Source organism: Chionomys nivalis, chromosome 15 (assembly GCF_950005125.1).
Source record: "Chionomys nivalis chromosome 15, mChiNiv1.1, whole genome shotgun sequence".
NCBI lineage: Eukaryota > Metazoa > Chordata > Mammalia > Rodentia > Cricetidae > Chionomys > Chionomys nivalis.
The window spans coordinates 12,875,970-14,029,402 of NC_080100.1; the positions used below are offsets into that span (position 1 = coordinate 12,875,970).

The 1,153,433-nt window shown below is 34.9% G+C and overlaps 1 protein-coding gene across 9 annotated transcripts; it reads right to left on the reverse strand.

Moving 5' to 3' along the window:
* Positions 1-137,232: 137,232 nt before the first annotated feature.
* Positions 137,233-873,294, reverse strand: Cdh18 (cadherin 18). 9 transcript variants are annotated; one of them, XM_057789879.1, is made up of 14 exons: positions 873,117-873,291; positions 671,587-671,656; positions 559,735-559,806; positions 363,920-364,399; positions 322,570-322,864; positions 301,198-301,317; positions 220,345-220,512; positions 210,335-210,522; positions 195,475-195,728; positions 186,181-186,317; positions 161,798-161,919; positions 157,476-157,593; positions 144,144-144,395; positions 137,233-139,589 (listed from the first exon to the last, which is right to left on the reverse strand). In XM_057789879.1, the coding sequence occupies exons 4-14, from the start codon at positions 364,145-364,147 to the stop codon at positions 139,099-139,101; spliced, it is 2,373 nt and encodes a 790-aa protein (XP_057645862.1). In that variant the 5' UTR covers positions 364,148-364,399; positions 559,735-559,806; positions 671,587-671,656; positions 873,117-873,291; the 3' UTR covers positions 137,233-139,098. The 9 variants fall into 9 exon arrangements, with proteins under 9 accessions (XP_057645862.1, XP_057645861.1, XP_057645857.1 ...); XM_057789878.1 differs by lacking the exon at positions 559,735-559,806 and having other exon boundaries at positions 671,587-671,651; XM_057789874.1 differs by lacking the exon at positions 559,735-559,806.
* Positions 873,295-1,153,433: the final 280,139 nt, after the last annotated feature.

Here is a 1,153,433-nt window from a genome sequence, read left to right on the forward strand (position 1 = left end):
ACTGGCAAACCAAATTCAAGAACACATCAAAAAAATCAGTCACCATGATCAAATCAGCTTCATCCCAGAGATGCAGAGCTGGTTCAACATACGAAAATCTATCACTGTCATCCATCATATAAATAAACTGAAAGAAAAAAATATGATCATTTCATTAGATGCTGAAAAAGCATTTGACAAAATCCAATGCCTCTTCGTGATAAAGGTCTTGGAGAGATCAGGGATACAAGGAACATATCTAAATATAATAAAAGCAACATACAGCAAGCCGACAGCCAGCATCCAATTACTATCTCAAATAAAACTGAAATTCTATGAGTATACAGGTAGTTCAGCTTCTAATTCGTCAACAACATAAGGCATTACCTGCAGAGAATCGCTGCACAGGGAACTGCAGAATATAGGTTCATGCTGACTCATAGTGAGTTAATTTTCTTTGGAAAAAGGTTTCTCCTTAAAATTTCATTTGGGTTTTGGAATTGCTAGAGCCAACCATCAATCATTCTTGAGTGTAGAGAAATCCCAAGCCTACCCTTATAAGGTGCATATCTCATACTCATTCCCATACTTTATAATGTAAACTGTTGCGGCTTGCCAGGACTTTCTCTTCATGTTGGCTCAAGTAAACCCTCTCACAAAAGCCTTGCAGTTTCTCATGGGTTAGATTATTGCAGCTGCTTTTCAGGGCTTGTTTTGTCTACTTATGTTACCAACTCTGTTGGGGGAAGAATAGGAAGAATCACAAAGTAAGAAGATTCAAAACTGAACACTGAGATTGCTATAACCTGCCTAGTTCTTGACAACACCGATTTTATTAGGGAAACTGGTGCCATTTTAAGCATGAAAGTTAATAATTGCTTTATAATTTATACTGTGATCGTAACTCCTCCTTTACTGCCTTTTGGCTACATTTTCTGTTGCTTTTGATAAAATTATACGTAGCATGAAATCACTCTTCTTTAGCCTCCATCTTACAAGATATATGATTTTTTTACACACCATTGTAAGTGTGGGGTCCAGGGCAGCCTGGCCACACATATAAGGCCCAGGAAGCACAGCTACCGTGACAGGCTTATAGAAATCAGCTAAAGAGTAAAATATATAAAAGTTTGGGATATAAGAGCTTATAACGTTTTAAGGTCACAGAAAACTATTTCAGATGTAAATGACAAGTTATTAAGATATGGAAAATATTTCAGATTTTTCCCTTTTTATGGTATAGTCCTGATAAGCTGGTAGAGCAATGACTACTTAGTGTTTGTGTTACAAGCTGAAGATTTTGATTTATTTTGGTTGCCATCTAGGACTAGACTTTAAGGTACATTTCTGTCCAATCCATACCTGTTTCTCTGGACAGAAGAAAAAAATGTATATGCTTCTAACATAAATTTGTAGTTGTTGCTAGGACTCAAATTATGAGTGTATCTGATGTTTTATATATACCTGCTATCTGCTATTTCTGTGACATCGATTTCATTATGGGCCTGAATGTTTTAAATGTAACATTTTCCTTTAAGTTCATAAAATTTAACTTATGTTTCTTGTCTCAACAAATTTGCATTTGGTTGTAGGCGACATCCAAGCATCCATTGCTAACTGCAACCTGTTCTGAATGACTGAGAGTCCTGGACTTACTGAGAACTGATGTGGACCAGTCCAGCTGATGTGAATGCTTCCTGTCTCTTCAGCAGAGTCAGTGAACCAGATGTTTCTGATAAATAAAACATTTCCTAAATTCCCTCCTTACCTTTGACTAGCTTTGCAACCTTCATGGGCGCTGATATCACACAGGACAACAGCCAAAGAGCATTTTATATTCTCCCAAGCACATTTTGATGTGTTTACCATGAAAAATTTTGAAATTAAAATTCTAAATCTAGAATCCTTGTACTTAAAAACTTGTAAGGGCATGTTAAATTTCACTTTTATCAATCACCTGTCTAAAATTACTTGATGTGGTTTGCTATAAATATTTGATATTCATAAGTAGCAGCATATGGAGCAATACAACTGTAAGTCAATAAATTCTGTACGTGTTCTCACGGACTCGCCTATACATCGGCACACAGTCATTTCAATGCTTCTCTTCTGTAACAGCAGCACAGAAACTGGAAAGGGTGCCTATGACTGTAATGAGCACATTATAGAACAAAGCTCTTCAAACAGCATATGGCATTTTAATTTAAATTCACTTCAGGGTAAGAAAAGTACTTCACAATGGAGTGTAATGGAAAATAAATAGCTGTCTAGGGTCCTTTAAGTACAGAAAAAGGGTTTTGGATAAGAAGATAATGCTATCTTTAAACACAGGAGGCATGCTGCATATCTTTTCCCTGCTGGGAAGAAAATCCTGGCAATATTTTAGTTTTATCAATTACACATTTTACAATTTTTTCTTTCTTTTTCTCTCATTTCTTTTGTCTTTCAAATCTTTATCATTTTATTCTTTGCATCACCTTCTTTTCATCAAGTACACCTTTCTTCTAAAATCGCTTTCATGAAATTTTGACTCCATTGATCACTCACACCATAATTTGTGTAAAGCCAAAAATTCGAGATAGGAAACCTCTCTATTCTTTAAACAGCTTAATAGTCTATGTGAAAATTATGTTCTCTGTTTTTCCAGGCAGATCAACTTTCTCTAAGTTTCACTTCTGAAGAACCCATTGTAATCCCATTAAGGGTAAGTTTGAAAAAGAGAAGTTATCCATCTCAGTCTTCAATAGTTTAATAGCACACATATCTAAGAAAATTATCTGAGAAGTCCTTAGAAATGCAGCAATGGGCTGAAAAATCCTTGGGTTAAGAAAGAAAACATGAAGCTGAGAGGGAAAGTGGTGGGGTTATGGAGGGAGCAGAAGGGTGGGAGTAAGAGATGGACATGACCAAAACATAATATAATTGTATAGATGATTGAAACAAAAAATAAAAAATTAAGAATGTAAATTTTGTAACAAAAACAATAAATATACTAACTATCCACAACTAGTGTGGTCACAGACCTGAGAGGATAACCTTGTACCATCCCTTCCCCACACCGATATAATCCCAAACTCAAGTCCTAATACTGATCTGTATACTCACAGATAAGAGTAGCTCTCATCAAACATCTAAAAAACATCTTTTGCAGCAGAGACAATGACAGAAAACCACAACTGGTCAAAATGCAGTTAAAATATGACATAGGGATGTTTCACTGCACCTGGTTCAGGTTCCTCACATCTCTTACAGCTGAGACTCAGGAAGCAGTATATGAGATGGGGCAGAAAATTCTTGTGAGCCAGAGGAACAGTATATTTTCCATGTGATTCTGTCTTCTTTATACAGCACAGAAGGTGCACCCGTGGAATATCCAAAAATATGGCTGCCTAAACAATATCTAAACAATGACCACATGAGTTGATATGCTATCAGATGGGGGAAGACTCATGGAGCCTCACCACTAGATAAAAAAGTAGGTAATTATTGATGACTGAGAGAAGCAGAATTAGTCTTCCCCAAATTGAGTTCCTTAAACTTTTATATAATAAGAGGTTATCAACCTAAAAATATATACATATAATTAACAGTAAAAACCTCATCAGCATCACATTGTACTTATATTTTATTAATATACAAAACAATAATAAGCCGGGCGGTGGTGGCGTACGCCTTTAATCCCAGCACTTGGGAGGCAGAGGCAGGCGGATCTCTGTGAGTTCGAGACCAGCCTGGTCTACAAGAGCTAGTTCCAGGACGGGCTCCAAAACCACAGAGTAACCCTGTCTCGAAAAACCAAAATAATAATAATAATAAAAATAATAATTTAAGCAAAGAAGACCATAATTTGAGAAGGAATGTGGGTTATTTTAGTAATATGAACTTATATTCTACTTGGCAAAGTAAAAACATCAGAAAAAAACTAACCAAGTGGATATTTTCATAAAAATGTTTCCATAAAATTCTGTGTGGTAGCAATCTTAACAGATGTCTCCTCAATACCTTCATCCATTATGGGACCCTATAAAACACAGTCAACTCACTTTCATAGAAAACAAACCAGTTAGGATTTTTATCTTCAAGCACTACGATGATATTAAATGTTAAAGATAAAATGTTCTCTTCAATACCCTATTTCACTCTAGCGCCTGTCGCTGACATGCTATCACCAGATCTCATCTGACAGAATATCCTACTGTGATTCTATCTCCAGCCAAGGCACCGTCTGCATCCTGACCATCCTCTCTGTCTTGTCTCTATAGACTTTCTCTCTCTCATCATAATCTGTCCATGTCTGTTATTACCTCCTTGCTAACTCTGTTTTCTACCATCTCTGTCTGTTCCTATCCCTCTTTATATGAGTCACAAGACAGTTGCATGCTGGGCTTAGTTTAGAGTGTAACAGAGATAGTCTATCATCCACTGTATTTGAAAGGAAAGCTTCAGTGTAAAATGAGTGTATTATTTGAAATAAGTTTTTAAGCATGAAAGATCAATCCATGTGGTCATGCCTAATATGAATTTTACTCATGTTTTCCATTACTCTGTATGCACAGAAGTGTGTACACACACACACACACACACACACACGTGTGCACTATAATGCCTGTCTACACTCTCCCAGCCCATTATTGTGATGAAGTTCAGTTAACTGACATAACAGCCACCTAGTCAATAACTCCCTTTCATTTTATTGACACTGCTGAAACAACGGCCAGCATTCTAGGCTAAAATTGCACTAATGGAAAGAACACGCACACATTAAATTTGAGGAAGAAACACTTCAGAGAAGAAATCACCAGGGAAGCTGTGAACTGAGTTCTGAGAGACAAGGCAAAGGAAGGAAGAAGGCAGGAATAGAGCAGATGACAGTAAAGAGTTTTAAAGACGATCATGACAACTACAACAAGCAGGTCAGGGACACTTGATTTACTTCTAGTATAAGCACATATTAACATATAAAAATTTGAGCAATTACTGACAATTATCATGGTAACAATCATTTTTCTCTCTTTTCTCTAAGTGTTCATAGTGTTTCCCTCTATGGGATAATGTTATTAAATTTTTCTCATCGGATCCTGTTACACAAATTATGAAGAAAGAAGTCTATTAACTACTTTCCTTGTATTCATTGCTTTCTCATCATGGTATTGCAAGAAAAACCTCTCCCTATTTCTTTGACCAATTTTGTACCATTTTAGATATATTTCTGTCTTTCTATATCCAGGGTTTGACCACAAGCCCTAAAAACCTTCCTGACACTAGAGAGCATAGCACAAGTAGCTTATTGGAGATGTCACATCTCCTCGTCATCCCTGCCTTTAAATGTTCATTCCCATAGCACAGGAACCTTATGAGGAAAATGAGCTCCTGGGAGGGAGGGATTGTCACCCCTCCCATACTGTGGGTTTTAAGGAATTTCCCCCAGTTCTTTCACTGGAATAAATCCTAGTGAGTTCTAGTTAGAGGTATTACAACCTCTGATGACAGTAGATTCTGACACTCCATTTTTTTGTGTGTTTGCTTTTGCTTTTGTTATTGTTTTTTTTTCAAGACAGGGTTTCTCTGTAGCTTGGTGCCTGTTCTGGAACTAGCTCTTGAAGACCAAGCTGGTCTCGAATTCACAGAGATCCGCCTGCTGTTCCCTTTCTAGTGCTGAAATTAAAGGAGTGCACCACTACCGCCCAACCCTACAGCCTTTTTCAAATAGGAAGGTGGAGCTTACAGGAATAAAAGAAAGCCATGAAAAGGAGCAAGCACAGACCAACAGTGAGTTGACTAAAAGTCCTCTAATATATAGCACTGTAAGACACAGAGCACGTCAGTCTAATTGGCAGGATAGTGTCTCAAGGAAAAATTTGTTTAAACGGGTGTACATTTTAAGTCTGATCTCATCTAGATGGCTTCAAGAAGAAAATATGTGGATGAAGCAACCATGAAACCGAAGCATGAAAAAGAGTTTTCTAAATAATAAAATATTTTTAGTATTTACTAATATTCAAAAATGCCTAGAAAACATGATATTACAAGAATGGTTGTTTGTAAAATAGCAACTTTTGTTCTCTTGTAAATTTTTTTCTTTTGTTTGTGTCTGAGGATTTGGCTGATGTATATATGAACAGCACAAAAATACCTGCTGCCCATGAGGGCTATATCAGGGCATCAAACTTCCTGGAACTGGAGTTTCTTATCGTTGTAAACTACCATGAAGATGACATCTGAATCCCAGGTGTTTGCAAGAGCAGCAAGTGCTCCAAATGCTACACCATCTTTCCAGATCTTTGTGCCCTTCTAAAACATAATATTCATTGCTAGCATTGCTTATCTATCACTAATTGAAAGGAATATTAATAGTTTTTAATTTTAAGTAATTTGCTATCATTTTATGAGATAAGTCTGACATCTAATTATAATTTCTTTAATAAATATTGTGCTTCAAACTAGGCAGATGAAATGTACCATAATAATTATATCATAACCTATTATCCTCATTATATGATATTCAATTAACATATCATCATATAACATCAACTATTAAATACATGGAGGTATACATATACCGCATTTTTCTAAATGCAAATATATGAGTACCTCTATTTTGATATGTTATAATGGGAACAGCTTAGAGTCAATCAAAGAAAATTATTCACTCTATTTGAAGATCAGCTTAGGAGGCAGTAGCACTGGCCGTGTGAGGACATGAGAAGGAGTCTTGTTGGACAGCCAGATAATAGTGGTTGTGTATCCTCCAGTGGCTTGTATGATCTGATTCTTGAGATAATAACTTATAGTAGCTTTATGAAGAATCATCATTAATAATTGAAAAGAACAAGTTACCATAAAAGTCAAACGTGCATTAAAAGTGGAGGATATTTTTCCTAAAGAGAAGTATTTCTGTATCAAATAAACACAATGTATGAATATTCATGTTTGTGCTTTTCTCCTTAATAAAGAAAACTGACTTTAAAAATTAGTAGCCACAGAAAAAAGTGGAAGAAGAAAACCTTACTCTCGTCATAGCTTGCAGGGAAAGCCACTGTTCCAAATGCATCGATATGGTACTCCATGAGTCTCAGACTGTAAATGAGGATACAGGCGGCTATTTTATGATAGAATGGCACTTCAAGTTTAACTCTAAAACTTAATATGAATAGGATGGTAAAACAGTTACACTTTTTCTGCTACTTAAAGGGTCTGTGTATCAACAGCCAGCCTTACACTTTCTGTTTCTGATTGACAGAACATTCACTTGACAAAGGATCTCTAAATTATGAATCGGTTGACGAAATAAATATTCTGGCTTTAGAAAGAAATGACTTGCAAACAGCCTATCAACTTTAATGAAGAGCTCACTATAGAAGCGAATAAGTACTTGGAAACAGAGCAATATAAAGCCTATGCACACTAGTGCACATAAAGTGATAATACGCCTTCAATGACACATTCCTAAGGCTTTTATTTTTAATATTTCTCTCCTTGGCTCCAGGAGACCCCACATCTCATAGGTTCAACATTGCCATGACCGGTAAATGGTCCTTTTTATTGCTATAATCATTGTGCCTATGCCACATGCTTTCTAAGGGATGAACATGAAAAAAAGTCAAACCAATCATTTAAATTAGTTTCAGGGATACTGTTCTTGGCATAGAATAGACTCCATGAATCTTTTGCAGCTGTTTCAACTTACAGCAAAGCAGCTTCTGTAGATTTAACTATGAACCTCTCTTGTATTTTCTTGACCTTGGACACTTATTAACATTTATGATTCTGAAACAGTACTTACTCTATAATGACCATACTCTTTTTATGATCTATTATAATAATAGATTACACAATTATTTTATAGGATAATATATTAAAATCCTCTGAATTTTTAAAAAGCCTTTGAGCAAAATGTGAATAGGTCTAACAAGGTGAAAGAAATGACCTAATTCTATTTGCTTAAACTCTGTTCTTCCCCATCAAAAGAGAGGCCTCACTTAGCAAAATTCATGATCATTGAGAGGAATTTTCTTAAGCCAGAAAATAAATGTCCATTCTCAATCTCGAGTGACACACCAGGAATTAGTAACTCAAAAAAAAAAAAAAAAAAAAAAAAAAAAAAAAAAAAAAAACTTGTTATTCCTATGACTAACATCTTAATGTGATTAAATTCTTAAGTCTCATTCATTTTGACTATAAAATATATCTCATAACAAAGAGCACAACCTCATAGATAATCATAGCTTAGTCAGATTGTATGTCAGTACTAATACTGGCTTTTCTTAATTCCTGAAAATGAACATAAACTATAGAAGACATGTCATATGTGATTTTTTCCTAAAGTCCTTGGTTTGTTGAAGTAAAGGATTCTCAGAACTTTCTCTGGATGATATGCAGCAATGTTCCTGTTAAACATGCTTGCGGCAAACAGAAATGTAAAGTCTCTGAAATTTCTTTAAGACTGGTGTCTAAATGAGCATGAAGTTGAAACAGAAAGATGTGCACAAAAGATCGCAAGGACTCTTTACTATTACGTGTTTAATAGGGTTCCACCTTAAACCATTCTTTATTGCCTAGAAATTCATTTCATTTGCATTTTAACAGGGTTTAAGTCAAGTTAATCCCCTTTCCTCCTTTAATAAGAAACTATTGTGCACATACAGCAGGAGAGGGAATAACATGAAAATGTCATCTTGTAGTCAAAACTAAATTTGTGGAGTGTGGGAGTGGTGTGGAGGATAACGCGATTTCCATTGAGAGAATGAGGATAAAGGTTTGCAGCTACAGAATTCACACAAAAGCCAGGTAGACCATATTGGTGGTGGTTAGGAATCTGAGCACTCTGGAGGCAGAGGCATACATCCTGGATCTTAAGATCACTACATCAAAAAGCAAGAGCTGGAAAGCCAAGAGTTCAGTAAGAGACAATGATTCGATTAATATGGAATGGAAAGCAATTGAAGAAGACACCCAGTATTAACTTTTAACCTTGGCAAAATGTACATGTATACACAACCACAGAAAGATATATGCATAAGTAATATATACACATAGGCACATACACATAAGCACATACATATACACATAAACTCACACACATATATGAACATATAAGCACATGTATCAGGTATACCAAAGTTCTTTGGATTTGCTGCAACTTATTAAAGAACATACACGTCTTTATATAGCTCTTTTTTTATCATTTCTTTCAACACCAAACATCACCTTATGGGTTCTAGCAAGCTTTACAATGAAGATGAACAATTTGGGTAATTTATGTTAAATGTTATCTAGGGAAGCTGTAGTAAAAATATCTACTTTTTGTGATTGTTGACAATAGATAAATTATAGACCTGTAATAACTGAATACATTTTCACAACGTGCTTATGCACGTGATAGCTTGTATGAGTGCAGCACCTTTGTATGTGAATATTTTTAGCTAGACTTTTAAATATGAACATTCAGGTGGGTTGTTTGTTAGCAAAATGGAAAAATAACATTGTTGACAGAAAGGACCATGCTCATGATTTTAATTTCAATGCTTTATAGACTACTATTTAGAGATATAGTAATTCTTTAGAGAATTACGACAAAGACATGTAGTTTGCAGGAGCAGAGCAATAGTTCCACTCAGAGAATCAAATTATCAGGGAAAGAGAGGAGAGACTAAGCAAAGATCAACAGACCAGGCCAGTCAACCTCCTTTAAAACTGGAATCATATATATATATATATATATATATATATATATATATATATATATATACTCACATTGTGTTTGAGCATATTTTCCTCATAATTAGGCAATCATTTCTAGTTTTCTTTTAAATTTACTTAGTTGTATAATGCATGATTTCATATTTAATTGTGAAAATAATTTTATTTTTTTATCTTTCCAAGCCTATCATATTTTCAAATTGTACTTGGACCTGCTTTCTTAGCAGCTCAGCATTTGCTACAAAGAATGTTATCTTGTGCCTCCATATATGTTTTCGTGTTGAACACTGAATTTAAACCTCTATGGTTTCCTAAATGGAGCAGAGAAAGGCTCTATTGCTGAAAACAGCACACACTAGAGGCATAGAACGTGGAGAAATCAAGCTAATATCGACTCCATGTTTCAGCTGTACTAGCTAGCTTTCATTATGTTGGAAGGCATGAGGAATACCATTAGAGAAGGAAATTCATCAGTCTTACCCAGAGGAGAACGTTGTGTGCTACAGTAATAACTGTCATGGCAGGAAAGTAAAGGGAGTCACCAAGTACTTTCTAGTTAAATTTAAGGTCCACTCCAGAAAATGAAACCTATACTTGGCATCATTATCAAGGCGAAGAACTTTTGGCTATGTAGTTCAAAGTCTTTAAGGAAGAAGCTTCGTTATTATTCTTCTAAATTGACACAGCACTAAACCAGCTTTTAATGATCTATTACTATATGGGTATATTGGTAAATCTCTCAACCCCCATTAGAGAAACATTTTACAGTACACAGTATTTAACATATGTATCCACATTTGATTAATATGCAGATATTGAGGTCCTGTGGCCTCCAAGAGTCATGGATTTTGGTGAAGAGAAAGCTAAAAGACTTTAAGATCCAAAGGTCATGGATGACTACAGTTAAACAATATTTTCTGACACAACAGAGTACTTACATATATGAAATCGGTGGCTATGACAATATGCACAACGCTTGCTCAAGCTCAAGTCAGAAAACAACCCATAGGAGTAGGAGGTAGGCATAAAGTACCACCAATAGGTGAGGAGCTACTGGCAATTGATACCTGCTGGGAGAGAAAACAGTTTTCTTATGAGTATAACATCCTGGTAGGTTGACCACATTATAAGAGATAACCCCAACAGCATTTAAACAACAGAACTTGGACTCAATCTACTTTTAACAAAAAGATGACTTGAAGTTCAGTGGGTAGCACTAGGAAAATTTCCAGGAATCCACAAGGAGACCCAAACTACATCTCTAAGCAATAGTGGAGAGAGTGCCTGAACAAGGCTTCCCCTGTAATTAGATCGATGACTACCTTAATTGTCATCATAGAACCTTCATCCAGGAACTGATATGTGCTGATGCAGAGATCCACAACTAAACACTGGGTGGAGCTGCCATAGACTAGTCAAAGAGAGGGAAGAGTGATAATATGAACAAAAGGATCAAGAACTTGATGGGGATACCACAGAAACAGCTGACCTGATCTAGTTGGAGTTCAATGACTCCAGACAGAGAACAGGGAAATCTGAATAGGACGAAACTAGGTCCTCTGAATGTGGTGACAGTTGTATGGCCTGGGCAGTCTGTGGGATCAGTGGCAGTGGGACCAGGATTTATTCCTAGTGCTTGAAATGGTTTTTGGAGCCCATTCTTTTTTAGGAATACCTTGATCAACCGAAGGGTCTTGGATCTGCCTCAAATTGATGTGTCAGACTTTGTTGACTCCCCAAAGGAAGGTTTACCCTCTCTGAGGAGTAGATGGAGGGTGGATTGGGGAAAGGTTGGGGAGTAGGGGGAGGGGAAGAAGTGGAAACTGGGATAGGTATGTAAAATGAGAAGAGATCATTTTAGAAAAAAAAATAAATAAAAAGAAAAATATGTGGTATGAAATTGTCAATGAAATAAGAAAAACATTATTTAATTAAATATTTCTATATATACACCATGAATATGCACTATGGATATATACCATGGTATATATGTCACAATAAAAGAAAAATATATGGTAATATATGGTAATATTTCTTTACAATGAGCATTTGAATATATCTATATGATGATAGGAAGTTTCACTGTAGTGTGCTTTAGCATGGGAACAAGACATGTTCATTTAAAGACTTGTAGAAGATATTAGAAATTCCCTGTGTGTAAGTCAATGAAGGAGACACACAGAATGAAAGAAAAAAAAAGAAAGGAGCTTGGAATATTATAAAGGAAATCAAATGTATCCGACCAGAACAGGGAAAAAATGTCAGAACTGAGAAGGGAGTCCTAACTTTCCTTAGCCCTGCAGTTCCTTGGGATTGAACTTTATAGAACAGACAGACCGCTAAGAACATCACCCAAAAGAGGGATCCAAGACAACATATGCAAAAGTTACAATACACAAACATGGTAAATATGAACCTGACCATCTAACCACAGAGAGAGAGAGAGAGAGAGAGAGAGAGAGAGAGAGAGAGAGAGAGAGAGAGAGAGAGAACAATACAAGAATACTGATATAGAAATAAGGACATTTTTATTTTTTTAAACAATCTTACCTTATACGCCAATTCCAGTTCCCTCTGCCTCCTGTCCTGCTGTTCCCACAACCTCCCCATCCCGCCTCCATCAACTTTTCAGAGAGGGTGAGGTCTCCCATGGGGAGTCAACAAAGTCTGTCGCATCACTTGGGGCAGGACCAAGCCCCCCCACCCCTGCCCTTTATTTAGACTAAGCAAGGTATCCCTCCATAGGGAAAGGGCTCCAAAGAACCAGTTCCTGGAAGCAGGTGCAGAGATCCACAACCAAGCAGGGACCAAACTACTGCAATCCAGTCAAAGAGGTAGAAGCGATAATATGAGCAAAAGGGGTCAAGACTATGATGGGAAAGTAACAGAAACAGCTCACCCAAGCAAGGGGGAGCTCACTGACTCTATACTGACAGCTGGGGAACATGCACAGGTCCTTTGAATGTAGATGACAGTTGAATGGCTTGGGACGTTTGTGGGACCACTAGCAGTGGGGCCAGTATTTATCTATAGTGCATGAAACAAAGACATTTGAGTAAAAAAACAAACAAAAAAAGGTAAATCCATGGCATCTTAATCTGCACTGCAAATATTCCTTTTTAATTTTTAATAAAAATATGATTACTTTATTTCCCCTTGACTTTCCTCCCTCTAAATTCTTCCTTTATCTCCCTATTTACTCCTCAAATATTCTCAAAGAATACTTACTAATCGAGGGAGATAGTGTGATCATGAAAATGGTTTTCGCAGGGTCAATCTCATCCATTCTATTCTAGATGTGCTGATTCCTGCAGTTTCCTCAAATGTGAGAAACTTGACTATTAGCATGTTGTAGTGGGTATTGTACTTTTTTGCTCTTGGCTATTAGCAATTCATTTTTCACATCTAAGAAGCACTTTATAGAGATTCCAAAGTCCAAAAACCTGTCCTTGCACAATGCACAAGCCTTTCTAAGATGTACTGATTCAAAAAAAAAATTGTGGGTACCCAAAGTGCTCAATGATGAGTAATTAAATAAATATATGAGAAATGTTGCTACTTAAATTCTGTTGTAGAATAGTGACTAATGGCATGGGAAGAAATTTAAGGTATATTATGTTTTAAGTTTTAGAAATATTTCAACTGAAAAAGAGTTACATGATTTCTCCACTATTTCCTCTCCCTCCAAACTCACTCATCCCCCTTTCTCTTCACACACACACACACACACACACACACACACACACACACACACACACTCCAATACATAAATCCAACTGAATATCTATTTACTATTGCTTATATGTGTATGATTTTAGAGTTCTCCACCTGGTGTTGAGCAATCAACTGAAAATATTTTGAAAAATTCTTGAGGTCATAACTGAGAAAGGGAAAGACAAAAAGGATATATCATATCCAATGCAGTAATCTAGACATTGCACTAAATGGGGAAGAACTGAGAACATTTCATATAAACTCTGGAACAAGGCTCTCAAATTCAATACAGTGCTCAAAGTCATCAAGTAAAGGCTGTTGAATGACCGATGTCCACAGAAAATTAACCAACTCATATATGAAAAAGAAAGACATGGTGATGAGTTATGCTGCTGACATTTGATTTTGCATTATAATTTGATCTCTCTAGAGTAATCAAATGAGTCAATGATATGATTTATTTTTGTCTCATATTTTTCTGGCACACTTGTGGCCTTCATTTTGTTGAGATTTAATATACTGCAGCAGCATTAATTTTCTGGCTGGATACTGTATTGCAGAGCCATAGCTGCCACGAAGGTCAGTCCTTGTCAAGGACAGTGTTTATGATGGAATAATCGCAACAAATTACAGACTACCACGAAGTTGTTTTCAGGTCTGTTGCCATTCCTGAACTTACTAAGCTGTAATATATGCTGAATCCTTGAAAAGAGCATCCTTCTCCATTGGGAATTTATCATGAGAGTTTCCGATCATTAATCATGAAAGACAGCTCTGGGGACTGCAACTAGTATGGGGACTTTAGAGATGTGGAACATACAAACCACATAACATACAATAGTAAATGATTTAAAAGATCATTACATTTGTAAAGTTTGTTACAGGGTTTATATTTATCTTCTCTTCTTCTGACTTGATCTCTTGAAGCACTGCTATGAATCATTTGTATTACACTGGACCCATAGTTAGCCCTTTTCTAGCCCTGGTAGACATTGCTTGGTGCCTAAGAAGAGGGCCTTTGATTTTTAGCCATTAGTGAAAATCCATACAAATCAAAATTGACACTGACAAATAAGCTTTGAGGGAGCCTACTGTTTTAGAAAAAAAAAAATCAGTAACTTTTAAACTAGATTTTAAAAAGTGAGCTACACTTATTTGGCAGTGAATGCATTTTCAAATTTTGGGGGATTCTACAGAAAACTTGCATCTCTAATAGGGACATAATTTAAGGTTTGTGGGCTGGAGGGTGTCATAGCCACGTGTTGGAGCTCTGAAGAGTGGATACGCCATACAACTTTATCCAATCTCTTAAATGTCCCACGTGCATTGTGGATGGGAACATTCCCTTTTACTCAATGTAGAATTATTTGTGATTATTTATATTTCCAGAAAACTGCAATTTAGCAAATGCAGATAAATGTAGTTAAAGCAAAAGTAGGTTTCTCTCTGATTATTTTAAAGGAATGAATGATATAAGCACATATGGTGTGAATCTTCAGTGTCACGAATCCTTGTGAGTCAGAAGTCTAGGGCATATGAGAATTTCTGGAATGTTTCAACATCAGAAATGTTGAGAACAACTGAAAAATGCAGAGAAGTTAGGCTTCATCAATAATAATGGCATTCTAGATTCAAATTAATGCACTTCCAGGATGTTTCCAGACCCCTGTTGAAAATAATCACATTCATACCAGAGACACACAAGGAAATTTTAATACCAGAATCTCCTTTCTTAAACAACTGCACCATTGGTGGAATCATTTGCCTTCACAGGAAATGTGATTCAGAGAATAAAATGGTGCTGAGCTGAAGGGCAAAGGAAATGGTAACAAATCATGAAATACTCAAATGGTATATTGAGTAGACATTAAGGATTGTTGGGATAACTTTTAAAAGAGTCTGGGAGCTATGTTTCCTGTAAACTTTCTTTTTGTTATTTAATCTAAAAGAAACCAGACTAAGCAGAAATTGCACCCATGACAGCTGGAAGTAATTTTAGAAGATGACATCCCTCTCCCAACAAAGTTTGTCCTCAGGATTAGGGACATAATTTAGGGGTTGGTTATAATTGGTATAGGGTTGAAGGATGGGGGGGAATTTTGTAGGCTCAGGGATCTAATTAAATAAAAAAATAAAAATAAAAAGAGAAATAAAAAAGAGAAAATTGGATGGGATAATAGATTAGTGTGAGCTTACTTACACTAATAATAATAGTGAGTAATAGGGTGAATGCTTGTGAGCTATTATTTATAGGTAATTATATTGGTATAGATTCATGTATATTGATGTAAAGTTAAATTATATTGAATATTGTATGCATGCATGCTTCTACCTCTGCTTAAATTATTTTTATATATTGATATATATATAAAATATTTCAATGTATATTTCTACCTCTGATCAAGATACTTATACATTGTTTATATTTTGAGGTCATTTTCCTCCCTTGTACAGTTATTCATTGTATAATATTCTAATATGACGTCTTAGTCTTTAAGTTCTATAGTTATTAGGATTATAGTTCAATAGTTATCTATGTTTGTCATAGACTAATCCAGATTTTTTAGATACATAGAGATTATATACTGCATAGATAGGTAATCTTCAACCACTTCAAAGAGCTGTGGAATATGGCATTTAAATAATTTAGGGTTTTGTTGAGACACAATTGCTCCTGGCAGCACCAGTCTATTCCTGAGAGAATGTTGAACACTGGAGACACTCCACTTGGAGCTTGTTTTCTTCTTGGCACAACTGGCCTTTAGACAAAGAACTGCCCATGCCTCATCAACTGACAAGGTGCTTGGTATCTGGAAATGGATAAGCAGAATTGTCACATCTTGCCAAAACAGGGTAAGGCAGTTTTGAAAAATTTGCTAGCTCTGAAAATGGTCCGTCAGTTATTCTAGGCCTTAATCAACGTTGGTTGCTTTAACATTGCAAATGAGACTTTGGATGATTGTCCAGGAAGCCATTTGTCTCTGTCATTTGTTGTACATTTTTGAAGTTGTTTGATTGCACTTCCTGCTTTCTCAAGTAATATTATTTCCCTTCTTGGATTTTCAATGGGGTTGACTAGATAGTTGTAGTTACTTTTCTCTCATGACTTGTCCAAGTTATTTATTATACAAGATTTAAACTAGTTAGGATAAGATAATTATTGAATGTATTTGTGCTTATTGTATAAAATTTTGTATTCGGCTTAGAACTCTCTTATTTAAACAAAAGGGGAAGGTGCTGGAGAAAACACTACAGCCAGTAGTTACCTGTCCACTGGGGCATGGCCTCTTATACTAGTTATGCCAATGTAGAGCATGTGTCCGGCCTCTTTTCTGGCTTAGAGATTCAGTTTCTGATCTCCACTGCAGCAGAGGATTCTGATTTGTGAGTCTACCCCTAAACAAATAACTGTCTGCTTCTAAGCTAGTATGGAATTTCTTTTTTTAATATTTATTTATTTATTATGAATACAATATTCTGTCTGTGTGTATGCCTGCAGGTTAGAAGAGGGCACCAGACCCCTTTACAGATGGTTGTGAGCCACCATGTGGTTGCTGGGAATTGAACTCAGGACCTTTAGAAGAGGAGGCAATGCTCTTAACCGATGAGCCACCTCTCCAGCCCCTTTGTCCTGTGGAATTTCTTTTAAGCATCCTTCTTCACCCAAATATTAAAAGCACATGGTAGAAGTGTCTTGTTATTTGTTGGTCTGAAATCTGTCACTTCTTGTCTATATCTTGGGAGGCTATGTCTTCCCAGTTGCCACCATTGGTAGTAACATGAAGCTTCTCAGATTGAGCCTGGGAGCCAATTTTATATAAGAGTCGTAGCAGAGGTATTCAGAAGGCAGTTTGCTACTGTGCTAGATTAGTTGATCATCTCCTCATCACAACTCCCTTTTTCTTCTTCTTCTTCTTCTTCTTCTTCTTCTTCTTCTTCTTCTTCTTCTTCTTCTTCTTCTTCTTCTTCTTCTTTTTTGTTTGTTTGTTTTTGTTTTTTGTTTTTCGAGACAGGGTTTCTCTGTGGTTTTGGAGCCTGTCCTGGAACTAGCTCTTGTAGACCAGGCTGGTCTCAAACTCACAGAGATCTGCCTGCCTCTGCCTCCCAAGTGCTGGGATTAAAGGCGTGCGCCACCACCGCCCGGCTTCCCTCTTTATTCTTCTCTGCCACTGAAGCCTGTCTTTCTACCACCTCCTCTCCTTATATTTATGGCCTTTTGCATGCTAGTACAAGTGAGTATGGGTGGGCAGCTATTACTAAAGGCAGCTTATCAAAGCAACACTATTGAACAAGACACACCTTTACACAAAGACCATTGATTAAAAACAATCCATCATCTTTCTTCCAACTGGTTTCCAATGTTGTCCTATAAGTTCCAATGAAACTGTTACCTGGAAGGAATGATGGGATTGTTGCCAGAAATGCTAGTTTGTGGATGCCTCACTTTCTCTCAGCCTCTGAGAGTATTCATGTTGCTGTGTGGATTGGGTTGCAAATCCAGTATTAAGTATGCTGCATCATACATTACTTTTTAAAAGATATGTTCAAAGAAATGTAAAAGCATATGATCCATTCAGACCCAGCCTCAGAAAAATTTCAACATCACTTCAGGTACTATGTGGTATGAAAGCTGTCACAATTACTGGTCAATGTCAAAAGACAAGAGAACCTGGATTCACCTTTGAATGAAAGAAAACACTTATAAAACTGATTTTTTTTATTTATTTATTTAATTTTTTTTTTTACTTTTTTTTGGTTTTTCGAGACAGGGTTTCTCTGTGGTTTTGGAGCCTGTCCTGGAACTAGCTCTTGTAGACCAGGCTGGTCTCGAACTCACAGAGATCCGCCTGCCTCTGCCTCCTGAGTGCTGGGATTAAAGGCATGCATCACCACCGTCCGGCTTAAAACTGATTTTTCAAATTCAAAGTAAGAAGCTGAAGTTCATGCAGCTTAATAATAAACCTCTTGTATTAAAACGATTCAAACAATTTATTTGCAAGGTCACTTTCAGAGAGATATGCAAATAATTCTGAAGACTACTTTCCTTTTCTTGACTTCTTTTTTATTCTAAATACGGAACACAAATTCACAGAAAATAGGTCTTTCCGCAGTGACTTACCCAGTTGATTTATTTAAGTTTCTTAGAAAATATAAGTGAACAATTAAACCCACATCTTTAAAGTATGACTTCACAATAAAAATATTTAAGCTCTACATTAATATTTCCAAAGATTTATTTGACAATATAAGTTTATTAGAGAATAATGCTAACTTAAGAATTGGTACCAACTAGGAAGTTCAAAGAAAAGCATCACCATTTTGTAGTCTAGATGGTATAAAACATGATGGGAGACAAAAATAGCAAGGAAAAATAGACATGATATAAAATAAAAAGCATAATATTCAAATTTTTGTTAAATTTCTAAAAGTGTTTTTCCACTACAGATTTCTGTGATTCACTTTGAAAATGTTATGTGTGATTTCCTTATTCATTATAATATTGGTGCTCACAATAGTGAAATGGATTCTTAACTATACTCCCTTTTCTATTTTAAAATAGTAAAGGAAATCCCCAACATTGTTAGTAAATTGTATGCTCTTTTGCTAGAAATTACTTTTGTGCTACCTAACACATCAAAGATTCTATTAATTAATGTAGGCACTTATCCCTTGATATTAGATTCTCTACTCAAGAAATCATGGTGTTCCATTTGTTCTGTGAAGCATAATTCATTTGCTAGTGACACAACTTAAAATATGGCATGAAAATGCCCACATAAACACAGATGTGTCTGCTTTGTTTATGTCTGCAGACATGTGTGTGTGTGTGTTTGTGTGTGTGTGTGTGTGTGACTATTGCTGTTTGTGAACATAATTAGCAAGCTCTTCAGGGATGCTGCTAAAGAATTCAAGAATGTTATGAGAGGAAAAGGAATAATTGTAGACAAACACAAAGCACTAGCTCCACAGTCCTTTTGTTTTCTGTGTCTAACAAAGCACTTGGAGACAATATTGTGGGCTGAGAAAACAGGCAATTGGGTGCACAGTAAAAGCACCCCATACTCAGGAAACACTGGGTATTTATAATAAGACACTGACACGGCTGTATATTTCTGACTGGAAAGAGCGTTCACGTTATTTAATGAACACATGTGATCTCTGCTCTTGAAAAACACACTGTGATGATGACCTTACCAGACCGAATGTTATACATAAACCTATAAAAGATAGTCCAGAGAAGGCTATCGCTGTTTCTGTTTCTGCTATATGCCAAAATGAGTGAGGCACATGATGTATTTTCTCACATAAAATTATAGTCTTTTCACTGTTCATTCTAAAATATGATATGTGTATCTACATATTTTGGCTCATGAATTAAACATTAAAGAAAATTATTTGATGAAATAACAATATCAGTAAAGCATCAATTTGAATGCAACACTAGTGATAAAAGGTTTTAAATTTATAGATATGTCAGCAATATTACAATATCAATTTTGTTTTGAAATATGTGCTTGTTCTATTTTCTTGGTATTTTTCTAATGTTTTTTTGTTTTCTTCATTAAAGATTATGGATTTTATGTTATGGCTATGAGTCTATGAGTTAAGTAAGTCTTTGACTTGAGACTTCTGTGGATATTAGGTTGATAATAATGACAATTCTAAAATAATTAACAGACAGTTATCAAAGTGTACTTCCTGAGATCATTGTCAAAAATGAATTATTTTGTTTATTTCTAAAGGTAAATTAGTCTTTGCATTTATATTTTTATCTCTTATTCTGTGTTAGACATGAATGTAAAGTTACATATAGTTTTGATAAATATAGATCTGATTTCTCCCTTATATGCAGACCTTCAATTTTATAACACTTTATTCTACAGCATATCCCTTCCCAATAGTGTGATATTTACAACATCATGAACAACCAACTCAGTATTAATGTGTGGAGTGAATTCTGGGCTATCTTTTCCATTCCCTTTCAACTGTGGGTCTGATATTCTATTAATGTCTTGCTGTTTTCTGTACAAAGACTTTGTAGTAGATTTCAAGTAGTGTGATATTTCTGTCTTCACTGCTTTTTAAAGAATGCTCTATACATATAAATTACATGAACTGCTATTTATAGCATATATGGATTTTTTTAATTGGGTGAAATTTTTCTGTGGTTTATAAGATTTTGTAATAAACAAATTTGCAGTTGATTACACTAGTAAATAAGATTAACATATTCACCATTTTACACTTTGCCTCTCTGTCTCTATCTCTCACTGTATATATACACACATATATATACTCAATAATATCTTGTGCCGTGCACCATCCCCCCCCCCCCCCCCCCCCCCCGTCTGTTTTCTATGAGCTAGAACCTAGTTTGCGAGCTTCGGGCAAGGGGCTGGAGGTTGAGGAATCACACACAGAGACAGACCAACACATGGACCTCCAATCACTGGTACAAAAGATAGAAGACCTTCGTCTTCCCGCAGGGCAGAGAATTTGGACTGCTCTTCAGTATCGAGAGGGAGGGGGAATGGTGTGGGAGGAGGAGAAGAGGAGTGGGGATAGGGGGAGGGGACTGGGGGGAGGGGACAATATTTGGGAGGAGGGGAGGGAAATGGGAAACGGGGAGCAGGTGGAAATTTTAATTAAAAAAGAATAAAAAAAAAAAGCCCTTCTTTAATAGCACCATGAAGGCTTAAATACCCTGCAGTCAATGGCCAACAGGTGAAAATCCCATCCTCTGATCCTCTAGGCAAAGCACAGCTTTTAGTAACTTCAATTAGAAGGCTCTAGTAAGGAAGAGCAGCTGAAGGCCAAGACTTACTTGATCCCAACAATCTTGTAGTAAATATCAAATATGCACAATAAAATTATTAAAATTTATATTTTTAAAAATATACATAGACACACAAAATAAAGTAAGCAAAGAAAATTATTAGAAATATTTGATTATTTTATCTAATTATATATATTACATATAATGTTTCCAATTAATATGAGTATGTCATTTGTTGCCTAAATGAGATGTTAATGAAGCTATTAATTATTACATCATGACAGGTATAAATTTTAATGCTATTGAACAACCAATTATACTTGCCCTGCTCCTAACCCTGTTTTATCATCTTCATGATATGTAATTTTGCTCTCAAGAATCCCAACTTATTTGGGCTCATATTTAAAACATTTTAAAATATTTTTCTGTAAATCATAAAACTTCCAATGAATATTTCTTAGTATATATTAGATAATTAGGCAGATTCACTATTTTGTATTTCTTTATTTCTAGCTTCAACCTAATTAGATTTTAACATTCACAGCATAATTCATAAAGTTCTACATATGATGTATATGTTGCTGTACTTAGCACTATGCTATAAATGCATCATAAATTGACTTATCTTCATCCTGTGCTGTGGTGGAAGGTCTATTTGTTAATCTTAGCACGTCACAGGTAAGAAAATAAGATTAAGGGTCTGAGAGCTGTACACAGTGTCTCACAGTCATTATATAGTAGAACTTTATAAGGAGTCCATTCAGTCCTGTTCTAGAATATTTGTTTTAATGCTCATATGGATTTAATGTCTTGCAGTCAGTCTTGACACTCACCAATGTGGTAAAGTTGACTTAGATGACAACCTAGTCAAGACAATAATGCTATTAGTTTTTCTTTTTCTTTAAAATGACAGTTGGAAAATAGTTGAGTTTTTTTGTTCATTTTTCACAAAACTAGTACTGATTAAGATGATTCCAAACTGACTTCTGATGAGCACAGAAGCTGGAGTGATTAGAGTTTAATTCTGATACCTCACACAGTTTCCCCCAGGTCCCAAGTTATCATTCTCATCACATAGAGTTACCTTTTTAAACCACAGTTGAACAATGAATTTAGAAAATGTAGCCTGCAATAAATGAATACATACTACCCTTGGGAAAGATAAAACTAGAATCCATTTGAAATCATCCATCAGCTCCCTACTTGCTCAGTTATACTGATTTATACTTTAGCTGCTGAAAGTTGAGACCATAAAACTGGGAACTCACAAAACTGAATCAGCAAGAAAAGCATTTAATGTATCTGTCTCCTAATCATTAAGGAAACGTCTTCTAAAAGTTTAGTATTCTTTAGAGCTTTCAAACACAGAAAAAGAAAGTACCAGAACTCAGTCCAGATGTACTAATGGTCTATGATACAAATACCAACATAGGCACTAACTAATGAAAAAAACGTCTTTGATTTTAAAATCACTTAAGAGTTGGAGCTAACAGAAAAGAAAAAAAAAAAACCTTTAGATTCTCAAATTAAAGTCTGTTCAATATAGGTTCACAATAAGACATCTTTCTTAATCTTCTTAATCTTTGGTTAAAACATAAGATAAGTTCAGGAAATGAACAGATGAAGGAGTAGAAAGATTTTAAGAGCCGGAAAACCAGAGAACATGCTGTGAAGCTGTTTCTCTTCAAAATGTCTACACAAACAAATCTACTGTGAGAGATCTAGGAAGAATCAATAAAATTTGCAATCAGTTAATCTAGACAGAACAATTCTCCAGAGTGAAAACAAAAATTTTTAAAGGGTTATTTTTAATTAAAATGTAGTCCCATCACTTTATCCTTTTCTTTTCTCCCTCCATCATTGCCCAGGTTTCATTCCTCCAATCCCTTCCTTGTATCATATCCCCATTCTTAAATTTACAGTCTTTTAAAAATACACATACATATATACACACATACCAGGTAGGAGAAATCACATTTAGACGGGTTAATCAAGATAGTCCAGGTCTCCCTAAATTTAGTCTCCCTAAATGGTATATGTTATTAATATAACCCTTGATTACTTCTCAGAAATTGACAATAAGTCCTATTGCTGAAGACACCACATACTCAGGGTATATAACTCAGATGATTTGAGCTGAATATGACCTGAAAACCTCCTTCCTTAAATTTGTTCTTTTAACCACAGGGAAATGTAGTCCTCAACTTTTCCTTGAAGGCAGATATGGAGAAGGAATATAGAAATACTCAATAAATCGAAACAGTTTTACAAATGTTCTATTCTTATTTGGGGCATATTCCATATGAAAAACAAACCCCATGGAAAGCAGATGTTTTGCTTTGTATCTTTACAGTTAATGTTGTAATGTAGTAAAAATACTATGGAAATGAAAGAATGCATAATTCTGTCCATTCTAAAGCTTTGTAGAGCCACGAAAACTGCTGTCTTGATAATCAGGATGGCACAATTGTTTATAGTGTATACTTTATCATGTCTAGCAAACTCTCACTAAGATGAAATAGTGTAGCCAATTCTATTTTCTAGCAGTAATAAGTTTTTGTTTTATCCCCAGGGTTCTTGGGCCAATTCTCTCAACTGGAGATTGAAATGAACTCAAGGTCCTAAGTTTCTTAGACCATGCTACTAAAATCATTTCCTGTATTTAATACGGTGGGTCTTTTTCCTTTCTTTTCTCATTTTCTGTACTTTATACTCTTATATCATACATGTTCAAAATTTAAAAGGCTTGTTATTTATCTTAGGGACATAAATTACTGCTGGAATAAAGGTGGCGTCTAGCATATTTTTCTCATTTTACGTCATTTGTGTGGTATTATACTACAAAACTAAACTGTGAGAAGACAGATTAGTGGGAGCTGGTCTTCACAACACGCATTGCATGAGAAAGGGCACTAAGTGCTCACATTCAAGGCTCAGTGTGTTTTCACTGCAGGCTATAAAGCCAAGGTGATTTAGCTTTCACTTCATTTTTAAAACCTCTAAAAATGTCACAACATTCAAAAGCAATGTGTTATTCTGTAGTTTATAGAAACAATGATCCTACTATTTCTGTTGTTTATAAATTTTATTTTCAGTCCACTTTATTCTCATCTCTTACTTTCAGTGATTTATTTTTGGGGGACAAGAAAAAGAAGCAATATCGTTTATTCATTGTTTTATGGTTTGATATGGGATTCTCCTCTGTATGCTGTGAATACCACTGATTAATAAGAAACTCCCTTTGCCTTGATAGGGCAGAACTTAGATAAGCAGGGAAAACTGAACCGAATGCTAGGAGAAAGGAGGCAGAGGCAGAGAAAAGCCATGTATCCCCACCAGAGACAGACGCCAAAGCTTTAGTGGGTAAGTCACAGCCACGTGGTGATACACAGATTAATGGAGATGGGTTAAATTAAGATGTAAGAGTTAGCCAATAAGAAGACAGAGTTAGCCGGGCAGTGGTGGCGCACGCCTTTAATCCCAGCACTCGGGAGGCAGAGACAGGCGGATCTCTGTGAGTTCGAGACCAGCCTGGTCTACAAGAGCTAGTTCCAGGACAGGCTCCAAAACCACAGAGAAACCCTGTCTCAAAAAACCAAAAAAAAAAAAAAAAAAAAAAAAAGAAGACAGAGTTAATGTGCCAAGCATTGGTTTAAATATTATGGTTTCTGTGTGATTATTTTGAGTCTGAGCTGCTGGGAAACAGCAACAAGTACCCTCTTACTACAATGGTTAGCTTGTATAAATCATCATGAGAAAATAGGAGGTCTGAAGAATGGATATAATCAAAGTAAATTGAACATGTACGAAATGATAAGGAAATAAATAAGTTTTAAAAGCAATGTAACACTAACATAAAATTAAGTATATTTCTGGCTTTGCAGAGCAGGTTCAGAAACAGTACTTTCTATTTGTCCTCATAATTTCTTTAAACATATGGTATATTTTATTGAGTTCTTTATTTAGGATGTTTTAAAAATAATTCAATGAATTAATTTTAAGTATAATAATTTTTTAATTTAAAAATATTTAATGTATGTTGTCTTACCCCAAATATTTATTTATTTTATTTATTTATTTTTTTTTTGGTTTTTCGAGACAGGGTTTCTCTGTGGTTTTGGAGCCTGTCCTGGAACTAGCTCTTGTAGACCAGGCTGGTCTCGAACTCACAGAGATCCGCCTGCCTCTGCCTCCCAAGTGCTGGGATTAAAGGCGTGCGCCACCACCGCCCGGCCCCCAAATATTTATTATGTTCAAATGAAGAGAATAGTATACAAATAACATTTGTAATCGTGCCTGATTGAAATCACAGTTATTTATATTAAATATTATGCTTTGTTTTCCTGGTTCCTTAAAATGATTTTCACTCAATGGTCAAGAAAATTAAATTGAGTTGTGCAAATATTATTTTTTTATTGTTGTTTGGCAAATGTTTAGACTAGATTAAGATCTAAAAGTATTCTGGTAATCATGTACTGACCATAGCCCATAGACAGTGACTATAGCTCAAGAATATCCATGAGGATTATTACACACTGCTTTGATTACTTGTTGTTTTAAAAGATTTTGAACTCCTGCCCTTACATTTGAGGCACAAATTTTGCAGCAGATTATCATTTGTGCATAATTTGGGTCTGCTTACTTTAAATGTTATTCCTGGGGAATTCTGATCATTGTACTTGGGATGTGTGACCTAATTTTACATTCAAACCAAGAAACGAAAGTAATAATAAAGTTCAGAACAAAGTTTCTAATGTAAGAAAAACCATATGACTACCAAAATATAAAACATATCATATTAGTTATTTTATTGCAAAACAGATTTTTAAAATGAATTTAATAATATGATCGCATTAGAAAGAATAAAATAAAGGATGATACAGATAAATATAATGTTATTTTAATGTCACAATTCACAAAAAACTGCCTTTGGATTTTACAGTCTTTTCATCTCATCTTTGATGATTATCTCTGAGCCTTGAATCGGAGACTTCTGTTGTAGATGTAATCATTTTGACTAATGTCTACAAAATGCCTTTATCTCTACAACATGATTTCTTGTGGCTTTCTGTAATGGTCTTTGTTTGCTCTAGAAAGAATTATCGTTTAAGAGGGATAAAAGCTACACTTATTTGAGTAAAAGGATAACCTTTAGGAAACAGGTATAATGGTGGTCTAGTTGGCTGATGGTAAGCTGTTTTCTTCTAAGACAAAGCCTTACAAGGCCCAGACTCAATAAAATGTGATTACACAAGATACCAGAGATACCACATAAGAGAAAAATCTCACAGGAACCACAACTAGACAAAGAAGTTCAGGTAAACAGTAACTACTGAAAGAGGGAGACTTGGCCTAATTCAGGCATGAGTCTCCTAAGTAATTACCAAATAAAAGTGGTTAGACCTGAAATAATGCATATATAAACCACACTAAAGGGTATCAACTGGTTGTATTTCTGTATGTATTTCTATACATTTATATCAATAATAATCAAATGAGGTCATCAATTTAATAGGAAATAAGGAGGGCATATGGAAGCTTAGAGAGGAGATGGGAAGAAGAAAATGGTATAATCACATCTCAATAAAATTTTTATTTTTTTGGATTTCTTGAGAAAGGACTTTTAATAAAAAAGTAACAAAATTTTAATATCTACTCTGACTAATTGTCATTTTTCAATCTTGAGCAAATCTTAACCAAACTGGGTAAGCACATGTATATAATTTTAGTTGATATACATGTAATATATTCTATATATCATGTCTTTACAGCACATGTATATATGTTTTAGTATATATATATATGTGTGTGTGTGTGTGTCTATGTCTGTGTATGTATTTTGAACTTATCCTTCCCATTATCATCTAATACCCCATTTCATTCCTCACAACCACTGAAACACTCTTCCCAATATGTCTTCCTTATTTTCATGTCACAATACCACTTTATTGAATCAGGGTTCCCTAAATGCGCAAGAGTGTGAGGTTATTAATTAAGCAATAATACTTTATCAGTGGCTGCCACTGATGTGCCTTTTTATGTTTCCATTTTAAGATCTCATGTTCTATATTCTTTCCCCCACATTTTCCTTTTAATTTACAATTTAAGTGTAATAGCGGTTGGTTGGGGGTAACCATATATTTTCTAGAACCAAGAGTGGCAAATTCTCTCTTTATGGTATTATGAATTATAACTTTACTGAATTTAGACAGTTTCAATAAAAGGGAAGCAATAAAGGGAGATAATTTAAGGGGATTATATTTTTTCAAATGTCAGAGGCCAAATTATAATCAAGTTTTCATACATTTTGTTAATTAACATTTGGAGTTAGGTTTAATTTATGTGGAATTTAGAGAGCTCTTAATAGGTTAGACACATGTAATTGCCTTTAGTACCTGTAATCATCTTAGTACATAATTTGCATGGATTAGTATGAAGATAAATGATCTTGAAAGTAAAAAGCTCCAAGATTAAAAGAAGTCTTTTAAAGCATCCAAGTCAATGCTCAAGTCTCATGAAGAACACTCCAGTCTGTCCCTTCATTTTAATAACCATGTAGCTATTTATCAATAAGACAAAATAAATGTCTCCTTATAATTGATATCAACATGCTATCAAAAAGCAGTAATCTGCTTCTAATTCATATAACAAATTATAGAGATAAAAATAAATTGCTTTTCAGAAGGCTTAAATTGTCCTCTTCTGTTCAATAAAGCATTTTATCTCTACTGCTTATACTGGCTTTTTGGGAATCTATACTCTTTGGAGGGATACCTTACTTAGCCTAGATTTAGTAGAGAGGGCCTTGGACCTGCCCCAAAGCAATGTGCCTTACCCTCTCTAAGGAGTGGAAGGTGTTATGGCCCAATCTGCAAAGTCCCCCAAAAAACAACAAGGAGACCGAGTCCCAAATCTAAAAGAAAAGAGACTTTATTTTATGCAAGTTTGCAAACTTGGTCTCTATGCATGCCCAATGTATTGGTATAATTGCAGAGTCTGAAGCTCAATTACAATGTTTTTATTTTTTGTTTTGTTTTCTGTTTTTTTGTTTTTGTTTTTGTTTTTAATATAGTAGTAAAGGTGGGAGTGAGAGGTTTCTGAGTTCAAGACCCCTGAATTGCTGACATTAGTCTAAGGGTGTCCTGGTGAGTCTGGTGGCAGGTGATCCTATCTTCAATGGCATTTCCTTTGAATGGTCTGTTCTGTTGAAGGAGGCCTCTTGGTTATTCCCAACTGCTCAGGCCCAAAATAATAACACAGATACTCTATTAATAAAATCACTGCTTGGTCCATTAGCTTTAAATTCTTATTGGCTAACTCTTACATCTTAATTTAATCTAATTCAAGGAATCTGTGCCTCATCATGAGGTCATGGCCTAACAGCACATCTTTCTCCTGCAGCTCCATAGCCTCTCTCTGACTCGTCCTTCTTTCTCATAGCATTCAGACTAGCTTTCCCTTCCTACCTAAGTTCTGCCTTTCTATAGGTTCAAAGCAGTTTCTTTATTCATTAATGGTAATCACAGCACACAGAGGGGACTCTCACATGATTTTCTGTTTAAATAAAAAGGAAAGTTTTAACTTTAACATAGTAACATTACATATAACAAAATAGGTATCCAACAAGAATTACAGTTACAATATTTATATCTACTTTTTTATCATAACAAAGAAAAACTATAACTATAAATTCTTCAACTCCACCAAAGACTCCAGAAGGATATAATATTACCTAAGTAAACAAGAAGTACATTGTAAGCAACTTCTAAAATTTTAGAATTGACAAAGACATCTCCCTACCTAGACAGTCACCCAAAGTTTTCTGTACCATTGGGGCATCCATCTTCAGCCTATTGGCTCAGAGTATCCAACAGACTTTTCCATGAAGCAGGAAATTTCAAAGACAGTTCCACCTATATTGGCAGTTTGTCAGTCACTTTTTTTTTGTATCCTGCAGATATACCAGGAAACTCGAAGGATCATGTTTTACCTTTAGACAAGTTCAGCAGTAATTTCTTTGTGAATTCTGCATGTCCAGTTAAGCAGTAAAGGCAAGAGCAGTTTCTTGCCCAAATGGCTAGCAGACTCCATATGAAACCTCTTGAATGTCCGTCATCCTCTTGAAGTAGCTTGGTGCAGCCAGGAGCAAATTTACTGAATGTTGACTAAATTCCAAAGTTGCCATACAAGTATGACCCAACTTGAGGACAATCATTGATTCATTCACCAATTATATGTGGCAAAAACTACTCTGGTGTTCTGCTTTATGGATTTACATGATCTTATGATTTGTGGAAATAATAGTTGTGAAGAAGATTATTTGTCAACGTTAGATTTCTAGATATATTTGCTAATTTTATGCATCATTTGTTGAATGTTTTGATAAATACTTATTTCTACAAACTTAAACGGGATTCTCTGAAAATTGGAAGAAACTGGACAATAATACTTAAAGGTTGCCTGTCACCAAGCATATGGAATTATATGTGTGGAGGCACTGGGAGCTTTTTCTATGACTCTAAAGTCTTTTTAAACTCTAAAATCAAATTAACCAGCTTTGGGAATGTCATCCTCACATTTGTTTCCAGTAAAGACAAAAACTAGTATTTTGAAATTAAGTAGTGCCAATGTTTGAAAAGCTGCATATAATAATGAAACACTCAGAAGCTAATGAAATATAGCCTTTTGAACCTTAGATGTTCTTGTCAATTTTGTTTAGTTGTCTGTTTTTTGAGAGTGAATATCTGGCATTGTACAATCTTCAAACTTGGTTGTTTTTATTGTATCAGCATAATCAGGAAACTGTGTTCTCACCAATAACCTTTGAATAAGTGTTCTCAGCAAGCAATATTTTCAGTTAATAAGGTACCAAAAAATCATGTCAGTGCGGAGTTAAACTTGATGAATTTAAACCTCAAGTCACCGCAGTTTTAGAAATCACTTATTGTGCTATTAGTTTAGATGCTAGCATTGTTGTACAAAACCTGTCAAAATGTCAAGAAAAATAAAGGAATGAACTGCAGGAAAGACTACCTGTTAGAATTTCATGTTACCGATTATCCAATGAGGGAAACAGGCAAATAGTATAACAAAAAAAATTAAAAACAAGTTTAAAAATCCCAAAAAAGTATAAGGAATATACTTCACAAATTTACAAGTAAATGGAAAAAATATTTATTTTTATATTTATGTAGTTTGTGTATGTGTTTACCTGTGTGCTTATGTTTATAAGTGGACTTGTGTGAGGGTACATGTGGAAGCCAGAGGATATCTTGTGGGAGTCATTCTCTCTTTCTACTATGTTGGAGCCATGAATCAAACACAAATTTCCAGGCTTGGTGGCTAGCAACTTTACGTGCTGAACCTCCATGTCGACCAAACAACCGGTTTAGTTAGAAGTATTAGAAGGAACAGGACTTCACATTTTCCTCAGAATTTACATGTCCTCATACAGGAAATATAAAATACTGATTTGACTAATGTATACTGTCTAGAGTTTCAATGTATCACACATACGTGAAAGGATAGAAATTGTTAATTTGGGGGTCCATTAGGAAATTACACATTTGTGTCCATTTTTGTCTATAATTCTTAAGTATGAAATTAGAAAACAAGTTTTAACGTTCATTATTTTCAAAAATATATGAGCATATGCTCATAAATCTGAAATTCTAATCTATTTAAGATGTCTTTCAAGTGGTCAGAACAATACACTTCCATGTCTTGGTCTAATTTAAAATTTAATCAGTTATTTCCCTGATTATTCTTTGATTATTTCCATGAAAACATAGAGAGTCTGAAAGGGAAATGTTGATGATAATACACTTAGAGATCTAGGAGTCATATCACTGCTTTGCTTTCAGGAGGGAGCATACACTCGCCTGTATAGGTATGTGTTTATAATGAGTAGAAAAGGTTGAAATCTTACTGCAGAAGCATTGTGTCTAATTCAAAATATAGACTCATAACTAATGCAAATGTAGTTTTACATCTTAAATTGCTTCCTTTCACAATAATGTGCATGAATTTTTAAAGTATTGGAACTAGAAATTATGCAGTATGCAGCTTATACGTCTATGACAACATAAAAAAAAACATATAAAAGGCTCTTAGAACTTATTGTTTAACTGCCGAGAATCCACATAGGAAAAATGAAAAATAAAGATTTTCAAGCTGGGTTAAAAATCCTGAAAGAAATGGTTTTTACCCCCCTGTGAGGTTTTAGTTCAGAGAAAGAAAGGATTATAATATTGAATCTATATCTGACTGAGTGAATACCTCAATTGGAATCTCTAAAAACCTTCAGAGGAACACAGACACAAAATAATGATGGGCTTTTGATATGGCCTAAGAAACCACTGAAAAAAGTACCTCTCATGTGACTCTCAAGAGCTTTCCTTTCAGTCTTTTGTGACTGCATTCTGTCTGACATGGGGGGCCAAGTTTTCCATCTCCTCACAAGCCCACCTGCACCTTACTGATTCATTCTTTAATACAGTTCTTGATGGCTGTTATCTTTTCATTCCCATTTCACTGAGAACTCAGCTACAGGGTCCATAAGCCCTGGGGGAACTGCCTTGGAACTAAAGTCATACCAAATCTCTTGCGAACCATTCAGAGGGGATTTCCAAGCAGGAGAAGATTCCTACTCTTACGCCATCATGTATTTCATTTATTCCCGTGGCTTTAAGTGTGTCTCTCTGTAATTGAAGGCCTCCTGGGGAGTAATGGGAATTGTCCACAGAAAGAGTCCCTGATGGTTTGCTCAAATCATCGCATTATGTCTCCTCAAATCACAAAATAACCCTTCCCATAATTCCTGCCTGGCACAAAAATATCCTGATTTCACAACAACAAAAAAGTATTCCGTAGGAAGTAAACTTCTGAGAATATTCTGGTATTTCTATTCTGGTTCTGCAAGACTCTTTTCCTGTAAATGTGTATAAGAGATTGGGAGAAGCATGCAAAAGAACCCGAGAATGAGTGCATTGTCTTTTTGTGTAGAATATTTGATTAAAGAAAAAGCCTTAACCAAACATAGTTATACATACAATTTATTTCCTTTATAGATGCAATAGATCTGTCTTTGAAGTATATTTCACTTCTTCATGAAGGGATGGAAGAATAACCTTGTTTTTGCTCAGGTTGATCTTGAACTCATGGGCACAAGGGCCCCTCTGAATCCCTAGAGTAGGAATACAACCATATCTGGCTATTTCTATAATTTTACAATACTTCTTTCCAAATGCATATAATTTTTTTATAAATATCTCTTTGAAAACAAAAGTGTATTACCCAGAATGGTAGCATGGTTTTAAAGAACACTGACACTCTGACTCAGAATGAACTTCAAATCCTATAAAACATCACTTTTTTAAAAGAGAGATAAAGCTTGGCATTGTAGCAAGTTGATTTTCAGAATGTAATCTGATTTAATGGGATTTTATTGTGGCATTGATATGAGTTCCTCTAAAATGACAGCAAAGAATACTTTATTTTATCAATAATACTATTGGCAATAAAAATAGATTTATCCTCTGGTGTCTATGTTGAAAGACAAGTAGTCAATCTTTCTACTCTGTAAAATTGTGATTAATGAGGTAGTGATAGATTATTTATAAAGTCTTTGTGTTCTATTCATTACAACATAGAAAATTGATTTTTTTATAAATCATTCTTATTAAATTCAATAAGGTGATATTTATTTAATCTGTGTTTTAACCTTTCTCCAGCTTTATTATTTATATTTTTCTTTAATGTTCATTTTTAAAATTACCATGATACATAGAGTGAAATATAGCATATTATATGTTCATAAAATAGATCATGTAGCCAACTATATGATGGACAGTTGTGTGAAATAAGTGATTATCAAAATTTGCTTTCGATAGCAATGCGACAATACAGTGTCATTCCATGTTGAATGTTTAAAAAACATTAAGTTACTTCCTGAAAAACTGTAAGTCAATATCATCTACTGCACAAAACAAAAACTATAAAAAAGGACTCAAAATGGGAGCTATTAAACAGTGTCATTAAAATAAAGTTAATGAAACATGTGTTCCCCTCCAATTTCAAATGTCTGGTATTTGTCAGATTGTAGAGGTGACTCTCTTCGGAATTATCCTATATAGAGATGACTTGCCTTTCAAGTTTCTACAGATAACGGGAGAAGACACTTGGCAGAAAGAAAATGGGGACACTGCAAGAGGAGCATATTTATCTAACAAGAAAATCCAAAACCTGGAGCTTTTGGGGGAACTGTAGAAAACACGCTTATATTAGCGGTTGCACATGCAGATGTAAAAAACATGCACTTTCTATCTATTTCCCTAAAACCCACAAAAGTGCATGGAGTTTTGTTTATCACAGACTGTAGCAAAACACTACTTTCTTACTATCAAATTGTTTTTTTTTTCTTTTAGTTTTTCTATATACTGGCTTTTGCTACGTGATGTTCATTTTGACTTTTTGCAAGCACCACTTTCTTCTGTGACATGTAGTAAAAAGACTGTTGAGTCACCAGTAAGTGGCAACTGAATAAGAAAATCATCAGGTTAAAGTGAGATCTATACAATTCAAACTGCTTAGCCTGAAGGCCAGCAACATCCATATCAATGTATCATGTTATATCAAGTGTCATGGTTCTGCTTCAGAGGTTGATTTGGGGGCAGTTATTGCTTTCTTTTCCTTTGTAGTTATCAGGTCAGTTGTATCAGCGACTGATAAGAATGCCTAGGAAACATCCTTGTCGCGGACTGTGAAATAGTAGGTTTCTAATGGGAGCTCTCCAAATCCCGCTGGACAGGGTCTGAATGAGCATGTGATCAAACCGGACTCTCTGACTGTGGCTGACAATGGGAGCTGACTGAGAAGCCATTGGTAAAGGCACTGAGGCTTGTTTTTACGGCATGTTCTGGCTTTTTGGGACCCTAGTCTATATGGATGCACAGCTCCCTAGGCCTGGATATGGGGTGGAGCCTTGAACTTCCCACAGGGCAGGATTCCCTGCCCTCTCTCAAGCAGGGTGGGAGAGGGAGGAGGGGTATGGGGAGCAGGACGGGATTGGGAGGAGGGAAGGAAGTGTAAATAATTGAATGGAAAAATAAAAAAAAAACTCTTATTGCATCAAAAAATATGTAAGGCAATAAACGTTCTATAAATAATATTATCACAACAATTAAATTAGGAAAGAATAAGATGAATAAATTTTTGTAAAATGAATGTTAACAAGTGAAAGATTAAAGATGAGCTCACCATAAACATGGATATACCTATGACCCTCTCTTATTTTATGTGTATGGTATATTGATATTTTGCCTATTTTGTTCTTGGCTATTGTCTGTGCCAGCTAGAAGAGGACATCAGATTTCCTGCAATGGGAGATGTTACGAGCTGCACTTGTGGGTGGTGGAAACGAAAAGCAAGTGTTCTGCAAGGGCATCAGCTTCTTTTATGTACTAGGCGTATTTCCATCCCCTAAATACAGTTATCTCTTATGTACAAATCACATCCTCAACTCTTATCTCTTCAGCATCAATTTGGAAGGCGAAACTTCTGATTTTGTGATGAATCCTGCTTAATATATAAAGATAGTCTCTTAGTACAAAATTCAGACCGAAATATGCTTCTGGAACCTTTATGTTATTTCCAAGCATGTTTTAGAGATGACACCATCAATTTTACAGGATTATTCACCAAAGAGTTAAGACATTTTTTAATCATGCATGTTACAAGAGACACTGTACCAGTGCTTGTGACCACAGGGAACAAGATCTACAAATGTCCTTGTCTATAGAATCTGAACTCAATTTAGCAGATCCGAGAGTTAAAAAGGAATTATAAAGCTGATTTCTACTAGAAGAATAAATCAGGTGGCACTGCTGAAGGGCTGTTAGGTTAGGTGAGATGAATTAGGAATTGTCTCAAAATAAATCAGCTATAATTTGGAAGCTAACACAATCTCTTAATGAAAGGGCCTGGGAGCCGTGTTATTGTTATTGGGGATTGCCAAAAGGTAAGGAAGCATTGCATAGTGGAGGAGATTGAAACTGGGCTATTGCTGTTATCATTTATAATTCTATGCCACAATCAGGCAGATAAAATTGTCTTTGGGAGGGGGTATGCTAACCTAGCTATTAGATGTTGTTCAAAGAATGTGGCTCTTCTCGAGACACCTGTTTACAGTAGAACTGTCATTGCTACAGATGTACTTGGAATGTTCCCCAGCAAATTATACGATGACTGCTGTGGTCAAGAAATCCCTAGTAGAAATACAAGATGGGAATTATGCTTTGGGGACTGAATGTGAGAAGCACGCTGTGGCAAACATGTCAAAGTGTCACATTTCCCTAGAGAGTGAAGCTCTCCTATAAGCCCAAAACACAGAGGGAAAGAATTTGGAGTCTTCCCAGGGATCAAGACCCTATTCTCATTTTTTTCATCCTTAATTATACTCATTTTCATGACGTGTCTTCTGCCATGAAAATATACGCAATAATTGGCATCCAACTAAGTCACTAGTTTCAATCCCAGGCAAACACAGTTTACTGGATCCAGTGAAATGTTTCTGCAGATGTATTCGAAAAATTTATAGTTTTTAATAATTAATAGCCATCTAATGTTTGACTATTTTTTAAAATATACCTAGATAGCAGCTGCTTAAACCTTGAAAAATCTGCACAGGATAGCACATCTTTGCCTACTTATTCACCTTACTATGATGATACAAAAATATAACGCGGAATTCATAAGTGTACCATTGGGTTTACAAACATAAGAAGAGCGTTTGACATTTATACTGCTGTTTGGTTATTTTAACTCATGTTATGCCACAAGTTATTTCATATTTAGGGAATAGCCTCTAAACTAATATGTGGGTATGTGTGCATGTGTGTGTATGTACATGCATGCATACTATAGTTAGCATAAGAGTTATTTTTCATTGGCACCTAAAAGTGAGGGCTATCCTTTTACATGTATAATATTACTTATATTTGGGGGCATAAAAATACATTTCCATAGGTAGTCAGTAATTTATATTGAGGCACTTTAATATTTACTTTCTTTGTTTCTTTAAGCAGGACAGAATTTGGTTTTCTGGTACCTCTGTCTAGTTACTGTCTCACAGTTCTCTGTGCCCTCTACTCCAGGTGGCTCTGATGACATCTTTAGGCGTTACCTGATCCTGAGTTAACATTCACAAACCCACACTCAACCACATAACCATACACTTAATTAAGACAATTAAAAAAGCACAATAGATCATCAACTCTAGCCACTGTGTCGAGCACAATAAGTTTTGTACCTTTCCTCTTAGCCATATGTTGTTTTACATCCTTCAGAAGATTCTCTCCAACCAATAAATATATTAGCATTGTTTTGCTGTGTCTGCTTTAATTTTGTTAACACGAGTCTTCCAGTTTCAACTATATTGCCACAAATAACAGGGATTTGTTTTGTGTTATAGGTGGACAATATAAAACTGCATACACGTGCCATATTTTCTTTGTTCCTTGGTAAGTTGGGAGACGCAGATTGTTACCATTCTTAGCTATGGTGTGTAATGCTGACCTCTTATCCACATACTATCTTCATTTCTTTGGAACATTAAATTTGTTAGTCATAGTTCAATCGTGACACAGATTTATGTTGAGTATATGCTATATTACATTCTAAGTACAGGGAATACAAAATCATATGTTAATACAAGCTAATAAAGCTAATCAGATGAGGAACAATGCAGTAGAGGTGAACATATGGTAATTCTAATAAAAGATCTGATTGCAACATCAATCTAAGACAGTTCTTGTTCCCTTGATTTTCCAAGGTCCCTGAGAACCTGTCTCCTGCCTTCTCATTCCCAGCTCTGTGTGCATAAGTGTCTGGGGGTGTATATGCTCTTTGTGTATACCAATGGAAGCTCCACAGATTGAAATCTATTGTCCTCTATTACTTCCCACCTTATTTTTCGAACAAAGTTCCTCTTTAAACCTGGTAATAGCAGTTTTGACAGGACAGTGGCTGGCCAGTGACACGCATGCATCCTGCTATCTCTGGTTCCTGCAGTCCTGGAGCTATAGCGCAGTGGTACTTCACCTGGTTTTCACACATATGTGGGGAAGCTGACCTCAGGACATCATGATGCATTACCAGCAGATAGATAGAGTCATTCCTGCAGCAAACTATGTGACTCATTTTTAACATTCCCTTGTAAACATGTGTATACACACACACACACACATATATTATAGCAGACTTCTAGTCATTTAAATACAGTATCACTAAGATGTAACTAATTGCAGTGATCAAGTCACAACAAATGCAAAGGAAGGGCAAAAGAGAAAGACTCTAGACACTTCCTCACATGTGATACCATACTTAAGTAATTTGCCTAATTAAGAAAGAAAGTTCATACATATGCATTTTCTATTTTACATATTGTAAAATAGAATCAAGCCCCAGAGGTTTCTTTCTGTTCATGTTGCTACAACAAAGTACCATAAATATCATGAATAATAAAAAAAGAAATATATTTTAAAGCATTTTCTAGTATGGGAAATACAAGATGAATGTGCTTCCTTGCTGGTATCTAATAAGAGGTGTTGCAATGTGCACAGAGGATCACTTACATCCATGTGGTCATAAACACAAAAGGAATGTGGAGACTTGATCCACCTTTTAAGATGCTGTATTGAGGACTCTGCCCTAATTATCTCATCATCTCTCAGAAGTTCTATCTCTTAGTATTATCAGTTGTTGAAGAAGAGACATCATTGGAGTTTACAAGAACAAATACTTAGTCTAAAGCAGCCCATGAAGTTTTTGAAAACAGGTACAATGTGGTAAATCTAATGGAGGAAAGGAGCTGCAATAACAAACACTGTTAAAGGTTTGCTATTCCCATACAGTACTCGACTTCCTGAATTGTTTCATAACAATATCTGGTTTTACATAAAACAATGATAACTCAGTAGTGATAACTATAAGTGGTGATGGCTCAGAAGGTAAGTATTTTTAAGTTAAAAGGTAGCAGATACTGAGTACATTACACAGTATAATTTTTTCGGCTACTGGATGCTAAAAATCTGAGATCAAAGTGACAGGAAAGCTTTATTCTATGTTTCTGGTTTGTAGGTGGCTGTGTTTTCTCTTTATTTTTCTGTATTTGTGTCAAATATTATTCTTGGTGAAAATAAATCAGCAATATTGTATTAGGCATTAAATTAACACATTTTAATTTTAATTATTCCCTTAATGATGTGATGTCCAAATAGAGTCAAACTCTGGCACTGTAGTATCAAGTTACAGCTGTACCTATCTCCAGGTATGAAATCTCACTGTGAGGAGGACACCAAATACCATGGCAGTATTATCAGCCTAAGCAAAAACTAGATGTTTTTCAATGTACCTCATGATTTGTGGGTGGAGAGATTAGTGGACAAATCAACACTTTGTTCAGATAAAGCAGAGACACCAAAATCAGTATCCATGCTGAGCATTGCCTTCCCCACAGGCAGGCAGCATTAGGAGAAGGTTCAGATGAGATCCTCTTACACTGTACTTGCAGAACCTATTTTTATCCCACAGGGATAGCTATAGTAGTATGCTTGGCAGGTGTCATACAGTTCACACCAGCCGAGCAGAACGAAACAATGAACAAAACAAAACTAAACAACAACAATAACAAACGTGCACACCAATGAGACATAAAAAACTTACATTCCAAGTGGTTATGCCCAGTTCACTTGTGAGGTCACTTTATTGCCGTTTCCTGAGTCTATCATACAGTGAACACTACAACATACTGATCAACATGTGGGTAAATAACTCATCTGATAACATACTACAAATATTATAATATGAATTGACAATTCTTCTCCATACTCCATGTTGTCCTTCCTAAGGTTTGATCATATTATAATGTGGCAATAAATTACACTCAGCTGTAATATGCTACATTCCACATCATAGACTTTTGGTTCCCTTTGGTCCTATCTCACTCTTGAAATTTTGGTGTGTATCATTATTAGTGCATTTTATATCAGGTTTCATTCTGCATGCATTGTGGCAAGAAATGATATGTAGCTACCAGTCAATAAGAATCAAAGTAACTTGTCTGTTTTCCTAAGTGGCACCAAGATTTACCTTACTGCATATACTGGCTTTTTGGGATTGTATTCTCTTTGGATGTATATCTTGCTCAGCCTAGATATAGTAGAGAGGGCCTGGTACCTTCTACAAAGCAATGCGACTTACCCTCTCTGAGGATTATATCAGGTTACGGTGGAAGGCTGTGAGGAGGGAATGGGAGGAGAGAAGGAAGTTGGAACTTGGATTGATATTTTTTTTTTAAAAAAAATCTAGTAAATTAAAAAAAAACTAAAAATAATAATATTAGGACTTCATGCATTCGAATGACCAACTTCTCAATAAAATGAAATAAGAAAATATGAAAAAATGTAATCATATGCTTAGAATAACCCCTTTTAATATGTGAGATTGGAACAATGATCAATTGAATTTCACAGGATGAGAGTGCAAGGAACAAAGATATTGTCTCTTGAATTCTGAGAATTTCCAGACATCCGTCATCATACAGTTAGAAGTGAATGATAAATTGATAGTAATCATCTAGAAAACATTTCTTTTCAAGTTGAGTTTTATTATATAAAGACAGATCAATCTGGACTGTCAAGATAAGAAAAAAAATGTCTTGATATTTCAAAACGTAGGCACTACATAATGTGCCACACAAATTTCCTTTCTTTCCTTTCAAATGCAGCCAAGTAGATAAACAGAAAGGAGTGACATCTGGAAGACAGAGGGAAGAGACAAAAAAAAAGAACAAACAAACAAACAAACAAAAAAGACACAAAGCAACAGGCCATGGAACTTCTAGATCAAGCAAGGTCAAATAGCGTTTGTTTTCTCACAAACAAGAAAATGTATCAAGAATTGTGAAAAGTTTGCTTCAACTGCTCATAATCTTTTTATATACTAATGTATTTCTTATGAAAAATATCTGTAAGAAGATTTGCCAGAAGGTAATAATAAATCAGTTTTCACTACTTGTTTTAGAATCTCAGGGAAATCATTTGGGTTTGAGTTTATACAAAGATAGTAAGAAGCCAAAATTTCTTATGAAATGCTTTGATTATGAAAATGTGAAATGTCTATCTAGGATATCCCGCATATGTAAGGATAATCCAACCATGTGCAATTCAAGTATAAGAAGATTTATATAATATACTTTTAATTAAATAGGTAAACAAGTAATAATTAATGAAGTGTGTTATATAGTGTGGGTTTGAGATATGCATTAAAAGAAAGACCAAAGCAGCAAGATTAAGATACATGGACAGAATAGAAGAGTCTGGGGTTAATGGAGCCTTTCCATGACTGCTTGATACTACCAGTAGTTTGGGGAGAGGGAGGTCTATATAAGGTTAGAAATCTACAGCCCATCAGGACACAGCTCACCACGTGTTTGGACATATTAAGTTGGCAAGTGAATGACCTAGAAATTGAGCACGGCCTTTTTGTTAGCAGCTAGGAATCTGTGTATCCATAAGCATTGAACTCATAGGAAATACAAGCATATTACAGTTTCTGCAAGAAATGATCCTGATGCATTAACCTCATGTTAAATAGAACTAGACACATGAGCAATATGTGGCCGATGATGGGTGGCTGCAGTGTTGCAATTGGAATGAGCAAGATTGTCATAGAATAAAAATAAAATAATATGTCATAGTAAATACATCCCTTAAAAATATGAATGGATGGTAGAGTGTCTATGTGTATGTACAAATAGAAAATACCCTTCCTAGCCAATTGTACCTTCTTTCTGTTTATTACTTTATATTAATAAATTGCTTGGTGAAGCAAAAGCATACTAAAGTAGTTTTATACATTAAAACAATTTTTTCTATTAACCCGACTACGTTACAAGAAGATTTAGGAAAATTGATTATATTGAAACTTCTATATCTTTCAAACTAGTCACTAGATATTATTTATTATGGCTGCATTTTAATATTCATAAGGTAGTGCCATGAAAATATTAAAGTTTGAATAATTTAGAATAAAAATGTTCTGGAACAAGACTTACTGTTATGAGAAGTTAATATTTATTTTCAATATTTTTTGTTAAAATGTTTTACTATTCAGCAGAATTATTAAGAAGCTTTAATCTTTGGAATATATATACATACTCATTTTAAATATATTTTAACTAGCTTTATTAAGACATAATTTATATAAGATTTGTCTACTAGAGGAATGTAATCCAACGCTTTAAAGTTATTTACAGAGTTGCACAATCATTAGCATAATGTAATTTAAAACATTTCCTTTATGGCAAAAGTAACCTAGTGTCTATTAATAATTCTTTATTTATCAACCTAATCCAAATTTCTTGCAGCTTTAAATTTAAGTTCTGTCAATGTAAGTTTGTCAATTTGGGGATTTTGAGTAAAAAGAATCATATAGGGTATAAGCTTTAGATGAGTATGCCTTTTATACACTTATAATATTTTAGTTTTAGAATGTACAGGTTTTAATTCACTTTTGTGATCAAATAATATACTATATATATATATATTAAAATGTATATATATATATTTGTATTGCTGATAAATTAAAAATATTTTCATTTATTGACCATTGGGAATATTGTTGTTATAGACATTTATATACCAAATTTAAGTAGCTATTTGTTTCGTTTATGTTGATTAGACATACAAGGAGAATTTAGCACATATTTTATTTGTGAATTTGTTCTCGAATAAACTACAGGACAATAAAACTACACTCATTAAAGTTTGCAGATGAATACACACACACACACGAGTGTAATGTAAAATTTTAGTTGTGCCTAGCTACCATTAGCTACTTCTGAAATTTACAAACTAAAATAAGAGAAGAAATGAATCAACTTGGAGGCTCTGTGTTTCAAATTTTAGATGGTAGTGTCTGCCAAGCTCATATTTTTGTCAAAATAGCTTTTATTCTTACTGCAGATTCTCTGAAAACCTAAATGACAAAAATGATCACATAGGTAGTAATTTTGTAATTTTTTGGCTGAGTGGTCCAGAGTCTATTGGCACCCAACAGTGAGGAAAATGATTTATAAACAACCACATCACCTGATGTTCCAAAACTCCCCAGCTCTCAGACTTGAAAAGTATTGCAAAACATTATTGCGGCAAAGATTTTACATGTTTGATTGACTCTTACTAAATTCAGTTTCCAATGACATTTTATCACATATAAGTATTTCAAATTTTAAATTTGTTTATTTGTTCTGCTATTCATTTCTTAGGAAGTCAACTGAAGTAATATACAAACACAAACTTCCTAAACATACTTCAAAATTTTGTAATCTTAAATGTGTTTTAAGGAAAAATATCTAATTGCTGGAAACTAAATAATTATTCTATTTTATAAATATGTTATTCTATTATAAAATTAATTCTTTCAGGTCAATTTTCAGTGTTCATAATCTTAAAGACATTGGAGATTGGTTCTGATTACATTACCTAATCTATATTGTTAGATTAATTATTTCCTTATTTAATCTAAATTAATATTGTAAGAGTCAAAACCAACCTTCCACATTGCTTCTCATATTCCAGGAAATGCTGGGGCTGTACCACAGTCATTGAACACTGGTCTTACTTTCACAAGTTCAAAACAGATATTTTTTTTAATGGCCAAAACACTATTAAGAGAAAAATGGGGTTATTTCATTCCCTTTTTCTACCATAATTTAGATATCACTGATATACCAAAATCTGTTATACTGATTAGTAAAATAATTCCACACAACTATATTTAAAGTTAGCTTTTTTTTTTCAGTTTTTAGGTAAAGATAATCTCCCACAGACCTGCTCCACAATAAGTTGAAACTTGAACCCATGAAGATCTAAATTCAAAGCACCCATGTTCTTCTCACTCAAGGATTTCTCTCCTTTCAGTTCCTTTATATTAAATTACCAAGATTCAATAGGACATGATTACAAAATAGATGCCCATACCACAGACAATTGGAGAAGTGGAGACAGTTACTACATGTCATTATAAAGAAGATGGAAAGCTTAGTACTTTTACATATTGTCCTATTTGGGGTTATTACTGTTGCTGTGATTATACACTGTGACCCAAATGATTGCTGTAGATAAAAATGATCTTGAATGCCAAAGTGTGTCAACAGTTAAGTGATGCATGATTAATAAACCTCAGAGAAAGATATTGCGGTTCAACCTGAAGACAGAAAAGCAAACAGCCCTCCACTGGCTCTTACCTCGAACTCAATCCAAAAATGGCATTCCTGCCTCTAGGAATCCGAGAATGAGGCTGAGACTGAGAGCTGTCTCCTCTTGTTTTATAATCCTCTCTAGTGCTGGGATTAAGGGAGGTGCACCATTACTGCATGGATTCTATGGAGAGCTACTGTGGCTCCTGGGATTAAAGATTTGTATAATTGCTGCCTGTTTTTTTTTTTAAGGCTGACCAGTGTCTGTTTTACTTTTCTCATCTTCAGGCAATCTTTATTTTTAAAATACAAATGAAATGCCACTACAGTTAAACATTTGATTATATACAAAAGGGCCATTTGTCTTAGTCAGGGTTTCTATTGTGGCGACAAAACATCGTTATCAAAAAGCAAGATGGAGAGAAAAAAGTTTATCTTACACTTCCACATTGTTGTCCATCATTGAAAGAAGTAAAGACAGGATCCCAAACAGAGCAGATGCTGGAGACAGGAGCTGATTTAGAGCACATGGAAGGGTGCTTCTTAGTGAATTGTTTCCCATGATTTGTTCAGCCTGATGTCTTACAAAACGCAGAACCACCAGTCGAGGGATGTCACCACCCTCCATAATCTGGGGCCTCTGCTATCAATTGTAAAATAAGGATATGTCCTATTTTATGGAAGTGGTTTTTCAAGTGAGGTTTAATCCTTTCAGCTAATTTTCTGTATTAAGTTGAAATAAAACTAGGCACCACACACACACACACAAGAAAGAAAAAACCACCAGAAAAATAGGAAAGCATTCAAAAGATGTAAAAAAGGACCATTAGCAAATTTTTTTTTTTGTTTGTTTGCTTGTTTGCTTGCTTTCTGGTAAAAGTCTTAACAACTTTTTTTTTTTTTTTTTGAAAGTGGTAGAAGTTCTTAAAATTGTTACTATAATATTGTAAGACAAAGCAGCTTTCTGGGAGTCTTGTAGAACAGAAACCTGCTATGTAGGGGGCAGTGTTGTAACTGCAGGATCTAGACCACGCAATAGCATGGTACAGCACTGCCAGGGGTTACTCCAGAGTAGCCTGTCACTTCAATTGAAGAAACTCTGTTTTGTACTGAAGACATTTTAGTTTTCGTAAAGAATTTGGGTTATAGGATTGTCTAATGACAATTGAGATAAATAAACTTGGCAAGCCATGAGTTTGAGATATTTACCAGAAGATTTTGAAAATAAAGCATAATTTGTCCTGAAATCCATGTATTTGTATTGGACTAGATGCATGGTTTTCTTTGAATTCCTGAAGTTTTAAAATAAGATGGAGAATCTAGAGAGACTCTTCAGTGTTTATGAGTACTGCCTGCTATTTCTTAAGGACCCAGGTTTGATTTTCTCGGTCCAGATGGGGTTCCCAACTACATGCAACTCCAGTTTCAGAAGACTGACATTCTCTTTTAGCCTTTGAACTCAACAAGCATGTGTGTTGTGCATGGGCATACATGGAGACAAATATTCATGCACATAAAAATAAATTTAAAATGTTAAATATAAAATGGAAAATTATATTTTTCAAAGTGCAGGAGTAAATTTAAGTGATTTAAAACTACATGTTTTGTGGGATTTAATGAAGACAATTTAAAAAGAATTCAGCTAGTAGGTAGCCAGGGAAGGTCCATGACAAAGATGTCACTAGTTACTAAGATGCAGGGGGTAAGGAAAATAATGCAATAAGAGAAGAAATAAATATGATAAAGGTCTTCACTAATCACAAGCATAAGAATAAAATAGTCCTTGTCAACATCAGATATTAAGTGTTCTGTCAAAAGCAATTTCTGATGGGCTTAAAAGCATTTCTTAAACCCATGCTGTCTTTTCTCTCTAATATGTGAATTACTTATCTTGTGTTGCACAGCGCTGTGTCTCTTTGTAGAATTTTACTTACATCTGCTATCAAACTTTTAGGAATATTCTGTAGCATATTCTTTTCCAGAGGTATTTGCAATAATTATGAGCCACAAGTTGTACTACATAAGAAATATATTTGACTCTAGAACTGAAAATAAACGTGTTTCCATTTGCCTAAAAGCTCTTAGTCAACTCAGATTTGTATAACTAGGTAATTTCAAATTAAATATCAATAGCAATTAAAGCTGTTATGCTATTTCTACTCTTATTTTACATTCCTATTTCTTAAAGGTTATATAATAAAAGTAAAGCCTGGGGCTAAACAAATACTTACTCAATAAAATGCTTCCCTCAAAAGCCTTACCCCCAAATCTATGTCAAAATGCCAGGTTTAAATGTGCAAATTGTGCAGCGTAGAGGTGCAAACCTGCTGTTTAGAAGCCAAAATGGGCAGGAACGTCCTGGTTCCAAGCCAAGCCAACCTTGCTGAGCTGGAGAGCTGCAGGTTCATGAAATCACATATCTTAAGTGATGAGGACATCCAATGTTGTTCTAGCTTACACATATTTGTGCACATACATGCACAAACTAACATACATCCTTGTGCATGTATGGCACACATTAAAATAGCTGAACACTATAACAAATACTAACATATGCATAAGCAAGAATAGGGACATCGGAATGGGTTAATCACTTGTATTGACCACAGTAAACATCCATGTTGATATAATATATCAGAATGGGTTAATTATTTCTCTTGGTTTTCTCAACATGGATGGCATTTCATTAGGAAATGGTGCTTATGATTTCCAAGATAACTCGAGATGCAGCCTCTCTCAGTTTATTTTGAGCAATTCTTGATGATGTGTTGGAACATTTATTTATCCACTCAGATGCATTTCTATTTATTTAGATGGCAAAATCCACAAATATTTTTAACCTTAAACATTTTTCATCAATATAGCTTAAAAGATTTTAGTACATCTTTACATGCTTTCAACGATTATCCAGATAAGTTTAAATGTTAAGATTATAAAGAGTTCATGAAAAATTCAGATTTTTCTTTTATAGTAATAAAGGATTTGCTTTAGTGGGCACTAAACTCTCCCAGCTTGCTATTTCTCTCTCTCTCTCTCTCTCTCTCTCTCTCTCTCTCTCTCTCTCTCTCTCTCTCTCTCTCTCTCTCTCTCTCTCTCTCTCTCTCTCTCTCGGAACCTGGCACTTCCATTCCAATGTCATGAAGACTGCTGCAAGTCTCCTTCCTTTATTGTGGCCCAGCTGTTCCTGGTGAGCAGATCCTTTGACAGGAGCAGGGGAGGCAACAGCACAGCTGTTGTAATAGCATTCCTGTTATGTCAAAAGGCTTCATTATTATTGGTTTTGATCCTACAAAACAAAATAAAGCCTGCATACGCTTCTAGTAAAATAGAGCTTTCCTCTGTCCCTGAGAACCTCTCACTGTCATACAGTAGCGCGGCTACAGTTTGACACGTAGTTATTCGTTGTCATGACACTAATCTGCGAGGTTTTATTTGTATACATAACAATCGCTGCTGACTGATTTCATTATGATGCGGAGCACAGTTGACTGAACAACACAGGCAGAGCTCCCTGAACTGTTGTCATTTGTAGAGGACAGGTTTTCCCAGAATCATTCTTCATGACTCATTCTCTAATTATTTTCTTGTTCCCTATAAACAAAATAGTAAAAAAAAAAAAATCCTAAAATCCAATACCTTTTTCAGTACCTACCCAGTTTCCAAATTGGCTGTTATTTTTTTCAGTGCTAAGATGAATGAGAACTGCTAAATTAGAGCTGTTTTTATTAAGAGTCCCACAAATGACTATCTCTACATAAAAATACTAGTGGCTGTTTCAAAGCAGATCATGCCCAGCCTATGCCAGCTAATGAAGCCCGATTTTGTCATTAGGATTGCTAAATTAATTGAATTGACTTTGCAATTTTCTGGTTATTTCCGTCTTAACCAGTGACTCAGATCCAATCTATATTGCCTCATTCAATTTGTGACAAGTAGCTATTACTATAGCTAAGAGAACAATTTTAAGTCTATTAAGGAAGGGTTACTTTTATTATCTAAAAATAGCTTTAACAATGCAGTACCAGATTAACACAAAGGAAAGTGCCCCACAACACACAGCTGATACTTCAATTGACCATTGGCTGCATCTTTGAAGACATTTGCCTCGCAGTCTACCTGGACTTGGGTTTTATTAGGCTGTGTTTTTAAAAAATGTTTATTCTATGATATTTATACAAACACAAAAATACCTAATGCTACACATCTCAGAATACATCTTCAAATAAGTTACAAGTGGTTCTATTTGTTCATGTAATATAAAGAGGATATAGACACATAATTATTTTCTCTTGAAATGGAAACTAATAGGCACAAATGGGTCACACATGTGGTTATTTCACTTGATTAAAACATTCCAACATTAGTCATTTTGACAATAACAATAAGAGCACTTTGGAAGAAAGCATTGGGTGTTTCCATGAGAAAATTGCTCAAGTAGATCAAGTTATGGAGGCATGAGAATGAAGGCACAACAGTACATTGCCTGAAGGTATTCCAAAACCTTGACCGCATTATTTGTTATATATTTGGAGTATATACCACTTGTATTATTTTGTTGTAAAACAATTCTCTTAGGGATTACTTGTTATAGATACTCAAATTTCAGCTTGTTTACTTTTAGTCTCCTGGGATTTTAAGAGAGACAAGCGTCTTTGTTTGTGAAGTTATATGGTACAGGTAATTACTGCCAACTCTCTGAGAAGAGAGGAGACTCGGAAAAATTGGAATAAAAGAAAATTCTGTATATACATATACAAAATGGACTCAAATTATTGGAATCATCAGCTTTATTTACCTTGAATAGATTGCCAATAGTTCCTCTCATACTACCTTCATTGCCAACACTATCACTAAAACCACAAACACTACCACTAATGCTATCACTACCACTAGTAAATCATTTGATATCTGCACTAACTGAGAGCAATATTTGGATTAATCAGTTTTCAACTGTATTATTAATTTTAAATAGTTTATTTCTCATAAAGTTTAATCTATATTTATGTTTAATTCTTAGTCATCTCAGATAGCTAAGGTATGAAACCTTGCTAAAAGATAATATAACATCACATGAGAATTTACAAATTTGTCCAGAATAACTTTTGTCATTATAAAAAAGATTCTCAACTTACATTCTTGGAGCAAATGTTATCATGGAGTACTTGACTAGACTTCAAAAGGCAAAGCTACATCATTAGTGTCGTAGAGTAATGCTATCAAAGCATAGCGGCCATTACCAGCTTCATCAGAGCAATTATAACAACCTGCAAACTACCCTCAAACCTGTTTAAGAGGGCACAAGGGCTAATTCCACAACTCCCTGAGATATACTTACTACTTCCTCCCAATTCTTCTACTCATATGCAATTGTGATCAGGCTGCATGTCATCTCCTAGACTATGGAGGTACAAAAGTAGAGTATAGAACTTGGGGGGAGTTGTCATCCATACTGAGGTGACAGGAAATGATGAGGTTACTTTGGAGGGTAACCATATTGAATATTATTTCCCGTTGGATGTGGATGGCATTGTTACATTGATAGGTTCTTTGTATGTTATATATGGTGAAAAGATGTAAAAAGGAGACGACTAGTTAGTTCCCAGCTGCTTACCCTGAAGTAATCACACAGAAACTGTATTATTTAAATAACTGCTTGGTGAATTAGCTCTAACTTCTTATTGGCTAACTCTTACATCTTAATTCAACCCATCTTCATTAATCTGTGTATCACCATGAGGTCATGGCTTACCAGCAAAATTTCAGCATGTCTGTCTCCTGAGGTGGTTGCATGGCTTCTCCCCTGACTCTGCCTCTTTTCTCCCTGTATTCAACTTAGCTTTCTGTTCCCCTATAGCTTTGCTATAGGCCCAAAGCAGTTTCTTTATTCATCAATGATAATCACAGCATACAGAAGGAAATCCCACATCAAAAAGATGTTTGTTCATGATATACAAGAAAAAGCTCATACAAGAATAATCTCAAAGGTAGCTTTTTGCAAAGAGAGAGAAGTGTCTTCTTTTAGGACTAGAACATTCATTAACTTAGGGAGTTTTGGACCTTCTTCAATCCAAGTACATATCTAGGAACCAGGTTTGCAATCTCCTTACTGATTATTATAACGAACTGTTTATTCTGTGGATGTCATTCCACACCATCTCTGAGGCTGAAAGGATATTTATTAAATTTATTTTAGGGTTTTTGTGAAAGGGTATGAAGAGAACACGGAGATTCTAGGAGACTCTCACTCTATGTGAATGAAGGCAAGGAAAGCTTTGTGAAATAGCCGAGACTAAGAAGGCTTTCATGTCTTCTAGGAATGGTTCTCGGATGACACTGCTCCTGTCTCAGTAGCCAACTGTGACAGAACATAGAGGAAGCAAGTTTCTTTGATGCAGAAGCCAAGGTTGCATCAGAGCTCAACAGCCATTACTCGCTCAGTTAACTGCATTATGTTTTGTGTTTTATAGTTGGAAACCCATTGCATGCTTTTACATTTTTACTACAAGGTAAATGCAATCTCTATTCTTACATTAAGTATCTTTCATTCTGGTGATTTTGCTTCCTGCTATATTCCTTAAGAAATAGCACCCCTACCTTATATTTAGCACTCTCCTAATGAAGACAAAGGATCATTATAGAATATTTAAAATCAATCTAAAATATAATAATGACTAAAAATTCACCATTGACATTGATTTAAATTGTCCCATCTCATTGTTTTGATTATTGATATATCTCTCAGAAATATTGCCACCCACACATTATTTTAACTTGTGAACCTACCATTGATCTTTCTGTCCATCACCATTTGAATTCACTTCCTATTATGTATGATTTTGCTCAACATTTTATGGAAAATGTTATTCCTCTCACTTCATTTTTTTAAAAGTTAAAAATTTGATATACTCAACTACTCATTCTTTTTCCGATAATATTGCACATCCCTTGCAGGAAGCTCTTCAGTTTTCCACTGGTATGCTTGTTCATCACTTTACCAGGTTCTCCCCATTTTCGTACCTCACAGGAATGCAGCTGGCCTATTGTTTATTTCTGTTCTTACCCCTGCCAGTCCCACACTGCTTTCATTTGTACATGGATGCTGACTTTGATAATAATCTCTCCCCCCCCTCTCCCTTTTTCTTCCCCATCTGGTACTCTTTTCTTTCTTTCTTTGATATCTTCTGAGTTTCAATATCATTTATCTCAATTCCTATTTGATACCTGTCTATTGATGTCTTTCACCAGCTATAAACACTTACTAGGCCAACATATTTATTTCTCCCCCCAAATCTGTTACTCCTTTAAGTTAGTTATCAGAAAAACAGTGTGAATTACAATCCAATTTTTGAGGAAAGAGTATTAGAGGACATTTTGCACTCTAAGTATGCTCCACTGCATACACCCATGCTTTTCTATCTACAAGCATCTATGCTTTCTGCTTCACATCGTCCCCTTGATGGTTATTATCTCATATGGGAAATGGCATCTTAATTTCTCCTTTCTTTTTATTTTTTAAGACAGGGTTTATCTGTGTAACAGCCCTAGCTGTCCTGGAACTAGCTTTTGTAGATCCGCTGGTCTCAAACTCACAAGGATCCTCCTGATTTGAGTCAAGAGTGTTGGAATTAGAGGCATGTGCCACTGCTTGGCAAATGATAGTTTGTTTTACAAATGTTTTTCTGTTTTATAATTTAATTCCTTACTTAGCTTCCTTCCTACAAATATTTAAAATATCTTATATTTCATAAAGCAAAAACCCGACTCAATGTTAAATATTTCTTTCACATAATGCTAGGAAAGGAACAATTTTACCCAATGATGATATGACCTTTTGTTACTAATCATGATTTTTATTTTTGATTAAATACTACTTTTGAATTATCATATTCTTCATCTATCTATCTATCTATCTATCATCTATCATCTATCTATTATCTATCTGTCATTTGTTTATATATCATCTATCTACCTACTCTTTGTATAGCTGTAGATTTATCAAAAATAGTTGAAGTTTCTTGAATTTCTTTTGTATCCAAAGTTAAATTTTCCAAGTATTTAATTTTTTGTCACTGTAATATTGCTATTCACCATGCCAACAGTTTTCCTGCATATATTAAGGGATTTGGTAAATACAGAGAAGGAACAGAAGCTTTCTTTGAAAGTCTGCTTTTCAATTGTTTCTTAGATTTGAAGCAAGCATTTCGTGAAGATTTTGCAAGTTTTGGTATTATCACTTTTCTAATCTCAAAAGGTTTGAGATTTCCCTTCTGTCTACGACCACTGCCAAATGCTCTGTGTACTGAAATATCAACATGGAGAGCCTTCTAGGTCTAACCCATACAGTACAAGCTGAGCACATTCCTTAATTATTCATTCTTCATTTTGTGCCAGTACAGCTACCTCCTCACTTCTGGATTTGTAAGACTGAGCCATTTCAGCCTGTGCCTTCTAGCTTCAGGCCCTGTTGATGCCTCTTTTCCTTATTGGTAAGTTGAAGTAGAACAACTTTTCCCTGACTTCATTTATTTTATTTAGGTGAATAGCTGCGGACGTGCCTTTGATTTTATTTTTCCCAAAGGATCCGGATTTCTTGTCAAAAGAAACAGCTAATCGACTGCTCTGATGATGTGTAAAGCCTGAGTCTCATGGATGCAGGCAGACCATGACAATTATCTCTATAAAAGAAAGCTGAAGCTTGGGGTATAAAAATGGAAATTTCCTATTAATCCGGTAGTGTTTGCTGAGCTCAGATAGTGTAATATATAAATATGATTATAATATATGAAAAATAATATATAATTTAGAATTGTCTGATAAAAGGACTCCTCTGTTAACATTACACTGGCAAAACTTGCATCTGAAAAGACTTGTCCCTGGTTTTCTCAAAGAACCAGGAGTCAATACTACACCCCACCTAATCTCAGCATTAGTTCTTTTGTACTCTCGCGTGTAGAAAAGAGGACAACCCAGTGTTCTGGGCTCTTCTGATAAATACACGAATCCCCTAACATGTTCAGTTCATTGTAAACATACAATGAAAATCTGAATCATAATTTAAAATATTATATTTATTGCTCCGCTCTACATGTATGCATATGTGTGTTGAACTGTGTGTATATGCATGCATATTTGTGTATAAAGATCAGAGTACAGCTTCTTGGGATGGGTTTTCTCATTCCACCTTGCCAGAGCCAGCTACCAAACTAAATATGTAAGGCTTAGCAGCAAGGGTCTCGACTCTCTGGCCAATCTTTGACCCTTGAAATAGAGGAGTCACCAACCACTTTCTGACTGGATCTAAAACCCATTCCACAGGATAAGACCTATACCTGGAATCACTATCTGCTTAATATCCTGAGGTTCGGCAGATCATAGGCTGAAAGGAATAACTACTACTACTATGTGGCTAAATGGTCACCCTATAAACTGACTCGTAATGAGAGCATTACACCTTCATGTCAGTGCATCTGTCATCTGAGAAACTCCTATGGCAGTAGGTTGTGATAATCACAGTGAACTGCAAATGGCCAAGTTGTAGAGATTAAAGGATTCAAAAATTTATCCCTAAAAGGAACATATACACCATATACGCCCTCCTTTTGGAACATGGGAAAATTAGGATAGCCTCTCACAGCCTGAGCTGGTGAGGAAATATTCTCTTCTCTGCACATCAGAGGAGTCACACACCCATGAACTAAGAGCAATTGCAACAGCATGCACAACCAATGTAATCAAGGAGATGGGTGCACAATCCCACTCCAAGATGTGGGCTTATTGACAATTGTTAGCTACTAGGAGAATGGGTTATTTTCTCTGGGCATATATCCCTTGGGTGTTGATTATTCTCCTGTAAATGACTACACATCCAAGAATATTTGGACAGCATAAAACTGGTCTTGAAGCATTAAAAAAAAAATGAATACAACTTGTGTGGGTGGAAAAAGGACATGGATTGGAAAAGAGTTGGATGAGGGCAGGGGAAAATGTTCAAAACATACAATAAAGTCTTTAAAACTACAAAATAGATAATGTTATAGTATAGTTCTTATACATGATACTTCTATAATCTGTCCCTTAGTGCCGTCAGTCTCAAAGAATCTAGTCAAATTCTAAATTCTATAAGCAAACTAAGATTGCATGATTTTTTTTCAAGAAAAGTTTTGTCATTGCTATATTTCTCTTTCTATTTAAAACTCCAGAAGTTTGTAGGCATTGTTTTTTTTTTTTTTTTTTAAAGAATGGCAGTTCTAATTTTATAACCTATGAGGACTGGTGAATGCTCACACAAGGATGTGTTTTGTTGTGTGCTTAAAGATACATCTTCTCTCACCTCACATAAAAGAAACGGCAGGGTTTTACCCTGCCAATGTTACAGCTGTTTCGAATTCCCTTCCTTAGTCATTTCCAGCTTTTATAGCCTATGCAGCTGTCAGTAGCAATGACTCTTTCTTTGTGAGGTAGAGAATGTCTAAACTTATAATTAGACCTCAGTTATGAAAATGTAACTAGTTAATCATAGCCTTCATTAGGGCTTTTTGCATTCCAAAGGGATTTGCACAAAGCCAAGAATGGTGGAACGCATCAAACAAAGAGGTTGGATTACTTCAGCACTGATTTTCTACTTTCCATACAAACACTCATCTTCAACACCTCACCTACGATTATCATTTGAACTGTAATTCAGCATCTTTAAGTCATGTAAAATGTTTACACACTTGTAACACCTTTATTTGAAGGATGTACCCTCTTCTTGATGAAATTACTTTTGTTACAAAACTGACATATACACAAACAAAACAATGACAAAACCCATCAGAGGTTTAAAATGCTAAAATACACAAGAGCATAAATATGAATAAAACTATGAAATGATGAATTTATTTAATGCCTTTTGACTTTTTCAGATTAAATTTTATTACCTCATTTTCTCTTTCCCTTTTCTACCTTCTTGCTCTGTTTTAAATTTGTGGACCCCCCCTTTTTTTTGCCTCAAATGTTGTTATATTCAACTACACGCATGTGTATAAACATATCCCAATAATTATCCCAGATTCATAAGAACAACCCGTACAGTCTGGATAATGTTACTGGGTTTGGGGTACAGGATAACCAATTGATGTTGTTTTCCTTGGGGAAGACTGTTTCTCCCACCGTCTGCATTCCTCATTGGTCTGTAATTCTCATGGACAGCAGAGTCTCCCTGGGCTTTCTCAAGCATATTAGTATGTCTATTGTTTGCTTGTTCATGTCGTGATACGGCAATTAATTTTAAATTAAATCTGTAAGTTACTAGCTCACCATATATTAAAAATAGATCACTAATAAGATTCAGATTAGGATGAGTTTATTGAGCCTGGTCTTATTGGCTCTTCTCAATTTTTATTTACCTTTATTAAAAATTCTTTAAGCTCCAATTATTTTAGCAGAACATCATACAATTTTGAATATTAATATTTCTTTATTTTGAGAATTTCTTATGTGAATTCAGTAAAAAAAAAAACCATCATAACCACCCCCAATTTCTTCCCTCAATCCAAACACAAACTCTTCCAAATTTCAGGCCTTTTTTTAAAAAATAACCTACTAAGTCCAACTAGTACTATCCATCCATGTATGGGAGTAATGAATCCATTGAAGCTTACAAAGGCTACCTGCTGCCACATATTTAAAAAATAATATTCTCTCTTTCTAGTATATATCAACTGCCTATATCTATCTATACCTCTCACAAGAAATAAAAAGACTGACTTTTCCTTTGAGCTCTGTTTTTCATAGTGTGTCAATATAACCTATAGCACTTATCTAAGAAAATATAACTTAATAATATTTGCTTAAAATGTAGTTCTTTAAATCACATAGAAACTAGTCCGAGAAAATTTATTCTTCACATATAAGAATTAAATTGCTTGCAGATTACTACATGCCTTTTAGAACCTTGGGAATTTCTCTAGAAACCACAGCTCTGTTCCTTTTACCTGATTTAATATGAGGAACACTCTCCCCTCTCCTAGGAACCGTAAACCCATGACATTCTACCCTCCCTAATGCAATACTGTATTCATTGCTTCTTTACATTTCTAAATTAGATTTCACAGATCATCAACCTCTTATCCCTATTGAAGATCCTTGTATGCTCCTTTGTTACCTCAATTCTTAAAATACTTGCTAAAAATTTCCTAAATATTGTTTCTATTTTTGTCAGGTGAGAGACTAGAGCTTTACAGAGCATAAAAAAAAAGTTGCCTACAAAAGCTTGCATGTCTTTCAATCACACCAAAATATTCTATTAGTTTTCTGAAATCTATTTAGAATCTGAAATTACTGTAAGAAATATGCTGTTGTTTCAAATCATTCCTCCAAATGCCATTCTTCCAAAATTACCATGTTTATTTCACAAAATGGAGGCATGGAAAGTGACCTCTGGCTGCAGCGAGGGCAGTCTTGGCCCACTGATGCTGATTCACTAAAGCAAGGGTTTAAAGTTGTAATCACTGACCCACAAAGAGCTAGTAGGTTATTGCTAGAAAAAGTGAGAGAAGAGAGTGAGGAAAGCAAAGGAAAGAAGAAAGTGATGAAAGAAGACTGGGAAGGAGAGAAAAAAAAAGAACACTATTAGCAAATTTGAATTCTGAGTGAGGGAATCAGTCATGTAGGTTACTTATCAATTTACCATAGAGTAATGAAACAATAAACATATAGGAAACTCAGCATACATGTAGATGCTATTGATTAGAAGAAAGGCTCAAGCCCAGTGGTGGTGGCACATGCTTTTAATCCCAGCACTTGGGTGGAAGACGCAGGCAGATCTCTGTGAGTTCAAAGCCAGCCTGGTCTACAAGAGCTAGTTCCAGGACAGCTAGGACTGTTACACAGAGAAATCCTATCTTGAACAGAACCCCCTTGCCCCCCCAAAAATAGTAAGCCACAAGTCAGGCTCACTCACAGTGAGGGAGAGAGATTTACAAAACAATGTATGAAAAATATAGATTAAAATCTTGATGGATTACCATAGTATCTGAAAGTTACATTCTGATAATCTTAAACCGTTTCAGGATCATCAGAATTTACTATGAGGTCTAACTATCTCTTGGAATAGGTTGGAGTCCATTTGACAGTCATTACAGTGTAAGACACTGCTTGAAAACTTAACCATTTCTCCGCAAGTACATCCACCATTCCAACTTTACAATGGATGGGGGAATGGTCTCAATGGAGGTGGGTGACCATGAAAACAGGAAGGATGTGGTATGAGAGGAGGGAGGAAGAGAGTACTGGGAGAGACAACTGAACCGGAATCACGAGTCCTCACTGGGAAGAGCTACAAATGTAGTACAATATAAACTCCCTGGAATCCATGAGGGTGACGCTTTATAACATTCAGAGCCGGGCAGTGTTGGCGCACACCTTTAATCCCAGCACTCAGGAGGAAGGGTCAAGTGAATCTCAGTGAGTTCGAGGCCAGCCTGGACTATAGAGCAAGTTTCATGAAGGCTGCATAGTGTCTCGAAAACAACAAAACAAAACAAAACAAAAAATACTCATAGCAATGGGTGATATGGAGCCCGAACGAGTCATCTCCTCTAACCAGGCAAGACTTCCGCTGGACCTCAGAGAATCCTGTGGAAGTGAAAGAAGGATTGTAGAAGCCACAGGGGTCAAGGGAATCCCAAGAAATCCCACAGAATCAACTAACCTGGTTCCTAGGGACTCACAGAGACTGAACCTACAACCAGGGAGCCTGCTGGGGCTGACCTAGGCCCAATGCATAGTGTTACAGTTATTTATCTTGGTCTTTGGGACTCCTGAGAGTGGGAGCAGGAGCTGTCTTTGACTTTGTCCCCTGCTGTGGGTTGCTTTGTTCATCCTTAATAAGAGAGGAGGGGCCTCGCCTCTCTGCAACTCCATATTCAAGGCCTGGCTGATATCCATGGGGGTCTGGCTTTTTCTGAAGGAAAAAAAAAGAAAGAATTGGTGGATGGGGGGAACGCAGGGGAAGAGAGATTGGAATAACAGCAGGGAAAGAAGGGGAACTATTTTGCTGGGGAAAGTTAATTGATTAATTGATTATTTTACAAAAACAAACAAACAAAAAAAGGAACAACAACAAAACACCCAGAAAAGGAAGTAAGCCACAACTAAAGGATTCTTACTTCTTGGCAACCTTGCTCTGTGTCATTATTTCCATTCTACAATGATGGACTAAAATTTCTAGTACCTGAAACATGATAAATTCCTTGTTTCTTTCCTCAGAAATTTTGTTACTTTAAAAAAATCTAATACCACTCCAAATTTAAATTTCCAAATTTAAATTTTAAGTGACAGATTGAAAGCTAGAATGTGTATAGTTTACTAACACAATAGTGGTCAATGATTTCATGTCTTGTCACTGTTATTTGACATAGAGAATACATTTGGATATTCCCTATCAATCTGCTGAATAAAGTAACTAAAGATTATTGATACAGTAATACTGTTTTTAGTAGTGTTATTATTACTTTGCCATATATTTATAAAATCTTCTAATAGTGACTTCACTGTGTCATTATTTTACAAGTCAGGGGAAAAGCATTTATAATAATAAATTACATTTATTAAGAACAACTAGTTCTCATCGATTTAGTCTTTAAATGTTAATTCTAAAAAATAAATATAAATAAGTTAGAAGCATATTATTTTGGCAAGTACTGGCAAATATAAAGAAAAATAATTGATTTGGTAATATTTCATCTCATGGTTTCTAGTCAGTTTAAAGAAAAGAAGGTCCTAACTGAGCTCTTCTGTTTGTTTTACCATAGTTGGAGACTTTAGTAACAATGGAGCTACCTCTGCAGTCTTTAGCAGCTGATACCAAACAGCACAAATGAGGTTCTATGGGGTTCAGCAGTGCTTATTACAATATTCATATAAAGACTTGAAGGGCCCAGCTGCTGTTTTTTTTTTTTTACTTAATTGTGCACTATATTCCTAAATGAGCTATTGCTTCATTTTCTGCAAAATGTCAATTTTCAGAGCAATGCCCTGGGACATCAACTACCATGCAGCAAATCCCATTAGTCCTCAGGCTTCCATTTGTCACACACAGACCAAATCAGAGGAAAAGAAAGGTTCTACTCATTAAAAAAAATGCAATGTTCACAAGGAATTTGTACTTAATGATGTTGAGATATGTATAAGTATGAAAATACCATAATGAGACACATTACTAACCTAAAATTTGTTAGAAAATCCTGAATTTAATATTTTGTTTCAATTATCAAGAATTATTAGTGTTCACATATTCTGAGGAAATTAAAGAATGTTTCTATAGCTAGTACCATGAATTTCTCTGTTCTGCTAGGAAATGTACAAGAGTAACCAACCAAAAGGCATGCATACGTACTTTGAAAACAAACTTTTTTCTATGTATCGATTTACTTATTTATTTTTAAAAAGAAAACAAGCTATCTTTTTCATTTTGCATATCAATCCCACTCCCCACTCTCTTTGATCCTACCATTCCCTCTACCTACCCTTCAACCCACCCCAATCCACTCCTCAGAGAGAGTAAGGCACATAGCTTTGGGGAAGGTCTAAGGCCCTACCTACTATATCTAGGCTGAGCAAGGGATCTTTCCAAAGGCAATAGGTTCCAAAACAGCCAACACAAGCAGTAGGGATAAATCCTGGTGCCACTGCCAGTAGCCCTGCATTCTGTCCCAGCCATGCAACTGTCACCCATAATCAGAGGGACTAATCTGGACCTATGCTGTTTCCTTCCCTGTCTGGCTGGATTTGATGAGCTCCCATAGTTCAGATAAACATGTCCCCATCATGGCCATGACCTCCTTGCTCATATTTTTACTCCTCCTAGTCTTCAACTGGACTTTAGGAGCTCAGTCCAGTGTTCTGATGCAGGTCTCAATATAAATCCTACCACACTGAAGCTGATAAAAGAAATAGTGGGAATTAATCTTCAATGCATGGGCACATGAGACAACTTCCTAAATATAACACCAATAGCACAGACATAGAGAGCAATAGTAAATAAATGGGACCTTCTGAAACTGAGAAGCTTCTGTAAAGCAAAGGACACAGTCAATAAGACAAAACGGCAGCCTACTGAATGGGAAAAGACTTCACCAACCCCACAGCAGTGAGAAAACTGACCTCCAAAATAAATTTAGACATCAAAACCAAATAACCCAATTAAAAAATAGGGTATACAGAACTAAACAGAGAATTCTCAAAAGAAGAATCTCAAATGGACAAAAAACCCCAACAACAACAACAACAACAAAACCCACTTAGGGATATGTTCATATTTTTAGCCATCAGGGAACTGCAAATCAAAACAACTGTGAGAAAACAAACTTCATAAAGGTATCCACAGATGTAGGATTTCTTACTTTTATGTAGTTTATGTGTCTGTGATATGTTTGTTCATTCTGAACCTGGGGAAATGAAATGTGCATTTTTATAACTATATGTTCACATTCTTTTCAAGCATTCATCTCATATAATTCTAAGAACCATGCAAACACAAAGAATGCACCCTGGGTATGTCTCTTTTTCTGCCTCCACTCTTCTACCTTCCCCTTCTTAACTCATGATAATAGAGGTTGCTGTTGGCATATACCACAACCATATCCTTCAGAGTCTCCAACCAGTGATTTTTTTTATGACCTTGGACATGAGGGTTCAGAATCATAGACCAAAATTAATCACTATTCATTCATTAGAAAGAAAATATCAGCTACTATTTCCCTTTGTGTTCATAAAAGTTAACTCAAATACATACACACAGGTGTAGAATCACAAACAATTCACATGAAATCGTGGAGTGAATAATATTGAAATGTGGTATTTATTCTCAAGATTAATTTTGATTCTCACACAATAAGCCTATTGATAGATTAAAGGGATTTCCAGAAATTTTTGTTGTTGTTAATAATTAAAATTTTATGTTTTTTTTTAGAATTTATCATTTTGTTATGCTAAATATTCATGTCAGATTGTTAAATTATATAAGAGAGAAACACTACATGTAGCTACACAAATCTTTGTTGTTCGTTTATGGAGAATGAACCTCACTATGTTGCTATGGCTGGCTTGGAATTAACTTTATAGGCCAAGCTGGCATCAAACTCATAGAGATACACTTGCCTCTGTTTTCCAAGTTCTAGAATTAAAAAAAAAATGTGCTATACCACATCAGAACACATTTTTAAGTATGAAAATAGTGACTCTTACATTGAGTTGACAGCTATGCTATTTGTATCCCCCAGCTGTTGGGAATAGGGCATCAATACATATAGAAAAGCAAGGATCCATGTAAGGTACTCTGGGTATACAAGCAAAATATGTATAGTTAGATCAGGTGGTAGATATATTTCCTGCTTTTGATGAATAAATACAAGAATGTGAAAACATATACTGAAATGTTATTCAGCTATAACATAAAGCAAAGCAATGAAATATTCAGGCATAAGGAAGCAACTGGAAATAATCATTTTGAAGGAGGTAACACACACAAGGTCATCATGTTTTCTCTCATATGTGGATATTATTTTCCTAACACAACAGAGTAGATGGACATATGAACTCATTGCAGTTTTGACATCATAAAGGTACTGGGTAAGCTCAAACCAGAGTCCTATCATGAGGAATATAAGCAGGTAATCTAACCCTAAAATGAGGAGCTCTTGGCATGGGATTGCTGCTGAGAAGGGTTAGGTCAGTTTTCTGGAATGATGTAACCTCTAATATGTGGGCTGCAAACTAAGGTAGGGCTTCACCCCAAAACATTTGGCTAATTCAGTGATTTTTTAAAAGCTCAAAATGACAAAAGTAATCATAAGGTTGGGTGGTTAGGAAGTTGGGGTGTATTTATTTGGTCAGAGCTGTGGAAGAAGAGGGTAAACGTGATCAAAATATACAACAAAAAACTCTCAAAATATTAAGATTGTCATTTAAAAATACTAATGTATTTCAAAACATTCTTTGAAAATTGAACTCTTTGTTTGTTTCTCATGATAATTTTGCTCCTTTCTTATTTATTTATTTTTAGTTTTTGTTCTTTTCATTTTGAGTTAAATCATTGCAATGAGTGATAAAACAAGCGTGTATAATTTTATGTTCTCTCATCCAGTAGCCTCCAATGACCTGTACTAACTCACTGACCTTGGTAAGGCAACCTGACCTCTATTTCGGAAAGCAAATATGAGAGATGCAGCAGTAGTTCTTTCTGAAATTGTTCCTGAAAATAAGCAATTGAATATTAATGCAATTGAAAGCTACTATAAAATTAGTCCTTTAAAACTAGAGAAGCAGAGGAAATAATCAATAGTTATGTCTTTCTAATTAAAGTCAATGTAAAGTGACAAATTTGGTGGTATCAATATCACTTAAGAGAAGTCTTTTTGATATAATTACTTTACTTTGCTGTGATTATATTGCATTTATAATCTTGCCTGATTATATGCACTGTAAAATGGGTCTGTCAAAACTTTAATGCAATGTGCTTCTTTACTTTGGTTTTGAAGACTTGGGCATCAGCAATTGATGTAGAATGTAATGATCTTAGAATAGGGCTTCTAGGATCGGTGAACCTGTCAGAGAGGTTTTGAAAGCATGCCAGCATTACAACTGTATCTCACAGCTGAAGGGAAAGAAAGCTTTAGCTATATTTACATCAGCAATATACAGTTATTGAAGCTGAAAAGCAAACAGAAATTTTCAATTGTGATAAAACTATAGAATAATGATATTTGTATTGATAGTATAGTTTGTGTCTTTCACATTGTTGTTGCTAATTGTATTTCAAGTGCATGCACTTATGACTTGTTTTCCCGACTATCTGAGAAACTCAAAATATGACATCTGATCCCTTGGAACTGGAGTTCTGGCTGTGTATGGCCCACCAAATAGTTGCTGCTCTGGCATGGCAGCTAGGGATCTTAACAGATAAGATACATGCTCAAGCCTTGTTTTTCTATTTTTAAACTACTGAGTTCTTAAATATGAATTTATCTTTAACATTGATTAATAAGCAGATTTGAATAAGTAATTTGAATAAGTAATAATATGAAAGAAATCTGTGTATTCATGATAATTTATTCTCACCTTTCTCTTTATACAATTAGAACTCAAAGTACTTATGATCTGATAAATTCCATTTCAATCTCTATCACAACTTTCAGTTTCATTAAAATTATAAATAAAAATTAGGAATATCATGTTAGCAATTTTGTGACTTGGTTTTCTTGGGCTATCTTCTCAACCAAGAAAATAAGATTGACTTTTATCATGAAGCTAAAAGCAACTGGAAACGAAACTTAATTGTATACCAGGTTATATTACTGTCTCCATCTACTGCACTAGTTTTCTAATTTTTAAATTATTTAAATCAGACCCTAAAGCACATTTTATGCATCTTTATTTAAAAAGTCTAAATCCTTCCAGTAGCTATCTTTGTTAATACTGATTTATAATTCATTACTCTGTTGATAAAAGCATATGTATAACATTTTCCCTACGCTTCCCTTCCTCCAAAGCCTTCCATATACATTTCCCCACTTTCTTTCCAGTTCTGGGCCTTTTTCTCACTAATTGCTATTGCTTGCATAATGTATAGTTGGACACAAATATATCCCTAAATATAATCTGATCAACCCAGAAATGTAACTTTCATGCAATTTTCAGGACTGACCATTTGGCACTGAACAACAGATTGGCATGCTTTTTCCCTGGTAAGATCACCTATCCTGTTCCCAGCTTTCCTCAGCCGCAGATAATTTGTTGGATAGTGTTGAAGTGAAGCCTCAAGAACTTTTTTCCATCATTTTGATGTATCCATTGGTGTATCCATTAGAATGAGACTCTGCAACTCTGTATTTTGATTGGTTGTGGTTTTCTGTTATACATGTAACTTTCCAGGATGAGGGGTGAAGACTATATAAATCTGTGCATATAAGAACTAATACTGATAGAATATTGGTAGGGATTATGCTGTTTTGGTGAATTTGTAGTTGTAGATTCTCCTCCAATAACTATGACTTCATTAGCACTGAGGGTTTAGTTAGGTTTCTAGTACCAACTAATGGTTTCCCATTAGTTGAACAGGGGTTTAGTTCAATTAGACACGTGATAGTTACCACCAATTTATGTGTGCACACACTGTATCTTTTAGGTTGCTCTGCTTTACTGGTTGTTATGCTGCTTACAGGCATAATAGATGGCTAAGACTCAGTAAAATTTCAGGTAAATGTAGTAAAATATTTATTCACTTTCACCTCAAGAGCATTGAGCCAAATTCTGTAAGACATTCAGACAGTAGAATTATATATTGAATACTTAAAAAAAATCAAAAGCCAAAACTGGGTAATAATTTATTTTTAAAAAGGTGTAAAAATGAAGAAAAATTTCAAAAATATCAAAGTATATATTAATGTAAATATTTCATAATCTAGAAAATTATGGACTATTTCAGAATTATTTCATAGCTATGTATTACTATAGATATGTGTTTAGCATCTTGAGAGATGTATATATTTTCTTATTTTCTTTTAACATTTGGAATGTGGACACAGTTTAAATATGGCCCTGTAAGGACATAATAACTGTATGTATTTAGTGCCCCGGTCTACAGTATCATGTGGAAGTTCAGTTATTGAGGGCTCCGTTTTTGTTTGTTTAGTGATAGAAAACAACTCCTATTTTCAATAGCTTTTGCACACTCCACCTTAGATGTAAATTATTCTTGCTGTTGGTAGATTTCCCAGGTTTAGTTCATTTCCATGACAGTCTTGAAAGGAGATGTTATTTACAAAGAAATTCAGTTGGCTGTCATTTCTGGAAACATGGAGGCCTAGGACTAACAGCGCCTCCCATATGGATGAAGGTTCTCTAGCTGGATCAAGTCATGAGAAATTGCAAAGTGCAATAAGAGATCACACTACCAAGAACGAAATCAGAGAACTTATGACTTAGACTCACTTTGACAAGTACTAGTTCCTGTAGGAGCTGAGTGTGGGGTGACCATGAAAACATAAAGTTCTTTAGATGGGAAATTTTTCTGAAGACATATCAGTAGAACAATGCTACGCTTCTTAAGGCTATATCCTTACAAGCACTGGCAAACTGGGAGCCATGTTCCTAAGGTATGAAGCTGAAAGATGGTGGAAGTGTCCTGGGAACCACAGATAAATAGACCACCTGTCTTAGCTAATTTTTTACTAGTGTGATGAAATTTAAAGTTGTCTGGAAAGAGTAATTTCAATTGAAAAAAATGACTTCATCCAATTTTCTGTAGGCAAGTCTTAGGTCATTATCTTGGTCAATGGTTGTTGTGGGAGGACACAGACCACTGGGAGTGTTTCCAAATCTGGGAATATAGTCCTGAGTTATATGAGAAAGCAAGTTGAGAAAGGCATGAGGAGTGAGGAAAATGATAAGCTGTAGTCTTCCCTGGCCAATGCTTCATTTTTACCTCCAAGTTTCTGCCTTGAATTCCTACCCTAATGTCACCTCAGTTTCTCAGGCAACTATGAGGACTCAATCTTCCTAAGGCCATTTCCTCGGTGCTACAATTTGAATACATGTCTTTAAAGGTACATGCTCTTTCCGGTCATGATACCTCTCCTGTAAATGACTGCAGCATTGTGTAAGGCTTTCTTTCATTCCTCAAGATTTTATACTTACGTGACAGCGTGAACCTTAATGAGGATCCCACAGACTTCTCTGTGCCTCACTTCTCTTACAACGTCCACTTTAGTCCATCTCTTTTCTGTAGTTTTCACTTTGAAGTTCATAACAAAGGATGTGAAAGCATCGAATCTGAGATACTGCCTAGGATTTTCTTTCAAGTATTTTTTTTATCTAGTCATCTCCTACTGTTTAATTTAAAAATGGCCCTCTAGATATTTTTGTTTGCTACTCACTTTTTTATCCTCTGTTCATATTTCATGTTGACTTACCGAGGTTTTGGCAATGTATACTCTTTTAAGGGAGACATTGTTTATGTGATCTCCTGCCACAAGGCAGCATTGACTGCTTGTCACATGCTGTTGGTGCTTTGGATGATGCCCCTTTTGTTAGCGAGCCTTCACACTTCCTTATTTGGCAGAGCCCTATAGAAAAATCACTGACTTTGTTTAGGGCTTGAGCCAATGCATGGAGGGTTAGAGCCATCATAATCTCACAAGAACTTCCTACTTTCACTATTCCTATTCTTCCTTGGACTCCAGCACAGAACTTGAAATGCTTATTTGTGCTAAACAGCTTGGAAATATAAATATCAAATTTCGCCTCTTCAATATTGTGGAAATCATGAAATGTCATTGTTAAGTGTCAGAATTTTGTCCTCTTCTGGCATTCTTTTCCCCCAGCTTTTAAATTTAAAATATAAAATAAGAAAAAAAAAAAAAGGTCGTCATTCACATTTGTTTAAAAAGTTTCCCTTCTTACTTAAAGCTTGAGCATCTGGTGCTTAGTGTTGTCTCCCATCTAAGCTGTATCTATCGGGGCTGCTTTTATGCCTTCCAGTAGTGGACCTTGGCCCTCACTGTTGATCCTCCACTTTGTGCTAAGTCTGGCAGGTGTCCTGGGAGAATTTGAATCTTTAAGAGGTTAGATCTCTTTCTGCCATTTTCTATTTTCCAATCTTTCCAATCTCTCTTACTGTTTGCTTTGTTAATTATCTGCTCTGTCCTAAAATTGTTCTTTTCTTGATTATTTATTTGTTTTTGTTTTTAGTTATTGATCTTTTCATTAGCTCTTCATGTAAGTGTTGGTTTTCAGACCATTTCAGCAACCAAACTTTGTGTCTGCATGCAAGTCTTAAGGGGCCTGTTGCCTGAGGAATATTCATTAGAAAAAAAACCCTGACGATTGTAAGAGGACCCATAGGGGTAGACTCGGAACACACCCACATACCACTTTCTCAGCACAAAGAAGATTTATTACCCAAGAAGGACAAGCATGGGGCAGGGAGGGAGACCTCTGCATCCTTCAAAAGCAGACAGCAAGGAAAGGTGTTATTCTTTTTTATCTTTTTTTTTCCCTCAGGAGTGGGATTTTAAGGAGAAAATGAAGAAGTTGTGTTAGTGTGAGTTGGTAAGGCTGATTGGATGGAATAGCAATGCAGCCAAATAAGGGCTTTTAATTTTTCAAACTTAGTGTTTAATCTCAGCAATAAGTCAAAGGACCAATAAGGAAAGAGACTTTGGGATCTAAATTTAGGAATGTAATCTAATGGTTTAACAAGTAAGAGGGAAGGGGAAGGGCAAAACCTGTTGGCACATGTTTGCCATGCTTGGGCCTGTTACAGAGTCTTTCACAAATTAGAAATGAATAAACAATATCAATACCTTAACAATAAACATCACCAATATACATTTTCTTTCCTTTTTTTTACAGTGTTTATAAAGTTATTGACTATATGAAATATTCCATCTCTTGAGGCAGATTTGAGGAGAGAATGACAGCGAACTCAGTCTTGGCGGAGTCTTTCTTCAGACATAAATGAAAGAACTACAAACAGTAAAAAGACATGCTTTTTGTGACCTGATATGAGTAGAATAAGCTGTTGTGGTATTAGAACAAGGTGGCTCTTGTAGATATTTGTATTAAATGTAATTAATCCCAGCTATCCCTGCCTGAGAGCTTGCAGTTGATTCTCAGAGCTTGAGGACAAGCTTATGTTGATAAATGCATAGCATGCTTAGGGAACGAGACTCGAATAATTCAAGTATGCCTGATTTGAAAGACTCTTCCTATAATCTATCGTCCATGGTACCAAGAAATATAATGTGAGCTGCCAAGAGTGGGAAGCAAATAAATAGTTCTACCCCATCAAAACCCTTATGAACCATGAGAATTAAAAGAATGACAAAATATCTTTAAATGTGTGAGAAGAGCCATCCACATCTCAGTAGTAACAAACAGTGGTCCAATTGCATTAAACAAAGTCAACAAAGGAAAGAAATCATATGTACTGCTGAAAACTTGGTGAGCTTCCTGGGTCTAGCTTCCATGGCCATTATAGGAGACTCTTCTCTGTCACTCTGATAGATCAGTACCTTTTAAAATGTAATACCACAGATAAATGAAGCTAAGAACCCTCATCAAAGAAGCCTATCTTTACAATAAAGGGAGACCATCGCAGAAATCCACAAATGGGCGCAATGAAGAGATCAATAGATAGTTAGGAGCCCAGCCCCAGTGGATACCTCTATATCACATTTATGTTATCTATGCCTCAGGAGACATCAGGGAAGAAGGGACAGAAAAACAATGTAATAACTAGAATACTGAGACGTTTGGAGTGAAACCCAAATTTTCTGAACAGGTGATATTTTTCTCCTCACATTTTCCCTCCATGCATCATAAAACATCTCGTTCTGAATACCTCTGGATTAAACTGCAATATTGTTTCTCATTCTTCACTTCAAGCTGGAAGGGAATTGTTCATTTCTATTTTTGCCAGCTCTTTTAAGGTACTCTGGAGTGATGGAAAAGCCTGCCACCAACTTTACGGCTTATAAGCAACAGATGTGTATTTCTCACAGCTTCTAAGACTTGAGCTTGGAGGTCACAGTGCCAACACAATTATGTTCTTGTGAAAGCTTCTTCTGAGTGGCAGAGAAGAGGATACTTATGATATTCTCACAGAACAAAATTAGAAAAAAGAAATTATCAAGGCTTTTGTGAAGATGGGAATTTTGTATACAAGGATTTGTTTCTGTTTTTAAGATACCCCCCAAAGCTCACAATAATCAGTTTCAAAGACCATCTCATTCATCATAAGAATTCTTACATATTAAGTTCTGGGAAAAGTAAACATTATGGCCTTTGTTCCTCATCCTCAGCAAAATACATCTCTATGCAAGACATTAGGCTTTTCATTTGGTTCATTTTATTCAGATGAGATTTGGTGCATTCTGTGTAATATGGATTGATATTTGATTTACCTTATTCAGTGGAGTGGGTTTGGGCATATTAAATTAATTGTCTAAATATGTTGATTCAATTGTTTCTGTCTACTGCCGTAAACCAGTGTTGAATCCATCAACCTTGGTTGAGCATGAAAAGATTTGCATAGACAAGCAGCAACCTTGAAAGTACTAGAGAGCCACATATAATCAGGTAGAACTTATAATTTACAGGTCACAGTTTGCAGTTAATATTTTGACTGTAAAGAATCATGTGCCCTTGTAGTTCCTGTCTAAACCTTGACTAAGAGAAATATCTTTCAGTAGTGGAAATTGTGGGAATACCAAAATTCGCCATATATATGAGGATTGGAAATGAGAATGACAATGGATTTGTTACATATTCTACATTATTAATGCAATGCTATAAAAATCGAGGAGCTTGAAACACAATGACTGATTTAATTGCAAGGAAGGATAGAAAGAAAGGTAAGGTGCCAGAGATTATGTTGTCTGATTAGGAAAACAAGCCATTTCTCGGGAATAATGTTCAAAACATTTGGAAATTACTGATATCTACATGATGATATTAGGCTCAGAACAATTAATACTGACCAGGACGAGGACCAATCTCAAAGAATACTATTCACTTTTACACACATTACCTAGTTAAATTATTGATTTCCTCAACATAACTTTTATAAATAGTGTAGCAGTGTAAAATAATTCAGTTAAATGAGAAAGAGGCCATAGTTTCAACAAGTTAGAGAGATTCAACACACCTGATGTTACAAGCTGAGGAAAGAGGAGAGGGGAAATTTTTTTAAAAGTGAAGTGTAGAAGTGAAAGAATCCAAGGTGACCGACTACATTTTCTTATTTTAAAAATCAATATAACAGTGAGCAATGCTTTGTTTTCCTCTCTGCCTAGATTCATGGTGTCAGAATAATCGTGTCATTGAATAACTGTGTCAGAGAAATGATCATGTTTATTTCAACTAATAAAGGTCTTCCCCGTGTCTAGAGATGATGCCATCTCCAAACTTCAGTTACAGCGAAGAAGTTGAATGGAAAAGAGAATTCCTCATCCAAGAGAGGGCCAGGAGTCAAAGATAATGTTTGTGCTCTCAGGACGAATGACAGTCTAATAGATGAACAATTGTTTCCCACATGGAGAACATTGCTAACCCTACTAGAATGTTCTAGTGGCTGAGAATCATTAGCTACTATAGGCTTTTTACTGAATGAGTTTGTTTCTGTTGGGGTGCCTGTTATATTTGGTAACAACTAAATACCTTGTATTTTGTCTACCTCTGACAAGCATGTCTGTGTCTACAACTAAAAGTACTACAAGTCTCTACACTTTGAACCTCACATCATGTCTGAGTGAAATTGGGATTTTTTTTTTTTTATTTTGGAGAAATGAGTATATATCCAGTGATGATGAAATGGATATGCACAGCAGAATCAGAAGAATGGTTTGATTTCCACATATTCTCTTTTCCTTTTGCTTCATGTACCGTTTCCTCCCCACCTAAGCCATATTTTGTCTTTGACTTGGCAGTACTCTTTTTCCCACCAGAGGATTAACCATACATATATCTCAAGCTTTGATAGGCTTCTGTGAACAGAGTGATCCTTTTTTTTTTTTTTTTTTTTAGTTTTTCGAGACAGGGTTTCTCTGTGGCTTTGGAGCCTGTCCTGGAACTAGCTCTTTTTATTCATGGCTCTGACATAAGAACACCGTGTACCAGCTGGGGTAAGCTTTTTCTTGTCTTCAAGGATATGAAGATGTAACGATCACTGCCAAGTCTAGTCACTGCCAATTTGAAGACTCCTGAGTGAGATATAAGTGATTGTGATTGAATCCAGAGAAACCCTTGCTATTGAGAGAAAAGTGTTGGTATATGGGCTCCTGGTTTTTGTTTTAGCTTGCACTCATATTATCTTGAATCTTCATGACTGTTTTGGGTGTAGGTCTTATTCAGATTTAAAATTGTTTTCTTCATTTTTCTTGTTCTCGTATTAACTATACCATCCATTAGCCTGGATACACAAGGCCTCCATGCCTTGTTTGTCTCATTGTGTGCCTAAAATCTATTTATTATACCATGACTAACAAATGTAATATGTGCAAAGATATTTCTAGAAAAATAAGTGATATAAAGTATCCTCATTTATATGGATATTTCTAACATATAAACATAGAGTGTGTATACTTGAGCATGTAGAAATTAATAATAATTTATTAAAAATATTCACCATTTTCAATTTCTGTTTGATTTAAAATTAGGCATATTTACACCCCATTATACCTAAAGTCAGTTTTCTCCTGAAGGTGTCTGTGATTCAATTATTATATGAGTATTTCACATACTCAAAATTTATTTTAAAAGTTTAAAATTTTATTTCCTTTCCGTTATCATGGTATAAAGCTAGAGAATGACTTCTTTGTCTCTGTGCCTCCAAATGCTTTTTAAAGACCTTTTTTTCAGGTTATCAACCCACGAATTTCTGCTGGTATGGAAGGGATGCATCTTTCTGAGGTTATTATCCCCTGACATGAAGAAAATATTATATCTATTCTCTGCAATGCTTTCTTCAATGCTCCAGGTGTTTCCTTGTCTTATATCATTCAGTATCTCTCTCAGTCATTTGGGTTTCCAATAACTCCATAACAGAATTAGGAATATTTCTTTCACTAGAATTTTTTAGCCTCTGTAGAAAAGCAACAATCAAATAAGGACTTGTTATACTCTCTTATGACATAAAGAAATCAGTTACAGACCACATCACGTGTACATTGCGCATTTCTGCTAAAAAAGTAAATTTAATTATGCTTCATTTTGTGATAAGATTCAATTAACTCTCCCGATGTGTATTAAATTAGCCTCAAGATTTACATATGTATAAATCAATAAACACATTATCAGAATAGCAAAACGTACTGTCTTTTGATAGATCTTTAGGGTTTCTATCCTCACAGATATTTTTTCAGGTAGTATTTCTTACAACTTTCTGAGATGAATTAAAAAAAAAAAAAAACACCACTTCAGAAGTAAGAATGTCTAGGACCTGAACTGGAGTGATGACTCGGTGCGTCAAGGGTCTTGCCTTCTCAAACTGATTACCTGAGATCTAGAAGTCATCTACAAAGTCAGATTCAGTGGTGTATGTGTGCAAATTCTGAAACCCCAGAGGGAGTTGAGAAGTGAGGACAGGATGGCTGAGAAGCTCAGTGATCAGTTGGACTATAATCCACAACAGAGCAACAACTAGACAGGGAAAATCCACCTCAATCATGTATAAGAGTGGACTCACAAAATCTTTCCTCTGAAAAACGCACACACATTCACATATACAAATATACACAGAAATAAATATTTTTAAATAATGACAATGACTGTAGAATGAGAAAGAACGGAGAAATTTATGTGAAACTTTATGATGGCTTATTCTACTATGCAGATGTATTAACATTCATCCTATAGATTAATATCCTTCAAAGTTATTATAGTAATCTTTTTTCAGTGGGGGGAAAAGGAGACTTGCTTAGATTTAAGTAGAGGAAGTTGAAAACTTCCTCAACTGATTTGTCTTTCAGACTCTGCTTCTATTTAAAATCTTAAACACTTCTATAAATTCCTCCTTAGGGAAGTGTATTCTTCCTCACCTCCTTAACCATATGTCTTGATTTAGTCAATAACACATGTGTGGTGGTAGAAGATACTACTTTAGGGAAGAACTCTAAATTGCCAGCTGTGATTTCCTGTGTCTTCCTCTCACTTCTTGTCATGGGAAATGTGTGTCTACATGCACTCCTCTCATCTAAGTGCTTCGCTAGGGTAGGTCATCAGGACCCCATTTGGTCCTTCCTAGGCAAGGAGAAGAGATACTATGTAAGACTTGGGGATCATCAATCTAAGTTAGATTACTTTGTTTTCACATGAAAACTCATAAGTCATGAGTAACAAATATAGTATTTCAAAAAGTAATTAAATATTATTTGAACTTATAGTCTTCAGATAAAGTCTATTCTTCTAATGTAAAACCTTCATTACATATAGATAGTTTTGGTTTATTTGCTTGAATCTTTTATTTCTGATTCCTTCATAGGATGATAAATAATAAAAGTTTCTCATTTGAAGTTTTAAAATTTTCCTTTTCACATATTTCTATTACATATGATCACATATATATTATGTAATATATATATATATACATGTGATAGATACTATATTCTAAGTGGTAAGTATTCTAAGTGGTACGTATACATGTGATAGATACTATATTCTAAGTGGTAAGTATTTATCTTAAGAATGTTGATATTGTACCAGTTAATAAAATGACCAAATCTCATTTTTTACATACACAATACATTTCTGTGAATACTTTTAAATCATAAATTTAGAAATAGTTCTGAAGAAATTAAATAGGAATATGTATTAATAATGCCATTGAATTAATTTCACACTTATGAAATGGTTTGAAAAAAGTTTATTTAATAATACAAAGTGTACCTATTTCAGCTTACACCAAGTATATTTAGATAGATGTGGTATGAATTTGAATGAATTAGCTAGTTTTCTTGTCTTCAATAACTATTAATTATGTAAGGTTTAATTAAAAGTAAATTAGTACCATTACAAAAAGCCAAAATATTCTTAAATCACAAATCTGTTTTATAAAATATACATAACTTCTGTTTGTTAAATGAATTCACTTATCTTGTAAATGTACAATAATCACTTCACCAGTCTTTATCTTTGTGAGTGTTCCCAAATGAGCTCAGTCAAATGAGAAATGGTGAGCTATGTATTTTTAAGTGACTCAGACTGACAAAGCCAATCTAACACTCTAATGAAAATAATTACAAGAAAAGAAACTTTCGGTCAAATCAACTATAGTATCTTCAATCACTAACCTACAGTGGCCAGAAGCAAATAAACAAGTTATTGACATGTGACTAGAGAATTTTTAAGATGGAAACATCATTATTAAATTGTACTCTAAATATAAAAATAGGATAAAATGTTAAGTGACTTTTTATTCATAAGATACAATTTTACTCTCTAACAGCCTTTTTGTAATAAACAGGTAAATTCAGAAAAGAAATCTATAGTTTAGGTAGTTGTTCTTAATAACTACAAAGCACCATTAATACGGGTCATGACAACATTGATTTTAGAGAGCTTTCAAGTAGTCATGTTGTCTGTTTATCAAGATAAATCCTTTGTTAATGTCTGTCTTGACCTGTGTTTATCCCGGAAAGTAAGTAATCTCCTTCTTGGATGAGTACTTTATACTTGTGAAGTACTTTCATTTTGCTTTCCGAGATTCCTTGTGACCTTTAAGTCAGTAAGTCAGTTCCTTCTGTTATAAATACAGATTCCCTCCCTCCCTCCCTCCCTCCCTCCCTCCCTCCCTCCCTCCCTCCCTCCCTCCCTCCCTCCCTCTCTCTCTCCCTCCTCCCTCCTCTCCCTTCTTGAAGCGCTCCTGGAAGTTTAGCGATTTCCTCAGAAATATAAAGTATTAACACCTGCCTATATACATGTGCATGCAATTTCAGCGAGTTCAACGGAACATTCCACGTATCCCTTTGTGTACCATTAGATCAAGTTTAGAAGTAATGGTTTTATTTATTTATTTTATTAATTTTGCATACCTACCAAAGTTCCTCTTCCCTCCTCTTCTCCCTCTCCCTCTCTCTCCACAACCTACTCCTATCCTCTCCCCAGAAAGGATAAGGCTTCCCATGGGGAATCAACAAATCCTGGCATATTCAGTTGAGACAGGACTAAGCCTCCTTCTTCTCCTGCATCAAGTCTGAGAAAGATATCTGACCATGTGGAATGGGCTTGAAATAGTCAGCTCATGCGCTAGGGATAGATCTTGGTTCCAGTGCCAGGGATCCCACAGTCAGAGAAGGCTACAAAACTGCCGCCCATTTGCAGAGGGCCTGGTTCGGTCACATGCAGAAGATTCTCACCTATTGATCTAGAGTCCCTGAACTCCGGTGAGTTTAGAGTTAACTATCTCTGTGGGTATCCCCATAATGATCTTCAGTCCCCACCTTGCTCATATAATACCCCCTCCGTTTCTTTGACTGGACTTCCATAACTAGTGCTTGGATGTGGATCTCTGCATCTGCTTCTATCAGTTACTGGGTGAAGATTCTTTGATGACAGTCAGGGTAGCCACCAATCTGATTAGATGGGAAGGTCGTTTAGACACCCTCTCCACTATGTTAGGGTTTTTAGCTGACATCATTCTTGTGGATTCCTAGGAAATTCTCTAGCATCCGGTTAGATAAAGGCTAGCCCCATAATGTTTCCCTCTATACAGATGTTTCTTTTCTTGCTCTCCCACCCCTGGTCTGAGCATTTGAAACCCTAAAGCTCACCTCCAGGGACACACTCCCTTTAATGAGGCCACTCCTTTCCCCCAACAAGTCCAGCCCTCCTAATCCCTGTCCAGTACCATCACTCCCTAATGACCAAGCATTCAAATCTATGAGTCTCTTGGAGTCATTCTTTTCAAACCAGCAAACACCATATCATTTTATAATGGTGTATTTATTAGTTACATTTCACATAGACATATTCCATTTTTACTAACAACTGCTTGGTCTATAAGCCTCCTGTTTTATTGAAAGAGGTAGGCTTGTTTTAAGGTAGAAAAAAACAAGACTGTATTTCTGAATTTTGATCTATGAGACAAGAAGCATATTTTCTACTAGTGATAGACAGAATAGATTCATCATGGTAGCTATCAAGCTATCATGATAAATACAAGTGCCTTCAGGTTGTCCTTGGGAAGAAGTGCTGACTACAACTGGTATGGAAAGTTAATGAGTAGGCAGCAAAGTGTAGTTTAGAGAGAAACTTACATTTTAACCAACACATCTTATATTCATGAGCAAAATAATTATGCAAACAAGAATGAGGGATTAGCTTTATCCCAGGGGTACCATTCTCTTTCATGACTTTGAAATTTTTTTTTTCATTTACTTATTAAAAGTTTGGTTTTTTAATGTAATGTTGCCCAAATCAGTGCTTGTAATTGAGTAGAGAAATAGAATAAAATGAGCCCTTTATTAAGAATGTTGTGAGTTTTATTAGTTTCTTAGAATCAAAAACTGAGAGTGACAACTTATTAAAATATTTTCAGAATAATAAGTGCTATTGTGATCAACATTCTGATAACACACATAATTTTTTTCCATGTTAACAAAGAGATATGTCAATTGTTTTGTATTTTTTTCTGTTAAAACCTTGGTCTCAATTAGAATGAATATATTTTATTATTATTCTTGGTGAGACTAATTTATTGATTATCGAACGCTGTAATTATTTGATTATTTCACCCTTTTGAAAAATTGATGATATTTTTTTCCATGGTCAATATAAATTTATTCATTTCACTATACATAGAATTACCACATATTCTGTGTAAAAGTAGGTGTTTATTTACTGAATCCTGAGTGAATAAATTATATGTTCTCTTTATAAGTTTATAGGTGTATTATTATATATGTATATATTACTATTAAGAGTTTCATTTCAAAAATTTGCAAATAGAAAACAAAATTTGTTAGCATTGATGTATTTGCAAATGAAAGATATTAAACAAGAAAGAAAATATACATACTAAGAAATGACTTTTGTGCACAACATACAATGAAGTTTCAACAATTACACATTTTCTTCATCACAGAAGAATATTTATGCACATATCTATATATATCCATCTGTTTATGCACCTGTATACACATCAGTGTTGCTTATGTTAATATGTCAATTACTTGCTTTATAAATATTAATAAAGTAGTTTTAATTCATATAAAATAGTAAAACAATATTCTGTTATTCAATAACACTTTTGAAATTTGATATCTATAGTCATGTATATTTCTTGTCTTTATTAGAACATAAAATAATCAATCACTTAGGAGTTAGAGGTCATTTTGAAGCAGTGAATGAAAAACGATTCCATATATTAAGGTCATCTCCAAGTAAATAATTTGCATCTTCCAAGTGGAAAACAAGAAGTGCCTCTGATATCTAGCAATACAGGTTTGAGCAGGTTTATGAAAATGTTGCTTTGTTTGCTCATTTCAGTACAGAAAAATAAATAAAATAAAAATTCATGACATGTTTTAAATGAAAATCTAAATGTAATTTTGAAAAGAAGAAAACTGATCTATACAACACATTAATAAAATATGATATTATACTATGTGAAACTTTATGTTCATGTTTATTATTTTAAGGATTCTACAGGTTATCTACTATTCTGTTCTGTTCAATGATCTATGTTTATGGCAAAGTTATGGGCATCATTGTCTTCCCATTTATTAAGTGAACCTTTTTGTTGCTATTTTTGCTTTGTTTTTTCAGATAATAGTGATTAGCACAGAGGCCCACAGCTGATAAAGGTGCTAAGTATCAGGGACTGCAAAGTGCTCATCATATTCTTTGCTCCCATTGATCAGGGGTCATTTTCTAAGAATGGGTAGAAAGACTGTGAGAGCCAGAACCAGGAAAGTTGTTAGTATGAATTCACAAGTTTATGGCAAGATGCACAGGAAGTATGTAAAATAGATAAATCCGAACCAATTCCCAACATAGAAAATGGGTACAGGACACATAGTTCCAGTGCAGCCTGAAAAACATTTGTTAATTAATAGCAGATATGAGATGGAGAATCAGTTTCCTTTAAGTCAACATAATAGGCTGACAGTGCTCCAATGACTGGTCACATTGAACAAAATATGAGAAAACCAAATTTGACTTCTGAGGTTTCAGGAAAGAAAGAAAGAAAGAAAGAAAGAAAGAAAGAAAGAAAGAAAGAAAGAAAGGAAGGAAGGAAGGAAGGAAGGAAGGAAGGAAGGAAGGAAGGAAGGAAGAGGGGGGGAGGGATGGACGGAGGGAGGGAAGAAGACATAAAGTTAGGTAAGAAAGGATGAACTGGAGGTATTTTGGCTAGTATGATCAAAATATATTATATGAAACTCTCAAAAACGAAAAGTTTTATATCAAAGTCTGTTCATCTTTAAGAGTACAATATACACAGCAGTCTACTATATATTTCTGAATATGTAATCACATGACTTCTTAAAATCTTGAAACAGGTTTGTTTTGTTTTGGCTCTGTTTTAACCCTAGGCTTTAGAAAAAAGCAATAATCTCCCTTTTCTGCAGGTTTTACCTTACTGCACTCATTTTCTTCTGCTTAACTTTAAGATAGGAGTGTGGACTTGGATGTAAATAGTCTCCTCAAGTATTATGGTTTATTTTATCTTTAATTTCAAGCTCTGATGTAATACTTTTTTTCTTAAAGTGCCTCAGACTAGGCTGCTGGATATTTTAGACCCTGTAAGGACCTCATTTACAAATAGAAAGCTAGTTGATTTTGTAAAAATCAGGCATATGTCTCTATATTACTTTAGCATTGAGGTAGGAAATTATTCTCTTAATACATTTTTGTTATTAGAGATTTTATAGGGTTTATCCATTTTTTCAAATATGTATGACAAGTTGTCTGGTAATTTATCTTATTTATGCCTTCTTACAGACTGCTACAATTAAATCAAACCCAATAGATAGCATCGGTAAGAGGAGATGGGCAGACGCCAAGGCAAGAATTCACCCAACAATCTGAAAAACAACATGAAAACACCAGAACCCAATGATCTTACAACACAAGGACTTGAACACCCTATCACTGGAGAAGAGGAAAAAACTGACTTTTTGAAAGCAATAGAGTCCCTTAAACAACATGTAAAAAACGCCCTCATAGAAATGGATGAGAAGTATAACAAAAAGTTTGAAGAAATGAGTAAATACGTAAATGATACCCTGGGAAGCCAAGAAAAAACGATCAAACAGGTAATGGAAACAGTCCAAGAATTGAAAACTGAAATGGAAGCAAGGAAGAAAACACAAACTGAGGACCAGCTGGATATGGCAAATATAGGTCAACGAGCAGAGACTACAGAAACAAGCATAATCAATAGAATACAAGAGATAGAAGAAAGAATCTCAGATTCTGAAGACAACATAGAGAAAATAAACGGACTGATCAAAGAAAACACCAAAACCAACAAATTCTCATCACAAAACATTCAGGAAATATGGGACACAATAAAAAGACCAAACCTAAGAATAATAGGGATAGAAGAAGGAGAAGAGGCACAGCTCAAAGGTCCAGAAAACATTTTTAACAAAATTATGGAAGAAAACTTCCCCAACATAAAGAAAGATATTCCTTTGAATATTCAAGAAGCATACAGAACACCAAACAGACTGGATCAAAAAAAAACGTCCCCTCGCCATATAATAATCAAAACACAAAATATACAGATTAAAGAAAGAATATTAAGAGCTTCAAAGGAAAAAGGCCAAGTAACTTATAAAGGTAAACCGATCAGACTTACACCTGACTTCTCTATGGAAACCATGAAAGCCAGAAGGTCCTGGATAGAGGTACTACAGAAACTAAGAGACCATGGATGCAAACCCAAACTACTATACCCAGCCAAGCTATCGTTCACTATCAATGGAGAAAACAAGACATTCCAGGATAAGAACAAATTTAAACAATACGTTGCCACAAATCCAGCCCTACAGAAAGTAATAGAAGGAAAATCACAACCCAAGGAATCCAACATTGCCAACACTGCCTACAATAACCCAGGCATCTAGCGACCCTTCAACAGCACAACTCAAAGAAGGGAGACACACAAACTCTTCTACCAAAAGCAGTAAGAATAACCGGAGTTAACAACCACTGGTCATTAATATCACTTAATATTAATGGTCTCAATTCACCAATAAAAAGGCACAGGCTAAGAGATTGGATACGAAAACAGGATCCAACAGTCTGCTGTTTGCAAGAAACTCATCTCAACCACAAAGACAGGCATCTACTCAGAGTAAAGGGTTGGGAAAAGGTTTTTCAAGCAAATGGTCCTAAGAAAAAAGCAGGTGTGGCCATACTAATTTCTAACAAAACTGACTTCAAACTAAAATCAATCAGAAGAGATCGACAGGGACACTTTATACTCATAACAGGAACGATTCAGCAGGATGAAGTCTCAATCCTGAATATCTATGCCCCTAATATAAAAGCACCCACTTATGTAAAAGAAATATTGCTAAAACTCAAGGCAGACATCAAATCACACACACTAGTAGTAGGAGACTTCAACACACCTCTCTCACCATTGGACAGGCCAATCAGACAGAAATCTAATAGAGAATTAAGAGAATTGTTGGAGGTAATGAAGCAAATGGACTTAACAGACATCTATAGAACACTCCACCCAAATAGGAAAGAATACACCTTCTTCTCTGCAGCTCATGGAACCTTCTCGAAAATTGACCACATACTTGGAAACAAAGGAAACCTCCACAGATACAAAAAAATATCAGTGTCCACCTGTGTCTTATCAGATCACCACGGATTAAAGTTAGAAGCCACCAACAAAGCTACCCCCAGAAAGCTGACAAACTCATGGAAACTGAACAGTCAACTACTGAACCATACCTGGGTCAAGGAAGAAATTAAGAAAGAAATTAAAGTCTTCCTTGAATTTAATGAAAACAAAGAGACAACATACTCAAACCTATGGGACACGATGAAAGCAGTGCTAAGAGGAAAGTTCATAGCACTAAGTGCCCACTTAAAGAAAACGGAGAAAGCATACATTGGGGACTTAACAGCACACCTGAAAGCTCTAGAAAAAAAAGAAGCAGACGCGCCCAGGAGGAGTAGAAGACTGGAAATAATCAAACTGAGGGCAGAAATCAACAAAATAGAAACACAGAAAACAGTCCAAAGAATCAATGAAACAAAAAGTTGGTTCTTGGAGAAAATCAACAAGATTGACAAACCCCTATCCAAACTAATTAAACGACAGAGAGAGAACACGCAAATAAATAAGATCAGAAATGAAAAGGGGGACATAACCACAGACACAGAGGAAATTCAGAGAATCATTAGATCTTACTACAAAAGCCTGTATGCCACAAAACTGGAAAATGCAAAAGAAATGGACACTTTTTTAGATAAGTACCATATACCAAACCTAAACCAAGACCAGGTGAACGATCTAAATAGACCTGTTAGTCGCGAAGAATTAGAAACAGTTATCAAAAATCTCCCTTCCAAAAAAAGCCCAGGGCCAGATGGTTTCAATGCAGAATTCTACCAGAACTTCCAAGAAGAGCTAATACCTATACTTCTTAATGTATTTCACAATATAGAAACAGAAGAGTCATTGCCAAATTCCTTTTATGAAGCTACAGTTACCCTGATACCAAAACCACACAAAGACCCAACCAAGAAAGAGAATTACAGGCCTATCTCACTCATGAACATCGACGCAAAAATTCTCAATAAAATACTGGCAAACCGAATCCAAGAACACATTAGAAAAGTTATCCATTATGATCAAGTAGGCTTCATTCCAGAGATGCAGGGCTGGTTCAACATACGCAAATCTATCAATGTAATCAACCATATAAATAAACTGAAAGAAAAAAACCATATGATCATTTCATTAGATGCTGAAAAAGCATTCGACAAAATTCAACACTCCTTTATGATAAAGGTCTTGGAGAGATTAGGGATACAAGGGGCATACCTAAATATAATAAAAGCTATTTACAGCAAGCCGACAGCTAACATTAAATTAAATGGAGAAAAACTCAAAGCCATCCCACTAAAATCAGGAACACGACAAGGATGTCCACTCTCTCCATACCTCTTCAATATAGTGCTTGAAGTTCTAGCAATAGCAATAAGACAACATAAGGGGATCAAGGGGATCCATATTGGAAAGGAAGAAGTTAAGCTTTCATTATTTGCAGATGATATGATAGTATACATAAGCGACCCCAAAAACTCTACCAAAGAACTCCTACAGCTGATAAACACCTTTGGTAATGTGGCAGGATACAAAATCAACTCCAAAAAATCAGTTGCCTTCCTATACACTAAGGATAAGGAAGCAGAGAGGGAAATCAGAGAAGCATCACCTTTCACGATAGCCACAAATAGCATAAAATACCTTGGGGTAACTCTGACCAAGGAAGTGAAAGATCTATTTGGCAAGAACTTTAAGTCGTTGAAGAAAGAAATTGAAGAGGACACCAGAAAATGGAAGGACCTCCCTTGCTCTTGGATTGGGAGGATCAACATAGTAAAAATGGCAATTCTACCAAAAGCAATCTATAGATTCAATGCAATCCCCATCAAAATCCCATCAAAATTCTTCACAGATCTGGAGAAGACAATAATCAACTTTATATGGAAAAACAAAAAACCCAGGATAGCCAAAACAATCTTATACAATAAAGGATTGTCTGGAGGCATTACCATCCCTGACTTCAAACTCTATTACAGAGCTACAGTACTGAAAACGGCTTGGTACTGGCATAAAAACAGAGAAGTCGACCAATGGAATAGAATAGAAGACCCTGACTTTAGCCCACAAACCTATGAACACCTGATTTTCGATAAAGGAGCTAAAAGTATACAATGGAAAAAAGAGAGCATCTTCAACAAATTGTGCTGGCAAAACTGGAAGTCAATCTGTAGAAGAATGAAAATAGATCCATATCTATCGCCATGCACAAAACTCAAGTCCAAATGGATTAAAGACCTCAATATCAGTCCAAACACACTGAACCTGATAGAAGAGAAAGTGGGAAGTACTCTACAACACATGGGCACAGGAGAACACTTCCTACGTATAACCCCAGCAGCACAAACACTAAGGACATCATTGAATAAATGGGACCTCCTGAGACTGAGAAGCTTCTGTAAAGCAAAGGACACTGTCACTAAGACAGAAAGGCAACCCACTGACTGGGAGAAGATCTTCACCAACCCCGCAACTGACAAAGGTCTGATATCCAAAATATACAAAGAACTCAAGAAATTAGACCGTAAAAGGTTAATCAATCCAATTATAAAATGGGGCACTGAGCTGAACAGAGACTTTTCAACAGAAGAAGTTCAAATGGCCAAAAGACACTTAAGATCATGCTCAACTTCCTTAGCAATCAGGGAAATGCAAATCAAGACAACATTAAGATACCATCTTACACCGGTCAGAATGGCTAAAATCAAAAACACCAATGATAGCCTCTGCTGGAGAGGTTGTGGAGAAAGGGGCACTCTCATCCATTGCTGGTGGGAATGCAAACTTGTGCAACCACTTTGGAAAGCAGTGTGGCGGTTTCTCAGGAAAGTCGGGTTCAACCTACCTCTTGACCCAGCAATACCACTATTGGGAATATACCCAAGAGATGCCCAAACATACAACAAAAGTATATGCTCAACTATGTTCATAGCAGCAGTGTTTGTAATAGCCAGAACCTGGAAACAACCTAGATGTCCTTCAATGGAAGAATGGATGAAGAAAGTATGGAATATATACATATTAGAGTACTACTCAGCAGTAAAAAACAATGACTTCTTGAATTTTGCATACAAATGGACGGAAATTGAAAACACTATCCTGAGTGAGGTAAGCCAGACCCAAAAAGAGGAACATGGGATGTACTCACTCATATTTGGTTTCTAGCCATAAATAAAGGACATTGAGACTATAATTCGTGACTCTAGAGAAGCTAAATAAGAAGGTGAACCCAAAGAAAAACATATAAGCATCCCCCTGAATATTAACCTTCATCAGGCGATGAAAGAAGACAGAGACAGAGACCAACATTGGAGCACTGGACTGAAGTCTCACGATCCAAAGGAGGAGCAGAAGGAGAGTGAGCACGAGCAAGGAACTCAGGACGGCGAGGGGTGCACCCACACACTGAGGCAATGGGTACGATCTATCGGGAACTCACCAAGGCCAGCTGGCCGGGGACTGAAAAAGCATGGGACAAAACCGGTCTCGCTGAACATAATGGACAATGAGGACTACTGAGAACTGAAGAACAATGGCAATGGGTTCTTGATCCTATTGCACGTAATGGCTTTGTGGGAGCCCAGGTAGTTTGGATGCTCACCTTAATAGACCTGGATGGAGGTGGGTGGTCCTTGGACCTCCCACAGGGCAGAGAAACCTGCTTGCTCTTTGGGCTGAGGAGGAAGGAAGACTTGATTGGGGGAGGGGGAGGGAATGGGAGGTGGTGGCGGGGAAGAGGCAGAAATCTTTAATAATTAAATTAATTAATTAATAAAAAAAAAAATAAAAAAAAAAATAAATAAATAAATGAACTGCAAGAAAGTTGTTTTGTCTTTCGTGTAGTTTTAATATGTCAGATGTCTAAAAAATATGCTGTACTCCTCTGACATCTGATTCTGATGGTCCAATGGGATAAAATGCAGATAAGGAAAAGGGTTTTGTTCTTGCCAGTGGCCCCCTGGCTAAGGCTCAATTAGAGGTCTATTTTTAGCCACCTAGTCATATGACTCTGACACAATGAGATGGTATTTGTTCTAGTCTCTTCTGATCTCAGCATGTTCATTCTATCATCCTTACAGCTCTATAAAGATTGTAATTTCTTATATTATTAATAAATATATTAATACTAATCATTATTCCTACATACATATAGAAATAGGGCTCTAGAATGTGATTGTGACTTGTTTATATAATTAAACAATCTGTTTTATAATTTAACAAAAGAAATAAGAGCCAAATATTTGACTAAAGAGGAAAAAAATTACCTTAATGGCACTAAGTAATATTCATTCTTAATTTTTCTAAGATTTCTCTTTTTCTAAAAATTTTAAGTAAATTTAGCTTACTAAAAGGAAATAATTGATACTCAAACATTATTTAAATCTTTTTTTAATTTTAAAAATAACAGGTCTCTTATGCCTCTAGATAAAATTATTGTTTAGAATATAGATGCTATAGACATATTTGATAATTTTTATCTGATATAGGCACATATTTATTAGGGAATTTTACCATACTGCTATTTTTACATAAGAATTAACATTAATTTATAGATGTATACTGAGACCATTTGCTACTAGACATCTAGCTTTCTGAATCTTGTCTTAATTCAAAGTTTCCATGCATTCTATAAATTTTTTGAATTGGTATTGATAGAGTAAGTAAGCCTGAGACAAATAAATGTCCCAATCCCATGTCTGGAGTAAAAGTTCCCTTTTCAGCTGGCATATATGGAAGGCAATCTTTGTTTTATGAAATGGTGCCAACTTGCTGAATTTTCCTCAAGCTACAATTTTGAAATTTATTTCCTGACATTTGTCACTTTATAAATATATACTGTGAACAATTTCTGGAGTGAAGCTGGCTAGCGGTAAGATTTTTTGCTTTCTATATCCATGACCTATCCTAGAATATCAAAAAACACTTTCTACTTTCTATGTAAACTGTTCTAGGAACTAAAGTTTCCATTCAGAATAAAATGTCCCTGGCATTAAGTTTTCCTAAATGTAGACTTTAGATTTTCAGTGTACTTCCTTCATTTCCTGGAAAATTCATCATAGAAAAATTATTAATGTATTCTAAAACTCTTTATAGTGTGTCAAAAAACAAAAAACAAACAAACAAACAAACAAAAAAACCACCGAGTCTCTTTCTAATGACAAGGAAGATTGAGCCAAATGCACACATAAAGTGAATGAGTGTGCTGATTCATTCCTGGTGTTAGGGGAATAAGCAGCTGTGCTATCATGCATCTTTCTGTCCTTACGACAAATTATCTGGAACAAATAACTTAAGAGGAGGATTGCTTATTTTCTTTTTTTTTTTTTTTTTTTTTGGTTTTTTGAGACAGGGTTTCTCTGTGGTTTTGGAACCTGTCCTGGAACTAGCTCTTGTAGACCAGGCTGGTCTCGAACTCACAGAGATCCGCCTGCTTCTGCCTTCCAAGTGCTGGGATTAAAGGCGTGTGCCACCACCGCCCGGCTGAGGATTGCTAATTTTTGATCATGTTCTTAGAGGTTTCGTTCCATAATCAATTGGCTCACAACTGACAAGGACTAAAGCAGCAGACTGTGGTTGTGAGTGCCTGACGGTGACAGCTGTACACCTGTGTGAGGTGACATGCGGTGTCGGAGAAAGAAAGAAAACTCCCTAGTCTCACTATGACCTAAAGAGAAGGTCCTGATATGCCACGTGTTTTGTATTTCAAAGGTACAGAACTCCCGATCTGCAATTTCTGTCTCTGCTCTCTGAAAGTGAGAATTAATTGCTTTTACCAGTAAGAAATCAACAAAACCACAGACAGATGTTTTCAAGGTTGTTGAACATTAAATATTCTACATTGTTTCTGTTGAAATTTTATCTGTATCTGAAAATGGGTCAGTTTGATAGATGGTAAGCCTAAACCTCCCTCATAAAATCAGTTGACTTCAGGGTCTAAGAAAACGGTTTGGAGGCTAAGAGTGTTGTTGTTCCTCAAGAAGATACTTGGTGGAATCCTGGCTGCCATAACATGTGGATCATAAATGCTTATAAGTCCAGTTCCAAAGCATCCAATATCTTCTAGTACTCATACATATGTTACACACACACACACACACACACACACAAACAAATGAAAGTTTTTAGACAGTACAATGTATGTAAATAATTAGAAGGTTGGAAGGATGCTGGACAGAAATTAGCTATTATCACCAGAACTAAAAAGTATGAATAGTGAATAGAGCAATCCTACATAACCCTTTATTTTGTGGAGGGTGAAGAGGGGATAAGTATACCTTTGGGGCACAAGAAGGGAGAAGAGATGGCTTGGGACTGTGGAGCAGAGTAAAGGAAGAACAGAGATATACAAGGATCAGTATTCATTGCGTTCTTGCCTGTGCCATCTTGGGCAAGGTCTTGCTCATAGTATAAAAACAAGCACTGTCTGACTCATTCCTTTACATTCCTGTAAATGCCACACTGTCCCACACAGATGAATAGTATGAAATAACTCAATTACTAAGTGTCTTTCAATAACAAGCAAGCAAACAAAAACAAGAGCAAAACAAAATTAAGAGCTTTTCACAATTTTGTTCATGTGCCAATCCCATTTGTCAAAATCTCCTACTTAGAGAAAGCAGTATTTTTCACAGAACAACCAGAAGAATAGAAGCAGGATTCTAACTCATGGATTATAATTTTCACATTTGTATGATTTGCAAAGTTCTGACTTCTTCTTGTGTCACGAAATTACATAAAATTCATACATATATGTAACCATTATACACAGTTTTGAAAAAATTACTAGTTAGCAGACTGTAGCAACTGAAGTAGAGGGATTAATATGGTTTTCATATTTGTCTTTCAAAACAGTTATTCAAACTCTAGATAAGCATGTCATAAGAAATTGGAATGCATTTTTAGATTTTTCAACATCAAATTGCCAAATGTTTTAATTTTTTTCTCTGTCTCAGTTCTTGAACCAAAAGGCTGACTTTCGGCGCTGTACAAAGGAGGGACAGATTTTCACTGGGGCCACGGTCTGAGAAAGTGGAGTGATAATATTAAAATGAGTTATAAATATAGTTAAGTAGTATAAAAAATGTTAGAGGCAGCCCAATGAATCACAGAAAATTTCAATGGTTTCCTGAAACTTTCCAGTATAGAATGATCCATCTTAGCACAGTCAGAGTGAAATAGTAAATACAAGTCACAGGCTATCTATTAGGAGTCAGAATCAAACTGGCATTGATTCATAGTCCCTCTGGTGCTTTACGAATAATGCAGAACTTTTAAGATACATTTGATTTCCTCAGCATGCAAAGTTCAGAGTGTGTTCAAAGGAAAATAGATGATCAAACCAATCTCGATAGACTACACTCGGAGAAGTGCTGCCCCCAGTTATAGCTCAGAAGAACCTGTGAGTAATTCATCACTTGTTCTACAACTGCAGAAGGAAGGGCTTGAGGGTAAAGTAAGAGCACCAAGAAAAGTAGGTTTATGAGTAAGGGCAGCAGTGCACATTTCTTTTCATATTTTCACTAATTAATTATCAGCAGGTAAGTAGGGTAATTTTACACACTGAAAGTTTGGACCAGTGGGAGTAGGAATATAGTTCATGATGAATTTATAAAAATTTTTAAACTTTGTAGTTAGATCTGAAATAAAACTGTGCAAAAGAAAAATTAAAGCATGCTTAAAAGAACATATTTTAGAATATTATTTGTATTAAGTTGATAAAAATCATGCTATTTGCTTCCAAATATCTTCATTTACCTCTGTTTTTGTAATTATAATCTCTGTACTTTTAGAAAAATCTCCATTGTGTAAGAGATAAAATACTTTGATTGGAAGGAAATTCAGAATTATTAAAGGTCATGGCAAAAAATAATATAACACATAAGATAAACCAACTATAAAATCAATATAATGCCTGGATTCCAGCAGATTTGGGGAGAAATTTAATCTCAGTCAATGTGGGAATTTTCTTTCCATCTCAGTGCTATGTAAATATCAAAGCTGAGACATAAAATGCAAACATAATAAACAATGTTGAGGCAGACATGACCTTTGCTGAGAACCCCAAAGGCTACCTTTGAGGGCTTTGATGAATTCTGTCATGTGTTTTATGTCGTGGATTCTCCTTCACTTTCATAAGAATGTTATACTCCTTTTATTTAGTTGGCTTTTTTTTTTATCAACATTGAAGATGTCTTGTTATTCAGATGTATTGCGGATATTCTATTTGCATTCTCTGTGAGAAGAACACAGCTCTGTTAAGCTCACTGTCTTCCCTCAGAGTATCTAGCTTTTGATCTTTCATAAACATTAGAAGTTCCTTGAGACAGTTTCATCTCTTTTTGTGTGTGTGTGTGTGTGTGTGTTTCATTGAAAATGATTATGTGTCTGGGGAACTAACAAACAGAATTTAAATTAATATCTAAATAAATTATTCTTCCACAACTGAAAACCATTGTATCATGTGCACATAATCAAACACAGATAGCAGTGCAAGTAACCCTTGGTGGATACCTTACGTTTGTTAAGAAAAATAAATTTCCTTCAAACTTGAGAGATTAGAGGCAAAAATCCAATCATAAGTAAGGGTAGGAATACACTATATAGCACTATTTACTTGACAATTGAAAAATGTTTTAATGGAAAAACATAAAACTATTTTTTTTATTGCAAAACACTAGAAAGTTTTATGAAACAGTCTGCACCTTATACATTTTATTATCCATGACAAACTGTAGTTAGATGATGGACTTCAGTAAAATTTAATTAATTAAATACTTTAATTATTGTGACGGATTTATTTATAATGGGCTCCAGTGGTATTGGTATCCTGAAATTCACACCCTGTGGTCATAGTCATGGCTTCAGTATAGAAGGAAATCCTTTGACTCACATTTAGGGACTAACGCTATGATGATGAAGTAGATTTCAAATATAGTTGCTTTTATTTTACATTTTGTTACTTGTATGGGAATGAAAAACAGAGAACAGTAAGAGGGAACATTTAAAATCATATGAAGGATTCCCCCTATATTTAAGACAAAAACAAATCTTGGAAAAGATATACATGTATATTCACATGAAAACGTTTTAACAAAACTTTATTTAAAGGTAACATAAAACATTTAATTTGAACAGTGAAAACAAAAAAAAAAGTTGGAAGTTGGATAAAGCAACTAATATCATAAAAAAGAGACAAAAGCTAAGTTTGGTAAATGAATGTTTCAATGATAGAACAACATTCACAATAGAATCAAGAAGCAAAGTGAATAATTTGTTCATTATCAGAAATATATATTAGAGGTATATGAGTATGTTTTCATGTGTTTAAACAGTAAACTATAGATAAAGAATGTGAAATAATTTTAAAAGGGATTGATATTATTGACTTAAAATAATAATCTCACTAATTCTTATTATTTAAAGTTTTCATTCAGAAACTAAAAATGTTTATTCATAATTTATATAGAAGATTATTCTGTTTACTGCATGATCACTACATACTTTGAGAAAAAGATAACAATAAATTTGAAATATCCTAAATTCCTCAAATAAAATAATTACCAAACTTTTATAAGTTTTAAATAGAATCATGACACATTAATCAAAAGCATGTATTTATAGCAAAACTGAGAAAAATTTCCAAAATCATCTTAAATTGGTGTTGAATGGTAATGCATAACTCCTTTAAATCTACAGCTCCAACCAAAAAAACAAGTGTATATGAGTGTTTTATTTGTTCTCCTGATCTACATGTGTGTGTTTGTTTAATACCTGTTGTTTTCATGGCTATAGCTCTGTACTACAGCTTGAAACTGGTATGGCAATATGTCTTGCACTATTCAATTTATTTGAGGTTTCCTTGGCTACCAAGGGTCTTTTGTGCTTCCATGTGCACTTTGGGAATTTTCTTCTACATCTGTGAATACTGTTCTATGAATTTTGACTGAGATTCAATCAAATGATCAATGTGTATATTATTTTCGGTAGGATAGGAATTACCCCAAGCTTAACTTTATCAATCCTTGAGCACTGGAAATACTTTTATCTTCTAGTGACTTTTTCAATCAAGGATTTTACTGTTTTCATTGTTAAAGATGTTTTTATGTCTTTAGATATATTTATGCATGGATATTTTCTAGTCTATTGTGAATAGATGTATTTCTGTAATATCTTCCTCAATATAATTGCTATTGGTATGTAGAAAATATACTATTTTTTTCTAAGTTGATCATGTTTGCAGTCATTTTGAAGAAAGGAATAATCATTTCTGAAAAGTTTTGGTATAATTTTCTGGATTTTTCATGTATAGCGTCACATTTGCCCATACGTATAATTTGACCTTACACAAGTTGATAGCTCTCATATCATAATGTGCTATGCAAGCTGTCAAGAGAGAAAAATAGTCAACAATCTTGAACAGCTATTAAGATTGTGAACCATAATAATGACAGGAGACCTAAGATATTCCCAGGCCTCTGATTGCAGAAATCATATCTTGTGGGTAACTGACAGCTGTCTAATTAGACTTAAAACTTTTTCAGTATATATTCATGACTCACGTATGCAAGTATTCCTACAACTCATGCTCAAGAAACATCACAAAAGTGGCTAGAGATTTTAAGAGCCTGAGAACCAACATAGCAGGTATTTTACAAGTATAAATCTTATGAATCCTGATGCCTAAACATGATCTTAATGACCACATAAGTCAATGTACCAATGAGGACAGAGGTCTCACTCTTAAGGAGCCACAGGCATTGAGTATCTTTTGGGAGATTTACACAAGAATGAATAATCTCATATCTCATATGAATGTAAAACCAAATATCCAGACCCAAACACTCATAAACACCAGTAATTCTAATTAGCTGCATGTGTGTCTGTGTGCATGGGTGTTTGTATTTTAGTTGTGTGAGACATGTGTATGTGCACACTAGTGACAATAATTGTAGAATAAGCCATGAGTATGAAAGGGAGGAGGTGGGATACTGGGATATGGAAAGTTTAGAGCATTATAGAAAGGATGTACATGCAGTATAAATGATGTAAACGCAGTGTAATAAACTTCTCAAAATAATTAAAAGAAAAATAGTATTAATGGATTATAAGACACCCCAAACAGATAATTAATATGTTAGACATATATTATACTGGGATTGAGTTGGAGGTTAAAGAGTATATTTAGAAAGTCATTGTGAGTTATTTTAGCTATTTGTCAAATGTCTTGTTGAATTAATTTTCTGTTCTTAATTTAATGTCCTTAATTAGATTTTAATGTATCTATAAACCTCAAGAAATTTTATCCAAGCTTTTGCTTATGTATGTAATTTCCTGATGGACAGATATACAACATCATTGAATTGACAATGAGTCCTTAATTGCACAGAATAAAAAAAAGTACTCTAGTGACTTAATAAATATTTCAGGGAATTAAATTGGTATTACTGAGTAAAAGGGAAAATAGTGTTGGGGAGAGATGACTAACTGGGTAAATGCTTGATACACAAGGAGAGGATAACTTTGGATCCTGTACATCCATACAAAAATTTGGGCTTTGTGGCTCACATCTGTAACTTCAGCACTGTGAAAGAGCATTCAGGCAAATTTCTAACTAGGGTTGTCGATCAGCTGTACATTTGATTTGGTTAACCAAAGTTTCAAGGAGAGACTCTGTTGCAATAATAAGGTGGAAAGTGTCTGATAAGAGACCACCATCATCAAGCTCATATATATATATATATATATATATATATATATATATATATCTCACCATATTTCCCATATATAAAATAAATAGAAATAGCATAGTCTCCATGACGATAAGCAGAAAATTTACATGGGAGTACATTCTGTTAAGGGCTTTTAAGGATTAGAATGATGACCTAAGATGATAGGAGCATACTATAAAATATTCATTTATAAAGGCAGTGTAAATAAAATTACGATGTAAAGGGAAAAATAGAACCTCAACTAGACATCTTTGTCACCAAATAAATCTTCCATTAGAAAGAACTGGTTAAGTATAATTGAGTTGTTGGCCAAAGGGGTCCCAATGGGAACCTCCAAATACCTCAGGTTGTTGCCATGCCAAGACTATATGTTGTTTACCACAAATTAATGATAAGGCCCTCTAGATCAAGATAATCCCTAAATAACACGCTGAACATGAAGAAAATTTCTAGTGCCTACAACAGCTATTTTTAGTGCCATTGGTGTGGGAAAGTACTCTGCAAACTACTAAAGGAGAATTTTAAAAACCGACCTAGTCACGAATGCTTTGATCTACAATAGTGCCTTCAAGATATGCTAGGACAATAGTGGCTCAAAACTTGTGGGAGAGCCAGGCGGTGGTGCCGCACGCCTTTAATCCCAGCACTCAGGAGGCAGAGGCAGGCGGATCTCTGTGAGTTCGAGGCCAGCCTGGTCTACAAGAGCTAGTTCCAGGACAGGAACCAAAAGCTACGGAGAAACCCTGAACCCTGTCTCGAAAAATCCAAAAAAAAAAAAAAAAAAACTTGTGGGAGTAAACAATTAGTGTATGATTTGAATTAAAGTCCAGTCCACAAGATTAAAACCATGCCTTGTTTTGCTAGGGTGACCAAGAAAGAAGCAGAGACTGGATGGCCCAGGGATATACAGTAATCCCAAATACTATTGTTTTTCTAAAAGAATGATAAATTTAAATGACTCCTGGTGGTATTCTTTTTTTCTTTTTGGAAGTAAAAAGTCGCAGATGGCTCTTCCATTTTAATTTGAGAGTAGGTCGACTATAAGAGATACAATGTGTTATAAAGACACAATGAATTTGCACTCTGTTGGAGTATTTACACATACATGTATATTTGGGAGAATACTTTCATTTTTATTCTTCTTTGGAACAAAGTGGAAGATATTCAGAACTTTATTTTTTTATTTATTTTTTCTTTATTTTATTCTTTTTTACTTAAAATTTCTGCCTCCTCCCCGTTTCCCATTTCCCTCCCCCTCCTTGAGGGGAGTGGGGGGAGGGGGCGATGCCTGGTGGTATTCTTATGCAGTCATACATCAGTGTTTTGGTCAGCCATCGTCAGAGAAACTTCCTCCTTCAGCAGATGGGAACAAATACAGCTACTAACAGCCATCATACAAAGTAAGATACCTTGCAACATTCAGCCCTAAATTAGATGTTTCCATCAAACCTCCTCGGGGTTCAAGGATCTATCCAGAAGAGGAAGTGGGAAGAGTTTAAGAGTCAGAGGAGATGGAGGATAGGAAGGAAACAAGACCCTCCAAAAGATCAGGAAGAATGCACACATGAACTCACAGAGACTGAGGCAGCAGGCACAGAAAGATGGGGTCTGACTGAAAGAAGTGGTCATGCGCCTGCAACTCCTAACCCAGAAGTTATCACCAATTGATGACTGCTTGAAAATGAAATTTAGTTTTCTTTTAGGGAGTCACCGTGGGGGAAGAACCTACTTCTTAAGTGTAGGCTGCACGCCCAGCGGTAGACGTTCAACAGAAAAAAAAAAAATACTCAAAGGCACCTTTGAATGGTTCTTGCCTCATAAATAATGTCAGGGCTTTCCTTCCTTGCTCCCTCCCTTCCATTGTTCTTTCATTTCCTTCTTTATTTATTTCCTCCCTCCTTCCCTGTATCCCTCTTTCCCTTCTTCCCCCCCTTTCTCCTTCCCTCTCTCCTTTTTTTCTTCCATCCTTTCTTTCTTTTAATGTTATCTTATTTTTAATTTCCATTCATATATATCTTTTTACCCTACAGGTCCTTTCATATATTCCATGATGTCTATTATACTATTTTGATGGAATCCTGAGTGTTTTAAAGAGTGGGTCTCTGAGTCTTCATCTGAGTTTTGCACCTTTGCTTGGGCTCTCTTCTGCTTGTTTGTATATTTGTTTGTTTGTTTTTACCAATTCAGTGCTATTAGATTTGTTTATTCTGCTTTATTATTACTATTATTATTATTATTAATCTCAGAAACCTGTTTGTTTTCTAGTGAGATATTTCTGTCTTTTTTCACATAAAGAGGGTTGGCTTCAGATGGATGGGTAAGTTGGGTCGTATGGAAGCAATAGAGGGTGGAAAAGCCATAATCATGATATACTATGTGAGAAATAATATTTTCAATAAAAGAAAAAATTATCAACATGCAGCTGTAGATAATTAATGACTGCTGAAAGAAATAGAATTAGTCTTTCCCAGAAAAAAAGTCCTCTAATTTGTTATCAATGCAAAGTTGTCAGGCTAAAGTCATATATACATAAACACCAACAATGCAGTCTTAAAGTTATTTCAATTTAAAGTAATTTAAAAAATTATGCATACTTATAAAGATAAGTATATAAAAATAATAATCAAAGAAGAATAGTCTATTAACTTGACACTGGGGGAATAGAAGTAGCTGGAAAGTGAAACTTGAAAGAAGTTAAAAAGGGAAAGGGAAAATGAGACAATTATATTTTAAATAAAATATATACACATAAATTACAAAAATTATAACATATTAAAATATTTTGGAATACCCCAAATAATAAATGAAAATTCTTATTGTTCTTCAAAATTATCTGTGTGTGTTCACGTACAGCATGATAGTAGAATAGGGACTCATATGAGAGGAAGCACAAAGGAAAACAGACAGAAAGATAGATGTAAAAATAATTTTGGTATTAAATTTTTTCAAATTGTTCTGAAGTGAAACCAAGAAGGAATACATAAAAGAGAAAACTGAGAAAACCAGTGTGAGTGAGAAATTGTTATTTATGAATACAATCGCTATAAAGTTCAGTAGCTAGTCAAGAAAATACTCAAGATCTTTCCTGGTGATCGAAATTTACAATTTCTCTAAGAGTCCATTGAGCTTTCAGTTCCAAATGTTGTGGGATTTAATAAGATAACAAAGGTAATTTGCAAAGTTGGTTGAATTTCTCACACTCTACTCATAAACATTTTTAAATAGCAGTAATTGAAAGACATAATTAGATTTCTATTTACATATCTGTAACAGGAGATTAGAAGATTGCAGGCTTCTTAAAGATGCAGTGTTTACTTCAGTAAACCTTCTCAGACCCTCTTGTATGGATTTTACCCTCCTTACACAATTAACTTAGAGAGAATGCAGGACTGGAAATGAGTTTGCTCAGGTGGGCGCTGCCCGTCAGAGTTGAAATATTATCAGTCAGAAGACGTCTGCACAACTTCTCATTTACTGCATCGCTTTCAGTTAATTTGGTTTATGGTTAGGCTTTAGAGAAATGACAGTCTTCAAATAGAGATTAGATGTAGTTTATTAAGTTCTTTACTCTCATTTAATACTTTCCAGGGGAATTTGTTTCCTCTTTTGGTTTATATCCTGGTTCTGTTTATCAAACTTATGCATAATATTTGCAAATTTTTCAGACACTCCCACTGAATGAATGTTAATGGAGAAATTTATAAGAATATTTATAGATTCATAAATGTGAAGGACATAGCATCCACTTTCCACACATTCTCTTAGCAGAAATAGTAAAATATCTTAAATTATTATATACTTTAAGAAGATGAGTTATACTCTTCGTTGGGTCATTTTTAACTCCAAATAGTAAGATCATTTTTGGACAGAGCTATAAAAGTTCAATTTTGAAGAAGTTGAAATAGTGTCATATTTCAACACTTCAAAACTTTCAAAGCTTGATGTTTAAACACAACACCTGCTTGAAGACACCCAGGATGGGAGAACTTGAACCTGTTTTATCTATTAGGCTTCATTACATTTCCAGGATTTGCTTAGCCTGGGCTAACCTTTGTTGAAATTAGCTATGTCATTTTTTCATGCTCAAATATATTTTCTGTCTTCGTAAGACACGAAATGACACTAAAAACTTTTGACAACCACAAAAAGAAAGTCAGTGCTGACCTATGACAGAAAATGTAGTCAAAAATTCTCACCAACATCATTAACTACCCACGATCCGAACAAGGACAAAAGCAGCAGGCACACTCAAGTAAATATGTAAAAGTCCAAGAGATCTCAACAATGTTGACAGTGGGAGAAACATTCTTTCTTACGTAAGACCAACTAGTTGATTATTCTACTGATATTGATACTAACTGGTCAGCCCTGGACACATGCATGTGATTAACATTGTACTAACTAGTCAGGTTGACTTAGGAACATATGTGTATATACATGCATATATAAATACAAATAACTATATATATGCATATAGTGACACATGGTAAAAGAGGCCACCAATTTGTAAGAGAAAGAAGGGATATATGGGAGGGTTTAGAGTTAGTAAATGAATGGCAGAAATTATATGACTATATTATAATCTCAAAATAAAAAAGTAATAATAAAATAATTATGTATTGATAATATCTGCTGGGAGCTGATGATTTAAACTCAGGACAACTTTACTGTCTTCTCCTGTTTGTTTCAATGTTTCCAAGTAACCTAAGGTCACATATTTTGACAGTTTCAAGATTTCATATAAAGTATATAGTTGCTACTTAAAAGGAAACTTGAAGGTTTATTCCTGGCATTTATTTAGTTGTTCTACCTATTAGAGCATCTAAGCTGAGATGATGACTTGAACCCAGGAGCTATACAGTGGCCTGAAAAACTAGTGGGACTTTGTCTTATATATATGGTATAAAAGACTTACATAGAAACTGTTTCCCTTTAAAATATAAAAATAAAATGAGACAGAATGGAAGCTAAATGTGGTAATAAAAAGAAGAAAAGACTTAATTGAGTTTGTTGGGTAGAGGCAAGTACTTGTCATAGTTTAATACAAGAGCTAGTTCCAGGACAGGCTCGAAAGCCACAGAGAAACCCTGTCTCAAAAAAATGCTTGCTCTAAAGTTTAACAACCTGACTTCAATCCAAAGTCACAACATAGACAGAGAGTAAGTTTCCTCTGAGCTCATTATTCACACTGTGTCATAGACACAAACTGATGCTCACACCAGTGCATGCACATGTAAGTATGCAAACACAAGCACACCCATTGACTTAATGATAAAAACTAAAGTGAAATAAACAGAGATTTTTGTAAAGAAGACAAGAAAAGATAGAGAAGATTATATGATATGATAAATATAGCAGGAACCAAAAGTAAAAGGTATTCTATTTTTATCATTGTATAATTAAGATAAATTATCATTCTGTACTTGATTAAATAAGTGTGGCATTGTTATAAAATTTTATTGTTCATGGTCCCCTTCTGCATATTGTTTTGAATGAATGAATGGGTATGGTTGAGTTGGGACTCATGTGCAAAGAATGGGGGCCACTGGCAAATGACTTTTCTAGGTAGTATATTCATTAATTTGAATATAGGTAACAGTAGTCCTAACCTTTCCTCCTTAAACAATATCATCTTTCTGTCTTCTAGGTAATGGCTATGGGAAATCCATAGGAACTGAGATCTATAATGACACTGTGTACTGATTTTCCTGTCTCACCAGAACAAAAGGGACTCGTGATTAATGACCACAGGCTATAATCTCTTGATCCTCCAAACTGAAGTCTCAGTGTGCCTGTGTATTAGCATTAAGATGGTTACAAAATTGAACTCCTAGAATTAGTGTTTAATGAATAATCTCTCAGGGCCCATTGAGGTTCCTTTCTAGCTCCTATTTCCAGGTGGTGCTAAGCACTTATTTGTAGCTAATGATACTGCGGAGTCCTTACGATTGGCTTAATGTTCTAGAATCTGTTACTTGGCACTTGGATGCAAGTTAGATTAAGTTCTGACATTTACTGCCCATTTTACTTTGCCTTAAATATGATTCATTTTTAATAACATGCCAAGTATGTGGTTCAACTGATTTCATTTATACAAGATGTAGAAAGTTAATAGTTTATTATATGGGAACAAAAGATCCCAAATTTAGCTAGAAAAATAATATTTATTAATTAATGATAATAGACCTAATTATTTTTAATATCTTGAAATTAGTGGTTTATTTTGATGCCATTCATTATTTTATGAATTTCTTTTATAGAAATATTTTGGCATTGCAACCTTCTCCCTTCTCTTTGCTCCATCCAAATCCACCAATATACCACTTGCCACTATTTTTAAAATTAACAGCTTCCTTTTTTACTAATTTGTATTGCATGTGATGCATAAATGTGTGTCTATATATACATATTTATAAATATAATCTAATCAATCCATATAGTGTTACTTGAATGTATGTCAGATATATTAAAAGAAATTATTATCTATAATACCTGAGAAATATCAAGACTTCTTCGTCTTTTGATTCTCTTTGCAACATCATTAGTTACTCTTTCATAAGTGGCAATTTGCATGACATACGGGGTTTCTTTATGCTCATGATCTTCAACTTGATGACGCAAGCATCAGTGAAGAAGAATATAGCCTGAAATTCCTTCCCTTTTTGACAATTGCTGTCTATAATTCCATCTAGAGATTTAATTATATACAGAAACATGAACTTCCTATAATCTTCTTTCTAGCCATCATCTAGGTTCCCATCACATAGCCATCCGGAGTCACAAGAATTTTCAGAAAACTAAATATAAAAGAATAAATAAAATTCACTAAATATTCACCAACAACTCAGGAAATACCTAGAAAGTGCTATAATTTATGGAAAATGATAGTAGCAATCAATCTATAGTAATATAATTCTCTGGGTTGTGCCTGCTTCTGTGTCCTGTTGTCAATCCAAATTAAACCAAAAGTAATAGTTATTTTTGTGCTCTAGAAAAAATAAACACACACTACAAAGTTGGAGGTATAGTCATACAGAAAACATTAGGTAATGAAATAACTGATGAGTTTGTTCAATCCCCAAGAATGGAAAAAAAATCTAATATCTTGTCCTTTTAGAGATGTCATATTGACAAGCATGTCAGTACTGAGAAAACAAGAATTTTACAAACATTTTCTGAGTCTTTACTTTTAATAAGGAATGATTGAAAAATAAGCAAACAATATAAGAAAATAACTTGCCATATCAAAAGTAGAATTTTCTAAGAATGTGATTAGTTTCTGTGCTTTTCTATAATTTCATGACATGTTTTCTTCCTAGTGGGACCAAATGTCATACAATTCTTAAATCAACTTATTTCTTATCTTGACATTTTTATGAGCAATACATACATTTTTAAACTGGAAAATATTCAGTTGGATCTCTTTTTTGAAAAGTGCATAAATGACATAGAACTGAACCTCCATTGTACTAGTTTACTCAAAAATTCATGCAAAATAGCCCACTGTTGACAAGGCTGAATTATGAACTTCCCTGTTTTCTTTGTGAAGAAAGTGGGGGAAATGTTTATTGAATGACTAAGGTTAAGCTGAACATAAAGCTTTCGAAAACACATTCCTGTAAGCTATCTCTCACAAGATAATAATGTGATAGACATGGCTGTTCTTTCGAAAAACTCCAGCTTCTCTTAGTAGTGAGCATAGTAGCAATCTACTCACAGTACAGAAGATGTTTTCCAAGCATCCTGTACATGGTTTGAAACTGTCTCCACCAAATTTATCAGTCCTTATACAGAAATATCAAGAGTCAGAAGTTCTGAAATCAGTGAGTTTCTTATTCCTAAGTCCTCCTTTTGATGCCTATGAAAAAATTTTGGCAGCTGTTTTCTGTTAGATGCCTTTTCCTCCTTGTTTAGTCATTCAACAACACACTTCTAGTTCTGTGAGAGGATAGCAATTTTGTTTGGCTCAAATGATAATATTTCTTTATCTCCCACAAGAATATTGTCCTGATAAAGCTGAAACGTGATGTTTTAAAGACATCATATTCTCACATTAGGGGTCATGCCGGTTAAACTTCTTTGAATATTTGTGTTTTGGAAATCACTTGATTTTGTTGGCTAAATGTCAAATTACCAGCTGACTTTTGCAGATCTTGTCTGTTGGACCTGGACTCTGAGAACTGGGAAGGATGGGGCAGACTACAGGCTAATGCTGTAGACAACCTTACTTCAATTTCAGTGTACTTTTATACATCAATCTAACAAAGAAAGCAATGATCTAAAAAAGATTGTTTGAGTTCTAAGAAACATGGTCAGAAAAACATACAAAAAATAAACATGTAAATAAACTTCCGTAAGCTCATACAATATATTAACAGATCAACATTTTCTCAGAATTTTCTCAGGATAGAGTAATCGAAACACAATTGCCTGACATATTGCATAGATTATATTTGGGAAACCATGAAGGCAAAGCCGAAGGCTACACCCAGATTTTTGGTACATTGACTAGATTTGGTTCTATAATTATGCCCTGAAATCTAATACGAATAAGCATGTCTTAAAATTGAATGTACATGTATATTACAGAGGACAAAAATTCAAACCCAAAAACAATCCAGTGAACAAAACGTACCTGAAAAAAAAGGTGACATGCATTTCTTTTCTCCTGGAGCCTCTCTCACAGTTCCTCAAAATATTGTTCACCATGAACCATCCTTTTGGCCATAACCTGACAGTGAAAGAATAATTTTACTATCTGTGAAACACAGACATTTTACTTTATTGGTGTTTTTGGTAATATGGCATATGCTCTATTTTTTTCTTTTTATTTTCAAGAAAGGTCTTGTAAATAAACCTGCACTATCTAATGAAGAACACAAACATTGTATATAAAATACTCCAGTGTTAGCTGTGATGGTTTAATGTGCACCTTAGACGGTAAAAGAGAATATTAGATTGGAGTATTTAGTATAATTGAGCTTCTGTTTGGGATGAGAATATCTATGGATTCTTAGAACCTAAATGAGAGTCATTATAGTTAGAAAAAATGTCATGCATCAGTATCTCTTTGATTTGATCGCTGACATTTCAGCGGCCATCCTTCCTTTGAAAGGGCTTAGTCACCTGCAGGTATAATATAAAGAGTCACACAGTGTAATGTTAAGGAGCATTTGAATCCTAATATGGAGCCATTAGCTCTTTAAATTCTGTCCATCTGTTCTCAGTCATTTCTTGAAAAATATTCAATGTTTACCTCTCACTGTACATTTTTTCTCATGACCCATGATTCATAGTATAATATCAAATCCAGTGGTAATTTATCTTCATTTTCCAGTATTCTATGGTTTTCTCAGAATATGTTGCTCTAGTTTGGAAATGGGATGTCTGTGTCAGTAGAGGAGGGAACTGATGCATATATGAAAAATTAAAAGTTTCTTAAAATTACAATAAAATCCTAGGACCTCTTCATTTCACTTACCACGGAATGAATAAAATACTTTTTAGATCATGATGCTAAAATTTTGTGATGCGGCGGTTATAATTCATCACCCAGGAAAGCCTTATCTGAAACCCTGCATCGATGAGATAGATTCATATTTATACAGAGTAGAAGAGAAAGTCATCTATAAGATCAGAAGGAGATTGACAAGAACACAGCCTTCCTTTGGGGCTTGCTAAAATATGCAAGCCTTATTTTTGAAATTATTTACTGAAGCCAGAACTCTCTGTACTCTGAATTTGATCTTTTTTTTAGAGAGAATTTCAAGAACAGCAGTTACATTAAGGGAGAAATTATGGCGAATCCTAAAGTGAGTGGTACACTTAGAAGAACAGGGTTTAACATACAAGGAAAGAAACAGTAATAAATGAATGCTCAATGTTTAAGCAACGTGAAGAAATGCGAGAAGTCATCTAAAGGCTCATGAAGAAACGACATCTCTCTCAGAGGTAACCACTCTTGCCATTTCATTTATTTTGCCTTAACTGATAACAGTCCTAAAACAACTGTAGAATGCTGTTTCAGTAACTCACCATGTAGACAGATGTTACAGCATCAGTAGCTGACTTATACACATTGGCTTTGAAAGCAGAAAAAAGTAATAGATAGCCAAAGAATACATAAAGGTATTTTCAGTATTGGAACTAAGAAGCCACATGCCTTCCTATGTCCTCTGAGAGTCTGCTCTTCTATTTCCAACACCTTGAGTTGTGCTCAGTGAATTTGTGAAGCTGTGAGAGAATAAATTTCTGCACTTTTAAAATGTCAAGGTTATGGTCACTGATTTAATCAGCCAGAAAAAGCTACAATATTCTATGTGACAGAGGAGATGGTGGGAAACTCTGAAAGGAAAATAGACTCTGAAAAACATATTTCATGGTAAAACAGTAATAGGTAAAATTACAATTATAAGTTCAGTGTTGCTAACATCAACTTAGTAGTTGAATAGATGTCACTGGTTGCAAAGAGTTTAATTTCAAATTTAAATATCTTGTAAAAGGGAAGATAACTTATTAATATAATAATTTAATTTGACATAATTTAAAGTGACTCTCAAGCATGATGCCAAGTCTCAAGATGGAGGACAATGACTTCTAGAAAGAAATCTACTAGTGCTTCTCAGATATCTAAGACCACAGGTTCAGACTAGGATGGCTGGGGGGTGATTCTGTGCCCCAAGCTTGTAGGCATAACAAAACACTAATTTACGAAAGAGCCTTCTCAGAAAAAGCACAGTATTGAGAGTTTTTCTCTTATTTTGTTTTTTTAAATTTTTGTTGTTTTTTAAATAATACCATTCAAAATTTCCACTTCCTCTACTCCTCCCATTTCCCTCTCCCCTCTTCCCCTCCAGTCCTAAGACAGGGTAAGGTACCCTTCCCTGTGGGAAGTCCAAGGCTCTCCCTCCTCCATCCAGGACTAGGAAGGTGTGCATTCAAACAGTCTAACATCCTAAAAAGCAAGTACATGTAGTAGAGACAAATTCCAGTGCCATTATCATTGGCTTCTCAGTCAGCCCCCATTGTCAGCCACATTCAGAGAGTCAGGTTGGATCACATGCTTGTTCAGTCCCTGTCCAGCGGGCTTTGGTGAGCTCCCATTACTGGAAGCAGACAAGATCACCTGGCAAAAGTTGGGAGCATGGGAGTGGGGGTGACAGGGAGAGAGGGGAGAAGGGGAGGATTGGGGACAGTTTGGGGGAGTGGGATGGTTGAGATGGAGGAAGGGCAGATATGGGAGCAGGGAAGAAGATATCTTAATTAAGGGAACCATTTTAAGGTTGGCAAGAGACTTGGCTCTAGAAGGGTTCCCAGGGGTCCAAGGGGATGTCCCCAGTTAGGTCGTTGGGCAGTAGAGGAGAGGGTGCCTCAACCGGCCTTGTTCCATAGTCACACTGATGAATATCTTGAATATCACCATAGAACCTTCATCTGGCGAAGGATGGCGATAGAGACAGAGACCCACATTGGAGCACTGGACTGAGCTCCCCAGTTCCAGTTTCAATGCTGAAGGAGGGAGAATATGAGCAAGGAAGTCAGGACCACGACAGGTTGGTCCACCCACTTTGACAGTGTTCCTAATCTAAGAGTTTTTCAACTCTATGTTTTAATTTACAAAAATAAGTACATATAGGGCCTCCCAATTAAGAGTTTATCTCCCTTATTCTGCTCCTCATTTGGACCTTGGGACAAATGAGGAGCAAAAGGAGGGAGAACATGAGCAAGGAAGTCAGGACCGCGAGGGGTGCACCTACCCACTGAGATGGTGGGGCTGATCTATTGGGAGCTCACCAAGGCCAGCTGGATTGGGAATGGGAAAGCTTGGGATAAATCTGAACTCTCTGAACATGGCAGACAATGAGGGCTGCTGAGAAGCCAAAGACAATGGCACTGGGTTTTGATCCTACTGCATGTACTGGCTTTGTGGGAGCCTAGCCTGTTTGGCTGCTCACCTTCCCAGACCTAGATGGAGGGGGCAGGACCTTGAACTTCCCACAGGGCAGGGAACCCTGACTGCGCTTTGGACTGAAGAGGGAGAGGGAGAAGAGAGGAGGGAGGGGGAGAGGAGTGGGGAAGGGGGAGGGAAATGGGAGGCAGGGAGGAGGCGGAAATTTTTCAATAATATATATATATAAATATATATATAAATATATAAATTAAGCCGGGCGGTGGTGGCGCACGCCTTTAATCCCAGCACTTGGGAGGCAGAGGCAGGCGGATCTCTGTGAGTTCGAGACCAGCCTGGTCTACAAAGGGAGTTCCAGGACAGGCTCCAAAGCTACAGAGAAACCCTGTCTCGAAAAACCAAATATATATATATATATATATATATATATATATATATATATATATATATTAAATAAAGTTTATCTCACTGAATTTTTATCCAAAGGTGTGGTGTGTTGATTAAGAAACTCAGATACAGGTGATTCCAAGGGAGAACTCAGGTTACACAGGCTAACAGAGACTGGCGGCAGTTATGACAGCAATGAGAACACATGGCCATGAAATTTCATCATAACAACCTATACACACAAGCAAAAGGCATGGACGATACTCAATGTCCCCCAGTGCTTAGGTTTAGAAAAGTTTGTTTACACTGTTAACAAAGTGTGCCTCACATATACATGTATGTTTAGATAGTTAAATGATTCAATAATCATTACCTTACAAATCCCTTAGTATCTTCAGCACCTTTTTGATTCTACAGTTTTCCTGCGAATTGTTTCCATTTCTCTTTTAAAATTTGGTGTGATTGTGTGAGTTGCCCTTTATGTAATGAGTTGTGAGAGATGACTATTGTGTTTTCTATGTAGCCACTTTCCATGTGACTGATTAATTTTCATATGTCTATTTTCCAATATAACATTGAAAACATGTGTGTATAAAATCCAAGCTACTTAGAGGTATACATGGACAAACAGATTTAATAGGACAGACACTCAGATTATATATGGGTACATGTTAATAAAGAAAAAATTCACACAGAGAAACATACATATATACATATATTATCATGTACATATATACCTACATGTACATAATAACCTACTGTGATAGTAAGACTATTTACTACAGCAAATAAAATTAAACTATTTAAACTATATATTAAAATAGCTTTTTCTGACCAAGCCTGGTGGCACATGCTTTTAATCCCAACATTTAGGAGGCAGAGAAGGGCAGATCTTGGTGAGTCCAGACCAGCCTGTTCTACAAAGCAAGTTCTAGTACAGCTAAAGCTGTTACACAGAGAAATCCTGTCTACAAAATCCAAACCCCCAAATTATAAATAAATAAAATAGATATATCCTACAAATTCCAGATACAAAATTATTTTACCTTTAATCATAGGATAGTGAATTACTTGGCTGTAAACAATGTCATATTTCATACACACTTTTCACCACAAACATTTCTTTTAATGAATGTACACTGAAGTATGTCTTAGTTTACAATGCAAAATAGAGGCTATAAACATATCATAATCATATTTTATATGCTCACTGAAAATGGAAGGGGGAACGTGACTTTATTAAACTCGGTAGACTTACACATAGAATAGCTCTTGCAGATTCATGTTCCATAGTAGAAAAAATAATACCTTCATCCAATGCAGCCTGCTTTTATTTGGAGATAAGGACTTACTGAAATTACTTTTTACATTATGTGTGATAGCATACAAAAAGAAAATCAAAGTCAAAAGTCAATAATCTCTTATCCTCAAATCTCCCCACTTTCTCTATGTTAGTTTCCTCACAAGTAGACATATGATTGTGTTTGTACAGACAGACAGGTACGTTATGATATTGAGCATGTTATCTGTATAATGTGGTAAAAGGTAGCCATAAGATGAGGTTGCCTGGAATCGTACTCATTATTTATTTCCAGGGTATCAGTTAGCGTGTGTAATGTGGCAAGAATAAAGGACAGCTAGGAGGAAAGGAGATGGGAAAGGACTGTGAGGGCATAACGAGAAAACTAGAGTGAGTTTCAAGAAAGCAGAACACAGCAGAGAGGGGAGCCTGGAATGGCTAGCTCTGATGGCTTCATTAGACACACAGATATAGTTTTCCAGAATATCTTACTACTTTCTTCAAGGTTATTCAACTGTAGTTGAATGCAAATTATACAGCCTCTTAACTGACATTGAAGTCTCTGAATTGGTGTTTCAGCGAGTCTGTAAATTGGATTTTATGAATAACTTAATCCTTTTTGATTCTGTCATATTAACACAGGTTTGAATGAAGGGATATTACAAAAAGGCCATCCTATCAAATTTTGCCTCTGTATAAGCTCAAGTATTAAATCTCAAAGAGACCGAAGGAAGGACATTGACCGAACACTAAAGAGACTGAACTATTTCGTGATCCTGAGTCCTTTTGATCTTCACGATTCTTAACTCATAAATAAATATGTTAGCAGCTTTGGCTTTTGGCTCAAGAGAATAAATACTAAGAGTTTGAAGAGCTCAATGGCAATACTAGCAGTAAATTGTATCATTACTTACTCAACTTTTACATTAAAATGTCATAATTTAGGGAGATTAAATACATACTTAAAAAGTAAAGTTACCTTTTTCTCCCTTAAGAAAATTTACTTTACAACTCATAACTTCAAATAAATAAGTTACTTCTGAATGTCCGGCCCTTAAAGGAACATCTTTATTGCTACCTCCCAAAAGGAAGAATAGTGAATGGTGCCTCTGGCAGGAAGACCTTTATTTCTCAAATCCTTTTTATTTATTTGATTTTTCTTTCTTTTTCTCTCTCTCTATTTTCTTAAATTAAATTAATTTATTATACATCCTTACCACAGTTTCTCCTTCATTTTCACATTCCATTCCCTCCCAACAGGTACCTTTCCCACGCATCTCCAATCCACTCATTCTCTGTATCTGCTCAGCAAGGGGCAGGTCTCCCGTGGGTTTCCACAAAACAAACTTATGGAGCTGCCAGAACACTAAGCACCGCCCCCTTCTTAATCGAGCAAACAAACTTGCTCAGGTAAATAAGGTCCTGCGAGTGCTCATGCAGGCAGGATGCAGTGGACCACAAACCGGTCATGAAAGCAGGAGAGGATGTAGTTGAACTAAGGATTCTTACAGGAAGTGTTGGTTGATGAGAGTGTAAAAGGAGAGATGATCAGAACATACATTTTTAATAATCTTTTATGTATTACACATATTAGAAGTACTAAGTGATATTCTTAAATATATTAATTTTAATTTAAATATAAATATGATAAGTTATAATACTAACATTAAAATTAATGGGAAATATTACATTTATACTAAACTAAGAATATTATGCTGAATTTATTAACTTTAAAAATATAATCTACCGTACACACAGATATTTAACATTTTTTACTTAAAATTATATTTGGGAGTTACTTCTAATGTTGGCAGAGATATTGATGTGTTGTGTAAAACTAAGTGCAATTAAGTCCATTGTTAGAATTTGCTCTAGAAATAAGTGCTAAAGATCTTTCTTGTCTTATTCAAGGATTTATGGCTTTCAGACAACACGCTGATGTTTATAATGCTATTTATTATTTTTTTAAGGCTCTTTTTTCTCAAATGTAACTTGTTTCATATATAATGTAGCATTGCTCATGATTATTTCAGTTTTTTGTACTCAGTTTGGGGCAGTAGTCCCTTTTATACAAGGCAATGGTTTCAGGTTTTACATTTTATTATATCTGATATTAAATTTAAATGTGCAATTTGAAAGTTTCCAGCAAATTTTCTTTTTATTCAGATTTATTATTTTTATATTGGTGTGAGAGGGGGGGAGGTGAGTGTGGACATGTCCTGGAATCCCAGAGTAGTTACAGGATTTCTAAAGATAGGGCTATAAACGTATAAAAGTAGGAAAGTGAAGTGCTCCACCTGGGGGCTGTGAACTGAACTGAGATCCTTAAAAAGCAGTAAGTGCTTTGAACGTCTGAGTTTTCACTACAGCCCCTCTACTCTGTCTCCTTGTCTAGCATAAACCCCTTTGTAAGATAGGTGAAACATCAGGGAGATAGTAAGTGGAATCAATGACCTCATAAATAATAGTTAAGGTGAAGGTAAGCAAGTGGTTTTCTGAGAACATCTACATGCTCAGTAAATGGACCTCAACAGACCTCAAATCTGACATCAGTTTGATTTCTGATCTGCCATTTCCTACAAATATGTAGACAAAATGTATCATATTAAAGATTTGCCCAATATGTAACTTTGTATGCTGACAGCAAGAATTGATAGACAACAGGTGAGCCTATTTTTGTACGTCTATTGTTGCTGTCATTGTCCATTTCATGTTTTGGGTGTCATGTTGATGACACTTTGTGGGTGTAGCTTCTGACATTACTGGCATACACATTCTCAGAGCCAATGTCCTGGTCCTCCAGATGTTAATATCTTTCCACTCCCTCTTCTTTAATGATCCATGAGCATTTGGGGCAGGAGGCTCATGGATTTTCTTTTTAGTTAATTTTATCTGTGTATTGAACTCTATTTTCGTATCTTGTTTTTCCAAGAGATTTGCCCTTGAGGCTGTGACTAGCTACTTAGTAGCTTGTGTGGGGATATGTTGCTATGGTTTTTCCTGTTCCATTTGTTTCTACTCTTTGACTTGGGGGTCTGCAGCCTTTCTTGGTTTCATTTCTCTTTCTTAGTTTTTCAAATAGCCTTTTATCTTTCAAAACAAGTGTATATATTATCCCAGAGAGGACTGCTTTGTTTGGTGGCTGAGATATTGATTGTTTTTTTCTCCCCTGTGGCTTTGTTGAAGATTGCCTTGTTGTGTTGAGCTATGTTCTCTGTATTCCTAGATTCTCCAGTACTTTTTTTTATTATTACAAATGGATGTTGGATTTTTTCAAAGGCCATTCCTGTGTCCAGTGAGATACATATTATGATGATCTACATACATCATCATAAAAAGCATATGTTACTGTATTTTGTGGCATATATGTCATTGGAAATCAGAATTGTCATTGCTTTTGCTATTCATTTCATCCGTGGCCCATTCAAGTTTGAATAATCCATTTCACTTTTTTCTGTGTATGCTTCTGAAATAATTTAAAATCAAGCATAAATAGCAATAACACACAAACACAGACACAAACACACACACTCACTCACACACACACACACACACACACACACACACACACACAGACACATGCACACACTTTTATCCCAGAAACACATAAGAGTTACTGCTTGTGGAAACAGTAAGAGGCATAATAAGAACTCATAATCACTATGAAGTATTCTGAGAAAGTTAAGCTTTAACTGCATCCAAAAAGAGGGCTAGCTTGTGAATCAGTGAGTTAGATGCAAAGCAGAAATGGTATAAATGAGTTCATTTACTTAAAAAGAAAGAGGGAAAAAGACTAGATAGATTTCACTCAATTGCTCTGCCTGAAGAAAATGTCAGGGAAATACTTAAACTTGGATCTCTCCTTGAAATGGGCAATTAGTAACATTATGCTGACTGGGGATATGCATTAATCAGTGATTTAGACTTTAACATGAATTAAGCATTTATAACCAAAATGTCCAAAATGATCTTATTAAGCTATCAACCAAGTTTTGAAATGTGTAATTCGTATTATCTGCTCCTTCTTGTGAGACTTTACAAGTACGAGAAATCCATTAGTCTGTTTTTATTTCATCTTTAAGAGGTGAAATGTCAGATGATAAAATCTTATTTGAAGATAAAAAGGAAGATGGAAATGGTGAAGGCCATTTTATTTAGAAATTATAGATAAATGTCATCTTTTGTTGTGAAACATGGGATTATCGCTTCACTCTGGAAACATTTGATTCACATGGAAGGTTCTCACACTTTTGGAAAGCATAAATCAATATCAAAATATTGTTTACAAAATTTGCATTATACAATCCATACTATGTTTTTATGTTTTACACTCAGGTCAGGTCACGTTAATTTTTATGTTTTACACTCAGGTTAGGTCAGGTTAATAACGACAGAGTCACCTTTCCTCTGGGAAAATAGGTGGGATTTTCCTCTTAAACAACTTATTTCCCTCAGTCCAGAATGCCTCATCTAAGACATGATGTCACTATGTGCCCACTATTCAGCTGACAAGGAAATTGAGCCTGGGGGAGAGAGGCTTGAGGAGTTCATGAAGATGACACTAACTCTTGTGAGCAGTAGAGAGTAGGAACTTTGACCTAGGTCTCCTGTGCTTTCTTTTGTCTCTTGTGAAACCCGGGAAAGTTAATTTATTAGCTTACAAGTAGGAAATGACTCCAAACTTATCTATTCCTCCTTTCAAGACTGGTAGGATTTCCTTTGACTCTCACTATGCATGTTGATAGATCTCAGGGAAGAGCACTGGGCACAGCTTTCCATTTTTACCATGATGCCAAGAGTCCCACAGCCACCAATAGACCCTTGGAATCACTAAGAATTCAACCTTTCTAATTTCGGAAGCGTCACTTTCTTACAGGAAAATTTGCATAATGCTTTTCAGCTAGAAAAGCCATTTATCCTAAATCTTCCAGCTTAATATTCTCAAAAGCCATTAAGAACAGAAGTACACATAAGTTCTCAGAAAGAAACCATGAGGCTCAAAACTGTAATAACAACCAGTACATGCCATTAAAAGTAATATCTTCTCACACTGACACTTTGAATACTATAACCAATGCTTTCTTTTTCAAATCTTTATTGTCTACATTTAATAAAACAGAATATTGTCTGATTAGCCCTACAAACATGCTTTGAAAGTCTAAATGTTTATTACAGGAAATTTTATATTTATTTATCATCATTAGAATTCATCAGGAGTACTCTCCTGTAAATACTCAAGATTTAAAAATTGTAAAAAGTAAAAGTAGGTTACAAATATAAATTATGTTAAATAAGAATAAATAAAATTTGGGGATAAAATATTTATTTAACCTTACAATTTTTAATCTAGTCAAGTTCACTGAGTAAAGTCAAGGATATTTACATGTTTCCAAAAATAACAACACATATGTCAATATTATTTGGTGAATTCTCACAAGGTCAAATTAGTAAATGAAGAACTATAAGCAATTAATGGAGCATGTTCGTACAAGAAAGAAACATGGAGGGAGGGAGAGAGGGGGGAAAAGGAGGGAGGAAGGGAGGGAGGAAGGAAGAAAGGGAGAGAGAGATTCATTCCATCCCAGGCATGAGCCCTATGATAGGTTTCCACACAAGCAGCACTGTATGGACTCAGTAGGTAATGTACATATGTACTCAGACAATGTAGTGTGTGTCTCTTTGTGTGTGTAAATAATGGTGAGTAAACAGAGGGAGGTTATGAATTTGAGATGGAATGGAGGATATCAGAAGCATTGGAGGGGGTAGAAATTCTGCAGATAGAGTACTCAACAACTCAGATTCTCGCGTTTTTTAGAAAGCACACTTTCAGATTTCTATTATTGGATGAAACTCCAGTTAGCAAAAGAGCAAGCTGGAAGGAAAGCGTTTATTCAGCTTACATGTTCACAGCGTTTTCACCATTGAAGGAAATCAGGATAGAAACTCAAACAGGGCAGAATCCTGTGTGCAGGAGCTGTTGCAGAAGCCATGGAGGCATGTTGCTTACTGGCTTGCTCATCCTGCTTTCTTACAGTGCCCACGACCTACCAGTCCAGTACTACTAGCACCATCCACAATAGATTGGAACCTCCCTCACTGAGCACTAATTGAGAAAATGCCTTACATCTGGATCTCAAGGAGGCTTTTCCTTAATTGATGGTTGTCTTTCTCTCTGATGACTCTAGTTTGAGTCAATTGGATGCAAAACCAGCCAGTACACACAATTACAAACTGAGACATCTCTCTGCTGCCCCTGTACTATTTCAATTGATAAACTGGTTAAACTGAGTTACGTCTATATAACTTAGGCTGTTTGATACCAATTATCATCATTATAAATCTATCCATGCAAATTTATCAACAGTATTAGTAAACAAAAACTTGAAGTAACTGCAGAAACCAGGAAAATAAATGGAGATTATGGCTCAGCTGAGGGTTGGGTTGATATAGATCTGAATATAAAATGTAAGTTTATAACTGGAAAAGAAAAAAAAACAAAAGGAGGATATCAAATTAGCCAGTCATCAGGGGGAGATCAGTATAGATGAAGAGGGTAAAATAACAGTAAGAATCTCTGAAAACATTAGAAGGAATTATACTATTAACTATCTAGTTAGGTATGCTCATCATTGCTAATAATGTATACGTTTTGCAAAGAAATTTTGAGCTTTTGTAAAGAAAAGTAGTTCGCCATAGTCAGCAGAAACAGTTCCCTCAACAAACTGTGAAATGTGATGACATCATACGATAGAGAGAAATTGTTTCCCTTCGAGAGACATGGTCAGAGTCACAAGCGTACACTGACTTACCAGCCTTCTAGGGGTTCTTGCAACACTGCAGCAGTACATCAGACTAATCAACCCTACACTCCTGAACACTGCTTACTATAGCCAACCTGAAGATGTAGAAATCAAATATAGAGATTGCTTCTCTCCTGCCCTATCTAAATCGTGCTGTAAGGGGAATGCATTTCTGTTGGGGGGTAAAAATAGCCATTTCATAATTGCCAGGTTGTGCAAACTGGTGATTTTGTATATTCTCTAGAAGCACATATCATAAAGTGTGTCTTTTGGCATCTTCTACAATATTTAAAAATGGTGATTGTAGCAGCTTTCCAATCTACCTTTTGTAGTGGCATTTGTTTTGCAGAATTCTTTTTTATGTCACAGTTCAACTACCATGAATTACAAGTAGAACTAACAAATGGTTGAGTTATTCTCCTTAATGGGGGAAATCAGAGGTATAATTTAATGCTTTTCCTTGTGGAGCTGACCCACAATTATTTGCTGAGGAACCCTTTTGTATGTGCTGATAAGTAGTCCCTTGGCCCACTTCTGGTATATGGTTGAACAGCTATCTACTCAGGAAGAAGTAATGGTTAGCTCCTTCAACTCTCAGCAGAGGATTCAATCGTTCAGGCAACAAATTTTTATTGAGTGCCAGCCATATGCCAAAAGCACTGTTCAGGTCACTTGGATTGTGAATAAAAAATAAATAAAAAATATTTGCCCTTGTGCAGCAGATCAGTATGGGCAGAAATCTGAAAAACAAAACAAAACAAAACAAAAAAAAAACAAAACAAAAAAAAAAAAAAAAAAAAAAACTAGGCCTGCAATTGTCTTCCAAGCCAGAGCAATCATCTTCAAGCACTCCTGAAAGCCTTTATCCTCAGAAGCTCGGTGACACATTTATCAAAAGAATGGCAAGGAGAAATCACGTTTGCTTTGATTTGTGCTGGCTGCTTGCACAAAGTACCACAACAAGGGTGCTGTAAACTAAAGCATTTATTGTCTCACTGATCTGGAGACTTCATTAATGTTCTTCCAGGGTGCAGTACTTAGCTACCTTCATCCTTACTTGGCATTTTCCTATGTCTTGTTTCATCATCTTCCTCTTCTAATCATATTAAAACCAATGATATTCGACTACTACAAACCTTAATGCCATTTTATCTAGAATACATCAGCACTGACTTGCTGTTTGGGAAGACATTCACATTTTGAGGAGCTGAGGATTAGGGTATCAATATATGACTGTGGAAGGTCCCAAATGAACCTGTCACAAAGCTTCTAAAAGATGCTGTAATAGGAAGAGCATCATGACAACAGGTCAGGTCAGTGTGTATGAACCTCATAAATTGACATTGTCAGTCCCTTTCGCTGCAATCATAGAGAATATTTTCTAGAAAACATTTCTAATTTGTAGCACTGTGATACATTGGGCTATAAAACATTCGATCAATTTTGTCTCATGAATGCAATAAATTACTCATCAACTATTAATTATAGAATAGTATTTATTAAGTGTCTAATCAAGAAAAATTTTAAAGTCTTAGCATAAAGAATATTATGGACTTAAACTGGGTTACCAATTCACATTTTTATTAATAAAGATATTATTTATATAGTCACCAATAATATTATTTTTATTTTATCTTTTGGGAAATATACTCATATAATAAACTAGAGAATTAATATTTATAAAGTTATAGTATGTATAAACTTAAATTTCTGTTTTTTCCATACTATCTTAAATTGAAATTTAATTACCACCTTTTTTTTTTGTTTTGTTTTGTTTTTTTGTTTTTTTTTTTTTTGAGAAAAGATTTCTTTGTGCTATAGTCTTAGCTGTCCTGGTACTATAGCTTGTAAATCAAGCTGGCCTCGAACTCACAGAAATCCGCCCACCTCTGCCTTCCAAGTTCTGGGATTAAAGGCGTGCGCCACCACCATCTGACTTAATTACCACCTTTAAAAACTAAGCATCAGGTATATTTTTTAACATGTATTAGGCACTATTTAGAAACAAATGGAGTTTATAAATAGATCAATAAACAGTTCATATAGAATAACTAAATCTGTATTATATAAGAACACAGTTTATTTTATTACAGTAAACATTAACTTATCATACATTTGGAAATTATGCCAAGAGTCAAAATCATGTGACTATTTCATTCATTCTAAAGTAAGTATATATTTTTTCTCTTTTAAGTGTTTATTCTCCTGTGGCAAAAATGTTCCCACAGAGGTCTAAAAGTGTTCACAGCACAACTCAAACATTTACATATATTAAGCGTAACTCAAAAAGGTTAAGGAGAAAGCGTGTTTAAAGAGTCTATGAAATCTGCCCAGTAGTGCTTTGTCTAATAGTCTTCACTGTATTTGTTTCATTTGGAACCAAGCAACTGCAATGATTATCCATGCAAAGACTTGACACATGTAAAACTGTACTTAGAAGGTTTAAGTACATGATGGGAGAGAATTCATCAAGTATCAAGAAGTAGCTGAAACATCACAGAGGCCTTCTACTTAAATTCTATTTCTGACTTAAGATTATATCAGACAAAACTGAAATGACATCATCACAGACAGAGCAACTCTTCTTATTAGATACTTGTAAGGTCCTAAAAAAATCTCTAAAATGAAAAACGTAACATCTCTATGCATATTTGATTTGTATATTAAGGTGATGTAAATACATCTAAAGTAAAACTAATACCTTGCATTGCCCATGTAAGCTTCTGTAACTGGGGATATGTACCTTTTGCCTTCGTACTTCTCGATTAAATTAATGTATACACTGTTATTTAAAGTTCATATGTCAGAAATTATCTTAAAACATTTATGAATAATTTCATACTGAACATCAACTAATTGCTTTTTTCAAATAGTTAGGTAGTCTTACTATGTTAAAAATACCTGCGTTCATTATTTCATGACTGTTTTCCCTCACTGACTTTTTTAGTTAACTAGGTTTTATTTAAGCAAAACCTTTTGTGTGAATATGTATTACTGCATGTGTATTTCTCTATGCATGTGCACTCAACAATGTATTCAAATATGAATGTCAGTGGTGATGTTCAGTCGATTATATTTTCTTATTGCTCTAACTTTTAGTTTTTTCAGTGTCTGTCATTGACCCTGGAACTCACAGTTCAGCTAGGCTCACTGAACAGCAAGTCCTTGGGATCCACCTGCCTCTTCCCCTCCAGCACTGATGTTACAGACACAGTACCAACTTCCTTGGCTTTTCATGTGAGTGCCGTACATCTGAACAAAAGAACTTCACTCCCTACGTCATCTTTCCTGATTAAATAGCTTCTACCTTTGTTCTATTTCCTTAGTGTTCTTTGTCGTTCAAGCAAACTGAAGTTCCATTATCAGTATCATTTGTCTCTCTGCCCCAAGAATTTTTAAATTTTATATTTATTGCATGACTACTACATAATATGCATTCATTGCAGTTACTACCCTGTTTTATTTATGCCCTTAATATATCAAATCAGTTAATCAATTCTACATTTTTATTTATTTTCAAATGTAGATAGCTTTCAATATATTGTAATCAAATGTCATTTCCTAGCCATGCCTTTCAAGGCAAAGTCTTCAGCAACTATTATTTCTTTTTTTCCAGTTTACATTCTTATATGTTTGGGTAGAATGATTATGTATTGTATTTTTAAACTGAAATTCTTTTTTTTCATCTGCCTTGTTTTAGTTAGTCCTTACCTTTCAATGAATACTTAGCTTTAATTAAATCTTTACTAATTGATAAGCTATTTTTACTTTTTCCTTTTTTATTGATTTTTCTGTTCTTTTCTCACCTTTTCCTGATTTTTTATTATGTCAATTATGCTTTTCCATATATTTTCTCTCTGACTCAGGTGCCTTCTGCATGCCCCATTTAAAATGTTTTCTTCCCCTTCTCAATCATGATATCTCTATGGGCTGTTTTTCCTTACTAAAATTAAAAGGATAACCTTTTAAAATAAATTCATTGAATAAAAGTAAGAAAACTATCCATGTGAAAAACAGGAATAAAATGAATTAATAGAGCATGCAATTCAGACTGAAACATGGCCCACTGTGCTTGCACAGCAAATTGCTAAGAGATTAAGACAAAACTGAACAAAAATGAGAGACTACAGACAAGAGGTGGGCCTAATCCATACCAGTTTTTTTTTTCTCTTCCACTTTCCCCCATCTCCATAGCTGGTTAGAAAAATAAGTCTCTGCAGATTTCAGGTAAAAGCACTCTGAGTTATTGAAAAAATTACCTGCATGTATTCAAGTCTATTTTATGCCCACTGAACCTAACCTAAGATGATCAGTTACTCTGTTTTCAGATATGAAGAACAGATGTTCCAAACTATTCAACAGCTATCACCAACTCACACAGGGGAGTGGCAACACATTTATTCAAAGAAATACCCCCTTTGTAGAAAAATGTTATTCATTATAACACTCAACTCCCCATGGTCATATAATACTGTTTCAAGCAATCATTGACTTCCATCTATTGTTAGAGCAAAGACCACCTGTGAAGGATGTTCTCTCATGGCACCCGGTGGCAACAGTAATTTTTCTCAGAAGTGAAAATTTTGAGAAAATTCTTACAGCTAAGGGAGTGCCCAGATATCCATGTAATACCAAGTTAACATGTAAAGGACCAATTGAAACACCTCTCTTCAAGGTGTGAAAACTCAGTGGGACTACACCTGTGGACGGAAGAACTACTTGAGGAAGTAAATGATGAAAACAGTCGCATTGTCATCTCTCTTGGTTCATATTTTCAAGAAAGTTTCCATGAGCTCAAACTGAAGATAGGTTTTTATTTTTTAATTTTTTTAATTTTTTTATTATATTCTTTTTTAATTAAAATTTCCGCCTCCTCCCCGTTTCCCATTTCCCTACTCCTCCTTCCACACATTGCCCCCTCCCCCACTTGCCTCCCCCTCTCCCCACTCCTCTCCCCCTCCCCCTACTCCATTCCCCCTCCCTCTCTACACTGAAGAGCAGTCCAAATTCCCTGCCCTGCGGGAAGACCAAGGTCCTCCCACTTCTATCTAGGTCCAGGAAGGTGAGCATCCAAACAGGCTAGGCTCACACAAAGCCAGTTCATGTATTAGGATCGAAACCTAGTGCCATTGTCCTTGGCTTCTCATCAGCCTTCATTGTCCTCCATATTCAGAGAGTCCGGTTTCATCTCATGCTTATTCAGTCCCAGTCCAGCTGGCCTTGGTGGGCTCCCAATAGATCAGTTCCACTGTCACAGTGGGTGGGTGCACCCCTCGTGGTCCTGACTTCCTTGCTCATGATAGGTTTTTAAAGCAGAGCTTGCAAGCAGACTGTGGATGCCCTTGGATGTAGTTCCTTTTTCCCTTCATGTATTTTCCTTCAAAGTTCCTTTGTGATTGAGAGGAAGGAAAGCTGGGGAGCATCACAGCAAAAGGCTTCAAATGTCAATGCAATAGCTATTCTATGATATTGACTGCATCTTACCAGTTTTACTGGAGTAGAGGCTAAATCGTGAATCAATAAATTGGTTCACCATATAATAAACCATGTCATAAGCAGTTTCCTCCTGGTTAGAGAATCTGTAGATGCTATCTGTAATAAAATTTGGCTTTTATAACTAATAAATGATCAGCTTATATTGCTGTTGTAGACCTAATGATCTTGAGGAAAAACTACACATTAAAATTCTGACACATTAAAATTCTGAATTTAGAGATGTGTCCTTTGAATAAGGGTTGTTGAGGAGGGGATCTCATGTCAAAATAGGAGTTAAAATTTCACCTCTTCTTCTATTTTTTTCTTTAGCCTTGCTTTTAATTAGGTCAGGCTTATTGAAACAATGTATTTATTTCTGCAAAAGAAAGAACTAACCTGTTCTGTAATTCAGTAAAGTTTAGAGAGGACATTGAATTGAAAAAAGAATGAGGGATGACATTCAGTAAGAACCTCCAGAGAAATAAAACTTCTATTTTATTTTCCCTTTTTTCCCAGAAAATGAGCTGTCTATTTTGCAGAACAGGGTGTCTTAAATGCCAGGGCTTCAATATATAGAAAGTGCTAATAAAAATGCAGTGTTTTGAACGTTATGCACGTAAGCATTGGAATTCTTTGGTGAGCGGAGCCTGTGATCCTGACATTCAATTGAAGTGGCCTTTCTACAGGAGATCACAACTGGTGGAGAATATTAGAGGCACAAGCTGATCAATGACCAAAAGCAGAGAAAAAGAAAGAAAAGAAAATCCTCATGGATTCATATTTGGTTGAGGCTTATAGGATTATTTTTTTTCTAAACCTCTACATAAGGGCTGAAAAATTAAAATGAAACAATTTTCATATGCCTAATATGTATGTAGTTTTGTGTGTGCGTATTTGTGAGTGTATGTGTGTGTGTCTCTCTGAGTGTATGTGTGTATGTTTTCGAGTGTATGTATGTGTTCTTGCATGTACATGCATTAATCACCATACTATGATTATCTTTTATTTTTCAGTATCTATTTTTGTCAATATGAAGCATCTTCAATACTTTATTTTATACACAATTCCTGAACATTTATCAGGGGTGAAGCATTATGATAAAGTCTGTACAGAGTTCTAACTCATGTAATACTTTTGTTAAGATTCTAGCTCCCAGAGCAGAGAGAGAAAATCCCCAGTGTTCCAAAGGCCTGTATTTTAATCCTCACACACCTGTCATATTTACGGCATCAGAAAAATAGTTTTTGAATGAATTATGGATTGATTTTCTTTCAAATTATGTAGCCAAGAAATTTAACTAAATCTCAGCACCAGGCCTAGAGTAACGGTAATGAATGAACTCTTAATACATCCTAAATCCCCAAATCAGTGCTTGCGAGAGGCTTCTCTGAAGACATTTGAAAAGGACAGTTCTGGTGCTGCCACCTCTTCCTCTTCTATAATCCTGCAGACAAGCAAAGTGTTGCCAACATCCTAACAGGAGAAAACCTGCACTAAATTAGCCTGTACTTGGTTTTAAAATGAAAAGAAAGCACATTAATCTCTAATATGAATTTTTCATCAGTGTTCCACAACCTGAGCTGTAACTGATCTTCTGATATAATGCACGGGTTTCATCAGCATCAAGAAAACATGTTCTAAAAGGACACTCCTTTTAAAAATCACTAACCATCAGAAATAAAGGTGCAGTCATAAGCAAGCTATTGTTGTCTAAACCATGGGCTCTTAGTTGCAGTTAGGCCAATGGAATCTTTAGTGGTATATTGTTTGTGTTTTTAATAAAGCTTGCCGGAAGATCAGAGGGCAAAGTAACCATAATATCCAGCCGGTCAAGCCAGAGAACGGCGGCATGCTCCTTTGATCCCAGGACTTGGAAGACAGATTTCTATTCGTTCAAGGCTTACACAAAATCTCTCCAGGAACAGATCCAGGTGGTGGTGGTTCACACCTTTAATTCCAGTGTTTAGTAGTCACACATTTTTAATCCAAACATTAGGAAGATGGATACAGGAGTGATATGGCTGGACAGACAGAGAATATAAAGGGAGAAAGATGAACTCAGTGCAGTGTGAAGTCTGAGGATTCCTGGAGAGGGGATCACACCCTTTTGGCCTGAAGATTTGGTAGAGGTAAAAGGTTACTCTAGTGGTTGACTGCTTTGTTTTTCTGATCTTCGGTTTGAACCCCAATGCCTGTCTCTGGGTTTTTATTATTTGTGCTACAGGAAACAAATTCTAGAGCAATATGTGTGTGGCTATTGTCAGAAGAGCTCCATACAGATATAGCAGAGAATGTGTGAGCTTCTACAAATCAAGTTCTGTAGAGCAAAGAAAGGAACAGAGAGTTGATGACATGGGAGAATATCATTACTGACTTATATAGAACATTTTGTACTCATGATCCCGACTTTGGCTGATATCATTATTTTCTCTGTGGACTAGAGTTTTCCTATGCAAGAAGTTATGAAAATAAATGACCATTACTGAGTATGCAGCCAGTTAATCTTTAAAACAGCTTATTCATCCAAATAGAAACATAAGTAGCCTGCAGCTAAATTATGTAGTAAAAGGAGTTTCCATTGACCAGACAAAACCAAGTCTGCTTACTATACAACTATATGTGTCATTGCTAATTGTAGGCAATGAACATATCTTTAAAAACTTGTCAAAATTTACATCATCAACTTAGAAACATTCCTCTCTTCTTAGAGGTGTAAGCTCTGACTTTTCGGTTATTTTTGGAATGACAGAGATTTGTGCTAAATTAGGGAGGTCTTATGGCTTGATAGGAAAACACATTTATTTATTTAACATGAGCATAAGACTCATGTTAAAGGACCAGAGAGGGATGTGTGCACTTGTAAACACATCAATGTAGAGATAGTGGAGATGGGATCTCAAGATTTCCATGACTTATAACAACACCCCAAACTGCAAACTGCACAAGAGACCTTGTTTCAAGTAAATAAGGCAAAGTGATGTCTTGCATCTTGCTCTGGGCTCTATGCAAGATGCACATATTCACATTCATTAGTATGTACCATACTCACACAGACACACACACACACTCACTCCATGAATAATTTAGATATTAAATAAAGTTCCTATAAACATTTTCTGGCTTGCTCATTTTCTTACCAGATACATCATTAGAGGAGATGTTATTTTGTAGCAACTGTAATCTGTAGACCCTAACCACTAAATTCAGCAGATTTGCTGAAAAAATGTTCCCAAATTCAAAATTTTTTTGGTGATACAATTATAACTCAACACTGTAAGAACCATTTATGATTTGTTTGAGAATTCTTCTCACATTAACTTGTGGCAATTTGTTCCAAACAAGATGCCTATACAAGTTTATTCTTACATATTATAATATTATAAAGTTTTATGCTTGTTTTGACAATAGATAGATAGATAGATAGATAGATAGATAGATAGATAGATAGATGGCTTAAATGTTCCATAGCATTGTGTGGAAGTTAATAAACAATTCACAGGAGTTGGTTATCTGTGGAAGTTAAAAAACAACTCACAGGAGTTGCTTATCTTGTTCTACCATGTTGATTCCAGGTATTTAACAAAAGCTATCAGGCTTCATAGAAAATCCCTTTAGCCAAATCCTTACCACAAAATTCCAAATACTGATGTCTTGTAACACAATAGACAGTTGCAGTTGTTATTCTACCAAAGTCCCTGAAGTTAACAAAACACTACTTGGGACTCATTAATTATGAACTTCTCTATGTTCACATGTGATGCTCATAAAATAGTTAGACCTTCGGAGTGAAAGAGATAATTATATCTAACAATATAATGGTGAACAGTTCTTTTTTCTGTATACATGTAATTTTTCACTGCCAAAGTATTTTTTTTTTTGTCTTTGTACACTCTCAAAGTCCCTTGTAATTCTGATAGGAAACAAAACATGATGAGTTTGATTCTATATAGATTAAAATGTATAACTCTAGTGAGTATCAAACTGCTTTGAAAATATCAATTAAATAACTACTTCCATAAGTTTTCCTTAATTACATAGGAACAAGATGCAGGAACTAATCATACTAATTTGAATAGCTCTAAGAGTCTAGTACAAGGAAGAACAGAAGGAAGATGAATATCTATTGGATAATTATGATGCAAAACAAAGTAAAAAAACCCTTTACAATGTTACTAAAAATTAGAAGAATAAAGCGCAGAAGCATTAATGTACAAATGATATAGGACCCTAATGTTTTTCTTTGCTAGTGATCATAGCTATGTAACATAAACAAACAAAAATAATATTAAAACAGATGATTCATATTCTTTCCTATAGACAGTGAAACTGACATCTCAGATGCCAATCACCTAATGTCCCATATCGCATCAAAGGTAAAGAAAGCAATTGGAAGCTTTGTTAATAAGGATACATATTGTTTTTCTCTTCTCTTGAACATATAGACTTTTCATTTATCCTGTTTATACAATTATAAAATGTTCATTGTAGCAAATAGTAAAGTGGACATCTGCTGATGGTCTAGCATGCCCTATATGCTTGTTGCAAAAATAGAGCAAAGTGCATTACTGAGTGTCATGTGTACCTTGCACAAAGGTGATGAATTGAAATAGAAACTTTTCCATGGGATACGTGTTCATTCTTCAAAATGAAATGAGGGCTTTCAGAAATAGATTCTTAGAAAAAGCAAAAGCCGAGTATACCAACCAAATCCTTGATATCAGTTTCTGAACTTCATCAAGCATTCAGGCAGTTGCTCAAAATCATTTATTCAAATCTCCTCATCACCCAAGTGAGAGGTTTTGTTTCTTATTGGTTTCTTTTATCTAAAATCAAATAACATACTGTTTTATTGTATCAAAGAAACAGTAAAAATATTTTGATCTACCTTGGTGGAATACAAAGCTTTAAAACCAATGAAAATCAATTATATCAGATCACATTTTTAGTTTAAAATGAAATGAAAAGTTTATAACTAACACAATACAGCACAACAAAAAATAGTAGATGGTATTGCTGAAAAGCTATAAAATAATTTGGAATTTAGACTAATATTCTCTAATATTTTTAAGATCTATATGTAGAAATGTTTGAGTTTATGAACATAACACTTATTATGATATATTCCCATATGTGTGAGTGTGTTATTACCAACAAAGCTAATTCAAGTTTTTGCTACATAGAATATGCCCGTGGATTTTATTAGCTAATTTATGTATGTATGTATGGTTTACAAATGTGTGTATATCAGGGTAAAACTCTACAATAAATATAGAAGAGGATGTTGGAATCCTGGGACTAGAATTACAGAGAGTTGTGAGCCATCATATGGATGCTAGTCATCAATCCTGGATCTTCAGGAAGAGAAGTCATCCCTTAACCACTCACCCCTCTGATTCATCATTTTTAATGTGCTCATTAGTCTTCAATAATATGTGAAGAAAACAGCCTGATTCTCAGACTTAAAGAACAAGGTGTGTTACCCTGTGGCTTCATTTGTCTACCACCCATCACATCTTCACTGCTATTACTGTAATAAATATATTTTTTGGTGCTTTTTAGGGATAAACCCAGGGATTTCTTCCAATCCTGGGAAATTGTCCAAGAAACTGTCTTTGTCAAATCAGCATGCCAGTTACTTTTGCCATTTCTTGATGTTGGAGTCTTTTATTTCATAATCACTTATTTAACTGCTTCATTTTCAGTTGTCTCTTTAGCTTGGTACCATCTTATTTCCAACGTTGTTAAACCAAAACATTTCACTAAAACATTCAGCAACAGTTGTCAAATCACTCAAAAAAGAATATATATATATATATATATATGGACAAAATTGTAAATTTAAAAGAAGGAAAAGAATGTTATGTATGTAATTGTGGTTATCTCTACATATTCTACCAAAAAAATCCCTGAAACACATAGATGATACTCCTCAATAGAATAAATCTTTTCATGTATTACTTAATTTATTACTTAATTTATTTAGAATTATTAATTGTCAAAATATGTCAATTACTTACAATAATAAACAGTAGTTAATTCATAAAAGATTTAATACTTGGGGCTGGAGAGATGGCTCAGCGGTTAAGAGCATTGCCTGCTCTTCCAAAGGTCCTGAGTTCAATTCCCAGCAACCACATGGTGGCTCACAACCATCTGTAGTGAGGTCTGGTGGCCTCTTCTGGTCTTTGGGCATATATACAGATAGCATATTGTATACATAATAAATAAATATTTAAAAAAAAGATTTAATACTTTTTATAACAATGTTCTCCCATATGCTAGAGCATAATGATGTGAATCTCTATGTCACAGATACATGGGTTGCCAGTGTGTATACGATTCATAGTACTTAATTCACTTTATATAGAATTTAAACGTAATTCTACATAGCTACCTTCAATGTTTTTTATTATTTTTTTCTTTTTTTATTATTATTAATTTATTTATTTAATTATTAAAGATTTCTGCCTCTTCCCCGCCACCACCTCCCATTCCCCCCCTCCCCCAATCAAGTCTTCCTCCCTCCTCAGCCCAAAGAGCAAGCAGGTTTCCCTGCCCTGTGGGAGGTCCAAGGACCACCCACCTCCATCCAGGTCTATTAAGGTGAGCATCTAAACTACCTGGGCTCCCACAAAGCCATTACATGCAATAGGATCAAGAACCCATTGCCATTGTTCTTCAGTTCTCAGTAGTCCTCGTTGTCCATTATGTTCAGCAAGACCGGTTTTGTCCCATGCTTCAGACCCCGGCCAGCTGGCCTTGGTGAGTTCCCGATAGAACATCCCCATTGCCTCAGTCTGTGGGTACACCCCTCGCGGTCCTGAGTTCCTTGCTCGTGCTCTCTCTCCTTCTGCTCCTGGGTTCAACCTACCTCTCGACCCAGCAATACCACTATTGGGAATATACCCAAGAGATGCCCTAACATACAACAAAAGTATATGCTCAACTATGTTCATAGCAGCATTGTTTGTAATAGCCAGAACCTGGAAACAACCTAGATGCCCTTCAATGGAAGAATGGATGAAGAAAGTATGGAATATATACATATTAGAGTACTACTCAGCAGTAAAAAACAATGACTTCTTGAATTTTGCATACAAATGGACGGAAATAGAAAACACTATCCTGAGTGAGTTAAGCCAGACCCAAAAAGAGGAACATGGGATGTACTCACTCATATTTGGTTTCTAGCCATAAATAAAGGACATTGAGACTATAATTTGTGATTCTAGAGAAGCTAAATAAGAAGGTGAACCCAAAGAAAAACATATAAGCATCTTCCTGAATATTAACCTTCATCAGGCGATGGAAGAAGACAGAGACAGAGACCAACATTGGGGCACTGGACTGAAGTCTCACGATCCAAAGCTACCTTCAATGTTATTTTTGGTGAGGAATAGTCATTTTCTGTGGGTGTAATGAGGAAGCTATTAATTAATTACTTTCAGAATTCCTATTGTAAAGGTACTTTGTGTACTTATCCAATCCAAATTTTCAGACTATATTAGAAATAATTTGTCTTTGGGGACCCTATTTGAAAATAAGATTTCATATACCTAGTACCTGTCTGAAGCATCAAGGATAATTATTTAAACATTTTACTTATAGATAAATGACTACTGACAGAATGTTAAAACTGTATATGTCCTATTGCTATAAAGTTAATTTTATATCCCATTCAAGAATTTGTTAAATTCCACTGAGAACTATATCAGAAAAGTTTAAATTTTCATCATAATTTCATTTTTCACAATAACTTCCATAAGTACCTTCAGACAAATATCAAAATTAAAAGAAGTGGATATTTGATGAAAAAGCGTTTGCCGTTCTCCTAAGTACAACAAAGCAAAATTCACTAGTGATGGAAAAGACAATATATAGTGTGTTTCACTAGTATGATTCTGAAATGCCCCCATCATAATGCATACATGACTCTGAAAAGCACTAGTTCATGATTTGCTTCCAAGTGAGTAATAATTAATTGATTTGCTTTGCTGTGCTTGAGGAAGTCTGACAGACCTGTGACATAAAAATTTGTGAAACTCAATCTAAACTTGTTGTGGTGGTTAGAATGACAGTGACCCCCATCGGCTTCTATGTTTGACTAGTGGGTCCCCAGCTGGGTTTGACTGGGGTGAGCAGGTGTGGCCTTGTAGGACAGGGTATGTCACTGATGACAGGTAATGAAGTTAATAAAATGTATGTCATACTATTCCCACTGTGCTCTCTGCCCCAGGCTTGGGCGTCAAGGTGTGAGCTCTCGGGTGCATCCCCATCGGCATCCCTCCAAGCTTTTCTTCTGCCACTGTAGACCCTAATCCTCAAAGACCAGTTAAACACTGTACGTTTTTAAGTTGCCTTAGTCATGGTGTTCTAGCATAACAGCAGAAAAATGAACATATTTCTTTATTAAAAATCAGTGAGATATTTGTTTATTTTTGCCTTTCTAAGATCCAAAATAAAATACCCATTTATAGGCTGTTTTTATAAATAAAGTTCTTAGGAGAGGTAATATGTGACAGGAAAGTAAGTTTATAATGCAGCTCTGTATTACTTAGTAAAATCATGCTCAGTCTATACACTAAAGAAATTGAAAGAAACTCAGAAAATATGTATTTTTAGTTACTATTCTCAGGTTGATGAAAGAAATGGATTAAATAAGCTCAATAAAATGGATTTTTGTCTTTGCATGTTGTAACAAAAAATACTTAGTTTGTGTAGAAATTGTTTAAAGCTTCTGCTACTTATATAGAACCCAGAATACAATTTTCTCATTTCAGATATTGGAAAGGCTAAGGAGATAATAAAGAATTTATACTAATAAAGCTATACATCATCAAGGGATATATGCTGTTTTGCAAAGGAAAAGTGTATGTTCTGTTTGTATTCATGAAAGACAACGGGAATATAGTGTTTTTTACATTAAATTCAAGGGATATTTAAATGAGCTTTAAATTGTTATGTAAACAGACAAATTATATCATCAACATGATTTGAGACTTCATGCTCTAAAGCACAGACTAAAACCTTCCAGTCTAATAATTCAGAAGCAAATGTTTTCTATTAATTTTGTTCCAGATTCATGTTTTTATTCAAGACACTAATTGAGAAGTAATAAAGCTTTGGCTTTAGGTAGCATTTTACAATAATGCCGCAGTAAAGAAATTTCACTTGCACTGGCAGTCTGAGACTGATAATAAAGGAAAGACTTGAACCAAGAAGTGGAATACATGTCTGGTTGACTGGGATGAGCCATAGTGATTTTTTGAGAAATATATAGAGAGGTACAGGATGAGATAAGAGGGGGCTTACGGAGAGCCCCTGATTTTTTACAATCTGGGAAGGTGGAGAGAGAGTCAGCCCATCATTTCTTCACTGCTTTCTTGATATATCAGGTTCACATCCCAATATCTGCCTCCCGAGTTTTTGTTGATAAAAGAATGACTTAGATAAGCACATCACACTTCCCTGCTTTTATATGTTGTCTCACACTGAAGCTCAGACACACTTGGCTGAATTCAGTTAAGCCATTTGGAAGAAAAGCATGATGGACGGTCACTCAAGAGGCAAGGTTGAATTTCTATTTCTTTACTTCCCAATCCATGGGTTGAATAGAATTCTTCAAAACTGATAACACAATTTAAAAAAGATGTATCAAATACTTCATCTTAAATTAGAAGATGTGATTAGTAGAACTTTTAAACTCTGGTATTTTATTAGACTAGTAGACATTTATTTTAATTGTGTTTCCAAATGTGTAAAATTTATGTTCAATTGAAAAGAATAAAACTATAAACTTTTATAATCTTGGAGTATTTGTTTATTTTATAATATTATCGTGGGAAAATCTATCTTCCAGGTTATTTCTCAATATGAAGAAGGATATACATAAAATTAGGCTTTTAAATTTGTAATTATATCTTTAGCTTTTAAACTATAGTATTGAAAAAAAAAATCTCTGCAGAGCAATGTTGTAGGGAAGGGGACCGCTTGTTCGTCCCAGCGTCCAGCTAGCTTAGCCCTGAAATAACCACACAGAAATGGAAATTGTATTAATTAAATCACTGTTTGGCCCATTAGCTCTGGTTTCTTATTGGCTAATTCTTACATCTTAATTTAACCCATTTCTATTAATCTGTGTATTGCCAGGTGGCAGTGGCTTACCGGATAAAATCAGCATCTGTTTCTGGCAGATCCATGGCATATCTCTCTCTCTCCACCTTTCTTCCTCCCAGCATTCACTTCTGCCTTCCCTGCCTACCTATGTTCTGCCCTATCAGCTAGGCCAAGGCAGTTTCTTTATTCATTAACCAATGAAAGCAACACACAAACAGAAGGAACTCCTACATCAGAGTAAAGCAACTCCCCCAGGGAAGAAAGCAAACACAGCAAAATTCTCTTTTAATTTTATATGCAATTTTAACAGTTTGTGAAATTGATCATCTTGGGCATTTGAAATGAAAAATAAAAGCATTCATGTTGTTTATCTTTTGAGGATTTTTTTTTAAAAAAGTCTTCTAGAATATTCAATATATAAACTGTAGCAAGTGCACAGAACCAAAACACATTATCACTAATATACTTAGTGAGCTCCAGGTCAGTGAACAGCTCTACCTTCATAAATGGTACCTAAAGAATTGCTTCCAAAGTCAACCTCTGGTCTCCACACACACATGAACACAAGCATATACAAACTTGTGTATAAAGTAGCAGAAGCAGTTATAACAAAGCATCAGTTTAGTATTTGGTTTATTATGTTTTTAGTTAAAATTATGCTTTTGTTCAGAACAATCATTGTTGAATTATTTTCATCTAGTGAAGAAATAATATGTGAGTGGTTGTGTTCTTAAAGTTATCTTTATATTTTTATCACTATACTGACAATAATAAATGGATAAACTATCTATCTTAATAGTCATATGTGAAATATTTGATAATATTTTATAAATTCTAGAAGTTTTATTCATAATGTAGGTATTTTGATTTTGGAAACATTCAAAATTGTCTAATAATTTCTGTGTAGGTACATACACCTGTATTATTCCTAGGTACAGATTAAATAGTTGATAGCTTATTAAGAGAGATGTAGCTTTCCACAGTCTACCTGTGTATATTCTCTGGGTGAGAGTAAAACCTACTCAGCCACACTGTTGTTGAGTAAGTCATTCAGTGACCTGAAGTTTGCTTGGTCCTTTTTAAATTTCACTTGATTATTATTGCTCTGTCTTCTTCCTCTAACTCACATGGAATAACTGTCTACCTTCTCACTGACTCCCTCTTCTGCTTTTTATCCTGTCCCACAATTCTTAATGTCAAAAGTGAGATGCAATTTTCCTTTCTTCCAAAGATGCTTCATAACCTAGCTTCTAACTCCCCAGGAGCACCTCTAAAGCTCTGCTTTTATTTATTTATTTATTTATTTATTTATTTATTTTTGACAGTGCTTTTATAATATATAGTTCCTAAGAGCTTTTTTTTAATGGAGAGTTCCAAATTCTTAAAAGACACTCTGATAATACTAATGCTAACTAATGTCACCAGGATGCATTTGTTAGCATCTTTTAGAACTCAGAATGTGATTTTTTTTACAAGGTGAGTGCTAAATATAAGGAATTTAACTTTCTTTTAATTCCTACTATAATTGCATCATTTCCTTCATGTTCCTTCCCTACCTCCAAATCCTCCCATGCTCCCTATTGCTTTTGCTAATTTCATTGCCTTTTTACTTTTAGTTGTTGATACATATGTAAACATATATGTTAAATATCATAATTTATGAGTTGTTACATATAATACATGTTATAGATTATGTGTAATATATAATGGAACCTTCTCAGTTGATACATTTCTTGCTAATTAATATATCTTCAGATATATGAATTTCTCTTGGAAACTTATTCATTTGACTTGACACTTTAAAAATTACAATAGATTCATTAAGGTTAGAAGTTGATCATTTTTGTTTGTTTTCATTTGACACAGTTTCTTCTTGATACCCAGCAAGGCCTCTAAATTACTTCCAGGGTAAGTTGACATTAAAACCAAAGTCTCATCCTTGAGCCTTTTTGGTCTATTATAAGAATCAGGCAACATTATCAAATATGCATTTATGTGGTTAATTTTCTCCAAATAAAACTTTTAATCCTTCTTATTTCCCTTATTATTTATTGTAAATATTTTCTACTTTTTGTTGTATTTATTATTGCTTTTTTAAAAAAACACACTGCCTAATTTCTAAATATTTATTTTTCTATATTTATTTTATATGACTTTTACATGCATCTTTTGTTATTTATTTCATTCATAATTTATTTTACCATTTTAAAATCATTTTACTTTGCTATGCAGCATAGTCTGGGGTCAAATTATAGAAAGTATTATGTTGTCTGTGGTTTTCTGTCCTGCCCAGTCCTTGCAGTTGTTAAGTCTCAAAGATCACACAGAGATCTACATTAATCATAAACTGATTGGCCCATTAGCTCAGGGTTCTTATAACTCTTATAACTTACGGTAGCCCATTATTCTTATCTGTGTTAGCCACATGGCTCAGTACCTTTTGCAGTGGCGGAGTCACATCTTGCTTCTTCTGTGTCTGGACAAGGCTGCAGAGGGAGTTTCCCTCTTCCCAGAATTCTCCTGTTCTAAATGACCCACCTCTACTTCCAGTATGGTTGTCCCACCTATACTTCCTGCCTGGCTACTAGCCAATCATCATTTATTTAAAACATAATTGACAAAATATAGACAATTGTCCTGCACCAGTATTAAGAGGGTTTAGAGAAATAATTCAGGCCTTGAACACACATGTAAAATGCTGGGCAGGGCTGTATGTGCTTTTAACCCCAGCAACATAGGCCAAGACAGACAGATCACGAGATCCAGCTGAAGGGGCTGGAACAGCAAGCTTCTGATTTAAGCAAATATGCATTACATCTTAGTTCAATGGAGCAAAGAGGGATAGAGAATGACTCTTAGGTCAAGCTCTTGCTTCTAAAAGCTTTCACCTGTGCATATTCAACTGCCCATCCACACAAATACTTAGCAGAAAGATGGGGAGGGAGGGAGAGAGAGAGAGAAAGAGAGAGAGGGAAGGAGAGAGAGAGAAATAGAGAGAGAGAAATAGAGAGAGAAAGGACAAGAGGGGGCAGAGAAAGAGAGCAAGAAATTCCAAACTTTTTAACACAAAAATAGGTAAACAAACAACATCTTAAGAGATGTCTCAGGTCATTGTGTTCCAAAGCAAGGGCTCTTTTCCACTGAGCCATCTACCCAGCCCTGAGATACTTTTTTTTTTTTTATTATTAAAGATTTCTGCCTCCTCCCCGCCACCGCCTCCCATTTCCCTCCCCCATCCCCAATCAACTCCCCCTCCCTTAGCAGCCCGAAGAGCAGTCAGGGTTCCCTGCCTTGTGGGAAGTCCAAGGATCTCCCACCTCCTTCCAGGTCTAGTAAGGTGAGCATCCAAACAGCCTAGGCTCCCACAAAGCCAGTACGTGCAGTAGGATCAAAACCCGGCTTTGTGGGAGCTTAGCCTGTTTTGATGCTCACCTTCCTGGGCCTGGATGGAAGTGGGAGGACCTTGGTCTTCCTGTAGGGCAGGGAATTTGGACTGCTCTTCAGTATCGAGAGGGAGGGGGAATGGACTGGGGGGAGGAGAAGAGGAGTGGGGATGGGGGAGGGGAGTGGGGGGAGGGGGCAATGTGTGGGAGGAGGGGAGGGAAATGGGAAACGGGGAGCAGTTGGAAATTTTAATTAAAAAAGAATAAAAAAAAAAAAAACCCAGTGCCACGGACTGAAATCCCAAGGCCCAAATGAGGAGCAGAAGGAGACAGAACATGAGCAAGGAACTCAGGACGGCGGCGAGGGGTGCACCCACACACTGAGACAATGGGGATGTTCTATTGGGAACTCACCAAGGCCAGCTGGACTGGGTCTAAAAAAAAAAAAGCATGGGATAAAACCGGACTCGCTGAACATAGCGGACAATGAGGGCTGCTCAGAATTCCTGAGATACTTTTTTATTTCTTTTAGAAACCAGGGGTTCAGGATTATGCTGCTAGTTTCTTTGTAATGTTTTAGTTCTCCTTTCTTAACATTGTTGACCTTCAAATTCATTACTTTGTGCTTGAAAAAGGTATCTGAAATTCTTTTTGTCTTGAATTTGTTAAGGATTGCTTTGGGACCTCATATTTGCTTGTACTGTAGAATGTTCTGTATGTATTTGAAGAATGTATATTCATCCTGATTTTGGTTGGAAAGTTTGTATATGTCTATAGCATTTACTTAGTCTGTAGTTTTATTTAATCTAGTTTATGGGTTTTCTTTGAGTTCTCTATGAGCTAAACTGGAATATTGAAGTCTATTTAAACAACTGCATCCATATTAGCTTCTTTTTTTAGATTGTCAATGTTTGCTTTCTATATTTAAGGGTTCTCAAGTGGTTTGAATATGTTTATAATTTTATTTTTTCTGTGAGATGACTTTGTATCACCATATTTTCCTACAGTTTTTAGTAAGTTGCAACAAAGCATGTTATATAAATTTAATCTATACTAAAAATAAAGAATAATATATAAAACAATGGTTGGGGATATTGTCCTGTTGTGCTTATTAACCCAGGATTTAACCTCTATCCTTACTAACTGCTCCACTTCTACAGGGAGAACTGACAAAGATATCTTCATCTGTCTCGGAGTTTATTTCCCTCTCCTTCAATTTTGTTAATTTATTCTTGATTTGGGTGTCTACGTTAGTAAGTAATTATTGGTATGAAATTTTAACCGTATGAAAATAAAATGAGTCACCATCACAGTCATTGATGTCTTCTGGTACACAAAAAATTACTTAGGGCAGAGGAGATGACTTAGTGGTTCAAAGCACACTACACAAACGTGAAGACCAAAGTTAGGACACTGAAGATACATTTAAGGGTGAGGTATGTATAACAGTCTGCACTCATTCCAGTCCTCATGGCAAACACACATTGTAGAAGGACCAGCAGGCCACTTCCCGCCACCGAGCTCCCAGCCATCGGCTAGCTTTACCCAAAATAATTACACAGAAACTGTATAACTGTATTTTTTTTTTTTTTCGAGACAGGGTTTCTCTGTAGCTTTGGTGCCCGTCCTGGAACTAGCTCTTGTAGACCAGGCTGGCCTCTGAGATCCGCCTGCCTCTGCCTCCCGAGTGCTGGGATTAAAGGCGTGCGCCACCACTGCCCGGCTGAAACTGTATTCTTTTAAACACTGTTTGGATCATTAGTTCTAACCTCCTCCCGGCCAATTCTCACATCTTGACTAACCCATTTCTATTAAAGAGTGTAGCACCACAAGGTGATAGCTTACCAGGAAGGATCTTAATCTGTGTCCATCTTGGAGAGGAGAGCTACAGCATCTGCCTCACCGCCTTCTTCCTCCCAGCATTCAGTGCTGTTTACTCCACCTACCTAATTTTCTGTCCTATCAAAGGGCCAAGCAGTTTAACCAATAAAACATCAGATAGATAAAAGACTCACCTCCATCAACACATGATCCCTGACCCAATGAATAAGATAGAAGAGCAACTGCGGGTTGTTCCCACCATTATTGATGATTCTTAATGTGCATATGTATGAACAAGCATGCAGACACACATGCACAAAAATATTAAAAAGGAAAACATTTCTTGATAAATTTACTGGACAAGATTATTAGAGTCTTTTTTCTCCCAGAGATTGAGTTTGTGTAAATGTTTGTGCAAGTGTGTGTGCCCACGTGCAAGTGCATGTGTATATCCTTGTGTGCAATTGTTATGTGTGTGTGTGTGTTTATTTGTGTATGTGAATGTGGAGGTCCTAGATCAACTTGTAGTGTCTACTTTAATTGCTCTCTACCTTAATTTATGAAGCAACATCTCAAACAGATGATGATACTTAACCACTTAGCTTAATAGGCTAGCCAGTGAGCTTCAGGATTTTGCCTGATTCTCCTGTGCTCTCAGTCCTGAAATTACATGCATCGCCATAAGGGAAACCAGAGGTTTTTTTTAGATGCAATGGTCCCATCCTCAGGTCCTTGTGCTCATGTGCAAGCATTTCCACAAGCATGGTCACCTCCCAAACACCAATGTTTGTGCTTTCTTCCATCAGATGAAAACATCTGATAAAACCTGTAACATGTATTAAGGTTTGCATTCCTGAGAAGATATGATATTATGAGATTCTGAATGTGCATTTTCTTGCTTGTCTTACAGCTCACATCTTTTTAAAAGCAAAGGATCTTCATTAGAATTTTAGAAGAATAAACCAGTAAATGAAGAGCTACATGGAGTCAACGACCTATTAAACAGGGAGCATCAGTCTTCTCCAGAAAAGACCCGTGGTATATTATCCAATCCCAAAATGATCTCCAAATATGTACATGCGAACAACCTTAGAAGAACCCAGTAAGCTACACGCATGCGAGCGCGCGCACACACACACACACACACAAATAGTAAATAAAGAAGAAATAATAAACTTGAGAGTAAGCTGGAGGATAAGTGCCTTGGAGAGTTTGAGTAGGGAGAGAACAAGGTAGAAATGATTTAACAACAGTACTTCCACATTCAATGCTTAAATTTTTAAACGCAAAAGTTAAAAAAATAAAATCATGATGTTTCTTTCATGCAGAAAAGCAAAATTCCCTCATTTCCCTGAACATAGAGAAGTAGTAGCCAACCTTCAGGACAATGCAAGTTTTTTTTTTTAATAATTTTCCTTCATTAGTCATAAAACACCCCACTCTTCTCTGATTTCTTTCACAATCAGAAATAACTGCCTCACATCGTTTACCATTCCATAGTTCACAGGGGGTGCTGTTTTGAGATAATAGAACGCACCTTATTTAATGCTTTCATTTTAAAATTATGTATTCAGAATGTTTGATATACTTACTGTCTTTGGCTTTAGTTGTTTTGAAGAGCTGCTGGTCTTTTTTGTTTATGAAATTTCTAATCTTATGTTGAAGACAAGATTTAGGTGTTTTGGGGGAGATAAGGTAAAATAAATGCTAAGATGATTTTTGCTTTTAGAGAGGAAGATTTCATTTGAAAATAATCCATAAAGTTCCCAAGTCATATTTTAGTAAATTTATTCTGTTCTTGAAATTCAGATAGAAGTAAGAATAGAATATCATAGCTTGAAGTTAAGCACAGTTGATCCTAGATCATGGATCTCTTAACTTTTCAAGAACATAAGCACTGGAGTTCAAACAGAGTCTGAAGAATCTGGCAAAGCCTGTTCTCACTCTCAGATAAAAGCCTACTGCAGTGTGCTGGATCCAGCACGGTCCTTTCTCTTGATTATAAAACAAGTGGTTTTTCTTGGATCTGATATAAGTCCAGATTGGAGGTTGGTTTCAGCTGAACTGAAAACCAGACCCCAAATCAGCCTACTGGGTACAGGTCTATAAGAAAGCAGTCACAAATATTTTAGAGCAAGGGCACTTAGGATTTTCTCTTATCTTGTAAATGGTTGACTCACGCTGAAACTGTCGTGGGTGTATATATTCAGTTAAATGTCAGAGTACTGAGTATCAAAGCCCTCATTAGGATTTAACTGACCTGAACATATACATCTAGTTAAATGTTGGAGTACTGAGTATCAAAGCCCTCTTTAGGATGTAGTATGTGTGCTGTGTCCGTTACAGCACCAGTTCTAAAATTCTGATTAATACCTATGTGATAATTCAGCCACTTTTGAACATTCATGAGTTTCCTTTATAATACCTGTGATACATCCTCAAACTGACAGCAATGAAAACTGTATAGTAGGCTCGATAAAGTCAAACAATTCCATTTTGAATCTAATATTCATAGTGAAACCTCTGCTATGGTTTTGTTTTGGGAATACATGTCCACATTAGCATTCAAGTCTTTGTTCTGAATTATATCTTCACCTCAAACTACTCTTCAAAAAGATATTAGCATATGTGTGTTTACCCATGTGGTTAAGTTTTGGCAATTGATTTCATGGCCATCTCTTTTCTGTGCTATATCATAGGTATTTGTAATTTATTTCTATATAGAGTTTTGCCTGAGGCACCATTTCCTCTTTAATTCCTTCAAAACACATTACTTTAAGAGATTTGCAATAGAATACATTTGTGACATAACTCTTAGTTTTCTAAAAACATGCTAATTTTTCAAACTTTGAGGAATATTAATAATACTGTGACAGACTCAATGCTACAAAACACCTAAGATAAATTTTTGTCACTTAATATTTTCCTCAATTATAGAAATACTCCTTTTGATAGAGTCTGTCTAAAAAATAAGTCGTCCATAGTTATTGAATCTACACTATATGTATGTAAAGAAGTATTAACTGATCTGCAAAACATGCAGCGAGGCATCGTTGCTGTGAGAATCTGTGGCTATTCATTGCCGTGAAAGAAAGTAAACAGCTCTCTGAATTCTTGGAAAACTTTTTTTTTGGAGACACACACAGATGTAATCCTGTTCCACCTTGTCTGAAGGTCAGAGAGTTTGAGCTTATTTGATCTCTTTCACAGTTGTTGACAACAGGTGTGGCTACAAAACAAGATATCCTGACCTAGGATGTGGTTACTTGGTGTTTTGGACTTTTAAGATGGTTCACAGAGATGAAGCCGCTCCACCTGACCAAAGGCCAGAGAAATCAAGCATACTCCGGTGCTCCTTCATTTAAAATAGAAGGCTTGATATAGGAAGTAGCTGCCTACAGGATACTTGGTCTAGGGTGAGTTCATTGCACCTTCCTGCCCAAACCATCAGCTGCTTTACTCAGGAAATAATGGTTTGATGTCTCAAGTATTGAAGCAAGTAACTGTTCTGCTTGTCTTTTGTGTCATGATAAAGTCTTTTGCCTTCTCCCCCACCCCTTTTCTATTAGGGTATAAAAGTGTATGTAAAGAAAGAAGGGCAAATTCATGATTCAGTATTCACTGAATGTCCCTCCCGATCTGTTCTGTGTTTCTGTCTCTCATTTCTTCTATTTATTTCTCTGTTCTTTTTGCTTAATAACTCTAATCCTCACTCACCTACCCTGGAATTTTGTTGAAGATCTTTGCTATTGGTAAAACTGTAGATTTTAAATATAATGTATTGAGGGTGAGTAGCCAATTTATATGGCATGGTTTCCCATTACTACTTTGATTTAAATAATAGAATTGGAACTATGAAACCTGCTTTCTACTTACAATAACTAAACAAGTTTTTACTTTCAGAGTCTATATCAGATGCAGGACCTAGAATGACTGTTAACTATTATTATTATTTTTATGGCAAATAAAAGTACTTCCAAATATAATAGAACCATATGTATCTTCATATTTAGATTAACATCAGGGACTTAGATGCAACATATCTTTATAATTAATAAGTAGCTAGAATTAAGTAGCAGTGCATCATTTCATTCTACAAAATCAGGGAAATATTTTAGTGCTTGCAACCACTTAGAAGTCATTGGCGTTGTTACAGAGTTGAAAGGATACACACATTTTCATTCCTCAGACCCTCATCTGTGAAATAACCTGTTGAATATATGAATATATTCAAAATACTGGTAATTTTACAATCATAATCAAAAACTGAGGATCATACCTGGACCCTGCTGGTCCTATCAGAGTCAGGAGAGGTAACATGTAGACACACTGTATTCCCCAAGAAGTACACTCTTCTCAGTAGAGGATGCTTCCTTACTAGCATAACAAGACCTTGGGTATCCTGAAGCTGTTGTTTCCCCAGCCCTTTGTGTGTTTGATTTAACCTTACATTGGAACACACCCCATTATGATGTTTAAAGAACTGATAAAGCAGCATCTGGGAAGCTGGGAGGTTGTAAAAAGCTTAAATTTCATTTTATTCCTCAGGCTTAGAACACAAACTGAGAATTATTCAAATTAAACTCAGTTCCCAAACCTCAAAACTGGAACATGACAACACAAGGCAGATTCAAACAGAGGCACAGTCCCAAAGTTTGCACAAGGGTGGAATCAGAAAATGTCATATAACTTTTGGGGACATTATACTCTAATAAATTTAAAGGTTAAATGAAAAACATCTATTCCTTCAAATACTTTATATCTCATATGTTTAAAAATTCTGATTTACTAGGAATACATAGATGAGGTAATTTTGAAGAGTAGTACCTTAATGCTCTATATTTTTTACATAAAGCCCCCAAAACAAAAGAAAGGAATATTCTTTTAAAAAATTTAAAAAGCCCCAAGAAGTTATAAAGAAAATGAGATTATTTGGAAAATATTAAAATTATTAGATTTGTTATTACATATTTATGTTAACAAAAGCTTGACTCTTGAAGGTTTCATAAAATTTTCTCATCATAAATCATTATCTAGTAAAATGTATGCAAATATATATTTGGAAACTAATGGGTATTGATAAATTAGCTGTGTGCAAGTTTTCAGATAGCAGGATACGTTCGTTGCACTTGGTGAAGTGGCTCTCCAATGCCTAATTTGTCCTCACAACAGCCCTGTGAGGTAGGCAGGAACGTCATTGCCTTGTCTACACTGCACTTTAGGATCCCGACATTCAGAGACTCTGGGAGATCTGTTCAGGGGTCATCTGCACGATTCCTCGATTTCTTTGGCCTGTTCCTACACATTTTCCTGTAAACACCACATGTGCAATTACTATGCAGGGGACATGAGAAAATCTGAACCCACATGAAGGACGAAGGTGGCTAAACAATAGGATAAACCACAAAGTGATCCGACAAACCATGCGACTAACATTGATGAATACCTATGATGGAATTACGTGAACTATGCGGAAGTGTAAACGAGTCTACAAAAATTATGATAATCGATTTCAGATATAAATGTAGTGAAGTGAACAGGGATCAAAAGAGCGAGAGAAAAGCAATGGAACATTTTCAATGTTTTATAGAGGACAAGGTTTGCAACTCATTTTTAAGTCAAAACTTCCCTGACATATCTGATTACTGGAGTCTATTCATTCCATCGATTTAAAATCAGAGCGCCCCCTGTTAACATAGAGAATGATTGACAGGACAGAGACCTCGGTCTCCTTGCTGAGAACAGTGCGTAACCAGTGCACTGAAGTTGCATATGTTAGAGTGCAGGCAGCAAATCCCCGTGCTCCATCAGCTTTGTATGGAGAAAACAAGTGGGGAGGGCAGAGGAAAATGAAATAGTCAACTCCATGACAGAGTTGCCTGGTTGGCTGGGAATATCCTGTGTAATTAAAGGAAAGGACAATAATGGGATTTCTCACACTGACAGACTATTGGTCTCAAAGGTCCACCCGGAAAAGTAGCAAGGGAGGCTGTGACTACCTCTGTATGCGTCCACGGGCAGCGTATTACATACACTGTAGGGATTTGACAGCGATATTAAGTCCCCTTTCTAAATTTTGTTTTAGGAAAATGAAATCACAACATAGTGAAATAAATATTCATTGTTTGGCTTCGTTCAGATATTCTTAATTAAACAGTACGATAGACTTTATTGAGCATTTGAAAATATACACAAGGAACAATAGTTTTTTTTTCTCTGTATTTTTTATATTTGACTTTCTTCCAATCCAATAACCCACATTTGATCATAAAAAGGGCACTTGTTTCTACAGGAGCTGTGTACAGCTTGCTCAGTTCCAAGTACTGTTTCCGCTTGACTTCCTTGTCATATTGAGGTCATGTCTCCACTTGGTCAGGAAACAAATACTACAAAGCTCCAAAAAAAGATCGACTGCCTAATTTGTTCTTTCAGTTTCCATCTCTCCATAGAGTTCTGCTAACTTTTTAAACTCCGGCCCCCAGTCACCAAGGTAGTGATAATCTTGGTCTGATTGTGTGGTAGCTGAGTCCAGGGAGCTGATAGACCCAGCTTCTGACCTCTGACCCTCATAGGCATAAGTCTGAAGAGAGTCATAAGGGGGCACGCTGGGATCCAGGTCTGCCTCGGCCAGTCTTTGCTTAATAAACTCCTGAACATCTATACTCTCCAGAGTGGATAACGTCTGGTGTCTAGGATTGAGCTTCACTTCAGGCCGAATGTCTCTGCGGTATTTGAACTCTTCTGCAGCGGAAGGATTCCTCAACGCTGTGATGTCGAAAGCCTCAGTGTCTTCTTCCCCACCTCCCTCATCATCGTAGGTGACCACATTCTCCCGCACATCCTCCTCGGAAATGATCAAGGGCTCCTTTTTGCTGCGCCTCAGGGTGATGAAAAGGACGACAATGGCTGAAGAAAAATGGAAACAGATGAAGTTAGAAGAGAGAAGACAATTCTTGGATATTAGGTATTTTTTTTCAGTCTATATCTACTACACCTTCTTGAGGTAAGATTGCATTGCAATGCAGCTTTGATCTGCAGACTACTGAGTGAGGATGAATGAAGACATTTGAATACTTCAGAGAACGTCTAAACTGGTAACCTAAATGAACCATTGTAGATTTGCTAATCTGTGTGACGTTGTGATGTTCTCTTTTGCCAAGTTTGCATCTTGACACTCATTGCAGTATAAACAATAACTATTTTGGTGTAATGGAAAGACATCTTATGACTGGAAAATATCTGCATTTATAATTCACAAATAATTATTTTCTATAGATATGCAGATGGCAGGAAGTATTTTATAAAATGGTCAATCCTGTTATATCCCAAAAAAGCTGCAAGATATTTTTACTTTATTTATGCACAATTTATGCTATGTAGGAATTGTCCACTTTGCAATATTATTCTTATAACTTATGTATTCCTCATAGCAGAGCTTTGGTTCTACACATTTATAAAATGAAGAAGCAGAGAATAAGAAAGGAGAAAAATAATGCAACAACCAAGAGAATTACTTAGGAGGATACTAAATAGAAGAACTGAGAGCTGGGTAATGATGTCAACCCCTAAAGATAATGGTATTTGTAGCAAAATTTCCCACTCGATGATACATTGTATACACATACATGTATTAATGTATATGCACAGGTCTTCAAGCAAATGAACAACTAGACTGTGTCTTAAGGCCTCTCACCAAAAGCTGTTACTAATGTTGCTAGCACTGGATAAAGTCATAGAAAGAGGTCTTTCCTCTTGGCTTTTGGTTATTTTTCAGGATTCTTTGCCTTTATAGTTCAGCAAATAGAAAAAGGTTTTCAGTTAAACTTTGTTACAGAAAGTATGCATATAAAAAAGGAACAAGTAACCAACCCTATTACAGACTAAGAGAGACCATTTGTATTCTTCACAAAGAAAACTCTTCAAATTTTCTGTGTACCACATGTACATAATAAAATGTTTATTATGCAAAAGTTTAAAATATATTCATGGTAAGGCTGATTTAGATTTACTTATTTTGAATTTATGTGTATAAGTTGGGGTGAACAAGAGAAATTTTTTTGAAAGCAGTGGCAGACTAGGTGAATGGAGACTCTTTATGGTATAAATAGTCTTTCTAAGAAAATTACTTTCTTACTCCCTCTCTGGACTAATGAGATTCCAGACGTGTTCTTCCATGCCTGCTTTATATGGTGCTAGTAGCTGAACTCAGTACGTTGTGAATATCAGACATCCTCTCTACACATGCTGCAGCATTTGGACCCTAGTATTATAGCACTTAAATTATTTATCTATTTAGTATCATTTCACGAGTACAGATCTTTTAAAAGAATGTATATATTACACCACTTATATGCAATGCTCTAAGAGGCCATAAGAAGGTGTTAGATCTTCCAGAACTAGAGACTGCTAAGACAGGTTCCCATCTCCCTGACACTATATTGTCATAGACAAAGATTCAAACAAATTGCTCGGCTTCATTTATTAATTTTACTCCCAGGGAAATGTAAGTTAATGTAGCTACATTTCGCACTGGTTTTTCAGATTATTTTTCCTGTCAATTGTTTATCACCCCATATTTGGACTGCACAGGGGCTTCCATATTCATACATACCCTTTGTGTGGCTTGTATTTGCTTCCATTGTCTATTGAATCACAATACACTGCCTGCAAACAAACATCATCACAGATGTGTTTACCTCAAATATCTGTTGATTCTTTTAGATGCCAAAATACCTTGGTATTAAATGTGGTAGAAATGAAGTAACACAATCACAGTGATTATTTTGATTAGCTCTACAAATGCTATTGGCAGCCTCTGGTCGTAGCAGTTTTCACTATAAAATTTCCAACCTGGATACTGAGAATCTCTCGAGATTGTTTAATTGACAACAGACTGGCTCAGCCTTTCTCTTTTCTCTCTTCCTTCTTTTCCCTCTCCCTCCACTTCTGCAATCGCCACTCTGTCTTTCTCCGTTAATCGCACTTCTCACATCTCTTAATCTAGCCTAATATCAGTTTATTCATATTCGAGATAATGGAGCAATCTGAATAGTGCTCACACCAAAGTCTTGTGCTTTTATGTGATCTTGCAAACACTAATAGTGTCAGAAGTTTTTGCCAGGTCTTTGAATTGGTCACTATTTGTGACAAAAAAGCAGCCTAGCAACACTTTCGTGGTGTGTCTGGCAAATGAGAAGATGAGATTAAAAATTTAATGTCAGGCACCTGAGTGGGATTGAAAAACCAAAACTTAGGTATTGAAATCTAATTAAGGTCTAACTCCAAATGGTCTTCCATGTATTACATAAAATATGTCATAAAATATTACATAAAATAACTGTGCCCATTTTGTGTGTGGGGGGGGGTGGGTGAGAGAGAGAGAGAGAGAGAGAGAGAGAGAGAGAGAGAGAGGCAGAGCAACTGATACAGAGATAAATCATGAAGTTGGATGTATAGGAGGAGGAGAGAACCTGAGAGGAATTTAGGGATGGGAAAGATAATGATCCAGAAACACTATATGAAAAAATAACTAAATTTATTCATTTAAAAATAATTAAAATTTTAAAATTTGGTTGCAACAGAAAGTGACATGCCCACAAAACCTGTTTGTGCATCACTGAAAGATGGGCTCTATTGATGACAAACACCATTTTATGCTAATCAATACATATGTAAATAGAATATAAACAGTTGTTGAAGCCAGTTAGCTTATAACCCCACAGATGCATGTAGCATGATATTTAGCAGGTCACATTAATATCCTTTAAATTGACATTTCATTTTCATGTGTTCACTCATAGAGAGTAGAAACTGAAAGGAAAGAAACCGTAAGCTCGTAATTATTGATCAGACTGGGACTGGGCTTATATAGCTGCTTACATTCCCATCAGCATAAAAACACAATTTTCAGTATTAGGATATTAATTTCACAGCTAAATTGACCCTCAAGTTTGACCATTAGAATTTTGGATTATAGACTAAAGCTTCACTTTACAAAGGTATTACTCATTTCTATGAAAATTGAGAGTAATTAGAAATTAAATTATAGATGACTAAAGTCTGTCTAGTGACCTATATTTTCTGAATAGCAATAGCACCATAAAAGATAGAATTTAAAACTGATGATTATTTAAAGAAAGCATGAATTCTTTAATATTTACCAAAAAGTTTGATAACATTTTATTATATATATAAACATTTCAAATGATTTCTTTCATTTTCTTGAACATAGTGCAAATTTTGCAAATGTACAATTAGTTATCTTAGAAACTAAAATATGTTAATACAGTGTGATTAAAATATTTTTATGAAATAAGAGATTATTTAAAGTAATCTAAAAGACAAGAAAATATAATTTACTTCAAAATTACCTGAATATCAAAATACTCCTAACACTATAAAAAAGGTTGTCTTAAGATGTGTTCATAATTAGATGACAATAAATAAAAATTAAACTGAAGAAAACATGACTCTCCCAGAAGAATTTATCTTACTATTGCAAATTTGATTATCTTAAAGCACTAAAGTGGGTTCACAGCCTCTATTTATGCCATCATGTTTTCTCCTATTTTCTCTTTGTGTTTGTGTGCTTTTTTAAAAAAAATTAAAAGACAAGTCAAATCCTAAAGAAATGAGCAATTGTATGATGTAGATAGGAACACAATCCTAAAGGCCTGACTTTTCCTCTCCCTTCTCTTCTATGTTTTACTATTAAAGGCTAAATGGAAAAGCTAATGCAGCAGGTGTTGCTACAATGAATAAAGCAGATATTGCTCTCCAGCTACAGTGAATCCTGTCTTGCTATAACACACTAAAACTCCAGGTGCCAGGTGGCTGAATCTGTCAATAATTTTTAATAAAGTAATTGCGCACTAAGTTGCTCCTGACATTATCAGTATTCCTGTTGTATAATACATTTGTCAGTTTTCTCTACCACCATTTTCACTTTTGACTTTCGTGACACTATGTGTTACTGATTTCCTTTATCTCCTGCTCCGTCTCTTTCATTATATTTCTCCTGACTTCTTTACTTTTCTCGGCTCACACATTTCTTTCTGTTCCAATCTCAATTTACCTTTACCCAGGTCAGTTATGGTATCACCTACCTGAGCATGTTCTTTCGCTATGTCCCTTGCCCAAAGTATTTCCCTAGTGTGCAAACTCACAAAGACTCAGCGTATCCTCCCCAAGATGTAGTCTTCCTTGAGACCAGTTAAACTCATGCAAATATCTACGTACCAAAGGTTATTTGACTGTTATCCAAAGTATTCTGTTGTGGATTTTTCTTTTGCTTAACTCAAATTATGCTGATAAATTCCATATCAAAGAACTCCTAGTATTAGCATGGTAAAGGTTCATCACAAAAATCTGTGAGGTTTTGTTGCATAGCCGTGTATGCATTCATTACTCATCAACCTCCTTCTCTGAGCTGACATACTTATCTGAACTGTAGTCACTTACCAAGGAGAATGACAACACAGAGAAGAATAGCGATTAGGGCTCCTGTGCTCAAACCAGCGGAGGACAGGAAGGCTTCTGCATGGCAGGTCCGCACACGCCCATCTCTCTCGCATGCACAAACCCTGATGGTGAGGGTGCTGCTGCTGCTGAGAGAGGGGATTCCACCATCAGAGATCATAATGGGCAGATAATACACATCCTGCATAGTTCGACTAAATCTCCTCCGCCTTGTCAGAATGCTGGCTGTGTTATCTATGACAGACATAAGCAAAACAAAATATACTTAGTAAATCTGCCATGAAAGAGTCACATTTCCTTCAATGGATACAATAGTTATATGCAATTTTCTCAGCTTATGAAATTGGCATTGCAGCACGAAGGGACAGTTATCAAAGGAATAGCAAATATTGGTTCTCCAATTGAGAAACATACATGAAAGATAACAGACTTAACTTCAGGAAAAGGAATGGAGTGGCATAACAGAAAAGAAGATAAAACGGTAAATATTTTGGACATAGACAGAGTCTCTGAAACATTTAAAAGGTGAAAATGGCATGAAGCCAGTAGAGAGCCATAGGAAACTTCCCAAACAGAAAGACTGTAGTAGCATGCTTCTATTCTTTCAGCAAACGATTCGGGTCACTTTATTTCCATTGATCTTGAATGTACAAGGAAACAAGATAGTAAGGTTCTTGGTGAAGAGACCACATCTTTATAGAGAATACAAAGAGACTACGCTGAAATTAAACGGTGAACACCTTCTGCTGTGTTGTCTAGATGGAAGACATTGTGCATGCTGTAACCAGTACATGCTAATGATTTTATCTAGTGGTGGACTCTGTGTGCCACAACACTGAGTGCCTTGTAGTTTGCACTTTTGATGAAGATAAACACTAGGTTTGCATTAAAATGTGATTAGTAATAATAAAGTATGTTTTGCTATTGTATTTTGAATTTTTAATAGAAGTTTTATGAAATGGTAACATAAAACTTTTATTTTTTTTCAGCCAAGGGTCTGAGTTTTGAAAAGAAAGGAGAATTTAAAAAGTCATAGCCTCTCACCCAGACAGGCTTAACAGAAAAGAATAGCAAGCTCCTGACAAAAGGTATTCTATACTTCACTGGAACCACAAAAGATACTTGGTGGAACACTCACTGAACTTGAACAAGAAACACTGAACATCAGGAATGAACATCAAAGTTGGGGGAAAAAAAGCATGCAACCTCACATATAAAAGATAGGTGGTAATAAATGCACACATAGATGGATAATATACAGACAGACATAGATTATAGGTGGACAGATAGATGAATAAAGTGGAATACATACAGAAAAATATAGAACTCTCAAATAATGTAAAATAAACTTAAAAGCATTCACATTATTTATAATTTGACCAATCTCTTCATTTAAAACACTAAAATAGACACACAATTTTTTGCCTACTATTTAAAGTGTGGCATTTCAACCCAATAGAGTGTAGAGTAACCCACCTAATATGATGATAAAATTAGGAAACAATATGACAAAGAATTTTGAGATAACAAGGAGGCAACATGTCAGGTACAGAGTTAGATAAGCAGAGGGTCTCTAAGTAATTCCAGAAACTAGTAAATTTCTTTCAGCACATAATTAAGGCAATTGTGTTTGCAGTACCTGCACTATCAGTTCAGTGCAGAAATACCAACACATCTGCTTTACTTCTTTAAAATGGTATAGTCCTTATTCATTCTACAAACCAATTTCTTGTTCAGAAATGAATATGGAAGCCTATTGAAGGAATAAGCCCAGAGATCATATTTAATGTGTAAAGTTTAAAATAATATTGTGATGACATAGAAATACTGAAAATCAGTCTTTGAAATGCAACAATATTAAATATAGTAGTTTATTTATGAAACCTTGTAATGCCAGGAATATTTTAATGGATAATTTTGTGGGATTTTCTTAAATATATTTATAGTAGAATATATTGGTGAATGGAAGACTCTTTCAGTAATGATAGAAGACTACAGAATAGGAATAGTACAATGAAAATTGCTATTGGTCATAGAGTTTGACATAATTTACTGAATTAATCTTATGAATAGTATGTTTTTATACATCTAAAAGGAATCTCACATAGTGAATTCTATCACTTGACTACTTCTTGAGAATTGACTTACAGTTAAAATAAGTCATGTATTAAAATATTTTCACTGCCTAATAAAAATCCATTTTACAGTCCATCATATCTTAGAAAGTATGTAAATCTTATGTTTCAGAAGGTGAAAAGCAATACATACAGACTCCTAGCCATTTCAATGGATCAGTTGATTTTTAATGATGTTTGGAAGACATATTGTATACATAGGACAGTAAAACAGACAATAGAAACAATCCTCTTCACTCCACCAGCAGCAGAAATATGTGAGATCCTGGGCTGTGTGCCTCTAACAAGAGCAAGTGTTTAGGCTTTCTTTGTAGGTATCTGAAGACAGCTGAGAAATACTCCTTCATCCAGAAAGTCAAACAGGCGGGGTTTTACCTTCTTTGGTATTCACCTGTTCTCAGGCAGCTGTAGGAGTCATTCATAATTTAACTCCTAGAGCTCACACATGAAACAGTTTTGTCTGGGTTTTCTGTAAGGCTTCCCTTACATAATATGTTCTGATATGAACTTTACTCAGCAGGAGCTTGTCTTCTGCTAGGTTTTTTTTTTTTTTTTTTGCTGCAATGTCTGGATTACAAAAAAATCCAAAATGAACTAAGCTAAGGCACACACTCCTTCCACAGCAAAATCTGCTAGACTACCTAGTGAAGATTCACTCCTCCTTTTTCTCTTGCTTTGCCATCAAAACACCCCAAGAAAGTCTACAACCTCGGTGTTGCAACTCTCGGTGTTTCAACTCTGGATTCTGTCTGCTCATTTAGATTTGCAAACATCGTTGGCCCCACTTGTCTGGTAGCCAAAACCCTGAGCTACTATCCAGCATCTCAATATGTTTTCACCCCATAATGGCACCCCTTAGACCATCTACCACCCTTCTTCTGCATACACCTTCATATTACAAATAAATAAAACAATCTGACAATTCTGGTTTCAGACTCATGAATAATTGTGGAAAATTATGTAGTAATCACTATATTTTACTCATGTGTTTTATAGATAGACAAAGCTTTCAGAGGGACCTAGAAATAATTAAAATTTATAATTATAAAATGTAGCCAAGTAACATTTCTGTGTTTGTTTGTTTTTTTCTATTTTTGTCTGACTGATTTATAACTCTCATGAAGAAAACAACTTTCTTGAAAAGAAGGTGGGAGATTTTATCAACACTTTGATAATGCTCTTTGAAAACTCTTTAGTCCATTTTCATAATTAATTATACAGAAAGGTTATATGGATATACCGTGTGGAATACAAAACATGAGTAAAAAATTTAAGTAGATATGAATCAAAGATGGATATCATGTGTTCAGCAAATCTGCTAATGAAAAACATGAGTGTTAATTGAGGAGGCAGGTAAAATAAGAAAGCATTCGCAGGCAGGCGAGTGAATGCCAGTTTATACCGGCACTCAGGAGGCAGAAAGAGAAATGTGGAGGTTAATCGCCAGCTTGGGTCATGACCAGGTCACAATCTCCCTGAATTATCTTGACAGAAATGTCCCAAAAGGAAAAGACGGGAAAGAAAAGACGGTGGTTAAGTATGGGGCTGTTGGGTGTTCAAATTTAAATCCCAAACTCTGAATACTAAATAACCCACAAATATGACATAATAATATATTGGTAGAATTAAGGGTAAATGTAAGTGGTAAAGGAATCTGAACTCTAAGGAAACCTCTGCTTATTATTATTATTATTATTATTATTATTATTATCTGTTTATTATACACATACCTGCTAAAGTTCCTTATTTTTAGCATTAAAATGATGACTAAGAAGAGATACTATAGAATAAAAACATGTTTAGTCCATGGATGTTTAATCCCCGAAGAAAGTCTTTAGTCAGTTTTGATGAATACATATTTTTACTATTTATATTTGTTGAAACGCTCACTGCCATTTATGTAGATGTTGGATCCCATTAATCCTACAGTGTCATGGTCCTGTGCAATGAGTATAATGAGGTAAAAATGAGGCTGACTATGTCATCAGAAGAAAACAGAGCAATATATCTGGAATGGAAAAAACAGAATTTTTATTTTTTGGTAATTTTTTAAATTTTGTTTTTATGGAGCATATGAGTCAGCTTTCCTTTTGTTCTCAGTGTGTGTGGGAGGAAACAGGGTGAGAGACAGCGTGGGTTAGTAAACCAAGGAGGGGGGAAATGGGTTAAAATGACTGCATAAACACAACACAAGAAATCAGCAAGGCTTGAAACATTCAGAGAGGCCAAAAGCACATTTTCTATCTATACTGAAATGTCTACTAAAACTCGTTGCTCCAGTAGAAATTCGCACATTTCTACTTTGGGGTCAGACAGTGCACACAGTTGTTTAACTTTGCAGCGTTTGTGCTCTGAAAGTCTCCAGCGAGAGGACGTCACAGCTCTGTCAGGTGAAGCCAGATAAATGTTAGGAGCTGGTGACCCTGAGACTTGACTGCTAGGGCAAGGAGAACCACAGTAGAATAAAAACATGTCCCAGCTCCTTGTTGACAGGAGTTAAGTGACTCAGCAGGGCACAGTGGCTGCCACATCCATTAGAGGATGTCTGAGGCTTGCTTTGTAACTTAGGGGCGATTATGTGTGCACTATTTTGTTTAGGAATGGGAGAAATCGCTAAATGTTTTCTTGAAACCCTGTGGATAAAAACAGAATTTTAAATGTTTATGCTCGACGGAGAAATTAAGCGCATTACAGCACCAGCTGCGAGTTCTTATTCGAAGGCCAAAAATAAAACTATGGGGAGATTGACTGCTATGCAGCTGACGATGCTAAAGAAATATAAAATAGGCACGGAAAGCTCCCCAGGTTTCTGATGTGTCTCAAAGTGACTTTATTGCAATGCCAGTGCGCTCTGAAATTTGAAAGAAAGAGCATCAGAAGCATCAGAGTCATACAGAAATCATTCCACCTGCAATGTCTGCTTAGAGTTTTGATTTAATACACTTTAATATGTCCGCAAAAAACATTAGTCTCCTTTTCATTTAATATGATTAAAAAATTTTTACCATAAGCAATTCATTGTATATTTTCTGAAGGGAAATTAGTATTGTAAAGAAACGATTAAAGATAAAAAATGAAGACAAAAGTAATATATAAAATAAATTTAATACATATTTTATAAATATAAAATATTTTATATTCTTTAATTTTTTTGACATTAAAATATAATCACATCATTTTTCTCTTCAACGCATCCATCCAAACCCTTTTAGGTACTATGTACCAGCTCCCTTGCTCTTGTTTCCTTTTAAATGCTTGGTTTCTTTTTCTATCATTTGCTTTATGTGTGTATATGTGTGTGTATGTAATGAAAATCATATATATAATATATTTTTTTATTTTGTGATCTATATCACTAACAAATACCTATATTTGCATATCTTCCTAAGTATATTTAATCTGTGCAAATGCTACTTGTCTAGATATATTTTCAGAGCTCACTAATTGGCATTGAAAAACAAATCAGAATATGCGTTTTTGGGGAAGACATTTATATTTTAAAAAAATAAAATTAAATATTTACCTGGAAAATTCATATTCAATAAGAAATATAGTATAGATGAATCAGGTATTTATGTAAATGAATTATTATCATTCCTCATAAGAATAATACTATTGTACATCTTATTTGGTGCAGCATTTACAATCAGCAATGGTAAACGGACTGAGAAACTTACATGTTCTAAATTATAACATTTTCACTGCAGCATGACCTATAGCAATGAAACTGAAAGTACAGTAAATTTACAACAATAGGAATTTATAAAATGTGATGTAAAATATATATTCATAAACATATCCACAAAATAGAATACTATTTAAAATTTAAAGACACATTGTGCATTAGCACCCTGTAAACAGCTTAGATATCACTGTACAAAGGTATTGGAGATCTCTTTCACTGCTAAAATCTATAGGATTTAGGAATACACTTTACAGTTAGAATTAAGCCTACAACTTAGTCTGGAAAATCTCTTTACATTAAATAATGTCTAGTCCCTAAAGACCCAATAGGAAGTTTATGAAATAAGTCAGGTCCATCCAGCTGAGTAAGGTTGATTTCACATTAGAGGAGCAGGCTGTTGTTACACATTAGTCAAGGCATGGACAAAGCTGAACTAAAAACAGATCCCTGACAAATTCCGTTACTTATTTGTTGACTGATATTATGACTACAGCTCAATTACTATAGCTAGCAAAGTAAGAAGCTAAACTTATTTAATGGAGAATTTTGGTGCTAAATTTAAAATTTTACAAATTACAAGCGAAGGTCACCAAAGACAAAACTGGATATCAGTTAACAAATGCTTCACACATTTCTTGCTACAATTTTACAATTAATTTCTTTACCATGGTTTAAATTTTTACTGGGTTTATTTATTTCATTTTATGTGAGTTTTTGTTGCATATATACATGCATATATATGTATGTGTGTGTACCACAACTACATCCATAGATGTCAAAAAGGGCATAAAATTTCATGTCATTAAAGCTATGGATGATTATGAACCAACTAAATGTGATTTGCCAAAGACCATATCTAGTGACTCTGAAAGAGTTTTAAGTGCTCTTATTCCTAAAACATTTCTCAAGCCATTAACTGTGATCCAAGTTTTCAATACGATTACAATACTAAGAAAATGTTATTTAAAGCAAATAAAGCTCATTAAACCAAATTAAACATTCATATTCTTCTCCGTACTATGTCTTATAAAATAATTATCTGGTTTTATTATTTTAATATATATGATTAATATTAATTTAATGATCTAGGGAAACAACTGTTCTGATAAATATTGATAATTTTTGTTTAGCACAGCATAAGTTTTCTAATAAAATAAATTTGACTGTATCTGCCCAGGAGATGGATGGTAAATTCATTTAGTTATTTTTGAGGAAAGACAACTTTTATCATATTCATGAATTGTATTTCAAGAACTAGAATGAGATCAAGTCTTTGTAGTATTCTGCTTGCTAGATGAATCTAAACAAAGCATAATCTAGTTTATCTGTCACCTGTATAAATCTTGTTCAAAAGTTTCTGTGTCACTCTCTCTGGTCAAGTCACATTCCTAATACTTGATAAGTGCAACATGGATACTCTCTCTACATTCACCTTACTGCCTTGCATTGCAAATCACATCTCATGCAGTTCTTGCTTCTTGAACCACACAAGGACTTTGGGAGCAGGACTGGCAGGTGATTTAGTCCTTTGGATTCCAGACAGCTTACACCACTGTCTGACACACTGTAGACTACATACCACTTTAAAGACTAAGGAGCAGGAGTGAAACAGGGTTGGTCTAAGAACTGACAACAGAATTTTCAGAGAGGAAAGAAAGTGTTCCAAGAAGGGAAGGAAAGAGAAGTACTGCACTGCGACACAGTGTGAACTTGAGTGGTGCTTGCTGAAGAAGCATCTGAACTGTCAGTTGGAGGGAGGAGGATAGGAGTGTGCACACTGCATTATTTTTAGAGAAGAGTATTTTTTTCTTTTTGTCAAAAATAAACATACTGAAAATTTCTAAAGCATATCCAGTATTTAACAAGTCTTCTATTTTCATCTCTGCTATTCTTGATTGATAGGTATCTTCCATACCCAATTCATTGTTTCTGGGAGCAGGATAATTACATATTGGGTATTTCTTAGTTTGTCTTTTAACATGTGAGATCTTTATCATATTTTAAATTGGTCTTGATGTCTCCATATATCTTCATAATGAAATTTTATGAGAGATCATGCATAGTTTTTAGATTCTCTGAACATTCACTTGGGGAATTGTGGCCTCTCCTCAGTGGTAAGAAGCTGATAATTTAGGTAGCAAAGTGATTTGTTTTTATTCAAGTCCTACCTCTAAGACTACTAGTAATTATTTGCTTCTAATTTTCATAAGACTATTATAACTCCATTAACTTGTTAATTTGATTTCACTATCTGTAAATTATAAACTATTTTCTTATCTGTACTTTACAAATGAGTTTCTTATCTATAAAGTATTTATTCACATCTTTTTCAAAAGTCTCTTTTATATTTTTGATTTATAATGTGATTACAACATTATAAACTTTCATTTTCTCCATCCATCCTCTTCCCTGCTCAGTCTTTTTTTTTTTTTCAAATTCATGGTCTCTCATTTATTTCTAAATATATAAAGTACAACTTGTTCAATGTGTATAATGCTACATGTTTGTATGTTTTTAGGGCTGTCCATCTGGTGTGAGAAAACCAGTTAGTGTGGTCTTCCCCTGAAGAAGATGAGTTTTCTGTTCTCAAGCACATTTTTTTTTTTTTTTTTGGTACTTGTGCTTCTTTATGGAGCATTGAGGACTCCTGGATTTCCTCTGCTCGCATTTCCATGTTTATTGTTGTTTTCCTTGTTTAAGATTTTTTTCTCTTTTAAAAACGTTGATAGATTATTTTTTCTGAGTATTTTAATAGAAAATGCTCTCTGGTATATGCAATGAACTTCAGGATTCCAATTTACTTAACCCTTACTACTTTGGTTACTTTTCTGTTCCTGTGACAAAATATCAACAGAAGTATAAAGAAGAGATATTTTATTTTTGATTGCATATCTAGAGAGATAGAGCTCATCATGGGTACAGAGGAAAGACAAGGAAGCAATGGAAGCAGTAGCTAGAAGCTGGATGATGACATTTTTATCCACACAAGAGCAGATTGAGAGAACTTGAAGGTGGGCAAGTCTTTAAACTCCCAGATCCAACCCTAATGAGATACTGCTTCTCAAAGGTTCTATAATATGCTAAAGGGCACCACTAGCTGAACACCATGTGTTCGAATACTATGGAGGATCATGTCTCACTCTAACTGCAAACCTGTTATGTTGTGTTACTTCCGCTTAAACAGAGAATAGATTCCCATAGATCCTAGACTTGAACCAACACCTAAATATCTTCCTGCAAACTTCACTGTTGCTGTTTGGATATATCCACATGACATTTTTATGTAGTCATCCATGTTTTCAAGCAAACTTATGGGAGATGAACCAAGACAGTAATATTAGTGCAGTCGTCTCTCAGCATTTTTAGGTGTTTACTCAGCTCCTGGGAACTAGTCTTCTAGTATAGTCTGCCATGGGTACCTTAAGATACAGTAAACCAATTGAGGACTCTGTACTCTGATGAGGGGGAAACTATGGCAGGTTTATAAAGGTGACAATAGTAATAGGAACCATAGAAACAAAGAAAGGAAGAATGTGGGCGACAGGTGACAAACAGCAAGGAGCAATTTGGTCTACCTCCACTTGCTTCTTGTAGGAGCCTCTAAGCATTCCTGATTACCCAGTGTAGGCAGTGCAACTCTGAGAACTCTTGGAACTTGTCAGGGTTGGTATTCAACCTTAAAATGACAAGACCTCAACTAGGTGTGACTGTTTTCCCCTGAAGAATTTTGCGAACATGAAAGGTCTAGTTGGAAATTACTTTTAAAAGTCTAGCAGAGATCTAAAGCCCTACGCTGAAGTCCTGAAAAGTCAGAGAAAGACCAACAAGAGCTCAGTGGGCCTATCGTCGTGTTGAGCATGCCATGATTCTAGAACAGTTAAGCACATGCAAATCCTCTCTAAGATGCCCCAGATATACCAGATCTACTCAATTCACCTTCACATTCATGTGAAGCAGTTTCGAAGACTTTTGGAGGAAATATTCTCTATTGGAGTGTGTTAACACAGAAGTATCTTCTATTGTTGCAGTTTGAAATTTTCAATCCCTTCCACAGTGTGGGTTGGTAATTTAATCAAAAGTACATTATTGTTGAGAGTTAGGTCCTACTCAGTAGTTTATAGATATTTTTGTCTTGAGTGGATTTATGGTACACTGCAAAAAGCTCTTTTTTTGTGAATTCTTTCCTCTGTTTCTCTATCATGTGAAACACAGTGTCCCTCTATTCTATACAATAACAACATTTCATGTAGAAAACAGAAAACATTCTCTCAACCTTTCAAATGATCTTTGGGTTTGTGACATTGGAAATTGTGAGAAAAAAATTACTTTTTTCTAAGTTTACATCCTCGAGAGTGTTATTAAAGAAACTTGCAAGAAAAAGAGCTGTGTAGTTTCCCGAGTAAGTGCTCACAAATATGTCACTAGACACATGAGGAATTATGTTCAATTCTCATTAAGAAAACAAATCAAAAGCATGTTAACAAAGAATACAACCAGAGTCTGCTCATGCAATTAGATTAGGTTGATATCTAATATAGCTCTTAAGACAGACATGCTCATGAAAATACATGAAAATTAACAGATACACCAGTATCTTTCACGTCTATCATAAAAATAAACGGCCACAAACCAAAACAGTGAGTGCTTGGCAGATATCTTCTTTGACAGACCTCCTACCTCCCCAGCAGGTCATGTGTCCCATGCCGGTGTTTCCTTTCAGTATATTCCCAGCATTCCCAGCATATGTCACAGATAGTAGTGAAAACTAAGTAAACCCAAATAACCCTTAGTAATTAAATCAAACATTCTTGATGATACATGTTCTTCAATTTCCTGATAGTTAGTAGATTCTTAATTAATGAGGAAATATAATGAGTAAGAAAACACACAAAGAAGAATGACAACATGAGTATTGCATTAAATCATGTTATTCAGAGTGCAGTTGATAACAGAATGCAGATGAAGGAACATACTTTTAACTGATACAAGGAGCCTAGTTACCTCTTATTAATTAATCTAAGCCAAAGCACTAATGTAGTGTCCGTCTAAGATGAATTTCATGTTATACACATTAATTCTTCTTAATAAAGAGGTACTTTACAAGTACATTATGGAATTTTTACAGGATTAATTCAAGTGCCATATAGGTTCTTATAGGATTTAGTTCAATGATGAATTCATTATTGCTGTGGATTTTGTCTACATAATCTTTTAACCTGTTAACATGCCATCATGTATAAATACTCAAAGTTAGCACAGCGCTCCTCAACAAAGATGTTTTACTGAGCAGCACACATTCTGACAGCTTTTCCTGTTATTGAGGGGTGACTAAGGGTGTTGCGCAACAGACTAAGTGTGTGAGGAAAATGCAGTGCGTAGCATCCTTGGAAGATGGCCTTCTCAGGCATACATCTTGGGCAGGAGGTAGCATTTGCTTATTTGTTTGTTTGTTTTGTTTATATAGTATCCTGCCTACAGGCCAGAAGAGGGCGCCAGATCTCATTACAGGTGGTTGTGAGTCACCATGTGGTGGCTGGGAATTGAACTCAAGACTTCTGAAAGAGCAGTCAGTGCTCTTATCAGCTGAGCCATCTCTCCAACCCCAGGAGGTAGTATTTTAAAGGGAAAGCCCTGGTATCACTGATTAAAAGAAGATACACAATTCTGGAATCTTAAGGTTATTACATAATTATTTTAAATCAAAATCATTTCCTTCCCACAAAAACATTTTCTGTGAAAAAATAGAAGCAACTATTCATAAATCTTGATACACTAATTGTCTTAAATTGTTAGTTTCTATATCTTCCTTTTAAGACAAGAAATGGAAGTCTACTTATCATAAGCTAAGATTCTGATTACTACAATATAGCTTTACTGCCTATTCTTAATGACTTCCACCTTTCATAGATGCTGACATCATAAGGATGTTATCTGCTTTGTTGTTCTCATTCTGGTGCATTAGCACCCTAAGGCATTTAAGACACATTTAATTTCCTGTCTAAATCTTTGAACGAATCTCCTTGTCTGATGCTAAATTTTTATCATCTTTAAGTTGATTTAAACCTAATGAAGAGTTGATTCTAAATCTTTTTCTTTTCCACGAACAGCCCTATGTGTCCTGGAACTAGCTCTGTATACCTGCTTGACCTAGAACTTACAGAGAAACCCCTGTCTGTCTCCTTAGTGCTGTGATTAAAGTCAAGTGCCACCACTATCACCCGGCTTGATTCTAACTCTTTATTACAGGACAAGAAACATCCTACGCCAAACACTCACTGTGCTTATTATTGCTGCCATTCAACTAGTGGTGATAGGTAGGAATTGAAAAGAGCATGAAATTTGGATTCTCGTTGTTCTCCTAAAAAATGCTCACCTGTCATAGAAACTGACATGGAGAGTTTCCAATCTGTACTCAATACGTTAGATATTTTTTTATCTACACTGTAAAACTTATCAGACTTATTCTGGTGAACTATTTCATTTGTGTGGAAGTTAAAAGCAAATGTCACTGCTGAACTTTTATAATATTGCTATGCCATTTTGTATAAATATATGTTTTGCTTTAAGTAAACAGAATATGTACTCACTTTACTATGATAATGATCCTACATCTCAATTTTTCCCAGAGCTAACTATGTGTTTTTTCTGTATTCCAAGTATGCAGAGAAGAATACATGCTCCTTATAAGACTGGTATACTGTTGTCTCCCATTAATATTCTATGTCAAGTGGCAAATCTTAGACCACAGCATATTCAAATAAACAACATAAACGTTTGGATGAGATGTTGGTGCTAATTAGAAAATTACATATACTAGTTATCTTAATAGTCCTGCTCCACCAATCAAAAAGGGCCTTACATACAACTATGAGGTCTAAATAATGGTACATTTCCCATAATTACTAATTAAAGTAGGTTACTTTTCTCCATATAAGACAGAAGATTAAAGAAAGGTAATTTTAAAAATGTAGTGATTAAACTATGTTTTTTAAAACATAGTATCCTATATTTGTGCATACTTTTCTTTTTAGAATACATTTACAGTAACAAGAGGAATTAAAATTTGTGCAGCACTTCACGATAGTTTTCCTAATGCAGGATGATTTCAAATATTGCATCTGATCTCGGGACTCTCTTAGGGACATATTTTTCACTTTTCCTAATTTAATATATATTGCCTTCTAGCAGTTGCAGCAGTGCACATAAACACATTTATCAGCAAAAATTTCTCTTAAAATTTGCCCAAGATCAAGCTCTATGTACATTTCTTCAAAGAAATACTTCTGAGAAAAATCAATGAATGGTATTTGTACATATGGCTCAATTTTAAATACAAGCTAGTCTCAGATCATAACACGCTAACATCAGATTGAGTTTGAATGTCAATTTGCCAGCTGTTCCTGGGTATAGAAGAATGAGGCAAAACTAGTAATGCCTGTACCTTGCCGATCAAAATAGAAAACACACAGGTCAACAAAACTTATTTATGTTCACCTTCATTATCCTTGAGTGTGAAGTTTGGGTTCATGGGTAGGCGCTCATCAAGGAAAAAACTAAACCTTGGTCCATTGGCAAAGTCATCTTTATCAGTGGCAGCGATGGTGTGAATAACCTAAAGAAAAGACAGACACTAAAAGTAAGTTAATTTGTTTATCCCTTTGACTTTAATTATACTGTCATTTTAGTTGTAGTAATTAATGAATTTTAAAGATCTATTTTCCTACTCAAGTGTTTAAAATTAAACACATCAAAGAACCAATTAACTTGTTTACCATCCAAGATTTTAGGAAAAGAGTTTTAGTTTAATTTTAAATACCCACCCTGTATTTTACGTAAGGATATACAAACATTTTGAATTAATTTTCTTTCTGAACTACAATACTTTTGCACTTATTTTCTTGGGACTCACAATATCTGGGGCTAAGTGGTCATCAAATTATGGTCGATTTTTATTAATCAGGAAGCATTTTGCATAAATATAACATTCTAGTGTCCAGGTAGAGTCCCCTTCTTAAGGATTCAAAAGAAGCAAGAAATGGCATTGTAGGCCCTAAATTTCATAGGAGATATTGGGTTTCATGAACTGCGATATGTTCATTCTCTAAACAGAGGTGCAAGCAACCACAGAACTCTCAGGATCTTTCTGATTAATTTTGATCTTTCTGGTGGATTAGATACAAGATTTTCAATTCATATCAATGAATATTCAGAAGCAGAATGAGGTAAAATATAGGGAAAAAGAACTCTGGTGGCAAAAGAGAGAATGCAAGTTCTAATTACGTTGCTCAAAACTGCCTTTAAAATTGGTCCCCAAACAAACAAATGGCAATGCAGGGTGTATCCTATTTTAAAAATTGTTGTTCTAAATATGCTGATTATCTCCTTTTACTTTTTAAACAAGAAAGAGAAAACACTAATCTAGTTTTAATTGATGATATTTTTTGCAAAGTGCAAAACTAATAGTTTCTAGGAACACCCAATGTTAATGTTTACAAGGGAAACAACACATATAAAGAATAGTACAGTTGATTTTATTGTTTAATGAATAAAGAAAAATGGCTTGGCTTATTGCATGGGAAGAGGAAGACAGAGTTAGGGAGAAGCCATGGAGCTGCTGAAGATAGATGCTGAAAACTTTACCCGGTAAGCCACTGCCACGTGGTGATGCACAGATTCACATAAATGGGTTAAATTAATATAAGGGTTAGCCAATAAGAAGCTAGAGCAAATAGACAAGCGGTGATTTAATAAAAAGGAAAAAAGAAAGAATAATACAGTGAAAACTCTAAATCTCTCACTTTGTACTGAGAATATTGGTTGATACATTTAACTAAGAGAAACCAGAAAAAAAAATATAGAACTCAAACAATAGGAACAGCATGCCCTTTTGTCATGAGACACGGGCAAAATTTATAGAATTGAAGTGGTAGTTGTCTTCCATGCATTAGCAGGTATCACTGCATACCCCTGCCATCTGTCTTTAACCTTTGAGATCTCTCTGGCAAAGTATTCCTCAGCCCCCATACTGATTTGTAGAGAAAGATGTCTCTGTTGTGATATTTTTAATTTCTTGCTCTCAAGAGTATTTACTTTAGAGATGAAAGTTCTCCCTGAAGTTTTCCTCTTCTATTTTAAATACAACTGCATCACCACATCCATGTTTTTCTCATTTGACTTTTGATTCCAAACAGATGAAGGCACTGACGAGGAATCAAAAGCAATCTAGTGTTTTTCTCAACAGCACAGAAAGCTTCAAATAGAGTTCAAAATGTTGTGTCAACTGAGCAATATATTTGTATTTTCTATGTGCCAGTTCTTAGAATAATCCAAGTGAAAATCACGTTTTATTTTCAAATTTGTTTTTAAGGTTAAATACACTCAGACATCACACCTTATGTATCAGTGCCCAACATACACACAGGCAACGACAGGCACACATACACTCACACACTCACTGACATACACACACACTCATGCAGTCTTTCACACACCAACACATTTATTGTTCTCACATGGACATTACACAAAATATATTTATTTTAAAATGATTTAAAAGTAATAATGAATCCATAATGTTCATTCATTATGAATTCATTAGTTTTAATATTACTTTCCCTGAAATATTTTATAACATTATGATGTATTTAAAATTCAATTATTAATACAGTGTAGAATTAAGACTGGGAAAGAACAATTTATCTGGACACACTGAGATTTTTATCTTAAGTTTACAGTATCATTTTCTTTGCTTCTCATTTCATAGTGAACTTATAAATAAATATAATACTTTCTAAGTCATAGAATCATGAGCTTATATGCAGTAATTCTGAGTTATCTACTCTTATATTTTGTTATCTGTTTTGTTTTGTTTTTTAATCTTTCTAAAGCATTCTTTCTATTTTGCACAAATAATTTCAGATTTGAATTAACAAAGAGTTCATTGGTGACATCTGTTTGTTTGAAACAACCTCCAGTCTTATTCACAGGACAAACTGAATTTTGCATTCTGATGCAAGTATCCTGTGTTCCTGATACTCTTGCAATTTTGATACTCAAGAACAATTTCATTTCCACTTGTATTTACTTAATTTTATAGCCATCATTCTCCTCCTTTGTATGTATTGCTTCTTTTCATTCGTTCTTCTGTGTATTACTTCATTACGCCTTTATTAAAACTATATGAATAATCCATGTTATTCATTTAAAAGATGATTTAAAAGTGTAGCACATGTTTATACAACTGACAGTTCTCCCTAATAAATATTTTCAGAATTGGCATTTGATTTACTGTTATGAAGAATCTCTATTTTTGTAACTGTTGGGTAATATGTAATATCCAACAACAATTCTGATGTTTCCTGATTTCACACAAGTGTTCTCAGTCAAGAAACCAAATTCTGATTAATGCCTAATATATTTGGTTATTTTGTCAGATCTGACAGAGAGAAAACCATGAAGATGCTTCACCTTTTAAAAGTAAAGGAAGAATCAACTTGCTATTCACAAACTGCAAATAAATAAACACTGAGAAAATTTTGACAATATCTGAAAATGAATGTTACTGCTTTAAAAATGTTATTGACCATAATGTATTGATATGAGGATACATTCCTGGTAAAAGCTAAATCTAACATGTTCAAGTTATTACTAATTTTCTACTTAGAAAGACACTTTTATATTTCCTTTAGTTACTTTATTTGATTTTTATATTTAAGCAGCACTAGGAACAGATCTTTGAATCTGGCCCTTGGTGTGATAAGAAAGCCATCCACCATGGAACTGCATTGCTTGATGGCGTAGTGTTTTCTAAATGTAAAACCCCCAGCCCTCACATTAGATATGAAGTCCTAAGGAACACTTAACAGGTTGTTTAATTTAAATCATGATTTTTCTCAATGTCAAATACTATATGAGATCACATAAACTTATTTTATAATGATATCAACTTCTGTAGATTAAATGGATTGAAGTATAATAAACTATAATTTTGTATAAAACTTGTTATATTTTCATATGAAGTTATGTAATCGATAATATCTATGTGATATAACAGAGGCTACATTAAGTAATAAAATGATATTTTTATTTTGTTATATGTTCTTATATAGTCTAGGCTATACTGGACTTCTAGCCATACATTAGTGAGGGTGAGTTACAGGAAGTGAGAAAATACGTGCACTTTTATTTTGGCTGTGGTTTTCATATATTTTGTCAGGCAGCACATAAGATTAATTTACATTCCCCACTTAAATATTTTTTTGGCCTCAACCACTCCTGCTTTCCTTCTTGTGTGTTAATTCTAATGGGTGGCACACTGGATCCAATCTCCTTTCCTCTCTATGTTTTCTTTACTTTCCCCATCTCATAATGCATAGGTTCTCTTAACAGTGTATGCAAACTCAAATGTGTGCATACATACACCCCTTTCATAATATTTCACCATCATGTGTTTAGTCCCAGAAGTATATAATCCAGACTCTCCTCACAGATACTGTCTCCAGGCTTCATCAGGCCAAGAGAGGAGTCTGCTACTCACTGAATACAAAGCTGGATCTAGACCATTCAATGCACTTTAATTGTCATGATGAATAGATTGAACCTAAATGAGCTCATTGTTCTGAATTGCATTGGGATGCATGGAAAATTCATTTTCTATGATGTTCAAAAGTCTATTGGTACTTAAAACCTTATAAAATTATCATCACTGAGCATAAAAATGACACAGAGGGATTTGGGGGATGAAACCTAAGAATAATAGAAATAAAGCTGCTTATTTTTCTTCCATTCAGAGGGTAGGAAGAAAAGAATTAGCTTACCTGACCAGGCTTAGAATTCTCACAGACAACAATATCATATTCCCTGGCAAGTTCGGGTGGGTTGTCATTGACATCGAGAACTCTAATGCCCACGGAGACATGGCTCAGCAAATCAGGATTGTCTGCAAAACACACAGGGATGTATTTAGTATTTCAACACACACTTTAAAGGCTTGGCTTACAGCAAATCTCCTTAACGCTGTGGCTTGCCTCTAGCTCAGTATGCTGTAGTGTGACTTTTGCCAAAAGACAACTGCATGAAGTCTCTCTCTGCTAGCACTCATTAGCTCACAGAGAAGAAAGAAAAATGCAAGCCATGTCTTGACATGAATACCAAAACCACGGCTCTCTTCACATCAAGGAATTGCATATTATTAACAAACCGGAGTGAAAGAAAGCTATCAGAATTCATGGTAAGCTGTTAGAACCTAAGAGATGAACAATTGAATGTGGAAAATCCCAAGAAGAGCACAGAAGCTGCTAAAAAGCAAAGCAAAACAAAACCAAAAACATACAATCTGTAACATTCAAGGTTTGTAAATAAACTTGGAGAAAATAGTAGGTGAGGTTTTTATAACATATATGTTTGCTATCATCTTATGTGAGACTGTATGCAGTTTGTAATAATAATGTTTGATTTCAATAAAAATTTAGCAAGGAATTTACATATACAGAATTTATTTGAAAATATATTCAATATTATAAAATATGTTGTTATATATAAAATTATTTTATATTATAATATAAAACTAAATAGTATTATATTATGTATGATATTAAACATGGTCTCTACATTTTCCAGAAAGTTTATTAACTCTAAGTTTCAGGATAAAAAAATACTTGTTTTTTTTTTCTCTTTTGTTTCAAAGTATAAAACTTAAAAATCATTGCAGGAAAACTAAATTTTCAACTCATTCTAGCTGCCTTGGTTTTGATCTATCTTTATTTGTCATTTTCTTTGTTATTGATGCCATGTCCTTATAAGATTCACAACAATAGGTCCCTGATCCCCAAATTATACAAAGAACGCAAGAAATTGGTCATCAAAAGAACACATATTACAATAAAGAAAAATGGAATACAGACCTAATCAGAGAACTCTCAACAGAGAAATCTAAAATGGCTGAAAGACACTAAAGGAAATGTTCAACATCCTTAGTCATCAAAGAAACCTGCTTGCTCTTTGGGCTGAGGAGGAAGGAAGACTTGATTGGGGGAGGGGGAGGGAATGGGAGGTGGTGGCGGGGAAGAGGCAGAAATCTTTAATAATTAAATAAATTAATAAAAAAAAGAAATGCAAATCAAAACATCTCTAAGATTCGATCTTACACCTGTAAGAATGACCAAGATCAAAAACACTGATGACAACTTAAGCTGGAGAGGTTGTGGGGTAAATGGAACACTTCTGCATTGCTGGTAAGAATGGAAGCTGGTACAGTCCCTTTGGATGTCAGTGTGGCGATTTCTCAGAAAATTAGAAAACAACCTTCCTCAAGACCCAGTAATACCACTTTTGGGTATATATTCAAAGGATGCTCAACTGTGCCACAAGGATATGTGCTTGGCTATATTCATTGAATCATTGTTTGTGATAGCCAGAAACTGTAAACAACCTAAATGCCCCTTGACCAAATAATGGATAAGGAAAATGTGGTACAGTTACAAAATGGAGTATTACACAGCAGAAAAAAATAACATTTGCAGGAAAATGGATGGAGCTAGAAAACATCATTTTGAGTTTTGTAACCCAGACCCAGAAAGAAAATTATCACATGTTTCACTAATAGGTGTTTTTTAAACATAAAGCAAAGAAAACCAACCTACAAACCACAAACTCAGAGAACTTAGACAACAATGCAGACACTAAGAGAGACATACATAGATTCAATCTACATCGGAAGTAGAAAAAGACAAGATCTCCTGAGTAAATTGGGAGCGTGGGGACCTTGGGAGAGGATTGACAGGGGAAGCGAAGAGGTAGGGAGGAGAGCAGAGAATAATGTAGAGCTCAATAAAATCAATAAAAAAGCAATGCTATTCTACAAAAGTAACCACTCAAAATTTATATTAAGCAGTCAATTTACAGTGTTGTTTTGGGTTGTAATTATAGGTATATATGGCCACATGCAGCTCACAAGATAAGAGGGCAAAACATCAACAAGAAAATGGACAATCTGTATAAAACTAAGAATATTTTTGGGAAAATTTCAGAAAGAATATATTTGGCATATTATTATTGATATTTAATAAAACTAATAAATTCACACATGTGTAATTTACTCTAAAAAATTTGTCCATGAAAAATGTGTCCTAGGTGTGTTGATGCACATCTTTAATTCCAGAACTTGGAAAATAGAGGCAGGTGAATCTCTGTATGTTTGAGGCCAGCCTGGTCTACAGTGTGAGTTCTAGAGCAGCCAGGGCTACACAGTAAAATCCTATCTCGATAAACCAAAATAAATAAATAACAAAATAAAGTGTCCCAAATTATTTTCTATCATTTAAAAAACTCTGAACTAATACAACACAATCTTCCTACAGATATTACACATCAGTAGAATAAATAAAATAATAGTGAACCACTCCCCTACCTTACTGAAATGAAATCTGCTGTGGTGAATATAAATATATACCCATGCATACATATATGCACACATACACACATACTACATACACAAACACATGCCAACATAAATATAAATATATATGCATACATACATACACACACATACATAAATGAGACCTGTGTAGAGAACTACATAGGGAGAGAAGGGAGAGGAAGTAGAGAGGGAAGGGAGCGTACCTTAGTAGGTTTTTATTGGTGTTCTATAACCACATGATCAGAAACACCTTGTGGAAGAGGGATTTAATTGGCTTAGACTTCTGCATCACAGTCCTACATCAAAGGGAGTCAGGGCAAGATATGAAAGCAGGGACTAAAACAGAGCCCATGGAGGGATGCTCCTCCTCATCGTATCCCCATGTGTTCTCAGTTTGCTTTACATTCAACCCAGGAACACCTGCACATAGATAGACCTGCCACACATGACTGATGCCTTCCAAATCAATCAGGGAAAAAATATTCTACCAATTTGCCTCCACATCAGTCTGGTGGAAGCATTTTTGCTGGGTAGGGCATTTCTTCCAAGATAACTGTAACTTGTGTCAAGGAGGTAAAAAGTAACCAGAACAAAGATGAATATTCTTAAATAAGTAGAAGCTATCATTATAGCAAATTAATTACAGAACACATGGAACCACTGAACATAGAAACAGAAAACAAGAAATAAAGCACAGCACCCACTCATTCTAATGAAAAATCAGAAAAATATTGAACATAAAATGTTTTTAATTATGAAAACTAACAAGTCTTATTAACCAAAGATAAAAGAACTTAAGAATAAGTCTAATAAATTATGCATGAGATCTAAATCCAGAAGGTTTTATTGGATTGTATTAAAGAAGAGCTAACACAATTAAGATCTGTATTATGTCTGTGGTTAAGGAGACAAAATAACATAAGCAAGACTGCATTCTGCAGATCGATGTGCGGCTTCACTATAATTAAATACTAACCCCTGGAAACTTCTCATAAAAACTGAAATTTGATTCTAAGTTTTACAAACACAAAGGTTATTTGAACTTTCAGGGGAAATACACAGGAAAGAGACTGGATCCATGCTCCATTGAAGGTTCTTTACCATATTAAAAGTACTGTGACAGCATCAGGGAGACAGCCAAAGAGAAACAGAAACAGAATTTGGGATGGCAGAGGACCCTGATAGTGCTCTGTAATAATCCAGGAAATGAAGATCAGTTGAGGGCAATCATTATATCAAGGCAAGATTTTCACTCTACTCGGTGTCCACATAGCAAGGAGAAATAAAGTGTTAATGCTGATAAGTATTACAGTAATAAATTATTATTTTATTCTGAAAAAGTTTACACTGAACCTTAAAATGTATATTGAGGGACATAAATGTATATCCCAAACTACACATAAATTTTGAAAAGATATTAACATGAATATAGGACTAAGAGGAAAATTTATAAAAGCCAGAATATCAGAGACATAAATGGAAATGTGTCAAGCTTGAAGTCTGGGATTTTAGCCCCCTCTGAGTTGTTCCCATATATGATAAAAGAGCAGTTTCTCAGAATTCCACTATCGAAGAGATATTGGCACCACAGGAAACTGACGATAGATTTTTTTCTAGAATAAATAATAAAAAATATTACATGGAAAGGGGCAAAATACAAGCACCATGTAAAGTTAGACTGACAAATTAAAGTATGAAAAATCCAATATCATTAAAGAAATGAAAGTTAGTCAATTGAGTTGCCATTCTATGCCAAATAGATTGACATAACATTATACTGTTGATAACATTAACACAAGAATAATATTGGCCAACATATAATATTTGGTTCTGTATTTTTGTGACAAATATCCAGCCACTTCTATGCATTTCTGGGTAGTCAATTTATAGCATAGCCTGAATCATTTTCTCAATAATGTCAAAAGAGCAACTCTAATAAAGTTATGTAATATAGGAAAGCCAAATAATATAAAATTAAGTAACAGTGTTAAAGGCCGTTTCCTCTAGGATAACGTTCTTAGCAGCAACACTAATTATTACTTTAAAAAGATTAAAGACATTATTTGTATGTAGGTATACATGTTTGTGGGTATGCATGTTTGCACATGTGTGCTGCTTGCGTGCAACAGCATATGTGAGGAGGTCAGACTAAAATTTACAGGCATCAGTTCTGTTCTTCCGCCTTATCGAACTGGAGATCAAACTCTAGTTATCAGTCCTGGAAGCAGGCACCTGTACTGGCTTAGCCATCTGATTGGCTCTGCCAACACTAATTCTTAGAAGAAGACATTTATTTAAAATCTGCCTATTATTATCCCATGAATGGCTTTTTTTCAGTTATTAAATGCGTCAAAAGTAATACAAATAATAGTTTCCTATAATTCACCATGTAATTACCAAAAACTATTATTTTATCATCTATGTATAGTAAAAGATAATGTGATACCTGTAGATTTTTCTAAGTATGTTATACAGATAAAATAAATACATATTTGCTCATGCTATTTAAATACTGACTTAAGTGTGTGTGTGTGTGTGTGTGTGTGTTTCAGGAGGTAAAGTGGAGTCAAAATGCTGTCCTGTAGTCAGGCTACACTTATATTTTCAATGGAAGCTAGTTTGGTGATCTTCAGTGTTTCTTCCTCTGCCTTCCAAGACTATTACAGCCATGTGCTCTGCTCAGTTCATATAATAAACCCTTATAGTCAGCGTAGTTCAATGTTATGGTCTTTGTTTGAAATACATTTGACATGTGAATCTTTGCTAATTCTTTTAATTAGTATGTTAAGTTTTTTGTTTTGAATTAATATAATAATAATTGGAATGATCTAGTTTACACAAAGCACCTTGGCAAAGCCAGTATTTTTAGCATTTGTTAGTATCCCTATTTCCGGTCTTGAATTGACAAGTATTTGCATTTATTTACTATCCTAGAATTGCCTATACTTTTCATGTTTCTATATCTCACATTTTGTGCAAAGAAAACTATCCCAGAAGCCATTAAGCATATCATGGTACCATGGCCTTCATATGTCCTGGGTAGATGGGTAGATTAATCTTCTCCTATGCTTGACAGTCAGGGTTGAAAGCAGCACCAATGGAAACAGAAAACTAGCTTTTGTAAAAGGATTCTTCAGAGATGACATCTCTGGTAAGAACTTACAGAAAAGAGAGAACAAGTCTTGAATACAAAACGCTCTGTGCTTCCATACCTGCCTGTCCAGTTTGTATTTTGTTTGGCAATTGGCATGCACTTGAATCCAGTCCATGTAAACTCAACTACTCAAGACTGAGACCTGACACTGTCCACATGAGATGCTGCTTTTACGTTCCCAATGCTGAATAACTAGGCCACGTTATGATCACTAAAATATAATCATTTAGGATCAGACAAGCAAGTTTTTATTAACTCCTACTGCCATCCTGTATTGCTGGGAAAATAAGCTGTGAGCCTAAGCTAAGCACACTGAGGAAGCGTACAAGCACAGTATTTACCCGACAACACTGTGTGAGACACTGAGTAAGAATAATTTAGAAGAGAACCATGAATAATAGAAAAAGTTTAATTTACTTCCAAACTCAAATTATTTAGAGTTCCATATTATTTTAACTAAACATAATTTTAATTAACAATGTATTTGAGAACTGGACACTTTTGATTCCTTTTTTCATTGGTTCCTAAGCTAGTACCACATTTTGACTGTCAAATGTGTTAGCTGCAAGTTCGTTTGTAGATGCTGTAACATATTTGTGAGACTAATTTTGAGATTTTTTTAAAAACCACTAATACAATATTTGTTCTTTTTATATCTTATTACTAGAAATAAGACTTTGGATATTTCTTATAATTTTTTTTATTTATTTATTTTTATTCTTTTTTAATTAAAATTTCCAACTGCTCCCCGTTTCCCATTCCCCTCCCCCTCCTCCCACACATTGCCCCCTCCCCCAACTCCCCTCCCCCATCCCCACTCCTCTTCTCCTCCCCCCCAGTCCATTCCCCCTCCCTCTCGATACTGAAGAGCAGTCCAAATTCCCTGCCCTACAGGAAGACCAAGGTCCTCCCACTTCCATCCAGGCCCAGGAAGGTGAGCATCCAAACAGGCTAAGCTCCCACAAAGCCAGTTCATGTATTAGGATCGAAACCTAGTGCCATTGTCCTTGGCTTCTCATCAGCCTTCATTGTCCGCCATGTTCAGAGAGTCCAGTTTCAACCCATGCTTATTCAGTCCCAGTCCAGCTGGCCTTGGAGAGCTCCCAATAGATCAGTTCCACTGTCACAGTGAGTGGGTGCACGCCTCGTGGTCCTGATTTCCTTGCTCATGTTCTCCCTCCTTCTGCTCCTCATTTGGACCTTAAGAGCTCAGACCGTTGTTGCCGGTAGTGGTGGCGCACGCCGGTAGGATTTGCTGAAGGAGGCAGAGGCAGGAGGATCACGAGTTCTTATAATATTTTAAACAAGGTGCATTGTCATCAGTGACAATTAAATACTACTTCAAGCACCTGCAAACTGGGAAACATGCAAATTTGCTATGTTTAGGCCTTAATTAGTGTAATATTTAGCTCTCTGTTTCTTGTAAGAGGCAATTAGAACATCATACAAATATTGTAACAGTGACCATGGGAGAAAGTTGAATGCAAAGATTAATCATATCAAAACAAAAATTATAAAAGAACAAAAGGTATGTGATGTCAGTTCTCTAGTTGTTCCTTTAATATGTACTTAAATATGCAAAAGATTCCTTCCTTACAGACCATCAGTGTGGCAAGAACTATCATAAGGCAGGTGGGTCTCTGTGAACTCCAGGCTAGTATGGTTTACAAAGTGAGTTCCAGAACAGCTAGGACTGTTTCACAAGAAATCCTGCCTTGAAAAAAAATATAGTTTACAGCCTTTCTTGTCTTTCCAATCATTTGAATCTTAGTGCTGAAGAACTGTTTTTTTTTATTATTTATTTATTTTTATTCTTTTTTAATTAAAATTTCCACCTGCTTCCCGTTTCCCATTTCCCTCCCCCTCCTCCCAAATATTGCACCCTCCCCCCATTCCCCTCCCCCTATCCCCACTCCTCTTCTATTCATTGAGTTAGTGCTTAGCTTTGCATGCTACCTCCTTGCCTGCAGATTCCTCTCTGGGAAAACTTTTACAAGTGTTTTACCTTCAATTCTGTAAAATTCACATACTTTTTCTTATAGGATTCTGGCAGAGAAGAAACCTTCTTTTTCCTATTTATATGTCCCTGTGATTTGTTCTCACCTATAAGAGTAACTATAGCAGTTATTTTTGTTCATTTAAAAAATGCTTTTCAACATTCCCTTTAATTTCCCATTTAAAAAAATCATTTGGCAAGCAAAAAATTTTAATCTTTATTTTTCCTGTCACAAGGTTTTGTGAATCAATAGTCAATTCTCTCCTCCCATCTTGGCTTCTGAAATTTTTACACAAGTGTCAGCCCTTTGTTCAAAGTACTTTTATTTGCTGACCAAACTGTATGTATCGTAAAAAGTTTTATTAATAAAACTACCTCATTATTTATGAACGGCCCATAATATAAACATTTCCTCACTTTTTCTCTCTCACTTCTACTTTATCTGACCTTGTTTTAATATAATGAAATCAAATATTACTTTAAATAATGCATTACTGATAATTAATATGATTTTTTGATATCTGAAAATTTATCAAGCTTAGCTTTATAACAGTGAATCATTGAATGAAATTTATATAACTGAAAATTAACTAACTAAATATGTCAAAAATAATTGATTTCACACAATGAAAAATAATATTTTACACATTAAATATGTGTGGGTATGTGGTTTAAAATTACAAAAAGAGGGAACTTAGAATTAAATCATCAAAATACATCTCATGCATCCATCTTTTTTTTTTCAGTGAGCATAATTTAAGCTTTTTTATTTCATAGTCGTTGTTCCAAGTCCCAGAATGAAATGAATTACTTAAGGAAAAACCATTCTCTTCAGGACGTGGTTTTGTCCACTGTACACACAAATACCACTGTTCCCAACAGGTCTGCGGCAATAACACAAGTTTGAGCCTTCAAATTTAAGTGGTGCCTTTGATCTTAAAGAAACGAAAACTGTCTTTGTTCTGTGGAGCATAACTCCAGCGTCAAAATAATCTACTCTTATTTGAAATTAAGACATATAACTGCTCACATTGATTATGAAATAAATTAGAAACTGTCCTTTCTTTAGCTATGCAAAAAGGACGTGACAGGTCAGTTCAGTTAGACTACGAAGACCTAGCAGAAATTTGTCCTCTGATGTTTCTAATATTTCTGAATCCCAATATTTATTTCCCGTCTTAGTATCCTTACTTATAATGACCGTGAAGACTATTTGAGCTTTCATCTTTATAGACTATAAAAATTCATTACATGATCAACTCTTATGCTCTCCTTTGAACTTGCATTTACATCTATGCTTCTGTGAGGCCTAGAACATTATCAACAGAATGGGGAAAAATTTATTTCTGAAGAAAAAGTCCAATACATCATTAACAGGAGAAATATGACCTTTTTGTTATTTTCATTTTTCAGAGGAAGTAATATAAATATAATAAAATTTTCATTCAGCATCATCAATTACAGATGGTCATTTGGTTATTTTTAGGAGAAATGGAAATTAGAGGAAATATCTTAGGAAATAATCACATACGTTTTAAAATATTCAAAAAATATATATTCATAGTATTTGTAAGCTTGATTATTCGCCAAGACCCAATTTCTCTGTGAACTGACAAAATTTATATTTTAGGATAGTGGTTGCCAACTAATATAGGAACAAAACCCAAATTAGTTTCTTCTATGTGTGAATTTTATATATTATATATCAAAAAATTGTGAGTTAACTACTTTAAAATTTGTTCTTTTCATGTACGTATATTCATGCAGATGCCCCAATAAATATAATATTATAAGAATATTAATTTAAGAAAAATAGCATACAAGGAATTGAAAAGGCAGTCTACCCTGGAAAATATGTGCACCTCAATTTACTGTCAAAATAATTTGTAATAGAAGCAACAAGTATAGTAGTTACCTGAGTCTGGAAATGTAAGTGGAGAAAGAATTTCCACTCAGAAAACTCAAAATATCTTCTTCCTGATTAAGTGGTTGTTGTTATAATTAATGTTATTTGAGTTAATTAGCGCTTAGAATCATGATAAATTTTTGAGGGGATAGATATTTAGTTTCCATGAAAAGATCATGATATTATATACAAAGTTTATGTCCATAACCCTAAGCTTATGGGTGAACTCAGTTATTTTCTGAAATGAGTCAAAAATTCTAGAGAACACTGAAATCCAGCTTAAAACAAACACACATGCACACACATACATACACACCAAATTATATATATATATATACATACATACATATATGACATGTATAAATACATACACTCACACAGAAATATATTGCACATATATACTCACACTACATATAAACCCATATGTGTATATAGATATTTGCATATGCATATATGTGTGTATACATGTAGATAGATAAATGGAGAGATAGATGTGTCTGAGTGTGTATGTGTGTGTAAATTACTGTTATAAGGATGCATAAACAACCAAAGAAAGCAAGTAATGAACAGAAATCAGAAAGGAATGTCTTATTGTAAAATAAAAATAGTTTATCTGAACATAAACATGTGTTACTTTATAAATACAATTACAGTCAGAGAAATAGCTCAGTTGTCAATGTATCCTGCTGCCAGGCATAAGTATCCTATCTCGAATGCAAACTTGTGCAACCACTTTGGAAATCAGTGTGGTGATTTCTCAGGAAATTTGGGATCAATCTACCCCAAGATCCAGTAATACCACTCTTGGGAATATACCCAAGAGATGCCCTATCATATGACAAAAGTATCTGTTCAACTATGTTCATAGCAGCATTGTTTGTAATAGCCAGAACCTGGAAACAACCTAGATGTCCTTCAATGGAGAAATGGATGAAGAAAGTGTGGAATATATACATATTAGAGTACTACTCAGCGGTAAAAAACAATGACTTCTCGAATTTTGCATGCAAATGGATGGAAATAGAAAACACTATCCTGAGTGAGGTATCCCAGACCCAAAAAGAGGAACATGGGATGTACTCACTCATAATTGGTTTCTAGCCATAAATAAAGGACATTGAGCCTATAATACGTGATCCTAGAAAAGCTAAATAAGAAAGTGAAGCCAAAAAAAAAAAAAAAACCGTATAGTCATTCGCCTGGATAGGGGAAGTAGACAAGATTGCCGGACAAACACTGGGAACTTACAGGTGAGGTGGCATGGGGCTAAGGGAAAATGGGGTGAGAAATGTGAGAAGGGGAGGATGGGAGGAGCTCGGGGGATTGGGATGGTTGGGGTATAGGAAGGGTGGATACGGGAGCAGCGAAGTATATATCCTAACTAAGGGAGCCATTTTAGGGTTGGCAAGAGACTTGACTCTAGAGGGGCTTGCAGGTGTCCAGGGAGATGTCCCCAGCTGGTACCTTGGGCAACTGAGGAGAGGGAACCTGAAATGACCCTATCCTATACTGATGAATATCTTGCATAACACCTGAGAACCTTCATCTGGCGATGGATCGAGACAGAGACAGAGACTCAATTTGGAGCAAGGGTCTGAGCTCTTAAGGTCCAAATGAGGAGCAGAAGGAGGGAGAACATGAGCAAGGAAGTCAGGACCACGAGGAGTGCACCCACCCACTGTGACAGTGGAACTGATCTATTGGGAGCCCACCAAGGCCAGCTGGTCTGGGACTGAATAAGCATGAGTTGAAACTGGACTCTCTGAGCATGGCGGACAATGAAGGCTGATGAGAAGCCAAGGACAATGGCACTAGGTTTCGATCCTAAGACATGAACTGGCTTTGTGGGAGCTTAGCCTGTTTGGATGCTCAGCTTCCTGAACCTAGATAGAAGTGGGAGGACCTTCGTCTTCCCGCAGGGCAGGAAATTTGGACTGCTCTTCAGTATCGAGAGGGAGGGGGAATGGAGTGGGGGGAGGAGAAGAGGAGTGGGAATAAGGGGAGGGGTGTGGAGGGAGGGGACAATATTTGGGAGGAGGGGGAGGGAAATGGGAAACTGGGAGCAGGTGGAAATTTTAATTAAAAAAGAATAAAAATAAATAAATAAATAAATAAATAAATAAATAAATAAAAAAAAACCTTAATGGTAGAAGGAGAAAAATGTTCCCGCAAAGGATTTTCTGACCTCCACACAGAGTCTGCCAAGTACTTCCACTGCCAATTAATCAATCACTTATGAGTAATATAAAAATTGTTAAATATAATAAAAGAGCCTTGATATGAAATACAAATATAAGAAAGATGTGTCTGAATGGCACAATTGACAATGTTGTTGAGTTATAAAGGCGACTCTAGCATACTTTTGTGTGAACTATATTAGAGAGAAGATGGCACATAGATAAAGGATAACATAAATTTTGAAAAATAGGTAATTTGTTCACAAAAGATTTTGTGCATACAACTATGAGAACATAGAAATACCTTCTAAAATATTTTATATTCACAATATCATATCAAAATTAGACTGGAATTCTAAGTCTAATCAGACATAAAAAACTAAGTGAAGTATCATTTCCCAATGATAAAAAAATAAAAATTTTCAGTGTTGTAAATATTACAGTAAATTTAAAACTAAGTTTATTTCTCTTAAATGTAGACACACATACATTTATTTTGTTATAAAAATAGTCAGTCATTGATTCATGTGCAGAATACTAAAAGTTGGGCCCAAGTATTATGTCAACTTTGAAAAAAAAAGTATCAATCGCTAATGTATCAAATATTAATTAACAGGAAAATAGTTCAGTATTTTTTTGATGTCCAAAATCAAATCATTTTACATTGATAACAAATAAGAATTAAATGCATGCCATCATAAACATGGATAAATATATACATACTATGCAGTTTTACAGCAATAGAGAGTTTATAAACAATACCCAGAATTTCTTACAAACTTCCTTTCTGTTTATTTCTGGAAGTGGCAGAGATTGAAACAAAATAAATGATAGCTGGGCAGGAAGGCATGAGGATCAATGCTAAATGGAAATGCCAGAGAATTTCAATGAAGTTTATTTTGTATGTAGGGTAGAAGTCAGTTGTGATTTCAAATGGCTGTGCATTTTTATCTCACTGAAACAGAAACATCTGTCCATTTCATTATATGTCAAAATTATCTGATCAAAGAGAAAGCACAGGAAAAACAAATCAAATCCACATGCATTCTGACTAAGACCCTACTAGTCACCCTATAAATTAGTTCAAGGATTGACTTTTAGGGAAATAAATGGCAAAGAGTGAGATCAATTAATTCACTTTTCATGTGTCATGCTTCAATTATAACATTATTTTCTATATGTCCATATATAAGCTTGTCTTTTTTTATAAATAATGATCTAGAAAAGTTTAGTTTCAATTTTTCATATATTTTTTGCAAAGCACAATGATATTCTTACGATATATTTAGTAATCATTTGTATTACTTTAACATGATTTTCAAACAAGTTACGACAATAATAGGCACTTGCATTTATTATTTCATTACATGCAAGGTATCATGTTAAGTTGAAATTCTTTGGTGATCCTCACTACAATACCCTCATAGAGACAAGGAAATACGGTATATTTTTGTTAAAAAAAAATCTCTCCAATTCCCAAAAGCTTGCAATGACTAGAAGTTAAACTTACATGGAAGCAGTATTATTCAAGATTCTGTAACCTTAAATATTATGCATAACTTCCTGCTAAGGTAATTTAAAGACTTCATTCACAAGAAAATGATAGCTAATATATAAAGTATGCAGACTTGTTACAATGAAGATTGAAAATTATATATGGTTAAATAAAAGAAGCCCATACAATTATCACTTCACAATTCCTAAACTCCTTGATGACGCCTACAGATAACGGAAAACAGTTTTATAATCCTTAATTTTTCTAAAATTTTAGGTTACATAGGATTGTTTTCAAACCAATTTGGAACTAAATAGAACAGGTCTTTTAAAGTACATTTTTTTATGAACTATGTTAAGAGATTTAATTAACATTAGCATAAACTGATATTTAGCTAAATTTCATATAAATACACATTTACTGAAACTTAAGTGAATAATAATATTTGATAAAACAATCTAGAATGTTTCCAACAATATGTCACTGGCTCTGTAATGCAGACTCAGAATATATGACAAGAAATGCTTTCTACAATATGCATACATGTTCAAAGCACAGTCAAGTATATTCAAAGCGTAGGATATCGCTACTGCCTCTAATACTAAGACTATACAATACTGAAAACAACACAAACACCATTGTTGGTTGCATATGTAAACTAATGTGAAGTTATCAAAACTTCAAAGGAATTGAGTAAATACATAGCTTTTTATTTAAATCTACGAACTTGTTCTAAATTCTTATAGACATCACCATAAAACCTCAAGATCATCAATATATTAATTAAACATAAAAATAAAATTTAATATATATTATAATTAACCAATAAATAAGGATGAATATATGGACGTTAATACTTAGTAGTCAATAAGTTAAGCTCCATATCATTGATTGCAATAGTTCCTGCAATTATGGACATACATTTATTATTAAATAAGATATAATGGCAGCAAATATGAATTATCCTACAAAATATCTCAGAGTAGCAGGATTTCCCAGTACTACAGGAAGTGATCTGTCTTTCTAGGTTTTTAAGGAGGATGATTGTACTCCAGCCTATAATGACACCATCAAGTTATCGTGCACACATGTAACATAGAAATTGGTAAAGAGCATTTACTATAATGCAATAAGCACCAAAGCAATGAACAACATAGATACAAACTAGAGAATTCATTAAAAATTGGGACATAGATTAGATCAAATAAAATTTGAAATCTATTTCCATAAAAAAATTTATAAATCAATGGATGTCTTCTAAATCAAGAGTTAGCTAAATAATACATTCTGTTTTTTTCTTTTTTAATAACTGAAAACATTCTAAGGATTTTTGTTAAATATCTCTAAAATGTTAAGAACATTCTCACCCCAATACTTTGGTTACTAGAAAATGCTTTTCTCCCTGTTAAACTTAATCTTCATAGTCCTCTTCACAGGATATAGAATTATTTAAAACATACTGATTGGTGTGTGAGAGAGAGAGCATTATAGAAAGGGTTAACTTAAAAGTAAGACAGAAAAACATTGCCTTGAATTTCAGGTTCTACACTCCCATGGCCTGTAATTCTCTGCTGAATAAATCATCATAGTCAAAACTTCATGGACTACCTTTAATCTGAACCATTCACTAAAACTGTTCCTATTTTAGTCATCTAACATCAGGTATGAATAATACTCTTTAACAAGATTTAAACTCAGTATTTGGAGTACAGATTTTTCCTGCTACTCCTCGGGCTAGACACTGATATTTTTATACATAGAATTCCAGATGAGCAATTTATTTCTCTTGACTATCAGTGAAAGCAATACCACTTTCATTGCTGTTACTCCCTTTGTGTGCCAAGGGAAGAAACCGTGCCAATTAGAATGGAGATGTGTGCTAAGTAAAACTGATAATATAACACATTTGTGGAAGACAGATGACATATATCAAAATATCATAGTGACTGTAACAAAATGATGTGCAGAAGCTTTGGGAACTTGAAACCACTTGTTCTCCACTAATAGATTTTTGAATTATTAGATGCACCTGCATAAAAAATAATTTCAGGTTAAAGTCAACTGGGACTATATTCATTTCACCTAAATTTAATTTGTACCACTTGAAATTACCAGTTGAATTAAATTTAAAAAATGTGGCTTTGTTCTTTAAATATAGTTGCATGAGAAAAAAAAGAGTGAATTAATAGAGACGATACAAAAAATGACTTTTCAAATGAGTTAGGCATGCAATAAGATAAAAAAATGTTAGTGAACTGAAATTATGTATCCTCATCACTGCAAGTCATGTCCCATTGTTTTCTTTACCGTCATTTAATTCAGGAACCACTAAACCTCTCTGATTCCATAAATCACTAGAATCATATTTGTAATAACCATTTACTCATGCAGGCAAAAGAATCACAGGTAAGGCACAAAAACAACTGGATATGTTTGTTCAGTACCATAGTTTCTGAATTTTTAAATTCAGGATGGAAACCAAAGAACAGTATTGTTATGGTTTGAAATACTACAATTTGAGAAGCATTAGTTTAGATTTAAATATTCTGAGTCACAAAAATTCTGTACAGTATGAGATCAACTTGATTTGGTAGAAGCAATAAAAAACAGATTCTCAATTTGGTAAATTGATGAGGTAAAATAAATTCTAATATTTAACACATGCAGGAAGGAAGAGCAAACTATGAAGGCAAAGTGGGATCATTGTAAGTCGGCAGACTCATGTACAGACACAAATGAAGTTGGTGGTACAACAATGTCTAACATTTACAAGGCATAGGGAAGGAGGAATCGAGAAGTCACAAAGAAAGGCAAGAAAGAGGGAGAGGTGGATGGAAGTATAGGTGTGAATAGTCTTGTGAGCAACACAATTGGTAGAGGAAGAAATGAGAAATAAACAATATTCATATATTTAATAAAATTTTACTAAACAATTACCTGTGCCAATTATTTTACTATTTTTTTTTAAAAAAAATAACTTGGTTAACAAGATTAAAATAGAGGTGGAGCTTACATTTGAAATGGTAACAATATACCCAATAACATATAGCAAAATGAAATGTGATAAGATTTGCCTATACTTAACCAGTACAGAATTTAGACTGTGGAGGCAGAAGTTGTAAAAATTTCTAACAAGTTGAGAAGAATTTCCTAGATGTTACTTCATTTGAAGAGCTATAAAGATAAAAAAAACATGAAATTTGCAAAGCAAAACATAGAACTGAAAAATGAAAATAGCAACAAATAGTATAAAAGCACGGCATAGTTGGGTGCTATGAATAAAACCATGATGCATATATTTCACACTAACCTGACAATATTCTCATGTGAGTCATGTTAAGAAAATCTTTACCTTTCTATATGGACTTTCTTTTGTAGGCTGTCGATGTGTGTGCTTATGGCTGTATGTGTGTGTTCCTGTGTGTACATGCATGTGTGTGTGTGAGTGTATGTGTGTGTGCATGTATCTCTTTCTGAGATAAATAACAGTTCAGTGATTTTTAACTGAGTTATAACTGGAAAAAACTCTTTTTAAGTTCAGATAGAATCTCATTTGCAGTTAACTATTTGACTTATACACACAAAAGAAAACCAGAACGAAAGCACAGTCAAGGGTGAACATCCATATAGATTCCTAATTATTAATTCAGAATGAAGACAGAGCTCTGCATTTCTATTTTTCATAATACAGCAGAAATTGAGAATCTTTTATACAGAAATGAAAGCACATTAAAATCTCAATATATTGGAATGACAAGTGATAGCATATCACTTACAAGATGACTCAAATGCAGAATACATAGAGCCACACACTAGGAGAGTGGTTTTGAAATACAATTTCCATGGTGAAATCAATCAGGATATCACTGAAAGTGTAATTGTCACGTTGTACGCACAAAACAGTAACAACAGTCAAAAATGGATGGAGAAGACAAGGATTTCTTTAATGCCTAACTGTCTGCTATGGACAGTTTCTGGGATCAGAAAATCATTGCCTTCACCTGTTTACACACTGCTGACTTCACCTGACTTGTGTGAATTGTGACAATCCAATGATCATCAATCAGATGGCCTTGGATAACCCAAAAGGGTCACAGAACCAAACCTGAAGTCTCGAATCAGAGAAAAGTTCTAGTAGTGAGATAAGGGTAAAATTTGGTGAGATGAAAGAAGATAAATGATTGTATGTATGACAGAACTCAGAATATAATGTTTCTGTATGAAAATGTCAAAGAACACAATCAATACAAATAACACAAGTAGTCTTGACTTAGATTCAGAAACTGCAAAATTCAAACAGCATGAATGAGAAATCTTATGCAACTCTGAAGTGAATTTCTGAGTCGCTGTGATTGCATTATGGGTTTCCAATGCATGTGGTCACAGTTTATTCTGTAAGTTTATAGGACGTTGTTTTATTTGAGATTAAAATTTAAATTGACAAACCAAACAGCTTGCATGCTGCACCTGTGCCTAATTCAAAAAAAAATCCTGAGAACATCTGACTCTTAAACAATGAAATTCATTCCTCATTTGGTTTACCCTGAAGAATCTGCATTATACGTCAGCTTGTTTGCCAGCCTTCCTTCATCAGCTACGCTATGCTGCATTTTAAAGTTCTTGACTACTGCACTACTGTGAGCCAATACATTGAAATAAATCAGACTCTCCGTTGTTTGCTTTCTCTCTCTCTCTCTCTCTCTCTCTCTCTCTCACTCTCTCTCTCTCTAACTCTCTCTCTCTCCCTCTCTCTCCATATATATATATATATATATATATATATATATATATACATGCATTTCTCTCTCCTTCCTCCTTCCAGAGATCATATGTACACTATATGCACAGCCCCTCCTTCAATTTCTCAAAAATACTTACAAATTCATGCTTTTGAGTGCATCTATAATTTGGACAAGGGGCCCAATGCAGCTTCTCATCCTTCTCCAGTCAACTAAATGTATTAATAAGCCTCTTTATGAAGCTCTCACTGTGAGATTAAACTTCTCAGTTTATTTATTATCTTGAGTATCAAATACAATTTTACTACAATCTGGATTATTAGTGTAACTTTCTGCTTATTTTGCCCCCCAAAATAAACACATTCACAGTCAAAATAATACATCTGTTGTGTTTGCCACCTAAATCCACTATCTTCAAAATATCATTCATTAAAAATTTCACAGTGTGTTATTTAATACATTTCTTACTGTGGAGATTTCAAGGCATACCGAACCAAAGACTAGCCTTTTTCAATTGGTTGCTGAAGAGACTGAAAAATTCAATAAACAGAAAGACCCACTCTGAGTGTTGAAGGTTTAGAGCAATATAAGTTGAAATTCAAGCTGCCTACACAGGAAGGTGAAACCTCAGTTGATAATAGGAAGAAAGTAAAAGCTCACTTCAGTATTCTCAAAGTAGTAGGTTTTGCCAAAGAGAATGAGTTTGAAATCAAATTTTATCAAAGAGCCATCAGAAAGTCCATCCAATTGACATATCACTTTAGTATTTTTGAGCCATAGCTATAACTGAATAAAGTCTGTTTCTTGACATGTTGTTTCTTCTTCCTCTTCTTCTTTTTTATAATCTCCTCTCTGAGACTGAAAGAATCTGTCTCTGTAGCCCCAAACTGGCCTAGAATTTATCATCTGTTCATCGTCATTCCTCTGAGTCCTGGAATTCCAGGAGGAATATCCTCTATTTTACAGAAATCTTTAAAATATATGCTACACTACAATTAATAGTTATGATTTACCAATGAAAGTTCCCAAATCCAAGCTCTAGAAGACATATTAAAAACAAACATACCTATAAAGGTCAGAAATTGACTGAATTGGTAAGTACTTTCAAGGGAAGTGAGGTAGAACATACTGGCTATAAAGAATCAAAAGTAAATACTGCAACAGAATGGGTATAACTAGGTGAGGAAACTAAAGGTAGGGTAAAGAAGGAGTATGGCAAATAACACTACAGTTGTTTTGAGGAAGACCTATAAATCCTACAAGATTAAATACCTATACACAAATAGCTAACGCAGATAATAAGACAACTATGCACGTGCTAAATACCATAAGAAATTTTCAGTCTCTACGACAAGTAGAGAGAGGTTTCTCTGGATCATGGCACATAGTTAAGTTGAGCTATCTCTAGTGAATGATTCCACATCTAAAAAAAAATGGATACCGTAAATGATAGGTGTTAAACTATTAGGGGAAATGAACATAAAATCTAATAGTGATAAAAATGAGCAAGATCTGGAAGGATCTTGAGTAAATATGACTAAAGTGTGTTGTATGATACATTCAAAGAACTAGCAATAAAATATGCACACACACATAACACACACTCACATCACACACACACACACACACATACACACACTGCTACCTACAATGGAATATTTCCACAGATGGCTTCTTACAAAATAGTAGGTCCCTAAGAACTTTGAAAAATGATATAATAAAATTTTCAGTCTCAACTCATGGGGAAATTTTAAAATATAAATTGAAAAATAAGACTATTCCACAATTTGAATAAATGGGGTTCACAAACTTTAAGTCAAGTAAGTTAAAATGATTGTTGTCAATAGTACTGACTTAGCTAATGCCCAGGATTTAATACAGAGTCATTGAATATTCAAATATATATATTTTGCTGTGCTTCCATTCCTTTGTCTGTGTGATGGTTATAGCTTTTATCTGTGTTTCACAGAAGATTTTTTTTATTAATATAACATATTTGGTAAAGTGTTGCTATCCTGGGTAAAATCCAGATGTTCAATAATCTGGGAGGTATGGCAGTCCTTATGCTCAGAGATAAGCTCTAGGGTAACAAGGAATGCTAAACAGAGAGTTGTCTCCTCAAGGAAAGAGATGCATAGCCTGTTTTCTACCTTGGAATGCTGGGAGTAGACATGGTTTATAGACCAGTGACTTTTGCGCTGCTCGTGTAGCTGAGACCACACTTCTTCCTTCTTGATATCCTTATGATGAGCCCATTTTGCTCACTGAATCTATAGAGCCATTTTATAAAAAGAGAGTGGATTTCATCATGTTTTAAGCTTTGTTGTGTACATGGAATCAAGTTAATTATCACCAAGAAATTTTTTTCAACAAATTATTCTGTACTTAAATTCGCCTAAAATAAACTACTTAGGCTCAGAATTTCTAAGTTGAGCCAATGCCTGCTACTTAGTCATCCTAAATAAAACTACCTTCCTAGCTTCCACAGATCACTACTCTGCTAGCCATGGTGACCAAGAGATGTTTTTACAATACTTAATTTTGACCACAGCAGAAAATGACATCATAGTCCAGGCACATTGCTATGGCTTTTACTATGTACTTGTGTAGTGGAAATCTCACAGTCAACAGGGCAAAAGAATGGAAGAAGGAACTCAGATTCACAGTCTATGCAGCTAATGTCTCTGTTATTACTTTTGAGCTCTTGCTGAATGTGCACAGACACCCTGGTTGAATTCTTCATTGTCATGCTGTATCGTAGAAATAAGGATGTTCAGTGGAGAGAATGCCCAGCTTTCTTATTCCCTAGGCATGTTCCACATGAAAAGCCCAGGCTAGCCATAGGCTCCCTACTCACATTTGAAGGCATAAGATTCCATGTGCTCTGTATACCCTGTGCCAGAGTATTCTTGTCTCCTAAATCTGATACATTTCCTTTTCTGCACAGACAGGGCTCTTCTCTTATTTGCATAATTCCCACAGTAGAAAAAAATTAAAGTGCTTTAAATATTAACCAGGAAAAGCAATTGCATGGGACAATCTACTCTGTAGAAACTACTACATTAAGAAGAATTTTAAAGAGCATTTGATAAAATAGCAACAGCATTCCTAAGCAGACCATGCTTTTCCCATGTGGCTAATAATGAAGCTGAGGCTACAATTATGGGATGCCTTCTGTCTCTACTAAGGGACAGTTAGGCTAGGCATTAGGTGCTGGAGATGTACTTCTCTAAAAGCAATCTCCCAGCATGGTTATAAAATCTTAACTATTGCTTATTCGTTCTGTACACCTGTTTATGATTGGGATTAAATTATATTTCAGTAATGTTCATTGAATGGGTCTCTACGGCTTTTTTATTACCAACTATAAAATCCAGGAAATTACAATTTAGTATACTGTTTTACTTAGTAGATATGTATTAACTCTTTTCCCACAAGAAGGAATAGCAAATAGAAAAGAAAACTCAAATAAATAATTAAAATTTTACTCTTACAAAAACAGGACTTTCCTTTGGCAATGACTGCAAATGATAGTTTATTTTATATGCAAGTATTTATGTCTATTTGTTAGTTTGTTTCTACTTGATGCAAATATTATTGAGGTTTAAGTGATGGTTCAGAATTAAATAACACCTTTTTTTTTCTTTTTCTTTTCGTTTTTTTGGTTTTATGAGACAGGGTTTCACTACAGTTTTGGAGCCTGTTTTGGAACTAGCTCTTGTAGACCAGGCTAGCCTCAAAATCACAGAAATCTTGCCTCTGCCTCCCAAGTGCTGGAATTAAAGGCATGTACCACCATCACTTGGCAGCACCTTCTTCTATACATCCTGAGAAGTGTTTTATCTTCTACAAGATCTGCTTAATATTTTCAACATTCGTTTGCAAATATTTTCAAATATTAATTCAAGTTTTTCACCCGATTCTTAATATTATTTGTTATTTTAAATCTGGGGATTTAGTAAATGAAAACTAGCCAGAATGATATGAAATTAGCCTATTCATGTCTGCTTTATCTATTCTCTAGTAATATGATGAAAATACAATTTAAATAACTCTAGAGGCATAAACATTATAAAACGTAGAAGTTGAAAGGAACACAGTGATACAGTGTCTTCGGGCAAAGACAGGACAAAGTGTCAGGACACACACGGATGTGAGCCTGTTCCATCTTGTCTGAAGGTCAGCGAGTTTGAGCTTATTTTTGGTCTTTCATAGTCGTTGAAAACAGATGTGGCTACAAAATAAAATATTCTCCTAGGGTGTGGCTACTTGGTGTTTTGGTCTTTAAGATGGCCAGTAGAGGTTAATCTGCTCACCCCTCATCAGAGGTTAGAGAATTCAAGCACATTCTTGTGCTCATTCATTTAAAATAGGAGGTTTGACATAGGGAGTTGCTGCCTACAGGAAACTAGGTCTAGGGTGTTCACTGCACATTCCTGCCCAAACCATCAAATACTTTACTCAGGAAATAATGGTTTGATGTCAAGTACTGAAGCAAGTAACTGTTCTGATTGTCCTTTGTGTCATGTTAAAGCAGTCTTCTGCCTTCTCCCCCCTTTTGTATAGAAGCATAAAGACGTAGAAGATAAATGCGGGCAAATTCAGTATTCATGATCCTCTGAGTTGCCTTGCAGGTATTATCTTATCCTATGTCTCTCTGTAACTTTCTTATCTCTGTTCCTCCTACCCAACATTTCTAATCCTAAAGCCCCTACCCTAAAATGTATGAAACCCCCTTGCAAAACCACAGCAGAAGTTACCCCAAAAGGTGACTTATGACACACACACAAAAAAATATGAACTCACAGTAGTGACTGCCAGAACAAGATTAAGATTAAGCAAGATTTCAACATGAATGGAGGAGCTCATGATGATCCCACCCATGGCTGGAAAGCTATAGAGAGTTAATGGCATCTTTACGGAGGTGCCTTCTGGTAGGCTGACCATGCTCTAGTGAATGGCCCCATATTTCTGAGTGTGTGTAATTGGAATTGGTATATAAAACAGCAATTCCACATTTAAGGAAACACTCAAAGAAATGGTGTGGAAACATTCTTACCCTTGCATTTCCTGGCAAATATGAACGAAAATATTATTAATAACCTAAATGTAAGACAGCACTGAAATATAACAGAAAGGAGAGTTAAATAAAAGATGCTAGATTCACACAATATAGGAAGCTGTATTTTCACATGGATCTGCTAGTACAAAATAAAAATATTCTAAGTGAAACAGTTTAGTTAGAAGTTATCACATACTCTTTAATTGTGCTGGAAGAATTACCAGAAGAATCTATTCTAGAGAGATAGGATGCATATCTGTGGTTTTCCTTACCTTTCAGGAAAAATGACAATGTTTCAACATCCATTTGTAATAATGGGATGAAAACTGTAGTACATACTTTAGAAGGAAAGACATATACCATGCCAATATTATCTAAATGAATGTCTTTAAACATTTTTATATTCTGTTTCATCTACAAAAATAAAGAACATGATTTCTGTTTACATAGCTATATTTTTCACTCGGAATATACATTTAATTATATTTATTTTTGTCATGTGTATTGAAATATTTCTTAAATATTTATGTCATTTTTGTCTAAAATTCTAAACTGAGGTGCTTTTAATATTTCCTAAAATATTAAGACACCATTATCAAGATAACAGATTTCTTTCTTTATAGATATCTTGTTTTGATTTAAGTAATATTTGCTTTTTTCAACATCAAAAAAATACTTTGTGTGCATGTGAAGGTGTGTGTTTTTGTGTTCTTTTTGTTGGTTTTGTTGTTTTCTGTATACTTGGGTGTTTATGCATTGCCCTGGATATGTGTACAGTTTCTCAGATTTGTCTTGTATAATTTGCTCAAAGAGATGTTAGATACACAGTTGAGATTTTCCAACAAATTCTTTCAGTGTAAATGCTATAAGTGCTAATTCAAGTAAGTGTAGTTGAATGATATCTAGGGCCTGAACTGCCTGATAGTAAGTACCCTTGCTGATAAGACTTGGTAGCATAAGTGAAGTATAAGTACATGAAACAGGAAATTAGCACAATTAAGAGGAAAATCAGACACTCTTGACTCAAGGATGAGGACTAATCATTCCATCATATCAATTTCTAACTTCATGCTGGATGAAATTGAAGGAAAAACAATAAAACTCATTACATTATGGATATGAAAATGGCTTCATGCATACATTCTGCAAAATCCTGACAAAAAAGAAATGGGTTGTGCCTGGCTGGCTAGAAAATCTCTGCCTGTGATCCTATGTACAATGATATTGTTCCCTGAGATACATAATGCAGGTTACCGTTCTCTGATGCAGTCACTGTGATATTGTACCATGGTGTTTCTTCTCTATCAAGAACTTTTGAAGTCTTAATGGTTCCAGTATTGGCATCAATATTGAAAACTCTGTCCTCTTCAGCATTGTGATTGATGAAATACCTGGAAGAAAGAAGATAAAAGTTTTCCATGTAAGGAATGGTAAATAAGAACAATATAACATAATAATGGAGTTATTAAATAAAGTGCATTAAAATGCAGCTACATTTTAATGTCTATATTTGACCTAAGAATTGTTTAAGAATTGTATTTTATATAACCTCTAACAGTTGTTTTTAATAGTTAAATCATATATTAACATATCGAAGAAAAACTAATGAATTCTATGAATAAAAATAAGCAGTAGATTTTGGTCTAGAGAGGTGCCTCAGTAGTTAAGATAAAATACTTCTCTTATAAATAACCCATGTCAATTCTAAACACCTGTTTCGTGTTGCTCTCAGCTGAATCCAACCAGTCAACATTTCAGGAGGAAGAACTATGTTCCACTAGATGACCCCAGACCAACTCTATATGTGTATATATATATGGAGAGAGAGACAGAGAGAGAGAGAGAGAGAGAGAGAGAGAGAGAGAGAGAGAGAGAGAGAGAGAGAGAGAGAGAGAGAGAGAGAGAGAGAGAATAGATGGGTTGGGTTGTGGATCTGGGAAGAGTTGTAAGGAAATTGGAGGGTGGCTATTTTCAAAATATACTGTCCATATGTATGAAGTTCTGAACTAATTAGCAATAAGTATGGATTTAAAAAAGTTTTGTTCTCATACAGACAATGAGAAGAACTTTAGATAAATGAAGAGACACATTACTACATGAGGGAAGATGCTGATTATTTCTTTTTTATTTATTGATATTTTATTGAGCTCTACATTTTTCTCTGCTCCCCTTCCTGCCTCTCTCTTCCCCTTCAACCCTCTCCCAAGATCCCTGTGCTCCCAATTTCCTCAGGAGATCTTCTATTTTACTGTTATCCATGTAGATTAAATCTATATATGTCCCTCTTAGGGTCCTCATTGTTATCTAGGTTCTCTGGGATTGGGATTTATGGGCTGATTTTCTCTCCTTATGTTTAAAAACCACTTATGAGTGAGTAAATGTGATAATTTCCTTTCTGGGTCTGTGTTATATCACTCAAAATGATGTCTTCTAGCTCTATCCACTTGCCTGAAAATTCAAGATGTAGTTACTTTTTCCTGGTGTGTAGTACTCCATTTTATAAATTTGCTACATTTTCCTTATTCTTTCTTTGGTTTAAGGACATTTAGGTTGTTTCCAGGTGCTGGCTGTGACAAACAATGCTGCTTGAACATAGTTGAGCGCATGTCCTTGTGTCACAATTGGGCATCCTTTGGAAATATAGCAAAAAGTGGTATTACTAGGTCTTGAGGAAAGTTGTTTCCTAATTTTCTGAGAAATCGCCACACTGACATCCAAAGGGGACTGAACCTGCTTGCATTCTCACCAGCCATGCAGGAGTGTTCCCTTTACCCACGACCTCTCCAGCATAAGTTGTCATCAGTGTTTTTGATCTTGGGCATACACAGAGCTAACGTACTGAAAACAGCCTGGTATTGGCATAAAAACAGACAGTAGGACCAATGAAACCAAATCAAAGACCCAGATATTAATCTACACACCTTCAAACATCTGATTTTTGAAAATGAAGCAAAAAACTTCAAATGGAAAAAAGAAAGCATATTTAACAAATGGTGCTGGCATAATTGGATATCAACATGTAGAAGAATGAAAACAAACCCATATCTATAACCATGCACAAAACTCAAGTCCAAATGGATCAAAGACCTCAACATAAAGCCAGGCACACTTAACCTTATAGACGAGAAAGTGGGAATTACACTTGAACGCATTGGGACAGGAGACCATTTCCTAAATATAAACCCAGTAGCACAGACACTGAAACAATTAATAAGTGGGACTTCCTGAAACTGAAAAGTTTCTGTAAAGCAAAGGACATGATCAATATGACAAAATGACAGCCTACAGAATGGAAAAAGATCTTCACTAGCCCCACATCAGACAGAGGCCTGATCTCCAAAATATACAAAGAACTCCAGAAATTGGTCATCAAAAGAACAAATAATCCAATAAAAAAAATTGGAGTACAGACCTAAACAGAGAACTCTCAACAGAGGAATCTAAAATGGCTGAAAGACACTGAAGGAAATGCTCAATATCCTTATTCATCAGAGAAATGCAACTCAAAACAACTCTGAGATTCCATCTTAAACCTGTAAGAATGAACAAGGTGCTGATGGTTTCTTGTCACCTGTGCATCTGTTCTGTGTCAGTTGTGCTCTGCTACACAACTGAGAAACCCACTGACGGATCTGGATAAAAGATGAGGGATTGCCAGAATGCAGCAATGATTTCACACTCAGATGTAAAAAATGGAAGGAAGGATGAAACTTTGTGTGGATTTCTAATATGCTATCTAAACATGTGGATTCACAATAAATCAGCATAAAGTCTCTCACTGGGATAGTGGCATCCAATTTAGAAGAATATTAAGAGAGAAAAAGAAATAAGGAAGCATGGAGCCAATATTTTAAAAAGCCTTTAGAGACCAAAAGCAGTACGATCTTTTAATGAGTACAGGTGGTAGAACAAGCCCAGTGGGGGATAAAGTATGAACACGGAGGCAAAAGAACCAAGAATGCAGTATCTCAAGCAAGGTTTGGAAACATAGGAAGAAATGAACACAAATAGCCAATAATTACATGAGTAAAAAAAAATTAATCTCCCAGAGAAACCCTGTCTCAAAAAAAAATAGAATTTCATCCCCTTAGCCTACGGTGAGATGTAAAGTCAAGCTATTTTCAGATTGCAGACGGATGACAACCACTCAAAAGTTAAAAGAAATGCTGCTGAGGATTCAGGGAATCAAGGAACCCTTATGTAGGAAGTTCAGGTCTACCAGGCCAAAAGGAGCCAATCTTGCGTCTGCCAGGAGCTGGCAGAGGTCCTGACCTGCCTATCCAGTGAAAGATGAGCCTGAGATGACGTGTCAATGATCATAATGCCTGGGTCCTGGATGGTTTATATGTGTTTCCTTCTAGTTAAATAAAAGTCTCCTGCAAGCCTTTTACATGATTCCCTGCGTCTGTGTTTACTGATGTTGCACTTTTTCACTCCCTCCCCCTAGGAAGACGTTAGGTCTCAGTAACACCCTTATACACGGATACTGTGACTATAAAGTAAGCCATTCATTGTGAACAGGTAGTATGATTGCTATCATGTGAAACAACTGTGTCACTTCTGGGTTTATACTAGGGCATCGGACGCTCAGTACACTACAGAAGTATTTGCACAGAAGATGTGGTGCAGCACTATTTACAGGGACCATATTAGAGAATTAGCTTAGGGGTCTGTCAATAATGAATAGATACATAAAATATACAATAGCCAAATATAGGAGTTCATCCAATCATATGGAATAAAATTATGCTGCTTATATGAAAATAGTTATAACTGGATATTGCACACATGTTGGTATACTTTATTTCATAGACACACACATGCACATGCATATGGGAAATTGAGAGGAGTGGGGGGCATAATATCTAAGGAAGATTACCTGAGATATGATATTGAGCTAATGGAAGGTGGAGAGGATGGAGAGTGTAGGAGGTGAATACTGTCAAAGTATATGAAATTCTTGAATGGGAATGCACTTATGCTCTTATCACTGTATATAATATATGTCAGTAATAATTATGTACAAAATTATAGCTTTGTCACAGTTATATAATCACTATATTACATGTGAAATAGCCATCGCAATACCATCTATACATGATGTAAAATCTTCAATGTCTGTGCTCAGAAATACCTATTAAATAGTGGAACACAACTTTGGGTGCATATATGAGTATTCTCATGAGAAAGTTAGGCAGCGAAGCTTTTGATACAATCAGTGGATTAATGTTTAGATGGACTCATAGTACGAAGTGATTAGTGGGAGATAGTGAAAATTGGAAGGTATGGTTTAAGTAGGGGAAGTAGGTCCCACGCACATGAATTTGAAGCTTTGTCTAACCTGGCTTCTCCTGTAGCAATTTCCCTGCTCATGTTCACCATAATGTTCCTCTAACCATGCTCTTACCATGTGTTTCTCTACCTCCATGTGTTCAGAACACTGGGCCAAAGAGCAAATGAGTGAACGTTTCTATAACTGTTAAACAAAATACATAGTTTTTCATGGTATTTCTTTTCTGTCAGGCAGATGCTTGTTAACCAATGAAAATACTAATACAATCCACTGAAAGCTCCTTATAATATATGACCATTAATCAAGTGAGATATTCATAATGTTGTAGACTTAGACTACAGGAAGTCCAATTGACTTGTTGCTAATTTCTATTTGCCCAGTAGTCCCTAAAAACCCTCTAATTGGACCTGTCTCCAGTGTAATCATTAATAATTTAACACCAGCATATAATGCTGCATTTGCACCTTATCTAGTAATACATTTTTGTCAGTTTCTAGTTTTATACAGAATTATAATATTATAATTATTATATTATAATAAATTATAATATGATTATCTATTTTACCACTTCCTACTATGACATAAAACATTTGCATCTGTTAATCCAGTATGTATATTTCAAACAGTGTGAAAAATGAAAGAACTTAAGTTTATCAAAATAAGCTGAAATTTATTATTCAAATTAGCATTTTACTGACCAAGAAACAGGCAGAAAGCTATGCATGCTTGCCTACCCATTGGCCATTCAGCTTTAACTGCACCAGTCAAAGCAATACTTCTGCACACAGTTTACAAATACCTCATAACAATTTAGAAGTCTCTATGCAGCAATAAAACATCAATTAAGTATATATGTAGAATATGGATGGGAGAAAATGTTTGTTAATTATCCATTGTGGAGAAGATTACTTTTACACTATATAAAAAATTCAGGCTGGGGATAGAGTTCAGTCCTGTCAATCTCTCAATCAACTGAACACTACAATCAGAAAAAGTTTTAACACACACCTCAGAAAGTAAATGCGAAGAGGAATCAATTCAACTGATAAATGGGATAATGAACGTATATTTTTTTATAAATGAGATACATATGGACAATTTGAGAAATTGTTTTTTAATTAATCTACTTATTATACTATCATTACATCATTTCTCTCTTCCCTTTGTTCCCTCTTAATCTTCCACAAACTCCCATGTGTTTTCTTCATGACATATTTTGTCTTTAATTGTTCCATATATGTATATACATGCATCAATATCATAAGGTACTGCCTTCAATCAAATATTTCCTTTCAACAAATGCTATGATAAACAAATCACTTAGTTCTTCACTTGGTACTCTAATTTCTCTTTGATAGTGTAGGCATAGGGCAACTCATTTTAAAGTGTGTTGGAAGAGTTCTTTTTCATTTCAAGACTCTCATAATCTCATTCCTTATAAGGGTTTGCTCTTTGTTATTCTGTTTCTTTCATCCAAAACTTAATTTCAAGCTTGTATCAAAAATACATTTCTAGATTGTTTTGCTCTAATAGTATTAGATTAAAGTATAGATTATTTCTCTGTTATTATTCTTTATATACTTGCAAATTCAGTATGTGGGTGGAAAAGGAAATTCACAGATATTTCTTTGATATGTAGCAGTTTTGTAAGATTATGAATAATAGTTTGAATAAGTTTAATAATCTTTAATTATCTCACAAGACATGGCATATCATGGAAGCTTGGCTTTCTCTGCAGCTTAACTAAAGGTCACAGATCTGTAGTATGGCTGTATTTCATATTTTAAAACTTCCTTTCAAAAGGTTAAGGTAAGAAATGCCTGAACAATATAAATATCTGGAAAGTAATCATTCTAAGTAAATAAACCAAAAGTACCATTTGTCATTTGGTAAATCTGATGTTATACTTCAGTATAACATTCTAATAAAATTCCATGCAGACAATGCATAAACTATATTAAGCAGAATACATGTTATATATCAGATGCCTGTAATATCTTGAGAGAACTTTTATATTGTTAGCTGTATAGCAGGTATGTGTGTAGAGTGTTTAACTACTACAGTTTGTTATTTGACACTCCATCATTCAGAATTTCTATCTAAACATCATCATCAGTGAAAAAGTCATGACTGCTCTAGTTATCTGTTGGCCCCTTTCATCTAATCTGTCATATGTGCATTGTGTTTTATTTATTTATTTATTTATTTATTTATTTATTTATATTCTTTTTTAATTAAAATTTCCACCTGCTCCCCGTTTCCCATTTCCCTCCCCCTCCTCCCACATATTGCCCCCTCCCTCACTCCCCTCCCCCATCCCCACTCCTCTTCTCCTCCCCCCACTCCATTCCCCCTCCCTCTCGATACTGAAGAGCAGTCCAAATTCCCTGCCCTGTGGGAAGACCAAGGTCCTCCCACTTCTATCTAGGTCTAGGAAGGTTAGAGTCCAAACAGGCTAAGCTCCCACAAAGCCAGTTCATATGGGTTCAGGAGATCACTTCCTATGCATTGTGTTTTACAGTCTTAATCTGTGTGTATGTTTTTATTAGCAGTATGTAATTGTTACTAATGAAACACAAGTAAAGGGCAGAGGCACCTAGTTTTACACAAGACCCTACTTTCTCTATCTCTATTCATTTCTTATTAAATCATTCTGGGGAATCATCACCATTATATTTGGAGTCTTTGATACTCTTGATTAATGCATACTTATGATTGAATTAAAAACAGTATAAATTACTCAATAAGCTAAATTTTATATTAATTTGTCTATTTAAAATATGAAACATTATTTTAAAATATATTTCATGGTATTTCATCTTTCCTTTAAAAATTAATTTCAGTTATGTTTTTCTTTCCGTTTATCTTTTTCAATGCTGCCAATGTAACCATACCAATATTTTCCAATTTTACTTTTCCATGAGATTGTAACATCCACAAATAGTGGAACACTCAGCACTTGTATTCCTTTATAGATAATATGAATATTTCTGGGGAGCATAAGAAAGTCATTATACCAGAAAAGATGTGGTGAATATGGTAGCCACATTTAACTTCCCAGATTCTAATACATCTCAGCTGTTACAATCTCATGAAAAAGTAAAATCATGCTTCAAATCACAGTGAAGGAAGTAAAGTTACAGGCAGGTTTTGTAAATTTAGCTCTAAAGTTCTTCATTAGATTGGATTTCCAATAATTTTCCTTTTATGTACTAAATATTTAATGGATGCTATTAATTTTCCTATATGGAAAGACTTATATATGGGACCAATTTTATCCTTCAGACATTGTGGTCACTATAACCCATTCTCAGTGGCTATATCCATCTGTATAATCAATATATCCTAGTTACGATCATTAATCATTGGCTTTTAGATCATTTGAAACAGTCCTTTTCTTGCAATTAAGTAACAAGTTTCAAAAATGGACTTTTATAGAAAAAATGAAAGAGAAGACAGTTTGTTCTCTCTTAATCAAAGTATCTGAGAGGCATCATGTGGTGCCTGAAAGGTATTCCCACTTTCTGTTCCAAAACTAAAATTTTACATTTTTTAAAAAAAAATATTCATTTTAAATACTAACCACAGTACATTCTCCCACTCTTCCTTCTGTACCCTACACTACCTCCCCTCAACTCACCCCTCATCCACTCCTTCTAGAGGTCAAGGCCTCCCAAGGGGGGTCAACAAAGTATGGCACATTAAGTTGAGGCAGTATCATGCCTCTCCCCACTTGACCAAGGTTGAGCAAGGTGTTCAATCACAGGGAATGGGCTCTAAAAAGCCAGGTCATGCACCAGTAATAGATCCTAGAATACAGTGTTTTATTGAATATGTTAAAATTGTATCCATTAAATGTAAACTCCAATCATTAGCAGACTATTTCACAAATTTCCCAAGGTTTGGAGTGGGGAGGTATCTGTTCAACTGGTAGTAAAAGGCTCACATTTCTGTGATCTCATATCAGAAAGAGGATTTTGTGTTTCTCAATACTTTCTATGTGAAGTTTTAACTCTATTAAGGCAGAGAGTAAATCCAGATTCTTTAAACTAATCAGCTTTTAGTGACTGTAGGTGCAACCCACTAATTTTACTTTTTATCAACAAAAGTTAATAATTATATTTCAGATAATTGCATGTTATTTTGAATTAAACAAATAAACAGAAAACACGCAACATAGTAGTTTAGAACACTGAAATATAAAATAAGAATAAAGTGTAGCAGATTTTCACAATTGCCTGTTAAACTACAACTTATTACTTTTATTATCAGTTCTACAAGTAGGAAATTAATTGAATTTCCTTACGCAGTGTAAGGTGCATCTCTTATGAGGAATGTTCTTTAATTTTTAAACATTTGACTCTCATAAAAGGAAGATATGGGGCATGTTTGTATTTTTGTTATATTTTCTTTTCCTCTTTTTTCTCATTGTTTGTACCTTGAATCTTATGTGAATGACACATTTTTATTAAGATCAAGAATGAATGTTATGTAAATTATACACTAATAGCAGCTTTTGAGTTTCTAATTATTTCAAGGCTACTGAAGTAAATTCATTTTATTTTTTTGAATCCAAGCAAAGCATAAAATAATGTTTATGCTAATAAACCTATTAGTATGTGAAGACTATGTGTCAATCATCCCTCTCCAGCAACATCTAATGCTATGAATGTTCATCTCCGTTTCCAGTACTTGAGGAAGTACTGAATCAATGAGAATTATCACAGGATGATAAATTAGTCACAGAACTAACCATTTTTTCTCATTAATATATGATCGTGGGAACACTCACATGGCCATATAACACATAGCTTCCAGGTAATGACAAAATCTTCTAGAAAGATCTTGTAAATTTGTTTATATGAGTTTAGTTCCTATAACAGTTCTTGTGTCTTCTGATGGATCAGGGTTTCTCACCTTTAGCCATATGGGTATTTGGGGACAGAGAATTCTTCATCATGCGAAGTGTTTTATTGACTAGAGTTTGGGTGTCCTGAGTTCTTTACTGTGTCTCTTTCAGTTAGCAACCCACTACTGCTATAATCTAGACATACTTATCAACAAAACACATAGGTAGGGCTTTGGTCAGTGTAAGGCTATAAATGTGGAACTCTCCCAATGGTAGAGGACAAAAACCAACTAGCTCCTTTTCAAGCATGTGAAGATTGAGGATATGTGTTTAACTAAATTGAATCACATTAATTGAAACATAAACCACATCATCAAGTGCCTGTGAGATCAAGTGTATACCATACCTTACTAAGCTGTTAGCACTGTCTGGATCTTGTGCCAAGACGGTGCCAACAATTGTTCCAATCTTGGCATTTTCATAGACGTCCATGATGTAGGAAGGCATAGAAAAGAGTGGTGGTTCATCCACATCCCCAACAATGATCTTCAGCATTGTAGCATCTTTAAATGGACCAAGGTGTGAAAAGCGGAAGTCCAGGTGTGTATTTGCTCCTTCAATGTTGAGTGTGTAAGACTTCTTTTTTTCATAGTTGAGTGGCTGCAGAAGAGCAATATGATAGCCATCATTAGAACTTCCACATTTTCAACAATGCAGTTAGTTTTCTACAAACCAGAGCAGAAAGAAGTAAAATTTCTTTTATTTTTAAAAAAAAGCTATAATGTTTTTCTGAATTATGATATCAAAAGGGAACTCAAGGCAACTCCAGACTTAATCCATAGGGATTTTATATAGCCTTAGAATGTGTTTACACCACATGCAGAAGTAAATTCCCCGCCAGGAAAACAATATTCATTCTCAGAGACATTGTCTAGTTCTCTCCATCCCCATGAACCAGGAATTATCAGACGGAAAATCGAAAAATATCTGCAGCTAACTTGTCTGAAATTTGAAAAACGTAACTATTAACATTTATGTAATTTACTTCACATTATTTCATAATATTTTTCTTCTTTTAAATAGGATGTTTGGTGATTTTCCTTTTTGACTTCAGTTCCTTCTAGAATTGTGCTCCTCACTCCTTATCAGATACATCATTTGATACATCAATGTATCAAATAAGTTGACAATATTTTCTCCTTTCCTTTCTTTTAGAAATTTTTTATTGATTTTTATTGAGCTCTACATTTCTATTTGCTCCCCTCTCTGCTTCTTCCCTCCCCCCTTAAGTCCTCCCCCAAGGTTATTTTTTTGTTTATTTTCTCTTCATTCTAATATTTATGTTATTTGCTACATAGAAATTATGTAGTTTATGTTTGTTCTTTGTTTTACTTCTTGTTCTATTTACTCTACTTTCTTTCTTATATTTTTATTATATTATGATATTTAGATCAAAGTTTTAAAAGCTGCCTTTTTTTTTTCTTTGCTTGGTTAAAACTTTTAGCGTTGACCCTGTATTAATTGGTCATTATATTTCCTTCAGTTTCTTCCTTAATTTTCCATTTTCCAATTGCAGCTTTTATTGTTTTGGGGGGAATGAACCTTTAGCCTGATGCATTAAGTAATCATTCTATAACTTAATAGCACAACCAGTCCTTGAGCTAATATCTGCCTTCCTTAAACTATATGATGGGCATCATGAATTGACTTTATGTGCAATGATATCAACCAATGCTCTGTCTTAAAAAAAAGACATTCTATTATTATAGGAAAATATAGCAAATGAGTATTTTATATTAATGTTGCATGTAATATTGAATATTATGAATATTAGCAGTGATGCAAACTGATGCAGGTATGCATGTCAATAGGCAAATTGACTTTTTGAGAACTAAAAGCTTGAAAAAAACTAACCATGCTGCACATTTATATTTGCATTTGGTTTGGGAACCAAAATTATCTCAGATTTAGTTATAATTATAAGAAAGTTTGGATAATGTAAATCGTTTAGATTTACACATTTTTAGTGGTGAGTTAATTAAATCTTCAGTATAAAACCTACTAATTAGAAGTTGTTTTCTTGCAAAAGAACTGAAACTGAAAATAATTAATAACTCTCTTCAAGAAGATTTAAGTTCTGAGCCAGACCACGGTGACACATGCCTTTAAACCCAGCACTAGAGTGGCAGAGGCAGATGGATCTCTGTGAGCCTGAGGCCAGCCTGGTTTACCAGAGCTAGTTCCAGGGCATGCTCCAAAGCAACAGTGAAACCCTGTCTTGAAAAACAATACAAACAAACAAACAAACAAAAAACTAAGATCTAAGTTCTGTCAGGATGTACACATTGATACCTTAAATTTCTAGATCCCACTATGCTTTAAAGAAAGAATCTGTCTCTCACTCCTTTAAAAACCTCAGTCTAGTTTAAATAAGATATTCTAAAGTTTGTGAACATTTGTTGCCCCTCAGGGACCTGAGGGTGCTGGATAGATGCTTATTGTGTTATGAACACTGCTTTCAGAGCACGACCTGATGCTTCCTAGCACCCACATGGAAATTCACAGCTGTCTGTAACTCCAGTTGCAGCGGACCTCACACTCCTTCCCTCCCACCAGGAGCACCAGGCTTTTACATGGTTTACGTATCTGTTATTTTAAATTTTAATTTATCTTATTTTATATTTTGGTATGTGTTCCACAACAACACTGTCCTCTCTCTCTCTCTCTCTCTCTCTCTCTATATATATATATATATATATATATATATATATATATATATATATGCCACACTATTCATAACTGTATATGTCACTGATAGGAAGCAGAAGGCAAGTGGTCTCTTATTGCTTAAGATCAATGTTTATAATATTAGTTATTAAATTTACTTTGGTATATAACTTCCTGACCAATGTTCTAATCATTCTACAGTTTGGGTCATATTTGCTTTGATATAGTTAGTGATTAGCACGTCTTTTCTCACAGCACTGGATTATAAAACATCCATCTTCATTCATTCACTTTTACAGAATTTCACTCCCTTCGATTCAGAAAAATCAGTGAAGGAAAATTTTGGCCATATTAAGTTTATTTTGATGTTATTATCAGGCTGTGCAACAGAGAGGCTAGACCACACATTTTCTAGCAGGTCCCTTTGGCAAAAAAGATGTCACATGTTTTAATGCCGCCCACCTAATGCTAAGGTAGAGGCTGTTTGTGTGGACACATGGTTTCGTGATGATGATCATCTAATATAAGTTTAACTACCTCCAAGCAGAGATAATCATCCTGGGGAACTTGTTTGCCAAGACTGGCAGATGGATGGATAGGGACCATCTGTAGCCACGAAGGAAGGAGAGAATAAATTCAGGTTGGGTCAGAAATTTGAAGAAAAATTTGCTACCACAAATAGGAATATTTTAGTAGTGTCATTTCTGAACAAAAACTGGTGATATTGAATTACACATACAGAAAAATTGGGAGGAAATATAATCATTCATTTATTCTGTATATTTCAGAATTATGTTTTCAATACAAAGCAAATTAGTCTTTGTATTATAATCACAGAAGTATATAAATTGGGCAATATATTATTTCCCTATACTGTAACTGTGGCAAACATGTACAACTACTTATCATTTATAAATCAAAAAATAATTCTAAAAATCTTTAGACTTTGGAATTTGTATTAAATTCTGTCTGCAGGGCTTAAATTCTTTAGGTGCAAGCAAATTTTAGCCTAACTATAATCTAACAAATACAGTTTATTAGAAACAATAAAATCTATTTACAAAATCACATAAGTGAAAAGTCACATTGAAAAGAAAGAACAGGGAAAATTCACCCTGACTACTGAAGTATCATGAAAGGGAAATAGAATGAAATTTCTAGGAATTCATAAACTGAAAACATAGCATTTTCTGCTTAAACAAAAGAAGCCTCACTGAACAAGGGTAACATGATAAAGACATATCAGCGTATTGTAAAACCACAGATTGTTCATGGTAAAGTAGAGCTTTATCATAACTCTATTTTATAATATCAAATACTTAGGTTCATAGATGTTTCTAGGTAAATCCTGATGATCATTAAAATTGAGTATCTATGAAGTGCTCAAACTAAAATAGGAATTATGTAAAAAGTGTTTCTCCTTTAAATGATAGGGATCTACATGAAAATGATGGGTTCTACTCCTTGGCACTCTGTGCACTAGCATTTACAGATTGTTTCATTCATATTTTTGTCAGTAGATGGGTCTGATTATTTGAATCAAATTAATTTTAGTTTACAAAACGGTAGAGCTGGGATGAATCTCCAGGGTGGAGCACCATGAGTCTGCATAATGAGTTTGTATTTATAATGAGAGACAGCAAAGTTCATGATGGTTCTGCATGGAAAATCATGAACATAAGTCAACGCTTGGGGAAACCAATTACAGGAATAAGAACAAATCATTGCTCAGTTTTGTTTTAGGCTTTTTGCTTTGTTTAGTTTTTGGTTTAATAGGATTTGCTTTAGGTTTAATTCTTGGGATAAAATTTTATAGCAGTCCAAACTCCATTGACTTTGTTTGTATATTTATTGTGATAATGGGTATTGAACTGCACAAATCAAGGAACTACTCCATCACTGATCTATTTGATATAATTAAAATGAATGAATTATAAATTAAATAGCTACACTAAAAACCATCTACTTGAAGAAGCATCTTTTCTGATGAGTGATTATTAAGGTACTGATCTATGAGTATAGCAATATGTTATGTTAACATAGGCCATTCTTTTGGTATGTTCATTTAGCAGTATAGCAATAATAGGTTTTCCCCTATGGTTCACAACCTCAAGTTGTTGGCCTCCTTTAAATTAACAGATATGGTTTCCTTTAATGGAGTGGCCTCAGATCCAACCACATGTGGTTGTTTAATCCAATAACATTTGGGGATATGTTTCAGAATATTTTGGAAGCAGGTTCAGTTATCTCTGTGGCAGGTATGTAGTAGGGTTTATTACTAGGTAAGATTGATGATAAATTCCCTGCCTAATAACGTATATAGTATCTTTTAATAGGAGTGTTACTAGGTAGGAATGAAGCTTCTTGTTGGGTACCATAGAACTTCTACATGTACAGTGACATAAGTAAAAGCTGTCTTTATCATATGTGTGTGCATGCATATGTTTCAAAAATCATCTGGTTGTTATTACTCAATATATTTCCTACTTCAGTCTCCCCTTCCTTCTCCTCCCAATTTAAAACCTCAGAACTGGAGAGTGTGGAAAGAGATGGAGACTTGGGTCACTCTGCCTTAAAAATGGTATGATATTATCAAATTCCTCCCATCAGGACTCAGATAATAATAAAGAAGATGAATTGGGAGAGGAGAAAGAATATGATCAAATTATATCATATGAGAATATTTAGAAATAATTACAATTTTAGGAACAACTACTCTAAACTAGATTACAAAATATTAGGACCAATGGAGTGAGATTGCTCAACTAGCGAAGCTGTTGCTGCCATACCTGATGGCCTCCTTTTGATCCTTGTGACCAACAAGGTAGAAGGCATCAACTGACTCCGGAAAGATGTCCTCTGACATCCAAACACACACCTTGGCATGCAAATGCAAGCGCGCGCACGCACACACACACACACACACATTGGAAAGAAAACCACAGGCACCTAGTAAGTCAAAGGATTCCCTACTCATTTTAGGGATCTTAATAGAAACGGTGTTTCCTGGCTTTTTTAGGTTATATAAATGCTCAGGCACTGTTGGGGTGTAAACCACCACTTGATGTCTAGGCATTCCAATTGCACTGAAATTCAACAACCAGCTAGAGATGCCCAGGATTTTGTTCGAAAATCTCAGCTTTGCTGCTATGGTTAATAAAGATCCCTTTCAAAGCAAACAAGACGATGTAAGCACTGAGTTGAGACAGTTGGCTGCAGAGCAGTAGGCTTAGAAAACAAACTTGAACCACAAAGCATTATCCTCAGGACTTGAAATCAAATGAAATGTGCCTTGCTGGATTTTAAACTTGTTTTCGATTAGAAACTTCTTAGCCTTCCATTTTCTCCGTGTCAGGATGTCAGGCGTGCTAACTATCTTCTTGCCTCTCCTAACGCTCGCATTTGGCAACAAATGGTTTATTTTCTAAGCTCATATGTCCACAGACAAAGTTGCTTGCTATAGGATCAAACATACACAGAATTTCACCACTATTAGGTTTAGATAGAAGGATTTGGGACTTTGTACTGATTTTGTTTAGCACTGAGGTTTATGAATGTTTCCAGGCAGGGTTTTCTATGCATCGGGCAGACAAGAAGTTTGGAGGACCAGAAGTAGATAAATAGCAACCAAATTATAAAGACAGAGAGAGAGAGAGAGAGAGAGAGAGAGAGAGAGAGAGAGAGAGAGAGAGAGGGAGGGAGGGAGGGAGGGAGGGAGGGAGGGAGGGAGGGAGGGAGAGAGAGAGAGAGAGAGAGAGAGAGAGGAAGAGAGAGAGAGAGAGAGGAAGAGAGAGAGAGAGAGAGAGAGAGAGAGAGAGAGAGAGAGAGAGAGAGAATATGTAATAGGGAGGTATGCTTGGATGTGCAAGTAGGTGCCAAATTAAATTATAATAATCCTTAAAGTTGAGAGATATTAATATTGTCAAATATTGCCATCACATACACAGATCTTGTTATAAGCCAAGTTATTCTGAGAACTTCTAGAACAGTGCTTGCTTAACTTAAAGTTTGTTTGTTTTTATCTGAGGGGCACGGAATAAACTCACACATGTGCTGCTTTGGTCGTGTTCATTATTGTTCTGTTTATTCTTCTGTCCCCTAATTTTATTCTAAATGTTTAATCTTTTCCAGTTTTCCTTTGTTTCAATTCTCTTTATAAATTCTCTTCTGCTTCTCTGTTTACCTAGCTTAAATACATTTTTTCCCCCAGGAGGCTAGGGGAAATACGAAAAAAATTACAAGAATTTCATCTCATTGGCCGTAGTACATTCCACAGGTAAATGATAATGCAGTTTTCCTCAAGAAAAACCATATTGTATCACTCATATTCATATTTCATGTATCTGAAGTATGTTTTAGTTCATAGAAAGTGACTGAGTCCTTCATCACACTCAAGTATACCTGTGTTTGACATGGTACTTAGCTGAAACATGCCAAATTCCATATTAATTCAGAAATCTGAATTGTCAACAGCTACATGTACCCCAAATGTTTACTATAAACCGATGAACTGATTCACTTAACACTGAAATATAATTAATTGCTCATTTTTTTCTCTCTTCAAATGAGGAGCTAGAAATCAGAAAACCTGATAATTTCCAAGTGGAATCTAGCTATAATTGATGTGAATGTGTTTTTAAAAGTGTGATGCCATATTGTTGGAAAAATAACACCATGGCAAAACATAGTTGAATGAGTACAAAGAATTTGTCCCTGCATCTGGTTCCATCGGTTACTGGATAAAGGCTCTATGATGGTATTGCTGTATTCATCAATCTGATTGCAGGAGAAGGCCAGCAACAGCCAAACAATGGGAACCCAATTGAAGCAACGGAGGGAGAAATATATGAGCAAGGGAGGTCAAGATCATGATGGAGAAATCTACAGAGCTTAACGAAGCTTGTGGAAAACAATAAGCACTAGATCGACAACTGTGGAGTCTCCATGGGGCTGAATTAGGGCCTCCATATATGAGAGACAGTGGTGAAGCTTGGACTATCTGAGAGGCTTCTGGAAATAGGAGCGGACCTATCTCTGGTACATGAGCCAGCTTGTTGGACCCCAATCCCTATGGGGGTTTGATATGCTCACCCTTAATGCAGAGGGGAGATATTTGGTACTGCCCCCAACGTAATGTGTCTGACTTTCTGGACTCTGCATGGTAGCCCTTACCTGTTGGGAAGAGTGGATGAGGGAGTTGGTGGGCTGAGATGTGAGGCAAAGGGTATGAGAGGAAGGAAGGGAGAAAAAACTGAGGTTGTAATGTAAAGTGAAATTTTAAAGTAAAAAAAAAAATTAAAAATTGATCTTTGTGCATATATTGTATAAAGTAATAAAATAATTCATCCATTATCTTTTCTAGTATTTAGAGGTAAATTTAAAATGAGTCAATAATTCTCCAATTATAACTACAAATGACCAAGTAATTTTGTAATTTTTTATTTAAAATAATTATATAGCCAGGAAGCTAACATTATTTGGGCAAATTTCTTTATCTCCTTGGTCTCTGCAAGAAGTGCTTACCCAGTGACAATTTTAATTTCCTTGGGCAATTGGATTTCTCTTACTTCTTTTTAGTTACTGCTCAACTTTCTAATTTAGCACCTCATTATCAATGAGCTAAGTGTGATTTTCATAGATTTTAGTTTCTTAATTTTATCTTATTTTTCTCAGTAATTGTCTTCGCACATCATTGCTCTTTCTCACATATAATGCAGTACTTGTGCTCTTTAATATTAATCTACTTCATATTAATCTAGATAGTTGTCATCTGTCACATCAATCTAGTTCCATCCAGTTATACATATTTAGAATATTTTAATAGTTTCTCGTTTATCTCTTCTACTGTCCCTTCAATCACCCCTGTGTGTTTCTCCTCTGTAAGTATATTACCATGAAGAAAGTATGAATACTGAAACTACATCTAGCCAACAAGTCCTATTAAGTAAATTTTCATTGAATACAGGAGGACTAATGGTACTGGTTTCCTAGGGAACCGGAGAAAAACTCATTAGAACTTTTCCTTTACAGAACTCACGTGTTGTTCTTTCATTTGACTTGGGACTTCACAGTGAGTAGATAATTATTCTGCTTCATTCATATTTTTATACATTAAAATTTGATTTTAATTCTGGAAAACTACTAAATTATAAGTAGTAAACAATATTATCATCATGCGTAATTTTCTTAAAAGTGTACATTTTAAATTATGGTATACAAACATAGGCAAGATAGGATTAATTTACCTAATGATCCTCTCTGAACTTTCTTCTAAGCCTACTTTGTAATTCTTGTTGTGGTTTTCCCAGGTGGTGGACATTCTATGGAGACTAGAATTTTTTTTTTTTTTTTGGTTTTTCGAGACAGGGTTTCTCTGTGGTTTTGGAGCCTGTCCTGGAACTAGCTCTTGTAGACCAGGCTGGTCTCGAACTCACAGAGATCCACCTGCCTCTGCCTCCCAAGTGCTGGGATTAAAGGCGTGCACCACCACTGCCCGGCTGAGACTAGAATTCTTGTATGAGCTTTCTTGTTATTGATTTTGCTCAACAGAAGAGTGGCCATTGATTTATTTATAATTCCAATGTGAATAAAATAATTAGGTGTTTTACTATTTTCACTTCTACATGTGAAACAAATGAAAATATATTTTATCTCAACCATTGTATACATAATTAGACACAACTTTTTATGTATATGAATGTAAGTATATGTGTCCATATATACTGTATGTGTAATTATATGGTATCTGTATAAGGACATGAATAAAGAAACCAAAAATATCAAAATTTATCAGTATTAATAAATGAATAGAGCTTAGCTAATCACAATATCTTATCAGAAAACCTGTTTCCCAATAGTTTACAGTGTTATACTATGAATCATTATATGTGATTGAGACTATAGTAAACATTTCAAGAAATTTCCAATGACTGTTATTTAATGCTCATGATAATGCCTAAATGTAAACATCTAGAATAGAATCTGTCCAATAGCAGTCCTCTATCTAATATATTAAAAATGCAGCAATCAGGTTGATTAAATTAAAATCCTGACTCTTCTTTTATTGTTTCTAGAAGACCAAAATAAATTCCCAGACAGTAGAGCCTTCAAGAATCAAATATTCTTGTTTAATTTTTAAAATTAGAATAGCAAACAATTGTTCAAAATGAATAGTGTATTAGAATTACAGTGTAGAAAGATGATTAATCTTTGTGCATGTATTCAAAGATACTTGTTTGGTCTTATTTGTTTTTCTTTGTGGTTCAGCAAGCATTAAAGTTCCATGGAGAAGTAGAAAAGAACAGAATAGTATTTACTCTCCTTGTAAAAGCAAGAGGATAATCATATGAATCTCAATAAGTATAATTTACTAAACACCAAAAATATGTTATCTGGCATAATACTAATATGATTAGCATAGAAAATATAACATAAAATTTTCTTAGAATTGTCTGCAGTGCCTCTTATGGGTACTGCACACATATAGTGCACAGTGTTATATGAAGCCTGTATATACATATCAATAAAATAATAATAAATATTTTATAAATGAGTTTATGTACTAACAGAACAAATATTGATTTCTTTTTCTATTGAATTCCATAGACCTCTTCTCCTAAACATGACATACTGTTACCAATGTTATTGATTATGCTACACGACCTGACCGTTAGGCCCTTTGGCTAAAGATGTCGCGTGTGTAGTTGAATACAGAGAAATAAAGTTGGTGGCCAACTGGAAACTTTTCCACTGCTGACAAGCTAGAAGGTACCATGCGTTATACCAGACAAAATGTAGCTATTAGTATCAACTAGATACAAACACTCTGACTTACACCAGCAATCTGCCTTGTGATATACTAGCACAAAAATGTTACGTGCTAACCAACCACTTAAAAATAGATTTAAGGTTGACTCACTTTGGTGGAAGCATATGAGACACTGTTAATCAGGCCAAACACCTGAGACTAGATAAGTCATGGGCTCTGGGCGGAAACCTTACTCTATTATTCTTTTAGGGGAGTATAGAATAACATGATTCCAAAGGACATATTGCACTGATTGACCCCTATTTGAGACGCTTCTTTTTGTAGTGATGGTAATAAACACAGACTTATAACTGGATACTCTACAGTGAAAGACATTGGAGTACTCAGTCCTACTTGGATGTATTGACCATACTTATACTGCCCTCTTGAAGATTCAGGGATCTTTTCAGAAAAAGAGATGAAAAGATTATAAAAGCCAGAGGTAGTGGATGGCTCTGAGGAACCTGTGCCTTCTAGACATGACAGGACTGAGGGAAATATAGCTCACAGAAACAGAGACAGCACATGGAAGGCTTACATGGTCAAGACAAACAAAATTTTAACAGGGAGAAAAAAAATCCCAGTGATAACATAGAGGCTATGTGAAATTTGTATCTAATGAGAGAGGGAAAATCAGTTTCTCCAGGGGAGTGACAGTGGGTGTGTCAATCATCGTCAAGGACAGGCTTTATGTCTAGAAGCCGTTGTCTAACACAAAATGTGATACATATTTTTGTGTGATTTTAATTTCGTTTTGTTAATGTTTATTATTTTATTGTTTTTAACTGTTTGCTTTGATTATAAAGTTGGGTGGGTTGAGAGTCAGGGGCAATTATTAGAGAGGATGGGAAGGAATGTAATAAAAATATATTGTACGAATTCGTATTTTAAAGCATTCATATGCACACAAAGAGCTATACACAGTGACCTACAACAATAAGTCTAATATGACCCAGATGATGAACTGATAATATTAATTCATGATAGTGTAGAAGTTTCCATAGGAAGGAGTAGTAAAGCTCAAATAGATAAGGTGCATTCATACCAAATATTTGTCTGATAAATAATAAGCACAAACTAAGTTGAACTTGTCTTTTATTTATGTGAAGACAAAGAATGAATAAAATGTCATGAATTATTTAAAAGAAAACAATAGCTTATGTCTTCAGCTAATTGATTTATAGAAAGCAAAATAAGATAGAAAATGATAAATAGGTATAAAAATAGTAGTTGATAAAAGAATTAAGATAACAACTACAATTGAAATCTTATACTTAAAATGACAGATGCTGGAGAAATGACGTCATTGTGAAGAGCAGTTGTTTTGCAAAAGACATGGATTTGATGCCCAGATCTCATATGCTACTCTAAAACCATATATAAGTAAATTTCCAAGGGATCCTAGGTGTTTCAATCACCTCTACAGGCACCAAAAACGCAAGTAGAATTTATAACTACATTCAAGCAAAACAGTCACCCAAATAAATAAAATAAGTAAATCTAAATACATTAACAGAAATAAGAACTAGAACAACTTCTGTAAAGGTACTTATTTACATAGTGACCATAAGAAGGGGTTCTAAGAGAGATTCCTGGACAGAAGTCAATTCTCAATCTTCAGAGGATTTTTTTTTCTTTTTCGGAGGAATGGATGGAACTTACATTCATCCTTATCTTTTTCACCTTTCCTCCTAGTCAGGCTCCATTAAGCTATGAATGAAACTTATCAAAGTGTATTTACAATGTACCACGCAATGCATCAGTGAATTCAACCTGGCAATTTCCTGATGGAGCGATGATATGGACTGGGATGAGCAGCTGTGTCTGCAGCTGATTTGCAGAGCAGCACTGACTTTGATCGCTGAGGAGATTGGCTTTTCTGCCCTGCTGACTAAGGTGAGCTGCCTTACAGATTAAATGAGAAACACTTTTTCAAGGACTGTTTCATCCGTGTCTTGCCACTTGAACCAGTATCTTTGGAAGGTTAAAATACACTAAAGAACAGAGTTCATTTTCAAATTACAATTCCTTATAAATAATTGTGAAATTGATGATATTAATCTGAAGATATAACAATTTTTTTATAAGTGCTAACATTAATTCAACTCTGGGGAAGTATACCTAGAAAAGCTAGTTAGCACTTCAAATTGGAGCCAATTAGAACTAATTGTCAAGACTATTTTCAGTATACTCTCATTTACATTTAGCCAATAGAAATAATTCTTTCAGAACACCCACTTGATTCATAGAAAATAAAACAAAATCAATCAAATGCGTAAACATATATTCATCAGTTTCTTATTGTGGAAAATTAGCTATGATCATGCAGATGGTAAGAGCTCTTCATTGTCCTCAATGTCATTAAAAGTTCTTGTATCTTACTGGTACAGAAAAACTGGCCTCTATAAGATTTTTTTCCCCTGAAAATCTAATATTGTCTCAAATTGTATGAACTTCATAAGGTTCAGTACTGTAGTGACCTCAATAGAAGAATGCTGTAAGTAGATTGTTGTAAATGTATCAGTAATATTATTTAATCCCTGCCCTTCATTTTTCTCAATGGAGCATGTACGATGCACTCTATCATAAAATATCATATTCTTCTATTCTATTGGTTCCTTTCAAGACAGTCTTTTCCTTCAATACCTCTCTTAAAATCAATCCTCTTGAATTATCGCTTGCACTTATTCCATACTGAGCTTTGGTCCTTCTGTATGGGAACACATTTCTCCTTAAAATTACCTCATACCATCATACTAATATTCTCTTGCTTTATGAGCTTTCCTACATTATTATATAACTTACCAAACAAGGTGACGTGCTTCCCTAATTTTTATTTTATTTTATTCTTTTTTAATTAAAATTTCTGCCTCCTCCCCATTTCCCATTTCCCTCCCCCTCCTCCCACATATTGCCCCCCCAGTCCCCTCCCCCTATCACAATCTTCTTTATTCCTGTTCTTTCAAGACAGCAACTCACTATTCATGTTATATCAATATAAATCATTAGGAGAAGGATAGAAGAGATCATATACTTTTCAAATAAAAAAGTATCTGTGACATACATTGTCAGATAAGCAGTCAGATGGACAAATTCACTTCAACATCTTTAGCTTAGAATACATTTTATCTCAACTCACTTCTGGGCATTTATTTTCCTGCTGAAGTATTACCTGAGTGATTGCTGAAACGGCAAATACCCAATGCCATTGTTGTTTATCTTGAAAATACGCATTAGCTCAGACACTAGGAATCTGAACTTGCCTTCTTTCCAAGAGCAAATCTGAACCTATTTAAAGATTTGGAATCCTTCTATGGTAATTGTCTGTGTTCTTATTGAATTATAAAATTGAGTGTGTTTTGATCTTAAGAACAAAATGTAATAGTTAAATTCATAAGGCTGTTTATAGTTAAGAAATTTAAAAAATAAAGAACATGTGAGTAATAAATGGTTTCACAAACCTGATCTAAAGGCTCTATTGCTATAAAATTATTTGTACTTCCTAATAAATGTAAAACAAGACTGTTGTATTGGAAGTCTATGGATGTTATATAAATCAGTATAATAACGCTAATGGCAGTAACTAAACTTGCATTTATTATAAATCTATCATGCCGAAATCCAAAATCCTTTTGCACAAATGTAAGTATTTTGAAAAACTGTTATTTTAATCTTTCAGAATTCATTTTATATGCATTTGGAGCAAAAATAAAAGAAATGGTATTCATCACATGAAGGCAGATAAAATTCAATGAGCTATATTCTAAAAATGCTGGACATATGAAGAAAGGTGAGGCAAAGGGCAAAACTGAAGAATCAAATGAACCTGAACACTAGGGGTGCAACATGGGTGAGTGAAAGATAAGGTATTACTAAACACAGCTGACGAGAGAAGGCTGATCTCCAGCAAGGAAGAGATCACAGCATAGAATGGCAAGAGCAGTTGAAAGCTGAGACTTATATCTACTTTTTGAGATTAAGGTTCTCAGGTATTTTTGTGTTGCCTAGCAGTTGCATCGAAAATACCGTTAACATTTTTATACAATAAGATTTATTATCTTTTAAAATATTTCTTTAAATTTTTATCATTTTTTTCTCTAAGAGATTATAAGTCCAAAATTTCTCCTTTCTCTTTCTTCTGTCAAGCCCTCCTATATACCCCTACTCACTCTCTTCCAAATTCATATCTTCTTTATTTCTTCGTTAATTGTTTTTATATGTGTGTATATTTATATAAATATAAATATACACACAAATATATTCCTAAGAATAATGTAATTAATCAGTATAATGTTACATCTATGAATGTTCTCAACATGGACCATTTAGTATTTGATAATCAATTGCTGTGCTCTTCCCCGAGGAAGACTGTTCCCACTTTTCTGCATGCCTTAGTTGCCTATAGACTTTTTTTCATAAGGTTAAGTAAGGAATCACGTGCTTTCTCCCATTAACTTAAGCATGGTTATTGATGTTGGCATTGCTCAGCTCATGTGTAGGCAGTCACATTGGTCAGACCATATGTGAGAGCTCTGACATGACTATAAGATGCAATCTCACAGCAAGCCACTGATTTTATGTCTCTCTCAATAATTCTGCTCCTTCTTATATAATCTTACCTAAATACCTTTCCTTTTAGTCAATAAAAAACAGGGTTATTCATATTTCTGCCAAATTTTGATAGTTTGAGATATTGATGGATAATTTGAATCAACAATTTTTGTTTGCTTACCTTCTTTAGGGAGAGTATTCCTTCCCTGGTGTCTTTGTCTGTGGAGATAGAGAATATCCCAATCCCATCTCCATTCGTGATAGAATAAGTCATATCTGCATTTGAGCCTGTGTCTGCATCATTTGCCTTTATTTTTCCAACAGCTGAACCAACTTGAGCAGACTCAGGAACATACAGCTGATAGTGTTCTGGAAAAAATTTCATATTAAAGTCACTTACAATAGCTTTTATGGAGTACATATCTCATAAGAAAACAATGACTAGTATCTCATCAACATCGTCAAATGATACTGCATAGAAAAAACTCATGGGTTTCTCTTAATCTTTTAAAGTATTTTATTAGGTTTTTTCAATATGACAGTATATATAAAATAATTTGAGTACTAGAATATGAATTATTTCATTATTTGTACAAAACTAAGGAGAAAAATAATAGGGAATATATTATATGGAATAAGTTTTGAGTTAGTCAATCATAAATTTAATCCCACTTTATTTTCTCTTCCCTTTGGTGTGAGGTTCAAATATGCATTGATATGAATATATGTATATGTATTTATGAGTGTGTGAGAGAGTAGATGCTTTAAATTTAAGAAGGAAAAGGAAAAAAATGATACCACAAAACATAGGCTATCAATTTATGAAAAATTTACTTACTAAAATACATAAGCAATAGCAATGAAAATTATGAAATATATTTAGAAATGTATCAAATATTTCTAATTTTACCTGTAAATTTGTTGACACTGTATAATGGTGAAAAGAAAATTTTATTTTCACAACTAAAACAAATTAGTAGGCCAGCTGAATAATGGACATAGTGATGTATAATACACATAGTGATGTAGAAGTTGTGTGTGACTTCAATTTTGACTGTTTATCTCAAGTGTAAAACATCTTCACCCTATAACTATCATTGCTAAAGATTTGGAAATAATGTCAAAAAGAGAACTGATGCTTTACTGATATAAAAATTGAGTTGGTGTTACTTTAAATAATCAAATTAATAATGATAAGCAAACAATATGTACTTTATTAAACATAAGGTTTGGAATGAAGATACTCTGAAAGGCTAACAACAGCTTCATCTAGAAGGCATTTTTTCAAGGAAGGGAAGAAGCTTTCTTTTGACTTGTGGATCATGGAGATCATAGATGCTGCTCAGTTTAGGTTTCTGCCGTTTCTATTGGTTCCCCACCAGAACATAGACAATGAGAACCTATTGTTAAAGATGGATGCTTTTGGTATCATATAGAAAAATGAGATTGCAATCAAGCAGGACATTTCACATCCAGCATCCATGAGTACTCCTCACTTTCCAGGTTTTTTGGAGCTTAAGATAACATACAGTTTCCTAGAGAAGAAAAGGCACCAAACATATCACCCGGTTACAAAACCCACTAGGTAGAATACTAAGCAGCCATATAAGATGTGTCTGTTGTGAAATAGGAGTGTGCCTATTACAGAAGAAGCTGAGTTTTCCCTAAATCTGAGTCTCCACAGGACAGCATCCACATCTGGCACTGCAACTCAATTAAAAGCCTATAACAGGGAGGACACCCAGAGGAAGCAGCTGAATTGGGTCATTTATCCAAATTGACGTATTTTCTAATCACATTCTGCATATACAAAAAAGTCATAGTCAATTACTATTCTCAGCCTTAGTCAGAGAAACCGCTCTTTCCAGTGAAATGTGGTGCCTGAAAAGGGCTTCTGGTTGTACTCAATTGGTGTTGAGAAAGAGTAAGTTAAGTGCTCAATCCCAAACAAGACAAGTATACCATTATCACCTGGGCATAGTGAACATTATGTCAGAGAGAGTTGGAAAAATTAGGCATCAGAATATAGGTAAAAGGACTGTAAAATAACCATCTTCAGGGCAGTACACAACCACTTCAACCAATCACGGATTCATAGTACCTTCAGATGCCGGTAAGGGCTTGGATAAGAATGGTCCAGCAATAATCAGACATGGAGACATGAGAGACTTAGATAGCTCTAGCCATAACTGAGAAATTATTTTTTTTTGATAATAGATTAAAGCGAGTGGAAAACTGTCTTCACTTTTGTTCTCCCTATGGTAAACACACCTTGCTCCAATGGATAATTACCATCTAAGGGTAAGACACATGACACTGGTAAAACTAAACTGGTTACACATCAAAATGTAATGAATCTAGAGAGAGATCCAGGAGTGAGGAGGAAGGGTTGTGAGACTGAAAATGAGATATAAGCCAGAAAGAAAAAATAGAAATTCTCATATCTCAACCACACTAACAAAAAGTAAGAGAGAGAATATCCATATACAAAAATTAAAGATGAAAAGGAGGGAGCTTACAATAGCTACCAGTGGGCATTAATGTTTCACCCTGCATTCCAAAAAGGTTACTTCATGAATTTCTAATGCATGTGACCTACCACAAGCATCACCACTGTCAACACCATCACCACTGCCACCAATACATCCACAACTAGTGATGAATTTGAAGCATTAACTAAAAAGTTTCTTAGCTAAAATCATCTGAATCCAGAAACACCAATATGTCCATTGGTGATTTCCAGCAGCTCTTCATGGAATAACTGAAATCACTCTTTCTCATGTTATTCTTTTTTTAATTTATTAAGTATTTAATTTTAGGAAAAAAAACAGTACAAAGTCAACTGAACATGTAGGAGTGGGCAGGTTCATTGCCCTAATTTTTTGCCTGCCTTTACATCAAGATTATTCTACTTATTTGAAAACGAAGAAACACTACTAAGATCCATTTATCAAGTCAGCATTATTTTTGTGCAAAACCAAAAAAAAGTCATGAGGAAAACAACCAAAAATAAAACATTAGATCAATATAGCTGGTGATCATGCACACATTTTTGTCACTAAAATGCTTACAACCAGATTCTTATGAACACTTCAAAACATATTCACCACAATCAAACTGGTTTTATTATAGATATGGAAGTCATATATGTCAGTATATGACAACAGGTAGCTTAACTACATCACAAAGGTGGACTCAAAAATTAGTGTATAAGATAAAATCAATAGATTTTATATGACAAAATAAAGCAACCTATAATGAAGTTTCCAAAAGATAGAAAAAGAAATGAAATGTCTCATTGTAATAGATACAATATCCAATATTGTACTAAATGGGGAAAGACTGAAAACATATCATTAATACTATGAAGAAGATCAAGATCTCTAATTTATTGTCTTATGAAATATAGTGCTTGAAAATATATACCAAGAAAGAGAAATATCAAAGAAATAAAGGAGGAAATTGAAGTACACAAAGTTCTCAAAGGAATAAAAGTGGCTAAGAAATATCTTTGAAAAATGACCATCATTCCTAGCAATTAAGGAAATACAATAAAAACATTTCTGACATTTCATTTTACAGCAGTCAGTGCTGCAACGATGAGCATAGTCACCGAAACAAAATCCTGGGGACATTGTAAGGAAAATGGAAAGCTTATTTTCTCTAAGTGGAATTATAGACACTCTAGACAGCAGTGTGGAGAATTCTGAGGATGCTAGAAATTAATCTACCGCATGGCCAAAAAACACCACTAATTGACATATGCCCTAAGAACTTTAAACCAAATTTCTTAGATATTTTCTCAGTCATGTTTATTGCTGCACTGCTCAAAATAGGTAGAAAATAAAAACACCTAAATGTGCTTCTGTCAATGAATTGCCAATGAGATGTAGAATATGTACACTATGAAGTACTATTCAGCTCTAAAGCAAATGGAAATCATAAACCTTAATTTATTTAAATGCATGCAGCAAGAAATAGGTTCTATTGAGTGAGATTACACTGTCACATGTTCTGTCTCACCAGGGGATCAGAAAAAACAATATTTTATACCTTCTAAATTAAAATTATCATTGTTAAAATAATACCTGATATTCTAATAATTTTGGAATATTTCCAAAGGAATTTAAAGGGAAAGAAGTGTCTGTAATCATTTCTCTGAGGTAGCATTCCCCTATGGCCAGTCCAAAGACATGAACTACTGCATTCCTTGGGACATGACTCATTTCTTTCCTGAATACCACATTTAGGTGGATTTCTCAATAAAGTAAGCCACACATTCTTTCTATCACACAAAAAGTTATTTTATGATATTATAGAATCTGTTGAATACGCAGTTATATATTGAATCAAACATTCTTTATTTTGAAGTCTGGAAAAGCCATCCCTCCAGTGTACTTCTTCAAGCTCAAGTTTGCTTTGTTTATGTACGGTCTTTTCTGTTCTGATATAAGGTTTACATATGTTTATCCATTTTAGTGAGGAATGGTATACTTAATTGTATTTCTTTAGATTTTTGAAGTTTTCATTCCATTGACGTTTTCCTCTCCTTGATTAGATTTATACAAAGACATTCTATTATTGTTGATATTACTGTAGATGGGAGTGCATCCACAATCTTTTCTCAGGGTGTTTCATGCTGGTGTACAGAAACACTATTGATTCATAAGTTGATTTTGTGCCTCACCATTTGGCTGAAACTATCAATTGTTTCTAAACATTTTATGATGGAATAGATTAAGGATATTTATAATATCACCCGCAGGTGAGTGCACAATAGCACCCACAGGTCAGTGGCAACTATCAGCTGTTTAATTAGACTTAAGGCCCATTCAATGAATTAAAGCTATGCCGGTACTGGAACCTAGTCAGTTTCTTTTGACTAGGATATTTGTGAACTGTAGAAAAGAATCTGTTCTTACTAATGTGTCACACCAGAAAAAAAAAACGTTATTACATTCTAAATATTACACTTATTCTCATTGGTAATTTGATGCTTTTCTTTACATCAAACAGAAAGATATAACTGAGCTGAATGGCCTGTAGCAAGGCAAGAGAAAGGATAGACAGAGCTGGCACGCAGAGAAATAAATAGGAGGAGAAAGCTGGGCTAAAAAGACGAAGGAGCTAGAAATAAGGGTCAAGCCATCAAGTCACACAGCCAGACACAGAATAAGAAGGAAAGGAAAGATATAGAAATAGATTAAGGTAAGCCCAGAGGCAAAAGTAGTTGCAATAATTTAAATTAAGAAAAGTGAGCTAGAGCCTGGCCATGATGGCTCACTCCTTTAATCCCAACACCCAGGAGGCAAAGTCATGCCATCTCTGTGAGTTTGAGACCAGCCTGGGCTACAAAAACTAGATCCAGGACAGATTCCAAAGCTACAGAGAAACCCTGTCTCAAAAACTCAAATAATTAGACTATTTGGGAACTGAGTGCCAAGTCACCAAAGACCAAAAGGAACAAAGGGTAAAGAGTGCTGTAAACAGTTGCCCTGTGATCTGGGCTTTTCTGCTTCAACTTGTGCGGCAGCTTCAGTACAACATGACAGATCCTGGGATTTCTATGTAAATTAGAACTGGTTTCCATCCAGGGTCAAAGCTGTATTAACCATGACAATCTATCCTCTTAAGATTTTAAATCAAGAATTGGTATTCCATAAGCATCAAATCTAAGATGGAATGGTTTTGTTGTTACTGTTGTTGGTAAATAAAGGACTAACCTTCTGCATTGAAAATCTGTTGTCCAGAATAACATCTTTCATTACTTGTCTAACATCTTTTATTTTAATATGTTAACTTATTGTGTCAGTGTGTGTGTGTGTGTGTGTGTGTGTGTGTGTGTGCGCGCGTGCGCGCGCTTGTGCTTGCACATAAGTGTAGATGCCTGGAAAGGTCAGAAGAGGACCTCAGGTCTTTAGTGATAGAATTACAGATGGTCGATAAGGTTCAGGTTATACCTGAACTCAGGAAACCTTATAAAGAACACAATTCCTAGTCACTTAATATTTGTTAACTCACCATGTAAGATCTTTGGATAATCTGCTATAATTTCCTCAACACCTGATACCTGACCTTGATTTTCAGTTGATGTATATTAGGTGTCTGCATTTAAAATTCATGAAACAAACACAGCTAGCTCTGCTTCTATCCTCTTAAACTTCATCATAGAATTCAGTCATTCTGCTCTCCTCTAGGCTTCTGTTTAATGGAATAGTGTGGGACTGTGTCTCTTTTCCAGATCATCACAGTTATTTGATAATCAGCAATATGGCTTCTTCCCATTCTGATATATCACAATTTTGTTGGAAAGGGATTTTGACTTCCTTTGTGATCCATTGAAGCTACAGCTTAACTAATCTTAGTTTCATAACTAATCTGTATTTGAGAACATGTCATCCTTCCTGAATGTAATTGTTCCTTTTTAACCCAACATAAATATATATATATATATATGACTTTCCTTCACTAGGGAAATCAGAAGCGATTGGAGTATTATCAGTTGGTTTAATTTCAATATTGTAAATCAGAAAAGATAAAATATCAAGGAGAGAGATATACATGCTGGTGTGACTAGTATCTGAGCACTCACAAGGTACAGAGTATTTATTGGATAAGCATGCTTTCTTGTGACAATATGCATTGTGATGATCCAGAACAGTTACAGGTGTAACGATCAGGACCTCAGATCACAGAGCACTGCAACAGACACTGAGAGGGAGAATTTGTTTAAATACCGTGAGGATTGGTGAAACAAGAGAGCATAACATTACTCAGAAAATTGCTTGAAATATTCTTGCATATGTCTGTCATAAAATTAAATTGCCAAAAGATACAATATTTATTAACTGGAATAAAATTAAGAGATTATGATGAGTCATACTTACAAAATAAGATTAAACTAAATACAATATCCATTAGAAATATTAAACTTTCTTTCAAATGGAAAAAATAAGAATAAAAAAACACTTATGAGTGAGTACATGTGACAATTGTCTTTGTGGGTCTGGGTTACCTCACTCAAAATGATGTTTTCTAGCTCCATCCATTTGCCTGTGAAATTCAAGATGCCATTATTTTTTCTACAGTGTAGTACTCCATAGGATAAACGTACCACATTTTCCTTATCCACTCTGCAGTCAAGGGGCATTTAGGTTGTAAACATAAAGCAAAGAAAAGCAGTCCACGATTCACAATCCTAGAGAACCTAGTCGACAATGAGTACTCTAAGAGAAACATACATGGATATAATCTACATGGAAAGTAGAAAAAGACAGGATCTCCTGAGTAAATTGGGAGCATGGGGACCATGGGAGAGTGTTGAAGGGGAGGGAAGAGGCAAGGAGGGGAGCAGAGAAAAATGTACAGCTCAATAAAAATCAATAAAATTAAGGATAAAAGCTACAAAAACAAGGGATTCAGATGATAAGAATTAGATTCCTAAAGTGAAAGTAACATAACTACTTGTACGAAAATCTTAGTTTTGTTGTGAATGAAGCTTAGGCCTCTGAGACATGCTGTGAGGCAACTACATGGGCTTTCAGCGTTAGCTATATAGCACGTTAACAAAATTCTGTCCCATTTTGGAATTCATTTGTTATATTGTACCATATCAGCACATTTTTCTTTGATGTCTTCCATGCTTCCAGAATTTTAGCACGATAGCCAAACCAACCTCATTATTCCCCATTTTTGTTTCTGAATGGGCTATAATTTCATGCACCATATGAGATCTTTTCTCATGATTTCTTTGACTGCACTGTGAACTGGTAATACTTTTCTAAAGCACACTTCAGAAATACAATCCTGATGGGTAATGAAAAGGTATTTAGCTCACCAGCCCTTGACCACTTTAATATATATATATATATATATATATATATATATATATATATATATATCCCTTCCCCAGGCAGTGATAACTCTAATTGCTTTTATGTTGTCAAGAACTAGAAAGAAGAAAAAAAGTTCAATACAATGACTTTTAAATTGGAAGTATTAGGAAAAGGTTATAAATTAAGTCTGCTCGTTACATTTAAATAAAAGGGAGGAGATCTTTATCTTGAACCAAGTATGAAAGTATGAACACAGCAGAGTATTACTGAAATTCCATTACTGAAATTTGTGCTTAGTTGATGTGGCTGCTAAGTTCACTTGGGAATTGAAAAAGCAGAGAGGTAGATTTATCTATTGAGAATACAGATAGCATAAAATATCCAGCTTAAATAACACTGATAAAAAATATATCTACAAAATAAAGGGCAATAGACTAATGATGTACATGCAACAGGCACAGTATTATAACGACTGGCACATAAGTAAGAAACTTGAATAGATTGTGACAGCATTTTCTCACTGGTCAATACAGAACTTCAAAAAGGGATTACGTGGGGAAGTGCCTATGTGCATCACAACTTAACTACATAAAATAGAAGAGAATACATTATAAAAGAGAATTCTGTTAAATCTAAGTTAAAAGAAAAATGTGTATAGGATAATATTGCAATCCGATGTTTCAAATAAAGACAGGGTTTATTTACTCTAAGATGGAATGATTACAAAAATTTTATTTTCTTGCCATACATATTAGATTAATGGAAAAAGAAATTACTTGAGGTCCTAATTTAGAGTGATGTGAAGAAAGCATTGACACTAAAGTCAATTGCAATGGTCTGTTAGGAAATATTTTGAGTTCTGTAAAGAAAGATGAAAATTGCAAGCATATAGACTAAAGAAATGGAAAGCTCTTACATGTTGGATCTATCTCACAATGAGGTAAGGATCTGCATACACTTTCAATTACTGAGAGATTCCTGAACAACCTGGTGCTCTGTGAAAATGTAGCTTTATTATTGATCCTTTTTCTCAAGTAGCCTATCATGATATCCCACTATGTAAATAGCTATTTGATAATTATGTATCTATATATCAACAGAGTTATTCAACTTAACCTTCAGTTTTAATCAAAATCAAAACCATTTTTTTGACAAGACAGAATAAAAGATTCTGGTTACATACTTCTTTCATCTGAAACCTCTAAGTACATTTCTGAGTTTGACGGGGTCTCAATCGTTTCTATCTGTTCAAAATGCTGGAAGTGGAAGAAAGCCACAGTACACTCAGTTAGAGTAAAAATCTAATGCTTCCTTGTCAGAGAGAGAAATTACCCCTTTTTTATAAACTAATGTTCTCACACCAACATTGTTATCTAACAAAATAATTAAATTACAACTGCATGTGTCTCCTATCTAGATTCATCTATATAAACCATATTATCCACATGTGACAAAATTTCATTATTATTTAAACATCTTTTAAAATCTTAACTGACTTATAAATGCAGTAGTTTTTAGAGATAGAAATAAGGATAGAAAAATGCAATTTTACTTTAAGTAGATCTTCATTCAGCCCCTATCATGTATACCCTGAGTTTAGGGGCTATTTAGAACTTCAATGTTAAAATATTTTTGACAAAAAGATACTGAAATGTATGAGATGATGGGTAGGGTGATAGTAGGAAAAATGGGACTGGGTATGTTTAAAATACAGTAAGTGAAATTCTCAGAAAACTAATAAATATATTCCTATAAAGGTGCTCTAATGGTAATACAAAGTACAGAAACTTTCATGTTACAAGCTGAAAAAATTATATTCAGTTACTCTGCCATGATCTCCCATTACTTAAAATTTAATTGTCTTAACTGACATGATGTTTATACTTATCAGTGCAATATGAGGTTTCAATACATTTACACCTTGTATAATATTCAAGTAAGAGAATTAATATGTCTATCACTTTAAAAATCTGCCATTGCATTTTTATTTTTAGAATATCTAAAGTACTCTATGCTAACCTAAACATTCAATATATTATTAAACCAAAGACAATGCTAAAACATACCTCCTTGGTAATAAGTAAGATATCATTACTTTTAAGACCACATAATTTTTACTAAGACTTATGCCTTTAACACTATACTAGATGTGTCTCAGAATTTCAAGGCCTTAGGTCAAGTGATATATTTGCACATCACTAATGAAAAGACACAAGCACAAAGACAAGCAACAGACATGGGAATATTTTAATATTCTCACTTCATAAAACAGTATATTCTATACTCAATCATTTCATTTGTTTTGCATAAATGAATAATAATTGCTCAATAAAAGATATAGGGAAAAGGTACGTACTCTGTGGGAACCGTGGTGGGTTGTCGTTGACATCAGTCAAGGTTATATTGACAGTTGTGGATCCTGAGAGTCCGCCAACTTGCCCAGCCATGTCTTTGGCTTGAATGACCACTGAGTAATGCTCTCTGGCTTCTCTATCCATGTTGTGTAAAGCTGTTCTAATGACTCCTGGAATGTAAGTTTAAAAATCAATCAGTACAAGTTTTACATTGAACAAGTAATATTTTTGAGAAACATGAACAGTGTTCTCAATATTGACTTTGAAATAGCACAATTTTAAATGAGAGCATTTTTTTAGAAAAAATATGTTACTAATATTGAAAAACTGAGTCATTTACACATTTGTTTGTATACACATATTTTAAAGCAGTCATTTTTCTCAAAATAAGAAATCATTCATCATGTGCTTCCTGGGTTAGGTGGCTCTCCAAAGCAGTCTTCACTAGACACACACATTGATGTCACAGGACAACATATGAATATGTATTCCCTCTTCCTACTATGTTGGAAATGGAGAATAAAATCAGGCCATTAGGATTGGTGGCAGCCATATTTACCAATTGACTGATTTCACTGATGTTACAGACATTTATAAAATCATCCTCATTAGCATATCTGACCTTTCTGACAAATACCAGCAATATCTATATAATTGACATTAAAATAGTTTTCATTGCATCTGATTAGAAGTTTCCCAACTTCTAATTAGACTCCCTGGTTCTAGAATTACTAAACATTTATATACAATATCTTTTATATGAGAGAATTAATTTTTATAGCCAGGTTAAAAGTAAAAAGAAGATAAATTATAATAGTAGAAAGAATTATTGAATCTATCCACGCTTTGCAATATAAGATATTATTATAATTCTTTCTGCTTTTTGTCTAATTTGTTTTTTGCAACCTAATTGATTGAAAATATAGTGACTTATATTGGAAAACCTTAGGACCAGGAAAAATGATAGAAACCACAATTTCAAATATATCAAACAAATAATTAAGGACATTTGATAGAGGCTTTTCTGAAGGTAAACAGAGACGAAAATGATCACTATCAAAATAAATCTGACACCACAATAGTAAATGATATACCTAATTCATGCATATGCAAAATCCCCTTGCATTTCTCTTACAAAGAACAGTGCTTCATCAAATATCTAAATTATAAAAGTAGGAAATTGAATCATATAGTAATTAACATTCATAGGATGTAGAGAACAAATTGATAAATGGTAGAACCATTTGGTAAATTTGGTAAAACCAAAGTTCCCAGAGGATAATAAGTAGTACTTTGGCTTGCTATTTTTCTGTTGTATTATCACTTTAATTAACATAGAAAAAACAAAAAATATCACATAAGACATTGACATTGTATACTTAAAAGGAAACCATATTTTCACTTAAAGCTATTATTCATTGAGCAAAGATGTATTGACAATGATATAGTCAGTAGAAAAGAAATTGAACATTGCTTTCTGAAAGCAGGATGACAGGACTCAACCTTCAGTTTGGGAGTGATGGTGACAGAATTGTTCATGGTAATTTTGAAAAAAAATTACTTTTATATCCCAGAACAGTAAGGACTCAAATTACCACCTGTTTTAAAATAAAGGGAGTGCCAAACCTGAAAATGAGAAAATTGTCCAAAGATAGATACGTTTGATTAAAAGTCATGTTAGCTCTCATACTAATTTCACAAATAAATGGATAAATTTAACATTTGGCCTCAGTCTCCACCTCAAAGCTTCCTATTCATTGGAAATCACTGAAGATTATCTGTACTCATAACCAAATATGAAGTACTGAACCATATTGTGTTTTAGGGCCTCAATGCATGTTTGTTTCCTTTTATTTGCTGCATGCTGATGAGATATAAAGACAGTATTTTAACTTCTGATGTTAAAATGCATAATTATAATACCTGGTGATATAAAACTCATTCACGTATCCTGCAGTCTGATAGATTTTCTAAACAAATCAAGGTGAGTTATCTCAGATATATACTTAGAAACTACTGTCAAATCACCTTAGTTTATTTTTGCATATTAATGAGATATATGTGCTTTTATTTATTTTATTTTTACATTGTAATTACATCCTATACACATGTGTGCACAGATGTGCGTAACAACAATTAATGATAGAAAAGTACCTATTAGTTTGAAGGAAAAACAAAAAGCATGTATGAAAAATTTGGAGTGAGATAAGGGAAAAGGAAAATGATGTAATTACATATTACAATCTTACAAAAAAGAAGGGATACTTTTCAAAACAGAGAGAAGAGGTACTCAAAGAAAGATAATACTATGTAAACAATCCAGATTTGGAAAAGAAAACTGCCTGAGAAAAGATGGCAATGGAAAATGACATTTGTTTGTGTGTACTCTAAGACTAAACACTCTTAAGAGTACAGTGGTTCAAAGTAGTCTTGTAATCCTTTGGTCCAACACTTTATTGATTATAGCACTCAATAGACACTCCATGCTCTACTTGAGTCTTACAAACAGCGCTCTTCACAGGAAGCTTACACTCATGATAGGGGAAAACATTAAGAAAGATAATTAAGGACATTGTACAAAAGAAATGGAGTGGTATCAAATACTAAGGAGAAATAAAAGCATTGGCTTTGTGCACAGTTGTCAGGACGGTTAAGAGGCAGCATGTTTAGAGTGGTGCACTTATCTGTTGACTTACATGTTATGCTTCTAAAACCTGCAGGAACTTAGGCACTGTTTACAGGCAAATTATAAGAACATATAGGAAATTATTATGTCTTAAAAACTTATGTGTGATTTTTGTCTTGAACTAATGCATTACTGTGATTTTACATCATCTGTGCTCTCAATGATATTTGTGCAGATCTCTGACTGTATGTTAGACTTGCCACAAGGTGTAATGCTATCATTCAACTATTCTCAACTTCATATTCAATAATCTCCATGAGATAACTTGGAGTATTTTCTCCACTGGCATAATAAAACAACACTAAACCAGAACTAAATATACAAATCTGATTATCTAAATTCAAGAAAGTGATATACCATTAAGTAGAGCTGAAAACTCAAACTTGTAGCCATTTCATTAAAAGAAATATAGAATGAAGAGATAATATTAAAAATAAGGGTATCTTTAACATTCCAAAACACTAGTTCATATTAGTAATGAGTGGCTGGTGGCCATTTAAACATTAATTATCTCCACATACATTAATGTAAACCAAAATAATCACAGCCAAAGGAGAATGATGTGCTTTTGTCAGATAATAATCACAATTTATTTAAATCATGAGACTATCAGTAATATATGCAGAAAAAGTATTAGATATGAATGCTAAACCATGACAAAAATCAACACAAGTATGTTGACAAAATCAAACAGCTTCGTGTTTTAGAATTATTGGCATACTTTGTGCTGCAGAAAGTTTATCACTAAAATATGTATATGCGTACAATTAAATATATGCACATGAATGTCTGCTTGTTAGGTAGGATTCCATCTTATTGCCCATGATTAATATGTTAGAAAGATGGGAAAAAAGAGCTTTAGATGAAAGAACTCATTCATTAACCAAACCCTTTCAAGTGGTATTTCTCAAACAGAGAGAGAAAAAAAAAAAAAAAAAAAAACCAATGATGTCATCTCACCTAAAACCTAAATGAAATGCTGAGATACGATAAATCAGAGTGAAGATACTGAATTAGCTCTGGATATAAGGGCCTGCAAACTTCAAGGCTTTTGAATTTGCCTGCAAATAAGATGAAAAGTCATCAACATTCTTTATTCAAGGAAACAACATCATCTTATATTTTAGCAAAATGGATTTGGGTGTTGTACAGGGAATAGATAGTGTAGGACAAGTCAGAAATCAGGAAACAAGTTCACAGATGATTACAATGAAGGTAAGTAAAATAGACTGCAGGGCAGTATCAGGTGTTGAACCTTTGCTGATGGAAGAGCTGAATGGCATAAAAGGAAAGGAATGGGATAAAGGATGATTTAAAATATTTTACCTTAGAGCAGATTGTACGTGTTATTTGTGGGGACATTTTATATACCAGTGCTTGTGGGTTGCATTGTCCGTGCATGTATGTGTGTATGTGTGTTTGTGTGATGCTGCAAAACTGGGTTTGAACATATTCTGTAGCAGACATCTTAGTAATTCCCAAGAGATATTCTGAGAGCTCATAGTATACCAGAGGATCAGTTAAACCACACTTTAAACCTATCATAAATATAAGATTTAAACCCTTTAACCTGATGACATTCACAAAGGAAGAAGTATATAAAGATGTTCAAATATTGCATCCTCGCCCAGAAGAGACAAAAATGCACACCAAAGAACAGGGACAAAAGATGAAAAGCATGGAGGTGTGGCATGCTGGAAGCAAAGAAGTTTGCAGAGAATAGCAACTGTTCAAGTGTGTCAAATGCTGCTGCGAAGTCAAGTATGATCCAGTCAGAGCAGGCTGTGGGATGAATGGATGGCATGGGCATAATGACGGGAAATGTTGCAGCCTGACATAAAGTTTAACAGTGAATATGAGGTGAAAGAAATGTTACATGGGGTATTTTGAAGTGCATCTGTAAGGACAAGTAGACAGGGCAAGATGTCTGATTATAAGTGGACTGTGAAAAGGGCCATGATACTAATGGCACTCCAGGACAAGCTTAAGGGCCCACAGCAGTGGGGAGTCTCTTGAGAGAATGAGGAGTACCAGCTGAAGATCACTGAAGAACGCTAGCTCCTGACTACATTGACCTCAATGTACTTGAGGGGTACCCGTGAAAAAGAATGAAGAGTATTTGAACCCAGGGCACTCTCTAGAAAGGTCCTGGAATGAAAAATAAAGATAATCATTACAATTTCAAAGAGAAAGAGGAAGCGGCTCTCACTCCTGTAACACCGAAGAATATGCCAATTATGGACAATAAATGATCAAAATTGCTCTTGATTGAAACTTCATCTTTTGAATTATATGTATAAAGGCTACAAAAGTTAGATTTTTAAGAAAAGTGCATGAGATAAAAAATTGGTCTGTCTGATCTTACTAAATATGAAGCAAAATTGTTCATTTTCACCAAATTAAACATATATATTTATTTATTAATATTAGTACTGAACTTATAAATTAGCTTAACCATCTCTAGGAAGGCAAGTCAATTCAGAATATGCAAGAAGTCACTATGCTTAATTTCCCTCAACTAAATTTGGAGGATCCATAGCCTTTTATAGTTTGTTTTTAGACATTTGGAAAGACATACAGGATATTCCAGTAATAAAGATTAATGTAACTAAAAAGAAAAATATATATACTAATTTAAATGTAAGGGTGATTTAAAAATGATGGTACCTATTTAAATGTTTTCATATATCATTTCTGGCACCTGTTTATTTGCTGTTTGTATGGCCAAGTTTGCAATTCTGTATGCTACAATATATCTGGCAAGAAGAGGCAATAGTTTATGAAAATAATTCCATATGGTTGCTTTGTATTACAACTGTTTTGTCTGATCTAATGTAGCATATAAATTGAATGTACATTTTCTTTTTTTTTCCACTTTGATTTTGCACCTGTAAGGTTTGTATTTTGTGAGGTATCCCTAAATACTGCAGAGTGAGAGTGACTGATCTCCCCCTCATTCACATTCCAAGGAATGGTGACCCTCTCACACTAGCCATTGTGTCCTTTTCTATACAGAATTGACAGGAACGGAATCACGCATTTCCAGCAGCCCTATACATCAAGCACAACAACACTGAACGAATGAAGCAATATACCAGAAATGCCTGCAGGTCCTGATTCCCTGCGCATACCCAAGAATTCTTTGCAAAGAATTATTTAAGGTTTTATGAATGATCTGTATTAGAAAACAAGAAAATAAATAACTGCAAAGGACTATGAAACAAAGCCTGAAATAGAAAGAAAATTAGCACAGCATAAATGGCTGAGGGAAAAGTAAATGAGCCATTGATTTTGGTTTCAATGACTTTTGTTTTCTATTAATATAAACCTAAAAGTCACACTATGTTTTGTTGATTTAGCACCTTTCATGTTTATTTTTGTACTATTCATTCTTGAGATTCCAAAGTACCTATAAATATCGTTCTACTGATCAAGTGCCATCCCTCGAGGTTCCTTGACTAAGGTCTTACCAAGACAGTGTTTTGGCCTCATCTTTTCCAAACTTTCCCTTCACAAATATTTCTAAAGGGAGATATCTAATGAGATAATATCAAATGCAAACAGACAGTAGCCAGAAATCCAGGATGCTTTACCATATGGATGGTTATGACTTAGAACTGTTATTACACTTTCCACTGTCGACCAGAAGGAACACCACAATGTCCCGTCACGTATATTTTCACGTTTATACGTCATACCATTTGAGATTTAACAGAATCTCCAACTATCACATCTTCTTCTTTATTCACTAAAGACTGCAATTTAAGAATTCTGTTTTTCGCTTCTTTTTGTGTGTTCATGATAAAGTCATGGGACAAGTTATTTCTCAAATTCTAAAACTCCTTTCAAAAATATATGGACCACGATAAGAATCTCTATATACCACACTAGCATTCAGAGCATTGTGTAATGTAAAGAAAGTATATTGATACTGAGACCATTGTGTTGGAGTATACCTCAAATTGACAAGTATGAGAGAGCACTGGATAGCATGGGTTTGAGCTCTTGCATCATTAGGAAAGATAAGGCAAACTAAAATTAGTTCATAAGAATTGGAAGTAATGTGATATGCAAGATATTCATCAGTATAGGATAGGGTCATTTCAGGTTCCCTCTCCTTAGTTGCCCAAGGTACCAGCTGGGGACATATTCCTGGACACCTGCGAACCCCTCAAGTGTCAAGTCTCTTGCCAACCCTAAGATGGCTCCCTTAGATAGGATATATACTTCGCTGCTCCCGTATCCATCCTTCCTATATCCCAACCATCCCAATCCTCCGAGCTCCTCCCATCCTCCCCTTCTCATATTTCTCATCCCATTTCCCCTTTGCCCCATGCCACCTCACCCGCAAGTTCCCAGTTTTTGCCCTGGAATCTTGTATACTTCCCCCTCTCCATGCGGATGACTATATGATTTTCTTTGGGTTCACTTTCTTATTTAGCTTCTATAGGATCACACATTATATGCTTAATGTCATTTATTTTATGGCTAGAAACCGATTATGAGTGAGTACATCCCATGTTCCTCTTTTTGAGTCTGGGATACCTCACTCAGGATAGTGTTTTCTATTTCCATCCATTTGCACGCAAAATTCGAGAAGTCATTGTTTTTTACTGCTGAGTAGTACTCTAATATGTATATATTCCACACTTTCTTCATCCATTCCTCCATTGAAGGGCATCTAGGTTGTTTCCAGGTTTTGGCTATTACAAACAATGCTGCTATGAACATAGTTGAACAGATACTTTTGTCATTTGATGTGGCATCTCTTGGGTATATTCCCAATAGTGGTATTACTGGATCTTGGGGTAGGTTGATCCCAAATTTCCTGAGAAATCGCCACACTGATTTCCAAAGTGGTTGCACAAGTTTGCATTCCCACCAGCAATGAATGAGTGTGCCTCTTTCTCCACAACCTCTCCAGCAAAGGCTATCATTGGTGTTCTTGATTTTAGCCATTCTGACAGGTGTAAGATGGTATCTCAAAGTTGTTTTAATTTGCATTTCCCTTATCGCTAAGGAGGTTGAGCATGACCTTAGGTGTCTTTTGGCCATTTGAATTTCTTCTGTTGAGAATTCTCTGTTCAGATCAGTGCCCCATTTTTTTATTGGGTTCATTAGCATTTTAAAGTTTAGTTTCTTGAGTTCTTTATATATTTTGGTGATCAGACCTTTGTCTGTTGCAGGGTTGGTGAAGATCTTCTCCCAGTCAGTGGGTTGATCTGGCGATGGATCGAGGTAGAGTCTCAATTTGGAGCAACGGTCTGAGCTCTTAAGGTCCAAATGAGGAGCAGAAGGAGGGAGAACATGAGCAAAAAATCAGGACCACGAGGGATGCACCCACCCACTGTGACACTGGAACTGATTTATTGGGAGCCCACCAAGGCCAGCTGGTCTGGGACTGAATAAGCATGGGTTGATTCCGGACTCTCTGAGCATGGCGGTCAATGAAGACTGATGAGAAGCCAAGGACAATGGCACTAGGTTTCGATCCTAATACATGAACTGGCTTTGTGGGAGCTTAGCCTGTTTGGATGCTCACCTTTCTGGACGTAGATAGAAGGACCTTGGTCTTCCCGCAGGGCAGGGAATTTGGACTGCTCTTCAGTATCGAGAGGGAGGGGGAATGGAGTGGGGGGAGGAGAAGAGGAGTGGGGATAGGGGGAGGGAAGTGGGGGGAGGGCAATATTTGGGAGGAGGGGAGGGAAATGGGAAATGGGGAGCAGGTGGAAATTTTAATTAAAAAAGAATAAAAAAAAAAAAAAGAATTGGAAGTAATGTATAAAACAAGATAAAAGTAACTACAATCTAATAATTTTTAAAAATTATTCAGATATAATATCTTTCAAATCTTGTGTGTGTGTATGTGTGTGTGTGTGCGCGTGTGTGTGTATGTGTGTGTATGAATGTGTGTGGTCCTGCAGGTAAAAAACAAGGCCTTGCATTCTACCATTCAGCTATATTCCCAGACCCAAAATTTGTGGTTTTCATAAACCATTTAAAATTATGTATTACATTCATTCAAACTTTTTGAAATATTTTTGCCTCTTATTCTTGTAATTCTGTTTTCATCATCAGTTGCCTGTTTTAGCAGCTGGGGGTTCCCTTGGTCATGTAGTTATTTGACTATGCATCATACTCGGCAATGTGGAAAAACCTATTAAGATGTTAAGGAACCACATTTTAACTTTTCTGCTTCTGTTGCCTGGCATGTTTTCTCCTCAACCATAAGCAGAAACATATTGTGGGTTTATTTGGTTAATACAAGGTGATATTGATCAGTTCATAGACACTATCAAAGGACTGAATAGCACATGACAAACTCTCCATCGAGTTATAGTGCACTCATAAGAGACTTTGTTACAATTTTGTTCAAAAATGTGCATGTTATTTTTTAAAACGGCAATAAAATTTCTTTGTTTAGAAACAGAACTAAAAATACATCACAATTAAATGTCAGTAAAGGTTTGAAGATAGAGAAAGATTTAGGAATGCTTGTGTTCTACAGCATCTTCCAAACAGGAGGCATTCCAAAAAAAAAAAAAAAAAAAAAAAACCAAAAAACAAAAAACCCTCATTGAATGAGTAAACAATTACTATTTACCAAAATATTTAATTACTATTTACCAAAATACTTAATATTAGCTAGAAAGGAAAGCAGAATTACTTTTATAATTTAGAGATTTGAGCCTTTAGCTTCTCTACACGTATTATGATGACAGCAATGTTTTGATTGTCATGATAGATCAAGAAAGAAAGTAGGGGGTAGAGTATGTCATTTTTCCTTATCTAGACCAACTAAAAGTCTTAAAATTTAAAGTTCAAAATTAAATTGAATAGCAGATATTCAACTACTCAAGGGACCATATAAAAAGCTTGAGGAATGATGTGCACACAGGAAAGAGACTGACAAGTATACACTAAAGTACAGTAATTAAACTTTCTAAAGAACATGACTTAAGCAGCATGAAAATTTCAGATATTTGAATCTTTTCAGAAAAGTCGGAGAGGCTTAGGCACTTAAATGCATTTCCCCAAGAAATGACACATCAGAAAACCACCTCTTTAATATCAAATTTAGGTTAAAATCATGCTTCTGTGTAGTGTGTGTAAATGAGACAATATACATATGTGGTCTTTCCCAGGGGTTAGGTATACAGTTATCACTTATTCTGTTGTATTTATTTTCTGACAAATGTTCTATATCTTCATTTATATTAATGGATTTTCCCTGTCATCCTTCTCCTTTTCTTTTCTTTCTTTTTTTTTTTTTTTGATTTTATTCAGCTATATACTTTTCTCCACTCCCCTCCTTTTTTCTTCCCTTCCCTTCAAACCTCTCCCATGGCCCCCATGCTCTCACTTTACTCAGGAGATCTTGCTTTTTCAACTTTCTATGTAGATTAGATCCATGCATGTCTCCCTTAGGGTCCTCATTGATGTCTAGGTTCTCTGAGATTATGGTTTGTAGGCTGGTTTTCTTTGCTTTATGTTTAAAAACCACTTATGAGTGAGTACATATGATAATTGTCTTTTGGGGTCTAGATTACCTCACTCAATATGATGTTTTCTAGATCCATTCATTTTCCTGCAAATTTCAAAATATCGTATTTAAGGCTATGTAGTACTCCATTGCATAAATGTATCACATTTTCCTTATCCATTCTTCGGTCGAGAGGCATTTAGGTTGTTTCTAGGTTCTGGCTATGACAAACAATGCTTCTATGAGCAAAGTTGAGCACACCTTTTTGTGGTATGATTGAGCATCCTTCACATACATACCCAAAAGTGGTATTGCTGGGTCTTGAGGAAGGTTGTTTTATAATTTTCTGAAAAATCGCCATACTGATATCCAAAGGGGTTGTAACAGCTTGCACTCCCATCAGCAATGTATGAGTGTTCCATTTACCCCACATCCTCTCCAGCATTAGTTTTTCATCACTGTTTTTAATATTGGCCATTCTTACAGGTGAAGATTGCATCTCAGAGTTGTTTTGATTTGCATTTCTCTGACAACTAAGAATGCTGAGCATTTCCTTAAGTGTCTTTCAGTCATTTTAGATTTCTCTGTTGAGAGTTCTTTGTTTCGGTCTATATTCCATTTTTTATTGGATTATTTGTTCTTTTGAAAACCAATTTCTTGAGTTCTTTGTATATTTTGGAGATCAGATCTCTGTCTGATGTGGGATTAATAAAGATCTTTTACCATCCTGCAGACTGCCGTTTTGTCTTGTTGACTGTGTCCTTTGCTTTACAGAAGCTTTTCAGTTTCAAGAGGTCCCATTTATTAATTATTTTCTCAGTGTCTGTGCTTCTAGGGTTATATTTAGGCATGGTCTCCTTTGCCAATATGTTCTTGTGTTCTTCCCACTTTCTCTTCTATGAGGTTCAGTGTGGCTAGTCTTATGTTAAGTTCTTTGATCCATTTTGACTATAGTTTTGTGCATAGTGATAGATATGGATCTATTTTCATTCTTCTACATGTTGATATCGAGTTATTCCAGCACCATTTATTAAATAATGAACATAATTTTTGAAGACAGTAAATGTTAATGACTTAGTCTTTAGGGTTCTTATTTATTTTTATGTCTGCATGAGTATTTGCCGCAGGTGCACATGTTGAAGCCATGAGAGGGCACAGCATCCATGGAGCTGGAGTTACAGGGAAATTGTGAGCTACCTAGCATTAGACTAGGAGGTCTTACTGTCCTTGGATAGCAGCAAGTGATCCCAACATCTAAGCCATGATGCTGGAATAATGAGTCAGTTTATTACCCTAAGATCTGTGAATAGAAGCCTAGCTAGGGTGCATTTAACATACCATGTGCTGTGATCGATATAATTCTTACAACTATTTAATTATCCTCTTCCTAAACAGAGCTACTCCTTACTAATACTTATAAGTATAGACTATTTAAAAGTCCAGTGGTTCCCTACATTTTTTTCTTTAACTTGGGTGTTATGGCCCAGATGAAAACACCCTTATTGCTTGTGTTCTGTGTACACATACCCTTTGTTGAAACATCACACAGACTCCTTTGTGGTGACTCTTCATTTGGCTGGTATCTCAGTCTCACAGCTGGTTACAAAGATTGTTCTCAGACTGTTGGAGTCCTCTGAGCACAGAACACAGTGTGCTGTCCTCTGTAGGCTAGTGTGCTGTATTCACTCACAGTGCATCAATTGGCCTCCGATGTGTTTGCTGGTTTCTTGTTGAATATGAAGGAAATATGAAAATTCTCACAGGTCCTTGTCTCTTTGATGTATTTTTCTACCTCAAGGTTTGTGTTCCCTTTATGCTTTCAAACAGAATTTTAAAATGAAGCAAATATATCAGCCTAATATGCCAACGAATGTTAAACATAAACTGTTTTCTCCAATTGCATTTTGTATGTTAAAACTACAAAAATTCTATCAAATTGGAAATCATCAAATGATTCAGCGGCAACCTAATGATGTCATTAATTCAGTTGACATTGATTGCATTATGAGGTATCAAGTGCTCAGAATAGAAATCACCTCAGAAAACATTTTTATTCAATTCAATGTGCTCATTGACTAGAGTATGATAATCTCATATTTTAAAATCAAATTACTTCAAAGTGGATTATTAAAAGTAGCAAAACTTTCACTTCTTCTTTTCCCCCTTTTCTTAACACTCTTTGTAAAATAGAGCAAGATTTAACAGTTGGGGGAGTAATTGCCTATCTACACACATCTTTAAATTGTTTCACAGACATTTAATCACATGATGTGCTTCCCAGAGTAAGCAATTATAAAACACTTTGTGTGACTGTGCAAATATCATTGGTTTTCACGTGTACTTTGGGAACTTTGTCTATCAAATATCTGAACAATAGGAGGTCTCAATGATCAGTTTTAAGCTATATCTATCCCCTTTCCCTCAGAAAAGCAGGCATCAGCTTGCAGAACTGTAAGCTAAGAGAAGATTTTATCTTTATTTCTAACATATTATTACATTGCTTTATTTCCTCTAAGTTATTTACAATATATGAAATATAATAATTTGAAATAATCATGTCATATTTATGATTTGCAACTTAATGTGTAGACATTATATTTTCTTTCTGTTGTGCATTAAATGTGTCTACAACAGTGAATGCACTGTAACAATTTAAGACATGGACTTGCCAAGTAGACTTACAGGATCTGAAAACTAATCTCATTGGCTGGTTGGTTCTGCATTTTAATGAAGTTATTGTTCTATAGGTAGGTTTCTTATTTAAAGAAATATAGCTCATGAATTATCATTTGGCTGTAAGGATACTACATCAAATAACAGATCATGCTGAAAAATCCATAGAAAATTGGTCATACAAACATATATGAAATAAAAATAAGAGTTAAAAGTATTCCTACTTTGTGATAACATCAAGGAACCTCTGGGCCACATGCTCTCAAGATTGACAGCACACACAAGACCTACAGGGATCAGCACCACATGCGTCCCTGCTTCTCCCATGAGAGGAAGAGCAGAGATATGTCCACATCCCTAATCCAGAAACTGTCTCGGATAGACAACTCTTTTCAAACAAAGAATTAGTTTTCACCATCAGAGTCTCACTTGGGAAACAAAACCCATGGGGTAAATCACATGTCCCACAATACATGGGCAACAGAAAACAAACTCAGAAGCATCGTTGGGAGGTATTTGTCATGATATTAAACCTTTATTTGTTTGTTTTTCTTTGTTAGAGGTCCTTTCTTGATATATTACAGCTCCCAAGTTTCTTGTTTATGGAAGATTCCTTAGTCTGCAAGTATGTTGGTTTCTACATCTATATACTCTTCATGTGCTTTTCCTTTTGGCTTCTTCTTATTTGGTTGTTTAGTCATAATCATATTGACTTGTCTTGATTTATTTAATTATCATTTCTTAAATGTCTGTTATTTTCCTAATGAACAACACAGGGTCTGGATCCAGACATAAGAGTAGATGCGAAAACATTTGAAAAGGTAGAGGAAGGGAAAACCACAATTAGATTATGTTGTATGGGGAAAATTCTATTTTCTTGAGAGTTTTGTTTATCAAATAAAAGGGAGAAGTAACCCTAAAGAATTTATGTGAATGAATATTGCACTAACAGTTTTACAATATTTAAATTCAGCACATTTTATAAATTAAAAAATTAATTTTCAATTCAAAGTAGTCTATGAAGTAAAGAGTAGAGGCATGTATATATTAGAAGACCAGAAATGTGTTTGATAATTTTCCAATGATCATTAATGCCAGTTTCACCTTTCCATTTGGAGGAGTACAAGGCAACATTCACATTCCAATAAATAATTTTCCCTCTTCATATTTGCTTAGGCCGTACTGACTGCCTTTTTGAAACACATATATTTGATGTGCTAAACAACATTTTATATTCACATAACTCTCCTAAAATCATGGAGGGTGAAACACCATGGAAATATTTATGATAATTCCAAATATTATATTCCCATTGTTGGATTCTCAGAATAGCAGTCATACTGTCCTGCTGTTGATATCATAATCGCACCTGAAAAAAAAATCTGAAGAGATTGCATCTTTACAACCCCTTATACACAAGAGCTTTCATCTCTGGAAGTTACATTAAGTGCTTAGAAATATAGGTAGAAATTTTAAACCAAAGATGATGAATATAAGATTGAGCCAGGTGAGTAGCCCGCATTTGTATCAAACTAACAACAAGGCAAGAATCAACATCCTGAGAAGGGGATGTCTGTGATCACTCTTCTTCACCGCCTCCCCGTCACTTGTCAGCCTCACCATCTGCCTAGTCAACAATTGTTACACTTTTTTCTTCTTCCTCCACCTTGCAAATTATCTCTGAACATATTTTTGAAAGGAGAAGTAAGAGACATTATCAAGCTCTATAGAGTTATATGGAATATAATTCTTGACATGATTGCCTTAAAAGGTAGAACACTTTATAGGCTTTTGGGGAGAAAAGCTAAGACATTGCCATTTATTTTAGTGAAAATGTGTATTTATTATAGGTAATAAAAATGATGAAAAAGTTTCATGAAAGTAGAAAAGGATTTTTGCTTAGTAAAGTGCCAATAAATTGTGAAATGTTACCCATAAAACCACTCTTTGCTGAAACAGGCTTGACTCAATCGAGTTTCAATTACTAACTTACAATGTCCACTCTTGACTTTAATTTAGTTGGATTCAGTTAAGACAATAAATTCTATAGCGAAACATTATGAACACTGTATTTATAAGGATACTTAGTAAGCTTAATTACTGAAAATTAATTATTTCTTTTTATTACTGCTTTTTAAAAATTGCCACAAACTGTTTCTCATTCAGACTGAGAGTTTCAGGAACAAATATGTTGCAGAAAACATCCTCTGAGCATCAAAGCTACTCCCTTTGTGAGTATTTGCAATATACTTTAAATATAAAGACTATTGTCATTTCCTCAAGAAAGAAGAAACTTTTGACTTCTTTGAAATCCCAATGACACTTTTTTTTGGGGGGGGCGGATTTTTCGAGACAGGGTTTCTCCGTAGCTTTTGGTTCCTGTCCTGGAACTAGCTCTTGTAGAGGAGGCTGGCCTCGAACTCACAGAAATCCGCCTGCCTCTGCCTCCCGAGTGCTGGGATTAAAGGCGTGCGCCACCACCGCCCGGCTTCCAATGACACTTATTATACATTTCTTCCAGCTGTATGTGATTCTTTTCACATTGTTTATGGTCTCCTAACCTCAGGTGTTAGAGCACTTAGAGTGTGAAAGGTACGTTTATGTACCTGTGGGGGAAACCATTATCATCCATGCAGGGAGGAGGCTTGTATGGTTTGCAGTTCCTCTGGTGTTACACACTATCCTATAGTAAGCCTCATCTATGCTCTGTGCGAAGGCCCGTATGTCACCAGCTGTTCTGGGACATGATGCAAACCAGCAGATGGCAATTGATAGTTCAGATGTCCAGCCTTCAGATGGATAATTCTCTGATGGAGAAGAACCTTGTTCAAGCAATGTTTACTGGACCACAGACCCTGGAAACCAGCTGCTTCTGTCTTTAAATTCACATGTACTAAAAATAGCTCTGGAATCTCCCAAATAATGTGCATTTTCATGTAATTTGTACATACAATATCATGATTCCTTATTAATGTTATGGGCAAATATATTTGTGGATAGTGAGGAAAACGACTTCTCATTAATTTGTATAGTTTTGATGAACAGAAATATACCAGAATATGCTTTTTAACTAGATCTATTGTTTCACAAGGACTGTAAGACATTTAGATGCCTGTTTGATTTCTTTACCCAGACTAATGTAAGAAAATAACAAGTCTCTAACAAGCTACATACATTTAGCTGATTTAAAACCTCAGAACAATTCCCAACTTGACTGTCTCTGTAAATGGATCCTAAATTAAAATTTTACAGATATGCACAAGGACAGTGTTCAGGTGTCTAGACCAGGGTTATTAGCACAAAGCAACTGAAAATACAATGGGAGTTTCTCTGAGTCTGGCTGACAACGAACAACTCTTTGTGCAAATTCCTCAACCACTTGTCTCGCCGTGCACTATTCCCCTTGCTTCTGGAACAGTCTGTACACCAAGAACCTTGAAGCCAGGCATTGACAGCTACCCACTCCCCTCAGATGTAGCTTTTGTAACCTTTTTTAATGAAAAAAGTTTGTTGTTGAATGTATAAATGTAAGCTAGGTGAACAGAGAAGCTAGAGGGAATTGGAACTGGAGAATACAAGCAGCAAATAAAGAAAGAATGTATGTGTAACTTTCCTTCTCAGAAAGATAAAAACTTATCCCTAAAACCTAAGAGAAGAAGTTTCCTAAGCCCTACTGTTTTGAAGGCATTATTTCTATACCCTGGGTAAAGTCCTGAGATTTGGACTCCTGGGATATGGTGTTCATCAAACTCAGGTTCAACAGGATGGAGTTGCATGAGATCACTACTTTGGTCAGGAATTGGTGCTCCATTTGGCCCAATCTGGTGATCCTCATTCATCAGGAAATGTTCACTATATATGTGTGTGTGTTTGTGTGTGTGTTCACATACATACGTATGTATGTAATATATATATATATATATAAACCTTTAGTATTTAGCATGTTTTTTCCACATAAAAATGCATAGAATGATTCTATTCAAATGCTATTTTTATTATATTTGTATTTGCATTATAAATTTTATATGCATATTCTTTGTGTCAAGTGTGTTATGAAATGTATTTGGCATTTAAATTTTAATTGTTCATCTTTAAAACTTTGACTATCAAGTTTCATTGACACTGCCACCAGTAATATCAAGGGTATAAAATTGGTAAAGATAAATTTTAAAATATTTCAGTCTATAAATCAAATTATTTATATAAAGTTGGAAAGCATTCTATAGTGACTTTAAATAGCTATACTTGATAGTCCATTTTCAAAAATGGCTGACATTTTCTCCCAACATGCTTAAATGTACAAATTAATAATCATATTATAAATTAATAATAATTTTGGCATTAAATAGTAAAAGTAAGGAGAGAGGGAAACTGAAGTGCAATGATCTATTTTCCTAACTCTATTAGTAATGTATGGGCCTTTTGTAGTTAGAAATTCACAATGATATCATATTTACATAAAAAGCCACTTCAGCTCTGTAAGTAGCATGACTCAGACATGACAGCATACATTCTGTCTTCTCTCAAGCAAATTGAGAGAAAAGGCATGAGTCTATGCCATCTGTCCTTTTCCTCTAATGAGATTTTGTTCCGTGGGGGAAAATCAAAGAAGAGCTTCGGAAGTCTCCAGACTGCAGGTAGAGATTTGTTTCCTTGTTTTCCTTTCAAGCTTATCCTCTTTATTTCTTTCACAGATTTCAGTTTGCAAATAAGGTTATTTTCTGTGTTGGCTTCATACCACACTGTGATGCCATTTAAACTTTACAAGATGGAAATTCTGCCTTTTGCATTAAGACAGATAAACCTGGAAACATTGTGCTGTGTGTAATTAGCCAAATTTAGAAAATACAATACTAAATATACCTGCTTACATGTGTAATCCAAAACTTCTAGATCATGTACAAGTAGAATAATGTTTCCCAGGAGTATACAGAGAGCAGTATAAGGGAAATGCTAGCCACCACCCAAACTTGTGGAATTATAATGTTTAGCAATGTGACATCTGATAAAATAGTTTCTACAATGATAAAATTAAGAGGCTATATCCCTCTAATAGTTCTTCCACAAAATAAAACTACTACCAAATATGCGAGATTATAGATATATTAATTGCATTGACAGTGAATATTTTATGTTGGAGACCAGCCTTTATAAGGATACCACTTACCAGGTTAGGGGCATGGGGATTAGAAAAACAAGTACAGAGAACAAAAACACAAGTGAAAATAATGAAACAGAAATTTTGGATAGTACCTGTAGGGAATTCTAGTGAGTACCGAAATCCCGAGTTTAATTTTCCATACACTTTCTACTCCAATATAACAGGGGAAAGAAGGAAAAGACTGCTTTAACATGATACAAAGGACAGCTAGAACAGTTATTTGCTTCAATACTTGAGATATCAAAGTATTATCATGAGAAAAGCATTCTGTTGTTTTGGCACAACCTATCCTAGACCAAGTATCCTGAAGGCAGTCACTTCCTAGATCAAACCTCTTAATTCAAAGGAAGGAGTAGAAAGAAGTATGCTTGCATTTTCTGACCTTTTGGTCTGGGTGAAGACGATCCACCTGTATAGGCTATTTTAATGCCAAAAACACCAAGTAACCACACCCCAGGTCAGGGCGTGCAACTATAATTGTTGAGAACTTCAAGCACGTTGAAACTCTCTGAACTTCAAACAAAGAAGACACAGGCTCACAATTTATTTGGATATGTATTTTAAAGTATTTTATTACATGATTTAAATATAATAAAAAATTGAATTTGCACATATACTCTAGTGATGTTGTGAGGAAGAAAATGACACAGTGTTTACTTGTAATTTAAAGAAAAGGTGACAACGTATCTATACAAATATCCTATTTAGTGTTATGATCTGCTGCTGGCATATCCTGTAACCTGGGTATCCTGCCTCTTTAAGAGACAAGACCCACCCATTCCTGCCCCTTCCTCCAAGTCAAAAGGATCTTCAACTTCTTCCAGCCTGTGCACACTCTCTTCCTGTACTTCTTTGGTACTTCCTGCAGCTCTCTCTCTCTCTCTCTCTCTCTCTCTCTCTCTCTCCTTTTCTCTCTCTTTTCTCTCCCTCCCTCCCTCCCTCCCTCCCTCCCTCCCTCCCTCCCTCCCTCCCTCTCTCTCTCTCTCTCTCTCTCTCTCTCCCTCACCGTCTTCCCCTTCCCCTTTCCTTCCAAAATCCACTAAATAATCTCTATACCCAAACTCTCTCTGCATGGCTTATCTGTCTGGGTCTCCCACCTGCCTGGGACTTGTCAAAACCTAAGTTGGTGGGACCATCTGCTCCTTGTAACCCTCTGCTGGTACTCAGGTAATAGTTGCCCCTTGGGTCATCTGCCACCATGGTCTCCCAACTGCTGCTGCCCTGCTTGGAATACTGGCCATTTTTTAATTGATTTTATTGAGCTATACATTTTTCTCTGATCTCCTCACTTCCTCTCCCCTCCCCTTCAACCCTCTCCCATGGTCCCCATGCTCCCAGTTTACTGAGGAGACCTTGTCTGTTTCTACTTCCCATGTAGATTATCTCTATGTGTGTCTCTCTTAGACATAAAGCAACAAAAACCATCCTACAAATCACAATCCCAGAGAACCCAGACAACAATGAGGACCACCATTTATTTTTAGAGAATAACAATCAGAACAAAAGCTATTGACATTAAGAGAAAATAATATATATCAAACCATACACCTAGAATTTAATGACACTCTCTAATAAAAGACACATGCTCTGCACTCTAAATTTGCTTTCCAAGAAACAGAAACCTCCAGCATTTGCAGCTTTGATGAAAATAGAAAATGAAAAAAAGACAAAACCATCTGAGGTCTGAAGTGACAGCATTCCTCAGCTTTGTAAATGCTACAAGAGGCAACACGTTTCCTATATAATTATACTTTAGTAACGTACTTCAGTAAGTAAGGACCGCACTGCAGAGGAAAGCAAAATGCCAAAGTCTGTCTAAAACATTCTGGAGCAAATGGCCTGGAGGCCCAGAACAAGTCAAGGAACTGGAAAGGAGGCAGAACATGCAAAGAGTTTTGCTTAGTCCTCACTTCTACAGAGAAATGCTTCTTGTATCTAGTTTAAGGCTAGGATGGAGTTTTGATGAGATTGTTTAAAGGAATTTGTGGTTAAACTATATATTGAAATGGAGATTCTCAAGAGTGGATTAAATAAATAAATAAGAAAAAGAACACGATGGGTTTTTTTTTCTTTGATTGCTGTAGCCCTTTTAGAGTTTATGGGTCTCTGAAATGGTAATACTAGTTTCCAACAAACTAGCTTTCAACTTCCCATGTGGAAAAATTCGACAAATTTCATATGAACCATGTGTGTTCAAGTAACAGCTATTCAATGCACTTGAGAAATTTTATTTGTTTACGGTAGCAGCTAACAATACATTCCTTAAGATTAGAATACTCAGATTTATATTGGGTTCATTCACTTAATCCTTAGTGAAGATAAACGGCTGAATTCCTTCACCTCCTTCCTGAGCTGGAACCATGGATACTCATGAATATAACAGTGGCATCTTTTATTATTTATTACCGACAAAATAACATGAGACTGGAAGAAACACAGTGGACCCTTGAGAAGCACTACAACTTCCAGTGCCAGAGCTACAAATTCTGTTTCATGTGGCTTTGCGAAGTCAGGGGAGTTCCAGCCAACTTGCTGCTAGCTTTGGAACATTTCTGTATGGGACACCACAACTCTTTGACTCACCAGATATCCCTGGTCATCTATATTTACTCTTAGTCTGCTGGGAGGGGTTGCTTGCTTCTGTGACTAGACAAATGCTTCTGACAGGTGTCATGCGCAGCCTATAATTTCTCAGTATGTGAAGGCTATGACTGCTCTAGAGACGACAGTGATCAGGGGAATTGGAAGCTGGTAGCAATTCAAGCTAATTACCTGCATGTCATGCTTTCTTTTTTATTAATTAATTAATTAGTTAATTAATTAAATTATTAAAGATTTCTGCCTCTTCCCCGCCACCACCTCCCATTTCCCCCCCTCCCCCAATCAAGTCTTCCTCCCTCCTCAGCCCAAAGAGCAATCAGGTTTCCCTGCCCTGTGGGAGGTCCAAGGACCACCCACCTCTATCCAGGTCTATTAAGGTGAGCATCCAAACTACCTAGGCTCCCACAAAGCCATTACGTGCAATAGGATCAAAAACCCATTGCCATTGTTCTTCAGTTCTCAGTAGTCCTCATTGTCCGCTATGTTCAGCGAGTCCGGTTTTGTCCCATGCTTTTTCAGACCCCGGCCAGCTGGCCTTGGTGAGTTCCCGATAGAACATCCCCATTGCCTCAGTGTGTGGGTGCACCCCTCGCGGTCCTGAGTTCCTTGCTCGTGCTCTCTCTCCTTCTGCTCCTCCTTTGGATCGTGAGACTTCAGTCCAGTGCTCCAATGTTGGTCTCTGTCTCTGTCTTCTTTCATCGCCTGATGAAGGTTAATATTCAGGAGGATGCTTATATGCTTTTCTTTGGGTTCACCTTCTTATTTAGCTTCTCTAGAATCACGAATTATAGTCTCAATGTCCTTTATTTATGGCTAGAAACCAAATATGAGTGAGTACATCCCATGTTCCTCTTTTTGGGTCTGGCTTAACTCACTCAGGATAGTGTTTTCCATTTCCGTCCATTTGTATGCAAAATTCAGGAAGTCATTGTTTTTTACTGCTGAGTAGTACTCTAATATGTATATATTCCATACTTTCTTCATCCATTCTTCCATTGAAGGACATCTAGGTTGTTTCCAGGTTCTGGCTATTACAAACAATGCTGCTATGAACATAGTTGAGCATATACTTTTGTTGTATGTTAGGGCATCTCTTGGTTTCTTTTAGTTACAGCACCAGACTGCTTTCCATTCTTTCCAGGCTAGTCCTGCAGTCTCTGTTATGTGCTGTCATCCAATGTTTATGCTTTATAAAAAAAGAGTCTCCTTTCAGAACGTTTGCTTAATTATGGTTATGAAAAGATGGGGAAATCAATGGGACAGAGACCCATGATGTGAAAGACACCACATGTAAATAAAAGGAAGGAGAAAAAAAAAGTTGTGTTCTTAAGGAGAAGCAGGCAAGCTCTAGAAGTCACTGTAGGCTATGGCTCTGCCTTCTACTGTAAGAATCAATACGTGTTATTTTTATGTTTGTTTTTGTTTTGTTTTGCTTTTTAAAAAGAAAATAGGTCGTTTATTTCTAAGGCCAATATGAGTATTCATGACTCAGAAATAAATTTAGTTTACTCTGAACTTTGTGTTTGAACGTGAAAGCAGTTTTGTGAAGTTTTTTATAGTAACAGAACAAAGAAAAGTATAAATCAAGATCCTGTTCTGATACAGCTGATCAGTAGTCGAAGACAACGTGACCCATACACAGAATGAAACATTGGTCAGGCACATATCATCGAGTCATCTCTTTGAGAAAGTACCAAGGGAATCGGAGGTCAGTGCATCAATTGGAATAAAGCAGTCAGATAAATACGATTATCACAAGGTCAACATCATGTTGCACTCTAAACAAAGGAGGAGCTCATATTTGGTTGATAACACTATGGTTACATCTGGCAGGTAAGAAGAGCCAGGTGTGAGAAGTGTTAAAATTTTAATGGAATCCCAGCACCTGGAAGGATGATAGATGATGATAACGTATGACAGATAGCATACTAATTTATAACCCTTTACAATACAGCTAAACTCTTTACCTGACGTGTCGTAACTTATTTTACTTGAGAGTCTGAGGCAGGAGGACTACAAATATGAGTCTAGCCTAGTACACATGAGCAAATCCTATCTCAAAGAATAAGCTCACATTCACAAACACACACACACACACCAACACACACACAAAAACAACATATTTTTAAACACTAAACTAAAATTAGCATGTATAAAGAAAAATCATGGAATCCCAAATAATTAAAAACAGCAATTGTAGAACTTATATTATGGAATTCTTATGATTTAGGAAAGTAATCTATTAAAAAGGACCATGGAAGCCCACAAGCATCTGAGTTAGGTAAGCATTAAAAATTGTAACATGGTAACATATGCTGATTGATAAGATTGAGAATAACCTTAGTCCTTCTTTTGCGTGGTTCAAGGCCCAAAGCAAAAAAGAAAAAAAAAAATCCTATTACCATATTTAAGTCAGTATTTCTTTCTGCAAGCATTTAGGAAACCAACTTCCTGCATATCGCCTATATACAGGCTCTGAAAATCGAACACATTCTGCTAATGAAGTGTCGCCTTGGATATCACTTCCCAGCTTCCCTCCTGCATGTTTGAAACAAACCTTCAGACTGCAGGGAAAGTGACAACAAGCCCCAAAGCAATGCTCAGTGTTTTAGAGAATCAGTTATCCCAGTGTCTCCGGCAGCAAAATCAATTCATGTGCTCTGTCACTCTTAGAACTCTCTAACATGCTGTCAGCAGTAAATTCTACAGGATATCCCCAAAGTCAATTGCTTCTTCTATTCAGGATTAAGATAAAAGCAAATTGATTCTTCTCATACATAGAGGGAGCACGAGAGAAGATACGGTTTCAGTCTCCTCGTTTCTTCCCCCCACTGACAGATTTCTCTTGCCTTGCTAATGTAAAGTCCTCGGTAATTGAAATTCTTGCTATGACATATACTTAGGCATAACCAACAGGAATGCAATTTCCATTCTCACTACCTTTCATGATAGTAAATCAGGAATTTATTTATGAGCAAATTATTCTGGGCATATTAAAAAATGAATAAGGTAATTCTTTGCAATGTTTTAACTGACATGTCAGCTAGGTTACTGAGACAGTCATGGTTTTGCCATATTTTCCAAACACCAGTGATAATAGTAATTTGTGTTCATTTTACTGGAATTGAGAAAATTCTTAATTAGTTTAAAATTTTCTTCATAAATCTTTTTGTAAACTATAATCACTTAAGAACCACAGAATTTGCTTTAAAATTCAAACAGATTACTGGACAGTAAGTAAAGGGTGACACTCACATACAAAAGGTTTTATTGTCTTCTTACCCAACAAAACACATTAACAGAATGTATAACATTCATAATAGTTTTTAATTTTTTAAAATATCTTTAATAGATAGATTCTTTTAAGACAGTTATTATAAGTAATTAGTATTTTTGATGTATAGACTATATAAAATATCAGGCAGAAAAGTCAAATATTTCTAAAGAAGCTAATACTCATATAAGGAAAATAGAACCAGATAAATATTAGTTTTTACAAGTCTTGTTATCATTGATAAATACATATTAAATTATAATAAGCATTTTGTCATTTATAAAAAGTTAACATACTTTAGTGAGATATTATTCAGTCCCCAGTAAATTTTATATGCAAGGTATATGTACATTTGAGAGAGAGAGAGAGAGAGAGAGAGAGAGAGAGAGAGAGAGAAAATTTGTTGGGATGGAGGAAGTCAAAGAAGGACCATTTGGGACAATGGGACACTACACTTCTCTGGCAAGGAGAGCTGATACCTAAATACAAAGAGCATGTTATGAAGATGAAAATATTGATAATTAAATATATTCTGAGGATGGTGGGAAATCTATTATTCTTCCTTTTTTACTTATTATTTTTAATAAATTGGCTTTCTATTTTATTAATTTTTTTTTCATTTATTTTACACATCAACCACATTTTTCCCTCCCTCCTCTCGTCTGGATCCCTCCCTCCCACCCATCTAGATCCTTTCCTACCCACTCCTCCTCAAGAACAGAAAGGGACAGGCCTCCCATGGGTGTCAACAAAGCATGGTACATCAAATGAGGAAAGACAAAGCTCCTCTCCCTGCATCAAGACTGGTTGAAGCATCGTAGCATGGTGCTTCACATGAATATATATTATTCTTCAGTCTTCACAGAATATATAACATTTTATTTGTGAATATGAGGGCAGCACTAAACCTTGTTTGATTGTTAGCTTGTTTAATTATAATTTTGAAACTGAATATCAGAATTTTAGGGAAGAGAGCAATGATGGTTTCTTCAGTTCCAAAATGAATTAAATATTTATTAATGCTTTTAAAACTTTTTTGAGATACATGCAAACTAGTCAGAATCTAGATTAATCCAATGTCTACTCAAAGCATCTATAAGATGATTGAAATCTAGCTATTTCAAAGTATGCTATAGAATTTGTCACTGTAAGTAAGTAATCATCTTAAATTATTCTGAATTAGATATTATGGAAGAAAGAAGATATAAGATTTCTAATAACATCAAAGCTTTCCAAATTACGCCTAAAAAAATGAATCCCTCTATCAAAATTGAGCAGGATAAATGTTTTCATAAAAACATCATGAGATATTCATATATTACAAGAACTTCTGTTTATAAAGTAGAATTTGAATAAACTGTTAACTTTATAATTTAATTTACTAACTGATTTTTAATTGATAAGTTTAAATATTTGCTATTCCTGGAAAATATTAATTTGAAAAAATGAAGTTTTTAAATTTGTTTTAATGGTTATAAATTTGAAAATGGTAAAACTGACTATAGTCACTAAACCCTACATATGACAAATTGCTCCTAATATCCTCATATAAATCTAAATGATTTTCTTAAGTTTGTTAATACAGCTTTAAATCTATCTTCCCAAGTGAAAAACACAATAGCATTTATTTCAACAGAACAGTTTTCCTACAGGACAACAACCTCGAAACATGAAAATGATTAACTATTTTCATCACTCTGAGATGTTTTTGGACTAGTCCAGTTTTTGGACTTGGTGAGGAACCGTGATTTTCCCTGGAGGTGTTTGCCTCACCTCATTTTGAGATTCTGAAAAGCGTCCAAAGGAAATGTTTGCAAGGCAGGCAGTTGAGATTTTGAGCAGGAACGGCGCTTGCTGGGAACATACTGCTCTTGTCATCCGTGTGAATCCAATCTGATAAATGACACTGGATGGAACGTTTTAGCTGCAATTTCATCTGTGAGATCTCTAAATAAGTTTTATCTTTAAAATAGCTACTGATTCTTCAAACCTTGCTTAATATGTGCTCAGAATTCTAAATTAAAAGGATTTCTTTCTACTGCTTTATCAATATTTGATTATGAAACTCAACAATTTAGCACTTGAGTTTTCATTGGTATTTGTGAATATATATATGACATTAGAAGTCATTTACTTGTGATACATTTGCCTTTGCAAGTCAATGGACCCTGCCCATCTTACGCCAATATGTAGGAAAGTTATCCTTTGCACTCACTGTTAATAGGATGAGTAGCAGGGTGGGGCTGGGACTCAGCAGTAGAGAGCTTGGCTCACATTTATGAAGAATTATGTTCATTCTCCTGTATTGGCAAAGAAGGTGACTTGATGAAACACTGCTGATCTAAGCTCCTTGAAAACTCTACTGAACTCATCATCTTTGTGTTTCTGAGCAAGTTCTCTAATAAACTTTAAGTGCAAGGAAAAGTGAACTAAGAGTTCTTTTTGTACACCTTTCTAATATTTAATTATGTATGAAAGTAACTTTGAAATTACAAAATACTTGAGGCATCAAGTATGTTATTTACTATTACTTATATATATAAAAGGATGCCATCAAAAAGGTATGAAGTGATACCTTCATACCGTATTTTTCTCATTCCATCTCTACCTCTTATGTGAGCACACAGTCCTGAAGACTAGAGAGTACAGTCTCTCACCAGATACCATTATCACCATCAACTTGATTTTGGACTTCCTGAAACTGTGATTTATTAATTTTGTTAAATTATTTTCTTCTATTCAATTCCAGAAAATTTGTAATAGCAATACACATGAATTAAGCTGTGCACCACACTGGTTTCCCTCAAATTTCCTTCTCAATTTGTTGATGCTGCTGTAGTATAGTTATAGATACACTAGTGTGTCTGAACAAACTATAACTTGCAATGTTATATATTTGTATATATGTAAAAACCAACATAAAGATTGGTTTTTCAAACGTTTGAGTCATTTTCTGATTGCTTTCAATTCCTGAAAATATTCCCACTAATAATGATGCTAAAGTTTCCTGGCTTCCATTTAGGGTTAGTATGTTAAAAAGGATATAGATGTTACCAAAACAACAAATTAAGGCAAGGAAAAAAGCTGGATAAACAACAACAACAAAACTAATAATATTTGGCATCAGACAAGAAAGTGTGGATGGTAAAAGCATGATCAGAATTGTCATATGAATGTATGAAATTGCCAAAGATAAAAACTGAAATAAAGTAATTAAATTACTATAAATTTAAAAATTGTCCTTAATTAATAAACTAAATGATAAACATCAGTTCTGCTTCCTAACAGTACATAGTGACTGAATTTCAGAGGCAAAACCGAAGATCCATCTTAGTTTGAATGTAGGTCCTTAAGGGAAATGGGATGTCAACAGGCAGCTGTGGTTGGAAGTGGGGCACTGTACCCTGACTCAGCTACTGCTTCCAAGACTGGTTCAATTGTGGCAATCCTTTGCAAAGTGCTTTTTTTTTTTTTTTTTTTTTTTTTAAAAAAAAATACTGTCTATCAATTTGGCTAAAGTATAAAGACCAATAGTCTTAAAAATTACCTTTACTAAAAGTTTATATATACAATTTTACGTATTTTCTAAGTACTTTCTTTTCAATAAAGGAAGAGTTTATTTAGTTGGGTTAAAGGAGCACAAATATAATACAAGGCAGATACATGAAAGCGACAAAAGAGACTGAAGTTGGGGAACTGAAGGTAACCACTGCGCTTCTATGATTTTAGGATTGGACAGGTGATTTGCAGAGTCTCTGCAGCCGTAATTGAGGCTTGTAATCATTTGACCTTCAGATGGGGCAATTACCTAGGTTAATCTAACCTTTCAGAGATCACTTTAAACGCTGAGTTTTCTTCTGGTAGCTGCAAGTGAATTAAAAAAGATTTCAAATACAGGAAGCATAAACCACAGAAAGGCTTTCTGTTGTTGGTATGAAAAAGAGGGAGTCCTTGCCAGAGAGAGGAACCTGCGAGGAGCCTTTCAGAAGAGCCAATTCTCCATGCTCAGTTCCAGGAAGCTACTTTGGCACCAGAGGTCTGTAACTGTATGGTGCTGACATTACGGCTCCAAGAACTTCCCCGCAAAAACCTAGCCAGAATAACATATGAACTTCATCTGTGTGAAAACCTACATAACAAATTCAGGATGCATTTCATGACCTTCTGAACATCTGTCTACACTGGATGATATTGTTATTGCTCCAATAACCTCAAAATTTGAAGAAATCTACTAGAATAGATATTATTGAGATAGTAACACCAAGAAAAGTGTGACATAGCCTGCCTGAAATCCCAGCCATAGAGAGGTGGATGTAAGATGATACATTCATGTCCTATCTACACTAAACATGTGCAGCCTGCTCAAAATAAAGAGACAAACAAGGAAAAAAAAAGACAAATATACAAACAAGCTTCTAATATAATACAGTGTTGGTGACAAAAGGAATGGGGATATGTGGGGCAAAGGAAAATTGTGGATGCAAAGATAATTTCCAGTAAGAGATATTATGCACAATGCACACATAAACAGGTAAATCAACCACAGCATTTTCAAGAAGTATATTGAAAATATAATTATCTTCTAAAGCTGTTAGTACATATTTAATTAAATGAGTACTTAATTTCTGATGAACATAGTCTCTCTTTAGTTATTAATTTTTATGAAACATTGAAAACCACATCAAACTCATATTATTACTAGTTCATACTGAGATTGAAGATGTTGAGGTGGACTGTGTCAACAAAATTGATTCCCAGGTAAAGGTGATCTGGTGACCCCAGTTCAATCCCTGCAACCCACATAAAAGAAAACAACTAACTCCCAAAATTTATCTTCTGCCTTCCGTTTGTACATACTGACAAACACACATAAATAACTAAAAACGTAATCTAACAAAATGTGAAGCTGTATAGGAGGCACAATTGTGCCGCAATGACAGAGGATCATAGTCGAGGGGACCTGATCGTGCAATCATTCAAGTTCAGAAGGAGAAATGAACAGTGACTTACTTCCTTCAGAGGTCTACCTGAATTTGGTGTCCATATGATTCTTTATTACAAGTTCAGGGGCTAATCTTGGTAGATTTCAGCTTCCCAAAAGAGACACCATGGAGAGGAATGGGCAAAGACTACATTTTCTATTGACTTCTTGGTAGAAAACTGCAACCCAATAATCATGTCTAAACTTAAATCCAGATTCATCACTCTTGAGAGATAGTACATGGAATTTAATATCAAACTCATTAGTCTGAACTACTCATTCCCTTCCTTTTGCTGTTTCTGAAATCTTTGAAATTTTGTGTGTGTTTTTAATATTCACTATATGTACAGTTTTGGGGTGGAGAAGGGAGCTAGAAACCAATGCCAGAGCCTCATGCACACTGTACTCCTGCCCTCCCAATGAGCTAGATCTTCTGTTCTCTTATACATATTATAACTATCATAAAAAGATGCATACATATTTCACATTTGGTCACCATTCTCTCCCAACTGAGGGACAGGAACTCCTTCTGAAAGCCCAAGACTTGATTATCTTATCCTTAAGTTCTATTTTAATACATTTACATTTATTTTAAACAAGCATGTACTCCTTGGGAACAGTGAGATTGATGAAATATCACATAGATATTTTCGGGGAGAAAAAGAACAAATGGATCATCTAGTCCCCAGAAATGCTATTTCTTGCTGGGAAAATAGTGGCAACTATTATCCTGTGAGAACTCTTGTTGTGACAAAATACTTCAGTGACATACATCTGAACTTGAGAAGAAGGTAATTGGACAATTTGTTATCGCTGCCAACTTTTAGGTCTGGTAGGTTTAGACACCTGTTCACTTTAGCTATGGTAGTTAACAATGTCTTGTAACTACCTTTTCTAACCATATTACATCACTCATAACAATGAGATGAACAATACAGTTGAAGGAAGGCATGTGTCATACTCTGTCTTATTTTCTTGACGGATGTATTAATTATGAGGTTTTTTTTATATGTGACCTGTATTGTATGTGAAGTTATAAAAACATAAAATAATGAAGAGCTGGATTGCACATTATAAAAATCTGCAAAGATAAAGTACTACTGATGTATACTATAGAAAGTCATAAGAAGGTAGGGCTAAGTTTCCAGTTTATTTTTAGAGATGATCCCAAGTGAGTAAGGCATGCTCAAGTGTTATAAAATGTTTAGAATGTATCAATGTGTTTCCTATTTTGTTGGAGCTGAGGGAATAAGTCACATCAAATGGAGTAGCTTGAGATTATACAAAACCCATATTAAATAGTTGGAAATTTTCTACTTAACTGTTGCAATCATGCAAGAATTATTTAAAGTCAGCAAAGTAAAGCTTTCATTGTGTTTCCTTATATTGCAAATGGCCATTTGAGTATTGAGTACTGTTTTGAATTAATGGCAGAATATGATCAGAGGGCTGTGTCTAAGTGAAAACAGAACTGTTTAAATCCTCTTTTAAAAGGTATAATTTAAAAAATATTTTAATGCATGTTCAGAAAACATAAATGCTGGTGCTACATGCTATTTACAACTGTTTCAGAAAATACCCATACCTAATGCTTTCAAATTTTCTTGTTCTTGCATTAAAAAGAGTTTAAGCGTATGAGAATATCTACCCCATGTGCTTACATGGTGCCCTTTGTAGCCAGAGAGATTGTTGGAAACTGTGGCACTAAAGTTACTGATGATGGTCTACCCAATCCCAGTTCTCTGCAAGAGCAGCAAGTGTTCTTCACCATTGTGCTATAGTTACATTCCCAACTCCTACTGTTTAACAATTCAATTGCTCATAATTATGTGCACAGCATTATAAATCCCTGCATGTTTAGAATGTGTAGTGATAAGATTTGTTATAATTTATGATATATACATATGAACTCTAGTTTGATACTATCTAAATATAAAATATTGCAATGGAGTCTACCTATAATGTTATATAATTTGGTGTGATCCCTTCTAATTAAAAATGTTTTGAGAACTATAATACAATCCTTTGCTGTAATCTTGCTGGTATCCTGTAATCCCCTGAGATCAGTTTTCCTAATTAAAACATGAAAACTCATGCTACTTGTGTGTTTGTCTTTTTTTCACTGAATTGTCTCTAATATCGTTAAGCTTTCTGTGAATCATAAGACTTCATTTATATTTTTCAGATCTTAGAAAACTTATCTAGTCCTTTCAGACACGATGAAGAAGATTTGAGAACATTTTAAAGTTAAAACACTGTTAAACCTGAATTTCTTGAAGGAAATGGGGAAGTGTAATATCACGGTACCATGAGAAATATTCTCTGGAAAAAAAGAATTATTCCTAGGTTTAGGAAACAAAAGGAAATTATTTCCTGCTGGAAATAGTGAAATGTCCATACGTACTGTGAAGGACTCTACAGACAAGTAAATTCTTTCTTTTCCTACAACCCTAAATTTAAAACTTACTTGTTCAATTAACACACTTGCTTTTCAAAGTTTATTACCATTCAATATGAAGTATATTGATAATAAACTAACTGCGTGCAGTTCTTTACTGGAATGTTATTTTACTGTTTAGCAGGAATTCAATATAAAATCATAAAAATTACTAAGTACACTTTTAACAAATTAAGCATGTAATTCTGGAACTGTTTCAAAACAGATTATAATAAAAATAAGAACAGGGACTGGGTCTATGATACACAGCAGAATAAATCATTATTATATGCTGTTATTTTGTAGATATCCATTAAACATTGTCAAGTAACTTAACTTCAAGCATGAGTCATGGCATGGTAACATAATCACATTATATGCTAAAATATTTTTAAAGTATGTCCTTGAATTTAAAGATGTATTTAGCAATGTCCATCATTCATTACATTTTTTATCAACATAAGGATATTTTATGGAATAAAATAATAGATGTATTGCATCTTCCATGATCAAAATTGTGAAAGAGAACAGTAATTTTATCTGAAAATATATTTTTTTGCTATGCAACCTAGATGATCAAAGTGGTATGAATTCAGTTTGATCTTAGTCTAGTAAGAAAGTCAAGTAAAATGTGCTAACAAATTTTAATAAGACTAAAACAATGATCCATTACATATAAAATACATTCCATATTACACAGCCTTCCTGAAAAATGAGCAACCAGAACAATATCAGCCCCAGCATTCTCCCTTGGAGAATAACAAAATATTATACTATCAGTAAATAAAGAATATATAACTAAAACAGCTTTAAGATAGAGTTTTGTTATTGCTTTTGAATACATTCAATTTATGGTCCTTTTTTATAAAATCAGGAAAATTGTTGTGAATCAGATGGAAAGCAACTCTCAGTCACTTCTTAAAAAGAATTTTGCTCAAACCAATGTTTCCTAAGGAAATTAATTTTTGGCAAAATGTTCTTATCCAAGGAGAGACAAGACATTTCAGTGTTATAGAAACTGTGACTAGGGTCAGAGGAGAGGAAGAAGTGCGCTCATGGTCATGGAAAAGGATGGGACGCATGCTCTCAGACACGTGATGACAGTTTCATTAGTGGCCTTGTGTTAGTTTCTTTGCAATGAGAGCACAAGATAAGCAGAGAAAAGCAAAGGAAAAACTTAAAGAAGTCTACACAGTCTTACTCTTTGATTTAAAGAGCTGCCATTTACATGTAGTTTTATTTTTATATTGAAATCAATAATAATGAAATTTTCAAAAAAGTAACTTTACCACCTATTTGTTGTCTTCTAGTAAACATATGTTTCTATTTTAAAATATTTCAGAAAACAAAATCATTCCATTCCCCAAGACTAAGTAGATCAGTAACAAAATGGATGAGCGCTCTTATTACAACAATCCTATATAAAAATTTAAGATTAGCAAATATATATTCACATATACATTTATCCAAATATATATATATATATAATATCCCATATTTTGTTTCTTTGAAATTGGTAAAAGTATATAATATTATAGTAATTTAAAGTTTAATATAAATTAAAGGTATCTTTGTTATAAATTACCTATAAACTTAGGACTTGCGTATCAGATTCAGGAAGGCTGTCAAAAGTTTGAGTCACCATTTTCTATATCGTGAACACATTGTTGGTCCAAGCTATTGCAAGAACTTGTCTCAAATGTCCATATAATATGAGCAGTTAAGGATTTTTTCAATAACTACAGATTATATTATTAGTATTAATTGATACCTATTAATAGCAATGAATGAATACAAGCTTTAGATTTTTGCTTTTCTAATAATTTATACATTGTTTTCTCCATAAAACATAAAGGAAATCTGTGAATTACCATGATCCTTTCTCCTACAATCTGAGATTACACTGTAACTTTTATTGGGCCTTATAGCCAGAATGAATAAAATATGGTGTTGTTATTTAAGACTATATTCCTACTGTGTACTCAGAGTGTTTCATTAAATTATGAAGAAAATATTGTGACAATCAATTGCTCTTATTATGGATTTTCCATGTAATCAATGTTTACAGCCTAAATAAATAAAGAGTTGTAACCTTAAGTGATGTACATTCCCATGCCCCTGACACAGAACAATGCATGTGTGTTTGTCATATGATATGGTAATCATTTGTTTAAAACAGAAAATACAAGTTGAAAAGAATATTATGAAATAAATGGCTACCATAAATGTTGAACACAACAACATACAGATATAGCTTGACAGACAAGGATATTTGTAATACTGCTTGCTAACTGGGTCAGTGGAAATAATTTATTATACTTCCTATAAAACTCTGTCAAGTATCAGCCACTCCGTGTCTAGATTATGATCCCTATGTTTTTCAAAAAAGGAGAGAGGAAAGTCAACAGACATAGGGACACTCACAGGACAACCTTCAGAAACCACACATTTGGATTCATACAACAGACAGGGATAATGGCAGACTCAAGGAAGGAGAAGTGAAGAATTCAAGTCATGACTAATTCTCTTAAACAACACCAAGGGGATGTGCTGATTTATTTTCTGGACACTAATACATCATGGGTGACTCTGAATATATTATTAACGAATTAAAACTAAAAAAAAATTACCTTGGTTTCTAAAACCTAGTTCATTCCATGAGATTTAACAATAACAACATAAGCATATATGAATTTGAAAGACTTATCAGTGTTTACTAATACTTAATAGTAAAGTCACATAAGTAGTCAAAAGAAAGTAAGTAATACTATGTATGAACCATATATGCATGGGAAGTATAATTTGTAAATAAACTTTAAATAAGGAATACATTCTCTGTCTGAGCTAGAGTTTTACTTGCTGTGAGGAAACACCATGCTAAGCAACTCTTATAAAGTAAAACATTTCAATGTGACTGGTTTACAGGTTGAGAGGTTTAGTACATTATCATCATGGCAGGAAGCTTGGTAACATGAAGGCAGACATGGTATCAGAGAGGTATCTAAGGGTCTACATCTGGATCAGCAAGAAACAGGAAGAAAGAGTAAATCTCTGGGTCTGACTTGAGCTTCTGAAACTCAAACACCATTCCCAGTTAAAGAAAAAAATTCCTACAATAAGGCCACCTATACTCCAACAAAACCATATGTCCTAATCCTTGAAATAATGACAATCTCTATGAGCCTATCAGGACCACTTTTATTCAATCCATGAAACATTGTGTGTGTGTGTGTAAAGAAATATATTATATATATTTAATATATATAAAGAGATTAAGTAAGGCATGAATTTATACATTGCAAAAGCAAAAGACCTGGTGTCTTTTTATACAATTGCTTCCCTGTATGTAAGTTCAAATATGATAATTTTCCCATGGTGTGAATTCTTTACTCCTAAGTTAAAATCTAGTCTAATGTTTATCTCATCTTCTGATGGAATGAACAGGCTATAGGAGCACAAATTACCACAGGAATTCGTGAACTATGATAAACAATGTGTTGATGGTTCTCCTCAGTCTCTATACATGTGCAAAGAAAAAATGCTCACTCATATATACAGATACTTAATTTTTTAAATATTAATAAAATGAATAAGAAACAATAGTTCCTTTTTTTAGGTATTTAGAGTTATCTGATAACAGTATAAAGTATCTTTAAATGCAAAAACATAATGGTTTCCTTAAGAAGGACATAAATTATCTGACATGATCATGTGGGTACAGAAAACTAAATATCTCTATGATTTGGATGTTCTATTTGTTTTTACTTTAAATTTTGTAAGACAGTGTTCAGACGTTCTCTGTTTTTCTGCCCATGTGTAGTATCGAAAAGGTTTTGTGAATCTATTAATCGTCTTATAGTTTCCAGAAATATCATTATCATTGTAAATAAAACACATAAGATTTTATTCACCCATAAAACATGCTTCTCTATTCTTTTAGGGCATGTGACCAGTACACCAAAAATTATCATTGTAATTTAAAATGTAAATTCTGTTCAATATATAAAAAACATATAAAAGAATCTCAAGAAGGAGTGCCAAAGATTTCAGAGTCAGTTTGCTGTAGGTTAATGAAAAGATGATAGCTTATTCCTTCTAAGTGGCAGTTAAAGGCTCTCAGCATGGCTTCAAGGATTTATGAAAGGCTTCTTCTTTGGTAATTTAACATAGTCCTGTAATGAATGGTGTTTCTTAATTAATTGCCAAAAATAAGAAATGAAGGTGACTGTAGAGTGTGCTATCACTGCCTAGATGGCATGCCAACAGTGAAGAAATATTCCGTGCCAGCATTTCTTTCTTTCTTAATGGGTTTAGGTGAGTTTCATGAATATTAACTGAACAGGCTGATAATGCCATTTGATATAAACCTAAGCTCCCAATTTTGTGTTGCAATATTTAGATAAATAGTGGAACAATAAGGCAGACACCTAAATCCTAAATATTTTTGGTTTTTGTGTCCTTTGCCACATTTCCATTCCATGACTTTAATCTATACTCTCTGTCTACAGAATTCATGCCATAAATCAAATGGATGTGCAGAACATTATACTTGTGCATTTAAGAGTATTGTTTCACAATCCCACTTATGTTGAAGATCACTAGCTAATAAATAAAAAGGATATATTTTTGTTACTCAAAATTCACTGATTTATTAGCAGATCTACAGATTTGTCTCTCTCTTGAAAAATCTGTATAGAGAAGAATTTGGGCCAAAACAGTAGTGACTTCCTCTGCCTACTTATTACTAAATAACTTTTTTCTGACTTACCTTTCTATAATGAGACTTACATAAGTGCAGTAATTAATGCAATTAACAATAACAATAATAAATGAAAATAAAACAGAACCGAAAGGTTTATCTTACATATCCACTGCTTTGTGAGGATTATCCATTACTTTTATTCAGATACCTTATCAAGGATTGAGAGACAAACCCTAGCACATTTTGAATTCACATTAGAATGTGGCCTACACAGACAGAAAGATGGTTCGGTGGCTAAAAGTGCTTGTTGCTAAGCCTTATGACCAGAGTTCCATTCCTGTTACCCACACAATGAATACAAATATACTCCTGCAAGCTGGACTTTGACCTCTACAAGTATATAATGACCCCTTACATACACACACACACACACACACACACACACACGCTTGCACTCACAGAAAGCAATGAACTGTGATGTATAGAAATAGATCTGAGGGATAAGACTCTATAGAATTTATTCTACACAAAGACATTTTTAGCTAAGAACTGAAAGAAGCTCCTATTGGTAAAGTTCATGAAGAAATAACCTAATTCATTTTGCCCCCTTTTAGATGAAAGATAGAAAGGATTCATTTTCTTCTATGTAACTGAGTAAAAGATACAAATGAGGTTTTCACAAAAAATAATAAACCACTTCAGTCTATGGGGTAAGCAAGGGAAGTGTATGTTAAAATAAGCACTATATTTGTGGAGATTATGAGCAACGCTCAGAGTTTAAGCAGCATTGAAATAACAGTTTGTGTGAGTGCTCTGAGTGGTTGAATGGACTGTGAATAAGGTTTTTTTTTTTGCCATACTGAATCAATTTTACTTTAATTTGTAATGGCTGGGGAGTATTAAGAGCGCTTCATCTTACACCCATTAGCACACTATAATAGCTAAGATCAATAACTCAAGGGGCAGCTCACGCTGGAAAGTATGTGGAATAAGGGAAACATTTACTCATTGTTGGTGGGAGTGCAAACCTGTAAAGTCACTATGGAAATCAATGTGTTGGGCTATTTTCCTCAGAAAGATGGGAACTGATCTACCTCAATATCCAGCTATTCCATTCTTTGGTATATTCCCAAAAGGTGCCTCATCTGGCCTCAGAGATACTTGCTCAACCATGTTTGTTGCTGTGCTACCAATAATAACCTGAAATTGAAAATAACCTAGAAGTCCCTCGACTTTCGATAAAGAAAATGTGGCATATTTACACAGTGGACTAAATATTATTAAAATTTTAAAAATGAACCTTGCAGGTAAATGAATATACAAACGAATAATCATCCTGACAGGGGTGGTTCAGACCCAGAAAGACAAATAGGGCATTATGAGCTGTTAAATCAGTGATAAACAAATTATTATTGGCAGAACGACAGGAATTACATATAAAGTAGAATGACAGGCAGATAATTTTTTTTTAAGAAAGAGAAATGCAATAGATAGTTACAGATAGATGGGTTGATGGGTGGAGAATACAATCCAAGGATCAAGTGGGAATGGGAGCAAAGTGGGGGTTGAGGGTGAAAATACAGGGAGAGACAGCTAACTTTAAGAGGTATTTGAAGGGTAATATGGTAACCAAGACACGAACAAAGTTAATGTAAATGAAATTTCCAAATAATGAGGGGACAGATCCCCAGCTGGACTGGTCTTGTTGCCAAATGAGGCTTCCAGTAACAGGAATGGGTTACTTAGTATGAAGTCGAGAGTATCCATGGGAACACTATAGGCTATTGTCAAAACTATAGATTAGATTTTACAATCTATTAGCTATGTCCCGTTGCTAAATACGACATCACACAACTTACTAAAAATGGAGAAGTTGTGCTGTTGCTATATAGAGCCTTTATGCCAATAAGCTATCTGCTTTAGTACAATATGTCACTTTGCATGCTACCAAAGGAGAAATGCAAACACCAACACATTCCAACTCCTTTGATCTACGATGGTGTCCTGCCTGCAAGAATTATTGACATAAACCTTGTGGCATAATCAACCAATAAATAAATCATGAGCTCACAGAGACTGAGGCATCATACATAGGCCAAGCATAGGTCTGCACCAGATGTGGTCCTAGAGTTGGCAGGAGAATTAGACATGCCCCATCCCCAATCCAGGAGCTATTATCAAAGGATAAAAACAGGCAAGGGAAAATTTAGTTTTCTTCAAGAGAATCTCACTGGAGAAAGATTACTCTTTAGCATAGGCTACATGCCTAACAGTGGACAGCCAATAAAAAACACACTGAATGGCATCTTTGAGTGTTTCTCATCATTGAGTGTCATGTCATTTCACTTATTGTTTATCTTTTTTAATTTTTATTTTATGTTTTATATATATAATTAAGTTATATATAATGTATTTATTTGTTTTCTCTTTTACATATATATTATGGCATCTAATTTACTGTTTTTATGGAAAACGTGTGAAGAAGCTTATCTTTATACTTATATGTGTTTTTTGTATAATTTTTGAAATCATTTCCCTTTCTTTGTTTGTTTTGTATTGTAATTTTTAAATATGTTAGCTTTTGTTTCATCTTATTATATTACATTATATTTATCATTTTATCATCCCTTAGACGCCTGTTTCTTTACTAATGAGAGAGAGAAGGGGGTGGATCCTGATAGTAGGGGAGCTAGGGAGACTCTGATTGAAGTAAAAGGAGGGAAAATTGTAATTAGGATACATCATATGAGAAAAATGTCTATTTTTATTAAAAATTAAAAAGAAAGAAAATGGGTTTAATTCTTACCATTCATTGTTACAAAGGAAAAAAAACCTCTTTGCAACATACAGAGATCATTACAGAAAACCACAACCAATCAAAATCCAGAATTGTGTAGATCTACAAAGCTAGTAATGCACCTATGGAACAGGATTCATCATGGAAGAAAAGATAGAACTATTATAAAAGGCAAAAACTTGAAAAATGTTCTGTGAGAATCTATACCCATAACATGACTGTCTAATACATGAGCGAATCAAGGACTACAACAGTCATGTTAACATGGATAGGGGAAAAACCTATGAGGCCTGAACCCTGCACAAAAAACTAGAGGCAATTAAAAAAGGTTGAGAGAGGGCATCTTTCCCTGTAAGAGCACGTGTAATGATCGTCCCTTAAAACAAACATAGAAGTAATAATTTACAGAGTGAGCAGATTGTATTATATATTTACGTATGTGTATGTGTAGTGTAATAACACTAATGAAAATGAGAAGAATTTGAAAGAAAGCAAAGAGGGTTGTATGAAAGCATTGGAAGGGAGGAAAGGGAGGGTGAAATGAAAGTATAGTCAAAAAGAAAAATAAATTACTAAAGAGAGTAAGTTGTAAAGAGGTACCTAATACCATATACTCAAATTAGAAAGTTCCATTTTGAAACAAATGTAAAGAAGGATGTGAGTGTAGGAGAATAACTATATTTACTAAAGTATCAAGACATTCATATGCATTGTTTCATAAAATAATTCATCATCATTAATTTTTTTACTCTGGAATACAATATATAACTCGGACAAGGTCTTGAATTTCTGACTCATCCTTGTCCTCTGAGTGCTGGAATGTGGTTAGTATACTACTGCACCTGGACAAAATGCTTGCATCCTGTGAAAGCACTAAAACATCTCTGCTCTGTGTCGTGTACAATGTTTGACTGCAAATGGGGAACAGAAGTCAAACTGGGGTATTTTACCACACTTGCAAAGCAGAATAACAAAATAGCAATCAACTATTAAAAATTATAAAGAGAAAGAATCAGTATAATTGCAAAGAAAATGCCAAGATTCTATGATAGACTAAATATGAAGCATGGAAACAAAATGAATTATTTAAAATAATGTCTATGCTATTATCTATCTAGAACAATTGTATGAAGATAAATAAATGCATGAAGGATTGTGTGATTATTTTGCTTTATATTCATGTTAAAGAGTGCCATTGATTACTGAGTGCATATTATAAAGGTAGGACTAACTGATAGGGCTTAGATATATTCATCAGAAGTTAGATATTTACAGCAAATGTTTTGTTTTAAAACTTTGTTATTGAAGTAATTGAGAAAAGTGAGATGGGGTAAATTCAGTTAAAGAGATAAATGGTGAATATTTATGGGCTCTCTGGTCTCAACATTTGTACTGTTGTTTCATCAAATATAAGTCTACTTGAATGAAATTAACACAACCAGTTAAAAGAGAAACAGATTAATAAAAATCAATGTAAGTAATTGTAAGGATAAAAAATTGAATATATATATGTACCATTTATATCTAGGTTATCACATCTAATTTCTTATAAGAAGGTTTAATGTATTGTTATAACTTGAATTATTGTAGTTCTACATCCATCTTTCTGTACTTTCTTCATTTTTATCCTCTGATGCCCCATTCAAAATTGTGAAATTGCAAACGATCATGTAGTGAGGGCTGATTGCTCAAGGTTAAATTATAAAATTTGATGTGAGCATATACCAAATATAATTTCCAAATGTATCAATTTAAGGATTGAGATTAAACACAAGGATGCAGCACTAGCATACCAAGTAAAAAAACTGGGTTAAATAGCATCACCAAAGGTGGGGGCAAAAGGAGTAAATGAAAAAGTAGGTATGGAATGAAGGATGGAAGGAAAAAAAGAAGGAAGGAAGGAAGAAAGAAAGGAAGAGAGGGAGTATAGGAAAGAGAGAGGGATGGAGGGAGAGAAGGAGAATAGGACAGAGAGAGGGAGAGAGGGAGGAAGCGAGAACAAGAAAGAAAAGAAAACTCCATAATATTATTTCTAGATTTGATGTTTCTGTTTCAATCCCCAGTATTTATAAACTTATAATCCTAGTATTAAGGAGTAGAGGATGCAGAATCAGAAGGTGAATACCATCTTCCACTACATGATATATAATACATTGTTCCAAAACAACCAAACCAAGAACAAACATAAAACATACAGGAGAAACACATGTAATGTAGATTATCAATGTATAAGGCCGAATGTCTTTAGGAAGAATGGTGTATCCATAGAGCTCAGTTGAAAATACAGGTGAAGAACATCTTTTGAAATAACAGTCACATGCTTCGCATAATGACTTCTGTGCATGGCTGTCTATCAGCAGAACTTCATTAATGACACGTAGAGCTAATAGATATTTTTAATCAAGTACATGGCGATGGTTTGTTTGTCTCCTTTTAGTCTCATGGATTCATTCTGTCTTAGTTTCTCTTCTGGTTGCTGTGATAAAATACTCAGATGAATGCTACAGAAGAATAAAGGATTTATTTTACTTCACAGTTCACAGCGCAGTCAACCATGGTGGGGAATTAAAGAAAGGATGTGCCTGAAGCCAATGGTCATATGACTTCCACAGTTAAGAAATAGATGGGTGAATTCAGGCTTACAAGCTCTCTATTGACTTTCTTCATTTTATATTGTTGGAAATTCCTGCTTAGGAAGTATCCTAATAAAAAATTAAGATGGAACTTCTGACATCAGTTAATGTATTCCAGAGATGTGCAGGCACACCAAGGGCCCATCTCCAGGTCATTCAAGATTCCATACAGCTGACAACTCTAACCATTCCTGACCTCAACTCCCCGTATCTTATAAAAGGGTCTTTGCAGGCTTGAGAAGCTTTATGCATTGAGCCAGGCATCTTTGCTAGGAGCATTGTTTGCAGTGCTGTGGTACATAATCTGCATTCAGCACTGTGGAGGAGGAAGAACATCACTCAGGTGGGGTCTTGTATAGAGTAGCTCTCTGGGCCAGTCGCGAAGCTCTTCAGTCCCTTTTGAACTTTGCATCCACTCTCACTGAGGCAAGTAATGTTTAAAGACGATTTTTACTCCTTTACATTAGTCAACCATAAAATCAAGATAATTGCATCATAGCCATCTTGAGAGTTTAATTTCATGGAAAGGCACTTATTAAATAAGCGATAATTAGCTTTTTATTAAAGAGAGTGCTAACTCCTCTCAAAGACTCCCATCGCTGCCTTTTGAACTGAGAAGTGTCATCCTTTCAATTCATCCTACCTCTCACTTTTTCTAGAACAAATCAATCTCGTTTTAATTTTTTATATAACTCTGCAAGCAGTTGAATGTTCTGAAATTATACTGAAAGACTGAACAATTTGATGTAATTTTTAAATTGATCATTGGTTTTGACCTAAGAATTCTTTGCAAACACAGGAATATTTTAAAAAGTCGGATTCCACGGCCAGGTGGTGGTGGTTCACACCTTTAATCCCAGCACTTGGGAGGCTTAGGCAGGGAGATCTCTGTGAGTTCAAGACCAGCCTAGTCAGCAAGAACTAGTTCCAGGACAGTTAGGGCTGTTTAACAGAGAAACCCTGTTTAGAAAAACTGGAAAAAAGATGATAAAATATGAATTCCAAAGAAACAGTGATTTCAGGGGCAATATAGTAATAATGAAGTCATTAACTGACAGAACTATAAGAAGTTCTAAGAAAATTCCCTCATAACTCTATTAAAAATAATGTAAAGATATTAATAACAATGAGACATTTGTTCATGGAAAAGTCTGATGTCAGTCTTCATGAAAGGGTCAAAGCTATCTAAGTGCTGAATTTTACTCTATATAGCCTATTGTTTTGAACAATAATAAAGGTTTTCCATCACAGTGACTTCCAAAGGAAATGTCTGTTTCCTAACTGAAATATTTCAGAGTATGTTTGAATCAGACATATCTTTAGCTGATGTCCTAACTTTTGTTTACCTGGGGGTCACAATTTATTTCATTCAACAGCAGACAATGTCTTGCCACATTAATGAATCAGTTGTTCGTCATTTGTGCTACTGTGGAGATGAGAGGTAGTTCTGGGAAAGTCTTTTCATTTAGTTTCCTGGGTACTGTTTAGTTTCTTTTTAGAATTGACAGGAATTACCTCTGACAGTCAAGTTAAGTGCCATCTGATAGAATGTGACCTGGAAAAACATTATTTAACACCAATTTATGTTTTTTAGCTTATGAAATATTTAGAAGCCATAAAAGACCACAAACCAAGGTTTTTCATAATTTTAGATATCTTGATAATAAGCTCTTCTTCATTTGTAAGCCTAGGTGTTTATAGGTATAAATGTTGGTATACATCTGATCTATATTCAGTTTTAATAAATTGTAGCTTTCTTAACTCATGTCTGGGTAAATAGGAATTTTAGTATAATTATAAATTATCAGTCGGATCGTATTGTCTTTCTTTAAGGTACTGAATTCAAACATCTCTATAAAATATAGTTGAATATTTTAATGGACTCAAAAAAGTTTCAGTTTTTTAAAAATATTTTATGCTTAAATTCTACAAATATGTTTTATTTCTGCGACCAGAATGATGATAAAATATGTAGCTCTTTTACCATTCCATAAACTCAAACTCTCTACTTCAGTACACATACACCATTTTCACAACATTATAAACCTGTTGCTGCTCTCTTCTCCTTTTTCTTAAAGTGCTTTATTGTTTGGGCAGGCTGGATAATGTCATCCCAATATTACAAGCCAGAAAGTATGAAGCCAGCCAAGGTCCCAAGCCTGACCTGACAAATATTATACCACTTGCATTATTACGTTGATGCGCAATTAAACTGGACAAACTTTAAAGATCTTTACAAGCTGAAAGAAAATGAAGAAGGACCAGGCAGAAAATTCTCCTATTTCCATTTTAAATTTAATCTAATTTTCCCCTAATGTTAAAGGAGAGACAACGTTCTATTGAAAAGATGATCACTTAGCATCATGTGAATTTAAAAAGGAACACAGAACTCCATTTAATCGAAGAGAAATAACAAAGGTTTGCTCAGTGATATGCAAGTCTGAGCTCAGAAAATTTAAGCCTGGCTGAAAAATAAAGGGACTGTATTAAAACTGATTGCCAATTAAGAATTTAATGAAGACCAATTAGAAGTCGCCACAAAAACAAACTGAAAAGAGGTAAATAAAACTATTTGGTGCTCATCCAAATTATGTCTAAAATCTGGTTTCTGACAGAAACTGTTTGGCTTCTCGCTATTATTGTTTCAAAAGTGTTTAGATTTCTTTGCAAAATTGTTAGCTAGAGACTTAGGTCATTATATATACTTGAGTGTTTCAATTTTAAATACATTGACTTTATGGGTTGCCAGTTCCACATCTCTTGTTTGTTAACTATAAAAGTATAAAAGCCACATGTTGTCTACCAGCTCAGTCCGAATCATGTATCTGTTACCTATATCTGCATGCATAGATGTATATACAGATATAAAGCTCCTCTCTTTCTCTCCCCCCCACCGTGTTTGTGTGTTGTGTGCATGTGTGTGTGCACGCATGCCTGTGTGCTTTGCGTCATGGGATAGAAATAGTAAGAAAAAATGTTACTATTAATATGTAAAGTGCATAAAGCTTTCTTTTTTAAAATTGATTTTTATTGAGCTCTACATTTTTCTCTACTCCCCTCCCTTAATAGTGTATTTATCAGCAAATACATATATTTAGAATATACAATCTTCATGCTGCCAGGTAATTTGGTACACAAATTACTTGTGAAAAACGCCAGTGAGTTGAAGAGTTTTGCTCTAGTGATAACCTGTCTCATTACCATTTATCTTGAGCTTTGTAACTCACTTCCTTATATTCATGCTTTGTCTTTATTTGATTGTGTTTGTTGTTTTGTAAGACAAGGACTCGTGTATCCCAGGCTGTCTATGAAGATCCTCGCAGCCCAGCATCACATTGTACTTCTCATGCTTCTACTGCTGACTGCCAGCTTGCTGGGAGTAAACGCATGAGCCACCTTCCACATGAGGGTGCAATTTTAAAAGCAATTTAAAGGCTAGTTTCTTTTCCAAAATGTTGACATCGGTCAGTTGTCTACATCTGAAATACAGACCAGAAAATGACATTTCTTACTTTCAAACTGTTCTTCATTTACCATTTCATTTTCAAAAAAATAAGTGAACAAGAAAGCAAATAAATAAATGTTGACTAGAGAGATGTCTTAGTGAGAAAGAACACTTATTGTTCTTGAAGGTGACCCAGGTTTAGCTCCCAACCCCCATAGAGTGGTTCATAAACATAAAAATTTTCTTCCTCTTCCTCTTCCTCTTCCTCTTCCTCTTCCTCTTCCTCTTCCTCTTCCTCTTCCTCTTCCTCTTCCTCTTCCTCTTCCTCTTCTTCTTCTTCTTCTTCTTCTTCTTCTTCTTCTTCTTCTTCTTTTTCGATTTTTTGAGAAAGGGTTTCTCTGTAGCTTTGAAGTCTGTCCTAGAACTAGCTCTTGTAGACCAGGCTAGCCTCGAACTCACAGAGATCTGCCTGCCTCTGCATTTTTAGTGCTGAAATTAAAGGCGTGCGCCACCAATGCCCAGGTCACAATCATTCTTATTTCCACTTCCAGGCTATTCAATTTCTTTTTCTGACCATCATAGCAACAGGCACACAAGTGGTGCATGCACATACAAGAAGACAAAAACACACATAGGCATAAAATAAAATAAATAAATTTAAACAATTACAACCTTATTTAAATTTTCATTCTTGATTTTAAGGTTTGGATTCGGCCAAAAATACTTCTCATGCAATGCATCCCCATCCTTTCTGTGCATGAGCACCCAGTAGGGCAGAGAGCCAGAGAGAAGACTATGCATGGACCATTGTGCTGGCTGTAAGACTGTGTTTCCTATCTCTATTTTTATCTTTATTTTCCATGACGAGAACCAGCTTCTCTTCCACTCAGAGACATCATGCAGCACTGCAGTGCAGGGTCTTAGAGTACACATGACCACTCCATGAGCTCATGGGTGTAATATTTGGAACACATTCACCAAAAGGACAAGCTGACCAGTGTACATCCTCAGGGAATTCTCTCATAATCACTGGGTTCACACTGCTTCTCTAAACTATCATTCCTAATGGATTTTCTTCTAATTTGCTTGAGAGCCATGAGAAGAACCCAGTGCAAGAAAGGGAACTGCTGTCTGCTACTTCTCTCTGTTTTAAACAGTGTTTATGGTCTTAATCCTTACCATTGTCTAAGACACCTCTGACAAATTTCTCAGATTATTTTCTCTGCAATAAGTAAAAGGACCACATTTTTTTTTCTGACAAGGTGCTGATTGATCCTACTGAACTCTTTAAGAAAGCAGAACATGAAGTGAGAGTTTTCTCAAGCCACCACAAGCAGTGACCCGTTAACTATGTTGACACAGGAAATGATCATAATTGCTAAGGTGAAAAAACTGTCACCAAGTAGAAAAATGCCTTTCTAACACTGTTAACATTAGGAAAAACCAGAACATTTTGTATATTTACTGTTTGCCATTCCATGCAGCACTCTACCACTTATAAAGCCATTTATCTTTTAGATATTTGTGCTATATCAAATTACTTCCTTATTTTTACAGAATTCTGTTCAGACCAACCTTGCTCTTAGATGTTCTGACGTTGGCACCATATAACTGATCAGTAAATTCCCACCTGACAAGAGGTACCACAGTCCATTCTCACCTTGTTGTTTCGAAAACTTTCTTCTGACCAGTTATATCAGGATTTGATATGATCAAATGTTGTACTGTGATGTTGGAAAGTTTTCATGGTGTATTATTTTCCCACTCTTTGTGGATATCTGATTGCCATTTTCACCCATATCATTTGTAGAAATACAAGATTAATTGATAGTTTTTAAATTTTAAACAAAAATCTACAATTTATACCTTATTGAAGGGTCAATCAACCCCCCCATCTTAGTGTACCTAACAGCATTATTTTGATTAACATTATTTCAAGGAGATTTTATGAATATTTATATTTAGTGCTAAAGTAGATACCTATTAAGGCCAGGCATGAGTTTACAGCTTGAACTCATTCATCTCACCCTCAGATTTGCATTTGAATGTCATATCTGAGAAGTTTCCTGGTCCATAGTTATTAAACCATTTTAGATGGAGGGGGGAGGACCTTGGACTTCCCACAGGGCAGGGAACCCTGACTGCTCTTCGGACTAGGGAGGGAGGGGGAGAGGAGTGGGGGGTGGGGAGTGGATGGAAGGGGAGGGAAAAGGGAGGCAGGGAAGAGGCCGAAATTTTTAATTAAAAAAAAAGCAAAAAATATGCTTACATACATATCCCAAGCTTCTATGATGGAGTGGAAGTTCCTTGCCTCTTTGCATCCTGTATTATCTAGCAAATATGGGCTGCTAAGCTAAACTGACATTTATATTTTAAAAGTATCCTGTCATTAAAATTTGGGTCTATGGATTTGTTGCTTTGGAAAAAAGGTTCTTTTGTTTCCACAAAAGATGAGAACTTATGTAATCTTTTCATACTAATGTGGTTTGATGGACCAAGACTACTGAAAGAATATCTGTGAACCCCCTCCCCAAATACTTCACCCAACGAGAACCAGGAAGCAGTCTGGAACTACGCTTAAATTTCCCAAATGCTTTTTACAAATTGTTTATAAATTTTAGTTTACATTTAAAGGAGAATATGCATAGAGATAAATAGTTTGCATTGGTATGAATTTTGGTTTATACAAATTTTACATCATTTTTGTTATGTGTATATTTCTACTCTTGATTAAGGTATTATTTTTGTGCAACTCATTAAAAAATGTAATGTACAATTAGAAAATACAGGTTAATAGTCATCTAGAGTAGTCAAGCTTGTAGTCATGTTAGGTTTTCAAGATATACAGAGATATATTTCAGATGGATGATTATTTTTTAAACCTTACGAAGACCTTCAGAATATGTCATTTAAAATGTTTTAGGAAATTACGACTTTTTTTCAACAATGAAACATATTTGGTCCTGGCAGTGCCAATCTACTTCAAGAGGATAATGGGCAACAAAGAGACTCCTTATGGAGTTTGTTAACCATTTGGGCAAGAATCTGCTCCTGCCTGGACTGCCTGATGAACTGGACATGCAGGGCTACAGAGAAATGACTGCCATAATTGCCTAAAGGTAAGAGGGTTCTTCAGAGTTCCTGCCAGTCATTCTGCAGGACACAGAAAAAAGTGACTGACAAACTACCAATATAGGTGGAACTGTCCTTGAAATTTCCTGCTTTCCTGGATACTGTGGGCCTCTGAGCTTCAATAATACAGAAGAACTTTGGGTGACTGTCCAGGCAGCAAGATGTCCCTGTCAATTCTAAAGTTTTTGAAGTTGCCTACAATGCACTTCCTGTTTACTTAGATAATATATTCTTCCAGGGTCTTTCATGGAGTTAAAGAATGGATAGTTATAATAAAAGATAAAGTAGATATAAATATTGTAACTGTAATTCTTGCTTGATACCTGTCTTGTTATAAGTAATTTTACTATGCTAAAGTTAAAAATTCCTTTTTATTTAAACAGAAAAGAGGAAATGGTGTGGTAAGTCCTTCTGTATATGTGTTGCTTTTATTGGTAATGAATAAATCTGTTTCGACTTAGCAGAATAGAGCTAGGTGTTGGAAAACTAAACTTAATGCTGGGAGGAAGAAGATGGAATCAGAGAGAAGCCATGTAGCCCTGCCCAAAACAGATGCTAGAAGGAACTAGAAGGTTTCTACCTAGAAACCCACAGCCACATGGCAATACACAGATTAATGGAGATGGGATTGTTTAGGATATATGTAGTAGGGGCTGCGGGCCTCTTCCCACAGCCGTGCTCATGGTTGCCTGGCTAGCTTATGCCCCAAAATAACGACACACAAACTCTATTCTTTTAAACACTGCTTGGCCCATTTCTGTTCATGTATGTAGCACCCCAGGTGCGCTTACCGGGAAGATTCTAGCCTACGTCCATCCTGGGTTGGAGTTTCATCGCGTCTGCTCTGGAGAGGAGAGCATGGCGTCTGTCCCAGAGAGCAGAGCTGTCGAGTCTGAGTTCACTTCCTCTTCCTCCCAGCATTCTATTCTGTCTACTCCACCCACCTAAGGGGTAGCCTATCAAATGGGCCAAGGCAGTTTGTTTATTGACAAATGACCTTCCTCCATCATTTCCCTTTTTTCTGTTTAAACAAAAAAAAAAAAGGAAGGCTTTAACTTTAACATAGCAAAATTACATATAACAAAACAGTTATCAAGTAAAAATTACAATATTTACATCTATTTTATCTTTATCATAACTAAGGAAAACTATAACTATAACTATCTATCTATTATTCAACTCCATCAAAGACTCCAGAAGAATACAATATTACCTAAGCAAACAAAAAGTAAGCAACTTCTAAACTCTAGAAATGACAGAGACATCTCACTGCCTGGACAGTCACCCAAAGTTCCTCTGTACCGTTGGGGCATCCATCTTTGGCCTAAAGGTCCATAGTATCCAGAGACGTTTCCATGAAGCAGGAAATTTAAAGGCAGTTCAGTCACTTATCTGCTGTGTCCTGCAGAATGTCTCCCAGACTCTTTCATGAATCAGGAACCCCGAAAGATCATCTCACCTTTAGGCAAGTTCAGCAGTCCTCTCTCTGCGGGTTCTTTGTGTCCAGTTTATAAAATAGTCCAGGCAAGAGCAGTTTCTTGCCCAAATGGCTATCAAACTCCATAAGGATCCTCTTCGATGCCCATCTTCTTCTTGAAGTAGATTGGTGCTGCCAGGAGCAGAATGTCTCATTGTCATGAAAAACCCTAAGTTATTAAAACATTTAAAATACCATATTCTCTAGCCTTTGAAAGATATGATGAATGCCTATCTGAAATATATGCATGCACATCTAGAAAATCTAACTAACATGACTACAAACTTGACTATTATTGATAATTATCCATTAACAACTTATAGACATTACATTTTTAAGTGAACTACACAATCACAATACCTTAATCAATATCAGAAATACATATACATATAATAAAATTGACCTTAAATTAATATCAGTAAACCAAGATTCATATCAATGCAAATTATTCACATCTATATCATCTCCCCCTTTAAATGTAAAAGAACATTTATAAACAATATATGGGAACATGGGCGCAGTTTTTTCTCTCCAAACTGCTTCCTGCTGAATGGGGGCGCTGTTATTCGGGTCTTTTATGGGATAACCTGTCTGCTAGGTTCATCTCAGTTGGCAGTTGAGCGAAGCAATTTTTTAAGGGTGTTCACAGCAACCCTTCAGGAGGGCGTGGTCTATCATACCATATTGGGATCGAAGAAGCAATCCAAAGAGTCTCATCCTCTGTGAAAACAAAAGAAGAAACTCTTTTCCAAAGTATCATATCCTTAGATCCAAATTCTGAAGTCAAGGTATTTTGAAAATATCTATCTTGGATTAGTTCAGCAACATTTATAAACAAATATCTTTTAGCAGCTGTTGCTCCTTCCTCAGCATTCAAACAATTCAAAGAGAGCATAATAGCATACAGTATCAAGATTCTCTGTGTATTTTCCATCTTTGTGCAGCTTTATTTTAACTCTATTTTGTTTACTTTTACTTTTATTTTTTCTGTATATCTTCGTCCTGGAATAACTCTTTAGACCAGGCTGTCCTTGAACTCTCAGAGATCAGTTTGTCTCTACCTTCTAGGCACTGGGATTAAAGGCGTGTGCTACCACACCTTGAAGTCTCAGAGGTCAATCTCCCTCTGCCTTCCAAGTGTTGGGGATTAAAGGTGTGTACTACCACACCCAACTACTCTCTTTCTTCCTTATTTTACTTTTAGGAACTTTAACTTTCAGCCTGCATATATTTTTAAACACACTGTAAATCATTTAAAGTTTTCTTTGTCTTTGAATCTCTCTTTACTGTATATCTCTCTTTTTCTGACCACATGAGTCTTTAATTTACCAAGCAATATCAGTAGGACGAAAGCCGTGCCATTCCTTAGCTTTCCAGCCTCATGGCGGAGATACCAGCTGTAGCCATGTTTATCACAACTCTGTGGCGTTTCAAGGTCTTTGCCAACAAGCAAACTGCAGCATTACATCCACAGACAACAATCAAGTCCTCTCTCTGTAGTCGGCCCTCCTGCCTCAAACAGTCAAGAGTTTGCCCTGGCAGGATGGCCCAGAAAGCCGGCATTTTAAAACAGCACAACTTTTTTCCTGCTACGGCTGAAAACCGAAAAGCATGCCTTCAGCTTTTCACCAACACCGTTTTAAGTATTTCGTGGCAGGACCTCTTAAATGAGCTGCAAGGTTTCACAGCTGAAGCTGAGTCAGGAAGCCTCTCTTAGATGAGAGCACTTGCTTGCCTCTAGCAAGCAGAGCAGACCTGAGAAATTGCTGCTACCAAGAAAACACGCTTTACTCTATTCTTTCCCAAGCTTTCTCAGGCTTTCTGTGGATGCAGTTATCCACGTGGGCGCCATCTGTAGTAGGGAGCTGCGGGCCTCTTCCCACAGCCCGGCTCATGGTTGCCTGGCTAGCTTATGCCCCAAAATAACGACACACAAACTCTATTCTTTCAAACACTGCTTGAGATATAAGAGTTAGCCAGAAATACTCTCTAGCTATTGGCCAAAGAGTGTTGTAATAATATAGTTTCTCAGTGATTACTTTGTGGTCTGGCTAGCCATGAACAAACAAGCAGCCTCCTACTACACTCTGTGCCTTGGTAATTAGTGACCACATTGACTGCATAAAAACCGTAAGTCTGTGAGAGCTTTAGGTCTTGCAAGAGTCAGCATGTGGGGAAAGGTCACTAAGCTACTCTGAGCATCTTGTCTCCATAGAGATTTTCTCCTTGCCCCCCCCCCCCCCGTCTATAGGCCAACCACAGTGTATTTGGATTTCTAGTCTATCCTCTAAGTTCTACTAGTTTCTTTTCTTTCTTTCTTTTTCTTTCTTTTTCTTTTTTTTTTTTTGTAGGTAAGAAAGAATCATATTCATACAAAATTAGATTGTGACTGGTCTCCTACATTTCCTAGAGTTTAGCAGATATCATTCTAGAAAAGACCAGCATGTACACAGACACCAGCTTACTATCTGCAAGACTATGAAATGTATGACTACATTTTAAAACAGCATTTTTGCAAACACGTGTGCTTATTAGGGAAAGAGGTTTGTTTAGAAGCATGCTTCACATTTCAATTAATAAGCAACGTTCAGTATTAGTGGTTTGTGCAGCATGTTACTTAAAGTCACATGAGGAGAAAAGGCAAGTGTCATTAAAAGAGTAATTTTTACAACCTAACAGAATAAATCTATACATCCTAGCAAAATAAATTGTTTCTTTTTATAATTAATATTATTGATATATACTCAAGTATCTGAATGAATAATTAATTAACAGTTTTCCTGATGAGTATGTAGCTTTATATGAAGAGTATACTGTTCTTTCCAGGTTTGGATTACTAAGATTTAATACAAATTTAAGAGTAGTTTTGCAAAGATTACATGTTTTAAATGTGAATATTGTGATATTTCATGCAACAAGAAATAAAGAATGAACTAAAGGAAGAAGAAATATTACCTGAAGACTAGATATTTATTGAATTTCATACATACACATCCATACACACATATTTACACACACACACACATCAAAAATAAAACATTGAGTCTATTCTTTTTTTGACCATACTCTAGGGAATGCATTTTCCTTGGTTAGTCATTGATGTACTCAATACCCAGTGAAATTTCATTGATTGGTAGGATTAATATTGTGAAGATGTCCGTCTTTCTGAAAGCAAACTATAGATTCAATAAAATGCTAATCAAAATCCCAGTTCAACTGTTCACAGAAATTGAAAAACCTACCTTCACCTTCATATGGAAACAACAACTACAAAAAAACAGGATCGCTAAAGCAATCCCTGAGTACTGATACTAAAAATAATAATAATAAATAATAATAAGTAAGCTGCTGAAGGTATCTCCATCTCCCTTTGTTTTAAAGGTTTATTCAGTTGCCACTGATTCATTTAAATAGACTTCTGTGAATGAGACTACCTTTGAAGCTTTATTTATATAGCTGAACTGATGTCAGTATCATATCTGAAGGAGATCTTTTACAAAGGCACAAAACAGAAACATTTTTAAAAGTATTTTAATAATTAACAATAGTTGTAGCTCTGTGTCTATTCATAGTGTATTTTTTTTGTGGATACCAACCTGGGCAAACCTTTCCAGTTTTTCAGGGCCACTATATTCCTTTATTGAATAACTGTGTCATCCAGGATAGTCTGTCCAGTGTTAACTTGTGCAAATCAATTCTTGCTTTTTTCTCTCCATATCCTATTTTTCTCTGCTTTATCTTGTTGGGCTTCATGAGACTGGGGTGTGAGGCCCAATGTAACTTCCTGAGCCTAACTCAGTTTGGTGACCTATCTATCTCTGGCTATAGGTTCCACATATGAAGTGACTCAGCACAATCCAACCTAAACCTGCATCTGCCCAGCCACTGCTGACGTGGCAGAACATTATTGGCCCTTATTCCTTGCTCCACCTCACCCCATCCCAAGACTCCTGCCTCATATCTCAGCCCTATATAATTTCCTGCCTGATGCAATAAAGAGAGATCCTGCTTCGACAGACTTGGACAGACTCCCGACTCAGTGTGTGTTTCTCTCCAAGTGACCTGGGGGGAGGTCTAGGTTGTGCACACTCACCATACTATTCAACTCCAGGGAGAGACCTGCAGGATAAACTCTGTCTCAGCCCTATCTCAAAAGAACCCGGTAGTACCTTCTGTAAAATTAATTTCCCTTTATGCTCCTCTTTTCATATGACTTCTGGATATTTTTCATATAATCCTGACTCCTCAAGGTTTGGTTTCCATTGTTCTCTTTTCAGTGGTACCATTCAGTTTTACAGTGGTTTTACAGGTCTACAACCAGCACACTTTCAACATCTCTGCTGTATAGGCTCTAAGAACACATCTTCTGCCTCTCTGTGAGATTCATTTCTCTCTCTTGCATAAATGCTACCCGGTTGGTTTTTATGCTGTTATATCATCTTTGAAATCAATTTCCTAGTACTCAGAAAAAGATATTCACTGTCTGGACACTGACAAATCACAGTGCAGGAAGAGTTGTCTTCAAAATCACACAGGGGATTTTGAAGTCATTTTTATAGAAGATAAATATATCATTTTTATACTCTCTATTTATAACACAGATAAAAATGGCAGGTAAAGAGAATGGGACATTTTATACACACTAGAAAGAAGAAAATAGTATCCTAGGCATATAGCATATTTGGACAAAGAATGGGATACCCCATTAATTGTTTGAAGTGCAATTATCTCTAACTTCACCCTTACATCAATCATGCTGAGATACATTTTTGTTTCAAACATCCACATCAGAGTGCATTGTGCTCTTTTCATGGATGAATTAATAATTCTCACATATCCAGTTAAATAAAGTACATTTAACTATAGTGAGACATACTATAATCTGACTTTCTTGTTAAAAGAGCAACCAGAGATATTTCTCAGGTTAAGAATGAGAATTTGGAATAAAACTTTAAAACAGAGTCTCTAGAGTATACATCTACTACATATAAAGTCTACAGAAGAAAATGTTATAGTTTTATTCTCTTGAATATGTGATTTATTTATGTGAAATAAGTATGGTACTTTTATTTACAATCATAAATTAACAAATGAAATTATTTGAATTTATTTGGAAAAAGAAAATGTCAGTCTTAAATTAGGTATATCCCTGAAAAATAAAAACAGCTAAGTATGCACAAGAGTTTTTATAAACTTTTTAAAGACAAGTGGTTGAAGGTGAGATGCTGTGACCCGAAAGTTGAAGGGAAATTTGATTATATGATCATAAAGATTACATTTTAAATTACAGATCATACAGATAGCTGTTATTTATTGCTCACATTTTTTGGTGCTAGAGACAAGACTCCAATTATTTGAAAATATGAAGGACATTTAGTCAAAACCAGTGCTTTTTTAAACATTTGGGTTATCTTTACATATCAGAATTCTCCTTACATAAACAAGATTTAACACCTCAAGAATGAGGGGTGGGGGTTGAACAGATGACTCTGTGGTTAAGAGTAATGCCTGTTCTTGCAGAGGACCTGGGTTTGATTCCTAGTAGCCACACAGTAGTTTACTTCTGTTCCAGGGGACCTAATATCTTCTTCTGACCTTCACAGAGACCATGCAGAGACATGGCTAACAGACATACTTGAAGGCAAAACATTCATAGAATAAAATGCAACAAACATATATATGTGCATAACAAAACATCTATAAAAAAGGTAAAGACAAGCACAAAATTTTTAAAGAGTTAATCAAGACTGAACTTTGAAATATGATTCTGAGAATCTGTGCTATAAGGTTTTGATTTTTGAATCTGCTAATATACAATTACTAAAAATAGATATATTTGAATTTATGACAGTAAATTTATTTAGAAATTGTGTGAACAAATATAAATCATTGTGATGTTAAATGTTATTATTGCTAATTGTTATTGCTAATACAATTTACTAAAGAGCATCTACTGAACATAGCAATTAAGTGAAGACTTTATTGTTTCTTTATAATCATAAATCTGTGCTTTTGTCCATATCACTGTGTGACAATTCTACACAGAGTAATGGATCTTGACACCAGGCAACAGACATATTAGCGAAAACCTATACCATTGAACTTCACTTCTCTGCTTACTTATCGTTTTAAGGCTAAGTCTCACAAAGTTGCCCAGGCAGGCTTTGAACTCACTCTGTGACTCAGGCAGTCTAGAAACTTAGCCCCTTTCCCACAGTATTGTATATAGCAGTGGTTACAGGCATACAATGCCAATGCTAGTTTTGACATCTTATATTAATCTTTTCTAAATCATATGTACAGTTGACTTTCAAAACAAAACTCTGTGAGCAATGAAGGACCGATAGGAGGATTCTTCTAGGAAATGAAATCTGAACAATGTTGCTGAGTCTATCTGCTCTATCACAGAGCTGGGTCCTGCTCTTATCCTTCTTTTTATGTATCAAGTCTGTGAGGACATTTTTGCAGCGAAGACAAATACGGTCTCCAGTAATGGAGACTTTTGCTTTCTATGGAAGATTAAATGTTTCTTTAATGTTAAGCAAAATTTGATGAATAGGAAAACTGGATTAGCTAGTAAAGGACTTGTGGTGCAAGCGTGGGGCTGGAGTTTTGACCACCAAAACATGCACCCACATGTACACATGCACCCAGACACATGTGAATAGGCATATTCATGTGCACACATCATACAAACATATGCAAAAACACCCTATAAATATTGGTGACCAGGTGAATGAAAAGTAAAACTAACGGATCACTTATTTCACGAAGGAAAGATACCGCAGGAAAGTTTTCTAAAGTTAACTGGCATTGAAAGAAAAGGAGGTCTGAGAATAGCTGGAGAACTATGAATGATAATAATACAGATGCTGCCCAAAGCAGTGGGTTACAGTAATTAGTGTGAAAAATGCAGGGATTTGCTATTTTTTAAGATTATTTTATTTGTAATTATGTGCGCATGTCTGTTTCTTTGTGATTATGTGCATTTGAGAGCAGGTGCCCTAGAGGAATGAGACATCAGATTCTCTGGAACTAGAGTCACAGGCAGTTGTGAGTCAAGGGCTATGCCTGCTAGGAAGTAAAATGATTCTGGGCAAGAGCAGTGAAAGCTCTTAACTCTTGAGGCATCTCTCCGGCAGCATGTTTATTTCACTTGTTTGTTTGGAATAAAACATAAAACTCTTTTCCTGGAACAAGATTAAGGACAGTGGGTAAGTGAGTGATTCTGTGTGAAAATGAGAAGTAGAAATGCAGTTACAGCTGTGGGCATCTCTGTATGCACAGATAGAAATCCACAGTTTGCCAGCTTGCTGAGAGGATACAGGCATGACCTCTTCTTCTGCTTCTTTTTATTTCAGTACAGAATTGTCTCAAAACTGAAGTTTTGCTTGTTGAACAAATATGTATTAGGAATAAAAATTGTAATTCTATCTTCTTTTTTGCAAATAATAACTTTTTTAAATGCCACTGTAAGAAATCTTTCCCATAAGGACTCAGAATTCTTGAATGCTAAATTTAGTTATTAGAGAATACCTCATTGATGTTTGTCTTCCTTATACAACAGAAACAACACTTCTAGGAGACTCAAAATTTAGAAGATAGTAACAGCCTGATAAGTGTTTATTATTTTTTTAATTCATCATAGTTTTATATCCACAAATATTGTTTTAGAATTCCCTGACAATAACCTTGGGACCTGCTCCTCTCACAGGTTTCTCCTGTGCAATCAGTGGATAGAGGGTTGTAATCAGGAACCAGGTGGAATATGTGAGCTCACTCTTTAGCGCTCCCAGACCAATCAGAATGTATTGCTTTCCAATCACACAGCCACCTTTGTTTCCATAAAGGGTGTATTACTCTGTTCTACTGGACCAGTGTCTAAAACTGTAGCAGATTTCCATGGTAATTCACTTAACATATATTTTATACTATAACATCTCTTTGTTGTAATTACGTTATATGTTAGTCCATTACTTTATATACAGCTTTATATATGTTCTTTTGTATATATGTTTATATGTTTTCTGTTCTAATACATAAGTTTTAAAATTATCCTTGTCAACTTCATTTGGAATTAGGACATTTATGTATTGTTTGTTTATTATTTGGTTTTAAGGAACGTACCTATTGCCTTTCCCATGTGCTTCTGCTAAGTACCAGGGAAGAGTTTTTCATTTTCATTTTATTTGGGTCAGAACTGAGTGAGTTAATTTCATTGGACTGTGCTAATTATTTTGCATCCAAGACCAGAAGGAATACAATGGGTCCACCCAATAATATTTCTGAATTATTTTATTCTGAATTTCTGCTTCTCAGGACGTACAAGCTATCTCCTTCATTTTTTTTTTTGCCTTTCTCTCTTCTTTCCCTCATTCTTACCCCTTCCCCTTCCCTATCTCTTTCCTGCTCACTCTTCACTTCGCTTCCCTCTTTTCTTGTCTCTCTCTGTAGTTCTGATCTGAATTTCAAATGAGTGCTCTTATTGTAGATTGTCTATTAGAGCTCATTGTTGTAACTGTTTATGCCCGTGATTAACTACACTCCTCATAGTAGGAGCACATTTGGAAGGAATAGGAATTCTCAGCTCTTCATTTTATTGTTATGATATAAAAATGTTATATTAGCCTATCATGACTATAGCTTCACAGGATTTAATTAATTTTTAATTGAACCATTGGCTTAAATATAAATATTTTAAATCGATTAAATTTTTCATGTAGATAAATTTTCCAAACAACACTATTAACAATCTTCTGTTCTGAATGGATGTTAAAAATATCATCATGGTAAGTCTTGAAGAAATCATGTCAAGCCGGGCGGTGGTGGCGCAAGCCTTTAATCCCAGCACTCAGGAGGCAGAGGCAGGCAGATCTCTGGGAGTTTGAGGCCAGCCTGGTCTACAAGAGCTAGTTCCGGGACGGGCACCAAAGCTACAGAGAAACTCTGTCTCGAAAAACCAAAAAAAAAAAAAAAAAAAAAAAAACCAAAAAAAAAACAAAAAACAAAAAAAAAGAAATCATGTCAAGTTGCCTTATTCTCAAGAATGTGCTGCAGAGTTGATGGGGATTTTGTGTAATCAACATATACTTTAGTGACAGAAGGCTGGTTGCCTGCAGGCAGTCCTTACTAAAACTATTTTTAACTGAATCTCATTGTGAGCATGGTATATCATCCATATAGATATCATTGCTATGGCCCTGTTGTTATCAATAAAACTGGATAGATTTGTCATTTATAAAACTTATTTCTACGAGAATCAGCACTTCTTTCATATTCAAGAAGTCTAGTCCCTCTTAGTTTCAGCAATGAGATTACAAGTTTTGCTGGTCAGCATTTGTTATTTGGAAAATCTAAAAGTTCTAAGAAGTAGCATACTATCAGGAATGCAATTCCTTGTTTTATCCTACTTAGTCAGAGGCTGCTTGTTTGTTCCCAGTCGCCCAGACCTGAAATAACCAAACAGAAACTGTATGAATGCAAAACTTGTTTTGCCAATGACTCTAGAGTATCCCTAGTTAGTTCTTACATTTTAAATTAACCCATTTCTATTAATCTATCTATCACCACATGATGTGGCCTATTGGTAAAGTTCTGTCCAGTGTTTGTCTCCTGTAGCAGCTACATGGTATCTCTCTGATTCCATCTACTTTCTCCTCTCTGTTTGAAATTTCTCTTTTTGAAATTCCAGTGTTGCTCTGTTTTGCCCTGCCATAGACCAAAGAAGCATTATTCATTAACCAATAAAAGCAACACATACAGAAAGACCTCCTACATCAATCCTATTAACTGGATGATTTTAACATTTAATAGAGCATAGTGGACATCCTGGGTAAGCACCAAATATGGTTTAAGTGAATAAATCAGCTAACATTAGTCTTATATAAATGACTTGACTTATATGGTTATACACGGTTGAATAAAAACAGAAACAACTGCTTAACTATCTGATAACATGCTTATTTTTCTAAATAAAATCAGAAAATATGTAGAGTGATGTAACGTGTCCTCTCTTATGATTACAACTTGTCATGCATCTCATTTACATCCATTGTATTTAGCAGTTGCTACAAGTGGCATACTGATTCTTCAATGCAAAATGAAGCTAAATCACCTCATCTATTTTTAATGATGACAATTATCTATAGATCAATTTATGTACCATATTTCACATAATTGATGTTAGTAGACTTACATAAAACAAATGAATTATTTAAATAGTACTTCAGATTCAGAATTGTGTATTAAATATGCATTCCTTTTTATTGTAGGCATATTGATTATTATAAGTTTGTGTTTGAACACTCAATGTGTGATTCAAAGAATTCCATTACATTATCCAAGGCACTATCAAAGCTGCAAAAAGTGCATTTTTATGCAAGATTTACTCATTATCTGATTAGTATCTTGTCATTAGAAAAATATTTTACTCTGTAGCTTTGTTCAGTTCTCTAGCAACAGGAGTCTTGGTTTTTATACAAGGAAGATGATCTAAGAATAAAAGTTCATTTTCTGTTAGTTTCAGATAGCATTAGGGTAATTTATAAGCCTTTCACCAAGCCATGGGAATAATGAGATTTGATCAAGATCATGTTGACAACCAAAACATTAGAATAAGCCTAGAATTTTAGCTATTATGGGGGATTAAGGAAAGATAGGCTCAAGATCTTAGTCAGTCTGAGCAATTTAGTGAAATCCCATCTCCAATTTACACAAAAGAAAACAAAAAATAAAGATAAGTGGTAAAATAGTTTGGAGAAAGATCATGTGTTTGACATGTGGGAGATCCTAGGTACATTCTCAGTACAGGAGGAGGAGAAACAGAAGTCAGGTAGACCACCTTAATTATACAGAATGAGCTCACATAGAAAATAATTATAGTGTGTTCCTTTGTGTTCACTGTGCCATCTCAGTGACACTCCTCTGTATCCAAAGATGAGTGTTGCCTTCTTTTTGCAGAACTGTTTTTATTGACTGAGTCCAGTTTTTTTGTCACATATGTGTCATATATGTGCATATGTAATCTACTTTCTGCTCCTGGAAGGTAAAACACCATTTAAATACCATACATGCTACACTGAGTTCTATGTATATCTTGAGAAGAGTGGGTCATTTTTTTCCATTTCTACACACAGCCATATTCATTTGGGGAAGCAGAAATGGTATCTTGTGTTATAGTCCTCACCATGACATTCTTATTGTTTTATAATTTCAACATTGTGATCAAATATGTGTTATTTTGCCAAGACTATATGCCACAATAAATATGTTTAGCATATGTGCAATAAAAGAAAAGATAAATGTGCTGTAACTATTGTTGTAGTCCTTCTAATCTATAGGTCTACTTTTTTTTCATTTGACATAGATTTTAAATTAATGGGAGGCTAAATTGGCCCGATAAAGCAACAACATATGCTCACAATTGGATAAGGATCTGTAAAATAACTTTGCCTGGATGATAACAAAAAGTTAAAACGTGCAATATATTCAAAGTCATGATGTGCATAGATAGAATGTTGTAAATTGGAAAATATTCCAATAAAAATAAAAAAGTTACAGGATGATTCATTTTCATTCAACTTATTTTTATTTTCTCATTGTTTTAATGTAGTTCCATTATACGTACTTGAAAAGAAAAATAAAGTAAATGTCAGTTCCTGTCCATAACAAAAATAAAAAAGGCATAATTTCTATTCATCAAAAGTTGAAGTTTAAGTTTCTATACAGAAAATTAAATTTAATAGCACATCTACAGAAATTAAAAGTTGTATGGAAGTTGAGGGAGGTAAAGAGATTGTTCACTCTAATCTCAGTTGACATGTCTTGAAGGGTCATGATTGATGATTACATTTTTACTTCAGGGATGATTAACATTCTTCCTTTATTTCACATTGGGCTGGGAACTATAAGCTGTCAGCACAAATTAATAGGGACTCTTCTTTATCAATATTCCTCAGGATCCCCATTTATTTATATTTCACTTCTCTACAGAGCCTCAAACATAACTCTGAACTCTCTTTATTTTTTATCAGTAGAAGGATGAAAAACTATCTTAAACCTACCAGAACATTCTTTAAACTCAGATATTATATCTCATATTGCATGTTTTCTGAAAGTTTTATAGTAATGAATGTGTTTATTTAAAAGGCTTTTCCAACACTTACTCCATACAAATTAATATAAGCTTGCAAACTGAATATATGGCCATCTTTTTATCACTACTTATATTCATATTGGCACCTATGTTCTCATGTATGTTGTTTATATAGTGCTCACTGCAATTGAAACAGTTTTCAAACTAAATGTAATAAAACAACTCAGAATCTGGAAAGTGTTCAGACTACATATATTAATTCTTTACAGCACAAAGTTAATAGGTTGAAGATGGTCTTTATATCCTATTAAATGCATGTTTATGTCCTCTAGAAATTTAATTGTCATATTGATCCCATTGATAAAGGATCTTGTGGAAGTTCAGTAGTGGATAGAAGAGGATCGCAGGGAATTTCTAATATAAAACACAAATGAAATGTCTTCCCTATGCTACTGAGAGCTACTGGTGGGGGAATGTGGGGGTGTAGAGTGTAGCTAAATGTAGCTCCAGAAGGGAATGCTAGAGGATCCAATGATCTTAGGACCTTGATTCTCTGCCTCCTTAACTCTGAAAATATATGTTTGTTGCTTTATCTATACACCCTACTGTCTAGTGTAGATGTGCAAACCAAGAAACTATCACAAGTGTTTGTTCCTTCTATTAATTTGGGATAGAATTCAATTTACTTCTAAAAACTGCATACATGTGTGCAGGTGTATGAGCATGTGTGAAGAAGAGAGGCCAATGTTGGTTGCCTTGCTTGTTTACTTTCTACCTTATCTTATTAGGAAATGTCTTTACTGAACCTATAGTTAATTAATTCAGTATGTCTGGATATCCACCGAGTTCCAGAGATATGCATATCACTGTCATTGAAGTACAGATGTTACAGACACATCACACGGAGTTACTCTTTACATGGCTCCTGGGAATCTGAACTCAACCCTCAACCAAGCACTTTAAATTTTTTTCTGCCCTGTTTCACTTTCTAAAGAAGAAACATAAAACCATTTTACAGGCCTTTTCCTATTCCTATGTCTCATCAAAATTATTTTCCTCTCAATTGCACATAAATCTGTATAACTTCCTGTTAAAAAGCATCTGTCAGTGAATTTTCCTTTACTCTGATAAAACACCAGATGCCATCAACTTCCAAGAATGCAGTTTTTATTTTGCTTTTTTAATTTCAAAGGTTAAATCTGTGGGCAACAGAATTATCATCACGGTCTTTGGAGAGACAGATGTCATGATGGGAATGTGACAAAGCAAAGCTCTTCACTTCAGAGCATCCAGGATGCAGAGTTGTCACAAAACAGGTTTTCTTCAAAGCTCAATGTGCTCTTTAGTCAGGCCTTTGATTCCAGCACTCAGGAAGCAGAGGCAGAAGAATCTCTAAGTTCGAGGCCAGCATGGTCTAAAGAGTGAGTTACAGGATAGCAGAAGCTAAACTCAGAAATCATGTCTTGGGGGGGTGGAGTCATATAAGTAAACAAAGAAACAAGCAAAATAATGCTCACTAATTCCTCAAGTTTACAATTAAGTAAATACACACAGTATGTTTAAGCTCATGTTTCAGTCATCTTGTTAAGGGCACCTCTGAACGTCTGTGCCTTGTAGTCCTGTCTTGTGAAATTGTAGCTTGTCTAAATAAGATGCCAAAGACAGAAACTTCCAACTCAACCTGTGCTAATTTTCTCTGGATCCTGTGGCTGTGTCTACGTGGAACAAAGAGCAGCAATATGTTCAGAAGGACACACACACATAATTGGAGACTCAGTTCCAAAATTGAGCAAAGTTTTGTGGAGGTGAGAAATTTAAACGTAGAGCAACAAACTTATTTCCACTCATAGTTTTTATGTTGAGGAAAACACACAGTACGATGATAGTGCCTTTCCCTCTACTTATCCTCATCTAGCATGGTAGACTAAAAGTTAAGGATAAACGAAGGCAAAATATTCATGTTCAGCCTTCAGAAAAATTCAATTTATTCATGTTGAGAGTTTAAAGATATAAATGTCAGTCCGCATGAGTATGTAAATAATGATTGTAAAGCAAATGTCAGACACTATCCTGAGCATTTTTGAAATATTATATTTAATCTCTAAAGTAATCATATAAGAAGTTTACTTTTCCCTCATTTTATAGGAGATGACACACAAAAAGAATGGCATGTCTTATGTAATGAATATGTATTTTTATGTAAGCCATGTTTAAATAAATTAGTTAACAAGGCCTATTATTTGGACAAGAGACATAATTAATATAACAGAATAGTTGACTGAGATAAGGATGAAAAGATGATGTCCTCGCTGCACATTTCAGGGCACACCTCCGGGTCCCCTGTGTTCAGTTTCCAGTGTGATCTCTCTTGTCCATAGAGAACCAACAATTGCAGCCTTTCTGGGAAGAGTGAATTGCTAGTGAGGATATTAAAGTAACTTCAGGCAAATTGGAGATTGATAGTTAAAGACATATAAGATACCATGTATTAAAGAATTAACAAAGAGAAAATAATTCGCTGTAAAAGTTAAACATCAGACCAATATCACTTTCTGCTTCCTTGGATTTAACTGAGCATGGAACAGCCAAATAGTTAAGATCCTTGAGTGTTTTCTTGTAGCCAGCTAGCAAGGAAAAACAAAACAAAATGCCCGTTTGGGTTTGAAATGCCTATCAATCACCTACTCCTGGTAGTCAATCAAGCAGTCACCTGGAGAGCAGCACTGACCTGTTTGGCAGGCCCGAGAGGGATGTGAGCAGCAATGAGCCATGCTGACAGTTGTATGATCGCTGCTCAATTTGTTTCCGAAGGATAGTATCAGAACTCATGGAGCACTGTGAATGTGTAGAGGCTGCATCAGTAAAACAGCACCATAAACCTTCAGCTCTCAGAGGGAATGCCACTTACAAAGCATCATAAATATGTGGTCAAGGAATAAATGCATGAATAAATGCCTTAAGAATGTAGAGCAGAAGCCAAGTACAGCCAATAACCTTGTTATAAAACTTCTATGCAACGTATATCTACATTCAAGAGAACATGTATCTAGATGTTAGATACCTATAACCCAGGATTTCAGGAGTTATTTTAATGTTTAACTCACTTTTCTTCATTTTTTTTCTTTCTTTTTTCTCCTTTTTTTGGTTTGCAGGTACACTGTCTATACAGCGAAGCTTTGGGACCACAAAGCCCTCATCACTTAATACATAAGTTATTCCTGCCTCGGATGAATGCTCCACAAACTAAGAGTGACAGTCTCCTGCGGGTGTTTTGAAAGCATGAGAATACCAAAAGAAAAGCTTGCCTGTTATTAAACTTCAGGAAATACCAGTGCTAAGCATGATGGTGTGTGTTAAGGAGTCCCAATAAGGGTTTTATTTTCTCAAAAGACTATGCCATGGGCCTTTGTAGCTATGTGAAAATTTTCCTTACAACTGCTATCTAGTGAAGATTGTAGTCATTTTAAGCAGAGAAAACATAAAACAGGTATGAAAAAAATTGTATTCAGGTGACAGGATGGATTGTAGGGTTTTGCGTTTGCTAGGTAGATATTCTATATTTCTATATGCTGGTATGATGATGTATGAATATGTGTGTGTATGTATGTGATCTATCTTAATAATGATATTAATTGACCACAATAGGCAAGGAGCAAAATTAAAATATGCAAACAATCTTATGGACACACATAGTGATTATAATCAGTAAATGATTTTAAATAAGAACATGTTTCTTTGTCATGTCTGGCAAGCTTTAATTGTTCTAGAAGGTTCTATGCATGCTATTGAGGAGAAAAGTAATCAACAATCATTCCTGGCTGCAAATCTTATGACCAACATTAACCACTGCCCTTCTGAGAGATGTCTATTGGTACAATAATGACTCAAAAGACATGGGTATAACCAAATCGTTTATGGTTGGATTAAGGACTTAATGGAGCCTCTACCAGGCAAAGCTATCAGAATCTGTGGATAGATAGGGCAGAGCCCCTGGAGGGGAGTCTACTACTATTATTCTAATAAACAGACGTAGTATAAAGATGAGCCTTAATGTCTCATTGTCAGACCCATGGAAAAATACATCTCTTGGTTCTCAAAAGACAAATTTTATCTTGCAAAAGATGTAATAACAGAGAAACTCACAACTGTTCAATTTGCATGGAAAGGTACTGTTCAATGTTGAGCAATAAATAGGTCATCTATATCACAGCCTTTGCAAAAAGTTCAGACATCATTGTAAAAGAGGGTTCAGAATGAGTATAGGAACCATCTGTTTTAAGAAAAAAAAATGAAATAATAAAATTTACATGGAAATGGATGAAGCTAGGAAAAAATCAAGCAGGGTGAGGTAATCTAGAATCAAGAAGAAAAATACAGTATGTAATTGCCTCTATATAAAGGTTAGAAGTTTTTGATAAGCAGGTTGCAAACTATATACCCACAGAATAAGGGACTAGATGGAGAGATTGGATCTCTTCTGGTAGGAGAAGTAGAATAGATAGTTATGAGTGGACAGGATAAGAGGACTGGAAATGGTGGATCAACTGTGGAAGGGGAGAGAAAATGGAGGTGTACAGGGAATACGGGAAAGGTTAGCTAAAATAAAAGTCATTTGAGGGATCATACAGAAACCTAACATGGTAGAAGCTTCCTAAAATACATACATATATGAAAGTGATATATATGGAATCACAAATTAATGTGGGAGACCTAGCCCTACCTAGACATTTAGAGTCATCAAATGAAGCCACCAGCTCTAGTAATGGATTTTAGCTAATTGAGTAAGGACCCAGTTGGAACCATTATCATTCAAGGCTATTACCAGGGCTATTAATTGCTGTCCACAAACAAAGAGTAGAGTTGTAGTGCTAAAAACTTAAAAAATTCATTGAACATGAAAAAGTTGACCAGGTGCCTTCATATAACCTTCACCCCCATTGACTGGTGCTCAAGGTACCAAAAGAGTTCAAAAGATAAGAGTAAACACAAACCCAGTAACAAAACCCTACAATCTATAATGGTGTCAGCTTTCAAGATGTTCTACAATGGTGGTACAACACTTACGCATCAATCATGCTGGTGGGTTTTAGTCAACTTGACATAAGCTATAGTAATCAGAAAGAGAGAAATAATGATTAGTAAAATGTCTATTAAGATCAGGCAGTAGGCAAGTGTGCATAACATTTTATAAATAAGTAATTGATATTGATGAGGAAGGTCCAACCCCTGGTAGATTTTGTCATCTCTGTGCTGGTTATCCTGAGTTCTATAAGAAAGCAGACTTTATAGAATTTGAAGAGAAATCCAATAATAGCTCTGAGCTATAGCCCCAGTTCTTATAGTTTCAGTTCTTGCATCCAGGAACCAGTCATATTTGAGTCTGTCTTGACTTCCTTCAATGATTGCCTACAGTGTGAAAGTATAAGCCAAGTAAACCCTTTCTTGCCCAACTTAGTTTTGGTCATTGTGTTTCATTCTAGGATTAATAACCATAACTAAGAGAGCAACAAAAATACCTGGTTAAATTTAAGGTCTAACCCATTAGTTGGAATCCATTTCCAAAACTATTTAATTGACTGAATACCTGAGACCAAAAGGCTAGGGGCCTATGGGAAAATCAAATACAACAATTTTGCTAGAGAATGAGCCATAAATTTACTCATACTGATCCTTTACTATATTCAAATGTTAGAGATATCCTCTGTAATCATCAGAGATGCTTCATCCTCTGGCAGTAGTTGGGAACAAATACAGAGACCTACAGCTGGACAATGTTCAGAGGAATAAGAAACCTTTGAACATTCAATACTAATTGAGGTGTCTTCATGAAATGCCTCCCCATAGGACTCAGAAAACTGTGCACAGGACATGTTCTCAACCATTTTGATAGCAGCATTATTTGTAATAGCCAGAACCTGGAAACAACCTAAATAACCCTCGACTGAAGAATGGATAAATAAAATGTAGGAATTTACACAATGGAGTAATAGACATTGGGAAAAAATGATGACATCTTGAAATTTGCAGGCAAAAGAATGGATCTAGAAAACATCCTATTGAGTGAGGTAACCCAGACTCAGAAAGAAAAATATAATATATAATTCACAAGTGGCTTTTAGACATAAATCAAAGTAAAAACCAGCCTACAATTCACTACCCTAGAGGACCCTAAGAGGGACATACATGGATCTAATACATGGGAAGTAGAAAAAGTCAAGATATCCTAAGTAAATTGGGAGTAAGTTTTATCTCATTTTCATTTCTATTATGATTATCATTATAATTTTATATGACTTCTTGTATTCTAATGAGAAAAAATATGTACATTTGGGTGGGTGGAAAAATGAGGAGGATCTGGGAAGAATTGGAAAACTAATAAATATACTAAATGAAAAAAATCTATTTTCAGTTAAAGAAAGATAAGGCTGTAGGCAGCCCTGTAGGCCTTTTTTGAATTAGCAATTTAATCAGGGAAGGCCCAGATTGTTATGGGAGGTGGTACCCCTGGGCTAGTGGTTCTGAGCTGAGCAAGCCATGAGGATCAAGAAAGGGAGCAGCCCTCCACCAAGATCTGTGCATTTGCTCCTGCCTCCAGGATCCTACTAGCCTGAGTTTCTGCCTTGACTTCCCTCAGTGGACTTGACTCCAGGTGTGTAAGCCAAATAACACAGTCCCAGACCCTATCAATTCCCCAAAAAAGACATGGGGGTATTAGATTACTACAAAGAAAAAGTGTTTTCTAGCTATATCTATGAACTCAAAGATACTGTGGCAGTATGTACAAGGTCAAGTTGTAAAAATCCCAGCATAGAATTGGGGGCTGGGCGGGATCATGAAGTCCTATCGCTAGCACAGGAGTTACTGGTAATTGATTGCTACTGGAGAAAGGAGAATCGGTTTTCTACAAGGGTGTGTGCTCTGGGAGGGGAACCATTGTTCAAGACAGACCCCACAGCCATAAGTATTTGAATGAATTTGGGCCACACAGATAAAGCTTATTGTGTTAAGAGACAGATAATGGAGGGAGGGAAAGAAGGAGGAGAGAAGGAGATAGAATGAAAGAGAGGGATTTGCAGATTTCATGGGAATGAAGGTAGTGGTGGGTCTGGGAGAAGTGGGAGGGATGAATTTGATCAAAGTCTGTTGTATAATATTTCCAAATAAGCAATACTATGAAGTAAGAAATGGTGGTGATGGGGATACAGAAGGCTTTTGTAACATGAATGTAAGTGCAATAGGGTAGTGAAATCTTTAGTTAGCAAAGTGAGAAATACACTGCTTGAAGCAGTTGCTTGTATTTTCTCTGGGATAGCTCTGTGCAAAGAGAATGATAGCTGTTCTGAGAATAATCATCTTTACTATCTTTTCGATATTAGGCTAATGATTCTTAGATATAGCGATGAAAAATTCTGACGCCCAAGAAAATTGTTTTGTCTCTATGTACTTACACCAGAGTTTCCGTGGAGCCCTTGGAATAAATTTACAATATAAAGACAATAAAATGCAGCCCACAGAGTGAGGGAGAAGGAACCTTTGTGAAGTGGAAGGGAACAGTTCAGTTCTGTAACACTATGAAAAAAATCACACTGAAGAATTTAACTTCTATTCCAAGAAAATTCTGTTTCGTGTACACAACATTATATCCAGCATTGTTTCAACTTCCAGTGAACCAAATAAACAAGCTCCCTATTGCCTGTGTTGTTATCAGTGCAAAGGGACATTAAACAGAAGTGACTTTTGTCCAGCAGGAGGTGAGAGAAGAGCCCTTAAAGCTAAGCTTAATGTTGACAGCCTAACAACAGGACAAAAATTCTTTCTAGACCCCAAATATTCAGACCCACAGAGAATTTTATCTTTCTCACCCCATACATCTTGCAGTGGGAATCTAAAGCATTTTAACATTCTTCTACTGTTAAAGGGAGTTTTATTTTATAAAAATAAATGATAGAGTTCTTTTTTTCTCTTTTTTGGGGGGTTTTCGATACTGGGTTTCTCTGTAGCTTTGGAGCCTGTCCTGGAATTCGCTTTTGTAGACCAGGCTGGCCTCGAACTCACAGAGATCCTCCTGCTTCTGCCTCACAAGTGCTGGGATTAAAGGCATGTGCCACCACCACCCAGCTCAGTAGAGTTGTTTGTAAAAAAGAAAAGGGAGATGAAATTTAAGAAACAGGGGGAAAAAGGATGTTTTCACTATTTCTTCTTTTCGTAGCTATCTGAAAAGCTGAAGAAACATTTTGAAACATGATGTAATTACAATAGAAACTCAATGTGGTCACTAAAAGAGATGAATAATATGCTATATTCAAAGTGGACTGCCATCTTTTATATGTTAGCAATGCATTAATCATCTTATACAGTATGAAAATGAGTAAGGACGGTCCTTGGGGAGTTTGTAACCTAGGAATTTATTGTTTAATCAAGAATGTACAAGACATACGGTTCTATCAGTAACAGTTTACATAGTGATCTATGACTCACAACAATTTAGTTCATTTGTTTTCTAACAGCTTTTCAGCACAAATTTTTTGGCAATCATTAGATCCTATATTTTAAACTTATGTAGTTAAAAAATACCAATTAAAAACAGGTGCTTATGGGAGACGAAAGAAAAGGAAGATATTATAATATACCGGTGATATAAAAATAATTTTTAAAGAAAATTTCAAAGATAATCGGTGCATTTTTTCTGAAGAACTATAGATAGTTTCAGCAATTTAAGCAAACAATGTGAAAATAAGAATCTTTGTTTTGTACAGCAACAGTCTTGAAAATGTTCATTGAGTCTTCAGAAATAGAGAACACCACTCTTTTTCTTTTCATAGGCATAGGCTAGAGAAGATGAATCCAGATTTATGATGTCTGCCTTATATCTACCCAAAACAGTGAATTTCACAGTGAAAGTGAGTTATCAGATTACATGGGTTTCACTATTGTCTCTGGCTTTAGTCACATTTATCAACAAATGAAACTAGTACAATGTAAATTAATTGAAATATATTTGTTTACTCACATTTGAATAGTGTATATTGTCATAGGACTGTATCGTGACTGCTACTCTTGCAATGACTGAATCTGTGCTTAATCACAGGCATTAAGGTAAAGGAAGTTGTGTTGTCTAGTTTTATGTCACTTTGACCCAGGCTAGAGTCATTTTGGAAAAGTGAATCACAGTTGAGAATATCACCCCACCATATTAGACTGCTGGCAATCCTATGATCCATTTTCTTAATTTATGGTTGTGTGGGTGGAAGGGCAATTGACAGTGAGTCTTGTCACCCTGGGCAGTTGGTTCTGATTGCTATAGAAAACCAGACTGCTTCAGTCAAGCTATCTCCGTCCTTCCTCAATCTTGACTATCCCTTTCCCTCAAGTTCTCCTCCCCACCCCTACCTTTTCCCCTCCTTTTCCCCTTTCATCCTCCCTTCTCTCCCCACCCCCATGTTCAATTTTGTCAGGTGATTTTGTCTATTTCGACTTTCCAGGTGGATCTTTATGTGTTTTTCTTAAGGTTCAACTTGTTACTTAGCTTTTCTAGGATCATGAACTATAGTCTAAATAGTGATTGAGGGATCCATTATGGGGCTAGGAAGAAACCTGACTCTAGAGAAATTCCCAGGAATGCACAAGGATGACCCCAGCTAAGACCCTAAGCAATAGAGGAGAGGGTGTCCAAACTGCCCTTGCCCAGTAGTCAGACTGATGAATATCTTAAATATCACCACAGAAACTTCATCCAGCAACTGATGGAAACAGAGGCAGAGACCCTGTATCAGAGCACTGGACTGAGCTTTCAAAGTCCAGTTGAAGAGTGGGAGGAGTGAGAAAATGAGCAAAGAGTTCAAGACCATGATGGGGACACCCACTCAAACAGTCTACCTGAGCTATGGGGAGCTCACCAACTCCAGCTAGATTCAGAAAGAACAAGCATAGGTCCAAACTAGTTCCTCTGAAAGTGGATGACAGTTGCATTGTTGGGCCGACTGTGGGGCCACTGGCAGTGGAACCAGGATTTATCCCTATTGCTTGTACTGGCGTTTTGGGAACTTACTCTTTTTGGATGGATACTTTGCTCAGCCTAGATGTAGAAGGGAGGGCTTTGGACCGTCACCAAAGCAATGTGCATTATCCTCTGTTTGGACTGGACAGGGGCTGGTATATGAGGTTAAATGAAGGAAATAGGTGGAGGGGAGGGAGTGGGAACTTGGATTGGTAGTACAATGAAAAGAAAAGATAGCTTGCTTTCTTTATTTAAAAAAATAAAATAAAAAGGAGACTAAGCAAACAAAGAGAAGCAATCCAATAAGCAGCTCTTCTCAGTGACCTCAGCACCAGCTCCTGCCTCCGTGTTCCTGCCCCGCTTCAGTTCCTATACTGATTTTCTTCAGAGATAATCTGCAATATAAGTTGATATAAATCTTTCCCTTCACAAGTTGTTTTTGGTCATGGTGTTTTATCTCAGCAATAGAAACTCTAAGACAGGATTCAACGGTGCCATCCAAACAATGATGCTCTAACTTTGATAAAACCATCCTGTTTTTGTTGCATGCTACTACTGTAACAACATGGAAGCCAGCAGATCTGTTGAACGGAGCTTCACACAGTAATATCAGAACAACAATGGAATCTGCAGAGTGAGTCACTAACAGGGAGTAGACAACAAGGACTAATACGTGCTAATGGCTCTTTACCTTTTCATGTTTTAAATACTTAACAAGCAGTATCTCTTTTTGTCTTGCTTTGCCCTGTAGTGTCTTTTGAGAACAACTTTCCTTCAAATCTTTTTTGAATATGTAAAAGTGAGATAATGTTCTTTTGGTAAACCCATTCTGAGGTACTGCACTGCATTCACCTACAAGAGAATAACCTTTAGCATTATGGGCTGAGAAGTAACTGAATTTGCAAATTATGTATTATGTTTATTATGTATCAACTGTTACTATTTTAATAAATGTAATGATAATTATTAAGTCAAGCAAGCATTAGTCTTACTATCTTATGAATTCTCATAAATATTTTTATAGATGGTGTAAAGTTAGTAATAGAATCTACAGGACTTTTATGAATACATTACATATTTTCTATACATTCATATCAGAATTCTTCATATTTTTAGCAATTTTTGAAATGAAATAAGCTTTTATTGATTAAACACAACAGAAAATACTGATGAACTACCTTATGTGAACAAGCAAAAATGTTGAAACTAACATTAGTTCTTATAATTGTGTATTTCTTGTGCTTATGATTTATGTAAGAGATTTTTTAATATTAAAAATAAGCTGAAAAATTATTTTGAGTCCCAAATCCCCTTTAATCTTTGTTAAATTAAGTTATAGAGTATTAGCTTTACATATGGGATGTTCATACATATTTTATTTTCATCTCGTTCGCCCCGGTTTTCTGCTCTATCTGCCATCCCCAGTTTTTCACCTCTGTTTTGTTCTGTTTTCTCCACTCTAAGCCTGTTCTGTCTTGTTTTAAGATCCCCTTTCTAGTTCTTTGTCGTTAACCATGTTTACTCCTATCTGACTGCAGAGTTAAAAGATAGATTCAGCTGGGATATTGAGAGTGAATAAGTTACTTGTTTTTTAACGCAAAGAATTAACTTGGTGGATAAGTTGTGGCTGAACAAAATTCCATTGAGTGAACATGTCATATGTTACTTTCCTCCCATGTGGTGCTGAACAGCCAGACCGGTTCTCTTGTCTTCCTACTAGAGAAAACCTGCTACAACTAGAAGTGTGTCAGGGTCCCTGTAAAATATCACACATCACATTGCCCAGGAATTGTACTGCTTGGTTAGATGGTACTATGCTTTCTGTTGTTTCAGAAACATTCACATCAATTTCCTGAGTGCCTCTCCTAGTTTCCACTTCATCCAGCAGTGGGTATGGTTCTTCTCTGCTCATATCCACACCAGTGAACGTTACTTGTTTTCTTGATGCTTGCCATTCTGACTGAGGTGGGATGGAACCTCAAAATAAGTTATAATAAATTTCTTTAATGGCTAAGGATACTAATCATAAAATATTCATAGGCCAATTTTATTTCTTTGTTAAAGACTCATTTTATTATTTTCAATTATGTGTATGTGTAGGTACCCTTCTGTGAGTATGTATTCAAGTGTTCTTTAGGCCAGAGGTGACAGACAGCCTAGAAGCTGAAGTTACAGGTGATTGTGAGTCACCTCAAATGGGCATTTGATACTAAACTCAGGTCTTTTGGAAGAGCAGTTTGTGCTGTGTTCCTAACTGGTGAGCCATCTTTCTGGACTCCTCTTTTTATTATTTTTATAACCATGTGTTTACTTCATTGGCAAATTCACAGACTAATACGGTTTTTTGTGTGTATGTGTGTGTGTGTGTCTATGTATGTGTTTATCAGTTTGTCTGCATATTTTATTTGTTATTTTTATTATTTGTAGTACTTTATAGATTCTGAACATAAAATCCTTGGCTGAAATACAGCAGGAAAAGATTTTCTGCCATTTAGTAGCCTATCTGTTCATTCCTTTGATCATTTATTTTTCTGTGTTTAAGCTTTTAAGTTCTTATAATTCCATCTGTCTCTACCGTCTGTGCTATTGTGGTTCTATTAAGAAATTTGTTGCCTCTGTCTATATCATGAATTGATTTCCCTATACTCCGTTAGCAGTTGCCGTGTTTACAGTTTAAATGGATGTTTTTGATCAACTCAAAGTTATTCTATTCTCAATATAGAACATATACTACACCTAAAATTCTCTGAATCTAATAAGCACTTTCAGTAAACTAGCAGGGTACAATATCAATGTATAGAAATTGGTAGTTTCTAGAGGCACTGAAAATCACATTTCTGATAAAAAAAAAAAAGACCAGGAAAAATATGCTATTCACAGATGCCTCAACATGTGTTAGAATAAATCCAAAGAAAGGGTTGGAAGACCTCTATAAGGGAAACTTTATGGTGATAAAAACTAAATCGAAGAAGCCACCAGATGGTGAAATTCCCTCCCATGCTTTTTGAATTGGCAGGATTTATATCACAGCAAGGGCTGCATTGAAAGCTGCAGAGATTCAAAGCAATCCCTCTCAAACTTCCAAAGACATTATTTACAGAACTGCAAAAAAAATCTAGAATTCTTAAGGAAAGAAGAATAATGCAGAACAAACCAATATATCATTTAATTAAAAAATATACTTACCATAGTGATAAAGAGTGAAACACAGAAACATACCTGTAAACCATTGTGAGTTCTAAACAGCCACAGGTAAATCCACACAGCTATACACACTTAACATTTGACTAAATCATCAAATACATGTATTAGAAAAGTGGGAGCAAGGAAATCGATATCTTGATTGAGGGAGCCATTATGGAGCAAGCAAAGAAACTGACTCTAGAGAAATTCCCAGGAATCCTCAAGAACGGCCCCTGCTAAGATCCTAAGTAATAGAGGAGAGAGTGCTCAAAGTGGCCTTGCCTAGTAGTCAGACTGATGAATATCTTAAATATTGCCATAGAAACTTTCCCAAAGCAATGTGCTTTCCCCTTTCTGAGGAGTGGGTGGGGGTTTGGATGTGGGGGAGGTAAGTGGAGAGAATGGGAGGAGGGAACGAAGGGGAATCTTGGTTTGGTATGTATAATGAAAGATGATTGTTTTTCTTTTAAAAAAAATAAATAAAGCAAAAAACGGACAAAAAAGAAAAATGGGTAAACTTTTTAATAAATAATGCTATGAAATGTGGATATCCACCTCCCACACTGCTCAAAATTCAGTTGAACTGGCACCTTCCTTACTTAGGGGAAAAAGATGTATTAATCTATTCTAAATACTTCTTTCATACAATGAAATCATTTTTTTTGTTCATTTTAGATAACACTACTCCAAAGGCCTGTATGACTATCCATCACTCAATGGTAATAAAATCGTATTTATTTTACAGGATAGAATAAAGAGGACACAGAACATTTCTGGACACTTGCATTTTTCCTGATACATGGCTAAGAGAATTTCACTAATTTATCAAGATAATTAGATAAACACCCTCATTACAAATTTAGATTCACTTGAATTGTAATGAAAATTTTCTGGAATATGACCAATTTAGTAAATATTAAGTTGCATATTTGTATCAAAGCATAAAGTATCTACAAAGTAATTTTCAATAAAGAATATCATTTTTGTAAAATATAAATCTAACTAGTTCTATATAGATGTCACAATAAACTTTAAATGTAATTATGAGTCTATTACCTGTCAATTATTGTTATAAGAAGACACATATATAATATTTCATACATAAATGACCAGTGATATGATTCAAACCTTTGGAACTATATGTTACCATTAAGTAGAAAGTTCTGTATTGTACGTGAGGCGATTTCTGTACTGTGAAGTAGATGTAATTCCTATATAATTGAATGATTAACAAGAAATTTGGTGTTCAGTGTCTGATTTTTAATACCAAACAGCAAACAACACTGAAGTGCTAAACCATACTAGGAGTGCTGAATTCAAGTGTGAGTAGTGGTGAATATAAAACTAAAGTCAATCATTTAAACTCTATTATTTTTATATACCTGAAAATTAGGCATACTATTTATATGTGCAATATTTTCAGATGCTTACATGTTTATTTACAGCATTAATATATTTGTTCATATACACACTGTATTATTACAGAAATGAATATATATACATATATATTGCATGTATTACAAACAACTAAAATTCAATTTCATAAAATAAATATAAAATTAAAAAAAAGACTCAACTTTTTATTGTGTGTATCAAAAGCTAACTCTGTGGCATGTGTATGCATTACTAACATCATTGTACACTGACATACAAGATATCACATTTTAACACAGTATAAGTAGATCTGACCCTGCATGTGGTAAGTCCGTATAGAATCCTTACTTCATAATTTATCTCTGGCTTCTGCTTTTATCTAGAGTTTCAAATTTCCTGAAGTGATCATCAGGAGACTTGAACAAATTTATGGCACAGACATTCCTTGTGTGCCTTAGCAGAAGAAATATGGAGTGCCTTCTTTTAAGGGAGCCATCAAGTCACTATCAGAGGCAGTACCATTAACCAGTTTCCGTTCCTAATTCAAGACTGCTTGCTTGTTTTTTGTTTGTTTGTTTGTTTTGTTTTGCTTTTGGATTTTTGAAACAGGGTTTCTCCGTAGCTTTTTGGTTCCTGTCCTGGAACTAGCTCTTCTAGACCAGGCTGGCCTCGAACTCACAGAGATCCTCCTGCCTCTGCCTCCTGAGTGCTGGGATTAAAGGCGTGTGCCACCACCGCCCGGCTATGCTTGTTTTGTATATAATATCTATTTTCTGCTCTTAAGACACTGGGAAGGAATCTCCTTGAACTCTGCTCCTTGGACGTAGGTGAGAAAACTAGATTCTATGAAAAGCCAATGAATTATTCAGCTACTGCCTTCGCCCCTCAGAGAAGCGCAGAAGTCTTCAATATAATCACTTATTTCTAATGATGTTTACAGTAAAATAACAGCATTGGAATGAGCTATGTGTTATGTTAAAAATAATGAGCCTCAGCCAGGCAGTGATGGGGCATACCTTTAATTTCAGCATTGGGATGCAGAGGCAGGTAGATCTCTGTGAGTTCTAGGCCAACCTGGTCTACAACCTTCCTCAAATAGCTAAGTGTTTCTGTTTTAGATATTAGTAAAAATTGTTATTTGCTCATTCTACACGAATGCTTCATTCATAATCTGCCATAAATAGTGTATCTTTAATATTCATTCCTATAAATTTTTCTACTTGTCAAGTGTTAATTTTAAAATAATATTTTAGTGGGTACTCTTTGGTTGTCTTATATACTGAGGAACATCACATTGACTAAAACAAAGGTTGCACAATTTACAAACTATTTGGTTCACAGTACTAATTAAGGAATTTCACATATTATTAAATGATATCTATTTAATATGCTGAACCAATAATCTCATCATTGCTATCTTTGGATACTGGTTGTAACATATGGTTTATACAACAGAGAAACACAGTCTCTTTGAGAACTCATTATTATAAAATCAAAGTGAATAACAAAATGTTCTTTTACCATAATGGAAATAAGGTAATACAAGTACAAATTTTTAATGATAAGCACTGAAATCTCATTGTTATTTTGGGAGAAACGTTAAGTTATGCATTATAATAATAGGTCTTCAATAAAAGTAATTGGAAATGTGTTAGGCTGGATCATTCAATTAGGAGAATGGAATTAAGTTATACTATAAAAATGCACCTTTGCAAATGTCTAGTGTTCCCATGCTTCCTATATAACACCCTATCATAGCAACTGATTCTCTTCTTTTCACTATGTCTGTTTAGATTATATTCTGGGCATTTGGAAGCACAGTTGCAACTAGATTCATTAGTTTTAAGCATGTTTAATTGCATGGTAATAAGGTTTTTAATCACAAGTAGCCAAAATGTGGAAGCTTTGCAGAAAATAATGAGTGTTTGTCTTAGAACTCATCTTAGCATTTTCCTCAATAACTGTTTAGCACATTACTGGTTTAATGCAACTTTAAAAATATTTTCTTTCATTACTGGTGTGATAAATAGGAAATAGACGCACAGGTCCCATGATGCTTTGGCCAGTGAAATACTGATATTAGCCAGATACCTGTGGAAGCATGTATTTCATTTAATACACTATGCATTTGGAAGAGAAGGAAAAAAAAAGAGGTCCAAGAACTAATAGAGTTTAATGCATTAGAAACTGTGGGAGAGTCTCTTTATACCTGAGATAAAATTCTGTGTTAATCATTACTTGATCTACCTGTAAGATTTATAACTATACCCAAATGTTAATTGCATTTAAATGGTAAGCCACCATTAGCATGCTGATAAGAACAGATAACAGATATAAAACACAAACAATAACAGCATACAGAGGCAGACAGGCAGACAATTATCCTTAAAAATCTGTTTAGCTCACACAAGTTCCTTCTCACACCTGCCTACATTTACATTCAAAACATAGACACCAATTCAGATACTATGATATATATAGAAAACTGATTTTTTAAACTGATATGAGGCATAATTAGAATACTAAAGTTTAAAACATATTTCATGCAGGATGCCTTTATTTCAACTTATTGTTAATTAAATATGGCATTTTCTTATATGAAAACATTTGAGTAATATACAGTGTATTAATGGACTGCAGATTTATTTGGGTACGTGTATGGTTTATACATGGGTATATGTGTGTTCATAGTAAAAATAGCAATGCTACATTTTCCTGCTTATTTCTTTCATAATACACTTGTGCAAAGCAGAAATCTACTTCTATTTTGTTTAATGCAAACTTGATTTAGAGGCAAGAATAAAAAGAAGATCACTTATATCAAATAGTGAGGTAATTCAGTTGTCAATAAATTTTCAGTTGAGCACTAACAGAGATAACAATTCACAGGCATTTTGATTATTAGGCTTATAAGAATTTTCCCCTCTATAAATATCTCAAAACTAAATTGGCTGGAGTGTCACATAATAATGTATAACACATTACTGACACTTGTTTTACAGTATTTATTTTTACATCATCAATGAAGTATTTCAGTCTATATTACAATTAATATGTATAAAATGTGTGGATACATGAAGGATTTTCTATGAGTTTATCCTCCACTTATAACTCCTTCTTTGTGTATTGGTTCTACATTGTATCATCTAGGGAAACAGAAATACAGGTCTGTTTCTAGCAGTGAACCTAAATGCTGGAACCTCTTATCAAAGTAAGGAAGATTACTTAGTCAAATCCTCTTTAAAACAAGATAATAAAACACCACTAACAGTAATCTAGTCCTATTAGGTTCTGAAAGTGTGCTTAAGACTCAAACTTCTTACTGTTGTGTACTTCGTAGTATAAGACGATTTGAAACTAGGACAGATTTGAAACCACAGGACGAATGTAGAACTCCTTGCACAAATAAAATACCTAGCACCAGCCAAGAGAAACCTTCCTCTGCAGGGCAGTCCAATAGACTCTCTAAACAATATAGACTATTGATGCGGTGCTTGCCTAGGTACCATAGGTTGAAGGTGAACCCCAATTCCTGAACACACTGCACATAAAAAATGCAGAACTCTGTTGATCCCAACTACATCAGACATGAACACCTCCTTTCTGCAGGGTGCCTTCCAAGGTGCCAAAAAACAGTATGCATACTGTCAAAAGCTGCCTTTCCAGCTGTTAAAGTCATGAACCACATCTACGACCAGCACAGCAAGATATCTAAGTGACACTTTCTTGTTGATGATGACTAGTAGCAGTCTTTTGAGACATTTTTCCTTCCAACAGGAAGGAAACTGTACCTAGTGCTTGAAATAAAAGTACTTCCCAGGGCTAATAAGGTCAAGGACTTTAGAAAAGTTCTGCAACCAACAATTTGCTAGACTAGCATAGCTCATTATTGCATTCTTACACTTATCCTCGTAGACACGGAAAAGTGAAACTCCCCTCACCAGTACAAAGAAGCTTCCCTCTACAGAAAATAGAGACAATCACAGAAATCATAAGTGAATACAAATGCATAGATCACGTGATCTTGGAGAACCCAGCCCCAATGAATGCATCTAAAAATCCTAGCTTCTGTGTCAATGACTCAGGAAACATCTCATTAAACAGGGCAAAAGATTATCGGCGACAAAATATCAGAAAGTGTGCTGTGAAAGTCTCTCCTGGAAGTGACTGCATAAACAATAAGCACGCTATGGTTGAACAGGAAACTTTCATGGGTTCCTACATTTAGACCAAATCCATAGACAAGTAATGACTGCTGGGAGAGCGGGGGATTAGACTCTCTTGGGAATGACCCCCCTTAACTAGTTAACCAATGCAACATTTTCAGACATGAAAGTATTAGAAACACCCACCAGAGAGAGAGAGAGAGAGCACAAGAGCATGCAATCAATTCAGCAAAATGTATTAATATATTTGTGCATACATTATTCATATACATATATATGTACATGTACATATGTACATGTGTCTGTAGCAATAAGAGTAAAAAGAGAGGCTATCAGTTTGATATTGAGGCACCAAGCATGGGAGGGTTGCTACATGGTACCTAGGAGTATCTGGAAGGAGGTAAGGTAAGGGGGAAAGATGTAATTATATTTTAATTTAGAAATGGGTTGAATAGAGAAGAGTATTTCTTATAGGCCATGAGAAACAGTAAAAAGAAAATAGCATCGTTTGTGTTATTGATGGAAATACTTTCATAATAACATACGTAAATTTGCTAACCTGTTTTAGGATCCACAGAGAAATAAGGTTGTCCTTGCAGGATGCTGTAAACAACACGAGCGCTGTTTCCATAGGTGGGGTCATCTGCATCTGTAGCTGTCACCTGTAGAACAGAGGTACCTGTGCATTCAGAAAACAAATTTTAGTGTGATGTCATTTAGTGTGTGACTCATTTGAACACAGTAATAGTGTTTGTTTCAGTTTCAAAGCATCACTAAGATGACTATGACCTATTAAATTTAATTCTCTTAAGATTTATTTCTGAATTTATTTGCATTTATGTGTATGTGGGTATATTCATGTATAAGCAGAGGTGCCCAGAAAGCCAGAAAATGCCATGGGATATGCCAGCACTGGAGTCACAGGCAGATTTGAATTACCCAATATGGGCATTGGCAACTGACCACAAGACTTTTGGAAGAGGAGTCAATGCTGTTGACAATTGCGGGAGCTATCCAGCCTCCCATAAATTACTTCTTAAGTTTGTGTACTATATATATATTGTTTACTTTATCTCCATAATATTAGTATCATAGAAGCTCAAATATACAACATGCTAGATATTGTATTATAATTTCTTATATGACAACATTGAAATGTTCTTACTGATATGTTCTTAACAAGAATGGGCTTTTATTACTGCCCATAAATAAAGCAATATTGCATGTTTTGATAAATCAAGAGTACAATGAGGCTATACAGTTCATGTATTAAGAACATCCTTAGTAGCAAAGATGAGATAAAGTGTGATTAAAGTGAGAAGATGGACAAATGATATTACCAGTGACATTCAACCACTCAATCTATATTACATCGTATATTTATCTATTTGTTTTATATACCTTGTCTGGACTACTGAGTCTCAAACTACTATGCTTGTTTCAAACATCACTTATTTTGAGGCTTCTTTACAATATGGACATAATTGTCTTTTTAAAACAAATATTACAATAAGTTTTTGAATAGTAGAAACTTTAAAGTAATTAATAAACATTAACATGCATATTTGGAGTGCTAAAATTCGAGATGTATCATCCTGATTTTTTTCCTTATACTTTGTGGATTACTTATTTCAATACATACATCTACTTTACATGGGAATTATTCTTAAATTAAAATTAGTCCCTACTATAACATCCAACTATTGAGGGTTGTTCAACTTTATGATAAGTGGGTAAATGCTCTCCTCTGTTAACCAACTGTTCTGTTGTGAATTTTGTTGTAAATTTTGCAAAAATTTATTTTCTAATATTAACTCACTTCAAAAGTTTTATTTCTACTTTGAAACTCAGACACAGCCTTAACCAAACCTTATTCCATGTCTTTGAAAGATTCTAGAACACCAGAATCAGTAAATTCACTTTTGCAACAAAAAAATGCACATATGTGTCTAATAACATAATGAAATTCTAAGACACATATTTTAGTTTATACAATAAGCACCTGAAATAAATACGAATGATGAGGACTATGTCACATCTACATTTAAGCTGTAGATTAGTGTAACACACTGGGAACTAAATCCTGACAGCAGTTCAGTGAAACAGATGATACAAACACTGATGTAAAAACATGGGAGAATGAAGCTGCCATTTTTAAAACAAAATTCACAATTGTAGTATGACCCAAAAAATTGTGATAATACCTCTATGCCAAATAGAAAATTTTATTAATATAAAAGCATTTTATAAATATTTGTCAAACAAAATTTTTTCTCATAGTCTCAGAAAGAGAGGAAGTGTCTTTTAATGGAACAATCATTAAACTATATCACATTATAATATAGCTTGTTACTCAATAAAGAAGGGAAGATTAATTGGGTACTCATGCATGCATTGACTTGAAGAGGTCTAAGTTTACACTGTAAATCATGCATACTTTTACTTTGTATTATTCTGCTGATAGGATATTGAAATGTATATTAGGATCCTATAGTCAGAAGATTGAAACATTGGAAAGCAAGTTTGATTTAAACCTCTAAGAAGGGCAAACTTAACAATGATGAAAAGGTTAAATATTCTTTATAATGATGATTCATTGCATGATGGACTTATAGCCCCCAACAACACTCAGGGGGCAATAGAATGACAGGGAGAATCTGTGAGGAAGCAGCAGAAAATACATGAGAACACTGGACACCCTTAGTGTACTGAGATAGAGTGTGGCCGTGAAAACACAGTTCTATTTGTACTTTCTGCAGCTGTGAGACAGAATGCTTCTGTTGAGTGAATCACCTTCTTTACATATGTGTGAAACACGGAAATGAAATAAATGGTACCTGTTCTCAACACTGACTGTTAAATCCTACCAATTGTCTAAAAATTGGAAGCCAACAAGCAAACAGTGAAAAATCCGGTATGGTATTGGTCCCATGTACATTGCTGAGTGAAGTAAACAAACAACATGCTCATATGTTGGTTGAATTTCATACAGGTTAATATTTTTGGAGACTCAGATATTTCTAGTTTTCCACTTGTTTCCGTTTTAAATTAAATCAATGGCTGAGTTATATTTGTCATTTTAATGATTAACCTTATGTTCCTTTAAAAGTTTATATGAAAAAAACAGCATTTATTTTGTTTTACATATTTTATTGTTATTGTATTGCTATATGTACATGCGTACAGAGTGATTGGAGTGAGAAGATTGTGTGATAGGTTTTTCCCTCAACACAACATTATCAATAAAGATCCTCTCACAGCGGAGTGTGCAATTCTTTTCCTCATAGTATGTGGTAAAATAGTGTCCTTGGTAAAAAAAGAAAAAGATAAATTTCCCAAGAAAGTTATATAGAATAAGGTCTATAGCCGGGTGGTGGTGGCGCATGCCTTTAATCCCAGCACTTGGGAGGCAGAGGCGGGCGGATATCTGTGAGTTCAAGACCAGCCTGGTCTACAAGAGCTAGTTCCAGGACAGGCTCCCAAACCACAGAGAAACCCTGTCTCGAAAAAACCCAAAATAAATAAATAAATAAATAAATAAATAAATAAATAAGGTCTATAATTGCACTAATCTGTCAGAATGTTAATGTGGGGTATAACATTTGCTGGGAATTATTTTGCTTTGATTAATACTTATCAAGACTACATCACATCCCCTGCCTAACTGGCCTTTCTTGTGAGAAATCCTGCATACGTGGATGGAAACATTTTCTGACTGCAAAAGCATTTCTATTGTAAATGGCAACCCTGGCGATGCTGGATTCTGAAGCACATAAACCATTTCCCAAGCGGTGTTTTATTCCGAGTATTTCCTGTGACACACACTTGCTGTTCAAAGCCTAGGGATTAGTTCCTCTCAGCTGATGTTTTATACAAATCTGAAAAGATTTAAATGCATGAAAAAAAAGCTTTCCAAATATCTTTACAATGTAACTTAAGTCTATTTCCCCCTCTGGAGAATCCACCTTGTCACTCACTTCACTTCGTTTTTCTTTGTTCTGATGCTTTTTAAATAGCGCACATTTTGTCAAGTTGCATATCAACAAGAAGCATATGAGCGGCCTTCTTTGAAAGTCCCTAAAGACCAATTTGAAATATTTAACAAGACTTTTTTAATACCAAGCAAATACTCTCTGAGGTTGCCAATTACTACACGTGACTTGTCAGAGTTCACAATTGTGTTAAAGTCCCATGAGAATCGAAGCTAAGCAAAACATTTGGATAAAAATAAGCGAAAGATTTCTGCAGGCTGAAAGGCTTTACTGAAGGAAGCTCTTGAGGCATACTTCTCAAAAGACTTCCTTAGGATTTCGAGATAAAACAAGACTCATCAACACTCTGTGAATTTTGTACTACACAGGGAGACTAGACTTTCACTAACAGATGAATAACAGTGGACTTTAGTTTTTGTGGGATTTTCTCACACATTATTCACCCAAAAGTTATAATATTTTCAAAAATTATGTCTGAGATAACCCTTAAACAGCATCTCTGCTGAGTAACAACAGAAAAGTCACTATTTTAGGATCTGACAGATGGCTCAGATGGACATCTTTCTCACTGCCAAGTTTAATGACTTGACATCTATTCTCCTAACTGACATGGTGGAAATAGTGAGAATTAAATGCCATACATTGTCTTATAAATTTCTTACGATGCTCCATGTTCACATGCATGCGAAACACACACATGTGCATGCACACACACACACACACATTCAATTCTACCCTGTATGTAAATTATGGCTACTGTTTATTTTTAAACTTCATTTACATACTTATTTAATTATCCAATGTGGAAGTTTTATAGCGTCTTCTTTAAATGAAAAATATATCAATGGCATGATATACATGTCTTTAAAAGGATGTCGAAAAGCCATTCCTATAAGCTACTTAATTTAATGATAAAATCAATATGGAAAAGGTTATATTAAATTATATTTATAAACATATGATATTGAGAGTTATAAAGTTATACAGCTCAAACACATCAATCTATTCTGAAAAATCTATATATTCAGTTTCTCTGCCCAGTCATAATTTCCTGCCTCTGCTCTTTTCTTACGATTTTCTCTTATAGAATCCTTTGATAGAACACAATCCCAATTCAGATGCATCTCTATGAATAAAGGCACCTTTATTATCTAACTCTACAGACAAAAGACAATTTTATAAATAGATTTTTACAAACGAATCTCTGGAATTGCATATCAAGAGGAAGTATTGACTGTAGATATGGCTTGGTACTTCTTGTTCTTCCAATGGCCCTGGGTTCAATTTTCAGTATCAATGTCAGACGATTCACAAGCTGCTTTACCTCTGTCTCCTGAGGAATCTAATAACTGTGTCCTTTCAGAATATCTGCACTCATATACACACAGATACACATATCCATGATTTAAAATAATAAAAATTCATCTTAAAATCAGGTAGATGACATTGCAGAACATTGATCTTCCCTGCAGCATTGAACAATGTGTATGATTTCCTTCTTCCTAAAGAGTAAGTGACGCTGGGCTGCGGTGGCGCACGCCTTTAATCCCAGCACTCGGGAGGCAGAGGCAGGTGGATCTCTGTGAGTTCGAGACCAGCTACAGAGAAACCCTGTCTCGAAAAACCAAAAAAAAAAAAAAAAAAAAGAAAAGAAAAGAAAAAAAGAGTAAGTGACTGTAGTAAAGATAGGTAGACTAATCATATGCTTGTCAGCCTTATTGATTCTATAAGTAACATTTTTAGGGCTTTCAGATAAGTCAGACTTTCTTCCTAAGAACGTAACTCCTATTACTGGTGTCCATTGTCATTCCTGACCAACTGAAGAAAGAAAAATTATAATGCAAGAGAATGTCCACACACATACTGTGTGAGTCTATCTCTCTCTCTAATTCCTTCTCCTCCTTTCCTTATAAAAGACTTTTCTAGAAATATTAGTTTTTTAATGGTTCTATCTACTTATTAATGATATTTTTCAAATTTCTACCATCTGGGGATCATCTCTTGAGGTCATATTATAATACATCATCTAGAACCAGAAGTGTCCACGGAGAGACTATCTTCATTAGTATGCTCACAGTTTTTCTGGATTTTTATACTCTACATTTTCTATATTTGTGTCTCAAGCTCTGTATTCCATCACTCTCACTGATAACAAGTTTATTTTTTCTATTGAACATTGATTGGTGCAGAAATTATTAGCATATATATCCCTAATTCTTCAGTTACTCTCTTGTGTGAATGACTATGCTGTACCAACTGTGTAATTATAGAATACAACCCACAGAAAAGTTGTGTTCTACACACCAGGTTGATATGCTGAGAGATTTAAAATATAAATCTGATTTTTTCACTTTCAAAAAACTAATTTATTCAGTGTATTAGGTTCTGGCTGATGTTTTATTCTGGAGAACTTATCAGTATATGTAAGAAAAACAATGAAACTTTATGAAAGGATATTTTATGGTTCAAGAAAATATATTTAAAGTTAAAAAATACATAAAATTGTCCATCAAGTATTTCCATTTTCAGGAAATCTGCAGTGTTTTAGAAATTACCTTTGAGAGAATATTTTAGTAATTTAATAAAGATATAATTTATTAACTTCACCGTCGAGAATAATGTATCATGATTTCAGTATATTATGACAAAACAGTATCAAAAGAATAAATTAGGTGCTCTTCAGGTCAGTGTGGGAGAGAGCCCCTCAGTGTTATTGTCCACTGGTGAATCATGAATGCAGCAATCCCATCAAACTACAGCTTTCTGATGGGCTCTTAGGCCCGCTCCAGTTGGACTTTTGAGTAAAAACTCATCAATGTCTATATTTCTGGAGCTTACAGTACTTCTACTGCAGTCTTGCTAAATCACCATGTTTTCAAACTCCCTGATAAATACTTATGTTTATACCTATCGGTTAGTTCTGCCCTTAGCTTTGCTTCTGCTGTACCAGCAATCATAATTTATTTTTCTCTATTTATATAAACACATATCACACCATAAGGTGTACTACATTGTTACTACATAGCCTTCTACGAAGTAATGAATGTACTTTTTCTAAGGTTAAATTTGAGAGACTCAATGCACAAAGGACAATGGCCAGACAATAGGTATATATAAAATATAAAATCATAATGGGCAGTAATTAGCAAAGATAACTAATTCATTATCTCCCATTATGTGAACAAGATCCACCTGTAAAACAGACTCAGGAGAGTTTGGATACTCATTATTAGCTTTGTTCTGAGAAACAATGAATCATTATCCTCCTGTCAATGGCCAAGAAATGATCAATAATTGGTTAATAAAATTTTGCTTGTTTTTAATCTCAATTTCTAATTTAGACTAAGCTAAGAAAGTCAAAAATTAATCTCTAATAAGACTTATGGGATGATGAAGTTTTATATAATTGTTCTTGCATGTTCCTCATGCCAAGAGCTTCTAAAAGAAATGTATTAGTAGGTCTTGGCCTTTGCATGGTAACTAAATCTGAAACATCATGTATTTGTGCCTATGCAGAAGAGGAAATGAAAATGGCTGATTCCCAGGCTTGCTTAAGAATTTAGTATATCGTTTTTATTTGCTAGATTTTAACTAAAAATATAACTTATATTAGGGAATACAAAATCTATTTTCTCAAATCAACTAATGTTTCCAATAAACTTAAAATGATACACATGCCAATTATTCTACATTTTGCACCAAAGTAAAAACATTCAAATAACTCAAAATTTTGCTTACATTAAGATCAAAATTAACACCCAGATAACTGTAAGTATTCTATCAGTCAATGTTTATAAAAACTTACAAATCTTTTTGTGTGTATATATATATATCCTGTCTACTGTAATGTATTTTTATCTCCTATGTATATATTTCATATAACATGTATGTATATATAATGTTTTGCATTAATACAGTCTTTTAAAAGAGTAAATTATAACTAATATGATACATTTGCATAATTGGCATAGAGATATTTACAGCAGATTATTAAGTGTATACAAAAGTGAATATTTGTTTATGGAAGGAGCTCGATCACACTATAACACTTTAGGTCCTTCCTGAGAGTAGAACTTTTTGCTGGTCTCTAACTCAGTGGAGACCACATTGGTCTTGAACTCATAGACAACTGCCTGTTTCAACATGCAGAGTGTTGGCATTTAAAAGCCTGTGTCACTATAACCAGGGCAATTATAGAGCTTTGAATGAACACAGATATTCTTATTTTAATGTAGATAGGATATTTGTTTCTGTGAAGAGATATGACACTCAATTTGTGTTTATCTTCCTTGTTTTTTTTCTACTTCCATGAAATTATCCAATATAACCAGTAGAGTTAACACAATTACAAAAGGAGAATGAATAGCAATGTATTTCATTGTCTTCCAACAGACAGCAACAACCTGAACACTTGCCATAGAACTACATTATTGGTAAACTGTTACTACCACCAAAGTCTTTCTACTGGTTTCCAGTGACAATTGCCTTCTCATGACTTGTCTTCTTCCCTCTGGGACTCACCAGATTTCAGCTTGATCACCACCAGGGATCCTATAGAAGTCATCACACAATATCCAGTCTTCAACACCGTCACTGATCTGACTGGGATCCTCTAGCTGGCCTATTGCATCTTGAGACCCTGGGCTAGTCCACATCAACAGAGGAATTTTGTTTCAGTCTTCTTGAACAAATAGTTCAAGACATAAGGAAAACAGAACACTTTGAAACAAGTGTGTCACCAAATGCCATACCAACATAGGAAGTTGAATTTCTACCCTGATGTACATAAGTCTTATCCTGAATATTGTGAACACCCATGCTTAAAGAAGTATGATTTGAATACAATTGAAAGAAAAACTCAACCAACAAACGAACTCCATTTGAAAATGTAAAACCCTTAAGAAAAATTCAAAATAACATGCCAGCTCCAAAGTACAAATCCCATAATAATTGCCCCTGATGAAAACATGGACAAATTTACAAATTCAAAATAATTATAACTATGGAAAAACAACTGATAAAAGACAAACACAAAGAGAAAAACAAAACAATGAAGGAAATACAACACGCAAAAGGAGAACGTGATTTCATTTTTAAAAAATCTAAACTAAAATAGTATAGGAAATGGAGCTTGTAAGAAGCCAATTACAAAACTCAGTAGAAAATTATCAACCAAGCATAAGCATTGACCTAAATCCTACAAAGTTATGTGGGCAAAGATAAAGCTAAATTTAAAACCACTGAAATTCCGTGGAGACTAAAATTATTTTAATATAAAAACTAAACATTGGGTGGGGATAGGCTTCATGGTCCTGAGTTTTCAGTGGACAATGATAAGGATCAAAGTAACCAGTAGTCATAAAAAAGGCCGGGCATGATGCCAAATACACATGGAACTCAGGTAATTTGGGGCATGGCATAAAGAAAGGAGGAATGATGGGGTTTGCTGAATTCCAATGAGCTTCAGGTTAATCAGAGGTCCTTTTTCCTTTTTTTTTTTTTTCAAATAATAAAGCAAATAGTAACAGAAACGATACCCAGGATTTTCCTCTGGCCCACCCACACACATCCAAGGCTGTTGTAATACACACATACACACACACACATCCATACTCTCTCTCTCTTTCTCTTTCTTTATCTCTTTCACACACACACACACATATGCACACAATTTAAAATAAATAAAAAGAAAAGAAAATTAAATATATAAAAGCCAAAACTTTGTTCTGTAAATGAATATATTGAATAGATCTCTCCACTGCCATCAAATTAATATGTAATTTGCCTTGGGTTATTTCATTCTTTATTTTCTCTCTTATTGTAATGTTTTTTTTTTGTGTGTGTGTGTGTATTTCAGTTTCCTACAAAGAAGACTAAAAATATGACAATAATCCTTTGTCACACATAGAAATACCAAATATAAGTTTAATTTGAGCTAGTTATGACCCAGAAAAAGGACAAAAATATTTATTCCTGTTAAGTATTTGTTATCATGAGCTTTTCAGTTCCATACAGGAATTCTAAGGTTTGTCTGTCTCTGAAATTTGCATATACAAAAAATTACAATAAGAGTGTAAATAAATAAAGTATGAAATAATCCAAGGCAAGCTTAATTTGATGGCAGTGGAAAGAAAGATCTACACAATATGTTTGTTTACTGGACAAAAGACAAATGGAAAAATAAAAATTCATGTGTGCCATAAAATTCAAACCACTGACTTACCTCAGCCTTTTAATGAAAGTGAAAAGGTAGTGTGAATTATTTGAGACTTCTTAAATTTAGAATTTAAAAATGAATTCATAAATAGGAAAAGATAAAATATACTAGTGCCCAAGTATTTACCACACATTTTGCTCAGATGTTCAAACAATGTGTTGTACTTAATATGGGTCTGTATACCTACAAAATTCTTTCCCTGAATGGAAGTATTTGTGGAATGGGTGGCCATACATTAATACAACATACACTGAGAGAATATTTGCCTCAAGTGAGGAGGTTGCACAAATTATCAGACTAAAATGAAACAATAGTAGAACTCCCAAGGCTCCTTTTCAAATATTTCCTTCCATTCTGGGCTAGGCCTTTTCTTTCTGTCAAATGTCTTTCTAACGCTAACACTTTATAATTAAAATCAGAATCTCCAAAGCTTCTCTCTCAGGCTCTGGAAACACTGCCCAGCATGTACAAGTTAATAAGGACCTACACCACCTAACTGAGCTGAGAAAAATGTGGGAGTTATTGTCAAGACACCTGCTGAAACTTGACACAAGAGTCACAGGGCAGCATTCACAAGCAAAGCATCAGTTTGAGCTTTGAGAAGTTGTAAGCCAATTGTCTGTGAACCCACATAATAATATTCTGGCTACTGAGAAAAGCTTAAATGCAATGGATACTGCATTGGACTTCCGTCTTCTATTTCTTTTTTTTTTTTTTTGAATTTGAAATATTATCTTCTAGGCTCGTGTGTTTAGAAACTTGATCCTTCACTGTTGGTGGTGCTAAAAAAGTTGTCCAAACATTGGGAAACTATAAAGTTATCCTGGACAAAGCAGATCACTGAAGACCAGCCTTGAAGATTGACATTCAGACTCACATCCCAACTATGCCAGGGCAATAGACAATACTTTCTGATTTTGATCATGGTGTTCGCAGCTCTCTTCTGGCACGAACAACATGCCCTCTTTTCCATAAAGGACTGTATATCCTGAAACTGTGAGACCAAAAAAAAAAAAAATCCTTCGTAAATTTTTATAGGGTATTTGGTCACATCAAAAGTAACTCACTCAGTCACTAATTTCTGAATGACATTTTGTATAAGATGAAAGCTAACTAACATTTAAGAAAAGTTATCAGAATAAAGAAACAAAGGAAAGAAGGAAGTTTCATAACTTGGAGATTTTTGTTCAATGGACTATTCCACATCCACCATTTAAAACCTCACGTATAAACCAGCTATCATGTGAATTGTAATACAACCCATGTGTTATTAAAACCATGTCATCGACAAGATTATGTCTCCAGGGTGAATGTTTGGATATGGAATCTTGAATCCTGGCAGGTGTCCAAAATGAAGCTCCCAAGGTGTTTGGTCTGATCTAAATCAAGGACCCAGCAAGCCGTGCGGTAAAACCATCACCCATCTGATGCCTTTTGTTGCTGTGCAACAGGGAACACACACACAAAGCCTCTTGGCTTTTAAGACTATAGGGGTAATAAAAAGAGGAATAAGAATGCTTAAGTATATCACACAGAACAAGGAACCTAGTAGATTAAGGATTAGAAGCAAAGCAAATGGCAGTTTAATACCTGAAAAGTTTTCAGTGTTCCATTGAAACTAAAGTTTGTAAATGATTATACTTGCAATTATTTATATTGTATATAACAGACTAATAATCAATATCTCTGTCAAGTGTTCTAATGTCTAAATATCTTAATCATTTCAGAGACACTCTTCCAGTGAGAACAGTAACGTCGTTTATAAATACTGCTCTATTCATCCTTTTTAATTTCTCTTCTGTCATATTTTACTAACCTCTGACTCAGGAGACATATAGTGTTCTGTGTAATGATGTGTACGTAATTGGACTATGGTAAAGCATATAAGGAATTATATCACATTTTGTATTATTTGCAAAATGACTTGACAGTTATACAATTATCAAAATAATTTGGAACATAATAAAAGCTTACCCTTTTACTTGGTGAAAAAATTAGAAACAGTATTAGAAGGAAGAAGAGATGGTTTCCATGATTCCTCCCCAATTAGAGGCTATCCTCCAGAGGTTCATGTTCTGGAAGCTTGGTCCCCATGAGGTGATGCTGAGACATGGGTTGACTTTCAGGAATAGAAGTGTAGTGTGATGACAATAAGTCACTGGGGTAGTCACTGTCTTTAAGGAACCAAAGTGGCTCTTGTGGGACCATAGTTCATTCCCTGAGAGACTTGATATTTAAAAATATGCTCATTCCTCCACCCCACAACCTCTCCATCATTGTACAACAATTTACAGGTAGTGCTTAGCAGACCCAAATAATCTTGTACATTCAACCTCAAAATCATAAGACCATTCCTTTTCTTGTTATGAGGGCTCAGTAATTTGATGTGATATAAATGGACCAAGATGGTACCATCAGCATGATGATGCATTGCAATTATAAACAAAAGGAAAGAATCCTACATTTCAATTAATATAATTTATAAAAGTTTATTTGGGGTAGATAGAGGAAATAGTTGACTTCAATAGTGTTAAAATATGTTCATTTTCAAATACTCTTACTCTACAGAAAATTATTAAATATGTATATAAATATAAATGTGCCATATTCACTGATGTATATGCAAGTATATGGCTATCACTAGATTGATTTACTGCAAATAATCTAAATAAAGATTATAAAACTAAATTTTTTGAAGCTTGTGATTTCTAAATCTCAACTACCCAAACCACTGCTATTTGTTCTAGAGCCAAAATACACTAATCTCATCTGTAAGGTTGCTTTTCTTATATATTTTATGAAATTTAATATAATTAATATTTCAATGCAGAATTGCATGTAGAATAATTTGGGTAATAAAATAGATAATAAACATTCTAGCACGATGAATTTCACTTTGTATGGAATTGTAAATTATACAATATATTATTTTTTCATTCCATTTTCTTGCATGTTCCCTATGCTATTAATTCTCAAGTGATAATTGAGAATAACTCAAATTTTCCTTCAAAATCATTTATTAATATGTGAAAACACTAGGTTTGAGTGTAGCAAGAGAGATGGTACTGATACTGTGGATTAGTGGCCAGGAAGGATGTTAACTATTCTCCTATGAGCAAGGCAACTATAAAAGGTCAAGGCTGGGAATTATGTTGATGTCAAATATGATATCAGGTTAAATTGTACTGTGTAACAAATGAGAAGAAACATTATACAAGAACATTTTCCTAGAATATCTTGATTTATTTTTGCATCTGTATTAAATGATCCATAATACCACAAATTTTTTATGTTGATTATTACCCATTGTTAAGAAACCTACAAATACACTAGACTTCTACTACTGAGAATTTGTAGTTACAAAAAAAAAAAACCTAACAAAATCATACATGTAAAACTAGTTTTAGATCCTATTCTTTGTGTTCTCATTACATATTTTACAAAGACATAAAGACAATATTAGCACAATTCTTTCATAACATAGCAATGCACATGTATACACACACACATACACTCAGAGTACTAAGTCGACTAATATCCAGTAGAGGAAAAAGGAATATTTCTCACTACTTTTCTACTTGAAATGAAGCATCTACTTAATTTAATCCTCTTTCCCTATAAACATTATGCATTGTGAATAATCCATTGTTGCAGTTCTTCTAATCCACAAGCTGAGCTTCCCCTTAACTCTAAACAATTCCTCTAGGCACAAACCCTCATAACAAGGCTGAGAAGGGCAATGTAGTAAGGGAAAAAGGGTCCTAAGAGCAGACAAAAGAGTCAAAGATACTGCTATTCCCAGTATTAGAACATTTGCTAGTATTTTATAAACAATATATTTATACAGTCTTTAATAAGAATGATAGCCTTCCATTCAAAATAAAATAATAACTACTTTGAAGAAGAAATTAATATGATCAGTATATACATATGTTTTTTTCTCCTTCAGATATTTTTCTGTTCATGTTGTGAATATTCTAAAATACAAACTCATTTTACAGTATAAAATATTGTTTTATGTTTAGTTATGGAAATTTGTGTATAAGAATATGTGTGTGTTCTGATTCCTATTTTCACAGTGTAAGTAGTGTAGTAAGGACTATTAATGCAGATATAGTTTTACACGTGTGAAAGCACTTATGAAGTATCTCTGTAAAATGTTGACCATTTCATTTCAGGACAGAAAAAATTACCAAAATGACAAGTAAATTTTTAAAAAAATCATTGAATTCTAATATTTCATAAGCCAATTAAAATGTTTTTGGGTAGGGATTAGATAGAATATATCCAATATGGCAGAATATTGCTATTGCCAAAAGCCAATGTCATTGATCAATTATCCATATGCCAAATAAAGATCATCTTTTTATGAGTAATTGATCAGGAAAACCCCATTGTCATCTGTAAAAACAAAATAGCTTCTTCTCAATGCTCTTGGATGCACATCAGAACTAAGTGCTAAGAGTCTGTTGCTGATGACAGCGCATATTGTTGAGGGATATTAGATCACAATGTAACCCCTGAATTGTGTTAATTAAGTAAACTTAACCTTGAGTCTGGAGACGGCATTAAATACTAGTGACAGAAAGTAATCATTAGAAGATCAGAGGGAATCTGGAAAAGATATATAGAGAGACACAGGAAGTAGTAAGGTATGGTTTGGAGTGGCACAGCCTTTTGTGGTTTGGCAAAGTAGAAGCATGGGTCTTCCATGGGTGCTAGCAGGAAAAGAAGTTTAGCTAGTTGTTACTTAGCTTCTCTGAGCTCACAGGTTTTCACCCCAGCCTTGGAGTCTCAGGTCATAATTAGAATGGCAGAGATACTACTATTTTAGCAGGTAATATATTTTTTTACGCCCTTGTAAATTCCTGAAAATATATTTTGATCATAACAACCCCCAATTCCTCCTCCTAACTCAGTATGGACATATTAGTGTTGTTAGAATTATTTCTTTTTCAAAATCATGTGGCCATATGATTCCATTGGTATTATTTTTTTATTTTTATTTATTCTTCTCTCATATATTATATTCCCACTGCAGTTTCCCTCCTCTCTTGCATTTCTCACCAACTTTCCCTTATTCTTCCCCATATTCACTTACTTTCCATTTCCTCTCAGGAAAGAACAAGACTTCTAGAGATATCGACTAAATATGGAAAGAAAAAAAAAAAAGCTGCAATAAGAGCGGGCACATATTCTCCCATCAAGGTTGGATAAGGCAACCAAGTAGGAGGAAAACAGTCCCATTTGCAGGAAAAAGAGTCAGACCCTGCTCCTCATTACCACTGTTAGGAATCCCACAAGAGCACCAAACTACCCAACTATAAAATATATGCAAAGTACTCCTATCTGTGAGGGCACTTAAGTGTCAGTCAGTGATTCTGTAGGCCTTGTTCTCCTGCTGTCCTTGATCTTTCTGGCTCCAGACTCTTCTTCCCCTTCCTCCACATCAGGACTCCCCAAGCTCCACCTAATATGTGGCTGTGAGATTCTGTATCTGCTACCATCGTTTATTGAATGAAATTTCTCTTGTCTCTCTAATGTCAATGATGCTATGCTCCAATCCCAGCCTTTCTTGCAGCAAGGGAACTCTGAATTGAAGGTTTTGTGGACAGGTTAGTGCCCAGTTCCTCCACTTGAGGTCTTGCCTGATTACTGAAGATTACCAGTTTAGGCTCCATGTCCCCTTTACAAGGAGTCTTAGATAGGGTCACTCTTATAGGTTTCATGCCGTTTCCAGTGCACTAGGTTTTTACTTCAATCCCCATACAACCCCAATTCCAGTCATCTCTCCCAATATTCTCTCCATCCACCTCCCCATCTTACTCCTCCTGTTCCCATCCCTACCCAGTCCGAGTCCACCGAAGATGTCTATTATATTCCCTTCACAGGGAGATTCATGTGCCCCCGTTAGCCCTCCTTTTTACTTATCCTGAATCTGTGTACCATAGCATGATTATCATTAACTTTACAGCTGACATTCAATTACAAGTGAGTACTATAGCATGCTTGTCTTTTTTGGGTGGGGTTATGACGCTCAAACTGGCTTTTTGCTATTCCCATCCTTTGCCAGCAAATTTTATAATGCCAACTTTTAAACAGTTAAATAATACTCCATTGTTTAAGTGCACCACACTTTGTCCATTCTTTGGTGAGGGTAAATCTATGTTGTTTCCGGTTTCTGGATATTACAAATAGTGCTGCTATAAACATAGGTGAGCATGTGCTCTTGGAGTATGATGGAACATTCTTTGGGTGTATGCCCAGGAATTGTTATAGAATATTATCTTAAGATTTGTTACTTTTTTATGTGGTTGAACAGTGGTTTAATGATGAGAACATGTGTTGCATTGTTTTATATTGCATTTGTTTAACTCTGTGAACCTGTATTACTTTGCCTCTCTAAAACATCCAAAGGTCTAATAAGGAGCTGAATGGCCAATAGCTAGAAAGGACAAAAGATAGACGAGGCTGGCAGACAGCAAGAATAAAATCAAATATTTTAATTTAATAACAATATTTATTTAATTTAATAGAATATTTAATTTAATAAAAAATAGAAGGCAAAATCTTGCAGGAACAAGGGAACATGGGAAGGAGGATGCTAGGGGCCAGCTATGCACCTAAGCTGCAGAGTAAGTGTGAAAGATTATAGAAGTAAAGAAAGGAAAAAGCTAAGAGGCAAGAGGTAGATGGCATAATTTAAGTTAAGAAAAACTAGTTAGAAACAAGCCAAGCTAAGGCTGGGCATTTATAAGAAATAATAAGCAAAATAAGATTTGGGATCTGGGTAGCAGGTCCCCGGAAAGTAAAGATTCCAAAGAGAGAAAAACAACCAACAACAGGAATTGGTACGGCTGAATCTTGAGATAAATCAAATCCCAATTTTCTGAGAAATTGCCTTATGATTTCCAGAGTGGAGGTACACATTTGCACTCCCACCAGCAAGAAGGAGTTTTCCCCTTACACCACATCCTGGTCAGCATGAGCTGTCATTTGTGGTTTTGATCTTAGCCATTCTGACAGGTGTAAGATCAAATCTCAATGGGAAAAAGATTTTCACCACATTCGACAGAAAGTCAACATGCAAAATATGTATAAAGTATTCAAGAATCTATATATCAACAAACTAACTAATCCAACTAAAAAATAGAGTGCAAGTAATAAATCAATAGTCTATATTGTTTAGAAAGTCTTCTGGACTCCCCTGACCAATAATTTAAAGAAAGGTTTCTCCTCGATGGTGCTAGGGGTTTTATTTGTGAAAGGAATTTTTAATAACCATGGTATTTTAGACAAATAATACAATTCCATATTTCATTTTTATCCTCAGAACACAAGTATAATCTTCATGTTGACACTGTGATGACAATTTTGACAAATACACGACATTATTGTAAATACATGAGATGCCTGACACTTAGCAAGTGTTTAACAAGTGTTCCTTGTAGTTGTCTGTTGAATCATTTTCACAGTTGCTATGGTGACCAGTAGTCACAGGCTCAGAAAAATTTTTGTACAATTTTTGATGAAAAAAACTCTCGCTATATTTTTTTTTCAGAACAGAGAGCATGCATTCAAAGGAGCAAATCTCATTAATCTATTAATTAGTACTTCTATGGGCACAAATAGTTTTGATGGCAAGCATGATTTGAATATTTAAAATAGCTGCTAGCTGCACTCAAGCAGAAAGGACGTTTTCTATCACAACAAGTCATCTGACATCATAATTAGTCTGTAGGTCAGTGAAAGAAAAAGGAAGTGAGAATTTCATGTTTCAGCCCCAAATCAACTTCCTTAAAAGAAAGCAGGATCGCTGTTTCTAAAGAGTAGTGAGCATCACTTTCCTTTGGATTCAGTGTTAGATTCGTTTCTTTATGAGAATCTCCCCAATGAAACCTTAAATGCTGTAAGTGAAGTGCTCGCTATGGATGGATGAAGACAGGAGTTCTATCTGTAGCAGCCACATGAAAATGGCACAATGCTGGAAAATCAGAAACAGGCAGAGAGTAGGGACCTGCTGGCCTGCAACCATGGTATAATTGGCAAGCATCAGGTTAGTGAGAGACCTGGACTCAAGTTAACATGTGAATAACGCTTTGGTAAATTTGAAAGAAAAAAAAGCTGCCCACTGGCTAGATAGATGGCAGCATGTTTTATAAAGGAAGGTGGCCATTTATTTACGCCACAGGCTGTCCTTCTATGAAGTGTCAAGTACTAAGGCAAGACTTGCAGAAAACTTCCTGGCTGAATCAGCAGACACCTTGTTACTCAGGACCACAGCACAACTCTCCAGTTGTTCTGCCTCAGGTCTTGGTCCCTGAAATCTCTTGCAATGCAACTGACAAACTTTCTTTTCTAAAAATAATCAAATTTTAAGCAACTGCGCAACTCTTCTTCTTTCATGTTTAAACTATGTAAAATGTTTTTCACGTGAGTGATTGATTGTGCTTCAAGAAACGATCTGTAGAGTCAGCCAACAGGGAGATTGTCTCTGCTGCAACTGCTTGATGGTCCCTTATCTTCAGTATATTAATATTTTTTTCTACATTCATAGTGGGAACAACATCTTCTGTTATTAAGCTCAATATGTAAAAGAAGTTGCACATACTGTGATTTTATCATCAGCTTCCATACGATCAAAGTACAACGTGAACTATTTGTTATGATAACACAAACGCACACAAACATACACATGTTGCCACAATAATGAGCTCCCATTAATTCAAAACCAATAATAACATGTAATATCCATAATTTGGCATCTGGCCTCCAATAAATTACTATCATAAAAATGTTCTTTCCTGGAATCACAGCAGTATGGAGATAGCACTTAACTCTCTTAATTATTTTACTATTTTTATGAATTAAAGTTGTATTCTAAAACCACATTCTTGTCACTCTGAGAGTGTAAGTGTTAGCTATTCCTTATTCTCTCAATGCTTCACATTTTAGGAAATGTCTTGGAAGTTATTTTGTTGAACCCACAGCCTTTACTATGATAATGCCACCTTTCATTTTGGCTTTGATTTGGATTAGCAAACATCAAATTAGTGCTTGAAAAACGTAGCAGTTTGCATATACATTTCTGTTTGTCTGTATGCACATGTGTGCTTTAGGGTTGCCATGTTATCTTTGCCATCTCTTTACTGATTTGACTTAGACCTCTGTTCACCTTCAATCATTTTCAATTTCTCATCCTCCCTATCAGTCATTAGAGCTTGCTTTTTGTATTCAGTCTTTGGAGCATTGCCAATATTTGCCTATACGCAGTCTACCAATGTTATCCTCAAAATTAGTAGCTTCATGAAGCTTGTAAATCAGGGAACTCCTCATCTGAGATGGGAAAATACAATTTATCTCTTCCTCTGTGTATATTTTCTCTGTTATTGGGGATATACCTTGTTTCCCTGATGCTTAAAGAATAAGATTTCTCTTTTATTATTTTTTTTATTTTTTTCTTCTTTATTTATTTATTTATTAAAGATTTCTGCCTCCTCCCCGCCACCACCTCCCATTTCCCTCCCTTCCCTCCCCTCCCCCGATCAAGTCCCCCTCCCTCATCAGCCCTAAGAGCAATCAGGTTTCCCTGCCCTGTGGGAAGTTCAAGGACCACCCACCTCCATCCAGGTCTAGTAAGGTGAGCATCCAAACTGCCTAGGCTCCCACAAAGCCAGTACGTGCAGTAGGATCAAAAACCCATTGCCATTGTTCTTGAGTTCTCAGTAGTCCTCATTGTCCGCTATGTTCAGCGAGTCCGGTTTTATCCCATGCTTTTTCAGACCCAGGCCAGCTGGCCTTGATGAGTTCCCGATAGAACATCCCCATTGTCTCAGTGTGTGGGTATACATATTAGAGTAGTACTCAGCAGTAAAAAACAACGACTTCCTGAATTTTGCATGCAAATAGACGTAAATAGAAAACACTATCCTGAGTGAGGTGAGCCAGACCCAAAAAGAGGAACAGGGGATGTACTTACTCATATTTGGTTTCTAGCCATAAATAAAGGACATTGAGACTATAATTCGTGATCCTAGAGAAGCTAAATAAGAAGGTGAACCCAAAGAAAAACATATAGGCATCCTCCTGAATATTAACCTTCATCAGGCGATGAAAGGAGACAGAGACAGAGACCCACATTGGAGCAACGGACTGAAATCTCAAGGTCCAAATCAGGAGCAGAAGGAGAGAGAGCACGAGCAAGAATAAGATTTCTTAAGAACTCGTCTTCTCTTATACAAGGATACCAGTCAAGCTGAATTAATGACCATTCATTATTTCAGGACATTATGTACACTTTTCTCATGATTTACTTTTAAATATAAAACATTATAACCCTGCACCCCCTCAATCTCCCTGTTGTATTTGCTAAAATCCTCCAGTTCTCTTCTATAATTTGTCATTTAGAAACTGCCTTTGACTAATGAGGAGTCTGACTATTTTATTGTCTCTACTGTCGTTTCTTTCTGACACTAATGGTTTCATGTTTGCCCTTGCCTTGTATCACACAGTGGGAGCCTACCAGCACATTTTTTATAAGCAATGGTGTACTAAAACTTGTTGCATTTATAAATTAGAAGGGGCTTAGAAAACATGATATTGCCCTGCCTGTCCTAGACAGGCACGGGGTTTATTTTCGGGTTTTGCTTATAAGCTCTTGCCCATCTTGAATAACAGTGCCTAGTCCACCATTTTTTCCCTTAAATGTCCTTAGAGACCAATAAGCTTGAATATAGTCTGAGAATATACCAAGGACTGCTATGGCTAGTCCCCGAATTCCGCTGCAGACGAAAAAATGTTGGGAAATTGTTTTTCCCCAGAGGCTCTGGCTGAGAGCATCTCTCTCTTGATTTCTACCCTTTCTCCATGAGCTAAAGAGCCACCTGGCTCTCAGGAGAACTAAAATGGGCTGCAATTCTAAAACGAAACAGAGGTTCACTGCTAGCAAGGAAGCTTTATGTGAACATTCACGGGCTGATTAAAGGATATTATCAACATATGTAATATCATTATTCAGAAAAAGAGTGACATAGATATTTAAGTAAAATACAAAAATAATCATTAAAACCTGTTTCCTGAAAGCAAGTGGAATCTTAAAAAGTTGCCAAAAATGCAACTATTTAAGTTCATTTTAATTACTTTCAGGAAATTTATTTATGGAATAAAAATAAAAATAGGCTAGCAGCAAAAATCAATGAGTAGAGAAAGTATCTCACTAATTCATAGACCTTAAGAACTGTATGAAGATATGTCAATTTCAGTACAGTCATGAAATGAGATAAATCTTAAATTAATTACTAGTTGATTATTTTCTAAAAACAAGCATGTATACTTCACGAAGTTCAAGATGTCATACACTCTGTCTTCAAAGCAGTTACTATCAAATGTGTTGGCATTTCATATTACTCAATAATATGAAAGAAAAATTTACAGAATCAAAAATAATGCCAATTAAGAAAGAATTACATATGTTACCCAACTTATGAATTTTTCCTTGACATGTCCAAATAATTATCTGGACATACAAGCTCAATTAATAATATATGATTAAATAATCAATAAGTCTTTATGTAATAAAAATAGCCTAACATTTTAGAAGTTTCTCAAATTTCTACAAATATACACATATATATTTTTTAAAAGTTCTTCAGAAAATAATCTTTTATATTATCAATAACATACATTAATTTCTACATATTCTATAAAAAAATAGCTTCCTTACCCATATCTGACATCTCAGGCACAGTAACAATGTATGGCCCATCTGTGAACTTGGGAGCATTGTCATTGATATCTTGCACTTTGATGATGAACTCGGATTCAGGTTCAAGAGGCTTGTTTGTCCTTCTGTCAATGGCCTGGGCATGAAGAACATAGTGTGTTTTCTGCTCTCTGTCCAGGCTTTTGGTTGAGTGGATGTCACCCGTCGTGTCGTCAATGATAAATATAGTCCCAGCGCCTTCCCCAGTAAGGATGTACTTGACAGACCCGTCACCTTTGTCGGAGTTGGAGTGCAGCTGAAAAACAGACATGGACAAAATCAGCTTGATTTATATTCTGATGACATCTGAAGATTATCAAGAGATTAAGATTTCAGTTTTCTTTTACACTGTGAACTTCATGCTACAACAGCCATTTCCTTCTTTATAGTTTTCTTTACTTGGCATTAAATGGATACTTTGCCTTGATTTCTCCAAGTTTCAATAACTGTTTTAGAAACTGATAAATAGTATACATTCTAATTTTAGTATTTTTCATAATTACTGTTGTCTTTCTTCTTAATCAAGATTACACTATGTATCCTATGTATACAAAAATAAAAGTGATTTTGGTCAAAAAAATATAAAAAAAGATTACACTGTGTAATATGAAGTTAGGAAAAGATATTTCCACCACTCAATCATTACTTTACATGTCTGTGAAAATTTTCATGAGAAAATTCATATAAAATTTAATCAACATTGATTGTTGACATTAGATCTTGAAAGAGTAGGAGCAACTGAAATTCAAACTTTCATCAATTTTTCAAAAGCCAAAACATATATCACCAAAGTACTAATTTCATAATTTGTAGAATAAAAAGTGTAATATTTCCAATAAATGTTTCTATGTAGAAATTAAACATTTCGTTGCTATCTTATTTACTTAAGGGACTTGAAAATATTATGACTAATCTAGTTAGTGGAAAAATATTAATCAGTTGGTAATATTGACTGATGATTATATTTTTCATTTCTTCAAATGATAAAATATATAATGTTAATTTACAAATACTATCTCACTAGAAAATACCTTCTGTAAGAAAGATGATTTTAGAATATAAATACATAAATCTGACTAACATGTAAAGATAAAATAGCTTCTATATGTCATTTAAATCTAAGTGAATGAAATTTATATGACATAGCTTACTGTACAGGTAACTCACAATTAAGATTCTACTTCAATTTAATTTGTGACACCAAAGTAAATAAGATTCACTGCCAGGAGAAGACAAGGAATTTTGTGAAATCAGTGATGTTTATTTTTTGATAAACTGTCTCCCCCTCTGAAGAAATCTGAGTGGTTTCTTCTGCATGAATTTTTTTTATGAGTTTTTATGAATTTAGATTTTTAAGCACAAATTTAGTTCAACAAATATATCTTCACAATTTGTAAAGCACTGTACATGGACATGCCAGAAGTTGTGATTAAATTAAACATAGTTTATCACTGATAATTTAGAAATATTTATAAAACTGGAAAACATTACTAATAGTTACACCAAAATACTACAAAATATAATGGGAATAACATACCAGTTGCTCATAAAACATAGCTTTAGTATTTAAGTAACGAAGGTGATTATCTCATTAAAGAAATTTTTAATCTTTTAGGAAGCTTGATTAACTTTTAAAATCATTATTTTAATGTAGCAATGATAAAATAATCAATTTTATTAGGATTTAGTTCACTGATTAATAGTTATATAATTTTGATGACAACTGATGCTGAGAGCAAAGTGATTAATTGAGAATTTTCCTTCCCTGTTCTAGCCTTTCTCAGTTCAGTTATCCATTTCTACTTTCCAGGTTTATTCTGCAATAAAGTTTGAGCCTGAGAAAACAATACTTGTTCTACTGTGGATTTTTGCTTAATAAGAGATTTGTAAGTACCCAGAGGAATCACAGTATGTATATTAGGTTTTAAGAAACAAGGAATGAGAATACAGGGGGAGGAATGTATAAGAGTCTTGGAACTAAGAGAAAAGAAAGGATACACACACGTGGGTGTGTGTTGCTTTGAAGGATGAGACATAAAACAGAACACAGAAAATTTTGGAAACAAATATATGTTTTATTACCTAGGTCTAGGCAATGGTAACAGAAATGTTTTAGTTTGTCTACGGTTCACAATCAAACATAACTGAAAAGAATTAGGAGTAGAGCATGAAAATTATAAATATTCAATACACAGAACACTGATTTTATAGGTACTAAAATGTTATTCATTTGTCTAAAATTTTCAAAGTATGTCAGGAAAAAATATTTGGAAAATAGCAAAATGTTTTGTTGAAAAAAATTCCAACTTACACTGAGTTATTTTTCTGAAAATAACTCTTGATTCCACAATGACTGAACTTTCTCTGGGCCCTGCAGCCAGATTAAAACTATGCTTTGAGAACATTGTAGTGACCTGCTATCCAATGTGTAATTAGCGTGATAATGTTTAATATGCCATTAAGAATAATAAACAATATAATCAACCTTGCTATCCTTGGATTTCTCATGCAATTATCTTTTAAAACTTCAGCTAAAAGCCTAATTTTTAAATGTCTAAGTACTCTCCCATGCTCTTAACCCCAAATTTGTGTGTGTGTGTGTGTGTGTGTTATGGTAATCATTTGATAAAAGTTTTCAATATGTGGAAAACATCCTTAAACAAACTATCATAAATGTCAGAAATACTGGGTGGATAAAATCATTTTGTAGCTTCAGGTGCTTTTTTGGGTCAGAGGGTGTCTATTAGGGTTTCTATTGCTGTGTCAAAACACCATGACACAAAGGCAAGTTGAGGAGGATAGGATTTAATTTGGCTTACAGTTCTAGATCATAGACCATCACTGGAGAAGGTCAGAATAGGAACTGAAGCAGAGCTGGAATCAAGAGAAAGGAGCAGATGCAGGGGCCACAGAGGGGAGCTGATTACTTACTTGCTTCCGCTGGCTTGCTCAGCCTACTTCTTTTTTCCCTTTTTTTTTCCTTTTTTAATTGATTTTTTTTGAGCTCTACATTTTTCTCTGCTCCCCTCCGTGTCTTTCCCCTCCCCTTCAACCCTTTCTCAAGGTCCTCATGCTTCTAATTTACTCAGGAGATCTTGTCTTTTTCTACTACCCATGTAGATTAGAACTATGTATGTCTCTTTTAGTGTCCTCATTGTTGTCTAGGTTCTTTGGAATTGTGAATTGTAAGCTGGTTTTCTTTGCTTTATGTTTAAAAACCATTTATCAGCCTACTTTCTTAAAGAGCCCAGGATACCAGCCTAGGAATGAACCACCCACAATAGGCTGTGCTCTCCACCACTGATCACTAATTGAGAAAATGCCTTACGGCTGGATCTCATGGAGGCATTTCCTTACCTGAGGCTCCTTCCTCTGTGGTGACTATAGTCTGTTGACACACAAAAACAGCCAGTATATTTGGGTTTAGGAAAGAAACGTTTTTCTTTCTATAACTCTGTAAAGCATTCTGCCATTCCTTTCTCAGTCCCTGTTTTACATGTCGTTTAACAAATATAGATCACAATCCCTTTATTACAGATACAGACTTATACAGAGCACAACACACAGGCAACATGTAAAGACAGAACAGACACATAATTGATAGGCCACAGACAGCATTAATCACAAACTAGAGACTAACAGGAAATATAAGTTAAAAAGTGGTGGAATCAAATTTGGGTTCAGGCTTTTTCACGTTGATCCAAGAGACTATTTCTATCTAATTTTTTGATATTGCACTGAAACATTATGGTTCCTTCTCTAAGTTTTCTTTATTAAATTAACCAACATACTTATTAAAATAACAATAACAAGATGTTACACAGGATGAAAAATAAATGATTAGACTTTTGAAATTTTGTGAATGAGGTTATATTGTCATTCTTGTAGTTTACTAGGAGTGCAGAAGCTTCTTGTATGTCGGATCGCATAATAAACAATGGTAATCAGTTCTTCTTTAGCAGAGAAAAGAGAACAAAGGGCAAAGAAGAAAAGCAGGAAGGTAGTCACCCAGAAAATAGCATGAACAATTTTTCTGCATTACCTTCATAGAGTGTCTTTTTCTTGGTGTTAAATAGAAACATATGGGCCTCACAAAGCTAATGTGGCACACATGAATTCACCGCGAAAACTCTTTATGCACACTAGACCACATTAGGATCATGACCTAAAAATGTATCGTTTTCACTCCAATGCACAGTTGCTCTCTGGGATAATATGTGATTCCTTAGGGATGAATAATTTTAAAAGGTTAAGGACATGGTGGCAGAGTCATTAATTTTGAAAGTTGCTTTGAATTAGGACTTCAAGCTGTATTACAAATGTGGGCCATTGAGTTAAAAATGCAATATAGTATGTTGTATAATATTTGTATAGGGGAAATGCTTGTCTTTATATTTCAGAGAAGAAGAAAAAAAGGGCAAATATCCAATGTTAACAATCCATCATTATCAATCCAACACTGTTTTTATAAAAAGTACTGGTGAAACAATGTGGGATATAAAAATCACAGTAATTTGAGTCCTTGACAATTACTAAATATAGCTTTAAACTGTTATATTTTTAATTAAAATTTTTGCATGCAAAGTAATATATCGTTGATATATTAATGAAATTATGTTGTCCCAAACACTTCAAATACTAGCAATATCTTGTTACCTCTATACCAGTTTCTCTGTGAAAAAAGATACAATAATTATTTCTTAAAATTAATTATCAAATTTTATTATTGAATATATTTATTCAATAGAAAAATAAGTAACATAATAAGTCAAAACCTAAAGATATTTTTAAAAAGAATTGGAGGATAAACAATTAGCTTGATAACATCAATATGAAAAGGTATTTTGGGTAAATATTTATCATTTAAGTTTCATCAAATTTACATTTATTCCTCAAGAAGTAAACTAATAAATAAGAAAAAGAAGGGCAGAGAAACCAAAGGGAAATTATATAGAATATTAATCTTGTAGGACAATGTTTTTGTACCCTGTAAAGATTTGTTACTTGTATTTCTTTAATAAAATGCTGATTTCCAGTAGCCAGACAGAAAGTACAGGTGGGGAAAAGAAAGCAGGAGTATTCTAGAAAGAGGAAAGGCTTGGTCTGCAGTCATCACCCAGATGCAGAGGAAACAAGATTAGAATGCCTCACTGATAAAAGTTACTGTTGTAATACGAGCGGCAGGGCTAGGTCCCCGGCACCCGGCCGCCCACATGGCTTATGCCCCGAAATAATTCCATGGAAACTGTATTCTTTTAATCACTGCCTGGCCCATTAGTTCCGGCCTCTTATTGGCTAGCTCTTACATATTGATCTAACCCATTTCTAATATTCTGTGTAGTACCACGAGCTGGCTTACCAGGGAGGATCTTAACCTGCGTCTGTCTGGAGTGGGAGAATCATGGCGACTCCCTGACTCGGCTTCTTTCTCCCAGCATTCTCTCTGTTTACTCCACCCACCTAAGGGCTGGCCTATAAATGGGCCAAGGCAGTTTCTTTATTAAATGAAAGTAATTCCTCCATCAAGTTACTAAGCCATATGGCTAACACAGATAAGAATTATGCTTAATGTAAGTTTAAGAGTCAATAAGAAAACATGTGCTAAGAGGCCAAACAGATTATAATTAATGTAAGCCTCTGTATGTTTCTTTGGGACTAATTGGCTGCAGGACTGGGTGGTAGAGAAACCTCTATCAACAGAAATCTAAATACAAGATTGGGAAATCTTACTTTACAATATGAGAAGTCCCATGTCTCTATATTTTGAGTGGTCATATGACATACTCCCCACCGGAATTTTGGAATGCCCCATCTAGTTGTTCTCAGTGTTTGGGGACTATAGAATACAAAGAGTGGTTAATAATTTCTTTTTCACTTGTTGGGAAAACTCAAAACCTGATCAAAAGGTTGGAATTGGAATAACATTCATAGCATATATATCTACCTAAGACATAGTGACTTTTTTTTGTCTCCATCAGAGTCTACTGATGGAAGAAAGAAGTGGCAAGTAGTAGGAAAAAAGAATAATAATCTCAGAGAACATTAAACTTGATTTCAAATCCCATAAAATATTGACCCATATTCACTGACCAAACATTAGGGTCCAGGAGAGTTAGTAATGTCTCTGATTCAAATGAAGAAATGCTGTTTATGCTAGCTTGTTTTGTTTTCAACGGAAAACAGTGCTGACATACAGGAGAGGAAAGAGACAGGAATTAGATGTATTCTCAAATATCCATGTGAAAATAAAGTAAAAAAAAAAGTTATTTAATACAATCAACACTTTTAGTTCTTTTAACTGTGTTTGGGTACCAACAGTGTTTATTGCTTGCTTTGTTCTTTTTACCAAAAACTTGGTTACAACTCTGAGAAAATCATCAGAATGACATTCTGACTAGAGTCTACAAGTATATCAAAGATGGGAACAGGACAGTTGCCAGAAAAGCATAACAGATATGCACTCTTCTGAGAGGTCACAACAATTCAGTAAAGGAAGAGAGAAAGAGAAGGGTTGGAATAAAGAATGAATATCAGATACTGTTGGAGTATTATAGGAACACTGTGATTTTAACACAGGCTCTGTTATGCTCAACACTCTGCACACAGATCTTTATCTTACAAAGATAGTTCATAGAAATGAAGATTCAAAGAGAAGTCTCTTGAAACTGACAAAGAAGCCTCAATGGATTATTTTCTTGATACTAGGAATATTACTGAAGATCTGTTCATTTCTTATTCTAATCCAGGAAGAATTATCTAAAACTTATGGTCAGTTAAAGTTACTGAAAAACATTTTCATGTTTCAAGTAATCAAGTTTGGATGATTTGTTGTAGAACTTGTAAGGGTCTAATTTATCATTCTGATACATTTCAGATCGACAACAATGCTTAATAAATGAATATCTTAGGGGACAGTGTTGACAAAATAAAAGAATCATTTAGAAATATTACTAGCAGACTTCAAAAATAAGATGCAAATGTGTTCAGAGGAGCATTGGGAATAGGAAAGGCTTGCTTGGTATTGACATAAAAACAGAAGTCTAGCCGGGCAGTGGTGGCGCATGCCTTTAATCCCAGCGCTCTGGAGGCAGAGGCAGGCAGATCTCTGTCCGTTCAAGGCCAGCCTGGTCTAGAAGAGCTAGTTCCAGGACAGGAACCAAAAAAGCTATGGAGAAACCCTGTCTCAAAAATACAAAAAGAAAAAAAAAACAAACAAACAAACAAAAAAACAGAGAAGTCTACCAATGGAATCGAATAGAAGACCCGGATTTTAACTCTGCTTCTCTTTCTTAAAGAACATCAAGGTACTGAGTTTTTAAATTTGTCTTCACATTTTCCATAGATCTTTAACTTCTTTAGCAACTTATTTTAATGTATGAATAGATTTAATATCATAAATAATTGATAGTTATTAGATGACATAGATTTTAAAAGCAAGGGGAAACCTAGGAAACATCTTAAACTAATTCAAAAAAGAAATCAAAACACAACATTCCAACATAATGATTTTGGATCCTAGAAATAATAGCAAAAATAGGGAAAAATATATGAACTAAAGCATAAAACAGATGTCTTCAGGCTCCCTCACCAAGTTTCTTAGCCTTGTGGAAGTTACTCAACTCATGTAAAAGTCCTCATGAATTTTCATGCTAAAAAAAATTCTACAAAATCTGTTATTGTATTTCTCCTTAGTTTAGTTAATTAAAGTGAAAATGGTATTCTGAATTTTTAAATTGAGTCCAAGTTGTTCAATTCAACACCTGAAAATATTCTTTATTCTTTCTATTCTTTTGCATTTATTTCTTCCTTCTTTACATGCATGCCAGTTTGAATCAGGATAAAAAACCAGAGCTGTCTGACTCTGCCATATTTTTACTGAGATTAGTAATTTATGTTTTGATGTGCATTTGTCTCAGATTTTCTGCTTATTATTTTTCAATTGTTTTCTGATTCTGTTTTCTTTAGGAAATCTGCCAAATCCACTCCTTTCACCAGCTGCCGTTGATTGATTCACTCCTTATACTTTCTCCCTTAGAATATTTAGTGTTTCCTCACCTGTAGAATAAACTCTATTTCCCTTCTCCCCACACCAAGACATTCACTCTAAACCTTTGTGAGTTTCAAAACTTTGAATCTGATTATTATCCAGGGGAAACACATGGAAATGTTCCCAATGTCTACAATTGAATAATGCCTTATTTTTTGTTATCTCTGTTTATGCTCTCATCTTGTGGATGCTCATTATTCATGCTAAATTAAGAACAGAATAAATTTGTTGCTTAATTGGTAATAATTTAAAACTAATTATTTCAAACAAGTATTGTCTATTTGTCTGCCTGAATTTAAGCGAATACCTTTCAATTTTAGTTTATTTTAAATATTGCATTTTGTTGCTTAATATGGTCAAATTGATAAAATTTAGAATCAACCCAGGAGAAAAAGAGACATGATCATACAAAAAGTTTGTTGCTCCATAATGTACTCACAGAACTCCATATCAGCGTATCACTCATCACTGTGTAGATGGTAGAGCGTCACCGATATAGTGTCCCATCTCTCCACAGTTACTTTACTCTCGCTGAGAGCAGAACCAAAATTCCATTCCACTTTGTTCCATATCATGAAAAATTCTGATTGTTAAAAAGTACCATTTTAAAATAACATGATTCAAACTTTAATAACTAATTCTTTTACCACTGTTAAGGATCAACCTAAAAATTTTTACACACATACAGTACTGTGGTCCACAAAATTCCCCAATGACTCAGTCTATTGTTATTGCTCTTAGTGGGCCACAGAGATTGAAAGTGTCTACTGCTGAAAGTACATGTACTTCAGAAAGAGAGCCCAGGGAGCCTTGAGGTGAAACTGACCTATTTCGAGTATATTGAAAATTAGTAAATTATAAATGTGCAAATGTAAATGCTATATTTTAATATTATACTATGTTACATTTAAGTTGTACAATACTTGATATATGTTTGTATCTAATAAAACTGTACATGTATTAATAATATAAAATAAAGGCAGAAGCTTTTGGGCTTTGTTAAAAATAAATATACATATTGCCTATGTTCATGTCCTGTACACTAATTTATATGAGAAATTTGAAGGATGAAGATGACCTGGGACTCTTGCCATAAGCATCGTCAAGCGTGGTTTGTGCTCGGTATGAGGGTACACATCTACAATGCTAGCAACTCTGGAGCTCAGAAGAGTATGAGGGTCCAAACTAGTGCAGAAAACATAGAGAAATAAATATCTCTTTTAAAAATATAAAGTACAGTTTTGAATATAAATCATAAACAGTATGAAACATAAAGAGAATAGGAAAAAAAAACATAAAGCTCTAAGTCTTCTAAGCCATATTCAGAAAAATTCCAAAGCTTGACTCGAGCTTCCTCATGAAAAATTATTTGTGGAGATCATGAGGAAAGCATAAATCATAATTATTCAACATTGGATCAAAAGTCCTACACATTTAGAGAGACTGAAAAAGAAATTCTCAAGAAGCAATGCCACACTCAGGATGGACAGACAAGGAAAAAACAAGATTTCTCCTTTTGAAGAAACAATTAAACATCACTATATGCTAAAAAATGTGTACACAATGCACATGAAATTCTAGTTAGCTAAACTTTCGAAGTGAGAGGGTTCATGGACAAAAGGTGTCTAATAATAACTGCAACGCAAATAGCCCAAAATAATTTGGGTAGTTACTGAACATCAGCATTTATATTACTCCGTGTAGGTCTCATGAGAAAACTGTTAGTGGAACTGGAAATGAATAGATTAGACAGAGAGAGTAGAGGACAAAATATAGCACCTAGGCACATGAGAATTTCAGGTAATATCTAATAAAATATAATAGATTCATTTGTTGCTACCCAGAGCATAGAGTCAAGGAAAATTTTGTATACATTGTTAAAACAAATTTATATTTGTATGTATGAATTTCAGAATTGTTGTGGAACAAGAACTCCATTGTGTAACCCATTAAACCTTCTGAAAGAAAAACTTGTTAGTTTTGCTATGCTTGTTTCATGAAGCATGCTTTGTGTATGAAGGGCAAAAAAAGTGTCTATTTTGCTATACTAAGAACCAAGAGAAGATTGTTTTCTATCTGTATACACCATGGACATCATATATAGCTAGATTTAAATCAAATAATAAATTAGATAATTTATTAGATAAATGTATTATTTGTTGGATAATAAATTAGATGATTTATTCGATAATTTAAATTAGATAATATATTTAAATTAGACAATTTAAACTAGATAATGGATTAAATTTCTTTAAGAAATTTGAGTGGAAATTATTCTAATCTGAAGAAAGAAAGGAATCATGAGGATTTTAAATGGAAGTTGTCGGCAATGTCTGCTTTGACCAAAACTGAGGTACCTACTCTGATGAATTTGCATGTTGTGTTCCTTTCCTTTTGCTGGGCGAGACTCATGGAGACTATGTAACAAGGTGAACGTGGTGTTACTACATTTTGACAATTTGTTTTTAAAATGCTGCTGTCTGTATTGCTTCCCTCCATTTGCTATCCGTCATCCTTGATCTCACTGTATCCTACTGACTCCAATCTAAAGAAAGGGAATTGTGTGTTGTAGCCATAAGGAGAGAGAAGCTGATACCAGAGAGCAATGCAGTCACCAAAACCCAGTACGAACTGCAAACCTGAAAGTAGACTCGTGAGTGAGCGTGAAGAAGGATTTTCTGTAAAATTGAGCCCTGAGATAACAGCAGTTCCAGCTGCCACCATGATCGCTGTGTGGTGAGAGACGTGCTATCACAGAAACCCAGCTAAGTCACGCCTAAATCTCTGATTCTCATTAACTAGGATGACAAACACTGCATGTGAAAAATGAGACGTAAAGGCTCCTTTTGTGTTACTTGTACAAATTTGATGGATTTGCCTAATGCCTTTAATGTCTGAACTAAGTTAATCCCACATCTCAACATAATTGGAAGTTTTGCTGCTGTGTGTAATTTATTCAGCTGGTTGCTTCTGCACGTTGTAGTTAGAACTTTTTCCTCCGTGGATAGACCAAAGAAAGGATCTGTCTTAGTGTTAAATCCATTTTTCACTATTTTATAAAGTATTTGTTTTACACAACTGATACTTTGGGGGAGAGAGGATAAGGATTTGATCTTTAATACAAACAGATGTGTTAAAAAATTAATGCATATAACAAAGAAGCCAGTATATACAAAACATTTGTAAATTGCCTTTTAAAATGCATGAAAGGAATAGATAAAACAGAGTCACGTTAAAGGACACAAAACAAATAGGTCATTTCAAATATCTTCAAATCTGATGTGTTTGTGTGTGAGTGTGTGTGTGTGAGTGTGTGTGTGTGTGTGTGTAGTATAAAGCACTAAAGGAGTAAATCTATCAATTTGGGCCTTATCACTATATTAGAGGTTTATGATAATTGTTTAGGTTACTAAAAAAATACAAATTTTCTTTTATTCTATAAGGAACCAAGAAGTTTTCATTAAATACTAGAACACATTTATTTATCAATGTCCTCATTTATAATTAAGTTCTGCGTAGAACTTGAAAATGAGCATGCTAAAATTCATATTTAAGTTCTAAAGAGCATGAGTCACAAATATAATATTCAGTGGAAAAGGCAGCATTGGAATTTCCAAAGAGCCATATCTCAAATTACGTTGTAGGACCCTAGTAACATAAGTAGCATGGCGCTGGAACAACAAGAAAAAAATGGATGGATTAATGAAGCATAGAACTGAGATGTAAATCCACAGAATCCTAACCTAACACTAGACAGAAGTCAAACATATGCATTGGGAAAAAAAAAAAAACATGGCATATTTAACAAATGGTAATGGGAAAGTTTGATTTCTCCATGTAGACCGATAAAAAAAGTTCCAATTCCCATACTCTGTACAGAAAACAAATCAAAATTCGTCAGTTTTTTTGTTTGTTTGTTTTTTTCTTTATGCGAAAGGGTTTCTCTGTAATTTGGGAGCCTATCCTGAAACTAGCTCTCGTAGACCAGGTTGGCTTCAAACTCACAGAGATCCACCCGACTCTGCCTCTGGAGTGCTGGGATTAAAGTTGTGTGTCACCACCACCCGGTAATTGCAGCATTTAATATAAGCAGAATCTTTGCAAATTACCAAGAAATCCCGAAAAAACACTTTAAGATGTATGAATAGGCAAGGTCTTAAAAGGATTATAAAAGCAGAATTCATAAAACTAGTAACTAACCAACAGAGTTCCATGAAATTTTACTACAGTGTAACAAATTAAACAATCCTTAAGAGTAAATAAATGCCTTTCAGAAAGGAAAAAGAAATTCTGTCCAGGACACATATATTCTTCTTAATTTTAATGATTAACTTGATAAAATCTAGAGTCACCTGAGAAAGGAAATTCAAATGAGAAATTATGTGGTACAGATTGGCCTGTGTGAGTGTCTGTGTGAGTGTGATTGCATTGGTTATTCACTGATATAGAAAGTCTAGCCCCAGGTGGGCAGCACAATACCTGTGTGGGTAGTAATGAAGTATCCAGTAAGTCTAGCTAAGCATGATCCTGTGAGCAAGTCAGCTCCTGGCATTCTTTCGTGGTTCCTCTATATGTCTGCCACACTTTCCCTCGAAAATGGACTATGAACAGGAAGCACAAGCCAAATAAATTTCCTTTTAGCTAATTTTTTATTACGGGACCACAAAGAATACTAAGAGAATATCAGACAAGTTATTCATATAATATATATATATATATATATATATATATATAGAGAGAGAGAGAGAGAGAGAGAGAGAGAGAGAAAGAGAGAGAGAATATAGTCATGGCTTAAAAACAAATCATCTTATCAATCAATCTCTTAGTAAATGAAAGAGACAACATTCACAAGAAAACAACAAATAACCAACGAATGGTTGAAAAATTACTTGACTTCTTTTACAGTCAGAAAAACATAAAAATTAAAATTGCCTTTGGTTCTAGTTCATTACATATAGAATGGCTATATACAAGGAAACAAATAACAAGACTGGCAAAGGGCATAGCAAAACACAAACCGCTATTTATAATTTATGGGAATGTAAACTTTCATAGCAACTAGAGAAAAGAAAAATATTATAGAAATAGAGCTACTATATCACCCATCTGAAAAACTCTCAGTATGTATCAGAAGGACAGAAAGGAAGTTGGTGTAGTACAGAGGCAATTGCTGACTATTGCTGCTCTATTCACTATAGGAAATTAAGCCAACATAGACATTCATCAATTGATGAGTGCAGAAAGAATACGCAACAAATCCATTATTCAACCACAAAGAAAAATGAAATAATGGAATTTGCAGGAAATTTGATTGAAGTGGAATTCATCATGTCAGTTTTTTTTTTTTGAACATGGAAAGGCAAATACTGCTTGCTTTTTGGCATAAGGAGAAAAAAATCTAGCAGTTCAAATGTCACCAATTCCTGTCTCCATTTTTGAATTTCCGAGCTTGATACCTAGGTTTCTATCACCTTTGTCGGGACAGAAATATCCAAGTGTCAGGATTAAAATGTAGAAGTCTAAATATTTGTGTCTCCCTCAAATTCATGTTTAAATATCAAAGTCCAGTATGCTTGTACTAAAGGCTGGATCTTGAGCAACAAGACATGAAGCAAGAGACTTCGGGGATGGACCAAACACGACTGTTAAAGTGACCCCAGGATGACACCCACCTCTCTTTTCCATGAAGGAATAGAAGAGATCTACAGTGAATTAGATTATGTTGGCAACACCATCTAAAACTTATAGGCTCTAAAAATAGAAACAAATTACTTGTTTATAGACCACCCTGTCTGTGGTAATTTATTGCCAAGACAAAGCAAATGTAATGGTGCAGCTTACGAGAGTCGGGGCAGGAAGAGAAGTGCAGAGAAAAATAACAGTTGAAAAGAAAGAGCCAAATTGAAATAAGTGCTCCCTCACCATGAAAAGTCCCAGTGAAGACAAGGAGACAATGTCTACTCCATCACCGTGACAGGCCCCTGTGAAGATGAGTAGTGACTGTCGGTATTCATTTCCTTCCACAATAATACAGAGGAGAGCTAAAGTGGATCAGAAATAAGATCTTATCCTGTTTCCAGCTGAGGCATATTAACATCCACAATGGATGAATATGAGGCTTACATATGAAAAATAAGCATATGTTCACAATAAAACATTTTGCAACATGAACAAGTGTGGCTTCACAATTGAGATCAGCAGACACACATTAAGATTAAGAAATCATTATACTGCACACAAAATGAAAGCAGAATAAAGGATGCAATTACAAAGATGCTCAAACAATAAGAAGCTATCAAGAATGAGGAATCAATTGAAAAAAATACCATCTGGAACAGTAAAATATGAGAATTAAAATGTTAGTGGGTGTCTTAAACAGTGGATAGGACAGAATAAAGACTACATGCATGAGAAAAATAGTTAAAATTTCAATGTATAACATCATAGACCAGAAAATCCAAAAGGTCTTTACGGTTAAATTTGTGTGTAGGTGTGTTATATGTACATGTTTCTGCATGTGTGTGCATTGGTATGTGCATATATGTATATATATGTGTGTATATATATATATATCTGTGTTTGTGTGTGAATGTGGAGATCAGGAATCAATATCAAATGTTTTCTCTGATAGCTCTTCATACTGCTATATGACCTCTCACTAAACAGGTTGCTGATCAAAGGTTCAGATAAATTGGCTTGCGAATGAGCTACAGGGATCTACCCATCAACATACTTTCTATCGTTATCTTTTATTTCCTTATGGAAGGGGTTACTTTATCCTCTGAATAGAACCAAAGCTTCCCCTGAAAGCATGCACTTGGCTTTGCTCTTCTTTCTACTTCTTATACAACAGAATTGTAGAGAATGAATTTCTTTTCTCTATAGCTGGATTAATATCTTTTAATCTTTTATACTGTCAAAAAACATAGTAGACTAATAATATTTTCTCCTCAATTATAAACTGAGAAGTAAAAATCAATAAGGAAAAGGTTCACACAGTAATTAGTATCATGGAAGATGTGTGTGTGTGCGCATGCGTCCCTGTCTTTTCAATCTAAAAGCTTAATTTTGTATAGAGAAACTTCTGACACACAGGAAAGTTCCTGACAGATTCTAGAATCATATCAGAAATCCTTTGACTTTTGCATACTCTGTTTGTTTTTTGCTATTTTAATTTTTAAATCTATCATACTACTTTTTTAATTTTAGTACAATAATTTTGCATTATTTTAAAGTTATAATATAGGTATTTAGAATGATTCAAAACTGTAAAGATTACTCAAATATTATTTGTAAAATATTATAATTTTATTACATGTATTATTACATAATTAAAAATATAATACATATTTTTAGTTCAAAATGATTTTAGCTTGATTTAGGCATTAAAAACATAAGTTTAGCTCCAAATGACTTCCTATATTTAAGCAAATACATAATGTTTATTTTCAATGGATATAATTTGCCATTATTTTATTTCAATCGAAGGCTAAGCAATATTTGAAACATCATTAACATTTACTCATTATAAACAGTTACATTACATATAAACACCACTATCCATTTCAGAACATTCCATATGTTTCTGTTTAATCATGAGGCTATAATTTAAAGCAACGGTTTTCCCAGGTGACAGAAAAATGCCAACACTGCCTGGTGACAGATGAAATAAGTAAAAGGATTTTGTGAGGAAAATGAGTTTATTGTCAACCAAACATATATGTGAGAGCAAGTTAAAAATACATGATTAAAGTTCATGGTAACATGTTTTTAATATTTTTATTGAGCTATATAAATAAGTCACTAATGAGTGTGTACATATGATATTTATCTTTCACAGTTTGGGTATCTCACTCAATATGATCTATCCACTTGCCTGTAAATTTCAAGATGCCACTGTTTTTTCTTCTGTGTAGTATTCCATTGTGTAAATATACCACATTTTTATTATCTATTAATTGTTTGAGGGGCATTTAGGTTGTTTCCACGTTCTGGCTATGACAACCAAGGCTGCTATGAACATAGTTGAGTACATGCCCTTGTGGGACGATTGAGCATCCTTTGTGTATTGAGGAAGGTTGCTTCCTAATTTTCTGAGAAATTGCCACACTAATAATCAAAAGAGCTGTACCAGTTTGCACTCCCCCAGCAATGCAGGAGTGTTCCCTTTACTCCATAACCTCTCCAGCATAAGTTGTTATCTATGTTATTGATCTTGGCCATTCTTATATTTGTAAGATGAAGTCTCAAAGTTGCTTTGATTTGCATTTCTCTGATGGCTAAGGATGTTGAACATTTCCTTAAGTGTCTTTCAGCCATTTTAGATTCCTCTGTGAAGAGTTCTCTGTTTAAGTCTGTACCTCATTTTTTAATTGGAGTATTTGTTCTTTTGATTACCAACTCCCTGAGTGTTTTTGTATATTTTGGAGATCAGCCCTTTGTCCAATGTGGGGTTGGTGAAGATCTTTTCCCATTCTATAACTGATGTTTTGTCTTATTTACTGTGTCCTTTGCTTTACAGAAGCTTCTCCGTTTCAGGAGGTCCCATTTATTAATTGTTTCTCTCAGTGTCTGTGCTATTGGGGTTATTTTTAGGTAGTGGTCTCCTGTGCCAATGTGTTCAAGTGTACTTCAGACTTTTTCATCCATGAGGTTCAGTGTTGTGAGCTTTATGTTGAGGTCTTTGATCCATTTGGACTTGAGTTTTATGCATGGTGATAGATATGGATCTATTTTCATTCTTCTACATTTGGTATCCAGTTATGCCAGCACCATTTGTTGAAGATGCTATCTCTTTTCCATTTTAAACTTTTTGCTTCTAGACAAGGCTTTCTACTCTCTCTGTTACCTATTCAACACTGTTTTTCAGGTTCTAGCTAGAGCAATAAGACAGCAAAAGGCGATATAAATCAGAAAAGAAGAAGTCAAACTGTCACTATTTGCTCATGATATGATAGCTTACATAAGTGATCCCAAAAATTCTACCAAGGAACTTCTACAACTAATAAACACCTTCAGTAATGTAACAGGATACAAGATTAACTCAAAATAATCAGTAGCCCTCTGCTGTGGGACAATAGTCTTGTATTGTTTTACTAAAATGCTGATTAGCTAGTAGCCAGGTAGGACGTATAGGCAGGATGACCAGGCAGGAAGTAGAGGCAGAGCAATAAGAACAAGAGAATTCTGGGAAGAGGAAAGGTGCAGTCTGCAGTCACCCAGATACATAGAAAGCAACTTGAGAACACCTCACTTTTAAAAGGTATCAAGCCATGTGGCTAACACAGACAAGAATTATGGACTAATTTAAGATGTAAGAATTAATTAATAAGAAGCCTGAGCTAATAGGTCAATCCGTTTATAGTTAATATAGACCTTTTTGTATTTTATTAAGACTGAATGGCTTTGGGACCTGTTGGGACAGAAATCTAAGTCAACAAAGGACACCAACATGGATTAAGTACCATGCCTAAGTGTGCTATTATCTTAAAAGCTATTGGTCAAAGAAGTTCCCACAGCAGCCTTCCTTTATAAAGATAATAAATGGGCTGAGGAAGAAATCAGAGAAGCATCACCCTTCAAAATAGCCTCAAATAGAATAAAATATATAGTTGGGCAAACTATATGAATGGTGGTGTGGCTACTGAAAAGAAGCTGAAAAACACCAGGTTGTAGCGAAAAGGAGCCATCTTAAACACTGTGTTGGTACTGGGTTAGATTCAATGCAGAGCCTTGTGAGTGCCATGTAGCCACTAAGTTACATTTGAAGACTACCACTTTTTAAATTGCGCGACAACACTTAGATAAGTGATCCCTAAAGCTGTGTCACAAATAGCTAGGTTGTAGATCTACACCTCCAAGCCTGTCCTTTGGTTTCATCATAACTTTGAAAAAATAATTAAATGCATGTAAACATGCATAATATATCAAGTATGTGACCCACTTTCAAATAAAATTAATTTGAATTAAAAAATATAAAGAGGCTCAGATTCCACATTTCTTTCTGTGCTTAATTTTGAGATAGCAGCAAATAATTCAAGATTACATATTAACATCATATTACCTGCAGGTGACTAAAGCTCAAAAAAGTTTCATACTATGAATATAAATATCTAAATTTCCACCAGATAGAATATGACTAAAGAGTCATTTTGCCTATTTGAAAATGAAGGAAACACTGCATGTAATTTTTTAAAATGTGAGGAATTCTGGGCACAAAACACTGAACAGGTTTTTACAGCACAATGTGTAAGCTATGTAGGGAACCAGCAATGTTCCAACACTTCCAAATACACACCTACTCTCCTCTCTCTCTCTCTTTCTCTCTCTCTCTCTCTCTCTCTCTCTGAATCTCTCTCTGTCTCTGTCTCTCTGTCTCTCTGTCTCTCTGTCACACACACACACAGACACACACACACACAGGACTGTTATCTAACCAAGGATTTCCTGAAATGTATTTCTTTTAATAAGCATTGAATAATTGTACTTTGTATTCAAAATCAGAAATGTATTATATATCTATCTTACCTTAGGATATTTTAACTTTCTGGAATCATCATTATTTTGACATTCTTCATCATGTCTAAGCATAGGAGGTGGTTACTCCTTCTCACTAGATGGAAAGGTAACGTCCATCAGCATCCTGCAGCTGCGTATCTCAGCTTTTCTGTTCACCAGGAACAGAAACAGCTCCTATCCCATCTGGCTTTCAGTTACAGAATTCTGAAAATAATTATCTGATGCAGCAGAAGCCTAACAATACTCTGCTTTTATTTTTCCATCTCAGACTTCAAATGTGAATCAAATTCTTGTCAAGAAATGTGACAAGCCTAGAAAGAAATAGATGTACTCATTTATTTACCTTAGCCTAAGCTCATGTGAACTCTAAAACCTTCTGAAGGGTACTGTTCACTCTTTAACAGCTGACACTCCATTCTCACTTATTTTGTGGTGTTCCACAATCTTTTTGAACAGTGGTAAGTCGTGTGAAGATTATTTATTTCCTTTCACTCTCAATGATGAATATGCCATAACATATCTGGATCCTGAGTTTTAGTTAGTGTATGTAAAATGTTATGTGTCAACTTGTCTGACTCTATGGATGCCCAGACAACTGAAAAACTAATATTTTGTGGCATGTTTTTGAGTGATTCCTGAAGGGGCCAGTGTTGCATTAGAGAGCAGAGTTAGGAATATCACTGTGGATCATCTGTGAAGGCGCCATCCTGTCCTCTGTCAGCCCAGTGAGAATTCCACAGCCCATGGAGAGTGGGGTTGCAGTCCAGAGATGAGAGGTCTATGTTCCTCTGGCCTCAGCTGTCAGATCTTCCCCATAATAAAGTACCACTAGTCTCAGACTTTAAGTCAAGGTTTGAGTTACCTAATCAGTTTTATTCGTCTTTTGGATTAACGATCTCAGATAGAGTGGCTGCTGAACCTTTGCTTTTTATAATGTAAGTAAATCAGTGTGAGGTGTTTGTCTGTTTGTACTTTTAACTATAATTAATCTATCAGTTTATCTATGTTCTGTTATTTCTGCTTCTTTGTAAATCTTTAACCAGAATCACTTATAGTTAATGTTTTTGTAACACAGTCTTTCTTACTTTAAATAAAGCTTAGTCTTTATAAGTATTCTGGTTTACTGTAGATGTCTCCTCTTCTGTGGTTGTGATCTCAGTAAATCAGCTGCTTTCTCAGTACCTGTTTGAACTTTCTCAAGACCTGATATTTTTTTTTTTTTTTTTTTTTGCTGAACTGAGTCTTATTATTGTGGCATGCCAGTATGAAGTCAGATTCTTCACCTTTATAATGTGGAAAACAACGCCTAATTGCTGAAAATATCAGGCACTTCAAACACAGTACTTAGAGGTCTCTGCATAGGCACTGACCTGAAAACTTCCTTCCTGGGGATGAACTTTCATGGTACCAGATGTGCATGCAATCTTACCAAGGATAGAAATAACCAACAATCCTATCTGTGATAGCTATAAATGACAAAAACTACCAGTTTGCCTCAATAAACTTAAAGGTAAAATAGCAGTTCATGTTCCTTGGAGGTAAACAATAACTCTCTGTTTGAACCTAAAACCCACAAAACACAAACAAAGTCATGCCTGGTGCTGGAAACCTTGGCAACCACCTGGGGCAAGTAAAATCACGGGTTTGGAGAACATTCAACCATCTTACTAAACCAGAGGAACTACACTCTAAATATATGTCAGTATACCCACATGTAAATGTAACCCTCGGTGTTCTTCAAGGCAACTTTTCTTTGCAGCTGATACAGATCATTACAGAAAATTATAATCAATCAAAATGCAAAGTTGTGAAGCCAAATTACAGGGATAGATCTATAAAAACCTTCTCTCACCTTTGGCTCAGGGACAGTTGTGGAAGAGGATCAAGAGGATCAGCAAGTTTGCTGTGAAACTGTGTTTTCTAGTAATGTGAGAAGCTATACCCAGAAAGTCTCATCAACATGACTGCCTAAATATGAACCAACCAAGGAAAACAACTATAGACATGCTAAATGTATGGGGGCAGGATTCCATAAGACGTCAACCCTACATAAAGCACCATGGGCAGCTAAGGAATGCTAAGATTTTGAGAAATATTTTTCCCCACGGAAAAGCGCACTGATTGGTTATCCAATAATAAATGATCAATCATAAAAACATACATACAAGTAACATTATACAGACTTACATATTTAAGAAACACACACACATATGTGCGTGTGTGTGTGTGTGTATATATATGTGTATATATATATATATATATATATATATATATATATATATGTACATCTGTTTTTTCAAGACAAAGTTTCTCTATGTAACAACCCTTACTGTCCTGGAACCAACTCTTATAGACCAGGCTGGCCTTGAACTTACAAAGATCTACTGGCCTCTGCCTCCTGAGTGCTGGAATTAAAGGATTGCACAACCACTGCATGGATATATATATATATGTGTGTGTGTGTGTGTGTGTATTTGTATATGTGTATATATATATGTGTATATACATATATATTCTTATATAATATATGTATGTAACAACAATTAATAAAAGAGAGAGAACATGAATTTGAAAGAAAGCCAAGAGAGGTAAGAAATCATTTGGAGGGGAAAAGAAGGAAGAAATTATGTAAAGATATTAATCTAAAAAAATAAAGAAATAATTTAAAGAGCTCCACCTGCACCAGTTAGAAGAAGAGGTATATGACTGGCCTCCTGCTTAGACTGCCTCATCTCTAGGCTACAGACAATGGGACAGATTGCACCTCTCCACCCATCCCAGCCCGAGTCATGGTCAGTCAGTATGTAGAGTCCTGCAGGCAGACACCTCCACTACCCCCTCCACCCGTTCCCCAGGTCAGTCAACCCCTGAGATATCAGAGTCCCATAATGCACAGGCTCCACCTGTTCCCTTTAGAAGATAAGCCACAGCAGCATGTCAGCAGCGGTCCCCAGAGGCACAGAAACCACTTAAAAAATCAACACCGGAACCTATAATTTCCTCAAACCTAGATGGGTAGATGGCAGTCTAAGAACACATTCAACTGACAGCATAGTGATTCTACAACAGCAAGGTCTGAACATTCCAACGCAGATGAAACAGGAGAAAATGATCTTAAATAACTTTATAAGCTAAATAAGAAGGTGAACCCAAAGAAAAACATATAGGCATCCTCCTGAACAGTAACCTTCATCAGGCGATGAAAGGAGACAGATACAAAGACCCACATTGGAGCACCGGACTGAAATCTCAAGGTCCAAATCAGGAGCAGAAGGAGAGAGAGCACAAGCAAGGAACTCAGGACCTCGAGGGGGGCACCCACACACTGAGACAATGGGGATGTTCTATCAGGAACTCACCAAGGCCAGCTGGCCTGGGTCAGAAAAAGCTTGGGATAAAACCGGTCTCGCTGAACATAGCGGACAATGAGGACTACTGAGAACTCAAGAACAATGGCAATGGGTTTTTGATCCTACTGCACGTACTGGCTTTGTGGGAGCCTAGGCAGTTTGGATACTCCTCTTACTAGACCGGGATGGAGGTGGATGGTCTTTGGACTTCCCACAGGGCAGGGAACCCTGATTGCTCTTAGGGCTGACGAGGGAGGGGGACTTGATTGGGGGAGGGAAATGGGAGGTGGTGGTGGGGAGGAGGCAGAAATCTTTAATAAATAAATAAATAAATAAAATAAATTAATAGTGTAATTTAAAAAAATGAGAGCGGCCCTTAAAAAGGAAATGAAAAATTTCCATAAAGAAATCAAGGAAAAGACAAACAAACAAACAAAAAAAATCAAACAGGCGTAGGAAACAGTTGAAGACTAGGCAATAAAGAAAACACAAACTAAGAGAATTCTGGAGATGGAAAATCTGTGAACGAACAGTAACTACCGATGCAAGCATAACCAACAGAATGCAAGAAATGCAAGAAAGAATCTCAGGCACTGAAGACATGATAGAGGAAGTGGATCCATTGGTCAAAGAAAAAAAATTAAATTCAACAAAGTCTTCAACACAAAACATTCAGGAAATGTGGGACAGCATGAGAAGACCAAACCTAAGAATGTTAGGGATAGAAAAAGGTGATTACTAGCTTAAGGGCACAGAAATTCCAGAAGGCTCAAAATAATAGAAGCACACTTTCTAAATCTAAAGAAGGACATGGCTAAAAAGGTACAAGAAGCTTACAGAACAAAAAAATATATTGTATCAAACTAAAAAAAAATCCAGCTGCCATAATATAATCAAAACACTAAACATACAGAATAAAGAGCTGCAAAGGAAAAAAGGCAAAGTAACATAAAGACAGACCTATCAGAAAAAATACCCGAGTTCTCAGTGGAGACATTAAAAGCCAGAAGGTCCTGGACAGATATTTTATAGATACTAAGATACCATAGATGTCAGCTCAGACTGCTATACCCAGCAAACTTTTCAATCACCATAAGAAGAAAACAATATATTCAATGACAAAACTACATTTAAACATTACCTATTCACAGATCCCGCCCTGAAGAAAGTATTAGAAGGAAAAGAGCAACCCAAGGGGGTTTGCTCTCAGGGAAATACAGACAATAGATAATCCTACATAGGAAATCCCAAAACACTATCACCACCACCACCAAAACCAAAAAAAAAAAAAAAAAAGAACAGAGATTTATAATCACTGATCATTAATACCCCTTAACATCATTGAAATCAATTTACCTATAAAAAGGCACAGGCTAACATAATGGATACAATAACAGGATCTGTCCTTTTGCTGCATACAAAAAACACACTTAAATTCAAAGACTGATATTACCTGAAAGTAAAGGGTTGGGATAGATGTTCCAATCAAATGGACCTAAAAACAAGCTGGCACATTTGTACTAGTATCTAATAAAATAGATTCCTAACTAATATTGATCAACATAGATGGAGAAAGACATATCATATTCATGAGAGGTAAATCTATCAAGATGAAGTCTCAATTTAGAAAATTTATGCCCCAAATAAAATGGCATTGTTAAAGTTTAAACATTACTAAAGTTTAACTCATACATATAACCCCACAGAATAATAGGCAGCCTTCAGCTATCCACTCTCACCAATGTATAGGTCCCCCAGACAGAAAATTAGCAGAGAAATAAGGAAAATAACAGATGTTAAGAACACGAATGAGTTTAACAGACATCTATAGAACATTTCACCCAAACACAAAAGAATATAACTTCTTCTCAGAACCTCATGGAACTTTCTCTAAAATTTGCCACATACTTAGTCACAAATGCCAATAGATATAATAAAATTGGAACATCTCTTTGTATCTTATCAGATCATATTGGCTTAAGGTTAAAATACAACAGCACACAAATTGCAGAATTCCTAGAAACTCATGGAAACTGAATAATGCTCAACTGAATCGCCACTCAGTAAAGAAGAAATAAAGGAAGAAATTAAAGACTTCCTAGAATTCAATGGAAATGAATGCACAATGTACCCAAAGTTATGGGAAACTGTGAATGCAGTGCTAAAAGGAAAGTTAAGAGCACTAGGAGCATAAATGAAGAAATGAAAAAAAAAATCTCACACAATGAATTAACAGCACACCTGAAATCTCTAGAATAAAGAAAAACAAACTAACCCAGGAGGACTAGATGCCAGGAAATAATCAAGTTGAGAACTGAAATCAATAAAACAAAAGCAAAGGAAACAATATAAAGAATCAATGAAATAAAGAGCTTGTTCTTCCAGAAAATTAGCAAGATAGGCAAGCCATTATGCAAACTAACCAAAAGATGGAGAGAGAATATCCAAATTGACAAAATCAGAAAAGAAAGGGTGATATAACAATAGATACTGAAGGAATTCAGAGAATCACTAAGTTATACTTCAAAAACATGTACTCAATGAAGTTGGAAAACCTAAAAGAAATAGACAAGTTTCTGGATAGGTAGTACATACAAATATTAAATCAAGAACAGAAAAGCAACTTAAATAGGCATACAACTCTCAAGGAAAAAGAAGCAGTCGTTAAAAATCTCCCAACAAAACAAGCCCAGAGTCAGGTGATTTCAGCACAGAATTCTACCAGAATTTCAAAAGAGAGCTAATACTAATACTTCTCAAATTGTTCCACACAATATAAACAGAAGGAACATGGCCAAACTCTTTTTATGAGACAATAGTAAGCCTGATACCCAAACCACAAAAAGAGGTAACAAAGAAAAAGAATTGTAAACCAATCTCTCTCATGAACATTGATGGAAAAATACTCAGTAAAATACTGACAAACTGATTCCAAGAGCACATCAAAAAAAAAAAAAAATCACCCAAATTGTCCACTCTATCCATATTTATCCAATATAGTAGTCATGTTCTAGCTGGAACAATAAGACAACAAACAGATTTCAAGGAAATACAAATTGGAAAAAAAGTCAAATTTTACCATTTACAGATGGTGATCGCAACAATTCTACCAGGGAACTCTTGCAGTTGATGAACATTTTCAGTAATGTGGCAAAATAAAATATTAACTAAAAAATAAACAATCAGTAGCCCTCCTATATATAAATGATAAATGAACTGAGAAGGAAACCAGAAAAACATCACATTTATAATAGCCACAAATAATATAAAATATCTTTGGATATTTGGGTAACTCTAACTACACAAGTGAGAGATATTAACAAGAACTTTAAGTCTTTAAAGAAAGAAATTGAAAAAGATACCAGAAAATGAAAAATCTCCCATGCTCTTAGTTAGGTAGGATTAATGTAATAAATATGGCAATCGTACCAAAGCAATCTACAGATTCAGTGCAATCCCCATAAAAATCCCTACATAATTTTTACAGACTTCAAAAGAAAAATACTCATTATTATATGGAAAAATAAAAGCTCAGGCTAGATAATATAATCCTGTACAATAAAGGATCTCCCAGAGGCATTACCATCTCTGACCTCAAGCTCCATTATAGAGATACAGTAATAAAAACTGACATAAAAACAGACATGTGGATCAATGGAATTGAAATGAAGACCCTGACATTAATCCATACACGTATGAACACCTGAATTTGACAAAGAACTCAAATTAGTACAATGGGAAAAGAAAGCATCTTCAACAAATGGTGCTGATAACGGGAAGATAACGTAGAAAACTGTAGGTAGGTCTCATATATATCCATATTTATTCTCTTGCATAAAACTCAAGTCTAGGTGGATCAAAGACCACAACATAATCCAGGTACACTGAACCTGATAGAAGAGAAACTGGGAAGTAGCCGTGAACACATTGGCATAGGTGACCACTTCCTAAATATAACATCAGTAGCACAAACACTGAGAGTCACAATACATAAATGAGAAACTTCTGTAAGGCAAAGGAGACTGCAAATAATATAAAATGGCCATTTACAAAATAGGAAAAAAATCTTCGTGAACCTGACATCTGAGGGAGTGCTGTTCTCCACTCAAGAACCTAAACATCAAAATACCAAATAATTCCATTGAAATATGGGGTACAAATCTAAACACATAATTTTCAACAGAAGAATCTCAAATGACTAAAAGACATTTAAGGACTTGCTCAACATGCTTAGTCATAAGGAAAATACAAATCAAAATGATACTGTGACACCATCTTACAACTCTCAGAATGGCTAAGATCAAAAACACTTATGTCATCTTATGCTCTAGAAAATGTGGAGTAAGAGAACACTGTTTCTCTTCTGGTGAAAGCACACAATTGTACAGCCACTTTGGAAATAAGTATGGCGGTCTCTCAGAAAATTGGGAATAAACCTTCTTCAAGACCCAGCGATACTACTCTTGGACATATACCCTAAGGATGCACAATCATACCACAATGACATTTGCTCAGCTATGTTCATAGCAGCTTTATTTGTAGTAGTCTGAACATGGAAACAATCTAGATGTTCATCAACTAAAAAATGCTTAAGAAAAAAGCAAAACTGTAGTACATTTATACAATGGAGTATTACTCAGTGGTTAAAAAATAATGACATCATAAAATTTGCAGGCCAATGGATAGAACAAGGAAAAAAATCATATTGAGTGAGGTAACCCAGACTCAGAAAGACAAACTGGTATGTAATCACTAATAAATGAATATTAAATGTAAAGCAAAGGATAACCAGGCTATAATCCGCAACCCCAGAGAAGCTAGATAACAAGGATGACCCTAAGAGGGACCTGTATTAATCAACCTAGAAAGCGGAAATAGATTAGATCTCCTTAGGAAACTGGATAAGAGAGGAGGAAAAGGAGGATAAGAACATGAGGAAACAGGGTGATCAAGTTGGGGGAGGGATGCAAGAGAGGGAGATCAGTGAAAGAGATACCATGATAGATTGAGCCATCTGGGGGTTAGGGAGAAATCTGAGGCTAGGGAAACACCCAGAAATCCACAAAGATGACTCCAGATAAGATTCTGAGCAAGAGTGCAACAGGTGCCTGATTGGCCTTCTCCTGTAATCAGATTGATGACTCCCTTACTTGTCAACATAGAACCTGTTTGGTTGGAAGCATCACCTCACCCTTAACATCCTTATTCAAAAAGGTCTGGAATGTTGGGTTGGATGTGTCACCTTAGCCCCTGATATATTTTAAATTTGAGTGGAAAATTCCATTTCAAGTACACTCCCTTGGAAGGTGCCTCAGTGCAGACTCCACCTCTGGGAAAGCTTGCCAAAAGGTGACTCCTTCCCAGAAAGAGTCAAGACCACTCCCAAAGGCTATTTAAATTGCCCCTCAGAGAATGAATATAAGGTCTCTCCTTTTCTCCTTCCGCTTCTCCATATTTTTCTGGAGGGCCTCCCAGGAATTCTGCCATCCATTAAACCTGGGCTGATTCTAATTCAGTTTGATTTGATCTGATTTGGATTATTGCGTTGGTGGAGAGGCTTACCAGGCTGGAAAAACTTTACACAACCTTCATCCACTAACTGATGGAAGCAAATGCAGAGATCCGCAGCCAACCACTCAGTGGAGCTCCTGGAGTTCAGTTAAAGAGAGGGAGGAGGGATTTTATGAACAATTAGGATCAAGATAATTATGGGGTAACCTACAGAGACAGCTGATAAGAGCTGGTGATAGTTCATAGACTCTGGACTGACACCTGAGGAGCCTGCCGGGGACTGATCTAGGCCTGCTGAATGTTGCTGACAATTGTGTGGCTTTGTCTTTTTGTGGGGCTCCTGGCAATGGGACCAGGATTTGTCCCTGATGCATGAACTGACCTTTTGTAGCCCATTTTGTAGTTTAAGTTGGGATACTGTAATCAGCCTCCATGCAGGGGAGCCGGACTTGGCCCTCCATCAACTTCATATGTCAGGCTTTGCTGAGCCAGTGGGTGGCATTACCCTCTCTGAGGAGTAAATGAGAAGTGTGGTGGTGGTGGTGCAGGGGAGTGGATGAAGAGGGAACTGTAGTTGATATATAAAATGCAATAATTTAAATATACATCCTTAAATGGAGACTGACAAACCTTACTCTTCATATAAAGGAATGGCAATGGTTTATCAGAATACAAATGAAGAGAAAGAAAGGGATATGCTATGAAGGTTGTATAGAGCCACCATTTCATTTGTGATATATAGAAAAATGAATATAAAATGAACCAAAATTGTAACAGTGTACAAGATCTACAACCAATGTATTTGAACATTTGGAATAGAAAATGTTTGGAAAACTATAACCATTTCACTCAGAGTTATCAAATATTAACACCAAAAGAACATTATAAAGCCATACAAGTGTGAAGTTTTCCACAGAGAAATCATGAAACAGAAAACAAAACCCAGGACATAGCATATCATGGCACAATGGCAGGAATAAAAGAAGAAAATGAAATGTTGACAGTCCCTATGACTCGGAGAGCTTATGGGGAGTCCCAACTCTCTCTCTCTCTCTCTCTCTCTCTCTCTCTCTCTCTCTCTCTCTCTCTCTCTCTTCTCTCTCAGCTGGTAAAAGACCTGACTGAAAAATAATCTTGCTTGTTTACATGGTTTATCTATAAAGGTATCTGGGCTATGTATGTAAGTGTGTTCTTTGGATATTTTTTTAACCTGTCACATGTAAAATGTTTAATCATGTAAGGACTATGCAAAACTCTCTCTCTCTCTCCTTCCCTCCCTCTCTCATTCTCTTTCCAATTTTGTCTTCCATATTATACGAGAAGGTGTTCAATCTATTTCAAATAGTAGGTTTCAACTCTATCCTCCTGTTTAATGTCTCCAGAATAACTGTAAAACAGACATGCATACCACACTCTCTTCTATTTCTATTGATTTCCTTGTTCATTAGTGTTGTTTAGCTTATTCTGTATTTTCACTTTTTATTTCTCTCCTCTTTGCTGTTGGTGCTATGGTAATTACTGTCAGCTGGTTAGTGCTATAGTTGTTTTTTCTTGTCTGTTTACATTTTGTGTTGTTGAAACTATTAAATTTATTCTTTATAAATGAGATCATGGATTGATCACAGTCCTGCCTGTAATCTTATTAGCTGAATGTGTTTCTTCTAAACCACATAATTTACAGCTAGAAAAATGTGACTCAGTCTCACCCGGGTTTAACTCTGTCTCAACCCTGAACAATAATTAACGAACAGATGAGAAGAAAAGACCTTCTATATGGTAGCTTAACCCCCACAGGTATGACTGAAGGTTCCATTTGCTGACTTCACTCAATCGCAAGCAGAACACAGAAACAAGTGATTATGGCTGTGTCAGAGGAGCAGCAGGCGGGAACTGAATTTCAAGGTGTCAGCCCACCTGGAGGAAACTGATGGGCAAGTCTCGGAAAGCTAAGAGCCCTAGACCTCAGACCCTGGGATGTCTTTTGTTTCTGCTGTGCCCTTTCGTATTTGTTGCTGCTAGCTTTCTCTGGTATCTGGCATGGTATGAATGAGTGTGGGGAGATCCTCACTGCCTGTAATGTAGTGTGCTTATCTCATAAAAACATTCCATTCTACTGGGCATTTTTACCTGTGGATTACCATAAAGATGATTTCTTCTCATGCTTTACTGTCTAATTGATAATAATAATAATAATAGATTTAAGTAGAGTTTTGATGATTAATATTAAAACAAAGAAGTGTCACACTGCTACAACACTTGAGTTTTTATTGAAGAGCTCTATAGACTGTGGCTTAGGTTAATGATTAAGAGGAACAATTGAGTCCCTGTTTGACCAACTAGCTTAAGTTCTTTTAACCTTAATTTTGGAGGATGTGTTCACAGGTTTCAGAGTGCATCACTACTGAAATAAAGCTTTGAAAATAACTTTGACTAAGATATTTTTGTCAAATAGCTTTGAGGAAAAAAGAAAACCCAAGGAGACCATCTACAGTTTTAGAAGGGCAAATAGTTGAATGCAGTACTTGTTAAGGTCAGGAAAAAGAACAAAGCAGCCCCATTATTACTAGTTGAGGCACTTTTCTTGCTAGAATTAGTTGAGAAAGGTGATGATTAGTTACTTGTACCCATCGATTTCCTGTTATAAAAACTATTGATGAGTAGGTATGTATTGTAAAGATTTAAAGTAGAGCCAATTAATTCTTTTTCATATATAAAAGGTTTGGTTTGGGATTCCTTTAAGATTCCTTATAAGATTACTTTTCAAGATAAGTAGTAAAGTGATTAGCCCTTTCTGTGTAACTCCAAAATGCAACCAGCCAGTAAAAGACCTGACTGAAAAAGAAAAAAAATCTTGTTTGCCTACATGGTTTATCTATAACAGGTATCTGGGGGGATGTATGTATGTGTGTTCCTTGGATAGTTTTTTTTTTTTAACCTGTCATGTGTAAAATGCTTAATCATGTAAGGGCTATGCAAAATCTGTTTGTTTTGTATTCATTGTACTCATTCACTTGAAAATCAAAATGCAAGCACACTGCAATGACTATATTGCCTGAATATATTGTTTGAGTACATAACCTATAGAAAGAAAGTATACACTAGAAAAAATCCAGAAGAACATAGAATAAAGATGAAAACAAATATGATTTACATTGTGCATGTCATGGTTAACAGGAAACCCTCCTTCAAAGCGATAAGACTGAGAACATCACACGAATGCACTTGTCCTTCTCTGGCCTCCCCATTCCTGAACACAGGTCCATATACCTGCACATTCACATGTATTACGTACATTCCCCACGTATATAACACATATATACAAAATACCTAAATGAATAAACCTGTAAAAACATTTCCCAATCAAAAATACACAAGAAAACTCAACATAATAAAACCAGGTTTTCAACAAAAACCTATTGCCATGGAATGTCAATACAAAATAAATAAGTAAATAAATGAATATTAGTACACCACCCAGAGTTATTTTTAATACTTGCTAGAGAACTAAGGACTTTAGAATAGTATAGTAAATCATAAATCTAAGAGAATGTTGGGCAAGTAGATAATAATCAGGAAAGAACTAAACAGTAGAAATTCTATGTTATGGTGTGAACTAGTATATAAGATTTGAAGACCTTCCTGAATTTAAAAATGCTTTTAATTCTCCAATGCGTAGACTATGGGTAGACAAATGACTAAGAAATTAGAGATAACAGCTACCTATAGGAAACTTACTGCTTTGGTAAAGACATGCACAGACAGAAGTTGGAAGAATAGAAAATAATATTTTCAAGCTAATAAAATCTAAAAGGAAAAGGACATAGTTTCATCAATGTCTAACATATTACACTTTATGAGAAAATTAATCAAAATTAGGCAAGATTTTTCTGGTACACATTGACATAGCTCAGACTTTCCTCAAGGCCTGGAAAGCATCCTCACAAGTCACCTATTTGTTGGCTATCATATGTGAAACACCACAGCTGCCAGTACACAACTTCATGAAGCAAACACCACAGCATTTAAAAGATCAGTTGGATCCGCAGACAATATATTGGACCTCTAACTAGTTATTCTCAACAGTAGAGAGGCCACTTAAACAAACATAATCAAAGAAGAAGGCCCAGAGTCTAATTGCACTATGAAGCATATTGATATAACAAACAATTACATATTATTCCACCCAACAGTTACAGAATACAAGTATTTTTCTAAAGTAGAGATAATTTTATTATACTTTACCTTTATCATATTTTAGTTCATTAAAATTTCCAAGTCAAATGCAATGAATAGAAAACCTCTTCTATCTTATCAGACTGTAATGGAATAAAGCTGGAGAGGATGAGAAAGAACCAGCCCCAAATCATTTAGAAATACATAGAGAACAAAGAGGTTGAAGAAGAGTGGGTCATCAAAGAAATAAGGGGGAACAGTTTAAACTTACTAGAATAAAGAAGAAATATGTTATAGAGCTAAAATTTAAAAAAACAGAATATGGCACCGTTGCTTAGAGTATTCATTAGCATAGTAATTGCTGAAATAACTATAAACTTTCCATATAAACTATAAATAAATAAAATGTTATATTATGTTTTCAATTTTGTGTTTAATGAGATTTATATGTGTGCAAATGTGTGTGTGTGCATCTCTATATGTTTCTTATGCCTTCTCTCTCTCTCTCTCTCTCTCTCTCTCTCTCTCTGTCCTATTCTGGTTTGTTTGTCTGTTATTCCATTTTGTTCTAATTTTCAGATGTTTGTTTGTTCTCTGAGAGAAAGAAAGGGTATGGATTTGCATGGGTATGGAAGTAGAGAGGACCTGGGAGGCATTGAACAAGGGGAAAACAACATCCCTACAGCTCATTAAACATAGAGAAATGAACCTGGTACCTCTTGGAGCCATCACCAAACATTCTAGTCACTTTGGTATAGGAAGACAATCTTCAGGTTACAGAAAGAAAAGCCTGGACATCAATGCTGCCACAAAATCCTCCATCTACAATCTTTCCTGCCTACACGATATCCTGGGCAACGATGGCAAGGCACTTGTGGGAGCGACCAATAGTGGTCAGATTTATCTTGAGACCAACAGAATGAAAGAAAGCCCATGCCCTACTCTTCCTGGATAGTCAGAAACCTGAGACTGGATAGTCAAAACACCTTTGAATAGAACCAAATAAAATAGGCAAAGCCAAAGGGGGAGAGAGAGAGAGAGAGAGAGAGAGAGAGAGAGAGAGAGAGAGAGAAATGAAATGTGTGATATTCTTGCTATACGTGTAGACCTGTACCTTCTCCATACATTATCAGATGGAAGCAGGTACAGAGACTCCCAAGAAAGGGGCGTGGTTTGGTATTCCTGAATGTGCTATGGCTATTGGCTTGGGTTATTTTGGTACTCCTAACAGTGGGAGAGGAGGTGCCTCTTGTAGTGGAATATCACTTTGTACTATGTGAAAATGCGTCATTGTGATTGGTTTAATGAAAAGCTAAACAGCCAATAGAAAGGCAGGATTTTCAGGGCATACGAAATACTGGGAAGAAGGCAAAGTCATGAGTCAGCTGCTGCGGAAAACAATGTACAGCGGGGTACCACATACATTAACTGAAAAAGGTTAATTTAAGTTATAAAAGCCAGCTAGTGCAAAGCCTAAGCTATTAGTCAAACTTTAGTAATTAATAATAAGTTTCCATATGGTTATTTGGAAGCTGGCTGGTGGGGCACAAAAATCCACCCAGAGTCTCTGACTCTTGCCTGCTCTTGGAACTCTTTCCTCCCACTGGGCTGCCTTGTCCCACCTTGATAAAAAAGCTTTTGCTTTGTCTTATTGTATCCTGCTTTGACAGATTTGGTTGTTATTGCTTGGAAGCATGCTGCTTTCTGAAGGGAAGCAGAGGAGAACAGTGGCTCTGGGTGAGAGGTGAGGTGGCAGGGGTCAGGGAAAAGTGAACAGGAATAAAATGCAGCTAGGATGCATTCTATGAGAAAAGATTTGATTTTCAATAAAAATATCAGAAAATATATTGTATAAAAACTATTTTCAATTTAATAATATTGCATACTTCAGATACGCTGTTATTAGGTATGTGCTCAGATAAAAGAAAATAGAAGAACAGGTAGAGGAGAACCTGCATTACTATACTGTGGCATTTCTCACATTAGCCAGACCATGAAATTGGTGTAGTTCTTTTCAACAGACAAATATATAAGAAAAATATGCCATGGATAGATAAGAGAATTATTTATGATGAGAATATGAAGGGAATATTGATATGTTTTATTACATATTACCATATTACTCAAGTAGACTTTCAGCTTCAGCATAAATTGTAAAATTCAACCTACTGCGCTGAGAGAGCAGTACATTTATCCCCCCCCCCATTCTTGGATTCCTGCATTCTATTTCAAGGTTATAGAAAGAAGGAGAGAACATATAGAAAACAAAAATGATAGTTTTGAGCATAAAAATGAATTTAGAGATCACTGAAGTAGACAATTAATCTAGACACTAACAAACATTCATGTTTTCTCTCATGTGAAAACTAGAGAAAGAAGGGAAGGAAGGAAGGAAGGAAGGAAGGAAGGAAGGAAGGAAGGAGGGAGGGAGGGAGGGAGGGAGGGAGGGAGGGAGGGAGGGAGGGAGGGAGGGAGGGAGGGAGGGGGGAGGGAGGGAGGGAAGGAGGGGGGAGGGAGGGAGGGAGGGAAGGAAGGAAGAAAGGAAGGAAGGAAGGAAGGAAGGGAGAGAAAGTTTTAAGTAAGTTTCAGATCTAAGATTTAACTTATTCAACATGTATCTGAGAATATATGACTATCATTGACTTGTGATATTTCAAATAAATAGTTTATAAATGTGATTATGTTTACTCTCTGCTTAGTTAGACTCTACACTCTCCAATACGGTTCGTGACAACAAGCAGTGACCATATAAATTTCAAATTACTCAGGTGTAATTTTTTTGGTATGGGAAGTAACACATTATTCTGATTACTAAAATAGTTTGATGTAGTTCTTTCACTAGCCAATTAGAAATAGCCAATTATAAATGGATATATATGTATTTATTTCTTATTTGCACTGAGCACCAAATATATTTCAAATGTTCAGTAAATTTCTGTACTTAGTAAATATGATACAGGGCAATGAACACAATTATCTGTGTGATGTGTATGTATGTGGGTGTCCAAAGAGAATAGAATAGAGTATCAGATCACCTGATGGTAGACTTATAAGCAATTGTGAGTATCTTGACATAGGTGCTTGGAAGCCCAAACAGAAAGTGTTCTCAACTGCTAAGACATTTCTCCAGCCTAAAGTATAATGTGCAGTCAAATACATAAAGTGTTTTTATACTGCAATGGCCGTAACTCATGGAAGTAATTGAGTTACCTTGCAGTAATTAATTCAGAATTGCCAAGCTGTTGCTTGCCATTCTGTGGCAATGGCCGGTGCCAGGTTTGGCTTGCAGAGTACTTGAATAATAGCATTTGGTATTCAATTCCTGAAATTCTACTGGAGCCAACTACTCCCTTTCCCACACACGCAAATTGACAGTCTTGTTTCCTATCAATTCATGAGTCTTTGAACACAAAGATTTATCCATCATTTTAATGGTAACTTTTAAAAAGTAGTCCTAGGAATTGCCTTTTTTAATATACCTTTATTTTTGTGCATAGTCAATTCTGTTCAATGGAGTCACAAAGACCAACCTCTTAAGTAGTAGAGAAATCAAGAATGCCAGCTTACGGTTGCTTCCTAGTCTTTTCTAATTTATAACAGAAAACTGAACATGTATTACAAAAACATGTGAAGCTGTCATCCCAGACCACATTATACCACACAGTTTATAAAATACTATGCTTAAAAAATTAAGTTGTTAATTAACTGTCTTTATTACAAGAGGTCCAATATATTTATTCAAATACTCACTTCATCAAAAAGAATAAAATAAGGTAGGCGTGAGTTTATATTTGTAATACCAGCTTTTGGTCAATACAGGCATTAGACTTTCTGGAGAGATATGATTTCTATGCAAAAAAACTTTGTGTTTGTTTGATGTGGAGGTCCCTGCAAGGATCAGGACCTATGGGAAGCAAACCACAAGAGACAAAAAAGCAAAACTTGTTTCAGCCCAAATTAGTTGGTGCTGGTTCACACTTCTAGAGAAGTCTGACATCAGGCAAGTTATTGTAAGCATATATAAATAAGTAGAATTTTGCAGAAAAGAAAAACATAAAAAAATACTTCTTTGTGCAATGCAATCCTTGATGCAGGAGAAGTCATAATTACATCAAACTGAAAGTAGATATCCTCATGTATATAGCATAAGGGCCTAGGATCTCATGTGGTCTTTGACTAAGATAGCACAGGGGTCAGCAGGTCAGCAGTCAATAAAGTACATGTGACTTCTTCCCTAAGGATGGGTTCTATTTACTGAGAAAAACAAAGCTAAAAATAAATGTCTAAGGAGAGAGTCTTGGATAAACATTGCAGGGCAATTGGTGAAGACTGGCTGTACAGATAACAAAGGTTACTACATTATTTAAAAACATCCATTCCCATACTTCTGGGATGTCTCTTGGGAGACAATCCTTCATGATTAACATTTCAGGATTCTCTGGTGATCTGTAGGTACGAGGACCTTTGTGTTCCCAACTCTTGAGACAACATCAAATGAAGCCCAAGGTTATTAAATGCAATATACAGAACACCTAGCTTCCTATCATTACAATCCAAGTGTTTGATTTAAATGTAAGTACCACCATCCTCTTTCTGAATGCCAAACATTAAAATGATGTACCAAAATTGCATTCTCCAAATTACTGTGAAAGTATTGGATTCCAGTAAAAACTTCCACTATTTATCCTTAGAAGATGTACTTTAACATATATATTGTTTAAAGAAAACACTGATGCCAGATGTGATCATTAAAATAGAAAATAATGTTAATAAATACAGAAGATGATACTTTTATCATAAAAATGTCATATGATCTGAGAATATTTCAATATTTGGCTAAAATTCATAGCACCTATGTGGTGGTTTGAAAGAAAATGGCCCCCATTGGGAGGGACACTATTAAGAGGTGTGGGCTTGTCAGAGGAAGGATGTCACTGTGGGGGTGGGCTTTGAGGTCTATGCCCGGTGTCACAGATTCCTGCCACTGCCAAGGGATCAATATTTACAACTCCCAGGTTCTTTTCAGCACCATGTAAACATGCATGCCACCTGCCATGATGATAATGGACAAATCCTCTGAAATGTAAGCTGGCTCCAATTAAGGTTTTCTCCCTTAAAACAGTTTCCTTGGTCATGGTGTCTCTCACAGCAATAAAACCCTAAGGAAGACAACCTGTCTTCCATATCAAACAAATATGATTTAGTGAATTTTGCTATAATTTAAATAAGAGTTAAAATTGTTTGTGACATATCTGTTAATATTGGTGGTAAATTAATATCACATCAACAACCTAAATTTTCTTCTCTAATGAATATTTGTTTTTTTTCAGTAGGGTTGCTTTTTATATTAAACTTTAAAAAAACAGAACATATTAAAATGTTTGATTATATGTATCAAAAATGTGTTTGTTGAGATAAAAAGATGAGTCATTCTTTGCATTTCTTAGAAAAACAAAACTTTAGAGTTGTGCAGCTATCAAATCTAGAAAAAGAGAGAGAAGATGCATAAGAAATATGACAATGGAACTGCCAAGGAAAATAAATAAATTTGAAAAATCAAACTTGACAATCAAATGCATGATTTAAAATAATTCAGCAAAAAATAAATCAAAAGTAGTACAAATTACATTATAAGTGATCATGGATAAGAGAAAGGGCAAACAAAAGCAGATGGAATTTTAAAAATGTATCCTTTTGTATTTAATCCAGAAAATGAAAGGAACAGTTTAACTCTAGTTCTCATCATGAAACTAGAAATAAATCACGTAAATTATGTTGAAAGGAACTTTCAGCAGATGTGCTAGCACACACCTTTATTCCCTGCATTTGGGAGGCATAAGCTAGTTGTTTTGAAAACCCAAAGCGGGAAAAAGAACCTCATAAGTCTCCAAACAACACAGGCTATTTGACCTTGATTACCAACAATAACATTATTGTAAGACCTTAATGCTCAAAATACCGTGTCTTTGGATATATGGCTTAGAAACTTTAACTTCAATTGATGAGAAAAAAATACATCTTTAAGAACTATCTCTCAAGCTGATGTACATGCTAAGAAGAGAAAAGAAAAAAGAAAGAAAGAAAAGAACAATGGTCCGATTCCAAACTAGACTATCCGTGCTACAAAACTTACCAGTCTGGCAAGATATGGTCATTTGTGCAATAATGGCAGGACTGTTATGGGAAAGATAAGAGCTTTCACACTGTATTTGACGCCTGTTACACAAGAAGAAATTTCAATCCTGGTACTCCAATAATGGTTAAACTCCATGACAGGAGGTCATAGTCTTTTGGACAGTATTTGATAATATTATTTTGCTAAATAGTGATAGACTCAAGTTTTCTTTTAAATATTGTACTCATGCCATTGACCTGGGATTCTCTGTAGTTCAGTCAGATAGGCTTCTTTTTTTTTTTTTTTTTTTTTTTTTTTGCAGTGGGCAGGGGTCAATGGAGAGATGTTTAAGAATGAAAGACTGAATGCACAGCATTAAACTGGATAGCGTCGCCACACCTGGAAGACTCAGGAACAATTAGGAACACAAGAGCAACAGAAGGACAAGGAACACTATGAAATGCTATCCCTGGACATGGCAGGGCTGCCACAGTCATGAACTCACAGCTTCTGTGGTTTCCTGAATAAGACCTATCCAAGAAAAAGACAACTATATTCCATCTAGAATATTTGCCAGTCTCAATCCCTAACTGAAATCGAAAAAAGCTATACTGGAAGGTGATTGCTGCTCATGAAGGAAGGATCATTCTTACTTTTAAAGAATTAGCTAGCTTCCCCATGATCATGTGGATGGCTCCAGATCAATATATATATCACCTATAATTAAACCAACTGTTAGCACTGCTAATATGAGATGGAGGAGCAGTAGGTGGATTCAGAGGATCATGATGGAAGAAGTATATGAGAAGGAGGAGAAGGAAAAATTAAGTTGGTAGGAGGGTTTTGTGAGGGTGATATAGGATAGGTGAGTGAGGCAAAAGCGGAGGTGGATGATACAGGAATATATATATATATATATATATATATATATATATATGAAATTTTAAAGTATTTTATAATATAAGGCCTCAATATATGTATTATATAGATGATAACATATATAAATGAGCTTAATGAATTGGCTTTTATTTTATCTCATTATATTTTATTTTTTTATTATTCCTTAGAATTCTGATTGTTTTCTAATGAGAGACAGAAAGTGGATGGATCAGGATGGGAAAGGAAAGGAGGAAATGAATGTAGTAAACGTAAAACAAAAACAGAATACATTATGCTAAAAATACTCTGTTATAAAAAAATGGGAGGGAACATAAAAAAAAGAAAAAATACTAAGTTAAGAAATAAAGTCACTAAAAATGATACTATCATCTAAATACAGTATGTGAAATTAAAAATAACACAGAAGTTCCCATCTAAAATATTAATGCATTTTAAAAATTTCACACCCTGTAACTTTATCTGTGGTATACCTATTCAGACAGCCACTTCTATTTATTACTATTTAAGGTTAACATATTCTACCCCCTAAGCCAGAAGATCTACAGTTATACAAAATTTGGTATATTCATGAATCAAAATTCTACTTCAGAAAGATATTTGTGCATACAAATATTGAATTGCATCTACATATAATATTTATTCCATAATTGCATTCAATAGTAGTAAAACAGACAACTCCAGTTACTTAGTACTTAACAAATTAATATGAAAATTTTAGGGACAGCATTGAAAAAGGCAATGACCTTTCAAAGTCTCTCTTATTGAAAAATACAGCCATTCACTAAAGATATTGTTGTTTTCATCTATTGTATTAGTTATCCTACCTACTAACATTGTTACAAAGTCCTGGGATATATCCCTCATGTAAGAAGTAATATCTAAGAACTCTCTTCTGTGCAATGAAGGCACCTAAAACCTGACTCAGAAAGATTTTCCGTAATGGCAACACTGAACATTTTCAAATTGGTTCCTTTTTCATTCTACAGCTACTCAATTTTGCCATAATTGCATCCAAGTAGCCATAGATAATATGCAACTAAATAAATGTGTTTGAGTATCTAAATGGACGCATCTTTTGGGGTCATCCTTTATCCGGGGTATTTTTTCATTAATACACCAAAAATTAGTAGGTAGCACCATGATTGTTCAACTCTCCTTAACAGTTAGAAGATTTCACCTTTAAATCAGGGAGCACTATATTTGAGAAAGTAGCTTAGAACCAATCCTTTCATTAAGGCATCATCTTTGTTCAGCCTAATTATGCACGAGAGGAAGCAAAAATAAATGACCTATTCTCTGTTCACCTCTTCTAGAAAATTTTATTGATTTTGCAACATCAGATATTCATAGAATGTATAGTAAAATGCATGTTAATTATGTACCTTTATATTGTTGTATCATCAAAGAATGATTTTTTTCTATTTCTCTTGTTTTAATATCTATTTCAAAAACTAAAAGATTATTAAAAGGATATAGACGTTTGTAATAAATAAATTATTTGCAATGTACTATGCTATGTTTTAATGTTCATGCACTTATCATTCCTTAGAACACATTGAATGGTAAGAACACACGATGCATGCAGATGAATCATTTGTTTCATTTTGATATGTGAATGTGAATATCACGGAATTATTTCAGATCTTTCTCGGTGTTCTGTATACAGACTCAACTTCTACATACTACAGATAACACAGCTGCATCCCAATCTCTGATGGGCCACATTATTGATTGCTTGGGATCCTGCACAGTCTGCATATGAGGTAAGTACCATGGTTTGGATCAAGAACTATTTTTTTTTTTTTAAATCAGTAGTGATAAAACAAGAGTAAATAGCCACTCGGGGAAAAGCAAGGTGCTGAGCCTGCAGTCATTGCTCTGAATTCTATGCGAGCTGTTGGTCTGAAGGGTGTTAAACAGATGAAAGTGCAGCTGCTTTCACAAATCAGGAATTAATCAGAATTAAGCTTTCCCACTGCATTTATATTTGTTCTAAAAATGAGGTGGTGTATGGCTAATCTAGCTCATATAATGAATACATGGTTTCCTCACAATGTTGTCATGACACTCTGTTTTTAAGAAAAAGGAAGTTGATTTGACATTATTAATAATTTGCTAACTACATTCTTTTGTGTTTTTTATCAACATCTCAATCACTTTTAAGCTACATCAAATATATAGCAACATAAAAATTATTCATAGATATTAGGCAATATGTTCATGTAATTTAGCAAGCTAATTTAAGAATACACCTTAACAAGTGAAATAATTATTAAATGTTTAGAGGTAAAGTATTATTTAAGATCATGTCCATGAGCCAGAAGAAAAATCAAATAAGATAGCAATCAATATCAATAGACCAATCAGAACAATTGTGAATTTTGATACAATTTTATGATATCAAGGACAAAGGTATTTGATTGCATGCCCAATAAAAACTTCCAGTACAGGGAAAAGACAGCATTAATGCAGATGCATAATTCAGTATGTATGAAACACTTTTTAAAATATATGTAACCTGAGATGTTCCTGTTTTTCACAATAATTTTGATTTTTCCAGTTTAAGGAATGGCTTTCTATAATAGATGCCACATGATATTTTCCCTTCATTTGCCAGCTCCACCTTCATTTCACCACAGAGTTTCTCAAAAGAAGAAAAAATAACAAGAAATTCCAAAGGAATCAAAACAAACTTACTTTTCCAACATACTGTGGATCTGGTCCCATATGTTCTTCTAAAACAAAGAACTGGTTCCATACCCATCCCCTCTTGGGACGATGGTGGACTTCCGTCTCCCCTTCAATGTGTTTGGTTTGGTTTCTGGTAACCTTGATGGAGCTGTGGTGAGCTGTTCCATAACACCTCTGCACGAAACAGAGACACACGAGGACTGGGCAGATGCAAGATGTGCTCGTAACTTTCATTGTAAAGATCACTTCCCGTTCACACTCCTTCTTGTCTTTGTGGACTGCAAAGGCTCAGTGTGCATTCAGGAGGAAAGCCGAAGCATCTTTTGGAAGGACAGTCCAAAGTAGGTCATTTAGTCTGTCCATGATTTAACTGCCCATCAGCAGAGGTCAGACCATATCTACATCCTTGTTCATGGCTGGAATCTCAGGGGCAGCCATTAGATCCCAAGTTGTCTCTGTAGGTGAACCCAGCTCATCATTTTCTACCTAATGGGAAGAGAGAATTTGTACATGTTACTAAACATCTGAATTTTAATACATGTTCTGAAGACAAATGATTTTTCACTAAGGCATGTAGAGGATGGTTGTGGATTTGCCTAGAAGACACTCTTCTGTGCTTTGCTGTGAAGGTATTTTTGAGAGATTTGACTGAGGCTAGAAAATACTGAATGTGGATCTTCACACTCCATGGATCAGGATTCTAGACAGAATGAAAGAAGGAAGAGGATAAAAATATAAAGCTGAACTCACATGTATCTCTTGTTGCTCCCTGACTGTGGATACAATGAAATCACAGACCTCACACTCCCTTGGCTAGCCTTCATTGCCATGAAAGACTACACCTATGCAAACCCTAAGTCAAAACAAATCTTTCCTACCTTAAGTTACATCTTCTATGGTATTTGGTTCCAGCACTGAGAAAAGTAACCAATGAAGCTATAAAATGATAATGTGCAAATGTTTTCAAAAATACACATGAACACTCATGCTTGAATGTATTTTATATGTAATTTCCTACCTTTAATTGTTATACTTAATTACAAATGTACTTATATATGTAATCCTATACTTATACTTTTGGTAGATATAAGAAAAATTAATGTCTATATTACAAATTACTACTGGAGGGAAATCTTCAACTACTAATTTACTACCATCTATAAACATTGGTCATTATATACAGAGAAGTGTGATCTTCACACCCATCAACAAAAGTTCTTACAACATACCAGGACACTACAGAAAACCATAGTTATTCAAACTCCAGAATTATGGAGGACAGTCCTAATGGATACATTTATGAAACACTCCCCTAATGTTCAGATATCGTTGTGGAAGACAGGATGGAAAGACTGTAAGATCCAGAGAAACAGGGAGTTTGCTGGGAAATAGATAGTGTCTCCTAGTAACAAAAGAAGCCATGGTCTTAAATTCACACCTACATGGCCACCAAAAACTGAGCTGAACAAGGGTGATAGCAACGAACATACCATACTGGAATGTGGAATTAGAGTCCATGAGGCATCAACCTTATACAAAGACTGAAAGCAACTTGGTAAATATGGGAATGGAAAGAGAGCCTTCTTAGGAAAGAGCATACCAAATTGCTGTACAGCGACAAATGAAGAGCCCTGGAAACAGCTCCACAGCTGGTGGAACTGTAAACTCTTACATCCACTTTGAATATCAGTATGACAGTTTCTCAGAAAATTGGGAATCAATGTGCCTCAAGACCCAGGAAATGCACTGTTGAGCATATTCCCAAAGATGCTAAATCATACTGCAAGGACATTTGTTCAACTATGTCCATAGTAGCATTATTTGTAATTACCAGAATGTCAAAACATCCCAAATGGCCCTCAACCAAATAATGGATAACGAGCCTATAGTCCATAACCCCAGAGAAGCTAAATAACAAGGAGAATCATAACAGAAACATATATACCCCTGGGAAGGGGGAATAGACAAAATCTCCTGAGAAAATTGGTAGCATGGGGTTGGGTGAAGGGAGTGCTGAATGGAAGCAGGAGGGGACAAGGGGAGAGGGAGGAGAACTTGAGGGAAAGGCACAGTTGAGAAGGCAGAAGGACAGGGATGGAGAGCAAGGAAAGATGTATCTTGATTGAGTGAGTCATTATGGGGCTAGCAAGAAACCTGGCACTAGAGAAATTCCCAGGAATTCACAAGGATGACCCCAGTTAAGACTCTAAGTAATAGTAGAGAGGGTGCTTGAACTGGTCTTTCCCTGTATTCAAATTGATGACTATCTTAAATGTTACCATGAACCTTAAAACAGCAATTAAAATAATCAGAGGCAGAGATCCACAGCAGAGCACTAGGCTGAGCTTCCAAAGTCTACACTAAAAGAGGGAGGAGTGAGAATACGAGCAAAGAGATCATGACCATGATGCAGATGCCCACTAAAACAGCTTACCTGAGCTCATGGGAGCTCACCAACTCTGGCCTGATGGCAAAGAAACCATCACAGGACCAAATTGGGCCCTCTGAATGTGAGTGACAGTTGTATGGCAAGGGCAGACTGTGTGGCCACTGGCAGTGACAGTAGGATTTATCCCTACTGCTTGTACTGACATTTTGGAACCCAATCTCTTAGGAAGGATAATTTGTTCAGCCTAGATATAGTGGGGAGTTCCTTGGTTCTGCCTCACATCAATGTGCTCTACTTTCTTGACTCCCATGGGAAGCCTTATCCTTTCTGAGGAATGGATGGGAGGGTGGGGTCTAAGGGTTAAGGTGGAGAGAAAGGGATAAGAGGCCAGCATGGGAACTGGGTTGGAATATTAATTGAGAAAAGATTGGTTTTCTATATATGTGTGTGTGTGTAGTGTGTGTGTGTCTGTGTGTGTGTAATGTGTGTGTGGGGGTCATATGGGAACTGGGTTCATATGTTAATTGAGAAAAGACACACACACACACTACATTTTTCTATCGGTTCCATCACAAAAGTCAAATGGCACATAAAGTGCTTAGTTATTAAGAAAATAAAATGTTGTGGAACAGATGAAGCTCATTGAGACATTATATGCAGCTGAAAATCATACCAGGCTTGAGAAACAGGTTCACAGAATAAAGTATAAATGAGAACGCCATCTGGGCTCATCCGTGGCTTCATACATTTTCTCGGGTACTTTTCATGTTTCTCTAAAGTGTGGACTTTATTTCCAGGCAAAAGTCAAATATCCAAGCTGGGGGATTACTTCAATAAAGATTTGATTTTACTACACATTTTTTTATGCTGCTGTATCAAGAAAAGCTTTCAGGAAAAACAGTGCTAACATTTCCAACAGTAAAAAGTTTTTATTGGTTCATATAAAAAAATATCCAGGATCTCAACTTTGATTTTGTTATATTTAAAGACAGTGTGACTTGTTTACTTGATAAGGAACATGAATGTTTTATGTACTTCTGTATTAAAGTCTACTCCACATTTAAAGATAAATATACTATTATGTATAGATAAATGAATTATATGGAGGTAGGCATAGCATTATGCTTAATTATTTTTTAAAAAAACTAAATCATCATTCACAGCCTTATTTTTATGTATAGTTGGAAAAATGACATTATGTGGTTCGTGATTACAGTGCTTCAGACCATCCATAGACCTTCTTTATCTATAAGGAACTTTTCTAATAAATTAGATTTGATGTTTATGACATTTTATTTCTGGTATAAGATTTGTGTAGAAGTAAAACTGGGGTCATATTTCAATCATCTAACAAATGTGCTATTCACATTTTGCACTATTTTGTGAGAGCAGAGTTAGATATATGTTTCACTGGTTTTATTTTAAATGATTCAAAATTTCCTGTAGTTTATAAGATAAAAAGAGTATTATTCTAGGTCCAAGTTGCACAGGCACTGGAAAGAGAGTCAAAACTCACCAAATTTAAAAATAATTTAAAAAAATTTTTAAAAACAATTCCCCAGCATTCCCATTTGTATGACCCAAGCACTTCAAGTCTCAATAATCACATCTACTTAAACTATTTTTTTTTCCTTTTTTGATTTTTCGAAACAGGGTTTCTCCGTAGCTTTTTGGTTCCTGTCCTGGAACTAGCTCTTCTAGACCAGGCTGGCCTCGAACTCACAGGGATCCGCCTGCCTCTGTCTCCTGAGTGCTGGGATTAAAGGCGTGCGCCACCACCGCCCGGCTCTACTTAAACTTTTGACTGAAGTCATTGCCTTCAATGTTCATTTCACTTTACTTAATACCAAATTATTTTAGTGATATATTTTTAATTCCTCATGGACTTTTGTCAACTAATGAATTTCAAGGAAAGATATTTTAGTAACACTTCTTAGACTCCAAAGTGAGAAATATATAGAAGGTGATATTACCTTAATGCTTTCTCACCATTTGGTGTGATTTTTCAAACGAAATCAATATCATTGCTCTTTATAAATAACTTAACAAAGCATAATTCAAGAGTGCAATGTGATTAAAGTTACTTTTGAAATGCTTTACACATAATATGAATGAGTGATCTTCTTTACAATGTTGATCCTGTGTATCATTGTAAAAATATGTAAGTGCATTTTCAACAGCCTGCCTGTTAAAAGTTGTAAGCTTTTGTGACAGTTATGAAAAGTAATAAACATATTGAAGAAATGAAGAAATGAGAGAAATAAACATAAGTATTGAGTTTTTTTTTTTTTTTTTTTTTTTTTTTTGATTTTCGAGACCGGGTTTCTCCGTAGCTTTTTTTTTTTTTTTTTTTGTTCCTCTCCTGGAACTAGCTCTTGTAGACCAGGCTGGCCTCGAACTCACAGAGATCCGCCTGCCTCTGCCTCCCAAGTGCTGGGATTAAAGGCGTGCGCCACCACCGCCCGGCCTAACTATTGAGTTTTTTAACGTAATTTCCTAACTCAGCCGATATGTCATAGTCCAACAGTGACTGTAAGTGTTGAAGCCACCTCCAGTGGCAAACACACGATTGTTTCTCTGTCTTACCCACATTATTTCCTACTTCTCTCTAAACGCAGTTCTTAACGAGTCTCCTCACTTCAGATAGCAATAAAATAGTCCTTAAAACTCGCATTTGTAAAACCCAAAGAAAATCTAGGTATGTGCTAAAAAAAAATAGAATTTCTAGTATGAGTGTGATTGTAATAATGCCCCCCAAAATGTACTATCTGAAGAAGAGAATATATGAAGAGCATAAAGGACATTTCTCTCCCTTGTGTTCTGTGTTCTGCCTGAGTTATCTGACATTGCTTGCAGACTTTCATCACTGGCACATGAAAAAAACACTTTTCAGAAAAGGAGGTAATAAACCAGTGTCATCAGGAGACCTGGGCTGCAATGTTCATTTTAAAGAGTAATATGCAATTTATATTGGTATTTTTTCTGAGATTCATATCTCTTTCTTACACTCCAAGTATCATTTCCTATAAATAAGACCTTTGACTAGAACCACTTTTTAATTTAAATTTATAAATCTTAGATTTAAAAAAAAAAGTCTAGGGAGACTTTTCTATTAAAAAAAAATTCTTAAAGCACAAAGGTAAAAACCAGGCTGGTCATGAATTTATGGACCTTCTGATTCTGTTTCTTCAGTATATAATATCAATGTACATCTTCACAAATGGGAATTAAAATGGAATGTGGCGTTGAGGAGATATTTCTCGAAAGAAGAAATACAAATGAATAAAAATACTTTAAGAAGTGTTCAACATCCTTAGCTATTAGGAAATAAAAATTGAAAACCTCCCCAAACGAAAAAAATCCTGAAATTAAGAAAACAAATGACAGAAAATTCTGGTGGAAAAAAGGCCCATGCACTGTTATTGGGATGCAAACTGATGCAGCTATTCTCAAATCAGTGTGATGTTTTTACCAAAAATTCTCTTTAGATTTATCATTTGACCTACTATACCACTTCATTTCCCACTACAGATACACACGCCTTTCATGATCATCTTATCTATTCCCAATGTCTGTGCATGGTAACAGTCTCTATTTTCATTAGCTAATAAATGAAAATATTTATATACCATGTACCCATATGCCATGAAATTTTATTTAACTGAAAAAAATAATTTGCAAGTCAATATACAGAAGCAGAGAAATTGTGCTGTATGAGGTAACCTGGATTCAGTTATACAAATGGCAAATGTTCGAGCTCACTATGGATCTTAAGAGAGAAAGTTTAGATTATGTGTTTACCTTAGACTTTATGGTGGAAGGAGCCAAGAAACAAGTAAGAGGCTAATGTGGGCGGGGGACTTCACAGGGGACTTGACAAGTGATATGAAGGGGGAAAGTAGGGATAAAAACGAGAGTGTTTTTAAAAGGGGAGAAGTGGGATGAGACTGTAGGACACAGGAGGTGTAGGATGGGGGGCAAAATTCTGTCGATGTGTAAAAAAGTATATATTATATACTATACAAGGAGGTCAATTGGAGTTATTATATAGGGAAGGTAATAATGCTCCTTCCAGAAACCATAGGCTGTCAATTAAATAAATCAGTGTCAGATATCAAATACTTCTACTGGGTTGTTGGCCAGGAACATTCCAAAGACTACTACTAAAGATAACAACATCTTGGTAACAGAGAATACAGAAATCAAGTTCATACTGGAAGGTGCCACCAGATTGCTGAGGGTGAAAACTGCTTGAGACATTGTATGTCATAACGATTTGCTTGGCAAGTTGTAGTCATGGGTGCAAACAGAATATAAATGTTATGACGGTAATCACCTTCTTTCTGATTGGATTTAAGAAATGATCTACAAGAGGAAACACATGCCCAGTACTCTAAATCTATCAGGGAAGCCACAGCTCAGGGACTCATATACTACAGGCTAGATCCTCCTGTTATTATTTTGTCAAATGGATACACTATCAAATTGCTTTCTCATCCATATCAAAAGTTTATTTATGCAGTGGACACAGATAATCCCAAATGGTAAGGTGCAGAGAGTAAGTATGCATTGCTCAGATTTAAATGAGGCATTTATATTACATCCCCTCCCTGAGAGGTTTAGGATTATAGAATATTGAAGAAAAGTACATGCAGGGAACATTATAATAGCTACAGTTGATGTGGGAGTCCCCTGTGTGTGTTGTGATTGCCATTAATTAATAAAGAAACTGCCTTGGCCTGTTGATAGGGCAGAACATAGGTAGGCAGAGAGGACTGGATTGAATGCTGGGGAAAAGAAAGACAGATTTAGGGAGACACTATGGAGCCAGCGCCAGAGTCAGACATATCGGAACTTTGCTGGTAGGCCACAACTTCGGGGTAATATACAGATTTATAGAAATGGGTTAAATTAAGATATAAGAGTTAACCAAAAAGAAGCTAGAGCTAATGGGACAAGCCGTGAATTAATCCAGTTTCTGCGTGGTTATTTTGGTACTAAGCTAGCCAGGCAGCCGAGACAAACATACAGGTTAGGGAAAACAGAGCAAAATTATTTCTTCTGAACATTATCTAACTGTTATAAACTCGGAGAAGCTCAAGTTAGCAGCCAAAATTCACACCATGCTACAATTCAGACTGAAGAGTGAGAGCAAGATCCCAACCAATCTGAGCTGACGAGTTCTAGGCAGGTAATATCTATTGGAAGAGCAAGAGTCAATTTTTGTTAAGACAAGGGTCTCTGCTTAGTTAATGATTACACAGTGAGTGGTCCAATATCCATGTGTATAAGCAGCACATCTTGGACTCTGCATATATATTTTTAAAAAGGGCATAATGTTGAAAAAATATGGGACAAATCTAGAAGAATTATTAATAAAAGTGTGGAATAAATCTGATCAAAATGTGTTTGTTATATGCACATTTAAAATTCTCAGATAATTAATAAATAGAATAGCATGTTACACTTTCTATTTCATGTTTTGAAAATTATTTTTATAAAAGTTTGATGATTTTTTTCTAAATGACCCTTCCACTATTTGTATAAATAACAGGACAAATAGTATTGCATATTTTCATAAAACATAATTACCTTGAACTTTAAAGTCTTGCATTATGTATTATTGGTATAGCTTATTCATTTTATCTAAAGCAATAGTACCTTAAATAAATGAGATACTATAGACCATATTGGATGTAACTTACTTAGGAATTAGTTTTATTTGGTGATCAGTAATGACCTTTTTATGAATAAACAGCAGGAGCATTGTTATCCAGTGTTGTATATACTTAGAAAAAACACCCATAGGAAAAGTTTCAATATATTTACTAAGTGAATATATGTAAATGTGAATCCACTCTGAGCAAGTATATTTTATAATAAACAATGTTAGCAAATCTTGAGGAGATAAGGCAATCTTAGAACTGTTAAAATGTAATTTCAATGCAAATATCAGACCTAGACTAGAATGGATATTTGAATCAGCATTCTACAGTTCAGTCTGTCTGATCAACAGACTTCCTTTTTGAGAATGACTCATTCTGAAAACAGAGCAACTTTACTCTTCCCATGACAGGTTCTTTAGCAATCCTGAGACTGCCAGGCATACTAAATATGAAATGGTTGTATTTGGATATCTTAATTGCAGTCATTAGCTATGAAAATTACAGATCTGGAATAAAAGATCATTATCTTTTCCTTAGTTGTGATTCTTTATGTATGCTACATGGTGATATTCTAAACTAAGACACGTAACACCTAGAGGATTTTAGTATTTAGCTTTTGTCACAGAGCCCAAGGTTACTCACTGGCCTGTGATACATAGACTTTATGAGCTGGACATGTCTTCAGACACTTGTTTGATCCTGGAATTACAGCTTTCGCAGACTCCTGTATCCACTCACAATTATGTGTGTACAATTCTTACTCCAAGTCTCTTTCTTCAGTTTATGATGGTATCTGTATCTTAGCTTTTAATTACATTATTTCATTCCTTAGCACCCCATTTAACTCTTTTCTCTGAAACTTGTGGCAGCTTTTATTTCACAATATACAATTTGCGAGTTGAATAATTAAATTCACTCCTCCATCTGCCAATTAGTATAAATAGTTTTGCTTAAAGTCCAAATGCAAATTTGTATACACCATATACTCATCAAAAGGCTTCCTCAGTCCTATGTGTCCGACTCAGAGTACCTTGCCTCCTGCCATAATTAGCACAACTGTGCCAGGTCAAGCTGTTTGCTTGCAGGAAGGGTAAAACATCATTCTCCTCCCTCACACAGTGGCACATGTGTGGAATCACAGCATCTGAAAGACTAAAGCAGAATGAGGCTGGATGATGCGTGCTTGGGCTGCACAGTGAGATTTAGGCAAGCTTGCATTACATAAAAGACCTCTGAAAATGAACAAATGAAAAGGAAAAATTTATTATAATTCCCTTACCCTTCACTTGAAAATTCAGACATCAAAGTTCATTGTGGTAGCCTTGTCTCTAAGTGTCTATACTCTGATCTGATTTATTCTAGAGAAGTCTGCTATTTGTCTTGTTTTGTCAAAATCTTTGACAAAAGCAGTTTAAAGGCGTAAGGGTGCATTTTGGCTCACACTTTGGGGATATAGTCTTCCTCAGGGAAGGAAGATTTGTGAATACAACCCCATTTTATAGTCAATCACAAAGCAGAAAGTGACCCATGACTATACTGAGCTCACTTTATCTTTTTAATTTTTGTTGAACTCCAAATGGTGCACAGTGTCATGATTAAGGTAAACCTTTCTAACTCAAGTGACATCATCTCTAAAATCTCTTTTAGGATTTTGTAGAATCTTATCTCTTTGTTAATTCTAGATCTTGTGAAGTGAACACTGATGACCATCACACCTCTGTATCCGAGATGTAGTAGTCTCTTCACATTTAATGGACTTTTTTGCTCCTGTACTAACTGGTTTAGTTTGTTTCATTATTGTAGCCAGTGAGTAAACATTTGTAGAGTGAGGAAGAAAATAAATAAAAATGTGAACAAATTAATCCTGACTCTGGCAGTACTTCTATTTTTAAGATAGTTAGCTTTAATTTGTGTCAATTAAAACTGTGCTGTAGAATCAAAAGAATTTAAAACATGTGTTGACGCAGTTAAGACACCCTGCCTTTGACTTTAAATTGTGTTACAATCAACTTTCAAGTTACCAGATAATAAATTTCCATTTTAATAATAAAATCTTGCTTTTAATAAGTTCTTTTATATAGAGAGAAAATTAAGCAATTGGAAGATCGATAGAAAATCAGTCTCGTTTTCATGTTGTCCTTATCTCCAAAGCTCCGATTCTCCACATGGGTTTGGTTAGTGAAGGCTTTCTGGCATGTGTTCCTGTTGCACTGCAGCAGATACGCCCCAGAAGGCACCTGGCCTTGGCTATGTGCCTAAGGAGCAACAGGACCAGTATGTAAAGCTTCTAAGGATATTCTGATTTTGGAAGATATATCAAAACTAGGAAACTCCTCCCTGACATAAGATGCTCAATCCCAAGGATTGATAGAAATAGGGTTGTGTATGGTTGTTTAAGTAAACTCCTTGTCCTCTTTTTAATCTCTTTTCCTTCTGGGGTCAAATAATGGATATATTGGTTTGTTCGATGGTGCCCATAAATTACTTAGACTTTAGTCTCTGTTTCAGAGACAATATCCAGTGAACTGTCTTTATAGTTCCTGGTTCGCTTTCAGCTTACAAAACCCACTGGAGAACTCTTATAGTGAATAAGTCCCAATTCAACAATTGTACTGTTCATTTCTGAGATCTATGAACTTTAAAAACCCAGTTCACTATTGAAACACCCATATATTTCAGGTATTATTTTTTGAGCTTCCTGGGCATATATTTTCAATAATTTTAATTCATTAAGTCACATTTGCATTTTATTTTTAAGGCAGTATGGATTAAATAAACATGAATTTGATTCTTAAGGCTTCCGTTTGCTTACCTTTTGTCTTTGAGCTATGAGTTGCTAACACCAAATGGTTTCAGAGCCCAGGAGATTGAAAGCACTTGCTCCAGTGTCGGTTGTACTTATTATCATGTGAACTAATTGAAAATAGTATAACTAAGAATTCTTCCTGCTCCATGGTAAGAATACTAGTGAGCAAAGTTAATTACGTTTTCAAAAAAGAGCAGGCATCCAAGAAACAACAACAAACTTGTCACAATTAGGTACAATAAGACAAGGCAAAAGTCCTCATATTGGAGATGGACAAAGAAACCCAATAAAAGGAAAAGATTAAGAAGGAGGAATTCATCTGGGAGGTAGGGGAGGCGTGGGGTTGGGGAGCTGGAGGAGTGAAGGGAGAGGGAATTGTGGTTGTGGTCTGAATGTACTGTAGGAGAGAAGAATCTATTTTCAATAAAATATATTTAAAAACACCTTTCCGAACTGAACTTAAAGTTTTCTTTCTTATTTAAGAATTATTTATTGTTTTATATTTTGCATTTGATCATATGTGTGGGTAGAGGAACATGTGTACATATTTGTGTCTGTATCTCTATAAATGTGTGTAGGCAAGAAAGCAAGCCTTAGTGTGTGTTTTTTTGTTTGTTTGTTTGTTTTTTTTTTTTCAGGAGTCATTTAGCAGTGGTTGTTTCACTATATGAAATGCAACTTTCATGAGGATCAGGACTTGCCAGTTAGGCTAGGCTACTTGGTTCATCAGCCCTGCGTTTGCAGGTGTGCACCACCACAACAGGATTAAAGATGGCTGAGTCATATTGCCTCCGGGACTCATGTTTGAATGGGAAATGTTGCAGAATGACCTGTCTGCAAGATACCACATCCTTATCATTTACCAGATTATTTAAAAAACTTTTGTGATTTAATTGTGTATTTATGTGTATGTGGGCATGTGCATAAATGAGCGCAGGTTCCCTCATAATCCGGAAGAGAGTGCTCAATTTTTGGTGCGACACTTCCATGTGATAGGGAGTTGTGTCATGTGGGTGCTGTGTTCCAAACTTAGGTCTTCTCCATCACAGCATTGTGTGAGCTTCAGGAACTGAACCATCTCTGCAGCCCACATTTTTTACCTATACACATAGTTTAAGGATTGCATACCCACTTCTGTTATTATGTGGTTTATCCTATCATAAATTAAAAAAAAAACTACCGTGTCATGGTAATTAACTACAAATAGTGTGGAAGGGACATATGATTTTTTTCTCAAATTATTTTCTCCATACAAGCTTAGAGAAGTCAGCCATGCATACTTAATAGAGAATTTAAATGAGATAAAGATCTTACACATTATAAATGGGAAAAAATTCACTGTCTCTGAGAAAACTAACTTAGACTCATAAACAATCTATGCATAGGTTGTGTTACATCAAGCGGCAGGGATGGGTTGACTGTGAATTAGTGGTAGAGATTACACAGGAAGACTGCAGAACCTCTTTGATACAGTCACTAAGCCCTATTAGAGGAGTTACTAAACTTTGAGTTATTAATAATACAATATCCATTAAACACCTCATTTTTTAGAACAAGCACTGAAAGTCTAAGATTTTGGCTTTTACTATCTGAAAACTCATTGAGATTTTATTAGCAATTCGGTGTACATATCTCTAGCTTGTGTATTATCCTGTTTATATAGCTTTATAGCTTATGGCAATTAGGAAATAAAACAGGGGAAATGCTGCATAACACAACCATCCAAAAGACTGAATATAAGGAAGCAGTTCCTGGTTGTATTAATGTCCCTGTGGATAGTATCGTTAACTGCTCTTGGCTACTGAATTGAAAATTTGTTTGAGTATTGAAGAAAAAAATTTGTACCATGAAAATAAAACTGCAATGGAATCCTGTACAATCCTCTGATATATTACTAGATATACTGCAGATAGGGTTTCCTGGGGAATTTGCAACATTTTAAACACACTTGCTAAAATGCAGTCTTATAAAATAAAGGCTTTTAAATTGATGTCTTTATGGGAAATATTTCAGAACCTTTTATAACTCTAAAATTCCCCCCCCCCGTAATTATGACTACATTCTACATGTAATAATTGTTATCATGAAAATATTTGTTTTTGTGCTTCTGTTATTTGATCTACGATTGATTTGTCTACTATAAGTGGGGAAATTAGCAAATGTACCAACAAAACTGGGTATGAATTGGATAAGAAAAAGATTCCTTGAACACTTTTATGTGCACGTATAAAGGACAGGTAGTTTTTCTTGGCTGGGGTAAGGAAGTAGGCTGAACTAGCCATGGAAAACAATTCAGTAGGCATTGTTCCTCCTCCATGACCTCTACTTCAGTTCCTGCCTTCAGGTTCCTGCCATAAGGACTTCTCATCATGGGGGATTTTAAACTGTAAGATTAAGTAAACATGTTCCTCCTAAGTTGCTTCTGGTCACAGTATGTATAAAAACAGACACCAGACTAATGTTGTGCTCACTGGAAATATTATAATAAGCACAAGTTTATATGCTGAGGTTGAACTCTAGGTAACTGTGTGGAAGTGTTATGCCATGCCCATGCAGTAGATGAAGGAAAGGTAATAGTTTGATGTCTGAGGTCCAACATGTTTCCGAATAATGCAAAGGGCACTGTCAAGATATTTTTAAAAAGTGATGAAAGGAGCAAATGTTTACATAACAATGTTTTATTATAGACTTTTTATAGAATGATTGAAGAAGTTATGTTATCTCTCATCTATAGAAAATTAGAAAACTGTCAGAGAAATATGGTTCAAGAAAAAAGTGTCCCCAGGAGTCTTAGTTATTTGAAAGCATAGTCCCCAACTGCGGTGCTGTTTGGGGAGATTTAGTAGGTATGACTTCCACAAGGGATTTCTTAGTGGCAGTGGGCTTACACTAAGAATAAAAAGCCTCCCCTGCTTCTAGTTTGTTCTCTGTTTAGTTGTTATTATTTAAGGTGAAAGCACTTAGCTTTCTGTTCTTGGATTGAGCCTGCTGCTTGTTACAAAACCTCTGTTCTGCCAGCACGCACTGATATACTTACTAAACAAGCACAGTCCTGAACTACAATCTAAATATTTCTTCTTCACTTCATAAGTGAAGTCCTCAAGGGACTTTCTCCTTCCAACAGATGGAGACCCCAGAAGACCACCACCAATTAAAATGAATAGATGTGGAGATCAGTCCCAGTGAATATATCTAAAAATCAACCCCTGTCGGTAAGGCTCAGTGGATATGAAAGAAGAGGAGGTAAGAATTATAGGAATAGAAAGTTATGTTGTGAGATTGTATCACCTAATAATATCAGGAGTTACATCTGCAAAGTCTCACCAGCATGGCTCCCTACACATGACCTGGACTTGGTAAACAACAAGAGCCATGCCAAGAGAAGTATCATGAGGTCTCAACCCTACACACAGAACTCCAAGCATGTAAGGAATTCTGAGAGTAGAAGAAACAGTATTCCTCAGGAAGAGCATACCAACTGCTTATTCAGAACTAAATGGAAAGACCTGAAAACATACATACAAATAACATACATACTAAACAGGTGTAATTTTGATATATATATGTAATATATATGTTATATATATTATATCCATAATACATTATAGATATATGGATATAACAACAATTAGTGAAAAAAAGAAACCATGAATTTGAATGAGAGTAAGTAGGAGTATAAAAGAGTGAAGAATTTGAAGGGAGAAATGATACAATTATATTAATATATCAAAAATAAAATAAATAAGAAAACAGTAAATAAAAAGTGTTTAATAAAAGAAAAAAGGTAACAACTTACAATAAAAAGACTGGTGCCTCTTCATCTTTCTGCTCATTCATGCATATGTTTAAATAATTCTAAACAAATGACAAAAACTGAGCATCTGGTGCTTGAGGTAGTGTTCCTCTTCCAACTGTGCTTCATTCTCAAACACAATATGTTTTTCAGTTGTAATGTTTTAATAATTACAATCCTTTAGTTAAAAGAGATAAACCTGAGTGGAGACTTAACACTACTAAAACAAATAAGATCATATCATCCATTATGTATAGTGAGACTGTACTGTATTTGAAGAGTTCTGCTTGAAAAAAATTATAAACATATCTTCTGAATTGATAATACATTTTTTGATATTTTCAAGCTGGTTTTTAGAAAAAAAAGATGTATTGTGTAATGGCAGAACAAGAAACATTATGTTCTTTATAGAGAGGAATTGCATTCATTTAAAGTCAAGTGTATATTTGTAGCAAGTCTTCTCTCAACAATTGTTGAGGCCTCCCTTTTATCTCTGAGAATTTTAAATCAAATTATGATATTTTGCAGAAGAAAAGGCCATAAAGCACAGGGTACGTTGGTGTGCATTCTTTTGAACTCTGCTACTTAACATGTGCTGGAAACAGCAGCTTCAGCTTCAACCAAAGCTTATTTTAGATTAAAATTCCCAGATGCCTTTGTTGAAAGTATTATATTCTTTGAACAGAAGATGTGCATGAATCAACCTGGAACTGACCTGGTACCCTTCTTCGTGAAAACTACATCTCAGAGTGTCTGATGGAGCTGTGCAGGCTGCCAAGGGAGAAAAACAATCAATACAACTATTCAACTAGAATGTCTGCAAACCACAAATATACCAAAACCAGTAAGATATACTGGAAGGTACAATGGTGATGCTTATATTCTGGCAGTACCCAACATCACCTACTTGAACTTTGGGCCTATACAACAGGAGTGAAATCTTGATTGGAACTATAAATGTTGCCAAATTCCTGAGGAAGGTTGTGCCATAGAATCTATAGGCGAGATTAACACTGCCATTTTTCCAACCTATATTTGTTATGGGAGGTCTTTCTGTCTATGTGTTGATTTTATTGGTTAATGAATAAAGAAACTGTCTTGGCCCATAGCAAGGTAGAAGGAAGGCAGAGTCAGAGAGAAGCCAGGTAGCTCCCGCTGGAAACAGATGCAGGGCAGAACTTTACTGGGTAAGCCACAGCCACATGGTGATACACAGATTACTAGAAATGGGTTAAATTAAGGTGTAAGAGTTAGAAAATAAGAAGCTAGAGCTAATGGTCCAAGTAATGATTTAAATAATATGGTTTCTGTGTGATTATTTCGGGGCTAAGTGGCTTGGAACTAACAGCAGCCTCCCCCTAACATATATTATTTATCAATTCTTCTAAAAACTTATCCTGATGCCTACAGACAGATGTAACCTTTACTCTCATCAAAGAAGCTTTGTTCTTTGGCAAGAAATGGAGATCATAGCAAAGACAACAACACTTCAACACGTACTGGACAAATGTCATTGGGTCTCATATACGCAATTAATAATTTTATGTTCCAAGACAAAATACTTTAAGAATCAGATGAACAGGATATCTGCTGCATGATAGTTTTTTCTAAAACAGAACTAAGAACATAAAAATGAGGACAAACAGGAAGCAGAAGGAAAAGAGAGCAGAGGGTGAATCAAGGTGGAGTTGTGAGAATATTATTAAAATGCACTCTTAATATTTTAGGGAATTAACAAAGTATTGTGTTAGTTATATCATGTTTGTAGAAGTCTCAGAAGTAAGCTAGTCTTGAAGAAATGAAAACTTACTTTGTGTCAGATGCCATAACAAGGTGTGTAGAAAAAAACTAAAAAAATAAATAAAATCATTACTCCAGGATCCTGAAAAAAAAAAAAAAAGAAAAAAAAAAAAACTAACAAGCAGTATTATACCCAGTCTTAGCAAAAGTTCCAGGAAAACATGAAGATGCTTTGCCATTGTATATTTGTCTCCTGAAATTATTCACAAGCTCACATATACAAGAAATCAATTTTCATCTATCAGAGATGTTGGTAATGTACATTAAAAATTAAGCCTTTTATTAGTTAATTTCTTGTCACAGACTTTACAGAGCAGTGCCCTGTGCAACTGAAGCCAGGCCTTGAACCATGGGTCAAGTTTCACCTCATATCGGACAATCTCCAAGTCTAAATTGGATAACCCTTGTATGCTAATCAGTTGCGCTCTAATGTAACTTATGCTGCACATTGCTCAGATGACGAGAACATTCTAATTCTGTATCTTACAATTACTTTGCCACTCATACTTGTAATCCAGTGGGAATCAGTTCAGACATTCTGAACCGAGCACGCGTTGAGAAACGGAATGGAAGAGGCAACCAATGGAAAATTAAGACTTGTCAGCTGCTGGAAAGAAATGCCTTCTGGGGGATCCAGGAGAGATGAGTGTGTAGGGGTCTCTCCACCATCAATCATAACTACTAAATAAAGCAACAGCTTTCAACCAGGACCATTCACACAACATGCCACTGATTGTCTTTCCTCTGCATCTGGGGGTCTTTCCAATTATCACCCTTTGTCAATCTTTAAGATCATTTCACAGAAAAAAGATTTTTTTCACATGAATATGAATAAACCCACCACTTTTCCATGCACATCAAATACTGCTCTAAGTTTGTCATGTGGAAGGATGCATGAACTAAGGAAGTCAATTCTATTTCCAATACTGAGCCTAACCAAACACAGGTATTTTCCACCTGAAAACTGTAATGGTCACCTTTGCACAGTGATGCACCTTTGCACACACAGGGATTCATTTTTTTCCCCAGTGCAGAACAAAACATTCCTGTTTATTTCCACTGGAAATCTCCCATCTCCAGTACATTGTTGTGTAAGTTTTGTTGGAGAAGATGTTGTATGCCTATATGTCTGTATTCATCATTAAGACTCCTCTCTACCTCTTTCAGGGAATGGAGTGGTTTTATACATGCCTGCCTGCTAGCACCTGTAAGAAATTTAAGGGCAGAGCAATTTAACTTTAGCTTTGTGGCTCTTCAAGTAATGTGATTATGATCATTTTCCTACCACCATGGGGTAACAGGACTTCATGGATTGAGCTTCTTGTTTACCCAGGGTATGGCTAGAAAGTTCATTGAGTCTCTTCGCTTTTGATTCTCTGAATGTATCATTTATTTCAGATTCATTTTCAAAGATTATGTGCAGGACAGAGATAAGAAACATGATTTCAGAAGTTCTTCTGATTTCATACTTTATGTTTCCCCTTCTGTTTTGAGTTTTAGTTAGTGACAAATCTGCACTTCATTGAAAATACAGAGCAAAACAGAAAAAAAAACAAAAAAAATACAAAAATACTCATACAAACCAAAATCTTTCTTATTCTTTAAAATATAAACTTTGGATTAGAGGTCTTTAGTTCTGCATTTGAACACAGAAACCAAGTCTCTTAAAACGCATAAAGCATTTCTCTCTGCAAAACTAACCATGCCTTGAGGCGTTTCTATAATAAAACGGAGAGCAATCAGCCAGGAATGGAGATTGTGCCTGGAGAACACATAATCAGTATAATCAAATTATTATTCTGTCAGGAAAGAAATGTGTCCTTACAAAACCCAGCATCTAGGATAACCAGCAGGCTCCTAGTGACGGCTCCACTTAGCGTCAGCAGCGAATGATAGGCTTGTAGACTTAGACATAGAAAAGGGAAGATTTAAGGAAGGGATTTGGCAATAGAAATCATTTATTATTGGGGGTAAGAAAGATGGAAAAGAGACATTCTGTGGCCCACAAATGCAGGACCAGTAATGACTAAAAGGTGCTGAACTGGAGGCAGGATTTCACTGGCGGGAACTGTACACTAGTTTCCAGCATTCTCATTTACCATGGCAGGAGATTATGATTATTCTATATCGTTTTTATCTTGAAAACAATGTAGATTTGGTCAAAGAGTTTCTCCACAAAGTCAACCCATATAAGTTCGTAGGGTGTGAAACTATTAAATTTTATGGAGTACCTACTCATTGCCCCAGTGGCAATTCTTTGACAATATTTTATTGACATCTAATAATTTTAAAAATGGGGTCTTGAGACATACCTCGGTGGCTCAGAGCAATTGCCATTTTTGCAGATGTAAGTTGGTTCCCTACATCCACATGGTATATCACAACCCCATTTTCAAATGATCTGGTTCCGTTTCCTGGCCTCCTTAGTCACCAGGTATGCACACGATACACATAAATAAATGCAAGAAAAACTCCTACAGAGACTGTATGAGTAAATAAATATTTAAAGTAATTATAAAAGATGTGAATCTTAATATCATGAGAAAAAATATTACTTAACTTCCATTTTATTTAAAAGGTTATTAATTTTATATACTAGCCACAGTTCCTCCTCCCTCCCCTTTTCCCTGCCCCTCCACATACCCCCATCCCACCCCCATCCACTCCTAAGAGAATGTAATGCCTCCCTTGAAGAATCAACAAAGTCTGGAATACCAAACCTCTCTCCCTGTATTATGGCTGAGCAAGGTATCCCACCATAGGGAATGGGCTCCACAAAGTCATGGACCCAGGATAAGTCCTGGTCATACTGCCATTCCCCTACACACACACACACACACACACACACACACACACACACCAGAACAAGCCACATAACCATCAACCACATTCAGAGGGCTTAGTTCAGTTTCAATCAGGATTCCCAAGTGTGGGCCCAGAGTCTGTGAGCTCCCACTGGTTTGGGTCAGCTGTCTCTGTGGTTTTCCCAATCATGATCTTGACCCTCTTTGTTCATTCATATGATTTCTCCTCCCTTTCTTCCACTATGTTCCAGGAGCTTAGTTAGCCCAGTGTTTGACTGTGGATCACTGAATCTGCTTCCATCAGTTACTGGATGTAGGTTCTATGATGACAACTACGGTAGTCACTTATCTGATTTTAGGGCGAGATCAGTTCAGGCACCTTCTCAACTATTGCTAGGGGTTTTAGCTGGGGTCATTCTTGTGAATTCTTGGGATTCTTTTCTAACAACTGATTTCTCCCTGACTCCATAATGGATCCCTCTACCAAGCTATGCCTTTTCTTGCTGTATCCCCCAACTTGGCTATTACAAACCCTCATATTTCCAGCTACCATTCCTTCCTCCTATTCCCCTTCCAGGTTAATCAAAGAGAACTTAATTATTTCCCTTTCCTGGAGACTTTCATCTAGGTCTCTCTTAGGATCTTCCTTTATAAATAGCTTCTCTGGGGCTGTGGATTGTAGTTTGGTTATCTTTTGCTCTATGTCTAATATCCACTTATGAGTGAGTACATACTGTGTTTGTCTTCCTGGGTCTGGATTACTTCATTCGGATAATTTGAATATTTTTTTCTAGTTCCATCCATATGACTGAAAATCTCAAAATATCATTGCTTTTTTTTTTTTACCGCTGAGCAATACTTCATTGTTAAATGTACATTTTTTTTGTCACATGGCACTTTAAAAAATAAATTAATACATGGATTTAGTTAAGAGAAATGCAATTTTTCTAATTTCATAATCTTAGCAACCTAAATCATCTTTTCATACTTTGTTTTTAATCCCCTTGAATAACAACAGACTATGTAGCTTGTTTGTATCCAAGGTTATGAGAAATATTGATTTATATAATAATAATAATAATTTGCTAGTTCAAATTATATGACATTAAATTATCCTTCATAGACTTCATTTATCAGATAAAAATTCTCTCTGTTTCATACAAAAATGTATCAGGATGAGTCCTACATCCAGAAGACCATTTGGTCAGTAAACCCAATGAGCTTCAAAATAATTTTTCTGACACTCCCTGAAGAGGAAGAAAAAAAAACAGACAGGCTGGGAACTTGAACCTAGCCTTTGGAGACCTAGAGTAGAGGCTCAGATAAGTCACTGTTATCTCCTGCTACACAAGAACTGAGAAACCAACGTATTTTAAGTATATATATATATATATATATATATATATATATATATATATATTTGTTTAAATATTGTTTACAGAGTTTCGAAGAACAAACAAAAATTGAGGGGATCATTTTGCCTGGGAATTAAAATCAGAACATGTGTATGCGAGTGTGCGCGCACACACACACATATACACACACTGATTTAAAGGAGTGATTATCATGTTAAACAGATCATAAATAGTTGATGATCCCATCTAGTTATCATTCAAACCATTTAGTAATCTCAGGAGAAAATTGCATGGAAATGTTTAAGCATGTCTGAGTAAATGGCTCAGTATACACTAAGCCTATAAACCTGAAGACAAAGTAACAAACGCACTGTAGTCTTAAGGGAAATATAATCTATATGAACATAGTCTTTTGGGAGAATGAAGAATTTCTATATAGCACCTAGGAACAAAGGTTACCTTGGTGTGACTCTAAAGCTTTTCAACTTTACTTAAATGCAGCTCTGTTAGTGCTGACTATGATAAACCTTACAGAAAATTCTGTTCATTTGTCTTCTTGTGGAACACAGAAATATGGAGATATCCACAAAATATTTATAATATAATTCTCTCTAAATTCTAAAACCGATTTTCAAGGTATGGATTGAGGTTTTATAATTGTTTCTATAAACTAATTTTACACATAATTTTAGATGACAGAAGTATGTTTGTGCTAAATATAACACAGTGATTTGTTAAAATTAAAAGGCAATGATTTAAGTGTAGAATAGATAAATAAAAGATTGAAAACCAGTGGTCACATGAAATTGAATCCTTGATGGCTGATATATCATTTCATTGTTGACCAAAACTTGAAGCCCCAGCTAAGACACTAAGCAATAGAGGAGAGATGGCCCGATCTTGACTTGCCCTGTAGTCAGGCTGATGAATATCTTAAATATCACTGTAGAACCTTCATCCAGCAACTGACGGAAACAGAAGCAGAGACCTGCATCGGAGCACTGGACTGAGCTCCCAAACTCTAAATGAAGAGTAGAAGGAATGAGAATATGAGCAAAGCGGTCAAGACCATGACGGGTACACCAACTGAAACAGTCTACATGAGCTAATGGGAGCTCACCAACTCCAGTCGGATTGGGCAGGACCAAACTAGTCAGTCCCTCTGAATGTGGTTGACAGTTAGTTCCATGGCTGGGGCAGATTGAGGGACCACTGGCAGTGACACCAGGATTTATTACTACTGATTGTATAGGCTTTTTGGAACCTATTCTCTTTTCACTCAGCCTGGATATAGTAGGGAGGGCCTTGGACCTTCCCCAAAGCAATGCACCTTACTTTCTCTGAGGATTGCATGGGAATGGAGTGGGAGGATGCGAAGAGGGAATGGGAGGAGGGGAGGAAGTGGGAATTTGAATTGATATTTTTTTAAAATCTAATAAATAAAAGAAAAAAATTTAAAAAATACCCGAAGCCTGGAGTTTAAGCTTTCAGTACTAAAATTGATTATTCTTATGTCTGTGTTTTATAGTATCTAAAAACAAGCAGACATGGGGGGAGGGCAACAAAGACCTAGTTTTTGATAACACAAAAATGATGAAGCAACAAGAATTTGAGCATTAGAAATGGGATAACCCAAAACTTTTTACACTGTGAGTCTTGATGCCATATGGAGTCATGTAGTTAAATTTGAGACTTGTGGAAAACTTGGCAATAATAAGGGATATTGGAATATACATGGAGTAAACAGATATTTTTAAAAAAACAAGTGATTGATACATCTGAAGATGCCTTGGCAGCTGGTCTCTAGAGTTAGTTTATTGAACTTCACTGTAGCTTTGATACAGAACACTACCACTTCCTACTTTGCATTGCTAATGCCACACAAGATGGAAAAGCAATGAATGCTTCCTGAAACTCCTCAACTTCGATCCAACAATTCAATTTTGCACAAAGAATCTAAGAGTTATTGCTGGGCATGCAACACTTTTTATTTTTATGAACATAATGTTATAATACAAAACAATTTTTTTCATGTTTTCAGGACATCGTTTCTCAAATTGTATATTCTTGAATTGTATTGTTTTAAAGTATTTAATTAACTTAATCACTGAATTTGCATTTAGAAGTGTATTAAATGAATTTTGGATTGGGTTAGGACAGAATTTCTAACCTGAGCCTGAATATATTTCTGCCATGTTGTACTACAATGTATATGAGGTTTTATTCTCAGCATGAAAAATTATATGTCCAAAATAATTATATATGATGACCAATATTGAAAATATTCTATATCCTAAATATTAAAAGTGGATCCATGGTTTAATTCTTTTTTTTTTAAACTTTTTTTTTAAATAATTATTTATTATGTATACAATATTCTGTCTGTGTATGCCTGAAGGCCAGAAGAGGGCGCGAGACCTCTTTACAGATGGTTGTGAGCCACCATGTGGTTGCTGGGAATTGAACTCAGGACCTTTGGAAGAGCAGGCAATGCTCTTAACCGCTGAGCCATCTCTCCAGCCCCCCATGGTTTAATTCTTTATGTACATTATAAATAATGACATTTATTTCACTAGTTTTAAATTTATTTTAGTTTGTAATAAATGTTAAAATAATAAATAATTTAAATATTTTTATTTATGTCTTATTGACAATAATTACCTCATAATGCATGCTGACTTCATACACTTAAATGCCAACTGTCATATACATTCTTCTCTAGTGAGGGTCTAGAACGGAAAAAAGTTAAGCAACTCCAGTCTATGGGCATATTCTTATTTGAATATATGAAACTTATCCATATAAAGGTATAAAATGGAAATTATCTTTATACATTATAGTACGTGGTGATCAAAGTTTTTTTTACCCCTCGAGATTATTAGCATTATCACCTTGAAAATAAGCCTTATTAAGCTGACTAAAAATTTTTGGTGAGAAAACCCACATGAACAAGATGGGTGGCAACATTCTGTGGAATGAGTATAAGCATTCCGAGATGCAATATGGCCAACTGCCTCCAGTGCCTGCCTTTCTGACATCTTTGTCTCTCTGGATTGTGGCACCAAACTGTGAAGAAAAGCGAATTATTCTTTTCATAAGCTACCTTTGTAGGGCTTTATGTCATAGCTACAAGATGCATGGCAAATGCATTCACCTTAAACCGTTAGAAGATCTAGTCTCTAGTCGGTTTGGCAATGGTTCCATGGATTTTCAAAGTCATTTTCTTGTGGCCTTCTCCTAGTCAGAGTCAGCCCTCCACATTTTATTAACCCAGGCCTCGGTGTTGAAGTAATTTATCAGTATCCTCCAAGTATGTGAATTTGAGAACTTTGAACAGTTTTTCTTTCAAACCACCACACCACCCCCATAAAATCTGCAACTATTTTTAATAATGTCTTCCACAACACATTTATGACAATAGAGCAAAGCATTACACATGTTTCTATAGCAACCATTTCAACATCACTAAACTTGCTTCTCTTTTAGACTTTACTAAAAAGAAAACTAATTATCTATCATATATGCATTTTATGATACATAACAAGGTTCTTTTCTATCTTTCAATGTACTTCTACTTGAAAGTTATTAATTTATAAATATTGTAAAATCTTACATAATATGTATCTAATTCACTTTGGGCTAAAATAAATATATAATACACATAAAAAGAAAGAAAATAGTGTTTAACTCATTCATTCTTTACTACATTTTTAATTTATTAATTTTTTATTAAATATCCACAAGACCTACTTAACGGTGATTTATTCATGGGAGGGATACTGGTATTTGCAAAAATTATTGAATACAATATGCTAACAGAGGTTTCTGTCCCACCTTTCCTACAGCCATGCAGTCCCAAAGAAACACACAGAGGTCTACATTAATTATAAAATGGTTGGCCTATTAGCTCAGGCTTCTTATTAACTCTTACAACTTACATTAATCCATAATTCTTGTCTGTGTAGGCCACATGGCTTGGGACCTTTGATAAGTGAAGCATTCTCATCTTGCTTCTTCTGTGTCTGGCTTCCTCTATGAGGACTGCAGACGGAGCCTTTTCTCTTCCCAAAATTCACCTGTTCTGGTTGCTCCACCTTTACTCCCTGCCTGGCTACTGACCAATCAGCATTTTATGAAACCAGAACAACTGACAAAACTTTATAGGGTATAAGACCATTGTGCCATAGCAACAGTGGAAGTAAACAAAATAAAAATTGCTGTGGTAAATTTCTAACATATTAAAATATTGTTATTGTATTATAAACAATGCTCATGGGAGGATAATCGTAGGGGCACTTGTACCTGCTCCTAGCCATTATCCTTATTCATGTGATCATCAGCTTTGCTTGCCCCAAAATACGAAGGGTTTTATAAATAAATCTCTTGAATTCTTGCGTGTTTAATGAGTTCAAAGGTGATAGTAATTCTGTCCATTTGAAGCAGCATTTATTACTCATTCTAACCAACTGTAATCTGTTTTACTTACTTTTGAATCCTCATTAAATTTCACTGACTCTCAAAGGACAGATGCTTAATACATAACTATTGAGAGGTCAATCAAGGGATTCGAATTTCCACACACCAGTGTTTAATGAACTCTTTAACGAGGTCCAAATGAATGAAAAGGTCTCAAAAAGAAGTTTTACTTTCAATTTTGGCCTTTATGTAATTGGGGAACCCAAATTATCCATAAAAAGTATTCCTTTCACTACATGGAGAGAGGTTTTTATTTATTTACATTAACATAGATAAACACATGACTCTTTCTTTGTGAACTATGTATAGCCTACATGCAATTAGATATTTTTCAAATTGTTAGAGTGAGAACCTTTTCTCTCACCTGAACTAATATTCTTTATGTAGGCTGGCAAATTTCATCAAAATCTAAACCTTTTTGTCAAGCTTATTTTTCTTCCATAAATATAGCAACACAGGGACAGTGTCTCTTAGAATTTCTCCTTTCCATCACAATGATCCAACTGTTACAAGACTTCCTCCTTCTTGTAGATTTGACTGTAACCACTGAGTTCTTAATGAATATACATAACTGAAATAGAAAATTATGACTTTCATGTGTTACATATAAAAGACTCTCAAACTTTTTGCCTCTAATTTTCCCATTTACAGGTACTTTGCTGAAGACATTTGAGCCTTTGATCTATCTGGACAAACACACAAGAGAATTATAGACTTACTTTTGAATAAGGACAGTAATCAAAATTCCCATGGCTTCCAAGTAATCTCTGATTTTAAGTAAACTAAAACTGTGCTGTTTGTCAAGTATGCCTTCCAGTTTCCTTCCAACTCAAGTCTGAATTAGAGCCTTGAAAGGGAACCCTTTCGTCATATTCTAGGCTCTTAAATCTTGTTGAAGTAATCATAACTTGCAGTCATTTAGATGATATATAAGGCAGATGACCTGCTGACTGACACTGATGATCAGAAGCCCTTAATCACAGAGTCTTCTGGAAGCAGGGGCTGTTTGTGCTGCCGCCCCAACAATAATGAGTTTTCTCTGTGACTGTCTATTGATGTTTACCTAGAGATCAAAATAATGGAGCCTGCGAATTTTGTTTATAAACACAAACTGTATTGTGAAGTCCAACAAGAGAAAGGAAAACAGATTTTACTGAAATTAAAATATGAAGTCTTACAATGTGTCAAAAAATTGGATTGTCTATGAAAACAATCAAAAATAAGTATTTTAGAATTGTAGAGATGGCTGGAGGGTTAAAAGCACTGGTTGCTCTGAAGGAGGACCTTGGTGAAATTTTCAAAGCCCACATGGCATTGCAGAACCATCTATAAGTGCAGTACTGTAGAAAGCATTGCCCTCTTATAGCCTGTATAAATGTACATCAGGAAAAATGTCAATACACCTTTTTAAAGGGTATTGTGCATTCACACTCAAGTCTAGCTCTAGAACAGCTCAGCAGGCAGTGTTTCTCAGAGAATAAAAAGGGAAATAGAGATAACATATGAGAATACAAATAAGAGTAGACTCAGTCCTTGTGGGAAGACTAGTTAACATTAATGCCAATTAAAATTTTTATGATTATATATTACACTTTTAATGTTTTCATAATTGTTAAAATTTATGATGTGTGAATGCAGTCAACAAACATGGCCAATTTAATTTTTGAAAGTAAATAAGAATCTTTTGGCTTCTGTTAGGTCCTGCCTTATTTTCAGGCACTCATAGGAAGGACCTGCAGCATCACCTCACACCCCAAGCCCTTACCCAGACTTCTCATTCCCTCCTCCAGGCTCCAACTTAATGATGAGTGGAGGTTTTTGTCACTCTTCATAAAAACTTTTACTTGCAACAGATAGAGGTCACTACAGAAAAACAAGATCAATTTGCAGGGCTGTGGAGCCCAGTCCAGTAGACACATCTACAAAACACTCCTGCACCTATGGCTCAGCAGACATTGAAGAAGAGTGGACAAGTAGACTGTAAGAGCCAGAGGATTGGGGAGTTTGTGTTGAGACTGTGTTATACCCATAAAGTCTTACTAGCATGCCTTCCCAAAACTTAACTGAACAAGAATGTAGCAGAGAACATGCCAAAGTAGATGGGAAAAGATCATGAGGCCTTAACATGACATAGAAAACTATAGTCAACTAAATAGAGTTTGGAATGCGAGAAGTACACACCAACTGATTGGTCAGTATAAACAATCAACCCTGAAAATATACATACAATAATACTAAAAGCACACAGCAGATCATGATTATATTTAGGAATATATACATGCAATAGCATTTAATGAAAAGTGAGGTCATGAATTTGTAGGAGAGCAGGAGGGAGATACTGGAGAGTTTGGAGGGAGGAAAAGGAAGGGGAAATACTGTAATAAAATTAAAATCTCAAATATAAACAACAAAGCCTTGTTTGAAGAAATGTTATGAACAAAGAAACAATGACTTCAAACTAAGAATCTGTTGAAATTTTTGTGATTCAGGTCCCAATCAGCACCATAATATATGGCTATGTAGAAAGTACTGGAGTTGATTCTCAGTAGGTTTTGAGGGGAAAGAGCCCATGATGAAAACTTCAAGTTTCTCACATATTTTATAATGAAAATTAGACATAGGTCAAAGGGAAAATCAGAAGCTGAAATGTAAAGGCTGGAACAATGAAGAAGGTAAATGAAAGGCTTTTAGTGGGGAGTGAGATAACCAGCTGACCAGATAAAAGGAGGGACAGAGTGCTGGGACAGTAACAGCAGGCCAACTACCCCACCTCTCTGAAGTTTTAAAGTTGTGTTTCTCAACCTGTGGGACGCAATCCCCTTTGGGAGGAGGGTCACATATCTCTACTGCATTCATAATAACATTCACAAAATTGCAGTTATGAAGTAGCAATGAAATAATATTAAGGTAGGGGTCATGAGGAACTCTATTAAAGATTCTCAGCCTTAGAAATGATAAGAACTGCTGTCTTAAAGAACATACAGAAGGCAGTACTGTTATTATATTTTTTGTATTTTATTACTTTTTATGAAGTTTGTTTTTTGATTTCTATTTTCTGTTTTTGTTTTTGTTTTATATTTTTGGACTAGACTGTAGGTGAAAATGGCTTCCAGTAAGAATATTTCTGCATCTACTTCAGGAAAGACTCGAGACCATCCCATGGGAAAGGTGTTAACTAGGGTCAAATGTAGCTTCTCGGTAGCTCTGGAAAGTAATGCAGCTCATTATAATTAATAGCACTAGAGATGCCTACAAGGTGGGAGAGCGGTAATACTGACTCAGTGATTAAGAGGCAAGAACAATAAGTACCAATGACAGAGTCAGTGATAGGCTGAAGGGAGCTTCAGTCACCCCTAAATGGGTAGGCAGTATATGAGCAGTGAGTTCATCAGTAGCGCTTTGATTTGGACAGGGAAAAACCTTAGGGCATGCATGCTTTCCTTTGGCTCAACATTTGATACTCCCGGAACCAACTATTCCCAATGAAATTATATTAACCTCTGTCCCACATCTGTCACAACCCTATAAATCTCTAGACAAGGCATTTCAGTGTTTTTTCTCTCTTTTAGAATCCCCTTCCACTATCTGTATTTTCTCTGTTTTCTTTACTTTTTCAGTTCGCTTAAACAAAGTTTTAACACTCTTTACATATTCACAAAAGACCATGGTGTGGTGGTTTCAATAAGAATGGGTATCCATAAGCCTATTTGAATTATAGTCCGCCAGGGTGTGGCACTACCAGGCAGAGCCTTGTTGGAGAAAATGTGCCCTTGCTGGAGGAAGGGAGTCAGTGGGGATGGACTTACGGGGGTATCAAAAGCTCAAACCAGGCCTAATGTCTCTCTCTTATTTCTACTCAAATATCTGGGCACTGAACTCTCAGCTCCCCTGTCTTCCTGTGTTCTGCTATGCTCCCCTCTTTAAGAATAATTGACTAAACCTCTGAAACTGTAAGCAAGCTCCAGTTAAACATTTTCCTTTCTAGGAGTTGCCATGGTCATGATGTCTCTTCACAACAATAGAACACTTGCAAAGACAGATGCTATTCTGCTCTATTTTTTTAATTAAAAGTAATTTGCTCAATATAGTCGGTGATTTAATCTAAGAAGGATTAAGTAGCAGAAGGAAGTGTGATGTTGTAAAAAATGAGATCGAAAGGGTGATAAGAATACTCTAAGTGAATAGAAAATTTGTGTTACGATCTAAGGATATAGCAAGGGACATAACAGCCTACAAAGTGACTGCTGATTGTTTTATAAAGCCAGAGTTGACACTTTGAACACAAACTGAGCTTAGTAATTTTTTTTTTATTTGTGAAGCAATGTGAAAATGACTGGGAAGTGGAGCAAACATTGAATATGCTGTTTAACACTTGGTTGTGACATTTATTACATATAGTACTGGTTAAATTTCCAGAAATGTGTTCTTAATTACTTTCATGGATATGAAGTAAACATAAATATGTAACTGGGGTTATTATGGGGCTAATGAAAAGAACATATATAAACAGTAACTGAAATGCAGCAAATGATGTTTTAGTTTTAGTAAACATGGGCGTCATTAGGAAAACATGGAAATACTAAAGCACTAAGCTGCAATACAGAGAAATTGAGAAGATTTAAAGCTATTAATGCATACATTTGATTTGTTTGATGAGGTTACTGTAAAAGTCAAACACAGATTTTTTTTTCCCCAGGTTGAATCTAATGATTTTAAATTATTACACCATGGCTTCTTTTCAGTGTTTCATTTTATGCCTGCCTACTTATAGCTTACAAAATGAATAATATCTTTCAGAAGTGCTAGTGAAGTGTTTTCTGGAGACATATGTCTCAACTGGATGAGTGAAAGAATAGAATTTATATGATACTGAGCTCTCTTGAATGGTTTTGGAGACACATTAAATGACTAAGAGTTCATATATTTAAATAGTCAACTATATTTTCCTAATGTACCATGAGCTAAGGCACGGTTGTACGAATTTGATCTCACTAATTCTCATTTTAAGGTTAACCCTTATATATATATATATATATATATATATATATTCTATTTTCTTTTGCATCTTCTAAGCGAGCCCATGAAGAACATATTTAAATACAATTAGGTGGAAAAGAGAAATGAAGTAACTCTGAGGTTGCAAGAAATGTCAAAGCTCCACCTAGGAGTCGTGGCTGTATCAGACACTAAAATTTATTAAATTGGATTCTGTTTAAATTGGGCTTCTGAACAACAAATGCCATTCACACATACTAAGGTGAATGCAAATTGAGTAATTTAAAACAAGAAGAATCATTTTTAGAAGACCTAAAATGAGGAGTAATTATACTCATTTAGATTACCATCAAATCTATAGGATTCAAATTTCAAGTGAATTAAGCATTAAAGAAGGATGGATTTATCTGACAGTTTTGTAAAGAGCTCCCCTGATTTGCAATAGTTTTGGTTGATATGCATGTGTACAAGACGAACTACTTTGAAAATGAAGTGCAGGGAATAATGTCAAGAGATCAATTTGGTGTAATCACTGCTCTGGACTTGGCATTGCGCAATGAGCTACAGTAAATTACTGAAGCGTCTCATTTTGAAGGTCACATTAAATAGCATTTAATTATATCTGTTCAAAACATGAAGGGATTTTAATGTAACACCCAAAATATCTAAAATTAGGTTGAAGAATATGTTGGAAACTTTTGCATGCTCACAGAGAATCACGAAAAATCTTCCTTATAAAGATAAAGATGCCATTTACTCTCAAAAAGAATCTGGGGTGGGTGTTAGTGGCTTATCTATTGCTAATCTTACTCTTATTGACTCTGCTCTAATTGTTGACATCTCAAACAATTTCTATTTACTCTTGCTTAGCATGATGCCTATAGCCCTGCAGGGAGCCCCTTTGAATTCACACACTTAATTACTTACATCTCTCTAGGGAAGTGTTAACTCTGCCAGAAGGAGAGGGGAAAGAGTTTATTAAATGGTGCCACAAAATAGACAGTAATATTGTAGAAGGGCTGTGTGTGGATGAAGGCAGCATGGATAGCCTTTAAAAATACTCTGAAGAGGAAACAGAATGTCCACTCAGTGCCTTTTCTTCATACACTAGCTGAAGGTTATCTAAATATGTAGAGAAATAAATACCACATCATTTTATGCTTTATTTATTATTGATTAAAGGTCAATGTACAAGTTGTAGTCTAAAGCTTTTTTAAAGGTCAGGCCAACTACGAAAAGTTCTAATCTGAACAAATCTGGCATCACATCTTCTGATCACACTAGTCTGGTTAGACTCAGTAGTCATATAAAAATCATATCTGACTTTTCTTCACATGCCCTCTGAATCGCTTTTAGTCTTCTCTCGTTCCCTTCCTGATGAATGCTACGTTTCATACACGCTTATTCTCTGTGATATTAAAGTCACAATAGATTTCACCCTGGCAAGCAGAGGTAGGTGTATAAACACCTATGTGATCAAAAACACTTGTGTGCCACGTCACTCTATATAAGTCTTAAAATATCAATTCATTTATTTAGCTTTGAGAAAAATATTTCATACACAAAAGCATAATGTTGCTAACAATTTCCTATAGTTTTTGTTCTTTTTGAAACTGTATCTCATTATTTTTACAACAAAATAGTCTGAGTAGAGGGATAATGTTGCTTTAAGTTCTTATTGGTGTGAAGTTATAGGATAAACTTTATATATATATATATATATATATATATATATATATATATATATATATATAAATCTTAATTATTTGTGTAGCCAGAGTACTGACAGTAGTATTAGTATTTTCTGCATTTAGCCCTTTTAATAGAAACACATGCTTTGACTTTTTAGGAACATGTAACCTTTTAATAAAAAAATAAATAAAACTGTCAAAGACACTCTCAGATGACATAAGATAAAATTAAACAGCAATCAACCCCCTCCCCCTGCAGATAAGAACTTGACATGGTTTGAAAAATATACTTAAAACTGTTTGCATGATTTTCAGGGTTGTGTTCTAAGATTTGAAAACTTATATTAAATTGGTGGACTAGAGTCATGAAAATAAGTTTGACAAGAAACTGTGAAAGCCCCACTACCCATTAACATGAAGTTAAATGCACCTTAAAAAACACAGAAAACAAGTAGTTGATGCCCTAAAAATAAATCACAGGTATACAATTCCAACACAATGACTATCAAATGATGCTATCTTACAGGATTTCATTTAAACATTTCTGATTTGGTTACTGATTATAGGTTTGTATCATTTCAAATGATTAATATGAAAAAGAATTCTATTTCTTTCTATCTAATACAAAAATTTCAAGGTTGTTTCTTATTCCATAGTCATATAAATGTAATAACTACAATGAGAACAGGGGTCTGAGTTTGTGAGAAAATCCATTTATTATTCAGTATGGCTTTGGAACTGGTTATTTTGTGTCTTTCAAAATTTTCAGTGATTGAAAGATTATGTTTTGTGTATTCAGTGCTATATCTTAAATATAACAATTGTATTTTTGACATCAACTGTGGTTTAAAATTTCTTATAAACTTGAGACGAGAAAAAAATTGAAAAGGTTTACTCTTCTGTTTTAGTTTCAAATATATATTCTTGTTGAGCTGTTTCTTAAATGCAAAAAGATATTTCAGCTTATGAGTACATAAGAATAGAATGGGGTTTACTGGAGAAAAATACTTATTTTTTTTAAATATTAAACTAACATCAATGCTTTATGTTATGTCACATTATTATGTAATTTTCAGCTACTATATGTGGCATCTTTGTTTAAATTTCATTTGGCTTTTTGAAACATAACTTAAGGAACAACATTTGTTCTACGTGTTTTCTGGTCCCTAAAGTGTTTTTTTTTCTCAATGTGTGATTATTTTTATGCAAGGTAAAGCAGGGGTTGTCAAGTCAATATGCCTAAGTGTATAATCTTTACACCTTTTATGGAGAGCTCCACAAATAGCACATCGTTTCCTTATACTTTCAGCTGACAGGCTAGGGGAAGCTGAAATCACCGCTACTTTGGGAACCTGTAGTCTGCTAAAACATCTGAAAGCCAATTCCTCATCAAGCTGCTTGACTTGAGATCACCCACTGCTGGAAAGGACTGTTAACAGAATTATACTCACTCAAGCTTTGAAAATTCAGGCAGTTGGATCTCTGAGGTGAGCTTAAGCTTGCTGAATGCAAAGAGATGAGAACACTAAATGGAAAGCTAGACAATCCTCAAGGAGGTTAGATCTGTGCGGAAATCGAGGAATCCTGCCAAACACAATAGAATATTCCTCTGGGGGTAAGTTCTCCTGTTGACTTGAAACAGATCATTTAGTTTCATACTAATAAAAGTTCTATAAAAAAGTTACATTATTTAAAACCATCATCAAAGGAGAAAATGATAGTTTGCCTCATTATTCTTAATATATAAATTATAAAAATGAAAAAAGATCAAAATTGAAAAATCTATATGAAAATCCAGCTATATAGTTTTCGAAGTAGCAATAAAAATGTTTCATAATATTTTGAGTGTGAACAAAAGTAACTTACAGAAGAAAAGCAGTAGATTCTTGTCTTATGGTTCTAGAGGGATAGTCAATAATGAATGCATGCAGGTATCATGGCAGCAGGCCGACAGAGATCCTGACAGCTATATACATCCGTGGGCAAGAAGCAGAGAGCAAACTGGAAATGGGTGAAATCTATACATTCTCAAATCTCAACACCCCCCCAGAAATATGTATTTCCTCTAATAAGTCTTATGTCCTAATTGTCCATAATCTCTCCAAGTTGCAGCACCAACTGCTTGAAAACATGAGTTCGGGGGCGGGCGGACATTTTTCACTCAAAGTGTCCAAGGGCTGGAGAAGCTACTCGGTGATTAAAAGCACTTGCATTTCTTACACGGGAGATGGATCTCTTCTCCAGCACACATGGTAGCCCACAATTGTTTGCAATTCTAATTCTAGGAGATCTGATGCTCCTATGGGACTCATGGGCACTGAGAAAACACATGGTAAATATACATATATGTAGGGGGAGATGTCAAATGCATAAATAAAAAGGTCTTTTAATGATAGTGTTTGTATGAATGACCTTATATACTTTTTTACTTCTATTTATTTATATATTTTTAACTTATTGTGCATGGCAGAAGTGTTTTTCTATGGATCATGTATAGGGATCACATTACAATTTGGGAGGGGGCTCTATTTTTTCTTTTTCTACCATATGGCTTCTAGGGATTGAACTCAAGTTACCAAGCTAGGCAGCAAAAGTTTTTACCCACTGAGATAACTCACTGATACGGTTGTTGTGTGTTTATATTTATCTCCGTGTGTAGTGTGGGCTGCTGTATGAGTGTGTCTATGTAGTGTATGTCTCTGTGTGTGGTGTGTGCACAGCTGTGTTGTATGCCTTTGTGTGTCTGCATTCATCTGTGCCAGTGTGTGTGGAAGCCAGAGGTTGACATTGGGTGTCGGCATATCTTCATCACTCTCTGTGTTGCTTAAAACAAAGCCTTTGATTCTGAAGCTCACCATTTTTTCTAGGTTGACTGGCCGACAAGTCTCTAGTATTTTTTTGTCTCTGCCCACACAGTGCTGGATTTATAAGCCTTGTTGTTAGACGGTATGAGGACTTGAACTAAGTTCCTTGTATTTAGAAAGCAAATATTTATCTACTGAGCTATCTCCCCAGGACCCTTCTTACCCTACAAAAGGAGGTTACTTTTCCTAATAACTTTTAACATTCTAAGATTTTATATTTCTTAAAAACTCGGTTTTGACCATATCACTTTCCTAAAGGTTTGTAAAAATTCAAATCCATATGATCAAAGTATTCCATTTTAGCCTTTAAAAAATTCTGAAAATTAAGTGACTATTGATAAAAGAAATCATACATTATAATTTATTAACTAATGATGAATAATATTTAGGAATATCAAGACATGATGCATTTTATGCTATTTTGGCAAAGATGAAATAGGAGATTAAATAAAATAGCAAAATATCACTGTAGAGCTGTAAATGCAGTTTGACCAAATTTTTGTTCTCTAACATATTACATATAACCACAGAATATTTCAGAATTGTGCCTTTTTGGTTATGGAAATACATCTCACTCCTAGATTCTGAACCAGACCTTCTCCATCCAGCTTCTCTGGATCTGGACAAGTGGGTTGTTCGTTGTTCTCGACTTAATTCACCTTGACTAGAGACAGGTGTACTGAAAACCTTGCGTTTGGAAGGTTGTTGAGAACACTTATTGCAATAAAAGCTCACCCCAAGAAGTTAATGTTATCCAGATGATAGTTTTCATAAAGAAAATCAGATTTGTATAGATTATGATTCCTTTATACAAGGTGGTTAATCCATCATATAACATCATATCTTTTTAAGAGTACCAAATTTATTTTGTGAAAGAATAAAAATCTTGGCTCAGAAATGAATTAGTATTTGTTGCTTACATATTTATTATAAAATAGTTACCATGTTGGCGCCAGGTATCTGCATACCTTATTTTAGCTGTTTATGAAATTAATAAAAATAAACCATTTGCTACTCACATACGTTTTTCTATCCAGGAGCAATACGAGAAGCTTCCAATAAAAACTAACTCTTTGTATTTCTTTATAAGTAGCTAATGTTTGTGATATAGACATCAGCGATATTTTTAACTTTAAATTTGTATTTTTTAGCTAGTCTGCTGCAAAAATCAATAAGCATGCTGTACAGATAGTATAAAATTTAATAAAAATCAATCTTTGTTCTTATGAGTGGATTCTTTTGAATAGTTTATGTGAGTATTCAACAATAACTTCAATAATATTTTTTCTTTGGTAGTCTTTAAATTCAGTTTCATTTTTTGTACGGGAAAAATTCTAAGGATTATTTTGAGTCTCAGTAACCTGCAGATTTAACATCTTTATTTCTAAGGAAATACTGTACTTATTTCATCAAACATCTTATTTGAATATTCTTCATTTAGTGAAATTACTGTTACATATATATTTGGCTACAAATACTATTAATATATGTTAATTTTTATAATATTTTTATTATTTTTTGAAAAACACACAATATTTATTTTTTATGTTGTACTTTAAGTATTTTAAAAACATTATTGCTACAAACAACCATATTGTTTTGAAAGCATGGCAATTTTTGAATTTATGGTGATGACAACACTGAATCCTTCCCTTCTTTGTCATCTATCTATCTATCTATCTATCTATCTATCTATCTACTTATCTATCTCTCTACCTACCCACCACTTTATTATAGTATTTAGTTATACCACATCATACATTTATTATATAAATTTATATTTTATCACTCAATTAACTATTTTCCCCTGTTCATATTCATTAGATGTTTCTCTAAAAGTATTATTTTTACATATTTAAATATTTTCATGACAAGACAGTACATATCTTTCAAGTCTATGGTTTATTTCAGCATAATTTTTTTTACTTAACATGATATTTTGTATTAGTTCCTTGAGACTTTTACATATGTATACAATGCAATTTTGATCATGTTCATACCACACTCCATCCCAGTTCCTTCTAGATTCACAAAGCTGTTGCCTTCTCATTTTATATCCGCTTTGGTTTTATAACGCACTAAATCCAGATTCCAATTTGGAATCAAATGTGTGTGGCCAGCTACGGGAGCACACTCAGCCTTTCAGAGCTCACGACCTTAAAGGAAACTGCTTCTTTTCCCCACAGAAACCATCAGCTATCAACAAATCCCATGTCAGGGGCGGGGTTCTTGAGTACTTCCCACTAATCCTGGGATTTTCACTGGCTTCCCCTGTGAAAGTCTTCTGCATGCAACCACAGATCCTAATGCTCAAGAGTACAACTACCAGGTACTATTCAAAAGGGTCTGTTTCCTCCAAGTCCACCCTGGCCACTTCCTCTTACACTTTCCTCACACCTCCAGAGTGGTCCTTAAGCTTAGGTGAAGAAGGATGTGGAACAAGTGTTATACATGTAGAGGGCAATCTACAGATGCTTAGTCTCTGTGCTTCAACATACATAAGTTTTTGTTACATCCACCAAGTTAGAAAATTGTCAAATGAGATCTGGCAGCTGCATTAATATATGTGTATAGGAATACACATATAGGATACAGTCAGAGTATATAAAGATAGAACTATACATAGAACTACAAGTATATTGTATACTTCTATTTTTATATAATATATATATTCCAACCCCTAAAAATAAGCAGTTTAAAATAATCCTTGATAAATCACAAAATTTATAGCATTTCAGGCATGTGGAAAACATGAAAAGAAACTGCTACAATGGCACATTCTTCATTTGTTTTCACTGAGCAGTAGACCCTAAGGCAAATTATTGGTATAAGGAAGACTTATTGAAGCTACTACCATTTTTAATGAATGTTGGTGCTTGCCTGACTCAGATCAATTCTCTGCAGCCTGCGATAATACTGTTCAAAGAGATAGAGGTGACTCTAGTGTTAATAAAGTTAGCCTCTTTATACTCCACACTTTATGCTCATTCCTTTATTTTGAAGACCTTCTATTGCAAAAGGAAGGAAAATAGTAACAAGCAAATATATTTCACTGTATTTCCCGGCAGTAAATTTAGCAGTCTTGACCTTATTGTGATAGCTTTATATACTATCATTTTGTTTAGCTTCCAATTTTAAAAGTATATATGTATTCTAAATAAATAATTTTATTGATTGTATTTCTGGATGTGGATATGCTATACCTTATCTCTTATGATAAATGTATTTCTAATGATATTCACTAAGGATTATAATTATTTCATGATATGTAGAATAATAAGTACACGTTTAAAATAAGGTCATGGTGAATGACAATGTGTAAGACATGTGATTTTTACACATGACTGGAAAAATTTGAAATTTGAAACCTGCTTTAATTGAAAAATATGCACATGTTCTCATGGTTCCATAATGTTAAATTATTGTTGCTCTCTATGAAGATGTCATTTATTTTCAAGAAACCTTAGAACTATATGCATTGTGTGCTGAAGAAAACCGTGATTGACATTGTTTTTGTTACCCTACCCCTTTTTTCCCAAGCTAATCCTCATTTATCTTCACAACTGTTTTTATAGCATTTGGAGGCTTGAACGTTAGCAACATTTGACCCTGGAACATTTCTATCTTCTCTCAGACTTGTCCAATATTAGTGAACAACAAAGGGTCATCTATCACTGTGTCACACTTGCCTGGAGAATTTCTTAAGGGTTTGGGAAGAATGATGAGGTTAGTCTTTAAGTCCTCAGATTCCTGAAGATGAATTTTCTGCTTTTTTTCAGAGATCATTTTGTCATTTCTGAGAGTGTACTCTGTACCTGAGTCATCTACGTAATTTTCTTCTGTGAAGAGAACATAAGCAATAATCTGTTTTGAAAATATTTCTGCATAAACCTAGATTACTATCACTGCTAGGTAGGATTATGTGGCCTGGAATTGTAGGCTATATCCAGTGGAAACCTGATACTGTAGTGGTGGTGGTAGAAGCAATTTTTTTCGTGTGTAAGTTTGCGTGTGTGTGTGTGTGTGTGCGTGCGTGCGTGCGTTTGGAACTGCAATGGATAGATTTTTTTATGTGATATCTCAAAACCTAGAAGTCTTCTAGGAAGTCTGATTTCAGTGTTTGGAAAGAAGCCAGAAGCTGAGCTGGATCTTGTGTTGAGCCATAATTTTTTTAAAGAGTAGCTTTCCTCAGTAAAGCATCAGACATACTATAATTTGTCTTTGTTCTGAAATACCGAGACTTAAAGAGCAAGGTGCTCTGGACTTAAAAACGACAGAGTTCTGAACCTTGCAGCCCTTCCAAATGACCCAGCAATTGCACTGCTGGGCACTGATCCCAGAGAAATGAAAACTTATGTTTCCACCAATACCTGTACACAACTGTTGATGACAGAGTTATTAGTTATAGCCTGGATGTGGACATAGATCATGTGTCCTTTCCAAGGTATAGTTAACCAACAGTGGTTTGCTCACATCACAGAATGCTGCTCAGTATGGGAATCTGGGTTATTGGTGAGTAGAAGGATACCAAAATAAAAATGCCAGATTAGGAGATCTGCAACCTAAATTTTCTGCATATCTTTTAAGTTTGGCTTATTGATTTTGGAAAAAAAGAGTTTGCATTTGAAAATTATTTTGTCATATGTAACAATTACAGTTATTCACATGACTTATGATTACATTATTATATCCAAATTTCTATATACAGAGACATATTCTATGCATATGTTTGGGACTTCAATATTTATAACTTTAAATAAGAGAGTAGTATCTGGAGCAGTGATAATGAAGCAATCATATTTACTATAATACACAACTCACTCAAAAGTAATGTGAAATTAAAAGATGTAAAGAATAGTTTACAGTGAAAATTCAATATTTTTGCAGCAAAAATATTGCTTAATTAGTCTGTGGAGGTAGAGCCTGCTTACTATGTTGGATGATAGACACAGATATCCAGAGCCATTACACAATATTCTGGTGTAATTCTGTTTGTTCATCTAGGGGAAAAGAATATGAGTCACCAATTAAAATTTCATCAGTTTCATACTTAATATTTGTGTTCTTTATGTGTGGCACACATCAGTTAAATTATGCTTTGGGTGCAATTTTTCTGAATACTCGCTCCTCATATCGACAGAAATCAAATAGGAATTTTACTCAGCTTCTCAACTTGGGAATTATGTCACACTTACTAATTTTCATGTCAATAACCAGGAATTCTTCATCTTTATATTTACTCACATATGAGAAAATGATAGTACTTTCTTCTTTCTTAATTGTTCATAAAAGGTAGGCAAGAGAAGTGGCTCAGGACTTGATGTACTTCTAGAGGATCTGAGTTTGATTCCCAGCAACCATGTAGTAGTCTCTAAACAGTAGTCTGTAATTACATGTTCAGAGGATCCAACACCTCTAGGCTCCAAGTGCTCCAGAACTCATATGCACATAGCCACATGTAAATATATTATTTACATTTAAATATATGTATATATATGAATTTTAAATATTATAAATAAACATTTGAAAATATTTTGAAAACAGAATAAAAATAGAATTTTAATAGTTATTAAAAGATTTATGGCAACATAGCTTTATTTGAGCCACACTTATCATGTAAAGAGAAACATCACATTTTCTAATTAATTAATAAGTAGAGAATCAATTTTAAGTTTCAGAATACATTCTAGTTAGATAATACTGGATATGCACAAATACATAGCTCTACAGGGATTAAGCTTGTTCTTCCTTCTGAAAATATATCAAACCATTACTAAAACTCGATTAGAAAACAGGCTGTAATCAAGTAAAAAAAGTATAGAGTAAATATAAAAGCTAATTACCATTCAACTAAATAGAAAATGAAGATAACACATTGCACTTGAAATGACATATTATAAGTAAACCAGAAAAAAAATGTCAAGGGAAAAGTTTAGCTATTATTTTGGTAAAGATTTCCTTGATATGACACCAATATCAAAACAAGAAAACAAAAATTAGACAAGCAGAAGCATAGCCTATGTAAAATCTGCATATGAAGGAATGACTCACAGAGTGAAAACAGGCCCTGTGGACATGAAGAAAATATTTTAAAACATAAATATCATAAGGACTACTTCCCAAAGTATATTAGAAACTCTTTTGTTGTTGTTGTTTTTGTTTTTCGAAGTAGGGTTTCTCAGTGTAGCTTTGGTACCTGCCTTGGAACAAGCTTTTGTAGACCAGGCTAGCCGCAAACTCACAGAGATCAGACTGCCTCCGCCTTCTGAGTTCTGGGATTAAAGGTGTGTACCACCACTGCCTGACTAGAAACTCTTATAATTCAGTAGCACACTTACAAATTTCTTGAAACAAATCAAGGGGCCAAGAACTTGAATATGCACTTTTAGATAACCTTCTTTCCTTAAAAATGTCACTGATAAGTACAATACAGCGTAACCTTTATACAACTCTTTACTCCCTGCGGTCCCTCTGGGGCCCTCCCAAATATATTTCCCTTCTAGACTCAAGTTATCTGGTATTTTTTCTTTCTTAATATTGTTTATTCTTTTCCCACTGAAACCAATCAATGAAGCCCATATTAATATGGGCACTGTGTTATCCACTGTATATGAATATTGAATATAACCTTTTCAAAGAATATATAATATGGCAACTGATATAAAAATATATGTTCTGCTATCACTAATCATTAGTGAGAATAAAAGCAAATCCATGTGATACCATCTATTATAGTGGATAGGTTAGCCTCACTCACAATAAAGAAATCTCTAAAATACATTTGTGAAAAGAAAAGTCAGTGTATCTGAGCACTTCCTGCCAATTCTGATGACCTGTGTTCAAATCCAGAACTCTGCATGGTAGAAAGAGGAAATAACTCCCCCAATATGTTCTCTGACATTGTATGTGTGCTATAGCCCACACAGACACACACAATGGCAAATAAATGTAATTTATTTTTTTAAATCATAAGAAGATTTTTTTTATTGTGCTTTACAGTTCCAATTTACCAGGCCGTAATTGGGAAGGATACTGGCTTTTAGATCAGAATAGTTAAAGTGAGGAATATGCATAGTATCATAGAATAATCTGGCCCCCAAAATGAATTTTTGCTGTACATAACAGCATAAAAATGAGAATGTTATGGTAAGCAAAATAAGACAATAATGCAAAAACATGTGCAGCATGCTTATATATATGCATATATCTATATACATATATGATTTTAAATACTATATATATACATATGGTTATGAAAATAAAACACATGAAAATGCAAATACAAATGGTGATTCAAAGATCTGGAAAAAGAATACAAAATTAATGGTTAATGAGAATGAAGTGTCAGTTATGTATAGAATTAAACTTTCAGGTCAACGATTCAATACAATATCACAATTATAATCTTGTAATGAGTAGACAAATCTTATCCAAGCACTCTTTCAATTTTTTGAAAAAGAAATGATAAATCAGATGGAACCATTCTTCAAACATCTTCTAATGATCTGAGACCATTACACATGATTGAAAAATATTAATACACATGTTAATTTTTAATAGTTCTCAAACTTTCATGTTTTATCTGTAGTTTGCTCTCTTCTTTTCTTGTGTCTGTTCTCTTGAAATTTTTGTGAGAGTATTCAAGCCATTACATCTATACTGAAAATCAATACTGTTCTTTTTCAGAACAGTACATAAGTACTACTCAATATCATTATTGATGTTTTATAAGTAGAGTGATGTGGGATGTCTTTTTGCATATGTGTTGCTTTTATTGGTTGATGAATAAAGTCGTTTGGGCCAATGGCTTAGCAGCATGTAGCCAGGCTGGAAGAGATATATAGAGAGAGTAGGCAGAGTCAGAGAGTCGCCATGTAACTGCCAAATGGGACAGATACGGGAACTTCGCCCAGTAAGACACAGCCTCATGGTAATAATAGAAATGGGTTAATTTAACATGTAAGCATTAATTAGTTAATAAAAAGCCTAAGCTAATAAGCCAAACAGTGTCATAATTAATGTTTCTGTGTGATTATTCGGGTCTTGCTAGCTGGGAAATAAAAGTGCAGTCTCTGTTTACAAAATGGCAGTAGAATGTCCTTCTGATTATGTGTTGCTTTTATTGGTTGATGAATAAACTGTTTGGTCCAATGATTTAGCAGAATATAGCCAAGATGGAAAAGATTATAAGAGAGTAGGCAGACTCAGGGAGATGCCACATAGCTGCCGAAGGAGGAAGAAGTCAGACAGAACCTTACCTGGTAAGCCACAGTCTCTTGGTAACAAACAGATTAATAGAAATGAGTTAATTGAAGAGATAAGACTTACTTAATAAGAAGCCTGAGCTAATAGACCAAGTAGTGCTGTAATAAATATAGCTTCTATATGATTATTTGTAAATCAGTTAATTGAAGAGATAAGACATAGTTAATAAGAAGCCTGAGCTAATAGACCAAGTAGTGTTGTAATAAATATAGCTTCTGTGTGATTATTTGTCTGGGTGGCCAGGAAACGAAAGAGAACAGATTCCCACAATGAAACCTGTGTCTCCTCTCCACATGTGGCATGCACCCACTCCCAAACTCACATATGGGGAAAAATAAATAACTTATTTAATAAGTAAAACAAACAAACAAACAAAAAGTAGGTATAAAACATTTCTATCTTGAAAGTCATGGGAGGTCATGACCCTCTAAGATCATGATTAACTCAGAACCAGAACTCCTAATAACAGATTGAAATTTTGTTATGAGGGTAATTTTTCCTTCACTAATAGATATAGCAATGTTTCTCTACACCTCTTCCAAATAACGCTTTGAAGAATTTGCATTTTATTATTGTCTCAATTCTATGCAAATTTGAGAAAATGTATAAAAGGAAATGTTTCACTGTTTATAAAGCGTCATGCAACACCTTTGACTTCTTACACTCTAATAATATAATCTAATAGGAATATTTCTGAGAACCCATTCTCTAGCCTTTTTATTCTCTATCTCTAAACTCAAAATGTTTTTTGAATCCCATTTTACAGTATGCAGAAAGAACTTTATCCAGCATCTGAAGAGACAAATGCAATAACCCTCATCCTTCTCAGTGTCAAGGACACAGTGGGAGCCTGCTGGAGTCTGTGCTGACAAAATAGACTATGCCTTAAATAGTTCCCATCTCCCCGAGCATCTTTTTTGAGTCTCTGCTGAATAAGACAATTGAAACTGATGACACTGGAATTTTGCTTGTGCATAATGATTTAATGGGTCTACCTTATCAGAAGACAAGGCCAAGAAAAGCATGAGACATAACAGAATAAGAAAGTAGAGGGAATATATATATATATATATATATATATATATATATATATATATGTATATATGAATGAAACATAAATTGTAAAATCTATGAGGGCTAGGAATCTGCATAGATTCTTGAGCACCATAAAGTATAAGTATAGAATATTCTGCTATACTAGAAAAGTATCTTAGAAAAATCAAGACCTTGTGAATTTCTTTCTATGTAACTATTCAAACATATGAAAAATTACACTACTCTGCTTTTAAACCCAGTGCTATTAATTATCTAAATATGTAGCTTGGATAAATAATACTAGCTTGAGGACTGCTTTCTATATCTGACAAAAAACATACATTTGATTTTCAGTATTATTAACTTCATGTAATCAAGATTTGCATGTTTACAAGATTTATTATGTTAATCTTGATAATGATAATATTTACCAATAACATAACGATCATATCAATGTTTTTGTGAAGAGAGAACAATGCTTTACTATATTGAGAAATCAGGGAGAACTGTGGATTTATTTCTTGAAAAAATGCAGATATAGTAAAATAATCTCATAATTTGGTTCACTATAAAAACTTGTCTGAGGGAAGTCATTACAGTTTGAGATACCTATATTTCTGCCAAAGCTTTCTATTTGCTGTTTTCTTGACAGATGTTTTTAAATATTGATTAAGGTCCTCAGTTCACATTATTAAAGAATGAGTTTCCAAATGTAAATCCTGGAGAACTCTGAAGAATTTGAGATGTGGAAGGAAAAAAAAGCAAAAATAATACAAACAAAAACACATTAAAGTATTCCAATTTGCAAATTTGAAACCAGAAGCTGTTTTACAAAGATGTAGTTGGGTAAATAGTAGCCAGGATCTAGAATGATCATGGTGCTTCATTTAATTCTATTTGCTCTGGGCAGAATTGCACAGGTTGGTTTGGTTTTCTAAATATATTAATCACAAAGGTTGTACAAAGAAATAAGTTTCAGACTCTAACAGAGGCTTACAAATGAATTTGCATAATACAACCTGCCTGTAAATCAAGAATTCCCTCATATCTTTATTTTCACAGATATTGTTCTACAGTATCAAAAAGACAGATTAATGAGTTATAATTGCTTTAGAATTCATCAGATTTGTACAAAGTACACCTGATTTTATACGCCTATTTGTGATTTGTAGTTACAGCTTTCACACTTCTTTGTACGTTCATTCATGACAAAGAATGGATGAACAGTAGCTACAGGTACAATAAAAGGTGATTGTGCCTTGAATTTTATACTAACTCTTACCACTTGTACTAACATCTGTGGGGAAAGGGGAAGATCAGTTGGGAATAATAGCATAGAACCCTTGAGTAACAGGCCATGACATAACCGTTTCAATTCCACAGTCCCAGAGAATTTCCTAAAACAGTAACTAGTGGAGAATAAAGGAAAACCTCACAATCTGCAGCTATATTTTCAAAATATAGCTGATAATAGTCAGAAATGTTTGGTAAATGTAAATCATCTGCTGTAAGCATTCAGACTCCTTTAGATAATTGCATTCTCCAGACAATACTCTTTAAGAGTTAGTGATCCATATCTTGTGAGCATTAAAATACTCTTCAACCATGTGTATCTAAGCAAACTAAATTCTAAGTGTGCTATCCTTAGAGATCATGTGAGAGAGAAATTATCCATTAATGATCAGTTAAACACATGAAAACTAGATGTTGGTAATTCCTGTATTTAGTGACAAGCCTTATAAAAATTCATGAAGAATGCTGTAAACTTGCTGAGAGCAAGGCGATCATGGGATTTGTAAATGTAATTTGTAGGCATTAACGGCATAGTACTCATATTTTTAAAGCTTTTAAACAAATATTTTCAATCCTTTGATCATTCCATTAATACTAATTTGAAATGTATAATATGCTAAAAAAGTTCCATGTCAAAATTAATTTCAGTTTATAATTTATTATAGTAAATAAATTTGCATCAAGACTTATAATTTCTTCAAATGCAAAGAATAATGGGTTATAATGCTAAGCATTTGTTTCATTAACCTAAACAGGACCAAACTGCCAAAAATGAGACCACAATGGATCAATCCTTTCAGCCCTTTTATTTCAAGGGTCTGTCAGTTGCACACCTCAAAACCAAAGTGCGGCAGTCACAGTGTATAAGACTCCAGATTTTCATGTAAAATACATCATTCTTAGTAATGTTTAAAAAACAAATTTGTTTATCCCCCTTTTAAGCCACGGGAAGTCCTTAAAAAATGAAAGCGTTTTTCTAGATGACTTGTTAGTAATATTTTTGGAAGCATAAATGAATCTAGAAATAGATCTAGATAATAAAAAATCCTTGTCCACTACAAATCAAAGAGACATCAATTAACTAGTTCTGAATAACACTCTTTCTGTCAGAGATTTCACAAACAGCAGCTTAGAGTTTCTGGAGAGATGAAGGAATACAGCCTTGAACCCATGGTGATGTCCACATTCATAGAGTGATAAACAAGAGAGTTTTTAATTTGTGTCTAAAACAGAATATCAAACCTTTAAGTAATATATTGAAATTTTAAAAAATCATTATTCTTATATATATTATATAAATATGTACTATTTTTTATTTTAGTTTCCAATCATTTTCCTGATTTGTTTTTCATACGTTTTGATTCTGGTTTTGGTTTTGAGACAGGTTCTGTACATTGAGTCCTGTTTGTCCTGCAATTTACTCACTCTGTAGACAAGACCGGCCTTGAAACTTCAAAAATTTTGCCCGCCTCTGCCTCTAAAGGATTAGGATTAAATGTATGTTTTTTTTTTAATTCCTAAATCACAAAAAGAAAACAAATGTATTCATTAGTTAAGTTACTATAAATATTATATTGTTATTACATGATGGTGTATTTACTTTGTGAATTTAGTAATTTCAAAATTGAATAAATTGAAGACTACTATAGTTTTTAATTGACCATTAATGTAGTACTAATAAACAATATGGAAGTTATACTATTTTAGTGATGTTTCTTATCAACATTAAGTTTTTAAAATTGCATTCTACTTTTCTTTGAAATGAAAAAAATGTCTATTTCAGAAAGCTTATTAATTCTCATTATAAAAATGTTCTGATTATCTGACCACTCATTTAACATATATGATATACAGGAAAGGCCAATAGAACTAAGAAACTTGAGTAGGTAATGAAAGTGATTTTTGGATATTTCTAACAATATTACTTTGATGAAACTATACCACTCACAATGATGATTTGAATATTTTGGTGCATAGATTTGAAAATTCTCATTTAATTAAAATTATTTGAGGAAGCAAATAATTTAGCTAATATGTTTTCTATATGCTATGAATAAAATGAAAGAAAAACTAGGATTAAAAATAAATGTGTAGAACATGACAATCTATCATCAATACTTTATGCATAATTTCCATATATTTACTAACTTGACTTCAGTAAGTTGCAAGATGTTGGAACGCTTAAGAGAGTTTTTAGAATGAATCATATTTCTTGTTTTGAAAGCTCTTTTTTTACAGAGTGTACTGTCCACAAATACAGAAGATATTGCCTAGCAATGATCATCCATATGGCCTGTGTTTATCTTAGCCCTGGTTTCTATTTCTTCCAAGTACACAGTGGTAAAAGCATGATCATTTGTAGTAGTGATTTTCACTCTGTTTTAGCAAGCATTAATCCCAACATAAAATCTAATTTTGAAATCTGACTGTGAAAGTTCATATTTCCCTAAATCCAAACTCATTAAAAATATTGTCTGATGAAGAGCTTGACTGTTTGTACAGTGCATCCATCGCTTCAGCACATAGATGAGAGCCAAGTATTAGGGTTAGGTTGTCTGGAATACACTGTAACCTGGTTCCATCTCTTATTAGGTGTACATTGCCCCATGATCTGCAGAATGTCTGCCATCCTCAGATGCATCAACGAGTAAAGAAGAGGACTTTCTCTATATTCTTTGAAGGAAATGCATTATAACACAATCTTTCTTTTTGAACTGAAACTCAAATGAAACACAGATTCTAAAATCTTTGTTTCTAAATATCTCATCTATGAAAAAAAAAGTCTGTATAGTTGAGAAACTGAAACAATGTATGTCTGGTATATGGGTTTCCTACACTTCTGTTTCACAGGACTCTTCTAGTAAATAAGATATTTGTATTTGTTTCCTTCATTCTTCAAATTTTTGTTTGTTTGTCTGTTTGATATGTTGGTTATCTTGGAGACAGGGTTTCTCTATGTAGATTCGTCTGTCCTGGAACTCACTACGTAGAGCAGGCTGGCCTTGAACTCACAGAGATCCACATGGCGCTCGCTCCCCAGTGCTGGGATCAAAGGCTTTCCTACTACAGTCACTTATTTTTAGTATGTTCCTAAGCACGACTGTGTGAGTGATTGGAGAGATGTCTGATAGGTGAAGCACTAGGAACATGTATGCGTCGATTTCTTTCTGTGATGACATGTTTTTATTCATTCGCATTCAGTGCGGGAAAAATCATAATACTAAAGGAAAAGATTTATAGTGTTTTTAGCATAATGTTTTCGCTTTACATTCAGTTAAAATTATATTGATTACATACCCTTTCTTACACATTAATGGTAAGTCAATATATAATTCAATTTGATAAGTGAAATAAATTACAAATGTAAGTACCACGGCTTAAACTTCAAACTATGCATGCTGAATTTCATCCCCTTTTCCTGCTTGACATATGAGCATGAGATGATTTCGGTTTTTCCTGTGAGTTTCTTCTTGTTCTGTCTTGAGAAGCATCCTTCATGGTCCAACTAAGTAGGTTTTCCTCTGCTAATGTATTGGTTAACCTTCATAAAATGGGTAGTTTATCTTCTACTCAGGAAATATCAGCCCCAGTATCATTCAATAGCTGTGGCCCAAATAGGATGTAAAGGGGGAAACGTGAAAAGAATTGCTTGAAAATTGATGTTATTTACGACTATTAAAGGATTATGACATGCTATGAAACCCACCCTAGTGAACTGAAACACAAATTAGTCGGCAATGCCACAATCCTTCTTCTTAAGTGCCTCTGCTACCTAAATAAATACAGTGCTATACAATTGTAGGTCACCCCAGGGCAGATGGCGTGCATTGTCCTTAATAACACGGGAGTAGTGGCCTGTATACCATTAAGCCCTGCATTATGAATTCCTGTGGGGATTATATGCTTTCTATCTTCAGAACTTGATTCTTAAGTTACACCCTTTATATGAGTTTCCTTTTGATGGATTCACAAATGGAATTGGTCAGAGATATTTCTAGGCAATCAAATCAATATTTCTTTCTTATATTAATAATGAATGAAGTTTATAGGCACTATGTGAGAGTAACTGAGAAACAAAATGAGTACTCCAAGAAAATATTGTAGTGGAGAAGTGAAACATGGGTACAATGATATCTAAAAGTAATGTGTGACCTAAGCTGATATTCATGATCATTTTGCCAAGGCTGAGTAGTCTCCTAGGTACTGGTCATGACAGATGTGCCGCCTGCTAGGTAAAGACCTAGCTCCCTTGCATCGTATGATCTAAGCATCAGACAAGAATAGATAGCATTTGAGTGACCATTTAATTATTTTTAATAGTCTAAAATGTATAAAAGGATGTGGACTTTGAAAAAGAGGAGTTGCTCTCCTTATGAGGAGACCTCCAACCCAAACTAATGTCAGAGCTGAAATGTGAATGAAAAGTACATTACAGGGTGGAGTCTGGTGAAATTCCACACAGAAGGCAAAGCACCCTGAAACACCTGGGCATATAGCTAGCAGCATTGTTACAGAAGGAGCAAGATAGAGGCAGGGGGTCACTTAAACATAAATCGAAGATCTTGGTGCCTGCCAGCGCAGGAACCTAATTTGTACTGAGTTTTTAATTTTTAAAGAGTAAAAAGTGGTGGTGTGTGGTGCCTAATGTCATTATTAGACCCCTGGTTTAAATAAAGCTCACCCTTGTTCCTGTGTGATAAGCCAGAGGGGAGGTTTGATAACTGCAGCTAAAAAATAAGTGATTGAAAGAGATTGTTGATACTGGATGTAGACAGAGAGGGGACCATTTTTCACATAGGAATTTGGTGGAAGAACTGGTGTGGAATGAGTTTTCATGCTGTCTACTCCCTAATGTAGATTTTAAAGCCATATATCATTCATTCATGACATTTGGGGTTGAGGCCCTTAGAAGGCAATACAGTTTGGTGAGTCCTGATGGGGCTAGCTTTATGGTGTAAGCCCTATAAGAGCTGTCCACGCCCTTCCCTGAAATAAGAGGTATAGAGACACAGGAGTCCCTAAAAGGAACCAGATCTGTTTGCATGTTTACATAGTTTCCAGCCAAGAAGGACTACAGAGAAATAACTGTCTGAGCCCTGTCTAAGCGAGAGCTGACTCGGTTATATTAACAGCTGATGGAACTGAATACAAGAGTAGGGAGGGAGCTGCCAAAGATTATGTTGAAGATCTTTCCTGAGTCATGGATGGCACCGGGAAATGGAGACAGCCGTGAAGAGCCTGCACTAGGTCTGGTGGGTGGGAAGTCTAATCACATATCCACGCGTGGTCAAGTGGAACTGGAGCCGTCGCGGGAGAGATTTTAAGTAAGGATGTCAGCAAGGTGGCTGGATTTACAGCTCTGGAAATTAGAGCAGGCACCTGAGCTCAAGCTGTTCCTGGAGGGTGATCGATGCCGGAGAATAATGAAACAAGTGTGAGAGCACAGAGGAAGAAAGCGGAGTAGGAGGAGAAAAAAAAAAAAAAGCCCAAGATTCTCTAGCTTTGACTGGCTAGCAGCTTGCAATTTAACAAGCGTTGCTGAAACAAAGGAAATTACAACAGAGCAGTCTGAGGAGGGACAGAGGTGCAGAGTGAGTTTCACATACGTCAGGGCTGGCTTTCTAGAAGAGAGTGTGCGAATTACCCAGTGCTCCAGGTTCTGAGAGGCAGGGAAATGGCTCTAAAGAGCTCTGGATTTTATGATCCTGGAAACATTGCCATCTCAAATAAATGGTTGTGTTTCATCAATGAGGCCAAACATTAGACTAGAGAGGGGAACACTGTCATACTTAAAATCCAACAAACAAAGTAAGTATAGGGACAGAAACTAGTCATTTTCTTCATGTTGAATCTGTTCTTTTACTCCATAAACGTTACCTGACCTGCACGTGAGTTAAGAAGAGGGGGAATTATTTTACTATTAATCAATTATGGGTTATGAATTGGTTGGCAGCAAACGCCATGAGAGAAATGGCTTGTGTGGAGGAGAAACTGCCAAGGCAAGAAGCATCGGTGGTCAGTGTGAAGGTCAAATGTATCCTGTGGGAAAGCTCAAAGGGCCCATTAAGTGACAACGAGGCTGGGTGGAAGCCAGGAGCAAGAAGATCCCGAAACATAAGGAAACATAGGAAGATTTTGCATATTGATATTAGCAGGCAGCAGACTCTAGAAGATTCTCTGGGGTCCTGAGAGCCAACTAGGGAAGTTAACATCTCTGGAGAGTGTGAGGGTCTTGGAGGTAGTTAGTCACATTGGAAAAATCAGGATATCCAGGGCCTTTAATCATGCACTATGACAAACAATAAAGTTATAAAAAACTGTACTTTTTTTTCTTTTTTTACATAGTAATAAAAATATTGGGTCCCCATAAATGTGATGCTTACAAATTGACTTAATTGAGATATTAAATTTAGTCAGCATTTTAATAACATTTCTAGTTCAAGAAACAAAAAAGATACATAGATAAAATGTATCTCTGGGGTGAAAGACTGTGTTTGGGCTTTTGAGAATTTCCAGGAAGGTAGAAGGAGGAGAAAAAGATATAAAATGCATTAGTAAAAAAGAATTAGAAACATTCAAACTCGTCATTTTATTACAATGAGTGATAGATTACCAGGAATCAGAATTTTCTGTGCCTTTCTATTTTATGAATCCATTTGAAACATAATCTATTAACTACCACAGTTATAATGCAAGGCTGAAATCGGACAGCTGAAAGCAATGGTCACGCACAGATATATCCAGACTCTTACAAGCAAGTCTCAATAAGAGCAGAAGATAGATTCCCCAAGGGCATTTCTGCTTGGATGAGCCAGATGACTGAGAAATGCTTAGATAACACAGAGAAATCTCAAAAACAGATACTGCAGAGATGCTCCTGAGGCATCACAGACAGAAAGTCCCTACTTAGACTACAAAGCATTCATGCCTTCGCTTATGCCCCATCTCCCCATGATCAGTAAGAAGAGCTTGTAGGTTTAGAGAATGAAGAAAGATCAGAGCATTGCTGAGAAAACACACACATATCCACACACATGCGAATGCGTGTTCATGACCGCAAGCACAGAGCACCTTCATGATCAATGACAGAAAATTACAAGAGGACAATTTCTTTACGTTTTTGTTCTAACAAATATAACTTTCAAAATACTGAGAATACTAATATCCTGTCATTGATAGCCAACTTGTGCCTAAATTTCATATCAGCAAGCAAGTCAAACAAACATGTAAGCTAGATCAGGCTACAAAAACAAAAAATGACCTGGAATTGCAAAATCACGACGGGACAACAAGGTTAGATAGATTTGTTTTGTTACATACAAACACTGCCTGTGTTTATATGCAGCAGGGAAAAGGGATCACAATTTTCAACATCTTTTACTGACCATGCAAAAACAAAACTGAAAGAAAATTAAACTATATCATTATATCTGTTTTATAGTAACATAAAGTACCTGGACATAGATCATTTATATAACATTCTATACTTCCTTGAAATGCATGTAATCCCCTGAGATAAACATTGCAACTATAATAACATTAATAGGTAATTTAATCAAATGTTTGTAGATTTTGTTAAGAAGACTGACCTACATACATATATAGATACAAGAAGATATAAATACATATACATGACTGAATATTAATTCTGCATATACATATCCATGCTTGACAGTTGTTTGCGTATAGTTACAATATATATATATTGTGTTTCTTGTTGTTGTTCAGTTTTGCTCTGTACAATTTGGGGAGCCTGCCACATAGAGGCTTACTTAAAAATGCCTGACCTTAACTTGTCTTGATTCTTGCCAGCTTTTCTTAAATTATCCCTATCTTTCATCTTTGGGCTTTTACCTTTCTCTATTTCTATATAACTTTCATTATTTCTTACTCTGCTACTTGCTGTGTAGCTGATTGGCTGGCCCTTGATGTCCTGCTCCTCTTCCCTTCGTTTCTTCCTCCCTTTCAGATTTCTTTCTCCCTGCTAGTCCCACGTATTTCTCTCTCCTGCTTTGTTATTGGCCTTTCAACTATTATTAGACCATCAGGTGTTTTAGACATGCCAAGAATCATACATAGATATGCATATAGATATACACACATATGATAATTCCCCTACCAACTATGAGTTACAGTAGCAGCAATAGGAACTTATGTGACAGTTTTTCATTGTCATATCAGTAAATTCAGCTTGTCGCCAGCCTGTATTTCATCATCTTTGACCTAACAAGTCCTGGGATGTAGCTCCTTGTTGGAGAGATTACCTAGGATTCTCAAGGCCTTAACTTTAATCTGCAGCACTAGAAAACAAACAAACAAACAAAACACTACTACTTTTTTTCTACCTGGAGGAAATGAGGAAAACCTCAGTGTGATAGCATCCTTTAAGAGAAAGATGCATTTGTCCTTGGTAGACAAACAGTAAATGCCTTTGGAAAACAAGGGTGTGAGCCATCTATCTTTCATGTACAAAAGCACACTGTTTCCTTTTAAGGGGCATATAAAAGTGGCATTTTTGTCTGAGTTTGCTTTTGATTCCCTGTCCCTTTTACAAACTTCTCTGGTCATTTTCTTTTCTCAAGATATCATGTCTTGAGATGATTTTCCTGAGTCATTTATCAGTTACCTTTTTTAATGTCTTTTTCTCATCAGTATATTCTGTTCATCATCAGCTTGCAGTTTTGAGATCTCAGATTTTTCTTTTAGCTTTCTGGACTTGTAATCAATCCAGCTGCCCTCTTTTATTTTTATCTATCAACGACTCAGACCTTTTGAAAACTCGAGGGTTTGAAGTATTGTTTTGATGTCATTCCCTCTAACTCCCCCAAATTGCTCCTGAGTATTGCAAAAGGAAAACCACTCAGTCACTGTAATTTAAAAAATTATATATCCAAATTAAAGTTCAAAATTTTGTTCTCTATGAAAAATACAACATTTCACACATGCGATGCTGGTTATCATGGGTGAACTGCATGCATTGTGGGCATATGGCAGTTCTACCTGGCACTGCACACAAGAATTGCATTGTTCAGTTACACCAATTGTAGAAGGAGAAGGCAAAAATTTTGAGATGGTCTGTATACAGTGAAACTTTATTTTAAAAATAGTATTGCCACTTTGTTTGCCAAATCCTTAAGGACACAGAGTGAGAAAGCCTTATTATTAAAAAATCTTTCTAAATTCTAGAAGACTGCAGTGTCTACTATGCCTCCCAGCCAGGGTTAATCATACACCTTGAAGTCATTTAAGACTTAAAATTACATCCTACTATGTACTCAAACCTGTTTGTTTATCCTGATATTAAGGGAATAATGCAATAACAAACCTAACTTGTATTGGATTTCCCATGTGATCAACTTTTACAGCCTAAGCTAATGCATAGCTATAATCTAATTTGGTTCACTTCCATTGCCCTAACTCAAGAGTAATGCATGTGAGTTTGTACATGGGTTATAATAATCACTTGCTCAAAGCAGTGAATATAGAATGGAAGAGGCCTGTGAAATGGTTATCCACAATAAATGTTTGACACAACTTATAAGTATTGCTTAAAAACAATCTTGGTGGTAATATTGTTATATTTATCAGTTGGGTTTAGTGACTTAATTCTATATAAATGTCAGTTACAGCTCTCTCTCTCCCTGTTCAACATTAGGTACACACATGGACACATACACAGGTACAGACAGACTCACAAGACAGCAATCAGGCAAGCACAAATTCAGACTCTTACAATAGACAGAAAACAGTGGAAGACACAGGGAAAGAGGAGCAGAGAATACAACTCTGAGCTCATTCTTCATAAAAATATACCCAAAGCAAGTGCTTTAAATGTCCTTATCTTACTGAGGCACCTATACTTGTTGGAGACTCTGTACTTATAGATGATTTCTTCTTGAGACACCATATAATTCATTGAATATCATGGTAGAAATAATCTTACAGATATAGTAAAAGAAATTAAAAAAAAAATAACTTCTTTTCAAACAAAATCATGTGTAACACTCCAGAGAGTAGACCTTATGGAGCAACAGGTTTTTGTTTGCACTTGGAAATGAAGGCATGATCCTTCTCTTGGGATGTCACTCCATGATACACTCTTTTATAACAAATACTGCTGGTGAGAAAAATATCACATCGTAAAACATTAAACTACTGTTAATTTTTACAGGACTAGGCAACCTCTTTACTTGTAAACCGATGCATAAGTGGAGGGAGAAAAACAGAGGGAAAAGAGAGAAAGAGAAGAGAGAGAGGGAGGGAGAGAGAGAGGAAGAGAGAGAGAGAAGAGAAGGAGGGAGTAAGGAAGAGGGAGAGAGAGAGAGAGAGAGAGAGAGAGAGAGAGAGAGAGAGAGAGAGGGAGAACAGCATCAGGAGCCACTCAATTCAGGTTCTGATCATGAATGCAGTGTGCAGGATTTTCCTTCAAGGACCTTGTGCCTCCATGCCACTTCCCCGCCAGATGGACTTGAAATGTGAGCTAAAGTTACCCCATTTCCTCTTAGGTTGCTCTTGTCAGGAAAGGAGACTACAGCTCACGATTGTTAACCTCAATGTCAGTGATATTGTCCAAGTTCTTAAATCAGTTCTGATCACAATAGAGCTTACTATTTAAATGATTATTGATTGGAGGCATTTTTGGTTAAGTTATACCAATCATCATGAGTTTGTGAAGAACCTTTATCTTTTAAGATTGTCATCTAATCTATAAAATAATTCTAGTGACTGGGTAACATTTTTGATGTTTATTTATTTTTGATATTTCAATATAATTAGATCCTTTTTCCTTCCCTCTTTTCCCAACCAAACCTCCCCTAAAATATCCCCCTGGGAATGGTTCTGCAGACTCCAACCTGTGGGATTTTCACAACACAGGACAACATCAGGATAACCAATAGGAGTTCCACTGAGGGTCCAGCATAGATAGTGTAACAGAAACCAGAGGCTTCAAATTAGACCAATGACTATCTGCAATGAACACTTGCAAGTAAAGATATATGGATAACCTCACTGAAATAGATTATTAAAAATTGCTGCAGATCCCCGAGCAGTGGCAGGCAGTGGGCCATGTGGTGGCAGGCAGGGGGCAATGTGTCTCTAGAGCAGCCAGCCCCAGGCAGGAAGGGCACACAAGACCATGGGGTATGTCTCCAAAGGTGGCTGGTCTCCGGTGGGGAGTGAGACAGATGGATAGGCACACCATGCAGAGTGAGGTTGGATATTTATTTACTGGTTATGGAAGGGAAGGGAGAAGGGGAGAAGAACAGAGAGGCAGAGAGAGATAGGGGAGGGAGGGAGGGAGGGAGGGAGAAAGACACACACACACACAGAGAGAGAGAGAGAGAGAGAGAGAGAGAGAGAAGAGAGAAGAGAAAAGCAAAAAAGAGACCTTCCAGTTCTGAGCTTCAGAATTGCTGTGTTACACTGCAAAAAGTCCTCTTTCTGTTTCCTACAGATCTTGATGTAGAATTTTCAAGCATCATCTTTGCCTACAAGCTGTCATGTTCCCCACCCCATGATGATAATGCACTAAATCTCTGAAGTGTAAACCAGCTTCAATTAAATGTTTTTCCATATAAAAGTTGTTAGTCAGGCTGGAGAGATGGCTCAGTGGTTAAGAGCATTGCCTGCTCTGCCAAAGGTCCTGAGTTCAATTCCCAGCAACCACATGGTGGCTCACAACCATCTGTAATGAGGTCTGGTGCCCTCTTCTGGCCTGCAGGCATACACACAGACAGAATATTGTATACATAATAAATAAATAAATATTTTTTTTAAAAAAAGAGTTGTTAGTCATTGTACCTCTTCACAGTAATAAAAACACTATCTAAGACACTTTCTTAAAATCACACACAAACACACACACACCTATTTCCTCCATGTGCCTGGAGGAAATAGAAACTTTGGCAAAAGAGGAAGGAACAAAGATTTTGGAGAAATGTCTGAAGTTTTAAGGAAAGTATGCATAGAAAAGAGAAATAAAAACTGTGTTTTAATAATTCAAAGATAAAGAAAAGGTCAGATTCAAACTCAACTTTGCTGTGGTATGTAAGTTTCTACACTAGGGACATGGATTTAGGGGGTGTTATAGTTCCAGCCACACAGCACTAGTGGGCATTGCTGGATTCCAGAGCCATGTTTGTGCACACAAGCACTCAGGCAAAATATTTAGCCAGCACATGACCTTTAAAGGCCCTGTGTGAGCTACATGTGGCATGTGGCATCACCTGCTTATGACACAACTACGTAGGCCCTTGAGTGTGCCTGAGTTCTATCATCTGCATATGTCGTGGGTTCCATTATCACTTGTGCCAGGTAATTTCAGGGGCAGAAAACAAACAAAGTAAAATATAACAACAACAAAAGCTACAGTATGTTATTAAACAATTGGTGATTCTAGCTGTCATTTTCACTTGGGTTATGAAAACCCACCTGCCCAGCATAGTCCTTAACCATTGTGATTGAAGTATTGTCTCCACCGGTTGAAAGGTTTCATTCTCTTCACCATGAGTTTCCTCTACTCTACAACCTTCATATTTAAAAATAAGCTCAGTATGAGACAATTGATTCATGATGGAGTCTAAAGCACACTGTTTCTTTGCTAGAATCCACAAATTAGTTGGAGATCGAAGCTTTTGTTATATATTAATAATATCCATAACATTACACAATTTAAATTTTGTTTAGAGTACTATTTTAGAATGTTATTCTGTACATTTCCACGTTGTCCAATATTCTAGCTTTTTCTATTGGACAAAAATTTTAATCTATACTGTACATTATTTTAAAATCAGGAGCCCAAAGACTACTGTTACATTTTAGCATTCAAGGCCAAAGTTTCCCAAGACCTTAGATTTATAAACAGGCATTAGCTTAACAATAAAAGATTCCTGATTGTGCATTCTTGTGCCCTCATTTAATAGCCCTGTATCTTGGTGAATACTGCTTCCTCTGTTTGAGTTTGAACTCTACTCTATAATGGCAGCAAATGATATCTATTCAGTTAGCATCTCCTGGGTCACAAGAGCTAATGGATGAATGCACAGCCACGTTAATGCACACCATGTCCTGGCATGGCATTATTGCAAGCCTTTGAAAGAGAGAATACTACATAATTTATTTCTATATTTCCTAAGTAACTAAGACAGGATTTTACCAGTTAATACTCTGGAAATATGTGCTTAATTGGTTTTTACCACATAATGCAGTCAAAACTTCCATTTATATTATCCATGATGTTATTTTACTATATTATTTAGCCCTTTGAGGCAATTCAACTGTTTTAAATTAAGCCTCTAAAATGGGCTCATTCTAATGACAAGTAACATCAATTTTCTAGATAGTTGAAAGGGAAAGTTTAAATGTGGAGAAAAGATTCATAAGGCAGGCCCTGTTTTCAGGAGCCCACAGTTCTCAAGGAAAGTGAGCAGTGTTATAATATTCTAAAATGATGTGTGTTGTTAATGTTCCCCTATCATTTTTCAAGTCAATTCAATTTTATGTGATGGTGAAAATTTTTACATGTTTGAAGGCAGAGCTGTACTCTGTCATGTTTGGTCAGCATCACCCTTAATCTCTGACTTTAAATGAGACTTTCATGAAAATGAATTAACTCCCAGTATGACAGCCATTTTGTCACTGCAGACTAATGTTCTAGAATAGTATGAATACTATTTTTCTATAAAGGATAATTTTCAAATAGATTTTATTGTACTTTGTCATTATTATTAATTCTGTTTTTTATATAGATGACTTTAGAGTTTAAATAAATATGGGCTATATCACATCGGTTTGGTGGGGAATTGCCAATCTATAACATGCTGCAATACTTTCTCTGAAAAACGTTGAAGAGAATCTCTTATGACATTGTGACATGGCATGTGTTAAGGTCACATGTGATTTATCAAGACTAACAGGCTCAGACAAATGCAGTGATAACAATAACTGAACCACACAATAATAGCTGTGCCTTTTAATGCCTGCAGATAAAAATAATTTTAGATATTTTTAAAAATTTCTTATGCACATGTTATCGTCCTTTAATAGCATTTACAAGCACTTAATCAGAATTAGAAAACTCCCTTAGAAAGTAATAGCATCTCAAAAGCATAGAGTAAATAAAACCACAGCAAAAAGTAGCCATGACAACTGCAATCTGACAATAATATATATATATATATATATATATATATATATATATTATATATATATGGTCTTCATTTGTGGTTCATGGCTTGAGTTACTACAACCCTTAAAATTTCCTGAGAAATAAAGGATCTACTACTATTTCTTGCTATCCATGACCGACTCTTAGGACACACCTGAGTTTGAGAGAATTAAATTACTGGCAGATGGAAATACTGTAGCTTAGTTACTTCTCTACTGCTGTAGTAAGACACCACTCAGAAGAAAGTTTCCTTAGGACTTACAGTTTCAGAGAATGACCATGATGATCACTGTGGGGATCATGGCAGCCAGCAGGCAGGCAGGCATAGTGCTAGAGCAGTGTCTGAGAGCTTGCTTATTGAGAAACCCAAAAAGAGCAAACTGAAATAGTGGGAGCCTTTGAATCCTCAAAGCCTAACTCCTAGTGAAATATCCTCCAAAAAGGTCACATCTTCTAATGCTTTCCAAAAGTTCTACCTACTCGTGACCAAATGTTCAAGCATAAGAGCACACGGTAACAATCGTCATTAAAACAACCAAACTCTGCAATAATCTCAGGTTGCAGATGGTTCATGAGAGCAAGTCCTAATGTGAGAGATTTTTCTCTTTCTCATTGTTTTCATATAACCCAGACTTGGATCACCAACCACAAAATTCTAAAGAAATGCTACATGCTGAAGCAAAGTTTATTATCGGTGATTAATGGTTTAATCTAATACATCTGTATAGCAGATGTAGCTTCCAAAAAAGAATTAGGTAGAATGTCCTGGTTGATGACTGCAGCAGTATGGCAGAAGGATGTAAACGTCCTTAAATATAAGGTCAGAGGAGTTTCTGAACTTCTTGGTCTTCCAAATTCACTCTCTCTAAGTCTTCAAATGTTTGCACCTTTGCATCCCTTGTCACATCTTTTACAATGAGCAAATAAAATCTTATGCGACTTCTGTGAACCTTAAAGCAAGTTATTGAACAGGAAAGCGAGATTGTCAAAAATTTTCATTTGTAGCTAAATGAAAGAGACACATGAATACTTGGGTTATTCAAAATTTGAAGTAGATACCTTAGTGAAGATTAATTTGGGGGAAAAATAAGCATTCTTTTTTCATTTTCCCATTTATTGTAAATATTATTTTCTCAAATAATATATCCTGAGTTTCCCACCTCTCCTCTTCTGCAGATACTATGTTTCTATCTCCTATTAAGAGAACAGAAAAATGGATACAGATCTAAACAGAAAGTGCTCAATAGACAAAATAAGCATTTTGAATTATGGGGTTCTATTCTAACTTTGAATAATTATTTTCTGTATTAAAATAAGTTATAGGAGACTTTGTTGATATGCATAAATAGTTACAAAAATGCTTTGGATGGAAAATCCATATTTTATATCACATGTATTGTGACTAGAAACATCTTATAACAAAATCACATAACAATTGTTTCTTTTTTGTTTGTTTGTTTGTTTTTTGTTTTTTTTCTTTTGGATTTTTCGAGACAGGGTTTCTCCATAGCTTTTGGTTCCTGTCCTGGAACTAGCTCTTGTAGACCAGGCTGGCCTCGAACTCACAGAGATCAGCCTGCCTCTGCCTGGGATTAAAGGCGTGCGCCACCACGGCCCAGCCAACAATTGGTTCTTAAAGGAACAGACCAGATCTTTTACCAATGTCAATTGACATACAGTAACTTATATAGTTCAATTCTTTTTTTTATTATTTATTTATTAAAGATTTCTGCCTTCTCCCCGCCATCGCCTCCCATTTCCCTCCCCCAACCAACTCTCCCTCCCTCAGCAGCCCAAAGAGCACTCAGGGTTCCCTGCCCTGTGTGAAGACCAAGGACCACCCACCTCCATCCAGGTCTAGTAAGGTGAGCATCCAAACTGCCTAGGCTCCCACAAAGCCAGTACGTGCAGTAGGATCAAAACCCATTGCCATTGTTCTTGAGTTCTCAGTAGTCCTCATTGTCTGCTATGTTCAGCGAGTCCGGTTTTATCCCATGCTTTTTCAGACCCAGGCCAGCTGGCCTTGGTGAGTTCCTGATAGAACATCCTCATTATCTCAGTGTGTGGGTGCCCCCCTCGCGGTCCTGAGTTCCTTGCTCGTGCTCTCTCTCCTTCTGCTCCTGATTTGGACCTTGAGATTTCAGTCCGGTGCTCCAATATGGGTTTCTGTCTCTGTCTCCTTTCATCGCCTGATGAAGGTTAATATCCAGGAAAATGACTATATGTTTTTCTTGGGTTCACCTTCTTATTTTGCTTCTCGTTTTCTAGCCATAAATAAAGGACATTGAGCCTATAATTCGTGATCCTAGAGAAGCTAAATATAGTTCAATTCTTATTTGAAGATATGATTGAAATTCTGATTCAAAGTGAACAGAAAATAGTCATCAAAGTTTTATCCTTTGAGAAATACCTAAAAACTTCTCAGTTATGTTTTTCCTTATAGGACTGGAAAGAGATAAGTATGAAAAATAAATAAGAATATAAATAAGGAAAAAGTTACAGTGGCTCTATGTTAATTTCCTTTGTTTTTTATAGTGAAATGGTAGCTCTTATGTCAGGATGAAAAGAATTCAATCCTAGCAGTTGTTGATTTCCATATAAACAGACTGACGCTCTAATCTTATCCCTTCAAAGACTATAAAGGAAATGGCAGACAAATTAGAAAATACAATTTTCAGGACTAGCATATATTTAGTACCATAAAATTAGTTTCTGAAACACTTTAGCTAAAATGGTTCTTCATTTAAACATAGATAATGATATTCTACAGGATATTTATTTTTCCTTTGATTATTTTTACATAATTTATATTAAAAATTATAATTTGTGCATGGTAACACATGCAGGTAGTTCTCAGCCTTCAGAGTATTTGCAAGGAAGACACATATTTTAAACACAACCAATTTGCCTAGAAGAACCTATTCCACAAAATATATTTCTTTAATTTTTAAGGTGAGAAATTTTAGTACACACATTATGGAGAAAAATATGGAGGTTTATAAACTAACCTGATATAGTTAAGCAAATATCTAAAACAGTTCTACCATTTATTCTTCCTATTATACCAAAATTAATGAACTCAGTATATCATCACCAAGACACCTGCATTCTTTTTTTTTTTTTTTTTCACGCAAGCCCTACTAACAACACCTAAAATATAGCGGGCAGCCTAGGTATTCTTTACAAGATGAATGGATAAAAAGCAATGTCATAAATAAGGCAGTGGTCACAAACATCAAGTCAACTTGAAAGTAAAATAGTGGCCATTAGGGACTGACAAGCATGGAAATTATGTTGGGAAAAAAGGACTATATTAGATCAATGCAAGCAATATATATGTTTGAAAGTTCCACACAGAATTTTGTACATAAAACTTAAATGTTCCAATAAAAGCGTTAAATATGTATTTCAAAAAACAACATTTACTTTTTCACCAGTGTGAATTTCTGATTCTTTATCAAATAGGTGGTCCTGTGTGTGAACTTATATTTGGTTCTTCAATTCTATTCCACAGATAAATTCAAAATATCTGTTCTTATGCTATTACCATGCTCCTTTATTGCTATAGCTTTGGAAATGCTTTATTCACAATACTCATAAATTAGAAACAAACTATATATCAATGATCAAATATATGGATAAAAATTGTGGTATATTTGCATAGTGGAATGTTACTAAATGGATAAAAACTGAAACCAACAAATTCACAGATAACTGGATGGATCTAGGAAAAAATCATCTTGAGTGAGGTAATTTAGACACAGAAAGACAGATTGGTATGAATTCATTTATATGTGGATGCTAGCTCTTAAGTTATTGATAACCAAGCTACAATCCATATATCTATAGAATTTACATACAGAGAAAGGACTAGGAGTAGGGATGAATCACCCAAGAAGGAGAAATGGAATAAGTAGGGTAGGGGACCGAACAAGGAGAAAGGAAAAAGAGTTGAGGAAAGGAATATGGGGGAGTGATAGCTAAAAATAAGGGCCAAATGGAAACCTCATACAGTAGACATTTCCTAAAATATGTACATATATGCTTTGAATAGAAACGAAATCACCAAATAGTGGATCTTAACTGGATGTCTCTGCTAAACAAGTGAGCCTTCCTACACTAGAAATACTTCAGCAACTAAATGAGATCTTGCAAAATGGATTCCAGGCTAAACTCAAAACAACCTAGGCTATTCCCAAGGTTATTGGTTGCTCTCTACCAGTGGACAGTAAGGCCCCATTACTGAAGACAACACCTGCAATAAATAATTATTTTGTTTGAAATATATTGTTATTGGCACATTTAGTTTTTATTTATGAATCATAGGAAACAACCTAGGTTATTTTCAAGACTATTGATTGCTTTCTCCTGAGTAATGGTAAGGCCATTGCTGAAGACAACACCTGCCCAATTCACTGAACATGGAGTAAACAAGCTGGTGGCTACCTAGAACTTTCAGCAATATGAACTAGTGATACTACCGAAAGGTGCTCTGAACACTGGCAAAGGAAAATAAAAGTATCTCCAACCCAGCTACAAGTCTTCTTATCTACAACGGTGATCTGCCTAAACGTAACACTGGGGCAAAAATGTCACAAACTTTTTTGATTAACAACCAATATCTGTTTGAATTTGACGACCACCACATGAAGTTGAACCCATTTCTACCTCTGCTTAGGTGACCACAAATCTGACACTGAGGGACCCAAAGTAGAACCAAATGCCACTGTCCTGCCAAAGAAACATAGCCACACAATAACACCTAATGACATTCTGCTATACTTATAAGTCAATGCCTTATTCAGCTGCCCTCAGAGAAAGTTCCTTCTCCTGTTGAGGGACATATACAGAGACCCACATCTGGACAACGTGCAGAGAATAACAGACCTTATCACATTCACCCTAAATGGCATGTATCCATCAAATTCTTTCCGTCAGGGCGCACAGAACTCTGTGGAAGAGGAAGCAGAAAATGCAGGGGCCAGAACAGATGGAAAACATCAAGGAATCAAGGCCTTAACAACACAGCACTTCCAATATACTATGGAACTCAGCACGTACAGGGCCTACATCGGTCAGAGCCTCATGGGGTACTTAGAACTAAGAGAAATGGAATCTGTTCCCATGCCTAACTTAGAAGTTAGGCTCAATTGATAACCAACCTCAAATGCAAAATTAGTTTCCCCATGGGCATTTCACTGGTGATACAACCAATCTTAATGGTTGGTCTCATGTCGAACCATAAATACTCAACACAAAATGAATTCAATTTCCCCATAATGTAACAGGTATTTAGTTTGCTTGTCTGTTTTGTTTCATTTCTCCTCCTCCTCCTCCTCCTCCTCCTCCTCCTCCTCCTCCTCCTTCTCGTTCTCTTACTTCGTCTTCTGATTTGCTTTTGCTTTGCAGGTTCTTTGAATGTATATTTTAACTTCCAGTTTGAGGATTTAAAGGATTTGTGTGTGAGAGAATGTGTGTATATCTCCTAGTCTATGTGTTTATAATGATTTTTCCCTATGGCTCTTTTTTCTTTATTAGATTTGACTTAGTATGTTGTTCTTCTTTATTGCTATTTTATTATTATTCTTTAGATGCTTGTTTGTTTTCTAATGAGAGAGAGAAGCTGTGTGGATAAGAGGGAGATAGGGAAGAAACTAGGAGCTATTGTGGGAAGGGAAACAATAATCAAAATATATTGAATAAAAAATATTCTATTTTCAATAACAGAAAAAATAACAGTTTTAAATCACAATGGATATTCAGTTGGCAAGAACAAATTTTCATTTGTGAATGACTATCGGTTGGAGATAGCTTCTGGGTTTGGAATGGGGGCACGTGCCCACTTCTGCCCTCAGTGCTGGGCTCCATCTGACACAGACTCATGCAGTTCCTGTATGCAAGGCCATAGTCTCTTGAGTTTGTAGGGACACTGTTCCTGCTGTAATTGTAGGGCCTTGTTTTTGTGGTGTCTTCTATCACCTATGCCTCTCACTTTTTGCCCCTGCCTCGTCTGCTTCAGGAATCCCTAAGCCCTAAGGGGGTGTGTGGTGGGGGGGGGGTTGATGGATATACCTGATTTAGTAATGACTTTTCCAAATGTTTTCACTCTCTGCATGTTTTCTGCCTGGGGGTCTCTTTCTCCATCTGTTGCATGAGGAATCTTCTCTGATAATGGCCTAGCAAATCACTGATTTATGACTATAGCAGAGTTCTGTTAGGAGTCATTTTATTATTACGTTCCTTTAGCATAATAATAGTATTTGAACTTCCCCAGTTCCTTAGATTTCGTTGTCTCAGGCAGACTCTTGGCCACTGGAGCAGTGTTGGTGATGGCTTCCAACTCATAGAGTGGGCTTTGAATCCAATCTGATATTGGTTGGTTACTTGTACAAATTTTGTGCCACCATTACACAAAGGTACCTTGCAGGCAGGGCATCATTGTGGACTGAAGAGATGGAAACTGGAAAGGTGTTTGCTTTTCTCCCTTGGTGACAGTCATAGTAACTTGAAATGACATGAACAATGTCTGTAGTGGTAAAGACCCTGCTTCTGGAGTGAGCTGTCATTTAAATTCATCATTGTCACAGGTAACACATTCTCTAAAACCAGACATTTGACAGAAAATAAAGGCAGATTATTTAAGAGGTGCCACCTTATTTGTCCATTTTGTGTAGATTAAGGAATAGAAAAATATAGTAAACACCAACATATTTGTCACACAGAGAGAGAGAGAGAGAAAGGGAGAGAGAGAGAGAGAACACCAAAGAAGGTATTAATATAACATTAAAATTACATTAATCAATGAAGAAAGATAAATTATCTCTCAAATATTGTAACATAGAACACTAAGAAATGATATTTCTTGAAGCTCAATACAAAAAGGAATTCAGAAGAGATCAAAATTAAATAAATGCAATAGTGCATATAGGAAGCAAAACAAATACAAACAAACAAAAAGCCAAGAACAAACGCTTTGTGACAATACCAGAAAGAGCATTATAATTATCAACTTGGAATGAAATACAAAAAATGATATATCCCATTATATAACACTAAAAACATTTACATCAGAAATAGTATTAACAAAACAAAGTAAAAAATCAAAAGCCAAAAGGATGAAGATATCCTGCCCATACAAATACTAGTTAATACTTCATATTATAAAAAATCCATAAAATCAAGGAAGAATAAAGTCAAGAGAATAATATGAATAATTTAACCTTCAGCACTGAAAATTTTGTGAAGAAGTTACAAGGTGATTAGAAATAAAAATAAATTCTATTTAACTTATAAGCAATTACTTCCTTTAAGATATGTATACAATAATGTATAATGAGTATTTTATATAAAATTTCCTTAAGCACTAAATTTACATACAAACAATGACATTAAATAATGGTTTTTTTATTTGCCTTCTTAAAATTTAGGAAAATCAATAAATTTTAAACATTTAGGTATATTTAAACATATGATATACTGAAAGTATGTAACATTTCCTTGGGTCTTAGCGACATAAATCATCCCAAGGTCAGGTTATTTTTCAGGTTAATTTTGAAAAATTAACAGTTTTAGAATCATTTCTTTCAGTAAATTGTCAGATCCAGTCATTGTAAAGAGAGTGTTGTTTTCCATTCAAGGCAATTAATCCCTTCTGTTTGATATAAAATAAGTCTCCCGTAGAAATAATTTAAGAAGGGGATAGAAACATAAAAGCATCTTTTGCTCTGTGAGTGTTGTACATATACACTGGTATGGTTAGGTGCAATGAAGAATGTTTACATTTCTTTCCATCAGTTTGTGATACAGTTATAAAAACTTGAATTTATTGCAAAATGGAATCTTTAAAATGATCAAGATGTTCACAACTGTCAAATTTAGAACATGATTTTTTTTCAGTGAACAGAATTTTATAGACATTACAGGAGATAAGATGTCATATACGCATCAAATGCTAGCATATGATGTAACAGTATATCTTTGATCCTGTCAGATCTATGATTTTGACATGAAAATCATCTCCAACCTCCAATATCTGATGTTAACAAGACTCTTGTTGCTGTGACAAAAAGATTTAAAATCACTGAGCTGATGGGTACCTCCCTGAATTCATCTTATAATCTCTTTTACTAGGGAGTTGTGCTTTCATCCTTGTAAATTTATTTTAACTCTGTGTTGTATCGTGTCAGCCTTTGAGATATTAATTGTTCCATTGTAATCTGAATGAATAAAAGAAAACTTATGAAGTATCAAAGAATTAAAAGAAGAATGATACATCTTAGTAACATGCTTGAGGTGTTACTGAATGCTGAGCACTTATTTCAGAAATCATATGTGTATATATATATATATATATATATATATATAAAACATTATTTTATTTTATTTGTTGCTCTGCGATGTGGTTCATTTAGATGAGACTTCCAGTAAAACAGTATAACCTCAGTTGATTTCTCAAGATCCACATTGTAAAATCAGTGAACTGATTACTATAATTTGAATGCCCCTGACTTTCAAATCTGCTGCATGAAACTCACATATAAGAAAACAATAGTGACAAAAAGAACTAAACAATAGCAACAAAAAAACAAAACCCACCAACTTCCCATCGTTTCCTAACACCTTCTACTTAGATATGGCCAATATCATGGAAAAATTGTGTCCAATAGAAATGATTCCATCTTGCAAGACTAAAATATATAAGTCTATGCAACTTTGCTTCTGTATTTGATCTTATACATAAATCAGAGAAGTTTCTTTCTAGTATTTGAGCTCTGTGAAACCATGGCAATCCAGGAACTATCAGGGTAAATGGAGATCCAAGTAACAGCTGAAGGTCATGTAAGCTTTCAATTGAAAGTACTGCTGCTTTATTTGTAATAGCCAGAATCTGTAAATAACCTAGATGTCCCTTAACTGAAAAATGGATGAGAAAATTGTGACATATTTACACAATGGAGTTTTACTCATCTGTCAAAAAGACATCATGAAATTCACAGGCAAATTGAGAGAACTAGAAACAAACATCCTGAGTTCGTTAACCCAGACCTAGAAAAAAACATGTGAAATGTATTCACTTAGAAATGGATATTAGGTGTAAAGTAAAGGATAAAGAGGCTACAAGCCACGGTCCCAGCAAAGTTAGGAAACAAGAAGAGCCCAAGGCAGGAAGATACATAGATCTTTCTGGGTGGGGAAATAGAAGACATTGTGGGTGGACTGGAGGCTGGCAGAGATAGGAACATGAGCGGTAGGCAGGAAGGGTGTGGGGGAGAGGACTGAAAGAGATGACAAAAAAAAGGGAGAATTTCAGGGTCAGGAATCTACAAGGATGAACCCAGCTAAGTCTCTTAGCAATCTGCGATACATAGCCTGAACTGAGCATCTCCTTCAGCAGGCAAGACTTCAACACAGCCTCATACACATCATCGATCTACAGTATGTACTGCCTATGGATTGCGCTGGGGTAAGATGGTACAGAGATTGTGGGAATGGCCAACTAATGACTAATCCAGTCTAAGACCCAATGCCATGAGAGTGAGCCCTCCCATGACACTGTCTGGAATGCCAGGACCCACAGATTGGATGGTCCAGAGACAGGCTACAAACATGGCTGGAGAAAAACTATCAATGCCATGATGCTTAAGGATATTCTGCTAAACTCATATTGTCATCAAAAAAGTTTCATCCAGTAACTGGTAGAAGCAGATGCAGAGACCCATAGCAAACATTAGCCTGAGCACAGGGAATCCTGTAGAAGAGATGGAGGATGGATTGGAGGACCTTGAGGGGTCAAGAACATCACAATAAAATCCTCAGAATCAGCTAACTTGGCTTCATAGGGGCACACAGAGACTAAAATGGCAACCAGAATGTCTGCATGGGACTGATTTAAACCCTCTGCACATATGTGACAGTTGTGTAGCTTGTTCCTTTTGTGAGACTCCTAACAGTGAAGTATGGACTATCTCTGAGTCTGTTGTTGTCTTTTGGGACCCTATTCCTAATATTGGGTTGCCTTGACCAGCCGTAATACAGCAGAGGTAACTAGTCCCACTGCAAATTGACATGCCCTTATTTGTAGATATCTATGGGAGGCCTCACAGTTTCTAAATAAACATGCAGGAGGAGTGGAAGGTAGTAGGCAGAAGGGGTAGGAGGAATGGACTGGGAAGAGGGAGGGGAAAATGTGACTGGGCTGTAAAATAACTAATTTATAGATAGATAGATAGATAGATAGATAGATAGATAGATAGATAGATAGGTAGATAGATAGATAGACAGATAGATAAATGTTTTTAAAAAGTACTGCTGAACTAGATTTCAAATGATTTCAATTGCAACCTCACAATCATATGAGTGAAGAAATCCCAAGATCATTTTACTGGCCAGCCAGGTAGATAGACATAAAGCCTCCTTACCTCCATCATGGGGTTTCAGACAACAAAACGGAAATTATCCATATGTGTGCTACAAGGTTTCTGAGACAAAGTTAACACCCAGAGAAGATTAAATTCTCTAACTAATTAATTTCTCTAACTAGACTTCTATATTAGGCGGGTCCATTTCCTTTCCCTGGTATTTCTCTAAGTTCACATTTATAACAGAAAAAAAACAACAAAAATGTAATTCTAGATATCAGATCTTTTGAGCATTTAAGAATATATTTTTATAGAGAAAGTTCTAAAATAGCGAGAAAGGCTTTACTCCCTATGTCTTATCGCTGTCTGACAACTCAAGCCAAGAACTGAACTGGATAATATATAAACTGACAGTGCAGTTATTTATAAAATCCTAAATATCAGCTCAAAGGTCTTTAAAACATCTGCAGCCATACTTAAAGGCACTCCTATTATATCACCATGTAATCTTCTGAAAAGGATAGCATTTGAAGACTCATATTTAAGCTGTAGATTCTGACAACTGCCTAAAGCTGTTGTTCACCTCTAGGTAAAAAAGAAAGTTGCAGACCAAGTGCTATGCCATCATCAGTGAGAAACAGTACTTACAGGAACTGTGCTGTGAACAAAAGAGGCAAGAAAATTGTGCTCTGCGCTAAAATATGTATATACTTTGTTTCTATGCTGTCACTGCTGGCTTACATTTGATGTTGGTTAATATAACTTTCCTACAGTGAAAAGCATAACAATATAATAGTTTCCAATCATAAATTTAGAACTTATCTATATTGAACATATTAATATTCACTTGATGAATAAAAAACATTACAGAAGATCGAAGCTTTGAAAAGTATGTTCCTTTGGCCATACTTCAGACCAATAAAAATCCTATCCCCTCTTCCAGAAGAAATTATTTCACAACATGTTGACTCTTTATATATGTATTTACATAGAGATGCATATGTAAGTAAAAGTCCTCATTATGTTATTGGTGTCAAAAACAGAGATTTGTTGCTGCATAAGTAGCTGAGAACAAGTGCACAAATGAGTGCTCAACCCTAAATCAATTATTCATGCCATCCTTGTAAGTCTCAGTGGACTTTGTAGAAAGGGATGGAAAAAACCTAAGCCAGAAATTAAGAAAAAGATATGTAAAATAATGCTTTGAGGGCAACAGCTATTCAAATCATAAACTCTCAGTAGTAGTTGTAAATACCCGTACTATGAGTTACAAGAACGGTCCAATGGATACATGTCTTAGGTAGGGTTTTTATTGCTGTGAAGAGAAACCATGATCACAGCAACTCTTAAAAAGGAAAATCTTTAATTGAGGTGACAGCTTAGAGTTTCAGAGGTTTAGTCCATTCTCTTTATAGCGGGGAACAGGTAGCATGTAGGAAGACATGCTGCTGGCTACAGCTTGAGAAGGCAAAAGGAAGTGGACTGTAACAGTGGGAGTAGCTTGAGCATAAGAGACCTCAAAACCTTGTTTGAACTAAATGAGCCAAAGTTTTATTAATCTAGAAAAGGCCAATGCTTGAGATCAATCAGAGAGTGGTTAAAGGGGAGGTAGGAACAAAAATGGTTGTGTAAATGAAATGCATTATATACATGTGAGAAACTGTCAAATAAAATTACTCAAAATTTGAAAAATATTTATTACAAAAAGTAGAGATGTAATTTAATTTTTGACAATGGGGTACATGCAATGGAACCCAGTGGTAATGTCAGAGCAAAGAATCAAGTTTGTGAAGCATTTAAAAGCATGTCTTCCTATAATAAATGGAATACACTCTTGCTTCTGCCTCTGTTCTGCAAAGTACATTTTGAACTTGTTAAAGACTATGAGTCTTAAAAGATTATCAATTTAATTTTATCTATAATGTAATTTAAATACATTTAAACTTACTAAGAATTTATATCACTTGTGCTGATATTGCAATTTGAGATTTAATAGATGGGTAATTATCAATTCCTAGTATTACCCATAAACTCACGTTTTACTGTCTTCAGCATAAAGCTATCTATGCCATCCATAATTTAATTAAAAATACTGTGAAACTGCTCAGTGACATCTGAAAACTCTGACTATATACCACTGTTCATCTGTGCTGGGTAATTTTATGTCAACTTGACACAAGTTAGAGTCATTAGAGAGGAGAAATTTCCAGTTAAGAAAATGCCTCAGTAAGATAGGCTATAGACAGGATTATGTGGTGTTTTTTAAGTTAGTGATTGATACAGGAGAGTGAAGCCTAATGTAGGTAGGGCCACCCTTCAGCTAGTGTTTCTGAGTTCTAAAGGAAAGTAGAGTGAACAAGCTATGGGGAGAAATCCCATAAGCAGCACTACTCCATGGCATTGGCTCCTGCCACCGGGTTCCTGACCTGTTTTGTTCTTTTCCTGACTTTCTTTGATCATGAACTGTGAAGTAGAAATGAAAGCTGAAAAAATTCTTTCCTCCGCATGTTCCTTTTGTCATGGTGTTTCATCGAAGCAACAGGAACTCCAAGATACAAGTTTTTAAAAAAATTAAATTTTTACAAAACTTTGTAAGTGAAAATAAAGCAATAAAAAACTAGAAAGGATATAATATAAGTATACTATGCATTGCAATTTCTAGTACTCAGTTTTTATGTCAATGGAAATACAATATAGTTAATTTTATATAAAATATGAACAGCTATTCTGCTTATCAAGAATGAATTTAGAGCATTCATAAATCTGGAATAAAATAATTTCTATGTGTTGAATCTAAATAATGAGGTAAGGCATAAAGTTTTATTCTACCGTAGAGTGGAAGTCTCTGGTTCAGTTTTAAATTTATTTTTTCTTTCTTTCAGAATAACTTTAGTTAAGTAATCAGAATATCATGCTTATAAATGGCATCGTTCAATCAAAAGGTAATTATATATTTATATATAATTGACTTTATATTTAGTTTCATTATGGAAATATTTTGTAAACCATTCTTAAGGAGACAAATTGCTGAGTTCTAGTGCAATGATTCAAAATTCTATGTAATTCATAAAAATGTAAAGTGAAACAACACTTACATTGATTTCTATCAGACTGTTTTAATAAATTTACTACAGATGTGTCAGTACTGGAGATTTTACATTCAAGTATAGACTGCTATCACCAGGTAAAAGGATTTAATCTAAGCTGCTTTATATTCTATTAAAAACTCTACCAAGGGTGAGCTCTTTTCATTTTAAAATAATCACTTCACACCTTAAATTCATCGACAACACAAGATTGGGGAAATGTAAACATAGATAATTTAGATGGTATACTATGGCCACATGTTCGTGACCCTGAAAATTGCAATGGATTATATTCTAAATCAGATAATGTGATAGCAGCCTTTTTAAAACACATTTATTAATATAACATGCTGCCATTAGAATATAGCACGATGGGCATTGAAAAGATTGTGTACAGACACTAGACAGTTGAAAAACAGAGTAAGGTGAGCATCTAAACTGGCTAGGCTCCCAGAAAGCCAGAACATGAAGTAGGATCAAAACCCAGTGCCATTGTCCTTGGCTTCTCATCAGCCCTCATTGCCTGGCATGTTCAGAAAGTCCGGTTTTATTCCATTCTTTTTCAGTCACAATCCAGCTGGTCTTGGTGAGCTCCCAATAGATCAGCTCCACTGTCTCAGTGGGTGGGGGCACCCCTCATGGTCCTGACTTCCTTGCTCAGTTTGGATGCTCACCTTCCTAGACCTGGATGGAGGGGGGAGGACCTTGGACTTTCCACAGGGCAGGGAACCCTGACTGCTCTTTGGACTGGAGAGGGAGAGGGAGAGGAGTGGGGGGAGGGAGAGAGGAGGGGGAGGAGGGGGAGGGAAAAGGGAGTCTGGGAGGCGGCGGAATTTTTTTTTTTCAATAAAAAAGAAAAAAGAAGAAAAACATAGTAAAGAACTATTAAAAAAAGAAGAAATAGCTGTTCTTTTTAAATCAGGTAAAGAACACCACTATGTAAAAAACAAATCAGAATAACCTCTAGCTCATGAAATGTGGACAATGATAAAGAGGTGTTCTCTATATTTTAAACAACAGCATTTTGTGTTCCACAATGATTTAATTCAGATTGGGATCATTGATCAGATGGCTAATAACTGAGAGGCCACATAAATCTCGCAGGGATAGCTCTCCATGAGAAGGTAAATAGGAATGAAATTAGAACTGAAAAAACTTCAGATCAGCTCAGTCAAGAGGCAAAGAATGCCAAATGAAACTAGGTCACCTTTAAGTGGACACCACACACTTCCTTGCCTTATGTAGATATGTTCATTCCAGAAGATTATGAGTTTCACTTTTTATGCCATAAAAACCAATGGCCACAGCTGCTTTCACACCTAAACGATAGAAACATAAATCAAACATGATACAGGCCTGGGGAGATGGCTCAGTATAGACCATCTGCTCTGTAAGCACGAGGCAGAGACAAGTGAATCTGAGTGGCTATTTATCAATCTAGCAAAATCAGTGAGTTCCATCTTTTGTGAGACTCTTCCTTAAAGAAAAAAAATTCCAGTAAAGGGTAAAAGCCGAAGATATATCAGTCTCTGATCTTCACAGATGAAAGCATTAGTGTACATATCCTGTGTGCATGTACACACAAACCACACATGCACACACACGCACACAGAGGTCTTCAACCATACATAAGATTAGTGGCTGGAGAAACAGTTCAACAACTAACGCACTTGCCGTGAACATTAAGTTGTGAGTTTGAATTCCCTAAGCCCATCTACAAACAGTGCTGTAACAATTGCTAAACATTGTCTAACATTGCTAAGTCTACTTGGTGTACACAGCAATATATATCAAATAGACCCTGTTTCTTTTTTTCTTTTTTTTTTTATACATTACATTTATTTTATTTTTTTTTGTATGTTAGCACAAGAGGATTTTTTTTATTAATTAATTTATTTAATTATTAAAGATTTCTACCTGTTCCCCGCCACCACCTCCCATTCCCTCCCCCTCCCCCAATCAAGTCTTCCTTCCTCCTCAGCCCAAAGAGCAAGCAGGTTTCTCTGCCCTGTGGGAGGTCCAAGGACCACCCACCTCCATCCAGGTCTATTAAGGTGAGCATCCAAACTACCTGGGCTCCCACAAAGCCATTACGTGCAATAGGATCAAGAACCCATTGCCATTGTTCTTCAGTTCTCAGTAGTCTTCATTGTCCATTATGTTCAGCGAGACCGGTTTTGTCCCATGCTTTTTCAGTCCCCGGCCAGCTGGCCTTGGTGAGTTCCCGATAGAACATCCCCATTGCCTCAGTGTGTGGGTGCACCCCTCGCAGTCCTGAGTTCCTTGTTCGTGCTCAGGTTCTCCTCCAACACCACCAGCACCATTGTACATGAGCATCCCTGCACACAAAAAATGCTCACACACAGGCAAACAGGAACACACACATGCAAACACACATACATACAAAAATTTCTTTTATAATACACTAGGACTAAATTCATGTACTTGTTACTTGATGAATCCAAGAATGGAAAATGGATTTAGTTTTAGTTGTGCATCAGATCTTGGGAGTTATAATTTAGAAACAAGCTATGTAGGCGTGGCAGTTAATAGTGAACTCAAATTAGAAAATGAGATAAAATCTACTGTTATGGTTCAATGCCAGCTCATATCACCTATAATATTTTAATATATATGTATATATATATATCACATTTTTTCATTGCTAAAGATTACTTAGCTCCATCATAGCTCTTATATTTAATTAGCAAAATTGCTCCTTTGGGTTAAAATTTCACATTCATCAATGATAATTTTAGGCCTTTTCAATCTAATCTCAGTTGTGATTTAATTTGTCATAACATCATCAGCTTAGCTAAAATCTTAATTAATTATGGCCCATTTTCTCTGTTTTACTGTTCTCAAACAGAGACATCATTTGTGATTCCAAATTCACTTTCTTGAATTAACATGATTTTTAAAATTTAGAACGAATGATTTTCTCATAACTGTGTTTTGTAGTTAAATCTGGATGCCAGTGAAAACCTTGGTATCTTATCTGTTTTTTTCCTCACGTGTGGGTAATGATGGCTTAAATTTATGGGAATATTATCACTTAAGTAGACATCCTAAAGTCTGCTGACATTGTCAGCTACAAATTAGATAAATAAGTTGCCACGCTAATTTGCCCTTAAGAGGAAATTCTTGATGTTTTATATAGTTTTCAACTGTTGTATACATGGGAAACCTAACAGGGTTACCATCCCAAATAAGCATTAGTATTTATTTTCTTTGAATCATTTTCTCATTCTTCAAGTTTTTAACAATCTCTTCTCATTTTTTATTTGCCCTGAATCCCTCCTCTTTGGAAGTGTACCTCTGCTGTCTGTTATGTACATCTATGCTTTCTTGTTTATTGTTATACCTTATTTTCTATCTTTCCCTCATTCACAATGTGACTATGACATTTTCTTTCTTTTTGTTTTTCTTTTGTTTCTTGAAACAAGGTTTCTCTGTAGCTTTGGACCCTGTCTTGGAATCAGGCTGGCCTCAGACTCACAAAGATCTGCCTGTCTCTGCCCCCCAAGTGCTGGGACTAAAGGAGTATGCTACCACCGCCTGGCAACATTTTCTTGATATTTAATCAAAGATGGTTCCACCTTCCTGTGTCTCTTATTTTTAGCATAATGTCTAATGTTTTTCTTTTGGAAGTTGATACAATAGTTTAAAATTAAGTGCAGAAAGGGAAGGAAAGGCATTCAGCTTTAGAGCCAGTAAGACTGTGTGTAGATTCTGTATTTGGAGCTCTTAGTTTTTTTTTTTTTGAACAATAATGAAGAGGCACTTAGAGTAAAGAAACACATCAGGATCCTGCCAGTGAAAACACAGTGATAGAAAAGGAAATTTCTGAATCTTCATGGCAGCTATTTCATTCTACTTCAAATTCCTAGACCCAACCAATCCTCTAGGAGAAATGATATCAATAACAAGTTTCCAGGTCCTCTGTCCATGAACGGTTCTTACACATTCATGCCTCAAACTTAAATTTCAAACAAGTGTTAAAGACCCCTGTTCTAAACTAGAAGGCAGAAGTGATATAGGATATCCTTCAGTATATGTGTTGCTTTTCTTGGTTGATACATAAAAATTCTTTTGGCTAATAACTTAGCAGAGTAAAGTCAGGTGGGAAGTCTGAACAGAGAGAGAGTAGGCAGAGTCAAGGGGACATCTTGCAGTTGCCATAGGAGACAAATACTACAGACTGAACGTGCTACGTAGATTAATAGAAATGGATTAATTTAAGACATAAGGGCTAGCTAGAAATAGTCCTGAGTCACTGACCAAACAGTTTTGTATTTAATATTGCTTCTATGTGATTATTTGGGCCTGGGTGGCCAAGAACAAGAGCAGTCTCCCTTTTACAAAGAATTACAAGCACAGCAGAGGGAGGAAAAGGATCTCATAAATAAATACAGAATTGCTTCCCCATTGGGAGATGGGTATATTCAGTAGAATTAGATAAAATGTACCTTTAATGTGAGCGCAGCCTTCATAATACTCTGTGACTACATCCTAGATTCCTTTTATTTATTGGTATCTTATTTGTGAAAATGCTAACATTAGGTTTTCATTTCATTACTATAGCCTTAATTTTGTACAAAATAATAAATGAGGCCAGAAAGCTGTTTTCATCAGAGTAGCATTAGCTCAGGAATTTTCTACTGTATTGCATCGGAAGTCCAAATCTGTAAGGTGCAGAATGAATTCCACAAGAACATTTTATCTATCATAGTTTATCATGCATAAAAACTTAAAGTATTATAATTTGTTTTCTTCACTTGTGATTATGTTTTTATCTCCAAGATATTTAGTTTTGAGAGAGAAAGAAATTAAATTGGTATTACATTGTGTTTGTTCTGTATAATGTACTTTTGGAAGGAAAAGTCCTTCAAAACCCTTTAAATTTCCCTCTTCTCCTGTGATAGGGTGTTCAAGTCCTTGTGTTGTAAGATCATTGGGTTCTGGTGTTTTCATGTTGTTTTTCAGATTGTTGGGTGAATTCTTGCCTTGGCGTCTGCCCATCTCCTCTTACCGATGCTATCTATTGGGTTTGATTTAATTGTAGCGGGGCAATCTGTTCTCAGTGCAGGCTTCACTGTTTCTTGCCCGCACTATCCTGTATCCAGTGCCTCCGCCGCCCGGACCTGCCTGCCGGTGCCTCCGCCGCCCGGAACTGTCTGTGCGCCGGTGTTTCCGCCGCCTAGGCCTGCCTGCCGGTGCCTCCGCCACCCGGGCCTGCCTGCACGCCGGTGCCTCTGCCGCCAGGACTTGCCTGTGTGCTGGTGCCTCCGCCGCCCGGGCCTGCCTGCCCCTTTAAATTTCCTAACATTTCACGAATGGTTGATTGAGAAGGGCCAGGTTTTATCTCTCGAGGGCAGCTCTACATTTATTGGATCCTATCAGCAAGACCTAGTGAGAGTTAGCAGACTCTGCCTTGCTTTCCACTTTTCTCTATTTCATTTGTAGTAAGATTAAGTTTGCACAGAAAATCTTTAATACAAATCACCCTGAATTATATGCCTTTTAACTCCAAATATTCTGTTTGATAACACCACAATACAAATAAAATAGATGACATTCTTTTGAAAGCCACTTTAATCAGTTACACTAATGTTTACATTCAAACTGATATAGAAAATTTTGATTTGAGAGTAGTTTGTTTTAGCTTTTGAGAACAAAACATCTTTTAACTTGAAGTCAAATTTTGAATTTTGGTAAAGTTTTAAGGTTTTTACTGTTTTCTTTGAAGCTTAAATAAAACAATAATACAGTCTTTGATAACCCTCCTGCATATTTCTCTAGAAACGTGTATCCAATTGATTTATTGATTACTCAAATATAAAATTCCCTTGATGTTAAGACAATTAAAAATGAGTTGTTAAAACTGTCAAATATATTAGATACAATAATTCACTAATCATATATGTGTAATAATTACATAGAGATACTATTGCTACTGTGGATATATTTCAGTTTTAATAGTAACTTTATTAGGTAATAAAATTGTCAGCAGAGGCTGAAAGAAGGTGGCAGTTGTTGGGGAATATTACTTTATGTTGTGTTGCTTTTGTTTATGCTTTTTTTGTTTAACTCTGTGAAGCAGTGATTCTTTACCTTTCTAAAACATCTGTTGGTCTAATAAAGAACTGAATGACCAATAGCAAGGGAGGAGCAAGAAAGATGGCACTGGCAGAGAGTAGAAATAGAAGGAGAAATGAGAAAGGAGAAGAAGGGAACAAGGAGAAGGGAACACTAGGGTCCAGTTACTCAGTTACTCAGCCATGGAATAAAAGTGAAAGTAAGATACATGGAAATAAGAAAAGAAAAAGTTCAGTGGCAAAAAGTAGTTGGGATAATTTAAGATAAGGAAAGCTGCCTAGAAACAAGCCGGAGTTAACAGGTAGTTTATATTGCCTTACATGAATGCTGAGAAAAGAACTCTATTCTCTTCAAAAGTAACTGAATCTTCTTCCAGCCTCATTGGACTGGTATTCACAACAGGAAAAGTATACATAAGTGTTCTCTGAGGAGCAAAAGTCAAGAGTCAGTTTTCTTTAGGAGCATAGCCACTGGTAAGTCCACCAAACTCCAGTGGAAACCATAAATTCCAGAATATTTGGGTGGCACAAATTGGTCTTAAGGCAGAAAGAAAGGATGCAAAGCTGGGTGGCTAGGGAGGAAAGGGAGGAACAGTTTGGAGTGGGTGTGAATATAATACAACCACATTGAATGAAACTCTCAGAGAGATAACCTTTTTAAAAAAGTTACTGTGTAACATTTACCAAAAGTAGTTTCAACTTTCTTGTGTTGATGTAGGTTATTTCCCCACGATATTATTTCAAATCTTGAGTAAATATACTTTTCTTCATTAAAATTTTATTTTTGAGTTTATGATTGCAATAATTCCCCTTTTACTTTTCTTTCCTTAAATCCTCTCATATACCTTCCTTTAAATTCATGGCCTCTTTGTTCAATAATTGATATGATATTCATGTATGTGTCTGCATACACATATATTCCTAAATATTACTTGTTCACTCTATTCATTGTTATTTATATGCATGTTTCCAGGGATGACCAATTGGCAATGTAGTTAATACTTTTCCTTTAAAAATTAAGCTTGTTTTTGGACATTTTCATATATTCATCCATTAATTTAATCCGATTTCTGTGATTACCTACCTTTTTATCCATCACCTATCTTAATCATCACCAAACCACTGCATAAAGTCTTTTTGAAAATTTTTATAAAAAGTCTTTTTCAAAGATTCATATATTTTTCATTTTCTTTAGAGAGCCAGTGAATAGTCATCTGATAGAACTGTTTCTTTAAGTCTGGTAGGTTCCCTGATAAGGGTTAATAGATACCTAAAATCAATGGTTCTTTAATCCTAAAAATATGCCATTTATTTCTTACTTTACATCTTTGTGGATTATTCATGCTCAATCATATTGCTATCTACATATTATCCAATATAAAAAGGGGGATGTGGACAATATTTAAATAAATTACAATCTGAGATTTAGGATATCTCAGTGGGCTAAGATATTGAATTTAGGTCTCAGGCGACCACAGGGCAGAAAGAAAGAAGAAACTCGAGCAAGGAATCCTCTGATGTGTACAAGAGCATCAGAGCACACACGTGAACACACATATACATACACTTATGCAGAAGCGTGCAACCAAAATGAAATATTAGTTTTATTGAGGTATAAATTAAACGTATTTCCAAACACTAAACTTAAACAGTCTTCCCAACATGATAATACATGGAGGCGAGTTCTCTGGGAAGCCAGGCATGAGATAGCACCTCGAAATGGGATCAGCAATCTTATCCAGGAGCCTCCAGAGAGCTTATGATCGCTCCTACTTTTATTATGAAAACATTGAGAGACCTATGGCCCAGAATATAGTCCTCATCAGACAAAGAGATCCACAGCCAATCTGATCCTACGTGTAATGTGTGATGAAGAACAAGCTGTCTGATTTGTCACGTGATATCACAACAGCCTACACGGATAAACTTTATTTATTAATAAAACATGTGACAAGTGTCTGAGGAAGCATTTAATATATGTAATCTAATTTTACTTTATACAGCCAACATGTTCTGGATGTTACCTTGGATGGGTTTTAGCATTCTCTCCCTTCTTAATTTGTTATGCAAGAAAAGAAAAAATTGAGACATATACAGACATATTTTCCAGAATTCACCTATCAAAGTCCATAAGAATTTGAGATTAATATAAATGTCTCATCACCTCCACAGTGCTCATTTTATCGCCTTTGCTGTTTTCCTTCTGTTTGAATTCTTAGTGTTCCATAGATGTCTAAAGTTTTCAACTATGTTCAGTTCCAGGGCAGGATGCTGTGATCAGTAAATTGGATCTCAAATAGGAAATATGACATAGAATGCAATTAGATAAACATTCAGAATCAAAAAGCCCATTAAATCTTGGACCCAAATCATTAACTCCATCTTCGTGGGCAGAGTTTCTATTCCTATTCTGTGCTGAATGTCATGAGAATACATCGGAAGAATGTATTGAGTGTAAGAATGTTTTCAGTACATTGGAGACAGCCATTCGGGAGAAGAATTTACACACATATTTCAGATGACTTTCTTTGAACGGAAAAGATGTAATTACATTTCTACAGGTTTTCTTTACCTCTTAAAATATGATATATTAGCACCAAACTGGATCAAGTCATGGTCCTTGAAATGTATAATCTACTTCAGGTACTGGGTGGCTGACATTTTAATAAATGATGCTGCCACTGTGAGTTGACTCTCTGACCTCAAGTTCATGAACAAATAAAATATGGTCTTTTGTTTTATCTCAATGCTATATGATAAGAAATATTCAGATTTTCCAAAGAAAATATGTTTAAGCAAATTTTGTAGATGACAGCATTGATCTCTTCATATTTTGGTTTTAATCTATTCCACTAACTTTTCTTTCATGGAACAAAAAAAACTATCAGGGTGATTTCTTCTGAACAGATTCTGCAGGCTGACAGATGTTATCCATCTAGTCTTATTTTTTTTACCTGTTTCTATGGCTGCATTCTAGAGAAATATTAGGGAAAGAAAATGATTTGACCTAAGTGTAAAAAGCAAGGCAATGTCAACACAATGAAGGGGTCAAAAAGAAGCTTTAGGAAAACCTCAGGTGCATAACCTATGTCAAGATATGCTCTGACATTCCAGAACTATCCACAAAAGCAGGTGGGCTGGGAGGCTTGACACTGATAGTGTATTAGCCGACCGCAAATCCAGCACAATGCTACAGACAAGATCAGTCAAGGTTACCCTCATGCTTCTTGATAATATATCTCTTTTAAGCTTACTATTATCTAAAAATCTTTGTTTTCAAGAGACAATACTGGAAACAACAGCATAAAGAACAATGATTTGCAAACTCTTTTGAGTCATAACATCATATCTCGATATCCTCAAACCAAATGCAGTGCTCACAGAATAAAATAACTTCAACAGTATTTTTTTCCTGTAAGGAAAGTAAGAATCAGAGAAGTTCAAAGATTTGACAAGCATATAGAATTGTTATATGGGGAAGTTAGAATTCAAATGTGGTCTCCTGAAATGAAATGTCATTTTCATTCCTCTCTACCGTATCAATCTAAGTAATTCAGTTCTCAAAGTGAATTGGGAGGAAACATGAAACTAAATGTAATATTTCAAGGAGATAGAGAATGAGTCCAAACATATGAATCCTGAGATAGAGCTCACGTTGTAAATAACCAAGCTTGTCAAGATATGAAAGCCATTCCGAGCTATAAACTGATATTTGATTTAAATGTCATATTTGAATAGCTGTCCTCTGATCCATCACCTGCCCATAAATTTAAGATCTAATTTTAGAGGAAATTAAAACAAATAAATTGTTTTTTATACCAACATATAAAAAATGCATAATACGCTATGAATTTTTAAGCCATAATTTTAACTATACTGTTTTGTTGACAAAATACACTTCAAACCTTTTTCATATTATGGTATTTGAGCTTTAGAACATTGTACCATTCTGTTTATAATTTCATTTCAATATTCTAGAGAATAAATATTTATTATTTTTCTCTTAGTAATCATACCGAAGGCTGCTAGAGATGTGAGCATCTCATTACTTCCAAGTTTAGAGCAGCAGGCTCTATAAGAAATGTAAACCAGGGAGAATTTCCCCAAACGTCACTCTGTAAAACTAACAAGTAGCAGTTGTTCAAATTCACTCAGACAACAAACATTTAGTTAAAAGTCAGGTAACTAATTCAACCAATAAAATACAGTGTAATGCTATTCACTTTTAAAGTTCCGAATAAAGCGAAGAAAGCACTTGTTTACATTAGGTTTTTACTTTTTATCTGTTTACTCTATTTACTATATTTCTCCAAGTAATTATTCTGGTTTTTTAATACTGTTCCCAATAAAGAAGACAGTTTTCACCATATATTTTTAATCAAAATTTTGTTCTGTTTTTTAAATATACAGAATTAATTCATTATTTGACATAATGGTATAAAAAGAAATATAAAATAGGCCTGTTGTTCTATCCTGCTTAGATCTTATGTAGATCTATCCCATTTTAATCTAACATTAATGGATTGAAGAAATGGAAAAAACAGTTAACATGAATCTCAGTACAATTGCTAATCCTAAAGAGTCTCTTTGGCTTTTTAGAGGTTCTAGTTTAAACATTCCTGTTACTAATATGCTGCTTTATTATTGAATATTCAATTGGCTTGGAAAGCGAAAATATATATTCTAATAGTAATTTCTTCATGGTTCTAGTAATTAACTGTAGGGTTTTGCTCAGACGCTTTTGTATATAAGTTCTGTTGTTGGAAATGAGCTCTTTGTCTTAATAAAGCTTACATAGAAGCGGTCATTTTGAAATGTTAATGTGTGTATATGTACATATATACACACACATATCTACATATGTGTATATATGTACCCGTGTCAAGTACATTTCTGTAGACCCATTAGAAATACTAAGATGAGATGCTGCAGATATCCTGCTGTTTTTTACCCATAGACAATCATCAAAGGATTATAAAAACTTATATAAAAGTTATCTAGATGGAGACTTCAGGACTCAAGGAAAATTGTTGTAATTATTATTTGGGTATTATTTAAAATTAACAAAATTATTTCCAACAGAAAGGACTACGTCCTGGAGTGATCAATATCAATATAAGCACACTACTGGTTTTAGCTACTAGCTAAGTGTGTAGAAGCCATGAGACAATAAGAAGAGGGCCCCAATCTCAGTTCTACATCTAAGGTTTTCCATTATCTTGGGAGAGCTTGGGGTTTACATGCTCTCATTTCAAAGAATTTGGATGTTAAAACTAAAGATCCTTGTACTGTGAAGTGTGAGTCAAGCCTATTTGTGCCTCTGTGTATGCTCCCATGCAGGTGGTCATCCCGGGAAAATGAGTATCCAACAGCTGGTACCAGTAGGATCAAGCTGAAACTAGGTCTGTATAAAGACGCACAAGAATGCTAAAAAAGTGAAGCAGACCAGGAAACAACCTAAGAAACCTGAACATTTGCCCTAATGTGTAAATGAAGGCAGCCCAAATACACTCAGCCTTTTAGAAGACAACTCACTGCTTATATAGAAAGATGAAGTGTAATCATTGCCTCTTAACATGATAGTCAAGTATCCAGAACTGCAAAAGACAAAGAAACACTAAATATAAAGCCCTTTATAATGTGATAGAATGGGAATTAATGTAGATTACAATTTAGTTTTAGTAGTATATAACACTTCTCAAAAACCAGTACAAGTACCATCAAAGGAAATAAAATACTTCTGAAGCTCAGAAAATATGCTTAATTATCATTAAAGAACTACACTGGAAATTACAGAGTAAAACGACAAGAAAATTAATAATTTTGGTGGTTACTCTAAGAAAAAAGTGAAAAACAGAAGAGAAATCTGAAGGATTACATGAGTCAAAACCATTCGACTTGTACTAAATACAGGACCACCCCTCCCCAAAAAATCAACCTTTCCTTGGCCTCAGGTTTCCTGGGTGATTCTAACAGATCCACTTGTCATTCACCTAGCTGGAACTCAAATCAGAGAACAGAAGCTGTGACTGTCACACTTCCGCAACCCTTGGAAAACATGAATGGAGCCAACATACTATACTAAATACACTAAAGTCTCATTGGTGTGAAATAACCAAAATGTAAAACAAATAACAGAAAAAAAAACATAAAAGCAGAGAAAGACGACTTGCTTTGTGTAAAGAAGGCAATGTGAATAAGACATGATACCTTCTTTGTAGCTACAGAGACATGAAGGAAATCCTCTAACACTTTGTAAGTGATAACATAAAAGGACTGTCAACTGTGAATTCAATATGCTGAGAAATTACACTTCCAAAGTGAAACAGAAAACCACAAGCTTCTAAGGAAATACATGAGGAGAATTCTCAGCTGACTTCCCACTAATTGTAGGCACAAAATATTGCTGGAGAAAAATAATCTGATAATAAATAAATAAATAAATAAATAAATAAATAAATAAAAATGAAAAGAAGGGATTAAAAATTAAGAATGTATGTAATAATCTTTCTTTCCTTGTAGGATCAAAATACTTATGCTGTTTGATGAGGTGTTTTTAAGTGAGAGGCTGCTTGAAAAAATTAGCGCTGAATATATAAGCCATGTAAGCAACAATATATGGACTGTGCACATTGTAATTATGTATTTAGGAATACACACACATATACAAACATTCATATTATAATATACGTATATATTTATATCAACAGGTAAGAAAAAGAGGTCATAGATTGGAAAGCAAGCAAGAGGTGGTACACTAAAGTTTGGAAGGATAGAATGGAACGTTGACATTATGTTCTTATAGTCTAATAATAAAAATTAAATTTAAAAAATTGAGTCTGCAACACCAAAACTCATTCAGGATATAAACAGCAAAGAAGTTGAAACGCAGTGAAAGTGTTTTGTGTTTGAGGTTTAATAAAAAGAACTTGATGATTACATTAGGAAAGGTTGCAAGCCAAGGTAAACAATATTTAAATCTAATTTTGTGTAGTCTCTCAGGAAATAATGAAATACTTCCGAATATATATGTATAGTATTAGCTTGACTATAACACAGTAAAAATCAACAAAACTATAAGACTATACCTATTAGAAACATTAACGATGAACAAAATATTTTAAAACTGGATCCTAGAATGTATGAATTTATTGCTTTCAATAACCAAATAAAAAATGTATTCCACCAATTCCAGGCCAGTTAAGTTTGTTTAACATCTAAGCTTTCTTCCTTCAATTTTAAAGATCCTAATAGTATATTAATTAGACTTGAAATCCTAAAATTCCTTCTTTAACAATTGGATGTCACATACAAGCTTAAGATTTGATAAATAATACATTTTGGTTTACAAAATAATGTAAACATGGTCATTTGTTATTTATAACTATGTTTTAGTCAGTAATTAAATTATGGTTTCTCAGTACACATTGTTTAGACGATATGATTTTCTCTTTATAATTGAGTTCATGATTTTCATTATTTTTCATAGTAAAAGAAGATGAAAAAAATCCCTAGCTAAACCTGAATTAATGGGATTTTCTCTAATATTTATTTAATATTTTTGATGTGTGTGGATTCAGGCAATAAGGATTCCATGTAAGATGTATGGAAGGTGGAGAACACCTACAGGTATCTTATTCATGCAGGTCAAGTGTATTTTATTAAAACAAGGATATTATAGGCTCATTTCCAGCATCTTATCACTTATCTGAACCCTTGAACAGATGTGAGCAAGGAGAATGTCATAGCTAGGGGGCAAGACTAGAGAGGTCTGTAACTATTGAAACCTAGAATGTGATGAAGCATCGAATTTATTTTCCCTTTTTCTATATTCTGTAAAGATATGTGAAAATGATACCTTGCATGTCAATGTCATTTTACCCATATAAAAATTAGTAATCATGTAGCTGAAAGCATACAATATTCTTTAAAGGTTTATTACTCTACAAGGCTACATCTTTATACATTCCCGCATATGTAATTTTTGTCTTCTAATAATGTAAATTAGCCTTTAACACTATTAACTTTAAATGAGAATATTCGACATTATAATCAGAATTTAGAAAATGTTGGATGAAGTCTGTCATTTTGTGCTTGCTTAAGTGGGCTTTATAATTCGGCTGAAGTAGTTATAATACCTTACTTTATAGTGTATGTAATTCTGAAAGCAATACTTTTAACTCTTGGGAATGAGAAGATGATTTTTAAAATCTGGATGCTTTGCAAAACAATGCACATTCTCATTTTAGCCAATTCAGTTTTTCAACTGTGTGAATGGTGGGGGATGCCCAGTTTATTATGATTACTCTATTTTGCTTTTGTCTTCTCACCATTCAGTGGTAGCCAGATGGTTATAAATATTTAGTAATCTGAAGGCATTTGAAAATTATTCAATCTGTTACATTGCAAATAAGAAAGCAACATACTAATTTTCAATTCACTGATTTGCAAATCTAGAACCAGAGAAGCATGAAAAGAAAGTAAATTCAAAGAATTACTTATTCTCCCATACAGCTGTCTTGGATATCATATAACAATTACATGTTATAAGACAGAGCTATAACCAAACAAATATACCTCCTAAATTCACATATTTCAAAACTGATTAATGGATATTTTTGCTTGCTTTCACTACCCTTGAGTCCAAAACACTCAATATGCACAAATCACACTTATATCTCTACACCTAGTCACTCCCTGCATAGCACTCTCTATCCATTAGTGTCATACACAACTTTTTGAATTTAATCCACAAGAAAGGAGACATCTGCAAAGCAGTATGGAAACATTTCCTAAGACCATCTGAAAAACATACTCTTCATGTTTTTATTAATGGGCCACAATTCTCTATAGTAAACAGAGTTGACTATTATATAGGAAAATCCACAGTGTTAGCTCAAAAAATTAAATGTGTAGTCAAACTCTTTGAATATTAATCAACATGGAAGGATTTGTAGGCAATATGTGAAGTAAAAAAATAAAGACTTCACTATAGTGACATTTATAATGATTTGGTACTACCAGGAAATCAAATTATCTCTGAAACATAAAGTAAATAAATCAACAAAATATTTATTATATCTATGTGGTAATTTAGCCATTTTATCCAATTCAATCATCTGACAAAGAAACATAATTTATTGACAAACACATATCTATCTATTCGTTATTGGAAAGAATTTTTGTTGTCATTATTTTTTTAGGATTTTAATTCAACTATGCTATTTCTTCTTTTTCTCCCTCTAAAACTCCCACATACCACCCTCATCTCTTGCTCTCTTTCCCTATTCTAAGTAAACATGAAAGACACTGATGACTGAGAGACCTTTTTATTGAATTTCTTTAGGGCACATACCAGTCTCAAACGTCGCATGGAAATACTATGAAATCTCTCCTGTTTTCTAGACTATTCAAATACCTATATTAACAGCAAATTCCTAGATGATTTCAATAACTTAGAATGAGAGCATAGTAAAATTTAACGCAAATCCACAAAGTCTGTGCAAAATACTGAACATGTTTGAGACAAAGACAAAATTAGATTAGCTGTCAGAGAAAGAAGGATACATTTCTCAATTAATATGTTGGAGTTTTGTTTATAGTCTACAGGCTTGTAATATTTTGGCAGAAAGAGTAGATAATAGCATTGAGTAATCTTTAGAAATTCTTGGGTTTTCTAATTATGATTGTATGTTTAAATAATAGTTCTTTGATAGACATTAATGGTTGGCAGGAAAGTTTCATCCAAATAAAAATTGAACAATATTGCATCCAAATCTTTCCTGGCCATTTGTTATTGTAGTGCACTATGAGAGCTAGGAAAGTTGATGATTATGATGATTTTGTTCTGGCAGTGTTTATAGCATGTTTCAGCATTAAGAAAGCTAGCCAAAGGCCAGGCATGGTATTACATGTCTTTAATCTCTCCACTCACTATGCAGTTCCAGGCAAATATCTATCGGTTTCAGAGAAGACTAGTCTACATAGTAATAACTATGAGCTTGAGTTACATAGAGAGACCCTGTCTCAATAAAACAACAGACAGACAAAACAACTTCACACTAGTGAAGCATATAATAACATGGTTCTTCAAATGATTCAAATTAACTCTGAAAAATAAAATATAAAGAAATCTTCTTAAAATTGTATTATTGAGAATGCTAATGAGTAGGGGTGAAACAGCTAGACCATTACAAGTTGGATTTCTTCATTTTCTATGGTTTCCACATACTTGATAAAATAAACAATACAGCCTAACCATCAGTTTCTAGAGGTTAAATAAGAGGAAAAAAAGACCCTGTAGTGTTTGGGGGGGATTTCCTATAAAACCTCATTGACTAATGAGGTTTTAAAGATGTAACAAATTCCTAGGCTTTTGTTTGCTTGTCTATAGTGTCTAGAAGGAGCATTGTCTCCGGTCATAACATAAATCCAATTAAACCTATTTTACGTGTGTGTGTGTGTGTGTGTGTGTGTGTGTGTGTGTGTGTGTGTTTTAGAAGTCTTCTATGTTTGAGTGTTTCAAAATTAAACTTCAATTGTCTTTGGAGTTGGTTATTCATTCCTTTCTTCCTCTATACTGCCCTCAAATAAATGTACTCTATTCCACACCTCATAGAATAATTTTATGAGTGTGAACAGTTATATACCAATTGGATTTAAAGCCTATTACACAAGATAGAATCTATGAATTGGAACTTCTTTTGAAATCAAGAACCAGAGTCTAGCTAGACCATAGACCCTAGGGGGAAAAAATCTACAACTATTACTAAGATAAATAGATGCAGATTTAAATTAATTCCTAATGATTTATTTTTATATCCATTGATTGATGCATCCTGCAACCCTCATCAGAGATGTTTTCTTTGCAACAGATGACAATCAACAGAGGTACCACAAATTGTAGACTGAAGTTTCTGTCTCATTTAGTCCTACAACCATAAGAAAACACAATAAAGAAATGCATACTCATTTTCACACTGAGGAATCTCATAAAAAACATTAAAGTATATGCTTTAACATATACACAAAAGACCATTAGGGTAAAAATAGAAAAGAAAAATATACATAAATAAAAATCATTAGAAAAAATTAATACAAACCATTATATTTAAAGCTGATATCACTAAGTACTTGACTTTTCATTGGTATAATACTTGGAAACTGGAGTGGTGTCATTTGCCCATATTGCTTAGGAGACCAGGGAAGCAGAATTACTGCTAGTACAAGACACCTAAGACATGTATATAAGACCCCACTTGAAACTAAACAAAACAAATGAAACAAAACAAACTGTAGGAACAGATCATGTTTAAAATCATTCAGGAGTCCATGCAGTCAGAAGCATTTACCATGAGCTATTATGAGCCATAATCCAATTGCAGCTTATAGCAATTGAAAATTCAGATGTCAACCCACCAGCAAAATTATTTTCAGATGGAGGAATCCTGCTGGGTAGACCTTCAGGGCCTCTGACTCTGAAAACTGTTGCTTTTATCTGCAATTTCACTTGTGCAATAACAGCGATGATATCTCCCCGTTGTGATGCATTTTCCTGTAATGTCTGTGTGTAATCTCATAATAACATCTCAATCTTATGGACACATATATTTGAGGGTAGTCACAATGATAACTTTTCATTTAGCTGTGTAATTTTGATATGTAAAAAAAATACTTGGACATGGTGTAGGAGGCCAAATGGTCATTTGCTGCCACCCAACCTCCCAAAATAATCACTCAGAAACTGTGTTATTTTCAATATTGTTTGGTCAATAGCTTAAGCACATTTTTGACTAACTCATATCTTAAATTAACCCATTTCTATTATTTTATATTTTATCATGAGGCTTGTGGAAAGGTTCAAGCTGGCAATTCACCTCTTTCCCTTCCAATGGCTACATGGCATCCAGAGGCAGTGAACATGCCTCCACCATGTTGGACTGAGTAGAGCCAAAAGACAAAACAGCTTTAGTCCTAGGTATAACATAGATTAGCATTTTAATTAGGGCTCCTGGACAGAAAAGGATTACAGATACACAATAGGACAGATTCAGACATAAAAGACCTCTAAAGGAGTCACACTGTGTTTGAAAATGTATCTAGGCTTGGAAAAGAAAAGAATGAGTAAGAGACAGTAAGTGTAATATAAGAGAGTACAGGCAGTCATATATTAAATGAGTAAAGATAATAAAATAAATATTAAACTTGTAGAAAAAGTAATAGAGTAAGAAAAATAAGCCACAGAAAAGATGGAATATACACAGAATCTGGTTGATTTATATTATTGTGTTTTAATTAAATTTTTTTTTAACTTTCATCTTAGACTTTTATTTTTTTATTCTTTTTTAATTAAAATTTCCACCTGCTCCCCGTTTCCCATTTCCCTCCCCTCCTCCCAAATATTGCCCCCTCCCCCCAGTCCCCTCCCCCTATCCCCACTCCTTTTCTCCTCCCCCACACCATTCCCCCTCCCTCTCGATACTGGATACTGGAGAGCAGTCCAAATTCTCTGCCCTGCGGGAAGACGAAGGTCTTCTATCTATGTCCAGGAAGGTGAGCGTCTAAACAGGCTAAGCACCCACAAAGCCAGTTCATGTATTAGGATCGAAACCTAGTGCCATTGTCCTTGGCTTCTCATCAGCCTTCATTGTCCGCCATGCTCAGAGAGTCCAGTTTCAACCCATGCTTATTCAGTCCCAGACCAGCTGGCCTTGGTGGGCTCACAATAAATCAGTTCCCCTGTCACAGTGGGTGGGTGCATCCCTCGTGGTCCTGATTTCCTTGCTCATGTTCTCCCTCCTTCTGCTCCTCATTTGGACCTTAAGAGCTCAGACCGTTGCTCCAAATTGAGTCTCTGTCTCTACCTCGATCCATCGCCAGATGAAGGTTCTAAGGTGATATGTAAGATATTTATCAGTATAGGATAGGGTCATTTCAGGATCCCTCTCCTCAGTTGCCCAAGGTACCAGCTGGGGACATCTCCCTGGACACCTGCGAACCCCTCTAGAGTCAAGTTTCTTGCCAACCCTAAGATGGCTCCCTTAGTTAGGATATATACTTCGCTGCTCCTGTATCCTCCCTTCCTATATCCCAACCATCCCAATCCCCCGAGCTCCTCCCATCCTCCCCTTCTCATGTTTCTCATCCCATTTCCCCTTTGCCCCTTGCCACCTCACCTGTAAGTTCCCAGTTATTGCCCTGCAATCTTGTCTACTTCCCCTCTCCAGGTGGATGACTATATGATTTTCTTTGGGTTCACTTTCTTATTTAGCTTCTCTAGGATCACAAATTATAAGCTCAATTTTTTAACTGTGAAAGAGGTAAGTACGGAGAGACATTTCATTGTATGAGCTGCTAAGCTAATCAACATGTATATTTTAAAGGTATCTTGATTTGAAAATTTGGGTCTCAGGATTTGTTGCTTTGGAAAGAAGTTCTTCTTTTGCTTACACAGTATGAGAACCTGTGGAATAATTCCAGACTAATGTGTTTTGATGGATCAAGATTCTCTGAAAGTTACTGTGAACACATCAAAAAATACTTTGCCCAAAACAAAGCAAGAAGTAGTTTGGAGAGAACTATGCCTAAATTCTTAAATGTTGTTTATAAATGCTTGTTTGCATTTAAAGGGGAATATGCTATAGAGATGGATATTATGCATTGGTATGGATCTTGATTTATTGATACAAATTTAAGGTCAATTTTGTTTTGTGTATATTTCTGTTCTTGATTAAGGTAGTATGTTTGTGAAGTTCATTTAAAAATGCAATGTATAATTAAGAAATATAAGTTAATAGAGAGTCATCTATAATAGTCAAGCTTGTAGTCATGTAAGTTAGGTTTTTCTAGATATATAGAGATATATTTCAGTTAGGTAGGAATTCTTCAAATCTTTCAGAAACCTTCAGAATATGAAATTTAAAATGTTTTAATAACTTAGATTTTTCATGATAATGAGACACATTTGATCCTGGCAGTACTAACAACTTCAAGAGGAAGATGGGCACCAAAGAGGCTCCTTGGGAGTTTGTCAGACATTTGAATAAGAAGCTGCTCTTGCATGGACTGCTTGATGTTATGCTATATTAATTGGACATGCAGGAACCACAGAAAAATGACTGTTGAACTTGCCTAAAGGTGAGATGATCGTTTGGGGTTTCTGCTTCATGAAAAAGACTGCCAGATATTATGCAGGACACAGAAGGAAGCAACTGATGGACTTTGCCATTAAAAGGGAAAAGAGATCTTCAAATTTCCTGCTTCATGGAAAAGTCTGCTGGATACTGTGAGCCTCCCAATGGTACACAAAAAGTTTGGGTGACTATCCTTCAGTGAGATGTCTCAGTCAATTCTAAAGTTTTAGAAGTTGCTGCAATGAACTTCCTGTTAACTTAGGTAAAATTATATCCTTCTGGAATCATCAATGGAGTTGAAGAATAGATGGTTATAATTGTAGTTTTCTTTAGTTATGACAAAATATACAGTAGATATAAATGTAGTAACTGAAATTCTTGCTTGATAACTGTTATGTGTAATTTTACTGTGTTAAAATTAAAACCTTTTATTTAAACAGAAAAGGAGAAACGATGTGGCAAGTCCTTCTGTATATGTGTTGCTTTTATTTGATAATGAAAAAAGAAGCTGTTTTGGCCTGTGTCAAAGCAGAATAGAGCTAGGTGAAAAAACCTAATCTGAATGGTGGTAGAAAGAAGGTAGAGTCAGTGAGAAGCCTTGTAGTCTGCTGGAGACATGCAGGGAAAGGAATTTTACCCAGTAAGACACAGTGAGGTAGTGATACACAGATTGATAGAAATTGGTTAACCAAAGATATAAAAAACCTTCTAGCAATATACTTAAGTGCATGGCCAAGAGATGATTCAAATAATATAGTTTCTGATTAATTAATTTGCGTCTAAGACCTGGGAATGAATGAACAGCCTCCACAGCTTCTGCCAACAAGGACATGTTTCATAACTAGATCTATTTGTCTCGTGACAACTGTAAAAAGTCTGCCTGGCTCCTTTTGCTAAGAATAAATGCACAAAATTTGCTCACTTCCACCTCAGAGCAAGTTCAAACTAGACTAAAGGCTTTTTGTAAATAAATTGTAAGTTTCAAACTTGAGAGATATGCACAAGGTCAGAGACACAGGTGTCTAACCCAAAGCACCCTAAGAAAAGCATGCCAACTCTTCACTTGCCAAGTCTGTTAATAATTAACCTATGTCTCAGAGATTGTCACTGAGTACTGCTGCCCCCTCCCAGTCTAATTACAGTCTTACTTCTGTAACCTCGGAACCATGCGTGGTCATTGAAAAGCTCAGCTCCTTATCATATACCTAGGAATACACTTTTAACCAATGAGCAATAACTCTTGTAATTTGTTGATAGCATCAAGGCTACGGTTAGAAGGAGAGTTCTGAGGATGGAAGAGAAGAAAAAAAGAAAATGCTAGGAAAAATTAGAAGCAGAACAGGAGGATTTCAATAAAAACAGAACAATAAAGAGACTGATTGGGAAAAACATGTAGCAAGAAAGTTTGTTCATTCACCCTCAGATACCCAAAGAAAAATCCCTTTTCACTTACTATTGTGTCCAATCTATATCCTGAAGAGAGTCTTGGGGATGAACCCCAAAGGTTCTCATTAGCATGTCAAATGTATTTATTAGTAGTGGTTATGGTTTTATATGTCAACTTGACACAAGTTGTAACTTTTGGGATGAAGAAATTTGCTGAGAAACTCTCCACCACATTGGCCTATAAGCAATACTGTTGGGAATTTTATTAATTAGTGATTGATATAAGGGAGCCCAGGTCATTATAGGTGATACCCTTATAATTACTCTGACTTTCTTCAGTGATGGGTTGTGATGTATAACTTTAAGTGAAATAAACCTTTCATTGCCTATGTTGTCTGTGGTTATGGATTTTCATCACAACCAAAGATGTCTAAGACACAAATTTAGATAAGCAACATTTAAATATATATACATTGCCCATGTCTTGTTTCAATGAGCACTACTACTTAAGACTTAAAATAATAGAAACAAAGATTACAGTGATATACTTTTCCATAGTTTAACTATTAAATTTGCATATGATGTGCTTTGATTATCTCTTCCAACAACTTTTCCCAGGTCACCCTCTGTATCATCCAAAAAAGTCAATGATTATATTTGATTTATGATACTAGTTCATCATGTAAATATACTATAATCCTCATATACACATATATATGTACATGCAAGACATGTATACGATATGAAAACTGCTATTAAACCTAAGTGTTTTCAATTCACTGCCTCAATATGAAATAATTCTCAATATCTGTTTGTTCACTTCTTTTCAAATTAAATGTTTTTCCAATATACCAAGCTGATACTATTTTTAAATGAATAGTGAAAGGCCTCAAAGATACTATGTTCCATAACAGGAAAAACATAAATAGAAATTTCACATTTCTTCAAAATTATGGGACAGATTTTATTTTTCTCTCAAAATATTTCTAACACTTATTGAGCAGAGAAATGAGCTAAATAAAAGGGATGATAAATCTAAAAATAGAAAACTACATGAGGTATAAGTTCATAAATAAGTTAGATAGTTTTGTTTATTTCTCTCTTGTTCGAGATTTTACTGGAATGCTTGCTTCACAGATTTCTGCTCTTGCAATTCTTATATGAATTATGTATGACAAGTGAAAAGGAGACAAGTTGAAGTGTGAAGTCTCTGAGAAGGATTAACACCAATGAATAGTCAAGGGATAAAGTTGCATCAGATTCTCAGTTCTACATCAATATTTATCCTCTTTGTTGAGGTTATAAAACTCTGTGATATTTAATGACAAGTAAGCCTCAAATTAAGTTGTGCCAGGCATATAGAGAAGTGTCCTGATAGCATATCACATCTAATCACCATTACAGTGAATATGAAATACAATGGAAATATAACATGCCCCTGGCAAGGTTAATATCTGTCTCACAAATGTCCCAGTGCAGTGGTCAGACTACCAGACTTTAGTGCCAAGTATACACCAAGAATTTTGTCATACAAAATGATGATCTCAGAGAGAGTAAATATAAAATATAAATGTAAAGGTAAGATACAACCTTGCAAAACATTTCAGAAAGCATTGTAACTATAAACCTATCAAGACTCCTTGTACTGGAATGTTGTGCTTGAAACAACAAATTTTATAATATATCAAATCAGTGTCTGGAATTATGGATGGATATAAGCAGCAAATATGACAGTGCATGATGCTGTATATGATGCCATAGTATTTGACATTTTTTAGATGATCATTGACCCTTCAAACATAGTGTTGTTCAGTCACACGCCCTAAGGTCATGGTCAATGGTGTCCTTTAAAAAGGAGTGAATATTCTTTCCCTTTGTATCATACTTTCTTCTAAATTACCACAATTTTCATTTTTCTTGAATTATACCAGTAGTGACTGTGATTGGTTTTATTTTAATATCTTAAATTATAATTTCTTTTAAAGATAGTGGTGTGGATGGAGCAGCAATAGGTGTAAGAAAAAGAAAAAGGAAAACATGTAGACTCTAAAGTTAGAAAAGCACTAAAATGAACAGAAAAAAGGGGGACAAAGGTACAGACTCAAAAGACACAATGTCTTCCTGGAATACATTTTCACCAATTTTGACTGATTTCTGTGTGTTTTGTTGAACACAAGGTTGTATGCAAATATGAATTTGCATGTATTAAGTGAATGTGTGAAAACTATGAATATTTTGCATTTTATTCTTAAATTAAGGAACTTTTGACTTAAACTGTTAATTTTTACTTATGATAATTTTTTAAAGATATGAATACAATGGGCACCATTGCAAAGCGCTTTTGTGCATGTACATGTATATAAATCTGATCCAACTCTGTTTAGGTCATATAAATATATTACTACTTAATATCTCCATTCTTCATGTTATCTAAGAAGTGTTATTCTTTAATTTGTAATTCTGAAATTTTTATCTAACAATTAATTCAACAGTGTGGAATTTTGTCCATCACTATCATAATATATGGTCAATTTAAGCACTTACTTTTCATATTTAAGAATTTTTTAATGTATTTTTACTAGATAGAAACAAGAAAAAAGCCTATGAGTTTTGAATGAAATCTTCTTCAAAATTTATTTACCATTCAGTCGAGATTATTAACTGTAAATTGCAGAAGAATACTTCACGATACAATCAGTTTTTAAATTTCTATTTGTCTCATATTTAAAATTAGGAAATAAACAAAGACTTAAAATTGTTGAAGATAACTCAACCTGAAATAATGTGGTGAATGAAGAACTCATCATGTCAAATGGAGATTTCAGTGGAAACATGTCCAATAGAATGCATCACTTGGAAAAGAGGAAGTCAAACCAAAAAGAAACAGAGGGCTTGGATCATTCTGTAAATATCAATGAAAAATTGATATATACATGTGTGTGTATACCTACTCATTCATGAACACTCAAAGGTATGAATAAAATGTGAGATTTGGAACAGAGAGAAAATACCTAGCCTTAGAGTTATGTACACAGAAGAATACCATAACCAAGTTGTAAAAAAATACTTTCAATAAGTTAGTAGAATAATATTTCCAAAACCTAGAGGAAGAGATGGCTATTCAATTACAAGAGGCCTAAGGAACCCAAAATAGAATTATAAAAGATAGATTTCCAAAGGAGTTCTTTTGCTATTTCAGAGACACTTGCTCATCCTCATCTATGCTCATTACTTCTCTCTTCACAAGAGTAGAGAAATAAAGAAATCTAATTTTCCATCAACTGATGGATGGATAATGAACATCTAATACATAATTACAATGAAAATACTGAGTTTTAAAGAAAAATGAAATTATGAAGTTTTCAAGGGCACGTATGAAGGTGGATATAATCATTCTAAGGAAAATCAGAATTGTAAACGGAAATGTTACATATTCTCTTTCAGAAATTGGTGCTAGCCTGAGTCTATACATGCATGCTTAAATTGGAATACTTACAGGAGGAGTAAGGAGACTGAAGTTGATGGCAAGAGATGAGAAGACACAGAAGTTATGGAGATATAAATAGAATAACAAAACAGGAAGGGTTTAATGAGGTGAGAGATCAAGGGCAGTACATAAGCGGTTGTGTGTGTATATATATATATATATATATATAAACTTTAATACATTTGAAAAAAAATAAAAGGAAACCTACTCTTAGAAGTGTGTATCATAAGCTATTGCAGGCCACGACGCAATTAGGTTTTACTCTAAAAACTATTGCCTTTTTTTCTTTCTTTTTTTCTTTTTTCTTTTTCTTTATTTTTTTTTATTTTTATTATTATTATTTTGCTGTAAACTTACACTCCTGACAACCTACTACTCTAGAAGGGTAATAAAATATGTACGCACATATTAGTATATACTAAGGGATATTAAATACACTTAGCCTATGAAACAAGAAACCTCCTCTGCCTGATATTATAAGGCTATTGAATACAAGCTCTAAGGCCAGGTATGAGTTACTTTCTTTAGAACTGGTTCTGTGGGCTTTTATAAACCCTTTCCTCAAATGTTGGGAGGTATTGGTCCTGCTCTCGATTATCCATCAGAATGTTATAGAATGCTCCTATTTTTGAAGGTCATGGGAAAATGGCGAAATCAAGCAGATAGAAACCTAGAAACTTTATTTCCTACTGACTACTGTTCATAGGGTTGAATATATTATGGCAGGCACCCAGTGTGCAAAGAGTCATCGATCTTAGCCAGTTAATAACCCTTTGATATAGGGTTGCAATTGACCTTCTATGTAATGACCAATTATATAAATCTTGGTATAAATATTATAAAGATACCAATCACTTTGCAATTGGGTTATTAACAGGACCCCATATCCCAAGGTTGACTAGTCATGAGTTTAAGGGGGGAAAATCTAATACTAGTGCTGCTAAAGAAAATAATAAATATCTGTCCACTGACTTCTAATATTCTGATCCATCTCTAAAGCTTCATCGGATCAACCACTTTCTGGAGTATAAACTGATTCACAGCATGTTGGGGTGCAGAGAATAAGAGGCTGTGGAGAGCTCATCTCTAAACAGAGAAGCTATATCACAACCCCTCCTCATAATGTTCAGGGAGCACCATGAACACAAGGCTAAAAGGATTGTAAGGGTCCATGATAGTGGATGTCTGCAGCGGTACAGCATTTGACCATGTGAACTCACAAGCCTGTAACTGCTTGCACAAGACCTACACAAGATCAAGTGCGCCAAAACTCCTACAGGGACAAAGAAGGGCTTATGAGGTCTCAACCCAAGCTGTGCTATGTTGTTAACTTACTGATGCCCAGGGATGGAATATCCATTTTTATAATGAATGCGATCTCATGCTTCGGTCTTACAGCCACAGCCATACAGGCAGAATTAAGGTAACTCTAAGTTTAAAATAAGATCATTTCAGGTAAGGAGGGAAAAGCAGTGGGGAAGATAGATAGAAACTGCTGGGTATGGAAGAGCACTTGAAATTAATCAAAACATTATATACATATGTAAAGTTGTCAAACTATAAATATAATATAAAATAAAGTGAAAATACATGTACAACATAAGGTAATATACCACACGAGATCATAGCCATTATATTTTTTGTCTGTGGCCCCATGCTATAGTTACTTAATTTTGAAATCTTCTACATATTTCTCATAAACAATGTTACTTTATAGCCCATTCACAAGACTTTCCAAATCACTTTTCTTGTTTACCTTTCTCTAATTCAAAAATTCCTTCTGGAATAATTTATTATGAATATAAAACATGTTTTCACAGAGGATCTTAATTACTCAAATTATTAATAATAGGAATTATTATAATTACTCTGATTTTCTATGTTCACCTATCTAAAACCTTTCTTCTGGATTGATTTATTAAAAATATGTTTCCTTGGGGATCATAATTATTACAATTATTAAGAATAGGAATTATTACAATTCCTGTTTTTCTATGTTCTTATATTTATAATTTATTTCTCGTGTATTTTTAATTTTCTTGAAGAATAATGACTTTAAAGTACTTTTTCTAACTTCTATGGGATCTTTAGTTTTTTCTTTAAATTAGGTGGGGATATTTATTGATTATAAATAAAATAATGATGCTTGAAACCAATATAAAATATCTTAAATTGTCCTAGATATGTGTCAAATTTTAATTCTGAAATGTGAAAATGTGTTATTATAACTTAGAGTTACTATTAACATATATAACAGATTAAAATGAGAAGAAACCTTAATATGAGTAAGTGATAAATTCATATTTGAAACTGAAGTTCTAAAAGGTCCCTGTGCTTCTTTGATAAATAATTCTTAAAATTGTTTATCTTAAAATTTGAAATTTACTTATGCTTATAATTACTTATAATTATCAACCAATCAGAAAAGAAAATCAAAACCGTAGGCAACAAGTAGACATTAATAAAGAGTATTCTGAGACAGAAGCCCAGTCCCTGAGATATCCCAGGTGATAATCCACATGACAACAAGGTGAGTCTTAGACACTTTCACTGACCAACACTTTTAAAAATTATTTGTTTAGTATAAATATTTTATATAGATTTTTTCATATACCATTTTATGTGTTCTAAAATTATTCAATTATTCATTCCTCTTCAACTTTTTACTACATTGTCTAATATTATGATGCTGCAGGAAGGTGATTATACTGACATGAAAGACAAAGGCGATTTCTGAAACATGCATCCAGTGGCTACGAAGTTTATCATTTGAGCACTAATGTAGAAAATAGAACAGAACTAACATAGAAACACATGGAAATATCTTCAACTGAAGAGCTATCCATGACCACTAAAGATATAGATCATCCAGTGATGCCTTTTGTTTATAGCACAAATGACACTAATACCAGAATTGGTCTAAAATAAATTTTTTTCAATAAATATACCGTATAGAGTTATAATATTTTTCCAAGAGTTTATTGAGACTGTCTTTGAACAGGGACAGTTTAAAATTTCATTTCATCCCTGCATTTTCTAAACTCACTATGAACATAGTAGATCTGTATCACCATATCCAGAAGAAAATGAAAATATACCTTATAATGATATATTCTACTTCATACAATTTTATGCAAGTTCAAGTCCTAGTCCCCTAGGACTTTCAAAGAAGTGATAAAATTTATGTGAATTGAGTAAACACTTATGAGTTTATAAAAGGACCAACATGATGGATTTTAATAGAATTTTGACTAACCAAGGGATATTGGATGTGAACCCTACCTTGAACACTATTGTGTAGGTTCTATCTGAGATATATTAGAAGCTAAATATTTGAACAGTTCATTTCTACCTGAGGGTGTTTCTTCTTCATGGACGTACTTAGAGTATCTGGATTATGAATCTGCAGGAAATTGGGCATCTGACTTCCTTTCTTTTTTATTTATTTATTTATTTATTTATTTATTTATTTATTTATTAAAGAATTCTGCCTCCTCCCCACCACCACCTCCCATTACCCTCCCCCAATCAAGTCCCCCTCCCTCGTCAGCCCTAAGAGCAATCAGGGTTCCCTGCCCTGTGGGAAGTCCAAAGACCATCCACCTCCATCCTGGTCTATTAAGGTGAGCATCCAAACTGCCTAGGCTCCCACAAAGCCAGTACATACAGTAGGATCAAAAACCCATTGCCACTGTTCTCGAGTTCTCAGTAGTCCTCATTGTCCACTATGTTCAGCGAGTCCGGTTTTATACCATGCTTTTTCAAACCCAGGCCAGCTGGCCTTGGTGAGTTCCTGATAGAACATCCCCATTGTCTCAATGTGTGGGTGCACCCCTCGCGGTCCTGAGTTCCTTGCTCGTGCTCTCTCTCCTTCTGCTCCTGATTTGGACCTTGAGATTTCAGTCCGGTGCTCCAATGTGGATCTCTGTCTCTGTCTCCTTTCATCACCTGATGAAGGTTAATATTCAGGAGGATGCCTATATGTTTTTCTTTGGGTTCACCTTCTTATTTAGCTTCTCTAGGATCACGAATTCTACGCTCAATGTCCTTTATTTATGGCTAGAAACCAAATAAGAGTGAGTACATCCCATGTTCCTCTTTTTGGGTCTGGCTCACCTCACTCAGGACAGTGTTTTCTATTTCCATCCATTTACATGCAAAATTCAAGAAGTCATTGTTTTTTACTGCTGAGTAGTACTCTAATATGTATATATTCCATACTTTCTTCATCCATTCTTCCATTGAAGGGCATCTCGGTTGTTTCCAGGTTCTGGCTATTACAAACAATGCTGCTATGGACATAGTTGAGCATATACTTTTGTTGTATAATAAGGCATCTCTTGGGTATATTCCCAAGAGTGGTATTGCTGGGTCCAGAGGTAGGTTGATCCCGAATTTCCTGAGGAACCGCCACACTGCTTTCCAAAGTGGTTGCACAAGTTTGCATTCCCACCAGCAATGGATGAGTGTACCCCTTTCTCCACAACCTCTCCAGCAAAGGCTATCATTGGTGCTTTTTATTTTAGCCATTCTGACAGGTGTAAGATGGTATCTTAAAGTTGTCTTGATTTGCATTTCCCTGATCGCTAAGGAAGTTGAGCATGACCTTAAGTGTTTTTTGGCCATTTGAAATTCTTCTGTTGAGAATTCTCTGTTCAGCTCAGTGCCCCATTTTATAATTGGGCTGACTTCCTTTCTCATGATTTAAATGCATTTTACTTCATCATAAATTCACCCTGTCATAATATGGTACCTCACAGAAACTTGAAACCACAGATCATGTGTGGTAACTTCAGAAACTGTAAGTTAAAAAAAAGTTACCTTTTATGAATGGGTTTTCTTAAATATTTTATTGTAGTTGCAAAATCTGCTTCACATGACCCCCGATTTTTTTTTTTTTATATTTGGAAACTAAAATATCTTTATTTGACCCTAACTAAAAACATATAGGTTGAGTTTTCATTCTCCTTCCTTTGACAATTGCAGAGAGGAATGTCACATTATGTTTTTCTTCATATGTAACTCTGATATAATATTTCAAATGCCTTTGTCAATGTTTAATGTAGTGATAGCTGTGCAAGTATCTTCCACAATAAAAACACTTTCCACAAAACTTTGGATTACAATCTGAGAAACTACAATGCATTGCCTTGTTTACAGGAAATGTTAACATTTGCACATAGGCAATCCTTTATGAGGTGACTTTAAAAAAGAAATAACAGTACTTAGCAGAGTGGTTAGAAATGAATAAATTAAGCCTTTAGAAAATCATCTGATAGTTCACCAACATCACCATTAGAAAATGCAGTTTACACCATGCTGTTTGTTAATGGGGTTGTTATAATAATAAGTAAACCTCTGGAGTATATTTCTTATTCAATATGCAGTTTGACTGTGTGGACCTGGAGTCACAGGGACTAACAAAAGAACATGTTTGGTGGTCAAAATGACAAATGTCTGACACCAACTTCAACATTTTGGATTTTGTTTTGTTTTGTTTGTTTCGAGATACAGTCACATTGCGCAGCCCCAGCTTGCCTGGAATTCATTAATATAGACCAGGTTGACTTTGAACTCAGTGATTCTCCTGCCTCCACTGCCCAAGTGCTGGGATCAGCGTGAGCCCATACCTGGCTCACACCTGGTTACTCAAGTTTTTAACTTCACTTCAAGTAAAAAAAACAGAAATCGTCAAGATTTCCTGAGTCAATTGGGAATGTGGAGGGGAGGAGAAGGTGGAAGGGGAGAGTGGAGGAAGGAAGGGGAGAGGGAAAAATGTATAGCTCAATAAAAATAATATCAGAATGTAACAATTTGATGATTATAACCACTTGCAAAATGACCCCCGATTTTGAGTCAAAAATCAGTTATCACTCATCCGCTAGACAAAACCAAATGAAATCATCATCTTGAGTAGATTTAATTCACCATACTACATCCTAGTGTGTATGATCCAGCCGTGTAGAATCAAGTCAGAGCTTGTTTGCTGTTTTTGACTCTGGTAATTGGTAAAGAGAGCGCTATACGTGGCATCACGAAATCTACTGTTCTGTAAGCACAATGTTTCAATGAGATCCATTTAAGGGGGTATTGGTGAAGGGCAGACAGAGTGGAGTGTTAGGGTATTATGAATGGTGAGTAGGAGAGTTTCTGGACAGAGAAAAAAGAATCCCCCAAAGCACTGGTTCTCAACATTTATAATGCTGCTATCCTTTAATACATTTCCGCATTTTATCATGACCCCAACCATAAAATTATCTTTGTTTTTACTTTATTGCTGTTTGTTAGGGTTATGTATCTTAATGCAAATACCTGATATGTGATTCCTGTGGGGGGGTGCTACCCACAGGTTGAGAACCACTGCCATAAGTTACTGTCCCTCTTTGTCAGTAAATAGCTCTCTGTGTTCTAGAAAGGAAGCCAGGGCTCAAGGAAAGTATATGTACAATTTTGGATTGTTGATACACCCTGAAAACAAGAAGTAAACATACAGCAGGTCAGGTATGTTGTACACATAAAAAAAGTGACTCATTGCTTCCAACATAAATTAACAAGTAATATTGTGACTGTTAAATATTTATATTTATTGTTTTTCATGCATAAGTGTATCGTCTGTGTGCAACTTTGGACATATACTAGTGTTTGTAGAGCTCAGAAGTGTTTAGTTCCTCCTGAAACAGGAGGTACGTAAAGCTGTGAATTCTGACATGGTTGTTGAGAGTCAAATTCAGGTCCTCTGTAAGAGCAGTAACTGTGCTTAAAAACTGAGTCGTCTCTTCTGCCTCTAATGTGTGACTTTAAACAATCTCTCCCAGAACCTACATTCATTTGTATATGAAGAAAGAATATGTTATTTAGATGATGCAAAAAGTAATAGAAAGAAACCCCTTTTAGAAATTTAGCACATTAGTTAAGGTTACTAATCCTTAAACATCCTGTATGGTTTATTCTGTACAGTGTTTCAGAGGATGCTATTCACACAATTCTGTTCATAATACATCCAACAATGTCATTGCTCCACAGTAAAAATCTCATAATTTCACAGGTAGTAGCTAGCTTCTTATTTTTAATAACTAAAATTATGGAAACCTGACAGGAGATAAAGGGAATGTGGATCTGGATAAAATTTAAAATGTTAATCATATTTTAATCTTATTAACTGTATAATTTTATAGTCTGAAAAGTCCTTTATATTAAAGCTAAAGCATGAGTAATGATGCATTGGATAATTTTTCATAGCAATGAAAAGTAATAAAATATCTATATTACAACAAATAAAAAGTGCTGCTCTTAGCAAAAGGATTCCCATTAAAATCTGACCATTGGAAATGAGTTGAAAATATATTTCAGATCTTTTTCTTTCTTTCCACTAGTAAACTTAAAGTTATAAAATCCAAAAATTCTTTATAAAGTTACATATAATATACAGTGACTAAATAATTTAATGTATTTAATTATTCTCGTGAGCAAATGTAAAGATTTTTGTCTCAGAATATTCTTTGAGCAAGTTGATTTTAAAATGAAACACAGTAAATAAAAATCATACCTTGTCCAAAATTAAAACTTCATTGAGTAGGTGTCAGACCATGGTGAAAAAGTGCTCTAGTAAGAAAATAATTTCCTAAGATGAATACTGTCCCCATAATAATTTCACTATGGGGGAGAGCATCTAGCTGTCAATAATAATTAAGAATTGTATAAACCCCTAAGACAGAGTATAGCAGTGAGGTAAACATGAGTCTGAAAAATGTGTGCAAGAAATAATAATCATAGACAAATGTGAGAATACGGCAATAGAAGTTGTAAACCAACTAGGAAGGGTTGAGTTTATTCAATGAAGAGTTATTAGTATACAGAAGATTTATATCTACAAAATATTTAAATAGCAGATTGATCTTTTTATAAGAGTAGGATAGAGAATTAAGTATTTTTTAAGCATTCCAATATTTAAGGAATCACACTGCTCTTGATGTATTTGATATCTAAATACAAGCAAATCTGTTGTCTAGAATAGATAAGGTAGGATTGGTGTGTTTTCAATCTGTGTTTTTTTTTTCATTTTAAATTGGGTTTTATACTTAACAATGCAAACTTTTAATCATCTCTATTTATTTCAAATATATTTTACTAATTGCCTTCTTTTGCATTGTTGAAGCTGCAGGTCCCCTCCCCTGAATCTATACAGGCTATGGTCATTGTTCTTGGTTACCCTCCACATGTGTCAGTAATACCCTGTTTCTGAAAACACGACATGCTTGAGTCTTAGCACATATGGAAAAATTAAACTGTCAATACCTGGCAATTTATGCCTATTGGCTAGTCTCCTTACTGCTGAAAGGTGTGATGGACAATATTTGGAGAAATATGGCATTAATATTTTTGCCATATTTGAATCCCATAAAACAGAATGACCACCCTGACAAGTGCTCGTTGGTGTTAGACAGGCATGGATGTTTTGGGGACAACTATTGCCTTTAAGTATGGCTAACTAAACTGGGTGGCGTTCATATCTGTTAGTATTAACTGAGCCATAAGACCATGGACTGGGAACATGACGGGCCCTAGAGGAGAACCCACCACCAATCTTCTCTTAATGGAAGTAGAAATAAATTACCTCTACATGCTCATCTTTATATCCATGGAGTAGTAAAGTTCCCAGTCTACTTCCTTTAAAGTAGACGGAGACTAATATAGACACAAAATATCAAAGAGTGGAAAATCAGAATCTGTGGGACATTCAATAATAAATTAAACATCTAATATCACCTCTCCAGTCCCCAAGGCTCAGAAATCATGCTTCAAATGAGAGAAGCAAAACTTTAAAAGAGAGATTTTGAAGGTGTGCTGCAACACAGTGTTTCCCAGATATGGCAGGGTTGTCACATCTAAAAACTCAGTGCTTATGCCTGCATGCTCATGGTTTGGACAAGTTCAGCAAGACAAAACGAAAACACTGATGGCTCACAAAGTCCTAGGTGCAGAGTAGCAGTACTGTGGGGGAAGAAGCATTGAAAATAGAATTAATACTTGTGTGGCCTCCAGATACCTCTTCCAAGAAGAAAAACATTCTGTACCTAGAGGTTTCCTTTCCAAAGGATGCTCAATCGTACCACAAGGACATGTGCTCAACTATGTTCATAGCAGCTTTGTTTGTCATAGCCAGAACATGGGAACAACCTAAATGTCCTTTGACCGAAAAATGGATAAGGAAAATGTGGTATATTTACACAATGGAATACTACACAGCAGGAAAAAATAATGACATCTTGAATATTACATGCAAATGGATGGAGCTAGAAAACTTCATTTTGGTTGAGGTAACCCAGACACAGAAAGACAATATCACATGTACTCTCTCATAAGTGGTTTTTAAATATAAAGCAAAGAAAACCAGCCCACAAATCACAAACCAAGAAAACCTAGATAGCAATGAAGACCCTAAGAGAGACATACATAGATCTAATTTATGTGGGTAGAAGAAAAAGACAAGATCTCCTGAGTAAATTGGGAGCATGGGGACCTTAGGAGAGGGTTGAAAGGGTGGGAAGAGGCAGGGAGGGGAGCAGAGAAACATGTAGAGCTCAACAAAAAAAAAAAACAATTTAAAAAATCCTAAAATTTTTTAAAAAATAAAAAATTCTTTTGTTTATTTTTTCCTATATTTTTGAAATTACAATATTGATACTATCCCAATCATCCACCCAGACTCTCTCTGTTACTCTCTGTCAAATTTATGGCTTCTGTTTAGAAAACACTGTCAGTGAACAAGGCTAAATGTTCCTTCAAGTGAATAATAAGTGATCAATTGTGATAAATAAGAACAAAATTGGAAAACTGGTACATTTAAATCTGAGTGAGCATTATTTATCTCTACATATAGCTATATAATGTGTACTTACAAACATAATTGTTTCTCCCAAATATCAGTATACTGTAGTACCCTAAAAGAACAGTGAACCCTTATATGATATTGATCTATTGTCCAAATATGTTAATTTACTATGTGAGAAAGTATCATATTTTTATAACTTCCACTTTCATGGATTCAGTAAGAATAAATTTTAGTAGGAAAAGGTAACCATTTATTGCTGGAAATCAGATTGTAGAATATTTCAGAGAGGTGTACTTCAGGACAGGCATCTAGATTCTCTACAGTGTAAGTTCTGGGCTGAGCACTCAGGCAGAGCAGAAGGATCAATACCAATTAAAGACAACATTATTTGTAGCAATTCTTATTTTAGGTATACTTGAAAATCAAATTTTTGCAAAGATTATTTTCTCATGGTTGGTAATAAATTTAGTAGATAAAGCCTATTATCTAAGAATTACCTATTCTTACAAAGCTTATTGATTGGAACAATCCAGCTTTTTCATTGAGCTAATGTGTTTCTTTTTGACTCTGAATGTTTGGCATTTCCTATAGTGAAAGAATGGGCATCATTTCCAGGATGCTGACAGGGTGTCCTAGTTTACTTCTGTCTGAAAGCCACAATTTTGCACTCGGAAGAGTCAGCACTTCCAGGATGATAATACCACATTTAAGTGTTAAAAATACCTTTCTGCATGCACATGAAATCTGCCTGCAATGCTTCCTCAGAGGAACAAGCTATTCCCAATACACTTTTCTAGTCACAGCCATTCAAGAGCTGCTTTTGAAGCTACTGCACTTAGATGGTCTAAAAGCTGGTTCTTGTCTCTGCCCTGGCAAATCATGGATATCCATAGAAAACTGAGTCTTAAAGTTCCAAAACTGCATCCTTTTGGTTTTTTGTGTGTCAGCAGCCAGTGGTTCAAAGTTAATTTTTCTTGATGCAACTTTCATAATTTCTTCCAAAATATGTTGAAGCAAATGATTTTGCATTGCAATTTATATGATAAATTTAAATGAGCACCTCCTGGGAAATGTCTTTAGATAGTATAGCAAACATAAAATTCTCCAAGATTTTGACCATCAACATGATCACAGCAAAAATACGTAAAAAGACAAATTATCTTTTGACATTCTGAAGCATTCTGAGTGACAGTTATTTGCCTGCCACTGTGCATATGGGCATGCAAAATGTAATGTTTTGGGTATTTTACATTATAAATCAGTAATTTAGTTATAATCAGTAGTAATGCAGATTTTGAAACAACTTTGAAGGATGACTAATCAATGATAATTGTCTACAAGGTTTAGGAAGTAAGTGTAGACTTTCTTACTACTGAGAAGTTTCAAAAAACGATCTGCCCAAACCTCCAGGTATATTGTCTGTCAATTGTATAAGTTGGAAGGACTTTAGAGGAAGAAATTAATGAAGATCAGAGAGAATTGCAAAGATTGGAAAGCTTGGAAGAATGAAGAATGCCAGAGTGAAGAAATAACAATGGTAGGAAATAACCATGATTCACAGAAAACAGGAAAAAAAATATATGGTTTATATATATATATATATATATATATATATATATATGGATATATATACATATACCCAGGGGTACTAGTTAGAAATGGTGCTAAGGGTTAAAAAAAAGGCCCAGGTTGATATATTTTTGTGAGATGTCAATCATCCAATAAATATTATACAAATGTATGTTCTATAGAATTGAAAAATTAAGAGGTCACTGGGCTTGGCCCTGGAAATTGCCATCTGTAAGGGAGAAAGAATGCATTCGTTGTTCGGGTAATTGGTAGTAACTGATGGTAATTTCGAGTAATTAACCACTAATTAATTCAAAAAGAAGAAAAATTAGTAAACAAATTAGTGAACAAAGCTTATGCAAGTATTTCTATCAATCTGCCTCTGTATGCATAAATGTTCATACATATGTATACATACATATAGTCTTTATATATCTCTCTCTCTCTCTCCAATGCACACACCTCTCCCCCCAAATATACACTGTATCACAGATTATAGATGGAAAAACTAATGATTAATATGTGGAAATTTTAGTAAAGTAGATAATTTAAAGAAAGGAAGGAAAGGTTAACTTTTGGAGTATAGCTTTTTTGTTTTGTTTTTCTGGATTGGACAAGACCTTCAGCATCTTGAAAAAGGCAACTACATTTGAGTCACCCATTTTACTGCAAGTACCTCCAAACAAACTCTTTCGCTAGACTTGGATAAAATCATACTTTGCCTTTTTGGTGCCTTTCCTATCTGAGTAAATAGTTCTTCACATCACCCTCAGAAAAGCCACACAATAACCTTATCATTTAACTTGTTACAATAAATATTGCCACCAAAGAAGCTAATAGAACTAAGACAGAAATATAAGAGGAAAAGACATGAAAAGCTATTTCTTATTTGGAGACACAATAAGTAAGGGCTTTTGAAGGGAAGATAGGTGCTAGTATAGCCATTACTACATGTTGATTTCATGGATTCTGCATGTGGCAGAAGTTACTCCCCGACATCTTGGGTCATTGGCATATCCTCCATGATCAGTATTTCAGCTTTTGAGTCGGCACCCTGATAAGTCCACAGAGCTCCAGACGTATAGTTATTCACACTCCTTCCAAGATCACCTAAAATCAGATTGGGGAAGACTGGAATATCACCTCATCATTTGTTTTTCCTATAATTTCTGGAATTTGCTAGTGTGCAGGGTAGGCAGCCATACTACTGCTTTAAAAATATAAATATTGGATATAAATATTAGAAAGTACATTTACACTAGACAACATACATTATTTCCTTTTTTGAGGTAATTAATTTTTATTTTCTGTGAGAAGCTCTGATATCTATCAAGGTGCGAATATTCTTCACATTTGTGCGTTGAATTTTTTCAATTTATCCTGCCATGATGAAAATAATTACAGGTCAGTGGAATATCCAAACAGATTCAGTGATAGTTTATGTTTGGGTATGCAAGTGGTGATTTTTTTTCTTTAGCTGTTAACACGAGGCGCAACTCAGTTTACATCAACGTCAGCATATTCATGAGACTAGGCAGGTCTGAGGCGTCAATTTCTTCTGTAGTATTTATAATTTTCATTTTAAAGGGTATATCCTCAGACAGAAGAAGAATAAAAAGATAAAGGCAGGGGGAATTATGAAGTCCCATTATGTTTGATAGTGGTGGTGGTATATGTACCATGTAATGCTTTGTGAAGGAATATTTTAATTTTTCTTAGTCTCTGAAATACTCGTTTAGTTTAGTAATCTTGTATATTTGCATAAATATCACATTTTCAACTACAGTAATATTTACTCTTGTGGCTAAAAGTACAGATTTATATCTAAGCACCTAAAGGTTTCTCAGGCTTTTCAATGTCTGGGCGTAAATCATAGGTGGAATTGCAAAGTTAAATGTCCAGCCACTTAATCAGAATATTAAGGGGAAAAGTTTTCATAACTAATATAATGTTCTCATTATATTTATTGTTGAATTACAATTTTCCAGGTGTTAACACACAATGAGATTAATTTCATGATGTAACCTAGTCATATCTAAAATGAAAATATTAAACAATATAACTGTATATTAGAAGAACGAACAATTCAGTATACAAAAAAAAAACCCACATGGATCATTATAGATTTTTATGGCCTTTGTGATTTTTTTTTCACATTCAAAAAACTTTCCAGAGCTGGGTGTGATGTCATCCTATCGCTTCAGAGGCTAAAAAAACAGAATCAAGAATTTGAGGCCAACCTACTAAATAAATTGGAAAAGTGTTTCAAAAAGACTCATTTCTGTGCCAGTATAGTGGCACATGCTTTTAATTTCAGCACTCAGGAGGCATAGACAGTTTGATTTTCTCACGTTCACTTCTGATTAATAAAATACTTATGTATATTTCAATACTACCAATATAACTAATTGAATTAAAAAACTGTAGTGTTATTTGAGTCTTTTTAATTAAAGCAAGTTCTTCATTCAAAGTAAAATATTCTTATCGGTTTTCTGCTCTGTCCTATTATAATAGGGCTCATTAGAATGAGAAATCTGCACTGGCCAGAGAGTTTTGTTATTCCTGCTCTGGACACCAGCAAATCTAAGAGCAAAGTGCTGGATTTTCATAAGGGTTTCCTGGCTCTGAACCATATGGCAGAGGAGTAGAAGCCTGAATCTACTCTCCTGAGTTCATTTGGGAGTATATTCAATTTATTCATGTGACTAGGAAATGTCCCTTATTTAGTAAACAGCTTCTCATTAGACCTAACTTTTGTTTGTATGTGGATGTATTTAAAAGAGGTCCGAGAACAACCTTGAGTGTCATTTCTTAGGCATAAATTCACTACACTTTTTTTTAAGATGAGTTCTCTCGCGGGTCTGAACTATAGTATACTGCAAAGTTGCTTAGCTGTCAAGCACCGGCTTCATGTCTCGCCAGCCCCTGCACAGTTTTAAGACAGATGCACATGGTCACACTTGTGTGTGTGTGTGTGTGTGTGTGTGTGTATGATGGATCTGAAAATCAGAATCAGGTCCTAACATTGAAAGTCAAGCACTTTGCTTATTGCAGATTCCACCTCTCAACAGTGTCCATTGATGGTTAAATTTTAGTATAGGATATTGAAAAAGATAATATAAAAACAAAACCATATTGTTAAATGTTGCTGTTTGCTGTTGAGACAAGAATTCTCTGTAGCTTTGGTGCCTGTCCTAGAACTAGTTCTTGTAGAACAGGCTGGCCTCGAACTCACAAAGATCCACCAGCCTTTGCCTCCTGAGTGCTGGGATTAAAGGCGTGCACCAGCACTGCACAGCTGAATATGTCTTATTTATATGGACATACCTTTTTCAACATTGCAAGATTTTGTTTGATAGTCTCTTCTTGAAAGCCATCATTCATATTCAGAATATAATTGCAGGGCTTGAGGCCGCAAGGTTTAGCTGTTTGCTTTGCAGTTGATCCTAGAGCCAGAAATAATGAGGAGCATATGGCTGTGCTTCCCTGCTGTTTCCACTGTTTCTGTACAGGATCCTTTTGTCAAGGTGACTGAGATCTATTGGATTAATGCTGAGTTTTTTCTCACAAGTAGACATTTTATTTGATTTATAACCTATGATGTTGTAGCATCTAAATTGATAATTAAACATTACTTTTTAATGAAATGTGTTTCCACATAAAAATGAGAAATAAACCAATAATCTTTTATTTTTTATTTTTTTATTTATTTTTATTTTTTTGATTTTCGAGACAGGGTTTCTCCGTAGCTTTTGGTTCCGGTCCTGGAACTAGCTCTTGTAGACCAGGCTGGCCTCGAACTCAAAGAGATCCACCTGCCTCTGCCTCCCAAGTGCTGGAATTAAAGGCGTGCACCACCACCGCCTGGCACCAATAATCTTTTAAAGAGATCTATCTTCTCCAGGTTTTCAAGACTCTCTACTACCTGCAGACACATTCTCCTATTCAGTTTAGTTCCCACCAGTCTTCCTAACCTGAGTCCTCATTTCTCCAAGTTGATAGCCTTGTGTTTACATCTTTTCTTCAACATTCCTGTTCTTCCTTTTAACTACATTCCACTAACCATAATTTCTATTCTGGTGTCTGCACACACAAATCTTCTGTGATTTTGCTTTCAGAGAAGACATAGATGCCCATCTTGGACACCTGATGCTTTAGATTATAAAGTACTGTTTTAGCTTTCTCTCTTCTTTCTCCTCTTATTGTCAAACTTGCTTACTATAAAAGCTATATTAATTATATTTTTCTTCTTCAGGACACAATATTTGTTATTTTTAGTGTTCTCTCCAATACATTTGTATATGCATTTTTCAACATCAAATCTTTCCAGCTTTGAGAGAAAAGCTGCGCCCATGTTCCCAAATATTGTTTATAAATGTTCTTTTACATTTAAAGGGGGAAATGATATAGGTATGAATAATTTGCATTGGTATAGATTTTAAGGTCAATTTTGTTATATGTATATGTATTTCTGATCTTGATTAAGGTATTGTGATTGTGTAGTTCATCTAAAAATATAATGTATAATTAAAAAATATAGGTTAATGGATAATCATCAATAGTCAAGCTTGTAGTCATGTTAGATTTTCTAGATATATAGAGATATATATTTCCGTTAGATAGGCATTCTTCATATCTTTCAAAGACTACAAAATATGGCATTTAATGTTTTAATAACTTAGGGCTTTTCGTGATAATGAGACACATCTGCTCCTGGCAGCACCAATCTACTTCAAGAGGAAGATGGGCACCGAAGAGGCTCCTTAAGGAGTTTGATAGCCATTTGGGCAAGAAACTGCTCTTGCCTGGACTGTTGCATAAACTGGACACAGAGAACCCGCAGAAAGAGGACTGCTGAACTTGCCTAAAGGTGAGATGGCTTTTCGGGGTTCCTGACTCCTAAAAGAGTCTGCGAGACATTCTGCAGGACACAGCAAAAAGTGACTGAACTGTCTTTGAAATTTCCTGCTTGATGAAAATGTCTGCTGGATACTATGGGCCTGAAGGTTGAAGATGGATGCCCCAACAATACAAAAGAACTTTGGGTGACTGTCCAGGCAGTGAGATGTCTCTGTCATTTCTAGAGTTTTGGATTTCTTGTTTACTTAGGTAATATTATATCCTTCTGGAGTCTTTGATGGAGTTGAAGAATGGATAGATAGTTATAGTTTTCCTTAGTTATGATAAGAGATAAAATAGATATAAATATTGTAACTGTAATTCTTGCTTGATAACTGTTTTGTTATATGTAATTTTACTATGTTAAAGTTAAAGTCTTTTTTGTTTAAACAGAAAAAGGGGAAATGATGGAGGTGGGTCTTGGATTTATCTGTTGCTTTCATTGGTTAATTAATAAAGAAAACTGCTTGGCCCTGATAGGACAAAAAATTAGATAGGCGGAGTAAACAGAACAGAATGCTGGGAGAAAGAAGCTGAGTCAGGAGTCGCCATGATTCTCCCACTCCAGACAGACGCAGGTTAAGATCTTTCCTGGTAAGCCAGCTCGTGGTACTACACAGAATATTAGAAATGGGTTAGATCAATATGTAAGAGCTAGCCAATAAGAGGCTGGAACTAATGGGCCAGGCAGTGATTAAAAGAATACAGTTTCCGTGTAATTATTTCGGGGTATAAGCTAGCCATGCGGGCGGCTGGGTGCCGGGGACGCAGCCCTGCCGCTCGTATTACAACAGAATGTAAATATAGAATCCAACCTTTCCCTGTTTCTTCTCTGTCACTTGGCTGTTAGGCATCATCAGACCTTCTCAGAAATCAGAATACATCTGTCACTGGCTTCTTGTTTTTGTCCTCGTTCCTCTACAGTGTAACTTCAACAGAGTCCGTGGTGTTTCTTGTAGAAATATATGACAGATAATGTCACTCTTCTACTCAGAACTTTCGACTGCTGTCCCAGCTCCCCTAGGAAGACCCCAAATTCCTAACACTAATCTTCCAGACCAGCATGTGTGGCTTCGGCTGTTGTTTCAGTTTCCTTCTATGATTTGTGGTTCTTTTATTCATCTACATCCAAATGTCTCGGATGGGGAAAAGAATAAACACATTTCCTTTCGGATAAGGAATGTGAGAATCTAAAATATATCTCAAAGAAAAAGGAGAAAACCAATTCCTGAATGCTTGTTTGTCTGTGATTTGATTTTTGTTGTTTAGATTTATTTGTTTTATATGTTCTGTTTGAGACACGATTTCATGTTATAGACTAGACTGGCCTCAAACATGCAGGCCTCCTACCTCACCCTCCCAAATTTTCAAGAATCTCTACTTGAGCCACCATGCCAATTATGCTTCAAATTAGAACCTTAATCCATTCATAAGTGTGACTCATTTGGTCTAAAATTTTTATGTTTCATCTCCTTTCTCAACATCTTTTCTTAGGAATTAAGACTTTAACACCTGAATTTTGAAGATGCCTCCAGACTTTCTCTTCATAGCTGTTTATTCAGCCTCTGCTGACCAGGCTGACCTTTAAGCAGGGCAGGTGTTCTTTTGCCCCAGGACTTTTGCATTTCTCACTGTCCATGGAATGTGACTCCACAGAAATTACTCTCATTCATAGTCACAACTTTTGGAAGATTTTATTAAAAGTATTATTTTTAGTGAGGGCTTCATAGTCAAAGTAGATAAAATGCCTAGCCACTATCTACCTCTTTAAACATGTGTTCCCATATCGCTGTTATTTCTTCTTCATATAATTTTTCTAGGACCATAAAATGCTCATTATATCTCCTTTACTACAACTCTCATCAACCTGTAACTTGTTTAATTAAAGATACAGATTTATAACTCAATGTGTAGTATCATAAAATATAAGTAAATATTTAGTAGGCTTTGCTTTTGTTTTTGGAAACATGATTAGTTTCTCAGAGAAGAATTAGCCACCAAAAGACAAAATTGTAACAGCATTGGGAATTAGACTTCCTTTCCAAACTCAGTCACATAGGTTTTCTCAGGTATCTTGAGTTCAAATGAAGCCACCCCCTAAAAACAAGATATTCCATAAAACCAGAAAAAGAGAGATGATTAAAATGTCATTCTGCATATTGTCATTGTTCCTTCAAATTGTGTCATCTTTATTAAAGACAGACACAGTTAACTGCATATGTTTAGAAAGCAAAACTAATAAACAACAAGAGAACAGAAACATGCAATTGTTTTAATTCATCTGTTAGTACATAGATTTTTGTTAAAAAGAATTTTAAATCTCAGTACGTAAGAATATATATAAGGTTTATGATGCTATTTTCAATTTCATATTATATATATATAATTAGTGATGTTTATTAAAACACTTAAATTAGTTTTGTTCATTTTGTCCCCTTTCATATTTTCCATTACTTCATAATTTTTAGGGGAGTGTTTTTCCTTCTTTTTTGATTTTGGTTGTTTGTTATTTTTGTTTGTTTGTTTTGTTTTGTGTTTTAGAAAGTGTCTCTATTGTCCAGGTTTGCCATGACTTCACATCAATGGACCCATGTCATACTCCAGCAGGTTTTAATTACAGCCCTGAGGCACCAGGACAAGTTCCAGCAGGTCAACAAAAAGGAAGTTAGCTTTCCTTTTCTAGAAAGACATTGTGCTTTATAAAAAAAAAAAAAACTTGTAAAATAATTCACTTCTACACATTTTAAATGTAAATTATAATTTCATCATACCCATACCACACTGAGTTCAGTGTTCATTATAATAATAGTTTAAATACTTAAATACCACCACAAATATTTATAGGAAATCAATGACTCTGTATTTAAACCGTGATAGGTATATTGATCTACAAGAATGCTGATTTCAGATGAATTGAAACTATACAGTAAACTTCCAATGTCTTCTAATTATGTTTCATGTGAGATATACATAATCATAGATTAGTGCAAAATATTAAAGTTGATGTAAAAATTCTCCCATTTACAATGTAATGATTGTTTAAATCCCCTCTAATGGTTGGAACCGGAAAATTTGAGCTGTCTTTATTTTTTAAACATAGTTTCACATCCTTTACATGGTGTAGGTACAATCTTGAATTGTCAGTCTTATTTTTGATCATACTCTTCTATGCACTGTAGTAAACAGCTTGATTGAACACTTTTGGGTATTATCCATTATCCAATTAGCTTTGTTTACCAAGATTTCCATAAATTCGTTTAGCCTATCAAAAAAGAAAATCTACACATCAAAACCTTATACACAAAAGCAACATCTGCACATACTGTCAGAGGGAGGGGCAACTGTTAATTGTCTACAGGCTTTACTTGGATACCCATCTGTTCCATTTCCTCCACGTACCTTGCTATTTCACAAATGCACCTAATCAAAACAATTTCAACACTGATACATTACTTTATTCATTTTGTACTGACCTTCCTTTTAATCTCCAATAAAGTATTTTAATATATAACTGGGTAAAGAATGATAGCGTAACTATGCAATAATATGGAAGAATCAACAGGGAGATATATACCAACCTAAAACTATTCTAATAATAATAATGCAAAACTATTAGCAACTGTCTCCAATGATAAACCAAAGTGAAACATATTGGGGTCCTTGTCCTGCTTTGAATTATAGACTAGGGCTGTCCCAATTCTCTCAAAATGTATAGTCGGTTGCTGTTGCCTTTGGTTACCCCTGAGAGGCGAACGTTACATCTTCATTGCTGCAGACTCCATGAACTTTAGAAATAGGACCAGAGACCTCTGTTCTAGGACTCACATGAGAACTAGCCTTCATGAAAACAGAAAGTACCATGAAAGCTTCCAAAAAGTGAGGCCACTAACAGTTCTACCCCGGTATGATGCCCAAGGACTATATTAAAAATATGCATGACAGGATATCATGAGGGTGCAGTAGTAGCATGCATATCTTGTCAGTAAACAGTATCTATGTAAATGGACATGAGACATGCTCAATGAGAGAGAAACCACTCCTGGAAACATGGCTAACTACCTACTCAATATGTGGTGAAGTCATGGTCATTGTTGGAGAATCTACAACTACCAATGTACTAAACCAATGTATACCCTAACAACTATAAATATTTGTCCTTGTATACACAGGTAAGTGAACCCTTAATCTCTCATTAAGAAAAGTTTTCTTTGCAACAGACTGAGATCACTATAGAGAACCACACCAATCAAAATTCAGAGCTGTGGAACTCTGAACTGGTAGATACACCTACAAAACATTATTGCCTAAGAGGGAGCTGATATATTCTAAGAGTCAGAAGATCATAATTTTCCTGTGAGTTTGTATCCTCAAGTAATAGTATAAGTTATCCCCATAAAGCCCCATGAATATGATGCCCACACATGCGCTAAATAAAAAATGTTGCTAATGGTCATGCCAAAGTAGAAGGGGAAAAGGCCATGAACCTCAACAACATATAAAAACTATAGACCACTGAAAAATGTGGGAGCAAGGAAGGTGTTTATCACCAGGGAAGACCACACTAATCATTTATTAGTACTAAATGATCAATCATACAATTTATATTATATGGGTTATTACAGATAGTGTATATATACATATACAGTCTGCATGCAAAACCAATGTATGAAGAAGTCATTGATTTATAGGGGAGTTGGGTGCAATATGTGAGATTACTTGGAAAGAGGAAAGGGAAGGAAGAAATATAAACTTAAAGGGAAGAAATTGCTCAAAAAAGTAGTAATATATAATGCCCAAATTGTAAAGGAACACAGGGCTCTTAGTAGTCAACACACACACACACACACACACACACACACACATATATATATATATATATATATATATATATTGGTTTTTCAAGACAGGCTTTCTTTACATTTACATTTAAATTTATAATGGCTTATGTCTATTTATATTAATTTATCATTTCACAATTAACTCTAAGTATTCCTGAATTAATGATGGCAGTTTCTTTTCATGTGTGTGTAAGTTTGTATGTGAGTGTTTACATACATGTATGAAGGTGCACATGTATATGAATACTCTAGAATGAGAATGACCCAAAATTGATGCTAGGTGTTTTCTGCAATTGATCTCCACTCTATATATTGAGGAAGGACATCTCACTGGACAAGTATCTTGAAAATTTTGGTTAGTTTAACTGGATCCTTCTCTGCATAAAAGAGCAAGTGTTACAAACAACCAGTACATCTGCTAGAGTTTTGCCTAAGAATTTTTGGGACACAAATCCCAGCATTCATTCTTGTACAGTGAATCATCTTGAAAGCTCTCAACACTTACTTTTGAAAAATAAATACCAGGTCACATATCTATGGATTTTTAATTCTGCATAGGAAATTTGACTATGGCATATATGAGAGTAGAAACATGAAACAAGTGAAAATTTATATCTAACTTTAAATTGCACATTTCATATTAAATTTGTGCTTCATGAATGAACACTATTTGAAGAGAAAATACTAACCTTTCTAGTGGATGAGTTTTATCAAACATCTAATTTGAAGGCAGCATTCCAAAATACTCATAAGCAAACAAGACTTTAAGGACACTGATTTATGATATTATAACAATAATGCCTTGAATCCTTACAGATAACAACCAAGTATATCAGTTAGTATATTTGAATTTTGCTCATGATGAAAATTGGGGAAAAATATATGACAGAGAGTTCACATGTAGTACAGCACTGTCTGGAGTACCCAACCTCTGTCCCATCTTCAAATCATGGTACTCAGTACTTCCCTAGTATGCTACTTGTAACTACCAATGAAAACTTACTTTAAAATAAGTTTTATCCTATTATGTACAGTGGTTTGAATGCTCAAAAGTACACCAAGCATCCAAAACTACTAGACTGAACAGCACCTCCAAATATATACATACCAAACATTTCACCCCAAGCAATGAAAATGGAGAACAGAAATAGTCTGCTATGAGAATATTAATTTTTAATGGGTCATCTAAAAATACCAAATTGAAGGAAGATCTATTGTAATCCCAACATGTAAACTGTTTCTTCAGTGCTCCCCCTCCCCCTACTCTATTTTAGTGTAGGACATTATAGTGTCAGTCTTTTAATTCATAGAAAAAAATGAAGATGGTGTCATGACAGTGTCCAAGAGTAATGCACTAAGGGCTCATTGAAAATGTACAACTTGAAATCCATTCATTTTCAAAGTGATTAGAGAATTAATAGGCAGAGCACCCAGACTGAAACACATCAATAGTTTTTCTAGCTCACTGCTATACTTACTGTCATTTTCTAAATAAGTATAGAGAGCATCATACACAATAGTTTTAGCTTCCAATGTCTGTACTCTTCCATCGACTATACTACCTCAATCAACTTATTCAGGATAAGTGAAAGTTTATCCTCAACATTTTCAATGTGCTGCAGAGTACATGCGTCTTTAGATGTCACCACACTGAGTTGAAAAGTACATAAGGGATGGTATCAACTCCTAACCACCCATAAGTCAAAAATTCAGAGGAGAAAACCCACAAATTTTCTAAGAATGCAGTTTATATAAATTGGGCCACAGAGACAGATTCAAAGCCTAACAATCATATTCCTAGGAGCAAATAAAAACAAACCCTTTATATTTAGTTTATGAAACACAATTTGTTTAAAATTTCATAATGTTGTACAATTAAATCTCCAATCATTTTACCATATCCACTTTAGCAAAGGTCATTGGAGTAATAATAATCACCAGTTTGCACATTATGAAATCTAAGTATCAGAGAAGCTGTTGCCTATGCTTGCAACTGCTATAGATAATTATATTCAGAGTGTACCAGTCATAGCTTGAAGTAGAGTTCCCACCACATTTCTTCTACTGTCTTATTCTCCTCTGCTATTGGCTTATTTCTGCTGAGCGTTTCTGCTGCATTTGAAATAGCTTTTCTTCATTTTGTACCAATCCTTATTTTCAGGTAGCCAATCAATACAGGCCATTAGCATCATTGTCTGTTTGTTTCCTTAAGTTAGCACTCTGTGTTGAAAAACACTGAAACTATAATGCATAAAGTAATTATTGACCAGAACCCGTTAAATGAATACCGTCTAGAGTGAATGAATTGGGTCCTGACTTTAGGTTAATTCATTAGCTGTAAATATAGAATCAAATATAGAACAGGAAGCTTGAAAGAAACTGCAATAGTAATTGGAGCTTGGAACAGAATGCTACAGAACGGACTCTCCTCTAGTATCATGTTCTGCTTCCTCCTCCCACACCTTACCAGGTGTGTTCAAGATCTACTCTGCATTTCACACTCTTGGTTCAGGACTGAATACAGTCTTTGAGGAGACTATGCACTGAGGCAGAGAACAGTTATTGAAGACGGGCAGCCCCCTGGGTTTAACATCTGTGGGTGATACCAGAATGAAAGATAAAGAAAGGTTGGAAAACGCAAGCAGAGCATATAGCTAGGTTTTTGGCTGCATAACAAGATCTTTCTCTGATCTCTCTGGTCTCAAAGCAGACTTGCCATCACCTGAGCACACCAAAAAGCAGACTGTTTTCCCTAATACTCTTATTTTTCTGTTTCCAGTCTAAAAAACACAAGGAACACTTAGCTTGATCAAGCATCAGGTTTATTTCATGTAACAGATAAGAGAGTTAAGGACAGCTCCATATCCCTAACTAGTAAAATTCTGTTTTCACCTGTTACATAGAAAAGATTTGCCTGATTCAACATCTGCATGCACAGCACACTTACATACAAGTACGGACGTGATCTCCCTTGATGTTCAGATGTGGGAACAAAGACAAAATTAGAGGATTTCCACACTCAGAACAAAGCAAGTATAGGAAGTTAAGGCAATGCCTGAGAGTTAAGAAACAGAGGCAGACACCAAATGAACTAGCTAGTGATCACAGGAGCCAGCAGGCTTCTTTCTCTCCCGGCATCATTACTGTGCCCTTTATAAAACATAAAAGTTTCACCTTAGGCTTCCATAAACAGGTATGAAAGACATTTTTTAAAGTAAAAAAAAAAGGGGGGGAAGCAAACAAATTTCTAAAAATTAAAAATTAAAAAAAAAAGCAAAACAAAACAGAAAGGCTCTTCTTGCCTTTCAGTCGGAGATGCCATGCAATTTTAAAGATACTGGAAAGACAATAATTAAAAAGCTCTGGAAAATCTGACTGCAACATCCCTGTTTGATTCTGATCACGCGGATCGCACTTTTATAGATAGACATAAATGCTGCTTAATCGCATGCCCTCAGTATTCCAATGCGCCTGGCAGAGTCCCTTTCCAACTTCTTCAGGAGCAAGGCAGATAACAGCACATCCACAAACCAACATCTCTACAAAACCAGTTATATCAGAAGCTTCACATTCCAGAGGCTCTAGAGCAGCATTCCGGCATAAGAAACACAAATTTATACAAGCGGCAAGGCTGCGGGCTGCAACTTTCCCATTAGCACAGCACCCTGTGAAAAGCATCCAGGAGGAAGATTTTCACCAATACTGTTTCACTCCGAACTGGGTAAGCAGACCCATTGTATAAAAATATGAATGTCACGATAGAGTAAAGTGTGATGTATTGAAACCTTACCTTGGCTGACTTGCCCTAACTGGTGGAAAGAAACTTAATTTATGAGAAGCAGAGGGGGGACGTTTTCAGAGCTCTGGGCACGGCTGCTCGCGGTCCTCGGAGAGCCCCGGCTGGGCTGCGCGCACCTCCAGCCCCAGGCTCTCAGGCTGGGTCTCTGCAGCTCCTGAGCGTGCCTCTGATTGGCTGGCAGCGCTTGTCGGCCTGATGCTCGGCTCTCGCAGTCTCTCCTCCTTCCTCTGCTCTCTGACTCTCCCTCTACTCCCTTCCCCTTTTTGCCTCCTTCTCCCACACCCCGGCGTGCATACTTTTGGGGCTGCAGTACTACCCTTTCTGTCCCATAGACAAGGTCACACAGAGAGCAGTAAGGTTAATAAGAATCATTTCAACACACAAACAAAACCAAACAAATCCTGTGTTCTTGAAAATTGACGGCCAGCAGTTCTCTGCGGGGGGGGGGGGGGATGGGAAAGTAGGGGCAGAGGCAGGGGGTGGCTGTCAGAGGGAGTGGGAGTACACAGCAAAGGGAAAGATCAGAGGCAGCCAGGGTAAGCGCTGATGTGGCAAGCTGATAATAAATTTTCATATTTCCGTGCAAAGTCGTCACAGCCTGCTAAACATTCAACTGCTAGCTCATCCATCAGCGATTCGTAGTACTGAGGAAGTCCAGCGCTTTAGCCTGAGAGATGTCCTTTTATGCCTTACCCCAAGTACTCAAAGCGTGTACGGTTTATATTAGACGGAGCTTCCTCTTGGAGGTCAGCGTTTTATTTGTGAAGATGAATAGGACTGCAGTGCCTTCCTTACCTCTTCCTAGTGCCAGAAGAACTAAGCCAAGCATGAACTTCTCACCCCTTCTGATTCCTGAATAAATTACAACGATTTGTAACGTATACAGCTTATGATAACAGGGATTTCAGGCCTGATTGGCTGTTTTCAAAATTGAAGAGAACAGCTGAAGCAGCTTAGGTACTTTCTCCCAGCAGGAAGTCACCCACACTCACCCACCAATAGCACCTTGCATCTCATTTGAGGCATCATAGTAAACAAGTATGGTTTTTTTTTGTTTTTTTGCGTGTTTGTTTTGATTTGTTTTGTCTTCTTTCTAAATTGAATGACTATTCCAAGAGTTTCCTGGCAGGAATATTAAAACTGACATAACATTCTCCATCATTACAAATACCAAGAGAGACTAGCATTCCTTTGGATACATATTTGTTAAACCTACAAGTAACCCTCTTTTGTGCTTTAGAGGAGGAAAGATCACTCAGGCTTAACAGAGGGAGTGTGAAAAGGATTCAGGTTGTTAATGTCCTGGGTGTGGAGCAAGGTTGGTCCAAAAGGACGAATATGGAATCCTTCGCTCTCAAGCGACTTCTTCAATATCGAGAAAGTAGTCCTTTTCAAAAACCTTCTTTGTGAAGAGTCGGTAAAAATATCTAGGCAATTATTACTTAATATGGTAAGTGTTTGACAAAGGTCACTTAACTTGTAGCAGTCCCTTCTTATTTGGTCTTTTTTCTGCACTGAGAAAGGTCATTTGAGAAGATAAGGTAAGTGATCTTACTTTTCAAGCGCGGCAGAGGAAATGCTTAGCATCCACTATCTTTATCACACTGGAGTATGTGGCTAGCAGAGCCATTTCCGTTCATTTGGAGGTTGATGTGTTGAAATAAGCAAACAAACAAACGGTGATGGAAATGCTGCCATTCAGTTACTCATTGTGAAAGCATGGCACACTGAGGTGCTTAGTTGCTCCTAAGGAAGATGTTAAAAAGTCAATTAAAATATGGAAATTACCAACATTTACAGTTGTTGGGGGAAGTAGTGAATAAGCACCAGTGTCAGAATAATGACTCAGTGCTCTCGCCGGCTTTGGCTATTCTCTCCCTTGTGTCTCCCAATAGACATGGAGGGTTTTCTTTACATTATGTCCTAATTTATTATTGAAAAATATTTCTTAAAATTTTGATATTGTGATGTAGTTACATTGTTTTACCCATACCTTTTGACCCACAATCTCTTATACAAATTATGCTCTCTTTCAAGTCCATGGACTCACACACACAGGCATATTACACACACAATGTCCTTATATATGTGATATATATAGTAGGTTATACTCATATATATTTATATATGAATTTGTGAAACTGAAATTTATGTTCTGGCAATGCTAAAGCATGCATGGGCAGCCCATATATGATGGCTCTGCTGAACTTGTCCATATTGGGTTTCATGGTCTAAGTTGATGAGGACAACTGATCAGGTTTCTTCCTCAAGAGGGCACCAAATCCTATAATAGATGGTTGTAAGCTACCATGTGGTTGTTGGGAATTGAACTCAGGACCTTTGGAAGAAGAGACAGTGCTCTTAAACTTTGAATCATCTCTCCATCTCCATATATATAATTATAACTGCTCACTCTGTATAATGTTACTTCAATGTATGGTCAGCCTTAAAAATATACTTACAAGTAGAATTATACAGACTAATATATTTTTGATTCTTTAATATATATATATATATATATATATATATATATATATATATCAGAGTTAAGATCATGTCTTACTCTGCTACTAAGGCACTGACAAATAAGGGAAGGGATTGTCCTGAGGAGCACTTGATTTCAGAAAAGACGTGTAGCTTAATTTTAATATTTCACACCATAGCATTTTCAGGAAAAGACCAACTTTGTTTCTAGTATATTGAAATGAAAATGTTTGTTAAAAACAAAACAAGGTTTTATTAACACCCTTGTGGTTTTCCATTGCTAAGACCACAGCAACTGAATAGAATGGAGACACATCATATGAGTCTACATGGACTTGCTCAGAACTGTCAAACAGACACTTTGTTGCTCTGAAACAAATCTATTCATTGAGGAATGATTTGTATCAATGACTGCACTCAGTCTAAGGGCTATAGGCACTCTCCAAACCCCACAATAAAATGTGCAGTGTACATAAGAGGCTTTAAAAGTTTGATGTTCTGAACAGGTGCCAACTTTCTCCAGCAATAGGAAAGTGAGCCTGTTGAGCACCTAGTACATGGGGTGTGTTCTCAGGCATCAAAAAACACAATAAGTGGACTAATTTGGTCAAGGTTCCCTGGGGAAGGCCAGGTACTAAACAGTTGATCATTTTCTTTTTTATTTCGAAGATTAGTTGAAAGGAATAGACATGTATTTCAGTCAACAAAATTTATTATGGAGCTAATCTCTGAACCTGAAAGCATGAGCATTTCTCATCCTGAGCCCTTCCTTTGTTACCTTGGGAGAGTTATAAGAATCATTTTAGCTGGTGGCAGAGAAGCATCCAACACGAGATTGATGCTGGTCAGACTACAGAAACTAGAAAGGCAAAATTTAGTGCTAAACTCTGAAGCTTTTGAGAGAGAAACTCAGAAAATTGTCACTTTTGATGCCATCACACGCTTAGTTTTACTGTGAAATTTTACGAATATTATATTTTCAAATACAAATGAAACAGGATTGTAAAACTGTATGAAGATACTCCTACATCTTCTTTTAATTCAACAGTGGGAAGCGTCAAGGGAACAAGGATGGAAAACTGGTTCATCATTAAATGTCTTTATTGAGTTGTATCATGAACCAATGCATATACTTAAGTATACAGTTTTTGTATTGGTATGTATTGTGAAAAGGCCTTCACATTTCATCAAATTAGCATATTAATCACCTCAAATAATTTCCAAATAATAACAATATGCAATTAATTATTTAATTTTATGTGGGAAAAATCAGAACCATTATTGCTTCAGTTAGCAAAAATGTATTTTTTAAATACCTTTGGTTAAAACAATATGAGAGAAAGCCTGTACAAGTGGAAATATATCACACTATCTTGTGGTAAGAGCAGGAGGCATCACAGAAGAGGGACAGAATGTGTGTGAATGAATCGGACTGCTTTGAGATGGTTTCCTGTAGATGTGACAGGGTGGGTTTGTTGACCCACAATCTCAGAACAGCTGGTCTCGGGGGCAGAGCCCTGCTCATCATCAAACCAGCCAACATTACAACATGGATGGGTAAAGAACATTTGAGAGACTGACCCTATCCATAGCTGAAGAACCACTGGTAGTTGATCGCTGCTGGACTGTGACAATTGAGAAGACGCCTCTATAGTCATACACATATTAGTGTGTCACGAAGCACAGTTAGCGGGATAATTCTTCTTAACAAAGGAAATCAACTGGGAGGCGTTGGGGAGGAGAAGGCATGGGTAGTAAGGAGTGAATATTATCAAAATACATGGTATTCATATGTGAAATAATCAAAGAATAAATAAAATAGGTCCTTCAATTTTCTTATTACAGTTTACCTAATAAAGTTAATCTTGACTCACTTTGGCACTTCAGATTAAAATATGGGGTAATAGGTCTATAATAATGCACTAAAGTAAAAAGAAAGATATCTATAAAGAACCTTACAAGTAAGCATACATAAATTATGGCTAAAACAGAGTATTTCCTTTCTACATAAAAATATCAATCAGTAAATTCATTTTACTTGGATTTAATGTATATAAAATTCTAAATCACTCTTGAGAGTTTTTATGGATAGCATAGTACTGATAACTTGTAAAGCAAAAGGCAAAAATCAGCTTCTATTGATATCTATCTACCTATCATCTTCCTATAATCTATCATGTATCTATCTATAATCCATGTATCTTTCTACATCTCTTGATAGCATTTTATTCTAACAAAATTAATAATGATTTAAGATAGAATGAAGACATTGACTTTTAAGAAATTGAAAATACATCAGAATTTAAATCATATTTTATGGATTAAATCTTAGCTATATATATATATATATATATATATATATATATATATATATATTGATTTATATGATAGGCTTTTAAAATTAAGTAAAGGGAGAATTTAGAGAAAGCAAAGTCCAATGTAAAGAGTAAGGGCAAGAAAATTATTTGCAGTTTTGAAAGCCAGAATGAGTATGAATTCTATAAATTTGAAATAGTTAAACCATGAGTTGGCTAGGCAAAATTTGTTAAAGATTTGTGTGAACACTTTGAAGAGGAAATAGTTCAATCATCCTGTGAAATCAGCTATCTGAGAATGAGCTGTGTCTTCCCGTTATAGATATGCCAAACGTGAAAGAACAACCATGAGGCAAGGCCATCTTTACATCATCAGAGATGTGTTTTGAAAACTTTAAGTCAACTCTCAGTGCAGCAAAATAGACAATTCATAGCTGGATTCAATAGTAGAATGGGTTAAGTATAGAGTATTGGAGACATTCTAAGTTTATATTTATGAACAAGATTTTTATATTTATATTACAATAGAATCTGCTAAATTAATCAACTGCATGGTAATGAGAATATGTATTTAGCTCAGGGAGTGGATCTGGGAGGAGCTAAGTGAAGATGAACATGATCAAAGATCATTGTGCTAAATTCTCAAAGCACAAATAGCAATTAGGTATCCTTAGTAAACTAATAGTTCTCAGTCATCTCAATGAATTCTAGATCTAAGATATGACAGTTTAGTTAGAACATTTTATTTTATGAAAAGTCATTATGTTTGTCATTTTATTCTAAATAAACTATTTGATAGAACCATGATATTCTATTTCTTTATGTAAAACAAAAAAAAACTCCCAAAAAATAACATCTTAAAGTTTTCTGTTTTACCCTAGAATAATACATACTCACTACTTTTAACTTTTAGTTTCTGCAACAAAACCAGTCTTATTCAAATTTTAATAGTCAATACAAAATATACTCCTGGTTAGTGAGGCCTTCCTTAAAGCTATTTGTGGGTACACACTTATTTGACTAAATAAAATGTTTTTTAAAGCATGTCAATGTATCAATTTTTAAAAAGTTTGATAATTAGAGGAAGCATTGTACAGTAGTTTGGAACACAAAATCTAAGAGCAAGTCAACATGCAAAATTACTGTTGCCTTATATATTAGATGTCTTTAGCATATAAAATGGTTATAAAAGTATCTATTATGTTAGTCAGGGTTATCCAGAGTGAGAGAAAAAATGGAATGGAATGGATAGATGGATGAATGCATAGATGAATGAATGGATAGATGGATGTATTGATTGATCAATCAATGGAGAGGTCATATATGTCTATACCTATGTCTTTATAGATAAGAGATATATAGATGAAGATAGATAAATACATAATAGGTAGATGATAGATAGATAGATAGATAGATAGATAGATAGATAGATGATAGATAGATAGATAGATAGATAGATAGATAGATAGATAGATAGATAGATGACAGGACATAAGATTCAGGAAAAAAACTCATTGATAAACCTGGTGAAACCTCATGATCTCCATCTATAATCTAGAAATCCAATAAATCTGGTAATAAACAAACATAAAGGATGACAAGGTAGTGAAACCACCTTAGTGTCCACTCAAAGAAAATTGGATTAAGACCACTGATTACTGAAGCAATGAAAGATCGATGTTGCCTCTAAAACAGAGGGAAAACTCATCTGTCCTCTCATGTCTCATCCCATTCAGACCCATGGCTGATTAAAAGATAACCATTGTTGATGATGATAATTATTTGCTTTACTCACTCCATGAATGGACATGCTGTTCAATTCTCTTTCATAGGTATTTTAAAGGACACATGAGTGGCGATGTTTTGCCTTCTATCTGTGCATTATTTAATCTGGCCCATTTATTCATAAGTCAAAATAATTATCTTTTAGGATTTTCTTTGCTTCTAATATTTTGGGTTAAGTAAAAGTAATTCTTTAAAATATCCTAGGATCATTACGTATGCATTGCTGTGGGATAATGTTCTTGTACATAGTAAAGATTTGTCACTCATATTGGTTTAGTAAAATGCTGATTGGCCAATAGCTAAGAGGAAGTATAAGTGGAAAAATTAGACTAGAAGAATTCTGGGAAGAACAAAGAAGAGATATAGCTATAAGCCAGACACAGAAGAAGCAAGGTAAAAATGTCTCATTGAGAAAAGGTGTCAAGCCACATGGCTAAACACAGATAAAGATTATGGGTTAATGTAAGTTGTAACAGTTAGTAATAAGCCTGAGCAACAGGCCAACTGATTTATAATTAATATAAACCTCTGGGTGGTTATTTGGAATGAAAAGCCATGGGATCTGGTGGAACAGAAATTTCTGTCTACAATTAATTAGAAACATACTAAGCATATAGTAAAATTTATGTAAATGTAATGGTTTTATTGTTATATGTGTGTAACATGGTTGAGCCACACCAATAATATCCATCCAATGTATAATAGGATTTTGGAGGCCCCAGTGTAATGTGGGAAGTTCTAAGTTAGAACTAAAAGATAGATAAAGTCATATCTTAATATCTTTTTATTTACAGAAGTGTTAAAGCATGAAACTTTAGTTTCAATATATTACTTTATAGTAATTAGGTTGTTATCCCCACATAGGTGAGCTTTTTCAAGATTTACACAATTTTATACAGGCCAAAGTCTCAGACCTAGTTCTCAGCTCATAAGACGGATCTTGAGGATGTCCAGGTGAAACTCAGTAAAAGTTGGTTAGTAACATTATGTTAGATTTGCTTTCTATGCTCAGCAGAGAAGAAGTTAATCACAAACCAAAAAATTCTTAGTGGGGAGTTTATTATTAAAAGAGAAACTATGGTTTCTGTGTAATATATTGGGGATAGTATTCACTCCATTCATCCTTCCAATTCTGTAGTTACCTCTTTGATGCAATATAATGAAAACTGATGTTTGAGTGATCCTGAGGCACTCTAAATGCTTGAACCTCTAGGATATATTCTATTGAACTCAGAATAAATTATAAAAAAAATAAGAAATTCTTAAAATTGTTGCGGGAGGTCCTTCCGCTCCTCTAGCCAATAGCCACTGAGATACCAGCCCATTGGGGCGTGGTCTCTCTCTTTAAAAAAGCAGTCACTTCCCTTCACGCTCTCTCTTTCTTCCTGCTCCACTTCCCGCTACTAGACTCCCTTCCTGATTGCGCAGAGGGCTGTTGTCTGGGACGGTGATCTGTAAGTTTTTTCCCCTTTAAATAAATAACCATTATATTAATCATAATTCCAAACTAGCGTGGGATTGTTTGTGACTTACGCCTTTGCCTTCATAAAATCTATTCAATAACCTCAGTATAAAACATGCTAGGTTTATTTTAATTAATTAATATTTAATTAATCAGAACTTCTAGATAACTAAATCATTGACATTTCAGGAAATACATTAAAATAAGTTATTGTGATCTGTGATATATAGAGATGGACAGTAGCATACAGTGACTCTTAAATCTATAATTGTTTTCTACAAGAACTTGGGAAAACTCCCCATATCTCTTTGACTTCAAGTATTTGTCAGAATTTCTATCTAAATAAATATTGTGATCAACACTTTTAGTAAATTTTCAGCATTGTTTTCTGTAATGTTTGTGTGATATAATTTATGTAATCATTTTCATCTTACTGAATCCTAATGTTACTGACAAGGTTTTGCTATTGCCTACTTCAATGAACAGCTCTGCAGAAGCAGAGACCCATAGTTCTATTGTAGACAGAGTTCAGATAACTCCATGGAAGAGGAGGAGGGCTATTATGAGCCAGAAGGTTTGAGGACACCACAAGAACACAGACAACAGAATCACCTAAGCAGGGTTCATAGGGTCTCACACAGAATGATAATCCTGGACCCTGTATGGGTTTGTATTGTGCCTTCTGAATATATGGTATGGTTGTGTAACATGTTGTTTTTGTGAGACTGCTAATAGTTGAAAAGGGGCTGTTTCTAGCTCTTTTGCCTTCTGTTGAGATCTATTTCCTCCAGTAGGTCATCAAGCCTTGACATTCCTGGGAGGCCTGCTATTTTCTGAAGGGAAACAGAGAAGGAATGGGACTGTGAGAGAAAAGAGGTGCAGAGAAGGAACTGAGAGGAGTAGAATGAGTGGAAACTGAGGTTAGGATGTGCTGAATGAAAGAAAAATAAGCAACAAACAAACAAACAAAAAAAGAAAAAAAAAAAAACCTTCATGATTCCATACCCAGATCTCTATCTACTGTATTTGGAGGGATGATGTAGAATTGTAACTACAGTTAAAATCTATGAACAGTTTTTAGAACAATGATTACTCTCCTGCTTCCAAACACCATTAAAAAGAACTAAGTAAAATATTAATTATATCTTTGCTATGCCCGAGCAATAACTTTTTTCAATTTGCTTATGTAATAGCTGAAGATTAATATTTCATTGTTTCCATTTCTATTAATGTGATTACTATGATAATTATTGACCATTTCTTGTTTTTTTTTCTCAAAATTTCTCTCCACATCCATTTCCCTATCATATTATTGTTAATTGAGAACTATAATGGACTTAAATTATATTACTACTTAGTCAAATAGGAACATTAGCCATTCAGCTGGAATTTCTGCAGCTTTTCCTTCTTGTACTTAGAAAAAAATGAATGTTTATGTGTGTGAATGATCATGCATATGTGTAAGCAAATATATGCACACATATGTACCTGAAAGGTATGTAATATCCAAATAGAAAGTGCTGAGGGAAGTTCATTGAGCAAGAGCAACAGAAGGAAGAAATTTATTAATGTAAATTAACAAATTGAAAATTAATAAAATGAAAATTATTTGCAAAAACCTTTACATAAAAAATAATATAAATTATGTCCAATGAGTTATTATTAGGCATATTAGAAAAGTAGACCTTGAAGGTAACCATAAAGTATATATTGGTGGGTAGAAAAATATTTTAAACAGAATTTATAATTGCCAATTAAATACAGTAAATATACTATATAAATATTAAATTAGGTAACCCAGTTATGTAAATTTTAAAACACTTCCATAGAATATATAGTAGGCAAATACTGTTACGGAATGTCTCATATTTGTGGTGGTTTGTGTGTATATTCCATTTTCTCTTCTCAAAGGCAGGATTAACTACTGTATTCTGACATTTCTGAGAAGATAAGCAAATTGTATAGACTATTTTCAGAATATATCACATTGAACAGTATTTAATACCCTTATTTATAGACTTCTAGCATCACTTTTTCATGAACCTGCATTAACATGTTTAGTATGTAACAGTACACTATATTAGTGACTATTTAATTAGGCAAATAAAAAATCTAAAAACCATGGCAAACAAACACAATAATATATGTAAATTTTCTGGTTCAGTTTTGCACAGGGCAGTCAAGTAGCTATCTATCAAATAAAACCATGGAAAATTACAATTCTCAACTTAATTTTATCATAGAATGAAGGAATTTTAAAAATCAACATTTCATTGTAATGTGATACTATCACAGAGACAAATACAGAGGGCTCTGAAACCACAGGGATGCTTTCCAATTCTTCCTGAGCATGCGAGGACAACTTTGGGGGAAGTGTGAGTTGGATGATGGAAATAAATTGCCCAGAAGTAAAAAGAAGAACAGGAATCAGGGGGAGCCCGCATGTTTATAAAAATCCAATAAAGGAAAGAATTTCAGAGAGCAGAGGAAGGCAGAAAAGGACTAGAAAGAGGCCTACGTTTACTATGTCAAAATTATGTTCTTGTTAAAATATGGCCATGATTAAAAGAAAGGTGAGGAGGAGGATGAGATGTCATCACTTGATCTGACAGTGGGATTTTTCATCCAATAACAAAATGGTCAATAATAATTGTGTGCAGGGTCTGACAACTGTAGATAAACATTAAGAGTTTAGTTACTTAAAATGTTTCACTAGACAGAAGTATGAAATTGAAACCCATTTTTAATAAATAGAAAAAATAGGTTGATCCAAAAAATGATTTGATAGGTAATGGAAAATTTAAGACTGTCCTACTTATTCTCATCAGTGGAGACTGATATCTAAAATATAAAATAATAGGAAATGCAGAGAAGTAAACTGTAGTTTGTGTAAATTCCCCAGAAACATAAAAAGACACTCAAGAATATGTTCAATCTATTTCCTTTGTGCTTTGCGGGGTTTCTTATGTCAGCAAAAGGACTCATACAGAGGAAGACAAATGCATACAAGCATATACTACGCACACACACACATGCACACTCATACACTCACTATGCAAGTGTTAACACATATGAGCACAGTCATACATCTGAGTTACTTTCCTCAGAATGGTTATTTAGAGCTTCCAGATCCATCCATTTATCTGTGAATTTTATTTTATTTACTCAATTGCCTCATCCCTTTACTTTCAACAAACTCTCCCATATAGCTTTTTAAACTAATTATTGTTATATATAATTATACACACATTATATATATATGGGGGTATCTGTTATAAACACATTTTGTATTAGTATAATAACACAGACACACATGTATAATGAAAAACAACTTGCTCAGTTTATATAAAGTTACTTGTATGTATCTCTTAGTGATTGTTTAACATTTGGTATTGGGTAGACAATAGAAATACTATTTGTTTTCCAGTATAGATAAAGAATGTTTTATTGTATATATGTACTATATATAAATCATTTCATCAGCTAATAAACATCTGAACTGCTTAAATCCTGGCTATTGTGACTAGAGCAGCACTGATTGTAGATAAACAATGTATCTATATTAAAATATAAAAAGTTTTGGGAATTTTTCCAAGAGTAGTACAGTCAGATTATATATATTTCTGTCTTTTGAACAACCTACCCACTGACATCCAAAATGACTGCACCAGTTTGCCTGCCCATAAACAGTGGAGGAGTATTCTCTTTTACTCATATGCTGACTAGCATTTGTTGAATAAAGATAGTATCTATTCTGATTAAAAGTGTTAATATCAAAATATTTCAATTTGCACTTCTTGATATTAAAATATTTTGAACATGAAAAAATATTTCTCTGGCTATGAAAACATGGCCTGAATAATACAGCACCAACTGACACACTGACAAGAAAGGAGAATAGCTCATGTGGTCACAACCATAGAAAAAATAAAAACCAAAGCCAATTGAGGAATATTGAGAACGAAAGAAATTGTTTTGCCAAGGTAGAGACAAACAGACACACAAACACACAGACATACACACACACACACACACATGTATATACATATACATAAATTGATTTTGAGTCAGAACAAGAGAGAATACTTGAAAAGAGTTCAAAAGAGGAAAGGAAGTGTAGGAATTTTATATTTGATTTTTTGCTACTATATTTTGCAAATTTCACAATTTTATTTTTCTTGATAGTTAAATACATCCTATTTAATAAGTTAAAAAGTACAAAAATATTTTAAAACATTAAAAATATTATCTTCCTCATGTACTTCTTTCTTTGAAGATGCTTTGTTAGTTTCTTTTTTTTTTTTCAGTAGGCCAGAAGAATTATTTACTTCTACTTCAACAAGTATACACAGAGCTCATTTTGAGAGGCAAGATGATGTTTATGAGAAAAACTGACCAAATAATCTTAAGTTTTATTTAAATAACCTCCAGTTAGAACACAGCAGACTTACTTCATTTTTGAATAGTTTGTTTCATTAATCCTTGGGTATTTTTAATCACTTGTTTATTGTTCACATTAATTTTCTGTCTTATATGTATGAGGCAAAGATGGTTTCCTATTCTAAAAGCCACCTTTTTTTTTTTGATGATGATGATTTTCTATGCTGTGCAGACGCTTTAGAGTTTCATGAGATCCTATTATTTATCAATTGTTGATCTTAAAGCCTGGGCTAATGTTTTACTACATGGAGAACCTTTTCATATGCTTTTAAGATTAAATATATTACCCACTTCCTCTCAGAAGAGATTAAAGGTATTGGATCTTATGTTTATACTGTGGGAACTCCTTCAGCCAATAGCTTTTAAGATACTAGCCCACTTGGGCATGTTCTCTTATACTACTATAAATGCAGCTTTAAAGCTTGCACTCTCAGCTGCTGGAATTGGTTCCTGTTCACTGTTAGAGCAGAGGACTGTGATCTGTCAGTCTACCCCTAAATAAAGAACCCTTTATTCTACTCAATTCTGAGCTAGCGTGGGACTACTTTATAGCATCCATTTACAGGTTTAGGTCCTACATCTATGTGGAGGTCAGTTTTGTAAAGCATAACAGTTGAAGATCTAATTCCATTCATTTCATGTCCTATCCCTGTTGTTCAGAAGTTTGTTTGTTGAAGATGATACACGTCCTTACTTGTGTTTATTTATTTGCTTGTTTTTGCTTTTTTTTTTTTAAATACAACACTGTCCAAAAAATTAGCAAAGAAGTGGTTTATTTAACTTGGCCTACATGAGCATAATGTGGTTAGATGGGAATATATGGATGTTCTATTAGCTCCATATTCAAGACACCTCTAAGAATCAGGAGAATGAGTGCAAACTGAAGTCTTTGATACAGCTTTAAATAGATGCCAAAAATTTATATTGTATTAAGAAGTTTTGGGATTCATGGTAATGATGGCAATAATATGTATTACTAGATGCCCACATAGATTCTAATGAGCAAGAGAAAATTTTCTGTTGGATGGAACAGAGAAGTAGCTGAATACTGAAGAGATAAAGAGAGGTGAGGCAGAGGGAAGCAGTGAGAATGGGAGGGGAGAGGATGAAAAAGATTAAGGCAGCATTTATGAAGAAACTAGATTACATGATCAGAAAAAAAATCTTACACTTAAAAATTTTACAGGTCATTTTACTCATTTGAAGCCATATGTATTACTGATTAGTAAACAAATTCCTCATGCTTCAGAAGCGGAGTAGAGTAGAAATATATGAACTCCTTGTGAAGGTTTGGTCAGTACTGGAGGATGGCTAAAAATAGATCAAATTAGCTCTTGGTGTATAGTGAATTTGCATATTATGCAGCACGCAAAATTGTCAAATGAAGTCTCATAATTTCCTTTTATTTTAATGCATGAGAAACTTGATCTGCATTCAGGAGCATGTGATTAGCTGTACGTTACCATTTCTTTCCGCATTCAATGGTGCTTTATGAGAGAGTTGCCAAGGAGTGAGCATGTGTAATTATTCACACAGGAAATTAACGTTGTATGGAAAGCAAGAGGTTGAAATGTGAACTGTACCACATTGCCTTAATTTGACATAAAAGTTAAACGAGTTCCTGAGGCTCATAATGAAGTAGGAGCAGCTATATGTTAAAATATACTTTGATCTCTAGAAACAAAACACGCGAGGAAACGTGTACATACCTTAAAAGAAAAGTGGGCACATATCATCAAGTCTGATTATTTTTAACTCAGGGAAATCTCAGAAAGAATAGACTAAATTAAAAAGGGAAGAGAATTTAACAGAATCAGAAATTCTGTTAAAAAATAAACTGCGTATTTCTATTAGTAACTTGAGATTCTAAGAAATTTGTTTATAAAAATGTACTATATTTGCCTCTCTTTTAGGACCATTAGCATTACTTCTTTCTTCCATCTTATACTTCAAGTCTATTTACTGTGCTGAAATAACTAACCCACTGAGTCCTGTAATTACTAAATCAACTGATTTCTATCCTCTCAGATCATTAAATCGCTAAGAGTTACATGTACGGATCAGGGGAATCCTGAAAATACAGGCGTTGAACAGCCTACTCCGCATTTGACTTTCAAAGTGTCCATATTCAAGTAAGGGAGAGATTAGATTATTCCCATAATGCTATAGTTATACTGAAGCTTACATTTATTTAGGCTTTAAGTCACTGACTAAGTGAAATTATCATTGTAATTCGGTGCCGATCTAAAGTTTCCTCAAGCCAGCAATATTCATTTGTTAAAGCTGGCAGCTTCAAACATATTGTCCCTAACCATATGCTCTTCCCATTACTCCTAACTAGTAATTAAGGCATGGATTATTTCTGCTTCACATTCTTCAAGCCAGAATACCTTCTTCTAAAACCTGCTGAACCTATCAGCTATCCACCAGGATTCAAATTTTACTTTCTTCATTACAGCTCTCCCATTGCTAAACCATTTGCATTGTTTCCATTTAATTGACCCATTATGACCTTTTCCTTGAACAATATGGAATATGTAGTAAGATATGTTGTTGTTGCTTAATATTCAGTCCATCTCTAGTCAGATTTTTTTAAACTGGAAAATATTAAGCAAAGACCATTGTGTGAACTTTTAATCAAGTGTGAAGAATTTGGCCAAATTTACACTAAACAATTTATTTTATATGTTGCCTTTCATAAATTCTTGCTATCAATTTGCTTCTTTTAAAGGGTGCACTAGTACATTTCCAATAGAGAATTCATAGTGATGACATGGAATGATGAGGTGCAATTTACATATTACTGTACCTACTGCATAGTATACATGGGGAAGTAGCCATTATAAGGTCATAATCACAGGTATCGGTTTACATTATATATGTATATATATATATACATACACATATATATCCAAAATTTAAACAAATGACTGTGATATATGTGTGTGTGTTTGTGTATGTATGTGTGTAAGTAAAAAGCATCTAGTTAGACACAGCTAAGTTGAGACTGCCTTAAAGTAGAGATAGCAAAACCAAAACACTGTGTGATTTGTGTCGATAGCAATGTGGTCCATTTGTTAAGATAGCTTGCTATTGAGATCACCTCCTTGTCTGAAAAGTGAAAACCAAGATTAAAGAAGGATCAGCTTTCATTCAAAATCTTCCCAAGAAAGATACAGATTTTCCTCTCTGTGAGAGTTCCAGAGCAAACACTTAAAAGACCAGAGATAAAAAAGGATTGGCCTGCCAGTCACAGGACTATAAACCACAACAGTACATATGAGAAACAAAGGAAGGGGAAAATTCAACCCAACAGAACCCAGCAAATCTCTTGAGTGTGTTTTCTAGTAATTGTCTACTACTAGTGTATTAATTAGTTATACTGTTAACTCATTCAAACCTTTTGAACCACTATCTGTATAGCTTGTCCCAAATTGAACTGAGTGTGATAAAAATCTGTTAGACTAGATATGTGAGGCTGGACAATAAGAGAAGTGTGAAGAGCAATCAGTTTAAAAACTGAAGTGATGCTTCCCACACTAAAATTTAAAAAAAAAAAAAAAGCACGGATCATGTTTATGCAAATTGGAGTTTTATTTTCCTCACTGTACATTAAGACTGAGTGAGTACATGTGAGCGTGAGCTTTGGAAGGTTGTAGGTTGAAGACTGATTTAGCACTCACTGTTCAATTAGAGTTTAAGTTACTTGAGGATATGCTCTTTCTCAAATCCTTCTGCCTTCAGATTTAAAGATATGCCGAAATGACAACTGGCTCTTTTTAGTAATTGAACTACACTTTCCAGCATTAGTGCTTCTTTCATAAGATGACAAAATCTTCTATTTTATCTCCTTTGATGATACATGTTTGAATTGATATTAATTTCATTTATAAAGCAGTGATAATGTAACAAAACAAGTCTTTGCCAGGTATTGTGATAGGCATGCTTTTACCATAACACCTCCTCTTCACTTTTATGTTGTAGTTGATCTGGTATGCCTTACTTTGACATTTCACTTTCGATCTCAACATCAATACTAGATCCATGAGTCAGCTTCTACTTTATTCATTTATCCACTAACCCTTTGCCATAACATAGTAAGTTGGATTATTATAACGATGTGAAATCCTCTTTATTTTAGCAATTGTATACACCCACAGCCTGCCTTGCTCTCACAACATGAACATCAACAAAAGTTCTAAATAGCTTTTCATGCCATTCATCCAAAGACGTATTCCTCCACGAAAGGGGCAGTTAAATCAGAGAAATAAAACTTTATACAATTTCATAACAGCCTAATATTTTATGACTTCATTAAACAATTATATTTCTATAGCCATGGATAACTAGGCAAAAGTAAAGATGTTTAATATCGAATAATGAATAATACGGGAAATTCTTTGTGTACTTGGCCCCAAGCTGCTGGTGTGTTTGGGAGAAGTTTAGTGATCTTGCCTTGTTGAAGAAGTATGTCCTAGAAGTAAGGATTTCAGAGACACAACTCCAAATCTACATTGATCTTGTGTTTGCAGTTGCAAATGTGAGCTCTTAGCATTTGTTCCCACCACCATGAAGGGTAGAGGGGAGGGAAGGAATAGAAGAGGAGGGGGTGGGGGAGGATTGATGAGAACCATCACTGAACTCTATGTTCTTTGCCAACAATTTCAATTCATATTGAAATTATGTGTATGAATGTAAATATGCACATATCTATAGACATACATACTATGAACTATGGTTTTATAGTTAGCTGAAGTAAAATAAAAAGACTAAGGCCAGCTGATTATTCCAAGGAAGGTAGTTTTGAGGAAATATTTTTGTTATTTGGGGAGAGGGGCAGTGGGTTTCAGGAAAGGGCTTCTTTGTGAAGCCCTGGACGTCCTAAAACTTTCTCTGTAATCCAAGATACCAGGTTGGACTCAACCCACAGACGTCTGTCTGCCTATTCCTTCAGAGTGCTTGGATTAATGGTGTGTGCCACCACCACTTGGAAAGGAAGAACACTAAACACATCGTGATTGAGCAAATTGGGCCTAATGAATTTGTTGAATAAATGAATAATTCTGTGAAATATAACAAAATATAAAAGACAGTGAATATTTATTTCAAAATCACCAGAAAAATTTGGACTTAGAATTATCTTGAAAATAAATTTGTTTAATTTATAAGAAAAACTAAAAGATATAAAAGGTATATATATGACCATTTCAAATGTGAAAAACAATCACACAAGTTCTTAGGTATTTTATTATGAACTCTAACAAAACGTAAGTTGTGAATCATGTTGCTATCGATTAACACTGGTGAATTACAGGCACCAAGAAAATTATAAAAAGTATTTTTTAAAAATAAATACAGGGAGAGGAGTGGGGGGAGGAAGAGAGGAGTGTGAGGAGGGGGAAGGAAATGGGAGGCTGGGAGGAGGCGGAAATTTTTTTCCAATAAAAAAAAAAGCACAATATAAAAAACACAAAAAAATTACAGGCTATACAGAAATATGCAAAGCAATCAAAAGAGTTAAAGATACAAATGTAAACAAACATTTAATACATGTCAATATCCCATTTGAATTTATAAACAAAAATATTGACTTACTGAATTAATAGTGGAAAGCTATTTGGCTCACTATTTGGGTAAGGAAACCAAGAATCTGATCAGAAATGTACTCGAATAAATCAAAGACGTAAAGACTTCAAGTTAAAGTCTTGACTGAGAAAGAAAAGAAAAAATATGAAACTAGAGTCGTGAGGAGATGTGTTCTTGATATACTTCTAAAATGATTTTAGTGAAAGTGATACATTCAGGTGTGTTCAAAAATATGAGTTAAATATCCATGAAATTGTTAAGTGTTGAGGAGGTATTGCAGCATGACTGATCAAAGCAGAGCAATGAGGCAAATGTTCATGAAAGAGCAAAAGCGCAACAGAGTAGATTAGCCACACAAGCAAAAGGGAGAGCAGCTGATCTGGGATACTTACTAGAAAAACTGAAGTTTTACACATTATTGAAAAGTGTGTGTGTGTGTTTGTGTTTTTATAAACTCATAAAATAAGAGGTATATGTAAAGTTTTCAGTATATACTGAGACATACACACTTTTGTATGGTATATGAACTAAGAATATATGTGTGTGTATAGTATACTCATATATGTATATATGATGTATGTCTGTATATAGTATTTAAACAGTAAGATTGTTGTGGACTGAAAAGTGTGTATAATATTTACATTTCAGTATCTACAGTGAAGATTCATTTGAGCATAATCCTGCTCATTTTTGTTAAAGCCTTGGTGTTCCAACACTATGGTGGAAGGCTTGAATAGTTTTAACAGCGCCATATGGCCCCCAGGGTAAAATATCACTCTATTTATATGCAGAAGTGACTGACCACTAGTACAATATCAACCTTCCCAATAGTTACAGCATCACGTCAATTTGTATAAAGTGTTCCTAAGCTTCATATAGCATATGAATATATATCTTCAGCAAGAATATACTGATAATGTAGTTTTATGAATTGCTTAATATATGTATGTAATTATATCTGAGTGTTATAAAAATGAATACATACTGAGAGCCAGTGGTACATGCTTTTGAGACACATAATGTCTTATGTTTTCTATTTGGAGGACTGGAGTGAATTTCTGAGAACAAGCATTTATTTTCCATTTTAATTAAACTAAACATTTAATTACATTTCCACTACTCTGTCAGCAGAAACGAATCTATAAATGTGGAGTGAAAAATTATGAGAGCTGGTCTTTAATATCCCATCACAAACAGAGCATGTTATGGGCAATCTGTTCTTGGAGGGTACATAGCAGCCGTGTTTCCCATGAATGTTAATTTTGTTGGAGCATTCAACTACAATATAGAACTTTTATATTCTTAGTTAAGATCGACCAGTGGAAGCCCACCTCTTGAAAGTACATGCCATATTTATAATCATACCTTTGCCCCTCAGGGTTTTAATTTTCAGCACAAGGGAATTGAATAAGTGGAAACACTTTGCATATCAAGTACAAGTTTGCTGGGAAGCAGAATATGCACTGCCTATGTTCAAATTCACATCGATAAAATTCTGTGAACATTTAGACTTTTTATTTTATTTTCAGGGCCAATATGTCTACAGCAGTTTGCTGGGCACTGTGAAATCTAAATGGTATCAGCACACAAAGTGATTACAATGATGCTAGAAGGAAGGCTTATAAATGCGAGAAGGCATAATATGAAGTAAAGAACAATGCTGCATAGGGACACATGGAGTTTCCTCTTTTACTTATTTTTCCCTCCTAGCAGAGCTCCTAAAAGGTCATGGTTCAGAATTTATAGGATTCTGGGTTCCCTTCTTATGTCTGTTCAAAAATCAGAATCTAGTAACAATCAGAAATCATCATATTTCTTTGGAACAAAACTAAAAATATATTTATCAAGATTATAAAACTGACATATAAGTCAACATACTTATATGCTAATACACATTGGGGAATTTACCACTGAAGTACATAAACAACAATCTCTCTTTCAAGTGTGTCCTGTATATAAACCAAAAGTACTCTTACTACAAGGAAATAGTTTGGTGAGAACAGACAAGAAATTATGCTATAAAGTTAAGAAAATGTAATTCTTCTTTTTTGAAGATTTGTTAATAACATGTTCAAGGCCAACCATTTGGAAAATAAAATTTCTAACATTGCTTCTTGTTTCCTACAATAACTGTTCCAACCCTTCTGGAAAGACTGGATTCCTTAGAAATTTAGTTAGTGCATCACACTGGAGAGAACCTCAGTTTGATTCTCAGCAGTTCACAACTGGCTAAAATTTCTGCTCTCTGGAATTCAGTTATGTTTGTTCCAAAAGCACTGCACTCTGGTGAATGTATAACACACACACATACACACACAGACACACATACTCTCTCTCACACACACTCACACACACATTTTTAAAATGTTAAAGGTAGATCTTTAATAAATAAAATATGCTTACAATTATATTTTGTCTTCTACAGTTATTCTATTTATTTTGTTTGCCTAAATTTTGATTATGCTGGTAATTTTTTAACTATGGAAGTAGAATCTTTTTTTTTTCTTTTTCTTGGGATCTTAACTAGCAGAAACTTAGAATGTTTGCACAAATACGACTGTATCTCTTCCTTTACAATACGAGATATTGGCAGATTTGTGCACACACATTTAACTTTCTATTATTTTTTCCTGTCTAACTTGACTTTATATCTTTCATTCTAACAGGAGGTTTTATTAAAATTCCTTCATCAATCCATCGTAGGCATATTTTAAATTTATATATACAGAAAAGTTTGATTTTTATCACCGTTTCTCTGGTCATGCCTTTCCAATACCATCTCCTCTCTTTTAGTATGTGTTACAGTAGTCAAACACAGGCAATATTTTCAGATACTTCAGGAAATTCCATGTGTGTCCTGATTTCCCCATCTGCATCATTCATCAATAACTCTCCTATGACTGTATATCTAACTGCCTATTTAAATATTCCCATTTCTTTTCCACATCATAAATCAAGCATTAGAAAATAGAAATAATCATTATGTATTTTCCAAAATACAGATCTTTATCCATTAGTCCTGTTTTAATGACCAATAGAAATACCAATGCAGTTACCCGGTTCAGGCATCAGGGATCTCTCCAAGCTTACACCTCCCACACTCTCATCTAGTGTTCATTACACTGTCGTTTGACAACCCAAATAGCCTTTTCAGTTCCATCTACTTCCTCCTACTTCAATTGACATATTCTTACCCAGTTTATTATCATCTTTCTCTTAACACACAAGAACGCATTTCTTAATTAGTCTCTCTACATACGTTGATATCTCTATCCAATCATTCCACACATCACACCAGAGCTGTCTTTAAACACAGAGCGGATCCTTCCTTCCTGCCTCATTAGCATTGTGAAAATGACTCAATTTATTTTATAGACAGAGGGGAGTTGTTATTTTGACACCCAAGTGAAAAATCTGTATTTAGTTCTTCTTTTCTAAATATCTAGCCTGGGCTTAAGATGGTTTAGAGTTTCATAAATATTTATCATTGTTCAGTGAACATTAAAATAATCTGAGCAGAATGAGCTCTTCGGCAATATCTCTCCCGCTACATAGAAAGAAGTAGTCAGCACAGCATCATGGAATCCAAAATGGCTTCAAGCAAAAGTTGACATGGGAAGGATAAATAAAGGGTTATCATGAGAAGAAATAGAAGACTATCCTCCTCCAAGAGAAGCATGAAGAGAGTGCACAGTTCAACTATGTCATGGTTTTATGTCGAGTGGGAGAGAGGACAGCACTGGTCATGAAGCTGAAAGAGCCACATTTGTAGTGTTTGTGCTTGCCAACAGAGTATTTGCTCAGAGCAATTTTCTTACCGTTCTATAATGATATTACAAACACCTCTGAGGCCCATGATTTAGACCCTCGCAGAAGGGGTAAAATGAAGAGAGTTCACTTTACTTTCATCCTTGGAAGACATAGCAAATGGCATCCTGCTGAGAGTGAAATTGATTTTGGAGTTCCAATACATGTGTGGACATGTAAGAATATCTACCAATGCTCATCAAAATGGATGAGGTGCTACTAAAAATGCTGGACAGAATGGTAAATGCCTAAAGTTTTAGGTAAGTTTAAGAAATAGTCTCTCATTAAAAGAACATATGTTATATAAAACCATTATACACATATACTCTGTTAATGAAGAAATAACTCTTAATTTAAGTTATAAGCTGTACCTCTAAAGTTTTGAAAGTTTGAGTGTTTTTTTAAGTATATTGTAATTTGATTTTTGAGCCATCGGTCACAATTATTTAGAAAACCTAAAAGCTACTTCAACATAGATTTTTAGCTTTACTCAAGTCAAGCTTTCTTTTGTTTGTTTCATGTTGAGATGCTAAGGCGTGGCTTCCCTAATCAAATATAACAATTAGCATTGCTGTTTTTATTTTCTTTTTCAGTTAATGGACTGCCCGGTGCCCCGATCAGTTTTGTCTTCTACCTGAAACACCTGGGAAGAAATGAATTAAACTGACGATTTGCTTCCATCAGGTTGTTATGTGACCACGTCTGAGAGATTTTAACTGTGCATTCAGGCAGGCAGGTATGTAGGTGGTACCATCCCCGGGCAAGTGATCCTAATGGGAATAACTGATCTTAAGCCTGGCATCCATCCAACCACTGCCTTTCTCCCTTATCTTCACTTCAATTCCTCACATGCCTTTCTTTGTTGATGGATTGTAATTTGTAAGCCAAATAAACCCTTTCCTGCCCCAAGCTGCTTTTGGCTAGTGGATTTTTTTTTTCTTTTTATTTTTCAGCAATAGAGTAACAAATCAGGACACCTGACCATAAAGAAAATTTAGCATGAAGTCACATAAACTAAAATTACTTAGAAACAAACCCACAAGCATCCTCTACAGAGATATACTCTATTCCTCACTTTCATAGCTTTGGTGAAAGGCTTTTATATACTTAAAATATATAATTTTTCAGAAATAGAGCATTTAGAAACAGACCCAAAGATTATCCCCATTATGCCAAACAATATGTAGGTAAAATTTAATTTTTCCTCTTTTTATCACAAAATAATCTTCAACTCGTTTATTTCCCATTCAGACACTTCATAATTTAAATGTATTCTTGACGATAGCAAACAGTAATAATTTGGAGTTGCTTCTCCTGTCACATAGCTTTTAAAAAACAAAATACAAAACATAGCTAATCTTGTAAATATTAAAAAGGCATTACTATAACAACATAGAATGAAATTAGAATTTTGTAAACATTTGCTACAAAGTTTTGATGGTAGTATGACGAGAATACAGTCGAGCTCTGGATTTACCCTATCCACATGTGCCTGTTGTAATTTTTCCTCAATCATCGTCAGTTCCTTTTCTGCTTCAGCTGTTAATTCTCTGGGACTGTTTAAATCTTTGTCACCATCCAAGGTTTTGTTCAAATGAATTATTAGATCAGGTGTTATCCCAATAGTTGGCCGTAGACTGGAAATGTCCCCTAATAGTCTTTGAAAGTCATTAAGTGTCCGTAGGCGATCTCTCCGAATTTGTGCCTTTTGTGTCTTAATTTTTTGTAAACCTATTTTATATAATGATGGAGGTGGGTCATCTTTCTATCTGTTGTTTCATTGGTTAAGTAATAAAGAAACTGCCTTGGCCCCTTTAATAGGACAGAAAATTAGGTAGGCGGAGTAGACAGAACAGAATGCTGGGAGAAAGAAGCCGAGTAAGGAGTCGCCATGATTCTCCCACTCCAGACAGACACAGGTTAAGATCTTCCTTGGTAAGCCAAGTCGTTGTGCTACACAGAATATTAGAAATGGGTAGATCAATATGTAAGAGCTAGCCAATAAGAGGCTGGAACTAAAGGGCCAGGCAGTGATCAAAAGAATACAGTTTCCGTGTAATTATTTCGGGGCATAAGCTAGCCATGTGGGCGGCCGGGTGCCGGAGACTCAGCCCTGCCGCTCATATTACTACAACAAAGTGAAAGTAACTACACATATTTTTAAACTTTATTGTTATTGTGTGTGTGTGCGTGCATGCATGTGTGTATGCATGCTCATGTGTGTGTGTGAACATGTTATGACTCAGGATTTCAGGTCAGAGGAAAATTCTGGATGTCAGTTCTCTTTCTTATTTCCATATAGATTCTACAGATCAAGTTCAGATTTTCAGCTTTGAGTATCCAGCACCTATACTACCTGAGCAAACAATCTTGCCACCTCCAATTACCTATGTTTTAGGAATTCATCCAAAATTGAAACAAGTGAAATATAGCCCCTTTTAAAAAAGGATTTTACTCTCCTGGTCATCATCTATATCTGAACACACAGTTCATAAGTTAGCTTTCTTTTCTGTAGCAAAGTCCTGTTGCTGATTCCATTGCAATGACGTTATCAGTCATATTCAGAAGCTCTGTATAGATTGCATGTATAACAATACTGCCAGTAGGGTGCTTCGCACATGGTAGCAATACTTTATCTGTGTTTTCATTTCACTTGTCCCTTCTCTCAACAAAGACTTGTCATGATGTCTCCATTCCATTGTTACTATGCAGTTTTTTCTTAGCATAAACACTTTCATGAGTTCTTCATTATTGGTATAATATGTGTTAAGCTTATTAGACAGATGACCAATTTAGAAAGACTTTGAATCTCTTTTGTCCCAGTTAGAACATTAGGAAAGACTAAGGTTATTTTCAGTGTATCTTTTTGTCTTATTATGTTAATTTATAAGTTCTATTAATTGCTTAATGCCATGGTGGATTTTATTGATAGGAACTATCCATCTCAAAAAATAGTGAAGAGTTCAATGTCACCTGTTCATCAATAGAGAGTTTACACATTTTCTGTACTGATGTTACAAACAAATATAATGGTGGAACATAGGTATTTAAATTCACAGATACTGGGGCTGAAGAGATTGCTCAATGGTTACGAATACTTTTTTTTTTTTTTAGATAACCAGGATTCAGCTCTCAACATCTACCTAATAGCTCATGAACATCTGTAACTTCTGTTCCCAGGATACACAACAGCCTCTTCTAACTCTATATGTACCAGCCATGCATGTGATGCACATAAAGAAATGCAGGAAAACACTTGTATGCATGAAATAACACCTAAATCTCAATTTCAAATCTGCCAAATGATTTTTTTAGGTAGCAAACCTCAGGGGAGACAAACAGCACCTTTGTAAATTCACTGTTTTAACTGTTTTTGCAGAACCAAAATTAGAATACCACTTTGTTTTACAAAGTCAACTGTATTTCTTTATATGCTTTCCAAATGCTATTAGCAGCAAGGAAAATTGTTTATGGTGAGATCTAAAATATTTTAAGATTGCTTATGTAAGTCAATAGATACCCTGCTGCTTAATATACCATTGCAGAGAATCTATACCACTGTGGTTATACTAAAATACCAATGGCAAAATAGTTACATTTCTCTGAACTTATACAAAGTGAGTTAGGGGCTCACTAGGTATGCCACAGAGGCATGTAGGTACTGTCCTTCAGATGCTGTGTCAGCCAAGGCCAGGAGGGAACACTGACCTGCATGTCAAAGCACTTCACAATAGATGTTTCGTGATGGTTACCGTTCACACTTTTAGAATCCAGAGAAACTATTCCAGTCATTGCTTGTAAAATGTTCTCTGTTGTGGTGGTTTGAATGAGACAGTCCCCCAGAGGCACTTACATTTGAATGGCTGGTTCCCAGCTGCTGGCGGTTTAGGAAGGATTATGTTTGACCTTGGAGAAGGTTTATTACTGGGCTTGGGTTTAAGGTTTCAAAGTCAATATCAGGTCCATTCTCACTCTATCTGTCCCCTTCTTATGGATAGGATGTAAGTTTTAAGCAAATTCTCCAACACTATACCTGCATGTCTGCCACAATAATTTCCACCATGATGATCACAGAAAACCCTCCCAAACTGTAAACCAACCTCCAATTAAATGGCTTATTTTATAAGATGTCTTGGTTTTGACATGTCTGCAAAGTAATAGACAAATATTAATGGATAATAAAGAAAAACAGAAGTTTAATATCTATAATGTGAAAAACACTGTTATGGTCAAGTAATACACAAATGAAAACTTTCCCAAAATTCTATATAATCTAATCAAAGAGCTGGAATTTTTCAAGGAAAATGTACAAATGTGATTGCAAACAATGATATGATGTGATCTCAAATGGGAGACCAGGACTGACTGAAGCAAGTGAACATACCCAAGTTTCTATCTTTGTAATGGAAATATATATGTGTATGTATATAAATGAGTATGTACATATATACATATATATACACATACACATACATATCATAAGATTCTACTATAATCTTATAAAATTATTTTATCCTTATATCAGAAGTATCAAATATTATGAGCATGGATGTAGAACAGAAATAGTATAAGCCAGAAGAGTGAACTTGTTTGAGAAAGCACCTTTCAAAAGCAGTTTTAAAGAACCTGGAGGAGAGATTTAAGCAGTTACATCTTCTGGTTTATTATCTCCAACTGGAGAAATGTTCATTCATTAATGAACAAACAACTATATCATTTGACTCACCTACAAATTATCTTCAAAGAATTAGTGGTGTCTTTTTTACCCAAAGTCTCTACCTCAAAAACTCAGAAGATATAAAATCCTCTAGAGCAGTGGTTCTCAACCTGTGGGTTGCATTACTCTTTGGGTTTGCTGAATGACCTTTCAGCAAGGATCACTTCAGACCATTAGAACATATAGATACGACTTACATTACTATATATACCTGTAGCAATATTACAGTCATGTAGAAGCAACAAAAATGATTTTATATTCGGGGTCACCACAACATGAGCAACTGTATTAAAGGATCGCAGAATCAAGAATGTTGAGAACCACTGCTTAGAATGAGATGAGCATCTTTTGAACTTTCTAATACTGTTGAAAAGAAGAAAGATTTTACATTGATCAAAGTCAACAACAAAAGACAACCATGAGAATGACAATACCTGAGAGAACCTAGAAAAGCTGAAATAAAAAAGGAAGGAACCAAGTTATAATGGGACTGCCATATGTTTTTGTGCAAGATTAATTTACATGTCATGTTAATACAAATTCTTGGTCAGGAATAGTGATGGGACAATTTTAGCTCTGAAAAAAAATGAACTAGAGTGTACAGATCAAGTTTCTTATAGGTCTAAATTTATTTGAAAGTGATAAAATATTTATTATGTACCTATAACTAGACAAGTAAGAGAAACAGGTCTGGAATATTTCCCAAATTCTGAGTGAGTGAGCCCAGGCTACACATCAAAAGTCTGACAGACATGAGTGAATATAGAACAGCAATATTTTGGAACATCACAAAGTCAAGAGAACAAGCTTGATTTATGATGACATTGGCTAAAAGACAAGAAGTAAACATCAATATGGGTATACTCATGAATAAGAAAAATGCGGTTTTGGTTTAAAGATATAACTATGATTTTAACTAATATATGAATATTCATTGATGCACAGTTTAATCTGAGGATCCTGACACACGAGCTACTACTTAGAGTGAACAGGGTAAAGAAAATACTGATAATGAGATAATTGAATGATGTAATCACCAAAGGTTCCTGGAGATTACTGGCCATTTCAAGAATGGTGGACTAACAAGACATTTGCATTTGAACAAGCAGAAATTATGGACAGTTTGAGTAAAAACGAATAGCTTCTTTGAACAGGTTTTTGGTTGGTTGGTTGGTTTACTTTGATTTTGATAATGTAAAAGTCAGCAAAAGTAAACTAAGTAAGTGGGGGAAAAGAGTGAATTTTTTTATAGAATTGGAGTGTAGATAGAATTTTCTAATCAAGGGATTTAGACATATGAGAAGAAAAATACAGTGGTAAGTCCGATAGTGTTGGGAGGAGAAACTGAAAAGGACCTATCATATTAGCAGAAAGTGTTGGGAAGACACAGTTCATCTCCTCAAGAAAGTTTCAACATGATATGGTCATGGTGTGGGTGTTATGGGAATAACCAAAGAGAAAAACAGTAGAGCAGAATTTGAATTGTCCAATTGTGAAGAAAGCCCCAGGGTGAGTTATCTGAGTGTGTGTGCATGTGTGCGTGTGTTTGTATGTATGTGTGAATGGACACATGCCTATGAGAGAAAAGAAGAAATTAGCTTTCTGAGTAACAGCAAAAATTGTCCTCTGTAAGGGGGCATGATGACCATCTGTATTTTGTACTATTGTTCATTTGTTTTTTAAAGAATTCGAGAATTTTTCTTCAACTTTGAAAACACAATTTAATATTGGTTTTAGGCTTCAGTTTTAAATTATAAGGTCTCATGTTGCCTCTTTGCAGTTTTTACTCAAAACATTGGCTCATAGGTCAATTATTTGAAGTTTTCAAATCATTACCATTGCCAAATAATAAAGAAAGCAGCAATTACTTGGTATAACTTTTATAAACAAACATTTAAATAATACTTTAACTCCATCTAATATTCATAGTTTCATAGTTCTTTTAAAATTCAAATAAATATAACTATCAATGTGAGATTGTTATATCAAGAATTTTCCAGATATATTTTAAATGTCTCAGAGAAATTCATATACTCATTTTTCATGTTAATGTAAAATTATTTCAAAACATTCAATGTATGTTTCAGCCAATATCTTTAGTTGTGAAGGACTGAATACATATTGAAAAATGCTCAAATATTTAAAGAAGTACTTGCCTTAAAAATTTGGCATGGAATAAAAAGCAAAGATTTTCATTTTCTTAAAGTCAAGTTCTTCTGTTGTCAATATGATGGGGAAATATAGGAACATTCAAATTCAACTTCTAATGACTTTTCCCTTCCAACAGAAATATCAGGTTGATTATTTTTGGATGAATATACTCTCTTATGCCCTTTTACTATTGAGGTAGGAAATGCTATTTTCATAGATAATGTTCTAACCAAGTATGAGTAAATCAATTCAAATTATTAAAACTTCGTTGATTAGAAGGAAATAATAGTTACAAAAACAAAAAGAATTGACGAAAGTCATATAATAAAATAAATAAATAATCCTCTTAATAAAAATTACTTTGTCACATAAACTGATATATTTAGTGAGTGGATGATCGCAGGCAGAAGATTATGGTCACATCTATTGGTACCTGAGACAAGAAAAGAAGTGAGTTTCACCTGAATGTTATATCATAACAGAACACTGCAGTAAAACAAGATTCCTAAACATCAAAATTTTTATAGAAACCACATTGATCAGGGTTATCAATCTCTGCAACGCTTATGGCCTGTGTTCAGTCTCCCATCATGTAAAACTAGTTATGGGAATGTATATGCTAAATGAATAATTAGCCTTTTATACATTAATGTAGGTCAGTTCATCTTCACCTTTCCTATAAAATACATGGCTGGAATAATTATAGTTGTTAAATATGCAACTAATAATTGACGAATACATTTCAAACTCTGTAGAAATGCATACGTGTTCAATGAAACCTAGTTTAATATTTGCATGACATGTCTTCTTGATGACTCTGAATTCATTGTAGTAAAGCATACAAAGCTGAATTGTGTGTTTTTCCTCTAAAGTGATGACTTTTAATATTACATTTTATATCTCCTCTTTCATATTAAAATTCAAACTCTACCATTGTTCAGATTCTACCTTTCAAATCAATGTCCGTGCTTGAATTTTTCCGTTTTGCGCCTTTTCATATCGTTTTTGTCACTTTCCATTACCAGCTTGACACAGACTAGAGTCACTTGTGAAGAAGGAAACACAATTGAAAAATGTTGTCTATCAAGTTGTCCAGGGTTCATGTCCATGAAAAAAAAATATTGTGTGATGATTCGGCCCCCTACAGATGGCACCACATGGAGGCAGAGAGACAGTATATATACAGGAATTCTGAGCATGAGCCAGGCAACTCTAGGCAACAAGGAGAATTCCTCTATGGTTTTTGCCTTAAACTCCTGCCTTAAATTCCTGTCCAGAACCCTTTCCAGAATGCGTTATGTCTAAACCCTTTCATCCCAAGTTATTATTGTCCTGGCATTTATCACAAAAAAAAAAAAAAAAAAGCAAGCTAGAAGACCTGCAGCCAGAAATTACCATGCCTCAAATTGCATGTGTGCCTGATGTCTGGTTTCACTTCTCCTATCATTTCACTGTTTGAACTTTGTGTTAGCTCATTTAGAGAAGGAACACATCCAATTAGAGTAGTTAAGAAAGGAATTATTACATGACACATAAAAATCACAGAATCTTCAATGGCACCATTACACTAGAGGAATTTATTCCAGAGGATTAGGGCCACTGAATGAGATACTTCAACCACAATCCCAAGTGTTGTTCGGAAATCACATTATCTGGGAGCTATTACAAACAAATGTCACCTGGATAAACACTCAATTGTTCACACTTTGTGCATTGATTAGAGAAACTTATATTCCATCTACAACTCATGCTTTTGTAGAGAATCAGAAGCACACTCTTTAGGTTTCCAACCAATGCAGTCAAAGAAGCTACTTTGTTAGAATGAGTTTTGCAAAAATAAATTCACAAGTATCACATATTTGGACTAAATTCATATTTATAAAAAACACAATGTAACAACTATACTTCTGTCAAAATGTCTTAATCATTGTGTAAAGGAAAAGACTCTAGCCTTCATTGACATGTTTTTACCCTTTGTTTCTTCAAGAATGACCTGCGATTTATGCATGATATTCAAAAAGTAAAATATATTTTAATCATGAAAATGTAGGTATGAATGTATTTTCATTCTTCTACATGTTGATATCCAGTAATGCCAGCACCATATTCTGTGTAAGCATATATAAGCATCAATATGTGTAGCGCCAAATTCTATTTGATCTTAATAATAAAGCAGCCAGCCACTAGTATAAGTTTGTAAATAAATAGTAAATCATTTGAAATGCTTTCCTATTTAATGTTCATTTTATGAACTTATGGGACAATGAAAATTCCCATTTTTTATCAAGTGTCCCAACTGAAGTCTACAATCAAAGGTAGAGACTTTACCTCTGAATATGTAGAAAGTCTTATGAATGTGAGTTAAGCCAAACATTTTTACTCAGATGCAAGAGACGCTTCAGGAAATGTGAGTTAAGTTAGAACATTCCCAGTGTTTCTATCTCTGTTATGTAATTCATCATATTTCTGTCTAAGTATGGAACATTGCCTGAAAACGTACAAAATCGATTCCTATACTTTTTACAGAAGTTAATGTGAAAATATCCACAGTTTAATCATTGGGTTAATTAACATGTAAAAATCAGTGTTCTTATTCAAATCATTTTCTTTCCAAATTTTACCAGTTTGTGTTGTAAAATATGCTTTTCATTCCTTTCAATAAGATAATGTGTAGCGAAGGCCTGGGTCACATTTAACTGCTGTCATTTGCTCATAATCAGGGCTCTTGTTTGCAGCCTCATTCTCTTTCAATCAGTTCAGACTTACCCCCATTGTCAGGACCAATTGAAAACGACACAACTCCAGCCCGTTTGTCCGTTTCCCTGGGCTAGCCACCCAGGGAGTTCTTTACAGCCCTATTTCAACAACTCCTTTTGTCTCTACACGTTTGTCACATGTTTTCTTCTTTTTTTGGTTAGAAATTTTAATATTATATATATTTTATTGACTCCGCAACTACCCTTAAAATGTAACAATTCATCTTCTAAAATATAGCAGCTTAGCTCTTATAGACTTTTACGTGAATGTATGGGATATTGTTGGTTCAAACATAATATTTCTATTTTGATGTTAGAAAATTAACTTGAGAGTTTTCTTAGAAAATATAGTAAGAACAGCCTGCTTTTCTTTCTCAGAAGAACATAATGAATGACCTGTTGAATGAGAACATGTGAGGAGCATGTGGTTGGGCAGACTGTGTGCAGTGAAATCATGAATTGGTTTGAAAGACCCCCATATTTGAAAGACCCCCCCTCCATTCTTAAAAGACCCCCGTGCCCACATACTATGTTAAATTCTGCTGAAAATTTAGCTGGGCCCCCGGGCTCAGCCGATGCTAAAACTGGATATCTATGGGTTGCAGACTCACTGACTAGGCTAAGGAGAGGGATACTCCACCCCCCAAGACATCCTATCTAAATTGCCAACTTGCTACAGGGTGTTTTATCTGTCTTTATGGTTTTTCGGGGAAATTCGAGAATAGACATGGGGCCATTCCCAGGATGAGCTAAGCCCACCAATTTGAGAGCCAATGAAATGCTTGTACTATACTACCCTCTTATGTAATCATTTTTCCCTATAAATACGGCTGTTTGAATTTGCCCGGGGCGGGCAGTTGGCGTAAGCTACTGTTGCACCCTCAGGCGCCTGTGTAATCATTAAAGACACCTCTTGCTGATTGCATCTGTTGGCCTGAATTATTGAGACTGGGGGATTTCTCCCACCGCCCTTGAAAATGAGGGTTTTTCAGGTTAATATATAGACATTGAAGAATTCTCTGTCTTTCATATTTTCTGAAATGGAGAAAAACAGATAATATGATTCTCACTGAAAATCTGTAAAGTTAAGTAGCAACCTATATGACAAGAATACAAAGTTTAATTAACCTGAGGTTATTGATTGAACATAAAACTTAGATCACACTTATATATGTCTATGAAAACAACAGTACAATGGTATTAATTTTCTACCACAGAGAAAAATACAAAGCAAATATTAATATAAGTGCTTGTAACATTTCTGATATTTAGCCATATTATACATGATTACAATAACTTCATAGGTTACATAAGACTTCAGCGCTATAGTAATAAGACTATTGTAACTGCCGGGCAGTGGTGGCACAAGCCTTTAATCCCAGCACTAGGGAGGCAGAGGCAGGCGGATCTCTGAGAGTTCGAGGCCAGCCTGGTCTACAAGAGCTAGTTCCGGGACAGGCACCAAAGCTACAGAGAAACCCTGTCTCGAACCCCCCCCCCAAAAAAAGACTATTGTAATCTATTGGAAAGCAGGAAGATTTAGAAGTTGTATCTTACAACTAAAATACATTAGAAAAAAATTCTTTTATAAAACAATGCTAGATACTTCAAGTATATTTACTTACTAGACCTGGAAGGAGGTGGGAGGTCCTTGGACTTCCCATAGGGCAGGGAACCCTGACTGCTCTTCTGGCTGCTGAGGGAAGGGGAGTTTATTGGGGGAGGGAGAGGGAAATAGGAAGCGGTGGTGGCAGGGAGGAGGCAGAAATCTTTAATAAATAAATAAATAAATAAATAAATCGCAACATTTTATGTATAAAAAAGCATTTATATACATATATGCGGGTGTATAATGTATGTATATGTGTGTATATATATGTATATACATACACACGTACTCCTAAATGTACCTACTATATATGTGCTTACATTTAGAGTAATGAGAGATGGGGTATGAATAATAAGTTTATGTAAAATATAACAGTCAGATATATGCTAAATAAGTTTTTCCAATTTGATAAATGTTATATACACATATAATATCATGAAAAGAGTCCATTTTTATGAAGGCAAGGAAGAATGCTCTAGATCACCAGGACTGTATAATAATACAGAATGACCTGCATGGGGTTTCATCTGTACCAACATATTTAATCCTTGCCACACCAGTGAGGAAAGCAAAACTTGACCTTGTCTGTGAGAGAAAGGCATCTGTACAAACTGACTTGTCTCTGTTAAGGTGTGGGGAGTGATGATCCTCCATCTTGAGTCATCATACAGCTCACTTAGTCCTGAGCTAGAGATGTGGTTTTATATCCATTACTTAAAATGTAGCCAGTTGGGATGCTCACCTTCCTAGACCTGGATGGAGGGGGGAGGACCTTGGACTTTCCACAGGACAGGGAACCCTGACTGCTCTTCGGACTGGAAAGGGAGGGGGAGAGGAGTGGGGGGAGGGGGAGAGGAGTGGGAGGAGGGGGAAGGAAATGGGAGGCTGGGAGGAGGCGGACATTTTTTTTTCAATAAAAAAAAGAAAAAAAAATGTTCTTTGTACCTTTTAGAGTCTGACTTCGAAAGGCAAAGCATTGACCATTGCCAAAGAGTAAACTAATTTAATTCACTGGCAACCTCTGTTTCTGGAAGATTTGATTCATATGGCTGTTTTTTAACCATAAATTATAGAACATATTATATCAAACAGATGCATAGTTAATGAGTAACCATTATAAATATAAATAATTACTGACATATTTAAAGATATTCTAAGATATTATATAATTTCTTCACTTCAATGACATAATTTGTATATAAAATATGTAAACTTACTTGCTAAACATTAATTGTAAAATTCCCAATAAAATATTAATAAATTTAAAACTTAATATATATTAGTCTCTTAAGTAGAGGCATTAACTCCTTCTGTCTGTTAAAATGCTATGCTAACTTGTTTATAAATTCCTTCCTGTGTTCTAATGCACATGACCTAGCAGAGCATAAGTACTTGACCTTGAATTCTACCAAGGTGGGGTGAGATACATATCTATTGCCTGTTAAACAACTAGACAGCTTTATACCTAGCATCTCAATGGCCACTTCAGTGTGGAGAAATGCTAGTTTCTTTGAATCTGAAAGTGAGGAAACAATATAAAGTCAAAATAAAATGAAGATCTGACTTCTGTCACAGCCTATTAAATATTTTCTTTGAAACCAAAGGAGTTTTTTTTAGTGTTAATAACACACTTGTGTAAGTAACACATTATTGTAAGAGCAAGATAGAAATTCCAAAACTCTTATCTTCAGTGCTTAAATATTTTAAAATATATTGCTACTATAGTGTGTGTTGTCTATGGAAAATACTCCACCCCCCCCCCCGACACACAAGCGTGTATATGTTGGTCAGCACTGTCAGTATGTAACAGAACTGGTAGGAAACGTGTTAGTATTCTCAAAGAGCTGCTTCAGGAGTAGCCTGAACAGGACCAAATTAGCTGTACCAATAACATATGATGAGTCGAATACTCAAGCATCATTTATATCTCAACAGATAAATATTCTTTCTTCCTCATATGCTCATTAAACCATATAAAATGACTGGCCTTCCCAGAAGAGTTATTCTATTTGTAAATTTAAGGTATGTTCAACCTTTAAAGCTTACATTTATTTTAAAATTATTGAAGTTCTACTTGATGCTTACTTTAATATTTCCTTGTTTTTATAAGATTATTTGCAAGCATTATTTATTGAAAAATGATTAATGACTAATTTTTAAAATGAGTTTCATATAAAACACAGTAGTGAATTTCAACTGTTTATTTTTGGGTGTTTTCAAAAAGGGTATGTTATTTTAATCATATTACGTCTAGACATGAATGATTATAACAGCATTAGTTTAAATTGCTGTGTAGCAAATACACCAACTTAAGCATGTCAATGCAGCTATGTAATAAAAAGAAGTCAGAGTGTCTAAGATTTCTGCACATAAAGTAGAACCTAAGGCTTCTGTTATGCTCAGATCTCATATGAATGTTTGGGTAAAAGTTTGCAATCAGCTCGATTCTGCCTGCAGTTAGACTTCTGCAATTCTGTATTTATTGTAGCAATAGTCACAGAACCAAGATGCAGAATCAATCTAAATATCAAGCAGCTATTAAGAGTATAAAGAAGTGAAGTGCATCTAAATAATAGAATATTAGTCAGACAGGGATCCTGTTTTTAGCAGTATTATGGATGTTCAAAAACTTCTTGATTGGTTGGACAAACCAAGCATAGATAAATGCTGTGTTTTGTAACTCAGGTGTAATTTATTGTCTAGAAACAGAATGTAGAAAGGTGCCAAACAGAAGCTGCACAAAAGAGAGAAATTTAGGCCCAGGGAGATATTGGCCAGCATAAGCCAAGTACTGCTTAGATATGAAAAAAACTTAGATTGTTTTATCCAACTCTAATTTATCTGGATGACAATAACAAACTGAACACTTTGAAGTACTATGAGAAGATTATTTTGATCCCAAATGTCCATCAAACAATGAATGAATATTAAGATGTAGGTAGGATAGTATTCAGTCATACAGAAAAATTAAATTCCAAAATTTAGAGGTAAATGGATAGAATAGTAGGACACAGGTACAATGAAAAAGAAAATTCAGAAAACATGGTTTTGGGATAAGGATGGAATGCTGAGGGAGTGGGAGAGAAAACAAAGAACACAGATATCATTAATAAGCCATAAGGGGATATTATTTTGTTACTTAAACACACCATTCATACGCGTGCAAGTGCATGCACACACGCACACACATACACACACATACAGAATATGGCATTCAAAATGTTTTAAGAACTTAGGATTTTTCATGACAATGAGACACATCTGCTCTTGGTAGCACCAATCTGCTTTATGAGGATGATGGGTATCAAAGAGGCTTCTTATGGAGTTTGTTAACCAATTGGGCAAGAAACTGTGCTTGCCTGGACTGCATAATGGTATGCTGTATAAACTGGACATGCAGGGCCCAGAGAAAGATGACTACTGATATTGCCTAAAGAAGGTGAGACAGTCTTTCAAAGTTCCTGCTTCAGCTTCATGAAAGAGTCTACCAGACATTCCCAGGACTCAGAAGAAAGTGACTGACAAACTGCTACTATAGGCACAACTCTCTCCGAAATTTTTTGCTTCATGGAAAAGTCTGCCTGATACTATAGGCCTGTAGGCTGAAGAGGATGACCCACTGTTACAGAAGAACTTTGGGTGACTGCCTAGGTAGCAAGATGTCTCTGTCAATTCTAGAGTTTTAGAAGTTGCTTACAACAACTTCCTGTTAACTTAGATAATATTATATCCTTCTGGGGTCTTTCATGGAGTTGAAGAGTAGACAGTTGTAATTGCAGTTTTCCTTAGTTATTACAAAACATAAAGTAGACATAAATATTGTAACTATAATTCTTGCTCGATAACTGTTTTGTTTTATGTAATTTTATTATGTTAAAGTAAAATCCTTTTCTTTTACTTAAACAGAAAAGGGGAAATGGAAGAGGGAAGTCTTCCTATATATGTTTTGCTTTTATTGGTTAATGAATAAAGCTGCTTTGACCTATGGCAGAGAAGAATAAAGTAAGGTGAGAATATCAAGAAGATAGAGGAGGAAAGAAGGTGGAGTCAGGGAGATGCCTTGTAGCTGCTGAAGGAGACAGACTCTGGAATCTTATCGGTAAACCACGGGCCTTGTGGTAAAATATAAAATAATAGAAATGGGTTAATTTAAGATGTAAAAATTAGTTAGTAAAAATCCTAAGCTAATAGGCTGATCAATGCTGTGATTAATTGTAGTTTCTGTATCATTTTTTCAGGTCTGCGCAGCTGGATAACAAATGAACAGTCTCTGCCTACAACTTCTCTTAGTGTAAGCTTTCAATTTCTGAGAGCAGGTGGGAACTACATAACTGCTTCTCTTGAACCTCATATATTGAGACCTCAATTCCATGCATGCTGGTGTCCAGGTATCTGTTTATTCTTTAAGAGGAAAATTGGATAGTGAAATTGATTGTTGATAGAATTTGAGAGACTTGTTACTAAACTACTCTGTGTCCAAACAAGCAAACAACAAGTAAATAGAAAGCTAAAGGGGAAATTCTACAGTGGTCTTTAATCTTTACTCAATATCTTTATAGAAGTAGGAGTGAGGTGATCAAGGCAGAAAATATCTCAGCGCTCATGATTCGTGCACATCTCTGTACAGTAGGAAAGGTCAATTACGAGAACGCAGTTTTAGACACTTTCAGTGGGAAATGGAGTAGATAATACTTTGATAAAATGTAGAAAGCTATGGTTATTGTGATGAAGACTGCACAGTGCCCAGTGTGTGGGAAAAGGAAGAGTACAACCTGGAGACTGGCTGCAGACCGGGGAGCCAGAGTAGAGGAGAAAGCTCGCCTTCAGATCACACTTCCCAAAACATTTCTCTGAATAGGAACTGAGAAATGCACATTTCTTTCCCAAGATTATTTTATAGAAGACTATTTGGATCTTTCAGGAAAAAAACAATACTTTCCTGAAATAAATAATATGATCAGATGTATATGTTACAGTGATAAAAGACTGCTTAGTATGCATGAGGTCTGTACTCTGTTCATGTCACTGCCAAACTAGTTGTAGGTGTAGTAATAAAATGAAGAATAATAATGATAGCTACAATTAATCATCTTATATCTGAAAATGGGTTTATATGTGATGAAATAAATTTGAAGGGAAAGAAGCACTAAGAGGCTGACTCAACTGTGGCTTTGCTGCAGACCTCATGAAACACCGTTTCCCCAAATGTCTGCTGGGAGGAAAGTTTTCTCAGTTTTCACAGACGACGAAATGGCCAGTATCTACTATAAAAATAAATCCAGAACAAGGCAAGTCAGATTCTGTTCTTAGTTGAATAGTGATAACTCTACCCCTGGCTAGGGGAAAATTGCCCTCTTAGTAGAGGTTCTCAACATCCCTAAGCCTGTAACCCTTTAATACAGTTCTTCAGGTTGTGGTGACCCTCCACCCTAAAAATATTTCATAACTACCTTTTAGCACCCATTTTGCTAATGTTACATATATCTTTGGAGAGAGTGGTTTGCCAAGGGGTATTGACCTACAGGTTGAGAACCCCTTCTCCTGGTACTATGCCTGTTGAATCCAGGACACCATAAAGCATTTTGATTGTCCCTTTGTTCTGTGGGGGTCAGTATTCTGAGATCTTGGAGAGGGTGAGGGGAATGTGGAGTACTGTCCCTGAATTTGCCCTTATTTACCACTGTAGAGAACAAATCTTGTGCTGATGCTTTGAAATATCATCATAAAGCATATAATACATATATAAGTAGACTAGAAAAAGGAAGAATTAACACTTTTCTAGGTAGTGACAATAAGTGATTTTTTTTTCATATAAAAATCCATTAGTATTTCATTAACCTGTATTGTTTGTTCCTGAAGCCTCTTTGTATACACATATGATTGCAAGTGCACACAGGCCATGGAACATATGTGAGAGTAAGAAGACAAGTTTATGTATTGTTTGTTACTGTCGATCTTGTTTGAGATATGGTCTCTTTGTTGCTTGCTGCTAGTCACATCAGGGAAGTTGGAATCTGAGCTTCCAGAGATTCTTCTGACCTTATCACCCTTCTTAGAGGAGCATCCTGGGATTACAGACACATTCCACCATGTCCAGGTTTACAGTCGTTGCAGGAAGTGAACATCCTCACACTTACATGAGAAGCACTTTGCTCACTGAGGTGTCTCCTCTTTCTATAATTCTAAATATGTGCCAAAATTATGAGTGTTTTGGCATGAGTAAAATACACAATGACCAAGTCAATGTACTTACAATACATTCTACTTAAACATTTTTAGAATTTTGATTAACGTGTAATAATTGTACATAATTCAGGAGGTACATTGTGGTTTTCAGTACATGAATACAATATATAAATTTAAAACAGACTAATTTGTGTTTCTATATTCTTAAGTATGCTTGGAGACATTAATCTCATTTTTTTCAACTAATATTTAAGGTGTGTTATTTTGAACAATAATACCCTATGCTATGAACAGTACATGAGAACCATGACATAATGTTTTGTTTTGTGTGACTGTGATGGTTAAATTTTTGTCAACTTTATGTCAGCTGGAGTCACTAAACAGGAGGGAGCAACCACTCAGAAAGTGCCTCTAAAGGATCAGGTTATAGGCAAGCCCCATGTGGAATGTCCCTCTGCATGCTGTGAATACCATTAGGTAATAAAGAAACTGGCTTGGCCTGACATGGTAGAACAGAACTAGGTGGAGAAAACTAAACTGAGAGAAAGAAGGCAGAGTCAGAGGAGAAGCCATGGAGCTGCTGCCAGAAACAGACATGCTGGAACGTTGTTGGTAGGCCACGAGCATCATTGTAAAATATAAAATAACCACAGAGAAACCCTGTCTCGAAAAACCAAATAAACAAATAAATAAATAAAATATAAAATAATGGAAATGGGGAAAATTAATATGTCAGAGCTAGCCAATAAGAAGTTAGAGCCAATGGGTCAAGCAGTGATTTAAATAATCTGGTTTCTGTGTGATTCTTTTGGGAGTCTGGGCAGCCGGGAAACAAACAAGCTGTCTTCTACTATACAAACCTGTAAGGTATTCTCTTAATTAGTGATTGAAGTGGGAGGGACCAGCCTATTATGAGTGGTACTAACCCTGGCTTGATTCTAAAAGAAAGAAGGCTGAGTAATCAATACAGACAAGACAAATCAATCCTCCATGGCCTCTGCATCAGGTCCCACATCCAGTTCTTGTGCTCTTTGAGTTCCTGCCTTGATTTCCTTTGAGGATGGGCTACAATGTGGGATGTAAGCCAAATAAATCTGTTTCTCCCAAACTGGCCTTTCATTACTATGCTTTAGGGTAGCAATAGTAGCCCTGTCTAAGACAGTAACCTAACCTTTTTCTATCCTATGACTCTTATTATACCCTAAGAAAAACACCACTATGTGTACACCAACATCCTTCTATCCTTCAGATCTGACAGAGAACCCATGACTTGTTTATGTAGCTCACTTTTTAAATAAATACAGTATCTGTATTTCCATTGATTTTTATGTACTTAATATAATTTTTAGGTTAAATAATCTCCCATCATATCACATTTTCTTTATCTACCTACCCATGTATGGGTATCTAACTTGATTCCATATCTAGAATAATGAGACTAAACAGTACTGCAAGAAATATGGGGATTTAGTTATTTCTTTGATATGTTAATTTAATATTTTAAAATATAAATCCAGAATTGGGACAGTTGGATAATATGATTGATCTAATTTTAATTTAATTGAGGAGATTTCATGCTGTTTTCTGTAACACCTCTATTAATTTACATTCTTGTCAACACTAACCAAGACCTTCTCCTTCCCTGGTATCCAGTTAAGTATGAAAATACAGGCAAATATTGATTTTAAAATAATCTAATTGCCATGGGCTTCCTTACATGAAGAAATATAAGGGAGAAGAAAAAGAAAGGAAGGAAGGAAGGAAGGAAGGAAGGAAGGAAGGAAGGAAGGAAAGGGAGGGTTAAATGCCAGTCAGTATGTATAACTTTGTCTATCTGTGAGGAAACCTCAGATCAAAGGAGGGAACTATTTCAGACATCAAAAGGTGGATAAGGGCAGCAACGGCTGCATTCCAGGCACTAGAAAGTTTTGGTCAGCAAATGACACAATGAAAACAAGAAAATTACAAGTATATGAGACATGTGCCTCGAGATGCCTTCTTTGCAACTCTGAAAACTGAACAATGAATTAAGAAGTATCTCCATCCACAGAAGGAAGTAAGCTACAAGATACTATGACAGCACTTGAGATACTTCTGTGATAATAATAAATGGTGGCAGATGCCCGAAGATAGCACTTAGGAGGAGTGCATAGAGTAAGTCAAAGAGGAAGGTCCAAAAAACACTCGGTAGAGAGCAAAAAGGAAGACTGTAGAACCTTGGGAATGAATGTAGCTCAAACATTTAGGACTACCCCGGATAGAAACAATTGGAAAACAGCCAAAAATGAGCAGCCTGTGCATGCATAAGTGTTGCCAGGGCATAAATGATGACGTATGAAGACTATATATTATTACCCAATGGAACAAGCGAGTATCAAAATCACAATGAAGTATACAGCATCTCACCCTATCACAATGGGCATTATATTAAAGAGTGAATCTGGACCTAATCTGCTCTTTAAAAAAAAATCCTCCACAAAATAAAAAGGCTTAGAGAGACAATCCCTAATACCTCTTTACTATGGGGCGGGAGGAGGGGGAGGGAAATGGGAGGCGGGGAGGAAGCAGAAAAAAATTTTTTTTCAATAAAAAAAAAGTGCTGAGTGGCAAAAGATTTCCTGACTTTTTCATGACAATGAACTGAATAAACTGAATCCTTACTCTATAAAAAACAAACAAACAAACAAAAACAACAACAAAACAAACACCCTTGTACTCTAGATCAAAATATCAAAGAATAATGAAACTAAGGCATGCCTCTTATCAAACACACTGGTATACAGCCTCTGCCTGCTGCTCTATGAAAGCAGTCGGATCACTGCAAACAGATGTATGATAGCACATTAAATGAAATAAATAGCTCACCATACGGGAATAGAACATCTGGAAGTTGGAATCTCTGTTTCACACTTCTGAACTCATAAGGCCAGAAAACTTAAACACTAGACTTATGCATGCTTAACGAGGCTGTAATCTTTCTTCTGTCTGGCTAGTTTTAAAATGTAAAGTCTTGATTTTGAAACGGTGGAACCAAATTTTACATCACAAAACAATCTGTCTGTTTCCCATGGCAACAAATTCTTTTATATTCTGCTGTGCGTTTAGCAGACAATATTCACACATACTCTTTAAGGTATACAGCAATATATTCTATTCACATTAAATAATTATACAATGAGGTACATTCATAGTACCTCAATGTCCTAGTTCATATTTTTATGCATTTCCATTAGTGAATTTTCATGTAATTCCTAGCTCTTCTGGATGACAAACATTAATGTTATGAAAATAGAATATAGACGTGCTATATTTTAAATTTATATTTTTATGACAATCACTGATCCTGACATAGCACAGCTTACAGAGAAGAAGCACATCACACAAGAATGGAACAGTTCTCAGAAATCAAGAAATCAAGAAACTGAAAGAGGCTTGACCAAAAAAAAAAAAAAAACTGACGGCACTGGAAGCAGCTGCATGCCGTCCCTGCTCAAGTGCCATACACACGCATATGCATGGGAATATGGTGTGGTGTGGAAGTCGGAGAAAATCCAATTATATATAAAAGTGAGAAACTGATAGAGCTTCAGATTTTGGGTCATGAAGCTACACATGAAGGACAGACATGTATTTTCTGTCATGTAATTTCCCATCAATCAAATGAAGGAACTGTGGTCCAAAAACAGATGAAAGAACCCACTCTACTCATGTTTTTATCTTGCTTATTAGATATAATTTCATGATTAGGTCTACTTTCTAATACCACCAAATTTATTAAATTTTAGAGTCTCGGTTTTTAAAGTGTTATTTGTGCATTTGAATATGCCATAATATTATATATATATTACATTATATATGTATACATATTTGAAATAATTGATATTTTATATTATTAAATGACATATTTATGTACAAGCATTATTTGGGAATATTTCTTAGAAGATACTTCTGGAATTAGTATAGAAGGCATCCTTTTCTAGGGATGGTAGGTCACATAATAACATTGGATATATGAACAAAACAAAAGTTTGAAAAAATAATTTTCTTAGTGCCTGCACTATCAGTGATCAGTTCAGAAAGTTGTCTCCTGTGCTGATAAATTCTAGACTGTTCACTAATTTCTGTTCTATGAGATTCAATTTGTCTGGTTATATGTTGATATCTTTGATCCACTTAGACTTGAGTTTTGTGCATGGTGATGATATGAATCTATTTATATGCTTCTGTATAGAGATATACGGTTTGACCAACACCATTTGTTGAAGATGCTTTCTTTTTTCCAGTATTTGTTTCTGGGTTCTTTATTTTAAATTTGAGGTTTGTAAGTGTGTGCATTTATGTCTGGATCTTCAATTCTATTCCATTGATCAGTGTCTCTGTTTTTATGCCAATTCCAGCCAGTTTCTATTGCATTAACTCTGTAGTATAACTTAGAATCAGAGAAAAAGAGAACTATTCTGGAAGTTCTTTGATTGTACAGGTTTGTTTTAGCTATTCTAGTTACCATATGAAGTTGAGATTGTCCTTTTAAACTCTGTAAAGAATTATTTTGGAATTTTCCTGGGGATTGCATTGAATCTTTAGATTTTTTTTTTTACTATGTTAATCCAACTGATCTATGAACATGGGTGATCCTTCTACCTTCTGATGTTTTTCTTTAATTTTTTTCTTCAAAAATTTGAAATTTTTCTCATACAGTCTTGGACTTCCTTAGTTAGAATTATGCCAAGACATGCTGCATTATTTGAGGCTATCATGAAGGGTAATTTTTTTTATCTCTGTCTCAGTCCCTTTGTCATTGTTTATAAGAATAATGACCTTTTCTCTCTGTTTTCTTTGTTGTTGTTGTTGTTGTTGTTGTTGTTGTTGTTAATCTTATTCCCAGCCACTTTGATGAAAGTGTTAACTAGTTGTAGGAATTCCCTGGTGTAATTTTTAGGGTCACTAATATATGCTACAATATCATCTGCAAATAATGATAATTCGAATTCTTCCTTAAACTTGATAGAAGAGAAAGGAGGGATAGCCTTGAATTCAATTGTCACAGGAGACAACTTTCTGAACAGAACAATGGAAGTGGAGTCAATAAAAACAAATATTAATAAATGGAACCCCATGAAGCTGAAAATCTTTTCCAGATGAAGAACACCATCAATCAGACAAAGCAGCAACCTATAGAGTGGGAAAATGTTTTTAGCAACTCCATATCTGATAGAGGATTAATAAACATAGAGAATTTAAGAATTATATACTAAAAAAAAATCAAAAAATCTACTTAGAATTAGAGTACTGATTTAAGCAGCAAATTCTGAAGAGAGGAATCTCAAATGACTGAGAAATGTTTAAAGAAATGTTCAACATCTTTAGCCATCATGGAAATGCACATCAAAATTCCATTGATATTTCATCTTACACTTGTCAGAATGGGTAAGGTCAACAATACCCATGACAGTTCATGCTGGTGAAGATGTGGAGCAAGAGAAAAACTCTTTCATTGCTGATGGGAGTACTAACTCAAACAGTCACTATGTAAATCAACATGGTGGTTTATCAAAACACTGGGAATCTATCTACCGCAAGACACAGCTTACCACTCTTGGGCACATACTCCAAGAACACTCCATCCTATCACAAAAACACTTGCTTAGTTATGTTCATTTTGGTTTTATTCATAATACCCAGAAACTGGAAACAAGCTAAATGTCCTACAACTGAAGAGTGGATAAAGAAAATGTGGTATATTTAAACAATGGAGTGTTACTCAGTTATTAAAAATTATGAAATTTGCAGGCACGTGGTTGTAACTAGAGAAATTCATTCCGAATGAGATAACTCAGACCCAGAAGGGCAAATATGGTCTGTACTCATAAGTGGATATTAGTTGTGACATAAACGATAACTATGCTATCATCCCCAGACCCAGAGCTGCTAAGTAACAAGGAGGGCTAGAGCAGGGAACACAAAGATCTCTCTGGAATGGAGAAATACTATAGATTTAGTGTGTGGACTGGGGGTCCATGGGGATGGAATCAGGAACGACTAGGTGGAGTGGAGAGATGGAGAAAGAGAATAAAGGAAGAGACAGTTGTGAATCGGGGGCCCTAGGGAGTGGTGTGCAAGCCTAGTGCTGCAGAAACTTTCTGGAATCCATGAGGGTGACACTTATGAGTACTCCTAGAAACGGAGGACACAGAGTCTGAACTAGCCATCTTATGGACAAAGGCAAGGCTTCCAGTGCTGGACTGGGTTATATAATGGATTGACTGAGGGGTTTCCCTTGGAGATCCCTAAACACGCAGATGGCATCTCTCTGAAAACAGACAGTGGGGCCCAATTGCTGAGGACTAAATCTTCACAACTCATGGAGTGAGAGATGTCAGTCTGGGGCAGGCATGGAAGGAACCTCCACTCTGTTCTGCAAGAATAGTAAATTTTAGTTGGGATATATTGTATGGTAGAAGAATTTATTTTCAATAACAATAATAAAAATAAAAGCTAATAATATTTGAAAAACAAAAGAAAAAATAATTTCCTTCCCTATTTGATTTTCACTGTTTTGTGTCATCAGAATTCTTCTACATTTGCTCCAAGATTCATCCTTTAGCTTAAACTGTATAATCTGATTACTTGTTCTTTTAGATTTTCAGTTATAATTGAAAATATAACATCTGCTTCATCTGGTTTCCTGGGTCTCAGCTTTCTAGTCTCCACAGCTGTGAGAATCAAATCCCCAAAATAAATCTCCACCTCTCTCTCTCTCTCTCTCTCTCTCTCTCTCTCTCTCTCTCTCTCTCCTCTCTCCTCCCTCCTCTCTCGCTCTATCTAATCTATCTATCTATCTATCTATCTATCTATCTATCTATCTATCTATCTTTGATCTTTTTTCATATTGGTGTACACACAGGCACACACACTCTCAATCACTTCAATTCTGAAAAACCAAGAGAGAGGCTCCAGCGAATCATCTTGCATGTGCACTTCTTTCAGAGGACTTTGTGGTAAGGGTAAGCAATGTAAACTTGGCACTAATTATCACAGCCACTAATTATCACATGCTGATTGCTTCTGCATTAAAGTATAAAGGTCTATTATATAATTAAACATGTGCCCCACTTTTATTTTCAGGAAGCAATACTGAGGCCTTTGGAACAATCTATGCCATCCAGGGAACTTCAGTGTTTATAACCAGTAGCTTGTCATATTATTAAGTATTAAAATTGGTCAGACATTAACTTCCAACATTTGAAAATTTTTCACTTTATAGTGTAGCCAATATTAATTGTTTCAGCACTGACATCTCATTCAGTGAGATAATCTGGATTTTACTATTGTTTGTTAGAATAGTATTGGGCCAGATAATGAATTTCTAGAATTGTTGCAGATATTAAAATGCATATATCATAATAGAAACTATGTCTTGAACACATTAAGAAACCTCCCAAAGCAAGAAGCCAAAGTCATTCCAATGCCCCTCTACCATCTACAGTTGGTTATTTTACTTTTGACTCTGATTTCACTGTATGATTCCATTTTACGTAACACTAATTAATGGTTTTATATAATTTTTTCATTCTTGGAATTTCAGGGTTCTTTTTAGGAATTTTGAGAGGCAAACAATATTTATATAAGCTTGTTTCTTCAAACATCATGTTTGGAAATTGATTTTTAAGTTTAGTAAGGGATATGTATCAAAGTATTAAAAAGGGAGAATGAATAGTTATAAAAGACACACTGCAGGATGGCTTACCCACCACACTCAACCAGGAGAGTTGACCAGCTTTAGTAACTGGTAAGCAGACTTAGATATGGGCTAGTGGCCACTGCTCAGTTCATCAGTTTCTTTATTTACAACAGAGAAATATTGGCTGTCTTTCCTACTGATACTCATTAGGATGGCATAGTTACATTACTCAGCCTGATAAATAATGTGTTCCCGACATAAACAGAGATGGTAGATATATAGAAGAAAAAATAAGCATAACCACATGTAGAGAAAAAAAAGACAGAAGGAAAGGACAAAAAGGGGTATTAGCTGCAGTTCTGCATCTGAACTTTGCCATAATTCAAGCTTTTAAATAACTAGATTAGAATTTAAAGGTGTCTGGCCTTGTTTTTTGGATGAAACATAAATATATTTATAAGCAGTATTTTCTTTTGTATTTCTTTAGAAACCAATATTGGGTATCAATCTGGAGATACGTTCCCACAAAACAAGCTGACCAAAAGAAAATGCAGAAATGGAAGTATTGCACTGGTGTTAGGCTTCTAAATTACAGAAAGAACTTTACAGCTAGGGCATTGGCCAAGCTCTACCACAGGGCTTCTGAGAAAATAAATAGAATATTGTGTTAAGTAGGAGGAACAAGACTTTCAGAGGGCTTAGAACTGGAATGAAACTAACATTTAATGAACTGTACATAAACCAGAGATGATTTGTTGCAAGTAAAAGAGAGGCTGCTGATTGGATGTGAACGTGTGCTCCATTTGCAAGCTGCCAATGATTAAGCTTCTGTTCCAACTAGCAACAAACAAAAACTCCTCATGGATCAGTGCTTATTCTTCATTGAAATAAAAAGTTTTTTCTTTTATTTTCTTAAAGAGTTTTGTAGAATACATTATAAGGCACATAAAACTGGAGAGTAACAAGAGCCTTACTTCCCAGAAAACACTGCATATTTGTCCACAATCTCTAAATAGATTCTCTGAAAGAGTCCCCATGAAAAATATATCCTTCCCATAAAACCTTCCTCATAGATGCCAGTTCAAGTGACTCTCTGTCCTCTTGCAGCGCCACAAGGGAGGCAAGGAGAGGAGTGTTACTCAATAGAAATGTGTGTTTTGAGTCCAGTTACTTTTTATACTCCCTTCAAAGCATGGAATAAATAGATGTCTCCATTTAAATCTACTCATAAATCTATCAAGTATGTAAAGACTTTGTATCATAATCAAGGCTCTTTAAATGAGATTATATATCGATCTTGAATGACAGGAAAGATATTGTGTTGTTTTATGTAATTAAGAATAAGTTACATAACATGACAATGGACACATATAATAAAATGGTAAAAATGTTGCACGAATGCTCACAAATTGACTCTAGAATTGTGGCTCTCAATTATGTTCCCTCTTTTGTTTAAAAACACAGTCTTTTCAGTTTTTCATTTTATCTCTGGACTGCTTTCTCGGTGTTAGTATATGATAGTTATATTTCATTAAATTAAAAACATCATAAGGTCATAAAAATCAAGTGGGGTTTGTTGAGTTCTAATCATTGTCATTTCTTTTGCCTTCTGAGATGAAGCTCCAAAGTTACATTTACGAATCCAGTAGGGTTTAGAACCCTTCATTTTAAATGTTGTCATTAGCAGATTGTTAACGTCTCATGATAACTGCTCAGGGAGATGAGTCAGTATCATAGAATTTTATTTTCGAAATGACTGTGCACTTCAGTGGGTGGTTTTCTTGCTTCTTCCTGAGAAAACTCAGTCTACTGACTAATGTCATGAAACATTACAGACAATAGTTACACAGAAGGGTAGGACAATAAAGGAGATGACTAAATAAATAGCTCATGTGATTTTCTTGTTGATTTTTCTACTGTTTAAATTTAGGAAAATCTATTATTTTGTTTTAAAGAGCAATTTTTTTCTTATGCTCTCATAACGCTGTCATGTTTTTCTGGTGAGTCAGCATTGTCATGACAGAACATTAAACATAACTTTTAAGAAGAAGGATAAAAGGATAATTGTAGTGTTGAATAGAACTAAGAAAGCAATGTTACTTTTGTAAGAAGATTGTTCATACTATTTGTAAGTAATAGGAATACATATAAATACACCACCTTCTGTAACATGTGACCACAGATATGAGTCATATCGTCATAGCTCTAGGCATGGTAGTTCTCATATCTCTGCGTAGTAAAAGTAATTGTCATTTTCAACACAATCTTATCATTTCAGATCAGTGATGGGGAATGAGAAATATCCTCATAGTACAGATAAGTAAAATTTTGGAAAAAGTTGAAACAATTAAATGTATTTTTCACATATGTCTTTCAGTGACTAATTTGGATAAGTAATTGAGATTACAAATTGGACATAGATACACACTTGTGGTCGTAGCACTCAAGAGGGGAAGGAAAATTGAGCACAAGTTCAAGGCCTGCCTGGGCATTGAAGCCAGGTCGTGTCTCTATGAGTTAAATGCACACAAAACAAAAGAAAAACAGCAACAGCAGCTAGAACTCTTCACATTGTTCTCTTTTGCTTTCCCTGATTTTACCTTCAGGCTTTTGGTATATGTTTTTAACTCATATCGAACAGTATCTGTAGGTTTTGAAAAATTAAACGGGATTTGGAATGGGAGAAATTCTGGGAATATAGAATTTCTTTATTGTGCAGAAAGATGTTTAACTTTCATTTTGCTCAGTACGGTATAAAGGTGTCTAAATGAGCAGACTATTTACCAGGAAATATACTCAGCAGGCAGGTTTGATCTGAGTGGCAACATTTGTTACCAAATTTTTCTTTTCTGCCAGTCTACCTCATTAACCGCTGTACCATTTGGGGTATGATTTTCAAGCTCATATTTTGAATAGGAAATTTATTTGATGAAAGTTCATACCTAGGAATAACTCACATAAATGTGCTACAATCTTTATCTGCTCTTCTCCTGACAGTTAGGATTATCTTCCGACTATATTTCTGCTAGCATTTGCTGTTAGAACATTTGCCCTGGTAATAAGCTAAGCACATGCCTTTGTTGATATTGCTTAATGTGATTCTCTATTCATGGTTTTAAAGGTTAACTCCTCTGCCTTCTGCTGCTGTGGTCTTATATCAGGGTATAAAAGCTGAGAATCATAATAGGGTCTGGATATCTTCAATAGATGATCCTCTTTCTAGCCAATCTCATGACATATGAGAGTTTTCATGCCTTCTAAGGTGTTCTCTTTATACTATTGAAAACTGTCCCAAGTAATTGGATGTCTTGTACTTGGAAATTAATGTAACCATAGTGACACGATAATAGGGAGTACTCCCAGACTAGTCTTCAAAAGTCCATTGACCTGTTTAATCAGTTCAAGTCTATAATTGTAATCCCTTGGGTTTTGAAGTCTGGTAATAGGAGTTCCACTTCAAAAAAATAGAGAAAAGTAGATACCTGAGTTTTCATTATTCTTTCTCTCTCTCTCTCTCTCTCTCTCTCTCTCTCTCTCTCTCTCTCTCTCTCTTTCTCTCTCTCTCTCTCTTTCTTCTCCTTCCTTCCTTCCTTCCTTCCTTCCTTCCTTCCTTCCTTCCTTCCTTCCTTCCTTCCTTTCTTTCTTTCTTTCTTTCTTTCTTTCTTTCTTTCTTTCTTTCTTTCTTCATTGATGCCCTTTGGCAAATAAATCAAGCCAAAGTGATTTAGCTTCAGCATTCATTATATAAGTTTTATCCCCAACACTTTTTTTTTTGATAATTCTAACTTAAGCATGAGTCCTTGAGTTCCTAAACCCAGTAACCAAGTAAACATTCCAACACACGTGCCCGTAATTCAAGCACTGGGAGAAAGTGCTGGAGAGACAGGCCACATCCTAAGTTTATTAGCCAGTCCACCTATCAAACATGATAAGCTTCTGAGTAACTGTGAGTCTTTGTTTCAAAGGATAAAGGGAACAGGGCTTTGAGGACTAACAACCCGAAGTCTACTTCTGGCACCAGCACACAGATGTATGAATACCTTCATTAATAAGTACATGAATCACACATATACAGATGCACACATTCAAACAAATTATTTCTTTGTCATTTTTAACATAAGAAAACCATTTTTCTTAAGAAATGCTGTTAGATAACTTAATAGTATAAAATAAAAAAGTGAAATACAGTCGTTGCCTAAAGCGTTTACCAAATACAGCAATAAATACATGTTCAATTTTGAGTCTTTTCACTACCATTTTCTTTTAGAGGTAATTTCTGTAACTCTCAATTTCACCTCCATGCTTTTGATTAAAAAAAGCAGATATTAACCGTCTTTTCAAAACATGCCAATCATTCAGTTATTCTAAAGCTACATGGTAATGGAGACATGTTTCATGACTTGAGGGGGAAAATACCTTTGAAATTTAGGGAAATATTGGCTATAGTAATAAGGTAATATCATTGGGTAGGCTTCTCAAGGCACACCCTAAAGTAGCTATGCATATTTCTCTCCCATAGGGATGCTAACTGTCACTACCTAATGACGTTCTCTACCTCAATGCTAATAGCTCTACAAATGTCCTGAGGAGATTAATTTAACGAAAAAAAAATAAAGGTGTTACATCTACATGTTAACCATTTACATAAAACAGAATTCTTAGAATTATTGTGGTGAAAATGTACTATTATATCTTTCCTGGAAGTTCTTATGACAGGCTGAAGAGAATACCGTGTCGAGGGCTACAGTTCCATCACAGTACCTCAGGAAAAGGATAATGTCTCTCTCTTCTTTCCACACATTTTGACAGAGGGTAATTGTAATAGGACTAAAGTTGTTTTACTCTCACAGATTCAGAAGCAGGTTTAACTCACCCAATCATTGTATTTTAGTTTCTCAAAGAAACACCATTCATGCTGGTAGGTTTATTTTCTCATTAAAAAGCGATGGGCATGGTGAAAACTGTGAGGTTGCTGAGTTTTCTTCAGCATCTTTGGTATGTTTTCTGTCCTTCCATTTCTTTTTAATTTGCCTTTCCTTTTATTTCATTTTCTCATTATTTCCCTTCTTCTAATACTTCTTTGCCTCCTACCTTTCTATATGAGATACACTAATCTCATAATATGTTAATACATTAATATAAGCCATTTTTTGCATTTTCTTAATAGTAAGAGCAGCCCTGACATAAACTGCTTGTTTATGTGCTAGAACATAAGTGCTAGAACACAAACAATTGCTATTCATCCATTAATTTGATTTGGCCCACGTTGAAAAGTCACGTTCTGAAAATAGAAACATAGTCATAGGGTATACCTGGTCCTGCCATACAAGCTCCATGCTGAAGAACACTAAGTAGTTCAATGTGAAAAATGCATTTCAGTTCATTGTTTCAGTTGCTGTCCATGTACAGGTATATTTAGAATAAGTACTGGTCTTGTTATTTTTTAACAGGAAGTATTTTTATTAATTCATGTGCACATAATTTCAAAACTGTAGTATATTAGCAGTGTATGGAAATGCCCAGACAGCCCCAAAGTTAATATCCTTAGCTTGTTAAAGCTCCCACCATAAATATACAAAACACTTTTCTCAGATTCATAAAAATTGCATGCATGGGACATTAGATGTTTTCTAAAGCTTGAAGTTGTCCTTCATTCGATATGAGCTTTTGCTGCTGTGAACTGATTTCTATTTTTTGACTTCCTCCACATCTCCAAACATTTTTTTAAAAATTTTATTTTTTTAAAACAATCTTTATTTTACATTTCAATCCCAGTTCCTTCTGTCCCCTCCTACCACTCTTCCCAACTTCCTCCACCTTACTCCCTATCTACTCCTCAGAGAGGGTGAGGCCTCCCATGGGGAGTCAACAAAGACTGTTAAATTGCTTGATGCAGGACCAAAACCCTCCTTCCTGTATCTATTTTTTTTTTTTTTTGGTTTTTTTTTTTTTTGGTTTTTCGAGACAGAGTTTCTCTGTGGTTTTGGAGCCTGTCCTGGAACTAGCTCTTGTAGACCAGGCTGGTCTCGAACTCACAGAGATCCGCCTGCCTCTGCCTCCCGAGTGCTGGGATTAAAGGCGTGCGCCACCACCGCCCAGCTTCCTTTCTGTATCTAGACCGAGCAAGTCTTGTTATTTTTTTTTTTAGGTAGAAATATGGGTACTGCAAGGCAAATTCTAGGACTTATCTTTAGCTTAAGACCATGAAGACTGCCACAGGAGAGGAAGCTGGTAGGTGACAGGACAAGCTCTGAATGATATAAGGATATCCCTCTTCATTAACTCTTAAATATAATCTTAAAATTATTAAACTCTTCAAGCATACCAGTTAAGAATACATGCCAATTGAAAAGTTTCTGAGCTAGATAACTCAGTTCTTTTACTCATAGATCCTTCAACACAAGTAAATCAATCTTTGCCTTTAAGATAAATGGTGATGTGTTTTAGTAGATGCTTTAGAATGATGCTACAAAATCCTCATCAGTTTGCTTCACCTTTCCCTATGCTATCATTAATATTTTGTAATTCATCCATGCTACAATAACAATTGGAAAGAATTATTATACCTACTCTTCGTGTGTTTGTGCTCTCTAGACATGGGTTTTTGTGTAGCCCAGGCTTGTCCCAAACCCAGAGATCTGCCTGCCCCTGCTTCCAGAGTGCTGGGATTAAAGAACTGTGCCACTATTGCTGGGAATACATGTTATTTAGAAGAAAAATTATTTTTGAAAATGGAAATAATTTTAGCCACTATAAAGCAGAGGCACTTATGAAGCCAACCATGGCATTCTGTGATTCTTACAACTTCAATCATCAGTTCCCCTTCCTCTTCTTTTCCTCCTCCTCCTCCGCATCATTCATCTGACTTGTGGTCTCCATTCTAATTGTAATATGGTCTGTGTAGTATTTGCTTAATTAAAATGGGGATAATTATTCTTTCCCTTACTCAAAATGGATTTTAATTTGGGCATTGTGACATAAATGCATAGCAACTGCTAGAAGATTTCTGCAGTGAGGATTGTCCATTTTATCCCATCTTTTTTCAATATGACATTTTCTAGTTAAGTAATGTTCATGTGATATAATGCAGCAAAAGACTTAAAATATTTTTTCTGAAACTCAAGTTAATTCAGATATGTCTGTTATAAAGTCTAGGCACTACAGATTTTATTGAACAGTGATTGTTAACCTGTTGGCTATGACCCATTTGGGGTCACATATGAAATATCCTGCAGATCAGATATCTATATGACAATTGATAGCAGTAGCAAAGTTAGACTTAGAAATAGCAATGCGATAATTTTATGGTTGTTGTTCATTACAATATGAGAAACTTTATTAAAGGGTTGAACTTTAGGGATGTCGAGAATACTGTTACAGAACGTCTAGTTATGATTCTTGAGCTATTCAGTACTTCACATTGATGACTCATCATGTCCCTCCCCAGGAATTATGGGTTTCATCCCTAAGATCAGACATGAGAAGAGTAGCAATAAATAACCCGTAAGATATAGACCACCATCTTCTTTATTAAATGCTAAAGTTTTAACACATAATGAGGATGAAAATGTTCAAGATACCTATTCACATAAGATACATGTTGGTAACGTAAGCTGATTGATATATAAAGAAGAGAGTATCATATGGGTACCAGTTAACTAGAAGCAAAGACTTGCAGACTTATTTAAAAAAAAATTCAAAGCAATTTACAAGGATCTGGAACACTTAGTGAAGCAAACATTTGCTCTCAGATAGTCTATTGTTAAAGTTTGAAAAGTGCAATCACATCAAAATGATTTTTAGGCTGTTACCCAATACAGAAAAACAATTAGGAAGCTGAGTATTAGCAAGTATCACTCAGAAATAAATATTTACTGTCCACCTTACAGATGTGAGAAGTCCCATTTCTATATATAGTTCTAATTGGATTTAAACTGTTTTCTAAGTATTCTTGTGAATCTTAGATTCTTTTTTTACAAGTGGCAACATCAGATTATCTTGGTAAACTTTAAAAATCATTGAACACATTGGAATGCAGTTATTGTCTAAAATTAACAGAATATATAGTGAGGTCTTGTTTAGGGTCCCTTTCAAAGTAATAAGTGATTTCAATGCATTTTTCAAGGAATTTTCCCCAAAGGTGGATGCTTTGAATTTAGAGTTGAATACCTCCATTTGTGCCACCATTTTGTTGTCTTCCCTATCATTACCAATTAACCCTAATCTAAATTTTATTAAATGTTTTCCTTGATTTTTTTAAATGAGTGAAGAAGCTAAAAATGGTGAATGAAAATCAGAACTTGGGAAACCCTGTCTATTACTTCATTTTTTTTTGTAGCTACACTGTATTCTTATTCCATTACTTGCATAGAATGAGTTAATCACATTAACTAGTGCCTCCTTTCTGATGTGCTCCAAGTACCTCCAAGTGACTTAAGGTATTATAAACTAGCCAGAGGAATAGAGCTTTATAAAAAGGAACTGCTTGGAAAAAACATTTGATGAATTAAAATCAGCACTTTCCTCTCTATCAATTACCCAAGTTGAGTTGCTAACGTGTCCCTTCTTTTTAACTGTGTACACCTGTGACCTATGAAGATCTTAATAAACAAAGAAGAGAGGTATTGATACCCTCTTCTAGGGAATGAAACTAGAGACTCAAAGAGTTATTTAAGTAAATCTGGAAGGATAAACTAGCCAAATTAAATGATATCATAGGGGTTAAAAATCAATGGCTCATTTCTCTGTAGGTATTCTGTGGTAAATTTTCTATAATGGGTGTATACCATTTATAAAATTCACTGGACCCTTTGTTTTTTCTTATAAAAATTCAACAATCCTAACCTATCAGAAAATGCTTAGTAACTCTTTTATACATTAGGCAATTTCTATCCGGAACATTATTATATTATGTTTTTATACATTTTGATTCCTCTATTTCCAACTTTTTAAAAATATAGTATGGATGCCAATAGATGATTTTATAGTTGAACTGGTTTTCACATAATGCTTTCAACAAATGTGACTTTTCTCAAAGCAGTAAATTTATATTGGTTTAAAGAATGTCAAATGTGAATTGTTTCAAACTTTCTAAGCCATGAGACTCTTAAAGTATTTCACAAAATATGTACTGTATTGTTTTCAGCAATATAATCTAATGGTGCTTCACAAGCATCTATAGTTTGAGAGACAAGTAGAGGGTCAGAAGCAGATGTGATATATTATTTATTTTATTAATAAAACAAAAACAAAAAAGAGATGCATCTGAGAGAAATTTATAAAGACAATGAAGAGAAAACATCCAGAAGAAGATTCTGGAACTCAAAGCCTTGGAGAGGCAACAGGGAATAGAAGTTTGGAATTGCCTAGAATTTCAATAATTCTATAGAGATTATAAGATTTTCTACAAAATCACAAAAATAATGCACACAAATAGTTTATACACAATATATATTGTGAATGTATACTGAGAGAAGAATTATAGACCAGGATGAACATAAATCTATTACTTTTAATTTTTTTTTTTTATTTTTGGTTAATACAATTGTTTGGTTAGAAGTGTCACCTCAGCTTCCTGCCCTCTTTATACAAGTAGTCTGGAATGTTTGGTTGGAAGCATCACCTCAGCACCTAACACCCTTATCCAGAGTCTCGAATATTTGAGTAGGGCTTCACCCAACATTCTGGCATACATTGTGGAATATTGGGTGGAAAACTCCATTTCAAGCCCCTTCTTCTGGGAGTTGCCATAGTCCAGACTCCACCTCCAAGAAAGCCTGCCTAACATTGACCCCAAGCTAGGGATGGTCAAGACCATTCCCACAAGCTATTTAAACTGCCCTCCAGAGAACAAACACATAGTCTCTCTGGTTTTCCTTTTCCTTCTCCACGGTTTCCCAGAGGGCCTCCTGGGAATGCTGGGATCCTTTAAACCTAGGGCTTCTCTAATTTGGTTTGATTTTGTCTGATTTGGATTGTTGCCTCAGCAGAGTGGCTTACTGGGTCAGAAAAACTTAACATCTGGTTGTCCCACCAGATGGGTTGTTTTTCCCACTGGCCCAGGGAGGGCTAGATGTTGGAAAAACAAACAAACAAACAAACAAACAAACAAACAAAAAACACTCTTCTCACCCTGTTTTCTGCCAGGCTAAGATTGGCTTCATCTGGTAAATTCCCTTTTTTCAAGTACATGCCCCTAGGGCATAGGGCCTATTTGTTTGTTGGGTAGTCTGCTGAAGTAGCAGCCTGGACCAGATTCCTGACCTGACTAAAAGCAGCCAGGCAGTCCTCACCATGGCTGGATTCCGTGGCACGGAGATGGTCCTCTAAGAAGTTCTCACGGAGATGGTCCTCTAAGAAGTTCTCAAGCCCCTCTGTTTTTTGACTCTTACCACTGTGGAAGCTTGTGGTAGGCACTGAGTTCCCGAACTTGACATAGACTTGTAAAAATGGACGCTTGCAATTGGAGGCCTGATCTCCAAATGCCCTTGGGCTGCCTTTTACAAAAATTCTTTGAAGTTGGGGCTATGGAACACCTATTGTAAAACAAACAAGTCTCTAACCGCCTTTGGTTTCCGGCTGCTGTCTTTTCCTGTGTCCCCCCTCCTCCTAGTTTCTTTAGCTGTTTGCTGTTTGTCTCCTGTTGGGACACTCTACAATGAATATGATCTATATAGGTCTTCTGTCCTTACATTTCTGTTCCCTCTTGGAGCATCTGCTAATCTGGTCCTTAATGGGACCACCTGTGTGCTTCCCTGGCTTCTAAGTTGGTCAGCTGACACATGTTTCTAAAAAAAGTTTTATTTGTCTATTAAAATAATGTGGCCACACTATGCTTTTATGTCTATGTGTGTATGTGTGTTTGTTTCCATAGTATGCTTCTTTTATTTCTCTGTGTGTATGTTCCCATGTTTTAAGATCTGTAAAACTTGTAACTCCAGATTACAACAGCTCTAAAAAGATACGAACATGTGGGTAGCTGCCATTTTGACCTCAGTTCCATTTTTGGTAAGTGTACCCATGTGTGCTGGACCTACCAAGAAGACATTCTGCCTTCAAAATTCTATAACTTACTAAAATATTCCTTTTAATCTCCTTACATTTACTAGCACTGGAAAGCTGTTACTAACTGGGTAAAACACATGTCTAAATTTAATTTATATGCATAATTTAAATATAACTAACAGATAATGGTTCCCAATTCTCAAGTGTCTTTACAGATCTGAGAGCATGGCATTTAACAAAAGAGCTTATAACACAGAGACAGGACAGCAGCATCCTATAGCTCCTCCAAGAAGATATGTTTTTTTTTTTTTTTGGGGGGGGGGGGAGCCTGTCCTGGAACTAGCTCTTGTAGACCAGGCTGGTCTCGAACTCACAGAGATCCGCCTGCCTATGCCTCTCAAGTGCTGGGATTAAAGGCGTGCCCCACCACTGCCCGGCTAAGAAGTTATGTTGTTACAAAAGATCTTCTGCCTGGATGCTTGCCTTTGGATATGGCAAAGTCAATCACACAATAAAAAGGGGACTTCAACATCATTAGCTTCCTCAACACTACACCAGGGGATGGATCATTTCATCCTGCCAAGACAGGTAGACTAAATCTTCCCCCCACAGGAAAATCTTGGACTCAGCAGCTAACGAATGGCAGGTACTGTTTCTTAGACTGGTGTTCATCAAAGACTATTACAGAGAGACATGGGATTGCCTGTGTAACTAAAAGAAACTGTCTCATTTCTGCTCATTTATCCCTCCCAGATCTGTCTAATGGCATTTGACGAATTAAGGTGCTGGTAACTCATTACTTCATTTGTTAAGTTTTCTCCTAAAATACAGACAGGTATGCCTCTTTTGTAGACTTCAAATCCAGGATTCACAGGTTTCAGTTGTATCTTCAAAGATCCAGAGTTCCCAATTCCCTTTAATTGTCTTCTAAAATGTTCCTGTTTCAGTTGCCTTCAAATACCTACAGGTTTCTGGGAAAAGTTCTGCTGCTTTATCAAAAAGTCAGGTCTGGAAAAAACTAACCATCTCCAGAGCCTATTTTAACCCCACCCATTTTCAAGCATATTTTACAGGTCACTCCTACTGTCTGGGCCAAGACCAACTTACAAAGGGCCCTCCAGACAACACTAACACCTGCACCAGATCCTGGGACTTCACCATTGGTACCAACTCTCCAGGCTCAAAAGGACACTAACCAACTAATCTGGTTTTAAAGGGCATATCTGCTCATGTGTCTCACTTATACACCTGTGTCTCCCCTGTACAACCAGGGCAGTTCTCTGTCTCATTCTTTCTAGCAGTTAATGGCCCTTCCCATGACTAGCCCCATTCATGGGCCAATTAAAAATATATATAGTTTTTTTTTTTTTTCTAACTACCTGCCTTCTTATCTCCCTCAAGGAACAGATGCCTGAGGTCTCCAGGATGGCAGTAAACCAGATGCCTCTCCAACCACACCTTTTGCTGAGCATGAGCTCACCAAATCCTAGATCTCCCCTCTCCCATGTCTCACCATACTTGCAGAAAATAGCCAGATTTGAGTCTGTACCCCCTTTATGCAAGGAGTCTGGAATGTTTGGTTGGAAGTGTCATCTTAGCTCCCTGGCACCCCTTTATACAAGGAGTCTAGAATGTTTGGTTAGAAGTATCACCTCAGCCCATAACATTCTTATCCAAAGAGTCTGGAATGTTTGAATGGGGCTTTGCCCCCAGCTCCTGGCATCCATTTAGGAATGTTGGGTGGAAAGGTCCATTTCACGACCCTTCCCCTGGGAGTTGCCATAGTCCAGACTCCACCTCCAAGAAAGCCCATCAAATAGTGACCCCTTTGCAAAAAGGGTCAAGACCACTCCCACAGGATTTTTAAACTGCCCCCCAGAGAACAAACATGTGATCTCCCCATTTTTTTCCCTTCCTCTGTGGTTTCCTGAAGGGCCTCCCAGGAGTTCTGGGATCTATTAAACCTGGACCTTTTCTAATTTGGTTTGATTTGCTTTAATTTGGATTATTGCATCAGCAGAGAGGCCTCTAAGGCTGGAAAATTTTAACAATAATTATGCTATATTTATATAATTAGATTACATGTCCTTCCCAGTTACTTCCTCCAAGTCATCCTATGTCACCCTTCTTGATCTTTTTCAAATTCATGGCCTTTTTATTTTCAATGGTTGTTTATTGGCATACATACATATATGTATATATAAATATATATATATGAATATATTTTTAAATATACTCTTTTGCAGGACAATAATGTACTCAGAGTCATAAAAGTTTTGCCATGAATTTTAATTATACCTCTCTAATGCATGCATGATATTCTAGGTAAGGAGAGAATCAATCTTGACAAAGAAAAGCAAATCTTGCAAGATTACTGAAAATTAGCAGGCAAGCAGTCACAACAGAATGCCATAAGTACTGACATGCTCAAAATACAAGAGGAAAGTAAAGAAAGCTTCAACAAAGTAGAAATAAGAAAAACTTAATTATGCTTACTAGAGCTGGAAGTATAATGAGAAAAGTAAGAAGTAAGGATAATGATTAAAAATAGGACAAGAAAAATTAAGGAGAGAGTATATGGTAAATTCTTATTTTAATAGTGGAAATCTAATAAGTAATGAAAAAATCTCAATTGGTAAGTGTCAGGTGGATACTGGAAAGATGGTCAGAGGTCAGTATACTTACTGCTTTTGTAAAAGACCCTGTTCAGTTCACAGCACCCACGGGAATGCTCATGATTGCTTGTAACTATAGATCCCGGGGCCCTAACACTCTTTTCTGGCCTTTGCTGGATGCTGTACATCTGTAGTGCACATAAACTCACTTAAGACATACAAAATTACTAGACAGATAAATGCATTATTTTGAAAATACTCATAATCTGCTATTTATAGATATGAATTTATCTTTTTTCCAACCCTAAGATGGACAACCATAATACTAGCAATTTTGTTCTTGATCAAAGTAAGATAAATAATCTATTCTTTAAATGAGATTTTACTAATCTCTATTTAACATATATTAGTTTTGTTTTAAAATCCAGTCTGTTCAATATAAATGTGACCACAATGAACCTGATAGAAGAGATAGTGGGAAGTAGTCTTCAATGAATGGGCATAGGAGAACACACCCTAAATATAATGACAGTAGCACAGACACTGAGAGGAACAATAAATAAATGGGATCTCCTGAAACTGAAGGCTTCTGTAAAGCAAAGGACATAGTCAACAAGACAAAAAGGCAACCTACTGAATGGGAAAAGATCTTCACCAACCCCACATCAGATGGAGAACTGATCTCTAAAATATATAAAGAACTCAAGAAATTAGGCATTAAAATTCCAAATAACCCTATCAAAAATGGGGTACAGAACTAAACAGAATTCTCAACAGAAGAATCTCAAATGACTGAAAGACACCTAATAAAATGTTCAACATCCTTAGCCATCATGGAAATGCAAATCAATAACTCTGAGATACCATCTTACACCTGTAATAATAACTAAAATCAAAAGTGCCAATGGCAGCTTATGCTGGAGAGGATGTGGAGTAAAGGAACACGCCTCCATTGGCGTGGGAATGCAAACTTGTATAACCACTTTGGAAATTAGTATTGCAGTTTTTCAGAAAATTGAGAATCAACCTACCTCAGGACCCAGCAATACCACTCTTAGGCATTTACCCAAAATATGCTCAATCATATATCAAGGACAATTGTTCAAGTATGTTCATAGCAGCATTATTTGTAATAGCTAGAAGCTGGAAACAATCTAGATGCCCCTCAACTGAAGAATGGATAAAGAAAATGTGGTACATTCCACATTAGAGTACTCAGTGGTATAAATAAACAATGACATCTTGAAATTTGCATTCAAGTGGATTAAACTAGAAAAAAACATCCTGAGTGAGGTAACCCAGACTCAGAAAGATGAACATGGTATGTACTCAGTCATAAGTGGATACTAGCTGTAAAGCAAAGGATTGTGAGTCAAGAGTTCATGATCCTAGAAGCTAAGTGGCTAGGTGAACCCTAAGAAAAACATGTATAGATCCACCTGGAAAGGGGAAATAGACAAAATTGCCTGACAAAATTGGGAGCATGGGGGTGGGTGTAGTAGGGAGGATGAAAGGGAAGGAGGAGGGAACAAGGGGAGGAGGGTGTAGGAGAACTTGAGGGAATGGGATAGTCGAGATGGAGGAAGGACAGAGATGAGAGCAGGAAACTGATATTTTGTTGAGGAAGTCATTATGGGCCTGGCAAGAAACCTGGCACTAGAGAAATTCCCAGGAATCCACAAGGATGACCCCAGTTAAGACCCTAAGCAATAGAGAAGATGGTGCCAGAACTGGCCTTGCCACGTAGTCAGACTGATGAATATCTTAAATATCTCCATAGAAACTTCATCCAGCAACTGATGGAAACAGAGACAGAGACCTGAATCAGAGCAGTGGCCTGAGCTCCAAAGTCCAGTTGAAAGAGTGGAAAGAGTGAAAATAAGAGAAAAATCAAGATCATGATGGGTACACCCACTGAAATAGTTTACCTGAGCTAATGGGAGCTCACCAACTCCAGTCGAACAGGGAAGGAAACAGCATAGGTTCAAACTAGTCCCTCTGAATGTGAGTGACAGTTGTATGGCTCGGGCAGACTGCGGGGCCACTGTCAGTGGCACCAGGATTTATCCCTACTCTCTGAAACCTATTCTCTTTGGATGGATTACCTTGCTCAGCCTAGATAAAGTATGGAGGGCCTAGGACCTTCCCCAGAGCAATGTGACTTACCCTCTCTGAGGAGTGGATGGGGAGTGAGATTGGAGGCCAGGTGGAGGCAATGAAGGAAGTGGAGGGAGTAAGAACTGGGATTGGTATGAAAAAAAAAAAAAAAAAAAAGATAGTTTGTTTTCTTTTTAAAAAATTAACATAAAAGTCTGTCTGATTGTTTTAGGCATGCTAAAACTAATCAGCTTTGAAGCTTATTTTAATTTTAATTATAAGAACATGAATACCAAAACAGGAAGACTGAAAGTCAGTGGCAGTTTCTTCCTATTATATTATTGACATGACGTGGAATTTCAAAACAGATAGGTTCAATCACTGTGTTGTGGAGATTGAAAACACCCTGACATATATGTATTCATTCATATTTTAATTGTTATGCAAATGGTTATTTGTAGTACTTTTGGTAAATGTTAAACTCATTAATAAATTTGTAGTAACTTAAGTTATAGCAATCTTAGTTAAGAATTGAAGCTTAATTAAATGTATGCATAAGGACAACATGAAGAACTGGAAAACAGAAAAGTTGTTTTATTACTTATATAATCCGTAGGGAAAGAAATGCTTATTGAATTAGGAGGTTTGTGAAATATCCAAGCAGAGTAGTGGTAGGTTCTTACTACCAAAATAACACAAGGTAATCACTGATCATATCAAAGGAAGTCTTGTCTTTAACTTGTGAATAATAGGATGTAACAGAGCATTGAACTTGAGAAACCAAGTATTTTTCTTTTTAAAAGGAAATACTATTGGGAAGGGAATGCTGTTCATTCATTCTCCAGAAATCTCCCACTCTAGAAATGTCACCCTCTCTTAAATTTTGTTACCTGTAATTTCACAATTCTAGATAGCTAATCCTGAGAACATAGACATACAAGTAAAAGTTTAAAGACTGAGCAACTGCGCAGGTTATAATTATGAGCACACACACACACACTTTATACACACAATTATCAAACAATTTAGAAACAAGACACCAAAAAGTTAAAGAAAAATTTTGAGTCAGAAGAAAAGGATTTGTAATATAATAAAATTTACTTTGTCTTCCTTACATTTATTATTTGTCCAGAAAGTAAAGGTATGGTCACATGTATAATTTATTGTAGAGGTAATAACAACTATAACAAATCAAATACTTTTGTTCTCCTTCACACTGGCTCTTTGGAAGCTGTCCTGTCTGCATTTCTTGTGTGTCGCACACTATGCTTGTGTATTTCAATGCATGAATCTGTTTGCTCAAATAAATATATAAAATATTCTGCAGCTTAATATTGAAATACGTTAGAAGAGTACACCTTATAAAACATAATCAAAAGAAAGCTTCAGGAAAGAACTGGGTCACATGTTTATTTATTTCAGAGGTTAAACATCACTTGGTGGAGGGCCAGTGAGATGGCTCAGTGGTTAAGAACACTTGTCGACAAGAGAACTGGAGTTCAAGTCTTAGCACCCATGTCAGAGAATTCACAACTGCCTGGAACGCCAGAAACAAACAACTAACAAAAAGCAAAAGAGCTGCAGGTGCTGCCACTCCACCTGTGACACACATCCATATATATAATTCAGAACAACAGTTTAAAATGTGCCATTTTAAACTTGCATAAAGCTATTTGATGATGTATAAAAACATTTTGTTAGGAACACTGTACTCTTCTTGTTATCTATCTATATTTCATTATATATATATATGCTTTTATTTAAATTGAGTTTTCTTTTTGTAGATGGTTGTTTTGCCTGACTGTAGTTCTGTGAACCACGTGTATTCACTGCCCACAGAGGCCAGGAGAGGGTGCCGCGGGCCAGCTGGAAATGAACTTTCAGACAGCTGTCTTCTCTTAGGTAGGAGCTAGGAACTGAATCAAAGTCCTTAAGTAGAGCAAGCATTGCTCTTAAACACTAAAACATCTCTCAGATATACTTTCAATTTCTTCTCATTCTCATTTTTCCCCAAGTGTTCTTGGTGATTTTATATCATTTAATGAGTACTAAGTCATCTACAAGATTCTTACCACTTTTCTCCATGTTTCTAAAGCTGAGGGCATCTGCCTAGTTGGTTATGGAACTTAAGGACTCCCTAATTTTTTCTCATACACACTATAAAATAATTTTAACAACATTATTCATAAATATAAACAAATTCCAAATAAATGTAAATAGTTCAATCTGAAACTAATACTCTTTTGGATGCCACACACAATTTTCAACAACTCTGAGACCTTTTATCAACTATTCACCTAATGATCTCCTTCAGTGCTTTGCCTAAATATCATCTCTTTTGTTTTCTACAGGTAGATTTCAAGCAGTCTCTGAATATCACATTTGCCCTCACCTTAATCATCTATTTTCCATAGTTTGTGACATAACACAAGACAGAAAAAAGGACTCTAGGATGTCACATCTATGTCTGGCTGTTAGATTCCTTCTTCCAGCTTATGGAATGTGGGTGTTAATATTCATTTTCTGAGACCTCATTGGGGATAGTTTTTAGGCTGAGACAGATGTTCATATTTATGACAAGCTCTCAAGGTGGAGGAAATACATGCTCTATGGATTGGTTACATCAGATGGCAGCAAAACCTTATAACCTTGCATCATGGTGTAGGGGACCTTGCAATCATGTCTTGTTGAGTTTTGCATTAAAACTGCAACACACTTTGGAAGCTGATGGCATCTTGTAAAACTAGAGTCATTGTCTTCAGCGCTGTATCCATCATGACTTCCCCATGCTTCAACAGATATCCACACACCCATGTTCATGCTGGCAGCCCTGGTTGCACTCAGTAGGAAATAGAACAAAAACAAAATGGAAACAAAATAAGTGAAAGTGAGAAGGAAATGTGCTAATATTGCTCAGAGCACAATGGGTGTGACCAGAGATGGGTAGCAAGGGTAAATGTTGGGAGAAAGGAGAAGAAGGTGTATAGATGGAGTCAGGACTCAGTATATACTTCTATGGAATTGTCAAAATTACATTTAAATCATTACTAAAACAGTTCTTAGAGCAAAATTGCTAATTCCCCTATTGCAATATAATGACTTTTTTATATTGTCTTCTTCACTGAAAATGGAAACCACAATATATATTTCCTCATAAATTTCTTAGTGACATTGTTTTCCTTTACAAATCTATTTCATAAAAGTGACATATTACATTATAAAATGTGTAATGCATAAAAATGGGTAGTGTTTAAAACTGCTTATTATATGAGGCGAGAATGCATGAATTATGTAGCAAAGGGAAGGATGAGAAAGTTTGCCACAAGGATTGTACACATAAGGGTTTGAAACGACAGTGAACAGAATTGTACTACAGCAATGCTCTGTTTCCCATAACGTTTAGTGCTTATTTACATTAAAAATACAGTAATCAAATCAGTAAGATGCTAAAGAAGGCTGCACAGCATGGAGGTTCCTGAGATCTGAAAAAATTCTATCCCTTTGTGAGCAATTTTCAGCATTGGAGGTTATAGATCTCTAGATTTAGTTTTTTTCCTTCTTCAGTTTGATTATCCCTTCTTTCCCTTGTCCATCACCCTCTTTGCCAACACATGTTTTCGTTCCCATACCTCAGCTTTACTTTATCTAGCTCTATGTTAGCTTACCATGTGCCCAGACTCCTATGGCTCCTTTCAGAAATAGCAGCTTGTATGAAGAATGGCTAGGAGCTGCCAGACTTCCAAGTTACTCAAGCCATATGGGAAAAAATATACATTCTTAAGTTTCAATATGTTATTAGTTATCCTAGAAGAACAAAATGCCAGCTCTTCATCCGCTACTTGGAGGAGCTAACTCCTGATACAAATTTGACTGTCTATGACTTTGAAGGTGTTACAGTCTCTGTCATGGCGCAAGGTAGAGTTAGATCCCTGGTGGAAGGATGAGAATGCAGAAGTCCTGGCAGCAGGGATGGATAATGATGCCCTCCCCCATCAACACAACTTTCTCTGCTTCTAGGAATGGCAGTCAGCAAAAGAAAATCAATTTTTGTTGTTCTTGGGAATTTAACACAATTTTATTTTTATTATATTTTCAATTGTGAAAAACATGTTATGGAGTAATCATTTTAGATACACCTGATTACCGCTAAGAAGCACTTCTGACTTATTACTAATGAATGGAATTATATAATTCTTATCACAATAGTTTAAGGCTTTGAAAAAAAAAAGTAAGCCTCTTTAGTTGTGAAGTGTTCTCATGTTCAAATTTGGCAGTCAAACAAGCTAAGCTCTCAGTTCTCAAATCCTGAATTCTAAAACACCTTTTCTTTCAGTTGAATACATATTTTTAATTTGTGGAGTCATCTTATATCTGCAAGCCAAGTCGAGCGTGTGTCGAGGAAGGCTGCTTTTTCTTGTTGTTGTTCATAAGCCAGTGAGATAAGTTTTTCAAAGATACTTGGAATGTATCCACTGCAGGAAAGCATGCGGTAAATATAGCTTCTGTATTTGTATTCTGCACCCATGCTCAGAGAGCCAGGCTAAATGTGGATTTATAAAGTAAGTAAATAAACTCAGCTCACAATGGGTTTTCAGGACAGCCCGCTTTCTCTCAGCAGCCATTGATTCCAAAAGGTGCTTCTTCTGAATGAAAGAAACGGAAGCGGTGGAGAGAAGTACCCCCCCACTGAGTTAACACACAGGTTCTTCTTTTTGAAGGATGCCAGAGGCACTGAAGGAGACATTTACACTTTCATTTTGTTACCTGGCCTGAAATGGAAAGTCCTTTATATAGATGACAGGAATACATAAGCACCTGCTCCTGAGATCAGTATGAGAAACAACTGTTTCTTTCTATGGAAGAAAAAAAATTGGCATTTCCCCCTTCATTATTAAATAGGGAATGCCCCTTGAAGGTTTTATTTCATTTCTAAGTTAGAGTTTAAAATATATGACATGTTCTAAATTTACAGAATGCATTTTCATATGCAAGAGTGGGCAAGATATTTAGTTAGAATAAATTTTCTCAGCCTTCAATACAAATTTTCAAGTGGAGGGAGGTATGCCCCAGCATATTTTGTTCATGTAAAGGTGGCACCAGATTCCAAGAACATATATCAAGTTGTCCTCACTACTATCTGAAGATAGCAAGGAAAAATCCTTCAACTCGAACTGCTAAGGCAAATTATGACAGTGAAAAAAATGGGGCAGTCCATATATTCAAAGCAAAAAGAAAGGTAGGTGTACTTCTCAAAGGATTTCTTTAATTCTTTTTTATTATTTTTTTTCTTTTTATGTAACAACCTCGATTCCCCCTCCCTTCTTGTTCTACCCTCCCACCTCTCCCTCACACCACTCTCACCCACTCATAGAGGAGGTAAAGGCCTTTTTAGAAAGTCAACAAAGTCTGACATAGCAAGCTGAGGCAGGACCAAACCCCTCCACCCTGTATCAAGGTTGAGCAATGTATTTCACTATACAGAATAGACTCCCAAAAACAGGTCATGCACACGGGATAAGTCCTGATTGCTTTACCAGACACTCCTCAACAGATCAAGCTATATTACTGTCACCCACATTCAGAGGATGTAGCTTTGTCCAATGCAGGTTTCCCAGTTGTCAGTCCAGAGTCCAGGAGCTCCCACTAGACAAGATCAGCTGTCTCTGTAGTTTCCCCTAACATGATCTTGACCCGGCTTGCTCATACGATCCTTCCTCCCTCTCTTCAACTGAAATCTCGGAGATTAGCCCAGTGCTTGGCTGTGGATGACTGAATCTTTTTCTATCAGTTACTGGGTGTATGTTTTATGATGCCAGTGAGAGCTGTCACTAATCTGATTATAGGGGAAGGCCAGTTCAGGTACCCTCTTCTGTTACATAGGACAAAAAAGTAAGTACCACCACTAAGAGAATGCCAACATCACGAGAAGAAGGACATGGTTTGGGTTCTTAAGTACTTTATCCCTGGTGTTTAGAAAATGTCAAACAATGATGGCAGCATAAATATTTCCTTACTATGTAAATTGTTGTTCAATCATGTGTCTTTAAACAGTTCCCATCACAAACATTTTAATATGGTAGGATACATCAACATGTAAAGCACTTTTAGAATATCATTGTCTTAACAAACACACATTAGCTTAGAAAAATGTTTATTTAAGGTATAATTAAATTAAGTAAATGACAAGATTTTTTTGATCAATACTGCTTTTCAAATCTTGCATTGCATTTAATTCTTTTTGGTAACATATATTTTGTAATTTGAGAATTTCATACACGTGTACACTGTGTTTTAAATAAATTGGACTTCCTCCCTCCCTTCAAACTCTTTTGATATTCTTAACAAACACACACACACACATATGCATATATCACATCATATATAGTTTTGTTTTATGTATATGAAACATTATATAGAGAACATTTTATATGTATATGAAATAAAATGCCTCACAAGCATGCCTATAGGCCAATATGACTGAGGCCTTTATACTCCATTGGGCTTCTCTCTTCCTAAATGTCTATACTTCTCTAAAGTTGACAGAAACTAAAGAGAATATTCTTCAAATATTAATGCTTACCATTATTAAATTTTATTTCTACCAACATTAAATAAATATATTCAATATGTAGATTTACATGAGTCTTTTATGATGAAAGTTCATTTTCTTCTTAGGTAAAGATATTATATGGCTTATTAGGTATAATTTAGACACTTGGGCTATATACATTGAAGATGTGGTTCAAATATATTTCCTACACAGTAAGTATCATTCCCTAGTCACACATTCAGATTGTACAGTTCAGGTCAAATAATCCACTAGATAACATACAAAATAATAAGAAAAATTGAAACAAAGTTATGAAGTATAGATTATAAGGAATTGAAAAAAATAAATCTTAGGCATGTAAATATTAATTATTTGAAGTTTTTAATCTTGCAAGCTTTTATCAGTGTGTCAATGCTATTTACATTAAATGGAAAGTACATAGTTGGTTTCCATTTCCACTACCAAGCACGGCCTGAAATAGTACCTAAAGATGCAGTGACTGCTAAGTTAACTACTAACTCTAAGTTAGGAAGTTGTGACTCAAGACATGAAAATCACACAGAAAATTATGTAAACAATGACAACAGTTCTCATTTAAGTAACTACTTACATGTACCAATCTGGCATATTGCGTGTTTTTCATACTGTGAATTTATAAAAATATAAATATTCATGAGATAAATGTCATCATTTATTAAAATAAAATTGTTTAAAAATGAAAACAGCATACCTCTGACAAAAAAGGTATCTTTTTGGTGTAAAGGAAAAACATGTTAATCTGCTTAATCTAATTAATTAAACATGAATCACTCAGAGGATGGCATTTAGTTTGTTCAGTTTTCTTTAGTGCAAGCAATCCAAAATTTACTCAGTGCTTATTTTGAAATGCATGACAACTGGTTTTGAAAGAAAACAGTTCAGTACTTTAAAGATTTGTGCTTCTTTTTTTGTGTGAGTGAGATTCATTTTTCTAAAGCTAAATTTGTTCTAGAATTGCGATGTAAAAAAGCTGCTTTGAAATGGAAAATAAGATCACATTTGTAAAAGTTTCATAACTTATGAAAATAAGCCTTGCATATTTTGTATAAGTTCTCTGATATCTAGGATCTCTGGGGTGATATTTACTATGTGAGTGATTGCTTCCTCCCGGCAGCTTTAAGAACTTTCCTGACACATTTACCTCAGTGGTCGGGCTAGTTTGATGACAGCTATGAACTCAGCCCTAAAATTATTAAACTTAAAAACTAATACATTGCAGGAATATTACTAAATAATTAATAAAACAATTCAGCAAATATTGTAACTGCTCTATTGTTATAAACAAAGAACCATTTTAACCTAAGATTATAAAACATTCCGTAGAGACATTCAAAACCAAGGAGCAAGCCAGGGTTCCACCAAGGTCTTATAAGTGCTTCTTTGTATTAAATTAAAATTATGAGTAAATTAATATAAAGGAGGACCACTCTTCTAGAAAAAAGCTTATGTAGCAAAATATACTTATAGAAAAATATTTATAGGTTCACTAAATGTTATCCACCTTCACAATCAGTCTCTCTGGCCGTCGGTTGTCTCTTGTACTGTAACTATCCAAAGGATTATATGGGACATTGTACTCAATTTCAAATAATGTGAGTCAAAAACTTCAGCAAGAATTTATTACACAATTTTATTTACCTTTCTGGCTCAGTTATTCATCTTATAAAATTGGGACACTTGTCATAGCAATATTTTGGCAGACTATTTTTGTGATTTTATTAATAAACATGATTTGGTGCAGTGTGGGATCCAGTTTTGATAGACTTAGCCTTTAGGATTTTAGGGAAAGCCATTTTTCATGGGCCAGATTTTAGATGTATTTGCCTCCACGTTAGTTTTGTTTGACTGACTTTCTACCCAGTCTTTCCTCTGCCACCAATTCTTTATACCAGCATCCCAACCCTGCCCATTATCACATGTGTTCTACTTTTACCATTTCCTTATATTTGTTTTTAATTGTGCTGCAAGTGCACAGGTTCTCAACTATCTTTTTCATGCATACATACATCATTAGGTTAACCTTTCCCCTGTCCCTTCTCATTTCTCCGTCTCCATCACCCACCATCTGCCTGACCATTTCTATACAATATTCTGCTCCCTCTCCATCTTCATCTCACTCGTGCGATTTTCTGCCCTCCATATATTTATCCCCTCAGTACTGAGTCATTTCAAGATTTCCAAGTGATCTCCAGCTAAATATACTAAAGATTTGAAGTTAGTATCCACATATGAGAGATAACACATTGTATTTTTCTTTTTGGACTTTCACGATTTAACTAAACATATTTTTCAATTCCATCTGCTTACCCATAATTTTTTTATTTCACTTCTCATTAAAGCTAAAGAATATTGTACTGCTTATACTAAGAATTCCCTATTCATTTGTTGGTTAATGAACATTTGGTTTATTCTACTTTGTAGTTATTGTTGTGGAGGCCCAAAAATGTGAGCCTATATTCACCTTATCTGATGGTGGATTTGGAGGTTGCTAAAAATTGTTGACAACAACCAGGACTACACATCCTGACCCAGGATGTGGTTACTTGATTTCTTTGAAATTAAGATGGCTCATACAGGTAGATCCACTCCATTCTGACAAATAGTCAGGATATACAAGTGTACTTCTCCTTTTGTAATAGGTGACCTGGGGAGTGACTGCTTTCAGAGTTCTTGGTCTAGTGTGAGTTCCCTGCCTAAACAACAGAATGCTAATGCTGTGATGTCTCAAAGTGTTAAAGCATTTAACTCTTTGAGTTGTCCTTTGTTTCATGGTAAAGAAGTCTTTTGTTGCCTTTTTTATTGGGATATAAAAGCACATGGAAAGTTAAATGAGAGGATTTTCAATATTCACTGGAACTTTCTCCAGATACCATCCTGTTTCTGTTTTATTATTTTATTCACATCTTCATACTCTTTACTTATTTTCTGATCCCCACACCCCTACCTTGGTATTTTTGTCGAGGCTGATCCTCGACATGTTGTGATTGGAACACTGGTGAACATGGTTGTACATGTGTCTATGTAGTAGGACATACAGTCTTTAGGGTGTTTCCCTGGGAGTGGTATAGATGAGGCAATGAGAAACCCATTCTTTATGTTTTGTGAGAACTCCAGGCTTATTATGACAGTGTCTGTATTAGTTTTTCATCTCTCCAATTGGGTATAAAGTTTAGCCTTCCCCACAGTCATGCTAGCACTTATTAAAAAGTGTTTCCTAAACTTTTGTGTTTCTTCTGATTGTTTCCCTTGGTAACATTCTAACTAGACATTTTATTCTTGATATTTAAGTTAATTTTCTGATAGGTTAATATGTTTTGTTTAATCATGTAGAATTGTCAGCCTAAGAAGATTCCTTCATGTCTTATAAACTAATGAAAAGAGCATTGTTTCTGTCTAGCAATATTTACAGTCATTTGGGTTTATGTCCAAGAATGGTATAGCTGTATTTTTTCAAAGATTAATTTTCAGTTTATTGACAAAATCCAAAATTTCTTCATGATAAAAGTATCACAGAGACTGGAAATATAAAGATACACCTCAACATGGAAGCAAGCATAATATAATCATATATGGAAAGAAACTCAATGCATCTTCACTTAACTCAGAAATGACCACTCTGTGTGTATCTGTTTAATTCAGTACTTGATGTCTTACCTGAACCAATAAGACAAGTGAAAGAGATTCAGGTGATACCAGCAGGACAGGAAGTGATTAAAGTTGCTCCATCTGTACAGAATTTGAATAAAAATAAAAGACCCTCAAGACTGCACCAAGAAACTTCCACAACTGATAAACATTTTCAGCAAGTATTAGGATGTGAATAACACACACACACACACACACACACACACAGCAAAAACAAAACAAAACAAACAACAACGGAACCATTTTTCTTCCCACACAAATGGCAAACACACTGAATTCGAGTAATGAAAAAGAAGCCTTGGGAGCAATGCCTTTTAAAACAGAGGCAAAAATATTTTGGAATAATTCTATTCAAGCAAGTGAAAGATCTGTATAAAACAAATTTTAAGACACAAAAGAAAGAAATTGAAGCAAACATTAGAAAATCGAAAGATCTCCCAAGCTCATAACTGTGGGATTAATATTGTAAAAATAATTATTCTGCCAAAATTCACTCTACAAATTCAATGCAATCTTCATCAAAATTCCAACATAATTCTTTGCAAGAGTTGAAAAAAAAGAATTATCAACTTACTATGCAAGCAGGAACCCTCCAGGATAGCTTATACAATTTGGAATAATAAAAGAACTACAGGAGGTATCACTATCCCAGATTTCAAGTGGAACTGCCAAAACATAATTAAAAACAGCATGCACGGTCTTGGCATAAAACAAACACGTTTGAAAACAGGATAGAAATGAAGGTCTAGATATAACTGCACACAGATAAAGGTCCCTGATTTTTGACAAAATCAAACACACCGAAAAATGGACAAGATCCCCAGGTGGAGCTGTTCAAACTGGCTTGCAGCTTGGAGCATTCCTTGTTTGAACCTTTGAATTTCTGGATGCTATAAAATGACAAATAGTTTATACTTGCTTTGCATCGTGTACATAGAATTTGGTTCAAATTTTCACATTAAGAAAATATTGTGTTTCATTAAAAGCTTTAAATTAATAGTTGATGTATTTAGCAAATGTTTTTTGTACTGTCATTGTCTTTTAAACACCCTTTCATTTGTAAATTTTTGTTTTTGTAAAGTACCCTCACTCTCTGTAATTTTTGGATCAAGACTTCACCCAGTTGTATCAGAATCAATACTATTTTCATAATGGAACACCAATAAAATAAAATCAGAAGTCTCCAGGCCTCATAATATATAGAATTTTTTTTTTAATTTCAAAAAAGTTACAAAAATACTTGTTTAAAAATTTTTTATCGCTCAAGAAACCATTAAATTCTACATGTGTAGATTAGCTGCAGAGCTGAAAACCTGAAACAGACCTTCACTGGGCATGCATTAATTTACTGCATCTGCGTTGACTCACCCAAACAACACATGATTATAGGTATCATAAATAATCAAAAATCTAATGTACTTTCACAAAGAGTCTTGATTGAACCATAGGGCACTGACAAATCCACATTTTGCTTGTGAGCCATCAACCACGGAAAGTTTAACCAACAACACAACGTAGTTACTCTGGTTGTTCTTTCTATGTAAGTCAAGGTTTTTTAATAATAACTAAATTTCATTGATTGAACTCATTTTGTAAATACTTGTTTTGATACTATATATAAAACCAAAATACTAAATCTGCATTTTTAACGCACCTGAATTCTATCCCCTAATATCTTCACTTATAAATATATCCATTACTAGGAAGGATGCTGTTTCTTAAGAAACACTGAAGAAATGTTGACTACAAACTTGGATCCATTTTATAATCAAACTGCATGGCCCTCATGAATAATAAAATTTTAAAGTGTCATGCTCAAATTCTAAGACAGAGAATCATGATTTAGAAGTTTCTTTAAAAAAATGTATTTTAAGTCACTTCTTAAGCTATAAAAATACCACATTTCAAAACCATATCAAATGTCAGAAGGTATTAATATTTATAAGATTTATACACTCAACATTTACAACTCAAAGAAGTTTTCAATGTGTTCTCTTGAAAGCCAACACTATTTTTCAACAGAGACAATGTTGTGTGAAATCTCCGCAGACACACTGCACAACTGGTAACGACAAATACAAGACTCTGAATTTGGAGTCAGCATATTTAGAACTTACCAAATAAAAATACAATGTCACATAAAAGCTTCATGACATCTCTTACTATTTCATAAGCAGGCTGAAGAGCCTTAGATGAAATCCCTTTATCAAGAAATACTGGCAAATAAAACATCTATCTACATCTATATACCCTGGTTCTTGCTTCTTGAAATCAATAGAGAGCTGTTGTTTAGAAGGTGTTTATGACCTATGCATTGCTAAGGATGACAAGAAACACTTTCATCAAGTATGAAAAAGAAATAAATATTAGAGTCCTTTTAAAGTCTGTGATATTTCATGTATAAATTTACAGAATTTACTTGATTGAGATGTTTTACACTTATGTGTCATATTGCTTAACTTGTCGGATATTATAAGTCACAGAGTGATTGACTGACAGCCTTGAGTCCTTTGATGACATGAAGCTAACGAACAACTGGTATGCTGTTAATTAATTAAATTCTGATCCCTAGTTTTTGCAGAAATCCTACATGAATTGAGACATTGAATTCTTTGTAATGAAAGTAAACTTAAGTATTTCTCATGAAATATATCTTAATACTAATACCTAAAACTCAATTAACATCCTCAAACTTATGAAAAAAGTAATATTTTATATTACACACTTAAGTAAATAGGGTGGAATATATATAAGATGCAATTTTTGTAAGTTTTTTAATATGTTTTTTATTTATCCTTGGTGTTCCAAGGAATAATGTTAATTCCCACCAAACTAGGGACATACTTTGTTCTCCTATATGAACCCACTTTCCTTCCTTATGTCCCTCTTCAAATTTTCATACCTTTCTCCTGCCCCCTAAGAAGTGCCATGGTAGTGACATAGTTAGCAGTTATAAGTTAACTATTCTTGACAATCCATAGATTTTATAAGGGTACTTAAGAAAATTAGGATCATGCTTTCACAGTTTTAATTGATATAGCATTTGTATAGAACTAATTATGTGTTGAGTTTAAGAAGTTTTTATTTAACTTTTGTTATTCATTAAATGTGTCACCTATGTTATGATATACAATTTATGTGCAAGAAAGAAAGTTACTCTTGAATAGAATTTGAAAGCACTATAAACATCCATTATTTAATTTTCAATATATATATATTACTATATATATATATTACAACAAATAGCAAAAGAGCCAATTTTAGGGTATAAATGTTTTTAATCAATACTTTCAAAATAGATTCACAGATTTTTATCATATGCATACTATAGTAATGATTTCATTTAGAAAAGTCACCACAATGAAAGTTAAGATTAGTCTACTATGAGAACTCAAGAGTGTATGGAAAGGCTCCAATGAAGCAGAGGCTGTGATTTCATTAGCTGCTCTCTGTCTCTCCCTCTCTCTCATTCACTGTGCACTGCATTACTGAATATATTACTTGAGAAATCATTATCCTTCAAAAATTGTCTAGTTGCCTGGTTAAATATCATTGACACGACTTCAACTGTTTTTACTTACTTTGTGAAAAGCTGAATTTTCACTCCTCCCTTAGAATTGCTCTCTCGTTATGGACTTGAAGAGGGACAAACAGAAAGCAAATACATCTAATCATCTGAGGTTATTCTTGGGAATTCTTATTGTGAAATTTGAGAAAAAAAGGTATACATTAAAAAAAATAAAAAAACAGAAAATAATCCTTTGTGATATTTAAATTTAAATTGACATGAGCTGGGCTGGAGAGATGGCTCAATGGTTAAGAGCATTGCCTGCTCTTCCAAAGGTCCCGGCAACCACATGGTGGCTCACAATCATCTGTAAAGAGGTCTGGTGCCCTCTTCTGGCCTGTAGAGATGCACACAGACAGAATATTGTATACATAATAAATAAATAAATATTTTTAAAAAATTGACATGAACTATTTCTTTTTATGGAAGGTTTGTACAGTGAGCAATGCTTGGAAATAATATTCTCACATTTTATTAGAAAATAAAAAAATAAGAATGTAAACTGAAGAGCAAAATTTCAGATGCTAAACAAAAAGGCTTGATTATTCCAGGTCCATAAGATACTAGCATTATTCTGACATTATCAATAATAAATATGATTTTAAAATAATAAGCTATACCCATATTGGCCAGAGAAAATGACCTTAACGCCAGGTGGTGGTGGCGCACGCCTTTAATCCCAGCACTCGGGAGGCAGAGACAGGCAGGTCTCTGTGAGTTCGAGGCCAGCCTGGTCTACAAGAGCTAGTGCCAGGACAGGAACCAAAAGCTATGGAGAAACCCTGTCTCGAAAAATCCAAAAAAAAAAAAAAAAAAAAAAAGAAAATGACCTTAACATATTTATAGTTATTAGTAGTATATTCCTTTGTATTAGTATATTCAGGTTTTTGTTATTTTTTATGTATTTTGAAACTAGAATTGAAATTCCAGGAGCAAAATAAAGAATTATGTAACCTCTGAGAGCTCTGTGATATTACTGTAATATCTCATTGACTACTTCATGCTTATAGGCAGTCTGGATTCCAGCCCATAGGTATTGGAATTTTTGAAGCCTACACCTGCAGAATACAAGCTTATGAGATTTTATTAACAATAGTGAATATTAATGTTGAAAATTTTTAAGTGGCCAAAAATAATTCTACTCTATGACCAGGTTACGCCACCTTGGTTTGTGCCCAAAGAACTTGGCATCCTACTCTACTGATCTTTGCTCAGCCATATTCACAGACACTCTCTTCCCAATGGAAACAATCTGAATGTTTTTAACTTATGACCAGATAATGAAATATGGTACATATAAAAACAGAATACTATTCAACTATACTGATAAATAAATGAAGGTAAATTGATGGAACTAGAAAGTATTATATTGAATGAGGTAATCAAGCCTCAGAAAAAACAAGTGACGAACATTTTCTCTCATTCTATTTACCAAGCTCCAATTTTTCTGTGATTATGAAACCTAAAGTAATCAAGAACATAACAAGGGATCATGGGAGGGGTGGTGGAGAACAAAGTACCAAAATACAGGTGACATGAAAGAAGAAATAGGAAATGGGGAATGGGTGAGAGGAGTGAGTAGATAAGGAGGGGGAGAAGGAATAAATAACAATTTAGGAATAACATACATAAAAGTATGTATTTATCCTAAATGAAATTATTCCATTTGGACTGCCAGGATCCATAGACTACATGACAAAACCCCAGTTAGAGGTATAAAAAACAACATTTCAAACCTTTAATCAAGACTCTCAAAGCAGTATAGGCTATTATTACCCATGGTTGCCTCTCAGAGATTGAAGTTATGTTCCTTTGACTAAAATTGTCATAAATTTCAGACACAGGACTTCCAAGTTAGAGATGAAATTAAACTGAAAGCCTCTTTCGTGGGGTGTGACTTTTGTAATAATAGAAGATCAATGAATGTGGCCAGGAGAGGGAAGCAATCAATAATCCTACTCAACTGTCATGCTTATAAAGAACAATAAATACCAGCTTAATAATGTATACCTAATGAAATATGGTGACATGCACATCTGGTGTTAACCAACAGCTCATATCTGGTACTAAAAATCTAATCAACCATTGAGAGTTTGTGAGGTCATGGAGTTTAGAGGATAATCTAGAACATCATGAATCCTAACTGCACTCTATAACATATTCTTACATCTAAAGATAAGATCTACTTTTGTGTCTCACCAGTAAGTGTCTTTGTGAAGCTAACCGAACACCACTGAAAACCGTAAATGTACAAAATGCAGAGATGAACTGATCTTGGTATGCAGTATGTGTATCTATAACACAAAAAGTTTATGGAACATTATGGAAGATGGAGCAGAAAGATTGCAAGAGACCAATGATTGGGAAGTCTTGTGAGATTTTGTCCTCAAGAAATGACAGAAAAAATGCACCCATGATACCTGAACAATGTAGCAACCTAAGTACGACTTAAAATATGACAACATGCTGAAATGGAAGAAGGAAATCTCATGGGGGGGGTTCTATGTGCAAAGAATTACAGGTCACTATTGAAGAAGGCAGGCATAGATATGTTTTGGGTATGATAAGGAAGAAAGATATGATTTTATTTCATTTAAAAATACAATAGTAAGAATAGGAATGGCTGGTTGCATAAAGAAAATAGCTACTAAGTCTGGTGAACTTTGCTAGACCCTGGAAACAATTGTGGTGAAGAACTGGCTCCAACATATCATCTTCTAACCTCAGCTTTGTGCTCTCCACACCCCTCCACACATAAATAAATACATAAAATATTACCAGTATAAACAAAAAAAATTTCTTAATGAAAGTGTGAGTTATCTAACTTCATCCATGTACCAATATTCGCTGTAATACAGCTACTCAGGCCTTTGGATCATCGTAATTAAATGAAAGTCTTCTAGTGATTAACGGCTAATTAATTTTTAACTGAGCAATAAATTAAAGAAATATTATTCATTAATGATGAATATTATGCAATTCATTATTCTATATGTGAATATATGTTCAGATAGATACTTATGCATCATTTCTTTTCTCTAAAGGAAATAAAATTTGAAATAGCATGTTAGACATTATTCTTCTTACCAGCACAGTGCCACTCCCCACACAAATATTTTTATCTAGAAATAAATTTTTATTATAAGAACAGAAGTTTTATCTTCTCTTTGTCTTATCTGCTTTAACTAACTTTTATTATCTTATTCATTTCTCCCCTGCACAAAGTCTCATCTAAATTTCTTATTTTTTTTTTTGATTTTTCGAGACAGGGTTTCTCCATTCATCTAAATTTCTTAATAAAGCAAAGCAAAATAATAAAGTATTTATGATATTGTATGGGTGATTCTTATTGCCATTAAACATTGCTTTTAGAGACATTGTCAATTTTTCTGAAAGATTCAGCCTTGGATTATAAGTTTCTAAACAAGAGTGCAAATTTTAAATAATAGATGCTTTGAAGATCCTGTTGGGGAAAATAAAGATGAAATAGCAAACTTCACACATACAAACACATATGTGTATGTAGTAGAAGTCATTGTGTTTATGAAAAATCACCAACACCTTACTGGTGATCTACCCAAAACAATGGCTAAGCTTAAGAGGAAAATGGAAAATTCCTAATACCTAAATTTTCTAAGAATTGATACTTGGTCATTGATTATATTATTGCCATATAGTTAGTTTCTGTGGTTATATTATCAACATATAATTAGTATAATTTATACATAAGAAACAAAAACACATGGAAAAAGAGACTCAACAAAGTGCATGTACCAACTGCAAAAGGTGCTGTTTGCTGTGGAAATCACCATGGTGTCTTCATCAACTTGTAAAATGCCAAATAATTTTTTAAATCAGTGAAGTTTTGATAGAGAACATAATTAAAGCAGTCAAAATATCCAGGCACAAATGGATTGTTTTTGTCATTTTAATAAGCCCTTAAGAATAGTAGTTCATTGATTTGATTGATAGCTTACTGCTTCATTATGGTAGTGAGGAAATATATCCAAATTCACTGAAATAATTTTATCTAACCGATTAAAAGATCTGTTGATGCTCATTTAAGCTTGAATCTCCTGAACTCACACACTTGACAAATGCTGTGTGCTAGCATAAAAGGGATTCTTTATTCTTCCAGTCAGAACAGGTTTAATGATTTAGAAATTTTCTGATTCTAGAGGTTATGCAAACAATCATCTCGACATTGTTCACATTCAACAGCAGAGAAGCCTTTATTCCATTATGCACACAGCCAGAAATGACTGCTAAGGACACAGTAAGCAATTGTCAAGGTGTGATCTTCAGTTAATTCAAACTAAAGGAGAGGAAACAGTAGATATGATCCCAAAGTTTGATGCCAGGTGTTTAAATATTCTGGGAACAAAGACAACACAGGGAGTCAGGGCAAAGCTCAGGGGTCCAGCACATGGTTAGCACACCAGAGACCACGTCTTTAATATTCAGTTAAAATAAAGCTATCAACCAAGCAAAATATGCAGTAACTTAAAAGAACAAATACTTTGTAGAAAAACATGAAAGCATAAAAATATTAAAAGACAGGGCTATTTAAGTATTATGTTTTGATTTACCTTAAATAAAGCTACCATAATATTCCATTTTGAAGATGAGATTAAATGACAATTTATGATAAGAAACAATTACATCTTAACTGAAAATATTCTTCTGCCATCAGTTTAGCAGGAAATAGTGTTTTCTAATAAAAAAATAAAAATCTCACTTGCTATCTCATGATTTCTCTTTAAATTTTCAGGTAAATTTAATGAATGTAGTCAAACAGATAGGCATAGGAAACAAAGACACAACAATTTATCCAGGTAAAGTTAGTACATCTGAAGTGCAACTGATATTTGATATTAACATACAAAATACTTATCTCATATATCTGAATATAGCAGATGAGTCTAAACTTTTGGGAATGAAAATGGGAACTAGGAAATAGCTGAGTCAGCAGAGTGCTAGCTGTTCAATCACAAACCCCTGAGTTCAATTTCCACAATTCTTTTCTTAGAAGACAGAAATATAGATAGAAAGCAAGAAATCAATCAAGAAAACAAGGAGAGGGAGGGAGAGAGAGAGAGAGAGAGAGAGAGAGAGAGAGAGAGAGAGAATCAACTCATTATAATAACAGTAGATGGTGGCAAAGCGGTGAGAGGAGCAGTTTTGTTTTCCTTGACAGGAGAACCCTGGGGTTTGGAGATAATGGTCCTAGTTAATGGGATGCCCCCAGCGAATGAAGAGATTTTCTAAGAAACAAACAGAACAAAACAAATATCAAGAAACATTTCTGCACTCTATCACCTACTGCACAGAGAGTCTTTAGCCAAGATTGTGGTAATGAATGTTTAGATAACACATTAATATTGAGGTGGCAGAGTGTCTACATTTCCTTTAGCTTACTATCATGAATGTCATTGATCCTTATTTCACACTGTCTCTTTCCTTTATATTATATGAATATAATCTAAAGCAGAAGTTGCCCAATATCGTTAGCAACTTCATATAGCTCTCTCTTACTAAATAATTGACTTCTGTGAATCTGTGTTCCATGCTACTTAGGTTTATGTAAGTTAAAGACATGTTGTTTTAGCATAGCTCTAAAATGGAATCAATACCACCTCCTCCAAGACCCAGCAAAGACCAAAACTAGTGTATGGACAATAGTCCTGTGAAATACTGTGTTTTAGAAATAGCATGGGTGATGTAGACATAAACACACAAAGCTATGGTTTCTTCTGCAAGACATGCACACCAAAATAAGATATGACAGTAGCAGGGAGAATGCTTGGGTAGAAAAGTGGGTTCTCAGTAGTCTGAGGGATATGGGAAGTTAAGGGGATGATATGTTCATAATACATTGTACACATGCATGTAATTTTCAAACTGTAAATTTTAAAGAGCGATTAAATGATCCTTGAAAGAAACCTACTAAAATGAAGAATTAATAAATTGCATATGTTATTTTATTTTGTTTAAAGAATAAAACAGATAGAAAAATAAAAAACAAAGCAAAGAGAAAACAAGGTAATTGAGAAAAATGAATATACACATTTGTAGAACATTTTCAATGAGAGAAAGGAGAGAGGGGGAAGAGAAGGAGAAAGAGGAGGAGGAGGAGGAGGAGGAGGAGACACAATTCAATATCAAAATTGCAAATTTCAGAACTATGTTTACACTTGTTGCTGTTGCTATGCCAGTGAAGTCATGTCATAAACACCTCCCACAAAAAAAAAAAAATTAAGAGAAATGTGATGACAGGTTCTTCTTTACAAGAGATGAGATGAGAATAGTGCTATCACTACAAATCATAAAGAGAACAAATAAAAAAAATAATAAAACAAGAAAAAAGAAACCTGTTATCATCTGGTACTTGGAAATTTCAGTTATGTATAATTGATTACAGCCATGTTTTAGATATGCTAGCTGATCTTACAAATCATATCCAGAATTTTGAAAATTTTTATATAGATATTAACATTGGCAATTACATGCTTCCTTTACAAATATGGAGACAATATTCCACTGTAAATAACTCATGTCTATAATTTGCTTTCTAATGATGTTTATATATTTTTCATTATCATCTAAAGAAATGTCATTTCCTCACTTAAAGATTGATATTTTGTTGATGGTGTCTTAAAGTAAATTCCTGGATAAATTGATCTTTCTTCATAAATTTGTTATTTCTAAGGAAAAGAATATACTTAATTTAAAAATAGCTTAAAATATTCTCTCTGTTTTTTATACTATACACACATATATATGCATATATTTTTTTTTCTGAGACAGGGTTTATTTTCTCTGACATCTACAAGTGCTATGTTCCACTCCAACTCCCAAAATGAATTACCAGATCTAGGAAGTAAAGAGACTATAGTTGAGGGAAATGCAGTAATCAAAACTTTATTCAGAACATAATTATTAAGAAAAGAAAATGTTAAGCCATGGGTGCTAACACACATTTTCTTTAAATTCTTTAATTGACATCGAGAGGCTAAGGAATTAATGGGTCACCCTCAGCTACACGAACAAATAAACAAACTAACTAACAAATTCTCCCAATCCAAAACCAAAAACATCAGCATAAGTTCTAGCTATGCTAAGAAACCAATGTCAAGAATCTCTGTCCCTGAGCTTTTACTGCTCAAATAAGGGACAGGTTTCCACTGTATTGTGTTTTTGAGAGTAAAGTTATTCCATAAATCTAGCTGCATTGAAGGTGCTGGAAGAAGGAACTGCAAAAAACTTTAAGTAGAAGAATAAAGAGTCACATCTATGAAACAATCCTAAAGAGAGACTCAACTTCAATGCTAGAGACAACTGAACTGTAGTTACCAAGAATACAGAAAACTGAGGAGCCTCCAGAGAAAAGGCCCAGCACAGGGGTATAATGCACTCAACACGTTAGTCACCACTAGATAAGTATGTCTCCCCATAAATTTTACTTGGAATTTGTTCTAACTGTCCACAAAAGTAGCAGAGACTCCTGAAGGATCACGGAGGTCAAGTGTCTGTTGTCCCTTTGCTTTTTACACTTCAGTGGCCTCACATTGCACTGCAAGTATTTTAACAAATTAATCTCCAATGACTGGGATTTAATTTGATTTAGTGTTTGAACAAACACTTGTGTGAAGTATTAGTGAATAGATTTAATAGGCTTTTAATATAATGGTATGATGAAACACCAGTTAGGAATGCTCTAGCAGTGGGTTTTACAGGTTATATACCCTGAAAATATATTTATATTTTGTTTGCATGAAAATGACAGAAATGAAATCATTACTGTAGAGCATATAGTTCAGTGTTTCCACATCGTTGAGTCAATTAGATTAGAAAATATACTTTACAATCAGTAGTCGTCTATCTCAGAAATAATCTACAAGAAGAACAACTGTTAAGATTGTGATTTGTTTAGATTAAAATTGTTTCAAGGGGCTGCAGAAAGAGAGATAGCTGAGAGCTGCTTATTACTCTTGCAGAGGACCCGAGACCAGTTCCCAGCAATGAGTGGTCAGGAGGGTATTAGAATGGCTGACAAGATTAAGGAGGTAAGATTGTGAAGCAGGCTGATACAATCACCTGCAACTTCAGCTCCGAATGATCTGAAACCTCTGAATCTCCTCCTGCACCTGCATACTGGTCCCTGTACCCCCACACACCCCCACACATCCCCACACACAAAGAATAAAAAGGAAACTTGATCAGTGAACAGACATGGGCAAATGCCTAGGACCATTCATAACTATCAGCAACCCTTTAAGGTGGGTTTCCAGAAAGCTGAGGTAGATGGTGCTTGGTTGGTTGTCGTATGTGGCTGTGTAGTTCCAGAGGAACCCAGCTTGTGTGTTCACAAGCAATAATGCTGTAAATACTCAGGATCGAGCATCCTTTTCAAATTGTGCTAATTGCACAACGTGTGTGTGTGTGTTTGTGTGAGTGTGTGTGTGTGTTTGTGTGAGTGTGTGTGTGTGTGTGTGTTTGTTGGATACGCTGTTTGCTATTTTCTGTTTCTCTGAAAATTTGTCACTTACTTCTCATCAGCCTTGTTTGTTTCTTAGGAGAAGGCAGTGGTGTATCTTATCTTACTAAGCATGAAAAACAACCTCCCCAACCAAAAACAACAAGGACACAACAAACATTTTCAATTAAGTTTTGCTTTAAATTCATCTCTCCTGAGAATTATCCAAATCATTTGTAAAGCACAGCTCTTTCCAGAGGATAGTGAGGGTTTAATTTCAGTCTCATACATGTTATTGTGTCCCCAGAATATGACTTCTTCTTGTCCAAATATACAGGATCCACTTTGGGAACTTTAACATGAAATTTTCATGGTAACACACAAGTCATAAGTCATAAGGCATTTACTTATTTAGGTTGATTGTTTATGGCAAAAAAAAATGGAAACAGCCACAGATTTCAAATGCTCTCTGTGGTAACTTTCCCAGCTTTCGTATTTATGGAAGCTGCTGGCATGTTCTGGTAGTTGAAGAGATGTAAGTTCTGCTGGACAATGGGTAGTTACTAAGGAAACTAAGGATAGTTCTAGACCATTTGGCTCTGTCTGCAACATTCTAGCTCTCCATAATCAGGAAGTTACAGCCAGTCTTATAGTATACTGTTTCTCCCCACTGGGAATTATGTTTCAGGAAGCCGCTTGCAAAGTTGTACTATAGTTTTCTGTAATATAGTATATTTTGAGATGTACATGAGGTTTATTAGTGTTGGGCTAATGAACTTTTGCTTGGCAATGGAATGTTTGATTTTCCTTTTTAAAATGTAATGGGGAAATCCAGAACAAGATGATAAAATTAATACGTAATCCTTTGTTACCTTATAATTTCCTGGAATAAAAAGAAAATGACTGTATTATTTGAATCAGCGTGTGTGTATATGATATTTCTGAATTTTTAAAGGTGAAGTCAAACCTACATCAATAATCACTTCAGAAAATAGATTCATCAAAATGATGGGCCACATATGAAAAAAAGAGTTCGTGAAGAAATAAATCTGGCATTAGCAGAATGTGTTTGCAGGCACCATCTGAAACTGAGGGCCATTTCTTTAGACTCTTAGAGAAGCTACTTTTTTAGCACAAAATTATGAGTATCGTGCCACACACTGTTTCAAATGCAAACTTTTAAGATTCCTGCTGTAATTGGCTGTCATAGCAACAGTTTGGATACTCCTACTTGGCATATGTGTCAGAACTGGATCACATACATGATGGCAATCCCATAAGATTGTTTTACCATCTGATATCACCTTAAGTTTTATACACAATAGGTCCTCACAGTGATGTAATCTCCTTTAGGGAACATAAACAGGCATTCCTTCTGGACATAATGACTGCATTAGAAAGTGGAGAAGTGGAGTATCTGATTGGGAATTACCTTGAGGGGGGGTTTCTCTCTTCTTGAACATGTGTGACTTCACCAAGGATTAGGCTGGAATTTAAATGACAAAATCTCAAAGCTGCTATTTAAGATTGCAGTTTAGTATAAATGTTCTCCATGAGAGAATTAGAAGGTCTCAACCTCTGCCTCTAATGCATATTCAGCCTATTTCTTCATCGACTTCTGTTAATTAACATTAGTGTGTCAACTCTTACCTCTTTTCAGTTTTTATCACTGATGAGGAAGCAAGGAAAACAGTATAGGACAAGAACTCAGTCTTCAAGTTCCCAGAAAGCAGTGTTCATTTGAAATTATTCAGTCTTTGGCATTCTATGACATCAACATAAAAAGAAACAGGACACCAGTCTAGCTTCCCTTCTTGCATAGAATATCTCTTGCAATCATATGAGCCACGAGTTAGAAAAACTCCAAAGGTTTACAAAAAAATGGGGAGGGGAGACAACAGAAAAAGACTGCCAGAGAGAAGGGACAGTGCTCTGAACATCCCAACATCTCAGCTTGCCTAAAAGTCAAACATAAGGGCCCTCAGATTCAGACGGCGCCTGGGAGTGCACACGGCTAAAGCCTTTGAGAAAAACATTTCTTTGAGAAAAACAAGATTTTCTCACTCCATCGCTGACACATCATTCTGAGGGTCCTATTTTCTGAAAGGATTATTGATGTTGGGTTGACATGACTTTTAAAAATTAGAAATGTCAAATGAACCATACTTCAAATAATAGAGGTGATTTTTACTGATTCCAAGAAATTATGTTAAGATGGTCATTTATCCTAACTGACTGTAAGTCTATCGGATCAGCTCTCTTCATCATGGATAAAATATAGAAATAAAACTGGCAGACATTCACATATCTACCAGTAGTTATGCAGCTGGGGCCACGGCCACTCATTTCAATTCTTTGTGCTATACCTTAAATTCCTGTGTGCATATGATGACCACATCTTGTCTCCCATGATTAACTTTGAGCACTCTTACTTGTTTGGAAATAGCTCGTTATGACACACATCCACAGTACAGTTTTAAAACTGATGATTGACCCACTATTGAAAACTTCTTGAAAGAAAATGCCTCGCATACAGATTTAGTAACGATCGCTTTGAGCTTTTGATACAAAGTAGCTAAATGAAATGTCTAAACAGTAACTGAAATAAGTTAAATGCTGAAGTGTCTTCCTAAATTAACAAGTACACAGTGGTATATTAGCACTTCCAATGGACCTTACATCACCGGAGAACAGCAGAAGAAATACTGTAAAAATGCTGACCTTCACGACTTTGAGAATATCATCATTATTCACACTTTTCTACTTTTACAATTACAAAAAAAATGGCAATGGCCATACAGTCAGAATAGGCAATACAAACCACCATATGGGAACACATGAAGACTTTGATACAACAGTTTTCTATTAGCATCTTGATACGTTTATATGGAAAGTCTACAGTGTAAAACCCTAAAGGACAATGTTGTGAAAATTTGTAACTGAAATGCCATTCCCAGTGTAAAGGCAAATTCCTTACTTAGAATATTATTACTTCTTTTCATTTACTATATAAATCAGCTATCTTGGATAAAATGAAGGGCACATGTTATCATATATTTATTTACATTGTTAGTGAAGCAGTTCCGTGAGTTTGATCTTCATCTACTCATTGTGTCCCTATACAGTCACACATGCATGGGACATAAGACAGGAAGAAAAAATTCATCAGTACTTGCCTATGATTTCAGATCTATTGGCCTGTCTTGTTCATACTTTGTGGTCAGAGGGAAGTCAGCTCTTGTGTGCAGACTTCCCTTGGCCTGAATAGAAGTGCTGATCATGGAGAACTTTATGAAAGCAAAGGGAGAATTAGGGAAATTTAGGTCAACAAAGATAATACAAGGAACTGTAGAAAGGAGTTCTAAATCTTCTATAATTAATATATGAAGAGTGAATATCCGTCGATATTCTTGACAGCTGCTAATAAACATAACAGCCCTGATTCTGAGTCTCAAGTCCATTGTTTTAACAGCAACGTAGTTGGGGTCTCAGCAGGAAAACTGTTTATTGAGATGGTTTTTAAATAGCATTTATTTTTGTTATGTTTTAGTGTTTTCTAAATGGACATGTTGCCATGTTTATGCATACATAGTTCAGAAAGAGGCCAGAAAAAGGCATCTGATTCCTTTGAACTGGGTTTACAGGTAGTGACGACCCACAATGTGAGGTACTAGGAACCAAACCTGGGTCCTCTGAAAGATCAGCAAACAACACATGCAACTAACCACTGAGTCATACCTTTAGTCTTTACAAGATTTTTATATTAAATTTTTGAGATTTCATTATGCCACAAGAAAAGATGAAAATGATAAAAGACTTTTTAAAACAGTGGATTTTTTTATTTTATTGGCTTTTATATTTTTCTGTTTTTTTTTTTTTTGGTGTTTGTTATGTCTTTTAGTTTTGAGAAAGATCATGTTATGAACCATTTCCATCCTTGCAAACATTACCCTCGTGTCGCAACCCATGCAACACTAGAATTAAAAATATGTACAACCACAATCAGAAATTATTTGTTCCTTGTTCCCAAGTGAAATAATAAGCCGTCTATAGAGAAAGTAGGAGGAAGAAAGACAAAGTAGACAGCAGGAATCATTATAACCAAAGTACAAATACACTAAATAAATGTGAGAAAATATAACAGAAAACATTATATTGTACAAATAACAGATACAAATAATAATAACTAAGTTTGGATGGCAAAGTGCCTTGCTAAGCAAGCATGAAGAAGCTTGTGTTTCTGCAAAAATGTGATTTCTTGTCATTTGTACTCACATTGCTGGGGAAGCAGAGATAGGCATATAAATGGAGCTGGCTTAGTATATCAGTAAGCTCCAGGTTCCAAAAGAGAAAGGATGTCTCAAAAATTGTGGCAGAGAGATATGGAAGACAGTCAACATGAGCCTATCACTTCTGTTTAAGAGTGAACACAGGTTTACATGCAAACATGCAAAAGTGATGCTGCCATAGACATGTATAATCAACACACAAACACATATGCTCTCTCTCTCAATCTGTCACACTCTGTGTGTGTCTCAAAGTTAAAAAGTAAATAAAATAAAACCGTCTCTGTTACCAGAGACTCAGTATCTTATTCATCTTTTGATAAATATTAAATTTTATATAAATGTTATTAACAAAGAAAATTTATATATACCGTATTTTATAATACATACACTTGTTTTACTAAACAAGTCTTACTAAAGAATTTCTATTTTTTATGAGCAGATATAGCTAATTTATTATATTTTTTCAGAAATTGATTGTTTTGAGTTGTTAAAATCAGAAACTAGAAAAAAATTATGACAGAAGTTTTTATGAGTATGTATTAATAGCTGAGATAATGATAAATTACACAAAAATAAATACAAATATCATGAGATAAAAAACTTTTATCCCCTTTTCTTTAATTTGAAATAAAAATTTATCAATGGGTATCAGACAAATGAGTTATTAAAATGTGTTCCAAAAGAAATGAACAAGATCAATTTCTAAATTCAAGTACAGCAATCATCATGAAGAAAGGCAGGACAGTCATAAGGCCATCTCTAAGAGGGTTAAGGCTTCTGCAATTTCAAGCAGAAGTATTTTATCTTCGACTAAAATTTACAAGCAGTCCATTTCATTCTACACTTACTTTATTAAAGAGATACACTATTGAAGAAGGAGCTATAATAGAAGGTAATATAAAGTAGAATAGAGAATAATTTATCAAGCGTATGATATCAATTTATTTTGTAATTATCAATATTTCCCAGACAATAACATGAGGTAATGAAAATAATAAGGGAGGATATCATAGGTATGTGCTTTTGTTTTCATATATTCATTTATTTCTATTTATTTGGTGGAATTGGGAGAGAGAGAAAGAGAAGAGAGAGATGACTGTATATTAGTATAGTTGTACACATGGATGTGCAATAGAGAACTATTCTTGAATGTGCTCTTCTTTTTCTCCCTTAAAATCTGTGCTTTAAACTCAGGTTGTTGGTCTTGTACTAGAAATGAGAAAATGATTTTACATACAGCCACCAGACACTACCATGATTACCACTTTCTTTTTAAATGTGATTCCATTAATTCACAAATATTGGGTTATGCTCCTATTTATTGGTTTGACATGAGAGTGAGCATTATCTTGTCCCTGCAACACACACTGCCAAATTATTATGTGTGGAGGCTTTATAAAAGCACTTATATATGGACTGGTTATACTTCAGAGTGTATCCCTTAGAATAGAGATGTCCAAACTCAGGAGTCTGATATACAGACTTAGGAGAGGTCTTTACACAGCAGTCCCCCGGTTTAAGTGTGCTTTCCACTCATCTGAGCCTGGGCATATTGTCATTGTCAGAAAACTTCATAACCTAACAATAACCTTTTGCTATCCGTTCTGTAGTGTTGTCCAGATAAATTGTCGTGCTGTGCAGCTGAACAAGATTGATGACACAGCAAACTGCTGCTGCAAAGCTTAAGAGAGTACACCCCTGCGGTGAACTCCTCCGCACTCCAAATCACTACCTTGGGCTGCGATGGCAGGAGTCCCTGAAGGACGTTGATTTACAGGCTGTGAAATGCCAAAAATACAACTCCAACATGAAAGAGTATCTTTAGGAAAGGGAGCAATAAACCTTTTTTTCTGAATATAGTTTATGAGGCTGTGTGTTGGTAGGAACAGAGTTAGGAACAAATTTTCTAGGAAAGATTGGCAATTAAGGGTAGTTCTGGAGGAAGAGTCTGATTTCTTTGGGGAATGGAGCCCTCTGAGAGGCTACCCTTCCTGTACATGGCCCTACACCCATGAACAAACCAGAGGCACGTAATGGACTGTGTCTATTTAGAAAAATCCTTCAGAAGAAGGGGTTGGAAGGATAGCAAAGTTACTAAAGAGTGTGCCACTCTTACAGAGGACCCAAGTTCAGATTCCAGCACGTAGAGTGACATAGATCCAGATGACCAGATGCCCTTTTCTGTCTCCCATGAACATGAGCAACGCATATGGTGCACATGCATACAGGCATGCAAGGCACTCCTACACATAAAATGAAAATAGGTAAATCTTACAAATGTTCAGAAGAAAAATAAATAACAGGGAAGTTTGCTCAGTAAGGAAAAGATAAATGATGATCAAAAGTGTTCTACTTAAATGAAAATATACTAAGACATTTTAAGTAATTTGTATGTGTGTTCTTCATTTATCTGAATGTATATCTGCACACCAAGTACATGCCCAGTGCACATAGACAGTGAGGAATGACATCAGATCTCATGGAATTGGAAATATAGATTGTTGAAAGCTTAGGTTTGTGGAGTCAAACTCAGATACTTTTCAAGAGCATCCAATGTTCTTCTTAACTACAAATTTCCCTCTCCAGAACATTTTAATTTATATAATAAATATATTTGCTAACTGCATACACAACCATGGTATCTACCTCACTCACATTTCTTCCTTCCTCCTTCAACTCTTCTCATTTACTCAATCACCCTCCCAAATCCCTCACCTTTTGTTATTTTACTTATGTGTGTGTGAGTGTGTGTGTGTGTGCACGCACATGCATCTATATGCACGCATGTATGTGTACAGCTCAGAAGAAGTGGGGAAAATCACCATTTGTAAGAATTAGGGGCTCAAGACACCTGTTAGTAGATGGTGTTCCTTAGACAATAAAAACAAATCCATCAAATATAAACAATACATATGCCTAAACAAAACTGGCACACATTGGCATGCCAATGTAGTCATGGTAAATTTCACATGGTACCACCCCCAGATGATGGTGGATGGCTGTAAAGACAGAAAAGAAATCTATTTCTTTTCTTTTTTTTTTTTTTTTGGATTTTTTGAGACAGGGTTTCTCTGTAGCTTTTGGTTCCTGTCCTGGAACTAGCTCTTGTAGACCAGGCTGGCCTCGAACTCACAGAGATCCTCCTGCCTCTGCCTCCCGAGTGCTGGGATTAAAGGTGTGCACCACCACCGCCCGGCCAAAGAAATCTATTTCTGCCAGGAATTAACTCCCACAGGTTTTCCAAGCTCAAGTGGGCATCTCTGCACACATGTACTTACAAAGTATGCTAAATGGACTTGGCTTTACTGTGTTTTCCTAGGTTTTGCTATGATTAAAAATATCAAGTTTGAGAATATGGCATTCTATCACCACAGTGGTCATGACATTTGGTTATCTTTTAGGAAGAAAATTGGCTCTTTCAAATTATTATACAAAACATCCACTTTGTAATTCTCTTACAACTGCCTGATTTTTAAATTTATTTTAAGTGTGTTGGCACCTACTTTGTCTAAGAGAACATTTTCTTTACGTTTTAGTTACATTCACCATCATAACAAGTCGGCCCCACCTTAAGGGAATGTTACATTGATTTGTTGTGGTGGTGGTTGTTGTTGCTAGGGATATAAGGTTTAAAAGCTGCCACTTTGTGTTTGGTCAGACTTTTGAGAGCCAAAAATGACTGACATAATCTGTTCTTACTGCTTCCTAATCATCTTCACTTCTTTGCTGAGGAAGATGTGGATGCAGGTCATGAAGCAAGAAGGCATCGGCAAGTTTTATTGCATATTTGAAACATAATATGGTCAGAATGTAGTCTCCTCTTCCTGCATATATTTCCATATGAAGAACCTACCAAAGGAACGAGCTTGTCAGTGGTGGAAAAGAGAGCATTCACTGCTTTTAATGTTCTAGTCCAACAAGCAGCTAAGAACACTACCTTAATTTTGAGTGTTATAGCTAGCTGATTACCATAATCCTGAACTACTTAAATAACACTTCTTGATTTTCCATAGTTTTGGGCACTGCAAAGTCCATATGAAGGTACTAGAAATTATTTTATTGATGAAGGCACACTTCTCATTTCTTTTTTTAAAAAAATATTTGATTACTATTTATTTACATATACCTGTCAGTATATGTCTTGAAAGAGGCCGCTTGATCATTTCCCAGCCACCCAGACTCCTAAAATAACCACACAGAAACTGTAGTAATTAAATCACTGCTTGGCCTATTAGCTCTAACTTCTTATTGGCTAGCTTTTACATCTTAATTTAACACATTTCCATTATTTTATATTTTATCAGAAGGCTCACGGCCTATGGACAAGGTTCCAGAATGTCTGTCTCCAGCAGTGGCTCCATGGCTTCTCTCTGACTCTGCCCTCTTTCAGCATTCAGCCTTGCTTTCCCTGCCTAACAAAGTCCTACCTTGCTATAAGCCAGGCCAGTTTCTTTATTTATTAACCAATAAAAACAACACATAGACATAAGAACCTCCCATACCATATATGTGCATGTATCTGAGGTTACGGGCATCTCTTGGAGTGGGAGCTACAAGCAGTTTCAAGCTGCCTGATGTGGGTGCTGGTAATAACACTCTGGTCCCCTCAAAAAGCAGACATGTTCTTAAACATAAAGATATCTCTCTACATCATCATCTTTTCTATGTCTAGCAATGTATTTTGTTTTTCTTTTTCCATTGGTTGGAGGACATTGAGAAAGGACTACCACTGTACCTGTCCACATGAAGGAACTAATCTCATTTTACATGGCAACTCCTTGTGACTAATGACCCCAGAGAATAATTCCTAAAATCCATCACACTGGTGAGTTAGTCTTAACTTTGTAAATTTTGGGAAAGACACATGTATTTACACATTTGAGGTCATATAGAGACATATAGTAATAAGATAAGCATATATAAGTACATATATCACCTTTAATTGGATCATAAATCAAGGCCTGTATTCTTTTATTTCTTTAAAGCTAAGAAAACCAATATTTTTTCATGTTAGACGACATTTTTATGCTGTTATGACTTTGAATTTTCTTAAAACAGTTAAATCCCAAATCTACATTAAAATCTTTTCTTTTTCCATTGAACAATCAAAGCACCGTTTGATTAATAAAGACATTATAATTGAGTGTAGTGTATAGGATCCCATTAAGATAACTCATTAGGAATTAAGCAGCAGTGGAGCCTTTAGTGAAGGAAAAAGATGACAACTGAGCTGAAGAGTAGAGCAGCAATATATAGGAATCCTCTGTCGAGGCAAGAATGTAGATCACAGTATCCTTAAACTGGTATGGTTAGCCATATAGTGTTAAAACAGAGTTTCGATGTGATAAAGAATAATACATATCTAATTATTTTAGTTGCATCTGTGACTACTTGATCATTATGTTTTTGGACTTTGAAATAAAACTTTCTAATATTATGTATTTTTAAAAGAATAATATGAAGAGACAGGAGACTAGATAGGGTAAGATAAATGAGAATTCAAAAGAATAAAGAGAAGGACTAGGTTAATGACTCAAAACAGTTAAGAGTATTTATGGCTCTCCCAAAGCATGGTGATTCACAGTTATCTTTGACTTCAATTACAGGGGATCAAATATTCTCTTCCTGCCTCTGTGGGTGCTGAATGTATATTTTCCCAAGCTTTACTTGTAGGTTAATCACACGCAGGCATAAAGCAAAAATAAATAATCTTAAAAGAATAGGAGCCTGGTGATAGGACACATTTGGTAAAGTACTCTCCACACAAGTAAGCAAGCCGACTACAGATGCAAGGAGCCTGTATGGTTGCCCACACTTGTAATACAAGGGACAGGGAGGCAGAGATAGGCTTAGCCCTGAATTCCAGTGACCAGCCAGCCTAGCACAAAATGTAAACTAAATATTCAGTAGGAGTCCATGGGAGTTCATCTCTCAAAACAGAAGATAGTGAGGGATTATTTCATTACACTTAGTTTTTATTGTTTGTACTTTTATAATAAATGATTCTCACACTTTGAATGAGTCTTAAGATATATTGCATTGCATTTCTATTTTGAAAATTTTAATTTGAAAATTTGAAATGCATATATGCATTGTGTGTGTCCTCAGTTATATCCATTATCTATCACTCCCTCTGATTTTCTCTTCCAGTGTATATATCTCCCAATTTTACTCCATTTTCTGAGCTTTAAAAAAAAATCCACTGAGTTCAATTAGTATTTCTCATATAGTCATGTACGTGGGGTTATCTTCAGAAGCAGGGTTTTGTTTCTTTAAAAAATATGTTAAAGCCGAGCGGTGGTGGCGCACACCTTTAATCCCAGCACTTGGGAGGCAGAGGCAGGTGGATCTCTGTGAGTTCGAGGCCAGCCTGGTCTACAAGAGCTAGTTCCAGGACAGGCACCAAAGCTACAGAGAAACCCTGTCTCGAAAAATCAAAAAAAAAAAAAAATGTTAAAATCTATTTCCAATTCCATAGAATATCTATTCATTTGGATATAGAGTTTCTTGGTTGTGAAAGCAGTTTTAACATAAGTAACAGATTTTCAAAGAGGCTAAATGAAAATTGACAGGAGAATTATAGTCAAATTAGAAGCAGAGGCTGTCTAAGAAATGGATACCTTAGAATCAAGAACGGTCTCCAATTAGTAGATAGTGATTCACTTCACTAAACTTCAGAGTCAAAATACCATGAACAGAATTATAAAGAGAGAAAAAGTCCAAAATCTGACATAAGAATTTAATGGATTTTGCATTTGGCAAGGTTACTGATAATCAAAATCAGTTTGTTCTAATAGCATATTGCTAAGGAGATGAATATGTATAGCTAAAATATAGGAATGTTTACTAACAAACTGATGATAAAATTATAGCTGAAAGAAGAGGGTATAAACATCAAAATATTTTCATTAATTTACTTTTTATTCCCCCTCCCTCATCATCCCGATGGGGGAGGGGGAGGGAAATGGGAGGTGGTGGCGGGGAGAAGGCAGAAATCCTTAATAAATAAATAAATAAATAAAAATTAAAAAAACAGAAAAAAATTACTTTTTTTTTTTTTTTTTTTTGGTTTTTTTCGAGACAGGGTTTCTCTATGGTTTTGGAGCCTGTCCTGGAACTAGCTCTTGTAGACCAGGCTGGTCTCGAACTCACAGAGATCCGCCTGCCTCTGCCTCCCAAGTGCTAAAAAAATTACTTTTTATTTTAAATTTTTTTAAAATTTTATATAACACCCCCAGTTCCCCATCCCTCCCCTCCACTCTGTCCACTCCCTTCTCCCCATTCCACCCCAGCCCACTCCACATCCATAGCTCAGAGAGGGTGAGGCCTCCCTTGGAGACTCAACAAAGTTTGACAGATCAGGTTGAAGCAGGACCAATGCTTGCCCCCCTGTATCTAGACTGTGCAAGATATTTCTCCATTGGGACTAGGTTCCAGAAAGCCAGTTCATTCTCTAGGCAGTGGGCCGAACTCCCAGAGTTCAGTTGAAAAGAGGAAGGAGTGATAATATTATTAGCAAAGGGATCAGGATCATGATGGGAAAACCCACAGAGACAGCTGACCTGAGATTAGTGGGTGCTCACTGACTCTGGCCTGACAACTGGGGAACCTGCCTAGGACTAAACTAGGCCATCCCCATAATTCTGAGTCCCACTTCTTGCCACACACCATGTGCATGAATTTCCTATTGTGACACGCACTACACTTGACAGTTTACAAATGTTATTTCACCTAAGTCTAAAAGAGTAAGACGGTCATCCGCTATAGATATGTGTATCAGTTGGTATTTGGTTACTTATTGTTTGGTTAAGCAACAGAGAGACAGGTCTGGTGGTTTTATTTACATTCTGTCCATAAAAACAATTGTTTCTGGAATGCTCACAGAATAATATAGTTCTGGTTCAAAACCATCAGGGACATTTTGGCTAGATCTTTCTGAGAAAACGAGTCTTATTTTTACAGAGAACACAGGCATAGTGTGTATTTATTTTTTACTGTATGCAACGTGGGAAAAAGCAATTGTTCCTATTGATTTCTGACATGTGGCTTCTGTCCACAAAGTAGGCTAGCTTGTAGCTTGTGTGTGCACTGCCAGCACGGGGGAGGAAGACAGAGACACGACACCAGCGAGAAAAGAGCCGGAGCGGAGTGATTCAGGAAGGTGAAGGATTGTTCCTGCCCTCCTCCTATGGACTAAGGAAGTTACCTATCATGGAAAGCTTTTCCAATTGGCTTTTCTATAATTGACCATGAAACCAAATAGAATAACTCTACTTTTTTGACATTAAAGAAATTAAAATATTGAGTCCAAATGCCCATGATTACAATTCAGGTAGCTGGTCCACTATCTTTACTTCCAGCTTTGTATGACTCACTGCATTAAATCCTTTCTGAAAGGATCTAAGAATAGTTCTCATGGAAAGGGCTTTTGATTTATTGAATCCATGGCTCTGTCTGGCTTTTGCATTTAAGAAAACGAAGAAAAACCCTGGATTGTATTTTTATAGAACCTCAATAAGATAGCAATATAAGGAAATTATTGCATATTCCTTGATATAGTACATATAATTAAAAATATTGTTTTAGTCCTGTTTTAACTTTAAAAGACTACTGCTACTTCCACTTCAGTTACGTTTAACATAGATAGCATTATGCCATCCAATTGGATCGGTATCACTAGTTCAAAATTCTGTCTGCTTTGTCCAGTGTCTAATTTTTCATTTTTTCTCAAAATCAGGTGTCCATTGGTTTATGTCTATATCTTCTATTTCATTACTTGATCAATGCATTTTATACCTCTTCAATGCTGATTTTATTATAGTTCTTAATACAACTTTAAATCAACAACTTTGATATCTCCAGCAATTATTTTAATATTTTGGGCTGCCTTCAAGATACATATACTTGTGAAATAATGGCACAAACATTGCTATAGTAACCAATCACTCTCTGATTAATGTTAAGGCCTACTTCATGAGATGGATCACATGCATGACACTACTCATGTGGCCAAGAACCTGAGACTATCAGGTCTTGGTGCTCTGAGAAAATCAAAAACTATTGTTGTGTTAGATGAGTATAGCAATAGCAATAAATGATTAAAAAAATCTTGGTTTGAATTCAAATATTTGAATTTTTTATTTTATGAAGGACATTGGATATTTTATTCTGAATATAGTCAGTAAATAAGTGTAAGTGTGGTGACTTTTCTTCTGATACTTTTTAATACAAACTGCTGAGTTTTCTTTCTGGACTTATTTGAAACAATGTTAAGAAGAATATGTATATATCAAACCTAAAATAATTATATATCATACTCTCACATGGTGAAGGAAAACCACTTTAATTTACTAAGGAACATCAGAAAACACTATCACATATTTAATACCACTGCGGTTGCTACAATGCTGATATCTAAAATATAACCACTTTGGGGTCCTTGGGGTCCTGATGAAATATTACTGGTACTAGCTTGCTTTTTATACCTATATACTTAACAGTGACAGGTCCCGGCTATTACATTATAAATTCATTCTTACTCTTTTTTATATATGTGTATGTATATATTTTAACAAGTTTCTATAGAAATTGGTTTAATATGGCCCTTTCCAATGTATTTTTAGTATTAGCTAATCCTTCACTGTATTAACTCTTCTACTGTGGTCTCCTAAACCCAACTCATTTAACCCCTTCTGTTCTTTTATTTCACTTTCCCAATTTATAACACTATATTGTATCTCCTGTCCTCTAACCATCCTAATCCTATAGCTGCTTATCAGTCTTCTGACTCTGGGTTTTCTAAATGAAGTGAACATATCTAAAATTTCAAAGCTAGCATCCACAAATAAAGAAAGCACGTGGTATCTTTCTGAGTCTGGCTTACCTCACTGAAACAATTATTTACAGCTCTATCCACAAACAGGTAAATTTCATAAGTTTATAATTCCTTTCATTTGCCTAACATTATGCTATTTAAACATACTACATTTTCATTATCTTTTTTTCAGTTGATGGAAATTTAGGCAGTTGTCATTTCCTAATGAGAATAGAAGAAGAGTCTTTGGGTATATGTCCAAATGTGGTAGACCTAAATTTTATGCAAGTTCAGTGTCTAGCAGTTTGGATAGCCTTCACACTGATTCACAAAGAGTCCCTGCCCTCTTTGCAAGTCCACTATCAGAGGAGGAAATATTATATATAATATATAATATATATTCCCCTTTCCTTACAGCATCTGCTGCCATTTATTTTTCATATTAAACAGTCTAACTTGGGTAGGACGAAATCTCAAAGTAGATTCTATTTCATTTTCCTCATAGCTATTGATGTTATCATTAAAAATAAGAAAGTCCCAGCAATTTGTACTTCAAGTCGGTTTAATTGCTTGCCCTGCTTTTAATGATGTTATTTTACCATTGTTCTTGATTTCCCTAAAGAACGTAATGCTAAGTACCTGTTCTTGAGAACACTGCAAGTATGAATCATAGAATACAGAGAAATTAGGCTTGTACACACCTGGAAATACCTGCCATACTGGCTGGCTTCCATATTGTTGGAGGATGTTATATATGCTTCTAGTGCAAAAGAAAAAAAAAAGAACAAACATAAGAAACATAAATATACCTAGCTGTCAACTTTTAATCTAAACAGTGACATGGATGGTATCACATCCCTACTAATGCAATAGTGTCAGGATGTCAAATGATTGGCCAACCGCTTTGTGATTGGAGTTATATCCAGCTCTACTACATGAAATACATACATGGACACTCTATTAGGACCAAAGATCTAGAGCTAGGGAGGACATAGATCGTTTGTGAGAACCTATTGGTATTAGTCCATTATGGGTACAATATTAAACCTACTCTTAGTGAGTTATTGTTGTTTGTAGGCAGGGGCCACCTGTTCATTTCCCAGCTATCCAGTCCGAAAATAATCATACAGAAGCTAGCCGGGCGGTGGTGGCGCACGCCTTTAATCCCAGCACTTGGGAGGCAGAAGCAGGCGGATCTCTGTGAGTTCGAGACCAGCCTGGTCTACAAGAGCTAGTTCCAGGACAGGCTCCAAAACCACAGAGAAACCCTGTCTCGAAAAAAAACAAAACAAAACAAAAAAAATCATACAGAAGCTATATTGATTTCAGTACTGTTTGACCAATAGCTTAAGTGTATTTCTAGCTAACTCTTACATCTTAAATTAACCCATTTCTGTTATTCTGTGTATTACCATGAAGCTTGTGGTTTATTGGTGAGTTTCTGGGGTGTCTGTCTCCTTTGGCAGTTACATGGTATCTCCAACTCTGCCTTCTTTTCTCCTCTTTCTCTGCTTGGAATCCCCACCTTGCTCTATTCTGTGCTTCCATAGGCCCAAAGCAGATTCCTTATTAACCAATGATAATAAAACAAATTCACAGCATACATAAGGGAATCCCACATCAGTTATACACATAGATTAATTAGTTTCACAAACTTTCAGAGAAACTTAGTTTCGAAGACAGAAATTAATGAAGATATTCAAAATTGATCATAGTACAGAGAATAGGAGATTACAAATAGCCATAAATGTTCATCTAATCTGTAATCCTATCCCTCAAAACTCACAGATGATCAAAGACATGCCATCAGGAAGATTTTAAGAGTTAGAGGAGATACATAACTATAATTAAATAGTTTTCTGTTTTTTCGGGACATAATAAGACAATTGTATATATGAACTCACATGTATTGTGATAGCATTAACAAGACCTATAGAAGTTCAGGCATGACAAAATTCAGTACGGAGTAGGGAAGGTGGCAAGAAGTTCCAAGTCCTGTTAAAGAATCGCTGGCAATTGATAACTTCTCAGGAGACAGTTGGTTGTCTTTAAGGGTGTGACTCATTATAGGTTAAGCACAGTCAAGGGAGTGGATCCAAAGAGAAGAGTATTGGGGAAAGACAAATTTAGTTGGGTTAGTTTTGACAAAAACAAGATAGAAATTTGTCTAGATAAATCGTGGTTGTGGGTTCAGGAGAAGTAGGAGGATAGAGGCTATAAAGGATCTAAACACCTTGTATGAAATTATCAAATATTAATAAAATTATATATATATATGTATATATATATATAGTCTGTAATACTTTCAAAATCAACCAATAAAAGAGAAAATGTGTTTTTACAATCATTACATTTCACATACATGAATATCTTGTGCTAATATTCATGATGGGTACAATTCCATTGAAGAAATTCAAAAGCTGACTTTATCATATTAATCTGATTTCGCTATGAAGACCTGGCATGCCTTGAATTCACAGAGCTCTTCCATCCACTGCAGACGAGTCTTGAGTTAAAAGCATGTGCCACCATGAACTGCTAAAAACGTTGTTCTAAAATAGTTAGGGATAATTTCTCCACCAAAGCTCCTTTTGTGGGCCAACCAAGAAGATTTGCATAAAACATGATCAAAACTATGAGTTAAATAGAAAGATCATTTTTACCATGAATTTTGTATGACCTTTTATTAAAATGTAAACTACTTTATAAAGATTGTCAGATTCAATATTTCCAAATATTGTTATAGAATTAAATGACTATATAACTAGAGATTGTTATCTAACTGCCAAGTACAACCATGGTAAATTGTTAAATAAGTGCATCTAATTTATATTGTTATCAGTGACTATTAAGAGACCAACATAGCGGTTCTTCATAAATGATTCATATTCTATATTTTTCAATATACATTCATAGTTTCTCCCTTTTTGGCTGAAGTTTTGATTTTTAAATTGCAGTTGTGGAAAAATTTCACACTGAATTTTTGAATAGGCAGTAAAAATATTATTTTTTGAAAAATTTGAAATTATACTCCAAAACTGAAAGCTCAATTTGGTATAAAATTCACATAAAAAGGATAAAAAAGAAGGTGGCCTTTTAAAAAGCCAGCATTAAGCAGTTTAATACTTTCTTCTCTCTCCAAGGCAAAGTTTTTTTCTTTTTCTGGTAAAAGAAGTAAAGTCAAATGTTTCAAACAAGCTAATGATATCTTAAGGAGTTCTTGATTTTACATTATAAATTGTAATATGTTTAAACATTTTCTTTCTTTCTAATTTTCCATATTGTCGTTTTCACCTGATAAACTGCTGATATGTGATTCCCAGTTATTTCACACCACTGTCTTCTAATTTATCAGAAAAATAATCATAAACAACTTTTCCAAAGTTGGCCTCACTAATCATCAGATAGTAAATTAGACTTAAGTCTTTTGTTGTTCTCTGTATAGAAAGGGACCCTTCCAATGTAAATTTTACTCAACACCATACTTAATGGGTGTAATATTTAACTCCTAAAAAAATAAAATAGGAAGTCACTATTATATCTGCTTCTTACATATTGATTATGTTCTAACACCAGGGAGCTGATTTTAGAAAGGAGCTGTGACACATAAGGAATGTCAATAGAGGCATGAAAAACTTATGTCCTTATATAACTCATTGCTAAGGTATTCCAAAATCAAATATTTCAAAATCATTATTAACAAAGGCAGCCTTATGAGTCAACTAAAAAATCAAAAGGTGAAAACATAGTGGTTTGTTGGTAAAACAGCTCAATAATACATTCAAGATAGAAAGTTCAAGTTCACTAACCATAATTTCCAATGAAAATATTGATGGAAGAAGAGGTTAGCCTAGCAAATCCAGAGAGAAGTTGTGACCATACACAGCGATGGGCTGACTGGGAGGTAGCCTTTGGTCATGAACTGAGGAAAAGTACTGTAAGAAATGGACTCTGTACCCTTTAGTACGTTTTCAATCCTGCTTCCTTTCTCTCAATAATCATTTTAAATATTGACATTGTGACAATATTTCCTGTATCTGCTATTCTTGGAATATTGCTGTTGCTAATTTCATTTAGAGGTATTTGTCTTATGTGATTGTGTTTATGCAGAGAAGTTCTTAGCTCAAAATGAATCATAAATTCAAAATTGTCTATAGATTTAACATTAATCAAGTACATAAGTTTCTTAAAGATTTTTTTTTTGTTGTTGTTGTTATTTTGTCTTGTTTGTGAGATACTGCTTCTCTGTGTAGCCCTGGCCCTTCTGGAACTCTGTCTGTAGACAAGGCTGGCCTGGAACTGATTCACCTAACTCTGCCTCCTGAGTTCTTGGTTTAAAAGTATGACCCACCACTGCCTGCTGTTTTATTGTATTTATTTATTGTATTTATTTATTGCATTTATTTATTATTCTTTCATATTACATCACGACTTTGACCATAGTTTTCCATTCCTTCGCTCCTCGCAGTCCCTCCAATCCCTTTCTCTCTCCCCAGAGTCTGTGTGTGTCTGAGCAGAGGACAAATCTGAGAAATTTATGTATCCATGAAATGTTTCTTCTGGTTTAGAGTAAGTGCACAGAAGAAAGCACAATGAGTAGATGATGCCTGAGGGTGTAAAGGATGCTTTGTGTGCTATTCTAGTGTTATCAAACAGATAAATGACAGCAAGGGCTTTATTTGATGTAAGGACACACAGCGGGGAAGTCGAAACAAAAGGGGCATATGGGAGACCTTGGTGAAACTGAGTACGGAAGGAAGCCCTCTGATGTCAGGACCATGAATCCAGCCTCAGATTGTTTTTAATGATCGTTAGCAAAAAAAGAAAAAAAAAGCCATGGCTGTGGTCTAGAAGTTATCTCTGCACAGAGAGGGAGAGGGGAGGGAGTGAGAGGGGGAAGGAAGAGAGACAATTTGGAAAGACAGCAGGGGGGGGGAGTGGGACAGGGATTACTTTTAAGGGTGTGGTCACTGGCAAGCTGCTCATGCTCCATGGAAGAGTAAATATCCAGTACCATATGAGGAGCACAAATTGTACTCAATGTCATAAAAATAATACAGGACAAAAAGTTGGGATATCAGGATACTGGGGAAGATCTGGGAGGAGCTGGAAATGGAAGAGATTATGACCAAATGTTATTTTGTGAAACACTCAAAGCACTCATAAAAAAGACTAAAAAAATACCACAAAGTTGATTGAGACGTGAGAAACAGGGAGAGAAAAAAGGCAGATGTTTTGTGGAAGCACAGCAACACCCGAGAAGAAGCAAACAACAAATATACCTATTCAGGAATATACAGACACTTGGGGCCATGAATAAAATTTGCTAAGGGTAGAGAAAAGATGCTAGAAAGTGGAATATGCTTTCTCATATGCAAGTACATTCTAAGATTATCAGAGGCAGATTCTCATTCCAGATGGCAAGCTGTGTCATCTTGGATATATTTCAGGAGGAAAGCAATAGTCATAACTGAAAATGAGAACAGAGCTCACGCTCTTCCACAGTTATCTCTGCTACGCTCTCATTGTAGAGAACATTAGCTCTTTTCCATCTTAACTTGTAAAGGAACCTTGGAGGAAGATAATTTCATTTGTGTGTGTATGTTTTGAGAAACAAATTCTTAGAAGAGAAAGGAGTTTGTGTCTTTTCTATTGAGAGAAAAATACTGTGATGAGTTCCTGCTCGGTTTTCCTATTACAGTATGAAGGATGACAAGGAATGTTTGTTTGTTTGTTGTTTGTTTGTTTGTTTGAGACAGGGTTTCTCTGTGGTTTGGGAGCCTGTCCTGGAACTAGCTCTTGTAGACCAGGCTGGTCTCGAACTCACAGAGATTCGCCTGCCTCTGCCTCCCGAGTGCTGGGATTAAAGGCGTGCGCCACCATGTTTGTTTGTTGTTTGTTTTGCAGCTGTCCCTGAGCCTAGGTGGTCTAAACAATAGTAATTTTCTGTATATAGTTCTAGGCAGTACTATCCCAGATCAAACTGCTAGTAACAAAGTTCCAGGCCAGATGTTGCCTCCTGGTTTTTTAGATTCTTACCTTTTACAAGAATATTCCCTTAATACAGAGTGGTGGAGAGATCGCTAATCTCTTTCTACATTTACAAGGAAACAAACGTCATTCTGGACTCCATGACATCATCTACAATTAATGACTCCTCATAGAGCTGAGACACCATCTCCCCGCTGAGGGTCAAATTTTCCCAGTGGAAATTTCAGAAAAGCTTTAGTTCACAGGAATGCTGGAAACAGTGAAGAGCCAGTATGTCCTTCTGACACGTTCTGTGCAATAGGCAAACGTTTCCATCCAACTTCATTCTTAGAAAGCTTTGCTGATTATCGTTTTGGACCAAGAAAGAAAAATGTTTTCGTGCATAATAAATTGAAAACTGTTCAAATCATGACTGGCAATCCTTGTAGATTTACTATGAGGTTATTAACAGCACAATCCCCAAGCCTGAAAGCCTTGCAAAATGCTGTCAGTCTTCCTCCTTTATTTCTTTCACTATAATTCATATAGGATACACTTCAAAGACACCTACACTTTGCAGTGGGTCTGAGTATTGTGGTAAAATATATTGTTTCTAATTTGTGCATCAAATTTCCCAATTGACTTTTTGCTCTGGGGCTGCTGAGGTCAACAGCCTCATCTACATTTTTTCCTGCACAAAATGCCTAACTTAAGTGGAATTTTTATTATAAAATTTAATGTATTAAAACCACATTATATTTTGCTAATATATGTCTAATTAAATGCACACAAATGTACAAATACACATACACACACACATCCTTGGCAGAGAAAGGGCAAAATATTGTAGAAATAAAACTATGAGGACATATTACTCCCTTCATCACACTTAAAAATAAAAACTAGGTTTTATTAGGTTCATATCTCACATGTTACATACATATATTGGTATCTATACATTGTATACATTACATTTATTTATAGTAATTAATTTTGTTTTGTAGGTTTAAGAAAGCTTAGAATATTTTCAACTTTATCATTCATAAAATATGTTTCATATTAAAATTTGTATCCATAAAACTTAAGCACAAGTAGTTACAATTTTATATAAGTATTTAAGGCCATCATTTCATAATTTTTCAGAAAAGCCTTGCAAGTTAGAAGTACAAAAACTGTGTCTGTATACTGTACATCAAGGAAAACACAGTAATTTAATTCAACCTTATTCTAAAATATACTTTATTCTGATAAAGTACATGTTGTCCAATGAATTCTGACTAATTTCTTAGCAATTATTTTAGAAATGCGACTTGTCTTAGAAACAGAAGGAGCAAAACACACTTGGCCTTAATGAGATTTTAGTGGGATTACTTGTTTATACGTGGCAATCCAATCTGCCCTTTCTAATACAGTATTTGTTTACATCTCCCTGAGATAAATTGAGTGCACTGATTCTAAATTGAGGATCTATTAAGTAATAAGTACAATGTATTTACAGTCACCTCTAGGTTACAGACAACATTTACCGCAATAAAAAACACGTTGACCTAGAAGTAACTGCAAATTGAAATAACGGAGATTTCAGTAATGCAGTCATCTTTATCTCAATATGTGACGCTGTTAATATTTTCTAAATATTTCTTATTTCTTTACAATGAATAGTGAGTGTGCTTTGGAGCAGTAATTCAAGAATAATTTTACTGCACTTCATATAATGTGTAAATAGTTATAGGCCAATAGTGAAGAACATAGAAATCAAGGTATTCCAATTTCTTGAAGGAATAGTTGAATTAATCACACTTTCCCTGTTTCTTTTGGTTACTAATTTGCTTTCAGAGCTAATGAAGAAAATAAATTCTTTTGATGCTTACTATTAGGCCACAGGACCTGTGGCATATGAGGACCAAGAAGGATTGCAATATAATAATGACATTGCTGCTAATTCTTTTGGAATTCACAAACAAATAATACCAGAAAAGATCAACTCTTTAAAAGTGAACTTCTTTGGAGTGAGGTATTGTGTAATAAAAGTGAAAAACATTTTCTATGCTAAAGGCAGATTCATAGAGAACCTTCATAAATTGTTTTTTATTTTAACTAATTTTTGGAAAATGGTGAGTCCCTAACAGTCTACGTATCTTAAGGATAATATTTTCTTCAAGTACATTAAAATATTAACTGTTTAAATCCAGTTTATGCAAGGGTCTGTTTGTAGCCATTACTTTTCAATAAACTTTTCTGAATGTCTCATCAATTATGAAATCAAGCAAAATATTTGCAGATTACAATTAATCATTACAATAGTTGTAAAAGAAATGTATTAGAAATATTTATTATGTGTTCATCTTATAATGAATATATAATAATATAACAATGTTTGTAAACCTAAAGTTACTCCATACCAGTTCTTGTATGCACAAACAACGTCTTTTAATCTGTGTTTCTCTAGGCTTGTATCTGTTGTATCTGTGTTATTTAAATTACCTGTGAGCATGACTTTATCACTATGTCAGGAAGTAGAGTTCTTAAGCTGACACACAGAGGACCCAGCCCAGCAGTCAATCAACAAAACTAGCAAAACACGGGAGCTAAATTTAAATATGACAGTGAAGCTCTGCATTGTTGGGAGCAGTGAGACCCCAGATCCTGAATTTCTTGTAATCCCCTGATCTGAGTGCCTACAGCTGCTCTGAGCACAAGACCTTCAGGAGTTCCTGATGGCAGGAGAGTGGTTTCTGGTGGGTTTGGCTGGGGCGTGGCTATCTCTATATAATCTGCCCCTGAACACAAGAAGGGGGCATTCTTGGGGAATTCAAGGATGACCTGTGTCGCTATCTCTCTGTCTGTGTGTCTGTGTATTTTAACCTCCAGCCCCTTGCACGAAGCTGAGTAACTGGGTGCCAGTGCACAGAGCGCAGACACAGGGACGCGGGGCACGGCACTGCATCCCTTTTGTAATCAATGGAGTTTAAAAGATCAACATATGAGATAAAGTCACTACTTCTTGCTTCATCACTAGTTAGTGGCTGTGTGTGTTTGTGTGTGTGTGAGGGGTCAATAGGCCATATATAATTTCAAAAGTTAGTTTGAAATATGAATCTTTAGTAGGACAGTAGTCAGAGAGAATCACACAGACAACCGTATATAATCCCAATAAACTAAGAGGTTCTCCAGCAAGACACGCAATCTTCTCTTAGGTCTATTGGTGATCTATCTGGTACCTATGGATGACACTGTAGATCTCTTTAGGAAAAGTCACATAACCTTTCCTGTGCCACTCTGTAAGCACTCATTCACCCTCCCAGAAATACACTTTCCCCTATTCTATTAGGCCTGTGTCTGACACAACCCAATGTTCTATCCTTCAACATAAAATTTACCTGTGAACTCAGGTTAATTTATTATCACCAGCAATGTTCACTTTAAACACACACACTTTGCCATTATACAATCTGTGTGTACTACTCTATCCCATAGCAATCAGTGCTAGAGACCATGCAAAGTCAGAAGTTCATGTAAAGGGAGAAAATGAATCTGAATCAAATGATGCATGCTCCAAGCATGTATTGAGTTTTATATTTTTCATTGTACATATGAGTTTTACTTTATTTTTTATTTCATCACAGTAACACACCAAGTAATCATAATATTTTATCAAAACTTATATTAAGAGATATATTTTATGCACAAAGTATTAAAATACAAATAAATATAAATTTCATCACCATGAACAGCAAAATTTCTTCAATGCTGTGTTGCCAGTCTTCAACACTGTACCACAGTTTACTTAAGATGAGTGGCTATTAGTGTTAATATACAGGGAACAGTACACATGATATGAACTGAGAGGGACAAGAGACACATTTCCTACATGTACTCTTCTGTTTTCTTCTTAACATGGAATTGAATTAGATGGAGAAAAACAAGTAGTAATGCCGCTATGTGCTAAATTCTTGGCTGTGAATAGGAATTGACTATGACAGCTTGACTGGTCAAGAAAATTATTTCAGCCTATAGTGTCAAAGTTCGATAATGATATCAGCTCCTCCCCCAAAATACACAACAGTGAGAGACAAAATCATTATTTCCTAGGCTCAGTTTTAAGAAATTTAGATGAATGAAAACACTTAAGATGAAAAACTATATTGAAAACAAAGTGTGACTTTTATTTTATAGATATAGAAAATATAGTGAAATTGAATTACACACATTTTCTTCATTCATGTGACTATGGTTCTGTGTGTTTAAATATTTTTGAATGTGTTGACATGTATGTGGCAGTAAATGTGTGTACATGCTTGTGAGGACCAGGGATGACATCACTCCCATCCATAAACAATTCTTAACCTTTTTTTTTAATTGGGCTAACTAGCTTACAAACAAAGAAGATACGTGTCCTGCTGTTTCCACCTCCCAAGCATTGGAATTGCAGGCAAAAGCTAACATCCTGGGCTGAATGCTTGAGTGCTGATGTCTTAACTTGGGTGCTTATGCTGTGAATCTTTAATTATCTTCATAAATCCTATGAGTTGGATTCATTTATATGTAACACCTTTCAGTTAATGAAATTCATCCCAATACTGACTTCAACTCAGTAGATTTCAGCTTTAATCTAGTCTAGAAGCTACCCACTGTTTCGAGTATGTTACAGAATTGAAATTTATTGCCTGTATTTGGAATGTTATTCATAAAATGACACATGTGTTAATCACATTTGAATAATTTCTCACCAGAAAAGAAGTCAGTTGAGATGAATTACAGACTATTGAAGCATCTCATTGGTTAATATCTCAAAATCCTTTTTTACTATATTAATCTTTTAAAGAAGTCAAAAATCTGAGGTCAATTACATTTATTTTTATCTTTTATTTTTACCAGTAACACTGGGTGCACATCAGGAAACACTACTTTTCATCAGAATGCTTTATGATTTCCTCCCATATATCTATAATACTTCCAACGGCAATGATTTGTAAGAATTTTTTTAGCACAACTATTATATTTTCTAAGTTGTTTTAAAAAAACATTTTCAAGAGGTCCCCATTCACTGATGTTTCTGGAAGAATTAAATAAATTTAAATCACTACCTTCTTCATATTTGTTTTGTATTTCAGAGAAAAAGACATAGATTCACGGCTTCGGCTGCATTTAATTGAAACTTGGTTTTGTTGAAAAATATGTGTTTCTACGCTGTTTGTTACTATTTGTGTTATTAACCAGAGTAGATTATAACCACTTCTAAGAGGAACAGCGAAAGTAGGAGCCTCAAGAAGGTGCAAATACCAGCAGATGGCTCTTCCTACCTGGGAGTTGGCAAGCAGTGCCATAGAAGCAAAGGCTTTGTAAACATGAAATGGCACAGCTTTCTCTTCCCGATACACAAGCCTGATAATGTACTCCCGCACTTCCATTCTCATCTCAGCAGGTCTGCTGCTCTGCAAGACAAACTCTGACGATCTTACAGAAAACAGGAGCATTACTGTGTCTGGGCTGAAAAGGAGGCCAAATTTCCCGCAGGATCTTGCTCACAAGCTGAAGCCAAATGCTTTAGAAAGTGATATGGGCTTAACCATCAGAGATAAGACAATAAGAATGAAGAATCAAATATGCTTTGCTAATATCATATTATTGTACTGTAAAGTATATTTTACAGACCCTCTGCCTACACCAAGCAAGCATCATGCTTCCCTGTTTGCAGATCTTATAGCTTTTTAACAGCACAGCTGACCCTCTTCCTTTCCTTTATAGAAACACCTAGAAACTAGATTTTATTAGAAAAAAATGCAAGGATAAAGTTGAAAAGTAAGACATAGCACTTCTGTCTGTATTGCTATAAGAAGCCCACAGTCCTTTTGCTCCACATGCTCTTGGTTTATAGCTTCATTGAACACAGTCCATAAACACACAGAATTGTCGTCATCATACTCAACACATATACTCTGCAGCCTTAAACAGTCTGTGGGTGCCTGCCTGTGTGTGTTAAAGAAACCATTTTTATTTAGACTGTCTACCAGTTTCCATGTGGCTTTTTGCAAAATTTTGGTGAATAATATATGAAAGCCACTTTATAACAATTGTTATTTCTTCATAATGGAAAATAAAACATCAATAAAATATCATCAAATCTTTTAGAAAAATCTGAATATTTTGAGAAGTTTTGAGTTTTAAAGTACAGGACTATCACATATTTCTTTTCCTATCTATGGGTGATTAATACTGAATTTGCATTTTATAAATACCAGTTACATAAATGTTTCTTTAATTATCAGCTATTGAGACTTTGTGGTTATTCTGTTTCTACTACCCTAGAGGACTCCAGTGAAAAAGCAAATACTAGCTGTGGGAATGAGCACTGTCTGTCACTGTTGGCTATTTTAAAGTCATATTATGACTTATGAAATTATCTTATATGAATAGAATGTGTTTGTTTACTGTAATCTGTCTGAAAGAAATATATTTTCATATGGCACTTAATTATGAAACACATTACTTGTATCAAATACTCATCATAATGAATATTTTGTGCTCTCCTTTGCCATGATCTCTGAAATCTAAACACAGTTAATGTTTGTAAAATCTGTATCAATATTTTTGTATTTAAGTACATAAACAGTATTTTATAGAATATAAAGCCAATATTATGTACTTATACAATTTTAATTATTTTATTGTACAACATATATAGACGTACCAGACTAATGTATTATAAAAAGTAGTTAAACATAGAGTAGACTTGTGATGGCAAAAAGGAAAAGAAGTTATGTTTTTGATCCTATGTCAGTTTAAGCATGCACTCAGAACTCCAAGTAGAGATGCAATTTAGCCATTGATAGCCTAAGAACTCTTTTTCTTCAATTAAAATTTAGTATCATTTTAATTGACTGGTGACTTTCCCATGTTCTGAAATCCCATGAACACAGATGTATGCAAGTGAGAATGCAGTTTAAAAATCAATGGTGAATAAAAACACCATATCACCTTTAATAATCTGTTAGTAGTAACTATTAAATGAGACAGATATGTGAACATAACACACTCTAATTTACTGAGCTTTTATGTGAGTCTTAAAACATGGAGATTGGGCCTCTGCTGACATGAGACATTGAGGTTTTGCAGTAAAGAGACCGCTAGAGAAAACCTAAACTAATCTGCAGCAAGAAAGGAAAGAAGACATGAACTGAGGGGAAGAAACAAGTCAAGATGAGGAATTTTTATTCTTGGGGAGGAAGCATTGTGATGTTTATGATTTTGTTACACTTCCCAGAGGTAATGTAGAAGACAGAGTGTTTTACAATGCTGCCCAAAAGTAGATCAATATCTTTAAGGGGCTTATTTGTGTTCTAAAGAAAATAATTGTGCTACAAACAAACACAGCATGACTTTCCATCTGAGAAAGGCAGATTTTAAAAGAAAAAACGGAGGTTGTGTCTCCATTACATCAAGTGCAAGCTGTGCAATCACCTTGAGTACCAATCTCCTCGCTGAGAAACATGATGCTGTGAGGATTAAACAGGATCAGATGCAGGAAAAATTTTAAACCATCAGGATGTTTAAATGTCTAGGTAGATTAATATACTGTTTTCTTTCCTGAAGTAGCTTTTACCCAACCAAGCTTTACGAGAAGATTGTAGAAAGTAGATCCTTCAGGGAAAAGAAGAAACAAATTCAATTTCTTTGCAGTGAAAGTCTATTTGAATGAATGTTCGGGAAGAATTTGTGGCACTGTTCGTTCACATTGTTTATCATTTTTATGTAAACCAAGGAAAGTCCTATCTGAGAAAGTGTTTGATGCCTGTGTGTTGAATTTGGGTAAAAAATAAACAAACTAATCAAACAAGCAATAAGATGTCTTCAGGGCAAAAAAAAAATGATTAATTCACTCTTCCTAGTAATATCTGGTAGAGAACACTGGGAAGAAATTAGATTATGTTGAAATAAAACACTACACAAAGGATTTTATGTGTAGTGGTCCCTGGGTAAATTTCTCCTGTCCAGCGTTCATAGTTGTGCACTGCTTACTTTTGCAACATAAAATTTCTGTTAGAGTCTGAATTATCAGAAAAAAAAAAAAACAACAATGATGTGTACTTTGGTACTGTTCTTTTATTTAAAAAAAATGATCCCTTTAAAACGTTGTCAGAAATTCAGTTACTGAACATAATATTAAACTTGTAAGTAATGTAAACAAATAAGCATTCTCCCTACCACACAAGTGTATGTAAACAAAAGTTTGTGTGACACAAATTATCTTTCTTACTAAGTAGCTTAAAGACGGCAATTGTGACTCAAGAAAACTTATATATTTCACTGAAGAAAAATGATTTTTGCTGATGATTTTCCCTGCATTTCGAGGTTCTCAGAGATCACTCTTCGTTCCATAGTCACACCATGCTTCTAAATTTAAGAGTTTGCCTTGTGAAGTAACCTCATACCCCATATGCCTTCAAAGTTCCCCTAAAGTTTTTAAAAGTCTCTTTGGACACTCTATGGAAACAAAAAAGGGGTTTCCAAACTTAATGTAGAGCCATAACACACTCCAAATAAGCAAAGTGTTCTTGAAAATAAAGACAAGAAATACACAAAACGTACCTCTCTTTCTGATATTAAGACAACCTATAAAGTTTCAGTAATTAAGAAGTATGTTATCGATGCAATGGCAAAATTTCATCAAATAAGTGAAAGACTTCTCAGGAAGTTAAATTGTCATCTTATTTTTGATAATATGTTCATTCTGTAAAGAAAATTAAAGGATAGACTCATTAACAAATGGTGTCAGGGGACGTTAAACATCTATGAATATGGATATGAATTTGTCTGTCTGTTAAGTCCTGTCTCTAATTGAACTATACTCATTTCCTTTGCTTGTAATGACATTATGTGATACAGCTGCGTCATGCTGAGGTTCAGTGAGGTGAATGAAGCAGTGGTGTGTTATAGTGACCACATGACATCCACTGCAACACAAGAACTGTAATCACACAATGGATATGTCGAAACTGGAACTGTCGCTAACTGGCTCATGAGTAGGAAAGGGTAAGCATCATGGCTGTAATGTGCAAAATAATATTGGAGCCCTAGGACTCATGCATGATGTCTCGGGATTTAGATAGAATTACTAACTATTAAAAACTTAATAACTATGGAGCTTTCCTATAGATAATTTCAGTCTTCTTGGATTGTAGGCTATAAATTAGTGAGAAAAGAGACTGGCTAAAGCCAACAGCTGTATGGGGGTATCTAGAGTAGTACAACCACAGAGACACAAATATAGTAGTTGCATGTGCTCAGTTGGTATGAAAATTATGAATCTGAACGTGTAGTGAATGCTCCATTATGTGCTTGAAATGTTCAGGAAGCCACTTGTCACATTGTATGGGTGTTTATGTGCTTCATTATCAAAGAATAAGCAACATTCATCATAGAACTCTTTTTTTTTTTTAAACAAGCGTATGTACTACCTGGATAAAAAGAAACTTGACACGAGCTAAAGAGTGGTGATTTATGGAAGTTTAACCTCTCCCTGGGAAGAAGTATTGCTTTTCCCTCACTCTGTTCATCACTGTCCCCTTCAGCCACTACTAGATCATATCAGCGTGATTTTTTTTCCTTCAAAGCAAATTCCAACAAGGAAAATCCAACAACACTCCATCTACTACTGAAAAGGTCATTTTTGAGACAAGGCACTCCTCACTCTGTGCCTTTAGACCGTATCATTAATCTTTGTCTCAATATTCTTCAATTCTTAGTGACAAAAAAAAAACCCTCTTATCCATCATATAAGCATATTCTAAGAGTATAACTAAAAGGTGATATGGAACAGTGTCTTTGAAACATTATACAAACACATGATACAATTGCTTTTAGGTGAAGTTGGCTAAACTATTTCTAAACTATAAAGGAACTGCATCAAGAAAGAACACTTGCAGAAACTTAAGTCTAGATTGACGGTGGTATGTAAAATGTCCTGCTGTCACCCACCAACAGGCAACCAGGCTTGTGGTACAGTGACCAGGCTTGTTTGTACGGTGCAGAGGTATTCTCCTGAGTTCCGTGGTATGAGTCAGTCGACCAATCACCACATACCGATGATTCAGATCCTTCACATACTTAATAGGATTTCATCACCCACACTTGTCTACATGTCCAACACAAATCCAAATATTTTCCTTCCGGGAATAGGTCAGTTTTCAGCTTAACATTTTACTAACTTGTAAGGCCAAAATATCAAGAGAAAAAAAAAAAGATGATTAATCAGAAATTCTATTACTAAGCTTATTAGTAATTGTTCTTATATTAATAGAATCACATCAAGACATTTTGAGGAAATATCGCATCTTAGAAAAATAGATGTTCTGGCTACTTAAAAGATTTATTTGCTACATGAGAGCTTTATTCCCAGTCTACATGTCAATAAAAATATGATGGACAATTTCCAGGATATCTTCCCATTACACCCAGAATCATTAAATCTTCACTCAGACTCTATCTTCTCTGGTAGATATTTAACAACAATCACCTACCCCAAGTTCATTAGCTGTAAGTAGACTCTTGAGAAAAGCTTAAATAATAATATTTCAATCCTAAAGTTTGACCAAATCTGTAGAGCTCAGGGTATATGTAACATGGACAGATTCAAGCACTTTTATTATGTGACATATGAATCAGAAGACTTTATAGGTGAGAAACAGGAATGAGTGAAGGAAAGGGAGAAGGAGGAAATGGAGAGAGATATACTGTTTATGTGATTATGAGTTTCAGGAAAAACTTAATTCCAAATGCCTAGGTTGAAGGTAAAAGCATAGCAAGCACAGAGTTGATTAATATCTGTATTCAAGTAAGGTGATAAAATTTACAAAAATTCAATTTTCTTTTATAACCATTATTATTGCACACCTTGCATTTTCATACTTCTGAATGGTTTTATCTCACACTATATTTAAATTGCTATGAAATTATGAGAGAGTACAGGCAGTGCCCTCAGGCACCACTTCCTTCTACTACAAGCATTATTTTTATAACTATCACAGATCTCCTGCAACCATAATTCAGTGCTGAAATTCTATCATTAATAAAATCCATAAGTTTCAAATTTCCCTCATATTTGAAATATCTCAAACATAAATCATTCTTTGTTGAAGATAGTTTTCTAAAACCACTCCTTGCGCTATGTTGAATTATACCATCAGACAGTCTCAACAGTGTTTGCCTTTGGGATGAGACCACTAGTTCATACGCTAAGGATGGAACAACCCATATGCTAACCTCATCTTTATTTTTCCTTTTTCTAAGTTGTTCTGTCCATAACCACTGCTCTGCTATCTACTTCTCTCATGATGTTGCTGCCTACTGTTTTATTCCACTCAAACATATGCCTACATTGCTAAAAAATTCAGATTTAGGATTAAAATGTTGCATTCCTTTCCTTATTTTTGTTTTTCTTTTTAACATTTACCTTCCCTAGATTCACTTCTTATATCTGTGTCATTTCCTATCTTGTGAATGTTCTATTTCTGTTAATATATTATTATACTGAATCACAATTCCTTTCCTTTTTGACATTGCTTTTTAAGAGGACATTTTCATGACACAAAAATTATATGTTATTGCCACGGCTATTTCAGTTTAAGTGTTTGTGTACTTCCCTCTTGTCTGAAAACAAGCCTGCACTAATCACCCCTTTCACCCATTCTATGTGATTCTTTCTCTCAATCTATGCATTCTTCTTAAGACATATCTGTGTTTACCACCATTCAATGTTGTTATGATATATTACTTTAATCATTTGAAGTTGTGCTACATTTGTTTATGTTTCAAAATATTAATTTAACTATATAAAGGTGTGTTACATTTGTTTTTACTGCATTTGTATAATTATGTAAAGATTTGTTGCTGTTTCATCCTGCCTACCTAAGGCACCCAATTGGTCTAATAAAATGTTGAATGCCCAATAGATAGGCAATAGGGGGCTAGGAGGGGCTGGCGAGCAGAAAGAATAAATTGGAGGAGGAAAGTAGTCTTATGAGGAGTGGAGAGAAAGAGAGGAGAATATTAGGAAGAAAGAGGGAGACACCCAGGGCCAGGAAGGCAGCTGCCAGACAGACAGTTTTGGAGTAGGACATACAGAATGACAAAAAGGTAAAAAGCCATGAGGCAAAATGTAGATGAAGAAAAATAATTATATTAAGGAAAAAATAACTAGCCAGAAATAAGCATAAATTAAGTCCAGGCATTCATAACTAAAAATAAGTCTCTTTGTCACTATTTGGCATGTTAATCATGGATATTTTATATAACTGTCTGAAAACTTTTACATCTGTTCCTTTACAACTTGACACTAGGACCTTTGTAACTTTTTTCCCTTGTAGTTTTTATTCACTATTTTATTTCATGTTTTCTGATATGCTCCTCTGTAGAGAATCTGTGTACTAGATCTATGCAAATGTGTTTATTATCTATCAGAACGTTTTCATTCTATTAGTGGAGCTACACTTTAGGGCTGTGTCTTGCACTACTGGACCAATGTTCTCCCATGTCTTGTGTACCTTTCTTTGCCTGCTGACGTCAGTGGTCTTTTTCCTTTCAACCCAGTTAACTGGACTTGCATTTACCCATGTGTAAGAAATATGTTGAAATAGAATGGTAAAAATTTAAACATACAAACACAAAAATTGCACCCTTACAAAGATTTTGTTCTGATTACATACTAGGTGTGCTTTGGATGCAGAACATTTTTTGTACAATTCGGAATGAATGAGAGTATTTCCTTCCCCACCGAATGCACCAGCGATTTATCGTCTATCTAGACTAAGAAAACATGAAGTTCCTTAGGATAAAACTCAGGAATAATGTGATCCTTTTATCTTTAGCCCTCGGGTACTGTCATGAGTATGCCTCGCTAGATATAGACACCAGCAATCCAAGATCCTACTGCAGCGCTGACGTAGTTCTGCGAGGGTAAGGCTGCGTCAGAGCCAGTTCCACAGAAGCAGCTTTCAGCTGTGCATCTCTGAACAGAAATGTCCTCTGACCTCAATTTCCTGACGGCTCTGCCCAGTTATTAATTTTCAGTGTGTTCAGCTATTTCTGCTTGTGTATATATGACTGATGGCTTGCAACTTCTTGGCGTGTCAGAGCTGAAACCAAAAATAACCTTGTGGGAATGCATTAACTTAACTATATTACCTTCAGAGTTTGGTCTGCTCGCGGCTCCGAGTTCTAAAATGCCTTTTCCTCAAACTTTCAGAAAGCTGGAGATCTTAGCTAATGCAGGCTTTCTTTCTCCTTTTGAGCCGTGACAACCTCCTGCCACTCGCGAATTTCCCTGTACTTGGATCCCACAGATCAGTGTCACCATTTTCCTGGGCTTGCCACGTTTTCTCTCGCAACCAAACTCCCACTCAGCTTCCATTTGCAGCTGCACCGTGCAATTTACTCTGAATTTCCAGGAAGAAATCTTGAATTGCATGAACGCTAATCTCGATGCGCATAGTGTTCAGCGCTCGTGAGTAACATTATACTTATTTTTATGCACAGGCCTCCTAAATAGAACTTGCTCCTTGAAAACAGAAAATCATATCTGTGTATCCAACAGACATTTTAATAATTGCCCGTGACAGCTGATTAAATTGACTCGGCAGTACTACTAGAATTGGTATAGAATAATACCACAAAGGAGATCAGTAAAGTGAATACCAAAATAGGATTTTATTCGTTGGCGCACAACTGATGTTTACATATGTCTTCTGAAAGAGAATCGATTGTTATTGCAGGAAAATTAAAATCAAACAAATAGAGACCCAGTGACGCCCCTGGAAATTGTAAGCTGGGAGGCCATTGGACACCAGGTTGCAATCACATCTGCCTCAAAAGAAGCATTAGATTCCGCCTAAATGCACCGCTTATTCAGTGAATAATAAAATCTCACCAGGCCCAAGCTCCACACGCTGATGCTTACAGGCTGAGTTTCTTACTCTCTAAACTGGATTGCTCTGTTCCTACGGTTCTCATATAGTGTCATTTCATTTCTTCCCCTCCATCCGGAAGGGCGGATTTGTTCCTGGCTTTTCTTCTCCCCTCACTTTCTGTGTACTTTCTTTGAGTACCTAATCTCTCTCTTATCCCAGGGTTAATTACACTGTCTGCATCACTGTTTGATTACTGATTAGATCTCCTTCCCATGTGTGATTTTACCTTTGTATGTAAAATAAATGAGAAAAAAAAAAACCCAAGGGACATACATCTCTGAGTAAACTTCAACTGTCAATCAGAGTCAGAGCTCTTGTAGCTCCAAATAAATTGTTTTTAAAATAAATTGGAAAATAATTTTATATGACTTCTGTGAAATCATTGATATTAAATTTACACTAAGTTGAGATCGATCAAACCCCAAAATACTTAAGAAATTGTTTTGTCCCCACTCCACAACTGTGAGGATATAATCTCAACATTTGCATATGTTTTTTCCACACTGTTGTATGAAGTTGTTTTCGTAGGTAGTGACCCCCTGTTACTGACTTTTTACAATATTATGGCATTTTTTCTACTATGTACTCAACAGAAGGGAAAACTAAGCTTCTCCTTAGCCATACCCATAAAAGGAGACGTAAACCGTCAAGAAGCAGACCATTTTTATAAAGTGAAACACTCAAAATAATTTAATGCAATGCTTCTTAATATAAAAGATCTATGATTCTTTAGTCCACATTTCTCTCTAGTTCTTTTAAGAAGGAAGAAATGTGTCAATGTTGACTATGTCTATTTTAGACTCACTTCTGACTTTTAATATTACAGCTACTTGAAGAAGCCAATCACAGTTTTGTAAGATGAGGTGTTCACCGTTTCATATGTGAAAGGGTCACTGCTAGGAAAGTGTCCCTGTATGAAACCTACGGTCACCACCGCTGATTACAAGGCTTCCCTGGGGCTTTGCATTCAGGAGCTATCTTGGTCACTTCTTCTAAAGGTTCTTTTCTACAGAGTTCAGTCCAGAGAACAGTCTCCTTTGTTTTGCCTCATGTAATTTCCCTCTTTTCGTTCTGATTTGGGCCAGTAGTCTATAACACCTCACTGCTGTGTCCTCTTTGTACCCACCATTTGTGTCTTTGTTCCTCGTTTCATGTTGACAGTCATTTCTCTCCAGCAACTTTCTTTGGGTGATTCCCGGAGAAGTTCCCCACCCTGAGAACCCTCTCAACCTGATGGTCTCAGATCTTTCTTCCTAGAACTGAGTCCGACATACTTTAGATGTGCAAACCTGATATGCTAGCTAACATCTTTTTTGCATTTCTAACAGGCATCTGACACTCCACATGATAAAATAAGTGTTACTAGGTGAGAAGTCCCACACTGAGTCTCCAAATTCTTTGTGATCCTTTTTCATTCAAACGTCAAATATAAGATAATCTTGCTTGAACTCTCACTTCACCACATAGAGGAGATACTTCTTTTTCTTCGTTTGCTTGTTTGTTTTACGAGACAAGGTTTCTCGTTTCTCTGTGTAGCTTTTCCTTCGGTACCTGTCCTGGAACTAGCTCTTGTAGACCTTACTGGCCTCAAACCCACAGAGATCCTCACGTGCCACCACTTTCCAGCTGAGGTGGTGCTTCTTAAGGGATGTGGATCATGGTAAGCTGCGTTTTACCCAGGGATGACACTGACTGTCTAGCCCTTTGCGTGTATCTCATTAGCATTTTGCTCAATGAGGATTCTTTTCTGTTGTCATTCACTGGGTAAAAAAAACCCAGTTCCCTAATGCAGTCTTTCCACACTTGCTCATTAGGAATTTATTATATTTTTTATTATTGTACTGCTATCTGTCATTTTAACACATACCATTAAAATTGAAGCTTCCTGAAGACAACTTTTATAATAAACATTTACTCCATCAACAAGACTTATTAATACTTAATATATTACAACTACAAATAACAACTTTAAGCAAAGTATAGTTAGTTAGTTAGACATTTGTTTATAGTAGTCAAGTGACTATATAATAGCAATGAATATATAATTAATTGGAACATTTTCTAAAGCATTCTTCGGTATTGTTGAGTAATTCTATCATAACTTCAAAATTTTTCTTTGATAATGTATTTCAGATGGGTGAGGATAATATTCCTTTTGAAAATAATATAGTCAAGAAAAATATTTTCCGTGATTTTCATATAGATACACTTCTATATCTTAGATTTCCAATTACTTTAATTACTTCTTTGAGAAAATACTGAAAATTAAAATTAGTGCTTATGTTTTTAATTTCTTAAGGAATGAATTCATTTTTATGGAACATATGTCTGATAAACTATTGTAATGGAGTTTATGATAATGTTTAAGATTTGTTTAGCTAAAGAAAAACATAATTTTGAGAACACTGCCAAAGGGCAAATTCTACTCATTCATTTTCAATTTTAAGAGATCTGATTACAATATGTTTGCAAAATTTATCATGTGAGTTTAATTTCCATATGTTGCATATTTAATAAAGTCTTTTTGAAAAATACTTAGGGATGTAGTATTATAGCATTTCCTTACTTTCTGCTTTGAATGTTTGGTGTATGCATACAAATGAATAAAATTATCACTTACACAAAGTCTTCACATAGTTCTGAAGCAGAAGCCTGATTGCATTTGTGCCCTACAGCTCTTCAAAAACTGTGATTATATTGCTATTAACAATACGAAAAAATAAAAACTAAGTAAAAAATAAAAATATAAACAATGATGTAAGTATAATATGGACTTTTAATATGCACTTGTACCTATTTTAAAATTCAGAAATTTAAAAAATTGATCATATAGTGACTATGAGGATACCACTCACTTAATAGAGACAATATGCATTTTTATTTAATCATGAAAATTGAAAATTTATTAAACTTTTTTCTGCCTTTTAATTTCTTCTTCCTTCAACATTTATACAAGTTGTTTTTTTGTTTTGTTTTGTTTTTGAAGCTAGTCCCAGAAAGAACCTGCTTTCTAAAAACTTCATTTATTACTAGTGTGTGGTTGATATGTTTCAGGTGTGAAATGCTGTCACATATGTGCCGTGTCATGTGTGTGGAAGTCAGAATACAATGCTGCCAAGTCCATTCCCTCCTTCAGTGGTCATGTGGGTTCCGGGAACTAATTCAGCTTCTCAGACCTTTGTCGATATCACCCTTATCTACTGAATCTCCTTGCTGTTCCTCAAACATGTTTTTTTTTTTTTTTTTTTTTTTTTTTTTTTTTTTTTTTTTTTTTTTTTTTTTTTTTTTCCCGAGACAGGGTTTCTCCATAGCTTTTTGGTTCCTATCCTGGAACTAGCACTTGTAGACCAGGCTGGCCTCGAACTCACGGAGATCCACCTGTCTCTGCCTCCCAAGTGCTGGGACTAAAGGCATGCGCCACCACTGCCCGGCTTCAAACATGTTTTTGTAATTTGATAGGAGAATTTGTATTCTGATGAGATAAAGACCAGGAAGATACTTTCAAGAAAAATACATAATAGGTATCATGTAGCAAGAATACTTGGTGATTTTAGCAAAAGAATCTCACTGTCAAATTATTGTGGGTGACCAAGAGCAACCATAACTGCCTGCAGGGTTTGGGAAGTCTTTGTAACCCCTCCATGATGGACATGATCAGAATCAAGTAGTCAATTATAGCACTATTATCTCATTGTGGTTCCATCATTTTGCCTTGTGTTTTACAGGAAATGCAATAAGTTAACAAAGAATCCAAATGCAAGCAGAGGTTATGTTGCAGAGGAAGAGAAAACTGCAAATTACTGAGCAGCATGTAGCCTCGTTTCTTGTTTTCCTCTCCAGATTTCTTTACCTTCTTTCGTTTTCTGAGCCAATGGTTCTCAATTTTCCTACTGTGCGACCAGTTCATACAGCTCCTCCTGTGTGGTGACCTCCAGCCATAGAATTACTTTCATTGCTACTTCATGACTGTAATTTTGCTACTGTTATGAATCATATTGTAAATATCTGTGCTTTCCAAAGGTCTTAGGTGATCCCTGTGAAAAGGTCATTTGACTCCCACAAAGGAATTGCAACCCATCGGTTGAGAACCTCTGTTCTAAGGAGATGACTAACATTTTTATATGTCACCAAAACTGGCAAATTTAGGCAAAATTTTAGTAACTCACTCTAATATCTTAGGTATTGAAAGAGAAATTATTATACTCCATAAACCAATAAGCCAAGCTTTGTTCTATAATCTAGTTGGTTTTCAGGCTCTGGTTAAAAATGTGCTTATCATTGTAAAAAACAAAACTGTTAAATAAACAAAGCTCACATCTTACCCAATATTTTGTTTCAAACATATGGAAGCTTATTTAGATCACTCAGATTCTAAATTTTTCCATCTAATTGACCTCTCTCACTGTGGTTATATTGACAGATATCAATCGTATCGACAGACAGGAAATCAGCTCTGTAATTGAAAACTGACTACTTCTGCTATCTCATACAGAATTTAAGAATATCCTCCATTCTAGCTACCACTTCATAATTTCTTTAGTCTGATCTTTAAAGTTCTCTATGGATCCTGTTATTTAGTCACATGCACACACACACACACACACAGAGAGAGAGAGAGAGAGAGAGAGAGAGAGAGAGAGAGAGAGAGAGAGAGAAATAAACATATGCTTATACATATACACACTCACACATGCACCTATATTTTTTAAAATAATAATAATGATAATAATTATGTCTTAACTGGGAAAGTGTTTATTTTCTTTTCCTAAATCAAATGTCTATCTGAATTTTTGCTTATTCTTTCCAGTTTTATCCCAATTTCAACAAACATTTCTCCATCCTCCTTGACACTATCATTTTAATGTTTCTCATATATTCTTGTTTATATAATCTTAACTATGAAACTCTGAAGAGCAACACAAATTTTACATTGCACTAATTTAACAATATGGAGACAAGAACACTACAATTTTTAATCATGTTTCATTCTTCCTTACTGGCTTCAATATCGATCTTCCAAACAAAATTTCTTTCTGATGGATCGCCTCTTCCATATTCTTCACCATCCTTGGAATCTCTTTTTGTGCCTTTCTGCCTCTCTCCAACATAGCTTCACTTCTTGATTCCTACTCCATATAAATAAAAGATATTTGTCCTCAAAATATCTTTCCCCTGAGGTGGCCTCATTTCTACTTGGATGGCCCATTCCCTCATATGTTTATGAACAAACACACTGAAGACTTGGATCTTCACACTTGGAGTTTTGACTTTCTCAGTCTTATTTGCATTGTTTATTGTGTAACTTTCCAGAAACATTCATTTTCTTGAAGACTTCATGGTTTCCTATCTCTGTAAGCTGAATAAAACTCAACTGGGCTTGAATGCTACAATTTCATTGTTCATCTGTTGATGGATATCTATGCTGGATCAATTCCCTTGCTATTGCAAATAAAGCAGCCATAAATATGAATATGCAAGAATTTCAAGACTGTAGCCAGGCTGTGGTGGCACCTGCCTTTAATCCCAGCACTTGGGAGGCAAAGGCAGACAGATCCCTATGAGTTCGAGGACAGCCTGGTCTATAAGAGCTAGTTCCAGGACAGGCTCCATAGCTACAGAGAAACCCTGTCTCAAAAAACTGAAAAAAAAAATCAAGAACTTCAATTTTGAGATATAAAGTCTTTTGGGTATATGCCAAGGAGTCAATATAACTGGGTCATGTGCATCCTTGTCTTGCAATGATATATACCCCTCCATTTATATACCCCTCCATTTATTGAGGCAAACTTGGATAAAATTTCAAAATTCTCAGAATAAACTCACCTTGCACTTAGATAAATTTTTTCAATGCAGATCATTCACTTCCTACTGGAAATAAGCAATGCTTAAGGGATCGATTTGTACTTGTTATTCTTAACTGTTAATGAGATACATCATTGAGTCAGGCACCAGTGGACACAATCGCAGTGAAGGAGGATAGTTTGTAGATCCCTTTGGCCTATGGCCATGCAATAAGGGATTGCCAAGGTTGTCAATGTATAAAAGACAGAGCCCTACTCCCTGTGAAGATGTTCTATGATCTGTAAGGAAACTATGTAAGTACGAGCTTTCAAACCTGCAAATGATTACTTCTTGGCAGTGAAGAGGTAAGGGAATAGTTAGTGAAATAGGAAGCAGGACTACCTTGATTGCTTCAATGATAGATGAACTCCTTAGTCACTTTCAGTCAAAGAACTTTATCACAACAGCAATGATGAGATTAGAACAGAAAGTGCAGTTTTGCTGAGATTGATCTGACTCTGTGACTTTGTATGGTTTGAAACTATTTTGTGGGAAGATTGTGAATTCGTTTGAAACTTTGAGCAAGAAAAGTCACTGAGTAATCAGTAGCTTAATGAGCCACTCTTGTGAGAGCATGGAATACAGTGATTCTTAGAGGAATGCAGACTGTGAAGGCATGTCTTGTGAGGTTACAGGGGAAGCAAGGCCTTAACTAAAAATGGCTGCTAACAGAACATCTAACAAAATCCTACTAGCTATCAGAAGCTCACTTTCATCTTGTTACTTAAGGGAGTTTAATAGACTCTCAAGACAATGCAGGCTACGGCTGTTGTTCTTGGTTACCTCCCAGATAAATAACTGAAGTCCACATTGTAGAAGGCATCATGTACTTTCCACACAGGACTCAGAGGTTCCAGGCTGGATCGACCCCAAAGCAAGAGGACTAGCTTGAAGGTGCTATGCACGCTTCCAAAGAAAAACAACCAATAGCCTTACCCAGCTGTGATGCTCATTAACTTCAACAATGACCAGCATTGCGAGGCAATTTGTGAGTACAGTAGTGGCATCTATATGGTGATCATAACCAACAGCTCTCTAATAGTTCTTAAGGCAATAAAAGAAAAACAGTGGTTGTTACTAGAAACCTAGCCAAATTACAAGGGCTAATGAAGCCAGGAATCTTAGTCTGTCCATCCAGTTTTCTTTTTTTTTTTTTTTTGGTTTTTTCGAGACAGGGTTTCTCTGTGGTTTTGGAGCCTTTCTTGGAACTAGTTCTTGTAGACCAGGCTGGTCTCGAACTCACAGAGATCCGCCTGCCTCTGCCTCCCAAGTGCTGGGATTAAAGGCGTGCGCCACCACCGCCCAGCTTCCATCCAGTTTTCTAAGCCGGCATAATTCCCAATTGCATTCTAAGTACTTATCCCCAAAGTTAGTTTTAGCTCTCACTTATTCTGAAAGAATCTTATTCATGAAATAGATGGAGACTCTTAAAGACGCATAGCATAGAAAACTCTTTGTGAAATGCTCAGCCACAGTGCAACGTTCACAATGCAACTCCTGGCCCTAAAGCTCAGGGAACATTATGGAAAAGGCAGTGGCAAGATATTAAGACAAAATACTAGGAACCCTGCTGTAATAGTGTATCTCCTGGAAATGAAAATGAAGCTTCACCCATGATACCTCAATAACATGGCTGCCTAAACATGACCTGAATGTGAATGTCTCCAATAGACATGCTAAAATGGAAAGAAGAATACTTATAAGTCTCCTAGCCTAGACAAATAATTATAGAAAACTAAGGAACGCCAAGAGTGGAAGAATTTCCTAGCGCAAGATCGCTAATTGACTATCTAATAATAGATCATGTAATAACTTCCCTGAAATTATGTACATACAAGTACCAGTAAATAAAATAACAACTTGTATTATGTATTTATGATTATGATGGCTAAAGATCTGTGTGTGCTGATCAGATGGGGCTGAAGACACAGCTGCGATTAATAAGAGATCAGCTACGGGGATGATATCTTCAATGCCTCATTGGAACTATAAATAAATAATTACTTAGGACTAGCACATAAAGGCTGTAGCCTAAGGCAGCCAAATTTGCCCTTTAAGCTCTCAACAAAGCTTGGCTAATCTTATCTAAAAATCATCCATGTGGTGTTGATTTGTACAATTGAGGGGATTCTGGAGTTTCCCTTAGGTTAGCCTCTTTGTGATGGTCTCAGAGACTTCCCGACGAAAATTCTTGAGTAACCATTGAGAATGAAATCTCATTTGCAGTGGATCTCCCCAGGATATCGGAGATATTCTGTCTGAAGAGCAATAACTATAAAGTGGAATTCTTCTGAGATTACAAGACAAGCTCTGTGCTTTAGAGGACATTGCTGTAAGAAGCGAGGCCATTGGACAAGAGGGGCAGCACCCTAGCTGTTATTAACTGTCAATTAAATACAACCTATATTCATCTGAAAAATAGTCTTAATACTGTATTACCTTGACCGTTGGGAATTGAAGCTTGTATCCCACAGCTGCTGACATCATTGCATTATTAATTGTTTCTGAACTTTATGAGAAAGCAAGAAGATCATGAGCTGGAGAGCAAGACAATAGCAAATTTCCCCATTCACTTTCTGCTTCCAATTTATGCTGTATTTCCTGCCTAGGCTGCTCCCAATGATGGACTTTCACTTGGAAGTTATAAGTCAAATAAATACCTTCCTCAACTAAATTTATTTATGTCAGAGTGCTTTATTCCAACAACACAGTAAAACTATGACACTATTTAAGTGATTTTTAAAACGCCTTGTTTTATTTGATTTTTTCAGGAGCATCTGGAAACCTGTTTGTGGCATGAACATTCCAAGGCTGAACTTGTTTGACATTGTTCTTTGTTGGCTTTATATTTTATTTGGTCATTCCTGAGATGTTACAAAGGATAAAAAGTGCATAGAGAAAATTGCATGATGAGTGGCAACTTTTGTACACTTCCATTATAAGATATATAATACATATAAATGTAAAGTGATGGACAGTTAGTCTCAAATCTACACAGCATATACTGCATTATCCAATCTATCCTTCACTTCCTTTTTAATTCTCAATCATAAGGACACATTTTTAATGGTTATTCTGCAATGGTTGGGAAATTTCAAGGGATGTAAAAAGGAATCTGTGCAATATTGGCCATGACGACACTATGACTACCATCCACATTTTCTTAAGTAACATTTTTTTGGCTGGTGGGAAATTTTGTCTCCAGATACGATAAAAATTTAGTCAAGGAAGAGAAGAATAAAGAACATTAGGAAAATAGATATAAGATGAAAAAACTGCAGGCTTTTATTTAAACACACATTAGTATCATTCCTGTTACTTTTATGTACAACTTACATTTTACACCCATGAAATTTTGGACAAGTAATCAATCACATACTATAACTGCTTGAGAAACTAAATAAATGGGGGTGGTTTTATCCTAAACATTTCACAATTTTTAATGTGGTAGTTTCGTGTTAAAATCTGAGTGTGCTCTTTTAATTAGGACTATATCTATGTTTTCAATATAATTTTGGCTGACTTTCATAAGAACTGAGTTAAAGTAATTACATGCAAAGTGCATAGAAAGGGGCATTATCTTGCTTCATATTCTGCATCAAGGGAGCAGAATAATATGGATGCATCTTACCTGATATTGTAACAAATCATCATCATAATAAGGTTAATTTGAAGTTATTATAAAAAGTAATATATACTTAAAACAGGAAACTTGCCACTTAAAAATAAAATAGCTTTACAATGATAAATTGTATGATGGTCTCAAAGAAGCACAAGAGAGGATAAATCATCAAATGAATATCACCGCCTGAAGGGAGTAGGGAAGCCATCATTAGGCAGATAAAACTCACTATGAAATATAGATTGTTGTTGTCATTTTCATTTTCTGGATTATGCACACAAGAGTAACATAAATATCTCCTTTCCTTCTAAGAATTCATATGTTCAATCACGGTTGTAAGTATCTTTCTTTACAAAGAAAAATACACTTATATATAACATCAAAAACTTCTATAGAAACTAACAAGCATCTGACTTTCAACTACATTGAATCCTGAAGTGCAATTTTAATTTGGTTGTGCTTTAAATTTTGATGGTGGAATGATTTCCTATGTTTTATGTCCTTACAATTTGTCTTTTTCTTTTTTTTTTTTGTGATCCTTTCCTAACTTGAAGTGAAAAGGTTCTGAACGTAAGTATGAGAAATGTCTCCATATATCTTCACAATTTTTGAAATGTAGTATTCTGTAATGAATAATAATATAATAATTATACTGTTAAATGCTTCAAGAAGAAAACACCCCTTTAAATACAATGGATCACATAACCTTACTATGAATAATTAGTAGTTCTGTTTATCAATTATTAGCAACTTTTTAAATAGCAATTGAGTCTATACACTGGCTAGTAAGTACACTGTGATCTGCTATTAAAATATTCAAATAATTCTTACTACAACTATGCTGCTGTCTATTGACTATTAGAATCAAATACACCTTAATGGAAAAGAACTCTGGAATAAGTAAGAAATCTTACACATAAGAAAGGCTTCTAATTAAGACACTAGGAAGACATAAGCCTCACTTGGACATCATATTCTCAATATTGGCATCATACGACCACTCTATTGTCTAGTACATTGCATATGTTTACAGAGTCTAATATTGGAAATAAATTAAATTGCTTGGAGTTTTGGAACACTTTCTTTGTAGACATAAAGATTAAATTTCTCTCTCATGGACACAGGGTGAGTATTGCTTTTGCAGCTGGTTAATCCCCATAATCTATTACCCAATCACAATTCTCACAAAAATTAAAAAGCTTGTTAAAAGAAGATAAGACATTATCTCCTCACAGAAGGATACTTCTTAGTCTTTGAAAAATTACACCAGTGAAATTTTCTTATAAATTAAATTGAATGTAAAAATGTGCTTAATAAGAACAAGACAGTTTTGCAGATTATACTGAACTGGGACTCTGGGATGTCTCTGTTAGCTCAGTTGGAGATCTCTGCTTTCAAGGTTAAGATTGTATGCAGTTGCAGCTCCCTAAGGGCTCATTACTTTTGCTTAAAGAAAAGTTTCATTTTCACCAATTTCTGGGGAGCCAACAGTTTGGTGCACATGTCATGTATGAGTCCTTTATTGAAAACAGGAGGTGAAATGTCATAAACAGGTGTTTATAGGCAGGTATTTTTCAAGTTATTTCAGGGTTTTAGATGTCAAAATGTGTTCTGTAATTTTTTGATTCTCTGAATAACTAATTTACTCATATTAAGTAATTAAAATTATATATATATGTACACATACATATAAAACTTCCTTCTTTAGTTTTTTGTTACTTAAAGTTCTAATAAAAGTGCTCTGAGAAATGCAGTAAACGAGAACAACAAAACAACTAAAATTTTACAAAGTAATAATAGTAATTAAATCACCTGTGAAGTTTTGTGGTTTTATTTTCATTTATAGAGACAGCACACTTCTATTAATTCTAACATAAATGAAAAGTTACTGAGAAGCCACAAACATTTTTGGAGATCAATGGCAAAGGTATCCAGACTAGTGTATTACTCATTTTGAGTTATTTTATTTCAGGCCTTTTGGCTTTCACAGTTGAATGAGTTTTAATAAAAGATGATCATGTGTAAATAGAAAAATAGATAAGCATTCCCTGGGTTTCTTAGGAAGACTATCATTTATATATATATATATAATATATTTAATATATATATATATATTTAAGAGAATCTTAGGTTGAAAGATAGGTTAGTTCTGAAAGCAAACCTTTCTTCTACTTCTAATTCTCTAAACTTAGGCTTGCTTCTGCTGCTTCACTGAAAGTTTCTACCACACAATTATAAATTAAATAGAAGTAATTCTTTTTCTTCATTTTTGTTTACAATCATGAACTTAACTCATGTTAAACTCAATGCAGATAGATTTAAAGAAAAGAAGAAGAAAACAAGGCATTCCAGTGAGGACAGAGTTCCTTAGCTATCGAATGGATGGGAGAGGAGCTACAGAGTCGTCTGCTGATCGCGATGAATACAGTCAAATGCACTAGTGTTGTCCACATATGAGAAAGGTCGTCCTTCCATGTTTGGACCCAATCCACTGAGCAGGTTCCACAATGCTCTTACCATGTTTTCACTTTCTAAAAGTCCCGCCTGTCAGTCACCAGCCAAACAGTCATGGCTGTGAAATGAAAGTAGGAAAACCTTTGTGTTTATGTATCATTTGGCAAGGAATCGCTACAAGGACAAATATCTTCAAATTGATGTTTTCATTAAATTTCTTCCCTTAGATCAATGGTTCTTAACCTGTGTGTCTTGATCCATTTGGAGGTGGGGCATGAGGGAATGAACAACCATTTCACTTAGGTTGCCTACGACCGTTGGAAAAAGACAGATATTTACATTATGATTCATAACAGTAGCAAAATTCAAGCTACAAAGTAGCAACAGAAATAATTTTCTGGTTGGAGATCACTACAAGAGGAAAAACTGTATTAAAGGGTCACAGCATGAAGAAAGAAGAAAGCCATTGCCATAGATGAACTTTTTGCCAATCTCATCATGATTTGTGAAGGTTCACCTCAGTGCATAACACCTGGGATCACTCTGTGATAAGAAGAACTCTTATGAAAATATCAGTTCTCTTTCTTGCTCACAATAATAGGAGAGTTTTGTACTGAGTTTAAAACTTTGTTTCTAAGCAACTTGAAGAAGATGTAGCCCAAGGGCTTCCCATCAATATTGATGTACAAGAACATATTTGGGATGACCACGACTCAAAACAAGTAACTCTAATAGTGACAAATGCAAAGCATAAGAAGTTTCTTAGTTAATAATCTTATTCATATGAAGTGGAGGATGAATATATAAACAATAACACGAAGATTTCCTTCACATGTTAAATGTCTTCTCCTTTATTCAAAGACCTCCAAACTCAAAAACTGTATTGTCAGAGATACTTGTAAATCTGTTTTGGATCTTTCTTTTTCTCTCAATTTAATTTCTGTTTTTGTTCTTGTTGTTTTCATTTGTTTTGTTTTGTACATTTAAATCCTCTCCACAGTGCCTTTAGAGCTAGGTTAATGCGGTATTAGGGAATGACAGATCTCCAACCTCCCAATAAGAGTTCTAACAACAGAGTGGATGACGAGGTAGTGGTGAAGTTTAATCTTCTAGTTAACCATTAGGCCTGGGATTTTCTAATCACAGACTGTAGAGAGCTGAGCACAAGGGGTGTTGGAAACAATATCAAATGTCATAGTATCTGTGCATTAGTTTCTGATTTTGTGATGAAAAAGAAAAAAATGATACACTCACATCAGCATCATTGACAAATAACTCTAGATATATTCTCAAATATTCATACCCTATAATTTACATGGGTCTACAATGAGCTAAAACATGTTTGGACCAATAGTTAACATTTATCAACTGTGATCAATAATTGGGTTCAATCTGATTTATTTAAAAAAAGGTGACAGAGCTCATCATAACTAATTTAAAAACTACTTATTTTTCCTATTTATATGACTAGATTATGAATTATCTTAAAAACATATCACATCTCAGCCTATAAATATGCACACAATGATTTACATTTATAAAGGAGTATATATTACAACCATTGTATAGAAAATCATGTTCCTTTGGTACTGTTGTTGAAGACAATAGCATTACATTTTTATTTTATCTATGAATTACATAGCAAATGAAAAGATTGCACAGATATAAGTGACAACGAAGGAAAGGATTAACGGTTTGATCTGGGAAAACAGGGCTCTTAAATAACAAGTTTCCCATTCACATTTTTATTTCATTTATTTATAGAAATGTAACAACATTATTCAAATTTAATGTCTTAAAATAGTGACTAGAATATATACCTTGTTGGATAAATTAGTCATCACAATACTTTTTGCTATTATTTTCAGCTAGGAGTGACACCTATGTTGTTAAATATTTATCAACAAGATGATTTTCTGTGATGCAAGGTGGGTTTTTAGTCTACATTTAAGTTTCCATTGATAATTTTTATGGACAGAACCTTCACTATTTTGAAACAAGTATGGTTACTTTAACCTTATTAAAGCATTGAATACTTTTGAATGATGTTGAAACACAAAAGAATAAATATTTATAAAAAAAAAGTCCTCAAGACTCAGTAATACCACTTTCAGGTATATATCCAAAGGATGCTCAATCATTCCACAAGGACATATGCTCAACTATATTCATAGCAGCATTGTTTGTCAAAGCCAGAGACTTGAAACAACCTAAATGCTTCTCAACCGAAGAATGAATAAGGAAAAGGTGGTACATTTACACAATGGAGTACTACGCAGCAGAAGAGAAATAATGACATCTTGAATTTTTCAGGAAAATGGATGGAGCTAAAAAACATTATCTTGAGGGAGGAAATTCAGACACAGAAAGACAATTATCACATGTACTCACTAATAGGTGGTTTTTAAACATAAAGCAAAGAAAGCCAGCCTACAAACTACAATCCCAGAGAACTTAGACAACAATGCGGACACTAAGAGAGACTTACATAGATCTAATATACATGGGAAGTAGAAAGTAGAAAAAGACAAGATCTCCTGAGTAAATTGGGAGCATGGGTACCTTGGGGGAAGATTGAAGGGGAAGGGAAAAGGTAGGGAGGGGAGCATATAAAAATGTAGAGCTCAATAAATATCAATAAAAATCATATTATTGTTCAAAATGTCACTGTTAATATCTGTGATACCATGAATTGATTAGACTCACTTTTGAATGGACTTTCTGAATGTGTGCATTCAGTAATTGCTTGACTGAAAGGATGTTGTCTACATTCCATTGGTTCTTTGGGTGTTACTTCTCATAATTCCATGGCCTTGCACAGTCATTTTTCACATAGAAACTCATTTTCCAAGACCACATTCCTGCAGGATAATCACCCATCTGTACATGGCCATCAGATATGCAGCACACAACAATATCAGGCTGTATAAAGTAACTGGAAAAGGACGGATATAAGAGACATGTGTGTGTGTCTATAGCATTCAGAGTAATTTGTTTTCTGTTGTCATTATTCCTTTGTCTGCCTTACAATGAAAAAAAATGAAGTAGTTAACTTTTATTGTTTTAAAAAAATTAAAGTTTTCTTGTGTGTCTTAGTTAATCTCTTTTATCTATGTACATGTTTTATTTGTGTAAGAACTATTTTTATGTATTTATTTATTTTCTGGTAACTAGTTTTCTATGGAATGTATACATATGCCTTTTTTAGGCATGTAGTTATTTCATCATTACCTCTGTATTCACTCTTGCCAAGATTACAGAGAGCTTTCAGCTCTCAATTTTAGAATATTCTGAAGCAATACCTCTTCAGGGCTCAGAGATGAAAATATATTAAAGTGCAATCCACATGTTAATTTGAAAGATTTTTTTCCTTTATATCTAATTCTTTATATTAGGTAAGATGACTTTCCTTAGACCAGAACAGGATGACAGAAATTGGCCTTTCATTTAATGTCTTCTTATATTGAAGTTACGGTCATTGGGCATATCAAAAGTATTTAGAAATTCCACCACAAGGTTTCACACCCAGAAGAAGTACCGCAAGCTTATAAAAATCAAAGTCAATTTGCACATGTCAAACTTTACAATGCCCACAAGACAGAATGCTGGATATGCTTGACTGCCATTACTATTCTTCTTTCTGGCCTTAAATTATTTTTTTCTTCATAATTCCTTATTTTCATGAGAAGTCATTGATGCAAGCATAGTGACAGTTTTCTTTGTTTAATTTTTAAAGTACTTTAGCAACTTTCAGCAGAAAGTTTGATAATTCTGTATAGTTCATCATCATGCTAGAACCAGACAGATTACTTCATCATTTGAAAACTTCCTCAAACATTTTTTCAGTTTTTAAATGATTATAAGCACATTAAAGATTAAAGACAGATAATCTATCCATGTGTAGATCTAATTACTGAGGGTATTTTATTCTATTATTTTATCACATCATTTTTGTATTTAAATAACAATATCTAAGTTCACCTTCTTATTTATTGTAATTGATTCATTTATTTCTAGATACCCTAGTTAGACATTAAAGTAAGGATGCCATCCCTTCCAGCCTGCAGTGTTGGACTACAGTTATTCGTCATCATGCCTGCCCTATGCTATTGTTTATTGAATTCAAGGAAGATGTTCACACACGTAAATCAATAAACCAATATGTTGAATTTCTATTGAGATCTTAAACACTGATGAATATAAAGAGGGTTGTACAGGTACTTGGGAGTGCTACAGAACTTAGAAGTCTATTGCTTGAGAAGCTGAAAAGATGTGCATTTTAGTTGAAAAGATCAAGATTTTGAAAATGTGTTTTTCAATGATACACTATTCCTCCAATGTTTACTAACATCATAACTTTCACAATTTTCTCTTTCAGTATGCTCTATGTCTAGTGGAAAGACCTAATTAGAGTTGATTGAGTAATTTAAATAATAACAGAGTAATTCTTAAAGAATACAGCAAAAATATACACTATATTCCTAACATGATTTTCCAATATATTTAAGAACAATTATTTCAGAACTAGACAAACTCAAATGATTTACCTATTTCATAAAAAAATGATTTGCTCAAGGTTGAACTAATATATAAGAACAATATTTCCATAATCTAATTTTGTTTTTAGCTTCAAGGATACAACATAAAATCCACAGTCCTCACTCTACTTCACTCTACCCATCTCTGAGCATTTTTTTGAAAAATTAACACAGTGAGTAATTCAATTATAAATTACCTCTATCTATAGCTTGTAAATCAATTGTAATTTGAAAAATTAAGAGTTTCTTCAGATAGTTTAAGTCTATAATTAGATAGGGATTTTGACTAGAAGAAATTGTATTAGGAAAATATCAAAGAAATTAAAATAGTGAAATTATAAAAAACGTATTATTTAATATTCTCATTGGTTTTCTCATTGAGATAATATGACATGATATCCAATAATTAGAGCCCGAAGAAATATTTATTTTGTCTTACACTTCAAGAAAATATATGGCATTAAAAGCAAAAGGGAAGTGGACACAGGTTTTAACAGTGAGGAAGTGTGGAGGAATAGGTACTGGTTCAGACAATACTACACTTGCTCTTTGCTCTTAATTCTCTTGAAGGCAATGAAATGAGGAATTCCAAATTAAAGGACTACTTTTACTGTTCAGTTAAATCTTTCTAGGTGGACCTTCCAGATACATCTAGAGATTTGTTTCTTTGGAATTCTACATCTAGTTAACACAAGGAAGAAATTTACTAAGAAAATTTATTTTGTTACAGGTATGTCTGGGTAAGCAGCATTGACAGTTAAAACTGCTATGGCTAATAATGGAAGATAAGGAAGTGATAATAAGACATTCCTTTGAGTAGAAAGGGACACTTCAAAGGATGCCACCTCAAACCATGAGGCTGTTAGAGAAGATGCTGATCTTATTTCACTGCATTGTTTAATTATCTCTGGACAGGGCACCAATTGTGTTAGCCCAACAAAATGCACACGAAGGGTACAGATAGTTAAGTTCTGTAGGTTAGAGAGCTGAATTTAAGACAGTGGAGTGTAAATATGCAAGGACCAAGAATAAAACTTGACTGATAGATTATAGAAAAAAAGAAATGAAGGCATGATGAATGAATGAGTGACTACATAACAGATATCCTTAAAAGAATATTTATAAACTATTATATATTTTGTGTTCTCTTTACTTGCTAGTGATGTCAGTCAAATTCCATTTTAAATAATAATATTTAAATTGCTTCACTCTCCAAGGAATTTTACCATTAAATTGCTCTAAGGATATTATTTTCAGTGGTATTTGTCAATGAAATTGGGATGCTTAAAATTAGAACTCAATGATACATTTTTTAATACATATAAACATTATTGAACTTTCTTCTGACTGGGCCTGTCAATACTGTTTCAACTTGCCTAATTTTAATATCTATAGCACATTTTAAAATAGATATTCTAATTATTCTTTGAACAAGGCTTAAAAGGAGGGAAGAAATGAAATAAATGTGTGTGTGTCTGATTGTGTGTGTGTGATGTTGAAAATGGTATCCACAATTTAACAGGATGTAATGATTTACTTAAGAATGATTTCATACACATGGTAGCATTTCTGTGAGAGGCAGATGTAATATCACTTCCATGTGAATAAATCAAATATCTGCAAAATAGTCAGTTATAAGATCTAGAATAATGTGCAAAGCAGTACTTTATGCACATTTAAACTTCAATAATTAACATTGGTACATGATTTTACTAAAGCATTTACAAGTAGAAAGGTTTTTAGATGTCAGTTTTAAATGATGGAGTTATTAAATAACATGAAAGACTATTGGGATGTCCAGTAAATATTCCCAAATAAACTATAATTGGGATAATATTCTGGTAATTTGATCATAATTTACATAACTTGTGTTTTTGTCAATAAAATAGCTTCTCAAGTGGCAGTGATAATCACTATCTTTCTGACTCACCTTGATGCTACTTTCTACATTGAATCATGTAAACAAAATGGAGCTAAGTGTTACTTTATGCATGCAAATTATTTTGGACTAATTTAAATCTTGGATAATCTTAAAACTTACTTGCCCCTTGCATTGACAAAATCAATTCTATGCAATACTAAATATTATACAAACAAGTGAGATAACACCGTCTATCCTTATTCTTAAGAACACTAATTTCATATTTATTATCACCATGCACACAACTCAAGTCCAAATGGATTAAAGACCTCAATATCAGTCCAAACACACTGAACCTGATAGAAGAGAAAGTGGGAAGTACTCTACAACACATGGGCACAGGAGACCACTTCCTACGTATAACCCCAGCAGCACAGACATTAAGGGCAATATTTGTGTTTAAATCCTATACTGATGAATATCTTGCATATCACCTTAGAACCTTCATCTGGCGATGGATCGAGATAGAGACAGAGACCCAATTTGGAGCAATGGTGTGAGCTCTGAAGGTCCAAATGAGGAGCAGAAGGAGGGAGAACATGAGCAAGGAAGCCAGGACCACGAGGGGTGCACCCACCCACTGTGACAGTGGAACTGATCTATTGGGAGCGCACCAAGGCCAGCTGGACTGGGACTGAATAAGCATGGGTTGAAACTGGACTCTCTGAACATGGCGGACAATGAAGGCTGATGAGAAGCCAAGGACAATGGCACTAGGTTTCGATCCTAATACATGAACTGGCTTTGTGGGAGCTTAGCCTGTTTGGATGCTCACCTTCCTGGACCTAGATAGAAGTGGGAGGACCTCGGTCTTCCCGCAGGACAGGGAATTTGGACTGCTCTTCAGTATCGAGAGGGAGGGGGAATGGAGTGGGGGGAGGAAAAGAGGGGTGGGGATAGGGGGAGGGGAGTGGGGGGAGGGGGCAATATGTGGGAGGAGGGGGAGGGAAATGGGAAACAGGGAGCAGGTGGAAATTTTAATTTAAAAAGAATAAAAATAAATAAATAAAAGAATTTATAATTAAAAAAATAAATAAAAATAAAATGCCTTTGTTACCCTGAGCTAAACCTGAATCAATGAAAATATCACAGCACAGACCAGCTGCTTAGTGCTACTTCTCTGAAGGAAACATGACTACATCTTTTGTCTCAGAGTTTAATAGATTTTAATAGTTTAAGTTGCAGCTAGAACTAATACGTATATTATGCTTGTTTATAAGAAACTTTCATTGACTTTAAATCAAGTTATTTTACTGCAAATTCATTACTGTAAACTTTCTTCACTTGTGAAGAGTACACATGTTCTTTGTTCAAACATGTGGTTTGAAGGGTATGCCTGATATGTTTCTTTACATAAATTCATTGGGATTTTAATATTATGGTGTTCATTTTCTCTACAAAACTTCTATAATTTTCTTTACCTAAACATTATACATAACCTAAAATTTATTTTAATAATGTTTTCCATTTTAATTTTCTTCAATAATTTAATTTCAATATTTTTTGTAATTTAGATTTGTGATGTTTTTACACATCATTTGCCATTTTTCTTATTTCTTTTAGCTCATTTTAACATTTTTAGTTCATCTTTTTTATTGTGTGGTAGATATGGATATCTAATATTCTCCAACTCTAGGGATATTACAGTTTACAGATTATATACCATTTATTTCCTATGATTTCAAAGGTAAATCACAGTAGCTTTCCCTGACTCATTTTACAGGAATTTTCTTTCTTTCTTTTTTTGCTTTAATCCACATTGAAACAGTAGGATCCAGCTTTCGAGGTTCACATCTGTCTGCCGTTTCTGTCATATTTTCTCATTATCCTACCCAGCTCATTGATATTCTCCTCATGCTTTTGACTTGGGAGTGCAAGTTGGTTTATGAGTCTCCAGGGTTCATAACCCAGAAACTTGGACAGCTTCAGCACTGTTGACCTTCCTGTATCTTGTTCTATGTATTTGATAATTGGCGTCTTTAATTTCAACTAACTCCCATGATGACCAATTTCAGAGTCATCGTCAGGCTGGTTGATGAGTTTTACCGCTGAACACAAGATGCTGGCTCTCAGTGTTCCGCTTCTCAGGATTACCACATAGCTTTATTTAACAATAGTTTTGATATTAATGTTTAACTAGTTCATTTACATTCTAGGTTTGAAGAATGTGATTTGTCTCCTAGCATTGCGGGGATATTATTCTGTTTACTGTCTAGTTTGTTTTTCCTGTCTTCCAAACTGTTCTTCTTAAATAAGAGTTTCTGCAAATAAATAATAACATTAACAATAAAATATTCCTGAAGTAGTTCTGCAGATAATATTTAAGCAGTTCTAAAAATAAAATCTAGCAAGATACTCTCAAAGTTGTTTCAAGGTCTAAGAAGGATATTAATATAAGGTCAAATCTTACTGTAAATAAAGAAATATAGTTAAATCATTCATTCTGTTTATGTATCATACATGTTGACACAGTAAATGAGTTTTAAAGAAATTATAAACAGTCACTTTTAAAGATAATGATAATCTCTTTAGAAAATTGGTAATTCTATTTATTAAATAACAAAGAAAATATGATGATGATGGTTCAATAAGAAAATAACGAAACAGTTAAATAGATATCTGAGTATTGAATTTAATGACTGAGCTTATAATTAAGGTGCTCAAATATATTTTGTTCTATGTTTGTGATAAAATTTTTGGAATAATCACACCTCATGAATAAAACAACTTTAGACTTTTCAAGATTTTACAAGCCATGAAGCTTTCAGTTCACAGTGATTTTTTTCCTCCCATCTAAACAAAGATCTCTTTTCCAAGACTAAGTTTCCCTGTGTACCCATGGCTATCCTGAAACTTGCTCTATAGAATAGGCTGACATTGAACTCCAAGATCCACACACCTCTAACTCCCAGAATTGATTTGGTCATGATATGAGAAGGATGAAATAATAATTTAAAGGAATAGAAACATACATGGTAGAGAAAATAGAGAAATAGAGAAAGAGGAGAATGAGGAAGAAAAGGAAGAGCAAGAGGAAAAGAGGAAGGGGAGTCGGAGGAGAAAAAGGAGAAAGGCTATATTGTAGGAGAAGAGTAAAGGAAAAATATGAAAGAATATGCTCCAGTGCTACAATAAAACAACGTGGCACTATGCATAATGGCAAACAGAATGCAGCATAACAAATTCTGTCGTTAATTCACAACAAAAAGTCTTTCAATCATCAAGAAGTAACTATACCATTTCAGTAAGATGTATGCAACTGAGATGATAGTGTTTATTCTCTTCTGTAATTTCAAAATTTTTATGTGGGAAAAAAATAGAAGAAAAATGTCTAGAGAGCAAAGAAATCTAATGAAAGTTTTCAAGGGAAAAAAAGTGGAGTTTTGGGGGAAGAAGGGGAGTAAGGTAATATGCAAGCCATATCTTATGTAGTTGTTTAAAATATTTGTGTGGAATTTAGAGTTGATCAGAATGAATGTACAGTATGGAATATATATTGAAGGGAGTAAAGTAGCTGGGGTGATGACCACAAGTCACTTTGGAGCTTCTAATGCTTTACAAATTCCTTTACACTTACATATTAGGAGGAAATTGCTTTGATGGCTGGATTCTGACAGTTTAAAAATGTATATCATTCTAGTTCTCACATCTTTCCATTTTCTCCACAGTGCTAGTCACCTGGATAATTCAAGGATAACCTTAAAGTTTTATGATGAGCATAGAACTTCTACAGCCCATGTTATTAATATCAACTCTTCAAGGACTATTCAAGATTGCAAAATATATAGCTATTGCCTTAAGTTAGTGAAGACTGGAAGTTATCTTCTATTCAAACAATGAGTGACAAATATAAGGAGTTTTCAAAATAAATAACTTTATTAATATTTGGTTACAGTATCTCATATTTAATGATAAAACATTCTATTGGCTTCATCTCAATCAACTTTGCTCTCTTTAACTGACTATACTAGTTAGCTTTTATTTATTTACTTGTTTGTTTGATTGTTTGGTCATTCTTGGTACTAAGGAATTGCTAGTTTAATTAAATGGAAGAAGTATGTCATTAGGAACTGTTGTTACTGCAGAAATTTCATAGATCATTCCTTATTTTTTTAATACTCCTCTCTTGTTTTTCCTGGGGATTCAAAGGTGCTCTAAAATACACATGGGTTTCTCACAAACTCTGTATATATACTTCCAGGAATGTAATGGGAGAAACAACTGAACTGAGTGACTTCTCACAGTGAAGAGGCTTTCCTTGTCCAGAAAGTTAAGTTAGATGCAACTTCCTTTTTCCCTTGGCCATGAAGCCTAAACAAAGCTCTCTGTGGCCAAAATCCTGCTGTATTTCAGAACAGAATTTATACTATAGGTTTCCCATCCTTCTGACCTGCCAGCTACAGATCTGGGGATTTCTCATCAGGCAGGATCACAAACATCTGTGTTAGCTAGGGTTTCTACTGCTGTGAAGAGACACCATAACCAGAGCAACTTTTGTAAAGGAGAAACATTTGAGTTTACAGTTCAGATGTTCAATCCATTACCATGGTGGGGAACATGGCAACAAGCAGGCAGACATAGTGCTGGAACTGAAAGTGCTATATGTCTTGAAGGTAACAGGAAATGTACTATCTCACTGCATGTAGCTTGAGCATATATGAACCTTCAAAGCCTGTCTCCACAATGATATACTTCCTCCAACAAGAACATACCTACAAGTGTATCATACCCATACCAACAAAGCTAGACCTCCTTATAGTCCCGTCCCCATTTAGGGTGATTTTCTTTCAAATCACTACAAAATCCCAATTACTCTCTCCAGACTCTTTCATCTGTTTTTGAGAGTCAACACTAATTCTCCATTCCTTGTATCCTTGGTGTTATTTCCCTTTCCTCTAATATGTGATTGCAGATAAACTAACTAGGCCTTTATAAATTCCAATTAAAGCAGCCAGAAAAAAAGACATTTAAATACCTGGAGCAGGTGTGAGACAAAACCTTTTTTCAATAATTAGTGTAAATAGACTTTCTCCAGTTTTTTCTAAAGTAGTAAGCGTCCTGCCATACTCACACAGCAGGTGGCAAATGGCTCCTGAGAAATTTCTAACAGCAGGGTGTGCAGGCAATAATAATGTCTTCCTCTGCTTTGTGAGTCCCATTCCCAAAGCATTTCTATATGGATTTGAGTCACAGCATAACTAGAGGGCTGACAGAGCAGACACTGTCACCCTTCACAGATGAGACAATACATTGCAGAGAGAAAGTAAGTGTCAGAATGAAAATTTCAACCTGGGTCTTCAGCAAATGACTAGGCCATTTTTGCAATTTGATGCCTATGCTTGGACATGGCTCTGTGCTAATGAAATCTTTCAGGAAGAAATTGATTGTCCTCAAAAACAGAATGGACAAGACAGATGTAGCTGACATGTGCTCCAGCACTAGCTGGGGTGGTTTAAATTTAAACAAAGAGTTACATGGAATATAACTCTGGTGAGTAGGAGGTAATTACAAAGAGATGTTTGATGTATGCATTTGCAAAGAAAATCTGCATTTTAGCAAATATTTATATGGGAAACAAATGATGTTAACAGTAGCAGAGGCACTCATCTACATTTGCAAAGCACCTGCTGAGTATAAAGAAACTTTCAGTAATTTTCTGGGTTTCTGAAAATGATGTTCATGAAAACTGTTCTAACTCACTTAGCAGTGTTGAAGAAAGTGAGACTAAGATTAAATGAGACTAAGACTAGTTATATTTCAAATTCGTATTTACTTTTGAAAAAAATTATGATTATTGTATTACATTTATATTATTGCCACTCTTTATTCTCACCATTTTCATTCCTTCTACACTCCCTGTACTCCCTCTCCAATTATTGATCTCTTTAACTATTGGAGTTGTACATCAAATAGGCAAATATTTGTGTTTTCAAAACAGCCTTTTGAATCAATTAGTATTGTTTAGGTATGCATGTGTTTAAGATTATTCCAAATGAAGAAAATAATTGACTGTTGTGCCCAACTCCAACTGATATTTCTACAACAGAATCTCTATATCTGAGGAATTAGCCACACTAAAGAAGAAAGGTTAGAAAGATTGAAAAACCCAGAGACCAAAATGTTTGCTGGGAGAAAATAGCTTTTATATATGACAGGAAAGCTGCATCTATAGAAACTCAAAAATACAGCTGTCTAAACAAAATTTAAACAGCGATGAGACCAGTTGGCATGCCAATGTGGATGAGGGAAGTCTCACCAGACCACCTGATGATGAGCTTCAAGCCATTAATGGCTAGAATTCGCAGCTGCTGTGGGAGTAGGGTGTTCTTCTCCAGACCTGAGTGTCCTTGTAGATTATCCTATTCTAGTGGGCAACACTAAGTAGATACACATATGATATTAAATAATAATCGTTATACTCACATGATGAAATACACATTTCTTGAGAAATATGGGGACAGTTCCAAGAGTTATAAATGGAAGACAGATATTTTTGTACGTTTGGCAAGGTTAAATAGTGAATTTATTACTTATGCAGCACTAAATGCCTAGAAAATTTAGGAAACAAAAAGGGATCTCAGTTTTTGTAAACTTTCTTTAGTTTGATTTACCCTGGGAAAGGCCAGCCTTTCTCTCAAAAGTAATTATTTTCCTATAGATCTTTATCTGTAGGTATGGCTCTATACAGTCCCCTGCTTCTTTGTTAACATATGTATTGACATTGTCATTGTTTAGGTCTTGTTTAGGCAACAATCACCAGAACACTGATTTCATAGAACTTACTGGCAATATGGAAGCTACACTGCAGGGAGAAGGCTTTTAGTCTACTTAGCTCATCGATCCCTTGTATCCTTGTAAGAGGAATCTTTAGTAAGAGGGATTAATCTGTACTTCTGTGAGGCAACCAAGGGCAACAGCAATAACCTAATTTATTTGGGAGTTACTTGGACTACAATGACCAACAACTGAAACCAAGATTTCTTAAGTTTAGTATTTGTTTGATAGAATGCGACTCTCATGGGGAATATTGTTAGCTCAAGTTGAATAACCTATTCTAAGGTGATATATATGTATATATATATATAATTTTACATAGTTATATATGTAAATATAAAGTAATATTTCCTTGACAGTTTATCAAATGACTTAATTACTTTTCATCTTTCCTCCTCCTTCTGTATTGACTTCTAACCTCTCATTTAGTGTCTCCTCCCATGGCCCACTTCATATCATCTCTCCTGCTATTTCCCTCAAGTTAAACTCATTTCTTTTCCTTATACTTTTCTGATCCCTGTTGTTACTCTATACTGTATAATCACCTTTGAAGATTTAAAGCTAGGACCCACTGATGAGAGAGTATATACGGCATTTGTCATTCTGGGTACATGTTATTTGATTTAATATACTACTTTCTAGTTGCACCAATTTATCTAAAAATTTTCATGATTTAGTTTTTGTTGCAGATGATAATATTAAATTATATACATGTAGTATATGTTCATTATCTACTCTTTGTTGATGGATATTTGATTTGGTTACATATACTAGCTATTATGAATAAGGTGGCAATGAAGTGTTGAACAAGTATATTTAGGATAAGATGTTCAGTCCTTGGTTATATGGCAAGGAATCGTATAGCTGGGTTATATGGTAGATTTATTTTTATCTTTGTGAGAGTTCCCCATACTGATTTCTAGAGGAACTGCACAAGTTTACAATCTGAGCAACAGAGAATAGTGGTTCCCCTTTCTACACATCATCACCAGCATTTATTGTCAGTTAACAAACTAACAAACCAGCAACTAAAAGGACACAAAGTTAACCCACAAGAATTAACCTTTCTATATACCATCAAAAACATGTTGAGATAATATGTTGATATACTCCCATTTATAGTATTATCAAGGACAATAAAAATATCTTGGACTAAGGAAACTGAAACATAACTAAGGAGATGAAAAAAAGTTCTACAATGAAAATGTCAAGTCTTTGAAGAATTAAAAACATGAAAACCAACATTTTTCATGAATAACTATAACTAATATTTTAAAAATGAACATCTTTCTAAAAGCAATTTACATACTCAATCCAACATGATTAAAAGACCCACACATGGTTCACAGAAATAGAACATAAACCAAAACTCATCAGAAGTCAGAATAAGTCTGGCTAGCCAATTCAATCCCGAGACAAAACAGCACTGGTGTGTCTGATATGAGGCAGTCAGAGGCTCTCAGGAAACACCAATGACCAATTTGTCTTGGAACATCTTTAGAATTGAGAAATAGTTGTGCTTCCCACGACATTAAAGTGTCACTTAGATCACCATGTAAAGTAGAGGTACTCAAAATAACAGCATGATGTGTTGTTTGGGGAGACCACAGGCAATGGAGACACATTGCCAGAGTAACGACAATTTCTCATGATTGGTCTCTTGGAATTCTTAGCTGAAACATCAGAATAATAAGAGTAATCATATTAACTAATTAATACTCCTATTCTCAATTAAAGCTAGGCTTATTTTTTCTGACAAATAAAATAGTTACCATTTACAGAGTACTCCAAAATAATGCCTCACATAGAACAGTCAGTTTTAAGCCGGGCTGTGGTGGCGCACGCCTTTAATCCCAAATCCCAGCACTCGGGAAGCAGAGGTAGGCGGATCTCTGTGAGTTCGAGGCCAGCCTGGTCTACAAGAGCTAGTTCCAGGACAGGCTCCAAAACCACAGAGAAACCCTGTCTCGAAAAACCAAAAAAAAAAAAAAAAAAAAAAAAAAAAAAAAAAAAAAAAAGAACAGTCAGTTTTAGGTACTGTTATCATAGCTATTATTTATACTGATGGGTAGCAATATCTACTTAGTACTCAAAATAGCCTCGAGTCATATACACAGACCCCTGAAAATCTACTCACAAGTTCTGTTCCCAAGTAAGTTTTATGTAGACTGAATGAATTAATTTAGTTGATGGAAGTGGTCATGTAACATTCAACGGACAATTATATAGGTAATTTAATATTATTACAATTTTGGTATTTTGTATTTTCTTTTAATTTATTTCATCTTAATTTTGTGAAAACTTGTCAAAGATAACTTGAAAATTATAGAAAGGGAAAATATGAGAAAAAAGAAGAAATGGTGAAAATAACGATTGTTCTCTGTGTGTGTGTGTATGTGTGTTTGGTGTGGTATGTTATTGTTTGTGTGTGTGTGCATGTCTGTCACCAAGTGGTGCTGTGTAGGGTGTTAAGTGGTCTGTGAATGTGTGTGGTGTGATTGGGAATGTGTGTGATGTGATATGGTGTGGTATATATGTGTGTGTATATGTGTATGTGTGATATGGTATATGTATGTGTGTGTATGTGTGGTGTGGTATCTCTGTGTGAGCTGTGATACAGTGTGGTACATGTGAGTGTACCTATTTTTATGAACAAGTGCAATTATATGTAAATGGGTTTAGACTCCAGGGAATCATACTGCATACCTTCCTCATTTGTGAGTCACTTTTTTTATTGTCTTTCATTAAACATGGAACTTACTGATTCAGATATATTTTGCTAATAAGCAAGACCCAGGATTATCTTCCTACTGCTGGTTATATAAGTATATATACAGCAACAACCAGTTTATTGTTTTTTTTTTTTTTTTTTTTTTTTTGGTTTTTCGAGACAGGGTTTCTCTGTGGTTTTGGAGCCTGTCCTGGAACTAGCTCTGTAGACCAGGCTGGTCTCGAACTCACAGAGATCCGCCTGCCTCTGCCTCCCAAGTGCTGGGATTAAAGGCGTGCGCCACCACCGCCCGGCCTTATTGTTGATTTGTAAAATGCTCTCATGTGTTACCAGTGATAGGGATCATCTTATCTTATCTGGTTCCAACATCCCCCTTATTTTAAAAATATTATCACATTTTTTTTTACAGATTCAATTGCATATACTATTCTCTTAAAAAGACTTTGCTTCTTGTCTTCAAAGAAATCTTACTACTGTTTCATGCAATAAATTGCATCTCTATAACTATTTAGCAAATAGATGGGCAAATAAAGCTATAAGCTGTGTGATTCATTCCACATTAGACATATGGTTGTTTTGAATAATATTGATTTTCTCTAATAAATCTCCTACATAGAATACAATGTCAATGATTATTATAAGAGATATTAAAAATGACATTAAGATATATAAACTTCATAATAACCAAATATTTTCTTCCTTCAGTGACATTGGGAAACAGAAGTTGCTTTAAATTCAGAATTCAAAATTAACTGAAATATAAAACCCAGAATTTGTGGAATGCTCTCAAGTGTACTAGCTTTCCAACTTATTCCAACTTAGAGGAAAACTCATGAATATACTAATCTTTACATTATGCGGGCATAAAACTTACTTTTTAAAATTTAGGTTTAATGAAGTTACTTTAATGAACAGGTACAAACAGCTCAAGCAAAGAAAATGGTCATTATGATGTCATCCTTGGCCTCACTCTGGGTTGCCAGCAGTAATGTCTCATCTATGAAAGCTCCCTGAGGTAAAGATGAAATGATATGATCTTTATCTTCTTAGAACCTTCCTTATCGACAGAGTTGTGGAATCATTTTCCTTTTTTATTTTTGTGTCTTTTCTCAATTGTCGGTCCACATTCAAAATTGCCTTTTAACCTAAGATAAAAGTACTAATAGTTGAAACTTTTTTCCAGCCTGGACACAGTTTCTGTTTCAGTCGTAACAAATAATGGGAAAACACTCGAATTTTTTGTATAGCATCTTGTATATCACTAAGCAGCATTCCTATACTTATGGGGAAAACGATTTCAGGCTTCAGCTGAAATGTGTATACAGGCCTAAATACATTTGTGTGTATACAAATATGACAAGTATTATGTGCATTTTATGTCTTTTTTTTTTTTTTTTTGGTTTTTCGAGACAGGGTTTCTCTGTGGCTTTGGAGCCTGTCCTGGAACTAGGTCTCGAACTCACAGAGATCCGCCTGCCTCTGCCTCCCGAGTGCTGGGATTAAAGGCGTGCGCCACCATCGCCCGGCCTTTATGTCTTATTTGCTAGTTGATCTGCTGACTTTTTTTTTTATTATCACCTTTTCATGGTAGAAGGCAAACACATTTCTTTATTCTCTCCTGAAAGCCCAGTATTAGGCAGGTTATTTGAGTTAAAATGGATGCCCTAGAGCATGAGTTCTTCCATGGAGTTTCCATTTGTCATACAAATTGTGATCACCTATGACATACTCATGCTTTCTGCTCTTCAGTGACCATATGAATAAATTATTTCCTCCTATGAAACAAAAGAAGCAATTTTAAACTTCAGATTCCTTTTAGATCTCAACTTAACTGTTGTTAAAAATACTAATCAAGTTTGCTGGAATATTTGCACTTACTTAAACTCATAATTGCTATAAGATTTCTATCTCAGCTATATCTATCAATCTATTATCTGTCTGTCATCTATATATCATGAATATTATTTTTTAAAAAAAATTAATTCAGCTTTTATAAATAATTTTCTTTATACTCTCATCTAATTCTATAGGTAATTATGTTATTTTCAACGAAATCTGGAAAAATGCATAGCTAACTGGATGAATACTTCACCATTCCTATTAGAACATTCCTACCAATTCTGTCATCTATGGTTTGAAAGACTGTCAAAACGTTTTAAGTGGTCAATCTACCTTTGCTACAAAGACCTGATGCATTTATAATGTAGTGTTCATACTCATTTCCTTGTAATCCAAGAAATACCAAGCCAGTCCTCTGTTCAAACATTCCATTGTTTCTTCATGACATAATCCAGTTTGTACTATTACTTCAAAACACAGCACACCTTGACATCTTAACCTCTTTTACTTTGTGTAACACTATTCTTGCATCTCACTCAATTTCTTTTGTCAATCATTCTGGAGCCCTTCAGAGCATTAAATGTTGACATACTTGTGCAGAATGTTTGCTACGTGCTGGGTTCCATCCATAGCACCACAGAAAATAACAAAAGCAATAAAAAATAATGACTATAATTCAGTACTAATCAAAAATGTAAGTCAACAATAAAGGTAAAGAGTTGACCACATATTCAGGAAAATATATTAAAGTAGTTAGTATATAAAAAAATCTAAATAGGAAAATAAAAATCAAAACTGTAATTAAAATCAAAATCAAGCATAATTTATTATATCTGTTATTTTAACTACCTCCCAAAATTGAAAATGAATGTTGAGAAGATGACTTGATTTTGCCAATTATAATAAAAAAAACACAGCCTGTGTGAAAGAGGATATATTAACAGTGCAATTAACAATACTCACACACATAGGTAGCAACCAAACTGTCTTTGTTAAACCAAATTAAGGCCCAGTAATTAGAGGAAAATCATGCCTGGTACTGGAAACATAACAACCTTTCTGGGGCTAGTGAGGACATTAGAAAAGAATCTATTGCTTCCTGTTTTCTATGCCAGAAATAAGACTTATTACATTCCAAAATTTATCTTTATCTTTATGCCCTCAAACATTTGTAGCTACAGTCTTCATCAAAGAAGCATCATGTACAGCATATAGGAACCATAAAGAGAACAAAAAACCCTAAACCAAACCAAACCAAACCAAAACAACAACAAGAAATCAGCAACTGCACATGATGCAGGGATCAAGAGAATGTTGGATTCCGACTTGTCAGATATATCTACATCATAATTTCTGCATTTTTGGCTCAGGGAACATCAAGAAAGAAGAGTTGGAAAATTTTTAAGAGCCAGAATACCAGAAGTCTGCTGATAAACAGTCATTTCTAGACATGTCTACATAAATAAAAGTGGAATATTATCAATATTTATTTGTTAATATGGAAAGGGAAACTTTCACAGGGTCCTTCCACAAAAAAAAAGACTACAGGCAAGAATTGACTGCTGGGCAGAAAGGGAACTAGCCTCTCCCAGTAATCAGATGATTATTGTTCAGTGATTAGTTCAGTTACATACATGTAACAACAAAACAGACTCAGTAGGTTGTATTAACTGATTTATTTGTATAAGCATAGAGAAATCCAAGAGATGGTAACTGGGTGAAGCATTGCTGGAGGGAACAAAGAAAAGGAAAATAAATTGAATTATATTCCAATTAAAAGAGATTAAAAGATTGTATGGTAATTCCTCAGAAGTTAAATAAATATTGCATGTGATGATGTGGTAGCTGTGTGTCATTATCCATTGAAAAAGGCATGAGAAAGTAAACACATAAAATTTATGGTTTAGAGGCAATACTTGAAATTAATAGAATGAAACACTTTCAAAATATAAACATAATAATATATGAATAAGATACTTAGTGTTCTGTTATCAAAACTTAACCATACAACAGTGGAAGAAAATAGAAGATAAGAAAATGAGCCTAAACAGTCGTAGTCATGTGATCCTGAAAAACAGTACCAAAATGTATATGGGAGAAGGTAGTCTCTGAACAAGTAAAGCTGGGAAATTGGGTACTAATTTTTAGGAGAAATAATGTATATCTGTATCCATTGCCCAACCCAAATGCATCCCATGCAGATATAATATTTCAATCTGAAATCTTAAACATTGATAGAAACTAAACTAACTAAAGGAAGATCCCTTTAAGACATTGATCATTGGCTTTGGCAATAAATTGCTGAGAAACAAAAGAAAACTCCAAAGCCCAAGAATCTAAAAGCAAGAACAGAGATTGTATAGAATTAGAACACCCTGCACAGCAATTGAAATAATTGGGAGAGGGACGAGACAACCTAAAGAGTGGGTGACAATTTTGACAGATATTTATCTTGAAGGGAGATATTTTCTTGACTATACATGAAATTCAAAGAATTGCAGAAGAAATGCAAAAATGTTAAACAAACCAATATTAGTAAAATTGAACTACATAATTCCTAATTGTTTTAAGCTCCTATTCAACTAAATAAGATAATTTTATCTGATGAAATAAATACAAAATTTGTGTTATGGTGTTATTTTTTCTAAAACTCATATTGGAAGCTATAGTTGAAGCAATATGATTAAAACATTGGTTTCTGTTTCATCAGACATGTCTGAGAACAGATTTCAAAAATACATTCCTCATACCTCTGAGCCCTCAAAATATTTATTTTGATTCTGTATTGTTATCAACATTTTCCTTGAACAAAATAATAAATAAATAAGTAAAAATGACAATATTCATCATTATCATCATCAATATTATCTCTTTGATTACTGTCTTCATTTACCTCATTTTCAAAATGAGCTACTATGTGTGCCAACAATTCTACTAAATATTTTATGTGCTCCTAAAAGAAAGAAGTAATTATCCCTTACTTTTGTTGTCATAGCAAGCATGAATGGTGTCTTCAAAATTAAGCAGATGACAAATAGTGGAACTGACATTTCTATCCTGTTTTGACTGTCTTATCACAGTGTCCTCACAACCCTGTATTCATTTGCTTTCTCACTTACAGACCTGCTCCAAATGCAAAACCATCTATAATGTACTTTACTCTAGCCATATTTTCTCTATTATCTTATCCAAAAGATGCCATTTATTTTCTTATGCTGTATACACATTTTCTCAGAGAAGCTACTATATTAATGTAAACTACTTCTTACACTCCTCCCTCCATTTACTGTATCCACTGGGTCAGGCAAACATTCCATTTCTTTGCCTTCTCATTACGTTTCTCATTTGTGGTGTCTCTCTTAGCTCCCAGGGAAGGAAAGATGCTTGATTATTATCATCCCCTAGGCATTTGTCATTCAGCCAATTACAAAGACACATCTTTAACAGCTTTCCACAAAGGTAACCATTCATTTCACAGTTTTCGAGCCACTTTCCCTTTTTCTCAGCATGGTATTCCAACTTATGAACTTATTGTAACTTTTGTGCATTTCAAAAGATATCTCATCAATTGATGTAAATTCTTATCGTTTCAAAATTTTAAATTCATGGACTATTTTAAATACTCAAGAAGATGTATTAAATAAATTAATGGCTTTAGTGATTTCATTTCAGTAATCATAGACAAAAAGTAAAACAATGATAACAACCGTGATGCATTAGTTTGATATATGCATTCTGCTTTAACTATTTCTGTTACACACTCCCTACAAAATGAATAACTATTGATCACCAAAAAGGTAAAAATATAATTCTACCCAAGAGATCCTATGTGGAAACTCTACTGCTTTTAGCTTGAGTTTTGGACCCTCAAGGACTTGGACCTAAAAATAAATGCTTTCTTGTTGGAAGGACGGAGGCTGCTTTTTGGTTCCCGGCCTCCTGATTAGCTTACACCCAAAATAAACACACAGAAACTGTATTAATTAAATCACTGCTTGGCCCATTAGCTCTAACTTCTTATTGGCTAACTCTTACATCTTAATTTAACCCTTTCTAGTAATCTTTGAATGGCTATGTGATGGTTTACTGGCTAAAGTTACAAGCATCTGTCTCAGGTAGCTCCATCTCTTCTCTCCAACTCTGCTTTCCTCCTCCCATGCTATAGGCCAAGCCAGTTCTTTATTTATTAACCAATAAAAGCAACATATAGACAGAAGGACCTCCCAAACCACTTTCTTTTCTTTTGTCAGACTCACTTTTACCTATTGACAGATTATCCCTCATTCTGACTTAATCCTTAGGATTACACTAACATAACATGGGATTACTATAACTAGAATGACATTTTAAACTTATAACACTGTATAGTAATTCAAACAGAGGCTTGGTTACATTGCTCATACATACATAAATATAAAATTGTTGATGAATTAAATACCCAGAGATCCTTAACAGCACACGGGATTAAGATGGGATCAGGGTGTCAGGGTGATAAGGATGAAGTATGCATGTTTTCTGCAAAATTGAACATGTTTCTGAATACCAGAGTTGGCTCATTTAACCTGGTTGCTAGAAGGGATTTAGGCTTTCCTCCCTCACCACTCTTACCTGGATTTCTTCTCCTCAAAGACAAAAAGGCAATTTCAGATTTGCATTTCATCACCATAACTTCAAGCCTAATTTAATTTTTTTTCACTCTAGACTTGTTTTCCTTAGATATAGTTGTCAGATTCAGTTTTAACTTTTTATTCTTATCACACTGTTTTCAAAGTCTATAATGTTTGGTTAATATGTCAAATGGTTTTATTTTTTAAGCAACGGTGTGGTATAATAGAAACAAGTAGATTCAACGTATAATCAAAAGTTAAATCTTAAAAATTCACGACTCAACAAATACCAGTGTCTTAATAAGAAGTCATACGTTTTGTGTATAAACATTTAACATCATAAATTCATATTTTCTCACTAGCCAAGCACTCAGTGAACCATAAATTTCAGTTTCTTGCAATTGCTTATTTATTGTTATTATTTAAACGAAGTTTTAGCCCTTTAAAAAATATATATCCATACATTATTTTAATGCATTTATATATTAAGTACTTAGCTATAAATCATGCCAATAATCTCTCTAGCCATCATTTCAAAAGTGATATTTACTACATAATAAATAGCCATAGCACATCATTGCTTTTGACTTATATACATTTTATTAATTTATTTGTCAACTTTATTCTATTTTCTACATATTTATTATTTTTTATTTGATTTATCTTCATGCATGCAATACATTATGTACATATTTATGCATATATACATATATATGTATATGTGTGTGCATGCAGGCCAGATTGGGTTATAGTCTTCAGACATTGGAATTATAGACAATTATAATCTGTCATTTGGATAGATTGGAACCAAGCCTGGGTTCTTTTCAAAAAATGAATGTGATCGTAATTACTGAGCCCTGTACTCAGTCTCTATCAAATTGATTTTTAATTTAAGTTTATCATAAATCTTGAAAAACGCATAATAGTTGTCCTTGGTTAACATATATCTCAAAAAATTCTTAAATAGTTTTATGAAAATATATTATATTGAAACTTAACATAACATAGAAATAAAATTTAGGGCATAGAATAGTATAAAAAATTCTATTACATACAATTATAACAAAATTCATTTCTCCACATATCTATGGAATATATATTTGGAATATTTATGGTTGAGTATATTAAAATATTTTTATAGTATTGTAGTCACTGAATAAATATAATTATTTAAGACAATGTTTATGTCCTCCAAATATTGTAGAATAGCAAAATTCATTTTATAATATGATTTATGATGAAGATAAGCATATATATTTGTATATTTTATTTTGATAAATTAAATAAAACATTCTGATTAGTTTTATACTCAGGTAATGCCCTTTAGTATTATATGTGTGATTTGTCACGGACCTTCGTCATTATGGAATCACTTCCACATAACACAGAAGAAAGCTCAAAGATTCCCAGTGTTGACACATGGGAAGGACTCTGTTCATCCCTTGATTTAACAAAAGCATAATATCCCACACTAGTCAATGTCTTAAAGGAAGATAGCTAGTTTTCAGGCTGCCCCCATGAGGACAGGGATTATCCAGAGCTCCACATATTCCTCACCATCTTAATCAGCTCTTTCCCTGGAATCCATGAGAATGACCCCAGCCAAGACCCTAAGCAGTGTGGGAGAGGGTGCCTGAACTGGTTCTTCCCCTGTAATCAGACTGATGACTATCTTAATTGTCATCATAGAACCTTCATCCAGCAACTGATGGAAGCAGATGCAGAGATCCACAGCTAAGCACTGGGCTGAGCTCTCCAAGTCCAGTCAAAGAGAATGAGTGATAATATGAGCAAAGAGGTCAAGACCATGATGGGGATACCCACTGAAATAGCTTTCCTGAGATAATGCGAGCCCACTGACTCTGGGATGACAATGAGGGAACCAGGAAAGGAACAACCTAGACCCTCTGGATGTGGATGACAGTTGTATGACCGGGGCAGCATGTGGGGCCACTGACAGTGGGACCAGGATTTATCCATAGTGATTAACTTGGCTCTTTGGAGTCTGATCTCTTTGGAGGATACCTTGTTCTGCCTAGATATAGTGGAGAGGGCTTTGGTCCTTCCTCAAAGAATGTGCTAAACATTGTTGACTCCCCATGGGAAGTCTTACCCTCTCTGAGGAGTGCATGGGAGTGAGCTGGGTGAAAGATGGAGAAGGCAAGAGGAGGGGAGGGAGTGGAAACTGGGATTGGAAGGTAAAATGAGAAAAGATTGTGCAAGGGGGGCACCCACCCACTGAGATGGTGGGGCTGATCTATTAGGAGATCACCAAGGCCAGCTGGACTGGGACTGAAAATGCATGGGATAAAATCGGACTCACTGAATATGGTGGACAATGAGGGCTGCTGAGAAGTCAAGGATAATGGCACTGAGTTTTGATCCTACTGCACGTACTGGCTTTGTGGGAGCCTAGTCGGTTTGGATGCTCACCTTCCTAGACCTGGATGGAGGGTGGAGGACCTTGGACTGCCCACAGGGCAGGGAACCCTGACTATTCTTTGGACTAGAGAGAGAGGGGGAGGGGAGGGGAGTGTGGGGAGTAGGGGGAGAGGGAGGGAAAAGGGAGGCGGGGAGGAGGCGGAAATTTTTAATTTTAAAAAAATTTAATAAAAAAAACAAAAAATAATTAATTAATTTTTAAAAATAGACAACAGCTAAGACTATAAGTCAGTGAGTAACAAATGAGTCTACATCTGTTTGCTTACCAAGTGAGAGACTGACAAGCACGATGTTGTTAAAAAAGTTCTTTTACTCGCTTGTTTTCATTATGTTTGTGATAAATGCCTAGTCCAAAACATTGTTTTGCCAGACCGCTGAATCTCATGTCATGCTTGGTCCTACTGGTAGCACTCACTAGTTTGTCTGACAATATTTTGAATACCGTAACTCTATTAATTTCTTTAATCTGTAAATTTCCAGATCTCTATTTTAGAAACAAAGCACATACGGGCAGAAATATGATGTCAATATCACAAGACACACAGCTAACATAGAGAAATTTTGAAATTACATACAGGGATATCTTGCTTGGCTCTCTGCTATTATGCCTTAAATTGATCTATCTTTCAATAAAAATGTTAGTCTAGCTTTTCATCAGGGAAAAAAATTCACAGTTATATTTAATTTTTGTGTTCCTAATCTCACTTTGGAAGTAAACAGATATGAGTCTCTCCTATTTTCATATCCTTCAGAGGATGTGAGCTGTTTGCCATGGGTGAAAGCGTTATTGTGAGAGCACTGTGTATTCACACTGCGTTACTATAAGAGCACTTTCTGTGAATAAACGCTTCAATTGATGGAATGTACATACAGATTCCCTATATTTCGCTTTCTGAAACCTGGTTGGCTGTTTATTAAATTTACAAGTACCGTAGTGTACTAGCTTTATTTCTGTTGCTGTAATACAACACTCTGACCAAAGGAAGCTTAAGGGAGGAACCAGTTTACTTGGTTTGTGTTTCCAGGTGTAATCTGTCAGGACAGTGACTTAAGGCGTGAACCTGTAACTAAGAGGCGTGAAGAAACATTCCTTGCTATCTTGCTCTCCAGTTTCTTCAGACTCACAGCTTGTTAATATTCCTTATATAAGTCAAGGCAAGTCACTATCCACGATATTTTGAGCTCTTTTACAGTTGCTACCTAAGGCGGTCTCTCACTGATCAGGCTTCAGCCTGATGTTGAAAATTATTCATTCTTTTCCAAGTGAGTCACAGTTGTGTGAAGGTCGTCGGTGATGCTACACTCTTCAGACACACAGACATAGACACACACACACACACATGCACACACACACACACAACACACACACACACACTCCTCTCATTTAAATAGCGCTCCAGTAATAGTAGTCACTGAGCATTAACACATGGATCTTGAAATTATGGAAATACTTTGAACCACTTTTATTTGTATTTAAACACAATATGATGACCAGAGAATGATGATTTAAAAAAAAAAAAAAAAAGAAGAGGAAAAATACAAGGGGAGACCTTTTTGTTTTTTCTGTGCCTCTCTTGCAATGATGAGGCTCTATATTTAGGATATGTTGTTAAACATAATAAATACACTCTAAACAATAAGCCAAAGTACACCCAATAATTATGTTGTACTAAGTAAAAAATGACAAATTGTCTTGGCTTAAAAATTTAATTGTCATTTGAATAATTTTACTAACACTATATTCCAACTATAGTTGACATGAAAATTAATATACTTATAGACTCTAGTTGGAAAAACCAAAGTTTTGTTGTACAAATACCACTCCCTGTGGTAATGACCATAATTTTGTCCTGAGTCACAATGTTGTAATTTTCTATTGCTGTGCATTGAGATTTGGGCATGTAATTTATTACTGTCAGCTGTTAAAGCCAGAAACTATGACTGTTTAAAGATGGAAAACATGCATTACATATGAAATAAATGGGTAAAATGAGATTGAATCCAAGCATAGAGAAGCAGCATTTGAATTCTTGGATACTTGACTAAAATATTAGTCATAAGATCTAAAAGAACAGTGATAATAAAACGCTATGAATAATACTTCAATAATTCAAAACGTTTGTCAGACATCCAGATTTTCTTAAAGACAGTTAAGTAATATAGTAATTTCCCTCTATTTTCTATTAATGATAATAATCAAAGAAAAATGTTTTTAAGAAACACCAGAATTTTATCATATCTTACAGAAAATATAGCTTTGAATCATCAACCAGAATATGATTGCATGTTCCTCTACTTAAAATCTTAAGTATTTCATACAAAATTAGTAATCAAAAGATAGTACAACTTATTCCTTATAAAATTTTTGCTCACAGGGGTTGAAGAGATGGCCCAAGGGAAAAATTTATTTTGTAAGTTTGTACATCAAAGTTCAGAGCTCCAGAACCCACATAACTGTCAATTCAGAAACCAGTTATAAAGAATCCCCCAGAGAAAAGTGACTTCTCAGCTATGTCATATCTGTTCATGATTATTGCATTAAACCGAGAGACTCTGTGCCAATATTCAGTTTACAGCAGCTGAAAAAAATTCTGAAAACTTACCCTGAGCCTCAACACAGAATTGCACATATATCTGCCTGCACCTGCCTTCAAAAGAATCCACATACGTGAAAACAAAGATGCATGCAAGCTTAACACATGCACACATGTGGATGAAATAGAAGAAAAGCAAAGTTCATTAAGATTTTCAGCATATGGGGTAAATTCTATATACTATTTCAGTCATATGTTATCCAATATTCAGCCACCCATGGAATGTAATTATAATGCTTTGCAAACTGTTACACTCATATAGTGATTACTATTCTTATTTGTTGGCTCCCAATGAAAATGAAAGTGTTTGTGGTTTCAAGAGCCTCATTATACCGCAAATCTTCCCGTGTCCTCATCACTTAACATGCCAGTTATTCACTTTTACTCTTCACTACTTCCTAATGGCATTACTTTTTCAGGACTGCAATCAAGTAGGCTAAAAGCAGTCATATATTTTTGGAGGGTTCTGGAGGCTCTTTCGGCAGAGCCATTTTCTGTTCTCTGTAACCTGCAGGTAAGAATCCTTCCCTGCCTCTTCTAAGTTTTTCACTTTGCCTGCAGCCCTTAGCTTCTGTTAGTTTAGAAACATGTGTCTCTTAGTTGGCCCTTTGCTGCCCTCTGAGTCTTGGTTTTCATCCGATGTTTTCAATTCTTTTTGAGTGATGATCATATTGCTTTATGCCGTGTTCTAACAATACCATATTAAGAGGCTACTGTCTACATATGCTCTATTTTTAAATTAACTGATGATTAAGATTTCAATACAATTCCTAGACACAGTTTAATTCCTCACAGTTTTTGTCTTACAATAATCTTACATATAAAATTGGGGAAATTTTGAATCAGAATTTCAAGGTGATTTTGTGGGTAATTTAAGATTTATTAAATCTGTGTTTAATGTCATAATTAGGCTTTTGTAAAAGTATAAAAACTTCATGTATATAATGACTGATATATAATAATTGACTGAAATATTATATATCATTTTTCTGCATGTGCTAAAATTCCTAAGGGTGTTTTTAGTTTCTGTTTGATGCACATATGTGCCTATGATGTATTTTGATTCATTTTGTTCTTGTATGTATGGATTCAACTTTGCACAGACACATTTGTGGAAGGATAGGTAGAGGTCCAAGTTTTCCTCTATTGCTTACCATATTTATATAAATAATATAAAACAAAATAAACAAGCTATGAAAGCGTTTCTGTTTGGATAGGAGAATATACTAATTCTAATCAAGTAATATATCCAGAAGAAACAAATCTTGACATTTCCACAATGTTTCTGGTGATTTAATCAGGAAGAAATATAGCAAACAATATAAGAAAAAAGCACTGAGAAACTAATTAAAGAGTGTTTGGGAAACAATTAAAATCATAGCTTGACTCACAAAGAGATACATAATACAAAATTGAAATATGTAAATGATGTGGGATTCCCCTCTGTATGCTGTGAATATGTTTTATTACCATTGGATAATAAAGAAACTGTTTTGGCCAATGACTTAACAGAGTAAAGCCAGGTGGAAAATAAGAATGGAGATAGCGATAGAGAGTAGGCAAAGTCAAAGAGATGCCATGTAGTTCCCTAAGGAGAAAGATGCCCAGAACCTTTACTGGTCGGTCACAGTCTCAGGATGATATACAGATTAATAGAAATGGGTTAATTAAAGATGTAAGAGCTAGCTAGTAATACGCATGAGTCTCTGGCCAAGGAGTGTTGTAATTATAGTTTCTGTGTGATTATTCGGGTCTGGGTTGCTGTGAAGCAAATGAGTAATCTCCTTCTACATGAAAATCAGTTAAAAACAAGGAGAACACCAGCCAACACACCAAACTGGACTAGGTAATGCCCAGGAGTTCTCACCCTTCACAGAGGACTACCAAGCACCGTGAAAGGCTGGGCATGGGAGAGGTGACCTCCATATGTAGAAATTCACCAATTTGTTCCCCGGTGCCAAACAGTCAACTCTAAAAGCATGTGTTTCGACTCAATAGGCTGTGTTTAAGAATATATATATATATATATATATATATATATATATATATAGTGTGTATGTTTGTGTATCTTATAACAATTAAAATATAAGCTCAAAAATGGAAGAAGAATGGGGCTGGGTCTATGGCAGGCTTACGAAAGGACAGGGAGAACTGTAATTAAAAAGCTCAAAATTGAATAAGAACAATGAAACAAATTTAAAATGAATTCCAGAAAGATTCTTGCAGATTTTACAAAAGACAGTCACATAGGGATCCTTGTGCACCATGACTTTTCTTAGAAATGTTGACAAATAATTTTTTCAGACTTGGGCTTGGGTAATAAATCTTGCCAGGCAAGGATGAAGACCAGAGGTAAGTCTCCAGAACCCATGCATTAGAAGTGGTCCCCACACTAACTGCTGGAATTCAGTCACCGGCAGATAGAGACAAGTTATTTTGAACTCACTCATAGGCTGTCCAGCTTACTTGAACAGACCCTGAATTTAGAAAAAAACAGGGTGAATATCTCCAGGAGAATTACATCTTAGGTTGATATCTGACTTCCATGCATACACACATAACACCCCTCAACCCTCATAAACAGACATGTCCTCTCTCTCTCTCTCTCCCTCTCCCTCTCCCTCCCTCTCTCTCCCCCTCCCTTTCTAAGAGACAACAACCAAACATGACAGAATAAAATGTAATCAGATGAAGCAAAAAGCATCATTTTGAAGTAGGATATGGCAACTCATAAGGACGAAAAGAGTCCTAAATGCAGGAATAAGAGCCCCACCTATATACTAATGTGAAAGCTGTGATATCCACTCAGATGACCTGGTGTAAACCTGTGCAGGCCATTGCTTGCTGCTTCAGTCTCTGTGAGTACATATGCACTTTGTTCTGTTGATTTAGAGAGCCTAGTTCTCCTGTGATTGTCCCTCTCCTGCCCTCCCTCCCTCCCTCCCTCCCTCCCTCCCTCCCTCCCTCCCTCCCTCCCTCCCTCCCTCCCTCTTTCCCTCCCTCCCTCCCTCCCTCTCGCTCCCTTCCTCTCTCCTTCTCTTTCTCCCTCTCTTTCTTTCAAACACACACACAGGAAAGATTGAATATTCCAACAGAAATGTCAACCAGGATACAGTAGCATTTATTCATTCTGCAAATTTCTCATGTTAAAAAGTCTGCAGTGTCTAAGTTCCCTGGAGCTTGGAGTGCTATAGGGCATCCAAAGAGAAGGACAACCCAAGACATTTGATAATATGAGGGAAATACAGTAACATTTGTAAGAAACCTAACTGTCTGCACTCAGACTTTTATATCCAATTTTTAATAATCAATGCTTTAAGGGTTTTTTTTGTTTTGTTTTAAGTAGTTTCTTTTTAGTATCCCTAGGCAAAAACTTAAAAACATTGATTATTAAAAAGTTTAGGAACCTGTGTTTTTTAATTAAATTTCAGATGTGTCATTTTTTATCACAACACTTTAATATATATCTTATATTCTTTGTTCAGTTTATTTTTAGAATGAACACATTTTCGTCACACTGATAACAATAGTCTTCAAATCCCTAATTTATTATTTTTACATATTTATTGAATAAAAAACTAATGTAATAATATATTGGTGAAAACCAATAATATTTATTTAGAGTTTATTGGATTTTGCTTTACAACATTACAATCTTTAAAATTTTAATATAATTTTTCTTCCTCTCTCACTATATCTCAATATGAGTCTCACTATGCATCCCTCCCTGTCCTGGAATTCTGTAGACCATATTGCACTTGAACTCACAAAAGTTTGCTTCTCCTTTTCGAGGATGAATTTAAAGTTTGATCACTATTCCCTATGGAAGTATTTTTAAAACTGAAACGAGACAAAGTAAAATGGAACAGAGATGTGTTGCTATAACCACGTTCTCATCACAGGTTTACCAGTATGCTAGTTTGCCACTTTATTGAATGAAAAAAGGTAAGTGTGTGTGTGTGTGTGTGTGTGTGTGTGTGTGTGAGAGAGAGAGAGAGAGAGAGAGAGAGAGAGAGAGAGGGAGGGAGAGAGAGAGAGAGAGAATATTCTGGTTAGTTTTCATATCAAGAGCACAATAGCTATTGTGGTCAGGATCAAGTCTTTGAGTAGTAGATTTCATGAAAAGACAACTATTGAGTTGTTCTTAATTTCAAAGTAAGATCAATTGATTTTGTTATTTCTTTATATCCAATGGTAATTTAGGTGAGTGTATTTTAAAATGCATTTAAAATTTTATTCAGACTTTAAAATAACTTTATTAAAATATCTATACTTTGAATATAAGTAGTTTTTAAAGTAATGTTTTTAATTGCTTGAAACTTTCATGCTTGTATAATATGAACTCACTAAGTACACTCCAACTTTCTCCCCTCCAATTCTCTCCTAGTTTCTTTCACCTTTTCCCTCCCAAATTCATGTTCTGTTTTTACCCACAGAGTCTGCTTAGTGCCGCCTCTACATACATTTGGGTGACGGAACGTCTACTATAACATGGGCAATCTCTCAATGAACACATTCTTGAAGTAAACTGCCTTTTCTTCTCTAGCAGTTATCAGCTGCGCAGAGAATCTCAGTTCTGTGTGAGATTTCACGTGCTTCTCCTACCCATAGTGGCAGTTTTTCTCACTTTTGCTTGCAGATCTCACATGTGTGTCTAAAGCAGTAGTGAATTCATGCATGCCATTATCTTGTCATGACTGACAAGTAATGTTTACTGCAAATGTTCCACTACCACCAAGTTTTACAGGTTAAGACCTTTACAATTATTATTTCCATGAGTCACCTGTGGATTTTTAATATTTCTTATGGATACATTAGGGTTATTTTAAATGGGACTAGAATGTTTATTCCTTCTTGTCAACCAATAATATTGATGTAATCATTGATGAAAGTGGAGATTTTCAAGTAGAATTTTACCTATGATACAAAAGTAGAGCTGTTCCCTCTCAAATTTATGTATTTTGATTTTCAACTTACTGAGTCGACTTATTCCACATTGCCAAAGAAAATAAAAAATATAATGTTGATCATTCTAACACTACACAAATGACCCACATCAAATAAAGTTACAGATTTCAAGTCATATTCACCCTCTCAGAACTCATGATTAGTTGAAAATAAATAGGGGTTTTATCATTATAGCCAAGTAGGTCTTAGATATTTCATTTCCTCTCATCAGCTGTTGACTATCTATATATTGGGCTCCTAATATTTTCCTTAGCATTTTGTAATAGATTTTTAGTTGAACTTTTTCACTTTTCTTAGTAAGTGCCCCTAAAGTGCTCCTGAGGAAATGTGTCTGTTTGACAGCAGAAAAATTTCTAGCAGTTGCAGGGAAGATTTAAAAGCTAACAACAAAACAAGAAAAGTCTGTGACTCCCTTTTATAGTCTTGACCCAACTGAATCTAATCACATTTCCCCACATTTCCAAGGTATATAGAGATCAAATGAAAATCAAGATGAAGCCGTCTTTCTTCACTGCACATGCCTATGCAAGCGACGCTATGGCTCATGCCATTTCTAACACATTCCCCTTTCCTTACTTATCGATATACAATCAAGTGTCTTTTTGCCAGCATTTATTGCCTAAGACCAGGGGGTTCCTGAAGAAATAGAAATGTGTGCAGTGTGGCTATGCCATACCTGCTCCACGGAGAAGCTAACAGGAAATGACGAGTGAACGGAGAGATGTGTACAGCACCTCCATTTAAACAATCAGAACAACTCTCTGCTCCAAAGCAATTTAACTTTCACAGTAAAACTGAGGCATAACATGTACATTCAAGATGTGCATAGATAATCCTTACATATGTCTTTTGCATCTCTTGTGATTATCTCACTATACAGAGGAGAAGATCTAGGTGTTTCAAACTTCCCTGGGTCACACTTGCTGAGTACAGGTAGGGTTTTCACAGAGGAAGCGGTTTGCTACCAAGACCACCGATATGCTCTAGACATGAGACATAACCTGAAGCAGATTTCTGCCTCCTTCCTTCTCTGAAGGGTAACCCACCAATAAACTGGTAGAGGAAGGCCAAGGCCAGTGCAGCAGTGCACAACACAATATTCATTCTTGTATTTAGATTTAACTTAGTGATAACACTTATGAAATTATAATTATCATTTTATAGGAGTTTGATTTGTGAAGAAAAATATGCTTTGCTTCCAGGTTCATTCAATTAGTATTAAAAGCAACAGCAACAGGATATTCACATTTTAGTCTTTTCTCACATGTATACTTAGAAAATTTCATACATGCATACAACATGCTCTGATCATATCTACCTGTTCTTCAATCTCGAGCTCATGCCAAGACTCTTGCCATTATATTTACTTCCCAACTTCATGTCTGTCTATCTTGCTTTCTTTTTATTTTTTTTTTAACTCAGTAAGTCCAGTTACTGCTGTCTGTATGTATAAGGGAGCAGAATCACGCACCTGGCCAAGGGGAATTTACCAGTAGTCCTTCCCTTCATAAAGTAACTCTCCCCAGCAACCATAAACTCACAACAGCTTCTCTACAGAGGATGATCATTTTTTATATCTCTCTCAGTTTCTGTATTTCTTTTCATTTAATACTCTCTTTAATTTTCAGATCACTTATAGAATTATGTTAATTAACCTAAATATCAGCTATAAATTTTCAGATTTTACTAAAATATTAATCCCCTTTTTATACTGTTTATTTTCATTATATAGGTAATTCATTTGATACAAATTAACTTATATTCAAACATCATTGATGGTTATGTTCTCAATAAATGTCACACATTGTATACTATTTACAAAGCTTTTCTCTTGTGATTTCCAATTTTAAAAATATAGCTACATAAAACTTATTTAAATAATAAACATAATAATCAACTAGAAACTACTTGCATTTCATATTTCATTAAAATTTAGAACACAGGGCACATTTTCAGTACTTGCTTCCTATCAAATTTGCAAAAGTTGCAAATGTCACAGGAGATAAATTAATGCATCTTTTAACAATGTCCTGTGACATTACGATTCTCTGAAATCTGAGTCTTGTATTGAACATGTGAAATTGCTTTGGCGAAGAGTTTCTGCAGTCTTGTTTCAAGAAATATAGATCAAGAATTTAATCATAAAACAACTGTATTTAACAGGCTGATATTGTACATGATAACAGTAGCTTTGACACTATTTTATAGCAGAGGAGTTTTTGTATTTTTGTTTTTTTTTTCCGCTAGAAGTCAATGTGAAATGTTATCACAACCTGGATATTTGGAAGCTTCTCTTTTGTTGGAGAATTTTTCTATCTGAATATCAATACTAATTTTTACAAGTTAGGATTTCACACAAAGTTCATAGCAAGAATATGCTAATAATGGCTATATTATTCAGTTCTGAAAACAACTTGTATTTTTGTCAGGCAAAAGTCTAAATTAACCTTTCTCTATTTGTGTGAAAATGGTATTTATTTCAAAATCAATTTGTACCGCATTATCTCGTATCAATTTTATTTGCTATTTTTGGTTAACTCAATACTATTTACAAGCCTTTTGGTTAAAGCATTGCTGACAGGATAAAACATACTATTCTAATTAAAGGACAAATGTAATTTTCTTTTTGTAATTTAATGAATGCTTGAAATTATAACAGAAAAGCTTACTAGCAAATTTCATGGTAAGGTTACTGTTTCCAAATTGTAGTATTTGTTCTTAAAATGATTATACAATATTAACTAGAAAAAAGCCAATTACTGAATATTGACTGGAGCCACAATCATTTCCAGTTTCATATAAACAGAGACCCATATATTTATGAATGTGAAGACGTACTTTGATCCTTATCCTCTCTGTCTGTCTTCCTTGTTCCCTCCCATGAATCCTTCAGAGAATCTAGCTGCTACATCAACACACTAAGTAGAAAGACAGTCTCTTTCTTTGACCATTTGGTTAACTCCATCATTTCCTTGATCCCAGCCACTGTTCAAATGACTGTCAGTGAAATCGATGAAAATCTTAATGAGCTTTATGCTCATGAAGGTGGGGGTTCACTTCAGATCACTCATTCATATGCTTTCATTGTGTATTATGTTTTATACTTAGCTCTAATAATAAAAAGACAATTTCTATGATACTAGGCAAATATTGACCAAGTTTTAGGAACTGCTTGTGTTCTGAAGCTAAGGACAGATGCCCAAGTAAAGAAGAAACTTGCTGAATACTTGCTGAGTGGAAGAATGATAAAAGTAAGAACAATCAACTTCTAATGTCAGCAGCATGGTAGATAAATAAGATGATGTTGCCATTTACATAATCATAATACCTCAACTGCAGCCTGGGACTACAACAAACTCTCTCTCTCTCTCTCTCTCTCTCTCTCTCTCTCTCTCTCTCTCTCTCATTGAATAGTGGTTGTGCTTCAGGAACTTCTAGTTTCCCTTATGAATAATGAAATAATGTTGAGATGTGGTTGGCATGAGTTTTGGATGAAGAATAATGAGGAAGGCATAAATGTGCTCTTAGATGGAGGCTTGAAGTCTTAGGTACATTGGAGTCACCAGATCAAAGAAGCGAAACCACAGGATAGTACGTATTTTTAAAGTAGACAGTTAAGGAAGCTGGGATAATTATTGTTCATAGTGGCTATATGCAATGTTTGTTAAAATTTCTGATTGACAATTTGTCAAATTTTGTTTACAACATGTCTCTGCTACTTCGGATCTTTGCCAGATTAGAATGACAGGGTGATGATGACAGGGAATAAATCCTGACCTCATTAAAATCTGTCTAGATGTTGAATCATAATTTCTTCAACAAACATCTAACACTAGATTGTTTATTAGACTCTTGGCTTAAAATTTTGATTCATGTATTTACAAAAGTCAGCAAAGTAAATTAAGATTGAATCATGAACCTCAAATAAAAATACTTAAGCATTTTAATATTGTTTCGGTAAATATTCTCATATCCCTCTGGGTATACAGTCTCTAGAGAGTACTCCATGTGATTAACAAATTGGGGTTATCTTTTCCAGGCCTTTCTCAGAAGAGGAATGAATTTTCAATTGGGAGACAGGCCATGAATTAAACAATTCCTGAAATATTACTAGGATATTTGGTATTTTGTAAGTCTTTTACTTTTCACATTGAGTCGTTTTCTTAGAATCATTATCTTTCTATGAGTTATTTTCCTTTCTCAGGTATCTTCTATATTTCTTATTCATAATGTAGTAATATGCCCAACTATATTTATAACATGCGTCAATTTAGCATTACTTTAATTTGAATTAAGTATAGTTATTATTTCATTTCATTTATTTATTTTTTTGTGTGTGACTCTAGCTATCTTTCCTGTGAAATAGATTCTTTTTTGTTATTCATATATATTTTAATATGGTTGAATTTATGTACCCAGAGCCCAGACTGACATAATTTTTGTTCATTTATCACATAGAATCCCATATTCTGTTTTTTGAGCATTGAATTTAATAATGTGATTACCATGTTCCTTCTGATGTTTATTCTCTGTAGAAAATCTGGAACATGGCTGGGAGGTAGTGGTGCACACTTTTAATCCCCGATTATGGGAGGCAAAGATGGATGTCAGAGAGTTCAAGGTCAGCCTGGTATACAAAGAGAGTTCCAGTACACCAGGACTGTTATATAGAGAGATCCTATCATGAAAAGGGTTTCTCAGAAAATTGGGAATCAATCTACCTTAGAATTTAGCAATACCACTCTTGCGCATATACCCAAAAGATGCTCAATCATACTACGAAGACATTTGTTCAACTGTGTTCATAGCAGCATTATTTGTAAGAGCCAGAACCTGGAGGCAACTTAGATGGCCCTTAACCGAAGAATGGATAAAGAAAATGTGGCACATTTACACATTAGAGTACTACTCAGCATTAAAAACAAGGACATTTTGAAATTTACATGCAGATGGATGTAACTAGAAAACTAGAAAAACTAGAAAACAGCATCATGAGTGAGATAACCCAGACCAAAAAAGATGAATATGGTAAATGCTCACTCATAAGAGGATACTAGGTTTAAACAAAGGATATTGAGCCTATAGTTCATGATCCTGGATAAGCTAAGTAACAAGGTGAGCCCCCCCCCAAAAAAAAAAAAACAAACAAAAAACCATATCTAGTTAAACCTGGAAATTGGAAACAGACGTGATCGCCTGACAAAATTGGGAGCATGGAGGTATGGGGAGAAGAGAAGGTGGAAGGGGATGTGGAGAGGAGAAGTGGAGGAAAGAGAACTTGAGGCAACAGGAGAGTTGACATGGAGGAAGGACACAGATAATAGCAAGGAATGAGATATCTTGATTTAGGGAACCATTATGGGGCTAACAAGAAACCTGGCTCTAGAGAAATTCCCAGGAATCCACAAGGATTACCCCAGCTAAGACCTTAAGTAATAGAGGAGAGGTTACCCAAAATTCCTTGCCTGTAGTCAGACTGATGAATATCTTAAATATCACCATAGAATCTTTATCCAGCAATGGATGGAAACAGACGCAGAGAACAGCAGCAGAGCACTGGGCTCAGCTCCCAAAGTCTGTTTGGAGTGGGAATAATGAGAATATAGGCAAAGAGGTCAAGACCATGATGGATACACCCACTGAAAAAGTCTACCTAAGCTAACGGGAGCTCACCTACTCCAGCCAGACTGGGAAGGAAGCAGTAGGGCTGTGTTAGACTGTGGGGCCACCGGCAGTGGCACCAGGATTTATCCCTACTGCTTCTACTGTTTTTTTGGGAACCTATATTTCTTTTTTGGGGGGGGGATGGATATCTTGGTGAGCCTAAATATAGTAAGGAGGGTTTGGACCTTCCCCAAAGCAATGTGCCTTACCTTTTCTAAGGAGTGGATGGGGGTTGGGTTGTGAGGAGAGGTAAATGGAGGGGAGGGAGTGGGAACTTGGATTGGTATGTAAAATAAAAGTTTGTTTTCTTTCTTTTTAAAAAAACACAAACCTCATTTAAAAAATAGAAAAAACAAAGTGGAAAAAAGGAAAGCAAATATAGAATACATAGTATGTTATATTACTTACAGTTCTTATCTCTAGATTAGTACATAGCCAAGCTAATTTCTTAGCATTTATTTATTTATTTATTTATTTGGAATTAAGTCATATCTTTAGGTTTCTTAAATATGAGAAATATAATTGATGATATTCCTCAAATTCTTTAAATAGTAAAGTGTCATATAATCCATGTCCTGCCATGTTCTTCTCATAGGAGTCCAGCCTTCCTCATATGTCTCTGTCAGTCAAGCATTTGAGTACCAGAAATTCTATGTCGCTTCACATGAAACACTGAATGTCCATTGAAAATAATCAGAATGTTTGCATACAGCATTTATTGTCCTAGCATAACTTCCATAACCTAAAGAAAGTAAATTTCCCACACAGACCTAGAGAAAGACAGATACGAATTTAAAATACATTCTCAAACCGTATTTGTTCTCTTTTCAGCACAAACCAGATTTTGACTTGGTATCTTAATTTCAGGTACTGAGATACTGAAATCTAAGCATTTCTGCTTAAACCATCTTGTTAATCGATTACCTATAAAACAAAACTCTGATCCTCTATGGATCAGTTCAGTTATGATCATCCTGTTCATTTTTTCCCAAGCATGCTGTCACAGTTTGGATCTGAAGTGAGCCTTAGAGGCTCTGGTTTTGATGTCTTGATCTCATGCTGTGCTCAAGGTTTAGAAGTTCATAGGACATTTAGGAGATTGTGGCTTCTGGTTGACGTTTCCCAGAAGGGGCAGGCCTTAAGTTTATTTATCTGGATACTACTTTCTATCTGTCATTTCTATTTTAACTATATATACATGTGACTAGCTCTATCAGGGTCCTTCACACTTTTTCTGCCATGTTTTTTAAATGTTTATGAATGATTCCTCCCCAACTGTAAAGGGAAATAGCATCTTCCTTTTTACTTCTTATCAGGTGTTTGTACAAAATAAGAGAAGATATGAATCGTGCCTGTATATATACATATAATATAATTATTGCATATGCATGGTGTTCCTTGTCATTCTTTTCCTTGAAATAATGGCTTTAATTAATTTGTAGAGAAATTAAATTCATCTGGACTCTGCCAGTTCCTATTTGTTTAATTAGGTGACTGACTTTTTAAAAATATTTGAAATAGTTTTCTTACTACCAAGTATATATATATAGATATATAGATAGATAGATATAGATATTTCAACTACAATATAGTATGGCAGCTGTTAAATCTTCATTACATTTCTCTCAAACCAAACAAAAAAATCAGAAAACAGAAATAGACAGTATAGTCAGCATAAAAATTTGCTGAGGACTTTTGATGATGATTTACATAGCCTTTTATAATGATGACTCCATAGGAAAAGGGTATTCCACCAAACCTTACCACTGTGGTTCAAGCTGCCCTCTTGACACCTTTGATAGAAGGAGATATGAATTTTCTTCAGTAGACATTTGACTTCTAAACATGTTCTACGCCATGAATATATAGACACACTTATACACAACATGTATAAATAAACAAAGTTGTGAAAATAGAAAGCAATTCACAGGGGAAAGGAAGGAGGAAAAGGCACAGGTCTTCAATATTGTCCACCTTGTGAGATATTCATGAAATGTTCTCCTTAATAGGTCAGTAAAGTAAAGCCCAAAAAAGTATTTAGGATGTATTTATCTTTTAACAAAGGAATAAGTTCTTTTAGTACTAATACTGTCATTGGCAAAGATTTCTTTCTTATACAAAATAACTATCGTGAAAATTTTGGAAACAAATATATAATAAGCAATTAATTGTACCACTGGGTAAACCATAAAAATACTGATTCAAACGCCAGTGGATTTGGTTCCCCCTAGTGGTAACTAACCAAGATTATACAAAATGCATAAAGCACTCAGACTAACACAAGTGAATTTGTAAAAATCTCCCCATTTCTCACATTTTGCAATATATCTAAAATTATATATAACCTGCATAGATTACCAAGTCACATTGGAGGGAAAGATTTCCTCTTCCTTCCAGATTAATGACTGTGATCATGATGAAAGTATTATGAATTATTTTAATAGCAGATTAAGACTGCAAAAATTTCAATTTATTAATTATAACATAGTAGTGTAATAAAAACTAAAATTATTCTAATATCAAAAACTTTCCCAGAGCCTTAAAAATAATGGATGTTATCACTTAAAGGGTAATAATAATTTATTTTAGTGAAAGAATAAAATATTTAAAAGTTTGTTTCAGTAAGCATAAGCACCAATACTTCAATGTTATCAAGATTATTTAGCAAAATCATAAATTGTTATTAAAATATTTATCTTCCTTTATCTATGTAACACTGTACACAAATGCACACATGCACACGCACGCACACACACACACACACACATACGAAAGCATTTGATTGCACACAGGCTTGAAAACGAGGGCATTTTCAGCACTTATTTTTATAATTATTCTTACTGTCATAAATGATCTATATGTTTCATTACTTTGTGAACTGGAATCCTCAGGCAAGGCACTTCTGAATTGAATATAAGCTAAAGATATTTATTTGAAATGACCATAACTATGATGCTCACACAGCTATGCTATGCTGGAAAATAAAGAAAGAAAAACTTCAATATGTAATTTGCATTAAATTAGAATTACTAAATTTTTACAAAGCGGCGTCCAAGTTATCCTTTGGCTATGTTTAGAAAGTGTATAAAGTTTCCTTGGAAGCTGTCTTTAGTCCAAGCACCTTCAGTCCTACCCTTGTTCTCCTCTTCCTTCAAGGATTTTTTTTTCTCCTTTGTAGCATCACTTTGTCAACTGTGATAGAGTTTTCTTCTGACCTACTTCTATGAGTTATATAGAAACAAGGATGTGTCACACAGATGCATCTTACAAGAATGAGAAGAGGGATATTGTTAGATAAAAATAGTAGGAATACAAACTTTGTGTGAAATGTGTTCAATTTTGGGTCACAGTTGAAATGTGGCATACAGAGACGGGATGTTATGTGTGAGTGTAAAGGTTAAGAGACCAGCTCCCAGCCCATAGTCGGGGTTCCAAAAGAGAAATGCTTCTCAAGAGTGGGAATTGAAAGATTTCTATAATATCCACACAGTATCTGAGGATCATTTTCTTTATTTCTTCCTTACTTCTATTTCTATTGTCCTAATTGTCAATGATTTCTTACCTCTAATTATCTGTCACAATTTTAACATTCTCATTTTTCTACATTCTACACTCTTATTTCTCTACATTTTACATTATTACTCTTCCAATATTATTTCTTCATAATCTTACTTTTCCTACACACACACACATTAGAATCTTGTTAGTGAAAAAAGAAACTACAAGCCAAATTCTCAGGACACAGGATTCTTTGAAGATACATAGCAAAACGTATCTGCTTTTCTGTAGCCAATGCAGCTGCAGTTGTGAGGAGGTGTCTGCTGTCTCTTAAAAGGGGCTGCTGCTCGTTACAAAGGGAAAAGACTAAGTCAATGGAAAATCTAAGAGGCAAAGAATGTGTGCACTATTTTACATTTCCTAAGTGTGATTAGTAAATATATATTTAGTTAGCTAACATCCTTTCACTTTACCTGAATCTCAGGACCTACACACAAACAGCCAGATTATTGTCTCTTGAATCTAAAATCTTGAGTCAAAAACTGGTAGAGAGTGTTAATTGCTATTTTGTATCAAAGCAGGGAGAGGCTGGTCAAGGACACTTAGGACAGCATAGATACTATTGATCTCTTTAAGGACAAGGACAGAACAAGCACAGACACCTATAATATCTCACTAGTTCACTGTAAATCCTCTGAAGGGCTTAGATCGTACAAGGCCAGCCACCTACAATTTCATAATTAAAATCTGCTAAAGTTCTGTTTGTGATCTGTCTGGAAGAGCACATGTCTGGCCAAACATAGGTAAGACAAGGATAAAGAGCCAGCTACTAAGTTGCTCACCACAATGTATAGAACATAGTGTAGGTCATCTTCTTGACCATCCACGAATATATGTGTGGAGATATCATAATTGTTATTATGCACACAAAATTACAGGTGAAAGCAAAAGTTTTCAGAGCCAGTGACACATAAGTCTTGCTAATGGATTGGCCCAATGGAGAATAATTCCTCTGGTGGATTGGCATCAGAATTATCAATTGCTATAAATAGTAATTGCGTCCTGACCCAGCATAGTTCATGATTAATGCTACTGACTTATAAGAGGGTTTCCTGTCATTGAATAATGTTTTACATATACATATAAAAATTTGTGAATTGTGAGGTGTGCTTAAAATCTTATCATATTGAAGACCAACTTAGAAGGCTACTAACTTGCACAAAGAAACCTAATCTCAGAAAAAGAAAATCCAGCCAGTCTGGGACAGTAACCCCAGAATAATGCACTTGTCTATCATTTAGAAGTTTCTGAATTTGTTCCCAGGATCGTAAAAGGAACAAAAAACTAATTAATGATTTGACCTTTTACATCTCCCATTCTATACAAAATTATTATAAATTTTATGATTTCTTTTACTTCTCTATTTTAAATAAATTTTTTGAAGTTTTCTGTGTCACAATATTTGAATGCATTCTACAAATCCAAATTTAATTTAAAACATATTACTTCTGAAGCAAACTACTAACAATAATGCCCAGTTAAACTGTTTTATACTTGGAACTATTTCATCATCTGTGTGTAAAGCATCATTAAATCCATATTAGTTTTCATTTCTAAAGTCTTTATCTAATGGGAGCTAAAGCTGAAATTTTAATCTCAACCTCCAACTTCTTTTTTTGTATTGCTTTTTTTTTTGGCAAAATGAAGAGAAGATATTTTGTTTCTTTTATTTATATAAGTAATTCTCCATTGGGTTAGAATAAGTTGATACTCTTTCATTTACTTTCTGCTTTTAAATATGAGAAAACAAAGGTTATTGCATTCACAATCTTCTTTATGGGAACATAATACAAAAATACTTTGAAGTTATTTTGTCTTCTCTCTCTCTCTCTCTCTCTCTCTCTCTCTCTCTCTCTCTCTCTCCCTCCCTCCTCCCCCTCTCTCCCTCCCTCCCTCCCCCCCTCTTTCTCTCTCTCTCTCTTCCTCCTTCCCTCCTTCCTTCTTCCTCTCTCTAGTTCTCTGTGTGAATGTGTGTATTGTAGGTTTTGTGTGTTGTAGATTTTCTTAGTATTGTTTGGCCTCTCTTCAGGTTCCTGCCCTCCCCCATTGCTGACATCACTCATTCTCTGCCTGTTAGTTGCTTGCTTTGGAAGGAAGATATTCTAGGCCACCTTTGAATTTGTAGAATTCATTAAATTCTTCTCAGGCAATATTCTCTCTTCTGCTTCTATATCACATGTTGGGTCAATATTCTCTCTTCTGCTTCTATATCACATGTTGGGTTTGTTTATTTATTTATTTATTTATTTATTTATTTATTTATTTATTTATTTATTTAATCAGCCTGATACCAGCTAGAGTTAGTTAGGAACAGGAACCTCGGTTGAAAAAATGCCTTTCTCAGATTTCTATAGGCCAATATGTAGGACATTATTTTTTATTAATGACTAAAGTAGGAGGGTATATAAATATTCTGTACCACCCCAATGTGCGGTCTGCATTTGTGTAGGAAAGCAGGCTTAGGAAGTCATGGAGAGCAATTCAGTAAGCAGTGTTCCTCAAGGGCCTTCCTGCCTTCATATTTCTGCCAAGTTCCTGCCCTCTTTTCCCTAAGTGGTTAACTTATAAGCAGTAATGTAAAACCAACCCTACTCCCCTCAGGTTGCCTTCAATAATGTAATATCAATGAGAAACTTAATAAGCTTAATTAACACAAGTATTAAATTATACTCCAGTCCTCTCTCTTAAAGTCTCTTTGTCACAACTCATGTCCTATTTATAGATTCTTAGCTAATAGACACCCTCATTCCCACGCAAATATACATATACAAAAATTAGAACTGGGATTCACATAACATTAGAAAGAATATGCATTGTTTGTCTTAAAAACTTTTTGTTCCTATCACAAAACATTTTAATTTTAACAGATGGAAATATAAAGGCATTACTTTGGGAACTTTGTCACTGCAAAATAAGAAAAATCAGCTTTTATCATATGGCTTATGCCTCTAATATCAATGTACAAAATCCAAAAATCTTTATATGCTGTTATCCCATAGAACTGAATGAGAAAACTGGTAAAATGTAAAGACAGAATAACGAGTGAGTGAGTAAGAGAGAAAAAAGCAGAGACAGAGAGAGACAGAAATAGAGGAATAGACAGAGAAAGAAATAGATATAAAGATAGAAAACAGTGTGTGTGCATGTGTGTGTGTTTGTGTGTGTATGTGTTCTCTTGCACAGTTATTGGCTTTCAGAAATTAAGAGATGATATAAAAAAGTGCTCTCATTCCAAAATTAAATCCTAACCTGTGATGAAATGGCCATTGAATCTCACTCCAAATACAAGTCCACAAACTTAAAAGTGCTGAAGTCTTATTTAGTTTGAAGCACTATTTACATTCACAGTATATTCATCACACTTGTGAAATATTACACAGAAAATTATGGCAAATTACCCTTAGTTAAGCATACACAGGATAATTGAAGAAAAAAAAAACCTGAAAGCAATAACTCATTTGTCTGAAGTTTTACTTAGTTTTAATTTTGTAGAAGGAATTTACAATGTAATTTAATAAGAAAAAAATCAGTAATTTAATGTTTGATCATGGATTTTATTGGAAAGAAGATTGGCTATAAATGAAAATGTTGTGAAATAATTACTCATCTATTATTTTATTCATCAGCTAATAAAAGTTTTGTATTGCATGAAATTTAAATTTCAATTTAAAGTATTTTGAACAGAAAAAATAAATCCCCGCAGTACTTAAGTGGAGAACCAAACTAAGAAAACATATAAACATTATTTTGCTTTGTGTTCCTCTTTCAACTCAAAATGACCTATGAACCATGCATCTAATATCAATCTCAAAAACCCAATGATATTTATATGATGTTATTCCATAGAAATGGGTTAGAAAACTTATAAGAAGCCAAGACAGAGAGAGAAAGAAAAAATTAAATGGCCCTTTCTATTCAATTTTTCACGTTAACCAACAATTGAAATGAAAAAACGTCCCTATTATGCCAGTGATAATGAAGGGTAATTAAATTCATTCCTCACAAGTGTCTCAGATGAATTCACACTCACGTCTTGCTGAATACCTGCTCTCGAAGGTTTTGTATAAGGGCCTAGATCTTAGGAAGCCCTTTGCATACATCAATCCATGACTCCAATGTGCTGAAAATTATGTTTTGCTGGCGTGAATTCAAGGCCCCTATAGCTGGTATCTTCATATGGTCCATATAGCGAGATGGTGAAAGCAGCTGGAAGCAGCCAAAAGAGGAGCCAAATCCACTCTGAGCTGAGAAGGAGAAACTTCCCATTTATTCCATGTCTTTGTCCTAGGACTATTTCTCTATGAAGGTGTCTTTTGTGTGATGGAAGACAATCTTTTGCTTTCCTACATGATTGTATTTTGGTAGATAGTCATATAGTCTTCATCAGCTCTGGGTGACAATTTTGAACATTTAGGCTTTATATTTTATGGCCATCTTTTGATTGCTTTGTAGCTAATTTTAATATCTAAATATTTACCACTACATATTTACCAATGACAAGTAATCATCAGTAGCATTAATAAAATAAGCACCTTTGACCAGGTGCTTTGATCAGATGAACTAATTTAGAAATCTCTTGTGAAATATGTAATAAATTTATGTTTAAAACAGAACTATAAGCCGACTAATTACTATGATTTCTCAAAAATCTAAGAAAATTAAATTCAACATGTCAAAAAACATATAAATAAAGCAGGATTCTTAAGTAAAAATACCATTAAAATAAACTCAATGATCTTGTCCATGATTTTAAATAAGATCGCCCAAAGTTTATAATGGAAAAGTATTTGAGAGTCACTCATTCCCAAAGGTGATTATCAAGTCACATGTACTCAGACTGAGAAAGGCTTCACTAATTACCTAGGGTCATAAAGGTAATAAGCATCGAAAGAGATCTGTCAATCAAGCCTGTATCTCTGAATTCACAGTTGAACATTTGACATAGTTCAATTAAAATTTTATTACAACTTACTGAAAGAGTGAACATCATGAAGTATTTACATATTTTCACTCAAAATATTGCAGTTTCAGCAGCACAGTTGAGAAAAACAAATGAGTATCTCTTACTGCAAATTGCTACCTGTAAACTTAGAGCAACCTACTGACATTAATTCCTACGTGAAAAATTTCACTTTACGTAGCTAATGAAGGAAATGTAATAAGCAGCACAGAAAACAAAGTGATGACTCACAAGCAGAAAGCTCATGTTTTGTTTCACATGCTAATGAGTTCTACTTGGAGACTGTGGAACCTGGCACTCTGCACTCCCTTTCTGTGTTCGCACATCCCCACACTGGATGGAGCGCTCATGGCAACAGGGGAAAAACAACACCGACATGTTTAGAAGAAGAACACGTCCCACAAGTATCAGAGAAACCCAAATTCTGAGAGTCTTGGTGGAATTTCAAGAAATGGTTTAAGACAAAAGAATTGCTGTAATTAAATAATTTGAATGGGATATAAAAATATATAGTTTGTTTATGATAAATACATGCAACAATCTCATATTTTATAAATAATTCATTGTTTTAAAAGTTTTTGTTCTAAGAAAACAACTTTTTTTTTAACCTGATCATAGTTTATTATCAAAGCGCATTTTCAACTGTGATTTCTTTTTCTAGGGAAGAAAGTATTAAAAAAAAAATCCTAGGAAGACATGACAAGTAAAAGAATGGAGAACCCCAAGAAATAATCTTTTGAATGGTGTGTTTGGAGGGGGATAGAGAAAGAAGATAATCTGCTATTTTCTTTAATGTGTTCAGCCCTAATGCAGTAGATTTCGAAATTGATTCAAAACAAACAAAATTTGGGAAAGAAAACTACAGAACTAAAAGGCCTTATGCATTGACTTTGAATATGAGGTGATTTACTGGTGCCCAGGAATTGTGTTAAATCAGAACTAAATGGCATTTTTTAGTAGGTATGGCTTCAGTTATGCACAATGGCTTCCTTGTCCTTATAGAGTAGGCTTAAAAAATAAAATAGAAATCCTTGCTTGGACAATATTCAGGTCTTGTTTTAAATCAAACAGAGCAATAACAATATACTTTTTTGGCATGACATTGAAGAGGATGGCAATATGTTGTAACAATTTCTAATTTTAAACTTGTGAAGCTATATCAAAGAGACTCTAAATCATAGATTGCCTAGATTTGAATCCAAGAACAAATGTTACTGAATATAATTTATTTATTTTTCAGAGACAGAACAGAAAACAAAACTGTAGTGAGTATAATAAGGGAGATGCAACCAGAAAAGCTGAGATGGAACACACATTCATGCCTGAATAGGCAACTTGAAATGAATTTAGTGTGCTATCAAAAATGTAAAACGATTACATAAAGATGATGGGAGATATTGGAGGATAAGCAACAAGTTGGAGAGGATAATTGGGTGACAGGAATGATCATATTTCTCTGTATAGCTGCATTAGATTTTTAAGAGCAAAACATATAATTTTTTTAAAAGTTGTAAAATTAGAACTCCAGAGCCTGAGTGTAGATGCTTATTTGTTCTAGAGGTATTTGCTCAAGAAATTTCTCCTGTGACAAAGCTGGAGTAGTCAAGGTCACTTTAGATTCCTGAAAGCTTTTATATAAACTTTCCCTCATGTAAGAGCCTATCACAGTGACTAAAAGTACAGTTAGTCAGGTACACTCATGAGGATGATAGATATCATGGTGACTGGTGGCTGTATGGTATTGCAACAAGCCATACCACACATTAACAAAACGTGGACAGTTGCAGACAGAAGAGAGGGCTGTTGTTAAGAGCATTTATTGCTTCTCTAGAGGATCAAATGCTGATATTTGATTTTTTGTTGTTGTTGTTATTATCTTGGTTCTTTACATTTTGAGACAGGGTTTCTCTGTGTTACAATCCTAACTCTCTTGAAACTCTTTGTAATCCAGAACGTCTCAAGCTCATAGAGATCTGCGTGCCTCACTGTCCTGGGTGCTGGGATTAAAGCTATGCTCTAGCATGACCAGCATACCAAATCTGATTCTTAACTCCTGTCAGGTGGCTCGCAACCACCTGTAAGTCCATATCCAAGACTACTGAGGCCTCTAGCCTCCATGGACCTGACACTCATATGCACACAGTTTTATATATATATATAGGGAGAGACATGTATACATATCATTATAAATAAAAATAAAAAATAACACATACTAGCAAAATATAATGGTATTGGGAGGTGAGAAAAGATTGTGAGTTTGAAGGCTGCTTGAACTGCATAGAGTTTCCTGAAAAGGCTGAGCAATGCAGAAGAACATCCCAATCCCCTTAGCAAAATTAAAACAAACAAGAAAACTTCAGTGTATAAAGCACAATGAAAACCCATGCATCAGCAAACTTTTGTGCTTGTCCTGAGCCACAAGTATTTCTGCTAATGCTTGGCAAGTACTTTCTAAGAAGCTTTAAAATTTATATGTAATAATGCACATTTTATGAATGTATATATATATACATATGTGTGTATATTATGTATTAATATACAATTAATTAACATCTAATAGATTAAATCCATGATACTTCCCATCCTTGTTATAGCAAAAGTTTTAGAATGAACTTCCAAATTTGGAAAGTGAAAGAACAGAGTATGAATTATTTTAAGGATTATGCACAGGCATATATATTTAAAGTAGAGCAATATTCAATAACACAATGAGCTCAAACAAGTGCTTACTACACACTGTTGTCTATAATCACTTTAGTGAAGTATCAATTTAAGTAGATAACAAACATAACACCTGTGTGATGCTATAGTAGTATTTTGTAAAACTGACACAAAAATCCCCTGGTTTGGGCTTCAGATCAGTCAGTGACAGTGTTTGCCCTACATGCACAAATCCTGGGTTCATTCCTTGACATTTGAAAGCATATATATGAAAAATAAACACATTTGAAACCATATGCTTAAAGGAAAATAACTCAGTGGATTAAGATGTTTGAATCTTGTCTGCTAGCCTTACTTCAATCCTGAGAATTAACGCTAACACACAGAGATATACACACACACGCACACGCGCGCACACACACACTTGTAGTGAATTGGTACTGAGGTTTCTTTTTAATGTAAAATTTTATAAGGTTTTATTTGTTTGTTTAGTTTTTTAGAAAAGCTGAGTTTGGGTTGAAAATGGAGCATTACGATTTGCTACACGCTGGATGGGGATTATTTCTTCAAAGAGACATGTTTCAAGCAGCTGCCACTACTAAGTAAGAGGGAGCAATAAGTGCTTGACTCTACAGTATGAATGATGCTGTTCATCAAGAAGTCTGGAAGTCCGCAATCATATTCTTTCTCATAAAGAGTCTTTTAGACTCTGTCTCTCAGAGGATAAGACATGCTTGTAAATCTTCAGCTTCGTGTTGAGAGAAAAATATTCTCGGGTTTCAAGGACATCTCTCTACACCCTAGACTCTTGTAGCCAAACAAGTAACAGCATCAACAGGCAAATCGAGAATGACACCTACTTGCAAGAAGGAAAGCTATTCTGTCATCTTCATGAATTACAAACCTACATGAAACGAGCTTGCACATCTTAGAGAAACCAGGGTTCTGTTCGGTCAAAGATCAAAGGAAGCACAGAGAACCAGGTAGAACCATGATTTTCTTCATGCCAACTATGGTGTTTCTCTAGAAAAGACACACAGCAAATGCGGAGCTTAACATAGAATTGCTATTTGCTATTTTCAATCATGTTTAAAATAAACTCTTAAAACCATATGAAGTCATAGATTTCATCTGTCGTCAAAGGTCTACTAGAGTAATAACTTACACAGCATATAATCATTTCGAGTAACAAATGCATTGACCAACAAATATCAGAAGACGCCGATGTTAATGAATACAGATTTAGTCTATTTCATTTGACAAGCACAAAACCATTGGTGTAGCAAGTTAAATTTACTCAGTTAACTTTGGGAGTCTTTTAATTATACCCTAGTTTGATCATCTAATGTCTTTGTGGAATTAAAAAACGTGTGAAGATAAACTAGAATACCTATGAGTAAGTACAAAAAAGTCAAATGTGAATTTTTCTAACATACTATATGAAACCGATATATGAATGCTGGTGTTTTGAGAAGAGAAAATATAAATTCTAAGGAGTGTATTTAATGAAACATACTTAAAGTAATATTTTAAAGGAAGGTATTATCCCATGACACTTAAGAAAACAAGATATCAGATGAATTGAAAGTAAATAAATATATAGAAATCATTTATTATTTATTAAGATTAACTTATTTAAAATGTCATTTGTATATATCTTAAATAAAAATTATTTTATTGTAACAAAATCATAAATTGTGCTCTTAATTGAAAGCTATACAGTTTGAATAATCATTCCATAACCAGAGAGATTCCTTAGGGTATTGCTGTTTTAAGATCAGTTAGAGTTCTATGTACTTCACCACCATAGTAATCATCATCATAATCATCATCATCATCATAATAATAGCAGTGACAGAGTTGAAACTATAGAAACAATTTGCTTTATAATATTTTTCATGACCTATGTATATTTCAACACCTATAATTACCCTTTCTTGATCTTTCTAAAATAAATATTAACCCATTTATACAGCTGTATTAATATATGTAATATATTATATAACACACACACACATATATATATACACAATTATAGACTCTGATTCACATAAAAATGCAAGTTTTTTGTTTTTAGCTTAAGCAACCTTTCTAAATATCAACTATATATTTTAACTTTAACTTAAATGAAATAAAGTTCAAAACTGATGAGCTACTTAGCATTATGTAATTATTACTTCAGTTTTTAGTTTTATAATTAAAATTTTGCAAATATGTTTTGTATTCAGTTTGAAGACAACATTAATTTAAAGTAGAAATAATACTGAATAGAAAACCTTTTTGTAAAGATAGTTGAAAATGATTTTTTTTCCTGAAATGTAAGACTATTCTTTACTTAGGAAACTACTGACTAAGCCATAGATACTTTCTTTGTTAGTGAGTTTAATTTTTCAAGAACTTGAAAACCTTATTAACTAACAAAATAAACACATGCTTTTTGAAATTGTTACTCTCAACTCTAAACTACTTATTAAAATCGCTAAGACTTAAAATTTTATTATAGCATTTTAAGAGTACCCAAGAAGATCCTAAGATTAATTAGAATTAATAGGACATCAATATGATGTAAGTCTTTACCCTAGTGTCCAACCACATACTGTTAGAATGCAGTTTCTCTCTCAGCTTTAATTAGCCCCTTCTATTTTCTGTGGTTGAATCTAACAGCTGTGGTTGATTTTAATAGTTTAACAGTATTATCATCACCTTATACTAGTCAAAACTGTTTTCTCCAATGAAAATCTGGAGTCCACATTTACATTGTGACACCTTCTTATACAGATAAACCTCTGAGTCAACTACAAGAGTTTTGAAATTAAGCAGGGATGGTTTCATCATGAAGAACAGCATAAATACATGAGCCTAGGTGACCTCTAGTCCAGGGGAAGGGAATTTATACATAATAAGCAGTTTATTGCAAAAAAAGGTAAAATTGTTTAACTTCCAAACTTATATGTTTAGTTTGCATCCTGGGACATAAAAAAAGCTTTCCGTTTTCGCAAACTCAAAACACATGGTCTATGGTGTACTTACAATAATGAGGTTTTTTTTTTTTTTTTTGTCCCGGGTAATTTTATTAGCCCCGTATTTGTTATTTTTTTAAATTTATTAAAGATTTCTGCCTTCTCCCCGCCTCCCATTTCCCTCCCCCTCCCTCATCAAGTCCCCCTCCCTCATCATCCCTAAGAGTAATCCGGGTTCCCTGCCCTGTGGGAAGTCCAAGGACCACCCACCTCCATCCAGGTCTAGTAAGGTGAGCATCCAAACTGCCTAGGCTCCCACAAAGCCAGTATGTGCAGTAGGATCAAAAACCCATTGCCATTGTTCTTGAGTTCTCAGTAGTCCTCAATGTCTGGAACTCACCAAAGCCAGCTGGCCTGGGTCTGAAAAAGCATGGGATAAAACCGGACTCACTGAACATAGCGGACAATGAGGACTACTGAGTTTTTAAAAAGGTATTTGTTAGTAATAATATGGCTTTTTCATGTAAATAAAATTTCATAAACCAAATTAACGATATAGATTTTAAGTTATTTTATATTTGATCTTCAGTGATATCTTCAGAGGCAGTTAAAGCATTTTTGAAATACAAGTGAATGCTAAAATATTTGAGAGCAAAAAAAAAATAAAGAAAAGCACTTATTTTACTTCTGCTCTTTTGGTACGGGGTCACACACTGTCTGGCGGGGTCGATTCACCATGCATGTCAGTATGGTCACGATTTTCTTGCCTCCTCCCTTCCCAAGTGAGAGATTACAGATAAATACTGTTATATCTGGCTGAATATTTTATTTTTTTATTTATACAAAAAAATAATTCATAAGGATAGGATATTGATGTATAAAATAAGTGGCAAGTGTATAATTTATAGAAAATTAAACAAGTACATATTAGCTCGTTTGTTTTTATTATGTTATATTTTAAAGAAAGAGGTAAATTCTCTATAACTTTTTGATATATACATTAATAATTGAATAGTACATTATAAGCTGATATCAATAATTTTCTTTTTATCCCCCACAACATTTACAATTTGTTGTATTAAAAGATAAGGATTTTGTTTAACAAATACTTATTATAAAAATTTTGCATATGTAAATAATTATTTTAAAACAATATATCTCTATATTTACTTGTATAAAGAAATGTGGAGTGCCCTATGAAATAGACAGTGTCTGTTTATCTTTGTTTTCTCTATAAAGTGTTGTGAATCCTCCTGTAGGATGAATGATCAACCAGAAATGATACCACACCCCTATAATTCTACCACTTACACTTCAGAAGGAGGATTCAGAGTTCAAAGATAATCTAATCTTCTGTACATTAAATACATTTGAGTCTAGAGTGAGCTCTGACTACATAAGACCCTATTTTGAAGAACAAATAAGAAAGAGAAAGTCATATATAGAGAGAGACAAAAGGACAATAATTTACTAATGCTAGTAACTTTTCAATGGGTTTTCCAAGTGAATTTGAGACGGAGAAGAACCGGATCCTGTCATGTTTCTAAGTATTTCTTCATTATCACAGAAGATAATTCAGAAACATTGCACGCCAACAACTTGACATTTCTGTAACATTTTCGTGTAGAAAATAGTAGAAAATTTACCTTATAATTCAGTTCATGAATATTTGATGATAGGATTTCTTCTTAAGTATTTCAGTGGTTGAGTCCTACACTGAAAAGAAAAGTGGAAAGAGATAACAAATAATGAAATCCTTGAGAAAGAAAAAAAACAACTAAGAAATGTCCCTGAATACTTTCATATTTACTACTAAAATAAAATTTGTTCTTATTATAGACTATAGATGATTAGTCTTAGATAATAAACTTTTAAAAGCAATTTAAAATATGCAGTTGTTTCATTGAATATTTTAGTGTTGGAGATTGACCCAAGGGCTTTTTCTGTGTGAGACATTCTACAGCTAAGGTATAGCATTAGTTAATACACATTTAACAGGCAAAACTTTAAGGATACAATGGTAAGGAAAAGCAGGACTAAAGGCAGAATGATATCATGCATGGAAAGTCTTGAACTTTTTTTTTTTTTTTTTAGATTTTGTACTATGAGAATGGAAAATAGAATCTCAGCTACCTAAATTGTTCAAGAATATTTAGCTATTTTCATTCCCCAATTCATTATTTCTTCATTGGATTAAGACTGCAGGGTAGTATTATAGTAGTATATCTAATATCAGTATAAAGTCAACCGAATATTAAAATTTGGAATAAAATTCCAGAAACAGATCAACCACTACTTGCAGGAGGTAGGAAGGATGACTTCTCCTCCTAACGCAATCCAACTGTTTCCTAAAGAGTTCTGTAGCAGAATACCTACAGTGTCCCTTTCCCCTCCAACCCCGTCCTCGATGGGTCACTAAAAATCTTGTCTATGAACTTCCTTCCCCTACTCATCCAATTATCCCAATCCCCAACACCAACAGGCATTTCATGGGAACAGGCAGGGCAGGGAAATGTGTTGGCTAGCTGGAGTCTCCCCATTCCCTCCCAACCTCAAAATCCTATTCATCCCTATCTCTGAAATAGAAATCCTGCTACTTCTTTATTTTCCTTATAACTTATTTGACTTAAGGGGCATTCTACAAGATGGAACTTCATATCCAAACCATACCCAACACTTCTCAATTGTCCAAGAACCAGAAACTACAAAGTCCAAAGACCTAGGGTAAAACAAAATACTACTTTTTTTAATGTAGTGATAAAAGTTATTCCAAATGATATCCTGCTCTACTCATATATCAGTGCCTTATTTGGATGTCATCAGAGAATGTGACTGACAAGGGGGGCTGACTGAGAAGCCATTGATAAAGGCACTGGGACTTGTTTCTACTGCATGTACTGGCTTTTTGGGACCCTTGTCTTTTTTAATGCAAAGCTTCCTAGGCCTGGATGTAGGGGGGAGGGCCTTGTACTTCCCACTGGGCAGGGTTCCCTGCCCTCTCTTAAGGAGGGAGAAGGAGGGAGGAGGGGGAGTGGGGGAGTGGGAAGGGAATGGGAGGAGGGGAAGAAGTGTAAATATTTGAATGGAAAAAAATAAATCCATTTTCAGTGAATGGTAAATAAAAATTCAAGAAACTGAGGAATATAAATGAAAACTTTTTATTTTTTTATTTATTCATGTACTTTATTTTTTTAATTAATTAATTTATTTATTAAAGATTTCTGTCTCTTCCCCACCACCGCCTCCCATATCCCTCCCCCAATCAACTCCCCCTCTCTACATGCAGTAGAAACAAGTCCCAGTGCCTAAGAGCAGTCAGGGTTCCCTGCCCTGTGGGGAGTCCAAGGACCTCCCACCTCCTTCCAGGTCTATTAAGGTGAACATCCAAATAGCCTAGGCTCCCACAAAGCCAGTATGTGCAGTAGGATCAAAACCCAGTGCCATTGTTCTTGACTTCTCAGCAGTCCTCATTGTCCGCTATGTTCAGTGAGTCCGGTTTTATCCCATGCTTTTTCAGACCCAGTCCAGCTGGCCTTGGTGAGTTCCCGAAAGAACATCTCCATTGTCTCAGTATGTGGGTGCACCCCTCATGGCCTTGAGTTCCTTGCTCATGCTCTCTCTCCTTCTGCTCCTGGTTTGGACCTTGGGGTTGTAGTCTGGTGCTCCAATGTGGGACTCTGTTTCTGTCTCCTTTCATCGCCTGATGAAGGTTAATATCAAGGAGGATGTCTATATGTTTTTCTTTGGGTTCACCTTCTTATTTAGCTTCTCTAGGATCATGAATTATAGGCTCAATGTCCTTTATTTATGGCTAGAAACCAAATATGAGTGAGTACATCCCATGTTCCTCTTTTAGGGTCTGGCTTACCTCACTCAGGATAGTGTTTTCTATTTCTGTCCATTTGCATGCAAAATTCAAGAAGTCATTGTTTTTTACTGCTGAGTAGTACTCTAATATGTATATATTCCATACTTTCTTCATCCATTCTTCCATTGAAGGGCATCTCGGTTGTTTCCAGGTTCTGGCTATTACAAACAATGCTTCTATGAACATATTTGAGCATATACTTTTGTTGTATGAAAACTTTTATAACAGTAGTGTATTGAAAATCAATACACATATAAACTTGAGAACAGAATCTTAAAAATGAATAAAACCTATTCAATATTGTATGATTTATACAACATAATTTCAGATGGACTGAATTGCTAGCCCTGAAAAACCAATATTGAAAATTTACTGAAAGGTATGACCCTAGAGATGATGAATATTTTACAAATGCTAAGGACCCAAAATAATATGTATTCCTTGACCTTCTTAGAAAAAGTCAGTTTTACCTGTTCATAGCTGTCAATGTAATTTAATTCATGATTTTGATTTTTCTGAAACTATGACTATTTTCTGTGTAGTTTTCAAATGATATCTCAAATATGTTCATGACAAAGCAAAAAGAATAGACTCATTCACCAATTCTTCTAGTGTCTAAATATGTGGAATCATTATATTTAAGTCTGGCAAGTTCGGTGTTGAAAGAAACAAAAGCAGAACTTCTCACCAACAAAAACACAAACTACATATAGGGCTCTTGTAAGTTCTAGAAAGAAAATAAAGGCTCCAGGTTTCATGAAACACAGAATTTCACCCAATACAAATGTCAAAATAGGTAATGTTGTATTAGGTGAGACCAGTGGATTTTAGAAAAACTGTTAAATCATTGTTGAGTTTGAAGTGCTAATTAAAAGTTCAGAGCCAAGAGCTGGGTCCTTTAGAGTCCAGGAAATAAAATATAGTAGTTACTGAGCTGAGAATAGTAGGAAATGTGCTATGGTGTTCTATAAGTATAGTGTGCTGAAAGAAATCTTTAATGCTTTGTTTGTCTCTTGTTTAATCTTATAATAATCTTATAGTATCACAATTATAAGCATAGAAAAGCAAAATACATCAGATTACAAAAACACTTTTCTTAAGTCTCATGGTAACTATGTGAACAATACAACCCTATAATGCTATCCTACAAAAATAAATATAAAAACTGCATGACATTTTTGAAAGTTTAACTCCAGGAACTATGATAGAACAAAGTGTATGTTTTTCTGTCTACTAATGCTTAGAATTAACTCTTTCCAGGACTTGGTATATTAGGATCTGAGAGAAGTACTGAAGAAAAGATCAACAATAGTCATGTCTGCAATAAGAAAGAGAGTACTTTTTTAATTCCAATATTGAAGTGGCATATGGAAAACCCCAAAGAAGGTCTCAAGCTCCTTCTAAGTGATATTAGAGGAATTCCAGGGAGAATGGATTAATCTGAGGATGATTAGAGGAGGAAAGATTAGTTTGGGGGCTGATTGGTGGGAACTGACTGATAGGAGGCCGGGTGGTGTGTGAATCTCTGACTGTAGGGCGGGAAAAGCTATCTTTAGTTACCAGGAGACTGTGGTCATCTTCCGAGTCAGCAGAAGGCCAAGGGAGTGTCTGTTGATTGGTTGTCCCTGAGTTGTAGTTTTCTATGAAAATTGTTAGTTCAGGTTCAGTCACTTCCAGTAAAACAAAACTAAGGCCTGGACCCCAGCAGGAACTATTTGACACCCTGGCACTCCTAGGTATACATACAACAGCTTTTAGACAAATAATCTGCAGTGAGGAATATCAAAAACTTCTAAACAGTAATGCTCAGAATTGGATTATCTTAATATTCTGCAGAATAGAAACCTGTGTGACCAGGGAAATACTTTTATGAATGGCATATATATTCTGCTGAGGATAACATAGGCTAATTGGAAAAAAGGCAAATAGCAGGTGCCTGTTCCTCTATGCTCCAATCCTAGCACTCAGGGTCCACCACCCTCAGATCTGCAGTACAATGCACAGCTTAACTAAACAGGACTCAGTGTGCTGGCTTAGTCACTAACATATGGCAAGAGAAAATTAATCTACAAATGTTCTTTATTTTCTGGAAAATGCTCAGCTTGAGCAATCACCAAGAAACAAGTGCATTTCCCTTATTAACATATTTATATGAAAGTAATAAATAATCCAGTTATAACAAATCTAAAGAAAGGATTTGTAATATTTTCCCTTATTAAGAACATATTTCACTTTCATCTTATTTTTACTTTTACTTTGGGAGTTGTTCATGTTTATATAATAGCTCAATGCCATGGTTGGTATATGCTATGAAAGTAACGTGGTATAATATGTAACTACAGCATCATCTCCTTTTCACCTCATGTCACATTATCTTGTCCTCATATCAACAATTTCTGACTGTCTAATATTAAAAATGCAACAATTACTCTAAAGAAAATGTCAACAGTATTAATTTATACAGAGTTCTTAGAATAACAATATAACTCCTTAGTAATGAAAATCATTTACTTATATACATAATTGCATTAAAATGTGTTTCCAGTTATTATATGGGACACCATCTCAAAGGTACTCAAGTTATGCTAAATTCCACTCAATTTCAATTCATTCTTCTATTTACAATCTTATTGTATATTCATAAAACCAAAGGTTCTATGAGTTGTTCAGAAAAAGTGAGTGACTGAATAATAAGAAATATAAAGATGTTTTGCTGTTACTTCTAACAGGGTTTACAAGCACCAGGTCAATTCAGTGGGACTTCTAAATGTGACTCCCAGTATGAATTCCAATAAGAAAACAAATTGATACATTTATTTTTATATTTTAGTGAAGGAATTACTTTTTCAAACAGTGTATTTTCTGCTTAGGAAACTCAGATCCCACAGCTAATCTCATCAACTCTTCCCTCACTAATATCTTAATCATTTTTGAGTCAAAAACCTTTAAAAGTGCTGCTAAATCCCTTTCAAGAGATATGATTTTTGCCTGACAGATTATTTTGAAGAGTTTCAAATGAGTTTTCCAGGTCTTTGAACCCAGTGAATAGCATGCACCCTTTTGGAACCATCCAGCCTCATTTCCCCACGTTAGTTTTCACCCTCTCCATTCAGAACCCAGAAACTTGGGAGTATTTCACTTTACTGCTTGGTCATAGTGAAGTGAGTGCTTTGTAGTCTGATAAACTTGTTCCTATTTGAGGTTTATCATAGAAAAAAAATAAATTCTTGGAACTCTAATTATTGAATTACATCAGGCATGTGCTTAGCATTTTAGCACTTGAGAGCAGCAATTGACTAAGTACTATTTACCTGGTTTAGATTTTAGCATTCTAGATAATGTGATTTTGATGAAGTTGGCTCTGAGCTGATACACTAAGGAAGTGAGGCTATTTGTAAACCCGAAAGGTAATGAATGTGTTTCACCTTTAGAAATACCCCAATCATGGAGTAGAAGATGTCAAGCCCCCACCTTCTACTATATATGTCTTGTGGAGATTGTCCTCCCTTAAAGGCAGTCTGGATTTAAGCATGAATAGGAAATCTGTGATTAGGTTGTGTTAGGAAAGGGTCCTTCATAGTAAATTCACTCTCCTGCTGGCTTTGCAGAAGTAAGATGTCAAAGCCCTGCCTTCCTGAAAGACTGGGGTACTCTAAGAAGGGCTTCGTTAGACAGCTCTGTTTTGCAAATGCCATAGACGCTAAAACCTAGGTCTCTGGTGAAGAAAATAACTCACGATAATGAAGAGAAATTTAAAAACATCACTGTGAGATGTGAAACACACAACACATGTGAATTTGCTACAATGCAAATGGAATTTTTTACAAGACTAATTTTTTAAAAGTAGAAGTGGCCCTAAAATTATAATTAAAGATTATATGTCTAAACAATGAATGAATGACATAATTATTATTATCTCACAATTGTACAAAGGGGTATATAATATGTGTTTGCTATCACTTTAGGTTTGCTTACAGCAAGAGTATCCTGGCTTCAGTGTCAGTAAAACTTCTCAGGTTCATTGTAATCTTACAGAATGAATTTTGTGCATATAATTCTTCTTGATCAAAATGATTTTTATTACAATGACTATTCATTTTACTAAGACTTGAAAGTTATAATTTTCAGAAGTATAACAAAGCAGTTTTTTATATAAACCACTTACCTTTACAATTTCAGAGAAGTAACATTTCCCAAAGAAAAATGCTGAAGAATACAAGCCTCTAGCTATGACATTAAAAGTCAATGCTAGTTTAATCATGTAATATTATGATTATCTGTTATATATAATTTGAATCTAATATATCCAGTTTCATACTAATATTGGGAATCAATGCATGTCTAACTTAGCTACTGGTTATAAAATGATATAAAAACATTATTTTCATAATTATCTATATACCCACTTCTGTAGTATCTATTTTTGAATATTACCAATTATTAGAACTCTGATATATATATGTATATATACTCAAATATATATCTAAATCTGGAAAGAGGAAAATAAATTTTAGAAACACAAGACAAAGATTTTATTTTTATAATCTAGTAATATTAATTATAAAAATCATTATTTTTCAATACTTTTGATCTGACATGTAGTAATTGGCTACGTAATATTTCATGATGTAAGATCAGTAGAAAAAAAATACTTTTAGTTATTTCCAGTGAGGTATTGTTTCAAAGGAGGCAATAAAACAGAATCTCTTTATTGAGTCTCATTGAAAAGTAACCCACTACAGCAACCATACTTAATGATATAATGAGGAATACAATGAATAAATAATCATTGGTGCTTGATACAAGGTGCTGATCCTTCATTATTCTAAGGGTCATTTGTAAGCCAGCATTGTTATTGCCCTGAGATGACATTATGGTTAAATTGTGATAAAGGGGAAACCATAAATTGGGAAAGAATTGTAATGGTCATTACCTTAATTAGCTAATGAGATTGCTAATTACATTCTTAAATGACAATGATTTAATAGTCCTGGCATAAGGGCTCACAGAGCAGTGGCGAAGACACCCGTTATCAGTGTGTTTTTACAGTGGTGGAAGAGATATATGTGTGAGACTTAGTAACATAATTACGTTATGCCCGAAATTAGTCATTAAACAACTCTCCCTTAGTTGGATTTAGTGTTGTTTATTCACATACAATATACTTACATAAAATTCAAAGTATAGACAATGTTGTATATGAAACTTCTGGAAGTACAGTCCTTCAACTACTAGATACAGCTGTTTTTTTTTTTTTTTTTTTTTTTTTTTTTTTTGGTCAGGAGAGGTATGATGACAAACCATTTTAACGATGAATGATATATCTTATCTGTGTTGGACAGTACTGCTGAGAGCCAAAATGTTATTAGGTAAGGAATATTGATTTTAATTTACCCATTTTACAACTTGCACCTAGAAAAGATCATGGAGAATATCTTCAACATACGTAATTTTATGTTATAAAATCATTAATGAATTTAAAATAGGAGTGATATACAGGATAAATTATCAAAGTAACTCGAAACCTAAATCTAAATATTAAGACTCATATAAGTCAGAAAAATTAATTGCAAAAGAGAAAGATAACTAAGGAAAAATATAAAGTTCAAACTCTGTTTTCATGGCCGTACACAGACACTTCACATTCAAGAAGACCTAGAAAATGTATGCCCAGCAGGTGCTCTTTGCCAGGATGGCTGATGGCCATGGCTAGATAAATCAAAGATTGTGGACTGCTCTGAGAGAGAAACGGTGAGTTGTACCTAGAGATTCCACATTTGTTTTCCGGCCACGCACAAGAATAATCACACAGACTATATTCATTACAACACTGTTTGGCCAATATCTTAGGTGTATTTCTACCTTGTTCTTATATCTTAAATTAGCCCATTTCTATTAATCAATGTATCACCATGAAGCTGTGGCATATTGGCAAGGTTCCAGCGTATCTTTCTCCTTCAGCAGCAACATGGCTACTCTGCTACTCTCTCTCCGTATCTCTTCCAGCCTGGCTATATTCTGTACCATCATAGACCAAAGCAGCTTTATTCATTAACCAACAAGAGCAGCACATTTACAGAAGGACACCCCACATCATCTACTCTTTTCTGTATAAATAATAAGGAGGGTTTTAACTTTAACATAGTAAAATTACATATAACAAAACAGTTATAAAGCAAGAATTATAGTTACAAAATTTAGTCCATTTACATTTGGCAAATTAAGGAAAATACTCTATCATCTATCCTATCTTTGTGAATCTAAAGTTTTATATCTAATTTACCTTTTATCATAAGTAATAATAACTGTAACTGTCTTCAATTCTGTAAAGACCTACAGAATATGGCATTTTCTTGGTGCCATGTTGTAAATGGAAATTGCTCATTCATTTTGGCCACCCAAACCTGATTAATCACAAAGAAACTATATTAATTACAATGCTATTTGACCTATTAGATCAAGCTTTGTATTAACTAACTTTTACATCTTAAAACAACCCATTTAAATTCATTTTTATTGTACTACAAGGTTGTATCCTATGGGTAAGCTTCTGGTGTGTCTCTCTCCTTTGGCAGCTACATGGCATCTCCTTGACTCTGCCTACTCTTTCTCTATGTCTAGTCCAGAGTGGCTATATTCTTCCCTGCCATAGGCCAATGCAGCTATATTCATTAGCCAGTAAGAGCAACGCATACACAGGACATCTCAAATGAAAGTAGTTTTATCTGCTTATGTGCTAAGCACCATTTTCTTGACACGGTCTCACAGAAGAAAAACATAATCTGGGCAGTGGTGGCACACGCCTTTAATCCCAGAATTTGAGAGGCAGAGGCAGTCAGATCTCAGTGAGTTTAAGGCCATCCCAGTCTACAAAGCAAGTTCCAGTACAACTAGAACTGTTACTCAGAAAAAACTTGTCTCTAACACCCCCTCCAAAAGAGAAACACAAAGAAATGACGTAATCCAAATATACAAATATATTCAATTTTGTTTTTTATGTCAATAATTATTTAGTCTGTACCAGGGTGGACATATTATTTGGCATTAAATATATAAACATCTTTATTTTTAATTTTTTTACTCTTTTAATAACATCACTGATGTTGTTTATTATATGTATATTCTTATTCTTTTCTAATGTGGGCCTGTTTTTGACTGTTTTGCCTGATCTTTGGAAACATTTCTTCCTACTGAGCTGTCTCATCCAGCCTTGATATGAGGGATTGCGGCTAGTTTTATTGCATTTTGTTACACTGATTTTGGTTGCTATCCTTGGGACTCCTATACGTTTCAGAAGGTAAATGGAGAAGCAGTGGATTGGGAAAGAAGAAAGGTGATTGAGAGGTAAGACGGGACTTCAAGAACCAGAGAGTATCCTGCAGTCAGAATGTATTGAATGAAGAGGAATACATTTTAATAAAGGAAGGAAAAAATTAAAAAAAAAAAAAACAGTAGATGTCAGTTGAATTTCCTAAATCTTCGGAAAAATTTAAAAGCATTACGGAAATAAAAGCCAAACTACCAGTTCTTCAGTTCAGTGTTAGGGTAGAAGAACATGTGTTCATGTATGACTCAGATGGATGGGGAATATGCACATTATCATGACATCATTTATCCCTACTCATCATACATGTAAAGAATTCCTTGTAGATACTGAAGAGTTCATTTTAATGAAAGCTCATAAAATAGGTGAATCACACAGACTCCTGTATGTGAATCTTGTGAATTACTGCACTACAATAATTTCTTGATAATTCCTTAGATGCAGAAGTTGGATAGCACATGGCATACTGATCACCTTACCAACACAGAGATCAAGAATTACAGGCTGTTTGTTCAAAAAGGAAGACTGCATTGACTTTTTCTGAATAGTGAACACATACAGTTTTCAGCAGTCTCATTGATTATACAGGACTTTCTTTTCAATAGAATTAAAAAAACTTTGAGTTTAAGAAAAGTATAATATTTTAAAATACATATAGTTTGAAAATGATATACATATTCAAAAACATTCCATGTTGTTCTCTACAAATCTTTCTGATTTCTTGAAGATCTTTTAAAACTCCAAAATAGTTTGTACATAGTGACTCACTTTTAGTGGAAAGATAAGGTAATTGAAATGATGAATTTCAATTGGACACAATTTATGCCATTACGAAAGAATTACATTAGAGAAATTCACTGAGGTCACATTTAATCCAATTTCCTTTCTGTTTTAAGTCTCATGACAAGTCTGGAATGAAACTGTGAGCTTCTTTTATTAGAATGCTTCTTTTCATATTTGTATAATCATCACATTTTCCACTGATCATTCAATGAAAACTATACTCCCAGGAAATAATGTGACTTTAAATGGAAAACACCATGATCTATGATTTGTATAACAAAATGAAATATATTATGCTTATTATCATAAAACATAATTGGTTAATATTAGAGTCAAATAAGTGACTTTTATAGGTTGCTGTGTTCTTTTAGTTGCTTCATCTTAACTTTTCAGGCTGTTAAAGACAAATAAGACATCAAACCATGTACTGGAGAAAAGAAAGCATCTTCAACAAATATTGATGATAAACTGAATATCCAAATGTAGAAAAAGGAAGTTATGTCCATATACATATATATTCCCAAAGATTAGTGTCAAACATATCAAAGAGTTTAATGTATAACTTGAAATCTGAAACTCCTAGAAAATAATTCAAAAGTCTACGAGATATACATACAGAAAAGGCCTTTGGAATATGACTCCATTTTCCCAGGAAGTATGGTCAAGATTTGACAAGTAAGATGCAATGATTCTGGAAAGTTTTTATATGGCAGTAAAGTATTAATGGACTAGAAATGAAGCCCAGAGTTTAAGAGGATCATATACATCTGACAGAAGATGATTATCCCTTTTGCATAAAAAATAAAAAAGTCAAGAAAACAAATACCACAACTAAAAATTGGGCTCTGAAACTGAACACATCAATATCCATAGAAGAAATAAAGATAACTAATAAATATATTAGATTGTGGTTAACTTTCCGAAGAAAATGGGAAATGCCCATTGCAATTACTTTTAAAGATAATCTTCCTGCAGTCTGGTAAGGAAAACAAAATAATTGACAACAAATGATGGAGATGACATGGAGAAGATGAAAGCCGCATTCACTAGTGCAATGATAGAAACTGGAGCCGTCACTTTGGGAATCTATATGGAGAATTTCCAAAAGCTAAATAAAGCCTACTCTGTGGCTTAGCTATACTGCTGCTCCACATGTGCCCAAAATCTACAACACACCTCATAAATACTTGCACAGTTATATTCACTGTGGCTCTTTTTGCACTAGCTAAGCAATGGAAACAGCCTAAATGTCTTGCAGGTAAAAGGATGAAACAAAAATGGATTATATTGAGTTACATAACCTCGAAACAGAAAGACAGATGCTGCATGTTCTCTCTTATCTGTGGCTCCTAACTTCAAATCTTTAGATTGAATATATTGCCTAGAGTAAACACAGAAAAAAGGAAAGGGAAATAGAAATTGGGATGGTGAGGGAAAGGAAATCAAAAGATATAGACTCTATGAGGAATGGAATATTAAAAAAATAGGGTGAAGGTTTTTAAATGAAAATGGAAGAGGGAGGGCAATGTTGATGGAGAGGTAATGAAGCATAATAAATAAACCTGTTTGTTTGAAAACAATGAGTTAATATATTACATCATTCTTATCTAAATGTATATGTAACACAAATATATATATACATACACAAAACAAGTATATATATTATCTATCTATACCTCTATACACACACACACACACAGAGAGAGAGAGAGAGAGAGAGAGAGAGAGAGAGAGAGAGAGACAGAGAGAGAATTTATATAGAGAGAAAGAGTTTAAAAGTTTAAATTGTTCACCACTAGAGGAAACAATGCTCCTTACTAGAGGCAGAGTTGAGCCAAGGAAAAACTCTAGTGCAATGTGTGAGAAATCGACTTTTTCCAAGAGACTTCCAAATTATTATAGGGTATTTTCAGTGCTTTTTGTTGTCTCCCACAATATGAGGTCAATCTCTATTTTTTCAAAACAACCCAGGCCTCAGCGGTGTTGAGCTGGATCTGATTTAAAATTCCCTCCTTAATAGATTTCAGAGTATCACAAAGTACTATGGGAGCTGCCAAGTGAGAAATGTGATCAGTAGTCTTAATTGGCCTTTATGTTTACTGTAGTGACTTCTCTTATATCAATTTGCCACAAGCTAGAATTATTGGAAAGGAGGGAATCTCACTTAAGAAAATTTCACCATAAAATCCAGCTGTATGGCATATTCTTAATTAGTGATTAATGGGAATCACCCAGAATGGTTAGTGATCTTCCTCAGCTTGAGACTATGGGTTCTATAAGAAAGCAGGCTGATTTTTTTTCCATTTTATATTTTTTGCTTCTTTGTCAAAAATCTGGTGTTTGTAGGTATGTGGATTGATATTCGGGTGTTCAATTTGATTCCATTAGCCCTCCAGTCTGATTTTATGACAATACCAGACTGTTTTAATTACTGTAATTCTATAGTAGAGTTGGAAAAAAAGAAACCATATTCAACAAATGGTGATGGTATAACTGGATATCATCATGTAAAAGAATGCAAATAGATCCATATCTATCACATGCACAAAACTCAAATCCAAACAGATAAAAGACCTCAGCATAAAACCAACCACACTGAATCTCATAGAAATGAAAGTAGAAAGTACACTTGAACATATCGGTGCAGGAGACCACTTTCTAAATATAACCTCAGTAGCACAAACACTGAGAGAAACAATTAATAAATGAGACCTCCTGAAACTGAGAAGCTTCTGTAAAGCAAAGGACATGGTCAACAAGACAAAATGGCAGCCTACAGAATGAGAAAAGATATTCACCAGTAGCACATTGGACAGAGGGCTGATCTCCAAAATATACAAAGAACTCAAGAAAGTGGTCATCAAATGATCCTATAAAAACAAATAAGCCAATAAACAATTGGGTACAGACCAAAAATGAAAACTCTCAACAGATGAATTTAAAATGGTTTAAAGACACTTAAGGAATGCATAACATCCTTAGCCTTCAGAGAAATGCAATTCAAAACAATTTTGAGATTCTATCTTACATTCGTCAAAATGGTCAAAAACAAAAACCCTAATGACAACTTTTGTTGGAGAGAATGTGGGGTAAAGGGAACATTCCTTTATTGCTGATGGGTGTGCAAACTGGTACAGCTGCTTTGGCAATCAGTATGGCAATTTCTCAGAAAATTAGGAAACAACCTTCTTCAAGACCTAGCAATACCACATTTGGGTATATACACAAAGGATGCTCAACCATACCACCAGGCTATATGCTCAACTATGTTAATACCAGTATTATTTATAGCAGCCAGAACCTGAAAATAACTTAAATGCCCCTCAACCAAAGAATGAATAAAGAAAATGTGGTACATTTACACAATGCAGTACTACTCAGACAAAAAAATAATGATATTCTGAAATCTGCAGGTAAATGGATATCTCTAGAAAACATCATATTGAATGAGGTAACCTAGAAAGACAAATATAATATGCACTCACTTGTAAGTAGCTTTTAGACATAAAGCAAAGAAAAACCAGCTTACAACTCACAACCCCAGAGAACACAGACAACAAAGAGGACCTTAAGGATGACATAAATAGATCTAATCGACATGTAAAGTAGAAAAAGACAAGATCTCCTGAGTAAATTTAGAGCATGAGGAACATGGGAGAAGGTAAAAGGGGAGGGGATGGGAGGGGGGAATTGAGAAAAATATTCAGTTCAATAAAAAGCAATAGAAACATAAAAATAAAGAAAATAAAAAAGAATAAAATATAAAAAGTCGGCTGAGCAAGATGTTAGACCCCTTGATTCACATTCGAGCAGCGTCTCTGTGTTGTTCCTTTCTAGGAGCAGAAAATCCCCTAAGTCTTTTCCTTTCACAAGACAGAAGCTCAGCTGCCTGACATCTTTCCTTGAAAACACTTTCCACAATGAAGATCAGGTTTCTCCTTAATTCCCCTTATCTCTTTCAAAACAAGCCTGGGCTGGTGGTCCTTTTCTCCTCATACAGTAGATTTTGTATTTCTTTATACTCTTCTTGCTCTCTTTCATTGTACATCTACACAAGAGTGACAATCAATAGCCATGAATCAGAATCAACATTAGCCTGTCATGCAATCTCCCCTGCCAAAGATAAGTGCATTACTTTGAAATTTAGCATGGATCAAGTTTACAGGTCCAGGTGTAGTGATAAGTTGATTGTGCTTTAACAAATGAATCTTGCCTGAAGATCAGAATGCAGAGTTAAGTCACTAGAGACAAGGCAGTGGGGAGTCATACACCTTTAATCCCAGTACTCCAGAGACAGAAGTAGACAGATTTCTCTTCGTTCAAGGACACCCTGATCTCCATGAAACTGATGAGTCTATAAGAGAAACAGAGCTCACACAAAGGTGATCCCAGCACTTGAGAGTCACATGCCTTTACACACAGCACTAAAGAGATGGAGACAGGCATGATATGACTAGGTAGAGAGAGGAATATAAGGCTGGGGGAGACAGGAGCTCATTACAGTCTAAGGATGCAATGTGAACTGCAGTCTGAAGCAGTCAGTCAGAGGAGACAGTCTGAGGAGGCTGTCTGCTTACTGGTCAATCGCTCTTCTAGACGGAAGTTCCAAAGTTTTTCACATTCACTCAAAATCATCCACATTCATTCAGAAAAACAACAAACAAACAATAACAACAAAACCCAGCTAGGTCAAGTTTGTCACACCAATACCCAAGATCTGGTCCCAACTTCTGTATTAATTAATTTTACTACTGTGATAAAAAGCCATGACTAAGGTTTTTTAGGCTAATAAAGATTTTTGGGGAATAAAGATATTTAGGCTAACAGATACAAAGGTATAAGAGCCATCACTATCACTAATATTTATAGGGAACTATATAAATTAATGAAATGGTGGGTAGAACAACCGATAGCTCCCAGATGGAGCACAGGAAGGAAACAGACATGAAATGGTGACTGGCTTCGAAAACTCAAAGCCTACTCCCAGTGGCTTATTTTCTCCAGCAAGGTCACAGCTACAAGGATCCCCAAACAGTATCAACAAACACAAGCAGGAACCAAGTATTCACAATTTCGGAAGCCAGGAAGGACATTTTTGTTCAAACAGTCACAATTATAGAAAGGTTCAACTGAGAAAAATACAGAGAGCAAATGACTATGGGATGCCCACCCATAGGAAATACATTTGCAAGTGAATCGCTACCCTGAGTAACTGGAAAACTTCATAAAGCAAGGAAAAGAAATTATGTAAAACCCGAAGGACCATAGGTATTTTGACAGTTTGCATCTTCTATGTATGACAAGGAAGTTAATTCAGGAAACTTTGCAATGTGGTTGACTAAACACAATCTGAACAATGACACTATCATTTTATCTGCTTAAATAATATGGGAAACCTCGCAAGGCCCCATTTCCTGATTATGATCTATAGTTAGATGATGCATACTGGGAGGAAGAATGAATGTTCCCTATGGATGTTCTGCCTAATTGGTTATCTAAAACCAAACGGTCAGAACTAGAAACACACACACATATACATACCTATATTAAATGGATTCAGGAGGTTATACTAATATGAGAGTTTTGATCATGCAGGAGAAATTATAAAAAGGAGTAAGAGGAGTAACTAATATAAATACAGTACACATGTATGAAATATGAAAATAAATTAAAAATATATTCATAGTTGTAATTGGGGAACTTACAAGAATTATTAGATCCATCTGTTGTTAAAGGCTACTTTTTCCACTGCCACATTCTATGCCTCATGATAACCTTATAATCGGTTTGAAAACATTGTGCTGTGTTCAGAAAACAAATAACAAAAGAATACCCAGAAATTCTGATTATGGAAGAAAACAAGGACTTCTGGGAAATCAAAAATGGTTATTATTAATCTTTCATATTAAACATTTTGTTCACATAGTCTGATACAATTTTTTCAATATATAAACTATTTGCTACTAAAAATAAAATTGCAAAAGGCACAAGGGCAAATGTTAAGGATAAACTATCCAATATACTGAATTATGTGTGTCCTCTACTGGCAATTTTTTAGATTTCAGTAAAATACATCTTTAAAGAAGCATATGTCCTTTATTTTTATTATGTTTTATCTTTTGATGTTATTATTTGGGTTTTATATTTAAGTTAGAATGCATAATATTAGATCTCATTGTGGCAGTTTTGAGCAAAGTCTGTTTTTTTTCTTTCCACTTATCTCCCACCCCCTTACCCCACTGAAACTCTTTCTTTGTTCTCCCCCCAATATACTATTTCAATGTTGTGTCCCATGTCTTCTCTTGTTCCTTTTCCACCTTCCTCAGTTCCTCTTTTAAATCTCTCTTGATCTCTTTCCTAGGTTTTACTTCACCAACATTTACAGTCCTGTGTGCATACATGAGTGCATTACAAGCTAGGATCCAGTCATTATAAAGATTTTTGTCCATGTTGGGGTCAACTATCCTAAAGTATATTCCAGATTCAACCTTTTCCTTGCAATTTTCATGATTTAGTTTGAGGCCAAAAAGAACCCACTGAGTCCACTTACTCCAATTAAGGCTCTATACACATAGATTTGAGGGAGACATCATCTGCTGGAACATGGACAACTTATCATCAACAATCACCAAGAGAAACCTGACTTTTCTATTGGCGTGTTTGCAACTGTTTTCTAATAATCTGAGTCTTCATATCAAGACATACAAACTTGCCAATCAATAGTTGATCAAGAAATAAACATAAAGAAATTGTACTGTTACATACAGTGTAGTTGATGAGGATTATTATAACATTGATTTTTTTCATTTATTGTTCTTATGTGTTAGATGTAACACTTTTACAAAATTTTTATGATATTCAGGTATCTAGAGGGATCTAATGTTGCCTAGGATAAAGATAGTGTACAATTAGCATGGCAAATTCAATAATGAGGGAAATGAATTTAACTCAACTCAGTATAAATTGGTTCAAAATAGTAGAACTCATGTACCCAACCAAGTTTATCAGTAGCTGCTATGACTACTAAGTGAATGCAGCGAAGAAATAATAGTTTCCACTCAGTGAGTCTAGCAATCTAAGTGAAATTAAGGCTGAAATAAATATTGATGAGTCATTTAAGATATAAAAACATAGAATGAGGATAATCACATATTTTTATATCAATGATAAATATATTAGTATATTAGTATGTTTTGTTTAGTCTTTTACGATGCTAGGTTTTGTCTTTGATCCTGTCAATGACAGACACACCAAACTGTAAGAAATAACAGCAATCACACTGTCAAACCAGAGTCTTACATTTGACATTGACTCAATTAAGACCTTGCAGAACTGGTTGTTTTAAGCTGTGTGGTGTCCCTTAAAGAGTAAGTTCTTATGCACAGCAAATATTTATGTGATCATAGTTGTAAACAATATCTTCGCTGATCAAAGCAAGTCAAGGAACTGGCAGGGCCTAATCCTTTATCACTAATGCCTTTAGGAGAAGAAAGATGTAACATGCCATTGAGAAGGAGAAAATTTACAAAGGCATGACTCCTGAAATAAATCAGCGAAAATTTTAGAGATATAAGTACAGGAAGACCGTAGAGAGCATAAAATTATAGGTTCTATTCTGAAACATTAAAAAATGCCCCTATTAACATCTTGAATTTAATATTTTAAAATATCAAGTAATAGATAAACCATCCAATTTATGAACTGAGTGAATATACAGAATTCTGATAGTCCTGACTCTCTTATTTCAAGGATGTGCAGACATTAAAAGGTTTCAATTTAGAAAATTTAAATAGACACAATTTACGAGACTCTTAATGTTCAAACAGCTGTAAATCAAAGATCAAGAAATGATTGGTTTTGCCGGGCGGTGGTGGGGCATGCCTTTAATCCCAGCACTTGGGAGGCAGAGGCAGGTGGATCTCTGTGAGTTTGAGACCAGTCTGGTCTACAGAGCTAGTTCCAGGACAGGCTCCAAAACCACAGAGAAACCCTGTCTCGAAAAAACCAAAAAAAAAATGATTGGTTTTTATAGGTCATAAGGAGAGAAGAAAAGCGAATTTAGTAATTATAAAACCCACAAATAAACTTCACGCACTTACATGAAAAATTCAGTATTATTTTTTTATTTTGAAGATATTCCTGTATAAAGACAGCATTGCTATATTTTAATATAAAATTTCTTTGAAGATATTAAATAATTAACTATTCGTTGCTCTTTTGTAATGCAATGTCTGAGAGAATGGCATTTATCTTTTCATGATAAAGCACTGCTTTTTTTTGTTATTTCTTCCCCTAAGATCTCTCCAAGGAACATAATTTTTGGGGTATTAATTTACAAGTATTATACTAGAGGGTTTGTTTTTTGTTTTTGTTTGGTTGATTTTGTTGTTGGTGGTGGTTATATTTTTGAGACAAGGTTTTTCTGTAGCTTTGGTGCCTGTCCTGGAAGTAGCTCTTGTAGACCAGGCATACTAGAGTTTTTAAGCTAGATTATGAATTAGTTGCAGACAATACAACTAATTTTTAAATGTTTCCACAAATTTTCTGAGAAATCATCTTCAAAGTAATATTAATATAGAAAAGCTACTCAAAGCCTCAAAGTTTTTTCTGTAGTATTGCCTATTTTCTATGTGCTAAATCTATTAGATGTCAGCAAGGCTATAATCTAATTTTATCACATAGATTTTCCACCAGGAAGTCAACATCTATCATGATCCTCCTTGGAATTTAGTTTACACATTAAAATTAGAAATATTGACATTGCATGTGCATCGTTCATTTGTGTGTTATCTTGGGCTCTGCCTCTGAAGTAAACCAATGATTTGTTTTATTTCTCTCCAAATACCACTCTGTGTGCAGAGCAGTTCCCATTTGTAAATGTTTTTCAATGATCCAGGAAATACAGGAAGGGTGCTTTCTTTTTGAATTAATATTAAATATTAACATTAAACGTTAACACCACTTTCGTGAGTCCAGTTACTAGATAATTGCTATGGCACCACCACAACTAGTATACGAATTTGTATTCAAGTTGATCCTTGAGCCAGTGCACTCAGCATCTGTATACTGTCATAATGCAGTCAATTCGTAAGGACAGTATTGATGATTATCTTCATTTGAATTCAATTTTCTGCTTTGCTTAAAAAATCTCATCCATGAAAAGAAAATTATATTTTGATGAGGTGTGGTGATCGGACTGAGATGTCTCTCCTAATCTTGTGCATTTGATTCCTTTTAGGGAGGCTTAGGAGGCACAGCATTGTTGGAGGACATGCATACCTGGAGGAGGCTTTAGGGACTAAATGTTTTTTTGTCCTTCACTGTTCTCTTTCACTACTTTATGTTTGTGTTTCAAGGTGTGAGGACTCAGCTCTCAGCTTCTACTTTCAGTTGCTACTAAGCTTTATCCAAAATAATATAGGTGATTCTAATTTCTCTGGAATCATAAGTCCAAAACATACCTTTCTTTATAAAAGTTGCCCTTGTATACTATCATATAACAGGTATAAAATATATCTATTAAAATTGGTGCATTTTACTTTATATTTGAGAATTAAATCACATTGATAACTAGTTTTCCTGGCAAAATACTTGCACATTTTCTTCAACCACATAAAGGTCATTATAGCCAACCATCCTCCAATGATAATGTTTTTTGTTCATTTGGGTAACTAGAGAAACAATGGATTAACTGGAGTGGGCATACATCTTCCATCAAATTTTATTCTATTGCTTTGATGAAAGTATCAAATATTTTAAAGTAAGTTAGAGTATAGGAAGCATAGCTAATGTTTGCTCTGTACATTATAAAAATCAATCAATATATGCAGGAACTAGAAATGTCTCCTTTTTATTGTTGTTGTTAATTTGCTTAAGAATATTTTGAATAGAAAAAAAATTTGTTCCTGTATTATATAGACTGAAACATGTTCTAGATCGTATCTTCATTCTGTTTTACTTTGTGTATATTCACAAGTATATTTAAAAACACTGCCATAGATGATATACCATATCTGCAATAATTACATAAATAAGACTGACATGATTTTTACAAATTTAACATAAGCCTGAGCTATATAGACTGTTCCTATATTAGTGGCTACATACAAATGAGATGACCACTCAATTCTACCCTTGTAATTATGAAGAACATTTAATCACAAATCTCATATAACAAGATTACCAATATAAACACAAGAAACTAAAATACATAAATGTTTTTTTTTTTACTTTAACTTGACCATATTCCTCAAACAGGATGATACTGTTTCACAGAATGCACTGCTTAATTTCAGGTAGAATATTCGGTACTTGCATCAAGTTGATGTTTTAAGTTGTTATTCTACTTTGTGAATGTAGAACATATATGTGTCATGCATGTATATGTATAATAAACACAGATTATATACACAATCATACATATCTGTGTGTGCTTGTATATGTATGTATACACAATTACATATGTGATACACATATGTATATATGTATGAATAAACATACACACATATATGCACACACACACAATTTCTGTATAAGTTCCATATGATGGCTAGTACTTTCTGTGTATAATGTTCTTCATTTCAAAAGTATTTTGTTTTAAACATAATTTTAAAAATTTCCAAAAAGAACTTTGCTCTTTTAAGATAAAAGATTAATAATTTTAAAAGTAAATAGTTAATTTATAGCTGGATAATTGTTTTTCTTATTAGTAGAAGATATCATTTAATTCATTGCTCATTGTAGCAAGAAAATTACTAGAACAGTATTTAAATAGATGTAGCACCAAGTTTTTTTCTGAATATTTAAATAAATGTAGCATCAAGCTTATTTCTGAAGATCTATATTTGTGCCCACATACAAATATTCTCAGCTTAAATCAGGGAAGCCATACTTTCAACGAATGGCAGTGAACACAGATACTCAAAGTTTCCTTACATAACGAGAAGAGGTGACTCTTGAAAACATGACAAAATGAGATACATACAGCACCCTCTGTATGACTTAGGAACCGTTGCTTTGGGGAACACAGGAAGTTTGTAAGAGCTAGAAGACATCAAGGAAGGCTCTGAATTGCCATGTCCTAGGCAAAACACAAACATTGAAATAAAGAGCTTGCAACTGCTGCGGTTATAACACAGGGCATGCAAAAACACTGGCCCTGTCAGCAGTTACTCAAGGGTAAGCAAAGAGAGTTCATAGTTCACTGTCCTTGGGTAATGAGCTGGAGATTACTGATTGATTGTAGATTTAGGGAGATTCTATTTTCTGTTATATGTCCACTAATGAGACTCCCAGGATCCAAAGAATAGTTCTAAACCCATAATTACACACATAGTCCTGTATCAATTCGCAAACACGAAAACGGGACTTGTAGGAAAAAGGGGTGTGGGAAAGCCTGGAAGGGAGATGAAAGACATGCTAATGAGTGTCATCAAGATTGAATATATTTAATTAATACACTTTTTACATTAAAAGAATAAAATTAAGTAACTAATTATTAATGTAAGCATAATCACTTAGAGTTTAATTGAATGTAATTTGTCATTAGTATCTAGCTTTTAATGCGATATACATAGAGCTACTACACCTAAGTTATAATAACCATTCTCTACCTTTTGGTTACAAACTTTGACCTTTATTGGCTCAGCCCTTTCTCCTGTCCAATGAGAATTCTAAAAAATTTAGCTAAACAGAAAGGATCTAATGTGATAGAAGCACAAAAGTTGTAGTACATAGAATTACCATAGTTCATATTTTAATTAAAGAAACACGTATGATTAACATAGAAAAAAAGATACATATAATATAACCCTTTACTGTTTGGTTATATTTTATTTAACTTGGTGATTTTAAAATGAAAACTCAATGTCCCAGTTACTGTCTGAGTTAACCCCTCCTCAGTGAGCCCTGTGCCAACAGAATTTTTCTGATCAATGGCATTCTTTTCCAGAGACTGGAACCTCCCAAAGATCTAAAGAGGAGGAAATTCAGCACACAGCCTAAACAGAAATGCTTTATTTACTCTCTTCATCCCTGGTGACCAAATTTGTGATCCAGTTCACTGAAGCTTTTAAGAGGGAATTGTGTATTCCCTGAGCAGATACTGCAGAAGCCCGGCAATGAGAACAGAGTCAAATAAATAAAGCTCATCCGCCTGCTTCATATCAGAAAGTTTGAGTCTACTTTTAGGTCTTTATAATTTTTTTAATTTATGATATATGTGATTTAAGTTCATTTATTACTCCATGTAAATTGGTTGTATTTCTAAAAACAACAACAAAAAAAACAAAATAAACAAAAAGCATCAAAAAAATAAACAAAAAAGCCAAAGGAAACTTTCTACTTTTTATACATAAATTCTGGTTGTGACCCTAAACATGTCAATAATTGCTTGTGGTAAACAAGTAAATTAGAGGTATAAATTTTTGTTTTCATAAAATTTAATAACATTACTATGGAATAGTTCTTAAAAATAAAGCAAGTATTATCAGATAAAAAAATTAATAATTGATTTAGGAGAACACAGAAATCATGATCATAAATTATGTCCTCTAAAAAGGTAAACAGAATAATCAGAGAATGTACATGTAGATTTAACGACATAATGTTGTCACCTGCCACATATCACAAGTTCTTATATTTCATTTCTTCTTATTTTATAATAGGATGCAAGTCTAAATACTTTCTGTATCTTTTAGAATCCTACATTTTTCCTGATTAAGAATTACATAAAAGTCAAATGATATGGACACATAAAAACCTTGTTTTCTTAAGATTATGCAAACAAATAGAATTTTATGGCATTCTATTTTCAACTCACATAATGTGGCACAATGACAGACAGACAGGTAAGTATGTACTCACTCACAGAAACACAGATTTGCAGACACGCAGACTCCGAGACACATACACAAGTACATACATACAATGAATTATGACGTGCTCATAAAAGTAATGAAATACATTCCATAATCTATAAATCTTTTGGAAATAGCTGATTTGAGAGTTTGATTGAATTTTCCTTACCATTGTAGATTAACAAGCACTCACGTGAAACGAATCACTGTGTGACTTCTTGGGATGTCATTAAAATGCAATAAAATATTTCATGCAGTCTCATGCCATGGAAGAAAAGGAAGAAAGATTGCCTTGATGTAACTGACCTGAACGACATTTGTTTTCTGGGACATATCCATATGCAAGCAGCCAGAGCTTTCGCGGCAGTTTATACATTTCATATACAAGGGGTTACATAAGCAGAAAAAAGCATTTCACAAGGTCAGAAATGAAATGCATCTGAGTCCGCTGTTAGCATTCAGCAGAATTTACTGCAGATATTCTGGGATCATATTTTTTTCTGTCACTGTGGATAAGATGACATGCAACCTACATAGAAAGTGATGGTATAGATTCTTTTTCTGAAGGAATGTACTTTGCAATATAAAAAGAAAGAAGTTGCCATCCGCAGTCAGGATCTCACTGAGACACTTTCTCTCAGACAACTGAAATATTTGACTGCAATAGAAATCATTTATGGGGATTTGAGTGTGTCTCTGAGAATAAGTATGCCTGTTTAAAAACCTTGGAAAGCAGGTTGATTTGTAATCAAACATTCTTCTTTGAATATGAGCATTTTTGTTTTATCTGTAACTTAAAAAATGTGACTAGCAGTACAAGATAAATCAGAAGTGAACCTTGTGTTTTTGCTTTTTCTCCCCCTTGCTTCTGCTGATCAGAGCTTTTGCAGCTCAGGGGATGATCCGAGCTTTTGCAGCTCAGGGTACACCTAGCATTACTCAGTTCTAATTTCATTGGGTGTGAGTAAGTAAATTATAACATCTTGGTATTAAGAATGAGACCTATAAGCAAAAGTTATACAAACTGTAGTTAAGTAGTGGAAATTTACTAAGTTATGTTTTAAGAAATTATTTATTTACATAATAATTTAAATAGGATAATATTTTAACATTAAGTAATAATATTAATTTAATAATTTAAAATTGCAATTGTACTTTATAGTTTTAATAAATGCAACATAAATTACAGAATTATTTGCATTAACAATGTGCTTTTTTTTAAAACATATTTCCATGTACACACATTATGTAATCAAGCCAAGTATATTATCTCCACAAGTAGTTGTAATAACTTTATGGAAAATACACAATCTATTTTAAAAAATAGCATGGCATCACATGCTTGTCATGATGCTGCCCACCAGCATACTGCAGCTTCATGCTTCCATCTACATTCATCTTGACACTTAGTACTCAACTCTCTGTGGCCCCTTTGTCTCACTATCTTTCTCCTGTTCCTGGTACCAATAATAAATCTTCAATTCTTGTGGAGTCAACTTTTACTTTTTAAATTCCACATCTGAGTGTATGCAGCATCTGTCATTTTAATGTCTGGCACATAGTCACACAACATTGTAGTCTCTATTTCAAATATACATTGTTTGAAAATCTATCCTTTTTTAGGCGTATGTCATATTTGTTTCTGTATGCACATGAAATTTTTTATTCATTCATGACAAATACATTCACACATGCAGCACAATAAATACATATATACAGTACAGAAATATATATACCTTGGATATTGGTACTCAAATATTCAAAGATGAATAGTGTAGATTCATTTCAGCAGATTGAAATCATGTGGAATTTATATACACACCTACAACTTTTCCTCCTTCAACAGATGGATTACCACAGTACCTAGAGAGTAATCATTTCCCATTCTGAAAGATTCCGTGGGCAAATACCAGGGTCAGGAGATCCTCATGGCTGGTCAGGGAGACAGATCCTTATTTGTGGATAATGTGGGCAAACACACAATGGACAGAGTAAGTAGGTTCAGGAGAATAGCTACTTCTGAGATATAAGGAAATTCTCCCTACTGTTATTAACTGATTTTTGATAAACTTTTTCAGCACTACAACTATATTACAAATGAAATGGAGAATAAATTGTATATTTGTTCATATACTGCTCGGTGCATCTTAAGTCATTTAAAATTTGATACACCTTTCCTTTTCACTTTACAAATAGTTAATTTAGTACAGATGACTTTGCTTAATGAGGACATAGGAAGCTACTGCCCAAAGGCATAAAATTACTAATAAATCAGAGCCAAAGCAGGAATCAAAGAAGTTTAGGTACAAAATGATATTAGTCACATTATGACACATTGATCTTGTAATGTTCAAAGTCCCTGATCTGAAGTTATGCCCATGGGTCTCATGTTTTACACTTTTGAAATAAGCATAAATACCTAACTCATTAAATCTATTTTTACTGAAATTAAATGAGATTACAGAAAAACATGGATTTTAAATCCAATTTAGATTGTTCATATTTAAAGATGTTGTAGCACTGGTAGCATAACAGCAAGAAACACTAGAGAATAACCCATATAGTAAATGTTTAGATTATCTGTGTAGTCCTAACAGGTAGAAGAGACACAGGAGGGTAATGAGCTTGCTCAGTGGTGAAGTGTACTTGGAAGGCATGTAAAAGGACCGGAGAACAATTTGCTAGGACCCACAACAAAGTCGGGTGTGGCTTCACATAACACCAGCCTAGATTCTGGTTCACTGAAGGAGCATGTTACGAGGAAAGAAGGCAAAGATTGACAAGGCAAAGTACTGAGCACCCTCCTCCAGTCGTCATGGTACACAACTGCACTCACCCTTCTCAACAAAACAAAAAACCAACCCTCAAAGACAGAGCAATAGAGCTAACACTGTAATAAATTGACAAAAATCGGTGAAAAGAAGATATGAAGTTATATGTTTCTGTTTTCAATATCTGATTATCAGGTTGTTTATAATTATTAATCTACCCATAAGAATATTTCTCAAAATTGGGATATTGTAATCATAATGCACAATATTTTTAATTTATCACAATAAGTGACAGGTTTCAAAATGTCATTTTCTTTTTTTATTGATTTTTGTTGAGTTCTACATTTTTCTCTGCTCCCCTTCCTGCCACTCCCCTCCTCTTCACCCTCTCCCAAGGTCCCCATGCTCCCAATTTACTCAGAAGATCTTGTCTTTTTCTACTAGCCATGTAGATTAGATCTAAGCATCTTAGGAGCCTCATTGTTGTTTAGGTTCTCTGTGATTGTGATTTGTGGGCTGGTTTTCTTTGCTTTATGTTTAAAACCCACTCATGAGTGAGTACATGTGATTATTGAATGTCCTTTTCATGCATATCTAATACTGTACTTTGTTCATATCACTTGCTACACACACACTCACTCAGAGATTTCCTTCCTCCAAGCTGTCATGTGTATGACACAAACACATATATAATACAACCACAGTGTTCATGTCTTTATGTTTCATGTTTTATTTTGCAAAGCATTAAATTCTCGTGTGCTAAAATAGCACCCAGACATAAATTGTAACAAAAAATGATTATATAAATTCAAATTTTAGATATAGATACAAACAGGAGCCTGGCAATCAAGAGGACACACATAAACTATGTAATGATAACATTATGCAAGGTGTTTTGTATTTAGCTGTATTCTTTAAATTGAAATTCTACATATCATATAAACATATAAACAGTTTTTGATATTCTAAATCTAGATTATTTTACTGACTTCGGTAATCTCCAGTTTCTATCCTTTTTTTGCAAGCAACATATGGTCTTTTGTTGATGGATTAATCTGCAAGGCATACTACATTTTCTGTATCCACTGATCTTTCGATGGATATCTAGATATTTCTGCCAGAGTCTTTTCTCAATACAGAGAAAATATATTTCCTTCTTCCTGTACTGTGATCTGTTCCTGAGGCAAGTACCAAAAATGAGGTTGGGAGTGTGGTACTGGTTCAGGAGAGTCCTGTATCCTATGATATTTTATGAGTTTGTACTTGATTCTGAGATTCTATGGAAATCACTGAAAAATTTAAGACATGGGGAGCTGTGATAAGATTAAAATATTTTTAAAAGAATGTGGAGAGTATTAAAGCAACAAGATCGAGCACAAAGGATTCAATTATGAAGATATTAAGATGGCAAAGAGAGAAGAAACCTAATATGATAATGTTGGCAAGGATAAAAAAATATAGCTTTCATAAACACATATTCATTTTATAAGTAACCTATTGAATGTAGGAGAAATTATATTCACAAACTAGACACATTCAGACATGAACATGTTCATTTTAACGTTAATTGGGAAACAATGAATTAATTAAATGATAATTTATGGGTTGGAAATATCAGTTTGAAAGCTATTAACTAATAATTGCTAACTGAGGAATCACATGACAAGAGAACATTCTCATATGGTCACTGTCAGAAAGTAAGGCTCAAAGTTCCAGACTGGAAAGAAAAGACTAAAAACTTAAAATGCATGAGTGACTGAGGAACAATCTTGAGAGTGGTGATGGGGAGCCAAGAACAGGAAGATTCTATACAGCTTAGAAAAAATGTAAGAAACAAAATCAGACTCAATGGGGCAATGCAAAGGGCATTCAGCAACAAGAGAAAATTGCAACACCAAGTATGTGAAATAAAAATAACCCAAGTGGCTGTACAGAAAAGCACAATCTAGACAGAGCTAGGAAAACAAAGAACATGGGATTTACTTAATTTTTTTGCTTCTTGTGAGCAATTGTGTTTAGATGAATGGGACATTTTAGAATGTACTTTGTCAGCATCAAAGAGAGAGGTAAGAGAATAATGTTTAGATTCCAGAAAGAAGGAAATAATTAAGAATAAACCAACACAACTTCCAGCGTTGAACTTCCGTCTTATTAGTCCCCAGTGCAAAATAGTCCAGGCCAATTTAACCTGGCTCCTTTGATCCTAAATTGTCTTTGTTTTATTTATTTTTCAATGGGGAAAATTCTTAAATTTAGAATAACTCCCTTGGCCCTCCTGATTTTTCCAGCCTTAGTGCTTATTTTGATTTACCTCAGTGATTGGCCTCATACCCCAGCTCTTTATTGCTAGACTCCCCTTTATTCAGACATTTCCTAAAATCTCCAAATGGCCTCCATGCTGTATACCTAAGAGCTGACATGAGACAAACTCATACAAACGACCTACAGAAAATGGAGGCATTTACTTTCACCTCAGATAATTGTTAAGTGAATGAGATGATTTTATTTTATTATTATTATTATTCCTGATTTTCCTTTCTATCAGTTGTTAGAACAGAAAATATGATTGAATGAGGATAAACTGAGAAATGATAAACCTCATCTGGCATTTCACTTTCTAATACTGGAAAGTGGTGCTGTTTTGCTTTAAAAGTTGGTTTTAATGAGAAAAGTTTGCCAAAAAAAGAAAGAAAGAAAAGAAAAAAGAAATAAACATCTGCCTCTAGTCAAAGCCAGAATGATTACCCATTCCCAGATTGCCTTGCTAAAATTGTGGCGGACTTATCTTCATTTATCTTTATTTTTGAAGCTTTTCTTATTATGATTGTAGATAGTGAAGAGTGTTCCATGTGCTTAAATTAGTTTCCTAAGGCTGGTTTAATAAAACTAGGTGACATAAAATAGCATTCCTCTCTCTCATTCTAAAGACAAGCCTTCCAGGACAATATTGTTAGCTCCATCACACTCCATCATGACTCGGCATTTTTACTAGGAGGAGAACTCCGCCCTTTGTCTTTCTGATAACTACCAGATATGTTCCTTATAATGGTGGTTTGAATGGGAATGGAACGTGTAAACACATATGTTGGAATTCTTCATCTCTATTTGGTAGAACTGTTTCTGAAGGACTAAGAGCCATGACCTTGATAGGGGTGGGTAAATCAGGGTGGAATTCTAGTGGCTCACTTTGCCTCTTGGTTTTGTCTCGATATGTGAGCTCTCAACTACTGCTCCAGGACTGGATGGAGTTGTCCGCTGCCGTTCTCTCCACCATGTTGATCACAGAGTCTAAACCTCTGAAACTGTAACCTCTGAAATAAACACTTTCTTTTTAAACTGCCTTAGTTATGTTATCTTATTACACCAATGGTAAAGTCACTAAGACAGTCATCTTGTGAATCTTTGGTTTACAGAAACATCACTTCATTCCTGCTGCAATTATCACAAATATTTTCTTGTTCTCCCTTAGTATAGTTTCTCTCTCCTCTTTTCCTGAGAAACCTTAAATTGAATACAAGTACTCAAGTCTATATTTTTAGGTCATATTAAAAAGATTGTGATTGTTCTTTGGGCTGATGAGGGAGGAAGACTTGATTGGGAGAGGGGGATGGAAATGGGAGGCGGTGGCGGGGAAGGGGCAGAAATCTTTAAGAAATAAATAAATTAATTAAAAAAAAGATTGTGTGTGTGTGACAGTGTGTGTACATGCGCATGCACACACAAGTGTTTTTAGTTCAAGATTATTGTGCTTCTAACTCAAACAAAAGTCCCACCTAGTTGTAAATCAGAGTTCTGCTCTCTCAAGGCTATTGTAAACAGGTGGAACTTGTTTCCAGGTGTCGTACTCCTGAAATAGGGAAGTAGTTGGTTCCTACCTAAAACAAAAGTCTAGGGATCCAGCTAAGTTCCAGTTCCCTTTATGGAAATAACTTGGGATTTCACCCAAAGAGCGGTTTTCCTACAGAATGTTTGGTCTAGGGCATGAGTCAAGGGCATGAGTGCTAAATGTACCCTGTGACTTTCAATTTATATGTTAATACAGCCATTCTGTTCTACTCCTACCTTTTGAAATCAGGGGTATATTAAGCTGTTGGAAATTAAACACAGACTAACTTTCAGTACTCACTGAAATTCACTCCCAATACTAAAAGTAAAATAAAATAAAAAAATAAAATCCATTGAATTAAAAGTTTCAATGTGTCTTCTAGGGAACATGATTTGACTTATCAAATCTGTTATCAATTATATTAAATGTGTCCTCAGTGATTTAGGACAAATGGGGAACAGCAGTACATTCCAGGTCAAGGAAGAAGGATGCTGTCTCTTAGAAGTATGCTCTTGAGACCCTGCCTGTAAAGGCTGATGAACTGATTTAAAAAAAAAAAATCAACAAAAAAAAAAAAAAACCTGTAGTTGCTAAGGAGATTTCAGAAACTTCTGCAGGATATAGACCAATGGCCATTTCTCTGGTGCTCATTTTAAGCCAGTGTAAAGGTAGTCCTAGCCTGCATCTGTAAAAGACCTACTGTTCTTAAAAAAAACAAAAACAGATAAAGATTTTTGTAATATATTAACTTATTATTCTATTCTCTAACCCTGGAGGGCTAAGAATGCTATCAAATAACATTAGGTCCATCTACCTGGGTGGAAATTGCATCTGAGCTACACTCACCAAAAATTTTTATTAATGACTTTGCTTTTATACTTTCTGTGTTCTATTACTATAGAAGTTCATGAAACTTCTCCATTTTGGGACATGGAAACTGAGGTAACGTAGCCCCATCTTCCCATGATAGGATCACTCATATTTGGTCTAAATTTAATTATTTAATTAATTATTTCCTATTTCCTTAAGAATAGACATTACAAAGGAATGCTGCCATGTCTTAATAAGAAAAATGCATATGCTGAATAAAAAAGAAGAAAAGGGTATTAATATACAAGAAAGATTAGGATTTTCCAACATGGAAAATAAGTACTGTTTAAAAATTAAAATAGTATTATACATGTAGAAATTTTATCATTTAAGTGTACATGAAAAATATATCAAAATCAAATTTTCAAGAAATATTGACTATAGTAACGCATGAATTATGACTCTAATTGAATATCAATGAGATTTAAAATATCTAATTACACTCATTAAGGCTACCATGCAATGTTATTGGCTTAGCCAGTCTTTAAATAATTATCTTCTGTATATTTAGAGAATCTTAAAGAACATACAGCCGGGCGGTGGTGGCACACGCCTTTAATCCCAGCACTCGGGAGGCAGAGGCAGGCGGATCTCTGTGAGTTCGAGACCAGCCTGGTCTACAAGAGCTAGTTCCAGTACAGGCTCCAAAACCACAGAGAAACCCTGTCTCGAAAAACCAAAACCAAAACAAACAAACAAACAAAAAAAACAAACAAAGAACATATAAAAACACAGGTAATATCAAAGTTTAAAATAACAATAAAAATAAATGCAATGGTATAATTTTGGTAAGTTTATGAGATCCTTAAGCATATTCAGTGCATTGAACCATTTTTATGTGCTTCCTTTGAATAAAATGATTTCAAATACCCATCAATAAATATTTCATGAATATATATGCCTTTCTATAATTAACTGATAAATTTATATGTACTTCTAGGTTTAGAGCATCATTTGAATTGGGGAAATACACATTGTTAAGTTGGGAGCATAGACCCCAGCCCCTTGCATCCATCCCACCCCCCGGGGCCTGAGAGTTGTATTGGTCTGGACTCCAAATCCCTCATGCCAGGTCCTGAGCCCTCCCGCGGCGGGGGGAGGGGCGAGGGGGGGTCAGGACCACTCCCACAGGGTATTGAAGTGAGCTCCCTTAGGAAAGAAACGTGGTGCCAGTGGTCCCCTCCCCGCCCCCGCCCTGTGATAGTGTTTGCAGCCTCCCGGCCCCCTTGCGGCCACCCAAGAGCACAGGAATCCCATTAAACCTGGATATCTTTTAATTTGGCTTATTGTGATTTGGCTTGATTGGGATTTTTGCATCGGTAGAGAGCTCGCATTAGGAAAAATAAAATCTTTACTAGTTATATATGAATGCATATATATATATATATTCTGTTATTAAATAGTACTTGAGTACCTATTTTGTAATCTGTGTATGTAACAAAATAGCTACTGTGGTTAAAATTTCAGTATCTTTGCAATCACCATATTGCACAAGCTTATTATCAAGTAGTTTTCCATTTCCTTGAACAACAGAAAGTCTCAAAGATGAAATAACAGCACCAATCACCACAAATATATGCTGTTTGTTTCATAAATGGATGCTTGGTTTGATCTTTTCTCACATAAAAATAGCTGAGTAGCTGGCTATTAAGTAATAGATTTCTGGCCTAGTCCAGAGGTACATTTAATCTCAGCAGTCAAAAGCAAACACAGGCAACAGTCTGTGAGTGTGAGGCCATCCTTGTCCACATACTGAATTTCAACAGCCAGAGTTAAATTGTAAGACACTTCTCAAAAACAAACAAATAAACAAAAAAGTAATAAATTGTTTATCTAAGTTATAATGGTGAACATTAAAAGAGAAAAGAAAACAAAATATCAAATTATTGTTAAATAAAAATTAAATAGTATATTACTTGGCTTCATTTAAAAACCACATTGGAGCACTGGACTGAGCTCCCAAGGCCCAAATGAGGAGCAGAAGGAGGGAGAACATGAGCAAGGAAGTCAGGACCGTGACTGATGCACCCACCCACCGAGACCGTGGGGCTGATCTAACAGGAGCTCATCAAGGCCAGCGTGACTGGGACTGAAAAAGCATGGGATAAAACCGGACTCTCTGAACATGGCAGACAATGAGGGCTAATGAGAAGCCAAGGACAATGGCACTGGGTTTTGATCCTACTGCATGCACTGGCTTTGTGGGAGCCTAGCTTGTTTGGATGCTCACCTTCCTAGACCTGGATGGAGGGGGGAGGACCTTGGACTTCCCACAGGGCAGGGAACCCTGACTGCTCTTTGGACTGGAGAGGGAGGGGGAGAAAAGTGGGGGGAGGGGGAGAGGAGTAGGGTGGGAATGGCAGGCGGGGAGGAGGCCGAAATTTTTTCAAAAAAAAAAAACCCACTGTACATAATTTTATAAAACACATCCTACTGAGAAAAAAAAATAAAAACCAATAATAGGCTATTTGTCGCATGATTTCATTTTTTGTGTCCTGTGACCTTTTCTCTCAAATTTCTATCATCATAAAACTACAGTGGCACTAATCACAATGTTTAAAAAAAGCAGGAGGACAAAATTTTCCTTTAATATTTTTCTTGCAGTTGTATGTCTACCTAGATCATCCATTATATAATTTTGATTTGATTTTATAAAAAATCATCTGGTAGCGAAACCCTTTAAGGAAAAAAATTGGGCCATCATTATGACATTAAATTTACCACTTCAGTTTTACATATTATATGTAGCTAGGTTTAATATATTAATATTGAAAATTAAATTCTATGTATGTAAGAATGCTTGTGTAATTTTACTAAATAACACATTTCCATAATGAATTAATTTGGAAAAAATAAAATGTTTCCTATGACCATACACTCACAGGGCATTTTTGAGTGTATGAAACTCAAACTAACATTGACATATACCCTATATTTTTAATATAATTATCTTAAACTCCAAAGCTATATTGTTGCTAAACTCATAAGATATTTAAGATATTCGATAGTTTATCATATTCTAAGACTCTTAAATAGACTCTTAAGATCTAGGAAGGAGCTAAAATGACACTTAATATCATAGTGGAAAACAATAAGAACTTTTTATTGGAAAGAAGAGAATTCATAATAGAAAATGAGGGAGAAGAAGAAAATGATTTTAAAGAACTTTACTAGATTGCTACCAACTGAATGAAGATATTAAGGAAATGTGAGCTTCCTTATCACCAATATCTCCAAATACAAACATTCATTGATTTTGCCTTGGGCACATTTACCTTAGGAAAACAAGAACAGTGTCAATAAAAAATAACAAAGCAAGCCCTTTACAATCTCAGACTGAGACACGAAGTGACTTTTGTATTTTGTATTCACAGTTGTGTTTGACAAGAGAAATCAATCTGCTTACAAATTTCAATTGTTTGTAATGACATTAAATTAATAATCTCTTAATAAATATTTAAAGTGTATTCCCATGTTACTAATTAGTATATAATAAGTCAGTCTACATAAATGTAATAATCATTATCTAATTCATGATTTATAATACACAAACTATATTACCTTTCTATAATACAGTATGGAAACTTAATATAATTATACATATATTGTGAACCTAGGATGTATTTTAAAATTATAACCAGTGTCTTCAATTTCTTTAAGGTAATATACAATAATAAAGTTAGTTTTCAGTTACTAACATTAGTTCATGAACCTGTTTTACTCAGTATAAATACTGTTAATTACCGTGTGTGTGTGTGTGTATGTGCAAGATTTTGGATATTTTTACCTATCCCTCTCCATGTTTTCACTCTGAGACAGTCTACCATTGATGCGGAAGTTTCTCATATCACTTGGCTGTTTGACGGGAGTAGTTTACGGATCTTCCAGAGTTCACTCCATGTTTGGGGTAGAAAAATAATCACTGTCTTACTTGATATTTTACATGGGTGCTGGTGAAAACTCAGATCTCTGTGCTTTCAAGGAAAGCACCCACCAAATCTTCTCTCCAGCCTCAGAGAGTTTATTTTAGCATTTGTACTATCTACTATGTAATAAGAGATTAATTGGAGCCGTCAGACACATGTGGCTATTGATCTATCTAGTTTACTTCTCAGCGTCTATTTATCTCATGTTATACCTGAAATAATTTTGGTCAAGAGCTTACAAAAAAGAAATTAACTTTTAAATGTATCATATGACAAATGAATTGAAGGTTACTCTAAAACAGTCATCAAACATTGTAGAAAAATATTATACTTCGAAGACCTCATGCTCACTAACTTTACTATAAGAGATCCTAGAAAGTACTATCCACGAGGACTTCATGCAGCCTGACCGTGAATACACACAGTGTTGGACACTTGTCATGAGGTACAGCAGAATCTGTAACCACTGACATGTCTTCTAAATTACTGTAAGGAATGTACAAAAAAATCAAGTAATTCTTTCATAAGAAAAAAGTATTCACTAATCCTACATGAAGGGATTTTAGAAATAATGGATCCTAAAGGAATAGATTAGAGTCTTGTATAAATATAAAACAGTATGTTTGTTAGGCGGTGGTGGTGTACGCCTTTTAGCCCAGCACTCAGGAGTCAGAGGCAGGGAGAGCTCTGTGTGTTAAAAGCCAGCCTGGTCTACAAGAGGTAGTTCCAGGACAGGCTGCAAAGCTACAGAGAAACCCTGCCTTGAAAAAAAAAAAACCCGAAAAACAAAAAACAAACAAAACAACAACAACAAAACAGCATAACAACAAAACAGCATGCATGTCAGGACATTTCTGTCTTGGTAGAACACAGTATGTTGGAGAGAAGTCATAAAATAGGAATAGTGGTTGGATGAAAGAAATATCAAAGTTATGGATCATTTCCCAGAATTTTAGATTTGCTTTGAGATGGAAAAGTTTGGTGCATTTGAGAATCTTTGCTGTGTTTAGTTAAACAAATCATTACAGCTTCTCAGTGCGATCTGAGGAGACTATAAGACTGCCCAACACACACTGAGTCATATCTAAAAGATTTCTTCTCAGAAATGTCTAGAAAAACATAATACACAGCACAGGCACTCCCAATCATATGACTTAACATATGCCCTTCCAAGACAACACTTAGGGAACATGTTATACATACTCAAAACAAAACAGATCTATGTTTATAATTTAAAAGAGTATGGGTTAAAGTATCTTCATTTGGGCTTATAGAATACATTTCTCATTGAGATTTATCCAGATATAAAACCAACCAAAATTAATTAGTAAAATCCAATGTTTAGAAGAGGGAAATTTCACACTAAATATGAGGAAGCATTGAAATTTAAAAATTTATTATGTATTATTTTCCTGCTGAAAGAATTGAAACTAATTTTTTTTCAGATGAGTCTGTGTGGACTCCCAAATGCTCAACAAAACTGCAACTCTCTTTAGTTTTATCAGCTTTATATAAAACAGGGTGGCAGTGCCAGGGTTGCTTAGACAATCCGATGGGTTAAATCTCATTTATGTCATACGTGTCCTTTCCCGCTAATAACAGAAAATGTGAATCTTATTTTTTTCATTCTCTGTTTCAGTCATCTCCTCACATTGGCAAGATAACAATATGGTTTTCTTCTAGTCAGAACTCCCTGTCCCACTGGGTTTCAGAAGACAATTTTGAAGATATGGCAGGTGGGCACGGAAATTGCTTTCAAAATCTAACTGCCGATAAGAGATTAGAAAGGAAATTTCATATATCCTCTAGTTGCTGAAACTTCATAAATCCTCAAGACTAAATCAGCCAATCATCAAAAGAATATGCAATCTTAGGAAGCCATCTTTATTTTGAAAACAGGTTGTCCTCCCTGCCTTAGATATGAAATATTCAATTAATTAATAAATTGTGTGTTTGATCCAATCTTGCCAAAATATTTGCTTCTAATTATATGAACTGCTTCTATAGGCTTCCTGCATTCAATAAACACACTTTCATTAAATTATTAATTTAAGAAAGTGAATTTTTCCCTTATAGTATATGTGTATGCCATTGAAAAGAATTAGCATTTCCATTGTATAAATAGAAACTAAAATTTAATTATAAATTTATATGGTCAGGAGCCATTCATCCTAATAAAGAAAACTAAAAGAAATAAACCACAAAATATAAAGAATCAAAAAAGGATAGCATTAGCAGTTTTGAGATTATATTTACATCAGTTAGGCTTCCCTATTACTCCCTCAAAACTCTTTAGGCACACCTGTTTCTTGTGTCTTCCATAACAGTTTTCACTAACAATTTTTATACACACACAAGTTATTATATACTTTAAACAAATAATAAATTAGTTTCAGACTTGGACAATTTTACATTTTAAAAAGCATCACACTAAATAAATATGGTGCCTATAGTGAGAGAATTTTTTACGGGATATGGTTAAAATGGGCTTTATTATGTATTCATTGGGCCCCATCTAAAATAACTGATGTGTTACAGACAAGACAGATCTGCTATCAAAAGAAAAAGGGTGAGAAGCTATAAATTGTTTATTTTTACATATAGGAAGAGTACAAATCTCAGTATTCCTCTCCTCTTTTCTGTTTGTTTGTTTTTTGGTTTTGGTTTTGTTTTGACATAGGGTTTTGCTGTGTAACAGCTCTGGCTGTCCTAGAACTTACTTTCCCTACCTCTGCCTTCTAATGCTGAGATTAAAGACATAAATCTCAGGGAAGCTTTTATATTCTACAATTGAATCCACCAAATAACTCACAAGAGAGGATTATTATCACTTAAAGATACATTTAGTTTAAAATTCAGCTTGTAATATTTAGTATCTATTCAAACGGGTAAAATTTGCATACATTCACATAGGAAAAGTGGCTAAAACAAAGATTGTCAACTGTTAGATGATGGAGAAAAAGTTACTACAGAGAATAATTCCCAGATACAACATCTATAACATAACCTCTGCACACAAGTGTCAGCTGACACCCCAGAGAAGGAGGTGGAATGATTTCAGAGTCATAGGAACTGGGTAACTGGTGTCATACATTGTCTTCCTCTTAACTGTATGGATCGTATCAATCTACACTGTAGATCATATCAATCTACATGTCAACTTGATTTGGAGCGATTTCTTTATGGTCCCACACCAAGATGAAGAGCTACAGGCAGTCAACAGTTGCAGAGTGAGGGAGAAGCAATTTTCCTCATGGATGTCTTTCCTCATAAGTTTCCCATGTCCATCCCGCCCAGGTTAAACCATATAAAGATACTTTGCAGTAATGAGAGTCATGAGGCATGTGTGTGTCTATATGAATTTGTGATTTGAGCTATGGGTGGACATCAGAGGAGTAGAGGGAGAGAAAAAGTAGAGATGATATCAAGCCAGTTTCTTTATTTAGAAAATTCTCAAAAAAATTTCAAAAAGTATGAATTGCCCCCCCATCAGTCCTTTAGGTATATACTTTAAATTCCCAAGCTGAAAGCAAAACTGGTACGTAAACTACATGAAATGCTGAAGAACGTGAAAGTTGGAAGGAAAATGTCCACAATAGGCTAATATGCTTGAACTTGATCTCCGGTAGATACTACTTTGGAAATCTGTAGACTATTTAGGGTGGAAGTGTAGTTGTAGAAGTGGGTATCATGGGTAAGGCCTTGAAGGGAACACCTGTCTAGGGTACTTGCTTGCAGTATAGCTGAAAGTTCAGAGAGGAGAATGACATGGTATCTTCAGTCTTAGGAACAATGGAAACACATTGTGGACATTCTAGTAACGAAGGAACAAGAATGGATCTAGGTTTTAAAACAACTTTTGAGGACATGTGGAGAAGTATAACAGTCACTCAGTGATTAGCTTAGACAAGAAGTGATATGTACTTAGATACAGAATTGTTTTAATGAGAGCCATCAGATTACAAAATTATTCTGCAGATTTTATTTTGTATCAAAGAAAATCGTATTCTGAATAGTCATAAACATTAGGGAGGCACTAGCGAAGACATTTGTTCATGGTGAACTGAAGCAGCGGTTTCTTGAACATGAGAACGAACCTCCTCCATGTCTTTCATTGGCATTCATTTCCTAGCAGAGGGAGGGAAAATAATCTCTTGGGAAATACAGGCAAATGGCAATTACAAAATTGCTCCATGCCTCGGTATTATTCATTTCACATTAAACACAAATATTCCAAACCACAGAAAAGAGCTATGGCAAACTCATTATTGAAAAACTTCCTAATATCTCTCAAGTTCCCCTAAAATATGCATCATTCTGGCAGTGCTGCGGCAGTGAAGTCCGGTATCACTTGATTTTTTGTCTTGTTTGTTTTTCTTTTCATGTTGATTAGGTTCAGTCCCACACTAACCTGCAACATTTATAATTTTGCACATGTGAATAGAACACAAACTCAACATTATTTGAGAAGGAAGAACACTTATTTCCCTGCCATTTACCTAAATTGTGCTTTTTAGATGAACGTGGAACATTATGGTGAAAGGGCTGTATTTTCAAAGCAATGTGCATTAAATCGTGGTCCTCTCTGGCTTATTTGTTTCTCTTAACTACCTCTGTGATTGTTGGCTGTTTGAAAAACTATATTTCACAGAACATAGTTAATGGAGCTCAACTCTTTTAAGTTGGTATGATTAAGCTGTGAGATGAATACTCCCTTTCTGCTCATGAAGCATTTTTGATCGTGGAACTGAAAACAAGGAGAGGAGGAGTTTGCATGGATTGCTAAAAATATTAAATAACAATTATTCTTTAAGAAGCTGCTGGAAAGCAACCAAAGAACTTGTCAAAATTAAACTCTTGTCAGAATTAAACTCTAATCATTTATTTTTAAAAACATAAAGGATGTGGCTGGACAGATGGCTCATAGCTTAAGAGCACTACCTGCTCTTCCAAAGGTCCTGAGTTCAATTCCCAACAAGCACGTGGTGTCTCTGAACCATCTGGAATGATTTTTTTTTGCCCTCTTCTGAACTGCAAGCATAACTTTATACATAATAAATAAGAAAGAGAGTAAATAAATGAATAAATTAAATAATATAAAGGAATATAAATGTATACAGCAATCTGACTCATTCTGCTGTGAACACTGTGGACAGCTGTGTTTTGATCGTAGTGTTTTATGGACAAATGTTTTCAGAAGTAGGACCTTTTCTGTGTGGTCTAGTGTTCTGTTGTGCACAAAGCACAATGGTCTCCTTGTTCATAGATACTCATTTAATCACAATGGATTTTGATTTTTTTATACATACGATAATTAAGATGACCCCATTCCCTATGGTGGGATACCTTGCTCAAGCTTGATACAGGGCAGTGGTGCTTAGTCTTGTCTCAACTTGGTTTGCCAGAATTTGTTGATTCCCCAAGGGAGGTCTTACCCCCTCTGAGGAGTGGACATGGATCGGGAAGGGGGCAAATAGGGGGAGGGGAGGAAGGGGGAAACTGGTGTTGGTATATAAAATGAAAATGAATAAATAAAAAAGATAAAATATAAGATTGAATATTGCTTAAATTTGTCATGAGTGAACAGAGGAACAGAACTCTAGAAAACAAAAATAATGACACATGCACAGATGTGCACTCATTCCCATACACATGTGCACATACACATGTGTAGTTGTTCAGTGCAAACTTATTAAAGATCTTCACATAGTAGTATCCTGGCTATTATACTCTTAATTAACTTATAATGATAATTGCTTTTTCAAGCTTTGCTAGAAAAAAGAAAATAAAAGGAACATATAGGATCTTGTGTTGGAAAAATATAGGTCCTGTCTTTTTACCATAATCTCCTTGTAAATCATATGAACTGCCTAAATAATCAAGAAATGTTTCTCCAAGGTCCAGTTGAAGAGCAGAAGGAGGAAGAAGATGAACAAGGAAGTCTGGACCGTGAAGGGTTGGTCCACCCACTGAGACAGTGTGCCTGTTCTAATGGGAGCTCACCAAATCCAGCTGGACAGGGACTGAACAAGCATGTGATCAAACCGCACTCTCTGAATGTGGCTGAAAATGGGGGCTGACTGAGAAGTCATTGATAAAGGTACTGGGACTTGTTTCTATTGCATGTACTGGCTTTTTGGGACACAGTCTATTTGGATGCAAAGCTTCCTAGGCCTGGATGGGGGGGGGCTTGGACTTCCCACAGGATTCCCTGCCCTCTCTTAAGGAGGGAGGGGGAGGGGGAGTGGCGAAGTGGGAGGGGAATGGAAGGAGGGGAGGAAGTGTAAATTTTTTTAAAAAATTTATCTATCTATTTATTTATTTATTAAAGATTTCTGTCTCCTCCCCGCCACTGCCTCCCATTTCCCTCCCCCTCCCCCAATCAAGTCCCCCTCCCTCGTCAGTCCTAAGAGCAATCAGGGTTCCCTGTCCTTTGGGAAGTCCAAGGACCTCCCACCTCCATCCAGGTCTAGTAAGGTGAACATCCAAACTGCCTAGGCTCCCACAAAGCCAGTACGTGCAGTAGGATCAAAAACCCAGTGCCGTTGTTCTTGACTTCTCAGTAGTCCTCATTGTCCGCTATGTTCAGCGAGTCCGGTTTTATCCCATGCTCTTTCAGACCCAGGCCAGCTGGCCTTGGTGAGTTCCCGAAAGAACATCCCCATTGTAAATTTTTTAATGGAAAAATAAAATAAAATAAAAAAACTGAAACAAAAAAAAAAATGTCTTTGTCAATGTCACCTGGGGGTGCTTTTACCCTAATAACATTTATTTTATTCTACCCTTTTGTTTTCTTTTTCTTTATTTTCCTTCCTTCCTTCCTTCCTTTTTTCCTTCCTTTCTTCTTTTCCTCCCTCCCTCCCTCTCCCTCCCTCCCTCCTTCACTCCCTCCACCTCTCTCTGCCTTCCTTCCTTCCTTTCTTGTTGTTGATACAGGGTCTCTATGTAGCTGTGACTGTCTAGTAGCTCACTTTGTAGAGAAAGCTAGCTTCAAGGTCACAGAGATCCTCCTGCCTCTTCCACCCAAATGCTGAGATTAAAGGAGTGTGCCACCACATCCAGGCAAAATAACATATCTAAGGAATGTAAAATGTGAATCTACTTTTATACTAAAAATGATATAAAGCACACATTATTTTAAAAAGAGAATGAGAAATATTTAAACCCAAGTTCATGATTAACGTGATATTTAGGATGAAGAAACTACATAGGCCTTCTTTAATATTAAATAACAGAGGCCAAAATATTGATAGCAAACTCATGAAAGAAATTGCAAGCAATTTTTCTCCCCCCATGTGATGTATGAGAAATACAGGAATAATGAGTGAATTGTTCTGAATAAATATTTGTATGGATCGCACTCAAGTCCCATAGAGGCTTTCTTATTAATCTGGAAAATACATAGATAAATGTTTTTGAAAGGTACCAGTGTAATTTAAGAATTATTACTGTTAATTTAACTTGTTTCCCATTTACCTATTGCCTTTCAACTTAACATAAACTCAATATTCTCTAAAACTTTCATTTCAGTTTCGAAATAAAAAAAATATATTTTTAATTTATTCGAGCCGGTGATTTTTCACTTTCGATCTGGAATATACAATCTGCGATATCTAGGTCACACACATACTAAGATTATCTATGTGTGTGATGACATACACAAAGATAATAAAGCCATGCCAAAATGTCAGAAGGGAGAACACCCAACTCTTTGTTTACCTATTCAATATATATTGATGCTCATTAACTGCTTGAACACTTTCTCATGCTGTCCTTTGAAATGACATAATAAAATGCATATACATCTTTATCCTATTGAATCTACAGTATGTTCTTCTGTGATACCGTCATTTATTCTGCACACTGAAGACAGGACACCCCTTTGCAATGACTTTAATAAAGAAATACATGTGAGTACATAAAGAGATAAATACTATAGGGAGTGTTTTATGAGATTCACCTTCGTTTTTCTTTATGTTTAGCTGTCATATATTTTAAAAATAAATGGGGTCAAACCTGTGATCCCCGACTTACTGTTGCTTCTAGTGAGTAGTCAGAAACTTCTTGTGTTGTTTTGTCTTTAGACTCCTCAAGCACATTTTCTGTACTTGCTGTTTTCATGCCCCATTTACCATTATTATTAGGATTCAATCCACATTTTATTCCTCTGCTTTATTTGACAAAACAGAATGCTGAGCAACTCACATAATAATATAAAGTCATTTTCAGAGCAGATTTACCACCAGAATGGCAAGTGCTGCCTTCAGTCCAGAAATGTACTGATCACATGAATTTGGGACTTTTGCCTCAATCATAGTTTGAAGTTGTGATAGAAGATATAGAATATACAAACGCACACACACACATTCACATGTTTCAAACTAGGTATGAGTTACAGAAATTTTATTGCATTGTAAATATAACAACACCAATTTCTATAACATTGACTACATCATCTTCTTTCAGTTTTAGTATTTGGCTCAATTTGTCATTTGATACACATCTCATTATTTAAGGTACATTTTAATGACCTGTTCATTTAATTCCTTTCCACTCAGATTTACTTAGTGGGCACATTATATTCCAATATAAATAGCTAATAATTTGTCCTTAAACTTCTGTTTATTCCTCCAGATATCCATGTTTAAACAAATTCACAATAAAAAGGTTTATTTTATAAATTATCTTAAAATTATTAAATTTCCCAATACTTTATTTTGGGATACTATACAGAACACACAAGTTCTGTGTTAGTGATATTATTCAAAATTATCCTCCCTCCTTTATGTGACAGAGGAGATACTAGATTCTTTACATATGTAACTCAAAATTTTAAAGACCTTGTTTTTAAAAATCGAAAGTTTTCTTCTTGTCACATTGATTTCAAGGTCTGTTAGAAATACTCACTGTTTTAAACTACATGCTAGATTTTGGTCCCTCTTTGCTAACTACCAACTGTAGATCAGGGAACATCTTAAAATGTTTATTATTAGAATAATGTGTTGCCTGCAACAGACAACCTTAAAAATAATGACTGATGCATCTTATTCTGTAAAATATTTTGGAAGTTATACATTGTTATGTTTTCTTGTTAAATATCAAAGGTAAATAGATTTGCACTATTATGATGATTTTCAATGCAGAAGACAAAAGTTTGGGATAGCAGTATGGAATTGTTATTTAGATATGCGATTTCTCTTTAAGAATGTGTTTGAGCTGGGTGGTGGTGGTGCATGCCTTTAATCCCAGCACTCGGGAGGCAGAGGCAGGAGGATTTCTGTGAGTTCAAGGCCAGCCTGGTCTACAAGAGCTAGTTCCAGGACAGGAACCAAAAGCTACGGAGAAACCCTGTCTCGAAAATTCAAGAAAAAAAAAGAATGTGTTTGATTTTTTTTGAAAACTATTACTATCTCAATCAGCAAGTACTGCTTCACTACATACAAGGGATACCTTCATTTTATTATTTTTTATTGAAAGTAGACTTTTAAATTTTCTCCTCCCTCTAGACCTAACATTTCCTCCCCAATAACCGCCTATAGGTATCCAAACCATTCTGTTTTTTTCATTAGAAAACAGATAACTTTGACCAATGGAACAAGCAGACTAACAACAAATCTTCACTTCTCTTTCTGTTCCACCAAATTCAGTCTCCTAGTTTCATGCCCAGCTATGCAACAGAACACCTGCTTCAGTCTCCCCCTGACCCTATACCATCACAATTGGATCCCAAATCTCTCTACTAATCTCACTCCACACAATCATTGCTCTACCCTGGCTTCCCAATCCACCAGGTACTCCCTTGGTATCTAAGCCAGTTTGACCCGAAAAAGAGGTAGGTTAACAGCAAATGTTCACCTCTTCCTCCTTTCCTACATGTCCAACCCCCAGTCTCATCCTCAATTCTACAGCAGACATATTTCAGTCTCTCCTCACACCCTGACCCCATTCCTCTTACATTCTGTTGTATCACAACATTGGGAAGCAGGTGATGCAGACCACTGAACAGAGTTTGACTATCATGGGCAGATGCCTCAAACTGAAAACAAAACAGTAGACTCGTCAATAACTTCATTCTTTCTACTATTCCTTTATTTTTCCATCTAAATAGTCTACTAGTTATGATGGTTAATCTTAGTTTTAAATGGAATGGGACCTATGTTCAAGTAGATGAATAGCTGTTACACACAAAAGTGGGGGATTTCTTAATTTTGTTTTTTTTTTTTTTTTTTTTTTCGAGACAGGGTTTCTCTGTGGTTTTGGAGCCTGTCCTGGAACTAGCTCTTATAGACCAGGCTGGTCTCGAACTCACAGAGATCCGCCTGCCTCTGCCTCCCAAGTGCTGGGATTAAAGGCGTGCGCCACCACCGCCCGGCCTTAATTTTGTTAATTGATGTAGGAATAGTTGCCCATCTTGGGTAGCATTGTTCCTTGGGCTGAGCCTTGGACTGTATGAAAAGGAGAAGGTGAGGTGACCAGCAGCATCCATTCTTTTCTAATTCCTGGATTCCAATCGGGCGTGACCAGGTGCTCCGTCTTCTTGTGGTCTTACTATAGGTGCCATCACGGAGAGCGCCCTAGAACTCGGAGCTGAAATACATCTTTCTACCTTTGAGTTATTTTTGAATAAAACCCTTAGAGGCAAACCATACTAATAACCTTTGTCATCCACATTCTTTACAATTTGAGTCTCTAAAGTTAGTTTTCTCCATTGAACATTTTTCTGAAATTAAATTTGATATCTGTCAATGTGTCATTAAACAAAAATCTGAATAATTTTGTTTCTTTTATTTGTAGTCATAGCACTAAGTGTTGATAGAATATTTAAAAGCTATTATCCTTAGTTCATAAGTGCCTGATATTCTATGCAAACTCCTATTGCATTGGAAGCCAACTCTTAATGAAACCTTATACAGCCTTCAGTGTTCTGCCTCCTTCTCCCCCTTCCTGTACCTCTTCTTATGTCTAACTGTAGCTTAGTTAACTGATTTTCAAAATTATGCCAAAATCATTGCAGCTTTGTGAAAATTGTTCTTGCAGTTCTAGATTTTTCCAAAACTCATAATGGAAAGGAGAGATGGTTCACTGCTTAAAAGGACTTGCTATGCTTTCAGAGGATCCACTTTAAGACCTACAACCATCAGTAACCCAATTCCAGATGATTCAGTGACCTCATGGACACCAGGCATATGCATGGACATATATCTAGTCCAAATACTCATTTACATGAGAGAAAGAGAGAAAGAAAAAAAGAAATGGAAGAGAAATAAAGAGAAAGGAGAGAAAGAAAGAAAGAAAGAAAGAAAGAAAGAAAGAAAGAAAGAAAGAAGAGAAAGAAAGAAAGAAAGAAAGAAGAGAAAGAAAGGAAGGAAGGAAGGAAGGAAGGAAGGAAGGAAGAAAGAAAGAAAGAAAGAAAGAAAGAAAGAAAGATTGATTAGTACTCACTTTTTGGATGTTTCATGGCTTTGTGGATTGTATAAGGGATCCTCTCAAGACCACTATGCTAAGAGCTTCTTCACAGCTAGACACCATAAGAACGCAGCGGCACATTTATTTGAAAGTTCTAAAACATTCAACTATGCCTTCCAAGAAGCCAGCCCATTTATAACTCTATCTTATACTTGAAACATGAAATGTGAAGGTTTAGGCAATTACCTCTCTTCCATGATATATTTCTTTTCAGTCTTCAATAACAACTGATAAAACATAGTTTCAATCTGAAACCAGTAGTGAAAATGAAATGGGACAGTCCAATAACTTTTTAGTATGATTTATCAAAATATCTTTTATTGTAATAGGACACCTTTTGCTCGTCAAGTTCTCTCTAGTTTATAGTCTGTTTTAATACTTATGTCTCAACTTCTTGCTATGACTCTCTGCTTAGGGTTGTGTTCATCACTTGCAATCTAAATATTCTCATTCTCTTGTTTAATGCTTCCTATTGCTGACTATTTGTGTCTGTTTTTGAAATAACTTTTGTGAACACTTCTTTTACATGATTCAGTTAATAGAGATGAAGATACAGATGTGTGAAGTCAGATGTCAGAAGTGTGTGGCTTGTGATGACCAGGAGACACAATCTCACTGAGATCTCCCTTATCTTCTTGTTTTTACAATCTTCTTGCCCTCTCTCTAACACTATTTCATGAGCCTTAGGTGAAAGAGTGTTCTGGAGATGTACCCATTAGGACTGGACTCCTCCACAATTCTGCATTTTTATTGTTCGTGGTTTTCTGTAGTGGTGTTTCTAAATGCAGATGAATATGTATATATATTTGTATGTATTATATATATATACATATATATACACACCAATTCATTTTAAAAAGATATAAATATTTCTTATGATAGTTGAGGAATCCATCAATATTTTAGGATAAATAAATAAAATGCAGGGCAGCATAATTAACTTGAATACAAAATTAGAATAGAGGATGGAATTCACTATGACATTTCTGAGAGAACATCTATAGATTCTTTTTTGTCATCAATAAAATTAGGTGACTAGTAGATACTTAAAAGTACAATACAATTTTCCTATTTAATGTCACTTGTATATTTTTCAAAATTATTAATTCATTAGCTTCACAAATGCTTAATCTTTATTTGATCTAAATTTAGAAATTGTAGACATACAATCTTTTAGATAAAAATAATTAAAACGATTCAGGATATACAGTGAAAGAACTTTATTTACCTTCTTGCTTCACATGTCATTTTTCTTTAAATGATTATGTTATTAGAAATAAATACTATAATTTTTTTTTAGATTATCCCTATGGTAATTCTTCTTCCATACTTAAAAAGGTAAAATTGATTTTAAAAACAGGGAACATATTTACTAACATTTATTGAAAAAAAACACCTTAATTTGAGGCTGTTTGTATCTAAGTAGAGACTCCTAAATTTATTAATTTTGAATTAATTAGAACTTATTTGCCTTGTAATAAGGGAAGATACTAACTACAGTTTTATATTTGGCTTGAAAATGTATTCTAACTTTGGAGAAAATGAACAAAAAAGTGACATTTGACAACCAAAATGTAGTAGCAAATTGTGAAATGATAATAGCTCAAAAAAGAACAAAAGATTCATACTAGATGAATTTGTTCAATTTGTTTAGTATGCATGGATTATTTTATATTTTATGATATATTTTAGGCAATCAGATTGTTGGATTTTGCTTCTTTTATCCATGGTTTTGATGATACATTTAGCTGCTAAAATAGAAAAGGTTCTAAAAGTACAAAACTATTAGGAATTGGAAGGATTCCACACCCTTAATAAAAACAGAAGGAAGAATTGCTTATGCAGAAATGTGAACTTTATCTTAATGGCATAAAGTATAATGAAATTTCTGCTTTCTGTTTTTATCACAGACATGCTATTCTAAATCAACTAAACATTGGGCTTTGCTCTTAGAATTTCATCATCTCTGCTGAAAAGCATAAAACCACACTGTAAATATCGATAACATCTTCAAATTTCAATAAATGTCAGGTCAGAATAAAGTCCAGGAAAATGTCCTTGCTGACAGCTGCTCAAAGAATTATTTATTTAAATGTAACTTCATATTCTTTTACTCAGAAGTACAACTGAATGCATATCAATTATAAGACACATTTGTCTGAAAATTTATATTGGAATATAAATCTATTTGTTCCTGTTTCACTCTCTAAGATGGTCTTTTATTGTTATATTTCAAGAAGAGATGGTTTAAGGTTATAATTATATCAGTTAAGTAATTAATATTCTTTAACTGATGCAGATATCTGTAGTTACAATATCATATTTATTCTTTATATAAACCAAAGAGATAGGATGTAATTACTTTGGATAGAAATGCACATAGGCATAAACATAATTTTAGTCCAAATGGTCTTTGAAATGCTTACAAATTAAATTCATCATGAATTTTGATCATCTACCAAAATGATAATATTAGGTATCAAGGATGCATTTTAATTACAAAAATATTTCATTTGTGATTATGGTATGATGTATATTCTCTGGTGGGTAAATTTCTCAGTGACTCAATATGCTATCTTAAAGATGAAATAGAAAGAGGCTGCATATATCTAATACTGAAAGACAAGGTTAGAATATTGATAAACTAAATCTATGCCTCTGTTCACAAAGTCGTTAGGACTGTTGTATAGTGTGTCTATTTTGGGTAGGAGGAAATTAAACTATAAAATTGTTAAGAGCATATAAATGTGGGCAATAATTGAAATTTTACTGTTTTTCAATCCACTATGATGGAGGGGGGGTCATCTTTCTATCTGTTGTTTCATTGGTTAAATAATAAACTGCCTAGGCCCATTTGATAGGCCAATCCTTAGGTGGGTGGAGTAGACAGAACAAAATGCTGGGAGAAAGAAGCTGAGTCAGGGAGTCGCCATTATTCTCCCACTCCAGACAGACGCAGGTTAAGATCTTTCCTGGTAAGGCAGCTCGTGGTGCTACACAAAATATTAAAAATGGATTAGATCAATATATAAGAGCTAGCCAATAAGAGGCTGGAACTAATGGGCCAAACAATGTTCAAAAAAATACAGTTTCCGTATAATTATTTCGGGTAAAGCCATGCAGGCGGCCGGTTGCCGGGGACACAGCCCCACCACTCTTAATAAAACACCACTATTTTAACAATTCTGTTGATCATGGAAATTCTATTATTGTTTTTGCTTGTATTTTCTTAACAGACACAGGTAGTATGTTATAAGGCCCAATAGAAATGCTGATTTAACTTCAAGAGACACTAGAATCCTCAAGGTGGTCCAGTAGAAAGGAAAGAATCATAAGAATAAGACATACAGGATCACTTTTCTTCATTCTTCTTTTTTCCTTTCCTTTTGTTATCACATTTACATCAGACCACTCTCAAGGATTCTACTGAAAGATTATTCATCAAGTACTAATATGATTTGAATATAATTTTTTTCATCATGAGATTTCTCCGTTTCTCTCAATGTCCTCTCTATACATAGCCTTTATTTATCAGGAACCCTCGCTCTTCTGTGCTGCGTTCTTGATGTATTTGTGGCCTGTACTTTGGACTATATGTACTTGTTTATTTCAGAAAACCCTGGTTTTCTGTTAGATGACTGCCACATGATTGTGATGTCATTGTTTGGTTTGCAGCCATCACGTTTACTTCTTCCTTTTTAAAAGCACATTATGCTCAGTACATCAGTCCTGTGCTAGGGATGCATAAATGCTTGCCTTTGACATGAAAAAGCAAATATTACATTTGCAACCCTTCACATTTAGACAGTATTCTGCTATTTTATTTTTTGGTGAGTTCTAATAGAATTGTTGAGTATACCCTTTCTCCCAATGTATATATTTACGTACATATATACTATTTTTATTTACTCTTGTGGAATTGTGTAGATTTCTACAGTATCTTCAGATCATAACTGTCTTCCACAACCTCCCTTCATTACCTACTAGACCCTGCTCCCAGTTTCCTGATCATTTCTTCTTTTTCAGCCCACTGAGTCTGGGGAGACTTGCCCATATGCTCATGAGAATGGCATCAAGTGAAGCTTAGGCTATCTATTGGGACCACACCTCTGAAAAATATAAAAGGACTCGCCTTAAAACAGGAAATTATATGAGAGTTTGTGTGCATGATTTTGTCTTTCCTCTTCTATATCTTGGGGAAATCAGTTTTTAACACATCTTCTGGTGACCATAACGCCTCCAGCCTTGAAGGCACCATAAAAATGCTGGCTTTTCAGTGAGCTTCCAATTTTCATTAGTTTTCAGCTTGAAATCCAAGTTTAAAAACTATTTGAAGATGTTTTATTATCATCGACTAGAAGTAAAACAGTGTCATGTTTGTCTTAGACATACTACTTTAAACTCTTGCAAGAAAAAAATATTAAACTTTGATAAACTCTGATACAGTAGGCAAAACAGGATGAACTTTAAATTTAAGTACATGTAACAACTCAGCATCTATCACGCCCCTCACCTACTCTGCTTATACATACCACTATGTCATTAATGATGTATAACACAGGATATCATTTTCTATAACATATTAACATTATGTATCTAGATCAGGCATGGGGGTGATCACCTTAATCCCTGAACTTTGTACGTTGAGAATGGGTGTATCTCTAAGTTTGAGCCTAGTCTTGTCTATAAGAAGTTACGGAAGTCAGGGCAATGCAGAGAAACCTTGTCTAAAACAAAACAAAAATTAATAAATAAATAAACCTTATGTAGCACTGGGAGACCAAAGTATAGAAGAAGAAATTAGACATCAAGTCATTGTGGTGCTGGTGACTGTATCTTCCCCTACTTCCTGAATTATTTTCTAATTATATATTAGAATTATGTGTTTTCACTAATCTAAATTATGAAAAATTTTTAGACATGTTGTCTGCTCTTCTGCAAGTTGTCTTTATCTACCAATTCTGATTTGTTTGGACTGTATTTACAAAATCAAGCAATAATCCAGGAAGAAATGAGAGAATCTTTTCAAATTAGAATGTTATATTCCACCACTGAATGAAATAACTACCTTTTCTCATTTGTATTTCTGTGAATTTGAAAATTCATGATTTCTTCTACAAAACAATCTTGTTTATTTCGTCTCCCTTCTTCTTTCTCCCTCAATCGCTTTATCCTATGGACTTTACATTTAGAAGTGCTGTAGAGAAAATATGCTAATGGTCCAACTAGAGAGTAAGAAGTAATTTCATACAGTGCAGCATATGACAGGCATAACAACAGACACAGACTGCTTTATTCTAATAACATCTTTCCACCACCTGTCATTAACCTGGCTACAGGAAAAAGGAAAGAAAAGTCTCTCTTTTGAACATCAGAAACCTACTTTTTGACAACTTATCTTTCAAAACTTAGTTGGTTTAGATTTCAGATTTGCTTCACATCGGTATAGAGGGATTTTACCTGTGCTAATATGTTTTAAGATGAAATATTGATTAACGTCATCATGACACTTCCCACAAAGAAGTAGGTGAGTGCAGCTTAAAGGTAGAAACTATTGGTGACTTGGAATTAGATGATTTAATCTGCATTACTGTATTTATAGCTGAATCCATTTGAAAAATAATTTGAAACATTTGTCATCAAATTAAATTAATTGCTATTATAATTATTACTACTCAGAAGATGAGAAAGAAATTTAAAATTGATTTAGGCTAAACTTCTAGAAAGCAAACATAAATTGCCCACTTATCACTGCATTTAACAAAGAAAAGCAAAACAAGTATTCTTATTCAGACTACATTAGGGGAACATAGGTCTTAAAGTGCATAACTGTATGACTTGGGCTATAACTTAAGTGTTAGGACCTTAGTTCATCAATTTAAATATTAACAGTATAACACAGTGTCATGATGGGATTCTAGACTAAGTCAGGGGAAATATAAATCTTCAAAGACCTCATGAATTGACAGAAGGCAGCTTGACAAAGTGATTCTAACTGCTATGTTTTGGTTTTCACAGCAACATTCTGAAATTACAGGCTTCATAAAGTAACATATTATGCAAACCATCTAAGGAAAGCAGAGTGAGAAAACGTGCAAGGCATTTGCCCATGACTTTGATTCCTTTGTAACACTGCATATAAAAATGTTCAAAATAAGCCATTATTTTAATGAGTATAAAAATCTAGAGAGAATATTCTTGGTGTATCAAGGAGAGTAACAGTTATGGAATATACTTTTTTTTAAAAAGGCAAGTTAAAATGATGAGACAGAATCTTTCTTATACAGTCTGCATCCAATTTTAGATATGAATAAATGCTTAAATATACTTCCTACGGTGAATAAAAAAAGATCAAACCCTTGAAAGCAAAGCCAAGCATGAGAAAAATGAGCATACTTTAAGGGCTGGCTGGAGTCCGTGCAGTGGTCTGCCTTAAATTATGCATTTGTTCAGTGCAAGGTAACATAGCTGTATACATAGCCATCAATGCATAATTGGGTCCCTGATCTGTGGCTAAGAAATTATGTAGAAGATACCCTTCTTGTGAAATTACACAAGGTCCTTTCTTCTGTTCTCAGTTTAAATCCTTTCTTTCAAATTCATGTCAATAGATTAGCATTTGCCTCAAGAGACCAAATGATAAACTTTTTATATGAAAGTAATTTCAATGTGTTTCAAGAGAATGCACTTCACATTAAAATGTGCATAGAATGTTTTTTATCAACTATAATGGTCTGTTTGTTCTATGTGCTTGGAACTGAGAAGAGGGCATAGATTTCAAGACATACTTTCCAGCTCATTTTAACTAATAATAGATCATGCTCAACTTCCTCTATTTGCTGATGGAGGTGGGTCATTTTTCTATCTGTTGTTTCATTGGTTAAGTAATAAAGAAACTGCCTTGGCCCCTTTAATAGGACAGAAAATTAAGTACGCGGAGTAGACAGACAGAATGCTGGGAGAAAGAAGCCGAGTAAGGGAGTCGCCATGATTCTCCCACTCCAGACAGACACAGGTTAAGATCCTCCCTGGTAAGCCAGCTCGTGGGGCTACACAGAATATTAGAAATGGGTTAGATCAATATGTAAGAGCTAGCCAATAAGAAGCTGGAACTATTGAATATTAACCTTCATCAGGCGATGAAAGAAGACAGAGACAGAGACCAACATTGGAGCACTGGAATGAAGGCTCACGATCCAAAGGAGGAGCAGAAGGAGAGTGAGCACGAGCAAGGAACTCAGGACTGCGAGGGGTGCACTCACACACTGAGGCAATGGGGATGTTCTATCGGGAACTCACCAAGGCCAGATGGCCGGGGTCTGAAAAAGCATGGGACAAAACCGGACTCGCTGAACATAGCAGACAATGAGGACTACTGAGAACTGAAGAACAATGGCAATGGGTTCTTGATCCTATTGCACGTAATGGCTTTGTGGGAGCCCAGGTAGTTTGGATGCTCACCTTAATAGACATGGATGGAGGTGGGTGGTCCTTGGACCTCCCACAGGGCAGAGAAACCTGCTTGCTCTTTGGGCTGAGGAGGAAGGAAGACTTGATTGGGGGAGGGGGAGGGAATGGGAGGTGGTGGCGGGGAAGAGGCAGAAATCTTTAATAATTAAATAAATTAATTAATAAAAATAAAAGAAAATACCGCACCAAAACAAAAGAAAAAATAAATTTCCTTCTGAAAGCAAAAAAAAAAAAAAAAAAAAAAAAATAATGAAAGCCTGGTGTCAGATATTGGGGTAAATGCTGCTAGATCAGAGAGACAAAGAGCAATTTACAGCCACCCCCTTCCTCACCAACTCCTTAGTCTTAAAGTCCTGTCTTCTCCTTCACAGTGCAGGGATTAAAGGCATGAGTTTCCACCAAAAAAAAAATAAATAAATAAAAGAGGCTGGAACTAATGGGCCAGGCAGTGATTAAAAGAATACAGTTTCCATGTAATTATTTCGGGGCATAAGCTAGCCATGCGGGCGGCCGGGTGCAGGGGACGCAGCCCCGCAGCTCCTATTACAACAATTTGCTATATGCCATTGGAACAGAACTCCTGAGACCTTATGACTTATAAGCAACAGTTAATTTTCCTACTTATGAAAGGTAAGGATCAGGAAGAAGAGGGATCTGGTGAGAAGCTGCTTGCTCATGGCAGAAGGCAAAAAGTGTACATGTTTAACCTTAGAGCAAAGAAAATAACAATGCTCACCACATAAGGATGCCCTCACATGGTAACTAATTCAGATTTTCTTCATTTATCCACTCTTGAGACAGGTTGGTTGCAACTTATCAACAACTTGAGTGCCTCAAATGGTCACATTGCCACTTTGAGGTTTGCTATTTTTTTCTCTTACCCTTTTGGCTCTATGTGAGGCCCGCTACTATGCTCCCAAATAAATACACCCAGAGTGTTATTCTTTGTTATGAATGCTCACCTTAGCTTGGGTGAGCATTCTAGTCGGCTTTTCTTAACATATATTGTCCTGTCCTGTCCTGTCCTGTCCTGTCCTGTCCTGTCCTGTCCTGTCTACCTTTTGCCTCCGGGCTGTTGTATTTCCCTATTCTATGTTCCTTCCTTTACTTCTTACTTTTGTACCGGCTGTGTGGCTGTGTGGCTGGGTGGCTGGCCCCTGAAGTCTTCCTGTCCTTTCACTCCTTGATCTCTTCTTCCAAATTTCTCCTCTTATTTATTCTCTCTGCCCGCCAGCTCCCCCTATCCTTTATCCTGCCTACCTACTAGCTGTTCAGCTCATTATTAGACCTACCAGGCAAAGGAACACAGCTCCACAAAGTTATACAAATGCAACACAAAAGAATGAAGCGTATTTTGCATCATTAACTAAATGTTTCACAACATAAAGAGATGCTACACATTATCAACTAATCTTTCACAACAGTGGCTAAATACCAAGTGCTTGCTTTCTAGGAGACACTGATCACATAAGTGGCTAAGTCTTTATTTCTGGGTATTTGGTATAACACCACACAGAGAACAATCTTTTTTTTCTATAGTTCCAGTAGATATTATAGTAAATTGTCTGAATTCTTCCATATTTATGCACATTGAAGTATGGCCTGCATACTTCAATAATTATTGTTTTAAATACTTCTTATTATGTTTTTTAAGCACCTAGTATAATATGTTTTCATGAATAAAGACTTAAATACTTTCTTTTGCTCCCTGGGAGGCCCACCTCCAGGAGCACAGGGCTCAAAGGGAATCCACATAGTGGATTACTATGACATTTTATCTGAAGGGGTAAAATGAAAGAAACTTACACACTCTCTTGAAGTTTTCCTTCTAACTCTCTTTATTCTTCCTTATATTCTCATTCTTGATGTTTTCCTTCTAACTCTATCTTTTTTCTTCCTTTTTCCCTATAGGTTATATTCTCCAAACAAATATTTCAGGCAATATGTAAATTACAATGTGGTTACATTCTATTTTTCAAATGATTACAAAGGATACAGGTTTTTAAAAAGCACGTCATTTACAACTCTTACATGATTAAACATTTACATATTATAGGTGAGAAACTATCTCCATGAATACACAAACATCCACACCCAAGCAACTTGTTATAGTTTAACGAAGTGTAGGCAAGCAAGATGTTCTCCTCAGTCACTTCTTTTAGTGTCTGGATGTGTTTTGTGGTTACAATAGGACAAATCACTTTATTATTTATCTTGAAAGGTAGTCTTGTAACAAATCTTAAAGGAATCACAAACATAAGTTCTATACATGAAAAATAATCAGTCAGTGGTACTTTAAAATTTTAAGGTACATACCCATATATATATATATATATATATATATATATATATATATATATATATATATGGAGATTGAGAGCAGTAATGGGTACAAGAAATTAATCATTGCCTTGGACACCAACCAATCCAAGCAAGAAAGGTATGCCAACTAATAACAATTGATCTGCTTTGGTTTTTGTTCTCTGAACACAATGAATTTCTTAGACAACTATGTGCCAGTATAAAACTTTAGATTGTCTTCTTGGGTTTTTCATTTCAAAGCTATTTGACAGAAAACATCTTAGTCCAACTTTATTTTCAAGGTTTTTGTTTCAGCTATGATAAATTCTAAAATCTGTGAACATATCTCCCAACATTAAGATTAAAAGAATTTATACTATCTGGACTACTTGGACTCAACTGTTTCTACTCTAACACAGTAACACTATTATTATATAAAATCTTTATTTCAGTTAAACAATACAGCTTAGGAGGCAATCATCTTTATAATAATCCAAGATAAAAATGCCCAGAACAGGATATTTCCATGAGATAATCATACTACATTAAAGGCATGGGTATCTTCCTCAAACCCATTCACACCATGCCAGATGCCAGAGAAAGATATTGTGCAGTGGCAAACATGTGAAGGCACAGCAGAAGTAGAAGACATTATGGAGTCTGTGCCTATTAGAGATTCACGCATCAGGGAATTTTCTCGCTGTGGGCTGACACTTCAAACTTCAGTTGCCGCCTGCTGCTTCTCTGTCATGTCCACTGACAACTTTGTTTTATGTATTTTTTTCTCTTAAAATGTTTATATTAATTTTATTTTCATAGAATATATTCCTATTGTTTTCCTTACCCCAGCTCACCTAGATCTTCTACATTTCCCTACCAAACCAACGTTGTGTGCTCAATTCTCTCTCTAAAAATAAGATAAGAAAGTAGATAAACAAGCATACAAAACACAGAAGATAAACATCAACAAGTCAAAAAAATTAGTAAAATAAGACTAATGTTTCTTCATATTATGAGGTATGTCCTTAAAAATGATTAGCTTTCTTCTTCTTATAGAGAAAAAGTTTAAATGCAGTGTTTATATACTTCATTAGAGAGACAGGGTTTCTAGATAAGATTGTATGTGTGTGTGTGTGTGTGTGTGTGCGTGTTCATGTATTGTATATGCATACATATATATGTATATAGAAATATACATGTGTGATTAATATGATCTTAGTGAATAAATTTACACATTATCTACTAGGAAATTAATAGGAAAATTGCTCGTGACAAAAAGGCCCCTTCACACAGTTGGTTTGATCTTCTAATGAATGTGTCTCTGCAAACAAATTACAAGAAATCTTTATTCTACATCTAACTTTCCTGTCAAGCATGTTTGGATATGAATTGGGATCACTAACCATGGAACAACAGACTCATTAACAATAAAAGACATCTACTAATTGCTTAATTACAACACTCAATGGTGAATGTGCAGGCAAATCGTTGCCTTGTTGGCAATTACAACATATAAGAGAATCCTATTGAAAATGTGAGCGAGCAGGAGGACACCCAGATAAAAGATTCAAACAGATTAATGAGGTAGCACTCATGAGATCTTAGAGGATTTTGGAAGCGAGGTGGTGCATTCTTTTTTGTTTTGTTTTGTTTGTTTGATGTTTGCAAGTGTTGGTTCTACTGCAGCTTTCTAGGATATGTGGTGTACTGATTTGTAATAGTGACATATTAAGGACCATTGAACAATTTAGTCCATTGAAGCAGAAACTAAGAAGGTGACGAGTGCTGTAGAAAAAGACAAGGAAGGCATTTGCACCAACTGAGAAACTATATAAAAGAAAAATACATACATGAAAAAGAATGACAATTTGATTTCACATTTGGATATTAAATGCATAGTGGGAAGAATCATCAAATGACAAGAAAGTGTGATATGGCCAATGTCATACAATGTTAAATCTCTTATCTTTTATAAGCACCTTTTTCTGCAGAATTTGAGAATGGTAATACTGGATAGAAACTAGCCTTCCTAGCCTTTCATCCACAAAGAATAAAGGAAATTAAGAATACACTAAATGTTCATACTCCATCATCTATGTGTTCCTTAGCAACACAGAGTTAAATGAACATGCAGTTTGTAAAAAAAGTGTGTTCTCTTGACCTCCAATCTCATTTTACTTGTTTAGAAGAAATAAAGGTAAAGGATTAGTTGTGTTATTAAATAGCAAACATTACATGTGAAGGTCATTTAGACCAAAACTCTGGATGTGTACAACATATTGACTTTAGTGCTTTAGTCATAAGGTGTAATTTTTAATTTAAATATACCTTTGCCTCTCTCACCAAGAAAGAACAAATTTCTTTTAATTGTGGTTCAAGTTGATACAGAATATACACCCTTAACAAACATCCAAAACTCAGTGAATACGCTGATTTCTACTCACTTTTTGGTCTCTAATCTTCAGAATAAACTGGTTTATTTTTAAAATGAGAATAACACATGGGAACTCTTTTCATCTATTGATGAAAGAAAGTGTTTGATCCAGCAAGCATTAGAGTTCAAATACACAGATAAAAGATAAAATAGTGGATTATTGAAGAGAAGATCTTGGGTTATGCATTCATTGCAAGTGAATACATGAAAAAATGAATTTATTTTCAGTGCATAATGAATTGTAAATACACAAAGATTATGAGATATAATGTTTGAGCTTCTTATAAACATGATAAATGTAACACATCCTTACAAATCACTGCATTGTATATGTCCAATTTTCCAAAAGTAAGTTGCATGTGATGTTTCAAAGCTTTAAAGAAATAAATACCATGTTAACTAAGGAAAATGGAAGACATGCTATCAATTTAATTCTTGATGCTTTATAAAGAAATTTGTAAAAGTTCATAAAGTAAGAATATTGTTTATGGTGCAGAAAGTCTCACATTTCAATATAAAGGCGCATTGAGTGGTTTCAGAGATGTAGTAAAGTTGATCCATGTCAAATACGCAGATTTGACAAAAGCTTCCTATAGTTTACCAACCTGGAAGCCCAAACAGTAATGTTTCAAAGAAAACAAGGGCTCGACTACTGTCTACTGTTTTTATGTGCTTAGACCAGGAGCTTTCAAAGTACAAACAAGAGACAACTAATAATTGCTTGCATCCTTTCTACTTATCTTAATTGTCCTAAGAGATAGCTTTTTCTATTAGATAACATGTTTGCAAAGCTAAGGCTAAGAAAGATGGCCATGAAGTTTTCCAGAAGTGTTTTCTATGTAGAAATTTCCACAGCATTAGTGCATATGAAAATGTGTTCTGGGGCTAATAAAACCAGATAGAGATCATATTACCCATTTTAGTATATTAATAAGAATATTGAAGAGTATAATAATGATAAATGTATATTAATGTATCACACTTCTACAATTCCAGACAGCATTAAAGATTGTTAGAAGGGGTAGGAAAAAGAGAAAAGGAGAGAAACAGAGATTTATATGTGTGCATCTTAATTAATTTTCTTTGCAGGAATAGAGGCCTAACCAAAAGCATTTTACAGGAGAAAAGGCATGTTTTAGTTCAGGATTCACTAGGGAAGACATGGCAGTAAGGAGGAAGCACATAGGTGGGAGCAGATGGTTAACTGGTTACACTGCATCTAAGCTGTTCAGACAGTGGTAAATAGGAAATGGGGACTAGCTACAAAGCCTCAAGGCCCACCCACAGTGACAGACTTCTCTGGAATGTGCTATCTAAATGCCTGATGAGTTACAATGCCTTCTCAAAAAGAAAAGGAAACTCTCACCCAACATACGGTTGTTAGGCATGTAAATAGACTCAGGCAGTAGACCAAAACAGTACATAGGTTGGAAGGGAGAAAAAGACATCAATATTGGTATTCAGTGATGGACCTTATGTGCCATAGTATTTCCATAAATAATCATGACTTTGCAGTCTTAGCAAGAGTGGTATGATTGTGGAAGCAGCCAACTATTCTCTTGCGTGGGTCTGAGGATTTCTTCACAGGAGAGAATAATTTTATGTTGATCTGCATGTGGTCAAAGCCACATGTAGTGAAACAATATATAGGAGAGAATCTATTCCTATTGTTTCTCTATGTTGCTGGGTTGTGAAACAATTGTCTAAATATTTGTGAACCCAGCAATCACAAGGTCAATAGAGGCCCAAGTCTCAGTAGTTTACTCTAAGGCAGTTTACTTTCTGGTTCCAAGAAAGGCCACAGATTGAGATCACCTGGGCACCACCCAGGAACAGACCATCCAAAGGAAATTCCTGATTTTCACATTGCTTTTCACCAGGACACCTATAGACAAATGTCAGCCAATCAGGGATCATGAACTTTAGAAATCCCTCACCCCCACCTCTACTATTATAAAAAAAACCACCCAAACTGAGCTCGGGGCTCTCAGATCACACCAATATGTTGGACACATGGAGATTTCAAGTTTGGACTTGAATAAGAATAAAGGCTCTTTGCTTTTACATACAGGACTCAGTTTCCTAGTTGGTTTCTGAGGGACTCCATGATCTGGGCATAAGAGTTTGCATCCATAAAAGTGTGCTGCTCCCCACCTTGGTCAAAAAAGCTTCTTATTGCAATGGATAATGGTTAATACAGAGACCATTTACTTTGCTATTTGTAGAGAAAATGCAAGTGTGAGGTTTTAATATTATTGGCCCCCATGAGCTAACAGGGAGTAGTGTTATTGGGAAGTGTGGCTTTGTTGAAGTAACTATTACCTTCTTAAAGGAAGTGTGACACTATGGGGCTGGACTCAAGTCACACCCAATGACTCAGATTCCCTCTGTTGCCTCAGGGTCAAGATGTAAGAACTCTCAGCTCCTTCTCCATCACCATGTTTTTCTTCAAGCTTCCTTGCTTCCTGACATGACAATAATGGACTAAAGCTCGAAAATGTAAGCAAGCCAAACCAAGTAAATGTTGTATCTCTACAAGAGTTGCCATGCTCACAGTGTTTCATAACAGCAATAGAAACCCTAACTAAGAGATGAATGTTCAGCCAGAGATGGAAAATCTATATCCTTTGTACCCTCCCAAGTCCCAGGAACATCACAGAGTAAAAAGAATTGAATTCTATCCACTGCTTCATCCCAAGGCTCAGGAACACCATGTAAAGGTATTAGAAGTAATTGAATAGCTAGTGAATTTAATAGCTAGTGAATCACAGCTACAAGCAAAGTGATGTTCTCTGGACATGACATTGCTATTGCATACATAAAGCCCCAGCAGCTATGGTTATCTCCTCTAGTCGTGAATTAGAGAAAGACAATAAAAACGTACCAGTATGGAACTTGGAGAAGTGACTGGGCCCTACAAATAGCCGAGGAGCTATCAGCAATTGATGGCAGCTGAGAGTGAGAAAATCACTTCTATTTCTAAATGCTGCTGCTGCTGCTGCTGCTGGTTTCACCATACCCAGTGGATAACTCCACATCCATAGCCATACGGGAAGCCAGCGTCTTAAACTAATAAATACATAATTTAAAAAGAAAGACATCAGATTGGGAGAGAAATACAATGGGGCATCTTGAGTAATGTTGGAAGAGGTGACTAAAAGATGAATATCATCAAAACAAAAGGTGTACATGTATGAAATTTTCAAATAATATCTAAAATTTAAAGTTAAAAACAAAAGTGATGAAATTCTTTAAAAGTTCAAATACCAAGAAAAGGTATCCCATTTTGAGTTTTTGGTCAGATTTGTTCAAGAGACTCTCAAAACATTGAAGATTATTGTTATTGTTCTTGTTTGATCACTGGAGCCAGAAAGTAGGACCCTATACTTCCTATGCAGGGGCCTGAGGACAATGAGCTTAATCTAACTGAACCCTCCTGGAAGATTAGCTTTCATGGCAAAGAAGGTGACATGCAAGCTCCAGAGGGAGGGAAGCAGCCAACAGTCCTTACCAACTCTGATGCTCTAAAACACAGTAACAGCATGGTACACTAACCTTGCATAGCTGTTCATTCTACTTGGCTTTAAGAGCCATTAAATGTGAGGGAAAACATCCCTGGTACTGGAAACCTAGCCACTACCCAGAGCTAGTGAAGTCAAAATGGTTCTTGAAGAAACCAAAGCAGCACAGTCCCTAACTGAATAGTATTACCTTTTCTCATTGATAAATGCAGTCCTCATCACACCTCAAGGAATCTTCTCTTTACCACTGACAGAATGGAGTTCAGGCAAGTGCCAATCAATAACTATGATAACTTTTTATATATGTTTGACTGTTGTGTATGTATCCCTGTGAAATTAAGTGAAAACCTGTTTTGTGACCATATTTATTGCAGCTTTATTTACATTAGTAAAGGTATGTAATAAGTGTTCATCGATAAGGACACTGTTTCATACAATACATAATGGAATGCCACATTGTAGACACGAAAGATATCACACATATACATGCAAAACATTAATCAAAAGCAAATAAAAGGGGGCGATGTTTAATACATTCTGTCATATATTTCATTTTCATTTTCTAAGGGAAGAAATACTTCAGTTATTTTTATTGCCAACCATACCATTGCTACTATGTAATTGAAAGAAAGAAGATTAAATTTACATGTCTAAAATGTACCTCACTTTTGGGTTTCAGTAAAACAAAATTACTCCCCATAATATTACCTCACAACGGTATTCAATTTTCATTTTAAACTCCACTATCTGCTGACTGAAGAATAAAATGACAATTATGGGAAAGAGTTTGTGCCGTGTTCGTGTTCAGGTATGTCACCTGCATTGTGAGTCAGTTCAATCAGGTAGCCCTGTTTCCCTGGCTATACTTTTGCCTGGTTATTCTTTCCCTGGGTCTCTGCCACAGATCTGTGTGATGATTCAGCTCTTCCTCTGGAGGCAGATATTTCAGAAAAGGGACAGAGAATGGGATATAAGGTGACTTAGAATTTAGACTTAAAAGGACCAGGAATCAGACTTATCAAATTTAGCTTTGCACCTGTGTTGGTAAGAATATTATTGATCCTTGGGGTCTCATAAGAAGTTTAACTTTTTTTGTCATGAAAGTGGATATGTGAGCAGGAAGAAATGATCTGATGCACAATCTCAAAGACTTATACATGTCTACATTTTCAATAAGTTAGAAATGATTTTTTTAATTTCACCCAAACTAGCCTCTTGTATCACTTTTACAGAGATTTGCTATGACCTTTCCATTTAACATTTCAATCCATCTCATGCCCTGTCTCTCTCGCCCTGCTATCGTCTCTATTTTCTAAATGCATTATTCAAATTTCTTATGTGCTTGTGTATATCTCATATTTATTATTTACTGTGTTCTACTTCCCCCTATTAGAGTATGGAATCTATAAAAGAAGAGAATTTTACTCTATTTACTAATATTTCAAATTATCAAATTCTTATTCTCACAAAAAATAGTTTCTGAAATAATTCATAAATATGTGTCTATGCTTTCTTAAGAAATATATATCAGTGTGAAAATATCAATGGGAACTTACCAATATTTAAGTCAAAAAGTGCCATGAGAAACATCCAATTACTTTTCTGAGCTTTTCTTGAACTGTGTGAATAATTTATATAATATCTTGTCTTCCCGGAACGAACTAAATTGCTTGAGTTAACTGAAAATGTGCGAGCAGACACTCAATTACGGAGACTTATGGGTTTTGTTTTACCACAACTCAATATATACTCTTCTCTAAAGAATTTCCTAGTGTTCTTTTTATTAATTTTAGTTCAACTCACACTTTCCTCTCTTTTTCATCCAAAGAATGTACATCTTACAACAAGTTAAAATTTTGTCCAGGGAAATGATTCTGTGGGTATAAGTACTTGCTCCCAAGCCTAGTTTCCTGAGCTCTGTCACTGGAACCTGGAATCCATAGTGGAAGGAGAGAATTGACCCTTGAACGATGTCCTCTAACTTCCAACATGTTTGCAGTAGCATCTGTATACCCCTGTACTTGGTTTGGTTTGATACAATCCTTTTTCTTTCTTTTTACTTCAACTACTCTACCTCTTTTAATAATTCATTTGCTTGGGGGGTTGGAGAGATGGCTAGAGGTTAAGAGCATTGCCTGTTCTTCCAAAGGTCCTGAGTTCAATTCCCAGCAACCACATGGTGGCTCACAACCATCTGTAATGGGTCTAGTGCCCTCTTCTGGCCTGCAGGCATACACACAGACAGAATATTGTATACATAATAAATAAATAAATATTTAAAAAAAATAATTCATTTGCTTTTTGTTTAGCTATTCTGAATCATTGACACAAAGTCAGGTGTACAATAATGTGACCTCTACTGTTTTTTTAAGACTTTACTAGGATATATTCACCTACTTATTATCTATGAATTAACTTTAACAGTCAATGAATTGTTTATTTGATTGATAGTATTGCCTTTGTAGTTCTCCTTTCCCACTGGCATATTCCTTTTGAATTTCCAAACATTTAGTTTATAATTGAGTACATGCTTATCAGTAATACAAAAATTTCCACAGGTTCTCTAAGGAAGTCTCAATGGAGACACAAACTATTCTTAAGGGTAGGCTCTATGCCTATTAGTAGATAACCAAAACAAAGTGACCTCAACCGGTCTTTTGCATATATGTTAGTATTGTTGCATTTGTGTTTTTATGGGATTCATACGTGTCTCCGCATCTATATGTGTTTAATATGCTTTTTCTTTGACTCATTTTCTTCTGCTAGTATTTTAGTCCTATTCCAACTTGTTTTTGCTTTAGCTTACAGTAGATTATTATTATTATGATGATGATGATTATTATTATTACATACCTGTTTGTTTTCTAATGATAGATAGAAAGGGTTTGGTTTGTTTGGGAGTGCAGGTAAGGAGGAACTGAGGATATTGGAAAGGAGGAAATAATACTCAGAATATACTGTATGGAAAAAGTCTATATCCATTCATAGAAAAAAACTAAAAAAAAATAAAATGAAAAATTTCACAATATTCCTTAGTAGGGTAGGTATATGATCTCCCGCTATGTTATTAATAGAGTGCTTCTTATTAAAATTATCATCCATAATTGAGAGAACTCAGAATGAGGGAGTTAAAAAGACTGAAATCTTCTTACAAACACGGTCAACAGTAGTGTATGATCTGTGTACTAACTTAAATCCCATTTAATTTAGCATCCAGAAATACCCCAGTGCTATGCATTAGCTCTCCCATGAATGTTCTCTTCTGACTCACAGAGTTCAGACTGTTAGTCATGGCTTCCCGAGGATTTGTCCTCAACCTTCAAGCTGCTGCCAGAAGTCTCCCCGGAACTGCTTATCTCGAGCCATCACATTGTCACCTGAAAGGGTGATTCATTTTGTGACTATTTCCCAACTCTTTAAGGCTGTAATTTGTCTTCTTGTGCTCTCTGAGTCAGCTGAGTCCCAAGAGCTCTCACATCCTTTCATCCTTTCTCTCCCAGAGCTGAAGATTGAAAGAAAGTAGGCAAATATCCCCCAATAGAAAGCTTAAGCAATCGCTTACCAATGGTTAGAACTTAAAAGCTCTAACAGACCCCCAAACAAATCTATTTGCTTTCTATTATATGTATTAAAAAGATCCTTTTAAAGAGAAGCACATTTAGCTTCAATTCTATAGGTATAAAGATACATTCTTCTTTAAAATGGATATCCTATGTGCATTATTTTTATCAGAAGCTAAGTAAGCTCCTTGGCTTTGGACATTGAATTTCTAGCATGGATTTGAGATTGTTTTAAATTCTCAGTACAGAACAAAACATTGCAAACGATACATTAAATAGAATCATTTCAAAGAGTAACACACATGGAGATTGTCACTATTCTATCCAACTATTTAAAGAGCTTTCGGCTTTAAATTTCACATTTACTGATGTGATAGAGGGCATTCTGCCTAGAGAAGGAAAACGCACTTATGTTCACTTCATCCAAACTGCTTTAATTTATTCACAATGACGACAAGTTTCTTAGTATAATATCACAAATTTATTCTTGCACTTGAATTCCATGTTTTTGATATATCCCTTATAGGAAAAGTACCCAGAGAAGTTTTTCTTTTCTTTTTCTTCCTTTCTTTTTTATTGAGAAGATTTAATGTCTGCAATTGCAAGGAAGGACCATGAGAGATGTAACGAGGGAATAACCATGAAAATACCGTATCTCTTTAGACAAGGACATCACTGACAAGATTTCTTTGGGTCTGTCCTTCATTCATTCTATTGAAATAAGACTTCCCACAATTGTTCCCAGGAAATGACAGAGCAAGACAAACTAAATGATTTGTAGCTAATATTCCTCTTAAAAACAGCAACACCTCAAGTACCTTTCCTGTTGTCATGCTAGAGCATTCTTAGGACCAGTTGTCACTGCCTTCTCTTCTTTTTGGGGGGGCGGAAGTGACACCCTTACACTCTAAACATTTGTTCATGTCTCTTTAGCAGCTTCCACAGCCTCCCCAATTAAGTTCCCCTTTAATAAATTTCCTGTACATTTAATTTTGGGATGTATTATCAACTAAATAAACTGCATTAAAGAGGAGATCTTATCATCCAACTCCCCAACAGCACAGCACTGGGCACTCCAAGGTGTCAGCTGGTGAAAGGGGTTCTCACCTTACTTATTTACTCTGGACCATCCAGCAACTATTAATGTTGCCCACATGAATTCAACAGACTCTGTAGAGCAACGATACTATTTACCCCCTAACGTTATACTAGGAATGCATTCAGTAGCCAGATGTCATTATTGTTTGAGTCTATTTGACTTTTTAAAGGAATATTACGACTGAGATTGGTATAACTGCGAGTAGGTGGATAATTTTCATTAGTTGTAACTAAGACTATGCAAACTGTGTAAAGAAAAGTGTGTGTGTGTGTGTGTGTCTGTGTGTTTACAAAAAATAACTCTAGTTAAAGTAAAGTTACTTTTAGATAGCTGAAGCTATTTTTGCAATTGGAAATGTATCTATATTTAAGTGATTATTTTGTAAAGCATATTCCAATTCTGGTTAATTTATATATTCTTAAACTATTTTCAGAGAATATTTATGGAAAGACTAAATGCAAATACTGCTCTCGTTATTTTATAGTCCAAACAAAATAAAGAAAAGAAATTTAGGCAATAGGAAAATGCCTCAATAATTTTGAGTTATAACCTATAAAGTAAGCTTTCTCTTCTAAATACATGATATGCAATATTTTTAAACTATATGCAACTTTAATTTAAAATAGGAACACCAGTATACTCATTTTCTAACAAAATCATAATTCTTTTCCAAAAACTACTAAGAAATCATAAAGACTCTCCCCAAAAAGCTTTAATTAAACATGGAAGCACGATGAAACTCTACCAAGTTAAGATTTCCTTAGAGAATAAACAAATACTTTATTCAAACAGATGTTTATTGGGCATCTTTAATAACTTGCGCAAAATGTAGATAATTTTAGGATGGAGAAGGCTTTCCTTCATGAGGTATATAAAGGCAGGGTTAATGGAGTCCCTACTTCATGACAGTTAGAGAAAAGCTTTAATATCAACAGACAAGAACAAAAGTGAAACAAGGAAAGAACATTGAGACACTTGACATCTATAATAGATGAGAAAATGTATTAAGGAAAAGTTAAGAATCCCAAAGTGGAAGGATAAAAGCAAAAGTTTATACTTCAACATCATTAGTATTATAATTTCTAGGAAGAAAGGTTTTGTGACATCAGCCACCAAGCTCTTAATGTTCTACCTATCGTTCTGAGTGCTCTTAAACCAAGTGTGTGGTAATATGACAGTCTGCTGGCGATATTGGTCATGAAACTCGGAGCTTGTTCATATTGGTAAACACTGTACCAAATGAACTTTATTCTGACACTCACTATAACAATTGTCAGTTTAAAGTAAAATGGAGGAATATAAAAATAATGTTAAAAATGAATTTCAAATACTACAAGTGGGAAGCAAAGATTCTTCTTTTTTAAAGCAGAAAGAAGTCATTAACATATAATTCTGCATTCAAAATCAAACTATTGTCATAAAACTACACATATGTGTTGGACACTAAAAAAGAAATATGTAAAACGAAGATAAAAATCATTGAGCATGGTAATTTATCAAAATATTAAAGTTAATTTCTCATTATAGTATTCTAGGTTCTAGCTTATGAAGAAGAAGAGGGGGGAGGGAGGGAGAGTAGAGTGAAACAGTGTATCTTGTCTTCTACCCATGTATCTTAAAATGAAATGAAATTCACATTTGGTTAATGAAATCTATGTCCCTAAAAATCCTAATATATAAAACACATGAAAATATACTGAAGGTATATTGCTATTTTTTGCCCTAAAATAAATAGTGAAAACATTTTTGACCATAGCTAATAACTGGGGAGAGAGGGGTGGAACGCTGACCTCCACTGTCTAGAAATCCATCTAGAAGATATTTATAAATGCTAAAATCAACCAACTAATCAAACAAACAAAACCACTCACACTTGACCAAAATGATGTTGAGTGTATTGTCAGAAGCTACAAGCCATCCAGACATGGTTCAGTCTATTTTTAATATGGTATCTTACGCAGATTTCCTAGAAGTGAATACGATATGGGTATCCATCATGTATGTGTGTACACGAAATTTTTGTAAAAATATGGACATTCACACACCAGAGTGAGCCAATGAATTTCAGATGACATCCTCATGTGTTTTCCTCACATTTCACCTTTTTTTGTTTGTTCGTTTGTTTGTTTGAGGGAGGCTAGTTCTCATAGTAGCTAGTTTCAGATTAGCAGGCATTATGATTTCCAAGGGTGTCCTTTTTTCTGTCCCTTTTCTGTATGTAGGAATTGCTGGCTTACAACCATTTATTCTATGTTTTGGTTTTTATGTGAGTTCTGGGAAAGATTTTTCAACTTTGATCCTCCAGCTTGTGCAGTAATTCCTTTACCCACTAAGCTATCTCCCAAAACATCCTGCCTTTGTGTGTGTGTGTGTGCTCATTTTTATGTTCCAAAATTCCAAGATAAAAGTCTAAAAAATACTGATTATTCGAAAGGAGTACAGTAAGTAAGTGGTGCTTGAAAGTATATAATTTATATCAAGTAGAAAATTGATAGGTTTTTTATGTAAACTTACATTAATACATGCACAGTTTTTTACTGTATATATATACATAATTTTTATTAAAAATTTCCACCTTCTTCCCTCCTCCCAATTTCCTCCCCCTCTCCCATCCCCCTCCCCCATCCTCTCCAGTCCAAAAAGCAGTCAGGATTCCCTGCCCTGTGGGAAGTCCAAGGTCCTCTCCCCTCCATCCAGGTCTAGGAAAGTGAGCATCCAAACAGACTAGGCTCACACAAAGCCATGTAGTAGGATCAAAACCCAGTGCCATTGTCCTTGGCTTCTCAGTCAGCCCTCACTGTCAGTCACATTCAGAGAGTCAGGTTTGATCACATGCTCCATCAGTCCCAGTCCAGCTGGCCTTGGTGAGCCTGGTCTATAAGAGCTAGTTCTGGGACAGACACCAAAGCTACAGAGAAACCCTGTCTCAAAAAAAAGAGATCACACTACCTTAAAAAGACAACAGCAAAAAGAGTTGCCAGACATGTGACATGTTCTTCAAGAGCCATGCCTTTAAGTACTTAGTGTTCTTTGAACATGGTTCTTTGGTACTTTTGCCATTAGCTAAATTAATGTAGAACCCCGAAAGGGACAATTTTAACTGTATTCGTGGCACATTTTCCACCTGAGAAGGCTTTGCTTTGTATACTAAACTCAAAAAAATGCTCATTACTCCATTTTCATAAACCCAGTTATTTTACAAGTGGTTTTCCTGACCCACTTCCAAGCCCTTTACATATTTCCAATCAACTTCTAAGAATAAAATAATGAGACTTGAAGTGTTTCAAGTTGAGTTTTCATAATTTTCATCATGTTACCATCAGACAAATTGTTCCAGGAAAACATTAATCTTAATATTGAGTAAAGATAAAAATGTAAATTATTATCTGTACCATTGTTCTTGTGTGAATAATATAGAGGCATTGAGAGCTCTTTCATAATATCCTTTAAACATCCATCCAATGTGTTGCCTGATATTCATTATGAATATCATTAATACAGCATTCTATAAGAATTGTGTTCATATAACCATTATAAAATAATTATATGCACCACAGAATATACATAAGTTATTGAAGTCATCAAAAACACCTCCCTTTTCTTCCTTCAGTTTAAAATAACACATGGCTGTAGCTAAGTTGCATCTCTAAATATAAATTCAAGGTTAATTCTCGTTCAAATGCTTTAAAGAAGGGGCACCATCTTCATGCTGGCATAGTTTTTCTGAATATGTTTGAAGATTTATTACTGGGAATCCTGCCCTAGGTAAACACATTTGCTATGTGAGCAAGGCCTCTTGGCTTTGTCATGCTCAGCTCATCTGTTACTTTGGCATCGTTCCTACTTAAAAATTTGTTGGAAGTGTGCCCCAAGGTTTAAGTGCCAAAATGCAAATTTTTTTTTTTTTTTTGTTTTTTTTTTGTTTTTCGAGACAGGGTTTCTCTGTGGTTTTGGAGCCTATCCTGGAACTAGCTCTTGCAGACCAGGCTGGTCTCGAACTCACAGAGATCCGCCTGCCTCTGCCTCCCAAGCGCTGGGATTAAAGGCGTGCGCCACCACCGCCCGGCCAAAATGCAAATTTTTAAATAAGACACTGCATATAGCTTTTTTTTTTTCTGTAATGGGTAAGAAAACCCATATTAGTGAATCTGAGTTATAGCATAAAATCAGGCTGTATGTTTCAACATAGAAGTTAGGCATGTGTTCAAAATGATACAATAAGCTGATTAAATACACTCTCCACATAATTTTGTCTGGTAATAGATTTTGTCCCTACTGAAGAAAACAACTTTGAAAGTCACTTTATCACAATTATAATTGAATCTTATTTTATGTTTCATGTAAGTGTAGTTTCTATATTTATATGCATATGACTTTTAATTTTCAAATACGTATATAGAATAAAAATGACAGATATTATATGAATAACCCCAAGATATACCAACAGTATTTTAAAATATAAGATATTCAAAATCCAGATTATTTTGTATATTGCAGTTGAGTAAATATGTACCGATTTTTACATTAGCATACAACTAAATACAAAAACATTTATTGTGCACATATACACAGATAGTTTATTGGAGAAAATGAAATCAGTTCTAACAGAAGGAAGGAAATATCAATAATTTTAATTCAGAAATTGACTTGGTCACCTGAAATTTTAGAAATCATTTTTTCAGTGTTCCACAAATTAATGACTACATCATTGTTGGTATAAGAAATGAAGAGTCTAAAAACAGCACCTATCTGAAAACTAAAAAAAAAAAAAAAAAAAAAAAAATAGAAGAGATTGGTTTGTGTACCAAACTCAACACCAAATCACCCATAGTAATTAATTAATAAAGCAACCCAATAAAAAGCTTTTTAAATTAAAAAAGAAGTTATACATGGCTATCCTAAATTAAATATGACAAGATGAAATAGAATGTCCTCAACCATCTAATTTCTAGGATATTAAGGTTATTATCCAAGATTTCCTGTGGGGTTTTATTTGGAATCATTAAATTTTGAGTATATAGAAAATACAAACTTGCTATAGGAATATGCCTTAATTTGGATTTAGTTTTTGTTCTTGCACTAAAAACATGATGTAGGATTTTTGGGATAGCTTATGTAAACTATATCATCAGCAAACAGTAAGAATTTGACTTCTTCTTTTCCGATTTGTAAAGCCTTGATCTCCTTTTGGTGTCTTATTATTATATGGAGAGGGCCAGCTAGTTCTTCCTGGTCACCCAGCTAGCTTAACCCTGAAATAACCTCATCGATATTGTATTAATTAAATCACTGCTTGGCCCATTAGTTCTAACCTCTTATTGGCTAACTCTCACATCTTGGTTAAACTCATTTCTATTAATCATTATATCGCCACGTGGCAGTGGCTTACCAAGAAAGATTCTAACCAGCATCCATCTCAGGCAAAGGATCCATGGTGTCTCTCCAACTTTGCTTTTTTCCTCCCAGAATTCAGTTCTGTCTTCTCTGTCTACCTTAGTTCTGCCCTATCAACTAGTCCAAGGCAGCATCTTTATTCATTAACCAATGAAAGCAACATATAAACAGAAGGACCTCCTACACTATCTTATTGTTCTAGCTAGGACCTCAAGAACTATATTGAATAGATATAGAGAGAGTGGACAACCTTGTCTTGTTCCTGATCTCCAAAATATACAAAGAACTTAAGAAATTGGTCGTCAAAAGAACAAATAATCCAGTAAAAAAAAAAAAAAAAATGGAGTACAGACCTAAACAGAGAACTCTCAACAGAGGAATCTAAAATGGCTGAAAGACACTTAAGGAAATGTTCAACATCCTTAGTCATCAGAGAAATGCAAATCAAAACAACTCTGAGATTCCATCTTATATCTGGAAAAATGGCCAAGATCAAAAACACTGATGACAACTTATGCTGGAGAGGTTGTGGGGAAAAGGGAACACTTCTGCATTGCTGGTGAGAATACAAGCTGGTTCAACCCCGTTGGATGTCAGTGTTGTGATTTCTCAGAAAATTAGGAAACAACTCTCTTCAAGACCCAGTAATGGCACTTTTGGGTATATATTCAAAGGATGCTCAATCGTGCCACAAGGACATGTGCTCAACTATGTTTATAGCAGCATTGTTTGTCATAGCCAGAACCTGGAAACAACCTAAATGCCCCTTAACCGAAGAATGGATAATGAGAATGTGGTACAATGGAGTACTACACAGAAAAACAAAACAAAACAAAAAAATGCAATATCTTGGTGAGGGCACTTATGTTGACCTATAGGCTCAAGTTCTTTACAATGGACAAATCTTGTCCTCATGCCACAAAGCAGTCTTAAATGCTTGGGACAGGGTTCAAGACCCAAGAAAATGAATTGAATCATATACAGGGCCAGAGAGAACCCTTTAGTGACTTTTTACAAAGATTAACTAAGGCAGTACAAATAGGAGTAACAGACCCAGATGTTAGACAAGTTTTTATTGAATCTCTGGCTTTTGAAAGTGCCAATTTAGAATGCAAAATGATACTTGCGCCTTTAAAGGTTAGATCAGCACCAATGGATGAATTCTTTACAGAATTCCATCTATGTCTGCCTGTTGCTCATTCAATATGCCATCCTTATAGTACCATGTTGTAAATGGAATTGTTTTAATGTTAATTTAATATTTACTTTTTCAACTCACTTGTACTATTTAACATCTTATATATTTAGCTTGCATCTTTTTCAAAGCTATCCTTTCTAACATGTAAATTTTAATTATTTTTTATCTTTAAGAATTACCATTTCAGAAGACATTCAATGAAAAGTAGGCATTGGAAAATGACACATTAGAATAGCAGCATTACACTGATTGAGAATATCTAGTCCTACAAAGATAAACATCCATGTTTTCACTTAAATGTGGACCTTAGCATAGAGTCTCTACTTTTGTATTTAACCTGGAATTCCTACATATTCAGTATAGCAGAAAGGAGCCATTAGTCAGGATAATGAATTTTAGGGAGAAGGATAGTAGAACACATAATAAGACGGGAAGAGGGGACTAATAGAAAAAAATGTTTTTGTGGGAAAAGGATGTTAGAGTAAGACTGAAGACAAGGATGGATAATAAACATTAAAGGTATTTGGAAATAAACTATTTTGTATGCTTCCTAAATGAGCACAGATTTTTTTTTCACATAAAAGAACTTGCCTGGAATTACCCTATGTAGTAGACAATGGTTCATGCAAAATGCACCAACAATCTTAACCAATTTTAAATGCAGTGCTTTAGAAGAATGGTCAGCTTAGAAAGAAATGCCATGGAATAGGAATGGCACATTTGTTGTGGGTTTAAAACCACTTTCTGATGGTACTGAAGTTTACCCCAAAAGTGGAAACTCATGACTGCCATGGTAAATCTGGTCAAGAATCAAGGGTTTCTGGTGTCACAGACTCCATTAAAGAAGTTTCTATGTGAGATAGACAGAGGTTAATGACAAAAATCTCAACTGGTCAAAGTACAAAGAAATGTGTGAAAGCTTCAGCCACAATAGTGAGATCTGTAACAGCCATCTGTGCCTTAATCACATGTTCATAGAACATTGTCAAATCAGAGTCCAGGAAGACCAGATGAAAAGGCAACAATGAAACCATTGCTTTCTTCCCAAAGTTTATTTAAGTCTTTAGGTTAATTATGAGTGAAAGAAAATGAATACATGTACTCTAAGTGGACGTATTGTTTATAATCATTGAGAATTTTATTCATATAATAAGTGTGGTTATTTTTATAGGAATTAAAAGATTTTATAATTCATCTACAAAGGAGAGTTGATATAACATGTTTTTATCTTATTAATTCCTTTACTTTTAAGTACTAAATATAGTCACCTTACACTTGATATTAGTCAAAATGCCAAAAAAGGATAAATGTTATCACACATAATTTTCTAGTATTTTTTGAAAACATCAAGAATCGTTTGTCTTGGTCTTATTCCAAAATTTTTAACTTTTATTCTTATTGTTTGTTTTACTTTCCTCTTAATATATACTGACTGTATATATTAATTCAATTAGAAATTCATGCTAGGATTAAAATGTGATTATATAAATAGGATGGTATATAAAAAGACATATTATAGAAAATCTGAAACTTTTGTATTAAATACTATCTCTTTAATAAGTCATAAATGTTTTATAAGAATGTTCTATGCAAATATTTATATATCTCTCTAAAATATAATAGGATTTATAAAATTTCTTCAGAATTATCTGTTGTGATTTACATATCTGGTGGCTATGATAATTTAAAGTGTCTCTCCCACTTTCTTGAAGGTTTCTGTTATATTCCGTAGATTAGGTCGTGTAAGCAATGAAAACATAAAAAGTTAATAATATGGATATGGACTGTTGAGTGATTGTTTATGCTTCCAGGTTTTTGACACCTAATATGTAGGAGAAGGAAAGAAAAAGATGAGAAATCCAGACTAGAAATGACAGAGATAGAAACAGAAAGAAGGGACAGCTCTGCCTTGTGAGCAGATGAGATAGGATCTACTCACATCGTGAAATTATGACCAATGATTTCATCCGATAACAGTTACATCTCAAAGATTTCACCCTTAAACATCATATACTGGGTTAGAAACTTTAGCACAGTTCAGGGAAAATGGAGGACATTATATGCTTTGCAATTCCTACTTTCCCACAAGGCAGACCTACATAATCCATCATTACTGGTATAATATAACATATTTTAGAAAATTAACTAATGTTTTGATTCTAATTTAACCAATCAAAAGTATAAGATCATATATGCCACCAGAATCTATGTTTGGTTGCCAAAATGTTTATTTTTTATTTGCATTCATGTTCAGTTATTAGTACTGATTAATAAGATAAATTAAACTTATTACTTCTATTAATTAGATAAAAATTGCATTCCCCAGCCTATAAATTTCAAAAGGAAATCAATTGCTTCCACAACAGTCAGACTATAAAGAATGTAGGTATATTTCCAGTTTTTGCCAGTTTCTACTAAACACTTAACAATGATCAAACTGTTTTGCTTTCTCTCATTCTTATTTATATATTGCTGAATACATATTTTGCCTCCTTTCCATCTCATTTACACCTAATAATTCTAGAATTCTTACCCTACCTTCTGATGCACTTAGTTCTATTAGAATACCAAATTCTAACTTCTAAGCAAAGTAGCTCTTATGCTCAATGAAGGGAAACATAAATCCAATGAAACTTTCTATTCAGTGATGAGAAATGTAAATAAAAGATGCAACGAAATCTAGAGAGCTGCCACATTCAAACTCAAATTATCATCCCCCAAATTCAATGATCTTCAAAAAATACATTTCCTCTATCTTTCATTCTCTTTATCTCATTTCACAAGACAGAAAGCCTGTAGTGGTGATTGACAGCACTTGCTTGCTTGCTTCTCATAACCTCTCAATCAAATATTGCTTTCAATCTCAGATGCAAAATTTAAAATTTGTCTACTCTCTCTTGGTTCAAATTCACATATATGTATGTATGTATCCATCTATCCAAAATATTTAATTCACTTGTTTTCAAAATTTTTCAGTGAAGTGAAACAGTCTGTATACTCAGGCTTTGTAATCTTGAAACTATTCTGTGCTGCATTGCTGTAATATAACTGATAAATTTGGTGATGGTTGAGCTTTATTTTATGATTCAAAAAAGAAAATAATAACTGTTTCATTATAGTCATGAGTGATACATAAGCTGATACATGAAAATGAATGAAGAGTTTCTGAAGACATATAGGCTAACATTGTTATTTGGAATGCATTTATTTAACCTAATGCCTACTGTACACTGTACATGGCTAGGCCCTGGAACTGAGGAACATGTGGACAGCTGTAATTCAGTACTCCAAATGATTGAGTTTTCTGTGTGTTTCTGTGGTATAGGAGTTCCTTCTGCTTGGGTGTTGCTTTCACTGGTTAATGAATAAAGAAACTATCTTGGCCTAGTTGATAGGGCAGAACTTAGGTAGGCAGAGAAAACAGAACTGAATGCTGGGAGGAAGAAGGGCAGAGTGAGAGAAGCCATGGATCCTCTGACTGAGACAGATACTTGGTTAGAAACTCCACACGGCAATACACAGATTAATGGAGATGGGTTAAACTTATATGTAAGAGTTAGCCAATAAGAAGTTTGAGCTAATGGCCAAGCAGTGTTTCAATTAATACAGTTTCTGTGTGGTTATTTCGGTATTAAGATAGCCGGGTGGCCAGGATGAATAAGTGGCCTCTTCTTACAACACTTCAGGGTATTAGGAATTAGCAGTAATTCTAGATTTGAATTGAAGGTTACTGGCTTTTAAAACAAATTACCATTTTCATCAACAGGAAGTTCATGTCATGTGAGTCTTCAGGGTGATATGAATCTTGGTGTTTCATGCAATACTGGTAATTAGACTGATACCCTCATGAGATAAGCACTACACAGTGACAGCATGGATTTGAGGTTAGCTAAGGAGCAATAGCAGGACATAGAGGAGGTAACTGTCACTTCCTTCAGGATTCATCTCTACCATGTTATCCTTTGGAAGTTTGAAGAAATGGCTAGAAAAGTTTTAAGCATCATTGTTCTCTAGATACTAGAAAGAGATTCGACGTTATCATCATATTGCTGATATTCTAGTAGGCTAGACCGAAAAACTGCCTTGATAGTTTACATGGATACAAATGTAGGCTAGGACATGTACTGGGAATGGTTATCACCACATTATTCTTTGAGCAACCAAGGGAATACATAAGATAAATATAAAGAAAAACTAAGTGATAACATTTAAATGTTTCCAATGATCTGGAAGACAATCTTGTCTCTAACATTATAGAGCTCATGTTGCAGATACACAAATCCAGGTCCTCATTATACAATTAGCTGAGTCCGGAGGCAAACTTATTACCTGGCAACTAAAGATAGGACACAGGCTGGAAAAAAAAATGTGATCTTGTGGTTTAGGATGGCAATCAGGAAGGAGTGAGGGTGTTGAGTCCTCAGATCCCAATAGACTCATTCTGCCTGAAAAAATTACCTATGTACTTAAGAGGGAATGCATTCCCACCCCTACCTCTACTCCCTACAGTGTCACCATCAGTCCTTTCATGGAAATTAGCTCTGCCTACTATGTAGGGCAGGTTATTTATTTTAGACATGTCAGAAGGAACAAGGTAGGACTCTCTTAAGAAGCACAGAACACTGACTCCTGACCTATAAACAGACTCAAAGCAAAGTAGGTGTCTGGAGATGAGGTAGAAAGTTGTTCTACATCACCACAGAAATTTGGGTTTGCCAATTCATTCAAGTAGAAGTATTGGAATATGCATAAAATTGAATTCTGAGGATTTGGGATAGTCGTGGAAATAATAAAATTGGGCAGGCTGAATTTATGGTGAAAAGCTCATGAAGTGAGATTTTAGGTTTAATATGGAATCTCATACAGTTAGAAAAGATTCCAAGAATTTATTTGATTTGGTTGTCTAAGTATTAATGAAAATGAATGTCCAACTGAGAGAACTAGAGATATCTGATATTCTTTAGCTTGTTTTTGATGAAGGTATTTTAAACCTCAGAGAAATAGAAAGTTTGGAAGGATTTGTTGTTTCTGCCAGAGGGAAAGCCCTCACCAGACCATAAAACTATAAGATCCTTAACTAATATAGTTTTATATTAATAAAAATACCAATAATTACAAGGGATACACATACACACATACATGAATAGCCTTTCTAAGTAGTAATTTCTAATCTCTAATTGTTTATTTGCTGATACACAATTAATATATCTTTGCACTTTTACAAAGAATTTTTCCTGACACAGAAGACACAACTCTGGAAAAAAGTTAGAATCAGCAGGCTTTGTCTGAGAAAGCATAGATATCCAAGTCTAACTTCCAGAGATTCTGACTTAATTGGTCTGAGGTGGGTACTTTCTTTGTTCTTGCTGTGATAATTTCACCGTGCAATGAGAAAATGAAAAGGAGAATTGCTAACGTGGACATAAGGCTCAATGAGAGCAATGTGAAAACCCTAAGGCTCCCTTACATGTTAAATAATGGAAGTTTCTAAGACCAGATGTTTACATCATCAGGACTGTAGACAGATACAAACAGAGGGTGTTTAAAAATGGTGATATCATGTTTCAGTAAAAATTGTGTGCACTTAAGATGGGCTTTTCAGTGAGTTTCCCCTCACAGTGAACCTATGCAACTTTTAACTTGCTGTTGATTATTCATTATTAAGTAATACCTAAATTTATTTTAAAGAATTACTATTCATGTTAAAGCTATTTAGAACATCAAAGAAGTTAAGTATATGACAAACAGAAGACAAATCTATATAAATATAAATATGACAGAAAACTTACATTGGACAATATTACCCAATTTGAGCTGGAAAATGTAGAAAGATGAAGGTTTTTTAAAGTTTTTTTATAATAATATTGAAATAATAGTGTTTTATACTTGAATATTTTTGTGCAAAATGAATTTATTTATGTGGGAACTTTCCTTTTTCTGAGTTAATGTCAAATGTTTCTTTGAAAAAAAAATCATTAGGCTTTGAAGAGGCAGTGCTAACACTTGATAAATTTGAACTGTCAATTTTGAGCACACAGTATTGGCATCAAAAAGCAGAGTGATAACCTGCAGTACCAGTACTGGAGCAGAGAGTGCCCAGTTCAGATGCCAGCAGCAAGTGCTGATTCCCAGTCCTGCCCTTGGAGCTGGCTTGTGTTTCATTCATCTTTGGCCCTCCATCTATGTATTGTCCATCAGCTCCCCAGTCAAGCATTAAGTTCAGATTCAGTGACACAGATGATGCCCTGCAATCTCACATAAGCTATTACTCTTTGAGTTTTGGGAACAAAGACCATATTCAGTTCAAGTCTATACAGCAGTTTTATTTCTTTTGAGTTTTCCTTTCTTTTTATTATGCTTGAATTTTTCTCTTTATCTTGGGATTCAGCTTTTGCTTAGACTTAGAAATAAATCTTTCCCCTGCTCTTTTTCCACTTGCCCTTGACTGCTATAGAAACCAAACAGAGCTATAGAAATACGGAGTGATTTTATTCCCTTGGTGGGAGCATTGGGAAATTATTCAAGATCTTTTAAATCTGATGTAGACTTAAATGGCTAACAGAATGAAAGAAAGGGAACAACAACCTGACCTGCAAACACTGTTAAATTGAACCCAAATTGTCTCAGCTGTCACACACACACACCAGGCAACAGGAATAAGGAAGGCCGATCACATTTATCTCTCGACTCTCAATATATTATCTTACACTAATTTTACCAGAAATGAGAAATATAAAATTGAGAAAGACACAAGATGTTATCTCAATTAAAGAAGGTTAATTTACTTGAAAACATTCCAAGGTGTAGGTCAATTTTCTGCATTTATTTTTTATGGAAATTGTTAGTTTTCAAAGTCAGTTCTTTTTTTTTTTTTTTTTTAGCTTATTGTGACATTTTACCAAATAATTATGCCTGGTGGTTACAAATGCCTCAGTTAATCCCTGATTGTGGTCTTGAAAATAATCAGCATAAATCGATTATAGGGAATGATGGACAAACCAGGCAGCTTCTGGTGCGAAAATTTGACCCCATCACTGCCCCAACTTCTCCTGCCTGCCTCAGCAACAGATCTCACCTGCAGCATTTCTTCTTCAGCAGTTAGTAAGTCATGAGGCTATTATCATTAATTTAATAATCATGAGAAGCCAAAATCGGAGGTAACATTTGTGAGAGTTAAACTTTTAATGTTGGGTTCAAAAGAATCCAATGAGAAATCCCACAGTGGCTATTCTGATGTATAGACGCTCATGAAAGTTCAACGTCTTGGGGTCTGGTGAACTGCAGTGTAGATTTTATTCCCACATAATATACTGTGATTATGGCTTTCCCTGCCTCTCCTCTTCCTAGTTCTCTCCCAGTTCCCTTCCCAACCATAACATCTCTTTGCCGTCTCTAACTAGAAAACAAACAGGAAACAAAAGTGACTGCAAAAAAAAAACAAAAAAGGAAGAAGAAAAAATTTCAATGTGGTATGATTCCTAATAATATTCTGCTGTACTCATCGTTTGTGCCTGCCCTAATTGTCATCACAGAGGCTTTTCCCAGCAACTCCTGGGGCCAAATATTAGGCAGAGCTCTGGGACCCTCACAGAAGAAGAGTAGGAAGGGTTGTAGAAGCCAGAGGTGTTGAGGATACCAGGAGAACATGGTTCACTGAAACAAGTAAGCAAGTCCTATCAGGGTTCACAGAGACTATAGCGACATGCAGCCGAGCCTGTTTCTGTCTGAGCTAGATCCTCTGCATACATGTTAGGATTGTGTAGCTTGGTGTTCTTGTGGGACTCCTAACAGTGGGTGGTGCCTGTCTCTGATTCTTTTCCTCATTCGAATTGCCATATTGAGCCTCAGTTTGAAGGTATGTGCCGGTTGTAATATAACTTGTTATACCGTGTTAGGTTGATAACCCTGGGAGGCTGTTCTGTTTTGAAGAGAAACGGAGGAAGAATGGATCAGGGAGACAGAGGTTGGGGGTTTAGAGTTTGGGTGTGAGTGAGTGCAGGGAGGGAAAAGTGTGGTCAGGAGATAATATGTGAGAAGAGAATAATACTAAAAATATAAATAAAAAGATAAAAGAAAACAATAAGGCTTCCAATGAAATAAGTTATAGCTTAATATATTACAATACAGTAAGATAAAACAAAAGATAGCACATCATAGGTGGGCAAGGCAAATAAAAGAATCTAGTTAGCAAGGTTTTATTATGATATTTTAGAAAGCAAATTCTTCTAAGTTTTATTGACAGGGTTATACAGACCTGAAAGATTTTTTTCAGTCAATAATAATGCTGCCCCTCATGAAAAGGACACAGAAGATTTATTTTAAGATAAATTATTGTCCTCCAAGTTTTATTTTAAGAGACCATTATCATCCTCATCATCCTTAATATTACCACCTTAAGTCAGAAATTATTGATTTTATGTATCTTAGCAATTCATTATTTTCAGTGTCAACTCTGCATTGCAGTTACCATTGCCATTTTAGATAGGGAATACCTGAAGGTAAGAGAAATGAATAACTGGCCTTTACTTATATAGCTCTTCTAATACCCAGATAATCTTCCTGTAAAATATATTTGGAAAGTTTTCACAAATTTTTGCAATGTTTTCTGTTTCTTTATATTTCATTTTGTATGTGTAGGATGTGTGCTGCATACATATGCAAATATGTTTGTATATGTGAGCTTGGACACAGGCATGAAAGGAACAGATGTTGAGATCACAGGACAAACTAATGTGTTGGTTCTTCCATCTGGCTTTAGACAGTCCATTTTTGTTGTGCATGACTGTGTTCACCTGATTAGTTTGACTTCCAGGAATTATTTTTGTCTCTGCTTTCCACCTTGCTTAGAAAACACTGAGGTTGCTAATAAGAACTACTGTACTCAACAATATGTGCATTCTGGATGAACCAATCTCATGGTCTTATGCTTGTGAATAAACCCTCTCATATTATTGATATCCTTCTCCTTCATTTACTGAAGAGACCCTAGTATTGTATGCAGTATAAATGCTCAGTAATACAGTGTTAGCAGGTCCATAGGAAATACATATGCTAAGCCATTGCTATGGTAGAAGGAATAAACATGCATCAAACTCATTTCTAATCTGGTTTCTTTCAAAATGCTGTTCTTACAGTTGAGAATATACTATAAACCCTAGGTTCCTGTCATTGTACCAGAAATGAAATCCCTCTCTATAGTTATACTCATCTATTTCTATATTCTCCAATGAAATGCCGTTTGTGCATCTGCCATTCTTTTATCTCAGAGGGAAATTATTTTTCTCTTGGTTTAAGGAACTTGTTCACTTCATCATTTTTATTTTTTTTTTAATTTTCCCTTCTGTAATCAAACTTGTAGTTGTAAATTTTAGTTCAATTTCAGCATCTCCTAGAAAAGAAAATTTTCATGAGGCTACATACTCTTTGGCAGATTTTGCTTTATACATGGTAGATGCCCAGTGAATTCGTTGTAAATGAATATATGTCATATAGAGAACCAGGATACACCAACCTAAGATGAATATGCCCATGGCATTGTGATTGATGGTCTCTATTAAATTTCAAAGTGTTATGTCACTATTTCTTCCTGAAGTCCTCTTGGATGAAGGGCTGAAGGGTTTCCAACCCGGGGAATAACAAACCATACAAGGATCAGAAAGCTTTTGAATCCCCCCTCACGACACAATGCAATAAAAACAACAAATAATTGTTTGAGAGAGGAGAATCTCTAAGTGGCTTGTAGAAAATTGTGTGGTGAACTTGGGGGATAAAGGCTTTATGGGTCATCACCCATGCTGGCAGAGGCATTTCCTGATACAATTGTCTTAGTGTATCCCTTGTTCCTATAACTAATATTTCAGTTGTACTGAGGTAAGTAATCCCAATAATCTCAGGTGTCACTACACTAAACTTTGGTTTGTCTAGATACACTATCTGGAATGAACCTATGATCATTCACACTTTCTCAGTAACACAGTAAAATATATTTAAATAGTCTTCACAACAATTCCAAAGGTTGTAATTTGGGGGGGGGGTGTCTAAGAAACACCTTGACAAAACTCTTTCTAAATAGGACAAGATACATGTGACTAAATAAGTACTTAATGTGGTGACTTTTTAAAGTTAAGTGTATTGGGGAACACAGTATGTGTCCAGACAACAAGAGTAGATAGCACATGGGTGATCTGTGAGTAATACTAAAATACTCATGGGCTTGCTATGCTCCATGGAATGTGCTAAGAGCTACAAACACTCAAGATGTAAATAAGCCAAGTCCTTATCTAATTGCTGATCTCTTATGAGTGGACAATGGGTTCCTTTGAATCAGGTTTTGTTTTTGTTTTTTTCTCTTTGCAGACACTACACACAACTGAGTCAATTCAAGCTGAGTGCAGTCAACATTCATAAGAGTTCATAAGCAAAATTCGTGCTGAATTATCTTTCTTAGAATTTACTCAGAATGTAAAAATGGGTTTTGAAGGGAGAGAGATGTGTATTGATGAACAGCTACAAAACAGCTTAGACAAGATTTTTGTCTCCATTTTATTATTTACAGAAGAAGCACAGTTAATCCTTAAGTTAGAAGCTATAAATCATGACCTGGAGAAAGCCAATGACTGCCGCTTTATGGAAAGAAGACCAAGGTAACTGAAACGTCTCTCTTCTTTTCTTTGAGAATCACAACCATCTTTCACTTTTAGGTCTTTCTTGCATTGTTTAGATTATCTCAATGTAAACCGAACATCCCACTAACAGACATAATCAGTCAAATATATTCAAATACACAAATGAACCTCTACAAAAAGACAGAAGTTGGGAAGAATTAAGATTCAATTGTTATTTCACAAACAATCTAAAGTCATTGCTAACGAACAACCTATCAAGACCAGAACTGATAAAACAAATTAAGTCATTTTAACAAACTCATCTAATTATTCACAGAGATTTCTGTTCTATTAAATACCTAAAATGTACTAAATTTCATGAGTAGAATTAATTATGAAGGAACCCTTTTAGACAAAGACCACAGGTTCACTTTTTTAGCATTATCATGAAGCACCCGTAAATTGGTTACTTATATTTATTTGAATCTGTCTATATTAGGTTTTGGGGCCACATTTGAGACAAGGGTCTTTCTTTGTGATATTATTCTTTGCATAGATACTTACAGTTGATGAATTACAAACTATTTAACATGACTAAAAATGACCAAAAGGAGCTTCCCATCTCTAGCTCTTCTGAAACATCTTCTCAGTCATGCTGTCCTTACAACTCTGCATATTTTATTTTATTTCTTTCGTGTCTGTTATTTTAAACTCTCTATTATAGTTCTGAAACTTGCCTGCTAGGTAAGAAATACTTGGTTGCAGAGACAGCATTCATTTACCTCATGGGGTATAACATGAGGATTAATTTCACACTGTGTGGAAGGCAGAATTGCAGTGAGACTGGCAATAAAACTCAAGACTGATAGCAGCAAGCAAAAGAAAGTTCCCATGTATTCATTAGCCTCCTCAAGGAGCACCACTTAAGTCATGAAAAATATCATTTCTGACATAATAAAGACAACTACAACAAGAAACAACAGCTCATAGAATTTCCCAGGATGTATTGTTCTCTGAACATGAATTTTCATTGTAAATAGAGTCATTTTGGCTTTCACTGGAGACCATAGACTTCCTCTAATGTTCCTCAAGTGTGACTATTACCATATTACTTGGGAAAATTTGTTTCTTACATTTTGATTTATTTGGGTTGTTGAGAATATTTTTTCTCTTTTGGACATAGTTTTATCTAATTATTTTTTCATTTTCCTAACTACCTCAATATTTAAGACAAAGGAAGCAGAATAACCAAGAAGTATTCAGCAAAGAAAGATGTTCTGTCTTCTGCATGGGGGAGGAAAACCTTTTTTTTTTTATTATTCCTTTTTAATTAAAATTTCCACCTGCTCCCTGTTTCCCATTTCCCTCCCCTCCTCCCAAATATTGCCCCCTCCCCCAAAACCTTTTAAAAACCTTTTTGTATTTATTATAGTGTAACTTGCAAGTAAACATCCTCTTCTGGACTCAAATGCATAAGAATTTACAAGACATGAGCATTTGATTTTTTTTTTTTTTTTTTTTTTGTAAATGCAGCCTCAATATCCACTGGGATCTCAGAAGTAATCAGTTCCTGACATGAAATGGTAAACAAAACAAGGATTTTTTATCTATGTACTTACCAAATTATCTAAGAGATAAAAAAAGTTTCCATTGAAAATATCACTAGGGTTATTTTTATTGTTCTCCCTTTATTAGTTCTTCTGCCATTCTCTTTGCCCAATGTCACATCTTACCCTTTGCTCCCTCCCTCTCTACTATTCTGTTTATTTCAGTATTTTTAATACTTTTTGTTATTTTTGAAATCATAATAAATTACATCAATTTATACCTCTCATCTCCTCTCTCCAAACCCTTCTATATAATCCTCCTTACACTTTTTCAAATTTTTAGGCTTTTTTTTTATTAACTCTGATATGTGTGTGTATTCGTTTCTGTGTGTGTCTGTGTTTTGTGTGAGTGTGTGTGTGTGTGTTTGCCTTCCCTAGCAAAGCCTGCTCCTCTTCCCCTTCCCAACTTTCTTTAGTTGTCTTTATTTTATTTTTTTTCACTTTTACTTTTTCTCTTTGTGTGCTTGTATGTGTGTGAGTGCGCACATGTGTGTATGTGTGAGTGTGTGTGTGTGTGAGTGTGTGGTATCTAGGGTTATAGTCATGCAGGGTTTTCTGTTTATACTTTTTTATGCTTATTATGTTTGTCCTTGCTCGGTTCATGTTTAGGCAGTTATTTTGGTGATAATTTATGGGTGAAGCATCTGGTATTACCAGGAGACATAGTCTGATAACAAACTCTGATTCCTTGGCTCTTGCAATCTTTCTTTCCCTTCCTCTGCAATGTTCATGGGCCTTAGGTACAAGAGTTGTTTTGTAGATGTATCCATTGGTTTTAGTCAGGAACCACTGTGTGAAAACTGGTGCACTTGACTTTAGGGAGAACTATTTGACTGTATCCAATGCCTGCTGGTATTTTCAGTTGTATTTTAAATAATTTCAAAAAAATATCAACTAAGGAGATGGCAAGTATATTTGATTATATGTCATTAATTAGTCCAAAATTCATAAATTGATTTGTCCCTTTGTTTATAATGGTGTAGACGAGTATAATCAAAATATGAGAAAACAAAAGAAGCAATGTAACATGAATAAAATTAACATTACTAAACACATTAGCAGATTTACATCACATAGTTGAATTATTATGAAGTTAGTTATACATGTTCTCAAGAACTTTTTTTTACACAGGAAACATGTTTCATTAATGAGAAACTAGTTGCTTTAAAGATATACTTTTTGAAAGCTAAATTGCCTTTTCTTTCAACAAAATGAATGATGTTTGGCATATAACAGTCATGTTTTTATTTGAGGAGGTTGTTAATTAACTTCTTTGGTTTATTAATGTGAATGTCCTAAAATAGCTTGAGACAATTTTCCAAAATAGGATGAAAAAAGAGATGTTTTGACTTTCTATGTTTTAATTCTTTATAATGGCCAATAAAAAGAAACAACCAAAGTATACAATGATAGATGAATAAGAAAAAGAGGAAATGCATACAATGGAAGAACATTTGATGTTAAAAGAACGAAATGTTCTAGGTGCAACATATAAAATCCCTCTACTGAAACTGTATTTCATAGTCGGCAGTATATTGGTGGTAAACAATGTCTGGAAAAACATTAGTGGTACATCTATATTAAAAGAAGATGCAGACTGAATGGCCATTGAAATTGGCACCAGAATTTATTCTTACTCCTTGTACTGGCTTATTGGGAACCTATTCTTTTTGGATGGATGCCTTGATTAGCCTAGATATAGTAGGGGAGGCATTGGACCTTCTCCAAAGTAATGTGTCTTACTCTCTCTGAGGAGTAGATAGAAGGGTGGGAGGGGGGTAAGTGGAAGGAATAGGAGGAGAAGGAGGAGAGGTAGTGGGAACTTGTATTGGGTATGTATAATAAAAAAAAAGATAGTTTGTTTTCTTTCTTAAATAAATAAAATTTTTAAAAATGAAAGATGCTTTTGTGATGTATTACATACTACAGATGTATGGATGAAAATAGCAAAATTCACATATTTTAAAAAAGACAGAAGAGAGGATTAATTTTTAATCATGAGGATTTTTTTTCTTTTTTTAAAAAAATTATTTATTTATTTATTTATTTATTAAAAATTTCCACCTCCTCCCATCCTCCCATTTCCCTCCCGCTCCCCCCACTTCCCCTTAATCACGAAGAATGAACAAAGTCTTGATAACGAAGAGATGTTTTACCTAATTTTAATACTACATCATGGGTATATGTATAATATTTTAGGTATATATCATATAATTTCTATTTACTGTGTCAGTTAAAATTAGTTCAATTATAGCCTAATATGCCAACAAACATATACATTATAGCCATTCTATGTCAGTTTACATGATTTGCACCATGAGACCTAAAATGACTCTGCACAAAACAATAGGAGGCTGGCACTGTAGAATGTGGTGTTTCCTCCACTGACAAATCAAAGAATGTGCCATAGAATTTCTAGCAGGCATTGTTAGGATCTTCTGAAAATACAATTCTAACACTCTACTAGTAAGGAAGTTCCAGAATTTAGTATCAAATATTTATATGATAGATGACCACTAACCTTCCCAATAATTTTGTTTACTAGGTGCCTTTCTTTGTATTAAACTAGACATCACAAATCTAATTTCACAAGCATCATACATATATACATCTATATACTCTATATACACCATACTTACATATTATATATTTATCTACTAATGACTTTTTGTATAAGAAAAAGAGGAAATGCATACAATGGAAGAACATTTGATGTTAAAAGAACGAAATGTTCTATGATATATACAGTAATATGATAAATATACAGTCATTATTAAGTTTTATCAGAGGTTTGGTTTTCCAAATATAAAATATTTAGTTTTCAGTGCCTCTGATGTCTCTTTCATGTAGGGTTGTCCTTTCTTATATATAAAACAATAACTATAAATAATGGATTATATTTGCTTTTCAAGTTGTATAGACCATTATGAAACTATTTCACATTAATTTTCATATCATTTCTAGAATGATTGAATTATTTAGAATTTTATGGATAAAGTTATAATAAAAATCTCTTAGTATCAATAGTGGTTCATGGGGGAATTATTCCATGTTTTCTAGTAATCTGTATATCTAGTTCTGACTTAAGTAATGTACCCTGCCAAGAGATTTGGTTTGAAAAATAAGGTCCGTGTAGCTGTGTTGAAAGAATCATAGAATATTTGTTTTCTATGACGTGTAAAAACTATGTAACTGGCCTCTGTGACAAGGCAATTAATCTCTTCAATTTTTACAGTTTTCATATATTTTTAACATAAATATTCTTTATTTCATAGATGACATAAAATGCATTACAAGTCCATATTTAGTTTACATTGTAAGGAATCCTTCCTAACAGTGAAAGATGTCAACTTCCGATTCTGATGAATAGCTTTCATATTATTCATATAAAAATTTCTTGACTGCAATTATAATCATAGACAAAACCTTGAAGCGTATACTTCTTTAACTCAGGCAATTTCATGTAGCTGGGCAGCAAAGAAACTGAGTGAAAACAAGAGAACATATATTCTGTTTAAATTTAATTAGTAATGCAAAATTGGTGAATGATGTAATGAAAATATGCTTGGTGAGATGAATGTTACTTAAAACCAGTTATGTGCCTGGACATATGAATTTGGTTCTAAGATCTGATTCATCATATAGCCAAAAAGATTAGGCCACAGAGATATTACACTTGGATTGGGGATAGAGTCCATTCAAGAGAAATGTAGGGAAATAAGAACTATGTTATTTCTGATCATTGAAGAATCAATATGAGAAAGGAGAAAAATGAAGCAATCCAGAGAGCTGTAGGTTTGTGACCCCAATCACAAAAGCTAAATTGATCTCCTAGATGGATATTGAAAATCAGACCAAGGTATCTGATAGTTCAGTCACAAAATGCTTCAATATCTGAATTCCATAAAGTATCTCAAGTGGTTTTTTTATTGTTTTCTTTCAGCCAAATATGGACTCTGGTTTCTAATGATTGATGGCTAAAAGCAGAAGTGGCTATCTTTGCAAAATGACAGAAGAGATAGTACAAAGGAAATAGTAATATATAAACTATAGGATTTCGTAAAATATGTTTGTCGATTTAACAGCATTTTGGTTGATGGATTGAAGTTATTTTAGAGTCAATATTTGATCTCATTTTGCCTCACAGATAAATACAAAGATGCTGAAGAAAGACAAATCTAGATTTTAATTCATTGTCAGGATGGTAAAGGTATATAACTTTAGGGAGGTATTAAAGCATGATAAAGTTATTTCCTTATTTGTAAGTTGGATTACTAATACATAGCCTAATGACGTACTTGATAAATAATTAAATATTTAAGAAGAAATGTTTGTGTAGATTAAATTTTATTATTTTAACTTACCCCTTATATTCTCATGAAATCTCAGTATCAAGTTGTACTTTAACAACTTGATTGTAAAAATATTTGTTGTATTCTACAGTATTTAGCATTTTATTTAATATATTGTAGCCATAAAATCACCCAAAAATCAAAATTGTTTTCAAGAGAACAGCTATGATATATTAGTTGTAGGCATTGTTAATTAGAAATTAGTTGAGAATTTATAATACCATTTGAAATAATGTCTTTTACTCTAAAGAACCCTTTCTATTACCATATTAAATTTCTAATATATAATAAAATTCATCCATTTTAATCATACCATAAACATTTTAACAAAATTAGAAAGAAAAATAGATAATGTAGTAGATGAAAAAGCAAAGGTGACAGGTTAATTTTTTGGAAAATTAATTAAAGAAAACTATTCTGGCAGTGAATGTAACTATACTCATTCTAATGGAATACTCAATGACATAAATTATGTATCTTTAATGCATATGGTAATCTTTTGGTGCCTATACCTCAAAATAACCTACAAAAAATTATAGATACAAGTAGGTTAAAATATGGGATTATAAAAATTGACAGTTTAAAGTAAGTAAAGTTCACAATATTTATAGTTCCACTATATATGGGATCCAATTATGTAAATGGTACATATATCTACAATTATGCTAGGTACATATATCTACTCAGAGTAATTTAGCAGGACAGAGAGGAGGCAGACAACCATTACCCAGGTGGTGATACCAGCATTCTTGCTCCTAAATTCCAATCTTCATATACTGAGAAAGTAACCTAAATTTCTTATGCTGTTGTATGTGTATTGTTTGTTATGTCTGTTTCTGCAGAATAATATTGATCATATTCAATTGGTCACTATAGTTTAGGTTCAGAAGAGACCTTCTAGGTGATATTATCATCTATCTAAAATGAAAAGTGTTGCTGTAGAGGAGGTGGAAGCTGAAGAGTAACACACTGAATGAATTTGAATAGTTCTCTTGGTTAAATTCAATAATATGCAGAAGAGAAGATCCTAGTTTCTTTTCAATAAATTTTCTACAGTTCTGATCAATATCCATCATATTTGTTAATTGATTACATGAATATTAACATTTTTCCATATTTTTATCTCCTTGGCCATTGTAATAAGGAGACTTTAACTTATTTTTTCTTTTCTAATTTTCTTTATAGTGATATTTGCTTAGGACTAGAAATTGTCTCTCTAAACATAATCTCAAAAAAAAAAGCATGTTGAGAGGGAAGAAATAAAGGCATCCAAAAAGAACATACATATTGTCTTCACGTTCATGAAAATCAAAAACTGTCTTATGGATACGTTGGAGGAAACCCTATCCATTGAGAAAAAGAGAAGCCAATATGAACTGTAGAGGGGAATTCCTCATCACATAAGTCACACTTTTATTTGCAAACGTTTTTTTATAGTTTAGCAAGATGGACAGCATTTTACTTTCCTTTATCTCATCTAAAAGAATTGTAATGGAAATTGCACTGTGGTAAACTAATTTAAATGAAAAAAGCAAGTAATATAATGGAATATGGCAATTGAAAAATTTGCAAAATCAAAGTTATAGGTAATAGTATGAAAACCAGAGACCCACATGTAAAGTAAATAAATATAAAATTAAAGCTAGTGAAATGTTACAAGACAATGGTAGATGGAGATATTGACAAAGATTTAAAATTCTACTGTATGGATAATATTTCACTTTCCCCCCTCACATTTGGTGCTGTAATAATAGTAAACAGGTGATACTACTAAATGCAGCTTGATTAAAAAATAATATAACATTGTTATCTGTAAGGAGGAGGTCAGAGAATGGAACTCGATGGCAATGCAACTTTATCATAGATGAACAACTTCCTGTTTCTCCATTTTCCTACACTTCAAAACTCTCATGTACACTTTCTTTCTTTCTCTCTTTTTCTTTCTTTCTCCTTCCTTCCTTCCTTCCTTCCTTCCTTCCTTCCTTCCTTCCTTCCTTCCTTCCTTTCTTTCTTTCTTTCTTTCTTTCTTTCTTTCTTTAATTTTGCCTAAAATCTGACATTTTTAGTACCTCATTAATGGGAGATAATGTGTTCTTTTAGGATCAGCATGACTGGCATTGGCCTTATAGGGAAAGTAAACCTGTTGATGTTTACAGAATGCTAACACCCAGATTCACCACAGTTGTGGAATATAACCATGTGTCCTTTCTGTGAAATGGTAAACACATCCCCATTCCCTGATAACTGCCGCCCTTTCACTTACAGTAGAACCACTTAATTTTTCAACTCTGGGACAGAGTGAAAGTAGTATGGACCAAAAAAGGTCTTGACAGGGCTCACAGGTATGGGTCCATTCTATGTCGACTAAAGGTCACAGACTTGGAACTTACTTCCATTCTTTCAAGGCTACTGTCAACAGTTCAAATAACAGATCAGAGAGTTCTGCTCTCTCAAGGTTATTGTGAACACGTGTGGCTAATATCCAGGTCTGGTATTTCAAGTTTTAAGAAGTGGATCTATTTCTACCTCAAGCAGAAGTCTAAGGATCCAAATATCACCCTTAGGATGATAACTATGGATTCCACCCAGGGAGTGGTTTGCCTTCAGAATGTTTTTGTTTGTTTGTTTGTTTTTGTTTTTTAATTAATTAATTAATTAATTAATTTAATTATTAAAGATTTCTGCCTCTTCCCCGCCACCACCTCCCATTCCCCCCCTCCCCCAATCAAGTCTTCCTCCCTCCTCAGCCCAAAGAGCAAGCAGGTTTCCCTGCCCTGTGGGAGGTCCAAGGACCACCCACCTCCATCCAGGTCTATTAAGGTGAGCATCCAAACTACCTGGGCTCCCACAAAGCCATTACGTGCAATAGGATCAAGAACCCATTGCCATTGTTCTTCAGTTCTCAGTAGTCCTCATTGTCCGTTATGTTCAGCGAGACCGGTTTTGTCCCATGCTTTTTCAGACCCCGGGCAGCTGGCCTTGGTGAGTTCCCGATAGAACATCCCCATTGTCTCAGTGTGTGGGTGCACCCCTCGCGGTCCTGAGTTCCTTGCTCGTGCTCACTCTCCTTCTGCTCCTCCTTTGGATCGTGAGACTTCAGTCCAGTGCTCCAATGTTGGTCTCTGTCTCTGTCTTCTTTCATCGCCTGATGAAGGTTAATATTCAGGAGGATGCTTACATGTTTTGCTTTGGGTTCACCTTCAGAATGTTTTAGTCTAGGTTATGAGTGTTACTTGCCTTGTTCTGGCAACAGAGTGTTTAACTAAGAATATAACCCACAATCCTTCAACTGACCTGTTCATTCCTTGTATTATGTTATTGCAGTATTTTGTCTATTCCTACCTTTTGTGGTTGGGGTATTTAAGTAAATGGAAATCAAACTGGTGGGGGGAGGGGTGACATTCAGTATTCACTGTCTCTTGTGAGACTATCCAATGTTTTTGTTTCTTATTTCTCCTATACCATTTTCTTTAGTCTAATAATTTTAATCATCATGCTCCTACCCTGAAATGACAAACCTGCCACAGCTATTAGACGGGCAGAAGTCACCCCAAAAAGGTGTTATATGCCAGCGTTTTCTCTGTGACATTGAGTTTTGATGTTTCTGTGGTCTATGTGCTATGACACTCTTTCTTACAGGACCCTGTTGGCCACACAGACATGAGGATAAACATTTGTTCTATGTGTTGTATTATATTTCTTCACTACTTGAAAAATAAAATTATTGCCTATAAAACTTAAAAAAATAAAGTTAACTGTTAATTAAATTTGTTTTAATTAAATCCAATAATCTAATAAAATAATAAAAAAGATTGTTTATGATTAATTTTTAATTTACAATATTTTAAAATGATGTTAGGTTTCTGAGATTATAACCTTCAGATAAATCAAGGTAAGTGTATTCACCACATTTTTCTTATCTCTTATTTTCTTATCTAGTAATATATATATTAGTTCACAATCCTGTGACTATCATGAACAATGTTGAGAATATATGAGAAGGTAGGCAAGCTTGTGAGGTTAAGATTTCAATTATTTGGGGTAAAACCCTAGAAATGAATTGAAAGGACATATGATATTTCTATCTTGGGGGTTTGATATGACAAGTTAAAGCTTTGTTTTCCTGGTGGCTTCATGCCTCACAGCTTATTTTAAGAATGACGATACTAAGATCTGTCAGAAGGTACAGGCATCTGTGTACTATTGAGTGATATTAGTTATTAATGTAAAAATTCTATAATATTAGTAATCGGTTCAATATTTCTCCTCTTAGTTCTTTTGTTAGATTGTATTTACCTCAAGATATGCAGACCTGGACCACAGACTTCTGACACAAGCTGGAGAATGCCCGCGGATCCTGTGATCAGGATGAAAGCAGGATAAAGCACGAATACTAAGAGCCTTTGACACAAATCTAAGAAGCTGTCCTTGCTGTCCTGAGTAGTCTTGATAACAATGTTCTGACCCCCAAAGCAAGTCACTCTCGCTGAACAGAATGTTGTGGAGTGAGAGTGTAAACTTCCTTGACAAGCACCACATCAGCTCGAGAGGCAGGGGATTTCCTTAGGCAAAGCTGGCAGGCTTCGGAGAATCCTGATGCTGACTGGGATCCTGGGATTTGCAGAATAAGCAACTAAACAGTTATGTTTCAGGCTTTATTGCTTATACAGATGGGAAAATACCACAGTTCCCAGGGTATTGCAAAATTTTGACTTGCTGACAATCACTTGATAAAACCGGTGAAGTGTAAAAGATCAAGAACGAGATGAGATACTTAGCCATGGGGACCTTACAGTGCTTTCAGTCTCTCTCTCTGTGTGTTTGGGGGGGAGTGACGGTAGTGGGGGCAGTTCCTATAGGAAAAAGTAGAGAAGTGACTATTGAAAAAATCCTATGTAGTTACTGTGCTGCCACAGAATGTGTACCTATGAGTGACCACGGTATACCCAAAGGTTCAGATACATCTGTCCAAAGCGTAAATTAATGTACTTAGAATAATATATATATATATATGAAAATAAAAATTTCATAAAATCATCAAGCTGTCATTCTTAACACATAATTTTAAAACATTTTTACGTATCTGTATGTGTCTGTGAATTTTTTTTCTTTTCTTTTTTGCTTTTTATTATTAATTAATTAATTTATTTATTAAAGATTTCTGCCTCTTCCCTGCCACCACCTCCCATTTCCCACCCCCTCCCCCAATCAAGTCTTCCTCCCTCCTCAGCCCAAAGAGCAATCAGGTTTCCCTGCCCTGTGGGAGGTCCAAGAACCACCCACCTCCATCCAGGTCTATTAAGGTGAGCATCCCTAGGCTCCCACAAAGCCATTACGTGCAATAGGATCAAAAACCCATTGCCATTGTTCTTCAGTTCTCAGTAGTCCTCATTGTCTACTATGTTCAGCGAGTCCGGTTTTGTCCCATGCTTTTTCAGACCCCGGGCAGCTGGCCTTGGTGAGTTCCCGATAGAATATCCCCATTGCCTCAGTGTGTGGGTGCACCCCTCGCGGTCCCGAGTTCCTTGCTCGTGCTCTCTCTCCTTCTGCTCCTCCTTTGGATCGTGAGACTTCATTCCAGTGCTCCAATGTTGGTCTCTGTCTCTGTCTTCTTTCATCGCCTGATGAAGGTTAATATTCAGGAGGATGCTTATATGTTTTTCTTTGGGTTCACCTTCTTATTTAGCTTCTCTAGAATCACGAATTATAGGCTCGATGTCCTTTATTTATGGCTAGAAACCAAATATGAGTGAGTACATCCCATGTTCCTCTTTTTGGGTCTGGCTTAACTCACTCAGGATAGTGTTTTCAATTTCCATCCATTTGTATGCAAAATTCAAGAAGTCATTGTTTTTTACTGCTGAGTAGTACTCTAATATGTATATATTCCATACTTTCTTCATCCATTCTTCCATTGAAGGGCATCTGGGTTGTTTCCAGGTTCTGGCTATTACAAACAGTGCTGCTATGAACATAGTTGAGCATATGAGAGAAAAGAGATCTATTGTAGACTCCCATTGTGTTTATTATAGATTCTCATTTATTCACCTTGAGGAAGAATATGTAATTTGATCAGATTGACCCAGAAATGAGGGCTGCTCTGTGCCTTAGACTTATTTTCTATAGCCAGCAGTTCTTCTAAGAGGACATTCTTTTGCTCTTGACAGTACTGCTTTTGGGTTAGGAGTAAATGGCCTGTTCCCAGTAGAAATGTGATTTACCACTAAAGTCTCTCCAAATCCCAAATCTAATGATGGCAAGTGTCCCTGACTACAGGAATTAACCACTGAATGCAATGCCAACTTTTACAGTAATGAAGCTATTTCTGGATCACTTGCATGCATACTGCAAATCGTTTGCAAATCTAGAAGGAATACATTTTAGATCATAGGAGCATATGATGAAGTTAGAAATATATTCAATGGTCTCCCTTTACAGATGGCAAAACCGAAAGACACAAGAGTTTCAGCACTGTGTCTGAAGGCTTGAAGGTGATTAGTTTGAATATTTAAATTGACCTCTTAACATAACTTACTTCACATAATCAGTAATAGTTATATTATTTATATAAATAGTTATATATATAAATATTCCTGGATAATTTGACATAAACAATATTAGCAGGTTGCTCAATTCTATTTTGCTATACTAAATTTTTATTCAACTTAGAAAAAGGTTTTAGTATGTGTCATTATATATGCTATATATATGTGTGTGTGTACACATACATACACACATACAACAATCATACCCATGTGCTACATATTTTGTTATCTTGCTTTATCTGTATTTCTTTATCATAAGTTAAACATGTAGCTTTCCAACCTTGAAACTAAATATACAACTCAGCAATATTTCTGTAAATGGCACAGAGAAAATGTTTCTGCCCAAAGCAATATTTTCTCATTCACAAATATTTAAACTTCTACTATTTCAGGCTTCCCAAAACACAACTTCTTACAAACAATAGGACCTGGGAAATTCTGAAGTTGCTATCATGCACTTCCATCTACCTCCCTAGGTCAATCCTCACTTTTAATGAAACACATACAGGAATTCAAATGGAGAGAGTGGGAAATTTATCCAGTCAAATAATTTTTGACATACAGTCTGTCTTGCCTATAGATTTTGCCAAGATAAGGGTGGCCTAGGTATTGAGTGAGTGGCCAACCAAACACTAGTCTAGCCTAAAACCTAAGGCAAGAGAGTAAGATCACCCCTGACACTGCCGGAAGCTCCAGGACCCACAGTCTGGATGACCCAGAGACTTGGGATAGAACCAAACACGACTCTAGCAAAAAAAAAAAAAAAAAAAAAAAAAAAAAGATAATGTAACAATGCCTGATGATTTTCTGCTATACACATAGATTGGTGCCTAATCCAGTTGTCATCAGAAGCGCTTCAACCAACAACTGATGGAAACAGATGCATAGACCCACAGTCAAACATTAGGAGCTCAGCGAATTCCCGCGGAAGATGAGATAAAAGCCTTTAGGAGCCATGTGTGCCAAGGATACCACAAGAGAATCACAGTATCAACTAACGTGGGCTCATTTAGGTTCACAGTGACTGAACCCACAAGTAGAGAGTCTGCATAGGGCTCTAGGCATGTGATATATGTCTCAGTTATACAGCTTAGTCCCTTTGTGAGACCCTAAATGTGGGAACAAGGACTGTCTCTGAATCTTTTACTGGTTTTGGGGGACCGTACTCCTCATACTAGACCACCTTGGTCTTGCTCAGCCTTACAGGGTAAGTGCTTCGTTTTATCAAAATTTGATATGAAATTTCATTTTATTTTATTATCCATGGTAGACCTGTCCTTTTCTTACAAAAATGGAGGAGTAATAGATTGGGGGTTGAAATAGAGGGGAGGGAGAGACTAACAGAAGAGGGGTGGAGGAAATTGAGGCAAGGATGTAAGGGCAAAAAAAAAAAAATAGTAATAAAATAAAATTTTCCCCAAACAAAATATTATAGGCTACATTGAAAATTATGCTGCTGTGGTTAGAAAGTCTGATTTTGTTTCTTGTGTCTACATTTATCCTATGACATTTATACAAAACTTAGAAGGAATAGCAGCATTCAAATAATAAAATTGTGATGAAGGCAAAAATCATACATACAAAATACAACATTTATAATTTTAACACATATTATTATAATATAAAATTGTAAGTATATATAAGTATCAATGCATAATAAGCAATTATCTAGATATGACACCAGACAATTGAATTTTAAACATGACGCTCAGTTTTGCCTTATATACTCCAAAAGTAAAACTTTAAATGACCTAATATTTTTACCTAAAAGTAATAATATACTTTTGCTTTTAGATTTACATCATATGTATATCATATTTAGCTAATTAAGCTTCTGGTACTTTCTTTAAATATTTTATTATTTGAGAACTCTGTGGATTACATTTTTAAGCATATAGATTTTTCCCCAATTCTTCTCAAATACCCACCCATTTTATACCCACCAACCTTTATGACTTTTTTCAAAAACCTACTTAAATACATTTTTGCTTGCAATAATCTCTTGGTTGTGTGCCCAGACACTAGACCTATCAAAGACCACAGCCTTAAAGGAAACTAACTCAGCCTCTCCCCAGATATCCATTACCAGCAACTCCTCAGTTATTCACTTTCTGAGTTCTTCTCCTCATTGGTGGGTGATGATGACATGAAACATCCTAGGTATTGTGCATGTTGTCACAGGACAGTTAGTTCACATGTGCAATTGCTGTCAAGTAACACTTATATTTGATGTGATATTTTAAAAATAACACTTAAAACTACTCATACATATATACATATACAGACCAGGGGACTCAGTTCTGTTTCTATATGTTTTAATTTTATTTAAATTGAGCATTGAATGTATTGACTTGCAAAGCATTTAACTAATGTACAATATCTAAATTGCTTCCTGCATAATGCAGCATTAATTATATATGATTTCACAATATGGTGCTGCTGAGTCATGACATAAGACAGAACATTTAGTATTTTTCCAAGTTTTCTTTATGTCTATGTACATCAGTGCTGCTTAACCTTCCTAATGCTGTGATGCCTTAATACAATTCTTCAAGTTATAATGACCCCAAACCTTAAAGTTATTTTGATGCTACTTAATAACTGTCATTCGATAACTGTTAAGAATTGTAATAAAGTCGGGCGGTGGTGGCGCACGCCTTTAATCCCAGCACTTGGGAGGCAGAGGCAGGCAGATCTCTGTGAGTTCGAGGCCAGCCTGGTCTACAAAGGGAGTTCCAGGACAGGCTCCAAAGCTACAGAGAAACCCTGTCTCGAAAAACCAGAAAAAAAAAAAGAATTGTAATAAAAATATCTGATATTTCTGATTTCTGTTATGTGACCCACAAAGGGGTCACAGCTTCTGAGGATTAGAAAACCACTGATTTACATCCACAAAGCACTAAGATTCCACATTTTGCAGTTGATTCCTATTTTTCATAAATGCCTCAATGATAACTAGCAATAAAACTACTGCATGCAAAACAAACAACACTTCTGGTGAATATGATGATATTGAATAGTAGGTGGCATCACCTCATTGATTGTAGGCAACAGGTTGAGAACACTTACCTAGCATGCATGAATACTTTAAGTTCAGTTCACAGCATAGAGATAAAAATTTGGCAGTAATTTCAGTAGAACTAGTAAGAAATTCTATTATTTATTGTATTAAAGAAGATAAAATCTAATAATAATGGCTTTGCATTGTTTTCAGAAAACATCAGAGACATTTATTTTGTTTCCAAAACAGAAAATTACAATTTAATCTGAGCTCATTATTTCAATATAAAATCTAAATATCACGTTTGCCTTGAATTTCCATCAATATTATATTTTCAGATTGCAGCAAATTTCAGTAAAGATGTATTTTGAAATTCTTAGAAATATATTTTCTAATATGTCATTGAATGTTCAATACAACTAATCTTGATCATTAAAAATAATTCTTGAATTCTCCGAGTTAAAATGTCAAATATCATTGGCATGATTGTACATCCAAATATGAAGAGAGGACAATAGTGAGAGACACCTCACTATTCCCTTTTACGCTTCCATTAATATTAAGGTACAAAACTGACAAAGCCTTTTGAGTTTATGTGATAAGAAAACCATTTCTAGATATATACTATTTATGCTTTGATTAGAGATATTAAATTTTAAACTATATATGCATACCATATTTTGGAATTATTCAGAATATAACTTATGAATTGTTATTTCATGTTAATGTGAGTCCTCAAATACAGCTGATGCATATTTTGGGGTACTTTACTACAACAGTCTTGCCAGTCTTGCCAGATAGAAAGATAATGGAACATACATTACAAATTTAAGTTTCTAGGATAAGGATAATAAATTAGTTATGCTAGTAAATTTTAGAAATTTGTGGACAAAATATTCAAACTTCTTTTAATATAAATACACTAAGACCTAGAACAGTGGTTTTCAATCAATGAGTCCCAAACCATTTGGACATAAAGGACTCCCATACACGTATTAGGGATCACATATCCCATAGCCTGCATATTTACTTCATGATTATAACAGAAGCAAAATTAGAGTTATGAAGTAGTAACAAAATAATTTTATGGCAGGGAGTCTCCATGCCATGAAGAACTACATTAAGGTAAGAGCACTAAGATGTTTGAGAACCACTGCTCTAAATATGTATCCATGTTTAATAGCACACACTCCTGCTCTGCGTGGAAGGACACTGAGTTCAATTACATTCGCCCATACATACCGCCTACATCTACTTGGAAGTTTAGTTCTAAGTATTCAATGTTTCTGGCCCCCAAGGGTACATGTACTCAGCTTCAACTACACCCCAAAACATATATATGTATATATATATATAATAAAAAATTAAACACATGTACACACAATGTACTAAAGGCATAACACACATTTCATTTTTCATGTGAAGCCTTCAAAATCCATGCACATTTTCCAGGAAGGTTCATTGTTATCTGAATGGTGAAGCTGGAAATATTTAACATCAAATCTGAACAGATAGTTTTTCTTGACAGAGCAAATGCCACATTACTTCAGTCTATAAATTAAAACTTAAGTTTTAAACTGAACAGTTAGGTCCTCAGCTCTACTAAATATATCTCTTAGGGACAATAAAATGTGTCAACTGGCTACTGAAATATAAGGGAATTTCTGAAAAAAATGATATTTTAAATAAATTACAGACACAAATAGAATATTGCTCGTTTTATCTACTGAGTCTTTAAGAACTATGTTATTCAAGGTTATATTCAAAATGCATTAATATTCGATTTACAGTGTGGCAATAATCATATGATAACAGTGTATCTGTTCAGTTTATCCAAAATATAATCAAATACATAATTGCCAATTTAGATGTGAAACTATCTCTGAATAAGTTTAAGTCAAATTCCGTTAATACATTATTCAGAGACTCAATCTATAAAATGGTCACGTTTGATGAACACCAAAGCACAATTTCAAAACTATTCTGTTACTTAAAAAAAATTGCAAGGTTTGTTGTATATGCCTGTAATTTTAACAGAGTCTCAGAAAGGAAAAAGATGCAGAGCAAGATCAGGAAAAAAGCAATTAAACAAACAAAGAGAACAAAGCAAAAACATCCTGCTCCCTCATGCAACACATCAACCTGATAAGACCATTGTTCTTGAATGAGAAGGTAAAGCAAATATCAATAAGACAGAAGACCAAGTATTAAACAAGACAGTATTACCGACATTATGCCTACAGAAATCTAATATCTCATCAATTGTTTTCCTTGGTTCAGTATAACTTCTTATCATCAGACTTAAAGTGTATGACAAAATGCAAACATAATCTAGTTTTACAGAGCAAATGAAATCAAAGGTGCTGAGAAGTTGGAAAGATCAGTAGCAGAGGAAGAACTGGTTTCTGAGGAAGTGGTAGGAATGGATGATTCTTAATAAAGCATGAATGTACAAATTCACCTTAACACCACAAGAAATTAAATGACACAGAGAAAATGATAAATTGGTGAAATAAATATTTAGTTTTAATAATAGAAGAACTTATGAAAAACGACTCCAGCTCATTTGTACCCAATTTCTTAACTTAAAGAATTAATTAGGCACAGTAAGATAGGTCAAGGGAAAGGTCCTTGCTTCCAAGTCTAAAGACCAGAATTTGCCTGCTTCAATTCACATGACTGAAGGGGACAATCAGCTCCTGCAATTTTTACTCTATTCTTCAAATGTGCTACGGGGAGTATATCCACAAACAAATGAAGAAATAAATATGCCTAATCTATTTTTAAAGAGTGTTAACTTAAAGGTTGATATTCTTGAAATAAAAGAGTATATAGTGTCTAACATTTACAGACATATAATACTCCTCACGGCTCATCTCTTTATCCATGGCTAAAATTATCTCCCAATACTCACCAGAGACTCTTCATTTTGCGGAAGATGATAATTAACATAGAGATTCACAACTAGCCAAGATTCTGAGCTCTCCATGATGCGCAGATGTCAACCCTAAAGGGGACATAAATACCTATAGTAGAATCCCATCCTAAGGACCCAAGGATCCTCACTGCAGACTGGGCAAAAGAGTGTAAAGGCCAGAGGTGATGAATGAAGAGAAAGAAGCAGTGTCTTCACGACCCAGTGGGACAGTTGCCCTGAAGGACGCACAGAGATCATGGCAGAAGGCAGAATATCTTTGCAAGTTCAAACTAGATAATATCCCTGCATAGAGACCAGAATTGAGCACCAGACCCTCCCCTCACCTAGGATCTATTTGTAATAGTTAGCTGCTGGAAAAAGTAGGGCCAGTGAACCTAGTCTCTCATTCTGCAGAGGAAATTTACATATCCAAGAATAATTAGCCCCCACAAATTGACCTTGATGAAAAAAAACTGCACACAGTGAGAGGAGGTAAATTACTTTAATGTGGGAAAAATTGAGGAAAGGACTATAAAAATGGTGCAAACTCATTGTAACAAATTCTAACCTAAGTAATAATAATAATAATTAAAAAACATAAAACATATAGTATTCAATTTACACTGTTGTGATATAGTGTAATTGCAGTAATGAGTACATAAATTTGGTTACTGAAAAAAATATCTTTACTCTTTAAGCTTAGAAGCTCATGAGTTTTCAATCACTCGCCTCTACTGAACCATAAAATGTTTATTCAAAAATAATTAAGTATTATGCAATTTGGGTAAAAAATGTGCAGTGCAGCAGAGGTTCAAAGTCATGAAACCAAAAAAAAAAAAAAAAAAAAACCAATTCTAAAACCTTGATGCTAGCCGGGCGGTGGTGGCGCACGCCTTTAATCCCAGCACTTGGGAGGCAGAGGCAGGCGGATCTCTGTGAGTTCGAGACCAGCCTGGTCTACAAGAGCTAGTTTCAGGACAGGCTCCAAAGCCACAGAGAAACCCTGTCTCGAAAAACCAAAAAAAAAAAAAAAAAACCTTGATGCTGCATTAGCTTAGTCATAACTCATGCTCACACATCAATAGGACGTTCTGGTGTTCTACTTTAATACCCGAGTATACCTAGCCGTTTAAAAGGGCTGGGTATTTTATCACCTGTGCTCCTGTCACAGGTCATGATACCTCCTGATACACATATTCATGCAAAACTGTGTAGGCATTATGAATAAGATGTAGGATTACTGCAGAAAAGCTGATATTTCAAATATCAAATATTTCAAATATGCAAATGTCAAACATATCAAATATATGTTGTGAGCCACAACACAGACTCAGTCAGGGTGCCCTGTATCTCTTTACTGGCTGAAAGCAGATTTTTTTTTATCATTTTCTATTTCCGTCAAAACTAAGAAAGTTGCAATTGCCATTGTTCTCTCATTATATCCATATAATGTACATATAAATTATTCTTTAATTTAATTACTTAAGACTATGCACAATTTGAATGTTATCAAGAAAATTGTTATGCTAAAAATTTAAGAAATAATATACAAACTTATATTAAAATATACTTTAAGGTTTTTTAGTGTTTATGAAAAGGGCAATTCAAAACTAAGACTAAGAAAGAGAATTTCAAAGATGACCCAAAGTCAAAAGTTATATGTTTAGTGATTTATGGCACTTCTTGTTTATGGTATATTTAAATGATGGTAAAATGATAAAATTGTAATTATTTAAATTAATATTGTTCTATTTCATATATTTAATTAATTTTCACAAGTTAAGTTTATTGCTATTCAATTACTAGAATTGTTATTGAATTTTGATATTTTCTAAAAATTAGATAATACACTAACTTCAGATTTTACTCCAATCCAAAGCTGGTTTTTTATCATGTTTAATATCATTACCAGGTATAGATAACAGTCCCCATACATTACCATTTTTGCCATTGATCATAGTTACCCTTCAGAACTTGATAGTACAATCTAAAGAATCTATACAGTTATGTATATAACTAGTGCTTAAGTTATGATAGAAGACATCTTGGTTTCTACCATGTTCCACAGATCCTTTACACACATTCTGATCCACTATTCAACGAATTTTCTCATTATATATCTGATTTCGTCAATATTTACGAATTAGAGCTCACTAACATAAGTAAGCAAATGAATAAGTAAATAAATAAATGAATGAAATAGCTTAGTAAAATTTATTATTTGTATTTTTCATTTATTCTAATTTGTCTATTTGCTTTCAATTGTTTACCAAAATTAATATACTAAAATTTTAGAGTTATATTTAAAATTCTAAATATGTTGTTCTTCTGTCTACAGAATTCTTGTGCTCTCTCACTGTACTTGGTGAAATATGCCATCATTTGACCTAGTAAATGTTTCCGTCTCTTCCTGTTCCTTAATATTTACTTGGCAGGTCTCATTTTCATGCTTACTTACTTTTGTTTAAATGTTAGAAAAATTAGAAGAAAAAAAATAAAGTCTCAAGGGGTCAAAGAGCATAATAGCGACAATCCATTATTTCAGAAAATAAAAACTATCGAGTATTGAATAAGAAAGAAATTGTATTTTCTAGACTAATGTGTTTAGGAATGATAAAGGTTAACAGATTCTGTGATTAGGGCAGGAGTGTGCAAAAGGAATTCATACTTCTGCTTCATTGACTGACTATTTAATAATTATAGATTCCAGAAATGAATGAAGGGAAGCAAAGAACCTCTATATCAAATTTGCTTTCATTGAGGAAAAGTAGGTCACTGAGTAAGAGCCTGCCCTTATCTTGACTGCTAACAATATGCTGTCCTAATTGGACATGCAGGGCATAAAGGAGATGGCCGAATTTTGCCAAGATAAAATAGGACAGTCCTTCAAATTTCTTACTTCTTAGAAATGTCTGTCAGATACTCTAGGCCTATAGACTGAAGATAGAAGCCCCAATGCTGCAGAGAAATCTTGGGTGCCTGTCAAGGTAGCCAGTTGTCACTGTCATGTCTATAGTTTTGGAAGTTATTTGCCCCATACTTCCTGTTTAACTCAGGAAATATTATATTGTTCTCGGGTATCTGATAGGGTTGAAGACTAGATAGCTATACTATTTTCTTTGTTACCAAATTCAGAAAAGAAACTCACAAAAGATATGTAACATTTATGAAGCTAAGAGACAAAAATTCTTTTTTTTTTTTTTTTTTTTTTTTTTTTTTGGTTTTTCGAGACAGGGTTTCTCTGTAGTTTTGGAGCCTGTCCTGGAACGAGTTCTTGTAGACCAGGCTGGTCTCGAACTCACAGAGATCCGCCTGCCTCTGCCTCCCGAGTGCTGGGATTAAAGGCGTACGCCACCACCGCCCGGCGAGACAAAAATTCTTAAGTTGTTTATTAAAGAAATTGTTCTGGTCTTGTCCCGTAGTCAGACTGATGACTATCTTGAATATTTCCATAGAACCTTCATCCTGCGATGGATGGAGACAGAGACAGAGACCCTCTTCAGAGCACTGGTCTGAGCTCCCAAGGTCCAGTTGAAAAGTGGAAAAAGGGAGAATATGAGCAAGGAAGTCAGGACCACAAGGGGTTGGTACACCCATTGAGACCGTGTGATTGAGCGAATGGGAGCTCACCAAAGCCAGCTGAACTGGAACTAAATGAGCATGTTTTCAAACTGGGTTCTATGAATGTGGCTGACAATTGAGGCAGACTGAGAAGCCAATGATAATAGCACTGGGATTTGTCTCTACTGTATGTACTGGCTTTTGGGGATCCTATTCTATTTGGATGCATACCTCCCTAAACCTGGATGGGGGGGAGGGGCTTGGACTTCACACAGGGCAGGGTACCTTGCCCTCTCTTAGGACTGGGGGGGGGGAGAGAAGGGATGGTCAGTGGGGGAGCATCAGGGAAAGCTCTTCTCTTAATAACTAAAGTGGAGAATTAATGAAGACATCTCTCTCACACACAAACACCCAGAGAGAAAGAGAGAGAGAGAGAGAGAGAGAGAGAGAGAGAGAGAGAGAGAATATATCTTAACAAAATTGGTCTTATCTCTCTTTCTCTAAATTTTCTTGTTTTTACCTTTATGAAAACTTTCCCTGAAAAGGTAAATACAATCTTCTCATCCCAAATCAAGCACTTAAGAAATATTTTAGGCCGGGCGGTGGTGGCGCACGCCTTTAATCCCAGCACTCGGGAGGCAGAGACAGGCGGATCTCTGTGAGTTCGAGACCAGCCTGGTCTACAAGAGCTAGTTCCAGGACAGACTCCAAAACCACAGAGAAACCCTGTCTCAAATAACCAAAAAAAAAAAAAAAAAAAAAAAAAAAAAAAAAAAAAAAAATTTAAAAAGCAATCCCCTAAGTATAGATTAGTAAAACAATGTGATTTAAGTTTGAATACTTCAGGAGGGTTAAATAAACTGTCTTATGTCCTTTGGTAGACCTTGCCCTTGTTGATAAACCAATGCTCCAGAACTAAGAACATCCATAGATTCACATGTACTGTATCAACTTAAGTTGAATATAGCTAATTTACAATTTACATCCTGCTAATTAGGAGAATGACATATTCCTTTTTTTTTTTTGGCGTATGCTTCCATACAGAGAGTATATGTGGGTAATGGACTGCAAAACTAAGATCATTTCATCTTTAAGGATTTGCCATCTATTTCTCAGTGGTAGAGAAAAAATATAGAAAGAAAAGGCAATACAAAAGAAAGTGCAAACTGTAAGTTTCACATGACCTAGACGTTAACAGGAAATTCCTCAAAAGGAGTTGCACACACTTTTATTTGGTGGAGGCAGAATGTTCTTCATTTCCCAAGAGACAAGTCCATAAAATATTGATGCTCGACAGAAGAGTGAAAAAGAGTACAGTTGTTTACTCTCCATTCCCTTCACTGATTGTAATATTTCCTTTCTAAACATGTTCTCATCCAGCATATCTCCTCTAGGGAGTCTTGGAGAGTCTCCTTCATGGTTTTAGACTCATTTAATTTTCTTCATAAGATTTATATGGAAACCAGTCACTGTTTTAGGTGGGAATACTATTCTTCTAATTCCCAACACATTTTCTGCTTGGTAATCTACATTTTCTGGAGATGGGAGAAAATGGATAAAATAAGTTAAATATTTAAAATTTCAGGGTATGCCAAGAAAGAGTAAAAAAGTTCATTGTACTTAGAACTGATAAATATTTGACACTGGAATTTCACAAGTTGTAAAGAGGATAATTTATGTTTGTTGTTTCTAATGTGACCAAATAAAATGATTAACACTGCAAGTAAATCTGTAATATAAAGTGATAGATCACCAAATATTTGTAGTCATATCTGAGGTAAATTACTTGAAATCTATTGTTATACTTTCCTTTTTTCCTCCCTAGTCTTGTAAATGTTTTGTATTTTGCAAGTAAATATGAATATGGTTTAAAATAATCATGTCATTTGTATGTTTTTCTATTTATATATGTTCTGAAGACTGTAAGATTCAGAAACTGAAAAATCAACTTGTGTTTTTGTAAACTACAGCATGAACTATTTCTGCAGCAATAACTATATATCTCTCAACAATAAAGTTAAGGAAAGTGATATATTATCCTAGGATATAAAAATATGCTATAACAGATATTTTATTATATTGTGATGCAAAATAAAGAGAAATATGAGGAAATTATTATGATACAAGTGCCATTTATTTAACAAAGTTGGTGGGTGGTTATAAGTTTCATTTCAAAAAAAAGTTAAAATTTGATAAGGATTTTTCATATATATTTATTTGCTTAATTTCTTTTCTCATAAATTTATTAAATTCATTATTTTCTTCATGTTTAATGTTTGAATGAAGAATTTAAAGGTTTAGTAGCTAAAATAGGTCATTTATCACAAATCTTTACCAGTATGTTTTTTTTTGTTATTGTAAAAGGGTTGCATGCAATAAAAAACATGTAGAGTAATTAAAGTTAGATTAGATGCTTTAAAATATATACAGTTATTTATGACAAAATTGAACAAATATAAAAAATAAAACTACATGTAAAAGATGATGCGAGCCCTAACATACATTGAAAGGTTTGATGCATTGTCAACACATTATAGCTTCTTTTATTTTCATAGTATAAGCTGCATGATGCCACACCAGCTGAGTTCAATAAACTTAAATTTTCCTGATTCAAAAGGACAAGCTGTGGACATAAAGGACTTATATTTTACACCTTCCATTCTGAATCTTAACCCACCTATCAAATACATATATGTTGCCAATATGGCATAATAATAATCATATTTATATTCTCTAAAGAAGTTGCTTACTATCTTGTATCCCTCAAATATAACAAGCTCTCTCTATAGTGTATATTTGTGTCATGATTGTACCTGTAAAAATTAGATCCCAATTACTTCTTAATGTAGTTGTGATAAAATAGTAGTTTGCAGATTTCATTAAAAGAATCAAAACTTAAAGCAAACAAGAAATAACTGTAAAATTTACAGTCACCATTCAAAACATAAATTAAGATTATATAAATATTTTACTCTATTAGCATCATTATAGTGAGTAGTTTGTGTTTAATTTTTTCTATGTTGTAATTTAATAATTCATCTAAATAAAATAAGAAAAGTATTTACAATTTCAAAACTATGTGAAGAAAAACATCATGTCCTGAAAATGTTTCATTAAATTTGTATTTTGTATGCATGGGTGTTTGATTGAATTTATGTTATGAGCTCCATGTGTGTACAAAATGCCCAGAGAAAACAGAAAGGATACTGGATCCCCTTGAGCTAAAGTTAAGCAACATGTGGATGCTGAGAAACAAAGAGCAGCAAATGTTCTTACTTGCTGAGTCATCCCTCTAGTCCTTAATTTTTTTTTAACTTAAACTTTTTTTTAAAGTTTTAGATAGTTTCATATATGAGCACTATATTACATCATTTATACACCCTCCCTTTACCTTTCTAATTCTTCCCATGTCCAGCCTCTTAAAGCTTCATGATGCAGTCTATAATTAATATTGTGAGAGATATCTGTATCTACACTTATATTTGCTATCTGTATATCTATTTCAATCTCTCTCAATATGTATATATATCTTAACCTATTGAGTCCATTTAGTGTTCCTCATATGAAGATGTTTTGATAGAAATTGTGCCACCAAAAGAAAAATAAAATTGAAATCTTTCTCTCACTCTGTAAATAGTCGTTAATTCCTTATAGCTCTTTACCTAATGGTGGGGCCTTGTGATGACCCCAATAGTTCTCCCCACAGCATACCTATAGCACCCACCCCTCAGCATATACTCAAAGCAATTAAATCTCACTATGGAGATATTTGTTATAGGATGTCAATCAGTTCTCTATTTACAGTGGCTAGAAAATGGAAACAACTTAGAAGTCCTTCAAAACATGAAAAGACCATTACTGTCCCACACACATGCATAGTGGAATTCAACTTAGCTGTAAAGGAAAATAAAGTCATGAAACTTGCAAGTAAATTGATTGAGTTGGGAACTCGTCTGTGGCAAAAGATAAATCATAGAAGAGCAATTGCTGATGTTGCATTTGTAAATTATAGCTCAGAATCTTTGGATTTGAGCATGTCCCTTGTGCTAACTACAAAGAACAGGAAAGTGGAAAAGGACCATGTGTGAAAAGGTTGAAGAAGAAGCTCTAAAGGTGGGGAGTGAAAGACAGAGGCCCAAAGAATGGGGGGAGGAGAAATAAGAAGTGTGACTTTAACTGTGAATGAGGAAAGACAGTAATGCAGTAGAATAAGGCAAAGGAGATATCAAGAAAAGTGTATATAATCAGGCTGACTTTTCTCCTTTGCTGGGGGAATGGAGCTGGTCAATGCTCTTTGTTCCACTTTTTGGACAGAATCTCAGGAATTCTGTTCTGCTTTTTAGACTTTGTTAAGTTTAAATCGTCTAAGGTTTTTTTTTTTTTTTTTTTTTTTTTTTTTTTTTTTTTTTTTGGAACTAATTGTAAAAAGCATCGCGTATTTTTGTAAATTTACTATAAACAACCCACAACTGTTCTTACTTTATCTTCATAACACTGCAAAGTTGTCTCTCTCTCCCACATTTACCTTGGTTCTTTGTTTTTGATATTTGTTTGCTTTTACAATGGAAGTACGTTATTTGAAAATTTAAATACAGTTTGAATAAATGTTTGATCATGAATTATAGGAGACACTTGAAAACTAGACAAAGTCAATAAAAAATTATCTCTGATAACATAATGCTATCCTTTTTGTGTTACACATCCAAGGTTGTCAGGGTGATTTCTGCAACATGTGAAAAAGCAACAGACGGGGAGGCAGCAAGGTCTTTTGTTAAGCTGAGCAAGCTCACGCCTGCAAAGCTACTATTGGTGTATAACTTTTAAAAATTTTTATTCAGACTGAATTTCAATTTGACATTCAGATAGAGATACAGTATTCTGTATAAAAAGGGGCAAATAAGAGTCCTTAGAGATGGACTAACGATGGGTACCGGAAATCCAATGGTTTCAGAAGGAATTTAACTTAAATTCAACAGTTGTAGTTATAGTAAGCTTTGGAGAAGCCATGAAGACTGCCTTTGTCAAATTTAGTTGTGATCCTCATAACATATATCACAGAATAATTTATTTAAAAACAGAGATGTATTTTCTCAGAGCTCTGGAATGTTGGTTTCACTCTGAAATTGCAATCTTTGGTTTGAAGAATGATATCACCTCTTACCTTTTCATATATAATTTCTGCCTCTATGTGTCCATGACTGCTTTTCATATGGAAAATTTAGTTATTAGATTGTAGTTCAACTTAATGATTCCATTTTTCTAATATTGTAATACTCTAAAATATGGAGTTGCTTTTAGTTATTTTTACTGCTCTAACAATCTTTGTGAGACAGATACAGTATAAAGGAAAGAGCATTCTTAGCTTATGGTATTGGAAAATGAAAGTCCAAGTACTGGCGACATGTAGTGTCTGCTGGTTATGTCACACTGTAGCATCACGACAGGAGCATATTTAAGAGACTATGTGTTTAGCCAGAATGCCACAAGGGGGTCGGTGGTGAACACAGCTCTTCAAAACACAACAATTGATAAAAAATGAGATCATGAATTTGAAAAAGACCAAAAAGTGTCATATGGGAGTGTTTGGAGGGAGAAATGCCAGGGAGAAAATGCTGTAATTATAACCTCAAAATATAAAAGAAGTAATAAAAAAGAAAAATTGCAGTGCTGCAGTAATATTTGCATACAGTCAGATGAATTAGCTTTGGCCTACTTATTCTCTCCTGGGATTTTTCAGTCAATAGAAGTCCTTCAAATATAATTTTGGCTTAAGTTGAAATAGATCAGGTCTATTGCATACAAAATTGTTATTCCAACGAGAAAAGGAAATTCATGAATAATATTCTGGTGAGTCCCTCACACATAAAAGCTATACTCATCATGACAGCAATTCAAACATAGCTTGTGCCTTTCAAGCATCATTAAAATGGCTGAATTTGATGGTAAACTGTAGACATGTCGCTGCCCACTTTATTCAACTGCTTTCAACCAAAGAAAATAATCTTATCATACTTTGAGCCAGTGCCGTGTGATGAGCTGTAAAAAGTATTAGATCAATTAGAAAGCAATCTACTATGTTGCATGATGGGTGTAGTAATAAATTTAAAAAAAAATCTTTTGGAGATATCCATACAGAGCTTCATAATAAAATTAGTATCAATTATAATCCCATGATCAGGACTACAATCAAACAACTCAGGTGTGTTAAGACTTGTTATGCATTTAGTACCCTTACCTTCGACACAAGTCAAAGCCACTTCTAAATATAAACTACATCATGTTTTCAATCTATTGGGAACAACACTGTTTTCTACAGTATTCTTTGCACACAGGCCTAGCCTGCCTACATGTGCTCAAATAATAAAAACTACATGTCAAGAGTAAAAGTTCAAGAAAGAAAAACAGTGGACATTTACACTTAAGTGTAAGTTGCCTATGAAAAATTTAAAAATATATATAAAGAAAATTAAATGGAGCTGAGCTCTGGAAGTCCAATGGAAGAGAGGGAGGAGGTATTATATGAGCAAGGGGGAATCAAGAGCATGACAGGGAACGTCACAGACAGCTGACCTGAACTGTTGAAACTCACAGGCTCTAGACTGACAGCTGGGGAGTCTTCATGGGATTGAACCAGGCCCTCTACATGCAGGTGACAGTTGTGTGGATTGATTGGTTTGAAGAGTCTCTGACAGTGGGAATAGGATTTAACACTGGTACATGAGATGGCTTTTGGGAGAACATTCTCAATGATAGGATGCCTTTCTTGGTCTTGATGCAGCTGGGATGTTCTTGGTCTTGCCTCAACTTTATGTGCCAGGCTTTGCTGACTGCCCATGGGAGGCCTTATCCTTTGAGAGGAGTGGATAGGGGGTACGGTAAGGGAGGAAGGGAAGGGGGAGAATGGGAACTGTGGTTGGTATGTAAAATGAATTGGAAAATTTAATATAAATAAAAAAGAAAAATAAAACATTTCTAATCAGAACTAAATTGCATTTATCTTTGAAAATTGATCAAGTTTTAAATCGCTTTTTTTTTATTTTTTTTTTATTTTTTATTTTTTTTGGTTTTTCGAGACAGGGTTTCTCTGTGGTTTTGGAGCCTGTCCTGGAGCTAGCTCTTGTAGACCAGGCTGGTCTCGAACTCACAGAGATTCGCCTGCCTCTGCCTCCCAAGTGCTGGGATTAAAGGCGTGCGCCACCACCGCCCGGCATGAATCGCTTTTTTCATGGTCACTATTTTCTTTGTTATCGACTAACATTTCCTTTTACTTTCCTTTAACATAAGCTCTGCTTACTCTGCAAAGATTTAAAGGAATTATACATAGAAACGTCTGATCTATACATGTAAAAATGTGTAACCAAGATCTATGATTGATCGATTTATTGATAACTTTTAAACCACATTTAAATATCGTGGCTTGTAGCAATATACTTTTTAAAGTATAAATAAATGCAATTGAAAGACTGTAAAAGAGAAATTATTATCTCTCAGTTGCATTACATCAACAATGAAGGAAATTTAAGTTTCAAGATGAATGCATTACCTCCATTGATGATTCCACATTGTTATGAGAATCGAGCCTTGTTACACTGTTAAGTGAGGAATTATTTGATTCAAGAACTCTTGAAATGAAACTAAAAGCAAATCTTTTCCTTCTGTTCTTTTGAGTACACACTAGCTTATCTCACCTTAGTTATTGTTTAGATTATTTTCACCGTCAAACTCAAATAAAGGTGGCAATTTTCTTTAAATATCATATTCCTTTATGTGAAACAGGACTTTGAAATGTTTAAGCTATTTCATTTGTCCTTTCAAACGATATCAGCAACAAATAAAACTTATATGAAACTGAAATATATGTATACCTATATTTATTACAGTGTTCTCTAGTTTCTATGATAAAAGACTAAATAAAGATAAAAAACGAGTACATTTAGAAAATCAAGTGTTTTCATAAGATATACAATCTTCCTTTATTACAATGCGGTTGAATTTGTAAATGAGCAATGCAAGTGATGCATTTATATGTAACGTAAAGTCAAGAGAGTTTGAGTATAAGTCATTTAGGAAAATAAGTCACTCAGGGGCAAAGATGGCTTTGACAGTCTGAGAGCTTGAGCTCAAATCTCACTTTGTAATGAGGGAATTAATTCCTAATATGATTTTCTGACTTCTACATGCATTTGACAGACCCACATCACACACCAACACACCAACACACAAACAAACACAATGTGTATGCATGCATGCACCTGCATACACACAGGAACAGGTACATGCAAATTCATACAAACACATATTCTTGTATACACAAACATGCTCATACACACCCACATGTGTACACAGGAACACACATACATGACAATAATAAATCAAACTGTAAAAGTAATGCAAGATTAAATAGTTGCCTAATTGGATTTATTAATTATTAATATATGAATTTATGCTATAATAAGCTCCCTTTACGTGTAACCTAAGAGGTACTAGATTTTCATCAGTACATGTGGCATGATACTTTCGTTTAAAAACGAATCACATAATTTGGAACAATATTAATATTATAATTTATTTTGTACTACATTAAAATTGTTTTATGATCTAAGAGAGAAAGTTGTAACTGGCTTAATAATTTAAATCAGTAATAAGTAATGTTCTTCCTTGCCGATAGGGTGACTTTGTACTTCAAATTAGAAAAAAAGAATTGCTTCCTAGTAGTTAATATGCAACCTGACACTGGCAAGTTCAGATTGAACTAATTTTAAACACAATTATTTGATGCCAATGTTCTGTATGTAAATAAATTTATATACATAAATTAAGTGCTAAACATTTTCAGATGGATCAAGGGACACAAATTATTTGCTGTCATATATACTTGCTTGGGAAAATACGACTTGATTATTTGCATACAGAAGAATTGTTTCACAAATGTTTGAAGACAATAACTCACCAAGTGCTCATATACACATGGGAAATTTCTTTAGCGCTTGCTACCTCATTTCTGAGCCTGCAAATTAAGGTTAGTATTTATCAGTTTTGCAGCATTCACTCTTAACTATTCATGTTTAACCTGAATTACTGATGGGCAAGATAATAATAGTGCATACGGTTATAACCTGTGATCATGTTACGAGTGAATAAGAAGCTAGAGCTCATATATGGGTATAGAGTATACCTTAAAACAATTTTGAATATTTATATGATCATTATAATTAGTAATTAATATAGATCACATCTCATATGATAGTGATTACTCTGAAACTAGTGAATTTGGATAGTGACCTCTTCTCTGGGTGACAGGATATTATAGGTACTATTATTTTGTTCTGTGCTTTTGACTCAGCCATCTAGCTGCTTCTCTTTTTCTTACACCAGAACCTGTATGTTTGATTCTCTCATACAGATATTCTGTCACTGTCTGAACTTCAATAGGAATTATAAACACTCTCTGAACTCAGCGTTGTATGAGTAGAGACATGGGAAAACAAAATACAAATCAATTTGCTCGGTGATTTTCATGAATTATGTGACTTCAGTTCTTTACCAACTTTTTTTTCAGTATCATTCAAGTTGTCCAAGTAGCTACTCCTAACAAAACATAGAAGTCTTGACTGAACAAATTTTTATCTGGCTTGTAGAGTGAATGCAACATAAGCCTACATCAATTTCATAGTATTTGTTATTGTCAGCATCAATGCGTGCAAATTAGGTCAAAGTGAAGGTTAAAATGGGATTATATTGGTAGACTTATAACTTCTTCTCACTTTCATTTCACAATAAAAAATTCATATAAACAAATGCCATATTCCTATTACATAGAATAATGAATCTCCAGGGAACGTGTATAGCAATAACTTCAATCTACTTAAAATAAAATATTTTTATTTTAATGGTATGTTGCAGAATTCTGGCTAGAATAATTATAGCAGTTCCCTCTGAGAGAGAACTGGGTGAAGTTTTGAAGTTCTGTCTGAATAATATGTAATAAAAAAGAAAGGAATCACTATTTTATTTAATATTATAAGCACAACTATTAGATAAGCAGTCTCAGAAAATAATCTCCTACTTAGACATCGTGGACAGCTGCACAATGTAAAGTCAACAACAAGCAAGGATGCACTTACTAAACTCACAGCTATGAGAAATTTATTTATGCTACTAATACTCTTGAAAATTTCAATTTATTAATTTCTTTTTTTCAGAATAAATTCTATCATTTTTATTATTTTCTTTGTTACTATGCTAAATCTCTTTCAACATAACAAGTCACCAGTAAATAGTTGTCATTTTTTCTTTCTGACAAATGTACAGAAGTTCTGAATCATATTATAATTTTGCTTAAATGACATAGTAAATATAGAAACTATTCATTAACTAGAGTCAAATGAGTTTTTTGATAATTTGTTAAAACAATACTATTGTTTTGTGGAAATTTTCATATTTACTCTCAATATTTTCATGAGATATTATTTAGGAAAGATTTATAAAAAACGTTAGCAATACTAAATATTTTCAATAAGTATATAGACAAAATAAATTTCCAGGTCACAGAGTTGGAAACCCATCCTGAAGCACATAAAAACAAATTTTGGATAGGAGAAATATGGTCTCAAGAGAATTCAGATCCTCAAACATTCACATGAGTTTACTCCAGAAGAAGTCGGTCAGTCTGAGGCTTCTGTGTTTTATTATGCATGAAATAAAGAGAGAATCAGTCTGGAAATTCAAACAGGGTTATCTGAGAATTTTACACAGCTGAGTCTGAATAATAGCATTCTGTAAATACTGGAATTTCCTGGAGCAAATTGTTTCTCTTTGTAAGTACATAAATTAAAACGTGCCTTTGTTTCAACTTACAAATTTAAATAAAATGCTTTCTGACAAAAAAGCAGTTATTGTGATCACAATAACTTAAGATGACAATGAAACTGGAAACAGCTAAGCTTACCTTATTTCATAATAAATTTTGTCTTGATATTCAAAATTAAATATCCTAACAAGAATGCCACAAGTTTCCATTAAGTTGCAGCATACTTTTATTTTCAGGTCTTAAAATTTTAAGTTCATTATGGCCATTTGATACAATTTTTTTCCAGTTTTATTTTTGATCATAGTTTTAGTGAGTTAACAATAAAATTGAGATAGGTATATTGGAAAGAAGCCTCTGGTATTATCAGAAGGAATTTCAGGATCTATGTACACATATTGAATAACTATTTGCTTAAGGATCAAGATTAAAGCTGCATGATTGATTCTTCAGCTAGAAATGAAGTGCATTGATGCACATGGTTTTTCATATTTGGTCCATTCAATAGACAGCCATAAAAATATAATACTTGAAAGATTGTAAGTGCTAGTGGACTGGAGGATACCAGGAGAATAAAGCCCTAAGAATAACTCAGCACATGGACAGAAACAACGATCAAACTGCCTACATAGGTCAGCATCACAACCTCTGCATATACATTATAGTTACTAGATTAGTGTCTTTATAGAACTTCTAATCTTGAGAACCAGTGGGTCTTTGACTCTTATGCCTACTCTTGGAATTCTTCACCTTTTGATTATACTTATCTTTTCCAAGTTCAAAATGACAGTTTTTGCTTTATATCGTTGATTTTAATTGCTCATATTTAGTTGATAATGGGTGTGTCTCTGTCTCTTTTGCCTGTTCCTGGGACACTTTTCAGCTCCAGGATAGTCTTATCCAGCATTGATGTGAGAGTTTGTGCCTCATCTTATTCTATCTTTGCCATGTCCTATTCTATTGATATACCCAAGAGGCCATTCTTTTCTGAAGGGAAATAGAGAGGCAGTGGATTTTGGGAAGAAGGGAGGGAGTGGGAATGAAATTAGGGGAGGGAGATGAGATTGTGGTTATAAAGCATTGTATGAGACAAGATTATATAAAAAGGAAGGAATGAGTTAAATAAAGTTAAGTTACTTATCTCAGTGAAAATACCCCTCATATGCTAGGACTTGAAAAACGAATGCACACAAATTAGAAAGCAGGAGGCACAAATGCACATGCTTGTTCATCAGTTCAGAAACTAGGACTGGGATACTATGCTGCTCAGATGGATTCCTAGGATCCAACTAGGGTAGAAAATTGAGTAAAACCTGCACTTGGGATCAATTAGATGACTCACTTCCCTGCAACAGAATTTCCAATTTAAATTTTGTAAGACTGCACTCTTTAAAAGAAGAGAAGGTAGATTTTAACACATAAAAAATGTCTAAAATAGATCAATTGCCTATTTTAAGCAACTACATTGAAAGAAATAGACATGGAAATCGATCCATAGAACAAAGCCGCTGGTATCTACTGGTCCATTAGTGGCATGACTATGGGGATACCAGCTGTTGAACTAGACAAAGGTTAACGAGCACTAATCTAATTTACCTTATATAAACCTTATAGTACTTTTATTTTTTGTAGAGTTCACATTTTGAAATTAGAAATACATGTTTGCAAAGATTGTATTTTTAGAAATAAAGTGATTAATTTTTCTAACAAAAGACCTATTAATTATTTATTCACTAATATTAGAAAACATGTTTAGTGGCAGCAACTGATAAACATTTCTTACTATGTTCTCACAAAACAGGGGTTACAAGAAGTGGGCTCTGCCTTATTTATTACCATATTCCATGAAGAATTTGTCAGGCATTTGTAAATATGCATCTAAATAAAAGAACTAATGAATAAAAGTTTATCCATACTGGGGAGTCTAAATGTAATTAGAATAAGAGAGATGCAATAAAATATCACTTAGTCTTGTAACACTTTTGATGAACTGTACTATATGTCGGCCAGCTCTGGACACTTGTGGTTTCGTTTCTTTTGAATACAGATTTTACAAGCATATGATTATCATTCCTGTCTCCTTATTTCTTCTACACACTAAGAAAATCAATTTATACTATCTAACAAGATCCTTTGTTATAGAATAAAAATTTTTCTGGGACAAATTTTGAGGTTCAAATGTATACACGCTACCTAAAAAACAATTTAGTTCCCACTGTTTTATTTTCCCTCACCACCAACAATTCATAGAAGTTCTCAACTTAGACTTATATAAATCATATATGGAATGTAAGCCTTTTTACTAGCCTTCACTGCTCAATGAGACTTCATTTGCTATGAACAAAAGAAATCCCAAAATAGAGAAAATGCTAGCCTAGCAGTCAAGCAGAAACATGAATTATTCCACTTTTATGCACACAAATATTTTAGCTGAAATTCAGAAGTGACTGTAAAAATCTTACACAATATATATAAAGATCATTTACAGATATAATTACAAATATTAAGATTTGTTGACCAGCTGTAGTTTTCTCTTCAAAGCAAATGAAGACTGCATAACCCTGGCACATTCATGCACTGCTTATGGGAATATCTTTTTATTTTTTTCATTCACAGTTGGCACTTTCTGCCATGCCACCCTTCTAAACATAGTCTAGAATTAACGTAATGGAGAAAATTGCTCTGGGTTACAGAGATATTTTGTTACAATGACTAAACATTAGAACATCATTTAGAGTTTATTTCCTTAATTTGCACACAATTCTAACAACTTTGATTATCTGTTTTCTTAAACACTACAGATTAGAAAAAGAAAATTAAAAGCAGGGGGTTGGAAGGGAACTTGGCAATTAAGTACAGATGTGATGGAAAACAGACAGCACACCATAGGCATCGCACTGAATAGCTTGGGTTCTAGGAACACTTTTCAGTGTAAATAAAATTATCCTGATGCAAGATAAATGGCCAGGAGAAATTTATTCAAGATTGCTTCTGATGGGTCAAGACTATTGAAATTCGAGTGAGGCAGGTAGAGGAAGATTGGGGGAGAAAAAAGAAGCCTCAACTTTGTCCAAAATAGATACACATTGAGATTTGGAATCGAAAGTCTTGGAAAGAAAGAATGAAAAATTACTTAGAAGTATTTGGCTGGAATAAGATAAGCATGGTTTGATTTCAGGAATGCAAGGGTCTCAATAATTTGATGAAAGATTCTTTAGTATTCCTGTACATAACTCAGGATGAAGTGAGGAATGCACAACTTGCAGAACAAGGCATGGGGGCTGAGGATATAACTTAGCTGGCAGAGTGCTTGTTTAGCATCTATGAAACCTTGGATCTGAGCGCTTTTATTGCATAGACTTAGTGTAGGGGCACAAAACGTACACAAATACTTGAAAAAGTGGAGCAGGAGGATCAGCAGTTCAACCTCACTCTCATTTCTACTGAGAGTTCAAGATCAGCTTAGAAGTAATGAACCCCTGCCATCAAAACAAAAACAGAAACAGTATTAAAGATCTCAGTGAGCCTGATAGGAATGTTTTCGAAGGGAGTCATTTCTCTAGAATGTCAGAAAATCATGAGTAGCATTTGAGAAAAAGTTTCATGTAAAATGCTTATTCCCACCAATTATGCCTCCTAAATATTCATCTCTCATTATCAAGAATCTCGGTGATTCAAACACTTTATTTCCTAATGATGCTTTGTCTAATTTATTAACATATCAAATAAAATAAAAGTCTTGAACTTTTCTCAAGCTGAAAATGAGCATCTGTAGATTAGGACTCTTTGTAGCAGTCGTGTAATAACCATTATCTGTCCTGTGACTCAGAGACTTTATTACTTAGTAAAGGTTTAGTTGGACTAGAAGGAAATTAACAAAGAGGAAACAAGCAAATATTTGTTTAGGATGTGTGATGCAGTAGCTAAACACCAACTTCAAGAACCAGGGAGCTGCTAATGTCAGTTAGCAATATGCCTCCCCCTGTGCTTTCCATTGCAGCACTCTTCCCAGAAGTCTTGAACATCTCCAGGATTCTAAGTCTCCCACTCACCCCTGCCGCACACAATAATGACCTACTTGGACTTAGGCATCTGGTTTTCTTTTCTTTGGAAGTCTGTCTGAGCTCCCACACAGCTAAGAGACTCTCCTGGCTGGCATCTGGCATCACTGTCAGCAGAGCTATTTGTCTTATCATTACTTTAGGAGAACTATGTTCCTCTGTCTGCATCTCATGCCACAAACCTCTTTCTTTAGACTGAATGTTCTGGATCACAGAGAAACAAAGGACCAGAATAGGAGAAAATCAAGACCAGAGAAGACTGTGGTTTGCTAGATCTTAGAAAATCTCTTCTGGGAAAGAAGAGGGTGGACTTATTGCCTCTTAGCATAAACTGGGGGAAGTCACCAGAGAAGGTAGAATGATGTACAGACAGTGCATGGGCCATGCTTAGGACTCTTTAAATGTAGAACTGATGTTTTCCTGATTAGAAATGGAGACTAACCCAGGTTTGAGGTTGTCATAGTGGGGAGTCTGCCTGGCTTTATTAGTCAAGTTCCCCATTTGGTGGATAGGGCCATCCTACTGAAAGACTAAATGAAATTTAAATGCATTCACACAAACTGGTAATCCACATCTTGGAGGGTTCAACTCTTCTAGGTCTAACACTAAGGGTCTTGTGACTGGGATTACTAAACGAGGTCTGAGTATAGCCCAGGTTCTGCCAAAGTAGAAGTAGGCAGAGGTAGCCTGTCTCCATCCAAGCCTCCTCCTCTCTTCCTCCCACCCCCACTTCCCTCCAGATGTGACCTTGTATCTTTCACTGCCTTCTCCTCTAGCTATATTCTCTTGTCACCTTATGCCTCCCAGGCTCACAGCTCAGAAGCAGTAGTAGGAAGAGGAGGGACTGGGCCTCTTCCCTGCAAGGGTTGAAGCAATGATCTGTGTTCTAGTTGGTTTCACATGTGCTCAAAGCAGCAGTTTACAACATAAGAAAAATTAGGAAGATGCCAACTGACCTTAACACTTCCTGCCTGCAGAACTATATGTAATCAATGCATTGGCTGAACAAATCACCCAGTCACTGTTAACTAAATTACCCACTATTCAATATTAGTAACATTAGATTTTAAATCTATTTATTTTATTTTAAATCAAATATAGCCTCGCTGTGTATTCATGAGTTTAATACTAGTCATTATTTATTGATGGAATAAATATGACCATTTGTGAATGGACTGTTTGCTATCCATAAGTGACTTATTTAAAAAATAAATAACATTCAAGGTTTTCTGAATATAAATATTATTTCACATTTCCATATGTTTATATATTTTAGATAAATTTGTACATGTGATTGTTAAGACTTCAAGACAGTCTCTTATCTTCCATTTGACATAACATAGGGCACTAATCTTTTGGACAAATTTAAAAAGTGATTTTAACTTTTTGAAAATTTAATAGTTGTTTAGAAATATCATAAATTAATATAGTGAACTATGTTTAAATTCATAATTATCTTGAAATTTATGTTTCTAATACTGTGCAAAATATTAACAAAAGTGATATTTCCATCAGGTCCATAAAGCAACCTGCCGCGCATCAGGCACCCCTGTGTCTGCGCTCGGTGAGCTATTACCCAGTTACCGAGATTTGGGCAAGGGGGCTGGAAGTTAAAATACACAAACACACACAGACAGAGACACAGCGACACGGGTCATCCTTGAATTTCCCAAGAATGCCCCCTTTATTGTGTTCAGGGGCAGATTATATAGAGATAGCCACGCCCCAGCTAAACCCACCAGAAACCACTCTCCTGCCATCAGGAACTCCTGAAGGTCTTGTGCTCAGAGCAGCTGTAGGCACTCAGATCAGGGGATTACAAGAAATTCAGGATCTAGGGTCTCACTGCCCCCAACACAACCTAGCAAATACCTTAAGAGTCCGACTGATATCTCAGTGTCTCTTTGATGGAGAGCAAGAAGCAAATAATATTTCAGGGTTAGACAGTCACACAGGTGAGGATGAAACTAGATCTACATCTGAACTGTAGGTAGCAACAGAAGCATGTTTCAAGTGAAAGTGGTAAATAAGGAAACTCAAAAGGATTTGCAGTGCTGGTTACTTGAAACAACTAAGAGAAAGAACATGAAGCTGGGTAGATAGAGAAGAAAGATGGATCAGAAGTAAGGAGTTGAAGAAGGTAAGGAATGTGATCACCCTCATGCCACAAATAAATATCCAATTACAACAGCACCAGGAATGCATGATTCCTGAATGCAACATTTCACTTTGTCCCTACATTCTGCTAGATTTAGGTATGTCTAAACACAATTAAAAGTGAAGACACAGACCCTAATCCCCAAACGGATTAGCAAAGGCAGCTAGATCTCTGTGAACTTAAGTCTAGTATACTTTACAGGAGGAATTCCAGTGTAGCCGGGGATGCTTCGTGAAAGCTTGTCTGAAATAACTGAATAACTAAACAAATAGTAAATAAATAAATAAATAAATCTTTGTATATCAGTTTGAATTTAAAGTAAAACTTGTTTTTCATTCCATTTAAAATGGTACTTTTCTTATACTTTTAATGGCGATTTATGCCACTAAATTGTTGTTGATAGAAAAATTGCTTATTACTTCCTTTTTTTTTTTTTTTTTTTTTTTTTTTTTTTTTTTTTTATTTTCGAGACAGGGTTTCTCCGTAGCTTTTGGTTCCTGTTCTGGAACTAGCTCTTGTAGACCAGGCTGGCCTCGATCTCACAGAGATCCGCCTGCCTCTGCCTCCCGAGTGCTGGGATCAAAGGCGTGCGCCACCACCGCCCGGCTCTTCCTTAATTTTTTGTGATTATAATTATACCGTTTATTAATGACTACCCTGCCCCTAAACACTTTCATTCACCTCTGCTTGTTTGCTGTCAAATTAATAGCCTCTTTTATCACGCATATATTTATATACATATATATTTCAGCTATAACCTATTTGGTCTGTATTATGTTATTCATATATATGTTCATATGCAGATAAGCCATGTGGTATTGAACAACCAATTGCTCTGTTATTCCCTGGAAAGGTTTTTTTTTCCCATTGTGTATTATTAATTGCCCGTAGATGTTTGTGTGTGACTGAGTGCTTCTTTGTTTCCTAGTAATATCAGAACCTACACACACAAAGTTTCATGAACATGGCTACCTGAACCCGAGAAGAACAAGGACAACAAATGGATGTGTACTAAAGTGGGCCGAAGAAAGACTTAATGTTATTAGGCTGAGAACTGAGTTACAGGGGATAAATGTCTCTTTGAACCTCCCTAAATCAATATAACCTCTTACATGACTCAAATGTTTAGAGAGAATGATTTATTTGTAACTAGAACCATTATAAATCTCTGTGTCATTAAAAATACACAAGATTTATTCATATGTAATTATAGCATTCTTTCTGTTAGAATCCGTTCTGTACTTTCACATTTGCTATGAATTCCTGGTTTCAATTTAATTTTCTTTTTAAGACTTAAAAATTAAGACATTATGATATTCATTTTATGTTCTATGGGCCTCCCCAGTTTTTATCATATAAAAGTTCATGATTAAACTGAGAAACATATGATACACTTTAATTGTTACATTCTTCTAACGTTCAGCTATCAACTCCAGAAATAATATCTTTATAATTATATAAGCTGAAAAATGTAAGATTAGAGGTGGTTTTATTTATATCCTCAATGGTTTGTTTTCTTAGCTAAACCTTACTTGAGAAATTTTGACTGATAGAAGTACATCTCAATCACATTAAATTTTAATGTTGGTGCAAAATATGCAAATGAAATCTCAAAGGTATATTCCAGACATTTCATAATTCATTGACTATTTGAAAACATGTTATGAAAGAACACAATGGGTTCAATCAGTTAAGCCATTCAAAATATTTATATATAAGCACAATCCAGGTTCCTGTGGATAGCCAGAGATATGAATCTTAAGATAAATGACACCAGTCAGGCACTGATAAATTATTTTTGATGACTCTTTATTTTTTTGGAGTAGATAAACCTGAAATTAGGGACAGTGATACACCTCAGCATTACATTCCTTTCTTAGCGTGCACATGGCCACAATGGTGCTCCTCTAAAGCCCATGGATTCTTGATGTATCTTCTGACTTTGTAACTCACAACTGCAATACGACAACAGTTACAGCCATTTCATGCCTGACGGGCTCATGTTGCTAGCCCAGGAAGCTGAAAATAGACATTTTAAAACAAGATTCTTATTAAATCTGCTTTTCTAAGACAGAATCATATTACACACAGTTAGTTTTCCTTGTGTGGAAGTATTATATATATATTAGCATCTAGCTGATTAATGAACTAATTTAAGAAAATTATACCAGACAAAAATCTTTCACATGTAACTTCGAATTTTATGTTTAATTTTATAATTGATATCCATAAATATTTACTAAGATACAATTTATGGTTTTCCTCAAGACTCGAAAGAGTAATTAAGTCCTATTTTCCTCTGAGCTACATACCTACTTAACTGAAAAATATCTACATATAACACACCTGTATTTTGTGTGCATGGTGTACAATGGGATGGTAAATTTGCAGAAGCCATTCTGATGAGAAGAAGTAGCACTCCTTTTCTGTGGAAAGTACACCTTAAATTATTTTCTTCTAGAAAGAAACAAGTGCACACAACCATACAAAATCAAATAATTTTGATTTTGATTGTCTTGTTGTTTTTAAGCTTGGGTGTAAGTTGCAACACAGAAGTTCCTACTGTGAATTGTGGACCATTGAACTCTTGCCTGACCTCATACAGGGCAGACTCTTCAATTTTTATACAATTTGTGTTACAAGCTAAAGAAATGTGAGTTGCAATGATGTGAGGTTTCAAAAAAATTTAGTTTGGCAGAAATTCTGAAATTCAGTATCTTTGTCAAGAAGAAAAAAGATTACAGTGGTTGTTTAATAATGAATCATGAATACCTTATTTCCTAATTTATTTTTAAAAATACCTTGAAGCCTCCATATCAAAACAAGACAATTCATCTTAAACATGTGGAAAATAGCATCAATATCACATCATTTTTGTATTGCATATCTGGAGATGCTATCTCTGCCATACTAAATTGAATGTATAATAACATGTCTAAAAATCTGATAGATTTGAATGGCAGGAAAGGCAGTAAGTGGAAATGCTATAGCGTTTGTAATTAATTGGAGAACACTTCTTTATGAAAAAGTCGAGTTTTCATGAATGTCGCACTGACATTTTCAAAATTGATTTGCCTTGACATTTAGAAGAGTTCTACAGAATTATGTGTACATGTTATAACATTATGCAAACTACAATACATCTGTAATATTTAAAGGTTTGAAAAAGGATGATTGTTTTAATTGACAGAGAACAAGTCTACTTTTATAAGAAAGCAATTTTCAGACTTCAAAATGAAACGATGACATCTAACTCTATACACAGCATTTAAAGCAAAGGAGGCCAAAAATTCAAATTATTGAAATAATGATACTCATTTTATAAAAGAATACATGATAGTGTGGACTTACAAGGTACAAAGAGAATAACATAATAAAATTGTTTGTTTGTTTGTTTGAGGTAGTATTGCTCTGTCTAAGAGCATCATCTGTTCTGGAATTCACTTTGTATACAAGGCTGGCCCTGACTAACAGAGATCTCCCTCCTCTGCATCCTACGTGAGTAACCACACCTGGCAAAAGGGGTACACCAACATTATTGTACTAAAATAATTTTTAAAAGAAAGAAAAAGAAAATTTATGGTATATAAAATTTACATCTAACTTCAAGCGATGTAAACTGATAGCTGGTATTTCCTGAGTGCAAGGACTAAATAAGCCTCTAAATTCATTACTTTTGCACAGATAAGAAAATTTTGCAAAGAAAGTAAACAACATACCCCAGGTTTCAAAGACAGAAGTTGTACATGAGCTAAAGCAATGTTATAACCTTTATGTGTCATTACATTTATGCTAAAAGAATGCCTACAAATTTTTTACTTTGTTGTAAAATTTGAAAACTGAAATGTATTTTAAGATAAAAGAGTGGATATAGTTAATCATACTTGAAAATGCTAAACTTTTCTTGGAAATTCCATGTTAACATAATGAGATAATATGAGCTAAATTAAAAATAAAACCAACACACAATGTTCCTCAAATGTAGATTATATATATATTACATAAAAGAATAACTTTATAAAACTGTCAATAAAACTTTAAACTTGGACTTAATCACATATCTATTCATCATGAGACTAATTCAAGATTATATATAATTGAAATATTCAGGTTGTACATATTATTTGTATTTAAGAATATATTTTAATTACATCTTTTCTTCCTTCACTTTCTTCCCCACAAATCATCCTTTAGACCCCTTATCATTATCCTACAATTAATTGCTTCTATTTATCAATTATTATTTCATGCATATATGTATTTGTATACATATATATTCCTAAATACCAACCTGCTCAGTCTATGTGTTTCTTATATGTATGCTTTCAGGGATGATTGCTTGAGACTGGACAACAAGTTAGTATGTTTTGCCCTGGGAGCCACCTCTCCTTTTCCCCATTTTACTCAGTTGCCTGACATTCTTTACATCAGCCTGAAGGCATACTAATAAATCAGTGCTAAAGAAGTCATGGAAGTCATGGTTATTAGAGAAGAATGTGCAACTACTAATTTAGTGAACATGCATAATCCTAACAGTAATTTATAAACATTTGTGTTTACACTCACAGATAAATACAGCTGTGCGTCTAATCACTTTGCTATTCTGGTTCAAAGGGTAGAGTATGAGGGGAGCTAAGAACTTCCTAATATTACTGGATATGTGTGATGAAAATAGTGACCCGTATTGAAGACTTTGAGGACTCCATTAATTTAAAATTGAGCTCATAAATTGCTGCTTTACCATCAGATTTGCAAGCAGTAAGTAAAAGTAGTATATACAGGATCTGGAAAGATAGCTCACCAGCAGATAAGGATAACCATCAGGTGCTCTAGCAGAGGACCGGGGTTTGATTTCCAGTGTAAACTTGGTGATAAACAACCATCTCTAGCTCAACTTTCAAGGAATTTGACATTCTCTTTTAGCCTCTATGGGCACTGCATGTATGTGGTTGATGTGTGGATGTGTGTGTATATATATATATATATTTGAAAATAACACCCTATATATGTAAAATAGAAAAATAAAAGTAATGCACACAAAGGTAGAACGAACAGTGTAATTCTGGATGAAAGCCGAGAAACCAATAGTTTACTTGGTAGTATTTAGGAGCCATGACCTTTCTCAGTGGAGCAGCACTAGAAAGTGAGAATAGTGCTTACACTGTGGAATTATTCTCTCCTTCAGTAACATCTGCAACGAGCATGCGTATGTGTATGTCATGCACTAAGCATGCATACATGAACATTAATTTATAGCTAGGAATCAGTCTTCTCAGTTATTCTCAGTAGCATTAATTAGGTTCCTAAGCTGATTGCAAAGAATAAATCTGAATCAATCTCTGTCATATACTCTTTAGATATTCTTAAAGTAGAGTATGCCGGAGTTGGAAATGTTATTTACTTGACCTGGAGCTTTCAGACACACTATTGAATTGAGATTCTTGTAGGGCTGGTTGAATATAGAAGAATTAAGTCAAGTGTCTTTTAGATGAGTTCATTGTTTTCAGATCTCAAAAGAGCATAAGGAAAAATTCGTGTCTTCCTTTTTTAGATTTTAAAGAGCCAGTGCGTCATTCTGCATAATGTTAATTCTGAGTGAATGTTTAATATGAGGGTAGAATATAATGTACAAAGATACTCAAACATCTTGATTGGGGTAGGTACCAAAGCTGAATATATCCCTTGTAAATAGTTGTGACTGGAGTTAAGTTTGTATCTGTAATTAAAGGCATATGCTACCCTGTTCTTATATGGAAAGCATAAAGACAGATGATAAGTCAGAGAGAGATGGATAGATGATTAAACTGTGGTAGAAGGTCATACTCAATAACAGATTTCACATTTTAAATTTGACTATCTATGCCGGGCGGTGGTGGCGCACGCCTTTAATCCCAGCACTAGGGAGGCAGAGACAGGTGGATCTCTGTGAGTTCGAGGCCAGCCTGGTCTACAACAGCTAGTTCCAGGACAGGAACCAAAAGCTACAGAGAAACCCTGTCTCGAAAAAGAAAAAGAAAAAAGAAAATAAATTTGACTATATTTTAGAACTTCAGAAATTAGTTATTACAAATTTCACTAGAGAGATGAATATTAATATATTTGATATGGAGAGTTCCTCTTTGAAGTCAATACATATTTCATAGAAAAAAGCTTCAAAACATTATTTGATACTTAATAAATATAATATTGCTTGGATTTTACTTTCAAATAGAAACTACACTAACAACCCCTAACTTACAAACAGATATTTTAGATATCACTGTTCAGTTTTTATTAAAGAATTAACGTTAGTGTACGAATGATATCTGCCAAGTTCTCATACTAGATGATGAACCATTTGCATCAAAAAGCCAAAGGAAACTGAACATTTTCTTCAAATACATTTGTGCCAATATCTCAGAGACATGACAGTCACTGCTACAGAGGATAAGCAGAACATTCTGGATGTCCTAATCTGCAAAAGGTACATCTTGGAAAGATTCCTGAGATTGCTCTAAGATGTGTTAGGACTATCAATCCTGTGGTTTTTCCTCCTTTGAGGGCATAGGTAGCTGTAGTCTGTCCACACACCTCTGCTCACTCCATTCTTTGTTAGGTCTTTGCATTTTACTTGCTGCATGTTTTTTCTTCTTTTTTAATTAAAGAAAGGTTATTAACAATACTATATAATATCCTTTATGGTACAACATTATGCCCAGTTCTCCAAACTTTGTTTTTAAGGTTTGAATTTCATCTTTTGAAACTAAAAGAAGACATTTATTCCTCAGCATAAATATATCAATCAATTATCACTAGACATTAGAGCTATATCTGATGGAAAGTCCAATACTAACTGTAACATTAATCACAGTTGATATGAATGCTTACCATGTGTCTGTCAATGTGAAATATATTTCCATGATGAAACATCAAATGATCCCATTTAGCTTTTGTCATATATGAGTTCATATTACAGAATTGAAACTTGGACAAAAGGAAGGAAGGGAAGTGACTGGACCCAGTAAGTGAAGATCTCTATCGTTTTAGTCACACTATCTGGTTCTACATACCTGATATCAAGATCATAGCAACTGCTTATATTTCAGTCTTTATTTAAAAAATCAAGCTTGTTTTCCATTTCATGTCTAAGAGACCATTTTATTACATCACATATTACATAACAAAACAACTGGAGGGTGTTAAATTTTTAAAATGGAGTCAATAACAAAAGAAAAAAGAAACCAGCTGATTCAGCAAGCCTAAATATTTTTTTCCATCACTGATATTCAACAATACTTCATCCATGAATAACTGGGCCCTCACTTTTATTTACAGTTTTGTGAATATAACCTATAGGAATGTTATTTATCATATTACATGATCAATTCTTGAGAAAATTATAGCAAAATCAGACATTAACATTCAATTACTTAAGATTTTGTAACCTGTCAGAAAAACAAAAAAAATATTATGAACCACCTGAAGTTGATAGGCAACATCCCCACATGTTCTGGTACATATTTTGTTTGTTGCTACCACTGTATTTGAACTCAGATTTACTTTTCTTGTCCATTCCCTTAGCCAGTTTTGTATGCGCAAAGACATGCTGGGGATCAGATGTTGATTAGTAAAATAGCAAATCATGAAGTAGTCAAACCACAATGTGTATTCTAAGATACACAAATTAAACATTGAAATTTAGTTCTTTAGTAGTGAAGAATGTCATCACATAGGCTACATAGACTTTAACATGATGGAGTATATAACAATATGATAATATATAATAACAAAATGGAGTCTCCTAAGAAAGATATTTCCTATTCTTTGCCTGTTAAGGCTACAAAGAGGTCACTGCATATCCAAAGAACAACATTTTAGACAATGGCATAAAGGATCAAGAAGATCATTTGAGTCAGGAATGAGGAAACACGAAAATATGAAGTTGAAACCTTAAATGTATATGTATTGAGAAACAGAGGAAATAGAAAGTAAAATGGGGGAATAAAATTGAAACACAGCAGACAAACACAAGAAAAAGAGCTGATACAATTCAGAGAGGTGAACGCTCATGCATGCAAAATCACAGATAATAAAATGCGAGAATAGGGAAGATTGGTCGTATTTCTTTGTTTGCTGGATACCGGCAAGTATTTTGGAGCACTTTCCACAAGGTGACAAATGAATAATATAATTCTAAGTGCACATCACATTGAATGAGAAAGAAAAGGAGCAATCATTTTAAATGTTAACTGGGTACTCCCTATTAACACATAATTATGAATTATCATACATCCAGACAATGTGCAAGGAGGCAATAGATTCACCATCAGTTGACACCATAGAAGATGCTTATCAGAATACATGCAAGAATAAATGAAGAAGAGGAGACAATGTTAGAAAGAGTTCAGATCTACACATAATGGAAAAGGGAAAAGGCTTCATTAAGAACTTTAAAAAGGAAATAGTTACCTATAATAACAACAGAATAGTCAACAATGAGGTCTACAATTTAATGAATCATAAAAAGTAAATAATATGGTAAAAGACTTGAAGAAGGCTCAGAATATCAGGGTATTTATTTTGAAAGTATAGATTCAACACAAATACATACACACATATTAGGTATGTAAAAATAATCTACAGAAGATTAAAGTAATTTGATGTTAGTGCTTCACCTGCATTAATATTGTATTAATGGACATATTAAGAAAATCAGTCCTTAAATATAAAACGATCTTTGTTACAATTCTGATGATAGTATTCACAGAGAAGGAAAAGCAATCCTAAAATATGTACAGAAACAAAGAAGAATGAAATAGTCAAAGAAATCCTTTGCAACCATGAGCAGTTCTGAAGAGACCACAAAATCAGGTTTTAGATTGTATTATAGAAACATAAGTTGTTTAAAAAGTATTGCATTGCTACAAAAACAAATACAATGAATGGAACAGAAGCCCTAGAAATAAATCCGCACAGCCACATTTGTCAGAGTTTTGAGGAAAGTACTAGGAATATATATTGAAGCCCAGACTATCTCTAGGAAAACAGTTAAGAGAAAATTGAATATACACAAGAAAAAGCCTGAAATTAGATCTGTGTATGCTGTCCTATATCAAAGTCGATTTAAAATGGATCAAAACCTTTGATATGACACCTGTGAATCTACAAGTAGAAAGCCGAGGGAAATCCTTAAAGATATAAACACAGGGAACGGCTTTCTGCACAGTACTCCAATGACTCAGGAGGAAACTCTCAAGAATTGATGAGTAGAATTTCACAAATGTTAAAATCTATGCACAGAAAAGAAATGAACAGTTCCAGAACAAATAGAATGGGAGGAAGTTTTTGCCATCTCTTCACCAACAAGGAATACATATTCAGAATTTATAGATATATTTAAAAAGTAAACCAAAGAATGACATTAACTTCAGCCATAAGATGAGTTAATGAACTTTTCCAAAAGAAATGGAAAGAAACAAATAATACATGAAAAACATCCAACATTCTTGTCTGCCAGGAAAATGGAAATTTAAACCTCACTTGTTTCCATCCAGCATTAGTCAAAATGGCTATGAACACAAATACATGGGATGATATCATGATAATGGGAATATTGATATTGTGCTGATAGGCATGTATGTATAACCACCCTGGAGATATAGTGAGTCCTAAATTTTTAAAATAATATTAATATCAATATATGACTCACATATGGTAGTTTTAGATATATACTCAGTAAATTCAAAGACAGCTATACTCAATACAAAGTAAGGATGATGTAAAATCCTTTGACATGATGTACTCATATAATATTTGATATACTTATGGTTATTTACATCAGTCTCTTCCCAATACTCATTATATGAAATCAGTGTATATATAATACACATGAACCCCCCTAGTATTATCACTTAAAAAACTCCACCAATCCTATTATATGTGGAAAATAATTGAACTGCTGCTCATTATGTCATTATGAAAACTGAAATAGCTCAGACATGTAAAGTTGAAGGTTGCATATTTTCTCTGATACACAAAATCCAAATTCAAAGTCACAGCATGAAACAGTTGAAGCTCAGTAATAGAGTTTATTTTCAACTTGTATAATGTACAGAGTTTGGTTCCACATACTACATTAAATGAAAAATAAAACCATCGATGAAGAGGGGAGGGATTTGGGGGAAGGTTATGAGAAGAAAGGAAGGGTGTGAGATCACAGCAGGTGTCAAGCATTTATATCAACATAGTACTGTGCCAAAATGTATGCACGTTTTGAACAGTATATAATTTTTCATAGTAATATTATACTTCACTTAAAAATGGTTCTCACAACCAACCAACATTAACTGAAGCCAGTGATGGTGGTTTCTTTATGTTTCCTCAAAGGATAGCAAAAATTTTAGTAATAAAACATAAATTATTTTATTCCAGAGATGTTTTAAACAGAAATATATACCATGATGAAAAAATCCTGAAAATAAATTACTTTTGTTACTATCAATTATTGAATGTGTGTATAATGTGTATGTCTGGGTGTATGAGCAAAAGCACACATGCACTCATCTGAGGACATCTCTCTGAAATTGTCTCTCCTTCCACATATTCATAGATTTTCAAGATAGAATCAGGCTATCAAAATTGGGAGACAAATCCATTGAGCCATTGCAAAAGATTGACAATTTCAGAAAAAGCCTGTGGGTCTGGGTGTGAGTCTAGGACCTCTGAGGAACTAGCCTGATCCAGGACCTCTGTGGGTCTGGGCATGAATCTGGGACCTCCAAGGGAGTAGGCAGGAACCAGATATCTCTGTACGTCCAGGTATGAGTCTGGAACCTCAGAGGGAGAAGGTCTAAGCCAGGACCTCTGCGGGTCTGGGATATGAAAGGGAATAGGCAGGAACCAGAAACCTCTAGGGGTCTGAATATGAGTCTGGGACCTCTGGGAGAGCAAGCCTGAGCCAGATCCTCTGCTGGTCTTGGCACACTCGAGCCTGGGAACTCTGAGGGACTAGACTGGAGCCACAGTCCTTTACAGGACCAACCCCCAAGCCTGGGACCTCTGCAGAAACAAAACCAGACCAGGGATATTTACAGCAACAGGTCTGAGCCGACAACCTGGGTTAGAGCAGGCCTAACACAGCAAACTCCAAGGGAGTGGAGCAAAGCCCTGGAGCACCGAGTGACCTCCAGGAACATGGAGTGACCAACAGGGTAACCAGAACTGTGGCACTGACTGTACCATGAGGAACAACCATCTGAGCGTTGGATTCACTGGTGGCTAGAAGGTTAATCAACAGAATCACAGACGGCCCCAACTACACTTAATAGAGGAAAAGATGAGTAGAAAAGGTAAGAACACATACAACACCACAAAGAGCAACACAACATCAGTAAAATCCAAAGACCCTACAACAGCAAGGCTTGAACAACTAAATATAGATGAAGCAAAAGAAAATGACCAAAAAATAACTTCAGGAGAATTTGTGAAACTCCTAAAGAGGAAATGAGAAATTTCCTCAAAGAAACGGAGGAAAAGACAAACAAAAAAAGGAAGATATAAGCAAATCCCTTAAGGAAAACAAAGAAAAAGCAATCACTCATATTGAAAGAAACTGTTCAAAACTTGAAAACTTAATTAGAGACAATAAAGAAAACACAAGCTGAGGGAATTATATAAAAAAAAAATCATGAGAAAATGATCAGGAACCAAAAACGCAAGCATGAACAGCAGAATACAAGAAATGGAAGAGAGAATCTCAAGTGATGAAGATACAAAAAAGGAAACAGACTTGTCAATCAAATTATTAAATCTAACAAAAGCTTAACCCAAAATATCCAGGAAATATGAAACACCATTAAAAGATCAAACATAAAAATAATAGGTATAGGACAAGGAGAAAAGTTCAACTCAAAAGCACAGAAAATATATTTAACAAAATCATATAAGAGAACTTTCCCAACCTAAAGAAAGATATGCCTATGATGATACAAGAAGCTTACAGAACACCAAATAGACTGGATCAAAAAACAAGTCCCCTTGCCACATAGTAATCAAAACAATAAACATACAGAGTAAACAAAGAATATTAAGAGCTGCAAAGGAAAAAGGCCAAATAACATATAAAGGCAGACCTATCAGATTACACCTTAATTTTCATCAGAGACAACAAAAGCCAGAAGGTCATGGTTAAGCGTTACACAAACATTAAGAGACCATGAATGCCAGCCCAGATTACTATACCCAGCAAAACTTTCAATCACCATAGAAGGACAAAACAAAATGTTCCATGATAAAACCAGATTTAACCAATACCTAGCCACAAATCCAGCCCTACACAAAATGCTAGAAGGAAAACTCCAACCCAAGGAAGTTGGCTACATCAACAAAAACACTCACAATTGGTGGTCTCATAGCAGAAAATCCCAAAGATGTTGGGAGCAGTGAGACCCCAGATCCTGGATTTCTTGTAATCCCCTGATCTGAGTGTCTACAGCTGCTCTGAGCAGGAGACCTTCAGGAGTTCCTGATGGCAGGAGAGTGGTTTCTGGTGGGTTTGGCTGGGGCGTGACTACCTTTATATAATCTGTTCCTGAACACAATAAAGGGGGCATTCTTGGGGAATTCAAGGATGACCCATGTCGCTGTCTCTCTGGCTGCATGTGTCTGTGTATTTTAAACTCCAGCCCTCTTGCCCAAAGCTCGCGAACTGGGTAACAGCTCACAGAGCACAGACACAGTTGTGCGGTGCATGGCACAAAGGAAAAACACACAAATTAACATCACCAACAATGAAAACTAAAATAGCAGAAGATAACAATCACTGGTCATTATTATTGCTTAATATAAATGGACTCAACTTACCTATAAAATGGCACAGGCTAACAGATTGGATACAAAAACAGAATTCATCTTCTGCATACAAGAAACTCACCTCAATCTCAAAGACAGACATTATCTCAGAGTAAAGACTTGGGAAAAAATATTCCAGTCAAATGGACTAAGAAACAAGCGGGTGTAGTTATCCTAATATCTAACAAAATAGACTTCAAACTAAAATCAGTCAAAAGAGACAAAGAAAGTCATTTCATATTAGTCACAGGAAAAATTCATCAGGAGGAAATCTCAATACTGGACATCTATGCCCCAAATACAAGGCACCCTCATATGTAAAAGAAATACTTCTAAAACTTAAATCATACATTAACCCCACAGACTAATAGAGGGAGACTTCAACACTCCACTCTCACGATTGGACAGATCAGTCAGACAAAAAAATGAACATAGAAATAAAGGAATTAACAGATGTTATGAATCAAATGGACTTAACAGACATCTATAGAATATTCCATCCAAACATAAAAGAATATACCTTCTTTTCAGCACATCATGGAACATTCTCAAAAATTGACCACATACTCGATAACAAAAAAAAAAAAAAACCTCAACAAATACAAAAAAAATTGGAATAACCCCATGTATCTTATCAGCTCATCATTGCTTAAAACTAGAATTCAACAGCAATACTAATTTCAGAAAGCCCATAAACACATGGAAATTAAACAATACTCATCTGACTCATCAATGGGTCATGGAAGAAATAAAGGGAGAAATCAAAGACTTCCTAAATTCAATAAAAATGACCATACAACATACCTAATTAAGGGATACAATGAAAGCAGTGTTAAGAGAAAACTTCAAGCACGAAGTGCCTACATAAAGAAGTTGGAAAAATTCAACAATAGTGACTTGTCAGAACATTTGAAAACTTTTGAACAAAAAGAAGCAAACACACCCAAGAGAACTAGACGGCAGAAAATAATCAAATTGAGAGCTGAGATCAACAAAATAGAAACAAAGAAAACAATACAAAGAATCAATGAGACAAAGAGTTGATTCTTTGAGAAAATCAGCAAAGTAGACAAACCTTGATCCAAACTAATCAAAAGGCAGGGAGAAAATATCCAAATTAACAAAATAAGAAATGAAAAGGGGGACATAACAACAGACAGGGAGGAAATACAGAGAATCAGGTCATATTTTGAAAACCTATACTCCACCAAATTGAAAAACTTAAAGGAAATGGACAAATTTTTGGATAAATATCACTTACCATACTTTACTTTGATATGTAAGACAATTTAGTAACTGATTACATGCTTTCATTCATTTTGAATGTAGTAGTTCATTATGCTACTTTGATTGCTTTCCCTCTTGTTTTTCTTAAACTTGATTTCATTAACTAGCCCATGATGGCCTGACTATGCTTGCTTCTAAGCTTCCTAGGTGCTGGGGTTAAAGCCATGCATCTTCTAGGTGTTATATCAGATGGCTTCATAACATTTACTTTTATATAAGATCATAAAATCTTTCCCAATATCTTCTGACTTAGGTTTTGCTACCTTATGAGTCATGAATGTGTCTTCAAAGATCTAGTAAATTTTACTGAATCTTACACCATTCTAATATTGACTATGGTATTGGGCAGAGGCAGTAAAAATGGTGGAAACACTATACCACACTGTTTATGAGCAAGAGGGAATAATATCATTGGCAAGCAGTTGATAAAATTATTAATAAATGAAAGTAGGAATTTTATTCCAGTTTGACATATAACCTTAAAAATGCTGGTGTTTAAAACAAGAGTATAAACAAATCAGTACACTTAAGGGTAGGATTAATATGACCAAACTGATGTGAGATAGATTTATGAGTTGGTACTTTTCTTTGGGTTTATTTTTAATTATGAATTGTATGAATCTAGGGAGTATCAATACCCAAAGAAGTCAAAAGGGTTTTTTTTTTTCCTCTAGGGTTAGAGTCAATGGTGTTTGTGAATAACTGGACCTGATTATCTGTTTGTTGGTTAAAGTCCTAATATAAAATCTAAGTCCAAATTTTTGTTTTCTACACAGAATCTTGATCTATAGAAACATGGTTTACCTATATCTGTGTACCAGAAGTTTTTCCATATTTACCATCAATATATGAGAATAATAGTGATGGTTTGATGATATAGGAATATCTTTTTTAAATTATGTATTTAATTTAACTTAAAATATTATAAAATATAAATATTTAGGTATAGATGCATATACATCTATTTTTTAAATGCAACAAAATATTTGTTCAATAAATAGATTTCTACATTTGGGAGTTTACTAACTTCTAGTATAACTAAGAGCAAGCAAATATCACGTCAAATTTATGAGTTCAAATAGTAAAAATATGTAATGCATACTAAGTAATTAACTTAAATGTATTAAAATATTTATTAATTTTAAGATTTTTTCTAGACAGTGAACTATATTAATTTTGTATTTTATGACATAATAATATAATGGACTATTTACACAAACACAGAGTGTTATTTAATACAGTATATTAAATTATACATTTATTATAGTACCCCATAATCCTAATCATGAAAACAAATGGAATATGCTTAACTTCTCTGCACATTCTCCCCTACTATGGCACTGGGAAAGCTGAACATGAGGCAGCGTCGCGTCCACTAAAGCTGGGCAACACCTTTGCAGTTGCGTGATCCATGGCAAGGCTCTCAGAAGCTGATTGGCCGTCCTCCCTGTCATTGCCACGCATCCCATTTCCTTCTGCAAATGTCATACATTTTGCTTCTGAGCAGAGAGATTATTTTTATCCTTTTCAATTCTCAGCACACAAGAGCAATTTCAAAAGATATCCCCTGCAGCTAGAAAACATATCAAAGGGAGCCTAAACATCTGCAAACCATAGAAAGTTTTTTTCTTGGATTTAAGTAAATATGGATGACTTAAGATTTTGAAATGGATACTTATCCCTCAGTCCGCTCTACATGTGTATATATCAGGTGGCATCTTTGCAGAAGATGCATTTGGAACATTTCTATATCTGCTTACGGCATTTCTTCTGACAAGGTTAGTCAGCCTCTCACTGGGCACCACATGCCACGACATGCAGGGAATTCAGATCCCAGGAATTGTGCTTCATCGTTGCATCTCTAGTCGCTTAGAGCAAATAAGTGCATTAAAGTCATTTTAAGGTAACAATGGCTGCCGGGCGGTGGTGGCACATGCCTTTAATCCCTGCACTCGGGAGGCAGAGGCAGGCAGATCTCTGTGAGTTCAAGACCAGCCTGGTCTACAAGAGCTAGTTCCAGGACAGGCTCCAAAACCACAGAGAAACCTTGTTCGAAAAACCAAAAAAAAAAAAAAAAAAAAAAAAAAAAAAAAAAAAAAAGTAACAATGGCTGACTTCTTATATTTAAGCTATTTTTTACCAAACCTACTCAAAATAAGCTATGTCACCGTGAAAGCATTTTACCATTTGGTATTCTGTCATCTTACAAGCAAGCTATATGAAATCTGTGTTTCATGTTCATGTGGGCATAAATGCATAACCATTTGTTTTCTGTATTCCAATAAACTTTAGCAAATTAAACTAAAATTACTTCAAGAAAAATAAGAACTGGCCATTTTTATTTATAAATATGCAAGCCAATATCATTAGGATATGTGGAAGATAAACACCTTAAAAGAAGCCTTAGGCACAGAGAGAGACTCTATGATGAAAAACAATTGTTACTCTTATAGAGAACCCAGGTTTGAAACCCATCATCCACACATTGGCTTACAATCATTCATAACTCCAGTTCCAGGTATCTGGTGTTTTGTGGCCAACACATGAGCAACACACACACAGACATACATGCAAACAAGACATTCATATAAATTAAAATAAGAAAATTAAAAACATAATTAAAAGGAACTATATCTTCTTATAGACAGTATTTAATATGTAAAGCATATGCTAAACAGTCTTCTAAGATAAGAAGATTTTATTTATAGACTGTAAATAAAAAAATCACTCATATGTTTATAGACAACATTAACTCTTTAATGGGGATACAAATATATACACTTCTGTACTTAACTTGAAACAAAAACTTTATATTTTTTAATATGTATAGTTGATTTGCTTGCATGGATCTCAGTTCAAATATATTTCTGCAATACCCACTGAGACTAGAAAAGGTTGTTGAATGTCTTGGAAGTGGAGTTACAGTTTGTTTTAAGTTACCCAATAGGTGCAAGAAATGGAACCCAGCATCTGAAAGGGAAGTATTCTTTGTGCTCTATTAACTGCTAAGCCATCTTTTAGTGCCTAATGGCTTCACTTGTCAACTCAAGTTTGTAATAAAGACCTATGGACTAAATAAACAAACCTGAACAGAAACCTAAAATAGGCTGACAATGAACAGTACAGTTACAAACCCTTCATCCTAAAATTATGACTTTCTTGAGATATGTGCTAGTCTAATAATGGCACAAAGTTTATGGAAGTAGCCAATCAAGACCTGAACAGATTTAAGACACACTCCATAAGATGGAACTCATTCACAACACTGTTCAGATGGCCTAGAACCTGAGATCAGACAGACCAAGGATTTAGGGGAAAGTCAAATATTACTCTTCTGTTAGTGGAATATAAGCATTAAATGACTCTTGTAGACATTCTGCTCTATCCATCCATCAGTAACTTGGTCATAGTCAGAGAAGCTTCCTCCTGCAGGAAATGGGAACAAATAGAGAGACCCATAGCTAGACAATATGAAAAAGTGAGAGACATCAGAATACTCAGTAATAAATGACATGTCTCCAACAATCTCCCACCCCAACCAGGGATTGTGTGGAAAAGGAAGCAGAAAGAGCCAGAGCTGATATAAGACACCAAGAAAACAAATCCCTCTAAACACAGCAAGAGGAATACATTTATGAATTTATAAAGACTGTGGCAGTAAGCACCAAGTCTGCAAGGGACTGCTTCAGAGGAAGTTCTGGCCCTAAGAGGAATGAACACAAGCCCAATTCTATCACAGAAGCTATCTCCAACTGCTGAACAATTTTAAATGAAAAATTAGTTCTCTTCAATAAACCACTTTTACAATCAAGCCTCATGTCCAGCAATAGATGGCTAACACAAAAACAAACTCAATACCATTGGTATCTTTTGAGGTACTAAGTCTCCTAATGTTTTGGGGGCGTTTTCCCTCCTTTTCTGTCATTTAAACATATAATATGTTTTAATAGGACTCCTAGGTCTATGAAGAAGTGTTTATATGTTTATAGGTGTTTATTCTGTTCCCATTGACAATGGTCCGTTTTCTTCCAAGCAGAGAATCACAGAGGAATTAGAGGATGAAAAATCATAATGACAATATATTATATAAAAATATTTTCAATAAAAGAAAAGTAAAGTAAATAACAAGAGTGAGACAAAGATATGCCAATCTTTAAACCAACATACACACAGTAATATTATGTACAAGGTGAAAAGAACATAAACATTGGGGATGCTATACTTCACTAAGTGATCAACAATTTGAAATTTCAGAGCAAATTCTGAATATGCAGTCCAGTGTCTATCTGACTTTGTGAAAATAATTCCATTTCTTATGGCAGAGTTTACAGACTATTGCAATCTTTTAACAGTTTTATCAATAACGTAAATGATAACTTAGTACATGAATTGACTTAGTAAATGAATTGACACATAGCTACTCGTCTAAAGAAACATCATCATTGTGAAAAGGAAAAGCTGAAGGTATTTACTCAGCAGACATAAAAGATTACAAGCTCAAACCCTTCAGTTAGGCAGGAAGGCTTGTGACCTTAGAAAGAGAGTGATGCCAGCAGAGAAGGAGGGCATTCTGAAGCTTAAGTTCTTTGGACTGTATGGCATTGCTGATTAATCTGTTAGTCACCAGACTATGACTTTAAGAAATGAACAATACTGATGACTTTTCTATGAGTTTAGCATGCAAATTTTATAGCTTTTTATCAAACAATTTTTAAAACATTTAATATTGAAAATGCTTTTACTTTTTTTCAAATTACTCCTAGAAAAGTATGTAAAAATGTTATAAGTGTATGAAAATCAAAGGTGTATTATGAAAAGAATTGATTCTTGCTTCATGACATCCCAAATGTTACAAACGAAATAACATTGGTAAAGTTCTAAGTTTAGGATTTTTTTCTATCTTTTTAAATAACTTTGCCTTTCAATTTGACAGGAAAGGTTGTTCTTGGGAAAAGTTCTCAGCAATAAGTAAATGTCATGATCATAGAAAAAAAAAGTTACAAGATATTTTGCATATCTCAATTACATATAACTATATGAAGAATAACAATATCACAGTGTGTTAGATGTTAAATTCTATTTTAAAATAAATCCAACATCTGTATACTTGTTTTATTTATCTTTTATTACTATTCCATATTCTGATACAAATTTTCATTCTGCAGCCATTCTGTTCTTGAACTCTTAGTAATCTCTTGCCTTAGCTCTCAAAAGCTAAGATTATACGTGAGAGTTACCTACGATACAGAACTCTGTCAGTGTTTTCTTAAAGCTTTTTCAAATGCATACTTCCATGTAGCTCTCTTTGATCTCAATTGAGCATGTTATTATGTGAAATACTAAGCATTTGACAGAACAAATATATACGACAGCACATTAAAAGCTTAGTAAACCTGAGATGAAAGAAATTTCAACGCAAAATAGACAATGATTAGATTTTAAAAAAGCCACAAACATATACAAGTGATAGAATCAAAGGCAGACAGGAAAGTATAAAGCTTTAAATTGAAAAATGGGAATTTTCAAATATAGGCTGAATGGTAAGAATAAGTAGACAAGCCAGAGTGTAAATACCAACACCCTTCTCGTGGGCGTGTGTTTTAGAAAAATGAAATCCAAAGTATCTTTAAGTTGAGAAGAAGCAAAATTCCTCCACAGAAAACATATTTATGAGTGACTCACAAAGAAAAGGAGAAATTTGTATTGCTGAATGTGTGCTTACTTTAATTTTACAAATCCAGCTTGTGGGTTCAATTAGTCCAGGGATAGCAGGGGGCAGAAGAGGAGGGTGGTGCTTTATGACAAGTTCATATACACGAGGTCTTCTTTATTTCACAAGCAAAAAAGGGGGGGGGGCAGGAGAGAGCTAACAATAAATAGCAATGTTATAAGTGTTTAGGCAACATCCTCTGTTCATAGCATTGCTGTATGCTTCACTTATACTGACCTCTCATTAGTTGGCCTGAATATCTACAATCTTGTCCACATTATCACTGTCTGGCCATTCATTACCACTGACTCCTCTCTCTATCTCTTCCAATTTTAAAATCGCTTGCCCAAATCCTGAATAAAGAGCAACGTTCTTCTTTCCTACTCCTCCATCTTATGTCTAGGATGGTATTTGACATGCAAGAAATTTTTTAAAATATAAAATTCAACTTTCTAACTAGGCTTTGGCACATGTCTATCTTGAAGCATCAAGTGTCGTTGAGACAGAGAGGAAGGGAGCTGAGTAAAATAATCCAAAATAATACTTTAAACATATAGTCAGGGTTTTCCTAATATCTCCTTCAGAAACAAAGAGGTGCTATTGCCACAACACCAGATCATTCGACAAAGACACTGCATTAATGTGGAAGAGTACTTGTTCATTTATTCACTTCCATTTCTGACTCCACATTTTTCAGCCTGATCTGCCTATACACACAAGAAGTAACACTGTCAAAAACAAATATCGAGGAAACTAATTTTCTATCTTTTTCCTTCTCCCTTTCTCCCCTCTCCTCTTTGCCACCCTCTCTTCTACTAGTGATCAGTCTCGGGACCTTGTAGTTGCTAATCATGTACTTTATCATGGAATAATGTTCCCTGGATAAAGATTTTTAAGATAATACAAGAATGTTGTTAAGGAATACAGTGTTTCCCTTGTGAGCACAAGACTGAAGATGTTTCCATTGTGAGCACAAGACTGAAGATAATTTCCATTACATTTAGTAAAGAAAGAAGAAAGGGAGGGAGGGGTCATATTCAGAATGATTATTTCTCTCTTTATCCATTTATCAGCTCCAGAAACAAGGGAGGGAATCTGGATTCCACTTCTTAGATCCACCTACTGTGCTCAGAAATGTCCTTTACTAGGGTCTCAGGTACAAGGTCTCAGTGGCCTACTTGATCAAGCTTGCATACACTTCCCAGCAATTACAGTCCAATGCCACTTTATTACTAACTGTAGTTTAACGTGGGCTGGAGAGATCACGCAGGACTTGAAAGAAAATATTATTCTTGAATAATTACTGAGTTTGGTTCCCATGACTCAAGTCAGGTACTTCACAATCAACTCAAACACCATCTCCTGCCTGATTAAAAATCTTTTGTCTTCTGAACCCCACTGGCACCTAAATCAACACACACACACACACACGCACACTCAAAATGGGATAATTTAAAAATATAATATCATAAATGACAATGACAAAATGTTTGAAGACTAAAAGTTTGTTTTTTTTTATTTTATGTAATCATTCTCAAATTATTGCAAGAACGAAGCTTCCAGGTATAAAAGGTTATTTCTCTTCATACCAAGAAGATATAAACAGAAACAATATGTAAGCATGATACTCACTTTGAACAATATAAGCAAAGAAAGTTATGATTCAGTAACTTCGGTATAAAGGTTTATTAACAGTAATCAAATGTGTTTCAATGATTTCCTTCATATTGAACTGTTATTTAGAGCCTAATGAAAGGCAGTTCTTTCAATGCTGATGGAGATTCTGTCATATTCCACGATTCTTAGGGTAATTAATACTAATGGGCTGATTATTGAAGTGATGCACTGAGAAATCTGTTTGGAGAATAAATATAAAGATTTGCTTATTATTATGGACAAAATTTCTCTCTTTCATCTTAGTTAAACAATTTTCTAAAACTTATATTCACCTATTAGCTATAAACAGAAATACATATGGTATATTTAAAGGTCAGTGGTAAACAAGATCATTAATTTGATTTTAGAGAAAATGGGCCATATGCTAGAACAGAGAAACAGTTGACAGACACTCCTGAGAAATAGCCAAAGTAGTTGTATGGAAAAGGGTCAATAAAGAACAAAAAGAAACAGATGAACAGCCAGGGATGGTACATTTATAAGGGGGAGTTGGGCAGTTTGATGGGTTGACATTTTCCCATGACAAGTTCAGCACCTTAAATGATTCTAGAAATGTCAGACAGAAGCTTAATAGGCACCTCAATGAAAACATTAACTACACAATTAAACTTAATGAGAATAAATTCTCCTTTTATGAGGAAAAGGTCAATGTTAACTTGATCTTAGAGTGGGGAAAGAAGAGGGTTTCCACAGTTAGGATAAAGTCAATTAGTGCTGTAGTTAATGCAGTGGGGCACAGAGAGGGCCCTTACCAGCCTTCTCATTTCTCACTGTCGTATTCAAATCTTGTACTTTCATTGTGAATTCAAATGGAAGGTAAGATCCTACCCAGACTAACAATCTCTGCTGCTTCTTGGATGGGACAAACAGACTCAAAGTAATTTCAGAATTCTTAATGCACAGTAACTTACCTATTTACCTCACTTTTTATTTCTTCTATTTTTTCATCCATATGTCATGAGAATTTCTTATATTACATAATATGGCAACATATAACCTAAAATAAAATTATTTTATTTCAGTGTTTCTTTCATCATTCATTACCTTTTAAAGTAATGGAAAAAAGTGATAATTACTATGGGTCTTTAATTATATTTTTTAAAAATAATAAAGTTATCACAAGAATATGATCGAACTTCTCATACAAATTTCATTTTACATTCTAGAAATGTGGTAATTCAAAATGATGGGGTCAAGGAGGACAAAAGAAACGAAATCTATTTTTTATTTTTTTTGAATGATTTCACAATATTTTTGCCATTTTGTTCTTTGATTTTGGCAATCATATTGAGGAAAACTATGCTAAACAAACTTAGTCATGATATTGCAATATTTAAAAGCACAAACTGTAAGAATTTACAGAGATCTGCACCTAAAATTATTTTCTGATGATTACTTCTATTTTGTGGATATATCTTCCTGAATAGTATTCATGATGTCAGATAGCAATGACAGAATGATATTTATAGTGAGAAGAGGAAGGTAAAAAAGTATAATATAAATCTGAGCAAAAAAAAGTTATCAGGAATTAAACTAGGAAATCTGAAGCTTGACATTGTGTGGTAAAATATTTGCTGTCTACCTGAGATGTGCGCATCAAGTGGAACTAAACATTTCTATTGAAATTAATAGATACTTGTTGAAAATGTGAATTGCATGATTGGTCATTCACATTTTTTAATACATTGGGTAAAATGTAATATTATGAGCGGCCAGCACTTAATTGGGGAGGGTAGAAAGGTACAGAGAAGGATACTATGAGAAGGAAGAGGGAGAAGATGTGTGAGGACTCCTTACAGGTCACAGAGAGCAGCAGTCTTGTGTCAAGCCAGCGTCCTCAAAATATCTGTTCCTCTGACATTTATGTGTTTTGCTTCCCAAAGCTCCATCTACATTTTCTTCTTCATTAGAAACAGTCAATTCAGTCTTATCAAGAAAAGTCTTGTTTGCTCCTTGTCTGTTTCATTTTATTGAAAAAAAATCCAACCATATAAAATTTAGCAGGTTTTTATGTTAAAAAAATCTACTCCATTACTCTCAGGTAATTTGGTTGAGCCATTGCATCTGTTATATATGGCTGGCTAGCACTGCATTACTGAGAATGTGTTTTTGAACTTTTATTAATAATATGTCTTAAGGAAAAATAAAGGGTCAAAATATTTTCACCAAAAGAAATAAAAATTCAATCTCAGTAAACAAAATTAATTTTGTATTGTTTTTTGATGGGTTTTGGCACACTTCTGCCTTTCTCATCTATAAACATTTACAATTCTATCATCAGCAGAGCCAGAAAAAAAATATGAGGTTAAGCTGCTTGACTAATTGACTGGCATTAACTTAATTAAACATATTAAGATCCAGATTGATAGCCACTAGTGAATTTAATGACTAGCATGCTCATTTTTATTAATTTGTTATTAGACATTTAATGTAATATACTCAGCAGAATTCAAAATTATTGTGTTGAAAAATTTGACATATCATTATTATCACCATAAATTGCATATTTAAAAATGAATAATAATTTTAATATGTTTAAAGTACTTGAAATGGTGACTACATTACACAATTTTTTCTTTTGTGAAGCTTAGAGTGTAAAGTGCTATAATATGGGGAGAAATTCACCATTGCCATTTTTGAATACATTGATTCATTTCTATAATGACCTTCTATAGCACTGGATTACAAAAGTCTGAGAGAAACACTGGTTAACTGAAAAGTATAACAGCTTGGAAAGAATGCTATATCCTTATAAAAGAAAAATACGTCTATAAATCAAATTGAAAATACAGTGAAAGAATTTTCTTTGAGCAATATATAAAGATCTGGTGGGAAATAAACTCAAACAAAGGCAGAACTGGAATGTTACATTGGATTGGTCTAAGTAAGACAATTGGACAACACAGTCCAGAGGAACCAGCTGTCAGGGGAAAAGAGAACTGGTGGATTGTGGGTAAATTCAGGCTAAGATGGCCACATCAATGTATTGCAAGAAGCAGAGTAACTTTATGTTGAGAACAATCAGTACAGTAGCTGCTTTTCTCATTACTATGAAAGAAAAATACTTTACAAAAGCATTTTAATGAAGAAAAGGTTTATTTTGGATCACAGTTTGAGATAACCATCTAACATGTTGGAAAATAATAGTGATGAAACCACAGACCAGTTGTTCTTATTGGATCTGCATTCAGTGTTCAGGAGCAGATGAAAATTTACGCTAAGCATGCTTCCTTTTTTATTGCAATTTGAGACCTAAGACAATAAAATGCTGTGCCCATGTTCATGGTAGATTATTCCATATCAATTCATGGAGGAAACAAAACAAAACAAAACATCTCACAGTTGTGAAGACAGTTTGTGGACTAAGCAATTCAATATCTGTAGAGTTGATTGTTAGTATTAACTATCAAAAACTTAAGTGATGATTTCTTTCTAATTTTTAATTTTTACTTATACTCTCTCACATTCTTAAAATAGAGAATTGAGTTGCTATATATAATTTTACGTCTAAGTAAAATATACTTATATATATATAAAAAATTATAATTTTCCTTTTTCTATAAAGGTTTCTTAAGTTTGTAGAGATAGGTAACATAAAATACAAGTCCATTAATTATAAAAGATTGGATGGTTGGATGGTTTGATTTAAATAACAAATAAAATTTCCATTGTGATTAATTATACTTCATATATGATGTTTAAAAACTAGATTTTATCAGAATTCTAGGGTAATTTACTTAAAAGGAACTTAATGACAAATAGATCTTTGAAGTCCATTGAGTAATCTTTGATCATTAGGAAAAATTATGCATAATGAACTTCAGCCTTGGAACTAACTTCGTTAAAGCCAGTTGTGATATGACTTTTCTCGATTATTTCTGTATGTCTCTGGACACTAATGAATTTATAAACTTCTGTATCCTAGTCCCTATTTTGTTTAGTAATAGTAATATTTTATAAAGGTATTAGACATTAAATAACAGCTACAAATGGAGTTAAGACTTGAAAATATACTGATAAGTTATGTGTGCCTTTATTTCAGATATAATAACTTAGGATGCAAACTCAGTATAGCATATGATGAAAGAGGAAATACCAAAGAATTGTATTCCTAAAGGCAGATGTGGTGGGAATTGAATAGATAAATCAACATAACATATTTTAAGAGAGGCTGTTAATATTTTAGTTTAATGAATAATATGATATTAAGTGAGAACTAGTTAATTCTCTTGACCAGCAAGTAATTTCAAATTCAAAGACTAATAACTGAAACTCATGATATGAATGCAGATAATTTCTGAATAAATCATAGCCCATTTTCTCCATTAATTTCACATGAGTAATTTTAAATTACTGAAAAAAATATTCTATACAAGGTTCTGGAAAGATGCTAAACAGATTTCAAGAAGTTATTTAATATAAAATATGGAATATAGTGATTTTTTATTAGATATAATGTTTATAATTTTAATGCAAAAGAGAATGTAAAAGGATTATTATATGTCATACTATAGTTGGGTGTATTATATAAGTTTCAAATTGGCATACTTGAGAAAATTATCATCTATTTCTTTTCTAAAAATTATGATGAATTTCTGTGTTGGAAGAGCAGAGTGGGTTAAGAGAGAATTGATATGAAATGTTCTTTAAAATTATGTGCTTAAAAATTGGATATTTTTAGTAACTGAAAATATTTCATACCATTCTGAAAATATAATATTATTGTCCAAAAATATTTTATACAAAGAACTACCTTAGTTCATGTAAACTTTATTTATGAGTTAAACATAAACTTCTAGGTGATTCTTATTTGGGTTGGAAGAAAATATTGAAAAGTCTACCACATCTTAAAAACAGTTAACTCAGGTTCATGGGTTTTTTGATGTCTTTACTTTGGCTTATAGTACTTCAATCATAGTAAGAGAGCAGAATATTTAGGATCCTCTGTAAAGGTTTCAAGATGGGAAGTATTCCTACTTTATAAACATATTGTTTCAAGTGATTCGTCTTCCTTTATGTGATAAATTTTCTTTTTTTATTTTCCACCATAAATTTAAATGCTTTCTCTCATATAAATAAAGCCATAAAGAAATAACTGGTCCAAATGGTTAAATACAAAGAAAACATACTATTTTTTTTTATTTAAGGGATGAAAACCTTTCTAAATGCATTTTATTATACTGCTGAGAGAGTATTTTCATGTACCCAAACAATGTGTTTTAAGAATGAGGAAATGTTCTGCTCTATATAGAGTAATCATTTTTTTTTCAGAATTCAACCAGGAATTTTATTCAACAAGGAATTTGATAGTACAGAATATAATAGATAATAGTAAATGAAATGAGGAATATCTTTTTTTTTTCTCTTTCTTTTTTTTTTTTTTTTTTTTTTTTTTTTTTTTTTTTTTTTTTTTTTTTTTTTGGTTTTTCGAGACAGGGTTTCTCTGTGGCTTTGGAGCCTGTCCTGGAACTAGCTCTGTAGACCAGGCTGGTCTCGAACTCACAGAGATCCTCCTGCCTCTGCCTCCCGAGTGCTGGGATTTAAGGTGTGTGCCACCATCGCCCGGCGAGGAATATCTTTTTTTCTTTTCAGTAGGAAAATAAGGCTTACTGAAAGGTTAGAAAATAGTGACAATATGAAAGAACTGTATTAATTGAAATGCCTGGGCAGAATGGATCTGATGTGATCCTTGGCAGGACTTTTGTGCTTAGAAAACACAAATAGGATATACTGTATGATATTCTCTGTTGTGAATATTTGGGACAATAAATAAATCTTGAAAATGTCGAACCGAAAGTGGTAGAAAAACAATAAGGGGTCAAGTACTAAGAACACTATTGACAACATTCTGCTCTTGTGAGACAAGTGCAGGTTGTTTTCAGTGTAGAACAAATCACCACCATTATTCAGTTGCATTTCCTATTTCCCAACCTCAACTCTGTTGTTGTTCAACCACTGAGATATCAGCGCAGGTTGAATTTTCTGTGTAATTCTTTTTGGAAAACTGACAGGAACTTTTTCCAAGTAGAATGAGGTTGATAGGTAATCAAAGAATTCACAGCCAGGGTTTTCTATGAAGTAGAAGCTATGAAAAACCTTCTCTAAAAGCACTGGTCAAAACACAATTTGTATTCTTTTAAACGGTAGAGGTAATCCTACATCCATGCACAGGGTAGCAGATGTGAGTTCTAAGCTTTCACACACATAAAATACATAAATAAGGTTTATGAAAAACTTATAATAATATCTAATGTAGGGAGATTAAATTATATAGAATTTATTGTGCTATATTTGACTTTTTACTTGAATAATGTCAGACATTCCAAGATTGGTAATGGCCTAAAAACTTGAGCTTTCCTATCATAATGTACTCTGAAATTCATGAGTGATAACCTTGTACAAATCTCAAACTCAATATATCAACTTAATAATACAGTTAAAATGAAAAATTAATAGAAATCAATTTCACTGCTTAAAAAAAAACCTGACAAAATTATGGAAATACAAGTTTGCATATTCTAGAAGACTGATAGTCAAGTACAAATTTGATCAGTATTTTGATTCTATAACTATTTTGAAAGCAAGCAAGCAAGCAAGAAAAACAGAAAGAAAGAATCATGTTCCTAAATCTTCAAACACTGATTAGGATTCATTCTTAATCAAACAAACATCTTTTCTCAATGGACAGAGATCATCACGGAAAACTACACTGATCAAAATAAAGAGAACAACTGACTGTGTGATGCCCTACTCCAGTTGCTATGTCAACAGCACAATCCTTATACCTAAGGCTCAGGGAATACTACGGAAAAAAGAATGGAAGTGTTGATATAGTCCAGAGAACCAGGAAGTCTGTTGTGAGAGTGCATCTTCTAATGCTAACAAGTAAGATATACAGATAAAAATCGCAATCGTGTCCTCCCCAAAAGACACTAGTTGACATGCCGTCATCGGTGGGATAATCACACTAGGCTTCACCCCAAATAAAGAGTTCGAAAGAATGGAGGACTGATGAGAAAAGGACAATTATTCTTCCTCAGGGATGGCCCTGCTGATTGTTAGCCTAATATCAAGTAGTCCGGCCTAACAGATACATGAAACACTACGTAGACTTAGGTTCTATTTATATATTTATTGATTTCTATTATAAACATATGTACAACAAGGGTAATTAAAAAAGAGACCGAGGATATGAGATAGAGTGGAATAGGCAAGGTTGGAGGGTAGAGGAGTGGAAAACGGTATAATTATACTTTAATTAATAAAAATCATTGTGGGTGCTGGAGCGATGGTTCAGAAAGTAAATGCTCTGGATACACTTCTAAAGGACCCGGGATAATTCTTAACACACACATGGTGTGAGGAGACTCAGCAAATACCTTGGCCCATAGCAAAATGATGCACATGAGGCAAGAAGGAAGTCCAGTCCAACATGACTGAGTGGCCAGTATTGGTTCCAATTTAGCGTTTGACACAGGACAGTTTATTTTAGCCATATTTAAGTACAGTCCTAATGGGAAAAAAAAGTTCCTGGTGAAACATAATCCTAATTACAAAATACACGTAACATCTTCCATGAAGATGGAGTTTATAGATAGACTACACGTTTTATCTCAAAGCCCTGGGGGAGCATCTGTTGTGATTATGGTCATACAGATAGCACTGAGTTCATCTGGGCTAACATTTAACTCTGTTCTTTTTGTGCAAAACTAGGGAGCTCCTGGACATACAGATGGTCAGGTCATTAGACACAGGTCACTTAGACTATTAGCCAGCTAGCTCTGGTCCTGCTTGTGGGAGCTTGATATAGACAGGTATGGCAACTACATCCACACAAAAACTGAAAGAACTTGAGAAGGAATTCTATACACAAAAGAACAGAGTTAAACACAGCTTCTTGGTAGGTAGCCACATTTTTTTTTTCAGATAGGTTCTGTTTGCTGACCACAAGCAGAGGCACAGCTTCTTTAAGAGAAGGCTTCCTAATTTAGCATAAACAGCAAAAACTGCATGACTTCTCTGAGAGAAAATTTCCTGGTTCATGCTGGCAGCATGAACTCTGGCTCTTTTGGTAGGTCCTGCACTCAAATGGGGCTTGTGAGCAATGTGCTACTAGGTGCTTAATGGCAACATTGACCTGCTGTGTCCCTGGAGCTGGGGTGGTAAGTATAGCTTGCAGAGAAGATGAACATACCTCTGCCGTTTTGGAAGAGGCAGAGTCAACATGCAGGGCCGAGGAGTTCTTTCTTGCCATGACTACTGAGGATTTTGTTTGTTTGTTTGTTTGTTTGTTTTTCGAGACAGGGTTTCTCTGTGGTTTTGGAGCCTGTCCTGGAACTAGCTCTTGTAGATCAGGCTGGTCTCGAACTCACAGAGATCCACCTGCCTCTTCCTCCCAAGTGCTAGGATTAAAGGCATGCGTCACCACCGCCCAGCTGACTACTGAGGATTTTAAGAAGTGCTCCTGGTCAGAAAATGATTACAGATACACAATAAAGACAGATTCAGACAAAAATAAACCTCTGAATGAGTCACAATATGTTATTAAAAAATGCACATAGGATATAGAGGAAAAAGAGTAACCGAAAATAAGCCTGAGACATCCGCCAAACAGTATTGTGATTGATATAGTTTCTATGTGATTATTTGGGTCTGGGCAATGGGAAAATGAATGAGCAGTCTCCGTTTACAAGTCCTAAAGACAGTGCAAGGATAAACTAGGCTATTTGTCATCTCAATTTTCACCTTCCTTGAAGAAAAACTTATAAATGTATAAATCTCTTCTTTTGAAGAGACAACAATCGATGCTTAACATTTCTGGTCTTCCTGGCCTAGTACTTACTGGTGAGCTCAAGTTCCTTTGTGCTCCTTGGGCCATGTTAGCTCACAATGCTTTAAATCTTTAAATCCACGTCCAAGGGTTTATATCCCATTTTTGGCATTTTCAGGAGCTAGGCACATACATGGCAAACCCTCAAACATTCAAGCAAAACATGTAAACGCATGAAAAATGAAGACAAAATAAGAGAAAAAATACATTTAAAGAAAAAGAATGATTCTGTAGGGGAAATCCCTAGCCATCAAAATCCCTGTCACTTAGGCATAAAGGCTCCAGGTTTTTTTTTTTTTTTTGGAGTTTCCAAGTTTCTTTTTTTTTTAATTTGTGTCATTTATTTATTTATTATTTTTATTAAAAATTTCTGCCTCCTCCCTGCCTCCCTTTTCTAGTTCTAGCTGTCCCTTCCCTCTTTCTCACTTTCTACTAATCTCCCCCTCTTCCCACTTGATCCTCCCATTCCTGCTGCCAGTCTTGCCCTCAGTCTGTCCATACATCTATTCTACTTCCCCTTCACAGCCAGACCCATATGTCTCCCCCTAGACCCTTTCTCTATACATAATCTCTTTGTTTCTAAGGATTATAGTCTGGTTATCATTTACTTAATGTCTAATATCTACACATAAGTGAATATATACATACTTTTTCTGAATCTGAGTTAACTCACTCAGGATGTTTATTCTTTAAGTTCTATCCATTTGTTTGCAATTTTTCACCAAAAGAGAAAATTAAAACCAAAAAAAAAAAAAAAACCCACAACTTAGTCTTTGACCTACAATCTGTCCTGCCTGTAAAGTATAGTAGGACAATGATGCCACCAATATCTGGTTTGGCTTAAGGCTCACTCCACAATATGAAAAATATGAAACTCATAATCAATACTGCTTGGGTAATTAAGATCCAGGGACTAGATCCCCTGGAGACCTAGGATAAAACTAAACACTTCTGGTCAAAAACAAAAAATAGAAAAATGATTACTAATTATATTCTCCATATGTTCCTATGCTCATAAGTCAGTGTCTTACTCAGATATTATCAGAGAATTTCCCCAAGCAGGAGATGAGAACTGATGCAGACACCATAACCAGATATTATGCAGAGAGCAAAACATTAGAATACATAGTTCTAAATGGGATGTCTCCATCAAATCCCTCTTCCTCAGAGCTCAAGGAACTCCTGGGAAGAGGAGGCAGAAAGAGTATGAGAAGCAGAGGAGATAGAGGCTACCAGAAGAACAAGACCATATAAATCAACTAAGCAAGACTCATATGGACTCACAAAGACAGAAATAACAAACCCGAGGCTGAAATGGGTCTCACCAGGTCTTATGCATATATATTAGAGCTTTAAGATTAGTATATTTTTTTGAATTCTTGAGTATGTGAATGAGTGTATCTCTTATTCTTGTATCTGTTCTTGGAACTATTTTTCTTCCATTGTGCTGCCTTGTTAATATAGAGCATACAAAAAATGAGAAAAGAATAATTCAAAGTTCTGCAGAATTGAGGAAGAGGGGATGATTGACAAAGTTATACATAGTCTCAATTATAAAACACTTTGAGTGAGGAATTAGCCTTTTAGTGCATATATTTGAGATGTCTAATTGCTGGGGGAGCACAATCCACTCCTTCAGCCAATCACCAATAGCCTCTGATACTCTAAAAGGAGTTGTAAAGCGTGTGCCCACCCTCTTGCTTCTGGCTCCGACTTCAGGCTGCTAGACTCTGTTCCTGTTCACGCAGAAGACTGTTATCTAGGACAGTGGTCTATAAGTCCCCCCCCCAAATAAATAACCATCTATTATTCTCGATTATGAGTTAGTGTGGGATTTCTTTGAAGTGTCCTTCTTCATCCAATGTTTTTCCTAACATTTATGTAAAGAAAAAGTTTATGTCAGGTATTTGGAATTCAGGAGGAAAATACATGGAGAGTATAAAAAGAGTAGAATCTTCTGAAAGTAGAGAAAGACATTAGGATGTGTGAGATGATTACACTAGAAGGTGTTCATAAGAACAGTCATGACTGTTTTCTGAGTGTATCCTGAAAAAGAACAATCAGCTATAATTAGAGCTGAGATAAATCCTAAATTCTACCAATCTGTGTCTTCTAAAGTTGTAAATCATCTATCTGCAGAACGAAACTTCTAGTTTAGTAAAACTAGTGCCTGGAGGAAAACAGAATGCTGAGAGACATCAAAACTCTACGTTGGAACTGCATGGCACAGCAGCAGTTAAGGCTGGAAAAGGACAGTGTTTGAGTTCAGTGTGGTTGAAGGTGTAAGCGGTTTTGAGTGCCAAGCAATGTGAGATTATTTTATGATATACACAGTAATTAATGAAGTAATTAGGAAAATGAATGTCTGGACTCCACAGACAAAGCTGGAAATAGGTCTGGGCTGACTGAAAGGGAAACAATCAAAAGACTCAATCAGAATTCCTGTCTTGCAAGCGGCAAAGTGTTGGAGAGACAAAGAATGATTGAAGGAAGGACTTTGAATTAGCTCCTCCATTAGCAAAGGAGTACTTATTGTTCAATTTGACTGGCATTTTGATTAATTGCATTTATTCGATCAAGAGTTAGTGAATTAATAGAGTATGAGGGTACACACAGAAACTTAATTTTTGAGTCACTATTTCAAATGTAGCTCAGGTTGGACTATTAGCTGCAATGTAGCCAGGTCGAGCGCAAATTCATGGAAGTCCTACTGTTGAGGCACCTCTAAGCTAGAATTAGAGGCATGACAACTATTTTGTTTAAAAATAAAAGATAGTGCTAATAGTTCTATGGAAAATAATTTTGAGAATTAATGCATTTATACTTGGTATTGATTACAAACTGAGATTCTGGATAAAATAATTCTGCAGACAAGGAAACACTGGTTAATCAGGATGGGTGCAATTTGTTTCAGGGGCATGTGCTGATATACATATCCTTACGTTTTCCTTAATTTGATTTTTTGTAATAATACTATTAATTAAATCTGTAAAAAAATGCTCTTTGAATAAAAATTCTCCAATGAGCAATTAGGAGGTTTATATACTAAAGCAGCATTTCCATTAAAGTTATATCTTGCTGTTCTTCTCACAATATCTCAAGGTACCACCATATTTGTATCATATTTCATAAGGTACTTAAAAATTAAGCAAGAAATTCAAATTATACCTTAGATACCTAATACTGGTATTACTTTTTATTTAGCTTGTTTTTGGTTTTGAGATGGGTTCTTCTTCTGTAGCCCAGGATGGTCACATACTCACAGAAATTCTCCAGTGTCAACTTCTTTACATGTCTAGAAAAAAAAAAGCATGAAGTACCATGCACAGATAACCACCCTTACACTCACAGAAGAAATTTGTACATTTAAATTATAAAAGAAGAAATGAGATGAACAGGTGAACCCACAAATAGAAGGCTTCATATGCTAGCCAATGTTGAAAAAGTTTTGGGAAAACTAACTTAATTAATTGTTCTCTTTTTTTTTTTAATTTTTACATCCAGAACTATAGTGGTAACTTTTGTCACCTTATCTATCCAGCCTGTGAATTTTGTTGCAGCCTGAGCAAATTAAAATTGTATGAAAGGCATTTTATATCAGTCATCTGATAATGGTACTTCTCATCGTATTGAGCAATTACTATCAATGATATTAAATGAGTGTGGTTTGCAATGATTTAAGGGCGAGGCATGAGAATGAATACAAATATTTGGCAAGACCATGGCTTTATATGTACCATGTTTAATTATAGTTCACTGTTCCTGAGTATATTCTTATCTAACAACATACTTATATATTAATGCTTAAAGTGGAGAAATATTGATTCAGTAGTGATGGAGTTTCTATCCAACTGAATGTCTAATATTATTAGAGCGAGGTATAACAAGATGAATCAGAAATACTGTATCTTTCCTTGAAGGAATGAAAGCACCTTTTCACCATTTTTTTGGGTATATAGACAAATAAATAAATGTTTAGAAATTCTCTATAAAACCTTTCATATAGTGAAGATTTAATTTATAGACATGATTCATGGTTTAATCTTATTTTTTAATTTATGTAATATCTTTGTAAGTCAGCTGTTCCACAGGTTGTGGAATAAAGCATCAAATCATTTAAAGCCACTTCAGTAATTCTCTTGAGTATAACCTTTATTTCAAAAGTGATTAATATTAAAATACAGAACTAATTGCATTTTACCTCCTCTAAAGTCATAATTTGACTTTTTATGCTAGACGAGAAACTGCAAAATACAGGGCCTTTGTACAAATTCCCCAAAATGTTTCATTGTTATACAGTGCAATTCGTATTACCACAATGACTTTGTGTGGCGAATCTTTGTAAAAGATAGGAGGCAATGTCTGTAATCTCATTTCCATTGCTTTCAAAGACTTTAATTTTAACTAATGCTGAGAAATGTTTGCTGAAAGCAAACTTGCTCATGCGTTCATTTTGCAAATGTCTTTTTATTCTTCACCATCAGCTGAGTTGACATTTTACCACTCTATACATTTGTGAAGAATGCTGGCAATGGAATGTGCATGTTCCAAGACATTTCCCAACTCTGATATTAGTCTGTGCAGTGACCCTAAGCAAAGCTGAGTTTAGCTGAATCTGTGTTTAAATTATTTGCATGATAATTTTGAATTTTGCTCAGTATGATGGAATAGGAAAGATGATTGCTGAAGTATCAAATCCAGCCTGGTTATGTAGTAAGTTTCTGTCTCATCCCCCCCCCCCCACACACACACACCAAATAGCAACAATGATGATAGTACTCAGCAGAAAACTAGTATTATAGAAAACTATGTTAACTGAAGACAATATCTGTTAACTACTGGGTATTCCTATAATTTAACATAAAGTCTAAATGAGAAAGTCAGATGGAGAAAGAAGCATGGGAATATAAAATCAAAGGGAGAGGAGAGAAGAGTATAGGAGAGGCGAGGCTAAGAGAAGAGAGGAGAGAGGAGAAAAGAGACAGGGAGAGGTGAGGTGAGGTGAGGCAGGGCAGGGTCAGCCAGGCAGGGGTAGGGGGTGGGGTGGGGATAGAGAGGTGATGCAAGGCCAGCTGGAGGGGTAGAAGAGGGGGGAATTGGAGGGGAACACAAAGGAAAGGAGAGCGAAGTTAATTTGCATAGATTAACTTGCAGACAACAATTTAGAGATTACATTGCAAAATTGCCTTTCCAGTTTTTGGATTTACAACTGATCATTATATTCTATTTACATAAGATAAGGTCCTTTTAGCTGCCTAGATGGCTTGGAAAACTTGACCATAAACATTGAAGCTTCATTTAAGGAAATAATGCACTACTACTTAATGTTGTACTTGATCATGTGAGTCAGAGGTCTCTAAAAAGATATCATCATTGAAAATCTAGCAGGCCAACACAGAAAAGCATGTTGAATTTAGAGAGAAGAAAAATTCAGGCTTAGAGTCAAAATTATCTTGTCCAATCTTTAGTTCCCTGTGATAGTTATTTACAGCAAAGTAATTTTTCTAAGCTAACATCTACATGGAATTACTGGCTGTACCTTTTGGGATTTACTGCTTATTTGATCCAGACTCTCTCTCCTATCAGCCCTAAATATCAGAGTGAAATGTATGTATGTATGTATGTAGGTATGTATGTATGTATGTATAGATGAATGGATGGCAAATAACTAGAAAAATGTTCACTGGTTTTGTCACGATACACCTTACTGAAATCTTTTTTATTTATTTATTTATTTATTTTTTATTCTTTTTTAATTAAAATTTCCAACTGCTCCCTGTTTCCCATTTCCCTCCCCCTCCTCCCACATATTGCCCCCTCCCCCCACTCCCCTCCCCCATCCCCACTCCTCTTCTCCTCCCCCCAGTCCATTCCCCCTCCCTCTCGCTACTGAAGAGCAGTCCAAATTCCCAGCCCTACAGGAAGACCAAGGTCCTCCCACTTCCATCCAGGCCCAGGAAGGTGAGCATCCAAACACGCTAAGCTCCCACAAAGCCAGTTCATGTCTTAGGATCGAAACCTAGTGCCATTGTCCTTGGCTTCTCATCAGCCTTCATTGTCCGCCATGTTCAGAGAGTCCAGTTTCAACCCATGCTTATTCAGTCCCAGTCCAGCTGGCCTTGGAGAGCTCCCAATAGATCAGTTCCACTGTCACAGTGGGTGGGTGCACGCCTCGTGGTCCTGATTTCCTTGCTCATGTTCTCCCTCCTTCTGATCCTCATTTGGACCTTAAGAGCTCAGACCGTTGCTCCAAATTGGGTCTCTGTCTCTCTCTCGATCTATCGCCAGATGAAAGTTCCTGTGCCATTCTCCTTGGCCTCTCGTCAGCTCTCATTGTCTGCCACATTCAGAGAGTCCAGTTTTATCCCATGTTTTTTCAGTAGCAGTCGAGCTGGCCTTGGTGAGCTCCCAATAGATCGGCCCCGAAGGAGAAGATGAGGGGAACTGGGGTGATTGGGGATAAAGGAAGGTTGGATAGGGGAGCAGGGAAACTCATACCTTAGGTAAGGGAGCCACCTAAGGGTTGGCAAGAGACTTGAACTTGGAATGGCTACCAGATGCCCAGGGCAATGTCCCCAGTTAGTTCATTGGGGCACCTGAGGATAGGGAACCTGAAATGAACCTATCCTATAATCATACTGATGAATATCTTGCATATCGCCATAGAACCTTCATCTAGCGATGGATGGAGATAGAGCCAGAGACCCACACTGGAGCACCGGACTGAGCTCCCAAGGTTATAATGAGGAGCAGAAGGAGAGAGAACATGAACAAGGAAGTCAGGACCATGAGGGGTGCACCCTTACTGAAATCTTAATGCCATACATGGTAAATGCATTGATTTCACATTGATTTTGTTTTCTTGTTAGTAAAAGTTCATAGGCTAGAGCAGTAACTCCAGAAAACCTGAATTCATCATCTCAGCTATGATCACTAAGACTCTCAGTGTCAGAATAAATTACCTTTTATTTCCTATGATGCAAAAGTAGGGTTTTTTGTGTAGTGTAAAAAAATCCAGTTAGTTCATATTAATTAGGATATTGTCATAAACAAGATGACCTTCAATTTGAATGCAATTCTATTTATTTTCCTCAGATCCATGTATATTATATATGTGTGTTTATAAATTATGTATATATATGTTTATATATTATATAATATATATTACTAAATGTATTTGTAAATAAACTATTTTAACATTTTATTCAGTATTTCATATGGTTTCTGAACAAAGGAGCTATAATGATATCACAATTGACATGGCAAGGTAGACAAAGGGAATTCTCTAAAGTCTTGTTCCTAGAAGAACAGTTACATCCAGGTATTTGGCTCCTGAGAAGGTGAAAATTGGTTTCCTCCAGGTATCTGAACCCACCCAGGCTGTCCAATCTCAAGCAGTCAGTCTTGAACATTTCTATATACGGGCAATATTAAATGCAGTCAAGAGGTTTTGTGTGTGTGTGCGTGTGTGCGTGTGTGTGTGTATAAAAAATCAATAGTTCATAAAGAGGTCATGAACTTAAGAAAGATTTGTGGAGAGGGAACGGAAGAAGTTAGAGGGGAAGGGAGGGCTTTAAGGAATACTCACTCTAACACAATGGTACTCACTCTAACACAATGGTACTCACTCTAACACAATGGTGTTATGGTAGTAAGCAACACTTTTCTGTTTGCATTTAAGGCCTGATCCACTATTGAAATCCATAGCTGGTACCAATATGGAGGCCAAGAACATGCGGCTATTATAGACAGGAGGAGGGGGGGAATGAAAACAACAACAACAACAACAAAGAACCTATAACTATATTTGTGCTAAGTGGGCATAGGATTAAACGAATTCCTAATGATTATTGTTACACATGTGTATTAGTACATCACCCAGAAAGAAACTTCAGTTTTCCCTAGAAGCTATGTACTGAGAACTAGCTATGGTGCAAAGAATAAGAGACTGCAGATGCTCATCTACAAATAGCACATCTACAGCATAATGACTCCTTCTAGGTCTCAGGAAGCATTGTGAAGACAAGAGGAAAGACTGGAAGATCCTGATGAGTATGGTGACTACCAGGAAACTGTTTTCTAGAAATGCCAGGGCAATTGCACATTGAACTCACAGAGTTGTGCCAGTGTACACAAGGTGTGGGAGAGGCTCAAGTCAGACAAAACTACAACATGGAAAGAGGGAGGTGAGTAGGAAATCATCTTACAGGTTAGATCCTGGTATATGTACCACACTTCACTGAACAGTCACTTGTTCACAACTATAGGGCAACACAAGAAGTCCTTGACTATTCTTAATAGAAAACATAGTTGGATAGTTGGTTGGGAAGGTTGGTGGGTGGATCTTTGAAGAGTGTGGTGAAGAGTGCATATGATCAAAATGCATTAGGTGAAATTATCAAAGCACTAATGAAAATGAGGAAAATAATCATAAAATAAAATAAAAATATACAGAAAATCACACAGATGAATACATTAAAATTAGTAAATTGAACCTCAAGAAAATGATTTTGAAATGGGAAGATTATATTTGAATTATCAACTTCTGTCTTTATAAAATACTACTTTAAAGGTAGCAGAAGCCGTTCTACAGCACACACTCGTGCACAGTGAGCGGATAGCTGAGGTAGAAGTAACAGGCAGTAGGAACTGTGTGAAGATATGAAAATGTTCTAAGAATAGGAAAGGCCAAACAGATGGTATAAAAACATTACTGACTGGCACTGTATGGCAGAAAACTCCAAGATATAAGCACAAAATATCATGTAACTTTTAAGTAATTGTAGAAATGCAAATTAAAATCTCTTGAAGTATATTTTGCTGTTAGCTGGTTGGTATAAATTTTAATTTCCATTATATATATTTGGCAATAAGTTAGAAGTTTTTCACTTTAGGGGGCATAAACAGTATTGTGATAGTGGGAAAGTGCTGATTTAAAATGACAATAGTCATTGCATTGATAGTTACAGATAAATACAATGAAATTTTTACTTAGGTCCATATCACAATAATATTAAAACATTTATTAAATAGATAATTAATTTTGTTTTTATCCTTTAAAATAAAAAATATGTAGATATAAACTTTCTAATGCTCAGGTAAATTAATTTAGAGGAAACAACCGCATAGCACTGCACAGCTCCTGAGGTCCTACTGTGCCTATTGGCTGGAGGGGATGGAAAAAGAGTTCCCAACCCAGCAGGAGAGACCTCCTGCTGATTTTCTAGAGCAATATCTGAAGAATCTCCACTCTTGATCCAGACAAATTATAGACTGATTTCTCTAATTGTAAGATGAAAACAACAATCAAGTTAAGTATGAGCCTCTTTCTGAGCCTGATGGAATCAATTCACGAAGATCACTCGATCAATCAAATGCCCACAGTAGCAAACAGAGCTCTTCAATTTCCTTAAAAGTATTTACGACACTAGAATGAGCAGTAAAGTCAGAAATGCGGGGCATTATTTTCTTTTGTAACAGAATGAGCCATGCTATTAAACCACTTCTAAATTAAAATTGAAAGCCTGTAATAGGTAGGTAAAAACATCCCATTATACAGGGTGCTTTCCTCATGAAGAGACAATTTACATCATTGGAAAGATGGAAAATGACAGAAAGGCACAGGGTAGTTGGTTTGGAAGGGCTCACCAGAGGTCACCAACATTGTGACATTTGGAATGTTGATGAATCTTCTTTCTCTAACTAAAATAAATTAGTTTTCTTATTTTGACATTTTATAATTCTAAAAAATTATACCTTTTTACATTTTTATAATGAAAAATAGATCTCTCTATACATAATACATCCTGATTAGTGTTTTCCCTGTCTCTACCCATCATATTTCCCTCTCTACCTCCTGTCTTACCAGATCTACCACATTTTTCTCCCATTATAAAACAAACTAGCTTCAAAGGGATTATACCGAACTGTAATATAAGAATATAGTAAAAATAAAACAAAAACTAACACATCCAAATGTGCTATAACTAACATAGCCAAGAAAGGTCACAAGTTCTGAGAATTAAAAATACATTGGAAATAATTGCTAAAGATCACTTAGCAGTGACAATTGCTGTTTTTTTTCATTATCTACCACATTTGAATGTTGTTTCTGTGTTAGCATACTATGGATCAGTAAGTATGGTAAAATAATCATTTCTACAAACATGAATATTTATAAATTTATGCATTTATGTATATGAATGCATTGTGTTGTGTGTTGGTGTGTATGTGGTGGTAAACTATATTACAAATAAGAACTTACTCTTTCTCATATGTTTAAAAATATTTTAAAGGTATTGTAGGAAATATTTTTAATGTTTTTTTTTTTTTTTTTGGTTTTACGAGACAGGGTTTCTCTGTGGCTTTGGAGCCTGTCCTGGAACTAGCTCTGTAGACCAGGCTGGTCTCGAACTCACAGAGATCCACCTGCCTCTGCCTCCCAAGTGCTGGGATTAAAGGCGTGCGCCACCATCGCCCGGTATTTTTAATGTTTTGAGCTAGCAGATAGAGATACTGACTCCTTTATACTTCTTTGATTTAATGAATTATAGAATAATTATATGTAATTTTACCTACGATTTTTGTTATTTTTATTTTTTAAGTTTTTTAATGACATAAAATTTTTATTCTATTTTGATACTATATAATATGGTAAGTTATAACTTGAATATTTCTTTTGTCACATAATAGTAATTAACTAACTAACTAACTATATATATGGTATAATTAAATTATAATCAAGCAAGCAATGAAAATTGAATAAATCATGGTAACTGTCATTTCTATTTGATTTTTTGACTGTTAGTCTAGCCTTTCATGGTTAATATTCTTTCCAGGACTCATTACTATTTATTTAAATACAGTTTAAACAATAATAGTTTCTTGCATTCAATAGTGGGATTTACTAAAATTCATTACCACATACACACAAACACACTATATATATATATGTATATATATATATATATACATATATATATATACACACACACATATATGCTTTTTATTGGTTTTTCAAGATAGGGTTTCTTTATGTACCCTTGACTGCCTTAGAACTAGTTCTATAGAACTGACTGGCCTGGAAATGAAAGAGATCCATTTGCTTCTCCCTCTATAGTGTTGGAATTAAACACAGGAGTCAACGTTGCTCACTTGTGCAATATCAATGTACATATATAACATACCAAATTAGAGCACAGTTACTATATATATATATATATGTGTGTGTGTGTGTGTAGTATTCATATATATATATATATATATGAGCACAAATGTATTTTATCAATTCAATGTCTTTTATAGATATTATATTTAGCCAAGTTTAAGTATATTATATACACTTATAATGTACTATAATTTTTTGAATTAATTTTTAATCATCTGTAACAAAAACAGAATTTTTCTTTGTATTTTATAGATATGAAAAAAATGATATGTCTGGGACTTTAGATAATTCCTAAGAGTACAATACTGGTAAGTCTCAGCTTTGGTAAGAAATGAAGAATTTGACAGCAAAGATACTGGGTGTTAGAAGCAGGTATCATTGAGAATGGAGGGATTTTCCAGGTTATTTTATCATTTTCAAGGCTGTCAAAAGCCAAGCCTGAAGTTTTCTTGTCTATATTTCTGTGAAAATTTAAACACAAATTCCTCTGTACCTGCTCCTCCGAATTTGCAAAAGGATAAAGGGCTTCAAAAATAACAAGCAGTAAAAAGAAAAACAAAAGAAAGTGATGTGGTTATAAATAACAAGATGTATATATCTTCTGCAGACCCCTCACCGGAGTAAAGATAATCACGGTCATGAAATGCTCGATGACTTCCTAAAGGTGGTATTTCTCAAGAATCCTGTTTTTAGTCTCCAGGAATTTGAAGGCAGTGTTGTGTACTGCATCTAGATCTGAGAGGTGCTGTAGACAGAGCAATTGTGTGATGTTTTCTTCCTGGAAATGTCACTTCCTAAGACATTCTATTCCTGTAAAAAGCTCAGTTGTGGCTGAGACACTAGTGCAAAACCTCGAAGACAGTGCCACTGCAGGAGAGGTGAAAGGCCACTTTTTAGAAGTATTGCTAAGCGACCCACACTATTACTTAATGTTTACCAAAAAAAAAAAAAAAAAAAAAAAAAGATATAGAACTAACTCTTGTGTTTCATTGAATTCAGTAGCTGCCTCTTAAGCAACTTCTGTCCGAATCAACAGTTACAACTAGCAGGTACCAGTAGTGTTTTGGCAGCACTGGTAGCCAGGCAGGAATCCTATTACCTCAGGCTCCAGCTCTGTCAGGCTGCTAAACATTACCTAGATCTCTCTCCATCTATAGAACTCAGGTCTCAACGGTTGAGGTGAAATTCTGCTAGCTTAGAGAGGGTGAATACAAAGTAGCTAAGCTTCTCTCCTAGCTTGTGTTTCCGTGCAAACAGGGTGTCCTTTAGGCTCAACTCCCAGTTAAGAACCCTAACTAAACAAGGCTACACCCTACCACTTCGTGTTAGTTAGTTGCTGACTCAGCCTCCTGACCCCAGGTTAATTTTATTTAATCACACAACTGCAACATATCTTTATTTTATTAGTCAAATGTTCCACAGCATAAATAAATACAACATAACTTAAATGAATATTCCACAACATAGAACCATGTAGACACAGACATTGTTGGCAGTTGTTAATGGACTTCAGTTCATCCTAAAGGAAACAATGATGCATGAATCACACAGAATTAAACACAAATCTCGGTAGGCATAAACATCTCTAAGAACTAGAAAGAACTGGTCACCCAAGATTTCCAAAACATTCTCTTCCCAGATACCTCTAGAAAACATGCCTGGCTCCATGTTTATGAAGTGAATGAAAATAGGGAGGAAGCTAGTGTGGTAGGAAGTTACCAAAGAGATGGGATTTTTCATCTAAACTTGAGTAAACAGTTTTCTCAATTAGTTGAACTTACATATTGTCTTTATTATATAATCTTTTTTTTTTTTTTTTTGGTTTTTCTTTTGGTTTTTTCGAGACAGGGTTTCTCTGTGGTTTTGGAGCCTGTCCTGGAACTAGCTCTTGTAGACCAGGCTGGTCTCGAACTCACAGAGATCCGCCTGCCTCTGCCTCCCGAGTGCTGGGATTAAAGGCGTGCGCCACCACCGCCCGGCTTTTATTATATAATCTTATATTGACCTCCACAACCATATGCTGTGGAAGTCAATGCTCAATATCAGATGCCTTTCTTGATCACCATCTACCTTTTTTTTCAGACTGGGTCTTCCTTAATTTGGAGTTTATCGATTTATATAGGCTGGTTAGTCTATGAGCATCTACCTGTAACTACTCATAAAGCCCAATTACAGGGTTAAAAGACATAGCCAATGGGTCTAAAATTTTTGTTTTACATATTTTAACTACTTCTAAGAATCCTTTAGAAACTAACCCTTGTAACTAGAAGGTGAAATATGACAATATATAATAAATACATTTTCCCATAGGATGTTCTGTGTATAATCAGTTGATAACTTAAAGCATATGATTTTAGTTTTTGATTGTAAAATCTGAAGTATTGAGGAGTAGTCATGGTTTAATAGATTCAGAATACTTCAGTAAAAGAGAGATCACACTTTGACTGGCACTTTTACTCTTCCTGTGAGAAATGGTGTTAGAACTGTGTATGCCAAGACTTTCAAAGATTCTTATGCTAGAGAGAAATAAAAACACTTTCATTGTTGTGAATAAAGACAATGTTAGCTCAAATGGTACATCTGCACAGGAAAATTCAGGATTTAAAAAAATGCTTTTGCAGATTCAAAAAGTTTATCTGAAATTTTGTTTAAAAATGTAAAGAATGTGAGGCTGGGTAGTAGGTGCTCAGTCCCAAAGAGAAGATTGTTTTAACTAAATAAGACAAATTATTTTATAGGAAAATGTCGATAGCATATGAAATTTTAGGAAAGTAATTATCTTTTCAGACATTAATAATAAAATGTTAATATTTCAAAGAGAAATCTCTGACCTGTATTTTTATATGCTCTATATGGATTATGGACTAAGAAATAAATTATCTATTTTGAGAATTTAGATTTATTCATAAGCAATTTGCAGTTTCTGGTACCTCACTAAAGACACATCAGAGTAGTTCATAATTTGAGGAAGAGATAGAGCAAACCATTGATGGTTCATAATGAAAGAGCTCTGTCCAAATCATTCATAGAATGACTGTGTTTTTCAAACGACATTTATTTTAACAGTTGTGTATCCTAGTTATCAGAAAACCTAAGAATACACTGATTTGAATCATGACATATAAAAAATCTAAAGAAATTCTTGCCTGAGTCTAGTTATATATAAAATTAAAATAAAACCTTTACTTTTCTTGCTTGAAAATGAATGAGTTTATGAAGTTCAGTATGTGAAATCAATGTCTAAATTTAAAAGTATATGTAAACTTGATTTCTACACACCAAGGTGGCCTCACTTAACTCATTGATTGAGTGGGTTGGTGTGTTATTATAATGCATGTATATGAGTATTTGTACATTTATGCATATATATGTATCTAAGTATATGTATTTGTGTATGCATGGATGTATATAGATGTGTATTGTATATATATATATAATACACATGTATTATTTTATATATAATTATACAATTCAAGGATGATTAAAAAGAGTTGTATTATCTTCCCTTAACCTTAATGTAACTGGAAAACATACTATATACCTGACTTCCTTTGAATGATCAAAGCTTATTAATAACAAAAATTAAGTTCTTTTCATTCAATGATAAGAATAAAGATTCTCTTAAAAATTTCCAAATCACTGAAGTATTTATGAACATAAATTATTTTAAGCTTTAATTGAATACAGGAAAACAAATCAAATACCTGGAAATAAATAAATTTTTTTTGTTGTCTTTATGAAATCTTACACAAAATTCCACAGATTCATTTTTACCACTAATGAAAAGCTAAAATAATTTCCACTTATTATTTTCAGAGACTACCCCCATAAAACTATTCCTTACTTTTGTGGTTTTGTTCAAAAGAGTTTGCAATTCAGTGTGTACCAATAAGCAACACTTTATATAATAAGCATGAAGACTTTTTTCATAAATAACATAGTTTAATGCTACTATTTAGTACTATTAGGTGCCTGAGGGGGTATTTATATTCTAATAAACCTGGGGGCAGAGAAGACTTGGTTCAGATAAAACAAAATCAGTAACTTCAATAAGCAAAATCTGGCCATGCTCCTCTATATTTCAATCTGCAACATATTTGGGTTTAAAGGAATGTGTCATGATGAGAAGGCAACTTGGTATTTTCATGAATGCTTTGTAAAAATGCAAAGCATAGCTGCTGCGTATCTTGAGTTAGTTTGCTTCAAATGTGTATGACCATTATGACTTACATACATACACATACACACATACATGCACAGGCAAACGCATACACACATAAATGTCTTCCTACTACAATGCAGGACATCTAAGTAAACTTAACAAGGTCAATAGAAAAGACAAAATGAATACAAAGTCTTCTATTTTGATGCAGAATGACACTTTTTAAACATGAAAATTGAAAGTGAAAATATAAAGAGATTTGATAAAAGTTTCTACCTGGAACATTTTTCTTCTGTGATAAAAATGTGACTATATTAGATTACTATAACTTCCCGTTTTTCCATCAAATCCCCACATATCTGAGGAAAATCAAGCCATATTTACTGAAATTATATTCAGGAAACTAGTATTCTCTAACAAAGTACCAAATTAACCTCTTTCTATTATATAGGTTTGAATTTGAGAACTTTTTATTTTTAGATATAAAATAAAGTCCTTTGGTTAAAGGCTCTTAGGAGTATGAATTTTCTTACCAAAAGACAGGCAAGAGATGTTTATGGCCTCAACATTTCATTCTCCAAGATGGAAAACAAATAAGTGTAATGACAAGACTTGGGCAGGAACTCAAATTCCACAAATCTTAAAATAATGATCTAAAATGAAAATGGGGTGAGCTGAGTTGAAAGCTGGTTTTAAACTATTCTTATTAAACCAATCAAAACTAGTTGGCTAGCATTCCTCGAACGTGTACACGGGTTACTTTAGAGGGGCTTGTATTTCATCTCTTGATTTTAGTCTACCACCGTTCACAATAGACTCGCCCGCATAACCCAATATATCCACGTTAGCTCTCTAATTATGCAACTGTGGCGGCTTTTGCTATAAGCACAAATGCCAGATTGAAGGGATATCATGCTGGTAAAGTACCTTGACCTTTTGGTCTTGTCTGCATTTGCAGCTGAAAACATATATAGCTCTGGTGGCATCTCAAGCAGAATAATGGCAGAGTAATCACTGGGGCATGAAACCGCAACCTGTGGGGAGTTGCTTGTGACCGTTAATCTCTGTCACATTCTTCAGTTCTATGAGGATGGAATAAGTGACAGAAATATATTTCCGTTTCTAAATTTAGTCAATATTAATGCATCTCAAATCAGCTTCATAGCTCTTTGGTGAACTTGAAGAAGAAAAATATCACTTTAATAATTTGAAATTTATTATGTAAATTTGATAATAAGCTCTGTTTAAAGAATTGAAGCTTATTTTGTGGTGTTCTTATAAAGTAGAAGCATATGTACATTTTTAATTTCTTATTGTTGAAGTTTTCAGTCATATATATCATAGACAATATATAGACATCATTTTTCTATTATATTCCCCAATTTAAAATTAAAAAAAAAACACTCACAAACTAAAGGAAAATAATTTACCTATTTTGACCTCTTACTATCCCTTTTTAAAAATAGTGTTTCTAATCTGAAATTCTTGGCCATGTTTCTGTAGAATTATTAGAAGCATGAATTTCTAAGATTCCATTGTCAAAAGTCAAAACTGCTGCTTATTACTAATTGAAACACTTTCTAAATTATATCATTTACCCTTACCCTTGAAAGCCATTATAAAATGTGTGGTTTATTTGGAATGCAATAAAATTCAATGAATAGAGCTTTGAGAGCATTTAAGAAAATGTGAAAATTAGCATTTTAAATCAGCTAAAGTGTTTACTAATGGTGACTAAATAAAAAAAAAACCTGTAAGACAATTTTGATAAAAGCCATTAAACAGACATCTTTCTCTTTCTTTTTCTCCTTCTCTTTCTCTTCTGTTCCTCTCTCTCATACACACACATATTAATAGTGAATAGTTTTGAAGAATTTTGCTATGAAAAAAATCAGTTTTTTAAATCTATATGTTAAGAAGGTTATAGTTATTTTATAAAGACCATACCATTTTTCATATATGATAAACCTTAACGTAAACTTGGTATTTTATGATATTAATAAAACTGAAAATCTATATAAATATTTACTATTCATATTGGGAAGGCCAAGTTAATAATTTCATTATTAATTACTATCAAAATTAGTATTAAATAGTCACTTGCTATAGAATAATGATCTTGTACACTGTAAACATTTGTCCCTTGTATTAGTTAAATAAAATATTGGTTTGCCAGTAGTACTGCAGGAAATATAAGCGGGACGACCAGAGTAAGAATTTTGGAATAGGGCAGGTAGAGACACAGTCACCAGCCAGAAGCAGAAGAAGCAAGATGAGAATGCCTCACTGAGAAATGTACCAAGACATGTGACTAAACATAGATAAGAATTATGGGTTAATTTAAGTTGTAAGAGCTAGTTAGTTTATAATAAGACTGAGTTAATAGACTAAAGAGTTTATAACTCATATAAACCTCTGTGTGTTTCTTTGAGACTGAACAGCCATGGGGCATGGCAGGACAGAAACTTCTGTCTTCAGTAATTAAGGTTGTTTACTATAACCAATAAAGGGTATATTCAACTAATTAATGCATTAGTTTAATTTGGCAAAATACATAGAAGAATGTAATGTGAGAATAAAGACACTTGAGATTCATTGTAATTAGTTTTGTCATTAATATGAAAATAGCAATAGACTATAAATGCAGACTTTTAGTAGAATAGTTGTCTAATATATGTGTGTTTAATTTCTAACATAGAGAAAGAAAAAGGAAGATAAAATATGAAAAAAGGAAAGAAATGAGGACGACAGAAAGGAGAGGATGGAGGAAGGAGAAGAAAAATTTTAAAGTAGATTTACTAACTTCCGTTTAGTTCCAAATCAACAAATAAATTTAGGAGACAAATAGTAGTGTATCAACCCAGTCTTACTACACTTCAGTTGTCATTGTGTGTCATTGTGATATATGTAAATAAGAAAAAGAGCAATACCATTTGTTAGTAACTGGGAGCTATAAACCAGGTTCTCTTTTAAGAGTTTGAGATTACATCATTGATGGTATCATATAGTTGCAACATAGACCAAGACATCTGGCATATTTGTCCACAAGAAGATGACATTTTGAAATGATAAACAGTTTTAGAACAACTACAAGAGAGAAAAATAGAAAACTCCCAAGTGCTGTCCTTAAATAGGACTGTGGTATGCTGACTGTGTGACACATGAGAAGTCCACAAAAGTGGGGTCAACCATAACTTTGTCAATTACTGCTAATTAGGAAGATCAGTTAAATTGTTCCAGAGTAGTTTTCTGCAGAAATTAACTAATTATCTAATTTGACAAAACATCATAGCAACATTGAGTCTGTCATAGTATCCGTATTAGAATAGGTGAACTTGCTTAAAGATGAGTAGGAAAGTAACGAGAATGTGACAGGAGAACCCACAGATGTCCACCCAAGGGTTCTCTTGAGAGCTTGATAGTACATCAGCAAACACTTTCCAGGGATTTAATGAACTCTACTCACATTCCTGATGGAGATACCTGAGTGTTCTGACGGGCACATTAATTGTTTGTGTTTTTGGTAAATTAGAGTATCTGAACTGGATTCAGTGTTATCATCCACAAAGACCATATTTAGCGCAATTAAAACTTGTAATGGAATTTTCAGATATTCTAGTTTAAGGAGATATTTAAAGAACTTATGAATGCCTGCTTAGAATCTATCACTTCAGCTAGAAACATTTGCTTCAGATACAGGCTACATTTGTTAAACATTAAATACAGTGACATGATGCGATGCTATTTTAATAATGACCTATTATTAAAATACATTTTAGCAAAAATTAAAGACATTGATAAAGATTATCATAAATCAAATTATACAATTTTTATTTTATAAAATTGAAATAACTGAAAAATCAAAATAAAATTATGTAAAGAGAAAATAAAGGCAAGAATGAAATGAATTTAGGTGTTGGAATATTGATTTAGTCAGTAGTGATTTCTATAAAAATATAGGGAAAAAGTTGGATCCCTAAACCCCATTTACAGTAGGCCAGATGTGGTTGTAACTGTCCTTCATCACAGCACTCAGGATGTGGGAGTGCAGACAGAAGCCTAGAATTTCCTAGTCACTAATTTAGTCAAATGGTGAATGTCAGGCTCAATGAGAGTTCCTGTCTCAAAACATAAGATTGAGAGTGATAAATGACTAGTCAATGTTCGCCTAAGTTATAACACACACACACACTCACACATACACACAAACATGCAATTTGCATAGAGAAATGCACACATATGTACATTTACTACAAAGGCACAGAAAAATTTAAACATATATGCATTTGGGATCAGACAAAGGACTACTTTTATACACCAACATAGGAAACATGACCAAAAGCTAGTTTTGTTACTGAGTTTATATTGGATAAATTACTGCCAAGTTCACTGATATTTGCAAAATTTCTTTTAAAATCAAATAAGTAATATTCATAAAAGTGCAAATAAAATTTAAGCAGTTTCTATTTGAACTGATTTCCAAAAGGTCCTTGAGGAATATATGCCACATCTCAAGGAAACATTTTTTTTAATAAAGACAAATTAGCAGGGTGTTGTGACATTATTTCTTACAGCAGAATCCTCTGAGAGATAATTGTGTGCAGTGACTGAGCTCAGCGTCAATATCTTAGCTATACCTCCAAGGTTTAACATTAATGAGATTTGCATCCCTCACCAAGTTATTGAATACCTCAAGTACTGCTTTCACATGAAGATAAAAATTTGAATCAATTCTAGTCCAATTGTTATTATCATTACTATTATTGTAAGAAAAGATGAAGTGGTAAATTGAAAGTGATATGAATGAAATTCAATATTATTTTATTAACTGATGAATAGGAAGAAAACAGGAAGCAGAGAATCTACACATGGTCTTGGATTCTATGGGTACCATAGTTTTCATAATTATCATTTGTGTGAATGTGTTCTTATATATATGTGGTAAATAAAAGATATACTATATACACAATTGAGTCAATTGAGCATACATACACTAATGGTTATATACTTACATGCATATTGTTAGTATGGGCAAAAGTGTTGTAGTTTTACTATCAGATTAACTTTCAATTAAACTTTAAAGTTTTCTATTAAACTGTCAATTTTATTAATAAGAACCGGGCAGGGTGGCGCACGCCTTTAATGCTAGCACTTGGAAGGCAGAGGCAGGCGGATCTCTGAGTTTGAGGCCAGCCTGCTCTATAAGAGCTAGTTCCAGGACAGGATCCAAACCCACAGAGAAACCCTGATTCTATAGAAAAAAAAAAAAAAACTATTTTATTCATAAACAGGGTATGTGTTCACCTCATTAATTATTCATTTATAGGAGATTTATTTCCTATTTCAACCATAAAATACATCTTGATTTTAAGGATTATAACACTATTTATATGCTATTGTGATTCCATGTTGAAAAGGCTCCTTAGTTTGTCCTGTTACACACAAACACACAAACACACACACATACACACACATTATTCTGCAAATTAGATTTCATTTAACAGAGAAAAGGTGAACTCAGTAAATGATATAAAACAAATACTTTGTCGTTTAAATGCATCCTTCGGAGATCTCTTCCCAGGAAGATTGGGGCTCAGCAGGGATGGGAACATGGGGGATTGGGTTGGGGTGGGTGGATGGAGGGGGAGGAGAGTGAAGAAATAGATGTCTCGATTGAGGGTATTTTGGGGACAGGTAGAAACCTTGTGCAAGAAAAACCCCCACCAGTCTTCAGTCTTCAAGAATGACCGATCCTAAGACTTCTAGCAATAGTGGATAGCTAGTTTGAATTGGATATCTCCTATAATCAGATTGGTAAATACTCCAATTGTCTTGGGAATCTTCATCCAGTGACTGATAGAAACAGACACAGAGATCCACCCCCATCCCCTGGGCTGAGCTTCAGGAATCCTGTTGTAGCAAGCAAGGAAGGATTTCATGAGGTCATGACAGGGTAACCCACAGAAACAACTGACCTGGGTTCAAAGGTGCTCACAGACTCTGGACCTACACTTAGGAAACCTTCATGAAACAGACATAGGCCCTCTACATATGTGTGACCATTGTGTAGCTTGATCTACTTGTGGAATTTCTAGTAGTGGTGGGGTCAGGACCTATTGCTAATGCTTTGGATGACCTCCAGGTTTTATTCCTCATACTGGATTGCATTGCCCAGTTTTAATACAAAGAAGGGGGCTTAATCCTATCTCAACTTGATAAGCCAGGCTTTGTTGGCACCCATGGGAAGCCTGCCCCTTTCTGAACAAAGCCAGAGGAAAAATGGATGGGAAGGGACAGACAGGGAGTGAGAGGTGAGGAGAGAGGAGAATCTGAGGTTGGGAATGTAAAATAAATGAATAAATTTAATTAATAAAAAATCAATATTACAATGTTATGTTTGTGGTATTTACTTTTAGGGAATAACAAGATACTCTTGGAAAGATAACTTAGTTACTTTTGTCCTTAAATAACTAAATAATTATGGAAATGAAGCTTTACCTTTTGATACAAAGCTGCGAATTTAAAGCAATAGTCATATTTTGGATTTAATATTTCCAAATTGTCCAGATCAGAAAGATTTATTTTAAATATGGAAGAATTGGGCCTGGAGATATGACTCAGCAGTTAAGTGCAATGGCTGCTCTTCCAGAGGATTCAGGAGCAATTTCCAGGACCCACATGACAGTTCTAGGTGATCTAACACCTTCACAGAGACACTTACACAGGCAAGACACCAATAAACACATAAAATAAAAATAAGTTTAAAAAAATAAAAAATTGTAGAGAAGTTGGAAGAAACTTCTGGAAAATGCCAAATTCATATTTCACTCTTGCCAAATTTCAACTGCTCATTTCTGACTAATAATCCCATATGTACAAAACTATGCACAGGCTTTGCTCAAATAAATGGAGTCATATTAGCAGAAGTTGTTTCCATGAAATATTTACTGTAAGGTGGCTCTGAGCTTTCTATGTTTGAGGTTCAAATTAGTCACTATCATTTCAAAGTAAAAATGAAATTATTTAGTCCAACCTATTACATATAGAAAATATTTATATTTTAAATATCTTCATGTGTTAAACATGTTTACTGTTTAATAACAATAGAAACAGAATGCAGAGTGAGAATATATCAACATTTTCTGGGAGCTATATTCTTACATTTGGAGTCTAACTGTTATTTTATTACCCCTGTAAATAACATACAAGTATTTAATGTGTACTTCCATTTGTCCCTTTCTCGATTTTTATTAAAACCATTTTTTAAAACTTGCTTTTAATAATCAGGATCAAGAACATGCCACATTTTGTACCCAAGTGATTAGCTTTATTGCTAAATTTATTTCCCTCTTTTTCTGATAGAATTGAATATGGCCAAATGTACTCACAAAATATTAATTCAAAGGGACATTTACAAATTGGAGAACTGTTCACAAGCATACCACTAAGAGTTTGTTCAGGGGTAAAAAGTTGGAGGTAGAATTCAAGTGCAAAATTAAATTCTCTTCTATTGTGATTTCTGTTCATGTTCCTTCACACACTGATGTGGGTTTTCCCAACATATGCTTTGATTACCATTAATGAATAAAGAACTGCTTTGTGACTATAGCGGAGCAGGGCGGGGTGGCGCAGTGCTAGGCGGGGAGGCGCAGTGCTAGGCGGGGAGGACTGGACTGAATGCTGGGAGAAAGAAGGGGAGAGTCAGGAGAAGCCATGGAGCCCCACAGGAGACAGATGCTCAAACTTTATCCAGTAAGCCACAGCCTTGTGGCTATACAAAGATTAATGGAGATGGGTTAAATTAATATATAACAGGTAGCCAATAAGAAGCTAGAGCTGATAGGCCAAGCAGTGTTTTAAACAATATAGTTTAAAAGTGGTTATTTCAGGACTGAACTGCCGAGCAGCTGGGAACCAACAAGTGGTCCCTCCTACAACACACACACACACACACACACACACACTCCACACATAACACACATACATACACACATATACACACATGCATACACACACACTCAAAGGATACTAATAAAAGGAACATGAAATATACTTTGTTATGAGCAAGAAAAATAACTGAGATAAATATTTGATAAATATGAACATATTCATTAACATGGGGGCTATCAGAAAACAAGTTATAAAAACTGATAAAAGACTCACAGTGATATGCGTGTGTGTACAGCCAAGCTGAAAAGTACAATATTTTGAAAACTAATGTAAGATGCAAGAGATTTAAGGATTTTTTCAACCGGGTAAGTTTCCCATGACTAAGTATCTAGAGTGTGTTTAGAGTAGAACCTACTGTCTCACACTCGAATATTTAATGCTTATTAAATGAGACACATTGTGTGCGATATATAATGGTAAGTGATGCTAAATTCAATAGTTCTTTAAACTTAGCCTTAGATTAATACAAAATGTCAAGCATATTCACTATGTTTAGTACATAGCCTCATATTTATTCTTTTACAGAATTGTTGGTACTGTGAACAAGTCAAAAATCCAAACCTAGGGAGACCATAGGCCTTAGAAGGGAACTTACTTCTATTGCTTAACTAATTTTTTTAAATTATTTATTTATTTATTATGTATACTATATTCTGTCTGTATGTATGTCTGCAGGCCAGAAGAGGGCACCAGACCTTATTACAGATGGTTGTGAACCACCATGTGGTTGCCGGGAATTGAACTCAGGACCTTTGGAAGAGCAGGCAGTGCTCTTAACCACTGAGCCATCTCTCCAGCCCCCTTGCTTAACTAATTTAACATGGCTTTAAAAAGTGCATTCAAAATATTTTCATACTATATAAAGTACTACTCATATTCTTAATCAAATAAGCCTCTCTTTGCCAGAAATAGAATACAAAGATTCATAAATTTTCAAAGTACTTAGAAACATAGAAACCATAAAGTCAACCTTTTGGCAAGAAGTATAGGTTCACTGTTCCAATGGGCACTATTCTTATAATGTTAACAAACCTCTCTTACACTGGATTTCTACAGGAAGAAAAATAATTCAGCATCCTACACAATAACTTCTAAATTATTTGTACATTAGAAGATGACCTATGGTATTCCTATACTTAAGGTTTAATATCGGTTATAGAATTTTATGCCTGTGGCAGGCATGTACAGATAGAGAAAGGTTTTCACCATGGTAAATGATAAAAATCTACAACTTCCCAATTTAACACTTAGGTCTTAAAACTATGAAGAGTCACAGCAATCAGAAAACATGGTGAAGCACACTACACAAGGTTCTTACTAGGTATAGATTTGGGTATTGTGAATTCACAAGAAAACAAAACAACAACAGAACCACATTTACAAAACATGAGACACATTTGTGTTTGCCTTTAAGTTACTTAACAGGAGACTAAAGCAGTTGACTCACAAGCTGCTGCAAGCCTGGGATATACAATCACTTCAGGACTGCCCAGACAATTCACCTAGGTCTCAAGAATATATATATATATATATATATATATATATATATATATATATATAGCAACCTAGTCTTTAAAAAGTCAGCATCTAGGTTGTTTCTAGGTTCTGGCTATTACAAACAATGCTGCTATGAACATAGTTGAGCATATACTTTTGTTGTATGATAAGGCATCTCTTGGGTATATTCCTAAGAGTGGTATTGCTGGGTCCAGAGGTAGGTTGATCCCGAATTTCCTGAGAAACCACCACACTGCTTTCCAAAGTGGTTGCATAACTTTGCATTCCCACCAGCAATGGATGAGTATACCCCTTTCTCCACAACATCTCCAGCAAAGGCTATCATTGGTGTGCCCTTCAATGGAAGAATGGATGAAGAAAGTATGAAATAAATACATATTAGAGTAGTACTCAGCAGTGAAAAACAATGACTTCTTGAATTTTGCATGCAAATGGAAGGAAATAGAAAACACTATCCTGAGTGAGGTAAGCCAGACCCAAAAAGAGGAACATGGGATGTACTCACTCATATTTGGTTTCTAGCCGTAAATAAAGGACATTGAGCCTATAATTCGTGATCCTAGAGAAATTAAATAAGAAGGTGAACCCAAAGAAAAACATATAGGCATCCTCCTGAATATTAACCTTCATCAGGTGATGAAAGGAGACAGAGACAGAGATCCACATTGGAGCACCGGACTGAAATCTCAAGGTCCAAATGAGGAGCAGACGGAGAGAGAGCACGAGCAAGGAACTCAGGACCGCGAGGGGTGCACCCACACATTGAGACAATGGGGATGTTCTATCAGGAACTCACCAAGGCCAGCTGGCCTGGGTTTGAAAAAGCATGGTATAAAACCGGACTCGCTGAACATAGCAGACAATGAGGACTACTGAGAACTCGAGAACAGTGGCAATGGGTTTTTGATCCTACTGCATGTACTGGCTTTGTGGGAGCCTAGGCAGTTTGGATGCTCACCTTACTAGACCGGGATGGAGGTGGGTGGTCCTTGGATTTCCCACAGGGCAGGGAACCCTGATTGCTCTTAGGGCTGATGAGGGCGGGAGACTTGATTGGGGGAGGGGGTGGGAAATGGGAGGTGGTGGTGGGGAGGAGGCAGAAATCTTTAATAAATAAATAAATTAAGTAATAAAAAAGTTAGCATCATTACTGGCAAGTGCTGCACTGTAAAGATCATACAAACAAATATTTTAGATCAAAGATACCTAGAGGAATAAAATCTGAATCAAAATCTACTTGTCTAAAAGAAGGAAAAGAAGGCTGTTTCCTCCTCCCCTACAACTGTCTCCTAGGACAATTATGGACCAACTCTCCATAGCTTCTCAATAGGGAATGACAGCACATGTACCCTTTTCTACCTCATGCTAGAATGTTAACTTATTTAATCTTGTGCAGTCAAACATAGCTGATATGAGTTTGTACATACAATGACTTTGTCATGTCCAGGTGCCACTGTTTTGATTCGATTCTCTCTTCCTTCAATCTCTTCCCATCTTTTGTGAAGACACCTAAGCCTTGGGAGGGGCTTTGGTTTAGATGTTTCCTTTGCTCTTGAGCCTTCCGCAGTCCCATATTCCCTACATTTTGACCAGTTGTGAGTTTCTGCATTAACCTTCATCTACTGCAGAGAGAAACCTCTCTGATGAAGTCTGAGAGTTACAAATATCTCCAGTGTTAGAATGTAGCTTGATTCTCTGCACACTTAGGGCATTAATAGTAGAAGATTTACCTTTAGTGATTATGAGCTTCCCAGTCATGGGCTCTGTGTTTCTCTTAGCAAGTCTATCATATCCCAGTGGATGGCTCTACACACAGAAGCATATGGCAAGTACAAGTAGGACTCAATGGGTTGTTGAATTTATGAAAGGAAGATATAAAGTTAGGGAAATAGTGAAATGGGTGGATCTCAGGAAAATTGTGGAGTGGAGTGAATATCATCCAAACAGATTTCATAAAACAGTTTCCCCAACAGATATCCAGATCTTCGTAGTGGAAACAAGAATCATATTGAAATCTGACTAATATATAGAAATAAATTTATCTATTAGAAACATAATAGTTTATTGGCTTTGTTTAGCTTTGTTTTTGTTTTTGTTGTTGTTGTGATAAGGTCTCGTGCAGCCCAATTTGGCTTTCAGATCGCTATGTAGGTCAAGTTGGCACTGGGCTTCTGATTCTTCTAACCCCACATCCTCAGTGCTTAAAAGACTGGCATGAGCAAGGACCTCTAATGCTTTGCAGTGCTAGGGTTAAAGTCCTGGTCACCATGCCCATAAACTCTACTGAGTTATATCCACAACTCCTGCATATTTAAACTTAAATTTTTCTTCATGATGGGAAACTTACTATGAGACAAGAAATAATATTTGATTTTGGAAAGCTGATTTCTTAGATGATTTATAATTGTCATTTACTTCCACAATAATGACTAAAATACTCTCTACCTAAGAAGAAAGGGTTATAGATCGAATTCCAAGAATGATTCTGGAAAAAAAAAACTTAATATTATATTATGGAATAAATAAGTTGATAAATAATGAAGGATACTCATTTAAATATTTATTTAAAATGAAAATAGGTGTGTGTGTGTGTTTCTTTTAAAACAATAACATATATCACCAAGAAGTTCTGGAAGAATAGACACATAGCAAAAGAGCCACTGGAACAAATGGGAATGTTTTTCTGAGATGAACCTTCAGGCATGAAATGGTATGAAGTAAATGTTACCTAAAGAGCTTTTAATTGAATTCCAAACCTTGAGTTTTCCTTGATGATGTGGATTTTATTATAAGAGATTTATGTTATCAGGAAACTCGTGAATAAGTGGTGGAACTAAAACAGCTTCCTCTTTTAAAAGAGTTGTCTACACCCAATAACTATGCATTGTAAAACTCCTTTGAAGGTAAGGTCTTAAGAGCTTCCCTACCTAACATCTGGCTTTGTTAAAGAAGTGATTAGTTTAATTACTTCAATTTGAAGTTGTGCTTACCCTTCTGCATTTTGGGTCATATGCCCCTGTCTGATTTCCACTTAGTGTTAATGAAAACAGAAAGAAAAAAATACATCCTGTTTGATCATGAACTTTCTCCAGGGCTGGTATTTGCTTCTAAATGAGTGTGTGTGCTTTTCCAAATACACAAGAAAAGCACTCACAAATCGCTCTTCACAATTTACTGCATGTATACTGATCAGAGAAACACATCAACAAATCACCAAATTTCTAGTTTTTTTTTTTTTTTTTTTTTTTTTTTTAACATACAGTGTTGATTCTTAAAGGGACAAATGTGTGCAAATCTATACACAGTAGAGTTAAAAGACGATCATATTAAATATCTTACTAAATTCTCAAGGAATACCAGAGAGTAATAAACATGTTTGCTGAATAAATGCAAGAAAAATATAAAGGAACTACATATGCTTAAACATGTGTCAATATAGGAATATAGGCATATGTATGTATCAAATTCAATTCATCCTTTTTATATATTTTTATACAAATGAAATTCTATATTTCAGTATTTTTAAATACTGAAACAATGTGATGATTCAATGGAACTGTTTGATATGGTTTGGAATGCTTCAAAAGAAAATATAAATTCACATTACAGAAATACTGAAAATAACTAATAAAATGTCCTGAAATAATGAACTCCACGTTTTACTTACTGCCTTACCATAACAAGAAGTTTTCCCACTTTTGTGTGGGAAGTTTGTTCAGATAATAAGGGTTTTCTGGTAGCCTGAGATTTATTTCACTTCTGAGTACACTGTGTTATTTTTTAATGATGACATCATATTTTTGGAGACCTATAAAACATGTATCTACATTTTATGGAGAGATTCAAATTACACAGTAATTTAAAAAATACTCCTAAAAGTTAGCCAAGCTATGATATATTTTTTTAAATAAATTTTTAAAATAAAAATTTGTTTCAAAGTTGTTGCAGTCAGGATGACCCTGGGTTTTCATTCCTTATCCTAGTACTACAAGGTACTTAACCTTCTTTTCTCCTGTAAAAAAATCATTATCACTCTTTGTTCTTGCCACAATAACTAGAATTCCACATACAAATAAAAAGCATCAAGAGGCACAATGGGGAGTGCTTGTTGACAGTATTATAAATTATATAATCATTTTCCAAAAATATGCTTCAAAAAAGAAAAATATATCATAGAAGAATCTTGGTGAAATTCTATTTTATCCATGCTGATAGGCATATTCAGAGTGATAAAATGCTGGTGTATCAACAAATGCCTGTTGTTGGATCCTGTCAGACTCTGTGATTGTTTTAGGAGATGGAACCTACAAGAATGAACTAAATTAATTACTTTTAATGCTACAAAGATAAAGTCCTAAAGTGGTTTGAATATTCTGATAAAGCAGGAGACTGATATTTATGTTCCCTCACTCTATCTATGTGTGTTCCTGTGTGTGTGTTTCTCTCAGGCACCCATAAACTTTTCTGTCTTCACTACTCTAATGATGGGGAATCTTTGCCAGTCAATTATTTTAAGAGGTGGGATCAAATTTGGGCATGACTTTCTGGGTGCCCAGAGAAAACCACCACATGGCCCAAGGGCGCTCTCTCTGTGTGTTTCCTGTGCTGTATAGCTGAACTTAGACTTCTCATTCCTGTCATGAATTTGTCCTTTATAATAAAGAAAAAATATAATTGCTCTATCTTTTAGTTAGCCTGTTTTTTGTTTGTTTGTTTGTTTTTTCTCGACCAGAGATAATTGAAAAGTTGGTTTCCAACGTGGGGCTATTGTCAGTCATGACCAGGTTCCCCGTGATGCATTTGGGTAGGATCCCCACATGGCAGCCCTGAGTAGCCACTAGCCTTGGTAGTGTCTCAGAGCTGCTCCAGGTTTCCTGCACCACTGGCGAACTGAGCTGCTAGCTTGTGGATCCAGCTTTCCTAGCACACTGCAGATGCTCAAGCAGGGCTTAGGCTTTGCCAGGTGTCTCTGTTGGCACTGTGGTCTTGCTGTCCTGGCACTGCTGAATAACTGCTTTTAATTTGAGCATATATTTCTGTATCTAATGCTATAATTATTTATAGTCAAATGAATGTTCATGTTATATATAGTTATATAGTTGTTCAAGCCGGCCACAAGGCTGCAACTGCCCACAACAAATACTGGCTGGTAACAGTTATTGAACTTACTCCAACTCATTACAGGTGAGATTTATAACGTCAAATTTATAAATTACAATTAAAAATGGCAAGATGGCAGACAACTTAACAATACAAAAATTCAACAGATTTTTTTTTACTTATACTATGTATGATATTATGCAAGGTTTATATGATTTCCCTTCTACATCTCTCTATTTGATACTGTGAATTAGCTTTGTCTTTCATATTTTCCCCTTAAAAACATGGTTTGAAAAAAGGGTAAAGTGAGGCACTTTTAGAATAGAATGCTTATTAAAACATTTATCATGTTTTCCTTGCTTAATATTGTTTATGTTGGTTGTAATTTTAAACTTGATATCTGTTCCTATTGTATATAGTTTTGTATTTGGGTTCGGAAAGCTCTTATTTTGACAAAATGGGGAGGTGATAGGGAATCTTTGTCAGCCAATTATTTTTAAGAGGTGGGAGCAAGTTAAGATGGGTACCTAGAGAAAAATGCTACACAGCCCAGGGGCACTCTCTCTCTGTGTGGTTCCCACACTACATAGCTGAGCTTGGATTCCTCATTCCTGTTTCATGAGTTTGACCCTTATAATAAAGAAAAATATAATTGGTCTGTCTTTTAGCTAGCCTGATTTTTTTTCTTGACCTGAGATAATTCAACACTCTAAATATTCTGTCTATGCACATATTTTTATTTTTATAAATGTTTCTTAAAATGGCAATATTTTTTTTGATTCTGCCCTCAGATACTAATAGCCTATATCACTTGCTGTTCCCTAATATGCACTTGACAGCTGATTCCTGAAAAATTTCTCCTGTAGTTTCAGACAGATTCTCAATACTGTTGCATTTGCAGGCATTTTGTGCCCCGTGTCTCCAATTCAAAAACACTACAAAAAAGGAAAAAAAAAAAAAAAAACACATACAACACAGTTTCTACTGTTCTTCAAACGAATCGTCCCTTATGTAAAGTTTCTGCATATAGGTATTCTATTCTTTCCATCTTTAGTTTAAACATAAAACATCATCTCATTACTTTAGTTTACAACAATAACACCTGGTATAACCAGACATTGATGCCTTGTGGTTCTTTGAAGGCATTCTTCACTGAAAGTTGTGATGCCCCATGGTTCTTTGAAGACATTCTTCACTGAAACTTGTTCTGTATACACTCAGGGCATTTCTTATTCAATAGAATATTTAATATTGTCACTTTCAGTATAGAAGTTAGGAATGCAATTTAAGAGCAATTAAACTTGTCTCATTTTCTCCTGACATATTAAGCCTAAGAGTACATGTAGTCACCCATCAAATTGTTCTTCAGCTGAGCTAAAGAATCTTCATTTAATTGGGTGTGATATACTTAGCAGCAAATATGCTGATGGAAAGAAACTTTGATAGTCTTAACAGGAATCAGTCATTAAAAAAAAAAAAAAAGAAAAAGAAAAAGAGAGGAGCCAAATAGAGAAGGAATTAGCACAAGTTCAAAAGAGTCCCTCTGAATGTGGGTGACAGTTATATGGCTGGGGAAGACTTCAGGGCCACTTCAGGGCAGCGGCACCAAGTTTTATCCCTACCTCTTCTACTGGCTTTTTGGGAACCTATTGGAATACCTTGCTCAGCCTAGATATAATAGGGAGGGCCTTGGACCATCCCCAAAACAATGTGCCTTATTCTTTCTGAGGAGTGGATAGAAGTGAAATTGGAGGGTAGGTGAAGGGAATGGGAGGAGGAGAGGGAGTGGGAACTGGGATTGTTAAGTAAGTAATATGAAAAAATATAATTTGTTTTCTTTTTTAAAATAAAATAAATAAAAGAAGAAGACTTGAAAGAATTGAAATACCTTACAAAACTCAAGGCTATCATGTGAACCTGACAGCTATCCAGGAATCTCTAGAACTCATGCAATAGACTTGTTTCTCCTGTTGCATAAAAATTTGAAACTTGAGATGATTTTGAAATCATCAAATTCAATAGAAAATGAAAAGTCTCAGTTGTCCTTTTCATACATCCTAGAGAGTTTTCTTAGTCAGAGTTTATAGGATCACACATACCCTAAGAATCCGTTAATTCTATAAATTGCATACATTTAAAGGCCACCATTCACTGTTTCTTCTATGTTACTGTCTTAAACACCCATTTGATTATGACTATATGGTTGACAACTGCAGGTGCCAAACTTGTATTTCCTATAACATGATAAATTTACTATATATATATATATATATATATATATATATAAAAGAGTGCTTTGCAAATTAGGGACTGAAGAAACACCTGTTGACTCATTAAATTTTATATGAAACCTAATCATTGTTTAAGGGCCATATAGATAAATTACCTGAAATATCCAAAAGTTTTAATTTTCTAATATCACCAATACAAATTTAACTCAATAAAGTAAAAATAAAATATATAATAAAATGTTCGAGATGAAAAGTTATACAATTCTTATTATATTTTCTTTGTTAAATCAGATATTTACCTGGGAGCTTATGATCGAATATCTATCACACAGCATGACAATAACACCGATCTTTGGGGGCAGATATAAAATTATGTGAGACATTGGTTTTAGTTTTTGCTGTTGTATTATATAGACTGGGATAAAAATTGTCAACTTTTGTGTTTTGGTAATCTTGTGATTGATATATGAATATAACAAGTCATGAAAACTTAAATGAATAAAGCCTTAATATATAAAAATCAAGGAATCACCATGTAAGTACTTAAAAGGCAGCTTTTAAAGGTTGCCTGCATAATTTGATATCTAACCACTCACATCCTTACCGAAGGGGAAAAGGACATTAGAAGTTTGTTTCATGCCTCCCCAAAGGTAGTAAAATTAATTAGGGAGACATGCAGACTGCTGATTCATTTGATTCCATGTTACTACCTAAAGTGCAACATTTTCCTTCAGCCTAGAGGAGTTTTGGTTGATTCATCACCTCTCTCCGAGGGTTGATCACTGCAAATGGCTTTATTGACCTGTGTCTTGATTCAGCATCATATGCTCCAATGAACCAAGCAGTAAACAGCTGCTAAGTGCAGGTGAGAAGTAGTCATGGAACATTCAAGGGCTGAGTCAGCACTTCTCCACCATCAGGCCCCCATGCTGTCACAGAGTTTTAAACTTCTTCAGAGACCTAAATTTTAAAGTGACTAGCCATAAAATAACATGTTGTCGAAGAGTTTGTGACTTTACTCTATATGTGTAGATGGATAGTCACACTTAAAATTAATTTCGAGTGTTTTGTTATGTAACAATGAAAATTTCAAGCATAATAAATTTTGAGACACCAAGAAGCTGTTTTCAACAATCACAAAATAATTATGCAATTCCATACATAAACAACACAACAACAAAACTAAGCCAATATCTATTAAAAATCAAAGGAAATTCAGTAGTGGAACAAACCAGGAGAGAGACACCTCAGGATAACAGGCTAATTGACCAGACAGCCTTGTCAGAGTCTGTGTTTGAAATGTTTTAGCTGTGTCAATTGAAATAGGTAACCAGAAACTAGGCATATTATAAACAATAGCATTTTCAGCTTACAGTTCTTCAGGAAATCCAAGGCTATAAGAAGTGCACCTGCTAAGGTCCTTTTACCTGTGTAATGCATTACATGAACATGCCTAAGTATACACAGAACAGAGAGAGGGAACTAGGCTGAACTAATTTCATTTCTTCTTTTTCCTCCTTTTTTTTTTTTTTTTTTTTTTTTTTTTTTTTTTTTTGTTTGTTTGTTTCTGCTGTAGCTTTGGAGTCTGTCCTGGAACTCACACTGTATACCAGGCTGGCCTTTAACTCACAGATCCACCTGTCTCTGCCTCCCGAGTGCTGAGATTCATGGCATGTGCCACAATGACCGGCCTAATAAACTTTCATTGTCCACAGCTGTAGCATATTACTAATTGCTTTTCTACCCCATTAGTGTACACATAACTTTCAAGCACTATAACTACTAGCCAATAGTGATGAAGTTTCTAGACCAGAACTAGCTACATATCTCTTCATGACTCAAGCATGTGGCACATCAGCAACAGGATCTTCCATCAAGTTTAGAGGGCATCCAAAAACAATGACAATAGCCTATGATATTCCAGGTCTAATAAAATATTATGCATATTCTATAGTTCTTTTAAAGAGTTATTAACCATATTAAAAAGTTAGTAATATCATCTAATAAAAACAAAACAATTAGGTTTGAGATCACAGAAAACTGTTTCCAACTTCATATTTTTAAAAGCATCAAAACCATATAAGATTGTTTTTGATCATAAATATTAATTTAGTAATCCATTCCTTTTATTTTTATTTTTGCTTACATATCATATGCATTCTTTTGCTTTCTCTTTTCTCAACATCTAGTGTTAGATTCTGCTTAATATTTGTTCTCCTGGCGCATTGAATAAAAATTAATTTTGTATAACTGCCCAAATCTAGACCCTTTTAATTTTTTGTTTTTGTTTTTTGTTCGTTTCACATGGAAAACAATATCTGAACTTATCAAGATCTGGCTCATACTGTTTGAGTCATTAAAAATTAAGCATGCAAGAACTCAAACCCACAATGGCTTCTTGAACAAACGGTATCTATTTTTCTTTGTCTGCTTTTCTTTACAACTCATGATTTTCTTTTAGAATTTTACACACAGTATTTTTTACTACATTTACACCCAACTCCTCCCTACCTTATCCCCCAATAATACCACCAAACTTTGTGTGCTAATTTTAAAGAAGCCCGTTGTGTAAAATTAGTACTCTCTATCATAAATATCATGTATTTAAAAATATAATAAGAGACCACATTGTACAAAAGGTCTCGCTGGTGTTGATGAGAAGTATTTTCCAATGGTAACTGTGAGAGCTCATATGTAAAGGTATTCTTTTAAAGAACAACAGACCCTGTGATTTTTCAGGGTATTTTGTTAACTAGCTACACAAACAACTTTCCACATGGGATGAGCACACTGAACACATCTATTTTAATATAAATAACATGTCTAGTTCTTTTCTTTATACTGTTTACATACACATGACGTGGTCAAGGACATCATCTTGGTGTTTACATCTTATTGAGGATGATGTGTTCTACCATTGTTTCTTTCAATGATAAATAGACAAATACAGTTGAAAAAAAGGGCTGTTTACTGAGGCAATGCTTTCAAGTAGTATCTCTTAGGTTTGAGAGTCATTTGCTGTTGTATTTTAGTTCTTATTCACAAGTTTAACCCAAGTTACTTGTTGTTATAGAGCTGCAGTCTATTTCACATGCATAAACACCCAATAAGGGAGCTCTATTGCCTTAAGCAAACTCATATTTGTGGAAACTGATTCTTTAAAGTAGTCATCCCAACATGCCTCTTTAAACTCATTTTTCATCTAATTCTCTTCTAATCTTCAGGCAAACATTTGAAGAGAACAATCTAGAGTAATGTTCAAAGTATAGCCCATAATACCCTGTTTCATTATTAGAAATGAGCAAGCAAAGTATATGCTTCAATTATTAATTTTAACACATATTATAAGTTGTAGAAGATTAGATCGTAAAACTTTTTGAAAATTGTACACCAATTCCTTATTCTCTGTCCAGTGAATTGCATGCTTTGTTAATGATATGCTCATCTTTCTTTCTCTCTGTATAGCCCCAATATCCCCAAGCGTTTTCCTCAGCTCTCCACAGTCACTGTGAATTTCTACTCTCCTCTTAATATCCCCCTGCTTATGTGCCAGTTTTTCAGAGACAACTCACACATCAAGTCCTGTGCATCCCCTTTGCAGATTTCACAAAGGAAAAGGCAATTAATTTCTTCTTTCAATTTTTTCCCAGCTTTCAAAAACATCTGGCCTCTAAAAGTAATTGCTAAATCTTTGCATGCAATATTAGGTTGCAATTGTTGGAGACAGGAAAATTCCAGAACTATCCTTGTGCACCCTCTACCCTTAACATCCTCACTGTAAGAGTCAGAAATCAAATGCAAGGATGACAGCCGTAGGCAACTGAATGTGTAGTAAGTGTTCTTTCAGACGGGAACCATTGGGGAAGTTAACAAAGCAACACTGCTCACTGTGATGGGAATATCCTTTAAAATCTGTTTATGACTTAACTGCCACAGTGCCCAATTAGAAAAGTTCAAATATTTGGGGTAATGAGAAATTAGTATTAATTAATACCCAGGGAGTAATTTTTTTAGGACTGTTTTTATCTTCTCCATTTCATTCCTCTAGCAAGTAAATTGAGGGGAAACTTATGAAGGACCACAGTGTGGTCACTAAATACTGAAGAGATTCAATCCTGCCAGCTATCCAATTCATCCCATATTTGCACAGGGAACATAATGCTTAATTGTGGAAATTCAAAATTTTCAATCACAGGCCTAAATACAATCTTTTCTGTTGTTATTGAGTAAATAATGAGGAAACAAATGTGATTGGCTGATGCGAACACTCGTACATCTAAAACACTCCCACTTAGCATGTTGATACTATTGTTTTCTTATTAAGAGATTTCTAGCTCTAGCATTTGGCTTTGCTACATGTTTTCTACTGTTCAAGTGTTGAATAGTAACAGGTAAGCAAAGTTTGTAACTAGTCACACAACCAAACAGTGAACTATCTAATACTATGATGTTCCTTAAGGATATATATATATATATATATATATATATATATATATATATATATAAAACTTTTTTCATTATACAGTATTTTCTATCTATGGTAGTTTTAAAAGTTTATTAAAACTTTCTTATAAAGAAATTGTAAATTAAAATGTTAGAGACATTAGGGAGTAAAAACATCATGAAGGTTGATTTCCTCATGATAACTTTATCCAAATATAAGGATATTGAGTGAGATTTGTTTATATTTTATTTACCAACAAAATAAAGGTTTAGAGTTATTTTCTTGTATGTAAGAAAACCTTATTGGATTAACATCTCTGCTGTATGAATCATGTAATTACATTTAGTCAATTTCAGTATTATAGTTTCTCAATCTCTGACTAGTTCTTTTATGACATACTAACATATGTCCTTACTTTCCAGGGATATTAATTAACTAATTTATGAGAAGGGTTTAGAGGATATGTTATTTTTTCTTAGATCAATATTATTTAACCGTGTCACTAATGCATGGTGAGCTCTGGATATAATCAATGGAGTCAGGAAATAGTGAAGGGAAGGGTAAATATACATGAAAATGGGAACTCTTCAAGCAAAGTCCCTCAAGTGATTAACTACTTTATCTAAAATCCAGGTCAGCTTGGTCTTCTCATTCAAGAAAGAATAGATGCTTCTGCTGTCAAGAGAGGCTTAGCGAAACTCAGTGTTTCAGGTCCTCAGCTTAACCCCAAACCACTCAGATACCCTTAGAAGCTTTCTGACTCTCCTCTAGCAATTTGTTCTAAAGACTTAAAGCCATGCTTTCATGTGTGTGTTTTTCTTTGCTTGTTTTTTTGCTTACCTCTAAGCTCTCAAATATAGTGAAAATAAGTAATCTACCTTGGAGTCGTCGAATCAACATTGGAAAATATTTAAGGAGAATTAACTGGGTTTCTGAAGCCATGCTCAAAAGGTTCATCATCATCACCAGTAGACATGACTGGCTACTAGAATAATTGAAAACACCATTGTTGATAGATATATTTCACACCATTTAGTATTAACAAAAACCTCATCACTCAAGGACAAGGGCATAATCATACAATTTGGAGTCATTATAAATAACCCAATCACTTTACTGTTTCAAATAAATCTTCTGTTATCAACTTCCAGTCTCAATTTGATTTATCACTGTTGTGTTAAAATTTACAAAGCACAAGGTTATTTCACCAGGAATATTACTATATATCTTTTTAGGGGGGGTTGGCTAATTTTTTCCTAGTTTTATTTTATTGATTTTATTGAGCTATACAGTAAGGCAACCAAGAGGCAGATGTCCACAACAGTAATGGAAGACTAACAAAGACTCATAGTTTTTCTTCTATCTTTAGGTAGTAATAAGTTCCTTTAAAACAGTCATAGAAATGCGCCATTTCTGACTTGAATGTATTTTGTTAAAATTCTTTGAGATATTTTATTTCCTCGGTGACTGCTACTTTAAAGGAAACAAACATCTGAAAGAATGAGGAGATGGGACAGAAATAAACAAGACTGATGTTGTGTCATTCTAGATCACTGAGAAATGAATCTTGAGAGTGTCAGAGGCAGATAGAAATGGGAAGCAAATGTTTTTGAGTGACTCTGTAAGGAAGCAGTTCTCGGCCTTGTGAATCACTACCCCTTTAGGGATGAAGAGCCCTTCCACAGGAGTCATGTAAGACCATCAGAAAACACAGACATGTACATTATAGGAAAACCACAGTTATGATGCCGCAACAAAAAGGAGTTTGTGGTTGAAGGTCACCACAATATGAAGAACGGTATTATAGTGTCTCAGCATTACAAAGCACTATAAGATAAAGAAAACTGTAAAATATTACAAAAGCAATCCACAGCAAAAGAAATGAGGGTCCCTTTATTTGGCCTGACTTTTAACTCTACACTCTTCTTGGCAGAATCTAAGGAATGTAATTCAAAAAAAAAGATTAAATGTTCTTTCAGGAACCTAAGCCCAGATTTTCAGAACAGAACTTGAAAGAATATAAACAAGAATAGATGGATGACTGATGCAATTTTTTATTTTATTAAGGAGATGGAGAATCTTAGTCCATGTTTATTCATCTTTATAGCTAGTTGAATCCCAAAGAATGAAATATGATAGTCATTATTTGCTCATAAGTGTGCCTGAGTAAAGAAGAAACATATTTGAATCAGAAGTATTTAATGTTAGCTGGAGTCTTGCTGTGGTCTGTCTGTCTGTGATTAGGTCAGTCCCCTCTATGAACTGTTTAAAAGTAAATCTTATAGTTACAACACAAAGCATTTCTTATTCTTAATGTATTATGAAGAAAGTTGCTTCTAAATGATAAAAAAACACCTTCCCCAAAGTTTTAGAAGGGCATGCCATCACACACCTTCAAAAACAGAAGAACCTTGCTATTTTGATATTTTTTTCAAGATTTTTAGATTACACACACCTGCTATATTTAAACAGTTTCTTCTAATTAGGCAATGCTGATAAATTATTCCAATTTTGGTAGTTAGCTCTTTGTAGCCCCAGCATAAATTCACAGCCCACACTTCTGTATTTCAGATCTAAACTACACTGTCCCTTTCTGCTTCCTTTGGGGAAAAACTGACTGGGACACTAAAAGACAGATGTGCAGTAATAACAAGATCATGCATTACACTATCTACAAGGTTTCCTGATTTGTGAAATAATCCTAAATTTGAGTGAACAGTTCAGTTTCTCTTCTTATAAATATGTTTCAAAATTGGGCTTTGAAATTTTATTTCAGAAAATCATTAATACTCGACTATAGGAATTCCTAGAGCCAGTAGCCTTTAAGTTACCTGCCCACTTGGGTGTGGCCTCTTATACTATAAAAGCAAGGGTCTGGTCTCTCTTTCGGCTGTGGGATTCGATTGCTATTCCCTGTCTGAGTAGAGGACTGTGATCTGCGAATCTACACCTAAATAAATAACCTTCTTATATTCAATTATGAGTTAGTGTGGGATTTCCTTTAAGCGTCCAGCATCAACACTCTCAATCTTATTTTTGTTCCTGTAGTTCAATGTATTCTTCTCTCGGTAAGTCTTAGATACAGTTTGTCAGAGAATATCCTTGGCAAAGAATCTGCCTGTTCTATACTTCCAGCCAAAAAGCTAAAATGATATCGATTTTTGTAAGAAGATTTCTACACCAAGATGTTGGAAATGATACCCTGGGTATACATCACAGCCAGCAAATAAGCTTATGAAAAGGAATATTAAGAGAAAGCATGCATTATTTAATGAATGTATAAGTAGACAGTTCAGAATAGAAGTCAATTAACTTGGGAGAAATGCACTAACAAATCAACTTATGTAAACACTTATAAAGAAAGGCGGGGGCAGAGGGACAGTAGAAGATTATGCATCTTTTTTCTGTGTGTTCATTGCTGCAAGTTGCTTTTGAAATTTATCTAGTAAAAAAGAACAGTGATTCAAGTATTTGGCTCCAAGATTAATATCCTTTCAACCAAGAGAGAAAAAGAGAGATGGGGAGAAAGAGGAAGAGAGAGAGAGAAAAAGAGGGAGAGAGAGAGAGAGCGCTGAAATCTATATCATTGATATTTCTGTTTTAAAATGCTTGCATTCACCACGTACTTTTATGGGTTTTTCCCCCCTCTGGAGAAACTATGCTATTTACTGTCTAATGATGCCATGTTTATCTACAGCTCTTTTCATTGTTAAGGGAGTCACTCACATTACTGTTACTGTCATGATAGATACAACAGAGTATTATTTTCAATAAGAAGACAGTGGAGCTAAGTGGCATGACTTCAAGTTTTTAATTATCCCAAATGATGTAAGGATTTGAACATAAAACTGTTCAACAGACCAAACTGTCACCTATCCCCAGTGAGATGATGAGGAATGAAAGGAAAGGAACATGAACCATGTTCAAAAGATTGCCCATTCTTTCACCAAGAAACTCAGGTTCTAAGTGTTTATTCGCATAGTATACATTAATATATATGATAGATATTTTACTCTGAGGAGATAAAAAGTGAATCAGCTTTCCATATCAAAACAACACAGCCTCAAGAGAAGGATATATAATGGATTGACAATAAATGTTGAGTTCACTATGCAAGCATTATATGCTTAAAAGCATAAAAATTCTCAAAATGTTCATTTCTGTGTTGGTCGTCCTCTATCGCAAGCAATAGCTACCTTAAGAAGTCAGGACCATGGTTATGTGTAAGGAGTTGCATGTCCCAGGCCCAGAGGATTATCTGCAATAAATCTTCTGCACCTAAGGCTCAGGGGTCATTGCAGAAGAGGGGGCAGAAATATTTTAACAGCCAGAGAATCAGGGAGTTTGCTGTGAGATTGTATCTCCTAGGAATGTCAGAAGCTACACCCACAGAGTATCACCAACATGACTGCCTAAAGATGAGCTGAAGAATGACAACACTGGACAGTCTAAGGTAACCTGGGAAAACCCATGAATCCGCAGTCCAACACTAGGAACTATGAGCAACTAAGAGATGCTGAAAGTGGGATAGATACTTAGCTAGGGAGAAATAACACAACTGGTTGTACATTATCAACCAGTCAACCCTGAAAACATACATATGCAGACTGAGTATGTTGCATTTGTATATTTAGAATACAAATGTTTAAATAACATTTTTGTGTACAACAACAATTCATAAAAAATTTACCATTAATTTGAAAGAGAGAAAGACAGTGTATAGGGGAAGGTTTGAAGAGAGTAAAGAGAAGGGAATATAAAATGTAATTATATTACAATCTTGAAATAATAATATAGTTACTTTTTAACAAAATATTTCACAAAATAAAAGTTTGTCTACTTAATCCTGTTACTCCAAATATTCCTTTTTGGTTCTAATTAAAAAGTACAAATAAACGAAGGATAAAAAATCTCCACAGGCTTTAAACTGCAATATTCAAATACTTGTTTAGCAAATATAAAAATAATTTGTCCAAAAATATTAGTTGGTTGTAGATATGTTTCTGAAGGTAAAACTTTGTTGAATACTTTTCACAGTGAATGTTATAACCAATCAGTGTATGCTAAAAGCAATAAGACACACTAAGCACAACTATTAAGCCATGAATTTCAAAGAAAGCAATGAGAGGAATATGGAAAGGTTTAAAACGAGAAACAGAAAATATTCATTAAATTATAATTTCAAAATATTAAAGACATAATTTTAATAAGATGAAAGTTTAAAACATTAAATTCTTATAATTCTGTAGAGCAATAACTTTTATTAATTATTAGTGGTAACCCAACAGTTGCACACACTTAGGAAGATAAACTTACAGTTTCTTATGGGAGTAAGGCTGCAATTCGCACACAGCCAGGTAGTCATAAGCATTATGATTTCCCTCAAGTAGCTGAAAATTGTGTACATAGAAGTGCTGTCCACAGAAGTTAACATAACCGTGATTGATGATTTGCCAAATTAGAAACAAACAAGGTATGTTATTCTCACTGAATAAATGAGAAAATCGCCTCAACCATTTAGTAGGATATTATTTAGCAATAAAAAGAAATATGCTAGCAAATAATAGAAGAATATAAACAATTTTAAATTCATATGACTTTATTTAAAAACCATATAAAAATACTATACCATTTTACATGATTATAACATCTTGAAGTCTATCAAAGGAAAATCTGTGGGCATAATAATAAAGGCTGAGCTTCCCAGGAGAAAGAACTGTTAGCATGGCATGCAAAGGACAGCATGAGGCAACAAAAATATATGCAAGGGATATAATTTGACAGGCACCTGTCACTGAGAATGAATAAAACCTCAAGAACACATGTGACGGGTAGGGTTTAGTAAAAAAATAAAAGAATTTAAAAACATAATGGAACAAATGACACCTAGAGGGCAAATTTTGAGCTATCAATTATAATACAGGAGCCATACTGATGTAAGATGAACATGACAAAAAAAAAAAAAGCAGCATAGATAGTGAAAAAAAGAAGGGATGAAAGAACTTAAGTAAACAATAATGTTTACTTATATTTCTGCCTAAACCTAACATCACTCTGAAAACTGCCTACTTCTAGAAGAGATGGCATGTTACATATTTTTGAAACATAATTGGTGTGCCCAAACCAAACCTGTTATACAGCACTGTTTACTTCTGGAACATTCCAATATTATTTTTCTTCAAATAAAGGATGAGAATTAGTACTTATCTCTCATGACTTGCACTGATATATGCGTAAGTCATTTGATAAATCTACCTTAAACATTTTATGATTAATAATATGAGTGTCTTAGAAGCTCTGTGTCAAAATCCTCTCATTCATATTTTATAATAACTGAAGTTTGATGAACAATAGTGTTCAAATATTAACTTATATGACTCAAGAAAGAATTCCAATGAGCTGAAAACAATGTGCCAGACTAACTTCTAATATACATGTAAGGTCATAGCCAAAGAAGATTTTATATAAAATAAAAAGAGAAGATGGCTGAGATATATTTTTCTCCAGTAATATGAGAGAAAAGAGTGAATAGAGAAATATAATTTGCTGAAAATATAAAACAATGATATAAACTCAGTCTAAAGTGGGAGAGATTGCTCAGTGATTAAGAACAGCAGTTGCTCATAGAAAGAACTGGTTTGATTCTCAGTACACACTTGATGGTTCACACACATCTCTAAAACCAGTTCTAGGAGATCTAATATCCACTTCTGGCAGCCTCAAGAGCTGTACTAATGTGGTACACAGACATACAATCAGGCAAGGTACTCATGCATAAAAATAAAAATAAACATGTCTCTTAAAAGGACAAAACTGAGAGAAACTTTTATAAATCATACAACTTAGTTCAGTAGAAATGCAATAATAAATATACAAACATTTCTGCCTCTGCAAGACCATCAGTCTCAGTTCATTGCACTAGTCTTACTAAATGGAGTCTCCTTACTGTGTTCTTTTGAAGTCTGGTATTGGTCTATTGTATAATGTCACCACATTCTCTACTTCCTCAAACCAGCAGGATGGTGAGGAAGAAAAAAAGACATGTTACCCAAGCATGTGGACCTGAATTCAAATCCCTAATATCCTTTTAAAGTCTAACTGTGGTTTTACAAGCCTATTTGGCTAAATCTGGAGATGGTCAAGATTAAGATGATTACAGGTACTTGAGGCCAGTAGTCTAGCTCAAGGTTCAAGGAGGGAGACTGTATTAACAGAATGATAGACCAAGTCAGCTGACACAATCCTTAAGATTAACACATATGCAGAGGAGGGTACAGCTGCATAGCTATGTGTGTATGTACTGCACACAAACACACACACACACACACACACACACATGTGCCCAAATTCACATTCAGTCACATAATTGTCCACCCACCCCTCACACAACATTCACACAGTTAAACAAACACATATTTTTAAAAGCTCTTTGCCCCTACCAGATGATATAAGACATACTTTATTTCAGGGGCATTTTCATTTATTTAATATTAAGTAGAGAACATGTTTATATTCATCTTTTTATGGGCAAAAGTTGACCTACATATATATTTAAATTCAAATTTTGCAATTGTATTAGTTGATCATATTTAACTTTAGCTCTTTCCTCAAACTCAAAGCTTCTGTTTTTTGTTTGTTTTTTGAGAAAAGGCTTTTCTGTGCAACAGTCCTGGTTATCCTGAAACTCCCTCTGTAGATCAGGCTGGTCTTAAACTCACAGAGATTCACTTGCCACTACCATCTGAGTGCTAGAATTAAAGGTATGTGCAACCACTGTCTGACTGCCCTCTATGCTTCTTTAATATAATAGACTATGTCATGTAGTGTTGGACCAAATTATCTCAGGGACTGTAACTCGAGGCCTATAGGACTGTAAAAAGCCTGGCTCGAGATTAAGTGAGGATGAGACAGCAAAAATTAGGTAGACAGCCCTCCAGTCAGAGGGAAGGTTTGGATGCCTCTTATTAAATAAAGGTACCTCCACAACACTACATGTTTGATTGTTCTGTGTCTGCAGGAATGGGTGGATAGTGCACTCACCGTTCCCTGGGTAAAAGGAGACTAGCAACGACTAGGGGAATATGGAGGTTCCAGAAACCTGGCAACTGGAGGTTCAAGAAGCCTGGTAATCAAAGGCTCAAAGAGGCGAGCAATGTAGAATAAATAAAATGCAATTAAAACATTCTTCACACTGATGTGAGAGTCCCCTCTGTGTCCTGCGATTACCATTAATGAATAAAGAAACTTCTTTGGACCTATAGCAAGACAGAACTTAGGTAGGCAGGGAAAGCTAGGCTTAATGCTGGCAGAGTCAAAGAAAAGCCATGGGGCCACTGCCAGAGTCAGACATGTCGAAACTTTGCCAGTAAGCCACTGCCACGTGGCAATACACAGATTAATGGAGATGAATTAAGTTAATATTTAAGAGTGAGTCATTAGAAGCTAGAGCTAATGCGCCAAGCAGGGATTTAAATAATATAGTTTCTTTGTGATTATTTCATGGCTGAGCAGCCAGAAACCAACAAGTGGCCCTTTCTTCAACATCACACCCTTGACAATAAAATTTCAGTATCAGAATTCTTATCCATTTGAATGTTAATAATTTATATTATCACCATTGTTTTGTTTTAACATTATCTATATAGATTTGGAATGACTTAAACACTATTAGATGCTTCTAATATTATTCCTTTCAACATATATAAATGCCCAGTGAGATAATATAAGCCCTACATCTATCCAACAAATAGGTTGCTTGTTTCTGGTATCATGTATGTTTCATGGATGTCTAAGCACATTCAGCACTAAGCAATAATCTCTACTGCTGCTGAGAAGGAAAAAGTAGGTTTCATTCCAAGAAGAAAGTCCATAGTGCTGCTCACCTATCATTGTGTTGGAAAGTGATAGGAAAGGGACCCTTTTTGTATTATAATCAGCTGCTGTAAAACCACTCATGTATGCCTATGGGAGTTCATGGCTGTGAAGAAAAGACTCAGAAAGAAAATGCTCTTCTTACATGCAGATTGACACTGATTGTATCATTTTATTTTTCGTTTTTCTCTACTTATGGTTATATAAAATTGTTAATCCTCTCTCTTAGCTAGATTCTGTTTGTTCTTTTGAGAGTAAAATGCTTGAAGAGCAGTCATGAGATTCTGTCTTGGACTCAGATATTTGATAATAATGCAGATATTAAATTCCTTAGATTGTTTTATAGTGGTGTCTCCATAACAGGCAGTCTTTAAAGTTTACTAAATCACCACGTTTTACACAGTTCAGCCATTAAAATTTGTACTTATATGCATTAATAAATTCCAAGAATGAGAATCATAGGGTATGTTCATTTTCATTTGAAAATAGATTTCTTACAGATCTTAATAGTGTCTGTTTTGTGCGCACTAGAAAAATTCTTGAAGCAGTACACATTTGCCTTACAAGCAGGAGCAAATGCTGCAAGAATGCAGCATCACCTTGCTGTGTTTCACTGAGTATAACACAGGAAGAAAGAGCCCCCTAATGGCTCAGAGAGCTACTTGAACAGAAGTGGACCTGCTTTCTCAATTTCTTTTCTTTGGTGTGGTTATAATAAGTAATCAGGAGAGACATCTGATACTATGGGAGTTAATGAGAAGGTGAATAAAAAGTCCAAGTGACCCCTCTCATACACTCAAAGAAAAAAGAGCACCTGAAGATGAACTTAAGAGTAAACTGTAGGTTTCAGACTTGAAATGACCCTGAGGTATCTTGTTCCCAGGACACTAGTCCTCTTTGATCCTGTTTGCAGAGAAAGATAATACAGAATGCCTGGGGAATATTAATTAAACAGCTGAAAACAGAAGTGCTCATTTTAAAAGAACTCTCTTGCTGCAATCACTGAATATTTCCTGCTAACTACATAAAGAATTAAATATTCTAATGGAAAGAGCAAACTTAAAAGGAATAAAGCAGGACTAAAAGTAAAATTGAAAGTCCTGTAAGACTCTGTCTACCTGTAGGAGGCACAGAGGTTAAGATGCTATTTCAAAAAGCTTTGAAAAGAATATTCTTTTTGTTACAAGAAAAATACTATGAAAACTACATATATTCATATTTAAATTTAAATGAGCTGATAAAAACATACAGTGCAACTGAGAGCTAATCTCTTTTATAGACTAATTTAAGATAACCAGTAAGAAGTATCATAAGAGAGCTGTACGATAAAAACATATCTGGGCATTGCTGTAAGAAAATTAAGCTTAAATAAACATATAATATAATTAAAACAAATGAATGATTTTGTTGAAAATAACTTCTGCCTACTCAGAAGATAAGTCTAAAAATTTGCATAAAATTGCATAATACTTCTGACAATATTGACATGCTCCTCGGAAAACACTATTAACACTGAATGTTGAATGTAGTAGTGGATATACCAGATTTAAAACAAGTGCAGAGTTTCTGTTAAAGATACTATTGCATCAATATAAGTATGTGCAAGGATGCCTTCATTTCACAATTGGGTGATTGAATCTCGCTCATAATATTCAAAATATGTAAACATAAAAATTGTTCATGTTACTCAGTTAAAAACCAAAGAAGCAATACCCATAACAACATTCCAATATAGATATATAACTATATATTATCAATATGTATTATACCCATAATATATATAATACCCATATATATATAAATATATAATACCCATAACATACCTACATAGATATATAACTATATTTACAATATATTTATTCTCTTATGGCATTGTCCTGACAAACAGAACTATTCAAACCTCTAAAATTGTAATTGAAAGAAAATATGATATAAAGAAGGAATGTATTTTGTATATAGATTTTTTTAATTTTAAATATTGAAGATGAAATAAAACACAAGTAAAGCAGTTCAAGGTATGTATGTTCTTAACTTCAGATATTTTGTTCCCAAGAGTCTGGCAACTTTCTAAATATTTTAAAAATGGAATAGAATATTAAAAAGTTTGATCACTTTTCACATAGTAGTATGTTCTCTGATAAAAAAGGAGCAACCCAGAGAACCTCACTTAAAGGAAACTCTTGTGGTAAATTAGCTCTTCACTGATACAAAAGTAAATGCCTTTACACATTAATATCACAAAACATAGTACCTCCAACAAGAAGAAATAAACCCCTTTCACTAACATGCTCTCCCATTGCAGTTAATATTTTGACCCACACCCTAAGGTCAGTCACTCCCATCAGTACTGCATGCTCCAGCATTATGCCTGTTCCATTCCATCGGTATCTTGAAAAATCATTTTCTAAAACCCTGCTCCCAGGAGAGAACTTCATGTTGTAAAGACCGCATGTGTTCATGGCACTTTGCCTGCACATACCGTCTCTGACACTTTAAATATTAATTGATAGGACTGCGGCTCAGCAGTGAACTCTAGAATACCTAAGCATCTCCAGACTCAAATTTCTGTCCTTAGCACAGGACTTTTAATAACAAGCACAACATCCACAGCCATAATAGAAGGACAGTCTAATGTCATATTTTTGGGACACAGCCTGCTTACTCTGAAAAGTTAAAACTACACTTAGAGGGCAGATTTCACAAAGAATAAGCAAACGGTAGCTTCTATGTTTGTATTAAATTAAACCTTGCAGTTCATGTAATAATGGTACTTCTTGATATGTTTTCATTATCAAAGTTATTTAACGCCATAAAAGCAATGTTTTTGAACATTTGTTCTAATACCGGCACTAAAATGACCTTATTCTTTTAAGGATAGATTTGGTTTAATTATATTTTATATGTGGAGAATGTCCTACATAAATACACTATGTGAGGATTGTATTAAAAAGTGAACGTACCTGTGGATAAGCATGCAAATATATTCATTTAAACACATTACAACATTGGCTCTAATGTTGTGCTTCAAACTCAGTTTTAAAAACATGCTTAGCTACTACGTGCCTTACTGTGGCTTTCTGAAAAGAAACACATGAAAAGAAATGATAATAATTTCCTTACCTGGAACATGAAACTGTTCTCTCTGCAACGTAGACATGAAGAGGGGCTGTGTTAGAGCTTGATTTTTGCTTTCTCTTCAGATCTGCTTGAATGCTGCACGAGTGTGTTGAGCTGTTCCAAGGTGAAGTCTGTTATTTTTCGCAGGCTCTCAGAGCTGACATCCTTTTGTAAAAGAAACAGCAGCTCAGTAAGTTGTTGACTGAGGCAGCTGGGAAGCAGGATTATCCGGCACCAGCAGCCACAGAGTGATAGGCTCTCTTCTCTCTCTCTCTCTCTCTCTCTCTCTCTCTCCCTGCTGCTCACTCAGCTCTATGTCTTAGTTCCTGCTGCTGCTATGTAATCAATCTAGCCTGTCTGAAGCTAATAGTCCCCTATTTAACCAGCCAATCAATAGCAAGGATCCCACTGCTGGTCCCAAGAGCCTTTTCCAAGACTGGTCCAAACAATAAGAATTTTGCCAGCAGTTTAGTCAAGTATTTTTCATTATTTTATCTCCCTTAGTGATAGGATTTGAGAGAGCAGAGGCTCAAAGCAAGCTCAGTGTTATTGCAGATTTTTGCATTTTAAACTTTAACCCTTCCTTTACAACTGGCAGCAATTTATAATTACGCATATTCACCTTTCTGTCATTATTTGAGATGTGTTGCAAAACAACAATGAGTAATATAATATTTTATACATTCAGATGATAGATAGATAGATGATATATAGATATAAATAAATTAGTGGCACAGTTGCAATTTAGTTCCAAATGCCACCAGCATGTCAAAACTAACTAGTTACTGGTCCATCCAACTATTTTTAGTAACTATTTTCATCTATATTAGCTTGCTACCTCTCCCATCGTAATGCCCCTTTGAAGCCTGCTTATTCTTCAACATTTTTGAAGTCACTGTATAAAATATATATGTATGTATTCACATATAATATACTTATATTATAACACTAATATATATTAATTCAGAAATATATATAATGTATTTCTGAATTAAAAATAATTATATGAAGAGTAGTGTGTTGTTTGAGCATTAATATTAATTATCAACATGGAGTAAAATAACCTAATAATTTAATCAAGAAAAATTGTATTCAGAGCCAATATGTAGATTTGCTAGGATATATTTCAAGTGAAATATACTTCTGTATATTTAGAATATATTATTAATATATACTAATTTAGAAATATATAATACATTTATGAATTAAAAATAATTTTATGAATCATACTATGTTGTTTGAGTCTTTTTTTTTTTTAATTTTCGAGACAGGGTTTCTTCGTAGCTTTTTTGGTTCCTGTCCTAGAACTAGCTCTTGTAGACCAGGCTGGCCTCGAACTCACAGAGATCCGCCTGCCTCTGCCTCCCGAGTGCTGGGATTAAAGGCGTGTGCCACCACCGCCTGGCTTGTTGTTTGTGTCTTAATGTTGATAATTACTGTTTGAGTAAAATATTCACCTGATTAAACAATAAAGATTGTTTTCAGATTGAACAAAATAGATTTCAGGTGAAGTATACTTCAGTAATATATCTGCATGTAAATAAGGACATTAAAATAAGAATTCAACAACATCCCATGGAAAGAAGAAAATTCATTACTTTCAGATACTTTTTGGAGAAGGGTCTATGAGTCTATGCACTTAATATCTTAGGGAAAGAATTAAAGAGTTTAATTACATTTCAAGTTACCAAATGCAGTCCTGGAGAAATTAAATTCTACTACTATTTTTGTTCTTATGTTTCTAGATAAATAATCTTAAAATGGAAAAAAATAACTCAAGGACAATTGACAGGTGTCAAAGAGGCAAACTTGCTGTGGAATAGGAGGAGAAACTGAGGGAGGAGAAGAAAATAGAATAGAACAGGAAAGCTATCATTTCTGTATCATTTCTGTACCATTGAGAACCTCAAACCAAGTATTCTGTAATTTGAATAAGAACGAACCCCATAAGCACATTTGAATGCTTAGTGTCCAGGGACTGGAACTGTTTGAAAAGATGACAAGGATTGGTACTTGTGGCCTTGTTGGAAGAAGTGCATCACAGACATGGGCTTTGATGTTTCAAAAGATCATGCTAGATCAAGTCTCTCTCTCTCTCTCTCTCTCTCTCTCTCTCTCTTTCTTTCTGTTTGCATAAGAATCATGATATAGCTCTCAACAATTGCTCCAGTACCTGCCTACTTGTTTCCATGTCCCCTCACTCCCATAATGATAATGTACTAAGTCTCTGAAATGTCAACAAGGACACATAAGACATATCTTCATCAGGGTGTCTCTTCTTAGCAGTAGAACAATGACTAAGAAAAATAGTCACAATGGTCACAATGATTAGGAATTTGGGGGGCACACAAGTACAAATCCCATTAAGGGGAGTGTTATTTTTCTTATTGGCTCACTTCAAATGTCTTAGTCAGGTCATTCTTAAATTTAGAAAACATGGGGATATTTTTGTGTTTGTTTGTTGTTTGTTTTTGTTATTTGTTTTTAAAGATGAATCTAAACACAGATTTGTTACCCTCAGTTTTGTCAGATCATGAAAATGCTGTCTGGTTTTTTACATGAAAAAAGTATTGTGTTTCCCTCTCTACCAAAAGATGCAGGTAGGTCAAGTAGTATGTGTGTAGTGGGTAGCTTCAGGAGGGCTTTCTTGTTCTTTTTATTCCTGCCTGAGTTCACTTTTCACAAGTGATGAGACACAAAATCCAATGCCTATTTCCTTGCCAAGTGTTTATAATCAGAATTTCACACAACAAAATATAATTTAAATATTGATCTGAAGAATATTGTAACGGTTAACTTACTTTTGACAATTTAGCATCAGCTGGGGTCATCTAGGAAGGAACCTCAAGTGAGAAAAGAAGTCTGCATCGATTGGCATTTATGAAATTCTGTGGGTATTTTCTTGATTAATCATTGATTTTAAAGAACCCAGCCTGGAATGGAAGTGCCACAAATTATATAAAAAATATCTATGAACAAGTCAGTAAACAACATTCCTTTATGGATTTGACTTCAACTCCTGTCTCTGGGTTCCTAATATGAGTTCTGGCCCTATATTTTCTCCATGATGGTCTGCAATAAACCCTTTTTTCTCATGTTGCTTTTGACTATTGTCTTTATTACAGCAATAGAAAAAAAACTAAGGTAGTTTTATAATGAGAGCATGTAGAAAGAATAAAATTAATGGCTTCGATTCTGGGAAATAGCAGAAATGGAGACACTACCAATCTATGCTCCCAACATCACTTACACAATGTACAATAATTGCATGTGGAAAAACTGATCACATAATGATTTTAGAAATTTTAAATCTATTGATAGCTTACAACTTCCAGCAAAATATTGGATGATACATCTCGTTTAGTCAATTTAAACTCTTACCACAGCCAAAGCTATTATCGCTCAACCATCAACCCTGTGGCAGGTAGGCATTCATTGTTACTGGAACAGCTTACATTCAGATTGTGAGACAAGGACTGGAAAACTCATTCTGTCTTGAATGGGTTAAGTATCTGTCTTCTGATTTTCAATATTTCTTCACAGAGAAACAAATATTTAAGTGTTTGGTCAGTAATTCTGCATATTTCCGAAAATTTGCATACTCTATCCTTAAAAATAAAGTGGCTGCCATGAAATGTATGGAGCTGGAAGCCTTAGCCAGAGAAAGTAAACATGCAAAGAAATAAAACTCATATAAATAAGAATGAGATACATTATTCCTTAGTCTATACTATATATTTATATAATGTTACACAAAAATCTGTTAAAGTTAGTCTGCAAGTATATTTAAATGTTAGATATTAAAATTTATTATTATTATTTTTAGAGGCTTGTGAAATGTGTTCATTGTGTCACAACATATATGTGGAGGTCAAATGATGATGGACAGAGTTAGGATTTTGCCATTATGCTGGCCTATCACCTGGCAGGATTCACTCAGATGATACCCAAGTCAGCCCCGGGTCCTATGGCTTCTATGTCACTCTGTAGTGTGTATGCGGGTGCAAAAGTTCCCTTTAAGAAACAAGTTCCGGACCATAGGCTGGTTATCCTTTACCTTATGGCTAAGAGCCACTTAAGCGTGAGCACATACTCTGTTTGTCTTTCTCAGTCTGGGTTACCTCATTCAGGATGTTTTTTCCTTAGTTCCTTCCATTTGCCTGCAAATTTAAAGATGGAATTTTTTTTTAACCATTGAGTAAAAGTCTAATTGTGTAAATGTACCACGTTTTCTTTATCCATTCTTCAGTTGAAGGGTATCTAGGTTGTTTTCATGTTCTGGCTATTACGAATAATACTGCTATGAACATAGTTGAGCAAATGCCCTTGTATTATGAGTGTGAAACCTTTGGGTACATGCCCAAGAGATACCTTGAAAGAAGTAATCCTTATGGGGTTAGTGAGAAACCAGTCACTAGGGAAACTCCCAGGAATCCACAAAGATGGCCCAGCTAAATATGTAAGCAATAGTGGAGAGGGTTCCCTCACTGCCCTTCCCCTGTAATCAGATTGATGACTACCTTTATTGCCATCAAAGAACCTTCATCCAGTAACTGATGAAAGCAGGTGCACAGACCCATAGCTAAGCACTGGACAGAACTCCTGGAGTTCAGTCAAAGAGAGCAGATTATAGAGAGCAATATTATGAACATAGGGACCAAGACCATGATATAAAAACACACAGAAAAACTTACCTGAGCAAGGGGTGCTCACTGACTCCAAACTGACATTGGGAAACTGCATAAGAGTGAAACAGGCCCTAGGGATGTGGGTGACAGTTGTGTGTGGTTTGGGCAGTTTGTGGGGCCACTAGCAGGGAAACCAATATTTATCACTAGTGCATGAACTGTCTCTTTGGAACCCATTCACTATGGAGGGATACCTGGCTCAGCCTAGATACAGGATAGAGGTCCTATGTCCTGCCACAAATGAGTTGAAAAACTTTGTTGATTCCCATGGGAGGCCTCACCGTCTTTGAGGAGTGGATGGGGGTGGGGTGGAGAGAAGTTGGGAGAAAAGGAGCAGGAGGAGGAGAGAGAAAAGGACTTGCAATTGGTATGTAAAATAAGATTATTATTATTATTATTATTAATAGAAACAACCTCTGGCCATTTCTGCTCTTCTCTTTCATATTTGCTTCTGAAGAGGCAAGCAGGTCATTGTCTCTCTTATTGTCTCTCTTTCTCTCTGTCTCTGTTTTTTTATCTACCTTTCCTTCCCCTACTCCCTTTATCTCAATAAAACTCTCCACTTAATCACTTCATGGCATGTCTAACCCTCATGAGATGTGGGCTCTCACCCTCCTTGGTTTGTTCTACCAGCTGCCAAAGTCCAATCTCATTCATGATCCTGTCAGTCAGGAGCTGTTGAACTTGCAATCCATCAGTTTCCAGAGCTTCCATCTTTCTAGTTGCCAATGCCTTGAAGTAATAAGCCTGAGTGAATAAAAGGACTAAGAGAATAAAAAAAATCTTTTTCTAAGAAATTAGGGGCCACATATTTTATGAGAAATTTGATAATGGTAAGTAGGAAGAGGTTGTGATATATAATATTGCATGTATGAAAATGACATTGTGAATCTCATTAGTCTGTGTGCTGATTTAAAAATCTCACCTAAGGGGTTTTAAACTAATAAAATAAAATAGAAGAAAAATAATTAGAGAAGAGGATAAGGGATGCAATGTGGGCATGGGAAGCGAAGGTAAAATGGACAGACATAACCAAGTGATAATATACTGTAAGAAAAGTCATTATGAAACCCATCCATTGTAGCTAGGGTTTCTATTGCTGTGAGGAAACACCATGACCAAAATGCGATTTTGGGAGAAAATGGTTTGCTTGGCTTACACTTTCCACATTGCTATTCATCACTGAAGGGAGTCAGAGCAGAAACTCACAGTGCAGAAATTTAGATGCAAGAGCTGATGCAGAGGCCATGGAGGGGAGCTCCTTACTGGTTTGTATCCCCTGGTTAGCTCACAATGCTTTCTCTCTCTCTCTCTCTCTCTCTCTCTCTCTCTCTCTCTCTTTTTTTGTTTTATTTTTTATTTTATTCTTGTTTTTTTATTATTTTATTCTTTTTCAATTAAAATTTCTGCCTCCTCCCCGTTTCCCATTTCCCTCCCCCTCCTCCCACATATTGCCCCCTCCCCCAACTCCCCTCCTCCTATCCCCACTCCTCTTCTCCTCCCCCCACTCCATTCCCCCTCCCTCTCGATACTGAAGTGCAGTCCAAATTCCCTGCCCTGCGGGAAGATCAAGGTCCTCCCACTTCTATCTAGGTCCAGGAAGGTGAGCATCCAAACAGGCTAGACTCCCACAAAGCCAGTTCATGTATTAGGATCGAAACCTAGTGCCATTGTCCTTGGCTTCTCATCAGCCTTCATTGTCCGCCATGTTCAGAGAGTCCAGTTTCAACCCATGCTTATTCTGTCCCAGTCCAGCTGGCCTTGGTGGGCTCCCAATAGATCAGTTCCACTGTCACAGTGGGTGGGTGCACCCCTCGTGGTTCTGATTTCCTTGCTCATGTTCTCCCTCCTTCTGCTCCTCATTTGGACCTTAAGAGCTCAGTCCGTTGCTCCAAATTGGGTCTCTGTCTCTATCTCGAACCATCACCAGATGAAGGTTCTAAGGTGATATGCAAGATATTCATCAGTATAGGATAGGGTCATTTCAGGTTCCCTCTCCTCAGTTGCCCAAGGTACCAGCTGGGGACATCTCCCTGGACACCTGCAAGCCCCTCTAGAGTCAAGTCTCTTGCCAACCCTAAGATGGCTCCCTTAATTAGGATATATATATATTTCTCTGCTCCTGTATCCACCCTTCCTAAATCCCAACCATCCCATTCCCCCAAGCTCCCCCCATCCTCCCCTTCTCACGTTTCTCACCCCATTTTCCCTTAGCCAGATGCCACCTCACTCGCAAGTTCCCAGTTTTTGCCCGACAATTTGTCTACTTGCCCTATCCAGGCGGATGACTATATGTTTTTCTTTGGGTTCACTTTCTTATTTAGCTTCTCTAGGATCACAAATTATATGCTCAATGTCCTTTATTTATGGCTAGAAACCAATTATGAGTGATACATCCCATGTTCCTCTTTTTGGGTCTGGGATACCTCACGCAGAATAGTGTTTTCTATTTCTATCCATTTGCATGCAAAATTCACGATGTCATTGTTTTTTACCGCTGAGTAGTACTCTAATATGTATATATTCCACACTTTCTTCATCCATTCCTCCATTGAAGGGCATCTAGGTTGTTTCCAGGTTCTGGCTATTACAAACAATGCTGCTATGAACATAGTTGAACAGATACTTTTGTCATATGATAGGGCATCTCTTGGGTATATTCCCAAGAGTGGTATTACTGGATCTTGGGGTAGGTTGATCCCAAATTTCCCAAGAAATCGCCACACTGATTTCCAAAGTGGTTGCACAAGTTTGCATTCCCACCAGCAATGAATGAGTGTGCCCCTTACTCCACAACCTCTCCAGCAAAGGCTATCATTGGTGTTTTTGATTTTAGCCATTCTGATAGGTGTAAGATGGTATCTCAAAGTTGTTTTAATTTGCATTTCCCTTATCGCTAAGGAGGTTGAGCATGACCTTAAGTGTCTTTTGGCCATTTGAATTTCTTTTGTTGAGAATTCTCTGTTCAGTTCAGTGCCCCATTTTTTAATTGGGTTAATTAGCATTTTAAAGTCTAGTTTCTTGAGTTCTTTATATAGTTTGGAGATCAGACCTTTGTCTGTTGCAGGGTTGGTGAAGATCTTCTTCCAGTCAGTGGGTTGCCTTTTTGTCTTAGTGACAGTGTCCTTTGCTTTACAGAAGCTTCTCAGTTTCAGGAGGTCCCATTTATTCAATGTTGTCCTTAATGTCTGTGCTGCTGGGGATATACATAGGAAGTGATCTCCTGTACCCATATGTTGTAGAGTACTTTCGACTTTTTCTTCTATCACGTTCAGTGTGTTCAGACTGATATTGAGTTCTTTAATCCATTTGGAGTTGAGTTTTGTGCATGGCGATAGATATGGATCTATTTTCATTCTTCTACAGATTGACAACCAGTTCTGCCAGCACCATTTGTTGAAGATGCTTTCTTTCTTCCATTGAATACTTTTAGCTTCTTTATCAAAAATCAGGTGTTCATATGTTTGTGGGTTAAAATCAGGGTCTTCTACTCGATTCCATTGATCGACTTCTCTGTTTTTATGCCAATACCAGGCTGTTTTCAATACTGAAGCTCTGTAATAGAGTTTGAAGTCAGGGAATGCCTCCAGATGATCCTTTATTATATAAGATTATTTTGGCTATCCTGGATTTTTTGTTTTTCCATATAAAGTTGATTAATGTCCTCTCAAGATCTGTGAAGAATTTTGATGGGATTTTAATGGGGATTGCATTGAATCTATAAATTGCCCTTGGTAGAATTGCCATTTTTACTATTTTGATTCTCCCAATCCAAGAGCAAGGGAGATCCTTTCATTTTCTGGTATCCTCCTCAATTTCTTTCTTCAAAGACTTAAAGTTCTTGTCAAATAGGTCCTTCACTTCCTTGGTTAGAGTTACCCCAAGATATTTTATGCTATTTGTGGCTACCATGAAGGGTGATGCGTCTCTGATTTCCCTCTCTGCTTCCTTATCCTTCGTGTATAGGAGGGCAACTGATTTTTTGGAATTGATCTTGTATCCTGCCATGCTACTAAAGGTGTTTATCAGCTGTAGGAGTTCTTTGCTGGAGTTTTTGGGGTCGCTTATGTACACTATCATATCATCTGCAAATAATGAAAGTTTAACTTCTTCCTTTCCAATTTGAATCGCTTTGATCCCCTTACGTTGTCTTATTGCTATCGCTAGAACTCGAGCACTATATTGAAGAGGTATGGAGAGAGTGGACAGCCTTGTCGTGTTCCTGATTTTAGTGGGATGGCTTTGAGTTTCTCTCTATTTAATTTGATGTTAGCTGTCGTCTTGCTATTAATAGCTTTTATTATAGTTAGGTACGACCCTTGTATCCCTAATCTCTCTAAGACCTTTATCATAAAGGGGTGTTGAATTTTGTCAAATGCTTTTTCAGCATCTAATGAAATGATCATATGGTTTTTTTCTTTCAGTTTATTTATATGATGGATTACGTTGATAGATTTTCATATGTTGAACCAGTCCTGCATCCCTGGGATGAAGCCTACTAGATCATAATGGATAATTCTACCAGAACTTCCAAGAAGACCAAATACCTATACTCCTTAATGTATTTCACAATATAGAAACAGAGAAGTCATTGCCAAATTCCTTTTATGAAGCTGCAGTTACTCTGATACCAAAACCACACAAAGACCCAACCAAGAAAGAGAAATACAGGCCAATCTCACTCATGAACATCGATGCGAAAATCCTCAATAAAATACTGGCAAACCAAATCCAAGAACACATTAGAAAAATTATCCATTATGATCAAGTAGGCTTCACGCTGCTTTCTTATAGAACCTAGGATCACTGGCCCAGGGATGGCACTACCCACCGTGAACTGAGACCTCCTTTCTCAACCACTAATTGATAAAATGTCTTATGGCTGTATCTCATAGAGGCATTTCTTCAACTGAGGATCCTTTCTTTCTGATGACAAAAGGTTCTCTCAAGTTGACATGCAAAAACCAGCCAGTCAGCATTATTTTATACAGAGAATGTACAGTGGTATCATTTTTATAATTTGAACAAGAAATTAAGCTTCATAGAGGAATTGTTAGGTGAATTAGCTCAATTAATTCAAAAATATTGTTGGACATCTGCTAGCATATTCTAAGTATGTACATTTGACATTTAGAAGTACAATCAAGAATTTTCAGGCATTTTTCCAAAATAATGGAAAATTTATATAGCTTTAATAATGTAAAACTTTATGTGTTTAATTATTAATACATAATCTTACACTACGACTGTTATGTAGAACACTGATAGTAATGAAACTGTGAATGATTAGGGCTACATTAGAATCAAAACAAGGTATGAAAAACAGTGAAAACTGACTGAAAAATGCAATCAAAATAAAATGGGTTTCAGGGATAGTTAGTTCTGTTGTTGAGGCTGTTAGCTGCTTTTGCAGGAACTGGAGTTTGATTCCTAGACTCCAAGGATATATGCTCCCATGAAGCAGTGACTCAACTGTTTAAGGAATAATTAACCGTTTTCTCCCTGAAACTCAGGCCCATTCTACAGCCACAAATGCATGCCTGGCACTAAGAACCTGGTCAAAAGCTTATGGCTGATATGTCATAGGCCCTGGGGTAAGGTTGATACAATTATTTTGGTAAGAGTTCATGTAATTAAACTGTCTTTTGATATTTGTGAATCTTTATACTCATTATTTAATGCTGCCTTCAGCCCTAATCCTCCCCCACCTCTCTCTCTCTCTCTCTCTCTCTCTCTCTCTCTCTCTCTGTGTGTGTGTGTATGTCGTATTAATGCAAAAACGTAAAAACTCTCTGATCAATGTGATGAGAATAGGTGACTAATGATCTTCTGACCTAAAAAGGAAATCTGCAAAACATCCCTTCGCAAGAGTAACATTAAGTCCAACATAATGTCCAGAGAATATTGTGCAGCACATATCCACACCCACACTCACCCCTTCCAGAGAAATAGGAGAAAAACATAAAGGAAAATGAGGAAGATATTAAAAATTAGTGGAAGGGGAACGAGAAGTAATCAGACATAATGAAGGGAACAGTGTATTTTATACATACCTAAAAAAGACAAAGATTAAAAATAATAAAATATATTCAAGTCTTTTAAAAATACCTCAGATATAAATATATGTATAAGAATAATGATTATAGAAATGAACTGTTTATCTATTAAGGATTTAATTTCTGTAGTAATTGTGTAGTTCCAGAAATAGAAAATAGGTCACACGTGTAACATGAATGTATGTACTATAGACTGTTGTCTAATGTAAATTTAAGGGTTCCCAGGGTATCATTTGGCTGATCTAAAATGAGGAGTATGGTATGAAGCCTATGACTTTCAGACTAGCTTTGAGCTGGGAATTACTGCATTACCACCGTAGCTTTATCTCCTTTAAAATCTTTTCTTCACAGAACTGGTTTCCAGTTCCTAGACAGAGGTGAGAAAACAGTGAGAGAGAAGCGATGAGCATCTGAGAAGGCTTATGGTGCTAAGTGGCATAGTGCAGTTGGAGCAGATTTCTCCAGACAGATGAGAAACCTACACAGACGCTGTGGCTAGCACATGCTTCCAATTCAGCAAAGGCTTCTTGTTAATGATTTGAGAGTTTTGCAGTAATCTCTGCCTATTGCACAGTTCTAAATACATTTGCCTGTGATCTGTGTTGTCTTTGAATTACTTCAACATGTACTTCTTGCCTTGATCGTTCAATCAATTGAAAGAAATAACTTGATATTGTGGAGGATCAATGTGCAGTATTCTATACAGACATTAGAAACATCAGAGAATTCACCAACAATTTCATGTATATGGTAATTGCGTTTATTGACTGGTGACATTTTATTAAAAGAATTTATCATGTTATCTTATAGAAAAGTGGATACTTTCTCCCCAAAGATATAGTTACCCAGATATTTCACTGCACTTTAGTATCTGGAGGAGATTATAGTAATTCTAGAATAATCAGAGCTTAGGACGTTTTATAGAATTTAGAAATGATAGTGGGGTTTTGAACACTTTATGAATAACACTTCAGGTATACTTTAGCTTGCTATTGCCATTTACGCTTGAATTATACATGTGAAGGAGAAGATATCACAGCTTTCAAGATGTAGAATGGTAAAAAATGAGACAAGAGACTCAAAGTGATAGTTTTGAAGATGTGAAGAGAAAAGAGAGTAAAAAGAAAAAGTCAATAATCTCACAGATAAGAGAATGCATCAGTGAAATGAGCAACACTGTCCATCAGATGAAAGGGAAACAAGAAATCCGACGTGTGTTTCACAAAGAAATCTTTTAAGGAGCTTCTGAAAAGGACTGGGGAGAAAGGCAGACTTGGATAATACAAAGGCAGGTTTGTTGTAGCTTCCTACCTAGGATATGCATAAGGACCATACACAATCGGTAAAATCATTTTGGTTTATAGCTGTATCAGCACATAAGTATGTTGATTCACAGATATATAGACACATATAGAAATATACATGCACACAGAAATTGAGATGGATTGAGTCATTTTACCTAAACTTATAATTTAAAAGGAGGAAAAAAATAGAAATCAATTAAACGTAGATATCTGTCAGATTTAGTATATAAAGAGATTCATTCAAACACCATTGCCTGCTTGAATCAATGAAGCACACATAACGAATACAGAGGTACAAAAATCTCTGAAAATATAAAAAGGATATAACTGTAGATAAAAAGCTGATTGAAGATATTAGGAGGTTTTGCTGGTCAGAGGTTGAGGCCTGGCTAATCTCTCCAATCTCAACAACACGAGGGACTTCCTCCCCAGGGAGACTGTCTGCTCTCTGCCTGCCAAGATCTTGAGACTGTCTCTAGGTCTAAAGGTTAGACCTTATCTGAAAGCTGTCTCTGAGTCTGAATGCCTGATTAATCTCTAGCATGACCTTTGGCATAGTTTCCTGCTACTTTCCCCCAGGTACCTATGCTAAATAAGACTTGTACTAGAAGCTTTGCCATAGGACCAGACTACTACATAAAAAGCCTTATGATAGGAGCATGCTGTTTAACACAAATGAGGTGATTCCCCAGGTACCATTCCCACACTTTTATATTCCATATACTCTGAAATAACGTTGAATTGTCTTACTGAAGTCATCCACTGGACAGCTATCTCTGTTTTATCCACAGAAGTCCAAACCCTGTTCTTTGCTTTGACATCTTCCCCTCTCCTGGACCAGCAGCCTATGATACTAAGGAAGAAGGACAACCACATGTAATGAACATGGCTATCCTCCAAAAGGTATGTACAGAGGAAAAAGATGCTTGATTTGTATTGAGCTGGAATATAGTAAGATTGCACTCAATGTAGTTAATATGTTAAGCAAAACAATTGTTAATATTTATCTTTAAATATTTATTCAAAATAAACATTAGGTGATATTTCAAACAGTTGAAGGTTATGTTAAGTTATATATCCTGTCAATCCTGTTTTAGATGTTTTTATATTTATTGTCAAATCTCTAGGCTTCCAGTGATGAAGGAAGAATATATATACATATAAAAATATAACGTCTGTATTTTCAGTGTTTCCTTTGGCCAATGATTTGTTTTCATTTGCATTCGGGTTAATCCCATATGGTCTTTCCATTGTTTCTACGGCTACCTAACCATTGAAATCTGTCTCTGATTACAGTCTTAAGTGTCCCACATTGTGAGGATAATCTTAAATTCATATAAAATTGCTTCTGGGAGAAGCTGAGGAAACTACTCTGACCCAATTTTATACTCTTCCTTAAAATTAAAAAAAAAATGTCTTTTCTTACGTCACAAATCATTGCCCTATCTTTTCCTGATAGAAACTATTACAGAGAACAGCAGGAGTCATTTAGTTCCACTTTAAAACATTTCTAAGAGATATTGCTGGGACAGCGAACTCAAGGGATATAAAGGAGGGAGTTATAGGTACTCTAGTGAGGAACTGGAGGAAAGACAGTGAGAGAAAGGGACAGAAATGGGTGTTTTAGTTACTCAACAGATGCATGAGCAGGTTACTTTTCAGTCAAGGTCTTTGGGTTGTTGTTCAGTCTCCTTTGTAATCTTCCTTTCACTAGATCTCCAAGTATCCAGTAGAAGGAAGCAAAGTGGGTGTGGGGGAAATAACATTGGCTTATTTCCTCATATGCATCCATTGTGGGTTTTCATCGTAGACATGTGCAGATCAACTGAACAGTCATGTTCCTGTATTTTGAGAGTTAATAAAGTTGATTATCTCTGGGTTCCTGCTAACTGGTTCCCCTCCCTATTGCTTCCATATAGACCAATTTCTGCTTTGCATCCATACCTGCATTTCTGGGTTTCATTTTTCTCTCTTTACATCACATTTATACCTGTTATATAGTCTGTTTTAGAATAAGCTTGTTTTCACTTTACAGTCAGTATCATGGATCAAAGATATTCTAATTACAAACAATACAGTCTGTAACTGACAAAAATATGTTTTTTTTTAAAAAAAATGTTAGTAAAGCATGAAGTAAACATGAAGTAAAACATTCCGTGAATGTTCCAAACAAGAAAATTTCTGGAAATTGTTTTTAGAACCTTTACTCATTTAGGGTCAACTTACAAGTTTATTGCTTGATATCTTTCTTATGATTTGTATTTACATTTTCATAATTTTTTCCATATACATTGTCTTTTATGTCTGTTTACTGAAAAGATTTTTTACAAATGTTTACACATTGTTAAAGTATGTTTAAAAACGCCATATAGATTCACATATAATGTCTTGTTCCTTGGTGTTGACATAACAGGAAGGTGGTTGAGCAGAGTGATCGCATCAGAGGTGAGTCCTTGTGGGAGGTCAATTTATACTACAACATGTCCAAAAAAGAGTGTGAGGAATCCCAGATTCTCTGTTTTGTAATGAATGATGTAATGTGTGGCCTGCTTTAATCAAGCTCTTCAATCTCCAGGACCCCTGTTTTCACCAGCGCCAAAGAACTCTGGCTGCTTGTTTTTCTCTATGTTCCATCTCATATGATGTGATGTGCTAACATAAAAGTGACTAACAACTTAAATATATTTGCTTCCTTATTCAACCTACAACTTCATGTCAAAAGATTAATTTCTATACAGCTTATTGTTTTATCTTTCTTTCTACCAACATTTTAACTCCTCTTTTAAAGTAAGCAAAAAAACCACATTTTTCTTTTAGTCTAATCTGCAAAATGAATGCAATTAATAAATTATTAATTAATTATTAATTAATAAATTAAAAAATAAAAATAAAATAAAGGAATGAAAGACAATCTTGACAAAGAAAATTCCATTTTAAAGGCAGAAGCAAAATTAACACAGGCATTTTGGAAAACATCACAGCATTATCTTAGGAAGTCAACTAAACTCTTACCTAAGAGTCAGCTCTGTACTTCATGCAGGATATATGGATATTTACATTTACTAACCCCAAAAAGTGTGTATAGTAGCTGTGTGTGAAACATCACAAGTTGGAAAAAACTGAAATACTCACCAGTAGGTCAAATGTAGTTTTAAATTCATTTTGTGGAAGGTGACCCAACCATAAAAATGACACACCATAACTTCTGGTAATGTTACAATGATAATATAATAGGTATAACATTGACTAACTTTGTCCTATATAAAACATTACAGACATAATTTATGGTTCTTGAGAATTTATGGTTCTACAAAGATGTGTGCAGACTCGAGGGAACCATAAGGAATCTGAACTTCTTGAAAGTATTTAAAATTCAATAAATGACTGTAAAATCATGTAAGGTAAAGGCGACACAATAACTAAAATGAAAAGTCATAATTTTTAATTTTTTAAACTGAAATCTTAATTTTAAAATATAAACAAAGAAAAAATCAAGTAAATCTATTTTAAGAGGTTATATATATATATGTATATACATATATATTTGTGATATTTGATCAGGTTGAAATATTATATTATAATTGATTTACAAAAACATAGATGTCAATAGTTGACAATTTATAAAAAATAGTTACAGGATTCAGTTGTAATTATAATAAAGTAATCATAAATTCAAAATCCTGAAGAAACACAAATAAACTAACAATAAATTAGTCATAGGCATTCCAAATAATCACAGATTGTGAAAATTTCACTGCAACAAATAAGTTTATTCAATAGTACAATGGAATAATAGAACTCCTTCAATGAGATGCTCATCAATGGTCTAACTAAATAGAAGAAATTTTAGATATAGTACAAAGGTTGACAATGCCTAGGTCATGCAAGAGACTGAGAAAATATTAATTTCTGTTGGCACCGAGCAGGGAAGAAGGACAGTTTTCTACTAACATCTCAAAGATGACATCATACACAGGGCTGAAGGGCAGCTGGTGGACATCCCCCCAATCATTCCTCTTTTATTCGGCAGCTCTTCTGGCATAATTCCTATTCAGGGAAGCTCTCTAGAATGTGACACAAAAGGTGTTCACACAGTTGTCCTAACCACCTGCCCAGATGTCCAGGTGTCATTTCTGCTCTGTTTCTCGTGCAGTCTTGCCAGCCTTCTATCTGGAACTTATTTTTGTTTCTAAGCCAATCAATTTCATATCCAGGTCTGACATTTATGGTAGGATTGGACCAGGAATTATATATCATTTTCCATCTGGCTCTGAGATATAAATCCTACAAAACACAGTGTGAACTAAAGGGTTGCCTAGTTGAGCAAAAGAGAAAAAGAATTCATACACACAGTGATTTAAATTATATCACAAGCTTTGCTAGGGAAATAGTCCCATATTTAACAATAAAATGTCCAAAAGGAAAATGTTTTTTATTTTTTTTTATTCAATAAAGAAACTGATAAAGAGACTACATGACTGGTTCACTAATGTTGAATTTTTCCCCACATTTATTCTATTGTTTTTACAAAGTACAGAAAGCCTGTTGATGGGGTTGAAAACAAACTGATTATGGACAAGTTGGGCTAAATTTTGATCATAGTTCTTTGTATGAAATTTTCAAGTATCCCCTGTGCCCATCAGCTGGAGCTCAAATAACTAATGAAGGATATTAATATCCAAGGCTCTTCAGTGGTCTGAGCCCCAATGAAGTCTCTTTTGTACGACTGTGGCAAATGATAAGTAATCTTCCAGCAGTACCCTAAGTAGGACCACAACTAGAGAGGCTCCCCAAGATTGTCTTTCATTTCTGTTGACTTTAAACAAACTCTCTTTAAATTTCCACCATAAAAAATTGGTTTGTAGCAAATATATACATTAAATTACATTATACAATACATTATCTCTTGGATAGGATAGAAACCAAATAGCTATAAGGAGTTTACATTAAAAAACTGGATTTATATTTTGAATGAGATGAACAAGCTTCACTGATGGCTCCTATAACAGGAAACATTAGTGAAAATGGAACCAAGTATCTTAAATTTTAAATGTAAAAGGCAATAAAAATCATAATAGCAACAATTATAATCTTAAAATTGTGGGAACTCCTTCAGCCAATAGCTTTTAAGATATGGGCCCACTTTGGGCATGGTTTCACATAATATAAATACAGATGTAAGATGTATGTGGGCCTCTTAGCTGCTAGATTCACTTCTAGTTCCCAGTGCACACAGAGGACTGTGGATTGCTACTCTTTCTGTGAGTTCACCGCTAGATAATTAAACCTTTGTTATACTCCATTCTGGCCTAGTTGAAACTCTTTTGAATGCCAATAAATTGTTGCCCAACAGAAAAGGGGAGATGTTGTGGGATGTCCTTCTGTATATGTGTTTCTTTCACTGGTTAATGAATAAAACTGCTTTGGCCAATGACTTAGCAGAGAACAAACAGGTGGGAAGTCTGAAGAAAGTTATAGAGAGAGAATAGGCAGAGTCAGACAGATGCCTTGTAACTACAGAAGTAGGCAGATGCCATCAATCTGCAAAAGAAACAAGAGGCAACAAACCACAATCCACATGGCAAAATATAAAATAATATATGTGGGTTAATTTAAGATGTAAGAGTTAGTTAATAAGAAGCATTAGCAAATAGGATAAGCAGTGTTGTGATTAATATAGCTTCTGTGTGATTATTTGGGTTTGAGCAGTTGGTAAAGGAGCGAGCATCCTCCACCAATATACAATGTCCTCATACAGCATGTATTGTTTCCACATGCTTTAAATGATGGATGCATAGAAACTAAAAAAAAAAAATACATTCTAAATGCTGATAAGTTGTCATGCAAGCTTTGGTAAAGTAAGGACATGTAAAGACAGCCTAGCTTGTAACACTTACTCATGCAAATAATTAGTAAGTGAATATAAGACCTATTATAAGAATAAAGAATGAAGTTTGAGAAAATATCTAGAAGAGAGTTATACAGAAAATGGAAGGATCTCCCTTGCTCTTGGATTGGGAGGATCAACATAGTAAAAATGGCAATTTTACCAAGGGCAATTTATAGATTCAATGCAATCCCCATTAAAATCCCATCAAAATTCTTCACAGATCTTGAGAGGACATTAATCAACTTTATATGAAAAAACAAAAAACCCAGGATAGCCAAAACAATCTTATACAATAAAGGATCGTCTGGAGGCATTACCATCCCTGACTTCAAACTCTATTACAGAGCTTCAGTATTGAAAACAGCTTGGTATTGGCATAAAAACAGAGAAGTCGATCAATGGAACTGAGTAGAAGACCCTGATTTTAACCCACAAACATATGAACACCTGATTTTTGATAAAGGAGCTAAAAGTATTCAATGGAAAAAAGAGAGCATCTTCAACAAATGGTGCTGGCAGAACTGGTTGTCAATATGTAGAAGAATGAAAATAGATCCATATCTATCGCCATGCACAAAACTCAACTCCCAATGGATTAAAGACCTCAATATCAGTCTGAACACACTGAACCTGATGGAAGAAAGAGTGGGAAGTACTCTACAACATATGGGTACAGGAGATCACTTCCTACGTATATCCCCAGCAGCACAGACATTAAGGACAACATTGAATAAATGGGACCTCCTGAAACTGAGAAGCTTCTGTAAAGCAAAGGACACTGTCACTAAGACAAAAAGGCAAACCACTGACTGGGAGAAGATCTTCACCAACCCTGCAACAGACAAAGGTCTGATCTCCAAACTATATAAAGAACTCAAGAAACTAGACTTTAAAATGCTAATCAAATGTTTTAAATAGAGGTTATTTGTTTTATATTAATGTCAATATACAAAATGATGGGACCTAGTACAACAGATCTATTCTAACACTGTTTGCTAAATCTTTTGTAATTTGTTCTATAGAAATACAGACCAAATACCATTCTTTTAGTATCTATTCAATAAAGATTTCCTTAGAGATGAGTTGTTAGATATAACCATAGATTAGACAAATAGACACATAGATAATCCAAAGATGGATGAAGAGATACAAAGATTTATAGATGGGTGACAAAGAATTAGAAACACACGAGTAAAAAGAAAACCATAAGTTTCATAAAATTTACAGCATATCAACAATATCCCAAAATTGACATAGAACATAAAAATAGCAAGTAATCAGAAATATCAATATGCATAAGATTATCAGAGAACTAAAATAAAGATATCATTGCTAAGTATTTTAGAATAGGAAAAACCATGTTCACTTACAATCAGTAAATCTGTATATAAAAGTAAAAGAATACAGTATACATTTCTGAAGGTCGATGATAAAATAAAACAAAAAAGCCCTTTAAAAATTGACCACAGAAAAGAAATGAATACCAGTATAAGAGAGATATGCAACATCATTGCAATAATGTTTAGCACTAAAATCAAAGAAATATATTCAAAAATCAGTAAAATTATGTCACAGCTTCACTATCACCAACTAATCACAAGGGTAAGTTACGCATCAGTTCACAGATTGAAGGCACCAGAGCACAGAAAACTTAAAGGACATTCAAGCATTATAAGGAAACATAAGCTGTATGTTGAAGGACAAAAATTGTATAGCAATATTGCATTATGATGTGCACTTTTCATTCTTTGGGAGTAATAGTATTTTTATTCTTAATTCTACAGTTATTTTGTATTTTATTGAATGGTTCTTGGGGTATGTCTATAATACTTTAGGAGAAAGCCACTATAAATAATTAAGTGTTTGTATTAAAAATAATGACTATTGTAAAAATCAAAGCATAAGCGAGAAAGTACATTAATAAAAATGTAGATTTACAATCAAATAAAAATGCAGTGAGATTAATAAAACAATAAAAGAAAAGTAAATGGCAATTAAGGAGTATGTGTTGTGAAATCAATGAGTGGAATAGCAATATTAATAAAAATTAACATTCCAACAAGCAGAAACAAATTTAATAAACAATGGAAATCTCAGGACATCTAAGAAGGAATAGTTATGCAAAGCCTCTATGCATTCTTTACTACATAATGAAAATGGAAGTCAATAATAAAGAACAGGAAGCATAAATACATATATAAACATATACACAAACACTTCCAAACCACGAATATACATAAAATACATCTAAGGTAGCATTGAAAAAACAGTTATGGGGTTACAAAACATTTACATCTACAATATTTTACGAAATTTGTGAGAATAAATGTATTACGTGAAGTGAAATAAGCCAGCGATTTGATAACAAATTTATATACTTGAACACTTTAAATTGTACCACTTTATCCTCATCATGTTCAAAAGAAAGCAAGCCATAAAAAGCAGTAAATAAATAAATTTATAGATACCAATGAGGACATTATAGATAGAAGAGAATATGATGGTTAAAAGTCTCATCATAGAATAAACAGCTAATTCTATGTGTAGTGTGTGTGCTGTGTGTGTGTGAGAGAGAGAAAGAGAGACAGAGACACAGAGAGAAGAACATGAATGCTTGTGTATGTATGGACATACGCATGACTACAAAAATAGGGTCTTGTAAAAGCTACTGGCTTAAAACTGCTCTGTGCTCCCGGAGATACCATGCTCTTACAGCTGACAGTAGATGACTTTGTTGATATATTTGTTTGGGAGAAGCTTAGCTTTGGAGCCTCAGTTCAACCCTGCAGACAGAAACCACACATCCTCTGCAGAAACACAAAGCATGTGAGTTAAAGAGACTGGATTGAATACTGTGTGAACTCAGAGATAACAAGCACCAATGAAAGTGATTTAGACAGTATGCTGACAGAAGGAGATTAATTAAAGTTAGAGCATTTTCTTGCTAAATCTCCAAATTGCTAGCAGTAAGACTTATAGATAATACAGTACAAGACAAGAAGTGTACTTTCTAGGGAAGTCAAATAGCCTTCCATCTAAAAGTAGCCTGGCCACTGTCCCTATGTTCAGAGGATATATTGCCTTGGGGAAAGAACAACATTGAATATAAACAACATAAAGACCTCAAAAGGAGAGAAATTTTTAAGTTTAATCAAATCATATGATATAAAATCAGAGAAACTGGGGCTGGAGACAGTGCTTAAGAATGCTTGCTGCTCCTCCAGAGGAACAGAGTTTTTATCCCAGAACCCCTGTCTGATATTTCAAAACTGCCTATGACTTCAACTCCAAAGGATCCAGCATCTATTTTCAGTCTCTATAGCAGCTGCTCAAAAATTCCCAAGTCCTCACAAAGACAAAAATACAGGTAATCATAAAAATACAGTAGAGAAATATTAGCCAGGAAATAAAAAAATCAATAAGATGCAGAAAAGAAAGAAAAGTCACAGAGAATTTATTGAGTTAAACTAAATTGAACCACATCATTAGAAACAAGTCAATAAAAGTTAGATAACAAAACCATTATTTCATGATGGGTGAATTAGGATGCTTAATTTTCCTTACCAAGTTAATGGGATTTTGAATCTCTATGGAAACACATATCTAACTGCATTTTTGAGGGAAGTTTCAGAAACATGTAACTGAGTAGATATTTCCTACCCTGAATATTGGTAAAACCAGCCTTGGTTGGTTACCCAAATCGAAATGAAACAAACAATACAAAACAACGAGAAAAAAAACAAACAGGGCAAAGCAAATCAATAAATGAAATCCTTCCCAAATTTCTGCCTGGAGATGTAGTGTATCTCGTTATGTTATGATCCCACTACCTTTGCTTTCTGCTGTGATGGAGTGTACCATACCATGACTGAAGCCTTGTGTAACATATTTTATAACAGGAAAAAGAAAAGCATCTAGTATAGAAAAACTGGTGCTGGAAGTTAGGTACGGCCATCACTTTCCTCACTATGTGGTCATTATACATTTGGAACCATTAGAATATTATAAGCTGCACAAACTGGATCATTTGAGAAGAAGTTCAACATTGTAAAGGGGGCCACTTGTTTATTTCCCAGCTGCCCAGACTCCCAAAATAACCACACAGAAACTGTATTAATTAAAACACTGGTTGGCCCATTAGCTCTAGCTTCTTATGGGCTAACTCATATCTTAATTTAATGCATTTCTAGTAATCTGTGTATAGCCATGACTTGGGTCTCAGGTTAGGGAAAACCTGGGGAAACAAGAGAAAATAGGACAAAGAACTGTAGAAGCCAAAGGGGTTTAGGATAACAGAACACAGCCCACAGAGTAAACTAAGCAAGGCTCCCAAAGGTTATAGAGATGGAAGAGGCAATGATATTGCCTGCATGGTTCTGCACTAGGCCATCTTCAAACATGCTATGACTGTTTTGATTGGGTTTTATGTCGGACTCCTAAGAGCGGATTGAATGAGTGAGCTAGAGTATAATGAAACAAAACAAAGACTATATAGTAAGTAGAGCATAAGAGCAAAATATTGAAAACAAGAAATAAATATTCACTAGAAATGACTGGAAGGAAAGTCTGCTTGAATAAAGCAAACACAGGTAATACCATCAAATTATGGACTTCTGAACATCTATTAGCAATTAGGCAGCAAGTTTCAGCAATCATCTAAAATTCTCTAAGGAATTATCTCTTTATGAGAAACCTTTTGTTTTTCTTTCATATAATAAAATATTTTATGACAGGGACAACACAAAAGGACAAAAAGAATTCAAATAAAGCTGAAAAAAGAAAATTTAAACTGAAAATGATGCTAAAAGGATTCTCTTCTTGAAGCAAAAGCAAGACAGAGTTTTTCCGCAGCACAAGTACACAGAGGCATCTACAAACATGGCCCAAGTACTCCAAATAGACCAGGCTTCTTCTCCAGCTAACTACAAAAATTCTCAGTATCATTTTTCAGTTCTGTTTTCATATACTTGAAAAAGGTAAGAGAAAGATGATTTCGCACAGACTGGCACCAATATTTATAAGGTGCAGTGTGGCTAGGCAGTGTGCAACATTTATATTCCTTGCCAAGAAGCCAGGAAAGACTATACTTTGAAGAGAAAATGGTGAAACCTAATTTGAGTTGTATACACCAGGATGATGGAAGAGACCTAGATCAGAGAGTGTTTGCCAAAGAAAGCTACAAGCAATGAATGGAGCCTTCTCAAGGAAAACTATATTTTCGGTAGAAGTCAGTGATTGAGGGACAAGACTATCCAACCCCTTTGGAGTTGATGTGAGTGCATTTTGAGTTCTAGGGGGTTGACATATAGCTACAGGATTTGATCATTGCCCTCTTAGCTTTTAACTTTGTTTTTGTAATGTATATGTTGTTGGTTAGGTGTTTTTTGTTTGTTTTGTTTCTGGTTTTGCTATCTCTATAGGCCTTTCTTTCATAATATTTACTCTGCACAATGACATATTGAAAATGATTATTGTATGTTTAATATTTATTTATTTTTATAAGGCACTACACATAAGTGATTGCTTTTAGTCCCCAAATAGACTAAACTTTTCAACAAGTGCATTAAAACCTCTGGAGACATTTAAAGATTCACCATAACATGTCCTTTATATTATTAGATGAATGAATATGATGCTCTAGGACCCAGAAGTGCAGAAATTATTACAGTGGTAAGTGTATGTCAAACTGGTGGTGAGTGGGGTTATGATAGTCATTACTCATCAATAATAAAGCTTCAAATGTTATGGAGATGTGCCATTAGGTGTACCTCTTATGTGTTTTCCGAAAAGTAGGGAAGACCCACAATGAATGTGAGTGCACCATTGATGGACTGGGAATACAGACTGAACAAAACAGGAAACTGAGTTGCAACAAAACAAACAAAATAATTTCTAATCTTTGTTGATTATGCAAGTTGCTGTGTAGTGAGAAGCCCTAGAAAAGTCTTTAAAAGGAGAGGTTATGGCAATATTAGCCTATGCTCACATGAAAAGCAAATAAACCGAATATACAGGCTTCTTTTCAAGATATATAACTCCAATATTAAATGAGTTGTTTACTTGCCTTAAGAAATTTTCAGACACGAAATTAGTTTTCAATCTGTCCATTGATAATAAGGAAAATGAAGCATTTCTCTTCATGTCAATCTATAATTATAGGAACATTGGCACACAGATGATTTTGTTTGTACTCATTTAGAAATACCTGCTGGGTAGGGATCATCATTGTGTTCAGGATATTCCAGAGCTGTCAAGAGGCCAGAAATACCATTCAGCATAATAGAATTTGCAGTCACTGAAAGTGATTCATTCTCATAAATCAAAAAAGAAAATTAGGAAATTCTCAGTATGCCTGGATATCGTAAAGCAACTTACATCTGATGGAAGTGCTGTTACAAAGGCCCAGCCCTATTATTGAGTAGCATTAACAAAGAAATATGAAATAAACAACTACTTGTTCATATTTATATTCTCTAATTTGCCCCATAAACTAATATATTAATTGGTATTATGGACTTATCAGAAATCCAGTCTGTGATTTCAGACTTCCATGAAAAATAACTATATATAGACCCTATCAAGAATAGAAGATAGTCTCTCATGTTTGTATATTTGAGTGGCATAAAACTGACAGGGTTTAAGTGTTTCAACCCTTATTGTTCTTTACGTTACTCCTCATTTGAAAGTTTTTCTTTTTTCAGTTAAGTTTTAGATAATAAAAAACATGACGCAACACATTCTTCTCTTGGTTATGTAAGTTTGTTATCGGAAAAAAACTATTGGGTTACTCAGGTTCAAGTGGAATTTCTGTAACCAGGATGCTTTGTGAACACCTTGGCTGGAGTTTTCACTAAAAGTTGATTGGAGGTACTTATTGGTTTGTGTTTTGGGTCTGTTGGACCATGCACAGTAGCAAAGTCTTAAAATTTTGCTAGCCTTTATTAGTTATAAATCTACCAGGCCCCATTGGGTGGAATGAGATTTGCTCCCAATTGCGATGCTCAATGTCTTCTTTTTTTTTTTTTTTTTTTTTTTTTTTTTTTTTTTTTTTTTTTTTGGTTTTTCGAGACAGGGTTTCTCTGTGGTTTTGGAGCCTGTCCTGGAACTAGCTCTTGTAGACCAGGCTGGTCTCGAACTCACAGAGATCCGCCTGCCTCTGCCTCCCGAGTGCTGGGATTAAAGGCATGCGCCACCACCGCCCGGCGCTCAATGTCTTCTTTATCTACTTCACACTCCCTCTGGTCCTTGTCTTTTTCTCAACCTACCCTTTTCCTTATCAATGTTCCTACTTATAACGATTCACTGAAATGTTGATAGAGCTTATTTAGAGTAACATGGCAATTTATCTGTGCAATGCTAATGAATGAAGAGTATCTTTAATGTCAATAACCACTAATAATATATATATACACATATATATATATGTGTATATATATATATATATATATATATATATATCCTCAATGAAAAATGAGTCCTCATGGGTCATATCTCTTTATCATCCATCAATTGCTTGTAAATCCTTAGATATGAGAGGGGACTTGTGAGAACCTTTCCATTCCTCAATAGAATATTGACAAACATTTGGTACAGGTAATCACGGCTGATGAGAATTCATCTGTGCAGCAGTTAAAGTATGCTCAGAAACTAACTTTCCACAATTCAGTAGCTTCTCCATTAGTACCAACGACTTTCCAAGAAATTAAGTTTTAACAATGTCTACAGTAACAGACTTTAATTCCTTCTAGTAGTGGCCAACAAATACAATCATAAGTGGTTGGTTTCTCCATAACCATCATTACACTATTGCACCATTGGTCACGTCATTCCTGTCAGATGCAGAGTTGCAAACAGGATCCACAGATGTTTGAGACTCTGTCAGTACAGATCTCTCTTCTACCTCTATGGTACCGTAAGGCAATATGCAATATCAAAGTGTTGTGGAATGATAACCAATGGGATGAAACATCCAGAATAATTATAGCTTGACTTTTTGATGTCCTACTATAAAGCTGTAGTTTCATCCGAAGTAGTAATTTATTCTCTAGAAATAAAATGTACAATATAAAATTGATAGTATCTTTCATTTTGTTATAGTTTGCTTCATTTAACACCTGTATGAATATGCATGGGTCTGTGTGTGTGTATATGTGCATGTATGTGCCGATGCATTTTCATAGACAAGTCATGATGCTCTTGAGATGTCCGAGGACAATTTTCAGGAGTTTATTCATTTTTCCTACCATGTGTTAGTCTTGATTTCAAAAATTTTAGTAATTGCATCACCTTGCAAATTGTCTTTTTTAAAACCATTCAATATATAGTATTGCTGATATTCCTTAAGAATGTTTATGCAGTAGTTAATCCCTTCGTTATGTATTAAAGAAATATCTTGAGTAGAAAAATTTGAATTATAAACATCTGAAATTTATGCTTTGATTTATATAACAGTATACATTAAGTCTTACATTATCCTTTCTATAAGAAAGCTAAAACACTACCATTTTTTGGTGAATGTCATTTCTACACAGCTAAAATATAAGTGCATACAGTCATTTACTATATGTATTCTCTTCTGAATCAAAAAGAAAATTGAGCAGAATTTTAATCATTTCAGTCATTAATCAGTAAAGCCTCTAAACTATTTTTCTAGCAACATCCAATAAAAATATTCTAGTCAATGACCTCTAAGAAGTTATATTGAAAGGTGTGAAATCAATTGTGTTATAGTATGTGTTATTCTAACACACATTCATATTTTTTGACTTTAAATTACAATCTTGTCACATTTTCTTATAGAATTCCACATTTCTCAAACTTGGATCTAAGAAGACATAATCATCTCTACATTTATTGACACTGAAAAATTAACAATATTAAAATAGTAATTTTCATCTTAAACTTAAGAGATTTTTTTTCAGTTATTTTAGATTCCATGAGTGGAGCTGGAGAGGTAGTTCTATTCTTAGAGTTCTTTGTGGCATTCATAAAGTCCCTGATCCAGTATTCTGGATTAGTTAGATGTGCTGGTTTATGCTTTATCATTATAACACTGGGGCCCCTTTTTCCTAGAGATGCAGAAGTTGGGAAGTTCAAGCATATCCTTTGCTTCATAGAGTTTCAAGCTAACCTGGAAACAAGAACATGTTGAACAAAAAGGAAATAATGAAAGATAAAAAGGGAAATAAAGAAAGAAAGAAGGAGGAATGAGAGTAAGGAAAGAAAGGAACGGAATATTTTAAATCTGTGACCAGTTTGCTAGTCTTTTCTTCTTACTGCTAGATAAATCTACTACACAGAACTGTTCCTTAAAAGTATGTATTTGTCCTGTCCCAAGTTATTTGAAGGATTCTGTTCCTACTGGCTACAGTACTGAAGTTTCTTCTCTATTGTCAGGGATGCTCTCAGTGTCTGTGAACACACTACTCCCTTACTATGTGGACCAAGGTAAGGTATATTATTTTCTCTGCAGTAACATTTTTCACTTGGTCAAATAAATGGTGTCTTTGAGAACAAAACATAATTACAGTGCTAACAAACTAATCCATTTATGTTTAAGGCTAGGGTATGTCTGTCAGGTACAGGAAGCTAGTGGTTATATTGACAGACTGCTACACACTTAGCCAATCATACAATTATTGTTTCAGAGAAAATTATTTATTGCCACATCTTGTCTTGGTATTCAAATATATTGTATCTGGGCCTATTTTCTTTTTAAAATAAAAAATATCAGAGACACCACATTATCTACCAGTCTCAGTACTGGGATATATATATATATATATACCAAATAAAATAAGATCAATACATTATGTACTAAATGGGTTTGTTAACATTTTCTAGCATGTGAATTGTGCATTCTAGTTATTCTTATTTTTCACTGCTCTCAAACTCCACCCTACAAATCCCTTCCTCACACACATTTTGACTTGTGACTCATTGAGAAATCAACATTTTGAGGAGACATCTGCACGGCTCTTTTTTACTGCAGGGTCATCCACATTAACCAGCAGTGAAAGCAAACTTTGTGCCCATCAGCTACTGATGAATCAAAACTGTAACTTGCAGCACATAGCCAGAAAACAGAGTGAACGCCTGTCAGTTTCAGCAACATGGTACTGAAAATATTCTGTTAAGCAAATAAGTCAAACACAGAAAGACAAATGTGATGGACCACTCGCAAGTGGAATCTCATAAAAGTATCCTCACCGAAATATAAAAAGGAATAGCCATCACTACAATCCTGCTGGAAAAGGAAGGACAATAAAGAAGGGTTCATTCAGTGGCACTAACTTTTCCTTAGTTAGTGCAATTAGTTCTGAAGATGGAACTGTAAAGAAGACTGGTTATAAAAAGAAGAAAGGAGTTTAAAAGTTTTTACAAAGTAGAAGTGACATTTGAGAGATAGGTATATTTACTTGATCAAAATACACAATATATGGATGCATTGAAGTGCTATAATACTCATTAATATTTTAAGATATTTAAATTACAAACACATGAGCTTACCAACTGTTTCTATTATATTTAAGTTAATTGCTGTGTTTCAAAATCTGTCTTACACACACACGCCTCAGACCTAGCTCATATTTCTTTTCATTAAAACTTCAAGCATTACATCCAATTTGAAGAATTTAGTGCAATAAATCTGAGTAAAATTCAAGGCATCAGAATGCACAGGTCAAAAGAAGAAAAAAAAAAGTTCTTGATTTTTTTGTGATTAAATATATAATTCCTTGATGATGTTTAGAACATATACATTATGCCAAGGACATTTTCATCAGCTGTAGTAAATTGGGTTTGACCTGCTGGTACCACCCATGTTGCAATCAACTACATGTGTTTCTACCTCGCCTCTGATGATCAACCACATGAGCAACATTGCAACCATTCAGATTGTCACATGAGAAAGAAATGCATCAGGAAAGTAGGGATTATTCTTAAGGGACTTTATATCACAGGTCCACTTCCGATCAGGAAACTGCTTTCTAGTTCATTAACCTTAATGGTATGTTGGACAGGGGTATTTAAAGATGGGGGGGGGGGTGAAAGCAGAATATCCTACCTTAATGTTCTGCAAAATACTGCAAAAGTTCCTCCATTTTGTATTTTTGCCGAGGCCATTTTAGGTTTAACTAGACTCTGATCACCCTTATAAAGAATGGCATGGAAAAATACTTAACTCTATTGTAGGAACTAATGTCAAGATGTCACCAGTAAACTTTTTATAGCTTCTGTTAAATTACTTGCTTGTGTGAAGTAAGTCCCCCTGCAACTGCATAGCAAGATATCACAATGTTGTTTTTGCTTTCAAAACCCCATGCTCTGGACACTTGGGGCAAAACTTAGGACTCAAATAAGTAAGTCAAAAGTCCCTGCTGTCTGGCATAAAGACTTTAAATTGGCTTTAAACTGTGTTTGAGTATTAATCTACGGTGTGCTTGCTGTGACATACCTACTGACAGTTCAATGTCCCCTTGCCTAGTTTATCAATATTTCATGCAGTATTGAGACAGAAAAATTTCATCAATGCAGAAATATACCACATTAAATCAATACTTATAAAGCATTAGATCATGCTTCATTAATTACATCAGAAACCATTAATGACAAGGATCCTTTATCCTGTGGTATTTAAAATCTATTTGAAATATACCAATAATAAACATTAGCTGTGAATATATGAAAATTATTATTAATTAGTTTTAAGAACAAAAAATTGTAAAGTTGATATAAAAATTACTTTTCTAGTCATAGAAGAAAAAAGTTTTGGAATGACAAAGTAGTTCTTATGGAAATAACTATCTGAATGAGTAACTGAAAGAAAGGAATTCTTATCCAGAGAATATACAGTATAAAAAATGTAAAAATAAGATTAGCTGCCTTATTTTAAATCAAAGCAATTCTAGTAGACAGAGAAACAAAAAGGGAAGTGGCAGAACAGTTTTGCCAATACTGTGCCAGTGGGCAATACTGCCAGGTCAGTCAGTATATCAGAATTCCTGACCCACCAATAAATAATTCCATTGGTATATTTTCCCCTGAGCAGATGCATAGCAACTTCTGGCAAGATGAAAGATGGTTTCTTGGTCAGTTTGAGGTTGGTTTCTCGATATCCTACAGCCAAAATCTGTGACCTCTTCAATAATAGGGTCTTCCCATGTTGCTCTAAATGGTAACTAGGAACAATGACAACAGTCCTCCTGTTTGTGAGATTTCTGGATTTTTTTTCCGATCAGTAACTTATAGGAAGGTATCTATTTTCTGCATTGAGCTTTTATTTATTATTCCTTGTGTTCTGAGAGTGGTTTGTCTATGCTGAATCTCACATTAATCAGAATGTGAAAAAGCATGGGACAAAACCGGTCTCGCTGAATATAACAGACAATGAGGACTACTGAGAACTGAAGAACAATGGCAGTGGGTTCTTGATCCTATTGCACATAATGGCTTTGTGGGAGCCCAGGCAGTTTGGATGCTCACCTTAATAGACCTGAATGGAGGTGGGTGGTCCTTGGACCTCCCACAGGGCAGGGAAACCTGCTTGCTCTTTGGGCTGAGGAGAGAGGAAGACTTGATTGGGGGAGGAGGGGAATGGGAGGTGGTGGCGGGAAGAGGCAGAAATCTTTAATAATTAAATTAATTAATTAATTAAAAGAAAGAATGTTCCTTATTAAAATTACAAACAACCACTACTAATCTGATTGTGGTTAAAAGCTATTCTTTTATACTTGTGGTGAATGCATAAAGTAATGCAGCCAGTTTGGAATTCAGTGTGGATATTTCTCCACATATAGAAACAATTCTTGTATACAGTCCATTTATATCAATTCTATGTACATCTCCAGAACACTTTATATTCTAATATAGATTCCCATGCCCACTGATGTTCCATTCACAATAGCTAAGAGATGGAATCAACTTAGATGTCCATCAACAGATAAAGGATAATGAAAATGTGGCCGATGTGCACAGTAAAATATTAATCAGCTGGAAAGAGAAAGCAAATTTGTATAAAGATGTATAGAACTCAACACTTTATCCTGAATGATTTAACTCTGCCAGATCAAGAGAAACACATTATGTTCTCTCTCATGTCTCGAATCTAACTTCAAATTTTGTGTGACTTAACTTGTAGTACAAGTGGAAACCAGAAAACCCAAAATTACTTTTGGGAGCACATTAAGGAAAGAGGATTGTACATTATAGGTAAAACCATGGTACAAAGTGGAATACAGAGGACACAGAAAGACTTTAGCAGGAGGGGCACAGGACTATGTAGGAAACCACAGACTGGAGTGGAGACAAACCATAAGGAATGTTGTATGAAGACTAATATAAAAGCCTACTCATGCCCCACAAAGTTTGTAACCATTATTTTTTTTCTTTGAAAATAATCATAAATCCATTTAAAGTGAAATAATTTAACTTTTGAAGAATTTTCTAGAACTTCTCACTACACAATACTTGCATATTTTGTTTGTATTTATTTTAGTGGAGTAAAATTGAAAATTAAATATGTTGACTAGTGACATTCTTTCTGTTTTCAAATTTGTAAAGGGCAAAGCCTCTTACACTTATTAGTTCCACGAGTGAATCAATACCTAATATTAAAACCCTGTTACTCCGCATCCCAACAACCATACAAGTGACCATCTGTTACTCACAGCTAGAGAATTTCAGCAGAAGGTCTCTATGTACTAGAGGCTTGTGTTTTGTAAAATAAATGGTGGAAAGTACACAGAAATGCTAATGCCAATGTGTTAGACTCTCATCTCTGCCATTGAAAAATGGGCTTCATTTTCCCTTTTCGCACGGCAAATAACAAAGTATTCCCTGGAGAGTTGGTTAAATGCAGCCTCTAGTCATCTGACGCTTTTGCATGTGGGGTCACACTGCAGTAGAGCAGCACTATTATATGTAGTTGCTGTTTACAGTTCTTAAAAGAACTTATTTATTGTTAATGTATGCTAGGTTACATTGGAACTGAAATATAAGCCTCCAATAATAATCAGAATGGTACAGATTAAAAGGACGATATATTACAGTTCATATATATATATATATATATATATATATATATATATATATATATGTTGCCTTCAGGATTTGGAGTAGCACACAAAAATAAGCATCTTTTATTTTGAGTGATAATTTAATACACAAAATATTCATTCATGAGTACAATAGCATTAGTTTATATTGAATTATATTATGTAAAGGAATAAAGTTGATAATTACTAGATCTCACCTCTAAAGGTCCAGAAGACAACATCTGAAATTTTCAATTAGGTATCTCCAGAAAAATGTTTCAACCTCACCATAAAATATGGTTTCATGGCCATTAAAACTACAGATTTAATCAACAAGTACACTCGGTCACACTTTTTAGTAATCTGCCTATAGTTAATTAGTTGAAATATGTAAGATACATGTAAATAATACAGTATGGAATTCAAATCTAAAATTATATCATATGGATTTGCATACTTCAGTGTATAATTACTATACAATGCAGACTTACGCTGTATTTCTTTCCCACTTGTTCGTATTGAGGCACACCTTGGTCCTGCCCCTTGGCAACCTGGCACAGTGCATCCATCACTCCCTGCGCCCTGCGTCATGACTGCTTGCAAAGTGGATGGTACACTGTCCCTTTAAGAGAAAAGCCACACCTATTTCCACTTCCTTTTCTGCTAATTTCTCTGAGGAGGTAGCTTTCTGTCTTTCTTTCTTCTTTCTCCCCATCCCCCGCATATCTCTCTCTCTCTAAATGTGTAGGTACTGGGTATCAAACTCAGTTTATTAGATTTGGCAGCAAGTTCCTTTATCTACCAAGTCATTGTCTAAGTATTTCTCTCTCTGTGGTGAATCCCCATCATAAAAGTAGTTTGTAAACAGTTTACTCCAGTTTGCAGTTCCACATCACAGATTTCAATGAAGGTCAGGAGTACAAGGCAGGTGTCTGTAATCTGTAATCAACGTGAAGCAGAAGTATGCAAGGGACACTGCTCAGTGGCTTCTGCTCTGCATGGCTTTCTCAGAACTACTTGCCCTGGGTGGAGCTGCCCACTGTGTGACAGACCTATGTTGGGGGAGGATGTTAGTTTGTTTCTGGCTACCCAGACCATGAAATAATCACCCAGAAACTATACTACTTTCAATACTGTTAGGCCAAGAGCTTAAGCATATTTCTAGCTATCTCTTATATCCTAAACTAACATCCTCATTAATTTGTTCATCACCACAAGGTGGTAGACTACCAACAAAGTTTCAGCAGGCTCCAGCAGAGGCTTCTGTCTCTGATAGCGGCTACATGGCTTCTCTGTGACTCCATATTATTTTTCCCAGCATTCAATTAGTTTGCCCCCACCCCCACACCCATCTAGTTCTACCCTGCCCTGTCACAGGCCAAACCAGTTCCTTTATTCATTAACCAATAAAAGCAACACACATATAGAAGGACTTCCCACTCCAGACCTACTCACCAGACATCAATCACAAATAAAGAAAAGGCGCCACAGACTTGCTTACAATCTTATAAAAACAGTCTCTCAGGTAAGATTACATGTTCTCAGAAATATCTAACAGAGAGGCAACAAAGTCTCACTGGTGCAGCAATCTTTCCAGCGCCAGAATATGGTCTAAATCTAAAAGACCATCATTCCTTTAATGATCATTATTATATTATTTTATACACCTGCATATTTTTGCCTGAATATTTGTCTGGGTTATGGGTGTCTGGTGTCCTCAGAGGTATGAAATGTGAACTAGATAACTAGGAACTGGAGTTACAGATGGTTGTTTGTAATGATATGAGTCCTGAGGTTTTAGGAGGTCAACTAGTTCTTAGTCACTGAGCCATCTCCCCAGCCCTTACTTCTTTCTTTTTGATTTCATTAAGCATATTTAAGTAATAGTAATAAATAAGCTAAATTCCAAATTGCTATACATTGACTCCTTTTAAACCACAGAAAAATATGTACAGAAAAACCAGACAAAAGGAAGAGAAGCTAAAGTGAAACTAGGAAAATATTTCTAATGAGAAAAATGAGCAACATGTGATTTAATTTTTTCTTTTTTATTGATTGTTGTTGAGCTCTACATTTTTCTCTACTGCCCTCCCTGCCTCTCCCCTCCCTGTTTCAACCCTCTCCCAAGGTCCCCATGCTCCCAATTTACTCAGGAGATCTTATCTTCTTCGACTACCAATGTATATTAGATCTATGTATGTCTCTCTTCTCATTAATGCATGCTCACAATATAATTAGTGCCCTGAGCATTTTTCATTAGCTAGGTTTCTGATAAAGTTTAGATTGAAATTTGAGTAAAAATTGAAAGTGGAAAATAACATTACAAATAGTAGCTTAACTTAAGAAATCATTTACACTTTTGTAATATTTGATATATGCATATACTTTTAATGACATTATTAGTTTATCAAGGTTACCCTAGCCAAGCATCACAAATAAAGTATTCCAATGCATGAGGAATGTTCCACATTATAAGCTATAGAAATAAAAATCTAGCCATTTAGAGAGTTTTGGTTTTCCTGGTAGATGGGGAACATTTTCCCTTTCTTGACTTCAAGAGGAGCTGGCCAGTACTCGTCTTTAAGTGGCATCACTCCCATCTGGCTCTCTGGTTGCATGGTGTTCCTGAAGATAGCATCTGAAATATATTTCCATTGTGTAATAATGACTCAAACTAAAAGTCTTTATATGATTCTCAAAAGTGTCATCTGCTCTTCTACATTTTGTGTACATATTGTGTAGCATCGCTAATTAGATTTTTACAATACTCCATTGATTTGGAGACAGATGTATTTAAAGATGTGTGTTTAGAAAATGTTCCTGAAATGTAAGCACAGCTTTCATTATTTAAGTTGTCAAATATGCTTAAGGCAGTCTTACGGTTATGTCATTATCTATGATGGCATAAGTCTTGTTCTTAGATTTATCTCATATGATACACGGTTTACATGCATACTCCTGTTACTTATTATTTAAGATAACTTCTCAAATGTACTGAACCACTATCTAAATGGATTAAGATAGGTAAATTCATTCATGTTAACAAGATGAATGACAATGTCTTTCCATGCATGATAATAGATAAAGTCACAGAATTTAACTTTATCTATCTTTAAAGCAAATAAGGAAAAGAAAGCATAAGAAAGAGATAAAATAAGAAAATATATTCATATAAATTTAAAGCAAATTCATATGGAATGATATATCTGCAAAGGTTTCTACTGGAGCTCAAGAGAGCTCCGTGTTTAAGAGAACTTCCTGCTCTTGCAGAGGACTGTGGTTCAGTCTCCAGCATCCAGATAGCAGCTACAATATAAAAAAGAGCTGTTGATACAGTGCTTAGTGATGAGCAAATATCTTGTGTTTAATAGTCTTTAATAAAACAAGAATATGTCTGTCACAATTCTACTCAACAGAATATTGGAAATGCTCCTCGGGACAGCAAGTCATTTGGTCTATGCCACTCTTACCCTGGAATTTTCAGCACTTCACCTTGTAGGAAGCTGTATCCTTCTTCTACATTTTGCTGTTTCTCTAGTTTGAATTCTTTCCCAGAGATCCAAGAGGTCAGGGAATTAATGGGATTCTGGAGGAAGATACTGTGAAAATTGTAACTCTGCTGTTCTATTTCTGCAATTTGGGTCTCATGTGTTTGCACATTCTTCTCTGTTTCCAACATATGGCTCACCTACATTTATCTGTCCAGTGATATATATATATATATATATATATATATATATATATATATATATATATTGGTTTTTCGAGACAGGGTTTCTCTGTGGTTTTGGAGCCTGTCCACTCACAAAGATCCGCCTGCATCTGCCTCCGAGTGCTGGGATTAAAGGCGTGTGCCACCACCACCCGTCTTGTCCAGTGATAATTTTGAAGACTTTTGTTCTCGTGAGCCTATAGAACTACTTGATAGATATGCAGCAAACTTTTCATATTTAAAATAGAGGTTAAAATTAAATATTTGTTAAATATATAACTTCATATTAAAAGTGTACATTTCATAAATGATATTCAGGAAACAGAGGCAGGTTTAAATTCTATAGTTTTTGAGATTATTACCATTACTAGGTCACTGTTTGTCACTGTTCTCTGTCTTATATTTGCTACATCACACTTGATATATTTATAATTATTTATAAATTCTAATCATATTCAGCATTGATTTTGAAAATAGATTTCAAATGATGATTTTCAGCTACCAAAGAATAAATCCATGATGTTGTCCAATCTTTTATCAATTCCTCAGATTCAATGCAGAGAAAAGTCTTGTTGGGTGTGAAAGATAATAGGACATGGTTCTTAATTTAACATATTTATGAACCTGTATTTTTCACTATGCATGACTATACTGATATCTCAAATCCAATGAGCGAATAAATATGAATAAAATCATGTCTACAGGGAAATCATTATCTGAAGTATGCATAACAAAAGGGTGCTATGTCAGAACACGTAAATTATCAAAGTGTACTTCAAAGATTCCATCTACTTAATATTCAAAATAGAAATCTTGAGCTCATTCGATTTTTTGTTTGAAGGTGCTCATGTTTAATCAATACGTTCTGAAAACAAATCCTTTTTGTTTATCTAGACAGACACTTACCTGACACTGCTTTTTTATATCAGTATTGTTATCTTTGCCTTATTAAAATATGCATTTGTAGCATCACTATTGTCTTTCTGATTAATATATTAAATTACAACAAGTTTCAACTATCAGAATTGCCCTAGACAAAAAGAAATGTAGGGCATTCATTAGTGCTTACAAAAATGACTTCAACTCCAGGAGAATGACATCTTTTACCTATTTGTAGGGAAGGACAGTTTCAACGGAAATGAAGCAATAGCAAAACCTCAAAAAAGTTCTACAGCTTTCAAAGTGTTCTTAAATGATATGGTAATATGCATATGCAGTGGGATTATTTGTGTTTCTTGTTTGTTTTAAATACTTACTGCTGAACCTTCTCATACTGCCATGGAATCCTTGATATCATTGCATATATCTTAATGCCATTTCCTCATCTACAAATTATGAATTCTATCATTTCCTTGAAGAGTTTTAGGTCCTGTGAATAAGGGAAGAAACTGGCTAACATGTGCAGGACTAGTTAATATTGGATATTACTTAAATAATTCTGTGGGACACTTGATATGTATGGTTAGATCATCTTGGTTTTCTTAACTTTTAAGTGCTTTGTATTTTATTTATGTCTTTCCATATAAATGAGTGGAGGTAGGAGGTATGCATGTATATGTGTGTATGTGTGTGTAGGGAAGAGTTTGGAGCCCAAAGGTGAAAGAGGAATTGGATCTCCTGTAAGCTAGAGTGATGACCAGTGTGAGCTATCCGACAAGGGTGATTGAAACCAAACAGAGCAGTCTGATATTCTTTACTACTGAGCCTTCTCTCTAGTCCCATGATGTCCTTATCTGTTCATGTATAAAATATTGGGTGGACACTTCAGCTTTTTAGTAAACAGTAGATACAATCTAAGTATTTCTATAAACAGTTAATATGCATTTCATTAAAATTTCATTAAATTTCCATGATCAAAGTGCATGAACAAAAATACTAAAATTATGGGTGTTAAACGGCACTGAACTGCATAAAACTTTTAAGAGGTTAATTTTAAATGTTTTTTAAGATATTTGTGGCAGTTTGAGTAGGAATACCCGCCATCAACTCATTAAGGAGTGGCACTACCTTAGAGGGATTAAGAGGTACAGTCCTATTAGAAGAAGTATGTTACTAGGGGAGAGCTTTGAAATTTCAAGGACCCAAAGGCAGGTCCAATGTCTCTCCCTTCCTGCTGCCTGAAACTCTTAGCTTCTCCAGCACGATTCTGGCCTGCGGTCCTCCATGCTCCCTACCATGATGATAATGAGCTAAATCTGAAACTGTAAGTAAAGCCCAATTAAATCTCTTTTAATAAGAGTTGACATGGTCACTGTGTCTCTTAACAGCAATAGGACAGTGACTAAAAAAATTAATTTACCAGCATTTGGGGAATTATTTGAAAATATGTTCTCCTTGTGTGTCAATACTTTTTTTTCCTTTTATTCACTCTTTCATCATGCATAGAATATGAAGTTGTAATATAATTAGTATAATAACAAATTTAAAATGTGTATAAGGTAGTTTTCTTGCGTTTTATTGGAAGGAAATGTTAAAATGGTTTAAAAACAAAGGTCATAATTTCTGCCATTGTGTTGATAATTGTTAAATTCACATGGATTTTTATTTACATTTTTCTAATTTTAGCAAGTAGTGTTTTTTCATACACACAGAAAAAGGCTAATGTGTATCCATGGCTTATAGGTTCCTGAATGTTAATCTTTCTTTAAGAGATTCTTTTTACAAGTAAGTTTGCTTGTTGTTAGTAATAAATTACTGAAGAAAAATGATATGAGCACAATTTGATCAATAAGCAGTTTGAGTAAACCTTTATCAATCTGTAAGTTCGACATTCTCTAACTGTGATGGTAAATGTCAAAGCAAACAGAAGTATACATGGTGTAGTACCTGAGAATTTTCCCAGTTGACAATAGGACTTTGGAGCACAAAATTTCTCAGAGTCAAACTGTTATCTGTGTAAACACCTTTGCAAAACAGAATGGTGAGCAATGAGTAAGGTGCCCAGTTTTGCGTCCTCTCTTTCGAGAGTATGTGCTGGGTGTCTATTGGAATTCAATGACCAGCGGGTATCATGAAGTCTTGGGTAGTAATATCGATGTGACAATATGGGTATAGTTTCTGACATTCCTAGGAAACACAATTCAAAGCAAGCAATTTCATCCTCTGGTTCTTAGATTCTTTCACCTTTTCTTGTATGATGTTACCTTAGTTAAAAGAGTTCTTATTCCATATTAAATAAAGTCATGTGGTTTAATGCAAAAGTTAAATGAATCTGCAAAGGGTCATGATCAGGTATTTCTGTTGTATTGATTGCTTTTCACGGTAACTTTTTAAGTAAAACTAACAAAAAAATTGTATCAACGACTTCATTTTCTGACTTTTTGCATGTATGAGCTCATTACTTATAACCATATGATGTATTATTTTCAATAGCTGATTTTACTGTAGAGACCTCCACAGATTAGCTATATTGACGAAGGCAATTTTAAACAATCTAGCACTACCATGACAATCTGGTTAGAATCAGAAACCGTGGATAACATTTTATGTCTGTGCTGGTGGACATTTGGGGTAGCAAAATCACCAACTGGGAAGAAATGTGCCCTCCATCCAGACTGGTTACTGGGTAAAATAGTTTATCTCCAAGACTGATGACTTGAGTTCTGTCTTAGAATTCATAAGAGCAGGAGAGAACTGAATCACCCCTTCTGTATTCTGACCTGAATTCACACCATTGTACACTGGTCTCTGCACTTACACATAAAGAAATTTCACACTTACAATAACAGCAGTAAGTAAAACGATAAAAAAAATGTAAAGATCACATTAAAAGGCTGAATGGTTGGGAAAGTGCACTTGAAATATGACAGCGAGAAAAAGAAACCTTCAGTCACTGTGGTTGACCTAAGCTGGAGACTACTTTTGTATATACTCGGGTTTATTGCCAGTCTGCTTGGAGACAGACTTCAGGGAAGTACTGTTCTTGTTTTAATATAGAAAAAAAATTACAACTAGTAACAGTCCAGAGTTAGTTCACTAAATAACCATACCTATCTCACTCTGTGCTGAACCTAACATATTTTGACTAATAGATAAATTCAACCTAACATCCTTGCTAACAGACAAAAACACTTTTGGAATAACTTAACTGAACAAAACTAGTTTTCCATTAAAGGGCTGTTTGATAGCATCAACAGCTTACTGAACAGTTCTTCCCATCTGGCTAGAAGTTCCTGCCTAATATAACCTTCCATGTATTTGAAAAACAGTTTGTGATTTTTTTATTCTTGTATTAGAAAATATATAATGAAATTTCTATCCTATTGAACGTAGCATTTGGGGAAATGCCAGACTATAAGTACTAAGTAACCCGTCTGGTTACTTATATTTAACTTATCCCTTTGACCTAACTTTGTGCTTTTGTGTCAAACACAATATTGTTAATGGATACCACAGGGTTTAGAGTTCTACCTTCATCATCACTAGTGATGAAGCTGCTTGAAGTTTATGTTGCTTCGGTTTCATTAGACTTCGTCAATGGCATGCTCATCAGCATTCTCTTTAGTTGTTCATTCAGGATTTTTGACATCTGGATTTTGCATGGTGAGGGAAGATTAATTTCATGACTTCAGACTTCATTTGTTGAGGATTATTTGTCAAACAGTTTTATTATAGTAATATGTATGTGTTTACTGCAATTTTCCAGTTATTAGGCATTAGACATTTATATATTGCAATTCAAATGTGACCTCATTTTGATGAGTAGTAACAATTTAACAGTCATGTATTTTTTGAATGAGGTTATCTTTAACAACTACCAAATTACTCGCAAATGCAATTACACAAAATTGATGGTTTATAGAACATTTTTCAAATATACAATTAAAGGCACATGGTCAATGATTTTATATAGTGAATATATAACAAATGCCAATGACATATCACAAATGACTTAATTTCACTAGTTATTGAATTGTTTTAATAAAACTTAGAGAAGGGAAAATTAGAGAGACTGACATATGTGCCCCTTATTACCAGGCTCTTGATAATGTCCTACCAACACAAATACATTTACCTTAATTTTCAAATTCATTGATTATACCAAAATGACTGGAGTAATTACTTATGTCACATGCATTTTTCTGTACTACCTTTAAAGGATTTCATCTCATTATAATGAGGAAGGCATGGGAGAGTTCATTACAGTGGGAGCACAGTGAGGGGATCCTTCAGTCACATTTTAGAACAGGAACAGAAAGGGAGGTCGGAATGCAGAGCTAGGTTTTTTTTTTCAACATGGCATTTTTATTGATTTTTTCTGGGAATTTAACCTCATGTAACCTGATTTTAGAGCTTTACATAATTTTTTTTATGGTGGGTTGTTTTCTTTTCTTTTAAAAAAATACCAATCCAAATTCCTACTCCCTTTTCTCCTCCCATTCCCTCCACACACCCTACCACCCAACCCCATACAATCCCCAGGGAGGGAAAGGCACATTGCCTTGTGGAGGGTCCAAGGCACTTGGCTGAGCAAGGCATACATCCAAAGAGTATGAATATATAACAAATGTCAATGACATTTGTCAAAGAGTATGAATATACAACAAATGTCAATGACATTTGTTATATCCAAAGAGAATAGCATCCTAAAAAAATGGTACTAGCAGTAGCCAAGACTCCCCTCAGTCTGCCCCAACTATGCAACTGTCAACCCTATTCAGAGGAACTAGTTTGGTCCTATGCTTGTTCCTTCCCAGTCTGGTTGCAGTTGGTGAGCTCCTATTAGCTGAGGTAAACTGTTTCAGTGGGTGAACCCATCATGGTCTTAACCTCTTTGCTCATATTCTCATTCCTTCCACTCTTCAGCTGGACATTGGGAGCTCAGTCCAGTGCTCCAATGTAGGTCTTTGCCTCTGTTTCCATCAGTTGATGGATAAAGGTTCTATGATGATATTTAAGATTTTCATCAGTCTGACTACGGAGTGCATTACAGATTGAAACCTTAAAAGGGACATTGAGCGATATTTGTAGAATGCTATTATGTGCGTGCATATCCAAGACACTGATAAATTGTTGCCACCATGACACAAACTAGGGAGCAGGGATAACAACTGTGGAATTGCCACTTTTAAATGGGACTGTGGGCAAACTACAGAATATTGTTTTGGTAGATGAGTCATGCAGGAATGCTTGCCCATCTCTGGGTGACAACATTCCTACTAAGGTGGATCTGAGTTGTGTACAAAGGGCAGTTGAACAAATCAGATGAAGTGAACCCATAAGGAACATCCTTTCATGTGTTTTGCTTCTGCTCTTTCTTCAAGTTCCTGCCCTGAATTCCATTATTGTTAGATTGTTTGTACAGTTGTGAGATGCTTGCATTATGCTCTTTTCCATCCCCAAATTCCTTTTGATTATGGTGTTTATCATTTCCATAGAAAAATAAACTAACACACCCAATTACACACTTACTAATTCATAGATAATCATTCAACAAGCAAATATATATATATAATGTGAAGAGATAATAACATTAAAAGATGTTAATTGTTGAATATTTATTTATCTTGATTGTCAATTATATTTATAATATGCATTATTCCATATACTTCAGAAGTATTAACACAGTATTCATATTATTATTATGTCTGTTACAGGGATAGAGACTGACCACTAAACGCTTAGTTGTTTTCTTTAAGAACACAGTCCAAATCAGTGATATAGACAAGACTAGACCTCTGTGTGCTCTGTCTGTATGCCATTAACCATGACAAGAATAGACCTCTGTGTGATCTTTCTGTATGCCATTAACCATGTCAAGACTTGATCTCTGTGTGATCTGTCTGTATACCATTAACCATGACAAGTCTATATTGTACAGAGGCTGCTTGTTCATTTCCCGACTGCCAAGACTCGAGAAATAATCACACAGAAACCATATTACTTAAATCAATGCTTGGCCTATTAGTTAGCTTCTGATTTGCTAACTCTTACATCTTAATTTAACCCATCTCCATTAATCTGTGCATCATTACCATGAGGTCGTGGCCTACCAGCAAAGTTTTAGCATGTCTGTCTCTGGTAGCCATTCTATGGCTTCTCTCTGACTCTGCCTCTTTTTTCCCAGCATTCAGTTTAGTTTTCCTCGCCTAGCTAAGTTCTGACCTAGCAACAGGCCAAGTTTTTTTTTTTAAAATTATTCATTAACCAATAAAATCAACATATAGACAGAAGGACCTTCCACACCAAGACTAGACCCATGTGTGATCTGTGTGCTGTGTGGCATTAACCATCGTGAGTCAGACTGTCAGTTACTGGTGATATTTTCAGGTCCTGATCCCATTTGCCATTTTTCACCTAAGTTTCTCCACATGAAGAACATCTTTATCCAATTTTCAGCACATTTTTGTAAATGTATGCTTTTACTTCATTATAGAAAATAACTCTTGTCTCTGACACAAAAATAGGGCAGATGAGTCCATTCATTTAAAAGAGTAGATACAAGACATATGCAAGCCCACCCAAAACAAATCCCAGCATGCAGATGGGAGTTGGGCCTGTTGTCCCTGCCCTGTCTATGGAGATGTCAGGAACTGAGAGATGCTGGGAGAGGGAGAGTCACTTTTCTTTCAAAGTGTTATCTGTGGCAAGTGAGCTAATTCCTGTGAAAGGTTCAACATCAATAGAATATGGACAGCAAAATTGTGTCATATGCCCTTAAAAGTTCATATATGAGATTTTAAAAAGAACTCAGTAACACCAGTCATTCTTATGGGAGTGGGGCATTCAATTTATTAGACACTGAGAGCAAAATCAGAATCCAGAGACACAGATGGTTCTATCCTTGGGGTGTATTAATTCTGATAATTAATTAAATCTTATAATTGCCATAGTGTTCAAACTTTGACGGTAAATAGCACTATAGTAAGAAGGTCTTCAAGTTGTTAAAAAATCTCATTGAAGTGTCTCCCTTTTTGTCTCTTATTTCATTAAAACAGATCACCTTCCTTTTTCTTTAAGTATTTAACTAAAGGTTTGTAAATCTTATTAATCTATTTAAAGATCCATGCCTCTGTTTCATTAATTCTTTGGTTTTTTTTGTTTAATTGTTTTTTGTTTTTTAAGCCTTTCCATAAATTTTGGACATGATCATTGTTATCATTTTCTGTCTACTATTTTTGGAGTGCTGATTCTTCTTAATTTTTCATTACCTTCTAGGACATCCTTTAGTTTTTAACTTGAAATCCCCAGTTTTTAATGCAAACATTTAGTGCTATAAATGTTCATTTTAGGACTACATACATTATGTCCATGTAATTCTAGCATACATATATAATATATTTGCATATATATATATATATATATATGATTCTTGATTTATTCCTTGGCCCAACTATCATTTAGTAATGAGCTATTTAATTTCTATGAATGTTTCTGAAGCCTCTTTTCTGTACTGCTGTATATAAAAAAGTATCCTTATAATTATCCCCCTCTCCTCTGGCTCTCAGAATCTTTGTATCACCCCTTTGTCTGTGATCCTTAAACCTGTGAGAAGTAAGTTATAGATTTCCCACTTAGGGCTGAACATTCTTCTGTGTCTTATTCTCCTATCCTGGTCTGTTGTGTTTCTCTGTTTAGTTCATCTTCTTCATAAAGAAGCTCTATGACAAAGGTTGAAGGGTGCACTAAGGGTATAAGGATAAGTTATTAGGTGTCAGTAAATACTATGTCCATTTGACAGATTAATATAAGTAAATTCTACTACTGAAATTTTAGTTGTCTAGACAGAATTGCAAGGCTTTAATAATGGCCCAAGCTACAGGTTTTATTATATAGAGAAAGCCTGAAATTCCATAGATGACCCAATTTTTAAATTAGCATATGTTTATTGTACAAAATGATGAGTTTTACTGTAATAATTTTAATAAAACATTAAGACACCTGTCCTTTATATTTACTCAAAGCATATTTGATAAAATATTATGATTTTGAAAAATAAGAGATGGTTCTGTGGGAGCTAGAGGGATGGCTCAGAGGTTAAGAGCACTGACTGTTCTGGAGGCCCCTGTTCAATGCCAAGCACCCACATGGCACTCCACAACTATCTGTAATTCCAGTTCCAAGGGATTCAATATTCCCACAGAGACATACACATAGGCAAAACATCAATACACATAAAATAAAAATAAATAATTTAAACAAACAAAAGATGCTTGCCTTCAAATCTGATGACCCAAGATTGATTTCAGGATCCATATGGTAGACAGAGATTATTGACTCCACAATCTGTTTGCCCTGACATTCCTTCCCTGGGAGGGACACAATGTCATCTCGCTTACCCCAGGCTCTGGAGGTAAAACAAAGGTAAGATGCTATCAAAATTCTCCCTGGGAACAACAGTTCGTCTGTTGGGTTTAGTTACAGAGCAGAGGAAATTTGTTACAGGATTTATAACTTATCCCACAAATAAAGGCTACATTGGACATCTTTACCCAGCAGGAATGATGACTTTTCAGTAACACTGATAGAGTTTCCATCCCTTTTCTGTCCCCATCTAAATGCTCTAGCATCGTGAAACTATGAGGCCATGTAGAAGTAGGGCAGGTCTGCAACTGACTAGAATGGAAAACTGGATTCTCAATGGAGAATCCCGTGACCCTTCATGGCGCCTTCTTTAATGAGGGAGTTCACAGTTAAGAAGCAAAGCTGAGATGACAATCTGAATAGGTAAAAGTATTGAAATCAGGGAGTGTTTTGTTTGGATAATTATTTGATCAATCACTTGTACATGTGTACCTTCACACACACACACACACACACACAGAGAGAGAGAGAGAGAGAGAGAGAGAGAGAGAGAGAGAGAGAGAGAAAGTGCCATGAATTTAAAATTATAAAATCACTGACCCACATAAGCTTATTTTGCAGTCTCTCCCATTGGTCTGCTCCACAACGTTGGTGTTAATAGCAGTTTTATATTGCTCTGGATTTTCATTAGAAGCCACAGATTATCAGAATTCTAGTGGTGTCTTTCTTCTCAATACTATACATGTATAGGTGAAATTTATAATGTGTTGGGACCATTTGGAGTCCTGGCCTCCTGCTGCTCTTCCCTGCTAGAGATCTTTACTTTCCTTCTGATTTGAGTTACTGAAAGCTGTGTCAAAGTTGTTTACCAGCTCTGCTTCACGAGCACGTGTTGCCTTGCCTTGAGGATCAGAGGATAAGGTTTTCACCTGTTGACCCACCTGACTGTTGGGTAGATCTCCATGGTGCTTTTGAATAAAGGGCTTCTTACCAATGACTAGAGGTCTGTGTCTCTGTCACTGTGAGTTTCAACCTCCAGTCCCTTGCCCAAAGCTTGTGAACTAAATGGTAGCACATAGAGCTCAGGCAGGCGTTGTGTGCTACAATGATGTTTTTCTATTTATCTGAAGACTTTTAGTAAGGTTTTGATAAATTTTTCAAAGATTATTTATTTGAATTTGATTAAAACACTCTTAAAATAATGTATATTCTGTCAACCTTTGAATATTGCTGGAATTATAGATTTGTGAATCCTGGTGATTCAGTTAACTATAAACTATAAGTATATATATATCTTCCCATAGTTGACACTTCATGTATTCTATTCACTTCTCATTCTATTTCATGAAGATCTGTATGAGTTTCAATCCAGGTGAAAAAAAAAAACATTTCATTATAGCTCAGCAGGAATGTGAAATAATTTCCCTGAAGCACAGCTGGTTTGAAACTACAATGACTGAAAATCAGCTAGGTTTTACGTGTTGGCAGTTTTAGAAATCAAAGCTTTACAAACTTATGATTACATTTAAATTAATATTCAGAGTAAAGGTTATAAGATGCATTCAATTAAAATAATTCTACTATAATGCAGAAGTGTCTCAGAGTTGTTACTGGACCACTGTTTCAAAGTTGTGGGCTTCATCACTCATCCCAGGAAAGTGGTGGGTGTATGTATACCACTTGTCTATCATGAGCTCTGGACCATGTAATACAGTGTCCATCCTGTCACTTAGCAAACTCACCTTAAAAAGAAACCAAATGATTAAAGGCTAAATTAGATCAGTGGTTATTGTAACAAATATTCCTTTCTTTGCTAGGTATCAGGCAATGAGAAAGACATGAATCATTCATATATATATATATATATATACACACATATATATACACATATATCATTTATATACATATACAATTGCATATGTATGCATATAATTGTATATAATAATAATAAGATGAATAAATTTATATTTACCTACAGATTCACACTATAATGAAGATTTGATGTTGATTTAATTTGACCCACATGTCTGTGAGTCTGGGAGTTTCGTGTGAGCATACATAATTTTCTGAATACTCTAATGAGCTGACTAGGTGAGTTTTTCTCTTAACAACAAAATACTGCTAAATATATTATCCTATTCATTAATGCTATTTAAAAGTTCAAATTTTCATGAGAAAAAACTAAACCAAGTACTTTCTATTCATTTACTCTTCTAGGATATACATATAGCTTGTATACAGTATGCACAACACCTACTTCAGAATACATGGATGTTTAAGGGTCACAAAAGATACATGCATGTGTTTTACTCCAGTAATACCAGCAAACTCCATCATCTGATTCCTAGGGTCTTAAAATGATTGTCCCAATTTTGTAGTTTCTGTTTTTAAACATTAATTGCTATGTGACCACTTCTTCAACCTTATTGAAGGTAGGAAATGTTCAAATGGCTTTACATCTGTAAAATTTGATTACTTTAAAGTGCAAATGTTTTAAAACATTCTTCAGGTTTGGGAGAGATTAATGGTTCAGTAGTAAAGGTGCTCTTCATAAAGCTTCTTTGTTCCCATGAAACCATAGGTAAAGGGTAGAAAACCTCTGGTAAGTTCTCCTCTGACCTCCACATGCATGCTCTGGTCTACATTCTATACACATACACACAGAGAAAAAAAATTTAAAATCAAGCCACGCGAATAACTGTGGCTGTTTCTCACAGTCTAACTGAAACAAGACTGCCTTATAATTATTTAATTGTCTCTTTTTATTCCATATTAACTGAGGAAATAACTTTTCAGGACCTACTTGTGCTAAATTAGTTATAAACACTTGCGAAAGTATGAATGAAAAGAAGTATAACCATTGGGTGATGTGTCTGAACACTTGATCCTCAGTTGGTATTGCCATTAGGAAAGAATACGGAGACCATAGAAAATGGAAACCATGCATCAATAGAGCTGCTCTGAAGATGTATAGCCTTACCCCACTTCCTGATCTCTTTCTGCTACCAGGAAGTATATGTAAATGAAATCAGTTTCCTAGTCTTGCTTCTGCAGTTTTTCTGCTTATTACCATGTTTTCTCCATTTGAGGGACTGGGTCCTTCTGGAACTCCAAGTTAAAATAAATTGTCTTCCTCAATTGCATTTGCTCATGATGTTTCATCACAGCAACAGAAAAGAAACTAATATGATAGACAAACATATTTTGACATATTCTTATTGTTGTAAACCTTACAATCATTATAACGAAGAGATCTGCTTAGCTTCAATAGTTTGAACCAAAAGTTACAATGTGAATGATTATCTTGACGGGAAAAAAGCGAACTATACATGCTTTCTTTATATTGACAGTAATTCTAGAGCAAGCAAAAAACAAACAAAATCCGTTGCTGCTTTAAGGGACAACAGTTTTATCAGCAAAATGAGCGCCCCCTCAAAAGGAAATAACTGAGTGACAAGTCCTTCATAATTAACCCATTCAGGTCCTTGCTCTTTCCAAGAAAATGCCAGCATTTTAAAATTTGACATTTTAAAATAACCAGAGCATTTTGACATCAAATCCAATAAAAGCTAATTAAAATGATTCAGTAAATGTCACAAAGATAGGTGAGACAAAAGAATCTTCCTCTTTCTTTACAATTGCAACAAATTATTCAGTAAGTAAAAATAGATAAATAACTGTGGGAAAGGTTGCTGGTTAATGCCTTTCATTTTGTTAAGGAGAAATGTAAGCGTGCTAATAGTGCCGGGGGCTGTGAACTTTTTCAGTAGTACAGCAGATGTTATGCCAAGAATGTGACACAAAAGTTTGGTTACTTTGCAGTAGCAAGAACACAGTCAACTATTTAAGAAACTCAAAACATCAAAATAAAACAATCCAAAAATCAGCTGGAATCTAAGATGAAAAGTAAATAAGGTCATGCTAGGAGAACCACTGGATTTTAGAAATTAAATACATTTATTTTAATTATAAATTCATTTTTACTATTTTACTATAGTGAAGAAAGACACACGGTAAGTTCAGTCCCTGTATAAGATTTGGGACAGAGTAGCCCATGTGTTGATCACCAGAACAATTAAAGGAAGAATGAAGAGGAGAATTATGAAAACCTTGTTGTGCACAAGACTGTGGAAACCTAAATGTTTCTGTTTCCCTGTAAGGGAGTTTCTCTTTGTATTTCCACATACAACGTCTTCGCAAGTTTAGGATAATAGGTTTCCTCATTTATCTATCACTATTACAGATACAGATTTTGTAATATATTGAGCATAATCTCATAATGAAGAGATTCCCAGACGTAGCATGATAATAAAAGTTATCCAGTTTCTACCTTGTAACAAGGACTGTCCACACGGAACTAATAGAAACACTTTTCTTTTTAATTTTATCAGTGAGAATTCACAGGCCAGGCCTCAACCAAATGTGTTTCTACATTCTTAATGTGGGATTCCCCTCTGTATGCTGTGAATACCATTGGTTAATAAAGAAACTCTCTTGTGCCTGCATAGGGAATAAAGGTAGGTAGGGAAAACTAAACTGAATGCTGTGGAGAAGAAAGCAGAGTCAGAGCAAAGCCATGTAGTCCAACCAGAGACCCGATGCCTAAACTTTAGCCAGTAAGCCACAGCCACGTGGCAATACACATATTAGTAGAAATAGGTTAAATTAATATGTAAGAGTGAGCCAATAAGAAGCTAGAGCTGATGGGCCAAGAAGTGATTTAATTAATTAATTAATACAGTTTTGTATGATTATTTTAGTGCTAAGGGACCTGGAACTAACAAATGGCCTCCTCTTGCAGCAAATTTGCACCAACATGGTTGGCTAAAATTCACTTAAAAACCTGAGAGAGTTTAAAAAGGAATTCTAAACACAAAAATACAGAGTTTAACATAGCTCCTTGCTGTTTGCTGGCAGCATGCCACGGCTCCTTTAAGAGAGGCTTTCCTGATTCAGCAGGATCACAAAATGCACCAGGTATGTGCCTAGAGATGGGGCATTTTGCATGGCTCTCAGAGTTGGCTAGCAGCTCCGGCCATGCTGGACTGGGCAGGGCAAGCAAGCACTTCCGTATTTCTCCTAGCAGTGGCACATCTCAAGTTTTTAAGAAGTGCTTAACATTTTAAAACGACTGACAAACTGCCAATATAGGTGGAGCTGTCTTTGAAATTTCCTGCTTCATGAAAAAGTCTGTCAGATGCTATGGACCTGTAGGCTGAAGATGGATGCCCAACGGTACAGAAAAACTTTGGGTGACTGTCCAGGCAGTGAGATGTCTCTGTCAGCTCTAGAGTTTTGGAAGTTACTTACAATGAACCTATTGTTTACTTAGTAATATCATATCCTTCTGGAGTTTTTTATGGAATTGAAAAATTTATAGTTATAATTATAGTTTTTTTAGTTATGATAATGGATAAAGTAGATATAAATATTATAACTGTAACTCTTGCTTGATACCTGTTTTGTTACATGTAATTTCACTATGTTAAAGTTAAATTCTTCCAATCAAATTTTCTAAGATAAATCTGTACTGTATGAATATCCCAGCTGAAGTTAGCTAGGATATAGATACACACTGTAATTCAGAAAAGGTAAAGCAGATGCTTAGGAATCTGCATTTCCAGTTATCTCTGCAGGTATTTCTTACAATTTCCTAGTTTGAACATCATTTGCTCCAAGACTCTGCATTTCTATGCAAACAAACATCTACTGTCCCACAGATGTCTTAGTCACGTCACCATTCTAATGAGAAATGTCATCACTGGCCACAGCGGTCTCACAGGCTGAGCTCAAAGTTGAGAGTGTTATTAGCTATGCCATGAACCTGATAGGTAGTTCTTAGCATCCAGAGGCATTTCTGAAATCATGAATCTGACATTTAAAAATAATGAATGCTATTCATAAATGTTCTTTTTTATAAGAACAGCAAAGAACAGGCTTAATTTTTATGCACACTCATTATTATTCTTCATATTATGTGGTTTAAAGGCAACTTTAGCTATTACCCTGAAGAAGATATTCACAAAAAGACTAACTATGCCTTCCATTTATGTGAAGAGACACCATGATGACCACAGCAACTCATAAAAAATTAATCTTCAATTGGGGCTGTATTACATTTCAGAGGTTTATTCATTTGTTACCATGCAGGAAGTATGAGAGCACACAGGCAGACATAATTCTGGAGAGACAACCAAGAGTTCTACATTTAAATCTGTAGGCAGCAGGAACAGAGACACTGGGTCTTGCTTGGGAAAATCTGCTCCAAACAAGGCCACACCTGTCCCAACAAGGACAACCTCATAATATAGTGTCATTCCCAGATTTCCAAGCATTCAAAAGTATGAGGCTATGGGGTCATTCCGATTCAAACAACAACAATACCTAAAAAAATGACAGGTTGTATACTATATTGACATGTAGAAATTTAAGCAATTTTTTAAAAAAATATAAAATTACATTAATTATTAAGCATGCTACATTCAACTATGTAAAATTGAATGTTTTCAGTAATATTCAAATTCAGAGTAAATTTACATACCTTGGAAATTGTGATTTTTAAAAAACATAGAAATTTTTGTACTCCTATTACGAATTATGAAGAAAACACTTAAGTTCCTTTTCCATTTAATTGTTACCTAAACATAAACTTCTTCTATTTGATTGAATAATTCTGCATATTTAATACTTAAGTGACTGACTTTGACTTTTTAATTTTCTCCATAACCATATTAAAATCTGGCACTCCTATAGAGATGACACTAATGTGATCTGAGACTGACCCAGAAGTAATCACTGCATTGATACCAAATCTGTTTTCAATTCTATGTACTATATTGAATTTCCTGCTATATTTTCTGTTTCCTCGTATCCAATTTTTTAAAACTTTTCTTTAGGGGGTATTTGTTTTCATTGATTCCTATGTAGTAGTTTGCCATGTTCTAATACTGTGCGGCTTTATTTCCTAAAATGGGCAGTGTTTGTTCTTGTGACTTCAGTATCAAGTGTCTGGGGCCAATTCCAACCTCACATACTTCAAAATAAAATTTTACTCAAAGGTACTTGAAGAAAAACAAGATTTTCTGCGGAGACATTACAGATGACAAGAGTTTGAGTGATATTATAAACCCCAGAGATGTTAGATTTCCTTCTGAGGTCTATAAAACAAAAATCTTGTGAAACAAATTCATTTCTGTAGCAGTTCCTTGGTATAAGTATGTTTAATCACAATGTGACTTTGGCAGCAATTTCCACTATTTGACAAATTAGGTGGACATTTAAGAAATTAGTATTCCACATTTCTCATTCCAGTACAGGTGGACAATTTGGCAATGAAATGAAATAACTTATTGTATTTTGTGGTCCAATGAGATGAAAAATAATAATGTGTAAATTAAAAAAGAGATCTGAAAAATCAATGTTTTTATTCCTTGTATTTGTTGGGAAATGTTTCAGGAATGTAGCTGTGAGAGGAGAATTCTAAGTGCTTGTGATAACATCCCAAGGAAGCAAGACAAGAATCCTGTGACCTCCGTTTCTTCATAACATGGAATTGTTGTTGGAATGTGTTTTTGCGCACCTTCAAGGTTTAGCAGGTAGGAGTGAGTTTACTCCAAATTATTCATTATTTCTTGCTTTGGTTTTCAACTAAATGTTTAAACTATCCTACATGCCTCTATGATAAAATATGATCTTTCCATGTGCATCTCATGTGATGGTATACAAGATAAAATCATTAGAACTTCACTCTGGTAAACTTTCTTAACCCTCAGAGTATAAATTGTCTGAGGATCTGAATAAAGTTGTCTATTTCATGAGATATTAGTCTGCCTCATTTATCACCTCTGTTCTCCCAGTTTCCACTTCCTTTAGGTAATGGCAGTATTAAAGGCAGATTTAATTCAACATGTGTATTTCTAGAGCATGGACACTGGTCAGCAAAGAAAAAAAACTTAGTAAAGATCCATATTTAGCATGCATAGAAAAATAAATGAGACTTCTGTAATACACATTATGCTTTAATATCTCAAACTACTCATAATGTTTCAGTAAAGTTGCTTTTGTAAATTATATTACCTTTATAAATTCCTAATAAGCTTTGATTGAAAGATACAGAGTCATGTGTAAATAATTCAGGATTATTTAAAATAGATATGTTTAAACATTTACAAAAATTAAACATTGATTAAGTTAATCATATGTTAATTTGTTAATAAATATTTATGGATTGCGTCTTATGTATGTGTGAAATTATTTTCTATGTAACATTATGAAGATCAAAGAAGAGAGAAAAGTCAATAATAAATCACTGTGGCCATGGAGGAATGTTTAGTAGTGACATAGCAAAGATCCCAGGAAAGCACAGAAACATTCCTAATTATCTGCAAGGAGCTACTGATTAGAAAGGAACCACATCAGAAACATTTAAGAAAAACTGAATTCTGATTTGGGACAATGTAAGAGATTTTTGGGAAAAAAAAAAACAACGATATGGCTAAAAATGAGTCTAATTATGGGAATTTTCATTTAAAGGAAACATCAAGTCATGCTTGGGGATTGGAGTAGAACAGGTTGAAGAGACTTTGGCTGAAAAATAAAGATGGAAAATGCTCTCCCATTTATCTTTTAATTTTAATGATTTAAAATATCAAAAGGGATGTGATCACAGTGAATTAAAACACAGCAACTCATGAATAATTTAATATTTTACTTTAATTGAGTCGGTAAAAAATAAAAAATGTATATAGTCACATATAATCTGCTGTGGAAAATTATTTTAAGAAGTGTTACATTTGTTTACGCTGTGGAGAATTTGTTTAATGATGTAAAGATGGGTTACACTCCTTTATGTTGCATTTGTTTAACTCTGTGAAGCTGTGTTTCTTTGCCTGTCTGAAACAGCAGATTCATCTAACAAAGAGCTGAACAGTCAATTGCAAGGCAGGGGTAAAGATAGGAGGAACTGGCAGGCAGAGAGAATAAATAGAAGAAGAAAAAGAGGGTTGAGGAAGCAAGAGAGATCAAGGAGTAAGAGAAGGAGCAGGAGTCTAAGGGCCAGCCACCCAGCCATACACCCAGACCCAGAGTAAGAAAGAATGAAAAGATATACACAATAATAAAAGCCCCAAAGCAAAAGTAGACAGCATAATTTAAAAAAAATTGTCAAAAAATAAGGCAAACTAATGTCAGGCATTAATAAGTAAGAATAAGACTCTATGTGTGATTTATTTGGTGCAAGGTGGTGGGCTCCCAATAAAACAAAAGACCCAGAAGAGTAAAAAACAGTCAACAATAAAATCAAATGAAATTAACTAATACATTAATTGTTGGAGATCATAAAAAGTATTCTATATGCTGAATGTGTACTTGAAATGAGAACTAAGTATTTAGTGGAAGCACAAAGGTCCTTGAATTAGTAGATAGCAGTAGGGAAACCAGAAACGTTAAACACATAAAGGTGTCTTTCAAAGAAAAAGATGTATAACTGTTTTCATCACAAAAGCCTGGGAATGTGGGTAGCAAATAAAATTGTTTTCCAGTCCAGAACATACTAAGCTTTTATAAGTAGGACCAGCGTTACCTAGTAGTCTTGGTTAACTTTACGTTATCAATATGGCCAGGAGTTCCCCAATATAAGTCTATGGGTTTTTATTATTTGTGCTACAATGAATATGTCACATAATAGAAAAAGAATTTTGCTTCAAAATTTTCTCTGATTTGTTTATTTTCTATTTATTAATTTTTTTAATTCTTTACCTCTTCATACATTCTTATTACTTTGTTCATATATTTCCTTTTTTATTGGGAAATCTTTTCTCTTTCCTATTTTCTTTTCTTCTTTGTGTTTTTGTTAATTTTTTGATATTATAGTACAGTTATATCACTCCCTTCTTCATTCTGTAACAATGGTTAGTTCACATTAAAGTGAATGGTGTAGTCAGATGAGAAATTTTTCTTCTAGCACATTTTACTAGGAAATATAAATACCTTTTTTTAGAATTCTGAATAATGATTAATAAAAACTCAGGATCAGAAATTGGGGTTCAACCTGAAGATCCGAAAAGCAAAACAGCCAGCCACTGGCTCTTAGCTCGCCCTCAGTCTGAAATGGTGATTCTGCCTCCAGGAATCTCAGAATGAGACTGCATCTGAGAACTATCTCCACCTGTCTTATGTTCCTCTTTAGGGCTAGGATCAAAAGCCTCACAACTGGGATATTAGACATGCATCACCCGATTTCTATGGCAACTAGTGTGGCTGCTGGGGTTAAAGGTGTGTGTTACCATAATCTAGTCTGTAAGGCTCATCTGTTTCACTCTCAGATCTTCAGGCGGTCTTTGTTTGTTAAAATATAATTGGAATGCCACTACAAAACTCTCTACATTGATTCTCAAAGCGGTTTTCAGTTTTGTCAAGAAAGAAGGAGTAGGTCCCTTTTCCAACATCTTCGCCAGCATTTATTTTCAGCTTTTTTTTTTTCTTTTTGATTCTAGACATTCTGACTACAGTATAGGAAAATCTCTAAGTAGTTTAGTCTGCATTCCCCTCATTGACAGGAATGTTGAACACTTTTAGATATAATTCTTTGCTGCTCTTGTTTCTTCATTTGAGACCTCTAATTCAGTTCCACAGCCTTCTTTTAATTAGTTCAATTGTTTTTCTGAATCATTCATTTTTGAGTTTTTTTTTATTTTGGGTATTAATCTCTAATCATGTGTATAACTAAAGGTGATTGTCCCTCCTACCCTGCATACTCCCTTTTCATCCAATTGGTTCTTAACAAAAGCTGCATAGAAACTTTTTAGTTTTTTGAAATTCCCATTTATCTAGTGTCCCGAATGCCTGAAAAAAAGTAAAAAATTACTGAGAAAGTCCCATCCTCCATGAGTATCATTTAGGATACTGCCTATGTTTTCTTTCTACAGATTTTATGATTCAGGTTTCATGTTGAAGTATTTGATGTATTTGGAGTTGATTGTTGTTTATCTCATATGGATATCCATGATTTGTCGTACAATTTCTTGAATACTGTGTGTCATTTTGGGTCTTTGTCAAATATCAGGTAGCTACAGTGAAATATCCTTATGTTTAGGTCTGCTATTTTCTTCCATTGGTCTCTGGATCTGTTTCTGTCTTAACACTATACTGGTTTTAACATTAGAAGCCTGTAATAAACCTTAGAGTTCGGAATGGTAATACTTCCAGTATCACTCCTTTTACTCAGTATTGCATTGGTTATGTTGTGGTTCCAAATGAATACATAGATTTCTCTTTCTCTTTCTATTTCTATTTCTAAAATCGCATAGGGATTTTGATTTGTATTGTATTGAATCTGGATGTTGCTTTCAGTAAGAAGGTCATTTTCACAGAATTAATTCTACCAAATCCATCATCAAAGTTGTGAGGTTCTTTCCACCTAGTAGGGTACTTCTCAATTTCTTCATTCAGTGTTTTGAATAAATGTGTAAGGAAATGTGTAAAAAAAATCCACTAAACAAAAATAGACCTTGATGAAAATTAAAATTAAAACATTACAAAAATGTTGAGAAAGTAAGTCTTTATAGGTGGTATAGATGTCACCAATACAGTATTAATTATATCAGTGCATTTGTTCCTTAGTGGAACTCAGGGTTCAGCATGTTTAAACACGTAGTTGTTGCTGTTCTTTGTTTTTTCTAACAGTTGATAACAAAACTGTCACTGGCTTATGAACTATAATGCTTCCAATCCGTGTAATTAATATATCTTCAAATAACTGTAGTTAAAAATGTCAAGGAAAATAAAAACACCAATCCAAACCATTAGCAATTTTCAGTAACACAGTTAATTATTAATATGTTACCAAATTACAAAATCAAATTTAGTGAAATATGCATTTGACTATAAAACTTTAGGCCTAAGTTATTTCTTCATATCCTGAGGTGTGACCAATTGCCTAATTTATGAAAGAGATGAAGGATGTTATGTTGAAGCCTTCCTTGGTTTATGAACAAATGCAAGCAAATAGTACTGCAATTGCTGGAGAATACAATGTTTTTAAAATGTTTCTCTTTCCCCATGTCATATTCTTTATGTCAAAAACTAGAGCAAGTATGGTTTTCATCCATTTCCTTGAGAGTGCGGCAATAGTTTCTCATTGTCTGGATGCAGACTATTTTAGACTTCTCAAACCGCTATACAGAGATGTAGTAAAACAAATGACCATGGCAGATGCTCCTTTAATGTCAGCAATTTTATTTCTGAAACCAGCTTTGCACTCAGCATCAGTAGGAACTATGAGAAGGGGATTTTGACCTTTTATTTGGAAAGTTTGTATTTTCAGGGATAAAAGTAACTATATTTGTTGTCATGGGGCCTTAAAAATAGATTGGAAGAACATTGAAATGTGACATAAAATGTAGGTATTATTTGAATATTCTAGAGACTTTAAAAACAAGCTCATATCAATAAAGCTAATCTAGTGTTTGTAAAAAAAAGAAATTATCAACATTTTAATATGGTAGAGGTGTATTATTCTATACTACATTGTTCAGGAAAATGATAACATATAATACTCTTTTTATAATTTCTTATAGACAGATCACTTGTAAGAGTTAGCCAATAAGAAGCTAGGGATAATGGGCCAAGCAGTGATTTAAATAATACAGTTTCTGTGTGATTATTTGAGGCTAAGTGACTGGGAACTAACTAGTGGCCTCCTCCAAAGGTCTGTCCCAGTGAAGTCCTTTTTTTTTTTTCTTCATCTCTTGAGTGCTCTGTTTTCTTACTCCAGCAAGAGGTTTCGGGTCAAGACCATTACAGATGACTTCTCATTTTTATATTATTTTGACAGCTGCAGAGTTTGTGCCCCACAAAGTTGAGGAGGCTGGTCCTTCTGCACACATCAGAGTCTGATTTAATTGTTGGAACACATTGAGTGCTTTGTTGTACTTTCAATCCTTGCAGAAGCTTGAATCACAGGCAACTTTAAACTCTTGCTGAGCCCTTGCTACTTTTCTAAGTGCTTCTCAGTCAGAGGAGACACATTATTTTGAACTGCTGTGGAAAATATATTTTCTCCTTCTTAATGCAATCCCAGAGCATTTTTCAGGTAAGACATTTTGTAGTCAACTTTCTCTCTTCTTCATTCCCAACATCAGGATGGCTGCCCTGGTGATCTCCAGGGTCTTGCCAGCATTTCCTAAATCACCTGTCAAAACACATAATAATTATGAACTACTACCCAAAGTCAATCCTCATCAACTATCTCCCCCTTTTATTATTTTGGGGATTATAATTATACTTTTCTTTTAGCTTTTTTTTCCATCCAGACTTTCCCGTATTCCACTTATAAATGCACATTACCACATATAACCTACTCAGTATATATAATATTTGTGTGTATGTTTTCAGGGTTGAAGAATTTTTTCAAGTAACATTAACACATTATTTCCTTTAAAATAATTTCTATTGCCTCAATATTGATATACATATATTTAGGTCTTATATTAATTCATATTTTAGTATATTTCCTAAAAATCAAAACATTTTTTAAATTAGTAAGTCATAATACACATTAAAACACATCTATTTCCTTTAATGTATCCAGTTACTAAATTAGAAATAAATAAATAAATATGGAATTCTCTTATATAAAACTCTCTTCAGTAAGATATCAATAAATTATCAGAAATATCAGAAAGATTGCTGTTAAGATTTGTCAAAGTGTAAATATAAAAACAATCCTATAAATTTATAAATAAAATATTCATGTGTAGATAAATATAAAGAAAAACTAAATTAGAATCAAATTATACTTTAAACTGTTGAATATTTAAATTTGCAAATGGAATCTTTAATTGTTTCATATAAAAAATTTCTCTCATAATATTTGGGCAAAACACTTAAAATTACTTATGAATATGTGTCAGTCCAAATAGGGGTAAACATAGTAGATGGATAGACAGAAGGATGGATGGATAAATGATAGGTAGATAAATGACATATATATATATATGTGAATGCATGTATAAACACATAGATATACATATATACAAATATGCATCATTTTATTTCTTGATTTGTTTTTATAGCTATAACACCTCACATATAATGTACCAGGTTGGTTTTACATTCTGTACAGCTGAGAAAATTTGAAACTTATGATCTTCCTACCTCTACATTCCAATAGCTGTTATTATGGTTGTGTACCACTTGACCAGGTTATGTGATAATGGCCATCAAATTCAGGCTTTCTACTTTCTTGTCCAACATTCTTCAGACTGAGCTACATCCCTGACCCCTAGAAGTTAGAATAGAGATACCATTAGAGTAAAACTTTATAGATGTTTTTATTTTCTTAGTCAGAATGTGTACACACACAATACAATGACTCTGGGATGGAAAATTTATTAAACGGACTATGTATAACTCATCACATGAACATTTAAATTAGCTCTGTTGAATGAAAGTTAGCAGTATGTCTTTTTTTCTACTTTAAGAAGAACAAGGATTTTAGCTCTGAAAAAGGAGCAAGAATAATAACAATAATAGTTTTGGCAATCAAATTTATTTTAAAATTCAACAGAAATCAAAGTTGACAAATACAAATTATAATTCACAAGTATTGCTACTTTGCCTAAAATTCCATTGAATTGTATGCTTATATTATTGGTTATTAATTGCCCTTAGAATAACTGACTCCATTGAGACGAACTTTATAAACTATCACTAATCCTATAATTAAGAATAAATTTCTCTAAAGTACTAAGTTGTTTTATGGCTATCAAAGTTGAAAAACTGTCAAAAATTATGCTGAATAAAAGTCAAAATGCAAAGTTTGATTGCAAAATCTCATTGACTAAGTCTTATGCTAAGTAGAAAAAAAAGTAATTGAAATGTTTAATTATCTTTTCATATCTTTGTAATGATTTTATCTAAAGCTTTGTATAATAAATGTGATATACCCAAATATTTCTTCCTTTGAAACATTTTATAGAACATTTTAATCACTAGGGCTCATCTTAATAAGCTTTAGTAGGAAGCCAAATATCATTGTCTAGGAAAAAACCCAACTAGCTCACTTGAGAAAATGTAGGGTGTTCAAATATATTGACAGACTATATTCATAGTAAAATCTCTCTGAACATATTATTCAAATATGAATTATTGCAAAGGTTATCCATTAGTATTATTTTAAAGGATGATAAATGGCGATTCGAGAAATTTTGTAACTCAAATACTTGTACTATAATACTCAACAAACTGAAAATAGAAGATTTTCATGTTCTTGGAGGACACTAAATATAAGAGAATTAAGTTTAATATATGTTTATATTTTATTTATTTATTCAGGTCAAGTCAAGACTGACCTCAAACTCACAGACCCTCCTGTGTCTGTTTCCAAGTACTGAGATCGCCAGTTAAGGTGCTGTTCTCAGTCTTGGTTTCCTTTCAGTTTAATGACACTTTCATTCAATATGTGCTGTATATCATAATTTTAGTTTTATCCTGTTGCATTATAAAAATCAAAATTTATAAGAACAGATTTTTAACTTCTTTAATAAGTTGATGAGAAAATCAGAGGGTAACATTTTAGTATGTTAGGAAAAATACTTCTAAGAAACCTTTTATAATCTCCCTGTAAATCATTCAGAATTTCACTTCCTATCAATCAAAGTGATATTCTGGCTTTTTTTAATACTAACCTTTCTAATGGGAATTTCTAACAGTCAATGGAGATTTTAAATGGATTTGTATTAATCCTTCCGCAGGCAGAAGGATATTAAATTAGGTCTGAGTAAACAGATATGTTCTCTGTTCTTTATACCAAATGCTACTCTAAGTATTTCCAGCCATGTACTGCAATTTGCTATCCACTGCAGTGTACTTATGAAGGTCAAAAGTAACTCAACAATATGTTTTTGCATGGAGACTGATTGTAAACTATTCTTGAGAAGTACTGCAATGGCTGAATTAAAAGCATGTTGTTCTTTATAAATTGTCCTGATAAAGAGCTTGATATTCTATATTTCTGGTTCTGAGCTCATCCTTTAATGGCTGAGCCCTCTCTCTATCCCTATGTGACACTCACTGTGATGTTCAATAAATCCATTATAGAGCCCTTTGTTAGGGACATTCATATATCAGACAGCATGCAGGCAGAAAATATGCACATGCAAGTAGATCATGGATAGGACAGAAACTACAAACTAAAGCTAAACAGAGATGAAAGGAAAGAGGTGGGGAATCCACATTGGGCTGATTTGCGATCAAAATAATCTGTGGGGTAATGTTAAGCTTTCTTTTCTTAATGTGACAAAAATGTATTTTGGTGCCTGAAGTGGCATTTCATTTGTATTTTAATAAATAAAACTTGTCTGAGGATTAGAGAGTAAAACAGCCCCACTGATCAGCCTTATGGATCAGGCAATGGTAACATGCATCTTTAATCCCAGTAGCCACACTAGTTGCCATTGATACTGGTCAGTCCATGCCTTAAATCCCAGTGGTGCACATCTTTAATCACAATGCTAAAGAGTATTATAAAACAGGAGGAAACAGCTCTCAATATTATTCTCATTCTGATATTTCTAGAGGCAGGATCATCATTTCAGACTGAGGCCTAGGTAAGAGTCAATGGCTGGCTGTTTGAATTTTCAAATATTCAGGTTGAACTATAATTTCTGTCTCTGAGTTCTTATTAATTGTGCTTCAGGTGCCTTTAAAGCTCTTTTAAATGTGTTTGGACAAATTCATAATGGTTCTCCATATATATAGCATTTAAGTTGTGCAGGCACATTTGTGGTCACTGTAAGAAGTATGCTAGAAATATGTAAAGGCATATAAGAAATACTTAACACACTAATGAGATAGGTTGTTTTGGGTTTTTTGTTTTGTTTTGTTTTGTTTTTCGAGACGGGGTTTCTTTGTGGCTTTGGAGCCTTTCCTGAGACTAGAGCCTGTAGACCACAGAGATCTGCCTGTCTCTGCCTCCCGAGTATTGAAATTAAAAGCCTGCACCACCACCGACCTTGTGAGATAGCTTTAAGCCTTAAGCATGAGGGAAGAGTTGCATATCTCACGAGTGTGTTAGGAAGGCCTAAGAAGGAATTTGAAATTTAGAGTGTGTGAATTTTCCCCAAAGCTCTGAACTCATTTCCCCATGGTGGAGAAGAGGTCCTGAGGAAAACAGATATATCTCAGATCTGCTGAACTAAGTTGGAGATCACAGGACTAGGGGGTCCCCTACACTGACAGTTCCCACCAAGTATGAACGCTTTTATTCATTTTTCCTTTTTTCTTTTCTGTTCTTTTATCAAGTCAAGTTTCCTCCCACTTTGACATCTATCACAAGGAGTGAGACGCCCTTCCCCGAGGTTCACTAGAGTACACTTTTCTCTTTGATTTCTCTTTCTGCTTTCAAAGTGGGAAGTCTTTGTCTCTTTAAGCATGCACAGTACGTACCACTTTTAAAGGAACAAGTCTGCAAACATTCAACTCTGCACACACCATGTAAGTGAAGTTCCTGTAGAGACTCTTTCCCAACCCTCTATCTTCAGCAGAGATTCAGTAACCCTGCCACCTGTTGCTTCAGCAGCAACCAGGTCTGTGCCATACCTGTCCAAGGCCTGCCTGTCCTGTCCAACCAGAGATAAAACTTAGTTTTTACCTTAAATCATACTTCTGACATTTAAAAAGTCTTCATTCTGTGTTTGCCTCTCCTTTTCATATTGCTGATATGGTATAAAACACACTTAAAAGTAGGGACATTATTTTTCTTCTAAAATCCCTATGGATCTGAAATGTTCTAAATGTAAAAAATTAAGACTAAACAGCACAAACAAACAAATCACTCCATGCCTTCTCCTTCACTTGGTGAACGTCCTATTGAGATGAATCAACTTTTAAACAGGTTTAGGTTAAAACAAAACAAAATAACAACAATAACAAAAAAAAACAAGATGCAAAGCAAACAAAAACAAAGGAATACTATCACAACCTCCCACATCATAGTTACTAATTAAAGATGATTTTATTATCTCTACACATCCTCATTACTCTAAAGTTTGCATTTTCTAGAATTACTTTCAATAAACAAACATGAGTGTTTTATAACACTGTAAGGAAAATAAAAAGTAGAAACAAACTAATGTAAAAAATGATGGGAGGACATTAAAAATGAAAGATTCTATTGAAGAAGTATTTACATATGAGGGTTAGACAGTCAGTTGTTCTAGCTTTGTCTTATACCAATTATATTTTCATAATTCAATAAAACAGCATACTATATAGATCATATGTTCAATTGAATTTGTAATGTTTGAATATACAGTGGGTATAGTTACATTAAATTATACCTAAATCAAAAATCTAATAGAAGTAAAAAATTTGAAAAAAATACAAAGAATTTAATGGGAGCCTCTTAATACTTTTTTTAAAATCATGTCTCTTACCTGGTATGTGCTTATAATCCCAACCTTTGTCATCTAAGAATATACTAGGTACAAGAGAAAGAAATTGACTCAAAAATTTGATTATCAATAATAAGAGCTATGATTTGACTTTAAAAAGTCATTAAATCTTTGTACATCTTATCTTTAAATTGTAAGAATTATTACAGAACTGAACATCACTTTGTAAAGTATTAAAAATTATTCAATTAACAACATTCAAGAAACTCCTCGAAGAAACTGGTGGGAAATTTTTGTCGCATGTCTGATTTGGGAATGAACTGTTAGGATAAGGACTGGTGAAGAAGATATGGAATCAGATTCTACAGCCATCTAGAAAACATGAGAATAAGGAACTGATGATAAAGATTGTTTCCTATATGATGAATTTGATTGTGTCCTACACCCCAAATTATTTTCCTGCTTATTACTACTTTGTGGGAGATAAAAAGAAAAGCAGTATCTACTAAATTGTTTTTTAAAACTTCTTGTATTCCACAAACGTGTATTTTTTATGAATGTTTGAAGGATAACATTTTAGTGTAAATGAGTTTAATGTGTATTTATTTTCAGAATAAAAATATCTGTTCTTTGTTCTGAAGACCTGTGAGAGAATTACGAGCCTGGAGCTATGATAATAGCAAACATGTGAGAGGGACAAAGTCTGCCGTGGGACAGAAATTGGATGAAGGAATGAATGAGTGGCAAGCTTCTTGAAGCTTGATTCACAACTAAAGCTATTTAGGGTTAGAGAAGCATGGCAGTCCATGGTAGGTTCTGCAGTTTGACTTGTTTCTTCTCTGTAACAGTGCTTATAGCAGGTACTATCACTACAGCAGAACAAAGTAATGGTATATAACACACAGACCAGCAGAGGTTGGATATCATGAAGTGTTTGCCTGGGGCTGGAGCCTTTCGGGAAGCAGTAGAATGAAGTTGCCCTAGGGTTCCTCTTAGCTTTTTACTTAAGAACAAAACCATTGCTTAGTCAATGTGTGATTGCCCTTATATTATCAAATGTTATACACCATACAAAAATGCATGCTTTAAAGAGAAAAATCTTAAATTTCCAGAAACTACTTATATATGAAGAATCAAGTATACTTCATATCTCCAAGGGGAGCAATGCCTGTGGCTGTTTCTTCCAAGGAATCGCAAAGAAGGGGAGTGATCTGATCCCAAACAATGCTAAACTATGCTGTAAAACTTGCTTTGCTCCATAATATAATTAGGAGTGTAATGCAGATTAATTAAAATTGACATGGTAGCACTCACTGAAAAAAGCACAGGCTAATTGATTCTGAACAAATAGTTTTGATCTTTTTACCAGAGTCACCTACTGTGAGTACAGCTGATCTTTCATTTTCAAGATTTTATTTAGTTTTCAAAATTGCTACTCTTGACAATTCCCAAATACATAAATAAGAAAGACTTACAGGATGTGAGATATGCAAAACATGTTTCATATAGTGAATCTTGGAAGTCTTATATGATTGTATGCAACCCATATACATTATTTTTCTTTTTCTGGGAACAATGTATCCTTGATGGAAGGATTTTTGTAGATGTGGATCTCATGCGTCCTAACCTTTCTTCAATGGATTAACATAACAGTCATAGTTACAGAATTCCATACGCTTTCTTCCTTTATGAAGAGGTTTCATGCTTTGCACATTGTGTTGTTTGAATAGGTCCTCAAAACCTCTGTATTCAGTACAATGACATAGGAAACTTTAGCCCACAGGCAGTTTAAATAATGAACACTACCCCATAAACTGATTTTAAAAATTAAGGCTGTGCCTCACAGAATGGTAATACCATGCTCGCAGACTGCGCAGTTTTCAGAACCATAAAATAAACATTTATCTACTAAGTACAAATCACCTAGTCTATAGCATTTTCTGACGGCAGCAGGAAATGGAGCCGTCATCCTCATCCTTATTTCCAATGCTAGCCTGAATTTGGAGATTCTCCAATAACGTCTAAAAGTGTCTGTAAAGACTCCTCGGGTTAGAATATTCAATTATTAACCATCTAGTAAAGAAGCTTATGACTCTACAAAAATTGCCATCACCAAAATGCTTCATCCACAAACACAACATGGTTATGGGTCTCCTGTGCTGTTTCTACCATGCTGCAAATGCTTCTGTCTTGGACTTAACCTCTCACTTTAATACTCTTACTCCTCTTACTAATGGAACTTGAGAAACAACACTGTTCAAGCTTATTTGTATTACTTGTTAACCATTTTGTGGCTTTCAGACCTGATTAATTTCTTCATGACTAGTACCACTCAAAAATTCAAACCATGCATTTCCAAGAACATATTACCCTTTTCACTTAATGAAGAGTGTATGTATTACTTTCGAGGCATCAGCCATGTGTGGAATATTATCATTTACACTGTTAACAGTATTCAATTAAACTTTCGATGCTGAAAAAGAAAATGACATATTTCCCCATATATTTGATTTCAAATTTGTAGCATATCATTTTTCAGAAATAGTAGTTTTGTGTAATGGCCTCTGTCTATTATAAAGATATAGATGTCGGAAGAATTCAATGCCATAAGCCTAGACAAGGAAATGCCATCAAATAAAGACTGAGACCAGAAATCTCCAACACAAGCACACCTGTTTGTTATCCAAAACCAAATGACCATCTCTGACAGTATACACATGTGAAGAACAAACAGACTGAAAACATTTAATTATTTAGGTACTTAGGTATATACACACACACATTCACATTTAACATATAGTGTTCACTTTTCCTATTGTACCAAACTACAAAGTTGCAGCTTATAGAATTATAATGTATTTTTTTTAGAATTTCATACATGAATAGTGGATGTAAATCACTTCTACCCCTCCCTTATCCATTTTTAATTCCCCCCATGTTCATGTCACACACTTGCTTTCAAATATATAACTTATTTGAGCAGTACTAAGTAGACTTAAAAGGGAATGTATGACAAATATATGTTGGGCTCCGGTGTTAGCCCCAACCATAAATTATATCTCTGGACTGATATAAACTATTTCTCTGGACCAGCGTGGAGGCATGGGAATAAAGACACAAATCACATGGCTTTATTGGGAGTGAGATTTTTTGTGATCCCTCAGGAAATCCTGAATTCACATCCTGAAAAATTCTTCTTGTTTATTCTCCAAAGAGCTTTTATACCAAAATGTAAAATGAGGGGGAAATGCATTAGTATGCTGCTTGCTAGGTATCCAGGTGAATGGATTTTAGTCAGGTCCATATTTACCTGTGCTTGTTGTCACGTCTTCCTGGTCAGTACGCTAGGTCAGTCAAGTAGGCTGAATTAGCACCTCTTTTCAGGCATCCTCCAAGTTACAAAGAAAGGAGAAAAATAACATCCTGTCCCTTTGTTAGGTTAGCTACAGCATGTCTGGAAGGGTACTTGACTACTTCAGGTACTAACTATGGCCTGAGAGCCTGGCTGTCACATCATATAGAAACATGGGCCTACACATGTATCAGTAATTTATCTGAAAAATAAGGCTATTGTATTTACTTCAAATTAATTTTTTTGTTCTAGTAACATTTTGCCTCAAAAATAATTGCTCAAACAACATGATACTCACTAAGACAATACTATAATGCATTTATAAATATGCATAAATACATGAATGTGTGAGATAAATGTATATGTAAATATGCCTGTACTCACACATATGTATGTGTATGCTTCTTAAATGCATATGCATTTTTGCATAAATGAATGTGTACAATATCAAGACCAATCTGTTTATTCATGTAAAACTATGTAAAATTCAGACCCTTAGAGTATAACATTAAAAAAAATCTTTCTTATAATAACTATGCAATAGATAGAAGCATAGATTTAAAATTGTCCATAATACTAGCTTAGTGAATATTAGTCAAGAAATACTAGATAACACGTCTAATTTTCTGAACTCATTTTGTCTCAACTAATCTAATAATGTTGTTTATAGCATAACTGAATGCACCCTAATAAAAATGCTTTAAAATGTAGTTACTATTGCATTTTTACATTCTCCAAGGGACTATCTCAATTATTGCAAAACTAAATACATATGTTGCTCAGTTTATGTTTAATATTTTTATTCATTTAATGTACATCTATGAATACATAACAAAAATGAAAAATTCCTTGCCACTTTTTTAGAAATTAGTTACATAATGTCTGCAGCAGCATTTTTAACTCTGTGATGAAAATTACATTTAAAGTGTTTTAAAGCAATTTTTGCATGTTAACCTTCTGATTAACATATAAGAAAAATATATCATCGATACTTATTTTTATGATTTATAATAGCTAGTTTTATTAATATTGTAAATGATGGTTACTTAACTTATTGCACAAACTACATTATGTATGTAGGTGTGTTTATATATACATATATGTATGTACATTCATATACATGGTAAAAATATACTTACCAGCGATTAGGAGAATTATTTTTATATTTATACCAGTATGTTTATTTTGTGAAGCTGTTCTATTCAAATCTGTTTATTGTAGTGTATTGTTTGGCAATACCTACAATGACTAAACTATTCAATAAGGCTAAAGCAGATATATATCCTCCAAGCTCTGGAAGCTTGAAATTTAGCCTCAAGGCTTTTTATTTAGTTCCTCTCTCTGAGGTACAGCCTTGGTTTGAATGTTGTCATCTTCAATTCCTTAGCACAGCTGCCCCTCTGTGCACACCTGTGTCAGCGTGTCTCTGTGAGTCCTAGTTTCCTTTTATAAAGACACGAGGGAAGGATTAAGGATTAGGACCGGGACCTATTTTAAATAAAGATCAATTTTAACTTCCTTATCTTCTAAGAATCCTTATTTCAAAATTCAGCCATACTCTAAAAAATTACCAAGACCTAACATGTTAGCATATGAACTTTAGGAACATAGATGGTATAATAGGATACAACCCTTTGTTATTAATCTCAAAACAGAATTTAAAGTTAGCTTTAATAATTTTCTAAAATAAGCTATCTTTATGAAAATAAGAAAAATACTACTTTTTCATTTTTACATTGGCAAAATATTTTTTAACTAGTATATGTGAATGTTGGTAGGTCATCCATATGTATCTATGAAAAGTGAACTATCTGCCTGTTAAATATCTCAATATATATGCTACTGTGAAACTAAAGGCTTTGCTTTTAAATGGTTTAGAAGATTCCTTTGTGTTTCAAATAGAATCCAGATGGATTGCTATGGGGCTGTATATATTGTCTCTTTCATCTTAAAACTCTTTCCCACCTTGAAAACTATGATGTCTCTGTACCGTTTAGAACTGAGAGCACTCAGCCTGCAGAGTGAAAGCATAGTGCATCAATCAATCGCTACATTGTTCTGTTGACCACAAAATAATGATGGCAACATACATTTGCAGAAAAGAAGACTTTTCACCTTGAGGGGTTCAGAATTTGGGAACTAAAGATTCTGAATCAAGAGAAAGCTCCTCCACCAATATGATAAACCATAAAATAGCAAACTACAAACGTGGAGGTGCCCGGGGGGCCAGATATTTTTCTTGGAGCTTTAACCCTGAGAACAATCAAGAAAAGTCACTTTGTTGTTGTTGTTGTTCACTTATATCTTATGCCTTTAGGAAAGTTACAATGGCTATTCCATCGAATTATTTGTTAAGCTTTCTATACTTCTGTTTGCTTGTGCATGGGCTTTGATCCCATGAAATGAACTGGATTTACATCCACATTTGATGAAATTTAATCTTGGGCAGTGGAACATAATGTGCATTTTATTGTTTCTATGACCTGTGTATGCTCAGTCAGTGGCTTAAAATGGAAATGGAGTGAGATCTTCAGTAGATACAACAATTAAGGAATGATGACAAGTGTGTTTATATTGTGTAAATGATAGCAGAAATGCTCCAAGAGAAAATAAACTACATATGAAATGAGATATGTCTCACCTTACTGTGATTTGAAAATCAATGGATTTGATTTGTTATGAAAGCCTTTAAATTAGGAGATGTCTATGTTGGGCTAGTCAAACATTTTACAAAATGTATATGTATATATTTAATAAATATCAAATAAGTCCTTTCCATTGTTTTGAACAGTTACTATAATGCTATTCATGCTAAAATGTTGGTAACCAACCCATATATGTACATAAACTACTGTTCGCTCAAATTATATTGTCAGATCCATTCAAGAAAACAAGATAATTCAGGTATTCCTTAATTATGACAAAACTCTTAGTTGTAGGCTTCCCTTCCTCAAGTACACCATTATCTGTCTAATGTCATGAGACAATTCTGGCCTTTGTGCCATTGTTGTTTACAGAAAAGTGATTCAAAAAGTGAGATTCTAAACATTGTTCTAAGGAAAAAGAAAAACCTTGAATCCATATCCAAAGCATTGCTTTGATAGTGTAATTGATTTGTTTCCAAGTGCTTATGATGTCATATTGACATGGTGTCAAAAATGTATCTGTAATAACTGTGAGTTGTTTCTTTATTTCAACTTAGCTAATACTGATTGAACCCTTTAGAGACATCAAAAAAATACAATGCTTTATGCTTCTATTGTGTTAGAAGCTATTTTTGCAAATATCAGTAGTTCATCCACTCTCCCTGCAGGTCTTTGGATACTGCTGCTTCGTGGGATTTTTCCCTAAAGTAACCTTTCAAAGCCAGCCATAACAGGTCTTATTCTAGATCATACTGACATCTGACCTTTGTAAACTTATACATAAGGAAAAAAGAGCAAGAAAAAGAAGATGCTAGGGGAGATACAGTTATCTGTTTCGAGATGCAGCTTTCCCCACAAGCTACAGAGATATCATGACCTATAAAGTTCAGAACTGCATTGATTCTTCCTAAAAATTACCCAAAGCTATTATGATTTTCTCCCATCACTAAAAATGTCATAGATAAGATAACTGCTCCAGTTAGAGAAGATACAAGATTTAACAGGAGCTGCTGTGGGATCAGTGGCTTTGATTTGATTAATGCCACTTCAAGCTACTAATGCACCGGGTGATATAATGTCTCATTCTCTTGAAATTCCTTAGAAGGGACACTATGCTCATAAATTTCCTTGAGATGCAATATTTTTTTACTTCAGTTAAACTTGGCTGAAATGGCCAGTGTTCATTCTAATTATATAATAATAAGTGTTAATGGCGGTATTATTTGAGTATATATGAGCTTCTTTAATGTGGCCCATTATGTCCCTCAGTCCCTTGTAAAATGTTAAGAAGCAGAGACCTTCACATTCCAGTTTAAGAGTTTAACACATAAACTGTGAAGGTATAGTCAGAGAGCAAGGAAGACACTGTGTTTCTGAAACTCTTCTCCAGGTGTAACTACCCCAGATTACAGCATCTGCAGTGGGTTTGTAAAATTCACCACGTAGGAATGCTTGAGTTAGTGATTTGATAAACAAAATAGAACATTTAACTGTAATGTACCTATTGTTATAACTTGGTAGAACTATATAGACATTTGTTCTGGTTAGTTTTATGTCAACTAGACACAAGTTAAAATCATCTGAGATTTAAGAAGCTTATTCTCAAAAATGCATCCATAAAACTGGGTGTAGACAATCCTGTAGGGCATGTTTAAGATTAGTGATTGATGGGCAATGGTGGCCCTGGGTTCTTTAAGAAAGCAGACTGAACACATCATGCAGAACAAGCAAATAAGAAGCAGCTCTCTGAGGCTTCTGCATCAGTTCCTGTCTTCAGGTTCCTGTTCATTGCTGGAGTTTCTTAGACATGTGCATAAGTCTATTTGAACACTCCCGTGCAGGTGCTTTATAATATAAATCAGTCCAATTCTGAAGGCTATGTATTGGATTGAATAAAAATCTTTAAAGTTGTGCTTATAAGTAATAGTGTGTCTTATTAAAATAGTTTATCATTTTAAAGAAGACTGTTTATAATCTACTTATTATCTTCATAACTAAGCAAATTTGATAACAAAAATATTGATATGGAAACAGAATACAATGTTATGGGAGAAAATAACCCTTGTCACAAAGACAGTGATAAGTTAATCTGTAAAGATTCCATATAGACATCATTTGTCAGTAAAGAATAAATGATTTATATGGATTTACTGATATTTAAATATTTTAAAATAAATTTCACTTTCCTGAGGTATTGAAGTTAGTGTGAGACCCTGAAGGAAGGTTTTTTTTTTTTTTTTGCCAGTAATATTCGTAGACTCAAAAACTTCCATTCCACTGAGTAATGTTTTCATGAATGTTTTATTCACAGTAGGTTATCCATGCTTAGTTGGGGTTCTTTTAAATGAACTCAAACTATAAATTGTATCTCACCAGGTATTTGGCAGCAATAAGAAAAGGCTTCTAATAGAGACAGTTGGTATCAAGAGTGTTTTCTAGGAAGATCTTGGATGAATTTGACCTATGGCTAGAGAATCCGTAGAGTGCTGAACACCCAGGTTAATCTGAAAGTCTGGTAGGAATGACTAAAGTGAAGTGCAGCCCTCACGGACTCCATCACAAGGTTTCAAAGTGAAATAAGGAAAATACCAGGATCTGCTGTAAACACCACTCATGTTATATTTTAGCAAATAATCTGACCTCATTCTGCCCTGATCCTGAGAAACTCTGTGCAAAGTAATGAATTATTTTGTTTGCTGGAGGCAATGTTAGCGTACAAAGCACAATTGAGCTGTGTCATGGTTACTCTTCACTATTGAGTTTACACTGACAGGACACAAAATAGAAAAGTTAGATTTGAAAATTATGGTATTTCCATAGGAAAGGATGTTGAACAACTTTAAAATTAAGGACAAGGTTAATACAGAAAAGCATCTCAACTGTAAAAAATATATAACAAAATTAAACTAACACTTTCCACTTGGCCAAGGGACTTGAGGTATGGTAATTGAGAACAGGACGCCCCCGCCCCCAGGAAAGGCTTCAAGGTATGAATATTCAGATTAGTTTGAAAGGATAATGCCTAGACAAAAACTGCAACCACTGCAACCATCCTCATAGGAATTATTTCTCTAGGTTCTACTGAAAAGTCTTGAGATCTCTGTGCAGCTATGATAAATTGAGACCAGTCTATATATCAAACAAGTGATAGAACTTTATGTGATCGGACAACTAGTATTATATTTATAATTATTAAAATATCACTTTAAGTTTATTTGTTTTTATTTGTTAGTTTTCCAGACAGGCTTTTACTTTGTACTGCTGTCTGGTGTAGAACTGCACGTAGACCAGGCTGGCCTGAAACTCACTGATGGAACTACTAGTATGAAATGCATGAAACACCACACCAAGCTGACATAACTAGAGTTGCATCAATGTTCTGGTGAGAACTCTTGATACTCTCTTTCATCATTAAGTGGTTTCTTCAACTCTTAACAGTAAGTCTGACAACACATGGTTACACCAAAGACAGCTTCTGGTTTTTTTCCAGTCTTTTATCACTAGGCGTTTCGGTATTCTTTATCAACAAGTTGATGAGTTCCAAACACTTTTCCCGTACAGGTGTCTTGTGCCAATGTGCAGTAGGTGGGCAGGTTGATACACTACTCTGTCCAAATTTCTCAGTGTTTCTTTTGTTTACACCATACTCTCAGCTGTAACAAAGCTTACAAAATGATAGCCAGGGAGCAAAAGTAAATCCAAGAAAGCCTGTGGTCTCTGATATCCAGGACAAAGAGTCCATGATCATCTGAAATATTAGCCAAACACATTTCCAATGAAAGTGGCAATAGCTTCAACAGACTTGAGAGCTCAAAACTACATTGACCTGTTGGGATGTTGTATACTCTTTCCATGACACAGCTCTGAAAGACCCACAATTCTTTGGGACTGATTCACCTGTGCCAAATTTAATAGGTATTGGATTATGGAGGATTGTACCAATGTGCTAGAAAGTCCCTAAAGCCAGGCAATGTATGGCTCAGTTAGATTCCTTGAAAGGAACCCCTGAGACAATGCATAAATCAATGAAGATGAATCCTAATTTTTGGTGAAGATACTATCACCATGGCTGTTTGCTACAATTGGATGAAGAAAATGGAGATGAACTAACAAACATACAAAAAGAAGATGCAGGTTGCAGAACATGAAAGGTGGGACTGTACAAATCCATGGAAACACTGGGGTTCTTTATAGTTGTGGTTTAGTCCTTCTTTGTCTTAGCCCTATGCATTTTATCTGTGATGGGAATGTTTTCTTTTTACCATTGTATGTTAGATGTATTGTAACTTGTCATTTGATTGCATAGGACCCTCTCCCTGATTTATTCTTGTAAATCAGAGAAGATATTCAGTTTGGAACTTGCAAGATGGAATGCTGATGAGGGTTTGAAACTAGAGCCTATGAATTTTGCAGTGTGAAAGAGGCAGGAGTCTAAGGGTATCAGGATGAAGTGTTACATTCTGCATATCAAATACTCATGTATTGGTACTAGTCCCTAGCTGGATGACTCTTTTAAGGGGTTTGAAAACATTATAATGTAGCAGCTAGCTTAAGTGAGTGGGCCAATGAGCATCTCAATAGTGTGTATAAAAAAAAAAAAAGCAAAAGAAATGTTAAGGAGAATTACCAGTCAGCAAAGAATAAGCAAGACAAACAGTGGGACTTAGTGTGTATAATTTATAAGATTGTAAATTTGAATTTTATATTCAATTCATTAAAATATGTTTTGCATAACATTTATTTTCATTCTGAGGAGAGTCTGGGTAGATGATTTTACTTTGTAGCTTGTATACATAAATTAGTATTTTCAGTGAGTCCTTCATCAAAATATTCCCAAATTGTTGTGAAATATTTTCAGAAAGTTGGAGGAGATATTGTTAAGCAAGTCTCATTTATAAACCTGGACATTCATGACATAACTGCATAGCAATTATTTCCTTTTGTGATGAATATGTATAATAAAAAGCACATTGATGACTAAGTCAAGAAATTTATACAAATATTATTTAAATTTTTCGCAAAAATGCTGGCAATTTATTGATCATCTTATATATAATATTAAAGTACATTAAAACCTAAAGTTTTGATGAGCATAAGACAGAAAGATAGACAGAGTTAAAGGTATTTAGGAATTTTCAATATCTCTCCAACATTACCTCTTCCACTAACCTATCCTTCTCTCAAAAGATACTCTTTTCCAACCAGTCCCTTTTAATGCTGATAATTTTTTCCCTACTGAGTTTCAGTATGGTTGCTTGCATGTGCATAAGGAGGGCCTATTTGCTGAAACATAGACAACTTCTCAGCGGCAATAAAACTGATCAAAATGATACCTTGTTAGCCAGTACCCATTAACTACCCATAATGCACCAAATTTCTTAGTGAGGAGTGGTTCTTTTTTTTTTTTTTTTCCTTTTGGTTTTTCGAGTCAGGGTTTCCCTGTGTAACAGTTCTAGCTGTTCTAGAACCAGCTCTTGTAGACCAGGTTGGCCTCGAACTCACAGGAATTCACCTGCCTCTGCCTCCTGAGTGCTGGGATTAAAGGTGTGCACCACCACTGCCCCGCTGAGGAATGAGTTCTTTTAAAGCCATTCCTGTCTTTGATGAAGCTATGATGGAAGTTTGTGAAGTTCATGTGCATGCAACCACAGCTACAATGAGTTTCTGGTTGCATTGCTTTTCTCTTCTTCTAAGGACACTGATTCACAGCAACAGCAACCCTCCTCAAACTCTTATTCTTTTTTTTTTTTTTTTTTTTTTTTTTTTTTTTTTTGGTTTTTCGAGACAGGGTTTCTCTGTGGCTTTGGAGCCTGTCCTGGAACTAGCTCTTGAAGACCAGGCTGGTCTCGAACTCACAGAGATCCGCCTACCTCTGCCTCCCAAGTGCTGGGATTAAAGGCGTGCGCCACCACCGCCCGGCTCAAACTCTTATTCTTGCATCCAACCACTCATGAGCATATAATATTCCTGACACATAGAATGATAGAGATATTCTATTTATGGCTAAATATTTCACAATCTTATTGTCTATATTTTGGCTAGTTTATTCATGGTATTAACACTGACCATTGGGAAAATATTTTTCTTGCAAAATTGAAAGAATCACTATGAAGTGCTTAGTTATCTTTAAATTGTGTTTGTTCATTTATTTATGGTATTTGCAAGTATGTGTTTATGCAGAGGATTCCACATGCATTGGCATAGGTGTGGAGGTCATAAGCCAATTAGTGGAAGCTAATTCTCTCCCTCCATCATGTGTGTCCTGGGGGATCAAGCTTGGCAGCTGATAATATGGAAGGCTAAATGAAAGCATTTAGACGGCATCTTGATGATATGTCAGTCTAGCAGAATAACAGTAGTGCACCGCGCCCCCGTGTCTGCGCTCTGTGCGCTGGCACCCAGTTACTGAGCTTCGGGCAAAGGGGCTGGAGGTTAAAATACACAAACACACAGAGAGAGACAGCGACACGGGTCATCCTTGAATTCCCCAAGAATGCCCTTTTATTGTGTTCAGGTGCAGATTATTAGAGATAGCCACGCCCCAGCCAAACCCACCAGAAACCACTCTCCTGCCATCAGAACTCCTGAAGGTCTCATGCTCAGAGCAGCCGTAGGCACTCAGATCAGGGGATTACAAGAAATTCAGGATCTGGGGTCTCACTACTCCCAACAGTAGTGGGGTCTTTCCTAGAGCCAATAACATCCCCAGTCATGAGAGCATCACCACATTTAATTTAGACATGCGTTTCCAATTATAATGATAATAGTTGCTGTGTTCTAGAGAAATCTGGGGCCTCTATGACCATCATGCAAGGGAAATAATCTAGACCAGTCATGTGATTTTTTTTATCAGTTTTTAATTTTCTAAGTATTTTTCCTATTTCATTATTTCAAAAATTCAAATTAAAATTAACACCACCTGCTTTATAGGAGAAATCTTTTTAAATTGTTTTACAGAAAGGAGAAGCAGGGAAAAGGATGATGGAGCTGTTGTTTTCTTTAATGGAATTTAGAATCATTATGGATAGCTTACTGGAATTATGGAGTTGTGTAGACAATATCACGAGAAATGAGGTATATATCACTTACTTCTGTGTTCAAATAGCTTTTCTCCCAGATCATCTGTGCTGAAGGTAATGGAGTTTCCCTTTGGGGTTTCAGAACAAGTCACAGGCAAGAACATTTTGTCACATAGCATTCTTCCTCTTCTGCTTTTTTCTATCACCACTTACATTTTGAAAATATTTGAAATAGATAGAAAGCTTTCAATCTTTCCTGCCCTTCTTTCCTTGCAGTGGATAAAATAGCTCTAAAGTGTTTTTGGAGACAAGTGTCCATAGCATAGACCTGCATGTCAGCTTCATAGGGTTATGGCAGGTAAGCAAGGAATAAATCATCTTCTTTAAATAATTTCTTTTATATTTCTCACAATTAGGTCAGGTTGCCAAGCTAATTGTGTTAGACCTCATTTTGTCTTGAAAATGAAGACTGCTCAAAATAGCTTAATATAACCATGTGATGAGTTCTTGATTATGATTATAAATGAAAACGGAAACAAATTTGTCACTAGTTTTTCAAAAATCTAGCTATCTCTGTGTGAAAAGCTTCAAAATTAATTAATAGATAACAGTATGTTTGATCATAAAAAAAATGTTTGAATACCAGTGTGGGAGTTCCTCCACCTACAAGTAAGTCTTTTTAAATGTGGTGCATGTTCCTTTCTGACTTGACATTAAAGTACCCAGACTGCTGGAAAAGTGCTTTGACCTTTAGAGGTGTGCTATGATTACAGAAATTTTAAGCTGATTTAGTTTTAAAAAGAAGACCCTTGGGATTTCTCAGAGTTATAGAAACAGGTTCATTCCATCTAGAAAATATGTAATTCCATACATAATGTACATAATTAAAGACTAAATTAAGCCCTAAACTTTATTTTGGGAAACAAACAAACCCAAGGTTCAAAAGAATTAGGTAATGTCGCTTGGGGTCCTACCCAGCTGCCAGTTGAAATGAGATTTTATAAAGTGAGACTAAACAAAGAGAAGCAGGAAAAAAAAAGCATCAAAGTACAAACCCCCCAAGAAGTGCCTCACTTGAATTTATTTTAAGGTAGATGTAATCCTGCCTTCATACCCATGATTTCTGGTGATTATGTAAGCTTTTAATAAGGAATGCTAAAATGAGTTTTTTTTTAAATGATCAAAAGAACACATAATCCAATAAAAAATGGAGTACAGACCTAAACAGAGAACTCTTAACAGAGGAATCTAAAATAGCTGAAAGACACTTAAGGAAATGTTCAACATCCTTAGTCATCAGAGAAATGCAAATCAAAACAACTCTGAGATTCCATCTTACACCTGTAAGAATGGCGAAGATCAAAAACACTGATGACAACTTATGCTAGAGAGGTTGTGGGGAAATGGGAACACTTCTGCATTGCTGGTGGGAGTGCAAGCTGATACAGCCAATTTGGATGTCAGTGTGGTGATTTCTTAAAAAATTAGAAAACAACCTTCCTCAAGACCCAGTATTACTACTTTTGGGTATATATCCAAAGGATAGTAAATTGTGCCAGAAGGACTTGTGCCCAACTATGTTCATAGCAGCATTGTTTGTCATAGCCAGAACCTGGAAACAGCCTAAATGCCCTTTGACCAAAGAATGAATAAGGAAAATGTGGTACATTTACACAATGGAGTCCTACACAGAAGAAAAAATATTAATAACATCTTGAATTTTGCATGAAAATGGATGGAGCTAGAAAACACTATTTTGAGTGAGGTATCCCAGACACAGGAAGACAATTATCACATGTACTCACTTATAGGTGGTTTTTAAATGCAAAGCAAAGAAAAGAAGCCTACAAACCACAACCCCAGAGAGCTTAGAAAACAATGCGGACACTAAGAGAGACATACATAGATCTAATCTACATGGGAAGTAGAAAAAGATAAGATCTCCTGAGTAAATTGGGAACATGAGGACCTTGGGGGAGGGTTGAATGGAGAAGGGGAGAGGCAGGGAGGGGAGCAGAGAAAAATGTAGAGCTAAATAAAAATCAATAAAAAATGATTAATAAAATTGTTTAAAATATCGCATAGCCTTCCATCATACTAATCTCTTTATTGCTAATACAAACAATGAGAAACATAATAATAGTGTATTTTAATTTTTGCAGAAGTTGTCCAAGTGCCTCCATTACAAGTAAAAATTATTCTGATTTCAAATATATGACAGTGTATAATCAGACATGCTATAAGGCAAATAATATCTAATATGCACTATAAAGTGTCTAGGATAAGAAACTACTACCAAGATTACAAAGGAAAAAGTATGTCAACATGGCAAATATATAACTCAATAGTATTTCTTGATTGATGCAGAAAATTTAACCTTCTTAATACAATCAATAAAAATATCTTCCCAGTTTCTGGGATGATGTTGGATCCTACTAGATATTGCTTAGATTTATTTTATTAATCAGTAAGTCACTCTAAGAAAAACAATATTGGGACCATTTAAAGTGAACATCAATTGTCCTACAGGTTAATGATCTTTAAAAACTGTAGCATTTCCATCTATTTTTAAAATGCATATTTCAAAAATTTGACTTTTTAATATTTGAATAATGATGACACAACATATTTAAGAACAAACTTATTTCATGCTTCAAAAACCGGTGTATATTATTTTATCAAATAAGCCAAAAAAAATAAAAGTTCCAAGAAGCTGCACACTATTACGACATTCCTTCTTAGGCAAATAAAGGAGATTATTGAAACAGAGATAATGCCATTCTACATTTGTCTTCTCCTACAATGATCAAACTTTATATTATTAAGGGGCCCTGGGAGTGAAGAACAAGGAAAGAAGCAGTCAGTAAAATAAATCCCTAAAGGACCTGTTCAATGATCTATCATCTACCTGCCCTCAACTCTAATATTCATACAACTCCCTTCAATAGCACCAGACCAGGAGATGGACATTAAAAATGTGACCCTATAAAGACATTTCAGACAGGTCAATTGTATAAGGGCAAATTAACTCTGAGAAACTTGGTCAAATTATTTAATTTCCATTGCTTTATTATTATTTTTTTTTTACCAGTATGTCTATCTTTCTTTGTTTCCACATGCTCTATCCTAACACTACATTCTGAGTAATATATTAAGGGTAAAGATTTATTTGTATTATTTTCATGAATTGTTATAATTTTAGATATTGTAAGTGTATTAAATGTGAAGAATTTCTGTAGAGTTCTTATTCAGTGCAGGACCTCCGTGTGTGAAAGACTGTATCCAAGCTCATGTCACATATTCTCTCACATAAGAGCACAACCCTCTGGATTATGGTCACACCTTTTCCATTTATTTAAAGTTGATCATGTCCCAAGTACCACACATATAAATACTATAATTAAATCAAATTTCAATTATCTTGAGTACTCACAATGACAATTACATTTCAACATAAGTTATAATGTGCATATTCAAAGAGAAACATTTCCTGATGTATTTGCTTCAAGACACACAGGATTTAACATATGTAGTTAGTGCTTGGTATATAGTACTTACTCAACAAATAAGAACTAAAATTAAAATTTAAAAACAAGAAATGTATTTCATAAGTCTACATATTGTATGCACTTGATATAGAATATGGAAAATATACATGTATAGAAAATAATATTTCTTTTCTTGAAACATATTTGACCTTTGTAATATTCTGAAAACATGTTTCAAATGTTCACAGAGTTATGTCAAATAGTTCTCAGATTAAGTAAAAGTCTTGACTTCTCATTACCATAGTTAATTTTCAAGCAATTATCCATGCTTTTCCTCAATGGTCTAATTATAAAGAAATTTTAGAAATAGATTGTGAAATAATACTCAATTGTATTCTACCTTTCTTCTGTCTCTCTGTACCCAATAAAATAAGTGAAAGAGAGACAGATTGGTGGAGATACAGAAAGATCTAGAATAGATTAACAAAGGATATGCCATAAGGAATGAATAACATTCTGTAAAACATTAGCAAGTAATTAACATATTTCTTTAAATAACCAGTCAGAGAAAGCTTGATTAATGTTTCAGATATAATACACAAATTAACTTCACTGCAAATACAGGTACACTGAATATTTTGAAATATCATGAGATATCCATATACAATTAGAAATGCTAAGTAATTTTCCTTATATGAACTGCTCAATAGTTTTATTCACTCATTGTCATTGCCACTAATTCTGCTTTTTGATAAATGTGTTTTGTCATAGGGGTTATTAAGACATTCACTGACTGTTAGAAGTGGCGATCATCATTAGAGTTAGCAATCATCAAATTGTTATCCTAATAGTATAGAGATAGCTCAAGGATAAGTAAATGATATTTAAATTAAACAATGCTACCAACTTAAGTCAAATTAAAATACTGTGTCAATTATTAATCTTATGTTTCTTCTTAGCTGCCTGAGAATATTGCAACTGCCCTTGTAATCTAGTAGTGAATTGAATCTCCTCTCCCTGGCTTTTGTGTCAGTCAAACAGCCAGCAGAATGTGGAAGGATTTTAGGCTCTCTTTATGAAAGACCATTCTCATGATGAAACATTTCTTTTCTTGTCTACTTGCTCCATAGGGTTCCACATCTTGATATCATCACAGAGGCCTAAATTTCAATACAATTAGGGGAAGATACAAACATCCAGAGTGTAACACTTACCCCAAATGTTGAAATGCATTTGGTTCACACAGGTAAAATGGGTTCATTTCTTTCCAGTGACCCTCACATTCTGACCTAATTCTGAGATCAGTTCCAAATGCTGAAGTCTGAAGTACCATGTATTTCTTTTAAGCTTATAAGATTTAAGCAATCCATCATTTTCAAACAAATTCTGCCATGCATCTGTGAAATGGGACATGCTAGGTTATCCCCAAATATGAGTGATAACTGGGTTCATGACAGTTTGATTTCCCAGAAAGTGAAAAATGACAAGAAACCTAGAGTGATGGGTTCTGAGCATGTCATATTCCAGCCGGGTAAACAATATGAAGTGTCAGTAAACCAGAATAAACTTCTAGGATAGGTTCTTTGTCTCCTAGTTCTTCAGAGGAGGATGTCTGATCTCACAGTCTCCAGGCTCTTTCTCATGGCTGCAAAGGGCCTTGTCCACTGCCTTGGCAATCTACCTTAAAGAAACTACAGGGCAGCTGAATGCAACTGAAGCTCTGCAGATTTGCACTGATAATGCTCTGACATACTAGATTTGGATCATGGTGGCATCCCTGTCTGTTTTGCTGCCATGGCCATTACCCCAGCAAGGAGACTTCTGTGCATTTCCTCAAGGAATGTTTTTTCAGTAGCTTTTTCTCTGGTAGTTCTCAGTCTGGTTTCAAAAGCCCTCTGTGGCATCATTTGAGGACCTTTAGGGAGACAGACACATAACCTTAGTTTTCTTAAGCACAGTGTCTACATTTTCAGGGATGTTGTCACCACACCTAAGTGAGTGTACTCAGAATGCCTAGAAGCTATTACAATTTGAGTCAGAATAGCAATGATGGTGTCTCCTATTATAAAGTTCTGATCCTCATCCTTGCTATTCTGGGATTAGGATGGCATGAGTAACGTGTGATGTTCAGAATGTGTTCGTTCATTCTTCCCTTATCTGTGATAAATTGGCCTGGCTTTACAAATTTTCTTGTTTGTGAAAAAATAAGCACAGCATTTACATTATAGTAGCTTTGTAGCTTTGTGATAGTCACTCATTTATATTGAAGATGCTAATATTAAAACATTACATATTTTATAAAACATATCCATAGTCACACATTTCAACCTCCAGTTTGAGTAAAGTGGTGACATTTATCAGCCCACCAGGGGTCATTAATGGCAACATGGAAAGAATTCTTAATATTAATTAATTCTGTCTGAATTGCTTTAAACAGTCATAGAATTATTGGTTTCAGTAAAATTAAGCACTTTTGGGATTTCAATGTACAATAATGCTTCCTGAGTCTGGAAATAAACTTGGAATCATGTGCTCATTCTTTACTTTTTGAATAAAGTTTAAGATTGTGTGTATGTATGTGTTCATATATGTATGTACAGCTACATTTCTGCTATTGTGTTAAAATACTATGGGAGAACTCTTACATAGTTCAGGGTTAAAAAAAAACAGGAAATGATGTTCCACCATTTCACAATGTGTCAGGAAATCAAGCTAATTTCCTATAGACATGATCACAGGAAAGGGCCTTGTGATAGTATAGCAATACTTCACAAAACTTTGTTCCTGGTGATTCTGGGTTGGGTCAAGGGCCAGGGGCAATGCTCCTGCTCCTATGATTTCAGGACTAGCTCTCCCACCCACTTCATTTATAGAGGGATGGGGGAGAGGGCTTCTCTTCCCACCCATGCGGCCATATGACAGATGTGGGGTGGGGCCAGATCTCTCATGCTCACATTCTTGGGGCCTGCTCACCTGCAGCCTTAAAAAAAAGTCAGCTCTGCTCCACTGTCCAGATGAGGTGCAGGGCTTATTTTCGTGGGTGTTGCAGCTGGTAAAGGGTAGGGTTATTTGGGGGGCAGTAGGGGTGAGGTGGGAGAGCATGTTTCCTTAGCACCCTTTACCACACCATAGATAGGGGAACAGGTACCAGCTTTGTTCATTTCATGCCTTCAGGGATAGTTCACCCATACCCCTTTTTACAGGGTCAACTCTACTCTGTTGCCCAAGTGAGGCCCAGGGCCTTTCTCCTTGGTGCAGGAACTGGTGAGGTGTTGGATCAGTCCCCCGACTTCCTGAAGGTGGTAAGAGTTGAGGAGAGTAGGGCATATTTCCCTCACCCAAGCTACCACATGCCATACGAGAGGCATTTTCATACACTCCGGCCATAATTAGGGTCAGTTTTATTGTGCTGACCAGGAGAAGTGTAGGTACCTCTCCTGAGTACTTCCCCTGGTGAGGAGCAGAATTAGTTCTACCTCGTGTCACAACCAGTGGGTGGTAGGGCCAACTATATACAGCCTGTCCTCTGTGGTGTTAGGAGCCATAGAAATCAGCAGAGTCCATGGCTGCATCAGAGCTATGAACCCAGGCAAATGCTCCAGCAGCACCACAGCCCCATATATCACTGTGACCTTGGTAGCAATTAAGCCATCCACCTGCTCCTGTTCCTAACCTCTTGTGCCTCTTCAGATATGCCTCTATCCGCAGAACATGTCATATATTTGGTCACCATTACAGTGACAATCTGCATGATGCTGTAAGATGCCAGGTGGATCCCTGTTTTCTCCTGGGAGTCCTGGGCAGACTGTCCCACGTTCAGGTGTGTCTTCTTGACAGTAAAGATGCTAGGCAGGACAACTTCCTTGTCAAAAAGAGATCATAATAGAGTCCAACCATCCAGTGCCTAAGGCATTTGTATGAGTTCTGCTTTCCCTAGCTACATGACATTGGGAGGAGGTGTTGCTAGAGTCCTCATTTTGTGCATTTTTTATGTAGATAAGTTGGTCATTTTTATGTCTTATGATGAATAATGGCTAGTTGTTTTTGCCCAATTTAAACAGAGTTTGTGTTAGATATTGACAGAGTGTGGTCTAGTCTATGTGGTAATTACTTGCCAAATTTGTAGCCCCATCTTCTAAGTTTTAGGGTTCTGGACATTTGCCACATTTGTAGAATTACAGACACATGCCTGCTTTACACCTTACCATGGCTTAAACCAAGGATGCCTTTCCTACCAGGCAAGTACTCTCTCAACTGAGCTGCAGCTCAGTTGTGGGTAACTTTTTAATGACTGCTACAGTCATGTTTTTAAATTCAAATAATGTCTACTGTCTGTCTCCTACACTAAATGCCATCAAGATTGAATAATTAAAATGTCTCTTTTCAAAATAATATTTAAGAATCCAAGGTCTTCGAGCTTGATGAGCATGTTAAGGCGCCCAGTGTTTCTCTCGTAAGGGAGGGATCTTCATCTGCCTTTCAGAGTAAAATGTCAGAGCTCTTTGACATTAAAAGCTGGCACAGCCATCAGAAACAGAATTATCCAAAATGATACAGCAAACCTTTCCATCTCCCATCATCCGTACTCTGCTTTAAATAGGAAATTTCAGGGGAAAGTTGCCAGAGAAACTTCTACGCCTCTTACCTCTGTCCTTTCCCGGCTCTTCCCCCTCTTTTGCTGTTAAGTTCAGTGTAGAATTATTTTTCTATTAACAGTACCTGAATTCCTTTTAAACTTCTAGAGTCGCATATTTTCAGCATGTTTTGGCATAAAATGAACTCATGTGTTCTACAGTTCTACAAGTAATAACTGTGTTCTATGGGGCTAACATCAGAGGGTTTGCAAGGCTGCACTTGTGAACACCCCATTTTCTTCACTTTTCAATGCTAAATTATCCTTGGATACTTTGCATGCTTGCTGTGTTAATTACTGTCATTATCTGTGATAAAATACTTTCCAAAAGGCTAGGTCAAGAAAAATAGTTTAGCTTGCCCTAACATTCCCAGGGTATGAAGTCCACCATGAAGGAAAGGTTTGGCAGCAGGAGCATAGAGATGGATAATCACAGTTCACCATCACACAGGTTGCAGAAAGAGAGAGAGAGGAAGAAGAGGAAAACGATCTTTTAAACCTTAGTCCCTCCACCAGTGACTACATCATCCAGGAAGGATTTTAGTTTATTTCATTAATGTGATTAATGAACATACAGAATCTAAAGAAACTAATTTTCTAGAAGCAAAGGAAACAATTAGTGAGGAACGAATGAGAGACAACCATTGACTAATTGATACAAGTGTAGTTTTCATGGGTGAAGTAAATTCTCATGCCTTATTGTAGATCCAGGTGGCTATGGCTAATAATATAGAACTCACTACTGAAAAATGACTCAGATGTAACTTTCTATGTTTGACTGCAAAAGGAAGCTGTGAAGTTGAAACACAGAGATGTAAAATGGAAATAGCCTGCATATACCCAGCACAGGTTTATAGAAGCAGAGTGTTGGGGGGGAAGCACAGCAAGTAAGCAAGTGGAACATTTCCTATTTGATAGAGGGAAAGAAGTACTTAATGAACAAGGGAGGAAATTTCAGTTAGACAGCAAATGCAGCAAAGTTCACAAGAGGAAGTAACAAGTCTAACAGTTTAAATCACCTTCTGAGAAAGAACTATTTCCTATGCCTTTAATTAGTTTATCAATGCAAACAGATAACAATTCCTATGCTAAATCTGGAGAAAAAATATTTCTAGCTCTGAGGAACAAAGAAAAATACTATGAACTTATGTCTAAAGATAAGTAATAAAAACTTCCCAACAAAATTAGGTATAAAGACTACTACTTCAAAAATATATTTCAATTCATTATTTTTCAGATGATTTCCATTTGAGATTTGTACAAAGTTCGCTAAGATCTAAAGTTACTAAATGAATTTAATTTAGTATTTGTTATCAATAACATGTATTTGAATTTGAATATTTTATGATGAGAATACATGAAATCAAAATGTAGGACATAATTATGGTTCAGAAAAAAGTGGATGAGATTTTGAGATATATTTAATATCTCTCACAGCTGACCAGGTATGTCTTACTTCATATGTGTGCGTGGATGTGTGTTTGTGTATTTTAAATAGAAATTAAAATTAAAATATAAGTGAAGAAAAATTAAAGAAAAAAAACGATTAAATAAAACTCAAACCATCAACACAAGGTACAAGTACAATAAGTTGTTTATAAGCATGATTCTAGATTTTTACCACATAGATAAATGTACCAAAAAATGAACTCTTAAAAGTACGCAGATTCTTCAGTGATTTGTGCAGAAAATACTCTCAATTTTGACATAATAATAAACCTAAAAAAACCCATAATAGGTGAGGTTAACTTTCATTATTTGCCATACATTAACACTTTATTCCTACTGGCAGCAGTTACTTAATGTCTATAGTTATTGCATAGTTTCCTCATTTCATCATATCTTGAGGCCTGTTTCCTGACTTTTGCTCTTCTGAAGAATATGCACTGATTTAGACATTTTGGAGATGAATTGCAATTAGTGGATGTGGCTTGCTGACCCCCAGAAGGATTTTATTAAGCAGAAGGTACAGTGTAACTTTAGTATAATTTAGTTCACATTGCTTCAATGTGACACAGTCTATTTAAAACTGTGACCCACTTAAAGATGATTGAGAAACGTCTAACAGAGCCATTCACTTTCTTCCTTTACTCTCTGGGGAATTTAGAATGACACAGAAGTAGTTAGGCTTTTGAATGGCCCTGAAAATTTCCATTGAAGATCACAAAGCCTAATCAAAATATCCTTTTATGAATGTGATGATAAAGGACAGGATGTTTTTATCAGAAGATGTTAAAAGTCACAATACTGTTAAAACTTAGATGCTCTCAGATCATTATCTGTTTCGTAAGCTTTATGAACAACCAGAATTAAGAAGTCTAAAATGAGCAGTCGTGACACAACTTCGTGCTTTATTCAAAAATAGGATTATATTGGGCGACGTTCTAAATTTCTAGACTTCTGAAATTGATTTACCGATTTAATGTTTTATACTTTGATATTGCAAGAAAATGTTGTAATTTCATAAGTAACATGGATGTATCATTTTCTCATATGTAGATAGATTTATCTTGTCACTTATTAATGTAAACTTATCTCTGCTATAAAATATTAACATCGTAAGCAAATCCCCACTAGATTCTCAATTTAATAACAGCAAAGAGAACAATGTCGTCATGACATAGTCATTCAGGTCATCCAGATCCATTATGACATTTTGGTGGACTTGCTCACTTAACTTTGATGGTGCTACAGCACATTGGGAGAACGTGCCAAAAACCAGACCTATTGGCCCAAAATGCTGTTGCATTAGTAACCAATTTTAGAAATAAATGACTTTCAGAAATCCTATTCAGGCTATTTACAACCCAACAAAGTGCATGCTGAGCAGTAGAAGACTTTAAAGGCTAATTCATCATACGTACATTTTACTTCAAAGGAATCTAACCTGAGACCTTGACTTAAAGAACTTCCAACATTAGCAAGCATTCTTGTGCAACAAGTGCTTCATGAAAGGAAAGTGAAACTGTTGAAAGATCCCATGACCATGTAGAGACAGATGCTCTGTGTTTCCTCTACAAATCTTATCATATACTTTCACCCTCCAAAACGTTCTCCAGGAAGCTGGGGCACACCTCATTACAGAGGAAAATATGTGGATGGGCTACAGTCTGTATTCACTATTACATGGCTGAAAGGTGATACATCATTTATTTTTCCATCTGTCTATCGATCCATCTATCTACTATCATCTATCTAACATCTACATCTCTTTCTTCTGTGTCCTTGCCTCCTACTCTGTTGTGAACAAATGCTTTGATGTGAGCTGATTCTATTGATACTCAGAAAGTTTGCACAGGAATGTAACCTTAAAAGGGAATGCGTGGTTCTCTTTCTACCTCTTTGTAATTGTTGACCCACTATATAAGCAGCTTCAAGCTTACCATGCAGTTACAGATTACCTTGGTCTTCTTACCTATCTGTCTCTAACTCTTAAGAACTGGAATTAAGAGTATGGACCAACTATAAGTGACTTAGGTGAAACAGTGATGCAAACTTAGGGCTTTGTGAATACCAGATAAGTATTCGACTAACCTCCGTTCTCATCATTTTATAACATTTTATTTTAAGACCATTTTCTCTAGCAGAAATGTGTAGAGAGAACTCCTTAATACAGCTGTATCCCTTGGTCTTTTCATAATTTTTCACAATTCCTCAAGATTTTGCTTTGAAGTGAGTCTGTTTCCTTTTTTACTCCTTCAAAGTTTTATCTATGCAAGTAAAAAAAATCCAATGATCCATGTTTTGCTTATTTAATATACATACTTAATATTTTTTCATTTACTCATGTGTCACCTTACTGATTACTCTGTGCTTTATGTCAAGCCCTCTTAACTAAGGTCGGAAAAGCATCACTCTCTCTGCCCTTCCTGAGTTTACAGTCAATCTTCTAGAGACTTTTTGGATTTCTGACCAATTCACAGTCTTAAACCTAGTGCCCTTTAATTGTATGTTTTTGTTGCAGAACAATTTTCCTTCCAGTTATATTTCTCTGTTGTACTTAGCTCTTGTAATTATATACTTCATTTAAAAACTTAATGATATAAATGAACAACCATTTTTAAAAATTATTTCAAGATGAGACAACATTAAAGTGATACTAAATGAACTCATCAGCACATTTTTCCAGTCATTTTTTTATTGGCTACAAATGTGACAGCATCTGTCCCACAAGTTCACAGGGGCAGGCATATTTCTTCAAGCAGTATAGGCATAGTGCCATTCTCTTTCTACAAGTGTCCTCAGTGATAGCAATACCCTGTCCAATTTTAAAAGTCACTTTCATGGTGTCTGTTCTTCAAGACATAACCAAAAAGCCGCTGGGCTTTCTAAGCATCAGAACAGGAAGAGGCCCCAACCATTCCCATAATGCCCCACTGGCAACATAAGTCAACAAGTGATGTGGTTATTTCCCTCTGTATGCTGTTAATATGTTTTATTGCCATTGGTTAATAAAAAAGCTGCTTTCGGCCAATGACTTAACAGAGTAAAGCCAGGCAGAAAATCCAAACAGAGATACACAGAGAGAGTAGGTGGAGTCAGGAAGAAGCCATGTAGTCACCACAGGAAACTGATACCAGATGCCGGACAGAAACTTACTGGTAGGCCACAACCATGTGACAATACAACATTAACTGAAATGGGTTAATTTAAGATATAAAAGCTAGTCAATAAGAAGTGTGAACTACTAGGCCAAGCCGTGTTGTAATAATACAGTTTTTTGTGATTATTGTGGGTCCGGGTGGCTGGGAAATGAATGAGCAGCCTTCCCCAGCAAACAAGTCTGCACATATTTAGGTGAAACTAAATCAATGAAGGAAAGGTACCCAACCATAAAGTTGATAAAGAGAATACTTGACAGGAAACATAGAAGCATGCTTCAGACTTCATCAAGAATAACAGGATTAAATGTAATACACTTCAGCTGCCCACCTACTTATAAAAAAAAAGCAAAAACATGTCACATCTTTAATATCCAATGTCACAGTTAAAAGATAGGTAAAGGGAATTCACTCTTCTTACATAAAGAGAATACTCTAGATGCCAGTACAGGAGAGGATACCTTTTCAATAAGAGTGCTGTGGATCAAGTTCTTTCTATTTTTTCTTACTCTAGATTCTCAGCTCATCAGTTTGAAGACACCCAACTGCCTTATGGCTGCTATATTGCTTCCTATTCTCTATATATCATGTCCTCATTCCTAATAAAAAGGATGTATATGAGAAAAAACTATATGACAAATGATTGGAATCAGAAGAAAAAAAAACTAAAATAAGAAGAGTTCTAAGAGTTCTAGGTAAGTCCTATTTGGCTACTTCTAATTGTGTATTCAGATAGTGTAAATTAGGAAGATAATAACAATTTCAAAAAACAAAACAAAGAAGTATCAGAATATATTGGTCGCTCCTCAGGGGTATAACATAGTTGTTATATCTGTTTAAAAAAAAATCTAAAACTCAGATGGGAATAAGGATTTTGGGTAATAGCTAATCCATAATCTTATACTTACTTGCGAATGTCTTGTGACTTGAAGCCATTGAGCATTGGAGAAGTAGAGTATGGTTGGACTACAAGTAGTAAGGGAAGAATTTTGACTTACAGCCTGCCATGTGTTTCCCATTGAATGTGCCCAGATAGAGAATGTCAGAATGTAGTTGGAAGACAGGTACAGTATTTTGTACTCAGATTGTAGCCTAATGTTACTTATCCAAGGCAACTGTGCTCTTCCTAGCTTCATGACTGTTATAATAGAGAATGTGTATGTTGCAAGCTTTTCTGTGACTAGTTGTGTCACACGACTATAATTTTCCTAAGAGGAACAAAGGCATTTGTCCTTTCCTACCTGTACTGCTTGCTTCCAGGACCATCACAGGCTCCAAATTCAGACAGACCTTTATCTTCTTTGAAATGTCACGTTTGCTTATGACTTATGAATGACCCATCTTATAATTTTAGTAAACTCTGCAAAAGTTTAAAATATTTTATATATATTTATCATGTGTATCTGTGTGTTTTTATGTGTCTATGTCTGTGTGTCTGTGTTCATGTCGCATAAAAAGTGTTTAGAGGGCAGAGACTGCTGGTTGATATATTCTTATACCATGTGAGTTCCAGAGATCAGCTTTAAATCATCACCCTTAGCATTAAGCACCTAAGTCCACTGAACCATCTTGTGGCCCCAGTGTCTAGATTTATAAAGCCCGATGCAAAGAAATAGTTGTTGTTAGGTATTGTTCAGGGAATAATGACATGAGCAAAATGTTTGCACAAATCCCCTTGACTATTTTGTACTAAGCAGCATTTCCAGGAACAATGTGGATGGGAATAACAGTTTGTTATGTACAAAGAAAATGTAGTGGAGTTCATTCATTGCAGAAACTTAGCTTTTGCTCAAGGCAATAGAGAATTGAGGAACTGAAAATATTTCTTCCCATACATGCACACACACACACACACACACACACACACACACACACAAACCACTTTAAAAAGTATAAAACTGGTAATATAGTCAGAGTGAAGACAGTACATTTATCTAAGCTGTCACTTCTACTAAATGCAATAGCAAACTCCTGGACTGAAGAGCCTGGAGCACTGGAAACAGTTGTTGGAAAGAGCCAAAATGTTATCGTGTGCTGTCTGTTTATTGCTGCATTTAACTGACTTATTTCAAGAATTAATGATCTCAAGCAAGATCTAGCCAATTTTCAAGCTGAGAATGAAGAGGACAGAAGTTCAGAAATGTGGGGTCTGATAGCATTGGAGTAGCCAACTGCTATATCGCCCGGACACTGGCAGATAGCACTGATGTGCCAAGCTTCCTAAAGAGCTCAGTAAGAATTTTCAGAGCTGCAGATGAATCTGTGCACAAAAGGCAAATTGAGAGGCATGATTTGCAAACATTTCTAAATATTGTATGGTTTGATGTTGGGTGTAGAGAGACCTCAAGGTGAAAAGGAATAGCACATGTTGAAAATTGTATTCAATTTATGAGGAAAACACTAATAAAAAATTTCTGAATAAAATTTTGAATAAAGGGAACACAGAAAAGGGAAATAGTTGTATTTATATAAAGCAGTAACCAACTTAGTTTTTAAGGAAATATTTTACGAGAGAGGCCATGTGCAAAATGGGTGGAAGCATGTAATTTTCAAACTGTATTGCTATTGGGAGAAACAATCATGCAAACTTAGTTACAATACACACACATACATATCACATACACACATACACACACACACACACATACATATCCTACAAGTTTTCCTAGGAAAAGATAGAAGTCACAAAACATGGAAAAATATTTCTCATGAATCAAAAATGCTTAAGAAAGAAAATAACTCTATTTACAAGGCAGAGAGTTTCTTCTTATCAGAGAAAAGTGGGTTGACTTCTGAAAATCCTTATAAAATGCTAACAAACAAACAAACAAAAAAATCAGGTATACTACTCTTGACAATATTTCCCAAAGGATTCTATATCTTAGTACAGAGACTCTGGCCGTCTGCTATCATAAGAAGTGGACACAACCTATATGCCCATCCACTGATGAAAGGATAATAGCACATTTACAAAATGTAGTAATACACAGTTGTCCATTAAAATGAAGTGAGGAGATTGTCAGGTGAATAGATGAAGGTGCAACTTTGGAGTGAGGTGATTCAGACTCAGAAATATAAGTATAATGTGTTCTGTGAAATGTACATGCTATCTTCGAGCATTTCGGTATATATATTTGAACTGTATTTTCCATATATATCAATAAGAAAATTAGTAACCATGTAAGGGGAGGTTTTAAGAAAGCGTAGATAGTTATGAAAGTGGAATCAAGAATAATTGAAAAGAAGGAACAAATGAAGGTAGGTGGGAGATCAGACAACAGGAGGGGAAACAGGAGGATAACCAAGACTAAAGACTGAAAAATATCTAATACAATTCTAATTCTGTAGAATATTTCTTATAGACATGAGTGTATGTACATATTATAGTCACAGATATATGTGTGTATACATTCTTTGCATATATGAATTTAAGTGGAATTACCCAGTGATTGAAGAGAGAGGACTATTTGAGATAATAAACCCCATTGCAAGAAAAGATTATCTCAATTTGAGTTCCTGTTCAGTGAAGCTCAAAAGCAAGCTGTAGACTTTGCTCTTGGTTGTCCAACAGAATTTGGTATTAAGGCCCTATTGCTGTAGACAATAGGCAACCATTTATTTTAGAGGAATATGAAAGTAAGTTTTGATAGTACTATTTAAATAGTCACAATTAATAATAATTTTTATATAATTAAGAAGGGTATCCATGATTCTATTCTTTTGGGGACTTTAGAATTTCAAGTTTGGAATTGAGATGACTAAGTTCTAAGTTCCCTATATGTCATTAAATTTCTGAAAATTATGAAAATAAGGTAAAGGTAATGCCTTAATTAGTTTTCTGTTGCTGTGAAAAGACACCATGACCATGGTAAGTCTTACAAGAAAACCTTTATTGAGGGAGCTCCCTTTCAGTTTCAGAGCTTCAGTCCATTATCAGCATGGCAGGGAGCATGGTGGGAAACAAGCAAATGTGGTGCTGGAGCTCAGAACCCGTACATCATAATAGGCAGGGAGCAGGCAGTCAATTGACAGGCACACTGAGAGAAGCTTGAACAAAGAAACTTCAAACCCCAAACTCACATGGACAGGCTTTCTTCCATAAGACTATACCGCACAATAGTGTTACTCCTTTTGGGAACTATTTTCTTTTAAATCACACATTCCATTTCCTGTCCACTAAAGGCTATAGCCATAACATATGCAAAAAAATGCATTCAGTACAACTTCAAAAGTCCCGATAGTCTATAATAGTCTCAAACTTGTCCCAAAATTTATATTTTATGGCTCTTCTGAGACACGTGGCAATCTCTTAACTGTAATCCCCCTATAAAAATCAAAATAAAAAGCCTATCTCATACTTTGAACATATGTTACCACTCTAAACACAGTGAGGGAATACTGGATAAAAACAAGACCAATACTAACTGTGCAAACTTCAAACTCTGAAGCTTCATATCTGATGTTCAATCAGTCTCCTGAAGTCCAACTCGGTTCAGCTTTGTTTACCGCAACATACTTCATTCTCTTGGGCTTTTTCTACTCCCTTTTAGCAGCTCTTATCAGTAGGTATCCAAAATTTCTGGCATTTCTAATATCTTGGGTTCTCCACAGTAATCAATGATTCAACTATGCACTTTCATGCAATGACCTCTCTGCTAGGCCTCCATTCAGGGACAGTCCTGACACATGGCCTGCCCCAGTGACATTCCTTAGGCTTGGAGGCAAATTTTATAACCCATTTCCTCTATCCCTAACTCTAAAGCCAGAACCATGTGGCTGAAACTGCAAAGTTCTTCTGCCTCCTGAAACTAGAACATGCCCCCCACCCCTGTGCTATTTTATACTCACCAGCTTTCTCTTTTTCACATTCACTGGCAAGTTTGGCTGTTCTTGAATGTGCTCCTTATACCAGGTTGCCCTCAGCCTCAGAGATCCTCCAGCCTCTGCTTTCCCAGTGCTGTGATTAAAGTTGTGCACAACCTACCCTGCTCTAAGCTTTTCTTAAGTTCCTTTTCACAAATTGGAAATTTAGCTGGGTGAGATCTGCCTATATCTGCATCCCAAGTACTGGGGTTAAAAGTATGCACCACCACACCCAGCTATACATTCTTCATTAGCTCCTTTTCATTATAAATCATTAGAGATACACCAAAAACCACATGACAGTCTCTATTAGATCATTTCAAGGTTATTTTTGCCAACACTATTAATGCAAAACTCTTTACTTTATCTTGGGCAAACTTTTCAGACAATGGCAAAAAGTAAATGCTTCTTTCACCAAAATATCACAAGAATGTTCGCTAAGCAATATGTGAAAATTCTTCTCCTCTGAAATTTCTTGATGTATCCCCCGACAGTTCATCAAATCACAATCAGCACCACCCTCTGTTGGGGAATATTTGAATGATGTTTGAAGATATATTGACATGATTGATATAATAAAGAGCTGAATGGCCAATAGTTAGTCACAAGTGGATAGTTGGTATTTCTTAGGAGAGAAAGGAAGAGGAGGAGAAATGTAGGCATGTGTATTATGACAGCAGGGCACCAGGAGACACTGGAGGAGTTAGACTTATGGTACAGAGTGGAGTTCGAGACCAGCCTGGTCTACAGAGCTAGTTCCAGGACAGGCTCCAAAGCCACAGAGAAACCCTGTCTCGAAAAAACCAAAAAAAGAAAAAAGCCTAAGATAAGGTCAAGATTTCATAATTAATAAGTCTTCATGACATTACTGAGGGCTGACTTTCCTGATGAGAAAATATGGCTACAACTGTCTCCCATGCTTCTATTAGTATGATTCATTTAGCAGTGCTTAAAGTATTCCATTGCTTTTCTAACCCAAAGTCTCAAATAAAAGCATGGTTATGCCTATCACAGCAATACCCCAGTCTCTGATACCAGTCTTTGTCTTAGCTAGGGTTTTTACTACTGTAAACAGACACCATTACAAGGACGATTCATATGAAGAAAATTAATTGAGGGGACGGATTCTCTTTCAGTGTCAGAGGTACAGTCCGTTATCACCATAGCAGGGAGCATTGTGGCAGAGAGGCAGACCTGATGCAGCGGCTGAGAGTTCTAACATCTCGATAGCCAAGAAACATGCAGTTAACTAAAGAAAGTTTGAGTAAAATAGACCTCAAACCCAACCCCACAGTGACACACTTTCTCTAACAAGACCATACCTCTAATAGTGCCACACCTTTGAGGGCTTATTTTCTTTCAAACAACCACAGGTAACGTTAGCAATATAAACTATTATAAAAATAAAACCTTAATAGTAATACTTGAAATACATTAGGCTATGTAAATAAGGTTTTTCCTCTTACAGACTGACAATGAGAATAATTCATTTGTCAATATTGGTGGTCATTTTCTTTCAAGCCACCACAGGTAACATTAGTAAAATCAACTACTCTATATTGAAATATAAAAACTTTAAAGTAATATTTGGGATAATTCCCTGTAAATAATTTTTTTCTTTTAAAGCCTGACAATGAAAATAATGTTTCATTTGTCAATATTGGTGGTATTGCTTTGAGCAATTTATGCTGATCTATTTTATTTTCATTGCCAGGTTAAGAACATGTGCTAATATCCCTGATTTTGTTAATGGGAATGTCACGTGAGGTATTTAATAATTCGATGAAACCCTACTGGGCTGATGCAGGGCAGTCGTAGAAAACAATTGGATGCTAGGAACTGATGAGGGCATAGACCCACCTTTGTGCACAAATGGAGGCCTCTGTGGAACAAAATCTACAGAGAGGCCCGCCTGATACCTTTTTCATCCCGTAGCATAAGAGAAACCTAGAATTTGTCCCCTCCTCAACACACAGAAACAAGATACTAATGTGAAAGCAGAAAGGTTGGTCCCTTCCAAGACAAATTCCTGCCAAATTGGACGAGCTAAAGCAGGCCCCACCATGACTACAATCCCTGCCAGTTCCTCCATCGGATAGCTCAGAGTCTCCAGCACTCTAAGAAATAAAATGGTATGGTTGATAAATTACCCAGCAGATGGTGTTACTATGGTTACAAAACAGGATTCAGAGAGCAAGTAAGTTCTGTGCCTTGAATAGAGACCTAATATCTGTACTTTTGCAGATCATATGACACTCTTTCATGTATAAATCCATACTCAAAGTTAGCAAATTTCTCATAGGAAATTCCCATTTTTGGTCAAGTTTAAAGGGTAATTTTATAATTATTAATATAGCTCAGAAGTCCTCAGTGAACCGCTTATTGAACACAGTTGATTGAAAACCACATCATCAGCCAATTCTCCACTGTATGGCTCTCATATAGAGTTCATAGGCAGCTCAGATGGTCCACCCCAGTCCAGCCATGTGTCGATGGTCCACCCCAGTCCAGCCATGTGTCTTATTGAAGCAATCTGGAGCTTTGGGACATGAAAAATGTCGGAAGCTGCAGGCGAGTGTAACACGACAGAAACATTTATAGGAAGTAGTTTTTATATAATTAATAGGATTCACTTTGAATTACATAAACATAGTAAATATTTAAACCAATAACATGGCTGTTTAATGTTATAATTTTGAAGTATCATATATATGCTATTTATGTATGCTGTATTTTTATGATTCTGGCCATAAAATGCATTTGTTTATATGTAAACTGCCAAAAACCAAAAAAATGTAGTTCTCTAGATAAGACACACTTAATCTCACTAGGCAAAGAGATTTTCCAGTTCTACGAAAATCTTACGTGATCATTATTGCATGTGATGTTTTTCACTGAATGCTTTTGTATATGTGGTGTTTTTTACTATATGGCCCCTGATTCTATTTTATGTTAGTTAACACAATGTATGTTGAAGCAAACTTTTCACAATTTATAGAGTTTTTTTTTTTACTTCTTTTGCTTTTTGACATTATAATTACATTATTTTGTCTTTCCCTTTCCCATACTTAAATCATCCCATATAACTCTTTGCTCCCTTTTGAATTTTCTCATTTTACATTAAATACTGTTACAAGCATATATCATATACATATATCTTTCTAAATAAATAAATTCAGCCTGATCAGTCTGTGTAATATTTCTTTTATATATGCTTTCATGGATGGCTAACTGGTATTGGATAATCAGTCAGTATGTTTTTCCTTGGGGGAACTATTTCTCCTCTCAGCATTTAATATTTGCCTATAGCTATTTGTATAGAGTTGAGGTCTCATGGAATTTTTCCACATCCACTTTGACACATTCATTGTTGACTTTGTTCACCTCATGCTTTTGCAGTTATACTAGTGAGAATGGTTCCACAACTCTATGTTTTTGCTGATTTTTGTTTTCTGTATTGGTGTCTGTCTGTTATAAATATTAATAATAATTTTCTAAACATCATTTTCAAACAAGTACCTCATAAATCATATAAATCTCAGAATTTTTGTAATCTACCACCTTCTTTTAATTTGTACATCTCTTCCTGATACCCAATGTGCATATCTCAAAATTATGGGTGGGCTAGAGTGATGGTTCAGCAACTAAGAATATGTACTGTTCTTGCTCAGGACTAGAATTCAGTATCCCTCACCCAAATTGGGTATCATACAATTTCAATTCCGGGGGACTGGCACTATAAACGTCTTCTTACATATATACACACTGCAAACACAAAATTGAAAATAAAAATAAATCCTAAACATCGTGGTTATGACTTTTTAAATCATCTATAGTAAATACACTATATAATGAAGTTGGAGTTTACATATGTATTTAATTAATAAAAAAGCAAACTCCAGCCTAATAAAACTTGTTTTTAGATATAATACAGCTCAAATGCTGTATTAAAAACACACCGATGCCTTTTTTTTTTTTTTTTTTTTTGTTCTGGAGGCATTCCTGTCAAATTGGGATAATGTAGTGGTACCTAAACCTTTTTGAAAAATAAAAAGTCTTATTAGATCGGTATGGAATTCCATGTAGTGTTCTGGCTTCCATGATTTCTCAGTAGAAAAGAACCTGTCACCTTCTATTGCAATTCTCCTAGAGGGAAATGATTTTCAGTTAACACTGGGAGTTTTGCCTCTCCTTCTTCTTGTGTCATACTATCGTGGAGACCCTGGCTTTATTCTTCTATTTATCAGACAATAGTAATTTTGAAAACAAAATAAGTAATAATATCAGCAAGTTCTAATAAATAAATAATGAAAGCAGTTGAGATGTGCCATCATATTTTGAAGAAATAGATATATTTTTCTCAACTGTATTCTCTGAATTCCTGCTGTTTAGGGATACAAAATAAATGACCATTTGATACAACACTTACTATCTTCTTACATGTCATTGCTGTACTGTCATCTTTGTTATTCCTTCTGCATTCTTCTGATTCCTCTAGGCTAGTTCCCACTGCTTTCTCTAGAAGTGGATCAGTTTTGCTCAGAGCCTTCTCAAAAGTTCCTCTCATGTAGTAAAATGTTCATTAGCAACACATTTATGAACATATTTTGATCTTTTCCTTATCTCTTTAAAAGGTTCATATTTCACTTTATATGTGTGAACTTGTTATAAAACCTATTTCAGCTTCCTTAGCTGCTATAATATTGAGCAAAGGGGCTTCGATAGTGCCCTTAGCTGAGAGGAACTCTCTGATTTCACTTTGTCCTTTGCACTTAGAGAACTCAACTGGCCCTACCTTCAAAAACAGACACTCCTTTCTCTTTCTTAAGAGTATTTACTTCAGAAAACCCCTAATAAGTTCTTTCTCTCTCCATAGGTCATAAATCTTGTTAAAGACCCTTGTTAGTTTTATAACCCAGGGATGTCTTTTTCAAGGAGCTTCAAGACACCTTTTTGAAATGTAATCATTAAAGAAAACACAACTCCTGCCTCCAAGTCTTTAAGAGGGCATGAGCCTATGCTTGATGGGCACTCTGCTTCAACTTGCACAACAGTCTGCTTTTATGAAAAAAGGAATAAGTTTCCCTTTAAGTGAAGGCTCTCCATGACTAGATATGGATGACCTAGGAGGTCCTAGACCCCAAATCTTTAGCCCTCCCCTTCTCTACACCTTTGGAAATTGGCTTACATTTATCCATACCCTCCTTATTCTTTCACAATTGCTTTGAATAAATACTTTCTTCCTGTTCACTGGGTCTACGGGAACTTTTATTTTACATCATTTCTGTTGTTTTTAGAACTTTTTATCCTAATTTTTTCTCTGGTCACATAGCTTAATTGGGACATGGCTAATAACGACATTTTAAACAAACCTTTTTGTCTAATGTGTTCATGCACTGTTATTCCAGCACGTATTTTAGGGAGATTTTGGAAAACTATTAAGTTCGTATAATTTTCAGTACCGTAACTCTAAACTTGTTTTGGAAAGATTTAATGGTGTAGGGATAAGTCCCGCCCCTTAGGGAGCGTGTTCGCCTCAGATAATGTTTACCTACAAATCTGGCTAGCATGCTTGCAGCACTTGCTTCTGCTTTCCTGGTCTCCTCAGGAATGGTGGTTCTGTAAGTCTATTTCCCCATTAAAGCCGTATATATTTTTACAATCTGTCTGCATTTGTTTACGCCGTTACATAATGGGGCACAGTAGTATAATTTAATCCCAACCTATCTACTCAACTGTAATTATATGAAGCCTTAACAATGATACAACTGGTTACTCTTGTGTCAATCAGGACTTTGATGCTTTTGCACAACAAAACTTAGAAGCAATGTTAACTTGAACATCTTTAATCAAAACCTGTCTGAATCTGTTTCCGCTAAGTTTTACCCTATGTATATCTCTGATCAAAGCTGTCTTATTCTGTTGCTCTTAACTTTCACCCGACGTATAAAAGTTTGAATAACCATAAAATCTAAACCAAAACCTCTGCAGATTCATAGATCCTTTTTCTGTTTGTCGTTTGCATTTTTGTCTCTTGCCTTCCCCTTTGTTTAACAGCTTTCCTGTGCCCCTGTTTCTTCCTGCACTCAGCAAGTCTGCAGACTTTGCTAGTAATTCCACACTTCTGAGAATGTTAGGTCAGTTCTATGATCTTTGCTATAGTGTAAAAATCACCAACAGTCTTAGCCAACTGTGTAGTTTTGAGAACTACAATGATGAATCTTCCGGCAGGATATGTAACCTGGATGTTATGAAAGTAACCAACCACTTTCTAATTAGAATTCATTTCTGGTATTGTTTAGTGGGGTAAATTCTGTGGTCTACCAGCTCATAAGCCATAGGATAAACCATGGTACTATTATCCTGCTAAATGAAGCAAGCATTCAACATCTCCCAAAGTTTTAATTTTGATGCCAACATGGTTATTACATCATTTAGCCCTCATCAGAAAAAGATTTTGCTATAGATAACAATTAATATAGGGACTCACAGTCAATGTACAGAGAATAGGAGTCTGTGGAATAGTCAGATATGGATGGTCCACCTATATCACAGCCTCTTCCCTCAACACTTAGGGATCATCACAAAAAAAGAGAACAGATTATTTATTGCTACAGTCAGCAGCAGTGTGTCTCTAAAGCAGAATTCACCAGACATGATAGTGAAGATACATACACAGACTTATAATGGCTAGGATTGTGTGCACAATACATGGACAAGTTCAAAGTGCCAAAATCATAGCAATAATGTTTATAGAAGATCAATATTTTTTGTATTAGGTTCAATTAGTTTCCAAGAACCAGTGTCACAGGAAGAGTACAAGATGAAGTTCATCACATTGTATTGACCCTATTAATTTTCATCTCATATCTGGAGAGTCTATGCAATAAATGTTACTGACATCACTCTCAAAATCTTGCAAGCCTTCTTCAAGATAGATAATAGTATCTCCTAGATAGCTTTTAAATTATTTTATTTATTATCTGTACTAATATTCGGATTTCATATAAAGTAACTACATACACTAACCAGATGATTGTAATGGACCCTGAAATTTGTTTCTCAGTGATTTCAATTGGTTTTTAACAATGTGGCTAAAATACAAAACATTTTTCTAAAATATACAAATCAGGATATCCAACTTAATGATTTAGACCTCTTCATAACTCAATATGGCCCTTCAGAGAAGAAAAGTGAGCTATTATGAAATACTTGTGTTCATTTAAAATGTTCATGGCCTAAGCCAAGTGTGATTGAAAGCATAAATAGGTAAAGTGTTTTGGAAACTAGGTCCTTACATCAAAATCATAATAAAAGAGATTTATATCAATCATAATCAAATACTTCAATTGTTTTAAAAAAAGGGATAAAGTTGATTAATTTTTACAGAAAATACCTTTGTTTCTGGAAGTAGAGAATTCCTTAATATTACATATTTTAGCCCCAAATTCCTTTCTGTTTATTGCAGGCTTCTCTCTTCTTCCAGAACAGCACACTTACCCTATGTTCTTTCATGACACATAGCCAAATTGAATAGGTACATAGTATCATTTAAAGAAAGCCTCATTAGGTAGTTGACTCATAATCAGGCTCCATATTCATACTGTCATAATGGCTTACTAATTGTATAGAGGGTATAACAATACCAACAAAAAAATAGGCTTAAAAATTTCCTCTATATCTTTTACTATGAGAGGATACATGAAGACCCCCTCTAAGAAACCAGAAATATATGTACTTTCAGTAGAAAGTATGAACAGATGTGTCTTATTCTCAAGTGTCCAAATTCTGTAATAGTAAGAAACCTTTGTATATCACCCTGAACTAACCATACCAGTATTGTATGGTACTAACTGGAATGGCTGGGCACAGGAACTTAACATACTTGGTGCTTGCTATATCCATTGAGAGTCTTGATGTTTACTTTATTTAAAAAAATTATAAACAGTCTTCTCTTTGTAAATTAGTTAGAGGACATCAATCTTTGGTATTCATGAAAGCAATTTAAACACTCAGGGAAGATACAAATCAGTTGTGCCCAACAAACATCACATAATCATCAGGATTAGTAGCAGTTTGGCATTCCCTGCTGAAAATGGCAATGTTTTTAACTGGAAGGCACAGCTGTTTATTTTGGTACAGCTATCCATTCAGACTATGTCTGAATTATATCTGATTATCATTCATCACTAAATAAAATATTAAAAATAAAACATTAAAGTTATTTTCTTGGCTTATCTCTTATTCTTCTTCATTGATAACTACTTAACATTATAATCTGACATTGAGAAAAATAATTTTCTCACTTTTTCATAGAGAGTATTAAGGGTCTGTGGTAGGAGGCTGTTTGTTTCCTGGCTACCCAGACTCCCAAAATAACCACAAGGAAACTGTATTAATTAAACCATTGCTTGGCCTATTAGCTCTAGCTTCCTATTGACTAGCTCTTACATATTAATTTAACACATTTCTATTAATCTGCTTATTGCCACAAGGCTGTGTCTTACCAGTTAAAGTTCCGGTGTTTGTCTCCGAGGGGCTACATGGCTTCTCCTTGACACTGCCTCCTTTCTCCCAGAATTCAGTTTAGTTTTCTTGCCTAGCTCTGTTCTACCCTATCAGGCCAAACCAGTTTCTTTATTAACCAATGGCATTTACAGAATAAAGAGGGAAATCCCACATCACCTCCCCTTTTCAATTTTAATAAGAAAGAAGGTTATATCTTCAACATAGAAAAATTACATACAACAAAACAGGTATCAAGTAAGAATTACAGTTATAATATTTATATCTATTTTATCTTTTATTATAACTAAGGACAATGATAATTATTCATTCTTCAACTCTATCAAAGACTCCAGAATGATAGAATATTACATAAGTAAACAGAAAGTGCATTGTAAGCAACTTCCAAAACTCTAGAATTGACAGAGATTCCTTGCTGTCTGGATAGTCACCCAATGTTCTTTTGTATCATTGAGGCATCCATCTTCAGCCTACAGGTTCATAGTATCCTACAGACTTTTCCATGAAGCAGGAAATTCAAAGACAGTTCTACCTATATTGGCAGCTCATAAGTCACATTTTTTCTGTGTATTGCAGAATGTCTAACAGACTTTTTCATGAAGCAGGAACCCGGAAGGATCATCTCAGCTTTAGGCAAGTTTAGCAATCATTTCTCTGTAGGTCCTGTATGTCCACAGCATACCAACAAACAGTCCAGGCAAGAGCAGTTTCTTGTCCAAAAGACTAACAAATGCCACAAAGAACCTCTTTAGTGCCTATCATCTTCTTGAATTGTCTTGGTGCTGCCAGAAGCAGATGTGTCTCACTGCCATGAAAAGTCTTAAGTTCTTAAACATTTCAAGTGCCATATTCTGTAGTCTTTGAAAGGTTTGAAGAATGCCTATCCATCTGAAATACAGTTGCTATGTTTTCAAAATTCATATTTTTAAATTTTTTTTAAAATAACAATTCAATTCTAAGTAATTAACCTTAAACTCTTGGTTAGTACGTTTTAGAAGTAATTTCTATATTTCCCCTAAGTTCAAAGATATTAATTAGTTTAATGCCCTCATTAGTTTTCTCTTACTATGATAAGTACCATGACCAAAGCAACTTTGGAAGCAAAGGGTTTATTTTGCTCACTTGAAAAACAAAAGCCAGGGCTGGGATTCAACCTAGAGGCAGGAACTGAAGCAGAGGAGAAACGTACTTAACTGAATTGACCTGCATGACTTCTTCAGCTTGAGTTTGTATTCAAGGAAGGATCACATGACAGGGATTACAACTTCACAGTGAACTGTGTCCTCTAAGATCAGTCATTAATCAAGAAAATGCCTCAGACAGATGCCCGCAATCCAATCTTATGAAACAAATTACTCAGTGAGATTCTTTCCTCTGGGATATATACAGGTTTGTGGCAAGCAGACAGAAACTAACTAGTACACATATATACTAGTAACATATATCCACATATGGAAAATTGTTATGGATATCTCGAATTCAGTAAGTTAAGATGGTAGGGAGGTTTCACCAAGAATTGCAGTCAAATTTTCCATATGTCAGTCAAAAAATGATTTTGAGGGGAGATTATAACTTGCATCAATACTTGAGCATATGACAAACAACTTCATTGTCCCGTAAACCTTTGTCAGCATAATCTTTTAGATATTTCTGACCTACAAACTTTACAAAATTCTAGAGAGTAGAATAGTTTGATATCTGTAAATCATAAAATTTGAAATCTACTATGCACCTGTTCATTATTGACATTGTCTGATAAACAAATGCTTTAAATGTCAAGGAATATAGGGATCATAAAAAGAGGAAAAGGGAAGCCATGCAAACATAAAATCAGCATATATATTATTTCTCAACCTTGTCTTCCAAAAATCTTTTTTAAAACTTGTAATTTTTTAGTGATTCTATTTCCTGTGGGGTTTTTTTTATTCTACACATGGGCATATTTAGTTTATCTTTCATAAAAACACAAAAGGATTCCAGGTGTTAAATAATTCATATGAAGTTTAGATTACACAGCTGCACCTCCACAAACTTAGCCAAACACAGTTAACACACATGTGTGTGTCTTTGTGTGTGTGTGGTACATAAACTTTTTGTATATTGCCCTACTCCTGATATCCCTAACAGAAAGAAATTACACCATTGAAAGACTTTCTTGTGGCATAGTGTAACACATTTAAAAGTATTTGCCACAGTTGTCTGGCCATATCCCCTTGCAGCAGAATTTGTACAAAGCAAAGTTGAAGAGTAAAAGAGCCTTATTTGCTAATCACACTTACTGGCCACCTGGGATTCATACTTTGCAAAGTCTTCTGGAAGAAGGGCTTTCTCAGCATCCTGGTTACCTGAGTGCTGACTTCTTGATTAACAGAATTGAATAATTTATAAAGATCAAAACAAAGAAGAACCCGTGTGTTTACTTAAATTGATAATGACATCATTAGTGACATTTTTGAGAAGAATATTAATGAATTGGAAAAGCATATTTTGAAAGATGAAAATGAAGGTGACAAGAAATTTCTTGCTTTGTACTACATGGAAGCAGGACTGATTGCATTAATTTCTTCCAACGTCTGTGTTCTGTTACTTTAGATCTTTGCCACCCTAGGCACATTCGAGTAATCACGCAAATATAGCTTAAAATTTAGTATTAACAAAAAAAATTAATACCAAAAAACAACTCCAACCTAGGGATGACCAGGAGCAAAGGGGGATGGATAACAAGTAACATACATTTAGTCAGTGACATCTTAAAGAATTTGTTTCGAAGATGTCTATGGCAATCACAACACTTTTGAAAATAAACTGTGGAAAAAAGTAAGTGCCTTCCAGTGGGAGAATGAAAAAAATAAGGAAAGAAGGAAGGAAGGAAGGAAGGAAGGAAGGAAGGAAGGAAGGAAGGAAGGAAGGAAGAGAAAACAGTTACCCAAATATTCCAGACACATTTTCAGAATATTGGACCTTGAGTAATCATGCTCTTTAAGGACTTATATGTGTAGTATAAAAATCAATTTAATAATGACAATAATCACTGACATACACATAGATGTTAGTAAAATAAGATCACATCAAATTTTGCATTGCATTGCTCATTACATAATTTGCTTAGGATGTTGCTGAATAAACATAGCTTTTCCTCATGTCAAGAGCTGTTGCAAAACAGCAGCAATTCTGGTCTTGAGAAAATTGGGCAAGCAAGTGTTACATGAAAGTAAATAGAAAGCAGAGTCTCTAACAGAGTTAGTGCCATGGCCCTAGGGAAACAAGCTCAAAACAGGACGAACCTGAGAGAACTAGCTTATTATTTGCTTCAATCCTGCTTTCACACCTGCAATGGGAAAACCTTGTTGTAGAACATAGTGGGCAACAGAACAGAACAGAGAAGGGAAAGAGAATAATAGTGATTCACACATTGTAAGGGACTGGTGCATTTCAAGTTGGCTTCCTAATATGGCCCTAGATTGCAAAAACCAGAGAGAGAGTAAGTCTGTAGAGTGTACAACTGTTAAAGACTTACATATACAGAAAACAACTTTTGCACAAATTAATAAAAATAAACTTTTTATACAAATTGTATTCGTGAAAACTGATGGAGATATTAATCAAATGAAGATTACATTACAAACATTTTATCAGCATCTTCACTAGTAGAGAGAAAAAAGTTTATTATTATTATTATTATTATTAGCCACCATGAAAGTACTTGGAAAATCATTCAAATCTCATCATGTGTACTATAAAGATGTGCTGCATTAGTCTTAAGGATGTTGCTAAATTATAAGAAATATATCTATTTTATGAGACAAATTCTAGAAATAGTGACTTAAACCAATAACAAATACTGAGGACCCATTATACTATAACAGAAACTTTCTGTGTGGCTATAAATGTCTTCTTTCTGTCTTCAAGGAGCCCAGTCTCTATCAGTCTTACCCTATTATACTATTGATCACCTCATTGACAAGTCTGTTTTGTGCAGTTTGTATTTTTAGTGGCTGAAACTGAATAAACCATTTTCTTGAAAACTGAATGCTTTTGACCAGAAAAAGGCACTGATACTAGACACTAGGTAATATTTTCCCTGTATAATTTTTAAATGCACACATAATGATGATAAATTCTAAATCTATTTAAGTACTTGTCTCCTGATCAGTTTTACATTAAACACATTATTGTCATAAAATATTGAATGCATGCAAATGACCTAATAGCAATTCATGGTGGAAAAACCATATTAGAGTTAATTATTATTTAAAAAAAAATAAGCCGGGTGATGGTGGTGCACGCCTTTAATCCCAGCACTCGGGAGGCAGAGGCAGGCGGATCTCTGTGAGTTCGAGACCAGCCTGGTCTACAAGAACTAGTTCCAGGACAGGTTCCAAAACCACAGAAAAACCCTGTCTCAAAAAACCAAAAAAAAAAAAAAAAAAAAAAAGTCTAGTTTAAAAGAAATAGAAGTTTCCAAATCACTTCACACAGTAGGTTGTAATTATCTGGTTAACATGTAAAGAAAAGGTTAAGTGGGACCAAGGAACTTGCTCAGCAGTTCTCGGCAACTGTTAAACCTTATGGTGTGAATTCAACCCCTGGAAACCACATAACGGAAAAAGATCCAGTTCCCATAAGTTGTCCTCTGGTTTCCTCAAACACATTGTCTTTCTTTCTCTTAGACACACATAAACACACACACACACACACACACACTCACACAATATACAAAACCAATATATGAATTTAAGAAAATATTAAACAGACATTTTATTGTAGTAGCTAATATATGCCTATTTAGGATTTTATATTTTTATAACTAAATGCATATAATGATAATTTTAATTGATAATAGATTATTCTCTCAATTGCTACATCCTGACTGCAGTTTCTACTTCTTACATTCCTCCAATCTCCCATTTGCCTCCCTTTTTCCCCAATCCACTCACCTTCCACTTCCTCCTTAGAAAAATGACATCATGAAATTTGCAGACAAATGGTTTCAAATAGTATTTGAAGCAAAAACTATTACATTATTAAACAGTAATCAGAAATCTTTAGAGTTTAGATAATTTATTAATATTTTTTAAAAATGAAAAATAATTAAATATCTAGTCAGAGAAATATAAAACAAGAAAAGCAGTAAAAGGTCAAGAATAGCACCTGGCTATTTAATTTTATGACTAGACACTGATATAAGGGTTCTCAAAGGTGAACTGGTGAAATTTTGAGAGTTATACAAAGCATATAGAATCACTGAGCCATTGGAAAGTGTTTTGCTGTAGAGTTGTAACATGTCATGTAGCAATGAGCCTGCATTCTCTATGCTATTATTAGCAGTGCTCAATATGCAGCCAGGTCAAGGTAGGATCCACAAGACCAAGCTGTGTAAAGACTGAAACTCTCCCAGACATCAAGCCAATGGGATGGAAAGAGCTGCATATCGTGAACACTTGATTCTCCTTTAGTATTCTCCGAAACATGGTCTGCCTTCCTGTAAAGGGAGACTATGCATACATTTCCCGGCTGCTCAGACCAGAAAAATCACACAAAACTATATTAATTATAGCACTATATTACCAATGACTTAGGTGTATTTCTAGCTAGCTCTTACATCTTAATTAACCCATTTTTATTAATCTGTGTATCACCACGAGGCTATGACCTACTGGTAAAAGTCCCGGGCGTCTGTCCCCTTTGACAGATACAGGGTTTCTCTTTGACTCCAGCTACTCTCTCTATATATATCTCTTCCAGCCTGGCTATATTCTGCCCTGCCATGGGAGAAAGCAGCTTTATTCATTAGCCATTAAGACCGATACATATACAGTTGGTCAATCCATATCACCTGCCCTTACAACTATCAAAAGATCAGGTATTCATAAATTTAAAACACAAGTAAGTAGGCATAAAGTGTGTAAATCTCTCACCCTTAACTGCAGATTGGGTGTTGTTTGTTTAAGATGTTATCCTTAAATAAATATCATTGACTGAATTGCTTATAAACAGGTGGAATATTTAAAACATAGTAATAGTGTCTGGAATTACAAGATCATGGTGCCAATGGTCACTATCAGTTGCACAGTTTTGTGTCCTTATCTATGTTTTCGCAAGATGGAATGTTGAGAATGATCTCTGGGAATCTTGCATCAGGGTACCTATCCAACTGAAGCCAGCTTTTCCCTTAAGAAACTTTTAGTCTCCCAAAGGTCTGAGATCCTCATATGATTACATGGGTAATGATGATATTAACAGACATATTTGACTCCATAATGTTAGCTGATGCAGTCTAGATTTGCTGGATTTCTGTAGGCCCTCCTACCACTTCTCAATGTGCTTCCCTAATAATAAACGCTAGGTGTATATTGGGTGACAAAACATAGATGAATTGTGATCTTTGAAGATGTCTTTCTTCCACTGTCTTAGGGGGTCCTTAGCTTCCACCGAGAGTGCCGATGTCTACTAAATTTATTTTCAGGGCCACAGTATCATAATGTATTCCCCTGGCATTCTTCTAGTGTTCTTCACTAGGAAGAGATTAAGAATCTCAAGTTTTTATTTATTTATTTATTTTGATTAACAGCTCTCTTTAAATCAGTTCTCTCTTCTTGAATTTAAGCACAGAGAAGAAACAGTTTGTTCACCTAATATGTTCTCAGTCAAATGTCCAATTTCATCACTTATGAATTTAATTCCTCACAAAACAGTCTTCAGCCAAATTCTCTGTTATTATACGGCATGCACCGTCACTGTAGCTTCCAGTAACAACTTACTCGTTTCCGTCCCAGGCCTCATCAAAGTGGCCTTTTCTCAGTATGTTTCTACCAATATTCTACTCAGAATGATTTCAGAACTTTCTGAGGTAATTGGAGTTTTCTCTCTTCCTTTCCCCCTCAGGCCGCAGTAGAAACAAATTTAGAAGTCATTCATGGTAATATAAGCTTTTCCTGCATGTAATTCAAAACTCTTCCAGTCTCTACCCACCGCCACATTCATATGTCTACCTGTTTAGGTAATTGTTCCACACCCATCTCCATTCTACAGAACCAATTTAGTCCTAACCTCGTTGAACTACTACGCAAACTGCCTTAGGCTCAGTAAAGGTACAGAACAGAAATATTTATCTCCCTGTTCTTAAGTAAGTCAAAGAACTCCAATATCAAGGAGTTGGCAGACAAGGTACTATTTAAGGGACACTTTGTCTTGTGGCCTCAGGGGAAGAGAGCAACAAACTCTCTGGTTTCTTTTTCTTTTTGAATGACAGTAGTATCAATCATGATAGAAAAGCACTCAAGGATTTCAGTCCTTACCCCATCTTTTCATACTAGCTTTCAGAATGAGAATTTTGGGGGCATATGAATATTTAATGCTATATAATACCTCCAATCACAGAGGTAAATGAATAATTAATACAGTCAAATAATTTACATTAACAGCTAAGAACTATTTGTTTAGTGTTATAGGTAGTGTTTCCTTTCATAATATAATCTTTCTAGATCTTGAAACTAAAAATTTCAGTTTTTTCAATGAAGAACTGTGTGACTAGCTGGCCATCAAAGCAGATACAATTGCTGTGTAACATTGCTTCCTAGTTGAAACATTCCTCCAGCAGGGTTCAGGATGACTCCTACAGCTAAGGAATAAACAAAGCATAAATCTCAGAAAGCAGGAATTTCAGATACATGAGACTTATCAAAATCACACAGGCAATAAACAGTTGCTGGAGAAAGACTCGTTGACCCATTGAGCAGCTCATACAATGAGCTATAATGAGGCAGCTATTCTGAGACTTCACCTGGGCTAAGGTGTGGTTTGGGGAGATGCAGCTGCTTTTGGATCACTCACCCATCATCCTACCTTTGTGAGTGACCCCAGTAAACTCATTCATTCTCTGAGCTGGAATTAAGCTTCTTTGTTCTGTAATCGATGCCTTATATGATATGAGTAGATGTTTGCTCACATGTCAGAAAGAAGCTTATGAGGAAAATAGTGGTGCCTGTTTTTCTGAACATAGATTTTCCTCAAAGTTAAATAAAACTAAAGGCGTATATAAAATATGTGAGAAAATAGAACAGCAGTAAGGATCCAGTGTTAAATCACTGATTCTAACACAGTTTTCAGAACTGAACAGATAGAAGGAACGTGACAATATTTATACTAGGTAGTTGACATCTTTTATGATCTATACCAAAAAACTTGGCAATTCCTATTTCCTGTTTGTTGGAAGCAATTTTATAAGTATTATTTTGCTGTTTTCATTTCAGTGTAGTATCATGAAACAACTTTAGGGGTGATTAATGTCATTGAGGTTAAACTTCATTTTACTGCTACCATGTAAGCAAATAGAGTTGTCAAAATGATTAGCAACTTTGGTCTATGCACAGCAAACCTTTATTTATAAATCTGCACTCTAAACTAGTCCTGTGGCTCTATTCGTTTTCTTTCAGGGAATTTCAAATCTCTAATTTTCACAAAAATATATAATTTTGAAAAGATACTCATTTATATAAATGATGGATGGAACGGAAAAGAAAAGCATTCTGGGTGATGTAACCCAGACTTGGAAAGACCATTATGGTAAGCACTGACTTACAGATGGATATTAGCTGTAAAGAATAACTGTGCTACAATCTCCAGACCCAGAGAGGTTAGTTAACAAGGAGAGTTCAAGGTAACAAGGAAGATTCATTTGAATCTTCCTGGAAAGGAAGAATAAAAGAGATTTTATGAGTGGGCTGGGGCTGGTGGGGGATGGGATGATAAAGTATCAGGTGGGATGGGGTTGGGGAGATCGAACTGAAAGAGAGGAAAGGGGGTCATATCAATCAGGAAGAAACATGGTGTAAGGGAAACTTCCAAGAATCTACAAGGAGGACCCCAGCTAAGACTTCCAGGTAAAGGGGATATATAGCCTGAACTGGTCACCTCCTTAACCAGGCAAGACTACCAATGAGAGAATGGGACACCAACCTAGCCACACAGCTGGGGTAATATTTTCTTTGTGGTGTGACAAATAAAGCCTGTGTGAAGATCAGAGTGCAGAGCTAGCCATGCTAGTTAGTCATAGAGCCCAGGCCATGGTGGCACACATCTTTAATCCCAGCACTCGGCAGATAGAGGTAGAAGGATCTCACTGAGTTCATCGCCACTCTGAGCTACACGATTTTTAATCAGTCTAAAGGAAAACTCTTTCCTTTATAATAAAAAAATATATACTTTATGAAAGATATAAATAGTATACCTAAATATTTATGCAATTAATTTGAGAAAAAAATTATTCAGATGTTGAAAGTAGTGAGTCTGACTTTTTAGTGTTATAAAGGTATAAATTTCTACTGAGTTCATTAGATAAAAACGTTATCACAGAATAACTAGCATAAAATGATTTCACATACATGGACAATATGTGCACATGATACATATGCAAATAACATAGCTTGATCACTTAGCGGGGATACACCATTGAATGACACCACATCTTTGAATAGTCTAAAGTGCTTTAAATTTAATAGAATGCCCTTCCATACATTAAATAGATAAATTGCATTTTAAAATTGATGTTTTAAAACAGAGACAATAGAACATGTGAATATGAACTTTAATATAAACTAAACATTTTAATTAATTTATTAATCATGATAGAAAACTTATTCCTTAATACTCACACAGAATTCCTAATTTTTTAAACTGTGATTTTATTCTGATTCTGATGGTATATTTACCATCAGAAAAACTTCCTGTGCCTGAAATTTATTTATGTTTTTAAATTAGATTTATTTCTTCTACATCCTGACCTCAGTTTTCCATTCCTCTGCTCCTCACATTCCCTCCCCATCTCCTCCCTACCTACTCTACCCTACTCTTCTTATGCTGAAGAGAGAGAGAAAGAATTGTAGGAGCCAGAGCGGAGAAGGACAATTCAAGAAAATCCACAGAAACAACCAGCACAAACTAATAAGGGTTCACAGAGTATGAACCAACAAGCAGGGGATCTACATGGGACTGACCTAGGCTGTCTACATACATGTGACAGTTGTGTAGTTTGGTCTACTTGTTGGAAACTTAACAGAGGAAGAAGGGGTTCTCCTGAATGCATTGGCTGGATTTTGAGACACTATTCCTGAAATTTTATTTTAAAATAAGACTTTTAAAAGAATGCAAAGAATGGTATAGGAGACAGTTTGGCAGTAATAAAGGGAAGGAGGAAATAGTATTGTAATTTATATATAATTTATATAGATTATGTATTTTATATTATATATGTATATATACATATATGTAATTTGGGGTAATAAATATACTCCCCCAAGTAAAAGAAATAATTTTAAATATAAGTCCGTTTCTATTATAGGTTTTATTTTCTCCTTTTATTTAGTAACAACATTATACTACTTTACTAATTAATTTTCAGGTACAATTACTCACTCATATTTGAATTGTACACTAAAAAGAGCCATAAGAAGAATTATTATTAGATGGATACTGGGATATTATAAATATGAGGTCCATTTTCTCTGTATATCCTCAGTTGCTGAATGTCTTAGCATAAATATATTCCTAAAAAGTCACTTTAAAGTGTGTGTTAAATAAAAGTGTTAAAGTCATTCTGCACTAAATTGAACTTTGGCATTGTCACTGGTCATTTAGCATTACCAGATTTATTTCTCTTTTATTGGCTTCCATATGTTTGCTTCTTTTAAAAATACGTAGTGACCCGTACTTGTAAAGTTGTTGCACGGTAGTAATTAACTCATAGCCTGGAGGACAAAGCTTCAGACCCCATTATGGAGCACATTCCTCTGTGTTCATATACTAATAGCTACATCCATAATGGCTTAGAATTCTGGCCTGCTTACTGAACTTATCACCATGTTGTGAGAAAACAGCTTATCCTACACTGAAATACCAAAGCTATTTGGTGTGTAACTGCTGTTCTGTACACATAACAGAAAAGAAAAGCTTTGAACATTAGGATCACCTGTGCCTAAGACTTTATTCAAATAGAGGGGGTGTTGTTAGGGTGTGCTACAATTAAGCACAAACTTATTAAAACTCTACTTGCATTTGTCTGCATAACATAAAACTATGAACACAAAACATTCACTTAGCAATAATAAAAAATAAACTTTATTTTTTAAAAGAAAAAGAGAGGCTGACGTAATGTGGTATGCTTCTTGGAATAAATGTGAATTATACAGACTTTTAAAGGAAAAAAATATTAGTTGACTTCCTTGTTTCCAAAGTTTAAAGCCTTGGGTAATACTTTCTTATCTAGTCAATAGTCAAAGATGATATCTTGCGAGAAAGGCTGCTCCCTTAAATAGAAGTAGAGGTGATCTCAGCAATGCTCAACGAGACTCATTGAAAGCACAGTCTGGAGATCGAAAAGCAATTAACATGCTGGATTGTGATAATTACCCACAGTATGGAGGCCTCTCTAAGATATAGCTTCCACTGTGCCAATAATAGAATTCTTTAAATGGTGATATATTTTCATAGACTCAAGAGCATTCTCATTTCAACCTTGTCACTTATATTGAATGGGGAAATCAACTTCCTTCACACCTTTTTCCATGCCTAAAATATGGTACACTGTTGTTTTGACAACTTATAATGTCACCTGAAAGTTACCTTGAATCATGACTTAATCAGCCAGAACAAAGCAACATCTCATTTATTTCTGTTGTTTCTTTTCATTGCAATGCAATGATTGCCAAAGCACAAAACATTTAAATTGAATAGTGATTAAAATTGAATGTGGAGACAGATGGAGCAGTTTTGATTCTGACATAATTTGTCCCTTATTACAAGAGGTCAAGGTGCTTCAAATTTCTATTTTCATTAGATAAAGCAATTTTCGAGATGAATGGAAGCCACATGACAACTTTTCACTGAAAGGCAAGCTTTATTTTTTAATAATTAATATTTAACATTATGGATTACTTGTATTTTCCATCATAATAAAAATTATTCTGGGTATAAACATGAAATCATATATATTTCATATATAAGATATTAAGATATTAGAAAATTTTGTTTTTATACAAAAGACACAAGATATATATTATATATTATATATATAATATTTTTTCTTAAGTATAACATCTTAGAGTGTGAGGAATCAAATTTATAAATAAGTCAGAAAGAATTATTTTTTTCTCATAAAATTTATACTAAGAAACTCTTCTATGTTTTTCTTGCTGTTTCATTGATTATTTTTTAGATCTCAATTCAGCTGTCTATGGGCATTTATACATGCCATATAGTAAATAAATCTTCATTATGTATAATATCTTTTGCTGTAACAATTACTGATATTTTAAATTTTCATATTTATTTAAAATTTGGATGCTTTAACAAATAAGTCTGTAAATGAGTATCATTCATATAAAAATATCTTAATGAAAATTGTCACGGAGCAACAGTTGGAAGGATGTATCAGACTGGAGTAATTTAACTACATTAACAAGAAAGGAAAATGTTATTTAGCTAATCTGAATTCAACATTAGAGTCAGATTATTATAAAAATAATGCTCATTGTTAAATAGGAACATTCAATTCACTTATCTCCAAATATATTATTCCATTAATATTTGAAAAATATATTTATGACAATTCACAATGCTGTATTAGTTTCTATTTTTATAAGAAGACATACTTACTATGCTTTTAGACTATTCCCTATTGTTTGTAAATTATTATTCTTCTGTGTAATCAAATCAGAAAGTGTTGTAGCTAGTTCAATTTTTTATGGCAGGTATTACAATGGCGAGGTGTCGGGCAGTTTTCCCACAGCCACAGAGTGAACTGGCCAAGCCAAGATCTGATGCCATGAAGGATGAACGTCTATAGGAAAAGGATACAGAGTGAGATCAGTGTACAGTACAGACATGTGTAGACATATCACAGAGAATCGCACTAATTTTTCAGTTATTGTTCATTAATAACGATGATAATGAGCTGCACCTGGCTAGTATAGAGTTGGCTTTTCTATATACTTCAGCATGCTGACTATTTGGTCATGGGTTTGAATGCCAATTCACAGGCCATGAATATTTATTTTCCTCAGAAAAACTGGGCTCAGGTGCTACTTTTTCACACAGGAAATTGGAACAATTTATAATTTGCTTGGTAAGGACACCTTTGACTCAGTATATCTCAGATCTCTAGTTCCAGTTTACGGAAGAACAGGATTAAGATTTTATTATAGGCCAAAGAGAGAGTAGATTGTATGATACCTCTATCTTTAGAACTTCTTTGTTTAGTTTATGAAAATTAATTTCTTTAGCTCTCTTTAGAATGGCAGTACCTTGAAGGACTGTGAAATTGCAATTCAAGGTTTGATAATACCCAAGTCTAGCAATTTTTTCTGAGTGATAATTAGTAGTAATGAATTGAATTGATATAAAGAAATAAAATGAAACAATGGTACTAGACATAGACATTGGAGCCACACTCACTGGTGCCTGATCCTCAAGTTCCCACTCAGCTCAGTGTCAGTGTATTCATCTGAAAAGCAGTCTTCTCATGCCTAGACACACGATCATAACAGTGATTAACTGAGCTAATGCATCTGACTTTGGGCTCATGGGAAATGAAAGAGTGAGGGGTTAGTGAATTATTCCTCCATGGTTTCAGGCAACTACAGGGGCCTGGAAATGTGTCATCACTGGTAGTAGCTGCCAAGTTTGAATGTCAGCTTGGGATAGAATCTTCTCGTCTTTGACCCACTAGCAGATTTTGTATGTTGAAGTAATTAGTAGGAAAAAAAAACCTTAAGTGTTCTACTTTCATGAGCTGGGAGCTTATCTTGGTGGCAAACATAGACAAAGTGATCCTGGGGATTACTGGCCTCCAATTTTATAGAGTGGCAGCGTGTGGTTCAGTGAGAGAGCCTGTTTTAAGACAGTAAGTCAGAGACCAGTAGAGCAGGACATCCCCATGTTAACCTTTTTCCTCCATATGTGGATGTTGGAACAGCTAGCAAGCCATAAGGAATACAAAGATGTGGAAAGTGGAGGTAGATGAGCCCACGCTTTCCTAATTGAGAGCTATTGCATTTGCTGCAGCTTGGGGATGAGTGAATTACTATCACGAGGTATTGGATGGAGGTGAATAAACCAGGAAGCTAAGGAATAGGAGAAAGAAAATAAAAGTAAAATGTGCTTAAGTACATCTCATAAATTAGTAACAGAACTCCATATAGTGTTAGGAAGAGACCATCAGCCACATCATATTGAAAAATGAGACAGGTGAATATGCTCATTAATTCATTTATTCTCACAGTAATTGTGCATACCGCTTTTAAAGTGGGGTTCTTATTAAAATACCCAATGGCTATTATATAAGCACCTGACCTCTGAGGAAGACATTGCAAGGTTTGTATTTGTATTTCTGGCTCTGGCTTTCCTTCTCCCTTTACCCTTAGTAACAGTCTTTTTATAGAGGTGTTACTGGCTGCAATCAGGCTAATATCAAACCCTGCTGGCCTGGGAGCCCTCTGCTCCCAAGGTGGCTGCTTAGCTATTCTCAGTTCCATTATAGCTTTATATAAAAGATTCACTGTCAGAGGACCATCTTCCTACGCTCATTTCCAAGTCAGCCTTTCAAAGTTTAATTTTACATTAGAATTATTTGTAAGAGATATTGGGCAATAATTATATATTGTCTTCCATTTTTGCATCTTTAATTCAAACCATATCAATATGGTAAGAAATAAAATTACAGATATTTAAGGATTTACAGGCTTTGGCATTAATTGAGAATGAACCTTGAACAACTGATCAATTTATGTCCTGGAGAGCAGAGTAGGTTTATGATCAATGGATGAATTTTGAAATCATTGAGAAAATATTGAAGTTTGCTGATTTATGTGGAGTTACTTTAAAACGCAACAGATTTAGTTAAAAGTCCTGGAGTTGGTCATGATGCTGTGCTTTTTTTCCCACAGACTTAGTGCAGACTTAAGAAACATCACAATGTTTAAAAATCCAGAAAAAGCACATGAAAGGTCAGATGCTCAGCTTTGGAAATTCTGATTTTTAAATCACTGTATTTTAGAGCAACCACAGTGATATAGTTGTATAGGGAAAGAGAGATATTTCTCTCCAGTTATCAATCCCTGGGACCAGTACAAAAGTGTCAGTCGAGACACTGCCCAGTATGAGGGAAAGATGAAAATGCATTTCTACCTTCAACAGTAAGAAATACCTGCAGCTTAAAATGTCTATTCATCGCAATGAGACATTATAACTTTATTGACTGAAGTCTCCCCTTTTCACTAACTGTTCTGTCTGAGAAAGCCCATCTGGGATCTCAGTGGTTTGTCACATGTAGAGGACGGTGACTTTCAAGACCCATCCTGCCAAAATCAGTGTAGGAAATACAAAGGAATTGTGTTAGAATAGTTTATCACATGCCATATTCATTTGTTGAGATGTCTCTATCGAAGTTTAGATGATGATATCCTACAGTTTGTCCATTCCTCAATTATTAGATACAGGAACCCTATGGCATTTTTACAATATTATGCAATGAGGCTAGGAAAATCTATATGTATAAATATGTTTTGTAACCCAATGAGTTTAAATTGTTTGTAATGTAGTAAATGTAAAATTTAAGAATAATACAATTATTTTATTTTTATTTTTCTGGGAATTGATATTTCATTTGTTTCATGACTGCACCATTTCATATTTTCAAAATTGATATATTTTGACAGTATTTTTTTATTTACTGTTTTTACAACATATTTATTAATTTTCATATACATTCATAATTTAACTTCTGCCATCAAGGTACTAGATTAAATTCTCCTGAATATGTTAATGCCTTTTTCTTTAGTAAGCATTCTTTAAAGGAACATAGCCATAGAATTAATATATAACTTTTAAAAGGAAATTTGTTAGGGTGTCTTATAGGCTATTGCACATTTAGTCCAACAATCAATGTCTTTCTCCCTTTGGAAAGACCAAGAATTCAATAGTTTTTGGTAGAATCCCAAGGAAGTCCTGTACAGCTGCTAATTTATTGAATGTTGGAATCCTGAAATGTATTTTCTAACACATGTCAAAGAATATCTTAGCCACAGGATAGATGAACTTACTGGTAAAGAAAGCAAGTGAAGAGCAAATACTTTCTTCTTCCATGTACTTTTAAGATTGTCATTAAAAGGTGTTTCCCAGACTCTGGGGCTGTCTTCCCATGTCTTAAAGCTAATGAAGAAAATCCCCCACATATAGGCTGGCTACTTCATATTTAGTTGATTGCAGATGTAGCCAAGTTGACAACAAGATTAGGCATCACAATACCTCAGGTCTGTATTCTAAAAGTAAGGCTTAATAGATTGAGCTCTAATTCTTCATTTTTCTCAAGAAGATTAGGAGAAACTGTGCTATCCAAATCCTGTAATCTTTATTATGACTATGAAGCTTTGAATTTACTAGATGAATAAATAAGACATTACTCAAAGTAAATATTCAGATCTAAACATTATCAGCTGGATAACGGAAGTATAGTAAAACTGAAGAGCACATGAAGATGTCTCAGTGGGTACATTCTAAGCAAGCAAGAGTGCCCAAATCTATATCCTTGTCATCCACATAGAAAGCCAGGCTTGGTGGCACACTTAATTAACCCAGGCCTTGTCACAGACATAGAGGGTGGCCTGGTGGCTCACTTGCAAGCAAGGGTGGCTGAGACAGTAAACTCAAAGTTCAGTGATAGAGCCTGTCTCAAATAATGAGATGGGAGCATGGAGGAGACAGTTTAGCTCTACGAAACACTTGCTCTTCTTGCAGAGGACACAGGTGCAGTTCTGTACCAGTACGACACAGAATGGGTATGTTAATCCAGTTTTGTATAGCCGAATGCTTTCTTCTGGTCACTTCATGTACTACAGGCTCATGATACACAGACACTGGTAACAATTTATACACAAAAAATCTGCTCAAGTTGTCCAAATGCACGTTTTTTAAATGTCAAAGTTCCTAGAGAATTTCGTAGTTTTAGACAAAAGTTTTATAACTGGGGAGTTGTTATTGTCCCTTTTTGTTGTCTTTACACCTGTGCCTAATGATAACAAATGCAATAACTTTATGTGTGTTATCAGTCACTATGGAGAGAATCCTTTCTGGCTCTGCAGAACGTCAGGTTTTGTCTGAGTCCAGCCAAAAACAAGAGGTTTTGTGTACATGTCGATCCATTTTGGTCACTGAGTAACCTTGTCTGATATACAGGATGTTGGTTTACATCTTAAATGGCAGAATTCCTGCCATTCCCTTTGCAGGTGAGTATAAGCCAATCACGTCACATGAACTGATGTCTGCCACTCAGGTTTCTCTTGAGCAGCATTGAGATTATAGCAATTAAAATATGATTGGATGTTTTGGAGACTTACTAATGGAATATAATAAAATTAGTACTGTGACACCAGCAGGAAAAAAAAGAACCCCATAAATGCTTGTTGCAGCTAGAAAACACACAATGGTTTTGTATATATGCTTCCTACAGTTTTGATTAAAGAATGAAAAGAACAAAAGTATAACTGAGCCGGGCGGTGGTGGCGCACGCCTTTAATCCCAGCACTCAGGAGGCAGAGGCAGGCGGATCTCTGTGAGCTCGAGGCCAGCCTGGTCTACAAGAGCTAGTTCCAGGACAGGAACCAAAAAAAAAAGCTACGGAGAAACCCTGTCTCAAAAAATCAAAAAAAAAAAAAAGTATAATTGAAAGAAATGAAACTGGCACATTTTTGTCATAGAATCATAACGTTCTTGAACTTTTGAAGCCCACGATTATGCTTCAAGAAAAATCCGTGACTCTAAAAATACAGTTTTTGATATTTCTGAAATATTTTGGGTGAAAGGGCTTTTCTTTGTAAAAGAAGTGTTAATGAGAGTCAAAAAATTCACAGTCTTTCCCTAGTTAGGATATTGCACGCTATTTCGACAGTTCTATTTGGGGAATTACAGAATACAACACAGTGTGAATGTGTAATTGGTTTGAGTTAATCAAGCTTCATTCACCAATAACATTGTACAGAAGAACAATTTGGTACGTTGTCTTTATAAATTTAGCCTTGTCAGAGGAACTGTGTTTAGACTGAAGAATGTGAATTGGACATGGTTGGTTCTTTTATATTAAATTGAATTGCTCTTTGATCCTTTCAAAAAAAAACTTTCGTTGCTTACTACCTGATTTATTTTTTGTCATCTGCTTAATCTTCAATTTTTTTTTGTCTTTGAGCATAAAATTCTTTAATCTAGTATTTACAAAAGAATTAATGGACATAATATTGAAACCAATTTAGAATCTGTATGTGTGTGTGTGTTTGTAAGGTTAGAAGCATGTTAGCATGTGAAAGTCAGTGAATCACATAAGGATGTCTTACTTTGTTGCTCTCAAACTTATTTTCTTAAAGAGACTCTTTCACAACACCTAGAGCTCATCAGTTCAGCATGGCAAATCATGTGCCTTCTTTTCTTTGCCTGCATGGCCCCAAAACACATAGTATCACATCTTGATTATTTTTATGTAAGTGCTTTGCTCTAAACTCAGGTCTTTGTTGTATAAGTAAATTATTAAACTGACTGAATCATCTCCTCCCTTCCTATTTTTCTAAGATGCATGCAAATTTGCCCAACTGTTTTCCTCTTACAGAAATAATTCAATACAACAAATTAATTTCCCACTATGTTTTTAATTCTGGAAAAGGTATCATTAATTGAAATTTTATAGCATATTCAGATATATACATTGTATTATTGATTTGAATAATTTAATTCTCAGTTACAAACACAAGTAATAAAGTATTATAATGAACATTGACTTTGATTATCACACACACATTTTTCAGTAGATTTATGACAAAAATTTGATTATCGAGAAATTGAGAGATGTAGTAAGATTATTAATGTAATAACAGAATCAGAACTTACTTTTATGGACTCCACACATTTGGACCATTTTTCAGTTAAGAGCTTGTATTTGTTGTTAATAAATGGATACAGTCTTCATTAATATCATCTCTTTACTTCACTTGAGTTTAATGACTTCCATCTGACATACACTCCCAATCCTCTTACACATCGTGATTTGAACCAGCAACCTCCAAACTCCAGAAAGCGATGTTCCATCACATTTCTGAAGTCTGCTGATGTTTCTGATGGGTCCAGGGATTTCATGTTGATTGCTGCAAACTTCTGCTGACTTTTCCCAGTTCTTGCTGACATTTTATCGTCACCTGCCTGAGTTTTCCTCCAGGAGATACCCCTGTATCTCCACACAGTGAATAAAAAGACTGTACCACCTAGTAAATGTCATCTCCCTCTCTCTCGCACAATAGACCTTTTCATCAAGAGGCAAGATGGTGGCTGTTCTAGAACACCCCCTTTATCTTCCTCACCATCCTTAAGAAAGCAAGAAATGGAATACCCAAGTGTTATATGAGATCTCACTTTGTACTCTATGCAAATGTTCAAGAAAGCAAATGTTTAGTGTGTTTGGGGTATTGAGGTACTTTACATCCAATGTCTTAAGATTATACTTGTTATGAACCTTATATATTTTAATTTCTGTTTTTTAACTTTCTGAATACTAAATTCAGATTTTCCCATTAAAAATTATTCCTTTAAAGTCTAGTTTCTTGAGTTCTTTATATATTTTGGTGATCAGACCTTTGTCAGTTGCGGGGCTGGTGAAGATCTTCTCCCAGTCAGTGGGTTGCCTTTCTGTCTTAGCGATAGTGTCCTTTGCTTTACAAAAGCTTCTCAGTTTCAGGAGGTCCCATTTATTCAATGTTGTCCTTAATGTCTGTGCTGCTGGGGATATACGTAGGAAGTGATCTCCTGTGCCCATATGTTGTAGAGTACTTCCCACTTTTTCTTCTATCAGGTTCAGTGTGTTCAGACTGATATTGAGGTCTTTAATCCATTTGGACTTGAGTTTTGTGCATGGCGATAGATATGGATCTATTTTCATTCTTCTACAGGTTGACACCCCAATTAAAAAATGGGGCACTGAACTGAACAGAGAATTCTCAACAGAAGAAATTCAAATGGCCAAAAGACACTTAAGGTCATGCTCAACCTCCTTAGCGATAAGGGAAATGCAAATTAAAACAACTTTGAGATATCATCTTACACCTGTCAAAATGGCTAAAATCAAAAACACCAATGATAGCCTTTGCTGGAGAGATTGTGGAGGAAGGGCACACTCATCCATTGCTGGTGGGAATGCAAACTTGTGCAACCACTTTGGAAATCAGTGTGGCGATTTCTCAGGAAATTTGGGATCAACTTACCCCAAGATCCAGTAATACCACTCTTGGGAATATACCCAAGAGATGCCCTATCATATGACAAAAGCATTTGTTCAACTATGTTCATAGCAGCATTGTTTGTAATAGCCAGAACCTGGAAACAACCTAGATGCCCTTCAATGAAAGAATGGATGAAGAAAGTATGGAATATATACATATTAGAGTACTACTTAGCAGTAAAAAGCAATGACTTCTTGAATTTTGTATGCAAATGGATGGAAATAGAAAACACTATCCTGAGTGAGGTATCCCAGACCCAAAAAGATGAACATGGGATGTACTCACTCATAATTGGTTTCTAGCCATAAATAAAGGACATTGAGCATATAATTTGTGATCCTAGAGAAGCTAAATAAGAAGGTGAACCCAAAGAAAAACGTATAGTCATCCGCCTGGATAGGGGAAGTAGACAAGATTGCTGGGCAAAAACTGGGAACTTGCGGGTGAGGTGGCATGGGGCTAAGGGGAAATGGGGTGAGAAACATGAGAAGGGGAGGATGGGGGGAGCTTGGGGGAATAGGATGATAGGAATATAGGAAGGGTGGTTACGGGAGCAGAGAAATATATATCCTAATTAAGGGAGCCATCTTAGGGTTGGCAAGACACTTGACTCTAGAGGGGCTCGCAGGTGTCCAGGGAGATGTCCCCAGCTAGTACCATGGGCAACTGAGGAGGAGGAGGAGAGGGAACCTGAAATAACCCTATCCTATAACCATACTGATGAATATCTTGCATATCACCTTAGAACCTTCATCTGGCAATGGATCGAGATAGAGACAGAGACCCAATTTGGATCAACGGACTGAGCTCTTAAGGTCTAAATGAGGAGCAGAAGGAGGGAGAACATGAGCAAAGAAGTCAGGACCACGAGGGGTGCACCCACCCACTGTGACAGTGGAACTGATCTATTGGGAGCTCACCAAGGCCAGCTGGACTAGGACTGAATAAGCATGGGATGAAACCGGACTCTCTGAACATGGTGGACAATGAAGGCTGATGAGAAGCCAAGGACAATGGCACTAGGTTTCGATCCTAATACGTGAACTGGCTTTGTGGGAGCCTAGCCTGTTGGATGCTCACCTTCCTGGACCTAGATAGAAGTGGGAAGACCTTGAACTTCCCGCAGGGCAGGGAATTTGAACTGCTCTTCAGTACCTAGAACGAGGGGGAATGGAGTGGGGGGAGGGGGAGAGGAGTGGGGAGAGGGGGAGGGGAGTGGAGAGAGGGGGAGGGGAGTGGGGGGAGGGGCGATGTTTGGGAGGAGGGGGAGGGAAATGGGAAATGGGGAGGAGGCGGAAATTTTAATTTAAAAAGAATAAAATAAAAAATAATAATAATTAAAAAATAATTATTCCTTAATTGTAACTGAATACATATTTCTTTCATTTCTACAATTAGAAAATTAAATAAATTAAATTATTCTGAAGCAAATAGATCAATGATTTTCCAGTAACTATTATACCACATTGTGCTTTAAAAATCATTTTGCATAATATAATATAAATCTTTAATTGGATTCTTCCATGAGATCAAATAAGAAGTCTCCAACTATATGCGATATATGGATTCTGCCTGAGACCTTTTATACTCATGATTAAAGGCAGCTTATTTGACCCAGAAAATAGAAACCATTACATTATATATTTTTGCTATTTATTGTGAGTGTGTGTGCATGTATGTGTTTGTGTATGGGTGTCTGTGTGTGTATGTTGGGTGTGCCTGTGCCAGCATAATACCCATGTAGAGGTCATAGGACAACTTTTACAATTTGGTTCTCTATTTTTCCAGGGAACTCCAGGCATTAAATTTAGCTCCTCAGACTTGGTAGCAAGAACTTTCCCCAATTAGCCATTTCACCAACATTTTAAAAAGAGTTTTACATTAATTAATTAATCAATTACATAAATGAATGGGAAATGGAAATAGAGTGTACACGTATACAAAAGTTTCTCTTTCCCAGCTTGTGGATATTGTTTCAATTCTACTCAGTTTGGGTTCACTAAGTTATAACATCGCTATTTCAGTATACTAGAAGAAATTTAGCATAACTTTTCATTATTTCCATTTCATAATGCATTGCTTTCCTCCTTTTAAGCATTGAGTTCTGAATTTGTGTGATCATTAATCAAGATCAAGAGGAATTATCTACCTCAAAGTAGAGCTATTAATCCTGGGATTATATCCAAAGAACTGTTTATCCTACTACAGAGATACTTGCTCAACCATATTCATCTCTACTTAATAAAAATAGCAAAAAAATGAAAAAGTCTTGATATCCATCAACAGATGAGTGGATAAAGAAAATGTGGAACATTTGCACATTGAAATAGTGCTAACTTGTTAAAAAATGAAATTCACAGGTAAACAAATGATGATAGGGAAAAAAAGCCTGAATAATGTAATCAGATACCCCCATCAAAAAAAAAAAAAAAACAGCCAGGCGATGGTGGCGCACGCCTTTAATCCCAGCACTCGGGAGGCAGAGGTAGGCGGATCTCTGTGAGTTCGAGACCAGCCTGGTCTACAAGAGCTAGTTCCAGGACAGGCTCCAAAGCCACAGAGAAACCCTGTCTCGAAAAACCAAAAAAAAAAAAAAAAAACAAACAAACAAAAAAAAAAAAACAGTATGTATTCTGTTATAGATAGATGCTCGCCTTCAAGTGTTTAATAAGCATGCTACAATCCATATAACCACAGAGGTTAGGTATAGTGTACGGACAAGGGGAAAAGGAAGAATTCCAAAAGGAGGGCAAATAAACATGGAGGGACAAAAAGGAGACTGGAACCAGAGGATTAAATGAAGAGGGAAATCAAAGAGGGAGATATTGAAGGGAAGCTGGGGAGAATTAACAAACACCTAAGGTCCTTTTGAGGGACCATATGGAAACTTAGCACAGTAGAAGTTGCTTAAAACATATTCCTATATAAAAAATCTAAATAAAATCATGAGAGTGCTTATCATTCCTCAGAAAGTGATTTACACACATAACAAGATTAGTGTGTGCTTCTCCCGACATTCCCAGTGTCCCATTCTCAATGATGGTTGCAGCAGAGCAGTGTGCATTGCTTTGTGAATATTTTTTAGACTGGATTGACTTCGCTCCTAACATCCATTTATTCTTTGCCATATTCAGGTTCTATCTCAGATGTCTCCTCTTGCTTAGGAGCTGGTTTCAGTTTCATTTTTCCTAAAGACTCTCTTCAGAGCAAGAAATTATTTCTCAAAAACATTCACCATTCACCATGAAAATAATCTTTTGTTGTAGAATCACAATATGTCACAAAAATGCAAGGTTTTAAACATTAAAATAGTTTTAGATCTTCTAGGAGGCTTTCTTAAGTTAGTTATAAAATGGATTATAAAATTGGACCAAATTTTAAAGTCCCTCTCATTAAATTATAAGTGAGTAATACTTTGGAACTTCTGTTCTAAGATGACTTCTTAAATCTTGGTCAGTTGCATATTGTTTTCCAATAACAATATAGTATGGTTTCTCATAAAGGTGCACACAATTATTTAATTGTTCTGAATAATGTTGTGTTATTAACAATATACTATGCAATAGACTAGTCAGGTAATATTCACTTTACCTATTTACACAAAACTTCTCATGCACAAATAATTGAATGACTCACATTACCGTTTTTGTAAAGTGATTTCTAGTGTTCAATTTTAGAGTAATATGTAAAACTTTAAATTTTTACAACCTTTTATTTTTTCTTGTATCTATTTCTTAATTGATTAATTCATATTTTTGAAATTATACCTTTGTAAACATAAGAAAAATCTGTCCTTAATTGCTGCCTCCAGCATCTACTTAAAAGTGATTTATATGTCTATTCTTAAATATATATGAGTGTAATTATCCTTGGACATGGTTTAGGGTGTCCACATAGGCCAGAAGTAGGAATCATATCCCCTAAAATTATACCTGCACGTGTTTGTGAACTGCCTAAGATATATTCTAGGACCTCACTCCAGTATTCTGTAAGACAATGAAGCATTGTTTACACTTGAACAGTCTCTCTACTTCCAGTATCCATATTTCATCCTTTGTTGAGATGAATAAATTTTGTTTTAGCATAAAACATTTTAACAATGTACGGACTGAGATGTTGAATTATCAGAAATCAATCTAGTTACAATTAGTAGTTATAAATATTGTTGGACAGTAATAGTGGGTAGAAAATGATGTTAAATGCATCATATTGATTATACAATTGGTTATGAGAGCTTTCTTATTTTTTTATGTTAATACTTTAGTTTTCTTGAAAATAGATTCTTCTCTCATACAATAGATTTCAACCACACTTACCCCTCCCACCACTCCTCCCAGCTCTCTCCCACTTTCCTTGACCCCCAGATCCACTTTCCTTCTTTTTTCTTTCAGAAAGAAGCAGGTCTCCAAGCGGCAACAACTAAACACTACAAAACAACATATAATAAGATAAGGAAAAAGTCTTTATGTCGATACTGGAAATGACCACTCAATAGGAGGAGAGCAGGCAAGAGAGCCAGAGACATCACTGCTCCCACTCTTAGGAGTCCCACAGAAACACTGAGCTAACAGTCATGACTTATATGCAAAGGACCTTGGGCAGAGCCTTGCAGGAAATTGCTTCTTAAGTCTCTGTGAGCCAGTGTGAGCCCCTCCATGCTCTCTGACTCTGACAGTCTTTTCCTATTTGTTTCCCACAATGTGTGTTGAGCTCCTGTTTCTTCAGTGGCAGTACCATCACTGGGGTTATCTTTCTATGTTTCTGTTCTAAAATGATATCATACAATTGTTGATGTAGATCAAAAATATTGAAAATCACATTAAATTAAGTGAGAATGAAGATGTCTTGGCAAACTAATGGAAGTTTAAGGATTCTAATGAATTATCCAATAGCCATAGATGATAATTGAATAGAAGGTTATAACTGTACTAAATAAAAATAAACACTGGGCATTATTAATCATTGAGTCCAGACAAACATTATAGGACCAGAAGAGTAGCTGACTGATATGCTAGAATTACTCTTTACAAAATTCTGCAGATAGTGGCTGAAATAACTCAGAGTGAGCATGGCTCCAGAGCCTAACCTTAATCTGAACAGTAGAAATGCCAAAACTGAGTAATTTTAGAAAACATATAGCTACACAATTATATCTTACTGTAATTTTGGATAAACTGCACGTCTTTCTGTATTGGGTTAGTGGATGTTAGGCTTGGAAAGGTAAGTATGCAATCGATCAGATTAACATTTTTGATCACCTGAAGTTCTCCAAGTCCATCCTTTGCCACCAAGATAGATAATGAAATTTATATATACTCTAATCCAAAGCTTCATAAACAAAGATGAAACTGAAGACTCACTTATTGATAACTTTAAGATTTCTTATTACTCTTAGGGATGATGAGGGAGGGGGACTTGATGGGGGAGGGGGAGGGAAATCGGAGGTGGTGGCGGGGAGAAGGCAGAAATCTTTAATAAATAAATAAATAAATAAAAAATAAAGTAAGTACTTTATTGACATGATTACTAAAAAGCTTTGAAGTTTTCTTCACTTTATATTAATGCTAGTTTTGGTGAAGAACATAAATGGTCTAAAACCATCTTCAGGAATTGAGATTTCCAAGCTTATTATAATTATTGTGGTTTGGATAGTGACATTCTCATCTGGTGTCAGTGAGAATTCTCTGTGTGTAAATTGCAATATTTGTGTAAAGTAAAGTATGAGAGGTACACACACACATCTGAGCTCAGTTCACTGGAGCTTCTCTATCAAAAGGATTTCAGAGAATTCTAATAGAGTGTAGAATGAAAATATGCATGTAGAAATAATAGAGTGTAGAATGAAAATATGCATGTAGAAAGCTTTTGCTGTATGTAACAGCACTAGGGCCACACAGGCAAAGTAAGTGTCAGATTAGTAAATTATAATGCTGGTAATCTACCCATTTTTATTAATGGTTATGATAGAATATTTCTTTTCAAAAAAACTATATTAAGAATTATTTTTCTTATATAATTTTCAATATGTAATAAATTTTCAGCAATAGACTTATATGTTCAGAAGTTTATTTCCTATAATTTTTATTTAAAATGTTGGTTACCATTCTGTGTCCATTTTATTCACCTTGAAGTTCTGTATAATTATTGAATCCTCTCTATAATGGATTTTTCAGCAATCCTCCTACATAAGGATTTATACTGAGAACAAATAATGATGCTGAATTTAAGTTAAAGGTTTTCTTTCTTGAATAATTCAATTTCAGGACATTTTTATTTCATTGTAAATTTCCTCATTTTTATATCATAGTATAATTAACTTGCATTAAAACTGTCCAGAAAATAACCTATTTCATAGCAAAAGTACTCTATTTCAGTCAGGATCCAGACATTAGCATAAGAAGAAATAGAGCTTCTCTCATGATTTGATTAACAATGCATAATTACAGAAAATGCCTTTTTCTAGCTATTGCTAATCAGGCTCTCTAGCTTTTGAAGGTCAAAGGAAGAAAATAATAGAAGTCAGCAAATCAGTCAATTTAGTAACGGTTGCCACAAAGGTCAAATATAATTATAAAGTGGTAGAATGAATCTCAAGTGTAATTTTAATATTTGATTCTCTGTATTTAAATTAACTATATTCATGACAATATTGATAACTCAGGCATTAATTAGTGAGCACCCCTGTATGAGATGTGTGCATAGGGTTTTGTGTTCTTCCAGTCTCAAGGAAAATGCTAAAGTTTGGTTTCAAGCGATTAAAATGTACTTGGTGAGGGCAGATTAGAGTAAATGAGAATCTCAAATTTCAGTCTGAGCTCAGAATTAAAATCACAGTTTGTGAATAATGCGTTAAGGATAGAGATGAACAAAAAATTCAAGTTATTTTAATAATTATGTTCATCAAGGCTATACCTTGACGTTTCTCAACTACTCCAAGCTGTGCCTACATTTCATCTTATATTTGGCAAAAAAACAAAAAGAAGAGAAAAGAAAAGAACTAATATCCCAGATTCAGTGAGATAAAAGAAAGGCAGCCCAATCAAACAGCTCTGATCACAACTTGTTGATTGGTTTATGACAATCCACAAGCTGGTGAAACAAGTCTTACAGTCTGCAGTAATGTATCAGAAAAGCTGAAGAGCACCAAGCACAGCTAAGTACCAACTTCATTTCTCTTGTCTTCAACGCAGTAGTCAATATTTTCTCAAAAATAAAATCTGGAAATTTATGGGTATATTCCTCTTCTTGAATATGCACAAGGCTGTTGTTCCTACAAGAGCTTTTGATATATTAGACTCCAATCTCTACCACATTTTGGGTACTTTATTTAATAAAATTATAGTCCAATATATCCTATATTTTTAAATTAATTTAATTTGCTCTTTTTAACAAAAACATTTTTTAAAAAGAGTCTAGTTTTTAGTTCTCAAAAAGACATTTACCCTAGTTATGTTTTCAAACTACAAATTATATTAAACCATTTTCTTTGGAATACAATTTTAGAGGTAAACTCTTTTTTAAAATATTTTCTTTTCTTTTTTTTATTTATTAAAATTTCCACCTCCTCCCATCCTCCCATTTCCCTCCCACTCTCCCCTCTCCCCCTCCCTCTAGCTCTCCAGTCCTAAGAGCAGTCAGGGTTCCCAGCCCTGTGGGAAGTCCAAAGCCCTCCCACCTACATCCAGGTCTAGGATGGTGTGCACCCAAACAGACTAGGCTCCCAAAAAGCCAGTACATGTAGTAGAATCAAAACCCGGTGTCATTATCGTTGGCTTCTTAGTCAGACCTCATTGTCAGCCACATTCAGAGAGACCGGTTTGATCACGTGCTCATTCAGACCCAGTCCAGCTGGCCTTGGTGAACTCCCATTAGATCAGTCCTACCATCTCCGTGGGTGGACGCACCCATCATGATCCTGACTTCCTTGCTCATGTTCTCCCTCCTTCTGCTCTTCATCAGGGCCGTGGGAGCTCAGTCCAGTGCTCCAATGTGGGACTCTATGTCCATCCATCGCCAGATGAAGGTTCTATGATGATATGCAAGATATTCATCAGTGTGGTTATGGGAGAAGGCCAATTCAGGTACCCTCTCGTCTGCTGCCCAAGGACCTAGCTGGGGACATCTCTGTGGACAACTGGGATACCCTCTAGAGCCAAGTCTCTTGCCAACCCTAAAATGGCTCACTTAGTTAATATATCTTCTTCCCTGCTCCCATATCCACCCTTCCTCCATTCAACTATCCTATTCCCCCAAGCTCTCCCCAATCCTCCCCTTCTCCCTTCTCTCTCCCCATCTCCCCTTTCCCCCAACACCCCCCCGCACATGCTCCCAACTTTTGTCCGGTGATCTTGTCTACTTCCAGTATCCAGGAGGAAATATATATATTTTTCTTTGGGTTCACCTTCTTATTTAGCTTTTCTAAGTTCATGAACTATAGGCTCAATGTCCTTTGTTTATGACTAGAATCCACTTATGAGTGAGAACATACCATATTCCTCTTTTTGGGTTTGGGTTATCTCACTCAGTAAAGTGTTTTCTATTTCCATCCATTTGTATGCAAAATTCAAGATGTCATTGTTTTTTTGTTTGTTTGTTTGTTTTGTTTTGTTTTGTTTTTACCGCTGAGTAGAACTCTAACGTGTTTATGTGCCACACCTTTATCCATTCTTCTATTGAGGGGCACTGTTCAACCATTTCATTATATTACACATTGTGTTATTCATCTTGGTTAGATCAGTGAGATTATGTGACTCTAAAAAACTATAATACATGGACAGAGAAAAGAAATTGGACTTTGTGTGTAATGTCAATTTAATTGTGCAATTTAGTCATTGTCATTAGTGAAGTGATATGAAAGCCCAAAAAAGATAATTAAAATGGAATATTATAAAATATATTATTCTGTAATATATGAAACTAAATTTTAATAATCAAAGATAAGTATAATCAAGCATATAAATTGTTTTTGTCTGTAAATTAAATTGAAATAAGTTATAAAATATGTTTATTAACATCTTTACTGTTAAGATGTTATAATGGCTATACTCTTGCCTTCAAATTTCAGAAGATTCTGTCTCATCTCTGATTTTTATATAACTGCACCCTGCATGTAGAATATGTGGTAGTGAGTATTTATAGAGTTATTTGAGATTGATAGTTGAAACTTCGGCTACTATACTTCTCAACTGGGTGCACAGCCTTATTTAAGTGTGTAAATTGTCAACCTCATTGATAAAATTCATGTAGCTATAGATGACAATGTGTCACGTTGTATAAACACATCAGAATAACCAAAATAATGTCATGGTACAAATGAAGACCAAACAAAACTTTTTCCATTTTCATTTCAGTATGATTTTAGGGAGACGTGCTATTAGAATATAAATTTTTTCTATAAATAATGGATTATATTTATTCTGTGGCAACATGAAGTATTGATCTCATAAATGTTTTAAAGGATTTAAGCTAGTTTTCTGGATTCTACAGAATTCATTTTTGTTGTTAGCTGCTTGTAATGTGTGCATCATGGAGCTTCAAGCTTGAACCAGAAGTATTTAGGAAAAAAGTAAAAAAAGACAAGGACATTCAAAGAGAGACTTTTATTTCTTGGTTTTGCAGAGGGAGAGTGCTTGACTAACTGGAAGATAAACAGATAACTGGGTATTTATAGTACTTTTGCAAAAATCTTGAAGTAGTTTTCTACCTGTAATAAAGAAAATGACAATCTTTTCAGCTACAGGGTTTTTTCAAATAACAGTAATTTGCAAGTGCTTTTTGAGTAGAACTAATAATTATATTTTCATTTCTTAGATAGACTGTACCAATAGTACATTCCTCAGATTTTAATGTAATAGTCATGTTTTTCAGTACAGGCTCCATAGTTTCTAAATGTACCACAATAAATGACGTATTGCTTCTCAAAAGTTTTTCATATTTACCAGTCTATTTTCAATATAAAAATCTTTATGGAGTTGACAGTCTAAGCCCTTATGCAGTGCCCAATTTTTTGGTCTGGTGATCTAGTGTAAAACAGGAATGTAACTGAATTCACAGAAAGCAAACCAAATTCTTTAGATATTCTAAAATCTGACAAATATATTCTTGCTATCGACGGAAATCACACGTGAGTCATAATTTGGTACAGTCATTATATAGACAGTGGCTTTACAGCAATATGTGCCATGTATTCTATTATAGTACCTGCTTAAAAAACGAATGTTGGACTATCTTTATGTATTCACGTTATTTACCCTACTTTCCATATTGAAAGGTTAATAATTTTAGTGATTATCAAAAATTTAATTCTCTATGTTTTCATGCTGATTACAGATGAAGATGGAAGATGCAAATTACCAGCTCAAGTTTTAAATACCATTTGTCTCGGGGACTGTGTGATGAGCAGAAATGTGAGAGTAAAGCAAACAGCCAGCTCATTATCCTAAGACCTGAGAAAGGGCTTAATATACATTTTCAGTGATAAAAAATATACTATGGCATTTTGAACCCTTTTTCTTAAAATTTCTCCCATTGCCTGAAAACATAACAATAAATCAAAGGTCTTTGAAAAGGGATTTACTAAGAGAAAAAGAAACAGTAAAATTAAAACAGAACACCTCTCTTCTCCATGGAATAATATATTTTTATGTGATAAATTCCATTACTATTAAAATCCAGAAAACATATCAAATCAAGTACTGTTTTTTTCTTGGAATCATCTAGAATTAATAATCTTCTTTTCATGATTGTTTTTAGTAAAATTTTTTCAGTATTCTAGCCTTCCAGACTATAATTCTTACACAGTATTTTTCATTAACTAATACAAACCAAGCAATGACTTGGGGTATCACTCTGATACGCTTGCCTGTGCTGTTCAAGTCTCCTGTTTCCTTTACCCTTCCTGCTATACTTAAAGCTTTATAAATTACATAATTACATGAGTAAGTTCTTCAGCTAATTGTGAAAGCTGAAATTGTCTTCAAATGTCCAAATTATTCTATACAAGGTGGGCAGAGTTTTAAGAGATATTTCTCTACGTGAAAGTGTAGTATTATCATTTATACTTATCCTACTAGGCTACAAAGAAACCACTTACTATATTTGGCTGATAGCATTGAATTGTGCCCTATCTGCACTGTGGTAAAAAAATAATTCCACTTAATTCATTCATCCATTTTGTTAAATTGCTATGCATCTTTATGTTTAAAAAGTGTTTGCTTAGTTAAGTTTTCTATATAGCATAACCCATTTCTCTTTTTTACAAGTCTTTTACAAGGTTTTAAAAGCTCATTCAAGAAATGATTAAGCTACAGAAATGTCTAAGATTATATTTTTTAATTCTTTAATATGTATCACATTTTCTTAATTAGTAGTTTTAGAAAAATCCTAAAAATCTTTTGATACTGGTATAAGGTGTAACTTGGAATGATAACAGAAGGGTGATTTTGGTGTTAATATTCAACTTTTTTTTTTTTCAGATTCACAAATACCATTTGCTATATTACTGTGTGAATCTGTGTGAGATTGATAATAAATATGGGCCTTCATAAGACACCAAAGAATTGAAATATTTCTTGGGATCCATTTATTCTTGTCACTGTTATCATTCCTAAAGGCACCAGCTTTCTTATTCCCCCCCACTGTAAAAACTTTGATGCCCACAAATAAGGATAAAGCATTCTTGAGAACCCACCATGCCAATTCCCTCAACCTATCATGCCTATCCCTGCTTTTTTATCATAAGAAAAAGATGGGAATGTTGTAATCTGCTGGCCTGGTATGCCAGCTGGGTACCTTGTCCTTTAAGAGACAAGCTCCACCCACTTCCAACATCCCCCAACCTACCTTCCACAAAGGCACGTGGATCTCCCACCTCCTCTCCAGCCTGCTGTCTCTGTCCCTCTTCTGAAGAGGTAACTACTGCTTTGCTTCCTCCTCCCTTTCACACCTTCTTTATTCTCTCCTCTCTCTCTCTCTCTCTCTCTCTCTCTCTCTCTCTCTCTCTCTCTCTTTCTCTCTCTCTCTCTCTCTCTCTCTCTCTCTCTCTCTCTCTCTCTCTCTCTCTCTCTCTTTCTCTCTCTCCTCTCTCTCTACCCCTTCCAAAATCCCTTATTCTTACATAATTCCCAATACGCACTAAATAAACTCTGTACCCCAATTCTTTCTGCATGGTGCATCTATCTGTCTGTCTACCAACAAGACCTCAGGCCACCCACCAGGGGATCCACCAAGGCCTCAGGAGACCCACCGTCATCCCTCATGGGACCAATCTTGGGTCACTCACCTTTTCATAAATGGTAAGACTCATCTCTTCACAAATGATAACAATCACTTTTTCTATTCCAGAATATAAAATGGTTGTATTTTATATTAATAGTGCAGATCTAAACAAAAGACAGTTATTTTCTTTCAAACTTCAAGATTTTAATTCAGTAGACAGCTAAGGATGTTTGATAACTGTTTTTCAGTATTTAAGCTTTCCCTGAGAGTCAAAATCTCCTCTGAGTCAATCCAGTTACTTTGTAAAAAAAGATCATTGTACACACTATATTTTCTGGCTCAATTGGTTCATATTGTTCAGTAATTTAGACACTAAAAGGTTAAGTAAAATATGTACTTATTTAGCAATCTAATTTTAATGACAATGGTGTTTATACTGGGTGGGATAATTTGCAAATTCCTTTACTCTTACATCTAAAACACTAACAGTGAATTTTATTGGCATGAGGTTCTCTCAATGAGATACTGAACATAAAACAGTTATGTATAAGGTATATTGAAAATTCTATTTAAGCATTAACTTTTATATTTTATGATTAAAACATTTTTAGAATTTCCTAATGACAAATTCCAAGTACTAAGAAATGAAATAGTCAGTTTGAGCTGTTTAATACATTAAAGTGGCCACAAAAACCATGAATATTTTCCTAGGGTAGAAACACTTTGAGCATTTATTGTCACCTAGAGCACTTTCTGCATGCTATTTCCACATTGTTTTGAATAATGGCAGTAATATTATAGTGAATTTATGGAATACATATAAAACATGTATTATCAGAAGTTGAATGGCTTAAAATCACAGTGTAAACTTTGAAGAACATTTCGTTCTGAGTGCTCTGAAAAGAATGCCTTGTTTGTGTGTGTGTGTGTGTGTGACTTGATATTGTCTATGGAATTTGGCATCATTTTGCTTGCTACTGAATCTCTCTAATTTTAGTGTGTCCCAATGCAGATGGAAGTTTCTTTCCTGCCCAGTTCCACAGTTGTTCAGTCCCAAAAAACCACACAGAGGCTTGTATTAATTTTCAACTCCTTGGCCTTTTATGTCAGGTTTACTATTAACTAGCTCTTACAACTTAAATTAACCCGTAATTCTCATCTATGTTTAGCCATGTGTTTGGAGACCTTTTCTCAGTGGGGAATTATCATCTTGCTTCCCCTGCATCTGGGGACTGTTTACTTTTCTCTTCCCAGAATTATCCCAGTCTGATTACCCTTCCCATACTTCCAGTCTGGCTATTGGTCAATCAGCATTTCATTAAATTAGCTCAAGTGAGAAATCTTTACAGTGTACAAAAGCATTATCCCATAACAATTACCTTTTTTTCTTTTCAAACTAGACCCTGAATCTAATTTGCTTTGTTTAGGATTTTTCCTGACTATTGTCCTTAACAACTTGTAATCAGCATCCTAAAAAAGGACAAGCATCTATAATTTTTTATTGAAATGTATGCATAGTTTTAAGGTTACTGCTGATTGGGGATATTGATAATCTTAAAAAAAATTAGGATTATGGTCAAATCCTGACTGGAGTATTCTGTGAGACTTGATCATCTCAGCCAGTAGCCTTGAAGCTGTTCTAGATGGAGAACTCAGAAGAAACTAAACCATCCCACTATAGAATATTTTATCTGTTCATCTAGGATCAGAGTACCCTCTTGAATTACACAAGTTAGTGAGTAGGTTCTATCAAATGCTGAATATTTTCATTTCCGTTTTAAAACTGCAAATGCCCTATTTTTCAATGAGAGTATAATCACAAGTACCAGAGACAGAATGTGAATTTATAACGTTTTATAGTCACAATTGAATAAAAATAGTGAAATATTTATGATATCTTATATGCTAAATTAAATTTATTTCAATATTTTTTATTTCAAAGATGCATTTTGAGATAAATATATAATTAGTCAATGTAATTTACATTTTATTGGATACCATATCTGCAGAGGGAAAAACACAAATGTGAAACAACTGTAATGTTTTCTTTTCTAAAGTAAAGATAACTTAAATTTTTAAACATTTTGTTTCATAATAATGCTATAACCTTTATGATTTCTCTTAAAAAGTTACTTAAGTTATTTTTAAATTGTTGTGACCATTTGATTTTGCCCAAGGAAGAGTAAGTGTAAGGAATATTGATTTGAAAATCATATAAAATGATCATCTACACATAAATCTATTCATTGACAATGATATATCTTAAAATGGATAATAATTGATTGCATTTGTATATTTATTAAATATGACAGCAAAGGTATTTTAATAAAATATAATTTAATTTCTAAACATGAATTAATTTTTAAAAAGAAAAACTATTTATTTAATATAAATTTCATAATGTGTATAGTTCAAGAACCTAAATGTTATACATAATGTTTTTATCAATATTCATAGTATTATTGAAGGCAAGCTTTATATTATGAATATAATTAAATTCAATGATATTGAATTATTTTGGATAATGTTTGTTTAAGGTTCACTTAAATTTGAAAGTATTATCATATAATTTTAAAATATTTATGTCACTAACATACCAGACAATTAGCACAGGGACAAGTTTTGTAATATAGTACTAATAGGAGTAGTATATTGCTTTTAGTATATTTGTTGAAAAAATAATGTCCAAATGGACATGCCATAATTTTCTCTTATGTAAATATATGAAAGCATCATGTAACACCTTCACATATTTTCAGCTTTGTTAATTATCATTTAAGAATTTAGAATGGACTAAACTGCATATAAAATATATTCATCTCCAGACCATTTGATGAAGTATCAAATGAACTGTTTGTTAAAACCACAAGTCAGTGCATATATTATAATGTACATAAGTGCATACTGTAAAGGAATGGTAGCTGTATGGATATAAATTATACATCTACAATTTTTAAAATATACTAAATCAAGATTTCTATTATTGCCATTTCTTTTAAGCACTGCACTACTTTTACTACATGACAAACTCCCTCCAGGAAAGTAAAAGATGCTTAGAAAATCCCAGTATTAAACACTGAGTGTGTGGATGGGACTGCAAGATTAAATACCAAGCAAAGCAAAAGGTAGAAAATAATTTTAAACAACACCAAAAATTATTCTAAGGAACAATTTGGACCACCAAAATAGGATTGAACCAAATGAGTATCAGATGGAAAAAACTCAAAATATTAAAAATCAAATCATGTAGATGATATGCTGTTATCAGAGTCAATACTATCAGCATTTCTGAGATGTCAAATAGAAGGATATTGATCATTGGTTTCTGAGATGGGAAGTCATTGAAGTTGTTAGAAATGCTATTTCAGAGAAGTGATGCTTTAAACCGCAGAGTACTATGGGTTAGAGAGGAAGGTGAAGAAATGGAGCCATTAATTTATTTATTATTTCAAGAAATGGTGTGGAAATGGAGATAACAGGGCAACAGTTCGAGAAGTACATAATGGAAATGAAGACTGAGGTTTTTTTTCTAATTAGGCTATTGAGCAATCTCAATGGAAACTGATCATTACAATATCCTAACGATTTCAATTTTGATATGAAAAATATCATTAATAATTCACAATATAAATAGTAAACACAGAAAAATATTTAAATATCAGTTCATGAGAGTAATCAGTATATAATTATTGCCTTAAGTTAAGTCCTAATTTAGAGACAAACAAAAGTTGATTAAAACATGGCTGTGAGCTTTAGGACCTCATGTATGTTGTTGGTTCACATAAAACTGAAGAAAAAAGAAAACATGTGATTTTTAAAAAAAAATGATAAAACTGGTTACTAATATAAAATTATTTCATCTACAAAAGGAGAGGCTCGTGGTAAATTCAAGACAATGTCAATGATCCACTCACTGGTTGTCATTTGGAGATGGTACAATGCCCCAGGAAAACTGAATTGTTCATCATATATCTTTTGAGTAACTGTATCTATCTTCAACTTCAGGATAAAAAAACAGTTCCTCTTTTTAAATTGGGTTAATTAGCATTTTAATGTCTAGTTTCTTGAGTTCTTTATATATTTTGGAGATCAGACCTTTGTCTGTTGTGGGGTTGGTGAATATCTCCCAGTCAGTGAGTTGCCTTTTTGTCTTAGTGACAGTGTCATTTGCTTTACAAAAGCTTCCCAGTTTCAGGAGGTCCCATTTATTCAATGTTGCCCTTAATGTCTGTGCTGCTGGGGCTTTATGTAGGAAATGGTCTCCTGTGCCCATGTGTTGTAGAGTACTTCCCACTTTCTCTTCTATCAGCTTCAGTGTGTTCAGACTGATATTGAGGTCTGGACTGAAATCCCAAGGCCCAAAAGAGGAGCAGAAGGAGAGAGAACATGAGCAAGGAACTCAGGACCACGAGGGGTGCACCCACACACTGAGACAATGGGGATGTTCTATCGGGAACTCACCAAAGCCAGCTGGACTGGGTCTAAAAAAAGCATGGGATAAAATCGGACTCGCTGAACATAGCAGACAATGAGGACTACTGAGAAGTCAAGAACAATGGCAATGGGTTTTGATCCTACTGCATGTACTGGCTTTGTGGGAGCCTAGGCTGTTTGGATGCTCACCTTATTAGACCTGGAAGGAGGTGGGAGATCCTTGGACTTCCCACAGGGCAGGGAACCCTGACTGCTCTTCAGGCTGCTGAGGGAGGGGGAGTTGACTGGGAGAGAGGGAGGGAAATGGGAGGCGGTGGCGCGGAGGAGGCAGAAGTCTTAAATAAATAAATTTTTAAAAAGTTCCTATAGGGGGCTGGAGAGATGGCTCAGTGGTTAAGAGCATTGTCTGCTCTTCCAAAGGTCCTGAGTTCAATTCCCAGCAACCACATGGTGGCTCACAACCATCTGTAAAGAGGTCTGGCACCCTCTTCTGGCCTTCAGGCATACACACAGAATATTGTATACATAATAAATAAATAAATATTTTTTTTAAAAGTTCCTATAAAGAGCAATAGTGTCATGAAATTTCTAAACCCATCTTGTTTCAACTATTACCAACCAGTATTTGATTTCAGGTGTCTTGAATCTTTTTGCCATCTGTACTTAGGAATTACACACTTCTTTATCATAAATTGTGTAATTCTTTGATGATTTATTAAGTAAAGTTTAGTGTGGCTTATGTCTTGAAAGTACTATTTTTCCTTTTTATTGGGAATTTTTTTTATTTTCAGCACATTGTAGCATTTACAGACTACCAAATCTGTGTTTTATTTTTTTTTAGTCTTTATCAATTAATGCTATAATTTTAATGCTTTATAAAATTAACATTTAAGATTGATCATGACATGTCACATAAAATATCATATAGACCTTCTTTGCTGTTCTCACACACGTGTCTGTGATGAAACTTTACATTTGGTATGCAGAGTTTAATAGCAAATATTATTTTTATGCTAGGGAGAATTCTCAATGTTAAGCAACAACAGTTTCTAGATTCTATGTGTGTATCGATCAACTACTAGTTTCATTCTTTTTTTTTTGTTTGTTTGTTTTTTGTTTGTTTGGTTTTTTGTTTTTTTGTTTTTTTCAAGACAGTGTTTCTCTGTAGCTTTGGAGCCTGTCCTGGAACTTAGTTTCATTCTTGAACACTAATGTATCTGTCTTTAGCATTATTGAAGCTGTGTATATTGAATAAATAAGAATTATTATTTTTTAATTGTAAAAGTACAGTAGAAGACAGTAAAGTTACATATAAATCATGGAGAGAGACAATCAAAAGAATATACTGGAAATGTACTTATTTATTTATTTAGTTTTTTAAATCCACTGATCTGTCTTTATTTTCCATATGTCAGTTTGAATTCATAGAAAAAAAATGTGTTTACCAATGTTTCCCAATGTTCTACAGCATCTAGGTGTCCACCCTTCAATTTGGAGCGGAAAATATATATTCTTTAGTCACTAAGGATACTGTATACAATACTCTGGTAATGCCTCTATGCTAGAGGCGTACAACAAATCACACCCTTTTGAGTTTCTAGGCACCTGTTTTTGAAATGGGAAATTTCAAAGACAAGTGTCTTTGTGGATGAAGACAATTTTCAAGTGTCGTTTTTTAATTCCATAAATATGTGGGGTTGGTGGCATGCTTAGAACAGATTAGTACTACCAACTGACTTCACCATATCCTGTACGATTTTGGCATTCCTTATATTTCTTTGCCCATTTATTTTTTCTGATCCTTGCTGTTGGAGAAGGGATAGAGCCACTTGTTGATTCCTGGCTGCCCAGCTAGCTTAGACCCAAAATAATCACACAGAAACCATATTAATTAAATCACTGCTTGGCCCAATAGCTCTAGCTTCTTATTAGCTAAGTCTTACATTAATTTAACCCATTTCTATTAATCTGTGTATCACCATGAGGTCATGGCCTACCAGCAAAGTTTCAGCACGTTTATCTCCAGCGGAGACTCCATTGCATCTCACTGACTCCTCCCTTTTTTTTCTCCTGGTATTCAGCCTAGCTTTCTCTGCCTACCTAAATTCTGCTTTGCTATAGTCCAACACAGTTTCTTTATTCATTAATGATAATCACAACACACAAAAGGAACTCCCACATCACCTTCCTCACAAAGATTATAACTCAAATGTCTTCATGTAGTCTGAAGTTCAATGAACATGGTCACTAGAATACAACCACAGATATGAATGCTAACTAAGCTCGTATACTATATAAATCATAGTAGAATTCTAAAAGGTAGAAAGTTTCCTAAAATTATGAGGTTCACAATAAAACATGGAAGATTACAGAGTTGAGTATGTTATTACCTGCAAGGAAGTGATCTCTAAGAGGGAGACTTCATATAAAGAATAAAGCCAGAGAATCAAGCCTTAAGGAACACTTTGTTATTTAGATGCAATTTCTATTCAAAGAAAATTATATATAATACATCAATTCTTTTCTAAATAATTTACTGAAAACAGTCTTGAAATGTTTGTCTTCCATTTCTACTGTTATTTTTTTTTCAAGTAGAAATTAGAAGTAAGTACTTCTAATTTGAAGTAAGTAAGTACTAGGAAACAAGTGAACATGCCTCCAACAACACCATACTTTACATAGATTACATGGATAGATCATTATTGCCATGTGATTATATAATACATTCATTCTCTCTACTGTTACAACTTATCAATCCATGTTTTGTAAACATATAATATACCTCCACAGCCAGTCCTTGCTTATTTGGACAAGTTCACCATGAATTACTTTTTTAATTGGCATTTCGAAGACTTTTGTTCAAGAAATCTACATTGTAGAAATTCATATGCAACAACTTAAACAACTTAAATTCAAGTCTTATTGAAAAGTCAAATTGGTCATCAAGATATTTTGTATCTATATTCTAATATTTAGTTGTTTAGAATATCACTATACATTTATGGAAGATTTAAATATAGGTATTGGTTAAAAAAATCAATTCAAAATTATGAAATCTATGTTTAAAAATGACTTCTTGACCCCCAACCCTGAACCTGCCTACTAATTCTTTTTTTCATGTTTTCTAGATGGTTTTTATTTCTTGTTTCTAATCATTTATCATAGATACATTAGTATTTACTCACTGTGACTCAGAGAGTAAATTTAGTTTAGCAGTAACACTAATTTTGTTTACTAATTTTTGAATTTACATGGACTCCTCAGCTTTATAATTATTCATTCCAAACATCACATTTTGGTTTATTATGACACTGTTTATTCTCTATTTGTTTTTTCGAGACAAGAGTTTCTGGTTGTCCTGGAACTAACTCTGTCCTAGAACCAGGCTGGCCTAGAACTCATAAAGATCAGTCTGCCTCTGTCCCCCAGCCCTGGGATTAAACACATGTGGTACCACACCTGGCACTGTTTACTATCTTAAGAGAAATATCCAGGTGGTGGTGGTGCAGGCCTTTAATCCCAGAACTTGGGAGGTAGAGGCAGGTGAATCTCTTTAAGTTCAAGGCAAGTCTAGTAAAAAAGAAATAGTTTCAGGACAGGCACCAAAGCTTTTCAGAGAAACTATTTCAAAAAATTTACATACATACATACATGCATACCCACCCACGTAAGTGTGTGGGTATGCATGTATGTATGTATGAAAAATTCCTGAGTTTTGCATATGCCAATAACTTTTAGAGTTCTTGTTATTAGTGCCTTGTATGATTAATATCCAGGTTATCATCTAATACAAATTCAACAGGAAATTTGTTCCTACTAGTGATTGCTACCAAATACTACTACTACTACTAATAACGTATATTTTAAAATATTAACTCTCTTAAGGATTTTATGATAATCATTTAGCAGTTTATTTGTGAATTATACAGGTGATCGTGTTTAACGACAATGAATGAGTTGTCACATGGTTAGTAATCCTGCATCATTTCTCTAGTGGAAATTTATTTAAAGATAAAAATTGCAGAAATATTATTTTTAAAAGAGGAGAGGAAGTATAAATTAAAAACAAAAAATATCATCCACAAAGAGTTACAACTTATCAGTACAGAGTTCAAGAAATATTAAAAGGCCTTGCCTATCAAAATCAGGGAGCTCTATTTCTCTTAAAGAAATATGTAGCCGGGAGGTGGTGGTGCACGCCTTTAATCCCAGCACTTGGGAGGCAGAGGCAGGCGGATCTCTGTGAGTTCGAGACCAGCCTGGTCTACAAGAGCTAGTTCCAGGACAGGCTCCAAAACCACAGAGAAACCCTGTCTCGAAAATCCAAAAAAAAAAAAAAAATATATATATATATATATGTATATATGTATATATGTATATATACATATATATATGTGTGTGTGTGTGTGTGTGTGTGCTGCTAATATATATTTTGAGAGTCACTTCTTCAGGTCCTCTACCCACTGCTGAAACCACAAAAGTACAAAGAGTAGACCCAAGTTAAAGGTTACACATGCCTTAAAATCAGGGGGCAACAAAACAAAGAAAACAAAAAGACAGGGATGTGGGATGGAAGCTGCAGGGAAAGTGAGGTTTGATAGTGGTAAGAGAGATGTAAAAAATGGTGTCTTATAATGGTGATTAGACTGCATTATATCCATATATTAAATATTCAGAAAACAAACATGAATAATAAATAGAATTATGAACAAAAGAAAGAAGAAGCTTATTTGAGAAAAGGGATGAGATTAATGGGATGGGAGGAGACAAATTAAGTAGATAAAGAAATATGATATGCACATATTATTCACCTACATGAAAATGTAGCAGTGTAACTATTATGTGTAACTAATATGTGGAAATAAACATACATTAAAAATTTTAAGTAAAAAGAACAGTTAAGAAAAGTGAAACAGTTGCATTTGGAAAAAAAAATAATCACACTTAGTGACAGAAGAGAAGAGTAAATGTTTACCATAAAACTAATCTCAATTTAAAATATTTAGAAGATGACTAAAGAGTAAAAAACTGTCACAGCTATGAAAACAGATCCATTAGCTATTAAATAGAATGGTATTAAGGAAGTATACGGAGAGATAAAAGGAGAAAGAGGAGAGAAAGAGAGAGACTGGCTAAGAGAAAAATGGAGTTTGTATTCTTGTTTGCTGTTACTATATTTGTAACAGTTTGAAGAAATAACAAAAATATTGGAATGATATAACTTGATCCTTGGAATGTCTTCTCAGAAAGTAAATATGATTTATCTAAGCATCTGTCTCTCTTCCCTCCACTCCTCTTGATCTGGTGTGTGGATGTATGCATGTGTGTGTATGTGTGTGTGTGTCTGTCTGTCTGTCTCTCTCTCTGAGAAATATAATGGTGTAGAGGTTACAAACACACATTTTTTCGGTCATCATGAATCATAAAAGAAAAGACAGACATTTCTGAATTCAAATAGAGAATAGCACACTCTGGGAGATAGAACATGAATTAGTAAAATGTTGCTGAGCAGCAAGCTGTGTCCATCTGAGTACATAAAATATTATGTTTTCATGAATGAATTTGGCAGATCTTATGTTAGAAAACAGAAGTTGTAGGATAATTGAATTTTTGCCTGTGCTAGTTCATGTAGGATGGTAAAATAACAAAATGAACCTATTGTATTATGGGAAAAGGTAGGTGATTCCCACAGAGAATATGGAAAGTCGAATGCCCTGTGATGATAGAACTATGTGCAGACATTGTTTAGTACCCGAGAGAAGCTAAAGGCTCCAGATTCAAAGAAGAAAAGAGTGACAGCTGTCCCTTTCTCAGTGCTCTGAGTTAACAGAATGACGTAAACTTTGTTCTTAGAATCCAGTTTTCCTAAATTAAAAAAGATTAATGTGATGCTAATCAGCTAAATCTTCAATTTTGGGTTTTTCGTACAATCTACATTGAAGTTGAAGTTTTACATGTTTACCTCTTTTATACGGCATGTTTCTTTTGTGTGTTAGAGCAGGTCTATTTTAGAGGATGGAATTCCTCCTTTATTTTGTAAATGCAATTTTTCTTTCTCAGTCCTGTCTTCAGCACAGTGACATACACCCTGAGCTCCAATGACTTTTCTTTCTTCTGTTCCCAGCATCTGTAACAACCTGGAACCCCAGCTCTATGGCTCCAACAGTCTCCACTTATAGCAATAGCAAGTAATAATTCCAAATTTTAAATAAACAAATACACGTCTCTTTTAAACCCAGATGACATTGTTGGCACACCTGTGAACTGCGGATGGATACTTAAAAGAAATCCCACACTAGCTCAGAATTGAGAAATGAATGGTTATTTATTTAGGGGTAAACTCACAAATCAGAATCCTCTGCTTGAATAGAGAACAGAAACCGAATCCGGCAACCAGAAAGAGCGGCTGGAAAAGATACTGGACATGAGCTCTACATCAGCATATATAGTATAAGAGGCCACACTCCAGCGGGCAAGAAATCACTGGTTGTAAGACTTCCTGGTGTTGAAACTGTAACCGAATACAACTAAGAACCATGAATTTTTGAAGGTGGATTTTTATTTTGTAACAAGATTATACACAATCCATTTTATTTTTTCAGTTTAGTAAACTTAGTTTGATTCGTGTTTTGTTACAGTAGTTACAAAATCTGTTTATGGAAACTCATTCTGCTGAATCCTTTCTCCAATATGCCTTTGTTTATGCAAATGAGACCTACTTAGTTTCATCCCTAGGGACTACCTTCAAACATTCTTATCTTTTATATTATAGTCATGAGTCTAGAATATTGTGCCTTATGTTCCAGAGACAGAATCACAACTTTAAACCCATTCTAGTTTGTATTATTTTGCTTCTTCATTTTATATTTTTAAAACAAACAACAGATTTATGTAATACTGAGTATATTTATATATGTGCTATCATCATCTATCTTGTACATATAATTACATAATAATATACCAGTCTATATTGACACTACAATGTAAACCTTTATAATTATAGGTCAATATTTCTATTTGGGGATATATTCTTCATAGCCCACACAAAGTTATCAAGTACTTGTCATGAAAGATCTAAGATTAGAAGAAATATAGATATATTATTTGTGATTTTCAGTAATCAAGAATAATGGAATTGATTGTATTTTATAAATAAATTTCATATTTATAAATGAGAAAGGATTTTTTTCTTCTCCAGAAAATTTCATATTTATCAAATTTACATCTTTGCTGCCTGTTTCTGTGTTTCACTTTAGTAAGCTTGTTTGATTCTTGTGTTTTCTCAGAATAGTTATGAGATCTGTTTATTAGGTTTGTTTGGTAAGTGGTGCAAGTTCTAAGCAACTCTCCAGCCATCAACTTGTGAAATTTTTTCATTACTAAATTATTTTTTCTTCTGCTCTGTGGACAAGAGTCTGACATGAATCAGCAGTATAATTTAAGCTCTTTGTGCTTTGCTTCAGTGGGAATAGAGTCAGCTCCGTGTTTTGATAGTTTCCCCATAGGCTGAAAGTTACATAGGGGCGGTGTTATTCAGTTTATTTACTGTATCTGTCTCACCTTCCATTCTGTTTGGATTTTATTAACAATTCCTGAAACTTAAAGCTTTAGTATTTAAGTAGTGACTACTTCTTCACCAACACTGTGCAATTGCTAATTTTTAATTGCTAAATGTTAATGTGTCTCATTGCCAATAAATTATCATTTAAGTATATAAAACCATGATTTTTATAGGCAGTTATTTTCTACATTCTAATGATATTATTAATTACTAGATAAAGTTTTTTTCCTTTCAAGGACTTTTAGTCTATGGAGACTGAAAACGACCTGGGAAAAGCATGCAAAGTATGCTAAATACTAACAATGACCGATATAAGCAGATTGATATGAAGCATATCACAATATGGTTGACATTATAAAGATGTTAAAATATAACAATAGAAAATTAAGTCTTAACATTCAAATTCCATTTTTTTGTTGTATGATAGGGCATTTCTTGGGTATATTCCCAAGATAGGTATTGCTGGGTCCAGGGGTAGGTGGATCCCAAAATTCCTGAGAAACCGCCACACTGTTTTCCAAAGTGGTTGCACAAGTTTGCATTCCCACCAGCAATGGATGAGTGTACCCCTTTCTCCACAACCTCTCCAGCAAAGGCTATCATTGGTGTTTTTTATTTTAGCCATTCTGACAAGCGTAAGATGGTATCTTAAAGTTGTCTTGATTTGCATTTCCCTGATCGCTAGGGAAGTATATGGTCAACTATATTCATAGCAGCATTGTTTGTAATAGCCAGAACCTGGAAACAACCTAGATGCCCTTCAATGGAAGAATGGATGAAGAAAGTATGGAATATATACATATTAGAGTACTACTCAGCAGTAAAAAAAATGACTTGGCAAATGGATGGAAATAGAAAACACTATCCTGAGTGAGGTGAGCCAGTCCCAAAAAGAGGAACATGGGATGTACTCACTCATATTTGGTTTCTAGCCATGAATAGGGGACATTGAGCCTATTATGCGTGGTCCTAGAGAAGCTAATTAAGAAGGTGAACCCAAAGAAAAACATTTAGGCGATGAAAGGAGACAGAGACAAATACCCACATTGGAGCACCGGACTGAAATCTCAAGGTCCAAATCATGAGCAGGAGACAGAGCACGAGCAAGGAACTTAGGACCGCGAGGGGTGCACCCACACACTGAGACAATGGGGATGTTCTATCAGGAACTCACCAAGGCCAGCTGGCCTGGGTCTGAAAAAGCATGGGATAAAACCGGACTTGCTGAACATAATGGACAATGAGGACTACTGAGAACTCAAGAACAATGGCAATGGGTTTTTGATCCTACTGCACGTACTGGCTTTGTGGGAGCCTAGGCAGTTTGGAAGCTCACCTTACTAGACCTGGATGGAGGTGGGTGGTCCTTGGACTTCCCACAGGGCAGGGAACCTGGATTACTCTTAGGGATGATGAGGGAGGGGGACTTGATGGGGGAGGGGGAGGGAAATGGGAGGTGGTGGCGGGGAGAAGGCAGAAATCTTTAATAAATAAATAAACAATAAAAAGAAAAGAAAACAAATTCCATTTTTTTGTGTGACGACATAAATGAATGCAGACAGATTATAAAAATATATACAGCTTTAATAGGGAAATAGACTTACAGGACCACAGGTTCCCGTGGAGAACAGGAAAAGCAGAGAAAAAGGGGCTGCTGGGATCACGCCGGGCAGATTTATCAGTAAACATTAGCCCGAGACGAACACGCCCCCAATGGGTGGGGTTATATCCCTACATTTTTGGATGTTAGGAATTAAATTAAGTAAGATTCAGAAGCAGTTTAAATGAGGAAGGACTTTCCCTAGCCTGACATATCAGAGATCTGAAGTGTATCAGGGTGGAAAGGTATGGGGTCTAAGTCTTGGATTCTGGAATGAGAGTTTTCAGTGAAGCATCATATATCCTGTCCATCAGGAAGCAGAAAGAGCTGTGGTCAAGGCCAGGGCTAAATGAGAATCATTTGGGCCTATCCAACAGCAAAGTATTTCCTCCAACTAGGTTTCAACTCTTACTGAACCAAAGTCCTTCCAAAAATTAAGCACACCAGCTTGGGACCAACTGTGTAATCACATGAGCTCATGAGTTCACAGATAAAACTTAGAGATATCCTGAGCCATTCATCTATTTTTCATGATGCTTAACATACATCAAAAAGTACAAATTGCTTATTTTTGAAGACTAGAACATACTAACTTAAAAACACTTTCATAGTGTTAGCAAGTTTAGAATGAACCTTTCATTTTGACAACTGAAGAATATTTAAATATAAATTTTCAAATGAAACTAATTGCATTAAATTTGGTTTTACTGTAATCTATCAATATTTTATTCAAATAAATGATACTAATTAGTCCTATTGAAATAGAATAAAAGTAATGAAAACAAATAATATAACTCAGACATGAGCATGAAATGCTCCTGTAATGGGGAAAAGGAATTTAATATCTTTTATTCTTAGAACCATTTCATCATCTGTCTATATCTGTGTATGTGTGTCTGTTTGTATGTATGTTTCTCTCTATCTTCATATCTCTATATACAAACACACACATAGATAGATAGGTAGATAGATAGATAGATAGATGATAGATAGATAGATAGATAGATAGATAGATAGATAGATAGATAGGTCTTGGTATGTAGATATGTAGAGCAAACTTTGCGTGGGATTCCCCTCTGTAAGCTGTGAATACCACTAGTTACTAAATAAACTGCTTTGGGCAGATTGCAGTGCAGAATAGGACAAGGCAGGAATTCTAAGCTGACAGAGGAGGAGACAGTAGACAGAGTCAGTGAGAAGCCATGTATCAACCAGAGGAGACAGATGCTGGAATTTTGCCAGTAAGCCAGGACCTCATGGTGATGCAAAAATTAATGGAGATTGGTTATTTTTAAGATATAAGAGTTATATAGAAATATGAATAAGCTACTGGTCAAGCAGTGATTTAATTAATATAGTTTTGTGTAGTTATTTCAGGTCTGGGTGTCTGGAAAATGAAAAAGCAGTCTCCACCAACACGGGCTGGTTTTACCTCACTGAAATCCACCTATTTCTGCCTCCCAAGTGTTGGGATTAAAGGTGTGGGTCACGATGCCCAGTGATCATTATATTTTTACTTCAAAATTATTAGCTAAATCACTAAGATAAAAGATATGCTGAAATTATTATATTTTAAAAGTTTACTTGAGAAAACTTAGTTTATCATATTTCAACTTTATATTTCTTATTAGAATTATTATGTAATTATGTAATTAATCTTTAATTTTTCTTTAAGTCAGTCACACTTAGAGTTTCTACCCTTTATTTTTCTTTAAGATTTTAAATAAACTAATTATCAAAAAGATCCACACAGGGATTTTGCATTTTTGGTATAATGGCCTGGTCCCTTTGACTCATGTTCATTCTCAGAAACTCATATAAAATAGAAGCAGTTCTCATATTCATATTTCCTTCCTAATAACCTAGCTGCCATGTGACATAGGATATTTAATTGCCTGAGTATTTACTTTTGCAGAAGGAATATGCTTTTAAACTTTACCCATGTGACCTCTAACACGTTATGGGCTCTTCTCCTATAAGGAGAAGAATTTTTAGGTTAGATGGAAGAAGCTAGAAAGAATAAGAGGTAGAACCAGAGAATTAGAATAGAAACACAAGAATAAAGAGAGTTATTCAGAAAAACATGCACGAGAGAGTTCTTGAATTTGCCCTCAAGTACCCAGAAAAAAAGTCCTTTTTACTTGTGGTAGCTTCCAATTTGAATTCTGAAGAGACTCGTGGGGCTGGACCCTAAAGGCTCTCCTCATTCCTTACTACTCATGGCTTTATAATAGAACCCAGGACCACCAGCCGAGGGTGGGACTCCCCTCAATAGTCTGGGCCTAGCATATCAATCACTAATTAAGAAACCGTCATATAGTTGAATCTTATACATACATTTTCTCTCAACTGACATTCCCTCCTTTCAGATGACTCTAGCTTGTGTCAAGCTTATATAACACTTTCCATCAAAATGTCTGTGTATGCACCCATTATAAAATTTTTATGTATATATTGTATATGTATATATACTTACATGTACATATATACTGCTAATTTTATTTCTGTGTTATATATATACATAAATATATGTATGTATGTATTTATGTATGGTTTCAAGATTGACTACTCTGCTCAGTATTGGACAAAATATAAGGGTGCTCATCACTGGGTAAATGTATTTCTCTTTCTCCCAGCAGTCAATAACAATCATAATTCCTTACTACATTTAATTCCTATCCTTTTACCCTCAAATAGACTAGTTACTACCCATAATTAAGTAAACTTCATCTTTATAGGAAATGGAGACCATCATAGAAAACTATACTTAGACACAGTAAAGAAACCTACGGATCTTGATAAGACCAGCCACAATTGATGCAGTTATATTATGATTTACCCAAGTCCCATGGATCATCACAGAAGAAGGGACAGAAATATTTTAAGAGTCAGAATATCAAGAAGTCTACTATGAAACAATCTCTACTATAAATGGATGCATAAACAAGACCTTTTCAATATCATCATCAGTCAATATATTAATAAGGAAGTTGGAAATCTGGAGTCCTAAAACAAGTCAAAAATGTTTAAAACAAAATGTCGAATGTTAACGATGATAGGAAAAGGACACAAACAATTGAGAAATGTTTATTATTCCTTTCAAAAGTCTTTCACCATTTTGTTAAGACTATAAAACAACACCTCTATTACTCTCTGCTCCTATTTCCCACACAGCACAATGCAGAGCAAATGGATCAACAGTTAAGCACTATGAGTTAAAGAGGTAAATTACACAGTTCAGAGTAGCAGATTAACTAGGATTTGAAGATGATTTTCTGGATAAACTGAAGTAATACATATCAAGAAAATAAATGAAGATGAATATCTTATTTCATTAGATGGCATGAATACAGAAATGGCATTCTAAATATTGAAATATTTACATTTCTATATTCTGCAAATATATTCTCTGAAAACAAATTTAAAGGAAGACATATTCATATATTTTTGCTATGATAGTTGTACTTGAGGTTAAAGAAATGAATACCAAATGATAAGCTTGAGACATAATTGCATATGTTTATGATAAATTGCTTCAAAAGGAAGGAATGTTAGATAGCAAATATTAAAAATATGCAACCTTATATATGTATACATACTAAGAATATTTTGGCATACATATAAATACAGATGCAAATATGCAAGAATAATCTTATATAATTAATGTAATTATTTGATTGCATATTGCATAAATATTATTTATATATAGAAAGCCTCATGTATTTTCTAAATTATGTGGTAAATATGATAATGTAAAGCAGAAAAAAACATAATGTAATACATGCACACATGTTGTTGTAAGGCTGCTTGTTCATTCCCGGCCATACAGACTCCCAAAATAATCACATAGAAACTATATTATTTACTGTTTGGCTAATCTCTTAAACATATTAGCCAAGCCGGGCAGTGGTGGCCCACGCCTTTAATTCCAGCACTTGGGAGGCAGAGGCAGGTGGGTCTCTGGGAGTTCAAGGCCAACCTGGTCTACAAGAGCTAGTTCCAGGACAGGCACCAAAGCTACAGAGAAACCCTGCCTCGAAAAAACATAGCTCTTATATCTTTGGTTAACCTGTATATCATCACGTGACTAGAGCTTACTGGCAAGGTTCTGTCTGGTGTCTGTCTCTAGTGGGGCTACATGGCTTCTCCTTATTCTGCCTTCTTCCTCACAGCATTCAGTTTAGCTTTCCCTGGCTAAGTCTATTCTATCCCACACAGGCCCAAGACAACTTTTTATTAATCAATGGTATTGACTACATACGGAGGGGAATCCCACATCACACACATACAAAAATATATGTGAAATAAAATGCATAGATGGTCATTAAATAATTTTAATTATCTAAATATTTTAAGTATTACCACTTATAATTCATTGTTGATTGAGTTCAGTTTGATTCTTACATAAAAATGCATGTTTTAATTCTTATGTTATTAAAAATAATCTAATTGAAAATATCATTATATTCTATTCTTTGGGCTATCAAAATAAGCAGGAAAACAGATATGAATTCATAAAAATGTAAGTTGAACCAATTTGTAAGACATTCAGTATCATATACTTACTCTATTAGAGATGAATCTATATATAAAATCATGATGCTATAGAAAATCTCTATGACTTAGGGAACTGGAAAAACATCAGACTCCTTCCCTATAGTGTAGATTTGATTGGGATACATGAGAAAATGTCACTGTCTAAAACTTTTAGAGTTGTATTGGAAGGGAAGTAGATATGTGTTATAAGAATTTAAACACATTTCTGCAGATTTTAGGGGGAAAGTCAATACTACTTTTTGGTAGAAGTCTTCAATAAAAAATGTTTACTAAAAATCTGTATATGTGTACCCAGGTAATATACATTCATTAGGATCTAATGGAAAATATAAGAAATGTATTTTTTCTGGTGGTGAGAAGAAAATTTGTTAGAGCTCTAAAAAAGCCTTGAATGTATTAGTACAGGAGATGACCTTCTAACAGAACACCTTAAGAGTCATTTGTTACTCAGATGAGTTTGGTGTATTGACAGTAGCTGAGTTTTTTACTGAAACACGCACATTATTACGACTTGAACTCAATATACGTTAATGAAATTCACAGATTGATAACGATTTATGCCTGTGTAGTGAATGTATCATGCAAACATGCATGGAAGGCAGAAGAACACTTACGTACCTGCACTGTTACACCTCACCTTATTCCCTTGAGAAAAGATTTCTCATTGAACCGGAATGCTGGTTGGTGGCCAGATAGCCACAAGGAACCTATCCAAGGCTTTTACAAAGCTGACATATGAGTTCTATGAATTTGATCGAGGCCCTGAGGTGTGTACAGCCTGCACTTTTATCTCATAAAGCCATGTCTCATGCCCAAATATGTACAGTAATATCCTTAAAGTACATCTGCATAAATCATTTGGAATAGTACATGTTGTAATATCTAAACTTGTTGCATGAGGAGGGTGGCCCTTTGTCTGTCCCGGCCACCTGACTAGCTTACACCCAAAATAACCACATAGAAATTGTATTAATTAAAACACTGCCTGTCCCATTATCTCTAGCCTCTTATTGGCTAACTCTCACGTCTTGATTTAACCCATTTCTATTAGTCTGTCTATCACCACGAGGTTGTGGCTTACCGGGAAAAATTCATCATGTCTGATTCTGACAGTTCTATGGCGATTCTCTCACTCTGCTTTCTTTCTCCCAGAATTCAGTTCTGTCTTCTCTGCCTACCTAAGTTCTACCCTATCAACTAAGCGAAGGCAGTTTCTTTATTCATTATCCTATGAAAGCAACACACAAACAGAAGGAACTCCTACACCATAAACACTCCATTCAAATCAACTAAAATATTAAATTATACATCACAAATCCAATTCCTGTCAGCTTGAGTTTTATGTGCATCTACTTTAACCATACCCAATATTTGAATATATACGAACTATGTACTACTAGATAACACTACTCCATGTATAACTAAATATGAACTAGTGATAACCAAATATTATGATATTTTTATCTTGTATTATATGACAAGACTGTAATATGAAAAAAGTAAAAATATTTAATACATGACAAATAAGAATTACTAAGAATATCGTTAGCTCTTGGTTTTACAAATGGTCATATATTTATAGCTACTATTTGTAGATTCCTTCTTTTACAACTCTGACCTTTGCACCTTCCATGCTCTGTTCTCTCTTAGTATCAGCCGTTTTCTTCCAATTAATAGATTCTCTTCAGGTAGGAAGGGGAGGATCATTAACTTCAGGAGGTAAGCAAAAGTTCATGTCTAGAACTTGGAAGATTCTCATGGTCTCTCCTGAGCAGTACAAAAGAAAACAAGCAACAGCTTATGGAAGAGACCCTGACCAGATGAACATCAGAAAGCAAGGTATAGAGTCATAAGCTAGACAGAGGATGAGTCAGACAGCCTTAGGGCAGTCCCCAGATTAATAGAAATAGGTTAAGTCGTAAGGGAGTTAGTAACAAGCCTGAATTATTGGCGAAGCATTTATAACTAATATATGCCTCAGTGTGTTTGTTTGAGAGTGGCTGTGAGACAGAAAATCTCCATCAACAGTTGAGCTTTGGGTAAGCCATGTAGACAGCTCTGGGTTGCAGTTTTCTTTCTTTTTCAACTTTTAATTTAATTTTATTTTTCATTTATTTGATTTACATAGTAACTTGTCTTAGCTAGAGTTTCTATTGCCAAAAAGGGACACCGTGACTACAGCAACTCTTGTAAGGGAAAACATTTAATTGAGGTTATAAGCCACATTGTGGCTTACAGCTCAGAAATTCAATCTATTATCATTGTGGGCAGAGAGTGGGTCAGATTACAGGTAGACATTGTGCTAGCTACAACTTGAACAAATGGCAACAGGAAATGTATCGAGGCACTGGGCATGGCTGAGGCATTGATGAGACCTTAAACCCATCATCAAACTGACATACTTCCTACAAGAAGATCATAGGTACCCCAATAATGCTATACCTACTAACAGTGCCACTCCCTATGACCTTATGGGGGTCAATTATATTCAAACCACCACACAATTTGATCTTTTCCAATAGAAAATATTCAGTTATAATTATTTCCCCTCCTATTAAACATAAATTCTTTTCTCATACAATATAATCTGACTACAGTTTTCCCTCCCTCTTCTCCTCCTAATTTCTCCCCACCTTCTTTCCCCAACCACTCCATTTCTGTCACTCATTAGAAAGGAGCAGGATTCTGTGAGGCAAGAGCAAAACATATCAAAATAAAGTATAATAAATTAAAACAAAATCCATCACATTAAATTTGGACAAGGCAACACAACAGAAAGGGGAAAAAGTCCCAAGAGAATGCTCAGACGCAGAGACCCAGTCATTCTCCCATTCAGGAATCCCAGAAAAGAACTAAACTGAACATTATAGTTTATGTGTAGTGGTCCTGATGCTGCCTCCTTTAGGACCTGTGCATGCTGCTTCTGTCTGGTGAGTTCATATGAGTTTTGCTCAGTTCATTCAGTGGTCCCTGTTCTCCTGGTGTCCTCTGTCACCTCTGTCTCAGAGACTCCTTCTGATTCCTATTCTTTGGGGTTCCCTGGACTCTGATGGAGGGATGCAGTATTCTTAAAAAAAAAAATAAAGCTTGCCTGAAAAACAGAACATAAGAAAGTCGGACTAATTAGTAATACAGTCCAGGCAGTGGTGGCACACACCTTTAATTCCAGAGGCCACAACTAGTTAGCCAAAGATGCCAGGCAGTGGTGGTGCATGCCTTTAATCCCAGCACTAAGAGGAAATATAAGGTGGGATGAGACAGGAACTGACTCTCTTTCAGTCTGAAGATTTCAAAAAAGGTAAGAGCTCTCTAGTGACAAGGCTGTTTTGCTTCTCTGAACTTCAGGTGGAAGTACAATATATGTATCTAGGTTTTGTGCTACAATTGGTGCCCAACGTTTGGGGTATGAATTCACCAAAAAACAAACAAACAAACAAACAAACAAACAAAAAACCTGTTTGTGTTTGGATTTTTAGCCGCTGGCATAGGCCAGAGCTGCAGGTGGAACTCCAGTCTCACCCAGCTAGGGTTTCTGTTTTTCCTCAAGTCTCTGAGCGAGTTTGAAATTTTACTGTGGCAGCCTCTCAGAAATAGTCTCCAGCTGCCACCTAATCTCTGGAAGCACCTGGATTTTAAATGCCACAAGACTCATCTCCCCTAGACTGACTGGTTCTGCCTTCAGGCAGTCCCCATGTTCTCCCCACACCATGCAGGCTTTTCCAAACAATCCCCTGTGCATCTTTTCAAACTGCCTGCTCTTTCTCTGTGTGTGTTTCTCTCATCACTGTGGGTTACAGGCTCTCCCTGAGCCTCCTTCTCAAGCTGCTGCCAAAATAGGTAGCTGCCTTGAAACCCAGCCAGGCTTTTACTATTTTAATCAGTAGCAATAAGCCTCACATCTTCATCAATATAGGCAGTAGATTTGGTAAGACAATTGTGAATTCTTAAAGGAAAACATTGCTTAAAAGGGGGAGGGGGAGGAGAACATGTGGAAACAGGATGGTCAAGAGAGGAGAAAGACAGAGGTAGAAAGAAAGGAAAGAGATATGTTGATTGATGGAGCCATTATAGGGCTATCAAAAAAAACTAACATGAGGGAAATTCCCAGAAATCTGCAAATATGATCCCCAGCTAAGACCCTAAGCAATAGTGAGGAGGGTACCTGAACTGACTGCAGGGATACCTGCACAGGACCAAACTAGGCCCCCTGAGTGTGGCTGACAGATGTATGACTGTGAAAATCTTTGGAGCCACTGAGAGTGGAAACAGGATTTATCCCTAGTGTTTGAACTGGCTTTTTGGAGCCCCCCCCGCTTTTTTGAAAAGATACCTTGCTCAGTCTACATACAGGGGAAAGGACTTTGGTCCTACCTCAAAGTGAGGTACTAGATTTTGTTGACTCCCCAAGGAAAGACTTATCATCTCCGAGGAGTGCCATGCCTCCTTAGCCTTCTTCCCCAGGAAAGCTGAGTGTGCTATCTGCCCATTCAGCAGCCCCACAAAGTAGGACAATCAGACACAATAGGGAGTCAAGTCAAAGCAGTAACTCAGTTTATTATTGTAAACATCAGTGAGAAAGCCGAGTCAGGGAGTTACCATGATTCTCCCACTCAAGACAGACGCAAGTTAAGATCTTTCCTGGTAAGCCAGCTCGTGGTACTACACAGAATATTAGAAATGTGTTAGATCAATATGTAAGAGCTAGCCAATAAGAGATTGGAGCTAATGGGCCAAGCAGTGTTTAAAAGAATACAGTTTCCATGTAATTATTTCGGGTATAAAGCTAGCCGGGGCGGGGCATAAGCTCGCCATGCGGGCAGCTGGGTGCTGGGGACGCAGCCCTGCCCCTCTTATTACAACACATCAGCTTATATAGGTTAAGTGACATCGTGTGGTGTGGGGGTAACTTCTGTCAATGAGAGACAACCAAGCCCTCCCTCTGGCTGGAGGGGCGTCTATCTAGACTTTCCTGTCTCATCCCCACTCAGTAGCTTTAAGAATATCTTTCAAACTTGAGCCCAGCTTTTCTCTGTCCTATAGGCCTCAGGCTCTGGATAATTTTGACCTAACATCTTCCGCTTTTTTGTTTTATATCCCACTCGTTATCCTGGTCATCAAGCCAGAATAGGCAACCAGAAAGAGAGTACAGGTCAGGGCCTTTCCTTTCCAGAGTTTTGGTCTGGACACCCTCAAATTGAAAGTTCATCCGTGTGGTGAGATGTATTGAGCCTATCATAATGTACTAGAAGGGCCATGAGTTGTACCTGTTGTATCTGTTTTAGGAATGTTTGTTTCAGCTTTTGGATAATGCATGGCCCAAAAAGACAGACCAATAAATAAATGGCCATCAGTCAATTAGGGAATAGATGCGTGTGGTAAACAATGGGGACCAATTAAACCAGGTCTCATAGGGGATCTTTGACTTAAATGAATCAATATATTTTCTTAACTCACCTAAGTTTTTTGTAACTATCCCGGAATAATCCACACAGAAGCAACATTCTTCCCCAAGTGCCCTGCAAATTCTTCCCTGTTCCATAAACAGCAAGTCCAAGCCTCTTTTGTAAGGTTACCCTTGCTAAGGAATCCAAAGACTTTTGTAAATAACATAATGCAGTCTCTGTCTTTTCTAAAGTTGCCGTCAACTGTGAGCAAATTATTCCCATTTCTCGTAAAAGCACCAGAGATGAGGTGCCCAGGGCAGTCCAGGTAACCCCTAGCTCTGTCAATGTGAGAAAAACAGGGCGATTAGGGGCTCTTTCTTATGCCTTCGGGCCAGGAATTCTTCTTGTGTGTGGTAAAGCATGTGAGGGAAAATTAATACAAGCAGGCAAGTATCATTATGCTGAATGATCAGTGGATCAGACAGGCAGTGAGTAACCCCCGTCTCTTCTCAGATCCAAAAATATCCATGATCTTTGGGCACCCTCCATGAAGCTATAGACCCATTAGCAACATCACAAGTGAAGTTAAGATGAGGGTGTCTGGTGTATGAGACACAAGTTGTAGTTGACATCTGCCAAAGGCAGATAGTCAGTTTCGACATTGCCCCCATTTCGGGGTTTCCCCATCTACAAATATCAGCTTTATCTAGTATTTCATGAAAGCCATTTACCCCAAAGGCTTCAGGCCTCAGTGACATCAGGGTGGGTAAGGTTTAAAGCCATAATGGCAATCTTAATGGTCTCCATCAAATAAGGTGAGGCTTCTAATCCCCTTACATGTCTAGGCAGCTTGGTAAAGGATACCATAATTGAGTTATGTAAAGTAGAGGTATATACAGGTGTGTCTTTCATGAGCATTAGTTTGGAAGCAGGCCCCAGCATCTGAAGTGGGTCCTCAGGCAGTATCTCCTTTGAAGCATGAGTATAAGGTCATGATCATATCCCTTTTTGTAGAGACTTAATCCCCACATCCTCACAGATAACTGGGATACGTTCTTTTTCTTCCCCTGATCTGTAAACCTTAATATCAGAGGGCTATATCTAAATTGAGTGCACCCTCCATATAGAGAGTTCCAGGATAGGAGTACCCCAAGGTGGTGTAAACCCATTCTAGTGGTTATGACTGCTGAATTATGGCAGCCGGCATGGTCCTTTTCTCCTAATAATATCCAGCTTTGGATTAGAATGTTAGGATTATAGCTCACCAAAGAAGCCTGATGGAGCTCATTAACAAATTCAGTGAATGCCTGATGACCCTCAGGTGACAAGGAAATCTCATAAGGTTGCAACCCTTTTAGAATATCATATAACACATCTAGTCCTCTAGTCTCTACAGGCAACCAGGGCCTTATTCAGTTCATTTTTCTCAGTATCTTTTGTTAACCCGATAAAGTAAGGGGCTCAGGAAGGATTAATTGGATTTCATTCACTTGGGCTTGAGTGAGTGTTAATTGGATCCCAATATATAAAATGGGGGAAACTTTTGTTTGGGGCTATTTTAAAGCCATGAATTTGGAGGATATCAACAAAGCTAGGCCTGGTTCCTCCAAATGTCCAATGATTAGACCATCCATATAAACATATAGGATGACATTATCGTTGTCAAAATAAGGAGAGAGGATACTAGTTTGGCCATCCCCCGTGGAAGAACAGCCCATTCATATCTCTCATCAGGTCTAGAGGAGTTAACTGTAGGAAAGGAAAAGGAAACTTTCACAATCCTCCTCATGAAGAGGAATTGAGAAGAAACAGTCCTTTGGATCAATTACAGTGAGGTGGAACTGGGAGGGGATTTCTAATGACCCAAGGTAAGCCCCTACAAGCTCCATACCTGCATTGATTGCTTATAGGTCCTGTAACATTCTCCATGTCCTGTTAGGTTAACATATCACAAACACAGGGCTGGTCCAGGGGCTCGTTAAGGGCCTTATCCATCCATCTTTAAGCAGATTTCTGGTGATTTCCTTGAGCATTTTAAGTTTAAGTTTAGGTAATGACCACTGTTCCACTCATACTGACTTACCAGGTACCCAACTAATGGGGGGAACCCTGGGGGCAATGACCTCTACCTTTGGTGGAGAATCCAGGTGTTGGGGGACATTTGTCATTATATTAATGGTCATATACATTCCTAATTCTAGAAAATGGTTTCATCTACCTTCCTGTACCTGATTTTGTGCTGGAGTCTCTATCACTTTTCTGCTGTGAACCATGAGCATGTCAAACAGTGACCTTTGTGGTCTCTAAATTGGTGATGTGGTCCCACAATGACAATTCCTCCAGAAATATGAAACACAACTAAACTGAAAACACCACCTAAAGATTAGCTTTTGGACTGAAAACTCAGAATAATTTCTGAATAAATGATCCAGCCTAACAGATTACTGTAGCCAGGACTTGAGAAAAGCCCTACACTTTCCCATTACACAGAGACTGGACAACAAATGATACCTCTACCAAAACTTGACAATTAACTCAATTTTTTCATTTCAGGATCCGCTAAACATACCACTACCCCTAGACAGCAGGAAGTAAATCTAAGAATACGAAGTCCACATTCCAAAGAGGTGAGGTGAGTGGTTTTGGATCTTTCTTTGCTTATGGATATTTTTCATTGTTTAGGGGAATTGGTTACAAATTGTTATTGGTAATAGTCATGAAAATACGCTAAACAAAAAAAATTAGGTTCAATGTTCTTGTTTTGAAAAGAAAAAGAGGGGAATATAGATATGATAGTATAAAAGGGTAGATTATTAAATCTACTCTGGAAAGAAATAAAAGAGGATATAGATATGATAAGATAAAAAGATTATTGAAGTAACTGTTAGTTTTAAATGTTTTACATTTAAATGTTTTATATTAGGTTGGATTTTTGTATATTATATACAAATTTTGTATATTGATACAAATTTGAGACTAATTTTGTTAGAAAATATTATACACAGCATTTCTATTCTTGTTTAAGGTATTGTACCTCTACAACTCATTTTACAATGCAATACAAATTTCTAGTTCTTTAAACTTATTATTACCAAATATTTAGGGTAATAAGGAAAGGTCAAACAAAGATATATTTTTAGGTAGGCGTGTCATCTTCAAACACTTCAAAAATCTGCAGACTATGGTGTTTAAAGTGTTTTAATAGTATAGGTTCTTTTTTATGACAATGAGACATATCATCATTTGTGTTGGAATGAGCTTTTCAAGGATAAAGGTATTTTGAGTCATATTTGTTCCTTTTAACTGACCTAAATTTACATCAGTAACCCAAATTTTAAAAAGAAAAAGGTCACAAGCTCACTATTGGATCCTTATTTTGATCTGCAATGGGTTGTGAATATTTGTGTATTTCCTAGGAAATGACTATAACTCAACAACTTTTCCCACAACCACCTCAGATTTGAACAAAATAATGTCAAACAAACTGTTTATATCATGATGAAAATATAATCATGTTTTTCTGATAATAAGAATTAAAGGTAGGCTGTCAGGGTTTTTGATCTTAGCCATCCTGACAGGTGTAAGATAGTACAATGTCAGAGTCATATAGATTCATATTTCCCTGAAAGCTAAGGATGTTAAGCAATTTTTTAAGGATTTTTTTGTTTATTTGAGATTCCTCTGTTGAGAACCTTTTGTGTAAATCTGAACTTTTTTTTTTTTTTCAGTAGGATTATTTGGTATTTTGCTGTCTAATCTCTTAAGGTTTTTTTTTTTGGTTTTTTTTTTTTTTAATGTATTTTGGAGATCAACCCTCTCCCAGATGAAGAGTTGGTGAAGATATTTTCTCATTCTGTATGCTGCCATTTTGTGTTATTGACAGTGTCCTTTGCCTTACAGAACCTTTTCAGTTTCAGGAGGTCCCATTTATTAATTGTCAATCACAGTGTCTGTGCTTCTATAGTTATATTCAGGAAGTCATCTTCTATGCCAATGCTGTCAAGGCTAGTCCCCACTTTCTTTTCTATCAGGTTCAATATAACTGGGTTTATGTTGAAGTCTCTGAGTCACTTGGACTTGAGTTTTGTGCAGGGCAATAGATATGGATTTATCTGCATTTTTTTACATGCTGCCATCCAGTTATGCCAGCACCATTTGTTGAAGAAGATTTCTCTTTTCCATTGTATAATTTTGACTTCTTTGTCAAAAACAGGTGTTCATAGGATCCTGCATGGGACCTAACTAGGCCTTTTGCAGGTGGATGACAGTTTTTTTAGTTTGATCTATGTGTGGGTCCCCTTGCAGTGGGATTAAGACCTGTCCCTGGCATTTGAGCATGCTTTGGGGGAACATATACACCATGCTGGGTTGCCTCACCCAGCCTTCATGCAGGGGGAAGAGCTTGGTCCTTCCTCAACTTGATATGCCATGCTTTGTTGACTGACATGTGAGACCTTCCCTTTTCAAAAGACAGAAGTGTATGGAGGGGAACATGGGAGGTGGAGAGGAGGAAATGGGAAGGGCTGTGGTTGATATGCTAAACAAATGGAAAAAAAAAAGAATAAATTGAAGGTAATAATGAAACATATTTCCTTCTTGAATTCAGTTTTCAGAGTAATTGTAAAATTAAATTTTAAAATATAAAACTATACAACTACATAATTAAAGTATTGTTATGAAAATTAAATGAAGTGCCTAATTTAGTGGAGAGTAAGGGAAACTGCACAGAGCAAATAACACTTAAGAAGAAATAACAGTCGAATGGAAGTTAGGTAGTGAGTTTTGAGGGAAACCATTATTGGGATGCTATACACAAGCAGATCTTCAGTAAAAAGCTTACCACATTCTGAAAGGTGATTTCATTATTACGATCATAAAAGAAGAGAGAAAAAAAAGAGAAGAAGGGTTGAAAAAATTAAAAAGGCTGTGTAGTTTGGCTTTGAGATCAATCTGATTTTAAAACATGCAAGAAGGGCCTCTGAACACAGGCAAAAGGAACTATGATGCCAGTTTTAAAGACGTGTAATTCATTATAAAGTTAATGTCCAAAATCTTTTTACTGAAGATAGTGCTTGTGCGCTGTGATGACTACATTTACTTGCCTCTGTGGTATGCTGAAATACTTAATAATTGCCTGGAAGAAAATGAATTTGCTATATATTCTGAAATAATTAGGACTCTGATGATAATTTATTCTGAAACAATATGACTGTTTTATAACTATCAAGTTCAACAAATCAGTGCCTTGTTATTTTAGTTTTAAAGGTTAAGATAATTCAATTTACTGTTTGGTAATGTGAAGAAAAACTACTTGTCTCACAAAACGCGAATCAGAAAGCAGACTTCTAAAAGTGTGCTTAATAGGGTTTCCATGTCCCTCAAATTCTTGTCTCTAGTTTTCCCCTTTAACCCCTTGAGGCTTTCGGTGACAGAGCTCATATTCTCTGCCACATCTATTAAAAGATGAAAATTCAGAACAGGGAAACTTTCTCTGAAGTCTGGCTTGTATCTCAATTATTTTTTTGCACTCTTTCCCTAGAATTTGGCTTCAAAATTCTTGACAGTTCTATGTGTCCTTTGATGCCAGGAAGTAGGTTTAAAATTATCTGTACTGTCCAGCTTTCTGAACTACTTTCCATAGGAAAGATGTTCTCAGTTTTCTGAACCATTATACCTGACTGAAGTTTTACCCACTCTTGCTGAGTTATAAGAGACAATTCTGCTACATGGCTAATTTATGTTACAGTGCAAGGTAAACAAAGAAATGGACATGGAAGAATTCTGTTCATTGACACCCATGGTTTACAGTGCTCCCAAAATCATGTCTTAAAACTTTAGCAATAATGGCACAGTAAGAATTAATTCTGTCATGGAAAATTGGCTTCATAAATAGGCTAATTACTCTAATAGTTGATTTGTTCTCCTGAGAGGTTGTTATAAGTCATTACTTCATTTTCTTTATTGCCCCTGCACATCCATTTTCCTGTCTTACTTAACGCCAGTAAAGGGTGCAGCACAATGGCTGGTGCCCAATGTTGGCAGCTGGATGGTATATATTCCTTGTGCTGAAACTGTGCACATTCACTGTCTTTCTGAGTGTCTATGGGAGGAATCTCTGGGTGTGTTTGAGACACTTACTCGCATCTCAGGCTGACCTGAATTCACTGTGTAGCTGAAGCTCCTTTGAAAATTGAAGCAATCCTCCTGATTGGGTTTCCTTGTGCTGAGATTACAGTTTTCCCCAGCCAAACATGGTTTATTTTCTCTATTTTGACTTATAAGTAATAATTTACAAGTGAATATAAACAGGATGTCTGAACTGGAGACTCAAGTTGTCCAGGCAGGTCCTAAACTCATACGTTTAAGTGACCCTTTTATGCTGGCCACCCCTGTAACTGCCACTATTGGGATGTAACACTCAGAACCCAAGCAAATGAAAAACTGCACAGCGAATGTAAGACTTTAAACAATTTGCTAGTAGCAGTTACATTGCTAATGATATTAGAATACAAAAACAAATGTTTCATTTTCTGTTTTGATTAAATTTTATAAATATCAAAATTGTGTGTTAGTATGTGGAGTTTCTATATTCACTTTATTTTGTTCGCAAAGAAACCGAATTTGTTTGCCGAGCCCTACATGTTCGAAGAGACTTTCACATGTTAACAGTGTTGAGTATACACCCATATATGCAGAGAGAGACAAATAGACAAAAGTAATAAAAATTAAAATATTTTTAAATATAAATATTTGAGGACCCATGTATTACATCTGAGTCTCAAGTACGTGAAAGTTGTTGATACAACAATTTTTATTTAATTAATTTATCTAGTATACATCCTGACTGCAATTTTTCCCTCTTCTCTTATCATTCCCTCCCCTCACCTTGCCTCTGCTCCATCCTCCTTCCATTCCTCCTCTATTTCTGCTCAGAAAGGGTCAGGCCTTCCATGGGTATCAACAAAGTATGGCATATCAAGTTGCAGTAAGACTAAGCACCTTTCATTGAATTGAGACTGGTCAAGAAAATCCAGTAAGAGGAAAAGTTTTCCAAGCGCCAGCCAAAGCATTAGACAGCGCTTACTCCCATTCTTAGGAGTCCCACATATAGAACAAACTGCACAACTGTCATATATATGTAGAGGGCTTGGATTGGTTCTATACAGACTCCCTGGTTGTTGATTAAAACTGACTAAGTTCCTATGAGACTAGGTAGCTGTTCTTGTGGGTTTTCTTGTGATGTCCTTGACCCAACCCACATGCATTGGGTTGCAGGGTGGAGGGAAAGAGTATCGAAAGAGAAGACTAGCAATGAGCTTTTCGATCGAAGCCCGGTGCAAGGGAAACTGCCATAAATCTACAGGGAACCCTAGCTAAATACTATAGTTATTGATGGAGCATGTTTATCACCCAAAAGAAAATTAGCAACCTTATGATGATGTTACTCATTTCTTTCTATAACAGTCATAAATTTTAACATCTGTATAAAGCCAATTCACCTTATAGATTAAATATTTGATATGTATTTTGATGTTTAATATTTACTGACTATATATATATTTGTATATATGTATATAAAACTTAGAACATTTATGTCACTCTCTCCTATATTCTTAAAAATAGCTTCTAAAATGTTTCATTTGGACAGTTGGCTTTATCCACATGGAAGCTACTTATTTTCATGCAAGAGAAGCACATGATAAAATAATAGAGAAGAAGATGAAATAGAAAATACAGGGAGCATGGCAAAAGGAAACAAAGAGAAGGTGCAGGGAGGGAATGAGAAGGGGGAGGGAAAGTTTCAGTCAGGATGTAAAATAAACAAATAAGTAAAATAAATAAATAACTATGGTATCAGCAACTTGCATGCACTTCAGACTCATATAATGTATTTCTAATGAGAGAAACTATATCATACCAAATTAAAAGGCAGCAGATCACAGCCAAACAAGAAAATTTCATTTTGCTCTGAAATTTTAATGGCCTAGGTGAGAAGTTTCTTGAATATTATCAGAAATCACAGATTAATATGACAGCGGTAAGATACTTATACTGTTGTAGTTATTCCTAGAAGCATCATGAAATGACATTTTAAGTAAGAGTTTATTAATGGTTTCTCAAAAGGAAATTGCAATATGTCATTTTCCAAGTTACAAATGCAGGCTAGAGAATGATTTGAATTCATTTCATATAATTTTACCATTTGGCTATATTTCATGAAAAGGTGGCAATGGAGTGAATAAGCAACTCTAAAGGCAAAGTGAAGGCAGTGGAATCAAATAAATACATGTTTTGTTACATGAACTAGAATCTGAATAGTAAGTGTATAGTTTACAAAGAAAGGTTTCATTGCCAAGTTAAGCAAGTGAAACTGGTTTGATATCTAAATCTGATGAAACACAATTTGAGTAAAGAAATATGTAATGAGAGATATACTCAGAATTCACTGGAGAAGATTAATTTTTCCTCAACTTGACACACCATGGATAGTGTAATTGTACATAGAGATGCTGTCACCAAATTCAAAAGAAATCGATGTTGCTGTAAACTTTAATGTGTCTCCTCAGTTGATAAGTCTATTTAATAGTGAAAAGAGCCACTAACAACTTCTAGGAAAACTGTATACTATAAAAATATTACACGATATTTTTCTTAGCTATGCATAGTCAGATGATGTTAGTGACAAGATGGGAAAATGCAACTCTGACAGAGTTTTTACTTAGCAAACAAGTTATATAAACAGTAGATAAGCTTTGAAATCAAAGTGAGGAGTTAGTATTTATGAACAATGATCATTAGAGGAAAAAAGGACTTAAAGGAAAAACTTAGGATTATATTCTTCCTTTGTCTGTTAATAAAAATAAAAGAGAAAATAATATAATAATTTCATAATTAATTACAGAGAACAAAAAGAATAATCAGTTATGCCAGATATTTTATGATGTTGTCTTGTCTTCCCAGAAACCAAGAACTACAATATGATTAAATCTTCTCTTCTCCAGTCAGATTGCAGCCCATGCAAATACGTTATGTACAACATACAAAATAAGGAAAAGCAAACAGCTACCATCTGGGTTTTTGATTACTTCTATTTTCTGTTTCAACTCCTTTTCTTCTTTTATTTTTCCTGTGTGTTAGTTAATATTATTATGAAAAGGAAGGAACTACAAATTCATAATTTAATGGATAGCAGTTCTGGAATCTTTGGTGTGATAATTATGAATTATCATTGACAGAGATTTATTGCTTCATTATCATGAAAGAGACATATCTTTTCACACCATGACATATATGGATAAATGGTCCTTGAGAGTAAAATGTAAGCATCATTTCTCATGTATCACACATCAAGTTAGCAATTATCAGAGAGATGGCAACAGGTACAAGAGTGGCCATATAAACCCTAGGCTGTTCACTACATGCTTAGAAACAAGAAAGATTATAAATATCATAGCATGCATCTATTCCATTTAAAGATCTATAAAAATAGAAACAATGATTAAAATATCTTAGAGTCCAGGTCCTTCCAAGAATGATTAAGGATATATCTTACAATGAATATTTGAAAATGCATAGAGAAGGAGAGAACTGAAAGATTCTTAGTTCAATATACTGATATAAAGTAATGCATTAAAAATGATCCCGATTTTACATTTGTTTAGAATGCTTCTACAGAACCGTCAGGAAGAGAGTTAGAGTGTGGGTCCAGAAATTAAAGAGCAGTTTTAAAAATCTGTCTAGAAAAGAATTTTAGAATTTCACATGAAGTATTTTGAAGTGGGTATATGTACACCCTACATGTAACAAGAAAAAGCCATTACCAAGAGCTTCTCGGGAGAACTGTGTAAGTTCAGTTCATTAATGTTCAAAAATTGCAGCAAAATCATGGCTCATTTTCGGTTCCATGTCTTAGAGGTTCTTCCCAACAAAAAAATCAATTATGCTAATATATTGTGACTTCATCCTATTTTTATCTATCTGTACACTCTTAACATCTCCACCTAGTAAAGTGAAATTATGATTGTCAACTCTGTCTTATTCTTCCTGTCTTCATGTCAGGTGATGACTGTTTTTTTTAAAAAAATATACAAAACATATGCTTGATCCATCATCCAATATTCTGTGTGTTCCAGAGCAGATCAGATAATTTCCCTTCTATGTACAGGTCTCTTAACCAAAGAGAGTCACATATGGTTTTTATAACACCTGGCAAAAATAAACTGTCAAAAATATCTTTCGGACATTGGTTAGTGAACTACTTATGAAAGTGCATGAAATATTGTTGTGATCAAAAGTCATTGTACACATAACATAAAATATATTTAAAACACTATCTTTTTACACTTAAATATGAAGTTCTAAAATAACTCATAATTAGTGTATTATAATATTTATTCTAACGAGTAGAATTTAGACACGATGGACAGTCAACATTTCTCGGCTTAGTCCAATGCATGTCATTCCCCAAGATCTTTCATTCATTCAACAAAAAGCATGGAGTCCAAGGTTGCTAACCAATATCCACAGCCAGCTTTGGGTCTGATTCCAAACTGTCAATGGGTTAGAAGCTACAATTTGGTATGCTAAATAAATGTTGATCTTTTATTAATTCTTTAATAAGATAATTAAGGTAATAAGCAAGAATTCTTTTAAAACAAATAATTAAAAATTGAAAGATATTCTGATGAGAATAATTAGTAAATAAATTAATGCACAAAAATTCCCATGGATTTCTTTTTAGCTCTGTCACCAGACATTTTTTTGCTATGAATTGTCTCTGCATTGGTGACTGAACATAGAAGAGCAATTTTTGGTTACATGTTGGCAAGGAGAGGATATAAATATCAAATTGCTTTGAGCATTGGCAAAGGCTCAAGGGCTCATCCCGAGTTGAAGGATTATCCAATACACTTTTATAGAATGGAATAAATCCTAGCCTAGTACTTTCCACTCAATAGCTGCAAAAAATCTAGAGAGCAAATCCAGCAATTTATATTTCCTACAGCCAGCTGAGCCCACTTCCTAAAGCCATTAGAAAGCTAATACAGAAAAAAAAAAATAGACACCAGTTACTGCCCTGAAAATAAAGAACTGTGAGGATTAACTTCAATGGTCCATAATGAGCGGGGCATGAGATAAGACAGAGAGAAAGAAAATCTAGAACACTAACAGTGATAAAATATAATGAACATATCAGAGGCAGTCAAGTAGAAATAATCATAACAAAAGATAATACATTACATGTGATATGAAAAAATGGATATAGTGATATTGGGAGGTTAATGTTTAAAATGGATGGTCTTGGGGTTATGAGTGAAGTGATGGAACAGAGAGGATTAGTGAAGTATAAGCTAAAATGAAAAAGTTTTATAAAACCTAGTATTTTATAAATTAATTAAACCGGACTCACAGAACATAGCGGACAATGAGGACTACTAGGAACTCAAGAACAATGGCAATGGGTTTTTGATCCTACTGCACGTACTGGCTTTGTGGGAGCCTAGGCAGTTTGGAAGCTCACCTTACTAGACCTGGATGGAGGTGAGTGGTCCTTGGTCTTCGCACAGGGCAGGGAACCCTGATTGATCTTTGGGCTGACGAGGGAGGGGGACTTGATCGGGGGAAGGGGAGGGGGAGGGAAATGGGAGGTGGTGGGGGGGAGGAGGCAGAAATCTTTAATAAATAAAATAAATAGAAAACAACAACAAAAAAATAAAAAATAAAACATAATTGCAAATAAAGCATCTAAATAGAGGCACACTAAGTGGGTAGACAAAACTCACACTAAGTGGGTAGACAAAACTCACAGAAGTTCTTAAGTTAAAACTACAGTCTACAGAATGGAAAACTTCACAGCAACTTTATTGGTCAAAATCTCCAAGCTCTACAAAACATGTAGAGTATTGTTATTTTCCTTGATTAAGCATGGTTGTTATAGCATAAGACTCTATTGCTGAGTACACCTTATATATTGGCTACAGGCCACAGAGAAATAGAGAAAAAGGATTATTTTGTGAGGTTTTTATTTCTTCAAAATATGATTCTTTGTATGAACCTATAGGTAATTCTATTTGAAAGATGAATAAATATTGTCCTGTGAACACCTTTGTAAATTTAAGAGCAGTTACTACATTTTTGTCTGTTTATTTTTAGCTTTTAGGAAGAGAAATTGATTTCCAGGGTTTACATATTAGAGTGAAATTCAAAACTACATAACAAAAAATTTTTATAAACCAATAATTTACTTTTGTAGTAAAATAAAATCCCATCATTTCCCCCTTTCCTTTTTGTCTATCATAGAACACCATAGATGTCTACCTGTTGCTTTGTCTCAAATTGCTTCATATTACTAAATACATAAAATAATATACTTTGTAGTTAAAATGTACTTGTATGTATATGATTATAGATATCACCAACTGGTATTAGATAAGTAACTCTGGGTTGAGGGAGTCTTTCCTCTGAGAATCTATCTTATAAAACTTACATGCAGTTCATTAATTAAGGTTCATTATCCGAGACCCTATAGGATTTACATTTAGGACCCTGTATGATGTTAGTATGTCTATTGGTATCATCCTTACACAGGGTTTGATTTACCCACATGTTCAAAATACTTAATAATAACCTCAGAGTATCCAAAATGCACCAGTATCACACTAAGGAAAGTAAATTAAAGGATTTCCCCTTAGAATAATTTTTACCCAGTATGAACCCAGCTTTGAATTTTCTATTTGTCTCTTCCTGTGTCTTCCATTGTTACTTGTCTATAAATTATCTGTAGTATAGCTTGAATCTATGCCTGCCTACATGTTGTCTTCTGGTTCTGCCTATTCCTGTATTTGTATCTCTGTGTCTGTTTATCTTTGTTTCTCTGTAGGTCTTTGCCTCTCTCTTCTCTCTGTATGTGTGTTTGTGTGAATAAGTCTTTTTCTGTAGTTTATGAATAACCCTGAATACAACAAATGAGGAAGAAATTAAGGATATGTTACAGAAATATTTAACAGCATTTTACAAGGGATGAAACTTTACTGACTTCATGTGATCTAGATAACAAACAAATCACATAATATCTGAATGCTAGCTACCTTCAACATTCATGGGAAATATTCATTTTATAATGCTGTTTCCATCTGATATGTTACTTTCAACAAGTGATTACAATAGAACTCATGTAATGGAATCTAGGTCAGAAGCATGGAAGAGTACTTAATATTACAGTTGTGGATTAGCATAGGTTCTAGAAGCTGATTACATGGCAAATGGACTGGACAAGCAGGATACAAGAAAAAAGACTACCAAACCTTTCCAAGACAGAGTAAGACAGTTTTGACAATTTTCTTGCCTCTGAAAATGGTCCGCCAGTTTTTCTAAGTCTAAGCCAAAGTTGGTTGCTACAACATTGCAAATGAGACTTTAGCTGATTGCCCAGATAATCAGTTGTCTCTGTCATTTTTTGTACATTTTGGAAATTGCTTGATTGCACTTCCTGTTTACTCAAGTAATATTATTTCCTTTCTCTGGACTTTGATGGGGATGAAGACTAGATATTTGTAGTGACTTTCCTCTCATGACTTAGCCAAACCATTTCTAATACAAGACTTAGACTCCTTAGGGTAAGACAATTATTGAAACATTTAGCATATGTTTCTTTCTTGATATTGTTTTTGCTGGTTATAATTCTAATTTTTATATTTGATATTTGTTCTTAGTGTATATATTTTGTATTAGATTTAGAACTCTTTTATTTAGACAAAAGAGGGAGGTGTTGTGATCACTCCTTCAGTAAATAGCCTTTAAGATATCAGCCCACTTAGGCATGGTCTCTTGTACTATAAATTCAGACAGTTTTTGCAGCCTTTCTTGGCTGTTGGATTCAGTTCCTCTTTTCCACTCATGCAGAGGGCTTTTGATCTGTGCGTATACCCCTAAATAAAGAACCCCTTTATTACACTCCATTCTGAGCTAGTGTGGCACTACTTTATTGTAATTGCCTACAATACTTGGAAAATCGCTTCCTAAAAGTATGGATTTCACCCAAAATGAACAAAATATATTTTATTCTTACTATAGACCTAGAAAAATTTAAATAACAAGGTTATAAAAATCCTTAACATTCTGACAATCTATTGGTGAAAGTATGATTAATTTAATAGGGCAAACTTTATAAAATGTATAACATGCATATGCTCGCACATATAAAGTGTTTTTTTTTTTTTTTTTTCTTTATACAGGGTTTCTCTGTAGCTTTGGAGCTTGTTCTAGAACAGGCTGTGTAAACCAACCTGCCTTCAAAATCACAGAGACTGTCTGTCTCTGACTCTCAGTTTCTTGAATTAAAGGCATGTGCCACCATGGCCTATCTTAAAAAGGTTTTTGATTTGTTTTTATTTTGTTTTGCTTTTATTTTGCGGGGAATTTCTTTGCTTTTATTAGTTATTTTTATTGTTTTTATTGCACTATAATTTTTTCTTCACTTCTCTCCCTTCCTCCGCTCTCTCCTTCTACCCTCTCCTGTGACCCCTCACACTCCCAGTTTACTCAGGAGATCTTGTTTGTTTCAAAGAAAGTTTTAAATAAAAATATTTGCACTGGATTCAAGCTCCCTGAGTGATATATGAATGTACATTTGTTTCATTTTAGCTTATGTTCTTAAAAGCATTATTATACCTAAGAATATATGGAACACATGAGAAAATACAGAGTAACAGTGTGAACTGAGACAGATGTTTACCCTATTTTGTGTGTTGACAGGAGGTTAGAAACAAGTGCAGAAGATGTATTTTTCAATAATATTTTTAGATTGTGTGGTTTTATACTGTGAAGATGTCTTTTAGGATCACATGTTATGTGTTTGTACAGATTCATTATGACAATCATGTAATTTACATTTAATTTTTAATTTAGTCAGGTTTGTTATTGGAGAAAATACTATATAATTATATTCAGCTAAGTTATTTATCTCTCTTTTAAGAATCTTGAATGAGTTTCACAAAAAAATTAGAAAGAAATATCAAAGAATTTTTTAAATTTTAAATTTAAATTTTAAATTTAGGAAAAAATGGAGATATTTATATGATTTTTATTTCTTCATATAAGCCTAAATGTTATAAACACAGATAAATAAAGTTTACTTTCCCAGATAGTGAGAAAGTATAATGTAAGTGGTAGAAGCAAATGGAGCAAAACTAACTGTGTAAAAGATAATCAATTTTTAAGACTGTAAATTTACAGACCTTAAATTATATACCAAGGTTACATATGATTTAAGTTTTATGGAGGTTATTCAACTCACTTTAAAATCTTTGGATATAACAGAATGCACCCTGATTAGGGAATGATTCTGCTAACTACTCTTGTGAAGTTTGAGAAGTTTTACAAAATTTTCATGCCTTGTGATTCTACGCTATAAAAATTAGAAGTATGGGGCTCTTAGACTTTATGGTCCAGACTCAACCCGTTCATAAACTATTCTTTCCTATTAGGAACACTGCTTTTGAAAGCTGCATTAACTCTTTCAGGTTAATTAGTTTAATTTACATGTAACACATAATTTTATATGCAAGAAGATTTGGCTTCATTGAATTCCAATTATTTCCTCTTATGCTGTATTGGTTAGTTTCCAGTCCTTTTTTTTTTTTTTTTTTTTTTGGTCTTTCTCTGAGTTAAAATGAAGTTAAATCTTCATGAAAAGTTACAAAGAAGAACATATACACAATACTTCTATTGGGATATTCTGGAGAACACTAAGATATCTATTATTAATACATTCAGTTCTCAATGCATTATTCTTTCTAGGTTGTAAGTTACAATTTTATATTTTCCCCAATTCTTTGTTTTCTTCTCAGCTTTGTCTTAGAAAAATCAATGTTCAAATTTTTACGCTAAATGTCTTTTGTATATATAAATTTGTTTAAATTTATCACTTTCTTTTTATTAAGACAGACAAAATAATATAAATTTTAGTGATTTTCATTTTCTATGTGAGAAGGGAGATATACTTATCCTCCCAAGTTTTATTTCTTTATAATAATAGTATGCATTTGCTGATTTTTAATTTATTTGCCAATTTCCAGCTTTAGCCTTGAGCCGGATATTATGTTTGATATTTATAATGAAAATTAAATGACGTTTTTTATTAGTAGTAGTATATATGGTACATATACTTTTGTAGGATTTTAAGTGATACATTCCAAGCTCATGTTTTACATGTTTGCATGAATAATGAATACCTGACCTTCACACTTCCCCGAAAAAATTATAAGACAATAGGCGGACAGGCATTATTATTGTGAACACATTGTATGGTTTGGGAGAGAGAGAGATACAGAATGCTTAGTGTCCTGTGATAGAGACGTATCTGAAGAGTCGAAACAGGTGAGGAGTAGGCAGAGATGAAGCCACCCAGGACCAAGGTGATGTCTGAGCTTTGGCTGCTTCTGGGGCCCATGTCTGGGTTCATGGATCTGATGCAGCCTTCAAGTCTGTCGATGTCCACGTCTCCTAATACCACCAAAGGCTGAGATAGGACTATACATAATTGGTCCCATTCCCAACTAAATGCAACACTAGGAAGAACTGGTTCTGCCCCTCACCAGGTGAAGCAATTAAAAGAGAGAGTTTAATATCTCACCTGTGTAGCAACATAGAGTTTTACCTGTTCACGGAGGCATGGGTGAGCTGGCCTTGAGGAGGCTCCTCGCTCATAGGTCATGTTGTGGCATGGGTAAGGGAAAGATATCCTCTTCCCATTGACTCTTGCAACATGAAACAAGTAGGGAACCTGACCCAATGCCTCATCAAATGTTACACTCCAGAAAACAGGATCTGCACCTTGCCTGGGAAGCAGAGTAGAGTTGACCCTGTAGGTATAGATACAGACGATCCAGTTCTGAGGGCATAAGAAGGGCACAACTGGTACAGTCTCTCTTATCTGCAGTGTGTTGATGGGAGCAAGAGAAAGATGCTCTCCCTCTTTGCCCTCACAACCTCCAGCTGGCGAAACAATTAACCCTATCCTTTCCCAGCCACAATAATCAGGAGAACTGGCCCTGTATCTTGTCTGGGCAGCACAGTGGCACTGACCATGCTTACTGGGGCACAGTGAGCCAGTCTGAGAACTTGAGCGTGGGAGGTCTGTCTCCAACCCTCACTTGCCATATGATGGTGTGTGTGTATTGGCGGGGGCAGGGGGGGATCTCCCCTCTTATCTGTAGCAGTTGGGAGAGCTGGCCCTGATGTCTCTGTAGGTCACTGGTTCCACACTTGGGAAAGTGGGACCAACACTTTGCCTGGGCAAGAGAGTAGAGCTTGCCCTGATGGTCCAAGTATGAGAAAACAGACCCCGAGTGTGTAAAAGAAGGAGAACTAGCCCCTCTCCATGTTCATTGCGGCAAAGGGTGCACTGCAGAACTCACCCTGGTGATGAGGCCTAGGGTAGCTGGTAGGCTGATTAACCCTGTAATTACCTAAAACCAGGGTTATAAATTTGCCTACCCCAACTTCCACCCCATCTGTGATTTGTACATAAAGGAGTTGATCATTCAGAATCAAAGTTGCAGGATATCCACGACACATGGCAACAGCAGAATATCTAAGAGGAGTCCCAGTATTGATCGTGTAGCAGAGGCCGAAAAGACATTGACTCTGCAATGAATACTTACAAGTAAAGATAAATAGGTACAAGGGTTTACAGTGTGCTCATTGTATCACCCTACAGCTTCCATGGCAAGATTTTTCCTTTTACTTTCCTTTTCTTTTCTTTTTCTCTTTTAAGTTTTATTTTACTGGAGGGTGTTGTAAGTGCAGAGTGCGAATAGAGAGGGACATGGAAATTAGTGGGATTGAGATTATGATTCAAAGGACACACAAAACATAGAGTTATACAAAAGTAACACTATTTCTAATGAAAATGTAAACAAGTAGTCTGTCATGGAAAACATTATAGCTATATATTACATATTATATTGAAGAAAATAGTCTATGTTCCAGAGAAAATGTCAGGATCTTTAAATATGATAGTTTAAATTTCAACAGGGTCATTATTCAATAGAAAGTGTGTAACTGAGAAGAAAAATTTTGTGAAATAAATATATTAATTACAAGATGAATAATAAATAAATGTTAAAAATTGATGGTGATTTCTTTTTTGCCAGTATACAGAAAATAACTGGCAAAATGATCATTAGTGCCTTTCAAATTTTAAGCTAAACCTAACTACAACCAAGGTTTTTGCCAAACGAAATACTTTCTAACTCATCTCCACTGTGAAGCTCTTTATAATAATGATTTCACTGTCAAATAAAAAAATCACCTTCCTAGACCTGGATGGAGTGGGGAGGACATTGGACTTTCCACAAGGCAGGGAACCCTGACTGCTCTTCAGACTGGAGAGGGAGGGGGAGAGGATTGGGGGAGGGGGAGAGGAGTAGGAGCAAGGGGAGAGATATGGGAGGCTGGGAGGAGGCGGAAATTTTTTTTCAAAAAATTACATTCTAAAACTTGTACATATTAAACTTGATATATTTCATTTATTCTCTGCATAGCTTTTTTTTTTTTTTTTTTTTTTTTTTTTTTGGATTTTTCGAGACAGGGTTTCTTCGTAGCTTTTGGTTCCTGTGCTGGAACTAGCTCTTGTAGACCAGGCTGGCCTCGAACTCACAGAGATCCGCCTGCCTCTGCCTCCCGAGTGCTGGGATTAAAGGCATGCACCACCACCGCCCGGCTATTCTCTGTATAGATATATCTGGTAATTTTATCTGTGTGTGATAACAGCAAGGTCAAATGTTGAGCAAACACAGTAGGACTTCTAGTTTCTTATTACTGTCTTCTTCATGTCCCGCAGCTCTGTTGGTGTGTGTCATTCCCCCACTAGGTCAGTTTTGGCAGCAACATAATGAAACATTGATCCCATAATGGAAGCTTCCTTAAGAATGAGGCGCAAAAGCTCAGAGTGAGTAATAATCGGGTCAGTCTGAGCTTTATTAACTTTAGTTCTAAACATAGTAGGGCATCATATATACAGTCTACTTAGTATCTGATGCTTTGTGCTATCTCAGTAACATTGATTTCAAAAGTATATGCACCTCTTTCCAATTGTGTATTCATAGCATTTAAGAAAGTGATATTAGGAGGATTCTTGTGAGCTGACACAAATTATCTCAGGAATAGTGTGGTTGTGCCAGGAGCAGACATGTCTCATGTCAACAGAGTTCTAAATTATTAAAACATTTAAATGCCATGTTCTGTGGGTCTTTGAAGCGCTTGAAGATTACTTATCTATGTGGAGTGCAACTCTGTGTATCTAGAGTAAATAACTAACATAGCTATTATTATGACAAGTATGAGTGACTATTAATCTATAATCTTTAATAACCTATGTAGCTTAAAGACTAAAGCATCATGATATAAAAATAAACACTCTCTTATCAGATGTCCAGTATGATGGCAATGACCTAAAAACTGTAACATTATGTAAAAATATCTTGACCAGAAGTAGAAATGTATAGTGCAATATGACAAAAATATCCTTTGATTGTATTAATATACAAAATATCTTAAGCAGATATAGAATGAGAAAATATATATACACATATAGTATGAGAAAATTAATTTTACCTTTGTGTGCAAAAATATTGTAAACTGAAATAGGAATATACCCAATATAGCACTATAATTTTGAATTTGTATCAGTACACAGATTATTTTAGGAAAGCAAAAATAATTATCATATATGTATCAATATACAAGAATCTATACTAACGTAAATTGTCTTTAACTAATAATTGCTAAAGTAATTCACAAGTAGATACACTATTCAACCTTATTATCCCATCCCATCCATCCCCCCTTTTTCTTTTCCAAAAGTGATCTACCTGCCTCTGCCTCCCGAGTGCTGGGATTAAAGGTGTAAGCCATCACCGCCCGGCTAAGGTGTCATTTTCTTAAAATTACTTCCAGTTGTATTGAGAATGGGACAAGATATCTATGGGATGCTGTGGGGGAAAAAACATGGTTAAGTCTCAGGAGGATTATCTGTTAACATTAGAATCCTTCTCTGGGTAATGGGCAAAGCTTATGTGAAGCTCTAGTATGAAGTTCTAGCAAAACTGCTGTAAAAAAAAAAAGTGGACCATCTCAGCTAGTCAATTTGGAATTATCTTGAGTAGTCTGTAGTCCAAGTTGATCACTGAGAGGTGTTTATCTGCTCAGTGGCATCATTAAGAACCAGGTAGACTCCTTGTTGCAGGGCCCTGTCTTCTTTATGGAGACTTCAGAGATCCAGAGGGGAGAGTAGGTAAGAAAAATCTTGGAAGAATAGAGGAAAATTATAATCAGGAATCAGGATATAATGTATTGGAAAATAATATATTTTCAGTAAAATAAAAAATTGATTAACAAAATGTACTGACTACTATTCTCCTGAAAGTAACTTTTCTAGGTAGCACTTTATTTTATCACCTTTGACAATTTACAAAGGAACAATATATCTGTAAATGACTCCATTTTGATTAATGTCTTTTCTCTTGATTTGTCTCATATTTCTTGCACAAACCACATTACTAAGGTACACCTATAATTATTTTCCTAGGAAATTTCATATGTAGTTAGGCTGAATCACTGTTTATAAATATATTTTTCATGTAAATGTACAATAAAAATCAATAACTTTAATACTGAAGGTATATATTAATGTTACTCATTTCTTCTTAGGTCCTTATAAGAAGTTGTTAATATCCACATATCTGCCAATAATCTCCATAAATAATGTCAACTATATTCTCTCATGTTCCTTTAAATGTCCAAGTCTGAAATCATTTCTCAATTATGCACCTCAATATTCCCAGGTATATATTATAACAACACCCAAGGCCTGTTTTCCATGACATTTGTTAGATATATAAGTTTTAAAAGGCAACAGCAATAAAGTTTGATGCCAAAAAATAATGTAAATGATTTACTCACAACTTCATAAGCTGGATGTCTAGTAAGAGTGTGGATGCACCAAATCAAGGTGTTAAAATGGTCATCCAGAGTCTCTGGGAAAACCCTGGCCCTTGTAACTATCACTGTTGAAGACTTGCAAGTATGCATTAATCTTCGCTGCATGACTCTCATCTCTATCCCCATTTTTACACTGCTTTTTCTTTTATTCTCACTTCAAATCCTCTACCACTTTCTTCCTTATAACATATCCTTCAACTCAAAAACCCAGGTTTAACCAGTTGTACAATACTCTTTATATACATTAATGTTTTTAAGTTCCATACACTAGAAACGGATAACTATGTGGGACACTACACAATCTACTAAACTAATTTTCATGTCAGATCTTTTAAAAATTAGTTTGATTTTACTTAATTTATACTACAATCTATTAAAATTGAAAATTTTATTAAGGCAACATTTGTGTCTTTGAATTTACTGAAACAATCTTTTAAACTGCTTATGTTTAAAATATATAAGTGTTTGAGTGCATGTATTGCTTTAATAAGTCTGAGTTTTAGTGGTATATAACCTTTAAAATAGTGGTATATAGCCTTTAAAATAATAATGTTTATGTTCAGGATGACTAGTGAACTTACATTTTATTTTTCAGATATTCAGTAAATGGTTTGTAATGTGATCATTATTAAAATATCTAGATTGTTATCTTATGAAGCAGAACAACATTCTATTTCTATGTTAGTGCACATGGTACTTCATTGCCCTCTGGCAAAAGTCACCATTAGAACATTAATGCATATGTTTAATATTCCCTATTAAATAGCAATTTCTTGCAAGGCAACCTGCTGGTGAAGCAAGAGGCCAACACAGAAATGTAGCAATTATAAATACAATGTGTTGCATAGATTTTTAGTCCCTTGTATTTCAGCTCATTGTACTACACACGTCTTCAAAGAACCAAACACTCTCCATCATTTGCTCCTGGGGAGTGAAGCAGTTATAATATAATTTCTGAAAGATGCTTCCAAAATCATATTATGCCTTTGTTTTGAAATGAAATAATTTGACTCTCATAGATCCGTTAGCTTAGTTTCGGCTTGTAATAACAGAACATTCGCTATAAATAACCTTGGGCATCTACACCAACAGAAAGCAAGGGCTTCTCTGTTCACAAGTTCACTACAAATGGAGACACCAATTTGGACCTTTTTTTTTTTTTTTTTTAGAATGCATGACTATACTCATAAAAGCAAAAAAGTTTTATGTTAAAATATAATAGAATAGATGTCAATAAATTATTTCTGAAGGCAAGACCCATTTTTTACATCTCATTAGCTGGTTAACATTCACTGATTTATTTATTCTAGCTTAGCAAGCATACAACTATTCCTAGTCAATCTTAGTGTATTTTATTTCCTTCCTTCCTTCCTTCTTTTTTTTTCTCCTTCTTAAAATGGTCTGTGCAACATGTTTCATGTCATAGCATCCAAAAAACCATTTCTATGTAAGAGCTACATGGCATTATTCCACTAATTCCAACATTCGTCACAAAGTTTTATTTTGGTCAGTTTGCCATCTCAAAACTTGTGTGCATTATTTTATATAATAAGATTGGAAATATAAAGAGTTCTCAATATCACAAATTTCAAGAATACATCTCAGGTCCATTCTTACATTTAATCACAATTAAGAAACTCCAGCCAAAAGTTGGAAAAACTCACATCACCAGACAAAATATTAACCCTTACACCTTTGAGAGCCACTAAGACATTAGGCAACTTGAAGTGTATCCTGGAACATACTAGAAAATAAATAATTGGAGTAAATAGGTAATTTCTCATGGTCTCAAGAACTTCTTGGGAAAACAACAGGTTACATGCCAAATATAGATAAAGGTTAAAATAATTTCTCTCATCAAACAGTGCTATTTCCCAACCTCATTTCACTATCTAATTAATACATCCACTTATGAACTTTTATTTATTTTATCTTAAATGTTCACACGCACCTCTGGCAGAGTTTTTATCTCTTGGTGTTGCTTCAGGTAATGATCTAAAATTTAGTTATATACCAACATTAAGTGAATAATTTGATGCATGTATATATTACAATACTTCCATTGTCTGTCACTGACTCTACCTAATGATTAAATTAAGAACAGTGATCCAATATCAGCAGTAGATTTGCTGTCCTGTATTTCAGTTACCTGCATAAATGTTTCAGCAAAAGTTATAGAATTAAACTATTTTATAAATTCTAAATTTCTTATCTTCTCAGAAATTTTGTGACTTTTCATGCCACCTAGCCCTTTCCTACCACAGATATGAGTAAGCCTTTTGTTCATCATATCAATGCGAAAGCTATCTTTCCATTCTTTACAGAGGCAGTGGTTCTTAGAACAAGAAATGTGCTCATATGCGCTTTGAAGAAAACACATCAGTGGGGAGGGATTTAAGAGTTAATAACCTTGCCTGGTGGTGGTGGTGCACACCTTTAATCCCAGTCCTGGGGAGGCAGAGGCAGGCGGATCTCTGTGAGTTCGAACTAACTACAAGATCTAGTTCCAGGACAGGCTCCAAAGCTACAGAGATGTCTTTTGAAAAACAAACAAACAACAACAGAAGAGTTGATAACCTCTTGCCCCTTCTAGTTCACCCTCTCTTCTTCCTGTCTGTAGTGAAAGGAGTGATCTCTCAACTTACTGTTCTGGCTACCAGTTAGGCGATCTCACATCATGAACTTCCCTCCTGAAACCATGAGCCTAAATATACTCTTCCATTTTTAGGCTGCTTCCATCATATATTATCTCAGCAACAGATAAAAAACATTAATGGAGCAGTCACTGTATTTATCAGACCCGCTGGCATAACATTGCTGTTATAATACACATGCAAAAGTTATTTATTTAAATTCCCCAATTTAGTATAATAACATGGGAAGTTTGTTCAGAGAAAATTGTGGATTCTTGCCTATTTCTTACTAGCATTAGTCTTTAGCTTAAAAAATTTATACATTAAACTTTATTATTATATGTATTGCAAAGATGGAAAACACAGTACACACGGTATTCAGTTCTATACATGGTTTTCCATATCTGATGTCCCACAGAAAAGCAAAAAAAATATTTCATGTTTTTTTCCAAGTGTGCCCTATGCATTAACAAATAATAAATATGAAAATTGCTTGCATTGAACTGAAAATACATTTCTTTCAATTGTGATGCTACCACTGACCTGTTAGTTACATCATTTGAACTCCTATTTTTGTTATTTTATGAAAAGAATTATATACTGAAAACTGGGAAAAGATTCTCTGGGTACCACTAAAATTTATTTTCATTAAATCAACATTCACTAAGTCAAGTAAAAGCTTAACCTACAAAACATCCTTACTGAATCTCACAGTCAACACAAATATAGTTATACAACTATATTGAAAAGCAAGTTTAAGTAAAAGTTTTCACAGCACCCTATTTTAATCAAATGTTTATGGTTGAAAATCAGTTAAACTTTTCTTTAGCCAATTAGTTCATGGTAAGCATTGGTGATATACAAGATTTATATGCAGAGTATCATTGTATGAATAATCCTTTAACTATGACAAAAAAAGGAGGAAATAATTTAACTGATAGATTTGGATCTATAAAGAAATCAGTGGCTATTAGTAGTAGAAGAACTTTAGAACAGTTCTTCAATGAACCAATTTATGGTTTAATATAGTAGACACCATTGCAATTCATGACCCATTAAAGCGGTTATATGTTTTAAACAAGTAGGACATAGCACTTAGATCTAATATTTGAGGGCAGAATAGTTGCATATAACTATTGACAGATGTGTACCACTTCAAATTCTGAATTTTAAATGTGTCAATGCTTTAATTCTTTCATTTCTATGTTCTATCACAAGTGGTAATTTGTGCCATTTTAAAATTTTAATCTGAACGTAACATATTTTCACCACACAAAGATTTGTGTTAAAATGCACAAATGGACAGGAGAAAGAAAATATTTGTAACATGTATTATTTGTTTTGCGTTTTCCTCAATATATTTCATTGTAATTTATATTTGATCTAATAGCTGTATATGAGAAATCACAAACTGCCATACTATATGTAAATTTTTCCACATAATGTGTATTTTTTAGTTTTTTTTTTTCTCAATAAAGACTCCTGAATCTATAAAAGCTTTCATATTGCTATACATAAGAACATGACATTTTGGGGAGCATTAGACATGTATCCTGTTTTGAATTGTTATAGAAGTAAATTACATCCCTGTTAGAAATCACTCTGCACAGAGAGAACAATAGAGGAAAATCCCTTTACCAAAACTTGTGTAAATTTCAATGACTGAAGCCCAGAGAAGTACCTGTTTCTAAGGCAAGTTTACTAACTTATGTATACAATAGGTTATGAATTTCACATAAATACCCATCCTTAATTTTGTTTTTAAGTTTTCAGTCCTAGGTTATACTTTGAACAATTGCAACAGAGATAGGGGATTGCAAGACTGACAAATCTCTCAGTTTCTCATCTGATTAGTATAATATAACTTCCAGGTGTGTTAGAGTCAGTCTCATCTGGTTAGCACAATATAACCTCCAGGTGCATTACAGTCAAGGCTTTGAAGTGTCATTCTACTTTGTATAACTTAGGACGTCCAAAGCAAGTTTTTTTATAAACCTTTAATAGTATTCATTTTTCAACTTTACGTTTCTCTTCAATCATAATAACTGGAGAGTCGATGACATAAGGAATACAGGAATTTTATCTTTCCTTCTTTTTGCTTAAAAGTTTTAATGTTTGTTAAGTAGGAAACTCTGGAGACTTTTAAGTTGCTAGGCATCAATAAAATATATTTCAAGTGCCTACTATCATTCTTAGAATTTATTAACAGATAAGTAAAAGGCATGAGGACATAAAAGGGAACTGGGCACAAACTGTCATTTGTGCACTTTGATATATTTTTCCCTACTCTGCGCTTTACATGTTCATTATAGTGGTTGGTTTCTTTTAGTACACTTCTCAAAGACTCTTTTACTAAGTTTTGGAGTTCATTTCTATAAACATCCTTATTTATTCCAATGTTCTCATGCATTCATAATGATTTCCTCAATTTGTTTCATAATTTAATTTATCTTTGAGTATTTTTTCCACTTGGTAGAAACCCTGTTTTGTTAGTCTGTTTGAATTTTGATGTTCTCAGCACCATTTGCTGAATAATATGCTATTTACCAAGTTTGGGCTCATAATGTACTTGCTAATAGCCAGATGTACAGATATACTTATAATTCTACATTTGATATCTTTGTTCTTTTGTATCTGATTTCATGCAAAGTTGGTATCATACTACAGGGATTAGCGAATACTGTGGTCTATGACAGTACTGTTTACAACAGTAAAGTCATGAAAGCCTGATTGTTATTGTTGGGTGAGTTAATATGCTATATATAAAAATGGAGTGCTATTTAGATATTTATATGAAAATATATTTAGGGGCTGTGGAAAAGGGACTGAGAGGAAAGAGGGAAGGTATAAAGGCCAAGAATGTAAAAGAAAAAAGAAAGACAATAAAACAAAAAAGAAGAAGAAAATAATTGTGTGTGAGCTGAAAGTGAATAATTTCTTCCTGATGAACTTATGAGAAAAAAGGAGGCAAGACACTTAATGAGGCGTTACTATAGTGAAGATAGGTAAGACACATTCACGAAAATATGATTAAAACTATTTTGTACAACTATCATAACTACCAAAAGTTATACAGAAAATTATTCTAAAATTTACAGGTTTTAGCTATATTGCTATATTTATAAAAAACCCAAAAGAAATAAAAAATAACAATTACTTATTCTCACAGTACACATAATTAATGTTATGAACTCACAAACTCAAACTCAATTGCTCTAACTTATAAACATAATTGTAGTACATTAATAAAATTCTTTGTTCTGATCTCCAAGGAAAATGTTTAAGAAAATAAATACATAATATTATTATATATACACATAAATACATAATACATTCACATAGACATATATATGTACGTACACATATATATGTACAATTAATTTTTAACATAGTCAAAAATCAGTGATGGAAAGCTATTTTCCTGTACAATCATTGATAAGCCTGTTATTGAAAATTAACTAATGACTTGTTGTTTTCCTGAAAGAAAGAGAAATTTCTTGGTAACTTAAACACAACATACATTAATTAACAGGAAAGCTACAGCTGCAAGAAAAAATTGGCACAGAAATTAGAACTATACTCAAACCATGCAGAAAAATGGCAGAGACACTACTCTAATTATTAATTTATAGAGCTCACCATGTTTAGTTTCCAGAATCAAGCTACAGACACCTTTTTCTTTCGAAAATACACATGGCTAGTTAAGCTACCCTTGACAGAAGAATGTATTCTCTATCTAGATTCTAGACCATAAATTAATGTCTAGACTCTAGACATTCATCAGTACCTCCATAAGGTGTAGTCAGTTTCAAGGTGGGTGCCTCAGGTAGAGGAGTAAGTGTGCACACAGATTGCTTCAGAGACTATTGCAAGGAACAGAACTCAACCATTGAAACAAAGTAAAGTAACTATTATATGCTCTGCATGCACATTTTGTGTTAACTCATATTGTTCCCATTATACACTCTGATTTTCTTAGCCTTGGGCATGAGCTAGAATGATGTGTTGTCTATGAAATCTTTAGCTCTGAAATTATCCACAACAATGACTGTTCACATTTCATTGGAGAAATCAAGTTTCAAGGCTAAGTGTGATGATAATGAGAAAGGAAATTAAACTCCTAATATAGAAATAAACTTAAAATGACATATCAATAGATAGATATATTGAAGCAATTTGTAACAAAGGCAGGAGGCAATTGGAAACATCAAGAAAATTGACCAAATTATTTTATTTTCTTCTACAATGTGAGTTAAGTCATATGCATTTTTTAATGATTAAAATTTACCAAACAAAGGATCAAGATTCAGACAAGTGGATACCACATTGTAATAAATAGCTTGCTGTGGAGAACATGAATCAGTCCTTGAAAGATTTACATATTTAAATTATTTTGTTCCATATATAAATACAGTGATTATTCACTGCAAATGAACAGAAATCCTAGACAAAGGAAATTCCTAGTTTTCACTTTAGAGATAATATAGGAATATACACAGGAAACTAAGACACCTACCTCATCCCCTTTATAAATCATCATTTCTGTTAAAGTCACTTCAGGAAATGGGAAGTTTGTCTACAGTCTTGTGAGAAATAAATTAGATTTGATCCAGAATGTAAAACATGTGTCAGGTCTAATGCACTGCTTGAGATGCTGGCAGAATTATTTGAACAGACTTTCACATAAATGTTAACAAAATACTACTGTCAATTGTAATATGAATATAACATATATTTCGTTGAAATTCACCCATTAGAAGAATAAATGACCAAGCATCATGATTGATAATAAGTAACTCTTTAATCTGACTTAATCCTCTTGCTATGGTACTATATATATGTACAGTGTAAATATGTATATGACTTATAGATAATAAAGAGTTAAATGGCCTATAGTTGGGCAGAAAGAGATTGGGCAGGAGATCTAGACCAAGAAGATATGGAGAAGGAAAAGGGAAGTCAGAGGAACCAAGAGAGATACAGAAAGAAACAAGAAGAATGTGCCATGTTGAAAAAAGTCACAGCCATGTGGCAGAGGGTAGATAATAAATATGGGTTACTTTGAAATATAAGAGTTATATAGTAAGCATCCTGAGATACTGGCTGAGCATTTATAATTAGTATTAAGCCTCTTTTTAGTTATTTGGGAGTACCTTTTGGAACACAGAATTTCTGCCTACAAATGGTGCTCAAAGTGGGCACCTCATCCACATAAAACTGGAGAAAGCTTTTATTTTATTTATTTATTTATTTTTTTGGTTTTTTGAGACAGGGTTTCTCTGTGGCTTTGGAGCCTGCCCTGGAACTAGCTCTTGTAGACCAGGCTGGTCTCGAACTCACAGAGATCCTCCTGCCTCTGCCTCCCGATGGAGAAAGCTTTAACAAGATTCGAAACACTGAAACAAAGAGCCAGGCATGCCATCCCAATCTCATGCATCTCGTGTGAGCAACAGTATTGAAACACATATCCTAGCTGCTGCCTGTGGGATTTATCCAGCAGCCACTGCAAGGTGGGTTTGGGGTTTTCTCACGCAGACAGAATATGCCACATGTGCTCAACAAAGAAAGATTCAGACAGCAAAATCCTCTAAATGGTATTACAGTGTATTTTAAAATGTACAAAGACTTGGGAGAGAGAAACAATTAGCTGCATATAGTCATAAAATTACAGAGTTTTAAAATAATAAAGTCCTTCAAGGTAGTAAGGTAATATAAAAGAAAAAACATTAAAGATGGAAAATACACAGTCTGGATATGTTTGTTATTATGTTGTCTATAGTTTTCTGATTGCTAATGAAGAAACTATAGCTGATAAGATGCACTGTATTATGGAAACTACTAGATTAAACAAACCTAGATATTTTATAGTTATCTTCGCTTCAAAATGGACATCATAGGTGTGTTGCATTGGGAGGGAGATCCAGAATAGGATGATATGGGGAAGAAGGACTGAGATAGAGGACTTGAGAGAGATGCAGAGAGAAGCAAGAGGAATGTATCATGTTGAAAGAATATATAGTCACATGTCAGTATATGTTCATATACATATATACAAATACATATATAAATATACATAAGTATATACCTATACATATATATAATTTTTAGACTTAGGCAAACAACTATTAGAGAATACAAGAAGAAACAGAAGCATGGGCAGGATGAGTGTGGGTGACATGGGTGACAAGGAAAGAGTCATCAACATATGGGAAATTGACAAAATAAAACCTAATATTTTTTAAACAAACATATGCCGATAAAGAAAATGTCCTAAAGCAGTAAATAAATATGAACACTTGAAGCATTTCTGTTAAATCTTAAAATGTTGCTTTTTAGTTTTCCAAAGTTAGTGTTACTTATGTCTACCAATAAGTTATGTCAGCCACAGAAATTGCACCAGAAGTTATTATAAATTCAAAATTCACTATTTCTGAACATGTTCAATTTAGATTATTGTAGTGCCAAAGTTTTCTTTCTTAGATACTAATTAGTTCTATGAAATGAAATATTTCATGTAGTGCGCACATTTGAAGGGATTGGAGCATTTATTGGTGTTTTCCTCATATTAGAAATAAAAATCATGAACATAACATTGAGTATTTACTTTCCCAGGAGAAATAGATACAATTAGGTCTGAAAAAATGATGATTATATAAATCCTTTCCCTGAATAGAGTGAGAGAATGAGAATGAAGGAGAGAGAGAGAGAGAGACGGAGACAGAGACAGAGAGATCATGTAAGTGACAATAATTTTAAAAAGTTTTATATCATTTGCAACATGAGCTTTTATTTTATTTGTATTCTCTGAAGAAATTTATCACCCTTGTGTTATCCAGCACATAAAACAATAATAGAGAAAATGAGAACAATGGCCTACAAGGATATATTTAGTGGTTGTATAACTGAGAATATATTCCAGAAAGAAATAAAAAGTGAACAAATTAAAGTAATATTCATTGATTTGCAAAAGTGCAGTACTCAATAATGACTACAAAAATCAGAATATTTACAATCATATTTATGTTTATTATACCACATGACCACTAAAGCAAAATCAAATTCTTTAGACATATTCGGATCCAAGTATATCTCAAGAACAACAACAGGAAGGCAGCAAGGCACAAAAAGGATTTTTCAAATAATTTCTGATAAGGTGTCATGAATGTCAATAGCCCTTATCACTGATTCTCATAAAATGAGATGTAAAAATACAAAAAATAGAAAATGAACAATAACCACTTTAAAGAAATAAACATAAGAAAAATTTTAAAAAATGCTAAGAAAAACACTGTGAAATTATCAAAAATTCTGTCTGTAAAATACATCAGACATGGCCTAGAGATGTGGTGTCTCAGTTGTTAAAAACACTTGCTGCTATTCCAGACTATGAGAGTTCAATTCCCATCATCCTCATTGGGCGGAATACACCTATCTGTAAATCTAGATCCAATTGGTCTGACGCTCTACTCTGGTCTTGGTGGGTGTGCGAATGCATGTGTACATTCTTACATAGAGAGACAGATACATAAATAAAAATAAGTTATTTTTAAAAAATAAATCAGATGTGATTACACTTAAGTTTGTAAATGACTAAGGAAGAAAAACTATTACACATCATAGAAATTCTCATGTGCTCCTTTTCTTTGATGCCAGTAAAACTTAATAAACACATTTATTGAGAAAATATAGAAGTATAATTAGTATTTAAGACTTATTTTCTTATAATGAGCGATTTGATGCCTTCATTAGTCAAACATGGAGACACAGAAAGCAAGAAGAATATAAAGAATACTGGTTGTAACTTTTTAAAAATTAATAATTTGCAAAAAATAAAAAGGTTTATCAGCATATACATAACAAAATACATTAAATATAGAATATCGAATGTTTCAGTTGTTTACATGCAGCAAACATCAATTAACATGTATTATAAGGAAATTAAAAACATACTTCTCCAAAACCTATTTAATAGTTTTGTGTATATATACACATGCCAATATAAATATGTATTAAAACATTTGAATCAGCTGAAAAGGAAAGAAGAAGCAGTAAAAACAAGATCACACATTTAATCACCCATTATTTGTTTCACTGAATTAGTAAATATACCTAATTGTCTCATATCCATGTGGCTAACTCAGAGCTCAATACTAAATATCTTTCTATTATTTTCTCACTAAATGTGCATTTTAAGTTTTGTTGGCATCAAAGAAAGACAGCACATAAGAATTTTATAAATGTGTAATAGTGTCTCATCCTTAGTCATTTATAAGTCTAATTGTGCTTGATTAACATAATACATATGTTCACGTTTCCTGTGCCATTAGCTGTGCCCAGAGAAGGCTGTACAAGTATCCTGCTCCTTGAACTTTCTTGAGGAATAATCGTTTTTGATCTTAATACCAATAACTTCCAAATTTGTCAGTTGTCACTCAGAAATTTCATATTATAGTCGCATATAATTGCCTAAAATTACATGGCAAACCAGAAGCCTTTAGAGTGGATAAACATAATTCTTGCTCAGAGAGTAGCTCAGAATTTTATAGTTCCTTTTCAGACTAGGCCTTTATTATTATACATACAAGAGCTAAGAATAGCTTCAGTTGGTATATTTTGGGATGAGAAATATTTGAATATGTATAAGGAGGCACAGGTGAGAGAACTCGGGTGAACACAGAATTCATTTGTGCTTCGCATACACCTCACATACATAGCATTTATGTCAGCTCATGAAATAGTCCCATACTGATGTGACTGAAGAAAATTGTCACACGTACAGGTTCACACTTGTGGTAGACTGTCAGTACCGAAAATGTTTTTGATTTTGGAGACAGAGGTTTCAGACATTTGAGATATTAGTGTTTTTATGGTGCAAAACAGTCAAACATTATTTACAATGTGTTCACAAGACTGGAAGAAAAATGTTCTCTAAGATAACTAGATTCAGTTCTCAAAGAAGAAAATGAAAATGTATTCTGTATTGCCTGAAAAATGCTGCATTAACACAAGTTGAAACAAATTAACCCGAATGGTCATTGAGATATGAACCACAAGCAGCAGCACCTGGAGAAAGTGGTGACACCACATCATGGAGACGTTCTGAGAACTCAGTGATGCTGGGACCCTTGGAGGCTTTCTTGGAAATCCTGAAGAGAAGTTGACTGTTTCAATAAGTAATATGGAAGGCTTTGGGGACAGTTCTGTTGCACATAGACAGCTTTCTGTTATGTGCTGAGATTAAAAGTAAGTATTTTACTGGGTTATTTTAAAAAATGTATATTTCACTATTAATTCAGAATCATATAATTATGTGAACATGGCTTCTTTTATCTGATATCTGACTTTTCTTATTTCATTTCTAAGTATAAATTCTTAAGGAAAGACATTTCTCTTTTTATAGTTGAGTTTTATCATATATATTTTGTTGCATATATATTTCAATAATATATTTTGTTAATTATATATTTAATCTGTTCTGTTTATTTATTATTTTCCTTATATAGCTAACTATGGTTACTCACAGCTGTGAATTCCTTACTACTAGGGTGTAATACTCATCGATAAATAGCCAACTCCTTAATTTTCAAATGAGTAAATTTCTTTCACCTTCTCTTTTTTCCCCTTAGATAACTTCCTTTTAATTCCCTTTAAAATCCCAAGTGATATACACAGACACACAAAAGTAGATTTTAATTTAAGGTGGAAGATATTTTTTTCCCATAAATCCAAGGCATAATAGGAAAGAGTGGTAGGGAATGGCAAGAAGTATTACAGGCTTAACATTGTCACATTCTATCCATCTTTATTACTATGTTGAAATTCTCTTATATCTGCTAACAATTAATCAGGATACTTTCAGAACATAAAGATTTGATTGGAAATAACTCCTGAAAATCTTGGCTACAGACATAAAGATATAAACCAAGAAAGACTACAGGACAGATGAGATCTATGCGAACTCTCTACAATGGGAACTGCTCTGAGTCTGAAGGAGACATGATAAATCTTGTTGGCTAAAGAGTCTTCATGACTAATTACGGCATACCATCCTTTCATGTGGCATTCATAGAGGTTTGGTTATACAGTCGAGACTAACTTATAAAGTTAACAGATGCCTTTTACCTGCTCAAAATGAAACAAACTAACAACAACAACAAAAAAAAAAAACCACGATTAACTTACTTGTGCACACTACACATTCAAACTTGTGTTACTGCAGATATATATGTTATCTTTAAAATTTTGTGTGCTTTCTGAAAAAAGGGGGCCTGAAACAAATAAAGACAAGTAGTCCAAGTTATGCAACCTCAAATTTATTCTGTTGCAGCTTCCTCAAAATTCTAGACCCATCGAGAATAACTTCAGAGCTGCTAGCTGAAATGGCTCCAGCCATGACTTCATGTAAGCCCTCCACTTTACCATCACACAAAGACTGAACAAAAAAATAATATAGCTAGCTCTCCTAGTACTTTACAATCTTCCAATTTTCACATGGTCTCCTAAAGATGCCATTGTCCCCAGACAACAGAAAGCAATCCAAAGAACGTGATACCCACATTCTGTAGTGTTGGGTTGGTCATTTGTTAAGTTTTGGATGTTGGTCATTGTAAAGAAGGGTTTGTTGCAAGTTTTTGTTGGCAATGGCCAAAAGAAAGAAAGAAAGGCTAAACAGTGATTATATTTAGGAATCTCTTTCTAAAGGGAGAAAGGCAAATATGGTATAGAAATGATGGATTAAACATAAGAGAGATAAACATCGATTTCCCTGGAAAGGGGAAACAGACAAAATCTCTTGGAAAAAAAATGGGCATATTGGGGAAAAGGGGAGGTTAAAGCAAAAATTGAATTTAAATTAAAAAGTAATTAGTGCTACAACTTTTGGAAAATATACAGTTATCATTTAAAGCAAATATGACAAAAAATACAACTAGGTCAAAATATCTAAATCATGGTCTGAATTATACTTCTTCAAGAGCTAAGCAAGCCAGTTATTTCTTTACCTTTTTGCATGTTGGTTTATCCATCAAAGGAGCTTCCTTTTACTGTGTTTTGAAGTTGAAGGTATTTACTAACTCTTGGCCTCTCAAAACTGTAGAGCATTGGACAGTGTAAAGGTTGCTAATTTTGAGTTATATTTGATATTATAACATATGTTCTATATAATGAAAGAAAGTTTGTGGTTTCTTTAACTTCCTGGCGTATTTCTTTTTCAATTTTTTAATGCAAAATTAGTAATTTTATTATGTACATACAGTGATACTCGATAGTATAAATAACTGTCTTTATTGGACATTGCAAAATCCAGTACTTCTTGGCTGCTTCTGGCTTTTTTTTCTTTTTATTGTTTATTTATTTATTAAAGATTTCTGCCTTCTCCCCACCACCACCTCCCATTTCCCTCCCCCTCCCCCATCAAGTCCCCCTCCCTCATCATCCCTAAGAGTAATCTGGGTTCCCTGCCCTGTGGGAAGTCCAAGGACCACCCAGCTCCATCCAGGTCTAGTAAGGTGAGCATCCAAACTGCCTAGGCTCCCACAAAGCCAGTACGTGCAGTAGGATCAAAAACCCATTGCCATTGTTCTTGAGTTCTCAGTAGTCCTCATTGTCCATTATGTTCAGCAAGTCCGGTTTTATCCCATGCTTTTTCAGACCCAGGCCAGCTGGCCTTGGTGATTTCCTGATAGAACATCCCCATTGTCTCAGTGTGTGGGTGCACCCCTCGCGGTCCTAAGTTCCTTGCTTGTGCTCTGTCTCCTGCTCTTGATTTGGACCTTGAGATTTCAGTCCGGTGCTCCAATGTGGGTGTTTGTCTCTGTCTCCTTTCATCGCCTAAATGTTTTTCTTTGGGTTCACCTTCTTAATTAGCTTCTCTAGGACCACGCATAATAGGCTCAATGTCCCCTATTCATGGCTAGAAACCAAATATGAGTGAGTACATCCCATGTTCCTCTTTTTGGGACTGGCTCACCTCACTCAGGATAGTGTTTTCTATTTCCGTCCATTTGCCTGCAAAATTCAGGAAGTCATTGTTTTTTACTGCTGAGTAGTACTCTAATATGTATATATTCCATACTTTCTTCATCCATTCTTCCATTGAAGGGCATCTAGGTTGTTTCCAGGTTCTGGCTATTACAAACAATGCTGCTATGAACATAGTTGAGCATATACTTTTGTTGTGTGATAGGGCATTTCTTGGGTATATTCCCAAGAGTGGTATTGCTGGGTCCAGGGGTAGGTGGCTACTGAAATTCCTGAGAAACCGCCACACTGTTTTCCAAAGTGGTTGCACAAGTTTGCATTCCCACCAGCAATTTATTTTCACTGCTGCATTTTATTATTGATAGATTTGTTCAACAAATAAATACATATGCAGGTAAAATCATGTAGTTAAACCATTTTTCTTTGGTAAACAATATCTTAAATTGGTTAAAATGTAGAATGAGACAGCAGTAATGTCCAGTGACATCTACATAGGTTCACTCGGGTACACACAATAACCAGTAAATCAATATGTTAAAAAATTCAAACCAGGAAATGATTAGCTTATTTTCTTCTAAGCACTTCAGAAACATTACTTTTCTATAAGAAAAAACAAGAATTGATTTCTTCTATTTCTCAATGCTACAGGTAGTAGATATTTAATTTCATTGTCAAGTTTTACAAAAATCTTTAAAGAGGAAGTTATGATAATAGAACATATTTAAACCCAACCATGACTGGGAAGTTTACATATTATAAACAGTGTAAAATGGAGTATGAAAATTAATTTTAAATTCTAATGTAATTAGGATAAGAGTATTCTGTGATTTGTTGAAAAATGCAGGGTTATAGGACATCCACAATTATTTCTCAGGCAAAGAATTAAACTCTCTTATTTAGTGTCTATTTTTTAAAACCTTTTTTTCACAAAATATTTTTCTTTTAAAAATATGAGCAATTCTCTATATATTTAATCTATACCTTAAAATACCTCAAAGAAATTGGATCAAACCAAAGCTAAAATGTTGTGAGATAAACCATTAAATCATGTTTATTACTCATTAATTTTACATTTTTTCACTCTCTTACATAGTCTGCTATAATTCTTTAAACAATATAACCATACCCTTTTCCTGTATATTTGGGGTAGAGATACCCTTCAGCAGAAAATGATTTCTGATAGTTTCCAGGTTTCAGGAATCAATTAATTTCATATCAGAAACTTTCTATTGTGCACCAATTAACCCGGGTCTTTAAGCTGCCATTCTAATTTTCTGTTTAAAAAAAGAAAACCTGAAACCACTTTAAAGAAGATAGTAAATATGAACTAAATTTTCAACTTTGAAGGGTATTTGTGGCTGATCATAAATCATAACATCATAATTGCATCAATGAAATTAGACAAAATTGTTTGAAAGACTGTTATTTAAAAGCAGGGTCTACAGCCAAGAATATTGCCAAGTGCATAGCCTGTGGTTGTAATTCCTTTCAAAGTCTAAGCAGCAGGATCACTTGATCCTCTGAGGTTAAGAGCAGCCTGGGTGATGCTGATTAATAGTGTTTTATACGCTATATACAAGACATTTCCATTTTTTTTTTTTTACTTAAGAAAAGAGAGTCCAGAGAGTATCAGGAAACTTTTACTTTTCCCTGCCTCTCTCCTTCTAAGATGTTCTTTTTTTGCTCTCTTTCCTACCTCCATCCTTGCCTGAGTGATTTTACCTCAGTCTAGACTCTCCATATGCCTTCAGAAGTACAGATGCTTAGAGCTACTGGTAATTCCTCAATATTTCACCATTCTCTGATTTTTTTTCTTTTTTTATTAATTAATTTATTTAATTATTAAAGATTTCTGCCTCTTCCCCGCCACCACCTCCCATTCCCTCCCCCTCCCCCAATCAAGTCTTCCTCCCTCCTCAGCCCAAAGAGCAAGCAGGTTTCTCTGCCCTGTGGGAGGTCCAAGGACCACCCACCTCCATCCAGGTCTATTAAGGTGAGCATCCAAACTACCTTGGCTCCCACAAAGCCTTTACGTGCAATAGGATCAAGAACCCATTGCCATTGTTCTTCAGTTCTCAGTAGTCCTCATTGTCCATTATGTTCAGCGAGACCGGTTTTGTCCCATGCTTTTTCAGACCCCGGCCAGCTGGCCTTGGTGAGTTCCAACATCCCCATTGCCTCAGTGTGTGGGTGCACCCCTCGCGGTCCTGAGTTCCTTGCTCATGCTCACTCTCCTTCTGCTCCTCCTTTGGATCGTGAGACTTCAGTCCAGTGCTCCAATGTTGGTCTCTGTCTCTGTCTTCTTTCATCGCCTGATGAAGCATCACCTTTCACGATAGCCACAAATAGCATAAAATATCTTGGGGTAACTCTGACCAAGGAAGTGAAAGATCTATTTGGCAAGAACTTTAAGTCTTTGAAGAAAGAAATTGAAGAGGACACCAGAAAATGGAAGGACCTCCCTTGCTCTTGGATTGGGAGGATCAACATAGTAAAAATGGCAATTCTACCAAAAGCAATTTATAGATTCAACGCAATCCCCATCAAAATCCCATCAAAATTCTTCACAGATCTGGAGAAGACAATAATCAACTTTATATGGAAAAACAAAAAACCCAGGATAGCCAAAACAATCTTATACAATAAAGGATCGTCTGGAGGCATTACCATCCCTGACTTCAAACTCTATTACAGAGCTACAGTACTGAAAACAGCTTGGTCCTGGCATAAAAACAGAGAAGTCGACCAATGGAATAGAATAGAAGACCCTGACTTTAGCCCATTCTCTGATTTTATTGTAGTTCAATACAAGGGAAAATAGTACTCTCACTTACATATCTGTAACATGAGGGCCTACTGCTGCATGGAGCAGGTCCCTTTGTTTGACCCAGCAGTCCGGCTAGCTTTCTCCGGAAATATCCACACAGAAACTGTATTTATTATAACACTGTTTAATCCATTAGCTCTAGTTTCTTATTGGCTAATTCTTACACCTTAATTTAACCCATTTTTACTAATCTGTGTTTTGTCATGTGACTGTGGTTTACCGGCAAGATTTTAACCAGCATCCGTCTCTGGCAGAAGATTCATGGTATCTCTCACTCAGCTTTTCTTTCCAGAATTCAGTTCTGTCTTCTCCACCTACCTAAGTTCGGCCCTATCAGGCCAAAAGAAGTTTCTTTATTTATTAACCAATGAAAGCAATACACAAACAGAAGGACCTCCTACACCACATATCTACCTATCAAATTCTTTCACTAACTACTAAGTATTTTTCCTAAATAAAATTGTTTTATTTTATCTTAAAATTATCAAATAAAGCTTCTGCCATTATTTTTCAGGGTAACAATTTCTGTGTGGCCAAATTCTATATGCACAACTTGTCCTCTGTAATGTAGCCAAGTCAAATGCAATTGAGAAGTGCCTCTACTGTGATTTCAGAAATGTGTCAACAAATTCTGTCTTCTTAATTTATGTCAATTTCTGTCTCTTGATAATCTGAAGATGAATTGCCCTGGCTTCTACATTCTCCTCCTTTTTTTGCCCCTATCTGTATTTACCATCTTGGAGATTACATTTCAACAGATAAATTTATGCATTATTTGAATGCAGATGAATTCAGCACATATCAAATCACTTCAAAACCTAGTGATAAAATTAATTTATCAGTGTCCTTCTTAATTCAGAGTAGTTGATGAGACTCATGTAAATAATTCACACGTGAAGGCTTTCATCTCAGTTTACTGTCAGCAATATTGAGTAATGTTATTGGAAGACTTAAGTGACTTATTGACAACAAAATTATTTTGTTTGCCTGTTTAGTGACTGGACTGTTTTGGTTAGAATAGCAGAAGACTCTTCAGCTTTCTCATTTTCTCCATTTATCCCCTCGAAATCATATTATGGCAAACTCAGTTCCTTCAGATATTTGCAAAGCATCATCTCTCTCTCCTGCAAGTAGGGATGACGGATGAAGATGTCTTCTCATTTAGATATCACATAATGCAGCACTGCACTTGTAACAGGAAGTTATTCTTAATGAGTAGCAAAATAAAAGCAGGATAACCAGAAAGTGATTGCCCACACCAGGAATAGAAAGAGACATTGTTCGTGGTATGGTCAAAAAGTTTAGAGATGAACTAAAAGTTTTGATGTTTTACAATGCTAAATGTCATCTCCTTTTCTAATGTGTATGAATATAGTATCAGCATGTTATAGTTTAAAATTCTGATGTCTCTTTCTATTAAGTATCATCTACTTCTTTTCCATTTCAGGGAATGCTGCTTGTTCAGTGTTCCAGTCATTTGAAAATTTCAAAGGATTCTTTATCCTTTCTGCTACCATAATAGCTCATCTGATGTTTAAACATATCATATTGTTCATTTGTAAAGTATGTGAAATAGGAAGCCATTTATCTCTATTTCTATTCAAATTGTGTTGTCTGTAGTCTAGCATAAATTATTGCAGATGAGTTATGAATAATTGGAGTAGTCTGATCTTTATTCTTTGTCACTATTCTCAGGGTAGTTAGGGGGTCATGAGAATCCAAAAGTAAAATCATTTCTTACTATTTTACAAAGAACATTCACTAAAAAATAGCCTACAAGACTCTAGCCATTTGGGTTCCTATTTCTTTTCCATAGCTTTAATTTTCTGCCTCTGTCAACATAATGTAACTGCTGTTTTTACCTACTCACAATCTATATACTATCTTCTTTTCCAACTTTATGCTGTTGTGAAAATATATGACTGCTTTGATTTTCACTTTCAGTATGGTATTTCATAAATCAGATAAAAAAAGCTATTTTGGGGGGTTGTTTGTTTTTTTTTATTGTAGAATTTCTTTTTTTATTTATTTATTAAAAATCTCCACCTCCTCCCCTCCTCCTATTTCCCTCCCACTCCCCACCCCTCCTCCCCCTCCATCTCCAGTCCAAAGAGCAGTCAGGGTTCCCTGCCCTGTGGAAAGTCCAAGGTCCTCCCCTCTCCATCCAGGTCTAGGAAGGTGAGCATCCAAACTGACTAGGCTCCCACAAAGCCAGTACATGCAGTAGAATCAAAATCCAGTTCCATTGTCCTTGGCTTCTCAGTCAGACCTCATTGTCAGCCACATTCAGAGAGACCAGTTTGATCACATGCTCCATCAGTCCCAGTCCAGCTGGCCTTGGTGAGCTCCCATTAGATCAGTCCCACAGTCTCAGTGGGAGGACACACCCCTCGCGGCCCTGACTTCCTTGTATGTACTCACTCATAAGTGGATTCTAGCCATAAATAAAGGACATTGAGCCTACAATTCATGATCCGAGAGAAGCTAAATAAGAAGGTGAACCCAAAGTAAAATAGCTATTTTTGCGTCAGATGACAAATTCTCATTATACTTGCAATTTAGAGGTTTTCATTATTATTTTAGTATTATTTCAATGAAATACATTTATTTTTAACTAATGATAGAGTAATTTATTTGACTTAGGTGTCTATGACTAGATTTGGTGCTAAGTGACACAGATCTAAGTAGAGCTATCAGTGTATTTCAGGGAACCCTTGCACAGAGTGGTAACACTTAAACAGCAACCCAGAAACAAAGGGGAAATTGGCGTTGTGTTTTTATTTTGTTTGTGGGATCAATTATACTCCTTTCAATTATTATAGTAGCAACATCTTGGTAGGAGCCATGAGGATTCTTCTGGGAACAATGCCTAAGAATAGCATGAGTTGCCCTCGTTGTGACAAGGCCTGTAGAGATCCTGACCCACTTGCAAGAACTCACAGCAAAAGGCAATTTGCTGTGTAATTCTGGCATAACCTTTGAAGAATGTGTGCTGTGTTCTCTCATTGATTTCACTCTGTTAGCCATAGTGCTGGCTTGAATGACTAAAAGTAGATAGTGAAGTTTAATATTACATATTTGTATAGCTATTCTGGAAAGAATGATTTTAACCATAAGAGTTTTAAAGAAATGCTATTAAATACGTGGTGTCAGGAGTTAATGAGAACATTCTATGTACAGGGAATGAAGCAGAATTACAGAAAACTACTGTTACCCTATTTCTAATAGCTTTGTCAATACCCCAAGAAGTTAAGCAAGACAGACATAAGGACAACTGACAAGCAATACAACTATTATGAGTAAGCTTCCAAGTTATGTTGCCTATAGGAGAAATGAAAAATCTAACATTCCCACAGAGGGGAAGAATAGTACGCAAAGTAGAATGGATTGATCCAGCTCTTATTAGTGAGTTGATCATAAGAACACAGAACTTACCATAAGTAAAGATGTAAATATTAGTCACAGGAAACTAGCTCTCACCCTGCTAGTTTCTGTAGCCGCACCATCGTTCTACCTGTAGGTGTGCCTAGTTAGAAAATTTCCTTTGTAGTTTGACAGAAATACAGACAAAAAAAGGTAATGACTTCCGTTGAGAGAGTTGGGAAACAGAAAGAGAAAGAGTAGGGGAACAAACTGGTAATTAATATAATCGTTTTAGAAACTTGGGAGGTAAAGTCTAGTTGTAAACTACATATTTAAATCATTGAAACTGTATAAGTGAAGATGGCCCAAAATATCTGTTGCTTGAACAACAGGTGCTCATAATCCCATCTTGGCCCAGACTCCACACAGCTGTCCCAGGTCCTTCTGACCTGTCTGGAGCAAGTTCTCCGACCACATCTCCAGCTTATGAAATTGCCATTTATTTGTCACTCACTTAGAGGTGACAGGTTTCCTGAACATGTGCTCTGTATTCAAAATTCTTGTTCACACTTTTTAAAATAGATTCTCCTCTCAAACAATATGTCCTCACCACAGTTTACCTTACCTCTACTGCTCCCAGCGTCTTCCCTCTCCCCAAGATCCACTCCCTTCTTGTTTCCCTTCTGAAAGAGCAGACCTCCAAGAGACAACAACCAAACACCACAAAACAAGATACAATGAGGCAAGACAAAAACCCTTCTATTGAAGCTGGACAAAGCAACCAAGTAGGAGGAAGAGTTCCAAGACTAGGCATAAAGATCAGAGATACACCCAGGTTCTCTGTACATATGCTATGGCTGTTAATTTAGCAGTCCCACAAAAATGCCAAGGTAAAAGTTATAGCATATATGAAGAAGACCTACTGCATATATCTATGCAGGTCCTGTGCTTGATACTTCAGTCTCTGTGAACCCATGTGAGTCCTACTTGGTTGATTAACTAGCCCATGTTATCCTGGCCTCTTCCATCCCCTCTGCCTCCAACCATTTTTCCTCCACTTTTCCATAAAATTTCCCTAGCTCCATGTGGAGGGTCATGATGTAGACCTCCAATTTCAACTCCCTCTGCCTAATGCCTGACTCAGGTCTCTGTATCCACTCCCGTCTGCTTCCACAGGGAGTCTCTCTGATGAAGAATGGAGAGGGCGCCAATCTATGAGTATTACAGAATATTATTAGGAATCATTTTATTGATTTATTTTATTTATTTCAGTTTATGTTTTGCCAGTTGTGTTTTGTTCAACCCTAGGTCTCTGGATTATCCATTTTCCATCCCACCTTTTTCCAGTTTTGATTGGTTCTCCTCTAAGTCTTTGGGCAATCTAGTCTCCATTTCCTGGCAGTATTGGGCATAAACTCCTTTTTGTGGCCTGTGTCTCAAGTTAAACCAAATTTGATTGACCACTCCTGCCAGTTGTGCTCCACCATTGCCCCAGCATATCTTAAAGTCAGACCGACTTTTGGGTGGAGGGTTTTGTGCCTGGGTTTGTGTCCATGTTTCTTTATGTAGCCTTTAGGGTAGCTTCCATGAAAACTTATTATAAGGTAGGCCTGAAGGCTCCACACAGAAACCTTCTAATACTCTCTGTATTCAATGAGCTGTGTGGATGTTGTCCTTGTAAATAGGTCTCAGTTCTCGGTTTGTGGAAAGTGACACTCTGTTCTAACATCTGTCTGGGCTGTTTAGAGATGGTAACCCTTCATCCAACAACTCAACTAAATGCAACCCAGTCACTACTGGAAGCTTTGCCTGGCTACAAAAGCATACTCTGTATCTCTCATTACTGGGAGTCCTCTCTAGGATCACCCTCAGAGATTCCAGGACATTTTCATTGTACTAGGTTCCCCCACTGGTGCCTTGGGGATGAAGTGCATTTAGCTTGGAATGTATATTTACCAATAAAGATATCAAAAAGGAAAAAAAAGAAAAGAACAAAGTCACAGAAATTATAAATAATGCTGAGATTGTGTGTACTCATCACTAATCTTCATAGTCCTCCTGTTTTGAGTAAATCTAGTCAAATCTAACTTTTGTTGTTGCTATTGATGCTGGTGTCACTGTCATTGATGTCAAAACTCAGTTTCTTCAGTCTTCAGATGGCAAACAATTGAAAGATCTGCATGAGCAAAGAGAAAGTGAAGGTAGGCATTGCAAACAGTTCATAGACTCAGAATGGAGCAAACAGCAGACTGGAGTAAGAGAAATTGAATTTTACAATGTGGTGAGATTTTAGCAACTCTATATTTTCCTCATTCTTCCTAGACATGTAGAGTTGCTCAGTCTCTTGGTTCCCTGTTCAATAGCGTTATGAACTTCCCACCTTTCATTTCAGTCACTGTGGGTTGCAGAACAATTTTAGGACAGTGAGACATATAATAACGCATAAGAGTTGATCATGATCTCTTTAAACTTATTTTTAAATAAATCGTCAGACATTTGTATTCCTTCTTCTGACAACTATCTATCCAATTGATAGATCAATTAATGTTAGAATAATTTGAAGGATGGCATTTAATTTCTACAGCTCTATATAGATTGTAGATATTAATATCTGGCATGTATAATGCAAATACTATTTGTCTTTTCTTTTGTGGGTGCCTTGTCTTTTTATTATCAATGAAGCAATTATTAAATAGTCTGCTATTTATATTAAAATTTCTTAACTTTTGAATTTTATATAGATTTGTATACTTAAGTCACGCAGCACAGTGAGATGGCTCTGTGGTTTAAGACAGGTGTCACCAACTCTGAAAAATTTGTGTAAATACCAGATGACGAAAGAAGAGACCCTACATGGCAAAACATCCTCTGAGACCCACACATGTGCAGTGCAACCTCATCTCCAGGCTCCAAGAAGAAATATTTTAAAAATTATGTACCATGTTTAAAATGTACATACACTTACATTAACACTTGCTGTCACTGAGAGTCTATAATAAATAAATATACCAAATGAGGGATTATTTATGAGCTTTTTTAAAATTATAGCAAAGTAATTCTATGAACCAATATTTAGCATTTACAAATATGCTATAATTACATATATCTAGTGCATTAAGGTTTAAAAATCAGAAAGTTAAAAGATCTATTAAGTTCTTGACATTAAAATGTATATAAATGTTGACTAGTTGATTTTAGTTTTTTTCTACTTTGAGTAATACAGAAAGAACAACATTGGATAACCTTTGGAAAGCCAGTACCATAGAAAGGAGTTATATTTTGCCCAGACTTATATTAATGTAAAATAAAAATTTAAATATCAATTAATTAATTAAAAAATTAAAAATAGACTAAGGGAATTTGTCAAACAAAACACGTATTAATATCTACAATGAGCCGCATTAGGCTGGAGAAACAGCCCAAAGTATAAAGACACTTCCTGCCAAAACTGACAACTGATATCTATCTCAGGACTTTCCTGGAGAAGCAGAAAATACCTCCGTGAAAGTAATTTTAGGATCTCTACATGTGCCCCCTACACACATTTACACACATACAGGTAATAAAATAAATAACTAACAAAATTCCTAGCCAGCATTTAATAACCTTTGACTTCAGTATGACTGTCTCACATTAAATAATCTAGTGACATCAATATGACATTTCTCATCTTTATTTTACTAAGGAAGGTAAGAAAACAATGAGTTAATGAAACTTGAAGGCACTGCTGACTTTAATAGTATTATTATTTAACACCATGATCCCAGTCCTATCATTTTAAAGGTCATCTTCTTATTAGAGCTAAAAACTTGAGGCAGAAAAAAAATCAGAAAAGAATGTTAAATCTAAATCAAAGTGAAAATAATGAAAATATCACTTTAACTATCCTACTTTATTTGTAACAATTATTAGTAATAGACAGATGGAAAATAAATGTCACATGATCCCATGTCATACAATAAATATCCAGCCTGCAGAGATTTATGAATAAACTAAGATTTACTAGTTTTGATTTTGTGACGTTTATAAATTGGAGTATTAATAAAGTTTGAATAACAAGTCAAAAGTTTTCAGATATTATTCAAAATATTAAACACTGTCTGAAATGTATTGTGTGCTTAATATCTTAGAACCGTAGAGCTTCCAGTTCCGTGTCAAGGATACTATTACATAGTAGACATAAAATGACTTGTTCTTCTGTAGACTGATATGTACTGCAACTAACAAAAAGAAATTTGAGGCAGGACCAAGTCCCTCCCCCATGCAAGGGGATGGTTATGGTTAAAAAATGAATTTAAAAGAAATTAAAAAGAAAAAAAAACAAAAGAAAATGAGAGATCCATTAAAAAAAAACAAATAAATTTGAAGTTTGAACAAGTTAGAGCTGGCACTGGCAGCATCTAAGAAGGAAACATGGAAGTTCATTCCAGATTTTATTAAAAAAAAGTTTGATAGGAAAATCACAACAGATTGTTGTTGTTTTGAGAGTTTGAAGATAGGGAACTCTGAAATGTAGACTTCACAATTATCTGTGGATACTGCTGCCTTGTGAAAATTGTCTAGCCCAACTGAGATGTTATGTCATTCTGGCAGACAATGATATTTGACAAAATAAGTATAAAAATAGAACTAAAACACACAGTGAATGGCTGACAAGAATACCTTCTTGTTCAGCACGGCAAAGGACAAAGTTCAACCCACTGCTTTTCTTAACAGTGTGGACTGCTGTGCCAGGGAGCCTGCTTGTGTCTTGCCTCATGCAGAATATTGAGGGAATTGATTTTGCTAAAGGCATCTAGAACCAAAATGAGGCAGAAGACTGGTGTTTTTATTTCAGTTGGTGTAGATTTTAAAGATTCCCCAGGCCAGTCACATCAGTCACCGCTGGCCTTATCTGAATGTGAATTTCTTTTCTGCGATAGAGCCAGGTCAAATGGCCAGCCTCCAGTGACATCAACAAAACTATTCCATAGCTAGTTTGGGCTTCATGTGGTCCTCTGAAATACCAAGACAAGGAATAACTGCAACAACAACAAGAACAATTCATCAGGTTTAGCAGATTTCTGATGATGTCACAAATCAATCCCACACCAGTTCAGAATAATGAATAATGAATAATAAAAGGATTATTTATTAAGAGGAAAACTTACAGATAAAGGTCCTAGACAATAGTCCTCTGCGTGAACAGGAACAGAATAGTAGCCAGAACCAGAGCCAGCAGCAAGAGCTGGCATGACATTACCATTGCTTTTAAAATATAAGAGACCACACCCAAGTGGACTGATATCTTAAATGCTATTGGCTGAAGGAGCAGAATGTGCTCCCACAGCAGATTTTTCTTAGTCTATAGTTTTTGTGTCAGTTAAGTGGTATAATTTCACTCAATTGTTTAGATCAGAAATCATACACACAGAAGCAGCACCAAACAGAATCAGTATATTGTGTGTGTGTGTGTGTGTGTGTGTGTGTGTGTAAGCACAATGATCAATGAAAAAGGGGGAAGTCTGGATGAGTTGAAAGGAGTGACAAAGGAAGGGTTGGACTGATGAAAGAAAAAGATAATGATGCAACTGCAAGTTTATTAAAAATTGAAATTGTTAAAAAAAAAGAACATAAACAGGAATTTGAATGTTTTTAAGATGTGACTTGTGTCTGACCTGAAGGATCCCTTTACCACTGAAATTTTTATGAGGATAGGTGGAATTAAACATTCAAATAATGAAAAAAATTATCAACCCCAGGAATCCAAAAATGAGCAAAACTACTCTTGAAAAAAAACAAAACAAATAAATCTAATATCTTTCTGAGATGAAACAAACCATGAAACCCATCACACTGAGAAAAATATGTCATGATATATGTCATGATATATAAATCAGATATGATTGTATAATTCTATCATAATTGTTCTCCCAAATTTGGTCCATAGAATATTTTTTAAATAATTTTAGGATTTAATGCAATGCATTTTGAGCATGTTCAAACCTCTCATTTTCTTTCCTTACCACTCTCAACCTTCCCATTCCAACACCTCTTTCCAGCCAATTTAGAGATTTTTTAAAAACATTTTTTCTTTCCCCATTGATTACAATTTGCTTTGTCCTGCTAGTTATAATACTGGAGTGTGCTGAGGTATATAGAAAGCCTACTAGTGGTCATATTATGAAAAACAGAAACAACAAAATTAATTTTATTATTTATTTATTATTTATTTATCAAATAAATAAAGCATGACTCTCTTACCAGAAGCAATTAAACAGCACCTCAACTAGTGGTGGGCTATACATCTACCTTTCTACATCTAGGCTGGGGTTTTGTTTCTTTTGACAATTTATTTTCAATCAAAATAAAGATTGTAATTATGCAGTCTGTGTTTGTTTTGTCTACAGCAAGAGTCACATTCATTAACTTCAGTGAGCTAAGACTAGAATGAGAAATGCAGCAAAAAATAAAACAAATTGGAAGTGTGATAAATAATTAAAATTTTTAATCTGAAATAACCACTGAAAGGCTGTACATGATTTTCTCAATCACTCTGAGAGAGAATCCCAAATTGGTTTATCCACATACATAAGCTAATTACAACATAAATCATAGACATAGAACATTTAAAATATATGGAAAAATGTAAATAGCACCATACCTAATTGTAAACCTGTATTATTTAAATTATTATATATAAAAGGATTTATGTCTACCTTTTACAAACATATAACTTAAAATTCTGATATGTATTTCCATCACAGCATAGAGACCTTGGGTTCTTATCATCGTACTTCCGCTGTAACTAGAATATATTCTATCCTGGAGAGAGGGTGTGCATCACTGATTTGATGGTGGTGACCTGTAGGGTAGACATATAAATTTGCTTTTGCTGTTCCCAAGGGAATCACAGGCTCTTTATGAAATATATCAGAGGTTAACCAGCTATCCAATTTTTGCCTAGAGAAAAGACTTCTTTAGACCTATTGATTGTAATAATAACAAGGAGTACAAGTACTTCCTTGATAATGAGTAGGTAATGGTTAACTTGTCTAAGTGTGTGTCATACAAAAGTCATAGAAATCACACATGAGTGCAGAGGCCAGAATCACTGGTCTTGCTGAACTGGAATCATAGGTAGTTGGAGAACATATGACATGATTGTTTGAAGCTAAAGAACACTGGATAAGTGTATCCTACTTATGTTTACCATTGTTGTGATGAAACAATGATCAAAAGCAAATTGGTGAGGAAAGCGTTTGCTTGGCTTATGCTTCCACCTTACTGTTCCTCAGCCTGGACAGAAACTCTAGCAAGAACCTTGAGGCAGGAGCTTATATAGAGGCCACCGAAGAGTGATGCTTACTGGTCTGGTCAGCATGCTTGCTTATAGAGAAGCCAGAAACACCAGACAAGATGGGACTTTACCTATAAGGAATTCAACCTTCCCCCATCATTTCCTGATTACTAAATTGCCCAAAAGACTAGCCCACAGCTAGATTGGTAGAAGAATTTTCTCAATTGAGTTTTCCTCCTCTTAGACTATTATGGATTACGGCCGGTGTCAGGTTGATATAAAAAGCAGTGGGGACAATAGATTCCATGTCAACTTGATGCACAAACACATTGATTGTTAAGCATGACTTTTTCTTTCTTGTTCCCAAGATATCATATTAATATCATAATACAAAAACATTTTATGAACTTAAAAAGTAATACAGCCTTAAAAACACACTTTAAACATAGTCTCTTTATAAATAACTAATCTTTTTTAAAATCCAAAGACTCTGTAGAAGTCCAAATTTCTTTTTTAAAAAAATTAAGTCTCAATAGTGGACTATTATTTTAAAAAAATAAATTTCCGCTTTAAGAGGAAAATCAATGACCCAGTACAACTACAACTATGAACTGTTTAAATAACTCAGTGTCCAATGTCTGGGATCCATTCACAATATCCTGGACTTCTTAAAAGGTCCTGAATCACTTCTGTAGCAAGACCTTCTGTAATCCACACAGATTGTCCCCTATATTCACTATGGCTCCACTCCTCACCTGCTGCTGTTTTGGTAGTTTTTCTGTGTTACCGGCACCTCCAAAATGCTGGGGTCTCTTGTAACTGAGCCTCCCTTTCTCCAAAAGCCTCTCTAGACTCTCTTTATGGATTCCAGTCCTGCCAAAAATCAACTGCTTTCCATGACCCTTCATGCTTTCAAAGTCAGTACCATGTGGGTGACTCTTACCGGTACCAATTTGCCTGCCTAGACTTTCTCTGGAACATTTCTGTGTGCTAACTTTGAGGAAACATTCCCAGAAAATTTCAGTATAATGAAACTGGTCTTTTTTTTTTTTTTAATCACAACTAATTCCTTAGCTCAAGCTGACCAGAATCGATTATCCCAGTACAGCAAAAGGATTCACTTTAGTGATTCTTTTATCTTGTTAAACACAGCCAATTATTCAGCCACAGTTAACCAGGTCCACAGATTCTTAACTCAACATATGCATCTCTCCCAGGCCAGAGAAAACAAATGTTATATATTAACATTTTGTAGATTAAAAAAGGGAAGAAAATGCATTTTTATATTTAAGAGAGGGCATATCCGTAACTGTTGCACTCCGTAGTTAACCAAGCAAAATATGGTGACTTTATGCTTCCAAAGCTTCTTTGCATACTCTGATGATTTTAATTGTCTTCTCTTTAAAATGTAACATAACTGTGCAAATATTTTAGCTTCATGTTTACATTTATTTGAGCAAAACACAGCTGACATTTTTGAAACTGACAAAATTCTTTCCGTTCAATTAAGCTTTTTGCTATACAAAGATAACTATTTCTCCTTGTTTTGAATTCCCTTAAATAAGCCTAATTTATTCTTCAAGTGACATTGCCTGTGTATCCTTGGACAGTAACTAATTAGAACATTGTTTAATGCAACTCAAATCTTCTATTTCCCATAGGAGGGGATGTGCGTGTTCCCCATTGAAGAGATTAAAGGAAAACATTCAACACATGTTTTCCCAGACTATGGTGCCATTTGTTTGTTTTCCTATTTTCTGTTCTAAGTTTAACTCTGCATTTTGAATAAAACAACTGATTTTCAATTGCAGACAATCACTGTTAGAAAGGATCGAAAGCTGGCAGGAACTACTTAATTTGTCACCTCTCCAAGCTTGCCTTTTTATTTATTATTGTTTTTGTTTCATAAAAGAAGAAGAAAGGAGATTTCAATTTCTCATTTTTATTGTGAATTAATTTATAATAAAATGAATTTAAAGACTTTTTTTCCTTCACACCCAAATAAATCCAAAAATTACCCAAGTATAAGCAAATATAAGGTGGATAAACATACAGTAATATTTACATGTAATTTTATGCTTTAAATTCAAATTCCTTTAGATTTAAGACTGAATTCTTAGGAATGCAAGGGAAAAAGGTAAATGAGATAAACATTAAATAAAATTCAGTTTATATGTAAAAAATTTGCCAACATTAATACTGACTGAAATTATTATATAGGTATAAAACTTCAATAACATATGTGATAAATTAGTTTTCAAATATTTAAGTATATTCTTTCTTTGGAATGTAGTTGGAGAGTAACAGAAAATATTTTTCTCCCTTCTGCTTCCTCCTTCCCTCCTTCCCCACACCCCAGCCCCCTTCCATTCCTCAAAAAGGGTAAGGCCTCAATGTGGAGTCAGCAAAGCCTCACAAATTAATCTGAGGCAAGACCAAGTTCATCCCACCTGAATTAAGGCTAAGCAAGGCATCCATCAAGGGGAATGGGCTCCAAAAAGCCAATTTATGCACCAGAGATTGATCCTGTTCAAACTCTTAGGGGCTCCTCAAACAGACCAAGAAGGTACCCACTTTTTACCCACATGTAGAGGGCCTAAGGTCTCATGCAGGCTCCACAACTGTAGGTCTAGAGCTTTGACTTCCCTCAAGCTCAGTTCAGCTGTCTTTGGGATTTCCCCATCATGATTTTGACCCTCCTCTGCTGTTGGGAGTGCAAACTTGTACAGTCACTTTGCAAATCAGGATAGCGATTTCTATGAAAATTGCGGATCTATCTACCTCAAGATGAAGCAGAGAACATTTTAATGTTCTCTGTGGGTTCCTTTACAAAATTCAGCACTTAATGTGCACCTCTAAAAAATCTTTAGGATTTAAAATAAATGTTTAGTGTTTTTTTCATAGATTTCATATAATTATGTTGTAAGAATGTGACTCTACATATATTACAGGCAGCATGGCAAGCAGCACATATTATACATAGAACTAACAATATTCAACTTTTATGGGAAATACCAAATCACATGAATTTTAGCTTTAAAGATAAAATTTTTTTTGAATTTCTCAACTTAGTATTTCTCAGTAAACTTGTTCTTTTGTCTTTAAAAATATGCTTCTGCCAGTTGTGTTGGGACATGATGCAAGCCTGGGCTACACATTTGAAGAAAAGTAAAAGAGAAAAAAAAAAAAAAACGAAGAAAAAAAGAAAAGCCATTTCTGGTGGCACAGGCTATAGGATTTGCTTTAGGAGGCAGAGGCGGGTATATCTGAAGTTCGAGGCTAGTTAGGGATACAAATATTAGAAAAATAACAGGAAAAAAGAAAAAAATAATTTAATTGGAGAGATGACTCAATATTTAAAATGTTTTAATTACATAGGACTTTTCTTGAAAGTGACCAATCTACTTCAGGAGGAAGATGGAAATGAAAGAGGCTCTTTATGGAGTTTGTTAGCCATTTGGGCAAGGAACTGCTATTGCTTGGACTGCTTAACTGGACATGCAGGACTCATAGGAAAAAAGGGACTGCTGAAGTTGCCTAAAGAAGGTGACACCATCCTTCAAGGTTCCTGCTTTATCAAAGAGTCTGCCAGACATTTTGCAGGACATAGGAGAAAATTACTGACAAACTGCCAATATAGGCGCAACTGTCTTTTAAAAGCCTGCTAGATACTATGGGCCTGTAGGCTGAAGATGGATGCCCAATGGTACGGAAGAACTTTGTGTAACTGTCTAGGCAACAAGAAGTCTCTGTCAATTCTATAGCTTCGGAAGTTAGTTACAAAACACTTCCTGTTTACTTAGGTAATATTATATCCTTCTGGAGTCTTTAATGGAGTTGAAGAATTTATAGTTATAGTTTTCCTTAGTTATGATAGAAGATAAAGTTGATATAAATATTGTAACTATAATTCTTCTTTGATAACTTTTTTGTTATATGTAATTTTACTATATTAAAGTTAAAAACTCTTTTCATTAAACAGAAAAGGGGAAGTGAGGTGATGCTGGATACTCTTCTGTATGCTGTGATTACCATAAATGAATAAAGAAAATGCTTTGGACCTATAGCAGAGCACAACTTATGTAGGTATGGAAACTTAAACTGAATGCTGGGAAGAAGGAGGCAGAGGCAGAGAGAAGCTACGTAGCCCAACCTGAGACGGATGCAGGAACTTTAGCCAGTAAGCTACAACTACATGGTGATACACAAATTAATAGAAGTGGGTTAAATTAATAAGTAAGAGTCAGCCAATAAGACGCTAGAGCTAATTGGCCAAAAAGTGATTTAATTAATACAGTTTTTCTGTGTTTATTTCTGGATCCTGGGTGGCTAAAAAATGAACAAGCAGCCATTTTCCTTCAACAAATACCCACAGAACCCGTCCCCTGCCCAGCATAAGTGGCCCCTAGAGACACAGGCACCACCTGCACCAATTGGGAAAATAGAAAATGAGCCCCCCAAACCAGTCAGCAGAGGCCCCCGGAGACGCAGGTACCACCTGCACTGATTGGAGGAAGAGATGCAAGGACAATTTAAGAACATATTAAACAACATAAAACGGCCAGGAACTACCTGGTGGCCTCCTCCAACACATCTGTGTAGCCACAAGCCCATTGCCCAGATAATTGCAGATCTCATTTAGTTGACAATCGAGATTAACCATTACAACTTATATTTCTATCATTTAACATAATGACTGCATTATTATCTTTCCATCAAATTGGGGTTATAATGTCTACATTCACACTATAAGTGCTTAAGAAACCTGTACCCACATTAAGGCATGAGTGGTGATTTTGCAACAAACATATTACCATGTTTTCCACTGAAATCCCTCCTGCAGGTGTCACCATCATGCTCATAGTGGTTTTATTTCCTTTGTATTTTCAATTATGTATTTTAATACAGAATTGTATTTGGATATATGGTGAAAATGTATATACATTAGCCCTGGAACCATAAGTTTACACACAAACACAGAATTCCCACAGATATTTGTGTGCATAGAACCACAGAATATATAGGCATAAACAAATTTCTTAATTTCTTATTTATGAATTTTAAAACTAAATTTTACTCTTAACTGATTCTGTTGTTACAGGGATCTCCAGGTATTTGTGCCTTCAAAGGAAGAAAGACACAAACACTTTAATTAAATGTTCATTTAGCAAAGAATAAGCAAGCACTCTGAGGAGAGGTTGGAGTAGGGTGTCCCACAGGTGTGTCTCCAAAGCACAGGAGGTTCTAAAGCACAGGGGGTCCTATGCTGTGAATCGTAAGAACATTTTTATGAATATTTATGTTATGGAGAGTGACACATCCATTGCCTCCAGTGCCTTTATTCCTGAGCCAAAACATGTTTCTTCCTATAGTACTCTAAGGACCACAAAGTAATAACATTATAATGAAGTTAATTTCCTTGGAGGATGCAGACTTTTTGTTAGTGTATATGTGTGAGAAAATATCCTGGTGTCTTACTTCTTGATATATCACAACAATTTATGTGCAGCCTAACTGATGTTTAAACATACAGAGGCATTTGCTGGCATGAAAGGACTCAGGTGCAGGCAAGCAGTGGTAGGTCAAGTCTAAAACCTTTATAAAGCTGTTAAAGATTTCATGATTGACCTCATGGCTGTCTGCTGATTAAGACATTTTTTTTCCAAAGTGTTAAGACAGGAGGTTCTAAACACAGGGGTCCTATGCGTTAGATAATAAATAATAAAATTCATTATTTTAAATATTGAAGCTTCAAAATGAAATCTGAACTTAGAAATTTTATTTTAATTATTTATTTTACATATTAACCACAGTTTCCCCTCCCTCCTCTCCTACTGTTCCCACTGCCCACTTATCCTCTATCCCCCACCAACTTCTCCATCTCTGTTTAGAAAAGGTGAGGCCTCCCATGGGAGACTAGGGGTTATCATAATAGTCTGTCTAAAGAATAAACAAGAACAGGGCATTTTGTCTTCTAAATTACCTTTTTCCAAATTTTATCTCCTGTGTCTATTGCCTACCTAACACAGTGGCCAGAATGTGTCCTGTTTTACATCTTATATCTCCCACCATCTTTGTCTAAATATGATGGCATTAGACTGGCTGCATGTTTATGATTAGATCTTTAAAGAATGTTTAGAAATATGATTCGTGAGAAAACACAAGAATTGAAATTAGCTTTTATAAAAGAAGTTACAGAGATCTTACTGGTATTTCCTTTTAGGTGAGAATATAGATAGAAAGTGGGGTGTGAAGCCCAGTTTGGTTCACAGCAGACTTTGCCACTTTAACACCCTAATTTTATGAGTCCCCAATCCTAATTCACGAGACATAAATTCTTATTCCCAGTGAGCTACCACATTTCAGAGTTTTATTACAGCAGCTCCAACAAACTGAGTGAGTGGGGTTAGCCCTAGAACTATAATGGTTATGGTTAATACTACAAATATTTAAATAAAGTACATTTAAAATTTTATGGTGCTTGAGTGCAGCGCAATGTCTGCTCTATGCACTATCTGCTATGGTATGATTTGCGAGTCGGGCAATGGCCTGCAGATTGAAATACACACACACAGACAAACAGCCAAGAATGCTGCATTTATTGTTTTCCAGAACAGCTTATATATGGTCTCCTTGACTAATGGCCACGCCCTAACTCTCAGCTGCAAGCCCACCAGAATCCACTCCCCCGTTATCAGGAACTACTGAGGGTCTCATGCTCAAAGCAGCTGCAAAACAAGTTGTTTGCTCAGAGCAGCTACAAGCATAGGAAAACAAATTGTTTACTCCAGCAGACAGGGGTCACAGGAAATTCAGGGTCTGGAGGTCCACAGTCCCCACAACTTGATATAGAGATAGTAGGATTCCAAACCGAAGTAAACTTGAAAAGAAAAGAGTAAACACACATGGAAGTCAATTTCAGGCAAGTACATTTGCAATTTAGGGGAAACCTTGATTTTGTTTTAATATATTTTGAAAAAATAAAATAGGAAAATTCAGATATCCAAATAAATTATATATTTAAATCTTTTTTTTTACTAGAAACTTCTTTCTCTAAAGAAATAAACAAAACCAATGAAATTACTAGCACACAAGAAACTGCTCTAAAAGAACTTAAGTAGCTGAATAGACTGCTCGGTGTCTAAGAGCTCTGGCTGTCCTTCCAGGGGTCCTAGGATAATTCCCATTATCCACACAGCTCAAAACTCTGTAACTGTTGTACCATGGGATTGTTTGCTCTCCTCTCATGCACAGATCCACGTGCACACAAAACATCCATGCACTTAAACAGATAAACATAAAATCAACAACTTATGAAAAAGTTTATATAGTAAAATGAAAATTAAGAGCGATTATCTTTAAAAATATGGAAATTTGTATAATCATTATTAAAAATTATATCATTAAACATACAGGAAATGAAAAGCAATCAACTAAGACAGAATAACCACTCAAATAATATTTATAAGAATCTGAAATAGAAAAAAAATGTTGATGTTTTATACGTGGGAATACACTCACACACACATAAAAGCACACACACATATAAATACATACATACATAAATGAACTTATAAAATAATTCAGAAATAGTGTGAGGTGACTACCAATTTTCAGTTTCATGAATGAATCCCTTGTATAAAACTTGAGAAAGATGGTTGGAAACTAATGCAAAAATAGTAGAAAGGAAATTTATAATGGTTTAAATTAAATATTCTGCAAGAAAAATAGTTGTTAAATATCAAGTCATGTAAATTAAATTTAAAATAAATTGAAAATTTTTAATTTCAGTTACTTATGTTCATTGATGTGAATCAAAGCAAAAAATTATAATATTGCCATGTGTAAGTGAATCTACAAGAGCCTGAGCTAAAGGGGGCAACACTTAGGCACAAGGCAGAGAGCTCCTGAGGTCCTCTGCTCTGTGGGTGCTAGCATCTGCTGTCAGATCTAGGACCGCAACCCAAGAGATCAGGAGCAGGTTTGCACTTATAGTACCTAGAGCACGCCCTCAAGGGCAGGTATACAAAAAGCTATTGTTTGAATGAATTCCCACAATATTATAATATTAAAATTGCAAAGTATTTGCATCTTGGTTGCATATCTGACATATGCAAATCTAAAATATCATCACTTTTGTCTGTAAAATTTAGTAAAGAGTAAGAACTGTATAAATAGCTAATTATCCATAAGATAGACAGTTAAAACATCCGGGCAACTTTGTAGTTCTGAGAATAAATCATACAGTTACTGAGAAGAAGAGTTAAACTTTGTAAAACATCGGGAAATAGAAATTGCTAAAAAAAAAAAAAAAAAAAAAAAAAAAAAAAAAAAAAAAAAAAAAAAAGAACATTTAAATGTTGAAGATGATCACTTGCTGGTGTGTGTGGCTAAACTTCCGGTGTGAAAGAACTGTCACGGTGGTTCCAGTTATGAAGGACCAGCAGGTGTCAATGGTTGTTATCTCAGAGACAAGCAGAGAAAGGGAAGTTATGAAACTCATCCCACTGTGATCCAGTAGCAGAACCAAAAGTAGCAAATGTCATAAAGCTTACCTTCAAATTATGATGGAATTTAAAAAAAAAAAATAATAACAAGAATAACAAATATCACTAATGTCAACACAAAATGCAGCTCTCATTTTAAAGGGAGCAAGAGCCAGTTCAATCAAGAGACAAATTCAAGTGATCAAAGCCCAGTAACAAAGATGTAAGTTATACAAAATTCAATGTTCCAATTTGGAAGCAGTTTGCCTGAGTTCTAGATTTATAGAATAAGAAAACTCATAAATTAGGGGAGATACATCAATGACAGTCTTATATTGAAATGACAAAAGACATAATATAAAAAACAAAATATATAGATATAAACTATATTAAGTTATATACTAGTTTCCTATTCCTTATTTAATATTCGAAAAAAGACATTAAGTCTCATAAAGATAAGCAAATAAGAAAAGCCATAGAATTATATTTGTTACTGTTAGATGTATTTCCTAAGATGAGCCTCTCTGCCTATGCAAATAATTTCAATCAGACCAAATTAGACTGAATAAAAGATGCCCATATTTAATGGTGACAGGGAGCATGGCAGGGGGAAGAAAGAGAGGAGGACCACATAAACCTGAGGATCACGTGTTCTTTTTCTTGGCAGCAGTCTAAAAGGCCTGCACAAGTGGTCCATTGCTTGGCCTGCATTTTTGACCCTCCCTGGGAAGGGGTCACTGCTTGGACCTCAGAGGTGGAGTCTGGACCACACTAACTCCCAGGGGAGGGGCTGGGGTGATGCTTCAAACCAAATATCCCAGACTCCTTGGATATAGGGGTGTCAGTGGGCTGGGGTCTCACTTTTTACCAAACAGTTACAGAGAGGATATAGAAATTGTTTTGTGTTTGTTTGTTATGTGTAGGGTGTTGTGTCTCTTTTGTGTGTGTGTGTGTGTGTGTGTGTGTGTGTGTTGCATCCATTTGTGTTACTGCAGAGGCAAGATTTGAAATCTGGTATCCACTTCTATATTAATCTGTTACTGATTTTAAGAAAGTGTCATTCTCTGAACGTGAATTTCACAGGCTGTGGGATTACTAGCTAGATAGCTTAGAAATCTTCTTATCCCTTTCACAGGTAGTGAAGGTAGTTAGTTCCCAGAGCTAATTTGAACAATTCTCCTGTGATTCAAGTTCAAGTTCTTATCCTTAAACAGTATGTCCTTCACCTACCAAGCCAACTGAAATTTTATGCAAAAGAGTTAATGGGTATATCATTTAAAAAGTGTAGCTTTTAGCCATAAAAACAAAAATTAATGATTAAAAATTCAAGTATTTTATTTTAATATTTATTACATCTGTATGAGACTTCCCTCTTTTCCAAATTTAATTAATAACAAATGGCAATATATAAAATCAAATTTTTAGAGGAAAATATTGGAATAAATAGTATTGTTTTATTTATCATCTATTTGTTCTAGGGACAAATTTCCACAAATTTTTACTAGTAAAATTTTAAAAATATTAAGATAAATCTTTTCAAGGAATCACATGATATTGTGAATATTTATGCAAATATGTACTTAAAGAAAGATGTAATAAAGATGCCTATGTATTCATCAGGGTAAAATTAATCCAATATTATCACAACATAAAACACAATATAATGCAATACAATTAAATGTAAGCCTTATTATGAATGTATAAACATAAGAGAGTGAAAATCTAGAAATGGGGTATATAAGGAAAATAAAGATAAGAAAAATGTGGGTGTTCACAAGTTGGTTTTCACGTAACTTAAAATGCACACAAATGAAGCATGCTCTTCTAGATGGTCTATTAATAAGAGCATTGAAAGTATTGAAACTTATCCTTTGCATAACTCAGAATGAGCTGCCAAGGCAGCATTGAGAAAACGAATTGCCTCAGGATTCAACCCAGCACTGACATCAAACGTAATTGGGCCCTTTCATCTTTAACTTAAGAGAGTGGTCAAATTTTCTCTGTGTGAGCCTTCAGCAAAGTTGACCTCTTTAATGGAAGAGTGACTTTCTACAAAATACTACTTTCCAACTTGGTGAGCACTTAGAAAAATGAAAATTGTAATTAAATAAACTCTCAAAACTGTCACCAATTTTACTGATAGAATTTTATTTTTCAGGACTAAAATTGTTTGTTTTAAACAAAAGTTGACCACTAAAACTTTTATTTTTCTTTAAAGAAAGACATGATCTTCTTGACATTTCCTATGTAAAGAACGATGAATGAAGATGGCTACATATGAAGGAGAAAAATTAGAAAAAAAACAAATACAGTGTACAGGTACAGGAAAATGTTTATTTCCTAATGTTCAATGTACCCAAACCTAATTTTGATGTTAAATCACACCATGTTATTCCTCTGTCAATAGAGATGTGCAGAATTAAGAAAGATCAAGCTTCAGATATGATAAATAGAAGAAAACTATAAATACACATATCAAAAAATATTGACTGCAGATCACATATACAATACAAGAAAAAACAAAAGTCAGCAAGAATTTTATTATAAGGTATCAATCTTAATTTTTCCACCATTGGCTTGTAAAACATGATAATTTGCATTCAGTGTGAGTTTGTACAGAGACATTATTCTTATATAAAATTGGTGTCTCATCTACCTCTCATTTCTCCCCATTTCTTTTTGTTTCCTCATGTACCACTTTTCCTAAAGAAAATAAGCAACTTGTTAACTCTCATGGTGTGTAATCTTTATTTTCACACTATATTTTCAAACCTTGAGTATGAGGAATGTAGTATTATAAAGACACTGGATTTGTTTGCCTATTCCTGTATGAACCTAGCTATTTTAGAGGTATGAACTAAAAGATATAGGAATATAGACATTGAGTTGTGTAGTGAAATATAAATTAAAAGACACTGGGTTCAATACCTATAATACTGGTAGGAGCAAAGAAGGGGAAAATAAAGAGAGAAGGGGAAAGAAGAAAAAAAGAAAAAGAAAAAGAGGGAGATTGAATGAACTCATGTATTTACAGATGAATACAATGATAACTGTTAATACTGAATAAGGACACTTGCTCTTCAGTCATTTATGGTTAAAACATTTTATAGCAAAGTAATACAAAAGAAATAATTCATAAAGTAATTAGAGAAGGCTTCAGGCATTATTGAAATTCAGAGGGAAGAAATTTGCATTAGAAAAATAGCTTTGAATATAAGCACTGAAGAATGTGTCTGTGAATACGATAAATCAGAGTAATGACAAATCAATATTTAATCACAAATATATAAAGTGAGTTGAAAGGAAAGTGAATGCATTACCCCCTTCTGACTTACAATCCCTGTGATTTCTGAATCACTTCTGTAATATAAAGCCTTTGTGGTTATGGAAGAAAGGACCTAAAACATAGTAACTGATTTTTATATATTCATTAATTTTCTATTCTCTTTGTTGATCCATCAAGATATGATTTTCAGGATTATTATATTGGAAATGTCTGTGTATCTCTTTATAAAAAGAGGAAAAATTTAGCTAGTTGTGATCAGTCAAACTTATAAACCAAATACTTGGGATTTATCAGAAGATGAAAAGTTCAAGGCTACTCGTGACTGCATGATAAGTTCTTAATCAGCTAGGTTGCTTGAGTCTGTCTTAATAATTAAAACAAAACTTAAAAAAAATCACAAAACAGAAAACACAGAAAGGAAACCCCAATATATAAAAACAACATGTTCCTGCTTATCTAAAAGGCTTCAAATTGACATTTTAATCTTCATGAGTGTTCATTCCACTTTCTTGCTAGTAATTGATATTAGTAGCTCATTATTTCTTGCTATATTAATTTGTTACAGTTTCTAGTAAAGAAAGAATCCTGTATTACCTGTAATTGGGCTCCTTTTTGTGAGCTCTTAAGCTTGTTGATAAAGGAATTTAAAAATGAATTCAGAAGTATTCTTGAGAACCTTTTTACTGCACTGTAGGGGAAAAGGTAGGGCTGTCAAACTGTGAATCATATTTCCTTCTTTCAGAAGTGAGTTGGACAAAAGGGTTAGAGGTGCCATGCCTGAGGTTAGTAAGAAAGCCTACAGATTCAGAAATAGCAGTCTGCCAGCAGTTATTCTAAGCAAACATCAGGTTGTCTTCAGAGAAAACAACAATGAGAAAGCCAGAGTACCTGTGCAAGCATGTTTAGGATTGTGGCTGGTCCTTAGGGAAGAAATTAAGAGGATCAAGAAAAATGTATGCTTTTTGAGTTACAATGAAGAACTAGCTTATCTGTGAAGATCTGCATGTGGCTGCATAGCGCGAGGGATTTCTGGGTAAGTTAAGTGCATTATCTATTAGGAAATACTCAGCATCGAATCCCTTACACTTTTCTAGATAAATCCGATTTTCTGAAGAGAGTCCTCCTAACTAGATTATCGATAATTCTATTGGACTAACTTCTAAAGGAGGGGATATTAGAATATAATATTCTATTATTTGCAACAGATCAGCCTATTGTTTTTCTTGACAGGGCCAGAGAAGGAATTTAGTTTATTTTCTCTTAACATGCCTCAAATAAGCCCTACTATCCCCACTTACTTTCCTATGGAGTTTGAAATACTAAGTAGGAGCAAATCCTGTGTTTCCATCTCTAGTGTTACCTAGGAAACAGAATTGGGGTCCAAGTAACACCATGAGGGAAGGTTCCATCCTTAATGGCCTCCATGCCCAAACGTTTCTGTTCAGCTACTTACCATTTCATTTTTTGATTACATTTATTTTCCACTGACAGATAACTCAAGTTCTGTTTGTTTCTTTTGATTAAAAATCTTGTTTGAAATATTTCTGAAAATGTCCCCAAATCTCTGTCTTCTGTTTTATTCACACAGTACTTAAAAAAAAAAAAAGGGTAGTATATGTTGCTAAATCCTTACAGTGATTGTTTTCAGTAATAGATAAAAATTTCAGCCATATCAAAAAATGTAAACACACATGTTCATAATGCTGTTAACTTTTAGTTCCTTCTACCAATATTCTATTCATGCATTGCCTTATTCTCTTCCATGTATGTTTGCTGCAAAGAGGTGCTTGTTTGTTCTGGCTGCCCGGCTAACTTAGTCCTGAAATAATCATACAGAATAGCGGTGTGGTTATTTAAGGCAAAGTATATTTTTAAACATTGAAATAATTTTCAGATTGTCAGCAATTATTCTAGGTTATATTTACAGGTGTTTACATGTGTTTCATTTTTATTTTGGATTCATTTATTGGAAGAACCTATTTCTCTTTGGATTTAAAATGACTGCTACTATGATTAAAGTCCTGGTCTTTTGTCCAGTGTGTGTGATTTGTATAAGAACCCTAGTTTGATACCAAGTATGATGAGTTGAGAATGATTTCTTTTATGGTTTGAAGAAATGGGATCCTATGACCAGAGTGAGTGATGCTGTTCAGAGTAACATAGTAGGAGTGACCTTGTGGAGGATGTGTGTCACTGAGAGTTTGAAGACTATAATTCTTTCTAGTTCAATCTGTTTAATGCTAACAGTTAATGATGTGAGCTGTCAGGTTCCTGTTGCTGCTACCAGACTGACTGCTTGCTTCCATTTCTCTCCAGCATGCCAGATTCTTATCCCTATGGAACAATATGTAACTAATAAACCCTTTACTCTTTATGTTGCTTTGGTCGCACGGTTTTATCACAGCAATAGAAAAATAACTAAGGGAGAGAGAAAAAAAGAATAATAAAAGTAAAATGGTATACACACACAAACACACCACAAACAGGCACACACACACATGGTTTATCATTCTAAAATGCACATATCATCCAAGTCTCCACACACATACTGCATGCATATTGACCAGAATCTAAATTTTCAATGAATATTAACCTAAGTAGGAAAAATTATTTATGTATTCTGGAAAAATTAGTTGGAGAGTAATTTTAAGTCTTGAAGAAGTTATCATAGAGAAACCACTCAGTTTCTCAGAATATCAAGTTTGAATGACATCCTAGAGATTTACCGAACTGACACAAACAGGGTTTTGCCTTACAACTTTGATGCTGGAGTGTCTGTGACTTTCCTGGGCTCCTCAGTAAGAGCATTTGCAGGGAGAATCATTCATCAACTGTTGGCAGGATTCTCTGAGCTGACACACAGGAGAGCTTGGGCCAGGATGTGGGTGTTCCTGGAGTACAACATAAGGTTATACATGTGATTTTAATCAAGTAGGAGAAATTCTTTGAAAAAACAAAACATTGTTCTCTGTGAGATAGAAAATTGTGAGCACAGACTAGCTTCCTACAAAAAAAAAAAAAAAAAACTCGTGCGGGCTTTCTTTTTGTGCTAGGTATTAGTTTGGAGAGAAAGAAAAAGAGCAGGGGTGTCATAATCTGCTGTACTCCATTAAAAAATAAAGTGTTGTCACCTGTCCAACACTTCAAGTGTGTCTGCAAGAGTAGTGTTAGCCTCAGCAGGGGACATGCTAAGAGGTTAGAGCATGAGCTGAGCTGGGTTATGACAGAATGCTAATCTTCCAGGCACAGCCCTTAAAGCACTAAAAATTCTGCCTATGTCCTTTACTTCGAGAACACACAGAGGACACAAAACTTGCCAGATACCTCAATTTGCTCAGTTATAGTATAGTTTCCTTAAGTATATATCTTAATAAGTGTAGATAATTTGAACTTTTTAGGGGTCATACTTAGCAGAGTATTTTCAATAGCGATATTTAAAGGATATTGTGGAGGCCCCAGTATGTGACCCTATTTCTACCTTGTCTGAGGGTCAGAGTTTGGAGGTTGCTCAAAATGATTGATAACAAGTGTAGCTACATGTCCTGACTCAAGATGTTGTTACTTGGTGCTTTTGACATTAAGATGGCTCATACAAGTAGATCCATTCCATTCTGACAAATGGTCAGAATATGCGAAGGTACTTTGGTTCCTTCTATTGTAATAGGAAGTTACCTGAGAAGTGACTGCATTCAGGATACTTGGTCTAGAGTGGCTTTGCTGCCTAAACAACAGAATGCTAATGACTTATAGTGTGAGAGGGAGAGATCCTTCTGTCTATGTCTTGCTTTTATTGGTTAATGAATAAAGAACTGCTTTGAGCCTATGGCAAGGGCAGAACAGATCTAGGGGCAAAAAGCTAGGCTATATGCTGGGAGAAGGAGGGCGGAGTCAGAGAGACGTCACGGATCTGCCGTTGGAGATAGATGTTCTGAAACTTTGCTGGTAGGCCATAACCTCGTGGTGATATACAGATTAATAGAAATGGGTTAAATTAAGATGTAAGAGTGGGTCAATAAGAAGCTAGAGCTAATGGGCCAAGCCGTGTTTTAATTAATACAATTTCTGTGTGGTTATTTTGTTCCTGGGCTGCAGGGGCAAATAAGTGGTCTCCTTGAAACAGATTTAATGTCTCAAAGTTTTAAAGCTATTAACTGTTGGAGTTGTCCTTTGTATCATGTTAAAGAAGTCTTTAGTTGCCTTCTTCCTCCTTTTGTATTAGGGTATAAAGCATGTGAAAACTTAAACACAGATGAGGGTTACAGTATTCACTGGAACACCATCCCAGTACTATTCCAAGGTTTCTGTTTTATTATTTTCACATGTCTTTGTATTCTTTACTTATATTTCTAAATTCCCATCCCCAACCCTGGTAAGTAGTGTGTTTGTTGAGGCTGTTCACCGACAGTTTATTGTTGTTGTTAAGTAATTTTACATTTTAATTTTTTTCAGTTTGATAAATTTACACATTTGATATCTTTCTTTTGTTGACAAATGATCTTGAAGTTGCAGCTCTCTTTCTCCTGTATTTAAAAAGAGAAATGAATGCTATTTTCTGCACTTTTCTGCTTCTCCCTGACACTATGGATCAGCAAGCACAATCTTTACTGACTGACATAAAATAACAACCATTAGTTTCTCATATCTAGACATTTTTGTGGAGCTGCTGTTATGATTCTTAATTTCATGTTAACCTGACTGTAACAAAACATGCCCATTTATTTGATTAAGTGGAGTTTCTATGTGTGCCTGTGAGAAATGTGTAGACACATGTGCATTTGAATTATAGTATGAGCCAAGACTCCTCAATGTGTGTTGGCCTCAGAATACACACTGAAGGTGTAAACATATTAAAGGCAGCACAGGATGATTGTGGTCTGACTCATTGTGTTGATAGTGTTCTGCAGTGTCCTGTAAATTTGTGCTCAGACCCTGAGAACACAGTATGCTCCCTCTCCCCATTCAGGTCTTCAGATTAAGACCCATGCAACACTAGAGGATTTACAAAAAAAAAACTTTAGCTGGAATATGAATTCTCAGGTTAAAGGGGTAACTGATTTAAAAAGGGAGAAGAGCCAACAGCACAGTGATCAGGAAACTCAAGCTGGTGAATGACAGTGAAAGGGCAAGGAAGTGCATTGTATTGTTTTATTTTTTTGCATAGGTTAAAAGGTGCTCATGCATGTCTAGAGATGATGCTTCTTTTTTTAACTTCCTCTTCTTAAAATTTTAAAGGAACTGTGTGATTGAGAAAATTGTCATTTGGTTTCTGGTAAAATTGTACATCATGAGTTCCTTTCTTTTCTTAAAGAGAAAAATGAAAAAAATCAAAAACAAAAAGAAAAACTTCCTATAACTTACGAATAATGAAGGAGAGAAGTGAAGTAGGAACTAGGTTCCTTGCAGTAGGGATGTAAGCATGCTTGATGCATGTGCCCATGACTGATCCTATTGCTAGTTCAAGAATGGAGCCATCTTGTTGTTGCAGGATATTTGATAAGTCTGTGAACCTCAAGAAGGCTTTTTTTTTTAAACTGGAAAAATCTGTTTCTAGTTGTGGTGTGACTCAACCCAAGTACCCTAGCATAAGCCTTTAATCCTAGAACTTTCTGCTCATTGTAGACAGGATGAAATACAGTCAACTATAGGTCACAAAGGTGGAGCAAGTAACCAGTTGACAAGAAGTGAACAAGAAAAAAAATCATATAGAGTAAGAGGGGGTAAGGAGGATGCATAGAAAGACACGCAGGAAGTAGAAGGGCCGGGCATTCAGCTAGAGGTTTTTGCTTGTTTGTTTGTTTGAGATGGTTGAGGAGAAAGGGAGATTTTTGGGGACCACAGCAAAGAAAAAAGATCATCTAGCTGCTTTCTCTGCTTCCTGGAGCTAGAAGGCTTTCACCCATGAATGAGGCTGCCAAGTCTTTCTAAAATTCAAATGAAATTTTGTTAAAAACAAGAGTTTTTAACTCAATATGGGGCATGACCACACAGAGAATTCACACTGACAGTCAACAAACTGAGAAGCCATCAGATTTGGTAAGACACCTGCATAGTCTTTAGGAAAAGAGTTAAATAAAATTAAAAGGAAAATTCTTTCCCATATTAAGGATAGGAAATACCATAACACGGGGCGTTAGGATCCTGTAGAGTATAAAATTAGATGGCTTGAAGATAAATACAGAAAATGAAAAGATAAATGACTTAACTGAGATTGACATTATGCTGATTATAATTACTATCTGTCTGGTAATTCATATTTTATTCTTAATAGCCATAATTGTATTTTGGGGCAAATATGAAAAGTGGCTTGATAATTATGCCAAATATGATGATTTGATTGATAAGATAAAAAACCTTAGAAAGACTTATAAATGCAAACAAAAAATATAGACACCGACTGAAGACTTTAGATAAGTATGTACCACATGGTGAAACTGAAGAGGGACTGCCCAAGGTTGTCAGAAAACAGATCTTAGTCTACAAGATCTAGCAGCAGACAATAGGCACCATCTAGGTTATCAAGAAGTTAAATAGAATCCTGTAGAAATTTAAGGAAACAGTCATTTTATATGGTGTGCATCCACCTTATGTGAAGCAATGTTAAATTCATGGGCCACTCAGAACACAATTATCACCCAAGACTGGAAAGGTTTGTCAATAGCAGTGTCTGAAGCTGGTACTCAGTTACAGTGGGAAAAATGGTGGAAAGATGAAGGTAGGGATATACAACAATAGAATAGGACTAGAGGTATTAATATTTCCCAAGATCCGTTTCTAGGTTAACATCAATTTGCTAAACCGCAAAGGCAGCTTAAATGACAGCTTGCTACTGTTATTTAACAGGTGTAAATGCTGGTACAAGATTGAACAATCAGAAAAGAGGTCTAAATCATTTAATAAAATTACACAAGGCCCCTAAGAAGCTTTCAGTGACTTTTTGCAAAGATTGACTTAAGCTGCAAATAGAATAGTATCAGATATAGAAGTCAGACAAATATTAACTGAGTCTTTGACTTTTGAGAATGCTAATTCAGAATGCAAAATGGTGATTAGATATTTAAATGCAAAATCATAACTAATAAATGAATAGTTTAGAAATACAGCTGATAATTGCACTTCATGTTTATGAGGACACTCTCATGAGAAAATTAATTTCTGAATGTTTTAAGAAAAATCAAAATATCATGTTTTAATTGTAGTAAGCAAGGGCATTTAAAAACGGTTGCAGACAAGAAATTCCTAGACACAATGATTTTTCTAGAGATAATCCAAATAGAAGGCTCCAATCCACTGAGTATGCAGAAGGTTTGACAGAGGCTGAAGGCTTGCATTGAGCGAATGAAAGCAGATCAACAAGGGGCAGGCGAGGTCACCTTTTGTCATCTGGAAACAACCTAAGGGGCCTCCCACAGGCTCCAAGGTTCCAGTATCAAATTTAATTCAATAATTCCTGGTCAGCTTTGGATAAACTCATTTAGAGGGCAATTAAAAGATTTAATGTCTGCTGTTAAAAAACAACACCATCCTCTAATCTTCCTGGTCTCTTGCTTGATGATTCAAATTCTTGATTTTCTTCTCTATATTGTTGTGTGAAATTTCTGTAGACAATGTAAGGAGGTATCCCAAACAGTACACCGATGACAGCCCAAAGTAATGAGTCTATCACAGTACAAATTGGCATTTGAGTGAGTTTACTGCAGTTACTTATCAGAGAATAGGTATGGGGAAGGAATAACCAACAGACAGCTGCATCACTAAAAGACCCATCTAATTGAAGGTAATGATTCACAGCAGCTGTAAATGCATGCTTCTCTTTATGAGGTGAAATGAGTTCTACAGTTTGGCCTGTGTCTTTTAGGCAGGTCTGCTGGAGAGCTTCTTTTGCCACCACTTACTAATTACCTTTAGGTTTGGAGAGAGATGACTTTGTCAGTGTTCTCCGCTTCAGTTGTCCTGGACATGAGAAGTATTTTATTTCCTGAGTCAAAGAGCTACCTTTAACTTCAGGAAGGAGTGTTTCAAAAAGCTCCACAAATATTGAATCAGCTAATTTGCCTTAATGTGTGTGTGCATTGTGTGTTTCAGTTTCTCAGCAGATCTGAGACTATACAGTGATTTAAAACAAGTGTATTAGCAAATCAGATACAATTTTAAAGTTATTATGGTTGAGATTTTTCTTTGCTAATAATCTATGAAAAGAGGATACTTGGGCAGAGTAAAGACAACTCTACACCATACAAAGTGGTTTTCCACATGTAATATTTTTGTCTCCAGCATGCATTGTTTTACTAAGACAAGAGACTTGATTTCTAGCTGCTTTAGGGTGTCTTACAGAAGAAGGAACCTAAATAGTGAAACTCCCCAAATTACTCTTCAGAGACTAACAGTCTTCATCGCTATGTGTTTTCTAAACCCATAAACAAAGGATATTTACTACAGATAACCCATGGCCAGGATTATTTATCTAATGATGGATTATGCACAGCAAACTTTCCTGTTCTCACATTTCTTTCTTTACATTTTCACCATGGCATTGTCTTTCTAGTACTAGGATTGGAAAAAAAAAAGAACAACAACAACAACAACAACAAAAACTAAACTAAACAACCCCCCCCCCCAAAAAAAACCCTATATTGTCAATATTACAAATTTTGAAGTTACATCAAGGATTACATTTCTATTGTATACCACTTCTGGTGGTGTAAATAAAGTCTTCCCATAAGCTTCTGTACTTGTACAGTTGGTCCCAAGTTTCTGCTGCTATTTAGGAAGGTCATGGGACTTTAGGAGGTGAAGCCTTACTGAGGTAACTTGAGCCCACTTCCTGTTTTCTCATTCTGCCTCTTGTGTGGGGGTGAAAATGTATAGCTCAATAAAATCAATAAAAAAACCACATGTACTGTTACGTTATGTACTGTTACATGGTTATGGTTAATAAAAGGAGACATGCAAGCTGGAGAGATGAAAACATACAAAATTGTATTAAGAATATTTTTTCTTGCACTTCTGGTGAAAAAAATAAGTCGCTAACCTGAATTGATTAGGTGTTTTATGAGAGAGATAGTATAGTAGGCATTAAGTTATTGGATTTTAGAGTCTCATTATTTTCTTAGGTACCATATGAAGAGAACATTATTTCTGGTTCTATTCTAAATAAAGTTTCTTCCTTGAAAGTTTCATACATGCACACAATACACACAAATTCCTCTGTTACCTATACACTTGCTCATTTCCTTCTCAACCCCCTCGTTCCTTCTACTCTCCCTCCCTACCAGTCTCACTCCCATATTCATGACTTTCAGTTTGGTTTGAGATCAATTTAGTTTTGTTAGAATCATATCCTCATCCATGACTTGTTCATGACACATGGCACTACACAAAATAATCTTTGAGATAGAGAGAGGGGGCATAGAATAGATAGGAGAAGGAAGAAGAGGGAAAATAGACGTTAGGAAAAGTGGGTCCTGTGATGACTGAAGCTGAGACTCCTATGGCTAGATCATAACTCAGAGGCTCTGAAAACCAGTACTGTGGTCCAGTCCCAGAATGGAAACTTGGAAAACCTGCTGGTGAAAGTATTGGCAACCATAGAGTCATAAGTCTAGAGTTCTGGTGTCTAACGGGAAGAAGTACGTTTCTCAGTTACACATGGCGAGAGAAAAGGACCCTTTACTTCTCCCAGTTTTGTTGCTGTCTTTGGGCTTCTGTCTGGACTCCCAGCTGATTGGATCATGCAAGCTCATGTGAGTGCAGAACCACCATCCATACAGAACTAAGTACATGTCTCACTTATACTCATGGAGCAGTCTCCTACAGAGCGTTCTTGGTGACACCTCCAATGATATTACTTTACTACCAATACAAATATTCTTTAATACATATATTACTAAACCACAGATGGGATTCTGAATTTATATTTGTCTTGATAACTGATATATTCTGATCTTTTAAACAGATGTTTTAACGAATTACATTAACTGACAATGCTTTCCATGGATACCAATACACTATTTATTAAGACGTTGAATACAAGTTTTAGTGTTAAGGAAACCACTGAAATGATGAATGAGACTAGAAAATACAAAAGAACACAGAGAGGAACATCAGTGAGTGTACAAGAACAAACGACGATGTCTGAAAACCTAGAACGTGAATCAGGCTATGGCTGAGGAGAGAATTAGGAGCCCCGATGAATGCAAACGATGGAGCAGAAAAGAATAGTGAAAGCACCTTCATTTAAAATGACAACCATACACACATATTTAAATTCAACTGAGAAATTAAATGGAAAAACAGGGAGATTTTTACAAAAGACTAAATATTAAAAAAAAACTCACTTGGGATTTAAAACATTAGATAAGTTATTTATTGGTAATTTATCATAAATAACTTTAGAAAGTAAAATAGATGATGGAGCAGAAATTTCCTTCTTTAATGATTTTAAAGGCCATTAAAACACCACATAATAATGTGAATAAGAGGCATATTCACACGGAAATATTTTTATTTTGTTATATTTATATCATTATAATCAGAATATAAAACAACATAGAGAACATTATATATATATAAGAGGCATATATATTCCTTGATCTTTCGTTCAATTAATTATATCTTCCTTCTATATTCTAAATAAAAATTTCTTAAATTGCTGATATTTCCATTTCATTATCTATATAATTTCTTGAAAGTAAAATAATCCAGTCATGTGATACTAAATAATTTATGCATCAAGTATTATAGTTATAAAAATAATACAATAGTATATTCAGATAGTTTTATGAATGATTTGTTTTACTATTTTATGTATATGGATGTTTTCCCTAATACATGTATGTCTGTGGACAGGAACATGTAGTTTTGGCAAAGGCTACAAAATGGTATCAGATACTCTGAAACTGGAGTTAAAAATAGTTTTTAGTTTTCCTATGGCGGGTAGAATGAACCTAGGTCTTAAGTGTTCTTAAGTGCTAATCCACTTCTCAAGCCACGATCAGGGAGTATTTAAATTCTCAAAAATACATGTATCCTTAAAAAAGCCAATGCTTTTACATATGTATTATTCCAAAAAGTATAATGATAAGAGACTAAATACTGTGAGTGCTTTAGATTTAAGAAGAAATAACTTCTTAAAAAGGTAACTCTCTTGAACTCAGCCCTGTTTAAATCGAGAGGAGCTTGTTCAAACTGTGACAAAGCAAATAGTTATAAGAGTCATAAAGAGTCACGCAACAGAAGGAGAAACAAAAATTTGGAAGATAATCATTGTCATTTAAAACTGTGAAATAAATCATGATTCATTTGAGGACATTTGCATAGAAAGATTTCTCACGGTGAGGACGATTTCTCACGGTGAAGACGTGCCTTACACAGCTTTTCAGGACAACATTCTTTCTACTAGCCTCCCAGTCAAGAACGTTGAAAACTAAGTGAATTTCAAGTGAAGTTCGGTGAAGCCCTTCCATATTCATGACCCAATGTCTACCACACAGAAATGGGATTTTTAAATTAGGAGTTTGAAGGGTGTAATGGAGAACTATATTAATGATTTGTGTAACGTGATTCTGAAGTCTGGAAATGACAGGGATAAATAATGCCTATTCACAATCAAGCCCCCGTGGACATTTCTGTAGAGAATGCTGTTGACTGAAATTATAACCTGTGCTGGAAGGAGAGGTTCATTCAAAAATGTATGAAAAAAATTAATTAACCCATGCCAGCCAATTTATTTTAATTGCACCCGTCTATTCCAGCTTATGAATAAATGATTCGGAGATGCTTCTTTCATTTGAAATTGAAAGCACTGGGCATGCAGTTGTAAAAGGCGTCTGCTTTGCATTACTAACAGCTCACTGGTTTTATTTTTAACTTTTCCCTAGTTTAATATTATAGGCATGAAGCACAGGACATTATATCTGAAAAATTTAATTTCCATAGTATATGCTTTACATACATATAAACACACATATCTGAAAATAAATCACATTTATGTTTATTTAATCAACTGGCTGTCAGTTATATCACTTTCATGCCTTATACCCAAACACAAAACCTTCTTACAATATAAAACTGTATGATGTCTCTATTTCTACAATGTTTAAATGATTCTCTCAATCTAAGCTTCATTCCATTTTTCCTTTATAGGCAAAACTGTAACCCAAGAAAGGTGATATGCTCCTTCAATCCCTATACTTATTAGGCAAATGCAATTGAATCTCTGTGAGTTCACGGACAGTTTAGTTTACAAAGCAAGAACCAGGCCAGCCTTAACTCTGGTCCCTCTCTCAATAAATAAATGAAAACAGAGAGAGAAAGAGAAGTTTAATTAAAAGTAAATCTTGGTTAGAATCACACATGTTATGTTCTAAATATTGATATATTTCCCTTTATTAGTATTACAGGCATTACTAAAAATTTAAAAACAAATATAACCAGTAGTTCTATTAATCAGAATGACTTAGAAAAGCTAAATTTAAGAATGTGTATAGGTGACTCTAATTGATTAATTTATAGCTAGCTGTAATTATAGACATTAAATTTATATTTGTGCTTATAAATACGACTGAAAATATGTTTCTTGTGACTGCATGGAATTCTAGTATACATTTGTGTAGCAAGGAGAGGTATGAAAAATACGATCTAGTTTTGAAAACTGTTTTAAAGAGTAGAGAGTTGGTTCTTGTTTTGAAGATCGATATCTCATTCTTTCAATATTTTTAAAGGTGGTTTTCAATATCTTCCCTTAAATTCTAGTATTGTTTACCACTAATCACTATTATATCTATCATCAAGGAAGAATGTTTGAGTGATTAATGGTGGGAGTGTTTCTTCATGAATTATTGTCAATCCAGAGTTAAGCACATGACCCAAAACTGTAATTTTTTCAACAACACTTTAATGATTATTTTAAAAAAATATAACTTAAGTTAAAGATTTTTTTACACATGCATGTTTGGCACTACTCATAATGTATCCCCGTCATTATATTTATACCAGAAATTCAAATTATTTTCAATTAATGTTCAATATGACATCATCTGTTATAATGCAGTTTCATATACAGATATCATTAATAAGTGTATTCAAACTGGGTGATTGTAGAACATGCCTTTAATCCCAGCGCTGGTGAGGCAGAGGCAGGTGGGTCTGTGAGTTTGAGGGCAGCCTGGTCTACAAAGTGAGTCCCAGGACAGGCTCCAAAGCTACACAGAGAAACCCTGTTTTAAAACTTCTGCCCGCCTCCACAAAATAAGTGTATTCAAGACTATCACTACCCCACTCAAGTCAGACAACAAATATCTAAAATGACATTTTATTAAACTTAAATTTTGACTGCACACACTGTTTAATTTTTAAAATTAAGAAAGATAATGATCAGGTTTATTCCTGAAGACTGTAGGCCCTGAATAAAGTTCTTTTTGGCACTGAATTTCCTTGAAACTTCCCATGTCAGCTTGCAAACAATCCTTTTCTTGCTGATTCTTTGAAGTATTCTTCAACCTTTCATAAGCTCTGCTGTGTATTTATAGGTGTTAATTTCTCCATCAATAAGAACACCAGGCAGTTTATATTAGACTTACCCTACTGACCTCATTTTAATTTAGTTACATTTCAAAGGGTTTACCTCAGAATAAATGTTTATTTTGAGGTCCTATTGATTACAATATGAAAATGTGAAGGTGACCGATGCCATGATTCATTCTGTAACAGGCAGCATCCACCAGCAATGGAATGATAATTTTGAAATGGTTTTCAGTGTCCATAAAACTTACTCTCTCGAGACGTGGCTGCTCTGTCTTTATTAGGATTGCGAGTCATCACGATGACTTGATTAGAATCAAGGAATTCAAACATGTACACTGCAAACTAAAAGTTACACTAGTGAACCAGGACACTGACTGAGCAATATTTGGAATCTTTGTAGCCCCTTTTCAGAACTAGAAAAAATATTTTCAGTTATCATCTCATCTTTATTGCTTTTATAGATTTTAGTCTAATTGGTGTTCTGATTGTCGCAATCTTATTGAGTTTTTCATAGAAACAAATGGGTATGATAGATTAGTGGCTTTATTTAAACATTGATATTAGTTTTCAATAAATTTATCATAATATAACACTATTTTCCCCATTGAAGTCACTTGTAGTCAATTGTTATGATTTACTATCAAAATGTAGGTGTTTCACAATCCCTTTAAATGAGTATGTAAAAATTTATAATTTTCTAGTCACTCAACTTTCTTCCAGTGGTGCAGGCAGTGCTGCATCTCTAAAGATTGCTGCTCTTGTGGGGATTGTTTGGACAGGGGATGGTGATGGCTCCAGTTGGTGTGGGCAGTAGAGTGAGTCTTGTAGGTTACAGTGTTCAACGTGTGGGGATGGTGGTGGATCAACCTGAGAGCAGGACTATTACATGCTAGCTGGCTCAAATCTGTAAAGCAGAGTTTCTATCTAGTAGTGAAATGATGTTAGCATAGGACATTTTCAACTTGTCTTACAGTGAGACATTACAATCAGCAGTCAGCATTCATTTTAAATTCTATTTTCTCTTCTGGCTTGCAAGTATTCTTCCTGTAAGTTTATTATCTGAGCTGGAACAGTTCTATAAGGCCACACTCAAGTGATTGTTTGGAACTGTAGCATGTTGAAAAGAAAACTTCAAAGTAAATTTATAACTGATTAAGCTTATTACTGAAGAAGTATCGATTCCAACACAATGGTTGAAAATTCTGTGGATGGTCTCATAAATCCTTTACATTTTAATATAAAAAGCTATATATTAATTATCAAAACTAAAGAAAATAGAATGCTTTACTTACCAAGATAATTATATTTCTGAAATTTCTTTTGAGTATTTGAGTAGATACAATATTAGCCACATTCCTCAAAATGATGCTCCCCAAAATTCTAAAACAAGTCCCAATAACTATTCTATAGATAAACAAGCTAAGATTATAATTATCTTCATTATTTCATTTAATCATTCCATTCTTCTTGTATGTACATGTGGAGTGCACAAACGCACGTATGACTTTGTAACACCAGGATACAAGCATAATTATATATGTCAATGAAGTATAGAAAATATAATAAATAGCCTGTCATGACACAACTGTGATTTCTAACTGTGGTCATTAGCGTTCATTTGCTCTTGAAATAGCTCATTTTACTAACCCTGGGACAGGGTCAAGATGCATTAGAGTAAGGCGGATATATTATTTACTTTGACTAGATAATGTGAATTTTAGTGGAGTTCTCTTTGTTGAATGCTTTGTTTTGTCCACCACTTCTACTTTCCATAGCTTAAGTGACTTAATATCAAATGTAATCCCATGGATTTTTCAAAAAAATTATATTTTTGTTTACTTCCTATTGTGTGTGTGCATGTGTCTGTATGAGTATGTGCATTTGCATTTGTATAAATATATGATGTACTGAAGATGTTAGGTATCCAGAGTCCCTTCCTTCTGCATTCAATATTTTAGCTGTATATCAGGAAGTATTCTAACAGGAACAATGGCAAAGTCTTGGTTGAAACTTTTGTTGAAATTACCCTCTAATGCTTTAGAAATATGTCTTCCAGAGAGTAAGTTTGTGGCAATTTCCTCTGATATAAAACTTTGCATTTTAGAGCAAAGCTCATTAAGACACAGGATGTTCTGAAGTGAAGGGAAACATTCAATTCTGCAAGGAAGCTCATTAAGCTCAAGATGTAAGCAATTTACGGGTTCCAAGAAGCCTGATAAACTGATCGTATTCACTGGGCTTTTCTGTCTGTCAAGCCTATGTAGTCAATAGGATCAGCTGAGAGACAGTCTCAGATGGGCTGAACTGCTGGAAGTAACTCTCCTACTGAATAAATTGCCTACAATTTGTGCAGCGCACCAAGGTTTCCAGCTTTTGTCCACTGTCAACCATGCTGCGGTGGGTTTTCTATGATGCAGCTGTCTTTGAAAGATTTCTGCTTATGTAACTAATACATCACCCATAGTCCTGTAAGCGACCCAATATTATTCACTGGTTCAACAAGTAGAACTTGGTATCATCTGTGATTTTTGATGTGTTTTTGGTTTACTATCAGGATCAAAAGGTGTTTGGTCACGTCTCCCGGGAATAGTATCACAAAGTAGAAATATGTAATGTGGCAGGAGAGCCAGGCCGCTTGTTTCTCCTGGCTGCCCAGCTAGCTTAGTCCAAAAATAACCACACAGAAACTGTATTAATTAAATCACTGCTTGACCCATTAGCTCTAGCTTCTTATTGGATAACTCTTATATTAATTTAACCCATTTCTATTAATTTGTATATCGCCACATGACAGTGGCTTACCAGCAACTGAAGAGGATCCATGGCATCTCTCTGACTCTTTCCTTCTCCCAGCATTCAGTTCTGTCTTCCCCACCTACCTAAGTTCTGCCTTGTCAACAGGCCAAGGCAGTTTCTTTATTCATTAACCAAGAAAAGCAGGACACAGAGGGGACTCCCACATCAATGTACTTTACTTCTAACATTTTGCAGAAAATCAAGTATAGAGAAACTAAAGATGATTATTAATTTCTTCTTTTTCCACCAGAAACTATACTGTTATTGCATCTTCCAATGTTACAGCTACAATTCAAATAGGATATGATATTTTGTAACCAATAATGAGATATACATTTTTATAAAAGTACACACCTTTTAAAAGGCTTTAATAAAAATACAAATTGAGGTGTATAATACAATATATTCAGAGTGAATATACAATTCATAGTGAATAGTATAATATAATTTTATAAACAAAAAATATCTGAAATGAATGTCATAAATAATTTTCTAAGAACAAAAGAGCTTATCTATAAATTCAAAAAGTAAATATTCAAAATTATTCAGGACACATTTAATGATAAAAACTTAATTTGCAACAATAAGAAACTATAATTTTTTCTAAATATTATCTTGAAGCAAAATAAGGCTAAGAATATAGTAGGAGTCCAAAGTAATACATGAATGATTATGCCATGTCTTCAGACTTTAGAAATAAGAATAAAAATGTTGTGAATCAACTAGCAAAAATAGCCATCTTATTCATTATGATGCTTCAATTTAACTGATTATAATTTTAAGTCTTAGTAAAAACTAATCAATATTTGACAATTAAAATATAAGTATGTCATGTAACATTTGGTAGAGAAATTTTGAAAACAGGATTAATACCCATTGTAAGCCTTGCCATTTTCAGACTAACAACGTATTTTCCATATTTACAGATACTTTCACCAGTTTAATTCATGAATTTCCATAGTATGAGTACCCATAGAAATACTTTAGCTTCTATATCATTGGATCTATAATGTGGGATTTCCCTCTGTATGCTTGAATACCATTAATGAATAAAGAAACTGCTTTGGACCTATAGCAGAGCAGAGTTGGGTAGGTGGAGAAAACGGAACTGAATGCTGGGAGAAAGAAGGGTGGAGTCAGGGAGAAGCCATGAATCCTTCATCTTAGATAGACGCTGTTAACATTACCTGGTAACCCACTGCCTTGTGGTGATACACAGATTAATAGAAATGGGTTAAATTAATCTTTAAGAGTAAGCTGATAAAAAGCTAGAGCTAATGGGCCAAGCAGTGTTTTAATTAATATGATTTCTGTGTGATTATTTTGGGTCTAAGATAGCAGGGTGTCCAGGACAGACAAGCGGCTTACTCCTACTGATCTAAGATTAATTTCCAAAGTTTCTGTTTCTGAATTACCTAGATCCAAATAATCATAATTTTATGCCAACAATCTTACCCCAAGCATACCATATCTCAAAATTATTTGCTTTATATATACGATTATGTGATATCTATTAATTCCATCCTTCTATCGTTAATGAAATGTTATCAAGGAATCCCTTAGTCATTGCATTAAGAAAGACAAGTGCTAGGTTGCAGAGATAGTTTAGTGAATAAGAACACTTACTGTTATGTTGTTATGGACCAGTTAATCTTCCACTCTCTAGTAATAGTAAAGTGTGGTTACAAGTGCCTGTAACCTGAACATTCAGAAGCTGGAGAGAGAAGAATCATTGGGGCTGCTGGTGTCAGCCTCATTGTAGGTTCATTGAGAGACCCTGTTTCATAAAGAATAAACCCAAATGATTAAACAGGACAACTCCTGTTATCCTGCCATGTAGTGGCATTTCAATTGTATTTTAATAAATAAAGCTTGCCTGAACATCTGATAGAAAACAGCCCCACTAGTCAGCCTTATAGGGTAATAATAACACATACCTTTAATCCCATTAGGCACACTAGTTGCCATAGAAACTGGATGATGTATGCCTTTAATCGCAGTGGTACATTGCTTTAATCCCAGTTCTAGACAATTATAAAAAGGAAGGAAACTGCACTCAATCCACAGTCTTGTTCTGAGATTCCTGGAGGATCACCATTATCAGACTGAGGTCGAGGTAAAAACCAGTGTCTGGCAGTTTGGCTTTTCAGATCTTCAGGTTGAACCCCAGTTTATGAACCTAAACTTTTTATTAATCGTGCTTCATACACGTGAATACAAGGCTACACCAGCACATACTTGAGCATAGTATATATAAATAGCATACTCATATCAATAGGCAAGCAAAAAGCAAGAAAATTAGGATGAAAAAAGGAAGGAAGGATGATGGGAGGGCAGGAAGGGGTGAGGGAGGGAGAGAAGGAAGAAGGGAGGAAGAAGGACAAGAGGGAAGAAGGATAGTTTCATTTACGTCGGTTTCAGAGGTAGTAGGTTGTGCTCAGCAATCTCAGTTGCTTTTTGATACACTAAGGCAGAACATCAAAACAAGTGTGCAGTAGAGTAAAGGTGCACACCTTGTATGAACTTCAAAACAGAAAGGAGTAAAGCACAGAGAATTTGGGGGCATGATAAACCTTCAAAAACTATAAACCTAATGACCTAGTTCTCTCAAAAGCAATTCACATCCCAATAGTGTATTCAGGTATAACTTTTAAATATTCTTATGAGTCTAATATTCTCACTACCCAGAAATTACTAATTAGTTCCAATATATCTGGATTTAGTCTTTAGTCAGTGGTTATTTCTCATGGGACAAACTCTTCATATAAAAAAACACAACAAAGATCATATCAGGGTTATGTATGTATGATGTATAAAAAAGCAAAAAAACTTGCACAATGGAATTGTCAGCTCTATGCAGAACAACAATAATAATGAGAAAAACTAATTTGCTTTGTTTTTTAACTACCATGGAAAGTTTAAATAGGGGGAAGATTTTTTTCAAGGATTAGAAGAACATACATATTAGAAGAATTATTCATGTTTAAAGAATTTAAATCTAGAAACTAATTTGAAATCAAAGCTACTGATAAAATATATTAAGAAATAATCAAAAATATTAAGAGAAGATACTCCTCATTTTTGGATCATACTCATTGAAATGAGAATTTATAAGGATTTGAGGGTCATTGGTATGCAATGCATTACTTCAATGTTTCTGAATTGTTACTTTCTTCCCATTAACTATTTAAAAAACTAAACGGAAGGGATGGAATTATAGCTCCATTAGTAAAGTCCTTGCTTAGTATAAATAAAGTCTCTGGAAATCAACACAAGCACCTCATAAACCAGGGATGATGGTACACACATATGATGCCAGCACTCTGGAGATTGAAGGCGGAATATTCCTAGGTTAGGGTCATCTTTGATCATCTAACAAGTTTGAGTTAAGCATGAGCTAAATGAAATTCCATATTATACTTATTACCTACACACACACACACACACACACACACAGAGTATTGCAATTTATATAATTCATAGAGAAAAAATTAACCATCCTGGTATCTGTCTGTGCAAATATCTACAACAAAAATATGTTCTAAAATATTAGTGATGAACATAGAAAATTTATAAGTTATTGGTAGTACTCTTTAGCAAGACATAAAATCTACATTTGCAATTGTATTAATTTTCTTTTGCTATAATAATATGTAATGATCCAAAACCCAACTTAAGGATGAGTTTTATTTGACTTGTTATCAAAGTGCTAGATATCTGTTATGGAATGATATCTTGGTGGCAGGAGCTGTAAGCTAAGACCACATTTCGGTTGCACACTGGGAACAGAAAGCTCAAATAGAAAGTGTGACAAGGTTGTGCAATCTCCAAGCCCATCCCCAGTGATATATGTCTTCCAGCTGCTCTGCCCCATCTTCAAAATTCCATAAACCTCCATAACAGTATCAACTGGGGACCAAGCCTTTGAATACATGAGTCCAATTCAAATACAAATCACCGTAGTAGCACACACACAAACACAAACACATTTATTATAAAATATCATATGACATTATTATGGAGTCTGAAAATTACCAGGATTTTCTTATCTGCTACCTAGACACACAGGAGGGCCAGAGTGTACCTAGGACAATTGATAGCTGAAGTTCTGGGAAGTAGGAACACAGAGATGGACTTGATGTTTGAACTCAAGAGTCAAGATGACAACACATGAAGCCATCTTACTTGTTTTCCCAAGTGATTATCTGGTATCCCTTTACTCTGTTCAACACAATCCTCTCTACTGTGGCTTCAGGTTCAAATGCTTACTTATTACACATACATCCTGACAGACATACCTAGAATAATGTCCAGCTATAAATATTTGATAATTATGATCTTGATTGCCTAATGCAAAAAAAAAATCTTGGTTATCCTCCTATGTCTATAACTTTCTATTCAAAGAGAAGTGACTGTTTTCTTTTTGCTTTAGCAAATACATTTAGGTGATGAAGTATTCACTTTTCTAGACCATGCCTTTAATTGGAAATACCAGGCAGCATTTTTTTCTTGCTTATTTAAACAAATTACATGGCGGATTTATCTCCTTAATTTATAAACTCTTTTATGCATTTTTCTTATTTTTTGAGTGAAATTGGAAAAATAAGAATTGAACATTTAGAATAGATTTACTCTTTCACTAATACAAATATGTAAAACAGAAGACCCTCTGCAATAGAGTGCAATCATTTTTTGAACCAAGAGTTCTTGGAAACAAATATTAAATGAGTCCCAATTAAAACTAGTGCCAGGCTTAGCAGACCCACTATTTACTTTTCATTGGAAATTAGAAAGCATTCTCCTGGGAACAGAATGTTTTAAAGGAAGATTCTGGGCTTTGTGTTAATTAAAAATCAGAACAAAACTGAGACTGACAAAATAAATAGTGAGGGCTTGCTAAGCACAAGGAAGCACCAGGAAGTGGTCTGGGATTTGAAGGTTGTGTGGTACTCTGAGTTAAGAGGGTCTTAATATAATAGTTCATCGCTCTGTAGCAAAAAATCTTTTAAATATTTATTATATATTGGTTTAGGCACCAAAGTTTTGAGGTTTCTGTTATGATATATATGTGTGTGTGTGTGTGTGTGTGTGTGTGTGTGTGTGTGTGTGTGTGTGTAAAAACAAAATAATTATTTTTCTAGGTAAAAATGTGCTTCGTGCATAAGAGGTGATCTAAAAATTCAAAATAAATATTTTTATGTTTATAATTCTCATTTTCATGCATGATTTATTTTCATATTTTATTATTTCACTATTATTCTATAAGAAAAATTATAACATTCATCACAATTGTTTCAAACATATTTCCAAATTTAATTTATTATAATTTATTACAATAAAGAAAAATAATAAAAATTATGAAGATTATATTATGAAAATATAAACAGTACTATATCAACACTAATTATTAGCCAAATTGAAATTACTTTTTATAACTTCTTAATACGTGAGGTCTTCATAAATGACTATTCCTTAAGTCCTTCCTGTGAACTTAAAAGTAATCTTACTAACTTTAATTTATAAAATTCAAGGGTAATTTCCTTTACTATCTTATTTCTTTGTGAAATCTCTGAGCATAGTTGGAGAACCTCAGAGACTAGTAATGAATTGTTTGATTTTTGATGACTTAAGACATATTTTAAATATCTATGTGTATTTTAACTTTCTGTCTCGATTTTTTCCCAAAATACTTAAAGAAAATAGCTGCTTTAATATTATTTTACTGACATTAACTCCATAGAAGTTGTGTATATTTACTATGTGGATCATAATATTTTGAAACACAAACAAAGCAAAATGCCTAAATCAATCAAATCAATACATACATGGCATTGCAACATGAATTTTTGAGTGCAAAACATAAAAGCTTCTCTATATTACCTTCCAAAAATGCAATACATTGTTTTATGATTGCCATCTTAAAGACATTTAATGTGATGTCATTTAATAAAAAATTTCTTATTTGTGAACAGATTTCATGAGTATATTTTATCTGTTTAACTAGCATTTTATGTGCTTTAATGTACATCTTCTCAGCAATTCTGTCCCACAACTGTTTATAATGACTGAGTTATTTATTATTTTTAAGAAATATATAATTATGTGCCTAATTTAGTTTATGTACAAAAATTTTCAAGTTGTAAAATGCCATGACTTTTCTATTTTTTCTTTTGTTAAACATTGTATATTTTCATGAACATTGTACATATCTTCCTTTATTTACAAGTTCTGACACTTCATCTTTCATCTTTTTATAATTTTAATTATTTCTAGAGTGATTAGGACAGAATTGGCATCAAATTCACATGTGTATGATGATTACTAATACTAAAATTTTGGCAACTGAAGAATTAGAATGACAAAATAGTTGATGACACACATTGATTAAATGACATAAATCATAATATTCATTTGCAATATGAAAAGGTTTTGCCGGGCGGTGGTGGCGCACGCCTTTAATCCCAGCACTTGGGAGGCAGAGGCAGGCGGATCTCTGTGAGTTCGAGACCAGCCTGGTCTACAAGAGCTAGTTCCAGGACAGGCTCCAAAACCACAGAGAAACCATGTCTCGAAAAAAAAAAAGAGAGAGAGAAAAAAAGAAAAGGTTTTAAGGTTTTATGAAGCACAATTAATAAAGAAATCAGAGAGAAAAACTGTTGTTTAACCTGAAGGTTAGAAAAATGAAACAGCCAGTCACTGGCTGTTTCCTGGACATCAGTCCGAAAATGGCAATACTGTTCCAGGAATCTCAGAATATGACTGTGCTTGAGAACTGTCTCTTTCCATTTTATAATCCTCTCTAGCTCTGCAATTAAAGGCATATGCCACTGGGATATAAGGCATGCACCCCCTGGTTACTATGGCAATTGCTGTATCTACTGGAATTAAAGGTGTGTGTTACCACCGGCTGGTTTGTAAGACTAATGAGTGAAACTGTTTAACTCTCTGATGATCCGGTAATTTTTATTTATTAAAATACAAATAAAATTCAATTAAAATTATAGGAAAATTATTTTTATTATAAAGCATATTTACTGCTTTCTAATAGATTAGGGCCATAGCCAATAAACTGAAGGATGGCTATTCAGGTATTAAATGATAACCCCTTATAAGCTTAAGAAAATTGTAAAATAGAATCACAGTGAATTATAATTCATTTGCTACAAGTCTTTTCTGAATTTTTCATTACCTTTTTTTGTTTATTTCTTTTTGTAATATTTACTTAAAAATTTTCACCTCCTCCCCTCCTCCCATTTCCCTCCCCCTCCTCTCTCTCTCTCCCCCTTTGTAAATTCTATTTGCAATTATTTTGTAAACTATATACTAAAATCAATGTGGCCTATTGCCTGTTTATTCAATGTATTAATTTCAGTCTAAAAGTCAAATCAAATATCAAATACTTCAATTTCTTTACTTCCTGAGTCCTCCATCTGGATGAATAGTTCCAGGATAGGATACACAGAAATTCAATGATAAAACAAATCATCTCTTATCACTTCTCTCTACCTAAGTTCTTACCTATCAGGCCCAAAGCAGTTTTTTATTCATTAACCAATGAAAGCAACACATGAACAGAAGAATGTCCTACACCAGATCTCTATAAGTAAGTCTAAGGAAAAAAATGTTTGTTTTAATTTTGGTAATATTTTGTTCAGTTTCACATTTTTTAAATTGGAAAATTATTCAGGCAACAGCTCTACCTTTTCACCCTTACATTGTTATCACTTTATTTCAAGAAGGCTGTGGAAAGAGAAACCTGAACACCAACCTAACTATAAATCCCAAATCTTTCCTGCTTTCAAGATGTGCTTGGACAATGATGGCACAGAATTTGTGGAAGTGGCCAACCCATGTTTGATTTGACTTGAGGCCCACACCACACTGCTTGTATGGCCAGGAAGCAGATCATTGGATGGTTCAGGTACCTAGGTAGAATCAAACTTACCTATCAAAAGAAAACAATAAACAAATAAATAAAATAAATAATGAAATGATTCCTATTGGTATTCTGCTATACTCGTGAATCTGGTGTGTGTCTAGTCATCATCCGTGAGGCTTCTTCTGGTATCAGGAACTCTGTGCATATGTTATGCCTGCTATCTTGGTGTTATTGTGGAACTCCTGATGAAGAAGGATGTTTCTAACTCTTTTGTATGCTGTTAGGACTCTTTTTTTCCATTGGATTGCTTATTCCAGCTTTGTTATGGGGGCTCTTGCCTTTGTCTTGTTTGGTTGATGGCTCCTGGATGTCTGTTCTTTCCTTAAGGGAAATTGATGAGGAGTAAATCTCAGAGGGAAGATGGGGAAGAGCTGGCAGGAGCAGAAGGAGTGAAAACTGTGAGCTATATCAATTCTGTAAGAGAAGAATCTCTTTTCAATAAGAGTAAATAAATAAAATGGAAAAATAAATTGGAATATTATGAAGTTTTAGGCAAAAATGCTTAATGTAGTTTGTGTTATTTTATATTCACATGGAGGCAAGTTTATAAAATAGTATGTTCAAGCAGAGTGTAGTTGGAGTAGCTAATAACTGTTTATACTTTAACTAAATACCCTGAGTACCTGATATATCTTCACGACTCGTTTCTTGATGAGTATAGGATGTTAATCAGTAAACATTTATTTAAGTAAATGCCTATATTTAATTTTAATTATGATGAATCCATAATGTAGTTGATTAAACTAATATTTTATCTTATAAAATCCTCTCAAATCATTCTCTGTGTTTCATTCTGGCCACACAGTTAGCGCTGTTTTGTTGGCTGTCCTTGAGATATATATTGTACCTTAGCTCCACTTTTAATAATGATTTCAAAATGTAGTAAATATAACAGAAACGTAATATCAATGATTGCTTTATAGAAAAATTTAATAGTTGCTTAATATTTTAGTTGATTTTTAATGACTCTTAATGCTTAGCTGAGTCACACACAATACAGGAAACACACAACATAGGTTTACAATCATTAGACCTATGTAAGAAAGGCTGGACGATGAAGAATTAATATAAATCTGTATTTGTGATCAATATAAATATAAAACCTTAACTTTATTCAAAGCCAATAAAGTAATTGTTATTACCAGGATGGCTTGATTAATAAAAATAGTTTAATAGTACCATTACATTCCTCTATGTCTAATCTTTTTCCATTTCAGTTGTGACATTGTAAATAAAAGCACCACATAAAAATTATTTTAGATTGCTACAGGTTATATGAAAAAATTATTGCTGTTATCAGACTATGGGGTTATTTCTATTTTATTTATAAGGATATGAATAAAATTTTCTTTCACAACAAAAATAAATAAATTTCAATCAGAAAGCAACACCATATTAGTTTTTAACTATATAAATCAATTTTTATAAATTTCTGTCTTATCAAAAGTTATTTTTTTAGCCTGTGTTCAACCCCAAACATACCAAAAGAGTTGAGTTTTTTTTATCCAATCATAAAAGAATATATCCAAGGTTTTCTATGAAAATACATTTGAAGAAAATTTATGGGAGCCACTCAAAAGAGAGACTTTGCACAACAATCATAATGAACTTCGAAATGCTGTTCATCCAAAATGATAGGTTATAGTAATCCAGTTGACAGAACAGAAACCCACTTATCAAGAATAATTACATTATAATGGGAACCTTAAACAGCTTAATAAAATCTAGTAAATAAGAGTTAAGTCTATCTACTATGTAAGTAATAGCAAAGATAAACACAAATCAAACATGATAATGCTTAAATTCTGAATATTAGAAAAAATATAAAAGATCAGAAAACATACTACATAAACTTTCATTTGAAAAGTTTAGAGCTTAATATATGTGTAGACATATTTTTCTATTCTACATAATGCCAAAATAAAAAATTTGGCATTAAGATGTCTTATAATTTTGAAATGTGTAATTTCTACATATGGACGGCTTGTTAACAATATAATGTTTCAATCATACTTATTTACATGGCTCATGATATACATTATGATTAATTTGTTTTTAGCATGAAAGAGCATTGAATAGATGGGAGAGCATGAATAATCATATGGATATATTTTATAGCAAATGTTTGAATTAATAACAAATCCATAGGACATGGGAATTGGGAAACTTCAGAATCAGAGTGCCGAGTATTATAATTGAACCACGCTGTCATTTTACTTGCCTAAGTTTCTCTTACATTTTATAATCAACTGATTATGTACTATACTATATATTTTGGATATCTTAGGTTAATGAATATTTTATAAATGAAACACAAATGTGTCTGGTAGAAGCAAAAGTAAAAAAAGATGTGATATTAAGAAAACAATAAATAGAAACCAATTAAGCATGATGATTATAATTATTCTCAAATCATTAAAAATAATTGGGAAGTAAGGAGTGAAAAGGAAGGAAACAAAAACAAAAAACAAAAACATATAGAAAAGGATAAGAGAACATTTAAATAAAATTTAAAGTAATCATTATTGAGAAATAATTATAATTACTTTTTTTCATAAAGCAAAATGCTTTAAATAATTTTTTGGTAATGAGCACTTTAGGATCTGAGGTAAGAAGCCAGAATAGCTATTCAAATTTCATCTGATGATAGTCTTACAGATGATTACGGTGAAATTCCTCTATAGAATATTTGCTTGTTCATAGGACCCATTTCCTCCCAGGGGCTTCTGTAATTGGCCCTTGTCTGTGCAGCCTCTGCTTTCCATGATCTCCATATCATCATTATCAGAGAAACAGCAGGGCCTAGCATGGTGAATATACTAAATGACCGAGGCAGCACTTATAATCAGCCACGGCATTCTTCTCTATAACTTTCAAAACTAAGAGGATGTCACGGAAACTTTCCCTTTTACGCCTACTGGTGATCAGAATTTTGGGTGTGATAACATCTACCAATTAGCAACATCCCATGAAATTACAGGCAGTCCTTACTTTTTGAGCAAATGAGGTCATAAAATAGTTATAGGTTTGGGCAATAATTTCAAGCATCACTCCCTTAGTGAGTACCAGAGACAATGGAGGGACGGTGGCAGAGCACTGACAGCTTTGCCTTTTGGAGAGATGAGCATGCAATGGTGGTGTCAGCCTCCGGATCCATCAAAACCAGAAACCTTGAAGGCAGCAGTTGCAGAGAAGTTATTATTTCACTTGTCAGTTGTAGCTGTCAAAAGAAAATTTACACAACTGGTTCAAGTGAACAAATTTTAGTGTATTGCTTCCAGAAGTTAGGTCTCGAGTAGGGAGCACAAAGAAGACTTTGGAATATTCTGTGGGAGTTAACAATTCTAGGGTTGAACTGCAAGGCAAATAACCAGGTCTCCTGTTTGTCAGTTAATGCTCCAAGGAGCTGATATAATTTTTGTCAGTGCTATAGTCACTGATTTCTTGGGTCTCGGACCTAACTCTGATCAGCTCAGTGGATCACACACACAAAGATGATATGAAAGGAAGGTAAGAATTACTGGGGAGAAGAACTCAGGTAGGAGAAGCAGAGATGAGAGAGAAACGGTAAAAATAGCATCACTTTAAACATGTATGCAACTTTCTGTAAAATAGCATAGAAGTCATTTAATGTAGTTTCATAATTTTTATGAAGGCAACAAAAGAGGGTATCTGAAGTACAAACAAATAATAAATGAGAAAGTTCGAGCTGTTGGAAGCACTCACAAAAAAAAGGAAAATTCCTGGAGAAGCATAAAACCTGCAAGAGGATGATGACATGCTAATAACATACAATCTAATAAAAAATACACTTACTACTAATGTAGTTAAATAGTTCTGTGATTTTTTATTGCTTACAATAAAATCTTGATTCTTTAATCATTAAGCTGAAAGTCTGCCATTTTTATTATTCTTTTTGTAGCCTTTTACCAAAAACCAGTAACAGTTTTGTATACACAATCTCATTTTCCCTCTGATTTTCCATTTGATTTACCCCACTGACACTTTCATTCACACAATTTCAGGTCGGTGCCTTCTCAAGGCTGGGGGTGGCTTTCATCTTGTCAGATGTGATCGTTACTTTGAGCCCTCGTCTATCTTGAGCATGACCCTTCTTGACCTGACACACACACACTTTGTTGGTTTCTTTCCACAAGCCCTGCTTGCTAGAATCCATTACTGCATCACTTTCATCATGCCAAGCTCCAGCTTTTAGACACATCTATGAAATCCATGAGCAGCTTTTATATTTCTCTAACCTATTTTTATTTACTTTCCCTGGTTTCATCTAATTCTTGGGTTTGTTTTTGTCACTGACAGTTACATATCTTAGAAACTCTTTTCTATAAACCATATGCTCTTGTACGATCACTTGTTAAAACAGGAATACTTATTTCTAATAATAAGCTTAAATGTAACTGACTGTAGCTCACCACATATTCACATGTTTATGTGCAAATAGTTAACAGAACCACAGTATTTGGAGTCTCAAAATGTTTTCCATAATCACTGATTTGTTTTTCTTTCAGATTTCATTCTGAACTTGGCAGGGACTTTGGCTGAATTCTGGTCTAAATACTTTCAGTGATACTCAATTTCTCCCTGACCACTGCTGAAAGCAACCAACCCTGATACTCTTGCCTAAATTATGAAAATGCTTTGCTGTGTTACTTCTTTCTGTTAAAAGTTTATCATCGTTTTATTTTCTGCACACAATTTGAAATGGCTTGTAAAGACTTCAGCAGAATTTGGTGAGCTTGCTTTTAACCTCACCAAACAGTAAAGGACTCAAATCTCAACACAAAGATGACTCGACATCTTTATATGCCATTTTGGAAACCAGTAATTTTCTCCTTTCATTTCATCTTCATGTTAAAATCACTCACTGCTGGGACTTTTTTACTTAAAATTCCATTATCCATTCTTTTATGTTGAAAGAACTTACTGTACTCTTCTGGGATATTCCAAAGATCTGGATTGTTCTATACCTCTCTTTTGCCCCATTGTTCTGTATTTATTGTTGAAGCTTTTTAACTTGACCACATTTCTTTCAAAACAGCAGATATAACTATAGTTGTTTAGTAATGCATTTTTCTCTTAAAGAAATCAACCCAAATGATTTTTCCATAGGTTCTTAGACTCTCACCACCAAAAGGATCTTGTGTATAGATGACAAAATTTTATGTGTTCTCACACTTTCAGTTCAATTTCTGCTTCATGTTTACAGTTGAATATGTGATCTCCCTGCTTCCCGCACTAGCTACCATTTTCTATGATTACCCTTAATTATAAAATAAACTTTCTACATTAAGCTGTTTAAGTCATGATATTTTATTACGGTAACAAAAAATGAAGTAATACATATCTGAAGTTCAAAATATCCAGAAAATTTCCAAGTGACAACAAATGGCTATCATCTCTAAATACTGAAATGTGCAAGCAATTTTGCAATTTTTCTTATTTTTTTTCCAAAATTTTTAGGGAGAATCAATAAGTTTATCAGTTTTAATTGCACAAGAATTAATGGGTAGCCGGGCGGTGGTGGCACATGCCTTTAATCCCAGCACTTGGGAGGCAGAGGCAGGTGAATCTCTGTGAGTTAGAGACCAGCCTGGTCTACAAGAACTAGTTCCAGGACAGGCTCCAAAGCCACAGAGAAACCCTGTCTCAAAAAAAAAAAAAAAAAGAATTAGTGAGTAGAGTAATTCAATGTCTGACATTGACTCTATTTAATATTTAAATCATAAACAGAGAAACAAAATCATTATGAAGTTAGTAGAAATTTATTTATATTTAAATAGAAATTTTGTCAATTACACCAATTATTAAATTTGTAGGAGCAATAACATGAATACATATTCAATTTGTTTTAATTAAATTGAAAAAAATCTTTCAATGTAAGCAATATTTTATGATTTACAAATTATTTGACATCACAAACACTGACTTTTGCTAATTTAAGATGAACAGATAATCAGTAACCAAAACACTAATATCAAATAAAAATTACAAAAGGAAAAGATTCAATTTCATATAATTTTCATGGAGATTATAATACATTCATATGAATGTATGTATATATGTTTATGTGTGTATGTAAATACAGACACATAGACATTCAAATATCTTTCCATATTGGTATTGTATCACCTTTTTGTTATAAAAAGTACCTGAGATAATGGACTTACAAGGAGGATTGTGTGCCTTGGCTTGCTGTTAGCACAGTCAGATCTCTTTGGTTTCTATTGGACTGTCTCTAAGGCTGTTCGTCATGATAAAAGCTCAGGGTGGAGAATGGTTCCCATCAAACGTGAGAAGCAAAGGTAAGAAGGAAGGGGAGAGGCCTCTACTGTCTCCTTAGTGACATAGTACCTCAGACATCTGTGAGTTCCACTTTCCAATGGCATACAGGTCACAATTTCTTTTTCATACTGTAAACTTTTTAGAAGCATTCCAAATCCAGTCTCTAGCATTCTCCTAAATCTGCTAGCTTACTTTCATATACAAGTACAAAATGAAGTGTATCTTGACTGTCATTCAAAAGTCCAAATGTCCTTACTCTTTTAGCATTTCTCAAAATCCAGTTACCAAATCACCCTTAAATCTAGTGCACTACTTTGGCCCTCTTAATTAACTTGTATATTTCTAAAATGCAGTTGAGTGAGCCTGAAGGTAAACATTCCTACTTCACTGGAGTAGAAAGGAACATAGAAAGGAAGGGCCAGGCCAATTCAAGATTGAGAAAATTCAAGACCAGTGTTTTGGCCTATAACTCCATATCTGTTCTCTGGGCCTAATGTGGTAGGGTTTGGGCTCAAAGGACTTGGGTAGTGCTTCCTATGGGTTTCTCCTGATTTTAGTCTATTATCGTTTTTTTGACCTGAATATGCACAATATCTGCAGTTTCCCTCAGTGAAATTACCTAGATGACACAATTCTGTCTCGATTTTTTACTATTACAATATCTTTAATCTCAGGCTCTACACATCACATATTCTCTTCTCACGAACTGCTTGAACAGCTTTTGACACTTTAACTCTGTCACATATTTCTTCGAAATTCCAGTGGTATTAGGCATGACTTCATAATCATGTCTGCAGGTAGCTTTGAGATCTTTTTGGGAATACAAAGAAGCCATTGTCGAGGCAGTTGTAGACTAGCAAAATGACCTGAATGATCTTTTACAAAGATCAGTGCTTATAATATCTAAACAACGATACTGTGGCATTTATAACTCCGTTGGTGCACTTGCAGTGCATTCATGGCATCCCTTTCCTCTGTTTCTCTGGCTCTGTAAAGTCCTTGATGTTCCTGGGCTGCTTACTGTGAGTGACAACAAAATATGAACAGTGAAAATTACTCACATGGAAAATTACTCACATGACATGACAGTTTCAGCATGTACACTCCAGAGTCCTGGCAGGAGTGCTCATGAACTCTTCTGCAGTTTGAGACTGCTGTAAGCTCAATCCTTTTCTTCTATTTTGTTTCTGTGTGAGTCAGACAAGAAAGAGGTTTTTTTTTTTTTTTTTTTTTTTTGAGCCAGCCCCTGTATTAGATATTTAAGTTATCATTCTTTTGCTAAGGCACTTACATCTTTGGGATTTGCTTTGTGTTTAGGATCACTCATTGTACAGGTGTCTAGAAGAGTATCTGAGAAAATGGGCAGGAACAGTTCAAAATATTGTTTTCTTTACAAAATTATTTTTGATAATTTCATAAAGAAATATAATAAATTTTGATTATGTTCACCCTAAAAAATAGATAGAGATTTTTAAGAACTTGCCAATTCCTGTTTTTTAATTCCTATCTCAAAGACTGGTTCTTCAATAAATCTCTTATAGATCAAATTCTGTTGTTTTACCTACTTCTCAGAACTCTCAATGGCAAATGCCCTTATGGCTTCTTATAATTATTTCCAGAAGTCTATATAATATTTTTCTTTAATTTTATTAAACTGATTTTCTTCTATTGTTTTCTGTCCTTCCTGAACATCTATTAAGTTTTTGATTGAGACAAAATTGAGAGAAACAAATTGCAAACATTTATCAACTTACTTTTGAGAAATTAAATAAAGATCTGAATGAGTTTTGAGAAATCATGAGTACTAATAGCTGAGGTTATCAATTGTTATCAACCACTATGCAAGGATTCCAGGAGAAAATTTAACATTTATTCCTGAAATATTTACATAAAGTTTACACCCACTTAACTTACGGGAGTCTCCAAATTTTATTAGAAAAACGAATAATCAGAAAGGTGACAATAACCATAATTATCATGCATAAGAATATCTTGTACTTTGTGAGTTTAAAACTTTTTGCAAAGAGTTCAACCTTTTCTTTTGCTTGGTGATATATGGCACTGCTTGGCCATTTCTTTCTGATCCAAAATTTGTAAAGAATTACCATGATGAACTGAAATTTGAAGTTCTGTTTCTCAATGAGATCAGAGGGTGATTAGGTTAGAGTCTCTGAACCCTGATGTGTTTGCTTTCTGCTCTTCTATAGTCTTAAACTATTTATTATGACAAGGAATTCACTCAATCATTCTTATTATAAATACTTTTTTCTGGTTATGGAAACAAGATTATAAAAACATAAAAACTTTCACTAACTCCATGAAATCACAAATGAAGAAATCATTACATGTATCCATATAACGTAAGGTATGATGATAGTCATGAATATATTGTAAAAATAATGTTTACAACCAGCTTTTCATTATAGCTTGAAGACAGTAGAAATAGATATAATGCCAAAAATAGAATAGAAATTACAGGGTTTTATAACCTGAGTAGAAATTACAGGGTTTTATAAACTATATACTTCAAAAGGGATGTTAATTGGGGAACTTAATTTATTCAGGAATAATGGCATATCTGTCAACATTAAAAAGCAATTTTTATATGTGCTTGGTTTTGTTTTGGTACATAGGACAACATAGGTTGTCTTTTGGATAACATTCCTTTTTCAGACATACTTTCTTATCTAATTTTTGAGGAGATCAGGACTATCTTCACACTAGAGAGATGTGCAAAATACTTTTGCTCTGCCTCTCAACTCCATTGCTATATCAAGAAAGAGGGACATTGACATATGATATAGATAAACATAGTTATAGGAATAATATTTCAAAAACATGATTAAATTTTTCTGATTTTGAGTTGATATATTATTGGAAACTCTCTAATAAAAAGAATAGTATCCATAATAATATTTATTCCAAGAAAGTCTCTGACAGACAAAAAGAGATAAGGGAGAATGAGAAAGAAGAAAGGAAGGAAAGGAAGGAAGAAGGCAGAGAGGGAAGAAAGAGGAAAGAATGAAAGGGAAGAAGGGTAAAGGAGAATAAAAATTGTTTGAAAAAACATAAAGTAACATATTTTTAGTATTTAGAATTAGTTAAAATATCAACAGAATTTTTAAAATCCCCGAAACACTAGCCTGTAGATGGAAGTTTCTGTTCTACTGATCCTGCAGCTGTTCAATCCCCAAAAAAAAAAAAAACAGACAATCTTATGTTAATTAAAAACTGTTTGATCTATAAGCTCAGGCTTATTATTAACTAGCTCTTACAACTTAAAGTAACACAATTCTTGTCTACATTTATTCACATGACCTGGTACCTTTTCTCAGTGAGGCATTATATTCTTGTAATGTTGGTGTCCCCTCAGTATGCTATAAATGTGTTTGTTAATGAATAAAGCTTTTTGGACCTATGACAGGACAGAATAAAGCTTGGTGAGAAAACTAAACTGAATGCTGGGAGAAAAAGGTGAAATCAGTAAGATTCCATGTAGACACCAGAGCCTAGCAGGTAGAACTTAACCAGTAGGCCATGAACCTCATGGTAGAATATAGAATATTAGAAAAGGGTTAGTTTATGATGTAAGAGCTAGCTAGAAATATGCTTAAGCTATTGGTTAAACAGTATTGTAAATAATATAGTTTCTGTAAGATTATCTCTGGTCTGAGTGATCAGAATGAATAAACAGCTTCCCGCAACAGATTGACACCCACCATTTGGGGCATAGATCCACATAACATTAAAAGTGGGGACTTCTAGATCCACAAAAATGGGAACCAAGGACAGTTTCTTGGTAGCCACAATTTTTTTCCAGATGGGCTTATGGTGAGCATGGGTGCTGCAGCTCTTTTAAGAGAGGTACAGTAAAAACTGTGAAGCTTCTTTAAAAATCGCAGCTTCCTGGTTCACTAGCAGAAATAGCTCTGTCTCTTTCGGGAGGTCCAGTTATGGAGTATTTAAATGGGGTTTGTTTGCAGAGTGCTACAACTTGCTTAATGGCAACATAAACCCACTGTGTTACTGAAAACAAGACAATGTGCATGGCTCTCAGAGGCAGCGAACATGCCTCTACCATGTTGTACTTGGTGGAGTCAAAAGACAGGACCGTGGAGTTGGTCCTAGCCAAACTCACTTAGCATTAAAAAAAAAGTGAACCTGGTCAGAAAATAATTACAGATATTCAATAAAGACAGATTCAGACAAAAATAAACATCTAAATTATCACAGTTTGAATAAATGTATATAGGCTTGGGGAGAGAGAAGACAGTTATAAAAGGAAGTAAAAAATAAAAAATGAAAAAATAAAACTCATTAATACTCTATTCATTTTACTTATTACATTTTTAATGATTATCACACAGTGGAACCTTACTTGGTTTTCTGTTTTTTGTGAATAGTACTACAAAGGACATATAAGAGCAGATGTCTCTTCAACAGCTGGATACACAGTAGAAAAATTCCTACATAATATGTTAACTTCATTTGTTCTCACTCGATATAATGCATCCACTTGAATATGCATTTAATATATGCAATGACATATATTTGGTAAAAATGTGCACATATGAATACTTAAGCATATTCTACTAGTGTTTGTAATGTGTTTTATAGACTGACAAATATTTCAATGCAACTTGACTTTAAATTGACAACCATGTGTGATATATGAATTAACTTCATTATTGTTATTTACTTCTTTGCCTATACAGTCAACATTCTGTGACTGAAGATAGAATAATAAATTAGCATTGAAAACACAATGAGTCTGAGTTTGTAAATGAATATGTTCAATATTTGGTAGTGAATATTACAACAGTTGTTTTGAATCTGGAACGTCAGGATTTCCGAAAAGACAGTTTGTAGAATAGATTCTTATTTTTGTTTGTTTACTTTTGTTTTGTTTTTTATTGTTTTATACCATGTAGTGTAGATGCCACTGAATATAGGGAAACAGCAAGTCTATAGGATAATCTCTTTCAATAGGATAAATCTCTTTCAATAACAACTGTAAGTGTATGCCACTAATGATTTTAATATTGGAAAGGTCCTAAACTCTGATAGAGGTGATTGATATTTGTCAACATTACATGACTTTACCTAAGGATAACTGAATGGATATCAATTCATTCAAGCAAGGTTATGGTAAGAGAACAATGAGACAATCCCATCCAAATCTAGTTGGAAACCATCGTTTATTTATGGGAACATGGGTGTGGGCATTCAGTACCTGTATTACTGAAAATTCCCAGGCCAGCATGGGGTGAACTCACTAGTTTCCGCTCAACTTTCAGGCAGCTTCACCAACAAAGCCTCTTCTCTCCCAGCTGTTACCACTTGGAGCCTGGCTCAACATGCAGTTGGCTTCCTCAGTCTACTAACTTCCTGGGTTTCCAGAATGGTAAGAGCCTCCTTTCTCCATCTAGGGGAGACTGTTTCAATTTGGAGGAAATAACAACATAGCCAATTAAATGTAAATGCAAAATTATTATAGATACAGATGTATTTGAAAAGAAACATCTCTGAGAGACGCTAACATATGGTTTCAACAAATGATTAGCGAAGGTTTACAAAGTTACATGATGTGATTAAATGTAAAAGTGCAGGTCAGAGTGAGAGACTAGCTTACCTTATAGCCAGTCAATTGATTTGAGAATGTTGAGCATCAGATATCAAGATTGACCTCTTTGCAATATACCCAAATAATGAATTATTCCAGTTTTGATATTTGCGTAGACATTCATTACTTTTCCAATTTCCTCTCCTTTCCCCTCTTCCCTTTTCAGCAGTGCTGTGAATATCTATGGCCATCTGAGTAAAAGCTTATCATTGTAAGGTTGCAGGACATTTTGTGCAGAAAAGTATGTGTTTTCTTAATCAGGTATAGACACACGGTTTAATGAAAAGTTGCCATTTCAAGTGGTTTAATTCAGTCAAAGACAAGATTCCATGTTTTTCTCCATTAGTAACCAAAAAAGTTGATCTGTATTTATTTCCTTCCATTCTCCAATTTATTATTTTTTTCCAGTGTGCTGCATCATTACATAAACAGAGATGTTGATTCTTTGCCTTCAATAATATTTTAAATATAAATAAAAAAGAATTAAATAGTTTCTTGTTTTAAATAGTGGGCCAGAAAAAAAAGTACACCATACACACTCTAATATGTATCTCCTTTAACCCAAGCCAAGCATTTCTCTGCTCCCAACCCATTAAGGTCTATGTACTATCATAACATAATATAAATTTTTCCAACATTTGTGGATAGCACAAAATTCTCCCCTATTGACTTACTGTGACTGTAAGATATTTCTTTAATCCTTAGTTTGACTATATACAAAATAAATATTATCATGATGCCCGGTAAACAGTCTAACACTAAGTCCAAGATAACCGCTAACTCCTACGTTAAAAACATCCTCATAAAATAGCTAATTCTAATTACTGATAGGCGTAGGAGAGTCATAGACTCTGTGTGTATGTGTGTGTGTGTGTACAAATGAGCATGAGCCTGTCTACATGGATTCTAGAGTCAAACGCAGATCATCTGTAAAATTCTAATGTTACCTTAACATTTAAGCTTATGTGCAGGGCCATCTATCTAGGCCTGGATTGGTCCCATTTTATTTCTCATTTACATATACAGACAGCCAAACAATCAGAGCCTATCTGGCCCTGTAATACAAGTCACACCCCTAATTTGTGCCACTTCACTTCTCAGCTGGCTTCTGGCTCTGGCTGGAAGCCTGGCTTGCAAATTCTCCAGACTTTCAGAATAGGAAGCCCTAAGCCCTCAGGGTGTCCTGATGGGGATCTGGAGGATGGCTATTGGTTAAGGAGAGGGCTGTGGGAATATCGTGTAAAAAGTCACGCATGTATGAAAACTAAAACTAATCCGCACAACAGATCCTCATTTTCTCCCAATGCACCCTTGTTTACAAGCACATATGTCATACGAAGCCGCCATGGAACTTCCCTACGATGAGGAAATGAAAATAAACTATTTCACCCAGGAGAGCAGGTCAGGAGAGTGAGGTAAATGAATGAGCTTTTGTAAACACCATTAGCCACTGAATTAAACAACCCTTCAGGTACCTGACCTTTTTGGTCTCTGTAATATGGAGTAATACATTCTTACCCTCATTTTGAAGTTTTCTGTTTGTTTGTTTCCCCTTTCCCAGGTAAATAACATGATGTCTATTGACGTATGTACCCATAGTTTGGATGAGATGATTTATTAAGTTAATTCAGAAACATGACCAGCATACAGCTGGGGACATACTACTTTATAAGAATCACCACCACTAAATTTCTCCTCTTCTTTGTGCTATTATTGGTATCATAATGCTGTTATTACCATCTTCTTAACCCTATTCCTTGGGGTCTAAGTAAATTTATTTTCCTTGAGAGCAGTGTAATGTACTTTTATGAAACAAAAAAAAAAACATCATCAAGCAGCTAAATAACACTTAATAACAAATGTATTTTACTCTCTAGGGATAAAACATTCTTGTCTTAAAAAAATTACAACATACAGCGTAATAAATACTTGCTCAGCTTTTCAGTAGATTTTTTATACCCCATAAATATCCCTGATAATTTTCAAATATTCTTATAATGAGGTGAAACTTAAGCCAGTAGTTGTGGCAAAAGATATTACCCACTTTAAATATGTTTATTAAGGATTTTCCCCAGTATATTATTTGACAGTTTTATCCATTTATATGAACAACTTCAGTTACTTTAAGTTTCCAATTGTCTCTCTTATTCTTCTTCATCACCCATTGGCACTGTGTTCTGAGTGAGAAACTTAATGGAAGAAAGCAAATATCCAAAAGCAAACCTTTACCTAGTATTTGAATTCTAAGACAACAGAAATCTATTGAATACAATTCATACCCCTACAAACATTCTTTCCAATCAATTACAATTCAGATATAAGGACTTTATAGTAATGAATTCATACAGTGGGATTTCTCAACATTTGTAAGAGTAAAAGTAGATTCATTATTATGTTTTCATTGCATATTTGAACCACTTTTACCCCTTTCTATTTCTCAGAAATATATTTTCTTTCTAGAATTTGTTAATGTCTAAACATATAAAGAAAACTTATCATTTTAATCATTTTAAGGGCATAATTTTTAAGTACTACAAACATTCAGTGTTGACAAGTTATCACCATTAATACATTATTTCTTTTTAAAGTCTGTGTTTTGTAGGGTTGCTCAAAATGACTTTGATTTTCTGGGCCAAAGCAATTCTTGTATCTCAAACTCCAGAATTGAACTTTTCACTGTATTTGGTTTCCCCAATACTTCAATGCCCATTTTTCTCTTTATGGTCACTAGAGGATGCTAATTTTTTGTGTGTCCCACAATTAACAATGTAAAATCTCAGGTAAATTGAGTTCTGTTACTTGTTTTTCATGATTGCACACAAGGTCCTCAATGTTCATGTATATTTTATCAATATTTTGTTCATTCTTAATGATGATTAAACTCCAATGTATGTAATAGAATTTGCTTTAATTCAGGGTTCCCTACAAAGCAACTAGTGTTGCTTCCAAATATTATCTACTGTAAACAATAATGTTTTTAATATCTGTAGAGATATTTATCCAATACTTTTCTTTCAGTTAATCAATGGACTATGTAGAAGAGGTGTTTTGTTTCATGTGGTAATTTAATTGTTTTTGATCTTTGAGGCATTACATGTGTTTTCCTACAAAATTTGTGTCACTTTGCATTCCTATCAAGAGTGTACAAGCCGGGCGGTGGTGGCGCACGCCTTTAATCCCAGCACTCGGGAGGCAGAGGCAGGCGGATCTCTGAGTTCGAGGCTAGCCTGGTCTACAAGAGCTAGTTCCAGGACAGGCTCCAAAACCACAGAGAAACCCTGCCTCAAAAAAAAAAAAAAAAAAAAAAAAAAAGAGTGTACAAGATTCAGGTTGCCCTGCTTTCTTAGTTATACCTGTCCTTTTGTTTGGGGAGGTTCTATCTTGATGGATTTGGAATCTGTTTCTTTACAACTAACATTCCAAATGATTACTAGAAACTGTGTTCTTTGAAGAACTGGTTCTTTCATTATTTCTCTTTTTGTATTAGATATGGCATTGAATTTAAGAATTCTGTAATTTTTAACAGTCTCTTACAAGAGAATGTCCTCCAAACTTTTGTGGTTTTTCTTGTACTTATTTCTCTGGGGGCACTGACTTTCAATAACAAATTCCCACAAAGTAAAAAATATCTATTTTTCTTTTGTTGTTTAGTCTTTTGGTGCCACATCTAATAAACTGACAAATCAAATGCTCTGTAAATGTTGTTATTGTATTTCTCGTGTTTTATAAATTTACTCATATTTATTTTTTAAATTAATTTAAATCGAAGTTGATAAATATTGTTTAGTAAGGATTCAAATCAATTCTCTAAATATATACTATATATATATGTATAGGTTTATATTTATGCATACACATAAGCACACACACACACATATATATATACAGCTTTGAGAGCATAAACTCAGTCTCCAAAGCTAAAACTATATTATTCATGCTTCTATTTATGCTCATATTCATATCTGAAAAGTTTTCATGAAAGATTGAGTATAAGCTGACTTCATGATGAAAGAAAGACTAAGTTAGTCTTTAAAAGGGTTCAATGTTTTAATTATATATCAAATATACTAATAAATCAATTTGTTCTCTTGTTTATTAGTTATAATTACCGATTTTAGATTAATGTCTTTTGTTTTTTATTGTAGAGACAAGTCCTTATTCTTTCTCTTAAATTTTAGCAGAAAGAAGCTCTTCAAATGAAGACAAAAGAGGATCTTAGCATTTATTTTAATAACTAGTAAGAAAATAGAATTAACAACACAGTTATTGTAGGTTTGGAGTCTGTGTGTATGTGTGTGTGTCTGTTTGTCTGTCTCTTTTGTATGTGTAATCAACAGAGATAAAATGGAAAGTGTGTATGTCATTTCCCATGAATTTATTAGTTAATGAGAAGACATTTTCTTTCTTTATTGATTTTATTGAGCTATATATTTTTCTATGTACTCTTTCCATCCTCTCCCCTCCCATATACCCATTCCCATGGTTCTCATGCTCCTAATTTACTCAGGAGAAGACATTTAAAAAAGAATTTGCACATACCCAACACTCTCTGTCAGTTTGTACATGTATAAATATATTTCTATACATAAATATCTGCATTGTTGATAATTAGTATATGAATTTCCAATAGTTTGTAATTCTCCAAATGTTTACAACTTTATTTATGTTGTCAAGTGAAGTTTGTCTAAACTATGCTTGAGAGTTTTCTGTGAGCTATTGATTTCATTTGCACACTCTATTCTGCACACATATCAATTGTGAATAGAGATTCTCAGAAATAATTACCACCTACAAAAATGAATATGATTTGAAGTTCAAAGTTCTTAAAAATAGTATGTATGATGCTATAGACAGGAGCTTATTATCGAATTATCACAAATTATCTCAGGCTACCTTAAGTTCCTTAACTGCCATTATTTTCCATCTCTGTATATAGCCTTGCATATTTATGACCATAAGTACTTTAGAGGGGTATAAGTGCATTCTACGTTTCCACCAACCAAAAACTAAGAATTTCATCAAATGGTTTAAGAGACCTCTAGCAAAGGGTCACCTGCTTTGCTGTAATTTTCATTTTTTATTGTGGAGACAAGTGTACTTGTCTGTGTCTGTGTGTCTACTTATCTACTCTCTGTGTCTGTCTATGTATTTGAAAAGTGTCTTGACTTACAACTTTTTGTGTAATATGATGACAAAAATTTCTTGAATTTTTAGCATATTGCAACATAGAACTTGGGGTAACCTAAATCTATGTTTATGGGACATGGTCACTCTTATTTCACTCTACGATAAATTTTCTCACATCTTCTCTTAGGAGAACATCATGGTGGTAACCTTTTTAACTTCTTTGTTCATAGTGTACAAAAAAAGGATGTGTAAAAATTTAAAATCTAGGGCTGGAGAAATGGTTCAGAGGTTAAGATCACTGGCTGCACTTCCAGAGATCCTGAGTTCAATTCCCAGCAACCATATGGTAGCTCCCAGCCACCTAACTGATACTCACTTCAAGTATGTTGATATACATACAGGCAAAACACTGAGTACATTATAAATAGATATTTAAATTTAAATCAATTATTACCTTTATATAAATACATGATAATATTCTTCAGCTTGGAATGCATATTATAACAACACATAAAGCTAAAATATTAAAATGATGAAAGTCAGAAAAACACAATAAGGCATGAAGGTTGTTTAAATTGAATTATACACATTTTACCCGTGGAAGTACAAGATGAAATTTTTTTTTTGCTCCCTTAATGGACTGTCCTGACTTGAGACCAACATTGGTGGCAATGACTTTCTAGAGACATGCTTAATTATTCGGCAAAGTACTGACATACAGTAGATAAATTCAGTCAATTTAGTGTAATTTGTCCCTTTGTGAATAACCTTCAAGCCTAAAAAAAAAAAAAATTAAAAAGTGACTTAGAAAATGTTCTAAGTGTCTCTTAGCAAGTACATAAAGTTAATTTGCACCATTAATATTACAATAAGTCAATTATAAAGATTATCCAGGCTTCTAAATTTGTAAGAGTATTGGGAACTTTCGTTATGTGATGTTCACAGATTTAGGAAATGACTTATTTAACCAAAAACACAGATGACTGTTATTGGATGATGTGGAAGTCCCCTCTGTGTGCTGTGATTGCCATTAATGAATAAAGAAACTGCCTTGGCCTGTTGATAAGGCAGAACTTAGGTAGGCAGGGAGGACTGGACTGAATGCTGGGAGAAAGAAGGGTGGAGTCAAGGAGATGCCATGGAGCCACCTGAGACGGATGCGCTGAGACTTTGCTGGTAGGCCAAGACCTTGTGGTGATATACAGATTAATAGAAATGGGTTAAATTAAGATGTTAGAATTAGCCAATAAGAAGCTAGAGATAATGGGACAAGCAGTGATTTAATAAATACAGTTTCTGTGAGATTATTTCAGATCAAAGCTAGCCTGGTGGCTGGGAATGAACAAGCAACTCTCTCCTTGCAACAGATTGGCGCCCATGTGGCCAACTATATCCACGTACAACCTGAGAGGGCTTGAAAAGGATTTCTAGACAAAAAAAAAAAAAAAACAAACACAAAGTTTAACACAGATTCTTGCTGTTTGCTGGCAGTGTGCCAAAGCTCTTTTAAGAGAGGTTTTCCTGTCTCAGGAGCAGCAGCAGAAGAAAAAGAGTCGTGCCATTTTGAAATGTTGGCTTTCTGAGCTCTGCAAGCATAAACTGACTCTTTTAGGCAAGAGGTCCTGTTACAGAGCATTTGAGTGGGTTTTTCAAGCAGACTGCTGCAGCTTGCTTAAAGGCAACATGGATTGGCTGTGTGTCTTAGAATGGGTCTGTGTGCATGGCTCTCAGAGGCCCAAGCAGCTCCACCATGCTGCCAGTACAGTATTTACCATAATTATGGCACAGTTTATGTTTTAGACTGGGCCAACAAGCATTAATATAGCCTATTAATGGCACAACTTAACTCTTAAGAAGTGTTTACCATTTTAAAAGCACCCCGGACAGTAAAGAATTACAGATATGCAATAATGACAAATCCAGATGAGTCATATGTTGGATAAATGTACATTGGCTTGAAAGAGAGAAAAAAAGAGTATAGAGAGTCATAAAATAAAGTTAATGCTTTAAAAAAGCGTAAAGTCTTTAAAGAGACAGAGTATAGATAGTCATAGATTAAAAGAAGTAAAGAAAAATAAACCATGTAAAAATAGAAAATTCACAGAGTCTGGATTATGTATATTATTGTGTAATCTTTAAAATTTTTTGACTGTGAATGAGCTAATTACAGAGAGACATTTCATTGTATGGACTTCTAGGTTAAACAGACATGAATGTATCTTTTATTTATTTATTTTTTTCATATTTTATTTTTTTATTAATTAATTAATTTATTTAATTATTAAAGATTCTGCCTCTTCCCCGCCACCACCTCCCATTCCCCCCTCCCCCAATCAAGTCTTCCTCCCTCCTCAGCCCAAAGAGCAAGCAGGTTTCCCTGCCCTGTGGGAGGTCCAAGGACCACCCACCTCCATCCAGGTCTATTAAGGTGAGCATCCAAACTACCTGGGCTCCCACAAAGCCATTACGTGCAATAGGATCAAGAACCCATTGCCATTGTTCTTCAGTTCTCAGTAGTCCTCATTGTCTGCATTGTTTGTAATAGCCAGAACCTGGAAACAACCTAGATGCCCTTCAATGGAAGAATGGATGAAGAAAGTATGGAATATATACATATTAGAGTACTACTCAGCAGTAAAAAAACAATGACTTCTTGAATTTTGCATACAAATGGACGGAAATTGAAAACACTATCCTGAGTGAGTTAAGCCAGACCCACAAAAAGGAACATGGGATGTACTCACTCATATTTGGTTTCTAGCCATAAATAAAGGACATTGAGCATATAATTTGTGATCCTAGAGAAGCTAAATAAGAAGGTGAACCCAAAGAAAAACATATAAGCATCCTCCTGAATATTAACCTTCATCAGGCGATGAAAGAAGACAGAGACAGAGACCAACATTGGAGCACTGGACTGAAGTCTCATGATCCAAAGGAGGAGCAGAAGAAGAGAGAGCACGAGCAAGGAACTCAGGACCGCGAGGGGTGCACCCACACACTGAGGCAATGGGGATGTTCTATCGGGAACTCACCAAGGCCAGCTGGCCGGGGTCTGAAAAAGCATGGGACAAAACCGGTCTCATGAATGTATCTTGATTCCAAAATTTGGGCCTAAGGATATGTTGCTTTGGAAAAAAAAAAAAAAAAAAAAAAAAAAAAAAAGATTCTTCTTTTGTTTTCACAGAAGATGAGAACCTGTGGATTGTTTCTAGACCTATATGGTTCTGATAGACCACGTCCCCCTTAAAGGTCACTGTGAACACCCTCAAAAATTACTTTGCCCATCTGCTCATTGAGATGAACCTAGCACACAGGATACACCATAAAAGACCAGATTAACAGCACCCCCAATCAGCAGGAAGCAATATGGACAAAACTACACCAATATTCCCAAGTATTGTTTGTAAATCTTAATTTAACCCATCACCATTAATCTTTGCATCACCATGAGGTCATGGCCTACCAGCAAAATTTCAGCACATCTGTCTCTGATCAGCAGCTACATGGCTTCTCTCTGACTCTGCCTTCATTCTCCCAGCATTTAGTTTAGTTTGCCCTGCCTAGCTCTGTTCCTCTATAGCTCTGCTATAGGCCCAAAGCAGTTCCTTTATTAACCAGTGATATTCACAGCATACAGAGTGGGAATCAAACATCAAATATCAATCTATTAATATTAGATTTAGGGCTACAGCCTAATCGTGCAATGGCACATCTTTCATTCCTAATCCTTACAACTGCTATAAAAGAAAGGCAAGACTACTACCAAGAATCTATCTCTAAATCTGGACCTTCTAAAGGAATTTCTCATTGCTTAGATTTTAGGAAAGTGCAAGGGTCTCTAACTTTGTCTCTATGAAGTTCACAGGCTGCAGATAACCAGATTTCAAGGCATCACAAGGGTGCTGATGGCATCTTCCTTATCTATAGCTAAATGCATCTTTCTTCCTCATTTCTCCTTCCTCCTTTTAGTTACACATTAACAACATTACTGCCTCCCTCCTTGCAGTGCAAGTTCCCATGTCCCTCCCTCATCAGGCTTAATGGAATAAAAGGGAACCAGATTTCTGTCCAGTGGTATAGAGTTCTCATTACCTACATGACATGAGATCACTACTTTCCTCTGAATTCTACCAAATATGACTCTGATTCTAAATTTAACTAAAACTCTCTTGAGAGCCAGAATTTCCAGATGTTTTATTGTCTATCTGTCTCTCCATGGTATAAATACTCTTCTATTAACCCTTTCCAACAAAGGAAAGAAAACAAAATAAAACAACAATAAAACAAAACAACAAACACCCTGTCTTAATTTCTGCTGGAAAATCAACAAATCTGGTCATATTAAATAGGACTTAACCAACAACATCCCCAAGCACCAATGTGCCATGGAATTTGATTCTGTGCAAAAGGTAGATCTGTTTTCTTGACATTTAGTACTATGGTATAAAGTATTTATCAATCCATCTGAGGAAACAATAGGGAGTTTTACTGAAAATGGCAACTGTTGGAAGATTACCAAATGCTACCATACTTAGAATAGCATTATTAACAGGATAACTAGCAATATTGTTGCTGATATAATGAATCTTCTAGTAAATGAACTTTGATGGATATAGATTTTGACATAGATGTTAAAGGATGAGTAGATATTTTTCAGACAAACTGTAGAAGCTTTGTCACAAATGACATTCTTATCACAAGAAAGGTATGAATTTTTCAATGATATCCAAAATGTAAGACAGGATAATTTCATGTTTTCATGAGTCCTAAAAATCCAATACCAAGTGATTACAAGCCAAGTGACACAGAATGACTCTATCTGGTAATTTTCTGGAGTCCTAGGATACCTGCCTCTTGTTTTGGGGACAGATCTCAGTGATAATTTACCACTTTTTCTTTCCTCAAGTCATTTCCAGTATTTTTCCCTCTGTGTATTGTTCCAGTGGCCTAAGATAGTTTTTAAATGGAAGCAGAGATAGAATTACACTTGCATTGGGCTTAGAACTGGAATTAGATGATTCCAGTTCTCAAGATGATTATGTTACAGTAGGTATCAATTGTTCAGGAAGATTCGTGCCTTATGAATTTCATCTTAGCACTAGATAATGTCAAGTCTCATCCATTAATGCTTTTACAAGTTGTGTTATTTCATCAAAGTTTGTGTGTGGAGGAGGCACTAGAGAGTCTCAGAGAATCATGACAGTGCCTATTTACAAATGTGAATGGCAAGACATTGAAGAGAAAAGATTCATACGAAGTCACAAGTGCCAGGAGCATGAAGCAGAGAGTGAGCTAAGAATATGCTTCTCGTATATGCTGAGACCTCCCACTCATGTACATTGTCCTTATAGTTGTGATTTGATTTTCTTATTTGTTTCCCACGCCATCCCTTTTTTTGTGGTTAGTTGTGTGTATCAGTTTGTTGTAATTCACACATACTGTAGGCTTTATGGACACACACTTAAGATTGTAGTGCACAAGACAAGGCTTACAGAGCAAATAGCTATAATTTGTGATTTAAGTAGAGTCTAAGTTCAGTTTTGTGTATGACTTTAAAGATTTACTTTACTGGGGGAATGTCGACTGAATTAAAGGACAAACAGACATACTTTCACAGAAAACCTGGGATTGAGTTATCTGGGCTTTCTTATGAAAACCAACAGCACCCTGAATGTTCAATGTACTTACAAGGAAGCAGGTTTAGTACAAACAAATAAAGAAAGAGACAAAGTTATTATGTTCCACTGAAACAAAAAAAAAAAAAACAGGTTTCACTAATATTAGTAGAAGCTGTTTCTGTAGAGGACAATTTTCATGTCATAAAACTTTTGGGGAAATGTTATGGTGACACTAACTGCCTAAGCTGTCAACATTTGCAGGGAGGCTTTATCATTCCTTTGAGCCTCACCCAAGAAAGACTTTATCACCCATATTGATCAGAGACATCAGAGATCACCATATGGCCATTCCCATGTTGATAGCACATTTATGTTCAGATATTCATTTGCTTCTATATATTCACTTGGGAATTCCTCCTGTTTTCATATCTGAAGTCTTTCAAGTTCAGAAGTTCTGAATTTTTCTTTTAATATTATTGTTCTTTTCTTCTTTCTCTCCTCTCATATTTCTGATATCCTGTAGTGGAAGAGATTCAATCGATGGCTTATATAAACCTCTATGATTATTTCAAATATTCATGAGGAAATTGAACTGGCTGGGGTCAGTTTTTACCACTGAGTTGGTAGAGTCATCTCTGTCCATGACCATATGTGTAAAAGTTATCATCCACACTGTGAAAGGTTTCTCGTTTTCACACCTTTATATCACACACTGTCAGGAACAAAATCCTTGTCCTAGGCTTTGCAGTGATGGTATTCATTATATTCTAATAGACAGAAATGTGTGTTTTTGAGATAGATGCCCAAAATATTACTTGTATTATGCCATATCTTTTTTCATAATTATATGATATTTTTCCAAGTCTATTTCAAGAGTTATATTTTCACAAGGAACTGGTGATACCTATTCCCTTTTCAGAATTATTCCTAATTTCTCTTATCTTTTGATCTTGAATATTTATTATTATTTTATATAATCATTATTATTTTACTGACTCTTACTTAGATGTAAATAAGAGTAGATAAATATGCAGTGAAAATACCCCTTCCAGGGAATAATATTGTTTTTATTTAGTTTCATATTACTTTGCATGTCTCTACAAAATTAATGGTCCATTACTTAATTCATATCTCTCTCAAAGCATTTGAGCAGCACCACAAGACAAGAGCCATTTTTTTCTGGAACCAGTTTATGTGTTACATTTGGTTCATGTTTTATTAACTGTAGCATTTGACAAATGTCTCAGTCTATGTTATCAGGTAAGCTAAAATATGAGATCTTTTAGAGCACATTCAGATTCTATTTTTATTTCCTCTGCAGTGTGCTATTCCTATTCACAAGCCCTGTATTAAAAATTACTTAATTTCTTCAATATAACATATCTAGTAAAGGTCAGAGGCAAAGTTTATAGGTTGAGCCTTGGTTTCCAAATGTAATCAATACCTGTGTAACACAGCAAGATGTGCTTCATATTACGCCCAAAATATTACACAGCTTTCTATTTCAAACAAGAAATCATCACATTATTTAATCCTTTATTTGTACAAATGAAAATTTTCTATATTTATCGTTTAAAATGGGAATTATGTGGACTAAGGTATATGTGATAGGACTGAAAGAAAAAGCAAATTCTTTAGAAATCATTGCCCAATCTGTCATTGGTGTAAGATGTATCATACAACTACCTATACACTTAGGAATAAATATGGTGAATTGAGAACAATAACTTCATTTTTTTTTTTTTTTTTTTTGGTTTTTCGAGACAGACTTTCTCTGTGGTTTTGAAGCCTGTCCTGTAACTAGCTCTTGTAGACCAGGCTGGTCTCGAACTCACAGAGATCCACCTGCCTCTGCCTCCCAAGTGCTGGGATTAAAAGCATGCGCCACCACCGCCCGGCAATAACTTCATTTTTGTAGACATTTTTCTGTAGGCATAATCTTCCGAATACCTGTGACTTACAATACCAGAGTCAATAAGGAAAACTATTCTTCCTTTTCTGAGACATTGCCTCATTCATATTTTACTAAATTGAAATATATGAAGAATTGTGTTTGTATGTGTAAAAATATTTGTTTATGAATATAAGTTCATGGGAAAACAGTCATTATAATATTATTTCAATTCTAAGTAATGTTTTCCAGCACAAGGCTCATTTAAATGATGAAGATTGTAGTTGAGGAGGTATGTATATCCATATTATGGTTGAAAATCACGTATTTTTTCTTTAAAAGGCATCAATATGCAGCAAGGTCAAAAGGAATTCTAAATCTCAGTTTACTAAAATTCTTATTTAAGACATAATATTGAAAAATATATTTGCAAATATAAAGTGAAAAGCAAAATATGTAAGAATAGTAAATAATTTAGTAAAAAGTTAATCAAAAAGCAATTTAACTTTAAAACAGAATATAAAATCTAGGGAAAAATGATTTCAGATACGTAAACAATATTTTTCCAGTATGAATAAACATTGCTAGGATGAAACTACATTGCTATGAATGGATTGGATATCCATCCTGTATATCTCGGGTAACTTAGAGGGAAGAATATTGTCGCTTCTTCAGATAGAAACACTAATATTCTTATACGTCTTTTGGAAAATATACTGAAGTTTCTAATATAACACAATTTGATACTTGATGTTCCTTTAAGTTATTTATGCATAATATCTTCATCTTAAAAAATAGTCACTGGTGTGTGCATGTGTGTACATATGTGAGGATATATGCACAGAAAACATGCCTGTGAAGAACAAAGGACCACTTTAAGTGTTCACACTTAAACGTGTTTCAAGGATAGAACTCATGTAAACAGGTTTGCATGGCAAGAGCCTTTAAGCATTGAACAATTGTTTAAACCTCTTATTTAACTATGACTTTTTAAAATATCATATTTCATAATTCACTTACTTCTTTTTACTTGTCACTGATTTAACATGGCATCACTCACATACTGTAGAGAAAGTTAACACATGTTTTAGTTTCATGAATTAACTGTTGATAATTTATTTTCTTCCACCTCAAACATTTTATATATTTCAAGTCACTTAATATAATTCCCACTCCAAAGAGTTGCTTATGGAAAAGTGGATGTTGCATTAAATCCCCGATATCAAAGGATCTTATCTATGAGAGGGAAGCAAGCATGGTTTCCTAAACTTGTAAATTAGCGAACAGCCTTGTAGAAAACATTAGCATATTTTCTGTTATCTGTATGCATATAAGACTGTCTCTTACTCAAAGATGCTTAAGGATATTTCTTTAGGTATGCATAGTTGAATTTATTATATTTTATAGCATTCATAGAATTAAAGAAATGACTTCATAATTAGCCACTCTGGAATGACCCTCATCCGTCTTTCATGAGTTCTGCACATTAGTAGAAATCAACCTCCCTTAAAATAAACCCAATTGCAAACTTTCCAGTCCTTTCCTTCAGTTCTTTGATTTAACTTTCTTTTCTCTTTGAATATTTATTAAAGCCATACAAATGCTTAAATTCTTATATGTTCTATCTATTTTCCTACCTTATATATCTTAAATTAATCTCTCCATGTTCCTCCTTCTACCCCGTCTGCAGCAATGTCAGCCTCAAAGTTTTCCCCCAAAGTACAGAACTGGTTTTATTCTTATTATTTTTCCAAAGCTAAATCTTGAAAACGTTCCCCAAGTGTTTTCATCTTTAAATTCTTTTACTCATCACCCTTTTAGTCAAATACCTACACACACACACGAGAGAGAGAGACAGAGAGACAGAGACAGAGACAGACAGAGACAGAGAACACACAACGAAGCACTATGCCCATTTTTCAGGGAAGATGATAACCCACCCCCAAGCAGTGCTTGCACTTTTCTGTGCTCTGTTTTCAGTCCACATATCATTACATTTTAATGCATGACATTGTGGGCCAGTTAGGCTTAACTTCATCTGTCTCCCCATCATTCCTAGAAATTTGTCTCTACTGTATATCTCAGGAAAACTAAGAGAACTTGTCCCATTGTACCAATCAGCTGATATATTATATCCAGAATTACAAGAAAAACATGAATTTTAATTTGGTATAAAGATAATAGTACTAACTTGTCAATACCTTTCTGAAATAAATAAGAAAATTTAGAGATTTTCTGAATGAGTAAATTAAACTTATTGAGAATTCATCAAGGGGTCATTGAGCTATCTCCTGCTCTATGACTTTTGATGAAGTGACGCTATTTTGAAAATGAAGCAACTAAGCAACATAGTTTAAATTCAGGCTTATTGTGAGAATATATGAAGCTATCTTGGAAGTTAAGCATTAACAACCACAAAGAATGAGTTGTTTCGATGCCATGTTGCAAGAATGTCTTCATAAAAATGCCATTTGCTTCATTTCACTAAGTATTATTATGTTTTATAAGTTAAGGGGTGATATAATTTCATTTTTCCTGTTAAGGTTTTATAATTTTCATCAAACTTAATGTTCTCAGTTTCTCATCGCTTGTGCACATTTGGTATTTTAATTAAACTCTAAGTTTGAACTTTTCTATCAGGATGAAACATTGCTTGTATTTTGCAAATAAAAGATCCATGTTGGAGCATAACAACAGTGTGTGTTATACACCTGCTTCAGGAAGAGACTGGCTGACTTTTTGCAGAAATTAAGCAGCTTTTCTGCTTCTCAGACCATACGGAGCAGAGCCAATGAGAAAGTGCAGTAGGGATTGGTAGTCTCCCCGCATCCCTTTTCTTGTCCTTTACATTTCATTGTAATGAAAAATTGAAATATAACTCTAAGCAGAGCCAGCAGCAAATTCATTCCTTTCTCTTTTGAGTAATGTTCTTCTGATAGTGAAAAAGTAAAATGATGAAAAGGTTTGATGGTGCTTTAACTCATGCTTGCAAAGGTTATAATTGTAACATCATTCAGGTCAAAGTCTAATCAAACCTTCAGTTATTCATATGCTAGTCATATTGATGTCAGAAAAATATGATAAAATATTTGTCCCAACATTTAAATACAATATGTTATTATAAATCTTTAGTATTAATAACTTTCAAATTTACTTCATGACAGAATATTTATTTCTTTTAACGTCAACAAGCTCTTTAAGTTATCAACCATATAAAATAAAGAGCAATTTGTCATGTTACAGGAAATGGTCTCACATGACTACTCAAACATTGCAATCAGGATGTAGAGGGTTAGAAAATCAATTGTATGCACTCAGATTGCAATCCACACTATCCCATCTAAGACATTAATCCACCACCACAGGAAGAGGAAGACACCTCACTTAGTTTCTGGTTATATTTCATAACACTTTCTACTTTGATTTCAATAGGAAACTACAGAATACAGTTGATGCTCAGGTTTTAAGCAAACCATTCAATTTAGAAACTGGTATATTTAATTAAAACAAGCAAGTATCAACAATACAGTAATTCTCACCAATCTTAAAATAATAAATAGTGTATTTATACCAATAATGCCCCATGTTATAAGTGAACCTGCTATGTGTTATACTTTAGTAAAATGTCCTGGAAAGGACTTTTATATATTTTGTATTAGTATTTTTTTTCGAAACTCTAAAAACATGTTTTCAGTCCTTCATAAATAGGAGGAGGAAACAAAATATGACAACCCTAAGAATCCACAGCTATCAGTTTCTCAAACCTTTGATTTTGGACTCCCGTCTTTATAACAATGGCAAATAAATTTTTATTATCTTTAAGTTATTAAATAAGACATTCTATAACAGGAACAAGAATGTAGACTCTGCTTGCTATTTTCTTTTTTTAAGCTACAAATCACACAGCCTCTACTTATAATACAACCTGTCATCATCAGTATAAGAAAATATGGTATATAAGTATGAAAATGGTCTCAATTTTGATGCTTCTTTTGCTGACATTCACATTATTACATATTCAAGAACTATGAGGCTTTTATGAATTGTGAATTGATTTTGAGCATATTTTATTTTTGTTACTAGTTAGCTAGCATCTGATTGAATGTAACTCCACTATTTTTCATGGGGCTATGAAACACATTTTTCCTACTCTAAGATTTTGTCACATTGGGCCAGCACAGTTAAAACACATCGATGAATAGGATTCATTTCAAAGAAACTTTGGGGGGTAGAAGGTCTGGGTTTCTTGCTCATCTTGGCATTTTGTAGCTTTGAGATGTTGTTCATGTTGGTTTTTCAAAATTATATACACACTCATATGGGAACTCACTAGATTCAATGTCAGACTCTAAAAATGATCAAACCCTGGGGTTGGCAGATAGCTCAAGTGTTACAAGGACTTACTGCTTTTGCACAGGACCTGCATTTGGATCTCATAATTCATGTGACAACTGAAAAATACTTGTAGTTCCAGTTCCAGGGTATTGAAAACATTCTTCAGGCCTATGTGGAGAAAAGCATACACATGGTATACATACATACTTGAAGATAAAATGCTCATTCATAAACATGAAAATAAATTCATCTACAACCATGAAAATAAAAATGAACCTATCACATAATCAACATATTTTTGAAGCAGAAAAAAAGTATTAAAAGAATGTCATAATAAAGAGGACATCGTTAATTCCCAAAATAAAATGTTTCACTTTGGCTTTAATAAATTTATTACAGGGCAAAATGTCAACAGTGAAAAATCAGTAGGGATGTCAGTTCAATAATCATTGTTCTTAATCAGTCGTAATATTATCTTCCTACTTTATGGCACACTATTAAAACTCCTTGACCCCTATCAGTCAGCAAGCAGAAATGTAGTGTGCAATTTCATGTGCGATCTGATGAAATCTACTTGCCTTCCTACAGTTCAGAAAAATACAGTCTTCTAAATTCAAGAAGTCAACTGTCAATTGTTCTGTGATGATTGAATATCACCAATAAAACCAGCTCTAGCCTCTTTAGATATTTGTTCATTATCATTCATATCTAATATAGCATAGCTATTCCATCCGTCTACACTGTTCACATTTCTTCTTTCTTCTCACACCTTCAGGCTCTCATTCATATCAAATGGCTTGTCAAACCATAAAAGAAACATTTTTTTTCTTAAAAAGAATTCTGATGTCAGCTGTTAAAGTGGCAAAACATTTGCTTTCCAGGTTCACTCAGGGTTTATACTCAGTCTCTCTGGTGAAGGGTGCATGTCAGCATAAATGAGGCTTTCTTTCACGCTCCTCATATGAGGCATAACCTCCCTCCTGAGATTTTCCTATTTTATGTGTATGAAATGCTCCTGTTTATTTCTCATTTTACTGAGTCAAAACAAGTATTTATCCCTTGAGGCATAAAATCACAGAAATATTAGCTTAAATCTTGTAGGTTTTTAAATATTTGAAAGTTAGTAGTTATGGAATGCTGTATATTAAGAGAGCATGCAACTATGCAGTTATTAACTTCAAACAACTAATATAGCTGTTAAGCAAATGCATGATACATATATCATTGACATTGTTAGTTATAAAACCTATAATAAAATTTATTTTAAATTTAATAAATTAATTACACCGCAATATCTCACCAAGATAAGCCAATATGAGAAAATCAACACAGCGATCAATGTTGTTGTTCATTATCTTCTCACTTTGTGACCCTTTAAAGAGAGTGGTATCACTGTGTGTGTGTATGTGTCTACATATAAATATATGCTAGTATTAGTTATTAAAATAAAATGTATATATTTCTATTGTTAGAGCAGCAAATTCTGCAAGATTTTTGGCCTAAAACACAAATTTATCATAACGTTTTAGAAAACAGAAGTCTAAAATTCTTTCTTTATAACAACCAATTCCTAGTTTATTTAAAGCCTCAAGGGATTGTCGGGCTTCTTATAGTGTGATCTGCCATCTGCAAACCCAGGGATGCAGGTTTGCATACATATGACCTGTACTGTTGCAAACTGTATTAAAACTCATTTACTGAGTTTCTGATTCCCCTTCCATGACTTGCTCAAACAGTTTTAAGAAATTGTATTATTTTATTGGGATAATTCCAGATATCTCCCAATATTAAGATTACCATTCAGATAAATATTCATATGAGCATCTGTATTTATTCTTTGTTATTTAACTGAACATATTCACACATTCTAAAATCAAAATCTAGACAACTATTTGAAAAGAAATAGTAAGCATATCACAGTTTCTAGTTTACATTTGGAAAAATGACCCTAAATTTCTTTCTCTGTAAAGAATGGATAATTTTGGATATCTTTTTACAAGATTTTGAGGTGTTTCTTTACTCAAAGAAATATTATCCAAAACCTATTTATAAAAATAAAATTTAGAAACAATTTATTAAAAACTTTATAAATTGTAGAAGAATTATCTCTAAATTCCTATTAAGTTTAATGAAATATTGTACATATTTAAAGTACATTTTAAATTATAAAATGAAATTCTGTGTGTTTATTTATCTGTGTAGATTGTACACATTAATAATTCTTCATAAAAGGTTTCAAAATATGTCACTCTGAACACATTGATAATAAACTCAGAGTCAATAATGCATTATTATTTTACTAGGGACAGAAATCGAAGCATGTCCCATTGGTGTCTTTTGACTAAAAATTAGTTTAGATTTAAATTCTCTACTTTACACTTCCTGTCTTTCTTAATTCTTGTCTATTGTATGAGTCTAAATATTTGCTTACCTGAGTTGTGTCTTTTGCATCTGTCCCTGTCCTTATTATGTCTTTCTCTGTGTCCTAACAGAGAACAGAAAAATATCACATGGAGGAAGGAATGAGGCATAATCTTTATAAAATTCTTTTAGTGGAGATAACAACATGCAGATATTGCTTGGGAGAGCAATGGTGTTTGGTCTACTCTTTGTTACCTGGGTAACAAATAGTTAAAATGTGCTTTTCAGAAGACAATTTTTAAATCCAGATAACACAGTATTTATCTCTCACCTATGATCAGTGTTCCTTTCTTAGAAAACATTGATATTACAGAGTCCTAGGGCACATTATACGCTTGGTAAATTGAAGGAAAACAAGAATGGGATTTCTAAGCAGATGTTTTTTATTGTAGTCAAGGGATATTCTTAAGTAATTTTTTCCTCTGGAAGTTTTAATTGAAGTCTAGATAAAGTAGATAAAAGTTTCATAAAACCATTGGTACATATGTTGAAAATGTGCATTTATATTTTAATTGTATTCCCATGTTCAGCTTATACCTAACAAGTTCAAATAGCCTTTTATGAAGAAAAAATACTGATTTATGTCACCTCCTAAGGAGAAAACTATCAGTGTCAATTTTTATTCCTAAATATTCTCTACCACTTAAAAGAAATTTAAAAAAAGAAAAAACAGTATGAGCTTGATTTTTGTGTATTCTATTTGTCTTCTGAATTGGGCTACCTTGAGCCTTAAATGCATTTAAGAATGAATTTTCTGATTCTATTAAAGAAAAAATACTAATTCAAATTATTGTTAATCTTAATGGATAAAAGAACTAATTAAAAATTGATTCTGGGGACTTTTTCCAGCCAGATAAAATGATGCATTTTAATGTTGATTTCAGCTACATTGTCAGTTTTATTTTAGTTAAATTTTTCAAACAGCTGAGGGCTTACCAATATTTGCAGGATATACATAATAAGTATTTTTCATGCTCTTACTGCTATGAGTTGTGATAACTATTGAGTCCACGTGTTTCTTCTCACAGGAACTGGAAGTAGATTAGGGGTTGTAGGATTAGGAGAAGTACACAGGTGTGATAGACTGTGAGCATGTAGGAAGGTTTCTGTATTCTTTGCCCCAGCAGTCAATATAATCAACACTAAAACACTTGCACTTTCAAAACAGAAGGGAGAAATTTGAATGCACTCAATATAACTGAAAATAGTTCAAAGTGATTAGGCCCTTATTTTATTTTGTTGTGAATATTTTGAATCCCTGCTTCTTTGCTAATGAGAGAGAAAAAGAAAAAGTATAGATTTGTGTCAGAGGGAAGGTGGGGAGGGTGTTGCAGGAGTTGAAGAAGGGGAAACTATAATTAACATAATTCTATGAAAAATTTATCTTCAATAAACTATATAGAGAAAAGTTTTTAAAAATATTTGAGGTTCTACATTTGCTAATTACACTGTGTTTATTTAGTATGTGCATTGATCAAAACGTCACATTGAACTTCATAAATATACAAATATTATGTCAATGAAAAATTAAAAATAAGAGACTTCAAGGGGTCATATGGTTTCTATGGGGGGATATTATGTACCAAGTGAACTACTCAATAATTTATTAAACAATCATGATTCTGTTGTATTTTTTATTTATATTCTTATTTTTAGAATCATCTGACAAGGATTTTACTTCTAAAGTGAACACACAAAAATGTATTGAATAAAGAATTGAATATTGTGGCAAAATAAAAAGCAAACAAACAGTGATGTCTGTGCAAGGTTTTAGGTTGGTAGGGCAGTATAAATTCTCAAAGGCAATAAAATCAGTGATATATATACATATATATATATATGATCATAATCTATTTCAATGTGGGAAAGTTAAGTGAGATTTTATTGAAAACCTAAGTAAAAATATCAAAGGGATTCAGAATGTTGTGTGTGTGTGCATGTGTGTATGTATATACATTGCACATAAGCAATAATAATGAAAGAAGAAGAGATGAATTTATGTAGGACAAAGCATGAGAGGACCACATAGATTCCCAACATAAGAAGGTTCCTGACACAAGAAAACAACAGACCATGGGCATGATCACATCTGGCTAAGATTTCAGCAGAAGGAAAAATAAGAAAATACTCTTTTCAGGAGACTAAGAAAGACTCATTTAACTTTTCCCTACGTGGGAAAATAGACCCTAGGGCGGGGAAAAGAAGGATAGGAAAATGCGAAGCAGTTAATTATAGCAGAAAAGCACGCATCCAAGTAATTTTCAGATTTCACAAGTGTTCAGAGATGTTTAAGTTCAATGAGATAACTGATTTTATTCTTTTCAAAATAATCCAGAATGCTAAAACAAACACTGCACAAAAGTAAGGAAACCCCTATCTTAAATATACTTTAAAAGCCAGAGTCAGCTACATTTTCTCCAATTTAGCATAAATTCAATTTGTCTTCTTAAATTTCAAACATGTCACTAGAAATCACAGAGGTCATGGCAATAAAGAAAAGAAAAAGGAAAAATGAGAGTAATCAAATTCCAATTTCTGTTCAGAACAATTTCTGAAGATAATTAGTTCCAGCAGACTGCTCACCTGTCCTTTTCCCGTCATTATTCACAACCTTGACTCTCCCAAGTATTTAAATAGGTGCAGTGTTTGGAGAAAGGCTTTGAATATACAATTTGTCGCATTGTCTAAAAGCAAGTGCTTGTTTTGTTTTTAAAGCTTACTGTGATAATTTGAGATAGGATTTTCTTACATAAAGGCATTTTTTTAGTACAGCCAATGAATAGTTTATGAAACGTAATAAAAGAAAACATTAGTTAATTGCCATGTATTTTATCACCGTTACTATTATGGCCAACACACTTACTGTATCTGCCATTTTATTTCTTCATATTCATTCACTTTTAATTTAATTGTTTTATTGGTTAACCTTTTGCATAAGGTTGATCAGTAGCAAATATTGTTTATTGTTTGTACATTTGGAAAGGGGAGAAAAATAACAATTGCGCCTAAAGAAAAAGACGATTCTGAAAATATTCAACAGTTATGGTTGACCATACTTGCATTATTCCATACAAATCGTTCATAGTAGAATCTCTCAAAAGTCTGTCTGTGTCCTCCTATGCTTATTGCTAATTCAGTCTTTGTACCCTGAAATTATTTATCTAATATGACTTCTTACATACTCTTCATATCTTGAAGATGAACACAAATACAAAAATAAAATAAAATCCAGGCAAGCATACTTTAAATTCATTTGAGACATTGGTGTCCTTCCCATGTATTTTTATACATGCAAAAAAGTATTGTCATAAAAATGTGAGAAGTGTATTATATAAAACAAAATGCATGCATGTAAATTTTCTCTCTAATTCTGTAAAATAGTTACTAAATAATGATTTCAATGTTTATTTATAGTTATTATGCTTAAATTGATATTATAGATGTTGCATGTGTAAATAATAGACTAACGAATAATCTAATTTTATAAAGATTTTGTTGTTCAAAGGAAAATCAAATTTTCAATATTTATTTAATGTATCAGCATCTGTCTGGTTTTATCTGCATAACAGAATATCATGAGATAGTTTGACAGGGCTAGAAATTTTACTAATGGGTGAATTCAAAAGTATCTTCTTTTTAAATGTTTTTGTCTTAAAAATAAGAAGAAAATGTCTAACTATGACGGTAATAGAATAAATGAAGAGCAGAATGAGATTCATCATGTTGTTAATAACATTCAAGGAAATGTGTACCTAAAGCAAATCACTAATGTTGTCATAGTAAGGATCATAAATAACATTAACTATTTGGAATAATAACAAAGAATAATTGGAAAAGCTAGCTGCTATAAACTATTTCATAACTTGTTTTCACTCTAGGAGTCAGCAAAGGTGAAATATCAGTAGAAAATACTGAAATATCTTATAACTACTATATTGTCACAGTTCAATTATGTATTAATGTTTGTGGTGGTATTCTCTTTGTGTTTTAACAAATAAAGCTTGCCTGAGGATCAGAGTGTGGAGCAAGCCACATTAGTCAGCCATCAAGGCCACTGCTGCCTGGCAGTAGTGGCACACACCTTTAATCCCAGAACTCTGGAGATAGAGGCAGAGGGAGCTCTGTGAATTCAAGGCCACCCTGGGCTAAAAGAGATTGATCTAGTCTGACAGAGCCAAGTGGTGATGGCTCATACCTTTAATCCCAGCACCAGGGAGGCAGAGATGGGAAGTGATATGGCTGAGTGGAGAGAGGAAAACAAGGCAAGGGGAGACTGGAGCTCAGGATTTAGTCTGAAGTTTTGGAGAGTAGGCATTCAGTCTGAGACTTGAAGAGACAGGATACCCCATTCCATCTGAGAATTTTGTAGAGTTAAGAACTAGTGACTGGCTGCTCTGCTTCTCTGATCTTTCAGCTTTTACCCGCTAATATCTGACTCCAGGCTTTTATTATTAAGACCAATTAGAATTCATGCTACAAATGTCAATTTTGACATAATTTCAGATAAACATGGATAATTTGAATAAATCGTAAATATATAAAGTAATAAAGTGACATAACTTCACCGTTGCCCTTTCTTATACCACCTATCTTGTTGCATTTTTTTCAATATACAAAATCATTTTATTTATTTTTTAGTATATTATATATTATAATTGTAATTACTTGCAGGAATCAACATTTCATCTGACAAATTATTATTATTATTAAAAATTTCCACCTCCTCCCTTCCTCCCATTTCCCTCCCCCATTCCCCCACTTCACCTCCCCCTCCCTCTCCAGTCCAAAGAACAGTCAGGGTTCCCTGCCCTGTGGGAAGTCCAAGGTCCTCCCCCTCCATCCAGGTCTAGGAAGGTGAGCATCCAAACAGGCTAGGCTCCCACAAAGCCAGTACATGCAGTAGGATCAAAATCCAGTGTCATTGTCCTTGGCTTCTCAGTCAGCCCTCATTGTCCACCACATTCAGAGAGTCTGGTTTGATCACATGCTCCATCAGTCCCAGTTCAGCTGACCTTAGTGAGCTCCCATTAGATCAGCCCCAACGTCTCAGTGGGTGGGTGCACCCCTCGCGGTCCTGACTTCCTTGCTCATGTTGTCCCTCCTGGCAATGGATGGAGATAGAGACAGAGACCCACATGGAGCACTGGACTGAGCTCCCAAGGTCCAAATGAGGAGCCGAAGGAGGGAGAACATGAGCAAGGAAGTCTTGCTGCCTTTTTAAAGTGTTTAAAGTACATGTAGTGTAGGTATGATTGCATGTTCATGTGTGCAGGTAGGTACATGTGTACATGTATGTACTTGTGTGTGCAAAATCTCAGGTCAGTCTTGGATAGTCTTTCTCTCAAGCATTCAGCTTGATAAGTTGATACAGTGTTGCTCACTTG

Excerpts from the sequence above, each read along its gene's own strand:
- Cdh18 (XM_057789878.1), bottom strand. The coding sequence starts at position 364,147 with ATGAAAGTTACGAGCACATCTTGCATCTGCCCAGTCCTCGTGTGTCTC. Across the intron at positions 195,729-210,334 it reads GAATACTCTCCCTAAAGAAG|CCACTCAACTATGAAAAAAA; the intron begins GTAAGCAAACAA and ends GCTCTTCTGCAG. Across the intron at positions 144,396-157,475 it reads CACACTCAAGGATAATGAAG|ATAACACAGCCAGCATTCTG; the intron begins GTGAACATAAAT and ends TGTCTGTCATAG.